This window comes from Anopheles funestus, chromosome 2RL (assembly GCF_943734845.2).
Source record: "Anopheles funestus chromosome 2RL, idAnoFuneDA-416_04, whole genome shotgun sequence".
Classification (NCBI taxonomy): Eukaryota; Metazoa; Arthropoda; class Insecta; order Diptera; family Culicidae; genus Anopheles; species Anopheles funestus.
In genome coordinates, this window is record NC_064598.1 from 76,440,008 (window position 1) to 77,422,971 (window position 982,964).

General features: G+C 40.3%; 35 protein-coding genes, 2 long non-coding RNA genes and 2 other non-coding genes across 86 annotated transcripts; 19 read left to right on the forward strand and 20 right to left on the reverse strand.

Annotated features, from left to right (window-relative positions):
• Positions 1-78,489: 78,489 nt before the first annotated feature.
• LOC125764012 (uncharacterized) lies at positions 78,490-97,438 on the reverse strand. Of its 2 annotated transcripts, none has more exons than XR_007418425.1 (3): positions 97,181-97,438; positions 80,823-81,508; positions 78,490-78,947 (listed from the first exon to the last, which is right to left on the reverse strand). It is a non-coding gene; the product is annotated as an uncharacterized LOC125764012 (long non-coding RNA). The 2 variants fall into 2 exon arrangements; XR_007418424.1 differs by lacking the exon at positions 97,181-97,438 and adding an exon at positions 94,310-94,545 and having other exon boundaries at positions 78,491-78,947.
• Positions 97,439-153,923: 56,485 nt separating this feature from the next.
• LOC125763932 (uncharacterized protein DDB_G0271670-like) lies at positions 153,924-193,301 on the forward strand. Of its 4 annotated transcripts, XM_049427670.1 has the most exons (10): positions 153,924-154,390; positions 157,181-157,319; positions 157,392-157,730; positions 180,037-180,733; positions 183,949-184,790; positions 184,878-184,979; positions 190,089-190,197; positions 190,319-190,495; positions 190,808-190,921; positions 191,564-193,301. In XM_049427670.1, exons 4-10 carry the CDS (start codon positions 180,601-180,603, stop codon positions 191,686-191,688), a joined length of 1,602 nt encoding a protein of 533 aa, XP_049283627.1. In that variant the 5' UTR covers positions 153,924-154,390; positions 157,181-157,319; positions 157,392-157,730; positions 180,037-180,600; the 3' UTR covers positions 191,689-193,301. The 4 variants fall into 4 exon arrangements, with proteins under 4 accessions (XP_049283627.1, XP_049283625.1, XP_049283626.1 ...); XM_049427668.1 differs by lacking the exon at positions 157,181-157,319; XM_049427669.1 differs by having other exon boundaries at positions 153,924-154,306; positions 157,181-157,730.
• Positions 193,302-226,606: 33,305 nt separating this feature from the next.
• LOC125763935 (uncharacterized) lies at positions 226,607-229,557 on the forward strand. Its single transcript, XM_049427673.1, has 2 exons — positions 226,607-227,710; positions 227,802-229,557. Exon 2 carries the CDS (start codon positions 227,809-227,811, stop codon positions 229,309-229,311), a length of 1,503 nt encoding a protein of 500 aa, XP_049283630.1. The 5' UTR covers positions 226,607-227,710; positions 227,802-227,808; the 3' UTR covers positions 229,312-229,557.
• Positions 229,558-346,446: 116,889 nt separating this feature from the next.
• Positions 346,447-349,243, forward strand: LOC125763939 (protein transport protein Sec61 subunit alpha). The gene is made up of 2 exons (XM_049427679.1): positions 346,447-346,747; positions 347,210-349,243. Exons 1-2 carry the CDS (start codon positions 346,741-346,743, stop codon positions 348,631-348,633), a joined length of 1,431 nt encoding a protein of 476 aa, XP_049283636.1. The 5' UTR covers positions 346,447-346,740; the 3' UTR covers positions 348,634-349,243.
• A 2,524-nt stretch (positions 349,244-351,767) lies between these two features.
• On the reverse strand, positions 351,768-362,084 carry LOC125763934 (uncharacterized). Its single transcript, XM_049427672.1, has 8 exons — positions 361,403-362,084; positions 357,256-357,447; positions 356,993-357,180; positions 356,815-356,910; positions 355,088-355,315; positions 354,596-354,762; positions 354,080-354,523; positions 351,768-353,989 (listed from the first exon to the last, which is right to left on the reverse strand). Exons 2-8 carry the CDS (start codon positions 357,428-357,430, stop codon positions 353,725-353,727), a joined length of 1,563 nt encoding a protein of 520 aa, XP_049283629.1. The 5' UTR covers positions 357,431-357,447; positions 361,403-362,084; the 3' UTR covers positions 351,768-353,724.
• A 375-nt stretch (positions 362,085-362,459) lies between these two features.
• On the forward strand, positions 362,460-365,915 carry LOC125763928 (mRNA-decapping enzyme 1B). The gene has a single exon (XM_049427664.1). The coding sequence runs from the start codon at positions 362,961-362,963 to the stop codon at positions 364,740-364,742; it is 1,782 nt and encodes a 593-aa protein (XP_049283621.1). The 5' UTR covers positions 362,460-362,960; the 3' UTR covers positions 364,743-365,915.
• Positions 365,916-366,595: 680 nt separating this feature from the next.
• Positions 366,596-387,738, reverse strand: LOC125763893 (protein son of sevenless). Of its 2 annotated transcripts, none has more exons than XM_049427573.1 (20): positions 386,666-387,738; positions 382,495-382,614; positions 381,512-381,652; positions 380,675-380,839; positions 376,643-376,843; positions 376,427-376,556; positions 376,256-376,359; positions 375,927-376,153; positions 374,811-375,837; positions 374,573-374,743; positions 374,409-374,504; positions 373,858-374,325; positions 373,668-373,784; positions 372,777-373,599; positions 372,356-372,695; positions 371,671-372,259; positions 371,398-371,592; positions 370,870-371,315; positions 370,698-370,780; positions 366,596-370,576 (listed from the first exon to the last, which is right to left on the reverse strand). In XM_049427573.1, exons 1-20 carry the CDS (start codon positions 386,774-386,776, stop codon positions 370,542-370,544), a joined length of 5,589 nt encoding a protein of 1,862 aa, XP_049283530.1. In that variant the 5' UTR covers positions 386,777-387,738; the 3' UTR covers positions 366,596-370,541. The 2 variants fall into 2 exon arrangements, with proteins under 2 accessions (XP_049283530.1, XP_049283529.1); XM_049427572.1 differs by having other exon boundaries at positions 376,253-376,359.
• A 5,085-nt stretch (positions 387,739-392,823) lies between these two features.
• LOC125763976 (uncharacterized) lies at positions 392,824-393,826 on the forward strand. Its single transcript, XM_049427724.1, has 2 exons — positions 392,824-393,384; positions 393,450-393,826. Exons 1-2 carry the CDS (start codon positions 392,929-392,931, stop codon positions 393,789-393,791), a joined length of 798 nt encoding a protein of 265 aa, XP_049283681.1. The 5' UTR covers positions 392,824-392,928; the 3' UTR covers positions 393,792-393,826.
• Positions 393,827-393,945: 119 nt separating this feature from the next.
• Positions 393,946-395,836, forward strand: LOC125763946 (reticulon-4-interacting protein 1 homolog, mitochondrial). Its single transcript, XM_049427689.1, has 4 exons — positions 393,946-394,491; positions 394,588-394,802; positions 394,892-395,226; positions 395,289-395,836. The coding sequence occupies exons 1-4, from the start codon at positions 394,164-394,166 to the stop codon at positions 395,665-395,667; spliced, it is 1,257 nt and encodes a 418-aa protein (XP_049283646.1). The 5' UTR covers positions 393,946-394,163; the 3' UTR covers positions 395,668-395,836.
• A 109-nt stretch (positions 395,837-395,945) lies between these two features.
• LOC125763958 (2-oxoglutarate and iron-dependent oxygenase domain-containing protein 3-like) lies at positions 395,946-397,676 on the forward strand. The gene is made up of 2 exons (XM_049427702.1): positions 395,946-396,131; positions 396,197-397,676. Exons 1-2 carry the CDS (start codon positions 396,055-396,057, stop codon positions 397,143-397,145), a joined length of 1,026 nt encoding a protein of 341 aa, XP_049283659.1. The 5' UTR covers positions 395,946-396,054; the 3' UTR covers positions 397,146-397,676.
• A 687-nt stretch (positions 397,677-398,363) lies between these two features.
• On the reverse strand, positions 398,364-417,885 carry LOC125763888 (fatty acid synthase). 4 transcript variants are annotated; one of them, XM_049427552.1, is made up of 7 exons: positions 417,352-417,885; positions 408,540-409,157; positions 405,319-407,455; positions 405,079-405,224; positions 400,587-405,001; positions 400,365-400,508; positions 398,364-400,275 (listed from the first exon to the last, which is right to left on the reverse strand). In XM_049427552.1, exons 2-7 carry the CDS (start codon positions 408,949-408,951, stop codon positions 400,168-400,170), a joined length of 7,362 nt encoding a protein of 2,453 aa, XP_049283509.1. In that variant the 5' UTR covers positions 408,952-409,157; positions 417,352-417,885; the 3' UTR covers positions 398,364-400,167. The 4 variants fall into 4 exon arrangements, with proteins under 4 accessions (XP_049283509.1, XP_049283506.1, XP_049283507.1 ...); XM_049427549.1 differs by lacking the exon at positions 417,352-417,885 and adding an exon at positions 413,867-414,607; XM_049427550.1 differs by lacking the exon at positions 417,352-417,885 and adding an exon at positions 413,619-414,607.
• A 4,870-nt stretch (positions 417,886-422,755) lies between these two features.
• LOC125774968 (vacuolar protein sorting-associated protein 41 homolog) lies at positions 422,756-432,796 on the forward strand. The gene is made up of 14 exons (XM_049445345.1): positions 422,756-423,014; positions 423,099-423,236; positions 423,300-423,591; positions 423,658-423,856; positions 423,925-424,079; positions 424,159-424,348; positions 424,419-424,559; positions 426,571-427,041; positions 427,117-427,910; positions 427,985-428,112; positions 430,450-430,540; positions 431,537-431,726; positions 431,808-432,059; positions 432,137-432,796. The coding sequence occupies exons 1-14, from the start codon at positions 423,003-423,005 to the stop codon at positions 432,717-432,719; spliced, it is 3,636 nt and encodes a 1,211-aa protein (XP_049301302.1). The 5' UTR covers positions 422,756-423,002; the 3' UTR covers positions 432,720-432,796.
• LOC125763950 (beta-1,3-galactosyltransferase 6) lies at positions 424,613-426,507 on the reverse strand. Its single transcript, XM_049427693.1, has one exon. It carries the CDS (start codon positions 426,110-426,112, stop codon positions 424,928-424,930), a length of 1,185 nt encoding a protein of 394 aa, XP_049283650.1. The 5' UTR covers positions 426,113-426,507; the 3' UTR covers positions 424,613-424,927.
• Positions 432,797-432,840: 44 nt separating the features above from the next.
• On the reverse strand, positions 432,841-435,154 carry LOC125763924 (tRNA-dihydrouridine(47) synthase [NAD(P)(+)]-like). Its single transcript, XM_049427655.1, has 4 exons — positions 434,942-435,154; positions 434,374-434,876; positions 433,077-434,313; positions 432,841-433,001 (listed from the first exon to the last, which is right to left on the reverse strand). The coding sequence occupies exons 1-4, from the start codon at positions 434,971-434,973 to the stop codon at positions 432,932-432,934; spliced, it is 1,842 nt and encodes a 613-aa protein (XP_049283612.1). The 5' UTR covers positions 434,974-435,154; the 3' UTR covers positions 432,841-432,931.
• A 249-nt stretch (positions 435,155-435,403) lies between these two features.
• On the forward strand, positions 435,404-438,924 carry LOC125763916 (prolyl endopeptidase). Of its 2 annotated transcripts, none has more exons than XM_049427642.1 (7): positions 435,404-435,803; positions 436,042-436,408; positions 436,493-436,906; positions 436,978-437,137; positions 437,221-437,882; positions 437,948-438,160; positions 438,244-438,924. In XM_049427642.1, exons 1-7 carry the CDS (start codon positions 435,713-435,715, stop codon positions 438,638-438,640), a joined length of 2,304 nt encoding a protein of 767 aa, XP_049283599.1. In that variant the 5' UTR covers positions 435,404-435,712; the 3' UTR covers positions 438,641-438,924. The 2 variants fall into 2 exon arrangements, with proteins under 2 accessions (XP_049283599.1, XP_049283600.1); XM_049427643.1 differs by lacking the exon at positions 435,404-435,803 and adding an exon at positions 435,879-435,979.
• A 38-nt stretch (positions 438,925-438,962) lies between these two features.
• Positions 438,963-483,032, reverse strand: LOC125763906 (phosphatidylinositol 4-phosphate 5-kinase type-1 gamma). Of its 15 annotated transcripts, none has more exons than XM_049427626.1 (18): positions 480,408-482,779; positions 480,266-480,312; positions 459,354-459,713; positions 459,138-459,280; positions 458,893-459,067; positions 458,479-458,813; positions 456,606-456,635; positions 456,020-456,112; positions 455,799-455,931; positions 455,640-455,727; positions 454,340-454,402; positions 452,455-452,535; positions 450,685-450,783; positions 450,013-450,363; positions 446,602-446,848; positions 445,276-445,436; positions 445,107-445,195; positions 438,963-439,162 (listed from the first exon to the last, which is right to left on the reverse strand). In XM_049427626.1, the coding sequence occupies exons 1-18, from the start codon at positions 480,523-480,525 to the stop codon at positions 439,151-439,153; spliced, it is 2,625 nt and encodes an 874-aa protein (XP_049283583.1). In that variant the 5' UTR covers positions 480,526-482,779; the 3' UTR covers positions 438,963-439,150. The 15 variants fall into 15 exon arrangements, with proteins under 15 accessions (XP_049283583.1, XP_049283582.1, XP_049283580.1 ...); XM_049427625.1 differs by lacking the exon at positions 438,963-439,162 and adding an exon at positions 439,424-442,486; XM_049427623.1 differs by lacking the exon at positions 438,963-439,162 and having other exon boundaries at positions 443,129-445,195; positions 480,408-482,780.
• A 320-nt stretch (positions 483,033-483,352) lies between these two features.
• On the reverse strand, positions 483,353-495,522 carry LOC125763894 (uncharacterized). Of its 2 annotated transcripts, none has more exons than XM_049427575.1 (9): positions 494,606-495,522; positions 493,643-493,806; positions 491,025-491,214; positions 490,790-490,893; positions 490,558-490,721; positions 489,965-490,107; positions 488,514-489,429; positions 485,008-488,434; positions 483,353-484,933 (listed from the first exon to the last, which is right to left on the reverse strand). In XM_049427575.1, the coding sequence occupies exons 1-9, from the start codon at positions 494,661-494,663 to the stop codon at positions 484,625-484,627; spliced, it is 5,475 nt and encodes a 1,824-aa protein (XP_049283532.1). In that variant the 5' UTR covers positions 494,664-495,522; the 3' UTR covers positions 483,353-484,624. The 2 variants fall into 2 exon arrangements, with proteins under 2 accessions (XP_049283532.1, XP_049283531.1); XM_049427574.1 differs by having other exon boundaries at positions 485,008-488,437.
• Positions 495,523-496,094: 572 nt separating this feature from the next.
• Positions 496,095-499,444, forward strand: LOC125763915 (inhibitor of nuclear factor kappa-B kinase subunit beta). Its single transcript, XM_049427641.1, has 6 exons — positions 496,095-496,572; positions 496,652-497,049; positions 497,125-498,210; positions 498,287-498,639; positions 498,704-499,117; positions 499,197-499,444. Exons 1-6 carry the CDS (start codon positions 496,452-496,454, stop codon positions 499,237-499,239), a joined length of 2,415 nt encoding a protein of 804 aa, XP_049283598.1. The 5' UTR covers positions 496,095-496,451; the 3' UTR covers positions 499,240-499,444.
• On the reverse strand, positions 499,432-500,405 carry LOC125763993 (transmembrane protein 242). Its single transcript, XM_049427744.1, has 4 exons — positions 500,307-500,405; positions 500,142-500,226; positions 499,800-500,038; positions 499,432-499,723 (listed from the first exon to the last, which is right to left on the reverse strand). The coding sequence occupies exons 1-4, from the start codon at positions 500,388-500,390 to the stop codon at positions 499,550-499,552; spliced, it is 582 nt and encodes a 193-aa protein (XP_049283701.1). The 5' UTR covers positions 500,391-500,405; the 3' UTR covers positions 499,432-499,549.
• A 2,496-nt stretch (positions 500,406-502,901) lies between these two features.
• Positions 502,902-546,492, forward strand: LOC125763957 (protein vestigial). Its single transcript, XM_049427701.1, has 8 exons — positions 502,902-503,531; positions 507,910-508,920; positions 521,050-521,326; positions 522,743-523,051; positions 538,210-538,298; positions 538,370-538,548; positions 538,699-538,772; positions 544,566-546,492. Exons 2-8 carry the CDS (start codon positions 508,825-508,827, stop codon positions 544,613-544,615), a joined length of 1,074 nt encoding a protein of 357 aa, XP_049283658.1. The 5' UTR covers positions 502,902-503,531; positions 507,910-508,824; the 3' UTR covers positions 544,616-546,492.
• On the reverse strand, positions 513,342-515,773 carry LOC125763921 (uncharacterized). The gene has a single exon (XM_049427652.1). It carries the CDS (start codon positions 515,634-515,636, stop codon positions 513,474-513,476), a length of 2,163 nt encoding a protein of 720 aa, XP_049283609.1. The 5' UTR covers positions 515,637-515,773; the 3' UTR covers positions 513,342-513,473.
• LOC125763899 (uncharacterized) lies at positions 518,829-856,031 on the forward strand. 6 transcript variants are annotated; one of them, XM_049427582.1, is made up of 9 exons: positions 805,952-806,216; positions 806,284-806,419; positions 807,948-808,466; positions 824,793-825,088; positions 844,679-844,898; positions 848,565-849,733; positions 849,815-850,113; positions 850,186-850,284; positions 853,243-856,031. In XM_049427582.1, exons 4-9 carry the CDS (start codon positions 824,794-824,796, stop codon positions 855,676-855,678), a joined length of 4,518 nt encoding a protein of 1,505 aa, XP_049283539.1. In that variant the 5' UTR covers positions 805,952-806,216; positions 806,284-806,419; positions 807,948-808,466; position 824,793; the 3' UTR covers positions 855,679-856,031. The 6 variants fall into 6 exon arrangements, with proteins under 6 accessions (XP_049283544.1, XP_049283539.1, XP_049283540.1 ...); XM_049427583.1 differs by having other exon boundaries at positions 806,334-806,419; XM_049427581.1 differs by lacking the exon at positions 806,284-806,419.
• Positions 546,586-554,326, reverse strand: LOC125763938 (uncharacterized). 3 transcript variants are annotated; one of them, XM_049427676.1, is made up of 2 exons: positions 553,227-554,326; positions 546,586-553,076 (listed from the first exon to the last, which is right to left on the reverse strand). In XM_049427676.1, the coding sequence occupies exon 2, from the start codon at positions 550,129-550,131 to the stop codon at positions 548,650-548,652; it is 1,482 nt and encodes a 493-aa protein (XP_049283633.1). In that variant the 5' UTR covers positions 550,132-553,076; positions 553,227-554,326; the 3' UTR covers positions 546,586-548,649. The 3 variants fall into 3 exon arrangements, with proteins under 3 accessions (XP_049283633.1, XP_049283635.1, XP_049283634.1); XM_049427678.1 differs by lacking the exon at positions 553,227-554,326 and having other exon boundaries at positions 546,586-549,995; positions 550,074-553,141; XM_049427677.1 differs by lacking the exon at positions 553,227-554,326 and having other exon boundaries at positions 546,586-548,620; positions 548,702-553,141.
• LOC125764009 (uncharacterized) lies at positions 565,464-590,938 on the reverse strand. 2 transcript variants are annotated; one of them, XM_049427771.1, is made up of 3 exons: positions 590,335-590,938; positions 590,078-590,236; positions 565,464-566,495 (listed from the first exon to the last, which is right to left on the reverse strand). In XM_049427771.1, exons 1-3 carry the CDS (start codon positions 590,374-590,376, stop codon positions 566,472-566,474), a joined length of 225 nt encoding a protein of 74 aa, XP_049283728.1. In that variant the 5' UTR covers positions 590,377-590,938; the 3' UTR covers positions 565,464-566,471. The 2 variants fall into 2 exon arrangements, with proteins under 2 accessions (XP_049283728.1, XP_049283727.1); XM_049427770.1 differs by lacking the exon at positions 565,464-566,495 and adding an exon at positions 573,788-575,508.
• On the forward strand, positions 588,479-589,309 carry LOC125764006 (uncharacterized). The gene is made up of 2 exons (XM_049427766.1): positions 588,479-588,655; positions 588,718-589,309. Exon 2 carries the CDS (start codon positions 588,718-588,720, stop codon positions 589,081-589,083), a length of 366 nt encoding a protein of 121 aa, XP_049283723.1. The 5' UTR covers positions 588,479-588,655; the 3' UTR covers positions 589,084-589,309.
• On the forward strand, positions 594,038-597,141 carry LOC125763979 (uncharacterized). Of its 2 annotated transcripts, none has more exons than XM_049427728.1 (3): positions 594,038-595,080; positions 595,853-596,616; positions 596,784-597,141. In XM_049427728.1, exons 1-3 carry the CDS (start codon positions 595,063-595,065, stop codon positions 596,923-596,925), a joined length of 924 nt encoding a protein of 307 aa, XP_049283685.1. In that variant the 5' UTR covers positions 594,038-595,062; the 3' UTR covers positions 596,926-597,141. The 2 variants fall into 2 exon arrangements, with proteins under 2 accessions (XP_049283685.1, XP_049283684.1); XM_049427727.1 differs by having other exon boundaries at positions 594,047-595,080; positions 595,853-596,540; positions 596,784-597,136.
• On the reverse strand, positions 597,202-598,671 carry LOC125763966 (deoxyribose-phosphate aldolase). 2 transcript variants are annotated; one of them, XM_049427714.1, is made up of 4 exons: positions 598,550-598,671; positions 598,376-598,469; positions 597,718-598,298; positions 597,202-597,652 (listed from the first exon to the last, which is right to left on the reverse strand). In XM_049427714.1, the coding sequence occupies exons 2-4, from the start codon at positions 598,401-598,403 to the stop codon at positions 597,329-597,331; spliced, it is 933 nt and encodes a 310-aa protein (XP_049283671.1). In that variant the 5' UTR covers positions 598,404-598,469; positions 598,550-598,671; the 3' UTR covers positions 597,202-597,328. The 2 variants fall into 2 exon arrangements, with proteins under 2 accessions (XP_049283671.1, XP_049283670.1); XM_049427713.1 differs by having other exon boundaries at positions 598,376-598,473.
• Positions 598,980-745,205, forward strand: LOC125763909 (centaurin-gamma-1A). 3 transcript variants are annotated; one of them, XM_049427630.1, is made up of 9 exons: positions 598,980-600,049; positions 730,482-730,714; positions 738,017-738,158; positions 738,238-738,372; positions 740,017-741,372; positions 741,453-741,692; positions 742,113-742,230; positions 742,319-742,676; positions 742,760-745,205. In XM_049427630.1, the coding sequence occupies exons 1-9, from the start codon at positions 599,866-599,868 to the stop codon at positions 743,021-743,023; spliced, it is 3,030 nt and encodes a 1,009-aa protein (XP_049283587.1). In that variant the 5' UTR covers positions 598,980-599,865; the 3' UTR covers positions 743,024-745,205. The 3 variants fall into 3 exon arrangements, with proteins under 3 accessions (XP_049283587.1, XP_049283588.1, XP_049283589.1); XM_049427631.1 differs by lacking the exon at positions 598,980-600,049 and adding an exon at positions 704,381-705,616; XM_049427632.1 differs by lacking the exons at positions 598,980-600,049; positions 730,482-730,714; positions 738,017-738,158; positions 738,238-738,372 and adding an exon at positions 739,389-739,810.
• LOC125764011 (uncharacterized) lies at positions 758,905-763,252 on the reverse strand. The gene is made up of 3 exons (XR_007418423.1): positions 761,539-763,252; positions 759,793-759,921; positions 758,905-759,276 (listed from the first exon to the last, which is right to left on the reverse strand). It is a non-coding gene; the product is annotated as an uncharacterized LOC125764011 (long non-coding RNA).
• LOC125763931 (acyl-CoA synthetase 7-like) lies at positions 799,337-801,403 on the forward strand. Its single transcript, XM_049427667.1, has 3 exons — positions 799,337-800,181; positions 800,262-800,763; positions 800,832-801,403. The coding sequence occupies exons 1-3, from the start codon at positions 799,502-799,504 to the stop codon at positions 801,267-801,269; spliced, it is 1,620 nt and encodes a 539-aa protein (XP_049283624.1). The 5' UTR covers positions 799,337-799,501; the 3' UTR covers positions 801,270-801,403.
• Positions 801,555-801,756, reverse strand: LOC125766677 (small nucleolar RNA U3). Its single transcript, XR_007418686.1, has one exon. It is a non-coding gene; the product is annotated as a small nucleolar RNA U3 (small nucleolar RNA).
• Positions 856,032-861,835: 5,804 nt separating the features above from the next.
• LOC125763964 (uncharacterized) lies at positions 861,836-869,825 on the reverse strand. 3 transcript variants are annotated; one of them, XM_049427709.1, is made up of 4 exons: positions 869,670-869,825; positions 869,288-869,571; positions 863,365-864,112; positions 861,836-863,300 (listed from the first exon to the last, which is right to left on the reverse strand). In XM_049427709.1, the coding sequence occupies exons 2-4, from the start codon at positions 869,387-869,389 to the stop codon at positions 863,194-863,196; spliced, it is 957 nt and encodes a 318-aa protein (XP_049283666.1). In that variant the 5' UTR covers positions 869,390-869,571; positions 869,670-869,825; the 3' UTR covers positions 861,836-863,193. The 3 variants fall into 3 exon arrangements, with proteins under 3 accessions (XP_049283666.1, XP_049283665.1, XP_049283664.1); XM_049427708.1 differs by having other exon boundaries at positions 869,664-869,825; XM_049427707.1 differs by having other exon boundaries at positions 869,288-869,824.
• A 630-nt stretch (positions 869,826-870,455) lies between these two features.
• Positions 870,456-871,098, reverse strand: LOC125764004 (uncharacterized). The gene has a single exon (XM_049427764.1). It carries the CDS (start codon positions 871,096-871,098, stop codon positions 870,715-870,717), a length of 384 nt encoding a protein of 127 aa, XP_049283721.1. The 3' UTR covers positions 870,456-870,714.
• A 715-nt stretch (positions 871,099-871,813) lies between these two features.
• LOC125763967 (probable actin-related protein 2/3 complex subunit 2) lies at positions 871,814-878,935 on the reverse strand. Its single transcript, XM_049427715.1, has 7 exons — positions 877,974-878,935; positions 876,476-876,569; positions 875,779-876,074; positions 875,326-875,546; positions 875,114-875,205; positions 874,893-875,002; positions 871,814-874,820 (listed from the first exon to the last, which is right to left on the reverse strand). Exons 1-7 carry the CDS (start codon positions 878,045-878,047, stop codon positions 874,793-874,795), a joined length of 915 nt encoding a protein of 304 aa, XP_049283672.1. The 5' UTR covers positions 878,048-878,935; the 3' UTR covers positions 871,814-874,792.
• A 383-nt stretch (positions 878,936-879,318) lies between these two features.
• Positions 879,319-879,965, reverse strand: LOC125764010 (28S ribosomal protein S21, mitochondrial). Of its 2 annotated transcripts, none has more exons than XM_049427773.1 (3): positions 879,874-879,965; positions 879,549-879,724; positions 879,319-879,477 (listed from the first exon to the last, which is right to left on the reverse strand). In XM_049427773.1, exons 2-3 carry the CDS (start codon positions 879,693-879,695, stop codon positions 879,361-879,363), a joined length of 264 nt encoding a protein of 87 aa, XP_049283730.1. In that variant the 5' UTR covers positions 879,696-879,724; positions 879,874-879,965; the 3' UTR covers positions 879,319-879,360. The 2 variants fall into 2 exon arrangements, with proteins under 2 accessions (XP_049283730.1, XP_049283729.1); XM_049427772.1 differs by having other exon boundaries at positions 879,549-879,772; positions 879,874-879,952.
• Positions 879,966-879,999: 34 nt separating this feature from the next.
• On the forward strand, positions 880,000-881,314 carry LOC125763970 (uncharacterized). The gene is made up of 2 exons (XM_049427717.1): positions 880,000-880,141; positions 880,208-881,314. Exons 1-2 carry the CDS (start codon positions 880,065-880,067, stop codon positions 881,025-881,027), a joined length of 897 nt encoding a protein of 298 aa, XP_049283674.1. The 5' UTR covers positions 880,000-880,064; the 3' UTR covers positions 881,028-881,314.
• Positions 881,315-881,407: 93 nt separating this feature from the next.
• Positions 881,408-885,058, forward strand: LOC125763918 (uncharacterized). 2 transcript variants are annotated; one of them, XM_049427649.1, is made up of 4 exons: positions 881,408-882,008; positions 882,081-882,607; positions 882,684-882,871; positions 882,933-885,058. In XM_049427649.1, exons 1-4 carry the CDS (start codon positions 881,977-881,979, stop codon positions 884,292-884,294), a joined length of 2,109 nt encoding a protein of 702 aa, XP_049283606.1. In that variant the 5' UTR covers positions 881,408-881,976; the 3' UTR covers positions 884,295-885,058. The 2 variants fall into 2 exon arrangements, with proteins under 2 accessions (XP_049283606.1, XP_049283605.1); XM_049427648.1 differs by having other exon boundaries at positions 881,408-882,607.
• A 94-nt stretch (positions 885,059-885,152) lies between these two features.
• On the reverse strand, positions 885,153-958,233 carry LOC125763901 (tubulin monoglutamylase TTLL4). 8 transcript variants are annotated; one of them, XR_007418419.1, is made up of 8 exons: positions 958,198-958,233; positions 892,995-893,939; positions 891,910-892,930; positions 890,910-891,832; positions 890,680-890,841; positions 890,327-890,605; positions 887,909-888,147; positions 886,430-886,533 (listed from the first exon to the last, which is right to left on the reverse strand). XR_007418419.1 is itself a non-coding variant. In XM_049427589.1 (7 exons), exons 1-7 carry the CDS (start codon positions 958,216-958,218, stop codon positions 885,991-885,993), a joined length of 3,894 nt encoding a protein of 1,297 aa, XP_049283546.1. In that variant the 5' UTR covers positions 958,219-958,233; the 3' UTR covers positions 885,153-885,990. The 8 variants fall into 8 exon arrangements, 7 of the variants coding, with proteins under 7 accessions (XP_049283546.1, XP_049283552.1, XP_049283551.1 ...); XM_049427589.1 differs by lacking the exon at positions 887,909-888,147 and having other exon boundaries at positions 885,153-886,533; XM_049427595.1 differs by lacking the exons at positions 887,909-888,147; positions 958,198-958,233 and adding an exon at positions 919,580-919,693 and having other exon boundaries at positions 885,153-886,533.
• On the forward strand, positions 942,382-942,454 carry Trnaa-agc (transfer RNA alanine (anticodon AGC)). The gene has a single exon. It is a non-coding gene; the product is annotated as a tRNA-Ala (tRNA).
• Positions 958,234-982,964: the final 24,731 nt, after the last annotated feature.

Here is a 982,964-nt window from a genome sequence, read left to right on the forward strand (position 1 = left end):
TTGTCTCTGCCTTGACCCTGAATTTGATCAATCATATTAGTAGAAATAAATTTAATCAAAGTGTTTCTCTGGCTAAGCATTTGTTGACAAGCGTTTATTTCTTTTTATTTCCAAATGTTTGATATGATTTACTTTCTTGGATAAGTAAAAACTGTTTTGAAACAATTTATAAATACCAAAGACAGTATAAAAGCACCGTGTTTAGGAAGATATTGTTTAAGAGAATGATCGTTTTACAAAAAAAAAAAATCATACGACTTATACTTAAGCCTCAGAAGTTATAAAACTGTTCACATTCAATCTTCTAAAAAGAAAAGCTTCTAATGAAAAAACGAACCCAGAAAAATGGATCATAAATAAATAACCATGGCACTCAAGAACCACAGAGAAACAGGTAGGCTAAAGCTGACGAATAATAGCTGAACGATGAACGGACGGTCCGTTGCACAGAAGCATCTGGAAAGCAAAGCGTATCAACGAGCGCTAAAGGCGCATCAAATGGCCGGCCAAGACAAAGCGATAGTCTTTCCGTATTTATGAGTGCTTTTATTTTTAGCCCTTCACACGATCGGGGCTTTCATATGTGAAACATATACGAAAGGTCAGCCCTTTCCGTGCATTGTGAACCATCGTGAGGGAGTAAAGGAAGGGGCAGGATTATGTCTAATACGATTATAATGACATTGAAATGTATTTATTGATATAGATTTTTCGGAAGGCTTCCTCGCCACTCGCCACAATGTGGAAAGCATTCCTTTACGGAAGTGGAAGCCACGGCTGCACACTAACAAACTGCAGGTTGTGTGTTTGATCGTTCGCCTGCTCACGTTCCACGTCCCAGTTGGTTTTTCAGTTTGTTCTATCGCTGTTTTGTGGGTTGTGAACGATTTCGTATTCATTCACCGTTGCGATGGCCATCTGACTTGGAACCAGGAAGTTACCCCCCGGAATGTCCGAAAATGTGGAAAATGTGGCGCTGTGCAAGAAAGCCGAGATGGACGAAAAATAAATTCAAATCGAATTAGTTCCATGTGATCGGAAACGGACAGCCTGCAGCACTGTCGAGCGTTTGGCTTCCGAGCTCAAAATTATTATTTTTTATTCATCGCCTGTTTTAATTTGATTGAATTCTTCTTCCGAAAGTTTTTTACGGGTGGAAATGTTCAAACCATTGGTATATTGAATGACACGTTTTAAAATGTATTAGTTTGGGATAAAGAAAACAGCGTGACATAAAACAATGTATTATAACAATAATTAGATCTAAAAAAATAATAAAATTGATTTTTTCTATGCTAATGCTATTTACTATTCACTCTAGAACAAAAAAGGTATTAAAAAAACTAATAGATATGCTCCAATCCACAACTTCACCCATGGATGAAAATGATAAGAACGTGTTCAACTTGGTTGGAATAACTTTGTTGTACTGTTTTAACTCCTACCGCCCACTCTCCTACCCTCCGAGCTCGCTTTCCTTCAAGGATTCTTAGCGACAAGGATCGTGTTTTGGGATCAAGTCAACAACTAACGGTACGCCTCCGTATGCCTTCTTGGCAACATGCATGAGCATGGCATATGCATAACATATACTATAAAAAAAGGACACACATCGTACACACAAGCGGGCCGTCCTAAAAAGAAGCAACATAAACAGAATTAAATAAATAAAATGTTGACCGTACAAGGTCGAACGTCGAACGGTTGGGTCGGAGTGTGTCATCATCATCTACCACTATGGGGATGGATTTTTTGTTTTGTTTTGAAAACAAATACTGTCAAAGAGGGACAAACAAACAAAAAAAAGATGGGAGGAGGTAAACAAAGCACCATCAATGCAGAGGAGGCCCCAGTGACCTATGATGATGCTGATGATGTCCCATTTTAATATTTCCTTCGGCGAATTTGTGAATTGAATTTAAGTTTTTTACACATCCAAATTTAAGTTACAAATGTTGAATGTTTGTCTACTTGTTGTTGTACCTTGTTGTGCATAGGACGTCTTAGTAGGACAATGATTCATCTTCTGTGAGTTGAATAATTGGTTTGATTAAAGGTGAAAACATTAGACATAGATGTGTTCCTTCCCACATCTCTATTTAAAGAGTATTAATATTATTCCAAAATGTTTGCTCGAGGAAATAATACCCTTATAAAGGTTTTCAATTACAAATTGCATACTTTTTGTTTTAAATATAAATGATACTTCTAATGATGTATCAAGTAACTCTTATTGAAGAGGTGACAACTATTCTGCAACAAAATTGCTGAGGCCTCAGTGTAGCCCCGAGCATTCAACCCACACAAGACCTCGGTGGCTAGGTATCATCTTGCCTAAATGCTGGTAAATATTCTGAAATACTGAGACAAATTAAATCAAACATATTTTACAAATCCATAATTTGATTGAAATCATTATATTTATAATGCTTAATTTCGTTCATAAGGAAATCTTAAATTATTAACATAAAATGATGTTTGTATCTTACTGCAGGCATTTTGAATAAACTTTTCCTTACATCTTAGACATGTTAAGTTTCATAAATAGTATTCCTTTTCGGTTTTAGACGAGGTCTAAGTCCTAACCTCCATTCATAGGCGGATTTTCCTATAAGTGGACTTAGAGGCCGCGTGGAGCCACCGGCTTGAAGGGACTTCGAGCTTAAGCACCAAACGAATAGGCGATTAAACGATACGCAAACTAAGAAGATGCTTCGGGCGCAGTGCTTACAGGGTTTTCCGGTCCTATTCGACCTTGTTACAAGCACTACCGCCATCGTCTCATTTATTTCCGTCACTTTGGCACAACATATCGACACTCGCGCGTCACTATGACTGTCATCGCGTCAAACCAATACATCAACAAAGCATAGTCAGTTGACAGGGCTAGTACTTTGAAGTATACAGCTCAAATCGGGTTTGTAATGTGTGCTCTGTGTAACAGAGCCTTGAGGATTATTTGCACAGTGAGGCCTCTTTCCTCACCAGGACCTCTTTTCTCAAGGAACCTTATTTTCTCATACAGTCCCCTTTTCTCATGGAAGCCTTTTACCATACGTTGGCCTCCTCTTACTCAGGTTTCATTAAGCTCCTGGACCGGAGAATAATTCCAATAATAATTCATCTGCAATCAGACTGTCCAAAAGCGGCACCGATGGATTGATATGTTTACAATGGGAAAGTATTTTTGATAAGTAATAATTTCTGTTTCCCAATAGAACCAATTATTAGTTTTTGGTCAATATACGACATCGCTTTTTTTCTAAGAATAATTGTCCACCAGATTGACCATCGAATTCAGCGTGTATGCGTGCAATTTAAAGAGGTCTGCGATAGCCTGTAAGCTTGTAAAAGAGAGTAAAAATACTTCTTTTGGAATTCGTAAGAAACTTGTAAAACAAATAAAAGATCACACTCAGAAGTCTCACTTGAAGGAGTTGGTGGAATTGCGGAAGTTTTTGTGCTTCCTACCCAACACTAGTCACTTAAGAGGAATAAAAACATTCTTCTAATTATTTCATCAAAACAATGGCAAAAAATTCTTTATCATAGGCTCCCTTAATTAGCATTCAGCTTCTATAGCGCTTTCTGTAAATTAGTAACGAACATTAGCCATTGCCTAAGTAATGAAAAGTCTAATCGAACATGAAGCAAACATGAAAAAAAACTCAAACAAAAGAAATCTTAACAATCATGAGCATGCTTCATGCTTCATTTTACATCACCGTAAGTTCCACCCAGTTCCGCACAGTAATGGGAGTGATGTTTTCCTGCCGTTCGGTCGTTTAGAAAAGAGCGAAACGATCCAATAACCAGCAAATCGAACACAATGACACACTGTTCGCGTGTCGCTGGGCGTTTTGTGCATGTGCAGCCGAATGTGTGCGTACCACAACCGATTGCGTAGTCAATAGATTGTCGTTGTGTCGGGAAAAATGGTACCAACAAACAGGCAACTAAATTTTATAGTTTTCCACATTCTTCGTGGGGTGGCAGGAAAGGGAAAGGGCACCGCTGGAAAATGGTTAATGGTGCACGGGTGACTTAAAGAAAGGGAGAAATACCACGTAGAAACTAATAAAATTGACTGTCCGGATTATCCCATATCACTGCCAAGCGGTGGAAAACTCTAACAAACAGTTCCTGATCGATTTTCTTGCATCCCTATCCAGAAGTACCATTTTCTTCACTATCATGCTAGATTAGCTAGGGGCACAAACAGGGGAATGGCCCGCGATGTGTGTGTGAGTGTGTGTGAGGAGAAAATTCCGTTGATGCGAAACGGCATAAAGCTCGGGGAGACCCATTTTCATCAGCGAACTGTGACGATAGTTTTTCCGCTTTGAATAGCATTGATTTGTTTTGCGCTTTTATCGCAATGCGCATTGTTCGTGCTGTGCTGTAGCGTAAGTCGTGCGTATTGTGGGTGGACTTGGGTGTGGAGACCATTTGAAATTTCATGCTGTGCTCTGGCGGTGCTGTCATACTTAGTGCCAATATTGACAATAGACGGGGTATTGGGTTGTCATCTGAAGCGTGGAACGATTATGCATCCCCTGCTTTCCTCCTTCTCTCTTTTTTCTCTCTCTCTTTTATTATATCTATTACTTGTCTAAGTTTGTGTGATCGTACTTGAAGTGTGCTAGAAGTTTATTTCAATAATTCAATTGTCTTTGCTGGTATATGGGTTTCTTCGAATTTTAAAATTATTACACTTTGCCTGATCATATCTTTGTTTGTGATATTGGATCAGTTACGCTTCCTTAAAGGTATTTTTGATTCTCATATCACTCCATACAACAATTGTGAAATATGTTTTCCAACAACAGTTCAAAATAAATATTAGTACCAATGTTTAAAATGATGATTTATTTATTTTTTAAACACATACAATTAACACCTTATAAAATTTTATAAAACTTATGTTTTAAATTTAATTTTTAATTAAATTATAAAAAAAAAAATCATAACTAGAATATGATAAAAAAAATCACATAAAGCAACACAAAAAGTATAAGCTTTCCATTCTTATAATGCAAAAGCCCAGCATAGGGTGAAAACTAACTAACAAATGGAAGCTCCAGGAACAAAACACACGAAAAGCATAATCCACATTCTTCGACAGAATAGTGGCACGGTCAAGTGAATGCTATAGCTAGAAAAGTGGAACATTCATACGGAACATTAAACCGCACCCAACCGTCTGTACGTCAAAACGCACCCAACCGTAAGGGTTTGTGGAAAATAAGTTAGCAAGTACAGTGGTGCAAGGAACCAGACGGAGATGAAATGTTAGGAAGCAAGAAGAGTTTTTGTTTTTGCTTCGGTACGATGAAAAAACAACGGCAACTATGAAAAGATGAACTGAATTTTTGTGTTTTGCTTTAGTGTTTTTTTTTCATACACTTTTCATCATATTTTGCAGGCATCCTATCATAAAGCGGCGAAAAAAAACGAATACTTAAACTAGAAGCTAAAAAAAGGAACTAAAACCAAACAGATGAGATAGTACTGCTTGTTATGAAAGCAGAAAACGAAGAATGATCCTTCCATTTCACGGATTAGTCACTTTTTTTTGGATTCATTTTTCATTTCGATGTGTTTATGTGTGTGGTTTCATTGCATTGTCTTCGATTGTGTGTTACTCTCGCAAATGCTGCGTTCTTCGTCGGTTTTAATTGTTGGATAATTTCTCAATCTCTGTCATTCTTTTTTATTGCTTTCTCTACCTTCGCTGGCTAGAATGTGCCTTAAAAAATTGCCTATTGTATCGCAAAAGAGTGTTATGTTTTCAGCTATGCTCGTGGATAGGGGATAAGTCGTTCCATTCAGACAATTTGTGCCCGATTGAGTGTCGATTTCCGTTTTTGTTTCGTGTGTTTCTTCTTTTGTTGTTTTCTATTGTGAGCATGACAAGTGAAAGATTTTTACCCTCATTGTTATAATATTATGTGACAAAGACGACACTTCTTGGAAGTGGGTAGTTTTTTCCTTCGTTTTCCCATTTCAATCAATTTAGTATTTTATAGAGTGGAAAACAAAAACTTTCATCAACCAATGGTTGGAGTGTTGACCTTAATTTGCATGCTGTTTATTTTTTATAAAACAACAAAACCAACTAGAGATGTGCAATGTGAGTAAGAGTGAGATAGTGACTTGAAACGTCGTAGTTGAACGAGTTTCGTTCACTCAGCACGAGGAGTTTTAGCGATTCTTTTTTTACTTACTCACTCATGAGCGTAAGCATGTAGCCGTGATAAGTCGAGTTGCAAAAATAGTAAATACGTGAAACGTGAAACGAAACGTTTGATATACATGAGTTGAAACGCAATACATGTGTACAATACCCAAACTAGCCAAATGAATATACTTCTCGCTCTGCCTAACTATCAAACTTGTATAAGCGAACAAGCAGGCTAGTCTGATCGGCAAGGATATGTTAAGGGATCCGCCTCAGATAGGGAGATTTTCAATTTTTTAGATTTTTTTTTTTAAATATTTCTTTAATTTTTTTTTTAATTTAAAACATTATTTGAGTGAAAAGAAACCTATTTGAACCAATTGGCAATAAAATAAATCAATTTAATTTATTTGCAAAATTTCTCAAAAAAACGTAAGGGGTAAGCCTTATGAAATTTTCGAGTTGAAATTTTTTTTAATTTTTTTTTCTGATTTTTTACTCTTTTTTTAATTTAAAGCACTATTTGAGTGAAAAGAAACTTATTGCAACGAATTCGCATTAAAATAAATCAATTTAAATTTGTTTGCAAAATTTGTCAAAAAAATGGCAAGCTGGTCAAAAAAATGGCAAGGGGTAAGCTTTATGAAATTTTCGAGTTAAAAATTTTTTTACAATTTTTTTCTGATTTTTTATTTTTTTTTAATTTAAAGCACTATTTAAGTGCAAAGAAACTTATTGCTACAAATTCCCATTAAAATATAGCACATTTTTCAATTTTGCTACATTGCTCAAAAATGAGGAAAATTTTACATTTTCTCAAACAGGGTAGGGAACTTGGTTCCTCGCATAACTTCTGGCACAGACATCTGAGGGCATGGCCGTCCAAGAAGAAAATGTAGCCATTGGTGCCATCTACAGATCACAGGATAAAGATTGGCGATCCGTTGAATACCGACAGAGTTATAGGCAAAAATTGGTGCAAAAATGAACCTTTTGAAATTTTTAAATTTTTATAATCTTTTTAATTTTTTTTGATTTTTTATTTTTTTTTTAATTTAAAGTTTTATTTGAGTGAAAAGAAACTTAATTCAACCAATGGGCATTAAAATAAATCAATTTAATTTTTTTTGCAAAATTCCTAAAAAACATGGCAAGGGGTAAGCCTTATGAAATTTTCGAGTTGAAATTTTTTTAAAATTTTTTTTCAGATTTTTTATTCTTTTCTTTATTTATGGCATTATTTGAGTGAAAAGAAACTTAATTTAACCAATTCGCATCAAAATAAATCAATCTATAAAATTTTGCAAAATTACTCAAAAAAGGTAAGGCTATAGCCTTAGGAGCAGTGGTGGATCAAGCTTCTCGAAGGACCCTAAGCGGAATTGTAATTGGGGCTCCAAAACTAATGAGAGTCGTACTGTTGATAAACTTAAAACGGTGAGGTTTATTTTGCATTGATCCACTATGATCGATCGGAGAAAGTCAAAGTATGGAAATACTGACCATGGGGTGAACTGATTTAAAAAATGCTGATCGTTGGGGGGGGGGGGGGGTTTGGAGGCCCATACTGAGAATCCTCGGGGCCCTACAACCGGCGAAAGAAAATAAGTAAAGTATTACAATATTGTAAGACATATTGAACTCTACAAGCGCCAACAATTTCGGGCCCCGTTTAGCCTCGGGACCCCCTGTGGCCGCTTAGTTTGCGTAGTGGATGATGCGGCTCTGAGCAGGATAATCAATATCCTAAAAGTATCCCGTTTCATGTCCTTCAGACTAGCTCGCTTGTTCGCTTATTCAGGTTTGATAGTTAGGCAGAGCGAACAGTATATTCATTTCGCTAGTTTGGGTATTGTACACATGTATTCCGTTTCAACTCATGTATATCAAACGTTTTGTTTTAACTAACTCGCACATTTTCGTTTCAACTCATGTATTTACTCTTTTTGCAACTCGACTCACCACGGCTGCATGCTTACACTCATGAATGAGTAAAATGACCGAACCTTAACCTTAACGAGCTGACTCCTAACTGAATCGTTGACTGATTCACTCTGAGTTAACTCACTAAAAAGAGTTGTAATTCTCATCTCTAAAACCAACTAGAATCGTTATCCAGTCGCAACCATTATATCTATCACGTGAGTTATGTTTCAGAAATTAAAAAAAAAAACATGGAATGAACATGGAAGTAAATTTAAAAGCAATTTTCCAACCCATTTAAAAGCCGACAATTGGAACAGTTGCACGAGCCATGCACGAACCGAAAATTAACGGATAGAAGCGATTAAAAATAAATTTATCTATAAACTATTGACTACATCACGAGGAAATAGGAGAGAGAAAAAAATATATATAACGTAACAGGCATCCTTTAGCAGCTGCAGCAGTGAGGGAGAAAAATATCGCACTTAAAACAACTGCTCTAGCAGGAGTTTATTTTCATTTTCTTTTATCTGTTTTCAAATAGTTTCAATGTGGCTTCCTCGCTTTGTTTGCTTCACAAATACGCTTTCGTGTGCTTTGCCAGCCTGCCGCACGCACGAAGGAAATGGATGTGGCAAGTGTAAGCCGCCGGGTGAGACGGGGGTTGGGAAATTCACTTCACAATCAAGTGGATGGGAAATTGGAATTGTTTTTCCTACGATATTCTATCGCTTTTACGGAGTGCGTTTTTCGTGGGTGTTTTGTTTTATTCTTCTTCTTATTTTCATTTTTTTGCGTTGTTGTGTTGTTAGAAAATGCTACGAAGAGTGGAGTTGTTTGGACGTTCCGTTCCGTTTTTCAGGGCTGTTTGCTTTTATTGTTTAGTTTGTTTTTGCTTTTTGTGCTGTTATGAAGAATAGAAAAAAAGAAACATTCCTCCCCTAGCCACGAGGTTGCATCACAATGCGGCCGGTTATTATACGGCCGTGCTTTCATTATAATCGGTTAGCTTCAATATCTTGCCTCGATTGTTTGCCGTTTAGATTTTCATCTAATAGTTTCGCGTGACATGCTGCCCGGGGGTGCTGAGTGGATTTAAACGTGTGTCTCTCTCTCTCTCTCTCGCTCTCTTTCCATCTCTCTTAAGCACCTACACATTCTCGCTCTTCCTCCATTCTCTTCTTTTCTATCACAAAATCCAGCACGAGAGTGAAAAATAAATGGTTCCGTTTCAAGCTGGCAACCGTTTCCGGGCGATCGGACAGGCTTTATAGTTTCGCCACCATCCTGGGCTATTATACTCGTTTGTAACAATAAAATCGACTATTCTTCCAGTTTCCGTAACTAGCATTTCTCTTGTTTTTTTGAATCTACATCGCTGTACATACGAAAGGCACAGTACGGCGAAACTCATTTTACAATCTATCAGTTCATGTAGCGCAAGCGTGGGTAGATATTTTATTATGAACCAGGGTGAAGAACAAAAGAGAAAAAAACTAGCTCGTGTAGAGAAACTTTTGTGCACCAGTAAATGCGTTGTGTGTGTGTGTTTCCTGTTCCATACGAACCAATTATATGAAAAGCTTTCCGTTGCATGCTAATGGATCTAACGCAAATTGTTTGATGCACAATTATACCGAAAACAAGTTGTTTGTTCTGCTGTGATAACAAAAGGTATTTCTATTTTCCTAGTGCATCGTAAGCTGATTTTCTGTTGAATGGTATAAACATAAACAATATTCGATGGAAAACATTTTATCTAGAATTTATGAAAGAAATACAAATAGAAAAACATGGTTAACAGTAGAACATGGTTAATAAATTTTTATACATACAATCTGTATATCTTCTTTTCCAAATGATTTTTCTGAAAAATGTTTTGTTATGTTTATGATTATTTATAGCCAAACTATTAGACTGCAGTATGCAACAGCTAACAGTGCGTTACTTTAGTTGAATAGACAAGAAAACATTTACATTGCATACATGTAGGCGCGTTCATCGATTTAGGGCGGAGTAAATTGAACTGTTTTGAAAATTATTTTCATCTCTAAAATTAACCTTAAGTAATTATTTACTAATTCATCCAAATTATTATTTCTTATTTAAAAAAATTATATGTATTTCAGTTGTCTCATCCAAAAATAAACTAATAAACTACACATTTCACTACGAAATGTGTAAAAAACGAAATGAAAGATAAATTTGAAACGAGTTTGAATAATAAGCGTCTATAATTGGAATCGAAAACCTTTCATCCGATCGGGACGTAATGGGATTTGCTATTTTGGTGCTGGTTGGTTGTCCGTTTTCTGTTCGTACGGTTAGTGGCAACCCTTCAACGGCTAAGTGCGAACATGCGTTATGCTTTTGCTGGACGATAATTGAGCTTAGTGATGCTGTCATTCGCATCGACATTATTCGGATGCGGTTTTTAGTGCTCAAGCTGAATGAGGATTTTGTTGGCGAAGGCCAATAAATTTAAGACAGGTTTGGTTTGATTGACAGCTACGCACGCCACAACGGAAACGGGAAAAAAAGGGTTTGAGTGGATTGTGTGATTTTTTTATACTTTTCATTGGATGAAAAATAGATGATCTATTTTGATGTACGTTTTTATTTATATTATTTATTCAAGTGAAAAGAGTCCCTAACGGCACAATCGGCGCAAATCCATCATTGGATGAGATTGGATAAAGACCTTTTTTTAATATTTCTTTGAAATAAAAATAGTCCAACAAATGTAACATATGTTGGTGAGAGTCTTATAAATTTTCGTTTGCTTGCTTTATAAACTAACCTCTATAACAACTTCAATCCATGTTGCATTTCCAGTTTTGTTTGGAACTCACCACCCTTCACCATGCTTGGCCGTGCATTTGTTGATAGGGAACAGAAGAATTCCCAAAACAAGCTTCGTTGTGCTTGTTTGAGTAGCCGACTTTGGTTTTCGTCTTGACAAAATTTGCAATTGCACTCAATTCAATTCTCAAGAGGCTCATTAAAAGGAGTACGTGTTTGCATCTTCCAGCTATAGTATGTTCGTTTGGAATCAGCTAGAATGCGTTTCGAACAACCAGCACCATCAAACTTGCTGGTACGAAAGGTTCTCGTCTCGTCAGTGGGACCCGAGATTGTCGTTGACATTCCGATTGAAATTTAGTTATATGGGTGATGCATGTCGACGATGTATAAACTGCCGACTGGTGGTAGAAAAATAAATAAAGTTTTCACTGTAAGGCATTTGTCTTTGCAATCTTTGGTTTTGTTTTGCCTGCAATAGTTTTGTTTTATTGATTCTTTCAGAAGAAAGCTATAAGCGATGTCATTAAATGTGCGATGTGCTAAATTACTTCGAACTTTATAAAAAAATATAAAAAAGAGTTCCACCTAAAAGGCTATTTTTCGTCGTATGTGGTACTACAACTACAGCTGAGATCTTGGCTTAGATGAGTTTTACATGATATTATTTGATAATAGAAAATACCATTTACAAAAGTGGTTTAAAAAGAACATAAATAGAAAATACGGTTATCTCTATAATTCGGCATGGTGGGTTCCATACTTTTAGGCGTATAATTATATAGACGATAATTTTGATTGAAATTACGTTTTTTCTGTAAGGAAACGGTTAAATAAAATAAAAGAAAGTGAGAATTGTGTGAGAATCAAATCCCATGTGGACTGAATACGCATGCGGATCCTGCCATGGGTAAATAAAGTGAAGCCAAACACAAAGCTGTTATACGAAGTCCTTCTTGAGATTGTATAGAGCCTCAAAAGCAGAATATATTACAAGAATATAGAACAAGAATAGAAAATATATTATCCTCATAATAAGATGGCACAACATCTTTAGACATTTTGAATTGTTATGAAATTTGTGAAGATTACAGCACCATAAAAAATTAATACCATCTTCAGAACAGCAAGACAGTAGTCGTAAATAATTGTATCAGCATGCAATTGTTCACACCTGAACGGCCATCGCATAAGCATCATCACGAATAAAGAAGCTTAAACCGTAGCGCAGCAATTCGCCCGAAATGGCCGTGGCTACTGGCGCCCAAAAGTAGGCAATCGTTGTTGTTTTGCCTGCGAGTTTCTCAGCGCATTGTTGCGCTTCATTCACGCGTTGCCGTGCTGACGTTGGTAGATGGTGCACGCGCAATTTTCGCTTCACTTCCCCCGATGAAGCAATCATGCTAGCGAAACTATCAAAAAGCTGGCGGAAGTAATTGCTTTTGAAAAAGGTGGATTAAGCGCAGCGACATTATGCACATTACGCGCGTTACCATTACATTAAGCGTCACGGTTGGCTGTAGCTCGGTGCCGTTGTGAAGATGGCTTACTGCCGATGGCCCATTCTCCGGATGCGCGCCGTGGAAAGGTGAAGGCAATGGGGTTTATGAATTCATCGCGTAATCTACCGTTTATCGAAAACTGGACCGAGCGTAAAGGCGAGGCGAGTGCGGGTGGGAATGGTTTCCCAGTGAAGAGCGAGAAATAGGCAAGAGATAATGTACGCTATTTTATACGGTAAATATATCCTGCTTCACTTCTGGTCCGATCTTCCCCGTTAACTCGTAGCCGAGGGATACACTGTAACGGGCTTATGGACCATAAACAAAGAAATCATCATGAATCTGTTCGGTGGATCATGTATCCCGATCGGCTTATCGTGTTATTGTACAGTTATAAGCTTGATTTCAGGGTTGAGCGTTCGTTTTAATTACAATCCTTCTGAAAGATCTGTTCAGACGCGTATTGCAGGAGGAGCATCTGAAGCTATGCCATAAAAAATTATTATTTTATTTATTTATTATTTTAAAATATTCTTTAACGAGGGCTTTAGAGAGTCTCAAAATACACAAAAAATGTTGAGATAAAAAAATGAAGTAACATTCATTCAACACCTGGTTGAGAGTGTGTGCATTGATGATGAGATAAATGGCTTCAAGCTAGGAATCGGCTCCGACCGAATACAGAAATACATGGATACAAATCCGAAGTAATAACTCAGGAGCCGATTTCAAATCCACAGCATCGGTTTCGATTTAGATCAATTCAGTTTAACGCCGATTATCTGTGCTTATCGTGTCTCAGCTCCAGACGGATAAGTGGATAACGCTGATAAGTAATATATCTCTTTCTATTGATACATATTAGTTTATAGTTATTATTTTATAGGGCTTTTTAAAGACTTCTTCTTTCTTAGCCTGCTCAGGGTCGAGCACGCCGCGAAGACATGGCCAGGTCTCCAATCAGTTTTCAGGAAATTCGGTTCAGGGCTGCAGTCATTCATCCACGGCTGCATCCGATCTCCGACAGGTTTGAATCCACCTGATCCAGCCAACGAGCTCGCTGTGCTCCTCTCCTCCCGTTGAAGGCACTTCACGAGGGCCTTTTCGTCCTCCGTTAGCCAGGAGAGTCCAGGACTCGTACCCGTATAGAACTACTTGCTGTGTTGCTGGAGTCTTCTGGATCGCAGGAATTTGTGGAGCCCCTAGTATTCAAGATTTCCCTGAACAATACGCCTTCGAATTTCGCTGCTCATGTTGTTGTCCAAAGTTACGATCGTACCAAGGTAGCAGAACTCCTCTACCACCTCGAGATCGTCGCCGTCAACTGATACTCTGCTCCCGAGTCGGGCTCTATCACGGTCAGAGCCTCCGGCAAGCAGGTACTTTGTCTTCGTCGCATTGATCCTCAATCCAATTCTGTCGGCCTCGCGTTTCAGTCGGGTGTACGCGTCGCACACCGCCGCAGATGTCCGTCCGATGATGTCGATGTCATCCGCGAAGCCGAGAAATTGGAGAGAACGGGTGAAAATCGTACACCGGATGTCGAAGCCCGCGCTTCGCATGACACCTTCCAGAGCGATGTTAAACAGCAAACAGGAGATTCTGTCCCCTTGCTTCAGACCCCGGTGAGATTCGAACAATTCCAGCAGCATTTTCGATACTCTCACCGTGCACTGCACCCCATCCATCGTGGCCTTCAACAGCCTTACCAGCTTCCCAGGGAATCCGTACTGCTGCATGGTGTTCCATAGTTCGGTCCGAGCTATGGTATCGTGGGCCGCTTTGAAGTCAATAAACAGGGGGTGCGTAGGGATCTGATGCTCTCGGCACTTCTGGAGGATCTGCCGTAGAGTAAAGATCTGGTCGGCGGTCGATTTGCCTCCAACAAATCCAGCTTGGCAGCTTCCGACGAAATCTGTGGCAAGGGGCGCAAGTCTGCAGAAGAGTATTCGGGACAGGATCTTGGACTGTGATGGCTCGGAAGTTAGCAGAGTTCAGCCTGTCGCCCTTTTTTTACACTGGGTGTATGACAACTTGTTGAAGTACATACTTTAATTTTCCTTGCAAAAGAAAACTGTACTTTTTAGAACGGGACAAAGGTAGTAGTTTGTATGTAGTTATAACAAAAAAAGGTTTTTACCACTGTTTAAAATATGGTGCTTAAATGTAACTGTTACGTATACTTGTAATGTTCGATCTAAGAATGTCACTTCATACTTTTGGCCATCAATTTGTGGACTATCGCGAACTTACTTCCCGAGGACGATTTCTATCGTTGGATGCGTTTAGGCCTTACCAGTTGTCAGGAGACTTTCAAAGGAAATAATAACACAAATTACATGTCTGAATTCCAGTCTCGAGGTTTACCAAAGGTTTCTATTTTGATATTTGCACCTGATCAAAGAGGTCCTATTTCCTTCACGGTTTCTCTTTCTCCTGGTCTCTTTGTTTCTTTTTGCACCTGATCAAACAGCATCTTGCAGCAGCAAATGCTTTTTAGCATCCTTTGGGAGTTTACTATTTTATGATCTTGTATACAGGTATATTTCCCACTGTTTCCTCTTTTCTCGGCTATTGCATATTTATGATCATTATATTCTGTTGTACGAATGTTTCTATTTAACTAAAATCCTTCTTGTCTTGACCCGTCTTCTATGTTGGTAATTTAGGATGAAAACGTTTCTCAAGTTACGCTGCTTTGGGAACCAAATCAGTCTGTCTTGCTCCAATTAGTTTCCTGTTCTTGTTATTTTAAGATCTTGGTTTCAACTAAACAGATTTAGTTTCTGCATTCTGTATTCTGTTTCGTGGTTTATGATGTTTTGGTTCACCGTCGATAAACAGAGCGTGTCCGTTTGACCTGCGTTTTTCATTTTTAATTAAATGTCTTTTTTTCTACCTTTTCGTCGTGTTGTACTGTTATGCTGTTTCCTTAATGTGTTTTATGTTGACCAGTTATGTCTAAAATTTTAATAATCCATTTATTGATACATGTATAGCAGTTATGCTACATACTGCTGCTGCATCATTTGACATTTTTACATATTTAAATTAATTTTTCCATGTACGTCCGTCATTTCAAAGACTTTTTGAGAGTGCTGTGTTTGCTTTCTAGAGAACATATTCAAGGAAAGCAAAAGCAAAACTAATACAAACGACACTCAATTACCCTTTGATGCATAAACACTTAGTAAACAAGTATTGTCATCATAAAGAAAGGAGCATTACAGACTTTGAAGTTACTCATACTCAGTCTCTTGTGTCACATGTTTATTGTGCAACAATATGAATTGAACACATTTCAATAATGGATTGGTACATAAGGCATGGCAAAAAGTGGTCAATATTACCATTATCATGCGATGAAATCAAGCACAAATGCTGGAAAAAAGACAACACCCGAGTACGTGCATTGTTTGCTAATGTAAATATATACGCTCCGGCCTCGTTCCCCTGCCTTCTAGGCCTTGTAGCTCTTCCGATTGCAAAGGCATGCACATTCGTAGCAAAAATGGCATCTGGGTCACACGTTCCGGATGGAGGACGGTACGATGAATGCACCAATCGTGGTGATACGAGTAAAAATTTGTAATATTTTCAAACCTGTCCTTTAAAATGCAGCAGATAAGAGAAGCCGAGATGTGGGTTGATTGTTTTGATGTTGTGTGTGTGTGCGTATTTGTTTTTTTTTGTCGCATCTCATTGATATGGACGATAGCTTCCGATGTTTTATCATGGGTGTAGGTAGCATTGTTGCACATCAGGTACGAAGTACGTTGCTGTGATGCTCGATTCTAGGGAAATTCTACCACCATCCGGTGGTATCTTGATCTGATTCTAACATATCCCTTGCAGCTGTCAGTCGCTTCCGACCCGGGTATCTCGTAGCCATTTCAATGTTTTCGCGCTCGTGTTCCATTGTCGTACATTGTACAAACGGAAACGAACGCACATGCATGCACGTTTCAAATGCAATCAGCAAAACAACACAACCCTCCTCCGGCTTGGGTCCACCGGTAGCACAGAACATGGCAGGTGTTTTTCGTGGTTTTTTTTACTCTCTCTCTCTTTTCGTGAAAGGAACCTACCATCCGTGACAGATATTTGTTGTGTATGTCTTGTGTTCTAAACCACACACTCACAGAGCGTACTTACAAGCTTTATCCTGCACACCGTATATTGTATCACCTACCGATGTTAATACGACGTACCGAACACACATCCAGCAGCCCGCGCTCGTGGAACACATCGTACCACTTTGAAGGATGCATTGTGTCGCAGATTGCAAATGAGATTCATTTTTTATGGGTTCAAACACAGCGTCCGACCAGCAGCAGGGTGACAAGGGCTTTGACTCATTTGTACATTATTATGGTTCGCGAAAATCCTTCACGAGAAGTCCCTTCCTTTCCATCCGCATGGTGCGCGGAATGCGGAACAGAAAACTTCACCGTACGGGACGTTTTTTTGTTTTGTTTTCGTGGTACCCGACTTAAGGTCTTAAGCTTTCGTGTCACTTACACAGTTTGTCTGCGGTGCGGTCGTTGGCAGGAAAGACTCTATCAAAACTACGCCCGTTTCACAGACAAAAGGCGAAACAATTATCATATCAAGCACTTCCGGTTCCATTAGCGTCCCGGTACGGTCACTATCTGGTACCGGAATTCCGGAATAATTGTTCTTCACCCGGTGATTCGCTACAGCCGGAGAGAGAGAGAGGGAGAGCAAGAAGCAAACAGAGATATTAGAAGTTTTTTTTTGCGGTGATTATAGAAGAAAGGCATACTAAATTATTAGAACAATAATTTCTTTCTCATGCATTTTGCTTTCGGATGGAAAAGTATTTTTTGCTTTCAGAGCGTTCAAATCACAACCGGGAATAGTGGAAAGAAAATAAAATAATTTTTCCCAGAAATGGTCGCATGAGGTGGGAGAAGAAATTAACATTTTCTTGTCCGAAAGCGTAGTTTACCTAGGCGTCGAGTTGTGAGCTAGTAAGGCACGTGGTTGTACGTAGAAGAAGCCTACAAGCGGCCGAGAACTCAGTTCTCGGAAGCTGTGACCACATTCTGGTAGTAAAAGTTTGTGGTAACTCTTCTTTGCTTCCAGCTCGGTGTAGGGGTCCAAGTCCAAGTCCGTAGTTGAAGCATTCACCCCACACAATGACAATGCCTATTCTACACGGACAACTATCAAACATGCAGACACGCAAAAGGGGAGGAGGACAAAAAAACTAACTCTAGTGCCTTTTTGGATCACCATTTTTGTGTTTGTGTATGTGTACCAAAGATGGAACAAGAGTCCCAACCCTATATAGGGATGATAAGGAAAGGAACCTAAAGTGGACCGAACCCGGGGGGAGGGGCGAGAGTTAAGAGTTGGCCAAAAAGTTTTGGTCTCCCCGTTTTCTTCGATGCCTTTGGTATGGTAATTTGATTCTGTGATAATTTTATATGAAAATGTGAAAGGAATATAAATTGTGTCTGCATCGCCTACCTTAGGTTTTCGGCCCTGGTATCCTTCGGACCGTGCTTCCGAAACTGTCCGGTCGGGTTTTTGTTCGTCCCAAAAACCCCTTTTTTTACGCAACTCGAGTGGAAAGCTTGCGTGAAGGAATGCGAATGAACTAAAGCGGTGGTGGGAGGGAGATGGCTTTTGTAGCTTGGACTAAGTTTTTCCCGGAGCTATCTCCGCTCGTAGTAGACAATTTGTGGTCGGAGATCAAAGTGCTGTGCTGCTGTGCATTGGGGTGTGTGTGTGTGTGTATGTGTGTGTGTGCGAGGTTCTTCAAATTGTACAGTAACGCTCGACCACCGGAGTATCCCCAAATGTCAACCCATATTGACAATAGCAAACTGCAACTGCACCGTACGCAACGTAACGCTGGTAAAATGCAGCAGCGATGCGTACGAGCCTGGCAAGTAAGGGAAACGAATTAATGGAGAAAGCTTTTTGTTTCCTATTAAGCAAGGAGCATCAGCTTTTGGGGTTGGTTTTTAGAGCGTTTCTCGTTGTGCGACGGTGTGCGATCAGATCCGGTGCAAGAAGATGAAAAAGGGGCCAAAAACTTTTGCCCCAAGCGTGTAAGGAACAAGGGAGAGGCGTTCGTGTTGTTTAGCGATGCAAGAGCATACAGCATTGTGGTACGTTATTTATACGCAACGATGAAGTTAAATTAGTACAGCTATCTAAATGGGTGCGAACTTATCTCGGGAGTGGAATATTTATACTTGGTGGTATAAGTTTTCTAATCAAGTTTTTAAGAAACATAAACTGCATTCTTGTTTTGCTTAATAAACACCCTGATTTACAATTAGTCTCGGTTAACCGACGTCAACTGCATGCAAGATAAAACACATTGAAATGAAGTTGAATTTCTTATGCACTAAACTCGTGTGCTACAGAATGTTGCTTAAGATATTCGGGGGAAATCTGTGGAAGTTTTGATTGAAGGTGTTTTTTTCTTTAACAAATCCATAATGGTTGAAGATGCAGAGTACTTTATTTTTATACTTCAGTTGTGCTACATGCTAAAAAAATAGTAAGTGGTATATGATATTAAGGACAGGACCGGGTATCAAATTGCAAAATCCGGACCGTCCTTCCGTAGCAAGGAATATCCGATTTCATGGTAAGCATTAGTCTTAATAGGGCCTGGTAGTCAGCTAAAAAAGATAAATGATCATTGAAACATTTAACTAGAATTAGGTCTTTTAACTCCTTTAACTAAGGCTTAGTTCTTTTAGAAATGGGGCAGCATGTTTCAATGATAGTAGCTCTCCCAGCCAATAGTAAATTTTTGACAGAAGTAAACACTTCAATTTATCCAATTTACACACAATTTCGTTATTTATTTACCGAAAAATTCGACACGCAGGAGGAGAAACGAAAATTGCTTGTTGAGTTTATCAAAATCAACTGCTTGCACGATTGATTAAAAAGTGTAACGAGACTCAGACGATTGGTGTGTAAGGTGAAAACTAAGCGTCGTCTAGTGCCATTGAGAGTCTTTCGGAAAATCAAAGCCTAATCCTAACATCTCGGAATTCGATTTTACCAAACATCCCCACGCTGACCGCTTTACTGTAGGACGAATCCGAATTCGAGAAGGATTTAGGCGTTTCCGAGCAAGTAAGCATTGAAACCTCAAACAACAAACAATGGCCACAAAACCGGCTTCGGAAGCTGTAAGATCCGGTGCTGTCGAAAAATTTTCGTCGAACTGACGAGTACGAACATGAGCTCGGATTTGTATAAGAAGGAGTGTCTTGACAAACGAATTTTACCATTTATAAGGACTTACGATGGTCCTGTCATATTTTGGTCAGATCAAGCCACCTTTCCAGTAAATTCCACCAATTTACACACCCCCGTTTCCGCTTAATACAGATATATTGGCCAATGATGAAAGAGAATTTGAAGGAAAAAGTTGTGCTGTAACGAAAAACATTGGAGGAGTGATGAATTGGTGGAATTTATTGGCCAAGACAGTGACTGAAGCAGCTTTGCGTAGGTTTATGAACAGTATCAATCGAAAAATCCGAGAATTTCTTCACAAAAATAACATTTTTTTTTAAATTTTTTACCTTGATTTTATTCTTAGAATGTGATTCAATTTTTATACAAAATTTTTAGGTATGCCAAGATACAGCAAAATATAAGGAGGAATGCCTAGTAAAAATTGTCTACTCTTCAGTCTTTTGAGGTTGACAATACGGCTAAATGCATTAACAATTATAATTAAATCAATCAATAAATAAATATATAAATTAATAAATTAATTAATTAAAGGAAGTTCCCCAATTATAAATGAATCTAGCTTTATGTCAACAAGTTTATCGAAATGAAAATATTTTTAAATGCTTAAATTATTAATTTTTATCGGATTTATGACTCAAATCAAATTTAAAAGTTACTCTTTTTTGTGAGAAAAAAAGGGAATTAAATAAAACGGTCCCATAAGCAAAAATTTGGCCCAGCTACACAGTTCCAACGTGCGATGAAGTAATTTCAATAAAAAAGAAACCTTTACCACTCACTTTGTTAGCGAAAAACCTTCCCCACATGCTGCCTTGCAGCAATGCAGCCAAAAAGGCTAGTCAAAAAGCGTAGAGCAGCCGATTTGATGCAAAAATATTAAATTAATACTAATCACATCGTAAACGGCTTATGAAGGTATTTCGCTCTATTCAATTTGTGAATTTTCTGAATTTGCACCATCGTCTGTAGCGACACGCTACACGCGCTTAGGACACTCGATGGCATACAGCGGTTCATCTGCAGATTGTTAATTTTATGCACCCGTGTGATGCGGCACTTGTGGCATATTATGTTTGTTGAAGTTAATCCACTGCTGAGCGAATGACATGGTTTGGTATGGGAAGGGGTTGTTTTTTTTATTATTTTGGATGATGTGTATGCTTTAGTTTCGAGTTTGTGTAAAACGGAGTTTTGGAACGCAAAAGGATTCTTTTGAAGATAGCATTATAGTGCGCAAGATGCAGCTAACATTATCGATTCGACCGTGGGTTTATGGGTAAATTTGTTGGAGTTTAGTGGAAAATGTGTTATGCCTTATTAATAAAGCCTTTATGCTCGGATGCGACACTCAATGAGATTGCCCCGCCATACATTGACAGGAGCAGCATGTTTTTGTTGTTTCAGGTATGGCTGCTCATGTTGGCGGCTGGTTTTGCAACGAGATGTGGTTAATACTGGTGGCGATAGAGAGAATATTATTATCGGTACACTCTCGTGTACCTTAGCAGTACAATATTGTGTAAAATAATTTTCCCAAAATCGTCCGGGTGAGGAAATCTAATTGGTGGTCTTTTTGTACCAACATGCCATCCAGTGCCCACTATCGCCCGTGACCACCGGACGATCGCTATCATTACGCGCGCGTATACAGCGGTCCAACAACCGTCAACCGATGTTGCCCCGGGTTACGTTGCGTGGTGGGAATTTTAATCAACAAATTTCACCGCACTTTTGATTGCTAATCAAATAAACGTGCCACCGGTGGTGGTGAAGATAGCCTTTGGCGTTGGTGTCGATGATGCGGGTCACACTGTTCGTGAGCGTTCGCATCCTGTATGCATTCCTGCTGTGGGAAGGGACATGTGGGAAAATGGATGAAAGGAAAGGTAAAATTGATGCAACGGTGTGATATGCATCTCAACGCATGCTAAACATTTACACACAAACCAAGCGCACGCCAGCACACCGTTTGTATGTTGTTTGAATGCTGATTTTTGAAGCATTCCCCTTTTGCAACCCTATGGTGCTCCTGGTGGGATTACCGTACCTTAAGGGCATGAAACGAATTGATAATAATGATCTGATGCGATGCACTGGTAGAAGGGAATAGGGATGCCATCGGGTGCAGATAGGTTTTTGAAATTTGATTATACATTTGGCTTCTGCGGTGCGTGTGGATTTTGTTGTGGCAAAAAAAAGTATGCAACCGTGATGTGCGAGGGTTAAATTATTAATCCGAAATGGATGTGAATGCAATGCCGTGCATTATGCAATCTTTCGCGGGCGTTGGTTCGGAAAAACATAATGTTTTGATTGAGCGTTGAAATATTCATTTCTGTGAGCCTATTAGCTAGCATCGAAGGATTATAATCGCTTATTATAGACAAACCAAGTGTGTAATGTTTTTCTGGATAAAATTTAATTTGGCTGTTTGTTTGAAATCTACTATTTCATTTGTGTTATACAATTTGTAATTTGAATAGAATTTTTCTCCTTACAATCATTACCAAATGGTTCGAAATTCAATCTCCTACCAAGCTGAAGGAATCTTGAAAATCTTCCAAGCGAATGCGGATGAATACATTGCTTCATTCAAACTGACATTAATCGTAATGGGGGTGAATATGTGCCACCTGTTGCGTTCCTGCAATACGGAATTCCTGAAGATACTCAAGATGCATAATAAATTTTATCTCTTCACTGGCTTTGATATTAACCACCCACCCATGTTCTTTAGAAATGGATCTTTTTCATTCCCGCCCACCCCCCTCCAAAACCATTTTGAACATTCGTTTCAGAACGGCTAGTGTGGTCCGATGGAGACGCCTGGTGCTTTTGGGAAAAGTTTCCACGGTAAGGCGCACGCATAAGTCCAGTGAATTATTATTGGACTAATTAATTCATCCATAAAGTGGTGAACATTCCGGAACGATTTGAACCTGATTAGAGTGAAGCGTGATGAGAAACGAGAATCATTCGAGATGGGTCGAAATCGATTTGAATTTATCTGCTGTCTTTGATGATTTGGATTGAGTTTGTTCTTTGTAGTTAATTCAATTTCGAACATTTCGAGATGGATTAGCCAAAATAAAACGGATCGAACAGACGTGATTCATGCGGGTTGTGTTATATTTTTAGGACAAAAGTATTTTGGTCTTGTGGTTTTAATAGAAAATATGTTTTATTCAGCTTAAAACTCTTTTATGTTTGTTAAGGTTTTGAAATATTGCCCCACGCAGTATCGTTCTTTGCGTTGCATTATAGATAAAGGAAAAAAATAAAAAAAAAACAAACACTTCGTTTCATTGAAGTTCAAACAAGGTGTCTTGTAAGAGCTGAACTTACAAACAGACCACTGGGTGGTTCAGGTCCCTGTGCCAAATGGACGTGCTAACACAAGCGTTGTGAGTTCATTGATAAAATAGTCACGTTGTACAGTCCGCTGCTTACGAACGGCAGTTAGGTAAGGTTCGGAACCAGACGGTCACGATTTTTACATCAGTTTCTATTGGCTGTTGGAGCCATGGATGAAGTTTTCTCCATGTATGTGACCTTGAATGTCTGTTCAATAGACTGTTTTTGTTTGTTTGGCTATAGTTCAGCAAAGAAAGGCACACATTTTGGGCAAACTTGAACGGATTCTATCCACGAGCAGTTCATTCGTTTTCCTAATGATTTGAAGTGATGGTTGAAAATTGATTTCTCCTTATGTTAAGTATGGAAAAGGTAAACATTTCACAGGTTTCTTAACACCGGCCCGATGAAGAGGATTGTCACCGCTTTATGAACTTGCTCTTCGCATGTTGAAGGATGTAACAATCTAACAGATCTCTCCGTAAGTCCAGTATGTTTGTAAAAGGGAAAAAATGCTGTTAAAAGAGTTAGTTTTTTCGTTTTGACTAGAAATATATCCCCCAGTAGGAAAATTGATTCTGTTTGCGTTTTTACAAGCACTAATTTTCAAATGAACGCTTTTTAGCTTATTTCTTGAGCTATTCGATGTAAATTTTCAAACAGCTTAAGAGAAGAATGATTTTTCCCAGTTAGTTGAGCATTCTTACCATTTTGATAAATTTTATTTTTTGTTCCATTTTCTATCGTGTTTATTATTAGATGATTTTAAACGTATTTTAAAAAGTATAATTATTCTAAAGTAAATGGAATAATTATCTTTCTTAAAATCTATTTCATTTGGTCATTTGGGAAAATGTCACAGTTGATGGTTTGGTACGAACATATTAACGGTTTACCCATCACTAAGTGAATCATCAATAGAGCTCCATCTTAATGATACGAAGCACTGCCCACGATAATTCATTGTTGAGCAAGACAAAATGAAGCGTCCGTACCTCGGGGGTGTAATTTATATTACAACGTTCTATTATTCATCAATTTGCAATCGATTGCAAATGTCAACGAGTTCCATACCCTTGGTCACATTTGTTTCACGATTCGGTTCATTTGAGCATGGACACTTTGTGAAGGTTCGTGGGTATGATATCCCAAAGCAAATCGAAGTAATTAATTGAAGGATTTTCAAGAGTGATACTCTATGAAATAGGCAAGATTAACGTACCTAATCAATTTACATTCAGCGGTTGTACGATTTGATGAGCATTTTGTATGAGGTGTTTTGTAAAGTTCTCTGGTTAAATGTAAATTCAATTTGTTAAACATTGTATCATTTATATAATAGAGTATTTTTCCAACCTTAACATACTTTTAATGGTAAGTATTAAGCCATAAAATGAATAACAGTTTCTGATTATTCAATTTAAATTCATGATATATCCGAATTAATGTAATATCACTCGTGCACTCATACTATTAAGATATTCCTTAGGAAGCGTGTAATGGTTTTGCAGCATAACGAATCAATTAAACGGCTACTGCTGCTAGTATCAATTGAAATAACAGGCAAGCTTACCGTTCAAAACTTGCTGTCGGTTGCAATTGTACATCGGAAGTCTGAGATTGGGGTGTAAAAGGTGTGAACCCAGAATCCTAACCATCCCATCGTGGAAGCTCTGAACCACCATTCGGAGATGAAGTTCATCGAATACTACAGTGGCGATTGGATTTTTTTCTCTCTCTTTGTGTAGCACCCGATGTTTGTGCATGTGACTGTGAATTTCTCTATTTTTTGTCGACTATCCCATCAGGATGCACTTTTGCACTTCAGCGTTAGTTTGCTGACTCGACGGGAAACCAATCGACGAATCGATGGGATTTGTTGCTGCATTTGGTCACTGCAGTAGTTTCAATTTCATTTCCTAAGGTCTTGTTCTGTTAGCTGTTTTTTTTAAACTTTCAAAATCTGGACAACCATACTATTGCGAGGTTGTATTCGTTCGTGCTCGGATCTCTGTTGCAATGAAAAGCGAAACTAATAACGAGCGATTATCGTTGCCTTTCGATTTTCATCGCATATTCTTCATTCGTTGTTCGCTTTGTGGGCTGGATCGCGATCCGAACCGAATCGAAACACAGTTAGAGAAGAGATGAAAAAATAAGTAAAAAAAAGTGTTAAACCATAAGAAAAACGATAACCTAGATCTGGTTTTTTCGTTACCTTTTTTCTCCATTGGATGGAAAATTTCATTTCGTGTTTGGCTTTGAGGTAAAACGAACGGGCTTATGATTATGGCCCATTACAAACCGCACGATTCCAGGACTTACATCGACCGGTGTGTTCTGCCGAGAGCAAATGGTGCAGACATCAATGGAAGGAGTGTGCTGTGTTTGTAGCTTTTCAATTTCCAACCATTAAACCAATATCCGGAGGCAATTGTATGAAGCCATTCAGATTATGATTTCATAAGTGATTTGTCAGACGTACGAATAGCAGAGACCGGGGATTAGCTACATTAAAGCGTTGTTACATTCCTTGGTTGTAATTGAATGATATGGAACATGTAAGAAATAGAAGTAACAAACATCGTTTATAAGTTAATAGACGTCTTGAGGTAATTGTGAAGCAATTTTTATTGTAAAATATTCATAACTACCAGGCGCCTCCATTGGTACATAAAGAGTGATGTCCATAATTTGACTGAATGTTGTAAATTATCTACATTTTATTATCAATGAGTGTTCAATAAATATCGGAAAAGAAAAATAAATAATAAGAAACTGCTAAAAGGTTCCGTATTTTCCGTAGTGGTGCTATACACGCAAAAATACTGTATTTCAACATTTTTACAAAGTACTAGGCGTCTCCATTTGAGGGTAATTATTTGATAAAACTTTTTTTATTTTGCTTTTGTTATGTGGTTCTTTGGTGTAAACATAATTTTATCAAAAATAGGTGAATTTTTTTTTACTATAATGTATAATATTTGCAAACTTTGCAACTATATTGATCTAATTATTTCCTTCTACACTTTTATCTTAGCCTTTAGGCCGAGAAACGATAATAATTTCTATCTCTTGTACAAACATTATGCAAAAAATAGGAATTATTTCCACTTAAATGTGTATAAAGAAAATTGTATTTTAATTTGAAAATATTCCAAAGATAGAATATACTTTGAGCTTATTTAATTTAACACCGAGTGGACGATTTATATGGTGTTAATCATTGCATTAGCATCAGAATTATCTTACTGTTATAATGAGTGGAACGATACACGGCACACGAAAACAAAATATACTGACTAGGTGATACGAAATAGAGTCGTTGGCTCGTTTGCGAACCGGACCGGTAGTCGAGGGATACTAACTGCCTGAGCTAATCATCAGCTTAGTGCATCGTCATCGTCAACAGAAACGGAAAGACAGAATTTTATAAACTCATCCAACTTGCTAAGAACTTCCGTTTAGACCGAAGTGACTGCTTTTGTTTGTACTCTTTTCTTTCTGTTCAGAGCATATAAGAGTGGCAACGCCAAATTACATTTTGTTTAGTCTCCGGTGCTTAACGGAAGCACAAGAGGCCCTACGAAACAGGCCATTCTTTCGAATTACCTGGTGCCGGAAATAAAAACAAAAGGCACTCGACCAAATGTACTGCCGAGCGGTTCGGTGAAGATTCTCAGTTTTACATTGCACCAGCAGCAGCAGCAGCAGCAATGGGTGTATCCCATTTTTGCCTGGACAGAACCAGCAAAAGGGCAACACCATTGGGCCATGTTCCGGGGCCGGGTTTCCTGAGTTGCTTGAACTGGTTATGTTTTAATTACGGTTCAGTGGTTGGTACGGTTTGATTCCGTACAGTTGGTGTGGCTACCGGTGCTTTTCGGCCGAACCCCAATGGGTTGAATTAATTTCCGGCTAACGGCAAGTGCCTGGCCACACTGGTGAGGAAGGATGTGAATGTCACTTGGTCACTTTTTTTTACCATTCTCTCGTACCTGTTGTTGCTATGGATTTTTTTTGTCGTGTGAACAATTTAATTTCCTCCCTTATGGTATGGTTTTTTTTCCTGTTGTTGTTTCATTTAAGGTGAACTTTACAGAAGCGTTTACCAGTCGGTATCCAGTTGGTTCGTTTACCATTATTCTACCTGATTCATTGCACGGGTCGAAAGAGCCATTTGTTCCGATGCTAATGAGGTTGTTGTTTTATTGGAACTTAATCAGACAACATGAGAAAATTTATTGAATTCAGTGGCTTTGGAGCGCTTGGAACGGTTCATTAACCATTCAAAACCATCGATGCAGCGCTGGTGCATGATAAATGGTTGAAACGCTTTTAACCATTACGGGTATCAATGGGTTAATGTTATTTTGCAACAAGCATACAAATGTGAGCGAGCTAGTAGAAACACACACTCAGACCTGGTAAGGTGACAACTGTTACCACCGGTGCAGTGTAGTATTCATGATGGAGTTTATCATCTGCATCTGACACGTTTTCGTAGCGATGTTTTGTATATGGTGAAGTCATTTTTAGTGAGAAGTATGACATCACCTCTCAAAACTTCAGACACGTCAGGAGCGTTAAGTTACACTGGGATTGTGTAATGGCTGTAGAAATCTGATGCTAAACCGGTACCACATTTCTATCGTAAACTTTTACCCTCTCTGGTGCCAACAGTTCTGGTGTCTGAGTGTCTCTATTTATTGTCAGTTGTACTGGGACGGGCACAAAAAAAAAACACACGCCAGTTTCATTTCAATTATGACCTTCAGGAATATCAAGCTCGTTCGTTACGTTCGTTACTGTCTTAAGCCACTTTAAGGAGCGTTTGACGCCATGCAGCGGTGACTTATTTGCTGGCAAAACCTCCAATTCTCCGTGTCATTCGCTACCAAGCGGAATACTGCCTTTGTGACAGTGTGCACATGGTGCTAAGGCTAATGTTCGTTCCCTCGGTACGGTTGAACGACGACTCTGTAATGTAGCAACGTTTCATTAGCTTCGTTCGTTTACGAGACGAAGCCGTAATCAGGCGGCAAACGAGCTATCGGTCACGTTTGGTTTGAGGTTGTGGATGCAGTTTACGGTGCTATTTAGCAATGCATTTTACGGGATTTTGGTGCTTTCGTGTGAGTGTTTGTTTGTGTGTGTGTGTGTGTGCAATGGAAGATGCAAACCAGAATTTTTGGCACCCGGTGCAACTGGTTTTGACCTTACTGAAGGAGAATACCTAAAGAAGATTGTTCGAGGTCGGTAAAGGTAGCTGAAGAGCAATTGCATGGATGCTTAATTGTAGGATGTAAAAATTTAATTACTTTCTTCATTTTACCCTTACCAGAAACTGGTGTTGGAAAATTCGATGAATGAAGCTGGATTAAGATGGAGGATTGAAGTTGGTAATGGTTTTATGGTGACAGTATTTTGAACGGAAAGTGTCTCTTTATATTAACGATCACATTAATATAAAGTTGTTTTATTGAATTTTTTATATTGCCAAAGGAAAATTATATTTTTCCAGCACTGAATCTAGTTTAGTGAATGTCTTTTTAAATCGTTTAGTACAACTAAGGTTATTCTCACTCACAGGTAGATCATCTAGCCACTCTAGCCGTGAATCCATTCTGCGGAATGAAACTAATTATAAATTTAAGCATATCTTCAAGCTATGGTATGACATGATATGCCAAAACCATGCTCATCATGCCACGAATGTGTAGTAAAACTAGCGTTTAAATAGATTTTGGTAAAGCGTGCGGCAGTAAAGAAGTTCCGCCATGTTTCATCCTAACATGGTAATAATGGCTTTTTGCAAATGACAGCTTCCAACCTTTTTTCTGATTTTACTTTTTTTGTTAGCTACATTGCAGCCCGCTTGAAGCTTTCTTTCTCTGCAGTTTGATGCATATGCGTGTGCAATTTTATAATAAAAAACGAAATTCAAAAAGGATTGCGGAATGGTTTTAACGATTTGATTTTGAACATTTTGATCACTCTTTCTTCCTTCTGGAAGTGAATTTTTGCTGCTCAGTTTCATCGACTATAGAAACAATCGGGTAGATAACTCTATTTCCGGCATTTTGTGAAGTCAGCCCGATTAGAGTTCAATTTCCTTAACAAGTTTTAAGAGCATTTTATACATATAAAGTTGAGAGGATGTTTTATACAAGCCGCAAATTGATTCTTTATGATGTCTAACAACAAAAGGCACAATCAAATATCTCGGTATAAGAGTGGAAAAAGTTTTGAAAGTTTAACTAAATCTTTTTTTTCTCATTACGTTTACTGAATGTTCATTCATCATCTTGAAGGATATTACTACCATGTCATGGATGGCATGGTTATAGGGCAGTTACTTATGTGTGTAGCTAGTGAAGCTTTGAAACGTTGCAGATGAGATGGTGAGATGATTGATCGGTGTAACTGTTGAAACAGAACTCCATCATTCTTGTAAGAGACAAATAGGTTTTTTAAGAAGAAAGCTACGGATTTTTTTTGCATTATCGTTGATGCCTGCATCGAAATAGGAAGATACGAAGACCAAAGGAAACATGAGTAGATGATGAAAAGGTGCAGTTCTTTGAAATGTTAACATTTATGTCAAACGGAAAACAATCAATAATAATTGATAGCAAATATAAGAACAATGAATATTGTTGGTGTAACTGCTGCAGGCGGTTCCAGACGACAGGAGCGGGTATCAAATCCCATCCCGTCCGTCCCCCCCTCTGGCAAAGGACAGATTCTCCAGCTGCGTGGTAAAATCAAGTCTAATAAGCCAGAAATATCCGACATGACCTTAAAGGTGGTCGTTAATAAAAGAAGAGAGAACGAAATATTCAATAACACAAAGAGGTAGTACCATTTGAATGACAACGACATATTCTTATTTACAACTGTATCTGTTTTGTAAAAGAAAGGGAATATTCTATTTTATTTTTTTAGTTTAGATCCTATTGAATATAGTATGCTACCTATTCCAATTATTGGCATTATTAAAAGCACAGCTTATGTAAACTCACTATCGACAAGTTTTCTTATCAAACGATCTCTGCACGAACTCTTGAACGTTGATGTTCGAAGTATTTCTTCGCTGCCATTTGTGGCTAGTGGAAACTTTTATTTTGCATTTCGCTGGATGCTTTTTCCCTAGTGCTTCGTTATCATGCGGACACAGAGGACATACTTATGTACAACTATCAGACGAGCGAGCGGGATTCTTTTCGTTGTTTGCCTCTTCCAACGAATCGCTCAAAGACGCAAAAGACGTGACAGTGCGCGATGCTGTGTGAGAGTGTACATACAGGCAAAGAAAACGACGCGACATTATAATAACGAGTATTCCTCGTTATCAGTATTCATTTATCACTTTCTGCATGCAGCGACAGTGTACGGTGGAGGGTAAAAGAAAAAAAAAGTACAACTCAGAGGAATATAAAACCATGCATCCACAACACAGCGGCACGTCCCAAGTCCGGTGACGATGGTACGCCGGGAGACTGGCCCAGCCCACGCATCCGGTCTACGGAAAAGCCCTGCCGGCTTGTGTCAGGCTTAGGAGTAATCTTTCTTCGAGCTTAACGGCAACTGCAGCAGTCGGGCTGGAAAACCTTCAAGTATTAACATTCCCGGTGAGCAGCATTTTCTTCTCCCTGCTCTCGAGCACGTAAATGGAACAACAGCTGACTAGCGGGATGCGCGTCCTGGTAGACGGGCAAAGCGAAAACGAAGAAATTCGTTCGACTCTTCCGTTCGGAGCGGAGGCGCGTTTGCGTACGGTTGCTGTCACGGGGTATTGCAAAACGAGCGATAATGTGTCCCTGTCAAGGAATGAAACGAGGGCCTCTTATCGTGGCCCTTCCTACGAGACGCCGTATCCATCATGGTGCTTTTGCCAATTTGAATGTAATGAAATATTACAGTGTCCGGTGTTAAAGATAATGGATTACTCGCGTGTAATGGTGCAACGCAATGATTAGTCGATTAGGTCACTGAGTGGAACTAAAATTGTGTAACAGATTTTAGCCGCTGCGCCTAAATGTATGCTACACTCAACACTTATAAGGCATGTTTTAAGACTTCATATACCTCAAATTTCGTCCGGACATGAAACGAATTACTGTTTTGATTAAACAACTTAAAATTTCCAAAATGTGTATGATTATTCAACTACAAAAGCAGAATATCTTTCTTTCACGTACCATAAATTGGCTGAAAAAAAAACTACAACCCCGTAAGTAATCCAAGTACAAGAGCTAACCTTTTTTGCCCATCATTGATTACTGATCAAAAGCACACCAAAGAGGTAGAGTGAAATTCAATTACTTCCACGAGAGTTTACCTTTTTTTTTGTTGCTTGTGTTCTGTTTTCTTTTTTTCTTTGTAAAGGTTTTTCGTTCAAATTGTAGATGGTACTCTTTCGCAAATTAAAAATACCTGATGAGGATGATGATGGTGTGCGTGTGCGCGTTTGTGTGTTTTCTTTTTATTCTGGAAGCGGTTTTTTTCTTCCTTTGATGCGTAAAATGGTACCGGAACTCATCATCAAACGATCGGGCTGATGATTCTGGAAAGGTCAAGCAATCTTTTTGGCAGAGAAACGGCTGGTTCGTTTTGAGTGGAAGTGATTGGATGCATGTTTTATTGTATGAATGATTTGTTTAATGAATGCTGCTGTGTGTAAAGGTCAATTTTATAATGACAATTTCATCAAATTTTTCGAGAGTTTTTGAAAGAATAATAATAAAAATAAAAAAATATTCGCTTTCATTATCATATTTTTCTCATAAACTTTTTATATTCCAATCGGTTTTCGAATCGAAACAAGCAGAATTTGAGTTATGTAAAAAGCATCTGATTGAAAAAAATGCGAGTTCAGCAATATGCCTTTATTATGAGTGAACTAAATATATAATACTTCTTAGTCTTTTATTGTTCTTCATCACCACAAGCACCAACCCATAACATAACGTTGTCCAGAATGATGCAGCTTCACCTGAAATTGGTATTTTCCCATGGAAAATAAGCTTCGGTGAAAAATCACTTTTAACAGTCGGAACACGTCCCTCGATGCCATAAAAAAAATCTCCCCTGCCCCGAAGAATGCTCGGTAATCGTAAGTAATTATAACGACCTCAAACCTCTTCCTTCATCCGGGGTAAAGGACCACATTGCTCACAGGTGTGCCGTGTGGGAGAAAGATATTTTCCCCGCGCACACATACACACATGCACACAAATATGACCACACAAGTCGATTCACACAATCTTACCCATTTATCATTTCAATACCATCCCCATCTGGATGCAGTCGTGCATGTTTCGAAAGGAAACCGGACCTGACTCGGTTGGCTCGTATTGACTTCGGCCAGGTGGTGCAGGTGCTTCACAACTGCCAAAGCATGGTTGCTTTATAATCATCAAGCAGCACTAGCCTTTTTGGAATGGCGCGTTTCCTGGACGAGTTTCCTAGCACCAGTCCTCGATGGGTGTTTGTTCATAATTCTTAATGAAATAAAATGATCACCGCAAGATCGTCCGGTCCAACTCTAGCTGGACATGTTTGTAGTGGCACTTGGTTCGTGCCACTGCTCAAATCGGAATATATGATCTAGCTGGACGGGACCGTTCGTACCAGGAAAACGAGGTATGAATCCGGATGCTCTCCCATCTATTATGTGTAGCACGATGTGCAACCGTGGAAAATGGGTTCCAAGATTCATTTCTGGGAGTGGGATTAAAAAAACGAGAGCTTCAAACTGGCGAGAGAGGCGCTAGGAGACAAAAAGAAAGGTACATTTTGCCACCCAGGTAACATGTTGGTTTGTTTTATGTCCGTTTGCTATACGTTGGAACATTTATTTTAGTGAAAAAGCGAAAAAGTAAGAAAAAAAAACACGTTCAAAGTGTGATTGGCTATGGGATGGGCTGCGTACTGGAAATGGAGACGCCTGGTCGGTGGTGAACAATTTTTTACCTTACAGGACAAACACACATACATTTACCCGCACGGGTAAACGGGTGAAGCGAAACGAAAGGAAAGGGGAAATGGTATCATAAACTTTAATGTTATTGCATTTCTGCCACCATTCGACAATTCTTTTCCGACCATCTTTTTTTAACTCTCGGTTCGTCGTTCGGACAAAGATGACGACATCCATTCAACGATGGGGCAAAGGGATTGTCTATTTAAAATCGGTACCCCCGTTTGATTCCCGTTCCCCCCCCGGGTATCATCACACTATTTCCCCGTGTGTCTGTGTGTGTGAGAGAGAACATTCTTGCAAAGAATGGTAGCCAACCGTACAAAAGAAGCAGCTCATTTTTATGTTCTCATATTCTGCTCGGTGCGAGTTACGACCTAAATCGACCACCGTCCGGAAACGAGCCCCGTTGGATGCTTTCATATTCGAAAATCTTTCGGCTGGTGGAGCAAAGAGCGAGTGTATGTTTTGCCACCGCGTGTCCACAGCTCGTCCATCCGTGCAGGGTGTCCCGAAAGTGCGCCACACCGAACGGTGGCGCGTCAAAAAGATAGAAAGCGTGTTCGCTTGGGAATGACTCTTGAAATAATCGTTCAGCGGAGACGGTGGATGACGTGAAGGGGCAAGAGTGTAAGGAGTAAGGGCACTATGGTGCAGTGGGTGTACGTGACCACTGAGTGTGTCCAAGAGGTCCGATTCAGCGTGCAGCTGGGAATAAGTTCCTTTCCTGCAATGCGATACCGACACCGTAAAGCGCATACGGTTGCAGTCGTGCGCATCCTCGCGATGGCTTCAGCTGGCCCGGTCAAGAAACAATCCAATCGGCAAACAATTCCCACTAGATTCATCGTTTTGCTTGCTTTCACCCTTTTTATGCGACCGGGGCAGCGTGAACGTGTCCGAGTCAAGCATTCTGAACGGTAGTTTTTTTTTTAAACTGCAGAGTGGTGGTACTTTTTTTCTTCCCTTGCACGGTTCGTGTTAGGGGGTGGTAGTGATGCTATTGTCTTTCTAAAATGAATGCCACAAAGTGGAACATTTCAAAGAAGCAAACACCGGCCGCTCAGCGAGTGAGAAAAACGATCTAATTACAAAGGCATCTCACATCTCGCGTGCGCATCATCTGTGGTACGGCATGTGTGCTGCGGAAAGAAGACGCACCCTATATAGGTGGTTTTGAGCTCAGTGAATGTGTGGATGAAAGCAGAAGGAGAAAAGCTTACGCTTTTAGAACTGATGCTGCTAGGTAAATAGGGAACAATTGGCCATTTGAAAGACTTTGATATGTAAGACAAGGGAGAAAAAAAATTTTATCATAAAATGGTCGCTAAAGAGGGGTTAGTTTATTTGTTATTAGTTTTAGTATAACATGTTTTAAATTTGTAAATAGCTTTGCTAGACCCAGACCAACCTTCAACATTTCGGATTGAATGTGACAATTAAAAAATAATCTAAAAATATCATAAAATGGTGTTTAAAATTTTTTTAAAATTTTCAAATTTATTCTATCAAGCCTAGTTCGAAACACTACTTCACATTTCAAAATGTACTCTTTGTATAATACGGTACTATACACCTCTTTACCATAATTTCATTTCACTAATCAAAGGATTAAATCGAGTTTGCTCCATTAGAGTAGTGCTTACCTCATCTGATGGCTTCCCGGAGACTTTTGCGTTTAGTCATTTTAAGTTTACGTGCCTGAGCTACTCAATGAAGTCGGCAAATGATAGAAGCCTTCCTTGATCATGGTACAGATTCTACAACATAACCTTCTCTTCCTCTTGTTTGCGTGGTTGGTGACATTTTATTTAAATTTAAGCAATGATGGTAAAATGATACGAAAGCACAGAAAGCACGTGCTCGGTGAGTCCATGAATTGACACCTCTTCTGGGCACACTTCCGTGGAGCCTTTTAGGCCGGATTGGTCATACGGCTTATGTTGATTACCGTCGAGCATGTACCCGCAGTATACCGTGCGGTTGTCGATATCGTTGCTGACAAATAAAAATAGTCGTTTCGAGTGTCCAGAGAATAGCATCGGACCCGAACGGACATGGGTGTGTTAATGCGTGAAATGAGTATGACTCATTGACTATGGCGCACGGGACAAGCGTCGGGAAAATGGCGATGGTCGATGGCGGGTTCGCGCGCACACGGTTCCGTAGCAAATTTGGAAAATGAAGTCATTTGTGGTTTCGCTGTGGCGGCAAAATGGCGTTCATCCATTTGAAATGGTCAAAACGTGCCGCCGATCCCGAAACAAGAATTAACGAAATCGAACGGAGCGTGTACGGTGAAACGGAGGTACGTTAAAATAAAAGGAAGTTCCTTTTCGTCAAGCAATGGTTATGTCGTTCGAATAGGAGAAAGTGTGAGAGAGAGAAAGGCACCATCGCTGGTCCGAAGCGAGTGTTAGTGGCCGATTTGGAGCAGTAAATTCGTGACATTTTTGAATTCTATCCTCATCGTAAACGTAGCACACGATGCGTCCTAGGGGATACACGGAAAATCGGACTGCTCGAGAAACAGGATAAACAGGGCAAGTTGGTGGATTTAGGCAAGTGGCATTAGGATGAGGACATGGGACGGGAGAGAAAGAGAAGGTAGGGACATTTGCAAAGAAGATCAAACAAATGGAAGGGAAATATTTGTGGATGAACTCAACGAAAGTACGAGTCCATTTGCCCCCATTAGGGATGGCGTCGTTTGTTGATATTTCTATTCCAATGGTCATCGGGTAGTGGGGTGACGATAAAAAAAGCAAAAAACAAAAAAAAGGTCCCATCCAGCATGATTTCAAGTAAAGCTTTTTCATTCCCATCTATTGGAGACATTTTGAACAGTTTTTCTGCGCTTTAGTGTGTGGCTGTGCTTTCGTGTTTTTTTCCCCCCCGTTCTGATGTCCTTTACTTGGAATTTAGATTGTTTTATTTGTGTCTTTTTTGGGTTTTGAGCATGAGTTTTTCGCTCAAAATTTTCCAATTCCCGTGACCATCACATTTATCGGGTGCGTGGGAGGAACGGGTGGGAACTTTTGTTACGAGTGTTGGAAGCGTTTTGGTTTGCCAGTTCGACTGTGACTTCTATCGACCCACACGGTGTCGAATGTCGTGGTGAATGTGATGGAAAATTGGAAAGCCGCTTTACGGTTAGCATGAAATGTAAGTAAACTTTTAATTAGTACACAAACAATGCGGGAGTAAGGTAAAATTTTGATACCCATAGATGTTTGTTTGCCAGCACTGTTATTCTGCCAGTTTGATGCGCTTTCCCAAAAAGTTCTCGGAAGCTGCGTCACACGGGCGTAGTTTGATTGTGAGTTAAAGCGCTGCTACTAAAAATGGGTTTTGCGTCAGTTGCTGGAAAAGGTTTTTTTTATTGTTTTTTTTTTGTTAATATAAAATTTCATCGAGTTTTTGAACTGCGTTGAAATTTGGTAAATTGGAATGGAAAATTTGCAAAAAGTAAATTTGTTTTTCAACTTCCTAGTAGAGCGCTTGTTGTTCAATTTACTTTATACGCACATGTTTTTATATTGCAAGTGCTGATAGTTTGTCATTAATTTTTCTGTGCTAGTTCCAAGGGTAAAAGGCCAAAACTCGCCTGATTGCTTTTTTAGTTGTTTACTTTAGGACATTTTGTATTGTAGATTGCATACTTTGAGGCGTTGAAAATGTTAGTTCGTAGTAGTTGAATTAAAAAAGAGAAACCATGAAGCCTAATAGTTTGCGACCTAGGATCTTTATAGTATTCAAAGTTCAGAATATACTGTATTATTCTCATTCTCACGGTCGAGCGCCGTCCTCTACCGATTCATTATCCCTTTCTGACGGACGCATCAGTGCCTTCGTTATATCGCAGTTTTGGTCTACCAAGCCATCTCTGTTCATGTGGATGACCTAAAAGGTCTTTATGGGCTGGGTCGTCCGGTGTCATTCGAATGACATGACCAGCCCACCAGAGGCGTATGACTCTAGTCCCTAGAGGATTGGTTGTACCCTTGAATATGGCTGAGGATGTAACTTCTTAATTCCATAGAGGGTAGTGCCCTTCTGGGGTAGTGCCCCTAGAAAAAGAAGAAGACCAGCCCATCAAAGAATGGCGATGCTATAAAGTGTTAATGGTTTGCTATAAAGTGTGAACAAATCAAAACATTTAAGCGGGAATCTTCTTTTTATAATGACCGATTTCAACGTTTACTAAAATATCTTCACATCTGCCCTATTTTAAACGTATTTCGTTAATAAAGTTATTCTACTTGCTTGTTCATATAATAGCGGCACCGTTCTTTACACGAGAGGACCAAGGATCAAATCCCATCCGGGCCGAGCCACAGCAAGATAGGATAGTAGCAGGATAGGACACTTGATTTACTATCCTGCTACGAAGTAAATAAAGTAACGGAAAGCCAGTAATGGCAGGATAAAATTTCTTAAGATTATAGTGTCACAAAAGAAGAAAAAGTTTAACAAAAATCTAGCATTTTAATGAACCATCAAATGCAAACCCTAAATTGGCAATCCACAAAATTGGTAAAGTGTGCCTTCTACGGTGGCATTTCTGATAAAGTTGTGAATAAAAACTTTAAAAGTTGTAACTGTAAAGACACGAATAAGAGAAAGGATGTTTGCCTGAAAGCGACTAAACCCGCTATCGTGGTTCTTCCATATTTGGTCGCGACGAAGACGTGTTTACGATATGAAAGAAAGTTCGAAAAACAGAATCTAGCGCGCGAACCCGACTTAAGCAGGATGAAAAGTGAACCTTAATTTTTGGTCTCTTCGTCAAGTGATGTAATCGTATAAAAGCACCCACCTTTTGCGCGAAAGCTTCTGCATTCCGTCAACATTCCTGTGCAGCGTTCCGCGTTTGCTTGAAAAAGTGTGCAGTAAAGATGGTTCCACGCTATTATGTTCACCTACATCGTCGTCTGTATTGCCTTCAAAAGTTTCACCACCATCCAGCAATTCGCCCACCAAGGAGATTGGGTAGATTTTGGCTGAGTCAAAGTTTGTTTTCTGTGTTGCATTCCACGCATCACGTTACTCATCCATCAACGTCCGGTGCAAAAGTCAGATGAGAAACACGTGCTTCTTTTTGTGTTGTTTTTGTTTCATGTTTATACACACGATGCAATCCACCGAAACTTTACATTTTATGTGTGAAATTTCCGAAAACGTAAGCGATACTAAACTTTCCTATCTGCTTTACTTTCACCATTCGTACCTGGAAGCATTCGCGATACGAATAAGAGTGGGATTTTTTCGTGTATTTCTGAACGAATTCTTTCACTGAATTCATGCCTTTTCTCGAATAAATTCAGTTCATATTACATTTCTTATGTGTAGGAGAAAACTTGCATATTTGTGAAGTGCTGCAGATCACTTTCTACCAGGTTTTATTTTCTTCGACTATCCAAAAGTTTTGGAGAAAACAAACGTTTTTGTAATAGAACACTTGTTGTTTAGTTGAATCATTGTTTTCTTTTAGGAATTTGCTATACATTACGTTTTATCTGTTTGTCATTTAGCAACACATAGCAGTTAGGAAAAAGTAAAAAGCAATTAATACACAAATGAATTACTAACCTATTGCAGAGAACAGTTACACTACAGCGTCATATGAATTGATCCAAAGTTCATTTTGATTTTTAGAAAATGATTAAATTTTTATTTTTTGAAAATGTTAAAGATTTTTCAGCAATTGTTTAAAAGTGTAATTGCATTATTAATTTAATTTTTATGATGTGTTTTATTTCAGTTTAATTCAGCAGTGTTCAACCATTCTTATGATTTCTTATCTTGCCTTCATATGGGACGACTAAATTTTATCCCAAAAGTAATTTATTTGATAACGTAGTTTAAACCGTACAAACGTTTCAATTCGTTTGATAACGAATAAAAAGAAAAGATTAAAATGTCAAGTTAAGAATAAAATACGCAAAAGCATAATAATTTTACGTTTTAAAATCGAAATGAAACTCTACATCTAGTACAAAAAAAACCTCAATTTCCCCTGCTAAACACATCTCATCTCATAAGCGATAATAAAACGACTTCTTCAGCAAGAAGCGAACAAGTAAGAAACGATCGATCTTAACACAATGTTTTCCAATCTGCTGTCCGCCTGTTCTCCCCCAGGTGCTTTCCGCACCCTGCGCAACGTCCGGCGTTGATCGATCACATACGAGACTTTAATTGAACTGACATTGCAATGTTGCACCCAGGATAATGCGGGCTAATCTTGCAAACGGAAGTGACCCTTTACGTTGTGCTTAGAGCGTAATGTGAAGAAGAAAAAAAATCAAAGGATACAAAATCGTCCCTTTGTGCCCTGTTGCACGTTTGCAAAGTGTTGTTGAAGAAAAGTGGAAAAAACAGAACTAAACAAAACAAAAAAAAAACACAGAAAGAAAAAGAAAACAAATAACACAAGTTGGCCGTAGTTCGTCCCTAGTTCGATCTGCTGTCAGAAGATGTCCTGCGGTGTGCCGTACATCTCTCTAGCGCTTGGCGCGTTTGCCAACGGGCGTTTGCCAGCTTTCCCATGTTGCAGTCACTTTGCTGTCGTTCGCTTTGTTCGTGTTTGTGTTTGTTGGATCGGACGGGTGATAAATTTTGCCGCTGTTCCATGTTCGTTTGCAGAAGGCGCGCGCGACCGTGCGCGATCCTGTGTGTGTGTGTGTGTGTTGTGGTCTTTTTTTTCTTTTGTTTGGTGTGTGCAGTTTCACTTGCATCATTGGCTTATAGGCTCTCGGATCTGTTCCTTGTAGTCGAAGAGTTTTTCTCCTGTTATTGTCATTTGCTGGTGTGTTTGTGTTTTTTTTCCTGTGATTTTCTCCAATTTGTGTGCCTTTGTGTCTTGCCATTACGCTTATCGTACCGGATCGTCCGGTGGGAGATTGGGAGTTTAGTGACAATTGGAAGAAATTTCTTCCTCCATTGTGCTGTCCCGATAGCTGATCGTGTACACTCTTATGGGAAACGGTCACTTCCTGGGTGGTGGGGATGGATTGTAGTTTTTTTTTTGTTTTTTTTGACACCACCACCAAACACACACACACGCCCTATGTTTGGGTTGCCAAGTGTCAAGAATTTCTCCACCGAATCGATACGATACTGTTGATGGCTATCGGACACCATGGATAGATATGCAAGCGCGGTAGGCAAGCCAGCAATGGTCCGATTGCAGGGAAGTTACAGCTTTTTTTTAAACCCCAATTTTTTTTATCTCGCTGCAACTTTTGTGTGGCAATGCACAAATAATTCCGCCAGAAGTTGTTATCATGTTTTTGTTTTAAGCTTTTTTTTCCCGTTCGGCCTCTTGTACGGGGTTTTGAGGTTTGGCGATCGTCGTACAGTGGGAACCACATTTCGTCCTGTCGTACAGAATGATGAACAGTTCTGTAGATGACACAGGCAGCAGTAAGGGCGAAGTCGCAAGAAAGTCGGCCCAAGAGAAAAAAAAGACAAACTGCAACGCGTCACCGGTGAAGAATTTATTGTCTTTTCGGGGGGCTAATATCGAATATCGGGCTAGCTGGCTGGTTTGGCAGCTTTTAGCGTTATTTCCAATCAATTGATTTGCTGGCAAGTATTCAAGAAAAGGCACGAACAGCGAAAGAAAACACATTGGGAAATGGAACGTACTGGCCTGGCCGCGGGTAGAGTATGTTTTCGGTCGTTTCGTATTTGAATGTTGAAAATGTACTTTTAATGCTTGTGGAAAAAGTATTTTCCTTTTCACAAAGCGATCGTACAGTTTGCGTTTGAATGCTAATGATTTTATGAACGCTTAAATGAGTTTTACAAAAATAAAACCAAAACTGTATTGTTCATTGTGTGTGTGTGTGGTGCACTCGCACAGCCACACGGTCGAACGCAACTGTGTTCAAACTGGCTTTGCACTTAGGTAAACATGAAATGCTTCTAAAGGGGTTAAACTCTTCTCATTGCTACAATTACGATGGGGCATGCTGGAAAAAGAGAAGTAAAAAAACAAACAGTAACGCTACTAACCCCAGCGTGAAGTCAAGCATAAATGAAGTACCGAACGGCGATGGCCCCATTGCCCAACGGGACCGGTTTCGGTATTGGTTCGCAGCGGAGTAAAAATATTCCTCCATTGTGCTCCTCCTTCCCAATGTTTCCTCCCATCGAAAGTTTGAAAGCCATTGTTTGAATATTGCTGCTTTTAGCCATTACTGTTACCCCGGCTCCACACGCAGAGCATCGCCCATAATCGTCATCCGCATTATAATAGTGGCATCATCATCGAGCGAAAGCCATCGTCATGATGACGATGATGATGGGCGCGGCGCCACACTAAACGCGGCGGTTCAGCATTCCTATCGAAATTTTGCAGCATCTTGATGGTGCACCATCATCATTATCTGATTTTTTTTTAGTGTGTCCCGTTTTTTGTTTTGTTTTTACTATATGGCAGGCTTCGTATTGCTCTAACATCGGTGACCCACATTCGGGTATCTACCACAAACTGCTACGCGAAAGGGCTTTAATAGTAGCGATGCGCGAGCAAAACAGTGTGTTTTAGCAAATTCATCCATTACGGTCTGGGTTTCGTTTGCAACAATGTGAGCACGTATGCAATTTTCAAAACCGGCATGTGGAAACATATTGTTCGATTCATTGCATTTCACCATTTTATTCAGAGAAAAGGGGGAAATGAAAATAATAACTACTCCGGTCTGAATTGCGTATTTGAACCGTAATGGCAGTAAGCATATTTAGGAGGAAATGCTTGATACTAGCATAATTTGACTTGTTGACAAACTATTGTTTTTAAATAAAACTGATTTCTGAAAATTGTCATAGAGGTTTATTTGGTACTATTTGGATTTTCAAAAAGATCTTGCCTACATTTAGGCGCTTAGACAAAAGTGTTGAATATTTATACCGCGAAAGTAGTAAATTTTGTCTGTTCTATAATTATTGTAAAACTAAATGTTGATGTGTAAAACTAAACTAAACTAAATGTAGGAGAGAGAAAGAGTAAAATAACAGTAAGCGGCGAAAGTGTGTACATGACACACGTCCGCATGCTATAATGGATTTGGCTGATTTGACTTATTTTCCGTTTAGTGTTCTTCTATCGCAAATGTTCAACTATTCCATTTTTACCTCTCTAAATCTTCTCTTGTTGACTTTTAACGACCTCTAAGGTGGCGCCGGCCATTTCCGGCTTACTTGACTTATTTTTACCGCGTAAACGGGTAGTCAGTCCTTGCTGCGGGGACGGTTCGGATGGAATTTGATCCCCGGTTCTACCGTGTGGACCGGCACCGTTTATCACATACGCCATCGGGTCGCCCCTCTAAATCGCCTATTTCCTTCAACTACCGGCTTGAAAATATTCCTTTTAACTGCGTCCCTTCTATTAGTAACCTTGGAGTGATAGCTAAATTTCAAACTACATCTGGATGATGACTCATACCCAATAGATCTTTGAGATTTATGCTCCGTTTTACCTCTGATTTTGGTGATCTGACATACCTCATGACTTTTTTTATAGTCTGGTGTACTACATCTTGCTAGTGTGATTTCGAGTCCTTCTAGCATCCAAGCTGGTACTAGAATCGAGAATGTCTACTACAACCTCCGTCTCATGAACCTCGTTGTCTGCTGTTAGGCCTAGAAAAATCTCGTAGTAAGTTTAATTTATTAGATAAAATAATAATAACAATTTATTTATGTAGTTCCCTATGATTATTACGATCAATCAAGAATCATTTTGTTTCTAGAGTGTTGTTCTCTAATAATAACAATTCGTCTTATTTTTATGATGTATGGTAACGGACAATATTTAAACCTAAGCACGGATTTTGTCGTGATGAAAGAATTTGAAAAATTAATTTTAAACATTTCTTTCCAGCATAACGTTTTGATAACGTGTGAACTGAAAATTTTTTCAACGTAGTAGAATTTTCACGTTTCGCAAATGGGATTTTCAAATGGGTTGAAATGCATATGAAAAGTACGCTTCCAACGTGAACATAAATGGAGGAAAATGGAATTTATTAAAAAAAGAAAATAAAAACCAACGAAAAATCAGCTTTGTTCTGGAACTTTGCAACAAATCGTGTGCCAATCTGAACGGCTTTATATCACCATCAAATGTCAACTAAAGACATCGATTTTTCGAAGGTCACAATGACGAAATAATCGGTAGCGTTCGCTTTCAAGCGCGGCAAACTAGTTTACGTCCGTTGAATTGGCCACTGATTGCGGTCGGGTGCGAATATTGCAACCGGCCAGAAGCCAATCACACCACCAAACGGTTAGCTTAACGCCGGTCCCGAATTGTGTCGGCCTCTTTTTGTGGTGTTTTTAATTTTTGTAGCTCAGGGTAACGGGGGAATGCTTTTTTTTTTCTTCTTTCGGTTGTCCTTGTTGTAGGTGCAGCTTTTTTATGCAGCCCTGCGGTTGGCAGTGATTTTCGTTCCGTTTGTTCTTGCTGGTAAACCACAACCAATCGCACCATCTGCTGGTGCCTGCGCTGGTTTATGTGTTTCGTTGAGGTTCATTTTTCTTTCCCTAGAATATCCGCTTGATTCGCAACAATAAGAATCGTATGTTTTTCGGCAACCATTTTCGATTCGAATCGATGGAACCGATTCGAATGGGGACGCGTAGCTGGGTAGGGTAGGAAATTTTGAACGAGAGGTTATCGTTAGGTGAATCAAATCCAAACCGAACCCGTTTTATCCGCGCGAAGGCTGACAAACGTTGTGACCCTGTTTCGCAACAGTGCCGTGGAACCCGTGAACCCGTGAACCTAATTTTAATTCACTATTCGTTTGCATAATAAATTGGCGAACCGCAAAACCAAAGAACACAACGTGACTCACCGAGGGGGCGTAACCCATGGAGCGGAAGGCGGTCGATTATCCGGGATGGTTAGGGTTTTAGGCTACGACGAACAGACCCTTCGAGTTCGGTAAAACCTGATCCCTAAAAACGTTCCTGCAACAAACCCGGGAAGGTCTAAAACCCGGGGGCCACCGATTACCGGGACGATCGGTTGAGGTTGAAGCATCTGATCAGCGTTTTCGGTCACCGGCCAGGTTCGGTTGGGTCGAGAGCCAAATTGCAGATGTGCTTTTGGAGAGTAACGAAATTGAAGGGCCCAAGCCGCAGAATTCACAATCTCGCACAGCCGGTTCGGGGCGAGTTGGGAACAAAAGTCAACGTCTAATTAAAACTGTGGCCTCTAATTATCTTTTCGATTTTTAATTTCTTTCGTCCTTTGGTCTGTTGGCAAACACAAGCCGAAGGCAGGGGTTCTTGAGGCTTTCCAGCCTTGAATTTCACGCTTTGGAGAAGATGATTTTTTTTTTCAGTATAGCGATTTAATTTAAGGGATTATAATAATAGTAAAAAGTTAGCATACTTTTAAGTCGTAATGTTAAAAACATTAACATGATTTTAGCATTTTTGCTTGAAAATGAATTTCGGAGGTTTTAAAAGGTTTAATTGCATACTTTTCGGCGTGAATACTTGAGAATAAATCAAACGTTCGTGGGTATGTTGTAATTTACGATGTATAATTATAATATTTAAATCAAATAATATTAAATTTATGTTGCACAGATATGGCTTTTGTAGAGGTGGTGATAAAAGGTTAAGATGTGCAATCTGATTCAGAGAACGAAAACTGTATTAAAAGTACAGTAAAACATAAGTTAATATAAAAACATAAAACCATAAAATCTCAAAAGGTACAATAAAATAGATTTGTTTCTACTGATTCGACATTACTGAATTTTCATTTTATGTCGCTTAACGGAACCAAAAAAACGGAACCAAAAAAAACCACCCAAAAAATCCCGATTCATCTGTCTTGAGACTTTAATTCCAATGCTTTAGTGTCGTGTTTAGCGCTTCGTTCCAGTTTTCTCAGCGCCCGAAACGTTAAATCTGGCCGCTTGGCAAATGCTGCAATCGTACGCGAACCGAAAGCGCCAACCAATCCGCCGGGCGGAAAGAAAATCCGGAAACATCCGGAAAGAATGCAAAGACAAAACAGGTAAGGAAACCGGTCGGTGTTTGTCGAGGTGACGGTGAAAAGTGCATCCGAATGGCGGTGAAAAAGCCATGGCAAATCGCCGCACCGGAAAGCGGCACCGGAAGCGGAAAGGATGTCATTTGTATCGTTTCTTGTGTGTGTGTGTGTGCTTTTTCTGTGCAAACCATAGAATTCAGGCAAGATCCAGATTTATAGCTCCGTGCAATGGTATTTCGTTTAGAGAAGATGTTGTAGTTTTGTACCTTTTTTTGTTGTTGCTTTACTAACCATTTTCTTTCTCTAAGTTGGAAATTTTTGTTTGGTGTTGGATTGCAATTGCTTAAGAAAATGTTCACAAATTCCAGTTTCTGCAAAGGATTTAAAGATTCTCAATTCGATTTGGAAGTTTTTGCTTCTTTTTTTTTTGAGGGGGGTGAATTGTGCGACATTTAAAGAATTGATTTAGTCACTAAAAAGCTTCACTAAGGATAGGAATGTTTGTTTTTTCTATTTCGTTGCGGAAAAGTACGAAAACTATTTTAACGAACTCCCTGAAGGGAAACAGTACAGTGTTCCGTGTCATTCCACAGTGCAGCAAAAGGGAAACGAACCATCACTTCAATATCCTTGTCGATTCTTTATACGTTGTCCCATCCCATCCCCGGGATGGTAGCCGTTTTGATTGAGAGCAAGTGCATTTTTGTCGATTCTCCCCGCCCCACCCGGTGGCAAAAGAGCAAAAGGGCAAACAAAACAGAGCGCAAAAAAAAAACGGAACAAAACTTTTATAACCCCCAGAAGAATAACTTACATTCCTTACACGCGACGTGAATGAAACCGAACGGGCTGCAACCCGTTCGGTATGATGCAAATCAGCCGGATATACTTGATTTCCTGGGAGCGTTTCTCGAAACGATGGTGAAACGCGAAGTGCATGCTTAAAAATGTCAAAGTAAGCATCCTTGTCTTAAAGGACAAGATGCGTCGGGTTCGGTGGCTTTAGCGTTTGATCAACGACATTTGATTGAGCTTTGTAAATGTTTCTCCAACCAGCCCCGGGGCGGGAAAGGGAACGGGTAAGTAGTGCAATTTGTGCCCGACGAATGAAGCAGAGCGCGAGAGTATGTTTGATTAAGTTAGGTTATTTCGGGCGTTTGAAGCTACCATCTCGCGTGCCGCGCAGTAAGTTCGGTGCGGAAGGAAGTTTGCCGTAAAATGTATGTTTAATAGTGTGACGTATGCTGCATACGGTTCCAACACGGATAATCCGTAACGAATGGGGTTTGCAGTTCCAGTCCTGTCTGCTGCTGCCGTTTGTTTCAGCAGCGTCCCTTTTTTATTTCGTCCAACAAAGCATTCACTAGCCCAAAGGCGAGCAAAAAAGGGAAAAGAAAACCCCAAGATACACCCGTGCGCGCGATCCTTTCGTTTCAATGCGAATGGTGCTGGTGATAAGGAGCAATTGCATTAACGATAGCTTACGATTCGGTAGCAGAGGGAACCGAAACGGATGGTTAAATGCGACACATTTCGCTCGTGTTTGGTGCCCCGAAAGGCGATCTCCGTACCGTCACTGAATGTGCACATTTATTAACGCTCATAATGGCGGTGCAGCCGTGCCGGACTGCTGGCTGTGTTGCACTTTTTCCTCCTCACCAATGACGTTTGTTTGTTTGTTTTTCGCTGTGTTTTTTTTTGACTTGCTTCTTGCTGCTCCGGCCTGCTTGGATATGTTTTTATGTGTGTGTGTTGATTTTCTTTTTTTGCTTTTTGTTATTTTACTTTCATAAATATTCATTCCGATGTATATAGCTTTTCTTTTTTGTTGTTATGAAACGGTTTGCTGCCGCAAGGATTATGCAGCGTAGATGATGTTGTTCGCTTTTTGCTTGCTTTTTTACTAACGGTGTTTCATGGCACACGGAGAGAGAAAGAGATGGAGAAACAAAGAAAGAGCGAAACAGAGCTACATAAATGGGGTTGCGATTGCGAATGGGATTTGCCAAACGGTTGGTCATCAGGTCGTCAGCCTGGGATGTGTCTATAAAATTCAATTGGATAAGCACGGTTAGTGTTTGTGCCTTTCTTTGATTTTGGTGGAAAGAGCTCATAATTGACACTGCTGGGTGAGAAACGTAAATGGATATCGTTTTGTGATTTTTGTTTTTTTATTTTGTTTTTTAGCTCGTTTGTTAGTTCGGTGCTGCAGAGTCGAGTGTAGATAACGTCACGAAGAAAAAAATTTCATCATAAATGACATTTTTATTGGCTCATCAAATAAATAATCACATCTGTTTTTTCATACTATACCAACGTGCTATACAGAAGTTGACGAAGATAAATGGTTGATTGTGGTTAGATCAAGTGGCATACATTTTTAAATGATAAAAACTGATATACTAAACCATTGCAATTCTGATCTGCTTCAAAAATCAGGACACAGGAATAGGGAAAATTTAATTATTATAGAAACTTTTAGGACTTCAAATTAGGAACATATTAAATAAATTTTTTGTTTTGATAAAATATAAATACATTTTTTAAATAGTGCTGTCGGTATTTGATTTTTGGCAAGCAGCTTCCAAGAACAGTTTTCGAATAGTTTTGTCTGTTGGAATCAATTTTGACAGCTTTTTCTCTCTCGCATCATAAGCCCTCGAAGCCATTAAGGTTGTGGATCCAATCCGAAAAACGAGTTATATTGAGTGATTTGAGTTTTGAGGAAAACCTGGAATATCGACAAAAGTTTCCAAAAATTTTAAGACTGTTTTTGAGGAACCGCTTTAACAGATCCTACAATTTGTCGCAATTTGTCATTATAAACAAATTCTTAATTGTTTTCCTTTTAATTAATAAAATATTTATTCACATTCGTAGCCCTAAACCAGAATTTAATGGACCATGTATTTAAAAATATTAAACAAAAGAAATTAATAATACAAATATTATACTCATATTAAATACATAACATTCGTTACACACTGTTTGTCGTCTCTGACGAACAGAGACTTGGCCACCATGGGCGATTTTTTGAGAGACTTTGGTTTTGAGTCGCTTGTCGAGGGAATGATTGAAGGAGTGCGAGGAAACATAAGAAACATTTTGTAACAGAGAGAAGTAAACCCTAGATATATGGTTCGTGTTTCCAAATGTAAAACTGCATGATAAATGAAGAAAAATGGTGAATCATTTCCACCTTCACAAGTGCTATATAAATTTAAAATAGTACAAGAGAGGCAGACATTACATATGAATAGTTTGGGAGATATTTTTCGTAGTTTAAAGGAGTTGATTGAGCATCGTTATATAAAGTATGCATATTTCTTGGATTTTATATTTTCCTTTTCATACGTAGTGAATCGTGGAAGGTGCTTGTTGCACAAAATTCTATAATCAATCCCACGCTCCTAGGCATTCAGGACTCTTCCATATGCAAAGGGTTTTTTTTTTTGAAAATGGAAATCCCACCTACCCATGCGCTAGTCACCATGGAAAACTCGCACCAGAAGCACACGATTTAACACAACCTCACAACTCTCATCGTCGGAGTTTACGGTGGTTTGCTATGTGAGTGTGTGTGTGTGTGGTTTCTTATGAAACCGAAACATGGTGTTGTGCAACACCGCGATGTGCGCCTGCTGCGATGCATAAACCGGTTCACTAAGAGCCCACCACTACCTTTTCCGCGCGTTGACGCAAATCACAAGAGCACGCGCTGCAATGAATGCAATTTTCCGCCCGTAGCTTTTCTCCATTCGCTGACATAAAATATGTGGCCAATGTCTTGGTGGGTACGGGTTTTTCGGCGTGCCATTCATGCTGTTCATGCGTTCCTTTCGCAGCAGGCAATCGTTCATGGTGCCCCGTACGATACGGGGCTAAAATTGCACCCTCTTGCGAAAGGTCTCTTCCCAAAAGCCCTTTTTTACCCGGGGAAAGTGGAAATTTGCAATCGAGGTCTAACAAAATTCAATCCAAAGCGAAAACCACCAAACCTCTCGTGGAGCCCGTGTTCGATCATTCGAACGGTTTTGCAACCGAAAAACAGTGGGATCGTCGCTCGACGGTATTTTCTTTCGCACGCCGCTTTGAATGTTTCCGTTGCATGAAGTTTTTGGGAGGGGCCCGGGTGCAAGTTTCGCCACTTTTACCGAATGGGATTCCGGTTGGTGTGTTTGTGTGTTAGGAACTTGTTTAATTTTCGGAAACATTTATCTTAACCGTTGTTGCTTGCCGAAGCTGCTGTCAGCTGTGGATACGTGTACGAGCAGTGAGTTCGGCGGCGTGCTAAAACACTAAAACGTCTGATGTTTTATCCGTCCAATTTAAAGACGCTCGTACCAGGCTTTGGTTACTTTGAATACATCTTTTATAAACAAAATAGACAGATAAATTTTAATCAAAATTTGTTTGATTTTTATATTATTTTTAAAAAGTTTATATAGTTTTTCTAATAAAGTTTTTACCAAGAACATACGGCTTTTATTTTTTCGAAAAAAAAAGGATCATTTGAAACACTTAGTTAGGAAATTAATAAAATAATTATTGCATTTCATTCAATTATTATAAGTGAATAACATAGAAATTTATATATTCCTAAACATGAATTTTTATTTAGTGTATATTACTCAAAAGCTTTATTTTGCTAGCCGGAAACAAATACGTGAGAGCTTTAGTGTAGGATCGCTATTGTCATACAGTAAATTCCACTCTACAGCGTGATCGACAGTCGTCCAACACCGAAGTGAATCCGTTGTCGTGGAAAATCGTTTTCAATACACAATTTTCCAACACAAAATGCACCGCTGCGGGCTTCGGGGCGTCTGAGTTTTTGGCCCTGGCAACGGAGCGAACAGGAGGCTAAAAGTTCTAAAACACTTGACAAGAAAATTCGATTGCCTGCCGGTCTGATGGATGGTTGGATCCGTACATCCGCATGGATGGGTGCTGATGGATTGTTGAATAATCCGGGTGAAGAGTGTGATGAAAAGGCAGCAACGTTATAAGATGCCGTGCCTGATGTGGTACGTCTTTTCTAATTATAGTACAAACAGCGGTAAAGTGTTTTGCCCAACGGAGGACAAAATACGATAGAGCAAACGATGAATTGCGATTTGAAATCTTTGAGGCGAGGGAAGTGATTGAAAATTTCGTGGAAAACTTTCTAAAAAAATAAAACCAAAATAACGAAAGCAATGGATTTTGCCTGAAATGCTTCGATTGGTAGTATTTTGGATATAGTTTGCATGCACTTTCTACCAACAAAATCCATTGCAAAATTAGTTCGAAGAAAAGAAATTGACTCTCTCACGAAACCGTTCCACATAAATCGATAAAGCCTCACTAGTGGATGAAAAAAGACACAATAAAAACTTATAAAATTGTTTCATAAATATCACATTCCAGCGAGAGAAATAATAATTACCGATACTTGAAAAGTTTCGCAACGTCCCATTACCTGGATGTGGCATCAGTACGGCTAAGGTGTATCAAGGTAACGGGGAATCGCGCAAAATCCAGGGCAAAATTGCATTTTTTATCCCCGTTCATGCCCATTTGTGTTATCCTTTCGCCTCGCTGTGCATTCATTAAACACAGTGGGAAAAACTTTACCGAAAGCCAAACAGGCAGTGACAAAAAGTGAGAGCGCATCGTTAGAAACGCGTTCCCAACCTTCCGCTTACGACACCCGATGCATCCTTGCTGGGGAAAAGAGCATTCCCCAAAACGATCGGCACGGTTGCACCCGGGGCTGATAGGAAGAATGCCATCCGTAAGCGTCCGAAATGACATGAATTTGCAATTTTAAAATGATTAGCATAAAATGAAAAGATAAATATTTTATTTACGGTCGGCTCGTGACACAGGACTACACGGAGGGAGGAAGTTGTCGCTGCAGCACAGAATGCCTTTGGATATTATTGTGTTTTTTATTCCTCTTGTGAATTCTTCGGTCTACTGTTTGCCTTCTACAAGCCCTTGCAACCATGCTGATAACAGGAAGTGAAAAACAGCACAGTTTGGGATGGGATTGCAATAAGCAGCTCTCGGAACATTGGAATCAGGTTCGGCAATGGCAATTTGAAAGCATCGATGGAGGTAAGTTGTTGTTTTCGTTTCCGTGCTTTCTGGAGTGTGCGGTCGAGTGGAAACTTTAGCAAAGGGGCCTAATTGTTGATTGTACTTTAATTATTGATTTTTGATGAGAAGTTTGTGCAGTGGGCGTGTTTGTTCTTTTAGCGTGAACGAAAGTTGAAAAGGTAAACAGCGGTGGTTGAAGTTTATTTACCGTTCGGTTGGAGAGTTTGTCGATTTGTGGTTTGTGGGGTATTTTTTTCCTGTTTGAGGTGGGAATTTCGCCTGTAAACCGCTCAAGCAATCATTCGGATCGAAATATTTAGAGTGGCAAATGTACTTTGGACGGAGTAAATTGTTTCAAGTGGATCGTTCGGAAGTTACATTTACTAATAAATCCATCCAGCAAGATAAAGACGATCGATTATGGATTGGTGGGTTGATTGTTAATAGTTCATAATTCATCTTCAGTCTGTTGTGAAGTGGTTATGCTAAAATTTTATTTTTTTATTGTTATGTTTTGGGATTAAGATTATTTCTTTTCTTAATAATACTTAAAAGAACTTGTTTAAAAACTGTTTAAAAAATATTTAATTAAGGTTTTGTTTTTCTTGCATTTGTTGATATTATTTTTTTAATGCTTTTTTTATTAAAAAAATATTTCAAAACGGTTTAATTTGAATTCCGAATTTTCATCATATTAAACGCTATGTTTTTGATGAATATGTTTGAAGAAAATCTCACCATTGCTTATCTAAAGACCATTTACCATGTTGCAAAGTCAATTACAACATGTTTAACAACTCATTCATTTCCCAACGGTCTTTAAATAGTAACGACAGTTTAACTCCTTCTGTCTTAACTGCCACATCAAAGCAAATCATGCATTCATAATCTAAACGGCCATCTTCCATCTGCCTCCCCCCAAAGGCAGTGTGCTTAATTTCTGCAAAATCTTAATCATTTTAAGCATCGCTTTGTTTGATTTATTCACATCGATCTGCAAAACGCGCGCCAACGACAGCTTCCCAGCACGTCTTCCAAGACCAATGGAGACGCCCGGTGTTTCATGGTTACGAGCGTGAACGGTGTGGTGTGAGTTTTTTTTTTACGAGCATCATCTTTCTTCCGTTTGACAACCGAAATGCCATAAACCAAAAATAGCTGCCAGCTTGACGAACGACTTCGTCACGGAATCGTTAGGCATGCCGGGCATACAGGCATACCGAACATCGAGGCAACAACAGTTCCAGGAGCAGCGCGTTTATGTCGTCGGTTTCCGGTTCACAAAGCACAAAGTACCCGACCCCCATCCCACAGAACGGCACACCTGTTGGTAGTTTGTCAGAGCAAATCTCCCGTGCATACTGAGCCACAGGGTACAGTTCCACCGGTGGGGATTCGGAGACCGTGTTGCTTTTATGGGCTACAAATTGTGCGATGGGTGTTTGTGTGTGTGTGTTTTTTTTTGACAGCTCGATCCTGGCTGATGGTCGACACGGTGGCCAAATTACCATCTGTGTCACTGCGTGCGGGGGTGTGTCCGGGAGCGGGTTGGGAGATTGCTTCGTTTCTCGAAACAGATTGTGAACGGAAGGTGTCATAAAGTTTAAGACGAGCGGGCAATTTGATGCGATACTCGCAAAAGGGCCGATGGTTGGCGTGTTTCCTTGTTAGTATCGTTTCCTGCAACATTCCACCGTAACACCGGGTTTGTGATACGTTGTAAAAACGAGTGAACAGCATGTGGCAGCATGCGGGAACTATCGAGCATTTATGGGTGTGTACGGTATGCTTCACTTAGTTTGCGGTTTGCAACGAGCCGACAGATGTTTAAAAAGCGCGTACAATATTGTTTAACTGTCCCGAGGGTATGATAACCGGCCGTGTCATTCTTCAAAGTGTGAACAATTTAGAGTTAAAGAGTTTGTTCCCTCAAGTACATAGTTTCCCTCATCTTGTGGAGCATTTTAATAGATTAACTGATGAAATATGTATTTTGCACATATTTCAATTCGTGTGAATGTTAATTCAAATTAGTAGAAATTTTTATTCTCTCTGTGATATTGGAATGATGATTAGTTATGCCAGGCATGAACAACCAAGGGTCGGCGGAATGCATGCGGCCCTCAAGGTAATTTTATGTGGCTCACGAATCTAGTTTCAAAATGTCAATTCAGTATATCAAATGTTATTAATAATTTAAAGTGCAAAATACCCGATTCATACAACACTCAAAAATAAGAAAATAAAAATTTCTTAGGTTTTAAATCTTAATGAACTTTTCAAGAATCTAGCAATGCGTCTAGTCCGAAACAGACCAGAAAAAGCAGCTTTTTTTGGATTCATTATTATATCAATGCATCCAGCAACGTGGCCCACCAACCAGTTTTTGATTTTGAATGTGGTCCGAAGCTCTAAAAGGTTGCTCATCCCTGCGTTATACTATACGTAAATAAGGTATTTACGGCGTCAGATTGAATTCTCGCTTTCCCGGCTTCATTTTAAGGTCAAAGGGCAGCAATTGGCGATGGCGGGAAGGAAAAGGAAAAAGGGAAGATCGCGGACAATGTTCGGCCATACGCGTGGAAATGGCACTAAAATGTCGATACCAGCAGATAAATGTGGTAGCCTAAAATACGTGTTTTCTTTAATATGTCACTACGTTGCTACATATTATAAGCACATAGAAAAAAAATCAATTTAAATCAAATTGTTTCAAATCTTACCTCAACCATCCATCAAGGGAAACATCAAAGAACTATGTTGTCGTTTCCAATGTGGCATCAGTTTTTACATTATAAACATTTCTATCATTCCGTTGCTATTAGTTTTCGCCATATCAATTTCATTACTAGAGCGACTTGCTTTAATTTCTAATTATGAGTACCTCATTCAAAGTCCCACACATTCGGTTTTTTTCCTATGGAATGAGTATTTAGTTGTCGTCTAGCAATTTACTGCAACTTGCTCAATTATAGCAAATCGGCAGACACAGAAGAAGAAGCAAAAAATATAACCAAATCCACATGCAAAGGATAAATGCGTTGCCTGGTTTAACAACATATTAACGGAACCTTTCCGGGATCGTTGTCGAAAGGATTTGTTGACACAAAAGAGCGCGTCTTCTCGCTGGCTATTGCTGCTGTTGCAGGAAAAGGTTGGATTCAGAAAATGGCAACTTGTTGACGTTGGACCGTTTCGCCTTGCTGGGAGCTGTACTAAACTGGCTACAGTTCCAACTCGAGCCCAACTTTCCATCAAGCGCAGTTCCGCAAAATGCGGGGAAAGATGCATTTCCATCCCGAGCAGCAAAAGGGAAAAAGGGAAACACGTCCTATCTTCCTGGTTAAAGGGATGGCAGCACCACGTCCGTTGAAATCCAATCATAAAAGTTCGGCGCATCGGATCGGCGGGAAGTCATTTCGTCGGTTTTTAACAGACTCCAGCTCTAGGTGGGAATGTGTAGTACCAACGGGCCACTGACGGTTTCGCTGGGAGGGTGTTGGTGAAGTCTGGCAAAGTTTTGCATCCCTTTTCGGACCACGGGTACGCTGAAGTTGGGAATCGGTTTTCCGGCTACCCATTATAAGCCGGTAGAGATCATCAGTAGGAAAAAGGCGAAATACAGCCCAGAGTTTGCTAAGCCGGCGACAGCAGCAATCGCAACCATCGCTGATGATGAGCATGATAACCGCAGCACACTTCTGCAACAGGGCCACCATCTATCCCTTGCACAACGAGCACAAAGGCGGAAGTGTAATGGTACGGGACACTAGGCGAGTCTCCCGACGCTGCATATCGCCTGTCGTGTCCCCTCGTGTCGTCGCTGGGGAGATTGTGCAGAAGGAGCTTAAAAACTTTGACTTTGCGATGGATCGCAAGGATTTGATATCGTTAATGCGCACGAAGCGCAATGAGGGAAAAGTCGTTTGCAGAGAGTGACTGAAAGTGTCCCGAGCTGTGGGGGCGGTGGCGGCTGCCGCTTACATATGCGAGGGTGAAGATATTCCCTGCACACGAGTGTGCGGACAGTTTGATGTATGCCAAAGGCACCCCGTATGTCCAGTATCGGTTCCAAAGTGTACGATTCCGGCACTATGGACCCTTACGTAAAGAGGTCTCCTCGCCTTTTGGGGTGGTATGTGAGATGCAAGCTGGTGTTGCAAGCCCAACTTTGTCCATCTTTATTAGATCGGTTTATGAAAGTTTAATGGAAAAAGCTCATCCGCAAATTTATACAAGATCTGTGCGTCTTTTTTTTTTTGCTTGACCTGTGTTTCCGGCAGGTTGCCCCTGAACCCGGAGGGAAATTTGTGGGTAAAAAGATTTAGCTACGTGCCGGCATGCATCACAAGTCGCTAATGGTTCCCGTAGCGTCTACGGGTTTGAACCATCGACCGTTGTTGACTTTGGAAAACTCGTCCCCAAAAAGAAAGAGGGCATAAACTGTGCGGACCCGGCTGGATCAGCAAATTGTGTGCATCTGTTTCGGTGTAAGTATCAGCCCAACGAACAACATTTCTTCGTCCATTGCTTCTCCCGGACAGTGCACCAAACGTCGATGGTGTGCGTTGATCTTGCGGGTTAAGAGAAAACTTCAACACGGACATCTCTCACACCGTTGAACCGCTTCTGGGTGGGCAAACTTTATGAGCCCCGATGGAAAACTCACTCCCCTCGGGTGCAGGAGGCTAATGTCCAGAACACGGAAATAGGTACATAGAGTTCTGTAGCTAGAAGTTTCATAATCTTTTCGATAAACATGTGCCGTCGGTGCTGGGTTTTTGCATGATCTTGGTGTATGAATTTGCATGGATCGATGCACGATGGCGTACATGTAGTAACTGGTGAAACATCGGATGTTTCGGGATGTACCCAGCACTAACATGGTTCTTCATTAGCAATGGAAAAGCAATTTGTAAACTAGTAACTGATCACTTACTACGTCGCTTAGAGATAGTTAAGCGCTGTGTTACAGCTGTGCCGTAACATTATAGCTACATACTTCACACCATCGTATGCACACTATCAACTAGGAAAGTTGCCGCCGGCCATCTTACGACCATCAAATATCTGGTTACGTTGATTGTGAACTACCAAGAACGTTCGTCCAGATTTAGTGCTGATTATGAGCAGACTGATGTACATCAATCCTGGAACATTCTGACGACGAATTCTACGAATCTAGCTTCACGTAATGCTACGGGGACGTATGCCGGGCAAAAGTCGTTAACTCCGTTACCTCATCGTATGTTCAGTAATCCACCAGCTTTTCGGGGGGTTGAGCCTACGTAACGTAATCGTCAAAACCCGGTTGCCACAGCCAGTGGCATCGCCGTTCGGTTTCACGTTCCCTGTCAACGTTAATCCGGCCGACGTGTACAATTCCCGTTTCATCGAAACCTCCGTAGCTGGCTGATACTGGGCAGAGCAGAATCACCGTCCTCCCCTCAAAAACAAACGAACATCTAATCCACCCAGAGCCGAGGTAGGAAATGAGGAATCGGACATCCTTACCATCTTCGTCTTGGACGGGATGAAACTTTTAGTCTGGCCTGGTGAAATCTTGACCTACACTGGTCTGGAGTGGTCACATTTATGTGTTGATTGAATTGATGAGGTGTTTATCAGAAATAAATCTTACACAGTGTGATCAGTGGGTCGAGCGAGCAAATATTTTCACAAACGAAGTAGTAATGCGACAATCCGTGATCAGTAGTAGGTGGCTTATTCGCTTCAGTCTGACGCTGTTTGTTGCTAGATGAAGGGATTTGTGGTTCATTTTTAGCTTAAAGGCAAGAGGACATTTTTTGGTCTGTAGGTGGGTATGCAGTGTGGGTGGTACGATGGTATGTGGATTTCGATCAGCCATTATTCAACCATCTATAAGCTCTACCTAGTACATCAACTTTTGGTGGATAGTTTTTCTTTAGGTTGTGAAATGTTTTTCATAATATTTGAAACCATACCATGGCTTATTTGACCTATTTTCACAATGTGCTCTGGGTTGTCGGGTTTCGCCTGTAAGTTGCCTATTGAACAAAAATCTTGATTTTGTAAAACTGATTGCATACTTTCGAGCGTTGTTAGCGTTAGAGCAGCATTTAGCATTTTTTGTCCTAAAGCTTATTAGCTTTTTATTGGTTTTTGATGTATTATGTTAATGAGTTATAAATTACTGTTTTACGATTACTGTAAGTCAACAAACAAATTCGTAAGTTGTATAGCCAATTAGATTGATGCTTATAGTTTAGTATCAAAATACGGCTTGTAAAGCTTGTTCAGCTTGTTAGAATTTTCATACTTCTATCCAACGTATGTTATTCACGTAATCTTTTATTCCACAAAATATCCACCTGACAGTGCATTTTGCATCACGCGCACAAGTGCATCATCATTAGCGGATTCCCGTTATATCGCTCCATGCAGACAACATGCCATAACTTATTTTTCCCATCCCACGCTAATGATTTGTTAAATAGTCCGCATTCACTTACCAGTAAAGCGATCATTTATGGTTGCCGCTCTTTTAGCAAGCGGCTCGTCATCGCCACTAAATGGCGGTGGCTTTATATTTCCAAAAAAAAAACGCCACGGATAGATTTGGAGTTCTATGCTTCAGTTTTTTTTTCTCTCTCTCTCTTTTTCTCTGAGTGGCCTTAATTATAGTGAATAGCGTTCCGCGAATCTCTATATCAATAAACTAATTGGATGAATAAACCTATCGGGGGTTCGGTTGACCAGCATGGAACCGGCTGCTAAAGTGGCGTTTACGCTGAGAAGTGCAGAAAGCGAATGAAAAAGTTTGTATCTGAAAGCGCTTTCACCGTGCAGCGCTTCCGACTTCGATCGGAAGTGGCTCTAATGAGATGATGGTGGTGAATTTCCAGTCCGCCAAATCGCCCGTTTAGTAATTGGTGTAGTATTTCCAATGATTTACTAAACGATGAGTGAAGCAACAGCGAGGAAGAGTGCGGAAAAGAGAGAGAGAGAGATGAAAATAATATAGAGCTATGGAAAATAGGGTTTAAGTGCTTTCGCAAGTAGTTCCACTATAGTCAATAATAGTGGTGGCTTGCCTTCACAGGCAACCAATTTTGCTTCTGCTGCCGATAATCATTGAAGCGCTGAAATTCAATTCGGAATGCGGCAGGTTTTTGGGCCGCTTGTGAACTCACTTGGTGGGAAAGCAATGGGAGGAAAAAAAGTACATCTCATCATGGCCATCCTCGAGAGATTGGATTTTTTTTACCCGGCTCGATACGGGGGTTTCTCGTTTGGTTTGGGCAACGTTTCGGTGGAACTCTGAATGGATTTCAAATAAATCGATTCAAGTGGAAGCGGAATAAGATTAAATTAGGAGTAATTTGAATGAAAGACTCATCGTAGCTCAACTTGTTTAAAATCGACTTCTTAGATGTGTATCCCCATCCCCTATCCCGAATTGTCGGATGGTGAATAGTCACCTCGAAGTTCCGGAACATTATTATGCCAATCGAAGCAAATAGTGAAACCGAGATTGGATCTGTATAGAATTCATGGGAGGACGAAAAAAAACCAACTTGCATGAATTGAAGAAAATCCTAGCACATCCTAGGCAAATGTAAGCCCAGGGGGCCCGTTTGGATGGATTGGGAAGTAAGTGGCCACGAACGAAATAAGCATAAAGGATAGTTCCTTCCCGTTTTATCCCCTACCAAAAAGGGGAGAGTTTTTTGTGTGTGTTTGTTTGTCTTGCCAAAAGAAATCAACCATGGGGCTTTATTGGGATTTCCATTTAAGGCGCTCGTTGTTTTTGTGTTTTACATTTTTCAACTCAAATGACTTTATGTGCAATCACGAAAAGGGTAGAAAAAAAGGAAGCAACACAAAAAAAACCAGTCCTTTAGTAATATATAAAAAAGCGGGATGAAAAGCATTTAGAATGAGCAGCAGAAGCTATGGCACAGAGAAGCGCAAGGGAAATAAACTTTGTCTGGGGAAAAATTGTGTTCGATCAATTCTAGGACCTGTGTGTCAACCCACAACGGGCAAAAGAAAGACTCCGAATGTCGCCATGAAATTGAATCACGTATTTGTTTGTCAGTAGTGCATGATGGAGTGTTGCAGTGATCGTACGGGTACGGATATATAAATGTACTGGATCCGGCTAGATCCGGTTGTGTCGGGTGCGAAAGGATGTCACTTTTGATAAGCAATGGAGTGGCTTACGAAACGAGGGCGATGTGTTTCGTAACGTGACGTTTACGAAGCGAGCAAGGGGGAAATGTTTTGTGTTTGATCAAATTGCTAACTTTTCCGTCGAGCTAAAAGTGAAATGTCTTGATGTATGTGTCTCTTTCATTTTTTTTTTCGTTTTTGTTTGATACTGAGTTGTGCTAGTTACGCTAGAAAAGTTCATCATCAGTATCATTTGAAAATGGGAAAATGAGTTGCAGTTGCAAACACACAAGTGGCAACTTCAAAGTCCAACTACACCCGTCACGAGCACGAACTCAGCTGGGGAACTTTGGAAAGAATACGCTTTTCAAACCATTGATTAGATGGTGTCTGTCGGTGTCACATGCGTGTTTGAAGATGGGATCGAGCACAATTTAACAGACGGATTGATAAGCGTAAATGAGCAAGCTAAAAGTTGAAGTCAAAAATGGTAGCAGATAGGAGTGAAGGTTACAAAGTTTCAGCGTACAAGCTTTACTGATTGCATTGCACCTCCAAAGGTGAGTAGCATATCTAGGAGGAATGACTTTCTGAAAAAAGAATGAGTTTACACAGAAAATGTGTATGATTTCCAAGGATTAATAAAGTTATATGTTCAAAAATTCCATTTCATCGGTTAACCAGTGAACGCCTAAATGTATGCAAACGGTATTAATTTTCGTATATATTTATTGTAGTTAGAGTAATTTTTTTAAAAATATTCCTACAACCATATTCTGAAATCACGTCTCTTTTTGTTTTCTTAAGTTCATCACTTCCATCAAGGAAGCTTCATATTGTAAGTGAATCGTACCCGGCGGGAATGTTCATAAAGAGCTATTTTTTTTCTTCCCTTCCTGGAACGTTGATCACGTTTAGCCAGGGAGAAAAATAATTTCCTCCAGCTACCAGCTTTTCATGTCAGCTCGGAAGTGTTTGTTTTCTCTTCGAGTGTTGTTTTGCTTTCACGCCGACGGTTTCGGACGGCTTGACCGTACGTCCGCGGTCTGCTACGGGAAGGCTGGACGAGATCGAGTGTAAACATGACGCGGAAGAAATTGTAATTTCATCCAACCTACGCTTAAAGATTACGGTTTGTTTGTGTGAGTCCCGAAACGTACGGAACGTAAGAATAGTGCTTAATTTTAGCGTGAGTTGTTTTTTTTTTGCGTGTTGAGGATGGACTAGCGAGCAGTGAATAAAATAATGAATTCCAATAGCCGCTGGCTGCCGGACGATGACGGGCTGGTATGTTCCGTTCGTTCCGTTCCGGCAGATGGTTCGAGACGTAAGTATATGTGATTCTAGAATCTTCGATATGGTCACAAGGAAAAATGTCCCTTGCGAGACACTGTGGTTTTGAAATTAACACAACACATTGTGTGTTATGGGACGAGCGGGCCATGTTTGGAATGTTTTAATATCCCTTAGATGATCCATTCAATCGGATATTTTTCTATGCGCATTTCGTCATCTTAATTTCCATTGTGCTTGAGGCAGAGTATATGAAATGATAAGGCGATAAGCGAAATAAGAATAATATTTCTTTTCATTTAGAGATGTTATCTTCAACAATCCTTTTAACAAAACAGTTCTTCAACAAATGCGAACTTTTAATGTTTTGTGATTTTGAAACTGTTTGATAGAATGTTTAGATATATAGATATCACCTCTATCACCAAAAAGATATGATGAAAGAATGTATGTGAAAACAATATTTGATTTTCCTTACTTTTTTGTGCCATGATTTGCAGAGAAATTGCATAGTTTTAGGCGTTTTCATCCCTTGGTAACCTTTGCGCTTAACATTCTAGAATATACTATCGAAATGATATGTTTTATATACATTGGTAACACCAACCCATTAGTAGAATTGCAGAGGAATTTAATTTACAATCGATTGTATAAAGCATTATTTTCTTTTCTGAAGGAAACAAGTTAAGCTCTCCGCCAGCACTGTTTAAAGCACCATAACGGATCAATTTTAAAGCAACAACCGCAATCAAAATCAAATTTAAAACATCATTCACACTACCTTATCGGATTGCTTGAAGCAGTGACTCGAAAAAGAAAAAAAAGTCAATCCAACCCGTTTGCGTCACGAACCACAAATGATTGATGATGCCAAATGTGATTTAAGCGGTGAGCAAAAGTAACTAAAGTTATATTTTTCGTTCTGGCAATTTTTTACTCTCTCCTTTCGATGTGTTGTACGTTGGTTTTTTTGTGCGGTAAATGTTTTGGTTCATGAAATGTTGTGAATGTGAAAATTCGAATCCTTTCCTTTCGGGAATGGGTGAAGCATCATATTCTGCATCCCGGTGGGGTTGTGTATCATACTGAAACATGAACTGATGTTATGTTATGCTTTTCGGCAGAAAAAAACTCTATTCTAAAAAGCAAAAAAAAAAAAAAATGGAAAAAAATCTTTGCAAAGATATCAGCTGGATGCATAAATCATACCATCAGCACGCGTACGCGCCATAAGTCGTCACAAAGTGTCAACACTGATGGCACCGTGCGTTGACATTCGGTTTTGATTGGGGTAGGAGACAACCGTACCGATGAGACCCCATAAGTTACCCGGGAGGGAGAGAAAAAAAGGACAGGGTTTTAGATAAAAAGGGTGTGTCCTTTATTTCCTTTTTTTCCTCCCCCAACTCACACGCATTGTGTAAAAATATGCTGCAGGTAAAATCGTTAACATGCAGTCGATTCGGTTTCGGTTTTTGAGGTAAATCTGTGGAAAATCTTATCCCATGGATGAATTTTCTTTCCCTTAATCCCTTCGTTTTGCGACCGTACTGTCGCGGTTCACCTCGATCGGGACCGTTTGCTTCGTCGTACATCGTTAATCGTTATTTCTCGTGCAAATATAAGCAAGAGACAGCAGAGGGGGCGGAAAAAAAGCTTTATACACTACCACGTCAGCCCACGTGCCGTCGTTTCGAAAAGCTGGACACATTCGGTTGTAGGGTCGATGGAAAATGAATTCACCCGACGGAAAGGGTCGAACCCAATAAAAGCGAACCTATGGTAGATTCTAGACGTGCAAACGTGCAAACCCTTCTCAAAATTCGTTTCTCGCCCTGATAAGGGTACCTGGGTTTTGTACTATGTTACCCAAAAAAAAAAGACTGAGCAAAGTATGGACGATTCTTAACCTGCCGTTAAGACGTTGTTGGAAGACGGTGTTTCTCTTAGGGTTTTTTTTTCTTACTTAGACTTTAGTTAAAGGTTCATTTTTTCACCCACAAGGTGGGAGGATTTATAAGATTTAATGTCGTCAAGTTGCCGTCACGCAGGTTTGATGTTTTCGGAAATCAATCTATAACTTTCGCAACTCTTCTCACATTTTCTTTCAAGCTTTCCTTTCCTTTCATCAAAGCCCTTTATGATAACACTCGTTGGTTGCAACAACAACAAAAAAAGGCCTGGACACATCATTTTTTGAAACCCTCTTGTTGCGTTCGCTGCCGACCAGGTTGCTGAACTTTTTGATTACAAAGTGACCACTTGGTTCGGGAAACGGGCGGCTCACGCAGCGTGTCACTGACATTTGATAGGCTGGCGGCTGCTGACACCTTCCCAGAAAACGAAACATACGGTCGGTGGAAACGAAAAAAAAAACTTTAGCTATCACTTTACGGCCCAGCTGCCACCGATCGAGGATAAATAAGGGCAGTGGGTTTTTTTTAACCCTCGCCCCCGTCCTTTAGAGCGTTAATTGTGTTTTGCAAACTTCGAAGTGTGTGAACTCGTGGCTTACATACAGTGAAGGGTTGTGACGGGGACAGAATGATTGATCGGTAAAGAGTTTTGTTGCTATATACGGTTAAGGATAGCAAAGAATGAAATAAAAACGACTCAAACAAGCGATAAAACTTTCAATCCGTTTAAAGAATAATGAAAACCTTCAAGTTTTATTCAAAACTTTGAAGACAATAAAAAGGAAATATACACTACAAATACTTTTTGCTTGCTAAATGTCAAAAACAAACGGTAGAAAAGATTTTAAAAAGTAGCTCAAACTGGGCTATCGAATAAACAAAAAACACCCAGCTAAAAGTTATTTAATAAAAGTATTAATTGTTTTCTAGAAACTACACGTTTTTATGCTGTAATTTGATTTGCTTGTCACTTGTCACATTCTTTTTACAGCTATCAATTCTATTCTATTCTATTTCTATTCTATTCTTTTAGAGTTTAATGAAATATTATGTAAATCGAGACGACTGTTTCTCACTGAAATTGAAAATCGCAATAATATTGTTCACTCTTAAACTGCATTGGTGCCCGTTTACGGTATATTTAATCTCATTAAAAGCAAATTGATTTAGTTACGCCATTATGCACTTTTTGAAGCATTTTTTTAAATCATTAGCCAAGCGTACCCAACCTATCAGTTGTGCTGGGAAAACATTTGCTCAGTCAAAGTGTGTAGCTAAACGATGGATAGGTCAATTTATTTTCATTCTCCACCATCCGGGACGGATTGCTTTTGATTGGCGATAGCATAAATAACTATCAATCGGACCTCCGGGCGGGTGTCATGCTAACAAGGAAAACTATCCATTAACGATTGTTTAATGAATTGTATACTCAACCACCCGGGCGGGTCGTCCTGGGGACGAGACCAGGTCTCCTTTAGTTTCTCACACGGTCAAGCGCGGAAATGTGATGAAATGAAAGAACTGATCCGTTGAAGCGATAGCAAGATGGGTGGGCGTGTTGGAAAAGTTTTTTTGTCATTCTCTTTGAAAGACAGCAAGCGGGTACACGATGGCAATCGATTCATTTTCATTCTGCTTCTTATCGACAAACGCATGTCGATTTGCTTAATTGGTATCTTGCCGCGAGGTGTGAACGCTTTGCCTTTGAATTATTCATAATCGCAACACGATCGTCTAGACCGTTTTTCGTTGTCTGTGTACACTCGCCAACGAAAAGGGATGTGCAGAGAAAGAGAGAGAGGTTGAAAAAGTACTTACTGTCACGCGATTTTAATCAAGATTGTGTTGCTTTATTATTCCCCATAATTGGTGCGTGATGGTGAGTTTAAAGCGTTCTATATTTGGTCTAACGGTTTGTCCAAGTTTTTCCAAATCTTGCGAAATATTTCGTTCAACTGACGGGCGCAAAAGTCACTGCAGAAAGATTAATGAGTATTGATAAAAGATCATTATTAAAGTGAATATTTTCTACATATATTTTAACTTATAGGATTTTTATAATTTAAAGGATTGAGGACATCATTCATCACATTTCAAACAAGTTTTAATTCTCTCTGTTTTGCTATCTGTCACATTTGTTTCTACACCGATACTTCAAAGTGTAAAATTGCAAAAATGTTTGCATATCTTCAGGCGTTTGCACCATTCAGGCTGTTTTACCAAAATTTTTAAAATATGTAAGCTTTTAGTTTTAATCTACTTTAATGTTTCTTATCTTTTTTTATTCGAAGACGTAATTCCAAATTTCATGAATGTAAGGAATTCGTTCAATTTAATATATTAATATTTATGTAAGTTATTAGGTAATTGAGTTAAAGTATATTACATCCTGAAAAGCAACATCTTCATCCGTATGAAGCGAAAAAGGTAATAGAAAGAAATTAGATGAATTTATATATTAAACTAAGTTATTTCCATACATATACCCAACATTCCTGTAATGTTCGTACATGCTACAACGTTATCCGTTTCCATCGATGCAATTGCTACCACGCGGAAGATGAACCCAAAACCACCGTCGTCTACATCTCATGCCGCTTTTGATCGCTATGTTTGTGCTGTGGCAGAAAGTTGGCAAAGAAAATTAAACTTAGTTAAAATCGTGTTTGATGAAATTCCATGTTTCCCCCGCGTCCGTGTATCGAATGCACATTTCGCGAAACGCTTCGGAACGCTTCAACCCTCAAGTCCTTCAAGGAAAATGTTAATTTTAATACTTTCATACTTCGCTTCTGCTCACCTCGTCCGGTACCGGCCAGCTTGTCACCGATCACCGGTAAGCACTAAGAAGGATAGTTCCGTCCTTATGCTCAAGCACTGCCGAGATGGCGCCTGTCAGCGTACCCGCCAGCTCATCAGCGGGCTAAATACAAGTACCGGTTCGGCTGCCAGCACCAGTGTGCCCCAGTACTTAAATGCATAATCACATAATAAATTATTATAAAATGAATATTTTTCATCGCTTATCTGAAGACCCGTCTGGCCCAAAAACGGGGTCCGTGCGGCTTCAACGCGAACGTTGCAACACACCGGACTTCTCACCCACCCGACGGTGCTCCATGTGAATGGAAGGCAGCGGAGTGTGGCGGAGCTTTCTATTTCTGGCCCCGCACCGGAAGGTACGTGCTATGCGAAAGACCAAAAACGCATCGTGATGGCGCATCGTTTCGGTTCTTTGCCGGTGTCGTCATCAGCATCTCGGCAGAAGCTGGTTGACATTTCCGGTGCGCATCCTGCAGGCAAGGATGATATTTCCTGATGCTCTCGGGACCGGTTTTGAGGTTGCACAAAGTGGGCACAAATGGACGAATGTGGGGTTCGAATGTAGTTGCACCGTCCACCGTCCTTACCTACGACTCACCAGTATCGAGCAGTGCGCGTACGGGACGGTGTTCTCCGTGTTGGAGTTTTCGAAGTTGCTTGGTTGCTGGTTGGAAGCTTTATATCCTCGTTGGCCAACATCCACGTCCTGCCCCGGGTACGGTCCTTCGGGAGTGGAGAAGTGTTTTTCTGAGTATTTTTTTCTTCCACTTCTCATATTGTTGCCACTGCCGTGTGGAGCGTGTGCGTGTATGCCATCTGTGAGAAAGGTCGGATTTGTTGTGCTCGGTGTGATTTGTTTCCACAGCTACCGGATGCCATCTTTACGCCCCTCTCCCCGTCACGTACAACCCTTTCCTCTGCCACTGCAACGGCAAAAGCGTGTCCCTTTCTTTAATGTCACTTGCTTGTGTCGTTGATCGTCGGCTGCAATTGTCAGTGTCGGTAGCGGTGCGATAAAAAGTTTTAAGCAGAGCAAATATTTAACGTCGCTTAAGGTTAAGGTTGGCACAGAAATGGGAAACGAATGGGTGAAGCCCGGGGGAGGGAGGGTGTGCAGTTGTGTGCAACACTGTCCATCCAGCAGTGCATCCAGTGATGGTAGACATGGCATCGTGGAGCAAGTCTCACCGGAATTAACCGCTTGCGTCACGCGATCCAACATCAAGCGTCTGCGACACCGTACAGTGAGGTGAAACAGCGATAAGGTAAAGTATACAACCGTGTGGTTTTTCCATCACACAAACAAACGCACACAGCTATACCCAGATTCGTGGTTGCTGTTGTGATCTGTCCCCTTCCGCTTGTGGTTCACCTGTGTGAACGGACCCGGGAGTCATCTTTAGCCAGGCGTCACAGCTAAGCGTGACAAACAGCCTACGATAATTAACCGGTTTTTGTCTCGGAATCTTGGGGTCTCTTGTTGAACTTGTGACATGGACCATTTCCCGTCCCGTACCGGAAGCGGTGTCTTCGGAACACTGCCTAAATAAACAACCATTTCGCTTGCCGGGGGGTTTTTGGGCCGAAAGGCCTTCCAGGGTGGGTGGGATGGAAGAGGTTTTTATTGTTGTTTGAGTAAAGCATAAAATCCGCTCGCAGCATGATAGCAAACTTACCGAGCGAAGCGTCAAAAATAGAAGGCTCTTTAACACTCTTCTGCATAAACTCGTTTCCGAGTGTGCTAGGGAAAATGGCAAAAGGTTTGTTAGTACTTCCAGCCTGCAAAAGAGCTATCAGGTTGTTGAAATATGGCAGAGTTCACCCATTTTTTTTGTTTGACACCCAAACAAAAATTCTTCAAAAATATTTAACCTTAGCAAAAGCCATCGGACGTAAACGGGGTGTGAATGAGATCAAAAGAGGTTGATGTTGTTTATGTTTACGAAAAAAGGTAGTTAGGAGTGAAGGTACAGCGTAACATAATTGTTCTCACTTCCGTGTGTGATTAAGATATTGCAAAAGAGCTGGAGATTTATTTGTTCGCACCTGTAGTATCGTACGACATGATAATGTTCCAGGAAGGGTATCGTTTTTTTGCGAAATATACATAATTACTTCACGAACCGTTGACTCGTTCAAACGTATTGTATGCGCACGCATAGCACAATTAAAATAATTATTTGTACAGATAGAAAACTAACCCCCATCTTCCCGCCGCATCTTTGTGAAAGAGCATAATTTTTCTAACAAATCTTTTAGACTTTTTTGCCATTTTTTCTTTACCTCAAATCAAACTCTCAACCAGAACCAGTGAATTACGCGTTGACGTAGAAGTTCCAGCCGTAATGTGGTGCAAAAGTAAAATCATGACCATCACACCGTTGCCACACGGATGTACCGGGCAAGCTTAAAGCGGAAAGAAAATGTAATTACAACCGACTGACCCCATTAACAATCGTGCACTTTTATGATTTTATTATAATTATGCTTCCACCAGCCCTTGAATGGTGCTGCACGCAGTAGTTTGATGGACAAGGGAGAAGCAACAAAAAAAAAAGAAATACCTCCAAAAGAAATACAACCGAACGCCGATGGCCTCGGTGGTGGTAGTGAGTACTTGCGTTGCTAGTCATTAGAGAAAGATTTTAATACACTTTTTCTTCTTATACGCTTCTTGTCGCAGTGAGTCAAGAGTGGCAGGATTTTTTTTAAATTCTTATTCTACCATCACATCTTTTATTTCTACCGCGTCTATCGAGCCGGTACAATTTCTGCCAGGCATTAGTTTGCATTGTGCAACAAGAAGGTTGCATTCCCTCTACAGTGCATTGAAGGAGCCATTGCCAAGAGCTTCGCTAACGATCTTTTTGCCATTCATTTATAGTTCACTTCCTGGGAACTGTGTTCGTGATTACTGTTTTAGCTGTAATGGGTGTACCTTCAAAGGAAGATCAATGGTGCACTAGCAACTGAAGCGTGTGTTTCCCATCGCTAGGAACTGCTGTTAACCTTGTTTGATTTTATGTGTTTTGTTTTATTTTTACACTGTGCTTTGGTTGTTGGTATCCCCATCCGCACTAGTGTTTAGCAAGCTATTGTTCACCCAACGGAAGGGAGATCTCCCTTCGGGTGACATCAGTCTGATCGCCGTATGCCTCAGAAGTGGTTGTGACTTTATGATTTTTGTCTCCCAGCATGAATCGTTACAACATTGTGGCGGAAGGAGTACCACTTCAAAGCAACGAGTGCACTAAAGTGGAAGATGCTCTTGGATGTCGTTAAAATTTTGCTAAGGGTTGGGTAAATTTTAATTGGATCAACGGATAAGGCAATGCATCTAGCCGGGGTTGTGGTGGTAACCGCGTTCACGGTGAATCGTTCACTGTATTTTGAATCAACACTACTCATTTTTTCAAAACTCTTGGCAACAATACTCATATTGCGTCATTGAAGATAGGTGTCAATCATTTTCTGCACAGTAATATCAAATAGTATAAAGATCGTGATAAATGAAGGGGATTGAGTAACACTTAGATGTGGAACAGTTCAATTGAATAATTGACAATAGTTTTTACTCTTTTGGGGGAAGTAGAGGGATTTTTTTGTTGGTTTATGGTTTGGGGCATCGTATTCTAGCATATTAATTGAAACAATTAGTCTAATTTAATTTAATTAGTCTAATTAGTCTAATTGATTGGTGATGGAAAAAAATAATATGAAAGAAAAATGGATGCAACAAATTCAGCTTAAATTCTGTTTTCATAAAGATTACAAAAAACATCGTTTACTTTGTACCTACAAATTTTCTGTCCAAATGCATTTGAGCGTCATTGGCAGGATTGAGGACCTTTGGTGAAACGTTATCCTTAAGACATTTGTTACTAAATCCTTCAGTCACTCCCTTTGGCCGATTGTTTCACCGACTAGGAAGATTGAAGAGACTATTCTGCTTCTGAACTTAATTTTTAGACTTTTGAACAAAGGAGTTGTCTGATTTCTCAGTGGCTGTTACAAATGATAGGATATCGTTGTCTATTTTTTTTATTGCAACACAGGATATCCACAAAATAAAACACAATGCTAATTGCGGAAAACTGGTATGAAAAACCACTAAACTTCGTATTTTTTTCAATGTATTTACATAACTGTTAGCTAAAATGCAAAAGAAAAAAATTAATTTAAACGCCCATGTTGAATTATCACATTTTTTTCTTAAACAAAATACAATTTTTTTCTTATACGATTCAACAACAAAATTACACCGTGAAAATGCATTGCAACGAAATCCTTATAGAGATGAGAATAACAACTTCTTCTTCTTGGCTTAACGACCTTACAGGTCACGCCGGCCACTTCTGGCTTACTAGACTTATTTTACCACGTAGCCGGATAGTCAGTCCTTGCTACGGGGGGACGGTCCGGATGGGATAACAACTCTTTTTAGTGAATCAACTCAGAGCGAATGAGTCGTTCTAAGGAGTCAGCTCGTTTAACCACTCATTTCAAAGTCATAAAAAACCCGGCATAAATCTCCTAAGGCCTTAGGAAGAATAATTGACAAAATTTTAAAAAAATCATTTATTTTAATGCCTATTGGTTGAAATAAATTTCTTTTCCCTCGATTAATGTTTTAAATTAAAAAAAATAAAAAATCAGAAAAATAAGTAAAATTATATAAATTTAAAAATTTCAAAAGGCTCATTTTTGAACCAAATTTTGCCTATAACTCTGTCGGTATCCAACGGATTGCCAATCTTTAAGCTGTGGTCGATAGATGGCACCAATGGCTACATTTGCTTCTTGGCCGGCCATGCCCTCAGATGTCTGTGCCAGAAGTTATTCGAGGAACCAAGTTCCTTACCCTGTTTGAGAAAATGTAAAATTTTCCTCATTTTTGTGGTCGATAGATGGCATCAATCGCTACATTTTATTCTTGGACGACCATGCCCTCAGATGTCTGTGCCAGAAGTTGTTCGAGGAACCAAGTTCCTTACCCTGTTTGAGAAAATGTAAAATTTTTCTCATTTTTGCACTAACTTTTGCCCATAACTCGGTCGGTATCCAACGGATCGCCAATCTTTAACTTGTGGTCGATAGATGGCACCAATGGCTACATTTTCTTCTTGGACGGCCATGCCCTCAGATGTCTGTGCCAGGAGTTATTCAGGGAACCAAGTTCCTTACCCTGTTATGAACAATTTAGCAAAATTGAAAAATGTGATATATTTTAATGGGAATTTGTTGCAATATGTTTCTTTTCACTCAAATAATGCTTTAAACTAAAAAAAGAATAAAAAATCGAAAAAAAAATTTCAAAAAAATTTCTACTCGAAAATTTCATAAGGCTTACCCCTTACGTTTTTTTTGAGAAATTTTGCAAAAAAAATAAAATTGTTTTATTTTAATCCCAATTGGTTGCAATGAGTTGCTTTTCACTCAAATAATGATTGAAATAAAAAAAAGAGTGAAAAATAATGAAAAAATCAAAAAATTCAAAAAAATGAAAATTTACTAAGGGTCATTTTTGCACCAAATTTTGCCTATAACTCGGTCGGTATCCAACAGATTGCCAATCTATAACCTGTGGTCGATAGATGGCATCAATGGCTACATTTTCTTCTTGGACGACCATGCCCTCAGATGTCTGTGCCAGAAGTTATTCGAGGAACCAAGTTCCTTACCCTGTTTGAGAAAATGTAAAATTTTTCTCATTTTTGCACCAACTTTTGCCTATAACTCGGTCGGTATCCAACGGATCGCCAATCTTTAACCTGTGGTCGATAGATGGCACCAATGGCTACATTTTCTTCTTGGACGACCATGCCCTCAGATTTCTGTGCCAGAAGTCATTCAGGGAACCAAGTTCCTTACCCTGTTTTTGAACAATTTAGCAAAATTGAAAAATGTTATATAATTTAATGGGAATTTGTTGCAATATGTTTCGTTTCACTCAAATAATGCTTTAAACTAAAAAAAGAATAAAAAATCGAAAAAAAAATTTCAAAAAAATTTCTACTCGAAAATTTCATAAGGCTTACCCCTTACGTTTTTTTGAGAAATTTTGCAAAAAAAATGAAATTGTTTTATTTTAATCCCAATTGGTTGCAATGAGTTGCTTTTCACTCAAATAATGATTGAAATAAAAAAAAGAGTGAAAAATATTGAAAAATCAAAAAATTTAAAAAAAATGAAAATTTACTAAGGGTCATTTTTGCACCAACTTTTGCCTATAACTCGGTCGGTATCCAACGGATTGCCAATCTATAACCTGTGGTCGATAGATGGCACCAATGGCTACATTTTCTTCTTGCACGACCATGCCCTCAGATGTCTGTGCCAGAAGTTATTCGAGGAACCAAGTTCCTTACCTTGTTTGAGAAAATGTAAAATTTTTCTCATTTTTGCACCAACTTTTGCCTATAACTCGGTCGGTATCCAACGGATCGCCAATCTTTAACCTGTGGTCGATAGATGGCATCAATGGCTTCATTTTCTTCTTGGACGGCCATGCCCTCAGATGCCTGTGCCAGAAGTTATTCAGGGAACCAAGTTCCTTACCCTGCTTTTGAACAATTTAGCAAAATTGAAAAATGTGATATATTTTAATGGGAATTTGTTGCAATATGTTTCTTTTCACTCAAATAATGCTTTAAACTAAAAAAAGAATAAAAAATCGAAAAAAAAATTTCAAAAAAATTTCTACTCGAAAATTTCATAAGGCTTACCCCTTACGTTTTTTTGAGAAATTTTGCAAAAAAAATGAAATTGTTTTATTTTAATCCCAATTGGTTGCAATGAGTTTCTTTTCACTCAAATAATGATTGAAATAAAAAAAGAGTGCAAAATATTGAAAAAATCAAACAATTTAAAAAAAATGAAAATTTACTAAGGGTCATTTTTGCACCAACTTTTGCCTATAACTCGGTCGGTATCCAACGGATCGCCAATCTTTAACCTGTGGTCGATAGATGGCATCAATGGCTGCATTTTCTTCTTGGACGACCATGCCCTCAGATGTCTGTGCCAGAAGTTATTCGAGGAACCAAGTTCCTTACCCTGTTTGAGAAAATGTAAAATTTTTCTCATTTTTGCACCAACTTTTGCCTATAACTCGGTCGGTATCCAACGGATCGCCAATCTTTAACTTGTGGTCGATAGATGGCATCAATGGCTACATTTTCTTCTTGGACGGCCATGCCCTCAGATGTCTGTGCCAGAAGTTATTCAGGGAACCAAGTTCCTTACCCTGTTTTTGAACAATTTAGCAAAATTGAAAAATGTGATATATTTTAATGGGAATTTGTTGCAATATGTTTCGTTTCACTCAAATAATGCTTTAAACTAAAAAAAGAATAAAAAATCGAAAAAAAAATTTCAAAAAAATTTCTACTCGAAAATTTCATAAGGCTTACACCTTACGTTTTTTTTGAGAAATTTTGCAAAAAAATGAAATTGTTTTATTTTAATCCCAATTTGTTGCAATGAGTTTCTTTTCACTCAAATAATGATTGAAATAAAAAAAGAGTGCAAAATATTGAAAAAATCAAAAAATTCAAAAAAATGAAAATTTACTAAGGGTCATTTTTTCACCAACTTTTGCCTATAACTCGGTCGGTATCCAACGGATCGCCAATCTTTAACCTGTGGTCGATAGATGGCATCAATGGCTACATTTTCTTCTTGGACGGCCATGCCCTCAGATGTCTGTGCCAGAAGTTATTCGAGGAACCAAGTTCCTTACCCTGTTTGAGAAAATGTAAAATTTTTCTCATTTTTGCACCAACTTTTGCCTATAACTCGGTCGGTATCCAACGGATCGCCAATCTTTAACCTGTGGTCGATAGATGGCATCAATGGCTACATTTTCTTCTTGGACGGCCATGCCCTCAGATGTCTGTGCCAGAAGTTATTCAGGGAACCAAGTTCCTTACCCTGTTTTTGAACAATTTAGCAAAATTGAAAAATGTGATATATTTTAATGGGAATTTGTTGCAATATGTTTCTTTTCACTCAAATAATGCTTTAAACTAAAAAAAGAATAAAAAATCGAAAAAAAAATTTCAAAAAAATTTCAACTCGAAAATTTCATAAGGCTTACCCCTTACGGTTTTTTTGAGAAATTTTGCAAAAAAATAAAATTGTTTTATTTTAATCCCAATTGGTTGCAATGAGTTTCTTTTCACTCAAATAATGATTGAAATAAAAAAAGAGTGAAAAATAATGAAAAAATCAAAAAATTAAAAAAAATGAAAACTTACTAAGGGTCATTTTTGCACCAACTTTTGCCTATAACTCGGTCGGTATCCAACGGATCGCCAATCTTTAACCTGTGGTCGATAGATGGCATCAATGGCTACATTTTCTTCTTGCACGACCATGCCCTCAGATGTCTGTGCCAGAAGTTATTCGAGGAACCAAGTTCCTTACCCTGTTTGAGAAAATGTAAAATTTTTCTCATTTTTGCACCAACTTTTGCCTATAACTCGGTCGGTATCCAACGGATCGCCAATCTTTAACCTGTGGTCGATAGATGGCATCAATGGCTACATTTTCTTCTTGGACGGCCATGCCCTCAGATGTCTGTGCCAGAAGTTATTCAGGGAACCAAGTTCCTTACCCTGTTTTTGAACAATTTAGCAAAATTGAAAAATGTGATATATTTTAATGGGAATTTGTTGCAATATGTTTCGTTTCACTCAAATAATGCTTTAAACTAAAAAAAGAATAAAAAATCGAAAAAAAAATTTCGAAAAAATTTCTACTCGAAAATTTCATAAGGCTTACCCCTTACGTTTTTTTTGAGAAATTTTGCAAAAAAAATGAAATTGTTTTATTTTAATCCCAATTGGTTGCAATGAGTTTCTTTTCACTCAAATAATGATTGAAATAAAAAAAAGAGTGCAAAATATTGAAAAAATCAAAAAATTTAAAAAAAATGAAAATTTACTAAGGGTCATTTTTGCACCAACTTTTGCCTATAACTCGGTCGGTATCCAACGGATCGCCAATCTTTAACCTGTGGTCGATAGATGGCATCAATGGCTGCATTTTCTTCTTGGACGACCATGCCCTCAGATGTCTGTGCCAGAAGTTATTCGAGGAACCAAGTTCCTTACCCTGTTTGAGAAAATGTAAAATTTTTCTCATTTTTGCACCAACTTTTGCCTATAACTCGGTCGGTATCCAACGGATCGCCAATCTTTAACCTGTGGTCGATAGATGGCATCAATGGCTACATTTTCTTCTTGGACGGCCATGCCCTCAGATGTCTGTGCCAGAAGTTATTCAGGGAACCAAGTTCCTTACCCTGTTTTTGAACAATTTAGCAAAATTGAAAAATGTGATATATTTTAATGGGAATTTGTTGCAATATGTTTCGTTTCACTCAAATAATGCTTTAAACTAAAAAAAGAATAAAAAATCCAAAAAAAAAATTTCAAAAAAATTTCTACTCGAAAATTTCATAAGGCTTACCCCTTACGTTTTTTTTGAGAAATTTTGCAAAAAAAATGAAATTGTTTTATTTTAATCCCAATTGGTTGCAATGAGTTTCTTTTCACTCAAATAATGATTGAAATAAAAAAAGAGTGCAAAATATTGAAAAAATCAAAAAATTCAAAAAAATGAAAATTTACTAAGGGTCATTTTTTCACCAACTTTTGCCTATAACTCGGTCGGTATCCAACGGATCGCCAATCTTTAACCTGTGGTCGATAGATGGCATCAATGGCTACATTTTCTTCTTGGACGGCCATGCCCTCAGATGTCTGTGCCAGAAGTTATTCGAGGAACCAAGTTCCTTACCCTGTTTGAGAAAATGTAAAATTTTTCTCATTTTTGCACCACCTTTTGCCTATAACTCGGTCGGTATCCAACGGATCGCCAATCTTTAACCTGTGGTCGATAGATGGCATCAATGGCTACATTTTCTTCTTGGACGGCCATGCCCTCAGATGTCTGTGCCAGAAGTTATTCAGGGAACCAAGTTCCTTACCCTGTTTTTGAACAATTTAGCAAAATTGAAAAATGTGATATATTTTAATGGGAATTTGTTGCAATATGTTTCGTTTCACTCAAATAATGCTTTAAACTAAAAAAAGAATAAAAAATCGAAAAAAAAATTTCAAAAAAATTTCAACTCGAAAATTTCATAAGGCTTACCCCTTACGGTTTTTTGAGAAATTTTGCAAAAAAAATGAAATTGTTTTATTTTAATCCCAATTGGTTGCAATGAGTTTCTTTTCACTCAAATAATGATTGAAATAAAAAAAAGAGTGCAAAATATTGAAAAAATCAAACAATTTAAAAAAAATGAAAATTTACTAAGGGTCATTTTTGCACCAACTTTTGCCTATAACTCGGTCGGTATCCAACGGATCGCCAATCTTTAACCTGTGGTCGATAGATGGCATCAATGGCTACATTTTCTTCTTGGACGGCCATGCCCTCAGATGGCTGTGCCAGAAGTTATTCAGGGAACCAAGTTCCTTACCCTGTTTTTGAACAATTTAGCAAAATTGAAAAATGTGATATATTTTAATGGGAATTTGTTGCAATATGTTTCGTTTCACTCAAATAATGCTTTAAACTAAAAAAAGAATAAAAAATCGAAAAAAAAAATTCAAAAAAATTTCTACTCGAAAATTTCATAAGGCTTACCCCTTACGGTTTTTTTGAGAAATTTTGCAAAAAAATGAAATTGTTTTATTTTAATCCCAATTGGTTGCAATGAGTTTCTTTTCACTCAAATAATGATTGAAATAAAAAAAGAGTGCAAAATATTGAAAAAATCAAAAAATTAAAAAAAATGAAAATTTACTAAGGGTCATTTTTTCACCAACTTTTGCCTATAACTCGGTCGGTATCCAACGGATCGCCAATCTTTAACCTGTGGTCGATAGATGGCATCAATGGCTACATTTTCTTCTTGGACGGCCATGCCCTCAGATGTCTGTGCCAGAAGTTATTCGAGGAACCAAGTTCCTTACCCTGTTTGAGAAAATGTAAAATTTTTCTCATTTTTGCACCAACTTTTGCCTATAACTCGGTCGGTATCCAACGGATCGCCAATCTTTAACCTGTGTTCGATAGATGGCATCAATGGCTACATTTTCTTCTTGGACGGCCATGCCCTCAGATGTCTGTGCCAGAAGTTATTCAGGGAACCAAGTTCCTTACCCTGTTTTTGAACAATTTAGCAAAATTGAAAAATGTGATATATTTTAATGGGAATTTGTTGCAATATGTTTCGTTTCACTCAAATAATGCTTTAAACTAAAAAAAGAATAAAAAATCGAAAAAAAAATTTCAAAAAAATTTCAACTCGAAAATTTCATAAGGCTTACCCCTTACGGTTTTTTTGAGAAATTTTGCAAAAAAATAAAATTGTTTTATTTTAATCCCAATTGGTTGCAATGAGTTTCTTTTCACTCAAATAATGATTGAAATAAAAAAAGAGTGAAAAATAATGAAAAAATCAAAAAATTAAAAAAAATGAAAATTTACTAAGGGTCATTTTTGCACCAAATTTTGCCTATAACTCGGTCGGTATCCAACGGATCGCCAATCTTTAACCTGTGGTCGATAGATGGCATCAATGGCTACATTTTCTTTTTGCACGACCATGCCCTCAGATGTCTGTGCCAGAAGTTATTCGAGGAACCAAGTTCCTTACCCTGTTTGAGAAAATGTAAAATTTTTCTCATTTTTGCACCAACTTTTGCCTATAACTCGGTCGGTATCCAACGGATCGCCAATCTTTAACCTGTGGTTGATAGATGGCATCAATGGCTACATTTTCTTCTTGGACGGCCATGCCCTCAGATGTCTGTGCCAGAAGTTATTCAGGGAACCAAGTTCCTTACCCTGTTTTTGAACAATTTAGCAAAATTGAAAAATGTGATATATTTTAATGGGAATTTGTTGCAATATGTTTCGTTTCACTCAAATAATGCTTTAAACTAAAAAAAGAATAAAAAATCGAAAAAAAAATTTCGAAAAAATTTCTACTCGAAAATTTCATAAGGCTTACCCCTTACGTTTTTTTTTGAGAAATTTTGCAAAAAAAATGAAATTGTTTTATTTTAATCCCAATTGGTTGCAATGAGTTTCTTTTCACTCAAATAATGATTGAAATAAAAAAAAGAGTGCAAAATATTGAAAAAATCAAAAAATTTAAAAAAAATGAAAATTTACTAAGGGTCATTTTTGCACCAACTTTTGCCTATAACTCGGTCGGTATCCAACGGATCGCCAATCTTTAACCTGTGGTCGATAGATGGCATCAATGGCTGCATTTTCTTCTTGGACGACCATGCCCTCAGATGTCTGTGCCAGAAGTTATTCGAGGAACCAAGTTCCTTACCCTGTTTGAGAAAATGTAAAATTTTTCTCATTTTTGCACCAACTTTTGCCTATAACTCGGTCGGTATCCAACGGATCGCCAATCTTTAACCTGTGGTCAATAGATGGCATCAATGGCTACATTTTCTTCTTGGACGGCCATGCCCTCAGATGTCTGTGCCAGAAGTTATTCAGGGAACCAAGTTCCTTACCCTGTTTTTGAACAATTTAGCAAAATTGAAAAATGTGATATATTTTAATGGGAATTTGTTGCAATATGTTTCGTTTCACTCAAATAATGCTTTAAACTAAAAAAAGAATAAAAAATCGAAAAAAAAATTTCAAAAAAATTTCTACTCGAAAATTTCATAAGGCTTACACCTTACGTTTTTTTTGAGAAATTTTGCAAAAAAATGAAATTGTTTTATTTTAATCCCAATTGGTTGCAATGAGTTTCTTTTCACTCAAATAATGATTGAAATAAAAAAAGAGTGCAAAATATTGAAAAAATCAAAAAATTCAAAAAAATGAAAATTTACTAAGGGTCATTTTTTCACCAACTTTTGCCTATAACTCGGTCGGTATCCAACGGATCGCCAATCTTTAACCTGTGGTCGATAGATGGCATCAATGGCTACATTTTCTTCTTGGACGGCCATGCCCTCAGATGTCTGTGCCAGAAGTTATTCGAGGAACCAAGTTCCTTACCCTGTTTGAGAAAATGTAAAATTTTTCTCATTTTTGCACCAACTTTTGCCTATAACTCGGTCGGTATCCAACGGATCGCCAATCTTTAACCTGTGGTCGATAGATGGCATCAATGGCTACATTTTCTTCTTGGACGGCCATGCCCTCAGATGTCTGTGCCAGAAGTTATTCAGGGAACCAAGTTCCTTACCCTGTTTTTGAACAATTTAGCAAAATTGAAAAATGTGATATATTTTAATGGGAATTTGTTGCAATATGTTTCGTTTCACTCAAATAATGCTTTAAACTAAAAAAAGAATAAAAAATCGAAAAAAAAATTTCAAAAAAATTTCAACTCGAAAATTTCATAAGGCTTACCCCTTACGGTTTTTTTGAGAAATTTTGCAAAAAAATAAAATTGTTTTATTTTAATCCCAATTGGTTGCAATGAGTTTCTTTTCACTCAAATAATGATTGAAATAAAAAAAGAGTGAAAAATAATGAAAAAATCAAAAAATTCAAAAAAATGAAAATTTACTAAGGGTCATTTTTGCACCAAATTTTGCCTATAACTCGGTCGGTATCCAACGGATCGCCAATCTTTAACCTGTGGTCGATAGATGGCATCAATGGCTACATTTTCTTTTTGCACGACCATGCCCTCAGATGTCTGTGCCAGAAGTTATTCGAGGAACCAAGTTCCTTACCCTGTTTGAGAAAATGTAAAATTTTTCTCATTTTTGCACCAACTTTTGCCTATAACTCGGTCGGTATCCAACGGATCGCCAATCTTTAACCTGTGGTCGATAGATGGCATCAATGGCTACATTTTCTTCTTGGACGGCCATGCCCTCAGATGTCTGTGCCAGAAGTTATTCAGGGAACCAAGTTCCTTACCCTGTTTTTGAACAATTTAGCAAAATTGAAAAATGTGATATATTTTAATGGGAATTTGTTGCAATATGTTTCGTTTCACTCAAATAATGCTTTAAACTAAAAAAAGAATAAAAAATCGAAAAAAAAATTTCAAAAAAATTTCTACTCGAAAATTTCATAAGGCTTACCCCTTACGTTTTTTTTGAGAAATTTTGCAAAAAAAATGAAATTGTTTTATTTTAATCCCAATTGGTTGCAATGAGTTTCTTTTCACTCAAATAATGATTGAAATAAAAAAAGAGTGCAAAATATTGAAAAAATCAAAAAATTCAAAAAAAAATGAAAATTTACTAAGGGTCATTTTTTCACCAACTTTTGCCTATAACTCGGTCGGTATCCAACGGATCGCCAATCTTTAACCTGTGGTCGATAGATGGCATCAATGGCTACATTTTCTTCTTGGACGGCCATGCCCTCAGATGTCTGTGCCAGAAGTTATTCGAGGAACCAAGTTCCTTACCCTGTTTGAGAAAATGTAAAATTTTTCTCATTTTTGCACCAACTTTTGCCTATAACTCGGTCGGTATCCAACGGATCGCCAATCTTTAACCTGTGGTCGATAGATGGCATCAATGGCTACATTTTCTTCTTGGACGGCCATGCCCTCAGATGTCTGTGCCAGAAGTTATTCAGGGAACCAAGTTCCTTACCCTGTTTTTGAACAATTTAGCAAAATTGAAAAATGTGATATATTTTAATGGGAATTTGTTGCAATATGTTTCTTTTCACTCAAATAATGCTTTAAACTAAAAAAAGAATAAAAAATCGAAAAAAAAATTTTAAAAAAATTTCAACTCGAAAATTTCATAAGGCTTACCCCTTACGTTTTTTTGAGAAATTTTGCAAAAAAAATAAAATTGTTTTATTTTAATCCCAATTGGTTGCAATGAGTTTCTTTTCACTCAAATAATGATTGAAATAAAAAAAAGAGTGCAAAATATTGAAAAAATCAAACAATTTAAAAAAAATGAAAATTTACTAAGGGTCATTTTTGCACCAACTTTTGCCTATAACTCGGTCGGTATCCAACGGATCGCCAATCTTTAACTTGTGGTCGATAGATGGCATCAATGGCTACATTTTCTTCTTGGACGGCCATGCCCTCAGATGGCTGTGCCAGAAGTTATTCAGGGAACCAAGTTCCTTACCCTGTTTTTGAACAATTTAGCAAAATTGAAAAATGTGATATATTTTAATGGGAATTTGTTGCAATATGTTTCGTTTCACTCAAATAATGCTTTAAACTAAAAAAAGAATAAAAAATCGAAAAAAAAATTTCGAAAAAATTTCTACTCGAAAATTTCATAAGGCTTACCCCTTACGTTTTTTTTGAGAAATTTTGCAAAAAAAATGAAATTGTTTTATTTTAATCCCAATTGGTTGCAATGAGTTTCTTTTCACTCAAATAATGATTGAAATAAAAAAAAGAGTGCAAAATATTGAAAAATCAAACAATTTAAAAAAAATGAAAATTTACTAAGGGTCATTATTGCACCAACTTTTGCCAATAACTCGGTCGGTATCCAACGGATCGCCAATCTTTAACCTGTGGTCGATAGATGGCATCAATGGCTACATTTTCTTCTTGGACGACCATGCCCTCAGATGTCTGTGCCAGAAGTTATTCGAGGAACCAAGTTCCTTACCCTGTTTGAGAAAATGTAAAATTTTTCTCATTTTTGCACCAACTTTTGCCTATAACTCGGTCGGTATCCAACGGATCGCCAATCTTTAACCTGTGGTCGATAGATGGCATCAATGGCTACATTTTCTTCTTGGACGGCCATGCCCTCAGATGTCTGTGCCAGAAGTTATTCAGGGAACCAAGTTCCTTACCCTGTTTTTGAACAATTTAGCAAAATTGAAAAATGTGATATATTTTAATGGGAATTTGTTGCAATATGTTTCTTTTCACTCAAATACTGCTTTAAACTAAAAAAAGAATAAAAAATCGAAAAAAAAATTTCAAAAAAATTTCAACTCGAAAATTTCATAAGGCTTACCCCTTACGGTTTTTTTGAGAAATTTTGCAAAAAAATAAAATTGTTTTATTTTAATCCCAATTGGTTGCAATGAGTTTCTTTTCACTCAAATAATGATTGAAATAAAAAAAGAGTGAAAAATAATGAAAAAATCAAAAAATTAAAAAAAATGAAAATTTACTAAGGGTCATTTTTGCACCAAATTTTGCCTATAACTCGGTCGGTATCCAACGGATCGCCAATCTTTAACCTGTGGTCGATAGATGGCATCAATGGCTGCATTTTCTTCTTGGACGACCATGCCCTCAGATGTCTGTGCCAGAAGTTATTCGAGGAACCAAGTTCCTTACCCTGTTTGAGAAAATGTAAAATTTTTCTCATTTTTGCACCAACTTTTGCCTATAACTCGGTCGGTATCCAACGGATCGCCAATCTTTAACCTGTGGTCGATAGATGGCATCAATGGCTACATTTTCTTCTTGGACGGCCATGCCCTCAGATGTCTGTGCCAGAAGTTATTCAGGGAACCAAGTTCCTTACCCTGTTTTTGAACAATTTAGCAAAATTGAAAAATGTGATATATTTTAATGGGAATTTGTTGCAATATGTTTCTTTTCACTCAAATAATGCTTTAAACTAAAAAAAGAATAAAAAATCGAAAAAAAAATTTCAAAAAAATTTCAACTCGAAAATTTCATAAGGCTTACCCCTTACGGTTTTTTGAGAAATTTTGCAAAAAAAATAAAATTGTTTTATTTTAATCCCAATTGGTTGCAATGAGTTTCTTTTCACTCAAATAATGATTGAAATAAAAAAAGAGTGCAAAATATTGAAAAAATCAAAAAATTTAAAAAAAATGAAAATTTACTAAGGGTCATTTTTGCACCAACTTTTGCCTATAACTCGGTCGGTATCCAACGGATCGCCAATCTTTAACCTGTGGTCGATAGATGGCATCAATGGCTACATTTTCTTCTTGGACGGCTATGCCCTCAGATGTCTGTGCCAGAAGTTATTCGAGGAACCAAGTTCCTTACCCTGTTTGAGAAAATGTAAAATTTTTCTCATTTTTGCACCAACTTTTGCCTATAACTCGGTCGGTATCCAACGGATCGCCAATCTTTAAACTGTGGTCGATAGATGGCATCAATGGCTACATTTTCTTTTTGGACGGCCGTGCCCTCAGATGTCTGTGCCAGAAGTTATTCAGGGAACCAAGTTCCTTACCCTGTTTTTGAACAATTTAGCAAAATTGAAAAATGTGATATATTTTAATGGGAATTTGTTGCAATATGTTTCTTTTCACTCAAATAATGCTTTAAACTAAAAAAAGAATAAAAAATCGAAAAAAAAATTTCAAAAAAATTTCTACTCGAAAATTTCATAAGGCTTACCCCTTACGTTTTTTTTGAGAAATTTTGCAAAAAAAATGAAATTGTTTTATTTTAATCCCAATTGGTTGCAATGAGTTTCTTTTCACTCAAATAATGATTGAAATAAAAAAAAGAGTGCAAAATATTGAAAAATCAAACAATTTAAAAAAAATGAAAATTTACTAAGGGTCATTTTTGCACCAACTTTTGCCTATAACTCGGTCGGTATCCAACGGATCGCCAATCTTTAACCTGTGGTCGATAGATGGCATCAATGGCTACATTTTCTTCTTGGACGGCCATGCCCTCAGATGTCTGTGCCAGAAGTTATTCAGGGAACCAAGTTCCTTACCCTGTTTTTGAACAATTTAGCAAAATTGAAAAATGTGATATATTTTAATGGGAATTTGTTGCAATATGTTTCGTTTCACTCAAATAATGCTTTAAACTAAAAAAAGAATAAAAAATCGAAAAAAAAATTTCAAAAAAATTTCTACTCGAAAATTTCATAAGGCTTACCCCTTACGTTTTTTTTGAGAAATTTTGCAAAAAAAATGAAATTGTTTTATTTTAATCCCAATTGGTTGCAATGAGTTTCTTTTCACTCAAATAATGATTGAAATAAAAAAAGAGTGAAAAATAATGAAAAAATCAAAAAATTCAAAAAAATGAAAATTTACTAAGGGTCATTATTGCACCAACTTTTGCCAATAACTCGGTCGGTATCCAACGGATCGCCAATCTTTAACCTGTGGTCGATAGATGGCATCAATGGCTACATTTTCTTCTTGCACGACCATGCCCTCAGATGTCTGTGCCAGAAGTTATTCGAGGAACCAAGTTCCTTACCCTGTTTAAGAAAATGTAAAATTTTTCTCATTTTTGCACCAACTTTTGCCTATAACTCGGTCGGTATCCAACGGATCGCCAATCTTTAACCTGTGGTCGATAGATGGCATCAATGGCTACATTTTCTTCTTGGACGGCCATGCCCTCAGATGTCTGTGCCAGAAGTTATTCAGGGAACCAAGTTCCTTACCCTGTTTTTGAACAATTTAGCAAAATTGAAAAATGTGATATATTTTAATGGGAATTTGTTGCAATATGTTTCTTTTCACTCAAATAATGCTTTAAACTAAAAAAAGAATAAAAAATCGAAAAAAAATTTTAAAAAAATTTCAACTCGAAAATTTCATAAGGCTTACCCCTTACGGTTTTTTGAGAAATTTTGCAAAAAAAATAAAATTGTTTTATTTTAATCCCAATTGGTTGCAATGAGTTTCTTTTCACTCAAATAATGATTGAAATAAAAAAAGAGTGAAAAATAATGAAAAAATCAAAAAATTCAAAAAAATGAAAATTTACTAAGGGTCATTTTTGCATCAAATTTTGCCTATAACTCGGTCGGTATCCAACGGATCGCCAATCTTTAACCTGTGGTCGATAGATGGCATCAATGGCTACATTTTCTTTTTGCACGACCATGCCCTCAGATGTCTGTGCCAGAAGTTATTCGAGGAACCAAGTTCCTTACCCTGTTTGAGAAAATGTAAAATTTTTCTCATTTTTGCACCAACTTTTGCCTATAACTCGGTCGGTATCCAACGGATCGCCAATCTTTAACCTGTGGTCGATAGATGGCATCAATGGCTACATTTTCTTCTTGGACGGCCATGCCCTCAGATGTCTGTGCCAGAAGTTATTCAGGGAACCAAGTTCCTTACCCTGTTTTTGAACAATTTAGCAAAATTGAAAAATGTGATATATTTTAATGGGAATTTGTTGCAATATGTTTCGTTTCACTCAAATAATGCTTTAAACTAAAAAAAGAATAAAAAATCAAAAAAAAAATTTCAAAAAAATTTCTACTCGAAAATTTCATAAGGCTTACCCCTTACGTTTTTTTTGAGAAATTTTGCAAAAAAAATGAAATTGTTTTATTTTAATCCCAATTGGTTGCAATGAGTTTCTTTTCACTCAAATAATGATTGAAATAAAAAAAAAGAGTGCAAAGTATTGAAAAAATCAAAAAATTTAAAAAAAATGAAAATTTACTAAGGGTCATTTTTGCACCAACTTTTGCCTATAACTCGGTCGGTATCCAACGGATCGCCAATCTTTAACCTGTGGTCAATAGATGGCATCAATGGCTACATTTTCTTCTTGCACGACCATGCCCTCAGATGTCTGTGCCAGAAGTTATTCGAGGAACCAAGTTCCTTACCCTGTTTGAGAAAATGTAAAATTTTTCTCATTTTTGCACCAACTTTTGCCTATAACTCGGTCGGTATCCAACGGATCGCCAATCTTTAACCTGTGGTCGATAGATGGCATCAATGGCTACATTTTCTTCTTGGACGGCCATGCCCTCAGATGTCTGTGCCAGAAGTTATTCAGGGAACCAAGTTCCTTACCCTGTTTTTGAACAATTTAGCAAAATTGAAAAATGTGATATATTTTAATGGGAATTTGTTGCAATATGTTTCTTTTCACTCAAATAATGCTTTAAACTAAAAAAAGAATAAAAAATCGAAAAAAAAATTTCAAAAAAATTTCTACTCGAAAATTTCATAAGGCTTACCCCTTACGTTTTTTTTGAGAAATTTTGCAAAAAAAATGAAATTGTTTTATTTTAATCCCAATTGGTTGCAATGAGTTTCTTTTCACTCAAATAATGATTGAAATAAAAAAAAGAGTGCAAAATATTGAAAAATCAAACAATTTAAAAAAAATGAAAATTTACTAAGGGTCATTTTTGCACCAACTTTTGCCTATAACTCGGTCGGTATCCAACGGATCGCCAATCTTTAACCTGTGGTCGATAGATGGCATCAATGGCTACATTTTCTTCTTGGACGGCCATGCCCTCAGATGTCTGTGCCAGAAGTTATTCAGGGAACCAAGTTCCTTACCCTGTTTTTGAACAATTTAGCAAAATTGAAAAATGTGATATATTTTAATGGGAATTTGTTGCAATATGTTTCGTTTCACTCAAATAATGCTTTAAACTAAAAAAAGAATAAAAAATCGAAAAAAAAATTTCAAAAAAATTTCTACTCGAAAATTTCATAAGGCTTACCCCTTACGTTTTTTTTGAGAAATTTTGCAAAAAAAAATGAAATTGTTTTATTTTAATCCCAATTGGTTGCAATGAGTTTCTTTTCACTCAAATAATGATTGAAATAAAAAAAGAGTGAAAAATAATGAAAAAATCAAAAAATTCAAAAAAATGAAAATTTACTAAGGGTCATTATTGCACCAACTTTTGCCAATAACTCGGTCGGTATCCAACGGATCGCCAATCTTTAACCTGTGGTCGATAGATGGCATCAATGGCTACATTTTCTTCTTGGACGGCCATGCCCTCAGATGTCTGTGCCAGAAGTTATTCGAGGAACCAAGTTCCTTACCCTGTTTGAGAAAATGTAAAATTTTTCTCATTTTTGCACCAACTTTTGCCTATAACTCGGTCGGTATCCAACGGATCGCCAATCTTTAACCTGTGGTCGATAGATGGCATCAATGGCTACATTTTCTTCTTGGACGGCCATGCCCTCAGATGTCTGTGCCAGAAGTTATTCAGGGAACCAAGTTCCTTACCCTGTTTTTGAACAATTTAGCAAAATTGAAAAATGTGATATATTTTAATGGGAATTTGTTGCAATATGTTTCTTTTCACTCAAATAATGCTTTAAACTAAAAAAAGAATAAAAAATCGAAAAAAAATTTCAAAAAAATTTCTACTCGAAAATTTCATAAGGCTTACCCCTTACGGTTTTTTGAGAAATTTTGCAAAAAAAATAAAATTGTTTTATTTTAATCCCAATTGGTTGCAATGAGTTTCTTTTCACTCAAATAATGATTGAAATAAAAAAAGAGTGCAAAATATTGAAAAAATTAAAAAATTTTAAAAAAATGAAAATTTACTAAGGGTCATTTTTGCACCAACTTTTGCCTATAACTCGGTCGGTATCCAACGGATCGCCAATCTTTAACCTGTGGTCAATAGATGGCATCAATGGCTACATTTTCTTCTTGGACGACCATGCCCTCAGATGTCTGTGCCAGAAGTTATTCGAGGAACCAAGTTCCTTACCCTGTTTGAGAAAATGTAAAATTTTTCTCATTTTTGCACCAACTTTTGCCTATAACTCGGTCGGTATCCAACGGATCGCCAATCTTTAACCTGTGGTCGATAGATGGCATCAATGGCTACATTTTCTTCTTGGACGGCCATGCCCTCAGATGTCTGTGCCAGAAGTTATTCAGGGAACCAAGTTCCTTACCCTGTTTTTGAACAATTTAGCAAAATTGAAAAATGTGATATATTTTAATGGGAATTTGTTGCAATATGTTTCGTTTCACTCAAATAATGCTTTAAACTAAAAAAAGAATAAAAAATCGAAAAAAAAATTTCAAAAAAATTTCTACTCGAAAATTTCATAAGGCTTACCCCTTACGTTTTTTTTGAGAAATTTTGCAAAAAAAATGAAATTGTTTTATTTTAATCCCAATTGGTTGCAATGAGTTTCTTTTCACTCAAATAATGATTGAAATAAAAAAAAGAGTGCAAAATATTGAAAAATCAAACAATTTAAAAAAAAATGAAAATTTACTAAGGGTCATTTTTGCACCAACTTTTGCCTATAACTCGGTCGGTATCCAACGGATCGCCAATCTTTAACCTGTGGTCGATAGATGGCATCAATGGCTACATTTTCTTCTTGGACGGCCATGCCCTCAGATGTCTGTGCCAGAAGTTATTCAGGGAACCAAGTTCCTTACCCTGTTTTTGAACAATTTAGCAAAATTGAAAAATGTGATATATTTTAATGGGAATTTGTTGCAATATGTTTCGTTTCACTCAAATAATGCTTTAAACTAAAAAAAGAATAAAAAATCGAAAAAAAAATTTCAAAAAAATTTCTACTCGAAAATTTCATAAGGCTTACCCCTTACGTTTTTTTGAGAAATTTTGCAAAAAAAATGAAATTGTTTTATTTTAATCCCAATTGGTTGCAATGAGTTTCTTTTCACTCAAATAATGATTGAAATAAAAAAAAGAGTGCAAAATATTGAAAAATCAAACAATTTAAAAAAAATGAAAATTTACTAAGGGTCATTTTTGCACCAACTTTTGCCTATAACTCGGTCGGTATCCAACGGATCGCCAATCTTTAACCTGTGGTCGATAGATGGCATCAATGGCTACATTTTCTTCTTGGACGGCCATGCCCTCAGATGTCTGTGCCAGAAGTTATTCAGGGAACCAAGTTCCTTACCCTGTTTTTGAACAATTTAGCAAAATTGAAAAATGTGATATATTTTAATGGGAATTTGTTGCAATATGTTTCGTTTCACTCAAATAATGCTTTAAACTAAAAAAAGAATAAAAAATCGAAAAAAAAATTTCAAAAAAATTTCTACTCGAAAATTTCATAAGGCTTACCCCTTACGTTTTTTTTGAGAAATTTTGCAAAAAAAAATGAAATTGTTTTATTTTAATCCCAATTGGTTGCAATGAGTTTCTTTTCACTCAAATAATGATTGAAATAAAAAAAGAGTGAAAAATAATGAAAAAATCAAAAAATTCAAAAAAATGAAAATTTACTAAGGGTCATTATTGCACCAACTTTTGCCAATAACTCGGTCGGTATCCAACGGATCGCCAATCTTTAACCTGTGGTCGATAGATGGCATCAATGGCTACATTTTCTTCTTGGACGGCCATGCCCTCAGATGTCTGTGCCAGAAGTTATTCGAGGAACCAAGTTCCTTACCCTGTTTGAGAAAATGTAAAATTTTTCTCATTTTTGCACCAACTTTTGCCTATAACTCGGTCGGTATCCAACGGATCGCCAATCTTTAACCTGTGGTCGATAGATGGCATCAATGGCTACATTTTCTTCTTGGACGGCCATGCCCTCAGATGTCTGTGCCAGAAGTTATTCAGGGAACCAAGTTCCTTACCCTGTTTTTGAACAATTTAGCAAAATTGAAAAATGTGATATATTTTAATGGGAATTTGTTGCAATATGTTTCTTTTCACTCAAATAATGCTTTAAACTAAAAAAAGAATAAAAAATCGAAAAAAAATTTCAAAAAAATTTCTACTCGAAAATTTCATAAGGCTTACCCCTTACGGTTTTTTGAGAAATTTTGCAAAAAAAATAAAATTGTTTTATTTTAATCCCAATTGGTTGCAATGAGTTTCTTTTCACTCAAATAATGATTGAAATAAAAAAAGAGTGCAAAATATTGAAAAAATTAAAAAATTTTAAAAAAATGAAAATTTACTAAGGGTCATTTTTGCACCAACTTTTGCCTATAACTCGGTCGGTATCCAACGGATCGCCAATCTTTAACCTGTGGTCAATAGATGGCATCAATGGCTACATTTTCTTCTTGGACGACCATGCCCTCAGATGTCTGTGCCAGAAGTTATTCGAGGAACCAAGTTCCTTACCCTGTTTGAGAAAATGTAAAATTTTTCTCATTTTTGCACCAACTTTTGCCTATAACTCGGTCGGTATCCAACGGATCGCCAATCTTTAACCTGTGGTCGATAGATGGCATCAATGGCTACATTTTCTTCTTGGACGGCCATGCCCTCAGATGTCTGTGCCAGAAGTTATTCAGGGAACCAAGTTCCTTACCCTGTTTTTGAACAATTTAGCAAAATTGAAAAATGTGATATATTTTAATGGGAATTTGTTGCAATATGTTTCGTTTCACTCAAATAATGCTTTAAACTAAAAAAAGAATAAAAAATCGAAAAAAAAATTTCAAAAAAATTTCTACTCGAAAATTTCATAAGGCTTACCCCTTACGTTTTTTTTGAGAAATTTTGCAAAAAAAATGAAATTGTTTTATTTTAATCCCAATTGGTTGCAATGAGTTTCTTTTCACTCAAATAATGATTGAAATAAAAAAAAGAGTGCAAAATATTGAAAAATCAAACAATTTAAAAAAAAATGAAAATTTACTAAGGGTCATTTTTGCACCAACTTTTGCCTATAACTCGGTCGGTATCCAACGGATCGCCAATCTTTAACCTGTGGTCGATAGATGGCATCAATGGCTACATTTTCTTCTTGGACGGCCATGCCCTCAGATGTCTGTGCCAGAAGTTATTCAGGGAACCAAGTTCCTTACCCTGTTTTTGAACAATTTAGCAAAATTGAAAAATGTGATATATTTTAATGGGAATTTGTTGCAATATGTTTCGTTTCACTCAAATAATGCTTTAAACTAAAAAAAGAATAAAAAATCGAAAAAAAAATTTCAAAAAAATTTCTACTCGAAAATTTCATAAGGCTTACCCCTTACGTTTTTTTGAGAAATTTTGCAAAAAAAATGAAATTGTTTTATTTTAATCCCAATTGGTTGCAATGAGTTTCTTTTCACTCAAATAATGATTGAAATAAAAAAAAGAGTGCAAAATATTGAAAAAATCAAAAAATTTAAAAAAAATGAAAATTTACTAAGGGTCATTTTTGCACCAACTTTTGCCTATAACTCGGTCGGTATCCAACGGATCGCCAATCTTTAACCTGTGGTCGATAGATGGCATCAATGGCTACATTTTCTTTTTGCACGACCATGCCCTCAGATGTCTGTGCCAGAAGTTATTCGAGGAACCAAGTTCCTTACCCTGTTTGAGAAAATGTAAAATTTTTCTCATTTTTGCACCAACTTTTGCCTATAACTCGGTCGGTATCCAACGGATCGCCAATCTTTAACCTGTGGTCGATAGATGGCATCAATGGCTACATTTTCTTCTTGGACGGCCATGCCCTCAGATGTCTGTGCCAGAAGTTATTCAGGGAACCAAGTTCCTTACCCTGTTTTTGAACAATTTAGCAAAATTGAAAAATGTGATATATTTTAATGGGAATTTGTTGCAATATGTTTCGTTTCACTCAAATAATGCTTTAAACTAAAAAAAGAATAAAAAATCGAAAAAAAAATTTCAAAAAAATTTCTACTCGAAAATTTCATAAGGCTTACCCCTTACGTTTTTTTTGAGAAATTTTGCAAAAAAAATAAAATTGTTTTATTTTAATCCCAATTGGTTGCAATGAGTTTCTTTTCACTCAAATAATGATTGAAATAAAAAAAAGAGTGCAAAATATTGAAAAATCAAACAATTTAAAAAAAATGAAAATTTACTAAGGGTCATTATTGCACCAACTTTTGCCTATAACTCGGTCGGTATCCAACGGATCGCCAATCTTTAACCTGTGGTCGATAGATGGCATCAATGGCTACATTTTCTTCTTGCACGACCATGCCCTCAGATGTCTGTGCCAGAAGTTATTCGAGGAACCAAGTTCCTTACCCTGTTTAAGAAAATGTAAAATTTTTCTCATTTTTGCACCAACTTTTGCCTATAACTCGGTCGGTATCCAACGGATCGCCAATCTTTAACCTGTGGTCGATAGATGGCATCAATGGCTACATTTTCTTCTTGGACGGCCATGCCCTCAGATGTCTGTGCCAGAAGTTATTCAGGGAACCAAGTTCCTTACCCTGTTTTTGAACAATTTAGCAAAATTGAAAAATGTGATATATTTTAATGGGAATTTGTTGCAATATGTTTCTTTTCACTCAAATAATGCTTTAAACTAAAAAAAGAATAAAAAATCGAAAAAAAAATTTCAAAAAAATTTCAACTCGAAAATTTCATAAGGCTTACCCCTTACGGTTTTTTGAGAAATTTTGCAAAAAAAATAAAATTGTTTTATTTTAATCCCAATTGGTTGCAATGAGTTTCTTTTCGCTCAAATAATGATTGAAATAAAAAAAGAGTGAAAAATAATGAAAAAATCAAAAAATTCAAAAAAATGAAAATTTACTAAGGGTCATTTTTGCATCAAATTTTGCCTATAACTCGGTCGGTATCCAACGGATCGCCAATCTTTAACCTGTGGTCGATAGATGGCATCAATGGCTACATTTTCTTCTTGGACGGCCATGCCCTCAGATGTCTGTGCCAGAAGTTATTCGAGGAACCAAGTTCCTTACCCTGTTTGAGAAAATGTAAAATTTTTCTCATTTTTGCACCAACTTTTGCCTATAACTCGGTCGGTATCCAACGGATCGCCAATCTTTAACCTGTGGTCGATAGATGGCATCAATGGCTACATTTTCTTTTTGGACGGCCGTGCCCTCAGATGTCTGTGCCAGAAGTTATTCAGGGAACCAAGTTCCTTACCCTGTTTTTGAACAATTTAGCAAAATTGAAAAATGTGATATATTTTAATGGGAATTTGTTGCAATATGTTTCGTTTCACTCAAATAATGCTTTAAACTAAAAAAAGAATAAAAAATCGAAAAAAAAATTTCAAAAAAATTTCTACTCGAAAATTTCATAAGGCTTACCCCTTACGTTTTTTTTGAGAAATTTTGCAAAAAAAATAAAATTGTTTTATTTTAATCCCAATTGGTTGCAATGAGTTTCTTTTCACTCAAATAATGATTGAAATAAAAAAAAGAGTGCAAAATATTGAAAAATCAAACAATTAAAAAAAATGAAAATTTACTAAGGGTCATTATTGCAAAAACTTTTGCCAATAACTCGGTCGGTATCCAACGGATCGCCAATCTTTAACCTGTGGTCGATAGATGGCATCAATGGCTACATTTTCTTCTTGCACGACCATGCCCTCAGATGTCTGTGCCAGAAGTTATTCGAGGAACCAAGTTCCTTACCCTGTTTAAGAAAATGTAAAATTTTTCTCATTTTTGCACCAACTTTTGCCTATAACTCGGTCGGTATCCAACGGATCGCCAATCTTTAACCTGTGGTCGATAGATGGCATCAATGGCTACATTTTCTTCTTGGACGGCCATGCCCTCAGATGTCTGTGCCAGAAGTTATTCAGGGAACCAAGTTCCTTACCCTGTTTTTGAACAATTTAGCAAAATTGAAAAATGTGATATATTTTAATGGGAATTTGTTGCAATATGTTTCTTTTCACTCAAATAATGCTTTAAACTAAAAAAAGAATAAAAAATCGAAAAAAAAATTTCGAAAAAATTTCTACTCGAAAATTTCATAAGGCTTACCCCTTACGTTTTTTTTGAGAAATTTTGCAAAAAAAATGAAATTGTTTTATTTTAATCCCAATTGGTTGCAATGAGTTTCTTTTCACTCAAATAATGATTGAAATAAAAAAAAGAGTGCAAAATATTGAAAAAATCAAAAATTTTAAAAAAAATGAAAATTTACTAAGGGTAATTTTTGCACCAACTTTTGCCTATAACTCGGTCGGTATCCAACGGATCGCCAATCTTTAACCTGTGGTCGATAGATGGCATCAATGGCTACATTTTCTTCTTGGACGGCTATGCCCTCAGATGTCTGTGCCAGAAGTTATTCGAGGAACCAAGTTCCTTACCCTGTTTGAGAAAATGTAAAATTTTCTCATTTTTGCACCAACTTTTGCCTATAACTCGGTCGGTATCCAACGGATCGCCAATCTTTAACCTGTGGTCGATAGATGGCATCAATGGCTACATTTTCTTCTTGGACGGCCGTGCCCTCAGATGTCTGTGCCAGAAGTTATTCAGGGAACCAAGTTCCTTACCCTGTTTTTGAACAATTTAGCAAAATTGAAAAATGTGATATATTTTAATGGGAATTTGTTGCAATATGTTTCGTTTCACTCAAATAATGCTTTAAACTAAAAAAAGAATAAAAAATCGAAAAAAAAATTTCAAAAAAATTTCTACTCGAAAATTTCATAAGGCTTACCCCTTACGTTTTTTTTGAGAAATTTTGCAAAAAAAATGAAATTGTTTTATTTTAATCCCAATTGGTTGCAATGAGTTTCTTTTCACTCAAATAATGATTGAAATAAAAAAAAGAGTGCAAAATATTGAAAAATCAAACAATTAAAAAAAATGAAAATTTACTAAGGGTCATTATTGCACCAACTTTTGCCAATAACTCGGTCGGTATCCAACGGATCGCCAATCTTTAACCTGTGGTCGATAGATGGCATCAATGGCTACATTTTCTTCTTGCACGACCATGCCCTCAGATGTCTGTGCCAGAAGTTATTCGAGGAACCAAGTTCCTTACCCTGTTTAAGAAAATGTAAAATTTTTCTCATTTTTGCACCAACTTTTGCCTATAACTCGGTCGGTATCCAACGGATCGCCAATCTTTAACCTGTGGTCGATAGATGGCATCAATGGCTACATTTTCTTCTTGGACGGCCATGCCCTCAGATGTCTGTGCCAGAAGTTATTCAGGGAACCAAGTTCCTTACCCTGTTTTTGAACAATTTAGCAAAATTGAAAAATGTGATATATTTTAATGGGAATTTGTTGCAATATGTTTCTTTTCACTCAAATAATGCTTTAAACTAAAAAAAGAATAAAAAATCGAAAAAAAAATTTCAAAAAAATTTCTACTCGAAAATTTCATAAGGCTTACCCCTTACGTTTTTTTTGAGAAATTTTGCAAAAAAAATGAAATTGTTTTATTTTAATCCCAATTGGTTGCAATGAGTTTCTTTTCACTCAAATAATGATTGAAATAAAAAAAAGAGTGCAAAATATTGAAAAAATCAAAAAATTTAAAAAAAATGAAAATTTACTAAGGGTCATTTTTGCACCAACTTTTGCCTATAACTCGGTCGGTATCCAACGGATCGCCAATCTTTAACCTGTGGTCGATAGATGGCATCAATGGCTACATTTTCTTCTTGGACGACCATGCCCTCAGATGTCTGTGCCAGAAGTTATTCGAGGAACCAAGTTCCTTACCCTGTTTGAGAAATTGTAAATTTTTTCTCATTTTTGCACCAACTTTTGCCTATAACTCGGTCGGTATCCAACGGATCGCCAATCTTTAACCTGTGGTCGATAGATGGCATCAATGGCTACATTTTCTTCTTGGACGGCCATGCCCTCAGATGTCTGTGCCAGAAGTTATTCAGGGAACCAAGTTCCTTACCCTGTTTTTGAACAATTTAGCAAAATTGAAAAATGTGATATATTTTAATGGGAATTTGTTGCAATATGTTTCGTTTCACTCAAATAATGCTTTAAACTAAAAAAAGAATAAAAAATCGAAAAAAAAATTTCAAAAAAATTTCTACTCGAAAATTTCATAAGGCTTACCCCTTACGTTTTTTTTGAGAAATTTTGCAAAAAAAATGAAATTGTTTTATTTTAATCCCAATTGGTTGCAATGAGTTTCTTTTCACTCAAATAATGATTGAAATAAAAAAAAGAGTGCAAAATATTGAAAAATCAAACAATTTAAAAAAAATGAAAATTTACTAAGGGTCATTTTTGCACCAACTTTTGCCTATAACTCGGTCGGTATCCAACGGATCGCCAATCTTTAACCTGTGGTCGATAGATGGCATCAATGGCTACATTTTCTTCTTGGACGGCCATGCCCTCAGATGTCTGTGCCAGAAGTTATTCAGGGAACCAAGTTCCTTACCCTGTTTTTGAACAATTTAGCAAAATTGAAAAATGTGATATATTTTAATGGGAATTTGTTGCAATATGTTTCGTTTCACTCAAATAATGCTTTAAACTAAAAAAAGAATAAAAAATCGAAAAAAAAATTTCAAAAAAATTTCTACTCGAAAATTTCATAAGGCTTACCCCTTACGTTTTTTTTGAGAAATTTTGCAAAAAAAATGAAATTGTTTTATTTTAATCCCAATTGGTTGCAATGAGTTTCTTTTCACTCAAATAATGATTGAAATAAAAAAAAGAGTGCAAAATATTGAAAAATCAAACAATTAAAAAAAATGAAAATTTACTAAGGGTCATTATTGCACCAACTTTTGCCAATAACTCGGTCGGTATCCAACGGATCGCCAATCTTTAACCTGTGGTCGATAGATGGCATCAATGGCTACATTTTCTTCTTGGACGGCCATGCCCTCAGATGTCTGTGCCAGAAGTTATTCAGGGAACCAAGTTCCTTACCCTGTTTTTGAACAATTTAGCAAAATTGAAAAATGTGATATATTTTAATGGGAATTTGTTGCAATATGTTTCTTTTCACTCAAATAATGCTTTAAACTAAAAAAAGAATAAAAAATCGAAAAAAAAATTTCAAAAAAATTTCTACTCGAAAATTTCATAAGGCTTACCCCTTACGTTTTTTTTGAGAAATTTTGCAAAAAAAATGAAATTGTTTTATTTTAATCCCAATTGGTTGCAATGAGTTTCTTTTCACTCAAATAATGATTGAAATAAAAAAAAGAGTGCAAAATATTGAAAAAATCAAAAAATTTAAAAAAAATGAAAATTTACTAAGGGTCATTTTTGCACCAACTTTTGCCTATAACTCGGTCGGTATCCAACGGATCGCCAATCTTTAACCTGTGGTCGATAGATGGCATCAATGGCTACATTTTCTTCTTGGACGGCCATGCCCTCAGATGTCTGTGCCAGAAGTTATTCGAGGAACCAAGTTCCTTACCCTGTTTGAGAAAATGTAAAATTTTTCTCATTTTTGCACCAACTTTTGCCTATAACTCGGTCGGTATCCAACGGATCGCCAATCTTTAACCTGTGGTCGATAGATGGCATCAATGGCTACATTTTCTTCTTGGACGGCCATGCCCTCAGATGTCTGTGCCAGAAGTTATTCAGGGAACCAAGTTCCTTACCCTGTTTTTGAACAATTTAGCAAAATTGAAAAATGTGATATATTTTAATGGGAATTTGTTGCAATATGTTTCGTTTCACTCAAATAATGCTTTAAACTAAAAAAAGAATAAAAAATCGAAAAAAAAATTTCAAAAAAATTTCTACTCGAAAATTTCATAAGGCTTACCCCTTACGTTTTTTTTGAGAAATTTTGCAAAAAAAATGAAATTGTTTTATTTTAATCCCAATTGGTTGCAATGAGTTTCTTTTCACTCAAATAATGATTGAAATAAAAAAAAGAGTGCAAAATATTGAAAAAATCAAAAATTTTAAAAAAAATGAAAATTTACTAAGGGTCATTTTTGCACCAACTTTTGCCTATAACTCGGTCGGTATCCAACGGATCGCCAATCTTTAACCTGTGGTCGATAGATGGCATCAATGGCTACATTTTCTTCTTGGACGGCCATGCCCTCAGATGTCTGTGCCAGAAGTTATTCAGGGAACCAAGTTCCTTACCCTGTTTTTGAACAATTTAGCAAAATTGAAAAATGTGATATATTTTAATGGGAATTTGTTGCAATATGTTTCGTTTCACTCAAATAATGCTTTAAACTAAAAAAAGAATAAAAAATCGAAAAAAAAATTTCAAAAAAATTTCTACTCGAAAATTTCATAAGGCTTACCCCTTACGTTTTTTTTGAGAAATTTTGCAAAAAAAATGAAATTGTTTTATTTTAATCCCAATTGGTTGCAATGAGTTTCTTTTCACTCAAATAATGATTGAAATAAAAAAAAGAGTGCAAAATATTGAAAAAATCAAAAAAATTAAAAAAAGGAAAATTTACTAAGGGTCATTATTGCACCAACTTTTGCCAATAACTCGGTCGGTATCCAACGGATCGCCAATCTTTAACCTGTGGTCGATAGATGGCATCAATGGCTACATTTTCTTCTTGGACGACCATGCCCTCAGATGTCTGTGCCAGAAGTTATTCGAGGAACCAAGTTCCTTACCCTGTTTGAGAAAATGTAAAATTTTTCTCATTTTTGCACCAACTTTTGCCTATAACTCGGTCGGTATCCAACGGATCGCCAATCTTTAACCTGTGGTCGATAGATGGCATCAATGGCTACATTTTCTTCTTGGACGGCCATGCCCTCAGATGTCTGTGCCAGAAGTTATTCAGGGAACCAAGTTCCTTACCCTGTTTTTGAACAATTTAGCAAAATTGAAAAATGTGATATATTTTAATGGGAATTTGTTGCAATATGTTTCTTTTCACTCAAATAATGCTTTAAACTAAAAAAAGAATAAAAAATCGAAAAAAAAATTTCAAAAAAATTTCTACTCGAAAATTTCATAAGGCTTACCCCTTACGGTTTTTTGAGAAATTTTGCAAAAAAAATAAAATTGTTTTATTTTAATCCCAATTGGTTGCAATGAGTTTCTTTTCACTCAAATAATGATTGAAATAAAAAAAGAGTGCAAAATATTGAAAAAATCAAAAAATTTAAAAAAAATGAAAATTTACTAAGGGTCATTTTTGCACCAACTTTTGCCTATAACTCGGTCGGTATCCAACGGATCGCCAATCTTTAACCTGTGGTCGATAGATGGCATCAATGGCTACATTTTCTTCTTGGACGGCTATGCCCTCAGATGTCTGTGCCAGAAGTTATTCGAGGAACCAAGTTCCTTACCCTGTTTGAGAAAATGTAAAATTTTTCTCATTTTTGCACCAAATTTTGCGTATAATTCGGTCGGTATCCAACGGATCGCCAATCTTCAACCTGTGGTTGATAGATGGCATCAATGGCTACATTTTCTTCTTGAACGGCCATGCCCTCAGATGTCTGTGCCGGAAGTTATTCGAGGAACCAAGTTCCATACCCTGTTTGAGAAAATGTAAAATTTTAGTCATTTTTGCACCAAGTTTTGCCTATAACTCGGTCGGTATCCAACGGATCGCCAATCTTTAACCTGTGGTCGGTAGATGGCACCAATGGCTACATTTTCTTCCTGGACCGCCATGCCCTCAGATTTCTGTGCCAGAAATTATCCCGGGAACCAAGTTCCCTACCCTGTTTGAGAAAATGTAAAATTTTCCTCATTTTTGCACCAAGTTTTGCCTATAACTCGGTCGGTATCCAACGGATCGCCAATCTTTAACCTGTGGTCGGTAGATGGCACCAATGGCTACATTTTCTTCTTAGACGGCTATGCCCAACGGCTCCCTTCAAAAAATTTGAAAAAATTAAAAAATTCTAAATTCTTGAAAATTTCCTAAGGTTTATAGCCTTTGCTTTTTTTTTGGGAAATTTAGCAAAATTTTAAAAATTGATTTATTTTAATGCGAATTTATTGAAATAAGTTTCTTTTCACTCAAATAATGCTTTAAAATATAAAAATAGAATATTTTTCTTGCTACTCGACTCACCACGGCTACATGCTTACACTCATGAGTGAGTAAGTAAAAAAAGAGTCGCTAATACTCCTCGCGGTGAGTGAACGAAACTCGTTCAATACAACGTTCCAATTCATTATCTCACTCTTACTCACTTTGCACATCTCTAAATCCTTATACCGATACTCCATAAAGTATGCAATTCGCATGACAAATTTGTCCTTATTTTTGAATAGTTCTATTGAATCCACTTCGAACAAACTGTTTTACGTATAAATCTAGCTTTTTTTAAGTACTGATATTCTCACTGAGTTCCCTGATAACCACTTGTTCATAGGAAATAAAACTATCAGACATGTAGAGTACAAATAGGCGCCTACATGACGAGCAAACTCGTTGCAGAGTACTACAAACTTCTACAAAAAGTTTTATATTTTGCACTTGGATCATGCATCTCTGTATCATTGTAGATGACATTTTGTTCCTGAAAGCATGACTAATGATATACAGTCATTTTCCGAGTCACGCAGATGAAGTGCTCCCGGGAAATCCGCGTAACTAGAGTAGTCGCGGAATTTGAATGGCGTTCAATGCGTCGTATTTATCACATATTAAGATATTGAATATTTATTTGATGGTTGTGAACAACTGTTTTTCTCCACAAATCGCACGCAAGATTTTATATCAACTAATATTTATATTAATAGAAATACGGGCTGGCCGTTCTTTATGAATAAAAAAAAATATTTATATTAAAGTAGAACGTATTTTTGTTTAACTGCCCAGATAAAAAATGGGATTCCACATAAATTTTCCATTTCATGAACTGTTAAATGTCGAATAACTCGAGTATCAAAACTGTGCAAAATTTTGCTGTCTGTTATGGAAGATGATATGAGTGATACATTCTGGGGTGTACTGTTTTGTTTATGATAGTTTTTATCATTTTTTTGTTTGTGTCATTGGTTGGTTGCTATTTTTTCCTTATTTTTGGCTTAAAAATGACGAGCTGAATTTTGGCGTTATCCAGGAAAAATGCATAAAAAATATGATTTTGTTCCGTTTTAGGTTATTTCTTGTTAGAAGAAATATTTTGCTCCATTTCTACGTCATCAACATAGCAAAAGTGCAAATATCGAAGCTCGAAAATCGTTGTAAACCTCAATGCAGATTCAAATTACATCATCACTGATAGAGTTGCTGTGGGAAAATGGCATTTGGATCGAGTGTTACTCAATATAAAAACACCATCATCGGTTTCACTTCGCTCTGATACAGACGGCATCACATATGTATCCTTTTTCATGCGGTGTAAACGATGCTTCGAAAGCAACAACGCAGCCCAATCGCACAGTATGGCGGCATGATACCGTACACATACATATCTTGTATGCGGCATGCGGCAGGAAACAATGCATTCGTGCAACAGCTGCAGGCAAAACGGTACCGATGGATGAGTTTATTGAATTTTCCGCGTAAAATACCACCCGCACAGCTGAGCATTGATGGCCGTGCGTTTCTTGCAACGGCACTGCGTACGGTTCCTTTCGGAACCATCGTCTTTCCGTGTGGGAATGGGGATGATTGCGTTTAGATGGTAGCTACCAAGCTTGTGTAACAGTTGCGATTTGCTGTGTTTGTTTTTTTAAACGAACTACTGCAAACACGTTTACTTGTGATGGTTTTAGAGGGATTGTACGGTTTGTGATGGATGAGTCCACGTTTATGATGTACATTGGGACGATTCCAATAAAAACAGGCGTTCGAAAGTAGTTGCTGCTGATGGTGATATGAAATTCTTCCGATTCTTTTTATAGAAAATAACCATCCATGCGCGATATAGAATAAATTTAGGGAAACATCGCTTATCGGTTTGATTACACATTTGAACAGATTTAAGAGAAAAAATATTAATGAGAAAATATAAAAGTAAAATGTGAATATAAAGCAAACAAGCTAAAATTTAAATTTATCTTGACCGTTATGCCGTTCCTGAACTCCAACGCTGATACAACGCTCCCAGCTCCCCAAACTTCATTCTGTAAATTCCCACAACAATACCATCGCACAGATAATCAACTGACGGCTGGGCTGTTAAAACATTCCCAAACATGTGTTTCTACCGTGCAGCACTCACATACACACGCCAGCATAACGGTCGGCAGCACCCGTCCTTGGCGACGATGGCGAATAAAGATAACAAGCGAAATTTATGTTCATAATGCTGCACGATTTCGACAAGATCGTTTACCAGTCCCAGGAGAAACGGTGGCGAAAAAAAGAAGGGCGCGATGGTTCGCAGCAAAGCTCATTACTAAGCTTTTGTTTATGATCGGTTGGCGCAGGCAGGCAGCAATAGCGGGAGAATCAAAAGAAGAAGAAAAAAAAGTTAAATCCCACACGTCTTGTGGGAGTTTGCAAAACCGGCAACCGTACGCGGAAGTGTTGAGTGTGCACCGTACCGCACAGCTCCATCGATACGATTGCCGATACGGTTTCCGGGGCGCAACTTGTGTTTTCTTTTCCACCCGTGGCACAGAAGGAAAACGGAACATCAGCCAGGGCTGACTACACTCACAACAAGCAGCAACCGTTCCTAAACGCTTTTGCACCGAGAGACAAAACTTTCTTTTGTACGGTGGTGTACGGTGGTACATGTGCGAGTGTGGCATGTGTGGCAGATCGGATGTTTGCATTGAATTAGGCAAAATGGCATTGAGCACGAAATACATAATTTCTTCCTTTTGTTTTCGAGCTCTGGCACTGTCTGTCCCATGGTGGAACCTGTCATCGACTTCGACTCGCTAAGCCGAAGACGCTGTTGCACCGTTTTCGAGGGCGGCGGTGAGGATGGAAAAGTTCATGTTTACTTTCGCAATATTTATCGAAACATCGAGAGTTATGCTTCGCGAGCAGTACGAGTTTTGTCAGTTCCGGTATGCGAAAATTCGCATGCTTATTGGAAAAATATGTTCGGTTTGCTGTTTCTGATTCTCGATGCCGATTCAACGCGTAGGTTTGCTGATGTTTTTTTGGGGGATGAGGAGAGAGGAAAACATATTTAGGCTTTTGTTTTGTGTTCTGTTGTTTTTTTTTTTGGTTTTGTTTGAGATTCTATCATCGACACAAAGATGGGAGGGAACGTTTTTCCGTTACGCTAAGGAAGATTTTGTCCTATGGAGAGTTTGTGGCAGGCGCAACAGAAAACATCATTTCGATGTTATTTTTGGACCAACCGTCAGGCTCCAAAAAATGTGATATTTTGAACGTGAAGGAAATGGATTCAAATTGAAAATGGGAATCTATTTTGAGAGGTTAAATGGGTAGTAGCAAAAATAAATTGAAGACATTTTTAACTCCCAAACGTATTTTTCCTATGAGTAACAAGCATTTTATGATTTTTTAAATCACTTTTTTATTTTTACTGCTATTTCAATTTAGTCCGCTATTTTAATAAACTTATATAAAAACTTAAACTTCCATTCTTAACCTGTGCTGGTTTCGTTTCACTCACCCATAAAACAGTCAACTAACTATTTAATTAGTGTTAAAATGTACTCAACAGGATAGGATTTTTGCTCATGAATTCGTGATTTGTTCTGTGCGTGAATAAAATAGTAAATTAATTAATATATCTCATTTTGGAGATTTTAATTAACTCACTTTTTCATGCTTATTCATCACACACCTCTCAAAAAGACAATCCAATTGCATACCTTTAGGCGTCTTAAATTCAAGCCACAACTTGAAAGATTTTTTTACCAGAGTGTTAGACAACTTTATCATCCAAAGCTGTCATTTTTAATGAATTCATTGCAATTTTTACTCTTTTGTCACTGTTTAGCATTTGTTCCAGACAAGAAACTTAATATTAGCAAAGAAGATGAATGAGCCACGAAATAGTATACGTTTGTGTATTTAATTCTACGAACGAAAGGTAATGCTAATGCTTGGTTTCACTGCACCATGTCAGAATGTTCATCAGTCTTCTGTGCGTTTAAGCTCATCTTTTACATCCAACAAGCTATATATTCATGAAGCTTACTTTTCACACACCTCAACACCATTTCCCATTTTACGTCTTACCGCCCTACCAGACGGTACTCCAAAACGATTAACTAATTCTTACGCTTGGAACAAGAAACCACTCAATCATTGGCTCGTGGCCACCCCGCACCGGTCACATCTTACCATGCTGTGCGTACCTCATACAACCTCGTCAATACATTATTCATGGTTGTCTAATCATCATGCGAAAATGAGAAAAATATGTCCCCGTGACAGGAGGCAATGAAATTAAGCTTAGCACCCGCGAAAGTGAACCAGTCCGGCGTGCTTTCGGTAAGAAAGCTCACACCAAATACTTACCACCTATCGGCACTGTAGTATGGGTACGATCAGAAACCCACCGAACCGGAAGAGCTATTCGAACGGAGAAGGACGAGAGTTGAGTTGAGATTATCAAGAGCTTTCGTCAACGGTATGACAACATCTTCGAAGACGTCTTGTCGGAAGGCCGGTGTTTGAGGTAGCAGTTGCGACGCGTCTGGTTGAAGCTCATGATGGCGTTCTGTCAGGAAATGATGAATGGTTATTGGTAAATGTGTCGCCCGTTTCTACCGCACCCGGATCGATTGTACTGCTTGCCCGGGTTTTTTTTTGTTGGAAAGAGGAGCCACACTCGAAAGTTTTTGCAAAAGAACGAACCGAACCGGTCACAATATTCAGTCCTTGGGCATGAATTCTTCACCAGAAAGTATGGTTTTGCAAAAAGGGACTTGCACGCCGTTTGGCTTTTGCGAACAGTTTGAGTTTGACGGTGACTAAGACGGAAATGATGTGTAGTCATTCCGTTCCGCTCGTGATTAATGGCTGTGACGTGTGCTGACGTCGGTGAGGAGGTATGGAAGTTTTTTTTCTTGTTTCTTCTTCCAATGATTCATTCTTTGCTTGGATAGTGCTTTGGACTCGTCTTTCTGGCAGTGCAATATTCTTGACGAGTGCGCACTGTTTCTTATCGAAGGGATTTCTGTCGGTAAGTAGGCAAGATTTAGTTTTAAGCCCGTTTGGGAGGGGACAAAAAACAGTCCTGTGCATGGTTGAATTGACACGTCCAAGAGTGATGAAGATTTACAGTGAGTTAAAATTGGACGCTGCTATTTGTGTATTGGGTGCAGAGTGTTTGTTTGACAAAGTTAAATAAATTTAATAAGAAGATATTAATTGTCTGTTTAATGTCATGAGGAGATTATAATGACAAGGGCAGATTGTTTGCGTGATATTTTTGTAGCAATGATGTGATCTATTATATTTTTGAGAAACGTTGAGAGTTCTCATATACTTTTTGAGAATATCTAAAATCTGATCACTCTAAAAAAGACCATACATTAGTAAAGATTTCAAGAATAGCCTAAAAAGATAACTGTTGAAAGAAAGAATATTACAATTTGAATTAGATAGTAGAAGGAGATGCCGAAACGGAGATTTCATGAAGAACGACCTAAAATATTCTTTTTCTTTGCTTCAAAGCCATGGACTATTGAAGTGATGACTGACTGACAAATGTGTGCAGTAATTCCTCACTTATCTTCAACATCTTCTACTCTATATTCGTCCTTTAATTAAAAATAGCTACAGAAACCAATTTTCTTCCCAAGGAATACTTCATTGCTAGTCATTTTTTAAGACAAATTTTCATCAATATCAATCTTTTCTATGTGAAGCGTAATCAAAAACAATCTTAATCTTCTCAATTAAGGAAGTGAAAGCGTACGCTAAGTGTGAATCGTTTCAATTCGTACCACACCGGCACAGTAGCATTACTACGGCAATGGCCCCATCCCGAACGAGTGCTCTGTTTGTCTGATCCACAAGTTTCGATAATTAATTTGATCTAAGATTATGAACACTGTAGGTACAGTAAACCTTCCGTACAAGCCCTGAAAAGGACCACCACAACGAATCCTTGTCCTCGGATGAAGGTACACAGGGAACGGCATAGTGCCCTGGATTATCGGAAGGACCGCAGTGCCGGAAAGATCCCGGACCTACACCACAAAGTATCCCAGAACCCGGGAGTACTTTGTTTGAGATTGTGTGGTTCCAAAACGGAGGTATTTATTGGATGCTGCTGGTAAAGCTTCTGAACCAAACTAAAAGCACCATATAAAGTGTTGATGTTCGATGCTGAAGGTGAGATATCGATGCATAAATTATAGGTAACATTATAAGTGAAGCAAACCAGATTGTGCTGTGTTGCGTCGGTACACCGAATCGGATCGGATTAAATTGCTTCACACTGGTGTGCAGGAGAAGTGTTTGGATTTGGAAGCAGTTTTAACAACAGTATACTGTGCGTTTTCTCCCTATCTTGAAATAGTGCGCTCCAGGAATGGTAGGTACAACAAAAGAGCTGCGTTTATTGGTGTTCGATCTAAGAAAATCACTTTCCTTTTGTTGGTAAGCTTGCCACAGCATAATTTATTGATGCGTTGATCGTCTGGTGGATGCTATTACTCTTCTGTTACTCTTGTTGGTAAACCAGATCGGTGTGAAAATTACCGCATACTAAAGCACGATACTGGACCGATATTACCCTCCGAGCTCCAAAGCTGTGGAGCAACATTTAATGAACTGTCTCGATCACAGCGACCGAGTTTAATGAACAACTTGGCTTTTGAAACTATGACAATTATTTAGTCATTTAGCAGTCACACTGTTGTAGTTATCAAAAAACAATTTCCGGTTCAAGCTGCACCTGGGGGTATCTCAGGTTCCCCTCGAAGCGTAATGGAAAGGCTAACTTTTAAGTGTATCATATCACCTCACCATTCAGCAACTGGGACGATAAATTACTTCCCGCGAGGCCAGTACCGTTTCTAGTTGTGTCCTGATCGGTGACTGTGCCCATACACACACACACCGTTGACCGTACGTCCGTAAACCCGATTTTCCATGGTTGGTACGGGTGCAATGTCCAAACCATCCGACTGGGTCACCGAAATCCATACGAAAACCACGCCGTCCAACCGCTGAACCGCTCGCTCACCGGAATGTTACTGTAGCATTTGCTTTGTTTACCGTAAACACCTGCTGCATTCTTCATGCGGTTCCAGCACGCGCGTACCGGAATCGCTGTTCATGATTCATGCTCACCTGGGCACCCTTCTGAGGCAGGATTTATGGTCACCCAAGAGAGAGCCTTTAGGTGCGGTTTTTGGAGGTTTTTTTTGTTGTTGGTTTCGTTTTGTTTGCTCTAGTTTGTGAGGGTGTCGAGGATGAATGGAGAAAAAGGATGGTGGATGCTGGTGGCAAACGCAACACGCGCAAACCGGACCGAACACTGGCAATGTCAGCGCTTTCACTGAACCCCGTCGGTGAAATGTTGACAAATACACGATACTACCAGTGTATCTCAGGTGCAACTGAATGCATCCTTCGCTGACTGGAGGGCATACCGGCAGGTTGCCAAAGCGGTTTTTGGCGACTTTTCACCCCAAAAGAGGGAATGACTTTTTGGACAGGTTTGTGTCACGAAAAAAAAACACAAAAAACCTGAACCAAGTGGACCAAAATTTCATCGCAAAACAATAGGAAACAGGACTGGGTGAAAGATTGGGACAGAGGACCATAAGGTGGGATGGGATATTAAAGGCACATTCATTCACACTGGACGATTGCAGTTTAAATGGAATGGAATTTTGTGTTAATCCTCACTTTATGTTTAATACAGTTTTTGTGTTAAAATTTTACGGTTTTCTTTTTGTTTTACTTTGTGTAGAACGGTCTGCCAATTAAAAAGTTTTGGTATTAAAAAACGCCTAAAATTATGCAATTTACAACACAAAAATATTTGTTTTGCTACAGGTACTCATTATTAAATCCATATTGCTGTACTATTTATTTAATTATTATTGCCATATTACTGATTTAATAAAATTTACTGTAAAAGCAGCGTTTAATTGATTTTTTGTTAGTTATTTTCTACTGGTTTGTCAATTGAAATAATTTTAATTAAATTTTCCAGTATAATATGGGATTATAAAACTAAATAAAAATATAATTATAAAATTGGGATTTTTCAATATTAGACAGAACAAAGTGTATTATATTTTAATATTTTGCATAATGCACTAGGCTCTCGATATTATATTTATCTGCACTTAGGGTCCTAATTTCTGCCACTCATCCCGAAACTCCATCCATCAGCGTTTCATTCCTTACCAGCAGCTGGAATCGCATTACGGCAAGTAACACGAACCCAATTTCCTTCACACTCAAACGAATTCATCCGTCGGTTTGGTTCGTTGCTTCATTTTCACGGCGAAATGGCGAACGATTGGCTCAAATTTCGCCATGAATATTTTTCCCACCGGAACGCTGAATGACACTCGAGCGGTGTCTCGGACCATGATCCCGAAACCTGCTAAAAGGCAAAGAAATGGAGAAGAAAAACAAAACGAAACCACTCCTGTGATCGCAATGGGTTTTTTTGTATTGGCTTTTTTATTCACATTATCCTGAACTCGACTCGCGCTTATCGTCTAACCGATAATCGGGGAGGGAAACAAACGGGAACAAAACGGGTCAAACGAAACAAAAAATATATCGTTGGTTCGCGATAACTGGGTCGAGTTAGGTGTTAGGGGTGTGTTTCCGTTTTTTCTTTGTTTCTACCTATCCACTTTTTTCTCAGGAACGGGGTTCGGGACTGACTGTTTGCCGGGTGTTTCCGTTAGTTGGTTAGACGATGGATCGAATACCGTCATAATCACCACTTTGAGGGATGGGCAACTGCATGAAATTGTAATTTATGTCAATTTTGGGAGCGATAAATTCACCCGGAACTGGCTTGGCGGTAGCATTAAAGGGAACGCTTTGGTTATAAAAATAGACTAACATGCTTGCACCGCAACGAGTTTCCGGTTTTTTTGGAGGATATTTTTTCAAATATTGTTTATACTAACACATTACGGAAACGCAAAGACAAGAAGAACAAGTAGGTCTTTTAATTGTTTGTCAGAAGGTAAATAGTTTCATCATTACTAAGAATTACGCTTAAGTAGATATTTCAAACAACTGTCAAGAAATAATTTTTTTCAGATATGAATCAAGTTAGTTGCCTGCTTAAATCGTTCGGTTTTGTGGCGTCCACGGCTATTTTAGCTGTAAAGCGTTTATCCTAGATATTATGCCACTTATTAGAAACGAATTAGTAGTACCTAGTAGTAGAGTAGATGGAACTAGTAGAGCAGATAGGTAGTACCAAATCGCATAATTAAATTTAAACAAGCGATTAGAACTGTTCCACAGCGAGGACTTACACTTCTCTCCTTGTTTAGTTTTCCACCATTTTCCGTTCCTAATTCCAATTACAAACAATACAAGTACATGAATGCAGCATGCAAAGCTATGCATAAAACCAACCTCAACTTTGTCCTTATACTTCCTGAGCCCAATCAAACATGTTGACCGATCTGTTGCTTCCAAAAGTAGAACTGTCAACTTTCATCCAGGGAGAGAGAAAATTCGATGACGGACAGCACCACTCGAGTACTTTGCTTCGTGGTCTTGATTCTGCTCGAACGCTTCTCGTTATTATTGGTGATTTCGAGTGGTTCAGTTTTAATGAGATTCAGCTTTTGTTCCCGCTGATCTTCCGGTACGATCGTCCGAATCGTCCAAAGGTAGGCGCTAATAAGGACCCTCAGCAGAATGATGGACTAAATCCACATTGTAGCGGGAAGTTTCTTTGGAGTAAAAAAACGCATCCCAACCCAACCTTTCCTTCGTTGGCAAATCAGCACCGTGAAGCTGCTGAAGTGTGGCACTCGATTGTAATTCAACACAAAACGTAAAGTTTGCTCGTTAGTACTTTGGCTAAGCACGCTCGCTGTGGGTTTTTTTTGCAACGCTTCCGCACCGGTCGCATTAGGTTTGGCCACAAACGAGCCGTTTCGTTTGTGGCGAATGCAGGGCTTAGGTTAGCCGTCACATTGAAGAGTTGTGGTGGCGTGTTTTTTTCTTCCTCTTCCACTATCATGCAGTGCATTGGAACACATCAACGCTCCTTCAATAGGCGTCGTGTCGTGTCGTGGTAGGTCGTTGAAAGTATGTTCTAAGGCAGAGAGGCCTTGCTACAGTGCGCTTGTAATCAGTTGGTAGAGCCAGAGATCTGGCAAAAAAAAGCTGATGGTCCTTCAGGGTTTTGCGATCAATGCGAGCTTTGCTGACCATCTGACCATGCTGACCGTTGACGATGGTTGACAACTTGCTCGTTAGTTAGCGTCAAAGCATGAAAGTTTGCGTTGATATCGTATACTTGTACCTCGTTGACATGAGTTTCCAATAAACCGATTTTATCTACCGTGTGTGATTAGTGATTATATGTATTGCATATTTCTCTAGAAATGCTACTAAGGATAAATCCCTAAAGGTATGCAATGTGCATCACGTAACTATATTACTAATAGCGCGAAATTATTTTTCTGCTGGTTTGTGACTAGCTTGCAGCTTATTAAATGCGTTTCATCAATTTAGAAGACGAAAGTTTCTATCTAACTGCTTACAATGCAAAAGAGAGAATTCCGTGTAAAAGATTTCCAAGAAAACATCTTCACCCGAGTGTTGCGCGTTGAAAAGCAAAAGAATCTCTTCTACCAGCTGACAAAAAAAAATAAAATTCGTTCATGTATGAAAACTAAAAGCAGTACATAACAAAATTACAAAACTTTCTCAAATGAATCACTGCCACCATAGCACCTAGTTCCCTGCCACAATGAACCAATCCAAATTACTGATGCAAGAAAGGGTGAAGAATTTCAACGCCAAAGAAATGCAACAACTCCGAATAAATCCCATCTTCCGGCGAGACGAAACGATAGTCAAATGCGGAAACCGATGCAACCAGAACAAACAGAACGATCCTTGCCAGCGTCACCGCTGGCTGGCGAATGGCGGCGCGTCGGAAGCACAGCCACTCGCTAACACGGAGCCGAGGACCCATTTTAGGACACCATTTTTACGATAGTTTTACTCTGGTCTGGTGTATAATTCTAGCGACAGACAGTAGCAGTTCGGTTCGGCAGCAGTGTGCAATGGCGGAGGGTAAAGTGCAAATTAAAGTGAATAATTTATCGCCCCGAAGGGATAATTAAAATTCTCAACTGATTACTGGGGTTTTTGCTTGTTCGGGCTGCTTCGGGACGGTGTGGTGTGGTATTGTGCGGCACCGGTTTTGTGGTTCGGTGGCGGTGGTGAAATCAAATTTACGCCAAAGCAACCGAAAGCTTCACCGAGTGTCGTATCGTTTGGTCGGAAGCTGGTACGGGTGGGTCTGTACCATGAATAAAGCTGTTTTGTTGTGACGCAGGTTGACAATCGTTTTGCAAGTAGTTTATGCAAGTGTTGGTTAGAAAACAAAAGAACAAATGAATGAAATAGAAAAACTAGTTTAAACGAATCATACATCAGCTGATTTTTTAATATATAAAACTTTAATGATTAATGGAATTAAATATTAAGTCAATCGAGAAAAATAATAAATCGTCGTAAAAATTATGAATTAAAATATTTTATCACAGTTATTTTGCCATGCGTGTTGCATACCTTTCGGCGATTGTTGTTTAGTTTTAATTATCTTTTCAACTGAATGAAATGTAACCAAAAGAAAGGTCTTCTTTATAGAACTGTTAATGATTTTATGAACTAACAGCAAACTGTGAAAAGTCACTCACTGTATAATTAAAGTTTTTTTTAAAGATTTTCGTATTTTCGTAAAGAAATTTCGTATTGCAAGCTCTATTTCTATGTTATGTAAACTCATCTATCGAAAATTTCATATTGTGGTTGGAAAATCGCATAGTTAGCTGTATTATTTCGGAAAACAAGCATAATGCATACACACATATCATAAATATATCCGTTATCAGACTGTAACAGTTGCCCTAAATGATTCAACCGTTTATGCAGTGAAAGCTAACCGCACTAAATTCGTTTGTCATATTCGACCTAGAGACGATGTCTTGCATGCTTAACACAGGCCTATCTTGAACGGAAAATGGATCAAGGTTATCAAAACGATAAAACCGAAAACAAGCTTGCTTGAAAAAAAAATCACCAATACACAGATACGAGAAGTAAGAAAAAGCATAATAAGCGGCAGAGAGCATTCTTTATGGATAAATCGTATCGTAAAATATTTTAACTGCTCTCATAAACCTCAACACACTAGCAAAACAAGCGGAGAAAACCGAAAGCGCAAAAAATATGAAAATCATCCTACCCAAAAACCGAAACCCGCAAAGCAAACCCCGTTTACTTGCGTCGCTTCCACCGCTAACAGTCAACGTCGTACGACGGGAAAGCTTTTACGAAGTTGCAAACACACCACGCCAAAAGCACACCACCATGGTCGATAACTCGACGATGGCATTGACGTTGTTGCCCGCTGAATGCGATTTCCCTGTACTTTCGTAACGAACGCACTGAATGGTTCGTACCGATATTGAAGCAAACGTACATACATCCTCGAACAGACAGCACAGACAGCGAGCCAGCCAAACTGGTTGCAAACGGCACCGGAACGACGGAAGACGGAAAATAATCACCAGAGTTTAACGCTTGTGATGGTTTCGCTCAATATTGAGTAAACGGAATGTAAGAATGAATAACGAGTGTACGATAAAACGAGAAAGACTGGCATGATTACAATAAGGCTAGAGAAAGTGAAAAACCTCATGGAAAGCGTACTGTTGACGAGAAGAAAAAAGCTACCCTTGATGGTGCGAGAAAAGACGAAAGGAAAGCAGAACAAAAAACGGAAATAGAAAAGAGCAACAGCAGAAGTAGCGGCAAAAAATGCACAGCACGACTGTGCTGATGTGCTCATCAGCATGCAAATGGCCAATGGCATCCGTTCGCTTACGCGGGTGGAAATGGAAACGAATCAATCAACGATTTATCAAGTGTCCATTTTCCGTTATCAACGGTCATTGTAGTGTGATTAACTTGATTAAAAACACATGTTTGATAATGTGACAAAACACATCAATTCAGCAATGATTATTACTCACAAACCGATGAACACTTAGGGGCTGCTTTTTTACACTTAGCGCCCGAATGTATGCAAAATCAGTACAAAACCCGTGTGTTAATGAAACAGTTACCGAGAAGTGGTGACAATCAATGTTTGAGGCTGTGAATCAGTGCAATGTTTGTGTTATCGCAAAAAGTGAAATTAACTCTCCACTCTCTAGTTTTCGTATCCCCTTTTTTACATGCTAATGAACCCGCGCTACAGTTCGCCCATGCGAAACCGGGTTGAAAATAAACTGTAAATTAATCCAGTAATTTTATCTTCCAACCAGTCTTTAGCTAGGGTGTGTGTATGTGTCCCCGAAGCGATCCGTGTCCTAGAATCGAGACGAGATCTTTTAGTTCACAATACACACCACACCCTGTCGCCCTACGGCGCAGGACATACATTGAACCTTTCCGTTTTGTGTTTGGCATTTCAGAAGGCAAATCCTAAGCCCCGGCAGGGCTCACCATGGAACTGTAATAACAATTGAAGAGAAATTATGGTTCCGGACTTTGTCCTGAACCGGCTCACGGACGAACCGGTACAGCGATGGGTACGAGTGGCACGCTGGTGACTATAATGGCGATATGTGAGTTCATGAATATTCATAGCGATTCGGCAGCTATGAACGGGACCAGGGGGGCGAGCGAGCCGTTTCCTTAAGCCCGGCGACAACTGCGCAGCCGTTGTCAGTTGCCGGTGGAAAACTTCCAATAGTGAAATATTTTTATAACCCATTCCCAGTGTCTCCGCGAGGCAAGTGCATCGCAGCCGGTCCATCGTGCAATCTATCGGACTGTGGTGCCTGTGAGATGGGCCGGACGGATGGACCGTCTGCTGCCAGTGTGAGCACTGGTCAGCGATGTCTCGCACATGGATTGTCCCGGTTTGATGGAGAGGATCGTGACCAAATTTTAACATGAAATAAATTCCTGCTACCGCCCGCTAGGGCAGTGTTTGGAATTATGGACAAGCTTTCCGCTCGAGCAGGATCATATTTTTATGAACTTTCCCAATACTTGCCTCCGGCTAAGAACCACAATGTTTATTGTTATGAGGTTTCCAATGGACCCTTGGAACATTCTTGCGGGATGAAAACTGCTTCGTTCGGAACAAGGACGCTTTTTGTGCCAACATTTGAAGCCTTTGGCAGGTGCAGCTGCAACGATAATTTTGACTGTAGGAGAGCCGATGACACAACTGCTCTACTGGACGGTTCTAATATTACCGTATAGTAAACATTCACTCTGCGCTCAGACCAAAAGCGATTCATATCGGTAGTTAGGAAAATTGTCACCGATATTCCCGGATGGACGATACTTTGAATATGCCTGGTCAAGTATCGTGGTAAATATAGCTACCAGCGAAGCAGATGTGCAAAAAATTGAGGGTAACAAAGTCATGTAACGATATCCTTTTTTTTGTTAGCATTGTAGTATCAATTGTATTCTATTTCCTAAAAAGGGCTGTATTTAAAAATGATAAAACTTATTTATGGACATGATGTGCCTATATTACGTAAATGTACAAATTAATATCTTAAATTGTTTCCCTTAATGTACGTTAATAATTTAGAACTATTAACTATTTTGCAGTATTAAATATTAAATAATAATAGCTTCCTCAAATTTATATTGGACTTAGTGTAAAAATTATTTACTACTTCGATATGGAAATTTTTTATTAAATTTAAACCGGAATGTATGCAATCAATACTCTTTTAAATTTTTTTATGCTCCACAGTCTGTTAGGATGGGTCATTTGAACAGTTTCGTTTTTTTCAGAAAAATATTTGATTTTAAATTTTAATGTAAATTTAATTACATTTCATATTTGATTGAAATTTATTCTGAATATAGCAATTAAAGATGTCAAGCAGTCGACACATCAAAATAAAAGCGCAGGTGTTACAAATTCAATACAATTACTTGCCCATGAATTCATTTAACATTCGTTGAAGTGCAAATTCATTGTTCCACCGGAAAGCTTTTGATCTCTGTAACGTGAGTACATTGATTCATTAATGTAGTATTTGCATCCCATCTTTCAAGGACACACATATGGTTATAATGAAAATGAAAACGTTTAAAGCGAACCATTTGGTTCCCAAACACGCTTGAATTATTTGATTTGATGTAAAATGTGAAGCTAAACCATATTGATTTAATATCCTTTTGAAGCTATAAAACAATACACACAATACCATGAATTTCTATTATTAATTGGAAGCCTAACGTTAACTGTAACTTAATGAATGTTGGCACAATTCCCACAAATCAGCGCTTCACACGGAAACAGTGTGACGGGTATTCGATTTGTGACAATACCACCGTCCACCAAACGGATGCTTCAATTCTCCAGAATGTGAGTAATAAGTTGCAATATTTTGTTAATATTGCGATAAGGAGCAGCTCCGTTTATGGGGAAATTTAATCAAAACCTATAATAAGCGTGTAATGCATGCAATTGAAACTAATTGTATTTATTACGAACTGCATATCGAAATGGTTTTGCACTAACGTTCATAATGGTTGGGTGATTTGATTTTCCGCCCAATCTATGATGGATGTAGGCATTTTCTCTAAGTACTGCAACCTTCAAGCGAAACCATCGGACGAACCATTGGTTGTGGGATCGTTTTGGGGACCCTCGGTGGGTCCCATCCGGTGGGTAGCTAAATGGGTGGGAGATAAGTTATGCTACCGTTAAATAAAATACAAATATCAAAAACCCATTTGTTTCGATATTTATGGGCTTCTTTATCATATTTCACCGTATCGGAGGTTCGGCGCTTGATGGTGCTGGGTTTCGATTTCGGGTTTTGTCCCTTTGGCGCTATGTGTTTCCCGTCCACAGCGAACTGATGGTGCGTTAAGCATACTTTATGTATTGCGAAGCGGACGATACGTATTGATTGTCCGTAGCAATAGGCTTGCCGCGCTGTTGAAATTCATAGAAACTGTAACAACAATTTGGACGGACATAGAAAAATCCGTCCAAAATGGTTGTTGCACTCATCATAACCAAGGTGGCACACGATTAGCAATGATGCGATTTGTTTTAAAAGTTATCTAACATTTATTTATCAATTCAATTCACTTGCACGATTCAGAAAACGATCCGAGATAGTGAAGTTTTTGTTTTGCAAGAAAGGTGTTTAGCTTTAGTTGGTATCCCAAGCCACACAATAAACTTGGCTGAAAGTTCACTTCCCAGCCACACCCCAGCTCATGTACACTACACATGTACACACAGTTTTATGTAACTATAAACAAACACAGCCCCTTCATTGGTATCCTTTCGTTTGCTGTATGAATTATTTTACCAGCTTCTTACATCGTTTGGTGCTTCTTCGGCTGTAACTTTCAAACCGCCCCAAACCCAAGGCACCATCTTATCGGCATCGGAATCTAGGTTGCTTGTATGCCGAATTTAAAGTTCATTCTCAACCAACACCCCAAATTTGCGACTCGTCGACTTCCCCGGTCAGCCCTACGATCCGGTCGCCCAGTTCGTAAAACGAATCACCCAAACCACCCTCTCCCGGTTGGTTGAGTTGAAACTGGTGAAATATTTATGATCTCTTGCAGCATAACTTTGCTGTTGCTGTGCTTTCGAGTTTCCTATCTACGATCCGGTAGCTCAACGATTGCCCTAGCATATTTCAAGTGCCACAAGACAAGACAGGGCCAGCTGGCAAGGGCAGTGAAAAGTGGAATAAAATTTCACTCCTACCGGGCCCTGTGCGGACATCCGGTGTTTGTCTTTCAAGTCGGCCGGGTCCTAACGATATCCGCTTACTCTAGAGGGTCTCTCTGCGTTCGATGTTCCGGTGCTGCTGACGCTGTTGCTACTGTGATTGGATTGGAGCGAGGAATCAAGAAAAACACGAAGCGAATGGAAAAAATACAACCACACGAAACGTGCCCGAATAACGTGCGTTAGGTTGTAGAATTCAAGTCGAATGTAAGAGGCGAAAGTTTTTAATAAATATTTACACACAGGATCAGTGCCAGCGCTAGGCAGGATCTCAGCTGGTGAAGATTACTGTAACGAATTCGCAAAAGAACATTCACGAAAAACCGGTACAGTAAGACGTTCATTTCGATGGAACCATTCCTGATGGGTATTAGCTATGACGCAATGAGCAAACCGCAAAGAAAAAAAAAATCACTCGACAGGTTAATGGCAGGATAAAGATTACATTCGATGCTAAAAACAGGTGACATTTTGAATTTGGGAAATGAGGGAAATATTGGATTGGAAGTTTAAAAAATCAGTCCGTATAGCTTAATGTTTGCTTGAAAAGAGCGACGAACAACACTGCAATAAGACTCGAGTGTTCTACGAATAGCATACTTTCAGGGGTGTGTTTTTCTTGTTGAAGATAATGTTTGATAATGTAATGTCTAATGTTTGGTTTTTCAGTTAAAAAAGGCTGCCGTCTCTTTTCGATCGCGGTCAATACTAATTTTCGCAAATGATCCGATCCGCATAACGATCATTCGAATAGGATGATTTTCCCTTACAGTTTCCCCCTGTCGATGTAGCTGTTTCGTTCGATCTTTTCTCTCCGATCTACTGTCCTTCGTCGTTCCGAATAAAGAAGATCAAACCACAAGGGGTTTATGTGATAAACAACTTGGAATTTTCATTCTTAAATTTATACTTCAGTAGCTTTAATTTAATAGTAGTTATTTTAAAGTAGTTTGATTAGTAGTTTGTAAAAATATTGTTTAAATAGGGATTTTTTTAACAGTATTTAGAAAAAAAAACAAAATATCAAAATATATCAAAATTTGCGCTGGGAGCGATAGATTGGGATTTGAATAGAATTGAAATGGAAAAGCTTTCTGTTGCTCTCATATATGTAGAACATTATAAAGCTTTCAGCAGTATGATTATTTATCTTTTCAATTAATATTTAACCACATTATTCGAAAAACACTTTTAGACACAATTTTGCCATTAGATTGTAATTGAAAAATATTCAAGAATTGAATATCCACTTATGATTCCTTTCAATGAAGCGACTTTTGTGTGCTTTCGACCAAGCAGAACACTTCGCTTGACCTCTTTCATCTCGCTAACCGATTGTACTGACGCAATAAAATCAATCACCATCATACAACACGATCGCAACAGCCCTCTACGGTCGATCGAAAGCCATCACCATTAATTTGATAACCAAATTATCAGCTATCGTGCAGTACATAGCGGGGCTGCGTTCAGTTGCACAGAAATAAAAGTCAAGTTATGAGGAAAAATTTCGTTCCGAGATCGTTTCGGTAGAAAACATCCTTGTCTCGGTTCGCTTCGGGCGTGGCAGTGCGTGTGTTATCAAAACATACCAGTAGTGACCGGTTCCTGTGGCTACGTACAGAGATGATGGCTTTGCATTTGCAAACGTTGAATAAATTTCCACTTAACGGTGCCGATGAGGACGGTTCGCCTGGATGGCATACACATTGTCCTGGTTGTATCGTGTGTCGGCTCCAGGGTCGCTTGCCTGCTGCTGACCAACCGTTGCGGTCAGGTTGGGCTGAATGCAATCTTTTCCCGCGACTGCACTGACATTCTTCGGTGATTGAAGTAAAGTGCGATAGGTTCGAGAGTGCTGTGAGGTAAATTAAAAATTTTCGAATTAGTTCAAAATGTATTTTAATAATATGTCAATAAATTAGTCAGATAAAATTTTTGTTTTAAAATATTATAAAAATTATTAATCCTCTATTATTCAAGCTTTACAAGACAATTTGAAAGGTAAACTAAATTAAGTTTGTCTGCTAACAGGTGCCCATTAACCACTCAACATACTTCAACAGCATAATGAGATATAACACTTTGAAAATTAAAACTAGTAAAATAAACCTAACAATTCTTTTTACTTATGGATGCACCTAATAATAGCTTGATGCAACGTGTCCACACATTTCCGTGTTTTTTTTTCGCTCTATCCTCATCAGCACAACTGACGAGAAGTGGTCACTGAATAGCCCTACCAGCCCATGTTACGGTGCCAATGTTGCTTCCGGACCAAACATGTTGCGAGCTTTTTTGTACCGAGTTTGTGCTATTTTTCTCCGACGAAACCCATGGACAATGTCACATCCTGCACGCCTGCACCATGGGAAGGGAGTGAAAAGGACAACAAAAAAATCACTGCCAACACGTACTGCCTGTGCAAGTGTGGCATGGTACGGCACAGCACGAAAGAGCTGACTTTCGTCCGACGACCGCCGACAGTGAAAGGATAAAAGGATTTTCAGCATGTACCGACCGTCAGCGCAAAACGCCCAAGGGCGACAATGATCGCTTATGATTCGTCATCCAATTATGACGTGAAATGTGGACACTCGAAGAAACCGAGTGACCTGTATGGTGTTGGTTGTTTTTCTACGTGCGTTTGTGTGTGTGTGTGTCTCCTGTATCAACAGCAGCAGTTCTGTTGTCATTTGTACTAACTGTCAGTGTTGGCGAGCCCCAAATGCTGCTATTGTGCGGAAAGGGCTGAGTGGTGCATTATTTCCAGCTCACAGCTGGATGCATGATTGCGGATGCACTCCTGGCAACGTTGCAGTACCCTGTGATGACGCGCTGTGATGTCATTGGACAAAGCCAAACACTTGCAACGTCCAGTGTGAGTGGAAGGAAATGCGGCGTTGCTAATTTTGCCCTCATGTCGATCGCATTATTTTTAATGTTTGATTGTTTATTGGGATGGTATTGCTAGGAATGCACATTTTAATCACGTACCAAATGGCAATGAAACATTGTGAATGAGGCGTTGCAAGGTATTCATTATAAGTAATGCTGAAATATTGATGGTATGTGATTCCATTTCATCACACGAAGTTGATTCAAACAAAGAGTGACTTCATTATGTACTTGAAACTATAATTTAATGCTTAATGAGTAGCTTGTGTTTAGTGACACGAATAGCCTAATATTATCTTCTACATATTGGAGTTTATAGTTACTTATAGGCAATTTATTTTTTATGCAAAACGCATTTCAGACACTTCTAATTATTTGTATTGAATCATTGTTTTACATTTAAGACGTTTAAAAAATAGACAATTATTATATTATCAGTATGAAATCAATTTTTTTTTGTAATTTGATGCTCATTAATTTGCTTTGAACAATTGCAACGACTTTGAAGGTAATGACGAGAGTCTAATACGTTCCCGAACTAGTCTTGAATTTTTTCAGAGGTAATCCCAACAACTCGTAGAAGGATTCGGGATGGAATTTTGAATTGCTTTACTGCGAAAACGTTAAGAACCGATCATAAATATGTTTTTTTAATTGAAAAATTCAATAATATTTTCTTTTGCTCGGTTAGAACGGCCTGGCCGTATCAAGACTTATTCTACCACGTAGCAGGATAGTCAGTCCTTGCTACGAGGAGACGGTCCGAATGGGATTTGATTCCCAGTCCTGCCGTGTGTGCCGGCGCCGTTTATCACATACACAACCGAGCCGCCCCAAAATTCAATAATATTTGAGCAAAAAATATTTTTCATTTCAAAAGTTCTATTTCCTTTCTCTTAAAAATACATTTGCTCTCAATGTAAGATAAAATAAAAATAACCAACAAGACATCCTGGATACAACTTGCTCTGTAGAGCAAAGTTTTTTTTCCCCAACCTCTTTTTCCACTTCAACGCGCACCATCAATCACCCCGTCGCTAATTACACGCCTTCTGAAAACGATAGATGAATGTTAGAGAAGTTGAATGTAAGATGAGCACAACGTTGCTCACATTAAAACATTTCACCTCAAAATTGAAGGAAGCACAAAGAAAAACGACAAAACCATTCCAACCATCTAGTTGTAAACGCACAACTACCAACGCGGAAGCATGTTCGAATGTTCGCGAATTGGAAATCGAATCCCCAAACAAAAGAAGTTAATCCCCGGTCAAGATCGATGGTACCGGCTCGGTAAGATCGTGATCAATATCATACCCTTCCACGTGTTCTAAGCAGTTGTTTTCCTGCGTTTTTTCTTCTTCTCCTTCCGATACTTTCCGCACACTGCGGAAATATCCTTTTTCGCTCGTTGTCTAATATCAATTAATCACCGTCTAAGCCGCAAACAAGCCTCGACAAAAACCCTCCTACAAGCTACGTCCAGTACTAGTTCGTTTGAAGGTGAAGGTGACCATTTCCTGGGAGTTGCCCGAAGTTCCTATTTCGATCGATCCCTATCGGTATATGGTTGCCGCACCGAAAATAAACGCTCCTGCCAACGCACTTGGGAAGCTCACTTCGGATGGTGAAAATGGATAGGCAACCATCGTTCCGGTTGCCAACGTTTCCGACCGAAGTGGTCTGTTTGGTTCGTTCCATGAAGTGGTTCTACTGTTGCCACTCCTTTGGCTCCTTGAAATTATATCCTGTTTATGTATTATCCTTCCACCCTAAACGGTGCGGAAGATGCTTCGACAGCAGGATTGCCGCTGTGCTCCCTTGGGCGCGAACAAACGACAACGGCATCCCGGGTATCAATCCATTAGATTCGGCTGAATGTGTAAGCAGTCCACTTTTCTGTCACTAATTGAGCGTGTAATAAAATGGAACCGACACGAGCCAGTCGGGCAGTTTGGATTGTGAACCAAGCGTTTGGGATTGGTGTGTGGAGGAGAAAAAGGGGGAAGCAACCACAGAATGGAAACAATGGTCAGTACAGACAGGCGGAAATGTTGAACTAGCACGAATGGCAAGATCCCGGATTTGTTGATGGTTTTCTCATCCTTCAAACACAAGCTTTTGAGCAGGAAGTTTAGCAGGAGTTAAAGGATCTATCGTCCCTTGGCGAACGATTGTTGGACATGCATGGGAGTAGATGTCTTCCTCCTTCTTGACCTTCTGTTTTCAAAGCCATTACATTTTGAAAGCTGGACATGGAACTGTGTTGTTTCCTTTTTTCTAGGAATACATACATATTCTCCTTTGACACTATTTTCGGGTTTGGAATTCTACACCAAATCTTTCGGCTTTCGGAAATGTAACAGAAAAAACAGTAAAATAGTTCCTTGATGTTAAAGAACGGTGGGTGTTCCTGGAAGGCAAACTCGTAATGTATTGGTGGTTAAGGGAAGGAAAAAATAACATCACCGCCCAGATCACGGTCATCATCAAGTCGATAGTTTACGTACATTGTATCGGATTTGTGGTGACAAATGGATCGGAAATGTTACCGGTCGGCAATTGTTGGATGATAAAACGTACCCGATGTCCCTATTGAAGTCAATTGGTCGGTAAAGATGAGCGTTAGACGTTATGTTTAATTTTATATTTGAAGATTGTTTACTCTCCTTAATTAATGTAGTTTATATTTAATTTTAATCTGAAATTTAAATATATTTAGCTGAAAAAATTAAAGGAGAAAGCAAATTTGTTTCCTCTCTGTATAATTCAGCTTAATAATGCATTGAGAGCATCCAACGTTTTAGTTTATAAAGTTTTAGCTAAAACGAAAGCTATGCTAATGACTCGGTTGGTTGGTTATAACATAAAGTAGATTTTGAAACATATTTTGATTTTCGTCTCTAATGCCAATGACTTGAACTATTAATACAATGACCCAACCTGTATCAATAAATGGAATATCAAAAGAAGTAGATAAACAAGTTAAGTAATTAGGAGCGGTAGTCGACGATAAACTTAAGTTCTCGACTCACGTTGATAACATAATTAAAACGTAGGTATGAAAGAGGGAGCAATTTTTAGACTGCATCAGTTCTTGATATCTTTCCACTTATATTTCTGTATAACTAATTTGTTTTTGACTTTTGAAACTCAATTGAAGCACGGCAGATTCATACCCTTTTTCCTAGATGGTAAGAATAACTTTAATAAAGTTATATGAAAATACTAAAACAATATAAGTATATGACAACATTCCATTGAGCGGAAACTGGTCGTTTGGCTATGTTCCTATGTGTAAGTGGAGAAAGGGGGCGGTCCGTAGGGGCGGCCCGGTGGTGCATGTGATAAACGGCGATGGTCCACACGGCAGGACCGGGTTCAAATCCCATCCGGATCGTTCCCCCGTAGCAAGGACTGATTATCCTGCTACGTGGTAAAAATAAGTCTAGTAAGCCAGAAATGGCCGGCGTGACCTGTAAGGTCGTTAGAAGTCAAGAAGAAGCAGTGGAGAAAGGAGTAAGCTTCCGTTATTCATCACTACAAACATTATATTTGTACTTCAAATAGCAACCAAAATAATTAATAAATTAATATCTTCTGACAATCCGACTGTCTCAATCCACGGTAGTCTTTAAAAATCATCCCCATCATCATCCCTTTTATCATCACCATCATCATTAGTGTACTATAAACATGTTTGGAGTTCTTCAGTGGTTTGCACCTTAGATTTGCTAAAGAAAAAATAATATTGGCATTTTCTACAAAGAAAGAATGTATTGAGAAGCTTGCCACAGTCGATGGAGTGGTGTAAGAAGTGTCTGAATAATATTTGATATTTGAAGAGTTTGAAATTGTGTCCAGATCAGCTTCATCAATTCATACTGATTCTATGATTGGAAAAATCGCACTATGATCTCGTGTAGCTGTTCATAAACTCCACGATGTCATAACATTAACTAAGTACTGGAACATGAATCATGTTAGTGTTGCAGATTGACATATTTTAAATTGAGCTATCTTATATAAGAAATAATAATTGCTACGTTCTTCTTGAAAATCATATATCCGAGCAGACAGCTTGGTTTAATCATATTTATTAATTTTGTGCTCTTCATTAAATGTCTGGTGAAAACTAATCACAACAACACTGGCACTAATTACCCGCCGGCAACCAATCTCGTAATAGGAGCAAAAACAGAAAAATCCGAAACTATCATCTAATAACGAAAAGACCGCAATCAGATACGCTGGGTATGGAAACTTTTCAAATTACGCCAAAAGCTATTTGTCCTTTTGCCAGACCAGTCGGTTGCGTTAATGCTACAGAAAAGTTTGTGCGCACACAGAAAACCTGTGCGGCCCGTTCGCGAGCTGTTCATCATCATGTGAGAAAAGTGCACTCACTCACTTGCCTTTGACGTCAAACAGTTATCTTGGCAGTAGTTGAGATCGTCTTCGAGTGCTCCATAAGTCTAAGCTTTCGCAAATGCAATTGGGAAGACGAACCACGGTGGGACTAAGTACATTTGCAAAGTAATTATCAAATGTGTATGAATAAGAGAGAATATACAAAAAGTTGTCTTAAGATGTGGTTTTCTTGCTGTGAGAAGCTAAATTAAGTTGCATATGCTGATGTAACTGCTGTTACGAAACAAACACTCGTTACGGTTATACATCTGTTCGAAAGATATGCAGTATTCAATTATTTTAGTTATTCAGATTAAAAAACGAGTTTTAGAAAAAAAAATGCGTTTTTACCCTGCATTAACAGGATGGTATTTGAAAAATAATTATCTGCTCTCAGCAGGTAATGATTAAATACTCGCGGTCAGTTTGCGATTCGTTGTAGGTTTGAGGTTTGAATAATTGAAAGGCGCGTTTCATAGCAATTATTAATTTTTGTGGGAGAAAAATTACATTTCCCAACCATTGGCTAGAATTATCTTTTTTTTTGTGTTAACAATGTATGTGGAATTTGTTTATTTTTTTTTCCAATTATATGTTGCTTGCATAATAAATGCTTAACCACTATTTGCAAAATGATTGACATGAGCTGAATGATAGGAATGAAAATGGTTTTTGCTTTTTATTTTTTTAATAGGAATTTGAAAATAGGATTCACTCTTCGTATGCTTATCAACGATATACATATTTTACACTTTTAATGGTTTTTACTTGCAAAAGAATGGTATTAACTTATGTGGAAATCTGACGTTAATTGTCATAATTAAAATATCTGTAAGCATCCAGCAGTTTGATTTATTTTAAATAAATAATTAAAGTTATTTTACATTAGTCATCAGCTGAACACTTTTTTCTAAGACAGGCTGTTCAAAGGTTTGTTTTTCAGTACGTAGGCGCATTGAAGTTCATTGAAGTAACTTTGCTAAGCGGATTGCATAAATTATCACTAGCAGCTAAGATTCGTACGGATTTTGCATCATAAAACGCCGTAAGTTATGCAAATTGTTTGAACAGTATCTCATGTGGAATATTAAATTGGCAGTATGTTTTTTAAAAGTTGCAGTAGTTTCGTAGTAGTTCGACATGACGAGCTTTCATCTTTGCTCGTCTTAATATGTGATATGGTCACACTCAATCACCGTTCCCTCTCTATCCCCCCTGGGATCGCATTCCATCAACCGTACGTTTAATTCCCGGTAAAGACAATATGGTATGAAAACCCATCAAACATCGATGAAACTTTACGCTCTGACACGTGCCGGAATGCGTGATACGAAATTCCTCATCTACAACTCATCTATGGTGGATGACCAGTGCGGGAAAGAAAAATGACATAATTCGTCTTTTTTATAGTTTATTCCCCGCACCATTGGGCTGCAAGGGTGGTACAGCATTAACAGCACCATCCGGTGTCACTGCGCACAGGAATTCAACGAAAACACCGGAAATGACGCCCTATCCCAGGGCAACTTTCATTGCAGCAAGCGCACATTGATGAACGCCAACGGACGCAAGTGGACAAATAAAGGGCTACGATACGGACACACCTGCACTAAATTGATAAAGTAAAAACACCACCAACAGCAGCAATGGCACCAGCAGCAGCAGCAGCAACAGCAACTCGTCGTCCGACAGTTGGTCATCGGTCATTTGCCGGACAAAGTAAAAGCGAAGGCCGAAGGATATTGTCGAGCGCTGGCAGTTCGCTGCAGGGAATGCGGAAACGAATGGAACGGGAAACCCCGAGGCGAGGGGAAATTTATATCCGAAACGTGCCTATAAAAATATCATGACTTTATGAGCTGCCACCGTGTTCCGTTTCCGGTTGGTAAGGATTTCTCTCCCCCAAAGGACTGTAGAGATGATCGGTCAAACTGTCGTAGACCGGCTGTCGGATTGAAATTGCTTGAGAAACAAGTTTTGCCCCCTTTTTTTTTGCTTCTTGGACCGAACGTCGTTGCAGTAGCCGGAGGGGAAATTTAACGTTTAATTGTAGGTCACCGGGCATGGCGTAAGTAATTAAATAGAAAATTGCATATTCAGCGTAGAGTGAATCAGGGGAAAATTGAAACTTTGTAACAGATACTTTTATATATAAAATTCCACATAATAAATTTTTAAGCTACATCACTATTGTTGAGTTTCTATCGGAACAGATACTTTTCCCATTTCGATGAACAGTAATGTTTAGTTGTGAAGAGATATTATTCTTACAGTTTTTTCCAATAATTTTCTCCACCTCTTGAGAAGCTCGGTTGCTTATGACATGCAACAAATGACTCTCGATTTTACAAACTGTTTGCCCCAAAGCCGTCCAGCATGGGTGGAATGATGTATCGAGCAAGTGCTTCCCTGACCTTTCGCCAGCATCGAGCTGGTTGAAAGCTGATATGAAATATGTTTGTCAGTATCATCGTAATACATACACTCACACGCACATGTGTAGGATCACACCATTATCGGGCACTATCGGACGGAAACCTTTGGTAATGGAGCATCATCGAAGGGATGACAGATTTAAGTTAGGGATGGGCTCAAGATAACTTGAATGGCACGTTACCAAACGGTAGGATATTTTGTTTTATTTCATGTGTATTTTGTAAGTTTAATGTGAAATTGAAATAGATACATTTTATCATAAACAATATGCTTTAACAGAAGGCAGTTCGCCTTAAGACACTTGCTCGTTTCATGTTGCTCAGAATTTTAGGGCGGAAAAATCGAGTACTATTTAAATAGAAAAATCGAAAGAACTGCTTTACTTCTCACTGTTGAAACAGACTGGAACAAATATAAATGATTTAATTAGGAATGTGAATGAAATTTAGAATTTAGAATAAATAAACAAATAATGACACTATGCACGTTTCCTACAACCCGGTTACAAAAATTACTAAATGTAAAATACTTTTTGCTTTTTAACCTTCAAATTTGGTCCAATCACGATCAGGATCAGGATTATAAACTCAAACAAAGAAAGCTAAGTTAGTATTCTATGCGAATATGTTGGAGTTTTCTGTACAAATCAAAGAACCTGGTTATTCCTCTTCAATACTACTTCTAATTAATCACTTCAAATTGGAACGATGACATATGGGAGCTGTCCGCAAAATGGATTATTCTAATTCCACCGTCAGATAGAGCACTAGGCCAAATGCTTTTCCAATTTGTTTTCCTTCCCAACTGCTTCGGTCCTTCGGTCTGTTTCCCATCCAGAACACCCGAATGCTTTCGAAGCTAGAAAAAAAAAATTAACTCAGCATTTTCTGCTTCATTTGCACAATTCAAACAGTTGAGCTAGAGCTAGGATTCCGCTCTTTACAATCCACCATGTCAGCAAAACAACCAAAAACGCCGTTCCGAATATTACATCCACAAGGAAACGGAAGCGAATTGGGAACTCTCGAAGAAGGGCTCCATTTCACATTATCTGTGGGAAGAGCCCCGATTTCAGTTTGGTTTGAATTAGCAATTTCATCACAGTGTGGAATGTTGCTGGAATGCTGTTACATTTATCATCGGGCTGAATGTTGGCTTAATGCCTCGAAGAATGCTTTCGAAGGATGTGAGCATTCTGGCGGGATATGCCACACATTCGATGAACTGCTGTGAGGAAACAATTCCGCCGGAAAGAAACACTTCCCGAAGGCCAACCAGACCGTATCTTTTTGCTTGCTGGAAGAAAAGCACGAGGGCAGGAAAAACCACTGATATGATATAATGTGAGTGATATGACTGGTTGGCGTGGTGATTGGGTGGAGGAAATTTTTCAGAATTTATAACGCATATTTTTCACGATGAATTGGTCTGATATTGTGTAAATATGGCCACACGTACACGCACTGGCTGAAAATGGCTTCGGAAAGGAGGGAAGCTTGAGTTCGAGCGGGAGAAGAAAAAATAGAATAAAATTACTACTCTATATGTAAATTTCAGGACACATTTGTAGCTTACATGAGTTCCGGACAGGAAGTAATGGGAATTTGTCGTTGCTATTTGAGCGATAATTGGCTTTGAGTGTAATACAGGTTTAAGCTGGGAAGGTTGATTAAACGAATAATTAAGTTCCAGTCAACACTGATGGATTCCCACTAACTATGTGGGAAGTCAGGTCGTACAGATATTCTACCATTAATAGAAAACACGTTTTATTGTAAAAGTGTTTACATTTAAACCAGGTAGCTAATATTTGGAGTGTTTGATTTTTTATGATAATCAGAAGGTATTCTAAAAATTGATAAAGTATAACGTTTTTCCTTCATATATGCAAACGCCTGAATTTATGCAAATCATTACACAATACGCAATCGAAGCCTTAATCCTCCCTTTATTTGTTTTCGTCGTTTAAGTTAAACGATAATATTAGTTCAACCAAAACCAAACAAAAAACTTTACGGAATTATTTTTATGTTGTTGAAGAACTTGTGTAGCCCGTCCGTTCACACAAAGGATTACAACCGAAAGAAGCATTAAATAAATTTTCCTAAAACATCGTTACAACTTGGATTATCCCGTTCGTACCACCATTTTCAGATAATTTGGTATGGTTTACATTTTTTTCCGCACGTATTTTGCGCCAACCTCATTAAATTCGCCTTCCTTGCAGAAAGGAATGTTGGAAAATCTGTCAACAGTGGATTAATGCTTAGTAATGGCCGCAGCGGCGTATAGCCTTCAAACTTAAGTGCAGTGCCGCAATAAAGCACAATCCCTGTCCACACCCAAGGGTCCAGATTTTATAAGTTAATTTCATTTTAATGACTCATTTTATGTGTCAATAAATCCCGATAATGTGTCGGGACGTCCTTCACGGCTGGCCTATTGAGACGGGATTTAAGTTCTTCCCGATCGTTGGCAAGAAAAAGGCTGACAACAGCAAAGAACGGACCTGTGGGCGTTTAGAATCAGCAGCACACGCACAACAAAACACACACACACAAACACATTTAATCGACACTCAGTGAACCGGTACTGTAGTCTCGATTGGAAAGTGATTGAGGTTCCTGTTTCTGTCCTGCTGATGTACGTATCTTTGTGAGTTTGTACGGATGTTAAGGCAGGATTCTTTTGGCAGGTCCCTCCGGGTGGGGGCAAATTTTTGTGGATACAGAAGATTCCATTAATGATTATCCTTTAACAGCCCATAGAAATCGGTTCGGGAAGCGGTAATTCAGAGTGCCTGCGAGGGCTGGAAACCGAAACCGAGACAAATGATTCCCATTCGAAGGATCAGGCCAAAATGATAATGATACGGTCACAAATTAAGGTTTAATGTATTGTTGCAGCGTTGGTCTTCCGGTTAACCAGGCCAAGATTGAAGGGTGGTACGTACGGGTGAAGTAGGTTCGATTGATGTTGGGTTTTTGTGTGATTTATTACAATCGATTGAAGCTAGTGAAGGCCGACGTGAATATGTTTGAGGCAAATTTGTTCGTAAATCAATGTGAGGCAGGTTTATAACGGGAAATATGTTATGATGATCCACATTCGTATGGGTAGAACATATAAATGTGTTGTTCAAATGCATCATTGCGCAAAAGAAAGTATAATTTAAAAAGTGATATTTTTAATTTAAATTGCAATGAGATGCAGCATGTCACTTCAATTCGTACATCAGTTTACGGCAGAAATATAAATATTACTTTTCAAGTATTTAAACAACTCCCAAAACATTATAACCAAAACAATTTTGAGCCACAATAAAAATTAATAAAAATGGAATCATTTTTATCAAGAAACCGGGAAAAATATTTTCTGGAAGAATAAATGTATGCAATTTGCTTAATAAAAACATTTTTAACGTTATTATACTTCTTTATTTATTTGTAAATATTATTATAATCGGAGGAAACATGTTGTGTGATACCTCGTTTGAAATAAAACTGATAACGGTGAATAATATATTATTCAATTATTGATATTTATGCCAAATTTGTAACGATCAACTCAAAATACACATTGCAAGATACTTAATATAAACATTGCGCTGAAAGAAGCTGTTACGTGCGATTTCAATACAAATCGGCTTACTTTACTCAAACAACCAGAAGCATTATAGTATTCCTTCGATAGCTTTTAATTGTGTCCCTTCCCTTTTCGGTATTGTTTCACTCCCATTTTTGCACTCCTGCACCCGTAATTAGTCCACTGCGTATGATTTATGAGTTTTAATTGTATTCAAACGAACGATCAACCGCATAAATTAATAACCAGCACCGCACCGCGGGAAACCCATGCGCAATGTTTCCATTTCTGTCGCCATACGATTTTTTTTTCTTCACGTTGTTGCGGGAAATCGAAAAATTGTTATAAAAATAAAAGGAAACATTCCGACCCACCATTCACCGCCAGGTACGGCAGGTTATGTGTTTTTTTGTTGTTTCACTTTTAATATTTTATTGATTTATGAACTCATCAACAGGGAAAAAGGGCCGCATGCAGTCACAAATAATTCGCGCAGGTTGAAAGGTGGATTGGATTCGGGTGAAAAATATCACATTTGTAGCGCGGTTTACCGAACACCGCCCTGCATGTTGCCCTCGTGCACGATCGGGTGTTGAAGGAGGTTTTTATTTTCCCTTCATATGTATATTTTTTTGTTTCGTTAGACAATGTTTTACTGCGGTGTTTGTGTTTGTTTTAAAATAAATTAAAAAATTAAATTATCAACAACAATTGACAGTTCAATGCAGCACAGTAAAATAAGAGTATTTTTTTATTGCAATGATTGTATGCGAAAGTATATTTTTTGGATGCAAAAAGTCATCCGCTGTGAAAAATTGTCAAACCTTTATTTGATTAGTGGCAAACTTCATAGGACAAATGAAATCAATTTTTCAATGTGTTAACGACTATGAAGAACTATGCGCAACAGATGTGGCAAATCAAAAATTTCCATGACAAAACGATTCTACTTTCTGATTTAGATTAACAGTGAACGGAATGTTTCTGTGTAAGGTGTTATTGAATATTTATGGAATTCATTGAAACCACCAGTACGACTGGCATACCATTCGCCGTACACTTCTCTCAAACTGCCCAGTTTCGGTCAGACCGTCACATTGTCCATATTAATTAAAGGTAGTGAGACAGACACCGTGTCAAACAGCAGCGCTCATTAATGCATCAGTACTGGCCGATTCGATTATTTGCACTAATAAAAGTCATTAGCAAACGGGTAATACCGTTACGCGGCAGCCACCGGCAATAGGTTGAAAATTGATTTACGCACTTCCCTGGAAGAGGGAGTCATGAAATGTTAAACCAACCCAATACAAAGCATCCCCGCCATCGTGCGTTTATCCATAATTAAATGTTCACTTATGCTGCATAGAAAGCACATGGAGCTGTGATGTTACAGCGGATATTCTCAACGCATTACACGCTATCATAAGCGTAGATTTCTGATTTGATGACAGAGCGCATCAAACGGTTCGTTGCCGCCGTTCGTGAGAGGGTACTAACGGTGTTGCTGTGTGACCTGAAGATAATTGGAACACTAGAAGCTGCTAGCATAGTGTAGAAGGATTTGTTTGTTTGCACTTTGAAGTGCCTTTACGCTGAACGCTATGTTGTTTGGTGAAGTTTATTTGATTGCTAGGAGAATTGCAGGTGAGCTGTGACGATTATTTGGGTTTAGGTGAATGATTAATTTGCTTCGCGGTGAATATGTTTCACTTACGTCGGAGTAAATGTACCTAGAAGTATATCCATTTCAGAAGTCTGATCGTTGATTTGTAATTATCATTTGGAAATAATTGGTAATTAATTCATAATTAATTTTCTTACTGACTGGTGTAAACCAAACCATTTTAGTAAAGTATTTCATAGTTCTACACCAGGGAAGATATAATAAGTTTCGAGCATATTGCTGCTTTAAGGCGAGCTCGCCTGAAGGTATGCAATCGGTAAACATAAGATCTTTTCTTTTTATTTTACCATGTGATAGATGTTAAACCAGATTCAAAGTAGACCACTAACTCTGTATCTTTTGTAGTTTAAGCAAGAATAAAAAACATTGCAAACTGCCCTTCACAAATGTCCAGCCATTGATAAGGTAACGCGAATAGAAAGCACTGGTATTTGCGTTTCGGTTTCAGTTACAACTGGAATATGAATTATTTAAAAAAGTCTGTTAGCTCCTTCTGTCTGTTAGCTCCCACATTCCACGCTTATCGGCGTGGGTTGGGCCATAAAAGCTATATCGATGTCATTATAAGAAAATATGCCTGTTAGCAGACAATTCGCATTACACATAACTCTTTTTAATATTTCTTAATCTTTCGAACGGTTGTATTTAGTTTTACATAACAAATACATAACAAATAAAACAAATTAGTAACTTTCTATTAAAAATATTATTAAAAATTGTTGAAAAATTATTCGTGTTTTATGAAATGTTCAATTATCATTTATTTAATATATTTCACATGAAATACTATTCATCAAACAGTATCCAAACCAGTTTAAAGCTTTCATTGGTTGTATCCCCACTCTCATAGACTCTTAATTTAGAAAACATTTTCGACGACCATACTCCTCCTTCCTTATTTCTTGTGCAGCATTTGGATAAGACCTACCGTGTGCTTAACGATGTATGGAAATTGGCATTGAATAAACATTTCAGCCCTGATAGCATAATCATCGTTTCCGGTCTACCCGTGTGCATGTCGCCAAGGTGGCGTTCATAAACCCTATTAAACACAGATGCACGCACACACATGGAAACGCACAAGCGCACACACACACACAAACACACACCAACAGGCATAATATTACACGCTGGGGGTGTAAACCTTTCGGCACACAATCCGAACCCGGTCCGTTGTTTCCCTTGACATCCGAACCCAGGGAAAAAGGTAAATGTGAGGATTAGGCAACTTTGTCGCATAAAATGGTTCCCTCCTCCCTCATTGTTAGGTTCCGGTGTACCAAATACGGCACAACCATCCAAGAGATGGGAAACACGCAAAACGGTACGCGTAAAGTAGCAGCCGCGTAATCGCACCGATTACGCTATCGCCGGGCACTGATCTCGTTACGATAATTTTATTCTCAGGAGGTAATTTCCACTTTCAGTATTTAAATCCCACATCTCCCCCAGGTGCCGACGGTGAGGTGGCTCGGCATACCACCCACTTCTTGGGCCGTATGTGTGTGTGTGTATGTGCGTGAACAAAACGATGCGTGCGTTTCGTTTGCAGTCGGAAAAGCGTCACTAAGAAATATGGCTAGAATTAGAAGCAGAACGTGTTGTTGGTAAGGGAGAAAACTGGGACGCTAACCTCCCTATCATCTTACTCTACCTCCCACATAAACAATTCCTTATTGTTGTAAACGGTGAAAATGCTTCCCCAACACCCCACCGTTTCCTTAGCATGGCCAACAATGAGCGGCAAAAATTCCGATGTGTACTGTGGCAGCTTTATTATTTTCTTTCACCTTTTCTTTCCATTTGTTATACTCTTCCTTAACTTCCATTGCGGCGTGCGTTATCATCATCGGTGTGCGTGGATGTGTAGAGCTTGCGTTGATTTGCGGCCAGCCGGAGGTCGACTTGAGCCGGAATTTATGAACTCTACCCGTACTGGTCGCAGTTTCAGGCCGGCCAAGAAGAATCTGCTTTACCTTTTGCCCGGTTTTTTGCATAAAACCCCAAACCATCCAACACCGATCCTAACTTCCACTGGCCGACTACCAAATGGGGGCTCATTTCTTTTTTTTTTGCGACATTTTTATTGAAGCTTCATGGCTTCTTTTTCTTTTGGTTGTGTTTTTTTTTCTTTGCAAGACGGCATGCTTTCGCTTTGCACAATAACAACGTTGGATTAATGAAGCTTATGCAGCGTAAGACGATGACAGTGGGAAAATTATTATCCTCCGTAACGTCTCACAATGTTCTGGGCCGGAACAAGCGAGTAAGGAACAGTTGTTTTTTTTTGTTTGGTTGTTTGTATTGCTCCTTTAACCACCGTTGATAGCACAATGGTTGCAATAGAGTATAAAAATAAATCATAAAAACAAGACGGTCGGTGAAACAAAGCAAAAAATAAATAAATAACCCGCAACCACTGTACGTTGATGCTTGGGTGGTGCGCGTTACGATTCGATATGTTTGGCAAAAATAAATTCCAATGGCACATTTTCGGCGAATGTCGCCAGGGGAACACCCGAAGTGGAGGATGAGGTGTTGGTTGCATTATTAGCATATTATTGGATGTTTTTTTGTTCTGCTAGTGTAGCGCGAGTGGAATGATTCGCATGCCCGGTATGTGTATTGTATGTATTTGTGACTTCTTTTTTTTTGAGCGTCACGTTGCAAATATGAGGCCAACGAAAAAAACGAATACAAATCACGATTATATTGCCTAAAATTAGGCGTGTAACTGCTTATTGTTATGTTTTGTGTCCTACATTAGTCTTTTTTCTTTTTTTTTCAGTTAAATAACGAAACAGAGCAGTGGCAAAAAATTCCCCGTGAGTTTTTTTCTGTAACTATTTTTTCTCACATTACCCCTCTCAAAACAGAAATAGAAACATAATTAATGCACGGCAAATGTTAAGAAATAATCCTAAATCAATGCGGAAAGATGAGTAAATCGAACCCATTATAAAAAAACAATTATGTACATTGTTATACAACATCTAATTATATTAATCCAATAAAAAAGAACTTAACTAACTAACTAGCAGTTGCAAAAAAATTTGTATAAAAGATAAAAAATACGTAATTCACTTAAGGTAAATTTTTCGTTAATTTGTATCATTGTCTATAACACAGTGTCATGTTCAGAAAAGAAAAAATACCTTATTTATATTTCATAAAATCAATCTGAGAAAAAAAAACAATTTTCTCAGGTAGAAAAAAGCAATGTTTAGTAACATTATAGACATTCGGGTTCAAAACGCGCCGATGCAATTTAATATGTTGAGTGGGCCTGAAAAACAATGGAATCATAATATCAATCCCATGCAAAATAATGAAAAAATGTACCCACATAGAAGCAATATAGTAAAAATAGATTGTACCGCTGTTTTTAATCTTTCGAGATTGCAAAATATCAATTGCAAAATGAGGTTAAGTAGGTTTGTTTGACGTTGATGTAATCCTTCCAGGAAGGATATGATTGAATAGATGGATGAAATATTTTTACTGTGACCAAACAGTGTAGTTTCATCATTTCGAGTTCTTTATATCGTACTTCGTGTTGTAACATGTCGTAAATCATAATTTTATAAACTGTAGTCATTTGAATTTTAATAAAAAGCTTGCTTATCTACAAACATATCAAGATTTACAATTGCTTGAATATGATCTAATGCAAAAGACTTCTGTATTTACTCTTTATGAGCTGCTCTCGGTATTGAAAAATGTAATTAAGTCTTTCTAATATACGCTATTTGGGTACTCACTTCTGTTTATGCAACAGTTTTTTACGAAATATATGATGAAGTTTAATTACAGGTGATATGCTGCTATCCAACTTCAAAAATAAAAATATCACTAAAATTCAATTATTTGGAAATGTTTTAAATCGTTTGTGGTTTATTATGCATAATGAATGCGTTTTGTAAATTCAATTTTCATCACCTTTTGGTACGAAATGTTGTTATAATCGCACCATAATAAACCATTGCTGATACACTCACTCTTCTGTGAACCCCTTTCTAAGGAAGCAAATTAGTAACATGCCGGAATTCTGTCTGCTTACCCAAAAAAAGACGAAATGTTCCTATATTGAAAGCCAACCGATGGAAGGCTTGTGGAATTTTATTTATTACAATATTTGTACCCATCCTGTCTGTCCCGATTCAGACTTCCTGAAATGTTTCGTACTGTCGAAAAGTCAATTACAATCCAACTTTCCAACCCGGGATCACTATCCCGATCGCGTGGGACGTCGTGCGGACGCCACACTGCCTCACAGTCTTTCGATCGTTAACGTCACTGATACGGAAAAGAAATAAACTACAGAAAACACAGCAGGAAAAAATGCTATCGATCTGTTGATAGCGTCGCTTCTCAACGAATTTTCATCGACATTTCAGCACTGGTTGTGTTTCGAATTTCACACGGGCGACCAACGTGAGCAAGGGCACAAAAATTCAATAAAATCAACCCATCACAAAGACAGTGCCTTCAAACGGTGGGAGATCCTTGGGTGGGAATGCCATGGTTTACACACATTTACTTGCTTCGTTTCTGTACCACCGGTCGCGAATCTTGGATCCACGTCAAGTAGTGATTTATTGAACCAATCGGTTAGAGTTCATAACGCTTCATGAAACGCTTCATCTATTGAGACGCAATCTACGGTTTACCGGATAGATATCGGGAGTATGAGTTACGATTAAGGGAAAGAAGACGCTTTCACCCACCTTCACCATGGAACGCAAAAAGGAAAGGTTAAGGTTCGCTAGTAGCAAACCGATTGGCCGTTTCGAGCGAGAAAAAAATGCAGCGGGAAAAAGTTTTACAATACTCGGTGCCCAACAACGCATGGGAAGCTATCATCTGAAGCTATTGGTTTTATTTCTATCAAGATAAGCAAGTTTGATGTTCCGTAGCTGAGCTGAAGTCGAAACGAAAGTCGAAAGTAGTACGTTCGTTGATTGCTGCATTGAAGTTGTTGTAAGAAAATCAACATGCTACTTTTTCCACCATGTTTTGCCGTGGCACACCGAAGCCCAATCAATTGGATTTGTTTGGAAATGTTGTTTGAGCAAGACGTACGTTATCGTATCGTGCGTTGGCCAAACAAAAAAAAAAAAGAAACACAACACCGGTGATTGCATTTTTCGGCCAATTTCCACAACACACATAGTATCGTTTACCCAATGTTTCGCCGCCCATGGGTAACTTTCTCGGAAGATGCTTTAGGAGCCTAGTTGGATGTGTTTAAATAAGGCTGATAAATGAATACGGATCGTTTCGGAGAAAACTCCGTAACGAAACAATACCCAGGCGAAGGCATTCTCACAGCAGATTGTTATTTGTGTGTTGCAGGAACATTGTCTTTCTTTTGTGTTCCCTACATCCGGCGCCATTATTTTCGGTGTGTGGAAATTTTTATCCAAAATCTTACCCATTTAATCGTTGCACTGTCAAAGCCATCAACCAACCAAGATTCATATGTCCCGGGCGGCACTCGGAGTCACACGGAGCAATAACTTATTTTCTAACCCGAACCCCAGCTTTCCTTCCCTATATTTAGGGCTTCCTATGAACGGGGAACATTTTTGATTGCGGTAAATTTATAGTGCCACATTCGGCAACATTCGGCCGAACAGGACGAATGAGCGTACTTTGTTCAATATGGTCGTGGGCAGGATAAGTGTGCGTCTTAAAGAAAGAGCGTCCGGTAATAAAACGAGCTAACTGCAAGGTCTCGGATCCATTGCGATGGAGTAGATATCCTCTCCGGTTTCGGTTGTTTTTTTCCTTTTTTGGTGCTGCTGGAAGAATCAAACCGGCGAAACAGCGGCAACATAATTCATCATATTTCACGGCTCAACTACCGCCAGAGTGTCTGATTGAGTGGTGTTTCGGTGGGTGATGGGTTGCTGTAGATGTGGGTGGGGATTTTGGGCAACGAGCAGTGAAGCGGGAATGAAATAAAATGAGATAAAAGGGCACTTCTTCACGTGAGCATGCACATACATACATGCTTGCTAATGCCTTACGAATGGTCGATTTAGATCCGAGGCTTTTCGGGCGTACATGTCGACGGAACTGTGAGCATTCGCTGGAAAAACGTGTAAATCATCATCAACGAGAGTTACCTACGCTTAAGTTACCAAAACACAAGAATATGTGGGTGAGTGCGTGAAAGAACTGGTAAGAATGGGTGGTAGGAAGGTAGATAAAATGGAAGATTACCAAAATATGGTTTGAGCTTTAGACATTTTTTGTTTCTTCCAGCGATACAGTTTGTTACAAAATTAAGCGATGAGGTTTTATAATTGATGTTCACAGTAGGATATGAACAAGATAAGACATACTAAAAAGTAAGGTAAAAAAATATTCTGAAATTGTAAAACAAACTTTGACATATTCCCAAAACTAAACAAAATATGTAAAATTATAGTTTTATATCAGAAAATTAATTATTAAACAAACTTAAAAAAAAATTATTGAAAATACAAAAATTTTACTATAAACGAATTTTTGTGTTTCGTAGTAAAATTATACTATAAATGAATCTACATTTTCTTTTTACTCGGTTAGAACGGCTTGGCCGTATCAAGACTAATTTTACCACGTAGCCGGATAGTCAGTCCTTGCTACGGGGGGACGGTCCCAATGGGATTTGAACGCGGTCCTGCCGTCTGGACGGGCGCCGTTTATCACATGCACCGCCAAGCCACCCCAAATGAATCTACATCTAATATGTATTTTTTTACAATAGAATTGATATTTAAAGGAATTTAAAGCTATATTTAGCTATCTATTTACAGATTTCTCTATATACAAAGCTTTTGAAATAATTGTAACGGAAATATAGCGTGAATCCTACAGTAAACGCCTAAATCTATATAATTTATAAAATTTAGTACCTACTTGTAGTTTTTGCTAATAATTTGAAATACTATTTTTATTATTTTAAATAATTTTTGTATAAAATTGTCATGTATTTTTTTAATATCTTCACAGTCAACATTTGTTTACAGGTAAAACAATACGTTTATTTGATCTGCAAACAGGAATAGAATTTTTCAAACATCTTAACAAAAATTCATACCAGTGTGTGCACTTAAATTCAGCACCGCACTGTCCGACGTGTGTAACTTTCCAAAAAGTGCGACTTCCCAACGCGGAAACAGTGTAAATCACGGCCTAAGCAGGATTAAAATATGATATCTTTTACTACCATGCAGTTGGCACTAGTCGGTTTTCAGGGGTAGCACAACACAACAACGCAATCTAGACACCATTACCCATCCATTTCACGCTCACACGGGTAAGCATGGGTTTGAGTCGCTGGCAAGTTGTTGAAAACTCGTCCCTTAAGCCTGGTAGGAAGCAAGCGCTAACATCGCTCCGTTCGATTTATGATTCCGTAAGCCACGCAACGATGATCCAATGAACTGTGCAGGAAGGTGTCGTTGTTGTGTTGTCCGTTTTTGGCACCTGGTCAAAGCGATGGTATGTGGCGTGATTTAATACTGCTTCCCGCTGTTAAAAGGACGCGTACGTGGTTTGGAATGTTTCGTTTTTTGGGGGCAAAATTGTCCCACCAGGCGTAAATAGAGTCAATTTATTTAACAAGCTCGTTAACTCTCGGGTAGGAAAAGATTTCCGAGCAAGGAGAAGTTGTTTGAGTGTGAATATTTGAACGGATTATGCCTGTTGATACGATGCAGTGAGGGAAAAGAAAGATATTTGTTTAGTTGTAAACAACATTTGTGTATGTAAAATTTTATAAACTTTCCTTAAAATCGTCCCACGAAAAATTTGTCAATGGAAAAATTACAAACCGCAAGCGAAATAAAACTACCGGATGTGGTCATTTCTAAATTTCGCTACAATAGAAATTCGGGCGGCATATCTTCTGCCGAAACGGTTTTGGAAATTACGCTCAACCATGGGCCAATCGGACCAAAATGACATCCGGAGTTGTGGTTTGGCCGGTTGGAGCTTCCGGAGTTTGAAAAGGCTCGTCTCGTCCGGCACATGGCTCATGGTGTATGACCGCGAGATAACCTCCCGAACGGAAATGAATAATAATTCGCTAGTAATGGTGAAGTAGCGCAGCATTGCAGCGAGCAGTAATGGGCAATTGCTGAGAAAATCGTAGTTTAGCGAGTGACTCATCAAGTAAAAAATACTTTTAATATAATGTCTTCTATGCAAAGTCCTCAAACAAATATTGCTTATTGGTAATGAAATGTTTAAATTCTGGTAATATGATTTTGTTGGTAAATTTGTTTTAAAAATGGTATAACTTTAGGCGGCAAAACTGAACTATTTTTTCATGAATTTATTTTTACTTACTCCATGGATTGTTTTTTTTACAATAATTTATAACAGAATACAACAAACATAACCATAAAACGTTTTATAAAAAAAATTGAAGTCGTGAAATTAAGCTCTTTTTTAACTTACAGTACATCTATAGTAAACACATGTTGTCTATCAATCATATAAGAGGTAAGATAGCATCTATTATAGGAACAACCATTCATGTAAGGATTATGTTAAATTTAATAAAACTTACGTTTTCCTTCACTTCACAATCTCCAACTGTAAACGATCATTCAATTGCGTTTGCAATCCGCAAAACCGAAGATCGACCACCTCAGCAGTGTCATCTACATATCTGAACCGTAGTGTCATTTATCGTTTGCACTGCTTTTTTTCCCTTTCTCTATTTCTCTCTAACCTTGCACAGTTCATTCATATTCATGAGTTTAATCACAAACTTTACAAACACATCAAACATGTGCCGTACGTAAACAGTCGTGCATCATATCACAGTCACAGGCGGAATCTTCTGGCTGGCCGTCCCTGAATAATTTGTTCCCGAATGTAGATGTAACGTGGGCTGTAGCACCGGTTCTAACATTACAACCAGATGGTAGTTTAAATTACCGAATGCTTTCCCAATTCGCTCCAAACAAACTACATTGTCATCGGGTGGTCGGGCGAATCCTTGGCAAAGCTGAAAAGCCACTCCTGAAGTGTGGCACCAAGCAGGCACACACACTGGGAAACCTTGCACTGCCAGGTTCCCATTCCAAAATCCCACGACCGATAGATGACTTGCTTGCAGGACTGACAAGATGGAGCAGTAAGGTGGCAGCAGGTGCAGGTCAGTGAATGACATGACTTCAGGCCGGTTCAGGTTTTTGAGGGAAAAACAACCGAAACATCTTCGCCCACAGTGCTGCCGAAGGACGAAACACTAACCAGTGCCCGGATTTGATCACAAAACCGAAAGTGCCTCTCGACGAGGATACTGGATTGCAATAACATCTTGTTCGAAATCAAAATCTCTTCTCCCCCAGCTGTCCCACCCAAAACAGACCAAAACACACACACACCCACACACCGAGAAGAATTTTGGTCGTGGTTTTTGGTCGTGAAAATGAACCGGAGCGAAATGGAACGGTAAACAACGGGGGGAGGAACGGAAGTTGCTTTCCGGTTGTCCAAACCGACAAATCAACGTTTGTATGTTTTCCACACCGGAATGATATTGTTTTTCAGTGAAGGGTACTGTGTTTGTCCAGGGTATCGTTGTCGTAGCATAAATTAAGGATTTGCTGCTGTTAGAGCTAGCTGTAATGAAGAACCGACAAATGCGGTACGCTTCACTTGCGGTCACAGGGACATCCAAATCCTTTCGGTTTGTATCATACAAATTTCAATTTCCTTTCGAAGTGTATGTGTTTGTTCGTTGGTTGCTAAAGAAAGAGGTTAAACTTTATACGGCAAATGTGTGTACATTACCCGCAACTTGTTCTATCTTCGGGTTCGGGTATTGAAGAAGGGATACTTCGACACACATAATCACAGGTTTGCCAAATGTTCAATTAGCCGATTTGTTGTTGTTGCTGTTGATGCAATGAGTATTCCTGTTTCTTGCCCAAACCGGTCAAAGAGTCAAACCATGTACCATTCGTCAACAGTGTGAGTGCCATTCACACACACCCACACATGTTGGTGGGTAGGTTTAGATCATTTGTGTTTTGAAGTGTACTTCATCAGACGAGATAGACGATGTTGTAATATGGATTGAATTTAAAATCATCCACCAACGGGGAGCGCACATAATTAAAGCTCACTAAATCAACTGACACGGTCAACAGTGAGTGTGCGTGTTGCCACATACGGATACGGATGCCCGAGGCTCAACAGATGCTTGACATTGACACCGTGTACACAGCCGTGCTACCAATCCGTTGATTACGCTAATCAACCCGGTATGGCATGTTAATGTCTGTTTACTGAAACAATGTTTGTGCTGAAAGCTAAGCTAACAAAAACTTTCCACTCGGTTTGAAAAAAAGGGAAGGGAAATTGATAGAGCTAATGTGCTTTTCATCAGCAAGTGTCTATGATAAACGAATCGTTTGTCGAATGTCCAGAATGATAATGGATTATTGACAGCTAATGTAGTGTCAAGTATCAAATCGTTCGCTAAACTATGGTTTGAGTGCATGGAAAGTGAAACAAAATGTTTATTTCTATAACGGTTTCCTAAAAAAAAATGGGAATGGGGTTTAGGAATCATTCAACTATTACGTAACGTAAAAATTGAGATTTTTTATCCCGTCCATCCCCATCGTTACAAAATGTAACGCTGGAAACATTTTGCCTCTATTATTAACGTAATAGTTTGGCGAACTCTTCTCTTCACTCCCTTTCAGAAAAAATAAGAAAAGAGTTTTAATAACTTTTGTCATGCTGATGGACTTCATCGATACTTTTCATCTGCCGTTATGTTAAACGATCGTATCACAATGATCTTTTGAAAATTACATAGAAATTCTGTTTTATTTGTATGTTTGTAAAATTATTTTGCATAAATTAAAACTTTTTAAAAAGTTTGTTTTTTACATTTACAAAGTATAGCAACCATGGCCGTCCTGTGATTAGATTTTGAAAAATGCTTAGCTTTGACAAGCGGTCAGCTTCAGTTTTCTGAGGATTTTGCCGCAGAAAGTGACCAGTGCTTGGTAGGATGTTCTTCTTATATTTCGAATGATAAAACAGACAAAGGGGTTCTATTTTCATAAAATAATTAAATGCATTATTCCATGATAATTTGTGCTCGGCGAGCATAATTTGATCTCGGTGATTACGGTGATTACGGTGATTGACATTGGTCCTACAATCCAATCTAAGGATTCTTGTCGGGAGGCGAAAGTGACTTTCTTCACTGATGTCCTACAATCCAATCTAAGGATTCTTGTCGGGATGCGAGTGTGACTTTCTTCACTGATGTCCTCTGAGGGAGTCCATTTTGGCGATGATCGATCATTGCGGAATTTACGTAAGGAAAGTGTCGGACAGTGCTTTATTTTGCATCCTTCCTAATCACACTATCGCTTATTCATTCAATAGCTGATATTTTTCACCCATGTATTAAAAATCCAGAATTTGAGACGTAGTTTTTGGTTTTCTACGTAACACAAATTAAAAATCCTCTCGTCCTCTCTGTGTAACAAAACGAAACCACCCACCCCTTCCAGTATTACGTAGTTGATGAAAACTCCTTTTACCTTTTTCGTATTGCATACTTTTGGGCGTAATGCAGATGATTATATGCATTAATATGCTCCTAAAAATATTCGATTCCATTTTTTTCTTTAATTTTCAGTATTAACCCTTTAACATAATTTTTGAAAACGTTGAAGCCTTGGCTGGTTAAATGATGCTTACTGCTTGTAGGTTGTAGTTGGTGTAAATGTTGAAAATGCTTTCTACTAACACTGTTCAATTAAAATGTAAGTAAAAAGAAATGAATAACATATAACTAGATTTATTCTAAGAAGGGCTTAGACAACAGTGATTTGCAAAAAGTAAACGAAAAAAAAAGTTTTCCTTCCTATTCATCATCAATTCATATACGCTAACGAGTATCATCTTAGTGAAGAGCACATACAAAAAATTATCCCATTAAAGGACGACCCATCTTCCCTTCCAACGATCATTTGCGGAGTACTTGTTCCTATGAATGAGCTAAATTTTCAATTACTTTCCATCGCGTATCCTTACCACCCAGCATACACTGCACCCTATCAAAAAGAGCCAGCTCATGCTCTTTCCCCACCAAGGCGTAAAGCATAATGGCAAACGAACGAAACAGTTTGGCAAAAAAAATCGGTTCTTACCACATTTACTTCGAGCAAGGCACGTCGGAGCAAGAGGAAGATACAAGGGTCATGGCAGGGCAAAATATGTGCCCGGAAACTGAAACGCCACGGTTCCGGAACTTGTATTTTGTTAATTATAATTTAATTATGTCACGAAGAAACGAACCCTCCCCGGGCGGACTGTGTTTGGTGCGTCTTTTTTTGTCCTTTAAGAGCTGCTACTGTTGTTGTAGGCAGTCCGATATGCACGATTCTTTCAAGATTTCTGTACAAGCGGAATAATGCGAACGAACTTTGAACAATCCCAACCTCGGTTGCGCCCTAGCGATGGAAACAAAAGGCACAACCAGTGCGCAGCAGTTTTTTTTCCCTTTTCCTCTTTTGTTTCTCCAAAGGAAACAACAGTACTGTGGTAGTACAAAAAGCAGCAGAGGTGTTAAGGGAGGGCACTTTGGTTGGTATGCAATGTCGTTGGCTACATCGCGGTAGCACTCGGGGAATTAAATCAGAAATTTCCGGTAACTACTGATGCCATTTGGAAGTAACAGAAATGAAAAATGAAGTATTCTTGTTAAAGTCAACATAAAATAAGCACTACTTTTCTTATGTAGCGTTTATCGTTCAAATTTTTGTTGTGCGTCAGGTTTTCTTCGAAGTGAAAATGTTTTAAATTTTATTTACTGCTCACTCTGTATAGCATTGTTCAGCAGCTGGATAAATGGGAGAACAATTTTCAGGGGAATATGTTTTTTTTTTGAGAAACATAAACTAAACAACAATCGTAGCCAAGTAAATTGTATTTGTTCTTAAAACAAAACAATAACCAAAACAATTTCAATATGAATATATGTACATGAATTTCAATATTTTATGTTTTATGTTTCTTTATGTTTTACATCCAAAGCATTACAATTTGTATGAAATATTTACAATACCATAAAAAACTAAAATATATTGTTCAGATGAATGAAAATTTAATAAACGACCATGCGACTCCATCGAAGATTTATGTATGTTGTGCGCCACGTTTTCTTCCAAGGATTAAGGAGTAACAAAAAGAAACATTTTAATCTATCTAAACATGAATACTTAGATATAAATTGCGCCTTTAGTTAAGGTAGTTGAGATAATATAATTTATAAACAGTTATTATATTTCTCCAGATGAAAGGAATAAACGACCATGCGCCTCCATCGAAGGTTCATCAAAATAAATACAAATTTGTCTATTTGATTCTAAAGATTGATGATGGTACTGAAGATGTAAATTAGTTTTACAACATTTATATTCGTTAACTAATTGAATGAATAGGAATGTGTATGTTGCTCCTAGCGACCATTTTTAAGTTTATTCTTACTTAAGTTTATTACTTATTCACTTCACTCAATATAAATACCATCACCGGAAAAGAAAGCTTGGAATAGTTCCAGTTCCCATTCTCTGCAGTTGATGCGATGAGTGTGCGAATGAGCTACGTTTGTTTGGCTAAGTACAAACGCTTTGAACGAGCTTTTCTTTCACGCACACACTAATGTGAATAATATTCTTACAATGAAGCACAGATAACAGCGTCAAACCATCGTCCATTTGCTCTAAGGGCTACAGCACTTACCTCGCCTTAGCTAAGCTAAGAAATATTCTTACAGCTTAGTTATACTTCCCTTCTACCTTCGCAATGACACACCGGAAGGTGGTGAATAATTTTCGGGATAGATCGTAACCAGCAGCGTTCCGACGAGCAATGGGGAAATAATTCGCAATTGTCTGATCTGAAGAATGCTAGGAAACTGGCGCAAAATTTCACTCTCCTCAAAAAGGGCTAATTCCATTTCCGTTGGCATGTTCCCGGCAGGCAAAAATGAGGCCGCTGATCAAAGGGCACGTTCATCGCTAGCGCCAAAGGTAGTGACTGCTTGGCCGCAATTTGTACGATAAACAAAGGCACTTCAATGAACGGCTTCGCCAGATCGGCCTTCGGCGAATGATTTAACATTAGACGAATCTGTCAATCTTTGTCTCTCGATTTCAAGGAAGGAAAGAGCTTTTTTTATTTACCGGAAAATGTCATCAGCTTCGGTGAACGAAGAAATTATTCTTGAGCTGGTTATAAGATCCTCTTGCTTAGGCGTCAATTGTTAGAAGGTCACCGGTTGGGCTTGCATGATTTATGAGAAATGGAAAAAATGAACGAATCGCTATGAAATGTTTGATATGAAAGTAGAAATTCTTTGTAGTTAGAGTGAACTGTTTGATGAATCTTTTGCGAAAAATGTCGTAGATCATATTCGATTAAATATATTAGTTCAAATAGTTAGTTTTATAATAGAAAAAAAAGAAATCAAATATAATTTCGCTTTTGAATCCTCATTTAAATTTTAAATAAATGTATTATACTACTTTTTCCAATCGCAAAGTAAAGCTCGACAAAAAATGTAATATCTTGTAACAGTTTAAATGTTAAATACTAAAACTTTAACTTAATGATTAAAGAGTAAAGAACACTAAAATTGTTGCTCTTACAGAAATGTAATTTAATTTCACAAATCATTAGTGTTTTTATTCCGTACAAGATTAAGAAAACAGAACACATCGTAGAGCGTACATGAAGCAAACAGAAGTATTTCTACGACCGTCACTAAAACCACACATCAGTTTCCCGAACGAAAGGGCAATAACTTCCACCACTTTCACCCGTACAAGTTTCATGCCGTGCTGTCAAACAGCATCGTAATGTTTATCCTCGCACGTGAGATGCAAATTCCTGCCCTACACCATAACAAAACGTCACGAGATTGCGGTCTAAGCCGCTTTCACCATCAAATTTATTTCGCCGGTTAGCTAGAGCGGTGATAAATAAAACCATTCTTCATCTGACCCTTCCGAGCCGTGTCAAGCGGGGTGGCGTTCGGTGAAAGCGGGAATGTATGATTTAGATACCGAGGGCCTAAAAATAACCCATTCAAAATTGTCACCCGTAACAGGGTTTTACTTTCAGCCGTACCGGGCGTACCGAGTGTTCGCTGGTAGGTCATAAATATTTGGCCCCAAGCCCTTCAACGATGCGTGGCGATGTACAAGTTTATCTATTTATGTGGACGGATTATAAAAATTGCTACTCACTTCACCCGTCCGCACCATTAACCGCGGTCGGGGTTGTGGTGTGGCACGTTGAAGGTGGAAAGTGAAACCTTACATACTGTACTAGTGATGGGATGTTGTTATACGATTATGCTACTTACGGTTTTATGTCCTCTATACTGTTTGCCTCTTTCTACATTTCTCACTTTATTTGCAAACATTGAGTGGATTTAAAGCTTCACCGTTTTTTCCTTTTTTTTTTTTGCTACCTATCCACTAGCACAATGACCTCCAATAAAAGAGAACAATAATAAAGATGGCACACTGTCACATTAGACGCACGGTAAAAGGGCCACTGTTGAATACTGGCCCGGGCCCGAACTTTCATCCGGAAGCCGATGCCGAGACCAATGCGGCAATTCAGGTCCGCAGCAAAAGTCATTTATTTTCATTTGAACCGCACACGCATTGTCATCATGACGCCATCCCATATTAAGTTCCATCCACCGTGGTGGTTTGAGATTGTTTTCCTTTCTCCGTTTTTTTTTTTTTTGATTTTTGCTTCAATGTTTCACTGCATCGCATCTTTCGGTTTTCCTTTTCAAAGGACGGAGTTTTTTTTGTTGTTATTATTGTTGCACTTTAACGCTTTGTTTTGTGTTCGCTTGATTTGGTTTCGAATCAATTTCAATTAGGTTGCAAATATGGTTTTTGCCGGCTTCTCACTATGAAAGGAAATGGTGAAGCCTTTTTCTTACGGTGGTTTCAACCAGGGCCACAAGAAACCTACCGTTGGCTGAACTTCCAACGTAAAGCTTTGACCCCGGGATTTCTGCTCACTTAAGTGATCTTAATCTACTGTTTTGGGGGGGTGGGTTTAGCTTTTATTTGATGCTTTTACGGTGCGAACGGGATGGGGTCACTATTTTGCAAAAACCCGTTCCCGCTTTCTTTCCCCTTTTCCACGACCGACCGGCTTCATGGAAGACCATTTTTTGTTCGATTTTATGCGAACGATAAATTTGTCAGTAATGGAACGCTTCATAAAGTAATACTTGGGAATGGGAGACGATTTCGTTTGCCGTTGTGTGTATGTGTGTGTGTGTCTGTGCGCGCTTTTCTTTCGCGCTTTCTTTCGCGCGGAAGGATTGTTGGGCGTATCGTGAATGCGCGGGCGGGCCAAGAGTTTTATTGCGTTTGCTATGGCTTTTTGTTTGGTGAATGGTTACGCTTGTCTAGATAAAGTCACGCAAAGTCACGACGGTTTTCTGGCGTTTGCAAGGTGATGGGTGTGGGCAAGGATTAGCGGAGAACGGAGCGCTCAGGGGAGTGATTATGCTGAGTTCTGTATTTTGCGTAGCGATCGGGTTAGATAGACTAGTATTTTTTCGGAACATTTGCATAAGCAAAAAGGGTCGTCGAGCTTTTGGAGTTGATTGAGAGTGCTAGAAGAATGTTGTGGGAAAAAAAATACATTTTAGTTTATCATTTTCCTGTCACAGTTTATATTTATATAACTATGTAATATGATACTTTTTTATTGTATTTTTTTAATATAAATATTCACTATTCAGTCATAAATTTATATGCTCAAACTGTTCAATTATAGTATGTTGAATTTACGTCTCTCCTCACGCTCTCCAGTTTTTTAAGTTATCTTTTTGTAGTGATTGTATGTATAGCGAAAAAGAATTTTTTATATAAAAAACGGTGAAATGCTTGAATTAAAATTATTGTATTCAATATATTCCTTTTTTTAATACGCTCCTGAAAAAGTATTATGATTTAATATTAATAATTATGGTTTTTTTTACCCTTCCACGCCCAAGGGAAACATTTTTCCCATCTACAAAAAATCGATAATTTTTTAAAACGAATTATCAAAATTAAATGTCTATCAAAGGCAGTAAATATCTTTCTGAACGAATAAATGAAGAAAAACGGTAAAATGTTATTGCGTCAAAAACACATACATGTATTTTGTGCAACGTTCATTTGAGCTTCACAAGTGTATGTAATTGTTTCGTGGAAAACCATAAATATCTATATATTTTACTTTTCTAGGAAGTTTTATAATGTAATTTTTATTAAAAATCAAAAATAAAAAAAAATACCGACATACAAAACCAACTTCGTACTTTATTTACTTTCATGGTCTGTAAGGAAATTTTTTTTCCATTAAATTATAGAAAACTTACACATTTTGCTATGTTTCTCTGGGAATATTTTCTTATTTTACACCCCTAATAGCTAAAATATTGTGTTGTATTGGCATTTTAAGTCTTGGATAGTTTATGGACCTGAAGGAGTTAAGTACACACAAAATCACTATAATGGCTACTTTTCGTGCATTCTAGTGCATTTCTATTCCTAAAATTCCTGCAGCGTCAATTCAAATTTATGCTTCAATTTATGGGTAAATGAAAAAAGGAGTTAAAACAAGAAGAATTTACAGAACTTAGAAATTAAATTGCATCGACAACTATCGGGGAAAAAAGTGTTTAAACAGTAGATTAATTAATTTGGAAAGAAATTCTCATGAACTTTGTAAATATACCAAATGCATGTGCTTACAAAGTTCAACTAATTTGCTCGAAATTATGCAAATTAAATATTCAATTACCCTCCAGATACGCTGTGTCAGCAATTAAGCACGATGGGAACATTCAGCAAAGATGGTAAGATTATTGCTCCAGTGTCAAAAGATGTTACAAAATCAATTTAACTTTCACCCATTTACGCTACTGTCAACAAAACACGTCCTGTGGCACCTTCCAGCAAACGCTGCCATTGTGTATTGTGCACGGAAAGTAGTTTCAGTGCCGGTTGTGTCGGATTGTTTTAAGCCCACCTTGAAAAGCTTCCACCCCGGACGGGCGACCAGGAGTGTGTGTGTAGATTAACTTTTCCACCTTTCTCCGTATGATTTATGCTCGTTAGCGAGATTTACGAGCTAGATCACAGCTCAGCGTGTGGGAGTGCTGAAGCTTTAACACCAATTTCAGCCGGCTTTTCGAATGCCTTTTGATCGCGCGACTAATCGTGCTGCTTATATGTCGTAATGAAAGGTGGGAAATTGGGTGGAAATTGATGTTTGAAAAATAACGAGCTTTACGTGACCAAGGTTCACTAAGACCGCGTCTAATGATGTGTCATATTTGTTTGCCAACAGATTCATTCCACCACCCTTAAACAGTAGAAAGCTTCTTCAAAGGTGTGTGTTTGATTGGTTTCTGTACAAAGTGGCAACTGTTTCAACCCTGTCACCAATCACTGGTGGTAGCTTTAGTACCCGTAAGCATTCGTAAAATCCGGTCACAAGCGCAACTTTACTGACAGTAAACATTCGCACATTCGAAGATGGAATAAATAAATTAATGGCCTCACCGACAGCACCGTAAAGCAGTGTTTTCCTGTGTGAAACGATTATAAGCGGTTCGTGACAAACACGATCGAAATCTAGCATGTGGCAAGAATTATTGCCAGCACTGCCAGCAAAACGAGCATAAAGAGTAATGCTTTTACTCGGGCTTTCGTTCGATTTCCCATACATCATCTTAATGACTTTCAAGCAGCTTGTTATCACGTGGCAGACACTACTGTTAAATGTCGTTCAATCAAAGATGTTTCTTGTGATAAAACTCTCGTTCACCTCAAAACAGGGAGGGCATTGTTTCCCCCCCCCCCCCCCCTCCCCATCATAATGGTTTACATGGATTTAAAACACATAAGCCTGATGAAGGTACTTTCCATCTCTTTGCATATATGTATTCACACCGTAAAAGCTTCTTTAGTGGAACTTTAACAAAAAAAATCCGCTACTCTTCACCCGCGATTAAAAGCAAAATTCCAACCCAATTTCCACTGTATGTGTGCGGAAAATGTGTAGCATGAATGTAGTTTTCATTATGCGCATAATTTCATAATTTAGCATTTGTAAACAGTTTTCCAAGAGATGATGCTTTACCGACCGTACTCGTTCACCCTGTGCAGCATCCATCTTGTTTTATGTGATGAAACAATTGCACCCTCATTGGTTGGTGGTGTGTTGGTTTCGGGGATAGGTTTTTCCTGCAAGAAATCACTCCTTTTTTTGCTAGGATAATTTACTTCCCATCCCGCTGGCAAAAGATGCCGCACGGTGGGGGACGGGTACCATTTATTTTAAGCTACGAACGCCAACAACGTTAACAGAAGTGGGGCAGATTTTGTGCTTTAATGTTTGGCCACTCGGCCCGGCATTAAGGCGTTCCGAGCATTACTTTGCACCAAATTAGCACTTTAGAAATGTGCGAAAGTTTTCGCACACAATGGCGCACAGACACCGCGATGTTGTTGGTCGGTTTGATGGTTGGGATGTGAGAAAACGCAACTTTCCATTCACTATTCATCGCGGAACGTAACAAAAGCTCAAACATTCATCATTTTCCTTCTTTTATTTCTTTTTTGCAAAAGGTGAAGGAGTGGGATCAGAAAACGGGGCTGAAGTTCATAGTCCCAAAAAAAGGGATAGAATTGGAAGTTAAAGCACATCACCATTCCGTCGAATACGGTGGTACGCGCGAACCGGCTAATGAAGGTTATATTAGCAGCTCACTCACAGTAGCAAAACCCCTTTTTGAATGTGCAAAGCAGCTCATTTTCCGACCATCCACCAAATAAACGCTTCTTTATACGGTGCTCCAAATTTAAAAAGCATTCAGCTCGAGGGTGGCTTTTGTTTTTCTCCCGTTTGACGTTTTTTTTTGTGAGTTGTTGCTATTTTAATGGTAACCATTCTTCATTCAAGCTGGAGCTCGTACTGTAAATGATCACTCAAAGCGGGGCTTGTGTTTTTTGTTGTTGTTGTTATTTAAATATTAAAGCAATAAAAAGGGGAGGAAATTATTCTGCCCAAGCAGATTGTTTTTTTTTCTTTCATTTTACGGCCTTGGATTCATGACGATTGCTTTCGCTTGTTTAAAAATTCTCACGCGTCCTCATTGTTTTAACCTTTATTTTACCGTGTTTTTGTTGTTTTTTTTTTCTTTTTTGATGTTGTTATTGTGCCTACTGGCCCAGTTACCGTAGCAAAGGATCGCTTTTCATTCATTAAACAATACCCCAGCTTAAAGGAATGTGAAAAGTAGAGCTCGAAACTTTTCCATTTTCGGTGTCATACTTTTGGACATTTCAGGAGGGTTTTTTGCGCGGCACATCAAATCAAGCTTAGCAAATTGTGTCGTATACTGCTTCCCTATGGCTCGCAGCGTAACAAACGAAAGAATGGTTTAAGTGTATCGGAACACCGGGGTGCTTCGAATATGATGAATTTTGAAGTGGATTTGCATGAGTAAAATTAATCAACCAGTGGGACACGGACAAGAAGGTATAACATTTCCGTAAGGTTCGTTAGTCCTTAATGTGTATGATTTTTTTTGTGTGATTGATCATTACTTAGAGGAATATTTGAATAACCTCAAGAAAAGGAAAAAACGCTTTATAACGCTATAAACACTTTAGAGTTGAAACATCTTCGATGCTCCAGCCCTGTTATTCTCCATTCCTCTCTGCGCGTTTGATAGAGTGACCTCCAATCTTCATTCCCATTACTAGCCAGAATTGCCCTCTTCTTAGAGTACTTTCTTCAGTACTTTCCGGAACTCCAGTATCCGGAAATCCGCTCTCGTCTTCATGATTCGTCTTCTCTTTCTTTTTCTTAGCTTAAGCCAATATCTTTGTAAAACCCACGTGGCAAACAAATGAATGCTTATTATGACAAAAATTTTAATAATAATTTCCAGATTGTTGTTAATTCTATGTGTTAGAAGATTTCTAGATTTTCTTTAACTTTCTGCAGTTACAGATTTACTGCAGAAAAAGACTTACACCCCTACATTCTGACAGCTTGTTGAGACCTTATCTCGCCACTTTTATAACAGGTTTCAACATTATCTGTATTGCTTACATTATTATAAAGAATGAGCTGCTACTGTGAGGGGATGTTGGCCTATTCTTCTGAACACGTAGTGACTGTTTACTAGCTTTAATTCAATTATCTGAACAATCGTATCCTGATGGATACTCATGACTTAATTACAGACATCTATTGTAAAGAATTATTGCTCTGCCTTCTGAAGAATCAAAGCCTAGTCCGATGTGTTGTAAACCCTCTTCAATTCTAGCTTCTCATGTCGATAAATACGTCAGAAGGTTGAAGAAATTATCTTTATCGCCTATGATGGTACTGCAATCGTTGTGATTCAGATAAAACCAGCTTTGCAATTTACTCTCTCATAGAAAAAAGTCAGACGCCCGTATTTAAATTGCAGTGCTTGTGTTAAACAGACCAGTTATTTTCTAATCCAATTACCGGTAAATTGAGCTCTTAGCTATGGTCGGAATTATTGATAAATAACTCCAAGGCTTCGATGCTTTACAGATCGGAACCAATTAGTACGATGCTATGCTAATGGTAACCTCTACAATTTCTAGTTCTATGTTTATCCGTTAAAATAATCGGATTAAACCTCTTCAGAACACAGGGTAGACAATTGTATACACAATTTTAAGCATTTTCATCAAAGTTTAATTGGAAGAACAAGAAAGATAAACAAAACGTTTTATCTAAAACGCGATAAACAACAAACCTTGAAATAGTTTGTGAAATATAAAACTAAATATTCGTGGTCATCGTTAGTGTAACTGTTTTACTTTTATTGGTAAACGTTTTATAGTTAACATGATCGAAATGCCATCGAGTATCTTTATAGAAAATCACATATAAAACATGAAACCAAACCAGCGAAATGATTGCAATTTTATTGTCAATCAAAACACTTACAAAAGAAAAAAAATACATAAAAGAAAAGCATTACTACATGAACGATATCTCCCCTAAAACAACCATCAATCCAATGAGTCTGCCGTTGCTAAAAGAAAAAAAAACAACCCAAACTACATACCCGCATCTACCAACGACGACTAGAAAAAAAGAGAACAAAAAATGGAATCACAAATAAATCAAACTCGCACTTGTTTTCCGGCCATTTCGAGGTACAGGAGGTACACCGAAGGATGGAAAATGAAGCGTTTCCGGCCCCAAGTAGTCAGTCAGTAGTCGCTCGCAATAATCTTACAACCAGGCAGGGAATGGGAGCAACATAATCCATGAGCACCACCCTCGCTGCACTGGCTGGGGCCGGAATCCGTTTACACGTTTCTTATGTTTCCTGATTCGTGCAACGTTGGGCCACCATGCTGTGTTTTTCTGCCTTCGTGCGTTTCCATTTCGCGAGGGGTGTTTTGTCTTTTCCTTTTTTTCTAGCGTTTATGTACTACTAGTGCACACGATGTACCATTAATGTGATTTTTGTACGACATTTATTGTATGATTATGCATCGAATCTTTTATCCTCCAAACATTCTTTAGGGCTTAAATGGAGGAAATTGTTGTTGGTTGCTTGAATCGAAAATGATTTTTTTTTTTTGTAAATTAAAGAAGACTTTCAGTGACATGTTATGTAGAAAATATGTAGTAGTATATATATATGTTATGTAAAAAAATATTTCGAAAATACTTTCTTCCTCAAAAAAGTCATGAAGTCATAGTCAAAAAGGCTAAAGAGTAAAAGAACAATTAATTATTTCAATCGTACTAGGAAACGTACCACAAACTTCATATGCACCGTTTAGACATACCTTGAAGGCAATCACGCATCGCCAGGGGTAGACGAATCTTAACTCGTTCTTACTTCTGGAACACAAATTCCCGTTCAATTTGGTTGCGGTTGCCAAGGACTAACAGGGTCCTTGGGACTAGTCGTCTGCCTTTGCCTACCTCAATTTAAAGTCCGCCCGAATGTCCCCGGTGGGTGCCCCAACCGTACCGAAGTAACACGAGGCAAACTAACTACTACAGAAGAAAAAAGCCCCAACTCGTCGAAATCAGTGTGAGTTAGAGAGTGCTCGGGTGGAATGGATTTAGAGTAACGCTTAAGTACTAAAGAAGAGAAAATGTTTCTCTTCGAGCAATCCTTTTTACATTAAAAAAATAACTAAATACCTCTCACAGCATCCCTGAGTGGAATGATATGTGAGCGATGAGAGAAAAACGCCTATCGCTAAAGAATTCTCTTTTACTCGCTTTCTGTTATGCTCTCTCGTGCTAATCATATAAACGTTCCCGGTCTCTACCAAAGCTTGTCTCTATGCCATGCTGTAGAGACCAAACCCAATCGCTTTCGGTTCGTCGTTGGCGTTCGGCCATCAACATCAGTTTTCATCCAGTTCGTGCTCGTACGAAAAGTGGTTGCGCAACCGAACCGAACGAAGGCCATCATGATTGGGGAGGCCGTTTTCTTTAACCGATTTTGCCCGTAGACTAGCGCGACCGGTGCCACCGCTTCTCAGTAGCCAACGAGAATCGACCCGTTTCGGAACGGATTTTTCCAGTCGGTCCAGTGATTCGAGCCCATAAACGAGAAGAATCTTTACCCAGAGTGCGTTTTTTCTTCCGCTAGTGACCAATTCCGTGGTGCGTCATTCGAACGGTACGGTTGTTTCGTTGTTGGGGTTTGGGAATCTCCGCGCGATATCGAAATATCAAACGTGTGTTTGCGGAAAATATTAGCAAGGTTTGTGAAGGAAATATAATAGTTTTGCCAAGGGCGCGACAAGATTTACAATTTACCAGTTGTGCATGTGATTTTCATTTGCCGGAAGAAAAATTTGAACGTGACATCGCGCGGGCGTGTGCGTGTGTAGTAGTTGTGTTTACGTGTATTATGTACTGTGTGGACGATGTTGGGTGTGCCTTCAAAAAAGGGTGGCTTTGTGTGTCATTTGCTGTTCCTGATAGTGCGCTCAAATGGTTAGCCAAACAAAAAAAAGTCCAATTGCGTGTGATAATTAAATCACTGATCAACGCCCTCAGTGCGTGTGATTCTTGTGCATGTCTTCCGCAAAGTTCAACGTACGAACGTGGTCAAACTTTCTCCGCCAACATCCAACAGTAGGGGACCACCGGTCATGGATAAAAGAGTGCAAAATATAACACCACAGTGAATGGGAAAATAAAAGCGAAAAATGGATAAAACAAAGAAGAGGAACAAAAAAAGGAAACAAATCCTCTCATCATTATCACTCAGCAACCGCATCGGGAAAAGTGGATAAATCCAATTACTCACCAGACTCGAAACTGACCGTACAAGTTGGATGATGATAAGCGCAGAGTGAACCAAACACCGGACGCTTTCCACTTTTCGGGAGGTGGTTCCGTTCCGTTCGGGTTCATGCGTTCCCACTACACAAAATGAGCCCAAACTTTTCATCCCACAATTTGCTGATTTTATCTCAGCTTAAACAAAAAAAGGAAGCCAAAACTCAAAAAAACGGAACCCCCAAAAGTGTGATTCAGTCAAAACGAACGTAATTCCGTATTTTTAAGCCAAATTTTGCAATGCAATCAAAGTTCATTACGATGGAAAACCTTTTTTTCCTTCTCATTTCTTTATTTCTTTATTTACTATCATCCTACTTATATTCGTTCTATTTTGATTCTTTCATGTACTTCTACTATCATGCTTTTCGCTTTGCTGTTAAGCTTCTTGATTTGGACAAAAGCTTTCAACCCTTCAAAATCAACCCTTATTTTTTCGCTTCATTTCATTTAAAAGAGATTTTCAGTTTCTTGAGTTTTGTTTTTAATTAGCTTATACGTTTTTTTTAATTTTTTATTTTTGTTAAATTTTAAGCTAAAGTATTTATAAAAAAAATACAATTATTTTTTTTTTTGTAGAAGGGGACTAAAATGTAGTACAAGAAACATTTAACGTAATTCATGAAGAATCGTAGCCTAAACCACTCTTCACAACGAACTGTTGTCCACGCTAACATTCCTACTAAGTATTCAACATCGTATTTTAAACATGATTAAGTTTACTTCAAAAGCGTTGCTAAGCAAAAAAAGGCATTTCCCGTCATGCCTTCTTCGTACACATTTATATTAACCACAGCTTCAGCGTCGTAAGTCCGTCCCTGCTGGAGGGTCAAAATATCGAAAATATCGTTTAAATTTTCGTAACGTGCGGTGTTACTTGATACACCATCACTTCAGGAGAATGAGGGAGAATATCGGTAACGATGTCTAGTCGAGGTGTTTGAAGATTAACTGACTGGAATTCGAGCTCTCCACTTCGTTTATCCTCACAAATGCGTTTTTGTTTTTTTTTTGCTACAAGTTGTGCTACCGTGTAGCTCGAGTTGGTGTAGCTTTAATTTCACCCAAAAGCAACCCTACCCGACACAAAGCTTGCTCGTCAGGTTAAAGGTCAACGGAGTAGCAACAACGAGGAAAGAGTTTTTTTTTTCGTCTCTTTTTTGCGTTATGTCATCAGCGGGCATCTCATATCCGACCATGAAGGACACCATCCGGAAAAGAAGCTAAAACGATAATCGAAAAAAAGAGAGACAAACAGCACGAGAGACGGGCAAAAATGAGAGCGAGAGATTGCAGGAAGTGTAAAAGCATCGTACAAAAGTCAGCAAACCAACGATGGATGCAAAAATAAAGCTAACACAAAAAACCACAATCGGAAACAACCTGCTGATAAAGGACGTGGAGGTGTAATTTGCCGGATTGTCCTGACCGGCACGTCCGCCTTCTATGGTGGAGACGCCTGGTATGCGTGTCTGTCTTAAGCTCGTCACCTTCACAGGTTTCCATTCGATCTCTCGCTCTCTCTCTCTCCATCTCTCTCTCTCTCTCTTTCTCTTGTGCTTGGCTTGTTCTGTATGCTTGGTAGTCAAAGTGATAAATGGAAAGCCATTACGGCAAAAATAACATTCCCATGTGAGGTGAACGCGCGTACACGAGCGGCAAGGTGAGAAGCAAACAATTTTCTCACGTACTGCGAAGGTGCTTTGTGATGGGAAATAATAAAACAACATAAAAAATAGTTCGAAACAAAACAAAAAATGAAGAAAAAACCCACATAAGACGAACCCTGCAGCAGCACACAAGCGGCTAAAATATTACCGCACCGGTAAAGAGCGAAAGATCCACAGCAATCTTTGACGCTGTCAGTGTTTATATTTCTTCCTTTAAGTGTTTAAGTGTACGTGTGTATGTGTCGTTGGTTCTATTCATGTAGAATAGAATAGAGGGTATGGAAAAGTTTAACGAGCTTTGCTCTGTTCTAGTGTATGTGAACCCTTCGTTTGCTTATTTGTTTCTTTCTTTTTACCAAACGTTTATAAGCTGAACGCACAAGACAAGTGATCGAGACGGCAAACCGTGCGAAAATGGATAGTTTCCCTTAGCCAATCTTTATCGTATTCTTTTCCTGCTGCTCGTTACACATCCCAAGAGGCATCGAACGTTTATAAACATTGTTCTTTTTTGGGGTTTTCCCTTCTTTCCTTAGCTATTTGTCTGTCCTAGAAAAAAGAAAACACCGCGAGTTCAAAGGTTTCGAACTGTTGTGTGTGAATAACATCTACGAGTGGTGAAGTAAAACAAAAAAAAAACAACAACAAACCACACACACACACATTGCACAGTGGGTTCGTACGAGTGGTCAAAATTAGCATGAACCACTTTTGATTATTTTACCATTTTTTTTTGTTCCACGCCAGAGGACGTAAAACGCAAAAATTTACGACACGAGGTCGATTGTTAAAGAAGGTTCGCAACCTTTTTGGACAGTTTGATCTTCTGCCGCCTTCGGAAAGCCTTCGGAATTCCGGAATCTGGAAGGGCCGTGTGTGTTTGTGCCGGTTAATGGTGCGCCTGTGCTAAGAGACCGCCCACGGATACCGAGTACTAGCCAGACGCACACATTTGCTACTGGTTTTGCTCTCTCAAAAAAAAAACAAAAAACGAACAAATTCAACATCTGCGTGCTGTCATGGGAAAATAAACGGCAAAGGTCACCAAAAAAAATCAAACCGAAACAATAGAGAAAACCAAGAAAGGTAAGTCCGAAACGGATGCCCTAAAGTGGCTTAAGGCTGTGGCTCTGTCTCAGCAGGGATCGGGAGGGTTCTTTCAGTTTTTAAGGTTAGATTCAATTTGGAAAATTTCGAAATCAACCATAGAGAGCATGTTGTTCCCAAACCCACTTTCAATTTCGCTTTTCTAATCGTTTTTCTGTTCCAATTTTTGGTGCGCTTGCGAGCAAACGTAAAGGCGAACATCTTCTATTGACCTTCATTTAACTTAAGATAACTTCAAACCAAAAAAAAAAGCTCCTCCATTATTAAAATAATAAGAAAAACAATCAAAACTCATCCGAGGTGGAGCATCCTTATGTTTTGTCTTCTTTCATTGTTTCGAAGTATTGCCGTTTAAAGATGGGGCGGATGTGGAAAGCAAGAAGGGAGAAAGGTTGGACAAGAAAAGAACCGTATTTGGTTGTGGCAGATGTGGGTTTTCCATTTTCGAGAGCCAACACACGGTCGATATGATAGCCGGCAGCATGGTATGCCAACCATCCTTCGCTGTCGTATTTTAGAAGCGGGATAACACATTACTAAACACATCCACACAAAAAGAAAACTACCCCCGAAGGTGTATCACTGAGAACTGGTTTTGTGGTGCAAACCCAATATCAGAACGATCGAAACGTTCCGTTTATTTAAGCGTCCTTAGTCCTCATCCCACCATTTCCCAGCACGCATTGCTATTGTTACAGCAGATTAGGTCCAAATCAGGTCGAACACAGATTGGTTTCCGGTGCATGGTACGGTAAAAAGAAAAAAGCAGCCCAGAGTATGGTGCTTATTTTCTTTGGGAAATTAATCCATGAAATTGAAAATTGAATTCCTGCTCTTTTGTACACTATGCTGTTGTGAAGAGTTTTTTTATTTCTTACAATTTTGAGCTTAATGTGATATCACATATTACATTACTTGTAGCTCATAATTGGACTGAAGTGATGCAGTGAAGTGGGGTGTAGTTAAAACATAAAAAACAACACACCCTTAACGCGTGTGAAGTGCATGGTATTGACACATTTTTAACAAGCTTTTAAAAAAATAAAAAAATGACAACTCACACATATTTTGCTAAAAGTTTATCGGGTAGCGGTAAGCGAAAGGAAAAAGGAGGAAAAGATAACAACAGCAGCAAAAAAAAGCTCTATACATGTAGGACACCAGCTGGTTCCCAACCCAGGATATGCTGCCCGTTGTGACTCCAGCTGCGAAACTCGTTACACCAAAAACCATACCCACATCAGAGCTGTAAGCCCACTGGGACACATTTTACCCGACACTCACTTGAAATTGGAGGACAGTTGAGTGGTATGGGATGGGATGGTGAAAAGAAAAAAGAAAGCAGATAGCATATTGTGTACCACATCTGACATCAAAACGGAAACGAGATATTAAGCGTGTTAGTTGATTTCAAGGAAAACTTGAACGTATTTTAATGACACGAGATGATAAAAATACTTTGTATCATAGAGCTTGTCAGCATACCATTTATTCGCTTATTGCTGCACAGTATACAAACTAAAGTGCTTCAATATATGAAACCATTTGCCACAGAACATGGTGGTTTGTTTATAGAGGTGAGTGTATTTCATCTATGATAATTGAACTTAAATTGGTTGATGAAAAGCTGATCTCATGTTGATTGTTTATTTTATCGGGGGCATATTTATTTCAATATCTTAATTGATTCGATTGAACTATGGCTTGTGTCAGATTCTGTTGGTTTCACATTTCTTTGTAAATGCACAATTTCCACATTTAACAGTAAGCAAACAAACGATGAAAAAGTAATGTATGTCAATTTAACGTTAATTGAGAGATAATTCGTTTAAAGTTTATTATTATCAATTTACTTTTACAATTAACCATAATTGAGGTATTGAGTTATAGGTATTAAACCATGGGCAATTAATGTTTTTACCATCTTTCATTTAAATACCTAACATACGTTTACCTAAGTTTATTTAGTAGTTTACTTGTTAATTATAGACGAAATTCTATACCATTTCGTGTGGAGAATTCATAGCAATTATCATTTTCATTGTATTTTCATATTCTCACTTTTTTTTATTCAAATAGAACGGCCTGGGCGTATTGATTAATCCTAACTTACAAATAAAATATATTTAAACACCTTTCACCTTAACTGGGAGGTTTTTCTTCCTCCGAGTCGTGAAAGGGTACCTTATCCCGGGTGTGACATCTTCTCACTTATCTTTAAGTGCAATGCTATTGCTTTGTAGATAAAAACTATTTGTGTATTACATTCTAAATGGTTGGGACAATTAATGACTATTCGGCTACGTGGAACAAAATAAGTCCAGTAAGCCAGAAATGACCTGAGAGGTTGTTAAGCCAAAAAGAGAAAAGTTTTCGATACTAGTTTAATATCATTCTCAGCACACTGTTCAGCAACACTCTCTTAACCTCAATTTTATTCCTTTAAATTTTGGTGCAGGTTTGCCAAAAAGAAATTGCTTGAGTTGCTACAGGAACAAAAGCTTACTTATCAGCTGCCATTTTATTTACAAATACGATTACAATGCAAGGGATAGAGGTTTATTTGTCAATATAGGACACTTTATAACCACTTCATGAATATGGTATGGAATATATTAACTTCTGATCGAATTAATCCCGACATCCATGGAAGAGAAAAATCAGATTGATAAAGAGAGTAAGAAACTGAATTCAGAAGGTTCTGTAGCTTTTTTGAGATATTATCATAGCTAGTGTTTTAACGATATTTGCTTCGATTTTCCACTTACTTTTACAATCATTTACATATTGTTTGAAGCCTACGCTGCAATATAAAATATTGTGTAGCACAATAAACTACGAGAGTATTAAATCCAAAAATCAAAGATACTTCAACAAACCTGGTTGAAAATTTCAATAAAAATATTAGAATAGCGTTTTGAAGAAGAATAAAATGAAAATAATAATGAAATGGAACTTTAGACAAGATCAATCAACACTGTTAACGAATCGAAGAAAAAAGCGAGACTAAAAAAATACAAAATGTTAGTACGATGAAAACCCAAAAGTTATGCTACTTGTTTAAACTAAGTGACAAACTAAACTAAGCTAAACTAAGTGATAAATATAACAGTATCAGCGAAAGTGAATAAAAAACTAATTAAGCAATAGGTTTTAAATTGTTTCATTAACATCTAACATACGTATGTAGACGACCCAACATGCCGTGTGACATTGATATCCACTGTAATATTGGACGTATTTTATTGTATTCTCGAGTAATCACACCCCTAACTGAACGTTCACAGTACAACAGGCAACATGCAACTCAGATTTAAAATTTAAATATGTATATGCCTGAAGTGAACAAAAAAAAACCACAAAATCACACTTTTTACCATTTGTGTGTGAATATGCATTCTTAAACCACACGATAACAAATACCAGCTGATGGTTGTTTTTTTCTCACACCATTAATGGCTCTCTATCCTATGGATGCTTTTATTGTTTCCATTCGTTGTGCTATGGAAAGGATTGCCTCTCTTGTGCCATACCGACATCACTGCAATTTGCGTGCATTCCATCTTATCTCGTCTTTTGTTTTACTTCCCACTTCTACCGATGCGCCCATTATGTAGCACCCGATGTGCGAAAGCATTGTGTTTGGAGAGTGTAAAAGCACTTAAGATGATGTACATTCCGGGCAGGGTTTATGTTACTTTCTTCCCGCTTTTTTTCTGTCTGCTTCCCATTGCCGATTTTATTCATGATGCATTACCATTGCATTCGTAATGCATTTCCATTGCAACGTGTACTTTTTTCTTCTCCCTCTATACGAAGTGCGAACGGAAGCCTGCAAAGCAAAATCCCAACGGCTATGAATGGGGATAACACAGACACACATAAAAACCGAAAGGTACACCATCACCTACGGTCCATTTTGCTGCCAACCAATACGACACACGTTCATTGCCACTGTTCAACGCATGTAGTGCTTACTTCCGTTTGGAAGGATGTTTTAAAATCCGCACCACTAATGGACGCCGACACTTCACGGTACACACCCCCATTCACGCACACACACACATGTAAAGGCTTACCGGAAATGTGGCAATGGTTTCAGCGTGTGAATGATACGATCGTTAAATATTTTCGGTCTGCTTCGAGCAAAAACAGTGTGTGCATTTTCAAGGCTCCCTGTCGCTTCCGACACATCGTTGGCAACGGAAAACGATTTTTACCACCAAATGCCGATTCTCATTATAACAGTTTCACTCAACTAAATGGATGCTTCTCCACTTTACACATGGAGTGTGGCTTATGAAGCAAAAACCAACATCCACAATGCAACGGTAAAGTTGATACTCGGAAATGCAACTGCAGATTATCCGAGGTGTGTAGTTTGGTATTAAATGTACTCGAAACCGTCATGTTTGGAACGGAAGTCAGCTTGTATTTTCTTCGAAACCATGCCCATATCGATAACCAAAAGGTGTTAAACAGTGTTTTACCCCGAATACAGAAATAATCGATTCTGTTTAATTTGGTATGCTTTTTGGGTATTGTATAGTATTTGGACTTAACTCGTTAACATAACGATGATTTATTCACCAACCGGTGAACACTCTTGTCTGCATATATCTGTCTAAGTTTTACCTCCGATTTGCTATGCCCGACGGATGCCGTTGTCCGGAGTCGACACCGAAAATTGTACTTCTCAGAGTTTCTATTTCAATTAAATTCAATTTCCATTTCCCTCCCGGGGGCACCTTTCGGACGTTCCCGGGTTCTAGAAAATAGCCGACGGCTCTTCATTCCTGACGAGTTTTTCGCGGAAATCTGTTTAATTTGATTGAAATTGGTGCAAAACCAGAAGCCAGCGTTCTCTGCTGGCCTCGAACGGTCTCGGCTAACGCTTCACATACAGGCACAAGTTTTGAAAACCCTGCAGGCACCGCAAAACCCCGGAACATTAGCAGATGTTGAAGCGTAGCTGTGAAAACATGATCTACAGACGGAATGGAAAGGGGTCAACTACATTCCTATCTGTTCGTGGTGGCCCTCCCTTGGCAGTGGGGGTATGTAATTGAGCTGTAATACAATTAACCAACATCGACCACAGCTGCTACTGTGTGGCCGAAATGCTGGACGATCTGCTATGACCAACAGCGTTGAACATACCCAGTCGTTCAGATTTGTCGGTTCGGTCGACGGTTTTAGAATGCAATCCCGAATTGATGTTGGGTTTTTGTAGTAATAAATTCTCACCGACGTTGCTTGACTAGCTATGACTATTTGCTTGGGTTATTAAATTTTCAGTTCTAATTTTTTCGTTCCAGACACTTGAGACAGAGAGAGAACCCCATTTTTTCCCCATTTTTTCGTACCGTATTATTTTCTTCACGCGGTTGGGCAATCGGTTTCGGGCCTCAGGGAATGGTTTAATAATGTACGAGCTATTCTTGACTGTTGTGGTTTGAGACTTTTGATACCGGTGAGCCTTAGAAGTTGCTGTGAAAAGACCGCTAACCAGTTTTGAATTCTTACAAAAGAACCGGGTGAAAATAATAATAAAATAAACTTCAAGATCAAGCGCCTAACACAAAGTTTCCTATGCTTGTTAAGTTTTTGTTATGAAAAAAGTAATAGAAATGATGAATATAATACTAAACGATGTCAATGTTTTGAGAAGAAGTTTATAAGTTACAGACACGTTGAACATTTAATTAATATGACTCTATGATTCATGATGATTTTCTAAGGTATTAGCTGATCATTTCAACGACTATGTTTGTTAAAACAGACTTCTTGCTGAAATAGATGATTTGCTTTTAATTACCCGTTTAATTAAAATGAGAATTTCTCTTACCTGATTTAATTATAAAAGACAGGTACTGGGCGCCTCCATTGTCGTTTGTTTGGTCTATATTGTTAATTTTTGCGAAAAACTGCGTTTTGAGAACAGAAAAGCAAATTATTAGTAAGCATTTTTAAAATATTATTGTTTTAAAAATATCCATAAAAACATCCATTCCTTGGACGGTGTCCCGGGGGCCCGGTGGTGTATGTGATAAACAGCGCCGGCCTGCAGGGCAGGACTGGGGATCAAATCCTATCCGGACCGTCTCCCCGTAGCATGGACTGACTATCCTGCTTCGTGGTAAAACAAGTCTTGATACGACCAGGCCGTTCTAACCGAACAAGAAGAAGAAGATGTCTATTCCTTAATGGTTTTGGTTGAAAAGGACAGGTACTGGGCGCCTCCATTGGAAAACTTTTCTGTCGTTTTTGTTTTGTTTTTTTTTAATTAATTTTTGTGCAAAATTGCCTGTTGTAGAATAGAAAACTAAAAATTTAGTAAACATTTTAAATACATTCACAATACGGCCAAAGCCGTAATCATGAATTATAAATAATAAAAATAAAAAATTTAAATACATTCTTTAAAAAAAATTTTAAACAATATATTCAACACACAATTAACAAATACACATCTTTCATGTACTGGGCAAATACATAAAATGAAGGTTTTTTAAATATGTATCCTCTTTTGTGCTTCTTTCCTCTTTTAAATAAGCATAAATCGAATCAAATTTATAATCAAATCACCATCATTATCAGCAGTGGATTAGTATTACTTGCCCCACAGTGATCATCGCACTGTACTGTTTCTCGACAATCATCCCGAAGTGTAGGAAGTACAATCTCTTCTAAAGTATCTCATAAATATTCCATTCCACGCATCACCGTCCATCTTCTTCGTGCTGTTTGCGATAAAAAGAAGCTTTCATTTTCTCCGGAAATGTTTCCACCGAGATACTGCCGATTCAGCATTGTTCCTCCATCCGATCCATAATTAAACATTTATCTAATAAATTCCCAGTTCATAAATCATAATTTAGTGCTCGATTCAGTGCCGCAAGCCCGTGGCTTCAACAGGGAACACACTTCGTTTGTACACCGGAGCAAATATTGAGTCTCATCACAACAGTCTCCTGTCGGATTAAGCGGACGATGAATAATTGTTTGTGCTAGAGAAAACAACACCGACCGTACCGCATTTTGTTGCTGAGCTCACACAATTCTTTTGATGAAACCAATCGTAAATGAATTGTGCAAATAGAAATGGTGTTGAGTTTGGAGGCGTTAAATTTATTCATCCATTTGATACGCTTTGTCTTGTGGGAGGGCACCTTGCATTAAAGCTGCTTACGGCGGCAACGATAACTTCTTATCGCAATTCCAATAGATCGTGAGTAATGGTGGAAAATTTTACTTATCATTACAATCGTACCGGTGGTGTGGGAAATTTGAATGGAAAACGCGAAAAATGTTGCCCTTCCAACAAAGCAAATGGCGCCAACCGGCGACCCAACAACAATGTCTTTAATGGTGTCTGGAACCGTACGATTGGAGCTTTCAGCGGTATACAAATGATTTAAAGCTACCCTCCAAAATTGTAAAGACATTCAAATCACCGGCAGCCATACCTTTGCCCGACCTTGCGGGCAAAAATTCAACGCTAAACCATCTCGGTAGCGCGATCGCAAAACCAAAGTTTTTGCTTATCTTGATAAATTGAACTGCGGTCTGTCTTCTCGCTCGAATTAATCACATCCAATCTTGCCGTCGCTATAACCCCCCTCTCGCTCTCTCTCTCTCGCTCTCTCTCTCTCTCTCTCTTTCTCTATCTTACCGCCACTTTGCCAACTAGCTAACTTGCCTACAGCAAAAATGCGATCGAAAATTTTCCGATGAAATCTACACTTCCTCATTCCCTGTGACCGTCCTTCCCCTCCTTAACTACACTTTCCTCCCTAGGGGTAAAGAAAAACTGGTAACGCTAGGGGATGGTGTTCATGGCAAACAATAGCAACAGCGCGAGAGCGACACAAACTGGCAGAAAATTTAATTTTCCCAGGCAACCCAAGTTTCCCACGCAAAACTTTGCGCTTTCCACTTCAAGGACGCGGACAAACGCGGTAAAGTAGTCGCGGATCTGCTCCTCAGCAGACTAAGTCAGACCGGCAGTATAATCGTTTATTTTTCCACACGCCAAGTTCCGGTTTCTTCACACGGGAAAAGAAAAAGGGGGAGAGTAGGGAAAGAAATTCGCACCATTCCACTACAAAATAATAGGAAGTGAACTGGTATTTGGCCAACAGCCAAAGACTGAAGCGGGAAGATAACGGAACCGGTCACGTACCGATGGAACTGACATCTGGAGTGGACCACTTCCGTGCTTTCATTATAATCTGCAACATCAACGTTTGTGAAGATGGTGGGGAAAAACTGAGTTCGTATTTCTCAAAAAAAATCCCTATCTTTTGGTTTGTTGCGTGTTGCTGTTGTTGAATACTTTGAAGGACTTTCAAAGTCTCCACCGAGCGCAAACTTTAACACGCCGCCACCATCATAATTCTTTGTTACGGGGTATGGTAATGCAATAAATTCGACCTTGTTTCAACTCGCGGTTATGCAGCGTATAATGTTTAATGTATACGGACCCTGTAAACGACCGTGAGGGTAAAACCAAAAACTAGGACGAACCTCTCGGGCAAATATGAGTATGCAAACCTCCCAGACAGATATATTCCCACGAACATTCCACCCGAGCGTAAAAATGTAAATATGTCAATATGATAACTGAATATTTCTCCCTTTGGTGGGGTTGGAAAAACCTTGAACAACCAACCGACCTTTACGATCGGTGGTTTAAGATTTGTGGGTGGATTTGCTACGAGAAAAATGAAAACTCGCTAGGCGACTGGTGCCTAGAAAACGGGAAGCTTTTCGTAAAACTTTGCTAAGCCTTCTTTGAGCTACGGTTCGAACTTTTCCACATCCTTTTGAAGTGTCCTTGAAGCTACCGAAGCGTGCATTGGCTGAGAAAATGGGAAGTGGTCGGGATTCGATTTTCTACACACCACTCCAGGATCCATCGACACACCAAACAAAAAAGGTCTTACGAAATTCCTAAAGTCTCGCCGAAGAAACGCACGCAATCGGTGGTGGGGAAAACCTCGCATGGAATTTGGAACACCGGAGGTGAAAGTTTCTCTCTCAGCACGTTCCAAAAATGGTGCTCTCGTCTGGTGCGCCACCTGGGACACTTGGCAAAACGAGATTCCTGTCCGGTTTTATGCTTTTACTCAACACCCCCGGGGGGGGGGGGGGGGGGGTGTTTGGTATCCTTCGCCAGACACTTTTAGAGGGTGAAGCTTTTTGGTTGCTGTTGCCTCTTCTTGTTTAGTTCCTTTCACCAAACAATCCGAATGGAACTCGCGTAAGAATTTACGATCGAAACGTGCCGGTGTGTGAGTGCGTTGCGAGGATCGATCGAAGACCGAAGGTGGCGCAAAGGAATTTCTTAAAGCAAAAATCCACACCGTAACTTCGACTTCGCTCACACGTGTGCTATTTCGGTATTTTCTCTCTTCGGAGGATGGTTTGGTGCAACGCGAGGTTTTGCTGTCTGGTTTATTTCGAGTGGCTTTTACTTACATACCGGGCTTGCTTTGTACCGTCCCAGCGAGCATTCGCAAAGTTTGACTACATTCAGGGTCTCTGGCGCTGGGGAATTTCGTTCAAACCACATTACGTGAATGTGTAATTGATATTTAAGAAGCTATTCAGTGATGCGCACAGAGGATTCAGATTCGAACGCACTGTTGTTTTGGCGTGGGTGCGTGGTGTGAGATAAATTGTTTGCCCCCTTTCGGGATACCGTTTCAATTGGCGAAAATGCGTGCGGTGCAGATTTGGAAAATTGGATCAAATGGTCGTAAATGGGTTTTACCGCTTAGCTAAACCTTTGAGCTTGATGTGAGCTGTGCATTAAAGTATGATTTAGAATTTATTTTTAGATTATGTAACTTCCTTAGAGGGGCCCGGCGGCCCGGTGATGCATGTGATAAACGGTGCCGGTCTACACGGCAGGACCGCGTTCAAATCCCATCCGGACCGTTCCCCGTAGCAAGGACTGACTATCCGGCTACGAGGTAAAATAAGTCTAGTAAGCCAGAAATGGCCGGCGTGACCTGTAAGGTCGTTAAGCCAAGAAGAAGAACGTCCTTAGAGAGGCCCGGCGGCCCGGTGGTGCATGTGATAAACGGTGCCAGACGGCAGGACCGGGTTCAAATCGCATCCGGACCGTTCCCCCAGTTCGGTAAAATAAGTCTAGTAAGCCAGAAACGACCGGCATGACCTGTAGGGTTGTTAAAAGCCAAGCAGAGAGAGAGAGAACGTCCTTAGAGAGCAAACAAACCTCGACAATAATAACGCAATATTTTTTTGTTACTGAGACATCGTCCTGTTTGCAATCAAATATTTTTGTATATTTTAATTTTCCCGTTTGTATTAACATTATGGAATAAAATAAAACTTTTTGAAAACGTTTTTCATACTTTTTTACTTTCATACTTTCATACTTTCATACCAATTTTTTTTGTATTGAACTAAATGTACTTTTCATTAATGATGATCAATAGCTGATGATGATCAATAACTAATTTGGGGCGGCCCCGTGGTGTATGTGATAAACGGACTGACTATCCTGCTTCGTGGTAAAATAAGTCTTGATATGGCCAGGCCGTTATAACCGAGCAAAAAAAAAAGATTTTTTTCTATAATTTATCTTCTTAGTTACTAAAGCTCGTGTATGTACATTCTCTTGCATTCCAGTAATACCCTAAAGCAACGCATTTAAAATTTCCCATTCGTTTAAAAATCAAATCAATCACTCCAATTACACTTGCTTTTAAAATTTACACAGTTTACTGCGTAGTGAGTTACATTGGCCAACCGTACCTCGAACACGAACCAGAATCTTCATCGAATTTGTGTGTACAAAACCAATTGATGCTTCATTCTCGTTCAAATAAAACGTCACACACACCCATTCGATCTCTCCTTTTAAGCGCTTCAGGCACGCACTCCTAAGCACTTCTCGATGGTGGAAAATTTTTTAACTAATAGCGTAGCGTGAAATTGAATTACTGTCGCCCGGGAAAAACTCGCCGCCATTCGCCATTTGCTCGACGAAAAAAACTCCCCCCCGGTACGCATTGTTTTCGAAGTAGCTTCCAGAACACGCACTCGAAAGCTTTCGCTCATCATCCAATCGAGTTGAAAATGCAATAAAAGAAACCCACTCTTTTCCCATTTTTTTCCGTCGCATTTTTCTCTGCCACGTTATGTTACGGATTCGTTGTGTAGCTTTTTGTTTGGATTTTTTTTGCTCCATGATAACGACTTTCTCCTGTCACTCACTACGATGTGGCTTGATCGAGCCTGCACGACAAATGAATCTTTTTTTTTTGGTTGGTTTTGTTTGTTTTATTATTCTGTAGAAAAAAAGAGAGAAAGAGTGTATGTGTGTGTGTGTTTAGTGAAAGATATTGGGTGTGTGCGTGTAACGCAAAGCAAGAGTCGTGATTAAAGTGACGTTGCGTCAATCATGGCAGGAAATTGTTCAACAATCAGTCCAAGAAAATTCAATCAGATTCTAAAAACGGAACCCAATTTTCATTAGCCACACATAGCCGGCAGCATTCACGGGCACAGCTGTTGCTACAACGAGCAGTCAGGGCCGCTCATTTCCCAGCACTCAACCAACGGTCCAATATGGACGTACGCGTCTGTTGGTACGATATGGGTGAAGCAGAATGTTACCACCAGTGACTGGAAACGAATGGCGGATAGGTTTTTACATTCTCATTTTATTAGCTTTCAATTCCAGAGCCTCGTAGTACTTGTCGGTTTACTTATCAGGCTAGCGGGTAATGGAGAGTGAGGAACTGCGAAAAGGAAAATTTGATAATTACTCCATACTATCTGACATCTGGAGAAAGTACTTCCGAAACCGCCTGTTTGTCATGAGGATTCCGTTTCATTGCATATAATTGTGAACTTAAATATAGCTTCCTGTAAGGAGGACAGGAGTTTTTTGAACCAGAATTGATATCATAATTTTACTAATCGTATACTGAGTACAGGATGATTTTTGTTTTAAACTTAGCATAATATTTTCCCAATGAAATTTTCACCTTTAATTTTAAAGAAACCTTCAAAGAGACCACGCAATGAGTTTAATGGTAACGTTTCTGTACATATCCCTGTTTCTAAAAAGAACAATTCGACCTTTTGCAACCGTAAATAGGTGTTATATATCTTGCCATTCCAACCCATCCCCATAAAACGATCCGTTTAAAGGACGTTCCGAGGTCAGAAAATATCTTCAAACTAGGCAAAAATATTCATGGCACGTGCGAGAAGAAAACCGTTCCATCAGGCAAGCTCAAGGTTTCCTACCTTCCGTGAAAAACTAAACCCAGCTCTCACCGGTCGTTTGTCAATATTTTCCTCGGGATTATCCATTTCACAACTCATCTATGCCCCGAGCTCGCTCGCACACTTCAATGGCGTTCCAGTGACCTCAGTTCAAGTGAGCCACCGCGCCAGCAGGCACAGGAAGAGGCGTGGACGAAATAACAAACAAAACAAAAAAAAGAGCACAGATACGATAAACAACGTTTTGCACCACTTTCTTTAGGTCGGTCTCTACTGCCACTTCTATCCACACAGCATAGACAATTCAATCACTCCGCAAGAATCTACCTCTTGCAGGCAAAACTGGCCTACAAACAGGGCCCACCGACGTTAGCACCACTGGATGCGAATGAAGAGCTTCGGATGCAAGGACGATAACAACCGCATCAACCATGGAAGGGTGAAAAAAAACCATCACAAAACCACTCAACTGGTGGATAGATTCGGGAAGTGCATCCTGTTCTTCACTGCTTCCGGTGGTTGCTGATGATCCGCCCTGTCTCACCATTTGCATGTACTGGCCCCTGGTGGCATTGGAAGCATATTGCACCGTGTTGCATCATCACCAAACCGGTATACGGTGCCGGGTTCCGTGTTGTTTTGCTTTTATTTTCGTGTTGATATTTGAAGTGTACTTTAACCGTACCGTGTCGGTAACGACGATGACGATGATGATGCGATGATGATTATCTTCGGCGGTAATGATGGTTTTGAATCTGCTTTTTTTCATCGCCAAGCTCACGTGGCCGGCGAATGAGTATGTGGATGTATGTTTGCTAGTTCTTATGCTGATGGGAAGAGAGTGCTTCGTAGGCGTAAGGCTATACTTGGCACTTGATATCTTGTGGAGGGCACGTTACTTCGTATGAGGGTAAATTTATGCACGTCCTAGTTATTTTTTACACTGCTTTATGAAGTTGTTGTTGATTTCTACCGACAAACGCGTTAGCGGAAGAGTTTCTGCTGTTGCACATGGCGTTGTTTGGTTACTGATAATTTAGTAAAATAAATGAAGGCAGTTATTTTTGTTTTGCAGCTAACAAATTAGATACATTTCGAATTAATTCCTACACATGAAACATATTTGTTTGTGTTTATAAACTGTTCATCTTGAAAAAATATTACGAACATTGAAAACAGATAACACGCAATATTGAAAAGTAAATTTTGTGGTGAAATTTGCAGCAGTTTAGGGGTTTTCCATCCGATAAGATGACCCGGTGGTGTATGTCAGTGGTGCCCAACCTATGGTATGCGGTTCGTAGCCACTTGTGGTTCGTAGCTTAAGTAGAAGTAGTACGCGGAAGAAATTTTCGGTCGTTGGACCGATCATTTTAACACTTTTTGTTTACCATTTCAAGCGTTTTCACGTGACGAAATCATTCTACGCTTCTCGAGGTGTCAGATTGTGGACAATTATAATTTTTGCTAAGGTTTTATTTGAAAAATCTCCTTAACAGCCAACAGGTTACCACACGACAGGACCAAGTATCAAATGGCACTCGGACCGTACCCCCTTGCAAGGACGGACTATCTATAAATGACTAAAAATAAATGTAGTAAGAAACGAAGGTCACATGATCTTTTAAAGTGTTATTGGATACTGTTAGGCGCTTTGCACAGAAAGATTCTCAACTAAAAGTTCATCTATGAGATTTTACATAGATACTCGGTGGTTGTTTCATGTATCGATGCAGAACAATACACCATTGCATGAAATCCTGATCAACGTACCAAAATATGCATCGTCAGATTTTAATGCTCAGTTGTCAGTTTATTCAATTTTGTTTTTTTTCCCCGCTCTGTTTAGCAATTCAATTTACTGTGTTATATGGTCTTGCGATGAATGTGATGAATATGGACCATTATTTAAAGGAACAGCTCACAAATTGCACAACTCGCAATATATATTATTCATGCAATTGATCCTCTCACGGAAAGCGTTCTTCCCGATGGGGTAGCAAGTGTTAATTAAAAGAAAGAACGAAAACCTTATTCCTGTATGCAAACAGGCAAACCGTCCGTTCATCATGCATACCGATATATAAAGTACGCTGCCGTTGGAAATATTTTGCACAGCATTTTTATCTCCTGGAATTCTTTGCTTTCGTTCCTGTGCTGCTAGGAAAATGTAAGAGAGTTGGCAAGAGAGCGAAAGAGATAGACAGGGGATGCGTATTTCCATTCCGGCACACAGCGGAGACTACTCTCTGGAGGGTGGAGAAAAGCAACGGAAACAACCCTACTACACACACACACCAAGGTCAGAGGTTAGGAGTCACGTCACCGACTCCTTTCGGGCTGATTTCCGCTGGCATTCGAGGTCATCCGTTGGCAGTTGTGAAGAGGTTATATGTACGTGCGCCAACCATTATGAAAACTCCATACGGCCGCTCACACGTACACACACATGCGAGGATAATAATACCAGCAAACAGTGTCGAATGATGCAGCAACCCCTGGGCTCAAATAAGCCTGCAGCAAACCCTGACAGCAACGGAGGCGCATCACATCATCACCCGATTAATGCGCCTGGTGCTTTGTGTCTTTCAGTGTGCGTGTGTACATGCACTCGGCAACTCAGCTGACTCTGGTTCATGTTGGTTCTTCTAGCACGAGTCGGTCGGGTGGTTTGATGATAACGGCAACGGCATATACGTATGGTCTAACCTTCGGGCTTTGCTTTTGGAACGCGTCCCAACTTTTAATATAAATAATCGTTCCACTTGCCGTTTATTGGGTAGCGGGGAAGGGAGCGGCACAAAAGTGCCCGGAAGGGACGGGGCAAATTGTGCTCGGGACAAACGAACCACAGTACGGGGTGATGTTTCGGTGATGGCGACGGTCTGGTTCTTCGTTTACTCCTTTTCGAGCTTTTGCAGATCCTCACCGTACCGTACGACGACTGCGGGACGGATCAATATTTATGATGTACACGCCTTTACGTAAGCACTTGCCGTGATGTCTTGCGCTTGAAATGACGATACCGGTCACGGGTTCCCGGTGGTTGTGGTGTAATGGAATGGCAACGAAGTGTGGTATGAACCCGATCCCAGTACCCAACGACGTACGACAGTGTACGATTTTTCCTTTAAAGTACAAAAATACACCACCTTTGAGCCGACTGAAGTGTTTTCTCCGTTTCTTCTTTTTTTTTGCATGCGACATGGAGGTCCCATTGATTTCAATGTGACTGCGACTTGTTTCCCCATTTTGACTCCACTGTTCAGAAAATGAGGTTTTCGGGTGATAGAAGAAAAAAAAGTCGTCCACCGACTGCCATCGAATGTCGCCAGTTTTTGCAAAATAATATTCTTACGACCTCCCGGCCTATATTTCGTGTTGCTTCACCATCGTTTCGATCGTTTTCTACACATTCAATCACCGCCAATGCCATATCATCGTCGAAGAAATATTACATTCGGGGTTTTTGCGTTCATGAATAGTATTGGATGTGAGGGTATTTTATTTATTTTTGTACTGCACCTCATCCCTTACCATGCCGAGCATTAAATTGGGACAATTTGTTTGCTCATATTTCAATGTGCAAAAAAATAAACACACACATCGTGAAAATTGCATAGCTGAATCGTTGTTGAATGAATGCTCTGTGATGTATAGCTATTTTGTGTTTTATTTCACGATTTTATAAACGGGCTCATAGATGCGATCGTTATTTATTTTGCATGCAACAATTCTATAAACGGTGCTGTGTGCTGGCGTTGTCAGCGATAATAATTGCTTTATGATTTTTAAAATCACTTTCTAGAGCATGGAAACATTTGCGTTTTCTTGTGCTTGTGGTATATTATTTTAGTCGTAAATCATGGAATATGTGTTTGTAATTCAATCCTTCAATTCGTCAGTAGATTGAATGTATAGCTTTTGTAGTTCAGAAAAAACGTTTAAAACCTGTTTAGAACAATTCAGTTAAACCTGTTTAATCCATACAACGCTTCGCCGTAATTGATTATTTTGTTTTTCATATTGCATAACTTTAGGTGCCAGATTGACAAGCTATTTGTTGCACTATTTCAATTTAAGTCATCATTTGAGAGAATACTTTAGGGCAATAATATTTCCGGTTCAAACTAGTTTAGAAATTCACGCTGGAATTGCACTGACATCGGTTACTCACGGACTGAGAATTACCATCTAGCAAGACAGGCAGGCATAGCGTGTTAAGGCAAACTATAGATATGGAACAACACATTACGAGTGCAAACGTTGTCATTTCCCTTAACATTGGTTTCAATCTAGCAATGAAGGAGCCTAAATATATGCAACCTTCGTTTTAGTCAACTGGAAAGGTTTGTTAATATTTATCCCTAATGGTTTCTAAAGGGATACAAATGTACTATACTTTGCATACTTTTAGGAGTATACTGAAAAATTTTGACAAATCAACAGTTTATCTAGGATAGCGTTGTTTACTGTGTAACAACTAAAGCTAGATTTTGTTTAAACCGGCGCATACCGTAAGCTATTAACGTCCTTTGGCAAAGCTCAAGTTAATGACACCATCCAAAGATTTGTTGTAGCTGATGGGACATTTAACCGTATCTAAAACCGTTTTGATGTATCAAAAGCTTTGATGTTTTTGTTGCCAAGAGCAAGATAGTAATATTTTCCACCTCTTGAACATCCTCTTCCTTGCATGGAAAATGATATCAACTCCTTGGATGCTTGTTACAGCATCTTCGTTTGTGATAGTTTACTTTTGCCAGCCAAGATTGCGTCAAAACAGGAGTCAAACGCAGCACCCGCTAGAAGATATGATTAATGAAATTTGATGACGTGCCCTGTCAACTTTGTCATAAATGTCAGACCTTTCGCCTACCGGACATGATCCGCCCCGCCTTACCCCGTCTGTACATACCGGTGGCTTCTTTATCTTTCTGACTCTCTGTGTTTGTGCTTCCACTCATAAGCTGTGCCGGCGAAAAATCACAAATCAACCCCCCAAAAAAAGCAACAACAACCCGTACCGCGTTCGCAGCAAAACTGCGAACGGAACGGTCCGTACGTGCCGACTAGCGCAGTAGAGGGCTGTGCGTGTGTTTGCGGATCGTATCGTAACCTTTTCCTCCATTTGTTACCCACCAGTATGTTTATTCCACCGAGGAGTCTTAGGCAAAATGAGCAATTTAAGCAGCAAGTAGAAATTCTTCCCGCTTCAATCTTGCACCAGCGTCAAGTGAACCAGAACGAAAACGCTCACACTTTCGCGTGGGAAGCACCCGGATGTGGACGTGAGTCTGGTCTATGCGTGGTTGGCGGTATTCGAGTGTGTTTGTGTGGCGTATCTTTGGTAAGAAAACAGCACCGAGACAGCAAAGCGAAGGGACCAAAACCAAGACAACGCCTGGGCATTAACGATGGAGCATAAACCTGGGGTAGCAAAAGAGCAAAAGTGCCAACACTGCACAGGCCAAAGGCTCACGAACGCTCTCAGTAAAGCTGTGAAAGAAAAACAAATCTCAACATCACTTAATCGGCCGGGCGTTTCCTCTTGATCCATGGCAGGGTAGCAAACAGCCTGTCACAGTCCGCTCCTCCATTAAAGATTCTTCCCATAAACCCCCGGCCACCTTCATTATGCTGTGTAATCATAAAGGAAATTTATGTGACGACTTTATTATTTTGATTAATTATGTTTGTCTCGCTCTTCATGTGTCACTGCTGCTTGCTTTCTTTTCACCGCACACAAACACACCAGCACCAGTTTTGGGCCCAGTTACTGTCGACTCATTGCAGGAAGCAGGAGTGTTGGTGATGATGGAAAATAAGCATCACCATCTCCACTGGAAAGACATGGCAACAGAGTTGCAAAACCAACCTGCACACTTGGCTGTGGTGTTAATGCCCGGACATGGCAGTAGACAAAGGGTTTCGTCGGGTAGGACACATCATTGGGGGACAATTTTCTCGGAAAATGGTACACCTTCCATTTAACTTCCTCCCAGGCGCACAAAACATTCCCAGTCTCTGGAGAAGAAAGACTTCCATCCCAAGGGGGGCGCCAGAAATCTGTTTCCGGACATTTTCCCTCCCGCCACTGCTAGGAGGGCTTGTTGGTGGGGCATTTTAATAGAGGTATGCGAAAGATTTGCGAAATCCGAGCAAAAGGTTTCCCAGTGAAGAAACAGTGAGTGACGAGCTTTGGAGCTTGTAAAAAAAGGGCTTCGAAAGGAATGAGCAGTTAATCAAGAAAGATGACAGCACCAATTGTTCACGATTGACGCGCACCGTTTGATGGGTGGAATACTCTTCACCCTAGTGGTGGCCATCTTTTTTTTTCTTCTTCTTCTTCATTTCACACTCCTTATATTGCATCCTTTTCCTGCAAGCGTTTGGTAAAGCAAAAGAATAGGCCTAAAGGCAAACCAGGGAACCGGGGCACCGGAAGTCGGTCTGAGTAATGCTGCTAATTGAAAGTGAAAGCTGACAGGATGGTACGTCAGTTGGTTGTGGAAAAACCTTCTGGATCCATCGAGATGATGAGCCGGTTCCTTTCACTTTTCAGACAGCAGACCGATGGCGCCAATGTTCGGTCGTTAAAAGTTCATTTACAGATTGTTAGGTGTCGTTCGAGCTCATAAGCTTTGGTTGCGGGCTCATCCGGACACTTCACGGTACTGCAAACCTTCATTCGAAGGCATTAGCAAATTAGGCAGCTGACAACAGCTCATTAGAGCAAATTCTGTACATTACTTGGGTTCGTGTTAATGTTTAAATCCCTTTCTAAAGTGTGTGCGAACGGTGCGTTCTCTGTCATAATGAGCAGTTTTCAATGAGTTTTCCATTTTCCAGGGGCTTTGATTAGTTATGAAGTTTAGGGAAAGTTTGTCATCGTTGTCGATTGTACTACAGTTGTAGATATTAGTGATTAACATTGTGAGGAATACAACCATCAGGGAATGGATTGGAATGGAGAATCCTCAATATTCGGAAACTTTCACATTTTCTGTTGAGCTCCTTTTGAAGACGAGAGGTCGATGATCTTCGAAACATGCCGAAGATAGACCTTGGAATGAAATCTATTCCTACTCTTCCTATATTTTGCAAAATCTTCTCAAAAGCTTAGAACCACAACAAAAGAAATTCAGCTTGAATACCTTCCAGATCCTGATACTGGTTATGGAAACGAGAGTCTTCTTTCCCATGTATATGTTCTACTTTAAAGAACAATTTTTTTCAGTTCTCTTTTTACAGCATGTGCAAATAAGAAAACCAACTACATTCCAGCAATTGGTAATTATATTTAAAAATTGCTTTCTAAGAGAAAATAATAACCTTTCTTTTCTTAATTATTGTAAGCAAACTTCAATGCGAGATATATCATGGACTTTCTTCCAAACTCATTTCTAACCAAGGTCTACAAACTTCACTGAGCAATAAATTTTAACAAACTCCTTAACGCCAATCGATGATCCGCTCACGTGCTTACTCATCAGCTCTCCGCCTCCTGGTTCATCCGCATTGCGTAACACCGGCGCAAAACCAACGAAATTGGATCATTATTTTTCGTCCAGGTGTTTGATTTATGGAGATGTCACCGCTACAAAATAATGCCACGATATCAAGGAGTGGATGCGCACTGTAGCATTGATGAAAAAAAACGACAAAAAACCCACTCCACGAGAGAGCCCCCAGCACAGCAACTATCTTCTCACGTGTGGGAGTGTTTCCTTCGGTCGGTGTCTTCTACGCCTCAAAGTTGTCGAGTTTGACTAATGAGTGGCAATTTTCGGCAAAAGGTACGGCGACGTGCCAGAACAAACATACCGACCAAAGATCGGAACGAGTTGTGGCAGGTGCTTTGTTTATCGTTTTCCGAACAACAGCAACGTTGTTTAGACACTGGGGAACGAGGGACCAAGAACGGGGGACGAGGGACCAAAAAAAGTTTTTCTTCTGTTCCGTTCGTGCCACAAACAGTGAGGACATTTTTCAGCAAAACCGGCAACAGCGCCAATTCTACCGGGGGCAAAGGTGCTGACTGTGGCCTGTCCGAAGACGTTGTTTGACAATGGATGACTTAATTAGTTAGCAGCACGGGGGTGAAGGCGGTTGTATGTAGGTGTGCGGGTTAGGGGTTTTGCGTTTCGTTGCGCGTCAATCTTGTGGTGTGCTTCCTTGTGGGAGATAGCATAATCAGCAAGGCATGAATGAGCACAGCTGAAGAGTTCGTTTTTATGGTCGCTTTACGCTTGGTTTGGGCTGCTCATCCATCACGTGCGCTGAGACGTACCAATTCTTTGCGGAGAACCTGAGAACAGGTGCAATTAATATACGTCACCTCTTAGCCTTTCTGCGACCTTTCTGAAGTTCTTCCGCGTGTTTGTGTCATAAAAAGGTGACACTTTTTTTTGGTGAGCTGTGCCAAAGTTAAGGGATTGTTCAAAAGAAGCAGTAAACAACAATTTTAATAACTAATTTAAAAAAACAGAACCTTACTGAACCTGCATTTTTGGTGTAGTTGTAAAAGGAACAGATTTTTAATTTTCTATTTTTGGTGCTGGGAATTTGCACTTAATCTCGGCATACTAACAAACAAACTTCCGAAACTAACTAACTTCCGGCTAAACTCAATCCTGTCCTAGTGAAGTTCCAAAGGTGGATAAAAGCTGTTTTATCCAATAGCATAATCCTTAATCCAAACCCACGCCATTTTGTTATACATTTTTTATAGCTTTAAGTAAAAGAGAAAAACGTAACAAACATAAACATAAAATTCGTTTGGTAATCTGTACTGACGTATCCCAGAATCAATGTTTCCGTCGACAAAAACCACACAGAACTGCCGAATAAAAACAATCACCAAACATTGTTGACAAGAAAAAAGCTACAACGACGATGTCGAAAGTGTACCGTAACTAATGCCCACTGTTTTTGTGATGGCAAAGTTGCACGTGTTACTACAGTAGAATTGCGTTGAGCTACTTTTTTTTGTCACTTGCGACCGCTTGCTTTTTTACCTAAGCAACATGTCCAGTACAAAGGACGGTTTTAAAATTCATAGAAAGTCTTCGCTCGACTCTGTTTGTGTAAGCTTGTCAAACTGGGCTTTCGGTGCAGCTTTCTTGGAAGGAAAATTCACAAATAAAGCCACTACGGAGGGTTGATACGATTGTCTGTGGCTTACCATGGGCTACCGGAAATAAATCCGGACCTAGGCCGTGAAAGCGCAAATCGTAGAAATTGAATTTCTTCACCCATCCCAAGATTCCATCATGGATCCCTGGGATAAACTGCCACCGGGTAATTCGGACGGATGGAAATTAATGAATAGTCTCCATGTCCTTTTCCTTATTGCTGAGATTCTGTAAAAATGTTTGACGAAAAAAATAAACAAGGAACCGAAATTTACAAATCATCAGTGAGAACTGATAACCGAAAAAAAATGTAAACAAAGACCGAAAAAACATGAACGGTTAAGCTTGATTCGCTGTTCTCTCAAATGTTTGGTGGTTTAGTTTAAATTCTAGGGAAATGGTGATGCTTTAAATTCTTGTAGAAATGGAAACCATCACTATCGATTGGCCTGAGATCTCAGCTTTAGTAAAAAAATTTAAAGTTTCTTCTCAGTTCTTCTTTTGTTTATTAGTTTTTCTTTCATATTACAACCATAATTACTGGCTTATGCCAGTACCATAATTACAAATAAATATATTTGATTTAAGGCAGATTGTAATATAATCACAATTAACAAACCTTTAAATATTTGGAATTATATACATCTATGGATTTACTTTAATTTAATTACTTTAATTAAGCCATTAAAGTTTACTGCAAAATCAATTATGTTAGGTGCACTGTTGAGAAAAAAGATAAAAATATTTGAGGAATAAAATATTAAAATGCAAGGATCAAATTGTTGCATTTAAATAATTTTCTATATTTTTTGTAGTTAGCATAATTTTATCAACTTTTCTAACATTTGTTTCGCTTTCCATAATCTCTTTTTTTGCAGATATTGTCTAGAACACAACAACGCCGACGTTTTCTTCCGCGTCATGTAGCAGAGTTTGAGATGTGAAAAAGGACCCTCGAGGAAGAAAACATTCAAAAAACAAAACGCAAGTAACTAGAGCACACAACAACAACAGCACCGCTCGATTAAAGGAAGCAAATCATTTTCCAACCGCTTTCCACAATGGATCCACCGAACTGGATAAGAACGACTACTTCGGGTCGTCCGAGAGCACTGACACGTTGCGGCTAGTCGACCGTTGACAACTTCCTGTCCTTCCTCTAGCTGTCTCTCTTTCTTCCTAACATTCCTACGCACACAAAGCAACAAACACACGTCTGTGGCAAGTAGAAGGGAGCAGCGATTTGCACGCGTAAGACGCAAATACAAGCAAACGGTTTGCCACGCAAAAGCAGCACCATCGACCGAAAGGACAAGTGCAAAATCCTTCACGGTTTATTGTGCAGCAGAACGACTAGCAAAACAAAAGAAAGAAGAGTGACGTCTCCTCACTAGGCCTACCGATACCGATCGCCCATTCCCGACGGTCACCCAACCGGACCAATGTTTAGCAGCAACAGCAACAGCAGCAGCAGTAGTAGCAGACGGATCACCAGCCTGGACCGACGACGACTGACTCAGCTAACAAAATGGTGCACGCTTTTCATCATTTTAGAGTCTACGAGCGTTGGAAGCAGTAAGTGGCCGATTGTTTCCATTGTTAGTTTTTCGTGTGGCGTTCTTAGTTTCTTTTCTTTTTATCAATTGATTGTGGCATCGGGTGCGCCAAAAAGGCGGCAACCTTTGTTAAGCTAACGACGTCATGGATGTTTGGTTAATATTTTGAAAATTCATTCTAAAAGCCTCGCGCACCAGCACACGAAGCTGTTTAAAAGCGCGATACACAATAGTTAACGTCCGGACCGAAATCGGACCAGTCGATCCTTCCACTTGACCTGATCCAATAAGTCCAATTGAGCAGACTTTTTTTCCTTTTTCCCTTTTGCCGTAGGTAATCAATTTTCCGCTCGAATACGGCACCATCCTCACAGTTTTTTTCAAAGTTTAGCAGTAATCTAAACCATCCTCACTCAAAGTAAATGGAATAAAAACTGTCTGGGATAAAATCATCTACCAAACCTAAAAATGGAAGACCATACAACGGGAGAGAAATAACAAAATGGGACCGAAATAAACGTAATGCAATCAAAGCAATCAACGAAATGTGACAAAGTGAATGTGTGTCGTGTTCCAGGATTTTGCAGCTCACCTAAGTACAGGTTATCCCCTTCGAGAGGACGGAAGAGTATATTCGAGGATAATCCAACAAAACAAAACAAAAACTTGCTCCGGAATTGAGGCCACTGTTAGCAAACAAAAAATAAACCGAATGAGCATCAACTGTACCTGATTGTTAAGGATTCTTCATTTGCTCGGGCATTTTTGCCGCCTGTTTTCTCTTTTCTCACTTGTCACCACCAATGGTCTGATGATGTATCGTTCCATCACACTGTCCGTTGTAACAGAAAAGACAGCTGCTGTGTCTGGTGATGAAGTCTACTCAGGCAGAAATACCCAATTTCCAAGTATTCGGCTTTCGTCAAATGCGAAGCAGTGACAGTTGTCCGTAACGTCACAATGATTAAAAAATGCTTTCTTCGAATTTTTACACGATGATATTCCCAACCTTGGCTCCATGGGCACATTCAAACCAACCGGATATACTATTTGATGGGATTTGGTGTTCTAGCCATCGTTCGTGCTGAACCTCCGTGCAGGATTAGGTGCTTCTACTAAAAATGACTGACAGACAGAATGATACTAGCCTTCCTGAAACGAGCTTGTGTGCCCAAAAAATTTGTTCGCTTTCACCAAACCAGTCCAGTGCGAGAATGGGGCAGATAGCAATAAAATAAAGTCCTACACTTCTCTATCTTGCCAAAAATCGTCCCAATGAGGCGAGAGAACCAAACACAATACAAAAATGAAACCCAACCGCCCATCAGGGATATCGTGAGGTACAGTGGTCTAGGGGGAGGGACACTGCTTTCTATTTCCAGAACGCTCGACAATCATCACCCGCTTGAGAACTGACATGAGCATGAAGGGGGGGGGGGAAAAATCTCAAGCCCACGTCGAGTTAGTACTTGCTGAAATTGAATTTTCCATTTCATCGATTATCGAGAATGGTGCTGTATAGGATCATCTAGATCATCTAGAGAAGGGGAAGAAGCTAAAAATGGGTGAAATTTGAGGGAGACGAAAAGGGCGTTTCCATGCTCACACACAAACTTCCCATTTTGTTTACTTCCTGCCTTCGATAAAGTGTTGCCACTGTGTAACGCTGTGAAAGTAACGGAAACAATAAAATTTCTGACTCAAATCCAACCGAACAGAGACATGAAAGTTTGCCCTCGATTTATTTTACTTTTTTTCCATTTCCCTTCGTTACTCGAGTTGGATGGTGAAATCGTTTCTAGGGATTCGAACGAGTTCCATTGAAAATTTGTGCGAACCTGATTGAGCGCATCCCGAATCAGCAAGAAACGGAACCCGTCTGTAAGCCTGCCCGTTTTGTTGCAAAGTTTCATCACCAGATAGAAGGCGGTTTCCTAATATCATCAAACACGGCTACCAGTTCTGGGAAATAATAAGCATGGAGAAGGGCTTAAAAGAGCTTTCTTTTTGTTGTCCTATTAGATAATTGTACAAAATTGTACCATCTTCAAGGAACGTATCTGTACATCGTATGTTTCAATTGATCTGACAGATACGCTTGTGAATGGTGAGCAAAATTAATTCTATTACACATTGGGGGCTTCCACATTTTAAACAATAAAAGTACACCGCAGTATATATGGATTGGTTTGATATATAATTCAAAAAGCCGGAAAGTATGCAATCAACTAACCAAGTTACATTTTTTACATGGTTCACGAGATTCAGATCAGTAAACAAATCGAAAAGTTCCAAAACTTTTGAGTAAAACATTATTTGCATTCAATTCCATACATCCCATACAACCTGAGTGTAAGCTGTCAAGTACAGTTCGATGGCATCAATGTGTTTTGCATTTAAAGTTGTTACCACTCCATCAACAAGCGAAAAATTATTACCATCGGCAAATCTATACAGTTTCTCCATCGTCATCTCACTACGCTCACCAACCGAAAAGTTTGCGTGAAAATTACTTGCCTAATTGAAAAATTTAGCACAGCCTTCGGAACGAGCAAAATAACTACTTAACAAAATTACACACACCGGCCGGCCGGCATGATAAAGGTGGCTGGCAACGAAAAAAAAAAAACTCCCCAACAAGCCATACGCTTTAATAGCTTGACGCTCGATGATCGATGAGGATATTGTTTCACTTCAGTTGGACAGTTCTTTCCCCGGCCCCCTACTAGCGGTTCCCTAGTTGCTGTTTCTGGGTTGGAATATTGCACAACTTTCTCCCTAACAGTTACACGCTTAGAATGGCTCACCTAGGATACTCGTTCGAGTTCGGGATCGACTGTAAGATTTATTTCAATTAACGCAACTTTTCCCCGAGTTGGACAGATGGGCAATAACGGGGTAGAGAGGTAAAACTAATTGAAATGAAAATATGCAATCATGGCATGAAGGATGAAGCTGCTCCTGAGACGTCTAGTGATTAATGTGCCCAGACTTTTGATGATTTAACGCTGCTATAGGAAGGAGAACAATGCAAGGGATTCTAAATTGATAGCTTTCTGAACGATATTGTTTGCCAGAGGTTTACGAATTAAATTACCAACTAAATGGTTTTAAATTTCAATGCAATTTCTTTGACAATGTCTGTTTTATAAGCATTTGATTACATCTTATCTAAATATTGTACATGACATGTAGCATGACACGACTCACTTTGCTTTTTTATTTCATTTTCAGGTTTAATCACTTCCACCAGTAGTACCACCTCCACCAGCAGTACTGCGGCCCCTGCCAGCAGCAGCACTACCACAACCACCACCACCACCACCAGTATCACCAGTAGCAGCAGTTGGCTGGAAGGTACGAGCCTCTCCAGCACCGGTGATCCCTACTCTTCAACCACAGCCGCAGTTCCTTCCATCGAAACACTGCCCCGTTTCGAAGCGCTCGTGCAAGAAAGTCCAAACAGTTCCCGGGGCAAAACGCTCCCACTGTTGGGTTCGGGTGCACTCAGAGAGACCTCGTCCCAGTCGATCATCGAGGGCGGTCAAAGGCTATCGACCAGCAAGCGTGGTTCTGGTAGCAGTAGTAGTAACACTATTAGCAGTAAAGGTAGTACCACTAGTACCAGCGTCTACGATTCGCTGACATCCCGAAGATCGTCAGGAACCGATGGCATCAACAAACCCACCACCATTGCACCGGAACCGGTGGAGATGGTGGGTCCGAGAGGTAGTGGAACGAGCAGTAGTTTTAGTAAAATCACTAGCGCCAATCTAATACTTGCCGAGGGTAGCCACGGTGAGTCCGGCAAGATCGGACCGGGTCAGAAGGTGCCGGTCGGATTCTCCAGCAGTACCAGTACCGGTAAGGTGGGCTCTGGAAAATCTTCCAACACGAAAGGTGCTTCATCGGAAGTGGAACCAAGCGGTAACAGGCTCGAGGGTGGCGATGTGACCACAACGGAGGGTAATTTCAGTAAAATGTACTTCGAAACCGACAACCACACTACCATTGCGTCCCAGGTTGGCTCGATAGCGGTGTTGCCTTGTGCGGTGCGTAATATAGGTGAAGGGGTGGTAAGTATTGGCTTTTGCTCGAAGAATATTTAGATGACCTTGCCTTATTAATTGTGTGATCCTTTGTTTCTCATACGCGGTGTTTAGGTATCATGGATAAGGCGGAAAGATTATCACTTACTCACAATCGGTGTCACCACCTATAGCAGCGACGAACGGTTTAACATCATCCATTCAGAGGACACGGAGGTAAGTTATTGTGCTGTATCACGTACGCAGCCAAATTAGTACTGTGAGTGACCATGCGTCTCCATTTGAAAATGTATTTACCAGTGGAAGTGAATCTAACGGTTTACTACGGTTGAGCCTAAGCTTTAATTTAAAATAGTGCAATTTAACAAGGAATTAATAGCACATTAAATGCTTGCTCACCTTCACCTACCACACGCGGTGGCATCATCGTCAAGAACATTTCCCGGTGCTAACACTTCAGTGCTATTTCTTTGATCATGCTAGGCAACGCTGCATTTGATCTGACGATTCCATTAGGAAATGAACAAGTGCATAAAAATCTTACCAAGGCGACATAGACGAATAAGAAGCCACACTTCAACTACAAGTAACACGAGTGCGGTCGTTCCCGCGTCGCGTTAAACGGGGGGAGACAGAAAAATAACTTTTATCATCAAAGTGACTACGGGTGAACATGTCAAACGCTATGACGAAACTTAGTATTTGCTGACGTCTTATCTTGCATCTCCCGTCCCACGTAGGTCTAACTGAGTTCGATGCTTAGTCAAGGTGCCAAGAATGCCACCGGATACGAGTGTCCGTCAACAATTTTTACTACCCCATTTCGGTTGGCCCTATCATTCTGGCGTGATTTTCTTGTTTCTTCCCTACTCTTGTTTCTCCTTATGCGAAAGCTGCACGTAAGAGCGTAAATCCGGTTTTATGTGCAACTACCGATGGGAATTTAAGAGGCATCCTTCAGGAACGTGCCGTAACGGAAAGTGATTGCAATGGATGGAATGATACACTCTGTTCTCCCGCAAGAGCGCTTGTAGGGATGGCAGAGAAGGTTCTGCTACATGTATGTTCGGGTGTAAAAATATAGAGAAAAAATGCTGTTTGTTCAACCATCTATAAATTAATTGTGGTGACTAAATAGTTAGGTAGAAAAATGTTTGGATTTGAAATGTTTAACTATTTATGATGAAATTTTAATAAATTTAAAAGATACTTTAAATACTGCTGTTTTGAGACTTTAATGACTTTAATGACAAACTAGCAAATTGTCTAAACCAGCTAAAGAGTTTCCACATTGATATTAAAAACACTACTTCGCATTATATTTATTTTCCAAACACTTTCGTTTACTTGTGTGTTGCGTAAAAGCCCTCTACACATTCGCACCAGCAAACCTGCAGCACTTCAAGTGTGAATGAACTACGCTAGAATGTGTTTGCAACAAACGAAATTATTACACTTGGCTGGTTGGCTGGCATTAAGTGTTCTTCAAGGTAAAAGAGACGCTGAGTTTGCTGGATAGCTTTTCCACCCACCCCAAGTCCTCAGCATATGCATCCAGCAAGCCAATACGCTCGATGGCGATAAGTGACGATGAGCTTAAATTATTCATGACTTGAGACAGATGAAAGATGTGAACGTTGGCTAAGGGAAAGAGAACCGTCTAACAGATGGGAAGTCATTTTTAAATGACGTAGGGTTTAGTCCATCAGACTCGTTGCGGAACGGCTTTAGCTCGTGGTACTGGTACACTTGAACAGAAAAATAAGTAATTCATCAGGATCCACTTAAGTATTGTAGCGGTACAGTAAACGTGGTTTAAGTGTAAAGCACATTCAAATACTAGACATTTCCACTTACCAGGAAGTAGGGTGCACAGACTTCTTTTCCCCGTAATACATAAACACAGACATTTTATTTCATCACCAGTGGGAATTCCGTATCAATCAACCCCTTCCTGGCTATCGGGCGCGCTGAATACGCTCGTCGCAGATGCAATTGAACATTTCAGCACCATTCGCCATCGTTTTGCATCCGAAAAGTGTACCACGAAATTGAGCACTGCGTGGAAATCGAGTGCACCGAAGGCTTTCACGAAAAGCGCACATACGAGCGTTCCACTTTGTGGTTTTACTCACATTTCGTTCCCATGCCATTTTGGGCTGGCCCTTCGCTAACGTGTACCGCACAGTGGGACTTCGGTGGAAGACGATTTTTGGACATAATTGTACAAGTTTTTATCCCAAGTTTTTTTAAACCAATTATCAATGCTCAAAAGTATAAAAAAATAATTCTTTTTAGCCCGGGTTAATCACCTTCACGAGTCATTATTGTGTAAAAGCAGATTAAAATTGTAAATTGCATACAGCCAGGCGTCTTTACTAACTGTACACCATATTTGTCATTTAAAAATAATTTAGAGTTTTTTCCTTTTTGTTATTTTTTTACATTTTCGTTTGTGAACTAGCTCAAAAAATCTTTTGATCAGAAAGGGTTAAATTACTCAAAAGCCATCAATTTCGATCCATCCAATACCAGTGTGCACCGTCATTTGTGCAACGTTTCGGACCGAATGTGCCGGATTCTTCCTCACGTTGGTTACATTATTCACTAGTCTCGAGTGTTTCTTGCCATAAGCATCCGCTCTCGCGTGCAAATTCAATCATCATCAGCATCATCATCACCATCATCATCATTACGGTTGCATCGCGCAATGCAACAGAAGCAGCACATCCGGATGCATTAGCTGACTAAACCGCAGCTGCAACGAAGCGAAAAGCGTACGCCCATCATTCACCGTCAATCGGTTGTAATAAATTTTATCCATGTGTGAGTCCGGGTCGGTTTCAGCACTCGTTAATTATACTATCCGTCGGACGGAATGTTCTACCGGCAGCAATGGTCCTCACATCACCCGAAAAAGGGAGTGAAAACCGTTGCTTGGTTTGAGTGATGAAGCATTTGAACAGTTCAAATCAACAATCCAAATGGCACAGAGCAATGCTTTTGTTTCAGTGTGGTAACGTTTGTTGCGCAATTAAGTTAAATAATTTAATCGCTACGTGTACCATTCACCTGCCCCGAACAACGTCCAATTAAATTACTCTTGCTTTGTTTCCCATTTTTGTTTTTTTTTTTTTGCTTTGAAGAATAAGTACACAAGCAAAAAAGAAAGAACATTCCTTTAATTCAAACTCTCCAAGCTTGTAGGTACAACATTCCACTATTCCATCAGCTCGTGGCGGTACTTGCGAAGCGAAACAGTTATTCACTGCTTGCTTAATTAACTTTCCTTCCTTCGAGCGTCAACGTATCGATTTCCTTTGAAGCTAATTTCAACCAATCTAACTGGTTTTAATCAGCTTTTGTTTTACTTTTCACAAGCGTAATTGCGTAATTGTGGTTCAATAAATTTAACCAACCGTTACAAACCAGATCCAAACAATTCGGGCAATTTTAAAGAGTCTTTAAAGAGACGCGATTCCTAATGGTAGGTGATCACGCAGTCACGAATTACTCCGGAATTGGAAATGTTTTCCGTCACGTTGTCGTTGTCAAAACATGGGATGGAACAGTGTGTAGCGAAAAAAGAAGGGTTATCTGTTTTTTATAATACATTTTTTCTGCATTACAAAAAATGTTTTGAAGTCTAACGTTGCATTAAACAAATTTTCAAAACATAAAATTTGATTGATAAAATATTTATTCGCATTTATTTTTAAACAATCCTATTCTACGTAAGCCACTGTACATAAATAAAGCTCTCCTTACGGATGAATTCAATGCACGTGTGTCGCGGATCACTACCCAGCCTAAACCAGCGGTACGGCTACCTTGTACTTTCGTTTCCATTTTTAAACATTTTACCACCCCTGGGGAAATGTGTTGCTTCCGCTTAAGCTTCCTTATCGGGAAGTGAAGCCCGGTGTACATCCAAAACATTTTGTAGCCTATTTGTTTTTGGCACGTTCGCCGAACCTTAGCTGGTAATTACCGAGAAGAAAAGGTTTCGTGACGAAAGGAAATACACGAAGATACCTGCAAAACAGCAGCACTGGAGTGGAAAATCGAAGCGCAAAAAAAGCTTCTCAATTCAGGCACGATTTGCTACTAAACTCGCACTGGAACCATGGTCTAGCTTTGTGATTTCCGGTACTGGAAATCGTAGGGCAGCGAGTAGGGCAGAACGTTCCTGAAATTTGTACGATTTTTCTCTCGGTTTGGGTGAGGTACACCCTGCTTGTGATGTTGTTTTTTCCCATGCGCCAACCTTCCACCAGGAAGCATCGGGAGAAGATGAATTCGTTATACGTTTTTTTTACGCCCCCAAAAAGCACGCAAAACATCGTGCGTTCAATTTTGGCCCGGTACGGCCCCCACCGTGCAAAAACCATTAGTTCGGCTAAACGACTGGGATGGAATGCGTACCCAGGGAGAGACCCAATTGGTCTAATTCTCCTATTCGCTCACCTTCACCATTCGTTTCCTGCAAGCATGAGGTGGTCAATAAAATTTGCTTTTATCGCTTCTGCCTCCCAGAATGGCATCCGTGGATGGCCTTGGGCGAATAATGTGGCTTGGGAAGCAAAAACACTGACTACACGGCCCACGTGGAAGGCGTGGAGAGAAATAATGTCCCATCGGTCAACGTTTGAAGCTGCCACTATTAAGCGTGCTAAGTCGTGACCGGCATTCCCTATCAGTGGAAGCTTTCGTATCGATCCGGACCGGCAAATAATGACCGACGGATCTACGGTCTGGAGCGGAGATGAACCAGGCACCGTTCGGTAATAAAGGCGGTTGACCGCGTGGAGGATCTGACTCGACTGCCATGCTTGGATTGATGTTTATTGTCGTTTTCCGGCTAGAAAAGCATGGCGAAACATGATGCCACCATAATGGCGGGCCAAAGGTTATTTATACGCTGGTAATTTCAATCAAATCAAGCAGTTTTTCCAGCGCGATGTAAATCGTTTTGCAGATGAATTGAGCTGTAAACATGTGCAGGATAGTTTGATTATTTTATTGAACATTGCAATTGGGAAATAAATAGAAGAATGTGATAAGCGGCAAATAAATCGAATCAGGTATAGCGGATGCTATCACTAGATGAAATCAAATTGCATACTTCCAGGGGTTATTCGTCTCAGTTGTATAGTTTTGCCTTAAAGTATGCAATCTGCTGCACATTGGAATGCTATTTATTGATTATTCAAGAAAAAATTACCATTTAAACAAAATGCTTTTCTAATGACACCTTTACTACAAATCCAGTCAATCATCCTAACTAATATAATCCTCTTTAATATTCCCCATTTTTTCCCTCAGGAATGGCCACTACAAATCAAGTATGTCCAGTTACGAGACGCCGGTTTATACGAGTGTCAAGTTTCAACCCATCCACCGACGTCAATCTTCGTTAAGCTGGACGTGGTCGGTACGTGCCTCCTGTTTGATTTCTTACACCGAAAAATTCATTCCACTTTTGCTATAATTTTTCTACCACAAAATGTTACATCTACTAATTTCTTGCATATTGTTCTGACTTTTCAATACAGAGGCAAAAGCGGAAATTTTTGGTCCATCGGAAAAGTATCTAAAACCGGGTTCGATGTTGCGGTTAACGTGTCGCGTCGTGCAAAGCAACGAACCACCGTTGTACATATTCTGGTACCATAACAATCGCATGATCAACTACGATGCACATCGAGGCGTAAACGTATCGACCGAAGCGGGTAAGTACTGTGTTTTTCACCTCATTTTTATCCCATCAACGGTGATACTGCTGCAAATGATGCAGGTTGTAACAAACAAACAAAACATCGCTTCGAGTCGTTAGGACTTTAATTTAAAATTTGTTTATTTTGGTTAATTCTGTTTGTTTTCATACTGTTGCATAGGGCACGATGGTAAAAAAATGCAAAATAAAAACGTATTTTATTATCATTTACATATGCACCATTTGTACCCATCGTTCAGCCATTCCATTTTGGTTAACACATCCAATTAACATCGCCCTTGTTTGGGTTTTTTTTCATTTCCTACAGACAATCGGTACTCGGAGCTTGTCATTTCACACACGAACACACTCAACTCGGGAAACTATTCGTGCGTTTCAAACAATGCCGTCGCTGCATCAACGCTGGTGCACATTTTGAACGGTAAGTAGCGATGAACGGTTTTACAACATGAGTAACATCAGTATCAATCCGAAGAAGGAAACGCATTGGGATTTTTAATTTGTGTACATTATTTTAACATTTTTAGTTTTGTGTTTTATCCTCTTTATTTTTGACTGAAAATACCCGTTTAAACTGGTTTCCCGTCCAAAACTGACTTTTCAAATGGTTTCGCTATTTTTTTCTCGCCCCTTGTACAACTTAAGTCTTTGAAACACTTTGGATCACAAAATCATTTCATGAATAAATAAGATTTTTTGCACTTTTCACCTCATACGAATTTTATTTCGTAAATCATATTAATTTAAATTTCTTCACAACCACAAAATGCGTTATGTGCAATAAAAATATGGATAAATTATTGCTTTCATTTTAAGTAAACATAAAAAAATACCATATCGATTTATAGGCACAGTCATCATGTGCAATCATGTCACCGTTATCGGCATCATTTTATGTTTCCATCCCGTGTCCCAAACAATTCTGCCCCCACACTTCCCCGGTGGCTGTTAAAAATGTAACAGGGCAACAATAAATGTGCCCTGTGACCTGATGCTTACTCATCCTTGCACAACTCTCATGAAACCTCTCGTTTTCTCTCCTTTCGCAACACGTTTGGTGCAGGCGAAAACCCGGCAGCCATGCAACACGGCGATCATGGAAATGCGGTCCTGGTGGCATCACATATTCATCTGCCGCTGGCTATTGTAACATATCAGGTCATCAATTTCGTCTTAAATATGCATTGAGTTCACTGCACAACGAGGACAATGCTGACTAATAGTGGTACGTAACGGGTGTACGAATGGTACTAGTGACGAAACAAAACCAAACGTACCAGAAATCTACATAAAAGTGTGTGCATTCAATGGGGAATGCAAACATTGGGTGAGGTTGTTGTAATGGTACCGTTGCACACAGAATAGAAAAATCAGCTGCTCAGCTCTGCAGCTCTACAGTTCGGATGAACTTAAAAACAAACTAGTGTAATACACAAATCGGGTCGAGATTTATTTCACAATTAAAGCTCCACTCTAAACGGGATGGAAAGTGGCCCCGTAAGTGTACGTATGTCTGTATGTGTATGACGAAGATTCGATCAAACATTTTCTTACACTTGCCATGTGTAAGGTGGATGTGTAGCGAGCCGTATAAAAACCGTGAATAAGCCGTGTGATGAATAGCGAGGACAAAAACCAAACAGCAAGTGACACATTGTACATATAGGTAAACGAAAATGGCATAAATCAAATTTAACGTAGCGTTTGATGTAACTTTGTATGGTATTTGTAAAAGGATAGTAAATAAACATCGGCGATGAATTGCAAACTGAACATACACCGGTAAAGCTATCAACCGAAAATCACATTCTGCTCTAAACGGCAATACAAAACAAAAAAAAACAAAGAAAAAACTTTGTAAAAAAAACAAGATATGGTTTTTACACTGTTTCTTTCATCTTTTTCAAACAACGAGATGATTTTAAACACACTATAAAAATAACGTACCAGATATTAAAAAAAAAAGATTAAGTTTTCATATCACAATTCTTAACACAAAAATCCATTATTTAAGAACATAAACAGAATGAAATGCCACCAGTTTCCGAACTTCTTACTTTACTGCAACAGCGAAGGTTAAAATGGAAAGGTGAAAGAAATGTAAAACAAAACAAAAACGCAACTGTAAAACCCATTTGTTCATCTTTGATGAGCATTGTTTGTGAAGAATAAACGTTGAAAAAATGATAAACAAAAAACTCTGTTAGCTAAGTGTAGATTGGTACCGGAAACGGAAGGAGAATTGTATTTAAAAACAAAATAATATTAAAAAAAAAACCCACATTGAAAAACAAAAAGAACTAATGAAAGGATTCCCTCTCAACCGAACAGCAACAAAAGAAAAACACACCCCAAAAAAACAGTAGGTCTTCATAATACAGCTGACGGCTGCGGTATAAGACGTTTGTACATAAACCGAGAAACCGAGAACACGAAGCAAATGAAAACAATGCGCAAAAAATAAAACCCAGAGCAGAAGAAAGTAAGCATGTCCAACTACAAATAGCATTTAATAAATGAAGAGGGAAAACTCTGTACACAGAATGAGAGGAGAAAAAACAAAACAAAACATTTCTCGTCAAACCAAACAAAATGAGTAGGAAATAAAGAAGCCGTTAAAGAAACAACAACAACCATGTGCGGAATGCGATAGAGAGGGACAAAACCACCTTTCACCTGAACTCAAATGCAAATTCGTGTGCAGGCGAAACCCCTTTTTTTCCTGCGGATGTAAATCAAACATTCGCGTACCACTGTGAGATAAAAGCGGTTTAATAAAGGTAAATATATTTGGATTATAACGTTATCTCTGTTCGTCTAGAAAGTAGAAAGAAAGTAACTTTTCTCCCGAACGCCGGCTCTACTGTCTGAATGACACCTGAAAGTATGCAGTTCGATTGACGTAAGCATTGATCAGCGCCAGAATGTATGTTTTTTATGATTTTTTTTGTTATTTCCAACCTTTTTTATGTTTCCTGTCGTCACTTGTTAACACCATTAGTACAACAGTGTGTATTATTTCCCAAAGATCGGTTTCGAATAAAGTTCGATACGTTTTATTTACGTAACGTTCGTTTTGTATCGACTTCCCACCCTAATGGTACCTGGAAACATGCGAAACCCCCTGTTCAGTCTCGCCATTTCAAACGGAGGAATGCCCGGGACGACATGCCTGTGTCAGTGCCGAATGTTAACAATGTGATTTCACTTCCGTAAATGGAATTTCCCATCTGCATCTCTCCATCATCGGCTCTTGCCCGGAATCGGAAACCGAACCATAATGATAAAAAGCTAAAGAACAACAAGCCAGAGAAAGAAACACTGAACAAGCACTGAAACACATTTACCGCCCGTTCTTCACCTGCGTAATTCCAACCCACGGCTGGAAGACCTCATTCAATGCGAACTCATTCTCGGGGTACTTTTCAGCATATTCTTTACCATTCTCGCACCTGCACCTAACAGGGATCCGTCCGTTTTGTGGGCTGTGTTTGAGAACTTGAAGACGTAAGCTCCATCTTCACGACGTAAGCCAATGGAGAACATTTTCCCATTTCCCTTCCAGCCTGCCTGACATGCCCCAACCTCCCACAGTGGTTGTTAACAGTTTTCACATTTCTTGTTTCGTTTTTCCATTTGTACACTGTACACCAATTTCAATGCATAATAATCGAGTCGGAGAGAGGAACCCAGGAAGGACGAAGAGGGTACAAAGGCGCTACTTTACAGCCACAGTGATAATGTAATAATCCGGTGAATGGCATTACGGTGAATTTATCGATTATGAGGTTTCCGAATGCTGGCGATCGAAAATGGTAAGTGTATGTAAGCTCCCACCGTACGCTAAGAACCTTCTTTCCAACGCAATTTTGCTACCCGAAATTGATCGGAAGAAAGCCATTGCCGTATCATGGGCGGCGATACACAACAGAAAAAATACTGCCAACCTCACAAAAACTCTGTAATGGGGGCATTTTGCATAGAGAAAAAATCGATACAAAATTTTCACACCCAGAATTGGGGATAACGAAAGGTGTTTTTTTTTTATTTATTTATTTGTGCTACAGGATAAAGAGAATATGCTTTGTGTATTTATTTCGTATCACATGTGTTTTTACCTTTCTGGTTTGCTTTCCCTTGCTTTTGTAATGTAAAAATTTCGTTTGGTAAAATGTGATCGTGCACAAAAGAAGCTTTACTCGATTCAATCATGCAAATCTGCAGACTAAAAGCGGCAGCAATTACTTCCATAAATCAACCATTATTTCATGTAAATGCTTCGTCAATTAATTTCGTGAAATATTTATATTACTTCCGCAGAAGCTGTAATCGCTGTAGAATACCACCTCTTTGTGTAATGTTTTTTTTTTTTTGTATTGTATACAGTCTAGTGATTTTAAATTAAAAAGCATTACAGAGCTAAAACGACGAGGATAAACGATATTTTTGCAAAACACACTGATGATAATTCCCTTCAGGATCATTCTCCCATACGCAGATCTGATTATCCGGTTCCGGATAAATGAAAATTAAAAAAGGCAGATATGTCTGGTCAAAACTTCCGAGAACTGTTCTTAGTAGCAGAATGGAAAAGAATGTCAGAATGTTAAACCAGTTGACAGGGTCTAGCCACTGGTAATAATTTTGATATTAATCCTTTTCTAAATTATACACAATAAATTGCATACTGATAGGCGCTTACTTTAAACAATCCTGGTCATGGCATCATGTAGCAGGTATTTTCTTACTAAAAAAAACGCTTTAAACGCTGTTGTAAACGATTTTCCGTTCTGATCAGTTTTTGATATTTGCTTCATTTTATGAGAATCCGGTATGTGAATCATTGTGCGCGCAAATATTATCCCTCGTAAAATTATCACTTTATGCATACATTTACAACACGTCATAAAATATTCGCTCGCTCTAATACACTCCCGCTGTCCGATCGGGACCCAATATTGATCGGCAAATAGCAGACATTACGTGCGAGTGTGCTGGTGTATGGTTTACAGTTCATCAGCACACTCTAACATAAGGTGCAAATTGACTTTATACACATACCAGGCAAACAGGAAAGGGAAACAAACCAAGCATCCAAATGCCGGTATACACACGCTCCACGAACCACCGGAATGAACCGTCTCCCATCTGCGCTGCCGGTTCGTTTTGCAAGTCGAATATGGTTCGTCATACATGCTGGAATACCTGTGCACCTTTCTTGCCCACCGTGCGAAGCCCTTTACTAAGCCACGCATCGAACATGGTGGTGCCTATTTTTGGCACCCAATTTGAGCTTGTACGGGTGCGTTTGCGGAAATTTTCTATCACCCTGCTCCAGATAACCGATTTTGACAGAAGGTGAAACGAATCGCTCGCTCCTCACCACCTTACCTGTACCGAGCTTGGGGAATCAGGATACAGGCCACAAATGGCCACAACGATGGTTCTTTGCACCCGGTACGCACCATGCACGATTAGCATATAGATTCAAGTTGTGCCAATCAAGTGTCAAGAGAAAATGGTTGAGTTTGTTTTTCGTCCTTACAGCCCTTTTTTTATTTGGTTTCCCCCTGGCCGAATAAACCGGACAGGAGAAGTTTTCCTTTTTTTTTTTGGTCTATCCCTTAAGGTTTCGTGCCTAGTATTACCTCTCAATACACATGTGTGTGTGAGTGTTTTGTATTTTTTTTTTTTGTATTTTTTTTAAAGGTTCCTTTCTCAACACGAAACGGTTCACCGTGACAGCCACTTTGACGCTTTGCCACTTTCAATTTCATTGTATCCGTATCCGTTGATTTGACTTCAGCTTCCGTTCAGAAGTTTCTACGACATTCACTTCGCTTAACGGCATATGGCAATTTTACTAAGCCTACAAACTAATCGGCTTTAACACCACCACTTTCACGGTAAAAGCAAAACCCATTCCCCGTAAGCATCCCATTTTGTAGTTGAAAGGATGACAGATAGTGTGATGTCATCCTTCGTCTGATCGTTTTTTTTTGTTGGTTTGTTTTGTTTTGCAACCCACCCACACAGAATGGTCAGTTTTCAACCGAAACCCAAAAAACGAAGGGATTGAAAACATTTGACCCACATCTTTAACCCTTCCAATTGACACCATTTGGCTTGTCCGGAATCGAGTGGAACAGTGCCACTTCAATATCGCATGCTTAATGCGGTGGATATGTTTAATCGTTGAGCTATTGAAACGGGAAACAGTTATCACAGCTGAGGCGGTTGCCAGCGGGAAAATCGTTGAGCACCGGTCTTTGTCTAATCGTTCCAAATGTACCGGAAGAAGTTTGCTCCAGATGGGAACCCGAGCGTAGTGTTTTATTTTGCCATCGTTTCTAAGATGGTCAGCAGTAACAATCCCGAAATAGGGAAGTTTGCCAACTGGCCTTCGTTCGGTGGTTGGCCACAAAATAAAGCTTCAAAATGTTTTCCAAAACCAATGTTCTACAGAAGCGTAGCACTAACCCGGGATGGCAAACGATGAAGTTCCTTTTAAGACGAACGAAATAGAAGTCAGTTTTCTTCCGGCACGGCTGGAAGGGAGTACATTCCAAGCCTTCAAAAACAAGCCTTTCCTTTCTTACTGTCTTTCTACTTAAAGGTTTTTGTTCCTTTTTCTCACTCTCTATCGCTGTATCTGTTTATTAGATAATCATTTAATCGACACTCGGTTTGCTCGGGCAAGGAAAGCACTGGGTGCGAGCTTCCGGCGCCAGAGCATCGATTAAGCAGTGTCGAGGAAGATTATCTTTTGCACCCGTTCGGTATCCTAAGAAAATATTCCTACCATCTCTACCCATCCGGAAGGTGACGCTTTTCCAAGCGAGGTTTTTGTGGGTTGGAGGCGAGTAAGCATGCTGCTATTGGTCTGTGTCTGTATGTGTGTGTGTTTGTGAGTATTGACTTAAACTTTAAAGATAAACACGATCAAAATGTGAACTCCGGCTTCGAAAATCGTTTAAGATGATGATGTTATTATTTTGGAGCTCAGGATGCGGGAAAGCATTTGATGAATTGATGGCATTTTGGAAAGCTAATGAGCAGAAATAGGACAGGCATGTTGATAATGGAACACTTTCAAGCTGTTTAAACAGATTCTCACTTTTCGCTTGTTTGGGAACATGAATAAAGTATTTTTCTCAATTTAACGGATTTTTTGAATTTATTTTAAAGTTTCTGGATTTAAAATAATCTTTTGACAGAGTTTAAGATTAAAATATAATCGTGTTTACTACATGAAAAAAATTGAAGAAAGTAGAGCAAAAAATACTTTTTTATTTTATCATATTTCATCAATCCTATTTAATGGATCGATCATAATAATAATGTTTCTTAACTACAAAAAAATAATATAAAAATCCTCTATAAAAACCTTTTTAATAATCTCTTCTCAGTTGCTCATTTCCAAATGTGAAACATTCATAAAATAAATCCTGCCAAAATTGGTCTCCTTTTTGGCGTATAAATTTTAATGAAAGTGAATAAATCAACCACCAGAAAGGCAGAGATTCAATCGTTCCTCGTATGTTTCCCAAGAGCGTATGTGCCTCGAATGCATACCGGTTATCCGTTGTATCTTTTTTATTTTACTCTCCATTTTCCATTCCACACCGTTTTCCGTCGCTTTTCGGACCGATTTTCCGGACACTTGAAAAACCATTTGAATTCCGGTTTTCCCACCCCGCGGGGGTAACAACATCATTTGCAAACCATACCGTCAGTCTCCGGTGGGTACGGACGACAAAAAAATAGCTGACCACCGAAACATTCCTGCTCTATGGGACACATTTGAAAATGATTTCATTATACCCCGTCTGTCCCTGGTGTCTAATTTTCCTTTTTTATTTGTGTGTGTGTTGTGTTTTAATCATCGCCGTGCCTAGGAATGGAAAAAAATGCAAATGCTCGTCGGAACGAGTGTGGAATCTATTAGGCTTGGAGCTGGACAACAGCTTTACTGCAGCGAGTTCCAGTTAGGCAAACGGAACATGGGAAGAAAATAATTGCAAAATGAATGTTCTTCGTTGCGACGAACTAACCCATCATTAGAAGGCTTTTTTCCGGGGTTTGTTTTTTAGGGGTTTTTCCCTAATAGGACACTGTGGAAATCGTTGTGCATAATGTACGTTAAACACCATCTACATTACTCGGACAACTCGGGATATAGGCTCACACCGGATGTACAGGGCTATTTGATTGGTTGAATATTCATTGCCTAATTTGCGTCGCACGAAGCGTTTAGTGACCTTTTCTTTCCTTTACCGACCTTGCTGGTTTTTTTTAACGTGATCACTAGGGAATGCTAATTGATAGCAAAAGCTAACCTATGTAGACAAATTTGTTTTCCGTTTATCAGTAAACTGGAATGTAAATGGGCAAGGCTAGGTAATTGCATTATGTTACTAATATATTTAACAAGCCCTTTAAGTTAATATATTAGAAAAAGTGTATTTATTTTATCCTAATTTTTATGTCAATGGAAATCCAAAAATACTTAGTACAGTAATTCATGTATCTGTTTGTCTAGTTATACGTCAAATGAAGACTATTGGTTTAATGTCTATATAAGCAAAAGCACAGACTTGTTTTATTTACATTTTTTTGTAATTTCTCACAGTTCGGCGGTATTCCAAAAGCCTAATCGTATAATTTTTATTGCTGTGGCAATACATTTGAACGTTATTACAGTTCAAATATGTTAAAATTATTAATATGTTAAAATCTGTTAAAATTTATTAATACATTCATCATCCGAAAATTCAGCAATTGCAACAAATGGCTTTAGAATTTTGTTTAATGTTGATGCCTGACACGCCATCACTGCATGCTTAAAAAACATAAACTTCATATACACAACTATTACTAATGTATAGTATAACATTCTTTTAATATTATGTTGCTACTGTACGTTACAGAATATTTGATTTTTTGTTGATTCAATCAAAAAATAGAGATAATATCACCAGTATAAAATTTGCAGTACATTCAATCAGAATTTGTTCAAAATTTCGAATGTACTTCGAAAATTCCCTCTTGTCACAAGGCAACATTACTCCTCCAGAACTGCTTACTTCATTTCTTATCCGGCACCAAGGTCGGTTCCCAGTCTTGACCTGCTACAGGAGTCCTCCTAACCACTCACGGTCGAGGGCCATCGTCTGCCAATCATAACATCATGCCTCCTCTGTCCATGTAGACGACCTAAAACGACTTTACAGACTGAGTCGTCCGGTGTCATTCGTATGACATGACCAGCCGACCAAAGCCTGGTGAGTCTAATTCGTTGTACGATATTGAGTTTATCCTACAACTCATAGAGATCTTCATTAGAGCAGCTCATCCTTTATCCAACCACTAAGTCTAAGAGGGTCTTGTTAGTTTTGGATAGAGTGCATGCCACAGAGACTTATGTGAGTACTGGAACTTTCTTCTTCTTTCTTGGACTGCTCATGGTCGAGCATGTCGCGAAGATATGGTCTGGTCGCCAATCCGAGGAAACTCGGTCCAGGGCTGCATCCGATCTCCGACAAGTTCGACTCCACCTGATACAGGCAAAACGAGCTCGCTGTGCTCCTCCACATCTCGTGCCGAACGAGTTGCTGACACGGCACTTTCTTGGTCTGACATGAGTCCGGCACACCGCCAAAGATAATCCTAAGCATTCGCCGTTTGAAAATGACGAGTGCATTGGCATCCTCTGTTAACATAGTCCAGGACTCGTATCCGTAGAATACTACCGGACGTATCAGTGTGCGTTATATCGTCACAACAGGTGTTTTAATTTAAAAAGTCTCTTAACATAAGACTGTAAAAAGACCAGCTGGCAGCCAACACCCAGGCGCGTATCTCAACATCAATGATATTGTCGGTGCCTACCTATGAATCAAGATAGTTAAAGTTTTGGACGACTTCCGAAGTTCACTCCTATCCTGGCTTGGATGGAAGGTGCCACATGAAGAGTGGAACTTCACGGCGAGGACATGACGGAATAGGAGTTGAGTAAGAGATCCTATGGGACGTACAAAAGGCTTCTGAACCTAAACCATTACAGAGCAAGGTTTAACAACTCTATCGACTAAAGGACATAATTGGTAAGCTTTTTGAAATGAGATCCATTAAACATGAAACATTACGTAAAGCACGATACATTCCTTCCCTTTGAGCGATACACGATTCCCATACCAAACCGGATATCGCTTGTTAACGTGGCACTCTAATCTACCTTTAGAACACATTTACTTGCAAACGGTAAACGAGCTAGTTTCTTAGAACGGTAGCCATCTCAAGTGCGGCTTCTTTGCCTCGTACATCAATGATGTGCTTTGCAGAAGGCTCAACTCTCAATTGAAAGCAAAGACATCAACGACCACTGCAACGCCAGCCTTGCCTAGAAAGCTTGCTCAAGTACTGAACGTCATTGAACAAAGGCTAAATACAAAAAGGTTTACGAAGAGTAATTTGCCAGTCAACAGCAGTAATTAAAACACAGCAATATAATACGCTAGGCTAACGAGCGTATGCATAAACCCGATATCTTTCCCTCCCTGGTTACATAAATGATTTCCTTCGGCATTCTAACGTGGACATTCTAATTCCGCTCAACTATATTCTCTATTGCTTTCTGATGTTTATGTGAAATGGAAACGTTGCATTGAATATTAGAGATACGGTCGGGAGAGCGCAGCGGAAAATGTGTCACCGAAGTCTGGATGCATATTGTGCTAATAGGAAAATTGCTGTCCCATAGCTATTTCCTTCCCAGAAATTGCAATTCATTCGCTACGCTTGGTCGGTAACATCGTTGTACTGTTCCTAACATTACATCGTTCATTCTAAATGACTGCGTTCCAAAATCCCGTTTTTCCAACGATTCAAATTGAAATTTACCATCTGCATGATCAGCAATGGCGTTCCATAAACCATGACCAACGTCAGTTGTAAACATTGCTGACATTTCATCAAGCAGCTCAACAACGTTCAAACGGATATTGTTGGAAATGGGTCCACGTTTCCCAAAAACTTCAATCGCCTGTCGGACGTACGCGGTAGTTGAGTGCAACAAACGCATCGCCATCGAACGCGAATGCATGTGCCGGCACTACGATTGATTGTAGTCACAAATTAATGTGATTCCATCTGCTCGGAATCAGGGTAAGTAGTGGATATATCGTCCCATAGCTACAGGAAAATATTTTCCCAACCATGTCTCCCCTGTCCCATTCCCGACCATGCCCCCCTCCCACACAAACGCAAATCGATTCATTATTCATTGCTCCGAAGCCTCAAACCACTCCCGATGGTAAATCGCAATCGAAAATCCGTTCTGCTGACCGAAAACAAATATTTAATGTATGTGACAAATTCGTATCCGCGCCATCGAACCGCAACCACCGCCACAATGTTGAGTTGATGCAGCTCACAAATGCAATTCACTTGACCGCGCCCTCTCGTACCGGTTCGTGATGACGTTTATCATTAATTTTAATTCACTAATACATTTGGCAACGAACCGTTTGACAGTGAGGATTGACATTTATTGGAAGGCTTTTTCCCATCAACTTCACTGCATCAGAAGCGGATCCGATTAGGCCCCCCGGGGAGTAGTTGTTATTGTTGGAAACCGGACAATCGTGTTGATTGGACCTATTTGCACTAGCGTTTTGCTTGATTTCCATATTTATTAGCAACCTGCGCGCGAACGTTCGTGACTTTGGTTGTGATTGGGTCGCAAATAAATAACTGCTAAAAACTGAGCTCAACATATAAGTCTAAAAAGAGAAGGAAAAAACCGGGCACACCCTATTGTTAGGTTTATTATCTAGCATTGATCAAATAATTCACTGTTCAATATGCATGACATTCATTGTTATAAATCAGGTACAGAACACATACGCCCAAACAGCATTTGTTCTCAACTCACATATCTAATGTAGGCCGATTTAATATACTTAAATGAGGTTACAATGAGTTTTAGAAACCACAAATCAATGATACTGAAAATAATGTTTTACATTCAAACTTAAACTTAATCATATAAGTCTTGTTGTGAGCTGTACATAGCTTCAAGAGTTTTTCAATAAATCTGCCTAAAAGTATGCAATCTGCTTGACAAAACACTTATAATTAGGAAATTAGTTTAAAAACCCTCGTTATCTTAAATAAACATATGCTCTTTTACTAGTTGCAACTGAAACAGTATCGCTTTACTTCCTCTTAATTACCTGTGTAATGGCACAAGTAAAGTTTAAATTAAAAAAACAGCAACATTGAATTATCATGACCCAATTACATTCAAAAACATCGATCGTTTTCCATTATTCATGTATTTAAAAATCCTTATCCATATGAAAACATTGATTTTACCTCACCAACTCTCCATTTTGCTTCCAATTCCTATTCCAATACACACAATACAAAACAAAACTAGGCTTTTAAAAAATAACACACCACGACGCATAATCATTTCCACTACAATGACTTCCATTAATAGTCAACTGCCATTGGAGAGCATAATTCCTACCACATGCAGTAGGATTTGCCCTGCAGTCATCCCAAAAATTAGGTTACGCTTTCCGTAACGATCTCCATCGGATTAATGCGGCACGAGTACTGCCGCGGGTTGCTGGCGGGTTGGCCTTCGTGCCAGCTTACCTTTCCCTATTTTTACAACGACATGATTTAAAATGGTTTCCTTGCGCTTAAAATGGGCTCGTGTACGTCGAAGCCTTGTTCCCCGTGGTACCATTTCAAGCCTTGGCAGGGTGCGGCAAGCGCCTGGCATAGATCAACTGGGGCAAACTTTTTTTCCTATCACCCCTACATTAACAGTGAGAGCAGCAAGGGAAGGTTTATGGTGGGCAGGGAATACTGAAGGGTGGTAAATTAGCATCCATCAGGCGGCTCACTGATTGCTCAACCAACCGTCCACGCAATCAATGATGAAACCTTCTATCACACAATTTACGTCCAGCAACGGTGAGCTTTTTGGGGTGGTGGGCTTGGATGGTGCTTTCACCTTGCAGCGGATTATACACGGGCGCGGTAACTGGTCAGGAATGGTGTATGAAAATGGCAGTGCTGGTGAGAACTAAAAGCCGTTTGCATTTGGTTGCATCATTAAGTTTTACGTGTAAAAGCTTCGTCCGCCACGTGATGACGGTGATGGACGGGTCAGTAGCACGTGAACTATTCGTTGGGCATTAGTTCACCTCCTCCGAAACGTGTCGACCAATGGGCCAGTGATTTTTTTTACATCGCTAGAAAGATTGAGCATCCCTATTCCCCTACAAGATAATGAATGCTTATTTAGCTTCAATTAAATATTTTTACATTTATAATGTTTTGCCACTAAATATACCTATATATAATTTATAATCTATCCATCTTGATGCTAAGTTCCCATCATTATTTGTTAGAAATTAATGATTGTCGTCGCTAGAGCAATTAAATATAAAATAAAATAAAAATAAAAAATATAATAATAATAATAATAAATATTAAATATATTAAATAATCGCCAACGCAGAGCGAGTAGAATGCTCCCTTACGCTCCAGACCCGACGCCGCGAGAGCGAGAGATGCTGCAAGCGTAATCGCTGCCAGCTTAGTCGCTGCGATCTCAGGCGCTGAAAGATAATCGAATGATCACGCACTCTCTTAATCTAGGACGAGTAGGGATAAAAATTGTAAACATCGCTAAAACAGCACGTCATGGGCGAACGGCGGTGCAAGGAAAAAAAATGAATAAATGTTCTCTATCTTCTCTCTAAATCAAGGGCAACACATTTGTCTTTAATTAATTGAAAGAAAGGACCCAGCTCCCGTAAGCAGTGTTCGCTCGCTCTACAAAAGTCCGGTACCACTGGGTTTACTGCCCAGCGGTCTCGACAATGATCATTTAAATAATTAGACCCTACAACGATTGTCTTTCTTGACCCGTGTTGGATTTTATGTATTTGATTCATCAGTTAAGTTTTATTTATGATTTGTGTGGCATTCTGAGTATTGGTGATCTTTGGTAAAAATGTATAAAATTTTACGCTAAAACCTTTAAATGTTCCTTCTGGAAACCTTTTTTCTGCTCACAGGCCTCGACTGGAACTTCGGCATAACAAAGTCGACCTTCTCGAGGTACTTCTTCACTGTTTAGCAGCGGCTTAACATCCAGGAAGAACGAAGAGATCGCTTTGCTGTTGATCTTCATCTTAAAGGCTGTAGTAGTGACAAGCTTACGATTGAACATTCTGGTCTTTCTCCAGAGAGGAGAGTATAAAATTAATGTCAAATGGACTTTATCTGGAACACACGAAGCGTCGTAACATGTTGAATTGTTTCGCACTGGTGTGACTGCTGAATTTTTAATAAAGCTTCGGACTGCTTTCGGAGTGTCTGTTACAATTAAGCTGATAACGTTGTCAAATTTTGACGGTGCACAATCAAATAGGTATAAAACAGACACTACGTTGAATATACCTATAGGCGGCGAGGAACTCGTCCAATTGGCGGATTCCAAAATCTATCCATTTTTTTTATGCACATGTTATTCGCCACTAGTTTTAAAACCTAATTCGTTCCATCATTTCGGCATTTAATACATGTTCAACTAAATTTTGTAGTTTTATTTACATTTCAAATATCCCTATCATTTTCATACAAACAATTCTACAATTGCTATCCTGCATCCCAATTGTACTGTATTTTATTCCTTCCGAAAATGAGACAAAAACTGCAACCCCGCTAAATCGCACCCCGAACGGGAATCGATTCACATTAGGCGAGATTTATCGTTTCAGCTCTACCCGAAAAGTGTTTCCATTAAGTGTTGAAATTAACTTGTAACAGCTAAATTGCCACGAATTAAGCTCGTTTAAACTTGTGACCTAACATTCCTTTTCGAAATTTCCCAAAAATCGCCAAAACGCGGGTCGTGAGGTCAACTGCACACGATACCTAATCGGAAACCATACTTTGACACCTACCCGACGTGCTTCGCCTAGTTCTGCCGGACCGTTGCGTTATTACGATTTACTGCCACTTGGTGAATAGTGTGTGAGCATGCTTCCTGTGTGTGTTTTTTTTTTTTTTTTTTTTATTTAAGGTCGATTCTCTCACACTATGTCCCACAGGTTGGGTCCGTTTTTGCACAACCGGGCAACACACAACTGTGTTCCAGTTGCACCTTTTGCAGTGCAACACTCACTTCACTGTGTGGTGTGTTTTTTTTATTCAATCCGTAAGCTTTTCCGCTAACTGTGGGCGCGTGTTTGGATGGCCGATAATTTATTGGTCCCACCGTTGCTTTCGTTTGTAGAATGTTTCGTTATTTTTTTTTTCTTCCCTTTTTTTGCTCTTCTACATCGGATTTGGAGCTTTCTCCTTTCTCCACCGCCAGCTTATATGTCCGCAGTGGCCACTTTCGATGGTTTGCCGACCGCCGGAGACCCACGAGTTCGGCTACGGCACCGAAGCACTGAATCATTTCAGGGTGGGCAAGATTGCACCTGGAAACATGATACATGTTTTCCGGATTATGATAAACGACAAACCACCGAAAGCTGACCACAGCTTTGATGGTGTATGTGAGCGTGTATGCGTGTGCCGAAGATAGAACCGACGGACAGTTAGTGGCAAGCAGTGCGGTCACGGTCGAACGCTACTCGGTTAGAATATTTATCATATCTGACCATTCATTTTCCAGTCACGAAACGTTCCAGTTGGGTCGGTTTGCAGCCCACAACTAGCCCTAAAAGGACATGCATCAAACATGTAAAAGAAGCCAAAAAAGGGGGAAAAAAAAGGAAAAAAAGAGGAAAAATAAATGAACCCACCTGATGAGGATGTCCGATACCAAGGTGCGATTGTCGTCTCGACTTCTGCAAAGTGTCGTCCAGAGTTGAGTTAGTTCCACCGGTTCGGAAAAATCGTCAAAAAATGCACTCATTTTAAGCACTAGCTATTTATTTAAAGAGTGCAGGTGTGTCTGATTGTAACTTTTTTTTTCTAATGCAGCATTCGGTCCGTGAGCGCATCTTTTTATACCAACCCAAAAGCACGAAAGCACCATCTATCCGATCTAACGCACCGCTGCACTGGCCACCCTTTAGTCTGTTCTACCAATGCCCATAATACGGTACACGTTTAACCTAAACCCCAAGCCGACTGCAACACGGCGACAATTTCTCTGCAGTAGCGAAGCACACAATTTATGGTGATCTGTTTAAATTATAGGCTGACTCATACGCCTTACTTCCCCAAAAGCCCATTGTGTCCATTTTCTCATTGCCGTATAAAATTGCATTGCATTTAATTTAATTTTGCTTTAGATTTTTGAGCTCACTTCTTATTGGTTATGCACATTCGTTGGTATTAAACTCCAAATTTACGGCTTTGTTAAAAATTACTGCAGATCAGTAAATGAGAATATTTATTATTCATGTTTTACGGGCATTCCGTTATAGAAAAAAATGCTTCCTTTTCAATTAATTTCCAATTAGGTTTAAAATTTGTGTTATTGATTTCATTAATGTTTTATGCACTTTTTGACTTTCTTATTTACATTTTTACACACATTTGATGTAAAGATATAAAGAATATAATCAAAATAAAAATATAATTTTAAAACGGTTCCAGATGAGGAGGAATGCGTTCGGTTCGAATTTATTATGTCAAATAGAGCTTTGACTTCAAAACGCCTGAAAGTATGCATTTATTAAATTTAAAGTTAAAAAAGCCTTACGTATCTTTATTAATATTTCAAACATGATTGTTTGCATACCATAAGGCGCAATCATCGATCGCAAGAACCAATAGAGTAGCTGTAGAGAGAAGCATTTTTCTTTGCTTTAACACACATTTATCGATATTTTATATTCTATGACTAAACTCATCGTGGAGTTTTCATGTATTCCCTGCAGCGAAAAACCAAACGATAAGCGATCTTGATGACCTACTAAACTCTATCATAATACTAAACTCGAACATATTGTACAACGGTCTAGGTTACTCCTTAGTAGAAGAACAATAAATGCTTAAAATTTTATAGTAAATTGCACATTACAAAATTTTATGCAATAACAGGGTGACAAACTAATCTTTATTTTCATTTAAGATTGTTTTTTCGTAATTAGTTTAGGTTTATGATTAAACATAACGAGACCAGGTCTACAAAGCTACAGCCTTTTAAATATGAAATATTTGCCAATCTTTTTCATATTTTCCATCGAATTAAATTACCGCCCAAATCACCCACTAAGCTCAACACCAGAGCAAGCCAATTTGCCTTAATGCAACCATTTCATCAGTTTCACCCTTTGATTATCCACGAAAAAGTCCCCCTCACCACTTCAAAGACACTACACCCGCACCGCACCCGGCGAGTGTAATTACCCGAAATTAGCTCACGAAATGAGCTTTTTTATCGTATTTGAAATACAATTTCATTCCCAGCCCACTCTCACTGTAATTGCGGAGCCAATTTAAAATTCCGGCTTTTTCCATATTATTCTAACGCAAAATATCGACTAAGGTGCTCGGGTCGTTTCATCGAATAAACGATCAATTCAGCCCAAAACTCTAAATGCTTCCTCACAGCTTCCTGGGAGAGGGGTAAAATGGAGAAAAGTTGCACCGCTTTTTGGGGAAAAGCGTTCGCAAAACTCTGTCCAAACATCGATCGAAACCATCGAAGGGCTAGGTTGGAACCGACTCACCCTAAAAAGCTTCCTCAGGAGCCCACTAATCAACCGGAAGGATAAAAGTGTTAAACGATGTGGTGCCGTTTGTGTTTGGTTTCCTTTTTTTGTGCAAGGAGCAACCTCACACCCGACAGCCTCGCTCTTCCCGTTTCAATTCACATCCACGCTGGATTTGACCATTCCCCGACCATTAGTCGTAATGAGCCGCTAATGGTTTTGGCTGTAAGTAAAACGTTCCCACCATCAAAAACGGAAGCAGCAATAGGCGTGGACGGGTACGACAACGAAAGGATCAAAGTGTCTTACGGTATGAAAGCTTTCGAGGGGATTGCTTGCGGTAATTAACCTTCGTTTGCCGAAAAATGCCAGATGCTCTGGAGGCTCTACGATCTACCGGCGAAAGCTAGCTTTAATGGGCTGATTGTAAATTGAATTAAAGAACATGGTTCCGTCTCTAGTGGAAAGGAACGGTTGTTTCATTTAAGCAGCCGGTGGAACGGTTGGTTTACGTTTTGTGAACCACTGTGAAACATGCACATTCTGATGCGAGAAACAGATCACCGTTTCGTAATGAATTTTGAAGCCAGTAATACAATTTCCATCTTACACGTAATAAGAATTATGAAAGCAATTCCATTATATTGGTGCTTGTTTTGTTTTAAATAAAAACACATTTTCTCTAACTCAAACACAATAACAATCAAATTAAAACATTTTTTCCTTCCTAGAAAAGGTTTCGTCCCAACGGAAAATTTGCTCTATGTGGAATGAAAGTACACGCTACAAACAAGAACGTTACATGCTATGTATATAAAATACAAAATAACTTTTTCGATTACATTCTTCAAACAGTCAATAGGATTTGTACGTGGAAATCAGCAATAAAGCCAATTTTGTAAAGGAAGCAAAACACAAAACAAAAGCGGTTTGCAACATAATGGAATTCTATGAAAACAGTGCAAACAAAATGAAGCTCCAGGGAAGAACATTTATTGTGTGATTCCACGAAAATCAAAACATTATCCTTAGGACAATGGTGGTGTTGAACAAAACATTTTCCCTAACCTTAATTGAATGTCTTTATTCATTGTAAAACAAAAATCTATTCAGATGTAAGATGTAATATAAGAGTCTATATGTTGAGTACTTATATAGTTGAATTAGGAATACAGTAACAAATCTAATAAGTATTAAAGTAAATAAGTAAAAAATAAATTATTCGATCATCCTATTTTAATGTTATTGATGTGTAAGAAAAATGAACAAATATAGTGAATCAAATTTATATTCAATTCCTAAAATAAGCTTAAATCTTAATTTTAAAATTTGCTTTCAGTTCACTTAGTTTCCCTAAATTAAATTAAAAAAAATATTTCAATTGTCATTTAATAAATACGATAATTATTTAAGCTCTGAAAACAACTTTTCGTATGCTTTTTGAATATTTTTTTCTTATTGGTATGCCGGAATACATGAAAATATCTGTGAACAGGGTGATGACCAGCGTTGAGTATATTTCTGATGCTTTCTGGAAATTGATGTCTCAATTTATTTTTCAAATTCTACCTCATATTAACATGTCTGTCCAGTTAACAAATATTTGAATACTTACCGGTGAATCGATTTAAAGCACAAACAAAACGTTTTCTCGTGAAAACACTTATACAAACAACAGAGCATCATTAAGTCAAACATGAGACGACCAAAAGAGTTGCTGAGCAAATGTAGATACAATTTAATTTAAGGAAGAAAAACTGCAAATTTCCAAACATATGCTCAAATATTTCCTCACATCGACCATCACTTCGCTCAGTGTAACTAGCATTCTTGACAAAAATTTGAAGCACAATCAACACTTGCAAAAAAAAACTTTCACTCTACATCCTTTAAACAACACCCAAATGGATTCTTATTCACCGGTCGAAGAAAACACCTTACACCACAATCACAAATTGTTCGCAAGTGGTCCGATCGGACAAATTAAATTAAACTTTCAAGTGTTAGCTCTCACATCCTGCGGGGGGATTTTTCGACAAATTCACCGAATTAAAACACACATCAAAAGTTACCCAACTTCACAACCTGATTAATGTTGGCTGATTACACAATGCTGCCTTTACGCCCATTTCCAACCAGACCCTCCTGACTAACGACACATTTCATCCCATTAGCTAATCCATCGCTGACGAGACTACCCCGGAAGCGACGATTTTCCAGTAATGGGTGTACTTTTTCCTTCAGTTCCATTTGCCATTTACGGTTAATTCAATTAAAGACACTCGACCCCAAGAATGAGCCCCCGTTGGTCGAGTGATTCGAATCGGTTTGTGTCTTTGACAATCGGTACTATATGCCAACTTTTACCACATCGTCTGTATGTGTGGTGAAGAAAGCAAGAAGGAGAAAAAGAGAGCTTTTGTGTATGGTTTGTGTATGGTAAATTTGTGCCCCAAAATTGCTTTCCTGATGTCCAGCTACGATTCTTCCCCACTTCAACGGCACAGTCACTAAATGACGGAAGAGGGATTCAAACCATCGGAAAACAGAATCCATTAATCGTAATGTGGATTAACAAACTTTTCGGTTAACCGATTACATTCGGTTGGGCCTCCCCTTCCATTGCGAAGGACGCAATTTTGGAACGATGTCTTTAAATTGGCTTTGACTTCTAACCACACTTCGCGTCCTGCTAAAGATTCTGCGTCCCCTGCTCGTGCTCACCATTCTTCATGGGAGCGTGAAGTGCCTGGGATTGGTATAAAATTTAATGCTTAATTAAAAGTTTCTTGTTTTGTGCCGACGTGGAAATATCGCCTTCCTGTGCCCAGTGTACTCGCCCAGGCTTTACGGCTAGCAAACAAAGCAGCGTAGCAGTATGGTTTCTGGAAAAGTTTCCCCGAACCTAAATGAAGATGATATTCGTTCGGATAAAAGTTCGATTTGAATTTGCTTTACCGGGGGTTCCTTTTCCGCCATTCGATTTTCCCTCGTGCAAAACGTTTGCAAAGTGGATCGCCCGCGGGGTAAGATGGTCATTATATCGGTGCGAAGTTGATCGTTCTCCATTTCCGTTACCTTCTAAATGCTCCGTAAGCGTACTGATTGCGCCGAAACGATTTGAACCCTTGAAACCGTTTACAAACCCGAAAGGGAAATAAGGCGACAACAAATATGCGTCCAAACATTTTCTTTCTCCACAAACGCAACAAAAGTGAGTTTCCTTCTGAAACGACTCCGGTTTAATGGTTTCCGCCGAATGCTGTGGCTATAGATTGTGTTGGGAATGGTAGTAAAATTTCCAAACCAACGAAAAAGGATTGGTTCATCATCGAAAAATGAAACGATCTTTTTTTTTTCACCCCCAAAATGTCGTCCACCAAATTCGAAACAAAATTCGCGAGTAAGTTGCATCGCTCCTTCGGGAAACTCTAATGCAACTGTTTCGTGAGTGCTTTTTTTCGTTACATTTCCGAATGATTTTTCGCCTTTCAAAGTTTCACACTCATTACAGCATAAAATATGAACCGCGGTTAGAAGGCACATCATTCTGGGGTCCACTCTAGTCGAATAATTACAATATTTAAACTTCCCAAGTTCCTCCATTAAAAGCACAAAGTAAACGAATAAAGGAAGCGTTAAAAAAAGCATCCATAAACCTCTTAACCACAATACCAGACCAACCACAATGCAACCGATGCGCTGAACGTAAAGAATAGCGGTTTTACTGCCGGGCCATCCTGACCCCTGAGTTGAGTGGTTCAAATATTTGCACTTAATTAGAGTTTTGTGTCTTAATTACTCGGCACAATATTGAGGGTTTTCCTGGTGACGTTAACTAAATGTCACGTTATATCAACGTTGGTTTTACCATTAAGCTTAACCAAAACAGTTGTTTTATGGGAACTTGGTTGAGGGTTTGAAAGTGGAGAGTAAGTAAGTTGGTTTTAATTGTATTGGTTTGCTTTATTCTTCAAATACAATTTTAAATTTTCTCAAAACGCCTGAAAGTATGCAATGCAGTTTTTAATGATTAATTGTGTGAAATCTGTCCATCAGTTTCCAGTGAATTAGAAGATTTTTGAAACTATTTTTACATGTATTCAGGAGTAGGTTTCAATCCACTCAAACACAATACATAAAAAACTCTCATATTTCGTTTACAAGCTTCTAAATTATTGGTCTAGTAAATTTTGTTCCATCATTTTCATGTTGTTTAAACAACTACATCAATGGTTTAATGTTTTTTGCATCGCTTCAAATCATTTATGAATTATAATCAATGTAGGGGGCGGCCCGGTGGTGCATGTGATAATCGGCGCCAGTCCACACGGCCGGACCGGGTTCAAATCCCATCCGGACCGTCCCCCCGTAGCAAGGACTGACTATCCGGCTACGTGGTAAAATAAGTCTAGTAAGCCAGAAATGGCCGGCGTGACCTGTAAGGTCGTTAAGCCAAGAAGAAGAAGAAGAAGGATCAATGTAAAATAATTTACATGGTCAAACCATTCAACACCAACACCATTAAGCATAAACACGATCAAAAAGTCGACATAATTCGACATGGACAATTGCAACGCTCTGAACAGTAGTAAATTTATTTGTTTTACAGTGGGAACAATTTAAATGCTTCACTACAGCATGTTGGATTTCTTTGAAATAATTCAAATTTCATACCAAATTTATTGTCAACTTTGAAGTTTTTCTAAATAAAAATCGAAGTGCAATAAAACTTAACAAATACCACTATGGCTATGTGAAAATTATTAAATAAGAGTCATAGATAATAAAAAAGATTCCATAATACCAGTTGATCCAGCTACGTGGTAAAATAAGTCTAGTAAGCCAGAAATGGCCGGCGTGACCTGTAAAGGTCGTTAAGCCAAGAAGAAGAAGAAGAAGAAGAATACCAGTTGATATTCAAACTAAAACAACCATATTCAAAGATGCATCACTATTACCACCCTAATCTAATTCTTCCAAATTGCAAACATTTTCCTAAGCCACAATTTCCCGTAAACCACCATTCTACGTCATAATATTACATTTCGATTTCGGTCCAAAAGCTACACATGAAACACTCTTTTGCTATCACTCTCGTTCTTTCTTCTCTAATAACATCTAAGCTTCTAGCTTAAAGCTGTGACAATCCACGCTAACAAGGGAAAAATCCTCCCTCAACCCGGACGACAGTTTAATGGTTGGCTTAATGCATTCGGTCACAATAAGTCTGGCATTAAATCAACCAGCACCGATTGCCATCCGTCCACCCACCCGAGTCAGGGCACATTTCGATGTCCGATCGATAGTGTGCCCTTACGGCGGAGATGGGCAGCACTGCGTCGAAACCACAATAGAACCAAAAAGACAGCTAGGCGGGGGACAGGAAGCCTGGCAAGTTGCAACGCTAAATGTCCTGCCAAATTGGTAGCATGACCGAAATTCCATCGCACACAAAACTGCAGAACCACGGTCGAGCAAATAATTCGAACATTTTGGTACACCGGAACACCCTGTCAGCGGCGCAACTAATCCTTCCTCTGTTGCGCTTCATCGAACGGCCGTGACACAACTCGATGTTTCGGATTCACCGGGTAAAAAACTAATGCTTTCGGATGGATGTCCACACAACATAAAAAAAACTAAACAAACTAACCAAAAAGCGAAAACTGTGTCATGGACGGCTTTTCGTCACAGCCGGTGACATACTGGGAATAGAAGCTGCATACCTGCACGATTGTGGAATCCATCAAATTCCTTTATGTATTATCGTTAAATTTTCATTCGTGGAAAAATTTAATGCTACTTTAAAGCTCTATCTCAAACAATTTGGGGCAATATGTTACGATAGATTTAATTTTGATTTGTATCGAGCAAAGAATTGAAACAATGTCATCCACCCATGCTGAAAAAAAACTTTAATATAAATCCGTTTATATTTTACCAAAGCTTGAAATCTACCATCAATATTTCATGCAATGAACAACTTTCCTTTTATGTTCATTCCCTTCAGCACTAAAATCTGCCCTTTAAAATCTTTGCAGAAAATCAAAAATCTCTCCGAAACATTCAGCTGAACCTGAGCTGTGGTGAAGAACGAAAAAAAAACATACAAATAAACGAACCAGGCGGTCTGCATTCCACAAAACCACGAACGAACGGCTTGAAACGACCGTCAAGAGTGTCTGGCAGAAGTTATGGCCAAAAGTGAATTATGAACGCAAGAACAACCACCCACCATTCATTTCCACCACATCACGATATCACTATTCATTTATGCTGCACTGCACCGGTTGAGTTATGATCGCGCTGGGCCTTGTATGCTGCGCCAGTAAAGCGCGCGCGAAGAATAAAATAACTTCGACGGCAACGATTGCGAAAAGGTTCCTGCCGCACTGTCAAAGTACTCACGGGTACGTTTGATGAAAAACAAGGAAGGGCACAACTGGCACCTGGTTCTCGGAGGTTTGCCAAACAGTCGCGTTCCGTCAGCAGACACCACCAACCACTGTCTGCAGTTGGGTTGCTCGGCTGATAGTTGTACGGTGGACAAGTAAAAGAAGGATAGAGGATAGATCAAATATGTTGGTTTTTTTTTCTAGTCCTATCCTTCGCTCGATGGCTGACGGTGATTCATCACTTCCACTCTGGTGTGGTCACGTTCATGGTGAAAAGTGTACCGTTGCCACAAACATGGGAAAATTTAAATGTTTACTCTCCCACTTTACGTACATCGAAGCTTTTGCCCACTAGCCCCGGGTTGGAAGGTTATCGAAAGATTTTATTTATTCCTCTTTCCCTCTTTCTTCACAATGACAAACGTTTCTAACAATTTTTTCCTTATGTTTATGATTCGTATTTTCTCTTTACATATTTTTGTAAGAAAAGCTCTTTGAATAGACTATCCTTAAAATCCTCTACCAAGGCAATTAGAAGCGGAAACAAATCAGTCTACTCATGGCTGAACTCTGCTTACACACTGCGACAGTGCTAATTGCGTCCAGAACAGCATACACATACACATTATCGAAACGAGTCGCTGTATGAAATTAATTTATTGCCCCCGCAGTTGTTTATGAGCATCCTTTATTACTCTCGGCTCGCATTTCTATAGTGATTTGGGCAAGAAAAATGAATTCATGTCCATCACAGCGGTCTCATATGACGGTCACTTACAGCGATGCCAACCATTTGCCACCAGTTCTCTCCCAACCTCATTGGAAGGCAATGCTTTGCCTGCCTCGCCATCGCATTTTAGTCATTGAAGACTTGTTTATTTGTGTGTAGGACACCGTTGCCAACTAGAGCGACGTCGAAATGAGCTTCATAAATTAACGATTTTGGTATGTTTTGTGGGTGGTAGGGAATGTCATGGTCATTCGGTCACATCCGGTATAGGGCCATCAGCCAAAATTTAGTACAACATCACATGGACCGGCTTCTAGTGGTTCCATTGACCTTTTTGGGTTGAATGTACGCCTCAATAACGGCTTACAACGACAACATGTGCCAAATATTATTGCTGAACAAAAATTACATTTCCAAAACACTACAAAAACCATATCATGAATCCAGATTTTTCCATGGTATACATTTAAAAGTATAAGTGGTATACATTTAAAATAAAATGGAACTGTAATGCGCCTAAATATAGGCAAAGTATTCTTCTTAGCTGAACGACCTCAAAGGTCATGCCGGTCATTTCTGGTTTACTAGACTTATTTTTAGCACGTAGAACTGGACTGGACTGGAAGGACAGCTATCCGGCACTATAGGCAAGAGGTACAGTAAATATTGAAAAATTCAATTCAACTGTCTTTATGGTGATTCTGACTTCACTATACTACCAAAAGAATTTTGAATATTCCGTATACATATCACTGAGCCATGTAACTAAACGAACAATGTCTTGCCTTAGCTAACAAAAATAAAATTAATCAATATATTCAAATTATACAACATCCATAATACGCTCTTTAAATGTGTTACCTCTCTAAGCTAGTTTTCCTCCCCGAAGAACCAACAAATAAACATAAACCTTTCCACCATCTGGTCATGGACGTAACCTGTTCTTACACCAACCACAACCCACATACAACGTGGAACCCGTTTGTGCTTTCTACCTACTTCTTTACATAATACATCCACCGCGTGGACCTAACATTGAAAGGATGAAACTTTAACTCACAACCGTGAAAGCGTGTGGTAACGCAGTTGCACAATATGCGTGCCAAATCGTACCCTTGCTGATTACCGTACTGGCAAACAGCGCCCGGAATAGTCGGCAAGCAGGTGGTGTGAAAGATTCCACAGCCTCAAGGAACTCCCGACGAAAGAAGCTCGTCGCTCCCGACAAGCGAAACTCTCCTATTTGCTTCCAGCTTTCGCTAAAACGATTATCCCAGGTTTCTGGATCTGGTTGGATGATGGGGTGTCGTGTGGTGAGGTTTTTGGACCCAAGTACTGTATCTGAGATCGGGATGCGATTGCAACCTCCACTCGGTACTCGGTGTGCCGGTATAGGGACGTGCAAGTGCATACAGCCAGCGGCAACATGCACAAACAAGTTATGTAAACTACTTTCGCCTAACGAGAAACTTAACCGGTAAGGATGAACGATGGAGGAAATGGTACTTTCGTTCCATTTACAGTTCTGCACTCATCACTTATTCCACCGGTGCCATATATCTTTCTTCCCGACAGCGTACCTCACAGCGCGTTACCAACGCAAAATTTGCTCAACGTACGCTATCATATATCATTTAGTAATAACGGACCATTTTCTGAAAGACAATTTCTCATACGCTCAAATCATAATGCCGTAACGGTGTGGCATCGGGACATAGTGTGTGTGGCAATTGATATGGTTTTGTGATTGAATTTGAATTTTATTTACATCTCACTTTATTGCATCTTCATTCATTGTGTGTTTTATCTGAGCGGTTTATCGGTACCAAATTAGTACCTTTTTCTTTCTAATTTGCTCTCACGAATAATCATCTAAAAATGTTTTAAAGATTTTCCAAAAGATACCGTATTACATTTCAAGTTGAGGTTAATAGTCATTTTAACAATTGCATACTGCAGGAATGATCTGAAACACCTCAAAGTTTTGAAATTGTTCCTTGTAATATTGCTATTTTTATAAGCATTAAAAATAAGCAAAAATAAAGTTAGTTTCTAAATTGTACAATAAAACTTTAAACATTATTCACATGTTCCCCTACATGCCTAACAGGACAATTCAATGTAAACTTTGAAATCATAACACTTATACTGAATATGTATGACTTCTTGAAAGTATCTACTACCATACAAAAAATGTTTCTTAAAACGCAAAACCTTTCCTGCGCTGGTGTTGCGCTTTTTCAATACCGGTTATGAGGCATTGAGCTTACAGTCTCTTCACATGATGCAAATGAGATGTTTCTCCGGCATACCTACTGGAAGGATGCGTACCAAATATCCCATATACGACGCGCTTCAACGAATTCAGTACCCGGATGCAGCTTACCAGAAGAAAACATCACCAACGTAAAGAACTAGGCAACTCCCTACGTAAGCTTTGTGTGCATTGGGGCAGCAGATCCAAAGCAACCAGCTACATAGCGAAGCAGCAGTAATCTTTTAAAATATTTTTCCTCCTTACACTCCACACGCGGATCGTTCATCCTATGCGACCAGGAACGTTCGAGCTTACACCCGAAACCAAAATACAACATCGCCAAAGTTATCGGAAAGGAAGTTTGTACAAAATTTGCATACAAACACACATACAACCATACGTGCATCGCGGGGAAATGTGGAACCATATTTTGCTACACTCTAAAATATTGCCCGAACGAAAGAAGCTGCTCCCTGCTGGAATGGATGACGCATGGTACGATGTGTGGGAATGTGTGAGTGTTCAGTGCATTCCGATGCTAGTTGAAGTTTAATTTTGAACCATCTGTTTATTTTGCCGCTCTACACACAGTCCCGTAGCTTCACCTGGGCACATTCAAACAGCCGCACGTTGTCGATCCTTCCTAACAAAACTCGATCCACTGTACAGAGTATGTATTCTGAGCAGTTTGCGATGCATTTGGAACGTGTGCGTAACGCAAAACAAAACCTTTAATCTTCCTCTGCTGCCAACAGATGATGGTATCGGGTACTGCTAGCGTACTGCATCACAACTGATGCGTTTCATCTTTAACTGTGACATAACATGCGCGCACCAAAACCGATTTCTGAACGATGTGAAAGAAAATCTCTATTCCGCTTGATGTGAAAATCGATACCATTTCAAATGGGTTAATCCCAGGATAAATTGGTACATTTGGGTGTGACACAAAGCTGTCACAGCGAGCTAGTTTTGAGATGTACCGTCATGGTAAAAAAACAAGGGTATTTCTATTTATTATGAAATATGCGGATCCTTTCCTCCTGCTATTCGCTTTTTTGTCCAACGCACAATTGTCTAAAGGTATGCAAAGTAAATTTAAAACGTCAATCAACCGATTTCTGTATGAATATATAGGATTGATAATGGTATTGTAGCCTTTACACATCAAATAATAAAATCAGGTATTTTCATTCAATGGAGGCGCCCAGTAGTTCAGTCGTGGTGGAACAATTTATAATTCAATTCGCTACCTTTCCATAATCTAGATGCTTATTTACATATGTTTTTTATAAATTCTGACTAAACACATAAAAACTATAGCGATGATAGTGTCACCTTAACACATTAAATAATAAAATCAGGTATTTTCATTCAATGGAGGCGCCCAGTAGTTCAGTCGTCGTTGAACAATTAATAATTTCATTCGCTACCTTTCCGTAATCTACATAATTATTTATCTTTTTTCAAGAAATTCTGACTAAAAATAAATGAAATAATATTGTAATAGTAGTGTTACCTTAACACATTAAATAATAAAATCAGGTATTTTCATTCAATGGAGGCGCCCAGTAGTTCAGTCGTGTTGGAAAAACTTATAATCACTACCTTTCCGTAATCTAGATAATTTTATTTATTTATTTTATAAATTCTGACTAAAAATAAATAAAATAATAATAACAGTGTTAACCTTCAACTTAACACATTCAATAATATAATCAGGTATTTTCATTGAAAGGAGTCGTGATGGAACAATTTATAGTTTAATTCACTTAGGTGACACAAGTGTTCACCGGCTTCCAAAAATTGTATAGCCATTGAGTGCACAAACCATGAAGCCATTTCTAGAACTAAAAGTAAATTTAAATGAAAAAAATGATTTTTAACCTTATTAAACACAAATTTCAACTGCAAAAAAACGAAAAAAACCCAAATTCATCGAATCATTTTCATTCAACATTCAGAATTCAGAAGAAATTGTAAGCAGAAAATCAAACCACACTCTTAAGCAAGTCATTGTTTACGTCGTTATTTTATTCCGACTAACACGCTCCCATTCCTCTGCGGGTAAACATTCAGTACGCTTACTGATTTTTGCTAGATTTTTGCTTGAATTATTTTCATATAAATCCTCACCACAGATTTTTGCCGTCCTAATCCTCTTCCTACAAAATCGGAATAATCAGTTGGAAATATTATTACTCCTTCAGCACGATTTCAATCGTACAGCCGCTTGTTTGTCACCGGGACGTATTTCTCTGCCCTGCACCCAATCGCGTCCCGGTGGTTTCGCGTACCGTTCGCGAAACTTCCAACATAATGATACGCAAATTGCATTGATCCAATTTGCAAAACATCATCGAGGCGGACAATAAACTTCGCCACCCACAAGGGAGCAATCGAACACAATGATGAGCAGCAGTGGAAGAAAAACGCAAACCGTGCAGAGGAAATCCGTCGGAAAACGTCGCTTCGCACGCGATGAGGCGAAAGCCATTCATCATGTTTTACGCAGTTTGCTTATCGTGATGAACGACAAAAAAGAAGAAAACTCTAGGCGACAACAACCAAAAAAAAAACATATCATCATATCATACGCATAAGCAGATACCGTCGAAAGCATATTTTCAACATTTTTTTTCTGCATAGAGATCAACTTCGCTGAGAAAATTTGTGACTTCATATGACTGTCGCTAATGCTTCCCTCTTACTTTTTCTGCAGATGAATGTTTTTCCATACATCAACCCATACTCCATTCCGAGCGACGGATTCATAAAGAAATAAAATGAGCAAAGAAAAGCAACGAATATCCGAAGCTGTTCTTTTCCGCGAACACAATCGACGAGATAATTCTTGCGCTACTCGTTCCGTGCTTTGAGGCCAAAATAAATGATCCATATTATTTCGACATTCTTGCCTCCGACCTGGAACCGATTGACTGTTTACTGTTTATCAGCAGACTACAATGAACGGATAATATGGAAACAGGAAAAAAAAGGAGCATCATCTTCCACTCACACACATTAAATATAGCACAACAATAAAAAAGGGAGCCTTTTCCAACCAACTTTGGCAAACATTTCCAATGCAATACACACCGACATCGACATCATAAGCGACATCATCATTGTTCACGCCACCAGCAACGCTACGTCTGTTTCCATGCTCTTATCAACCTCACTACTGACATCAAACATATGCGCACGATGCTACCATACCATTATGACGATTATGTTGAAGGACTTTGATGAATCGGTGCCGCATGCCTCTCATGAATGCGTCAGTATGAATCCCGCCGCATCATTCGCACCCCCCCAACGCCAGCGGTCACACCCGGCTGTCCCAAAACCTTGCACCATCATCTCGAAACAGTTCGTCTCAGTTCATCATTCGTCAAGCTGGCTGGTATGCCGGCTGGCTAAAGTCGATCATCCACTAACGATGAGATGCGATGCTGCCCTTTACCGCGTGCCGCAACGGGTTTGGGGCGCGTTTTTGAAATGATTGATCTCCGCCATGTTGACGGTGATGAGATAATGATGGAAATTTATGTACCCCGAGCGACCGAACATGGGTGCCCCGTGAAAGGGGTTTTAGCGGCTAATGTTGTTTGTTTTTTTCCACATTTATATTCAACACCGGGACGACAAGGCTTATCTAGACGCCCTCAGAGAGTGTTCGGTTTAGTGATGTTCTTGATTTAGTAGCACATGTAAAAAACAAAATGCTCAATCAGAGCAATTAAATAAAACCATGAATAATTGCATTAGGACCAAGCATGATGGAAAACACTCTTTTGGGCAATTTTTTCATATTGCTAATGTTTTAACTATGTATCATACAGAATTTTTTAAAATGTAGTTCAATATGGTTTAACGGCCTGGTGGTGTAAGTGGCAAACGGCTCCAGTTCCAAACGACAGGACCGGAGATCAAATTTTACGTGGAACGTTCTCCCGTAGCAAGGAATGTCTATCCTGCTGCATGGTAAAATAAGTCTTGATACGGTCTGGTCGATCTTAAGAAGCAAAAAAAAAATCAATAACGTCAATATGGTTGCACCGGGTACCATTGCGATTTATTATCGGTATGGATTCGTCTGGGTTCTATCCTCAAACGCGTTCCCAAAACGAAGGACTATCCATTGCGCCTTTTATATTCCAAGTAGCACTTAGTCAGCAGTTATTAAGCATCAAGCACGGCGTTTTCAATCTTGGTTAGTGTTGTTGCAAACGATACTACGGTACTTACAGTGAGATCCAGCCTTACAGACATCGATACGGGCTATATAAAGTGACATGTATTCTAATATTCGATTTGAGATCCGATTTGAGATCTATTCGTTCTTCTTTGCCGATTCGGTCATGGCCAATCTCAGCCCGGCCATCACGAAATTGCTGCTTTTTAATCATTTAAAATTACCAATTTACTCTCCTATTGCGTAACGCACTTAGCTAAGTCAGAATTCCGCACAACAATTCTACTACAATACCCTAAAGAGGGTAAGTCTTTGAGGCGCATTGGAGATCTCTTCAATCTGGGTTACATGATCTACCATTAAAGAATCGTTCACAGAAAAGAAATATTTTCGGATCACGTGGCATGCATTCCGCTTTCTACAACAAAAAACAAATAGTAGCTTGTTGAGTAAAAGGTTTAAACACATTGCAAAGTTCCTTACGCCTCACTCAATGTTTTACAAAAATGGCTTTAATGGTTGCCCGGTCCTGTTAATATTATCACCATCTTCAACTATTGCTTTTCTCCTGAGCAGACTTCACCTGCTATTGATTTCGTCCTCCTTTTTTTGTGACGCTACAAACTGCAGAGGTCTTGACCAGCCGTTACTGGCTTTCCTTGCCGATATTTACTCGCAGCGAGCGTGATAGTTTAAAAATACTTCATACATCGGATCAACAATTGCTGCTTCTTTTCCGCGAATGCATGCGTCATCGTGGGAAGGGTCCATGAACATGGTGCAATAACTCAATCCTTTTAATTCCCACTAGATGCCCAAAGCGAAAAAGATGTAGAACATCCTAACACATCTTTGTTTGATTAAGACAATATATATATATATATATATATATATATATATATATATATATATATAGTTACGTGTCCACGCTACGACACTGTACACCGCCACGTCTAGACGGCGTGTCAGCGTCTAACGCAGCCGCAACCCGATCCAGCCACGCGCACCTGGTCTGTGTCAGCAGAACCGACGCGCCCGAAACAATTCCGACGCGTTAAGCGAATGATGTACTTTAGTCTTTAGAGAGAGCTCCGCGAGAATAAACGTTATAAAAACTAAAACCCTCGTGTACATAATTGGCGCAGCCGAAGGGCGTGTTTTGGAGTGAAAGGTTTCAAGTGTAAACAGTGGCAATAACCTATTATAAAAGGTTACAAAAGTGGTTCCCGCTTCAGGCATCCGCGATATTGAGGAATATTCCATCGCGAGATTTGTGGACCCCCCCGCTTGACACCTTTACCGGGATTTCCCGTGCATCCAAAACCGAACTCCGCCCCACACGACACAAAGGAATAGGCACGAGCTGAGGACAACCAACGGAGGAACATAAAGGGTAAGAGATTTATTTTTTATACTCTTAAAAACCCTATCGTGACGAGTGTTACACTTCGTCACATCCTCTTGCGCACTACCAGATAGACGCATAGTGTGATCCCAGCAGTGTTAATCCAAAGCCTGCGTACTACCAGATAGGCGCAGCAGCTAATCGTTTGCAACAATTTTTGTAGCAAACTTTTGAACGCACTACCAGATAGGCGTAGAAAACCAGATTTTTTTCGGATTAGTGAAAAGTTTCTTATGCCAAAAGTGAAAAAAGCATTGAGAAGAGCAAGAAAACTTCTCAGCGGAAAAAGGTACGAAGCAGTCTGTTCAAGTTCAGAAGACGATTCAGATTCAACTGAATCAAACGACTACATTTCGCCACAAATACCAACAGTAAAAATGGAAGAACAAGGAGACGCGTTACAGCAACTTTTCGCTCAGTTGCAAACGTTATCTTCTACGGTAAACTCGTTGGTAGTTAAACAAAACGAATTAGAAGGAAGAAGGGAAAATCTACCATCCACTTCCAGAGAAAACAGGAACACTGCAACCGTGCTAGGAACTTTTCAAGGCGATCCATTTAGGATCCCTGATCCCATTAAATCTCTACCAACATTTAATGGAAATAAAAAACAACTTCATAGTTGGTTAAACACTGCCGAAAAAACCTTGAAAATTTTTGAAAATATCTGCTCTCCAGAGATGTTTTCAATTTATCTAACGGCAGTCACAAACAAAATCGAGGGACCAGCAAAGGACATTCTCTGCACCAATGGTAACCCAGAAACATTCGAAGATGTTAAGAATCTTCTTATAGATGCGCTAGGAGATAAACAGGAATTATCTACCTATAATTGTCAGCTTTGGCACAACAAAATGGAAGGAAATATTCTAAAACACTTCCAGAAAACCAAACAAATTGTTCAAAGCATAAAAAATATTGCTAAACAGAATCCGAAATATAATGGTAGTTGGGACGCAATAAATGATTTTATTGACGAGTACAGTCTCGCAGCCTACATAAGCGGCCTACAGAAACCGTATTTCGGCTATGCGCAAGCCGCATGCCCGAAAAATATTGATGAAGCTCATGCATTTTTATGCAAATTTTCATCACATGAGACATCTAGAAATATTAGCCATAATAGTATGGACAAGAAAGAGTTTACCTCTAATATCTCAAAAGACAGAAGCATTGCAAAACAACAGTTTTCGAACCCGCGATTTGGCCAGGTTCCTAAAAAGGTAGAGGACAGGAAATTCGAAAAACCTTGTAGTACTCAACAGAAGGTTAACAAATTCCAAGACGAACCAATGGAGGTCGACTCATCCAGACGCAGTCGTCTGACGGTGAACAACCAAGAAATAGAAAACACTTCGGAAAATGAAAATTTTTGCTTTTCCGAGGAAGAAGAGACGGATACGTAAAACATGATTTCTTGCCATATTTAAGCATAACTAGTAAACGACACGGCAAGTTAAAAATCCTTATCGATTCAGGAGCAAACAAAAATTTGCTTAAACCTGGTATAATGAAAAATGTCGTACCACTTGAAAATACTATGGTACGGAACGACAAAGGAAAAATTAATATTCTTTCCAAAGGGAAACTACAACTTCTAGGACCAAAATTTCCAGCAATGACATTTTACGAATATGACTTTAATCCAGCGTTTGACGGATTAATAGGGTCGGAAACATTTTCTATGTTAAATGGAGATCTACTCTACAGCGAAAATGCTGTTAAATTTGACAACAGGAAAATTAAATTCCATAAACATTTTTCACAGAAAAATAACAGCGATATAAACTCATTCAATTTAGCTGAAATAGATGAACTTATCCGCACGGATCATCTATCTCTTCATGAAAAAGATTGCCTCCTGAAAACATTATGCAAAAATTCAGAGGTAATTCCTGAGAAAGATGGGAAATTAACGGCAACATCAAATATAAGCCACAAAATTATTTCCTCTCACAACAGACCGATTTACACAAAAACATACAGGTATCCTCATGTTTACAAGGAAATCGTTAGGGAACACATACAAGACATGTTAAAAAATGGAATCATTACGCACTCGGAATCACCATGGAATGCCCCAATCTGGGTTGTCCCTAAAAAGGCAGATGCCTCAGGCAAGAAAAAATTTCGAATGGTCGTCGACTATCGTAAATTAAATGAAGTAACAGTTGATGACAAATTTCCCATTCCCCAAATTGATGAAATATTAGATAATCTAGGCAAATCAAATTATTTTACAACTCTTGATTTGAAATCTGGATTTCATCAGATCCCAATGCACATTGATTCTAGACAAAAAACAGCGTTCAGCACAGACACAGGACACTTTGAATTTTTAAGAATGCCATTTGGGTTAAAGAATGCCCCAGCAACGTTCCAAAGATCTATGAATGCAACACTTGGTAGTCACATCGGGAAAATTTGTTACGTCTATTTAGACGATGTTATAGTATTTGGCAACACTCTTCAAGATCATCTAACAAATCTCGAAACAGTGTTAACAAAATTAGCAGCGAGCAATTTCAAAATACAGCTCGACAAGTGCGAGTTTTTGAAAAAACAGTGTGAATTTTTAGGTCACATTGTTACCCCTTCCGGTGTTAAACCTAATCCTGAAAAGATTAAAGAAATTCAAACATGGAAATTACCAAGAACAGATAAAGAAATTAAACAATTTTTGGGACTTTTAGGATATTATAGGAAATTTATACGTGACTACGCAAAATTGACCAAGCCAATGACTAAGTATCTCAAAAAAGACATAAAAATCAATTTAAAAGATCAAGAATATGAAACTGCCTTTGAAAAATGTAAAACAATTCTTACATCGGATACAATACTTGCGTATCCAGACTTTAACAAACCGTTTTTGCTGACCACAGATGCATCCAATTACGCCCTTGGTGCAGTTTTATCGCAATTAGACGATAGAAAAGATCGACCAATCGCTTTCGCATCGCGAACCCTCAATAAACACGAAGAAAATTACTCTACAACCGAAAAAGAAGCCCTAGCAATTGTTTGGTCTATAAATAAATTTAAACCTTACTTATTTGGAAATAAATTTACATTGATCACAGACCACAAACCATTAGTCTTCTTAAAAAACTCAAATAAAAATACAAAATTAATTAGATGGCGTTTAGAATTAGAAAACTACGACTACACGGTCCAATATCGCACTGGAAAAACAAACGTTGTCGCTGACGCTCTGAGCCGGAAAATTGAGATAAATAACAGCCAAACTAGCTCATCTAATCTTTCTACTGTTCATTCCGCACGAAGCTCAAACGAACATTACATTCATTTTACTGAAAGACCAGTGAACAATTATCGCAATCAAATAATTTTTAAAAATGATGGTTCGAATTCAATTACAACAGAAAACATTTTTGAAAAATATAAGAGGACAACAATTTCTTGCAACGATTACACAGAAGAAAAAATAGTGAACTTTTTAAAAACATTTTGGTGTGGAAAACAAACAGCTATACTAGCCCCCGAAAACTTGTTAAATTTGATTCAAACAGCTTATCGCAATCATTTTTCCCAATCTTCCGCACATCTTGTAATAGCACAAAACATAGTAGAGGACATTCAATCTGAAGAAAGACAGGACAACATCGTAAGGCAGGAACATGATAGAGCCCATCGTGGAATTCAGGAGGTCGAACAACAAATCAAAAGATCATTTTTCTTTCCAAATATTGTGAAAAAAATACGTAAATACAATAATTCTTGTCAAATATGCCTACAACACAAATACGAAAGGAAACCGTACAACATAAAAATAACTCCAAGACCAATAGAAACTGCACCATTTCATAGAATCCACATTGACATTTTTGGAATAGATAAAAATAACTATCTGACAATAATTTGCGCATTTTCCAAACACTTGCAGGCAATTAAAATTGACACAAGAAACACCATTGACATTCAAAATGCGTTAAGCCAGTACTTCTCTACCTTTTGCAAACCAAAATTAATTGTTTGTGATCATGAAAATTCATTTAGAAGCATTCAACTACAAGACTTCCTAAATAATTTAGGAATAAGAATCGAATTTGCTTCTTCATCAGAATCAAATGGGCAAATTGAAAAGGCGCATAGTACGATCATAGAATTGCTAAACACAAATAAACACAAATTTCCAACATTGAAAACCAACCAGCTCATGCCAATCATTATATCACTTTATAACGAAACTATAAGCTCAAGCACAGGATTTACCCCAAACGAAATTATTTTCAATAGATCTGATTCAATCAATCCCGAAGAAGCCAATATTAATAAACAAAGAATGTTTAAAACAGTTTCAGTGAACCTTTTAAAAACAGGGAACCGAATGAAAAAATACAATGATAGAAAAGAAAACCCTCCGAACATTCCCGAAGGAAAAGAAATTTTTATAAAAAAGGGTGTTAGGAAAAAATTAGATCCAAGATACAACACAGCTTGTTGTCTACAAAGCAACGAAAAAACATTAAAAATCAATAGAAATGTTAAAAGAAGTAAAAATAAAATTAAAAGATTTCGTCGAAACGATTAAATACAACATAATACAGGAATAAAAACAGCTCAAAATATTAATCTCTTTTACAGAAACAGCATGACCCGAGGATTACATTGCTTAATCATTTTACTGTCATACTTTTACAAAAATTTCGGCCAAGAATTGGAAATCACAAACTTCAACGAACAACCGGTACTGTTTTTAAAATCCGGAAAATGTAGAGTGCAAACGGGCACTATAAATCTAATCCACCCAATCAATATAACGAATCTAGAAAACAATGTAAAAGACCTACTAAACTTAGCCTACGCGGACGAAAATAGTAACATCAAAGAAATTGTCCGTATCAAAGCCAGAATGATGTTTTCAAACCTCATGCAAATACTACCGAAAAACCATCGTACAATCAGGAGCATAGAAGCTATCGGCCAAGTATGGAAATGGATTGGTGGCAGCCCGGACGCAGATGATCTCAGAATCATAAACGGAACGCTCAACGAACTGATTGACAACAACAACCAACAGTTCCAGGTCAACGAACAACTAAACAAAAGAATGCAGCATCTCACAGAAGTCGTCAACGAAATTGTCTCGAAAAGCAACTCGAAGGTAGACGATTTCAATTCGATCATAACGCTTATCAAGGTCGATGCGATGAACCACTTTCTTGAAGCAATTCAAGAAACGATAGTTTTTACACGAGCTTCGATAACAAACAACAAATTACTCTCCATGCACGAAATCAACACCATCAGAACAACGCTCGAAGATCAAGGAATACGTACAACAATACCGGACGAAGCCCTTAATCTTGTTCTCCCAAAAATCGCCATAAACAAAGATAATCTTTTGTACATTCTAAAAATACCACAAATGGAGGAAGTGGAATCAACAATTCTGGAGGTGTACCCACTCATCGTTAATGAAACAACCTTGACCGAATATTCACGGTATTTGGTAAAAAGAAACTCCAAATTATTCACTACAACCCATCCTGAAGAGTACATACAACGGGAGAAATTCCTTAGTGAGTATTATAATACATGCATTTCCAATCTCGTCTTAGGTAAAACAAGTAATTGCTCTACAAGAAGGGAGACCGGGACCGAAATAAAGGAAATCGCTGAAGGTATTATACTCATAAATAACGCCAAAACATTATCGCTGAAATCCGACTGCGGGCCGGATGATAGAACTATTAATGGGAATATGCTGATCAAGCTCTCGAACTGCAGCATGGCTATAGAGAACAAGACTTTCACATCTAAGTCGATTATTTCGGAAGCAGAACCGTTTTGGGGAGCTACTCACAATCTTGTGATACATCGTCATCAGTCGGTAACTCTCGAAAATTATCATGACCAGTTCCTTAATCGCAAAGAATTGCAGCACATCAGTCTACAACAGTACAACAATTTCCATTGGAATTGGGGTTTGCTTGGAGGAATAACCGTATCAACATCTATAACCTTAACGATAGCTATTATCATTTTTTACTTATACAAGAGAACCATTCGCATGCTATCCAACGCACTGAGACCAACTGTAGAAAACGTTAACCCGAGCAACACGAAGCATCAACTTACAGAAAACGCATGAGGACACGCTCATCTTCACCCCCCGGAGGAGTTACGTGTCCACGCTACGACACTGTACACCGCCACGTCTAGACGGCGTGTCAGCGTCTAACGCAGCCGCAACCCGATCCAGCCACGCGCACCTGGTCTGTGTCAGCAGAACCGACGCGCCCGAAACAATTCCGACGCGTTAAGCGAATGATGTACTTTAGTCTTTAGAGAGAGCTCCGCGAGAATAAACGTTATAAAAACTAAAACCCTCGTGTACATAATTATATATATATATATATATATATATATATATATTTTGCTCGGTTAGAACGGCCTGGCCGTATCAAGACTTATTTTACCGCGTAGCAGGATATTCAGTCCATGCTACGGGGGTCCGGATGGGATTTGAACCCGGTCCTGCCGTGTGGACGGCCGCCCCATACATGTAAATCTATATATACATATAAATGTATATATTCTGTCTATACAGCCAGAAAAAAAGAGGAATTCTCACAATATAAGAAAAAATGGCTTTGATGGGGAATATCATTTCGATCATGAATGGTAATAATTTATGAATTTTCAATTGATAAACGCTTTTCTCTAATCGCCACTCTAATAATGCCACACGCATCAAGATTGAACACTCAAAATGTTTGCTAGAAAACTTAAAATGCAAAACGCATGTTTAAGGTAAGGTAAGGTATAGCTAGGTTTGCAGGGTGATCTAGTATTCTAATACTAATCCTATAAACTAAAATAAACTAAAGGAGCCCGAGTAATCGATGACCAGGCAAAACTAGCAAAGAGAGACCAGGACCTGTGCTCCTAACATTGAAGATACAGAGAAAATAGAAAGCAAAAGTTGAGAGAAAGATAACAGTGAAGTACAGAGAATATTCTTCAAATTCTCATAATCTCGATGATCTAGTACTTGAAAAGTTTATACATACGAAGCTCAGATAAAAATATTCCTCAAAACAGATTTTCTACAAGGACTCACCTAGTGATCCCAACGCTCCAATTGCAATTCCAGGCAGATTTTCAACTCTCATTTAGTATTTATCACAATGAACAATAATTTTATTTGAAGTTTTTTAATCCTATTTTGCGGACTATTTATTTCTTGAGAAGTCCTTAAATCGACGTCCCATACTGAAAAAATGGAACTGATTTTATAAAAAGATTTCAGCTTACATTCAAAAGATATCGTACTAAGCCAGATGTCCAATATTTCATGTTTAAATACAAAAAAACAGTTTCAAGCGATTAAATATTCCGGCAAACAAACAAAAATGACATTAAACCTTTTTCGAAAAATCTCTTTAAACGCATTAACCATCCACTTTCTGTCAAAGTTTCGTTTGAAAGTATCATCAGCGGTTAGGCAGGACCTCTCGAACAAGATTACAAGTTTACTGCAAGATTAACAAATTAAAATGTAAAGAAAAAAGTTCACCTTTCCACGTTATAAATGACCGCTTTAGGAACAAATCTCCAAGCAGTGTAAACCATTTTCATTACCCTTTCCGATTAAAACCCAAGCTAATGGGGCACTTCTTACACCAATCACAACACCCGTAATCCATCACAGTAAAAGGGGGATTTTCCTTCCCTGTTTTTTAAGGGATCTTTTCCAGCGAATGGTTCAAAAACCATCAGTCTGCGTCCATACCTGGGTGACACTTTTTTTGTTTTTGGCCGGTGTAACATGTTGGAAACTTTGGCCTTATAAATGAGGATCGCTTTCCAAGACAAGCACCGTAACTATCCGAAAAAGGAAGTGCTCAACATTAAGTCCTGCCGGTATGGAAGGACGTTCCACCACGAGCGAACAACGAACGGGTACGGTCGATGTATTGAAATTGGATTGTGCTGTTCCGATATTGTCACGATAATTAATTTGATAGAAGATTAAGTTGCAGCTTCTTCGGTGTCGCATCAACCACACCTACGACGATGATGACAATAGCCGAAAGGGGCCACAAGATACGAAAGCCACTACGGAAGCCCACTCACACTGGGTGGTCGGTTGGTTTGCTACTATTTCTAACCAGCTGGAAGGCCAAAACCTCCATCCTTGTGCGATATTGGATAGTTCAGTTGAATGCACTGCGATCGGGACAACGGTCATTTCCTGGTACATCAATAAACCATGCAAACAACTACAGTCGTGAACAAGCGGAAAGCTGCAGTGATTTCAGAATATGTATATTAAAAAATATTTATTTTAGAAATCAAACTCAATAATATTAATTATTGTAACGTAAACTGATAAAGATAATTTTTAATAAATTCAATAAAATTACTAAATGAAACGAAAAACATTAAACTACCCAGATCAGAATATAATCAGACGATATGGCTACATCTCTGCAGCGTTCTAATCCACTAATATCTTTCCTTCCTACAACCCTGGAGCATCCTTCAGGAGGTGTAGATAAATAGCGTTATGCTCATGGATGCCAACCGGCTAGCCTCAACTAGCTTTACACACTAACCCAATTATTGACACGTACACACACACACACACACTGCCAAATGACCTGTACACCCACCGTTCTGAACCTATTAGAAACGACACTAAACGTTCCGAGGGTGCCACCGAAGGTTCGGTACACACGGTATCGCAAGGACGCTGGTCAGATTAGTACGATACGGATAATGCTATTGTGCACTGCAGTGTAGAGAGATTTAACCCTGCTGGGTAGCATTTCACTAACTTCCCGTTTCAGCACCGGAACAGGATGGAGGTGAACTTACGGCGAACAGGCTTGTCAGTAGTCTTCGCTACTAAACTGGTACACTGCCGGCTCAACACACTAAGAGGTTAATGGGCAATATGACAAGGGCTTATGTGTCAATGACGGTGCGTATAATGAGCATGTTTTCGAACGTCGAACCGATGGACGTTCTTCCGGGCAGGGAGAGTCTGTTTGCTTCTCGGCACGATACTACACAAAGCGGGATACAATTGACAGCAGACAGTTGACAGCTGCTGTAATGGGACTCCAAATGCAAACCGACACCGATCGTAGGTGTTTGTGCATTGTCAAGAAATATATTGCAAACTGTCAGAAGATGTTGCCTAATTGTATTACAAATTAATTACGTACCAAAATTAATTTCTTATCCTTAACAACAAATTCGGTGTGATAAGTAAACTTTTCAGAATATTTGTATTCAAAATTGTACTTCAATGAGCTTAGTTTTATATTCTAAACTGAATCATAATCATTTTCCTGTATTTATTAAATAGACCTTTTTATTCAAGTCAAGCAAACACATCAAATCCATAAATCTACCGGTCAATATTGTGCTTTCTTTGCTTTCCCAAATATTTCCTAAACAATCAAATCGATGTTATATCAACAAAAGTAAGCTGGCTCGATGGGCCTTAACAGGCACAAAGTGCACCATTCAAACTTTAACAACATCATTACCACGGCCATCATGAAATTGAACCCTTGTAACGTAGGCGTTCGGTCGTTTAGTAAATATCGATTGCGCCCTTCGATAAGAGGATGGTAGGAACAATGGATGGAGGAACAAAAAAAACGGCAACTCGGCAATCGTTGTAACCAACAACGGTGGCACCAATAATCGGAAAAGTAAACTTCGTGTTTGTGTGCGGTGAATTTTACCTTCAGCTAGGGCAACGTGCAACATAGTACGCCAGCAAACAACGATCATCATCATTGCTTCGTAACCTTGGGTTGAGGAAGGCATGTTACAGTTGGAAGCTGTGTAGAAGTGTATTCATAATGTCTAGCATTTTCACGTTTAACTTAAAGCAAATAATTTTGCTTTATTTTTATGGTGATAAGGACTCTATAAACATAATATTTTAGCTTATTTTTATCTAAATTTAATCTGTTTTACAATGATTTTCAGGTACGAGTTTTACGAAAAATTTGTTAGTTTAATTCATTAGCAAAACAAAAGCAAATATAACTCAACTTTTACACTTCTTGTTAGTTCATAAATCTGTTGCGGCTAGACTTCATACGCCTGAAAGTATGTAATTTATTCAAGCCCGCAATAATTTGGCTACTTAACAGCCAGAAGTAGACAGCAAACCCGCGTCAAAAATCTTGCCATAATCGTCTTTTAGCGTTGTCTGTCAAAATACAATACAGAATAATTGCTGCTTACTTTAAGGCGTTGGATAATAAAAACGCAATCTTGAAAACTCTACATAACATAAAAACGCTGATTCCAACAGAAATAAGAAAAAAAAAACATGTAAACTTTGATACTCACCGAATCCACCCAACGCATGGTATTTTCCTGTAATGATAATGCGATTAAGAGAAAAAAAACGATCAGAAGAAAATACAAAAAAAAGGTTAAAAAAATCTTAATAAAAACGTAAAATGAAGAGTTTGCTATTGCAAATAAAACGTAATAATAAAACTCTTCGTCACTCTTCGTAAAAACGTCACAATTGGAAATATAAAAAAATCGTTCAGTCAATCAAAAACCCAACTGATCGTTCGTTATTCTATCCATCACTAAACTTCTAAGCACCATTGTTGTGATAGCAGATATTCAGTCATACCCGCCGGGGGAAAAGCTTCAACCCGTACGCGATTGTGGTACATTTTCTCACGGGCCCGTTGCTCTTAATTAGAAAACCGGAAAAAGGAACGCCTGAAGGGGCGTCAGCCACCCTTCAATTGTTTGCACACCGAAACAAAACACAAAAGAATGCAAAGAAAACACTCGTGGAAGGGGAAAACTCTACTCATACGGTCACGTTTTTTTCCATTCTCCCCCCTTTTGCAAATACAAGTATCCATCCTAGCAGGGTGAATCGCATTTCAAAACCAGAGGAAAAAAACACCGAAGAAGAACCACTCGAAGAACAAAGTGTGTGTGAGAGAGAGAGAGAAGTGTTTTTTTTTTTGTTTTGCCAGATTCCTTTTCCTTCTCGACGCCTTGCCATCACAGCGTCTTGTTTCGCTTGCATCTTGAAGACTTAAGCAAGGGGAGGTTTTGGTGGCAATTTCCTGCCATCTCATTGTTGTTTTTCCAGCAAACATTCGTGCGCGGGCTCGTTCTCATGCTCATCCCAAAAAGTCAGTCGTGTAATGGGCCGGATGGCGTTGCTGGGTTGCGTGAGGTTTACCGGAGCGATCTTCCCGGCATGTTTTATCCTTCCGCCTCAAAGCTCACGTATGTCTTCAAGCACACACATACACACACCGCTCTGCCCGTAATCGGTGCACCTCCGTCCCGACACTCCACTGGGCGTTGGTATTGGAGAAAACAAACCCTTCATTTCTTCGGCACTCACACTCAAACGTAAACGGGGGAGTTAACCGTACCGTTGCGTGTTTAAAGGAAGTGAAAATTAATTGGAAAAACATACACGTGCCATCCAGCTGCCGATGTCGACGGTATCGCGACGTGATGCGATACACGCTACACGGGTCGGTCGGGCCGGGTTAGGAATCCGGTTTCTGTCGGTATTGAGCGTGACTTACCTTTCGCGCACGGGGGCCAAAAAGGGCCACACTTGGCAGAAGCGAAAAATTGTAACACGTCAAGACAAAACAAAACCAACGTCAAATGAAAAACAAGCACAACGGAACCCACTGAATGAGGCACACCGATCCACCTAGCCGGGGTAATTCGGGCACCGTTCGGGCGCGGCTTTGTTTTAACTATCGCATTTGGATCGAAAACAAATTTCATTGACCCCGCGTTTTTTTTAAACGAAACAAAACCACCTATAATAAGACATTTATTATTCGTACAAATCCAAACTCATCAAATTCCCATCGAACGCAGTGACATAAATATGCCTATCATTCCACGGTTTACGGATGAGTGGTTGCATAATTTACCCAATTTATTGCCAATCATAACAATTCCGTTCGAAACGCTGTTACTCGCACGCTACCGTTTTATCCGTTCCTCGGTCAGCGGGCGGCACGCAACATGGCCAAACCCGCCAGCACAACAATAATAGCCAACACGGCCCCAAAAATACTAGCGCAAAACCGGGCATGATGGCCGCACGCGTCACACAATGCGTTCGCTTAATTATTCATTGCACCGAAAAACGGAATCGCTATCGGCGAAAAGGAACGGATCGTAGTGTTATCGGATCAAATCATGCAACTATGTCAGCGAGTCGTGTTTTTGAGGGTGCGCAAAATTTAGCTCCATAGCATGAATAATTAATGCGATTCGTGGGATGGCTATTTTTGGAAGGAAAGGTTCCCGAAAGCGGGGAGGGGTAAGCATTTTTATTGACAGCAATATAATTCATCACTAATGCAGCAACTGAAACAATAGAATAATTAAAAGTTAAATTTCCATCCTAAATCAACCATTTATTGTTGGGTTCGGGAAAGCTATTAGCATGCGTGCTACTTGCGTTCTTTTGGCAGGCGTTCGCAAAATCAAATGTACCACCATTAAATTGTATGCATAATTTCGGGTTATAATTAACTGCTGAGCAATATTTCCCTAAAATATATTGCAGTAAAAATTATTGAAAAGTTCTTGGTATATAAAAAATGCGCAACTAATTTATAACATTGCTAATACGAAACACTTAATTTCTTATTCAAAACAACATTCAGACCTTAAAGCTTTCGTACATAATTAACAATAAATATAGTAGTTAATAGATATTACAAGAACAAATATAATGCAGAAAAATTATATTGTAATGTTTTTAAATGATTCTTAGGAATCGATGGAATAAGATAATAATAAGGAATAAGAGGTTGTGTCGTGAAAGAAAATAGGAGAGAAAATTATTCAATTTATCTAACTCTCATTCCATTTTGTTTCTCAATATTTCATCTTTTTTTTTTTTTTAAATTTCAAACCCATGACTTCACATAAATCTATAATATTGGCATTAAAGTTTAACTGATAGGTGAATACTACTTTGTTCTCCGATTTAATTAACATCACGGCGAACAAGTGACTTATCTTCCCACCATACTTCATCTGATCCTTTCGCATATTAACCTATTTGCTGGAATGCTTTATCGAAGGCATACTCATACAACCTCATCATGTTACTTCTGACTCGTGCTTACATCAAGAGCGATCTCCTCCACACCTGCCGTGAAGCTTCGTACAGCCGTGCATCTAAAACCCTCTCTTCACACGTCCGATGATACCGGAACCGGAAGTGACTGCAGAAAACGGCTCGCCAGTGGGAAATTAATTTTTGCTTCCTTTCATGTAAGCTCTGGTCGACACGCTAGCCAAGAAAACGCAGCGGAAGTCAACAGGCAACTGAAGTAATGATCACGCGAATGAAGTAATGGATGAGAGTGTTTTTCTTGTTGTTTTCCCCCTCGCAGAAACAATACCGAGATGAATTACGTCTGACACCCGGAACACACACACACACACTTACGAAGCGTATGTACGGGTGAGAGTTTTTCCGTATTCTTTCATCCCCGTAGCTGGGTACAGCTCCAAATGGAGTAGATATGTTACGAATGGATAGCTGGAGAAAAAAGGAAGAATTAATCACAAACAAACATACACGGACGCACCCGGTTGCAGGCGGATCCATTTTCTTGTTATCGTTGATGGAAACAAACTGACAGGCCACGATCGCGGTCGTACCAGGGTGAGGGTGTTTCTGGTTAATATTTTTCATTCATTTTGTGTTCCCGCTTTTTAACCATGCGTTGCAGACAGTGAATACACAAGTGAATGAAGAATAGAAAGCTCTTACGGGTGCCATCTCACACCACGCACGTTGTTTGGACGTTTCATTTTTCATCCGACGCAAACAAACGAAATTGCGTTCTATTTGCATTTGGCTGGTGCGCGAGAGACGATCCCCCAGCCAATGAACCCGCCTCACAAGAGTGAGAGTCGAGCGCCTTGCTTTTGAGCTCGTTATAAGAAATTATGCATCCGTTAGGGTTCATCCTACCAGCTACGAAACGCTTCCACCGTTTCTTCAGTGTCATATGGTTTTGTGAAATGTTTTCAGAAACTTCGTCACTAAACACACAATACCAAAAATGCTTTTAGAGGAAAACTTGGCACCGAAAAAAAAACAGTCGAGCAATGGGGTGAGCAATGTTAGAACGAAGGATAGTAAGAATCGGTTTGCAATGATAATGAGATCGACTTTTTCCACCGATGATGAGGCGGAACCCCCGCGGTTACCCATCCATCCTTTGATTTCGGTAGAATTTTCCCCTTCCCAGGATGAGCAGCTCATGATGAATATGATTAATGGGTAAATTCGTCAACGCCTGTATCCGTCTCATACCACCCCGTTAAACCACCCAAAAAACCCGCTCTCCGCCACCTCTACCAGGAAATGGTTCTGTTCCCTTCTTCAAAACGTTACCAAGCGAGAAAATGAAACTTTGTGCTTAGAATATGCAACGAGTCAGAATATAGCATTACATGCTGACACAGGAACAAACGAATATAAAACACACACACACACCAACAAAAATGAGCATCTTCAACCGGAATCCACAACGGATGGTTGCGAACGCAAATGATAGGAAGCGAAACGTTGATCCCCGGACGGGCCACCGTGTCATTCCGATGGTCGGGTCGGGAAACCTGGTGTGCCACCATAAGAGTAATGACTTATTTAATATGGAAAATTATTCACAAGCGTGACGCACCACCTCACTTGGGGCACGTGAAGATGAATCCAATCAGTGAGACAAAAAGAGACATGCTACGATGCCACGGTTGGTCGCAAGATGCCGTACCGAGGGAACGGTACGGTGTCTCATGATAATTGCTCTAAAATTTCTTCTAATTGATCACCCTGTGTTGCTGAATTGCATCGTCGCAAGCAGAACTCGTTACGCTGCTGAACTGTGAAACGGTAAATGAGGTGAAAATGGGAAACTGTTTCGCTAATTAGAGATTGTGCGTGTTTGTGTAAATTGTTAATTGTAGGAAGGAAATCAACAGAGACGTAATAAATTATAATTATACGTCAAAGCTTATGACATTCTTACTCTGAAGGAAATTATTCTATTTAAACAAAAAGTATTATTAATGAACAAAAAAAATATTAAAAAAAAATATTTCCTCTTCAATTTTCATTGTAAACTATTAAGCTAATTCATTTGTGAAGTAACACAAATAGCTAAATGTGCAACAATTTTACCAATCAAATCACTATCCACACATAATGCTTTACCTTTAGTGATATTAGCTCTTTGCTAACAGTCGTAAAATAAACCTATAAAATAAACCTTTTCCGTCCAACGGAACAAACAAAGCAGAAAAGAAAACCCAACTACCACATCGTAGAAAATCCCACCCAAGGTCAACGGGAATCAATTTTAAATGATAATGCGATACTTTGGAACGGAGTAAAACCAGCCAGCGAAGCAAACAAAAGTTTCACCAGCAAATGCTGGCAATGCTTTTACTACCTTCCCGAATGCTTACCGTTACCGGTCATCGATTTATTTACGACCATCACCGGATCAGCCATCAATTTAAATCTATTCGCTACCGTTTTTCTTCATCGCACGACAAATCCCTTGATCTCGTTTGAGTGCAACATAAATTTTTCGCCGCCCCCGTTCTAGTCTCCATCCCGTTCCTGCCTTTTCATGGAAGTTTGACACTGTAAGCATTTCGCTTTGTTTTGTTTCCACAGTATTTCTTTGATAGCTGATATATACCTGGACAGAAAACGAAAACAACTGAATGAAACTGTAATGAAGGATGCAAACAAGACGACAAACCTTTGCACTTTCGAATGTTTATTTTCAGAACAGAAAAGCTGAGGGAAACAGCAAAGAAATGCTGATGCGATGAAGAGTGACGAAGCTTCAAGTAATCATCTTTCCACAAGGAATTTCTATGCTCGTAAAGGACTTGCCACATCACCGATGGACCCAACAGAATCAGCTTAGTAGCTTGATAGTTAGGAGAGTTCTTTTAAAGGTTAGCCTTTTACGAGAGACTTCCATATTTCCATCAACCACTAACAAAAAAATCCCATTTACTTGAGGACACTCGAAACGAAGGACACAAAGATGTAGCAACAAGCATCAACCCCACTTTCAACGTTTGAAAAACTCACCCCTTTCCGCCGTGTGGCTAGGGAAAGGATGAAAATTGGAAAAATGTTCATGGTGGCATCGTACGTCGCATAAAATTTAAATAAACTTCCAACTCTACCTGGCTGCGTTCTGCTTTTCTGGACGTACGCAGCTTAACCCTCGTCAAGAGCTACCAGGCGTCTCCATAATCCGGGTCACACTGGTGCGTCTATCAGTATGTGACGGGAGACAGGTTGCTCATAAAATTTCTTCACTGTTCGACCATGTGCCTTTAGAACCTTGATAAATCGAACGAACTTTTTTTTTAAATTCCACTAAGTGTAAATTGGCAATAAGAGTTAATAAATATGAGACAGTTAATTTATGCCTTGCTTCGGTCTCTCTATACTGGGTGACACATTTACTGATTGAAAAGCATAAAAAATTGTCTTACAAAAAACTATTACCCCTTCTGTCATCTATTCGCAATATCAGCATAACATAAAATAATGGAAAATTGTTTCGTTCACCTTTATTTCACATCATCAATTGAGATCAAATACAACGGCGTGAGTATTTTCCCTCGAAGCAATACTCATACATTTTCTACACTAACCCCACCTGTACTCCATTTCTTTTCATTTGTATATCAGTTTCGATCAGTCTCTCGTACATTCAAACAATACCAAACGTCGGGGAACACGTAATACAAAAGACCCGGGCGAGTTTCGTTCACAGTTTAAGCTCGGTAATAAATCAGGATTTCCCGAAGGAACGAACCTGACATTTCGTTCTCATTTATAATCTTCATTTTCTTGTGGATTTTTTTGTTATGCGTAGATTTGAACGGCGAACTGATTTCTTGTGCTGTGTGTAGCGTTTCGTTTTTTTTGTTTTGTTTTTTTTTTGCAAAGCTTTTGTGAAATAAACCATTACCCAGTGATGACATTTCATTCCTGATTCCCTTCAGCTTACATAACATCCAGCCAGCATTAAGGTAATGCGTTCCCGAAATGGAAATGAAAGCGGCCACAAATCTCCATTTTCATTTAAATGATTGATCCATCTCAATCGAAATTGTGTTTGTTATTTTACGTAATATGTTCAGCATTTAGTTTTTCTTCATGAAACATGTAAACAATTGATACAAAAAATTACAATCAGTCGATCTAAAATAACGTAAATGAATTTTCCAGATTACTAAACTTCCTCTCGTGTGCTTTTGTTTTTCTACCGGCTCATTAAACTGTATCAAAGAAATTAAGCATTTTCGCCATAATGGTACCCTCGGTGGTGCTTTCGTTTTACCTCACGCAATTCACTTCTCGTTAACCGTGACGGCAAGAAATGCGAAACACAGCCCAATGAAACAAAAGAAAATCTAAAGAAATGATGCAGGCAAACGGTAAACGAGCGTAGCGATTTCATAAAAATCATCGAGTCCATCGAGTGACCGCCATTATAGTGGATGATTACGTTGCTTACTGGAGTTTACTTTGGCCCCCAAGTTTCATCCTGCCGTACACCTTTTTTTCCAAACGGTAACGATAATTTCATCATCACGGAAAGAAACTTCACCATGAAACAGCATATTTGCATACACCAGCAGCTTCAGATTTTAGCGTTTAGGTTCATTCACATACTGATACCGTTTTGTTCCTTTATGAGTGTAATACTAGAAGCCTCACAGAAGATTGAGTTTTAAAGATTTAATTCATTTTTTCGAAACAAATTCTTAAAAGTTCTTCAATTTTGTTTAAATGTTTAACAATCGGGTTGTTTAAAATCAATATTAGAATTATTTTTTTATTAAGAGATCAATAAAGGGAAATGCAAATGATAGGATGCAGCGAGCCCACTTTAGGGAATCGCGCAAGTGAAAATGAAATACGCGACCATTGATATGAAAACACGTTAGTGAATTACTCAAAATTTTATACAGAATCGTGTGCAATTGATATGAAATTTCAAAGGAGCAGGCTGTTTACATATGGGAGGATTGAAAAGTTGAAATATAATATATCACAATTAATGTAGTTTTTCTACAACACCAACTGTGTGCAACCGTTCGTGCTTTAGAAATAAAATTAAAAAAAAAACATATTTTTTTCGGCTACCAAATAGAACTGCAAACTCCACAGAGATATCTAAACCTATTGTATGCTAAAAAAAAAAAACAAAAAAGATCTCATTACCATACCATTCAGAATAAAGGCCACTCATTTTGTTACACATGCTGCCAACACCTAAAACCAGTAGACCAACTCCGTTCAGTAATCAAATTCTACAACAACATACAAAAAACTCCATTCCAAAATCACAATTTAATTTTCAAACTACAAACCCATCATACTACTGCTTACTCTTGCTTACCGACCCAGTAACAATCGGTTTGTCGATTGTAGTCGAATTCACTCGTTACCGAACTTCCTCATTGGAAGCCACTCGACCGGAAATGGAACGATTCGAGCAGCCAGACCGACCGGTTCCGCACGCTTTGCACGAAAACCATTCCAGATGGTTTCACTGTAACTGTAGCCGGCAAACAGATTAAAACACATTATCGACTAAAACCCATTCCGCTCGGTTAAGGTTTCGAAGCGATGCCAGCACCACCACGGTGACTGTGGATTCACGAAGCTTGCTCCCGAGGAACTACTTGTATCGAAATATACCTCTTTTTTTGTCTTGCTAGAAGCGAGACACAAAAAAAACCTTTACCTCTAAACAGAATTCCCATCCGGATTCCTTATAGCGCTCCGAAACTTCAAACAAGTTTAACAACTGTTACTCGGGACATGTCGATTTTCGTTTGATTTTCTTTTGCTTTGTGGTAGCTCTGTACATGCATGTATGTATGTATGTATGCTTTTGTTTCGTAGCTCATTCGCGAATGGACAGCGACTGGGAAAATTGCACCCCCAATCGAAGACTTTTGCACGAAGTCATTAGTTTGATGTCCTGTACGGCAATAATCGAAAATAGCCCACGGCATTTATCGGACTACCGTTTTGGGGTGATACTGCTTTCTCCTCACTGCACCCTTGACGCAAAACATAAGGGCCAAAAATGAAGCTGGCAAATCACTACCCATACAAACCTGCCCCTAGTCAATCCACGCTAGGTTTCGAAATAAAACAGCACACCAGCCCCACCATCAATAAAACTAGAAATCTCTCACTCTTAAGAAACGGTTCCAAACACATGAACCGGATTTCGTTATCGGCGAAAAGTGTACGATGGATGTCTCATCTACCCGCAGGGCTTTTACTCGTGCGAGTTTTAGCCCGGTGTTTGGTTGATTTCTCTTTAGATTTTTTGTTTTTTTTTGCATGTGGTCTAATTCGTTGCTGCCTTTGTTTTTGCCCTTTTGCCCAGCGCTTCGATGCTGCAACTTTTCCAATTAGAAATCGAAGCCAAAGTTTGCGATCCTATCAGTTGGTGTCGTATTTTTTTTGGTGCGTTTCGTTTCTTTTATTTTCCTAGTTGTTTAGTGTTTTTTTTTTTGTGTTTTCTTGTTTTCTTGGTCCAACCCTAACCACAATGATGTTCAGCGGCGCAGTAGAAGTCACGAGATTACACTCCACGTGGCATCCTCGTTCGTGCAGAAGGTACGTTTTCTGTCTGATGAACCGCACAAGAAGCATAAGCTATAGCTAGTGAGAGGCCCAATAGAAGACTCCCCTCCCCTCCTCTCTATCCCCCGTGGAGGCCTAGCTCGATGATACACACTTCCCCATGCGAAAAGAAGACCTTCATAGTGGAAAACGAAGATAACGAATACTTTTGCTTCCTTCTCAGCCTTCCAAGAAGAAAAAAAACCTCTCCAGAAGGACATAACTTTTCCCAGCAAAACGTTCCTAACCTTGTCTCCTTGAAGGGGTTTTGAAAAGAAGAGCAAGAAATAGACTATCAAACGGCTAACGTCAGATGTCAGGAGGGGCGCATCACGGACCGACCCCAACACATCTTCTATCTTCAACCCCACACACACACACACTCACGATCTTACGGGTAGGGCAGGCAAGTGGAAAATGAATTTCATACAAACATGCATCAATCACTCGCAGCCTGCCCGCACCGTACGCGTACGGCGTCAGGCCCAAACCAGGGCCACTAACGAACCCGGGCGTTTGAACTAGTTGAATTAGTGCTGGCGGATAGGAAGCAAAAGTTTCAAACTACTTTCCGCCCGGCAAAGCCCTTACGCCGGTTGGGCCACACCAATGCACCGGTACACAGGCAAGCGGACAGGCAGTAATTTGATGTACAAGAGCGAATGACTTGGAAAAGTCAAGTAGAGGAGAAAATTGAACTTTTCTTTCCGTGTGCTAACGTCCGGTGCGTACGGGCAATGCTGCTCGAGGTGGGCTTTTTGATTTGTGTTCACGTTTCGTATCCTGGTGCTTGGTTCACTTCGCTGCAACGAGAATACTATGATCATCCGCACTGCAAACGAACGTATCGATCAAGCCATATGTCACAGCGTGTGTTTAAGCGGGTTCGCATAGGGGGGAAAATGTTCTAAAGCCTATTTCAAAGGTATCGAACTATGACACTGCCATAACGAAAATGATGAATAATAATAATGAATCTTTATATTTATCCCTAATTATATCATCTAATAGAGTCAGTACTACTTCTGATATATATAAATACTAAATACAACCAAATAAATACTAAGGCTTAAAAGAAATAATATGTTCAAAAAATCCAAGTCACGTCATAAGAATGACACTGAACAATCTAAGTCCTAAAGATTTATATATTTATATTAAAGATATAGATTTACATAGAGAGCTCTTTGTCACGAGTGAAACCAACCCACCAGAGGTCTCCGTTTGTCATTCTCTCTCTCTCTCTCTCTCTCTCTCTCTCTCTCTCTTCCGCTCAAACTAGCATTAGACTGAAACATTCAGGGCAAAATATGAAATTCTTCCTCTTTACTCGAGCTTTTGCAACCGAAAATCAATTCTTTACCAAGAATTTGTGAGTTGAGAAAGTTTTGTAGAGAATTAGCACATGAGCCAGAGGGTAGGAAAGTTTTCACATCTGTACATATTACATTTCAGCTTAGAAAAAAATCCAAACAAGATTCAACTTTCCCCAATGGTCTAAAAATTCGTGTAATTTGATCGCCTTAGCCAGATAGTCAGTTTTAACAATGGAGGAACAGTTCACGTGGTTCCACTTCCACTAAAACATCAGCCTTGCCTTATACATTTAAAAGCCCAAAATTCATTTCAATCTTAAAGAATTCGTTATGTTGCACAATAGTTTAAATCGTACTTAAAAAGTTTGACTCTCTTGAAACAGCTCGCCGCGCTATTGCACCGAGAAATTCCGACTTTTTTAAGCCTACCCTTTTTTATTCGTCTTCCCACATCGTCACTGTCAAAGCTATAAGGCAACAAGGATTGGCACCATCCGGGCTAGTTTCTGTCCTATTTTATCTCCCATCCCCCTGGTGGCGACTAATGGAAACAAGATAAAAGTTTTATAATTGTATTTCCCACGACCGTGCGTACCGTGCCTTCTGGTCCTGGTCCCGATGGTTTTCTTACCAGATTCGAACCCAGCTTTCTTGGGGTTTAGATTTGTTTGTTTCTCTTCTCGTTACTCGGGTAGAAGTTTTGCTCTGTTTATATAAACTTTACCGACGCTTGCCGGACGCAAAAACCTCTCGTAACGCGTATACGCGCCCGGTTGAGGATGGACTTTTTCATTTAATTTTAAACGATTGCTCGTTTTTGGTGGACTATTTAATCACCCTTAACCTAAGCAAACTCGACAGAAACAAACCCCCCACTCCCGTTTTAAATGTGCAGATAATTTAAGAGTTTTTTTTTACATTTTCCAAGCTTTCATTAAAAAGGTTTGCTCTTGCAAACTATCCGAAAACCTCACCTTTACACTGACCTACATTCATTTCATTATCATATATAATTTAAATTTGATTATCACATCCTGTAAACACGAACACCATACACTTACTAATAATTAAATTCAATTATATTCTATCAATATTCTGCTTGATTGACTCACAGCAACAAAATATGCTGCAAAGCAACCCTGCAGCACAAAAATCTCGTTTCAATTATGATGTCCTCACCTCAAACACCAGCAACGCTCTGCATTTGTGCATACCACCAAACATGGATCCAATCAACCGTACAAAGCGTAACAAACCGGGAAAATAAAATCTATTATGAACGTATCTTCAACCCCCAAAAACATATCAACCACCTGCTGAGTTGTGCGCAACTTTTTTTTCTCTCTTCCCGGCACTCGTTATCTCTCACTCTCCTTCTCTCTCTCTCTCTGGTTGACCGCTCGTGTCAGTCAACTCAAATCCACCATGAAGGCTTGTGATGATCCCATGACCCCCGAGAGAAAAATTATCATACCCACAAGCAAATCATTTCCTTCCCCTTGCACCGCCTCTTTTCCATCATCCATCCTGCCTCCCCACCGAGAAGCAGTCTTTTTAGGTGATGATAATAAAATGGACCATACTACAGAGGGGGTGAAAAAAATGCCAGTTTCGCTACAGTAAACCATGTTAATTTTCCACGCACAACTGCTGCCATCGTCATAGCCGCTCGGAAATGTGTCCGAGGGGATCAAATGTCAGAAAGTTAGGAGCAGAAAACTTTTCTTCCACGTACAAAAGTGAATCCCTACCATCCTCAACGTCTTCTCTTCTTCTCTCACTCATTCAGTGGTACGGTTTCATTCTATTTGATGAGTGAATTATCCTCCAACAAAGCTTCACCGTACGCTCGATCGCCTACTTTGCAAAGGAAAATGCAAATTTATAGTAACGCCTTGTGCGATTGTGTGGCGTCCCGGTACAGGCACGGCCACTTTGCTACAGGCTCATGCATCCGAAAACATGTGACGGGTGATGGTAACGACGGTCAATTGTCAATTGCAAACTTTTTAACAACCATTTTCAACACGGTGGTGAAGGCCACACATTCTCACAAAACAACACCAATCAACCATTCCACCTTCAAAGTTCGTCCATGGCAGTGTGCTGCCAATTTATTTGGCGTTGTAACAATGGCCTTACAAAAGTAAGTTTATGGCTTTTCTGCTTTGATAAAGCAAACTCAGCACCTGCTTATTGAATTTTTATCGATGATTTCATCAACAAAACCCCGAGCTAGTTGTCTTTGGTAACAGTGGATTTTTTTTGTTCCCTCTAGCAGCAGCCTCTCTTCCAAGAACATTATCCAGGCTTTGCTTGAGATTTTTGATGGATGTCTGATGCCTTTTTCTAGCGAAAAAGATATTGTCTGCATGCCTTAGTAGCACGTTTCGGCCCCAGCAAGCTGTTCGATGAGTTTATATCCGTTCTTAAAAGTATACTCCACCACATTTCACATTGTCAGCTTAATGCTTTTTTATCGACACGCGAACTCTGCCTCGTCATACATCGGGCGCGCGAATTGTAAAAGGTCACAGACTATCCCGTACCATCTCTTATGCGGCAGTATGCTTGTTTGCCGGTTTAGCCAATTTTAATATTGCCCACTCGATACGGTGGCCACACGGCAAGAAGCCTTCAACTCAATGATTAATAAAACTTTACGATGGACACATTTTTGAAGAACTTTCCATGTGAACCTGAGATGGCGGAGAGCGGGGTTTGATGGGCTTTGTCCTTTGTTCGTTCTTTATTTCTTTTCCTTTTTCTCCTTAAAACATTTTTCTCCTTTTAAGCGAGTTTTGTTTCCGTTTTTTCTTAACAATTGCCTCCATCAGTGTAGCATGAAAACTTCGTAATAGCGTTAGAACTACGTTAAATCAACAATTTTCAATGCCATCGAGCTGATTCGATGCCCAGCCGTGTACATTGCCCGGGTGCTGTTGATTGTATTGATTTTCGATTGAAGCATACCGGGAAAAATGGAACCATTTTGAACTGCTTCCCTTAGAAACCCTTAGATTGAACGTGGCCAGCATCTGTTACCACACCAATCCACGCCATGATGGATGATTTTGATGAAATGATTTTGTTCGTCCTCAGCATAAGCTGTTTACATTAATCAAGTGCTTGCCTGTGGATTTGTAAAATGTGATTTCCTGACGTTGCGTAACGATTCACTTCTTTCTATCTTCAACGCAAGTATCATTTAACTGATATTACGATTAAATATTATTTGATACACGTATATTTGCATTTAATTTCTGTTAAAATGTGGTATTTATTTTATTTTCCTTTCTACTGGACAGCGCATTTTTCATGTGCACGTAATCCAACACGACAAAGAATGCACAAGCAACGTACAATATTTTAACTTCACCCTGCACGTGTTTTGTACAAACGACTGGGCGTCTCCATTGATTTCGTTTAAAATTTTATCTCTCCCGTTGCAGCGTATCCACTCCATGGTGATCAGCCGTCCTGCTCGAAGGCATTTCGATTTTAATGAGCTCTACCCTAATTCCATAAATTCCTACGCGCGTGCACAGAAGCTGTCGATTTAATAAACCGTCCGACCGGCCGGTTAGTCCGTAAAATCAATCCCATCCATTATCAAAGTCTGTGATGCTGAGGGAAGAGCTCAACAACAATCAACAGAGTTCATAAATACTTCTTAAGCAATAATTTATTGCTAAGGAGAAAATGGTCATTATATATTTTTTATTTATTTATTAATTTAATTATTTTAATTTATTATATTTCATTATGTTAATCAAACCAAACCAAAACAATTGTATCTACAAATACACAATAATAAACACAAAAATATACTAATTTCTCCATTTACGTAAAAATATTTTTAAAGGAAACCTCAAAAATCTTTATGGACAACTTTTTTTATACATTGTATATCCTTCGAACAGCATACAACGCACAATTACCCCTACCAACACGACTCTCGATGAGTTCAGGCCTTACTCAGCCACGACACGAAACCGTGTTCTATTATCTTTTGCTAATTAATGGTGTTTTAATGAACCTTTTATTCGTTTAAGCAAGCCAACCGATCCCGGCCACTGTGCCGCTCATGATTATTTATACCATTTAATGAGAAGGTGGACTGGAGAAAAAAAAATAATCCATTCCACCGCTCCATCATCCGAGCTTCCCGTACCGAACAATCGAACTCACCGAGCTGCGTACCATAAATCGGTTGGATCCTTTCAAGCGGTGACAAATATCACCGATTTTCCAGCCGCATTTGTACAGTATTGCCAAGCCAACTCCTTTGCTTCAGCTCTTCTCTATGGGTGTGCGTGTGTGTGTCTGTTTTCAACTTTATTCTTTCGCACATCCTCATGGAGCTGTAAGCTTGAGTATCGTAAATTACTCATAATTTTTCTACCCTATACCATCAGGTGCTACCCCGTCGTGTTGACTTTTCGTACACTTCGCTGGATGCTTCGAGACATTCTCCCGGGCAAAAGCATTAATAGCAGGGCTGCGAGAGAAAAAAAGGTAAATCGTTTATTGTTATGTTTACTGATCCTTCCACCTCAATTTATTGGACATTTTAAAAGGATTTCGCTATCAATGCCGCAGCAGTATCTAAAGTACCAGGCGCTGTTTGACCTGTTTGGTTCACCATTTTCGAAACCCGTGTCTTTTTTGTTTCCCATTTGCAATCATTTTTCCCACGTCCTTAATTATAACCTTTGTGGTATCTGCCTCTCGTTTCGGTGGAACGTAAAATAAAATGGATTGGTCGATTGTTTTCCAACCTCAAAATTTAATATTCCGCTTTTGTGACAACAGATGCAACTGTGCAAATTGTACTTTTAATATCTGACTCTATAATAAAGCAAAATAAATCCATTTCCATCTCATATACAACCACTGACCTTTAGAATGCTTAATGAGAACCGATCGTTCACAGTGAAATGATAGCTTTTAAAATCAAATATTTGCACCACCACCGCAAACAATATGTCAGTGAAAATCTGCACGAACTCGTTCTTTTGTAACTTGACAATAGTTCGTGACAATGGTCTTGCTATTAATATAAATCGACTTTCCAGAACGCTTGTCTGCAGTGGAGATTGGGTAACGACTATTTTTATTATGACTATCGTTTATGCATCAGTAAGACTATTTCATGGAAAAAAAGAAAAGAGTCTTATAAGACTTACTTATTTACTTACTTATCAGGAGCTAAAACCGCTTCGCAGTCTTTTCTTGAATTCCTCTAAACGGCTCAGCCTCGTAAGTCGTCGTCTGCCAATTCATGGCCTCCCTGACGGACACATCAACGTCATCGCTTCATCCTTTGTTAGTATCACGTCTCCTCTTTCCATGTGGATGACCTAAAAGGACTTTATGGCCTGGGTCATTTGGTAGCATTCGAATAACATGATCAACCCACTGTATCCTAGCAAGTCTAATTCGCTATATTGTACAATTATGATAAACGGATGACATTATAATCACTAAACGTGCTCAGTTCAATAACAAGAAGTAATCTGAATTTTCTATTGACTTTGCATCTTAATTGAACAAAAGCTCATGCTGAAGAAAACAAAATGAAAATTATATTTCACTTAGGAAAAATAGTCACGACTACAATTTATTGAATTTTATTTTCATTTCCATCTACTATCTGCTGCAATAGCTTTCTTGCTCTTCCGTTCTTGCTTACTGTGTAAGCGACACCGAATAACTGGAAGAACAACCGTAGCCCAAAACCAGTCGCAATACGGTTCTCCGACGCAGCAGCAGCAATTTGCAATCGCACAGATTATGAAACCAAATAAGCATATGTTTATTTATTTGCCGTTTGTATGTAAATCATAATGGTTGCCACCCACTTAAAATCGGCCCGTTCGCCTTTCACACGCACAATGGCTAAATTATGCATTGTCAACTTTATGCAAAGACTTCATACGCTTTGCCATAACACCCGGCCCCATTTACGCGCCAAAATGGAAGTCATACTAAGCCTTCCGTACGAATGCACCCGAATGTTGCGCTGCCGAGTTGTTGGGTCCTAGGGTCCCAACCCTTTTCGAACGGCTGTCGAGCGTAATAAGAAGGCTTTAAACGCACTTCTCTTTCTCTCTCTCACACACACACACACATTCTCTCTCCCTTCCTTTCTCGCGCTTTACCAATTGCCGCTACCGTCCTTCCGGCCCAATAAGTTTACTAAGCTGAGCCAAAACAGTGCAACAACGCACAGCGCACGAATGCCTTCTAGTTGAAGTGTTATGGCATTTTAGCACAACCCGAACCATATGATCGGTACCGCGGCATTATGCCGAGTCTGCTTCCATCCGGACCATCCGCCTTGACTGCCCATTAACATAAGCTCGAAATGGCGTACAGCCGAGTGAGCATCAAATCAGCAAATCTGAATCGCAAACGTTTAATTTCAATGCAGTACCCAAGCCGGTTGAGCAAGGGAAGCCGCCAACGGGGTAAAGCGTAACATCGTCAAGAGAGGACAGGAGAATGAATTCATTAAACTTTAGCCTGCCCGGGGTGTTCCGGGGTCGACAGTTTCGGCTAAGTTGTGCTCTAAGACGTAAATTGCTTGTACTCATTAACTGAGCAGAACAAATGTGTCTTAACGAACGGTGGATTTTGCACCAGATTGAATTAAGATATTTAACAGGCCTCACACAATGGTTAGTCATGTAAACAAACCCCTGAAACTATATAATATTTTTAAAAGATTTTAATAATGATCGCTCGAATGAACGATTTTTTTACAAAGTCTCTTCTTAAAACTCAAGTTATAATATTATTGATTAACAACTTGGATGAAATTCAATCAAATTTTATCTCATTCTTGCCCTAGCTATCGCTTACCGAAACGACATCATTATTGGATGCAGATGTCGCCCTAAGAGCGAAACCGAATCAACTATCTAAAGATGGCACGACGGTGCGAGTCCTACTCGCATCCAATCCCAACACCGGACGTATCGTGCAGCGCATTTCCTCAACTTTCCAGGAAAAACCCACACATCGTACAATGGCACGGTCTTTGCCACAGTTCGGAAGCTGCAAAAATCAACGCTTCAACAATGTACTTTTGTCCGTAGCATCCATGCCAGCCTGATCCTGAAACTAACTGCAGTCTTCAAGCGTTATCCAAGCGACCGAATCGCATTTCCAAGCAACCAGAAGCGCCCAGTATTATGACATCATTCCCCCGAGTCTCCGGATTCACCATTTGTTGAGCTCAAGCAGCATATCCGACCGTCCCGAAAATGCGACCCGTCTGCGGTACAAAGCGTCCATTTTAACTGCATCAACCGCAACGCCGCAAAATAAACAGCATCATCAGCCAGCACGATGGCACGTTGGCTACGGGATGGTGACGATGATGGCGATGATGACGCCGGCGATACTGCTGACTGAATGAACATCCTTTTGCCCGGTTCAATTTCTCTGCACACCGAACTACCATTATAGGAGGGAACAACGTTTTCTTGAAACTCTGCTTCGTCCCGTTGTTTTCCTTTCCTCTGCCAAAGAACTGGCAGCCGCTTCGTCATTTGGCATTGTTGTGCTGTTGTAGTTGTTGCTGCTAATGCTGCTGTTGCTGCTTCTGCTGCTGCTCGGGCCGGTGAAGCAGAAAACTGCATCAGCATTTATGAATTCTCCTCTCAGCCGTAACGATATATATTGGACGTCAAATTTAAACAGCTGCTGATTGAACATCCTTTCCCCCCCCCCAAACCGTGGTGTGTACACACGGGAAGAAGAACGGCTTCGGCTTGTTAAGGAGTTGCGCATCGTACGACTAGAAACGGCAGGCATTCCTGTCCGCTGCAGTGTAAGGGCTATGTCAATCAGGCAATGACAAAATCGAATCTCAAGATAAGGAGACAGTGTGGGTAGATGCACACACCGTAGCAGGTCGGCAACACAAAAGCTTCTTGTGCAAAGCACATACAGTAGGTGACATAAAACACATGTGAGACAAACTAAGGCGGCGTGATTTTTAGGTTATTTGAAATCAATCAGATTTTATATTTAACTACAAATAGGTAAAAAATGAAAAAAAAATAAACAAAAATTTGACACACGCCTAAATGTATGCAATAGTTTTGAAAATCCCATCCGGACCGTTCCCCCGTAGCAAGGACTGACTATCCGGCTACGTGGTAAAAATAAGTCTAGTAAGCCAGAAATGGCCGGCGTGACCTGTAAGGTCGTTAAGCCAAGAAGAAGAAGTTTTGAAAATAAAGTTTAATAGGAGATATTTGTATGAAATTCTGAGTAGTTTAATCTGTTTTTCAACAACTATTTTCACTTTTTCATTTTTTTTTAAATATTATTCAAAACTAAAAGAAAGTTATAGGCGAACAGTCATACCGATTTTGATGTGCTTATTCGTGTTACATAAAATTAGACGTGACTGCATCAAACATTGCTCAACCCACTGTAACATGAACGCAACAATGCTATGATACTTTGCAAAAGGTAACAAACATTACACCCACACCCAAACACTCTATAAGAAGCTACGTAAGGATCTATAAACTCTCCCTTTATCGTGGAAGTGCAAGAGAGAGAGAGATAAATAGAAAGAGAAAGCTATGTAGGTGGATGTTATGCAAACAGTAGTGGCTCAGCAAAAGCAAGCATGCAAGCAGACTACTCTAACCCCCTGCACCGTACCGAAAGTCCATCAACATTTTTGAAAGACTACAGAAAAGAAAGATTTCATGCAAAGCCCACCCAACATCAACATACTGGCGACAAACGAGACAATGCTTCTTCTTCTTATGCTTCTTCTCATCCACCACGACCACCCAAGGATGCGTTTGCGATCCTTTCCTTGGCTGGTGTGCAATTTTTCCAATCAAAAGTCGATGCACATACCCGTACAGAAGGACGTTTTGATGACACCGTAGGACACCATGGAACGCACGAAGGATTCCTAACCCCTTGCGATGCATTGGTCGGCCACTACTGGTATGTGCACGGAAGCAGGATTCGAAGCAGTGGGACAATTTTTTTTTTTTTTACACTTCACTGTCAGGATTTTCCTTTCGACAGACTAAATTTTTCCACGGAAATCGATTCGGAAATGCAACCCATTTTGCTTGCACCGTGACCGTGTACAGGGTGCGAGCGTTGCATGAATTACCGTTGAAGTGACACCATTTGCCAGATCCATTTTGCTGTGCTTCGTTCTTCTTCAAACGTTTTCGGTTCTCAGTTCTACGGTGACAGCTCTTAACAGCGTTCGATTCGAGTTCAGCATCCAGTGAAGAGGAAAATTGCTAAACGCTAGGGTGGATTTTCTTCGCAATTTTTTCCCTCTTTATTTTTCGATGCATTCCGGTTTCGTCACACCCTCGCCGGCATCTTCCTGCAAAGGGGTGATTTTTTGTCCCAATCTATTACGTCTAATACTTTGAGCAAATGCATCCAAAGTCTTGCTGCAGCGACACCGCATCATCGACACATACACATTGCTTGGTCGTGGTTCGCAGCGGTGTGTGGTTTTTGTGCACAAAGGACAAGGGCCCAGGTGGGCCGACCAGTAACAATGCATCTAACGTACCGGAAAGCGAATCAAACTTGTCTCTCGGTTCAACGGATCAAACCCTGCCAACGCCCACATTCGTGGCTTACGACGATGCATACCAATCACCGTCCGGACGCTAGCCATGGTAAACGCTGTCATCTACCAAGATGCTCAATGGTACGGCACTGGCATCGGAATAATCGGTTGTCAGGTGAGTGGCGCGTTAAATGAGCTGCACCTACGCTTCAAAATGGTGGCACGGTTGAGTGGATCTCGGGAGTGATTCCCGGTTCCGTCGTTTTCCGGTTCGTTAGGAGCGTTCTAAACGAGAGAAAAAAATGGCCAAAAGATATCCCTTAACTAGGGACCCCTGGTTGATGTTGTCATAAAATGATTGCTAGAAAATATTTACATTCACAACCATCGAGCTTATCGTGAGTAAAACTGTTTGCTAGCTTACAAATATTCACAAAATCATGTTAAATCATTGCTACAGTTACATTTTTTTAAACGACTATTTTATTTGTAAATTATTTTTATCAAATCTGCATACTAAATAGTTGTGCTGACGACAGCAATCCAGTGTAAAGTACCAACTTCAGACGTATTTTGTTTCACGCGTTTCATACTGTTAAAAAAGCATTATAAAGATAAAAGATAAAATCATTAAAAAGAAAACCATATCACACAACTATTCCCCTAACTATCCATAAGCATGTAGAAAAATATACAAAGTACAGGGGAGCGCGGATTATCCTGGTGCCTTTTATCCGGCTGTCCCATTATCCGTGCAGCTCGGAAATGACAGTTCCAAAGGGGAATTGATTTATTAACTGTAAATCGGTGATGGCAAGAAATAAAAGCTTCAATAAGAAATGATAATATTGGTTCAAGTTCGACTAAATAGAGCAAATTTATTTTGGAAATTTCACCCAAGAATATAAACAATTAGTTTTAGAAAAAAAATCACCCATTACACAGTAAACACTAATAATAAACTTGCTACAAAATACAAAAACATAAAATAATTCTTCATTGTTAGTTATAACTTTGCAAAGCAGGTAATCGTTATATTATTCTGAAATAAAGCAGCTAATAAAGCTTTATATTATCTCAACTAGACGTCCTTACTGAACGGACTTGATTGAACGATTTTTAAATCTTCCACCACTATCATCAATCATCAAAAAACCAACCGGTTGCCAATAAATCGGTCCCCTTTTTCAGTGTAGTAAATTTGTGGCGACTACCACAAAATTTACGCGGCTTGATTAAATACTCTTTGGATTTATTTTTAAACACAATCAAAGATTTGTATCTTCTTTACAACCTGCCGCGTTCGCTTCGTCTTTTGGAAAGAAAGCTTTTTTCCTCTAAACCGTATGATCGAGTTCTTTATCTACACCAGTTTAGGTTGAATCTTACCTAAAACATCGCGCGGCTAGCTTTGTTCGCAACACCCCTACCCGTAACCTTGGTCTATCGCTCAGGTCGAGCAAGTGTTACCTCCTATCTCAAGAACTGCTAGCTTTGACGTTGCCCTTTTAAACAATCCACTTTTCGTTTTCACCCAGGCCTGTCTACATCTTCCGTCGTTTGATATGATCGTGTCTTCTACAATGCCTCTAACCCACAACTTTCTATTTTTACCGTCCACTACATACACAAGGTCGCCCACTTTCAACGGTTTCGATTCATCAATCCATTTAGTCCGGTCATTTAGCTTCGTCACATACTCCTTTATCCATCGCTGCCACATTTCCTCTGCTAGCAACTGAGAGCGTTTATAATTGTCACGAAGGGCTTCCGCTGCATGTGGAACTGGCGGTAGAAGCTGGGGCTCATTTGGAGATACGCCTCGTAAGAAGTGGTTTGGTGTCAACGAATCCACGGTGTCATCAGCCACGTATACGAGCGGGCGAGAGTTTACCAAATCTTCTGCTTCTAAAACGGAAGTTAAAAGGACTTCGTCTGTTAGTCTTACGCCACTTACCAACACTCCAAGAGCTTCCTTCACGGTTCTAACTAGCCGCTCCCATGCGCCACCCATATGCGGAGTTCCGGGTGGAATAAATCGCCAGCTTGTGTGAGCGCTCGTGACTTCTTCCGCGCATTCTTCCTCGATATCGCGGATTTTTTGTACGATTTCCTTGCTGGCGGCTTTCAGGTTGGTACCGTTATCCGAAATAAACTCCATAGGCGGTCCTCGACGACACACGAATCTCCGGATAGCCATCAAGCATGCCGAAGCGCTCAAATCGTGAGCGATCTCCAAATGGACTGCACGAACCACCAAACAAGTGAATAAGACTATCCACCTTTTTTGTCTGCTGCGCCCAACTACCACTTCTATGGGCCCAAAATAGTCAACGCCTACGCAACTAAACGGGCGTTGGTGGTGACTCAGCCTTTCAATTGGCAAGGGTGCCATCCTGGGTACAGTAGGACGATTTTTATTCACTTTACACCACGCGCAGACACTGATGACTTTCCTAACTTCCGCGTTTAAATGTTCGATGTAGAACCGTTGCCTTAACTCGTTCTTCACTGTTTCGCGAAATGCGTGTCCGTTTTTCTCGTGGTAATGTTGTATAATTTTCCTCGTAACTTCATGTCCTCTAGGTAATATGATAGGAAACCTTAAATCGAACGGCAAAGTTTCCGCTGCTTTCGTCCTACCATCCATTCGCATTATTCCGTTTTCATCTAAGAGTGGCGTCAAACGGTAAATTTCACTACTTTTCTCCAACGCATACCACTGATCTGATGGTTTATCCTGGTTCTTGACGAGCACTTTGAGTTCATCTGCATAAGCTTCTGCTTGAGCAATCTTAAGTAGGAAACATTCCGCCTTCTGATACTCCTCCTGTTTCAACGGAACCCGTATGAATTTCACATCTGTTTTTAAGTCCTTCTTTTGTATCTTTGTTCTTGCGTTTTCCTGTACAATGTCCAATATTTTCTCCATAGACTTTGTTGGTTTAATACATTCGATATTGTAACCAGCTCTCCTTCTTTTCAAGTTAGATATAAATCGAATTGCACAAGCCACCACGCGTACCATAACTGTCCATTTCGAAACTCTCGTTACAACTTCAAATGATTCTTGTAGTCGCACATCATGGAACAAATGAGTTGCTCGTAACTCCTCTTTGATATCTGTAGATAATTTCGGTTGTTGCGGCCAATCCGATTCAGGTTGGTAGAGAAACTTTGGTCCTTTAATCCATACACTTTCCTTTTCGAAACATCCCGAAATTTTCTTAGTCAGCACGTCCGCGACGTTTTCTTCCGTAGGAACCCATTTCCAGTCTACCACTGAAGATAATTCTAGTATTTCTCCTACACGAAATGCCACGAAAGGCTTGTATTTACGCTGGTTGGATCTTATCCACGATAACACGGTTTGACTGTCACTCCAAAAGTATTGTTTCGCTATTGAGTACCTGTGATTATTTTTCACCGTATTTGCTAGCCTAGCGCCTAATAACGCTGCCTGTAGTTCCATGCGAGGAATGGTTAGCTGTTTCAAAGGGGCCACTTTTGTACGACTCATCACTAAAGCACAACGAACTTCGTTTCCTATCGCGACTCGAAAATACGCGACGCAACCATACGCGTTTTCACTTGCATCAGCAAACACATGAAGTTGTATTTCGGCTAATTCGCGTGACACTGCATTACCAAAGTAAGATCGCGGAATCTTCACGTCTTCGATAGCATTCATCTGCTCTTTCCATAATTGCCATTTTTTGTATTCTTCATCGTTAATGTCCTCGTCCCAAGTACACCCGGTTCTCCACAAGTCCTGTACCAACATTTTTCCTAAAATGGTAAGTGGTGATAAGAGTCCGATTGGATCGAATATAGACATAACACATGCTAACACGATACGCTTTGTAGGATGTTCTTCTCGTTTCATGATTTGAGGGGTTGCAAACCTAAAGCAATCACTTTTCACTTCCCATATCATACCTAGAACACGATCAGATGCGTTTTCGCCGGATTTGTCACTTAGATGGATCATTGATTTGGCCGTTTCCTCACCCATGTCCGTACAGAACGTTTCCGCGTTGCTCACCCAGTTTCTAATTAGAAAACCTCCTTTCGAGTGAACGTATTTTACATCCTTCGCTAGTTTCAACGCTTCATCTACGGTATCGGCACTGTCGAAATAGTCGTCAACGTAATGACGAAGTTGTATTGCTGCACAAGCCTCTGGATATTGCTCCCGATGTTGCTCCGCGTTTAGGTTTTTTACGTATTGCGCACTACAAGGGGAACACGTTGCTCCGAAAGTCGCCACGTCCATCACGAAAATTTGTGGGTCTGTTTCTCCACTACCAGCTGTGAACAGGAACCTCTGTGCCTGTTTGTCTTCTTCGCTGATTTTGATTTGGTGGTACATCTCTTTAATGTCACCACCGAATCCAATACGTCGTTCACGGAAGGGGAAAATCACGGATGGTAGTGAACACAACATGTCGGGCCCTTTTAGTAATTCCGAATTCAAGCTCACGCCTCGAACTGTTGCCGCTGCATCCCATACCAATCTTATTTTTCCTGGCTTGCGAGCATTCTGGACTACATTCAGGGGAAGGTACCACACACTGCTTGCTGGGGTTTCTTCAAGTTCCTTTTTCGTGATCTTATGCGCGTACTCCTTCGTTATATATTCATCAATCAGTTTGCGCACAGCTCGTTCTAGTTGTGAATCTTTCATTAGTTTGCGTTCTAGTCCAGCCAGTCGCCGCTTAGCCATCGTGAAGCTTTCAGGAAAGTTTCTTTCACCATTTTTCCACAGTAGACCTGTTTTAAATCGTTCTCCGATTCTAGTTGTTGTCGATTCTAATAGATCACGCGCTCTTCTATCGTCGTCTGATTCTACTGCACGCGCCGATGAAATTCCGCTTTCTTCGATTCTGTAACAATCTCGTATCACGTCATGCAACTTTTCATTCGAGATTTGACCGGTCGTGTGGAAATGTATATATTCGACTTGTGGTTTCTTTTCTGGTTTTGGTCCGTAGATTGTCCAGCCTAGTTTTGTTTTCACACCTATAGGTTCATTAGGCTGACCTATCCGGGATTCGATTGGGGCAAATAAATGCAGATGGTCCAAACCTATGAGCATTCTAGGAACTTTCGCGCATTTGTCTTGAATAGGAATATCTTTAAGATGCTCATATTGCGCCTTAACCTTCGTGAGCGATAATTCTTGCTTCGGTATCACGAGTTTTGACACCGTGCGTATTCCTCTTAGTTCAAACTGCTCGGGCGATCCTGTAGCCGATAGCAGAATATTCACTTTCCTCGAGTTCTCTTCACGACGCGTCATTTCAGCTGTCCACGAAATGGTAAAGGGTTCGTGATCGCCTTTCACTTGTAACTTATCTGCAACGCCGTCTTCTAACATCGTCACCGACGACCCTTCATCTAAAAACGCCGTTGTATCGTAAGTTATGTCACCTGAACGTAGTGTCACTGCTACCACTCTGAAAATCGTTTCCTTTCTTGTGTCTCTATGAGCATTACAGCCTTCATTTGTATTCTCTGCTTTTTGTTGGTGCAATAATGGATGATGTTCTTCATTACAGTTGTCAAAGGTGCATCTTTTGGTGAATCGGCATGTTCCTTTATGGCTGTTAAGGCATGATTTACATAGGTTCAGCTTCGATACTAGCTCTAGTCGTCCTGAAACCGCATTGCTTTTAAACTTGTCACAATCACGCACCCTATGTTGCTCACTCTTGCACATCCAGCATGTTTTCATCTTCGCGGACTGGTCTTTCGTCTCAGAGTGTGCGAACACGTTTGCTTGCACTTGCCGTTTATGTGTTCTATGCCTTTCATCCTTTTTTTCTTCGAACTTTGCCACTTCCGACGCATCGGTCATAATTTCATCGATGAAATTCGCAAACACGCCTAATGCCCTTCCACAATTGTATCGTTTGTATCGTACCCACTGCATCTGGTAGTCAGCACGAAGCTTCTCTACAAGCTCATCTACTAAAAGTGGATTATTTAGGTGCTCTTCTAATTGCGCTGCCCTTAAATGATCGCACAATTGCTTCACCGCGATTCCGAATGTTATAAACGTTGCCAGTTTGTTGGCGTCGGGCGGTGGAGTATTTCGCACTTTAGTTAGCAACGATTTTAGTAGCCTTTCTGGCCTACCGAATAAACAGCGCAAATCTTCTATTACACCGGGAACTGATTCGGGTTCTAGCAGACGGCTTCTTACCGCTTCTAATGCGTCACCTTTTAAACATTCTCTTAGTCGTTGTAGATTTTCAAGGTGCGAGTAACCGCATGCTTCAGTTGTGTCTTTATAGCTGTTGTAGAACAACGGCCAATTTTCGAGTTTCCCATCAAAGCTTGGAAGACTTTTTGGCATAAATTTCCTGGCTTGCACTTGACTCCGACTTAGTATTTTTGAACTTTTACGCACGTTCACCTTTTCTCTTCTTCCTTCTTCTTCCTCTTCTTCTCCTTCGGAAGAGTCACTACGTTCACTGGTAACACGTTCTCGCGATGATCGTTTTGCTATCGCACTTTTACGTTCGAATTCAAATCGCATCTCGGCCATCTCTCTCTCGTGTGCCAACTCTATCTCACGCATCTGTCGCTCATGCTGCAACTGTAACGCGCGTAAATCTTTTTCTTCTTCTTCTCGCTTATCTCCTATAGTAAGCTCATTCGTTTTACGAGCGACGGCTCGTTTACGCCCTGACGCCTGCGCCACTTGAGGCTTCGATTCCGGCGCTTGGGATGCCCCCGCTCGTTCCTCTACTTGCTCAACCATCGATGAAACGCTCTTACCTTTCGGCGTCTCGCTCTCTCTGGCTTGATCCTTGCCTTCCATGGATTTGTTTTCTCCTACAAATTCAACGTCCTGTTTCGCTGGATCGCCGCTTGTTCGGTGATTACTGGGATCGGTTAACTTTGCTGGTCCTATGCTTCGTTGCTCGATCGCCTTGCCTTTTCACCTTACCCTTTTAGCGTGCTCGATCGCTCAGCAAATGATGATATTTGTAGTTTGGAGAGAAAAGAGAAATCTTTGATGAAACTGTGGCGACTACCACAAAATTTACGCGGCTTGATTAAATACTCTTTGGATTTATTTTTAAACACAATCAAAGATTTGTATCTTCTTTACAACCTGCCGCGTTCGCTTCGTCTTTTGGAAAGAAAGCTTTTTTCCTCTAAACCGTATGATCGAGTTCTTTATCTACACCAGTTTAGGTTGAATCTTACCTAAAACATCGCGCGGCTAGCTTTGTTCGCAACAAAATTCCTCGCGCATTTAGGGCAAAGCGTATAGGCAGGAAAAAGCAAGACGGTTAGCATAAAGCGATCGCCAACAGACACAAATATTCACGCACTACGTACACATACATACACAGACACACGAACATCCTGAAATCATCCAACCAGAAATATGTTTGATGTGCTTTCCTTCCTCCATGCAATGCCGGGCGATGTTTGAGCAAAAGAAATAAGCGTAGTCTTATAAACAGCTACCAATGGCCCATGATAAACCCATAAATTCCTGCTATTCAGCATACGCAGCACATCCCATCTCATTCCACCCGGAAAAACCAAAGCAATTTGATAAAAAAAAACACACGCAACACGCACACACAAAGAAAACCTGACGAAACCGAAATCGATCCGACAGCGGATCATGATGTTCAACATGCTACACGGAAATGGATCCATTTTTCCTACACGCCGCTCACAACCAGCCCTGGATCGGGCACGTGTGTGTGTGTGTGTGTATATGTGTGTGTGTGTGTGGACGCCCTCGGCACGTGGTAGCAAGTTAATCGAAAATTAAACGTGCCCGGTAGGTTCTCCATCATTTTGGAAGTGCGCACTAAACCGAAACCATGAACACTTCTAATCGCTCTGCACCGGGGCGAACCTTATTCAATCACTGTAAAATAAACAAAGTAAACGATCGTCACAGTAGCAAATAAATCTTTGCCCCCGGTGCCGGGTTCCACCTTCCGGTCAGCTAAATCATTGCGGTGCAAATTTGCTACAGCTGCTTGAGCTACATTCCTTCCAACAAAGAAACTGTTTCGCGCAAAATGTTGCCATCTTTTTATATTCTGTTATTTATGCACTCTTAAAATTCATCATTTGTTAAACTTATAAATCGTGCGTAGCGTTATTCATTTTTTACCAAGTGTATGATTGATTGGGTTTCTTTCTTTCTACCATCGAAGCGCGCAGGCGAAAAATCTGTTGATCTTTATAAATATTGTTTGCTTTTTGCACAAAACACACTTTCCCATTCTCAAGTACCGCCTAAATGTATGCAAAACGGAACATTTAAGCTTAAATGCAATATCTTTAAAAATAATTCCTGTTATGTTACGTCCAAATATGTTCTTGATCAAATTAAGACGAAATGTCCAGACATATGGTGTTGCTTCCAAGGAAAATATTTATGCACTAAAACTCACTCTATACGGCACCATGATACGCTTTTCCGTGTACTGCTATGCTTTGCTGTGAAAACTACTTCCAAGAACAAATGCATTATTGCATACCCTTCGCCAAATTCCACATTATAGTAGGATCGTTCAAACTAAGCGTTCCATTCTGCCCATATATGCCAACATACGCAGCAAACCAACAAGTCCACATACACTAGGACGCATCAACCGCTATTGTCAAATATCCCTCTCCGGAAAGCCTTCGCATGTCCACACAATGCTGTAAGCTGCTTACCCATCACAAAATGTACCGAACAATGGGACCATAATAATAATTCCCCAACCCATTGCAGTGACCACAGCGTATAGGGGTGTCGTTTCTGCATTCTCCGGCTAGTAGTAGCTGCATCACACTTCCGTGCCAACACTTCACGACAGGAGTATGTCCGATCTGAAGGACAGTCAAACGATTCGGGGCGTGGAATCAGCGAATCTTGTACACTTCACAGGAAGCCTCCAGTAACGGCAGACATGAAGCCTACAAAGTGTTCAAAGCGTGACAAGACCGTTTCAGGAAATGAGGAACATTTACGCTGGACCGTGTACATGTGGAGAGAGTGACATGAGGTAAACAGAGCCCAGACAGAACAGATTCCCCTAATCGGAGATTCATTATGACGTTGTAACGTATGCTGCTGCTGTTTAGTGCCTCACCGATATAAAATGCAAAGATGTGATGACAGTTGCGTGGATCAAACCTACCAGGAACTGTTAAGTAGTACGCCACGGAACGTCACGTCTATTCACGTCACGATGGACATGTGCAGCTTGTTCTATGAGAAAAACAAAATTTAAACAGTTGAAAGCTTTCAAATGAAAAAAAAAACTAGAAAAACTAAGCCTAAAATTCAAATCTACAAACTGTTATCACAACAAGCAAAATTGTCATACGGGTTGCATAATCTTAGGCAACGAAAATCCCTCAAGCTATGCAATCCGTCTTACAAATAGCTTTCGCCGTAGTTTTTACCCGGGAAACAAACCGTTTTGCAGGCTAATGAATGTACTGAAACGACTTTATTCTTTTTTTTTGTTTTCTTCGATTACAACTCCCATTTAGCTTTCGTCTGACTGATGATTCTTTCTAATGTCTTTCCGTGCTAAGTTTGTATTTGCTCAATCAGTGAACCCATGTCTGGTGATTTTCTACAGACGAAGTTTTCTTCCCACTACCATCACACACGCACAAACAGATTGAAAAGAGGTGAAAGAAAGAAAAGAAAATAAGCTTTCCCACACAAATGACACCGAATCAGGTAGTAGTCATTATTTACTGTAATTAATCAAACGACATTTTCCAGCTCCCAATCAAATGGAGCCAACCTGTGCTCACTATCCCTGGGCAAGTTAATTGCAAACAATTTATTTCAATCCCCATTTCCGTAAGTTTCCAGCACGAGCTGTACCGGGTTAAATTTTCTTGCTGTCAGGTGACGATGCCTGGAAACCAAACCCATGAAGATCACGTTCACCGGGCACCTCCATTCACTATTTGAGCGTAAATTTATGAAGTTTCTAATTGAATCAGAAATTTTTGCTCAAACCACAAGACGCCCGTCCAAGCACGGTTGGCCATCCAGCCATGTACGGGTAAGTTTTCCAGGTGCAGTTGAATTCTCGCCGAAACCACCAAGCTGATGAACATCACTATGCGGCGTCCGGCTCATTCCGACGGTCCATCATGCGGTGAATTAGTGCCCCTGTTTTCAGTGGGCTCAGTAAATATCCAACATCACACCGGTTCCGTGCTTCAAACCGTACCAACCACAACCATCTTTCAACGGTTGCGGTGTGAGCGTTGGGGTCGATTGCTTAAAATCGAATTAAACCGTCCGGAACAAACTTCCGCACGTCAGCCAACCAGCCACGGTCATGGCCATCATCTTCCAGCGAACCATCATCATCACCGTCGTCAACGGGTGTGCTACGAAGCGTTCTGCAGCAAATAAGCACCAAACTCAAACCTGCCTCGATGGGTTGTTTATGAATTAATCCGTTTAAGCTTAAGCAAATTACGGTTTTAGTATCACACCGTCCGTCCATCTAGACCGGTGTAGCTTGGTACCATTAGACCATCCCGGTCCGAGAAACTACTGCTCGCATCCTTGGGTCAATGTCTAGCTGACAACAGCAAGGTGACATTACCGGGGACGATAAACAGATTTCTACAAATCTCGAACCATTCAACAATCCGAACGAGAACAGTTAGATCGCCCTGTCCGATCCAATCGACTAAAGAGCACTCCAGCTCTGTAAGGAAGATACGACAACTTTGCATATATTCATACGCCAAACGGACATACAAATGCTCAACCATCTACTCTGTGACAATTAATAAACGAACACAAAGCGGCTTAAGCCCGGTTTCGGTAATGCATCATCATGTAAGAACAGCAAAACGATCATTGTCACTCAATCAGTGTGTGTGTTCGAATGTTAGACACTAGCCATCCGCATCTACCGGCTACCAGTCCGTTGTTAAATAAACAATTCCGTTTGCGGCAATAAACTTCATGTTTACGTAACACGGAACGATGTTGAACTTCTCATTCGAAAGCAATCTTGATTGTGTATCTTTTGTGGGGTACGAAAGTAAGACGAAAAACTAAAAGATAAGCACGTTAATGGATTTTAAAAAGTACTTCTTCACATACATATCGACACAAAAACATACCGTTTTGGGGAACAATTTTTACGAACGTATTCCATTTGCTACTTACACAGCGTACCACAGCGTAGCATTAAGGATATTCGAATGCTTCTCATGTCCGTCCATGATGGCCTCCACTTGAGCAAATGCAGCTACGCTGCCTTCCCGATGGAACTAATGCATTTATTTTCTGACAAACATTCGCGCTGCTTGTTTGAATAGCATTTCGAGCATGCGGTAATACCGGCACCGGTTTGAAGCGTCCAGTACCAATATGATGGAAGCGTGTGTGAAGATGTCATTGGACAGGATTTACTCACATATGTGAGGATTTTTTTTTTGTAAAAATTATTTTACTTACTCAACTATTCATTTTGTCTATGTTTTGTTATTTACTAAACTAAAATCATAAAAGAGCTGTAGTTAGTTATGCAGATTGCATAATTGCGTGCGTTAGATGGTATTTTTAGCCTCAAAGTATGCAATTTGCTATACGTAATGTATGGCTTAACTGGATTTTATCTAAATTTTATATTTTTTTGTCATTTTATAGAGGCTTTTGACATATTGGCTACAATTCTCGTCTCTAAAAATAAATGTTTAAACTAAATGTCTCTCTGGATCACGGAGCTTTGACCATCATCAGAATTATGTTAGAAATTGCAAAATAAAAATTTAGATTTTTTTTTCATTTCTATTTCTTCGCATTGTGCACTAATCACGCTTTCTCACCCACAGAGTAAAAGAACATTCCTCTTACACAGCACGTACCGAAAGTGCAACGACATGCAGCAACGATCAAACAGCATACCGACAATCACAGCTGGTGAAATGCAAATCAACTCCACAGTGGAGCAAAACCCTAAATTGAATATTGTCAGCAACTGAATGTACTGAATGTACACGAACCACTCAACATCAAAGCTGACACGCAGTGGAACAAATGCATTCCTTACATTACCACCTTGAATATATTGTTATGACGTCAAGTAAGTACGCCATTAGATTCTTTGTGCGTATATTCTTACGTTTCGTTTTGCACATTCATATAGAGAAATTTATTGGCTTCGTTATCAATGAACTTTATTGTTACATTTACCCATCCGACACATTGCAAAACGTATGTCGGTGTCAGATGGGGTAAAAGATAGCGCTATCAACTTTTGTGTTCACATGAAACCATCTGCAATTCATCAATCAAATTCACATCTTCACAAACCTCACAAGTGTGCTCTTTACGGTTTCTTTCACCTTCTGCTTGTTCTTGACATTATTTCATACCATATCTTCATGGTGAGAACATCACACTCTACCAGTGTGTGCAACGTTTCTTCAAGAGAGAGAGAGAGAAAGAGATAACAAACTTTAATCCTATTTGGTTAACCATCAACAGCTTCTTGCCAAACACTTGAAGCGCCTGAAGCTATGCAATGCTGTGTGCTATGGATGAGCGGACACTTTTACTCAAGGAAACGACAAAAACTTCGTTTAAATGCAACTTACACTTTAATCACTGCACGTTCGAAAACTGGTTTCTAGCTACACGTTTTGCTTTATTTTCCTTTTTCCACTGCTAAGACAAACAGTTCGATGTGTACTAGAGCTGCATACATTTACCAAACAACACACACACACACACACCATTAGTTGCACAAATTCCGGTACAGTTTCGGCTCAATCGAGCAAGAAGTTAAAAGTCACCCCAAAATACATACCCAGCCAAGTGGAAAGATCCAACACGATCCGGCTAGCGTATCGTACAAACGGTGCAAATTATGTCACTTTTCCGCAACAATAAAAAAATAGCAAACTTTTCTTCCCTACTCTCCGTAGGGAGTTGGCCGTACAATGGTACAAACTTGCATATGTTCTACCACACCTTCGGGTGTGTGTGAAAAGTAACCTCCTCTCTCTCTATGGTGTGGTAAACTTTAGAGCCAACCATTTTACCGTTTCCAAGCTCCAAGCCAAAAAGCTTTACCCGGTACGTTCTGTTGTGTTTTCTAATGAGCTTCTTCCGTGCGCTTCCTTCATACCTAGACCCAGCGGTGGTAAGTGCATGCGGGTGCACAAAGGGATACGTGCATAAAAGAGCACAAACTCTCGTAGGTGCTCTGCTTCACCCAACAAGAAGCGGTAAAGCTATTTGCACATACTACAAATTCCACTGCACACTCACACACACGCCAGTGTTGCTGGTAAAAGTTTGAATTGCCTTCAGGAGATTGAGAAACGGTTTCTCCCTACAGTGCACCGTGTACATGCTTAAGGCTACCGACCGGTAAAACTTTCAACCTGTTCCCGGAGGCCGGCGTGTGGGGGTCAAACAGTACAAGCCGGCTTAAAGTCAGCGAAGGGTGGGCCGGAAGTGAGAGACGAGATGTCCATTCGAGAACGAAGTCAACACGGGCTACGGTGCTTGGTGTCTTTAGTGAGGCCCACCATAGACCGGTCCGTGGAAGACCATGTGTGCAACCCGGGCACTAATAATACAGAGCGTCCGGTGGTTTAGCACGCTCTGCTGACACTATTGATGAGTGTCCTGGGAAATTTGCCCTTCCGGGTGCCTATTGTACATGCTGAGAAATGAGTTAACAGCACAGGCGAGTGCCCGCTACAATGCGCTTATACGTTTATAGTTCCGGTCTGATGTTATTTTGAGCTCGGATGGAAGCCACAATGCGAAGAACCGAGAGTTACCGACGGAAACATTCTAAACGTTCCACCGTTTGTATTCTATTTTCTTTCCCACACACACACACACGGGGACACCTTAAAAAGCTAGATCAACCATAGTACCGTGACGTATGTATGGCAAATGAAATTTGACATGCTCCACCGGGACATGACACCTCGTTTGGTAAACACGGGCTTGTTTTGTAGAACGCTCGGGTAGCCAATTACCGACCTAACTCTGCAACACCTACTCAAGACAACAACACGACACTAAGGTTTTCATTCCATCGTGCCAAAGTTATTTTGCTTCTTGGTGTAAAATTTATCAATTCCATTTAACATTTCCACGGCCAATTCTTTCAGGTGTGAAAAAAGGGTTACACAATCACAGTACCCGCAATTATGCTATAGCGTGTTATCACGTACAGAACAGGTATGAAGAACTATCGCACCAATTACCCACCGGGAAAAAGCCACACCAGACATCACTTCAACACCCGCTGGTAAGGGATCAGCGAAAATTAAAGAAAATGGGAGAAAGGTTCTTTACACACACACACACACATCCACCTCTGCTAACTATTGTGTCACGTTATGTTCCATTAGGTAGAATTAACAAGTTTCTGTTACCCGTTACGTTCATTGTAAGCATTAGTACACCAAACGGGGTGGGGAGGATGTAACTTTTTGGCAGCTGCTGCATTTTGTGTGTACAACTTGCATAATGATGACTAATTTGGCAACCGTGTATAAGTTCCCACTAATAGCTAACATTGCAAGTTCGCTGTACGAAACTACTCTAATGCCTGCATTAGTCCCCAGAGGACGTGCTTTTTGCGAAAACTAGTAAAATGGGGTTAAAAGCTACTGTCCTCAGTGGAGATCGTTTACTTAGCGAACGGTAAATATACGTACCGCGGTACAACTTCAACCGACGATGGTGTATTTCAGATCTGATTTAATAAACTTTCCAAACACATAATACTCTACTTTCTAAACGCTAAACCCTCCTCAATCCATGATCCAGCTTGAAGCAGCTCTGTACACACTAAACGAATCTTCCCAAAAACGCCCACTTTGCCATTTTGAAATATCAATAAAACTTTCCAAGCCGAACAAAAAAAAAATACACCAATATGAAGGAAATGTCCCAGCTAGCCCAACTTAATTTTCTCTGCCCTTTGCGGTGCATTGAATCGATTAAACTAAGCTACCGAAAACTTTTCCCAACCACAAACTTCTAACTTCCAATATTCTACCAATATCGCATTACTTGTTGGGAAAAAATTTCGAACCAAATATTACTTGATTCAATTACCTTCCTCATTCAATCGCTTCATTGTGCGCTGGCTGAAAGAAAATCTTTGTAAAACTTTAAAATCAAATTGGTAACAGAATCCGCAGCTAAAAGTCCAGGAGCTTTCCTTGAAAAATGCCATTTCATAAGTGGATCATACAAAAAAGAACAAATTGTGCTAGGGAAAGAAGTGGATGAAGGTGAAGGAAGCAGGAAAAAATATTTCACTATCTCTTTCAAGTATACACACACACAGACAGCTACATACATATATATTCACAGAAACATAGAAGCGGCCGGCTTCTAAAACATCCGACTGCCATTGGCCTATTTGTCTTGGACAGGCATAGAGCAAAAGCTTAAAAGCTCTTACCCCTCTTGCAACCAAGGCACACCAACACTTACGCACACAATAGGCAAAGTTTTAAGTCCTTTGTTTAACTTTCGTTTATCATCCGCATTTAATGGTTTCGTCTTTTCCATTTCTGTCTTCCGATTGGGAAGGAACTGTAACGGTAACGAAGGTCCTCTTCCATTCATTTCAAACGGATGCGGCATTTGACTAGCCTTACCTCGTACCTACGTACCTTGGGCGGCCGGTTTTCCGATGGTGCTCGTTGCAAAAGGGCTTATCTTTTCGCTCACATCTTTACCATCGTTCGGTTTCCGTGCTTAGTAGCCGGGTTTCAAAAGATTTCACAAGAGACTCGCACAGCCGGACCGTGTAGCTGTTGCGTTGTTCAAGATTTCGCGCTCCAAGTGGTGTTCTGAGTAGCTTGTAAGCACCCATAATTCCTTGGCGAAAGCACGCTCTTTCACGGCGAAGTGTGTTTTCCAACGCAACAAATGAGTACGCTTTCGCTTACGATTCGCTGCCAACATCAAGCACCGTGTGTTCCATTTTAATATTGTAGCAAGGTCACTAGGCCAGCTTCGTTGTTATCTCTTCCTCTGGGCAGGGCACCACTTCTATGGAATTCTGCAAATGGAGGAAAACAATTTTGTCCCCGGTCTATCTTTCTCTTCGTCCGCATTGAAATTCTACAAACTCTTCCTTCTAGCGCATTGTGTAATTCATCCATAATGCCGAGATAATTAAAAACTTTAGCTCGCTTTCTCTTTCTGTCCTCCCATTCTTCCTTTTCGCAACCGTCCCATCCAACTTACTGCCCTTTCAGTGCATTCTGTAAAGTTATTCTAGTGCACTTTTGCATTCCCTCATGCACAAGCTTTCAGTCGCACAACTAATCCTTTGTACATTCTGCCCTTTTCTTTGCTACGTTTACTTCACTCGTCTCGCGCAACGTCACGTGAAATTGCTCTACCCTCGAGCAACTCACTAATGAGGAACTAGTGACGTTGGACGGATCTGCCAACTTTGCCGATGGGATTAAAGGCGAAAGGCGTGCGGCAGAAAGAAAAAAATTGCATCCGTCTGAAACAATTAGTCGAGCTGGCAGTGCCGGAACGATTCCTGTCGTTCGATATGCCGGAAAAATCCCGGACGCTGGACAATGGGCAGAGGAACAAATTATACTGATTGACCCCGATGCCCCAGGAGCTAATCGATGCAAACCGGCTTACCCGGTTACTTGGTTTCTGTGTTTCTTACAATTTTCTTGCACTGATTATGGAAACTTTTCGCTTTTTTCCCGTTTGTATCCGGTAACCACGAATGGTTTCCCGATAAGCAACACTGATTGCAAGTAAATAATAAACAGGGGGAAAAATACTTTTCCAGCTTATTTGCAAGCAGTAAGCTTATGAAGGAATGAGCAATGTAAGCATCATTGTTGTGGTTATGTGGCTTGCATCGTAAGAAATTAAACAAAAGTTTTTCGAAAATCGATTTTCCATTACCGTGGCATTCCTGCGCTAAATGAGATTAAGTAGGTGGTTTTAAAAATCAGTTTAAAGTTTAAATAAAGTTTAATTAAATAAAACTTATTTTCTTACAGATATTGGAGTTTGTATAATGAGCAGTAAAAGTATTAGTTAAATAATCATATCACGCTTATTACACATCATAAACCAAATATAAAATATTGATTGCAAAACAAAGTCGAGATTCACTTTATTAAAGCTTAGATTTACAATATTATATATCACGTAAAAATAGCAATATATAAATTAATTAATTAATAATTAAATAAATAAAAAAGATGCGAAGAAGTAATCCATCCAAAGCTTTAATCATTTAAACAAAATCATGTTATTTAAGTTTTAAAGAAATTGAAAGTATGTCTTTTAAAAGATAATGCAAAAGATTAGGCTATAGAAAGTGAGGTTAAAAATAAAGTATCGAACTCCCCAAAAATTCTTGATATTGATATTATTATATAATTACATTATTATTGTTCCTAAAGGTTTAACCATTCTTGTACACTAGTTTTGCTTGGTGCATTAAGGAAAAGTAAAAAAATAGGGAAAGGTTCGAAGATTTAAAAACGATTTCCGCACGCGATACACAAAGCTTGAGTAGGAGTTGTTGAAGTATAACGTATGGCAAAACGCTCTGCAAAATCTTTCTTCTCTTTCAACTGTATCTTCTAATTTAAAAGTCAACCATCAAACAATAAGTTAAATAAACTCGCAAAATAATTTCTTCTAAATTGGCAGTCATAGCTGAAGTATCTTCAAAAGCTCTTACATCATCATCCATGTGCATGTTTAACAAGTGTCATAAACTTTTACACTTCTTCGCTCAATCTTAACAACATCATAGCATAACGAAAGCTCCCTTTACGGTTTTACTCCAACAAAACTCGGCTCGAAACGCAATGAAAGATAATTAAGACATGATATTAAAACACTCCACGCTCCCCGGTGGTCGGTACCTAAACTAACAAAACGTACCATGTTACCATACACCATTGCCACCACAACAGCCCCCCCATTCGGCTTAATGAATACTGTTTCTCCTTTCAACGGCTGTACCGGCATTCGACGGGTAAAAAGTTTCTGCCTCTAATCCTTTTTAAATGAATCCTTCACCGTCTCCCGTGGGCCGGTTCACTGATCTCGCCAATACATTCCCTTTTCCCACGCTCCCTTGGGGAGTTTGAAAGGATTAAAAATGAAATCCTTCTCGTTAACAAAAAAAAACCGACCACACCCCTTCGTATACATGTACCAGCCTCTCCGGATGACTCTCGTGGCGACAATAAAGATAAAGAGGGCGGTATCCCTTCCGGCCCACAGCATTCCTGTCCTCTTCCTTTTTGGTTAGGATTTAAAAATTTTCAACCATACTCACACACCCGTTCTGTGAGGAAAAGAATTGTCAGCCAACTGTTGCCAACGATGCTGCTCCTACACCATGTAATCCGCGCGTGATCGAGCTTTTAAATCGGAACTTCGCTGTTCTCGAAAAAGTAAGATCCAGTAGACACTTTGTTTCGGAACGAATTGCCAAAAGGGATGCTACTTCCGAAACATTAAATTGACTACCGGGTCAAGGAACACAAAAAAAACTCATACTAGGAATAAAAAAAAATAAACTATCATACCCCTAAGCCACCCTTTGCGCTCATTGTTTTATAGTTTTCCACATGTTTAACCCCTTCCTAGCGGCACGTGCACGAATCGATGTAAGATGAAGCGTTATGGAGATCAGTGGGAGAAGCCGGAAAGGTTGAGAATCTTCACCTTCAATCCGCAACATAAAATTACAGTAACCTCACCGCCCACAAACACCCACTCCTCTCACTGCCAATCAACTACACGGGGGGGAGGGGTTGTTGAGGACGGTTTATTTTAGTTCCAGCTCAGTGAACCAGTTACGATACCAAAGAGCAAAAAGAAGTTTAGTCCATCGTACGAATCCCTGCTGAATGCACAGCACCGTCCGTTGTGTTGTGTTCGTTCGTTCGCTCGATTAGCTTTTGACCCAACTCAAACATTTACCAACACCCGGGTCCGGGGGGTGGTGGATGGGGAACGTTTTTTGGATAAGGGAGAGAAAAAGGGTTTATTACCGCCATTGCATTGTGTTTCTTCGGTATTCGGTATTTGAATGTGTTGTAGCAGCTTGGAAAATCGCTGTAACAAACATGCTGTTCGAGTGCTTGTTCCGATCCAATGTAAACTATGTGCAAACTCAAGTGCAATTAAAAGAATTACTATATGAAGTAGGGGTTTGTGTTGTTGAATAGTTTTATATCGATTATGCCGCACCAGTATATGCCAACAATGAGAAAACTTTACACAAAAGCGTAGGCAAACAATGTTGAACTTTATTTGTTTATTTTTAACAAGTTCCGGTAATGAATATGAAAATCCTGTCTGAACTATGATAAACGTTCCCTGCAGATTGTTCATCAGTTTCGATGCATATTTACTCAACAGTTAGAAATCAGGTTTCCGAAAGGTTTTTCGTAGTACTTTTTTGTAGTTTCAGAATTACTAATTCCCTTTTAAAAAATAATAAAAACTATAAAGATTATCAATATGCAAAAACAGAAAGAGAAAAAATAACAGAATTTTTTTTAAAAGCAATAAAAGATAAAAAAAATAAAAATATAATAAAAAAAAAACATTACATTAAATTAATGTCTTAAGAATATTAAAATGAACGTTTGTTTTACTACAAACTGCTCAACATCTCTACAAAATTGTCTGAAAAAATAAACTTTTATAAAAATGCCAGCAAGATCAACAAGTATACCCCACCCTGAATTAATGAAGCTGATCTAATCTTAATTTCGGACGCCGGTGTTACACGATAAAATCGGTACCAAATCCCATCATGATCGATCCACCTTACGCAGAACTGACTATCCTGCCACAAATAAAGCCAAAGGAACCACTTAATATTGAAGGGCAACCAAAGAAGAATGTAATTTTATCATCTTATTTATTTATTAGCGTAGGGACGGCCAGGCCGTATATCTTAGAGACTATCCTTATTATCTAACATTGTATCGCTACTTATAGTTATATGAATAAGGGACATTTCCTTCCCTTATTCTACGGTTGCACCATATCCCGGGTGAACTCGGTAATAAGTAAATGTTGCGGCGTACATATGCAGTGTTGTGCTGCGAGAAACGGATTTTTATGTTGGAGATCATCAGGAATCACGAGGACGAAGTTCGTTTTGACCATTTGGTTCCCTTTGATTCGTTTTGCTTCGTTATTTTGCTTCGTGCCCATAGCTCTGTTGATGGATTCCATGTAACCCGGCGCAGTTCTGGTATCTTCTCCATTCTGTCCAACCTTCTGGATCCAGGGTTGGTTGACCAGTTTGTTTATTGCTAATCTGTCAAAATGTCTTAGAGCTATCAGCGACAAACAACAATAGCACAAACTACTGGGGTACAGACATGGAAACATATAGTAATACAGCACACAGAAACAGTTATGAAGACGATAGTGCGTACTATCTACAGGATGGGAAAGCAGGAAGGAATCACAGGGTAATTCCGATCTCTTTGGCGAAGCCGAAAAGAATCCGTGCGTACACGTAGTCCTTCTGACCCAGAATGTCGCGCATCGGCACAGCAGGGGTTCTTCCTGATGCCCGAACGGCTGTTAGAAGTCCGGGTCTTGCGGCATCAAATTCCCCACATGACCAGAGGATGTGGTCGATGTCGTGGAATCCAACGCCGCAGCTACAAACCTTGGAGTGGGATATGCCTATACGTTGAAGGTGCGCATTCATTGCATAATGGTTCGACATAAGTCTAGACATCATACGAATGAATGCACGACCTACCGGAAGCCTGTAAAACCAGGGACGCAGGGATACCTGTGGTGAGATTGAATACAGGAACCTCCCGAGGTCATCGTCATCCCACATGCTCTGCCAACGTGCCATGCAAAGTTGATGTGGGGTGCGAAGAAACTCGTGAGGTGGAATCGATCTCTCAAGAAAGCTGCCCTCAGAGGCACCTCGTTTGGCCAATAGATCTGCCTTTTCATTTCCGGGGATACCGCAATGAGCAGGCAGCCAAATAAGCGATATACGAAACGCTTTGTTAAACAGAGAGCTTAGTATCTCCAAGATTTTTCGGATGAAATAATCAGAGCTCTTTATAGCCTCAACGGATTTCAATGCTTCGACAGCACTGAGACTGTCGGTGAATATGAAATATTCATCTGGAGAACTCGCGCTTATTAATATAAGTGCATAAAAAATAGCAGCCAGCTCAGCTACATAGATTGAGCATGGCTGTCTAAGCTTGTGGAAAGCTTCGGTGCATGTGTTGAATACACCAAAACCCGTGCCCACTTCCGAAAAGGATCCGTCAGTAAAGTATTGATTATTTTTTGGTTGGCCATACTTGTCCACAAAAATGCTGGGAATTGTCCTCCAGCGAAGATCATCTGGTATGTTCTTCGTTTCCTCCCTCATCGAGGTGTCGATTACTAAAAGGGAATTGTAGGACTCCGGTAAACTGGCGCAGTTAATTGCTCTTGTGGCGCTAGGGTTTGCCTGTAAAGAAACAAAATCATGATACACTTTCATGATTTTGCTTTTAGACCCTGCCTCTTGTAGCGATTTGAAATTATCAATCACTAGGGGATTAGATACTGTGGAACGTAATAAAAGGCGAAGCGACAGTTGCAAAAATCTTAGTTTCAGCGGCATCACTCCAGACATCACTTCTAAGGACATTGTATGAGTGGACTTCATACTGCCCAGCGCAATTCTAAGACAACGATATTGAATACGTTCCAGTTTTAGTATATGCGTCTTGGCTGCCCAATGGAAGCAGATGCATCCGTATTCCAAGACGGATAGGATCGTTGTCTTATACAGCCGCAGGAGATCTAGTGGGTGTGCACCCCACCAGAAACCTGTGACTGTTCGGAGGAAGTTGATTCTTTTGGCACACTTTATTGCCAGTTGTTCTACATGTGACCTCCACACATTTTTGCTGTCAAACCAAACGCCTAGGTATCTGAAAGTTTGGGCAATTGATATTTTCTTTCCATATAAAAATATGTCAAAGTTAGGTTTGTAAAGGTTGGCAAGCCTATTTTTTGGAGTATCGTAATGATACGAAAAAACAAGCATTTCAGTTTTCTCTGGAGAAAACTCGATACCTAGGTTGTTTGCCCACACTTGTAAATTATCAAGCGTGATTTGCAAAGGACTTTGGAGACCTACGATGTCGTTGCTAGCGACTGAGACAACACCGTCGTCTGCCAATTGCCTTAAGGTGCAATTTGGCGCCAGGCAAGAATCTATGTCGTTGACATAAAAATTGTACAAAATGGGGCTCAAACAGGACCCTTGTGGAAGTCCAAAGAAACTGATCCGTCTTGTTTGAACCAGACCATTATTGAAATTCATTGCCTTTTCGGAAAGGAGGTTGCAAAGGTAAGTGTTCAACTTTGGACTTAACCCCGCGTTTTGAAGTTTTTGACCCAGTATATTTATAGACACTGAGTCAAATGCCCCTTTGATATCCAGAAATACAGAGGCCAACATCTCTTTTCGAGTATGTGCCAACTCTATTTCTGTAACAAGGAGCGCTAAACAATCGTTTGTACCCATACCTTTGCGAAAACCAAACTGGGTACGGGACAAAAGGCCATTGGTTTCCAGCCAGTTGTCCAGACGAAAAAGAATCATCCTCTCGAGTAGTTTGCGCAAGCACGAAAGCAAAGATATAGGTCTATATGACCCGTGCTCTGATGCCGGTTTGCCAGGCTTCAAAATAGCGACAACTTTCACCTCTCTCCATTCTTGCGGTACGACATTGAGTTCCAACATCTTGTTGAACATGCTCAATAATCGTTTCTTCGCCACGTCTGGGATGTTTTGAAGCAATTTGCTCGTAACATTATCCAGACCTGGAGAAGAATTTTTACAAGAAAGAAGAGCTAGGGAGAGCTCGACCATAGTGAAAGGTGAGTCCATGCTAGGATCACTGCTAGGCGCATGTTGTTCAAATTTTTGCGCAGGAACGAAATCTGGACAGACTCTTTCAGCAAATTTAAAGAGCCAGTCTCCCGAAAATTTTTCGCTCTCATTGGTGGTAGTTCTGTTTCGCATCCTTTTACCCATGTTCCACAGCGAACGAAGCGAAGTGGAAGGCGAGAGGCTTTCGACATATTTCCGCCAAAAGCCTCTTTTTTTTGCTTTAAGCAGATTTCTGCATGTTCGTTCCAATGCTTTATACCGTTCGTATAGAACACTGGAACCATGGCGTCTATATTGGCCGAAAGCCTTCCTCTTCGCTACGAATGCCGCTTGGCAGTCTCTGTCCCACCAAGGAGTAGGAGGTTTGCTAAAGGACCTTACTTGGTGGAGTCCCCTTGTTTGGGCAGCAAGGGCACACTCGTTTATACACTCAACGAGGTTTTTATATTCCACTAATGGATCAAAACTGGGAGTTACAGATGGCAGTGAAGCTGACATTAGTTCGCTGTATCTCGTCCAGTTGATGTTCCTTGTCTGGTCGTATTTGACAGGAGCACCATCAACCAGACAATTCCTCCCGGTGATGACCATTTCAATCGGCAAGTGATCGCTGCCATTGGGGTCCTGGATAACCTTCCACGTAGTATCCAGAGCAAGCGACACTGAACAAAGAGACAGGTCTATTGCACTTTCACGCGCCATAGGCCCTGAAACCCTAGTAGCTTCACCGGAGTTTAATATTGTCAAGCTATGTTTGTCGCAAAAGTCCCTAATGACTGGAGCACGTATGTCGTCTTTGGTGCATCCCCAGTCGTGCCCGTGAGAGTTAAAATCTCCTAGGACAAAAAAGGGCGTTTTTACAGCCGTTGCTATATTTTCAAGATCCCTTGTGATCTTCTCTATTTCAATCCCGGCTTCCGGGGGGATATACACAGATGCAAAAGATAAATCAAGATCGCCTAGCTTTGCCTGTATTGCGACACATTCAATGACCTGTAGTGGGGGGAGGGGTATCCGAAAGAAAGATAAGTTTCTCCGGACACCAATCAACACACCACCACCACGACTATCCCTACCTGTAGAAATTCGATCTTGACGGATGATGTTATATCCGTGGAAGGTGACATTTTTATCTGGGGTAAGCCAGGTTTCGGAGACGGCAAACACATCTGTTTTGTGTTTGCCGACTATGGTTTTAAAAAGGTCGATTTTTCCTAAAAAACTTCTACAATTCCATTGGAGTATGTTAGCCATTGGAAAATTATTTATCCAATTGTACTAACGTACTCAGAGCGGGCCATTGCCCAAGCCACTGCTGTAGGGCACCTTGTATTAAAGGTCGCGCCATTTTTATGATGCTTTTCAGCGGCTCTGGGAAACCCAATGCTGAAATCAATGAATCGATTAGACTCGACAAGGAGATCGATTCTTGTAGGGCCTGACGACGAGCCCTCAGCTTTTGCTGTAGCTTGGGTCGGGAATTGGATGCTGGGATGGGGATTGGACGGGAAGGAAGTGTCTCGTCTTGACGGGGATTACAATGGGCTGATCGACGAGGGGCACTGGCAAGACGAGGGGTTGCCGTGGAGGGAGAATTTTTCTTCTGTTTTTTAGAAGAAGCATTTTTCTCCGTGGGAGGTGTAGCCTTCTTAGGGGCCTTCCTGCGACGACGAGTCACCTTCCTCTTCACTCTCACTACCACCTCCGAAACTGTTGGGCGCACTGGTTCCGAACTGGGGAGAATTACCTCCTCATTCAGAAGGCCATATGCGTTTTCGCTTGAAAGGCCACCCATCAGAACTGAAGCATAAGAGCCACGTGCCAGCTGATATTGGGCTTTTTTAAGCTCAGCTTGTGTCCTCTTGTACACCGGGCATGACTTGAGATCATGCCAGTGCTGGTTGCACTGAGCGCATTTGAATGGCGCTGCGGTGCATTCCGAAGACAAGTGCTGCCCATGGCACTTGACACATCTTACTCTATTGCTGCAGAAATCTTTCGAGTGTCCGATCTGGCTACATTTCTCGCAGGTGGGAACCCTGGAGATAAAGGGTCTTGCAATCGGGACGCGTAGTCCTTCATACACGATATAACCCGGTAGTATGGTTCCCTCGAAAGTAACACGTTTGGAGCGGGTCTCCTTATACACCTTCTTTCCATTTACGATGGAAGAAGTGTATATAGGTTTGACCTCCGTGACTTTCACCGCTGGTGTTGCACAGGAACTGAACCCACCCATTCCGTATTTTAGGAGTTCCTCGGAGGGGATGTCAAGATCCTCTACCACACCCGCTACTTCAACCACACTACCAGGAATATACACCCGGTAGTTCTCCGTGTAGACAGGATCGGCCGCAATGGCGTTCGCCTGAACTCGGTCGTTTACGACGACCCGGATTCTATTTGTGCGGACGCGAAGTACGTCCGTCACTGCCGAATACTTCTTATGTAAGGACTTTGTTATTCCTAACAAGTCCAGTTCTTTTTTACCGGGCATCATGAACACCCGATATTCACCCCGATGCGAGATCGGGTAACTGCGGCTCCTCTGCCCACCATCCGGGGACGTCAGGACACCAGACACAACAGATTTGGGTGAAACCATTGGATCCTGCTGGACCTCCGACTTTCTTTTTTTGCTACCAACCGGGGTGAACCCGTCATTGGAGGAAGTCCCTTCGACTTCCATCCCGGCCACACTGGCCAAAGAGATCGGAAGAGAGGATTTTTATAATTTTTATTTTATTTACTAAAATAAAAATTTTTTTGGAGAGTAAAGACAAAAAACTGACAAACTTTTCGACTTACCTACGAGTAAGCGAGACAGAGCAGAACGCACAACAGAGGAGTGGGGTAATAGTAAGCACAGCACGATGCTACACAGGTAGCTGGTACGCTACGCTCGTACGCACTATTACACTTTACACACTATTATTCGGCGCACAACACTACTACTGCTTGTCATCGATAGCACCTTGACACGGACAGGCAATGACCCTTCGGCCTTCGGTATCTGTTAGCTTTCTGTTACGGAGCGTGCAAAACATGCGTCCGATTCTAACGACGGTTGGAGACAGAATGTAATTTTATCATCTAATCTAAACATAATTATGGTAACTGCTTTAAGTATTGTTTGTAGCCTTGACAAAAAGTGTTTCAAAAAAGAAAATTACACAAGAGCGTCGATTCTATATAAAAGTTGATGAAAAAGTTTTCCTGCTTCGCTTTATCTAGTCCACAATTTAAAAAATCATACCTTCCACAAAGTCTCATGAGGTTTGAGTAGATCCTCAAAACATGTCGTAAAAGCTTATAAAGACTGATAATTAAACAATTTTAATTTTTTGTTCAAAGTAAATTTTAAAATTTGAAACAAACAACTGAAACAAACAACCCATCCTTATACATGGTCATGAGATGTAACGTTTAGATTTTCCATAATGGAAAAACTTCCACCCTCTTCGTACTTCTCACGGTCCTTCTCACTCCCCCAAAAAAAGGAAGCTTAGCACCGATAATAACGAATGAGTTTTAATGCTTTTAAAATCAGATAGCCGTGGTCGAGAAGGGACCAACCGCACGCCACAGGATTTGTGGGATGAACTTGTTTTTCCCACTTCCTATCCACACTTGCTAGTGTTTGATAGTGGTGGAAGGACGCGCACAAGCATAGATGTTTGCAATATTTGCTACCAGCCGAGAGTAACGAGATCAATCGGCCGGAAAATACGTTAATTTATTGCATATCCTTTAATATGTCCGCTGCAGCCTCTAAGGCCCGGCATGGGTGTGTGCACGCTTTGGGGTGTATTTGTACAACACTCAGTAGTAGTGCTTAAGAAGCTAGTTCGGAAACAACAAACGATTTGTGGTTGTTTTTTTTACTCTATCACTCTCACTCTCTCTCTCTCTCCCTCTCTCTATCTTTTTTCTTTATTCGGTTCGGCGTCATTGGTTTTGTTTACCAGCTGGAAAAATAGGAATTTTCTACCGGCAAAAACCAATGTGCGAGAAGTTTGCGATGGTGTACGATTTTGCTGATATGGGTACGGTCAGATGCAGAACGAAGGCCCACTAGCAAGCAACGAATAGCAATGCAGCCAACCGAAAGGGAGAAAAGGACGATCCACCGTAATAAGGCGGTATGTTTCAGAAAGCACCAGATAGCTCTATGTACACTGGAAGGATCTGATGCTTTGTAGTCCACAGCCAGGGAAGGAGAAAGGAACGGCTTAGCTATCTTCTTGCTCCAGAGAGGCTGCAATCTCCAACCATCCCACTATCGGCACTGCTGTCCGTCGATGGTTGGCTTGGGTTTCGTTTAGACCCTAGCTTATCGTTCCACTATTTTCTTCCACTTGAGTAATGAGATTAGTTGTATAAATTGTACCGGACAGTCGAGTGTCTGACGCGACAGAACGACACTGCAGTCAAATCTTACGGTCCACCGGATATGGCCCCCGGGGCACCGGGGTGGGGAAAGAGTGTTAAATGTGATTTGGAATCTTTGCTTATCGGAACGGATCGGAACAGCTCAGCCAACGTATCAACGAACGCATACTTCGAGACGTAAAAGGGTGTAGGTTAATTTCGCCCAGTATCCGATTTTTTTTTTGTTGTGTCTCTTCGTTTGTGATGGTGTAATGTTTTTGCTAGCTAGTAATAATACGCTCAACTCAGCTTTCCTTGATGACAATATGTTGAATGAAATATGATGTGCTATTAGTGGGCACGAGCGTCTATACATCCACATATACGTCGGTTGATCTGAGATTCCAATTTGCTCACGCTGAGCCTCACAGGAAAGGCATGCAGAAATACATCAAATGGTAGATTCACGATTAAGGAGTTAATTCGATATCGCTCCATGTCACATGTAGGTCGGGCATGGATAAAAGTAATTTAATTTTCATTTTCTTACGAAATAGGTTACACTAGTTGGTACAACATCAAAAACCACGGCAACAGATAAAATCCTATAAAAATAGCTTGATTTGATACAGTTTCAAAATCCACGAAGATCAAGGACAAGGAGTGTTTATTTGTTCTGAATTATTTTTTCCCTGCATTCATATCGCAATTAAAGTTCATTTTTGGCCTTGCCATTCTACAATGAGTAACAAAAATAAGTTAATGTATTCCATGAATCATATGCTGTGCAATGAAACATCGCATCAAATTATTGAGCTTTAACAGCTTCAAAGAAATTCACGGAATACTTTTTTCTCGATAATTCTTTCCACGTAAGTTTGCCTGTTACGTGGAACTGACTGATACACTGACTTTTGTACGAGATGAGGAGAACAAAACATTCCATCATAACAGGAAACAATCATTAATTAATGAAAGTAGCAAAAACATATTGATGTACAGTTTGTCACTGCATGTTCAATCATTCAAGCAAAGTAATCACATACCCTTCAACAATGTTTTCTACTTTTCAGATCCATTGTTATCCACTCTTGTTACTATGTCGACTGTTTCATGTTTCCGGCTATTTGCAACATATCTTAACTTCCATTTGCTTAATGATACTGTACCCTTCATACTTCGTTACATGTGCGTTCCGCACATCATAATGGATTGACAGTAACGCAACAATGTAAATCATTGTAAACAATGCGAACAATCGTTATTCGAACGACATTATTCTAATTATTTTTTTCCATCGTTGCAAAGTGTATTGTATTGGTTCGAACATGTGTAAAACAAAATCATAAGTTACCCACATTTTCATTCACTAAGTAAGTCTTCAATGTACATTTTTATTCGCAACAAAAGCTATCTTCAGCATTTCATACAGCGATATGAGCTAAAATTATAAGCTCTCCATTGCTATTGGGATCCATTTTTTTTTCTACCCTTAAATAATTCTGCTTTCATGCAGCGTTTGATGCACCAATCAGTCGCTCGTTCATCTTCAACTTTCCACACCATCATCATTTTTACACATTTCCTCTGGTGCAAAAGTGTTCATAAATTATGTACCGAATATGGAGAGTGAATTAAAACTTCATGCTGATGACGGGAAGCTTCATATCAACCTTCAATGGAGACGCCTGGTGTTTCATCGCTTGGAAGTGGCTGCGGTCGGTACTTCAGCGCCCTTCACAGTTAGCGCATACATGCACGCAAGTCAAACACTAACATGTCTCGGTCGTACATCTGGTACGGCAGATAGCTGGCACGGGCATGGAACTTTTCGCCGCGCGCCCTTAAATCGCTCAACACTTTTTCACGGCTGAAAGCATAGCTTCGACCACAATATTCAAATGCGGGATGCGTATGGATCGCTGGAATGTGTCAAATGCGATTGCGGTTCCAGCCGAATTCGGTGGACACGATATCTTACCCCGATGAGTGTGTGTGTGTATATAGAAATGGATGGGAGAAAGAAAATTCTCCCATACGAAAGTTTTCCACCGTACGTGACTTTGATCGAGTTACGAACTTTTTGGGCACAATCCACGAAACGGTGGGATATTCATCAATGAGAAACTCTCATATCAAACCGATACCCTACATTCAGCTTGAAAAGCTTTGAAAAGTGTCCGCTTCAGCCTTGGATGAAGCACGGAGAAAATCAACCAAACAGAGTTTTTGGAAAGTGTGGAGATTTCCACCAACTCTCGTTGTAAATCCTTCTTCCCAACACACACAAGCACACATTTCGACACAAGGCAAAAGATTAGCTTTAGATTAAAGATCAACAAATTGTTGACACTGTTCGCGTATCAGCCGCCCGATAGCGCATGTTGATCACGAACGCGAACACTTTGGTAAAGTTCATGTAATATGAATGTACGAGTTTCAAGTGTTAAAAAGTCACGATTTCATCCTTTCAAAGTGTAAGCTTAATTTTGAAGCGAATCAGAAGGAGCCAACAGAAACTTTTTCCTATGGGAAACGATTATATTTGAGCACATTTAATGGCGAAACAGTATTGTAATACATGATTTTTCTTAATATAAGATGTACTTTTTTTTCTTTTTATCTTCATGAGCTTATTTATCACCTTTTTCTTGAATACATAAACATTAGCTCCGTTTCATTTCCCTGTTCGAAAACTTCAAAACTAAAAAAAACAACTCTGTTATCTTCGATTTGTAGCTTTAGCTTAACTATATCGATATAAACAACGTACGCACTAAAAGAAGAAATATGTCTCTACACACTATCACACTCCCACATCATCTTCATGCCGATCAATAACGCTCGCATTGTTATCTAAATGATTCCATAAATAAGATTGTACGCAACGCATAAACGTCTGCCCGCTTCCAACAAAACGCTGGTGTAGGTGAATGAATTTTCTGCTGTCACACGAATAAACTAACGAACCCTAGCGGAACACTATTTACCACCGTCGATGTGTTGCAACGGCATGCTAACGCGCAACATAAATCACCTCTAATTAACAACCGAAACTAATTTCATTCGAAAAATCTTGCCAAACCATCCACGACCACCTTTGTCCGCATTCCGCACACACCGGCCGCAAGGTTTCATGCTTCGCAACTTTCATAGTTTTGCATTAATGCTCTAAGAAAAGCCTCCAATGTCTCTCGGAAATAGTGCCTTCCGACGCGTTTCTACCGGCGCTGGTAACCAAGCGTTAGCGAAACATAAATAATGTCACACTTTATTTTTGCTGTCAAAAACACTCTGCCCCTTCTCCCTTACGCCTTTCCGACAAAAGCCTTCTGGTTTCAGCCGAAAACGTATCACTGAATGTAGCCAATGTGAAGCTTCATCTTCATCGCTAAGCGAAGGAAGAAAAAAAACATATTTATAAAGCACCAGCATTTCATCACCTCTTTCAAAGGGTTTCACCCGAAACAAAACCCGTCCCACACAGGGCCTCTACACTGCTGCTACTCACTGCTCGGAGTGAAATAATTTCGAGAAAGTTTGATATCATGTTGCGCTGCACCGCCAGACTCCTCCAGGCGGTCGAGAGGTCTAAAGTTTTTATCGCAACATATCCAACCACGGCCATTCGACGAGTCGCTCCTGTGTCGGCAGTGAAACATTACGATGATCTTGATTTTGAGACACGGACGAACAGACATATAATGTGCTCATATATGCCGGCAGATTGTGAATGAGCGTTGTAAAATATGATTATGTGGCTTAGCTTGGTGTTTGTTGCTTTTTTCTTATTTTTTTCTTTATTTTTTAAGAGGCCATTAACAGAGAGAAAGAGAAAGAGAGAAACAAAAAGAAATCCTCGTACAACATAGAACCAGAAACGCAACATCCCTTCCGCTGGTCGTTAATGTCGAGCGTGTGCCCCTCTAAAGCATGGGCCAAGCTGCTTTTTGAAGTAGATAAGAGATGAAAAATATTCGCTCTATAATAATTTATGATGTGATTATGCATTAAGCAGCCCCTACAATGGCGCTCCTACCAAGCAGCAAGGGTTGCACCAAAAACAGCTATACACTGGAACACTTGCCTTCTTGCACAAATTTGCAGCCATCTTGTTCGCTGTGCTGGTGCTTGTGTACCATAGCGAGGAAAATGTCTTCATGGAATACCACCATGAAACGATATCCTTTGCCGTTTCCGTACGATGGATCGGGTTTTTGGAGCAGCTCAACGGATGTCCTGCACTGTTTCACCAACAACTAAACTGATCTGCTTTGTGTGCGTCCTAACGCGAATAAAGTCACCCCTAAGCAGCAGCCAGCCACTAGTAAACGGGTAAATGGGGGCAACATTCCAACGATGTACCTTTTTGTCATGGCAAACTGCTACAGATCGGCGCAAAAGGATGGCCACAGCAAAGATGGTTTGAAGGGCAGAGACAATCTGCTTGTTCATTGCACTGCTGCTCCTGAAGCTGCGTTTATCCTTCCTAACCGTATAGTATGGTATTTATCGCATTTAAAACATTGCACCGAGCTAAGTTTATTCGTAGCAAAAGCACGGTAGCACAAATTTTATGGACACCGTATTTTTCGAGCGCCAAACGGAAGACTGGCACCATCCACCAGGAGATAAGTATTTTTCAACTATTTCATCTTCAAGGTGACGGGGCTAGGTTAATAAATTTCGCGCTAAGTTGAGAAACTTAACGCTGCACAAAATATACACCCATAAACACAAAAACTACTAGCAAAACTTCTCAAGGTTAATGTCAATAAATCATTCGGCAAAGAATGGATGGGATATATAATTTCCGCAAAAGGAAAAGGAAAAGGAAAAGGAAAAGGAAAAGGAAAAAGGAAAAGGAAAAGGAAAAGGAAAAGGAAAAGGAAAAGAAAAGGAAAAGGAAAAAGAAAAAGAAAAAGAAAAGGAAAAGGAAAAGGAAAAGGAAAAGGAAAAGGAAAAGGAAAAGGAAAAGGAAAAAGGAAAAGGAAAAGGAAAAGGAAAAGGAAAAGGAAAAGGAAAAGGAAAAGGAAAAGGAAAAGGAAAAGGAAAAGGAAAAGGAAAAGGAAAAAGGAAAAGGAAAAGGAAAAGGAAAAGGAAAAGGAAAAGGAAAAGGAAAAGGAAAAGGAAAAGGAAAAGGAAAAGGAAAAGGAAAAGGAAAAGGAAAAGGAAAAGGAAAAGGAAAAGGAAAAGGAAAAGGAAAAGGAAAAGGAAAAGGAAAAGGAAACTTATCTTATACATACATATAAATATGTATAACCGTAACGTTTCTCACAAACACTTCGAAGTAAAAGGCGCTCGCTCTTTAGTGATTCCCATGGCCTGACGTAGAATTTCACTTGAAACGGCTTCGCAGTCAACGTGTTAACTATCGCAAAACTATGTTATTCCATCAATATTCATACCTATGAAGCATCAGAAAATTCGATTTCGAGCAAGCAATAAAAAATTATACAGTCAAACAAGCACCAAACGATAACTAAATTTGTGACATCGAGATAGAGCATTCCTTCCAGTGAATTATACTAAGCAATTTATACACCAATTGCAACGAGCTCACCCTTCATTCATGGCTAAATTGAGTTCATCTGGCTTTTCTGGAAAGAACCGCGAACAGTGAAATACTTCCCAGCAAGATTCCATTCGTGAAGGCACCATCCAAAACACACCCACATTCCTAACGTTCACATTCCATTCGATATAGCACTAGGAAATGTAAGGTAAAAAATGGCACACCGACACTCATCTTAGCGTGTTCCATTCCTGGAGACTACATTACTCACTGCAGCGCTATCAAAAAGCGATCCATCGTTGCGGCACGGTACCGTAAAATAAAACACACCTTCAACTGCGTTAGGAAGGCAGTCCACCATACGGCACAGGTGAAGTAAATCAAGTGAAATTCAATTCCTTTTCCTTCTTTTCACATAATTCTACCTGAGGCTGTACACTGAACCAATCCACAATCTGATCGTGGGTAGGTTCTTCGTTAGAATTCGTTCCACGCAATACGGTGAAGTCTATACTGACGGTGGAATTTAACACGAAGCTTTCACTTTTTTTTTGCTCTCCCTCCGGATCTGCAAGGTGTATGAGTCTTTTTTTTTCGTTTAAGACAATTTCGTGTAAAATCTTGATGCTTAAATGCTAACAACATTAAACGGTAAAAGCATACTACATTAAAATAATTCAGTTTAAATGAGAGATTTTTGGTTGGTAGCATAAAATTTTGTTTCTCATAATGACACATCAAGAAAAATCAATATCCATCAATGTCCAGCATATCCCATTTTTAACATTCATTACATTTACACAAAGAGTAAAAAGACGTCAAGATCAAATATAAAATCAATCATTTTTTCCATTAAAAAAAAACATTACTAGGTTTCACAATGATTGACTGATGACTATAACGAATTACAGGAATATTTCCATTTACTAGAAATAATACATTGCTTATTTTCACACATTTTTATAGATCCTCTCAGCTTTCATTGGAAACAGTCTTTTTAACTTTAGTTTTGAGGTTCGTATCATTCCAATTAGTATCATTATTCATGTGTCTCTAAAAATCTAAATAAATTACTTTTATTGACCTCTTCAGACTGTCTTTGTCATGTGAATTTGTTGTCGTACTTGCGAGTTAAGTCTCGACGATATTTTAAAGTCCTCATTGCATTCCGTCATGGCAGTAACCGTTCAGCCGAAAACAGCAATACTGAGCAACACAAAATAAATAAACAAAAGTATCCCGTTTTCAGGTATAAAGCAAAGGCCGAATATAAATTATCGATAAATGCTCAATAGCTCTCTTTATTGTGTAACCGATTACGATATTTCAAACGAAAACCCCCCCAACATTTCAAATCAAACTCAAAATTCAAACCGTTTTATCTAGGAACATAAAAAGCGCAACGAAATTGTTTTCCAAACCACCCACTCAACGTAATACGTATTGCTATTGATACAAGGCCTGCTATTAAACATTCGCCTGTAGCAGGTACATGTTTGCAAACATCCCCCCAACATACACAGCGCACAAACACATTCACCCGACTAGCGCAAACAGCTTATCGTCCTCGGGAGAAGGATTTAATCCCGGAGACAAGGAAACCCTGCCCTGCCAATCAACGAGCCACCAAGGTTCGTATCTGTGCAGCAGATGATGTCTATCTACCACCGCACCACAAACATTGTTGACAATTTCACCGCAAATCAACGGCAACGGTGCACAAACAATCTCACAACGAAAACCTGTACCCTTCAGCCTCGAACAGGGATGACGATTGGCAATAAAATCGCACCACCAGCGGAAAATTCGTCGCCAACTTACGGGTACCGGTTTCCAACGTGACGTGTCCTTATGTGCCCGTAGGTGCTTTACGAGCGTCTCGTGTTGCCCACAGGATGATATGGTTGAGTACGCTTTTCCGATTCTCGGTTTCGGTCCGTGCAAAATTAGCAAACACACTTTTGGTACAATATGGACCGAAACTAAAAGGGAAATTCCCAACCGGTAAGGTGTTTGATCCAATCCGATCAGCTACGTCATTTATCTTCTTTTGGGGAGGGCAAATGGTAATACTACTGCTGCTGCTGGTCCTTTTTCCTTTTTCTTCTCTATGTGGAGTGTAAAAACAGCGCGCACACACACACAAACAAAAAGATATATGTATGTAAAAGGATATTGATTGCATCCCCTTGATATCAGCTTAGTTCGGCAGCTTTACAAACAAACTACATGAGCAGATAGAGAAAGGCAGAACATAAAAAGCAAAAAAAAATCCGATAAGTGAATGATCCTCACGGCCCCTTATCCCTATTGCCTTTACGTCAGCGTTTTAATGCAAATGTGAAATGATACATCCCGATACCTAGAATGTCCTGAAATGGGGAGGAAAAACGGTCATATACCAGCGTGCAAACAGAATCGAATTATCCAGTAACCATACACAAACACTGAGATGGTCAGTGCTCGAAACAGATCACATTTTCTCTCATCTCTTTTCCACCCTTTTTATTTTATGCAATTTAAAGCGTGCAAAGTCAGATATACAGTCCGATCGGCAGAAGCAGAGAAATATCCCTTGGCTTCGATTTTATCCTTTGCTTTGCTTTGCCCCATGTGCCTATTCAATACGTAAACCAATAAAACCGTTTTACAAGGTGTTGAAAAGCGAAAGATGCCGCGGGCAGTTTGTTCCGGCAGCTTGGGAAAAAAAATGAATTCTTCCCGCCGCTAGTCGTCGCAAGCGAACCGCAATCATTCCGCAATGATGACGAATTGTTGAAACACGCACCAGCCAAACATACAACCGGATAGATTTTTTTTTGTTCTCTTTTTTTGTGTTTGATTATTTATTTGTTTATCTAGCGCTCGTGGTTGGCTTTTCAAGCATTTATGTGACTTTCCTTCTGATACCTCCCGTATCCCGTATCGACGGCTAGTTGCTTAACGATTTTTATTTGCTTATCTACTTTGTTGGTGGTGGCATTTCCCTTGTTGTGCTTCTTTAGCACACTATCAGCGCTTTTTGGGGTTTGGGTGACGCTTTCAATCGGATTTGAATGCTCATTTGAAAATTTAATTTTATGGCTCGTAAAACGCACTAAAAGGCGGAGGTCCTTGAACTGTTCAAGCAAGTAGCCCTCCCCCAGGGTTGCCTTTCGGATGCGTTGGAAGCTTCAGTACAGCATCCGACCCCAAAACGCTATCTCCTGACCCGAACGGTCAGGATCGAAGGGGATAAAAACGGACTTCAAACGGTATGGAAATAAGGCATACTTGGAATACGTAAGCTAACCATCCCGACAACACGTACACGGCTTTTGCGGAAAGGTTTTGCCTGTTGGTTGTCAAGTAGGCATAGTGGGGAAAGACGGAATTAAATGTGGCCATAAATATTGTTGCTGAGGTTTATGCGATTTTTATCCATATTCCATATGTTTTTTTTTATAAAAGGAACAGTTTCTAGCAAATTAAACTCATTTCATTCAAATACTTAATAATTTATTTTTATATGTATGATAAAACTTATCACTATTCTGTTAAACATTGTCACAAATTTTAGTAATGAATTATTTACTCTTTTCTTAGACGATGTTCTATTTTTTTCATTAGAACTCATTAGTTTTCATAAAGAGTTTCATTATAGATTAAGGTAAAACATTAATCGCAATAAACAACGATTTGTATGCTTTTTAGTTTGTAATTAAATCCAACTTTAAAATAATACTAATAAAATCAATTCCATACAGTGAATAAATCATTTTTGACCACAAATTTTTACACAGTCATTATACGACGGAGCACCCTTTAGCTCCCTATTTCTCTCCCCCCACCTTCACTTTCCTCTCCTTGGAAGTGTATTCCCACCGATCACCTACTCTAGAACCCTTCCAGTACGAGTTCCTCAGCATAAGGAAGCGAAGATCCCGGAACGGAATCATATATAAAAAACTGCCAGCTTTGCACCGACAGCCAAAGCGAACCCTCGGGATTTTGGATGTAAAACCCTACCACCCGGGAAGATGGGGAGCTCGTTTGCGGTTCGGCATGGTAAGATGTCTTTCTGATTGAATAATGGAAAATTTGTCACCACATGTCCCGAAGATACCGTCAGGTTGGGGGCGAGTGTAGTGGTGGCGGTAAATCGAATTTCCTTCTACTATTCTGCATCGGGCCGGAACGTTTTTTTCCCCGACTGTCGCCTTTTTTCCTTCTCCCTGACCTTTCCCAAAACAGTTAAGGGTCGAGTGAGAAAATCCACTCCCGAAATCACATTTTCCCCGGGAACAACCATTTTGTGGTTGTTTCCCATTCACGCCATTGTGTCACTGTACCCTTCGTGCCGGTACGGCGGAGTTGATTTATGCGTACCGATGAGATGTGACAGACAGCGGGAGCCTCGTGCACCCAGAACTGGTGTGAAATTCAGAACCACCGTAACCGAGACGCAACTAACGATGCGACGAGAGGATAAACATGCGGTCGATGCCCGGGGGTTGAATATATAAACCATGTTGATCAGTCAAACGCCGGAAGCGGTTCGTTTTTGTCCATCAAATCGAAGAAAACCGTTAGATGAGCGTATGTGTGTATGGATATGTATTTGGGCAGATTTTTTTCTTCCATTTTTCGCTTTGCTTTCCTGTTTGATTGCATACGAATGCGCACAACCAGATTGACAACCCAATTGGGCACCGAAAAGCTTCAGATTTCCGGCCCTGGTTTTCTTCTCCCACGCTGCCATTGCTTTAATGGAGTAGTCGAACTAACTTCCGGCTTCCGATACCCGGACCCGCGCGGATGGGTCTGTTTGATTTTACTGCTTACGCTAGTAGCTTCGCAAAAAAACCCCCAAACCCAACCCACAATCCGGAACCGGGCCTGCTGACGCTTTTTGAAGATGATGGACGAGATGCTTGGAATGGGTGCGTCAATATGTCTTCGTTACGATTCTTATGCAAATGTTTCGTGACATCCTACTTGCGTAAAAGTACGGCAAGATGAGACCACAAACTAACCCCTCTTGAAGACGATCGTGGGCTTAATTTAAGCTGACAGCTTATTTATTGTAAGCAGCTAACCGATGGTTACGCTTTTTTATAGTTTTATTTCTTGAACATTTTTTTCTGTGGGAATATTGAATATTCTATTATAATTATTATGCGAAAAGTAATATTGTTTAAACATTTTTTCTTAGACAACTTTAAATTTACTCCACAATATTCTTCCTTCTGAGCTAGTTTGTTCTATGTTTCTTCATACATCTTTGTACTATTAATTTCAAATTCTCGTAAAATTTGTGTAGGCCTAAAAATGAATGTGTCAAAATTTGTTGAAAGTAATCCATTAACTAAAGAAGAAAGAAAATTTATTTCCCGTGCATCATATTAAACACAAACAGCCCGTTGGATGACTTTGTATTTCAAAGAATCAATCCAAAATAATTTGAGGTACCATAATAGAATATTTAACACATTCTGAACAACATGACGGAAAACTTTCTACGCAACGAGATTGATGACGGTCGTCTTAAAGAGATTCTTAGAAGATTGCGCCAGGCTCGCTACAATTGCATTTACCAATATTTTTTTCTGAGGAAATACGAGTGGGAATTCTGAATATCTTACTACTCAGAACTTTCATCGAGTCTTCAAAGTAACCATCTACATGGTTTTAAACATTCATCATGTTCATGAAATCCAACTACACCCCAGAAGAAACATCTTCATGTCAATGGAGATTGACAAGTGTCGCTAAATCGTTGAGCATTTCTCAAAATAAGCAATATCTTGTATTTTTGATCATCTCGTTGACATCTTTTAGATTGCATCTTCCATAGCACATTGTTGGAACTGAGACTGTGTTCAATAAAACCCTAATAGTATGACTGAAATACTAAGGAATCGTAGTTCCTTTACAAAGCAACTGTACAAAATAACGTAATTTATAAGACAGTCGAATGTAAGAAGCCGTTCGATGTGGTGACAATTCATAACCACAATTTTTGATACCGGCTTTTCAAACATACCCACCGTACCAATAGACATTCCCATAAATAGTGTCTTGTAAATGTATCCCTCCTATCACATATGCAATAAAACTCAGCTCAAACAACCCGCACCGAACACGATCGAAGCAGTAAAATGTTGCACCGAAAGCATCCCATAAAAAGCCCTTCCTCCTCCAGGATACCGGCAACAAAACGATAAAAGCCATAACTTCTTTTCACCCTAAAAACCCAACATTCACACACACACACACCTATACCAGCTACCAGCTAAATGCAAATGAGTTTCAGTGGCTTGGGCCGCCGTCTTCTTATCGCAAACGATCGCAAATCAGCAACCGAACGCTTCACAAAAGCAATGTCTGCTTCTAATTTATGACACAAAATCCCATTTACACTGTCGCGGGCCAGTATGGGCTGTAGTTTTTCCCCCTTTTCCGGTGCCGGTTTTTGGCACCGTTCCCGACAAACGGGTTGAACGTTTGGGGGTTTGGTAACCGTAGGGAAGAAATCCAGACAACTGGCGTTAATTTAAATCATCGTACGGTTGGTATGAGATGGAAGGGTTTTTCTCATCTTCGAAACAATTTTATGTGGTCAACTTTACTTACTGACGAGCATTTGCTCATACTCAATTGTAAAAAGGAATGTATCAGACAAAGACTTTGACAAATACAAATAGTGAAAGGTTGCTACCCTTTCTGGAACTTGACCTAACCTCACATACGTGGTTCTAATATTACCCGAATTTTATTCAACCTCCTGCTCATCAATACTACTGCATAATACTCAAAATGAAGCAATTCCATCAATACCACAATTGGTAAAAGAACATACTTCTAAATCTCGTAAGTATTGGAAACCTTTGAACTTTAACCAACAACATAAGACATGATGTTCGAAAATATCTTCAGTTCGATTCCTTCAACAAACATAAGCTTTATCGTCCGATGCCTTACTTCAAATCTCATTGTTAAAACTTGCAAACATCCGAATAATTGATGTCGAATTCGTGTCAGACGATGGAATCGGAACTACTTCCTTGCCTGTTACCTCTTGCAAAATGACATCATGGTTTGAAATGATTTAATTAAATTTCAAGAGTCCCTCTAGTTAGGAACCTTTGATCGACGTTGTTCCTTTTTTTGATGGACTAACACAATCCATCCGGTCCCTGTTAAATAAAACGCTTCAAGCACAAAGTTATCCCCTTTCGAGGTACGAATTACATGCTTCAGCCCGAAAATCTTGCATAGTTTAGAAGTTCTGGCCCAGTAGGTGTGTTTGTGTTTGTTCATGTCGTAAATTTAACACTTCGAGAAACATTCCTTTCCCTGGTGCGAAACTTCTTTGCTAAAACAAAAACCCAAAAAACCAACACTTCAGAAACCCTCGTCAAATGATCAGTTTCCGGTATGACACGTTGACAATGCGGATAATAAATTGGGTGAAGCGAATGAATAATAATTTCTTATCGACACGAATGTTTCATCACGCTCCGGTTGATCGAGTTGGATTCCGATGGGTTTTTTGCACCCGAAAGTTCTTCTTGTTCATTAACATTTCCTTCCTTGAGTAAGACCCACACCACCTTAAACTGGTCGCTGAAATGAATCGTTTTATTTATTTGCCCAAAAATTCCGGTCGCACCATCCGTCGCTAAGTAATTGCACTAAATGAACAGACACATTTTGTCTTAATTTGTAATTAACTGCCGTCCTGTGATTGTTCTGAAGTATCGTTTGGTTTTACTTCGCTCCAATGGAAAACATTCCAGAAATGCATTCCACACTGTCGGTATGCCCTTCCCACGCCGGGTCAAACTAATACAGCAATCGTGCAACAATTTCTATTCGCCTGCGCTCCTCGCTCTCGACGTTATTTCATGCGTCATGAAGCTGTTCCAGCTGATGAGCCTTTCACACAATAATGGTTTCAGTAGAGCAAGACAACAACAACAACAAAAAAAACCGCTCGCTCGTATCACAGGAAATCGTTCACTTTTACGAGAATGATTAGATTTTCCATTTGAGATACACTGTAAATCCCGAACGGGAAAATGAGTTCCGTACACGCAACTCCGCGTGAAATGCTTTTCGGGTCGTACCGTCGAGTGTCTTGTGGAAATATTTATTTCTCCAACCGCGGCGAAGAACCGCAATGAAATTAATTTAATTACCTTTCGCCATGAATTTAACGCCCAAAACACGGACATCGCTGTACACTCGACGACTGTTGGCGTGTGGCAGGTAACCATTTCAGTCGACCGATTTTTTTTTTTGCCTTTAAAAGTTAATCGGTCCAGTGCTGTGGGAGATAAAATCTGCTGCGTCAGGTTAAACTAGTTAGAGTGCGTTCGCTGAACGGGTCCCTTTCCGGTACGACGCAAACGAATCCACCCGTGTGCTATACAATTGCGAAGCAGAAGACGCATGGCGCAAATCCGTAACCCAAAACCCGATGAATCAATAGCGTTAATGAAGGACATAAATTGTGGGCGAGACGCAAAGCGCCAAAGAGTTCATCAGCAAACCTCAAAGAACTGGCCGATTCTCTCATTCCCTCCCATGGTTGCAATTAGTCTGTAGAAGCAATTATTTGCTTCACGGGCCTGCTCAACTCCAATTTGGTTCGCGTTCTACCCGATGGTGATGCTTGATGGGAGAGGAGGTGCCTAAAGGATGATTTTTATTGAGCAATAAAAACCACTCCAAACCGGGGCCGGCCACCCCGAAGCTTCGGTCAGATTGTTCCGCAAGCGATCGTAACGCAACAGATCGGAAAAATGCTTTAATGTGGTGGAAAATAGCACACAACTGTTTTTGCTGCATAAAACAACATGCAATGGTTGGGTTGTGGAATCTAAAGTGAATGTTTCATTCATGTAATAACATAGTTTCGAGTACCATTGGGGAAATGTTACATGCCTACATTTGGTGCGTAGGTTGGAGGAGTGTGTTTTTTTACAATCAATTATAACACAAATAAGTTCGCTACACTAGAGAGGTTTTAATCAGGGAAAAATATAATACCATTCATTAGTTTAATGTTTTCCTCTGAATTTTATCAGTTTACATTATTCAACATTCGTATGCAGTTTAGCATCAAACGACATTATGCTTGTTTTGATTGCTACTTCCTAATGTGGAAAAGCACTAATACTACTACTACTACTACTATATGACGTGAAAACACGATAAAAATTATTGTTTATCCAACTATTTTTCCTATATCGCACCAAGCACTACACTTTATTCTATTTTTTATAAAGTACCAGGCGCCTCCATCGTTCAACATCCGTATACAGAATTTTTCCCAAACCAGACGCAGTTATCGCGCAGCATTTGGCTGGTGCAAAACTATGCACAAACTCACCGAATCGAGTAAGCTTAATGCTAAATAAAGTAAAATTCCTCACAAACAATGCCACAACTAAAATACAAATTTATGAATTGTCAGCAACACATTCCCGGACGGTGTCGTTGGGAGAATCGCCTCCGAGACTGGTGCTTCGCAGCGGCGGTGGTTAACCCGTACTTGATCGGGTTCAGAAACGATAAAATGCTGTACCGTGTGCAGCACATGCCACTACCGACCGACCAGTGCAATCCACTTCATTAGTCTGTGGTGGGATGGTGAACAGTGTGACTTACCACTACTGTTTTAGAAAAAATGCATCGACAATGCTTCTTGAAATAAGTACACCACATTCTTTATCGACACGGACAGGTCTGACGCTCTGCAGAACAAAAGCACCTAGCGGAACGAATGAGAAAATAATGGGGAAAATATTTATGTTTTCTATGTATAGACAATAATAGACGCCCGGTATGCTAGCAGTCGAACGGAGAGGGTAAGTTTATCTACGGTTGCATTCAGCATGGCACCTTCAAGCAAAGTCTGTTGGGAAATGAAAAAAGGGGCAACAGGTAGATTGAATCTACTTCAATGTCTGTTTCTAAGTGAAATGCATGTGCAATGAGGTTTTCCGAGAGTGAAAATATCTTTTCACCCTGTATTTGTGATGATAGATGGAGAATATTTGGTGCAAATATTATTTTTACTCATCAACTGCAATCGATGCCACTGAAATCCAAAGAATGTTTTCAATATTTTTTTAATGCTTTATAAATAACCTGTACGTATTGCTTATTAATTATTTACCGGTAGAAACATAACTGTTTGCAGAGAGCATGGTCTGGCATGTCTTGAAAAGAATTCCAGCAAAACTTATCTCTTGTTTTTCCATCAAATGACCGAACGACGAATGATTTAAATTGGAAACTGTGACAGTTTTTTCTATACTCTTTGCATTCTTTTTTAATTTATTTAACACAATCACACTCCAGCACGAAATGTTTAACATAATTCCATTTTTTTATGATAACCGTTTGATGTTCCAAAAAGCATACCAAATTGGTTCACGATACTGTTTTTTTTTTCGAATAGTAATTATTTTAACAATTTCTTTTATTCAATCCAAGGTAAAGCCAACGTTTTCAATGGCCTCAAAAAATTATTTCTGTAGAAAAATTATTGTATACTAATTGATGTATTGATTAAGTACAATTGATGTACTTACCATTAAAATTTGTTGCTCAATATTTTCTGCTATGTTACATACATCGAATATTACTTTATTGCGCGAATTTGTATTTATTAATTACTTTACATTATTTTTCGCAAAAGACGGAAATTGATGATATAAAAAGAACTTATTAAAAAATCATTATAAACCTTTATTTAATTAGAACAATAAACAAAGTTACTAGTAGAAAGTGCGTTAAAATGTAAAAATAAGAGAATCGTAAAAAAATATTTAAATGTAATGCAAAAATAGCTCCGAGTTAATCCTACGTAGAAATATTGCATTGAAAGAATTAAGATCAAAGATAGAACAAACCGATAGCATGTGTCAATATTGACAGGCTTCAGAAATATACGGGAAAACTGTAATAATCACTTGCACGTACAGTTTGCAACTAGTAAAATAAGTTAATTATATTCCAGGTCGCCTTTACTACCTCCTACAGCTAATCTATACCACCACGAGCTTACTAGTCCGTCTGGAACTGTCAAAACAAATAATTAAATTACTTGCACTGAGAGTGCAGCTACTGCACCCGATTTCTTTGTCCCCCTCAACACCCAACAGCAGTGTCTCTTACTTATATACGCAAGTTCATGAACTTGTCAGACATAATGCTCAATCGCGGTCAAATTTTACCTTTTTTCTCGCACAATTCCTGTGAACTTGTGATCGCTTTCTTTTCAAAAGTATGCTGACACATTCAGTTCAATAAAGTTAAGCTACTCTCGCTTTTTTTTTTGAATCCATCTCATCGTACCATTCCAATGAATCGAGTTGATTTCAAGTGAATCACTCATCACACCGCAAACTTTGACGCAGAAAAGCGCGCTCAGTAAATGGGAACAGAGCAAATAGGAAAATGTTGTATCTACCCTGGTTGGTATGTTTTAATTAAATATTTACGAGCCAAAGTTACTCGCTATAGCCATGCCAGAACGGGAAGCGGAACACAAAACGCGAAAGCGGATCTTCCACGAAGGCGGATATCTGATTTTTGGTAGCATGATGAAGAATGAGGCATTGAATGTGAAGCTCCTGGTGTATGGTGATGACTCTAAGAATGGCTGAATAATGAATAATAATGCAACGAACACATGCCAGGTGGCTAGTGACTATGGTTAATGTTTACGCTGTGTTTCCATTTTTTGTAGCTTGCAAGAAGAAACAAAAGAAAGAAAAAGTAAAATCACCAATTGACAGCTAAGTTCAGTTTTGATTAGAAAGCGCCTAAATTTATGCAATCTTCAGCACACAGTTGCCTTTTCAACATTTAGCTATATATTTTTGAAAAAAAATATCATTTATTCTTGATTTTTTTTACAAATAAAAAATTACTTTAATAAGTCAGCTCATCTGTATCATCCCTTGAATTAATCGTTTCATTATTACACACATTAAACACTTTTCGTCTTAGGTAAAATCTTCCCGTAATGAAAACTACCCATCAAGCTAAACCTAATGTAGTTTAGCTGCAAGAAAAAGGAAATGCCATTAAGCCCATCTACCAATTTAGTTGGTCCCTCCCTTCTACACCTTCCCCTGGCTATTTTCCCTCTCTGTGAACTTTACACTTCTTCTTTCCGGAGTTCCATTCGTTGCTCGTATGAAGCTTCGACAACGTTCCCGAGCAGACTAGTTCGATTAGAGCGATGTTACCGTTCAGCCAATTTCGTGTCCTAATTCATCCGGTTAAATCCATACCGAATTCGTGAGTGCAAAAAAAAGGGAGGAGCAAAAACAAACGTATCCTTCAACGTGAGCTGCTTTTCATGTATTGAAACAGACACATTTTGCAATCGAATCGACAACGAGTTTTCATTGCTTTGTGCAGTGTCTAAAAAGGTGCATTAAAAAGTTTGTATTTTATAATATAATTCTATATTAACACATATGGATTTAATGCATCATTGTTAACTAATGTTGTCTTTACAAATAACCTTTCGTTATAATAATTTTCAAACGTACTAAAGTTTTTATAGCATAGCAGACTGAAGGAAGAAAACCCTTTATGGTAAACAATGATCAAACGTTTTCAAAACAGCTCACAAACATTTTTAAACACTTCATCCGAAATGCACACGAATCTTGGTTCAATTATGGATGACAAGAGGAAAATCTCTTTACCACTTGAATCTAACACCGACACACACAAAATATACTTCGATAGCAATGCGAAATCTTCAATCCACCGCTTAGTAACATCGAGCCGAAACCAGCAAACGTTAGTGAAAAGGCTGAAGAAATCCAATTTTACTTTCCTACCCGAGCTATTTGTCAGATTCGTCGACATTCGGCAGTCGAATGGCGTACTCCAATTGGAAGATGGTTTCCATTTTCCCTCTTTTTTGCCGGGCACCGGTGCCTTACCCGGTGGAGGTGCTTTCAAGATTCCCTTTCTTTCATTACGCTTCTGGCACATGTGTGTCTAGCAAGCTGTCTGTCCCTCTAGAGAGTGCAGCCATTCGGGGCAGTGTTGGACTGCTTCCTTCGGCATAAATTCACGAGGTGTGCCCTGGGTAAACGGGCCCGTTCTCTTATCGATGAACCTGTCCAATGAACGAAGGCTAGCAGCTCATTACGTTTCGTTACGATTGGGAATGCTTCGAATTGGATTGAAACTTGCCAACATCAGCAATGGCCAGCATCGAATTGAGTGCCGGGAATGGCTAACGATGCTGGAAATCGTGATGATGATAAGATAATAGAATTAAACTCTGGATAGAGCCTTCGATTTTCCAGGTGTTCAACCAGTAGCAGTCCGCTTTCACTGGGCTTACGTTTCTAAGGTACGATGGGGTATTGTTTGTCTGGTCGTTACAGGTTACTTAGGACATGATTCGAATGGAATTTGAGTGACCATGCTCTAAAGGCCTACGACACATGTCTTTTTACGAAATGACCGTTAAAAGCTGTGTGTTTTGTTTATTGACAATTTAATTATTTTTCTTATAATACAAGGTGTCCTTTTTCATAACTTACCACTTTTTTTAGGAAACAAAATTTAAAAAAATGTATCAAAACGGTGATCATTTACCAAAACTAACAAAAAATCTTCCACCAATCTAACTTGTTTAACAGCAAAACACAAAATATGCACAAAATGTTCATTTTTTTCATTTTATTGATGATTAATTCTGTAACTATATACACTAGTGCGGAATAATCTCTTGTATCTATTCAACCGTAAACAACAAGCTTCACTCAACTGATATGGTTTACCTATACGGATTATCGCCAGTTTCGAAACCAGCGTTGTATGCGTTAGCTTCCATTAGACTGATTAATTGGCCTGCATCATCAATGCACAGAAACATACATACCAAGAAAACCAAATATCAAAAAGCCAAAAAAAGTATAAAATCGCTCTAACGAACAAAGTTGAATAGCAAAAGCCGATGACCGAATGCGTACATTTTCAGTAATTGAAATAAATTTTAACTCCTCCGTTAAAGTTTTACCGAGTACGGAAAACTGCTTCGATAGAACGGGCGGGGGAAAAAATAGGGGGAAAAAAATCCATCCTATCGCTTCACTATCTGTCTCTCTGTGTACTTTCACAACTTTGCTAATTAAATCTAGACTCATCGATTTCATGTTCCATTATGCATTTTGTTTACGGGCGCACATATATCAACGTAGCCTTTTTGTACGCTGGAAAAGATACGAGATAGAACTTTGCATTCCGTACGATTGGCGTGATAAAATAGTAACCTCACACAGCTTACACGAGCACTACGAAAGGATTTCTTTCTTTTTTTAAGCTACTGGCACTATTCAAGCTTCATTTTTATTTGTGTTTTACCAACAAAACAGATCATAAATAAATGATTGATAAGGGTTAATGAATACCGCTGTAATAGTCCTCTACACAAGGAACTTTATGACCGAACAGTTTATATCATTTAGTTTTTATTAATGATCCTCAAAGCGACAGACCGAAAGAAAAAATGTTTTCAATTTCCGTCTTTCATTTTTTATTCAGATGACTTTTCACAGTTTACTGGAGCTTGAAGAGTATAAATCTTTGAAAGACAGTGACGTAATCGTTTGTATAGCTCATCATTTTATCAGTTCCTGTATTACTCTTCTATATAACCACAAACCCAAGAATTTTTGTGAAGATCTTCATCTACAAACGAGTCATTACAAAGACATTTTGAACAAATCTCAAACAGTTGCAACATTTTGATTTTTCTTTCCGAAGATGATCAGAAAAATTTAAAGAATTTTTCATGATTATACAAACAGCGGTTAAAGTTTCTTTTAAAAATTTTGGCAAAAACGTTTCAAAGTTATATGACGCCCCAAAAATTCTACACAAATTAGTACAACATAAGAAAGGTTCATTTTTTTGCTATTTATTTCCGTACCGTTTATCAACTCAAGCATGCTACAATCACAGTAAAAATATTCCACATTTTTCGACTAATCTTTCCGCTAGATATTAAGCATAAGCGCCCAACGGGGGGTTCTCGTAATTATTTACCGGAAAAGGGTTAAGTATCACATTTTTCTTACAGTTACTCCAACCGAACCTTCTAAGAAAATGGCTCATCAAAATGCCACAAGCCTTCCGATCGGTGCATGCGTTTCTATTGGTACACACCCCTCGGAAGCAGAAATAAAAAAAAAGAGGTAAAAGAGAAACATTTTGCTTTTGCAAAAGAATTTACTTAGTGGCTTCGACGGGTTCCCGTAGCCGGACAGCCGTAACGGGCATTGGAATTTCTATATTGCTTTTCCTGCCCACTGGGGGCAAACATGCAAGCTTTTCGTGATGTGGCCGCTCGTTCGTGCACACTTCAAGTTGAACCCATCGCAAAGGCGTCTCGAAATGAATGGTAGAAGAAAAAAATCGCTTCTTCTCAAGAGTCCACCTTAAGTGGATACAAATAGCCATTTTGGAATAGTGTGCTTAAAGAACCGGTAAGAAATAAGTAAACAAACCATACTTATATTCGGATGCAATTTAAGCTTTCCTACTATTGGTTTGTATAGTCTTGAATACGCATTTGTATCCCTATTTCAACTGATAGCCAGTTTGGAGAGCAAAAACTAAATCCAATATACTCATGCTCTTCTCATCATGCACTTCCGTCTGACTTGGGCCGAAAGTCATACATTTCTACCCTTGAATCATAAGCTCGTAGAAAATCTTAACATTCAGTTACTCTAGGAAAGGAATGTAGAATGGAACCACTTCAACTGCTTATTTGTGGAAAGCAAGTCCAACAGCAAAAAAGAAACGAACCTCAAATAAAATATTGTTACTTTCTGTCTCGTACACACGGGCTCGGCCAAAGAGTTATCTTTAGTGAATGTGTTCGTAACATACATACATTCAGAGTAGAGTAGAGGTTTGTAACATACTTGCGCACATACTGGAAGTATCCACGGACTGACGTTTTTATTGTGCAACGAAAATAAAATGCTCAAGATTGAGTTTCGGTTTTGTGATATGGTTTTCACTCAAAACGTCTTCTGATACATGTTCGTTGCACAACAGAAAGCTCCTCCAGTTGTTTTTCGATGCAAGGAAATGACAACATAAAAAAACGTTTCCATTTCTGGTGATTCTATTTCGAGAAAGCACTTGCAACATAATCAACAGTCGTGAAGGCTTTTGAGTAGTTTTTTTGTGTGTTCCTATCAAAAGGGTGAGTTAAGAAGCTAAAAAACGAGTCGATTATTTGTAATGTTTTCTTTTATATTGTGTATAGAAAAGGCAATGACCAGGTTGCATTGATACTGCAACTACGAGCAAAGGTTTCTTAAACCTTCTCTTTTTTTTTGGCGAACCCTTCTATTCACGTCGTTTTCTATTTAGCTCTTCCCTTCTAATCCTACCTGCCAACAACAATCCAACAAAAAAAAATTGCATCCCTTTTTATCGTGCTGCACTTTTCCACAGCATCACAAGAGAATCTCCTGCCCCGGTGGTAACCCTATACACTGTGGTAGTTCGTCCTAGCGTCTAAAACTCTAGCAGGGGAACGTAACGGACGTGAAGGAAATTGTGCGTTCGGGTTTCATTTTCGGAAAACCACTTTTATTATGTTTGCTTTTGGCCCCACTATATTACTTCCCGGTCTGTTTTGGTAACGGCGGAGTTTGCTTAGCTCTTGCGGCCACTGGCTCCGGTAACTGAAGCACCGGAGGCATCTTAACTTCTCCCGTTTTTTTGGGCTGGGCGATGAAGACCATCGCTTTTGCGTCTAAGGATGCGGCTCAACAACGCTGGAGAATGAAAAAAAAAAACCAATCCACCATAAAGATAAACGATAGTAGTAAGACTCTTCTCAACGAAAAACTAAATATCCAATGCCTTCGCCCCCTAACTCAAGCGTCACCAGAAGAATGTTTTTTTTTGTGTGTTGGTTGAATGGTTTTACTTTTTGGCAAGCCGAGTATAATGATGGAATCGAATAACCAACAAGTCTGCCCTCGGACGGATGCATTTTCTTACCACTTTATACCCTTCATTTTCCGGATCGCTTTACTTTCAACAGAAGGGAAAATGTTTGCAAATCAAGAAATAAAATTTTTCCTTTCAATAACCCAGAGGCTCTAGGAGTGTCTTGTTACGACCGAGCAAAACGGACACAGATTGATAGTTATGTGCAGTGCCTTAAGCTGTACTGCAATAATACTGCTTCGATTATTGCTATTTTCAAACTTCGAAAGAAAACTCGTCTATATTGCTGTTGCAAACGCTCCGCCTGAGGCTGGCTTTATATATTATTTTTGACCAACGAAATAGTAGGAATTATGGGATAATTCGATTGGTTTCTTTTATTCATAATATTATAGCAATAAAATAAAATCAAATTACTATACTTCTTCCTTGTGTTTTAAAGAGCATTGTAAACTTTAGATAGCTACATGTATTAGCTTTTAGTAAAGATACACTTTATTTTTCTTATAAAATGAATAAATATAATTTTCAATAAAAAAAATATGATTAATAAACTAGAAAACAAATGTCAACCCGGATAAATAAGAAAAGAAAAGAAAAAAAACTTTTACTTTTGACTTCTGAAGATGTTCAAATTGGTTAAACATTAACATTCTTTTATTTTTCATTCATTCAGATATTTTTATTTTTCTTTTTTCATCCTACAAAAGCCTTATTTGTTATAATTTCTCATAATTTGACAATTTGTCATAACTGCCAATGGGTTGGAGCACTTTCACTAATGATGCTCCACATAAAAAAGGGATCTAAAACTTGAAATTGCATACTTTTAGGCTCTGAATCAACCAGCGATACTCACGTGTCATACCAAATAAAAGGCAAAATTACCAAATATATGTTAATCGTGCAGGTTCATTATAATAATTTATTGGAATAAAATTGAGTGCTGCTTGAATAATAGCTACACAATGTTCAAATGGTTACTGTCATCAACTCTTAAATGTCTCAACGTTCGAGATCCTAAATTTCACCGCAAATAAACGATGATTGAAACCTATTCAAGTTCTCATCATTAGAAATCTGCTGTTCGCAATCGCATCATGTTCCTTAAACCATTCTGATGAGTAGTGGCATGATTTGCAATCAACAACCAGGTCACAGGTAACATAAACATACACTAACACACATTTTAAAAAAATGACTGAAAAACTGCCCCTGCAACAGCAAGTTCCAATTGATTCGAACGCATTTTGCACCTTCCAATAACGAAGCTTATTGGGGCTAACAATCAACTCCTAGCCCTAATTCCTTCTAAACAGATTTGCACGTCTCTCGCTTTCTCCCTACGCAACTGTGGGCAAGGACTGAAGTTATATCGGAGAACCGATAGTTTCCATTCTAAACACGTACTGGCAGCCTAACAACACAAAATGAGGGATGACAGTGCGGAAGAAAAAAATGTTGCATGCACACCTTTCCCACTGAAACGCACATTGAGAGGTCAATGCGTATACAGGTCGGTTCCATACGAAGGGAAACACATTCGTCGTTTTTACGACAATGCATGGATTTTGGTCATTTCGAACGATATACATGGAGGGTGTTGCAAAACTAATCCCAATATCAATGGAAATTTATTTAGGGCACAATCAAAACGTGCGTTAATCATGAGTCACGTTTGTGTACAGAGCCATTATGTAAGTAAAATTTTCCGTATAAATCGAAGATTGTTTGTGACAAACTCGATGTTCAATAAGTTTGAAAAACAGTTTTAACATCAACAATCTATTTTTACTTCAACTGTTTTTACTGATAATTTATTACAATTGAAAACAAAATAAGAACAATCGTTATCCAATCTTTTAGCTCCAAAGTTAACTATGAAAAGCGACCGGAAAGGATGACCCATACTGTTCCGCAAATATTGTTATTATTATCGATACGTAATAGCAACCATCTGATACTAGAGAGGCTGCAAATGTCAATCGATATGAAATATATGCATGATTCATGGAACGCTACATAACAAATGTATTTCTACAAAACACGACACACAACCCACCGCACGAGCTGTGGCGTAAATTTTAAACGATAAACATAAAACCGATGCACAAACAGGATGGCATTAGCGATGGCGGCGTATGCTTTCAATGTTATCCATTCGGGAGAAATATCACACAAATTGTTAGAAGATATATTTTTTCTGTATCAGAAAATATAAGTATTAAACACTAGAACTACCGGGCCAGCCATTTTGACTGGAACGCTTCATTTTCATCACATTATTTTTTGGGATTTCAACAACCCTGTAGTAGTTGAACCATGAGTTTTCAACTTTTTGATCTGCACAATAAACAATAAAATACTCTGCAACTCTTCGAAATTGTTTAAAATTCAACCACAAACGAAAATTGCTTGGTAGTTCTAGTGTTAAAGGAAAAACAAAAGTTATCTTAAGATTTTTATTCAGTTTAAATGCTTATCACATATAAAACAAAATGCGTAGGCTAATAACAATCAAGTGGATTTCGATCTATTCCTATACGAAAATAAAAACGAACCATATAAAATAGAGATTGCATGCTGGCAACGCACAGTTGAACGCTCAGCAAAATCCAACGGAATTACGTCGCGCTAAGTAATACACTTACGCCAATAATCTCTCCTGATAGGCGAATTAAACCGAACAAAATAAAATATACAGCCATGCTTGCACTTCAGCAAAGCAACTTTTCTTTTCACTGCATCATCACACACCTGAGTCCGTTACGGTCGTAAGAACCACATCCGAAGGAAACCAATTTCCGATCCGAATGAATATGATGATCTTGCGAAACGGTGAGGGGCTAAGAAAAAAGTGCTACCCACAGCTATTACCAGTCGATTGAACCGCATTCAGCACAAGTTGCCAACCAAGACACACCAGCCCACTTTGAAGCTGAAGCCGGCTGCGTCCAAACGTGCGTCCAAATGGAACGAACTCATCGACCGAACCCGAACAGAAAAAGGCCTCCCCCTATCTTAATGTTCCATCCGCAGTCAGCTTGTTGCAGAAACGATAAGGATTAATCTTCCATACCCGTCCGTTTTGGGGATCCTGTATTGAGTGCGTTTCCATTTGCTCTTCTTTCGCTCGAAATGGGATGATCTTCTTTACTGGACGTTTCGGATGCCGCAAAAAAGGGGTATCTTGCATCCGTACGTCAGCATATAGTTCGGGCCCACGTGAAGTCTTCTGTTTGGGAAGTTTCGAATTTTCTCTTCCACCACGTTTAATATCGTAAAACCAACCATGCACAGCCGAGTGTCGAATATTTTGTTAATTTCCAAATTGTACTCTACTCATAAGTATTCCATACACTTTTGCGGTAAACGGGTGAAAAAGTTTCATAACTTTTCTCTATTTGAAACAATGACAACCACTAAAGCATGATATCTTGTGATCCACTTTACCCGTAGGCTTCAAATCGTCTCAAAAATTAAGCAATCGACTGCCTCGGGGTTAAAACCTTTCCTGCTTTTCGTCCACTCTGAAAGACAGTTCCTGTAGCATTCTGCCAGAAAAGTCCCAAACCCCTCGGCCGGCGGCGTACGGATTAGGCAGATTATTTACAGCACTTAAGCGGGATTTTCCATTTATGATTTACCTCCGAACGTTGTTTTCTGTGCCCGCTGAATGTTAACCTCGCACTATCATTCTATTGCTGCGCAGCAAACCCAACGGTCAAATCTACCCGAAAGCCACTGCCAGAAGAGCGTAACACCTCCATTAACTCTTTCGCAGGGATTAGAGCAAGAGATAGTTTTATGCTACGACCTCCGTGTGTACGTTTGTCTGAGGTACTGGAGGATGCCGGAAAAAGCAATCCCCAAATATCTCTAGCGCACCGTATTCGAATGCAGAAATCCGGCAGACCATCCTTCGGACTGTCGGGTATAAGATCCGTATCTCATGCTGACCTTTTTTCGTGCACGAATTGCACAGATGGAACCGGTGCGTAATAAAGCAATCGTGGTTATGATGATCCCGAAATAAACTACTTAACTCCGGTTGCGGACAAACGTAGCGAACGATAAGCCCCATTTGATGGGAAATTGGGTAGCAGTATCGATTATCTTAATGAAATTGCTGCAAAACGGACGTACAATAACAATGGTGCAATTGTTGTAAAACAATCTACTCAATTGTAAATGTACTTCAAAGAAGTTGTTACGAATTCAGGCACAGATTTCAATAAGACTTCATGGAAGTAATGTTACAAAGATTACGCTCCACAGATATGTTCAAACGATGTTTCAAGCGATACGTGGAAACATGCCATACAAACTAAACTATCAATAACACATTGCATCTCTTCATCGCCTTCGGCACTCATCAGTTGACTAGCGTTATGAAATAAATATGTACATACCTTCAGGCGAGTAGATGCTTCAGACGAGCATTCAAGTGTTAAGTCATCAACGAGTAATAGTGATGGTAACTCCAGAGTGAAATTATGAATCCGACTCCGGAGCTGAAAAACCGAATTCCACTCCAACCAAATCCGGATTCAACTCCGAATTACCACAACTTCAACTTGGGATTCAACTTCGGGGCGAACTCCCGTATTTCTCCGAAGTCATAGCCGGAGTTGATTGCGATGTCGACTCCAATTTCCGGATTCCGGATAAATGCTGAATTTTTCAGCAGTGTACGGATACGGATTTTCAAACTAGTTTTCAAATAACTTTTTTACCCAATTTTACTGAAATTTTCATGTAATTTTCCTCATATTTTGTGGCATTCTTCCACATGTTTTGCCAAAATTTTTTAATAGATTGTCACAAGCTTAAAAATAGTCTTTTTTTGGGATTTTTTCCAATGGGAGTTCTCCATATTTTTCTTCCTGGTTTCGAATAGGTTTCTTCTGGGTTTTTTCACAGTTTTCATTGGTATTTTTCATAGTTTTCAATTGGTATTGGAATTGAACACCGATGTTTTGAAAGCTCCGTTGTAATCGATGATATTATTTAAACAGTTTTCATACAGCCGCTCATATTTCGGAATGACACAGGATTCAACTCGGGAATTTCCAGGATTTAGCTTACACCGACTTCGAAAAAATAGAATTTTAACCCATCACTATGGTGTAGCTATAAATTCGCAAGATACTTATATCTACCAGGTCTACTTACAGATCAATATGTCTTATTTTAAATTCATTGTGTTTGGTTAATTATTATCTTCAGGTTTTGAATTTTCTTCTATATCTTCCTGTCCATATAAAATCCGTATGGGATTTTATGAAGATTTACCTTCACTGCGCCAAAACTCACACATAAATATCCATTCAAAAAACAAAAAAAAAAGAAACTCCGCTAACTAAGGGTTGCAGTCTTTTTTTAATTATTTATGTTCACTCCGTTTTCGCAAGCTTCTAGTCATGTGATAGCTTCACTTCTGCCAACTACCTTCTGTACCTCATCAACTGATTATGAAACTTTTTCCAAGAGTCTCGTTTACAATGCATGTGACATGTATAGAAACGTCTTCCCTGCAGCACTTGTCAATTATGCAAAAAAAAGTGTGTTGAGAGAGATTTTGAGAAAAGAGTCATTGAAACATGAGTAAGAAAAGTCCCTTAATGCAGGAACTCTGTACACTCTGTTCCATCTTTTCTATTATCACAAATGTTTATACTGCGCACACTTATACTCACCCTTTTGCATTTGCTTTCCCAAACATATGCCTATTAACACAACAAAAACCTCACTACAGCTATAGTCACTTATATCAAGGGAAAACAGCTTATAAAAGCATTGAAAAAATTGATCAGAACCAGCAACAGAGCTCGCAACACTCGGAAAAAGCAGTAAACGTATGCCACAAAAAAGCAACACCATTAAAGTATCGCAAAAAAATGAAATTAAAATGACAAAAATTACAACTCCCTTTTCGACAGTGAGATCGATCCGCTTCTTACATACTCACACATCAACCGTTTCAATCTGGTTTTCTGAAAATGCTGAGCCACATATAGTGAAGAGACATGGCAAAACCTGTTAAAAAGAAACGAAAACAAAAAAAAAACTCAGCCTGCTTTTTTATCGTTTACACTTACAGCCAGCCTGTTTAATATCGTCTTGCAAAAAAGAAGAAAAAAAACTTTATTTCTTTTACTTTTTTCCTTTTTTTAATTCGTTTGTTTCTAACTCCTTCCTCTCAAGCGAGTTTTTAGGTTTTTTTTCTTTCTTACATTTTTTCATTCTGTTCTTCCCATTTTCTTCTACAATTTTACGCTTTTTCCCACATTTACTTATTACATTCCTCGCGTTGTTCCATGGTAAACTTTGACAGTTGTTCCATTTATCCTTATACTCGGCGCGCTGTCGACACGCGTTCAGCACTTTGCAATATCAACCAGCGGTCTGAGACAAGAGCCGGAAAGCCAATCCACTGTTTCTTCGTTTCACGTTCTGGCTCACTTCCGCTGCGCCGCGGCAATGTATGACAAATTGAGAACATGCTCGAGAAAACTAACTGGGTAAACCTCTGCCGTCACATAAATGTCTTCGACGCCCGTACCACACTCGGCCACCAGCTGTCAGCGATGCCAAATGGCGGGGAAAAATGGAAGGAAAAGAATCGGAGTAGCAGCGAGTAAGAAAAAAAGTAAACCAATCCGAAAATGAAATAACCTTACACCGTCTTTGCCACGGACCTTGATTCGGCTTGTAAGGTTATGTTGAGGTTTTGTACGGGTACCGCCCTGTTTGTTGGCTGATCTTTCCTTCCACCATCGATCCCCATTCGCCTACCCGCAGATGGGAAGAATCTGCCTGTTCATTCCATTCGATCGTACGGTGAAAGTTTTACCCGACACCTCTGGGGAAACATGTTCTTCCCCACTAATCTTGCTTTCTTGCTAGACAGCTTTTTCGACATAATTTTTTTTTTTGCCGCAGAATCTTAACGCGTGATGGAAGCATTTTTAGTAGCAAACTTTAATTCCGCACAGTATGGAGGATTTGTTCGATGGCATTTTCGTCATAAAATCAATATTCTTCAAAATTATTATTGAATATTTGAAGCAACTTTTGTTTCCAAATTATAATTGTTAAAGAAAGGCTAAAGGAAAACAGGGTTTGATACAATAAATGTCACAGTAAAAGATTAGATGCGTGCCAAGTGTGGACATAATTATTTAATTGCTTCAAAATCTAATTCATTCGATGTTTTTAGTACACCAATAAAACACAATGATTGGAGTTTCGAGCATAATATTTTAACATTTGTTAATCAATAATGAAATCAATCTGTAACACCATTTTGTCGTACCAATTGCATAACATTAGGCGTCGAAAATGTTTGGAATGGTTGCAGTATGGTTGAGCGAAATTTAACTCCCTTTTGGCGATAAAATCTTAAATTTTACGAAGCACAAAGGCGGTCTGAATATATGCTAAAATAATTAAAAATACTAAGCATTTCTTCATGCGTCGTATAAATAAAATTCGAATGTATTGTACCTTATACTTGATTTTGAGTCAATCGCTCAAATTTTTTGTTCCCTTAATTTTTTTTCCATCGTGTTCCTTTTATCATTTGTTTGTGTTCAATGAAATGAAATGGAAACATCAACAATAAATCTTCAGTGAACCGGATAACGAAAGGACATTACCTTTAACAACATCAAACAAAATGCATCAAACATTGCAGAAGAAAAATCTTGATATTCTCTTTCTTTCTAAGCATACTGCATTAATTACAACTTCACTGTCTCATAAGATAATGATTTGACGTGTTGTTTAAGTCTGTTTTTGTGGGAATTTTCTCCATCAGCAACCCCTTTCGCTTATGATACCACTCTTAGCCATAAGATCAAAGAAAAGTGCGTTTTATTACATTTTTGTCTTTCGTCAAACACACACACAAAGGGGTCGTAACAAACATATTTTCCAGAAAAAGATTGATCAACCTACAGCCCGAGGCTGTCAGGCAGAAGTTCGTTGGTGCGTGCAGTAATAGTTAACCAGCCAAAACGGATCCTTTGTGTCGGTTCAGCAGGACCAACGATTGGTGATTTTATATTTGCACCAATTTGTACCACCAAAAAATAAAACACACTCAACGATTTGCCGGGGGTTTGCCGTTTGATACAGTCGAAAACCTTTCTTAGCAACAAAAAAAATGTAAATGGAAAAAATACGTCCAATAAATAGATTCCATTCTGCACCACAACAACACCGCATTGCCTTTTCATGACAGTTTCACGTCATGGTGCGGGTTTTGTTGGTGAAAGTTTTACCTCCCGAAGTACCCGAACGCTTCAAATGACGGTTAATTAATTTTCAACCAACGTTTACGGTGACGTGCGAACCGTAGCATCCTTCACCGGACAGGCGCCACAGACTGAGGTGCCTTTTTATTTTTGTAATCCTTTTCCTTTCCTTTTCTCTGCCAATGTTCATGACCATGAGCTGAGAAATATTTGCTACAGTGTATGTATCGATACCCCCATCTCGAAAGAGAAGGATGGTATTTTGTACACCTTTAAAAAAAATCTTAAATAATTTGTATTTTTTATATATAATTTTTCTTAGCAACACTGCCAGGCCGTTCCTTATGAATAAAAAAATATACAATTTTTCTCTAATTTTCTTACAGTAATATTTTATTTGGCATAAGTTATGGAAAGAAAACAGAACTAATGCACAATATAGCGGTTCCAATGGGATTTTATACGAGGTTTTATGTGGATTGAATCTTTCTGTATATTGATCTAACCTCCATCAGATTAAACTGAATTAAGGGAAATAGTAGTAGTAGTTTGCCTTTCGTGCTTCGTTATGATATTTAAAAAAAACCCTAAAACCATTTCCAAAATTATTTCTTTATTACATTTCATTTTCCTTAGCCGGTAAAAAATACTCCAATTCAAGCTTTACGTTCAGCTCTTCTTGCAATACAACATACAACATATGTCTATCGATTCGATTGTTCCATGTACAACATGCTGTTATCGTTATCAAAACAAATAAACTACCATTGAGTGCGGTTTTCCAACGCTGTGCAATTTCCTCGCCGTTTTCCTAACATGACCCTTTAAGCAATCACATTCCTACGGGGTTAGTATATCCGAAGATTTGTTCCACTAAAAACAGAAGCAAAAAAAACTCCATCCTCTACTGGCCAGAATTGAGTTTGGATGAGATTTTATCACTGAAAAATAGTATCACCGACCGTGTTCGGTGTTTTCCTCCATTTTCTCACCAAGCTAGCAGCTTTTCCAACGCTCAGTTCCAACGCCTCTCAACCACTCACCAAAACAGCCACACCGAGTACGCCTTCACTCGTAACCGCTTATTTCCGCCTTTGCTCCCCCAATATCCCCAAAAACACACCATGATAAACATCCCTAATCAAGTAATAACGACATCACCGCCCGAACGATGAGAACTGAAGCACCCCAAAATCACCATTTGCCAAAAATTACATCGTCCCACCGATCCAGCAAGCGTGGAAGCGTGGAACGCAACACACCAACCGAAGGAATGGACCAACCGAGGGAAAATTTATAACGCTCTAATTAACCAAAAACCGGGAACATTCCTTCCCATCTTCATTCCCGGCATTCTTTTCATCCGGAGGTACGGTTGGGGAGGCAACAAAAAAAGACTCAGCGAATCATGACAAGCTCCGTTGTACCTTTTTTCTTGTCCTTCTTCCTTTTTTTTCCTTTTTCGGGGGTTTTCCAGCACTTATCTACACGCAAAGTGATTCTGTATTTATGCGCCCATGACGTTGTTTTGGGGCAAATATTTTGCCCCACCCACGACAAGCTTAACCACAGGACGGGCACACTCGCCCCCGCCGTCCTGTTAGAATGTGGCTTGCGATTTGGGTGTTCCACTTAGGCGCTAAATTATATTCGCTTCGCTCTTCTTCCACACACACAGCAAACTGAAGAATCTTAATCGAAATAAGCTTACACACAAAAGGCGCAAAAGTTGGATCGCCTTTGCTTTGTCATTTTAATTTCTGCATTTTTGAGTACCCACTGCAGAAGAAGAAAAGAAGTGGACAGTTAATTACGGCAAGTGTGTTTCCGCACGGCGGTACTCGGTTGGTTCGTCTACCAACGTTCCCAGCAACTCTGGGTTGCAACGGCGATCAACGTTTTGACAAATTAGCATCATAATGTTTTTTGCCGTACAAGGAATCAAATTAAGACACCGATTTTGTCACTTTTTGCCCGTAGCCGGTAGTGGCAAATCAACATCAAACGGTACAAAAAAAATACACGACATTGATAGAATATGCTACCCTGCCGTGGCAGGAACTCTCGACGATGGGTGTATTTGTAGAAAAAGGTGGAGATGGATGAGCAACCAAAAAAAAATAAAAACATTTTTCTCACGAAACATGAACCAACGGAGACAACCACCGAAACCGAACCGAAACCGAACGAAAAGAATGTCATCAAGCAGCAACAAGAAAAACCGTACACAATTTGTCAAAGCGGCTGAATAAATCACTCGGTTGTAAGGAAGCCACTAGTAAATGTTATCTCTTTTTTCTATTACTGCTTGTACTTGTTAATACGATTTTTTTTTGTTTCGAAATACATTCTTCTATGCTAATGTCGTGACAATATGGATTTGGTACAATTTTTTCCGAGCCATTAATTTGTTTTGACCGGCATTTTGTAGCAACTGAAAACTGTTTTGGCGTTACACAGGATAAGAACGATCCTCACAAAGTTGGCTAATAAAAGATCATTTTCTTGTGAAAAATTGCTACACAAAAACTAAAAGTCTATTTTCTTAAGAAACAATTTTTATGTTTCAATATTAGCAAAAAAAAATTAATGTTTGCAAGAACACAACACAAGAACATCAACCGTACGCTCGAAAGTATTAAGTTTTCCCAAAATGGTATTCTAATGGTACAGTTTAGTGGTCACCAGTTGTGTTTTTTTCTTTGTTGACTTGATTTTTACCCAATGAATGTCGTCCGTTCCAAACATTCGTATGCTATCCTGGTATTCTATTGCTCTTCTTGATTGCTATGAAGTGGAACGGAAGAATCTAAACAGTTCAGTTGCAAATGAAACGAACATTTTGGTAAATGGACAACGTACCAAATAATTTTCATTACTTGCATCAAAAATATTTGCAAATTCAACCCCAGCTTTTGCATCCTTACGGATTTCATTTGATGCTAAAATGATACCAAATTTGTTCACTTACATGCTTGATTGGCACATTTTTTGCAATTGTCGTAGTCATGCCACATTTCTAAGATGTAATTATGAAGAAATTTTAACTCATTTTACTTAAAATTTAAATAAAAATGCGATTCCAACTCTCCGATTGCAATAAAATGGTTAATGAAAACGAAACTCATACCTCTCGATTCTAACAACTCTGACATGATTTGAACCGAAGTCAACGTTTTGTCTATGGCTGTACTCATCGACCGTTTTTTGCTCCGCAGACCCAGACATCTTGACGATCCCAGGACCTGTTTCTTCGTAACAGTGGCTTAACGGTGAGAGAGAGAGAGAGACCTTTTGATAAGCTCCATTCTTACATTCCTCTTTATTTACCACACAATTCCTGCAGACCACTCGAGGAAGAATTCGTGCTCTAAGGGAAACCAGAACTACTGGAATGATGGTATCATTGTCAGCCATAAGCTGGCGCCTACATTTATGCAATTCCCATTACATAAAAGAATTTCTTATTGCTCTCTTTACACATCAAAATTGTTGAATACTAATTTAATTCAGGAAAATATTTATCAAACAAATTTGATTTTCTTTATTTTAATAATATTATAATAACTAAGACCAAAGCACCTAAAAATTTCGCATAAATAAAAATTGAAATACTAGTATAATTCTATGAACGACAATAAAGATTAATTATGTGGAGAAGACATTAAACGTAATCTTTTCATTGTTTCAAGAATGTATTGAGCATATGTCAACTCATAGTCAATGATCAATTCTGTAAAAATGCCCGTAAAAAAATAATCCCATACTAACGCCATTTCGCTCGTTAGACCTCGATAAAATGCGTGTTTCAAGCGTCTCATTAAAAAATGTCATACACACAGACAGCTCACTCCGCGCGCTTCCACGAAAATGATGCAAAACTGTACAGCAAATGGGAACACTGGGAAGCACATTATTGTTCGCTTACCGGGAAAAAAGGGAACCTCCTCCCCCCATTCAGTGGTACACCTTATCTCGACGTAATACATTTCCGAGCCGGAAATTTGATAAACGTTCCGATCTACACGTGCGAACCGTGGTAAGACGGTACGGCATAGTCTACCATTTCAGGCGCAACATTTTAAAGCGAACGGTATGGTTGTGGTTTTAATTTCGGAGTTACAAATTTCAGTCGTACCTTCGCTGGAATGGTTTCCTGTTACTACACCTAACCACAAACAACAGGCGCTTCTTACAGTACATACACGAACATTCGGCACACACACACACACGCGGAAGGTAAGGCGGTGGAAAAGAAAGTGAAACGACGCGAAAACGGACTAATAAACTTGTCAATCTCGGCTCACGATCGCTATCATAATTCAATCAAACCTCAACCACCAACAACGAGCAGCTCTCATTATGCTGGGTTTGGGTTCGCTTATCGGTAAAACGAGATCGTGTTGCGGTTAGGTTCCCGGGTGCGATAAACAAAATGAAGGGCAAACCTTTAGCTCACTCATTTACAAGGAAACGTTTTTATTTTTCCCACCTCTCTTTGCATTCTGTTCCTTCAATAGCTACCTTACCTTGCTATGGACAATCATTACCACGTCTTTTGTCGTGGCTTACAAAGCATTGAACGAAACAACCGGATACCTTCCGGTGATGATGAAATTTGCCTTGAATAAAATCACTACACGAAAGGAAGGAATAGGAACACTGTGAAGCATATAATTATGGCACGCGTTCGCCGGCAACCTACCTTCGCTCGGTACCTCGAAGGATGTTTGACCATCGTCATGAACAGACAACCAGTCTTATCGGAACCACTTCCGAGCTGACGCATATTGCGTACGGTCCCAGCGATCTTGGTCAAACATAAATTGTGCCATTCATAAATTTCTTCCCTCCAGAGTGGTTGACCTTTTGGTCAAGAAACTCGAAGGAACGCAACCACACTAAAAGCATCTGTCCGTGCTGAAAGGATAATTGGTAATGGTGTTGGTAATAAAAAAAACCCACCACCATAGTGAAACTAGCTGTTAAAAGCAAACCGTCCTGATGTATGGTGGGACACTTTCTAAAGACACCAATCTTAAGCACGCAGAACGGAAAGACGAATGGTACCGTAGACAGCCGGTGGTGAAGAAAGTTCCCTTCCTGACAGTTGGAATCCCGCTGTCAGAAAAGGCAACCGTGCGTGAAAGCAACATCAGCCCCGGAACACTAGCAGATCTTTATCATAATTAGCGAAATATATCAGCAGCTTAGGAGGGGATTTTGCGTGGAAATTGTCACAATCACTACATGGTTTCCCTTCACCGGCGACAACAACCAATCGGACGGTGGTGGCCTTCCATTGTTGCTATGTTGCGTTTCTCCACTTACGGAAAGGGGCAGCCCCAGCCCTTAAGAGAACAACGCTACCATTTCGCAAGGTACCACTTAGTATTTGTCGGTATGCGTTTGTGTTTGTGCTAGTGTGAAGCGTAATCCTCTCTAAATTATGGTTATAAATTATTTAACAATTGTCTCACACCCGAGTAATCCTTACAAATCGTACCGTTCGTACCCCCAAAAGAAAAGAGGATGTTGTTTGGTAAATTGTTTAGCAGAAAGCACACTTTCAGCACCTTTAATAGCGTTGCCATTAAAAGCATAATCAAGTCATGGGTGGGTGGGTGAAACAAAAGCAAACAAAACAGACAAAACATATGGTTCATAGTAAAGAAAGGTGCAAGCAGGTCCTGACAAACAGGGGATAAGTGAAATGTCTACATTAGTCACATACAACCTCATTGTACTGTAAATTGCATACATTTAGGAGGGTAAACTTTCCCATCTTGTAAGCAATTTGGTTTTTCTTCTTGGCCATTTTAAATCCTTAAAGCGAATATCGATTAAATACCAAAAATGGGGAAACAATTTCAAAGTGATACTTCATCTTTAAAAAACCTAATACACCGACAACTACGCTTCAGTCTGCTATTTACGATCCACTTCAGAAAAGAAAAGAAAAAAAAAAAAATCCCCAATACGGAGTCGTACACGGTCGTAAATGGAAAAACCGATCCCCACTGACCATCGCAATGGTTTGGGACCGTACTCTAGGCTTAAGACTCCTGTCGGAGGGCTTAAATGTTAGTTGCTTTTTCTAAGATTTCTCCCATTTTCCTTGCTGTGTCTGTATGCTCACATTTCATACAAGCCTAGTGACTTATGTTTTCTGAACCTTTGTTGTACTCTCTTCAGTTTTTACCGTTGTTTTTTTTTTTTGTTTTTGTATTTTTCAACGAGAAAGGTAGAGATTTGATGGTTGTTACAGAAGCCTTGTATTTTATGAAATACATTGTTGGCGGTTCTATAAACTGGTTGGAAGACAAAAATCGGTACCCAACTGGAAAAATAACTCATAAACAAAGTATACCAATAATGGGGCTCAATTTAAAATATTTTTAAATATTCATTTCTTTCACAATTTTGTGTAATGATTTACAAAACTCAAAATAAATTGCACGTTCATTGTGCAACAATTACACCGACTAGACTTCTTCAAGCGATTACAATTTCTATTTTCAGACCCCATCCATTTTTCCAAGAACAAAAGCCTATTTTATTTTGCTCCCCACTGTGTAAGTGGTATCAACTCGTTCGACTTAACAATTCTGAGGCGCCATCATTGTTGAAGTTGCTCCACGTTTCCCATCAATCCCACAAACTCCCGACTCACCGACTCAACCTCTCACCAATGGCTGAGCGATTCATCAAAATCAAGTGTCTGGCAACGATCCTCTTGTAAGCTCGAGGCCTGGGGAGGACAGAAAATAATGATAGGCTTTAGTCGCCTGTTTGTGTGTCTGCTTACCCGGCGTCATAAACTCGCCCAACCGGTGCTTTACATAGCTTCGAGCCATTTTTCTCCGAACTCGGCGCGCCGATGTCAGCTTATTAGTGCTGCCAAGGTGCTGGTTTTGTGCGAAAAGCCAACGTGCTATGGTGCGTTTAATTTCCTCCCATCCGGAATGCTGCACTTTACGATGAGCTTCATTCGGCCAGATTCATTAATACGCTTAGAAGGCGAAGGAAGATGTAACGTGCGGCTGTTGCGCCTGGAGCGACATTTTGCAATGGAAATTAATTGTATTCGACCGTGTCACACGCATGTTTCATGTGCGCTGACCACATACACAGCCAGTCAGGTATAATTTTAGCTGATTAGTACTCGATTCGATGGTTGCACAAACCGTGTTTTGAGAAAAACACCAGTTAGATTGTTTAATTTAATTGAGCTTTGAGGTAAACTTGTGTTTTCCAGCCTTGCACGAAATACACAACAGAAATTATTGTTTTGTCACTCTATTAAAAATCTTTCTTTAAATATTTCTAATTTAGTGTGGTTTACTTACCCGGATAAACGGAGATTTGATAGCTTTTTGGCACAAAAAAAATACATTTTTTTTTCTGTGCACAAAGACACAAATACACTTCAATGCGCTTTGGCACATTTAATGCACCACACTCACACACAATGGCCACAATTTAAAATACACTAATTTAAGCAATAAGCTCATTTAGAACTAAACATCTAGACAAGAGACACTGTTTGTTTAAAAACAACAAAAACTAGCTTTTTTCAGTTCACAAAGGCACATTATAAAACACACGAATTAAACGATAAGCTCTTTTAGAAATAGACATCTACACAAGAGACACTTTTTCAGTGCACAAAGGCACATTATAAAACACACGGATTAAACGATAAGCTCATTGAAAAATAGACAACCACACATAAGATTTTTTTTCACTAAAAAATAACCAAAACTTTTTTTTCGATGCACTAAGGCTCATACACTTATTAGACACTTTTTTTCACCAAAACACAACCAACACTTTTTGGTTCCCATGCACAAAGGATGGGAGCCACTTTCTGCGACAAGTATCGAAAGTTTTTTTTAATTAATTTTTATTAATCTAGTCTGGGGGTTACGAAAAAACAAACACCACACATTTATGGCATGGTTTTAAAATAAAACTCGTTGGAAAAATGCACTGCACAACACAAATGCAAATAATTTGAAAGTTTAGTTCACGCACTGAGTGTATATTTCCTTACACTACCACATGTACCGTCCGCCGTTAGCATACAGCAAATTACGCTGACCACAATGATAGCTTTAACGTTGCAGTAAGAACGCAAGAACATACCTGCACAGGTAAGCGGAAGATAGAACAAATCTTGTTATCCCCTAACCACGATCAACACGAACACCGTTTGATCTGAAGCTGTATTGATGACAGATTCTATCCCAAAGGAGTTCATAAAGAGGCAACACACACCCACAATACACTTACTAAGCAGTTTCACGAGGGCATACGCTGACACAAGCCCAAGCCGACGCTGGCAACAATTTTTACACGCGCAAAACTAAACTTCACTGATAAGTATCATATCAACACACGAATTGTTGTACTAACTATTGTTTGTACGTAATAAGATCCTCGAAACCACTTTTTGACACCAAAAAAACAACGCTCACAAAATGTTCTATGTGCCGAGTACATTTTTTTCATTACTCTAATGTACCGCTGTCCGATCGCTACTGATCTCTTTTTATCTCACGATCATTAGCTCTTCTGCTTCGTTATCACGCCACACCTACACAACTATGATTGGCAAAGCAGGAGGCTGTCAATTTCTCTCATTCTTTTGCACACACTTCTCTCTTCTTTGGGAGACGCATGAAAAAAACAACAACTGTTCGCTCCTCTCGATCAAAACATAACCCTACAATCCTACAGCGATTTGATTGATTTGTAAGAGGTCCCGAGGTAAAGCGAATACTAATTTGTGCTTAAATTCTGTTCTATTCTGTTTAATTAAGAAAGTACATTTATTTCCAGTGAAATTATAGTTAAAATAATTATAGAAATGTCATAATAGCCTATCCGTAACTGTAACACATAAAAGATCTAAAAAAGTGATAAAATTCATTAAAGGTAAATTTATGGTTACTTTAAAAAAAGCAATAAACAAGTAAATAATTTCGTAATTAAATTTAATATTCTTACTTTCTTGCGATAAAAACGCCAGTTTTGTAATATCACCTAAAAGGCACTGTTTTGAATTATGTTTGTATAAAATGGGATTAATTTTTATTAAATTTTCCTAATTTAATACTGGAAATTAGAAGAACTACCTTAGAAAAAGCAATTGATAATATTAGAAAACAAACATTCTTTCGTTAAATTTTAACACCAAATTACTTTTTTTATAATATTTTAAATGTTTATCTGCCATTCGACTTAAACGTTTTAAATACTCGCTCCAATGTGGGGATCACAGTTTGAACAAACTTTAAACAGCAGTTGTCTGGTTTTTTCGCTTTCCTTCTTACAAATTAAAAATAACAGTGTGCAACAGGAAAGCTATAATTTTTTCATGCATGCGTTATTATGAATTTTCGAAGCATATTTTTGTGCTACGCAACAAAAAACCGCGCAAAAACTAACCAGAAGTGGTTATCTTTTTTAGAAAAGGAAACTATAAGCAGAAGAAAAAACCACATCTGTTGTTGTGATAATGTCATCGTATTAATAAACGATTTAAACTACAACAATTTAATATCGCCATTTGTCTGGATCATAACTCCGTTGCTGCTTGAGCGGTCGAACATAAACTTGAAACAACATTGGAAGGTTAATATGCTCTTTGGCCGTTCTTTCGTATACACCACAGCGTCTTGTTTTGTGTGTGTGTGTGCAACTGTTAGCAAGACATTGAAAATCAATTTTAACTAAATTCTATACTTTGCAATCTACTCGCAACAACATGCTATCCCGCAACCTGGAACTCAATTCTTATCCCATTTTTTTTTCGATCCACCCAACCACCGTATAAACCATGGATGGACGTGCTGCATGAATCCAGCATAAAATACATGCACATACAAACACACACAGTACGCTTCCGTAGTATAACAGCAATACCGCATGATAGAATAAATAAATAAACTTTAAGCGTACGGTAAACCGGGTAAACTTCGGGGGCAACATAGTGAAAACGAGAGAAAAAACACATCTTCGTTCGATCGAAAATCGCTCCGCTTGCCCGGAAGAAATAGCCAACAGTGGAAAGAAAACGTAAGAATACTTATGCTATTGCTTTCTGCTCTTTTTCACCCTGTTTTCGGTTATGCTATACACCCTCTGGGCACTAGCACCACTTCGGACGTCAAACCTCCCCTGCTGAAGGAAGTATAGTATCGAACCCTTATTTATTTTATTACCCCGTATTTTTGCCCCTCCCCCCCCCCCCCCCCCGGGTTTCAGATGCAACGGAATTTGCGGTACGTTCGCAGTCCGGTGTGCCGAGTCTGAGTTGAGTGTTTTTGATTCTTACCGTGGCAACAAATGTCTCGTCGGTTTTGCCATCGGACAGCAAAATCTGGAACCAAATGTTCACCCATGAGGGTAGCATGTAGAATGATAGAAGGAAGGAAGCATCGTACACAACTGGTGGAAAACGACCAAACGGTTCCCTCGACATGGAACCATGAGCCCAACTTCATTAGATCCGGTTGTCACCGGGTATCGGATGTGTGGCTGACGGTGATTGTGCACAATTGTGGCAAATATTTCGTGTTTCGTCTCGTTTCAGGATAGACCTGCCCGCTTTAGAGACCGGTGTGTTTAAATCGTTTTCGCCAAAACGACCGTTGCACCGTGTAGCACAAGTGCACGACCGGTAAATATATACGTTTGATGAGATTTTGGACGGTGCAGGAACAAATGCAAACGTTTGTTTTAAGATTAACGTCACGATGTGTATACAATTTATTAGAAGATCAACCACAGTCAGGAATCGACATTCAAAAGAAAAATTAAATCTCCGAAAATTTACACATTTTAATATTTCAGCTTCTGCTGATTTTTTTTTTCTTTAGATTTCGGTGGTTCGGGGGGGGCTGGGTCCAAAGTTGAATAATTTTTTATTCAATATTTTGTCGGAAAAAGCTATGAATTTTAACAATGGTCATGAGCAATTAAAGCGGACTAGTTTCCATGGACTAGCACAAGGGTCCTGCTTGAGCCCCCTGCTATATAACTTTTACGTTAGTGAAATTGATTCTTGTCTAGCGCCAAACTGCAGCCTTAGACAATTGGCAGACGACGGCGTCATATCAGTCGCAAGCAGGGACGCCGCCGAAATACAACTGGCTTTACAAACCACCTTGGATAATCTTGCCGAGTGGTCTGACAACCTTGGTATCAAGTTCTCTGCGACGAAAACTGAGATGGTAGTCTTTTCTCCTTTTAGTAACACTCAAAAAAATAGGGAGAAAAGACTATATGATCCGCAAATTGATATCTTTTTATATGGTGAAAAGATATCAACAACCGACAATTTTCGATACCTTGGTGTTTGGTTCAATTCTAGACTAAACTGGAGTAAACATGTCGCCCATCTGGTGCAAAAATGTAGTAAAAGAATCAACTTTCTAAGGACAGTCACAGGGTTCTGGTGGGGCGCACACCCATCAGATGTTCTGCGACTGTATAAGACAACGGTACTCTCCGTTTTGGAATATGGAAGCATATGCTTCCATTGGGCACCCAATACGCTTATCCTCAAGCTGGAGAGGCTACAGTATCGTTGTCTTAGACTCGCACTAGGGAGCATGAAATCTACACACAACATGTCCCTAGAAGTGATGACCGGAGTGATGCCGCTCAAACTTCGTTTTGAAATGCTGTCGCTTCGCCTTCTAGTCCATTCTTCAGTGTCAAATCCCTTGATAATAGGAAATTTTAAAGCGCTTCTAGAGACAGGTTCTAAGAGCAAAATCTTGAAAGTTTACCAAGATTTTGTTACCCTACAAGTGCATCCTAGCGCTCCACAGGCATTAAACCGTGCTGTCCTTCCTGAGACCTATAGTTCCATTTTAACTACAGATACCTCGCTGCGCGAGGAAATTAAGACCATACCCAAAGATCTTCGCCCGAGGGTAGTTCCGGGCATTTTCATGAACAAGTATGGCCATCTTGACCAAATAAGCCAGTACTACACTGATGGATCATCCTCTGAGGAGGGCATAGGCTTCGGTGTCTTTAGCGAGTCCACCGAAGCTTTCTACAAATTGCGCCAGCCGTGTATTGTTTACACCGCAGAGCTAGCCGCAATCTTTTACGCACTATTACTGATAGCAGCGAGTCCTCCGGACCAGTATTTCGTTTTTACAGATAGCCTTAGTGCTATTGAATCACTGAGATCCCCAAAGGCTATTAAGAGTCAAGATTACCTTACCATAAAAATCATTGAACTTCTTGGCTCAATGTTCGACAAGGCGTACAGAATCTCGCTAATTTGGGTCCCTTCTTATTGCGGAATTCCCGGCAATGAGAAGGCAGACTCACTGGCCAAAACAGGCGCCAGACAGGGCGCATTTTACAACCGACCCATCTCATCCCAAGAGTTCCTTCGTTCCCCACAGCAACTTTTCCTGTCTCGCTGGCAGAGCATGTGGGAGGCGGATGAACTCGGGCGATACCTTTTCTCGATCTCTCCGCAAATGTCCCTGCGGCCTTGGTTCGGTGGGCTCTCTGTAGATCGTGCATTCATTCGGATGATGTCTCGACTCATGTCGAATCATTTCGCTCTGGATGCACATCTACAGCGTATTAATCTGGCTCAGACGAAAGTCTGTGGCTGCGGCATTGGATTCCACGATGTGGATCACCTTCTGTGGTCCTGCGTGGAATTGAGCGTGGAATAAGCGCAGTTGAGGCCATCGGCAGACAGCCGGATACACCGATCCGGGATGTTTTGGCTTGCGGGGATCTGAGGTACATGAGGCTTGTCTTCCGCTTCGCCAGGGACAGCGGTCTTATCCTTTGAATCCTATCCCTACTTTCCCTCCTTCCCCTTCCTACACCTATTGTTAGCCGTTGTGTCTATACATGTTTTTGTTGTAGTGCCTTATCCAAGCCGTTGAGGAAACAGGCGTCTTCGAGGACAACACCAGAACCGCAAAAGGGAGGCAGACCGGGTGTTTTGTGTTGTCCACAAAATTATAACTGTTCTTTGTTCTTTACAGTCCCGTGCAGGTCCCAAACAAAGAGTGACAAGATCGCTATTGGTGCACTCCATCACCATTTTCACCAACACCACCAACAATAGTAGCTCCAACAGCAACCACTCTCCACAAATATACAACAAAAACAACAGGACTTCGGACCAACCACAACAACACTAACAACAAAAACAGCAATAGCCACAAACCCCAGAATCACAACCGAGTATGCCCGGGATAAGGCAAATTACAAGGAGGAAATGCCTTGCAAAAATTGTAATTACTTCAGCCCTCTGTGGCTGACAATACGGCAAAAGCCGTAATCATGTAATAAAATAAATAAATAAAAATTTCGATGGTTCGAAATTTCTTCTCCAAGGATTTACAAACTCTTAAAAAACCTTGAAGTTTTTGAATAGGATTATGAACCTTCATAATAGGCATTTAAAACAATTCAATCGACTGAAAGTAAGATTGCTGATTCATGTATTTGAATCACATTCAACCAACCATAAATATATCCTTAACCAGGAACACTCGTGTTAAATCGTTATGCTCTGGAGGGACAGCTATAGCTGCTAGTAGGCTTTCACGATTTGGAACATCATCTAAGATCCTGCGGAGAGCTTGAAACTGCTAGATCTTCCTAGTTGGATACGGACGAGTATACCAGGTGGTTTCGGATATGAGACACTTTAGGTTGTTGAGACTTCAATTTCATGAAACTCATTTTTTGCCTTGCACGAGGTAAAGATCTTCTACAGTCCCTTTTTCTCAATTCTTACTTTGCCGTTTTTCGTTTTTTCCTTTAATTACTTGTTGTGTTGTCTTTGTTTTATTTGTGTAGAGTTTCATATTCAAACCGCTAAGGTAAGTATTTGTTATAGCAAATGTATGTAGGTTGGAGTTCTAATAGGAAACAATAATATTTATGTTAAAAAAATAGATTTTAATTGTTTAATATTTAATTATGATTTAAACAGTTTGAACTTTTAGTTTCAATGATCATTTATATAACTTTCGATAAATATTTCCTTGCCTTGTCATAAATCCAAATATTCACCCTAAGCAAAGCAAAGAGATAAAAATATTAGCTCTTGCAACAAGTGCCTCATTAAATTCAAGTAATCATCGATCTGGCCGATGTACAAAATATTATAAATAAAAATGGATAACAAATCGATCTTATTACATCGTACAAGTTAGTACAAGCAAAAACACAAACAGCGCCATTTTACGGTTCAACTACACGAAACAGTTTGAAACTTTCCATCCCATTCAATCAGCTAATTAAATCGTACGGAAAACCTTCACCGACTAAAGAAGGCACACAAACACACACACATGCCACATTCGCAACACTACGTGACCGTGTCCGTGTTGCACCGGAAATGAATCGTCCATTTTACGACGTCCCGTGCGTCCCCGGTGTATCGTACCAGACCTATAATTATACCGAATCAACTGTACGTTAACCGAACCGCAATCGATCGGTTCATTAGGACGAGGACGAGCCAGTGCGCGATCGGCCACAACCTACCGAATGGGCAGATCATGCGGGAAAATGGTTTCAAAACCAGCGTTCCTCATTTACCTACCCACACAAAACACAAAATACCACTGTAACTAACCGGCTGAAACACGATCCCGGCTCTCAAGCGCGCGTGGCAAGTTGATGTACCTACACGCATTACGCCATCGATGCATTGCGAACCCCAAAAACCCAATCGGTTTCGGTATTTTCTAATTAACTTCAAAGTCAATTTATGGACACCGATACCGTCACTTTAACTAGCTACGACAGCTCTCATTTAAACTTCTGCACCTTGTCCCTCCGGGGGAGGCCGGGGGGGTGGAGGCTGCTGAAGTTGCAGGAAAAGCGCCGGAATAGCGGGAAACCTCTATTCAAAGCAATCGCTACTGAAAGTGAACTAATCGCAACCGATGTACGTTGTACCGTCCTACACTAATCGAGCATAATGGGAAGGATCCCGCGGCAAGGCTAATGAATGGATACGGATGGATGGTAATGTGATACCGTTTCCGGGGTGTGAAATAGTTACCACCGGACGGTGAAGCTGTATTTATCGTGAACCATTGGTTTCAAATTGTTTAATGAGATCCTTATGCTTTAAAGCGCTTTTGAGGAATAACATGTCGCGTTTTATGCAAAAAAAAATTTAAATAAATATAGCTGATTGTGTAATGTGAATTTATTTCTTTCGTTTTTTTCGCTTAACGGCCTAACAAGGCCATACCGGTGGTTTATGGTTTACTAGACTTATTTTTACCATGTAGCCGGATAACCAGTCCTTGCTACGAGAGAACGGTCCTGTCTGGTAAAACCTGCGCCGTTTTTCACATACACCAACAGGTCACTCCTTCTTTGTCGCCTAAAAGTATGCAATTAAGTGGCAAAACAGTTCTTACCCCGTCACTACATGCTTAACATTTGTCGCGTTTGCGAAAGCGACAAAAGTAGCTCAATTTTTTAAAATAATTTTGCAATCCTGGCGCGACTTAAAGGTTACTTAACGTGTTGTTTATATTGTTTAAGCATTATTTGAGTGAATAAAAACTTATTTCAACAATTTCGCATTAAAATACATCAATTTAAAAATTTTGCTAAATTTCTCAAAAAAGCTAAAGCTATAGCCTTAGGAGAATTTCAAATTTAAAGATTTTTTTTTCATTTTTTTATGATGTATTCTTTTTTTTAAGCATTATTCGATTGAATAGAGAGTAAACATCATGACAGCAGTGAATATGAATATCGATGTAAGTAATAATACTGTATTATTATTTTGTTGTTTATTTTATGAATGTTTTATTGCAAAATAATAAAATTAAATCATCAGTATAAGAAATAATTTTAAGCACATAGTTAACTACACCAGCTATAACAATAAATATTTTTACATCATATACCACATTTCATGGGACATTATTCTAAGAATCTTCTCCCGCATAAAGCTTCCCAACCAATGTCACCATCCCCTCCCCCCTTCATTCGCTTGGTAAATTATTTACAATCGCCTGCTTTCAAAACATCGACATTAAACAAACCACCGTGGCAGAGCTCAAGCTGCCACTCGAGACCGTGGCGTACTCATCACCTGGTCGTGTCTGTACGGTGGTCATCAATTGTAATTCACGTTAACACTCGGGAAATTAACCATTAAACATAAGCACACGGAACCACACGCTTCATACATGGTAGGTATGGAACGATGGTCGGCATGGAATGTGCGGCAAAATGTGGGGAATGAAAACCATGCTACGGGAAACATAATTTCCGTCCGACGTGACCAATGATTAGCCGCCGAAAGGCGTACCATACATAACTCATGCCACAGTTGGCCGCATCGAAAGGGTGTGATCAAAGGGAGCGTGTGTGTGTGTGAGAGAGAGAGAAGTAGAAGAGAAAGAGAAAAACAATGATGGGACACACATTCAACCGCGTTCATGCAATCATGCCATGTCCCGGAAATCCGTTCATCAAGACCATGCCCTATTTGGGGAGAAAGGTGGAGAACATTTTAAAGATGAATACATTAAATTTTCGGAACTCGCTCTAGAAGAAAATGGCTGATAAGTAAAACAGTACAAACTATCTCTCTCTTCTTGGCTTTTAACGACTTTACAGGTCACGCCGGCCATTTCTGACTTACTAGACTTATTTTTACCACATAGCCGGATAGTCAGCCCTTGCTACGGGGGAACGGTCCGGATGGGATTTGAACACGGTCCGGCCGTGTGGACTGGCGTCGTTTATCACATGCACCATCGGGCCGCCCCGATGCCCGTACAAACTATAAAACAATTAAAATTACAAAACTCAATTACAAAATTGAGTTGAAACAATATGAAATATTTTAAAAAAATCATAAATTAACAATCTCTAGAAGGAATCATACCATTAGCTTGGTTCTATTTTACAATTATGTTCTTTTTAGTTTTTAATTTCTCATAGGCAATGTTGTGTGCGTTTTGTACATTTTAAATTACTCAGTAAAAATAAACAACAACCTCAAACAAACATGAGCACTACACAGAAAAGTTTGTTTTTTTTATCATGAGAAACGCGAAACAATACTTAAATACAAGCAATTTTCATTACAAACGCGCTGTACACAAACCAAATAGCAACTCATAACAGTGAGCTGATGCAGCACATCGTAACAACAGCGGTACGGTACACAAGGTATACACGGTTTCCCTTCAAATAAACACAATAAACACCAGAATGCGAGCTTCTAAATGTTATTCCCCCTTTCGCAAAAGCCAACTCCTTCCCAAAAAAAAACAAGAGTCAGCATTTCCGGAATTACTGAAGCAAGCACTCGCGAGCACTTTTCCAGGTGCGTTATATAGAAATCTATTGACAATACATACGCGCACACACACACACATACACAAGCCCGAATATCCATTTTATCCAATTGCCTTTTAGCAATTGTCTAACTTCTCATTGCTGGCACATCCACCGCCAAAGTGGTTTGCGTGTGCGTGTATCTGTGTCAGAGTGGCGGGAAAGGAAACAAACAACAACACGTACCATTAGTGGTGGCACGAAAAATTTGTCTTTCAAAACGACCTACCACTTCGTATGCTTTTGTAACAATCAAAACAAAAATAAAACAACAACAAAAAAACAGGGTCAAGTGTTTATTTGTTTTACTCGCTTACAAGCTGTTGTTTCGCTGTACGAGATGAGTTCGAATCGTACAAGTAAGGGAAAAATAGAAAATAAAAAAGCTTCTCCTAACGCTAATACACGCATCTGTACACGGTCCGGCGGAATGCTTGTCACTTTTGCAGGAATATACGAAAGCATCGCTGACAACGTTCGTCGCTTTCCGTATGCTGTCCCACAGTAAACTTAGTACGGTCGCAAATTGTTAGCCTTCAACCAGGCGGCACGTGTCGCTAATGGCCGAACGGTGTCGCAAGGCCACGGGTACACCATGTCATCGGTGTCACCTGGACACGCCCGCTAACCAACACACACAAAACTAAAAGGTAAAGCGTTACCAACGAAAAAAAAGGGGTGATAAGGGGGTGATATATGTATATAAAACAAAAAAAACCCTTCTAACATCTGCTAGTGAGTAGACGAAACCATAGAAACCATTCATCCCGTCCGAAAAGGGCAGTGACGCTTATCCGATTCCGAGCTATACGTCAGATGTCAGTGTTCGTTTGATCAAATGCAATAATTGTCACTCGGTTTTTGGGTGCATTTGAAGGGTATGCAAAAAGAGGAGACAAAAATCGTGACCACAACACACACACACACATATCACCTTTACAGGGAAAGCTTTTTGCCTGTGGGTGTAAAACGAGCGCAAACGTTTCTGGGAAAATGGTTTTTAAAAAAACCAAGGGTTTGCTTCTATGGATGTTTGGTTGTGAAGCGGTGTAGAAGCGAATCGCCAACAGTGCCTACATATACTTGATCGGTAACGACAGCAAACGACGGTTGCGGCTTCCATCATCCATTATCACACGTACGCAGCCAGCACCACTTGATCCGCACACTGTGCAAATGCGCTCTTCGCATGTAGATTTAGCGTTTGCGATTTTCTTAACGGTGTCCGCAGGCTACTGCTGCTCTTTTAGCTTGTGCTGATGATGATGATGATGATGATGATGATTACTCACAAAACACAGATTCAGCGTTATTTCCCCGTGTTGCAGGCTTTCAATTGCGGCGATTGCATTCATACGCGCCTGTACCCATTCAGGGGTTTTGCAGTGATTCTAGAGAGAGAGAGGGTGAAAGAAAAACTCCCCACAGACACACACACACACACACACTTGTTTACATACAGCAGACCTCCTTCTCCCACTCCCCGCCGCGTATAAGATGAAGAGATGGCCGTGGTGGATGCTCGTGGTTCATAAAACACGCTTCACAACAATACCGAAAGCAATAAAGATAAGAGCGAAACAGGATGAAAATGCAATAAATAACTTTAAAAGCCACGGCCACGGAAATTTCGACACGGCCACGGATTTCTGCTCCGGGCTCCGGGAATGGATTTGGGTTTATTTCTCTCTCCCTCTTTCCCTCTCTCTCTCTCTCTTTGTCAGTGAAAAGCCTAGCAGCGGTGTATTTTTTTTTTCAGCTTGACGCTTTTTTTCTGTTGTTGCTTGCCATTATCATTAGTGTTATTATTGGCCACCGCTATCACAGGGTGCTACTTCCTCCGGCAGGGAAACCAAACTGAGCTACTGTTATTGTTGATGTTACGTGGATCGCTTTATATGTACATATATATATTTTATTTGTCCTCCGTTGCTCTGCTTCCTTCCTTCCACATCTCTAACTCTTCCCTTTAACGTGGCCCGACTTGCCGGAGGAAATGGTGGAAACGATTTCGGTTTCCTTCCCTTACCCACTCCATTGGACACACACACACACACACACGTGTCACACACGTGCCTGTGTCTTGGGCTATTACACCCAATGCAACCAAACCTTCCGCTTCGGTGTCCTCTTTTGTACTCCAAACATCACCGCAACACCGGTACCGGGACACCGAATGTACCATTTCAACACTAACCCGGCATTTTCCGGTTTACAGTTTTTGCACATTAAGCTGTCAACTGTTGTCGGGTCTGTACCGAAAAGATTGCAAAAACAAAAAAAAGACGGAACTCCGGGCAAAAAATAAGCCTCCCTCTTGCACTAGAAAGACCCGCACAGCGAGAGACATAGTTTGCGTTTAACTGATTTCTTCTGGTTGGTTGAGTTTTGTTTTTCTTTTTTTTCTCACTTGACACGGCATGCGTGCCGTTTGGCTTTCTTGCCTGTCATGCTGGTGAAAAGACTCCCAGCCTGACTCCGGTGGGACCGAAGGACCGTGCGAAGCGCAGTGTCATTCCTGCGAGATAGCGCTACCGACGACGACAGCGACGAGCAACGTTTGTCAGCGTAAATCTGATTGAATTAAATCCCATAAATTTTCCGTTCAATTTCAGCCAGCCGACCGACTGACTAAATCGGATTGATATATGCGTGTGCGTGTGCATTGTGTTTTATTTACCTTCCCCCAAGGCGTAAAAGGCGAACGGAATGGGCGAGAGTTTTTGGGGAATAAAAGGAAAACAACAACACTACTGGTTGTGGATGGTAATGGAAATTCGTACCATTTTCGACCGAGTATCCTGATCAATTTCATTATCACTATAGCAATCGATCGAACGGTCTATAGTGTGGAGAGGTGAACAGATGCAGCCAGTTTCATACCATGAGCGACCAGGCGTCTCCATGCCAGAATGGTCATACATCATGTTATGCTTTTTACATCGCTCCACACAATTTGAACCTGTTTGTTTTGACAATTCGATAAAGGAAAGATCATAAAGCGAGTTTCTTTTACCTGCGCTTTCCGTTCAATTGTGTTCCGCCGAAGTGCCACCATTTCATTCGTTCGAAGAAATTCATTCTATTTAATTTTTTCGGGGATTGCTTTTGAATTATGGTTTATTCAGTTTATTTAACGCATATTTTGGATTCTAGATTTCCTCTAATTTTTCTCTTCATCCTAATGAACGGCATGTTATCTCTAGGCTAAAAATTTCAATTCTCATACAATTTTTCATATTGTTAAAAAAAACGAAGAGAAAAAAACTTAAAAAAAGGTTATATTGCATAATTTCACAACGGCGTTTTTTGATTGACTTGGTATTCTTTTACTTTCGTTTTGAATTTTAATTCATCTACAATGTATTAGGCGTCTCCATTAGACAAATATTTTTTTCAACATTTGCATTTATTGTTACAGAAAAATAGCAATAACACTCTTAAAAACTGTATGCTCATAAATCATCATTTTCAAAACTCCCCCCATGTGTTAATTAAATCCTTCCCCCCCAAATTCACAAAAACAACATGAAGTACCAGGCGTCTCCATCTATATATATAAAATTCTCGTGTCGCGGTGTTAGTGTGCAAACTCCTCTTAAACGGCTGAACCGATTTATATGAAATTTTCGCTAAACGTTCGTTAGGTATGAGAATAGGTTTACCGCTATTTTTCGTTTCGCTAGGTGGCCTCTGGCCAATATTATGAGTTCTTTTCTGATTTTCCTACGGAAGTTATCAAGTAGGCATAGCCATTTTTTCAACACGAATAATGTTGAATGCTACTGAGACTAAAAGCTTCTAACGAACAAATCAATCAAACTATGTAGGTACATGACGATTTATTTGTGAAATTTTATTCATTAAAGCGTAAAGTGAGTGATAAACAAGTAAAAAGCAAGTGTGTGAATAATTTAAAAAAACGCTTTTTCGTTATTTGCGGCTCGGTGGTACATGTGGAATCGGCGCCTTACACGGAAGGACCTGATATAAAATCCCAATCGTCAAGGAAAGCCAAAAATGCCTCCTGAAGCAGCAGAAAAGAAGAAACAGAACCACAAAAAAGAAGAAAAATGGCTTTGATTGGGAATATCATTTGGATTTAGAATGGCAATAATTTAAGAATTTTCAATTAATCAACAATATTCTCTAATCGCCACTCTAATAATACCACACGAATCAAGGTTGAACACTCAAAATGTTTGCTTTAATTACAAAACGCATGTTTAAGGGCAAAGCTAGGTTTGCCGGATGAGCTAGTTTTCAATAAAAATTCTTAAGCACATTTAACATTATTTTCCATTTACCATCAAGCTGGCAAACATTTTTTTCCAGTGTCTGTGTTTTCATTCAGACTTACATTACCGCACGTGTTTTCACTCTCAAACCAATCCAAGCTTATCCACTCTGAAAGTGCCAGATTATCCACTAAACAGAAGCCTTCTTGCAAAAATAAAAAAAAAAGTTTCACAATTACTACAAGAAAGCATTCTACCTCGTTTCACTTCCGAGGGCCGTAATTGTACTGGGGAATGTTCAGACTAAGGTACGGCGTAGTAGTAGTTTATCTACGCCCTAAGTGCCACAGTAAACACCCACATAAGCACACATCAAACAGCACGACGGCAAAGGCAACAACAGACGTAGCTTAAATTAATTTAAACAAATACAACCACTTCAGCATCAACTTCCGCCGCACAACCACGACCGGTTCTAGGTCGGTCGGCAGAAGCGGTGGAAAAAAAAACATACCATGAAAGCATGATGGAAGCTTCGCTTCTTTTCGCTACGTCATGCTTTCACTGCTAAGAGACGGTCGTTTCGCACAAGGAACTCGAAACGGTCACAAAACCAGCCCGAGCCCGAATAGTGGCAGTAATGATCGGATTTAGCTACGCCTTTTGCCTATTGAGCGAAGGTAAATGTTTGTGTGAGATTAAATAACACAAACCACTGACGGTCGAGCCGGATTCCCAGGAGGTAGTAGGAATGTTCCAGCTCGTGCTCTCGACAAAGCGCTTTGTTTCGAATGCTAGACCTGGGATATCGGTAGTTCTTGCCACCCTGTAGTCTCTTTGCCTTTTGGTGGTCATTTGCGTGGCACATGAATCCAATCGTGTTGGTCACCGGAGCGAACAGGTGGAACACGAGTTCGATGTATCCTTGGAGCAGGTCATGCACGTACCAATCAGAATGAACGTTGCTTTCGTCGCAAACGGCTTGTCCAATTATTTCACCATTTTGGCATCCAGTGTACGAAGCTAATTTAATTTATTTATAGACAGAATTCATCTCATTGTGTTCCGGAACCGTGTTGCCGTGACTGCCCCCCAACTAGCCTAGTGCGGAAAGAATGGAAACGAAAGGACGGGGCAGGGGAAATGTTTCACTCAACGTTTTGGATCCGGAATCGACGGATGTACCTGGCCGATACGAACGATTCCTGACGAAAGATACACTGAATAAATACCAAACCGGATACCGTTGGACAAGAAGAAACGATGAACGATTCCAGTTCTGGAGTAAGTAGACCACCATTCTTGTGCCTGACGAGACGTTCGATGCAAATTCGCTTTTTTTGGAACGTTTTCACTGTACAACGGCAGCGACAAGATAACGGCCGAGAGCAATCGAAAGACTGATTTCCCTGGAGTTCTTTGGCGGTTCTTTATCTTCTCCCCCCCCCCCCCCCACAACCCGGCGAAACATTCTGACAAGAAACGTGGATGGCAGCGCAGATAAGATCGACCACCAAAAGCACACCTTAGTGCTTTCCACTACCTTAGCGATCTGCTTGACGGAAAAATGTTTCACCACATTCCATTGTCCCTTAGCCTTCAACCCAGGCAAGGAGCAGAACGAACGAACGATCCTGATTCAATCGAGGTCGATTCTATGGGTGCCGCTAAGCACTGCACTTGTAATACCTTTCGCGAAGATATAATTCGGTTTCCTTTTCACTACCGACTACTGGTACATGGGGTGTTTCTTGTGTACTGATGACGATCCACAGAGAGAGAGAGAGAAAGAGTGTGAGAGGTAGATCGAGAATTTGCGACCGCAAAGGCAACGGAAGCATACTTATTACACAATAGAATGTGAAGGATTTTAAGGTTTTGTGTGCGCTAAGACTTGGTACCAGTCACGAACAAGCAATAAATCGTTTCGGAATTAGTAGTTGAAATGAGCAATTACAACTGATTGATTGATTGTAAAGCTACATAACATTACCAAGCGATTCATATCGCATACGACGCCGGGACAAAACCAACTCACTCACATTCTAAACCTTTTCCCCAAAGGTTAATATTGAAAATCGGGACATAATGTTAGTACAATAGGGGGAAAAAATCTCACAAGAGATATGTTTCATACCTTTTTATGCAATCATCAAGTATGGCAAGAGGGTTAAGATTACATAATTGGCCATGTTGAAAACATACTCATTTGCTGCTTTAGGTAAAAAGTAGTTTTTAAAGAGGTTAATTAGCTTTGTCATAACCTATCGGGTTACTACTTCTTAATGTACTTTTATCTATTCGCTTTCATTGTGTATCATTTTGCAAAAGCGGTGTGGAAAAAAAGGAATAAGAAAATAATTTGAACTGATCCATCCCACTAATATAATGATTCCTCGGTACTGCACTTCTTTTTTTAAACTTTTATTAGTATACATATTTACATACAATTAACAAATATTGTAACATTAAGGAAAAAAAAGAAAAGTTTTGAACAGATATTGTGTATACATACATACAATACATATTTCCCAGAGCAGGAAAGCGCAGCCCATTGAAGGACGGGTCGACGAGTTCAGGAATGTGGCGATTTAGTTATTTGGAGAAGACTTGTCCAGGCTCCGTTTACTCTTCGACACGTCGCCAATTTGTGTTCTCTAGAGACTGTCCAGAGCGTTGCATGTCTCGCAAGTGTTCGCGTAAGGTGAGTTCCACCTGCTATTTCACTATTTTGGCATCCAGTGTACGAAGCTAATTTAATTTATTATGTTTTTGGTCATATTGAACAGTTTTTATCTCGAAAGAACGAAAACATGTTCAATAAACGAAATTATGTAAAGTGAAATTTCCCACAGAAGCAATTTCTGCATTTCTGACAATTTAAAATATTTTTTTTTTCAAATTTAAATAACATGACCTGTTTGGCTAAGAAAAATCATAAAATTTTCGTAAAACAAATAAACATTTTTAACCATTTCCGACAGGCAATTTGAAAATTAAATTATAACCTTAAAATATGATTTACATTACAGATTGTTCCAAGTATTTTAACCACTATTATGTTTCAGTGTAAATGCAACCTAATGGCAAAATGTATTGTATTTATTTCTGCTCAAACATCCAATCCAACCTCAACCAAACCAAAAAAAATGATGAAAAAAAACTTAAAATGAAAAATAATTATTTTTTTGCGTAACAAGAGATCAACTATTAACTATTAACAACGACTTCACTATGGCTGTTTATAAAAGAAATTTCTGTTTATTAAAAATTCACTACCACAACGTTTCGTTTTATTGTTTGCTTTTCCAACCGTTAGGCACACTTTTTTCACCAACAGAGAGTTTCATTTTGATGGTTTTATTTTGAATTCAATCATTCATTTAAAAGGATGTTTGCCGTTCCATAATTACAATTTCATTTTCAACCACACGCAGCTAATCAAAAAATATATGCTTCTATGCGTATAATTAAATTTAAATTAACATTTTAGTCAACAAAACATTGGTTTCGATTTATGTTAAGTATTTGAAATGTCGGGACCACAAACAAACTGGACGTTTGTTGGTTTTTTAAAGAGTAAATCCTATAAATCATGTGGCCAGTCTGTATTTACCTAATTCTATTCAATAACTAAAATCATAAAAATAAAGTATGCCCTTAAGAGTATATTATTTGACTGATATTATTTCCCCACTAAGAAAAAATTTCTGCTTTGGTGTTTAATCGTAGAGCAATTACAAAGCAACAATTTATACGTTTTAAAAACATAATTTCACTTTTACTCCATTCAACTGTATTTCATCAACAATTAAACAACAACAGAAACTCAATTAAAACTATGCTCCCCGCAATGGTTGATCCAACAAAATATGATCCATCCCTTCTGTTTCACCACAAAAGTGGAAAGCTTTCTTCCGATACGCGAATATTAACCGAGGGATTCAGTTTTACGGCCATTAACCACACTAACCACAATCACAAAAAGTGAGATAAAAAGCTTCGAGTCAAACAACCCACACCCACATCGAGTGGTATTTTTTCGCAGTTCCACTTCACCGTCAACAATAACAAAAAACCCACTAATGTAAACAGCACGTCCCATGGGGAAGCAATAAGGGAGCGGAACTGAGTACAGTATGGAGTGAAAATAAATTTTAAAGTGAATTAATCAAATGAAGTGACCATTTATTAAATACATCCATACGGTGCGACTCACCATTCGTTCGGACGCGTCTGATGAGCACATTGTATCAAATTCTTTGGAAGTTTTTAACACAACCCATAGGAATGATCTTTAACTTTATTAACAACCAATTTAAAAATGGATTAAAAACATTTAGCAGAAGTTTGATAACAGCTGCATTTCATTAGTAAACAAACAATAAAGAAAAAACATCGTGTAATTAAATCAAATTAATTTAGTTTTAAATTAAGACAAATATTGCTAAAATCGCTCACGGTTGAGCGGAATCGGCGGAATCGACCAATCCATTATTCCAGCCTTTATGGCGGACGCATCTACTTCCTTGCTCTATCTCTGCTTGGGCCTTACATATCTTACCTAAAAGACAGACTGAGTCGTCCGGTGCCCTTCGAATGACATGATCAACTCTCCAAAGCTTGGCGAGTCTAATTCGCTATCCGACAGTGAGTTCATCGTGCAATTCATAGAACTCATCACTGTAGCGGCTCCTCCATTATCCATCCACTAAGTCTAAGAGCATATCTTCAGTTTTTACGTATGGTAGTAGTGGAACTTTATCTATATATATAAAATTGTCGTGTCGCGGTGTTAGTGTGCAAACTCCTCCTAAACAGCTCTACCGATTTGTATGAAATTTTCGCTGTAGATTCAGCAGGTATGAGAATAGGTTTGTAAGTACTTTTTGTTTCACTAGGTGGCCTCTGGCCAATATTATGGGGTCTTTTCTGTTTTTCCTAGGGGGTTATCAAGTAGACATAGCCATTTTTTCAACACGAATAATGTTGAACACTACTGAAACAAACAAGCTCTAACGAATAAATCAATCAAAGTAGGTACACATGAGGATTTATTTGTGTAATTAAAGCGTAAAGTGAGTGATAAGTAAGTAAAAAGCAAGATAAGTGTGTGAATAATTAAAAAATGCTATTTAGTGATTTTCGGCTCGGTGGTACATGTGGAATCGACGCCTTACACGGAAGTACCTGGTATTAAATCCCAATCGTCAAGATAAGCCAGAAATGCGTCCTGAAATAGCAGAAAAGAAAAAGAAGAGCCACAAAAAAAGAAGAAAAATTGCTTTGATTGGGAATATTATTTGGATTAAGAATAGCAATAATTTAAGAATTTTCAATTAATCAACGATTTTTTCTAATCACTACACGGATTGAACATTCAAAATGTTTGCTACTAAAATTTAATTACAAAACGCATGTTTAAGCGCATAGCTGGGTTTGCGTGGTAAGCTAGTGGGTGCTATATAATCTTAGCTTCGATCGTCGCGACAAGTGTTTTGAGTCTTAAAAGTGTCTTGAAACTGTAGATAAATTGGTCTTTCGAGCAGCCAACACGCAAGTGCGTATCTCAACATTAATATTGTTGTCGGTGCTGACCTATGATCCAAGATCTTTCATCCAAGGTTTTTCACCTATCTGTACTTCACCCCTGCGTAAGCCAGGATTTGTTATAAAAGATGTTGGTGGAGCCATCATTAATTTGGGTTTTGCCTCTTTAATCTTCAACTCGAAGTTTTATGTTGTCTGCTACAGTCTTTGGTAGGCTTTTGCCACATAGGAGAGCCATAAGCTAATGATGTCTATGTCATCAGCGTATGGCAGGATCTGGATTTATTTATAGAAAATGATCCACGAAGTTTCCACTTCTGAGTCGCGGATGGACCTCTCTAACGCTAGGTTGAAGAGTAAGCTATCCCATTCCATTGGCACAGACCGTTGGTACCAAAGAGTTCTGAGAGTTTCCTGAGATGCGACGTTGGTCATTACTCACTTCCAATACAAACATCTACAGAACAAGCTAATTCTTTTGTAACACTATAACTTCAAGAGAGTCCTGGCCTCCTCTTCGCTACTTCTCAGATTCCTTTCTAGTTTTTCCAATTAAGAATGCCCAAAAACCATGCAAGAATTTTTCCCTGACAAAACAAACAGGAATAATTAAAAGTAAATAACTTACAAACATTACTCACAAACAATAGTTTTTCTATTTTCGCACTGATTTTGGAACAGAATTTAGATTTTGTAGATACTTTCTCATTTTTTTAACAATCTTCCTTTCATGTTATCCTTCTAGACTACGAGCCAGTTCTAACAAATGCCCATTCTACGGTTGACAATTTTTTAACGTTAAAACAGACGTACAGTGAAACTCTGTTCTTGTTCATTACAATTTCTGTCCGTTTTTACAACACCGTCAATATCATTCCTGGCACCCGATTGCATCATGCAATAAAAACTAACTCCCTGCAAGTAAGCTTCCCTTTGTTGCAATATGCCGTTAGAGCATGAATTGTATCCTGTGCAGACGCATTATACCCATTTTTCTAACTTACTTTTCCCGGTTTGCCCATTTAGTTTATTCGCATTGTACCGAATGTATATGTACATCACAACACAGCAGGCGGGTTTTGTTTTACCAGCAACCAAACTTCGTCCGCCGTGCTGTCCCACCAGATCCAGAGTTGCGCTTTGTGTTACCAGGTGTTGTTTACCAAGGAACCCGTAAATAATACACCAAACAAACGGTGTACGGATTTTTCCCGTACTGTAAAAAAAAACTGTTGCCACTGCCACTTTCGCTTTTGAAAGTGATCCGTTTTTCCGTATGTGAAAACAGGAAGCATCATCCGCACGGAAACTATTGCCGTGCTAAAGTTACTCGAGGAACAAAAAGATAAATCGTAACTTTTTCCACCAACCCATTGCGACTGCTGGTCACACGTATCTGGTTTCATCACTCGGAAGCAACAACTTTTTGACGGCATAAAAAAATCCACTAACAACACACAACTTTTCCACCAAACTGCAATAGACGACGTTCACGTTAAGGGATTTACAATGACGAAAGTGTGCTTTCCGTGAAAGCTTGTTGCTATTGGCAGCTTTTTCCTTGGAAATGGGTGCGGTGCTGCAGTAGAATGTGTATCGTTGTTTGATGTTGACTGCAACTAGCTAAAGTGATAATTTCGCATGTAAATGGGAAAGTATTTAAAACATTATTTTTCCGTTAAAATTTACCATCAAACGCAAAAAACGTATCTTGTATTTAGGAAAACTAGTATAGCAAACAAACATTGCACATACAAGTTACCATTTGTTACCATAATAATTAAATAAGTATTGAAATAAATTTTAAAATTAAATTAAATAAGTATTAAAACAGCTAACACAGTTGTCATAATTTCCAATACATGGCGCTGCCTCCATATTTAACATGTTATTACAATTACTATCGTACTAATAAAATTAAATTTAGATTTTTCATGTTTTTTTACCGTCTTTGTTATCTTGAATTTAAAAACAAATCAACAACATCCCACAAACTTTTTCTAAAGAAAAGACCATACTAAGTCGAAGGAAAGAGTAAAATAATAAAACGCCTAAATGTAGGCAAATGAAAAATTCAAACAATAAGCTCACTCAGAATATCTCAGTTACACATTTTTTTAACGAATAAAAAACTACAAATAAAGTCAACGTTCAATAAAGCTGAAGTCCAAGATGTCTTAAGGAATAAACTCTCTCTTCTTGGTCACAGGTCACACGCCGGCCATTTCTGGCTTACTAGACTTATTTTATCATTTAGCCGGATAGTCAGTCCTTGCTAAGGGGCGACGGTCCGGATGGGATTTGAACCCAGTCCTGCCGAGTGGAGCGTCGTCGTTTATCACATGCACCACCGGGACGCCCCTCCGTAGCAGGGGAATTAACTATTAATATTATTTCCCGATACACTTTTAAAGAAATATAATTCACATAGAAATGGAAAACAGCTGTTGTGAAATGCTTCACTAAATTAATTCCCAAAAAAATCTCACTCAAGCTCCTTAACTTTACTCAAACTTTATTCCTTCTAACAGTAAGCGCGTTTTTGTTTCGCGCATCGTTTTTAAAATTCACCATCGCAATAAATCTTTCTCATCGCGCACAATCTTTCGCCCGAATAAACTTTTGCCAGTTGTTCCCGCCTCCCGTCAATGCTCCCTTCCTACCTTGTGTCTACCTGAGGTTTACTTCAGCTACAACCGTGATTTTCCGCTGTTGTTTTTACTCCGGGGATAAATAAACACCACCCAATCTGATCGGAGCTGCTCCACATGCTGACTCAACAAGCGAGTGAATGTTAAGCAAATAAAGGTGCATGTGCACGTTAAGCAATAAAGGTACCGTATAGTAACGAAAAACTATTGCTGAGTTCCGGGTCTGAAGGTGGTTAGAATTCGAGTGAGCTTTTTTAATGTCCATTGCATAGTTTTTTTTTCTCTACATTTTTGTACCAATACATGCCTGCATGGCTCTTAGTATTGGTCCTGGCAGACTTCTATTCTATTTTTCGTTACTTTTTTGCCCCGTTGACCTTCTGCTACAATTAAAATTTGATTTTTTTTATTTTCTATTGTTGCAATTTTTATTATACGGGCTCAACCATAAGCCATCAAACGGTTTATTGCTAGTGAAAAAAAAACAAATAACATCAAATGGTGAAAATATTAATCAAATTGTGTGTCTAGCTAAATGTTGCACGTTTTGTACACGAAAGATTGAGCAAATTAAATCAAATAAAAAATACATTCAAAACTCCCCGCCGGGCAACATTTCAATTGAAATGACAGGATAAAAGAACAAAAAAAAAACGAAAACACATAGAACGACACGACAAGCAGTACTGCTTCGCGTATTTATTTGTTGCAGTTTTGTTTTCCTTCGTGGCCTATGTCTGGGCCTATGCGAAATGGGCTCGAGGGTAACATCGATTAAAAGCCGAGATTTGATTAATATAAATGGCTTCCCGGAGATGGGTTGCACCGTGGAGGACGTACAATAATATTGTGCACGCTAGAGCCCTGTCGGCAGTTCATCAATTTAATGCAGTTTGAACGGGCTCTAGAGCAAATAAAATATATAAATAGGATTTTTTTCACTTGCAATTCTTGATGGATATGTTACTATTGTGATGAATTGTTACGTTAGTAGAAAAAAATATTATGATTGGAATTAATTGGAAAATATGATGCATAAATGGTTCACACAAGAAATGCATTTTTATTTCTTTAGAATTCATAACGCCTGATTGTATGCTTTTAGGTTGTGCTTGGAATTAATAACGCCTGAATGTATATAATAACGATTTTTAACTTCAATTCCTTCTTCATTGTATACTGGCAGGCGCTTACCTCAGAAATAGATTTTCCGATTCATTGTTTGAGAGATAATTTTCTTTGCGATGTACTCTAAATCAGAAAATGTATTCAAAACAATTGAATTAATATTAACGCTTTTAACATATTCTCCCAATAAATATGAAGTACTACAAATGCAAATGTTCAAAAGCCCTTAATTTTCATTCAGCCCCAAAAAAGCTTACGGATTACTTTAAAAACAACTGCGTTGCGTTGATGGTTTTAAATGCGAATCAGAAAAACCACACCGAACATAAGGCTCTAACGTGAAAAATGATAATTTAAGACCCGTTTCGTTTGATTAATGATGGTGCTGCATTGTGCTTTTGGCCATACATAATAAAATAAAACACGCACACACCGCACATCAAGCAGCATTAAATTTTCTTACTTTTCATTGAAAAGCAACCATTCGTGTGGTTTTTTTTTCAACAAAATGTCGATCTCCCCCTGTTTAGAACCACAATCCTTCGCAGAATAGCTTTCGTCAAATAAAGCGCGTACTCATGCTTAAATAAAAAAGCACGATTGCATCTTCCATCTTGCAGCTTCTTTCAAGACGATTCGGAAAAAACCGCCATTTCACAGCAAACATTCGGTAAGCACACGATCAGCTGATATGAAATTCTAACCCCTGGAATGGTACCGGTAAGAAGACACGTAAAAAATCATAAACGGATAAACGGACACTCAACGACCGTCCACCGACATCAGTTTATGCATGAAATTATCATATCGTTAGCGAAACAGACCACAATTGTGCTGCGGTCAGTTCGTCCACCAGGTTCGGTGAAGCATCGTGCAATGGTTCACTCACACTCGCACCATCCGTTCTCCTTTTTTTCATCCCCTCAGTCGTACCCCGGAATGTTCATGTTTAAATGATGATGTTGTACTTAGTACTCGCTGTCGTACGGATTCGGTCACTGTACACGTGTACGATTTGCTCCAAAAGGCACAGCCAGTCGATAAATACCAGCGAAACATCAAACACCACAATAAGAGAAAGTAAGAAAAATCAAACACAACCGCACAGACAACGAAAACGATAAGGTTAGGTTTTTTGGGTCGTACACAGAATAATGAATTTCTCGCTAACCCGTACTCCAGTACCCGCTACCCATACAAGTTCACGTTTTGCTCGCCGTGGATTTTTGCCCGACAGTTTCCATTAACTTTTCGTGGTTTTTCAGGCAATTTAAATGACCTTAGTAAGTAAACAAAGTATGCTAAATTGAATATAACGCTGAAATGTGTCATTGCGTTACGCGAGTTTGTAACGGCAGTTTGACAGTTTGGGCGTAACTGGATTACGCCTGACAATATGCAATTGTTTTTTTTATTTTAAAATTGTTAATATTTAAGCCCAATAAACTTTATAAAATAACACTTTTTCTTCGTTTTGGCTTTGATTTTCCTTGACTTTTTATTGACCAAACTTATATTAATCCTAAAACATAATTAAATACAAACAGAGATTAAATCCATCGTTGGATACTACTTTTACTTCTACTACTGGATACTTTTCTAAAGTTTTTATTTGCATCCTTGTACAAACTCCTCCCAGCGTGAGTGGCTTCATAATTAAGCAATGTATGCGCATGTATCGTCATGAAATCAAACGTACCTACACATTCTTTCACTGACCTTTACGTCTTTATCGTATTATTTACCCCACACTCTTACCGAATGTTTTCCACTCCAACTGTTCATTTGGATGATGCACGGTTACTGATATGTTATCTGAGTCACTGATCCTCAACCTTTATAACGTCACAAACCACACCACGCTTTTCATGGGCACGTGGACCGTGATTCGCTGTGTACGTTCGGGCTGGTGCGGCACACTTTTATGCGGTGATGATTTAATTTCATTATAATTTTATGGTAATGATAACAGAATAAATTTGTTTGTACCTTCGCAGCGCTGACAGGAAGGAGGAAAGATCGCAGAGGAGTATACAAGCAAAATGAAAATAAAATGACCCTCAGTAAACGGCCCATCCACGATGTGTTGTGCACCACTTTCCAACGTCTCTTAGTGGAATGATAAAAGAATTGGTCAAAAGAATTACGACCAACGCGGTACTTTCGCATCGTACAAAGCGGCTGTAACCGTCCGCAAGGTATATCCTTACGACGAAACTAAAAGTTCACTGAAACGAACGTTGCCGGCAGTGAAACTCGACCGCAAATGTACAAAAAAAAAATGCACAATCACTTCAAGTGGCCACAATGAGATGCACACCGTACAACCCAAGGCGTCCGTCGCGAATGATGTGCTGGCGGTGAAACTCTCCAGCTCACGGCAAATTGTTTGTTGATTATGCTGGCCACTTCCTGTTCCCGTTGTGGCCCAAGAGGCTCCAAGCATAACCGCATTTGTGTACATCTACATTTCAACCACACCTCCTTACTAGAAGCGGATAGTTGTTTTCGCTTTAGTGGTGCTTCTCCACTGAAACTGAATCTTTTCCGCTGGCGGTTAATGTGCTCGCGTTTTTATGTGAACTAAAGAAAAGAAAAACAAAACAAAAGCCACACCAGTATGAAGGTAGCTGCAATAGTGGTCAGTATGAAGGTGCTTTGGATGAAGTTAGCAAGCACAATGATTATGCTAATCAACAGACACTGTACAGAGAGGTCCCATTATCGTACGTTCTGTTTATGTTCCCCTTTTTCATTGTGAATCTGTATTGCATGGAAGGTGTTTTGATAAAAGCTTTTCACTTACATAACTTCTTGACGAGGGTCACTAGTTTTGCCGGATGCTTTTGAATGTATTCAATTGTTTAGATTGTCAGTCATCCAGAAAAGGTTCCTAAACCATCTGACCGTATGACACAGATACAAAGAGTATTGTTCACTCAAACTATGTAAGTGCAGAAAAAATATAGTAAAATTAGCAAAAGCACACTTTTAGCTTTTAAAAACTATAAATACATTACCTGGAACAGAAGAAATTACGTTTTGAAATTCAACCGTTCCAATAATTAATGTAACTTATAGATAAAATTGAACCAAAAGTTCCAAATTAATAGTGTAAAAACACATGAACAAACGATCATAAAAATATGTAATGTAATCTAACGCAATGTAATGTAATGTAATGTAATGAAATGCTTGAGAATTATGGAAGGCCGAGCAGGCAGAATACATAAGAATATATTTTTATTATACTGCGGAAATTTATTTTTATACTTCCCGGTACTCCTTTCGAGCGAGTTTAAAAATAAAATTATTCACCGTATGTTCTCCATCATTCATCATTCAAAAGCCGTTCGGATATCATTCAACACTTCAGATATAGATGGCTCTAGTGTGGACAATTTCTTTTCCCCTGATGGTATGCAACACGCGGTACAAATACAAATTTTCCATTGCAGCCAATACAAACTGACACACCGTCGGGGTGACTATAGTGCAAGGTAGCGAATAACTGTCAAACACCCGGCACGGGCTCTACATACCTCGTCTGATTGACAGCACGTGACAGATCTTCGCTTCGTGGCTGCCAACAAATCAACGAACGGGAGGAGACGTTTCGGAAGAGTTTGGCTCGTTGGATACTTTACTTGCCGACGGAAAGACCAGCACAGCGAAGGTGTTGTTTGTCCAGCTAGCTTAGCTCGACAAAACACGTAACGAAAACAGTTTATTTACCGCTGGAAACTAGAACGAAAAGCAACTCTCAACAAAGAGTGTGAACGAGTGTGGCGAAGAGGATCGTGCGTGCGCGAGTTTTTGTGAAAAACCTACCCATCCACCTGCATAGCCATGGGAAGTAAGTATTCTCGGGAAAATTGTGCCCCATTTCGATGGTGAATTAGTTGACGGGGAACGGGAGTGCGCATGGAAATCATTGCCAAACTGTTTATCTTCATCTTGGAAAAATTGGAAATGTTGCTCCCGTGATAGTTTCTTCGCTTTCCCCGGGTTTATAATCTTCCCGGTACGGTTAAGATTTTTCTTCGCCTGTCTCGCTCTGCCCATTGCGTGGTACGCTTCGTGCCGTCCCTTTCCCACGCGGCAACGTGCGCTCGGGTTTGCTGTGTGTACACGTAGACAGGCAAAAGCTCCAGGTTGGAACTTTCGCCTCCAACGAATCACGCTTACCCCTGCAACACCGTACGCGGGATTTGTCCCATTTACGAACGCTGTACTCATTTTCGTACTATTGTACCCAATGAAAACATGCCCATTCCCTAACGACATTATTGCTATTTTTCCCCCAATTTATTTGCAGTAAAATTCCTGGAAATAATTAAACCATTCTGCGGCATACTGCCCGAAATTGCGAAACCCGAGCGAAAGATCCAGTTCCGCGAGAAGGTACTATGGACGGCCATCACGCTGTTTATTTTCCTCGTCTGCTGCCAGATCCCGCTGTTCGGTATTATGAGCTCGGATTCGGCCGATCCCTTCTACTGGATACGTGTCATTCTCGCCTCGAACCGTGGTACGCTGATGGAGCTGGGCATTTCGCCGATCGTAACGTCCGGCCTGATCATGCAGCTGCTGGCCGGTGCTAAAATCATCGAGGTCGGCGATACGCCCAAGGACCGGGCCCTGTTCAACGGTGCCCAGAAGCTGTTCGGTATGGTAATTACCATCGGGCAGGCAATCGTGTACGTAATGACGGGCATGTACGGCGATCCGGCCGAGATTGGTGCGGGCGTGTGTTTGCTCATTATCATTCAGCTGTTTGTGGCCGGTTTGATTGTGCTGCTGCTGGACGAACTGCTGCAGAAGGGCTACGGGCTGGGCAGCGGTATTTCACTCTTCATTGCCACCAACATCTGCGAAACGATCGTATGGAAGGCGTTCTCGCCTGCCACCGTCAATACCGGCCGTGGAACCGAGTTCGAGGGTGCTGTCATTGCGCTGTTCCATCTGCTGGCCACACGCCAGGACAAAGTGCGAGCGCTCCGCGAAGCGTTCTACCGCCAGAACCTGCCCAACCTGATGAACTTGCTCGCTACGGTGCTCGTGTTTGCGGTGGTCATATACTTCCAGGGCTTCCGCGTGGATCTACCGATCAAGTCGGCCCGGTACCGCGGCCAGTACAGCAGCTACCCGATCAAGCTGTTCTACACGTCCAACATTCCGATCATTCTGCAGTCGGCACTCGTGTCCAATCTGTACGTCATCTCGCAAATGCTAGCCGTTAAGTTCCACGGCAACTTCCTAATCAATCTGCTCGGCGTGTGGGCCGACGTCGGTGGTGGCGGTCCTGCCCGCTCGTATCCGATCGGTGGGCTCTGTTACTACCTCTCACCACCGGAATCGCTTGGACACATCGTAGCGGATCCGATCCATGCCGTCCTGTACATCGTGTTCATGCTCGGTTCCTGTGCATTTTTCTCGAAGACGTGGATCGACGTGTCGGGCAGCTCGGCCAAGGATGTTGCTAAGCAGCTGAAGGAACAGCAGATGGTGATGCGAGGTCACCGTGAAAATTCGATGATTCACGAACTGAACCGCTACATCCCAACCGCAGCCGCATTCGGTGGACTGTGCATCGGTGCCCTGTCCGTGTTGGCCGATTTCATGGGAGCGATCGGTTCCGGTACCGGTATCCTTCTAGCCGTCACCATCATTTACCAGTACTTCGAAATCTTCGTTAAGGAGCAGTCCGAGATGGGTGGTATGGGCACGTTACTATTCTAGATGATTGTGCTTCCCATCCCCACATCCCCATCTTCGTTCCTGTCCCACCATCCGCTTCCCATCCTTTATCCGGAAGCTTGGAGAGGGATATTTCTCTCCATTCTTTCGTGTTGTCCCCCATTTCTTTTGGAAAAGAATTTGTTTAGTTGGTTTTGTTCCCGATTTTCGTTTTTTAATGTACCAGACCCTGCCAAGTGATTAGCGCCACTACAACCCCAAGAGTGGCTTCACATCATTTAAAATATCCCCCCCCCCCCCCCATTCCTCCTTCCCTTGTTTTCCCTTATCGGGACTAACATTAATTTAAGCTTATAATTCTCCTTTAGCGTTTAAGAGAGTCGTTAAACACTACTATACGTGAGGAAAATGAGAGAGCAGCGACTGAGAGGTGTAATAATTGATAAATGAAGATAACGAAGAACGAAGAAGTACGCGCGTGATTAGGATGCGTGCGTGCGTGTATGTGTGTATGTGTGAGAATATAATATTTGTGAATTCATTTTTTTTTTTTCACTTTTGTCCTTTCCATAGAGAAAGATCAACAAAATGCAACAAACGCAAGCGAAACGAAACATACCTGAAGTTAAATAAATCTTTCATCCACACAATACTCACAATTAGTAAACGAATATAGACGAAAAAAGAAACAACAAACAGCGCAGCTATTATATAAAGGAAGGCAATAAGTTCATACCGCATCGGCATCATTTTCGTTTGCGTTTTGATCGTTCCCCGGATCCATCGTACAGAGAAAGCATGGTTCCTTTAAGACCTTTCATTTTCATTCCCTTCATTCGCTGTTGTTGCAGTTCATTGTTTCGTTTGTTTTTTTTCCTCTCACACCGAACCGAAGATGAAAAGATATTTCACCTTCAAAATCACGCTGCTAGTAGGGACAGAGACTAGACGCGACAAAAATAGACAATTATTAGTCAGACCATAAACACGTGCACGTTGGGGCGCGGGGTTTTTTTTGTGACACTATTGGGAACAGAACAGAGTTTGCTTTTTCGTTTTCGTTCACGTTACACAGGTGGAACGAAAATAGAGGAACATTAGGGGAAGGTAGTAAGATCATTGATCACATTTGGAAAGAGGAATAGTGGATAGATAGTGAAGAAACCAGACACAGTAAACGCGTTCAACCTGGACATATATAGGACACGAGCAGAGAGTTGTGATTCCATAAAAGCGTTGAGATTGATCGTACGGCAAGGAGAAAACAGAAACAGTTTGCTGATCATCATACGACATTTCACCTTGACTTATGTAAAGTCGCTACATAAATTTCCAGAACAGAATAAAACGAAACAAAACTCTTATTTAAAAACGAATATTGTAACAATTTGTCCGGAAATGAAAGAAATGACACTTTCACGTGGCCTTCGATTAAGCGCCTTGAGATATGTTTTCAGGGTGACACCTGTAATCGCTGCTTTCGGAGATCTTTTGTTCCAAAAACCGCTGATGAACGCCATCAGCCAGTATAAACCTTTATCTGTTGCTAGTTAAAGCCATTCACAATCGAAAGATAACTCGGGTATAGCCATTTGATTAATGGAATAGACGTCAAAAGGACACGTTTCTTTAAGTCGATGTGGCATTCTGGTTTGAGTGTTACATAACATCCGGAGAATAGGCCACCACAGAAAAAGAGGACACCTGTGTGTGTTTGTCCACCCTCGTATGTTTCTCCGAAACTATTAAACTCTGGCTAGTGTCTTGTTTCTTGTCTTGACTTAATTCCTTGCCGGAATAATACAAGTAGCTCTCATAAAAGAATTTTTTCTCTTAATCTTAAGTGTCTTACTATCAGCCTAGTTTCCTATAACTTCAGATATCAGATAAATGTGTACAAGAAACACAATAAACATAATAATGGTTGCTCATTTCATTTGATTTATATTATTATTTCACTCGTTTGCATCGATTATAATTACAGTTTCATCCAATTTTAATGATAATGCAATCTCTCTAGTACAACTTTTGTTCAGCTTTGTTTGTTGTTGTTTTTACTATTTTCACTAAAAATTACTACAGCAAAAAGTACATACTTGCTTGTGTGTGTGATCAAAATTGAAAAGCTTTTGTTTGAATGGGGGTAGCCTGCGCTGTGGAAGCTTACAGGACCAGCCGACTGTCGTTTTGTTCGCGATCGATTATTGTGACAAAGTTGATGGTTTTTACACTTCGATTGACTACTGTGTCTCGAGAAATATCTTCATCTACAATCTGCGCCCCTCCTCTGTGCAATCTATCTGGTGCACTCGCTTAACTCATGTTGCGCCTTTGAGGCTGTTTTGTTTGTTTTCCATTCATTTAATGTACACTCTTCTCGTTTTCCACATTTGCCTCCAAAACCTAAAAACATATTTGTTTTTATTGCTTCGCTTATTAATTAGCGTTTGTTACGTTTTTTTTTGTTGTTTTTATGGAGGTGTGTGTTTCTTTTCACATCGTTCAAGAAAATACATACTTTAACATCTTTATCATAAATTCTTTCAGTGCTTTGTGTTATGTTTAAATTTCTTTTCTTTTTGGTTCACATCAGTGTTTTGTCATTGCATCTTGTTTTGTTTGTTTGTTTGTTTGTTTACTTGTCATCAAGTCGAAATTCCAAGTGTTTTCTTCAAACACTTTTTCTACACTAAAAGCGAATCGAATCGAAATGAAACACTCCGCAATTGACACGTTTTAGCAGGTAAATCGGTTACATCGGGATCATCTTACACAAAGAGAATAATGTTAAACATAGCGTTATATGGTTAGAATAACAAAGAAACGTGGAAAGAAAACATGGAAACAAACGTTGTAAATATGTTGAATATAGAGTTGAAAATGAATGGAGAGTATAACACATCACATGTATGCGATAGGGAGCATTCGTTTCCCAACTCCTTGCCCAACAAGGGGAACGTTGGCCGTTTTTGCAATCCTATCTTCACTCGTTCCACTACACGTTGCTTTCATCAATCATTTACTAAACGTTTTGAATCTCTGTGTAAACTAAATACTCATTCATTTTGTGCTAATCAGTTCAGCTAGTTCGCTTTTTCTAGTTTGTAGTTTTGGATCATTTTCGTGCACACAACCTTACTTTAGTGTTTTTTTTTTGCGTCTTCGCACTTGTTTCCTTCCTTCACCTCCCAAAACGCGAAACTAGTGCAGCAGTGTGAGATCTCAAGTACTTTTTATCAATCTTGCTTCATCAGTTGGTAGGAATTCTCTGGCTGTTTGCGCCACGAACAGCGATATCCCTTTACCAGCTTCTCGAGTTTGTTCGTTTAGTTCAAGTACCGAAATTGATCTACTTACAGCTTAGCGATGAGTTTGTGACTTTTTTTTGTGTTTGTTTTGTTTTATAATTTCTCATTACTAATCGCTCGAATTCAAATTAGTTCTTAACTGCAGACACTCTTTTACACGACGTTTTTATCGTGTCGTTAGCTTAATTTTTCTCACACAACTCTCTTCTCATGTACAACTTGTTCCTTACCGGAATCTTACTTTACAGTGATTGTAGAGTAAAAAAAAAGCACACTAATCAACACCACAAAACTGACACACCTTGCAGGACACTACAGCCGCCTTTATCAGCCACTTCCACGGTAGTGTGTCTGGTTTTATGTTGTGCAAGAAATTATAAAAAGAAAACTCAAGCAGAAAACAAGATTATACGGTAAATATGACAAATACGTGTTACGTCTTATTACATCACTAGTCTAGTATTCGCAAGTATCTCGCTACCTTGCCCTTAACGGACAAGCAATCCAATCAACCTAAAGCTTCCACGGTTCCGAATCAAAACAAATGGAGCAAACATTCTGGTTAGCAAATGAATAAAAAAGAAGAAATAACCGTTAAATTACGGTTTAAATATTCTTCTCGACAAACTAATTCCTTACCAGTATGTTTTTTTTAATATAACAAATCGATGGTTAAATCTAATTTCTCATTGTCCCCATTTAGTCCAGTGACTGTATCCTCCCGGAACCGTGGATAAATTATTTCGGTTACAGCCTTTATCGTCCGATATATCGTTTCGTTCCTTTTGCATACTAGCAAACTAAATTCTTTTCTCACCTACACGCCTCTAAGTATCGTTTTCACACATTTTCCTACGCTTTACACATTGGAACCTAATGCTACTTTATAATTTGTTTTTTTTTCTCTCCTCTCACTTTGTTTAAAAATACGCTCACGCATAACTCAATATCACTTGCATATATGTATATATATGCAAAAAAGCTACACACGCACACTTCAATTACATAAATGGGAAATGGAAAATAAAAGATCTTCCAACTGTTGAAACCAACAACTCGCTACAATGGGCGGCTTCACACACTTTACACACCAGAGACCAGAGTAGAAGTTACGTCTTCCTCTCTTGTGTTTTGTGGGGTTTGGTTCTTTTGATAGGATTATTTTAGTTTGTGAAACATACAGTTCGATGTTTCTTATTTTTTTTTTCATTAAAGCCAATACCAACCAAAGGTCAATCGAACCAAATTCCCAATCCAACAGTGCTGGATAAGTTAAGCACAGAAAACACGCGCACTATGAAGGTGGCATCTTTCGTAGAAGATGCACTAAACATGGATACATACTTGTATGTAGAAGCATAAGCCCAAATGTACGTGGTATCGTCCCTTTCCAGATGGTTAAATATGTATATATGTAAATATATATGTATTGCTGGGTTAGTTCCTGCATGCCATAAATATGTTTCCGCTGTTGTTACGAACATCTTCACGCACGTGTAAGAATATCGTCGGTTTTGCCAATCATCCCGAGGCTGGCTCTCGTTGAGACGTTGGTCAAGCGATGACTCCGCACCATTGCAGCGATATCTCGTTGTTGTTTTTTTTTAAATGATGTCCAACGAAGTGAAAGATCTATACATACAAAAGCGCAAATGCGTACGTACGATTTGCTAAGCGCCTCAGGCGCATAACGCACTCAATCACAATCAAGTGTACCTAACATATAGAATATAGTTACCACCTTATCAACGTTCGACATAAAAACATTCTTCCCGGGAAGGGGAGGCTGAGTAGCAATCATGATGAATAACCGGCTCCCGTAGGCTTAAGTTTGCAGATCGTTCACCGAGGTAACGATGTAGATCGAGCTCACCTTTGCCCGCTGGATCGCGGTGACCGTGTTTTCGCCGAGCATTTTAAACAGTATGTAACCGATGATGATCGCAAACCCGGCCACAAGGACGCGTACGAACGAATCTTCGTTCAGCTGGATGATGACCCAAGCGCCCGCACCCGTTATGCACATCAGCGTTACGATGATGATCGTTTTGGCCCAGTGCTGGATCGTGAAACCCTTCTCCCAATCGAGCCTGCCGGGGGAAAGGGGAACGAGAACAAATAGTTACGTTAGCTGTGTGTGTCAACAGGTTATGGAACGACGGTGCATCGATCGCGCTTACCTGTTTGATCGCTCAATTTCATACGGCGAGTCACACACTTTGCACTTCAGCACGGCATCACTGTTGGCACAGCTGTCGACCAGCCAGCGGCGCAAACACTCGTGATGCACCGAGCTAACGTCTCCGATGCATTTGCACGGTTGAATTAGCGGTTCCGGCTTATCTGTGTCGTAACAGATCCAACAATCCTTTTTCGCCAGAAACGATTGTCCCTCTTCGGCGTTGGCCGAGGTGGATGGTTCGACCGGTGCTTCCGCTGTTCCTGCCGCACACGAACTGCCCGCAACCGGATCGATCTGGCGTGTCAGAAGTTTGCGCGGGTTCAATATCCACAGCTGCTCCGGTGCCATCGAGTTCCACAGACAGCACGGGAACCAAAGTGCAACACCGACCTCCGCTAGCCGGAACACAATATCGTGCCAGTTGCGTGAATACACCGGTACCCTAGAACGGATAAAGGAGGACATTGTTTTATGCCGTTTGCTATTTGCTCAGTATTACTGGCCCGGTACGTACTTTTTCTTCCAGAAATCGCCCAATGTTTCCGAGGTGAGAAAACCGACGATCACGATCATCATGATCGCCTGGCTGAGTAAACCGAAGCGCGATTGGTGCAGCTGGGATGCGTTCACATTTTCACTATTTGGCACCACGCCGAAGTCATAGACGAAGCCTCCACGCACCTGGGGAAGTAGGAATGCAAGCAACAGAAGTGGAAAATTAATAAAACTTTATGCCAAGATATATCAAATTGGTGTGGATCGTTGAAAATTATTAGAGAATATAAAAGTAATTATTTTAAGCATTTATCTTTTTAATTTGATTGAATTAATTGAAATTCTGGAGTAGGGAGAAGTATGTTGAACTACTACAGAGCCATTTTAAACAGATAAAAGGGTATTAATATTGCATCAATTTCACAAAACATAATACAAATTATTTCTCTTTTTTTTCACAAAATTATTTTCCCTTTTGCACTGCTAATTCACTATTCATTATTTAACTTACCTTAAAGAACACCTCGACACCGTAGATCAGGAAAAAGATGACCACGATCAGCAACAAAACCGCATAACATCCGTTAAAGAACGATGTGCTGCGTCCAGTGAATAGGTGCGAGTAGGCAATCTCCGCCAGAAACAGACTGTACGGTAGCAGATTAAAGGCCAGAAAGCCGAGGAAGCTTTTCGACAGGAACTGCGACCGTTCCCAGCGGATACCTTGCAGGTGGAAGATCTACGATGGAAGACAAAGCGCAATGAGAGAGAGAGAGCTGTACACATAGTTCTCGCTTATGGAAGCATCATCATCAGCAGGCAGCCCTTGTCACACTACGGTTAGAATACCAATTTGCTCGGAAATGGGTTAGGACGGACAGGCAAATGGGTGTAGCGCGTAGCGGATTGCTTATTTGGATATAGCTTTTCCAATTAGCACCACCATCATTATCCACTGCTCTGTGCGAAATCTATCGACTTAATCGCTTCAAGGACAGGTACGGCCCAATAAAGAAAGCATTATTACTTGAGAGATGTACCCCCGTCGTCGTTTTGCAACAAGGTGTGCGCGTCCAATACCAAATATAGTTTAACCGCTCCTTCCTTACCTACTACTATTTGTCTGCTTAAAGATGCGAATATTCACAAACACACAGTCGGCTATTGTGAGCCGGTCAAGCTATATCCGGTGTGGAACTTCCATTCCTGGGGGAGTGTAGTAATAGTTAAAACTAAACCACCACGGCACGTACCACAGACGACAACTTGTGACGGTAGAACAAACTGTGCGATTGCGAACAGAGGGACGACTTCAATTCGTTACATCGAAACGACCACTCAGTTTACTGGGCGGCAGAAAAGGAAGTTGAATAATGCTGGACAAATAATGTGCGCTACACGTAAACCCTCTTTGGCCGGTACTTTAAAATATCTGCCAGTTATTATCATCGTCACCACACCACCCTCGGCAGGGAAGAAACAAAACTTAAGTCTTGCGTTAAAGTATTGCCCTGCTGGATTGAATGCGCTCAAGTACACTGTTGACACTATTTCCTTCAAGTTGCACTGTTACGTACAAATCACTACGTACTACAAAAAAAGACATCATTCCATTCCCCGCGGGGGACCAGTATAACGCCACCCATTGTATGGGGGGCGAAAGATGAATGTGAATAAATGCAATCAATCCTCTAAACACGCGAGTTGTCATATCTGTGGTTCATGATTTACGAGAAACACACAAGAAACACAGGAAGAATTAGGAAAATGGGAAATCTTTTACAGCCTCATTGACAAGTGTTCCGTTTAGGAGAGTTGAGTAATCTATCACAAAGCGTTTAAGTAATAAATAAGCTTAAAACACCGCCATACATCATTGTGCTCGTGTGTTCCTGTTTAAAGTGTGTCCCCAGGTAACTAGGTGACCCATTTGCGCCGTATCAATGGAAAAGCTTCCTCTTGTACGTTAGAGATAAAATAAAGATTTGGTTCGGGATTGTGTGATAAAGGCGTTCGATGTTTAACATAATTAACTAGTCGGCGGGCAAGTTCTAATAAATTCCTTTGACTCGAGATTGACGTCACTTTCTTCCACTTCTTGCTTGATGAATTACTAACTCATGCATGAGATGATGCTCATAAAACGGAACTACCAATAAACGGACCTGCCAGCGAACGGAGGACATATGGAGTCATTTATCTCCTCGCCCCGCCTGCAAATCCTCTTCTGTCACTTACCTCTGCCCAAAGGCACACCACAAGCGAGGCGCAAGTCATGACGAGTGGATAGTATAGGGACATCAGATATGAAACCCATGCTGGTTGTAACGTTTCCTTTTTTGGGGTGATACAAAACGAAAAAAACGGGACACCGTTAGGGACATCTGAAGCGTAACGTTATCTTCGAGTCACTTACCGGCGTTGTGAAATAAGCGCCACGCAGTACCGCCGCAATAAAGACGAAGAAATACAGCAACTTTTGCGTAGTTAAACGACAAGCGGCCAAAAAGCTGGGCTGCTTCAACCGCTGATATTCGGCTATGATGCATATCATCAGCTGAACCAGCGATACAAAACCCACAAAGTAGAATACTGCCGAAATGCCTGCGAAATGGGAAGGACAATAGCTTTAGTCAAGGGTTTTTATAAACTTGGCGGACAGTTTAGAGGTACACTTACCGGCATGATAGGGTAGATTAAATCCGGAACACTCTTCGCCACTGTAGCGAATTTCGCACAGACACGTACCATTAAGACAGTCGCCCCGGCCTGAGCACTGTGCCACCGTCTCAGGCGAGGTCTCTCCTATCGGGATAGAGGAGCACCCCATTAGGCGTTCGAACCGTGATACCATACTATTACATTAGAAACCTGCCAAAAGAACAGAAAAAGGGAGAGAGAGAGAAAACAGAAAGGTCAAATGGAATATTAATTGATAAATGGTGGAATTGATTGTGAAAAGTTCAACGTTAGGTGGTCGCACAAGGTCGTACGCGAGTTTAGCAAAACAGATCCTCTCATTCCTTGAAATTATTTGCGACGTTAGAATTGGGAAGCGGCGTGGGGAGTAACGTTGAAGTTTTTGACTTAAATGTTTAACTCAGTACTATCGTCCTTACAAGGTGACTAATTGGACATATTATGCTTAAGCCCTACATACGTTTGTTGTAGGTAAAAACATTTAATCAGCTCTTATTGCATAGGTCTACCGTTCGCGCGTATAACCTTTACAGCAGTTTAATAATAGATGTGACAGACCTCGGCATAGTGAACGAGAGAATGGCGTACTTTAGCCCGTAATGTTTGTTGCTGGTCAGTTTAGGTCGTAACAAGCGGAGCAAACATCAGCGGCATAAGCCGTAAGCCACAAACGTACCGATGCACGTGCGGAATCGATCCAACGCAACTACCACGTGCAGAGCTCGCGTATGGACATATGAAAGTTCTACCAAACATACCGAAGCATATCGGGCTTCCATTACTAGGCAACCAACTAATATTGTAGTACATATTAAATATTTCTAAACCATTCAACTTGATTAAACTACACACTGCTATACGTTCCACATCCAAGTAATCCAACAACTTATAGTTTTGGAGAAAAAAAAAACCGCATCAAGTGTGAATCTCCCCTCTGTCTCGCAATTTCCACATCCATTGCACATTTTTTTATTGTTCCGATCTGTGCAACATTAGTGTGGGGGGACCAGCGTTGAAAGTCGCGTGTGGATGCATTCGTTCGCCACCCCCAGCTGTGGGCATGGAGAAAGAAATGTTAGCAGCCTATTGATACATTCGCTGCATGCGCATACCACCCCCCCCCCCCCCCCCCCCCTCCAGCAAATTGCAACGCCTGCTTTGATACGATGTTTGGTACTTCCTGCTTCACGAGTGTGTGACTAATAACAAAAAAGAAACGGCATGGAACCGAGCACCCGGTACAATTGCACTCGGCTTCGCGGGTCACACTTAACGGCTCTACATTGTTTGTAGTTTGCTCTTTTTTTTTTTTGCTATTGCTCGTTTCAATTTCTTTAACTCAGCCTCGCGTATGCGAGTACACGTGTACTCAGCTGTCCCAGCGAGTACATCCGTCAGTGGTGTCAAACACGATCGCTTGGAATAAGTTTTTTTGTTTACTGTTGAACGAGATATGACAAAGTTCACCAATTGTCAAATGATTTTAATATTTATCGCACGGTTTTTTTATAGTAATTAATAAAATTGACAACACATTCAGAGATATTTCCAGACATATCTTCGCAAGAGGTTTTACGATTTGAAAGAGTCATGATAGCTGAAAAACATTTTATCACAACACATTTAGGGAAATGGATCTACAATATATGTAGACTCTTCTTTACATACTAACAATTTCATACTAACATATACATACTAACAAACAATGGAATAAGCAAACTCTTTATGTCAGGGATGAGCAACCTTTTAGGGTTTCGGGCCACTTTCAAAATCAAAAACTGATTAGCGGGCCACATTGCAGGGTGCATTGATATACTAATGATTGAAGTAAAGCTCCTTTTATCTCTGAAACCATATTCGCGGGCCGCATAAAACCACCTCAAGGGCTGCAGGCTGTCCGCGGGCCCCAGGTGGCTCATGCCTGCTTTAAGCCATTAAAGTCGTGTAGCCGTCGCATTAAGCAATCGAAGCCGTGAGCGATACGTTGCCTGATCAAACCAAGTTGACTTGATGAGATTAGCAATAAATGATTTAAGGCGTTTCAGTAATACAACAAATTGTATGACAAATATTTATTTTTTGAGTGCCAACCGGTGTAGAAAAAAAATAAAAAAAAGAAAACATTTTTATACACCATCTCTTCTTCCAAGTTTGGCACTCCTGGTAGACCTGTTTTGCATATTGCGCGCGGTTGAACGCAAGGTGTCAACCTCGTGAAGGCGACACAGCTGTCATTAAACGGTTAATGATCAACAGAAATTACAATGCTAACTCTGGAAAAAAGCCAGACTGTTGGTAGTTATTTCGATACGGTTCCCTATGGTGACAGTAAAAGATATAACAAAAAATCATCAAAGTAGCTGCGGGTTGCTAAAAACGCTATGAAACAATAGTAAACGACCTACAACGTATTGCAGTAGGTGCGTTGACCGGTAGTTTATCTCTTTTGAAAGCATTTGGCTGAATCAGCAAGAAAACGAACATGTAAACAACGTGTTTACTTTCGATTTGATTGGCTAAAATAAAAATCAACATTTTAGTTAAGCATCCTTAATTCTACGAACCGTTCGCTCGTTAAATAATTGTTTCTACAACAATAAATTCATTTCATAAACCCCCATATCTCGAATAGATTGCGATGGCGAGTTTGTTCTACTACAGTAAACAACCCCTAATACACTCGGCCATATCTACGGAACGTTACGCAGATATGGCCAGATAAACATAATTTCGCGCTATCATTCCAACACAGCTGCTGGGGTAGTAGTGTCTTCGTCCCTCGATCGGCGCATTTTGGCGATGATTGTCTCTGGAATGTTCATGGTAAAAAGACATGATAAAAATAAACCTCGATGTGGCCACATTCGCGGGTAGCGAATTCTACCTTCCATCTTTTGTTTGCTCCTGTGCGGTGCAAATTTGTACCAAACCATTTTTGCATTTGAATTTTAATCATTTCTGCGTACTCCTGCCGCTTCGTGGGAAAGGGTGCAATGATTCCAAGATGACACAACCCTTCGTTTCTTTTTGTCTGTCCTGCTATGATTATACAAAAATCGTTTGTCAAAGAGAGATACATTAAACTTGATCGCGTTGCAATTGCGCATCGGAGTGTGCAACAGCACACCGCTGGATGCAGGGTGTTAGGGTAAAATTGCCCCTAAACCGGGTGATCGTTCATCACGTGAGGAAGGTTCGAGGGAAGTTTCAAGGGTGGTGTAAATGATGGAGGCAATAAACAATAAAGCATATTACGACAGGCACTCTCTCGCCCCGTTCGGCGGTCGTTTGCTGATTTGCACACAGCCTCCTATGTGATCAATGGGATGAGTTAATAGGGGTAGGTTTATCTAGAACCACCCTTAATAAAGCTGTGTGTGCTACGACACCTTCACCTTCACCGACTGTTGCTGCGTTTGGAGTTCGTTTTTCTCAGTTTTTTACAAGCTCCACCGTCATTCATTTGTCATCGTGACGGTCTAATCTTTTTTGGTTGCTCGGCTGCTATGAGCACATACACACGTATTCATCCACACCACCCACCGACATCAGCGCCTGCTTCGTCTACCGCAAACATCCCATGCTGTACGTGGATTGCATATCAAATAAAAGGAATATCAACTTTATTCCTCTCTGTTCAACGATAAATCGTGTGGTTTGTACTTGTTCGACTTGAAAATGAATTAGTGCCACCTATCCGGAAGTTGAATTTTACACAATTGCATCTAATCATTTCACGTATACCACCTAAGAATTTGCACGTAATTGCACGCAGCTTTCCTTCTCAAGAATTTGATAACAAATTTGGTGAGTTATACTTTGCCTTACTATACGAATTAATAATAATCTTTTCAGCTTTTCGTTCCCTCAATTTGCAGAAATCGCATAACAACTGTACAAAGTACATCGAATGAGCAAAAAAAAATGAAATAAATCGAAACGAGGGTATCATCGTGTCGACCTCCGCGATTGACCCCAAACACTGCCCTTCTGCATCGATCCACCCCTTCCAACACTGCACGCACGCACATCCGTCAGCAGTGTACACTTTTTCACTGATAATCAACCAGAACACCACACAAAGAAGGGGGAGGATTATGAATATCCGCACCAAAAAAAAACCTACCAATTGCGTTGAGTTAGTTTCCGCACAGTATTAACCAAATCCGTACAGCGCATTCGATCCGTACTCGCACTTTATTGTTTCGATTTTCTTAGAAACCAGCGACGAATTTTCCTCACCAGACTGACTGGGGGCTGTGAGTTCGACTTTTCACACCCCTTTGTACGGGTACTTCAGCTCCTCCGATATTCCGTGTACTCACAAACAATACACACCAAGCAAATAGGGGAGACACTTTCGCACGCACCACTTTTCACTGCTGCTTCATTCTCGATCCTTCACAACGCACGAACGCAATGATTCACGAAGTAGTTAGTGCGTTTTTTCCACACGCCACAGTGTTACGGGAATTTTCAAAACAACAAAAATCGCACAGCAACCACGGGCAAAGCGGAGCGAACTTTCGTCAGCAGCCCTCTTTTTTCTTTATGCTGTTTTTCTTTGTATGCGCATACGTTACGCACACACGCGCAAGCCAAGTTTTTGATACGGTTTTGTTCAGGATGTCTTTTCTGAGATGGGGATCGGATTCACCTTTGCATGGTTTGTGTAATTTTCATAAAAGGTTTGCTACAGCAAGGCATTCACCAGAAACAGTTGAGAACTTAACCGCTAAGTATAGCTGCTGTCAATCACTTTCCAATCGTTGACAGCTGATTCACGACCCGGGTTGCCAGTTTTTCACAAACGATTTTTGTGCAATTTTTGTGCAGCTGCAGTAGCAAGTTTTTTTTTGAATATTATGCACTTTTTTTGTTTTTATTTCGGCACATCCTTTTGATGCATTAGTTTCTTAACACTGCGTTGAATTTTCTGCTGAAATTACGTTAGTTTTAGTGCGTACGGAGTGCTCACGCAACAACAATCGTCTTGACTGTTAAAATATCAAACCATAGTTAATCATACGAGAAAAAATATAAAGCTTGTTTTTACCACACAAGTTCTAATTATGATTTTTTATAATACGCGAGCAGCCAGTTTGTCTGGAAAAAAGGTTAAATTTGTTTAGACAATATGCCACCTAGGCCCAGCAATCCGATTGCTGCCAATTGTCGCTGTCAAAAGCAATAGCTCTCTCTCTCTCGTTCTAACGTTGACGTTGACACGCTCGGGAAAAAAACGCAACCAAACGCGAAAGAAAGAGAAGCACGAGCTTGAGTCTGTGGAAAATCAAATGAGAGAAGAATCCAAGCTGACATACCCAGGTACACGGTGCGCAAAGAACATAGTGAAAAACGGGCCAAGGAAAAAGCAAATAAACGCTGCAGAAAAGTGTAGCCGATTGAAGATATCTGTCCAAGACCGACACACGATACGGAGGGCAAGAAGGTAGTGCAACTGTTCCGTTCCCCAGAGAAACCGGAGCAAAGAGTATTCCTGCATATACGCACATACCCACACTCACTTACACACGCACCCTTCCCGTGCGCTACCCCGTCCGTGCGCGCTCGGTTGTGACACGCGTTTGTTTGCGTTTGGTTGTAAGGAAGGCCACTAGAAAGGCTACGGGTGAGCGAAAAGCAAATTTCCGGCTCCGTATACTCCACCAAACCCCATCACGATGGCCGATCAGACAGAGCTGCGGATGAATTTGGTGGCGATCAAGCGGGTCGACCCGTACGCAAAGGACATCGTCAACTCATCCGCACACGTCGCACTGTACGTGTTTAACAATGCTGAGAACGAATGGGAAAAGACAGACATCGAGGGTGCCCTGTTCATTTACAGCCGCTTTGCCGAACCGTACCACAGCATCTTCATCAACAATCGGCTCAACACGAACTCGCTGGTTGAACCGATCCGGGGTCAGATTGAGCTGCAGTCGAAGCCACCGTTTCTGCTGTACCGGAACGAGCGGTCCCGGATCCGCGGCTTCTGGTTTTACAACAATTCCGAATGCGACCGCATCGGTGAAGTTATTCAGAAACTTGTGACGGATTGCGGAGATGGTGGTGGTGGTGGCGGTGGGGGTAGTAATGAGCATCGGCCACCACCAATGAATGGCGGAGTGGAACCTGCACCTTCCGGTATCTATTCGGTTGGGGGTGTAATGAACGGTTCCGGTGGGGAAGGTGAAAGCAACAATGTGGACATATTCACGATGCTTACGAAAGCGCAGGAAGATTTCCAAAACAATGCGCCCAAACCGATGGAGCATCCGGTTTTGAACCATCACGCGGTGTTGATGGGCAATCATCCCGGTCCTGGCATCGCGATAACACAGCAGCAGCAGCAGCAGCAGCATCATCATCAGCACCAACAACAGCAGCAGCAGCAGCTTCAGCAGCCAATTACTAACCAGAACGCACCGCGTAGTGTTGTTAACTTTTTTGCCGCGGCTAAACAACCGGCCGCCTCGGAGGTGCCACTGTTCAAGACGCTTGCCCCAGTTCATACGCTCGAGCAGATCGAGAAGCAGCATCGTGCCACCACGCCCCAGAAGGACTCGACCACCGGTAAGGTGACGCCGGACGTGACCACCGATCTCGAGCACAGTTTCAAGCGTATGGGCATTCCGATCGTAACCGGTGGTGGTAACAATGGACCACAGACACCGTCCGCCGGGATGCCGGAACTCGGTACTTCACCGCTGGCAACGTTTATCAATGCTGCCAGCCTGTCCGCGGCGATGCGCGCTAACCATCATCAACCGGTCGTACCGAAGACGAAACTGATCGAAATCAGTGAACTGGAATCGAGGCAAAGTGCGCAACAGCAGCAGCAGCAGCAACAGCAACAACAAACGCCACTCCACGAGCTGTTGAAAAAATCGGATCCCATCGGTGGTAATGGGACGGGTGTAGCAACGGTCGTGAAACCAGCGCTAATGCCACCAACCATGTTTAAACCAACCGCGTCACCGGCCGCGGCCCAGGAAGCGTTAAGCAGTCTTTTGCTTGGTGCTACCACCCCCAGTACGAACTCGCCAGCGGGCGGCAACAAGCAGCAGGGCAACGGTACGCCGGGAGGACAAACGAAACCGGGTACAACACCGGGCAGTACGCCGCTTTCCTCCACCGGTAATAAGCAGCAAAGGTCGACGGGTAGTAAGCAACGGGATGGCGGTACGGCCAGTGGAGTCACTCCACCGAAAGCTGCCGGGTCCGCCAACAACGTAACATCATCGTCCAAGATGATGTTCGACATTCTGTCGGAGGCTAAGACGAACAGTAACCTGATCAACAACAACAACAATAACGCGACGGCTACGGTAGGCGTAGAGCCGCTCACCCAAAACCAGCTGATCCAAGCGGTCAGCTATCTGATCAAGCACGATCCCGATTTTGTGCGGAAGCTGCACGAAGCGTACGTGAAATCTTTCACCGAAATGATATCGAACTAGAGTGTGTCGCTGCGTGTGCGTGTGTGTGTAGGAGATAGACGAAAGCTTTCATAGAAATTTTTGGAGATTCATCCCTTGATCCCGTGTTCTCGATGTGTCTTTCCGCTTCATTACCGAAGGGAAACTCGAACACTCGAAACAATGCATTCTTCAACTTCCTAGTTGCTAAATTGTTGTAAGGATCACAGCTAAACTGGAACGAAATACAGAAAGGTATCGGAACTAGTAAGAATTTGAGTAACAAAAAAAAAGGAAACAAAGAGAATCGAAGCGAACGAGAAAGAGAGAAAGGAAGATCTTTTTAATTACTTTAGTTATTTTGCTCATAATTCGCTTTAATAATTCAAATCGTTTTTTTATCATTACTTGGACTCATATTTTTTTTCATCATATTATACGGAAAACCAAATTATATTAAGGATTCTGTTGCAACAGTGAGAAATTAGGTTATTAAGCTTCAGAACCAACTCCTTTAAAATTAGTCAGTATCGCTAAACTTTAATAGTATCCTTTACGCAATCTAAGTTTGTACGAACTATGCAAGGAAGAATCAAGTGTTTTTCTGTGTTTCAAATGTTTCATTCCCCACCTGCCCAACAACGTGTGCTTGGGAGCAACATTATATGGGCCCGGTTATATGTATGTAATTCTATCTGTTAAATGTATTAAAAGAAAGTCATGTAATGAATTTGTATAGCATGATTAGCGTTGAGTTTACGACGGTTCTAGTGCACTAGGAAATCAGCTGTAAATTAGAAACCTAAATGAAAACAACGTTTGCTCGGTAAAGAATTTGTTCTAGCGATATGAAGAAAAACCAGCATTATGCTGTAACATATTCTGTAATCGGATCGTAGGTCTCCCCTAACTTCTCTCTTTCTTTTTTTGCATAGATCTCTCCTTTAGTATGCTCACACACGCACAGCATAAGCGAAGCAGCATAATATGGCATACGTGGTTGATTACAACGCGAGTCTAGGTTCTGTGAAAGCTGATTAAAATTAAAACAATTATCGCACTCAATTGTGGAGAGACGATGAAACAACAAATCCGTTACAAAATCAATACCCGAAGTTTTATGTAAAACACTACAAAACACGATTCGTTACAAATATATAAATGTATTCGAAAGCGTTGGTACGGAGTGTAACCACGCAAGCTGTCCACACAAAACATATGTTGTGCATTCTTTGCTACTAGCATCCTTATCTATCAATACGTGGCGTTTCAATGCGGATGACGTTACAAAAACAATTCCGAACTGTTACATATACATGTTAATATTGCAGTTTTTTTTACAGCAAATGCAAATGCCCTTGTGCATGGCTGCAACCTGGAAGCTATCGAATCAACTTTGCAAAAGGATCAAAAACATACATCAAAAGGAATTAGTGCCAACCAAGGGCATCATTGTAATTGTTTTGAAACATCAGAAGTCCGAAAAAAGGCAAAAAAGTGAGGGGTGTGAAACGTTGTTTGGTCATCAGAGGTATTTTATCCGGCTTAGCACATCAGGCGTAAGGACACGCAAACATTCTCCAGCGACACGATCATCTGACTGTTTTTTACAAGCTGAAACATATAAAAAGACAGAAAATTGTGTTATTTAACGAATTAATGTATAGTTTGTTGCAGTATAATTGATAAAAATTACCTTAAAAAAACTAAATTATTTTTCACATAAGAAAATTGGCCTGTTAATCTAAAATAAACATTAATTGGATAAGCTGATAGAAGTACTAAAAAGGTGTGGAAAACAGAATTTAAAAAATACACTCACATTTGATCGCATTCTCACTCATTCGTCCTTCATTGGTTTCTTTCCGATATACTTCGCAACCAAACCCATCTAGAGTTTTAGTTTCATTTTTGTTCTGTACCTTTTTTTACATTATTTCAAACATTTAGGTTCCACTTTCATTCACAGCTTGTTGTTTTTCGTATTTCGTACGTCATTCCCGCGTTTCGTGTTTTTTTTCTTATTTTGTTCTATCGTTCAACCGTTATAAACTTTTCTTAGCAAATCCTCTGTTTTTTTTTCACTAATCTCAACGAATTTCATTCTTCTCGCTTCACTACTGCCCTTTTTATATCGTACATATATTTTCTGTTTTTTTCTTCCTTTTTCATTCTGTATATATAATATATCTTCTTTCTCTTTTCTGCTCTCCAGCTTTTCTTTACTCTGTTTTACAACAGTTTACACATTTCTTACACTGTCTCTGGTTTGTGGTTTGTTGGTTTGTTTTACATAAAATCTTGTATATAGTACAACACGTTTGCGATTGTGTGGATAGCTCATGCAAATCGCACTACATACTGGTTCGTTCATTTCTACTCCCTCACATTCCCACCTATCGCCAGGCGCTTGGTTCTCCCTCGGCCCTGCTAATTCGGTTCACATCTTTACACTAAATAAATCGTTCCTAATCATTTCTCCACCCAATCCGACCTAATAGCGTCACACACTCGATCAACGTTTCTTATACTCTGTTTTGCATTATGGGATTTAAGGAGTCAAAAATAAAGGCCAACATAGACACTATATTACAACCGACCAAGGTCTTTTTTTCGACTCTCAAAGCTCCTTTTTGGCGGATTTGCACCATTAATATATTTCCTATATGACATTCGGCAAAAAAGACTGCAGGACAAGACTGTTACTCACGTGTTAGGCGTGAGAGTGAATGTTGTGATTGTGTGGCTGCTGTACGGTGCTGTGTTGACATTTAATGTTGACCCCCAAAATCCCGTATTAACCTGTGATATCCTTTCCCTTTATTATCTCACACTGTACTTTATCATCTCAGCCTAGCTGAGCCCTATTCCTCACTTTCTATCCCAAATTCATTTCGTACAACCGTTCCGATTTTACAATATACAGACAAATATGCTTAACAAACTGCAACCTCGCACACGGCCGGTGGCACACACACACACACCTGTTATAGCGTACGTTTCAATTAAACTCTCCTCTTGTGTGGCTTTTAATTATTGTTTGTGTTCTCTTCTTTACTTCTTTCTGCTTTCTCCCCCAGTACGCCCACATCAAATCGAAGCGTGTTTTTTAGTTAAGGATATGATCATCCACAAATAGTCAGACTTCGGATCCGGGAGGGTCCGGCCGCGGTCCAATCACAAACCATGTTTATCGGTCATGTTCCTCGTTTTTTTTTCATTCGACAATTTTGACAACGACTGCAACATCAACCACATACACACACACACACGTGCTACCACCTAAGACTCCTTGCATTTTCTTCTATGTTTGGGGTTTTTATTTCTTATATCTTAGATTCTCTTATGTGTTTTGTTCGTGTGTATAATAATGTCAACATCAAATTCTACCCTCTTTTGCTCGAGACCCACGCCACGCACGACTCTGCAACTCATGTATGTTTTGTTTGTTTGTGTTTTGTGTATAGTAGTAATTATGCGTTACCTTTTACCTTTTGTATAACATACATACTTATTTACATAACACATTCATAGTTACACAATAGTCTCCTGTGTGATTTCCCTCTTGTTGATCAGTTTCCATCTGCTATATTTGTTTCCCACTGCCCTGTGCCCACTGCATACATCTGTCTGACCACCCTACACGGTTGTGTGTTGTTTTGTGCTGCTCCGTATTTTGGTTTAAATTTTAGTTTACGCGCTTTACTGTGCGTGTTGTTCCTTTTTTTTGTTTCTTGTATTTTTGTTTGTGGCTAATAATTTCATGCGAATCCCGAAAACAAAGTGATCTTCTCTTTGTAGACTTTCTCGACAAGCCGTAAGGTTTGAAGCGCACGATTGGACAATATCCTGTACACCCTTTTTGTTCACTGCTTATAAAATTGAACCAGAGCATTTGTTTTCTCGTATCCATTATTCAGAAACAAATCACATTAACACAATTTTCAACTACGTTCTTATCGAGTAGAATTGTCCCTCAAATTCTTGTTCGTTCTGGGCGATGCAGATGCGAACAGAGAATAATTTTAGATCGTCTCAATCAAATCGTTGTTCTATTCAACATTCTCACTATCACCAGCAGGCCTTCGTGTTTAAATGTTTTTCTTCTGGTTCTTCTAGTATTTTTGTGATGTTTGAATAGTTCCTGCCTCATTTTCTTGCCTTCGAAAATTGCGTAAGTGTTTATACTACTTCACTTGGTTCGCTTGCATTGTGGTACATGTGTGTTTGATAGGTGTGTGTATTAGTAGTAACCATTTATTGTTTCACTTTTGTTCTTTTGTTTTCTGCAATTAACATGCTGAGCTGTGTTCTGCTGCTGAACATTCCAAGGTACTTTAAATCAATGTACCGCACCAAGCATATGTACACACCATTACCCTCACTCGTGCTCAGTGCATATTTTGTTGTTTTCTCTTCTCCCATTGGGTTTGTTTGCTTAATCATCCATATAAAACATCTACATTACACAACAACGAAATTATCTGTACTGCTTTTTAAATACCGGATGTGTAAGTTTATCTGTGTATGAATTTTGTGTTCTTCTCTTCTGCAATATTTTCTTTCTTTTCGTTCTCTATTGATTTTTTTCACCAGCGCGTGTCGGATCGTAAATCAAACACTTTACGGCTGATTCTAACTGGAATTGTTCCCTCTGCTATGTATTGTATATCACCTTCAACAACATTGTTTCTGAATGTTTGGTCATCTCTTAACGTCATGCGTGAGAAAGCGTCAACTTAAACACATTTCGTCTCACGAGATTGAATAATCTCTTTACGAAACATTAGCGCAACCATCGCAACAAGAACGTACATTTGCTGTATAGGTAATACGCGAAGGTTTTCAACGATACTACGGAACATTGTGGGAACTGAAATGCAAGAAGAGAGAAACAGTGAACCGCCCCAGCTGTTTGAGTGATTGTAAACAGTCCTTGGTATGTTTAATGGCCACAAAAGAACTTAAGTATATGTACACTCACGTAAGATCATCTCGTTCGGTACACCAAAACTTCACACATAGTCAATTTCCTGCTGCCTGGCGTCACTTGTATTGTAATAAAACATGATAACGCAAACTGTATTACAGTCTTTCAGATATACACTAATGCTTGCATACTACGGTTTAAGTATTTCAAATCCTTTCATCGTCCCATCGGGTAACATAATCTGCACACGCCACATATGTGATCCAAACGATTAAAATGTCAACGCTTGTAAGCTGACCAGTAAAGACCGCTGCCTTCCTCTCTCTCTACTTTTGCCTTTACCTTCAGAATGCATTATATTACATTTCCTGGCACAAAATTATTCATACTCACTTGATATTAATACTTTCCTGCACATACGGACACACACATTGAGAGGCTAGGCGTGTGATTAAACTGTCGAAATTAAAATGAGCTCTCTTTTTAAAACAAACACACAAATTAAAAACAAAACTGGGCTACAAGAACCAACAGCACCAATGCAGGAGGCAAACATCTTGCAGATTAAAAGAAAACGCTACGTAAAATTCCCTCTCTATGGCACACACATTACTTAAATGCAATCATTATCTGCGATAGAACAATCGTTCGGCGCTTTAGCGTCCAAACAAACACAGACCGTGAAACAGTTCTTTAAAAGTAGCATGATTCGTCGTTCGTAGTGGCTAACGCCAATCAAATCCTACAGCAACACAGTTGTGGGTTTATCGTCGTCATGCATGATGTACCATATCCTTCGATGGGGAAGGAGACGCTACTGATCGAGATGTGATGTGTCTGTGACCGATCGCCGACAACGCTGAAGAGGGCTAACGAATAAAGTATCGTCCATAGCCGGGACTACCGTTTGGTCAGTTTGTACTGGGATAGGGAAACATCGTACGATCTAAAAGAAAAAGTTTTAAATGTTACATAAAACTCATCTCCGTACGCCTATTTTGAGAGTTATCCGAGTGTTCGCTTTTGTGCGCTTGCATTTATATACGAAATTAATCCTACGAACATACCTGAGCTAATGCTGTTCTGCTTCGGTTTAGGTGGTAGTTTTGGCGTCGTTTCTCCAGGCGAAAAGCGTGGCGAGATGTTTGTACTACAGTAAAGCAATGTTCATCAACATTAGTATACTTATCTACCAAAACCTTGCCTCTCTACTAAATACGCTTTTGGAAATCTACTTACCTGGCCCTTCGACAAAGTACATTCGGCTGTTGTTGATGTCCCGAGCTGGGCGAATTCTGAACCGATTTATTTTTTATCGCTGATGGACTGCTACCAACCGAGGTAACAGAGGAACCGCTAGGACCGCTGGAATTCATCGTCGTCCCACTACCACCACCGACCGTATTCCCCGGAACCGTTACAGCACCGGCTGCGATCGTCGACAGTCCCGAGAGCGAGCTCGAGGTGGCAATATTGGGAATGTTTTCCTTCGCCGCACGATCCATCGCCGAGTTGCGACGCATCATGATCGTGCTGGTATGCGGCAGCATTAGCAAACGTTGTTCCATGCTGCTACTGTTGCTGCTACTTGCCGTCGTTCCGCCGATGCTGTGCTGATTGTGTTGGTTTAAATTGTCCCTCGTTAGCGTCGACGAGGACGATGACGAAGACGCCGATTCATCCTTCTGTATGGAGCGTGTGTAAAAAAAATATGAAATTATTGTAGTGTTATAATGCGTTGCTATTTTCGTGCCATCTCCTGCTCACCGTATGCAGCGAGGAATGGTTCCAGTTGGAGCCGTCCATTGGGAAACCACCACCGGTGGTAACGCACGCTCCTGGGCTTTGCGTGTAGTTGAGAAGTAGCGTCGTACCAGTCTGGCCAGCTACACCGAAATGGTAGTGTGATTGGGGATGAATCCTTGGTGGTATCGGAGGTGGACTAACGTCTCTCGGTGGTAGCTAAAAAAAAAAAGCAAAGCAAAAACAAGCTCAGTATTCATCTATTCCGTGCGAACCGCCGCTTCGACAGCCAATTACCCTCGGTGCATCCGGTGCCTGCCGTATTTGAGACGACTGGGACGATTCCATGGAAGATTCTTTTCGTTTAACCCTAGGAGGTAGTGGAGGCGGCATGGGTGGTAGGACATTATGTGTATTTGGTACGTTGACGTGCGGTGAGATCGGTATGGGACCAAAGTCGGCATTGTTCGGCAAACCGCCACTACCGTCACCGATCGCACCAACACCGGTACCGGTGCTGCACTGATGACACGGATGGCTGTTACTGGCGGATGGTGAAGCGCTGCTGCTACTGTTGTACTGGATCGGGTAGGGATGCACATTGGCCGCGCCACCAACACCATCGACCGGCGTCGTGTCCGTGTGCTGCGTTGCAGATGCATGGTGATGGAGGTGATGATGCTGGCAGGGTGAAGTCGTTCCCGCGGTGGGATGATTATGCTGGAGTTGAATTTTCGGACTGGAAGGAAATACGGGCGAATGTTCACAGGACGATGGCCGTCCAGTGGAATTCGTTGACGGCGGTGCGCCACTGTTACTGTTTGCTGTACTGCAGCACGTATTGCCGCCGCCTGGGATGGTGTAAGTAAAATCACAGTTTTGATTTCTATTGTCGGAAAAAAAGGAAATAAAAAACGGTAGAAAAAATGTGAGCACAGTGCAAAAGCAGGATGCGCCGTCATAAACCATCGTCGGTACGTACTTGATAGAATTGGATGTATTATGTCTAAAGTTACTGCTAGCACTGTTTGCGATCGATGTTGTAACTGTTGCTGTGTTAGCCAGTGCTGCGGTACCGGTGGTGTTGCTACCACTTCCTCCGTTAGCTCCCGGGCTTCCACAAGCATACTGGGGAGGTGGGGGTGGTGGTGGATGCAACGGTTGTGGTTTGTCAGTCCGTGGACTGATCGCTGGTGGAATGTCGGGATGGGTCACCGTCGACGAAGCCGTTTGCTGTTGCACATTTCCATCGTTGTGCGATATTGAGACAATACTGGCCGCCGACGATGACGTCACTGAGCTAGCAGTACCGTACCCCGAGGCTGCAAATGAAAATATGAAAATTAGAAAACGAAAAAAAAACATCCGCAGCACATCTGTAAGAAGCGAACGAAGTGGGTTACCTTCACTGCTGGAACCACTGTACAGGCTGCCTCCGATTGAGTAGCTGGAGGCACCAACACCCATTCCACCGGTTCCGGCAGATGGTGCTGTCGAACAGGAAGAGCCCGACGAAAGCGTCGTCATCGAGGCGGAAGGATAGCGCGGACTCGGCAACAGTTTGCCACCGTTGTAGCTACCGCTGCTTTCCGACAGGCAGCCACTTCCGGCCAGCAGCTGGTTCGTGTTGGTCAGTATAATACTGTCCGAGCGGCGCGGTATCTCCGGTGCCATTTGGTTGTCCCCGCCCGCCGTCGTTAGATTCGCTATCGACTGCGAGAAGCTCGGCTGATAGTGATGAGGATGATGGTAATGGGGGTGATGATGGTGCAGGTACTGCTGCTGATGTGAATGGTGCCCACCACTGTGATGTGTGTACTGTTGCGAGCCAACATTACCGCTTCCCATGCCGCTGCTGCTGCTACCTCCGACCGCGCCACCTTGTTGGCCGTGGTAGAAGGTGGAGTGTTGCTGCTGCTGAAACTGTTGTTGCTGCTGTTGCTGAAGATGTTGCTGCTGCTGCTGGTAGTAGAGCGACGACAGCGAAGACGTCCCGGAAGATGACGAGTGTATGTTGACGGAGGCGAAGATGGAATAGTCATGTACGGACGAGGACGATGAGGCCGGTGGCGATTGTTCGCCCGTATCACTGTTTGCCAGCAGGGACGTTTTGCTGTACGGTAAAGTCCCGGGCAGTGTCATCGACGAATTGGCAGAACTGTTGTTACGCCTCGACGACGGCTTGATACCGGGGGATTTTAATGGAATGTCCGGCCATTTGCGGGGCTACAGAGAGCACGTGGGATTAAGTTTCGATTACTTGCTACAAACTTCCAACCCAATCCAATACTTACGAATTTCAAAGGCTGACGACAGTTTTTCGGCTCTATCCGCTTGCTTTCCTCGTACAGATAGTTTTGTATTTCCGTTATGCTCATTCCTTTAAAAGGGTCTAAATGTTCTAGGAAATGCTACAAGAAAAACACAACAAAGTAAATTAATTTGACCCAGAGACCCTGATCAATCTTTGACCATTAAGCTTACCCTTATGCTAGGATCGACTTTTAAACAGTATGGTTGATTCTGATATTGCTGTATTTCGCCAGTGATTTCGGCCACTCGTCTTCTCTTGGAGAAGTTGATCAACTCGGTGCTGGGCAGGAAGTCCGGATTGCCTTCCTCGATGTGCAGAATGTTGGTGAGATACATACCGAAAAATGGCACACAGGGAGGATTGATTGAGCGCAGTTTCTCCTGGTACTTCTTAAAGTGCGAATTATTCAGCTCCCGACATTCGCCCAGCACCTGCTGGTGACGCTTCGGGATATCTTCGAGCGTGAGCTTGAGCCGGTGAACGGCCGCCCCTTGAAAGGCGGACACGATCGACAGCACACCGTTGAAGTTGTTTAAATCCTGCAGCACCATCATCACCTCGATTGCACGGCTGGCCATCGCGACACGCTCTTCGAAGTTTTCTGCCTCGATTATCGATTTCTCGATCCACCGCGTAAACTGAAAGGGGAGAAATGGGGCATTAGCAATTTGTGTGAATAAACCCTTTTGTACTATACGATTAGACTCCTGGTCGTACTTACATTTGTGGTGTGATGCATTATTTTCAATAAATTAGGACTAGTTGTTTCTTTATCCTTCCCCGTCCACACCGAGCCAACCAGTTCGGAGGGTTTGACCTAATGGAATAGAAATATTTAAGCGAATCGTATCTTTTATCGCAGCCTTTTGGCGCCCATTTACTTACATTCTTGTACATTTCAAACTCCAGCAGTGTCAACTGCCGGGCCAACTCTAGTGGATGCAACATCAGCAGGTTGAACTCATTCTCACTGTTCAGTGGCAGATGATGCTCAATCGCCGGCGGACTGTGACCAAACGCAAACGTTATCTGCCGGTGATTGTCCTCACTTTCGTTCTGCAATCGAACAATACATCAGTTTGTCATAGCATGGCAGTGAAAATCTTCTCCACCCCTAACTTACCTTCCGCTGAACGATCTTCATCACCGAATCAACCCACTTGCGCATCGATTTACCGCGCACCGTTTCCAGAAACCTTTCAAGCGACTCGAGCAGCTCGCAATCACGCTCAAAGTCGTAAAAATGATGATCGACCCAGTGTCGTAGCACATTCAGCACACGGAACTGTACCGGCTGCACGTACTCCTTCTTGTATCGCTTCCAATCCTCCCGCTGGGAGTTCTTGTGGAATTTGTCCGTATCGCCACCGGCCAGTTCCTTTTCCGCGGCCGGATCGTACACGACGGCCGGGTCGGGAATGTCGAAACGTTCTACCAGCAGCTGTAACAACTCCTTCGGTGAACAGAACGATCGGTACGTGGTCAGAAAGGTGCGCACAAACATTGGATCGGCGTATATGTGGTAGGTCAATCGTTCGATCAGCTTGCACAGTGTTGCACCCTTGATTAGCGGAACACCAGTTCCTTCGCGCTCCTCCAGCACAATGTTCGATGGACTGTCCGGGACGGCAAACTTGTAAATTTCCGGACTCGGCAACTTCAGTGGATGTTTCTTCTCGATATCTAGCAGGATACTGTCCAAAATACGCTCCAGCATCGACTTTGTGTTTAGCATTATCAGATCTGCCATCCAGTCGTTCTTATGCTGAGCGTTCTTGGTGATAAGTACAACGCTCTGCTGCTCTCGGGGTGAGATCTCGAACGCGTGCTTCAGCTCGTCCGTGTCGGGCCGGTCAATGATTTCCACCTTCCGCATGAAGAACCGCTCCTTCTGCCGGTAATCATAGTTGTTCCCCGGGACAATTTGGCGCCGCGCTTTGCACAGCACCAGCAACCCGTCGAACAGAAACACCTTGCGTTCGGTTTGTCGCTTCCCCGAGCTCAGCTTGGCCAGTGTATCCTCCCGGATGAACTCGTTACAGCACTGTCCCACGTCTTTGTCCCAGTGTTCAACCGTGTTCTGAAGATCGCGCGTTTTCTCTATCGCCGATTGCCTCCGTGCACGGCTGTTCACTCTGGTAAAGTATTCTCTGCAATGCGAAAAGTAGGGCAAAAATGATAAATAATCATATCGGGACGCAACTTCAAGCGTATTTCGTCGATATCGTCAACTACTCACTTTGGCAGGAGCGATGAAATACTCTGCAATTCGCACTGCAGCGGTTTCAATAACCCTTGCACCTGCTCAAAGCTCTCTTTGTCCTCTTGTGAGGGACTCAGCTGTAGTAAAACCTTAATGTAATCCAAATATAACTGCGCATGCCCGATGGGCCCTAATAGTAGTTTTGGTAGGTAAAATTTGACCGCCTCCTTGAAACCATGTCCGGCTGACATCAGTGAACTGGCCTGCAAAAGATAAAACAAGTGCAAATATGTTTAGAAAAGCATTCTTCTATTGGTCAAAGTAGAATATTGGGGGAATGTCAAGATCAGATCGATAACTACTACCTCCGGTCGTGCTAATAAATTGGCTAGTGCTTCCTTTGCAATCACCGATGTAATATCCTTTGCATACTTTGCATACACGTCGAACTCAGCCGCTTCTGCCAGTTCTGCAAGAAAGATAAAATGATTACTATCCACCAATCCAACATGAGTGCAGGCTGTGCGTTATCCTACCTTCAAAACAGCTACCAATACACGGTGGCGTTTGTTCCTGGGACATTTCTATCACATCTTCGAGCGATCCCAGTAACGTCACCGAAACTTCATAAATGTCTATTATGTTGGAAAATATTAAATCCAGCTCCTGTGAAAAGAGAGTATGAAAGCGAAACGTTAATATTCAGTCGGTTTCCTAAACATATGTACAACACCACAACACCGTACACTTACTTTTGGATCCTTAACTATCTTAACTAGCTCCTCCCGGAATACTCGGATGATCATGTGCAGATCCCGTTGATACTGTTTCTCGTCGTGGATAAGCTCCTTTACGACTTCCTCGTAGCTGAGGCTGGCACGGGGTGTTGGCGGAAGCGGACTCGGTGCCATCGAGTTGGAACTTTCGCCCTGATAGAACATATCCATCAGTACCTGTGCAAAGGATTAAAAAAACGAAAGGTCAAACAACAGCAACACCCACATTTTACCAATCAGTAAAACATCCATCGCGATGGAAGCAAGCAAGAGGGATGGGGATGTTTTTAAAACACTGTTGCTGTTTATGTACAATAAAAAATAAAACGGGGGATTTTTCTTCTTGTTATTATGCATATTGATGATGGACATTTGGAAGGATGATAGTGAAGCAATATAATTAAATGGATTTTAAATCAAAATCATGCAAACCACAGAACAACACAAAAGCAAAATATACACTGCAAATGTGTGTAAACAAACTTTTTTTTCTTGCAAATAAGTATGTTCATGATAGCGATAAACATTAATGCGAGCTTCTAAATAAACTACACAAAGGAGAAAAAAATAAAATTACAACAGAAAACGTTAATTGCATAGCGATATGATTTGTTCAATTGCAACATGCACTAATACTAAAGAATATGGCAAATTAACAAGGCAATTTCAAAGTACTAAATCAAACAGAGTGAAAAAATCAAATAACAAAACACAGAGCCAGTCCCAACGAAACAGTGTAAATATCACGTCGAATTCTAATAAGGCGCCATATCTGCTTCGTATAGCGGGATTAAAAGCTTTCAATATCCTTTCAACTGGTTGGTACATAGATTAAAGAACAAGTAACTATTTTTGAACTTATACAAAGGGGAACCGAAAGAAGGATGTAACAAAAACAAACTAACTACCGTAAATTCAAACCACAACTAACTTGAATGTACAGTATAAATTACTTATCAATTCGGAACAAATCCCAAAAATTCATATAATGGAAGTAATTGATAATTGCTACATGTATGAGTTAACATAGTTACTACGTACAAAAAAGCGGTATAATTTAAAGTTAACATAAACCGAGTTGATTCTCGTTGTGGGGTATTTAACAAATCATATTATATTACACGTAGATTCCGTTACAGATTTCTTCTAAAAGATATTTTTTATCTTTGACTTTACATGTTCCCAGGAGGTAAGAATACAAGTGTCAAGAAGGTAATGCTTAGGGAAAAGTTTATTTATTATCAAATCCGAAGATATATCACAACAGCTGCATAGTATGTCCGGAAGGTAAAATCGATCGGTTAAAAATCGGTTAAGTTGATAAATCGTAAAGAAAACGTGCCAAGTTATGGTTTTTTAATCTTGCTTGGATCGTAAGCATAAAGCATACCATTCTATTGAAGAATTTCGATCTTCTTCATTAAAATGCTAGAACTACAAAATAGTTTCATTCACGAAATGTTCAGTCTTATTGGTGGCAGCTTGAGATCTATTGAAAATGGATAGTTTTACTTCCTTTATTGAACCTGTAACAAACACCTTGAAATAAGTGATTTATCTTATAAATATATTTTTAAATTGTAGAATCTACTGATTAACAATTAATGTGAATGTAGGCATAGCTAAACTATAACGCATTAAAGTCTATTTTTCAAAATATGAAAAGATGCACTACTAAGGCGGTCCCAAATCGAACAGTTCACATACGTTCGTATCATGAGACATAAACAGCAATGGGAGCAAAATAGACAAAATCAAATAAACTAAGGCATAACATAACGCAAATAGAAAAGTGGCAAATCTTCAACAAACAAATAAATATCTGTACGCAGAAAGTTACTACAGAGACAATCGGTGGAAACTTCTTAGACACTACTTACGTATCAACACTACTAAAAAGATATCGAAGAACTATTAAGAGACATATCGAGACGGCAAAGAAGAGAGGGACAAATGAAGTTGTTGATGTATGAACCATAATTGGTATGAACGAATGACAACAAAAAAGGAGCAAAGGAACGTTGACAGTTTTTGGCCAGTTTTCAAATTTACTGCTTTTAATCTTAGTTCATCTGACACGATGGCCAAACACTAGACTAGCCCACAAAGGAAGCGGAAAATGAAAGGACGTGATACATAATACAACATTGTTTTATTGCTTTTAGTAAGCATAACAAACTGGGGTTTTTGTTTTAAATGAAAGTAAAATAATTTAAGGATGGTGAGGAAGTGGATAATAAATTGTAATACATAATAATGAAATTGGACAATCTACGTACCACCTTTTGTTTTTTTGCAGATTTGAATTTAATGGTTTTTTTTTGTGGGAAGTTCGAGAGTTTGTGAACGGAACGCGAGCAGTGATTCAATCGGTTCCGTCGTTTTGATTTTGTTTTTGTTTGATTTCAGTTTTTGGGTGTAGATTTGAAGATTGTTATTTTTGCAATGGTTTTGATTTTTTGTTTTTGGTTTGTTGGGACAGCATGAAAAAAAACATAAAATAACATTTTGTGACATATAGTAAACCGAGAGCGAGAGAGAGAGAGAGAGAGGGAGAGAGAAAGAGATAGAGTTTGTAAAGTGTGAGTTAGTTCAAAATTTTGGCTGTAGAAAGTAGAATTAACCAATGGTATTGTTTAAACGGCACAGAAGGAGTAATACTACATTACAAAAATTAAATCATAGGCTAATAATAATCACAATAAACACTGTTAAAACACAAACCAACAATGTAACCTGCTTCAGAACTAAAGAAGAAGAAAAAAAAACAGAAGATAAAACTCAACCGTTAGAAAAGCCGTGAAACACGTGTTGACAAACGCACGATTCTATACAACGCAGAACAAGCAACAGGTATTCACTTCATGTTTCAGTTGAATTATTAGTCACATATTACTTATCGTTCATGAAATTAAAAGCTGTTTTCTTTATGCTATCTTCCATGAATTCTATGTAACAGCTCACAGATTCTAATAGCGTTCAGGTTCTAACGTTGCAACAGGCAAACAACAGGCGCTTTATCGTACAGAACAAACAAACCGAAAAAAAAATTCATCCACTGTAGCCGCTCGGGGTTTGAAAACTTCGTGCAATTATACTCGAGCTACTCTAGTTTTGCTAAATGATTTACCCATAGTGAGCACACTAGTACAAAGCACTTGGTACGATCTTTTTTATCCAAAAGTGTTGATGAAAAGCAATGGATCTTTAAATCGAACGCCACGGCTCAATGAACAATGAATTTACTTAATATTTTCTATGTAGCAGCGTACTTTAATGGAATGGAAAATTAACGCATTCGCTCCTTCTCTGCTTGCGAGTATATGTACAAAATATGTAAGCAAAGCTAGCAAACAACATGACTAGTGAAATGAAATGAATGAACTTGAATGATTAAGCAGCTGCATTTGCGTAACATACTTCCAATGGCAGAGTTTGTTGTTTCGTTCTTTTCGTTGGAAACAGATTGCACAAGTTTGTTCAAATCGTAACGGTTTAGCAAACGAACGTTAATCTAAATTGTAATTGTTAAATTACATACTAAAATTTGTATCAATTGTTTTGAATAAAACAATAAAATATATGATGTTATAGTTAGAACATTTAGATGTGATCAATTTCCGGCTAGATTGTGACTGTATATGTTGCTCGATTTTTTTGTTTTTGTTTTGGAAATGTGTAGCACTATTACAAAAGCCAAAAAACGTTACACAATCCAATGAACAAATAGCAGAGCAGAATAGAAAATAGGAACAAACTAAAAAGAATAAACAATTAAGAAAATATTTTCTTTAAAAAGAAATAGAAGCAAAGATTTAAAAAAAGTAAAGGATAGAGTAAAAAAAGGATAGGTAAAATAAAAAAAAAAGAGGAAAAGCCAACACTAAGCAACAACGAGAAAGAGAAAAACCGAAGAAAGAGTGTTTGCTGTGTTCTGAGTGAAAGAAGAGAGATACAGAGTACAGAGGCGTAAACAGTAGCAAGCGGTATGTGGAAAATCGTGCAAACCTTGTCAGCGCACATGGCGACCTCGATGTCCTCGCGGGTAATTTCGATGTGGCGTATGTTCTTCACATAATACCCGGCCAGCTTCAGTATGTCGGCGGATATGTACTCGAGAACGGCCACAAGAAACAGCGATACGGAACTGTCGATTTTGTACTGCAGTACCTCCTGGAAAAAACGTTCAGAGAAAAAAAGCCCGTATCGAAAGCATTAGAAATAGAGATGACAATAACAACTCTTAAGTAAGTTTCTTTTCACTCAAATAATAGTTCACAGAAAATAATAAAAAAAATAAAAAAAATCTATAAATTTGCCAACCTCCTATGGCTATAGCCATAGCCTTTTTTGGGAAATTTAGCAAAAATTAAAAAATTGTTTTATTTTAATGCGAAATTGTTGCAATAAATTTCTTTTCACTCAAATAATGCTTTAAAAGAAGAAAAGAATAAAAAATAACAAAAAAATAAAAAAAAATTTCAACTCGAAAATTTCATAAGGCTTACCCCTTGCCATTTTTTGAGCAATTTAGCAAAATTTTATAAATTGATGTATTTTAATGCGAATTTGTTGGAATAAGTTTCTTTTCACTCAAATAATAAATTCACGGAAAATAATAAAAAAAATTAAAAAAAAATCTTTAAATTTGCCAATCTCCAAAGGCTATAGCCTTAGCCTTTTTTGGGAAATTTAGCAAAATTTATAAATTGATTTATTTTAATGTGAATTTGTTGAAATAATTTTCTTTTAAAAAAAAACTTTATCTTTGCACATCTCTAATTTAGAAGTGACGAAAACGAGCGAAACCGCCTAAATGTAGGCAACCGTTAGCACAATACATACCTTTTGCAGTAGCGTATGGACACGATCAACTGGTAGTACCGGTTTCTTCTTCTTCGATTTGTCTATCGTTTCGCGTGCCTCTCCTAGTGCCCACCTATCGATCGGGTTCGGAAAGGTACGGCTGATACGTTCCTCCACATCCTGCCGATTGAGAAACAAAACAAATACCAATGAACGATACGCTCTAACACTACGCCCACAATAGCATTTCATGTCAACACGGGGGGAAAAGGAGGTCCATACGGTCAGGGACAAGTGAAACACCACTGTACCACAGTGAATGGGTACCCCAGAAAGCGAAGTGCTTCCTGCCGCTCGACACCTGGATGACTTCTGGCGGCTTTCACTTTAATCGAAGCGGGAAAGGAAGAACAAGCAGCGACAGAAGCCGCCCGAAGTAGGATGTTCTCGGGTACTACACAACACGCCGTTCCGTTCCGTTGCCGGGTGTGATGCTGTGTCTAGTGCCGTAGGGGCGTATGTGTTATGTGCATGCCACTGTCATTCCATTTAGTGTGGATCCCTCGGGGAGCCACCAGGAAGAGATGAAGTTTTACGCTTTCCTGGCAAAATGTAAACCGTGGCAAAGCAGGAAATGTCAATTAGGACATTCCCAGGCACTTGGACGGTACACGATCCTGTCCTGTACACGTTTCGCCCGCACTTCCCGTGCCCGTCCTGGGCGATTTCCTCCACCATTCAGGACCTTCTTTAAATGTCAATGGTACTGGGTTGCACAATATGGCAGGCACCGCGTCGTGTTGGCAGCTTTCACTCTCTTTCCCTGTACGGTCGGATCGGAAATGGGAAAACGCATCTTTCTTCTCGAGGTCGCGCCAAACCAACCCACTCCCTGTTGTTGCATCATATACACAATCCAACTGGCGTGAGATGCATATTCTGCACATGTAAGAAGGGGGGGGGGGGGGGGGGGGGGGGGCGGAAAACGGTGGTAGAAACACCCGGGTCACTTTCATACTTACCATTACCGTGTGCGGCGGTGGCTTCGCACACAGTGTCGCTAACAATCGCAGGCATAGGCTTTCGACGTACAGCAATGCATCCTCCCGGGCCTGCAGCGAAGGATGCACCTGCTCCAGCACCTACGTGAAAATGGTAAAGCACAGTAAAAACAAACGTGAAAACCATGTTAACGGCACACATCCTCGACTATGCCCCGAGTGGGTGTGATTTGTTGCTATACTACATCATAATTAAATTCAACTATACTGATTATTTAAGCCATCGGAAAGTAGGTCATTTTTAGAGGGTTTTTTAAATACTCCCGCTTATATTGAATGGGAAATGTGTTTGATCTTGGATATCGAAAATTTATTTGGCTTCAACTGTTATATTGAAATATATTTTTGTTGTAATTACACAGTCAACCCCCTCTTAATAAGCTCTAGTAATAAGCTCTAGTATAATAAGTAATAAGCTCTTCAAACGAGTTTTTCGCATTTAAGACCATGAAATTATTTTTTTTCGATTGTTGAACGTTCAGAAGCTGCTTCCAATGGAAATCATATGAAGTTATATTAATACAAAGTAAAAAATTTCCCCGAACAAAAGATCAACCTTAAATCACTATTGATTTACCTAACTATTAATAGTCATTTAATTATCCATTCGGCAAGTGTAACATGGATGATTTAAGTTATGTTAATTTTCCCTCAATTAAAATGACAATCTAAACCTTAAATAAGGGAAAGTTCATGCACCACTGCATTAAAAAAATATTTAAAAAAAAGTCTTGACGCCATTTTTCTCCATATGTCAAATTAATTACAATTTTACAGAGATAAAATTTCCGTTTTTTTTAATGTTATTTCATCAGACTGGTGAACAATTTGCTAAAATCGTATGTACAATTTGCTCTTTTTAATGAGCATTTTTTGGGAGTGGAACAGATTATTTCGTGTTTCAATTAAATTACATATATAAGAGACAGCATTGAAACAGCATGAAATCATTATAAGAAGAAGTAATTAAATTTTGAATTAAATTCCACTAAATAAGCGATCTATCTGCCCACCAACTCCAAAAGCCATAAACGACTCACTTAGCACCAATCGGATCGATTTTTGTTTAATGTTAATCATGCATGTAATGCACCGGCCTTCATCATATCATCAAATTCAAACACGTCCATACATATCTCTCCTGAAACAAGGCGGAACAAAACAAACGCTTTCGTCACACCGATAAGCCCTTCTCACCGCAGCAGCTTAACGGTTCTACCTAAGGTCTTCCCCGTGTAAAGAAGAACGGTAGTACGCAGGGAGAAGCATCACGGGAAAGCAAAAAAATCCCCATGACATATGACGCTATCTCCAAACGGGGCAGGCTGGGTGGTGGACAACGATGGTTTGTACGGAACGAAGATAAACACGAAATTGCGCTTGGTTTCAAAATATGTTTTGCAACGCTTCGGCCGATCCCGAGTAACGAATGCAGATGGTTGAATGTAGGAAAAAAAAAACACATACAGGCTGCCCTGGGCTGGAAGCAAGCAACGTGTGTGCCACCAGGGAGCAGAGACTGACTCAACAATCAATGTTATTCGAATTGCCAGTGAGTCACGGTGGATTTGAGATAGGACCATCCTGATGCGTATACGACGAAGGTGGTTCCATGGTGTGGATTGAGATTGCGCCACTTGCAAATAATTTGACACCCACCGAATTGTAGGTGTAATGTTTGTTTGGTTCTAGCTTTGATTGATAAACAATTAAAAATCTTAAATTGTCCGGCAAATGTACATTCAAATGTCATCCCTTATTAAGCCAACGCTACGTACATAGTTTGAATGCGTACAGTGGAACGTCGATTATCCGTGCTCATCGGGACTCAGCCCTTGTCGGATAAACGAATTTCACGGATAATAGGCACAACTTTTTTTATTCATAAAAATTAGTGTATACGAACGCGTATTATACACTAATAATGAGCGGATTTTTTTAAATATAGTTAGATGTTAATTTTCTTAGTTGCACTTTGCAAAATAAATATGTTCAATTTTTTCGAATTTGAGCAAATATTATCATTCCCTAATGTGGGGCGGCCCACACGGTGGTGCATGTGAAAAACGGCGCCCGTCCACACGACAGGGACCGGGTTCAAATCCCATCCGGACCGTCTCCCCGTAGCATGGACTGACTATCCTGCTACGTGGTAAAATAAGCCTTGATACGGCCAGGCAGTTCTAACCGAGCAAAAAAAAAATATCATTCCCTAATGAGACTTTTATTTCTTGCCATCATCGGTTTGGCAGCTAATATGTCAATAAGCGTTCCGAACTGTCAATTTCGAGCTGCACGGATAATGGTACAGCCGGATAATCGGTACTTCACTGTACTAAAAACTTAACTTTCACAGAGCTAGAACAAACGGTCTAATCTGGAGTAATTATCAATCACACGACAGAATAGCTTTAGACAAATCAATACAGAGCTTTAATTAAGTCTCACTAATTTATTTTACGTTTTTTCTGTTTACTGAATAAGTAACTTTTTTATTGCAAACGTCATCTCGTGGAATTCCCAGGATTATTTAGGCATATTTCTATCAAACTTTTAACGTACTTTATATTAACTATCAGCTCAATTTTAAAGCATAATGTAAGAATAAATCTTCGTTTTTGTTTTTCACGGATTTTGAATTACAGTGCAGCACCGATTATCCAGGCATCTTTTATCCGGCTGACCCATTATCCGTGAAGCTAGAAATTGACAGTTCCGAAGGCGAATTGACATATTAACTGCAAAATCGATAATAACAAGAAATAAAAGTATCTATAGGGAATGATACAATTTGCTCAAATAAAAAACAAGAACAGATTTATTTTGCAAAGTGTAAATAAGAAAATAAACATTTTTTTTTCTCGGCTTTTAACGACCTTACAGGTCACGCCGGCCATTTCTGGCTTAGTAGACTTATTTTTACCACGTAGCCGAATAGTCAGTCCTTGCTACGGGGGGACAGTCCGGATGGGATTTGAACCCGGCCCGGCCGTATGGACTGGAGGCGTTTATCACATGCTCCACCTGGTTTGCTTTTATAAAGCAAAATAAACATTATGCTTTATAAAAAAAAGTCCACCCATTACACACTAAAAACTAATATTTATCATTTAATATGACTGTGCCTATTATCCGTGTTATTCGATTATCCGGCAAGGACTAAGGCTGGTGTCATTGCTCGGTCGTATACGACTAGTTGCAAGGCAAATGTATGGGATTTGACAGATAAGGTTGCAAGGCCAATTTGGTCGTACGACCAAATCAAATGATTTTGATTTGGTTGCACGGTCGCTTGCAACAAGTTGAACTCGCTTGTATAAACGCGAAATAGGTATTATTTTCTCGGCGTTCATGTAAACAAATTGTTTTAACTGCCAATTCAAAAAAAAAATCGTACGACCAAATCGTACGAGCAATGACACCCCTTGCAATTTGGTCGTACGATAAAATCGTATACGACCGAGCAATGACACCAGCCTAAGTTACAATGAGCACGGATAATCAGCTATCCACTGTAATTTATAAAAAAAAAAACAATAGAATCGTTTTACACATTGAAGGAAATCATTTGGGAACAAAAGTAGAATTTATTCAACGAAAACCCAAAGCTTCTGTTAAAATTAATTAAAATTGTTCGATATGAAAGAGAAAATTCTTAATATTATTAAATTCATTACGAATTTCTTCAAAAGTTCATCAGTTTATTGAGTTCAATAAAACTGCGAAAGCTCATAGGCCACATAAACGCGGGACAGTGGTGAATGTGATAAACAGCGCCCGGTCCATACGGCAGGACCGGGTTCAAATCCCATCCGAACCGTTTTCCCCATAGCAAGGACTGACTATCCTGCTACGTGGTAAAAACAAAGTCTAATAAGCCATAAATGACCGACAAGACCTTAGTTTAGTGGTATGGATGGACAGAGTTGCCACCATATGGATGGACAAAGGAACGATGTCTAAGTTGCCCAAAAGAGTCTTAAATAATTAATAATTAGAAGATTGCACAAAATTTAATTAGGAACATTTAGAATAACTTTCCGAATCCGTATCTTTGAAGAAAACATCTTTTAAACCATTATTATTATACAACAAAATTACTGAACCGGTTAAAACACAGATAGAAACTTACCTTCCGCAACGATGAAATAAACAAACCCCTCCATTTGGCCGCATTTTCCGCATTCTCGAAATCGTAATCAGCCGCATCCGTGATCGATACATGCGAACTGCCAGAGAACATACTTTAGCCTTCGGCACCGATCCAGTGCGTTCGCCCAAGCAGACACATATATAATCCCGTGCTTGTCGTATGATTTCTCCCCGGTGTGAATTAATGTGTTTATGGATTTAGCAGGCTTTTTTGCTTTCTGCCCACCCACACACTCCCCCCGTGTGTGTGTTGTTGCTGTGCCGCACACTGTTGTTTTGGAGTATTTTTCTTTTCCTACCCCTGCCCGTTTTAAACCTCAAGTAGGCTACCTTCGTTGCTAGGTGTTACAGGACTTCCTAACCACCTACATAGCGCACTGCGACGCACGTTTTTTTTCGATAGCATATGCACAGTTGGATTTTTTTTTCTTTACACACACGAACACTGTGACCTTTTGTTAAATTTTCACTTTTTTTGTGAGATCTTTAGATCAGACTTTTTTTTTGTAAGTGAGCGGTACATCAGAGACATTGGTTGTTTCGACGGATTTCTATAGGAACTGGATCACACAACACACTGGTGCATCTGCATCCGGCTGGTCGGATGGTTTGTTACACTTTCCTATTGCACTTTTGTCGTATCGTATAAACACACAGCTCCCTCGTAACGCACAAACACACACGCAACAGAATTTTGCTACATGCTAGTAGCGATACACAACAACGCAGTTTGCACACAGGTGAGGCGAGATGGTGCGATGTTTTCTCTCAGTGGCGTGAAGTTTTACGCGATCGGTAAGGGTTACACGTGATGGAGCCGCAACCGGCACTGCTGTAACATGATCCACCACCAAACATGCAAACACAACAGAACGGAGCATCGGTCGCACGTCGTTCGTATCATCCGTGGATGGTGGAACCTGCCCGCTGCACCATTGTCGCCGAGTGCATCGACGATGCGACAACACTGACAGCACCGCTGCTACTACTGCTAAGCGCCATTAAAACCACTGCTTACTTGTTATTGATTGTGGGCAGCGATAAACATTTTCACTGTGTTGGTGAGATGATAATTCGCGCGCAGCAAACATATAGAATAGACAACAACAAAAAAAAAAGGGGAAATTATTATTCGATGCTAAACGAAGCTATTTCGCACTGCTAATTAAGAATCCGGACATTTTTTTCTAAATTATATTTATGTCTTGTACAATATAGCACGCATATTGTGTAAAACTAAGTTCACAACCGACCGTACACCGTGCACCTTCGTTTGTGATGTGAAATGCGATTAGTTAGCACACACGGCGTCTTGCTTCTCTTGCTTTCCTTTTCAACTATGCAATTGCTTCTTGCGTGCGCGTATACGTCATCGTGCTAAGAGACACACTAGGCACAATTGTTTTGTCAGCTTGTGTGGTGTTACTTTTTCCCCACCCGCAGGCAACAGCAGTACAATAAAGGGTGGCAAAATCAAACATAAAACAAACATGAGAACATCAGAGGAAAATCTATGGTCGGTCTGATATCTTGGTAAGAAACATAGATAAAAACAACACCAGGAAACCAATACACTTACGGACTACAGGGTGGACAACATTTATGCATTGCTCGTTCTCTGTTGAACAATTTCTTTTTAACAAAAGGATTCATAAGCATTTGATATTAAGTTTTGAAGAATCAGTTGCTTCACAATTGACAGAAAATTACAACTATACCTCAACATAAAAAGAACGATAAATACGACACAGGAAAAATTATTATAGAAAGGAAAATTATTGAACTATCGAAAGCGTACTCAAAAAGAAAGGTAATTGATATGATAAAACAGTAGAACGTCGATTTTCCGGGGGCGGATTAAACGTGCGCCGAAAATGGACAGCTGTTCAACCGTGGTGAACATTTGTGCTGATGGGCAGGTTGGTTAAAATTATTAAAATCACCAAACGACATATTTGAGATGATTTCATTTTACGTTCTAAATTTTTAATTGTTTTTTGATAATAATTTGCATGATCTAGAATCATTTTTAACATCAAAAGGACTATCACAGAAAACCTTTTCATTATTCGATAGTTCGAGAGAGAGAGTCGAAAGCTTTATTTAAATATTTTAGAGGAAAAAAATAATAGAGAATTCTTTTTGAATAGTATATTAATTGATCTTTTCAGTATTTCCTTTAAATATGTATTGAGAATGTATAAGTTTATTCCATCAATTTAATTTTTATATTCAGTGAAGACCATGAATTTTTAACGGTTGCCGGTGAGAATTAAAAAAAACTGACAATTTGAGCAAAATAACAACTATCAACTGTCAAGATCAAAATCGTCGTATCTCGAGGGGGTCGTAACTCGGGGGACGCCTGTATAGTATATAGATACTATATATGATTTATCTAGATGTATAAGTGAAATTGACATTCAAACAACTTTTATCCGTGGAAATCGATTACCCGGCATCACTCCGTCCCCGAGCACCCCGGATAATCGACGATCGATTGTATATAGATATTCGTTTCAGCCACCCTGTACATATCCTGCCTGTCTGGCTGTGAATTTCGGAACAGCCTACTACAGAAGCGAGATGAAAAAGAGCACGACAAATCATAAAACACACGTGCAAAAACACAATCACATATCAAACAGTACTTCAGTAGGCGTTGTAGTACGATTGCAACGGTATACGTCGTTACCGCAATCTTGTCTAGTCTGTCGCTAATGTTGCTGCTATTGTTGGTTGTGTTCTAATTTCCCAGACTTTGAACCTTGTACCTTGGTACCTACGGTTCTGAATACACACCGTACTGTAACTTCTTTACGTTTAATTGAATGTTTTTTTTCTGCTAAAGCAATCAATCTTTGATAAATGATAAGTGTAGCTAACTTTCAACGTATATTCCGCAGCAAAACAAAATCATTCCCACAGCCTTCTCACTGTGCAAATTCATTTTCAGCTCTCATACTCATTTCATGCTTGTTGCTTTTGTTTTTGCTATTGATAACTGGTATGCTCTCGAAGAAGAAAAAAAAGAAGTTTTTTTTCTCACGGATACGCATCATTAAATAGATGCCCTTATCATGGTCATGGCCCAACACAACAAACAACAATAACAACACTGGAGACACATACCCATACATTCACGCACTATTTTGGGGGGTTTATGCTTCTGTTGTAAGTGCACACACACACACGTACGCCTTGCATTGTGTACTAACGCGAAAGATTATCATTGAAAGGTGGATAAGGAGACGCGAATTCCATCATGTGAGTATTTTGGATCCCTTGTAAAAGATACGGACATACATCAAAGTTGAGAGGAAACACCCGCCACACCGAGCAAAGAGGAAGAAAAACAAAACATACAGCCTTCTGGTCTTCCACCCTGCGCTCAAGACAAAATAAATGCCTCTCGCACACCGACGTAATAACACACGCGCGCACCGAAGAACGCACACCCACACACTGGCAGGCACGCAATCTAATTCTAATGCCCTTCTGCTACAGCACACGCACATACCGATACATGCAGACGCTCGCGCAACCTATGTTTTAAGTTGCTAATAATCATTGTTCACGAGACGAGACAAAACAAACTGTTCGTGAGACGCGGTGTAGTGCACGATTTACATCGTCGCACAATATTTGCATTCATCTTCACCGTAACTCACTCATCACGAACAATGAACGCACACACGGAGACAGACACTCATTAGCGACGTTTAGCAGCTGCTGCTGCACCAGACAGCACCAGACGAGACAGATTTTGCTTCATCTCGTAAAAAGTGTCTGCCTCTCCTTACGCCACCCAAGCCTACTTTCTTCTTCACACTACTGCACACGTTTCTGCGCGTATTCTTAAGCAACTAACAGTTAGGAACAGTCGGCTAACACCATCACAGTATGCCAGACGCAGGACGAACGACATACACAAAAAAAAACAATTGTTTTCCACTGGACATAATCCGTATGTTTCCATCACTCCTTGTTGGGGTTCCGGCCCACCCACCATTCGCTTCCTTCTTTCTTTTTGCATCTTTGTATTGAAATGATTATTATTATCTACACACAACATTTCACACACATTCATTCTCTTTCTCTTTTTTTCTCGTTTTTTCTCTCACGCACACACACACCCGCAAACATACAAGAGCGCACACGATGAATATAGAGATTCGATTCTTTGCAACATACATACACTAACGCAACATCGTACGCACGCACGTACGCACGCATAGCTTCAAATCATTCCCATCTTCTCTTTCCTTCTCGAATTCCTTCACACACAGGCGCACTCCCTGTTTTTCCTTCTCTTCCTATCATTCTAATGCAAGAAATCGCATACATTCGACACAAGATGATATCCTTTCTTTTCGATTATGCTCATCGAACGAGATAAACCAAAAGAAAAACCTTTTTCCTGTTCTGAATTGTAGTGTAAAAATCTAAATTCATAATGCTACCGTATGTCTTCAAGATTTAAAAAAAACACGACACTATTTTTTCTTTTACTACACTGTAGTAGGCTTTGAACTATGAACGGCACAAAAACGCCATATCGTTATGATCGCACACGCTTCTATTGTTCTTTACTTTTGGAAAATCTTACAAAACGAATCGCCAATTTTAGGGGTAAAAAGCACACACCGACGCATTCACGACTTCTCGTAAATAACAGCACACATACGGCAGCTCTTCCTCTCCCTCTCTCTTTCTCTCGCTCGCACACACGCGCGCACACCAATACGGTCGTTAATCGATCAACAGCAACCAACAACACGCAAGGGCACGGTCAATGATAGATTTTCTTTTGCTGACGGATTTTTTTTTGCTTCGCGTACCATCTTTCACTATTCTTCTGCACTTCTAGGATAAATATTGTACCATCGCTTCACGTTTGTTTGCTTTTGCACACAACAAATAATCGAACAGGCAACAATCTCAACCATCATATTCGGCACTTGAAGCATCGCACACACTACACCGTTTTCGGTGGTTTTACAAAGGACATAGAAATATACCAATGTTTCCAACCTGTAACATTCGCACAACCCGGAAGCCGAAAAATGTGTTCCGCATCTTCACGATGGCAGGAAAAGCACGATCTTCAATTTCGTATACTTTTCTGTCTCGTCTACTTTTCCTACCCAGCTACGGAACGCACGGTACAGGGAAATTGCCTACTGTATGGGCCGCGCCTGTGAGCTGATGCTGCTGCTATTATTGTTACTGATGTTTCTTCTTCAACAGAATGCAGAACCGATTGCAACGTTGTTTTGAATTACAATGTAAAATACAAGCAGTGAAACACTTCACCTTGCGTATTACGTACACTAGCTTCGATGCTATTTTCCTGCAAAATCGCTTTTCTGATGTGATTTTTCGCGTTTTCTTTCCTGTGTGGCCACCACCAACTTCACTCGATTTGGGGAGATCAAAACAAAGTGAGTGTACATAAGGTGGGTGCATGTACCACACTGTGCCAAGAGTGATAGAGAGGGTGCCACAGTTTGACAGTCGAAGGAATGAAGGAGTTTCGAGATCGTAGCTGTTTTATGCTTGCTTTTGCAGCCGATAAACCCTTCTACTTGTCGAACGTGCTGTATGATAACATGTTGACCATATTAATGCAGTTCCAGACCGTTGGACTCTTCAATAAACGGATTCATCGACATCTTTTTCTTGCTAAAAATGGATGTTTGCGAAACTTGTTGAAAATACCTCCCAATCGTTCACTTTCTGCGGGTCAGACCAATGTCAAATTTAAAAAGGACGTAAAGTAGCCCGTTGAAATGTTATTCCAAATGTTATTGGTTTTTACATTATTTTAATTTTAAAACATATTTTAATAGCTTTATCTTTGTTGTAAAAAAGGCGCAGAAGTTCGTAAACTGCCAAACACAGAGGAGTTTTAAGTGCTGTGTAATCTCAAAGAAACTTACTAAATATTTTCTAAATGATTTCCAGCATTTAGATAGAACAAAGGCAAACCAATGTTTGATAGCTAGTTCTGAACATATTTTTCTATTAAAATGTACCAGCGAATAAATTTAATTGCATTGTGGTGAAAAACGAAGTGCTTGTACTCACCTCCGCTATATCGATCGTGGGCGAAAAAACAAAAGCTGTTTTGGAATTTCGGGCGAAACCGGCAACGTCAACGCTACACCACAACAAACCATTATTTCTACCTAAAGCACGTGTAGAACCGATCGGTAGCATTAATCTGTAATCGTAAATAAAATGAACAAACAGAAACGTAAATCAAGTGTGGCAAGTGCCTCAGCTACAAATGGAAATGACTCGGACATATCGGACTACGAAGTGGAGTGGCAAATAAAGCCCACGCCAGCAAAGGTTACCAAGGCAGATTTGTTTCCGCTGCCGACAGCGGTTGAAAAGAAGCTACAGAAATCGGCACGGGGAGGTCGTGAAGAGTCTTCTTCAGAGGACGACAGCGATGATGACTCTCGGGAAGGCTTGCCGACGTTAACCGCCCAACAAATTGCTGGCATTCTGGAGACGATAAAGAACAACAAACGTTTTGTGTTGATTGTGAAGAACTTGAATTTCTCCACCACCAAGGAAGAAATCGCAGAGCACTTCGATCAAGCCGGTCGTGTGAAAAGTGTACGCATACCGAAGTTTCGTTCGTCTGGATTTGCGTTCGTGGAAATGGAAAATGCAGAAGCTTTTCAGGTAAAATGGCGCTGATTTTTCAATCGTATTATTATTTCAACTGAACGTTATATCTATCCCCACAGAAAGCATTTCTGCTCGACGGTTCCTTTCTCGATGGTAGAAAAATCGACGTCGACCTGTCGGAAAGTGGTAGCAAAAAGTCTGCCACTCGCAAACAGCTGCTGGAGAAGAAAAATTACGAAATACGAAAGCTGCGCAAGAAGAACAAAAAGAATGTTAAAGCAACGGAAATAACGCTGGTGCCAGATCCGAGCGTGTTCCAGAAGAAGGTGCCACCACCGGACCGATACCTCGACAAGGTGAAACCAAAAATGCTTACCAGAAAGGAAATTAAACAAGTTAAGAAAAAACAATCGCTACGGGCGAAGTTTAGGAATTTAGAGAAGAAAGGAATAAAGGCGTGAGCGAGGAGCACGGTGAAATACAAAAATGGTGTTCGTTTTACTGTACAATATACCTACCCCAAAAAGAAGGAAACTAAAACGTTAAAGCAAAGGTAAACATTTAATGTGGTTCAAAGTTTTTAATTTTCTGCGAGATGGAAAATAATAATTTAAAAGTTAAATGCACCATTGCCACTGCACGAAGCGAACAAAATCTCTGTCAACAAGTGTCACTACTTGCTAATCTATTCGCCATATTGTGAAATCTGTCAACAGTCAAGTTTATTATTGTTTACAAAACTATCCGATCGGTGGTCCCGTGTGCGCGCGACACCGTTGGTTGCAATTTTCGCCCGCTTTATCACACATTCTCCGTTCTCTGTGCAGTAGATAATGGTACTCGCAAAATGTATTCGTTTCACTGCTTCAGCAGCCGGCAAGATTGGCCCACGGGATATATTGGCTAACTTTCGTAACCTGGCAACTACCACCGTAACATCAACACCGAGTTCAACCATATCAGCAACCAGCCAAGATCAGCAGCGACGGCAGCATGCTTCCTACGGGAAAATGTCTGGCTGGCAGATACATGCATACGGTGTGCCACAAGAAGAGATACAGTTCAACGATGGTATCAAAATGCCCATCCTAAGATCACCCACCCAGCTGCTGGTGAAGGTGAAAGCATCCTCAGTCAACCCGATCGATGTAGCCATGATCAGTAAGTACTGGCAGTGGTAGCAAAAACTTGTGTTTTTGCCCATCTACGTTTGTAGTTCATTACCGTCCGCTATCGCTCGTGTGTTCCCTTTTACAGACGGATACGGTGCAGCGGTACTGAATGCAATGCGCTGCAAAGATGGTGGAATCGAATTTCCGCTCGTGCTTGGACGCGACTTTTGTGGCGAAATTGTACAGAAGGGTTTGGGCATTTCTAGTCGTGAGCTTGAAGTAGGCGACGAAGTGTGGGGCGTCGTGCCGCTGCACTTGCAAGGTTGCCATGCCGATTACGTTGTGGTGGAAAAATATTGTGTGCGTATTTATACAACCCATACAAACCCGCGCAAAAACTCGTGCAATTATCGTTCGTTGTTTTAATTTCTCTGTTTTTATTTTTTTAGCTGTTCAAGAAACCCTCCAATTTAAGCAAAATCGATGCAAGCGCCATACTATATGCCGGTTTGACGGCCTGGTCGGGGTTGTACATTACTGGCCATCTGGGTGATTTACTTGGCGCTATTTCACCCGTCGGTGGCGGTGCGGGCAAGAAAGTTCTCGTACTTGGTGCAGCTGGCGGTGTCGGTACACTCGCTGTACAGATGCTGTTGGCCGAAGGAGTGGAAGTGTTTGCCACCTGCTCACCGGATGCAATGCAAATGCTGCACAATCTTGGTGTAAAATACGTACTGGACTATACCGATCCTGCGCACGTGCAGAATGTGGCCAGTGTTGGGAGGTAATGCACGCGCGATGGACGTAATGCTAACATGAACTAACCTGCCTTTATGCTCGTAACAGATTCGACATCGTGCTGGATTGTGCCGGGAAAGGCACGGACTATGCTAACGAGGTACCATGGTTGTACGATCAGTACATCACCTTCAATTCGCCAGTACTTAAAAACATCGACGCCGATGGTTTTGCATCCGGGATGTATCAGAATGCCGTTAATCTCGTGCGTAATAATGCGGCTTCGCTAAGCACCCGGCAAGGTCTTGTGAAGTGGGGTTACTTTGTGCCAGCCCCTCAAGGTATCGCCTACCTGCAGCGTTTGGCAGAGAAGAACAAACTGTTGCCGGTGGTAGAAAAGGTATTCCCGTTCGCTAGTATACCCGAGGCGTACGAACGTGTCTCGCAAAAGCATTTACGAGGGAAGATTGTGATTGATTTCGAGTAAGCCGAGACGGTCGACTTATCAAATCTCGTAGATCAAACAGATAGTTTAACTGTCAAGAGATTCGACTCCGAATACGGTAGAACGTAGGTAAACGAAATATTGTAGCGAATCGTACACATCACGTTGCTACGTGTGATTATACAGTAGAAATTAAAGAGCACTCAATTAACTTCCTCAATTTTCTTCACGAGAGCCACACGAAACGAAGCGGTAGTTTTGAATTCGTTTGACAATCACTTGACAGATGACAGCCGGTTGGCAGGGAAGAAAGAAAACCATCCTGTAAACAAACAAGCTGCTGCTGGCAGGGACGGATCAGTTTATCGATTTTATTCTATAACACTATTGCGTACTGGTAAAACGGTGCCTAACGGTGAAAACGCGGCCATGAGTGACGGTGGTGGCAGTGTGAGACAGCGCAAGAAAAGCTCCGGCGATGGCTCTGGGAATCGGGCCCGTAAAGCGTAAGAGAAACGTTCGCTGGGAAGTGTTTATGTTCGTTTTACCGTACCGTTTTTTTTCTTTTTAGAAAATCAACGGGCAGTTCTGGCAGCAGCACACCCAGTACCGCCCAACAACATCAGATGTGGGCACGGATAGTACTTATGGTAGGCATTGCGGCCATCGTGTACTTTACCACGTTCCGAACGCGGGAAAAGAAGTTTGCCACCCAGCGGGAAGTCCTGGAGCTGCGAACCCAACCGCTCGACTGTTCCCGTCCCTATCTTGACGAAATTTCCAAGTTTGCCGGATGCATCCCGAACCAGTGTGGACGGTTTGTGAGCGACAAGATAGTATCACCGGCCGAGGCTGGCATTCTGCTCGATCTGGCCCGGGCCGGCTTCGAGCTCGGTCAATCGGCGGGCGGTGCTTCCATACTAGATCTCCATTCTGGTGCCCTATCGAAGGGCACACAATTTGTGAACGTGTACCGGCTTCCCGAAGCCAAGAAATTGTTCACCAACCAACATATCAACGTCTATCGGCACGTAAAAGCGAAAGTACAACAAGCCGTTGCGGACAATTTCCGATTGAACGTGGACGCACTGCACCTTACCCATCCCACGTTCTTTTCCCGTCTGACGAACGTAACTGCCAAAACGATCCACGACGAGTACTGGCACGAACACGTGGACAAAGAAACGTACAACTCGTTCCACTTTACCACGCTGCTGTACCTCACGGATTATGGGAAAGATTTTACTGGCGGTCGGTTCGTGTTTATTGACAACGAGGGCAAACACAACCGGACGCACGTGTACATCGAACCGAAACGTGCCCGTGTCAGTGGGTTTACGTCCGGTGCCGAAAATATGCACCACGTAGAACAGGTGACCGGAGGCGTGCGATACGCGATCACGATTTCATTCACGTGCGATCGGGAATACGCAATGGCAGATCCAAAGTTTGCCCTAGATGACGATGAGGAAGGGGAGGAGGAGGGTGGCACGAGTGAGGGACGGATGAACGAACCCTGAGATAGGGCCGATACCGTGCTCGTTATCCGTACGCTGGAGGAGCGTAGTGCTTAACCGTGCTATGCCAATTCATTTCAATGCATTCCCAAAAGTTCCTTTGTTCTTTTTTTAACGTATTATTTGCATCACCACAAATGGACGCATATCGTACTTAAAAAAAGAATGCCGTATTATGCCATTTTTTAAGTATTGAACCAGTATTTAGTTGTTTATTTACTCCGATCCCTGTTACGTTAAGCACCTCCTATAGCTATCAATAGTCGCAGCACACATCCTCCAAGTAAATCCTGCAAGCAATACGAACAAATGTAAGTTTAATTCCTATTTACTAACCACGTGCAACGGCGTGATTTAATGTAGCGTAAATAGGCATTGCCATTCCAGCAAAAGAACAAAAGGTAATTCGATTACCGTAAGTTTAGATGTTTGCGTCTGCAAAACCAAATGTATGCATGGCCCTGTGAAGTAAAGTGGCCTGTGGTGTACAAATAAATAATTTTAACGTGTGAGTTAAGCTTACGGAGTTCAAATGATCAGTTGCTAAGTTGCTTGCTAATCACTCGATCACTTGAACCACACACTGTGATTTTGCGATCTGTTGCAATAATGTCCGAAATTCTTTAAACTCTTCGACCTTTATCAATGCCTGCCCCTGCACGTGTTTCTTTTAACTTTCTAGGTGACCGAGTTTAATAATCCTCATCACTTCATAACGGCTTCATTGCCCTCGGTTTTGAGCAAGATTTGTACGTGAGTACGTAAGAATCACTAACATTTTATGACGCGTTACAATCCTCTTTGACGGTTAACATCAAATACTTGAAAATGATTTCATCGGGGGTTCTCAGTTGATATCCAAGATTATCATACGAATTATGCCCTCAGCGTATTTGATGCAGTATCTTCAACATCAGCCATATATCACCAAATCCGATGACCTCAATATCACTCTCGAAGTCTTGAACTTCCGCCCAAGATTAACTACGCACTGATGAGGTAGTTAAACTGATAAAGAAACGGAAATACTTCCTGGAACACGTAATTAATGAAATTGATACTGAGCAAGAAGCAAACATTATGCTTAAGGGCCAAAAATAATGTCCCACAAGGAAGTCCGTACTTTTCGCATGCGAAGAAGAAATAGTTGGTAGCTATCAGAGAGAAAATGCCCGCACTAATCTCCGTTTTAAGTTTAAAATTAAAAGAAGCCATCACACATCCGCTTTTAATTGCAGTTTTATTTTATATGTACATCGTATTTTTCGGCATTATCACCATTTTATTCTATCGTTACCATGTTGGTCACATAAGCCACGTGGTTCCATCAGTTTGCTCCTCTTGGGGCACCGATACAAGCTATCTTGCTGTCCTACTTTACTTGGTTGTTATAGTTTGATACAAAGATTACTCAGTTTTCACTGAGGTGATGTAAAAATTTGCTCACTAAAGTGCGCTATAGACTGTGCCAGAAGTTGAAGGAAATTCGCTCGCCTTAATGAAGACGATTCCATAAGTGCATTTGTGCAGACTATCTGTTTGGGTGCGTGTGTGTACATATACATTGAAGAGTATACACGTAGTTATGGATATGGAACTGGCCGCACACACCGTACATGAGCATATGTCAGCTGGCGTGGAAGGACACGTTCATGTATAACCATATTTTACATTTCTCTCACGGCACGCAGTGCCACATAGAATTGTTTTCATTTATATATTTAAGTTTTGTAGTGGTGTAACTTAATTCGTGACATTTGTTAGGCAAATCTTTTCTATTTTGGAAATGTGTTGATCGCCTGCCATTAACAGCACGGCAGGTTCGACAGATGTTAGCAACATTTACCAGATAATTCCCGGTGAAGATCCCCTCTCTTAGGAGAAATCCCCCCCTCAACGGGTTGGAGAAATTTCTCACCTGCAGCAAAATGCCACAAATTAAGTTAAACATCTATAATTTTCTTCTTAACAGCTAAAACCTGGATGTCCTTTTTTATTTTTGTTCTGTTCCACTTTCTCAAACCTAGCCTAGCAAATCTGTCACCCTTTCTTCGCATGCTTTTCCTTGGTGTGTCTTTTGCCATCTTTCTATTCCATCCGATTCGATTTCAAGTGAAGAGAAGAACTTTTCATAAAAGTGTTTCTCTCCATATTGATCAACAACAACTCGTACGAAGGTAACGATCCCTTTGGAACTCGAACATACGTTTCTTTCTCAAACCTACGTATTATGCGTGCGAAAGCAAACACAACAAATCCTTAAAGACTTAAAACGAACGAAAGTACTTCTCCCTGTCCCTAGTGTCATCCGGAGAGTAATTGGATCGCGAGAGGGAAAGCATCCCTAGTATAAAGAACATTGTGATGTTTCTGTTAACTATTTAGTGGTTTAATTTTTAGCAGCAAACTGTGCTAAAAGGGAAAAAAACTACCACCCACCGACACAGGTCCGTTCTGGTACGGGGTTTAGTCTCTAATTCTAATGATGTACTACATCTCAGAAGTGATGCATTTTATAAATGCAATACACCCAATCTCCACTTACATTCTATGTGTGTCACGTTATGTATGTTTTTTTGCTTCTGCTTTTATCTCCTTGTCAATAATATCTAGAGACGAACGCAATTGGCACTTATTGCTCGTCTTGGGGAATGCTATTTGAATTAACCGATTTCTTGCCAAACCACAGCATTCTACAGTTCGCATTGGATAGAGGTAATGAGAGTGTATATACAAAAGAAGCGTTATGCATAAATTTTTTCCCCCTCGAACGCAACAATCGCAAGGTGCCTAGTTCCGTGGCTAGTTAGCGGAAGAATCATATTTGAGCGTAAGTATTAGGATAATTAAAGTTCTGCGTGAAGCATTCATCGATATGAAATCACTGGAAAAAGATCACAAAATTTGGACACGCAATCTTACTCGATCCTCGCTTCATTCCGTAAGAATCGTCAAAATTGTTTTGAATAAATTACACCACAGTCAGGACACAGGAAATCGAGTCATCGACGAGGCTGCCTCCTGTTTAGAACAGCTGCTGCAAAACACTTGCAATCTGCTTCATCGAATCGCCAATTAGCATCGATCGATGGTCACCCTGTACAGTGAAGATTTCAACCTTTTGTTGGCAAAGCTGAAGATGCAGAAAAAGGGGAAAAACAGTTGTCCATTAGTATCGGCGTATCGCGTGCAATATTCGTAATAGTAATCGATTGTACTTACATCCGATAGGCCATAGTCACCCTGCAGTTTGGCGTAGTTTTCGGTTGGCTTGACAAGTTTCACCGTAGCTTTGATCTTGGATGCCGGCTTGTACATATGGCTGGCAACGATTTTGCCCACGAACGATCTAGCGGTTGTGGCAAGCTGTAGAAAACAAGCACAAGGATATAGTTTATAAGTAAAGTACTATTAGTTTAAGGAGCAATAGTTAATGAAACCTACCAACTGTCGAGAGTACTGCGGTATCTTTGCGTGTACCATTTCCGCACATTTTGCCACTCGGTCGTCCCACGACTTGGCTTCAACCAGCTCCTTCGCTGTACGTCCATAGTCTAAACTACCGCACACCATTGCAAAGTATGCCAGCGCGTACGCCTCGTCAACGGCTTGCACGACTTCACCATTAGCGTTTCGCTGCTTCTGTGCCTCCGTGTACCAGCTTACGTAGCGTGGCGATCCGTCCAGCAGTAATAGATGACAAGCATCGCCAGCCTTCTCCAGCTGGACTACCATTTCGTACGCAATGGAAGCACCGAACGAGTAACCGATGATCGTGTACGGACCACGTGCTTGTATCGTACGGATCTGCTTGATGTAGTAGGCTGCCAGCGTCTCGAGCGAATCCAGTGGAGCCGCCTCTACGCATTGCAAACCATACACCGGCACCGGCAGTGTTTGGGCAAGCGGAATCAAAGCCGTAATGACACCCTCGATTGCGTGCACCGCAAACACTGGCCGTGCTTTGCTTCCGGCTGGGGCAGCCGATTCCAATCGCACCAAGCATTCCTTCGGCATCAGATCTGCGCTGAATTTGACCTGCGTTCCGTCACCAATAGCGTGCTCGTCCGTTCGTTTGCCACCGGCTCCGGTCGCTGCTGCAGCAGGTGCACCACTAGCCGCACCTGCATCACCACCCGAACCACCCTTTTCGAAGGAACGCAACTTGCCGAAGGTGAGCAATCGGATCTCGGCCGCGCTCAGCACAAGATCGAAGCTGCGTTCCAGCGTTTGCTTAATTTCGGCACCCATCAGCGAATCCATTCCTAGATCGGCCAGTGTCGCTCCGTCCGACACATTCTTCGTGTCCTTCAGGCCAAGAATGTTTGCGATGCAGCCGACCAAACTGACGCCACCGGTGTCGGTCTTACGCTTTTCGGCGATTACCATGGACGCCAACACCGGAGAGGGTTGCTGCATGAACAGGTCCATCGTCTGCAGACAGGAAGGCATACGCTGCGGTAGCGTACCTCCGACCACCGTATCGTTATCTCCCAAGTTCTCCAACACCAACCCAGTGTCACCGATCGCTCCCCACTGAATGGCGGTGGCCGGCAGACCTGCGGCATGGCGTGCCTCGCAGATACGCTCCATTGCCGAATTGGCCAGGCCATAGTTCACCTGTCCCTGGTTACCACGGCCACACGAAACGCTCGAGAAGCATATGAAATAGTCCAGATCGGGGCAGAGTTCGCGGGTAGCCACGTCCAGATTCTTCGTACCATCTACCTTCGGTACGCATACCGCCCGGAAGTCTGCTTCGCTCGAGTTCTCCAACAGTCCGTCGCGCAGTACCGCAGCTAAATTGAACACTCCACCAACCGGGCCATGGCGGGCCGCATCAGTCAACAGCTTTTGAGCGCCCTTCAGCGTCGTCACATCGTTCGTATCGATCACCACCTTCACACCGCGCTCAGTCCAGCGACGAATCATCAGCGACTGATAGCCGGTACGGACACCGCTTCGAGACGTCAGCACGATAATCTTTGCGCCACGCGATACCAGCCAATTCGACAGCTCCAAACCGAATCCTCCCAAACCGCCGATCAGAATATAAACCTTCTCCGCGTGCATGTACGTGCGCGGAATTGCGTTGATCAGTTTCGGCGACGGTTTTACAATCTTAGCCTTTTCTTCTTCTCGCACGCGCACCACCACTTTGCCAATGTGCTTGCCCGATGCCATGAAACGGAATGCTTGTTCAACTTGCTGCTCGGTAAAGACGCTGGTCGGCAGTGGTCGTACGGCTCCGCTCTTGATACCGTCGGCTACCAACTTCACGACCTCGGCGATCGTGTCATCATCACCTTCCATTACGCTATCCAGCAGAATACCGTGGAAAGATGTGTTCTTCAGGAACACGGACATACCGAGCGGGCTGTTGTTGTTCAGATCGAACTTTCCAATCTCAAGGAATCGCCCATTCAAACCCAAACACCGAATGGAAGCCTGCAGCTTTTCCTCGGCGAGCGAGTTCAGTACCAGATCAACACCACGGCCCTGCGTTTCACGCATCACCAGCTGCTCGAACGAACAGTCACGCGAGTTGCCAATGTTTCTATCAGTAAGCTGCGGGAAAGTACGCTTCAAGAATTCGCGCTTTTCCTTCGAACCGACCGTCGTGTAAACGGTCACACCAGCGGCAAGCGCCACGGAAATAGCTGCCTGTCCGACACCACCCGAACCAGCGTGAATAAGGATCGACTCACCGCGCTTCATACGTCCTCGCATAACCAGCGCGTAATACACCGTCGAGTAAACGCACGGTACTGTCGACGCTTGCTCCATAGTCCAATTGTCCGGAATCTCCCAAATCATGTTGCGCTGCGCGACGCATGTCGTGGCAAGCGATTTAGCTTGAACCATCGCCATAATGCGACGTCCGTTCGAATCACGACCGGCAAACTCTAGACCCAGAATGCAGTCCTGCGTGGCCAGATCACCGGGCAGCGCATCGGCTCCCAGCTTACCCGAGCTCAGCATCACATCGCGGAAATTGATCGGTGCGTAGTAAACCGTGCAAAGTTCCGTACGATCGTTACGTGCCGCCGCATCCGGACGATCGCGAGATAGCGAACTTTCGATCCATTTAAGACTCGCCAGATCACCCTTGGTGAGGGCGTTAATGTAAGCATGCTCTACCGGTAGCGATGGTGCGTTCGATTGGTTATCCAACCGCAGATGACGGAAGCAGCCCCAAGCAGCTGTTGGTGTTCCGTTTGCCGGACGCAGCACATTGCAGATCAGATCCTTTGCCAGCTGCTCCTTGTACAATGTACTGCTGAGCGAAAACTTGTCCGCCTTACGATCCTGGATAAAGAACAGACGGGCAAACTTTCCGCCCAGTTCATTCTTCACGCAGTTCATCAGACCTTGGGCTCCGCACAGTTCCTCACCCTGGCACACGATGTATACGTACGTTGAAGTTTCTTCTGCCTTTGCCAGCGCAGCCTTCAGCTCTTCCACCCAGCTGAAGGAGCGTTCGCTTATTGTGATGATAATGCTCTTGCGCTGTGCCAATTCCGCAACAATTGGTCGCAGTAGCACAAACACCTTTTTATCACACACCTGCGTGCTGATGATCGTAAATCCGGTCTTTACAACCGTTGCTCGGCAGCGGGCGTCAAACGTACTGCGCGACTCTTCTAACAGCACGAATCCATCGGACTTGATGGAATCGCGTAGATTGCACAGGATCGCTTCGGGGTCTGCGCGTCCAAACGTATCGTATCCGATGGCCAGATGACAGTTTTGCTCGATCGGACCGGCCGCTGCGTCTTTGTTGATTACTCGGACGCCCGACTCGCCGTAATGCTGCACCAAGGTGTCCGGTTGGTGGTTGGTGACGACGGCCACATCGCTTGCCAGCGTTGGTTCACCCTCGATGATCGCTTGCACCGTACCGGCCATCGTATTTTCAGGCGAACGTTCGAAGCTTGCTTCAGCTACCTTTATCTTGAGCGCGCCGGAACTATTCTCAATAACCAGATGCACGGCTGCCGTTATAGACCGCAACCGTGCTTTCTCGCTGTTATCCTCCGCAAGCTCCTTTTCGTTGTTGTTCGGTACAAACACGTACTTCTCGAGTGTCGGAGGTGCCTGTGTACCCTGACGGCGAGGTGCCAGCGTAGCACGCAGTCCACGCATCTCCACACCACCCGACTTGATGACGTTAATGTCACGATACATGTACACTGGAAGCGTTCGATCGTCACCCGTCTGCGTGAGGTTGTTCACAAGATCCATATGGCGCGCTGGATTGATAACGATCTTCTCGATACGTGTCGGTAGGTACAATTCGCGCAGATCCTTTCCAAGAATGCTGAACTGCAGCATCGTGTCCATAAAGCTGACCCAGTTGTCGCGCCATTGCAGCTCACCGGTTAACGCTCTAGGATCGCTGCGCGTTACACCGCGGAACATGTTCGCGTAGTCGTAACCACGCAGACGCAACTCCTTGTAAACATCGCTCATGTTCAATGCAAGTCCGGACTTATCCGCCTCGAGTTTGTTCAGTGGCAGCTCTTCCAGTTCGATCTTTTCCGGAATTGTAAGTTTGCCCGATACGGCCAACGTGCCACCTTCACAGATTTCGAACGCTCCAGTACCATCGAAGAAGTTAATACCGAACTTTACAGAACCATCCTTCGGAAGGATCGTTGCACGATGGAACACGGCGTTCTCGATTACGACTGGCGTTTTTTCAATGTCGGCTCCTTGCATCTTGGCATAGGTTCGCCAGGCGAGCGTAAGATATCCGGTAGCCGGGAACAGTACACGACCATCAATTGTATGACCGGCTAGGTATGCATCTTCATCCTTTCCAAGGTTGACATCGATGATTGTTTCCCCCGATTTATCTGTGTAGGATGATTGAGAAAGCGTTAATATTTGTAATATTTATGTAGAGAGTTTAAGCGCCGATGTTGTTACTTACTTTCAACGCCAATACGAGCGAGGAACCAATTGATCGAATGGTCCCACTTCACCAAAGAGTTCAACATCGGAGTACCACGACCGACTGGATACGTGATCGGACGGTACAATTTTTGAACTTGCGGCTGAACACCGGCAGCATACAATCTGATAGAAGGAAATAAAATTGGTTTTATAAAATTCCTTCCTCTGTTAGTCTTCAGACGTTCACCTTCCATCAATGCTCGCTTTTTGTACTTACTTGCCAAGATTGCTCAACAGGAAGATCATATTGTTAGCGTGATCACGCTTCATCAGACTCAAATTGGTGGCATCCTTTCCGAGGGCGCGCTTCAAAATCGCTTGCAGCAAACCGTGCGGTGCAATCTCAATGCAGATCGCATTCGCCGGCACATGCTTCAATCCTTCGGAAAACAGAACCGGCGAGAGCAGATTGTTCACGTGGTACGCCGAGGACGATTGTTGCGCCAGCGGTGTTGGCCACGATTCTTCCGGAATGCTCGTACTGATCCAACGCGGTGTACGATTCTTTGGGTTGGGAATGATCTTGTCCAGCGACTTGCGAAGTTTCGGTGCCGCGTCAGCTATGTACCGACTGTGGAACGCAATGCCTGACGATTTGACTCCCTTGGCGAAGATACCTTGCGCGTTCAGGTCCGCGATAACCTTTCCTACGGAATTGACCGGACCAGAAATTGTAACACTGTCAGCGCTATTATGGCACGCCGGTATTACATCCTTCGGGAGCTTTTGTTTGCATTCTTCCCATGAAAGCCCGACCGCTGCCATCTGGCCAGCAATCAGGTCCGTGTCGAGAATGCTACGGCCTCGCCAGTACGCGGCCAGTACGGTCTGTTCGGGTGTGAAACATCCATCGGCATACGCACAACCCAGCTCACCAACGGAATGGCCCACCATACCGTCCGGCGTAATGCCAACGTGTGTGAGAACATCCGTGAGTGCCACCTGCACGGCTGCAATCGAGATGAATGAGTTCAGGATGTTATCGAACTTCGTGTCATCGCTCTTCGTCAGCACATCGATCAGATCGACGCCTTCCGGACGGAGTGCTTCCGCACAGCGGTAGATGCTATTGTGGAACACCTCCAGCTGCATCAAATCCTTCGACATACTAGCCCACTGGGAACCCATGCCAGAGTAGATAAACCAAACTGGGCGTTTGTCATCTGCAGTCACTTCCAGCACCTCCCGCACGGTCTGCGACTGTCCGTCACCGGCCACTACGGTGTATCCTCGATAATTGTGCAATGGGATATTACGGCTGTGGATTTCATTGACGATACCAACGAATTCTTCATCGTCCTTGCTGACTGTCGCTTGGTCGAGGAAGGCTTCTACCGCTTCCGTTGTACGTCCCGATGCCACCATCAGCTTAGGGAATCCATCGTCTTTCGGGCTGATTGGTTTTGGTTTTGGGTTCGACTTCATAATGACGTGTGCGTTCGCTCCACCGAATCCGAACGAGTTCAGCCCAATGATGCCACCGTTCCAGGGGAGATTACGATCCACCACCTTCAGCCGTCCGTCAAGCAAACCATACAGATCGGGATTGGGGTTTTTGTAATGCAAATTGCCAGGTATCACGCCCTGTTCCATCGCGATTAAGATCTTAGCAATCGAGCAAACGCCCGACGCCGGTTCCGAATGTCCCATGTTCGACTTTACCGAACCGATCAGCAGTGGCGTTTTGCGATCCTTGCAGAAAAAGTCCGTAATGGCGTTCACCTCCTGCGGATCACCTACTTTCGTGCCGGTACCGTGCGCTTCCACATAAACTACGTCCGCTGGATTTAGTCCTATCTCTTCATACGTCTCCCGGATCAATCGTTTCTGCATTTCGCCGATCGGGTACGTGATGCCCTGCTCCTTAAACCCGTCCGTGTTTGTTCGCACGTTTAGCACACTGGCGTAGATGCGTCGCGAGTTTGAGGCACGCTGAAGGAATGTGACGACGCAACCGTCCGACCGAACATATCCGTTGCCCGACTCGTCGAACGCTTTGCACATGCCATCCTTGCTCAACATGTTCAATCGCTTGAACTGCAGGGACATGGTCGGTTTCAGGATGAGACCACATCCGGCCACGATCGCCGCATCACAGTGTCCCGCCTTCATGTCGGCGAAGGCTTGCGATAGAGCGAACAGAGAACTGGAACAGGCGGTATCGACCGCATAACTGGGACCTTTGAAGTCGAAGGTGTATGAGATACGGTTGGCGAACATTGCACGTGCACATCCGGTCAAACCGTATCCATTGACTAGGTCCGGATCGGCGCACCAATGCTGCTCGGTTTCAGAATTTGAGCAACCGATATAAACACCGGTGCGACTACCGCGTATTTCCTGTGGATTGATGCCTAAGAAATAATAAAAAAACACGTGTTAGGCGCATTACATGTTAATACGGCCAGGTCGTTCTTCATGAATAAAAAAAACATGCAAACATACATGCAAATAAATGAATTTCACCAAATTTATTACGCAAATCGTCGCACAAGATACCACACTTTAACCTTGTGACGTAATTCTACGCCTCGACAAACTTTTAAAGCTCACTAGCACTGCTTCCATTGAAACGCATTGCTAATATCCGGCACTTCCTGCGGAGCACCTTCTTTCAAATTTCATTTTTTTCTGACATCGGTACAAACGACGCTCGAACACACTAAAAGTCGACGTAAATGAGCTATTATTTGTTATGGCCAATTGCTGGACACTGCTTACAACACACGTGCGGTACGAAGCTAGAAGAGAAGCGTAACGAAACGGATACGTTCTTTACAGATCGCACCTAGCGTATTGCCTTGCATACAGTGTGTGTCCCATCTCCCATCGATCCATCCCTGGCCGGAATGGTTAGCAGAAAAAGATCAATTTTACTGCAAAAAAGTTAAAGGAAAAATTGCCCGAGGAACGAGCGAGCTCTTCAAACAGCGCACACCATCATTACCACTCGTTTGTAATTTTGTGTACCCCTCGTGAGACATTCGATCGAGCGTACAAAAATCAGCACACCAAAGTCAAGAAGCGAACGACGACGTCAGAGAACTCCGATCGTTCGATGGGAGGAATGGAACAAAATCAAACATTCGTTCGGCGAGGTAATGGCGCAGTGTGACTCTTTTCCGCGTTGTGCGTCATTTGCGGTCGATGCAAAGAAAGAAACTGTAAGTACACCTGGCACATTTTTTTCCCTTATCATATACCGAACATTTGCAATGATCGTACGATCTGACAAACTTATTTGCACGCAGGTTGAAAGAACCATTAAACGGAACGTAAAGGAAAAAAAATCTTCAGTATGACAATTCTAAACATACGAACTCTTGGAGAACCGGTTTGCTAACATCTTCCAATTTTCGGAGGAGCAATTATTTTCGTAAACTTCAATGCACTACTACTGTCTGAACGCGTTCGTCAACATTCGCCCATTGTACTTACCAGCATCAATGATCGCCTCGTGGGTACACTCCAACAGCATGCGGAGCTGCGGGTCCATACACTCAGCCTGCTTCTGGTGAATTTTGAAGAACTCCGCGTCCAAATGTTGCAGATCTTCGTCCTTGATTTTACCGATGCGGGTCGGCAGATCGTACAAACCGGCGGGCCAACGGCGATCGTCATCATTTACCATGTCGACGCCTTCCAGCAGATTACGCGTGAATTCTCCAATATCCGAGCTTTCGGGCAACCGGCCCGAAAAGCCTGTGATGCAGATGTCATCCACGATGTTGGGCCGGTGGCCGGCGTGGCCACCCACACCAGCGTCGACATCGTAGTGTCCCCCGGCGAGATCGATGGGGACACCGCGACGGGTGTCAGTAGCGGTCACTTCCTCGAAGCGGGCCGGCATGGTGCTGTTGCTTTGATTGCGTCGTTGTTTTCGTCTGTTCGAACGTTTTCCTCGTGAAGGAATGGCTGCGCTTCCGCGATGACGGCACTCGGAAGCCTGCTGTTGATAGCTCTGTATCGACGACGTTTACTGCCCGGGTTTGTGCAAAAACCGGGTTTAATACGTCTAGGGATGGGATACACTTACGCTCAAGTTGAGACTATATTCTGAAAACGAGAAAGGGAAACAAATCAGCTCGGTGTCATTTTCATCGGCTTACACATATGAAGGAGCAAGAAAGTAGGGAAGAAAGCCCAGATAATTAATTTCATGATAGCATTGTAAGTGAAGCCTTACAAGAACCTCCGACAGTAAAATTCATCCTGGTGGATGTAGCAATCAACAAGAAATCCTATCACCAGCAACTGTTTCCTAAATTTAAACGATTAGATCATGCTGTCATCTTCCGCCATATGCCACAATGAAGGAATGTGAATCGTTTTATGAGAATTAAACCGTCTCGCCGTAAACCACACACACGCGAGCTCAAATTTAATTCGATTAAACTAATTCAACTAACCGATTATAAGTGGGGCACAGTAAATCTTTCTTGCACCTATGTGCTGTGCAAATTGATAGGCAGTGGAAAAGATTTTGACATTCCTGTGATAGCAATATTTGGAGCAGCAATTTCTTTTTTCAATCGATATTAGTTACTTTAGAATTTTAAATTGATGATTTATTATCCAAAGACTTTTCACAGATAAGATACAGAGGGAAAGTCGGAAGTAGGAATCGTTTGTCGATAAAATATGATAACAAAGAAAAAAATAAACCAATAATAAGTTCAATCTGTCTACACGATTAGTAACAAAATGTTTTGACGGACTGCCATCAGCTCCAATAATAGCGGATTTTTCCGTTACCACACGCGATAAGTAATCAGCCCATTGGTTATTATCATCTTATCTATATCTGCGAGTCATACTATCATGGCAACAGTGAACTAATGGACGTATGCCTAAGACAGGCCCCCTGGTCAACATTCGTCAACGTTCTATCCTGGTATCAACGCAAAAAAAATAGCTACAACATAAAAGCTGGGCCGTATTTTAGCTTTTTCCGATTGCGATAAGTATTGCGTCGAATGATACGGCAATCTTAGAACATTCATGCTCATTTTCATACATGACCATTTGGATTGGTTCAATTGACGTAAGAACCGAAAAGAATCCCGCAGGTTCTCCGTCTACGATGACAAGAGAAAAAAACACATTTTGTAGCAATGAACTCTTCAAATTTATAATAAGACGTATGTTAGTAGCATGTAGCAAAATAGATGAAATTAGAGATGCGCCGGTCTGTTGCATTTGTTGGAAAGATGAATGGAAACCTCTGATGGCTTAATTCTACGAACAAAACAAGAATTGCTTTAGAGAGGAATAGCTGTAATTCGGAAGATCTCAAAGTTGTTCTATGTGGTATAAGATTACCAAAAGCTTGAGCAAATTCTAGAGTATCTGAAACACCCCAGAATTGTCTTGGAAACAGGATAATCCTGACATGTTATGAGGCATCTTATCAATTCTTGACATTCATCTAGATTATCTGTATCTTACTGGGCTCTTCAACAGTTATTGACATGCCTTGTCTAATTGACTAGAACAGCTGATGACTTGATATGTTGACTTGATTTAGCTGAACAACCAATTCTGTATATCATGAAATATCTAAACTGAATATAAATATGTACGCCTCATCTTATTGAGACAAATGTCAGTTAATTTGTTGACTAACTTTCATGGACGGGTCACTCAACATAACACACTTCAAATCGTCCTGTTTTGTAGTATCTTGATAAGCAAGCATGTCGCTTATCATGAATCAAAAATCAAAGACGTAGTCACATCTTACGCTTTCAGTTTATTGCGAAATCTTCAGTGTTCGTCTGTAAAATCATACAACAGCCACAGATGGAACCAATGTATTGTTAGTGCAAAATAAAAAAAAACAAACGCACAAAATCAACAGAAAACAACAATGTATGATGTAACCAGATCATTCGCGTCTGTTTTATCATGCTGATGTAATACCACGTGCGGCACCCTTTTGTTTGTGCGACAACATACGAGTAAAAGCGCAGATATCCAGCAAACCAGAGCATCTCCTTCCATGGCCAATTCGTTTAGTGATGCTGAAGAAAGTTAAGGCCCACTTTGTGGATTGTTAGTGAATTTCTTTAAAAATCTTTCCAAATTCGCTCTGCTTTCTCGAGGCTTTTCGCATAAGATGGACTTATGCGGCCGTTGGAATAGAGGGCACAATTTCGCCGCAATCGTAACTGAATATATGCATCGATGTCTCTTGCCAAGCGAAGCGCTGACAAACATATTCCATATCTCTGGTACAGCCCAGCGCTGCGAAAGGCGACCTAAATAAGGAGCGCCAGTCAAATTGCCAAAACACCGTTCACTATCCCCATTAGCGAAGGTTCACAGTTCCATCATAACCCTTCATCGTTCATTCGGCGAACCCATTACAAGCGTTGTTACAGGTGTTGGAGCTGATGATGCTCAACCTTATGAAAGATATTTACCATCAGGTTTGGAAGACGAAATACAAAATCGCAAAAATAACAGCTACAAAAAAGAGCACCGAAGGAAGTTGTCTGTACACATTTCACGTCAACCGACCGACCGATCAGGCGATTTAAGTTGCGAAACACACACACACGGACAAAAAACCAAAATATCGACTGATCATGACTGGCCAATACGCGAATAGTTGTGTCTCGGGGTGGTGATAAAAACGCGAGACACGATCTTTGAGACAAATGTACATACACGGATACACAACAGAAGATGCAACTTACAAGAAAAAAAAATATATTTTTTTCCAAATTTCGAGAAAAAAAAGCTGCTCAATGTACAAGAATTGTGTGAGAAGAATGATTATGTCGTTTCAAAGCTGTATAAGAGGTTGACCAATCAATGCTTTTGTGTTTTCTGTGTTACACAAATCAGCATCACTCTCAAACAGGAGTTCTCGGAATACATGATCATCCGCGGTGTGATTCTCTATTGTACACTCATTGACGCGATAGTTGATGGACCAGCACGGAAGCTTAAACTCTTTGTGCAAGAGCAAATCATATTGTTTGCCTGTGCACTAGCAATTTTACATACTTCAAAAATGATCTGTGATACCGTTTTTGGACTTAAGATCAAGAAAGAACGATTTATTCGTTAGTCTTCATTTTCCAATTAGACATCACAGTTTCGGTGAAAGAATTTAATCAGTTTAGATCTTCGAAATGTGACTACAAATTTCCAACTATTTCGTAAAGATCTTTCCAATATTGAGGGCTTTTTTATCGCCGATTAACGTCACCCGTTCAAGAGGTGGATGATCATGCCATACTTCACCCGACCCTTCCCCTTGTTACTCTCCGCTCATCACAATGTATTGATAATTGCACAACGATTGGCAGATGGCATAAAAACGAAATAAAAAACATGGGATAAGGTGCCGCAAACTCCTATCAAATCAAACGACCTCTAGGAGGCTGGTACTGAAGGAGCAGCAATTGCTATTCGTAGACGATTATCGTCCTATAAAGAAGATCGAGGCATTAAGTAAGGAGTGAAGAAGAAGCAACGGTGTTTAATGTTTTGCCTCGTTCAAGTTCATGTTTACACTTCCGACAGTCTGACACGCCATATGAGGCGGTGTTCGTTGCAAGAAAAAAGAAACACAGATTGCATGCACCAACGCTGCAACAACGTGCAATCGTTGTTAACGAACGTTTTCTTCTTTGCCCGTCCCGTGTCCATCACGGTCACGGTTGTCTAATCATATGGGAACAAAATGTTAACATATTGCTACGGTGATAATACCCACGTGGAGTGGTTATCGATTGCAATTACAAGTAATACTTTCAACAGGCGCATTTTAATATACAATTTTAAATTCATATTAATATTACAACACGCAGTTGGGTACATTTCTTTTTTCGTAAGCAGCAGGTTTACAGAGGTCTCGATAACATTCCCTTACTACATGTGCTCAGCCTGGAGACCTCGTTATCATGCCTCGTTAGATTCCATAGGTACCACACCATGCCAAAGCTTCTATATCACAATCAGCTTTTCACTTGGCAACTTCGAAATCAATCCCACATGATCTCACTTGAAATGGAATGGCAGAATGGTGTGTATGTGCACGTGTTTTGAGTTTCTCTAACTCTTCTTATTCTAGCATTTTTGGGACGTTCTTACACTGCTTATTATCAGCATATTATTTTGAAGTGCTAATAGAATGTGTACTTGTTTTGTGATACGTAGTCGAATTTGCAGCTGTTCAGTTGTGCTCAAAAGCAAACGTCGTTTATCGCTGTTGCCAAAATGTATCAACAAGCTTATACGAGACGATCCTTCTGCCGTGAAAAGATTTTTTTTATCGCTATTAAACATGCGACCTCTAGATATCCTCTCTTCGATTATATAAAAACACACACGCTACATTCCCGAGGTCCTTCCCAGTGCACAGTGTACATAACGCACTTTGTAAATCACGCAAAGCTCTACAAAACACAGATCGGCCCTAGGATTAACGCACTGTGTGCTAAACCGAACACTTGCCGTCAACAGATCTATAGCTCACACAACTCTTCCACTACACAAACGTACAGTCTCTTCCTTCCGTTTTCGGCTGAGATGATCGGCTGCCAAAAAATCCCGTCTGTCTCCGAGAACTACGCGGCATCGAATGAGCCGCACGATAGGTTTGTGCCAGATCAAGATCTGCCCGATGAGGAGTTTCTCATCAAGCTTTTGGTTCCTTCTCACCACAATATGTTCGCTCACTTCACTCTACACTGGGGAGCCGGTGAGCCACAGTTTCTAACGAGACGCCACGCAATGCCCGTATCTCTCACCTCTCAACACAGCAACGAACGATGTGTGTGCGTTTACAGTTTCGCCAAGAATCGGATGATCTGGACAAATGCTGAACGCGCGTGTCACTTTGCAGAGTGGTCCGATCTGATTATTTTGGTTGCTGTTGCCGCTGCACACGAACACACGAACGCCGCCAAGCGTTAGGCGTTTTTCGGCGGGGGGATAAAACGGAACCGGAGGTCAACTCTGGACCGAACGTGCTGAAGCTTCGCTTTCAACTAGCTTGCGCCCTTCGACGGTGGGTCCTACTTATGCTGCTGAACGATGGGCACAGGAAGAAGATCCCTCATTCACCCCACATTCAACCTTCACCGCAATACGGTTATCTCGCGTCTTGCCATCCTTTCGCTACAATCTTTGTGTGTTGGTGAGCACGCCCCGAACCGGGACAGCATGGAGCAAAACGTTCTGTCCGTCCTTTTGCACACGCCGTCCTGACCCTTATCAAGAATCACGCACACCCTAGTGATCGTGTATGGTGTAATGCCCTTCTTTCTCCTTTACGGTGTATGATACGATCGGCGTTTCGCGTTGTTGTCAGCTGCCAGCGCGATTGTGGATGTGGTGGGAGGTGTGTGTGTTGTGCGTCGGCGGGGTAAGCTGATCAGTACCAGCATCAACTGCTACCATGCTCCCGAAACATCATCTCATCTCGTCCGTTCTGGCAGGCGGATCAGATCATGCGATCGACCATTCAGGAGTATGTGCCTGTTACGCGAAATGTGAGTTTATTTATATTATACTTTTTCTTGTAGGCTTTTTGATGCCTTAATCTACCGCACGTCGATCTAGAAAAAAACTGCGGAAGTTTTACTGAGTTTATGAAAGATATGATATAAATCTTCCCATTCGCCTGTGCTATTTATCCTAAGTAAATCTTTTAAATAGAATTTCCGCATATTGCAATTAACGAGTTGAAGAATTGTTTTGTTTTCTATCAACTATTGCGAAGTGAACATTCTCCAATGGATCAAACCGTTTGCAACAATTCTTCTTAAATATTAAAATAAACGTAAAAATACATTGGTACTATAATTCCACATTACTGGGGCTCAATATGGATAAGATCCCCGATCCTCTTTAAACCATTTCTAGATTCCGTTTACCTACAGTAATGATAACTTATAGATTAGCTTTCTATTGGTTTCTACAACAAAAAGTCCTCAACTCAAGCGATCTCGTTGTAGTCTTTGAATCAAAACTGTTCAAGATGGACTATAAACTATCAAAACAATATTTTTACATGGCAGTTCGTTATTGCGAGTACATTTTATATCACCAACAAAAGAATATCATCAACTAGATGTGATCACTATTCAAACCACCGAGCCATACAGTTTATGAGCACTAAAAAAACAGATTCAAAAAGCAATTATTACGGAATATCATTCAGATCGTTTATCGGATACTCACAATCTTGCCATTTATGACGTTCGTGTAAGCAAGAACATGCTTGTTAGATTTCGAAGTGATTAGTGACATTGCAATGTTGCACGTTGGAAAATTTTCCAACCGATGCACATTCTCCATTACACAGCCGTAAAAGTAATCTAGGTCCCATTTGTACGATTGCTACATTCACAAATGGAGCCCGGCAGAGACTCTGTGGCAAATGGAGCAACAAATCCTGCATCCCACACCGTGATGACCTTGTAAAATGACGACAACGGGCAAGGTTCGGACGGAATGTGAATAATGATGAAGTTGCTCCATTTGTCTGACGTTTGCTGACGAGGAGGAGCTGGTTGTCCTCTCGATGATAATGGCAATCTGGTATTACACCTCAATACTGCGCTTCATGCTTAACGTGTTGTGCGCGTGTTCGGTCAGTGCATTTTAGAGTCTTCCTCATTGTAATGCCACACAAACACATGCTCCACCTTGCAAAAGATGACATGCGATCATGCGATGATTGCTCGATCATCTCCACGAATGATGCCCCCATCGCTTGCTTTTTTTGAATATGATGCCCAAGCTATGATGCAACATTGGCACGAATCAAGTAGCCATCTTTTCCCGTCTTCATTTCCAACGCAAGCGTGATTCGCGTGGTGCTGGTTCGTGAGTATCAGCGGTAGTTTGCTTCCTTCTAATTCCGCAGCTGATTATCAGAAAAGGGAAATTGGTTACCAAATTGCTTTATCACTGTATTTATCAGAAATAGTACGGAAAAATGGTTTGCTTTTACAACGATTTACCATTAAGAAATTGTGAAACTTTTTTTTTGCCTTCTCATGAGCCAACTTTCCAGACGCGCATAGGGTGCTGCAAAAATGTGAAAGTGAAAGTTGCCGAAATAAAACCCAAACCAAACAATCCGATCCGAATTTTTAGGACACCAATCTGGGAGTTGTGATTTAGCTTTTTCCGAGTGCATGTAGACCAAAAGGGGAACGTTTTGCAAAAAAAAGGGAAAAACCTGCAAACGAGCGAGTCTGCGAGTATCGATGGTGGAAAATTAAAATCAATTTCCAAAACCAACCAACCAACCGACCGAGCGTGGAAATGCTGACCTCTTCTGCCTACTCTACACACGCCCACAGGTTGGAAGGTAAATCGATCGAATGTGCAAAACGGGGAAGAGGCAAATGTTTTTCTCTCCTCCCCAACATCGAAAAGCCTAGAGGGTCTCCAGGTACACCAGGTGTTTGTACTTGTACGGGCTTGGTCGAACTAATTACGGATTTTGCGAAACTGTTTTTGCGGCCTACTTCGTCGATTCCCATTTCCGCTAAAGTGCACACACACACGGCAAGGGTTCGGTGTTGGATTGTGTGTATTGTGTGGAATGGTTTGAACAGTTGGAACAACGGATTGTTCCCCAGTACACTATTCACATCTTCCCGCAAACTGTTGGGCTGTTCATTCATATGGATGCGTTCGTCCGAGACTTGGCAAAGGATGGTCAATGTTTAAAGCGAAGAAAAGAGAATCAAAAACCATCCCCCACGTACATGATTGGTAGCGAAAAGGTCAATGACTTTTGTGATTTGGTTTATAAAAAAAAAGTAGAAGGGGGATGAAAAAACAAACCCCAAAATATCTGGCTGTTAAGCAAAAAAAACTGAGAAAACAGACACTACCGAACATTGGACTACATAATCCATGGAGGTATGGATCAGGTTATCTTTCTAACGACCAAAGAGCTTTCGCACTATAGTAGACATCGATTTTAGCGAAGGTTCCAGCAACGTCCAAAAACGGGGTAGCAGCAGCGTCAAATGGTCCTTGTTTCGTGCGTTTATAACGATCGATTGTATTATGAAACACACACACACACACACATACACGCATACAACGATATCGATAGGAAGAAAAGTTTTCCTTCACGTTCACCTACGCAAAGCGGGGTGAAAACTATACATGGAAAATCGATTTTCCACTACACCGCAAACAGATCGTTGCATCACGACGACGCGTTTAGTGAGAAGAGATAAGAAAAAAAAAACACAAATACACTTACCCTTAACTAAAACGGTGGAACTTTATGTAAAAAGTCCCTTTTTACACTTCCTAATACTTATCGGTAAAAGTTCACACCGGCAAACGGACTTTTCAATGCTCTTTTAGGGTTTAGAAGGATGTGCTTCTGCACTGCACTGTAGTTATGTTTATCTCTTGTGAACAATCACTTCCGGCAACACTTGAACAGCACTAGATGTGTGTTCTTTCAGTAATACTCGATAAAATTGAACGACAAAGGCAACTATGATGATAGCAAAATATCACTTCACTTGCACTGTATATTCACTGGTCGCAGTGATGCGTATCTTAGCACCATTACAAATTTTCCGATGAGTATTTAGGCCAGCTTAAAATGAGTTCTGAATTTTTATTTGCCAAAAAAACCCTTTTTCCCAATCCGTTATATTTTGTTGTCTCGTAAAATGCGTCGTTGCAGCAGCAGCGCTGAAATAATGCTTCCGCCGATGGTGAACACTTTTGCTGAAATGCGTTTTTCACCGTGCGGCTGTGTGTGAAATGTGTTGAGTTTGCAGCGCGACCCTCCAAAACGGTGACCAGGATGGAAAACAGTTCCCCAGCGCCAGAGTGGGAGCAACTGATCAAAAAGCGAAACGCGAATTTCTCTCACTCTCCAGCATAGCCGAATGTGTGACGGGGCACGCTATATCCAACGGAGTGAGATGGGGGAAAATGGAAAGATCGTACGATACACACTAACACTACCGGGGAAAAATACGACGCGCATCGACGCGCTTGCCGGTATTGTGTGGAATTCAAAGAAACTTGATTTATCATTTACGTACAAAGTGGAAAGAGGCGTTAAATATGTTTCCAAAGTATTAAAATCAATTCGCCGAAAGTTCGTCCGAAAGTGTCGGAATGAAATGAAAGAAAGAAATTTGCTAAAAAGTGCCCAATGTCTACCACAAGAAACGATAAACAAACATCTACACTTGCTAGACAACACACGTTCTCCTTCTTTTTCTTCGCATTATTTTCCCCTGGGTTAAGAACGGGCGACATGAATCATATGATGCGCAAAGTACGATCCATTCTCAAGGTTAGGAAACACCCAACCAGTCTACGCTCCGTGCGCTCTGGTTAAGTTGTTAAACTACATCCCGAGCAGGTTTTGCTACTGATGTAATCCTGTACGCAATCCAGTACCTCCCCAAAGAAGGACACCCTTTAAAGGGTGCGTGGCCGCGTTCCATACGAGGACATAGTACGTTCCAAAAGCTGAACACCGTGCAGTTGATCTTTCGAGTGTAATGAAAAAAAATGTTACATTGCAATTCCAATCCGTTTTTAGTAGGCTATGACAGACAGAAGCGATAATGAGGGAAGGAGTGGGAATGTTGTAGACTCCCCGTTTTCCTCTATAGTAAATGACGTAGTAGCGGGATCCCTTGCGAGACCCACGCTTTGGATGATTGACACTTGCCGCTGGCAAGACACCTAGAGGGCTTGGGGAGTGATGGAACGCAGTGGAACGAAGAAACGGCCGCACGATGTCAGACCACTGCGAGATATCCAATCGGAGGTAGGCTAGTCTCTTTGTAAATATGCGCGCGATTTTCGCACACCAGCACGCATGACTCAACAAACAACGGTGAGAGAGCGTCAGACCTCGCTCTTGCCGTCTGGAGATGCAGCGTCTCGGAGTTTTTTTTTTTTGTTGTTTTGGTTTTAATGCTGGAAGCTCGGTGGTTCGGTTTTAACCGCGACGGATCGTACGAATTTCCCCTTTTCGATAGCTGAGAGGATTATGTTATTGCACTAGAAATCATATGATTGACGAAAGAGAAAGACGATGAAATGGCAGCAGACACACGCGAATTATGGTGCTCCAATCTACATTCCGGGTGCCTGATATCATCAGTGTGCTTTTCCGTCACAGTTTAAACCGTTTTCCATCGTTTCGCGAAGAAATGTAAACAACTGTAAAGTCGACTTTACACTATATCGCTTAAAGTGTCCCAGCAAGTGGTGGCAATCGTCCGATACCGGTGTGCTTCAGGTGTTGCAAATGGGGGGGAGGGAGAGAATAAACAAACGTCAAATCTCTCATTGTTTTTTTTCCTAGCAACCGAAGAGTGTAAGAAGAATGAGCGAGCGAGAGAGATTACTTTTTCAAGTTCAATGTCGCGCTTACAACGTGTGCATCTGCGGAAAGCCATGTTTCTCGTACTAACAGCGGATCAACATCGTATCGGTACTGTAAAAATTAAAATAAACCCAATTAGTGACAGTGATCGACGTTTGTTGATTGCATTCGCAGTGCAGCACAGGGTTGTCGGGTGTCATGTTAATGATGTGACCGGTCCATTAATCCTGTTAGATCTTATATGTAGGTGATAATTTAGATAAATTTGCGAATGATTACTCTGTAAGTAAAGTGCAAGTAAAAGAATAAAAAATAATAAAAAAAATTCTACAAATTTGCCACTCTTCCTTAGGCTATAGTCTTAGCTTTTTTTGAGTAATTTAGCCAAAATTTTATAAATTGATGTATATTAATGCAAATTTGTAGAAATAAGTTTTTTTTCACTCAAATAATGCTTTAAATAAAAAAAGAATAAAAAATAGTAAAAAAAATTAAAAAATTCTATAAATTTGAAAAATTTCTAAGGCTATAACCTTAGCTTTTTTTGAGTAATTTAGCAAAATTTTATAAATTGATGTATATTAATGCAAATTTGTAGAAATAAGTTTTTTTTCACTCAAATAATGCTTTAAATAAAAAAAGAATAAAAAATAGTAAAAAAAAATAAAAAATTCTATAAATTTTAAAAATATCTAAGGCTATAACCTTAGCTTTTTTTGAGTAATTTAGCAAAATTTTATAAATTGATTAATTTGAATGCGAATTTGTTGAAGTTTCTTTTCACTCAAATAATGCTTTATTTTTTTTACGGCCTGGACTTATTTAACCTCGTAGCAGGATAGTCAGTCCATGTTAGGGGGGGGGGGGGGGGGCGGTCTGGATGGTATTTGAACACCCTAAAATAAAATAATGCTTTAAATAAAAAAGAATAAAATATAAAAAAAATTAAAAACATTCCATAAATTTGAATATTTTCTAAAGCCTTAGCTTTTTTTTTGGGAAATTTATTAAAAATTTATAAATTGATGTATTTTAATGTGAATTTACTAATTGCTGCATTGGTAATGAATTTATTACTGGTATGTTTAACTTTCTTGAAAAATGTCGGTATAAACATTGGAGTCAACCATCTTGCTAGATACATATAGGCCACTACATACAGGTGTTCGATCTGTTTCGGAAGCTTTGTCGGAATCGTAGTATTGATGGTATTGATGGTTGAACCTGAGTATTGATGGTACGGTGATGGTCATGAAATGAGAAAAAAACCGGACAATATTCGATCCCCATTGTATTTTGCCCAGTGTATGACGCGGTGGGCAAAAACATCTTCGTTCACCTATTTATCTTGTTTCAATGTCTTCTGGCTACCGGAAAAATTTTGAAAAGATTTTTCAGCGCCAAACACACAAGAAAACAAAACGGACAAATCTGCAGTACTGTTAGCAGCATTCGCTGCATCCGGCGACGAGCTTTCTTGATGGTTGGTTGTTTTGAAACATCGTCACTGGGCTTAAAAAAAAATTTGTCTTTCTCATCGACTTCATCAAAACAATAAATTAATTACTTATTATAATTTTCTTTTTTTAAATCAATTTAATTTAATTCAAGATTATTTTCTCGCTACCGGCTCGATTAAAAACGCGACAATTGCTAAGCATGTAGTGATAGGGGTTAGAAATTGATCTCTAGCGTAAAGTGGACGAAACCCTAAACAACAACAAAAGCAACACGTTATCAGCTGTTTCTCTGCCAACTGCCAGTCTGTTTGGTACGCAATCGCGTTTACGTGGGGCGGTACCGCTCAATGTGACTTTAACATGTCCGGTGTTAAACTCATCCCTATGTGTGGATGAGTTGCAAACATTATGTTTGCATCTACCTATCTACGTTTGCAGTTTGCGTACGTCATACGATCATGTTTAAATATTGCTCCAATATGTTGGTGAAACATGTCCGAGTGCAACCGACGCAAAAGATAACTGGGGAGAATGCGCATTCAAGCCCAAAGTTCAACGTTACCGGTACGGATTGATTTGACGTCAATATGAGTAGCTTTTTTTAAAACATTTCCAAATAAGCTGTGTTAATGTTACATTGAAAAATATTGTAAATAAGTATAAATAAAGCTTGCAAGGCAGCATCGTTCCGTCCAATTGCAATGTTCTTTCAAACGCGTGCCCGATGGATTAGCTTGTGCGGATGGCCAATTGCGCTACGAATCATACGATGGGCGTACGGCCATTATCATATTAATCAACGTCTTTAAAAGAGCGAGAAATATAATGCTCCTATTAGATGCGCCGAAATTGGTCACTTGATCATCTGAAGCCGGCGTGACGCGAAAGCGCACAATCAGCTGTTGCTGCACTACACACAACATTTCGATCACACCACCGAGTGCGAACGACTGATATGTTGTTTATGTTCTTACAATACCGTGTTGGTGGCTTTTTGCAGGTTTTACAAGTTACCAGCCGTCTCCATCGGACAGCATCGTGATAATTAAGCTACTCTGCAGACGTAAACACACAGACAAACACGGGCGCACTGTATTCATGCCCGCGATGCGTCCTCGCCGACGGACTTGACCTTAGCAACGGTAATAGCCAACGCATCGTATACCGCCACCGGATCACCGCCCTGCCCTATCAAAACCTTTCCGGTCGGTTTTATTGGTGCGCTTGCTGGCCAAGTTCTTGCTTATCAGTTTGATACGGTTGGGACAGGCTGATTTTTCTTTTTGTGACTTGGGTGTGTTTTTGCTGTGCGATAATGGTGCACTTTTTAGGGAATGCCATCAGATAATTGCAGTTAGGGGGTAATATTTAGCCCTTCTCTACCGTAAAGAACTGTGTGGTGAAGCAGAAATGACGCGGAAAGACACGAATAGAAGACAAGGCTAATTCATTGAACAGTTTAAAGCTGAATAAAAAAGTATATTTTTGTTTTAAATTCTAACTCACATGAGTTGTTGTCCCGTTTGTAATGATCACAAGATCTGATTAACTGCCTTTGCATTTCTGTAAAAGATCGTTTAAACATCCATGGATTTTTGCCGCCAAATGCAGACGAAATATTTCACAATAGAAACATTTCATGTGAAATTTAAATTTTCTAGTGTGCAGACTCCCAGTGAAATATTTCGCATAGAATAAATATCTTCAATAAAATATAATTTTTTTAGCGTAATATTAGCTTTTTGCAACATAATATCACAATTGATAGAGTTTTAAATTAATCCATTTTAAATAATGCCATTGTTGTAAAGTACATTTCCACTTGCATCGCCCACTATCCGGCAGAATCCCAATCAAAATAAACATCTTTCAGCTGTCAGTGAATAAATGATTCTATTTTGCTTCTTGGCAAAACTTTCTTAATCATTGTTTTACGTTGTCGATTGACTCCCTCAGCACGGCAGTGTTTGATTGTTTATTGTGTAGTTTTGTACGAGAAACTTAGATAATCCACATTGAACGATAGTGCATGTGCTATTTCGCAGATGAAAATTGGATTGTGAACACGGTAAAGAACGGACAATGGTTGATTCGGTAAGATAACGAATGTAACATATAACCCCACTGGGTGATTCGTCCTTGGATAATTATTTTGTTGCTTTGTCTTCTATTCGTCAGCACGATCCCGAGTCAGCAGAATCCTGCAGTTTAACAGAGGACGATGTGGAGCCCAAGTTGAAGTACGTTCGTCTTTCGAACGACATAAAGAATATTCTCAGTGAGGAAGCGATTAGTTGCATAGCGGTACATCCGAGGGTATGTGGCAGGTTCGTTAAAGGGTGGCACGGAATTCCCAACTAATACCATTGCCCTTTATAGTTTCTCTGCCTAGGTACACACTGGGGCCGTATACACATGCTGGACCACCAGGGAAACTGTGTGCATACCGTGATCAATCGAAAGGAAAATACGCACATTCTGTCGGTAAACAAAATTTCGGTGGACAGTCGGGGCGAGCAGATAGCAACCTGTTCCGATGATGGTAAAGTGATTATTAGCGGTTTATATACGGACGAAAACAATCAGGTGCTTTCCACTGGTAAAATTATCAAAGCGGTCGAGCTGGATCCGAACCACAATCGTTCCGGTTCTGGTAGAAGATTTTTAATAGGTATGTGTGTGGAAGGTGGTCAAACTACGCATGTATCTTTACTTCATGTTTGATTCTTTTTTACAGGCGATAACAAATTAGTACTCTACGAGAAAACGTTCCTGAAAGGCTTAAAGTCAACGATTCTTAGCGACTCCGAGGGTCAGGTGACGGCTATCAAATGGAACGGACAGTTTGTGGCGTGGGCTAGCTCACTCGGCATTCACGTGTATGATTTGAATGAAAAGTGCTCACTAGGATTTATCCAGTGGGAGGAACCGAAGGAGTAAGTAAAGAATTTGGCTAGCCGCCAACGTAATGATGGGACGCTAATCTCTGGGCACATATTTGCAGCGGGAAACTAACGGACTACCGATGTAATTTAAACTGGTCTAACGCCACTACACTACTGATTGGATGGGTGGACACGGTGCGCATATGTGTGATAAGAAAACGGAACGCCATCGAAGTGTCAACAAGAAACCTGCCCGTGCATATAGTCGATCCAAGTAAGTTAATCTGGACAATTAAAGGATTCATATGCTTCCGGTAAATCATCCAATTTTTTTTTTTACTTTTCCCCACCAGTGTCCACTTTCCAGACGGATTTCTTCATATGTGGTATTGCACCGCTGGAAACGAATCAGCTAGTCGTGTTAGGGTACGCTAAGGAACGTGATTCTGAAACGAACAAAGCTCTGCGGCCCATTCTGTGTGTATTGCAATACAACGCAAGCGATTATGTTGAAATCTGCACTGACAGTTTATCGATGCGTGGGTAAGTTCAATGGCGAACGTTGGAAAATATAGGCCCAAGCGATATGAACATTTCCCTTTCCCATACACAGATACGAGGAGTACAAGTGTGATGACTATCATCTGGATTGTTTGATCGACGAAAACCAGTATTTTATCGTTTCGCCTAAGGACGTTGTCGTGGCTAATCTGTACGAAACCGACGATCGTGTCCAGTGGCTCATAGAGCATGGGTAAGTTTCGTTTATCTTCAGCTTAATTGTTCCCTTATGGAACGTAACGCGGGTTGATTTTTGGTACAAATAATTTATTACACCTGGTTTAAGTCAACTGGTTTCCGCAGGGTGTGTGTGTGCGTGCGTGGTAGCTGCCATGTTAGTTACGATTGACCTCTACACCTAAAGATGGTTCTTGCTGTCTTCTAACTTATTGCTTACATGCTAATCCTTCAGCCGCTCTTATATTTGAGATTTCATGCATATGCCCTTAGCACACTTCTAACACTTCCCTAATGTGGTCCTGTGCTTTTTTTGCAACCAATCACTTGCTTATATCTTACTTGTGGTGTATGTATGTTGCGGTACACTGTTGGTCCAATGTCTTATACTGTCGTTTTGCAACACAAGCTCGGTGGTTGCGTCCAGTCGTAAAAATACTCCTTCGGTAGTGTTCCCCCGCCTGAGGGTTGATCTTCCTCGTGCGTACACATTTCCCCCGCATAAATATCTCGCATATGCCGGGCGGTACGTTTGTGCAACAGCATATGGTAGTTCTGACATGCCCGCGGTTTCCATGCCGTGTCGAATCGCACGTCATGTCTTCGGTGGATGTTTCGAAACGGTGCCAACCACGTACCGACCGCAATGTCCTCACTGTTGTACATCGTCAGCTGGTCGGCATAGGTAGCGATGTACGATACCAATCCCTTCGACAGTACGTAACCTCCGCCGAGCGCGTACGGACCGTACCGATCGCACAGGACGTAATCTTTCTCCTGCCACGCCCCTTGCTTCTGAATGGTAGCAGCTCCACGAAAATAACCCCAGTACAGCTCCATTGGTCCTTTGCCTTTCTGGTGCTGTTGCACTTGGTGCAGTTTTTCGTAGTAACTCAACAAATCCTCTGCCAGCACGTCCAGCTTCACGTACGTATCGTCGTCCAGCTTGGCGAGATACCGGAAGTCGTACTTGGCGTCGATCTTCTGCATACTGTGCAGCAGCTTGCTCGTTAAGTTTGCGTACGAATCCTGCAACTCTTCCAACTCGAGAATGTCGCCAAACACGCGCTGCTCCTCGTAGATGGCCCGTCGTATGTTTTTCGGCTGCCCGTGCACGCCAATCGCGAACAGGGGTTTGATTTTAAAATTAATAACCTTAATGTTTTTGATCGGCTTCTGTAGCCACGCTCGGTAGTTGGTCAGCAGCTGGCGTTGCGTTTCGATCGATTCGAGCTTTATATGGCCCCGGTCATTAAACGATGGAATGTGTATTAGCTCTTCCTGGTAGCTTTCGTTGATCATGCGGGGCCGCAAATTCAGGTACGTTTCACGGATCGTCGTCCGGCGTTCGAAGTTTTCGGGAGCAGTCACGATAAGCAGTATGAGAAAGTAAGAATTCTCCGGATCATACACCCGACCCATCGGTGCGCAGGCCGGGTTGGTGTTGGCGATCAGTGCCGTTAGGAACACGCCAAACAGGAAGGCACACAGGAGTGGCACTATTCCAACACAGGTTCGTTTGTGCAGATGATACCGCGTGAGAGCCATTATGCGGCGAAATGACGACATCCGCGTCCAGCAACGGTGAATGATTCGCTTCTCGGTAGTTTACTCCACTGAACGATACAACTTTTGAATGGTGTTTGAAAGGTACATTTGCCACTAGCCGTAGTTTAACTGCTGCATTTTGTGATGTGCGTGTTTTTTCTTCAATAGCAAATAATAGCACAGCTTCACTGATTGCAATTCTGAAAGGTTTATTTTTTCAGCTGTCAAACGAAACACCGTAGTAGTATGTGTGCCAGCTGATTTGAACAGGTGTAATCGTGAAATATTTCATCAAACCATGCCGATCTCGCCCGACGAAACATTTCACTGCGCGTGTTTTATTTTGAAATTTATTTGTTTTTTAACTTTTGTAAAGCTGTCCATTACCATTAATGCAACAAGCGTTCTTCAAGAAAAACTCATTTGCAAAAAAGTGATTCTTATAAAATTTTAACTGTTTTTCTGTTAATTTTTCACAGCAAATTTGAACAAGCGATGGATGTGATAGCAACGCATGGCGGAAAATACTCCCTGATAACTGTCGCAAGGCTCTACCTAGACCATTTGCTTTCCCTGCAACAGTTTGATGAAGCGGCCCGGCTATGCCAGCGTGTTTTCGGCACCGATAAGCAGCTCTGGGAGGAAGAGGTGTACAAATTTGTGAAAGTGAAGCAACTTCGCTCCGTTAGCAGTTACATTCCGATAACAGACGCGTGTAAACTGAACCCACACGTGTACGAGATGGTTCTGTACGAGTATCTGCAGCTTGATCCGAATGGGTTTTTGCAGTTGGTAAAAGAATGGCCACCCCGTCTGTACAATACGAAAGCAGTCATTAACGCGGTGAATGATCATTTCAACAAGAAGGACGCTAACATTCTGCTGGAAGCGTTGGCGATATTGTACACGCACGAAAAAGAGTTCGATCGTGCTCTGACCATGTATTTGAAGTAGGTATCGGCGATTATATATGTTCTTTAAAAAGAATATTATACATTCCACAATTAACATTTTTCATTCGGTAGATTGCAGCACAAAGATGTATTTGAATTGATCACCACCTACAACCTGTACGGCATGGTTAAAGATTGCATTGTACAGCTGATCGAGTTGGACAGTGAACGCGCGATCGCAATGCTGTTAAAGGATCATATCCCCGCCGAAGATGTCGTTCGTGAGCTGGAACAAAGCGAACAATACCTATACCGATATCTCGATGCGTACGATAAGGTGAAAAGCAACGAAAAGTTTCACTGGCGTCTGGTAAATCTGTACGCACGGTATGAACCGGAAAAATTGCTCTCCTTCCTGAAACGCTCCAATAGCTATCCGATTCAGGAAGCGTACGATATCTGTCAGGGATTGAAATTCTACCCCGAAATGGTGTATTTGCTCGATAAGATGGGCAGCACACGGGAAGCGTTAACGATCATCATGCACAATCTGCAGGACGTACCGACGGCGATCGATTTTTGCAAAGAACACGACGATATGGACTTGTGGAATGATCTGATCAACGAGTCCGTCGACAAACCGCACGTGATGACGAAACTGTTGAACAGTATTGCCGGTTTTATCAATCCGGAGCTGCTGGTGAATAAAATCAAACCGGGTCAGGATATCGAGGGGCTGAAGGAATCGATCATTAAGATGCTGTGCGGGTACAGTTTGCAGGTGTCGATACAGGAGGGTTGCAATCAGATACTGGGTGCGGACTATTTTGACATGCACGAACGATTGGTGCGGGTGCAGCAGGGTGCACTGTACGTGATGACCGACCATGTGTGTGGCGTGTGTCGACGGGACATTATCGTGAAGGGTAAGTTTAACATTTTTACAGCAAATTTTAGTTACGTTTGATGTAACTGACCCGTATTAACATCGTTTTTACAGATACCATGAAGGCGGATATCGTAATGTTTAACTGTAGACATTACTTCCACGAACCTTGTCTGCTGGACAAGTACAACTTGGACATCTGCATAGTTTGTAACACAAAAAAAATGGGAAGCTCGGGAACATTTTAGGCTGTAAGTTCTAGAGCGTGTGTGTGTGTCCTGTGTGGTTACGTGCCTAACAATATAGGGAAAGCTTGCTACAGAAATGTTTACAGGAATTAGGGATCGAATGACATAACAATTCACTGTACTCGAATTTTATACTTCATACAATCGCTTTCCATTTTTAGCAGCTGCGTTTTTGTCTTAGATTTAAATTTTACCTGTGTTCTAAACCAAAAACAACATCAGATGTACAGTAATAATTTCAATGTCAGTATGATATAAAATAATTACAGCTTATTGTCCCTTATCAAACGTATTGGCTGAACGTATAGCAAAGCATCATAAAGACGAAAAAAAAGCTTAATAAGAAACGAGACGATTGCAAACGTTTTTCTTTTCTGTTGTGTGTGTGTGAAAGAAAAACAATTTCCCTTCCATTTTCGAAGCAACCGAAATCAGATAAATCGTTTGTGTCTGTGTGTAAATGATAAGAGAATTAGCATTATAAATAAATTTTGTACACAATCCTTGACAACAGTGATCAAAAGCATCTCATCACTCTTGAAAGTAGAAAAAAAAGAACAACGATTTTGTTTTGTTTGTAATTTGTTTCTAACCGCGGGTCGAATCCACTATCATTCGAAGGCGCGTCTGCGTAACCATCTCTTATCTGTCCTATTCGTCTGCCAAAGGTGGAATAGGGCAATCTACCCTACTACTTGTTCAAACATCACGATGCCACCATTGTATAACGTTTATGATATTCTTCACAAAACCCCAATCTCGATTCAATAATAAACTCACACTCGCGTCACAGCAGTTTGGCGATAAATAAACCATTGTGTGCGTAAAGTAAAGGGGGCTTGGCCTCTCGCGAGAAGTACGTATATATGCTGTAACATAACAGTAAGAAATATAGAGAGAAATGGAGCGATGCTGGTAAAAGAGAATGATAATGCGTGAACGCACGTAATAATAGGGGTTCGTTTTGTGATACGAAACGATTACAAGCAAAAATTTCAAATGTCTGCTGATAGAATGTAAAATAGGTAAAATATGTTTGCTTCAAGTAAAGTATTTTATAAATTCAGCCTGAACCCATCAAATAATTTTTTTTTGTGATATTCGAGACGAAATGTGGATAAGAAGATAGAGCGGAAAAGTATTCCATAGACAGCGATCAGTAATAAAATGATTTGCTTCGATTGACCAACGATCTCGCTTAGGGAAGATTTTTTTTACCGGTGAATCTTTCCGCGGCTTGTGATAGAGTCTTACACACACATACGACGAAGGTTGTCTCGAGGGAGAATCGGCGGATTAGATCGCGAGCATGTACGCGTACCCGAGAGAGAGAGAGAGAGCCTTTTTTCCGGGGGCGCCATGCCCTTTTGCATTACTATTTGGGGAGCATTTCATTCGATCTTTGCCTGCCTTCATTGGTGGTGTGTGGTGCCGCTGTTTCGATCCGCAATAAGTGACGTTTCATCTTGCCACGGGTGTCGCGTTCCGGTGCGCACATCATCCAGTAAATAGCTTACTTTCTCCTGTCTAGCGTGATCATCGATTGATCTGTTCTTTTGAAACTCCTCAATTTCAAGTCTCCTACAATCAGAGAGGTAAGTGCATGAAGTGTTTCGTTAGGTGTAAAAGTGATTCTATTGTTTTGCTAGCTAATTTCAACAGACAACAAGACAAGTGTTTAGCAAAAGTTCTAGCAATAGCAACAGCTAGTTTCGGGACACTTCAAAAGATCGCTTAAAATCACCTTTGCCACCAGGCGCGTTGTTTATGTTGGCTCCTACTACGTGTCACGCCGGTTTCACTAAAAAAGCTACGGTGTTACATAGCAACGGTTACGATGGAGGTTGAAAGGATATTTTTAGCTACATCGAGCAACGAACAAAACATGCCGTCGATAAAACCAAACCGAAACCGGCTTCATCGATCGTGTTTTGTTATTACTGGTTTTGTACCTTTTCCTTTGGCTGGCAAGAAATGCAAATCAGCTTCCCATACCCATACCACATGTGAAGAAACGATGGGCAAATTTCATGCCCAAAACATGACTTGCCGTGAAGAAAATTACAGGCATGCATCGTCACTGTGAAACAGATACGGTGTGTCTTTGACATTGACCGCCCGCTGTGACCCCTAAGCCAAAAAAAAAACGAACAACCGATAGGGAAGAACAAACTTCACCACCAGTACTTGATATATACGCATAGCAAGAGGAACAGGAACAACCGTTCTTATCACTTACCAACACGCGTTGATAAACATCTATCATTAATGTAGTCCGAGGGATTCTTCTCATGTGTCTGTTGCTTTGTACAGATTGTGTCATCGTTTTAGCGCCATAAATCAAATTATATTGCCATATTTCTTTTCCACATTTACATTCAGCGGTTGTATCGGGTACCCGACCAATTAAAGATGGCCAATCGTACGTAAAATTTTGTAAAATGAAATAGACCAATTACAAACAGTGTATAACACGGCATGGCTATGTCAAAAGGAATGCTTTTCAATCTGCTTTAAACGATTATGTGCTTTCAATTGCATGGATTTCTAGTCCCTAAGTATCAACTTCAGTGTTCCCTCCTTGTACAGATATGTTTCCATGCCAACACTTTCCCTTTTTCTATTCGCGTGAATGTGTATATAGATTGCATCGTTCCATCGTCACTACCAATAGCCCGTTCTCGCACACTTGATCGTTATCATATTGGCTAATCCGCCAGTACAGTATCCCGAATGCAAAGTGTGACCGATAGAAAATCGATCGATTTATCCCAATCATTCTGTGTAGCTCTTCTTGTTAAACTACGAAATCATATTAATTATATTTTCGAATATATTAATGTACACTAAAAACTTTTACTTGCATTAAATCGATTGATTTTCTAGGTGACTTATACAGGGAGTCCCAGAAAATCTAAGCACGAGTTTGATCGAGTGAGCATGAGTCCTTTTTCTGTGATTAGTAGACGTTTCACTAGCTGGTGATTAGTGTGTGGCCCACCTGGCCCTATGAATTAAAACCATAAAATAGCGCAAGCTTTAAACCGTAAGATGGATACTTCCTTAGGAGATTTGACCAAAAAAGGAATTTCAAGAAGTAAAACAGTTCAAAAAGAACTGAAAATCAAGCTCTATATTTTAAATAAAAACCTATCTATTATATTGAAGATGTAGATTAGTCAATTAACCGTTAAAGTACGCTTCTTGTCTTATAGTTAAATGATTCTCGGTGATATCATGACGAAAAGATTGATTTTCTCACAATCTAAGCATATATTGTTAATTTCAAACCATGCGCAGATTTACTGGGACACCCAATATCATAAAGTACGGAATGTGCTTAATCGTTGTTACTCACATTTGTAACACCCGCTCACTGTAATTCTGTTCTAATCGTTCACTTTCCTTCATTCGATAGCTTCCGTTCAAATCATGACCCAACAGGGACCAGCATTCGATTCCAACTGCATGACGCTGACGCGTTTCGTGCTGCAGGAGCAGAAAAAGTACAAACATGCGACCGGCGATCTGTCCCAGCTGCTCAACTGCATTCAGACCGCGATCAAGGCGATCAGTTCCGCCGTACGAAAGGCAGGCATAGCGAAGCTGTAAGTAAACAGCAATTAAAGGACTTTACAATAAAATCAACAAACAATTTTATAAAATTATCTCTGTCCCCACCCTTAAAGACAAGGAATCTCTGGTGATACGAATGTACAGGGCGAACAGGTGAAAAAGTTGGACGTACTGTCGAATGAAATTTTCATCAACATGCTCAAATCTTCGTACTCTACCTGTCTCCTGGTGTCGGAGGAGAACGACAATGTGATCGAAATCGAGACGGACAAGCGTGGCAAGTATGTCGTTTCGTTCGATCCACTCGACGGTTCCTCCAACATCGACTGTTTGGTATCGATCGGTTCCATCTTCTCCATTACCAAGTGAGTGTTCTCTACTATAGCCCTTATGCGAATTTTGGTACGATACAGATGTTAAATGCCTTTCTCCGCTCTTACAGACAGGTAAAGGAAAACACGGACCCTTCGGTAGAGGATGCCCTGCAGCCGGGAAATAAGATTGTGGCCGCTGGTTACGCACTGTATGGATCCGCTACGATGATTGTGATCAGTTTGGGCAATGGTGTGCACGGTTTCATGTACGATCCTTCAATCGGCGAGTTTGTGCTGACTGATTACAATATGCGCATCCCGGAGCGGGGCAACATTTACTCGATCAATGAAGGCTATGCGTCTACCTGGGATGAATCGGTGTACAACTATGTAAAGGATAAGAAGGATCCGTCCAAGGGCAAACCGTACGGTGCTCGGTACGTGGGCAGTATGGTGGCGGATGTGCATCGAACGATCAAGTACGGTGGTATCTTCATATATCCGGCAACGGCTGCGTCGAAAAATGGCAAGCTGCGCCTTCTGTACGAGTGCAACCCGATGGCCTATCTGGTAACGCAAGCCGGAGGTAAAGCATATGCCGGCAAGAACAAGGAGATTCTGGATGTTGTGCCAACTTCCATCCATCAGCGATCACCAATTTATCTTGGTTCGAAACTAGATGTGGAAGAAGCCATCAGCTACATCAAGTAGGCTTTGTTGTCCGTATTTTCTTTTTTCGTTCTAAAACGATTTGTTTGTTTTTGTAATAAAATTCCTCCTATATTGTATCTGGCGGTCATCTGTGATATTGCTTGATCTTCTATATTTCGGGTATGTTAGTTCATGTTCACAACTTTTTATTTACAAAGTTTACATTAATGCAATCTCACTTCTGCTCACATCATGTCATCCATCTGCTCCTCTCAGTAGGCATTGGCTTTGTGCTTGGGCACAAAGTTAAATCCTTCCGGAACGGGTCCAAGCAACATTTCACTGAAAGGTATTTACATTTGGCAAATGATAAGAAAATAAGGTTTTTGTCATGTGCGCAACGCACTAAAGTCCTACCTTAACTTAACCCAATCGTTACAATTTGCTGATGCCATCAGGGTTTCTAAATCATCCCGACCATGATACGCGTCCGGACGTTCGTTGATGCGCTGCGGTGGCCTTTCCAGCAATCCGTACGGTACATAACGATAGAGGAACGATTGCCACTCAAGTAGAAAGCGTCGCGTTGTTTCCACACCCTTCGTATCGCTACCCCAATGCTCGAGCCCATAGTTGACGTAACGCTTCAACATTTCGAACCGTTCCGCGCTGGATGGATCGAGCGTTTTCCGTTCCTTAATCTCCTGGAACACCCACGGTTTAATGAGTGCTCCACGGCCCACCATCACTCCCGCTATGTTGGGACACTTCTCGCGAATGGTTTCATAATCATCGTAGCAGAATATATCCCCATTGCCAAACACCGGTACCGATTGGGCCTGTGAAGCACATTGCTGCAGGTATTCCCAGTCGGCGCGCTTCGTGTACCGCTGTTCCTTCGTGCGTCCATGGATCGTGATCAAGCTGGCACCCCAATCTTCAAACTTCGGAACCATTTCGTGAGCGATGAGCTTGTTGGTGTAGATGCCGATACGCGTTTTCACTGTAAACTCTTTCCCGTAGTCAGCCAACACACGCGCACAGCTCTGCACCATCACTTGCAGCACATTTTGGCGGCGCAGCAGCGCACTACCACCGCCCTGGTTGAAGATAAGATCAATTGGACAGCCCGTGTTCAGGTCGATAAAGTCAATGTCGGCTTTTTCGGCGATGATTTGGGCCGCGCTAGCGACTAGTTTCGAATTGTGACCACACAGCTGCACCCCGAACAAATCCTCGCTCGAATGACGCTTCGTTAGGGCCCATTCTTGGGTGGCACCGCTAATGATCGGTATGGCACATGCCATTTCACCGCACGTTATATCGACACCGTACTCTTTGCAAATGCGCCGAAACGGAAGGTTCCCAACCGTGGTCAGTGGACTGAGGTAAAGCTTATCGCGGAATACGATACGCTTCCGTTCTGCACTGCGAAGCTTGATCATGTCTTCGTCCATTACGGAGCCTAGCGGTTTGATGATTTGGTCCGATGATGGCTTCTGCACACTATTGTCCTTTTCGTCAACATTTTCCTGGGCTGATGTTAAGTTAGCTTTTTCACTTCTTTCCTCCCCCAGAAGTCGCTCGAACTTACTGACGAATTTGTTCGATACACTGAAGTTATATTGCTTTTTTCGTAACGTATGCTGCAGATCTGCAAGGAAAGTATCACCATTAATTTCGTACATTAAAACCATGGCGCTGTAACACTTACCAGGATTCAACCACGTCGATACAAGCATTGCATTATCGTGTTTAAAATCTTCCGGATAAATATTCCTATTGTTATCATCCAGATGCGCACCGGCAAACCGACAAGTTACGCCAAAGCTGCAATAGCCCTTTGTCGTATAGATGTAACACTTTCCATCAATGTCCTTCGGTTTCAGCTGCAAAAATTTGTCAAGATCGTGCGAAAAGCGGCAGTTTGTGTTGCTACACTTTTTGGCAGCATTTTCCCCCATATTTCCATCGAGTAAAGATTTGCACAACCTTAATGCATCCTCTTCCTTGAACGGTAATCCACGCGATTTGTTTTGACCCCGGTTTTTCTTTCGCTTTCCATGGCCTTCACCAGCGTTGCTTTCAAAGCGACCTTTCTTTTCCGGTGGCTCGTTAGCATCGTTCGCATTACCATTGTTGTTGACGGTATCGTCTTTTTTCGGTATGCTTTCCACATGTTCGACCGGTCTCTCGACAGTGCGTGGAATAAGATACCTACAGAACGGCAAAACTACGAATGAACTAAAGAACGTTGACTAAACATGGATTAAGCTACTTACTCAGGTTTTATATGGCATATCCCATCGTCCATCGTGAGTTGAGCAGGATTAATTTGTCGCAACGCTGCACTAATTTCGCAACCCACCGGCTTTGCAAAAGAATTGTTGTGATTGCGCTATTGTTTGACATTTCGAAACACGTGCTCAAGGTGATTAGAGTGGATAAGGTGGTGAAATTGAGAGAATGATGACGTTTTACCAGTTGACATAACAGATCGAGTGGTGAATTTAGATCTTCTACACAACAAAATGCCTTGAAAATAACTGGCCGAAAGCTTGCAGAATCGATTAAATATGCACAGATGGTTCTCAATTTTCTAAATCCAAATAATTTGTTCATAAATGTGTAGATATAGATACTATTTTCACCACTCACAATGTACGATAATTACAAAAAGTTCAGTCCAATTCGGTACACTGGGTTTTCACCACTGATATCCATTGTGTAATCACCTTGAGTCGTCTCCAATCTTGAAAGTCATTTTAATACACCTTATCAAATTCAGGCGGCTTCGGCAAACAGCAGCAAACAATTGCGATAGGCATTCTTACACTCTTTATCTTCCTCAAATCAAACATCCTGTTGTTGGTGATAATTGGAGAAGTTAAGGGAACATTGCATTGCTTAATTGTGCTTCGCTGAAGACCGTACGCTTTATTCTAGTCAACAATAAATATTGGAGCGGCAGTGGAAAGTGTAAAGGCAGTACAAGGATCAATTAAATCCATATCTCCATTCTGTCTCCGTAGAAGGAACTTCCGGAAAAGTGTATGCACAAATTGTTCACTTCCTTAGTAGTGCGTAGCTGTGTAGTTGTTCTTACTCCACGTTCTACACCGTTGCAAGTAGCTTCTGGGAGCGGTAAGTTGCTCGGCAGCAAGGGGAAGCGGCCGGGTACCGGGCGAACGGGATTTGGTGTACACGTAAGAACACAAAAACTGGGTCTCTAGGTCTTTCCGCACGGTTGGTGCGAGTGTATTTGTTGTGTATGTTGTTAGTTACAAACCGGCGCCTACTTTTCCCTATTTTGTTACTAGGTTGGTGTTGTGCATGGCCGAAACCGAAACAAATTGACGTTTTAATTTCCGTTCAATTTTAGGTTTATTTTCCAGTGTATTTCGCCGAACGAAGTACGGTCGACTCGCTATGCCTGAAGCAGCTGCTACGTCCGAAACGCACCGGTTTACCTACCCGGAGGCGCGCCGTGATGATACCGTTGTGGAAGAGTTTCATGGTGTGAAGATTGCCGATCCTTACCGCTGGCTGGAGGATCCAGATGCGACCGAAACGCAAGCATACGTGGAGAAGCAGAACGAAATCTCGAAACCGTTCCTGGACACGTGTCCCGAGTGGAAGAAGCTGAATGAAAAGTTACGGAAGCGCTGGAACTATCCGAAGTACTCTTGTCCGTTCAAGCACGGCAATAAGTACTTTTTCTTCATGAACACGGGTTTGCAGAATCAGGAGTGAGTCCGTAACACTTCCCACCGTTGTGTACATGGATATAAACATTAATCCAATTTTCTTTCCCAATCCGGTATCACCAACAGTGTTTTGTACGTGCAAGATAAGCTTGACGGTGAACCGAAAGTTTTTCTAGACCCGAACACACTTTCGACTGATGGAACCATCGCGCTGGTTGGATCACGATTTTCCGACGATGGAAAACTGTACGCGTACGGCTTGAGTCAGAGTGGTTCCGATTGGACTAAGCTCAAGATCCGTAACGTTGAAACTGGTGAAGATTTTCCTGAAACCATCGAACATACGAAGTTCGTTACTGCCTCCTGGACGAAGGACAATAAAGGATTCTTCTACGCACGTTATCCAGTAGTGGACGGAAAGGCGGACGGTTCAGAAACGGCTGCGAATGAAAATCAAAAGCTGTACTACCACCGGGTCGGTGAGTCGCAAGATAAGGACGTGTTGATTGCGGAGTTCCCAGAGGAACCATCTTGGAGATTGTTAGTATCCATGCTAGGCGGGTGTGTCGTTAGAAAGAAAGCTCTTTAAAAGCAACAAATTGTTCTTGCAGAATGCCGGAAGTCTCCGATTGTGGTAAATATTTGATGCTGTTCATTATGAAGGGCTGCAAAGATATGCTGCTGTACTTTAGCAATTTGGAAAAGGCCGGAACACTCGATTCGAAGCTTGATTTCGTGAAAGTGGTCACCGAGTTCGATAGCGACTATGATGTAAGTGAGAGTTTTTTTTTGCATTATTTTCTACTTGTCCAGCAAAGTATTAATTGGTGATGCTCATTTTTCTTTCATTTCAGTACGTTACCAACGAGGGTAACATATTCTCGTTCCGCACGAACAAGGGCGCACCGAACTATCGGATCGTGAACATCGATTTCGATCAGCCCGAGATGGAGCATTGGAAAACGCTCGTAGCGGAGCATCCGAAGAACGTGCTCGATTGGACGACGTGCGTCAACAAGGATCGGATTGTGCTTGGGTACATTGATGATGTGAAATCGATGCTGCTGGTGCACAGTCTGGCAGATGGTAGCTTCGTGTCGAAGTTTCCGCTAGAAATTGGTACCGTGGCTGGGTTCAGCGGGAAGAAGAAGTATTCGGAGATTTTCTACCATTTCGTTTCGTTCCTAACACCGGGCATTATCTACCATTACGATTTCGAGGGCAAAAAGGAGGACGGATCCGCGATGGAACCGACCGTCTTCCGTGAGGTGAAGATTGAAGACTTTGACAACAGCCAGTACGCGGTTGAACAAATCTTCTATCACAGCAAGGACGGCGAAAAAGTGCCAATGTTTATCGTGCAAAGGAAGCAGGAAAAGAAGGAACACAAACCGTGTCTGCTGTATGGGTACGGTGGGTTTAACATCTGTGTGCAGCCATCCTTTAGCATCACGGGACTGGTGTTTATCGATTCGTTTGATGGTATTTTGGCGTATCCGAATATTCGGGGTGGTGGGTAAGTCGTGGTTTATGCTTCTTCGTGTGCGTTAGCGCATTAATCATTGCGCTTTTCTATTACAGTGAATATGGCGAACGATGGCATAATGCTGGCCGGTTATTGAAGAAACAGAATGTATTTGATGATTTTCAGCATGCCTCGCAGTATCTGGTGGAGCATGGTTACACCACCCATGATAAGATCGCCATACAGGGTGGTTCTAATGGAGGGTTGCTTGTAGGGGCGTGCATAAACCAGCGTCCGGATCTGTTCGGGGCTGCCATTGCGCAAGTAGGGTAAGTACATACGCCGTCCATCTCAGTTCAATCAGTTATCAAGATTCTAATAAGTAAAAAATATCAATTCTCCTCTTCTGCAGCGTGATGGATATGCTTCGCTTCCATAAATTCACCATCGGACGTGCCTGGGTGTCGGATTACGGCGATATGAACGAGAAGGAACATTTCGAAAATTTGTTACGCTACTCGCCGCTGCACAATGTGCGCACACCCAAAGCGGATAAGGAGCAGTATCCGGCCACACTAGTGCTGACGGCTGACCACGACGATCGTGTCAGTCCGCTGCATTCGCTCAAGTTCGTTGCCGCACTGCATCATGCCATTAAAGATAGTGAACACCAAAAAAATCCACTATTACTGCGCGTCTACAGCAAAGCTGGCCACGGTATGGGCAAACCGACGGCCAAGAAGATCGAGGAAGCGACCGATATCCTAACGTTCATGTACAAGACGCTCGGGCTAAAGCTTTCGTTTTAAAGATCGGTTTAACACACGGAACGCGAACAAACAGATGAATATGATAGTTTCTTTTTTTTTTACATAAATGCATGCGGCATTTGTTTGTGTTTTTTGATGGTGTGAAGAAACAAAATTCAATTCACGAAATATTGTACACTTTTTTTTGTTGCTTAGAATGCCTAGGTTTTCATAACAAAGCTTGCGGTGTACGCGCGTACGCTTCGGCAATTGTCATCAATAGCGATTGAATTGGTGGAGCAAAATGAAAATAAAACATTGTTTAAAATAAAATCAAAAAAGCAGAGACGCGTTTGAGTTTAGTCGAGAAACGATTGTTAAAGAAAAATATTTAAAAAAAAAAAACACATCACCGTTTTTATTTTCTATCAACCCCATTGCGAATGGTTGATCGTGGTAAATGAAATAAATTAATGAACGATTGACTGGCGCGCTCAGTAAAGAAATGTATTGCACTACCCAACTGGGATAATGGCGCATGCATCCTCATTCTAATGCTCAACACAACTACTAAAGGTATGTCTGTAATGAGAAACAATAAAAAAGAGAATATAAAAATGTTAAAACGATGACATAAATGCAATATAAGTACGTTAGTACTACTCTAATGTAAATGAACATCAACTTATCAGACCAAATCAGAATGAAGTGAATGTAGTATAGTGTGGACCAACGTAATGGAAATAAAAAAGGCAATGTCGAACTACGGTATTAGTATTAATAAATCTAGCTACAAAAACCCCGTACTAAATTATGTTCCCATATGTTATACGCGTCGATGCCTATGTTTTGAATTTCGCTTGTATTTTTTTCTTTATTATACGCATGTCGGTGCTCTTTCCTTTCGCTTTGTTCCGATGTTCGATTGTTGCACTCAGTTCGTCTGTATAGTTATGTATATTGAATTTACTGCTTTCTCGCTTTCATCTTCGAGTTTTAGTACGTGTGTTGTTCTCTTCGGTTGATTCTATTCCGTCTTTGATTTTGCCTGCCACATCTCTCAGCACCTTATGCTTCCCCCCTTCACGTTAATTCCGTGTCAACAAGTTAAACAGTGTTCATATACACTTCCCTATCTCTTATGATCGTGTAATGGAACAAGGGGGTGGGGTGGAAAAATGCTGTTGAATGTTTTACACAATGTAGCGCTAGTAGGTAGTGTCGAGTCGAGTCTTGTAATGAGATTGAGCTGTTTTCATATAGTCCGGTATAGTGTGTACATACAGAGGTTACTTGCTGTTGCGTCTGCCGCGGTTCATTCGGAGGGTTGATACTATTGGCATTCCTTGCTTGTTATACAGACACATATTAGAGTTTCGATCTGGTTTCTAATCTGGCTAACAAACTCTTACTTTGATGATTGCATTCCGTTTTATTATTGCCTATTGACAGACCGTGTAAAGATGTACCGCCTGTTCATCAGTATGTATATATGCCTGTCTGCTCGCTCTGTTCATCGCGCAACACAAGATGCTATTTTACCGATACGATTCACCCTGCGCACCATCCTATGGATCCATATGCTACGGTTATTATTGTATGTAAGACGATAAATCTTAACTGTGTGTCTCAGAGTATATCATTTAACGCGTTTTAACGGTTCCCTTCGCCGAAGGAAGGGTTCGCGCCTTCCCTTCCGAATCCGAATCGTATTGTGGTTAATTCGAGTTATTTGTTTGCCTTGGTTTTACTATCTATCTATAGCTGTTTGCTTTCCCTTCCATTAATGTACGATTTCAATATATTATAGTCTACACGTTACGGATGTGTTCCGCACACGAGGAGAAGGAGAGTTTTAATTTATAATGGTTTTTTTTTAATCCGATACATGAACTTTAACGCACGATTCGCTCCTATGTGTTGATATTGTTTTGATTATACAGATGTTACATCCTACAGTTGTGAAATTTATATGCAAGAACAAAACAAAAAAAAAACAAAACCGAATGAAAAGAAAGCAAAAGCGTTCCTTTTCCCCTTATTAGACACTCGTTTATCGCAACGTATTTCAACTAACTAAAACCACCACGTTAAAGAATAAATTGCTCATGAAATCTCACTCCTGCACGATACTATTACTACGCTGAACAGTAGAACATAAAAAGTGAACGATTGTATTAACCACTTTCGTTTTAACATGTTGGTTGTGGTTTGCTTCATAGATCATCACTGGTTATCCCGCTTTTATTTACCTTCGCTCGCATTTCCATTATTGTGTTTTGTTGTAACTGTTTGGATAACATTCATATATAATTCAAATAGTAAACTAGCGGCTTGATGAGATTCATTCAAAGGACAGCAAGACCTTTCTACGTTTGGGAGTTGTTTTTGTTTTTTTTGTTTTGCATTTCATGATAACTTTACAATAGATGATATATCGTGTATGTATATACGTATGTACACCTCTCATATTAGTGGGTGTGCTGCTAGATGTGTGTATGTGTGTAGAGAAGGATTTGGTTACATGGTAAATGCTGTTTGCTTTAACTCTTGCTCTAAAGTTTGCTTTAACATCTCATTGTACACATCTTACTTTAATTTATATATAGTTATTGTTTTTCGACATTCGACACCTTTACTAACAGCTCCAACCTTCCCATTGTATTTGCATTCCTTCCATTTCTCCTTGTAAGTGTGTTGGCCCAAAATAAACATTTCTGCTGTGTGCCAATGGAGAAATAAGTTATGTAATGTACATAGTAAATATATCCGTTTAAACAATGTACCAAAATGTGTGTTTGTTTTTTTACTAATCACGCAATCACGATAATAAGGTAGTTTGTTGGTAAACTTTTCTTTTGTTCTTGTCAACTGTTGCTCGCTTTATGGTTGATAATAGGCCAGAGTAAGATTGTGTTTTTTTTCTTCTTCTGCAAATGGTGACGCAAATTTTACACACTTCCATCATTGTTTTATTCACGAATTTTTTTTCCTTTTCCCTGTTCACTAACCAATCCTGTCTAGCTTTTTAGCTACCGAACGTTTGCTTATTTCGTTGGATTGATTAAGGCTTGGAGTATGTGAAAAAAGAAAGGTAACGATAGAACATTTATGCTGCATTGTATAACGATCGTTTGCTTGGCCTTATGAGTAACGATAGTGATAAGTGATTTGATATATTCTCATCAGCCACACCTTTGCAAATGACAAATGGGATGATAAAGGATGTAGCATTGCGTTCGAGCTAAAGCAAATGGAAGCACTAGAGATAAAGAGTTCGACAGAACATCAGGGATCAGTAAAGATTTGTTTTTTTTTTTCTTCGAAACATTAGCCCAAAAATAGAACAGTTGAAAGGGGATAAGGTTATGCACAAAAACAAAAGATTTTAACTCTTTATGGTTTCAAAGCCGAATGTCGACAATGTAGTATTGCTCATTCTGCTCCATGTTTCGATCCTCGCTTGACAGAAAGGTTGGCGAAATTCCTCAAACTCCTAACGTGATAATAACGCTTATATAACTAATCTAATTGTCCTTTTAAGATTTTGATTTCCATTCTTCCTTGTTATTTTCTTGTGGCACGCCTTCACTAGTAGCTTCCCTTCCATGTACGCACGAAGACAAATGTTTACGTTCAATGTCAGCCTTCCGAATGCTTTAATAACTGATTGATGTGATGCAGGTTTTGATACATATTTACAGTCCTTCCGTTTGCTGGTACCAATTTTCTCCGTACCCTTACAGTTCCGTTCGCCTGGTTGTGTCGTTACGATACACGTGATACACGTTTCACTGATCTGATCACTGATCACTGACGAAGTGCCGTCTCATCACATCCTCTGCTTAGTCCCCTGCGGTTCCCTGCTTAGTTGTAATCGTAATCTACTTGATATCGTAAATTTTCCTAGCAAGCAAAATGGCGCGATGCGGTTTAGCGTTTTGGCATTTGTTAGTAGCGTCCATCCCAATAAGCACAGATGAATAAGGTGACGTAAAGGTGTCCGCGCACAAGTAAGATTAGATTGTGTGGTGGTTGAACACGCAGAGACGAATGGATGATAGCGCGAAAAGAGAGAAGATAAAGAAAGAGATGAATCATTTACAATGAATTACAACTACCGATGGAAGCAATTGCTTGCAGTTAATAGAATGACAAATTAATTCGTGGCGTTTTTTAAAACACATAATAACCGTCATAAAGGAGTTGGAGTAAATTTGGTAGTAAAAAAATGAATTAGTTATGTTACATTAAAACGCCACAAATTTTGTTTGAAAATTTGATACATATCAGCGGTGCGGTAGGAAATAGGAATGATGTTAATTGATTCTTCTATGCTTTTCACTCGGTTTTCGAAGGGAATAGGTATACATTAGTTATTTTGTGAAATATCATTAAAGTTCAAAGATGTTAACATAAATGTAAAAAAAGAAAATAAAAACTTACACATTTCAAAACTATAATAATAAAATGTCTTATAGAGAGAAAGACATTGGAGCCACCAGATTCTCTTCCTTCAATATCCTCAGTATGATTTTTCGGCAATAGTTTATGTGTTTTACTTTCCAATATCTGTCTTATTTATTTTAAATAATAATGCATAATATGTCTGTGTCGTTAACAAAAATATATGTATATAATTGTAAAGTGTTCGTGGCTGAGCTAACTTAGTAAATCTACTACGGTAAGGATAATAAATAAAAATCTGCATAGACAAAAGAAAACAGAACCGTATTCCTCTCACACAACGCAGACTCTAACTTCACCTTTTTTCCCCCTAAATTTCCCAATACTTTTACAGTGACGATAGTTCCGTACCGGTAAGACACTAATCCTTTATACGATTCGTATAAACACAATTGCGCTAATTCACTTACTCCAAGTAAACACTAACTAATTTAGAATGCTGGGTGGAAAATTCTATAGCTTCCCATCGCTTTCCAAGTAATACAAAGTTGACCATACGTTCGCTTGGCTTTGCTGTGTACACTTATGCCACAAATAGGTTAATATGCAGCTTGAAAGTAATTCTTCTATTAGTCAGACCTTTAAACATGACATAGGCGTATAATTGCGAATCGCATAGACATTTTTGTATTCGATTTCACCAGAAAATGAACCAACAAAAAAGCTAATTTACAAGAGAAAAGAATTTCTTGTTTTATTAGCGAAAAGTTAAGTGTTGTTCGTTAATTGCATTATCCAAACCAGAGTGTTCCAAATGCATAACATGGACCACATTTATGAACGGTATGTGATGTTTGATTGCTTGCATAACACAATTTGGATAAGAGAAATCTTTAGTTTGTTTCCTTCTAAACCATCCGTCCATTTTTGTTTGCAACACATTCACAAGATTAAACCTTCATCATCCTTTTGACATTTTTACACCAAATAGAAGGCTATGCATGTATGTATGGGTGGTCTAAGTATACTTCAGTGCAAAATACAATTAAACTTTGCTTTCATCCCTTTCAACTATCAAGAATCTGCTTTGTTTTTCTTTCTGTCGCCCAACACTTCATACAGTTGGATTTGTGTCGGTGTTCGGTTTGGCGTTGAATATAAATAATAAATACATAAACTAAATCACATTGTCCATAACTATCTACACAGCAAATGTACATCGCTAGCAAACAACAAAACGACGCCGAGAGGATTCATTATTAGCGTAAAATTCATTCCACCCCATTTTGCATAACATAACAGATCCCCCGGTGTAATGAATGTTTGTCTTTTCCTGGAGCTTATAATGTTTCCCCTACGAAGGAGACTCTGTGAAAAGGATGTTACAATTTTCACAAAAAATCATCATCATTTCCCAAAGCAATACCACAACTGTATTGGTGTGGGGTTAAGAAGTGAAAAATCATTCTTCACGGGCTTGGCGCAGTGCATTGCGATCGGTTTCAGTAAGCGAACCATTACTGCTACCCTCGCTACCATGGCCAGAGGTGGAAGACATGCTCATGCCATTCGTGTCTCCATCAGCACCGTCCTCATTTTGACGCAGTTGGGTATGATGGTGGTGGTTGTGGTCGGAAGTTATCGATGACCGGAGCGAGCTAGCAGTAGCAGGACCCAAACGAGCCGATGAGACGATATCTCTCGCTCTGGTATCATCTTCTCCCGCACCGGAAGAATTAAGTGACGTTGTACTTTCGCTAATCTTTGTCGACGTGATACGGCGGACCATTACCAGTGGACTACTGTGGCCACTGCTTATACCACCGCCGACTCCTAAAACGGTAGTACTGCCGGTCAGGCCACCGTTGTTACCACCACCACCGCCGCCACCACCACCCCCACCGAGAAGGTGAACCGATTGGTCTATGCTTGAACAGCTACTGTTCTTTACATAGATCACTTGCTTGTGAAGCTGATGCTGTTGTTGCTGCTGTTGCTTCCGTTGATTATGCCCCGAAGCGGACGATACCGATGAGGTGGAGGAAGAGTGGTACTGGTACTGGTGTTGGTGATGATGGTGGTGATGATGAAGCTGGTGAAACTTGTTCGAAAAGCTTACCATTTCCGATGTGAGCGAATTTAGCGCCTTCTCGACTGTGGGCTTGTGGCGATCCCGATCCGACATTGGAGAGGAATGGCCTGAGAATGCTGCAAAACACACAAAATAGCGAACGTTAGTCTTGAGCACGAAGCAAGCAGTACAAGGACTTGCAAAACGTTGCACTTACTTCCAATATCACCGCTCGAGCTCGAATCCGTAAAGCTGGGCGTTCCTTCAGTCCACGTTGGGGTCGATCCTTCGACCGACGCTAGGGCCCCCCGCGAGCCGTAATTGCTATTGGATGATGATTCGACTGCTAAATGACTTTCTAATCTTATTTCTGATATACTGTTTGTCGTTAAGACGGTTGTACATAGACGGATACATCCGTTTGGCAGTTTTAAGGCGGGTGATTAGCGCATTCAAATCAAACGGGCAGAACATGTGTGTGTGTATGTGTTTATGCGTGATGTGCGTAATACATTTTTTTTGCATAATGAACGAAATGAAATTCATGGATGACCATCATCATCATTGGTCGTGTTTGTAGCGGCAGTCCCCGAAGATAAAGTGAGCGTGCACAGATTTGAACATTTTCATTTCCGTAAGTTCAGGAGCACATTGTTGCAGACACGGGTGGAGAAAGCAGCATTCGGTAGGATGAAGTAGGCAGGCAAAACATAGGCGAGCGAGACGATATAGAAAGAGATAAAACAAAGAAAGAAAAAATATAAATGAATTAAAATTAGTATACACTTTCAAATACTTTTCTAAAATGAAACAATGGTAAAAGGAATGATTTAAAACCAGAACACCCGGATACGGACATGTGTGCGAGAAGAAAGATGGCGCGAGCGCAAATACATCGATAGAAAATTCATCACAAAATAATTTCGTCTGCATAATCTACACACAAATGCACAGGTCTGATATGAAATGACAAATTAAAAAAAAACACAAGGCATGACAGGAAGCGAAAGAGAGTTAGTTAAAGTAGATTAGTAACAATAAACAGAAACGTATATAAGGATAAAACAATAACATTAAAAGTGCATGCCTGAAGAATGCAATACTCCCATGCAAGGAAATATGTTTGAAAATGAGTAGAAATGTTTTTTACCTTAATTAACTAAACAAAAATATAAATTCCATGCCATGCCATGCGATTTATTATTTGGTCCACATTTCAAATGGTTCAACGTTCCAATACTCCAATCGTAGTCCAATAATAACTGCATAACCGAAGGGCCAATTTAATGATAGTTGCACACAGTTACGGACGATAAATGTGAATTTAGAAAGTGCATCGAGCTTAGACAGGGATAGACAGACACAATATACGATGGGATAAAAAAAACGAAAGCACACAGTATCTCGTCGGTAGAAGGAGATAATCATTGAACACACACATAGAAGACGGAAGAGTGTGGTACGATTGCCAGGAAGAAGGGGAAAGAACAAACGGACCTTCCCAAAAACCCCGTTCTTAAGAGCCATACCGATGGGGACATACCTTATTGAGTCTTCTTTGTAGTTATCACTGCGACAGGAAGTGCTCCGCCGATCGACGGAGCCGCCACCGCCGCCGACACCATCGGCCCCATGGCCACCGTTGCCTCCGATGCCACTGGCGCCGGCACTTCCGATTCCGCTGCTGCTGCCCGTTTTATCATCCGACGAGTGTCGATGGCTACTGCTACCGTGCTCGGAGATGTCGTCAAAAGCGGGAGGAGGAGTGGAAGAACAGGAAGGAGATGTGCCTAGCCAGATACGAGATACGAAGCGTCTAAGTTGGTTTTTGTTTTGTTTCCTTTGTTTTTCGGTTTTCGATTTTAATACGGTTTAAATAATCATTGAAAGCTAAAGATGGCTCGTACGTTGTTAAACTAAACAACAAAATCAAAATTTTTAAAACTACGCACAGAAAAATAAACGGTAGTAGCAGTGAGATCTTGTTGCATATATCCCGCCATCAACCAACGAGATTGACTCCATTAGAAATATGTACAAAATAATTATTGGAACTTGAACTGCATTCGGGGCGTTTAATGGTGGTTTCAAACTGTCACATGCAGGAGACTTTTATATCGCTAATAATTATGAGAAATACAATCGCTTTTTTATATACTGTAAATAAAATTAAGAACTCTAGAATACTGCAAAAAACGCCACGAATTTAGTTACAGGCTATCAAAAAATGAGGGGTGAATACATAATCAAGCAACGGTATTAACTAGCTTACAACTAATGCAACCAATTAAAACCCCACTCAACGGTGAAGTTCAATGAAAGGAAATTTATATATGGCGGTATACTGCACCATTGCAAACAAAATAATTACAAAATATAGTAAACAAAACAAAATTACTATGATACTACTAGGAGAATTACACAAAAAAAAACGAAAGATAACCAATAGCCCGAACCAAAACATCTCGACAACGAATCACGACAGTTTGTTGTCCTTGTAGTTGGGAGCTAAAGTTAACCTCAACCTAACAATACCAGCGAACCGAAACCGCAAAATCACAACCAAGCTCATAAGCAACATACGTTTGGAAAAGCTTGAAATTCAAGCGAGAAGAGAAAATGACAGAGAGAGAAAGAGAGCCAGACAGAGAGCGAGCGAATGTAGGGAAATTGGAGCACGTCTGAAATGACAGTTAAAAAACGAACAAGCGAATCTACAACAGAAGAGGGGGGATCTGGGCAGGATCGGATATAGTGGTACCACCGATGGTCGTCGATTTTTAAACGAACTCTCCTTCGAGACTGAACTGCTCTAGGTAGCTTTCCAGGTTGTGGTTTTCGTCCAAGGGTAATCCGATCTGTCGAATGATGGAAACTTTTTCCTCCTGACGCAGAAACCGAACATGATTGCGATTCGTTGCTTCTGCGTCATGGTCTACGACACCTTCAACTAACCCATTTGCGATAGTGTGGCGGTGTGTTTTAGGTTTTAAGCGCGAAAGGAAGCTATCGTTACGACAAGGACCAACTGGGCGTTTAGTTGTTGGAGTTGGTTTGCTTGCTATATTAACATCCTCTCGACGCAATGATCGGACAGAAGGTATTCGATTAAGGCGTTCCTCGTTTTGCCGTATTTCTGCTTCGATTTCTTGAATCTTTCTCTGAATTTCGTCCTGATCTATGCGTGACGTTGGAGGATGGCGTTTTCCTTGCGTTATCGAGCGTTTTAGATTTCCTTTTGCCGTACCCGATTCGTGCACTTTTGTGATTTTATGTTTAGCAATAGGTTCATCTCTGTGCACAATGACACCGTTGGGAATAGACGAACGCATGGTGGTGGGTGGTTTCCGTTCCATCGTCGATCCGGGCGAAGTATTAAACATTTCCCGACGTGCCTTTACTACATTCTTCAAGTTCGCTAACACTAACTGATCATTTTCGTGTGCGGTAAGATCGAAGTCCTGCTCCAATCGTTCGGCCATCGGTACAAACGTCGGGCAGTGTTGATCGTGTACTATCGATGGTCGATTATTGTTATTTTCATCTTCAATGAGCGTCTCTTTGATGATTGGTATTGTTAATGGTAGCGTTCTTGTGGTACGATGCACCATTGGAAAGCCAACGACAGCTTCTTTGGAGGCGCAGTGACTAGGAACTCTAGAGTACATCGATTCCGACCTAACAACGGTCGTTGTCGCTGTTCGCTCAAAGTTTCTTATCATTTGTTGCACCGACGAACCGCTTCCGTTGCGACTAGATAGTCGTTCAAAAGTTTTCGTCACTTCCTTCACATTCGATGGCACTACGGAACTGGCCACCGGTTTTCGCTTCACGGCAATAACCTTAGGTATCGATACTGCAGCAGACTTTTCCAGCTGTGAAATGTCGGGTGGTTGTACTTCACTAGTTCCATCATCCGACAGAATGTCGCCGTTTTCTGACACTCGGAAATCATTGCTGCTCAGCCAACTGAGCACCTTGTTTGGTGATGGTAGTAGCTGCAACTCTCCTGCTTCATGCTCCTGCAGTGGATCGAGTGCCGCAGATCGCACAGAACGGGGCTGAGTTGAACCATCTTTCGTATCCTTTCGCTCGGATGCTCCGGAGATTGGGCCTTGATTGGCACCACCGCCCCGTGGAGACGACCGTTGTCTCTTACCTGCACGAATTGTGTTCGATTGTTTGTCAGAGGCACGGTGTGAGATCGCTAACGAGCATATGCTCACAATTTAGATGGAGACCAACGAGAACACGCCAATTTCAGCACAAATCCGAATAATTGTAACGCAAATGAAGACGAACAAGAAAATTTGAAGTAATGCTTTGGATAACTTATTGTATTTAAGGAATAACTTTTTCATATTGCTTCTCGTTCGCCTCCCTCTAGTGAAATACGTTACTGCTTGCTTATTTTTTACGGAAGCTCTTTTTCTCGTAATTTGCTACATAATCCAACCAATCAAACAAGGCTCAAGGAAAACAAATGCACTACATTCAACGAATCAATGGTTCACACTGGGTGACTTCAATCACGAACAAAATTCTTCAACGTAAACGTGTAAAAGTTAAAAGTAGAAAATGAAACATTGAGAAACTCGTCATAACAAGAAAGATTGAGAATCGTGTACAAAATCGTACCTTACGATAAAAGAAAAAATGAACAAAGTGTTAAGATTGGTAAATTGATTTGCATGCGAATGTAGGTGGAAATCGACAGAAATAAAAATAAATTCGTAACAACATTTAGGTGGACTTTCCATTTAAGAAAAAAAAACATATTGTAGAAGTATATCACAACAAAAAAATGTAATAAAATAATCAAATTCTATAATACAGGAAAAAAGTTTTTACCAAACAATCTACGCCAAAATGGCACACGCAACAAAACGACAACGAATAAGAACCGAACACAAAATGAGCAACATGTAAAAACAAACACACTCCCGGCACACACCTGCACTAGACCGTCCCCGGTGGCCACTGGACTGACTGGGTAGTGAACCTGATGTACCACCGGGCCGGCCCGACCCTGCACCGCTCGCCTTGTTGAATTTGGGCGAACCGCGTGGTGGAACCGGTGGTGGAACGCTTTGCTTTACGACAGTGGTTTTCTTTTTAAGCGGTGGCATATTGGTCGGTGTGACGGACGCATTGCCACCGGCGGCAGCTCTAACCGAGCCGGTACCAAGGCCACCACCAGAGCCCACCGTTTTGCCATTACCGCCAACGCCGCCCGCACCTGCACTGCTACTGGACGTGGTCGTGATAGTTGCCGCCGTATGCACACTCGAGGAAGTATCGACATCTGCGCGAGTTGCGAGTGTTCGCACATTCCAAAACATAAAACAACATTTACAACGACCGTTACGAAGGTTAGTTAGTTTAATCCAAGCCGCAGAAAGTGGGAAAACAGACAAACAGAGAAAATAATGTTATATTAGCACAACGGTTAGGTTTGTTATGGCAAATGGTAGTAACATTGAAAATTGTACATTTTGTGACGGTTATTGAGCGGCGTTATATATTGTTATTATTATTACAAGCGACACACTCCTATAGTTTCCATAAAGAGTTTGTTTGAGCAGTGAGAAAATATAAAATCGAATTAATAGCGCGTGTCAGTTACCTGATTTGGGAGTTCCCGTAGTCTGTTGATTGAAATGCGTTTGTGTAGGGTTGAATTGCTGATTTTGGTGATGATGCTGATGGGAGCTGCCGGCTACGGCTGTACACCAGTAGTAGTGGTGTCCACAGGAGAAGAATAAACAAAACGCACAATTAATTATCTACAAAAAAACAAAACACTTTGCTAAAGGTGCACTACCAGGGACTTTGGCGCTACTTGACCAGTGTAATACGTATATTGGAAGGACGCTCCTTACGAAACGTTCAAAGAGAGTGTACCGAATATATTGAGAATATAAGATTTGAAAAAAGATGACAGTAAACATTAGAAGAGAAAAGAAACATAAGAGGATAGTACAGAGTACACGGACATGAAAGTAAATTAGTAAACCGTGACATATCGATACATTGAGAAATGTGAGTGAGAAGAGTAGGTAAAGGAGACGGACAGAACATTTAACAATACCGGAACAGAGAAATGTCCACGAGAAAGAGAAGGATATACGGAAATACAGATTCGAGACAGAGCTTCGATTGTGAAAGATAGTGTTTTGCACGAAGACATTGATCACGGGTAACAGAACGATAGGTGGCGCATAATGTAAAACACGGTGAAACGAGTAGCGTATTTAAGGTAGGAAATTTCTGCATTTCGGTCATGCTGTAAATTGTAACCAATAAACAAATAAACGAAACAGATGTTAATCGCTTTCACTATGCGACAGAGACGCAGGCGCTAGAAGGCTTTTGTTTTTAGTACTTAATGGAAGGAATATTATTAAATGCTTCGGTTAAACCAGCAATGCTAGGCGATGCGTTTTGATGAGGGTAAACGATAATGGACATAAAAGTAGCCATGATGAGGGATGATACAGTGTGTTATACCTTTGTCCGAATAAACATAGTATACTTCTTTAACCATAAGATTCACTACTATTCTTCACTTCTTCATTGTGCAGAATAACGCACTTATTACAGAAAAAGTCTCTAATAAGCTTTTGCAAAACCAGACGGAATTTAAAACGAATTATTCCAAGTTTTTTCGTGTTGATTCGCGACAATGCTTACTATTAGTGATATTTTCGAGATGAAACCGATTTAATATATCAAGTTTATTAGGAAACGAAACAAATGTTATAGTAAATTCAAGCAAAACAAAGGGAAGATTTGAGATTGATTTTACATTTGAAAGAAACTTTCTCTCACAAACGAGTTTCTTAATAGCTCTGTAAATTATTCAAGAGTAGCAGTGAATCTTAGAGTAAAAGAAATATAACTTTGAAATTTAATTTTGACTTACAACACTGCGTGAATAGGACAGAGACAAACAGAGGTCTCGGGAAAAATACGGGACACAGACAAACACATTTGGCGGAGGAAATCCGTGCCGAACACGGATTTAGAACACGCCTCACAAAAGGACACAGTATACGGATGTGTTTCCTAACCTTTTCATAAACAAATCACACACATAAAGGAAACACGCAGGGTTTACGCGGGGTTTACAATTAACTGGACGATATATAACGATGTATCGGCAACATGAACGGATACGTATGAACGATTGCTACCAAACTAATTACGATAGGAGTTTAAAATTCAAAACAAAAGCAATTGGTAAAAAAGACAACTAAAAACCATATTATAAAGCAAAGTAAAACATAGCATTAAACAAATGGGGAAATAAACAAAAAAAAACGGAAACCCAGAATAATCCCTTCTAGAACGTCATAGAACTTAAAAGTAAATTCAAACAAAGGTAAACACTTACGTTGACTATCTGTTTCTTCATTTTTTGCTCTCTGTGCGGCTTTCGATAAACTTTTTCTCTTGGATGGTGAATGTTTTAGCGCTTTACATATGGAAGTTTTTTTTGTCCAAGTATATTTTTACGAATTTAATTTTTTCGTTTAAATCGTTTCAATTTAAGATCAAAATAGAACCGACAAAAAAGCGCAACAGAGCCGAACGTTGATTCGATTTGGATGGAGAAGTAGTAGAAGATGGCGTAGGGTAGTGGTGATGGTGGTCGAAAGGTGGTTGGTAGTTGCCACGATCACGTATTGGATCGGAGGTGGTTGTGGTTGGTGGTTGAGGTTGAGAAGAACACACGGAATCGATTGAGATTGGAGGTAAAGGAAACCAAAAAGAAAAAAATAGAAAGAAAAAGAGAAAAAAAAACAATATGATCAAATAATTGTTAACTTTTCGTCGATAAAATATGCTTCGATTAGGAGCCACGCTGCTTCGCTTCTTCTGCCGGCAGTGGTAATAATGGTTGAGACTTAGTTAAGTAACGGTAGCACTAAGGTAGGTTTTAGCAGCAGTCATATAATCCCAAAGCAACACAAACAAATCACTCCTGAGCTATTGTCAAAATCAATTCAAACAATTTTTATTGCAAAAAAAAAACTATAATGTATGTAAGGAAAATCACTCGAAACAGGATATACATCATAGTATAAAACAATAGGAATTTAAAACATAAAAGCTGTACATATCTAGGAATGATTCGGATAAAAAGAATGTGTAATTTTCATATGGTGGGCACTAACTACAGCAAAATAGAATGAAAATCACTTTTATCGATTCATTGATGGTACTTTGCATCTTCTAAATGATGGCAACGCAAGATAAAAAAATACGTTGCTATTCAACGAGGAATCGATGGTTAAAATGATTGTATAATGATTAAACATAAGTATAAAAAAATAATCAAGAAACATGAATGGATTAGCGGGACAACAAATGAACTGGAAAAGGCATTCAGCAAAGAGCTAAAGCTAATGGTTATTTTATTTGACTTGTTTTATTAATGAAACACGTTAAGCGATAGCACCAGCCAATAATGATCCATGGCGCAGCCAATTAATTGTGAGCACAACGGTGATTGCAAATGAAGGTGTCGTCTTTGGTATAGTCTTGCCGAAAAATTCTAAGTTAGCAAGCATACTAATTTATAACGTTATGCCACACAGTCACGTAGCATATTGCTTTAGTAAGTGTTTTCACAAAGAAATAAAGCATAAACTAAATTAATCAGTTCAGTTAGAAAGGGAATCACAAACAATACTATAGCTACAGTTTATTGAAAAAATAAATATCATATCAGTATCATTGCATAACTTTCAATTCGGTTATAACAAATAACAAACGCACACACGAATATCTAGACGCAAAATAATGAAACGCAAAAATTAATGAAACAATACAAAAATGCATCAGATATACACATAAACACATTGAGTTTGCAAGCAGCGATATAGAGAAAATACTGTAGACATTGAATAAGTTTAACGAAACGTGTACTTTCACATTCCCATTCGCATTCATTCCTGTTGATAAGAATACTACCAGATAAAAACATTTACTAATACGAAGAATGGTTATATTAGAAGTAACACTATCAACGAAATGATAAAAAGAGTAGAGAAGAAACAAGAAAAGCATTAAAGATAGGGTAGAGCAAACAATAACATTGCAAAGTTAAAGAAAAAGAGAGAAAATCAGTCAATTTAGCTGAAAGTTGTCTTTCAACTACAGAAGCAAAAGAGCATAGCGAACGAAAGTAACTTGGTTACAGGAAGAGCGGAAAGATCAATACAAAAAACAATGATTAACACGTAACAAACAACAGGAGAATGATGTTAGATTACCTATGTAGCTGGTGACCAACGTGCGAAATTTTCTATGATTGCCCTTGATCTCGGGCAGATCCACTGGTGTGTATATATTTTGCGTTAATTGTATTGAAGGACGGTTTGTTGACAAGATATAATTGTTTGTGACATTTTTGTTTGTTTGTTTTTTTTTTTACAATTCATTTGACACAAGTTGTGATCAGTTTCAGAAATTCGCGGTTGGTTTGGTGTTTGTTACACGCCGTAGGTAGTTGATTTATACAGTTACCAATAACGTAGTGTGTCAGTATTTTTCGGATTTTTTTTTGGTATTTTGTTGGAACAATTTTTGCGTTGTATGAAATTTCATGTTTGCATTACGCAATATATGTAAGAAAAGAGAGAAAGAGAGATAAGAGAACAAGAAGCAAGAAGAGAAATATAGATCAGAGATTTGATATACATCATCGCAATGATAACGTAGGCAATAACGAAAAATTAATGCATTTTACTTTCTCTGTGATTTATGTACCGGCTGTGTGTGTGTATAGGTGTGCACTTTTTTGTTTTAGTTTCGTTAGTAACCGAACCATACAGTACAGAGGATGGCAACATGTAAAAGATAAATACCTGTAAACCACAACCAAAACCCTTACACAGAGATTTTATTAAGTAACGGCACATTTTCTCTACCTTTCCAGATGTTGCGGTATAAATTAACGACAGACGGTTTACAATTCTAAATATTAAATGAATGAGAATTCGAATACAACGTAGACACGCAAAAAACACAATTAACATTGAACCAGGAAGAAAGAGCGTTAGCATTGTACAGGCTAATTCAGCTAATGATTTCATTGTCTGTCGAAGAACGATCAACAGGTACAAGATGAGTAACCAATGGTGGTCGGTAATTATGTTACATTCCATTCTGCAGCCGCTCTACTGAGGTACAGGTATTTTAAAGATTCAAAATTAGGTAGACATTCACAGAAAAAAAACTATTAGATTGCCAAACGCAGAATGTAGTTTTGGTTGCTGCTTTTCAAAAGAGGAATAGAGTTTAGTAAGAGTTTTATAGTTCCTTGTCGGAACAGTGTGTATGCTACAACGTTAACAAAATAATCATATTAGCGTATTATCAGGCGCATGGAATGTTTGTAAAATGTGTGTTTTTTTCATTTTTGTTGTTGTTGGTTTGGGTATACAAAGAGCACAGCAGTTTTCTCTTATTTAGTTGAAGTAGATCTTACAACGATTTCGATTATTTTAGCACCTAACAGAAACATGTTTTCGTATTGCCTTTTGATACGGATCGATAGATGGTGTTACTTACGTGAAGGAATTTTCTTAAAAACAGTTTTGGCCATAAACTCCTGAAAGCGTTGTGCATAGAAGGAAGGCCGATGCACCGACACGGTATCCTAAAATGGAAAGCAAAACAGACGCAACATTATAACAAATGTTACAACTGTACAAAACAGGCAATACTTACACCATCGTGAATAATACTTTTCCACGTGTGCTCAAGCTTTTTCCTTAACCTGTACGATTGCAAAATATCGATGATACCGATGAACAGTAATAGCCGTTCGCCTTTTTCACTACGGGCAGGTATTCCACCGGGACTGTCAATATGCAAAACAAAAACACACAAAAAATGGTTCACAGTTAATCATACATGTCTGGCGCGAAATGATAGCATTGAATACTCACGGGACATCATCCTCTTCATCGATCGGTTCACTTTCAGCCTGAATACTTTCCATTGCTGTCGAATGCGCAACAAGCCTTTGCCGGTTGATAGACCTGTGGGAACGATGAATGTGATGTTGGAAGAATATATTAGCAACGTGTACAGACAATTGGAACGTTCCAATCAAACCCACAGTGTTGATATGCGAAAAGTACTTGCTGTAATACGATAAATAAAAACAAATAATTTTTCTACACTTCCGGCTGTTTGATACAGCTTTGAAACATTGTTTGAAACACTTTCCATACATTACATTCTTTTTCCTGTACATAAGAACACTGTTATATTCTGAATACTGTTAATTCCTATTTAAATTGTATTAAGAAGTGAGTTTGAATCCCCACACGTTAATGGCTCCAGTAAGACCAACTAGATTATCATATATCCTTGTTTTGCACCAAACACATTAAAAAACACCAGGCGTCTCCATTAGATGTTCCATCCGGTCACGTACAATGTACGAAATGGAACTGATACGGGTAACAGTGAATGATTAAGTCTAACACTAAATGTTTACTGTCCACACATCAAGACGGGTCATCATACCTAATCAGCATCTTTCCGTAGGTTGTGTGCCTGTGTACCGATAAAAAAAATCCATTATACCGTCAGGAAGATGGAAATTGGGAGAAGAATAAGAACGAACAAGGTGCACCCGTCAGTAAGTTTTTGCTTGCTGGTTTACGTTAATAATTATATCGTTGTTTACAAGCTAACCGGCCATTGTGATACAAACACGGTTCCAGATTCGTGCTACATCTAACAGAAAAAATTTAATTGAAACAGCTAGTATAACAATCGCACTATTGACGTAAAGAATGGGGATGAATCGGCAAAGAAATGTAATGTGTTTTTTTTTGCAATATGCATTCAAATTTACTCCGATGTATCTGAAGAACAAAAGGCCAATCCTTTGAAATGGACATACGAGTAACGAAATTAAGACGAACAAACAAATGCAGGAACGATGAAGGAAGGGCACACGGTTTTGTTCATAAATAAACGATGGGAATGTACATTGGACTCGGTCATTACACAAAAAAGGTTCTGGAAACGAAACAAAGCCAAACAGGCGACAGAAATGGAAATGGCACATGGGGTATTAGTTGCGATGCAAATATCCTGGGAACTCAAGACATCAAGTGCAGGTGGTTGGTTTGGTTGATTACTTGTAAGTGTAGTATGCTTAGTGTTTTGCGGAGAATGGAGCTTTTGTTGCCTCTCATCACGTTAGAGCCCTCTTTTTGTCCCCAGTTTTAGGACCCTATGGACAACACTTTCACTATAAGGTGTGGTGCACATTTCGCCTTTAACATGTGTCAAACAATCGCATCCCAATGCACAACAGTATTTTCTAGTGTAATTCTTGTTATTTTTGAACAGAATAAATTCGTTCTCAGAAGAACGAGCTGTTCGTGAGAGATGTAGCAAATGATAGAGGAATATCTGTTAATTAGCTATTATATTTAATATATTAACACTCGTTACCAAATCTGAAAAACGATTAAGAATTAAGAAAATAATCTAATATTTCTTACAATGTTTTTTTTTAAATATATTGACAATTTTGATTATAAGTGTACACCGCTTACGGTACCGTGGTATTCCTGTTATGTGTTCCTTTGGAAGTGTAGGTGCAAAACGTTCTACTATTCTATACATTTATGGCAAAATAAATATGTATATTTACTAAAGATAATTTAAATCAAATAAGTTATATATCAAAACGTAGAATCTGCTTTCTAATTTTTCTTTCCTAAATTCTAGTACTGCGTTTAAATATATTCCGAAAAAAAGGAAATAACATCGTTTTAATGCAGCTTCAACGATTGCTTTTTCTTCCTTTTTTCGGCATTTATTTTACACAGTACTTATAAGGGGAAAAATCCGTAAAAAATCCGAAATCCGATTTTTTTTCTTTTTCTCAAAAATTGTCGTAATCCAAACAATGACATCATGCTAACAGTTGGTTTTAACGCGGTTTAAAAAAACAAGAATGTAATGAACAATAATAGAATTCAGCTAGAGAAAATGGAAATCTCAAAATAAACAATTTTTCAAACTGATTGCAAAATTTAAGTACAATAATCCTTAGAAGCAATTAAATAGTAACTGAAAATCACTGTACGTGAAAAACATTGAAAATGTTTTAAAAAACATCATTACCAGCAAACTGCCATGAAGCTATGCATATTTTAAAGTGTAGTGTACATATGTACAAAAACTACCTTAACAGCAGTGCAAAAAAACAGAAACCAAATCATAGCGACATCAGCTGAAACGGTAGCGAAACCATAATACAGCACACACGCTAAATTTTCGCGACAAACGGTAGCTTGATATGATTTCATGTCTGCTCTTTCGCAAGCAAGTATACATGCATGTACACATTTTTACGGTGCAAAACACAGTATCTTACCTGCTCCTGTTCAGGGCTGTCGTTCGCTGTTCCTCCCGCTCCTGTACCATGTACTGGTCCGCTTCCGGTGCGTCTTCGTAATCCGATTCACCTTCAGATCGTGCCTTAGCCGCCGCTTCCTGTTTCTCCTTTACCGCTAGATCGAGATTGTGGATGCCAACGAGCAGCGAGTAATCCATAATTTTAAACGACTCAAGCACCCGGCAGTCTCGCTGGATCGTTTTGATCAGCGCACTGTAAGTTTCCGCCTCAAGAAACAGCCCGTTTGGGTGATGCTCCATGAAGTCGAGATCCTTGTACGTGGGCGACGATTTCGATCTTTCCGCTTTGTTGGCCTAAAAAAGGATGAGTAGTGAATTGTAGCGTACAGATAGTGGTGCTGACGCTTTGTATCTGGTAGTCAAATCACAGTACCTTCCGTTTGTACGTCGAACCCTTGAGATCGTATTTGAGGTGCATCTTCACGTAAGAGGGAAGCAAATTGTTCATAGCGACTAATCGAACGTTTTTACTATTGCACTGGTAACAGTACAGGCCGAAAAATTTCGGTAAAAGCGTGCGGGGATTTTGATTTAGATTCATATAGTACCTGATAAGGAGAAGTAAAAGTATTAGTCGATTTGACAAATTAACTTATTTCTTTCGTTCATCGTGCCTACCCTGGTAACAATTTTTGCAAAAACTCTCCCTCTTTGTGTTGCACAGTTTTAATGATAAACTCATCGTCGTCCGTCAAATAGAAAATCGAACCAGACGCACCCGGGTTCGACAGTTCCCGCAACGGGGCTGAACACATAGACATCTGTAACGAAAGAAGAAACCATATTAGTACAGCGTTCTTTGGAACCGATCCAACTGGCGCACGAAAAACTCACCATAAAATCGTCCGGCTGAATGCCGAACAGGTCGCGAAAGTACCGAAACGCAATCGGAGCGTAGATTTTAAACTTAAACTCGCTGTAGTGGTGCGCGGGTGTCATGCTGGAGCCTTCCGGTGGAAAGGATATCGTTTCCAGCTCCCAGAAGTCCATCATCAGCAGATCACGCCGTGGTTTCGATGCGAGGCTGCCAACCGTATGCTGGATGCCGAGCTGAATCGAGCCCATAATTGTGGTGGTTTGGATTTTCTTGTACGTAATTTCACCACCCTCGCCAACTCTCCGATGGCCGATTTTGCGCTCCTTGTCCGACTTTGGCCGGTGGGGCCGCGGAGCCAGTGACTGTTCGCCCGACATCTGTGGAATTAAAGCATAATGATATATACATTAATAAAACATAATTTTAAATTCAAATATATTATGTACTTCTTTTTTAAAAAATTTGAAATGAAAACTTTTTTATAAGGTTTTTATGTTAAATATAAAATAAATCTCAAAATCGTTAGAAACCGCACCGCACTGTGGAAGCCGCGGTGTTAGTTTTGCTATTATCATTAATATTTTATATTCTGTTTATTGTTTTATATTCTATTTTATATTATAACACAACTTAAACATTCGCATAGCTGTACAGCATGTGTACAGTTGTATAAGATATAATTTAAGTAAGTTTGCAAATCTACTTGTCATACAGATGAACTACTAGGCGCCTCCTCGGAAGCGTAATACAATCCGAAATTTGATTTTATTACTATCGCTAAGCGAAACTTAGCAGAAGTTCTTGTTAAATTTATCATTTCCCATAACCTCTTTTTATTTTTAACAAAAAAAAATGTTTTAAAATAATTTTTGAATACTTCTCTGCTTAAAAGACGTAAAAATTGTCTAAAACTAGTTCAATAAAAAAATTAAATAAATAATTCAGATTTGTTCATCATACAAAAACACCTAAATTAAATTGGTCAGAAAACAGAAAATGCATTAAAAATGGGTTATATGGAAAGTTTAATATATGGGAGCCTATTCCACGCTGTACCTAGCGAGTCTATTCATAACATGTTCCGTCGTTTGCTAACAAAATATGGCGACATCTGGTGCTTTGCAAAATATCCTTGAGGGACACGCAAAACATTCTACCATGTATGTATAACGAGCGTCTTACAATCGCACCGCTCGAGGAGAAGGCAAAAGAAAACAAAATGGTTTAAATGAATTTGAAGCCAAATGGTGTAAACGGGACAACGAATCTCGACCATTTAACTGTTCCTCTGCGTTCACACGTTTTTCCCAGCCAAATGCTCTACACTTCCTTACGGAAGTGACGACACAAGTGGGAAAAACTGTACAGGATTACCGTTTTATCGTAAGCGAATCTTGCTGTTACACAAACTAATACCTATTCCTGCATAGCGAGAGCGACCTGGCGACAGTCGCGCTTAATGATGGCTCTGAAGATGGTAAGCAATTGTAGCTGTAGTAATACAATTATTTGGTACGTCCCTTTCTATTCGCCGTGGGATGGGAATCTTGGGGACTAACACTCTAACAACGAGCAATCGTTTCAGGCAAACATTTTCATTCCAATTTGCAAATGAAAACGAAAGCTAACGCTTATGTAGAATTAAATTTAATTTGACAAGATGCTCTCAAGAACAATGCTCCATTGGCAGATTGCTGACATCAATGTGTATTATCAGCCGACTGTAGAAATTTAAATATATCTTTATGTCTATAAGGTACATTGATTGGTTTGATTGATGCTACTTTAGTAAAAGATAAACGAATATTTATAGCATTTGAAGCATCTTTTCACCCAAACATAGCATGATACAACGTGCACGTGAAGTTCGCAAGTGTTACGCTATCTTTTAATTGACGCTTTTTGTGTGATTGGAATTTAGATTCATTAAGTTATTTTTCTACATCAGTTTGTCCGTTTTTTTGTGTGTATGTAACATTCCCTCACCCATCACGGCAATGACGATAACGACAACGTTACCAGCGTACTGATAAGTTGGCTTCAATTCACTTTATCGAAATGCAGATTACGTTAATTGAGCTCGATCGGGAGTAAGACCACGGCCGAAACATGGATACACCACGAAGAAAAGGAGGGAACACGGGTGTTGCTGGGGTGAGATGGCCGACAAACAATTGTGCTTTATGAATAGGCAATTTATGCTGCAACTCTAGCTGCGTTACATAGCAACTGACTTTTGCATCGGGGGGCCCCATTCTTTGCAGGTTTGTGATGCTATTTAAGAAAACTGGAAGCTACCTTCCTATCTGCGCTCAGTTATCGCATGCTAAGTACGGGAGTGTGCGTTTCTTTCCACACACGACTGCAGTGTGGCAAATTTAAACATCAAAGCCGCTGATGAATAATGCAAAGGAAACAGCCGGTGTGCACACGTGCACGCGACTCGCCTACAATGTATGTTAAAGGCACGAGGATGCAATTTTTCGTCGTTTGTTGCAGTACTGTTTGATGTTTCGATAAGCATAATTTATGTTTTTTGTTTGTTTTTTGAACATGTACGATAACGTTATTTAGCAAGATCGAATATTTTACCGCGTAGATAATAATTATATTAGTATTATACAATATTTACTATTGTTATTTAAATTGTTTATATTTCTTGTATCACATTATTTTAGTCAAATATCATCCAGAATTAAACTGATAGAGTACCAAACCCGGGGCGGTGTATGTGATAAACGATACCGGCTCCACACGACAGGACCGGGTTCAAATCCCATCCGGACCGTTCCCCGTAGCAAGGACTGACTATCCGGCAACTATCCGGATACAAACAAGTCTAGTAAGCCAGAAATGACCGACCAAGACCTTTAAGGTCGTTATGCTATGAAAAGAGAGAGAGAGAGAGAGAGAGAGAGAGAGAGAGAGAGAGAGAGAGAGAGAGAGAGACAACCAAACCATAATTTGTCAGAACGGATTTCCGACTATGAACCAAATAAACTGCACCAAATCGAATCAAAATCCCCCCAAAAAAAACATAGTAAAATCTCGATTTTATGACTACTGCTCGTACTGAGCTGCGATTATTTTATCGATAGTACGTGTACCGTGTATCGACCGGATCCTGCCAAAAGTGATGCTTCCCGGGGTGCTGTTTGAAAATCAGTTGATACAACACGTTCAATGCACAGTGACAGTGGCATAATAATAGTTGGCTAACAGCCCACCATCGTGTCCTGTCGAGTTTTATCCGAACATCGCGTAAGCAAAGTAAACGATTTTATGTCAATTTCCAACGTTGATGCACGTTAGTGGTCAGCACAACAATAAGCCCATAACGCTGGAACGGAACACTAACCGTACGTCCGTCCCGGAACGTGCGTGGTTGTGAGCAAATGAAAACCGGCCAGAGCATCATAATCGATTCAACACAATCCTCTTCCACAGCGGATTCGGAAATGGAATCAACAGGACCGCAGAGCAGTACGAGACCGGAAAGCTTTATCCCCATTCATCGGACCGTGTCCGTTCGTTTGCCTTCGTGGGAGAAGGTTTTGCATGCAAACAGATTTGCTTCTCCAAAAAAAAAAAACCCCGCCCCGAAAGGTGTCTGGTGTGAAGTTGCTCGAACGAACAAAAAAAAAACAGCAACAACACTCCAGACCTAAATAAATATTGCATGACCATCGACTAGCAGCAAGCATAAATGAAATTCACCATCACCTAACCATGCGCCATGCGCTTCCTTCTTGCCGTCCAAAATAGCATACACCAACAAGTGGTTTACAATGAGGCAAATGCTCAATGCAGGTTGGGTTACGAGATTCGTAACTTTTGTTGATGATGAAATATTGCACCAAGCATTACTGTCGTCGGGTACGTCGTGTGTGCCCTTGGGAAGATTAAATTGAAATTTCATTTAGGTTAATTTCTGGCACGCTTCAACGAATTCATCATTATTGTCTTTACTTTGCTCTTACGGTGGTTTCTAGCGTAGTAGGCGTATATATTTAATGTATTTTTAGCTCCAAACGGTATTTGCAGGAACATGAAAAGGTAGTATTGACGAGGTTATTTTTTCTGATTACATATAAAAATAAAACCTTGCTTTGCCTACATTCGCGCAGTATACATCACAAGCTTCACAAGCATCTGTATGTTCCAAGATTGAATCCACATAATTTCCCACGCAGTTTTCGTGAAGAAAAAACGGTCTCCCTACAACTACAGAGCCAAAAGAAAAGAAACTGAGAATCGTCAGGTGTGCAGGCAAAAATCAATCCGCCTGTAAACATTCTTCAATGCCGGGCAATCAACAACAACCCGTCTAATCTTCCCTTCGTTTCGATGTGAATGGTTCGTTTATAAAAGGGCAAGATTTGACGATAAAAGTTCGATGCACGTTAGGCAAATATTCGGGGTTTGTTGATTTGTATAAATAACCCGGTACAGCATCATATCATCTTCAAACGACAGCGACAAGTTAGGTTAGGGTATTGCTGATAACAATCATGGACGTTTGTGTGTAGTTTTCTGACAAGAAATAAATAGATTGTTGGAACTCAGAACGCTTTAAATGTTACGATGGTTAGTATTCAAGACTTATGTACTTCTTCATAATCATCTTAGTTATACGTCTTGGGTATGAACGACTGCCAATATGCAATATACTTTTTTACAACACTCTTTTGATGTTTTAAGGACCCAAAAATATATTGATTGCATACTTTCAGGCGTAAGTGCTAGCAATTCTTTTTTTTTTAGACAAAATTATTGCTAAAGGATTTTAATCCTTTTAATCCTTGAATTTAATGAACACCAATAGGTTGACCAACATTGTCCAGTAAAAATTCTATTGCCAGACGATGCCAATATCGACATTATGTGTGTTTACCTACTGAAAAATGTTTAACTTTATTTATTAGAAAAGGCGTATATAAAACCATGGTCACGTTTGCTGTGGTTAGTAAAAACCGTTGAACCATGACGGCCACTCACAATCACCTCACATGAAAGTTTGATCATATCCCGTAAAAATTGCTGCACGTTAAACAATGCGCTGATCATGCCTAATAAGCGATGCACCCAGCAAATAGTTTAAGACATTAACAATTACAACCATGAAGGCAGGTAAATGATCTTTTATGCCCATACTTGGAAAAGTTTATCACCTTTCCTGGCTTCTTTTTTTCGACTTAAAGCATTCATAAAAATATCACTTCAACGAAGACACACGCGCGTGTCACGTTTGTGCTTTAGCCTTGCGTAATAAGCAATGTCACATCTTGCCTTTCATGCCACCACTCTATCTTCTAGGTTACTTGAATCATTTAGACGTGCAGCCCCTTGCTCGAACAACGCACTCAGAGTCTTCACAGTTTACTACTAAACATTGTTTTTTGTCAGCAAAAAAAGCAGCACTTAACCAGAACCCGTTTGTTAGACGATGTGGCACATAGCGCGACAAGACGTCGGGATGTTAACTCCTTAATGCAGCAATGGAGAACTATGCTGACTTCTTGACCGTATGTGTCCGTCTTTCTACTATTTCTCACTCAAAAACTGATTTGAAAACCTCGCATTCAAAAGGAATGGTACTGGGCTCACATCGATTCCGGTCACGATTTTTCCTATCCGCAAAAAGAAAAAGGAGGAAGAAAACAAACCGCATAAAATAAAGACGTCCGGCCGGTTTGAGTTTTGGAGCGCCACCGATAAAAATGTAGAAAGGGGGGGGGGGGGGGGGGGGGGGGGGGAACCGAAAACAGTATCCGATCATGCACACAGAGATTCCATAAACGTTCGGCTACGTATGTGTGTTCGTCTCTGGTAGAATGATGAATAAAATGGTAAATAAAATTGTGCATGCAATTGGAAACTGCCAAAAGGGACTGAAACGGAGTGTGTAACGAGCAAGCAAGCAAGCAAAAAAAAACCTGCACACTCACTGCTTCTATTTGGATAAACATTTTACAACCAATGGTTTTAGGTTGTACCCCAACCCAACCTTCACAAATGCGATTATGTCCATAAAACGATGTTGATGATAAATATTTTTGGATCACAAAAATACGGCAAATATAGCGAGACGTGCGAAGTGATGAGGATGTTGTTGCCAACTAGGCACGGGTGTGAGACTCGAGCTGCTCATCACCAATCGTCAGCTGCTGCTGGACGCTGATACGGTAACGATCGTTACGTAGTGTAAAGTTATGATTATTAAACTAGTAAGAGTTTATTATTTGTACAACCCAATTATGGAGCAGAGCGAGCGGTTGAAAGTGACGACTAGAATAGCAATAATAAATATGATGAAAATTGAAGAGCAACACATCACGGGGAGTAATTTTCAATTATGCAAAGCTGACGTCAACAATCTGTTACACCACCTCTATGACATCAACTCTTACATATTGCATTGAGTGAAATGGTAATTTGAAAATTTTATTTAAAATCAGTTAATACTTGTTGAAATCTACATTCTTTCTAACTCGCATAAAAACTGCTCAGACTTGTGCTCGATGCGTTGAATTCCAGACAGTCTTGCATCATTGGAATTTCATCCCTACTGCTGCCAGCACACACACACACACGTTTGTGAAACCAGAATTCATTAAATCTTTATCAACGTACAGCGAGTATTTTTCACATTGCAAATAAGCTTCCCTGCATACCGATACGCGGGGAGTCGCACGCTATCCCAAACAAGACAGAACACACGGAGAACTGCACGAGCAAATGAGTTATTTATCTTCGACCACCGGTTGATTGCATCTCGCTGATGCATCGATTGAAGGTGTACAAACAGATCCAATCGTCTTCTGATGCGAGATCAGCGAGCGCGGAAGGCACTGATTTCCGTGATGATTAATTTATCAATTATTCATGAATAATCGCACGCCCCGGTTGTGCCATGTACCCATGGGAGTAGGAAAAAAAAAGATTGCTCTTGTCTCGCTGAAGTACTCGTTTGTTTACGATTAGACAAATCTGATTGAGTACAGGGCGCTGTATTTAATAGACCAACTGTTTTGACGCGTAACTTTGTGGCTAATCGCCGACGAGCATGTAGTTGGGAAAAGTGTCATGCTCTTATCTGGGTATAACGTACTTTGATAGACGACAACTCAGCAGATGTCAAAAAATGTGTGATAACAGACAAATCCACCCAGCAATGTGGTTTTGTGGAGGATGACTTTGAAGCTATAGCTGATGACATTCAATCAACTCCTCCACAGACATCTGGCAGCATGTATTGAGCAATTTGGAATGTATGGGCGGTAAATGCAGTTCTGCCATTTGGTGTTTTGTCAGTATGCAAGAAAAAAATGCACATTGGGTGCATCTACAACGCAAGATCCGTGGAACAGAGTGAAGACACTCGCTTCACGGCGCGAAACGCTTTTGTTGGCAAAATCTTTGAGTTATTCGTCGAGTCGCCTCGATTGGGTGATTGAACAGTGTGCACATCTAATGTACAGCTACCGGGTGAGGACACTCAGTAAGTACAGTGTGGAATGTATGTTTGCTGATCATTATTATCTTGTTTCAAAGTCACTTCAGTTATCCAATAATATCCTGAGCTATTAGATCTACAACCTAATTCTCGTAAATGGAGAATAATTCTCAAGTTGTACTAAAATTAAAATATTAAAAAAAAAATAAAAGATCCTTTGTCGAAAGGGAATCAGTATCCAAAATATAGATTTTTTCTCTCCAGTAGATAATAGAACGGACCATTACAACTTTTGACAGTAATATAGAATGTACATCACATTAACCTTGGAAGCTATAAAACTTTTCTTTTCTAAAAGTAAACAACACTTTCGTACCACATTGTATCCCCATATTGGACACCTTCGACAAACATACCAAGCCCGACCGGGAACACTGTACGTTTCAGCGAAAAGCCAACACAACACACGGAGCATGGCCATGGAGGTGATGATGACTGCCTTGGAGACGAGTGACAGACAAGCAGTTTGTGTGCGCGCTGTACGGTGTTGTTTTAACCGTACGGAGAGTTGGGGCCGACGGTATGCATAAACCATGCCAAGGTATGGCACCGATCCGTTTGTTGCGCCTTTACTACTTTGCTGAGCTTGCCGGTAGTATGACAGCGCCCCGCTTGACGTAACTGCCATCCAACCCCTCCACCATCGTAGATGCTTTAAATGGACAAACGTTTGTGCAATAATCGTGACCCTCTCTCACGGCGTGCGTCTGTGAGTGGTTGCTATTTTTTGCAATAAAAACTTGCGGGTGCGCATTTGAAGATTAGAGAACTGATAGATGTGTGGAGTGAGATGTGTGGTTTGCAAATGTCCACATCGGACATCAAGACATCTGCACTCGTTAGCCAAGGGGACACAGATTCCAAACATCAAACAGTGGAGTTATGCTTGCATGATTGCAGTACAAACAGTATTTTATCAGTACGCAAAAATACACACGTGGAATACTCACAAAGTCAAGCGCCAACATCATCTCTCCTGCTAAATGCATTTTGTTCTTTTAATTACTGCACCTGTCACTATTGAGCAATATTTGCCATTGGCATATACTATTCACTATTAAATCTGCGACTTCTTGGAGCGAGTGTCTACACTGCCCAAGTGTCAAGTTACCGACAACCAACGATCACCGCGTTAGTGGCTGACTGAATCGTATCTAGCTCCAAAATGTGAGGTCATATTTTTATCGTGCATTATTGGCCTTGTTCAAACATGGACACTCAAACAGCATGGTACCACTACCGCCACAAATCAACAAGTAGCACGAGAACCCAATTCCCATCTGTTCACGCTTTATGATATGGGTGCGCAGTATGAGCCGATACTCCATCACAAATCTACGGACATTATATCTCGCGCGTTGTTGGCCACCCTGATAAGGCAGCTCGTGACGTCGTGTCGCGCGTTGTTCTGCCGGCCACGCAACACTGTGATTCGGCAGTTCTGCTTTTGGCCAACTTTCATAAACTGCACGTCGCTAATGTAGGTGGAGTATGACTGTGCCAGTAAGGTGTCTAAGTGGCTCCCTCGTGCTGCTAACACACCCAAACACGCTACATCTTATCGTCGGGAAGCGACAGTTGTACCAGGTGGTGCTAATTATGATGTCAATTATGGTGACAATTCATGCACAAACACACCCATCCTCGGCAAACGGGGCATGCGACGGATGGGCAATTTCATATCTCACCAAAAAGGACAGCAAAAGTTCTTTTCGCTTCGGTGCTTCAGCACAGCAAAATAACTGGAACTCATTTGTGGTTGACCACATGATGCTATTATTGCTACCAAAAAATTATTGCACTGGTCGAGAATTGGTAAAAAAATTTCGTCTTCTACCCTCTTATTAGATCATGCTTAATGGAAAAAATTCCCTTATGTGTACTGGAAATTACTACCCCAATATCTGCACCCGGTTTGTTCAATCTAAAAACCAACTGCTCCGCTGCTATTATTAGTCAGTTTCAAGTAATAAAAAAAAAACGACGTCCAGTTGGAATATTGCCACCAGGCAGTGGGGCATTCCCCATTCGATCGAACAATCGGCCGTTGTTTTAAAAATGGAAATCAGTTTCCTTCTTTTTTACAAACCCCAGAACAAAGCCGGCCACCAGGCCAGAAGGACGACCCATTGGCTGGACAGATTGTTTCGAAGGGTGGCGACCGATGTCCTTCGGATGGAAATTTCATTTTCGTCCTTGCGCGCTTAAAACACGAAGCCGCATTTGTGGACAAAGAATTAAAAATAAATCTATCACGTATGCATACACGTCCAGAGGTCTCCGGCCGCGAAGAGTACAACGACGTGAGGACAGGAAAATTTCCTTTTTTAACAGTTCCAATAGCAAACGGGCGAAGTGTTTGGATTGTAAATAGTTACACAATTTTAGTACCATGTCCAAGAATCCAAGTTATAAAAGATCGTCGACAGAGTAAGGCTCAGTTGGAATGCGAAATATGACAGGAAAAGTGGTCGGAACGGAGAGCTTTCATCACTCATTCCATGAGTCATCACTGTTTGATGATGCGTTTGGTTAACACACAGGTGTGATGAGATTGTTGATGAATTGTGCCTTTTCTGCTCCGTCAACTTTAGGTTGGAACTTGGAAAAACATGACAAAATCTGATCAACGTTTTATTGCCAATGAATCACGCAAATTGTTTGTCTCTTGTATGCTGTTTTCTACACTTACAGATGGAGTTATATGAAGAATACATCAAACAAAATTAAAGTATTGCAATTAGACGGGGAATTTCATATAATATATTTCACCACAATTTGTATCGTCTACAACTTTTAAAGGAAAATTAAATTTACATTCAATGTTTAAAAAAGTAATCAGAAATTCAAATATCTTGCCTATTTCTTTGGGTTTTAAGCAATTTGCTGTCCGTTTGTATGACAGAATCCATTCGATTTGCAGCCTGCGATCAACGTCATATCTCGTCCTTCATCGTACCGGAACACAAACGCAGTGACAGTTCATTTTGCTGCCCTTTTTTTCTCGCAAAGTACATCCGGCCATTCGGTCCCTAGTTCTGTGATGCTGTGTGCGTTTTGAGACTAAACTAGCAGAAACAGCTTTACAAAGCATTCTAAATATCAACCACTGTCAGCAATGGATGGTGACCGAAATAATGACTTTTCCGGACAAATGCTCTGAAACGGCAGTATCATCATCATCATCATCGTCCTGCCAGTGATGCTGCCGACCGGATTTGGTTGCGGATCGATGAATGTCACGGGTACCGGAACAAAATCTTTGCTCTGCTGGCGCCGATCCTAAATGCGGTATACGGTTTTGCGTTCATTGCGAGTAGAAGCTCAACATCAAGTGACAAGGAACCCTGACCCGGGTGGGATGGGTGGTTTGTTTGAATAGAATTTTTAGTCCGATACGCAGCCCATGAGGAGAGAAAAACAATAAATTTGTGTTGTGGCATGCCGTCGAGAATCGTTAAGATACGGAAGATATGGGTAAAAAAGTTATAAAAAAATGATATGATGCACTGCAGTAAACAACATTAAACTTGTGCCTCATTATACGGGAATAGTAATGAATGGTTTTTTTTTTAAAATGAGCACTAGGTATTTGTCGATTGTGGATAAAAAGGATTTGCGCTATGCCATGTAAGATGTAGAACTTTGCTCTATACAATATTTCAATTCATAATAAAATTAAATATTGAGTTTAAGAATTTTAAAACATTTTTATTGGTAAAATATGTTTTGCAAAATTAAATAACTAATACACACTTTTTTAAATAACACTTTAATAATAATATTACCCATGTACACAATTTCTCAGATTGAATGGAGTTCCAGAGGGAACATTCATCCCTGAATTTGATGAACAATTTTGGATAAAAAAGGAATTGGCATCAGGTTTTTGGGATCAACTTCAAATATAATGAGATAAATCCTTCATTCAAAATGAACTGCTTTTAATGTGCATTAATTATGGACAAGAATTAGGAAGTTGTATGCAAGCAAACCATGTTTTAGGGCGATTCCTTGGTAACGTGCCTGGGCGAACCGTTTTTTTTACAACGAAGGTTGTGGATCAAAGCTCATCTGTGAAATGGCAGTAACATTACGTTCCAGTTAATTTGGGCCTCAACTTGCCAAAGACCAACTCTTGTATAGAATTGACTATGTTCTACACGTTACAAATATTCATCAAGTGAATGGTTAATAACATTTAATTTCATTGATGTTGTGAATTCCTTTCACAATAATTTAAATTGTTTTTGAACGAAATCAAATTTGTTTTTTTGGGTGTAATAAATATGAAAAAAAAGAAAAGCCACAAATAATTCAAGCGTGGGGAAATTCTTCGCTTTCTTTTTACTCTTTAAATCATACACACATGAATGTGGAATTTGTGGTTATTGCTGTAGCATGACACATTTATCAATCTGGTTTGTGGCAGATTTGACGGATGACATTAATTATTTGTTCATCTGGACCATGGAGCTAGGGAGAACTGTATCACCATACTTGGGAACAATTTCCCGATTTTAATTCTAATTAAAGTAATTTAAATATTCAAACCAGTTGTTATTTATTGTTCCAATAAATTGATTTAGCTAAAAGAAATAATTCTCGTGTACTGTTTTAAAGCACAACCAAGCGAATCTTCAAAGAAACATTTGGTTTGGATCGAGTTTTCAAGATGATATGTTTCATCCTTTGAGAACGAAAGAGTTTCCACCTCGAATCATCAACCGTTAAACCTAGCGTTAACATCCCAACGTCAACAAGTGCCGGTGCAGAACATCAAAAGCACATCGAGTTCGGCAAAAGCATACCAATTGCTGCGTTAACTAAAACGTTTAGACATAAAACGAAAAATATGCACAAATAAAAATAATTCTATTACAAAGTGCCTCCACATGCATGGGTTTAATTTTGTTAGCTAAATGTTAGAACTGTTTCAAGAGGCACTCTCATGCGAGAAGGCGATTGAACCGGACGTATCTTTTTGACGGTTTATCGTCTGTACATTTATTCTGTATCTACGTTGCTTCAGGCAGTTTGGCGCTACGGCATCGGAAGCACAACACGCAGCCATTGACTCTGGGTTGTGGTAACCACCGCAGCAACAAAGCAAAATCCACCTTAACAACCGCAGCTCACGGCTTCAGCCTCGGAAACACCGCAGCTTGAGAGGCGGAAATTGGAAGAAACGCACAAGAAACGAACCGTTTCGAAACGGAACCATAGAATGGAACCAGTGTCTGACTGACAGCAGCTATCCGGAACAACCATTGCCGGCAAGCTACCGTTACAAACTTTGCCGACCCACCTCGTTTTCTTAACACCCACCTCACCTCACATTCTGAATGGCCGGAGGTAACCTGTGCGGTCATAGTGATGATTTTTTTTTCGACTTTAGTATAAATTCTACTGGTGCGCGAAGAAGATTCTGTCCGACGCACGCCAGTGGAAAGCGCAACGTTCGCCAAATAAGGCCCATAATCGGGTGTGGTAGTGCTGAAATGAACGCGAAATACCCACTGACCCGTGAGCGTACGGGGGAGATTGGCAGTGTGTTTTAATTGGGTGAAGCTTTTTCGCTATTAAGAGTAATAGATTTTGTTCTTATTAATGCAAAATAGTACAATACTCACGCAATGCAACCACTTTTGAATGGTTTTGCTATTTTTACATTCACCATAAGGCAATAAAAAAAATTGGGAATGATTTCATTCTTACGTGATCGTTTGGACCGAGTGAATGCCAATTGTAAGCCACCCCGGGTATCGTCTTTCCCAGGTCGGCTAAATGTCCAGCCGCGGTTGCGTGCGCCGGGTCTGTGATCTTTACCGGACTGTCCCACGGAGTGTTGCGCCTTCTACGGTAACCAGATCAAACCGAATCATGCATGACGGAGGGAAAATATCGTAACCATATCTGACCGCTAGCTGAGATCGCCGTTCGGGAGGGAAACGTCTCGAAACGATGCCACGATGATAAGCGCTCATCCGTCCTCTGGCGTTCAATATGACGTCTGTGAATCAAATCCAGTGCCAAGGAAACAACAGTGCGCGTCGTTTTTGCACCAACAACACACTTTGACCAGTGATACGAGAACTAGTGGGGCAGTGATAATAAGCTTCTACATAACAACCCTTTACAAGCAGAACGCGCATCTATACATTTCTTGCTCATGCTCATTCTATCGCAATGGGTCATTGAGGCGAATTTTGATAAAGAAAGGGACAAGGGTGAGAAGAAACAGGAAAATCGCGTACTGAATTTCTAGTCGATTTTTGAATGAACTTCACCATATCTCTCTTAAAAGGCAATGTTTAGAATAGAATCATTAGGTTGCCTATTACGCTTGATAACCCCTTTTGAGCAATTGGCACAGTGACTTGAAAACCCCAAACATAGAAAGGTTATGTTTGCGGTAGCATCTTCGAATAAAATAATCTATAGCATGTAGTACATCCAACGGCACTCAATAGTATACTGTAATACAGTCACTGCATGGTGTTATGCTAGTTGAATTTTTTGAAAAGTGTCATACATATGAATCTTCAGGGTAAAATAATGCAAATCATTAGCCAACTCCGAAAATATTAATTAATTCTCATAAATTCAAATGAATCCTCAAAGATTCATGAATCCTCAAGGATTCGCCAACAAACTTAAATTAAAAGGGCTGACCAGGATTGGACTAATTTCAAAATATCTGACCGAGGAGGATTCATGAATCTTCAGAATTCAGTTTAAAGATTCGTTCAGATTTATGACTCTGAATCAGATTCACCCAACACTAGTTCATCGTCTTAGACAATGACTCAAAATTCCATTATTTGATGATGGATAATTCAAATCACAAACAGCGAGTCGTTGGACCATATAAAAAACCAAATCCCCTGATCAAATCGATAAGCCAAATAAGAAGAAATTGTGCATCAATATTTGAGATGAGAATAATCACTCTTTTCCGAGACGTACAACAGAGTGAATTGGTGGTTATAGGGATTTGAATCATTTATTCACTCTTTTGAGATTCATATAAAATAATACTCTAAATTAATCTCTCACTCACTCTCTTGAGCCGACTAGCGAATCACTCTTTTGCGTTTCAAATCACTCAAAAAGAGCAAGTATTTTGTTACGCTGTCATTCGTATTGAGTGATTTAGAATCCAAATAGAGTAACAACATACTTAGTCACTTCTATAGAGTGATTTTAAACGCAAAAAAGTGAGTCGCTATTCCTCGTAAGAGAGTGAGTGAGTGAGCAAGAGTGAGAAGAAAACTCCTTATAACTCTTTATACTGTGCTGGAACCACAAATTCACATGCAGTATTGAACTCACTCACTCACTCTTAATTGGTTTGCACAATTCTAAACAATATTTGAACATTTTCAAAATAAAATTTTAATGAAACAAATAAAAAGCTGGTAAAGCCCTCTTATTTCAAGGTTTTTCATAACAAAGAAAAAAGATTCACCCGTTTTATTACAATAAATAATAAATAATAAGAATTTATATATTATGCTTTTAAATACCTATAAATCATTTATGAAATACTTGTTATAGGACTGCTTTTCCTTAGTTTGATGCGTTAAATATAGTATGTTTCTCTTTGATAGGATGTCTAATGCGTCATCTCCACTATTCCCAAGGAAATTGACACAAACAACTCCTCGTAGAACGGGCCGTTTACGAGCAACATTCCATCGCTACGTTATCACACTACAGCTGTCCATTATCGTGGGCGTACATTTGCTAAATCACACATACAAAAACTACCCCTCCCGGAGGGTGAGTTATGATTTGCAAGATCACACAAACACAAGTAAACGGATGTACTCGTTGTGACCACACTTCGATAGTACCATCCTCGTCTAGGTTTTTTTGTCAGATTGGGGCAAACGAGTTCATGTCATTACTTCTGGAGACAATACGTATGCTCCATGCTTTATCAAAGCTCGCCTCAGACACGATCCACGTGGAATGTGTGCGTACGAGTAGCCGTCGTTACGACAGAAGTGGACAGTATGAAAGAAGGAAATAGATCGCTAGTTGTGCAACACTTCTCCCGAGTCTCAGAATGTGTAGCGAATTCTAAAACACAACCATCACCACTATAGACCCAACCACTTTAATCATTCCATTCTCAGGGCCGAGAAACGAAAACAAACCCCAACGATTATGTCATGTGACGGCTAATCGGTTAGTGGTGCCGGGGTTTTTGCTTATCATTTTTGTGCGAATATGTTTCGCCTTTTATTACTGGTGTCTTCAATGGTGGCGAATAGCGCACGAACATCAACTCTCTGTTGTCCTTGCATTTGAAGACTGTTCACCTTCTTCGGACACACGTAAGCTGAGGAGCCGATGGAGACGAAAAGTCATGAAACTTTAAAGCGAGAAAAAAACGAGGAAATATCTACACCCTTAAACTTTTATTACCACCGAAAACCATCTCGTACACGACGAACCCCACAGACACACACACAATTCGACAAACACTTTTTTGGACCTGCCGCATCATTATCGCGGACCGCTATCTGGTTTTATCGTGGTTTATGTGCACAATTTCGAGTTGCTCTTATTTTTTTTATAACTGGCCAATTTTAGTAATCCAAGTGCACGCACACATTTTTACGCGCGCGGCGAGTTTCGATGCAATGACGCGTGAGAGAAAGAGGCGTTTTTGTTCGAAATTTTCCACCCCCCCAAGAAGCTAAACATATTTTGGTGGAATTTACACCACTCCAGAGCTGATTCGTTTATAAAAGAGCAATTAGAAGAGGGAACATTCAATTTAATAAAAACCTTAAAAGCGATGTGTTTTATAATTGCAAAACAAAACCAAATCAAAAACGGTTTGCAACCTTGAATTTAAAAAAAAATGTACATCCAACAGTTTGATAATGGCTCAACTTATCATTCCCTCAAAAAGGAAAATATCTCAACCCTTTTCTGAATAATTTAATCACCTTTCATCTGGTTCCATATTTACTCCGCCATACTTCATCGCTTTAGTGCTCATTTCACAAAATATTGTCCCTAAACCATTGTCCTACGGCCATGGGAAAGGTTCTCAATAAATCTTCCCCAGCACCTTACACACGGAAGCGAATGGTGATGAAGGTGGATCTGATCTTGATTTTATCTACTGAAAACAAAAAACACCAAACAAAAACCGCTTTATACAGCCACACAACACTTGTCGCATTTTCCTTTTTTATTTTATTTTTTCCATATGTAAAGGAAAGGAACCTCAGACACCATAACGCTCTGGGCAAATATTTAGCCACTTTATGGGGTGCCTTTTCTCGTTAAATCTTTGGGTCTTCGAATGTATTATTAGGAGGAAGAAACACGTGGAAAGAAGACTGTGTGCAAATGATGGATTTTCCCCGTTAGCAAAACAGGAATAATAAAAGTTGAGCAGCAGAGAAGATAGTAAAACAAGTATACTTGTTTTATGATTTTAGGCTTCTTTAAAGCATTGTTTTGAATGGCAATAATGTATGCCATAAAGTACGGTTGGTTAAAAATATCGCTTCACAGTGCTGGTTAGTTAAGGGCCACAAACACGTCGTCGTCGTCGTCGTCCTCGTCATTTGTGGTGTAATCCGATGGCTTCGGCTGTACAAGCGACCCAACATAAAACAACCATTAGGAGCAACTTAGTACGAATACATTCGTAAGGTTGCATTTTTTTTAGCTGCATCTACCCATTTTAACCTTACGCTCGAGAGTGCCAGAAGAAACTGTTTGCACTAATGAGCACAGAAGCACACTTCTCTGAAGCTCGGAAAGCTCGGTCAAGACCCCTTGACGGCTCCGGCTATTCGTGCTGGAGGCTGGAAGATGAGCACAACACAGAATACATGTAAATTAGGATGTTTCTAAAATGTACTAGATATTATGGCAAAAAAAAGATAAAAATAACAACATATTGAAAAATTTTAAATATTTTTCATTGCTCTAAATAAACTCCTATCGTTTTAATGATGCAGATTACAGAGCTATTTAAATCTAATCACTAGTATAGTACTCGTGAAGATCTTTTTTATTGGGGATTTATTCACCACTTTATGAACCGGACCGATAATTCTCGTCCGAATCGTGCAATCTCACCTCCATATAAACCAGATTTGTAACTCTCCAAGTATACCGGGATGTGTACGTCAGCGGAAAAAAAGACGAACAAAATCAATAGAACTTGTCCGTGCAATTAAGATTCGAATATCAGCCTCTTCAAGATTACGACATACCCTCCCCTGCGTGAGATCAATTAGAGGTGATGAAATCGTGACTATTAAGCGATCAAATCATTCCATTTATCTCATTCAAGCGGCAAACTGTTTTGATGGTACACAATCTTTCTAAAGGGTGTCATTCTTCTCCAATTAACGTTGAGACACGGGCGATGGGAGGGGAACGCACTCGATGGCGCATTCACAATAACGCAACCAGGAAAAGTGTCTTGCATATCAAGAGCTATTTGTTTTGAAGTGCTTTAACATGATTATGATAATTTCATGAGCCCTTAAGATTTTTTTTTGGTTTGCGTATTTGTTTCGTTCATATCAGTTTTGATTGTGGTTCTCACACCAGCGCTAAGGAAAACTCTATTGTTTCGATATTTCCACACATTTTCCCTACCCAATCGGTGTACAAAACAGTGGCTAAGTGAAATAAACACATTGCACCGAACGTTCCCACACGTTGAGAGAGATCTTAAATGCGGCTGCGTTTTGGGAATTGAGTTACAAGTTGAAAAAAAAATCATGCCCTCAAATCTTGTTTATACTATATGCTGCTGTTCTTTGTAGAATTGTGACGAAAACAAACGGTCTTAGTTATGTGAACAATCCAAGAACAAGTACGTTGCAGGTTCTCTGAAGACAGCTGAAGTTGCTACAAACTTCCAGCCTCCTATCTTGATCGAAGGTCAGCCAGCGGTTTAATAGACGAATGGAGTCCAACGTCACTAACGAATTCATTGACTTTATTCGTGGCCGGTGACCGGTCGGTTGGTATGTTTAGATAACAGAATGATTAACCTTTGTTGTGCTTTAAACTGCTTCTTGCCGCATGAAGCATTATGAGAACCTTGGACGAGATACAATCATTTGTGAGACAAAAACGCTAATAGATTCTTCATAAACACTGTTGCTATCCCGATATCAATTGCATACCATTTGTACCATCGGTTTATTCTATTAGATGCTGGTTTTGTTTGTAACAGCTATTCTAAACTTTGCTGTTGGCGCAAAACCAAGCGGCCAACTGGGCCATGAGCAACTGGTAGCATTGATCTGTCCGCTATGCTCCCACGTATTGTTCACACTAACTGGCCGCAAAGCATTCCATAAATAGGTGTAAGGCGAAACGCACCTCCTACCATGCCTACATTCCCACCAAACGTGTCCGAGGCGTTTATTCAAAAGTTCGAAACGGACCTAAAGCGCGTTATTCGGAAAATTTCGCTAACCGGTAGCGGGTCGCTCGTTTCGGGGCCTTTCGGTTGATACGAAAGCGATAGTAAGTGCGCGTGTTTCGTTGCCGTGACATGACCCACACACGCGACACGTGGGAAATGTAACGTAAAGAGTGACCCCCCCCGCCCCCCTATATACAAGGGAGGCTCGATTCCGTGTGCTATAGGCCTGGTTGCCTCAACGGAGGGATATATACCGTTTGGAGGCATTATCCCTCATTCGTTAGCATTTTTGTCGAATCAGCCAACCTTTAAGGCACTACTAAGGGAGGCTTAATGGCACAGGGAGTGGCTCCAGTGGAAAACAGGGTCATCGCGCTTTGTGCTTTCCCGTAACATGACCTTGTGTGAAATTTTGCGTAAGCAAAACTTATCAAACTTGGCACTATTCTCTAAAGTGAAAAGTTAATTCCCACCGGTAAGACACTTTTGCCCTGTTCTAATATATTCCAACAATTCTAATTCTGTTCAGTTTGGCAAAAACACAAAGAAGCTGCTGAAAGGTCAACGTCCTCAACGGTAGTCGGCAAGTCTGAAAGGATGTTGATAAACTACCCTCCTCCGCAGGGAATGCTAAAACCAATTCCAATCTGTTTAATTATAGCAAAATACAATTACAAAATTAAACCAAACGCTACGTCTCCGGCGACATGCTGCCTTGTACTATTCGGTGACCTTTGCAACGGGTGTCCCATATAGTAAAGGACAATTCAACAACTTGTCTAAAATTGCTTGCCGAAAATTATCTGTATACTAATGATATGTGCATATTTAAGGTAAACTATGATTGATTCTGTTCGTATTGGGACCTTCATCTCATTAAGATGAGTTGGTACATCGGTTTATCGATTTATAATGAGCTGTAGAGCCGGTTTTACAAAATACCTCACGCACGTGAAAGAAGAACACATCCGAATGAAATTCACAAAAAAGTAGTTAAAATGAAATAGTCCATTTTATAGTTATTTAAATGCAACCTTAAACTACAAGAAGATTACCCTCGTACGTCCTACGGTAATCGAATATTTCATCTGGAGCAAGTTTAATTTTATCTTCCTACACGTCAGTTCGCGCAAGGACAGGGACGGGTTGGCATGAACTTCTGAATGGGTTTTGCAGTTGAATTTTTGCAATCCAATATCCTTGTGCCAAAAGGACACCAGAACCATTAACCTTCTTACTCTTCTCGCCTCTGGTCGTGTAGCAAATTGCTTTACAAATATTTAGTAGCACTAAATTATGCATCCAGCGTACAACATCATCCGCAGAACCATACCAAAAAAACCATAAACAACAAGCTTGCCTCCCTCCATCTGTAAAGTTCGCACACACGACGTAACTGGTTCGTGGTCAACGGAGAAACGAAATCGAAATCTTATGTCCAGTGATTTTATATATTCCCACAGTACGTCCCCTCCACCCCGGGGGGGTAGGGGCGTTTGTTTCCTCTGGCATTAAGAAAACGAAAGTGATGTGCGGAAGGTGTACGAAATATGGGTCAATCAATACATGTTCTTCCACACGTTTCGGTTAGTGCGAGCGTCCTTCCTGGACGTTTATTTAACCCGTCAGCAGGAACAAAAGGGAAACCCCAATGTAAGGTTCACAGTCGCAGTAGTACATGGCTTCATATTCGCTTACAACAATTTTAATACCGCACACAAACGGCCAGTTCACGTTCAGCTGCCCCGTGATCAAGCAGGTATGGTCGCCTTCACGAGCGTGGCATGAATATATTGAACGCACGCAAACAGCAAACATAAATTTTGCATACAGATGAAGGTGTTGAAAATGGGGTAAGATGATGGTGTCCTGCTCTGGCACCATTTAGGATTCGACGGTTGTGCAAATATGATTAGAAATTTGTATTCCCTTCGTCTGGATACTAATATGCTTATTTCATATTACATATTAAATCACTCAAAACCTACCCCGTCTGCCATGATGAATTTTCCCGGTGTATCTTTGATGAATTTTCCTAAAACAAACAGAAGCAAAGGGTGGTGACATTTAGATTAATGTTTGTTTTTTTTATAATAAGTTCCGTGTAACATAAATCTCTATTACACTTACCATATTCGTCTAGTTCCAGTTGCTGGTCCTTGCTGCTGGTGGTAAATTCGGAGTTTTTCGTAGATAGGGCCGACTCGACGTCGATCGTATCGATGGCGGCCGTATCTCCGGAAGCCATCGCCCTTGCTTACTACACAACACTTATTCGCACACGAAAATATTCTTAATATTGTGGGTGTGTGTATGGTTTCGTATAGCTACGTTGCTTTTTTTATATATAAATACACACCTGTTCACCGTCAAACCAAAACCGGAAGCGAGAGCTTCCCTTTACTTCAAGACGGTGATAACACTCGCAAACACACACACACTTGATTATGGAGAAATTATGCTCCAGTCGAAGTGAAATCATGAAATGCACTGTAGATTTGCTAAATTTACATTCCGCACGTAGAATACTTGATGATTTCTTGTTGCCAGGTTACATTCATTTAACTACAGCACTACATCGAATTGCGTGGATACGAATATACCGTGAGCTGTACGCTTTTCATTCGTTTCGTTTTAAACTTTTAACACTTGCACACTTTATAACTTTTGTTGATTTACGGTATGAAAATTAAATACACTTCGAGGACGCCTAATTCTGCTATTGCTAAGACCCGACTGATGTATTGTGCCCCTTTTTGTAAACGAAAGAAACACGCTACACTATACAATTGTATCACTCTGCAAAAAGCAGAAAATAATCACAACAATTATGAAATAGGTATATTATTTATACGTTTTAAAACTTGTAAGGAAATTAAACAAGGTCAAACATCAGGCAAAAGGAATTTTCCATCGTTTTTTCCCCCTCTATTCGTTAAGATCACCATCGGAAACGTCACTTTCAATTCAATGGCAGGTGATTCTTCCCTTGACAAGGGAATTGTCGTTGGAAAAGCGACTGTATTGGACGACACTCTACCTGTGAGAAAATGTGAATTGATTTCCCTAACCATGCACATATATACACACACACACACATACAGCTACACGTGTTGTAAAACAAATTTTCACGGCTGTATTTCAACCCTCCGGAAAACCCTCACCGTGTACGAAGGAATATTGTAAGCAAATGTAACTTTCTGCTGGCTACCTCTCTCCGAGTTTTGCATCGACCCGACGAAGGATTTTCCTACACGCTTCAGTAGATCGCTTTTCCTCGTTCCCAAACAGTGCCGCTGGACCGGCCCCGGGGCCGTGTTATCACAGGCTTGCTCTGGCCCACAAACGCTTTCTTCCACCTTCCACATACGCCTGTGGCGGAAAAGCGAAAACTTCACCAACCGTGGGGTGTTTTTTTTTACATTACGTTTGCAACGCTCCCTCTGTACCTTGTTGGTTTCTTATGCGAATTAGTTAGGAGCATAGCAAAGGTGGCCAACGCAAGGTCCAACTCGCTAGCCGGCAGCTAGTGTTCCCTTTCTCTTCCCTTCGAAAGAAACGCAAGGGAAATCAATAAGTTTTCCGCTCGATATTTTCCACCTAAACCGTCCACCCTCGCGCGTTTGTGTGTGTGTGTGCCTGTTACATGAAACGGGCGACAAGTGTACTACCGCTCCCGCAGTACATGGTCAGCTTGGTGTACCGGACACACCTTAGCCATTCCCGTGCCAATTGCAAAAGCATACTTCTTCCCACAGTGGTTCATAATCAATGGGTTCTGCGATTTTATAAGCGAAGTTTGTCCTTCTTTTCGTACAGTTGTTGGTCAGCCAGCGGGGCAGCAGACGTTCCTTTGTACGTTGCAGCCCTGGTCTATGTGCCCAGAAGTCAGTGAGTGACGAAACCAATGGCAAGTTGCAAATTATGTTGGCCCCATTCACTGCTCTACGATGCTTTTTCCTTCCATGCTATCCTATTGCGAACGCACACGCACACACAAACACGCACGTACGCGAGATGATATACGCACAGTTTTGAATGAATCACGGACGGATCGCTGGTAGCAACACAGGTCGTACTACTATCTATGGAACGCGACCGACCGCCTATAAGTGACGAATTTGGCTCGTTGTGACTGCAATTTTCCGATTTGTCATCACCAAACTGGGTGGTGGTGGAATGGTTTTCATTTGCTCACAATCACTAACGATGTTATGCTGGGGCACCAGCACCCTTCACAGTTGACATTGTGGACGCACTCGGATGTACTGTACGAAATTTCTGCCCATTTCCTTCCACCTGCAACACGACCGAAATATGGATCAGGTTCCAAATCAGGCACCAAATTACACACCGCTCTTGGTCTACGCTGTGTCTCGCGGAATGAAAAATCCGATCACGACGACGACGATGACGACCCAGCCCCGTCTCGCACAAAACTGCACTTAATTCCCGGAATCAATTCCACGGGGTAGGGTTGTCGTGTCAGATTTTTCTACCCGGACCGTAGCACCTTCACGTTTGCGTTCACACGGCGTTATCACATGCGAAAAACACACCCTAAATACTACTCTGGCGATGCTGGGCGAACATTGTGAAAATAGGACCCCGTCCGAAAAAAGTCTCCTTCCCAGCGGATTGAAATTTTCTATCGAATTTCTGTACGCTGGAACAAAGTGTATGGTGGAAAGGTGGCCGCACAACTTTGACAGACAGTTGCGGCCAAGGTTGGTAGATAAATGACAGCTTGGCTCGGTAGAACACTTTGACAGCCAAACAGCAAATAATTCAGTTTCAAAAACACATTTTTCATGAAATTCAACCCAAAAGGAAAGCAAATACATACGCTTAATTATTTTTCCACTTGAAATCCCAATTCTTTGTTGAGTAAACCATTTGCTTGCAAATAATTTTCGATCTAAACATTCGCCTTCTACGGCTGCACACTGGAAGGCAGAAGTTGAATATACGGTCAAAGTTATAACTTTGTTCATTTGTTTTCAAAACATTTAACCGTTGATTAATAACTCGATCATACTTTGAAACAGGAAAATAAAATACAAATCACGCCGAAATTTTAAACGTAAGGCACTATTTATTTATGTGTATCAGTTTTGTGCAGAAAACAGAGCTCAACAATGCATTGCAAATTACACCACAAACGCATGGCTAGCGTGTTTTTTGCTACTATTTTCATATCTAATCAATACTCTAGCGGTCTATATTGGCCTGTTAGGGAGGAACTAGTGGTATTGGTACTGCAACAAGTTTTCTACTTCCTGTACTCTCATCATTTTGCACAACACAGCATAGGAATGTGTACGGCTACATACATTGCAATTGTGGATAATTCATCAGTGTTGTATGGGGAGTGTCCATAAGTTCAGCCGTTTGCATTGTTACATTAAACGACTATGTAACTAACAATAATATCTGGACAATCTGGCATTTGCAAACAGCTTTAATTTTGGTGTCTTCTGTTCATTTAACAACCTCTAACACGATGCAAGAAACAGCTTTTGTTATATTGCTACTGCAACAACAACTACTACTATTACTTGCTACTATACTCTTCATCACGAGCAAGTTTCTCACACGTTGGTTAAATTTATAGTTTGTTGTAACACGTTCAATCTAATGCAACCACATGAACGATCAATGCTTCATAAGTTAAATAGTTACGCTCTGTGCAGATGCACAAGTGCAGTAAATAGTGGCAATTGTTTAAATAGAGACATCGTTCCGTTTCATTTCGACTACTGCTGCACAAGCGTACGGCACCTATTAGGAGCAATAGGACAAACGTGTGCTTCTAGACACCCTAAAAAGCTATGTATCAACATCGAAAATATACCTAGATAGGTTCTAAAATCACATTTGAACAATATTGTTGCTGTTTTGTTGTTCTTGTTTCTTCTATCATCTTTCTTTTCCCGTTGAAGGAAATTTCTATCGAAATTTACACACAAAAAAGCTATCCTTCCTGTCCCATTATTCAGTTCTATCATATATCGTACAATATCAATCAATTGTTTAAATATTTGTTTTGTTCATAGTGATGGCCTTGCCTTGTTGTGTGGGCTACAAGAAATCCTAAATAAAAGCGGACAAAGCATTAGCACTCCGCATCACCACTTCATTCCGACTACAATACGCACCGTTTGTGGTTTGGTTTCGAACCAACAAAAAATGGCAGAATGGTATACACTATTCTACGCAACTAGGCAACTAAAATAATACAAATACATATATCTTTCCTTTCCAGAATAAGGGCTACAGACGAACTGCGTCCGGCAACTTCATCCCGTTTCATGTTCTCGTACCGTTGCGAGCCGTTTTTCACGTCGTCATTTCTGATGATGGTGATGATGATGATGATGGTGGTGATGGTGCTGATTTTGGCGCCGTTTTAGTAGTGTTAGGCTCGCGTTCGGATCGCTCAGGGAGTACGTTTCCGGTTCAAACACTGGCGGATATTCCATGTTTGGGTAGTCGGGAGAATTTCGTGCAACGGCTACAAGATTAGGACCAAAGTTTGGCATCAACACGGCGGTAGGGGAAGCGCTGGTAACTGGGATTGCTTGTCCAGTCGCCGTTCCGATCGGTATCGTCGTGTTATTTGCAGATGCACTTTCTATTGGTAATGGCGCTGATACCTGAAAAAAAGATGATGGTTAGGAAATGATTACCATTTTTCAAACCGTAAATTCGTCCAAGCTATAAAACATACCTTTGGAAAGGTAATAGGAGAAAACACCTCATGATCGATCACAGTCGGCTGACTATTATCGTTGCCATGGTTATGGTGATTCTTGCCAAAAATCGCACGATGCAATCCAGGCGAACCGAGCAATTTCTTCTCCTTCGCAGTTTTCGTCGAACCGAAGCTAAGTTTCGTAAAATACGAAGTGGCCCCATTACTACCACCCCCCGTGCCTCCACCCCCATTAGCACCATTTCCAGCACTTCCTGCTCCTCCCCCCGTTCCACCACCACCGCTAGCACCTCTTTCGGGGGCTGAATTTTTGCGCATATTTTGCAGCTTGCTAGAGTTTTCCTTAAAATCCGACGAACTATTGCAGGTGTTGGATTTTTTGATGCCACCCATAAAGTTGCCACCGGTCGTCGATCCCGCAGTCGTACCACCGTTATTGCTCGCTGACACAGCCACAGTTTGTGGGAATAGCATCGCGGAATGTTGTTCGAGTTCCGCATTCAGTTCGTTACTGTTCTTCTTCCCGCCAAGTCCACCGACGATGTTCGCAAACGGTGTCAAAGGATGCGACTGCGGTTGGTGTTTCAGGTTGACGTTCACCATCGTGCCCGGCGCCGCGGGTTTGTCCAGTTGTTTCGTTTTGAGCGATTCCTTATCGTTATTATTGCTGCTGCCTCCCGTACCGGAGGTGCTCGATTGCTTGAATTGGAAGAGCTTTTCACTGCTGGCCTTAATGTTATCGAGCCGCGCAATGACCGCTTTGTTCTTGCTACGTTTGAAGCTGTCCCGCAGCGATAGTGACGTCGACAAACCACCGGTTCGGTGCTGTTCCGGTACGGCACCCGAACCAGCGAACAGCGATGAGGAACTCGTTGCCGCACCGATCGCAACCGATCCGTCCGAGTGTGCGCTATCGCCGCCCGATGCCTTACGATCGGAATTAATCCAGTTGAATGTCTTTTTCTTTATCGAACCGCCGCTACTACCACTTGTTCCAGCAGTGGTTCCACCGGTCCCATTAGTTCCATTACTCACGCTTCCTCCGGCACCGTTCAAGCCACCACCCGTCGCACCCACGGTCGAACGGGTTGGTTTGTTACGCTGATCGAACGCATCATCACCGGAGATCATTTCGTAGCCAAAGTCGCGCAGCTTCTGGCCTTCCTTGCTACGCGTGTATAGAATGTCCTCATCGTCCAGCTTGAAACTTTGCGCGTAATCTGGCGTTATCGGTAGCTGCCGGCGTTGAATTTTGTTAACCGATTCCGGTATGGCGGGTGCTGCACTTAGCGGAACAATCTGTTCCGTTCCACCGGTGCTTATCAGCCGTGCTTTACGATCGTCCAGCTTCTCCACACCAAGACAAACACGCTTATTGTACATATCCTGTGCTTCTTCTGCCTGTTTCTGCAGCATCAGATCTTTTAGCGTGATCATCGACTGAAGATTGCTGTGCGAGTGTGTGCTCGTGTCCCACGTGTTTGCCGAATGTATCTTTGGCACCGAAAAATCCATCGCTTTCGATGTTTGAAAATCGAACTCGACTAGATTCGGATTCGACGCATGGATGTAGTTGTGTGGCGAGATACGTTTGCTTTTCCTTGCCTGATTTAACAGTTCCTCGGCATCGGATAGTGTTGGCGTTACCGGTTCACGGATGATTACCGGTGGTGGTGTCGGTGTTGCCGTTCTTGGCGGTGGTTGTGGCGCGGGGATTGTTTTTTCACCCGCCCCAGAAGCTAACGAAAGATTACTGGCACTAAAGTTGCCTCCATCGGCAGCGTTAGCCATCGAAGATCCGGCAACACCCATCGGAACCGAAGTGGGCAGCGGGAAAACTTCCGTAGACACCGATGCCGTTCCTATCTGCAATCCACCAGCACCCGGCACCTTTCGATAGCTCTTAAACTGTGACGTCGGTACTGGCATTTCACTCGAATTGCTTTTCTCCACGTTACGGTGCGAAGAAAAGAAGCCAAAAAATTTGCTTCCTTCCCCGGTGGAACTGGTGCTAGTATTAGCCGTCTGGGACGTATTGGCGCTTCCCGTTCCATTACTGTTTTTACCACTGCCCGCACCATGGTTTCCATCTGAACCGATTTTTGTGAACTTTTTTAACGATCCAAAGTTCAAATGGTACCGGTCCTGTTTGGATGAGGTCGGTGTTCCATCTGCACCGGAGGATGGTCCCGCAGCACCACCCGGTTGCATCTGGGGCGAAGGTGTGCAAAGTAGATTTAGCTTCAGTGTACTGTCCATCAAACCGAGCTCATCGTCCGAACTGTCCGTTTCGGTAAATAGTTCCCGCGAGCTGTTATGATCCGCCGTCTCGGCGGATATCAAACTGGCACCCTTCAGGGTCGCCTGCTTAATGTACTCCATCCACTGCACGAGCGCTTCCTGCGTTTCGGCCGCAAAATAGAACGTTTTGTTCGGATGGTACACTTTGAAGGCGTGCGGACGCGAGTGTACCTCCTTGGCGAGCGAGATCGTAAAACCGGACAGGAATATCATACAGTTCGCTTTGATCGATTCTTTACGATTGAACCCGTACAGCGTTGTTTCGATCAGCACGAAGTAATACTTTGCCCAGTACGACATGCCGCTGCGATCCTTTGTGCGCCGATACAAATGGCCCTGTATGTCACTCACGCAAAGCGTTTTCAGCGACACATTGCGGCGCTTCGACAGTAGTGAGTTCTTTTTCTTCAGCGTGAGACTTTTCGTTTTGTTCGGTGTCAACAGCTCCGAACTGGTATCCGTGGGGAAGCTTGGAACGGTGGCTGCTGTCGTCGGTGCAGTCGGGGAAGAAGATGCAACCTCTGGGGGTGGGGTGGGTTTCGCTGGCGGTACTACTGCGGCGGGCCTTGAAGCCGGAATAGGTGGAACCGCTGTCCGTTCGGCCGGTTTCGGTGGTGTGATTGTCCCCGGCGCAATCGGTGCGAGTGGTTGTGTGCGATTTTGTTTCAGATCGATCACATTTGCTAGCTTCGATTTGTTCGGATTATCCTCACGGCTATCAAGGGTGTTGCTGAGTGAGGAAACGAATCCGGGTGCCGTTTCGGGAAAATGTAAAATTGTCACTACCTTTGGCATTGAAGGTAAGGGGCCGGGGGTTAAGGGAGGCTTTTCTGCCGCGGACGCAGCATTCGTTTCGAGTGTACGCTTGGGCCGTGGCGGTGGTACCGGTGGCGCTTTAAGCAGATGCTCCTTGCGTGGTTCAATGGCCGGTGGAATATCGGACAGCTCGTCGTCGTACGCCGGAGTACTATAGCTTTTATCCAATCGACCACGTTTCACCATTTCCCTATTAACTACAACCGTATTGATTGCTTCTGCTACTTCAGGATCTTTCGCCAGTTGTCGTTGCATTGGAATTGGTTTTGATGTGATTACAGTGGATGATGTTACTGTTCCTACTAGTCCTCCAACACCCGGCGTGCTGCTGTTAATAAAAAAATGGACAACAAGATTAGGATATAACTCTTTCCTTTTCATCTTTTTCTATAAGAATAACTTACCTTCCTGTGTGTTGACCATTCGTAACGGTAGACGATGGCATTATCGTTCGATTCGCAAACGATTCAAACCGTTTGACGCGCTCGGTAACGGTCGGTGGACTAACGACTGCCGGTGGATCTTCATCGACGTACGGTATCGGTTCGAACGTTTCCAGCACCGTGCTTTCCACCTTGCAGGTGTACTTCGTATCTACATGGCACTGATCCGCTTTGGAGCTCGACTCAAATCGTACCACTTTCGATACGCCCGCCTTGTACGCCTCACTGTCTCCCTGCTGTTCCTTGCTACCGCCCGGTTTAGCTCCCACGATCGAACGATCGTTCGGTGGCGCGACGGCAATCTCCTGCGGCACAATGTCCGGTAGGGAGCTTTTCAGCCCACCGAAGCTGCTACACTTAGCCGGTACACCAGCACCGTCGGTAGCACTGCCCGCAACCAACCCGAGACAGGTGGTCGTTGGTCTGGGTGACATTTCAAGCCCAAACCCAAAAGAAACCGACTTATCGCGCAAGCTTTGCAGATCGCTCGACAGTAACGGTTTCCCTTTGCGCTCGTGCCACGAAGAAACGCCGACCAAATCTTTAAAGCTGGACAGAGTATGCCGTCGCTGCAGTACGGCCCTCGGTTTCGGTAGATAGAGTCGGATCTCCTTTTCCGTTTCCTTCACATCCGTTGGCGTTAGGATGTCGCTACCGTCCGATTCGGAGTCGGATGGGACGTGTTTTTCCGGGACACGATCGAGCGGTAGCGAAAAGTCCTGCAGTGCGAAAGTGTCTGTAGCGCGAGGACTGGGCAAACTTTCACCCCAGCGGTATGGAAGGGACCGTTTCTTGCTCGGCAGCCGGTACGGTTTGATGTAGATTTGACCGTAGATTTTCATATGTTTCGGGCGCTTTTTGAGCGTCAACAGGACGTCTGTAATGTGAATAGGAATCCAAAAATAAAAACAATCAAATAGAATTGAAAAAATTGTCCGAGAAACGGAGCAAAAATATGAATGAAGCTTTCAGTAGATGAATTTATAGTAAAAAAGATAAAAATTTGAGATTTATAAAACAGATTATGAATCAAATGAATTGTCTACAACATTAAAGAAACCAAAGCACAACACAAACATGAAACGAAATAAAAGTAGAAGCAACTTCCGTCGAGTAGAATTTATAGAACAGGGAAAGTATGCAATAATTATCCCAACAGAAGTGGGTTGATCCGATCCTCTTATTCCTTTACCTTTCCCCGCAACAGTTACGATCGATTGGTGCATGATCGAACACACCACATGCATGGTGGACCGCACAGCGGCACAAGCAAGGATAATAAACACAAATTATCCCGAAACACCGGAGAAGACAAGTACGAAAAAAAGGACAACGGGTATTCGGAACAACCAAAAAAAGGGAAAACCAACAACGAAGAACAACGAAGCAACAAAGGACAGCTTCGCACTTACCTGGCGGTGATTCCTGTAGCTGCTGCAGAACCTTCTTATACTCCCAGCCGACCACCGTCTGGTAGTTGATTTGCACTATTTCATCACCGTCCTCGACCTTGCCGGAGTTGTGGGCGGGTGAGTTGAACTTTATCTCGGTAATGCTGTTCAATCGTCGCCGTTGTGTCGGGAGTTGGTGTGTTGTTGCGTACACGAGGAAGCCAATGTGGACGGGATCGCAGCATGCAGCAGCAGCAGCAGCAGGAAGGTGGCATGAAAACAAAACCCCAAACTATGATTAGCAACGGATGATGTTTTCACAGTGTTTTAAGTGATCTTTTTGCGACGATTAGAAGCCGATACGCAGGGTGGAATGTTTGCTGCCGTGCGCATTGTTTGAAGTGATGTCAAAATAACATTCCACAAAGAGCAAAACCGAGATCGTTCGGCACAAAAGCCGGAGCGTACGAAAGGGAAGCGATTACACATTGGATGCATTTCTAATTACCGCTGCAGTAAGGGTTTTTTTTTCTTTTTTTTCTAAAGGAGCGGTAAATATTTCCACCAAAAAAAAGAAACACTTGTCAGAGAGGATAATTATCGACCGTACTTACCGGTGTACACCATGGAAGCTTTGCATTATCAGAAAGCCGAGATCTGATTCACGCTTTTTAAGCGTCACAAGATCCAGCGAGGCTGGCTGCAGTATGATCGGATCCATAATATCTTTTATGATGTACTCTCCGATATTTTCTAGCTTTTTGGCATTTTGACGAATCTGCAACGAAATATCAGGTTAATTTAGTTCGATTGATAGTAACTTATGGGCTGCCGTTAGTGTTTTACCGCCTGTACGGGCATGAGGGAAAATCGATCACGCATCGCAACGGTAGCCACTTCCAATCCGAACCGCATACACTGTTTACGCAACTCGTCGAATTTCTTTTGACCTGCCAGGTGGGGGGGAGGAAGCAACAACGATAACGATTAGTAAGTGTACCGGTAGGCAAAGTAAACGAATCGAAAAGCAAACATTCGTATCTTCCTTTACGTGTCCCGCGGATGAGAACAATCCGCTTACCTCTAAACGGTGCCCGATCGAGCCATTCGATTAACGCTTTCAGGTGCGTGATCGTACGCGTTATATCCTTCAGTACCGTGGTTTCGAGCTTTTCCTGGTCGGAAAATTCTAGCTGCTTCGATAGCGAATGGGCCGCGGTCGCTACATGTAGCGCCAGGAACTGTAGATTCTCCTTATCCAAGTTGTAGTTCTAGAAAGGAAAGAAAACATACATGAGGATCAAGTTTGTTTGCACGTCGTTTACGTGATTTGTCACGTAACGTTTGTGTAGGAAACAATCGGAAAGCGATTTATTGTTTGCCCAGCAAGGGGGGAAGCAAATGCGATGGAACACTACAGCAACTGTAGTAAAAGCACGGACAAAACCTAGCCCCATTTCCGGGCATCCCTGATAAGCAATCGTACGTTTTGCGGCACAAAATTCTCGACCGGACAAACTGGACAAACAATCCAACCGAAGTGCACGAACGTGTTCGCTTAACGCGGAAAAGAGAGTTTCTGGTTGTTATATGTTGTGGGCACTGTTCTGTGTGTATATAAGAATGTTCTCCTTTTTTTATCTTTCGTTGCGCAACGGATCACACTGGAATGAAGTGCACCCCAGTAGCCGAAAGCCACCGTGAAAAGCCTGTGTGTGTGTGCGTACCGTTGGAACTCCTCAGCTGTACCGAGAGTTTGTACAGAGCACATGTTTGTATTTTGAACGTCCCAGGGCAAAACTTGTTGCTGACTAATGCCGAACTGCAAAACTGCACACACAGAGACATAACAATGTGCTGTGATGCATGCGCATGGGCTATACAAATGGGCAGGCACAAGATAAAACATGATGCAACATGATGCAGAGGATGCAAGCGTAAACATACAACAAAGCAATACGGCGATCGGCGATGCATCCGAGCAAAAATAAAAAAGGCATAGAGAGAAAAGGGGCCACAACAACAAAAAAAATAATTTCCCACCGAAAGTGCGGCTTAACAAGCAACGTTTGTGGCCTATGGAAGAGATCGTTTTTAAATTAAATGAAGAGAACAGAACAAGGGAGAGAGAGGGAGCGGTCTCTTTTAGCAAATGTGAATACGAGGGTTAAACATGCTAATTGGAATTAGTTTCGTTTATGGCACAAGTGAACGGCATTAAATACTTTGTTTTGAAAGCATTGTCCTAATGAAAAAGCATCAATCTTCATAATCGTTTTCGGTGAGAAATAAAACGTAGAAATGGACCAAATATGAAGGACTTTTGTACACGCATTCCCACCATGATATGGATTAATGCAGGAGGTATTTAATAAATCGTACATCTTAAGCCATTATGGAAGTTGTATGGTCTAGTAAGTAGTAAAGCTGATCAGGCAACCCTACCGAGCGGTTTTAAAATTAAAAGGGAAACATATTTGCATTCGGTCCCATGTTAATTAATAACTCGCGACAATAGAATGATAGTATGAAATGATGATGGCATGTACTATAAAAGTGAATATTGATTAACACGATCCATTGGTTAAGTGTGGACGTCAGACTTCACACGACAGGACATCACAAAAATCAAATCCCATGCGTATTCGTTCCTTTTAATAAGGATTTACTTTGACGGCGACGAATAATTGATCAGTACTAACAGTGTGACCAGATTGTTTTCCTCGTTATCGGTAGGAAAGCCAAAAATTTATCGGTAGTTGTCGGTATGATCCTAATTCTGTTCATCTCATGTTCTCTTCAGCTAATACGTGTGAGCGGGGGGGGTGGGGGGCGGGGGTGTTCGCAGGGAAAATGGAAATGTTGAACTGTTGTGAATTTTGTAGTTTTCTGCAAAAAAAAATGCACAAAAATGTAGTCTTTGATTGTCTGTGGACAATTCATTCTTGGCATTTATGACTTCTTCAGCAACAATAAGCCAAATCTGTGATTTCCGGTAGGACTCTGGAAAAATCGGTAGTTTCAGGGTGCTCGTCTGTGAATCGGTAGGCTAATCAAAAATCGGTAGAAATACAGATAAATCGGTAGTTCTGGTCACACTGAGTACTAATAATCAGATCAAAAGATTAGTTCTAAAAAGATCACACTTGTCAGTAGGTCCAGAAAGAGATTGGCTGATAAGTGTAAGTATTTTCGCCCTATTTTTGCTATAAAAATCTTAAACTACTGCATTGTTTCTAAAGGTTAGTTATCAGGGACTGGAATTGTCCATTGTTGAATAGGTAAAGACAACAGCTAGTGTTTCATTTACGATGTAATGAAACGTTTTTGGACAAGAACTGGATATTATGCATCAGATCGGAAAAGTAAATAATTTTTACACATCTTTATTTACGTTCAACGACGAGTGGTGTTTTGTGTTGCCTTTTAAATAATTATAGCACAAACTCAAAATTGTTTGCCAAAGGAAACTGGTTCCAAAACAAAGGTTTTACTATAAACCGATATGTGTAAAGCGTGTAATGAAACAACCTGTACAGTGTTTAAAAACTTTGCACAAGACAATATTTTTAAAATTTATTTGTTTGTCCGGATACGTATTATTTTGTGTTACCCGGTTGCGCAAAATTTGCCAAATAACCCAAAAAACAAAAAAAAAATAAGCTAGACGACAATTTCTGCTACAAACAGTATACTTACAAAGTTTTTTAAATTTTCCACCGCTTCCAGCACAATTTCTTGATGGCCGATCACGTGCATACCGAGCTGTTCGAGCTCGTACGGCCGTATATTGAGCAGCTGCTTTCCGCCGACCCCATTGTTGGTGAACGATTGTACATAATGGTACATGGAGTTGTCCAGACCTGTTGGAATGTGTGGGGAAAGGAAACCGATTAAAGCACATCATCCGTTTGTAATGCCTTTTAATACTACAAGTTAGCTAAAAGTTGCAAAAAATTTTGGATGAGTTGCATAACTCATTAATTGACGACGATTGACGATCTTTCGTGCGCCACAGACGCACTCATTTGGACGCTTGTTGACAGTTTGTCCACTAATTAGCGGAGGTTTTTGCTTCCGTTCATTCTGGCACACCCTCTAGTCGCGCGTAGTTTGGCGGTGTCCGTTGGCGAAAGGTCACTGGAGGATTTTGCTTGTTAGTGCACGAGCGAAAGTGCCACCAGTATATTCCACCGTTATCATCCGTTGTGCCAATCCCAAAAATTGTTCCACAGACACTGCACCCATCTCAATCGTGCGCTGGGACAAGGGTAAACCCCTGTTGACCTTATTATTTTATGACGATGCCAGCCGTGTACGAAAATTGATGATGATACACATGCAAGCCAGTGCCAGCGTCACTGCTGAAATTGCATTTTCGTTACGTGCACTAACCAACACGTTTGACGGAGTGTGTTACTTCCGATCGATGCTCGCTTTTTACACGATCGATTTTTATTCCGATCTGATCCGAGTGTCAGTCACCTTTGTACAAAGTTGCGATTATTTCCTTCGATAGGGCAAAATTGCCGGCCAAACAATTCGTTAAACCTGTAAGTATTTTAATTCGATTCTTTGACACTTTTTGGCCCGCGATTGTAGATAGGACCATCGTATTGCATACTCTTAATTATTAGCTCATCGTTCGTCCTTTTGTCTTACCTTTTAACCAATCCGTAACCATGTCCGGGCTCCATTCGGCAACGTTTATGTAAGCCATCGCGGGAATGTAGGGTGACTACTTCGGTGGATGATTGAAGAATCGGAAATCTAATCCCGGTATTGGTATGAAATCTAATCCGCGAGTAGACAATTTGTTTCTCCCGGTTGGGATCTCGAACCACACATACGCGATATTGCGACGCGGTCAAAGTATGCTTCGAGCGGGTCGTTTTTATTTTTCTCTCTCTCTCACTCTGCCTGTTTCCTCCTATTCGATCATTCTATTAGTCACCAAAGCTTCTACAGCTTCCATCAAACAACATTCACCACCCCATTCAGCATTAAATTCTCCAATCGAAACGATGATGATGCTAATGAATCCCACCCCTGATACCAGCACTGCTTTTTAACTTCTTTTTTTTTGCTTCCCCTAAATCATTCGTTGCAACGCACTGTTCACAGAAATCGTGGTAAATAAGAAGCTTTTCCGGGACAAGTGTAACGAATTGAACCATTGGCTGCTTTTACTGCTATTCCTACATTCTGCCTGTGCTTGCTTTGGTTAAGGGAAAATGTTGGAATCGCTTCTATGCTCCTGTAGAATGATGGCCGTATAGATTATTGACGCAACAGAAGAAAGAACAAAACAATTCACTTGCTTTTAGCAACACTGTAGCAAGAACACAACACGCACGACACTTTTCGGTCACGATTGGCACTTCTAATTCCGCCCGACGGCGGCCAATTTGGGATTGACCAGCTTTTCGGTCGCGAGTACGGATTCTTTCTTCACTGTGTGATGCTTGCGTTCCTTCGCTTCTTTGCTCGGATGCCACCATAACACGGGGATGGACATTCCATCATTGTTGTGCATGGAGAAAAGTTTTAAAATCATTGTAGAAGTTTTGTATTCTTATCCAAACATGGACGAAATTTTCATTACCACTTCAATATAAGTATAAATTTAATTGAATAATAAGAGTTTATGATATTTTCATAGAAGAAATATGCTCTTACCAGCTAAATTTAAAGTTAAACATTCTACGATTCCGAAATTAAGATGCATTCTAGCGCTAGGTGGATATGACTGCAATTTAATGTCTTTCTGTCATTGTTCTGCTATAATTATAGTTGTTTGACAGTTCATATCGATAATTCGATTCCCACATATCGAAAATATCTATCAGTTGCAAGTTTCAAAATAAAAATATAATTCATGTTAATATTACAACTTTCCTCATGGAAATATAAATGATTTGAGCATATAAATTAGGAAACAGTAAACAAGTGTTATGATTTTGTTTGCAATGGACTGAAATTGCGTGAAATCGTGCACAAATGTAATGGGTATTCGACACTTTTTCTAGCCTAAATTATGAAAATTGTTTTTATTCAATTGATTATTGCTATGTTTATCACGAAACAAAGTTAATAAGAATTCTCGTAATTATTATTGAATTAATTGTGAAGCTTTGTTTATTATTGCACTTCCCTAAAACCCGATTCGTCTAATCGCTACTTAACAACTGTCAAACAGTGTAATCGTTGTTTGTTGACAAATCTCTTTCGTACCAAAGGGGAAAAAGTACCATTCGCTTTATTTATAGAACGCAATAAAGTTTCCTAGCCGTACATTACGTTCCAATACACACGGAATCTACATACAACGCGCAGCATCGCAGCCAGACATCCGCACACCGGTGACGGGGATGTACGGTGAATAGGTTAAATATAGCTAATCCGGCTGCATTCCTCCGGTAAATTAGAACACGACTGTGTGCCTTTGTTCTGTGGAATAGTTCTACTGGTCGGTTTCCTGTCTTTCGCTGGACAACGGTTGCAAAAAATGATTAAACCATTTGAAGACCCACCACTCATCGGGGACTGGTGCCGTGAGAAACGGTTGGGCAATGGCGGTTTCGGAGTGGTCACTCTCTGGAGAAACAAACAAACCCAACAGGCAGTGGGTAGGTATACGGGAATTTGTGGCACCCATTTATAACTTTCAATCATTGAACGCCATTTCCCCTTTATCATTTCCTGTAGCCATAAAGAAGTTTCACATTCTACAAGATCGAAGTGAAATCACCGATAAGCACTGTGAGCGATGGCGCAACGAAGTAAAGTTGATGACAGAAACCGTCCAGAATGAAAATATTGTACGTACCGTAAACGTACAGCCGGCCACATTTATTCAGGAGCTGTTGCGCAGCTCGGCCAACGGACTGCCGGTACTGTGCATGGAGTACTGTGAGGGTGGCGATTTGCGGCGCGTACTTAATCGGGTGGAAAATTGTTCCGGTTTGCGCGAACAGGATGTCCGGGATGTGTTACGCTCGCTGCGTAATGCTGTTGCGTATCTGCACAGTCTAAAAATAACGCACCGGGATATAAAGCCAGAAAATTTCGTGCTAAAGCAGCACGGGGATCGGTTCGTCTATAAAGTAAGTTTTTATGTGAATTGTTCAATGTAAAAATGATTGCGGTTAATTATTGTTTTTGTTTTCTTTTTTTTTTAGCTTACTGATTTGGGTTATGCGAAAGCATTGGATAAGCAGAGTCTTAACGCAAGCTTGGTCGGCACGGTGGAGTATATTGCGCCGGATCTTATTTACTGTGATCGATACAACTGTTCCGTAGACTACTGGTCGATGGGTGTGATTGGGTTCGAGATTATTACGGGCGTTCGTCCCTTTATACCGCACGCTCCAATCACACGTTGGATGATGCACGTGCAGCAGAAGAAATCGGCCGACATTGCGATCACGGAAGACAATCGTGAAAATTACACATATCATACGGAAATATTTGCAGAAAATCATATTTCCCACTGTCTGCGAAAGCAGCTCGAAAGGTGGTTTATGTTGGCGCTTGAGTGGAATCCAAAACAGCGCGGCTACGTTCCGTACACTGCTGCTGCTACGCCCGAAAATGGAGCTAAAAGTGTGGAGGACAAACAAACCATCAACGGTTCTCCAGCAAGCGGTTCGACGGTGCTGAAAATATTTTCCTTACTCGATCAAATACTGCAAAAGCGTATATTGGTACTATTTTCGCTCTATGACTGTCGTTGGATTGATTTCGAAGTAACACCGGAAACGAGTTTGGCAACGTTACGCGACCACGTGTACCAAGTGACCGGCATCCCGGTGGAGGAGATCGATTTTATACTTCCTCTCGAGCAGAAGGAAACACGCGTCGAAAACGATACGCGCCCGTTCGATCTGTATTTGGCGGACTTTTACGACAAACCGATGGTGTACGTCGTGCACCGGGGTAGTCGGGAAAGCATTGTCCAGCGTGATCTCAAACCGTGCATACCGAAAAGTATTACGGATGTGTTTCAGAACATAAAAATCAAGCTGAAACCGCACGTGCTGCGTCAGTTCATTGCCAACTCGTACTACTTTATTGCACAGGAGCAGCGGCTCTATGTGCTGCTGCTGGACGGCGTACGGAACTATGGTTTGACGCTGAATGATAGTATTGCGAGACGGAAGGATGAAATTGGGCGCATGAACAAGGTGGTGTACGCGATACTGGGTGGTGTGGAGTACCATAAGCTGGCAGTGCATCATGCCTGCGATGCACTAAACGCTGCCAAGGTATGATAACGCTTGTAAAGGGTGAAAATGATGATTTAAATTGTATTTTATTTGTGTTGTCCATTCTATTTTCTAGCGTATACCGTCCGCTTCGTTCGAAACGGCCACTGAACAGTGGAAGGAAAAGTGCACTCGCATAGAAACAAACGTACGAAAGCTCGCTGAAATGGCTGACAAGATTAGTAGGCGGTACGAATCGGTACTAAAGCGCAGCAGGGATGCATTACGCCACACACTGCTTCATGACTATGAGCAGCAGGATTACTTCGGGTTGAAAAATGTCGAAGGACGGTACGAACAGACTCGGGCAAGGATATTGGAAAAAATTACGAACGAAAGATCACACATGGATATGTCGCAGGCTGTGTACGAATGTCTCAAACGTCGGGATGTGCTGTTACGCGATGCAAGCTTTCAGGAGTTGCAACGGTAAGAGCAGTTAGGCGTGATTTTTCCATCACATTTTACTACATATTTTTTTCTTTCCTTTCAGGCAACTACTTGACGTTCGCCATGAGATGCAAGAGATTGAGAAAGTGGTGGAAAAGGTAGTTGAGCTGACGGAGAAGTATAAGCGCGAACTGGCACGGTTAACATTGGAGCATCAGGATGAGGTGTGGAAAATGTTGTCCAGCATCGACTCGCATGCCCCGGCCGGTAATGGAGAGCTATCGAATGGAACGAATGGGGGTCCTTGCTTTGTCGACTTTGACGATATGACGCCTGTTTTTGCATCTAACAACAAGGGGCGATCAAATACCAGCAAACCAAAGTTTCTGGTCGGTGGTCCGATGACGCCACTCCCATCGTCCATTTCGATTGAAAGCTTCGATGGAAATCGAGCCTGCGTGGATGATGGTCCCGATGTGGAAGATTTAATTGCTGCCAGCGATACGTTGATTAATACGTAAGTAACCGCGTAACACCGTATTTAAATGTCACTGGTTGCTATGCTATAACTGTTTCTGTTTCTTTCCCGTTTCAAGAACAAACGATCTGCTGAGCGATAGCTTGCTGATGTTGAAGTGAAATTGGACCAAAGAATGGCATGAGTGTTAGGAATTTCTTATGTGAATTCTTCTACCCTTCCCCCACTAGAGGTGTGCCTGAAGCGAGCGACGAATTGGTGCTATTGGAAGTGGCCATTTACTGTTGTTGCGTTACCAGAAATTATTATTGAATTTTTCAATTCTCATATCGCACAAATAAATATCTCATTACTTGTTTTCCTATACGTTAGATGGTGTTTACTATATTTACATTTGGTTCCGCATTGCCACAAATTAGAGTACTAAGCTTTGCTGTGTGATTTGTGCCCGCAAACTAAAGAACGCATTCACTACGGAGTGGTCTGTTTGTTCGGCAAGGAAGACATGTTTTTCTCGTCCTTTCCCCATGTCGTGAGATATTGCATGAGATCGGTTAATCCTTCAAACTCGGTACGGCTCGTCGGTGGATCATTGCGAGGAACACGGGGCAGTGCTTTACCGACAGCTTCACGAAACTCTTCCATCTGAAGAAAGCAGAAAGTTTATTCAAAAACCCCTTACCAATTGGGTACTTTTTACATCTGTTGCGCAAATACTTACATTACTCGCCCCGCTTAGCTTCCATATTCCGTAGCAAAGTGTGCCCGTTCCAAGGAACGCATATAGCGTACCCCAGCCGAGTGCTCGCAATGCCAAGCTGGTACCGGCTTCATGCAGCGATATGCTTCCGTGAAGCCCTTTGTCAAAATATTTTGGATCTGATTTCTTCGCCGACATGATTGCTTTACTAAATCCTGCTACGGCTGATGTTGCACCAACTGCTGCCAGAAACGCACCCGCTAGATTTGTTGGGTCCGAAAAAGTCGAATGAAATAAATGGTTCGTTTAGCGCTGGTTACTATGATTTGTTCTAATGATGGTTGTCTTTTCCCTCATGGTTACCTCGATAGCGAAATTTTCGTTTTTCCTCCGTCAGCTCTTCCAGGGTTGGATTTATCCGGTTCGACTGTTCCACTGTAGGCAGCATCTAAAAAAAGGAAAATACAAACCATGAAAAGCAAAATTGTATTATAAATTTTGTTAAGTAATTTTACTAAACATTGTTACCTTCTTTTTCCAATATTTCCGGCTGCCCGAACGAAAAACAGATGTAAACAAAACCACATAAATTGCAAAACAGTTGTTTGACATTTGTTATGGCGCGACTACACGATCAAATTTGACAGCAGTGTTATTTGACGCCTAATAAGATGATGGCAGATTTTATTGCAGTTTAATGTCGACATAATCGCATTTTAGTATTCTGTGCAAAATCAAAGAGAGAAATAAATAATGGCCGATTTATTTATATAATAGTGAATTTCGACCCATTTACAAGACCTTAAATGTATAAAACATGTACCAATCTTTGGATCCGAAGATTTTTTGATTTATTCTTATTAGTTTATTTTTTTCATTCACCATCTTCTTTTGCGATACTAGCAACTCAAGAGGTCTTGGCCTATAATTTCTGGCTTTCCTTTATTTCATTTACCCGTAGTAGGAAAGTCAGCCATGCGAGCGGCGGTTCGGTCCGGATGGGATTTGATATCTCTCTCGCCAATACCACATACACCACGTGATTAAGTATTTGTTACACTTCATATTCATAGAATTACATTGAATTATATAAAATTTATAGTTACTTAGTCCTACGCATGGTAATAAATAACGGCGTCATAAAGGAAAGGTGCTCACTTTTACCAGAACTCCTTAAAGCTTACCACAAAAATCGATAGCATCTTTATCACTCCTTCCTTTTTCTATTAAATTCTCTACCAGATAGGTTTGGTTGGTGTTCACAGTTCTATCCTTGCCTGGATACACACACACACGCCATAAAATGTGCTGCCTCAGAAGTTGCTTCGTTAAGTGTCCCCTCGATTGTTTTTTTTCTAGCAATCACTCAATTTGCATTTAATTTCATTCCAACGCAGGAAGAACAGCCGGAGCCACACAGGATGGATGATCATAATTTCCACCAAACGTCGGACCACGAGCAAATGGGGTAAAACCGGAAAAAAGGGAAATGGAAGGAATAGATGAACACTATTATATTGACGAAATGATGACATACCTATGATGAAGTGTTGGAGCCTTTCGAATGATGACGAATGCGTACCACACCACCGATGATAATACACACGCCACAACGTTTTCCATGGAAATGTCATTATAATGTGGCTTTATTGTTTTATGCAAATGAGTGTAATAATGTGCTGTTAAGCAAGCATGGCGAATGGGTGCGTAGCAGTAGCAGCTAGTTGTGGCTTCATTTAGTGCATCATTGCTTAAGCTTGTCAGTGTGAAATATTGAAGGATGATAAATTGATTTAATTTTTTTGTTGTATCATATGTTCATGGAATGATTCCAAGTATGGGATGCTGCCAGTAATCAAACAAGCGAAATCAACTGGAAGACATGTTCATGTCCCATTCATCGATAGCGATTCGTTCGTCCGTATGTGTGCGTGTGTATGTGTGCGCTAATTTTAAACATCCTCCAATTTGAAATTCGCAAACCAGTTCCGGTCCCTCATTCGGTTAACTTGAGCAAGGAATGCCGGGAAAATCATTCATACTTCATTTTGTTTCTGTTACCGTACGTTGTACACATACCCGACCGAAGAATCGTATCAATCCGGTTTTGTTGAGCCCGAGGGATCCGGAACGTAGCCGTTGCTGCCCGAATGGAGAGCTATGCCGTATAAGAATTTCGGACATTTGCGCTGCTAAGTTCCTTGAAGCGATTTATCGATTCCTAACTGTAGAGGCATACACTTGCTCCAATGGTTATCAGTTTGTTTGATCGAGAAATGATAACCGGACGAGAAATAGAAGTTTACCCAACGATTGTAGCGTCATCTGATGTTGCTACAAAACAAAAAAAAAACATTTGCTTTCCCATTGCCTACTTCTACCAACGCTGGAAATATCTTCCAAAGTTTACTATAAACCCCAAAAACACATGACACAACAACAGCCTCCAAAGGTTTCTGGCGTATGCTACTACGACTGTATCATCATAACTTAATCAAAAAATCAACCTCCGCTCGCTTGATTTACGAAATGCGTAAGGCACAGTGAAGGGGTGGGGAAAACAGGTACGAGAGTACTAACACATTACGCACCCTTTTTAAGTGTATGACTGTGTGCCCCGACTGCATCCATACACTGAGAAAAGAAAGCAATTTCTTGCTGGTTGCACACGTTGAATGGCGTTTTCCGATCATGCGCACCCACACACATGCAAGCGCGCGCATTCATTGTTTTGCCAACGCCACCGCCACAACAATATTGCACTTTTTGTGCAACGACAGAGAGAGAGAGAGAAACGATACGATGAGCGTGTGAGAGTGAGAAGACATGGTAGGTACTGTGGAAGAAGTAGGCGTTACCGAAGGGAACACTTGTATCGGACCGCCCCTTCGTAAACCATTCGCTGGCAGCGATTGGATGGTTTTTCTGTGTGTTTGGCAACGTGACGGCCTTCAAAATGGAGGAGCGGGTGAAAAGCATAAAAGGGAAAAACTGGTTCTACGATACGCGTGCACACACGCTCGCTCTCACTTTGGCGCGCACAGACACACACACACACAAACATATGCGCCCCGCGGGATTGATGCGTTTCGTACCGCGAACGTGCCTTTGGGTCGGGTTGTTTCGGTTTGAACAACGTGCGATGCAGACGGACCGCGTCGTGTGCTCCTTCCCAACTACGGTGTCGTTCAGATCAGCAGCAGCAGCAGCCATACTAGGGCAGCTTTGAAAATACTGTTTGTGTTTGTTCTCACGTCGTGTGAATCCGTTCGGAAAACATAGTAAGCGTGTGATGCTGAGCGAGCGTGGTGTATGTTTTTGCTTGACGTTTTGCGATTAGTGCGATGTGGAGAATCGCTCACTTTCGAATCAAATAATCGATCAAGTGTATCCGCGTGTATTTTCCGTGGAATGTGTTCCTGTTACGCTGGTGGTTATCGTGTGCGTCTCTATCCGATTGGTTTCCGTGCTAAAACACGTGCGTGAAGTATGAAACAAAAAGTGTGAAACAGTGCTGTAATGCGCACGTCACTTTTGCAAAACTTGTTTACCTAAATTTGACGTCTAGAAAAAAAACAAAACAGAATCGATTTTGACAGAAGCGTAACAGTGCGTTTGCTAGTAGGATGAAGGATTATCAGTTCCCAGCATACCGATATACCCGAAACAGTGTGAATGAAAGAATTTCCGGCTCAAACTGATTCTGCACCCGTGGCCACTAGTGTCATGATGGCTTTCGTCCGAGTATCTTAAGTAAGTGAAAAGAGTTTGACATTTCATTCCGTGCGTGGTGACGTTTTCAAAACAAAACTACTAAACGATGTTACTAGCGTCGATCAAAGCAAGTTTTTCTGTCTCGCTTTTTCCTTCTCTCTCTCTCACTCACAAATCGCACCGCTCTACAAAAATCGATTATTTGCAATTTGGCCTTTGACTTTAGTGGGGAGCACGTAAAAAAGAGCTACCCCCGTCAAACCCCTTTTTTTGCCTGCCTCAGCAGGACATTCTTTTGTCGCGGGATTGTCTAGATTCTTTAGTGCCTGCCGACAAGCACCACTAGTTGTGGGATGACCTTTTCGAAAAGGGGAAGGTGTTGCTTGTGTGTTGTGTGGATGTGTGAATGTTTAAATTGGGCAAATTTGAAAAAAGCCGCGGGTGGATTTCTAGGTGACACGAGCTGATCCTCTCGATAGTGAGGAGAGCTATTTCAAACTCGGCTATTCGATGCGCGGCGCAAATATGTGCCAGATTATTTCGGTCATTTCGTGTGTGAGATGATTTAGTTGAACTCTTAATGATTTGTGTGCACACATGTGAAATATCTTATTGAACAGCAGGGATAGTATGGATCTCTCTGATGGTTTGAGAAATTTTTATAAAGCGTAAGGCACACTTTTGAACATTTCCTGGAGATTTTTCCTTCTTAAGTACGTAATCAATTTTATGCGCCCAAAACTTGAGGACAGCATATTATAAATTCTTTTCGTTCGTTTCGTTTTTGTCGTTCAAATACTACTTCTTCAGAGTTACGTTTGTCCATGAAATTGTTCCCAAACAAAAAATCGTTCGATTGTTTAAAATTTTCTTAGTTTTAAATCGTATCTTCAATTTTTAACAAATTGACACAATTTGACTAATCATTTTTAAACATTTACGAGGCGAATGTCAGCCAATAGGCCCAAAGCCTTTATAAAATAAAAAAAATAAACATCGTAATTAGAGATACGTTAGATAAGTTAAACGATGTGAAACATGTAGTTACATCTTTTTTTCTAAAATACAGATAGTCCCCAAGAAGACATGATATTTGACATACGAGGTTTTTAAAATTTGACATAAAAGGACATCTATTATAATAGTGTATCCCCAGAAGGACCTGTTCTCTCTTATAGTGGTGATTTTGAAATGTTTTATAATCTTTTAGTAGAAAAATATTAAAATCACTTCTATCGAGAAAAATCTAAAGTTGTTTAGTTATGAAATAATTAATTTAAATTGCTAATAGACTTACTAATTTGTAAAACATCTATTACACTGCATACAATTGGAAATCCGTTTTGTTATAAACATACTTCACTATCCGTTGCACCTGACAGGATCTGTTTCTTCAAACGAAATGTGTAACACCAGCAGCGTTACACAAAGTGCGTCGATCGATACGGTTCGAGTGCTTCCTTGCACGTACTGGTTGTTTGAGCCATTTTTGACAACAATTGCAACCGCCACGGGGAACTGAAGGCCGCAGGCGCCCACCCATTCGTACACACAAGATTTGGAATTCCAAAATGGCTCGTTTACTGCATGCCTGTTCTTCTTCAGCTTGCGCTAACGAGTATCACACAGCCCACGGCCCAGGCCACGGGATACACGCAGTGTATCCATTACACATAACCGGCGTATACACGGATGGTAGTGGTATGTGCGAAATATAACGCGTGCAGTGTTGCGTTACGGACGGGCGAAACGAAGCCTTCAAGGATAGGACAGGCACCTTGAAGGTTTGCGTTTGTCTAAAACGTGCACAAACGACTACTTACCCGTGCCTTCGGTGGCTAATGTAATGTTGGGTGAATTATTGCGCCTTACCATACGAACTTTTTCGCTATGATGTTGATTTCTACCAAAGGGTGAAGGGCTGATTTAGCTATTTGTTTTTTTCTTTTTTGCAAAACAAACCACACGCGTCAGGGATGATGATGGTGCCTTACGAACTGCAGCTGGGCTTTTGAAACGACGTTGAGAACGAATGTGCAGCGCAGGTTTTCCCGATGCAGGAAGCGACCCACTTCGGGACGACTTCACGGTGCATTGCTAGGTGTCCATCAAATCAAGCATGCATTTTTACGAATGCATAAACTATCATTGCACCAAAGGATTGCGAAACATTGCTTTCCTGTCATGTTTACCGCACCAAAGCAGGCGCGCAGGTGAAATGCAATGGCTACGTTGATCGAAACTGTTTGCCACACTGCGTGACAGCAGAGTTAGAGCGAGAGATATATATGGGGAAAGAGAGATAGAGAGAGAGAGAGCGAGATAGGTTTACTGATGCTTTCCTCGGTATAGTACAACAAAATGGGGGTTTGCGGTTGATTCTAGTACAGCTTATTTCCTTGAAAACACATTCGCCTCAGTTCGTATATTATGGATGTAACTATGCTGCTTCCTGACAGTCTGCCCATATACATAACCACCACCACCACCAGTACCAACCCGTATTATAAGCCTACACATGTTAATGAGCCCACAGCTTTGGTAATGATACGCAAGGTGTATCATCTCGAACACGGTGGGAGATTTTTTTTTTCGCAACGGCGAGATATCCGGTACTACCTTGAATGGGTGAAAGAAAAGCCTAACGTTTCTCCTTCGCGGGAATCAGATCATTTCATTGACAGCCCATTCAGATGTGGTGTAATAGTAAAAATACAGTCTGTTTTGCATGATGATTTCACTTTGGAAAAAGTAAAAAACTCAAAGACACTCAATGGAAAATGTCTTTGTTTGCAATTTTCTTCCCAGTTCACTGCTTTTTCCATTATGGCGCTACACAACGGCAACGGTGCTGGTGCTCTTTGAATACTAATTACCTTTTTTTCTTTCTCCTGCTGCTTGCTTTTCCTTTTTCCCTTCGGTTGCTAAGATGCTTTTTTGTGATTAAAACAAGGACAAATCAAAGAAAACCACTGCAATTTTGCGTTCTATACCTGGCATAAACGGTTCAAATTACGGTTTTTAAGCATTTTTATTTGCGGCTTGTTGGAATTTTAATTTTTGTTTTTGTTATTTATTTAACGTTAACTAATTTTTTTTATCTTGAAAAGCAAAAGAGTGACTATAAGTTAATTAAAATAGTTGTATAACGTTTTATATTTTTTATAATGATCTTAAGCTAAATAATTCATTCAATATTCACATCGTAAGTTATGTTTTTGGAATGTAAAATACACAATATTGACTACTCGTCAATAGTACAGTACAATAGTAATCCCCGAGATATACTAATTGGTCCAATATGGCTGCGATCGTGGTATAATATCGTTTATACTTAAAAGTTATAGAGTCGATATCCTCATGTCTAGACGTGGATGACAGTCATTTCTGTGTATGAACGATTCAAAGCGTTGCCTCGAGAGATAATGCTGACGTTCAAATTAAAACATTCAGTGCCCCAATCTTCTGAATGTTTAATGTACAGTTTTAAAATATTTTCACTTGTTTCAAGCTTTTAAACCATTGTTTTTGCATACCATCACGTACCCGTGCCCATGCTTAAATCTTCAATTCTTTCCGTTCTTCATTCGGTAAATTGTGCAACACACTAGCGAAAGTATACTATCAATCAATCTCTTATCGCGAAAGCTTACCAGATGGATCACTTATGCGTCAGAAGAAATGTCAAGCGTGAACCATAATTTATGGTCAACTGAATTTCTTAAACAGCAAATCATTTTCTTACCAGCCGTCAGTCGTCTAGCTCTTTCACCTTTTTTTTGTGTTGGCCATAGATATATGCTGCAAGCAATAAATAAAAGTGGCATTTTAATTTTGCATCAAACCCCAATGCGTATATTTCAACCTTACCTTAAAGCACAGATTGCCGACGGTAAAATTTGTCACCAATCTGCTCTCTGATGCTGATTTTACGGACGGAGGACGAGTGACACAGTGAAACAGAGAGTAAACAATAATGAAGAAAAAAAAAAGAGTAGCTCACCGGTTCGTGACACCATATGGACAGCCAGCATCCCGTAGTATGTTTTGCTGCATAAATTTGCAACCATTTTGTCACCGCACGTCGTTGCACACGGGTGACGGGTGATGGTGCAAACTTATTGCTTTTTTTTTGCTGCACCTAATAACCGCAGCTAGACGAGACGATCCGTTTGGACATTGTTAATCGTTTCGGTTTATTTATTTTTTTTTCCATTTGCTTCCGTCTAATCGAACGATCCGCAACCGGTGGTGATCGTGTGCGTTGTAAAGAGTGCTGTCTGTCAATGAAACGCATCAAGACGCATGAAGGAAGGGGGGGTGTCATTTCTACCTTTCTAATCGATGCGAGGCTACACCAGTTTTTATCATCTTCCTATTCTCTCTATCTCTCTCTCTTTTATTCCTTTGCTTTCAGAGTTCCAAAGATCCAAGGGTGTATGGTTTCCTTCGAGGATATCTGTCGACGGAACTGTGAAGAGAACGGCTGCTTGTTTGTGATCATACACAACCTCACTGTGTACAATGTCTTGTAATTGAAACGTTTAAAAGTGGTTTCATGTGTAGTTAGTTGCAAAATAGGCAATATAGAATAAATAATTTAAAAAAAACACACATGAAAAGTACCCAAAGAAGCGTTGCTTAGAATAAACTAAAAAATTTGAAGCATATTAAAAAGTTATGTGAGAATAGTGACCAGATTGTGTAAAACATAAGCAGTAAAAAAATAGTACATCAAACTAGTGACGGAGTGACCGACTGCATTTTGTGCATTGTGTCGTGACGCGCGCGTGTGTGGTTTAGTGGTGTCTAAAAGACCCGCTCAGGTGAAGGGCGATAGGTTTGATCTTCGACATCAGTTCGGAAAAGTGACATAGACAGCCCAGGCTTCAGGTGGAACCAGGGCTGACACTAGGGCTAATTAGTAGTGGAATTGTGCAATCATCTACAATCGAGTTGTGCAGTTTTTAAGTGCAAGTGTGTCCGCTTAAGCCTGTACAGCGAGAATGTTGCATTCGAAGAGAAGCCGTCGGCCTTAGCCAACTCAAGATCAGCACGACTCTGTGTTTGTGTGTGTGTGAGTGTGTGAGTATGTGTACGTGTGTTTGGCCAGCAGTTAAGCTTCTGCTCTTTCGGTGAACTTCTAGAAGACCCTTTCAAAAGGTCCCTTCCAGGAAAAGGTCCCAAGTCGGTGGTGTAAGTGGATGTGTTGCGGTATCTGTGCATTGGTGCTTGTGATCTGTGCTTTCAATCTATTCTACCAGTGCTTGTGCTTGTGACCATCTGTGGTGCGAAGCGGCTGTGTTTAGTGCAGTTGGCCGGTTCGAGCGCAATGGCAGTATCCTGCCCGGAAGTTATGTACGGTGCATACTATCCTTATTTGTACGGCCGTGCCGGACCGAGTCGACCATTTTATCAGTATGAAAGGGTAAGTGTACTCAAAATTGTTTCTGGAGGGAATGGAGCTACTGTGACAGCTGTCAAATTTACCCAGTAGTGGAATAATCTTTTCTAGAGGGAATGGAGCTACTGTGACAGATGTCAAATTCACTTAGAAATGGAATAATAGTATTGATCCATACAACTTGAGTGCAAAGTGTAAAACTAGTTTTGTTGTTCTACTAGTTATATTCTATCTCTTATTGAAACTCGCGAAACTGTTTTACCACAAAAGTCGACATTGTCGACATACGCTTAGTAAGTCACAGTTAGTAACAATAACCATTATAACTTCACAGATATGACTAATGAAGTCATAAAACCTGTCCCTGATAAAGCAATAATACTTTCAATAATGATTTATTGTTACGAGCAGCGTTCAACAAGCGGGCACCCCTCATTGAACGGTGCAGATTAGAAACTAATTAATCACCTGCGCCATTTAAAGATAGACACTAATTTCACCCTGCGCCAGAAGCAAGCTAGGCCATTATTTGCTAGTGTTGCTGTCGTGTTTTTTCTTTCTTTTTCATCAGTAAAGTTGTTTCTTAAAACTTCCCCTTTACCTGGTGCCGGTGTTGGGTCGCTTCTGTTTATTTGCTTCGGTAATGTTACTGCTTATTACCGCAGCCACATACACAGCCAATGCACACGGTGAAGCAGGTTTTATTTGCCAAGCTTCGGTGAACCAGTTCCGGCACTGATGGTAGCATGTTGTTCCAGTAGCGATATGGAGATGTTTAACCGATGCTGCGTAAAGATGCTACCGGTGCGATTAGTCACGACAATGTTGCTAACCCGTTTCCACTACCGGTCCGCTACATTTGGATGGATGGAGGTGTAGAAGGTGTACCCATCTTGTGGGGTGTCAGTGCGTCCGATGTGGTTGATACGCGGTGCACATTGTTCGTAATCTGTTCAAAGGGAAGTTGAAGGTTTGCCTGAAGTTTATGGAAGGTACTACTAGCTTTTCATATTGAACAGAAACTTATCGTAAAACCCGCTAAAATATGAGACACAGCATAAATCTTCTAGAACCATTCAAACAATTTATGGCACAACTTGACAACTTTGAAAGGCACGGTGATAGATGATAGTAGAAAAATTTATTTCGATTTATTTCATTCCCATTTGGATCTCTTTTAAGCATTCAAAGAAAATCATTAAAGTGTTCAAAATATATTTATAGACAGATATGGAATATTTTCTCTTAGTCTTAGTGCAATTTAAGACGTGATAAAGGGTGATACGTTGCCTATAACATTTATTTTGTTACGAGAAAAAGGAGGAAAAGGCATTGAAATCTCTACGAAGCGGGTCATATATATTGTGGTCGATTATCTCGCAAAAACTCGTTTATTCTCTAACGCATACCTGTTAGACCTTGAGGATGGCGATTAACTCGAAGTCTCGCTGTCTACAACATAAAACCAATTGAACCATTGGAAATATGTATACCAAAAAAAACAAAAAAAAGCCACCATTCCCATGAAAACTTTTCCTACAGTCCCCAGGTCCCCAGGTGCATTTATTGCTTCGTTGTTTTTTTTTGTTCGCTACTCTCGACCACTCGTATGCGTATAATAACAAAACCTGCATTCGTTACGCACCTAAGCTGCCACGCTGGCTTCACGCACCCGCCAGAAGCGCGCCTGCGATGGACTTCGCGTTCGAACTTGCAGAAAGTAATGAGCAAACAGTGGACGGTTGGGTTGGTTCAGTGCATAAAGTGTGTTCACCCCTTACCCCTCCACTTTCCCAATCACACCGTAGATCGATGCACTACGCGGCTATTTATCAGTGCACTCAACAATTCCACTAATGTTGTTTGTTGTTTGTTTTTCACCACAACCAGGCGAAGTCGGTACGCGAATTGGTACGGTGCACCAGAGTGAAGGAATGGTACCGAGGGATTGTTTTTACATTAGCTAACCATTGCAGACCGATCATGCCACCGGGACGATGTGTGTACGGATCAGTTTCGGTAGCCCATGGCCGCTGGAATGTCTTGTGTGCATTTGGCTAATGAATGATTGGGCGTCTCCATAACAGCGCGCGCGCGCGCGTGTGTGTGTATTGCATTTTAATTTAAATTAATTTATATTCTGCCCTTCTTTGTACGGTAAACCACGGTTGGAACGGCCGTGTAGTGTAGCAAAAGGTAGGAGAGATTTATTAAAATCAATCAAAAAAAAAAAATAAATGCGTTCGTGCAAGCAAACAAAAACAATTTGTTGCACCACAGAGGGAGAGAGAAATTTTTTGTTTTGGGAAGGGAAAAATAAAATATACCGACAATTATGTATTTTTATTTATCAAATTTACTGCCTCATTTGGTCGGTTCGGGTGCATTCGGCTCAATTGGTACAATTTATGCGCCACATCAAGCGGGAAGAAAAATCGGTACCACTACCACCACCATCCGGCCGGTTGGGTTAATTTTACCGAATTGATCACTCGAGAGCTCGTTGATTAAATTGGGTAGTCACCGGTTGTGGTTAATTGTTGCTGATGAAGGCATCGAAGGCAGCAAAAGGTGTAGCTTACATAGCTTTTTATTCGCTGTGTCAACAGCAACCGATCCGGCTAGAAACAGCGGCCATGATTTACACAGATTACCATCGCACGGTTCGTTCGTTTCGTCTAGGAATTGATTAAATAAATCTACCTTTTAAATGGTTTCGCTTGTGCACATAATTCTAGCTCTTCTACCTGTCATTAGCCTAACACGACCCTCGTAAGTTGTGAGATTTGATTGATGTTTCGAGCAACGGCTCCCGTGAACATGAACCCTCCTTTTATACGCCGTGAAGAAGGTGCTGTGAAGTTGCAAAACTTCACACGCCTTCACTTCAAACGTTGAGCGAACCAGCAGCGACCAGCGGCGAAGAAGTTGGTTTAGTCTCAGTGATCCTTCTGAGCCCCCCCGTCCGCAAACATACGCCATCGTGGTTTTGCTGCTGGCCGTACCGGCCACCGAGATGGTATTAATATTTAATGAGAAAATTAATTATTAATTTCACCCAGAACTCGCACAGGAAAACGGCCATTTTGATGTAAGCGCTCCACGGCTCGTAACAACACACATCCGACCAACCGGACCGACCGACCGACCGTCAGTTTGTGCCCTTGTTGGGGAATATAATTGCACTTGACTTCTCGGTAGCTCAACCCACCGGGACTGGTCGGTGCCCCCCCGGCGGTGTGGAAGGGAATTAATTATGCTCTAATTACGGACCACCGTAATTTCCACGAAACGTGAAGCTCAGTGGTACAACACTGTTCAGGAGGAAGATCTTCTTGGGGCTCGGTGAATAGAGTTTTCAAAGCTCGGGGCGGATGTTTCCCGACACTCCCGGCAATCGCGCTCTATAGCGCTGACACGCACACACGCACTAACCATTGTTTGCTAATTTGTCCTAGAACTCAGCAAGCGGGAAGCGGTTAAGACTTGCGGCTTACACGACGAGACGGAAGAGATAAAGGGTGTATGGATGTGATAAACATACAAATGGTCCTTAGGGTGTTTTGTGGCTAGTAGCTAGACTTACCAATCAACGGTAGGATTTTACAAACGGCTGATAAGACTCCCGGGAATTGCATCTGATCTGAGTCATAGCTAAAATCATTGAGCAGAGCATGAAACCGGAATGTTGATGAACGATCGACACACAGCGGAAAAGCGTGAAACTAGTGTGCGGGAAAATGTACACTTCTCGTAGGCCACACACGTGGAAAGTACGCAAAAGCAAATAGAAAGAGAGAGAGAGAAACCCCGAGACAAAACCGTGTAAAACGTGTGTGTTTAAAAAACGATTAAATTATTCATTCATTGACAGGAAGCTTGAAGCAAAAAGGCGAGTAGCTTGTGAACATGGAATACTGGAGGAAATAATTACAAAAGCTAAACATGACATGGGTGGGTAGCGTGGACGAGGTGCTACTATTTCTGCGCATAAGTGGAGCGGGTGTTTTTTTTTTGCTTTGCTGGGAAATATAAGTACAGTTCAGCTGAATTATACATTATACAGTGGAGATACAATCGAGAGCCCTGGAAGTATAGTGATGTGAAAAACATTGTTCAATGTATTATTTTCATACCTATTCGAAACATATCCAAACTATGCTTACATTGTAATTTTCCCAGGACAAATGTGATGGTTCCTTTGGTGTCCAATGTCTGAGCATTGATAAAACGTGCACAGCAGCGTACTTGATCTTAAATGGTCCTTAATAAATAGTAAACATTACTGTTGCGTTTACACTGCCTATTTGATTTGACGCGCTCGTGGACGCTGTCATCCAGAGTTTATTGCTCAAAAATACGCTTGAAGATGGTCATGTGCTTACAAGTTCAAAAGATTAAATTTTCGTATTGTTAAGTTGTATAGCGAGGTGTTTTCCATTGAATTGAATTGTAGTAAGGAGCCGATTTATAGGTAATTATTTATTACAAAACTCAATTTTAAACGTTTGTTCTCAAACAATCCCAAAAAGCTGGTGTACATAATTAGTAAAAATCGCATTATAGACCGCAGCACATTAACTGCGACCGGGTGGCAGTTCCGCGGACATTCTTTGAAACAATCGTTCGCGCAACATCTGCTGCATATGTTGCCACTTCTGCAATTTCGTTAAAACGCTTGGTATTAACTCCTTGCGCTTGAAGAAGTTCTCTTCCGGTCCGTCACGTTGCTGCACCCGACTTACCACATCGTAGTCTGGCTCGTAACCGATCATACGCAGGAAGTGATCGAACTGCACCGAACAATAGTTCTGATAGATCAGATCGATCTCAAAGTTACGCCGTTCTTCTGGCTTCATCGTAGCGTCATCGCCGAACGCTACACGGAATATCTTGTCCAGTTCTGAGACGTGCGGTTTCACCACCTCAATCGGTGGTTCTTTACGTCGGAGACGGGAACGCGGTGGTTTAACTTTGTGATCGGGTTTCTTGTATGGTGGCGCAAGTCCACGGCGTAACTGCACCGCCAACTGACTGATTCGATGTTCCTCTTCCGCTGCACGGACCGCTTGTATCATGCGCCTTCGTCGACGGAAACGAACTTTATGTTCGATGGAGTGCAGCAAACTGGCAGGCATTTGATCGAAATCGGCCAACAGTTGTAGAACCATCTCGAATATGAACGCAAAACACGTTACACCGGACAGCTGAACCGTTGTACTATCGTCACGTTCCTCCGCGGGTCTAAGCTTATCATAGACAACCGTAACCAAACTTTCAATCTCCCGGTTTCGCACATTGTGGATCGCTTCTTTAAGCGGCCCCTGTATCAACTCATCGAAAAGTTGCTTTAGCTCGACGGTACGCTTCTCGTAGAACTTGCGCCTTTCATCCATGTCCCGTATGAAGTGGCGTATGGCTTGAATTTGGTGCTCGAAATTTCGTTGCACTTTTTCCGATTCCGTTTCGGCATTCGTTTTTACCCAGTTCATGAGATCCAGCCGAGATAGCAGTGTCATGGAGTTTGTGTTCAATTCTGCCACTCCGTCCAACAAGTCGGCCGCACTTGCAAAAGCTTCATGTACGGGTTTATCTTTCGCAAGATACTGCTGCTCAAAGAATCTCTTCACCGCCCAGATATCGTTACCATCGTCAATGTTGCGGATATTAACCACATCGCGTCGACTTATCGAAAGCGGATAACTTTCAAGCTGCCCTTCATCGTCCTGATGTATCCAGTCGTTGCGTTCGCGCCATTCCTTGGGCATGATGAGGTAAAGGAAGTTTTGCAGCTTCAACCGCTGTACCCAGATGCTTTCGAGTCGCACCACCTGATTCCACAGACTCGTCTTTCGGTTTTGTAGCGCTTTCAGCCGCGTCTCCAGCTGGGCGGAAGTTTCAAAGTATGGTTTCATCGTGTCCAACACTCTCATGGTTGCACTGAAGCGCTCCTGTCGAATCGTGCGGACAGCTTCCCGGAGCTCGGTACAGCGTTCCTCCAGCTGCTGGTAACAATCGTTCTCAATGCTCTGTTTGCGCGTCTGTCCAATGATGTACTCCTGCCGATAGTACGTCTCGAACTGTCGGCGTCCCGATTCGCGTAGATTATGGATGGCGTCGATACGCATAAAGTTTCGTATCCTGGGCCGGTACGTTAGTTCATTCCGATAGTGTGCATCGAGCTGGGTAGCCAAGCGGGATTGGAACTTGGTTGATTTGCTCGGCCCCAACATTTCCGCATCGAACGGAAGCTCTTCGACGTGCAATCGTTGCTTTACGTCTTGACAGCCACGGGAGCGTGCCGTGTGGAATCTACTTTTTCTCGCATTACGCTGTGCAATGTGTTCCGGTGTTGGAACCACATAAGGGTTCTCGTAATCATCTTGTTCTAGCGGCACGCTTACCTCAAGCGATTTCCTTTGGGAGGCTTCTGTGATCTCGGGCGAAATGTGGCGAAAGAATTCTAGTGGAAACTTTCGCCCATTCAGCACTATAAAACTCCCGCTCGCATCACTCAAACATTCGAGCGTAGAAGTGTCCGATTGTGTTGTCTGGGCTAAATTAGGTTCGGCTACTTCCCGATCTAACCAATCATGTTGCAAATTTCGAAAGAATCCTTCTTGTAGAATATCTTGATATTTGGCTCGTAAATGTTCTACTCTTTCCCTAATCGAATCGACAGACTGTGTTTTTGAGGTGCCGGATGCTTCGGAACCATCGGATCCTTCAGAGGAGGACATTTTGCGGCCAGCTTCTGAGGTGTTACGACACTGTCAATCCTAACTCATGGGTTGCTTTTTATGTTTGGAGGCTTTCGGTTTTAACTTCATGGAATGCTTCGTTGAGTTTGAATCGTATTCGGTATATCGTTTCTTTGGTGTTACCGTCTGGTCTATCAAAAAAGTTTGCCAAACTAAAGTTTGCCAAACAAAATTGAGGTGGTCTATGAAAAAAGTTTGCCAAACAGATTTTGAGCTGTCAAAATTAAAGCTTTCTGTTGTTTACAAAATAATTCCAACAATAATCGAACGATTGTACTATTAAAAGTGTGTTCAATCTATTTATAATCTATTCTGGAGGTTTCTACGGATATTTTTGATTCGATAGCACTAGTTGTAACACAACGGCATTGAAAAACAACACTATTCATTACAGAGCTTTCGTACAATAGAAGCAAGGCGTAACCAAGGTGTTGAAATAAGGTGTGCCAAAAAAGTTTGCCAAACAAATTTTCGGCAAACAAATTATTTTGTTTGCTGTAGTTTGCCAAACAGAAATTTGACAGATCTCCATACGATTTGACGTAAAAAGTTTGGCAAACTTTTTGATAGACCAGACGGTTAGCAATCGTAGAAACATGACATAACAATATTCTACGGTTGACGTTTGTAAGTTATTTCAGTTAACTCCGCGTAATTTCCCGAGCGACATAATTTAGAACTGGTTCCAATAACGTTTTCCCAATTCCCACTAATAAGATCAACGGCTCTAATAATATAACATTTTCTTCACGTTGCATATCAACGTAAAAGCATGCCCATCGACAAGCGCGAAAATAATTGATCACTCATATCGTATACCTAGACTGCTCTACTATAAGAAAGGAACGGCATGGCCATACAGAGATACAGGAACTCGATATGTTCGTAAATCAGTACTTTGTTGCTTACCGCTGTAAGGTTGTGGAATTTCAACATTAATTCCCGTCTTTCGGTGTATAAGATTGGGAAGCTTTTCGCACTGTTTCAAAGCTATATATTTTGCTTAACTCACGGAAACTTCAAGCGGGTTGTCAATCGTGTTAAGCTTGAGTTTGATGAATTACACCTTTTTAGGGTAGTTGTCGAAGACGGCATAACTGGGGGTATATAAAACCAACCTTTCAACGGTGCATAAAACAGAGTGTGGAATTTATGCAAAAACTTACCAAACCTCAGAAGGCACGAACACGTACTGTGGAGTGCTTCAGTGTTCTCGCACAACAGAAATATTCATCAGACCCAAACAGTGCACATATTTGCAGACATTTTCACTCTTACCGTGTCGAAGTAAGTCTCCGGGGTAGGCTGCAGACAAGTGTAGTCCATGACCACGTTTGGTCGGTTGGGCTTAATTAATTAATCAAAATTCTTTATGCCAGCCGAGTGGATGGCGAGTTTGAAGTTCTTGTGGAACGTATCACTGCTATTCGTAGAGTGTGGACTGTGAAATTTATATATATTTTTTATCACTGTGCCAGGTGTCGTGTAGTGATCTCCATTTTTGTAACACTATAGAGATGAATCGGTACGGTGCATGCGAGTGCTGCTAGCCTATCACCCGCTGGACAAGCTTAGAATTCCATCTGATGGACAATATGCAGCTGCAAGTGTGGAAAGCTTTCCACAGCGTGACAATTCAGAGTCACGTTCTTCGCGATATCTCCTACCTCATCTGCGTTGGTAAACGGAGCTCTAAGTGTCCATGAAGGTGCAACCACGAATGTGTGTGTGTGTGTGTGTGGGCAAGGTGGAGAGAAGTTTGATCGTTTCATCAATTCAAGGATTGGCACCTGAGTCTTATGTTTATGGTGTCGGGGTTTCTTGTGGATGTGGATTGCACGCAATACGCACCCAGCTCCATATATGAATTGGAGATCGTCTCCCACCGCTGGCTGTCTGTCTGTCTGGTGTGTCTTGGAGGTGTTTATCGCCGTGTCAGTGTACCTTGTTTAGTGAGGCAGATTGCATAGCGGTAGCCAAGTGGTGGCGATGAGTGACAGTCCTCACGTCAGGTCCGTTCTCCCGGTGACAAGTGGTCGCGGCTGTACAAATGACCCCTATAGGAAAATTTTACATTTAACAACATACCTTCCTAGAGCATCTAATCCAATTTTTGTATTTATTTATTTTTTCTTCGAAAAGCTTCTACCTTTCTTTTATTAAAAAAAGTTTCTTTTAAGAGCATTATTTGCTTTTTCTACGACCATGAATATAAATGTCTCGTTCGTCATTAACAACCACCTCTATTTAACCATTGCAATTGCCTTGTTAGTGCTTGATGTGAATATCATTAATGCAAAAAGGATATGGATAATTTGTTCTATGGAGCTCAAGCCAAAGAAAATGTACTTGTCAACTGTTAATTGCTGTTTTAAAGATTCTCGCTTTGAACTCTATTACCTCCAGTAAGGGATGTACATGGAAGATATACCTAGAATTTCCAGTGTTTCTGAGAACCGTGAAGCAATTCTTGTCCGTGAATGAAAGCATCAAGCAAGAAGAAATCAGTCAAACGATATGGTTGTGTATGGACTGTGGACGGTTGATGTCATCCATGGCACAAACTGCACCAGAACCTGTGCATGGCAAACCTGGTAGAAAACCAGTCCCAAGGGAATTCAGTTGATATCACTTCTCTTTTCAGTGCTGAATCTAACCCAACAAGATCTCGCGGCTGCAGAAGGTAGTTACGTCTGATCAGTCAATCAAAAGTGATTCAACGTTTCGTTACTGTGGTCATCTGTTGCTTAGTATGTACATGTACTTAACTAATATATTATTGTGTATACAGTTTTAGGGAAAACATATTAAAAGAAAGCTGGCAAATGAATACTTATCGAAAAGTACACCTTCTGTAGTGTATATTACTGGCAAACGCGATCATTATGTTATCGTCTAAATTTTCCGAAACCTCAATCAATCGATCAAGTGATTCGTTATCACTTCCATCGAACCTTTCATCGCCAGACATTGGTGCCCTTTTTTGTGGATATTATGCCGCTTTGTCCATCGTTGCATCGCGTTCGATGTTGCTGTTTCCGCGCGGTTGGTCCAGGCGCATCAACCGCGTTCGTGGTGCTCCATCGAGAGGTTCCCGGTTTCGATGGAATAATCAATTCAGCTCAGCCACCGAGACGCACCAGATGCGGGATGACCAGTTTTTTTCTCCCCCCAGTGACGGGTGCATTTCGCGAACGGTGTTCTTCGGTCCGGCGTGCAGCTTGAAGCGATTGTCATCGTTTAATCAAGATAATTGACTAATTGACTGGGTTATCGCAAGATGCGAATCTAATTGAAGAACGCGACACACGGCGTCCTAGTGGCGTCCGTCGAGAGAGCACCTACACACGTTGGCGTACCTGCCAATGCGCCGGGAACACGAACCGGCGGATGACATGCTTTAGCACGGAGGCATTCGCAGCGCAAACAAAAAAAAACCGATCGAACCCAGCTGTTATTCCGTGGACGGTGGACGGTTTTGTGATTAATGGGTTGCTTGGGTGCAGCGAGAAAAACTAGCCACCCGGTGGATCGTTGGGCACCGATATGGCTTGGACTGGTGAAAGTCGCATCTCTTTTGTCCGTTTAGGATCTCGTGCGGAAATGTCGTGTGGAAATGTTTCACTAAATTAACAATCCATCCCGATTGGTCCCTCATGGCCCACACAGAGTAACACAGTACCGTTTGAGGTCCACGTTGTGTTGCTTATGCGTATCGAATTAATTGCAACGTGGCGTTGTGCTGATTGTTGATTTGATTAGTCTACTAACTACTGAAGATGGCCACAATGTCTCGGGAGATTACTTTCGAAACAAACGGCTCGAAAATACACATCGTGGCCGGTTCTGTAAAATTATTGCCTTTTTATACTTCTTACGAACGGGCCACCGTGATGGAAATACTAATTTCAACACACTTAAGTGTGCTTTGTTCTTGTTCGTGAAAGTAGTTACTTTCTTTAAATTCATCCGACAGATTGTTTCTAACTTTCTCCATATCTTTTTTCCACAGCCATTGGTTTCGTATAATTGGAGGACAGTAGTTTCAATTGCTTTATATCAAACGAAACAAACATTTTACGATTGTTGAAATTGACCTCCTCGAAGTGGGTAGTGTAATAAATCATTTTTCAAATCGATAGTGATTCGGGAGCACGAAACCTTTTATAGTTCTGTGTTCGGTATCCCGTCGTGTAGGGAATGCTGCTCGTCAGCAGTCAATATATATGGAATGATCGCTGGAAGGCGTTTGTTTATGAAGTTCAATATCACAGAACTCGTGCTGGTTTTAAACAAACACCTGCCGAGTTGTGGTCTCCGAATTTTTGTTACCTGTATGAAGGTACACATGATGCTTTGTGAAGTCCAAGATTGATTTGGAAGAAGAAAGATTTATGTATTGTGATTTTGGTGTAGTACAATCCTTTTGTTGTATAATATGGTTCAATATAAAAAAACCCTGTAAAAAATTAATTATGCAACATAAATAAAAAAAAGATGTAGTTATCCATTTTTTCCAACTGTTCATAACGAACGATCGATAAAAAGCGTTTTATCATGGTTCGATCGAAATGCGATCGGGATGCGCATCGAGTTTCGCATCGATGACGCACTCCACATCATGCATCACGGGGGTGCATCGGTATGCGGCATGGAATGCAATTCATAAGATGCTGCTCCATGACCAAGCGAGTAAAGGAAAACAAAATCCAGAGCAAAAAAAAAGTGTAACAAACCTGCCTTTGTCGTCGTCGTTGTCGTCGTCATCACATCCGTCCGAAAGCTCCAAAGTGTCTCAGGTCGACATAAATCCACATACAACTCTCGCGCGGTGTGACGGTGACGAGATACACCTTGAGCGGTGGTTTGCGAATGGAGTGTGTGTGCAGTTATTGATGGTTTGTCGCTTTCCACCTTCAGCCGAGGCTGGAGACACTGCTGGAATGCGGTAAAGGTGCCAATGTTCGTGCGCGATTCATGCGATACGAGGGCGAACGGTTCGAACGTTTGTGGCATCTTAAACTTCCGTTTTGTCGATCGTCGATGGTGGTTATCACCCGGTGTTTGCACCTCCACTAGGGCCTGGGAATGGGTTGGAAGTCATATGCGGGTTTTTATGTATGTTGGCATTTAGAAAATACACCCTCATTATGTTGTCATGCGAGTAAGGATAAAAATGCCGTGCGAGACCCTTGTTTTTCGGCTCTTTAGCCACACGGAACCACAGCTGATTGGAAGCGAAGTTCTAGAAATGAAAATAATAAAATTACTTTAGACAAGCAACTTCTCCATGAGAAAAAGGGCCAAGAAATCCCAGCCTTTAGTGTTTATTTGTTTCCATAAAAGAAGAAATAGTATTTAATAATCATTATGGTTTGTTTTTCTTTCGCAGTTCAACCAAGATCTTTACTCGTCGTCCGGTGTGCCGTTGGCCGCATCATCCAGCACCTCGGCCGGTTCACACTCACCCTGCAGTCCGTTGCTACCTCCGTCGCTACCTTCCAACGTAGCGGCCGCGGCAGCCGCTGCCCAGTCCAGCTCGGCCCTTACCTCCTCGGCGACGGTTACGTCCGTCAACCAGACCGCCATACCGACCATCCCGCTAGGTGCACTGCAGAGGCACATTACCAAAGAGGAAGACATCAGTACGGCCCGAAGTGACACGGAAGGTACGTTTTCACTTGTCCTTGACGACAGTCAAATTTAGCACGGCGTGCAAAACCATTCCGAGGCAATGGATTCAGGCAAACGAAATCGAATAAGGAAAAGTCTCCAAAGTCCCTGCGGTGAACGAGTGTGACCCCCTTCTCCTTTGGTGAACCGGGTGCATCATATATTATTTATGATTCGATGATTGATAATGGTCGAAGGACAATTTATTTATTGGTCTTCCCGATCCGGTTCACGATGCAACCGGGGGGAACATAGCATTAAAGCAAGTGGGTTGCATCTTTATGCTCCGTTTGGTTCGCTTTTGGACGGTTGACTGTTCGTTTTTGCTGCCCTCCATTCAAGACGGGCAGGTGACGACAAGCATGCATTGTCGGTGGGTTTTTTTTTCTCCTCCCCACACTCGGTTTTCTTGCGCTAAATATGAATTGTTATGATCCACTCGTCACCGGTACGTTTGTTGGTTTTAAGCAGCAGATAAATTATGAACCTGAAGGAACAATAAAGCTGCAGACGACCATCGTCAGCGTGCGTAAATATGCGATTGCAATCGTTTGCCACCTATTGAGCTTCTGTTCTGTTCGGAAAACGTACGTGTAGCACATGGTACTACGGGAAGGCAATAAAATAATCGATAGCATAATCAAACACGGCGAAAACGCATCCACCGGCATGTCGAAACTGAAAGTGAGTTCGATGGGACGATTGGCAGCTAAAATGGAAAAGTGTCTGTTTTTTTTTGCAATTTATGTAGGAAAGTGATACTTTCGCAGATGACAATTTGTTGGGTTTATTTAATTTGAAGACAAATAAAAAACGAGGAGATCAACGAAAGCGTTATAGTATCAAGAATAGGGGAAAAAATAGTGTTTAGGAGAATCTGATTCAAATTCACGAACCCGAATGAATCTTTGAACTGAACTGAATGATTCTGAATCGGAGTTACGAAGATTCATAAATCTTCGAGAATTCATGAATCTTTGAGGATTCATTAATCTTTTTGGAGTCGACTCTTTAATGGAATGATTCTTCACTGAAGATTCATATGACTCTTTTCAGAAGATTCATTAGGCACAAACACTAGATAAAGAGGTAATAATTTTGACCACATACACTCATAATATGGTTTTAAACACATCATTGTTGGTCCTAAAAGGTTTTTACTACCACTGTTAATACGATCAAGAACCCATACAGCTGTGCTTTAGTTAAACGATTGGAAAACTTCAACAAATGAATAGCAATGTTTTGCACAAATTTAATGTCAGATATCACTCTTCCTTTGTTTTTCAATTTGTTCCCCATTCCATCATTTAAAATTTATTTAACTGAAAGACCTTAAAGCACATCTCACTTAAGCTAATGAATTGATGTTTAATTATTATCTCTCTTATATCTTATTTTCGCCATGGCAGGAACCATTTCCGGTGCACACAACGATAGTTCGTGCTCTTCCGGGCCTGACTCACCGCACAATCTCAACCAGCAGCAGACGGATGCGAGCGGGTTGGCAGCGGCCGCAGCTGCAGCGGCAGCAGCCGTGGCCGGCGGTGGCAGCGGAGAGTCGTCCGGCGGTGGATTAATGGCCGGCGGTAGCGGCAATGGCCGGGCACAGTACGTGTCGGCGACGTGTGTCGTGTTCACGCACTACTCGGGCGATGCTGCCAGCGTTGTGGACGAACACTTTTCTAGGGCGTTAAATTTTAGCGATAAGAATAATAAAGGTAAGTACAACGTTTGGTACCACATTCTCAATATTGGTGAACCATTTTAGTACAAAGTTCCAGTAACCGGGGGATAAGGGCTGAACAGATGCATCGCAAACTTCACAATGAAAATGATCTACACGTGAGATTTTTGAGGCGCCAGTAAGCGGATAAGTGAAAACACAAGAAAACACCCATTAAACGAATGATGCGATCCCTTCCCTCCCCCAGCGAAAAACCGGAGCTTAATTAGCTGTTTATGAGTTTTTATGAGCGCCCTCCGGTGTTTGTCGTAAATATTATGCGCGAGAGTTTAGCGCGAGCGTGGCCACACTGAGGGCAAAAGGTGTCAGAAGATCGTAAATATAAATCACGGCCCGGTGCGCCCATAAAAGCCGACACCGCGTGCATAAAAGCCGATGGAGATCGCATGAACGTATGGTAGAGGATGTTTAGTTTACATCTTGCAGTGCATGCGATCGTGCCCAGACGCTTGGGCGATGGGAGAAGGAAAGACTTCAAAAAATCTCCCTTTCGGAAGTTGTCGCAACTGTCGGTGAAGATAACATGGAATCATATGTTGGGGTTGGGGTTTCTGCTTTGTTTCCTTTTGCTGCGTGTGTGATAGCGGTGGTTCAGTTGTTGGGGTTATGTCACACTGTGTGACGTTATGCGTTAATACAGCCCTTTTAGTGACATTCCCAGAATCAATCGGGCGCGAGTTTTACGGGGACCGTATGGTAAAGATGCTGCCTCAACAAAAGGGGTTTTTGAGTGATACGAACAGAAGGAGGTATCAATTGAAAGAATTTAAACATGAGCAAGATGTCGCGTTTGGTTTGTGGTTTTACTTTATGTGACGTCTTTATAGTTTGGTGGTTTTTTTTTACTCAAATAACCCACACGCTGATTGGGATCGTGCTGTTGTTAACGAGGATCATAACGTGTTAAGAGGGGCTTGTTGAAACCAATTCATTCCGTTCAATTGTCGTTAGGATTGAAAAAAAATATGTCTTTAATTTTGTTACCTACATAAATGACATTTTTGTGGGGTGTAATAATAACATTGCGTGTTGATATAACATTTAAGTCTGTAATAAATAAAGAAAATTACAATCAAGGAGATAGGATTCTACAAACTGCTAGAATCGTTTTTAGTTGATTCAGCCTTTTAGGAATTCTTTAAAATTTCTATCAACTCTTTCTGAAACATTTTCGTTTTCCCCCTTTTGCTTCGAATGTTCAATAAATGCTGGTTGACTAATCAATTACCTGGGCTTTCCCTGATCAGCACTATTGTCTTCTGTTGTCAGCAAGCAATCTCAAGAGCATCGAAATAAAAGGTGTTCGGCTACCTTTGGGTCAAAGGTGGAATTGGAGGATCAGATAGTGGAATATAAAAACCGGAAAAATATTCCTGGAAAACAGAGCCACACAATACACGAAGGAATCAACAAAACGGAACCACATCTTTACGGCCACAAACTGCTTCCGAACGTTAACATCCACAGGACAAGAAAGGGGTTTTCTTGCTCTGCGGGGTTCCTTTCGGCATCGGGGATGAATTTATTTGTGTTTACAACATCTTTGCCCTTGCCACAATACACCAGAACAGGTACAAAGGTTCAATGATTTATTAACCTACAAATGGGACAATTATGAGTGTACTGAGGTATGCTTTAGCTTTATTACAAACAATCAAATATCCCGTGGTGTACAGCTGTAGGTTGCCTCAATTATCTAATGTCATGTGATAGTGATGTTGGATCATTTAAAAATTCAGGATTGTTTGTACTAGACAGTAAGTCATCATTGTTTGATCTAACTCTATTGTACATAAGTAATAATTAATGGCAAAACATTTTCAAATCTAATGTACTGTGGAATTGCACTGTGACATTTATTTTCCTGTTTTTATAATACTTTCACAGGTACACAAACATTCAATCGTTGAAATAATCCTATGAACTAATTACTGCAAACAATTCCATTGCAACTTTATTAGCAAATGAAGAAAGTCAGCTTAGGTTCCTTAATAGCACCATAAAATTTAGTCTGATTTTTATGATGATCTCCGAAAGGCTTCACTTTGTCCGTCCATTAAGGAAAATGGGAAGTAAACGAGCAACCTTGCACACTTTCTTGATGACCATTTCTCACGTAGCTCCTTTGTAAACAGGTGTGAAACACGATGGCACTGAGTGTAAAGTGCAAAACCATAAAATTTAACACTTTGCCAGAGTTTTTATGAAGGTAACACCGTCTACGGGGCATTAAGTTCCCCGGATATCTTGAACGTCGGTAAGGTTGTAACTGTTGTAACAATAAAATTGTAACAATTTTTATAGCCTCACCTTCCCTTCTATTGTTTGCTTGTGCGAGAGTTGCAAATGCAACTGGAACGCATCCGGTTTTGCAGATTGATGGAGTGAAAGCAAAACAAGCAACGCATTTTAATTTAAAGTCATCTACTTTATAGTTTTATTGAGTTTTTCCTTCCAAAGGCAATGGGTTAATTTTTCCACGGCCAATTTACTGCACGGACTGTTTTTTTCCATCTCGCGCTGAAATGAGTGATGCGCATAGGAAATATTTTAATGGCCGTTGTTACATATGCAAAAAAGTGTTCTCCACTGGTAGATGTGGTGTGTTTGTGTGAGTGGTCATAAAAATTAAAATTCTCCATTACCTTTGCACGGTAACCTGCATTGGAATTTAGGGGTGGAAAAAAGAGGGTTGTATAGCGCATGCTTAATTGTGCAACAATTTTAATGTGGCCATTTTGATTCGCATTGGGGTGATCTTTTGCGGCGGGAAACTCTTCTGCAAACGATAGATATTATAACAAAGTTTAATTCGCCGAAGCGCAGGATAGTAGTTGGCACAGGGTTTTAGTCTAGTTCGGTTGTAGTAAATGGAGGAAAAATCAGTACAAATCTTTTCACACCCGGCGAAAGGTGCGGCAGAGATTTACAGAGAAGTGGTGTAAAGAAAAGTTGATGTTCGCCACAGACGCAGCGAAGGAGATTAAATGGCGTCATTTAAATTTAAATTAAGATGATTAATGCTTCAGTTGTGGAGTCGCCGGAACGATGTGTCGCGACATGTATGTGACAGGGTGGAAAGTGTGTTCCTTCACGATGGTAGAACGACCGGTACTAAGGGGTGTGTTGTGAAGGGCGGGGAGGCAGATTATGTGTAGACGGGAAGATTTAAATGGTTGCATGATAAATGGCGGTAGCCGAGAAAGCATCAAAGCATCAAAACATATGTCCACGAAGTCAGAGAAGCGCGATACAAAGGGTAAGGTGGCTGTGGAGTGTTGTTTTGGCTACAATTTTTGCTTGTTTTGAATTTTGTCCTTGGCGGCTTTAGTGAAGCCCGCCAGAACCAGGATGCAATAAATGGATGCATTTATTCATCAACACACGGCAATGCAAACCCGTTGTATGGATGAGGAAGCGAAATAAAATGCGTGACTTATTACGCAGCTCACATCGTGCACAGCCCGTAAATTATCTCTAATGATGCAAATTAAACTGATGATAATTATTTGTAGTCGGATTTGTTTAGTTTTTTTGTTTTGGCACCGAAGATTTTGGCGCTAGTGACGATGCCTTTTGTAATGGCTTTGTACGCACCACAACCAGACAGGATGCTTAATGAATAATGAGATTCTTTTCTGGATAATATGGCGCTGCAGCTGAAAGACTTTCCAGACAGAGAGTTGTCCAATTGTTGAGACTGTAGTATAAGTTTTTTTAACTTACTTTTAAAAAAGCCCCCCAAGAAAACATCAGCCGTGACTCAGCCGTTTAATTTTTTGTATCCTCCTTCTTTCCGCACAATCGTTTCCACAAATACTTTTCTTTTTCAAAACTTCGGATTGCCATTAGCACTATTTTTGAGCGCTCTGTTTCCAACGTCAAGCGTCGTCGACACCCGGGGAATAAGAATTGTTTCGTTTGCCGAAACGAACTCGTTATGAGATAATTAATTCATTGCGTTCGGTTTTGCTTCCGATTGCGCCACTGCTCGTGGCTTTGGATGCTGTCCCACGGCCCGAAGCCGGACGTCTAATATGCGTTGGAATGTCGTCTTGCTGCAGGCCGGTGCGGCGGGTTCCCGTTTGGATCTCGCCAAGAATCGCGTGATTCGTCAAAAAATACGCGTGCAAAGTCTCGACTCAAACCCGATACAGGGCGACACCGATCTTCGCACCAACGGTTTTTTTTTGTAGAATGGGTAAGCAAAGGGTTGAGCAGGATACAAGTGTGTGTGTGTGTGTGTGAATATTTGAGTGTAGTAGCTTAAAATCCCTTTAAAATTCTCTAGGCGTTAAAGCACGACATAAACTGAAGGGAAAACAAGGGAAAAGAAGCGAATGGAATTCGGTTGCAACATACCGTGCGTGATAAAACTTTGATGCTTGTGCTCTGTACTGTGAATCTCAGACAGGATCAGGTGAGGATTTAATTTGCTCGACGTTTGTCTTTCAATTGTTCTCATTTTTATGCGATTAATATATTTTGATTTTGCATTATTGATTGAGTTCGTATGCTAGACGATACAAAACAAAACTTCTCGGATCTTCTATGTAGAGATCTTTTTTCGTGTAGTGATTTTGACAGTCAGTTTGACAGACGTCAAATAAAATTAAACGTCAATGGATTAGTATCTTTACTAAAAAGATTCATGTTTCTTCTAGTTTAGTGGTTCAAGTACCAAGATGTACTTAAGATCCATCGAAAATATTGCTGTTGTAGGTTACTGTTGATGTTGTTTGTTCAAATAAAATGTTTCGATAATATGTTATTTGTAGTAAAATTTAAAAATAGCAGCTTAACAATGTATTGCATTTTGTTATTGTGCATAAAATTTCATTCTGTATAAATACGCTACACGCTTTTCCCCGAACTGTGATCGAATTTACGATGCATCTTACGCACGATAATGGAAAACACGAGCTGCATTCATAAAATAGATAAAAGTGTAATAATTATCGCAAATCACGTCATGCATTGAATCCGTTCTAGGTGTTCTCATTACTTCCCACGTTCAAAGTTCAACCATCATCTATCTCCCAAACAGAAGACCGTGTTGTTTAAGCGACGCGTGACTGATGCAAATTCCTCAGATCGTTGGGCGTTTTGTAAAAATTCACCCAAAATTGCATCGTAAATTTTGCGGTTGGCAAAGCGAAAAACAAACAATTCTTCGCAACCCTTTCGGTTGCCTGGTTGTGTTCCCGGGAGGGAAGTGATTCTGTTTCTGCCGATAGATATGCAAACGGTAAGCGGCGAAAGAGGAGATGATGGCAAAATTATGTCTGGCGAACTTAATTTAGTCGTTCGCTCTTTGATCGAAGATAATAAATTTAATTTCTTAGCTACCAATTTTACGCTAAAATAAGTACTGCACACACGCCTGAACGGTTATTCGCCATCGAGCGACGGGTTTTTGGTTGGACTTTGTATAGGTTTGTTTTTTTTTGGGGGTACGGTAAACCCGTCAACAATGCAGCAGGTCGGGCATGTCTTAAGGGGAGGGTAGTTCCCTCCTAAGGGAAGAAAGCATTCACCCGTAAGAAGAGCATGATGGCTACTACTCATGGTACGAGTGTACCGTCTCGTGTTGTTGGGAGCATTTTTCTGCAGCGAGTTTCTGCTTTCGCGCATCTTTTCTCCAACACACATCGTTACAGGCGAACCAATTTTTCCCGTCGGATATCAAAGTTTTCCCCTCCCCTCCCCTTTCTTGTGGCTTGTGCTGTGTTCTCGAAGTAACTCTTTTAATTATGGCATACAGAATAAAACGAAACAAAATTAAAACTGTAAACCATGCCCCGTTGTCTACTGCCTGCCGTTCGTTTACAGCAAACTTCATTGTTGTTAACCCTGCGGAAGAAAAACGTTTTAATGAAGCAAAGGAAGGATTTTCCATCGGGGTTTTCCACCCAACAACAGAGGCAGGCAATACAGCTTACGGAAGATGTTACCTTTGTTGCCTTGTACACGGTGTTAGGTCTCGTGTTTCTTCCCGCTCATGGAGCAAATGCTCTTTAAGTAACTCCTTTTGAAGGGAGAAGATCATTCGGGGAAATTGCTCTAACTTCATTCTAGCCCCGGGCCATTCAACGGAATAGCTTGCATTCCATATCGATCAAACGGAGTAAGACGCATTGCTGTTTCGTTTCATTTTTTTTTTTTTGGTTTTTGTTTTTCGGGAAATATCTTCTCAACAGAAAAGACGCGGGGGTTACCTTTCGAATGGAATGGAGCGGGTAAATAGCATCTGTGATCTTTATGGTTTCGTTTGCCCGTGGAAGTTTCATGTCGCAGTAGAAATTCGTCAGCTTACCGACCGAAGCACGATGTTACAACACGTAGAAGCCGATGTTGTTAATTTAATTTAAAGTCCCAACCATGGACATGTACTCCATTTTGGGGCGCTTTGACCCTTTCGAACGCGCTTCTAAGATTGGGGAATGTGTTCGCACTCGCGTATTCATTGTTCATCGGTTTGCACGCTGTTAGAGATCTTTTCCTTTTTGTCAGTTGAAATGTGCGCGCGCTAAAGTAACGAGAAAACATTAATTAAAATTTCATTGAAAACTAGACCAGCAGTCCTGTAGGACAGCAAGATGTGAGAGGTTTATTTTGGGGTACGGATCAGTGCCGGATCGTGTAGTGTCTTTGTGTGTGTGTGTTTGCAACCGTTTTTCGATCAGTTTTAAATTTAGCTAAGGTTGTTAAGAATGGGTTGAAAGCGATGTAAATCATTGTGCATGGTGACAAGATGATGGCGGTTTTGTAGTGATAAACCGAACGTCCCGAGAGGATTCTTCTTGTTTTTATGTCGTTTTTTTGAGTTCTCTAGGAAAGAGATAGCGCTATATCTTCTTCTTCTTCTTGGCTTAACGACCTTACAGGTCACGCCGGCCATTTCTGGCTTACTAGACTTATTTTACCACGTAGCCGGATAGTCAGTCCTTGCTACGGGTGAACGGTCCGGATGGGATTTGAACCCGGTCCGGCCGTGTGGACTGGCGCCGTTTATCACATGCACCACCGGACCGCCCCGCTATATAGCGCTATATACAGCTCCTGAATAATTAAAACATATTTTTTGTAAATTGTGTATTTTTTGTAATTGTGTATCCCTTATGCTGATCCAGTTTATTTTCGAGATGTTTGGTTAATAAAATGTTAATAAAATTGAATCCAAAAAAAATTGAGATATAAACGATTCGAGTTTCCGAGGTCCACGCTAATAGTCTACTTATCTATCAGGGAACTGCATAAAGGTTTTATTTCAAAGGTTTCCCATACTTAAAACCAGAAATTGCATCGATTCCTCTATTTTAGTGCAATCTTGTTTTCTCCAGTGCTCCACAAAACATGCGATCGATAAAATCAGCAAATAATTTCTTCTCCGCGGCCCCTCGCACTTTAGCGCTGACCACAGTTCCAAACGGACAAATTCTCGTTTCTCAAAGGGATGTTTGAAAATTGTTATGTTTTGTTTTGTTGCTTTTGCGCTTTTCACTACGCTACCGAACAAGCGTGTAGGGAAAAAGTAAAACGTTCCCGACGGTGAGTTAAATCTTTGTTTTTTCTTCTGTTCCTTCGCTTATCTTTCGTTCCCCCTGCGAGAGAGATTCGCAAAACAACTCGCCGTCTGCATGGCGGCATGACAGAAAGAGTATTTGTTTTTGACCCCGCGGAAAACATTCCACCCCTTCCCCCCGGGGGGGGGGGGGGGGGGGGGGGGGGTTGGGCGGCCATTCCTTTTCGGCGATTCTTTTGTTCGGACCGTGCGCGAAAGGTAAAGCACAAATGCCCGCTGAAGAAACTGAACAGAAGTATTAAGTAAATCACCCGATCAAGAGCGATTACATTGGAGCGATTGAACGCGGATTGAACCATTGAACATGCCTGTCCCGCGATTAAGCTGCAACACACACTGTCCTTTTTGGTTTGGTGTGTCCTTTGCTTTTGGTGTTTTTTTTTCACCCTTTCTTTGTGGTCTGGCGAGTGCCGTGAACTGATCGCGATCATCTCGTATCGATACTCTGGGGCACACCGCGTAAAGCGTGGAGAGATGATGATCGTGGATCGGGATTTTATTCTGCAAATGTTGTGAAATAATTTGTTTTCCATTTGGTCAGTTTCGCATCAGGTAGCGAAAGCGTGTGACAGCGAATGTTGGGAATGGAGGAAACTCGATTGTTATTTTGTGTTTCAGTTAAACGGGGTTTTGACTGCTGGATTTAAATGGTGTGGGTGTTTTAAAGCGAATAACAAGGGTCATGAAACGGACCTTCGTACATGGGTGGAAAATTGAGGAAAAATTCGTTTAAACAGCTACTGTGAAGTGAAGGTCGTCTCATGACGTCTTTGCAGAAAAATTGTGGTTCTACGATCAGCGAGGTGTAGAAAGAGAAAAAAGTCTCTCAAAAATAATTAAAAAAAAAGCACGTCTGGGAATAAAATTTCAAGTGAAACTGCCTTCAAATAATCTAGAACTCGTCTATCTGCTCAAAGTTATATCAATGCTGTTGTACAATAAAACTAGAAAAAATAGAAAAGATTTCTCCTACAACCCTTTTCATTAGTAAAAAATAAAATAATAAAAATTAAAGAAATAAATAAAAAATACAACTAGTCTTGAGGACATAATTAATACAGTTTGGCCGCTCCCATAGACAGACCGGTGTGTGTTACATTCCTTTTCCAAACAGGATCAAATTAAAATCCCAAAAAATGTATAAACATGTGTCCTAACTCGCTGTTGAAACCCTTTCAGTAATGATATCAACACTTGTACTGCTCGATAGGGACAACTCATTGGGACCTTTTCGTTTGTCACCATACATCCTGACATACGCATCCATTTTTTTTTCTTTTTTTTATCTCCTTATCGACAACGAAAAAAAAAAACAAACAATGTATACCATCTGCATTTTTTAAGGATTTTTTCCCTTTTTTTCCTCGTATACATTACCACCGGTGTTAATGATGAAACCCTTTTCAACAAACACATGGGCGCTCTTCATCCATCTTGTGGCAACGTCGTAGGTCACTAGAGTACCGATGCGTTTTTTTCTCCCTTCTCTCCCTTGAAACCATTTATCTTTGCCCGGTCGCCTAATATTGCTTCTAGTCTTCCGCCCTCCACAGTCCTTGCGGACGATGATATCTTCGCGCAAGACTCGGTATCAAATTAATTTTTACGGATATTTAACGCATGTTTTACACCAATGTACCCGCGCACGTATTACCTCACTCCTTTGGCTGTGTGCATTTCACCAAAAATGTAGAAGAAAAACGATGCGACCTTTTTTGGGGCGGGAGTGAAAAGTCCTGAGCGTTGACGGGGTTTGCTTCGTTGGTTTTGGTTGGTTGCCTAGAACCGCGCCTCGCTGCCATCAAACGTGCGATAATTTATGATTTCTGTACGCATTTTCATTAACTCGTTTAACTCCTCGTGGTTCAGAAACTCCTTGTTTTTCGTTTTGGTGTGGTGTGCATCACCCAGCGTGCGTGTGTCTCGTACTGGATGGAAGGTAGACGCGAGAAGTGGCTATGCGCAAGGAAATCCCACAAGCGAAGCGTAACCCCACGATGATTGTGGAGGACTATTAAAATCATGCTTCATCAGTACAACACTGTGTGTGTGCACACCCTCGTAATACCCAAGACACTTAGTTATGGGGAGGTTGGTGTTGAATCTTGTTCGTAAGACGCCGTCTAAGCGGAACAATTTATAGGGACTACCCACATAGAGCGTCATCCTGTTCTTTTGCTGTAAGTGTGAGAGATTTTAACCCGAAATACTACCATCAGAAGACGAAGGTTTCCTAAACTCTCGTCCACAGAGAGGTGGAACGAATGATTTATATGAAGCCAAAGGTAAGATTCATCATTCGAAAGGGTAACAAGATGGATAACTCCAGCTGTAGTACGAAAAAAATATACAAGAAGTAAAACATATCCAAACATTTCGCTTTAAGTGACTACGATAAGTGACTTTTATGTGCAAATAAAATAAATTTAGTATGTGCAAATTTGTATGTACAGTCTGCATTCATTCGGTTCAACTATTTTTGACCTCAAAACGATTCATTCTCGGTGTACCACGACGCCATTGCTTGCTTGCGCGAAGAGTGCAGTCGCAATCCCCCCCCCCCCCAAATGTATGGTTGGGAAGGAATTGGGAAGGTCCCGCCATGTCAAGCTGCTACCTCCCATTAACACACAACTCATTACTCATTAATGTCATCATAATCGAGTTTAATTAGTGTGGAGCTGCATTTAGCACAAGAGTGGCCACACTGCGGCCGCTAGGAAACATGGGGAATGGCTTATTGTATGATGGTACACGTCAAATTGTGGTAATTAAAATATTAATTAACATAATAAGCCACACCTGACGTGGTGGTGGTGCGACTCGAGTGACATTAGACGCTTCTTAAGCCCTTGAAGAGGATCAATGTCACAATGTGAGGGAAGTGAGTTCTCGGGCACACGTCAAGAATTGGGCGTAAAAGAAGTCATCAACCGTCTGTCATGTGGCATTTTGTCACCCTGTCAAGAAGGAACAAATTAACCCGTTTTTTTTTCTTTTTGGGTGAGATTGGTGTTGTTCTTGTCGCGGGTAATTCCTTTATCCATGTGAAATTTCTTGGGTAACTCCAAATAGTGACATCGTTATGACAGATAATCGAGGAAAAAAAAAGGTGTTGACGTGGGAGAACACGCTTTATAAGCGTTGAAAGCGATAGATTGCAGCTATCAATTAGCATGTTTGAAAAGTGTCCCCACATTTTCAGTTCCGCTGATTTTGGGTGATGGTGGAAAGGGTTAGACATTTCATTTCCAATGCTTTACGGAGGTTGAAGGAAAATTGTGTCCCAAATTCATGCGAGTCATCGAGAAATGCGAATAATGCTCTCTACGATCTCGTTCGGCATGGTGGCGGAAATAATTCCTCCTTTTAACCTTTCGGGCTGCGCAAATATGCCAAACAACAAATAGTCTCAGTGGCATGAACAGAAGCAGGCGGCGGGTGTGTGTGTGTGAGTGTAGCGGTCTGCGCGCTCAATATCGTTTCCGTGGGCCACGTTGCGCGATCGTCGATCCCGAACAGATAAATTATAACCCCGTTGTAATCTCATCAATTTGGGTGTTATACAGATCGTTTAAATGAGCGCAGTACGCGTTTCTTGGAGTGAATCGCGTACCGGGCCGTCGGGCCAGAGAATTGTGTGTTTGAACCCGAAAATAATTTCCGCACACGAGAGGAATGCTACCAATTCGGTGGAAAAATGTTTGAGGGCATGCTTTGCTGATATCCGCGTACGCCCGGCATGCAAGGGAGGCCCCCTCGTCGTATGGTGTGAGGCCAACGATTCTTGTTTTTTCCATTCTATTTTATTTGTTTCATCTTTTGCTCGTGCTTAAAACACCACCAACTTTCCGTATGTTTGCGTCGTTGTCACCATTAGCGTATATGCAGTACGCACACGCAGGATACGCAACAGGAACGAGCTGGCCGCTTTGCATGCCATTGGGTAGGGTATTTACCAATGTCAACAAAAATGTGAAACGCCACAAACAAACACAAAAATAGTCAAAAGAATAAACACACATTTAAGGGGCGAATGGGGTGGAGGGAGGGGGGAAGGCCATACTAGCGTCATGGCTTTAAAGCATTAGCAAACATAGGTTAAAGAGGCAAAAGCAGAAGTTTGAGAAAAAAAAACGTGAAAGATTAAATGAATTTTAGCGTTCAGGCGAAAAATGCCTCGCGGCCAACGAAGCGAATGGAACGATTCGCGCGACAAATTCAGGGGCCCGAAATTCTAATAACGCCCCAGCGAAAAACTCCTTTCAAGTCTCGATTTTGTGTGTGTTTTTTTTGGATATGTATGATAAATTTAATTTTCCGCCTCACAGGGCGGAATGGATGGATGGATTTAGAACTTTTATGTTTATATTATAATGTTAGGCATTTGATGCTTTTTTACAACTTTTTTTAATGAATGAATTATCCTTCTGCGTCATATTTAATCATTCGTGATTCATTGTTACTAATACACTGGATTGTATAGTAGAATGCCTTTTATCCGTTCATATCGGGAATCGATTCTTGCCGAGTATGTCGATGACATCTCTGCTAAATATACTAAAGTATTAATATATACTTACCAGGTTTAGTACAGATAGTCCAATGCTCGGATTAAAGGCAACAGTATTCTACTGTTCTGTTCTGTAAATATTTCTATAAGACATTTGCTTCTTTTAAATTGTTTCTATAAAGTGATTTTTTGTATTACAGAAACTTTTCCCTAAACAGGTAAATAAATACGTTATGGTTCAATTGATTTAACGTAACAGATCGTGCGGTCAAATTGAATCACGCACGTGAATCACGACGCCTTTCTGCTGTCATCGGTGTGGACATACGAACAAGACACATACACACAATTTGCTACATAATGCTGTGTTTGCCCTATTTGATAATGCTATTCAAAATATTTGCACCGTTCGAATGCATGAAATAGTCGAAATATCTGTCTACTGTTAACCATCCATCTTGGGGATGTTATGTTTTAAGGGTAGAGGAAAGCAGGGAAAGAAGGGAAAGAGAAGCGGTAGAAGGAAGAAGAGAGATGCCTATTTTCCGCGTACAACATCCCCACCCTGTGCGACCGTGCGTCGACGGTCCACATGCGCATTCGAATGGTTGTACGAATAGTACGTATACCGACCGACAGATGGCGGCACACGCTTAGTCGCGAGAGCGGTTCGGTTTAAATTATGCATGTAAACTATTTGAAAAATGTCCACTAGTGAAGTGTGGCTAACGTGGGGTGTGGGAAGAGGAAAGATGTGAAACTTGCTAAATGTCTCTATTTTGTGGTTGATGCTAATTTGTTTTCAAAAAGTGGAGTAGCAACAAAAAAAAGTTTTGGGGTAGTTTTTAAGGATTTTTTTTTAACTACACACTTCTTTTTGGCCTTGATTTGGAAAAGATGTTCGTGGGACATTTTAACGCATCCTGGTAGCGTGATCCGATCTTTGATCCGAACCATTCTAATGTGTTTAAATTATTTATTTTATTTTAACATCACAGCAAGCGGGGGAACGTGCGAAACATAGCGATGGTACATTTTGCTGTCTACTAGTAGATAAATTTGTCGCCGAGTGGATTGAACGGTGTGAGCGAGAGAGTATCTCATAGCATAGAAAAGAAAACTGAAACTGTTGTTGTTGGCCAACAATTGCGCGTCCCGCCCTGTCCGCCCCAAATCCGGTTCGCATTCTTGTGTCTTATGCGGGGAATGCTGAAGATGCTGAAGAGAGCAAACGAAAGGAAAGCTATTCGAGGAAAGCAACGTGTAAAAATTTCGACAATACTACCAACCCCTTCTCGTACAGAGTGGGGTTGGTGAAATTCGGTTCGGGTTGGGTTCGTTTGTTGAAATTTCAATTATTGTCAGCACATTACGTCGCTGTCGTACGCCCCCAGCCGGAAGTCACGCAGCCGAATGGTGTTGTATGCTATGAATTAACGTACTCACATGAATGTACGTAAATTAATTTACGCAGCATCAGTAGCTCATCGTCCGAGAGGTCATCGAGATTTTCATTTCAATTCTATCGTTCTTATCATCTCCTAGTATTTATGCTTATATCTACGAAATTACGTTCTATATTGTTTTGGTTCAGCTTGTTTTGGTACAAGGACATGTGAAAAAAGGAACACATTCTATCCTTCCAGTGACACGACTCTCCACCAATAGTACGTGGTGGAGGGAAGGTCAGCTAATTTTCCCGTACACATGCAAACTCCTTTTAACAATGCGTGACGGTTGCCATTTTAAAACTTTCAATGTTCACACTCCTGCTTCCACACTTGCCGATCCGCGACGAAACCCAAATCAAAGATCCGATCGCACTGATGGGTTTCCAGTTTGAAATTCCTTCGGTCGACTTCGATGACTCTGCTGCTGGGATAAAATAAAAACTCAATTGCCGCACCGTGCCGACAGTCGTTATGTTTTGTTTATTTGTTGTTTTTTTTTTTGTTTTGCTTTTCCCGCGTCCAAGAAAGATCGCGCATGGAAGATTCGTTTGACCAAGACGCTGCGAAACCAATCGCAAACTGTGCGCGAACCGAAGCAAACCGAATGGTCATCTTTGCCGGAAGGTATAAAGGCTTGCCGCCATCTCCCGTTTGTGGTAGTTGTGGTGCAGTGGTTCCATCGGCCCCCGTCGGTATGTGCCCCCGGGTTCGTGTCCCGGGTGATCATCTTATAAAATAGGGGTGGAGAAAAAAAACAACCACCGATGAAACCTTCGAATACGTTTTGTTTGCTGGCAAGTTGAGTTCTCGCGCTAGTGGTGGCGAAAAAACAAACCCCCCGGCGAAGGGCATGGCAGAAAGGTTGGGAATTTTCGCGTGATATTTTTTCGTTTTTTTTTCTCTCTTTAGATTGCACTTACCTTTTGCTCGTCCTTCGGGAGTTTGTTTTGTTGCGGCTTTTCTCTCTATCGCAACTTGATCATCAAGAGGGCTGGCTTTTCTTGCGGCCATGCTGTGCCTTCCACCTGCGAAGAATGTCATGACCCTTCCACCCATCCAAACCGTGGTAGTATCGGGAGGGAAATTATCGAAAGCTGGAATGTCGATGCTTGTTTAATTAGATTTTTCCAACAATTTTTGGCTGAAACCATCGCGCTTGTGTGTGTGTGAAGAAGGGAGGGGAAAAAGAGAAAAAAAGGAAAATTGGAGTTTGAACGACCAAAGAGAAGAACGTCCACTGGCTTGATTCCGGATGAGAAGTTGTATAACAGGTTGTATGCGCACCGTCCAGAACCAACTGTTCCTGAGGGATGGTTGATGGAAATTATGATCTGCACTTGGAGTTGCATACAAAGTGCAATGTGGGATTTATGCTGCTACTACTGAACGTTCAAATGCATTATAAATACCGAGGTGATATGCAGTTGGAGTTTATTAAAAATTAATAAGGTTAAAATAGCTCATGATACTTGAAACATTTCAACGCGATACTAAGCATCGTTGAAATATTTCATATACTTTCCACAAAGTTTCAGTATACTAATGTGTTTGTGTGTGTTTTTTTGTTTGTTTCGTTCATTCAGGATACAGTTCGATGTCGAGTAGAAATTTCCCTCCCTCATTCTGGAACAGCAACTACGTTCCACCAACACCTGCCCCAACGCATCATCAGGTATGTGGACGAACTCTTTCCATCTTTTCCGTCTTCTCCGAATATACTGATGAACCTTCTTCTTTCCCTAGGTTTCCGACCTTTATTCCACCGACGGTGGTTATTCGGCGGATCCATGGCATGCGGCACACTACGGTTCGTACGCACACGCTGCCCATGCGCATGCCGCACACGCCCACGCGTACCACCACAATATGGCCCAATATGGCAGCTTACTGAGGTTACCCCAGCAGTACGGACACACGTCCAGGTAAGAAGTGCGGAAGTTGGAAATGTTGGGATTTGGATTTATCCACTAATATGCGCTACCGCTTAATTTGGAAGTAATGCATGGACATTATTGTCCTCTTTTACTGCTGGACCATTGTCTAAACGTGTTGTAATTTCTTTGCATTTGTAGGTTACACCACGACCAACAGACGGCACACGCGTTAGAAAGTGCAGCGGCGTACACGAGTTATCCAACGATGGCAGGTTAGTACGAAGTTACTTCTTACTATGTTGAGTCATTTAGATGTTTTTCGATTGAAAGGAAACAAATACAATAAGCATAAGGCTCTTCCGAATCCAATCATAATGCAGTGTTCAACTCGAAACTCTTCAAGTGCATCGCTGATCATAAGCGAAACGTTTAATCGGTTCATTTCTAACATTGCCGTTTGATGTCCGTTGGAATCTCCCGGGCCCGGGAGTTTTTTTTGGAAAGGTGAACTTCATCATTTGTTTCGTACGCTTTTCATCACTACTTCGAATCTTGTTCCTCGTTCAACATTCCGACGGCAATTTGTGCTTTGTTCTCTGTTCGTCGGGTTTTTCACGACGACTGCATCCATGAACCTTTCGGTTGAACACGCTTTCATTCTCAGGATTCTCAGGCTGTTGGAGCAAACAGTTGATTTACATGGGAACGAGATGCAACCTATGGAACTGTGTGGATTTTGGGCGTATTTTGATTTTTTATTTTTGTTGCAGTTCGATGGTCATGTTGTGTGCCCTTTATCGCTCGTTTATAATCGTGATGTGTTTCATCATCAAACTGATAAAGTAAGAGCGCTGCCGTCGGTACTTTGTTGTTAACCCACCACAACCCTTTCGATTATTAGCAACGATTCAAATGATGTACTTTCATGCTGGCGACGAAACATTTGATTTGATATTAGTATCAGAAGGGAAATAAATGGGTTTGTAGGTTAGTGTAGTTTAGTCACCACACGATGGCGTTACGATTTTTCATTTGATTGTAGTTTGTAGATTATTAGGCTTGTTAGTAATATAATTCTAATAAGTGGAACTGCTGCTGTTTAGACTTTAAGTACACTTCGCTGGCTAACAGAGCGGCTTCCATTGCCATTTCCCGCCTGTTTCGCAGTGAGTGGAGAATTTTGTTAAATTGAACCATCCGAATTCTTATTCTAATGCACTCGGAACATTACCCCACCAAGTTAGGATGGGATGGTGTATGCTTGCTTTCGTAGCGCGACATCACACAGACCATGCTCTTCTTATTGCCGATGTCCACCAGCCGCTTCCGACGATACGCAGTGCCGAATCTGGCAGTGGAATGTGTGGAATGCGATTTGAAACAAGCGGCGCGACTACGATGAAGCTAAAAAAAACGCAATACGTTCAAGCAGCGAGTTTTAAAAGTGGCGAAAAAGAGATCGAAGTAGTCAGAGAAGGGTTTTTTTTGGGGGTTGGTTGCCGGTGGAGGCAACGCGCGAACCTTGCGCCGAAAAGTGCGCGAGCAAACATATCGTCGAATGGTCGGCAGCAATCGAAAGAATGTCACCGGGAGTCATCGCTGTCGTTGTCGTCGTCGTCGTCGTCAGGTTCGGTTGTGTTGTCGATCGCGACAGATTTTCCGATGACATCTCTACGCTACTGGTTTTTTGTTGTTGTTGTTGTATGTTACTGTTGTCTTCTTTCGGGAGGTTAGAAGCAAGGTATAGGCGGACATATCGCGAACTTCAACGCGAGGTATCATGTGTGGTGCGTGCGTACGCATGTACACAACCGTCGGGTCTTGACGAACACGCGGCAAAGGGCGAGCGAAATTGGGCTTTGGAATGCATTTTGGATTGCCGTTTTCGTCACCGCGCCGAACATTAGCTCTATCTAAGCTAGCTAATCGATAACGATGGGCCGAAAGAATCGTAGGGACAAACGGGAAAAAACAAAACCAAATACAAGAACATAAACACATCCAGCATTGCGATGAAACGGGTGAGTGCGCGAGCTGCTGTTGAGAGATGTCGACGTTTCCATCATAAATTATCATAAATGCTTCCGAATGGACATGCGGCATGATTTGAAACTATCAACCAACCAAACAACGGGTCGAATTCAAGGCAACACGAATTTACCGACGCTTTTTTTTGGCGTTTGTATTAGGCGGCGGCGGCTTTCTTTGACTCGACGGGTATGCTTTCGGGTTTTGTTTCGGGATGGTTTTTAAGCAATGGTGTGCCTCTGCCGCCTGTGAGTTTGTGGTACCGGTCGCATATGAGGCACTGGCCGTCATTATGATGGATGGCATGTGGTCAGTGTTAACTTGTAAAACCACATCGAAGCGTAGCCAATCCGATCGGTTGCCATGACAACCAAACAGCCGTAGTAAGATAAAGTGACAGGTGAATCGCCTGTTGACAGCAGATAAAACTGTTAAACTGTCAAATAAGTAGATTCAACAAAATTAGTAAATAATCGATATGACAGATGCTTTACGCTTTGGTTAGGAAGATATCAATTTATGATTTAATAACATAACTCTGGTCGTTTTAGTGTAAATTACTACCTTGAAATGAATGTTAAAGTTGCTCAAACAAGAACTCGGGTGACGACAAAGTTTGTTCTCATAGCATCGAATGATACTTCTTTGCTGTTATGAAACATATCACCCCGAAGAAGCACAAAGCACACATGTATATCCGTGTGTACGATCTGGCACATACGCATGAATTCACCCTCTAACCGTGCATTCAAATTTAATAGCACCAAAGCAACGACATCACAGCCATGTCCTGTTTGATCTAAACTTTGTCCTTTTAGGGTTTTGTCGCAAAGAACGAACGAAGAACCCGACCGGTGGGTGAGCTCGGGGGAAATGTTGAGCCGAGAGCACTGGGGACACATAAATAATTGCATTTTCCTTTCCCGTCATGAATAAACTTTGACCCGAGATGCAAAGTAAAAGCCGGTCCCCGTCCGGTCGTACTCTTCGGAAGCTACCTACACAAGCCTTTCAGCCTGAATGTGGCGTTCCTTCGGCTTCTTCGGTTCGTTGGAAAATGGATCCAGATTAGACAGTGGGAAACTAATATATCCTGGACACAACACTGACAATATGGTGTCGCTTCGGTGTGTCTCCTTTTTGCCCCGTGTAGCCACTTGACAGACCGGGAACTTTGTCCGCATATGTACGAACGAACGTAAAGCGCACTGCTTGTTTTCCTTCTGTATACGGAAAAGCGGAAAATTTATGTGACACATGAAAGAAAACTTCCTCTGCGTCTGGATCCTGGTGCTTCCTTTCCACTGGTTGGACTGGTTGTGTGTGGCCAGTGTGCTAGCGTATGTATCGGAGACATTGTTGGAGGACAATCACAGGACGAAGGACCGATTCCGGGACCTTCTTTTTCGAGTGGGCGATGTGCTCTGCATTGCCCGTACCCTTTGTAATAGGGCTTTTTCCTTTGTATCTTCACTGTTTTGTCCGTGTACCGGTCGATGTTGGTACAGAAACTTTGCGTGAAGGATGTGCTTCTATGCGTGTACCATAAACGTAGCTGTTATCCTTTGGACCTAGTTTTTGTAAACGTGTGTATGTGTGCGGGATGATTTGTAAGCTATTCACACATCGTTTCGGCTTAAACATGCATGGCAAGCGTCTCCATTATATTGTCCTTGCATGTGTTATTAGAAGTACTCTTCTAACACGGTTCGGTATCGGTTTGTGATGAGAAAGCAATGCACCCTTTTGATGATAATATCGATTATTTCGTTCGTTAGAAAATATATTACTTGACGTATCGCTGCTAAAGCTTGTACAAGAGAATGCTCTAAATCATTATATTTGAAATGGTCCAACAAAAAATTATCGCAACAATCGAAAGGCTATAAATAACGTAAAATCAAAAGAAAACATCTTGCGGAAAAGTGTTGGTATGTTTAATTTATGACCAATCGTGTACTTCTTCCCACTACGCGCTGCTGTATTTAAATTAGAAATCTGTCCACTTTGTACAGCGCGCGTGAAGACCGACATACGACCAAAGGCAATTAATTACCTAAAAAGAGCTCATGAATTAGTACATTCCAATTATGAAGTAATGAATATTTTTTGTCCATGCTAAATGGTTCCACTTTTTCATTTTAGATACGCCGGGCCGAACAAAATGGCCATCCGAAAAGGCAATGGTAAATTTTGAGGGAAATGAAACCACATTTATCAAACGGAAAAGGAAAATGCGTGGAAACTTTATGCAAAAGCAAAAAAAATCCCCACAGTCAGTGGCTTTCTCGCATCTTTTTATCTTTGAAATTTGCCGCCCTTTTTTTGGGCCGGAACATTGGTGCTGTGTGTGTGTGTGTGTCCATCAAAATAATTTTCCTGTCCATCATTTCAAAAACGGTGAAGATGAAAGAGAATGATAAAGTTAAGAAAAAGGAAATCTCATTTCGGAACGCCTAGAAGAAGAAAATGGGGAAAAATTCTTCAACGCGGGTTTTTTTCTTTTTTGGTTTTCATTCGCACACGAAATTAAGCAGTAATGTGTGTGTGTGTGTGTGTGTTGTTTCCAATGGTAGTTTAATTTAATGTGCATCATTTCCCTTCATTCGCACAAAACTTTGGGCCCCCTTTCTAAGCAGCGCATAAGTTTTTACGAAAGAAAAATGGGTAGGAAATGAAATAAAAATATCTGTATGTAATTCAATGGGCAAAACCGAAATTCGTTTCGGGGCGCTTATTATTTGCTTCGAAATTGCAGCAATTATTCATTCGGTCAAAAGTTTGATACCAAACACGGACAGGATATGGATGGGAGCTCATTTCGAAACTTCCTGCTCACGCAAAACGGCAGAGGGTAATTAATTTAGTAAATGGTTAATATTTGCCACTAGAACTAGGCCTGTCTGCCTTTGTGTGTTTGCTTATAGTTCAAACGAGATTAAGACAAATGAAGAAAATGTTTATTATATATATATGGACGAACAACTTCACTATATTCCTTAAACGTAAATGTTTTTTTTGCGGGTGGATTTATGGACACTTATGACTACACAAAGTTTAAAAGCCACAACATCAGCAACCCCTCAACTCAATATTGGGGGTCTTTTTATACCACAGCCTTTGCCCAGCCAAAGTTTGTTCCATTCTTTTATGGCTGCTTCTTTGGTGTGTCCTTTTTCGGCGACCGGCGGTCATTCAGTCTCCAGCAGGAAGCCACACCGAATCAGAAGGGGAGGAAATAAATAATTTACTGCGCTCACTTCGGGTTCGACCAATTGCAATGGACGAACCAATTTGCCCCCGGGAGGGAGCTTACTACGTTTGCCGTTTTGCCCAACGTTTCGAGGACACGCCCTTCGATGGTGGCGTTGGTTGTGTTGTGGCCACCGCAATATGTTGGCGCACGAAATATATATTTGCGGTGGTGGTGTAAGCATGGCCAACGGTTCCGTGGAAAGGGTAATATGCCCATAAAGCCCATACGGTGTAGCCTTCCATTAACTGTGTAGCGAACTGGTAATATTACACTCGTTTTGGTGTATGGACAATGAGACATTTTATTTGGAGGTCATTCCAGTTAGTAATAAGGAAAATTGAAATGTTATTGATTGTAATTGAGGTATTTTATAGTAGATATAAACCATCATTACTACTAACTAGTATTAATTGTCTGAAACAAATTTATGCTAAAATGCTTTTTTTTTAAATTTCGTCTATATGAGGAATTGTTTATATTATGTTAGTTCCTTGTTATATTCTTCGTTTCTTATTAAAAGATGCTTGTATTAAACAAAAAAGAATTCAGATTTATAGCAAATTTCACAAAATTGCAAAAGAAAATAACAATCTAATATTGTGACCCGATATTAAATGTAAGGAATCATAACAACAAAAATTACCAATATTTTATATAATAAAGACGTAAAACAATATACTTGTTCCCACCAAATATACATTCCACTAAAATTTTTATGCATATTTCAATTAACATTCTTATTTGTTTCTTTCTTTTCTTCTGCCTTTTTGTTTCTTTCCAGGATTAGAAGCACAAGTACAGGAATCGTCGAAGGACTTGTACTGGTTCTAGATAGTCAAATGGTGCAACGTTATTTGCATCAGCAAAAAGAAAAAAACCAGCATGACGAAACGAGCACGTTCGTTAGTTACAAAAATCTCTTCACTAGAAAGGGTCGGCAACAAACAAAAAAATAAAGCAAAAAAGTATATACAAAGATGCAACCTTATACATTTGTAAGAGCAAGATTAGCGTTTTTTCGGTACAAAGCAAAGCTAACAAGCGCGTTGAGATAAACAACGGAACGAAAGCATTGAAATGACATGAACACTTGGCAGGAACGGTGGGGAAGCAAATCTTATCGACTGAAGAAGGACAAAGCGGTACTGGCGGCAGCCACGTTTTGTGCTTATTTTGTACACTTCACACCTTCACCCATATGCGAATCGTCTTGCCACCTCCTTAATCCGGCCCCCTTTCCCCCCTGTGTATAGTAGAAATAATATTAAACTAGAATTCCGGAGTCTACGATCGTTTGCAAGGGAGGATGTGCAAGTTTTTGTTTTTTTTCCACCGCTGGCAAATAAGACCAGCCTGAAGATGGGTGTTGGAAGAATAAAAAAACAACACACAAAAAACAGTCTTTTACGCTGTGTATAACAAACAGACATGTTAGTAGCGTAAGGATAATAGAAGAAAAAGAAAGAGATGGAAAATGGAACTGTATAATCAAAATCGAATGAGCTCTCGATCACACATGACAGTTAAAAAAGGCAAACACAGATAGTAAAACGGAACGTTAGCTGTAGGAAAGTGGCCAACATCCCCGTTAAAAAAAACACATATGTGCATATTTTTAAAAGTGTGTGCGTGATCCTTATCAGGACGCTTCGAAAAAAACAGAACAGAGAGAAGGTATAAAATGTCTTAATTTTTCTTGTTTTTATTGAAACACTGAAATTTGAACAAAACAATTTTGATTGAACCTTTTTTTACTGTTCCATAAAGTTTTCCATTATGCAGACTGTTTGTGTAAGATTTGTTTTTGTTTGGCGTTTAAATCTTCGTTCGTATTCGTTCTTTTGATGTTCGGTTTAAAGTAAAACGCACCCGCAACGGTGCAGCATATTATAAACTCAGCGATGTAAAATAAAAATACGAAAACAATTGAAGGTGCAGAATGCGTGCTAAAGACATAAAAGCAAGTTTGTTAATTTTATGCTATTTTTCTACCACAATGTAATCAATAAAGTGGAGCATTCGTAATACAGCGAAAGAGAGAGAAGGAGAGAGAGAGAAAGAGCAAAGGGAAAAGAAAACAAATGTTCATACGTTAACTTTGTGGATTGTACTTTTGAATTTGAATAATGAAACGCCTCAAATCGTCATCATACACTTGGGAGGGAAATGAAAGTTTGTCTAAAATTGTCTCACTTTCATATAAACAAAAACACACACAGCATAACATAATACACAAATGCACACAAACACCCATCTTACCTAACCCTCAATCGGATTTATTAGCCACAAGATCAGGATGAAGGTGCGATCGGTCGTTTAGTTATTTTAATTGTATAAAACAGAAAAAAACAACTAATTAAATCAAAATCACCAACCAATCCTTCTATACAATAGTAAGACCAGCAATAGAATATAGAAGCCTCTTTGTGGAGATAAAAAGGAATCAGTGAAAGTCACGATTGAAGGTGGAAACATTTAAAGGGACAAAAAAAATGAAATGGAATGAAGAAAAAAAGAACACGTGTAAACTGATGATATTAGCATGGCGCAAGAAGCACTCTCGAACTTAAACTGTCACACAACACAAAACTATACATATATTATATATACACACACAAAAAATTATCACTCATCCAAAATGTGCAAGTATATCGAGAACGAGAAATAAATGAACAAAACAAAAAAAAAACAATGTTCGGAAATGAAAATTATTATTTTGTTAACAGTTTTGATTGAAACGTCCGAAAGCAAGCAGGATGAAGAATGTATTTACATTAAATTTTTAGATTTTTATGCATATGCACTTGCGAAGGCATGATCTCTTCTCCATGTCATCTCGTACAGCACAGCAATGTTTTGTCACGTTTAGCGCCGCCGCAGTTCGATGTATATGTGTCTCACGATCCCACAAACACGGTCCCAATTAAATGGAGAAGAAGAAGCAACCCGAAAGGACAGTCATCCCCGTTTCGATACGGCCAGGCGACCTTTCATCCGCTCATTAATCATTCCCTACTGGTCCCAGTGGCAGGTTAGTGTCCCTTGTTTCTTGCTTAAATTTTGTTACGGCCCTAGATCCTGACACCCTGTACCGATCTCATCTGCGTTCCCATCGAAAATCGATCCCGAAAAAAAAAAAAAAACCCCAAACTAAACGAAAAGGAAACAAAACCTAAAATCCACAGCAGGATGTACACAGCTTCCCGTAACAAAAAAGGAAAACAAGGAACCACATTCCCATAAAAAATTAATACACGTTTAATTGATAAAGTGTAATGCGTTGTCAGATGTCAGAAAAACTGATTTATTGCCCAAAACATGTTAATTATGGTCTGGCGAACGTTCACTCCGATGTGCATGCATGCGCGCGTAGAAACCGCGGCACGTCCCGGCAATGATGTTGTGCACCGTACTGGCTAAAGTTCGTCGTGGGTCGCGACTGTTGGTTTTGTTTGCAGGAAACAGGAAGCAGACGATGCAGTAACAGGACAGATGAGGGCACAAGAAATTACCGAAAAAAAACATTAAGCAACTTTTCAGTCTCTCCTACAAAGTCACATAATGCTTGAAGGCTTTGCATCATGACTTGACTGATACCGGGATTACTCTGATACGGATGCATTAGGACTTTCGAGAGGTGCACTAATTCCTTCACATTCTCACCATTCAGCAGAGAATAATGATTTTTTGCCATCAAACTCAACACTTGCAGAATGAAAACTGAAGCATTCCATGTTAAAAAGGGTGTTAATGCGTAAGAGATATTATCGCTTCACGGAGGCATATGGACCATGAGCATTATATGGTGGCAAATGAATGACAGGCTTCATGAAGGTATCGTTCATGCAACATTCCGACAGTTCCTTGCTCCTTACGAAAAAAAAAATATAAACATGTTACGATTCATTGTATAATCCGTCGTGTTGTCTGCTTAAATCAAAGAACGCAAGCTATGATTCTTTATAAAAGAGGTACAAGAGCTTAACATTTAAACCTTCCTTGCTGTTCCCGTACATTCGTAGACAACATGTGTGCATCCGATGGCCCGTGGTGGCCATTTATTATAAATTATGATTTTGAGCGGTTTTTTTTCCTTTGCCTAATGGAAGTACGATTGTAGAAGCGTATCTCCGTAAAGACGAATGTTTTATTTACAGCTCGCTTTTCTGTTGAAGGCAGTTGTCCAAAATGCATTCTTTGCAAATAAATTCCATTCCTCGTGTTATTAACATATTACGCCACTAATGTGAAGTTGGTGTAAATGTGTGTTTTTTTTTATAACAAACTCTAGGCAAACCCTTGGGATCTGATTAGAATGCCATTAAGAATGGCCATGATGTATTGCGGCAGGCATTGGGAATGTTTGCAACATCGTCCTTCCAACATACTGACGATAGGCAGCACTTTCTGGGAATGAAATTTTCCCACGCTAGTAGACATGGTGACTCCAAAAATATACCTTAACAAATGCTAAAGTGGAATTTTCTTTACTTACAATTCCCAAAAGATACAATGAATAAGTAATTTTGTTTAACACTATACAATGTTAAGTTTGATGGTTTACAAATAGGAATAAACAAAAAACAAACAATTAGATTACAATAAATTGTATTAAAATTTATTCATTATTAATTAAACAATCGAGAAAAAGAGGAAAATTCACCTCGCATCGTTCGCAAAGTAACTTCCGTGTAGTTAATTAATTAAAGTTCCGATACTGGAGGCTATTACAAATAGAAGCTTCTTCGCGAATAATAATTATTTGAAAGTGGGGATAACAAAGAAAAAAAACATATTCGAAGTCATTTCTTAGACTTTTCGTGATTGTTCGTAGTGCTACAAATGAGACGAATAAAATAAAAAGTTTAATCAGTACTGAAATGTGTCATATTGGTAAATATGTCCTGTACTGTATACCGTTCCTGTTTCTGATTCTTTATCGGAAATTCGTTACGTTGTTGCTTGTTTTGATTCTTGTATGGTGTATGATTCATTTTCATAAGTTCTGTTGGTTCGTAGCGTATCGGCACATTCGGTGGTGTTGGATACTTGATAATGCAAACACTCCGTTTAACACTGGGCAACTCGGCAGCGAATGGCACTGTTGGCACTTGATTGTACGAGGTGTTCCTTCCACGCTGTAAACCACTCATACCGGACCATTCACTTGGATAGTTTTTATAAGTGGTCGTGGTCTGGGGCAGCATATTTTTCCCATTTGTTGGTACAGTTGGATACTGCTCCGATGTCCGGTTCAATCTTGCCTGCTGAATACGCATCGCTTCGGTGGCTTTATTGCGAAGCGCTTCCTTATGTTTATGGTAACGCGCAATTTCATCCGACCGATCATCCAACTGCTTCAAACTATCACAAAGCATAGGGCATTGCTGTACCTTTTCAACTGGCCCTAAATTTCTTCCGACAATTTTTCTACCGGGACGATGATGGGTATTGGTGACAAAATTATTACCATAAGTTCCGGAAGCTTCTGGGTAGGGAACAGACAGCTTTGGTTGAAAGTCTTCAGCGTGTAAATTCCAAAACGTTGGCATGCTGTTAGATTGAGTAAAATCGCAACTAGTACCATTATCAAAGTGGGTTCCCGTTGTGGTATTGTTGGGCCTGGCGCTCCATTCTTCAGCCGTAACGTTCAACTTGAATGTAGGTAGCTCAACAGCACTTTTAAGCTCGGTAGAACAAGCTGCATTTGAGGTAACTTTTCTTATAGCTCCTGTTCCATTAGATTTTGGCCCTTTCTCTTGGCAAAAGTTTTCGGAGCTTGCGCATATGTTAGCTTCATATTGCTTAGCACTATTATCCAAGACTACACTGCTCTCGTAATAAGGATGTGCTGTTGGGACAGCATATTTAATATCTTCTACAGCGTGTTTCTCAGCTATAGGAACCATCTCTTTGTTAAGCTGTTTTTCAACTTGCATCGCAGCAAGCTGCTTTTCAACCCAGTTCATACTAGCAACCTGTGTACCAGCTTTCGGAACGGTGCGATCGGAAACTGAATTTACATTCGCACCAATGTCTTTAGCGACTGAATCTTTCTTACACGGAAAGATCTTCACATTAGCTTTCTTCGTGAATGATGATGTTTCACCATCTGCAAACACCTGAAACCCGAAGGGAATGCTTGCCTTCCCAGTATTCGCTCCATCTTTAGACGGAATGTTTGGATGGTGAATGCGATTTACATTGATGTCTGCACATAGAACGAGATATGCCATTAGATTATGGGCAATTGGTGAAAAACACTTAACATAGTTTACGCAGTACTTACCCTGTAGTGGTCGTCGTTCCACAGGCGGATTGGTTTCCAGAGCCTGTATTCCAATCATTTTCGTGGATTTTCTATACTTTTTTCTGTGTAAAACTGCACAACTCAACTGGGATCACACGTAAAGCTGAAGTGAAACGCTTGACGTACTGACTAGGAATGGTTTGTGAAAATTACATGATTGAAGATGGTCAATTTTGCACGGTCTATTCGATGGTTACTATGGTAACGGACAATTCTGACCGCATCCGTTCCATTGCACATCAAGCAGAACGAACGCAGCCAAAGTATGTGACAACTGTCAAATGTGAAGGAAAATATCTTATCAGGGTTAGTCAATCAACAAATGCGTACGGTGGCGGGAAATGACCGGCATGAATGATTCGCACACGATACGGCTTGACCTAGAGAGCTATCCGGGAAACTTCTGCCACAAACCAGAACTTCAAAGGAGACGCCTGATGCACATAACCGCAATTGAATTTTGTTGAAAATTTGATGTGCTTCTATCGATACAATTCTCGGCATTAATTTAAATAAACCTGCCTAAAGCAGCGGTTGAAATTAGTGCCATATTTCGTCCCCTTATCGTGGGAAACACATTCTCGGAGCAGATTGTTGACATCCTTTGAATATGGATCGACATCGAAGAGCTGTTACTGATACTATTCGTTCGACACGAGTTTTTAAAATCGTCGCAATATTTCACCCATTAATTGACATCATTAAGAAAGACGCGAACGGGGCGACGGATTCAGAGCGGCCAAAAACCATATGGTTACTCTTCGCGTGGCCCGGAAGGGGGTTAGCTTCGCTCCGCGCGAGGAGGGTAGAATATTTGAAAAATCATCCCATGCGCTGTAACATTAGCTTTACTTGCGAGCCTTCGCACGTTCTGCGCTTTTCCGCTCATATTTATCATTGGTGGCGCAAGATTAAGAGATGCCGCCCGAAATCTTTGAATTATCGTACCAAATATCAATCCTTCGAAGCGGTGGAACCGTGGCACGGAATGCCCGAATAATCGCCGCTAAACCGGCCGGTGTTTGTAAAATCGGATTATGGAATGTGGGGAACGGTGCCCACGTCTGCCAGAGAAGGAGAGAGCATGCCGCGCGACTGGGCCGTTGGGCGTGAAGAGGTGAACAGGTTTTTCGCGTACCGTTGTGACTTGCCGTTTCGGCGCCGTTCTCGAAACAAACGCTGGTGCGCTAATCGTTGGCCATTAGTTTTATGGGGGAGGCTCGATCCAATTATCGATTATGGTTATTAATCGAAACCGATTTAGGGTATGGAATTGGAAGTGCCAACTTTAAGCTCGAACCGTAGAGAATTTCATCCATCGGCTAAGAGAAGAATGGTGCCGGTATGCTAGGCGCGTTTTCATTTCTACGCATGGTCCTGCGAACAGTTGACGATCCAGAACGATCGGCACTCGAGATCTTAATTTTTTCGGGTAGAATTCAAGAGCAGTCAAGCGCAACCATTTCGACGCGTTCCTGCGCACGGGTATGCTGGTTTGTCGATCTTTAGCCGCCCCGGGAACCACGGCTCTGCTGGCCGCACCATGACAACATTAGATTAATCATTGTGGCAACCTGACCAGCGACGGCAAGAGATGATATTGATTGATTGTAGCCATCGTTTTACCAACGTGTAGTGGTTTGCGTTTACATGGCATGGTGTGCTCCATCGCAACCCGCGGGACGGGTTCGTTCGTTCGACGGCTTCAAAATTCGGGATCGCGACAAGGCGCTTGTAAATATCAATAATCGTGACGCGGACGATGAGTGGAAAAAACGCAGCAGGATAACATTTTTCGAATGCCTTCATCATCGTGCGCGCGCTCGAATGCTTTGAGATTTCGGTGCTCTCGGTGGAACTCGGTTCAATGTTCAAAGCAGCGCCTTCGTCTTCATTTGTGGACGTTATTTACAAAGTGCTTAAGCTTAAGCGCGACGGGTAAGTACTTATTTATCAACACATTGTCGATTCGTTCATACCCAATTAAGATATGTTTTCCACCAACAGTATATAGCTGAAAGTATAAATGTTACTGCCATTAAACATTCATCAAACAATAATGTCACGCTAAACGTAATACCTACCAAAAGATCACATCGGCAAAATCCACCGTAACGACATTTCACACCTGATTCGCCACTTCGCCCACCGATGTTTGTATCAATTAAAATTTTACATATTTTAATTAATACCTAACCGCGTTTGCGTTGCTTTTCTGTTTTCCAATATTCCAGCACACTGGTCCGCGCTCAGTTTGGTGTGCCCATTAAAAATGGTTCCCGTTTCGTTGTTTGCAGCGCGGCAAACTCTTTCAACTTGCAGCACGACTTGCAGCGCGTTAAATAGGAACCGGCGGGTCGTTTTTGGTACCGGCGAATATCCGTAACGACCACTATAGCAGCAAGCACGACAAGGTCAACAAGACAAGGGCACTCCCGGTGACACAATGGGACACCGCGCTCCCAGTACGATGTTGTGTCGTCCCTTTTGGACGTTGCGCCTCGCGGTACGGACTGCTTTCTGTGGTACCTCTTTCCCGTGGCGGACATGGTGATTCGTTCTTCGTTTCGAAACGGTTTGCCTGCCGAACTGACCGAATCGTACCACTCGTACCCTCGAACCATGGTTTCCGCGAGTTCTATCTTCTCTTCGTTATCTATTTATCTGCGATTCTGTGTGTATGTTTTCCGTTTTCGCGAATCATCGAAGGAACGGCGTTACTCAAAGTGTCCCGAACTGCTGCCACTCCGTTTCACTCTTCCTCCGGCTGCTGGCCGACCGTGCATTTTCTTCCTGTTTTTTGTGTGTGCTGCTGCTTCATCCAAAGCACAAATGTGCCAAACAAGCGCGCATATTGGTGAGGCAAGAGTGTGGGAAAAGTCGCAGCCTTTTTGAGATCGATGCCGCCGCCATCGTCACCATACGGAACCGTGTTCCGGCAGAATCGACAAAACGCAGAATCGATGGATGTACGTAGAAAAGCTACGGAAGATACAAATAAACCGAAGGATTTTTTTAGATGGAAGGTTTGTATTTGGTGTGTGTGTGTGTGTGTGTGTTGGGTTTTTTTTCTGTTTTCACTGCTTATGCTTCCTTCCCGATTCTTTCCCATTCCCAACTACCCATACAAACCTCGTTGGCTTTTCGCCTTTTCACGCTTGCTCCAATGGATCTGGACACACTGCTCTTGCTGTTCCTGCTGCTGCATCACGGAAATGGTTGTGTGTCCCATTTAATTGACCGTGCGAAAACGAGAAAAATTGCTACGAAAAATGCCGAAAATATAATTCCCGCCCGTCGATTTGCAATAAATAACAACGTGACGACGATAAGTATCGATTCGAACGGTTGTTTGGAGCGGTGGTTTCGGTCGAGCTTCTCCTTTTTTGCTTGCTCTAGCGTTACTATGGTTTCGGTAGACGACTGGACGGGGTTGATACGGTGCCAAGTCGATGCTACTATAATGCGTGTGTAGTGTAGAACGAATTTCTAATGTAGCAGCAATGCTTCTCCTTTATGCGATCGGTACAGTATGGATTTCTATTGTCCGAGGTAGATATTGAATTTCTGGAAGGACAGACGCTTTTTTTGCAATAAGGAAGACATTGAAAGATATTAGTTTTTGATACACCGGATACGATCCAACCAAAATCGCATGTTTAAAGTCCCGATTTTTGTTTAATAATATCATTCATGAAAAGTTATCTATTATCTATTGGAAAATAAAAACTCGTACCCACGCATTTACACTAACAGCAACGGCTCTTAACAACATCTTCCAAGAATGTGAATTTCATGGCATTTGGCTACCGGGTGACATCGTCCCGCTGTCAAGCTGATCGTAAAAATTTAAGTGCCAGGTTTTTATAATCCTAATTGGATTATAACCGCTAAGTTTTGCTTAAAGAAAAAATATATCGTGTTCATGTTTTCCCAAGAAGCATTAGCAAAAGGCTCGTAAATAACATCCTTTCCACCGTTCCCGTTTAATGTCCCAATCGTGTTGATCAATACCTGGAGATGATCGTTGAGGCCTACTCTGCAACCAGCTCATTAGAATAAACGATACATCGTTGGTTCCATATGCCACAGCACAGCTCGGAAGGAACTGGAACTGCGTTGCCTTATCTTTGGTGCACTGTCTGACCACCAGACAACGAGATTTAAAGCATCGAAGGACGGTAATCTGTGGTACAGATTTACAATGGGCCCTGATCGAAACTCGATCGATAAGTCTTGCCTCGAGGCGGGGTAAACATTCAGTGACTTATTGATTTCATCGATTGGTTCGCTGCCATAAACTTGACAAGGGGTACTGCTTATAGACAGACCCATGGGAAGATTTTAGACATCTTTCGTGGATTGTATTTCCACTTGGATTGATCACGTTGGAGTTCTGGTAACTGAGTCTAAGGTTTTTTAAGGCATTCAAAAATGAACATGGACCTCATTGTTTCATGGTGATACATTAACATTTGGCTCTAATTAAAAGTTTAAGCCTCATCTTTACGGTTAATATTTTACTTCGTATCAGTATCAAAACCGAAACATTAGGAAATAAATCACAAAATTTCGGAACGGATCCCTTTAACAATGACGAATTGCCCTAGTGGATGCGAGGCGGTGTACGGTTATTTTTAGCCACATTTACTAAACTTCCCGTTGGAATATTAATTCCGGAAGATTTCGGTTTGTCGGTCGCCTAAGAAGTGTGTAATAGGCAGATCGGCTTTGTCTAGAGGCGCCAGAAGAGACTCTACTTTGTTGAGTTTTTCGGAAGACAAATATCGTCACATATGTTGTACGATATGCTCTTTTTTCATTCAGCACTCTCTCACCTCTCGCTCTTTCGCTCCATGGTATCTCTGCTTGTAGTATGTCGTTTAATTATCGGCGCAATATTTCACAGGAATAAAGCACTTTCTTGATGGGAAGCACTTACAATGGTTCCAATTGCCAGCTCCGACAATCCCAGTTGCTCGAAGCGCCAAATAAATCACGCACGTAGGGTGAACGTTTTTTTTCCTGGAGAAGATCAACGACCAAGAAGGAAAAACCGGCCCTTCCCAATATTTTGAGCAGCCGCCCGCTGAGTTCTCCAGTCCACCCGCAGCAAATCAATAAATTCTTGGTAAATTGTCAATAAATTCATAAACATCATTAATTACATAATTTAAATATTTCGTTCGTGTCCACCCTGGTTGCGGGTAGGTTGAAGCGATCGATAGTTCGGGTCGACAGGGACACGCACACACAATTCGATCTGCTTCTAGTGAGACGATTTCGAAGAATTCTAGCACAAGTTTTTCCTCTATCTCAACCCGCACTGCTGGCGTTATCTACGAAATAGATCACCGTCGGCGTCCGATCTGGAATCTGTAGATCAATGGATCGATCGGGCGTTTTTTTTTGGACTGTGGATTAGGGTGATGCTTACCATTGGAACTTCGGGTAGGAGACACAACACAGGAAGATGAACGAGGTAAGCTAAGATAAATGATGTCGCCACTGCTATTTACCAGGAAAAATCGATCGATACGCAGCGATCAGAAAAGGATCATGGTTGCTACACATTGCTAGATTCGTTATTGTTATCTTAGTTTTTTGCTCTATTTACTAAAGTACATCAATAAAGACAGTTTGATATTCTTTTATAAAAATTGGAACTTTTTGGAAAACAATCACGTGATCACGCACCCTTATTAAAATCGCTTGTGTCGATCGTGTCTAATTTAGAGACATATGTATCTAATAAGTTTGGATCAGCATTATCATAAATACGCCTAGTCTTTCCTAGGAAACCTGCTCTATCCGGGCTTCCTGCAGTCGAGAAGAACCATCCCGTGGCCGATGGAGTTGAAAAACAAACAAACGAAACGCCATCGGTAGATTAGGCTGAGCAACATTAAGGAAACTGAGAAGGCGCAACGTGACGGCATGGTGTCTTGATCTAATAAATCATCCACCGTGGAAAAGATGCGATCCGACATACGAAAGAAGAGCCAACAAAAAACAAAAAAGGAGCCACTAAGGCTGTTCTAAACTGCTTCAATATAAAAGTACAACCTTCTTCACACGGCTTCCAACGCGGGTGTTTGTGGTTTGTGCCGGAGAGGCTCCTAGAGCGATGATAAGAAAGAGGAGAAACAAAAGGGCAAAAAAAAAACAAACATCAGCAGATCTGATTCAGGAAAAAAGAATAGAGGAATTTACGAAAACAGACATCGCACCCGTGTGGTAGCTTCGATCGGTGGACCGTGTGACTAAATGAGGACATGAATCGACTGCAAATGGGTCATAAATTTGAGACTGTTGTTCCCCACCCGACAAAACCCGCCAAATCTACCCGGGCGATGGTTTTGCTGAGCTTTGGAAGGAAGGCCGGAAAGCCTTCGTAACGAAAAACCCACAGAACAGAAACAGGCACAAAGCGATCGATCGGTTATTAATTGATATTTATGCGATTCGATATCAAGTAGCTGACCGACGAGTTTCACTGGAACTATCCCAAGTTACTGTGGGGAGAAATCATTGTGGAGCAAGCTCACATAAATCACCCAACATTTCCCAGGCTTTCCAGTTTGGGGCGGTTTGTTCTTCCGAGCATTTTTTTTTCTCCTACGATCCTAAGATCTCCAGTTAGATCTAAAGCGATGAAAAAGTGTTTTTCTTTGCTGTGGGGACGTCTTTTGTGCGGTTTTTGTTGCAAAACACATGAATATAGATATAAAAGTAGAGGGTCTAGAGAAATGGTTTACGCGCGAATAAATCACCTAACAATTGGAGTGTCCGTAGTTTGGCTTTGGCCCCATCGCAAAGGTGCATCTCTGGACGCAGTACGCATGACGATGGTTTGTGGAATGGGCCTGAACTAATTACATCGCAGCTCCTCCTTACGGGCTGGACGTACTTCACCGTGAGCTTTCCGCTTGCGTTCACTCTCCGAGGTAAAGGCTTTTCCGGATCGTATCCAACCAAACAGCGTTTTCTTCAATGGCGCAGGTTGGCTAGTTGATTGTTTTCTCAAGACATTCGACAGCTCAGCGTCGGTAGAAATCAAAGACTTTCCAACGGCTGCTTCCCGCTCGTTCGGGGTTTGGGGTCGCGATCGTTATCGACGTGCAAGGGTTTGTTCCTACGTCTGACGGTTTGCCGGTTGTGATTGCGTAATTAAATCGATTGCTTTCCCCCCTTTTCAACGCCATCCTGCGGGTAATGACGGATCCTTGGGGGGTGGGGGCTGCACTAATAGGCTGACCAGCATCGAAACGGATGCTTCCATCCAAGTCGAAGACCGAGAGGCGCGTTGTGTAAAGTGTCCGAGTGCCGACGTCGTGTTCCAGTTTCATCAAAAGTCCAGCCGACCGAACAAAGTGTATTTGACTTTAATCGTTAATTAATCAAAACACAATTAATTACCGCAATTACTTCCGTTTTGGTCCGGCGCTACTAGCATCGTACGATGGCAAACTTACTATTCGGTCTGGTAGGCTTGTGCGATGGTGAAACAGCATAGTTTCGCGAAACTTACGTGTAGAATTTAATGCTTAAAGCTTAAGATGAAGTTGAGGTTTGTAGCCGGGATGTTGGATTTCCAAGACATATTTTAAAGTTTAGTACCTCTTTAATGTCCAAAAATATTAGTTTACGATCTATTTAAAAGCATTAAACTAAAGGAACTTTCGTTGTAAAGTTTGTTTTATGTGCGTAGTAAATATTTACTGATAATTTAGTAGTCAACTCCATTATCGTGATACTCTCTCCCTCTGGAGAATTGGAAAAATTGTGGGGTATGTTATTTACACTTTGGTACATAATGAGTTTACTGCAAAATTACACTTCTCTACACCTAATTAAACCATCTACAATATTGCTTCTCTGCATGCATGAATTAACCCCATGTGGAGGATTAAATTGTACAGAAACAGATTTGTGTTCTCGCAATGTGTATGTCCTTCATATTTGCCATCAAATTTACGACGTACATTAGCGGTTTTGAGTTGAAATCATTACTCAAGCTGTGCTTTGTTTCACCATTTCCGTGACGTGCATCAGCACATCATCCTCGTGGTTTTGTAAATTTGTCACAGTATTACCTCCACCAGTGACACCAGCGACAACAGTTCCAGAGACGCGTGTGAACTCGACACAGCGTCAAAAACCATCACGTCACAGATCAATTACATATACTGACTTCGGGACAGACGATTTGGAAGGCGTGAAAGTAGCGCTTGGTAGTTGACAAAAATAAACCAACATGACACGAAGCGTTGACTGGCGAGATTAAGCATACTTTGCTGAACCTCCCCCCGGTTGTTCTGTACCCTGGGTGCTGTTGTTGTTCTTGTACCGACTATTAAATAATGATGCCACTGAAACACAGCCAACAAGCTATCCGATCGGGGTACGGTGTTTGAACGATGACAAACGTGGCAACGATCGGACAGCACGCACGCGATCGTGCTCATTAAACATCTGTGAAGATTTCCTCAAAACAGAACGCTCGGTGTGTGTGTGTGCGTGCGTGTGTTGTCTTCCGTAAGGGGTGGTCTCCTTAAGGGTCGTGACGGTGGTCATACGGCGGCACGAGCCGCCAACAAGGTGTCAAAGATTAAACAGCAGCGATATGATCGCAGCAGCAAACTTTTTGTCCATGTGTTGAAGCGTTTTAACCGATCTCCCTAGTAGCTTTCACCGAAGGTGTTTGAGTAAGTGATGTACATCAATTTCGATTAGAATTAACAAGATACACGTACGGTTTAGCTATGAAAACTCCGAAGGGGGAATGGCAAATGAGGCTCATTAGTTTCTGTTTCCGAGGCAGCACGCGATTATCCCCACGGTTGGTTGAGCCCGCTTGATGGCGTCTTAAGACGGTCGGATTAATGGTGTTATCCCTCCGAGAGGTACGATGTCTTCTTTAGACCTTCCGTATAGCCAGCGAGAGGAAAGTAATGGGTTCCTGGTAACGCTTCTTGAGCGTTGTTTTCGGTCAAGCTGTCGGTGTGACTTATCTTTTCATCATACACGAACAAATCTTAATTGATGTTAAACATGGGGCTCAGTAATCGAAGAAAAATGAGGGCATTTTTTCCCTAGCAATGTTGTTTTCCGAACATTCGTCTACAAAACGCAAACAAAATTTACGTATCCAGTTAGGGTATTTTAAGCGATCGATTAAAGTTATTTCTTTGTACAAACGATCTTCAAAGGAAGCGGACACAATGAAGAAAATTTGGCAATTGAAACAAGTTACCGAACCAAAGACGACTAAATCGCATCGCTGCTCGAGAGTTGTTGAAAGACGACGGAAAAGAAAAGCAAATTAAAAATCTTACCGCGTCGAACTCGATTGCGAAACAAAACGGATTCCTTTTGAACTTCAAGCGGTCTCTGGTACCGATTTCCGTGAAATGGTCCCCTGTTGTTACACCGTTGGCTTCCTGGCTGTTATACCCACTTTGCCCAGTTCGGGGCGGTTCTATTTTACGCCACAAAATACCATCCATCCGTACGCAACAGCTGAGGCTGTCCGCCGAATGTCGTCGTCTGCGGTGTGCCGTATTGAACCTGAACGTCCTGAAAGGCGAAGGATCGTTCGGCTATTGGAGATGTTAATGATAAGCGTATTGGATCTTTGGATGGTAGTGGCGGTAGAAATGAAATAAAAAAAAACAAACTCAACGATGTGTATAAACCTCTCCAAAGGCGGTTCATTTGCGCCTTTTCTGTGTCTTTGCGGTTGATGAAGAATCGTTTTTTTTGTAGTTACTGAAGTTGCATCGCCTTCGGTCTGCCATCGAGATCCGCATCCGATGGGATCCCGCAGTCGTGGAAGGGCAGAAAAATGGCCGACCAAATTTAGCACCAGCATGGAGCTATGAAACTGGAAGTGAAGCGGAAGATTTGGTGTACTTCTGGAGAGCTATGCCGAAAGAAGCGCACCTAGAACTGGTTGGGGATGACGAGAAGCTGCACCGAAACGTGGATGTAAACTCATTAAACGGTGCGTCCAGTTGGTCAATGAGGGCTGTGTACTGTGTGTTGGGTTTTTTGTTCACTCGTTCCCCATTACTCGCTGTATTTCTTCGACACGATTGTATCCACACCGCGATTGGTTGGGGCAATTTTCAACGATCGCTATTCGATCGAGCGACACTCTACAGGCCAGACGCGTCACGAAGCGTTTGCCCACCGAAGGGGGGTCGGGTACGGGCTTTGTGCCGACTTGTGTTTGACCGAATCGACCGTTTGAAGTTTGGCCGCCATCCATGTACCGTCTGAATCGCATTAGATGTAATGCTGTAGGTTCTTGGCTTTTCGTTTAGTTTGCCTGTCTGTTTTCTCACAGGAACCGTGGTCAGAATTTTTCGCATGGAATGTTAGCGTGGACACACGGTTCGCATGGGAAAGTGTAGAGATTGTTTGTTTTTGTTTGCTTTTTGGGAGTTTCAATTTGTCCACTGTTCAATCATTTTTCGGCTGCTCCAAAATGGAGTCAAAAGCACTGTAATTGTGTGATGTTTTTGTTCATGTTTTAAATAAAGTAGAATATTGTTTAGTATAACAGTGAGAAGATACATTATGTCAATACTTCAACTTATGCCTATAAACAGTTGATGCACGATGGATTACTAAGGGGCTAATGCTATGCTCGTTGCATACTTTTCAGGCGCATAATAAATACTAACGTGTACTAAGTAGAATCGTGAGTGGAAAAATACAGCAAAAAATAATATTACTTTTTAAATAAAAATTTACAATAAAAACACTTTTTTGGACACGATTATCTTCAAGCTACATGAAGTAAAATCATTCCACAATTATTTTACATCCGATTTTCGGAAACTATTGAACGAATTTAAAAGGTAAAAGAAATTGTCTTTCTGCTTCGAAAGTTAAATTAATCCTTAAACATTGTTTTTCAACAATTTGCGGGTTTAAATTCACAACTGGAAACAAAAACCTGGACCACGACCGGGATTAAGGATAAAGATTAAAAAGTGACAGCATCCAATCTCGTGACATGTATGGTGAAAAGCATAAATGCCACCACCTGGACCGGGGATGCACGTAATTACGCATCAATGGTGTGTGAATTCGAGGCGATTTCAACACTGACAGACAGGCTTCCGGGCTGCCACGCAAGCGTAGCCTTCGTGCTAAGGTGTTACTGTGACAAAAGCACTCGAGCACTAATATTTCAGCTATTTCCAAAGGATCCGATTGACATGGTGTCGGCGGGATTCGATCGGCACCACAGTTTGACGGGCATCTCGCTATTTATAATGTCGCCGAAGCATGCAGCGTCGGACCCGTCGTCAACCGGACGATGATGATGGTGGCGACTGAACGATAATCAATTTATTTGATTGCAAGCTTCAATTAGAGTGCGGTGAAGCGTCTGTGAACCGCACCATTGCAATGGGGGGCGAACGAAGGGCTAGAAGCCGCTGGATGGATCCCAAAACACACACACCGCCAACCAGCCACTTTGTGCACCGATCCTACGCGGTGGTACAGCGAACGGTATCGAAGCATTCAATAAATTTGTGTTATTACATTTTGATTGATACATTAATTGATTGCAGACGAATACCGAACGCCGGCAACAAGCCGAAAGGTACCTATCGGCGACCTCCCGCCGGGTTGATCGCAGCCAACGCTAATGCAGCGCACACAATCATTGCCGACAATCAACTCAATCGTGGAACGTGCGGCGGACGCGTTTTGTTACGGCTAGAAGATGGAGTCGTTTGTTTGCTGAAATGGGAATTGCTTTTGGGTACGCTTTCCCACCGATGGTTCTATTAGTTAGCGAGAGTTAAACATTCATGAATATCATGATCGGTTAAAAGGAGGACATACAAAATATCGGTAAGAAAGATATTTTGAAACCAGCTGAAGATAGCTCATGAAATTGTGATGGGAGAGTGTTAAAATTAAAATTATAATAATTAATACTTTTTTCATACTTACATTTAATCTAATCTTATTAGCACGATCTCTCTATCGATCCAATGAAATTACACAAAGCCGCCATCACTAATGAACGCCGCACTGCGATACAATGAATTGAACCCGATGGTGGGATAACCTGGGGCGAATAAAACAAAAAACAAAAAGCTCCCGAAATGCCTATCCGTATGCTACCAAGCTGGCCGATTTTCAATTAAAACCTAGCATATCTGCAGCACCTGAGGCATGCGTTTGATGTTGATGTACTGTGCAGCAAAACTGCATCCGGAACTGCATCAAACTCTGGCAACCAGGGGGGAGGCGGGCAGGAACAACGCCGGAAAGCGACGATGTGGCGACGGCAAATGGAAAATGGTAACCGACAAAACCCCAATCTGCAATTCGCTTTGCGCCAGAATCGGAAAAGGTTGCCGCACTTGGTAGCAAAATTCACCGAACAGCGCACACAGAGCTGCATCTGCAGTGTGGTTGGTTTGCGCTGCGGGTGCAACAGAACCACACCATCAACACCCGATGTACGGTTCCACGGTAGTGTGCTGCAGACAGACCGGAGTCTATAAATTAAAACATTGACTTCATACGTTTTGCATTCGGTGTGTCCGGGGACGGTATCGTAGCACACTGCCCCGCACACACAATCGTTCGTGGCTTTTGATGAATGTGAAGAAAGCACTGGCTGGGGAGTGCCGCCGGCAATAGCTAGGACGTTTTGCTAGGGACGCTTCTAGGCTTGAGAAATCTTTAGCATTTACCCGTTTATAAGGCCCACTCTCAAAGGAAGGATCTCAAAACCCCTGGGCATCAGGGGGAATGGGGCGAATAATTTACACACAATTTCAATAAAGATTTCTTCGGTTCGGTAGCAGTGGTTCGAGCACTAGTTGGGGATGTAGATTGCATTAGACGTCCAGGCGTGTTCAAAGGAAGAGATCTTTACATGGAGAAATCCACCCCCCGTTCGGTACGGGTAGGCTTCGTAGCAAAATGCCAATGGTTCCCGGAGTAGCATCTTATCGACACCACACGATCCCACTGCAAGTACCGAAGGTCTTCCATTTGCACTCGGCTTGCCAGTACGGTCGGTAAAGGTACAAAAGGATTTTTAGACCAGTATGGACTAAAGGAAAGCAGGACTCGCCTCCGAAACCTTCCCCCCGGCTGTAGCTACCTTGCGATAATAACAAACATTATAATCTTAGCCCGAAGTTCTCTGCAGAATCTGAGCGGATTCCCAAACCAAAACTCGATGTCTTCCCGATAGGCTGTACAGGAGACTAGAGCTGTAAGTCTTCCAAGGTAGGCCAAGTATTTTATGAGACTTCGGGCGGGAGAAAATAGTTGAAGATAATTACAAAATACTAACCAAAGCCAATGAGACTACTAGCGGCAGAAAGATGGCACGGTGTGTGCTTTTCCGTGGGTTTGTCTTATTAAAATATTTACTCCTCTACCGTGGGGTTTGCATTTATACGACGAGCGCTCCTTCCAGCAGAATACCATTAATCTACTGAATATGGTAAAGAGTTTTCCCCTTGGAAGGTTTCCGCTTCCGAAAGATGTACGAACGCGCACTTACAACACTGTTAACCGAAAACCAGTTTTATAACGAATCCAAAGATGCAGCTTTTGTAAAGTCGTTGTGGTTTTTTGTGTGCCAACATCCAACCCTCGGGGTGGAGTTTTTTTTTTGGTCGTAAACGGGTTGACAAAACCAGTACCATTGCTGCACGCGCAGTCTCAGTACCAGAAGGTGTGTAGTAATATTTCAGATCTAACACGATCATCTCTTATCTGATTCAATTGTTCTCCCTGTCGACATGGTCAGCAAAGGTAGCGATATAGCGGGGTACATACTGAGCGGCCCTGATGACTCTCTTTGACACCGCAAAAGCCACATTTGCTGATTTGGGCCCTCTTTAGCAGCAGGAATGGTTTTGCGTTTCGGAGAATTTGTTTCTCCCGTGTCTGTAACACCGTGTAAAAGAAAGGAAGCAACAAGAACTGTAGTGAACAGAATGGTCCAATAAACGATACACCCGCGAAACTGCATCTTGCTAATCGGCAAAGCCCTTTTGGAAGACCTCTGGTGCAGGGTGTATTTTGTATCAGGTAGGATCATCAATTAAGATGTTTCACGTTGCTAAATTCCACCGAATCGAGGGCTAACATCTGGATTAATAATTGTTCATAAAATATACCAAGAAGGTTTGCGGTTTTCCTTCCACCGTAATGTTCCGACCATCTGAGACTGAACATTTGGTGGCTTCAGAGAGCGAATGAGTATACTTAATGTCTTTAAAGTTTAGTTAGTATCACTATAACCCCAGCATAATTGATTTTGAGCGTTACATTTTTAAGAACCTAAACTCTTTACCCACGAATTCACATTTGAATGAGAATTATTTTTAATATTAATTTGTTAGATAAAGTTATATACAAAGTAACTATAAGGTAAGATATATCGATTTTGTTTTATTTCCATTTTTCATATAGTATGTTTCAAGGACATAACCGAGTTTGGTCGGGATTAGCCAAAGTACATGAAGGACAAGCCTTGTGAAAATTTTACACGCTTCAATTCTTTGAGGCTGACAATTTGAGGCTAAAAGCCGTAATAATTAAATATAAATAAATAAAGTCTCCCAATATGTCCTTAACCATGAAAAGTAATAATCAGCCAAGTTTTTTATTGATAAAATCGTAAAGAAGTCATTCAAAAGGTCCCTTTTACATTAAAAAGTATTCGGGCAATAATTTCTACGCTATTGTCAACCTACATTAGAAAACAAAAAAAAAAGTCAACAAAACCCAACAATGTAAAAGACCAATTATAAAATGAAGCTTCAAATTCTCTGCCCACTAATACAACCATCCGAACGTTTGTAACTACGTCATCCGAACCAACCCTTGGAGCGACATGAAAATGAGAGTGCCGATCCGAGGATGTGGTGCATTGGTAGCAATAAAATTCAAACAAGCTCACCAAGAATGTCGGCAATTTTCCAAACACTTTCCCACGCTCCAACGGTGTGGACGGTGATAAGAGAAATGTAAAAAAAAAATCAAGAAGTTAAACACTTTGAAATCCTCAGCCAAAAAAAAAAAAAAACGACCCTGATCGGTTGTTTCTGTGTGTATTTTTGTTTGTTTGATCATCCTTCTCGTTTGGTTCAAGCTGAAAGTGAAGAGTGAATCGATCGGTTTTAGGTGAAGATCCCCATCCGATTCTGGGGATAAGAATTCCACCAGTAACCCTGTTAACGGTGACGAGGAACGCAGCTTCACTGGAAAAGCAGCACAGTAAACCGTTTTAGCGCTTTGGTTCTCATCGAATGGTTTGTGGATATTTTCGGGATATAAGGGAGTTCGCATACAAATCCAATCCCTACCCCAAAAAGTCAGGACAGACAGAACGAACGAATCGAATCGGAGTAAATTATGTGCAAAAACCATTGTTCTAACCGGCTCGACAAGCTCCCGTTAGCATGGGAACGCGAAACGATCCATCCTTATGGAGATGCGTGATGCAGGACAACCAAAAAAAAAGAGGCCATCGTGTACACATTGATGGATGAATCATTAAGCTTACAGGATTAATTGAAGATAATCGAAGGTGAGTCTATGGGGATAAGCTTGATCATGTCGCTATTTCGCCCTTCGTGCAACATTGTGCCCATTTCCAGTGCCAGTATCAAACGAACCAAGCTCTAACGGGTTACGCGTATCGGTCACGTTGGATTTTCCGATCCGCAAAACTAGTGATGATACTGGACCGTAATCTACGGGCAGTTCCGTAATTACTTTATTGATCCCGGTGGATGCCGATACGCATTCGTAACGTTGCTCAAAGGCTTTCTTCCCCAACGTGCTAGTGCGTTGGCAAGATAATCGATCGTGAATGTCGCTCCCCGTTTCCACGGGATCGGCATCGGCAGGTCGGAACCATTCTAGGAATCGATGTCAAATGAAATGATTCGCGCGCATTAGTGGCGGTTGTGTGGTGGTTTGGTGACGCGATTCCCGCGATGGCGGCAACCATCAATCAGATATTTGCGAGCGGAGCTGTTTGTTCCGCACCGGCAAACGGCGAGGAAAGCGATTTTCCTATCCGGTTTAAAGGGCCCCCGACACGAAGGATCGATTGATCGGTTGCTGTTGTTTTTTTTTCACTTCGCTTCAACAATGCGTACAAAAGTCTTCGCGCACTGTGTGTGTGTGTGTGAATGTCGCTTAGGAGATTTATTTTTTCGTCATTTCTGGTCGTAGGGATAGTTATGAAAAATATGCTGCCATGCCTTTGTACGCTCGGTTTGTAACGGAGGAATGTCACATCTGGTTCCGTTCGCAGCTAGCAGATCTCCAAAGCAGTCACAGAACTATGGGACAGTTATCATGGTTTTAGATCAAAGTTTTTGGATATATCTGTAGAGCAAAATATTAATTAACTTAAGGAAAACTTCGATGAAATAGTTTTCATTTCTCTTATCGATTTGAGTGAGTAGTCATCTATGCTCGTAAATCAAATATCAAAAGAAGGACAACAAGAACTTCATTAATACATTATGACAAACGTAGATTGGTAAAATTGTTTTTTAAAAAATCTTTACAAACTGCTTAATTCTAGTTGATGTTAAACACGTCAGAAGCCTTGAAGGAAAATGTTATTTTTACTACGGAAAAATTAAAATTTCTCTACTAAATAGAATACTTCTATTAAGTCCTATTAAGTCCTTCGGCATTGGCATGATCCCACTGTGCACAACTATGTATCTGATTCATCTAGTGGCGGTATCGTGTTTTTTTTTGCTTCATAGACCACTTTCTCGGCGTTCCAGTATAATTTTTTTCTTCTGCACAGAATACGCTCCTGTCATATTATTTAATTTGATTAATTACGCTTAGTTGTTCTGATTATTTCCTGTGATCTTGCGCTCGAGCAGTTTTTTTTCCAATTTGCTTTTTTTTTGTAAAGTTATTTTGGAATCTTTCATCGTATTCAAATAATGAGCTCTATAGTTTTTTCTCTACGAAATGTTGAAAAAAAAACATATTTAATTTCAATGATAAATTGTTGCTGGGTTGTGGTGGGTAAACAATTAACAAACGTAAATGAGATTCAGGAGATCTATTTTTGTATTTCCAGTCTTGAAGCGTGGAAAAAGGAAAAGCATTCGCTTAGCTTAGCATTCTTCTTTACTGTACAGTATACTCGGTGAAAAAAAAATAGCCATACCTTTCCCAGACACAATAGCATCGGATGCATTTCAGTCCATCGTGCGTACGGTTCACTTTCACCACTTGGTGGCGAAAGTGACACACGTCCAATTTGATTTGAAACGAACTTGCGTCTGTGTACGTTTTTATCTTTTCTTTTTTTCTCTCTCCACTTAGTAGTGTCTGCTTAGTAGATTTGGTTTTGTTCCTTAATTTTCTCTATATTTAGTTGGTCGATTACGTTCGTTCGCTGCATCCGTTAGGGTGCACACCGTATTGACCTCCTTCGGGTATGTCTGAATGCTTACAGTGGAAGCAAAAATTAAACAAGTTCCCCAAAAAGCAAGTCCCCCTGTGAAGAGTGAAATTCTGTATTGTAATTCGATTCGTACGCTGCAAATGTGTCGGTGGATGTGAATTTGAAGTGTAAAATTAGAAACTTCATCGATCGGTTTCTGGGTCTAGCCGACGCTACGAACAACCGCGCGGATTGTCACCGATGTCACGTGGATCGTCCGGCACGCCGAGAGCAGCCATTGACGATGCGAGGAATTCTGATCGGAACGCTTGGGTCCTCGCTGGTTCTCTAGCACTATCGGCTGTGGCCACTATATGGCTGTCTGTCTTGCGACGAGCGAAAGACGACGTGCCGTGATTCTTGACATTCTCCAAGCACGTTTCTAGCGGGCAAATTAGAATGAGCAAGTTAAGAACCCCCGGTCCTTCTAATACACTTCCAAACCGTTGGAGTGTAAAGAAAAAAGTGGATTAAGGAAAAATATGACACAAACTGGGCCGTATGTGAAGCATGAGACAAGTGTTGAATTTCTGCACGCCCTTTTGTAATTGTAGTTGTGCTATTCTGATGAATTGCCGAAAGGGAATTGCATGATCAACCCTTCCAAATGTTAATGAGACTGCAATTGGGTACTTAATGCAAAATTATCCTTTTAAATTCACTATCATATCCTATTTAAATCAGACAGTCTAAGGAAATATTAAAAATCTATAGTTAACAAATATGAATGAAGATAATCATTTTTTATACTTAAAATATTAATTGCTTCATATTCTAAATTACTTTCTACATCTGACGATATTTATTTGATCTTTCGTACAAGTTCTTCAATCACATTTGTCGCGTGTTCCATAAACATATCAATTCATTACACTAAAAGCTTCTCGTAAAATCAAACCTTTTAAAACATTTAATTGTGTTTTAATTTGGTGATTTCCCTCGTGGATTGTCTCAAGATGTGTAGGGCTCGGAACTTTCCGCTGCTCACTTTTTCTCCCGTGTCAACATAATTCAGTGTTAAGCGAGCCGTTTATCTTCATCACCACGTGTCGGACGAATCACGGACGTTTCACGAAACCGTAAGCTACTTCATTCTCACGTGCGCAAACCATTCATTCATGGTAAGAGTGATTTGAAGTTCGCTTCCATCCTTCACTCGCTCCCTAAAAAAGACCGTACCCGTGTCGACAGTCGGAAAATAGTTACAAATGCAGCAGCAGGCAATAGCTGGCCGTTCTGCTAACCACGGCCTTAAGAAGATGGCACTTTCTATCCCCCTCCTTTTGTCCCCCGTTTGGTAGAAAAGCGGGTGAAAATTATCCAACAATCCGGCCGAACGGATGCACCCATCGACCGATGCAGTTCGCGCATTTCGTTTGTTTTCTGTTTTGTTTGTTGCAACGCTGCGAACGAAACAATTTCCCTGCACGAAGCTGACTGCAGCGTCAGCTGACTTTCACCGCGGCATAAATTGCGGCCGCGAGACGTTGTTTTTCCGGCGGCTTATGGGATGCTGCGACACCGCTTCGGCGCTGCAGACATTCGCCACCGTGGCTGTGTCTCGATCGTGGTATTGTTTTTCCAACGCTGCAAGCATCGCTTTCACATTGCAGCAAATGGGAAAATGGGGGGCCCGCTCGTAAGTCTCGTGCGCCAGTGAGAACGATACGTTTTTGGGCTGGAGTTGTTATGTTCTTACCACCGTTCCGTACAGTACCCGTACCATCGCACCATGACTTCCCCTTGGTTTTTGGTAATTGTTCGGGATTTTCACTATTTTTAAGTCCGATGACAATTACCTTCTCCCGTTCTCGGGGCGGGAATTCTCGATCGGGCGATCGAAAATAGAACATGGGTGTTTGTATGTGATGAGGTCACGTGGCGGTAGTGAAAGCCAAAAACACTGAAATACACACGCAAACAACAGCTAAACACGATGTGCAGTAAGACTCCGTCAATAGCCACAAAAAAAGGAAGCTCCCAGAGGATATTGGATATTGTGTTGAGGAGTTGGGTCCAGAGTCTAAAGAGCAAGTAAAATGTTATTTTGTCATCACGAAGACAAAACAACGTATCAACAACAAGGTGGTGGGTTGTAAATCAAGAAGATAGAAATTATTATTATAGAGGGCAGCAACAAAGGTAAGGAAATCTACTAAAAACCACTCGATGCAAACGATCACCAAATTTACGACCTTCGGCAGCTTTTCCGCCTCCGACCATAGACCGTAGTTTACGAGTGTTCCGATAATCTTACATTCCCTTGGGATCGCCAAACTAGGGTGCCCGAACCTTTTGACATAGGCCACCAAGGTTTGTGCATTCGGCTGTTGACTTTTCTAGGTGATAATTGGTCTAGTTTACGATTGGGATCTCCGGTTTCGAAGAATCGATCAGAATGATACCGTCGTAAACAACCGTACCCGGGGTAGTATTAGATTGGCTCCCGTAGGGGTTCGTGCTTTAAACGATCCTCAAGCATCCAGATGTTGGAGACATCTAGAGGCCCTTGTGGGGAGAACAAAATATTTTCCCGTGAACTCATATTAAAACAATAATTTTCATGTTTAACCATAATACTGGCCATACAAAAAAAGGGGAACCAATTATTGACCGTTAAAACTGCACTTCATCATTTTGAATATTTATCGTTTTGACAGCAACTGTGTAGCCCAAAAACAGATGTCTTTTAAAACAAAAAAAATCCAACAAGCACAAATGCAGGTTGAGGTCCTTGCGAAACAATGATGCAATCCAAACGGAGAACAAAAACCCCGAAAAGAAACACATTTATTTCAAAGGCAGCATAACGTGTGCTAGCTGCCACCTGGTAGTATTGATGTTCGCTTTTTTTTGTTTTATTAATGCTAAACCCCCAAACACCGGCATTCAGTAAGAACGGGATCATACCCGAGTCGAACGAGTCGGAAGTCATCCTGTGCACTTTGCAAAAAAAAACACACAGGGAACCAGCTAAACTGTTGAATTGCAAAGCAGATTGGGCCACGCGCAACGATACGTCATCAGGCGTGCGGAGTGTCTGCGAAACGTGAATGTCACAACAATTGAACCGACCGGGCACCTCTTCGGGCTCGATTGAGAATTCATTGTCGTTGCACCTTTTTTGTAGTCCGCAACCCGGACGCAAGAATGAAAAAAAGGTTTCGTTTTTGCTATGCTTTCCAATTTTGTTTTCCCGTTTTCAGCCATAAGTCTAGCGCTTGATAGTGATACCCGGGTGCATCATGACAGCACTACATGATCATATCATGTATGCGTATGCGTACATAAATAAGTGTGTCATTATATTTATAGAAACGCGAATCAATTATTTATGAGCGTCCGTACCAATGACACACGAATGCTTATGCGGTGCAAATATAAATAAAATATATTCTGGAGGTTTGATAAAGAGGCCCTAAAGAGGTCTTATCCGCAAGAGTGTGATGTGGAAAGGTAGCTAGAAGTCTTAATTTGACGGTTTGACACCAATAGAGATAGGTCAGAATATTAGTTTTAATTAAAAAATGTTTTTTAAGTTTGATTTATGTACTATAAACAAAGAAGAAGTTGACGCGGTTTTTTATGTTTTTAGAACAACATATTTAGTACTTTACTTACATTCTGACATTTATGTACTAAGGTGTGACCTAAGAGCACGTGATCACAGTGCGTTTATACTACATGATTGCAGCTTAGCTATCCATACGTTTAGCAGGAGTAGAAGATGCTTTATAATCTGTGTATGTACATGATCTCTTGGGGCTTTTACTTAGTTCTCAGATATTAGATGCTATAATATGTAGCATATTTTGAAGTTGCCTATTAAATCTCCCCTCATAAACCGAAAAACCTTAACGAACTGCAATAAGAAAATATTCCTATTACTTCATTATTAATTGCTTTCTGAAGTGTTATATGCATAAACAAGGATTTAGAAGATTTGAATATCTTTCCTTGCCCCTTCATAAGTAAAGTGTGAAATATTCCAGACGCAACACAGACGGTTAGATCTTACGAACTAATTAATCGTCCACGGGTAAAGAAAGGAAAACTCCAACATCCCAAAAAGGTAATAGATGGAAGACACACAAAAAAAATTGGGAACGAAAGAAAATGTTTTTAACTGTGTTAGTTAACATTAATCCTGAGACCGCATGTTTCCGGATTGTGGACGCGCATAGAGTAATGATGAATGTCGGAACGTTGTGAAATATGTCTATAATTAATTTATGATGTCCCAAAAACTGTACATTCAGCATAACTGAGCTTGTGTGCGAGTGTATGTTTTATCTTCTACCCAAAAAAAAAATGCAGCTGTATGACAAACAAGATCAGTAACGATGAAAGAAGCGAAAGTAAAAAGGGCAGCAGCAAAGAACAGCAAAAAAAAATAGAATATGACACAAATATGTAATGAAAACAATTTTCCACCGGGCACACCAGGTTGCGCTTTCCACGCAAGTTTTTCACGGTGCTGTGTGTGCGACGGTGCTACGCGAATCGGGACACCCGCAGGTGTACGACAAACCGTATCCAACAAAACGAACCGTTCCACTCAATCACAGAACAGCAAGAGACACGTACACAAATGGATACGCAGCTCCCAAAAAAATAATACTACCACTGTGGTATGTTTGGTTGGTATTTTTAATGAAACTTATCAAATATTCGAGAGTTAGTAATATTTTCTCACCGCCATACCGCATCATCTCCACCTTGCCACATTCTGCTGCCATATTCTGGTGCCATAATATATCTGGCCGTATATATGTATACACACGTACACCTTTCACGCAAACAAGGATAATGCTTACCAGGGGGGGCGAACAGTGAAATGAGATGGTAACATTATATCCCCCCTCCCCACCTGAGCACTCTTCCCCACCCTCCCTTCAAACGCATTTCCTTTCCCAAAGTTCAACCTGAACGGAGATGGCAAGACTTTCGTTGACCCGTTGGGGAACGAGATGGCGCCAATGCTGCGTGCCAAAGTGTGCGCATATTCTTATGCATCTTTATCATTGCTTGCTCCGTTTCGGTGGGTGTTTTCCGTGTTTCGGTTTTTACCATCCGGCATCCGCCCCACACTGCACCAAGTGGATTTTCCTGTTGGGAATCGGCAGGGCGGTCGTCATAGGCGTTGACGCGCATCAACTCATGTATAGCGTGCTAGAGTGATGGCGGTAGAGAAGAGATGGATATGTTTAACGAAAGAAGCAAAAAAAAAACACAAACAATGGACAAATATTTTAATTCACTGTGCAAGTGTACCAGAGGTGGATGGAATGTCGCGTGCAGTATTTTTCGTGTTAAAAAATAAACATTTTAATAAGTAAATACTGTTTATTACTGCTTGCTACAAACAGCTTTGCTTGTAAATGAGCAGCATTGCAATCTGCTACCATTGTTTGGATAATACCATTTCTTAATAATTTGTTTCGATAGTTTTTACCCCTTTGTTGTTTTATAATCTGATTTCCACTTACTCAATATATTTATTAAAATAACAATTCCAATTTGAAACTTTCTTTCCAGGGAATTTTCTACTGAATATTTTATTGAACTGATATTTATGTATCATATAAAATAACAGATTTAATAACATGTTTGGCTCATTGAGCAAAAGACGTCCGCGATGAAAATATAGTTTATGGAGGAGACAAGTCATATTGGTTAAGTAGAATGTATAAATTCAAAGAAAGCTACTATACTGAAATAATTTCATTTTCGGTACTTTCATTTTTGTTACTAAACCATAAAAGTAAAAGAAGTAAAAGATTGGCGAAAATTGTAAATAGAAAAAAAGAGACAGAGACAGAGAGAGGAAAGAGAATAAAAAAAATCTAATAAAAAATACCTATTTGTAAAAACTCGAGTTAAAACATGTTAGTAGTTCAATCGTAGAAATTATTACGTTGACATTTTACTAATTCAACAATGTCATTTTGAAGGCATCCGATTAATACGACCACCCGGTTAATCCGTTAATCCGACACCGTTAATTATGGTGTAGTACAGTAGTATCCAAAAAAATATAAAAATTGAAATCAAAAATAACAAAATAATATTAAAATTGCTTAATAAGAATAATTTCTTAATAGAAAAATAAAAAAATAAATGTTTTGAAACTTTTTTATCATTTAAATCCGTACGGTAAATATTAACAAATGGAAAACTTAAGATTGAAAAAAATCACCAGGGCTCCTTTTTAATTCCCAAAAGAATTAGAAGCAATCGAATTCCTCGACAGTATGTTATACTTAATTAATGTAGAGTTTTAGCAAGAATTCCTTTTTATCAACAATCACTCTATACATGTCTCTCCAATGCAAAGGGCATCTTGCAGTCACCTTTTTTCGTTACGCATACATCCCAGCTTTACGGTTAGGCGATGCCATCGATGCTTCCTTCTATCCATGTACATAAATATACAGAAAGGAGTAGAATTTCACGCATACGTTTCCAGACAAATTAGCTAGCACACCGTATCATCCCCTACTAGGGGCAAACCGACCCAAAACAAGCCACCACCCCGTATTCGTGGAAGCGGTAGATGCGTGAAGCCGTACAGCACCGTACCAAAGCAAGACAAATTCCTAATATTCCTAATTGATCGATCAACTGCAAAACAAGTTGCATGAGCTTGAACTGCACTGGCAACGGTGGTTGGCACCAGCTTTCCGGTGCAGCATTAATGGTGCAACTAGCGGGCAGATTTGGTTCGATATGTGAACCATCCCCAAAGGGGTTCCATATGTGGGTGGTGAAATTTTAATTAAAACTACATTTCCCGTACACATTTGGGGTTCATTAGACCGACCGGACTTGAAGCGTGAGCAGTGTTACGATTTCGCTAAAACGAAGATAGGACACTACTATTAGCAGCAAAAGTGTTTCGTGTATCTCTGCACCCATCTCTCGCAGGAACCGGGTGGTTTCAAAATTATTTACACTCCCCCACACACACAACGTTTGTTGAAATGTGATTTCCTCCTGTACATCGACACTAGACAAATCAATTCAAAGCAAATGGCGGAATCAATGGTATTAGCACAAATTTCAAATCCAATGCAAATTCCACTCCCAAAGCAATGTGCGTACCATTGTGTACCAATCGATCGATCCCAACCGCTCGGGATGCATTTATCGTACGCACATCAACATTCTAAAAGGGCCGCCGTTTGATAGTCACACGTTAATTGTTTCTACGCGTAAGACATTTGGTGAAAATGCGTACCGAATCCGGTTTAGGAATCGATTGAAATACCGCTCAATGCAAATTGCATGACCGGATTTCGCGAATGCAATCGATGCATTAGTGAATGTGTCAAGCGTAAGAATGAGTTAAATCATGCTATTGTGGGCACCTAGGTTGCAACGTGACCGTCAACGCGATCACTTTCCATTGTGTTGAAATTTCTACAGAAGGAAAAATGCTTGTCATAAAGGCTAACAACAACACACTAAACTAATAACACCATCCAGCTGGTTAATAAAAGTTTATATTCATCCACGTGCCGTGTGGAACGCATTTTTTACGATCGCAAAGGGTACCTTACACGCTTGTCTTGTTCGTTTCTAAGCTCACCCTTTCACTTGTAACTTGTAACGTCAGCTTCTAATAAACATCTTTCTTTTGTAACCTTCCGTAACAATTCATTAGCACAAACATCGCCTTCGTTTACAATGGTTTTATTCTTTTAGTGTATCCTTTTAATTTGTTTTTTTTTCGAAACCGGCAAAGCATAGAAATCTCCATAGAATGTCAAACGTGGCTGCAACACCAACAGTCCCGCAGCAGGATAATTAAACCGAGCGCCCCTTTGTGATAAGGAATCTTAACCGTTGCACCCACCCGGTTAATATAAGAAGTAGCAAGCATCGTAGAGAAGCAATTGAAAGAAGGACGAAAAAAAACCTCTGGAAAGACAAACAAAAATTTTTTTAGTAAGACAGCCAACAGAAACACGCCCCAAACGGATACTCATAACTTCAGCGTTACAGCAAGATAATTAAATAAAATCAACCCTTCCACAGGGCCAACAGGGAGTGGTGGATAGGATATATGAGGGGGTGAGTTTTTGGTCGTTTTCATAAATTCTCTACCTTCAAAGGCTTACGAACACAAGACACGGCATCCGGGTGGGTTTAAGGACCTTCCTTTTCCCTGCTGAAATGAGTTGACGGAATATAACAAAACATGGCGAACAAACGCACCGGTCTTTAGCTATAAAAATGGTTTGGCGTTTGGTACCTTGTGCTCGTAAAAACGATCCGTAAAGGATGTCAATCTTCAGCCATTGCCCGCCATCGTTGCGGTGTGTCCTAAGTGTGTTTTACTTGAGTGACTTTTAATTATATTCTAATTTAAGGAGCTCACTCACAAAGTTTCTGTGGGGTTTTATGCTAATGGGCGACCATTGTTAAGGGCGCGCTACAAAAGAAGGTGAACCGTTTCTTAAGCGTCCTATGATTGATGGACTGCTGCTGCTATACTGCTACACAAGCTCAGTTGAGATTATGTCCAAAAAGGGAATTCGTTACGCACGCACAATGCAGCACAAAACGGAGGAGTTTGACTGAGTTTTGGGGCAGGAAGATGCTGTTGCCAAAAAATGTTAATCGCTTCCATCGCGGGGCCAATGTTGATGCTGGGAAAAAAGGAAACAAAAAAACTCGTTGCTTACACTGATGAAGGGAAATTTAATAAAGCGTCAATAGTGAGCTCAAGCTATGGGGTGGTTACTCCAAGAGCGTTACGCGCCCTGTCCCGTACGCTGTATAATGGCCGTGCGAAAATCGCCTCGTCTGTGAAAGAAAAGAAAAGCGCTGAAAACAGGTAACCCTTACCGACCCGACCCGTGGATCTTGAGGGACAACCCTTTGGTGGGGTGCGAAGCAACTAATCGCAAAATCGAGCATCGGAGGGTTCCGTATCGGACGTAACAAAAATGTCCAACAGCTCACTAATTAGTGCACACATAGAGGCAAGAGTGGTCTCTCAGCAAGAGGAGTTTTCCCTCGGTTGTGTGTGTGTGTTTTTTTTTTGTTTTATTTGTGCCACTTTATTTTTTCTTTTTAATTACCTGGCCAGCTCGATGAGCGATGCAGCTAAGCGTGTTGCATTCGAAAACTGCCACAGACAGCTCACGGTGCGTAAGCAACTGCAACGGAAGAGATGCAGTTTTCCCATTTGCTGTCGAATCAACCAATAGGAAGTGAAGGCTTTTGATTGTGTGCTTTGTGTGCTCCCCTGCTGTTGGTTTTCACCTATTAATGCGTACAATCATTTCCACGAAATTGGAAACGGGCACCCTTGAGATAGCCGTTGCCACCTACAAGCAACGCACTCGAAGCGTGAAGGCGGTTCGTTTCTGCCATTTGGAGAAAAAACCGCCAGGTTTAATAGAGCTATTTTTCATTTTCCATCCAACCGGTGAGTGATAAGCAGTTTGTTAATGTGTATAATCGAAAGAAATTATAGATAAGCGGGAAACAGCAGGTTGTAAATCATAAAGCTAACTAGTTCGTAAGAGAGCAGACAATTGATAAGAAAGAAATAAAAATTCGTTTTTAAACACATTCGATGAAGGAAAAAGGGGAGATAAACAATCTTATCCTAGTCGCTAATATTAATAGCTTTATTAGAATGGGAAGTTAATTTGGGAGAAACAAAAATATAATTAAAATGGGAAAAATGATAATTCTGACATAACTTTCAATTAATTCCACTAGATGGCAGTAGCTATGACAAGCAGACGAAAATGGCAGTTAAAAAGTGTCAAACTACTAACACTAAATGTCAAACATAATCTTAAATTATTATTATGTGTTATTTGAGTTGTTTAAACGTACATCACATATTAACAAAAAATGAGGTTATTTATTGAATGTATCTTTCAAATACATTCACAACTCGCTATCCATGTTTCTTACGGCGAAAGTCGAAAGAATGTTTCTACCATCCGACACACAAAAAAAAACGTTCACTTAACGGATGGACAAGAATGTCCGCTCGAGCGCCTAGATTACATTACATACCGCACACAAAAGCAACGCCACACAAACAAACGTGTGTACATTTGTGACAGAAAATTATCAAAAATGAACTGCTTCAAATTCCGATTCCCCGAGTTCGTAATCGGGACGTTTTCGGTATGTTTTTGGTTTGCCAAAGGGGTTTCTGGAATGTCTCAACTACTCAATTAACATGACCGTGGTCGCGCATACTGACGCACACGGCATAGCTGCTGGTTTCCAGCAGCTCTTCTCATTAAAATTAAACTGGAATGTAGTAAAAATTTACCGAAACATATCATAAAATCCATCCCCCCACACCCGCGTTCAAAGATGGACTATTGGACGGGTGGCATTTCAGTTACCTAACGCACCGCTCTAGCGGGTAGTGTATGTGTCTGGCTAAGGATCGGTTCCGTAAGATACCGTAACCGTTGCTGGAACCTTTTTTTTCGTTAAGAATTTAATTATCGAAATCTGCTGTACGGTTTCCTAGATCAGGACAAACCGTTTGCTTTATACCTGCGTGGCCGGGCCGACGGATCGAACCCGTATCTTAATTCACGATGACAACCGAGAGACATTGTAAACCGTTCATTGACTACTGGCTTTTTAGCCACAGAATGGTCCGATGTGCTTCCCGTACCTTTCCGGCGGGCGTTATCTTAATGACTAGGTTCGGGATGGAAGTTTGAACGTTGTAGCAGCTCCCGGTGGTCAACAGACTACAACCTGAAAGCATTCACCCAACTTCTGTGCAGTTGTTTGATTGGTTTTCTTTCCTCCTTCGACATTTTCCACGGTACGTGAGATCAGTTTCACGGGAACATAGCTAAAAGCGGTGTCTTTGGTTGACAGTTGCGATCACCCAGCGCTGTCACCTTTCCTTGGCGGTTTCGGGTGGTCTTGGAATTGTTATGGTGTGTTGTTGTTGTTGGCAAAGCCACAACCGCTACCGATAACTAGCGAAAGATATTTATGATCTTGAAATAATAGGATCAATAATGGGACAACTTAAAATAAAAAAAAAAATATTTAACTTAGAGAATAAGAACTAGAATTTGTAGCTGTTGATCACTCAGGAACTTAAAAGAACTTAGTAGAATATGCAATATTATTTATTCAAATATGTTGCAAATATGTAGCCTAGCTCCTTTTTCGATATTTTTTTCTTGAAAAACCAATTAATAAATTACCAATTACCACCACAGCAGTTCCGAAATCCGCCAAAGCTTTTGCACACCTATATCTCCTACAGGTGGCAAACAAAAAATGCCACCGCCCGCTCACTATCAGTCCAGCCTTGATTGGAAAACTCCAAAAAATCCAGTCAAACGCACAAAAACATAACACGATATGGAGGGAAAACAAACCCCCCGATACCGGCGATATTGGAATCGCACAGCACAAGGAACCCGAACACAACATTGAAACATTCTTCACCGGCAACTTGGGTGGCAAACCCAAATAAGAGCGATAGAATATCTAAGCTTCCCCCGGCACGTAAAATGTAAAGCATCCGAGATCAATAAATTCAGGTTCAGATTCTGACGCAAATGCTAATGGTTAATGGGCGGCATCTGAACCGACGGCGACGGGTGTACGGTGCTGCGTACGGGAATCAAATAAAATTGTTATCAACTCAATTATGATAACGACCGATCTGGTTTGGTTTGGTTGGGTATATAAGGTGAGCATTTTGTGTGAACCCAGTGGAGTCACTGAGTCTCCAGGGTCTGCCCCTCAGCCGGGTGAATCTTGTTAGCGTAAAAGCTACGTACCACTTGGAAGCTTCCGATATCGGCCACGGTTTTAGGTGGAAGCAGCTATCCGCGCTTATCCTTCTGTTTGTTGTAGCTGCTCCTGAAAGAAGCATCGCTGATAAGAGTAAATATTTATTAGCACCGGTACCGGGATACTGGGAACTTCTCCTCACCAAACGCGATGTCTACGCGTGTAAACGCGGAAGCTTTCGTGCTAACAAGATTTCTCATCCACATGCGCATCTGGGTGGTAGGTCCCGAATAATGTACGTATGGTGGACTTCAGTTCCTCTAAGCCAGCATCGGCTCTTTCAATCATGCCGCTTTATTGCTTTATTTATAGCGCCTTTAGGTGATGCGCGGTCACAGAAGTGCCTCCGTAACTTTGCGCTCTTGAAGCAAAAGCACATTCGGCAAAAATCATTCCGTTTTTCTTTTTTGCTGATAAGGGGCTATTACCTTGCAAAATAAAACCTTCTGGGTTTGGGTTTTGCTCGGGCGTTTTGTTTTATAAATTCACTTCATCCACCTTTTGCCACCGTGGTGTCCCGAATTCAAAGAAGCTTCTGATTTGAATTTTAAATGACCTCAACACGTCACCCCGAAATGGGTTGTTGGAAGCAAATGGGTGTTTGGCTTCGATCTTCTATTGGGGGGGGGGGGGGTTTCTTTCCCTTCCCGTTAATTTCCGACCTTATTCAGACGGTCGAACTGGTCGCTCGAAGCTACTACACCCCGAAAAACTCCGCTTCATGGGTGAATTCAATTTGTTCGCAATTTCGCAGGACAGGAATGTGTCGTGTCGCTGTGAAGCCAAATGCGTTGACGATTATCGTTTAGTTCGCGCTCTCGCGAAGTGTGCTTAAGCCGTAAGGAAGCCGCATCAGGGTGGAAGAAGCTGGAGCGCCAGCGTGGCATTGGAATTAAGGATAAATGATTGCTTGACAATCATTCGATTGGTAAGTTGCAATTAAATCGATGATGGAAGGCGGGAAAACAGCTTTACTTTTGGGAATGCTATGCGAATTTGCGATCCGGTCGTAGGGTTATAGAAATAGTTGAATGTTTTCTTGGAAAAGTGGTATCTTTTGAGTAGTAAGCAACGAACCGAAACGGACATTTTGGTCCAGTTTTAATGTACAGCTTCTTATAGCTTTATCGAACACATCAATTAATTTGTGTTTGATCTTTGTTTGTTGGGTATTTCTATAAAAACTAGATATTAGAATAATTTTATTTATTGGTTACAAATGGTCTTTGGCAAATCAGTTTGAGACTTTGGGACTCTGGCTTTGGGAAACCTTTCTAGCATTTATATGAGTTGCAAAAAAGCTAATACAATTTGCAAAAAAGTTATACAAATTAATGTAAAAAATTACCCAAAATACTCATTTGCAAACATTACAATATCTATTGCATATTATCCTATTAAAAAGCATTTATTTTATTTAAGTTCTATAAACCTAGAAATCCTTCTTAATCTCTTCTCTTTCAAATAGACTTTTTTACACCTGGGCACAAGTTGTGTCCTCCATAGATTATGAAACCCATCAAGAAGCTTAAGCACTACAATCCATAAAACTCCCTCTCACATTTCCATCCTTCCTTCCATCCTTCCTTCCCGCAGCATCCCGTGTGTTTCCACTTCGCAACCAAACATTAATCACTCTTCATTTTAATAATAACTTCCGATGACAAATGTGGTACCGGGTGAAAATCGAAAATCCCTTACCATGCGGAAGTGCGGAACGGTACCGAAACGACACGACAAGAAACAGGTTATTATTTCGCTCTTCCGCCCTGTTCCCATCCTGACGACACGTGAATTCGCTTCACGCGTCACAAGATTATTGCGTACAGCACGGGTGAACCAAATCGAACTTCCCTCCCGAAGGCAGAGTTGATCCCGTTGGTAGTATTGGCGGTGAAGTGCTTATTTGATTTTTCCACCCCTACCCGTAAGTGAGCAGGATAATCAGTTGGACAAATCGCTTTTTGAAGCGAAGATTTTTTTTCTTCTATTGCCTTTATTCCGCTTCCTTTCTGCGTATTGGTAAGGACCTGACCGTGTGATCATAGCCTTACTAAACACGGCCTTCGAAGGGGTGACGATGACACAATCTCCGTCTGTTCGAGCGGCAAAATTTATTGAAATCGACACCCTCAAATCCTGCCACTGACGTTCCACTAAATGTCTTTTGGGTGACCGAAAACAAGGACCATATCCTGTACGGGTTTGGTTCCCCCGACATGTGTCTGTGTTTGTCTGTATTGCCCTATGTTCATCCCACTTGTCGCTTGTCGCATTTGAACAGTATCCATTGTCTCGGTAAGTCCTTTTTTGGCGAAACGGAACTGACCCTTTCGGTAGTGGAACGAGTACGGTTCGTGCTCGGAATGATTTTTCCTCTTGTACGGTTCGCCTTCACTTTTTCCCCCCCTTTACCATTTCTCCGTCTGTGGTTCCGGTTGGATGCTGCATTTGAGAGAGGGTAAACGTTTTCCAATAAAATCTAATAAAAGTGTACACACAGGACAGTGGGGGGTTGAGGACGCACCACTCTGGACACACCGACAAGTGTAACGAATCGGGGTGGGTGGGAGACATTACTAAAAGTGACCCTATAAGAAGAAGATTTTCAGGGAAAAATACACACACACACACACATACACTGGTGGGGTGGAAACTGAGTGGGGTGTGGTAGTAATTTTGAAAACGATCGCTATTCATATGTTTTTAATAAAATTCTAGCATAACAATAGACTTCATGTCGTGACAGAAGGGCACGGTTAGAGAAAGGACAAGGATCTCCAGTGCGGAGATGGTTCGATTTTAACGTTAGAAAAAAAGGGTTTGGTCGCCTGGACGTGAGTGTTCCAAATCGCCACAACGATGTATTTTTGGGGGATTGTTTCCAAGGGTTGGTTAGAGTGTTTATCGCTTGAACAAGATTTCTTGGTAAAGTAACAACTTTTGTTTGTGAAGAGCTATTTGCATTAGCATATTAGTAAGTAATTCTAAAAAATCAACTTAAAAATTTGTTTGGATAGTAAATTAAGTATGATTTTAATCCAAATGTCTGAAACCTTACCCAATGAGCAGGACTCACTATTCATCTATTAAGAACTAAAGGCAAGGAAAACCAAAACCTTCTTTAGTTTGTAATACCAAAAATAATTTTTTAATTCCTTTTTTTTACAACAAGAAATCAATAAGATTCCACGAAAAACAAACAAAAACTAAATGAAATATTTTAAACAAAAATTCGAAAAAAAAACAAATAGTAAAATATACAAACTGTAACTAAATATTAAACTCTCTAAACGAACTAAATATAAAATCCAGAATCGAAACTAAAATATCGCTCTAATCTAATGGAATGTAAAACACTTATCCATTGTGAAGCACTTTAAGAAAATTCCTGTAAAAACATAAATAAACCTTTATGTTACAGATTTTCCAACGTTTAAATAACAAAATGTGTCTATTTTTAAGCAAAATACCTTCCAACGTAGCAAAACGAAAACGACCGCTGTTGCTGCTAAGCAATCACCAAACCATTCGTCATTCCAAGCGGAATGAGACGTTCGTCATTGGAAAAAGGGCGATGGTAATAAATTTGCACACGGTCATAATGGAATGGAATGGAATGGACGGGAAAATTATTATCTGCACCGTATGATAATACGACCAATTGGGGGCAGGTAGGGACAGCGCAGTCCGTGGTATAGGTGGGTCGGAGAGCAGCTAATAAAAATTTTCATAACCTTCTGGTAAACGTCTAATAGCTCATAAAATTAATACAAAGATAAATGGCCAGCTCCGTGTCGGGTGTAAGCGAGGAGTAGAACGCACACACGCGTTCATCGGTTGTAATATGCTGGAAGCCAACGACAACCATCATCATCATGATGATCAGCGTGATCATCCGGGAAGTGTGTGTGTGTGTGAAGGGAACAAGTGCACGTGCAAAGAACGTCCCTTTAGAGGGGAGGAGGAGGTTGTGCTTGTGACACTTTTTTCACCTCTTGTCCATTGTTTGCTTCTAATTTGAAACCGACGGTAAGGATAATCAATGTAAGCTCCTGCCAGCACGGGTATTCCTTTCCAGCTGCTGAGGGTTGAAAATCCGGAGGTTATTAAATAAAAGTTAATTCGCCCTATCCGTTACGACACACGTGGTACGCGTCGGTAGGGTTCGAAAGGATCATCAATGGCGTGGCTCCTCTCAATAGGCTGCAGTTTGTGAAGGTTAGGGTAAAGGATGGCACACAGCTACAATCAATTGAGCAAACCGATAAACATGACTCCGTGTCGGTGCGTGTTACTGGCAAAAAGGGATCCGGCGTTTTTTTTTCTTCTCTTCTTCCCGTTAAACGAGCAAGGGTTGTGCACTTGCCTCTTATGTCCGAAAACAGGGCAACAGGCAGCTTCCGGAAGGGGATGATGTTTGGTGATGTTTTTCCCCCGGGTGTCTTTATAGCTTCTACAACCTGCAAACAAACCAGAACTAGACTCTTCTGCTACCCTAACTTGTTTGCTTATTTACTTTTTTAATAAAATTCAGATTAGTTACGCGGTGGGTGTCGGACCATCCGGGGAAGGAAAGGCGTAGAAACTAAGGGCACAAGCGTATGTTTAATATTTGCCACTCGACATGAACGTAGGAACATAATGTTTCGTTACGATACGACTGAAAGGGGTGTTTTTTGTTTTTGGTTTGCTCTGTGTCTGTGCAGAGGGTTGGGTGTGAGTATTTGCATATGGTTTCGCAATTAGTTTGCTCAGCGATGCCTGAAAGATGGACAAATTATTGTGTTAAATGTGTTTTTATTGCATCTTCTTTCATTGTGCCGCTGCCGGTACGACAAGTGTTTTACGCTGTGTGAACGAAACTGGGCGAAGTTTAATCAGTTTTATTATTTGTCTTAAGTTTTGGCTGATTACTTTCATATTGCGCTACGGTGAGAAGGATGAAAAATGGAAAGTATTATAAAATTATTTCGTTTCGTTTTTGGACTAATGCATTTTTACCACACAAGTACAATATATTTTGGAATGGAAAAATATTTGAAAACATAAATTTTTTAACATGTCTTCATTTGTACTCCATTCCTCGACGGAGTCAGTAGAAACCAAAGATAAATAATAGATCGTTGTAACGATCCAAATTAAATACAAAATTAATTAATACAACTTGTTATAGAATTTTGTGTCATTCTTCCATCATCATCTCTGGTAGCATTTGAACCCACATATCAACACTTTAAATGTTCCATGATCGTAAGTACCAAATGGATGAAGACGACGTAAATTTTTATTACTACTATACGTGACCATTCTGATTCGTCATATCTAATGAATGATTTTAACGTGTTTAGTAAATGATGTAGTTGTGACAGGTTAACATATTATCGTTCTTAGTTTCGCAAACCACTATTAAGACGTTATTTCCCGAACTGGCAGAATATTTAGAATGATATTCAAAATCACCAAAGACTTCGAAGATCATATAGGCATAAAAGCTTTGTACTGTGCTTTAATTACATCAAGGTATGGGTCTTCTGAACAGTGGAAACAAAAAAATAATAAAATAGAAGTGAAACTATATGAAAATTATTATGAAAAATTGAATAATTTTGAATTATGAAAAATTGGAGCGAACGGAGTCCATTTTACCTTAAAAATTACCTTAAAAAAACCGTAATAATTAATTATAAATATTCCTAAGAACCGAAACAGTGGAACATCGTTGAAAAAATGGCAAGCCCTTTTAGTCGCAAGTGTTTTTAAAGGCATAATTAACGCTTCCAATATTAAAACAAATATTTTTCCTGTGTACATAAATGGGTCTCCTGGAGCTGGCCATTTTTATGGATAGGTTTAAAATATTCCGCGATACGGTGCAAATGAACCAATAACGTCACGCGAATTTTTATTGTATTTGATTTTCATCAACCGATTTCTGTTTTCAAGAAGCGATTGAGTTATCGCTATTTAGGCTCAATTTAGTAAATAAGCTATTCTTATAGTACTAAATCTAATAGTACTAAAGAACCCTTCATCTTTGACTCAAAATTTGGTATTCAACGATCGTTTTGGATGCGACTTCAGCTTCGAGTGTTTAACCGTAAAGGGCATTATATCTAGCGATGAAATCGTTCAAATCCAGGATTCTCGATCTAAGAGGATCAATAAACCGGAGAAAGAGGGCACGCAAAAACTAACCCGGCAAACGAGGATACGAGTTTTAGCTCCTTGTATTAGTCATATCTGCAGCAATTGAATCAGTTAAATCCTTCTTTTGTTAGATGCACCGGGGGCGGTCCGGTGGTGCATTTGATAAACGGCGCCAGTCCACACGGCCGGACCGGGTTCAAATCCCATCCGGACCGTTCCCCCGTAGCAAGGACTGACTATCCGGCTACGTGGTAAAATAAGTCTAGTGAGCCAGAAATGGCCGGCGTGACCTGTAAGGTTGTTAAGCCAAGAAGAAGAAGAAAAATCAAAACTATTTATGGGAAAAGCATAGCTCAGTACATTAAGCCACGTTGCCGCAGTTATATTAAGCCACGCTGAGCTAAATACATGCTCATAAAATCAATATTCCGTAAAAATTCCTGCTTTACAAATGGTCAATAAATTCACATAATTGCACAGTTACGGAAATTCACAACTTCCAAATGATTTGATTTAAAATGATTATTAATCGACGCATGTTAAATCAGTGCATCAAAAGAGCAATTTTAACATATTTAATACAGGTTTTTTTTCAGTAAATAAAAAAATAAACTCTAAAGCTTAAATTTTTATTCTCGAACAGTAAACAAGAATGTGCCAAAACAAAATATTTAAACCTTATTGTAGTCTGTAATCTTTGTTAACCCATGCCGGTGGATATGAGATGCTTAGTTTTCTGGCTCCGATATCACAGTATCAAGCATCGTTTATCATCTTACCTGTCCCGGTGAATCGAATAACCCACTCATCTTTCCACACCGGTCGAATTCGCTCGCCGCACTACTTAAACGCGAAACAACCTGTATCGTTTTCATTAACGTCATTTTCCTCGGCAAACTTCCGAAAAACCAGAAAACACACAGTTCCATTCCTCCGTTTCCGCCGATTGTGTTCCCCCACGCTCACGGGGACACGCTTTTCCCGAACGGTTTGTGCGCCTGAATTGATCCACGCAATTGATGGTTAATAAAACGCATTTCCATCGGAATGTTCGCCTTTGAAAAGGCGCACAGGAAAACCGGGACACACCGTGCGGAAGGAGATGCGGTAAGCGAACTTTTGTCGTTCACCCACCGGAAAAGTGTGTGTGTGTGCGTACTTGTTCCTGAGTTTCTGGGCTTTCTTGTCATCGTGGCAAGATCTACTGGAAGGAAGGAAAAATGGAACGTATCTCACCACCATTCGATTTTGTCCCCCCCATTCTTTTCTCTTTGCGATAGGCGAGAAGAAAATGGAGAACCCCGTTGCAAACAAAGCAAGTGAAACTCCATTATCCCCGCAGGGCCAATGCTTGCGAATCATCGTCTTCGGTGTTTGATGTAAACTTCTTATTTTTTCCCCCTTTTGGCTGTTGCACGCTTTGCACACGGGTTCTTCACACAAACCGAGTAACGCCTACTCCTGATGAAGGCTTTTTGTGTCTTCAATAAGAGAGCCAAGTAAACTCGGCCCATTGTTCTTCGCAACCGATGCGGCATCGGTATAGCAGGGAGGAATCCTTTCTTCGCATTGTCAGCCTTCTTCGGGTCTTTTTTTTCCTCTCTCGCCCCGTCGGATGCCACCATTTCACCGCTGTGATTCGAAAAACCCAAGAAGCCACTCAATGATGGCACAGAAAGGAATTGGACGGCGGGGGGGCGAATTTCGAACGGGTGAAAGGGACGAATCTTCTGCAACGGGCTCAAAGCACATCATCATCTTCATTTTCAGCAAAAGCCGCCACGGCGAGGATATGGCAGGGGAACCATCCTTTTTGTCCACACCATTCCGCACGGTGGGCACAGTTTCCACAGCATCCGGGGCTCGCTGCCCTTACCATTTTCTATTTTCCACTTGGGTTCGTCGGCCCCTTCCGGTGTAAGTTTGTCCGGAATGCTGGCCTTCGTTCCGGGCTGCTGGCAGCGAAACGATGAGGATGAAACTGGCGGTGGCAAGTAAATGTCGGAAGATGTTAAGGAACATCCTTTAACTCCTGGGCATAAAAAAAGGCTTTTCCGTCCAAGAAAATACAGACACGCACGAAAGGAGCTTTAAACAATTCGCTGAAGAAATGATAGCAAAATTTAGTTTAAATTGAAACAATCACAAGCATCAGCTTGGGATCGCTACGAGGAGGGAAAAAATAAAAAAAGCAGGCAAAGAACGGTTTTATATTTCAAACAGGTTGAGAAGTGTGTCAATTGAGCTGAATATGGCTAGGAAAGGGTAAACAGGAAGGATCAAGCTACGATTGTAAATTTTACTAATGTTCTTTAGTAACGAGTTGTAATTTGATGGTAGCGTTGTTACCATCATAAGACACACCAAACATTCTTTTAACATAATTTTCAGATAACCGGTTAGAATGTCACTGATGAGAGATATCAATCTGAAAAAATCTCATTTTTTATATGTTTAAAATGTATCGTAGCCGTTCTTTTCTTATAACAATAGAAATTTTGTATATAAAATAGATTTTGTAAATAAAACATGTATCAATGCATAATATATAATACAATAATTTTCTTCTGTTAATACAAAACAAACAAGAAAAATGAAAATGGTTAACGTTTTTCAAATCCTGCCACAAATATGTGAAATTCTCCTATATAACTACTGGCGCCATCTACTGGTTGCCAACACAATTAAATTTGTCTTGGATGAATTCGCCCGTTTTCGCTCGTCGCACTGTGTAGTTAATATCGCAATATTTAATTATGTTAATGTTTTTAATATTGGCGCAGCAATTTGTGTAAATTTTTAAATGCTTTCTAATTTTTTATATTTGATTTTTGCATAAAACAAAATTGAATAAAACTGAAAATAATAGAAATGTGTACGAACATGACCAATAGTTGAACTTTGTTGGTAATGTGTCAAATCTTACCAAACGTAAACAAATTATTTTCCGGTCATCTAAACAACATAAACCAACGCATTTACGCCGGATTAAAATTAAGCTAATTTTACCATACTTGTGTGCCATATACAAAAAATAGTGTGCGTATCTTCTCGAAAACTAGATAAAAAAACTGCCATAGTTATTTTTCTGCACCTTTAAATAGAGGTAATGTTTTCTCTTTGTTTATACGAAAATATACGATAACAATCCCACAATCCCTTTTCTAGATGGTTGCTCCAAACTTCCACTCACATCTCGCACAGGTGGAAGTGTGCGAAGCGATGTACAACATTCGTGTACTTAAGATGAAGGATTCGGTTTTCATCTACATCGGCCAAGACAAGGCGGAATCGTTTGATGAGATGGCGGTAGCTATGCCAAACGCAAACAACTCGTCCGACGTGCTTGGTACCACAATCATAGGCCCACCGGATGGTAGTGGTGCGCAAGATCTAGCACAACGGCTTGCCAAAAAGCTAAAGAAGCAGGTGTACCTCAGCCTGGGATCATCCGTCCCGAACGATCGAATTGTGCGACCGTCGATTGAGAAGAAAATATTTGACGATATCAAAAACAATATCGAATGCTTTTGAAACACTACGGAGGGACCAACAACGTCGCTAGACTGGGAAAATGGAAATACATTATAGAGAGATAGAGAAACACAGAGAGCTACACTACACTCATATTACCTCATGGAGGAGGGTTCGCTTTTTACGTACGTTAGGCGTGTGATTTTTACAATGCTTTGCTAAGGAATTATCAGATTATGCTGTGCCGTATAATATTTTTTGAAAATAAATACAACTATGCAAAGAATTGGTTTTATTTTGTCAGCTTATAGCTTAAACGCCTATTAAGTGGGCGACAGCGATTCGATTCAATTAGCTGCAGTTATCCGATCGTCAAATACTGCTGTATTATTAGCTTTATGTCTCCAATCGAGCGCAACCACACTGGAGCTGAGGGTTACTAGCTCGATCTACGTTAGATCATCGCTCTATGCTAAATCCGAACGGGACTAGCGCAGTGGCGTTACGTGAAAGTATGTGCTAAAATGCGGTCATTTTCGTTGTATCACTCTGTCTGTCCCACAATGGTTTGTGTTACATGTTTGAATCAATCATTCCGTGGAAGAACTGAAAAAATTAGTCTTAGTGCGCCGTTTAGCAGCTTAATCAGATCGTTTCACTTCAGTTTTTTTTGTTCCCTACCACCTGAAGACAAATAACTTGTAATGCAAAGTTACGGTTAAGCTCATACAATTATCGCAAGCATAAAATTATTTTTGGTAGGTACCTTTTGTGGTGTACATCGGCAAAAATATGCCTTCTGAAGCAGAACGAAGCAGTACAGTATGATCTTTTCGATTCGAGCGCTACATAACGAGCATATCAAGCATGGCACATGGAGCTAAGCATTTGAATGCTCACTACCGAATAAGATGCTAACGTAGTCACACTGTCAGGTGTCGTTTTGCTTCAATCTAAAACCGATTTTAAGCCCCACGACGAAGGGGCCCAGCGTGGTTCAAAAATAGGTCATAATTCAATTGCTCTTTACATTGTTTGTTGGTTAGTTACTTACGATCGTAGCACGCCGTGCGGACCACCGACGAGGAACTGATGCGTGACCGCTTCTGTTACGACTATGGCTTGAAGCGAACCGGCCCGTGTGTTCATCGTCAAAATCGTCATTTAGTCTGACGCTGTTAATTACGATATTGACGACCCACGTTTGTTTGCCCTGCGACAAGCATAACCAAAAGAAAGGGTAAAAAAAACATGGGTGAGGATTTGTAAAAAAAAACCACCCTATAAATGTAACTAGTGTAAGCTACTTACCTCAGACGGGAACACAAATTGGTTATGTGCCTCGTAGTACATTTTATTCACTTTAAATCAAGCTGCGTGTATATACGTAGAGAATCACCAGTTATGTCACCGTTGAGGTTAATGAGGTTTAATTGGGCCTGAAGAACTTGCCGAACGTGCTCAATTTCCGGCACGCATCTTGTACAAAAGTGGGAAAGCGTAACAAAATGTTTCGACGAGATTCTGCACACCGATTAGGACGGATTTGTTTCTTCCTTTTGTAAAGATGTATCTGCTTGTACCGTTTGACAGCAAGGTTACGATCACTTTGTTGTTTATGCTTATGTGGAGCATCGCGCGATCGTTTAGTTGACATTTTAGTTGCATGGTTAGCACACGTGCAAATAACTTCTTTTGTGTTCGCTTATCGAATTAGTAAAGTATATTAAGATGTTTCATAATACGGGACAATACGGGACGAATCACAATAGCTCTCGAAGGTGTTATGCGAAACGACGAACTAAGATCAGCACAAACGCTGGGCCGCAAAGATTGGACTGATGATAAATGAGCTGAAGACAAACTACATGTCGTTGTGTGTTGTGTTGAGTTTTGGCCTTTGTAAAACCCTGCTGGGAAGGTATGTATGAAGAAACTCGTAAATTCGAACAATATAGCTTCACTGTTACTGCCTGATTCAAGGTTCCATAAAATCCCGATATGTACAGTCAGGAATATCCTGGAAGGCACCAGTGATTTTTAAAGGCAGACGTCGCTCGTAAACATGGCGTTTAGAAAAGAAGAATAGACTAAGAGTTACCATATTCCTTCAAGGGAGATACCAACAACCAGATTGGTATCAGTCGAAAAGTAAGAATTTCTTGTACATTAGGATATATTCGATAATACCTGCAAGTATTCATTTCAAGATAGAGACAGGTAAAGATCGTACCGTGCTCTATCCCGGAATCCGGATTGAAAGCTTTGGAAAAAGGGGAAAGGGGAAAAAAGACTTCTGGAAGCGGACATACGAGGAATGTAGGATCTTTATGCACCGTACAACATTTTGACTAACGATTCTCTTCAACATTCACCTAAATATGGAATATAGAATTCAGTGGACGTAGGGGAACACAGCGAGCTCGTTGGCTGGATCAGGTGGAATTGAACCTGTCGGAGATCGGATGCAGCCGTGAATGGAACACTGCTGCCCTAGACCGAGTTTTCTAGAAACGGATTGCCGACCAGGCCATGGCGACGTGCTCGCGAGCCCTGAGCCGGGCTAGAAGAAGAATCCAATCCTTCAATTTTCAGTTATTAACCCAAGATCAGTATAATGCTGCTGCGTACATTCATTATCAGAGGATCATATACCTCACAATGCGTAGACCGATAACTCTTCTTTAGTCACATAATGAGACATTCCCTAGGAACATTCATATAGATTCATATCGAATCATATTTGTTAGTCTCCACTTTCGATCTCTTTACAAACCTCACACATTCAACGGTTTGTTGAGCTCCAAATATCTACTAAATACGATCATAATCAAACCACAAACATCTGATGATCGAACAGAGCCTGCACGCATTCAATAATCACATTGTGTACCGTTTAGCCCATCAGGAACTGGTCGTAAAGTGGAATACTCACCCGCGGTACGCCGATTAACCGAGTTAATATGGGTTGGCCGTTGGTTTCGCTTCCGATCTCGATTGCGTCCACTCCGCGGGGTACAGTTGGGTACAGAAAAGCTTCCTCTCTTTTTCCACTCGAACGTGTTATGCAATAGCGATCAAACCGTTGTTGCGCCCTCGATCCACAAGCCTTCTCATACGCGCCATTCGCACTCTTTTCATGCACACTTTTCCATTTCGTTTATGTTCGCACGGAAAGCGTTCGTGTGGATGCTGTAGAGACCTGTTTTACATTTTGTTCCTCTGTTTTTTTTATTCACCCCACCTTCCACTTTCATTACTTTAAACTTTTCCTATGCTTTCGCTTCGGGTGGATCGTCACTTTGGCACTCTGGCGCAGGCTTATCAGTGGCAAGGCGTCACGCGCTACTGGACCCCAGGATAGGAGGCACGTTTTTTGTCGAGATTTTCCTCTCATTTGTATCTGCCTGTACCGTTTGAAGCTTTCGCGATTTTTCCTCCTTTCTTTATTTCTTCCGTTCCTATCTTTCACCGATCATGCTTCCATCAGTGTGTGTGTGTCCTCAAGCGTCATTGCCGGGAGAGAAAAAAATAATACTTTAATCGATTATGATGCAGAGGAAACACATCTTACTCGAAGGGTACTTGTACGGTAAAGCATAACCATTGGATGTGATGCATAATTTGCTTCCAACAGCCGCCTATCGGTCGGTACGTGTTTCGATGGTTTATGCCGATTTAACAAGCTGTGCAAACTACTGATCAACTGTACTAATAGAAAAGGGAAGGATAGGAAAGGAGCAAAACAGAATTTAATGAACGGGTTTGCCACCCGGCACAATAGGGCACGAGATGCTGGGAGTCAAATTATATCAATCAAATGCTCAGATCCACACCTACGGACACATTGCAATATGAACAAAAAAAAAGAAATAACCAAAGGTAACGATTTTAATACACCAAACCGCCTACAGCTTCCGGCTTGCGTACGGATGCACTTCATACTATTCCCACCAGCAACGAGGTGTTGTAGAAAATTGTTTTCTTTTTACCCAGTGTATGCCATACACGGCTTTCCCATTTGATAGCCCCGTTCCCGTAATGATGTGAGCAATATTAACGCTTCGACAAGTGTGTAGAGCATGCAGCGCTTAGTTTTAGTACCAGCACAATAAATAAGCCAGTTATTCTATCAAGCTGCACCAACTACCAATCAAAATGTTCCCCTCCGCCTCGGTACAATTCCGCTTCCATGTGAGAACTTTGTCACATAATCAGCAGGAAGTGAACAGTACCTAGCCATGTTCAACCTGGGTGCACCTGATCGTAACGCACCCAAAACAGTATATGCACCTTAGTAGCCCAGTGATCAACGTGCAGAATAAAGACAATTATGTCTCGCGGAAGTTAAATTATTTAACCGACAGGTTGAGCTTGTGAACCGGCAAAAATTGAACTACATATCCATATCCATTGCAGTGACAAGTGGAGAGGAAAGGTGATGATTGTGAGCAACATGCCCAACATGCTTGGCCCACATGCCCAACAAGATTGTTGGCCCCCACCCTCCTGGAGCGTGGCATTCCGTGGACGCACGGATGAGATGGATCTTTTTGATGGATTTGTCTGCAGTGTGATGATGTCAGGTTCCACTGACCACTGCACCGGAATGATATGTATTTTCTTCCACATGTATGCTTCAACCCTCGGAGAGAAATGTGTTTTACAGTTCGTTTTATTGAGTTGTTAATTTAATTTCTGTCGCTGCTTAACTGTTAAAACTAGTAGAAACTTTACTAAACGAAATGGGAAATAATTTTGTAGAGAAATCTCATCTCATTCTTATTAATGGGATAAATCTGTGTTCTGCATATGATGGGATCTAGCAGAGGTTATATACTATGAGTTGAGGATAAGGAAATTTATTTTTTTATGATTCTGTCAATTGCTTAAATTATTATGAAATATGAATAGTATTTTAATATTACTTATAGTATATTAGTTGCCTTAAAGAACGCAACGTACTAAGTTATCTATCGTATAGTTAAAAATACTAAATACTATTACTATTCATTTATTGTTTTCACATTTTTTACATACTACAGGCGAATTTTTAAAAGTATATTAATTTATCAATACACCGAAGGGTTTATTTTCCCTTTCACGGGGTTGATCCACTTTCAGCCACCAATCGGCAAAACGGAATATTATGTCATCGATCAGTCCTGTCCGGAGCGAAGGTTGTTTCCCGTGTCCCGGTGCGGTCATATGCAGGGTTTCAGGTTTTTCTGTTCGTTTTTGTTACCGGTTTCCAATTTCCTCATGCCAATATCGAGGTATCCGAACCGGAGGAGACTGTCGATCTCTCCGTACCGTGGCACTGGAAAACTACGGGGGGAAAAAAGGGCATTAGGATACCTAATCGCGAGCGATCGACACTTAACCACCCTTTTCTTACCGTCCAGCTAATAACGCCCTCCTGAAAAGGGCGCAGTAAAGCGGACCTTTTGAGATATAAAATGTTTCGTTTGCTCGCTGGAACGTAATCCAGTGACACCTCTCGGACAGATCGGATCCGAGCGGCAAGCTGGCTGGACGTTTGATGCCAGAAAAAAAAGAACACAGTCAAACAGAAGAAAATTTTCGAAAAATCATTAAAGAGCGTTTCCACTTCGAAGCGTTCGATCGTTCGTTCGGTGTACGGTAACGGCTCTTACGCCTTCGAATACCACTGTAACCGTTTCGCGCTCCCGTGGCCAAGAGAGATAGTAGCAAAGGGGGGAGGAAGAGGTTTGGAAAATTTCGCGCTCCGTACGGTTTCGTAGTGGGGAAAGTGATCGTTGCGTGGTTCTATAAGTACGGTCGGTGCGCCGGTGTGGAAGGTTATTTTCCAAGCATCAGCTGACAAGGTCGGATCGAAAACTGAAAGGAACGAGCGGGAGATAAAAGTGCAAGTGCAGTTAATAAGCTTTGATAATACAAGAAGTGGAATTTGCGGAAATACATATATTCATCTGTTTGCTACAAGTGAACGAAACAACGGAAAGAGAGTGTTAATCTTTGGTGAAATTTTGTTTCAAACCCAGACGAGTTTACATCATGAAGTTGCTTATAGTGGTAAAGAACATTTTATGTTAACAATTACCTTAACTAGTGTTAAGCTTTTATGTTTAATTTTTGAATCAGTCTCGTAACAATACCTGCTGAATCGTTGTACCGGAAGCAAGCGTGATAATTCAAAACTGAGGAAGTTAAAAACCGTTGCATCCTCCATGCTCTTTACAACCTCACCTGAAAGCCTAACGTTCGATAACAACGAAGATGCTTTGGATGCAATCCGTGTGGTGAGAAAAAAAAGCAGCAACAGTACAAAACGGGCACACATCAAACCGCCGTTGCATCATTCCCCGTTTTGTGGGAGGTTGAAGCGTTGATGGCAAACGATCTTCGGAGTGCATTAATTTGGCCATCATCGAAATTTTGTAATGCTTAAATACACGCGCCCGGGCGCGCTTGTTATGTGTGACGTTCAGCTTGAGGTGGAAGAGAAATGTTCAAATTAATGTAACGCGCAGCTTTCACGCTTCGGAATCATTATTCGGTGGAATTTTGAACAACAGATTAAAAGATGCTTTGGCAAGAGATGCAACAATTGATTAGGATAGCGCGTGTTAAGTCTTTTATTTCTTTCATTGATTATGTCGCAATTTCGCTGGGATTAGTCGTGGATTTGTAGAGTATGCAATCGAAAGCGATTAATCAATGTTCAAGTTGTGCTAAGTGTTTGGAGACAATTTAAACAAAATTTCTCCTCCGTTCTTATCCAAAACAATACCCAGCAGATGAACAGTTCTAAAAGCTTTTATTTAATTTCTCACCTCATTTGTAGATCGCAACCACCTGTCTGCTGGGAGCCACCCTGCTCCGGGCATCACCACTCAAACAGAGCACACCGCGTGCCCTCGTCACCAGCCGATCGGATGTGGTGACGCCGGAAGCGACCAAAGACAAACCACAGTACATGATCCGCGTTATGCCGAAGGATGAAGAGCTGGAGGAGCTATCGAAGTTGGTAGATTTTTTCGCGAATGGGGAGACCGGCTCGCCCAGCGCATCAACCGGCTCTCCCCACACGACCTCCTACGGTTCCTATAGTCCGCGCCGGGACGATCTGACCGAACCGCTGCTGCCACCACCGGTCGAACAAAGCGAACCGAACTACTACGCGGCCAAGCCAAAGAAAAACAAGGGCAAAAAGTACATCCCGACCCAGAAGCTTATCAATCTGAAGCACACCGAACAGGTGGAAAAGAATGCGAACGAAAAATCGCGCCAGGACAGCGATAAGGTGCGCGACTCGAGCGAGGAGGATACGTTCTTCCTGGATGCGATCGATCTCGATCGGTTGCTGGCAAGCGCTTTGCTCGGTGAGCAGGATGCACGATCGGAGGCGACGGCCGCTGTAGGCCGGGCCCTTTTACCGCTGCGTCTGGAGGAGCTGAACAGCGGGGAGTTTGTGCCGAGCCGCAACCGTCGGGTGGATCAGTATACGCGCCGCGTGGCCGGAGAGGATGAAGGTGCTAGAATCGATTTTCAAATGCATGGCCACCATGGGCCTAACAGCTACAAGTTTGGCTATGACACGGGTGAAGGGTAAATGTGGTGATTTTTTGTGACTAACTGCACTATTGTGTTTGTGTGTTTTTTGTTGCACCCTTCCTTTTCTTATTGCATGTGTGTGTGTGTGCGCCTGTGAACGACGTTCCGCGGTGCATTAATGTACTAATTAATGTTTTTACTTTTCTCTTTCTCCACGGCAGGAAGAATCGTCAGTTCCACGTAGAGGAGCGCGATAACAAGGGTAACGTTCGTGGGCGCTACGGTTACTATATGCGATCGGGCAAGTTTCGTATCGTCAACTACAGCTCCTCCCCGGAGACAGGCTTTAGGATAGAACCGTAGAAACCCTCAACGATCGCTCTGTAAAAGACAAACCATTATTAGTTACCTGTTTTGAGAGTTTTATTTATTACTTATACATACTTACCTTACAAGTATTCTGTACCTTTTCGTCACCAATCGTTTTGTTTTTTTCATAGCCATCATCCGTCCGTTTCATTAGTAATGGCCACACAAAGTAAGAATGAGAAGAAGAAAGCCAAATAAAATTAGTTCAATTAATTAAAAAAGACGACGAGTTGTATTCTTTCCTTTCAAGGTTTCCATCCGAACAGAAAGTTGTTAGAAAACAAGAACAATATCTATTTTTTTGTGTATTATTGAATTACAGAGGTAGGAATGTGAACGTGTCGCTTTTTTAAACTCTTTGTAACATTTCATCTTTTGCCAGCGAGACTTTCCATGCTTATAATCGTTTCGAAATGGCATAGAATTGCTTTTCGATATCATCCAGCAAACCGGATGCACCGAACCGGAACAGCTCCGGCTTCAGCCACTCTTCGCCGAGCGTTTCCCGTATCATGATCATCCACGCGATCGCATCCCGAACCGTTCTTACGCCACCGGCAGGCTTCAGACCAATCTTCTTGCCCGTGAGACGATAGAACTTCTGAATGGCACGAATCATAACCAGTCCGACCGGAAGTGTTGCGTTAACTGCCTCCTTACCGGTGGATGTTTTGATAAAATCTGATCCAGCCATCATTGCCACCATGGAGGCTTTATAAACCTGTTAAGAAAATATTTTTATAATAAAGCTATTCACAATTTAATGGAATGAACATCTTAACTTACATTAACCATTGTACCACACTCTCCAATGCCCAGGATCGCCTTTAAGTGAACCTTATCACCACAAGCCTTGCGCATGGCGACTATTTCATCATACAATTCCTGCCATTTTCCGGTCAACACCAGGCTTCGATCGATCACTATATCAATCTCGGTTGCTCCTTGCTCGATTGCGAAGCGTATTTCCTTCAGACGCGTTTCGAGTGGATACGATCCAGAAGGGAAACCTGTCGCTACGGAAGCAATTTGAATTCTATCGAGCATTCCTAGTGCTTTAAGCGCCCGGTGAGCATCGGCTACACGGCTCGGATAGACACAAACGGCCGCGGTATGCACTGTTCCTTTCATCTGAGCATGGACCTTAAGGTCCGAAAATGGGTACGCAGCCCGGAAGCAGAGACGGGCCACATTGGATTCTGTATCATCGCCAGCGAGTGTAGTTAAATCGGTTAGCTTTAGTGCTTGCAGAGTGTACTCCCGAAATTCGGCATCTGTGACGCGTTTGATAAGAGCTGAGGTTAACAGGTCAACCGAGCGGACCACGCAGGAAAGATTTACACGCACGTTGGAAAGCTGTTTCGCGTCTGAAAAAAAACAATACAAATTGGAATATTTGTTACGAAATTTTGTTAAGATAGGAAACATATAGAATACCATATACCATAAGGAATTTCAACATTTGCCACCATTTCGATAACAGCTGTAGTAGTTTAGGTAGCTTCTTTTGTTTTGTTTAGCCGGCTGATAACGAACCACTTTCTAAAACGAAGAAAAGAATAACAAAATGATAGAAACTATTTATATTAAGCAACCTGCAGTGATTTAGGATGCTTACCTATGTTTGATAGAACAATGAGGATAAATATTATCAAGCAATAATACAATAAATTTGGTTTAAATTGATAATTGTACAACAGCACCACGAAATACCTGATTTGTGTGCATTGATGACAGTGTTTGCCCAAAAAACAAATTTTATTATGAAGGCATGTGTACACGTTTGCAAATGTGTACACATTTCGCAGAGCTTTAGTTTGATTTGTTTTTTTAAATCCTAAAGGAAAAGCCTTTAGAATTGCTATTCCTGCTCTAAAACACTGATTAAACACTATTTTTCTTGTGATTTAGCAGATTTACTTATGTCTTTTCCTCCACAACTGTCAAAATGATACGATTTTGTTTTTTTAAAAACAATGTTGTCATTCATCTCCGCATGACACAGCCTCCTCTTTACGTGCCTCGGTTCGAAAACGTCAGTGCAAAGCGATTTGTTTGGGAATGGACTGTCAAACAGTGTTGTTATTTCGTACGCGTCGGACGTGCGCGTGTTGTTTTCGTGCGTGAATTTCCCCCAAATAAAACAGCTTTCTCCGCGTTGGCCAAATGATCTAACGGTATGTTTCACTGCAAATGAGCTATGTGACACGGTGACAGGGTGTAATGTGATGTTGGAAAGCAGTGCAAACATTGTGCCACTGTACGCGTTTATGTTTTACCGTGCGGGGGTGAAGGTGTAGTGGGCTTAAATTCCCTTGCTTAAACGCGTATGCTTCAGCGACGACAGGTTTTCCACACCCCCCGCCCGTCTCGTTGCCGACGAAGCCATCCACGATCAATGCAAGCCAAATACATGGAAACAGTGAAAGGAGCGTGAAACAAAAGTGTAATCAGGCCTTTTTTTTTGTCGTAAGAGTTATCAGTGTGTGAGATGCTGTGCATTTAAATTGCGATAAAAATTTGATGCGTGCTGGCGATTGTGTGAAATTTTTTTGGTAAATTTCATTTTCATCATCATTAAACATCGTCATTTGAAAAGTTTTGGGCGGCTTTTTTGTTTTTGCTTCGTACAGTGAAGAATGATGTACCACGCGGAGTGATAAAATCGGATCAAATTCCTATGAAAATTATGCCTGTTGTGCGTACAGTGAGAAAAGGTGATTTAATGTGAGTGCGTTTGTGTGTGTGTGTGTGCGCCCTTAGTTGTGTCTCCGGAGTCCAAGTCAAGTCGGCAAACTGGCACAAGAGTAAAGTGTGTACCTGTGAAGAATTTCTTTCCCTTCCGACGTACCGTGTGCTACTGTGTAAAGAGTGAAAGTTTCGGTTTTTGGGCGGAAAGTTGTGTGTTGGATGTGGAAACTTCGGGCGTGAAAAATGAATAACAACAGTTCGCGTACGCATCTGCCTTGGATGTTCAACAACTCGCTGGCCATCCGCCAGGAGATTCAGCGGTTCGAGAGCGTCCATCCGTCAATCTACGCCATCTACCACCTGATCGATCTCATCCCGGACGTGCAGGTCGCCCAGCAGATACGAGATCATGTCGTCTGCATAGAAGGTACGCGATAGTGGCGTTAATTTTAATTAGTTGACGTACCGGACCAGACCTACAGGTTGAGACCTAGAGATGAGATGGATGTCGCAAGAGAAATCATGTCTGAGTCCACTTATTTTTGGGGCATTTATCTATGTCTCTCCTTTCCAGCCTAGCAACGGGATGAGACATTTAAGTAGTGTATGTAAACAGTTGGCCTTGAAAGGCTTTACATGCTATTCTCGTTATGATGAAACGAACATTTGGAAACCTCTCTCACTGTGTTACTATGGAAACAAGTCCCCAAAATTCTAAAAAAAGTTCTGTTGGCAAATTGTTTTCCAAATACGAGCCCTAAACCTAGATTTGAAGTCCAGAACGATTTTGCTTTGATGAATGTTTGCTATTTTATTAAATTAAATACCTCCTGGCGATTCATGTTTGCTCCTGATTTTCTTTACTACTAAGAAAATATGATACAAATTATGGTGACCTTCTTGCTTTCCTGAGTGCTCCATTAATTTTGGGATTTAATTATGATTTACGACGGGCTGTGTGAACCTCTATTTTTTCCTCGCTGGAAGCCCCTGCGGGGCCATAGGAGAATCGGAATAAATCGCAGTTCATAAAAAAGTAAATCACCAGCTCTGCAAGCTGTTATCGTATCTGTCAGCATTTTTCAGATATTGGTGAAGCTCCTATTGGAGCCAGACGAACGTTTAGATGAAACGTATACCAGGGCTGGATGTCTCTTGTCAATTAAAGCGAAGCTCGGTGAACATTGTAGCTGGGTGTCAGATGTCGCTTGAAACACGGAACCAAAGAGACAAAAAAAGGTCAGCCCAATATAATGTGTACATGTGTGTCTTGAAGAAAACAGCGAAGAACAAAACCATTGAGCGTTTCCTTATGTTTGGCAGATTTTTGCACAGCCTACTTTATTGCTTTACCATTTCAAAACATACGAATTTTGAATGAAGTAACGTATGCAGAACAGCTGTGCACAATTGGAACCGTGTGTTTGGTTGTTTTTCCCCCCTTGACGCATCAAAAAACCCGTGAAACACATGAGTGAAGCCATGGAAAAGCTGTGGAATAAATCCGACACAAAATCAAATACTCGCTGACAGCACGAAACCGGGCGCCAAAATTTGCTGATGATAAGTTGATTAGCAGCAGCAAAGGAGAAAAAAAAGTGAGCTCCAATGGACTTGTTGACAGAGTGTTCCGCTTAGCGTATTTAGGGCGTATTTATGGATGGTAGTAAGGCTCGCAACAATCGCTCGCACAACTGTAGAACATAATATTCGCGACCTGTCATTTGTGTACTTTTTGCCTTCGTTCTACACCTTCGAATGCGAGCAGATGCTTCTCTTTGCGCTATGCTTACTGCGTTTGCTTTGTTGATTTGCCTCGAAGTGCGACTTTGGTTTTTCGTACCTTCCCCCCAGGAACCCATAAAGGAACTTTATGCGGCAGAAGCACATTTGTTCTGTCAAATACCGGTTTCGTTTGTCGATGGTTCCCGGTGCGGTAGGGTATGGAGCATTTTATGGTTATGCTAATGCAATGGGTTTTGCTTACGGTTAGCTAAAATTAGAGACCTCCCCCTTTCTGCCAGCCGACTTGCCGGCTAGCGGTTTTCGTGGTGAAAATATATTAGGTGATCTTACCGTACGGTTAGAACTGGTCAGTTCTCTAACATGGAACGGGTCGGGCGATATGTTTTTTTGTTTTTTATTTGTGACCATTTTAAAATCATTAACTCTCTGACCTAATTTTGCAAATTGCATGCTGTTCGTCGTGAGGTTGGTGACTTTAACGCTGCTAATGGGTTCGTTCCTTTTACCGAGGTGTTGATTTGCTTTTTTTGAAATGCTTTATCAGCCCGCTTATTGGTTTGTTTCTGTGTTATTTTTTGTGAATGATAATTTCATCATCTATATGATTTTGTAAATAAATATTGATTTTTGTCATTTTGATTAAATGCAATAATTATAATAATTTCCTTTTAATTGAAGAATTTCAATTAAATTTAAATAAAAATATTATCTCCAATGGTCGGGGTAACACATCGAAGGTCGTCTTTCGGAATCTTTTGAAAAGAGTCATTCAAAAGAATCTTTAGTGAAGAGTGATTCAAATCATTAGCCGAAAATTGAAGGAAGAACTTATTCCATAAATGCAGACCGGTCGGTGGAGGGGTACCCACTTAAATCATCGTCTTGTTCCGAAACTCCAAGGATCCAAAATTCAATGAGGATTCATGAAGCTTCAGAATAGAAATTCATAGTCATTCATCCGGGTCAAAGATTTACTCAACACTAGTATTTATTCTTTTCTATTACGATCTCGCTTACAAAGCACTGAATATCCCTAACCAATGCTCCTTGTGGAGTACTAGCTGTACGAAAAGAGCTCTGGAGAGTTGATGATGATGATGATTAGATCCACCTCACTACCCAACATAGGTTTGAGTAGGACGGAATTATCTTAACGACATTTTAACTCTAATAATAATAATCAAACTACCAATAAGTGATATAATTTGATAGAAGTTGATTATAATTCCTTGAATATAAACCCAAATTTTGCAACAAAAATTTGTCGTGGAATTTATAGAAAAAATGTAACAAAATTTAAATTATACACTCCAACAAGCCAGATATTAGATTTATGTTGCGAAATTTTCCTAAATTAAATCCCCAAAAAGATTACTTTTATCCCGAAACTATTACTTGAAAGTGCGAGTTGACTCAATATAACTTAAAGTATGCAAGATAAAAGTCTAATGAAATCTATTTATATTATTTCTCAACGAACTTTAAAACCGCCCTGGAAATGAATGATTACTAATGGGTTATTAGCTGTAAATTAATAGCTCCATTTTCTGCATCGCTGCAACACATAAATTTGTGTAAAAATATGACTTCAAAATTTAAATTAAAGTCCATATCAGTTCAGTTACGGGCTGGATGTCTCTCAATAATCAGCCGCAAACCATCGAAAAAGCAACATTTTTATGATCTAATTTTTGTGTTTTTTTTGTTTCGCAACAAATGCGAATATAGAAGTGTGCCGTAGCGAACTCATTCACTGGTTAGAAATCGCATCAGATCCGAGCATTATGTTCGGTTGGGGTTGTGCCATATTTTATCGTCTTAGATGCGCACGGAGAAGGAACGCTGGTGTTTTTTTTGGTGAACCGCAAGTAAAGAACTTAGCGTGGGCTTATTTTATGCTCCGACGTTTCTTTAGGTACCGCTGGAGCACAGTAGAACGAATCTGTGCGCCAGATCGTGCAATGGAACGGTTTCGTTTCTGTGCACTGCTCTCCAGTGCTGGTTCGGCTAGTGCAAGGAAAAAAAGCTCTACCGAAGCACTAATAAATTGTATGTAGATGAAAATCAGATTACGTCACTTGCGTTTAAGTAGGGAAAAAGGGCTGCACTTACTCGCTAGTGCTGCACCATCGTTTATCGTTTCGCTTCCGTAGTTCTTTTGTGATTGATTTTCTTTCGATTCACTTGATGGCTTTCTTATGCTTTGCAGCACAGTTTGGTCAGATAGATAGAAAGGGCTTGTGTTAGAAATTGCACACATTTTGCGAAACATTATGCTTAATAGTGTGTAGTTTTATGTGTAGTTTTAGTATGCTTTTGTGAGAAAAGTCGTCAGTTTCACACAACAAATCGAGTATCAAATCCCATCCGGACCGACCGTCCTGCTTTATCAAGGACATACTTTCTAGATATATTTTAAAATAAGATTCAATTCGACATGTTCTTTTCTTAAACAAAAAAAAAGACAAATACTTTCAAACAGTAAAATTCAACAATTTTTTAGAACACCACCTTTTTCTGTCAAATCTGGAGATGTCAGTTGGTGATGCGCGCTCCGGAGTACACCCACGGCTCCGGAGCCGGCTTCGACCAAATGGTAGTGATGGGCGCGTCGACCCGAACCTACCGGGTCGGAGCCATCCATAAGCGACCCGAACGGCCTGTAGATACAAGTAGGTTCAATAGGTGCAACCTACCATAAGCGACTCCGACCCGTGGGTGCAGCGAGTTCGGGTCGGACTCGGACCGGAATCCCGAGTCGATTCCTATTCTGCTGCACCCGACTCCGGATTGAGCCATGAAATGAATCGTATGACCCATCACTACCAAATGGCTCCGAAACCGGCTCCGATTAATTAATTAATCAGAGACAGACAGTTAATTAGACAGAGCGAGAAAGCATGTTGTTTTGGCTAGTTGGACCGACGAAGCTGTTGGTTCGAATCCGGCCTCGAAACCTTGGTTCGAAACCGAAGTCGATGCCGGAGTCGTTTCCAATTCCGGCGCTGGTTCCAGCTTCGGAGTCGGTTCCGGAGCCGTTTTTCCCATCACTAATGTGAGTCAAGAAACGGTCGGCTAGCGATTCTTGGTTGAAAGCTCCTCTGAAGCACATCTTCAGCAATTTCTTCGATTACATAAAGAGTTAAAATGTTGGGCTTTATATAGGTACTTATGATCCTTTTGTTCAACAATTCAAGGGCGTTTTTTTCTATAGATTGATGTCGTCATTTAAAAATCCTTGATGGAATACAATTAAAACATTCTATGCAATCCTGGAGACTTCAAGCCAACGTCAGTTCCACCAAGAGAACAGTTTTAAGTGTTTTTTTTAATTGGAGAAAAACTAATTTCCTTTTTATCGATTTATCTTTCGTACCTAGTTCCATCATGGTCGAGCAGGTATCAATATTTGCGGCAGCACAAACAGGAAACATGATGCAGTTTTGCTTCTCTATTGATTCTCTCCACTAGATTCTTGCACTGGGAAGGCTTCTTCGGGGCGAAAGTGCTGCCACTCTATTTATAAAACTGGCACGAAGGTCACTCTTCGATCGAAGCTTTTTTTCGTTTTTGCTGCAACTGCTTACAAGTGAGGAAAACTGGAACATAACATTGCAGCTACGCAAATACAATGAGCAAATTAGCGTTGAAACAAAATGCTCCAATTGTGTGAGCTTAAAACATGGTGCAACATTGAAATAAGCTCAACTGAAGGATTTCCCTTTACTCATTTAAAGCAATATGCTTATGGACGTGCTCTGGTATGTGAATAATGAGTCCTTGGAACAAAATCGTCCTTGCTGTCAGTCATTTATGGGCCATTGGCAAAACAAATATGCGGGGCAAAGGAAACGATGACACAAAATTGTATAGAGTATGTTGCCAATGTCGCCTTAAGATGGCTTCGATTTGCGAATGTGTCTCACACGAGGGATCATATTTCTTCTGTACGGATGAATGATTTTCTCTGTGAAGAAATCTTTCATGACACGTTCATTCATATATACATGTACATGTTCTGCCCTTGTTCTTGTAGTCTCTTTACGATCAAGAAAGGACCAAAACACTGCAAAAGTTTAGCGTAATATAATCCCTACCTGTCGTCCATCTACCTGTCACACGTTTGAGGAACTTATAGGGTATAGAGAAGGTACAAGGTATGGAAGATGAGCTTTACAAAAATCGACCCTGTTTTGTTTTCTTCTCAAGAAGCGTCAGGATAACTTGCTCAAGGATTTCCAACGGTCATAAGCTTCTCGATTGGACGTGCCGTAAAAACTAATCCACATACCCAAAGGTTGGGATAGTTTGGAAAAACAGAACTCCATTCGAATGTGGAGTTCCCGAGGGAATAAGGGCGCCTATCCGATATTATATATGCGTTTAGTTCCATATAGAACAGTTCTCTTATCTTCTTTCGTTCGTCCAGCAGTTGTTGCTTTGGGGATTTTTATGATGTGATAATTTTCTCACTCACAAGACCTTACCCTCAGCCTGGAATGCTTCGGAAGGAGAAGGTCAGTACAGCAACCGAGGCAAAGCAAGAGCAAAAGTGTTGGTTGCCAGTGGTGGGTTGGTGTAATAAAATCCTGAAGAAGGCGCACATGTTTCCGGTGCAACAGGGTAACGAGCGAAAGCACAAGAACTCGGTGTGTGTGTGTGTGTGCACATCTTTACATGACATGATGGGCTTCTTTCCGGTTTGAATTTCAATGAGTTTGTCAGAATTTTTTGCGCATAATGTAAGCGATTTTATGGTACGGTGTTATAAGAGGAAGAATTAGTTGGAAAGACCACTTCCACTATAGGAAGATATCAGGTAGCTGCTTTTAGTTGTGTGGGTCATTTTCAATTGCTTAATGGAATTGTATAACAGATAAATTTTTTGTAAAATTATTTAAAACTGAAATCATTCAACGCTGAATTCTTCTTCGCCAAGCGTTGATGTTGAGGGATGGAGATAAATGTTTGTTTAAACATTTGGTAAATATTTAATCACACACAAGTACAAGTTGCCATTAGCTTTCACCTCTCTCAAGTTTGGTTTTTAACATAAAAACTTTGGAACTTCTGCCACCAACGTTTTGTGTAGGTGAAAAAGCAAGAATAAAACAGGCATTCCAATAAATTGAGGAGCAACATTACGTCAACTTCATCTATACGAGAGAATAGTATACTCGTCCTCTAGTAAGGAACGCGGGCGTTATTTTGGAGGTTCAAAATGTTGAGACTCAAGGCCACGGGTTTTCGCTTCTAGCAGACGCGCTTTTATTTGACCATGATTACTGTAAACAAATCATCCAAGCAATGGACGGTTCGTGTGTTTCCTTCTTTCTCTACCATCTGTGTATGTGCTGGCAGGAGAGCTACCCATACCCAATGTTTACCGAAGAACGAAGAGCGAGCGCGGAAAGATCATCACGGTAATAAAATATCCATCCCGAAGCAGCTGAAAACTATTCTCAAACTTTTTATTTGTTTCGAATAGGGGGAAAAGACGCACGTTTTGTTTGCGTTTTTCCCCTGTGTGTGTGTGTTTTTTGCCCGGGCCGGGAAGCAACATTTTTGTTAGCTGCTTCGAATTAAACGGGCTCATCCGCTTTTTTTTGTTGTTTGGGGCGGGTGTGCACCATCGTTTGCCAGATGGCTTGTGAGCGTAGAGTGTTTGATGTTGAAGAAAATTCCCCACATACCACATACGGCGGTTTGGAGTGCTCTGGAAGACGTCATTCAATACTGGGCAAGTGTCTAAATTCACCACCAATCTAGCTTCACCTCGTTTGGATATGTTTTCCATTGGAGACTCCGCTAGTGTTCTGCCAAGTGTGAGGAATTCACTTGAGCATCGGTTCGGCTACATTAACCCAGGCACTTGAGATAACGCCTTCACGTTTTGCGATTATTTCCATATTAGTTTGTCATCCCACACGCGCGCGTACCTCCATGGCGTTACATTACAACTTGACTGGGCGGGTGACAGTGGAGTTGAAACATTACCTCATCGAGTGCGAGGTCGCGTGCGCCTACGCACGAACCTATCTAAGTTGATCGCGATGACAGATTGATATTGAAGTTTGAGGTTAGGCAGGAGTTAATTGTGCACCGCCAAGGTCAGGGTGGCGTTTACATGGTGTTTTGAATATTATACGGAAAAATTTACCAAGAAAGTAAGGTGCCTACATTCGGATGCTTCTACAATGAAATTGACGTAATTTCCCAATCGTGCTTCTATTTCCAAACCTGTGAATGTTGCCTCTTTTGGCTGAATGTTTGTATACAGCTAACGTGATCGTGATCGATGGACGGAGTTGTTGCAGCGTTTTGTTCCCTGTCGAACACGATCGGCTCACTGTTTTTTGTAAACAATTTCTCCCTTTACGAAACTTTCAAGAAATAGTCGAGAAATCTGGGCAGGAATGTGACCGAATGCGATTGTTTTTGTTTTTTGTGGGATCAAATTCTTCTGCTCCTCCGTGTGTATACACCGCATCCGTTGCGTTGTGATCATTCCTTCGATTGTTTTTCTCCCCCAGATTTTAATTATATCACTTTACAATAAGGTTCCTGCCTACCGGCGATGGAAGGTTTAAAGGGCGCCCGGTTAAAGGAAAGGGCGTTGTTTACATGGCGCTATGTTGATGTTGTTACTGCTGCCAAGGTTTGTGGGAAGTAAACGCCGATACCACGGCATTGCATTTTACGCAAACAACAACTAACTTTACAATCGGAAGGGAGAAGTTTTGTTGGAGAATTGTTTTTACAGCAGCGATGTGATACCTACGTCAAGTTGGATATGATTTGGTGTGGGAAATATTGTGTTGTGCTAATAGAATCTGGAAAGGGCAAGTTTGTGTAAGTGGTTGTATGGTCGAGCACGTCGCGAAGACATACCCAGGTCTCCAGTCCGTTTCCAAGAAACTCTGTCCTGCATCTGATGGTCGACTGGAGGTTCGACTCCACTTGATCCAGCCAACGAGCTCGCTGTGCTCCTCTACGTCTCGTGCTGAATGGGTCGTTGACGAGCACTCATCACGTGCCTCAGCCAACGTATCCTTCCGGCTTTGACCACCGTCGGGATATCTGCACCGCCAAACCTGCTATCTCGTGGTTCATTCTCCTTCTCCACACGCCCTGCTCGCACACACCGCCAAAGATAGTCCTTGGTATCCGCCGTTCGAAAATGACGAGTGCATTGACGTCCTCCGTTGGTATAGTCCAGTACTTGTAACCGTAGAGGACTACCGGACGTATCAGTCTGCGATATATCGTGCATTTCATGCTGGATCGCTTGTGGAGCTCGTAGTAGCCACGATTTCTCTGAACAATGCATTCCTTGGATTTTGCTGCACATGTTGCTATCCGAAGTTACGATCGTACCAAGGTAGCAGAAATGCTCTACCACCTCGAGATCGTCGACGTCATCTGATATTCTGCTTCCGAGTTGGGCTCTATCACGGTCAGAGCCTCCGGCTCTTACTTTGGTACTTTGGTACTAGGTACTTTGGTTTCGTTGCATTGATCCTCAATCCTATCCTATAGGCCTCGCGTTTTTGTCGGGTGGATTCTAGTAGTCGAAAGCCCAAAAGGAGTGGATGTATGCTTGCATATAACTGAGAAGTTGTGAGTTCCCTTGTTTCATAACCGACATGTCTAAAATATTTTCAAATGTGTCAGTTGAAAAATGTTTGATACAGAATCGAGTTCAAAATGCAAGAAATCGAGTTCCACATGTTCTACTTCAACCTGAAAAGAATTAAGAAATGGTCCAAGTTTTCTAACTTCAACTCAACAACTCTGCAATAAACTGTAACTATGTCACTTTATCTCTCTCTTCTTGGCTTTAACGACCTTACAGGTCACACCGGCCATTTATGGTTTACTAGACTTATTTTTACCACGTAGCCGGATGGTCAGTCCTTGCTAGGGAGGGACTGTCTGTATGAGATTTGAACCCGGTCCTGCCATGTGGACCGGCGCCGTTTATCTTATGTACCACCGGGCTACCCCAAAAAAAAATGTCACCTTATATAATCACTATTGATGTTTATTTATTTATTTTTTTATCTCTTGTTAATCAATCTTATCTTAAGAATCAAATAAACAGGAAATCCATCAAAATTGTCTTAGTATTCAAAGATGGAATCAGATATCAAATTACAATTCTCTACTAAAACTTCTTGGTAGATATTCTACAGTAATTCTAGGTATAAAGCTTGTATGACGTACGCAAGCAGAACTGTAATTTGTAATTCCTTTCTCATCATTTGCCCTTCTGTTTCGTATACGAGAAAGAAAAGCTTGTTTATTTACAACATCCAGATGTGGGTGTCACACTGTTCCTTTATCTGCTAGGCCTTGAACCAGATACTGCCTGTTGGCAGAAAAGAAATGCTCCAAGTCGAGAGGGCCTTAGCTATGGAGAAATGGCACACTATTTCCGGAATGTAAAATTCACAGTTCAGATGGTTCATTATAATTGCTTTTTTTTTAAATAAGGAACCATCAGGATAGTGCTTAAGTTGTGTTGTTGTATGTGATGAACTAAAGACGGGGGTGTGATGAGCACGCTAGTAGTGGGTGTCATTTTCCCAGGCCAGGGCAACATTTTCCGAGCAGTTCGCTTAAGCGTTGATCGAGAGAGTTGCCGGGGTTATTTATAGAGCCTCCATTCAATGCTGCGCCATGCTATCCATCCAGTGTTGTGCCGTTCACCATCATCATCGTATCACCATCATGATCATCATCAATGGTTGTGTAAACACTTTGGTTATGTGCAGATGAAAAGGTTGACAAAGAACGCTCGATGACGGTAACGCCACGGGTGGTTGGAGTGTGGTATATTGTATATGTGCCGCATGCACAAGTGTACTATGTTTCGTTATTATTGTTGCCATCGTTGGCCCAAACCACGTGCTCGCTGTCAATAGTGCTCTTAAATACCGTCGCCGTTTGCGTATTGATGGGCGAACGAGCTGCACGAGAGCAGCAAAATGTCAAAACCATTCACTTGTTCGTTCATAGTGAAGAACCCGCTGGGCGATGATTGAGGGGGCGTACTCCAATATGTATGTATTTGAGTACGGGATAGAGTTAAACATGTGTCCAATCATGGGCACACGTAGGAGCTGAAGGGCATGGTAGGGACTTTTTTTGCGCAACTTACTGATGATGCTTATTTATAGAACCAATTCTCATCTCACTATGTGTCCTACGCTCTTTTCGGAGGTTTCATCCCAAAAGGGTTTGGACGCATTTATCAATATTCATGCCCACAAGAGTATACGATGTACTTGGGAATAGTGCTAAATGCAAATGAAAATGTCATCCTGTGAATGAGATTATGTGCCGAAATGGTGTTTAGCGTGATTGGTTGAGTCTATTTATCGAGCGTCAGTTGAGTGTACTTAGCTTATGGGGAAAAAACACATTATTTGCATTTGAAAATAGTGGAATAAAAAAATGTTTGCAAGTGTGACATCAAAATTTGCCATTGACAAAATGACATTTAATAAGCAATATGGTCAGGCCGTTCTTCATGCTTAGCAAAAAAAAATTACATTTAAAATTAAATATTTAATATACAACTTCTTCTAATATCACATACGTTCAATCGATCATTTCCTGTATTACGGAAGTTTTAATGGTTTTTTACTTGTCTAATGAATCTTTTTTGAGATATTTTTATAAGTACTCAAATCACTTGAAACATGAAAAAAGGAGTTGAAACTAAATGTAATGTCAACGATTAAAAAGAATTATAAAGCACATCGAGAGAACAGAGAAAAACGCTATAAAGCTGCCACAACTTGAATCGGACACGTTTCTTATAGTTTCGTCTGGATCATGCTGTTAAGTGACAATTTTCTCGTGCCGACCATTCATCCCCCCTTTTCGACCCTAGCGCGTGCAACATTTTCACATGATGCTCACGTTTTTTCCTTCGATGTTTTTTTCTTTGGTTTGTTGTTGCTTACCTTCGGACGGCGCAAAATGTGGATCGTGTCAATTTTGAACGAAAACACAGCAATAGAAACATGGAAACCGGTTCAAACTTCCTAACCCATCGAACGGCGACAATCCAAAACCAAAAAGGCAGCGGCGTCCGGGCCCCAGCTACACAGATGTGCCAGAGGGAGATTTCCGTGAACGGAAATGAACTTTTTCTGTCGATTGATCGTTGGTAAAAATGGTAAAATTGGGAAAAAGAAAGCGTTGGTAAGGCGAAAAAACAAACCGGGTGGCGGCGGAATGTCAGCAGTATGTACCATTTTGCTGTGCGTCACATTCTGCGGGGATTTTGTTGTTTTTTTTTTGCATCCATTCACATGTTTTGTAACCAATGTTGTTGGTGTACGGTGTGCGGGAACATACGGAAATGTCAAAGCAATGCACGCTTTCCTGATGTTGGAGACCCGACACATTGGAGAATTTATTTCTAGACATGTTTTTGGTAGTTGATGAGGATTTTTTTTTTCTTGTTGCTGTTGCTGTTAAACTGGTGAGATTTGTTACAGCAAGTTGTTGGTAGTATGTTTTGACTAGTTTCAGTCAGGGGTTTTCTTTTCATCACGTCAGGATTGAAATGTTAAGCGATCGGTGGAGTTGTGAGGAGAAAGTTTGACAAGCTAAACATATTTTTATGTAACGTTTTGTTAACATACAGCTTGTGTAGAAATGTCAATTTTGTTTGCTACCTTTCTGCTTCTATCTGTAGAATTGATTGTGAAGTAATAAAACAAATGGTAATAGTTTGTTAGCTTTACACACAACAAAACAACAAACACTTATGCAAAATGTTTCCTTTCTACATGAAAAGTGCTTCCGGCTTAAACTTCCCTTGAACCTCGTAAGCATTCAAGTTAATAAATTTGTCACCACAATTGCGGGCATTTTTCAAACTGTCAGATATGGCCTTTACAGGGGCCAATGCTTACCACAAAGCGAATAAAGTGCCAGCACAAAAAAACCTACCGAATCCTTCTATATTCCCATCAAAACAAAACGTGTCGCATCTGCAGTTGCTGGTTGGTCCTGTATGTTGTTCGCCCGCCCTTGTGTGATCTGCTGCAATATGAAACCATGCTGCTTTTTTGTAGTTGTTGGACTTCAACCCCACAGCCCTTCACATACGCACGGATCGAAAAGCTTTTGCTACCGGTGAATAATCGAGTGCCATCATTCAATGTTGTGTGGGGCTGCTGCTGCTCCGGCTGCATAGCAAGTGGGAAAGCAAGAGGCAAATGGTTGACGAATGATACGTGGGAAGCGTAAAATGTGATGCTTTTTCAGGAAGTCGGTACTTGGGTTTTTTGGTTGTGAATTGGTCTCTTGCTTTAGCCCTTTCGATCGATCGTATCCTGGGAGGATGGTGGAGAAAAGGCATCAGCACAAAAGAGTGATAAAATAGAGATCGTGTCTGTGACGATGACGTGTCACTAAACTAAAGGAAGAAAAGGCAAAATACAGTAAGTTGAATAAGGTAAAGTCGTCTGAAGACTTTATTTAGCCGTGGATATTGCTCTCGTTTGGAATTACATGGTTTTTGAGAAAGACACGTCCATTCGACGAGAGTTGATAAAATGTTTCCTTTGATTCTTCGTGACATCTGTATCTTTAGTTCGTTGGGTATAATTTTAAGTAACTAAACTGTTTAACTAATTTAAATAAAAGAACTGTTTTAAAAGAAGAGGATTAAGATTCCGTGCCCTTCACCATCAACCTTATGATGGCATCGACAATGTGCGACAATTTCAATATATATTGACACTTCCTGAGCTCTCAAATAAACCATTGGCACGGGTGACAGGTGGCCAAACGAGAAGGTACTGTGTTTTCGCTTGCGTCACTATTTTGCGGATGAAAATTGCATCTCATTCCGCTCACGTACGTCACATGAACGGCAGACCATCCACTTAGCACCGTGCGAGAAAGGTGTCCTCAGATGCGAATGTCTCAAAGTCTCGAACCACGCTGTCTGCCAGTCGTGCACATAGGTTGGTAGGTGCGAAGTGTAATTTTTTTCCCTCCCTGCTTTGAAACTCAGTTTTATGCTCGATTACGAATTATGTGACTGTGGGTGCCTGTGTGTTCGTTTGGTTGTGAGACCCTTTTTTTTTTTTTTTTTTTTTTTTTTTTTTTTTTTTTTTTTTTTGTTAACGGGGAGGGAACCTTCAAAAGGTACCCACCTCGAAGGGCGGCTTTGCGGCTACAAACCAATCCCTCCGAGATGGGTTATGTGGGATTCATCGTGACGCTGGGCCCGTGAAGCGGACCCGGCAGCCGATGGGACCCTAACTAAACCACTCCTCGACCTGATCCGAACCCTGCCGATGCGCTTGATGTGCGTAGTACTCCATGCAGGAACGTTTGTGCGATGCACCCATCCTGTTGACGCGCTGCTGCTTTCCAATGCTGCCACTGCGTCATCCGTCCTAGTTGTCTCAGCTGCTGCTGCTGCTTCGTGCCTTCCTTCCGCTGCTGCTGCTTGATTCCGCCCGTCCGTAGCCGCTACTTCCGGTGGGGTCTAGCTCCTGCTGCTGCTCTGGTTACTCGTTGCTGCTGCTGCTGCTTCCGTTGTCGTCATCCTTTGGTGCGGTCACGGCGGTAGCTGTTGCTGTCCCGTTTGTTCCGTGTTCCGCCGTCGTTGTTGTCGTGGTTGTGAGACCCTTACACCATAAGGAAGAAAGATTGGTGAGCCAGTCTGATGAATTGAATGTGCATGCAAAGAAGTGTGAGGGGCATGACAGCGAATGAAAAAAAAGCCTTGTAAACGTGATAGAAACGAAAAGATAGGGACAAGAAACGTACACGCTTAAAAAAAACGGTACAAAGAAATTGACGAGCGAACGACGAACCTGACATCGAATGACCATGTTTTGTGCCTACTTTTGCTTGTAGCCACCAACAACAGCACACAGCTAAGCAACGCTCGATGGCATATGTGTGCATCGTCTTTGGCAGCAAAATCGTGCATTTCTCGCTTGGTCTTACGGAGGCGTTAAGTTAAGCTGTAGCTGTAGCCAACGACGTTCCTATCGTGTACAGCTGATAACTGGTACGGCTGAAAGACACATAAAAATAGAAGTCACGGCCTCGATACGACGACGTGTACGTCTGCTGTGCGAGAACCCCTTCGACATTCATCGTGTGCATGCATATCCGGTTGATAGTTTGCCATGGCTGAAGAAGAGCAACATCTTTCACCCTGCAAGCAAAAAGGAAACGCTTTCGGTTTGTTGGTAAAACCTTCCGCACAAGCTAATAATGTACGTACGAGTGTTATATGCATGTTTGAAGGCCCTGTTCCCTTGACGCTTTTGCGTTCTCTTTCGATCGGTTCGATTGCAACCCTGTCATAAGGCTTCGCGACTTGTTCGCCTGCCAAAGCGAGGGTGGTAATGAATTTTTAATTCAAATATCGATTTCCTTCACTATAGAGGAAGGAGACAATTGTGCAGGTGGAGATTCTTTAACCGCAAATGTGTGGTATGTTACCAGGATGGTGAGTAATATAATGCCTTTACTTAGCTGAACCTTGGTGAAAATTGAACGTAATAGGCTTTACAACCTTGCGTCGATCGGTGGAATCGTCCCAATGTTGCTATGAAAATTAGTCCCTCATACAATGCTTCCTATTTGAAGAATAACTTCTTTTATAATGAAAAGGTTAATCTCGCTCTCAAAAACCTCGTACTCAATATCTTGTCCTCAGTAGCCTCGTTCGGGTAACGGTTTTATGATGGGTGCTTATTTGATTAGTGAGGGTCAACTAGTATATTACATATTCAATTGTTTGACATTATCTTCTAAAAATTGAAGAAATCAATATTGACTCTCAATAAGTTCTTCATTCAGGTGTCAGAGTTCTTTTGAAGTTTCCCAAGTTTTGGCAGTCATCTCTTCAAATAGCATTAGCCTTCAAATAAGAGAGTTCTGAAATAATGGTTTTAACAACTCGGCCGTTCTTTGTTCAAACTGCATCTGAACTTTGCACTAAACCTGTAATATAACCTGTTCTTTGACTTCCAATAGCTCAGTTTTTACAGCAGACCTCAGAGTTCTTGGAAGCAAGAAATTATAGAGGCATATATTTTATATGGCATTATTACTTTCTAAAGACATTTCCGTATGCATGTCCTCCGCTTGAGGTTGTAATAACCGTACGTTCCGACACTCCCAAGTACCATCCCCATTGCATAAAAGCAACAGAAGAAAGCTCGTTTGATGAGATATCTCCTTGAGGGCATCGATGACAGGGAGTTATTCCGACGACACTTGGAAGATGATGATGCTGCTGCAATGTGGAACAGTATTCAAGAATATCATTTTAATGGGACACTCTTAAGTGATGGTGGAACATCGGTAAAGAATAATGCGACGAAAGAAGACTTTTATTCACTCGGTCTCTCTCTCTCTCTCTCTCTCTCTCTCTCTCTCTCTCTGTCTCCCGCGTTATGATGTTATGATTGAAGTGAAGTGTGCCGTAAGGGTTTAGTTGCAGTGTCACGATTTTGCTGACAGATGAGCACGCAGTTTCTTTCGTCATTGTGACGATGCGTTGGTAGTCGCCTTAGAAGAAATTAATGACGTATTCCCATCCGTCCCAACCGTAGATATGGACAGGAAAAGCTTTGCTCCGCTTCCCGTTGGATCGTGTTGATCGTTATCGGAAGGTGTAGTTACATGATCATTATCACGCTACCAACCGTGTCCTGCTGAGCTCTGATGGACAGCCCGCATGTTCGGACGGGTCCCTGTTTCCCGTGCAGTGCCTCACCCATAAGTAGAAATATTTAGCTGAAATGCGACCAGGCCGGTCCCGAGGAACGCAGCATAGATTCAATTGAAACCCTAACGAATCGGATCATCCCGTACGTTTTGGGGAGTGTTCTGCAACAAAGCTCAAAATTGTTCCAGTTCGTTTTGAAGCAATCAGAAATTCGTCTTTTAGTGCTTCTAGCGTACTCGCGAGATTGTGAGGCACCATCGTTCGGTTGCCTGCTCTCGGCGAACATTAGGCAGACATAAATCGCTGACCAATCAATGCCCTCTCTCCGTTCGAAGTTATGCTTTCCTTTCGCCAAACGTCTAAACGCGGTTCAAAGTTCAATGGCCCCAACAAAATTACCCCTCGGGCACCACGGCGGTGGTGGTGGCTACAACGAAAAAATAAAACGCGATCACCTACAAATAGCATCATCCTTGCGCGTTCTTGCTTATTGGATGCTTCATGCCAACCGTATGCCGATGTGTTCCGGGTGGAATGAAGTGATCTTCGCTTTTATAGCCCCGGTTACGTTTCCGTTACGATCGAAGTTTCTGTTTTCTCTCCCTTCGATTCGCGACTCCGCTGTTTTGTTTGGTAGCAGATGAAGAACTGCACAAATCCAACGCTTTTGCAGCATTCGCTAGCTGTTGGAAGATCATTTTCCTCAGGAACACAATCTCGATTTGTGAACGGAATGGAGTTGTACGGACAATTCCCCACTTTTGGTACGCTTCAGAAATTCAGCCTTTAGACGAGGATGAAGGAAAACGCTTCAAAGGTGGTGGTGGAGAGAAAAAAAACGGACATCTCACGAAGCAGCAGTTTCGTTGTGTGGTGGCCATCGTTCGCGAAGAAGCGCTTTCTTCTTCTTCAGAAAAAAGCAGAGCTCGATTTCAATTTCCGAGTTCGTGCGCTTAATAAGCTCCGTTTCCATGCTCTAGCTCTCACCAGTCAACCAGGTCGGGATGGTCCGGATCTTGTTGTAAGTGACTGCTCAATACCTGTGTCCATGCAACCCTTTTCAAGCATGATGCTCGTGACCGGGAAGGCGCGTCCACTGAGAGCGCATCTTCGTGTGGTACTGTCAAAGCTAGCAGGTCCTCCAGGTTTCTTATCCGCAATTTTTGCCCGGTCTGATCTAATAATCTTCTTGTTTGCCTAAGCGGAACCGACGTGTATTTTATGTCCGGGAAGCTTCGGAACGCTCCAAGACCCCACCGCTTCGGGGTAGCTTGATTTATGCATCGCTAAGAGTGATCCATAAATCACAAACACCCGGCACAAAGAAAAAAGAAACGGAAACATTGTGCCTCAGTGTACAACCATGTCACCACGTGCCTCTGGGTGCGTTCTCTTCCGCTCAGTGTTCTTCCTTTACCATAGGAAGGAAAAACAGCTTCAACTCACCTTAAAGAAAAAAAGAAAGTACCTTCGGGGTGGTACAAAACATCCAAACGTAGCACGAAACTAGTTCATCGTATCGTCACCTCGCATCATAACCTTCCAAAAACCTCAGTACCTTCTTCGTGCACCTTCGTTTTTTTTTTGTGTACAGTTATTCATTAAAGTTCTTTCGCCACCATTGTGATCGTGATAAATGCAAAACAAAGCGAGAGAAAACCCTTCTTTTTACGATTCTGACCCATCTTCCCATCTGACGGAGAGGTGCGTGGATTCGTTGTGAAACCCCGACCGTACACCGTCGTCGGGTCGTCCGGGCGTATTTATTCGGTTCGGAATTTCAATGGGTCGTAAAAATATGGCCAACATTTGATAAGTGGTAAGGTGGCGGCAACATAAACGAGGTGACGAGTGGTTGTGATGTTTTGTGAGTATGGTTCGATAATTTTTGTGATCCCGTACCTGGTTAGAATTCTATAATGGTATGATTTATTGACAATTGTTTTTGCATGTTTGGATTGTTGATCTTCGATAGAGAGAAACCTTTATTGTGTATGCATACTGATCACAATCGCGACACAAAGGAAAGTGTCCGGGGTTTTATCGCTTATCGAAATGGGGGAGAGAAAAACATGAATAGAGAAGAGATTTTTAATCACTTATTGAACCACAGATTTCACACAATAATTTATGCAGTGTTTCAGATGTTTAAACAGAGATTAAAACAAAATTATGAGACATTTATTGATCGGTAATTAATAGGTTATGGTTTCGATTTTTGATCATATTTTATGTGGTTCTGCTAGGAAATCATCGTGTGAGGTGGTCTTGCTTAACGCGGCCCCAGTGTTATCGAAAAATCATGCTCCGTAATTGCACATTGGTGGCTACTGAATTATGATCGCCTACCAGGCGCTTTTTGCTTTGCTGCTGTGAGGTGTTTTGCTGCCTTCTGCTACCTTTGCTTACGATGTGAAACAACCTGCCCCAGGTGAGCTTCTCCTCGGTTCAGTAAAATAGAAACGGAACAGCCACGTGTAGTGAATGTGAGGGTGGTAGTTGCCTATTTTGCCACCGTTTTCATCCAGTTGCGTCGGGATTGTTAAAACATCTTTCCTTATTTCGCTCCTTCCGGCGTTGATTGTTCGGAAATCAGGTTTTCGGACGGTTTGTTTCTTATGTTTCGCTTTTTTTGTTGTTGTTTTTGCTGTTCAAATCATTCCGGGCAAGACAGGGCGATGCTAGACGATAATTAGCCACCAATAAGGTGGGAGTGTGTGTAACTAACGATTTATGTGCTAGGAGCACTCTATGTTTGGTCGACTGCTAAAAAGCGTTTTTTTTTTACTTTTTGCTGTTGTGTGTCTGGCATGTTTCCTGTTGGTGGTTAGCTGTTTCTAGTGATTTTGTGAAGGGTTGATTTCTTTAGGGAGTTTTGTTAGAGAGTTTGATAAACGGGGATTTTTCTTGCAATTTTTTCGTGTAATCGAGTAGCTGTAACGATTAACTACTTAGGAATGACTTAAAACCCCTTTTTGGCATGTCACTAATATACGTTTATTGTCTTTATTTACAGGTATGGCATTAACTTTCAAAGTGATGTAATGTAAGTTACATGATGTGATATAATTATATTCGGATATTCTGTACGAATGGAGTATTCTACGAATTTATTGATGGATGTTAGCAAATTGTGCCAGTATGGTCAATGATGTCAGTTCTACTTGTCCCGGAATTGCAAATCACATAATCCGATTATGAGTTTGATGTTGAGCGGCTGTAATGAAACAATCAGGCATGGGACGACGATAGACCACGAAATTCAACGCCACGATAAGCAAATCAAGTGCAATCAAAGTCGATTGAAAGTCATTAACATAATCGTCGAATTGCAATTCGCGTGAGGTAATGTAGTGATTTATGTTTCCTCCTACATGGGGTTGTATGTAATGGTTTACATCCAGAATTAATCTGAAAATTTTGATGTGCGCCTCTCCTTATATATTGTAAACATAAAAGTATCAACATTTGTTTATGCAATAATAGTTGAAGAAACATGTTTCTTCCAAGGATTTGTATATTCCTCTCATTAAAAACCCATGCCTGATGTGTTAGAAAGAGTGTGCTAATGACAAATTATAGCTATAATGATGTACATGATGGGAACTATTTTTAGACAACAAAGTCAAGTGCTAGCATCTAATAAGCCATCGTTACTGGAACGTCGTCTAGACATGGAAGATGAGTTCTATTTTAAAACTGCTGACGAAGCAACTAAAAGGAGGTGTAAAGATTCTTCAACTACATAGAATGCGCAATTGAAAAGTGCTTTGAATTTAGTAGCGTGAGTACTACTGCTGGGAACTCCCGAGTGGATTCATGAATCCATTCCGACTTCAACGTATAAAAACCGGATTTAATTTCGGGAAAAACTTCCCCCCAGATCCATAAAAATGCTGGAGTTTACTACGGAGTTTAATCCGGAAAAATTGAGGATTTCTCCATCAGTAGTGAGTTCTTCAGGACACTTAACATCATTGAATGGAATGCGTTGAAAATGAGCCTTTAGATATTTTTACTATTACAAGTTTTGGAAATCATTAATCCTCCGGTTGCCTGTTTCCCAGTTCTGTTTAAGATGGAGACATGTTGTTGAGGTTCGGTTTGGCTCCAATTCTCCAGCAACTTATCAATCAGTATTACAAAGCAAGAGAAGCAGCACCATACTATGCGCATGGAAACGAAGCGAAAAAGTGTCCCCTTAAGAGAGGCGCCCAAATTTCGATTTAACCAAAACACAAGAGGACAATTCTCCAGCTAATGATTACGCATCTTAAAATGGTTTCTTCCCTGTTTACCGGCGCGCGAGGTCACCGAACCGTAGCTAATCGAAACCGGCGTCCGCTGCCATGTACGCGATGCCCATGGATAGATAGAGGTGTTTACGCCAAAGATACGCCTCGTTACGCTTCGTACACCGCTAGACCGACGCCTATAGGTAGTGGCAAACCGTGCTGGGTAGTCCTGAAGTAACCAACAACCAACCCACGGCATCAACAGTCCGTACACCGGAGAAATCACACGTGGGTGGATATTTCATCTGCGTGTGTGTGTGTATTGCGGTTTTCGAACCAAGTTTTGTTATGTTTTCTCACGCCACGCGAAAGTGATCCAATGACCGGATCCATACCCGGTCGGGAACTGGATTTTTTGGAGAGCCTCTCCATGTCCTTGGGCGAAAACTGGGCGTAGTATGGGCTAGAGAAGGCGGTATGGTTGCGCTTTCTGGATGGGCAGTTTTGCAGGTCTCGCCGAGCGATTAAAAGTAGGTCAAAATACCGGCCACTAACCATGGTTTTCGTGTGGAGGCATCATGAGGTCTGGATTAAAGCGTGAGTTCATTCATTCGCAACCAAAGACAGTATGGCAGTGGGGGAAGTTTGTTATAGGATAGGTGGTTTTTGTGAATGCCACAATATAACATTAAACCCCGAAATATATGGGCGTATAGATAGCTGGAAGATAAACGTGTTCTGAGTGAGTCTGTTGAATGGTGCATTCAACCATATGGGACACAGTACTTATCGTACTGTTGATGTTTATTTAGATTAACAGTAAAACCTTTTTTATTATATTTGATTGGTATCTTTATGATGATCAATATGATAAAAATTGGTTTCGGTATTGTTGAAGAAACCTCTTCAGTCAACTAAGTACTAAGTATAATAAGTCAAGTCTATCAAGTCGTCAAATATTGTGTGTTACATTAAAAGCAGCTTCAAAACATTGAAAAATTTCGGTTGGCTATGTTCTTATTCTAAGAATAATTCCTTACACGCTAAACATACTACCAAGAATTTTCACCTCCAAACTTTATTAGTTTCCTTCCGTACAGTGGCACTAACATCAGGCATTTTTTTTGTCGAAAATTCCCCAAACGAACACAACCTTCGTTGGTTGCGTGCGGTGCGGGAGTTACTTCTAATGCTGAGTAACTGAATTTCTCGTGCCAGATCTTCAGATGAAAAAGAGTACGCTATTTATTTGAACGTTAAGTTTGTTGCCTCGTCTAATACGATAAAAACATAGTGGCAGTGGGGTATAGTGGGAGTTGTTGGATAGAGGAATTGCGCAGACCATACTTCTAATCGGTCTCGCAAGATGGACTCGACGTTTAACGTTGTAGATATGTTATTTTGGGGAGAAACTTTTACGTTCGTTCTCTTGGTTTCTTCGTTCCTAGCAGCTTCTGTGAGGAGTCATCCAGAAACTTGGGAAGTGAAGTTTATCTCAGCTTCACTAGCTAGGAATACACACACTCCCCGGAGAGATCTCCGTACTTTCGAAGGAAGTGGTTTCGTTTGCGGAAGTGTATTTTCGTGATTTTAGCCGTTGCTGCTGGTGTCTTCATTAGCATTTACGCCAGGAATGTGTGTTTGTGTTTCGGGAAAACTTTCCCAAGGAAAGGGAAGCCATCCCGAGGGTAACACTCCTTCGCAATCCTTAAACTTTCAGAATATTCCTCCGTAACGATTATGTTGTTTTCGTTCCGCATCTTGTACAGTTGTGATTAAATATGTATTACGGGGCGTTGTTTTGGAATATTTTTTTATGCTTTCGTCTCGTACCGCAGTGGTGTAATCAGAAGTGAAAATTATACATGTATGCTTTTGCCCACATAAACCATCATAAGATTGTGTGATCGTAAAGATAAAAAAAATGTAATATTCAAATGTACATGAACAAATTGATGAGCAAAACTGTGTGCAAGTAGCGGGGCTTGAATTAATGAGCTTTTAAGTGAACGATCATGACATGGTTTTTTTTCCTGGTGGCGCCGCCAAAGAGCAATGATTGTTCCGCGCACATGTACGGTGGACATATGCATACGAACCACGGCGTCTCATTGTACTAACCCTGGGAAGTCGATCGGTGCAAATTCCCAGGGCTTCCCAGGGTTGAGCCCAGAGCGTCTCAAAGATTTATGGACCAACAGCATGGAGCATGTTACAGCAACGTGCGCGCAGCCAGAAGGTGCTCGGGTTTTTTTTGGGTAACGCAGCTTCGACGCGATTCAAGCGTGTCGACGAGAATTTCTCGACACACACAACAATGAAGCAATAAAGCTATTCATGAGCTGAAATTAGCACCTTTTCGGGCCGGGAAGTTGGCGTTTTGTTGTGGAAGCTTTGCGAGCAACATAAATTTACTCTGTACGCGCGCATACATGCGCCTGGTGTGTGGAGAAACAGTACATGGGATCGTAAAACAATTTTATAGATCAGAGGGCACCCGCTGGTGATTTGATGATTTAATTATGGGCACGTGTCCAGTGTGCAAATGTTTCAATCAATCAGTGATTTATAATTTAATTTAATTTTATGCTCTATGTAATAGAATTTATTCCAAGACATTAGAAATTACTACCAATTTTTAAAAAAAAACCTCAATATGTGAAGGAACTATAAAGTGTATTGAGTTAAATATAAAACGATTGATGGATTGGGCTCTACAGGCTTCCGTATAGCGTTTAATGCCGTAAACAGCAGTGTTAAGAAAACATCCAGAAAGGAACCCAAACAAACAGACAATTGAACGTCTTCAATAGCAACTCTGGCAGTTGAAGAAGTTGGCTAAGGTGAAGTAGCGGAGACTCTCGCACTTTAGTTCCACAACAGCTGTATCCACTAAGAACGCAAAAGAAAACCGACCATGAAGCAGCTAAGTAGAGTGCTTAGAGCGAGTGGAAGGAAAAATAGGAAAAAACAGCAACTCACGTTTCGTGCAATGCGAAGCACATTGAAACGTTCACCTTCCTTCCCAACTAGTAGGATTAGAAGAGGTTATTAATAATTTCTTTTGATGGTCGATTCGAACACTTCTTCCGCGCCAGTACACGCACATCCAAGGTTCGGCTGGCGTTGTTTGCACTCCCACTTGCAATTGTTTTTTTCTTTACGGCAAGGGAAAGAAAATTTGTTCTTACAGCACAATGATGTTCATTAGTTTCTCCCTAGTTAGATATGAACTTAGCTCGCTTACTAAGCACAGTGCGTAGAGTTGAATGATTCAAACTAGTAAAGGAAATGGCGGCAATCGTATCGAGCGTATTCGTGTCACGTGTGTCACTGTATTTGGAAAGCTGTCTAATTGCGATAAATACATTTACATACCGCTAATAGCGATATAATTGAAATTGATTAAATATTCACCGGCAATTCCGGTTTTGTGCGCAATGTCCAGTGTTAATGTGTGATTCTAAGTGGATAGAGTAAAGAATAAAAAAAGAACCTCGTCAATAGATCCATAAAAGGTAGCTTGTTTTCTCATGCTTTTTCAATTCACTAGCAAAAAAGTAAGAATACAGTATGCGTCATACGTTTGGACACAAACAATTTTTCGTTAAGATGCTTCCACATTTTTTTTCCTCTAATATTTTTCCAAAAACATATCGATGTTGAACAAAATAGTGGGAACTTCATCGAATCATGACGATATGCTATATAATAAAAGAGTTATTTATAAATAATTTTTTATATTTTTTTTATTTTTAAGTTACAAATTTCCAATGTATATTATTTTTTTATTTCTATTTAATTATTACGGCATTTAGCCGTATTGTGAACCAATGTTCATTATATTAGAAAAATAAGTTGAATTTCCATTTTATTAAACATTGAGAGAGAAGCTGTCTTGAGTCCTGATATTTATCCCTTCGAATGTGCCCTACTCATTTTTTTTAAATTGAATTAACTCCTTTTGCGGTTTTCTTCATCTTCAATTTTAACCGACGTATAAAGTTGGGTTTTATTGATTTAAAACATTTTTCACTAACTTTTAAAAAAAGATAGTTTGTTAGGGGGAAAACCCATAAAACAGTAGACAAAATTAAGGGAAATTAAATGATTAACAAACGTCATAACGAACAGAAAGGGGAACGTACGTGAATCGTTTGCTGATGGGCGGACGTAAAGTTCGAATGAAAATGGATTGGTTCAATTTCTCGACAGAATGGGCCTAACCCGGTTCTAAGCTTCGGTTAAATAATTGGTATATTTATTATATCGCCTATAGGGGCGGGTGGATAGTACGATGAACCCCCCCACGGAGCAGCAGTTCATTTAGCTCACGGAGTGTTTGTGCTCTCCATGCCCTTTCGAAGGTCAGCCCGATGTGTATGTGGTGCGGTCCCGGATCGAGCACCGGAAGGACATCGAAGGACATTAGCGCGCGCCTCCGAGCGTCCGATAAGCGTCCGACACTATCAACGAACTTCAACAGTGCGTCTGGAGAGTCGTTCGCATGGCAGGGTCAATTCAGTAGTGCGTGAAAGAGAGTAAGACTTGACTTATGTGATGGGTTCAAGTGGATGTCAATTCGTTATGGCCATGGTGCATAACTTCGACAAAAGACAATCGAAGCACATTTCGTTGCACAATTTGCGATGCGATAATTTTGCATTTGTAATTTGCATCTTTGCACCCTCCTTAGAATGCACCAGTGTACGGGGAGCTGATAGCATTTCTAATGCTCTAGAATGTGTGTCTGGCAGCGTACTACATTGTGGATGTGGCTTGATAAACAAACGACCGCCTATAGACTAGAAGCTGTTTGGTGCGAACGAATGTTAAACCTTCATAATACCACATGGTATACACGGTTTGCCGGTCATGATGCAACCGCTGTGCGATGCCAGACGACGATACACGCAAGGAAACTTCATTGGATGGCGCCACCCGTTTAGAAAAGGGCCACAGGAAATGGATGGCCTTCGGTGGAAAATGTTGCCCAACGGTTTGTATGTGTATGAAATGTGTTTTGATTAGAACGATCCCAAGACACGGTGCCATCGCTTCTATCGATTTGAATCAATGAGAACGATAATGCTATTATGTGGCTGTATTATTGTGCGTTAAGTAGATTGTTAGCAAAATTTAATCTTCATGTAAATTTAAAACATTCACGCACGTGTGTTGTCGTGTGTATCCTTTTTTTCCCCCGCCATATATGTTGTGTTGTTCAACATTATGTAATAACTCACACACACACATCCGGGGTGTGTACGTAATATAATAATATGGAGAAGGGGACAAAAAAAGAAGCAAAACCAGCCTAAGGGTATAAAAAGTAATCTAAATTCCACCACATCATCATCCACATTGGCAAAGGCAGGTTCCGGTTGTCGTTGATGTTCGTTCCCGTTTTTTGAGCACGGTTCGTTTTTGTTTCATCCCTGTTTGAAGTTTATTAGCGCCACTGTAATGCTTTTATTCCTAGACTAAAGAGCGGCGGGAGTAGTATTTTTGTTTTATAAAGCATAAAAAATACTCTTTTTATGCACATCATAAAAGTGGTAGTTGTGATTTGTTTTTGTCGCTTTCTTTAGTTTACATTTTTCACATCTGAATAAAAGATGGTAAATGCATGTGACATTTTGTGAAAAAAAACATTTTTGTTGTCCTTTTTTGCTACATATAGAGCATGCTAATTTGCCTAGAGAAAAAGGAAAAGTACGCAAAAGAACGTATGTATTTGTTGTTTGTCGGATGTGGAATCTAATATGATTTTTTTTATTTTCCTGGCTGAAAACAGGAAGGAAATAGGCACAAACTCCATTTCAGCTGTTGTACGATTTCAGGCTACCTTCGGAGGCAGACTGACGAATGACCATGTCAAGCGACTTCATTAGCATAACGCTACCGGGCGCCGTATGTTCGTACAAACAAATGGTTTCTTTTTTCCACGTCCACCCGGCCAACATCTCTTCTCATTCTGCTTTGGCAAGTCTTTTGCCAAGTAAGGGTTAGTGCCAGAGCCACACTCTGACCATCGTTGGAATTAGTTTTTCGTAGTTCAAGGGCGACTCGCGAGCACTTTCTCTAACGCGTACGACGACAACGAACCGACCTTGCACAAAAAACCACCTGCTGTTATTTAATACACACAGACCACAGCAGATCGGGTTTTTTTGCTGCGTTTTTTGCATACACCAATTCGACCAGGTTTGCAAAAAAAACCTTTGCCCCAGCGTCGTGTGTATCAGATCGAACCTGCCGACCCTTGCGGGCAAAATTGAAGTAGAGCTTGAAAACGAGTTACCGCTGCTGTTTGGGGTGGTTTCTTCGACCTGTAGTGCTACTCGGCGTTTGTCACCTTATATGTGTGTATAAAAAATAAATACGCAAACATAAACATAAATTAACCCCTAACGTCTACTAGGGTGAAGCATGATGAGAGTGTGAAGTGTGTAGTGTTGGGTAATGTGCTGCTGTGCACACAGTGCGCACAGCACAGCTTGGTGTGCGCACAGCACAGCACACCTATTATTGTGCTAGCACACTGCTAGCACACAGTACACCTAGTACAGAGCTAGCACAGTGGAAGTACACTGCTAGCACACGGTTGTCACACGGTCCCCAAACCACCCCCCCCCCCCCCCCCCCCCGCTCATCGCAATTCAGCTTCGAGGTTGATTAGTAAGGGCATCCCAAAATGTCTCCCCCCCGGTCAGCACTTTTGAAATCAGTCCACCCCCCGGTCAGCACTATCAAAACTTGATTTTCTCCGATCAGTAACACTGGATCGTGGATCGTTCCACGCACAGCACACCGTTGAGTGCTAACGTGTGCGCACAGCACACCTAAGTGTGCTTTCGTGTGCGCACAGCACACCAAATTGTGCTACTTTACCCAACACTAGAAGTGTGATCCCCAAAAAGGAGTTGCGGTGTGTACATACATTGGCTCGCTGCTTCTGAATGGTGTGTTGAGCGGTGCTTGTAAAATGTAAGTGCGAGTTGAAATTGATTTGGCCACTAGCTGCGCTAATAAGGCACTTTTCGATGTTTGCCAATGATCGAATCGCTTCCAGCTCCAAGAGTGGCAAGGTTAAGTTTCAAGTAGCTGAAGGTGAGTTAAAGATCTTGAAGGTGAGTTGACGGCTTGTTGGGTATGTGGAACCGCAAGAGCAAGAGGAACATTTTGCTTTCCAAATATGGAATATAAATTTCAAAACTATAACAATTATAATCAGAAAAATATATTAGACGCTCTGTATAAAATACGTAAACTTCGAAATGTGTCTTCTCCACTTCCTATTCGTTTACTACGGCAAGTCAAGCCCATCGTAAAACCAGCCTCCCGGTACACGAACTGGTTCAAAACGCCGTACGTTAACCGGTCGTTTCATATTTAATTTATGCACGCACCGTACTGTTATAAATTATTTTTGACGAGCGCACCCAGACACAGTGCCTTCGGTGGTGAATCGAGTTTTTGGACAGATGACTACCCAGGGCAGTGGTAGTGGATTCACCACCCTATATTGCGGTGGGTTATTCGCGCTTTTGCTTTTCTTTCGCTTTTCCACACGCAAACCGGTAGTTCGTGCCCGCTCGAAGTTTGCTGTGCATCACGTGTTGGGTGATTAAAATGGGTCACAATTTAGGGGTGAGTTTTGCAGGGTTGAAACCGAACTCGCTATACCCATTTACTACAATGCATCCTTCCGAGCAGTGTGCACTTTCACTTTCATCCGTTGGTTTTTTTTTTGGGTCTGTTCGCATATGCGTCACGTTTGATGGTGGGATTTAGTGTGTCTTGTTTATGGGACAGTTTTTCTCTTGTTTTGCTTTAGTTTTGGAGTTTGGTAAACTACTACTTTTGGGAAGCTTACATTAGCAGCAGATTAAGGGAGTAAAAGGTGTGTGTAGTGGATGGTAGGGCAGATGGGTTTTTGTGTCGGTCACGTTTCTCTACTTGTGGAGTCACTCTCGAGGATATATCCAGTGCGCGAGAAGATAATAGAAATGGAACGTTCCAAAAATTGCCATTTTCTTTTTCCGTGTATTGTACGTTTTGCTGCTGTATCGCTGTATCGCTTCAATTTCAAGCTGGTCGCTCTGCGTCCAGGGTACTATTTTAGTTACATCCTGCGGTGAATCGTTGCGGTTGTTTTGGGGAAGCTTTTTCTTCTCGGTAGAAAACATGCTAACAGAAAGGCTATTTAGCTTGGATGGAGAAGAAACTGCTGAAGAATGCTGTAAGAGGACTCAGAGGACTGTGGTGTAGTACGTGTTCTCCACAATTTCGGGAAAGCTGATGTCTTGCGGAAGATCGTAACATGGTCTCAAGGAAACTGGCGCTCGGTCGCTTCGTAGTATTAGTGTCCCATCTTCGTTAGTGTTAGTATTGGGAGAAGTTTTCTCGCATTTCCATGAAGAAATTCAGTTGTTTCTGATGAGTTTGTAAAAATATTGCAATACTTATATGACTTAAGGTTTTCGTCTATTTCTTGTGGGACTACAACCTCAAGGAAGGGCTTGGTCTATCATTTCTGGTTTTCCTTAACTTTATTTATTCGATGCAAGATAGTCAATTATGGGTTAAAACTTTAGGTTTTAACTTTGATACTGTTATTTTAGTTTCTTTTAACAATCATGTTTCATTAATAATAAATTTTACAATGTTTTTCGTACGCAGCATATTCTGAGTTAGTTTTGCTACTCAAGTTTCTCGCTTAGTACGAAAGTCTCTACCAAAAAAAAATGTTAATAAAATGCATAACTTTCAGGCGCTCACATACTCTTAAATTAGGAAAATGACAAAAATTCGCAAAAGAGTTCAACGAAGAATTTCCGAACCGCCGACATGCCCTGTGTCGTTTGGCAGGAGGGAACAAGGCGAAACGCGATGGCTGTCGAGTAGGTGAGAGCTAATTTTCTTGACGGTTCGCAGCATCTTTCGGTGCTAAGATATGTGTCGGGGAATTGGCAGCTAATTTGCAAATAGCTTTCAAAACCATCAAGGCCTTGGGTGATATACCCTATCGTGGGCCATTAATGGATTTACCTTTAATGGATGCTTATATATATTTGAGGCAGAGTTTTGATGCCATCGGAGATTGTTTAACAACTGTTAACGGTTTTGCAAGACAACATTTTCACATTTATTGTAATTGTTTAAATAATTGAAAATTTATTACTTTCCACAAGTATTCGTTTGTTTTATTTTTAAACGAATTTAACCAATTCAACTTACTTTTTTTTGTCGAGGAGAAAACGCTACTTTGTTTATTTATTTAAATTCAAGTACTGCTGGAATAAGTTTTTTGCTGGCTTCCTTCTATTCAACCAATAGATTTCTATCTTCCAAGTGTCCTAGAAAATGTGGTACGAAAGCTACAGTGGTACGAAAGCTTTTACAACGTTTTCCACTCTCTTGAAGTACTTTTTTTGCGCTGATGCTATGTAGATTGCTTTATTTACGATATCATTCGCCAGAAAGCATCCTCTGTCTTTTGTGTCTTCTTTATTCCCTTTTTCCGCTGGTAACTAGCAGCGATGCTGTACTGCGGGTACTCGATTTCATTGGCTAGATGCACTTGTCAGTAGCACAAAATGGTGGAAGTGCATTGTCGCGTTTGTGGTAAAACTTAACATCGTTACTCTTCACTTCTGCCCCAAACAAAGTAACGTCAATTGGCAACGAGAGAAGTGTTGTAAAGTTTTCGCAAGGGTTTCGTGATCAACCATCAGAAATATAGTAGACCTCGCTGTACGGTAGCATTCATCGGGGGCAAGGGTTTTAGCATCCTCTGGACCGGTGTGTCGTTAAAATTTTTATTTGATTTTATTCCGTACAGCTTAGCTGGTCGTTTTCCGTCTGCTAGGTGAAGTTTTGGTGTAGGTAAGAGTAGTTTATTGCATGGTTTTTTCAAACTACGGTACATCTCTATTCCCACGTACCAGGAAGCACACAGTAAAAAGTGACATTCGGTGTCCGAATGTGACCGCAAAAACCGATGGTAGTAAAAAAAGGAAATTTACCACCATCGATGTCGTGTGCAAAAAGGGCTATTAATTTAATGTTCTCTCTCTCTCTCTCTCTCTCTCTCTCTCTCTCTCTCTCTCTATCTCTCTCTCTTTTTTAACTCCAAACCAAACAAGTTTTGCTTGAGGTTAACGTTTGCGGTAGCTAATGGTGTCCCTCCGGTAAACCATCCCAAGGTTTACATACGCTACGCTTCAATTCGTGCCTATAATTTATAAATGTGTGTAATACAAAGTTTTGCAATATTTAGTGGAAAAGGTTTTCCCTTTACCGGTCTGTAAAGGTGACCCCCAAAAAGGAGCGGACTATGGGCGGACGTTTTGTTTAAACAACAGAACGAAAGTGGACGCCATTATCCTACCAAAAAAAAACCTGCTCGTCGGTCGGGAAAGAATAGGAGAGTTTAATTTTAATTATACATGAACCTTATAGAAGAGTTTTCCAGAAAATTTGCTGAAAGAAAGATGAGCTTTTTTTACGCCCGCAAGCTACGACGACGAGCTCGACATCCCACGTGGATGGTTCAGTTTGTTATTGTGATCCTACTGATGCAATGCCAATCTTTAGGTGTCTTGAGAAGAATATGATTAATATTTGTCGTGCTTATTTTTTTATTTAAAAAATAATTATTTGATTTAAAAATATATAATATAATGATATTCATCTAACAAATAAACTTGTGATAATAAAATTAATTTAAAAAAAAATATTTTAACAAAATATACAACTAGAGTCTATTCTCAAAGTCGATGTGTTGCGGTTTGTAATACAATTTAAATTTAATTTTCTTACCTTTTCCCAGCCAGTGAAAATGCAATCATTTCAAGAAGTGCAACATTTTCACTCCAATTACATTCCGATTCACCTTCGTCGTCGCGGCTGCTTCCGGTCGTGCTGTTTCCCTTCGGGAAAGCACATCGAATTGTTGTGCTTTTCTTCCTTCCGGCTTGACTTGCTTGGAAGCAGACCCGGCGGACACACGACGGATAACGGCGTCGTCTAGCGCCGCAGGGTTTGAAAAGTGCAAAAAATAGAAAAGTGTGCAGACACACCGGCATGGTATGGATAGCAATTTGTGCTAAATAAATTATACGCCAAACAAAGTCCTTCGCCCAGACTGCTTGGCTGGCGGGTGGTTAAAGGTATATTTTTTTTTGTCTCTGCTACCTTTCTTTATATTTCGAATGTGGGCGAGAGAGGTTTTTTTTTGTTAGGGTGGAAAAGCTTATGTGACAGGGAGGTTCGGGCTACAAAAAAGACACATTCGAGTAGGGTGGAAAACTCCATCAAATGGTAGCTGATTTAAGCTTTCCAACTAGCGTACAGACATAAGGTACAAAGTCTGAATAGGAAAAAAGTGTCTTCTCGTGGAATGCTTCGTTATGTTTTGTTCGTTTTCGAGGTTTATTTGATAAGATCTAGTCAAGGTACAGTATGTTAGGCTCTTGCAAAACCATAACATTGACCACCGAGGGACTATTGGAAGCTTCTGATCCTGTCCAATGATGGAGCTTTGTGTGATGAGAAAAGAGCTTCGGATATTTTTAATTCTTCTGCTTTTCCAACGATACACCGATTCGGTGCCTGGATGTACATTTGATATTGCACCTAAACTGTTCACAATGGAAACAGTTGGTTTACCAGTTTGCTCAACATAAAGTGCGAAATTTAATCTACATTGTTACGATAAGGATCTTACATTTGCCACGATGTCACGGTGCTGGTTCTTCAACGGCACAGCAAGCACGAAAAGAGAGCAGAACCGAAACCTATATGCATCGCAGCTCGGCCGGTAAACGATGACGTGGAATTCATTCCAACTTTTACGATCGAAGGTAAAAGAATTCATACCAAAAGCGAACATTTTTGGTGCTTTCGTAAAAAGAGATTTTCATCTCCTGCCTGTGTGGATGCCCGAGGATGCTGATGATCCACCTTTTGCGACCGGACATTGGGTGAAATAGAATTACGAGTACAATTTTGCTTCAAATGTCGAAACTGGTCGAAAGCATTTTAGCGGTGCGAATAATGCCCCCTTCCCTTGTGCCTGGGTCGTTCATTTTCTCGTTACCGAGCAAACGAGGAAAATTGAGTGAAACGAAATCAACATTACCGGATATTATTGTGCACAAGGATAGAGAATGGTTCGGTTTGTTTTTGGGTTGGCCTTTACTCATCGGTTTCCTTTTTTCTCGGACGGTTTGGCCTCGGGCAAAGTTTGCAGCTTTTTTTTTGGGGGGGACGAAAGAAAATCTCTGGTGGGCCTTAGGTTTTTCTACAGTTTTATGTTACACTAGCGAATGATGTTTTGCGAACCAAAAGGAATGTTATTGAACAAGGGAATTAATGGCTGTGCAGCTTTGAAAGCAATGTAATTTGATTAACTGGAAACGGTGCGTTTTGTCTGCTGTATATCGTGTTTTAGGAACTAACCCTTGTAGGTGTAACCCTTTCTAAGAAGTAGCATTAATTATTTGTATCTTCTTTTCTTGCAGGTAATGGAACACATAAGACGTATTCCCTGATGCTTATATTTATAGGTGTGTAAGTAACTAAATAAGGTGAAAATTTATTACTACGATTATTGTCCATACATGGATGGGAGTTCCAGTCTACTGTAAAGGCTATTTCAGGGGAAATATATGTTAATATCAAAAGCTCGAAAAACAGTTTGTTTTTTTGGGATTTTTTTTAAATAGAAATTTTTTCTTAAAATAGAAAATTTTAAATAGAAAACATGTTGGATAGCTCGAATATCCATTTCAAGGTATACTAATTCGAGAGTAAGTTGAAAATAATAGGATAAAACAAAAAAAAATTACGTTTCTATGCTATCTTCTGAAACACGCCATTTTTTATTTATGACAAAATGGTGGACGTTTGAAGTTGATAAAAGCGATTTTGATCGAAAATTTTACATAATTTTACCCATAAAACCAAGAGAAATTTATTTAAAATCACAATCCTATTACAAGTACCAATACATTCTTTGACGAATATCTCCAAAATTTTAAGACAATTGGTATACAGGTCTTTCATACTTTCTGAGTTGCGTGTTGCAAAACTTCATTTTCATGAGATGTTCTGGAAACCCTAAGCTTCAAGAAAGAGAAAATATAAATCGATTTCCTGTCGTAATTTTTTTTATTACATTTGTAAAATTACAGTACTTGGTGTAGTAATATCCTATACGTATCGAAAAAACTATAAAAATTATTTTCCTTTAGCAATTGACTCCTTTACAATTTTTTTGTTCGATTTGGAATGCGACATCGGCTAAGTTGTCACTTCTCTGGGTGTCCAACGCAAATTGTTTGACGCCCGTTTTTTCGTCACTTTTATCATTTTTTTCGAGAATTTCTCATTAAATGGTAAAGATTTCTGAGCATATGATGATCTTAAGCCGTTTGAGTGTTGAAGAGAACCGTCATGTGTCCAATATATGTACATAACTTTTAATGCCCATTGATACTGCTACATAGAGGATGTTTATGTTTTGAATAAATTTTCCAAATTTCCACCAAAATACCGTGCTTTTAGCACAGCTTTAGTAAGTACCAAACAAAAAAAGGAAATTATTTAAATTAAATTGAGCATTTCTAGTGCTATGTCACTTTATACATGCCATCGTGTCACACAATTAGCCATCAAAGAAGATTAAAATTCACTATATTTCGCTTCCAACAATCTATTCTGTTTACCTTAGCAGCTTGTGTTTTTGTTTTCCTCTAATGAATAGTGATGATAATGACCGCGATTGCAAGCATGCTCGCGATCGCCAGTTAACTTCCAATGTTAAAAGTCATTGATTGTTATTAGGTGTGCTTTTGTGCTCGTTGATATTGCGTTTTTTCCCTCGAAATTGTTCAATGAGAAAACATTTGACCGAGATGCGAATAATAGAGGGATTTAAGAGGGAAAGAGAGATAGAGAGAGAGAGTTCAAATTCTGTGCAAGCATGAAGCGACACATTGACCCACGGCACGGGATGGGAAACTTACGCACTTACTATGATACACTTACGATGTGTTTAAGGTGAACATGTTTCAACATTATCAACCGCAGCACACGATGCCGATCGACGAGTGGCTCGGTGGCTCGTGCGTTGCAAGACGGCTCATTATCATTCATTACGGACATGCGAAATTATCTCCTCACTCTACGCTCTTTGCCGCTGTTCACAAACAGTGCATGCACTTTTCGACGTGCAGTGTGAGTAGCGATGCCAAAAACAACATAGGCACCACCTCCCCCCCATCATGTGGATACATGGAGCTTTCCGGTGGCTAGGAGTTTGAAGCAGCAAAACAGGGGGATTATTATGGCCTCAATTGTTTAATTACAATTTGGTCAGGCCGTCGTCATGTTGCTATTGTATGGGGTCGGGATGAAGACGAGTTGTGCGAGACGAGGGTTATTTTGCGGTTTTTTAGTAGAGGCAAATTTATAGGTAGTGTGCCGCCAGCACCACTGCATTGGCTGGAGTTCAGCGAGGTGTTTAAACGACGAGCGAAGCCTATGCTGCAACAATAATGATCCAAATAGTTATGATTAACGAAATGGATTCGGTTCCGAGTTTTACGCTAATGTATGTTATGAGGTCGATATTTGTCGCACTAAAAAAAGTAGAGAACTCATAAATTTGACTAGAAAAATAGCCTTGTGATTTTGAGTGTTATTTTGTTGAACAGTTATTCGTTTTTTGTTTTCCGAAACCCTTTTTAATCTCTTCCATGTGAACAACTGAACATGTGTAGTACTCCTACTCATCCGCTACTATTCTGGGTTCTTTGAAATCGGAAGTCTAAACGGCATTTAATCTCCGGTCATGTTCCAGGTCCCGCTTCCATCCTAGGCTACGTAAGCCTCTCCCTTACGAATGGCTTTTATCAGCCTCCCTTCAACCTTACCTTTAAGTGGGTTTTCTGTGCGTGACGTAAGCCGTGTGGGGGAAAATGTCAAACGTGAATGGAACGTTCTGCTTAAATCGTCATCATGCTCAGGAATCGGACCTAATCGCTCACATACGATCTTCGCCGTCTCCACTCAGGAAGCAGTTAGACGTGCCTGGAGAGCATTGTTGGAAAAATCCAAATGCCTGCTCGTTTCGTAGAGCACTCCAGCACGATGTTTTTGCGGCATTGGCACCGGGGGGGTTAAATTCTGCCGACATGCCAGAAAATTGAAAACCGCAACTTAGAAGTCGTATTGCTAGTCGTATGAAAGAATGATACACCCTGTCTTAAAGTGTGGGTGTAGGGTGAGTGAGAAGACACCAGAGTCCATCTGAACTAACCTTTTGTATCCGGGTACGTCTCTTATCAATGCCAGCTTGACGTTAACTACCCACCGAGTTTGGGTTTGCATCATGGTGAGCGATTGAAATTGGAATTACGGATCCGTTTATGCAAGACCATCTCTAGCTTCCATTTATGTGCTGAACTCGGTTGCTTGGTCAGTACGTCAATTCATGTTTCGAAGAAGCTAGAATCATTAAACATGACCAGGAGATTCGAAACCAGACCTGTGTTGTGATGCCATGATTTTGATGAGGATTTGTGGCTTTGCTTAATTGCCCTATTTTTGTTGTAATCACAGGTTTCCATGGATAAAGCTGACCGTATCTGAAACTTAAAATTAACGATTAAAAGTACGTTTTAAGATATTCCTGGCTGGACACCTGGATTTAACGTCTTTCTAAAGGAGGGCTTTGTAACAAGTTTCTTGCCCGGAGAGTCGATTCGATTTAAGAGGCATTAAATTGAAATGATGATGCAAATAAAAATGTTTATTCTTCAATTTCCGTACGCAAGGCATATCTCCATAAAGCCATCAAGTTGCACTTAGTGTTTGCGGACAGCCGGACCGATAAACCACGATCGTGTAATGGTTCTTTCATCGATACCCTGAGACGGAATGTAGCTTTGTATCTTTCACAAAAGTGAAGGTTTCTTACGTTGCATCTTGATAAAGAAAAGTTTTATTTCCATTCCCGACTGTGACATTGTCCAAGGCGTGTGGATGAGACAAAACTGGAAAACAATTTTATAAATCGCTCAGCATCTTTATGTTTCTTTCGCAAAACTATTGGAGCGTTCTTCTTTGTGAACCATTGTTCTGGTAGTATGAATTTTTATTCAAAGTGAATATGAATAAAGGCAATCATTTTTATCTTTTATTTTTTTCTTTACAATTTATGGTTCATCTTCGATTTCTCTGTAGTGCGGATCATTGATTTTTCCAATTTTCCCACCATAAAATGGTATCTCGTCTGTTTTTTTTTATTTCCTCCGCAAGGCTTTTCAATATTCAAACCCTTACCCTTGCATCATCACTATAGATGGTATTTGCGGAAGGAATGCTAGGAATTACATTCATCGAATGCCTTACCCTGTACCATCATTTTTGTGGTTTGCCAGTAAAAAGTGCGCCAGTGTATATGTGTTATGGGAAAGTGTGTCTGCGCTGGACATTTTCCAATCTCGCGGCAATCCATCGATTTTTCGTTCCCCGCTTTCGGCTTCGGCTCGATAGGAAAGGTTTTTCCTTTGTTTTTTTTTTTTACAATCTGATGCTCATCCTTGGGGATTTTCCGGTTCCGATTAGTGCTTTGTATTTTGTCACGTTTGGAGGTCGTTTCCGGGGATTATCCTACCCTATTTTCGTCATTGGCCGTGGGGCAACGAAATGGAAGTAAAATATTTACCTTCAGGTCGCGTCAGTCTTTTGAGTCTTCATTTACTTATAATCCTTGGAAGGGAAGAACTTTTCCGACGAGAGGATTATGAAATGATACATTGAATATAAATAAAAATATTTAAAAATGTGAACAGCTATCGTCGATTCCACGTAAAAATGTTTTGATTTTGTAATAATTGTTATTATAAATGAATTATTTGGTATTTATTTTTTTTTTTTAAATGATGTAAACAAGTATTTTCTCTTACGATGCACGAATAGCAGTTTGCTCTTGACTGTCGAGTAGATCAGACGTGTTTTCTATCAGCAAGAGTACAAGTCATCACAAACACAAATAAAAAACAAGACGAGCCATGGAGGCAACAGGAGTTAGGCCCATTAGGGACAAAACGTTCAAGATCGTGTACGAAGGGATCCCAAAACGCCCTTCTCGATCAGAAGTGATCGACTTTATAGTCGATACACTGAAGGCCGGGGAGATCGTGACACGGATACAGATGTGCACGTCTACTGCGGTTGTATTCGTGGAAACGGAGACGCTTGCGCAGGCGCAGAAAGTGGTGCAGGAGCACCAGGGAAAGCACTTCCTGCAGATCGACGGGACGGCTTACCCACTGCCGATTCTGTTGGAGGACGGAGCGACGGAGATGCGGCTGCACGAGCTTCCCCCTTACGTTACCGAAGCCGAAATCAAAGCAGCGCTTGCTTGCTTTGGTGAAGTGCTTTCGGTAACAGAAACCGAATATGGACCGGAGAGTAAGGTTCCGGGAATAAAGACTGGCATACGCCTCGTCAAAATTATTCTCCGGACACCAACACTGCAGCTCGGACCAACAATTTTGGTAGGAAAGGAGCGTACCACCGTTACCTACAGTGGACAAAATCCTTACTGCCGATACTGCTTAATGCCTGAGCACACGGGCATGGGATGCATGCAGAGCAAGCGAAGCTTGGTAAAGCAGGGGGCATCCTACGCAGGAGTGACGAAGGCGGCTCCAACAGCACCAACACAAAAAACCAAACCAAAGCCTCTAACATCATCTAAAACACCGGTAGCACCACCAGTGAAAGCGCCAACACCGAAGGCACCGGCGACAGCACAGAAGGCTCCGGCCGTAGCACCGAAGGCTTCGACTGCAGCACCGATGGCTCCGACAGAGACACCGAGGGCTCCGGCCGTGTCAGCGAAGGCTACGAGTGCAGCACCGGTGGCTCTGAGCACCGCACCAACACCAACAAACCGTGCAGTGGAGAATGAGAACGCACTCTCTACGCATGCTTTCAAAGTGCCTCGAGCTCCCTCTCCCATCCCTTCTTCCTCAAAGCCAGATCCTGATATCAAAGGTAAGCGCAAAAACGATGACGAAACGGATAGCGATGCGTCTAACGCGTCGATCGGAGGAACGGTTAAGCGCAAGCCTGGCCGTCCACCGAAAAATCCGAAAACACTAACACAAACAGACATACACATTGGGGAGTAATTGGTTTATTTGCAATGGATACATACGCTAGCTATGTTTTTGCTTCAATTAATTTGAATGCAATATCTAGTGCAACTAAACTAAATGCTCTTCGCACATTCTTGCGTACTATCGACGCCGACATCATATTTCTACAAGAAGTCTACGATGTCAACATTTCACTTCCCGGTTACAATGTGATTGCGAATGTGGGTGTTGAGAAACGTGGAACAGCGATCGCTTTGCGGGAACGCCTAAAATTTTCTCACGTCGAGCGCAGTTTAGACTCGCGTGTAATTTGCGTTCGGCTTGAGAATTCTACCACACTCTGTAATGTTTATGCTCCTTCTGGTAGCCAGCGTTGGTCAGAGCGAGAGGATTTTTTCAACCGCACGTTAGCGTACTACCTTCGGAATGCATCTCAGCATGTCATTCTTGCGGGGGATTTCAACTGTGTGTTGAATCCAAAGGACGCGACGGGCGAGAGAAACATCAGCTTTGCTCTGAGGAACGCAATAAACAGTATAGGGATGTGTGATAGCTGGGAGGCGCTCAGAGGCAACGATGTAGAGTTTTCCTATATCACACGTGGTTCGGGTTCTCGCATCGATCGTTGTTATGTGTCATCTACACTAAAGACACACTTACGAACGACTGACTTACACGTACTGGCCTTCTCTGATCATAAAGCTCTGACGGTTCGAGTCTGCCTGCCAACCGATAACTGCTCGAGATCTCGTAGCAACGGTTACTGGCAACTCAGGCCACACATATTGACTGAAGAAAATATAGAGGAGTTCAGAAGTAGGTGGATCGTATGGACAAGACAAAGGAGGAATTTCGGTTCCTGGATGGATTGGTGGATTCACTTCGCCAAACCGAAAATTAAGTCGTTCTTTCGCTGGAAGACGAATCAAAAATACTCCGCGTTCCGCCTGCGACAGGACATTCTCTATAGAGTGCTTAAAAACTCTTACGATAACTATCTGACAAATCCTGATGAGCTAGTAACGATAAACCGTGTGAAGGGGAAGATCCTCTCACTTCAGAGACTTTTCTCTGAAGATTTCACACGGATAAACGAGACACGAGTTGCTGGAGAAAGTATCACTACGTTTCAGTTAGAGGAACGTAGACGGACTCGAACCGTGATTGACAAACTGATGTCTGATGATGGCGGAGTGATTGATCATGAAGAGGAAATCAGACAACACATTCACACATACTACACACAATTATACACTGACGAAGACTTACCGACGGACGATGCGTTTACCTGTAATCCAATCATTCCAGAGGATTGTAGTACCAACAATAACTGCATGGATGAGATCTCACCCGATGAGATCCTCGATGCAGTTAAAAAGTCTGCGTCGCGAAAGTCTCCTGGTCCTGATGGGATCCCGAAGGAATTTTATCATCGTGCATACGAGATAATCCATAGGGAACTACATCTCATATTGAATGAGGCTCTTGAAGGCAAGTTTCCGCGAAACTTTGTTGATGGTGTCATAGTTCTTGTGAAGAAGAAAGGAGGCACGGGCACCGTATCTTGTTTTCGACCCATATCCCTCCTTAATACTGATTATAAGCTACTGTCGAGAATTGTCAAACTGCGTCTTGATATGATTATCAAGAAGTGGGGGATAATATCGACAGCGCAAAAATGTAGCAACAAACCTTGCAACATTTTTCAAGCTATACTCTCTGTTAAGGAGCGGGTGGTTGATCTCAAGAGTAAGCGAAAGCATGGCAAGCTCGTGTCTTTTGATTTGTCACAGGCCTTTGACAGGGTCAATAGAAGTTTTTTGTGGCGCACTATGTCTTCTATGGGCTTTAATCCAGGATTAGTGCGGTTTTTGCGTACGATTGGTGAACAATCCTCTTCCCGCATCCTTGTAAATGGACATCTTTCCGCTTCCTTTCCTATCCACCGTTCCGTCAGACAGGGCGATCCCTTATCCATGCACCTGTTTGTCCTCTACCTAAATCCTCTCATCACCAGATTAGAAGGCATTTGTTGCGATCAGGACGACCTGGTCAACGCATATGCCGACGACATCTCGGTGGTGACAACTTCCCTTTCCAAACTCGAGCAAGTGAAAGCAGCATTTGAAGCGTTTGGCAGAACCGCTGGGGCTAAACTGAACGTGGAAAAAACAACAGCACTGGACATCGGACACACAGCGCAAAACACCACAATAGATATTCCATGGCTGCAAACTGTGGAACGTCTTCGCCTGCTCGGGATATTGTTCACCAATAATATACGGGAGGCTATGGGCCACAACTGGGAGAACGTGATCCAACATTTCCGTCACCTGATCCGGCTTCATCGTGTTAGAGACCTCAATTTGGTGCAGAAGGTTGTGCTCTTAAACACATTTCTTTTGCCCAAACTATGGTTCGTTGCATCGGTTTGTGGCGCCCGATCAATGGACATAGCCTTGGTCTCTAGCACCATTGGATCCTTTCTCTGGGATGGCACTGGAGGATTACGGGTTCCACTTCAACAACTAGCGCTGCCAAAACGTCGGGGTGGACTTAACCTCCATATTCCGGCTGTTAATACGGTCGCACTGCTGGTGAACCGATACGTTGCTGAAAGGGAAAGTCTTAGGGTTGGGTCACTACACATATCGTGTGCTAGTAACCCCCCAAATATAGCCTCCATTTCGACAACGTATCCTTGCCTGAGAACGGTGATCCAGCATTTAGCGACATTCCCAAACCAGACCATCATCACCACCAAAACCCTTCGACGGATTATGGTTGGGAGGCTTCCGGATGCAAAAGTAGTCGTGGAGTCACCTTCCGTAAGTTGGCGATGGGTTTGGAAGAATATAGGCAACCACCAACTGTCCTCTGTCCAGCGAAGCACTTTGTATTTGCTGGTCAACAACAAAATCGCCCACGGACTGCTAATGCAGAGGATGGATCGAGCGTCTTCGGCATGCTCAGTATGCTCCCAGGTAGAGACCCTGGAGCACAAATTCGCATTGTGTCCTAGGGTATCTTATCCGTGGAGCATACTATTGCAAAAAATGGCAGTCATCGTTCCGGACAATTCCCTAAACTTCCTTTCCCTCCTCTTACCTGTCCTAAGTAACATTAGTTCAAGTAAGAGGACTCTCATCCTACGTTTGTTTGCAAATTATGTCATCCACATTGTTGGAAACAACAATGCTGTGATTGATATAACAATCCTTAAATGTTCTTTGTAATCCCTGTACGTCATCCCTTCATGTTTTCTATACATTGTCGAAACTAGTATGTAAGTTGTTTTTAATAAACACTTTTTATAAAAAAAAAAATAGTAAACATTTCAACATTGTAATTAAATCACCAATAAACCTACAAAACATGTATCGAATTTTCATTGCATAAATTAATGAAACCTAATTGACCAAGTGCTGGCAGCATGGTTTCCACTTCCGTGATTGGTGAGCCTGAAAATGTTGCGGTGACATTTTATCGCACATGAAAACAGTTCATCCGCCGGAGCCCATTTATCGTTCCGTTGAGCTTGCTAACGGTAGGATAACCGTATGCAAATTATGCTCCAATTGTTTTGCTAGCGGGGACTATCGTACAAAGCGAGATTGGAAAAAGGCACAGTTCTGTATGCATTGGGTGATACATACTCAATTTCCTGTTGGTTTCGGATGTGCTTTGCATTATCTGGATTTTTCGAGGCTTAACTGGAGGTACTTTTGCTACTCATAGCGATGGTAAGGGGCATTTAAATATTTTAGTAAGATCGGTTAAAGCTCGCCCTCCATTTTTTTGTGTGCGTAAAATATGCAACGATATGTTTAAATTTGTATCGCGTGTTACTGTCATGATCATTCATCCGTTTAATTGGCCTGTGATCATTCAAAAATTAAAAAAAAAGAAATTGACATGATTCTGGCGGTTTTTGTGGTATTCCCTGTCTGGCCGTTATTTTGCTAACGTTTGCAGAAAAAAGACCTATTAATTTGTTGGGAGGAAATTGATGATTCACGCAAAAATACGCCCCTTAATATGCTGATAAGAATACATTATTTTCGTATTACAGAAGTTGTAACGATTGTTTTCAAATCGAAACACCACAATCTCGCATCCGCTCAGATGTGTTTGAATAAATTGAGTCAAAAATATAAACTCTCAACCATCTAGTATGGAGAAGGTTTTTTTTTATTCGGCTGTTGCCCTTACATTCCTTATCAAGTGTATTACATATTAGTTGATTCATTTCGCGTACTTCGACTATCAGTTGCTGTCGTTTCATTTAAAGGAGTTTAATTTCCCTTCTATCGCACACCATCCTCTTCCAAAACAAATCACTAGCTAATCAAAGTTGATGTTCTTAGGCAGTAGAAATAATTAAGTGGCTAGTCTGTAATCGTCGGGTGATAAGTGTTCATCGTCGAGTGTGGTGTCGATGATTGGGTGAAGGATTCTTGTCAGGGAAAATTAACACCTTTCTGTACTCGTGCTCCTTTTGTGCTTCATTATCATATTTTTTCTCTCTTTGTTTTTTGTTATCGTAATGCAGAAGTGCCAAATAGCAGCTCAAGTAACCGTTAATTTTTTTTACAATTTAAGCCAGGTGTTTACGAAGATTACTTTATGGTAAAGCAATTTTGCTTCATGGGAGGCACCAACCATAATTCACCATTTTATTACGGGGATGACATTGCGATAACTGTGTGAGCTTTTTTCCCTGCGTTCAGTTGTGGCAATTAAAACCGAATCATTCACCACGTGAATATTTGCATGAAATATCCGCACATCATGAAACACACCGTGGCTTAATTTACTTCCGCCCAATTGTCTTTTACGTCAACCGAGGCAAACCATCCAGCGCACGATTTGTTTTTCACGTGCACACGAAGCACACGGAAATGGTGACAGTATAATTCGTCCCCATCGGCCACCCCGCGTCAGTGGCGCACGCGTTGCGATTGTTGTTGTTTCGCGACCTTCACCAGGGCGGGCTTGACGGGCTGAAAGGGAGCTATGGAAGGTAAGGAAGATTACGCCACCATCGGGCACAGTATGGAAGCGTTATCATAGCGGGAAAAAAAACCTTACCTTTCCAAACCTTCCCAGGAAAACTGCTTCTCCGTGGTGGAAAAAAGGGCACATGGCGGCATGATTGTCTCTCGCTGTAGTAAAATGTGTCTGTTGAAAATGTGACAAAAAACGAACATCCGACGTTGCAGAGAAACGCACAAGAAACGGTGATCCGTAGGTCGGTAATGAAAGACTAGCTTAATAATTACCCCGGTCTTGTGTCTTGGTGGTTTTATGTTCACTGATTTACATTATTCACTCGGACTCGGACGGTGTTCACTATTTTTTTGCCCCTCCTTCTTCGGAATGATAAAAAGTGCAGGCGAAATTAAATAGTCCAAGAGGGAGAGAGTCCTTTTTCTAGGAGGGAAAAAAACTATTCGTGTTGGTTGATCTTTGGTTGGGGCGTTTTTTTTTAATGCAGCAAAAATGTCCCCGTTGAGTTTTAAAATCACAAACTAATTGGATTTGGTGAAGTCGTTTAATTTGTGTGTGTCTGTTGAACTATAGTTTTTTTTTATATCTCTATCGCAGTTCTACTGCGTCAAAGTGGAAAGTGTGATAGGTGAATATGCGGAATTAGTGCAGTTGAGTTTGGTCCATCTCACGTGGACTTTTTATTTCTCTGTAATCAGTGGAAGGCAAGTTTGTAGTACAAAGAGTTGAAGTTCAGTGAGGAATAACTGGCGCATATTTTCCAGGAGTTCTTTTTTTAGATTCAAAACGCCTGGATGTTTGCAATTGTTATTTTTATTTACTTTATTAGTCCGTACTGTGATAAACCTTTAAAGAATTAAATTTATTTTATAGAATTAAATTTATTTTGTGAAAAGAGATAAGTTTTAACATAACTTAGTCTTGGTTTTTTTAGAAATCCCCAAATATCACCAAGAATATCCCCATATAAACATTTGGAAGATGGTGGTTTAGGGCTAAATTGCTTAACTCTAGGCGCATCTACCTGATACATTTTGTGCAGATGTGTGAGACTGGGAATGAATCAAATTTATTATTGAAGTAAAAAGAGTAGAAATTAAAGTTTGGGTTTACTAACAGAACATTTTACAGCATTTCGACTAAAAACAGTTGCCGAACACTGCACGTAATTGGCTGACGCATGAAAAAAACTCCTTGTGCAATCAAAACTGATACCCGTTGCGCAAATGAATCTCAGACAGTTTTGTCTGTTGTGCTGCTTTATCGGCAAAACGTTTGCGTAAAGCTGTGTGTTCCCTCATCACCGAGCGCGCAAGTTATCCTGCCAGACCGGGAGCCTTACGGAGGGAATGAGTTTTTATTCCGGAAATTTATTGGCGTGTTCGGTCTGTCCGGTGGCGGAAAATCACTAGCACAAACATAGGGCACATCACCGATAGGCGTATTTTTCTGACCCTTCACTTGTCCTCCCTCAACATATTATCCACCAAATTCGGCAGGCAAGTTTCCAACGGATGGATGGATTCTGGTTTGAACGTAGCCGAACCGAGACTGATTTTCCAGTGAAGCGAATAAAATATGTTTTCCATCAATCTAATTGTCGGTTGGATGGATGGAAATGGGCATGGGTATGGTTTGCAGCGTGGAAAGCACTGAATGCGAAAGAGGAAAATGAGGTTTGAAAATTATTCTTTCCCGTTTTTACTAAGTTGCTCAAAGAAGGGATAGTGGGTAAGGGTTGTTTCACTTCCTCGTGCCACTGTTTGTTCGTGGTCCTGCCAAAGTTTCCCTCCTTTCAGGATGATGCGGTTGGTTGTGTTTTCACCTTCGTTCATTATCCCTAAGCGATGCTTGCGTCTTCACTGTAAATTGATGGATTTACGCCCAAAAGTTGAACTCGACCCTGTACGTTCGATAAACGGGTTAGCTGGTTTTCAGAAGGTTCCTCTGTTCCCACAGTGTGGGAGTGAAAAATCACCTATTGGAGGTGTAGTGTCGCATTATGAAGCAGCTGACTAAGAGGTTTTTCCAGTGCGATCGATACCGATAGGCTCTGTTAGCCTTCGGTTGACAAAATTTTATGTTGTGTGGGACACTTTTGCAATGTTTTCATGAACTAGGTTTTGATAAACTTATGTTTAAAAATTATATTTAAATATCGGTGAAAAGAACACCAAAATTATAAAAAAAAAAATCTACCACGCAAGGGAATCAGCTGTTAGTACTAAAACAAGGAAATTAAATTTGTACTAAAAATATGCTGTGATGGGATGCGCTAACAGTTCACAGATGGCGCTGTACTGTGTCTTGTATCCGGTTTTCGATGCATTTCGGTCTGCAAAATTTCACGACTTTTGAACGCCCCTGATGGTATGCAATGTGCTATACTTGTGAAAACGCAGGACATTTCAAAGGTATGCAATTCGCTTCGTTTTGTACTAAAGAGTAATATATTTCTATTCTGCATTTCTTTCATTGTTCTTTATATAATTTCTCTATTAAAAAAATAGTTCAAGCGTAAGAGCAAACAAAACGGCTCCATCGGTTTTGACAACAAAAAATAATGTGGAAAGAGATCTTGAGGGCTGATTTTTTTGTTATTAGTGCCTTAACGTTTTAGACGAAGTTTCTCAGGAAAAAAATATTTATGTATTTTTCATAAAGATTAACGCTTTTCATTAATCTTAGCGCATTCCAAACACAGGGTGATAATTAAATTTTCATCAGAAATTGTTCAGTTGTCAATCAAATCACGCTTCATGTCACACTTAGGTAACGAAACAAAGAACCATATTTCTTTTGGTTCTGTAATTAAATTGCTGCACGTACCTTCGTGGTGCAAATCGAACGCGTAGGAATCATTAGATGGATGGTCATTATTAGAGCGTAGGAAGGCTTATAATTGCACTTTTCTTAGCTTAGCGTCATCATGATCGAACTGATTTTTCTCCCTTCGGAAATGACACCTTCGCAGAGGGTTGGCAAAGGGAAGACTAACATTAAAGTATTCACCCTGATTACGATGCGAAGGAGCAACCGGGTGTAATCGTCCTACAGTCCTACTAGAAGCTGAGCTGGAACTGAACCGTAACATTCAACCGATGAGTCATCGTTACCATTGCCGAAAATACTCGGAGGGATTGCGTGGAAAACACGGACACGGCGTGGAGGGTGTTCAAATCAAGCAAAAGGAAATTTCATGTCCTCTCTTTTACTTTTACGAGATCTTCCTTCTCTGTTCATCCTAACGATTGTTTACTTAGTATTTTTTTTGGACGGAGAAAAGGACACACTCGTCTATGGATATGTTTCCTTAGACACAATTTTCCTCCTTTTGAGAGAAATTGGGCCAATGTTCTTTTGGGCTGCTGTTGCTTTAAATTGCGCCTCGGCACTAGAATGGCTGCACGTAGAACTTTCTGCCAGAAACACGTGCTCCAAAGTGTACACAGTGCCGGATGTGGGTGAGTCTATGTAAGCATTCGTTAGAAGTCTCGTTAGGTAAAAGTTGGTCATACCAGTTGTTGGGGAGCTCTCTCGTTGTATAGGAAGTATTGCGGCAAAAAACACCAAAGAACAAGATATTTGTTCCATAAAATAACATACAATGTATGGAAGAGGACCGAATCTAGGTTCTACCTATGTGCAGTGGTAGCTGCTGCATAATGTAATCACAGAAACACTCAAAAACATTGTATACCTTGGAGCACTGAATAGCTCTCGCATGAGGAATCAAACAACAGGCTTGATTCGTTGGAGCGTTTAAGGTTTCCACAAACCGTCAAGAAATGACGTGATCATTCCACACCGCAATCCTCACGAAAAGATTCGATGGGATGGATTTAAAACAGGGATTTACAGTCATCTGCAGACTGTTGTGATGAAGATTTTTCCAAGCCGAAGTACCTAAAGGGAAGGGAAGAAACTTTCATCGTATCTGGAACAAAATGGTTGATTGCTGAGAGAAAGAGAAATTGGTGGAGGAGTATATTTGCATGCCCAAAGAGCATACTAAAAAGGGATCCTGGATGAAGTTTTATTTACCTCTCATCTAGCATTGTTAAACTTGGGTATTGGATTGTTGTTGTTGAATTCTGGAACATTCCCCATCGGAAGAAACACTGAAAAGCTTCTTGGTTTGTTTATTGTTTGGAAGGTTTTTCGGTATTTTGATGCTGGTGCACCATTTGATGGTTTGTCGGTGGAATGGTAAATGAAGTATAAATGTTTTATGTAGCTTGAAGTAACTGTCAGCAACTGGTTCCGGATGCTTCAATTATTCAACAACGAGGTTCAAACTCGGCTGCACTCTACGTTTTTCTTCTTCTATAAATTCTGTAGGCCTCCAGGAAACATTCGAAACATTTCCTTAAAAGCCGTAACAAGTCTAGAGGATAAATTTATATCGAGGTCAGCATCGTGGTTTAAACTGGTGGCAATCCCAAAAACTCCCAATCGGCCCTTTTGTGGAACAATTTATGTACTTCTTTAACAGCGAGATACGATGAGGGAGTTCTGGTGTGAAAAGACTTTGAACGCCACAAGAAGAACGTTTCATGGTGCGAATAATGTACCACTTTCATCACACTCCGCACGGTGACATTTCACAACTGCTGTCACAAAAATGTCCTTACTGGTCGTAAAATGTAAGAAGAAAGGAGCCCCTTGACCGGATCTCGTTTACTGACGGGGTACACGTGAAAGCGTTTCTTTTAATGGCGGCTACTGGATGACCTTTTCCGGATAAAAGTACATTCCTTGTGGCATTAGAATGATGCCTTCCTAAATGACGTTGGACATTGAGCCAGTACTTTCTTCAATCGTGTTGAAACTTTCTTCGATAAATTATGATCTTACCCGATGGTCGTTTACCAGGGTTTGGTTTGGAACTTTTGCGCTTTCTGATGGCTTTATTGATTTTATTTTCGGGTCTTCCATCAATAAACTTTCGATCAGCAATGGATGATGATGTTGTCGATCAAAGCATTACGTACGCATTGGGGTTTTGGACACAAAAAAGGAAAGGTTCTTAAAGGATCGTATCGAAATCGAATTAGTTGCGCTTGACGGACCGTTCGGGAAAGCGGATCCTAACTACGCGTCTGGTAGTTGGGATCATAAATTGTGGGATATTCAAGCATTTTCCTTTTTTTCTTTGCTGTTCGGGATAAGTTTTGAAGCGCGAAGGAAATTGTAAGGCTCATATGATAAGGTAGCAGCGTTGGCGAACTCCACTCCTTCGTGCAATGTGTGGTGATGATTGATCCGAATTATTTAATCAATTTCTACCGTACGCTCTTGAATTGGAGCGAATCGTGACCGGGTATAGGATGCGATCGTTATGCCACAGCTCAAGAATATCCTACCGGGGAACACACGTCTGGTGGGAACCGTTCCATCGTGTCCCGTTGCGGTCCGTTACGAAAGTTAAACAAAATAAAAACATCTGACCACCTTTCGCGGGTGAAAAACGACGTCAAAGCAGGACAAAGCTGTGTGGCTATCGACTATGCGGCGTAACAAAAAGAAAAGGATCGGATGGGGAAAAGTTTCCATTTTCAATTGGCTGACCGGAAAAAGCAAAAAAAACAACAACTTTATGAGAAAAAAATGTAAAATTATAATAACGGGTATTTCACGGGATCTGTGAACCTTTTGGAAGTGTCTGGCGATGGTATTCACGGTCGGAAGGGTTGTGTTTCATTATTCTCCAAACACTGAAATGGATATTTAAAATATAAACACACAAACAATACCGTCCGAGAGTGTACCGAGCACGTTGAACCGGGTTCAATCGGTTCCATTCAAAAGGACGAGCAAAGGATGTGTCAAACTCACGTTGAAAAGCTGTCAATAGCCTTCGAAGTACGCTGCACGTATTTGACCTAACCAGAAGGGCCGAGGGTGTTGTGCATTCGGTGCTGCATTTGCATCAAACGGAAGGGATTGTTTTTGTTTGTCATTAAGTTCAACATTCGGACAGACGGGTGGACAGAACTCATTTTGATTGGTACGTAGTTTAAACAAATACAAACAAAGACAAAGCCTTTGATTGGAGTGGAAATTTTTGATGAAAACTGGAAATATCAAACATGGAAAATAAAATATTAAAATGGGGAAAAATCAACATTTGGAGAATGTAAAGCAAATATTCTAAAAAAAAGATTGGTAGCATAAACTACAGGGTTTCTCAATGGACTGAAGCAGATCAGGTTATAATAAATTTTCAAAAGATCTTAATTATTGTTTATTTATCGGTTCATCAAAAAAAATTGAAGATAATGTTAATGTTAATGATAAACAAATACAAATACAAATAAATCGTCGTCCTAGAGTTCATAAAAAAATAATATTCTAGTTACTTAAGTAAAGATCAACTATTGCTCAGAAAAACTCTATACAGATGAATGGAGTTGATTTTTTTTCTATATTGACGATGTTAGCAGATAAACTTCGTTGTACAAAAAATCACATTTTTCATAGGCTATTACATGTTTGGGAAATGTTTCTTCCCATGTTTTTGTTCGGTTAGCTTTTCATTTACCTTTCTGTTAACAGATTCCAACAAATCTTTTTAGAAGTTCTATTTTTCTCTTTAGAACATTAACACAATTACCAACTGCAGTCTGAAAACATATGTTAGGTTTTCACCTATCCCATTATTAGATATGTTGACTCCCTTTTAACATCTCATGACGGAAGGAACAGCTCACGATGGACATTATCCCATCCACAGGACACACAGCGTTATTTGATGGATGATGCAAAATGACTTTTTTCGCACTATGCAATTAATTTTAATGACACTTTAGCTTTTAGGATTGCTTTCCGGAAAAAAATCCTACCAAACCGAAAACCCGCTACATCCTTATGTGTTGGTCAGTAAGTTGTTGAAATAACCTCAAACCGAAGGGAGTATTGTTTATCGAACGTGCCGACACATTGCACCACTTTCCTTGATGTCCTCGGGGTTTTTGCTAGCCTTTTCCTCCTGGTGGATGTTATTTGTTCTTCACCCGTTGACATTAGCTGTTAAGGCCGCAGAATGTCCGTGTCCGCCGCAGTGTCCTAAAGAAGCCTTTTGTATGTTGTGTTTGTGTGGCTACAAACCCCGAGTCCACTGTGGTCCGACGTGTGTGTTTCCGTGTGGCTTGTTTGGGATATAATGGCCGGGGGAAAAAAGAGAAGCTGTGCCAACAAAACTGTCGATCAATCTCGAAAGCCATTCGTGTGTGTTGGTGATGAATTTTGATTAATGATGCACACCGGTAACAAATGGCAACCAAACAACGGCATGACCTTTCCGGCATACATACGTAATGGTTGTTTGAAGTGTCAATCGCATTTGGTGACTAACGGTGGACGTTAAACGAACGGACATTAAAGCGTAACATCACACACACAATTAGGCGAGCAGTAGTGCAAAGGGACGAACTCCAATCGATGACCTAATTGACAAAATGTGACGAAACTCATGGACAGTGTGAGAAAATAGCATTCATTTGAACTGAAAAAATTGGTAAAACTAAAAAGTGTGACATAAGAGAGAAAGTGTTCTCCTATGGTCGTATAGTTGAAATGAGGACATCGGTCGACATATTTTTTTTCTCCCCACCCGATGCATATATCCTTTAAATTATTTTTATTTTCCCTTCATTTGCGCAACGGCGTCACTCAGTGCCGGCGTCCTTTTCATCCACCTTGGCACGTGATGAGTGTACACGAAGGACATCCGCGAAAACCGTACATCTCGTTTGACCGTTGCAACGAGTTGAACGAAAATGGATGTCCGCGAGAGCTATTAAACCGTGTTCCATCATCATTGCAAAGAGTGGGCTGGAGTGGTCGATGGAGCATACCTAAAGGGAGCATCACAATTTGTATGCAGGACGAAACTGACAGCAATAACAAAAAAAACCAGCTGGCAGATGGTTTCGATCGTGCACCGCTATGCACCCGTTGACCGCAGTTGCAATTGCAAATAAATAAAACGAAAAGAAAGAAAAAAAGCACACACACGCGGTCAGTACTAAGGGTTGGAATGGTGCAATTTTGATGCGCCTTTTATAGATGGTTTTGTTCGCTTTTTTCATGTCCAGTGTTTTGTGGAGCAACGTTATTTTTAGCGTTTATTTTATGTGGAAATGCAAAATAGTTTTAACTCATGTTGTTGGGGGTGGATGGAGTGGTCCCGATGGTCATCCAGCTGTAGCACAGCATACAGCAATTGCTACCGGAATGCGTAATAAAGCTACTGTTTGTTGTTGTTTTTTGCTATAACAAATGAAGTTTACAACCGACTTTTTGTGGAGTATTATATTGCAAATTGGGAATGTTTTATCCTTGCTTTTAAATTATTTCACATTCGCATTTGCTAGAACTACTGCGTGAGTTATTTTGAATGAAGTTTATGAGGTTTTATTTAATGATTTTCATTACTTTTATTGCTAATGAAACTATTTTGAAAATATGTTATCAATAATCAACAGTAATGTATTTTGCTCAACATAAAACCACATCAAACAATAATGTTTGTTAGCGCCATTACGTTAAGTACTAGCAGAACTTGCAGGATACCTGCAATAAGACGCATAATTGCAATTTATGTGAATTTACAAATAGAACAATCGCACCTAAGAAACATGCTAGTTTGGAAGGAATTGTTCACCCCCTGAAAACACCTTCCCATTTGTTCATTGTATTGCGCACATAAAAAGGACTGTCCAAATCCTTGAAGAATTTTTGCCAAAACGACGGGAACCGAATGGCAGGAAAAGAGACACACAAAAAAAAACTGATGCAAAAAGCAAAATGAGGTCGAAATGAATGGTGTGCTACACATAAATAATTGTCCAACTGGTCATTGTTTCGGAGCGGACGGTTCCTCCATGGTGCAAGCTGGCCAAGACAAGCTACTCGAGTTTTGGTTCGTTTGCCAGAGAAAAATACGACCTTCCATCATCGCGGGATCTCTTTGTGGTGATGTTGCGATGTGCCGATGGAAATGGTTGCTATTTTTCCCCCTCTCCCAAGAAAAACCGATCGATCGTTCTGGATCTGTCTCGGCGAAGGTTTGTTCTTAGCACCAGCGCCAGATCACGCATCCTCGGAAGGATGCTTCCGACGTCTTGTGCACCTTTTTTTCTATTTTTGCTTCTTATTTGATCTTCGCTCGGGCTATCATCATAGTCTAGCAGCATAATATTCTCATTTCAATAAATTGCAAGCTGAATGGCACGTACTTACCGAAGGGCCAAACTGAAACAAGATTGAACAATTGTACCAAGAATTGCATAAACTTTGGCAGGCTGTACGTTTGATGGACGAAACCAGAGCGACTCACGGTCCTTTTTATCGTTATGTTTTCACCATCGTTCGCCTATCAGCTCGAGGAAAGGGAATGCCACTCGAACGTCGAGTGTAATGTTTACTGTTATAGCCTATTTAACAGTCGAATTGTTACCGAAAGAGGAGGACTTTTTTTTTTGAAAATGTCACCCATAAAAGTGGACTTTATAAATTACAATCATAAACTGTCTTTTACAAAACGCCTCAGTGGACGTGGTTGTTGATGAGAAAAATGTTCATTTACTGCTTCTCACACTGATTATTAGGATGAGTGTTTAGATTTCGAACCTCCTCCCCCCGGGCCATTACTGTATTTCGCTGTTTGTTGTGATAATAGTTTTATTTTGTATGCTTGCCTAGTGGTTTTCCTCTTCAAGGACGAAAATCAATCTTCTTTGTTGGACGTCCATTCGACTTTCATTCCTATTGGACCTGTCTCTCATGGAGACCAAATGTTTTTCTTCAGGGTAGCTTTTATAGTATCAACTTACCATCGAACGGTGATCAAATATTGAACGAATAAATGGCATATTAGAGACTCCCGCATTGAGTTCTACTCCATTTTCGCAATAAAGATAGATTTAATAGTAACTGAAAACCTTTTTTGTAGACGTTCATCTGTATTTACAAAATAGAAACATAATTCAAAACGTATAATTTGAGCTCATTTCGTATGCAAGCGTTACTTGCCAGCAGTTTGCATGTTTAAAAGACAATAAATAACATCATTTTCCAACATGCCACCCTTAAACAACTGATACGAAAACACGAAAAAGGTGATTTTTTTCATCTCTTTTGATGAATAACACTCCACCAACTGTGCGTGTTGTACGGCCACACACGCACTTTCGATTCCGATCGTGCATTCTTTCGCGATCGTTGATGCGGAAAACCAAAGGGAAAGCAATTTTCCTGCCTATCAAATGAAGAGAGCAACAAAAAAAATGGATTGAATCCTCGTTGGCTGCATTTAGTTTCTTTGGTTGACAGGATTTAGAAGTGGTGTGTGTAAATAAAGTACGAACTAATGTCATTTTTTTTTCTTCTTCCATGTGTTGTTCTAGTGCTTTGCGCTCCATTTCTTTCTCTCTCCCGCTTGTCGTATGCGGTCCGATTCGTTATCCTTTTTTTTGTTCCACCCGTTCGACATTTTGTGTATTTATGGTATTTTATTTAAATCCCGCATCCAAATAGTGTTTTCTAAACTAGCAAAAAAGTGCATTTGAATGAACTGCTGAATGTCAGAAAAAGCAATAACTTTCCTCCGGTGATGGTGATGTAACTGGGTCGGAGGGTAAGGTAGGGAACTGAACAAAAAATGTCCCAAAGATGGATCCGCGGCTGCTGTTGCACATGCACCGTCACCGTTTAATGATGTTGGCAGCTGATAAAGTTCCATAAAATATGTAAATAAGCACGATGCCCGGCAAAAGCGGGTGAAATAAACTCACCCTAGCCATGCATAGAAGGACGAACCGGCCGGTGTGTGGATCGAAATTGAATCGTACAAACAAACAACTTCTCACCATTCGACAGGCAATTCCTTTCACCACAATTTTTCACTTTGAAGGGTTAGTTTGGTTTTTGGAGCGTGGATTCATTCGGGATGTTGCTTCCGGTCACAAACTATATTGAAGTAAAGAATTATTTGAGTTTTGCAAACATCTCTAAATACGTTCTCTTTGGAGTGAACCTTAAGTAAAAGAAAATTAAAAAATTTATTTAAAACAATATATTTTATATGTATTTCTTTCCAATTGCCGAACTGTGGAACGCTGATTATCCGTGCTCATCGGAACTCAGTCCTTGCCGGATAAGCGAATATTACGGATAATAGGCACAATTAGATTGGATTAAGCAAATGAATACCAAACCGTCATTAGTTCCCTCATTTGTTACAACACCACGGTCGGTTAGTTTTCAATTTTTCTCCACACAATCTGTTGAACGGGCAATAAGAAAATGACTCAAAATTGCTGAAAATGTTTGACAAAGCAAACACACTATTCTCGATATTAAATAGTTCCAGATGTGAGGTTGTGTTTTTTTTTTGGTCGAGACTTCCTTAAGAACACACACAAAACTGCATAATGGCTGGTAAATATGTTCGTCAAATTACGACGAATCAATAGAGCAAGGAAAACCGAATCAGCAGTTTTTTTTGTCGATTAGGAACGGTTGTAATTGTCTTTAACGTTGAATTAAAAGCTTTCCTTATTGTTCCAATGTTTATTCCCCTCCCGTTCTAGGCTGTTCTGGCAGGATAATGCGCTCCGTGGTTTTGCCCATTTTGCTTATCCGTCTACAAGGTTGCACTGTTGTTTCGGTTTTTACTTCTTTTCTGTGGTTCGTCAAACAAATTTCTTGACGTAACCTCAAATTACGAACAATTAAACGCACTCTAGCGGAAGGTAACCACCCTACGCGTGTTTATACTTTTTTATGAGAAATCCTTCTGAAAATGGAAGAAAAGTGAAGAATGGTCGAGCAACAAATGGGTCCTTTTGCTGAAGCATGGTTGCTGCATGGAGGCGGTTAAACGTGGTTTTAGTATTTTTTTCGCTCATCAAAATATTAAAAGAAGAAAAAAAACAAGTCACCAGCAAAGATCGAAGGAACTATGTTCGTCGTCTGCCTCGAAGAGCGAAAAAAAGGTGAATAAAATTATGCTTTAAATTGCTTACAATTTCGACAACTTCTGGTAATGTTCCGCACGCGACACGATAAGCGATCGCGAGCCAAAATGCTTAAGTACCGTGTACTGTGGAAGGGAATAAATTTCCGAACACCACGGCGCACGGTACGTGATGCGTGAAAGATAAATTACACAGTAGTGAAGGTCCTGCCGAAGATGTTTTTTTTTCTTTGCTCTCTTTCAAATGGGTTTTTCTTTCCTCAACAACTCAAAACACGTCAGATGGACTGTCACGAGCGTGCGTTGAGACAAAGCCCTCGAAGAATGGGACGACTTTAGCCTTTGGTGTGCGATCGCGAAGGATCCGTGAAGGATTGCTTACGCGCTCTCTCATGGTGGATGGTTGAGGTGACCGTTTAATTAGCGCTACCAAAAAAACCGAAGGGTCCGTGAATGCCCCGCGGGATATGTGCGTTATTAATGGTCTGATGTTCTGTGGTCCGGTGTGCCACCTGGGACAAGTAAAGAATACTGGCCCTGGAACGTGCGCGCGATATCTTATCCGTCATGCATGATCATAAATTCATAAATGCATAGCTTGTGGTTCTTGTGTTTGTAAAACGATTAAAAAAGAAAATTGCGTTGTTTTGTAGATAAATAAAGGACTACATTCCATAACTCCATGGTGTCCCGTTAAATGACTTCATTTTGAAGTGGATGGAATTGAAAAATTGAATTTCAAAATATTATTTAATGAGGAGTACATTAGAATATATTTGTTAAAAATGCTTCAACTTCAAAAAAAAATCCTGAAAATTAATTATACGAGAATTAAATTCTCAGAAAACATTTTATCAGAAAATCAATCATTCAAAGCAAGATAATTGCAATATAACAAATTTGCAAAATTAACCACAAAAGGTTACCTTCTGACGTTGACGGTGTCGATGCAAATTGTTTCCTTGTGGTTGAGGCGTGCCAAAAAAAAAGAAATATTCACAAATTACTACAAAATGAAGTAACGAATGTTGCAAATTTGTCAAATGTGGTGACGACAAGCTTCTAACCCGTCACACCGTGTGGTGTAATTTTGCACGCATTTTGTCGTTTCATGGTTTGCTCAGGAGCAATTTGTGCCATTCTTGAATGATTGCAGTTGCAATCGTTTTGCGAAAGGGGTTGCACATCCTTTTACCAAAGTCGTTTGCCTAATGATGGTTATTTTAAATCTTCTTTTCTCATCTTCTTTGTTTTCTCTCTCTTCCCTTCTCCACAGGTATGTCACAAATCGGTTGTTTCATCAGAAACGCAACAACGCCTCTTTGGTGGTGACGTCAACAAAACCCATTGCAAAGCAATCATCTTCCTGGTTGTCTGGTAAGGTGAAGCCATTGTGTTATTGTTTTGTTTTTTTTTTGGCCACCGTTCCGGTTCCTCGAACGTCAAAAGGGCATTCTGAATGTAGAGAACAGTTTCATAAAAAACAAGCTGCTGCACCACAACTGCACATAAGTAAACTGGAGCGAAGTCAGATAAAAAACTTCATTTCCATACCACATCCATGCCTCCATGGCAGGAAGCGTTCTCGGGGTCCCCGTGTGCACATACATCCCATCCATCGGCGTATCGGCAAGAAAACAAACAGCTCATTCTCAGCTCGGTCCCATATGCCATGCAACTCTAGCGCAAAGAGATGCGATCTCTTACTGCAGCATGAACTAAATGGCGAAAAAAATGATGCATCAACCAAAACGTCCGGATTATGGCGCGTGATCCTTCCGCTAGGTGACGTTAAACAAACGAAAAGCCGCAACGAATGCACCATGGGATCGGGGTTGTCCGACAACCGTGCAGAGTAACGGGCATTATCACGCCCGAAACCTATTGTATTTACATAATGAAGCGTCACGATTCGTCGTTCTGGTTTTCTTAGGCCAAAAGGTTTGTGAAAAGGATTTGCAACCAAAGAGAAAAAGGGTGCCGGGAAATAGAAGAAGTAGTTAAAGAATATTTTCTTAACAGAATATTTTGTCTATTTATCTATTGTGATGTTGTATATTATTTCGGAAAATTGTTTATCTACTTCCATTCTTACTACAACTCTAATGAAGTAATTTTTTTAAGATAAACACACCTTTTTTTATAAACATAATTATGTGTCTCTTTTTATAAACATAAACAGAAAGTGATGTCTGAAATGACAATTTATTCTGTAAATAATAATGCATAAATAGCATCACCATTTTGATGGAAACAAAAATGCAGATGATGCTTTCAATCTTTTGCACTTCCATACTTTATTATCGTAAAGTGTTTGCTTCACAATCATTTGTAGCACACATTAAATGCGTCCTAAATTTATCTTTCCGTACCGGAAATACAATGCCACTTTGCCGTGTGGAAAGTAGTGCATCGTCAGTGCTGCAGTTGGTGCAGTGAAATCCTTCCCGGAGAAGGCAATTTGCATGCCGCCCGGTTGGCACACCGAGCGTGAGATGACTTCTTGATAAACGAAACTAGGACAACGGAGCTGTGAAGCACACTGTACAGGCAAACTGGTAGCCTCATTTAAATCTTCGTTTCCGATTCTTATCGTTTGGCAGAGTTTTGTAAAAGGATCTGTCGGGAGCTGTGGGTGTACCGTTTGCTGGTCGGTCGTTCGTGCCGGATACTCTCTGCAATTGCCTGTCACACGTTGGTGGATGGGTTTTTGCGTAGTGTCCTAGTTTAGATAATTGGAGCGTCAATTCCAGGGAGGACCAATATGGCAAACAAGTTAAATAATAGGATGCGGAGTGTGGAGATTTTATCGCTTGATCTCATTAGAAAAGTTGTAAAAGGATTAATAAAAAAGAGCTAAATCTTGATAATGGTTAAAGTTGAAACATTTAACAGCTCTAGCGATATCAGACGGGGCATAATGGTATTATGCATAAGAATTTCAAACCAAATATATTCAAGTACGGGAATTGTTTAAGTTTTTTTTTAACCAAAAAAAGTAAATCCTGTATCAATTTCCTAAGTAAACGATGTGGTTGGATAAGATTACGTACGAATTAATTTCCATTAATCAATTTGTTTTAAGCGATTCGTTTCACTTAAAAAAACAAACCTTAACCGCCTAGGACAAGCAAGAATAATTCAACGCTAGACCCCTTTTTTTGTTTCAAGAATATGGAAAGTAAAATGCGGAAAGGAAACAAATATTTGTCGAAGCTGCTGCCTTTTTTTACTCCACAACAGATAAGAAAACAAACTCAAAAAAGATCCTAAGATGCAATCTAATCAAACTGATATCCCCCCGGCGGCCAGAAGACCGATGTCAAAACGAATCACGAACACTGTAACCGATTATGTTTCCGATTATGTATGTTTTGTCTTGTAGGCAAAAACAAATCATAAACAGTAGCAGTAAACAGAAGTGCGTCGAAAGGACATAATCTGCTTTAACATTTTTTAGGGCATTCGTTTTTTTTTGAGGAATCTTGAGAGCAACAAAAAAATTAAAAAGAAGCCTCAACACTCTTTCTTCCCAACGGATGTTAGATTCGTGGACGGTGTAAAAGTGACGAGGACCCAATCGTTCGGCGGTTACCCGCCATGGTGTCGTTCAGCCTTCCCTTTCCACGCCAGGGTAAAGATACAACGGAAGATGGTTTATCTCACATTAGGCACATACGGCAGGACCGGTGTTCCGTGTTCTTTCGTAGCAGAGGGAACGCACTTCTAAAGGGTGGCCACGAAAAATCTGTCCCGAAGTCCCGTAGCCGCTCACAGCCTGTCAGTCAGCCATGTCAAGAATAATTAGCTAGATAATGAAGCGAACGAAACCCGGTCGAGATCATATAGATTGAGATCTGAAGGACGAAGATGTCGGTACCACGGGAGCGGAGAAAAAAAGCATCCACTGCATCGGCGCGAAAACCCCTTACGAAGACAAAAATTCAAATTTGATGAGGATTGTTAATGTGCGCTACTGAAATTTGAACGGGGCATGAACTGTGACATGAGTTTTGCCTTTGCCCGTCTGTAAGGTAGGATCTTCGACAAATGTGTAAACGATCAACAGAGTGCAAGGTTTCTTTTTGTTGCGTTATTATGTTTAAGGATACTTTTTTTATGAAGCAGATTAAGCCCAACAATGCACGGGAGAAAAGTGTATGCGAGACCTCAAGAAAAAATAGGCGCGATATTTGGTTACGCACCAAGAAAACCGCTTGTAATCGTCTCTGTAATCAATTGTAAGCTAACATGTTCTTGCCGGTTAAGTGTCCAGTGCTACAGTGGGATGCAGTAGATAAAAAACCATGGAATCATCAGGATGTTTTCTTCCTTTCTTCTAACAACATTCTAACATCTTTCTAAACTCATGAAACCTGTATTGCACCTAAACCAGCATGCTGTTGATGCTGATTGTCCAGTTCTGGTTCACTGCCTACCGAATGGATGGTCATTTCGACTGGAAGGTCCCCGGGTCCCATCTTCGGGTCGTGTCCCCCGAGGGTGCAAACGGTCAAGAAGCAATTCGAAAGGGGTCAAGAATGGCATGAAACAGGATGCTGCGGCAGCATGATAGATCACTTTCGAGACCGGACATTTTAATCTGTCGTGAGATGTTTCCATTAGGATAAGGAAGCAGCAAACTCTTTGACGCTATATTGCTCATTTGGTTGGTAATGGAAAACAAACATTTCCCAGGTTCGTCCACCGGTTCGGTCGATCATTTTGGACTTTTCTGGGAAGGTGTTGCAACCAGGGGTTAATAAGAGGGCAAAATGGCAAACTTGCCCTCACTCTGAGACCGGGATGGATGGTACATGGGAAGGATTGTCGGCAAATTATCACAACATACGGCCTGAGGATATTGTTTTTGGATGATATTGAAGTGTGTGAGAGAATGCTCAATATGCAGATTCCCGTACGGGGCAATTGATGATAGGAAGAATAGGATGTAAATGCAAGCATATCTCTGGGGATTAGAACTCGAGATGATTTATTTGTTGTTAAATCGGGTCAAATGGATAAAACTCTGAGGATGATCACTGTTGCAAGATTTTTTTCCCATCGAATTGCTCACTAGCACAAGCTAAAGGTTATGAACTCTCACAATAAAAACGAACCTTATTTTGCATTGAGCCCGTAAATCACAGAACTCCCCAATAAAAAAGCACCTTAATTTATGCAACCACCCTCGGGGAGAGGGTTAGATTTTTGCATTCTATTTTGGCAACAGAATGCGCACATCAATTAGTTCGTTCTTTATAATTTCTTTCGAAATGTTGCTGATTGCTACCAAAAAGGTCATTAGAAATGCAGCAATCATTAGAACTATACTTTCCATACAGTTGGCACAGTCCCGCTGCGGAGAGGGGAAAAAAAGTCGCAACCAAATGTTGCTACAATTATGCACAGCATAACGCCCTGCATTTAAGATTTGGTTTTCTTATTTTTATGTGTTGCCTTTTTTCTGTTGTTGTCGGTTTTTTGAGCATCCAAGAGTGCAAGTTCCCGCTGTTCGGGTGAAACAATTCCTTGAAGTCAAACGTCGAGAGGTTGTGGTGCTACTTAGAATGCAATAACTGTTATGCTAATGGCAGGGCGTACCCTGGGAGTCACGCGCAACCTATGCAGTGTGCTTTTTTCCATCTCACTGGTTTGGTGTTGCTGATTGACAATTTGTTACGCAAATCGTATATGCGCTCTTGCTGGTTTAAATTCGATCACCCAGATGCTGGCATGCTGCAAAACACTGACGGTGCATCGCGAGTAGAGAAAAACCCAGCGAAACGGGGAAAACTTTGATGCAACCAGTGTAAAAAGGGGAAAATGAACGTGCCGTTACTGCTTGACATTTTCCACCCCACACGGCCTGCTCGACTGGGAAAAGGGTTGTAAACCCTTTCACTTGGCTTTCACTTCGGCTGCGTGCTCTAGAATGTTTTCCCCCTTTTTGATTCTTTGGGATCTCATTGAGAAGAAGGGATTTTTTTTTTCGATGCGTTGTTTTCATCTGTTCCCGAAAATCGAATCACGAAATTCGATTCCCCCTTCAGTGTGCGTAACACACATTTGCATCGTGTGCATATCACCTGAAGAGAAGGAACAACTACACGTCCATTCTGGCAAAGAAAAGTTGACATTCCGTTCCTTACGCTTGTCACACGTCGGACAGCTAGTGTCGTAACTTTTTTCCATAACGTTGAGAAACACGATGCCGTCACTGAAGGATGCATTTGCGCATAAGGATTCGTTCCTCTGTGTGAGTGTGAAAACTACAAGGACGAGTCACTTTCTTTACTTTCCCTTTTGCTGGTCTCTTGATGCTTGGTTGATATGAAAGTCTGATATATTCCTGCTTCACAAGGACTTGTACAGGACAAGGATACGTTGCAAGGGTTTTTGGGGTTTGTAGGGAAACATTGCAAAGACAGTGTCAAAAAAAGGCCGTCGTAATTTCATGCCTGTTAAAATAACAATCAAAACAAGCGCATTGTGCACAATTAAAATGAAATTAAGTTTTTCTCTCTCTCTCATTCTCTCGATCTGACTCTCTGTTCTGATTCCAGTGATATGTTTGAGTTGATCATGTTACGATACGAGAAGTGTCTCAAAGAGCGTACATCGCGATTGATGTACTTCGAAAGTGAGATTTTTGTGTTTGGGGAAGTCTGTAAAAAAGATTATGTTTTTTGGGTATTTTTTTTACCAAAAAGATGTATCTTATCTGCGTTATTGCTTGTATCATTTAGTTTAAGTGTAGCACTCACAGGTAATTTTACCGATAGCAATATCTTTACTCACTCAACAAGCGTTAATGTCGAAAACTTCCTTACGAACCAAAATAATCTTTCCACGAATCCGTACGGAATGGACTCGATTAAGCACCGTCATTAATAATAATGGACCCGCAAAACCATTAGTTGCGTGCGAGCGTTAAAACTCACCCAAATGCCAAATCCATTTGCTAAGGAATTTCTAAACTTTTTCCGTGTTGCCGTGCGCCACAGAAAGTGGTTCTAATTGTTCGCTCGTAAACATAAACAAAACAGCCCCGTTTAGATACATCCAACATTTTGGGGGGCCGGCTGTTTGTTTGTCGTCCGGTCGTCAGATTTTCCACACACCTCACCTGGAAAATGGCGGTTTTCATTTGGCCAAAGAGTTACGAATGTTGAGTAGTTTTTGCAGAATTTCATTTGCCAAAAGTAGGTCAGAGCTGGATTGTTAGCATATTGTCTTTGCGAATGAAAATGTTTTCCTATTGTTGGCATCATACCCGTCAGCTGGGAAAACATTCTTCAGCGTTGTAAGTTTTGTTTTTCAGTTGCATTTGGAAAACTTTGTAGAAAAGTTTAAGAAATCAAATAAATAAAAATCAAAATAAATATTTCTAATGATTGTTTTTAAAACTTTCTGTGATGATTATAATTTGCACAAAAAATATTTTTTGCAAAGGAGATATATTACCTTAATATAATCTAAAAACAGTGCCCAAAAGAACTATCGAAACAATTCTTTTCTGCTACGAACCGACTCTAAGGTAACCGGCAAAGTCTGATCTACTTTTGTGGAAAATTGTTTTGCTTAGGCCTAAGAATATTGTTTTCTTTTTCCGTAGCCAAAACAAGATGCTTCAGCGAGTTCCCGTTGTAACTTTTATGAAGGGTAGGGAAAACGTTGTGTCTGAATCTTATTTTTGGACAACAGGATTGGCCCTTCCCTGCCTGAAGGAACCGTGTTCTGGAAGGTTGTCACGATGTTTTCTTTTTTGTTTGGTATGTGTTTCCATCTTCCTGGTCCCGTTTTAGGCATTGGGCAACCTTCCATGTTTTCACATGGAAAGGCAGGTAAGAAAAGTGTAACGCTACGGCAATCTTCTTCCAAAAACCAAACTTTACCCGTGTCAAAGTGTTTTTGGTTAAACCGACCGGTACCAAACCTTACCTAGAAGGAAGATTTTGTGCAAAATAGATGTTGTTTCCGCTGCTTGGAAAATGTTGCTTTATATGTATTTGAATGGAAACTGAAACACAAACTTCCGCATGAAAAGTGTGTGTAGCTGAAAATAAACGAACATAAAGTTACACGAAACCACGAGCCAAGTTTTCGGTAGCTGTTTTGTGTGTGAGTTTGTGTGAAATTTGCGCAACTTGTTTTTTATTATTAGCACTTGTTTGCTAACCGTTAAAGCATATCGCGAAACTTTTCGGTACCAACATTTAATATGAATGAAAAACTAAAATGGCAAAAGGGTTCCCAAAAATAGCAATAATGTAACGTAGGCCTTTTTTGTTGGAAATGTTATCCCTTTTCTGATACAGGAAAGTACGTCACTCACGGGTTTTTAATACTCGAAAAGAACGTTTAGCGGAAGCGTTATAACGGTTTTCCGATATGGGTTGTCAAATTTGGTGTATCTAGTATGGACAATTTTAAGGATTTATGACACAAATTCTCATCTACATATACAAGAAATAATTATAATATATTCAAGGATGTAATTATGTGTTTTAATCTTCAAAAACGGTAATTTCAAAATTTATTTATAGAAATTATGTAACTTTATAAACCATTAGGAAATGTAAGCAGTTTTGTCAGTGGAGAATCGAATCATAATGCTTCATATCGTATTATGTATTTATTTGTTTAGATTGTTATTGACAAAGCTGATTATCGCAACTTCCTGTATTTGTCATATTGAACTCTACGGTGTGCTTTAATCCTTTGCTGTACCAAAACTTCACCCTTAGCGTGAGGTCATCCAACAAGGGCCCAACCCACAGCCATCCATAAATCAATCGACCGACAACAAAACCGAACACTCTTTCGCATTGAAGTAGCTAAACCGGCCCAAAAACCCGATTGATCCTGATTAGAAGCCACGAGCATTTGAATTAATTTCTATCTTTCCTAGGAGAGGAGACGACCATTACCGTACAAACGGGGGTTAGGCCGTAACCCCTTCCTTGTTTGCCTTGTTGTGCCGATGCTGAAGGACCTTAGGTGCCTCGGCGTGAATTCGACCATTAAAGTGCAATAAATAAAAGTGTGTGGAATACACTGTCTAGGTGTTTCCTTCACCAGGGCCAATCGAGGAAATGCTGAAGATAAAGCATTCCCCTTAAAATCGTTCCCTCCCGGTAATCGATGGGGGGTTGACGCAATTGTGCATAAGGTCGAGAAGTGCGATTAGGTTTTTTTTACTTCTTTCATCTGGAACCCTTTCTTGTCGTGGAAGGATATGCATGACTTCTTTCCATTTGCTTACCGAAAAGGGTGTTTCATTCTGGTGGAAGATTTTCCCTGAAAGTTGTCGCGAAAGGAATGTTTCGCGGTTCCGTTAGTTCCAGCGGACCACTGCTGTAGCTGAAAAGGTCGAAGGATATGCTCGTACGGTCATAATTCAACTAAATATGACAACTCGATGAATGGTTAATGCCTTCTAATCCGTTGGTTGTGATAGGTTTATAGCCATGTTTTTCCTCGTCGATTCTAAACAATTTGAAAACTCGGAAGGGATTCACTTTGAAGGATGGACAGCATTAAACCGCATGCAAAGGGAATTTGTTTGTATGTGACGAAATATAAGAAGACATGAATGTTAGGAATATCTTTCAAGACAAAAAAAAATCTTCTTCAAAAACACAACAAATCCAGGGAAGATAATTCTCACGGCGATCATTGGAAAAGCGCGATCGGTTTGGTCTAATTAGTCAATGTCTATTTCCAGAATTCCAGCACATCCGAAATACATGCATCACTGAAGCTGTTTATAATGCAGCATAACGCTTACGTGTCAAAATTTGCACACACAACAACAACTCCCATCTAATCGTCCACCGTATTAGGGGTTCTGCGAGGTTGTACCAACATTTTGCCTTCAATTTTCCATGTTCATTCTCCGCCACTCGGTTCAAACACACTTTCTCCCGGGGTGTGCAAATATTTGCGTAGCCCATAATTTACGTCCCAATCAGGATGCGGAAGAGATTAAACGGAAACAGTACGCAAAACAGAGTGAGGCGGACGATGATGCAAGGCGGTTGTATTGCCGTCTAATGCTATGAACCGAACGGTCCTATTTTGTTGTCCTACGCTGCGTACATGAGGCATCGTTAGCCATTGGCAGAATCCAGGTCAATCGAATCGGTGATAAATTGGTAAACATTTGTCATACGATCGTTCAAACACTCGCTCCGAACGAGTGTGTGTGTGTGTGTGTGTGTGTGTGTGTGAGTGGTCAGGATAGGCTTTTCCAAAGCCTCCCAATCGGAAGGGGGAAATGCTATAGGAAAAAGGGCGCTATTAGATGCGTTAGGTGATGTGACTTGATCACAGACTGCAGTTTCATCTAGGAAAAAAAATCACCCGAGAAAGGTAAAATGCACACATCCAGCTTGATAAATTGTATCGTTATTAATCTTATCGCGTCATTTCTCTGCCAGTGGTGAAATTAGTAGGGATTGGCATGAATTAGGTTAGGTTTTGTGGATGCACTGCTGGAACGCCAATCACTAGAGCAAAATGAGTGCAAAACTAATATTGATTCTAGCCCGTGGGGTTGTTCTATGCTTGTTCTAGGATTTTACGGACATTGATCATACTGACACCGCTGGGAACCGCTGGGAACTGTAGTCTATCTAAAGGCGTTTGTCACAGTCATGTATTGCGATGCGAGTGGATTTTGTGTTTCTTCCCTTTTTATCAATCATGGTCAGTTCCTGTGAATTCTTTAATGTTCTGATTAGCCCTTAATCTACGTCTGATAAGGTCTTTAATTTAGCAAAGGTCACTACCTGAAAATGAAATAGAAAAAGGATTGTCTCCATCACAGAATGATGATTCTAGATTACAAGAAAAAAAAACAGACTAAAAGCTTACAACAAGTACTTATATTCTATCTCCTTGTGGACACATGGGCGCAGAAAAAAGGACAGGGTTTTAGCTGACCATCGGATAGTTTTCCTTTAACTCTCTCGTCGAACATTGAGTTGGTCCCGTTGGCCTGGAAGTGGAGTGGAGATGAGTGGATCTGGGTCAACTTTTCAGAAAAAAGGGGTCAACGATAAAATTGAGTTTGACCATCCCGAAAGCACCATTTGTGATTGATTGCACCGGTTAGATTGCTAGATAGAGCCGTCTGATAGGAACGGGTACGTCCTGGGACCGAGCCGATGTTATTCATGAGTGATGCGGGAAATGTGGTCGGACATGATGGGTTCATCCAACCGTCATATTGCACTATCGAGTGTTTTGGGATATGTGTAACTAGGCTGGAACATGGTGATACACATCGGTCAAGTAGAGTGCTGTGAAGAGTTGAGTTGAATGGGTGCATGTGACCCGTGAGCGGACAATGGTTCTTCTGAGGCGCAAAGAAAAAAACCAGTTTTGAATTTGTTTATTTATTCGGCTTCGAAAGTGACAGTAATCTGTATTTAAAAAGATAGATTATATTAAATACAAACAATATACCTGAATTTATAGAACAATAATTCAAATTTTATATAAATATCAGTTTTTTCATTGGTTTTTGTATAGATTTTGCACTCTTTTTAAAGATTTTTTTCTTTGAGTGCAGCTGTAACTTCTATTGAAAGGCTATTTTATACCCTGATTTCTGGAACACAACGCAAGGATTAACTCGTTAAAAACTCATCGTATCTTAAGATCAAAAACATACTTTCATTTTCCGATCGAGGTAAATAAAAAAATGCCTTAAACGCCACAGTTTGTGTATCTGTAAAAAAGTTTCACCAAACAAATAGATTGCAATCTTGCGCAACGGTTGAAATAGTTGCGGTTCTGTGTGTCACTGCTTCTAATCGAAATTGAATCCTTTTCGGAAGATGTTTTTTTCCACCTCTTTCGTTACCATTTCACCGTTTTGTCATTCTCGAAGACATCTGTTCAAATAAAGGCATCAAAGCCACAAACTGTCCCGTCAGCAGTGTAGCACGACACGATCCCGATCGGAGCAAAAACTGTGTAGCGCAACAGCTTGCGGATTTTGGGTGTTCTTTCTCGTGTGCCTAATGCTTGGTGCGAAGAAATCTTTTTTTTGCATTAAAAATGCCAACTTTTAGCAGAAATTAAAAAAAAAGACACAAAATGTCAACCAGGTGATGGATGTTGGAAGGAATTGAAATGAAGAAAAAAATATCCACAATATTTCCAAAAAAAAAGGCTAAAGACTTCTTCCTCAATGGACAACTGTATCAATGAGAATGCGTGGAAGCAACAAGAAAAGCCACAATCCCCACTTCCAGGTTAACCAAAATATTTATTTCCGGTTTACAGATTCGGATTGTTTCACAGACAGACGCTGTGCCACCGCCTTGGCTTGTGTCCTTGGAAAGCAAATGGGGGAAAAAAAGCTTCCTTGTTATTAGCTTTCTTTTCATGCGATTTTCGGCCAGCTCGGATTTAACGCAAAGCAAGCCACATCCAATTAGTTTCCTCATTCTTTCGTGACTATTGTTGTGCAAAAAGCTACGTGTAACTGTGGCTAAACATAACGAACGCAACCATCACGGTGGACTTTGGTGGAAACCGGTTCCAAAGTTGATGACTCTCGATACACTCTCACACAGCGATTGCAGCGATCCTCAATGCAACAGGAAGGGCATTGTGTATGAGGTAAGCCGAAGAGGAGGATTAATGAAAATCCTTGCCAAAAATTAAATTCCCATTACCACCACCACCCCAAATCCGGAAGCGATGGGAATGAGGAAGTGATGGATTAAAAATTCGCAACACTGGACACCGGGACACGGATGACCTTCCGTCCATCACCGTTCGGAAGCCTGTTTCGGAACTTGATTTTTTGGGAATTGAATTGGGCGAAACAGCACAACTGAACTGAACTGAGCACAACCAAAAAACAGGATTTTGTTCACGCCACCATCCTGGGAAATTAAATCCCAGTAACGCGGAAATGGGAGAACTGTCACGAACAATTAACGTCCTCTTTCGCCTTGTTGCGATTCGAATAAAAACCGGGAATTGAATCAGTGTGTGGAGAAACTTTTGAGATGGTAATGCTTTTATGCGTATTTGATCGATGCATTCTAGAACCTCGTGAAGTTGCTGTGTACAGGACTCGTAAAAAGCCATTGCAACTGAAGCAACGTCTGGATGATGCGAGGAAAGAAGCAAGAGAAACGATCATAAATAACTTTAAGTGTCTTTTAATTACACCTTAATATCCGGTAAAGTTTTCTTTACCATTTCTTTTGAGCATTTTGAGGTAACTACTGAGCACACTTGGAAGGCTGCTATAGATACATGAGGGAATTTAGGATATTAATTCACACTTAGATTTGTATGCTAGTTGGGACGCATGTTGCGCTTGTGGTTTTGTGGTCGGTGACAACAAGAAAGCATAAAGTCCCATGTGGTTTCCATAAAGCAGCGGGCTATGTACGTCCTTGCTTGTGGAGTGTACTTTCTTCCACACATTAATTGCACTTATAATGAATTATTCTTCAACTGGCGAGAAACCCATTAAAGAAATAGGTTTTATCTCTCTTTTAGCTTGGATGCATTTTTAAGGGAATATGGTATCCGTATGTCGTAATGGCATCGTAATGGGTTGCAAAACATCAATTATTTCGGTAGTTGAGTCATGTCGAGATTAATGGAAAAAAGAATTGGCGTTCTGAAAGATTCTTCAAGGATATCTTTCAAGTTTTCCGAGTAACATTAATCATTTTTTTCATGACGCATGCCGATTTATGTGAAAATGCGATGTAGTTTTACGGAAACATAACATTGATTTGTGTAATTTTATTGAAATAAAATTTAAAATTTTATCAAAAATAAGTTTTTTTCAATCATTATATGTAAACGTCTGGCGGGCAAAATAACGCCTCTAACAATCCTCGTATATCTTAACGGTCTTAATAACGACCGAAAGAATCTTATGATTAGGAAGGCACAAAATAAAATCGACAGCTATATTTGATTTGGGTATTGTGCTGAATAATTTTATGACAAAAGAAAAATATTCCGAATGCGCCCTGGAATTAGGTCGGAGAATTGCAGCGATTGCACAAAATGGTTGGTCAAAGTAATAAAAACTTTTTTTTAAGTTTCCGTTCCTCTCTACTTAAAAAAACGGTAAAAAAACACGTACAATTGCCCTTTTTTCTGATGCCAGAAAAGTAAAAGTTTTCCCTAACAATTTTGAAAGGTCTATTTTTCCTTATTATCCGGTCAGACTAAGAGAAAGTAAAATATCCTTTTTTCTTTTCATATGGCGCCCTGTGTATTTTTATTTCTCTTTTGTGATATTATGATCCCTTACTTAAGGTTAATTTTGGCATCCTTCCGGGTGATTCTTATTGATCTCTGCAAGCCTCCATTTCGCGTCGTAATCCGGGCCACTCCCAGGAGCCGTTGAACAATGAAAGTCGTAAAATCTTTCCTTAGCAAGCGAATCTTCACACACACTGAAGGTTTTGATGCCTTTTTTAATTGAACTGCTAAAAATCCTATTTATGACAGTTTCACTTTCGAAAGAAAATAGACAATCATAAATATTACTTGCGAAAGGTACCATAAAGTTGATTTGTGAGCTTGGAAAATGCTAGGAGTACCCACTTGAATTTTGTGTACTCATTACAATTATTTTTTTTTGTCAGGTATTGTGACGATTCTATTATCTCTGCGAACTTTAAAAAAAACTGCAATTCATGCCATTTCAATTATTTCAGGCAATGTTCCCATGTAATAATTCTAGCACCTAGGGCAATTTACAACGTTCTTTGTGAAGAGTTGCTTAAGAAATTTCTCTCAAGAAATTATAACCTAAATACACTACTGATACATCCATAGTCTATTCATTCTACTCAAAACACAAATATCGATCGCAAAATATTTGGTCCAATTTTCTCTATCAGGATGCCAATTCGATTCCTGTTTCTATCACAACATATTGGGGATAATATCGACAAAATCGGGTCAGACCATTTCCCCCTGGACACAAACACAAATTTTGCAGGCTTTTCGAGCTTGCATGTTTGATGATCTCGTTATAAACTACACTGTCCCGAATCAGGAAAGGTAGGATAAGTTCGTTGTCCCAATTCCGATCTAGTTTGCTCTCCATTATGTTGAGGATGACGCAGGACGTTCTGTTTTAGCTCTGAAACGGAAGGTACTGATTCTGGGTCTGTATCGATCTGTGTTCCATTCTTGAACGCGCATCGCCATGAAATACACAACCCTGGAAAACTGCACTGTAAATGTCCTTATCATATTAACTTTTTATTCCTAGTTTAGTATTCAATGTGCGTTTCAACAAAATTGGTCGATGCATTTAAGGTGAAATAGGTCAAAGCACTAAAGTGAGAAAGTGTATATTTAATGCTGCATTTTTATCAATATCATAAGAAATTAGAGAATTTTTTCACATATTTTTTAAAGTTCAAAATTCTTGGAGAATACATTTCTTTTAGCTGCAAACTTATTCTGGATCACAAAATTGGATACAAAACGAAGTAACGAAGAAACTCGTGAGAAGTTTATCTTTTAAAGCATTGCTTAACATAACAGTAAAGTCGTTACAGGATGTAGTCGATAGAAACCGACACCGAATACACCATTCCTGTCGTATCTTCGATCCCTGAGAAGATAGCTCATTATCATCGTTCCGAGCGAACATCTTCCTTTTTCCCCTTTAGTTTCCTAAAAAAAACATAAACGATTGACAATCTTTTCCATCCGTCTGGCTGCACGAAACAAGCATAAAACCGGATATAATTGTATAAAAAAAGCCCAAATAAAAGGTAAAGAAACCGCCGCACCTATAGCTCCGGAAACTGATCGATGACACACCGTCGGAAAGGAGACAATATGGGGTCGAGAAATTTAAAACCCATCCATCGATAATCCGTCAATAATGATGTACTACATTTGCATATTTTGATGCGTCGTTTGGAAGTATCCTGGGTATTTGAACTGACACAACACACCTCGGCAATGATTCAAAGGTTCATAAAGTTGTGGATGAGCTATGCAGACACACAGTTCTACGTACGCACAAAAAAAAAGTCACATACCCATAAATGGTTCTTAAGACTCCATTATACTGCATCTTTATGGTTCGGTTTGCCACTTCCGACTCATAGTGCTGAAGTTACAGGATTTCGATCACGGTGAAACATGACGATAGATCGTTAGAAAACAATTCGTCCTTACTTTGATGTGTCTGGAGTGTTTTGCCCTTTTTTTTTGTTGAAGATAAATTTTTTCAATATAAATAGAAAAAAATGTTTTGTGTAGTTCAATTTTATTTTCGAACATGGATATCCTTGTTGCAGTTGCTCATGACATGGCATCCGATTTTGGGGTTTTCATCTGGATCAAACTTTCCAATGCAACAACCAAAACCAAACAAAGCGCTAGGATCTTAGCAAGATCAGAAACCACACCACATCATCAAGGGTTGCAGAATGTGCAACAAAACGTAACTCCGGTTGCAGCTGCAATCGATATTGTTATTTTAGAATGATTGAACATTGACAGGCGCTATGGCTGATACGGGACTGGTGGGATATAAGGTAGGTAGCTCGTTTCGCTATTTCACCGTGGCCGTGAGAAGGAAGTGAAATGGCTAATCCGCCACATGTAGGACGAATAATAAATGCCACAAACCGATTTGTGTTACCGGGGTTTAGAATTCCTTCGAGGTATGGCCCTTTTGAGCGGTTTATTATGGTTTCCGTAACTATTTCGGTATTACCTTTACGGCGAACCAGGAGGATATATGACCTCCCGTGGTAGGTCAACGAGAACGTGAAAGCAGGATGTCCGGACGTTTCGGACCAAAGGGGAAGAACAAACGAAATGACCATATAACGAGCATAGAATGTGGGAAAATTGCATCATGAGGAAATGATAAAGGCAAAGTGAAAACATATCCCAAGTGAAAGTGGGAAGACATTTCTTTTATGCGCAATGGTGCGGTAAGGATTATGCATCGGATATTTATTTAGTTTGATTTGATTTCTCTCGGATCCGAATCTTAACTGCAGCCCATACTTGTAGGAAATGTCGAACGAACTAAATAAACAGACATTTTTATTTCATTTCATAGCGAAATGTGAACCCCAATGAAGAGTCCTCGGGTACGATCATCTAGTTTGTGCACGAATACAATCTATTGCAGGTTCGTTTTGTTTTTTTTTGCTCCCTCTAATGAAAACGACTCTCGCAAGGGGATAATTTTGATCGTATCGTGTGTTACGTTATCGCGATCAACAACCGCACGCGTAGATGTTACTTACTCCCTCAGGAAAAATAAAACTATAAGAAGATTCACCCCTTGTTGACCGTTTTATACGTGGATATAGCTGTACGTGGCACGTAGTATTCGGCATACAGTTCACTCGATGTTTGCCTTGTATTCTCTTAACGAAGAACGAACATCACGGATAGTTCAGGAGTTCCAGACACGAGGAGTTTGTTCCCCTTTTTCCTACAAAATGCATTTGTGTACCGCGCGTTTGTAATAAGATTGAAAATTTTATAGACCCACAGATCGTGATAAGAGATGATGCAGTTGTGTACATGGAAGAGTTGGTCGGATTCTAATTGCTGGTTTTCGTTTTTTTCTTCTTTGCAGGTAATTTTTCTTTCAAACGCTTCTGGAGCACTGGAATGACACATTTAGATATTCAGGTGCAGTTCGGTCCCATGTATGTAAGTTATAAAATAAATTCTGTCACTTTATTTTGTTTCTTGAACGTGACTGTTGTTAACGGCTCAATTTATAATTCCTATAAAAGTTAAATATTGGATTCTGAGGAAAATAATATGCTAACATAAGTTGTGGATCCTATCTCGATTGAATATGGGACTATTCGGTTGCATGGTAAAACTGTGGTGTTTTGCAAAAGGTAGGATGTGGAGAGCCAACTTTCGCGCATCGCGAATATAAAATACGCGACCATTGATATGGAAACACCCAATACGCTAGCGAATCACCCAAAATTGATACGGAATCGCGTGCCATTGATATGGAATGTCAAATGAGCAGGCTGTTTACAAAGGGGTAGATTGAAGAGTTGAGATATAAAATATTTTATTAACGACTCTCTACATTCGACCATTTGCATTTCCCTGAATTTTTCCCGGAGAGTCTCTAATTTGTCTTGATAATTCTCATTCTCTTTGATAAACAAAGTATTTTAAATCGTAATTTGATAGTTAGTAAATGTATTTTTATTTGCTAATATTGTGCTTCACAGTGCGATGTAAAGTGTCAGCTTGGAACCACATTAAAAAACTATCTTTTTCATGAAAGCTCGTGTCGATCTGCCCTCAACATAATTACACTCGATCGCGCCGTATGCTTTGTGTAGTTTTGTATATTCTTTTCGAGGGAAAGTACCAATTAAAACCACAAACAGACCCCTATAGATATGCTGACGGGCTTTTAATTGCTTTATTGTTAGCAGGCTCACCTTCTTTCTTATCAATCTACTCTCTCCAACTGCAATCGACAGGCGTCCTGAAGCAATGCGCTTAGTTTCGTTCCTTTCCAAACATATGACGCTTCCGCTCTGTGCGGGTGATCACAATTGAGCATCATTTCTGGTTCAGCACACTTGGTCGAACTATCAAAGACAATAAAATAGTAAACTTTAGAGCTTTTCTAAACTTTCCAAGTGTTAATGATCTGCTAGGGGAAAACTTTCCTTCAAAAATACATTTTTTCCTACGCACGTGTTAGTTTTAGTGATAAAATTAAGAAATTTAGGCCACCTTTGTTTGTCTTTACGACAGTAAACAGTGCTTAGAAGAAGGTTCTGTATCATTCCGGAGCGAGAAAGTAAACCGTTTGCAATCAACACCCTCAGTTGGTTTGTTAGGCCGCTATAAGATAACGTGAAAGTGTTTTCGGTTTTTGGTTCTTGTTTGACTTTTAATTAGAGGTTGTCTGCAGTACCTTTTAGCTTTGGTTCTTGCATAGTCAAACGTCAGAGCTGTGTATTCGTCATCCAGGGTTAATGCACTTCTGCTGTTAGATGCCTACAACATCCGTTAACGCCCGCTTTTCGAGCGTACAATAATCATAAGGTATGCAATTTCCGTCTGCCTTTCGATGACGATGGTGTGGTACAAAACATGACGTACAGGGATGGCTTGACACAAGGGCAAACAAACAACAACAAAAAATGGTTTAAGTACACTAACTACATCAAATTTCAAGCATTAGAGTTAGAAAATTTAATTTGAAGCGAAAAAAATTATATATTTTAGGACACTTTACTCCTATAAGCCATTTGTGAGGGGATAATAAGGGTTATGAAGTAGTCAATTTTTTATGTAAATTTGATAAAAGTAGCTGTATGAAAGTTGTGGCCTGCGGGTTGTGTAGATTGATTCGCTGTGTGAGTTTCTATTTCCAATGCAATTAGAATTCTCAAATCTGGCTCTCCATTAGGAGGGTGAGATGAATTGGTAAGGGTGGTTTTTTATTGCCAGTGGGAGGGAGTCAACTGACGAGAAAAATATAAATATGCAAATATTAAAAAAAGAAGTAGCTGAACAAGATTATAATTTGTTACCGAAACAGCTGTAACTCTTTATTATTTTTAGGAATTTTTAAATTTATATTCATTCAGAAAATCATGGTGAAAAAGGATTTTAACATCAACAAATTGGATGTTTTAATTTACAAAACGTAAAAAAAGCAATATTTTTCTCTTAGTTATCGATACAAAAAAACCCTATCCAGATGTTTATAAATAGAATTGTCATGCTGTCGATAGAAACAGCACACCCATTCAGGATCGTTCTCAAACATCTCAAGATACAAGCACTACGAACAAATGTCACAGTGAGATGACAATTTTACAACAAAACGATCCCCCAAAACGGCACGTAAAAGCAGCAGTAGGACAAGGAATTCATACAAGTTTTCCTGAAATTGAATTTCAAAATCGTTTATTGCAAACATGTCGAAAAGAAGTAACATTTCTTCCCAGTTTCCCCTTCCTCAATTTGTAGCACATGCGGCGCTATGTTCGAAAAATAAATAAATAATCACAAGCAAAAGAACAAGAAATGAGTGCGGCAATACTGTTTAAATAAAGGACCGTCATGCGGACCATCTACGGTTTTAGTTTCACCGCAGAATGGTCTCTGTCCGATGCAGAAACTCTTTTGCTGCAAACCACGGTGCACCACCACGGTGGTACCCTGTTGGTATTTGTTGGGGTGTGTTTCTGTCACTGCATTGTGCTTTACTTTATTCTTTGGCTCTCGGGAGGAAAGTCATGTGGGAAGTGAATGAGTTGGCAGAAGCTTCTCCGCAGCATCGGGTGCAACAGTGTGCTCTTGGGGTCATATTTCAAAATTGTATTATAAATGTATCCCGTGACTGGAACAGACGAGTCGGAAATGGAGATGGTCAAGAAGTTGGGTAATCTTCGTGGCAAGTCCCGAAACTAAGGTAGTTTCGCATTTTATAGAAACATTGTGATCTTTTTTTATTTTTAAATACAAGTCACCACATGACGTTTGCTTTTAAATTTACAAACTTTCTTTCGTGTATTACTTCATTGGAAAATCACGTATTCGAAGCAGATAATACTCATACATGATGACTTCAAGAAACTATTTTCGTACGATTTTTCGTACCTATTTAGCGCGTCGTCAAGTGACTCAAAACGTTGAGAAAGAAACGGCATTGCAATAAAATTGCAAATAGGATAATGACATCACGGGGTGAAACCACCCACCCAATGAGAAGCTGTTTAAACAAAATTATACACAAAAGTTGCATATGAATCACAACTCGTCGTGACTCGAAACAGACGAATGGTGATAGAAAATACCGGTTGCATTTACGTGCGCCAAAATGTGTCATCTTCAATTAAGATTCCGGTTTGAGAAAACATTCATACAGCTCTACCTTCCAATATGCGTTCAATCAATGTGCGATAAATTATGGTGAGCTCATCAAAAAAAGACAACGAAACCTTAAAATACATTTACAGCAAAAGCGTATTTTTTATGTTTTTAAAGTGGTTCGTTTGTACGGGAAAAGGATTTTTTTACGATCGTAAAAGATGGTCACATTTGGGGAATTTTAATTTTTCCTCAGAAGTTATTGGTGAGTACAGGATCGTAAAACTATAACGAGGCAGATGCAGCGGGTACGGGAGCGAATAACACTTAAAGTAAATGTGCAACTTACTGAAAACATTTAGTTGCATTTTTGAAGCTAAAATTTCTGCACAATAGTAAGGGCAAGTTTTGATGAATCTTCGTTAAACGAAATAAAAAAACAAACACATCAAAACAAACAATAGAGCTCGAGAGTAGACTTCTGCACATAAAAAAAGGCAGACAGCATGCATCTTGAACGATGTTTGTGTTTTACGACTTTTTAATGTTGGTTAGTTTGGCGTACCGAAACTGCTTTGGTTCGTTTGTGTCCCTTTCGAATAGCTGGATGGAGTGTATCGAGATACGGTTAAAAGAAGAAACCTTCCAGAAGCGTGGAGAAACGGAAACCAACTCAATGACCCTTGTGGCAATTGTGATTGTAAAAGAGCATAAAATGTAACACTGTATGTACATATAGTTTGACCGTACGCATCATAATGGGAAGGCTTTTGGATGTGCCCATCACAAATGTGATCATAAAAATCAGATCCTTTTTCTTGCAGTAATAGAACTTAAAGCTTTTTTATGGCATACTCTTGAGGTTCGACTCTTCAGAAATGCCCTTGTTGCGGCATACATGCTTTTTGAATGTTTTGTCTATTTTTGTAAGTGAACCACAAGCGTAAGTAGAAATATTGGAAATGCATTTAGTTTGTGTACAACTTCAATATCAACTGTTTTTGACTTAAATTATATTTTGAGAAATTTGTTTTTCGTATTTTTGTATTTTTAGAAACGTGTTATCCGTGACGTCTGTAACGTCAGATGCTTTGTACTAAAAAATAGAAGAAAAAATTCGTTCAACTCTGACCCATTTGTGCAACCACCGTTACCTTAATCACGCTTAAGGGTATTAAATGACGAACGTGTCAGAAAAGTTCATCGATGGCACTGTACCGAACATCAACTTTCTGATACTGTCTGCTACCAAATGTACCTTCCCAATTTCGTCTCATGTTACACATGCTGGTGCAATCGGTGAATCATCCGGTTGTTGGATGATTTTCGATAGCAGTAACTGTTGAAACTACCACCAAAAACTCGCTTCGGCCTCCCACCCAACAGTCAGACAGCTAACGTCAAGGAACGTTCGGTCGTGTGGCGTTCGCGGTAGGTTTGGATGGGATTGCCGTTTGACGTAGAAGCCAAGACTTGCTGATTCACACCCGCCGACAGTGTCGTGTGCCATTAACCTGATGCTGTGGCGTATGACTGCCACTCTGCTAGTGGTGGCGGATTAAACACCGAGAAGAAGAAATCGGTAGAGAGAACATGATATCACCCGGCCTCCACCTTGTGTTGAAGTAAAAGGTGTTGTGCTCGCCCACACCCTTTCGACGATTCGTTCTTGTTCGGCGGGTCATTCTCCTTCAATGTCAAAACCAACCCAGTCAGCGCGGGACATTCAAAAGGGATAGCCCAGGGATCGTTAGCATCGTGATGGAGCCGGTATCTCGATGGAGCTTTCAAGTGAGGAAAGTCTGGGGAAAAAGACATCACCGTGTGAGAAGCATTTTGCAAGTGTATATCTTCAATGTTGGATGATTTTCTGGACGTTGCAACGGAGCAATCGGAGTTGAAAGAACTTCGTTGACCTCCAGTATTGAACGGCTAACAGATGATAGGCGATGAGAGGATGTAACTGGAATGGAGAGACACGTCCTGTTTTGTTGTGCAAAGTTGCATGAAATTATGTTGCTTAATCCATTCCTTTTAGAGGATGTTTTAATTTAATTGAGGCTTCTCCTTTTACCCGAAGAAAGTGGTTAGCAATTATTTCACTAAGGATCTATTTTGAAGTTTGGAAGTTTTTTTTTATTCCTGTTGCGATAATTAAGACTTTCGTGCAACTTCCAAAACTACACCATATCATAATTATACGTTCTCAAACGCCCATTGTTCGTCACGTTTTATTTCCAATCCATTTCCTTATAAATAATGCTTTGTTCTATTCCCCAATTTTATTGAAATACACTGCCCAGCTTCTTACCGAAAATCGGATAATAATATTTATGGTTTTGTTCATTATGTCGAGTACCGATCACGACACACACACAGGGGAGGTAACGATCATTCAACACGATCTGTCAACGGTATGCCTGTGTAGCGGGGCGATTTTTTGTTTAAATTGGCCAAATGCAACCGGTGCTGCTAAAACTACCTATTGGAAGCATCGATTGAATTTTCGCATTCGGAATTTTTGTTTTCTTCTCATATCAACCGTAAAGAGAGGGGACGGCCATCCTAAAAAAAACCCTCCAGTCAAACCTTCCTGTCATCTGGAGGCGTGTGCGATCGGTTTTTCTTCCACAGCAAATTGTTCCATGCCTTGATAGCGTATAATTAGAGCACCGGATAAATGGAGAACGGGAAAAGAACGTAAATAATTGCATTATTTCGATTGTTTCGGCAATGGTTTTTGGGAATTTTCCGGAATTTTCGCACCCCTTCTTGCAATCATGTGTTCATCCGGAAAGGATGATTATAATAATAATACTTCTTAAGGAGTTTTAGTTTTCATATTTTTACCGGTTTGGAGGTTTTATTTCCAAGTACTAACAAACAATAGAACAAGAAACGTAAAACAAAAAACCCAAACTGCAATAAGCAATTTTGGTTAAGTTCTCAAAGGAAGATGTCATACATTTTTATGAGATATTGCGAGCTGATTATGTTTTTTTCTTTCTTTCTTTTGTTTTGCTTGATATGGCATACAAACCCTTCAATTAGTGCCAGCTATTTGCGGGAAAAGTTCCATAAACCACCGGTTGTACCTCCTTCCAAGGCAACTTTAACATTGTAAGCCAGAACGGAGCGATATAACCCTGCTTATGAATTTACCACGGTTTAGTATGGTTATGAATCGTGTGCATGTGTGAGATTTATGTACTTGGTCAAAAATTAGAGCACCTTTTTGGTGTCTTGTTGAAAGCATAATTTTTGGGTAGGAAACACGCTCCAAAAGACACAACTATTGGAGTCTTGAAACTCTTTGCACGGTTGGAATGGTTTGGATTTTATTGTTTATTTATAATTTATTTGCCGATAAATAATAACTCTGACCGGTTTTTGAGAAGGGGAGAAAGGAAAACTAGCTCCTGTTGCTTTCCCTTTTCTGCAGAGGTGTCCTGAGGATGTTTTTCGTATTGTGCAGAACATTGCAGGACTCGTCGGCGAAGAATCAAATTTGAGTTCCGAAAAGTGAAATAGGAATCTTATTGTTTGTTCCGCCGGCTAACAGTGTGGAGAGCATTCAAACAATTTTCGGATGAATGGTCTTGCAAGGGTAATGAGGTGGTGTGTGGTTGTGGTTGGTACATCCTAGAGAGGGTTGCTGTAAAACTTGTAATTGTTTTAGCAACATACCACCTAGCAGTTCGGGAAAGTGTGGTTGCCCATGGGATGAGACTGTTACCAAGAAAGATCGTATGCCATAAATCAGGTCGATCAGGCGAGTAATTCTAGACATGGAATCAAACCCTCATTAGCATTTGCAAAACCAAGCAATGTCTGTCGATGTGTCCTGCTGGTTAGTTTCATACCGAACCGTGTCAAGGTTTGTGTCGGGAAAGGCGTACCGAACGACCCAGAGCGTACACCGATGGAATGTACCATCTTCCTTGGGATAAAATCAAGATCAACGTTTACTCCTCGATGTTCTTCGTTGCATTTTCCGCCAACCATGCAGTGGAGTGTATTTTCTACCGGTTAACAACCGAGTCTCATCCTAACGACCAGTAGCAACCTACTCCCGGGGAGGAGAATTTATTTTTAGACTCGTTTATAATCGAAACCCCTAACCATCATTCCCGATCCGTCGACGTGTACTGGATGGAAATGCGATAGAAAATTCTTCATCGTCCACCATCATGAGAAAATAGGTTTTTACCACTCGTGATCAGTTTGGTAGAGCGCTGAAATCTCGATGCTTAGGAGGTGTTAGGTTAATTGGATGAAATTCTTGCCGAATGATTTTTCAATCAAACGTTCACCCATCCCAAAACATGTATTTTTGGACCGGTCATTCTCTGGCGAAAGCAGCTTGGAGGTGTGTCCAGAAAAAGACAAGATATATTTTTATAGCAAATTTTGTTAGCCCTCATGAGAATCATTCTCAGTACTATACTGCAAAAATAATTCCTCAAATCGTGGGAGATATTTTAGGGAAAATTTGAAACAAAAATATTTGCATGGCAAAAAAGGAAACATCTTACACGTGAGGATTAAGTTAATGAGCCAAGATCATCGTTTGTATATTTTGTACCTGTTTTTCATCTTTTTGCCCAGAAGGATTCAAATCATGAAACACGAAAGGACATGAAGCGTGACCCGAAAATCATAAGCTATCGGCTTATGAAGGAGGGTTTTAATTTTAATGTTTTTTTTTCATAAATACACTTCTTTCTCAACATTGAGGCAGGTTGTATATTGGAAAGTAGCCCAATCGGATTAGGGTTTGCTGACCGAAGCGTGTGACCGATCAAGGAAATATATTCCCGCTGTGTTTAGGTTAAACTTTCCGCAGGTGTCTAATATCTGTTTTGTAGTGTATTTTAAAGGATTGGCAAGATGAGGTTAAGACAATATTGGAACCAATTCTCGTCGGATTTGATTTGACACGATGTTCGTTCCGCTGAATGGATAATTTTGGAGATGAAAATCGATTTTGCAACAGTTCTTTCGGTTCTTGTCAACTCTACTCAATGCAATACAAAATGCATGTTCACATCTGTTGGTGTTTTTGAATTTGCAACATCATTATCATAGCAATGGGTGCCATTCTTCTTGTTACTGTCTACTGATGCCAAAAAATAAATTCTATTCATGACTTGCAATAAACTTGAGCCATGGCTGAGTGGAACACGTACAGCAGAAAATCAGTGCAAAATAAATAAAAAAGTTACATTCAAATTGAATTTCGAAGCATTTTTCTTGCATCATACTCGTACACATTCTGGCACGGAGAAAGATTTGCAAAATAGAGTGCTCACAAATGGAATGACATTTTTCTTCAAACTGCATTGCATAAATATAATCTCAGAAAAGGAAATCATTTTACGTTTTCTTCTTGCACAGCTCAGGTATAATTTTTTACTACTTGCCTATAAGGAAAAGAATGGTGGTTGAGGGTGACAAAAACACGATGATGATAAATGATGGAATTAAGAGTGGCAACCAGCGCAATCGTTCTAAAAACTTATGATTCAGCATTCTTTTACTTTGCTTGGGCGGTTCCATTGTCGGTAAGCTTTTGCCAACCGAAGTGTCAACCGCACGGCGCATCCTCGGGATCTTTATCGGGGAGGCGTACGAATGATATCTTGAGCGAAATCGAACCTATGCGGTTAATGGTATTTGAAGCGTTGAATTATGCAAGCTGCAAGCTTATTTAGGAAAACCCTGAAAGATCTCTGCCAAACCGTCCTTTCCTGTTTTCCCTCCCATCATGCTTTTGTATTGTCCAGAGACCAATCCTTGGAGAGTAGTCAAAGTGAGGGCAATTGGAAAAAAGCCATCTCAAGAAAACAACCTCTTGTGGACGGATCCGATGATGACCGATTGTGAATTGAAGCGTATACTTTATCAACCAGGAGAATTCCTTGGAAGTTGTGAAGTAGGAAGAGAAGGTTTTCTATATCTAGCCAAACAGAGAAAAAATGAGAAAACGCAGTATCACTTCCCGGGTTGTACAATTATTGCCCCACCGCTCGTCAGCAGCGGGAGGTGTATGAATAAATAATGATGAAAAATTATACCTGCAGTAGAACCTGGAACATGGAGAACTTCCACGCGTGCTAGACGAATCTTTTGCCATGATCGAAAGGAGGGACAGTGTACGGTGTGCGGCAGGAATGGAACTGCTGCAATTCAATCCAAGCTTTATATGGGTATGCATGACCTTATAGAAGAGGCTTTTCAATTGGTCTAAATGTAGTACATGTGTTTGCAGAAGGAAACATCGTTGTTAGGGCATCCGATAAACAAGACATTGGCAAACTCAAGATGCCGTCAATGCGATAGGAAATGGGCTAGTGTAGGAGTTGTAAGAAGTGGGTTTGAAATTGTCCGCACCAAGCATATAACGCATCTCGACCGATAGCTAACTAGCCTTAGCCTTTGCCTGTACGGCACCGTTAAGAGTAGCGGAACTCTCAAAAAAAGGACGTAAGCGTGAGGGAATTGAAAGGGAAAGACAAAAAGGGACACAGGCAGGCCATTGATCCCTCTTGGTGTTGGTGGCACGTGATGCCGGTGAACAACACCTTTCCGAAGTGCTTGAAAAAAGCAAAGCAAAAAAAAACTCTAGACGAGGATGAAGGGAAGTTTAGCTTCCAGGAGGTCTCCAGGGTTTCTATTTCTGGACGATGGATGTATTTTTTTTCTTCTGATGCTGCTTCTGCTACTGCTTGTCTGCAGAAGCTGCATGCATTTCACTTATAGTACACCCAGGTGCGCTGCGCGTGCAGATGACGATTGATGTTTGCCGAGACCATCTTACGGGTTTCGCCTTCAGCTAGGCCACCTACTTGAACACGAAGGATGTAGCTTTTGGGCACACTTACAATGCTTGTAACCTCTTTCTATTGGGTAGTTTTTTCTTCTTCTCCCTCTGTTGTCCAAGGATAAGAGAGCCGTTTGGTACACGCATTACTTAAGGCAAGCGAAGCCCAACATTGAAAGAAACGATAAACAAGATAAAGGACGATAATTTTGGAAGGCGTTTGAAATTTACGATGGTCATCGTTCTGGAGGCATTCGCTATTTGTGCCCACGTGCCAGACTGGGAACACTGGTGGCAGAATTTACGTACCATCGGATGTAAGTGATCTGCTTCGGTTTCGAACACAATAGCACTGTGATGCAGCGAAAAATGGCCAGCCGTTTAGGGAGAACCCAAGTGCGTAAGGTGGTGTGGCTCCGTGTGTTGCGGTATTGGGCAAATGGCTCGCAGCTTGGCATGCATTGAGATGCCGTCTGCTTTTATGATATACCGATGCCGTTGCAACTTAATTACCGTATGTCAGAAAGTCGCCAAGACATCGGGTGCTTTTTGAAATGCAGTGTCCATTGTTTGTTATGTTCTAAAAGAGTTTGAGGTTATTGTGTTCTTGGAACTACAGATTAAGAAAGGAACGATAAAATGACGCATTTTTGACGGAACCTTTGATAACTTAATTTTATGAATGTTTTTGAAGTATCGTCATTTCTATTTTATATCTGATCTTACACATTTTTAGAGCATAACCGAGAATCGAAGTCTTGACGAATGTGATGTAATGCAATACCAACAATCTTCGGCTATCACTTTATCAAAACATTTATAACTTTCAACAGAGATTTCTTCAATAATAACACTGGAAGTGTTTAATTCTAAACTGTATAAATTTGATTAATTCTTGGTAATATTGTTTTTTAATTAAAATCTTTTTTTCATGTTTATAACTAATAATTTTACATTTCTTTCTTTTCATTCACAGGTATTTATCGACGCATTAAGAGTTAAATCTTCATTCATTGGATTTGGAGTTCATTGGAAACCAACTTCATCAACCAAATCAACCAATTTAGACAACTTTTATCAACAGTGCAGCCACACTAATCGTTGTGTATCATAAACAAGCATTATATACAAAACACAAATTCGCCAAACCAAAGCTAATCAAACATTGAAGACACACAACTCACAGTCGCTTCCAGTGGATTTGCGTCGAAATCTCACCCGTCCCAGACGCGGTACGCAGGTTTGTTGAAGCGAACTGGTCGGATTATGTCGTAAGGATTTGTCACCAAATTGCCCACTGGCTAAATACGTCCACGGATACGCTGTCGGATCCAGTTTCGGTAATTTGGAAGGGGGAGATAATGAATGTGATTGCTCAGGCAACCAAAATGCACCCAACGCTTTGACCATTGTCCCGCGCTTGTCATTGCAATGATTGTGCATTTAAGGGTCGAAGATGCATTGTTTAGGGCGCGCGTGGACTAAGCTTTACTTCAAACTGCGTTGGTTTTCTAAAAATCGGTAGGTTCATCATTGTTATTAAGCAGAAGTTTTTTTTTATATCAAACAAATCTCATCCATTGACGGGTGGAGTGTATTTATGTTTTCGTTTCTTCGTTTTTTCGCTGCCCTCCGAACTGTGTGTTGCCTAAAGCGTGCATTATTCCCAAAATCGGATATATGTTGCACCCCACCTTTGAAGTACTCCTAACTACAATCTGCATTGTGCACACTGTCCGTTGCATTCTAATCCTTCGCTCGTTATTAAGCGGTAATACAAATAAATGAATTACGTTAAATAAACACAGCAAGTTAGAAAGAGGGATAGAGAGAGGGAGAGAGAACGATTCTAAAGCGTAGTCTAAGTATGACCATAGCAACTAAACGGATGAGTATCCTGGGGAGGGATTGGAGTTTAATCCATTAGCAGAAAAAAAGGAAGCGGACAAAAATCCGATACCAGTCCTATGGTGACAAACAGTGCATTAGGCTAGGATATTCATTTCCCAAATCATCAAACGCGAAAGCATTTTGTGCTGACAGGAAAATGAAATACCACAGACAACAACGAAAAAAAAATGACTACCTGAACTCTAATAGCTTTTTTCAGGAATCGATCGAAATCAGGCGACTCATCATCGAACGACGGAAATAGAGACACTCGAAATGCAATGCCATTAGCATTAGGGATTTTCTTTCTGGTGAATTCTGAGCTCTCAAATCCCACTCCGAAGCCCACCGAATGGACGAAGGTGGTGTTTGTCTGGTGATGAAAAATAAAGACCAATCGAGTAGTATACCAAGTGGCACAATCTTTCTATTGGCCTAAAGGACATAACAGTCATTACAGCCATGTTACATCAGGGGGTTGGTTAGGTGTAGTACATTCGCTAAAAATAGCGAATACTAAAGGAAGCCTCAGGAACGATGTCTGCACAAAGCCGAGAGTGAATAATGTAATACGAAATCAATACATTCGATCGGTCAACGTTCGCCGAACAATGTGAAACATTTGCTTATATTGCTGTTGCTATGTCCTAGGCCCTACGCTGTGGGGTGTGTTTTTTGTTAAGTTGTTCAGAACAAAACAAGTTATGCCTTTGAAATGCTTGAAGGTGAAAGTTCAGGAACATCTGCCTGTAAGTGACCTGCGAACGGTATGTAGAATAAAGCGAGGGATGTAACATACCGAGATAAGTATGTCCCGTTTTTGTTATTCCTACTTTCTTCAATGGGTTTTGACGTCATCCTTCAAGAAGGAAGGAGAGTCTAATGAACATTGAAAGGTCAACTTTGTAACGAACTAAAGCTTTTGCTAAAACAAAAGGAAGTTTCTTTTGTACTTTTGAAGGGATAATTTTGCAAAGCAGTAAGGATTAGTAAAAATTGTTTAGGATAAAGCATACTTTTGCATAAATTCAAATAATTTTTATTGCTTACACATTAAAAGGATTTTACATAAATTTCAAAAATGCATACACAAATAATGTTTTGTACCAGCAATTAATGTTCAATTTATAGGCTCATTATCCTTTTTGTACATTTCATTGAAACTAGAATTCGTTGCATACTATCAGGCGAAACTAGCACCAGTTAAACGAACGGTATCCTTCACATTCCATGCCGGTGTCATAAAACGCATAATTCCGGATTAGCGCCGATCATAACTTAAAGATTATTACGAAATGGATCGTAAATTTGAGTGTCCGTACCGAATCGTGTTCCCAATGCACGAAGGGACGTTCTAATTTTACATTCGTCCTTCGACGCTGGTCCTCGAGTATCAGTAACTCAGTGTTGGGCTTCGTTGAAAAGTACACCACAGATTCTATTATAGCTCTGATTACGGTACGATAGTCATCTTTTTTTTTGTCCTATTCTCCACTCTCTCTCATCGCTGCACAATGCCCCTCGTATGCAACGGACGCCACCCGATTCCGGCGTCAGGTTTTACGTTGCCAGCAGTAACGCCAATTGTAACGCATCCCCCTTTCGCGCATTCGCGCTCACGGTTTGCGCACGTGCTTGGCTTCATGTTGCGTTCGGTACCGCGAGCCCATAATTCCTAAGCCTGAACAATTTCTCTAATCCGCTAAAAAAATTAACCAAAAAAAAGCTCGTGCAACGGCCAGCTTTGCTTCTCACATGGCACGAGGGCAACAACTTTTCATAAATAAATACACCGGGAGAAAGAATCAACAAATCGTTTGTAAATTGTTGGCGAAGTAACAATAAAAAAAATCCCGTTTTAATCCCCGGGCCCCTGTTAAACGGTGCCAGAAAAGGATAACGATGGCACACCGGCAGCAATTTATAATTAGAATAATTAAAAACGAAATCAGCTTTAAAGGTAAATTGTAGCTGAAATGTTATTTATTCGTCTAAACGGTGCGACGAGAGAGGGAGTTTGTGCAATGCGCAAAATAGGAACAGGGTGATCCTCTTTTTTGCGAATATTGCACACAATTCGGGCGATTATGGCGATAATCATTGAATGTAACATCCGTTCGATTTGAAAAAAAAAAATCAATTTAAAAGGGGAAAACAGACTCGCAAACAGTACAGTAAAATACGTAGCAAATCCTGCAAATCAATGTTTTGGATTGTCGATGATTTGGTAAGCTCACTCGTGCGTTCATGCGTTATTTGCACACGTTTCATTGATCCATTTTGTCAGTCAACTTTAAATCACCTTTGGTTTTTTTTCTTCCTTCAGCAAATATTACTGCAGAAAAATTGATTATGTCGCAGCGTAAGATTTTTTTCCACTAAATAGAACGAAACACATGGGCGAAAAAACATAAAAATAAAACTCTTGATGCTGAAATTTGCATCCCACCACACGTGCTTTATTTGCACATCAAAGCGTTCCTCTTGAAAAAAGTAAGCAGTTGGTGTGGCTGGCCGCCTTTTTAAAGCACGATTAGCAAACACCGCAAAATACTTAACTTTGGCTGCAGAGAATGGAACAAATGGGAAGCATAAAGGATAAACGCGTCTCTGGTTGCACCCTCGTACTAACACAACTTAGGAGAGAGGGTTGATGTGTGCAATTTTTCCAGCGGGAGAAAATCAACCATAAAAAAATTGCAACCCTTTTATTTTAGGTTTTGCTAATCCCACCCCGGTGAATGGGTGCCCGTACCGGAAGCAAGGACATTTTGTTGCGTTCCCAAAAATGTTAAAAAGGAGTTAAAAAATGGTAAAAGGTAAATAACAATAAAAAATAGAAAGGAAAATACAACCAACGCGCGCTAAATAAAACACAGATGATTGAATGATCCGGTTCCGGTGGCCACAATCAATTTGCCCTATGTACACAATTGCGGTTACCAAATTGTGGTAGCTTCTTCGATGCAAAAAATGAGATAGAACGGATGGAATAGTACTGCCGCGCTGTATTGATCTTACTGGTTAGATAACAAAAGGTGCTGTAGTGTAGTGTGGGTTATCTGTTGTCAAATCAGGGATATAATTCCTATCACGATTTCGGCTTCGATTTTAGTTCTTGTGAGGTTAATCAACACCGTTAAAATTTGAAACCATTAGATCACAAAACGGATCCCTCAACTTAGTTTATTCTTCTGTCTGTCACTCAGCGTACCCGGACCCAGAGAGATGAGACCTTCCCATCGCATGGTTTCGATACCGATGCGCAAGAGGACATTCGGGTGCCACCCTACCGATCCCACTTAACCCCTTTTATTTGTGCACAAACTCATCTGCGCGACGGTCAACATGGTGCGCACCATCCTGCGCGTTGACGTGTGCTACTTCCGTTGTCATCGTTTGGAACTGTCATCCTGTCAGGAAGGTCCGGGGTTCGGCCGATCGTTTACAAACGTTAAAATGACACACCGTTTCTACATTGTCAGCTCGATGATGATACTTCTCCCTCTCTAAGCGTCATGTCCAGAGCAATGTTCGACCCTCACAATCGGTTAATCTGATTGTCTCACAGAAGAATGCGCGATCGTGCGCGTACGCACTGACCGGAAAGAGCTGCTTTTTGTTAGGAATAAAGGGAAGAAAAAACACTGTATTTTCAATCCCTAAATGATAGCGCATGAACCGGCTACACACAATGTATTAGAGTTGGAGAAGAAAGAAAAAAACTCCTTTGTAATGATATCATGAAAATGATTCTTGTTTTTTATTTCGTGCTCTCCGCAATTGGGAACATTGCTTCCCGAGTTGTAATTCGTCAATGGGGCATACGGTTCTAGAAGTTGGAACATTTTAACAGACATCTCCGGAAGCTAAAAACCGAATTCATAACGAACCGAACCGCATTTCGATTGAGATTTTTGTTTGATGTCGTCCTGTTGGTTGATGTTTTTTTTTAAATGTTTTTGACGTTCTGCAAAGACGAACAAAAAAAAACTGTTGCGTTCATACATTCTGATCCTCTTCATGTTCATTCATGCGAAAAACATGAAAAAGGTAGTCGGGGAAATCCGGGAAATCCGTGTTGCATCCTTCCGTACGCAATGTTGTATTAGAAGAGGACTTTGGTAGATTGGTTTTTTTTTTAAATATATTTTTTTCCTATTTCTCCCATCTATTTGGGTCCCGTGGCTACACTGCACTTTGAGTGACGTGAGTGACATGAAGCACGATACAGGAAAAAGGAGAGAAAAAAAACAGCTACGCAAGTGCCTGCCAAAGGGACAAAGACCTACAAATTGCATACCATTTTATGCGTACGAAGGGAAAACTGTGCAGACAGGGTCGCAAATTGCGTGATTTTAGCATGTAGGTGGTTGTTGTTGGTTTTTTTTTGCAAACGGTACACCAGAAAAAAAGGCAAACCGGGGGGTACTCGAGGATTGCGGGAAGTACGTTATATAGCAGGACCACTTCAAAAGGATTCTGAGAGGATTTTATATCGCGATACGCCACTCGTACGCCATCGCTAAGTGCGGGGTTTTTTTGAGGAGTTGTTGAGATCCTTTTTTTTTGTTTCGAACATATTTACTTCCAAAGGTCATTTAACACACCACATGCAGGAGTGAAATTCACGTGCTGTTGCAGTGGTTTGCTAAGTGTGCAAATTTGCATTCTCTAAAACCCATTCCTGCATTTGTGAACTGCAAAAAAAAGCAAAACAAAAAGACCATCCACACCTGGTCATTTCTTTTATTTTGCATCTCGACCCCAAATTTTATTAGTTCAAGTGGTTCAAACCAATCAAACCAATCACATTTGTTTCCAAGCCCAAAACACCGTCAGTCATCGTGGCACAATCTGGCTCAATGAAAAACACCCCAAAACATGACGTTCGCGTGCGGTCAGTCAAAAAGAAACAATAAAAATCTGAACAGGACACGTGCATACGTTGTAAGAACAAATTGAAAGTGATTATATACACAAAGCACTCATACACGCACACCCTTGGAAAGGAAGGTGAAAAAAAGAAGGACATGAAACATCCACAAAACTAACGACCAAATTATGGTTTGTGTCACTTTCACCCAAACTATCTTTTTTATTTTATTACATTTCATTATTCATTCTTCGGTCACTTTATCGTTTACAATCTCGTGTTTCGATGCTGCGATCGTTTCACACCACCGGCAATTGTGTTCGGTTTTGCTTAGCACCTTTTGCATATTGGAGCATAAATCGAGCATAATAGGGGAACATTGAGCGCGTTTGCTATAATTTTCAAATTAGGTTTTACGACCGGATTGAAGCGCATGGTGGTGAAGAATTTCCCCATGCGTTTGTGTGCGGTTGTTCATTATTGTAACACAGTTACAAAGTCTAGCGTGCGCCAGACAGTTGCGATGTAATAATTAAGATATGGCAGCATAACTCGTGTATGGGTTACTGTCAAGTACTGCTGTTGCTCTCGTTAGGAAGCTAATCGTCGTGCTAGTTTTTTGACGAACGTTAAAGAGATAATTTTTACCAACGGTGCTTTTATTGTTTGACCTCAGAAAGACATTTCATAAATGGCTCAGCTCTTGCAACGGAAGAGTACGAACAAAGAGAAACCGTTAAAAATAGTCGTGATTTTTAATGTTAATTTTAAAAAATTTATTGCAACACATAAAATTTTCAATTTTGTATCATTGATTTTCAATGCGTCTCATCATCATTATGATGGCGTCATCATAACGCTTTTGCTATAAAACTTAATGATGTATTGATATACCTTTATGCCCTTCCCAATATGAAGTTGAGCATTTTTCAAACATATTTTTACCATTTGAAATGAAATGTAAGGCTCGCGAAATGTCCATCGTTTTTTTGTCAAATGTCAAATTAAGCAAGAGAGTTCGGCGGATTATTAATTATGTTTTTTTTTTTACAGAAGAACATATTGATGTTATTTTTTTATGTCACCGCACGAAAGCCTATCTACCGTGTCAATGATGGTGTAGTAATGGTTTTTATAGCTTTCTATAGCACTGTAAATTAAATAAAAAAACTAGCAAGAGACCATAAGGGAAAACCTTACCCTGTGATGTAGCGTAAAAGCTTCGGAATCAAATCATGTTATGATTAATGAAAGATCATACCGCAGCCGCCCTTCGTTTTCGATGCATCACTCGTTCTGTGCTGTAAACTGCCACACCGTGATCGCACGATAATGAGCGTAAATATTTTCCAATAATTATTCGCTTTAGGCGCAACCGACGACAACGCGACACAGGCCACAAACATGTTCAATAGCTTCGGGCGACCCTTTCACTCCGGCGTGCTGCGGTGTTGTGATTTTTATAGCCAACTTATAACAAATGATCAAACGTTCGGTTGACGGGCCGGAAGCGTGCCTCGGAAAGCTATCGTCCATATGGTGGACCTCCATGTGCACGTGCATTGTGTTAAAATCGCAAACAAGCGACAAAAATCAGCGGAGTAAGAAATTAAACCAACATTTGTTACGGTTGTGGCGTATTTCGATGGTTTTGATGATGAGTTTTTTCTTTCTTTTGCTATCGCAGAATTACACAATATTTGTGCAAGCCATTTTTTGCCCATTGACAGTATATGACCATCACAAATCATCCCGCTGTTGCATGATTATGTTGACAAGAAGGCACGTGGCTTTACACAGCTTACGTCGGAAATGTCACGAGCCACACGCTCGACAAACACACTTTCACCCAAAATCGAAAAGAACTCAAAATACCTACCACGAAAACGGAACCGGAGTCCTGATATCCCGGTCTGGAAAAGAAACACATGATAAGTGGCCTTTTTAGGAGGCGCCCTCCTATACTTATCGTGCGGCAGATGCTTGCCTAACGAGCTGGAAGATCTAACCTGCAATTGGTTTCTCGAGAAGTTGCATTGTCATGTTCATTTTCTTCACCGTCTCCATCTACAAGGACATCAGCCGAACGAGGCTCATTATGCGGCCTCATCCAAACTGGCTTAATTAATGCTCGATTACTCGAGGCTGGTTAAGTATGCTAAGTGCTAAATGATCGTGTCCTGCGACCGCGCGTAGTGAAGCATGTGGACAAAATTTATCGACCACGGCATCGAAATTAATGGGCAGAAAACAAGCGTTTCCACTTTCGCACTGTGCCTTTTTTGTCGGAAAGTGGTAGTTTCCTAGCATAATGATATGATTTGCCTGGTCATTCAAATTACATAATTTTTGGGGAACAAATTAGAAAACTCTGGAGATGAGAGAATATTCTTCCTTGTTTCCTTGTTTAAAACCCAGGTTTCTTTCAATTTTTTGAAGTACTGCTCAAAACATGTTGGAAAGTTTAACTATTCTTCCTAAATTAAACTATTCTTCCTAAATCCTAAATTTATTGCTCGTTTCGCCCGAAATTATTGCTGGCTATCAGTGACTTGATTTTTCCAATAGTTGTATACTCAAAAACTAAGTTTGAAATCAGATTGGGAGAGTTGTTACGGGAGTCCTACATTATCTACTCCACTATATGGCAGGTCTTCGATAGTTCAGGCTTTTCAAGATACATTTATTCAACATTATCTGTGTTGCTTTTCCTTTCAAGCTCACGGAAGGATATATCAAGCTATTTCTCCCATTAATCGTTTAAACATCCTTAAAAGGTAAACTTTTAGAGTAAACTGTATAAGCTACACCGTGGAACAGATTTATTTGATTACTTTTTAAAGATAACGATCCTTTGCCTGGCGAGAAAACGTAAACGCTTTGTCCATGACAGTAAAAACCACATGCTTCTTCCTATTTGCATAAATCGACGTTCAAATGAACTTTCCTTCGAGATAGATAACACCTGAACATCAGAACACCGGGGCCTTGGGGGACACGCAGCAGTCCTACAATGTCCATATTCCTGGCAATGTCTAGAAAGGGAAAAGTTCAACACTTATGGCAGTAACTCTGCTCTTTTTGTAAGGATCTATTTCGTTCTCTCCCTGTGCTGCTTCCGAATGTATACGGTGGATCGAACCTCGTGACCATTTCTGTGTGAAGGTAGGTATCCTTCAAAGGTTTTCCAAAAACGGTGGGTACGGCTATTCAGAAACTCTCCACTAAAACAATCATCGTCCAATTCGGTCCGACTACCAACACTTGAGTGCGTTTCCATTTCCATACCCGACCTTAACGGAATGGAATTATTATTATGATTATTATTAGAACGGTCCTTTGAAGCGAATAAGAGGACACTCGAACAACAGGGCTAGCGTGTGTAGAACTCGGGACACTCGGGGAAGTTTCATGCAAGGTACAAAACCAACGAGACGCTTGGCAAAACTGGGCCACGTGCCGGTAGTGTACAAAGGATACCACTTCTCGATGGTACTTCATGCGACCTAAGGACGAACCGGTGGATGGTCATAAAAATGGATCCATTCGCCCTAAGCTTTCCCGTGGTTCGTTTGTTTGTTTGTTGGAAAAGGGCTGTCGGACGAAACATAAAGCACTGGCAGAAATAACGAAACAACATTAGATTCGCGTCGGTTGTTGCGCTTCAGTGTTGTTGTTATCCTTTACCAGTTCGACCATCACGAATGGCGATCCGCACGCTCAGATCATTTACTAAAAGGTGGGGTTTCTTGCTTTATTCATATCTGCTGCGCTGTAGCAGCCACAGTTCTCCAGCCGTTGTTTCATTTATTGCCGATGCAAATCAAATTAATTAAAATGCACCTTTCCCCAGGTGAGAGATAATACAGAACGGGACTGAATGAATCCCAACCGAGGAGAGAATGAATACGAAAAAAAGGATATCAAAGTCCCAAAACAAAAAAAGGGGTACCAGCTCAGCAGGTTATCACAGAGATGGAACGAAAGGATTAGAATAACCCGCTCACGGTATCAAATCCGATTCTCCCGATTCCTATGTCCTGGAAGCATCACAGTACGAGGACTCCTTGTTAGCACGGGACTAGCATAAACAATAAGGAAGAAAACTGCTGATTATGCAACGCGCTTCGTAATGTTTTCGCGCTTATTAAAGCCTCATCATCGTCGTATCATTTTTCCGGGTGCAGATGAACGGTCGTACTAACCTAACCGGCAGCTAATGCGGGTGCCTGTAGAACGGGGTAAAAGGGAGTGAATAAAAATGCAATCCATGCAACTCCCTTTTTTTTTCTCCTGTACCACCCGCGGTGCATTGCCGGTGACATGGGCGCAACGTGATTGTCACATTTTCTGGCTCCCGGACCCGTCGGTTATCGTATCACACTGGTTTTGTTTTGGTTATGGGGTTGGTTTTTTTCTTCTGTTGCATATACTATTATTATTTCGAGGATGCCTTTACCGGTGTCCTGTGGTTTCATACGGGAAGTGTTTTTTTTTTGGGCTACATAATTGCATATACGAGATTCGGTTATGATACGCACGTTAATAAGAGTTGCGTATAATAGCTTAAATCATGCCTCGTGCAGATGTAGTCGGATTAGCCAGCAGTCAGCAGTCAAAACTGGACAGTTTAATGGTAATTCTTTGCCGAAAATTAATATTTTTTTATATATCATACGGGTAAACATAGCCGGCTATTTCGGCCTGAAACCTGATTTATGATATCCGGTAAGCAAAATTTGTTTTTTTACCAAACTACACAATAAACATTAAATATATTCCCAATTTTGGTGCATTTGATTTGTTTTTCGGTTATGATGTTTCGATACCGTTCAAACAATAACATAACAATAAAACTACCCTTATACGCCGGCATGAGATGTAGGTCATTTGCGAATTTATTTGCTTCCGGGGGAAAATTTATGATCACCACAAGACCAGCATAAAATAGAAAAGGCTTAGCCTGGGTGTTTGTTTGTAAATTTATTTATTTCCCCCTAAAAATTCTACGTCAGTTGTGAATTATCTAACAACTGACAAAAGGAGATCGCTGACCACTTTCTTTCTTTCCGACTTTTACCGGTATACCTTCACCACGGCATGACCGCCCAATCGATTACAATGGCACACGTTCATGATATGGCAAATTTTGCTGCCATCCTGCGGTGAAGAATAATTATCTTCAACCGGCTTTTGGCAGAATCCTTCAAACCACCGCCCATCATCCCTTTCTCTTGTATGTGTGTTTGTTTTTTTTTTAAGTCAAACCGAACCAACGGGGTGAGTAAACTCACCCCCTCCACTGGGGCTAGTTGTATCGGTTTGATCAATTCCAAACTGACCGGTCAAACCGATTGTCCAAATATTTTCATTTCACTTTCACCGTGCACCATCCCTTGGTCAGCATTCGCGAGAAAAACCGTTACCAATCGGTTATTTGCTATCTTGCTGCTCCGCATAACTGGTGATTTTAGGCACTGCCGCATAGACAAGCATTTAAGCAAGGGAAGGAAAATAGTGGCAAACGGCGGTGTATCGCCCGAAGGGCTCATTAGATTATTGGGATACGCTTGAATGGGAAGCGAAAATGCAGCTACAGGATAATAGTGGTGGTCATCGTGCTACCACTCCTAGCACCTGGCAACCCTGTTGTTGTCCATTTAAGGTCCGTCCTTACGGTTCGTTGAAAAATGCACCACACGGAGGTCCGTTCACCGCGTGATACAGAGCAGAAATAGTCGATACGTGTACGTGGTGTGTTTATGTTTCTGTTAACGAATTATATTTTAATGATCCAATCCTGTATGTGTTCCGTCATCGGCGGGGGTAGAGGGTTGCATTTGATGACAAGCGCAGGACGTCTCAGTGGCATACCATTTTGATTAAGTATGGTCACGCGAACGATATCCGGAGACGATCGGAATTATGATTTTGATCAGCGTTGGTCGCTTCAAAACGGGAATAAGATATAATTTTTTTTGTGATGGAAAACCCTTCCCCCAAGGACTGGTGAATTAATGGTTAACAATGAACATTTAAAATGTAATTTTGTAAACATTGAAGTAGATCGCATGATTAGATAATTATTAGCGTAACTGAACGTTTTGTTACGTTACGAGTTTAGTTTAACTAGGAGTCTTATTAGAACTGTAGCATTGTATATCAAATATCAAGTTGTTAACGTATTTTAGTATGCCTTGTCGACTATTTACTATTTTAGAATTGATTTAATTATTAAATAACTAACTTAATTTTATTATGAACATATTTTCGAGACCTTGCATATTCATTCATATGTTTGGATATGCAGAACCATCCTTTAAAGGTGATTACCTACCTGTATTACCTTAAGCAAATTGAGTTTCATGTCGTATCACGACGAATGACTTTAATTAATCATAAATTTAATATGAATAAATTTAATGCTGCGAACATTTTGAAGTACAATAAGAAAGAACCGAAATAAAATTTTCTTCAAAAAAATGGTCAAATGGGTTGTCACAAAACATAATGGTTAATTAAACTGAACAGAATTTAAAAATATCTTTCAAGTGTTCTGAAACCAGCTTAACATATCGCAAAAAGCAAATCTAATTTTTGATTTGGTACAGTTCATGCTTTGAAAATAAAATCATCATAAATTATTCAAACTGGTCTGTTCGCTCATCCTCCAACATCCAACAGAAGCAACAAACACGCATCGCCCATGGCTTTTCGCGCAGCATTATGAAGTGCTACCGCCACTGTTAAGCCGACCGGGTGCCGTGTGTCGGTGCGCTTCCTGGATTAGGAATAAAATAGAAACATTAATCATATCACCTACCGCCGTTGAACTTTCGTATGCTCGCGTAATAGAGTTTTTAACACCCACCTCTTTGCACAGTCTAACATCGAGTCGAGAGGGGTTATGCTGTATGAAGGTGGATCATCGTAAATTTTCACGCGGTCCGCTAACCTCAACACCGATGAGGGCTCCCAGCATAACATCTAGCCTATTTCTTTTCGCCATTGTTCTCGTACGGGAGATGAAGAAGCTTCACAATCATCAGCACAATAGAATCGCTATCGTGGCTTCCGCTTTCTGCACACTAACTTACGAACCGCGGAGGCTACGAGGTGAAATGTATTTCTTTTAACTACTCACGATCTCCAATGAAGCATCGCCCCCTTGTTTGGTATGTTCAATTTTCGCGTGCCCCATTAATTAGCCACGTAGTTGTGCGAATGTTTGCTGTGTACGGCGTAAGAATTCGTGACTATCGATGGGAGAAATTTGCTTCTTGATTACCCCGTGGAGGAGTAGCACACGCTATACGACTATTACCTGCAGAAGATGGTTTTCGATCCATTTTTGGGAGAAAGCAGACGTAGGTCAAATGTGTGTGGCGTGTAGGGTTGAATAAACACGTTCCTGTCAGGAACGTATTAAAGCGATATGTGACCTCCTGGATCCTCTGCTTGATTGGTTGCATGACTGTATGCTTCTTCCTGGTTGGAAGGTTAAAAAGCATTGATGCATTATACTACCACGCAAGCCACTTCGCACCGAGGTGCATGTGAAGATGACAGCAACAGACAGACACCACCGAAACGTACGTACGTCTTGCATTTATGAATAATCTGCAGGAAGGTGCGCGCAACTATTGCTTAACATGATACGGCAACGCACCGAAGATAACGAACGAAAGATAAGCCAACCAGCAGACGGAGGAACCTGACGGAGGTCATGTACGACCTCTGTACCCGGAAGACAAGACTCGTTTTATTTGGTGACCTCCCACTGCATAGAAACATAGCTGAAAGCATACCTTACGGAGGACGGAAACACGCAGCGGAATGTTAAAGAAACAGGTCTCCACAACCTGGGCGGTTCGTTGCAGTTGACGATGACACAACGACGTCGCGTGCAGCCTAAACCGCTCCGGAACTAGGCCTCAGTGCGCACACGCACGTGCATAGATTTCTTGCTAGAAACACCACGCAAACCAACATGCGTAATCCCTTGTCATGTTAGCTCGCGATGTTTCATTCCTTTCTAACAGGGGTTGTTTTATCTTTCCTATCGAGGTCTCAAGATTGGTGAAACTCTATTCGAACGCACGATGTAGATTTCAAGATAAGCGAACATTTGTAAGGAGCCACGAAAGCGTGAAGTTCTTCAAAAACCTTGAAGGGTCGTACCAGAAATTGGGCTAAGGGTATATTTACATCTGGCATACCGATTCCGTGATCTACATGTTGCAATATTTAGATACTTCGATTCATACGATGTCCTGCCTCTATAATTAAGTGTATCTACATACAGGTCTTGATACTTTTATTGCAACTTTGAACTATTCTCTTCAACCCTTTTGAGATCGATTTCGGATCGAACTTTCGTTTACATATTGGGAATAACATTAGTAATAACAATTACTTGGAAATTCGCCACTACAGAGTATCCTCGTGGAAGAAACTTCGTGGACAAATTTCCAAATTCGTGTACCATAAAAGGTTATAACCTCTTCGGCAGCTTTCGATACCAATTTCCTAATGCTTGATTCTACACAATCCCTTGGGGTATTGAGGTGAATTACGACTTGTGTTACTGTTAGCTGCCGCCGGCACAAAAACGATCCCGGATGTGTGGCTATAGCGCGACGCTAAGGAATTTTGCCCAAATATCTAGGTCACGAGCACAGTAACAAGCTCCCGTATGTGTGACTGGATGGTAGTAGCATTACTACCGAACATTCTCATAAGCTAGTTCGATGATCGGTTAGCACATCGCCGATGTGTATAAAGGTGATGGCACCAGAATGCAATAAACGGAATACCATTCTGTCTGTGCTATGCGAATGTTTCGATAGGCATGCTGGAAGCCGGCTATATAAATCACACATTTTTACGACCCACGTGCAATTTCCTTTCATAGGTGTGTGTGTGTCTGTTCGAAGAATTTCTTGAAGAAGATATCGCCATGATGCCAAAGAGTAGTTGCAGTTGTAGCATCATAAAAGGTTCTTCACATCGCCGTAGTTCTTACCGGTTCGTTCACTTACACTCGCGAATACAAGCGTGACGTGGTTTGCGCATCAAAATGCTACTAGCATGGCCGGATTTTAGCCATTCCATCGTATCCAACCAGCCCACAAAAAATTTACGATGCCGCCATCGGTGTCGGTTCCGCTGGAATCGATCGGTTTTGACACTTTATGACCACTTCTTGTATCGGGAAAAGGTTATTGCATTCGTTCAGGTTAGGTTCGGAAAGGAGTGACCGAGTGAGGCGGCAAAGGTTTAACCTAACCATTCCACTACCACAGCCTGTTCTGTTTGGAGGTTTTTAGAAAAAGTAAATAAATTCACATAAATGTCAACAGAAGTACAATTAAATTTCATGCCTATTATGAAGGATACTGTACGTCCATCAGATCTGTTCTACCTGGCCAAGAAAGGCTTCTTATCTTTGAAGACATTGGCGCAATTGGTGTACGCAAGTCTTGTAATGCGCGCTACCAGATGTAGCCAAAAATTGGCAACGGCTGACAAATTTGCGTGAAATTAATTTTTAACACCCAAAATGGGAAAGGAAACGGCAAGAACAAGCGAAAAACAACACGTTAAAATCAAGGTGGTCCTTGACTGAAGTTTCGCTTAAAATTGGTCCCTCTAGGTCGTGGCGTTGAGTTTAGTAGGGATGTTTCGATGCTGGTAAAGGATTGTTACGCGAAATCTTTGAGATGGGTTAACCCTTTTCGACCGGCATTTTTTATGTTCTTGTCGAACTAGGTCAATCGATAGCTTTATTCGCGTAGCGCTCGTTGTACAATTTAACAGCATAAATCGCATCAACCCTAGAACAGTGGTAACAGTAATAAAAAAAACTAATACTTTGAGATGTCTGAGATTTAGTGAACGGCGTACTTGCCATTTTCAATACTCGTCCCAATCCGAACGGGTTAAATGGTGTTTTCCCTTAGCGAAAATGCCAATTTTCCTGTAAGGGAGTGAAGAAAAAAAAACGGATCGCACTAGAAGGAAATGACTGTTTGTACATCAATTTGGAACTAATCGATTCCGTTTATTGCCATATCGCGCTCGATCTCTCACAGCTTAGCGATCCCGTTGCTGATGGCGTACTTTGCGATAAGCAACCACGAGGAGGTAATGTAAACGCATGCTTATGCAACGGATTGCCGGCAAGAAAAGGGTAACAAGGGTACTCAATGAGATGGGAAAGCTTCGAAATGCACATCGAAGGAAGGAAAAGGATCAAACAAATCAATCTAAATAGCAAAAACCGGCACGATAGATCGATGCAATTAACAACCAAATTTGGAAGCAAATGACGTGCCTTTTGCCAATATCGAATGGTGATGCACCACACGAAGAAAGTTTATTTTGTTCTTGACTCTTTCGGTACGGTGGAATAAACAAAACAAAAAAAATTACCCTTGGTAGAGAGATTGCGATCAATCACAATTTTGTTGGATAAAATATAATTAGTTTCCTATCAGACGAATAAATTTGCAGAAGGCTGTAATTTGCCACATCTTCTCCATTTTTTCCTTTCATTTTTCCTAATTCCTAAGTCCGTTTTTCCTTCTCTTGTTATTAGCTATTGAATTTCGGGGAAAAACTTTATCCTGTTTAAGAGAAAAACTTTTCCCCCTATCTGCATGGTAGAGTCGTAAGATATCCTTCGATCACGAAGTATAATAAAGTTCGAAGGCACTTTACACACACAGTTCATGCAAAAGGGATGGCTATTATCGTCACAAATCGCTATGGCAAACTTTGTTGGAACCGAAAAAAACAACTATTATCGGGGTAGGTTGGTAAGATGCAATTATCTTTGTTTTATCATAGTTTTTGGGTTGAGCAAAGTTTGCTCATTGGAAAAACAATATCTAGCAAACATTTTTCAGATGCTTTTTTGCTCTCTGCTATGAATGAAGCAAACTCTCACTAGACAAGTAGAATATTTCTGGGTAATAAATTCTCATTCTTAAGCATGTGTTTGTTCCTTTTGATGTTCGACTTCTTGTGCTTGCTACTTCTACAAACTTGACTCATTAATGTTGCCTTTCGTTTATTACACGCACGTACGAACATGTCTCGTGTGCATGTTCTTATCGTGTGCAGCCACATAATGATGGGAGGGTGTTGGTTCCGATTTATTTCTTCCTTTCATTTACATCTCTACGCTAACAGAATGCACGTACATGTGCGCAGGATAGCATATCAGTCTGCATACATCATCGTGTCTGGTTCAGTGTAGAGCATCTTTCTGTTGTTACTGTTGCCTTCCAAGCGTAGAAGCAATTCTCTACTCTGCATCTTCTTCAGACATTTTTTTTTGTTGTAGTTCCTCTTTCTTATTCCCTCCTTGGTATGTTGTGATGTTACGATTATGCGATACTTGCATCGCTATCTGCTTCGTTTATGTTGTGCCGCTACCAATCACACCGGCAACGTTTTGTATCTTTTAGGTTCTTATCTTCTGCGTCGATTTATATACAGCGTAAGTGCTTACGTCACAATTTAGTCATCGCACGCGTGAAGGTATGATTTTAGTGGAAATGCTTCATAATAATACTTCTTCAATATTCACCACCCAGTTCGTTCCAGTTATTATAAGCGAGCTTGACCCGTTATTGTCCGATTATGATAGTTAATATTTTATGCACTCATCAGCTCAGAGACGTATCTTCTTCCATTCCTAACTTGCTTCCAAAATTTGCCCGATAGCGCAACGTAGAAATGGAGATAAATTATGAATCGTTAGGGAGATTAATTACGCAAACCGTACACAACGTGTGAGGCGGAATGGTGCTTTCTTTTTCGTACGTTTTTTTTTTGGCGGGGTTAACGGTGCGCGAGCAGCAGTAAATACAGGTAGCTGATGAGAGGCCGATAAAATGCCACTACAGAAAAAGTGTATCTCGTAATTATTTAAATTTGATTAACCACTGTAGCCCGAAATGACCAAAAGAAAACGCCCCGGAATTGCATGGATCTGCTACGAGTTACCCCTTTTTCTTGAAGGGGTGCCATCAGCTTTGGTCGGAGATTATTAGCAGTCTTTCACTGTGGGTCATTCTTCAGGTGAATTGGTCGGACTTATTTATCAGTGTAATTAAGTGTAAAATATCTCAAGAACGTTCACAGCACATGACGCTTTTTTAAGGAGATGTGGCAATTGCTTTATGTGGACACTTGAAGGGCGACTTAAAGGTTATTTTTATTATTACAACACATTAAATGTTGTCAGGAACAGATTACTCTTAAGTTTTTAATTCTTTTTATGATACTTTTTTACATGTTATATTAAATTTATTTTTGTCTCTCTTTGCAGGTTCGTGCAAACATTCTTGGCTTACATCTTACTAATTTGATCATTTTGGCTAGTAAGTTTATTTTTGTTTTAGTTATTTTAAGAATGAAATTTGTGCGTTTGTTCCTTTTATATAAATTTGAACACGAACCTTTTTACTTTTACATAGTTATAGAAATGTAAATCAATGCAATTCACTAATAGAAAAAAGGTTTTAAAAGAAACATATTTCTTTTGAAGCGGCATACTCTTCAAACATCAAATAGACGAAGCCCTTTTTTCTCTGTACTTTATCGACTGTTTGAGAGTTAAATGGTAAAAAACATAGTGCTTCACCCATTCGCCTATGATCGTTCCTTTCCTTTATGCTCCGCACGGCGTGTGGTATTGCTTTGGAACCGGAAAAGAAATCGCCCAGAAGACCTCACTCTACCCACGAGATAACTTTCAATGTCCACCTTCTAACAACCCACGCATATCTCTCGCCACAAGGACCTGACATCTCGCACCGTTTCATTCCACCACCTAGTTAGTGTGATCGTGTAGCATAATGTTGCCACTCGGACGGAATGGGCTTCGCGAAGGAAGAGGGTACGCGTTCTAGCTGAAGGCTTCAATCCGTGAGGTATTTGCTCGTAGGCGAAGACTATCGGGCTTCCAGATATGGTAATGAACGTTCGATACTCGGGGTTTCTTTTTACACACGACACACCAGTTGGGTTGTGTTTTGTTGTGGTTGCTCGGGTAGCTTCATTTTAATGTATTTTTTACCAGATTTTATTCCACGCTTCTTTTTCATTGGAATGTAAATTCAATGCACGATGCAATATCTATGCTGGCGCTAAGCGTATCTGCTGTTGCGGTTGTTGCCTTTTTTACGGATTGTGCCAAGAAGCATCACCGTACCGGAACCGGTTCGTGAGTCAGTTCGTTGTGTTTGTTGAGTATGCTTCTAAAGGTCAGCCGGTAAAATAGATAAGCTTGGGAGTATTTCAAGAGCAAGTCTAGCACCACGATATATATGGATACCAACTGGGAAAGATGGTCGAAGAAGAACTGAAGATGAAGTGCATCGGATCGTATAAAGTTCGATCCAAGGGTTGTTCTTCTGGATAAAATATTATTCTCATTCTTAACATTATGCACTTGTTCTATTTAAATGAACTACATTGAGATACAGGGATTTTTTATTTTTTTAGAGGCTTTGGGCAATAAAACGGGGAATAATATCACCCTAATTTTGTTGTTGTTAAAATGTTAACTAATTTTTTTATTGTTTCAAATAATTTTATTTAATATTTTTTGTCCAGCTTGAACTAATAAAATTAAAAATCTTCATTGAATAATGCTTAAAATAAAAATTTAATCCTATTCCAAACTTGTGCTAGCGTTTGAGCGCATTGCATAAATGTATGCGTGAGTGTAGGAAACGCTTAAGCATTGTGAGTGCCCGAAACGCTTCAATTTTTCTCTTCGGTTTTCTTCGTTTTGTTATTCAACATAATGAGAGCGAGAGAGGGGAAACAAAATGCAATCTATAATTTGAGAGAGGGATTACATTCAAAGAGATATTTTGGAAAGTTATAACGATTTTGCAGAAAGTCTTGCAATTAGGTATGACATATTTTGGGGAAAATTAAATGACAGATTGAGAAATGAAAAATTAAGTTTAAAATATAATTTTCATGCAAAACCGGGATTTCTATGATTTCGAATTTTTTCACTTAAAAAATTAAGTTTAAAATATAATGTTCATGCTAAACCAAGATTTCTATCTACCATTCCTCTTTTGGAAACTAAAAAATACAAAATTTTTTTTATAAGTTTTACTATTTTATTGTTATATTGCTTTCAAATAATTGTTATGCATTAAAGTTGTGATTTAATGTTTTAACATTTTTCCTGGCAACAAAAAATATATTACTCAAAAATATAAAATAAAGAAGGCATGTTTTCCAAGCTCATAAATATATTAAAATTAATAGAAGATTATTAAGATCGTGTATTATTAAATAATAATAAAATCAAAACAAAACTTTTTAAGTTTTGAACCCTCTTGGGGGGATCGAATGTTACAAAAGAGAGCTTAAACGGGAGGTTGATTCTCTCCGGTTTCAACACCTATTTCGACTCACCCATGCTGTGCTATGATCGTGACTCGTGAGTCTCTTAGCATCTTTCGTGGCAGTCGGACGTGTTGGTTGCAGTTCCGGTCGCCGTAAAACATAGATGCGTTCGGTGCAGTTTTGTGTGTTCGATCAAGTAGAAAATGTTTACGCACGGGGGTTTTGATTGTGTAATCCTATTGCGTACATTCCGTTGACGTTGAGCATGCTGAAAACTAGTTTGCCAAATAACTGTGCACAAATTTCGTGAAAAATGTGGACCACCGTGTGGAAACGGCGACAATGAGCCATTTACTATCAAACCCCACCAGTGAGTGATTTCGTGCCCGCTTGTATATCAACCCGTTAGTGTTGTGGTGGATGAAGATGATGATGATGATGATGAATGCAGTCACCGAAATAAAACGTGACAGCTTTTGAACACCACTACCAATGGTGCAAGGTGCCAAATTTATCCGAATGTGTCGACATTAATCAGCCCCATTGCACGTGGTGGCTCATTTCTGCCTAGCTCCAAGCTAGAAAGCCCGTGTGAGTGTGTTCTAAACTAAAATGAATGTCTGTTGTTGCTATCGGCTGCAACGGTGAAGGTCGTGTCTAAAAACGGGCGCCATAAATCTGGGATTAAATTTTGCCAAATAGAGATAGGTGATGCAGATTGGGAAATATCTGTAATGCACCGTGTTGTATCGAAACCAAAGAAAATTAGTGTAATAATCTGTGGGCTTAGTGAAACCGTCGAGCTAATTCTGTGCAGCCAAAAGAAGAAAACGAGTGTTCAAATACGCCAATAATTTATATTTCACACCAAAACGCCGTATGAGTGTGTGGTGCTGTAAAAAGAAAAATTAAACCATATAATAAATTATCTCCGTTGAGTGTTTTTTCTTTTACCATAAAGACCTTATAAAGGCACGTGTCGTTGATAAACAAAATAAAAAAACAAAAGAGTGAAATAAAAACTTGTGCAAAAATAATTCACCCCCACAAAAACACACCTACATACATTCGAACAAAGTGATACACATCTTTATCAACAAAAAACATGACGATGCTTGCGGTGAAAAATTTCTTCCTGCCGGAGCGGAAAGCACCACCGGAAACGCCAAAGTTTAGCCGCATGCCGGAAGCATTCCTTCGCTCGATCCGGCGCAGATCGTTACGCATTAAACGGCCAAAAACTGTCATCGTTGAGCGGGAGAAGCGAAAATCGGGTAATTAAAACACTGTCACTATAGGTGCTTACTAAAAGCTATCGTTAACACGATTTGACTACAGATAGTGTCTGTAGAAATTAATACATTAAATGACGCAAGAAAGAAGAAACATTTTGCCTGAAGAAGAAAAAAATCAGCAATTTGTATGATGACAAATTGCGACCGGCAGGATGGCAAAAAAAACGGCAACCAAAAAAAAAAACACTTCCAAATGCTGCTACTCAAGGACAAGTGTCATTCTACATGCTGAAGCTTATCTCACCACCATCACGCCGTGATGCGATGTTGGTGAGGTGTCATCGTAAATGGGATTTTTAATGAATATTAATCACCGAGTATATAGTGGCGCGGTTGTGTTTTTTTTTCGTAGCTGCGCTCTTTGAGGTTGGAATTTCATTTTCCTGTAATGGATGCCCGTCAATGACCGATATTACTTTGTTGCCATTTTTAGATTTCCACACTCGTTTTGGGGTTCCTTTCTTTTTGATACTGATGTTGTTAGTACAATCTCTTCGTCTTCGTCTTCGTCACGAGACGATTAGATTCGTGCAGTGACTGGAAGGATTCGTAAGCATGAAGATTATCTGCATGCAAATTGTATGTCAACTCACCAGATAACCAGCTGGAATCCACATGTTTTGCCGTCGACTGGAAACGGCGAGACACGAGACATGTCTGGTCGGAAATGATGATTATGATGTTGTTGGCGGTGGCTGCTGTTGGTGCATATGAGGGTGACGCAATGATGCTGATGGTGGAATAGAAGCTGGATGTGGAGTGGAATTATGAATTCAGCCAAGCAAAAAACACATGTGCAAATTCAGTAGAGTGACCAAAAAAATAAAACAACTGTATGCTGTTACTGATATGCTGAATATAAATTGAAAAAAAGCATATGGCGAGATCGTGAGACGCAATTTTATTTTATCGCACATAACGTGTGATTAAACATGGGAAAAAGAGTACACTGAATGCGAACTATAAACTAATCCTCCTTTATGATAAAACGTGATAAATAATGTAAACATAGGAAAACATACCAAGCAAACAACTCAATGCCGAATGTTCCACGTGCAGGAGTTTTGCATGCATTTTAATACGCAAAAACCCCTTCACAATGAAATACTTTCAGCAACACTGTATACCTGGTGATCGTACAACGAAAAGCCCTACAAAAAAGGGCCTCGTCTATCATGTGTATCTTTGATAACAGTTTGTTATTGTGAAAAAAATCGGAGCAAAATGCGATGCATCTCAAACTCGTGATAAAAAAAAATTGAGTTCACGTACACTCACCTAGGTGTGGTTTTTATTTTGATATGCCTATGTTTTTTATTTTGCGCTACACATTTACCAAAGATAAGATTAAAACCTTCACTGTACCGTATCATACCCGTCGTGGTATCGAACTTCACCGGCATTGAAGTTAGTAGTATGATACCTTCACCTTACACCGGCGAGTGTATGTGTGTTGCTCTTATCAGCCATCTTGACCATTTCCACCCTTAAAAATCGTGCACTTCTCGCAACACACGTAAACGATACACACGTTCGGGTTTCCCATGCGTGAAGTGAAAGATTTTCCATTTGTTCGTATTGTTTTTCCAACGCGTAAGCGAAACCAGCGAAGAAAGATTGTACGCCAAGAAGCTTTTCCCTTTCGCAGCCCGGCACAAATAACCTTGAAGGAAAGTGGAAACGCCGGCATCAATGTCGGCGTCTTCAATTATTTCACCATCACCACTGCCAGCTTTCTCCCGGCGAGCGCAACGAGAGCCCACACACGCACCAGCTGGTTCGTTGGTCCGAGCGGGGTTTTAAAAACACAATGGTTATGGCACTCGGTTAGGGGCATTATGCAGACACATTTCTCCGACACCCGTTAAACAGCCTCCGAGAAGAAACATATTTGTGTAACAGCAGCACAGTGCTCACCGAAACACATTTCCCTTTTCCGGTGTGAACAAATTTCACACTCATTTAAAGCGAATGCAAGCGAACTTTCTCACCCAGAAAGGGCGCATCTCAGCTGACCGTTGCAAATTTCTATGTTTCACATCTTCCAGCAGCATCTCTGTTTTTTTTTTTTTGGGATGAGGTTGAAAGTGAATCTTGTTCCGGTTAGTTTCAAATAGACAAAATTCTAAACGCATCGGAAGAAAGTTTTCGTCCACTCTACTCCACATCGAATCAACAATCTTTTTCCATTTTCTCCTGCACCACAAACAACATCGTCGAACAACGGCTGACCAGCTGTCCGAGGGGTGAAATACCGGAAGGTGGCATCGAAATTTATGACTTGACCGATATTTTCTCTCATATCGATTCAATGTTCCAGTTTTCTAAATTTTCGCTCAATTCGTCTTGCGTCATATTTTTTCCGGTTCGATGTTTTCGGTGCGAGGCATCAAACGCGCTATCCGTGGCAGATGATGTCAGTTCGGGTGAACATTTTCACGACTCATAAGGAAACTTTTTGCAACACGAACAATGGGCATCAAGAAAAGAACAATGCGTAACGAGAAAGGTACACAGGAAACGGTTCTAACGGAGGGTCGTGATGCAAATGTGGGTGGACTTGGAGGATTTTTTTTGTGGTTGCCGTCCATCGATTTTGCATGTGTTACGCATACGCGATTATGCTGTGGTGTCGTGTGTATGTTACGCAGCCCATGACACGTCTTATAGTTATAGTAGCTGCAGGAATTGTTCTACCACGTAAAGACACGTAATCAAATTCCCTACTGTGTATCGTGTTTTAGACTTCCTGCCCTTGGAAAAGCATTACGGTGGATCATATTTACCTCAATGTTACCGGGAACCTAGGGTCAGGAACTCTTTAGTTATTGTTTTGTGAGGATTCGCGCACTTCTTGAAATGTCTTGACCTGGTTCTCCTTATAAGCCATCAGCTGTCCGTTACCGATTGTCCGTTCACTTGTCTACTTTTGGAAAAGATTTCAATACCCGGCTGTATTATTTTTTCGGTAGCCCTAAATTCAATTGTTGCTGCGTATTTTTATATCAACACGTTTCAAGAGTATCCTCCCCATGTATGGAGCTGCGTAAGAAGGCCCTAGCAATGCTTTCCAAAACGATACACAAGTGTTCCCGTATTGTCCACCTTAGCGTGTCTTGGCTCGTCCAAAAACGCCATCCAAAATAAACAAGGAAACGTGACTTGGTGTCTACATGCGGCTTAAGGAAACCATTCGTAATCATGTTTACGCCTTCAGTCGTCTTCTTTTTGGTGCGGACGTGAGGCATGTCACTGTAACGATCCGGTGTTCTACTTGAAGCTTCAAGATGCGAGAAAACGCACCCGGCATGCTACCACATGAGAGGTTGTTTCGGTTAGCCAGCGAACTACTCGCGGGAATGTTGTGCTCTGGCGCATTGATATTTTTAACAGCGCAAATAGAAAGTCGTTCGCCTTGGACGCAACACTACATTAAATGAGGCTTGATTTGAGGTAAGGGATGGAAGAATTGGCTGCTTAAAACCTGCCCACCCGGGTTCGGTTAGAATTTTGCTGCCAAAACAAAATAGTTAAACCACCCGGTCTGGCTATTAATCTTGGTTCTGCACAATAATGATCCTGTTTGCGTTGTTCGCCGTTGCTACACGTTTGATCCATGCCAAAATAAAGTCTTGGCGCAGTACGGTTATTGGCCCGGATCGGTGTAGAATAAGTAATGCAAAGATATTTATTTCAAAGTTTATTGGGGATATAGTTTGTATGCAAAACATTCCTTAGGAAGTTAAGATCTTGTCAACATTGGACATCTTCAACAAAATGAATTATTTCGTAAGATCTCTCAATAATTTGAATTTCTGATAAACAAAGAGATCTTATATATTTAAGTAATAGATTGTAGTTTTCATTAAGAACATTTGCATAGGTTACATCCTCTATCGAAGAACCCATACACAATTACAACGAGATGCGAACTAATCTCATTGACCTTAAACTCGCCAACTACTTCACTCCAGGGGCTTGCGCTATTCGACCAAATTGAAACTACATTAGACCGTTCCTGCCGACGTGCCGATCCAATTGACAACACTCGAGGCACTTTAGACGTCGAGTTCCCCGGGGCGGAGGGTATTGGGATGTGGTGCGTTCCGACCACGGTAAAATTATTCGCTTCCTTCCCACGCTGTTAAACCAATCAGTGGCGCGTTAGTTTGCCGGATAGTTGCTGTGTGTTGTTTCATATATTTTTTTCTTGCTCGCATTTACGGTGCCTCTGCTGACTTGCAACCTGACCACTTGCGGATGTGTCCAAAGCTTCCCCCACGCATTAGGTGCCAAAACCCCACGCATAACACACACGGTCTGGCGCCGTTTTCGAGGTGAGAATTATGATACGCATGGTGCGGTGGTGCGGTGTATTAAAAATTCAAATCCTTCATCTATCGCTTTCCTCCACACTTTGGAGAATTCTCGGTGAAACTTCTCTTCTGAAGCTCTGCTTCTTGGGTTGCGCTGTAAAGTGGAAAAATGAAATTTGTCTCATCCGCCATTACGAGCTGCGTCATTGCAATCCCTGCACCAATGACATACACATCTTATGACCGGTTTTTTTTTGTTCTTGAAGAATGCACACCAACCGATCCGTCGTTCCCCTTTTGCTGTATATAGCTTACAGATTAAAGGGTGATCTTGTACACCAGACGCTAGACTGTAGGCTCCACCCCTCGGACTAAGAAACATGCATTCACAAGGGAATATGTATTGCAATGCATAAATCTTCATCGATAAAGGGTACCATGTACCATATCGTCACTGCAAGGGTTCACCTTTTCAGGGCTTCATGTGGTGGCATTTTTAAGCATGGTAACGGTACACCTGTGAAATGTTTCACGCTGAACGTTTGAAATGTTTCAAACACATTGGCGCGAAATTTGAGACCAATTAAATGTATTAAATCAAACGATTTTTAAGTGTGCGTGTGTTTGGTTTTTTTGTTGGTTTCCCCACGTGCTCTCGTCAAAAGAAGCACGTGACTAGAGTGTTGTTTTTTTTTTTGAATGTGTATGAGTACTCTTGAATAAAAGAATAGCGTCTGGAAAGAAACGACAATGAAAGGCCACTGAGCCTAAAAACCAGCAAACCAGTAAAAATGGTCAAAGACCGCAAAAACGAAATTGGGCTAAACATAAGAAATAAAGAGAAACCATTTTCAAAAAAAAGGACACCGTAAAAAGAAGGTCAAAACGCGTGGTTCTATGTCCATGCGGATAGTGAGAGTGAGGTGCACGCATTAACACGCAGGTATAACCCACACGCGCACACTGGAAGAGAAGCGTGGCATTTCGATGGTGAGGAAGGCAAAAGGTGTCCCTGAATGAATGTGCAGCTGTTTGGTACTGAAACTGCTTCTTCAGGGTTCGGAATCGGGAAGATCTTTGGCCCGAAACTGTACACCCAAACACACAATTCAAGAATGGGAACGAAAACTACCAGCGGGCCAATTTAGATGCTAATTTAAAGGGAAGCAGGAAAATGAAAACACCTTCATCATCAGCTAACCGACCACTTCCTTGAGGCGTTCGGATGTCATTGGCGGGTGCATTTCGAACCAAACCTGGTCGATTGCATATTTATGTTGCGCCGAATGCACAGCCGCCCGGGTAGGAGGCCATCTGTTGTTTAGTGCGCGGGACGACGTTGTTGATGATGATACGTCGTTGTGTCTTAAGAATGGAGAGGATTATCCTTCGCATCGATCGTAAACATACACGCTGAGTAAGGGTATTTAGGGTTTTTTTCGCTTCTTGAACCATTGAATGACGCAGAGATTTAGACGAGTTCATTTTTGTTTCAAATTTTGAACAGCAAAATCCTACCCACACGCTTTACTGGGGGGTAAGATTAAGGTTGGTTTTTTGGTTTTGTTGTTTGGGTATTTTTTATAGCCAATCTAAATCCCTAAATCCAAGAGTGGTTTTAAGTGATCGAGATTTTCTTGAGTGACAGCTGCATGCCTGGCCTAAAAGAGAAATTAAACAGAAAATATATTGAAAAGCTATTTCAATATGAAAAAACAAAATATTGCAACGAATGTCAGGAAGCGCCATTAATTGATTGTTTCACTGATATTTCCATCGTTTACGGTTTCTACAGCTCTTTCAACGGTTTGTTTGCCACCAAGATGCTGGAAAGGAAATTACAATTTATTATTAGAGTCATGTTGAACGATTGTTTCTTGTTTGGTTTCCGCTCCAGAAACTGTTTTCCGATATGGAGAATCGGAAAGAGTCATAACAAATCCCAGACAACGGTGATTGACAGGGGAAACATGAGGGTGACTGATAGATGATCTATGCTAAAGACAACATTATGACAGGGCATGATCCGCCCCTGTTGGAGACGTACTGTTGACAGACGAAAGGTCATTTAATGTCGGAGAAGAAATGATCTGATGGTAGAAATAGACATGTGTTTATGCTGACACTTGCCAGATAAGAACTGTGAGTTGTATAGAAACGAAAATCCCGGTAACATTACAAACATTTGATTTCCTTAGTGACTTTCATCCAAATTTCAAATGTCTAATTTTGGTTCATCTATAGGCTGGATTGCAAGTGTATTAATCTGAAAAATTAGAAAAAAAACATTTCCGCTTTTCTACATGATATGTAATTCTTTCCATCTCCAGTACATAAATTCAATCTGTTTTAATTAGCGCCAGCATCCATGCATAACGAAAGCAGCGAGAATAGAATAACGAGAAAAGAAAAATTATGTGATATATTTGTAGTTCTTTCTCTTGTTGAAGTAGTCTTTGCTCAGCGAACGAGGTCCTTGCAACTGAATTCTAATTAACTTTCAAGTGGTGGATTTAAGTTGAATTATTACAAAAGATGCTGCTCAAAGTACCAATAGGAAAAAAATCCACAAGAATCTTGTTCCATATCCTGAAGATAAAGGCATCCTTCGTGAGATAGAGTGAGAGAGAGCTAATCAACCATTCCAGCTGCATAAGAGGCATGTGGTTATTCCAGCTTAAAATTCAACCGGAAAAGCTTGCATTCCTTGTAGACGTGCTTCAGCAAAGAGATACAATCACACTTTATTACGGTTGACATCTTCTTCCTTCAATGATATGCGCGTTCGCGGTTAATCGTTCGCCCGACCCCGACTTGTCACACGGGCAGATGAAGAAGACGTTTTCCCCCGAAGATGGATGCGTTTCTTTGACAGATGGATGCATGAGCGGTGATAAACTGACCAAAACGCCAAGGTTCTAGCGGGGCTTGAGACAGGCCAGAAATGAAGACGGTGCAGAATAAGATGGTCTGTGCAATATCTCTCATTCCCTTATAACCCCCGTCGCGAAACTGTCCCTCCATCGCTATTTCCGGACCGGCCGGACAAATTGACATTAATGTAACCCCGTTTAGCGTTTCCTTTCTTCGATCTCAAACGCTTACCATTTTGTCCAGTGGGGCAAAACATCCGTCACAGGCACGGGAGATCGGCAGTGCATATGATTATCGTATCCTCCCGGCAAAAATGCAGTTTTGTTTCACGCAGACAATTCTTACTTAAAGATTTTTGTTCCCTCCCGGTCAGTTTCCGCATTGCTGTGTGACTGTAATCTTCACAATTGTAAATAACCTTTTTTTATCGTTGTGCGATTGTGCAGAAAACAATAAAAAAGAGCTCATATTTCACTTTGCAGAATTGCCTCCACACCACACATTACTCTCGTTCGGTACATCATTTTCCGTTCTTCTTCCGTTTGACGGACGGCTTGTTCTCGGCTTGTTCTCAACTGCTGGACACTGCGGCTGCCTTTTCCCTTTTACCCCATTTTTTTGTTACCGCATGTACTATTTATAATACCATTTGATGAACCCCTAAAGGCGCGGGACATTTAGAAAACTTTCAATGTGAAGTCACCCCTCCAAAAACATGACCATTGTCCATTTCCGTTACCTCGGAACCTTACCATCCGCATAGGGTTCACTTTATAATTTTATTATAACAGTTATTAAAATATGTCCTCACTGTATTTGTTTCCTCCCTCATCGGCCGTGGCCCGTGCCCAGTCGCATTTGTAGAATCGATTTTTTCGTTTGCAGAACATCATCATAAACCACTATCTGCCACCATGATCGTCCGTTGCTGATAGGGCTAGAAACTGTGTCCCCAAATTGTGCATTGCATTTAAAACCAGTCCACAGGATGCATAATTTGCCCGTCTCATGTCTAACGGTCGACGATCTCGGTGATCGAATCAACTCCTAAAACCCATAACGCTTGTCATGTGTGTGATGCATATTAAGGGAGGAGCGGTCCACCCAGTTCCGTAATGGTCGAAACAGATTGGACCGGGTCAGGTTTCACCATTCTCTCCACGTCTAGCTCGATTCGTTGCGTGCATAATTGTGCTAATTTGTTCTGTCCGATGGTAGCACAGTCGCACCAAAAAGCGGAGCAAAAATTCACGAAAAACACGGACATGCCGAGGGTGAGCAGAGTGTATGATTTTTCGCAATAACTGTCAGCTCGAAGCATTTAACCTTGTGTCGCTTAATGAGTCATTTTGGTGCAGGGTGCATTACAGAAAAAAAAGAAAGAGGGGTTGGACAGTTGGCGTGCCTAAAAGTGGGTGCATTATTTTCGCCGCTTATCGCAACCGGACTTTTCATTAACTTCCAATGTATCGAATTGGGTTTGTTGCTGGTACGGCTGCCACCTCAGTTCGCCAACACACATATGATTACCGAAAAAGACACAAAGCAAATGTGGAAAGTGATTATTGTCAAATATTTGACATATGCTAATGGGAAGTCATTTAGCATATGTTCGGTGTTGAATGTGGCTTTTTTTTGGTTTGTAGTTGGTATTTATTCTGTTGCGTTTTTTTTGTGAACGAAATTTGAAAGGTGACACGATTAGATCGAAAGTCGAAATGTCGTTAATGCAAATAAAAAGGCAAACAAATCAAACATACCGTGTTGGCATTTAAATAAGTTCAGTACGGCACGAGCTGTCTGTCATGCAATCAAATAGACTGCTTTTTTTAATCGGCACTGAAAGGTGACGTCACCTTCAAGCTGTATCCTTTCGAGTATTTATTTTAACGTACATTTTAAAATCGACAAGTGGGACAAAAATTAAAGCAAAAAAATTTATACGTTGAACCGAAAAAAAATCTTTTTCGTTCCGATTTTTTTCTAAAACCCTTGTTTACAAATCATAACTCATCTCACCTTCCGGGTAATAAAGAAGATGTACTTCCTTAAAGCGAATAACCATGATTTGGAACATTTCTTAATTGCTGGTGAAAGAAGAAAGCAAAGTATAAAGTGTGTCACATAAATTTCCCCAATCATTCCTAAACCTATTCGCAACACATTTCAACCTTTTTCTTTGCCATGCTCGAATCAGTCTGTAAGGATAATGAATAATTGCAATAATATACGTCACAAGGACTGGGGTGGAAAATAAGAAAACTGCCTTAGCAAATAATCAAAAACCTTGGAATTGGAATTGTTTTTACACAGTTTGATATTGATTTTACAAAAAAAACCCCAGTGTGACTGATTTCACACTTCAATCAAGCGAAAGAAAGTGAAAATTCGGAACAGAAAACACCCCACGGTGAAGGTTTTTTTATGAAGAAATATTTGCACTACACGTTGCGTCATCATCCACAAGTCATCGATTACTAGTTAGAAGGCACACGGGACAACGACAAGCTTCAATCAAACGTACGTTTTCGAATAAAAAAAACTTTACTCTCAGTCACGACAAGAAAACAGAAAGTGTCACGTCTTTCCCTCTGTGTGTTGTTCTTGATGTGAAATGCATTCAAGAGCAAGATATAGCAAAAAGGCGAAAAACAGATCGATCCGGCATTCACTCGTCTAATGTCGATCATTTTTCGTTTTTTTTTTGCTTCCTCCCCTTTGATACAATATCTTCTCCGGAAAAGTGATATTTATGTGACAGCTTCTGATGATGGTGATGCGCTCACCTTTTTGCGAGGGGTGAGAAAGCATAAATGGGCCAGCCAAAGATGATAGTAACTGATGAGGCAAGCAACAAAGGGAAGCAAAAGGAAATCAAACCTTCTGTTCCCTGATCTTTCTTTGATGCTTTTGTGCAATTTATGCACTTTTGGTCGATGGGTGCACATTCAAGATGCGGAGCAAACGCACTAGTTCGCTAGTCAAAATATCGCAACCAGGAGAAGAAGAAAGCAAACGAAAAAAAAAGAACGGAGGAAAGCACGGCGTTCATTTCGACAGCGGGGACACTTTTTCATCGCTCAATCAGAAGAAAAGCAATCAGAGAGTATAGAGCTTGTGTCGGTGTCGTTCGTTTTTTTTTTCTCGATTGTCTATCTCCCAGGACAAGAATCACACCGACAGTGAAGGATCCGTCAGCCCTAGAATAGGACACTTTATTTGGCACGGTTTTCTTCGCCTCTTTGCGTAGACACGTAGGAAATGGAAGGAAAGGTTAATAAATTTTAAATGATCATCAACGTTTCAGAACTTTTCCTTTTTCTTCAACTTTTCCTTTTTTCCTTTCGTTGTCTCATAACTAAAACGGACCTACTTTTTCTGGGTTAGTTGTTGTCGATGAACTCTCCTGTTGCTTCAATGTTTATCTACCGGACCGTTTTTCACCGGTGAGTTGTTATGCCAAGCAAAAATGCCCATCGAAAAGGAAAAAAATCCGTTATGAAATTGTGTATTGTTTTTAATTTTTTTTTTGGTTATTTTTTTCCTTCTTAACAGAATGAAATTCAGCTTGTTGTGTGGCGGTGGCGGTAAATATTTACCAAACAAACAAAAACAGAAAAAAACAACGCTTCCGTACAGCGCCCGTAAAGTTATCGTAGCGAAAGAATGTATTTCATTTTTTTTCGCATTAGTGAAATTGCATGCCAGGCATGGAACCGGGCCACAATTGAATTGTGCCCAACAAAAAAAAACCCCTTTCTAACGTCAGCTTTCAGCTTGCCAGTTCTGTCTTACTTTCCGCCAAAAACTTGTTGCATGGATCTTAAATACTATCCAGAGAAAGAATTCTAGAAGAAAGGGGGAAAAAATATCCAACAGTACATCAACCTAGTTCAAGTCTTTTTTTTTATTTTCGGCAAACCCAAACCGCCGCAGGCCGGGAAACCGAATCTCCGCGCGCGTTTACGACCCGTAACGCCCAGAAAAACGATGGCACACGGAAGACGATTGCAAAATTACTCTGTCTGAGATGCATCATCCCTGTCGCTGTTCGCAGTAGAGTTCAGTGCGCGTCTGCAAGTTAAATAATAACACAAAAACACTAAAGCAAATGCGCCATGGACATGTTTGTCGCGAAACATCGTACCGCGCTCCTAGGGAAAGGCTTGGCTTTGAGTGGAATTTAATTTGCGAAAAATATAAATTTTAGATTGAATTGCTTCAAGCCTTTTTAAAATTCCGGTTACCGTACCAGTTTAGTTGGTCCCTCCTGTATCTATGGGCGCGTCCTTTTTTTGGCTCACGCACGTGGTACTTACTATCCTAATTTTTGGGCTCGTAACGGCATTCGCTCTCGAGTGCCTCCAGAACCATTCGCAAGCTTGAGACAGGAGCGAAATGCGTACAGTAAGGGGATCAGAAGCGATTGAAGAGTTTTTAAATGTTGAAAATTATACCATGCAAGTGAATGTGTGGAAGGAAAGCTGGAAAACGGGACGTTGGGTAGAGCGAAAGGTCACATTCTAAGCTAAGCAAACGACGGAAGTAGAAGGACTGAAATTTGCAGCGTATATTTTACCCAATTTTTTGTTCTATAAAAAGATTCGCTTGGTAAGAAAAATCAGTTACAATAAAATTATTAAAAAGAATCCTTTCCGAAGAGTGCTTAGAAGAAAAGATATTCTTGTTGCAATAGAAACACACACATAAAAAAAAGGATTTGCTCCAGCAAAAAGACCACAGCGGCTGTTTACCTTCGGAACCTTCGGTAGCACCGAGCCCGAAGAAAACACAAAAAAGGGGTTATGGCAAAAATTTGGATCGTCGTTAAATTTATGAATCCACGTTCATTAACATACCTGCATTAATTCGCCGCTAAAGATGCGTTAAATTGTGAATCTGGTGGTGTACGGGACAGCAAGCAAGTGGAAACCTTCGGGAAGACAGCAGAGACACGATGTCCAGGAACTGTGACGCACTATTACGCACATCTAATAGAATGCTTGTAACCCAAAGGATTTTGGCCGGGTTAGCTAAAACTCTATCCTTTTTTTGCATTAGCTGAAGGAGAAAAAAAAATCTTTACGAAGTCAACGAACGTTACACACTGACTGCGTAAGGATCCTCCGGTAGGTTTTCCCTGGAAAAGAGAGCGAAAAACGCAAAAATTGCTTAAGTACAAACCGAGTCCAATTCATTATGTCGCTTTGATAAATGGTGACCGTCTTTGTGGGGTTACAATTTTTTGGCAAACATTAGCGCGTAATTTGGTGGTGTATTTAAATTTTTTTGTTGATTGTTCTGTTTTTTTTTTCTTTGGTTCATTTCGCTTCTTTAAAGCCCATGGCAAATGCTTTGATTTATGTGTTATTTTGGGGGATAATTTATGTTAATGGTCTCTTTTACTGACTCTTGCTTTTTTTCTTCTTCTTCTATTTCTCGTTTTAGGTAAGAATTATTTCTGTTACAGAATGAGTTAAAGGACCTCCAATCTTAAACTGTAACTCCAAAATGGCGATATCTGCAGGATAATGGAAAGCACCTAAATGGACAATAGAAGAGACTTCTCGCAGCGGGAGACATTAATATCTTCATCAGCATAACAGCCACATGGCAAAAAACAGGCCCAACCGGGCGTAATTGAAAGGCCGGCTACCTTCGCGTAATGCACGCTACACTTTAACGCTCATTCCAAGAGGGACAAACAAACCTCCCGCAGGCTCCGCTACAATGTTGCTCGCGTTAGCGTAAAAGAGGCGTGATTCCTGGGGCGAGATGAAGTATCGACCTTAAATTTGTCACCTGAATTAGCACGCCACGAAACGTCTTTTGAAGTGGAGTAGACGCTCAACCAAGCACCGGAACAGGTCATCTCCCGCTGTGTGGCATGACGTCCTTTGGGAAAGGTGCTCAGCGCTAGAAAAAGGCTAACCATTGCATACTTTCAGGCGCCAGTAGCGTTTACTCCGGGTAGCAACAAAGAAACGCTAATGCAGCGAAAACTGGCCAAGCACAAGAAGGCCAGCTATTTCAGCTGGTAAAAAGGACACAGCACGACAGGACATCGTGTCCAAGCACCGTATCAGTGGATGGTTTTTTTGTTTCCGTTCGTTCCCATCGCTTGGATCGCTCGGGCAACAATGTTTTCCCGCAGGCGATTTCCACTTTATCGGTGATACGCAAGCTTCTGTTTGTGTGTTTATTTTCGTCTCACTCCATTTGATTCTGTGTTTGGCTCATTCAAACACACTGGGCCCGGCAACCCATTCCCCGTACTTTGCATCTCTGCGTTCGCGCGTCTTCGCGAATGTTTTCGGCAATGAATAATCATTGCCAAGATAGGGACCCACCCCGAGTGTGTGTATATGCATTTAAGTGTACATCTTTATGTTTGTGAAATACGATGCTAGAATAACAGAATATTATCAACTGCAAACAATGCCATTGCCCGTGGAACATCAGTAACACGCATTTCGGGAATCGGTGACACACTCATAACCCTACATTCGAAAAAGGACAAAGGCCGCGAAAAATGATCCTGCCAGTTTTCCCCCAAACTTTGCTGCACAAAGTTCGATTCGGTGGCACACTCGCGCCAAAGTGGTGGGAGTAAGAAGAACAAAACGGCAAATAAGAAAGGGAAGTCCTGCCGAAATAAAAATAAAAAAGATCATCCTTTTCCGCTAAGCTAAAAAAGGATAAACGAGTCAGACAAAACGGTATGTTGTGGCTAACGGAAAAGAGAATCCCCCTGTCTAAGTTTTTCTTCAAGTTCAACGTCATCTTCAACCATTCCACTGCCTGGCATTATCATGCAAGTGTGGTGTGCCCTATTGTAAATTGCAAACGTATGCTTTATTGCCAAACATTTTCCGCGCCCGTTTTTCTGTCGCGATTTCGTCGCAACGAAAAAAAATGCCATCATTGAAATGAAAAAGAAACACGGTTCTGGCGGGTTGCATGTGCCAAAAAGGAAAAATACCGTCATCTCGTTTACTTTTTGGCGAAGCGTCTGGTGATCTCAGTTTTGCTGCTTTTATTCACGTATCCTTAGCACAAAACTAAAATGCGCCATACATGAATATTTGAACTGGTTTTTGGGTTTCTTTTTTTTGTATGCTTTCAACTGCAGTGAAACGTTGTTTGAAAAATTTGTTTCTTTTCCCGAAGAAAAGCCCGACCGGCTCCGCCCAAGGCGAAAAAGTGATTTGAAGTGACGTGTCTGGTGTGCTGTTGCAAAGATGAAGAACTCAATTACTTTTAAATGAATTTAAACACAAATTCTCCTAACGTCGTGGGTAAACAAAAGAAGGCAAATTGTGCTTTAAGCATCGGTACGGCCTTATGATGGGAAAATGTTGATGATGAACTAGTTTCTAATCAATTTCAATTCAAAGTTTCTGCCATCGTTTCTGTTCAATTTCGTTTTTTATAAACCTGTTGTCAATTAACTCTTTGTCCATGGATGACTTTAGGCCTTTCAGGACAATGACGGACTAAAAATTGACCAAAGGCCACTTCTTTTACCAGTTGCTCTGATATGAAATGAATTTCTTCAATTAAAAATCATTTGAATATCTTCTACTCGGTGTCACTTCTCTGTACATCACACCAAGATCCTGACAATGGAAACAAGACATGCAATTTGCTTTATCATCTTGCCTTCAAACCTTTTCTTTCGCACAACTGCATCAAGTTTCCATCAACGGAAGAGATGAGTCGACAGTAAATGGAAAGATGCACCTTTTATTTTTTGTTCCGCTTGTCTTGACTATCCGTCAGTGTGTCCAACGTCCTGTCCAGTACCCGGGAATATGTCACCTACCGAGGATATGTACACAATCGTGCCGTAATTAGTCTTTCTGTTGGACAATAAGCTTCTGTAATGTTCCGGTCCAGTAGAAAAGGTTGGATAAAATCAGTTAAAACTAGAGCACATCCTGATCGCCCATCCGGTCTGGCACGGGATGCAATCTACTGAACGAAAAGATGCATTCTACAGTAAATTTGGGCAGATTCCTTCATGCTGAGATTTATTGGCATCAGTTCGTAAAAGTTCTTCTTGCTGAGATAGCGACCGTCTTATACCTTCTCTTCGTGGAGGTGAGGGTGAATTGCTTACACTTTTGGAGCCAATCTTGATGAACTTTCTTCCTTCACCCTCGAACGAGCAGCTGCACCAAAATTTCTGTTAACCCAAATGCTACTGGTCCGTCTACCGAAAGACCTTCACGAGGTACTGGAAACGAATTGTTTGCTTCGTGTGTTATCGATCCCCCGGTTTTTTTTGTGATGGCGAAAGGCACATGCCTACGTAATCTAGAACAAACACAGCTAACCCCGAGAAGGCACCTTTCCGTTTTTCCAATGCTTTTTGAGCTGTTTATTCTGAGGTCCAGGTCTTTTTCTGTCTGGAGAAAAGATTGTGATCCTTTACCGGTTCGGATGCACAACGGTGGCACAATATTGAAGAACGGGAGGAAAGCAAAATCAGGGCCATATCTCGTTTTTTTGTTTATTTCGTTATAGACCTTTCAATGTGTCTCCCGGGTTTATTTGCGAGGGTGCACAGGCATAATATTGGCTGTTATTATATGCTTTTTTCCACTGAATTTTATATCTCCTCAAAGGCACCAAGGTGACCTGTTTTTGAGCGTCCTGTATTTTTTTTCTTCCTGCTGCAATCGGGTTGCAGTTGTAGTTGATACAAACTCACCGAAGGGATCTCATTTCTCTATCTTTCCTTCAAGAACTTAGGCGCGTATGATGAAATGCAATTACTTAAAAATCAGCTTAAAAATGTGAACGCAGTACAGCAGAAGAGTGGAATAAAATATTGATTGAAAAAAGTAGAGAAAATATCATGCGCCTTTTCTGGCCGCTTTTCTAATGTTTATACAGCATTGTTTTGCTTACTTAAAAGATTCTTCTGTTTGCACAAGAACGGTTGGGCACAAGAAAGCACCGTTTGTCGATGGTGAAGAATGTTACAGAGTTGTGTTGTTTTGTTTCTTTCTGTACGTACGTCAAAACAACAACATTTCACTGGTCCCATTCATATGCCAGTGGCATGAGATGGTACGAGTCGTACTGCATCTTACATATTTCGTCCACAGCAAACATACCCGGTTGGTTGGGGACTTTCGCCAATTCCAGCATTATCTTTCGTTCTTGGAAAGTAGCTAATATGTAGGCTGCTGCTTAATCGTTTGTCGATTTGCGCTTGTCTTACGTCAACTGTTCCGTTGCGTAGTTATGGAACGTGAACTCGGGATAGACATTTGACCGAGATCTTACGCCAGTGTGTGGATGCTGCTGGAATGTAAACCACTGCCAGAGATCGGATGTTATATCAATTCTTGGTATGATTTATTGCTGCCCGAGGTTGGAAATAAACAAACATCTTCACCAAATCCACATTCCGATCGATTAGCATTCGGAAAAATGGTTTCAATTTCGTAGCTACTTCGATGGGTTTAGTACCGGAGAACTTGCTCTAACCGGGAGAAGGATAATCCGGAATCTCTGTTGCTGGTAGGAAGATCGATTGCTTTCCACGAATGAACTCAATCTATGGTATGCGATGGTCTGTGCCTTGTTAACTCCAATCACCTGTATCATACTCCATACAACACACTAATAGAGTTGTAGATTCAATCCGTAAGGCAATGATGGTATTATTGATTGAACAAACTCTCTATCTCCGGGGGATTGTGCAGATGCAACCAGGGATTGTTGATTTATTTAGCTTTGCATTATCGCACCAGTATTCCGCGAACTTTGACTACCACACGCAATGGAAACGGAATGATGAAGTCAAACATTTCATTGTAATTGATTTGCCTTCCCGTTGACGATGGCGAACGCACTGGTGTCCTGGAGAGATATTTACGTAACTAAGATAAATGCAAACGGAATGCTACACAGAGGCTGGCCGTTCGAAGTGAAAACAGTCGCCACATGAAAGAGGGTGCGCTTTCATCTTGTTCCGCTCATTATGTGATCTCACCACAGCTATGCAAAACCATTATTCCGCTAAGCCAACAGTAATCGTGCCCTAACCCAACCCAAGCTCTTGCAGGAGGTCCCAGAAAGTGAGGAAATTGGTAAAACTCGGTGGCGCCATCACGTGTGGGGCTGAAATTGCTTAAACTCAAACGGCTTCGGGCTAATCGATTTACCGACCGGGCATGCAAATATGCGCAGTGCCACCGTGTTCACCACCATGTCACCAAACGACATCGCGAGTTTGGATCGATCGATCATGATTGTTGGGTTTGGTTTTTGGTGGAAGCCTGTTAGTGTGCTACCGAGCGTAGCTTTCTTGCACGTGTCAACGATGTTTACCACCGCTAATTGATTTATCCGGAGTGGCCGTACAATTCACCTTAATCTAAACCTGGCATTGCAAATTAACGAAGCAATTGTATAACTTTTTACCGCTGTGTGTGTGTTCATTTACTATGTTTACAAGAAACGGTAATGAGTGTATTTATGTTGTGACACACACCAATGCGGTTTATGCGACAATCAGGAAATCAAACCACTAAAGCGATGATGATTGCATAACGTTACAATCGAAATAAAAAAGATTTGGAACAAACCATTTGTAATCGAAATTGATCAAATTGTTCAGTTGCAATGATGTTAAATTATAGGTTTAAGACATGGTGTGAAGAAAAGCGTTTTTGTCCGCTTACCCATGTGCTGCTGTAATTTAAAATGGCCCCCCTTAATCGAAAGCTCCATCGAACTGAAACCAATTGAAAATGTTCCTTTCAATGAGGTCGCACGGGTAACGTAACAGAAGTGCACGCCGCCATACTTAAAAACGATTGAACCGTGTTTTTTTTGGTGCGTTTATGTTACTGTTTTTCGGGGGTGTCTTTCACGACATTTTTGTAATAGACAAGTGCTCGATAGAAGATGCTTTACCTGAGAAAATTACATTAAAAATCAAATCACGTCTAACTTAATCAACGTCAAACGCTTCGGTGAAACATGATTGCAATGCACCAATGGGCTCCAGACATTCATTATTGTACGCGTTTAAACTTTCGATTAAGCTTTATGCGGTTGATCAATTATCGCCAGACAGTAGCAGGGGAGGTACTTATGCTGTTGAAATAAATTAATCTAATCGAACAGAACACGCGAACAGTTTTCGGTTGTTGTGAGAGCATATGTTTCGAGCATAAGTTGGAAGTAAAGAAAAAAACATTACTTCAAGGTTTCTATCCGAATCGTTGAACTTATTGGTTGAATATTAAAATAATGATCATCACCATATGATTGAAACAAGCAAGCACGGCATAAAGAAGACATCGTTTGGGATAGAGAAATGGTTGTCGTTCTGAGACCATCACCCCCTTTACAACGCAACAACGCGTTTATGTTAAAAATGGAAGAGGGTAAACAAACATCACAATGGCCTCGCACTTGTAGGCAGGAAATCATTCACCGCATTAGTATTTCTATGTTTCTTTCTTTACCCGAAACTCCACGTTTGCCGAGGGTTGTTTAGAAGCGAAAGCTCCTCTCATCTACATGAGAGGTTCATAAAAGCGTTCGTTAACCTTACCGACAAGTGGCCACTGGTGGATAATTTGAGCAGTGAACTCTTCTAACCACAGCCGGGTTCATGTTAGTGCTAGGTTTAGTACTTTAGAACTTTAGAACCGTTTCGATTCCCCGATTAACAATAAAATCTGCTCGTTTGTTTTAATGTTTATGTTTTGAGCTGTTGGTTGGGGCTGCACTGGGGTGTTGGGTTTTTGAAGTGTTGATGCAGAATAGAACACCTCAGGTGAAAGGCAGTTCCAGGTTAACGGTGCAATTACGAATGAAGAAAGGTTCCAAAGTTTGGAACTATCAAGCGATGCGTTTTTTTTTTTATTTTAATAAGATAGACAATAATGTTTCGTGTGAAGAGGGGAAGTCTCCAAGGAAAAAGGGTAATTTCTTTTTCTTGATATAAACTCCCCTCTTGTGAGGCTTAGCCGGTCAAGTTTTGCATGGTTAATTAATTTATTCCACTGTTCGGGAAGATGGTTTGATGGATACGCCGATTCCGGTAAGCGGGGTTCTCCTGTGTAGTTTTGCCTCCGGAAACGGAAACGATAGAATAAATATATGCACGTTCACATCTTCACCGTAGAGAGAGAGAAGCAGAGGAATCATTCTACACCCGTTCGGGGCCACACATTTCTACATACCGCAAGTGCATAAATCGATCAAAACAAAACTCCAAATGAACGATCCCAAGACGCCCTCAAAACAAAACCCAAGGCGCACATTATACGTGATGTTTCCTGTGGAGTTTGGATGGAAAACGATCGTATGGAAATTCGAATCGAATAAAAAAGCATAATCAGAGGGAAGTCCATTTCCGCAGTTTTTAGCTATTTGTGTGTTCTTCACCTTGGGCAAAGTTACTGAACCATTGGTAATGCGCCAGAAATAGACGACTCAGAATGATAATATTATTTTTCTCATTTTCCTTATTTTCCATCTTCTCAATAATGCTTGAAACTTTGCATCGATACAGACAAAGTCCGCACCACTACCGGAAGGAAGACGAACCCCAACAAACACGTTCTGGTTCATTATTTTCAATTAGCTTCCATTGGTCTCCCGGGTGTTTCGATCGATCTGAAGATCATGGTTTTTGGTCACCATTTTCTTTACACCTGCCTGAAGCGATTCAGCACTTTCCGGTCGATTGCCTTGCTCGATTGGGAATTCCGGATGTGGTTCCCAAGAATTTTATGCGCAAACTGCTGCTGCACCACTTCACTGGTTCAATATGCGAGAAGCGATTTTGGACACTTTTCCCCCAGAAAGGGTCGTCCGGAAATTCTTGTGGTGAGCTCGGCAAGACAAGCGAAAATCCTTGATGTGTTTTACGCTGATGTCTACCCTCCGGAGGCACTTAAGCGAGACACCTACACCGGAAAAAAGCTTCCCTATGTTAGTTTTTTGGGGTTAGCTTTTATTGTATTCCCTTGTTTTATTTTTGCGCATCACTGATCAACCGTCATTGCGTTGTCGTTCCAAAGGGGATGAGAAGCAGAACATTGTTATGGTGCTGACAAGCATGGCGATAATGTAAGACACAAACTTTTGACCCTTAGGACACGATGTCGTTCTCCGTCCCGTTCTTTGTGGAAAGGCTTTGAAGATTTGAGAAAAGAAAACAATGTCTCCACGGTGACTTTTCCTTCCATTGTAACACATTTTAACCACCAAACGCAACAAATTCATTGGGCCACTTGAAGCAATGCGTCAACAATCATCGACTCCAAGATAATGCTGCACAGCTCAGTTCCATTTCTGCTGCTGCTTCGTTCGCTGTTGTTAGTCAGCGTTATTTTTAGGACACACACTCAAACTATTTTACTGGTGAAACTAACTAATTTCATACACCGAGCACCCTGTGGTGGCGTCACGCAAACGCCAATACGGGGATGGGCGTCCCAATTTCATTAGAAACGGCTTGCTGCTGGGTTGCATTCCACCGTGGTTTGTCGTACGGTCGAAACCGAAAGGAACTGCCGCTTGGTTTAGTTTTGGTCCGTTGCTAGGTGTCCGACGTGTTCTGACCGAGTGCGATTCTAATTGAATGCTGTTTCAAATCGTTCTTTATGTGCCTCACGGTTTGCCGTAGTGCGCTGATCTTTGCTGCAGCGAAACATCGACATCTTCATTTCGGCTTCTGTAGTGTGAGGTACTCGAATGTAAAAATGTACAAATATTTTGGTATGGAGTTGTCGTCCGTTGTCACACTTGGCTCTAGACACACTTGTTAGTCCCGGGTGTCATTGCAGTTCTTCGGCTGCAATTTAGCTTGAATAATGATAACATCACACACGCGTAAGTGGGAAGGGGGGCCCTTAAACTAGCCTCAACCTGTGTGTACTGTGGCATGTTTAATGTGGTGCCAACTGGCAACACTCGCACTCGACCACAACCTGGGAGGTGTAAATGATTTGTTGGAATCGTTTCAGCGCACGGTTATTTACGACCACCGAGCTTCCTTACATGATGCTGCAGCATAATGGTGCGTTCGGACGCGAAGTTTTGGCCAGAAGATGAAGCAATTTTCAAATGCTGTGCTCTACTGCAGCTCGAACGAAGCTTACCGGGTGGAAAATTTGTAATGGTTTTCCATGCTTTTTTTGGTCTCTCTTTCACTATGTTTCGCACTGATGGTATGTCCCAGCACCAGCTGCTTTTTGTATGCTTTTGAACCATAAAACCGTCTTGTAGTCATTATGTCACGATTCGTGCCTCCCTTCACATAATTTTCATCACCAGCCCCGGGGGGCTAGTTTGTTAGTTTTTAGATGCGCGTGTTTTTTTTGCATTAATTTTACTAAGCTACATTTCGGCATAATGTTGTGGTGTGGTAGTTTTGACTTCCAATTTGTAGTCACTTTGCGCGGCGACGTAATTAACCACTGTTTGTTGACGCTCCATTCGTACCAAGTGGGTCGTGGAGAGTTGAAATCATCGGTTAGCTCCGATTAGCTACGGTTGACGTCGTTAACATCTTCTTGTGCATGATGTGCCAAGTTAACGCTTAGTTTAAACTTAATTTAACGAAACAAATAACAAAGCTCTTTGAACAATTTAATTAAAAAAATCTTTTTTCTCTAAAATAAATACTAAAACTACCCCAACACTTTTTTAAAAAATTAAATCAAAATATCTCTTAAAACGCACATGCTAATGAGATTAAAGTTTTATTTCGCTACGGGTTCCCAAAAATTCAACAAAACCATATGTGAATGCTCCATGCATATGGCAAACAGATTAAGCAAAATTCGGCAAAAAGATGATTCATTCAAATTTATGCCGAATGTTTCAATGTTGGCGTGTGTGGCCGATCAAACTGGTTCAATGCTTTTCGAAGATAAAATACCTTTTTTGCTGTCGATAGCAAAAGTCACCCACGGCCCCCAAGAGTACCGGGGTTGACGTAATATTTTATTGATTTAATTTATTTGTCAGTAACTGTTGAAAGATTACACTAATTAAATTAAAAGAAATTTCATCAAATTGCACTATGGAAACGTGAGCTAGGTGTTACGAATTAGTGGCCTGAATTTCATTTCCATCGAATCTTGGTTCGACTATTTGCTGTGTTACTTCATTTGTAATGGGCGGATATTGGAAAATTTTCTATAAAAAAAAAGGAGCTAATTATTTTAAAACATTAATGTTTAATCTGTTACTACATCAGTACCGATTTGTCTACATGTCCAGCCCAGTTGCAGCTTACACATATAAAATAGTAAAGTTTATGTTCACCTTCCAAACTACCAACGGTGGCCGAATGAACTCAAATAAAGGGTTTTGTAAACAAACCACGTCCCTTAAAACTGCTACCGAAAACATTCCAACCGTTTTTTTCATAGCCTCTACTAAAGCAAAAGGAGGTTACATTCCGATAGACAAATGGGTTGGGTGATTAATTTGAAGATTAAACTTACGTCAACTAATTTGTCCGGGACAGCGTTTGCTAGAAATCCGAAGGAAAGGATGACAATTAGCGTTACGTTCCAAGGATCCGGCAGAACGATCACCGAACCGGACCGGCAGAGAGAGAGGATCGGCAGGTTTCTCACGCCGATATTATACATTTATACACCCGGTGGAACCCTTTTTGCTTCCGGGAAATCATGCAGGCGCAACACTCCCTCCTCTCTAGGGTGTCGCGTCACGGCGCTCTGTCCTAAATGGTGTTAATTTACATGCAATCAATCTTGCGCAATCTTACCCAAGAGACGGACTGGGAGCGAGTGTTGCATCCTCTCGTCGGGTGGATAGTTCTTCCAGAGGCAGAGGCAAGGACGTACGCTGCATAATCAATCAAGATGCAAATGTGCATTCCGTGCGGTGCATCTCACCCAAAAGGTTGACGTATGAGAGCTGTCTCTGTACGTTGCTGTTCTTTTTCCATTGCCCATTTCTCGACATTAGAATGTTTTTCTTCCCCACACGAACATTGGATCATTTGAGGGACGCTGAATTCCAGAGATTCTCTTTTCGAGCAAACGGAACTGAAAGGCTTTTCCTTTCGGTATACATACCTAAGAACCCACCGGAATTGGTCGCATAACATCAATCAACCGAAAATCGTTCGGTCTGTTGTCTGTTTGTTGTCGAGGTCCAGTTTTGTTTTTCCACGGTTGAATCTTTTTTTTCTTCAATGCTTTTCTTTCCAACGGTGACCCCGACGTTGCAGTGGCTAATCTTTTTACAATCAATCAATGTTGCTTTTGAGTAGCATAAGAACGTTAGAGTTTTATAAAAAAAGAAATATTTCTTTTATGCTTTAAGATAAAAGACAGATTGTGGTGTGACAATGCTTTAAAAATCATCGATCGAGAGCATCGTTTTGTATCACCTTTTGTGGCAATATGTTTTAATAAAGTATACTATTGATTGAAATGAAGTCGAATCAATGTGGCTTGTCAACGAGGATGATAGAATGGCCAAATATAACTCATGAAAATTTATGAGAAAAAAAATTCTTCTTAAAAATAAAGAAAAACTTCTTCTTTCCACATGATTATCCGTTACAAATACGTGAAAGAAACATATGTACTTCTGACATGTTTTTTGTTTGTAAAATCGCTTTCATAAGGTAAATCACCACCACGAAAAAAAACCAGACCGAATTGGACATTCAAACACAAAACGAGATTAAAGAAGAAGAGCAAACTTTTTTTTTTTGGAACATCTCCGTTCGGGGTCGAGTGCCTTTAGACTTGGATGAAATTTGGTGACATTCCATCAACAAAACAGTGAATGGCGTTGAAACATTTTCCCGTGTTCCCGGCATATCAAAACATAATCCCGCGTTGATTAACTACAAGCAGATTTGAATAGAAATAATACGCAAAGGAAAGAAAAAAAAAATGCATCTTGGTCCTGCTCGTCGCACGACACACGAGAGCGCGTTGATGGATGGTGTGCTGTGGACCACTTTCCTTCTTTTTCTTTATTGGACTCACGTCCGTTAGCTCCCGGAGGATTTTCGCCGAATGTTGCCGAAAATGACATTTTGATGAGATCTCTAGTGCCGTTTGCAGAGCAGAAGTAACGAAGCGACGAATTTTTAATTTAAACTGTTGCCAAAAAAAACAAGAATTAAAAAACAGGCTCTCCGCTGTTCGAGACTTTTATTCCGTGGATCTACGTGGATGGACCGTGGACCAAAGGAACCCCATCACAAATCATCACAAAAATAGCTCTATTATCCTTAAAGAAAACTTGGTCGCGTTTAACGGTACGGTGCTGCTCAAGATTGACACTTGAAAGGGAAGTGTTAATGAAACGTGGACCCGCGGCACCATCACCAATGGTTGGGGGGGGGGGTTGGTCACCACTGACCTTTTTCCCCTAGGACCGGCGCCAATAAGATGCAAATCCTTTGCTGTCAGAAATGGGATTAGTTTGCTGTTTCTTTTCCTTTTCTTTGTTCCTGTTTTTTGTCTATTTGCTAGCAAAAGTTTCATTAACACTTCACAGAGTTTGGAACTTGTTTGGGTTTTTTTTCTTAGAAGAGTACGTAAGTTTTTTGGAACAAAACATAACACGTTCTGATGGGTTTTTCTTTTTTTTTCACCTCTCTTTTTGTTTTGCAGATTCGTTCGTCAACAGCCAGGAATGGACCATCTCACGATCCGTGCCGGACATCCGGCTTGGTATCGTTGGCAGTCTCAGCTCGGGCAAATCGGCCCTGGTGCACCGCTATCTGACCGGCACGTACATGCAGGAGGAATCGCCCGAAGGTGGCCGGTTCAAGAAGGAAATACAGATCGACAATCAAAGCTACCTGCTGCTGATACGGGACGAAGGTGGACCACCGGAGATACAGGTGCGTGGTAGAAACAGACAGACAGAAACTATTCCCAGTGTTGCTGTTGGGTTGGGTTGGGCGATAATAAAATATATTTGACCCAGACTGCCATGCCCTTTTTAAACGTCAGGCCCATAAACTCGTTTATAGTCTCATCGTAACATTAGTAGTTCTGTGTTTGTCGTTTGGGTACGGTTTGGATGCCATGTTTGCTCACTCGTTTTGCTCCAGTTTAGATCCTTTGACCTCGGCAACCTTTGCCGCAAGGTGACACTACCAGAGTGTGTGTGTTGATAACCTCCCAAGGCCACTTGAAAGAAGAAGGGAAGTAAATGTTGCTGATAAAATGTTTGCTTAATTCGTTGTATAGCAACACCTATCAAAGGCCATATTGCCTTGAGCTAGTTGGTATCGATTGGAAGTTTGAAAAAGTTGGTTTATGAAGGCAAAAATATTGCTATTAGGAATTGTACAAATTACTCTCAAAAATGTACACTTACTGACTGGTTCAGGAAATGGAAAATAATGTCCAGTTTTCTTATCTATCTGTTCGCTTTTGACATCTATAATTTTCTATGTCGGTATGGCATTTAATAAATAGCTTATTCCGGAAAGATATTAACCACTGGTTATTAATAGTATCTAAGAAGGAAAAACGAGATATCTACCATGCATTATGCTTCCATCTACTGCATCAATTGCATAACCGATCGGTGGAGCATAACAGACTACAAAAAATAGGAAGAGAAGTTGTCCCGCACAGTTCGCATAAACCGGCTCAGGTGGTTTGATATTTTACCGATCCACTTCGTGCGCTTGTGTGATAGAGCACTAAAGCACGTTTACGAACTGTGTGTAGGTTGGATTAAACATTTTCAAGGGCTTTTTTATATCAGCTTGCCGCAGCTCTTAACGATGCTGTTTGTATTTCAGCGTCAATGGCACAACCAGAGGACCTGAGGATGCTTCAAGTTTCTTGCGCTAGTGCGATGGCGCCAGATCACCAAATAGAGAGCCTGTCCACTTAAAGTTTGGTGGCGCAATAGGAACTTTTGTTTTTTGAATTTTAAATACACTAATAAAAATGTAAAGTATAATGTCCTGCTCAGACTTAATCAAAAATTGTAACAAAAAATATAATTTAGAACAAACAACATAATACAACTGCATATTGTAAAATCTCGGCAGCTGGCTTAAATAGCATTTTAGTTTTTTTTACTGATCTCCCTTTACAAGGGTTTTTTTTCTTTTTATTGATTATTTCAATGCTCGCCTTATGTCAGTAACAATTAAAAGTCATTCGCAAGCAGAACAATTGCAGGTCGAATCCTATTGAATTGTGTCCAGGAAGCATGACTAGTAGGATTTCTCCCTCTCTCCAGATCCATCACCGCGATGAGTTATCAGTAAATCTGTTTGATTATTCTTTTTTATTCAAACCCCCCTTAGAGAAGGGTGCATTAGGGATGGAAGTAAAAAAAAAGAATAAAACACATTATTGCAAACCTAATTGTTGCAAATATTTTCATTCATCCTCTTCTCCTCGGTAGGTAAGATAAGCCCAAAACAACAATTACATTGTGTGCGCGCTACCGTTAGGGCAATAGGTACAAAGGATGCGAATTGGAAAAAATCGCAATTCATCGATGCATCTCCCTTGGATTTGCTGCAAAAATTTGCATACAACCGGTACGCTGTACACCCTGCCATCATGATGGGGGGTGCGTGAATAATTGGTCCGCGTCTGCAGATTTTCTGCCCAGCAATCAAACAATGCAGGTCAAAACCACGGCAGGGTGCGCTGTCTACGATCGCATCACATCTCGGCTATTAACGGCACCTCTGTGTGATGGTTTTGCATCCTGTGCCAGCTTAGAGCCGCTCACTAATCAATTACCACCAACCCAGTACACTCGGCCCCGCACACTTGGGTGTTTATCGACGCGCGAAATGTAATTGATTGCAGTTTAATGACTTTCTCTCCGGGCGTAGATGTAACACCCGGTGTGATGAGAAGGGTTCGAAAAGGTACCGAAAGGTACACCTTATTTAAATTGCTAATTAGTTCGCTTTGGCGATTGATCGCGTACCGCGGATCGATCAACCCTCGTCGAACGAAACACACAGTAACGGGTTACTGCATACGTGATCCATCGCTAGACACCCGTTACACCGAATGTACTGGCAAACACTGGCCGCTTGAATCGCTAATGCGTTGTTGTCGTATCAGTGTTACGATTTATTGATTCTTAACGTGGCAGTATTGACTATCATCGCTGTACAAATGGCGCTGGAAAACTTCATAAAATGTTCCCTTTGCTGATCGATATTCGCAAAAGGGAGGATCAAACATCGAGTTATAAATCGTTGATTTTTCATGCCTGCCAACCCCAGGCGCCGGGTTCTGGAAAAGGATGCACGACAAAAAGGATACTGTTGCGTGTTCTCGATGGTAGATGACAGTATAGAGATTGTTATGTAAATATTATCGTACGTGAATATGGGATGGAATGAAATGGAGCATGTCGATTTGGTTCGATTTTTAAATGCTAACATCGGCGTGTCGGAGCTGAAGAAATCGTTTCGATTATTTATCGCTTCATTAGCGAGGGTTCCTGAGCTTTTACGGTGTGTCATGACACCGTTTTTCAACTAGAAAATCATTACCATAAAAACGATTTTAGAAAACATTCATTTATATGAATGGTTTTTTTATTTTTTATTGTAAAATTAATTAAATTTTTCACTCCTTTTAAAAGCATATTTCTAACCTCATCTGCTTGTGGAACAAAAATCCCTTTCCACGTGACATCTAACTCGGCTTTGTTTAACATTCTAAATCCATTGTTTTTCACCAATGTGACAAGCAAAATTAAAAAGAGACACCTTCATAAAAATGAACACTAAACCCTTTTTCTTCCATTATTGTGCAAGGGTCACACAACACATCCAAATCACTTGCAATGCATAACTACTGCAACGATGTTGTGGTGTGGAATGCTTTGTGCACACACTACCCACGAAAGGACATTCAGTAAAGGTGGGCACAGAAACCGCTGCCATAAAGACCCGAACTCACCTAAACGACACGTACCACCCGCGGTCAAGCATCCACTTTCGGTGGCCATTAAAACACCCCTTTCTATTGTGTGCTGACACACATACGAGGCTTTAGGGGGGCAGGCAGTGGTTTTTGGGATTGAGAGAAAAACGAGAATGATTTGAAGCTAAAAATTAAATACCAAACAATTGATCAACTTAAGTGTGCACACGTTCTTCTCGTGATCGTCTAAATGCCGTTTCGCAGCATAATGCGTCGGTTCAAATAACCAAAAATTTACCCCGCGGGGCCGGTTTTTGCGCACCCTCCAGGGGGGTAGTGCTAAGATTATCCCTCGCTTTTTTTTTGCAATAGCTTGTTGAACAAATGATTTCCAACGCTCTATGGAAAGAAGTTTGAAAGGCGCACAAATCAAAGAACGGTCCCGAACACACGGCAGAACCCGCTGCTGCCGTACATTGGAAAACAAAATTTTACGAATGCACAGAAAATGTGCCGCCGACTGCATCATCGTCGGTCCGCTTGTGGGTTCTTTGGTTTACCTTTTTTTTTGAAATGGTAATTACAGTCTAGCGTTGGCAGCTGTACCTTTATTATGTATGCCTGCCGGATGCCGCAGGATGCAGATAGACACACGTGGACATAGACACTTTCTTTTGCGTGATAGGATGTTTGCATATCTTGCAGGCGTTTATACATAATACGGCGATTTGTGCTTGCACATGAAGAAAGTGATATAGGAAGAGTAGAGAGCTCGGATGGGAGAAAGGGAAAAGCGAATTCGTCGCCAAATCGCTTTCCATTTCAATGAACCTGGAGCGTCATGAAGTGGTAATGTGAGCTGTAAAATATGAGCCTCAAGAGGCAGTTCCTCCATCTTCGCCACAGCAATCTGCACGATAAAAAGCACACCCCTTAACTCTCCCGACCAGTTCTCAGCACAGTCGCACAGGATGATGGCGTGATGTATACTGGGCGACCAACTTCCAAGGAGAACCCCCGAAAGGTAGACCAAGCGCACAACACACCACGGTCGTAGTGCTGTACGAAGTGGTGTAGCCATCGGCAACGCAAATTCTACCATCTCCGGTACACACGGTCTTCGTGACACTTGGTACACTGTGTCGCAACGGTTGCTATTGAATTTTGGACCTACAGTTCGTGGGTAGCCGCCCGCTGCTGCTGCTACTACTGCTGCTGCCGCCTTCTTGTTGGTTGCGCCTGCGCGCCTCCCATATGACACGACCTCTTGAACTTCCGTCTGCAGCAGTAAGGCTCTCGTGCCTTGCAAGAATTATGCTTGGAGTTTTTTTTATCCAAGCGTCCCATAAGAAAACGGCACACCAGTGTTTCGCGTTTGCTAAAATGGGAGGGAGGAAACTTTGTAAAGTACAGGAGAGTAATGAAGCAGGCGGACAGAAATGGTCGTGCAAATCAAGTTCATTGCCTACCTCAGGGTTCAGGTTCAGTGGAGTCCTCCTTTTGTCAGTATGTGAATTGGACGCATTCGGACTTGACTTGTTCGGTGTTGTGCGGAAGCAAAAGTTTCGATTTGGATAACATTTTAACCGAGATTAGTTCTGTGCTCGTGTAAGTGTTGAAGAAGACAAACAATTTCATCTTTGTGTTTCAGAAAACGCATCTTGGTGACATGGACAATGTGTATTCGCGATTGTGTACAGTTTTAGATTCAGGAAATGTCTGTGCGGTGGTTCGCTGTTGTTTTCATTCCAAGGAGGGAAATTTTTGGGGTGTAAAATCAGCACCCGTATCGTACGCACGGGCCGCGCCGTTGTTGCTAGACTATGGACGGTAGTTTATAAATAAAGAAATAGCAAGAATGCACTCGTGCAATGCATGTCACCTCCATGCATTTACTGCTAATGGTTGAAACACCAGTGGTTTATTAAAGAACGAACCGAATAGCAATATTTGCGCAAAACAGTGAAACAAACCTCTGGACGCCTTTTGTTGTATCGAGCATTGTATCTACCGGCCATCATCCCTTCCTAACCTTTGCCCGGTTTGGTGCAATGGTTGCACTATCTTTTGCGCAATGCCCTTGCCTTTATTGCCACAGTTTAGGCCAAAAATTGAGCACCCGCCATAAATTAAATCGGTGCCATTAAGGTGGGCATTCGGGGTACGTCGGTACTGTCGATTATATTCGTTTTTTTTTGTTTTGCGTTTGTGTTGCTACCGCTGGATTCTACTCTCGACAGCAACATGCTACGGTGGGTTTAGGCCATTGTGCTATTTAAGTTCGTTGTTTTCTCCCTCCAATGTCCCGGATGGTGGATGGCGCCGCGGTGTTCTCCTGTCCACCGGTACGTGCCATCATGTTTTACCGTGCGGCGACTTGCTGACAGCTCTATTAGGTGTGCAGTACTGGTGGCGTAACGTTGAGGCGCAACGCACCAGCAAAGCACGTGCGCTTAAGAGATAATTTTGTGTTGTTTAAAAAAAAAAAACTAGTCCCCGTAAATCGGCAAAAGCAATAAATCGTTCCGTTCATTACTTTCGCTGACGAAAAGCGTTAACACTAGAACTACCGGACCAGTCATTTTGACTGGAACGCTTCATTTTCATCACATAATTTTTTAGGGTTCAACAATTCTAAGGTAGGTGAAACATGAGTTTCACATACATATTCGATCGTACGATCTCCAATAAACAATAAAATATATTCCAAACTATTTAAAAATTAACCACAAACGAAAAACGCTTTAAACGCTTGGTAGTTCTAGTGTTAAAGCTTCTGGGCTCGGACCAGTATCATTATTATTCAAGAGGGAAAGATTTTTTTTCTGGTCTGTAAAGTGCCATTTCTCCCGCATATTTTGTGCGCAACTTCTATTCGAAAATATAGTCAACATCAAGGGGGAAAGCTCGAATGGCGTGAGGCGTTTGATTTTATATCGGTACTTTAGCGTTACTCCGGTGACCTCTGACTGTGGCCGGGATGTTTTACTCCCCTATATGCAGCACATGTCAATTTCAGTTATCAAACTTAGGAGAAGAAAGTTCTCATATTTGCACAGCATGTACTCGTTTTCATTTTTCCTTTAGTCACTCGTCTAAAGTATGAAAACTAAAAACCCACCCGCCATGAAATGTAGACGGCAAACTCTTTCATACTGGCTTTTGTTTCTCTGCGACGCCTTCCTTTACACCTTCAGTCTTCTGTTTAATGCCTCATTAAAATGTTCAACCGCCAGGAAGAACGGGCCCCTCTCGGTATGCCAGAACGCCAGAAAAAGGACTTCATTTTTTTTATTTCTGCAAAAATAATATACTCCTGTCATGAAGTCGTCAGACATTGACTTTGTGACAGACTTACATGATGTCCACGGGACATGAAAAGAAAAGGAAAAAAGCTTTAACGTATCAACCCTCCCGTTGGCTTATAAACCCGCGAGGGTAGTTTATAAAAATCGTCCGTTTTCTCATAAATCTCACATTATCAATCAAACCCAGCCGAAACCGCCTCGAATTCTTGTGCACCTTCCAAAGGACGAGTGTGCATTTTCCTCGACGTCCCTTTTTTTTCAATTTCTTTACATTTTTCGACACCTCGCTCTCTGTCTCTCCCCTTCGTTCGTTTCCGTCTAATGAGTTAATTTTTCGACAAAACAAACTTTAATGGACTGTGCACCACAGCGTGCTATTGGATTTCCGGTAATGCTTCCCTTGCATGATATTTTTTTTCTCCCAAAAATCTCCTACCGTTTTTTGGCAAAAACACAACAAAAAAAAAATCCCCATGCGTAATCGTAAGACCAACGAAATTCTTCTGCGTTTTAGGAAGCATTCCTGATTTTTCCCTTGTCTGAGACATTTCTAGCAAAACTTCCAGTTTCTTATCCTTTTTTTTCGCATTTTTCGCACAAAAAATCACTGGAAACGGTAACGCAATTTAATTTATCAACCAAAGGAGAACAAAGTGGTGAAGTAGAAGCAACGAACTGTCCTGACCAAAAAACCCGCTCAGCGCCGCGTATACCGTGTTTGTGTATAGTTGGTTTTGATTTATTGGTTCACCGTGACGAATCAATTGTAAGACATTCTGTTTATATGTGTACTTTTTCCCTATTTTCTTTTGTTTGGTTGCAAATTTGCAAAAAGCCGCTTTTTTGGTTTCACCCCAAAAGATCACGAAAAATGGGGTTTTTGTCGTCGTTTGTATGTATGTGGGAAATCATTAGCGCATCCTTATGAGAGTAAACTAACCATTATTTCCTCTTTTTCCCCTCGTTTAGTTCGCTGCCTGGGTAGATGCGGTAATCTTCGTCTTCAGTCTGGATAATGAGTCGAGCTTTAATGCGATCTACACCTACTACAACCGGATAGCGCATCACCGTAATACGGCCGAAATTCCGTTTATTCTCGTTGGAACACAAGGTACGTTGGGGAAAGTGAATATCATTATCATTGTTGAGAGCACATTAGCTAAAGCATATGTTTTTTTTTCCTGTTTCAGATGGTATTTGTGAACGAGCACCACGAGTAATAGACGATGCACGAGCGCGAAAGTTGGCGCAAGATTTGAAACGGTGCACGTATTACGAAACCTGCGCCACCTATGGACTAAACGTGGAACGAGTATTTCAAGACGGTAGGTGTAGTAGGAACGAACAAAGTAGCAAAGACACAAACCTCCACAAGGATAGGTTTTTCTTTTAATTTTTTTGTTGAAAGATATTGTAAATTTATTGTAAGGGTTTTTATAAGTAGTACACCGTGCATGAAGTATGTACACTAATTTGATGTTAAAATTGTGTACTTTAGCGATTGTTTATAAAAGAGGAAAATCCTTTTGGGAAAAATCCTTTTAAAAAGGCCTTTTGCACTGGCTTACCCCTCGACATCATAAACAGGAGCTGTCAAACGCAAGGATAACGCAATCGTACGCCACCTAGTGGCCGGTACTGAAACCACAAATAAATGCTATTACAAACACGCACATGCGAGGACGCACAAAGCAAAGCACGCAATTCGTTCCGTATCAACAACGGCAAGGGTAAGCAGCAATTTGGTGCAGCAAAAAGAAGCCCCGAAAGAGGCCTAAAAAGAAGCATATAAACATAAGCGACGGAACGAAATAGCGAGCAAGCTTTCGTAAGGTAAGGCCGCAAAAGGGTGTGAGATGGAAGCATTTTAAAGCTAAGCAGCAGCAGTGGTGTGATTGGGAAGGAACTAGGGAGCAACATTGAAGGAAGAGCATAAACAAAACAAAAGCCAAAGCCTGCTCTAATCGCAGCTACGCGTCAAGCACCATCTCTGATGCTGCCGGGGTTTTTTTCTCATCTTCGTGGAACCCTGCGTGTGTGTGCGTGTTTGTGTATGTGTGATCGTCCGAATGGGGTGATGGTAGTGGTGGATGTTTTTTTTTTGTATGTAAGTTCCCGCTTTCCTCGAGCATCTTCTTGCCCTGTTTCGTATAGTCACCGTACACCGTGGTGTGTATGTTGCCTTCCCTTCAGCTTATGCTTTATGTTACACGTTCTTGAGCCTCCGTTTTTCTTACATTCGCGGGACCGGTCCGAACGTGTGCCTCCTCGTGGTGTGTGCGTTGTGCAGTATCATCATCTTGCCTCTTCGCATCCACGTTCATTTTTCTTTTCCTTTTTTTTCGGAGGTCCATTTTCGTCGGTTTCCCTTTTGCTGCGTTCATTTCGATGGGTTTTCGGTGAACAGCAGCAGCATCTCGCATCCAGTGGACCACGGACAAGCCTCCGGGACATAGCACAAGCCTACTGCCACAAACAAGGCTGCTTGCTGTATATTACCTATGTTGTGTTACCTTGGTGATACGTTCGTTGTGCGTGCTACGGAGTCTTGCGTTAAAAATCACAGTTAGAGTTGGTTTATTTTACGGGACGAAAACGACAATTAACTGGCCGCATTTATGTTCGAAAAAGCATCGAGTACAGCATCCGCTAGAAAGGGTTCCGACGGTGGTGGAACAGTTGGTGACGGTCACCACGCTGCTGCAGCTTTAACACCCGAACCGCAAACAACATCCATCAGCATGCCTTTCTACAGACGATACTGTAATTATACTTGCGTTGTATTACGGCTATTGCATCCTCGAGTAAAACGAGTTACCCACACAAAGGGTGCAAAGAGAGTGTGTGCTTTCGCAAAAGAAAGAACATCTGCCTGTGACACAACCGAGTCCCATTATGCGGTGTAATGATAATTTCCCTTTTTTCCTCTCTCTCTCATTTCATTCCATCTGTCGCTTGGTACGATGCAGCCTGTCAGAAGATCGTCCAGCAGCGTCTGTCGACGGGTTCCACAATAACGCCAACCAATTCGCGTCCCACAACACCGCAAGGTACGCGGCTCGGTGTGGCCAGCTTTCACCCGTCAGTTCCTAGCCCCACGAATGGGTATTCCGGTGCAGTGGGCAATCCGGGACCAACCGGTGGTCTAACGCTCGGAAGCAACTCGTCGCCCAGTCATCAGCAACATCCACAGAATCATCAAACCGGCGGCACTATGACACTGCCCCATCGGCATCACGTTCTGTCCGCCTCGAGCCATCACATTCCGATCAAAATCAGCCAGGAGCTGATCAATGCCGAAGCCGCACAGCATCATCACACCACCGGCGGTGTTGGTGCGAATGGCGGTGGTCCACAGAAGTGGGGTACGATCTCGCACGGCACATCCCAGCAGGCGTTGCTAGCGATGACGAACGAGAACAACAACATTGCAAAGTTTGTCCCTCCGACACATCCCGTTTCGAGCGGACCAACCGATACGCTGCAACCGCTCGGACTGTCGAGCACCATGTCCGCGAAGGACAGTAGCAGCAGTGGTGGTGGTGGTACAGGTAGTGGTAAAGATGGAAAGGATGGCAAAGAGTTACCGACACCGACATCGACACCGACCACCTCGCGCAAGAGCCGGCGAAGATCGAACCTGTTCATCCCGTCGTCCTCCAAGAAGGAACAACAGCAGCAGGAGAAGATCAAGAACGGTGAGCTCGGTTCCGGTCGGGCCATCCCAATCAAGCAGGGCTATCTGTACAAGCGCAGCAGCAAATCGCTGAACAAGGAATGGAAGAAAAAGTACGTCACGTTGTGTGACGATGGGCGGCTCACGTATCATCCGTCCCTGCACGACTACATGGAGGATGTGCACGGGAAGGAAGTATCGCTGCAGTACGTCACGGTGAAGGTACCGGGACAGAAGCCGCGCGGTACGAAATCCATCATCACGAACAGTGCACTAACGGCTGCGGCTGCTGCTGCTGCCCAAGCGTCCACCAACGGCACGAACGGGTCAAATGGTCAGACGGCAGGTAGCAATGGGCTCACCGAGGGTATTGGTGGCCTTTCGCTTGCCAAGGATCGCAAGTGCACCGAGAAGGTCCTGTTGACCGCGTTCGATACGTTGCGTGAACCGGTCAAATCAAACTCGCAAACCAGCGGCGATGAAGGTATCGTTATCAGTAGCAGCAATTCCCAGGGTTTTCTTGGTTGTGACAGCAGCAACGCTGGCGGTGCTGGTGGTGGAAGCAAGATCGATGCGCAAACCCCGAACGTAAAGAAACGTCACCGCCGTATGAAGAGTAGTGGCGTGGGGAAGAACAGTGAATATGACGGTAAGTTGATGTAAGGGACACCCCTTTGCATGGCGATAATTAACATTGGGATTTTTTTTCTCTTTTCCGCACTGAAATAGATTCCGACGGGTTCGAGTTCTACATCGTATCGCTGGATAACAAGCAGTGGCACTTCGAGGCGTCCAATTCGGAGGAACGGGACGAATGGGTTTCGGTGATAGAGCAGGAAATCTTCAAGAGCCTGCAGGGCATCGAATCGTCCAAATCGAAACCACTGAATCCGAGCGATATTGCCTCGATGCAATCGATCCGAAGCCGTGTACCGGGCAACGGTTACTGCGTGGACTGTGACTCACCAAGTAAGTGTAATGCAGGGCGTTTTGTTCATTTTACCGGAGGACAAATTTACAAGTTTCGTCTACATGAGTTTTACGATGTTAAAAAAAACTCTCAGGATATCTGAAATGGACTTTAGATAGGCTTCAGAGCCCTGAAAAATCTATAAAAAATGTTAACAATAGAGATTTTGAAACACGCTTCTCGAGAGAAGAAACTGATTATTGACATTTTAAATTAGTCCTTTATTCTGTGTAATCCCTACCCGTACCCTACCACAGTACGCTGCGGGTAACTATGATAAAGGAAAGCTAGAACTGGAAGACCAAGTCATCTGGAGGTTGTAGTGACACAAGAGAGGAAGCCCTGAAATCATAGTGCCTTAATCTGTTTACTTCATTTGAAGAATAACTAATTTGTGTTTCTCCTATTTTTTTTCGTAGATCCCGAATGGGCCAGCTTGAATCTGGGCGTGCTGATGTGCATCGAGTGTTCCGGTGTGCATCGAAACTTGGGTTCACACATCAGCAAAGTGCGATCCTTGGGATTGGACGAATGGCCGTAAGTAGCATCAGCATTACGAACTCATCTTCCATCATGCAAGAAAAGGATGCTAATTTTCTTCTTCGATTTTTCCCCCCTTTTACAGTCCTGGACATTTGAGCGTGATGCTAGCGATTGGCAATAGCTTAGCAAATTCGGTGTGGGAAGCAAATACGCGCGGCCGCGTAAAACCAACACCGGCTAGCTCCCGGGAGGAGAAAGAAGCGTGGATACGAAGCAAGTACGAAGGCAAAGATTTTCTGCCACACTTTAACCCATCGCCACCGATCGGTCAGCAGCTGTGTGAAGCCGTTGTACGTTCGGACATGAAATCCATCATCATCCTGCTAGCGAACGCATCGAACGAGCATATAAACTCGACCGCTAGCAACCGTGATCTCCGGACGCCATTACTGTTGGCCTGTGCAATTGGTAATCTTGCCATCTCGCAGCTACTGATATGGGTAGGTAGAACACGGTCATTCCTTCGTTTTTGTTTTTTAAAGCATTCCTTTAACTTATTGTTTTCCCCTATCGCTTTTTGCAGCATCACGCCAACCTGAAGCACGTCGACAGCGAGGGCCGTTCGTGTTTAACGTTCGCCAAAGCAGCCAACTCGCTGGCCGCAGCCAAACAGGCAACCAACTCGCCCCATCACGTTAACGTGGAAACGACGACGGCTCTGGTCGAACTGCTGACCAGCCTGGGCTGTACCGATCCGGCACCATTCTCCGCCAGCGGTACGTTACCCCGCCGAAGGGAAACCATCGATCAGGCTACGTTCGAAAAGTTTTCCTCCAGTGTGATCTAAAATGCGGAGGCGCGTTATTGTAAATGTTGTAGAATAATCAGAAAGTAGTAGCGTGCGCCCTCACTCCTACATATTAGACAAATTTTTCCTTCAGGAACGCAATCTCATGTCGGCGCTGTTTGTTTTTTGTTGTAATTAAGACGCGTGGAGAGGAAAGCTTACTAGCAAGTATGTTTAGTTTCAGAATTATCTTCTGTGTTTACCTGTGTACACGATAAGCGATAGCGTAGTAATCAATGGTGGTGCAAAAGAAAAAAAAATTCAAACCGAAACAGCCGGTTGCATTGTGATCCGTTTTAAGTCGACTGTCAAATTTGGAGCTTCGTTTTCTTTTTCGTGTTGATACTCTATTTCAACTTTGTACATAGTTTCGTTCTTTTCGTTTTTTTAGTTTCCAATATTATTGTTTAGTTTTGCCCCGTTTTTCTTGCGTTTGCCTAAGGCAAACATTGTAAACAATCGATCCCATATAGTACGAAGCTTAAGTTTTAGTATGGTTGTATGTTTATTTTAGCTTTAAATGTGTAAGGCTTAATAATGTACCAACGAAGAAGGTGCTCCTTGGTGGAGCACGATAGCGTTGAATTGTTTAAAAGAGGCATAATTCTCTGGGCCAACTATTATTACATTATCTGGACTGGTACCATATATGTAGGTATATCTTTTTAAACATCTTCATCAAATCATTGATCCCCTTACACACTCGCGGGTTTAGGTTTTGTCTTACGCATTATTTATTCAATTGTATCCGTGTTTTTTTTTTGTCAGTTCCTAGTTTACCCTTTTTTGTTATGATTACGTATACTTCCTTTAAAAAAAAAGAAAGAGAAAGAGATACACCCATTCAACACAATCCCACAGTACTAATCGAGAAGAAAAAGAGTAGTTCCTACTACAGTACGCTCTCCATTCGTTAGCATTATAATTGTTAGAAGCGACAAAACAGCTCGATTAATTCTCATAAAGAAAATGCGTACATTAGCATAAGGCACCCAGGAAATAGAGCAGAACCGATATGGAAAGTGTCGTTGTTTTTCCCCCACGTATCGATCCGGTATTATAAAAACAAAGCAAAAAACAAATACATGCCAAAAGGGGACAGCAGCAATTTTTGATCGCTCCCGGAACTAGATCGGATTGCCCTTTTGCTGTTTTGATCGTATAGGGCACCATTTGCCGCATGTTAACAAAATGTTGCAATGACGGTGTATAAGCAAAACAGTAATTAAAAGTATTTGCACACGTATTATAACACATAACAGCAAACATAATAATAATAGCACCGCAGCACCAGCATCCCGTCAAGTGTCTCCCCCCAAAAACCGCGCCACAGCACACACCACAACAAAACATTCTCTCTTTGTCGTACCTCTTATAGTGGATTGATGATTAGTACGGATAGATTGTACGAATTGTGTCTTTCGTGCGGAGTGCATGTAACCTTTTTTTTTGGTAGAAAACAGCTAACCTCAACAAAATCAACCCCAGCTCCTAGTTAGAGAACAGACAGATAAAAAGAACAGCTATTCAACACATAATTAACATTTAGTCGTAACACATGAAAGCTCTCGAGTTTATAATACAACAAAAAAAAGAAGCAACAGCAAAAGCAAATGTTAAAATATCGACAGTTTATAGTAAACGCCTAGAGTAGTATAGAAATGGATTAAAAACAGATGCAAACATAAGTAACAAAACAAAAGCAAAAAGAAAAGGAAACATCATCCAAAACAAATAATTAACAAAGTATATAGTATTGTAGATGAGCCAATGTTGAAAGAATTACAAAAACAAAACAATAACAAACTCCGTTACAAAACTTACTTCCTTCTATGTATGTCCCACATTGAAATATTAATAAAAAAAGGAAAAGGGATGCAGGAGAAAAGTATATCAGTATGAAGGAGAGTGGATAACAGAAGGAAGCCAGTAGGATAAATAGCAAGCAGTACCTTTAAGTAATAACCTCTTGCGCTCTCCCACAAAACAAAGCAAACAATCTATCTCCCGTTGTCTTCTGAGTCATTGTTTTGTTTCGTTTATTGTGTTTTTGCAATTGGGATGTGCATTACAAAGCATTGAGATAGAGAACAGCAAAAAGGAAAAAAAACAAACGAACGTCTGTAGTACTGCGGTTATCAAAGATAAAATATACGAAAATCGATGATACGATGAACATTAATTAATCTTTTGTCATGGTGTTTCATTGTATTCAAACTATTTCTGGTTTTTCCAGCACTTTTACAGGTGGTTGACGGATCTAGAAGAGATTTTTAAAAATTGTACGACCAGAAATCGACCGATTTTTGCATTTGAAATAACAAGAGAGCATCCAAAGAAAGAGGTAACAATTTCTGCGACTCGATTCTGTCGCTAAAAATATCGAAAAATGATTGTTCAACACCAAGAGAGCATCCCACAAAAGAGGTAACATTTTCTACTGTGCAGATGCAGGATTATTTCCCCTTTATCCGATAAACTAATACAGATGATCACCAATACTAGATCATGTCGAGAAATGATTTACGATAACATGCGGGAAAAGAACAACTATGCGATCATCTCGAACCATGAACGATGATAACATGCGAGAGCAGGACAGCTATACGATAATGACGGCTACAGGAGAGTATACTCACTGTACTATAGTCACTGTAATCTTCTTCCGTGGATGCTCTCTTGGTGTTGAAAAATCAATTTTCGATATTTTAAAACTTCTGAGGTCGCTCTCGGAGGATTTTGACGCAGTTGCCGAAAACAGGAACAAACCCAAAGTTTACGTTTTCATGAGTATTGCACATAAAATGCATTAAATTAACGAAACTGAATATCCAGAACGATGATCCAGAGAACAAAGAATGCAAATACCTAATAGGATTTCGTTTTTACCATAACAGCTGCACTATGCTACCGACAACTGGAACAGTTTCCCTAAATTACCACTTTTTTTTCATTCGACAGCGCTGTTTTTTGTTTTCTTTATTTTTAAATTACTTTACAAACTTTATTATTAAACTACAGTTCATTTCTTTCTCCAACTTCATTATATTCCACCACGTCGATTCTCGCAAACGAACATCGCGAGAACCAACGGTTTTCTGATGTTTTGTACTAACGCAAACCCTGGTGCGCACCCGATTGCATACCTTTCGGCTGATAAAGTGCAAACTTTTTGTACTGTAAATTGCATATCCTTGTAGGGGCGTCACAGTTAGTGTAGGGTCAAGAGTGAAAGAGGTACCTCAAACGCTCCGCTCATCTTATTGTGCGATGCGCTCCCATTTGAAAATTTCCTAAGGCTATAGCCTAACGTTTTTTTTTGGGAAATTTTGCAAAAGTTTTGAAATTGATTTATTTTAATGCGCATCGATTCAAATAAGTTTCTTTTCACTCAAAAATGCTTGAAATAACCAAAAAGAATAAAAAAATAAAAAAAATAAAAAATTTTAAAATTTCGTAAGGCCTTACCATTTTTTGAGCAACTTAGTAAAATTAATAAAAAAAGTTTTATTTTAATGGGAATTTGTTGCAATAAGTTTCTTTTCACTTAAATAGTGCTTTAAATTAAAAAAAGAATAAAAAATCTGAAAAAAATTAAAAAAAAAATTTTAGCTCGAAAATTTCATAAGGCTTACCCCTTACGATTTTTTTGAGAAAATTTGCAAAAAAAATTAAATTGTTTTATTTTAATGCCAATTGGTTGCAATAAGTTTCTTTTCAATCAAATAATGTTTTAAACAAAAAAATAGTAAAAAATTATTAAAAAAAATCAAAAAATTCAAAAAAAATGAAAATTTACTAAGGCTCATTTTTGCGCCAACTTTTGCCTATAACTCGGTCGGTATCCCACGGATCGCCAATCTTTAACCTGTGGTCGATAGATGGCACCAATGGCTACATTTTCTTCTTGGACGGCCATGCCCTCAGACCGCTGTGCCAGAAGTTATTCGAGGCACCAAGTACCTTACCCTGTTTGAGAAAATGTAAAATTTTCTTCATTTTTGTATCAACTTTTGCCTATAACTCGGTCGGTATCCAACGGATCGCCAATCTTTAACCTGTGGTCGATAGATGGCACCAATGGCTACATTTTCTTCTTGGACGGCCATGCCCTCAGACCGCTGTGCCAGAAGTTATTCGAGGAACCAAGTTCCCTACCCTGTTTGAGAAAATGTAAAATTTTCTTCATTTTTGTATCAACTTTTGCCTATTACTCGGTCGGTATCCAACGGATCGTCAATCTTTAACCTGTGGTCGATAGATGGCACCAATGGCTACATTTTCTTCTTGGACGGCCATGCCCTCAGACCGCTGTGCCAGAAGTTATTCGAGGAACCAAGTTCCTTACCCTGTTTGAGAAAATGTAAAATTTTCTTCATTTTGGAGCAATGTAGCAAAATTTTTAAATGTGATATATTTTAATGGGAATTTGTTGCAATAAGTTTCTTTTCACTTAAATAGTGCTTTAAATTAAAAAAAGAATAAAAAATCAGAAAAAAATTTCAACTCGAAAATTTCATAAGGCTTACCCCTTACGATTTTTTTGGGAAATTTTGCAAAAAAATTTAAATTGTTTTATTTTAATGCCAATTGGTTGCAATAAATTTCTTTTTAATCAAATAATGTTTTAAACAAAAAAAAATAGTAAAAAATTATAAAAAAATCAAAAAATTCAAACAAATGAAAATTTACTAAGGCTCAGTTTTGCGCCAACTTTTGCCTATAACTCGGTCGGTATCCAACGGATCGCCAATCTTTAACCTGTGGTCGATAGATGGCACCAATGGCTACATTTTCTTCTTAAACGGCTATGCCCTCAGACCTCTGTGCCAGAAGTTATTCGAGGCACCAAGTACCTTACCCTGTTTGAGAAAATGTAAAATTTTCTTCATTTTTGTATCAACTTTTGCCTATTACTCGGTCGGTATCCAACGGATCGTCAATCTTTAACCTGTGGTCGATAGATGGCACCAATGGCTACATTTTCTTCTTGGACGGCCATGCCCTCAGACCGCTGTGCCAGAAGTTATTCGAGGAACCAAGTTCCTTACCCTGTTTGAGAAAATGTAAAATTTTCTTCATTTTGGAGCAATGTAGCAAAATTTTTAAATGTGATATATTTTAATGGGAATTTGTTGCAATAAGTTTCTTTTCACTTAAATAGTGCTTTAAATTAAAAAAAGAATAAAAAATCAGAAAAAAATTTCAACTCGAAAATTTCATAAGGCTTACCCCTTACGATTTTTTTGGGAAATTTTGCAAAAAAATTTAAATTGTTTTATTTTAATGCCAATTGGTTGCAATAAATTTCTTTTTAATCAAATAATGTTTTAAACAAAAAAAAATAGTAAAAAATTATAAAAAAATCAAAAAATTCAAACAAATGAAAATTTACTAAGGCTCAGTTTTGCGCCAACTTTTGCCTATAACTCGGTCGGTATCCAACGGATCGCCAATCTTTAACCTGTGGTCGATAGATGGCACCAATGGCTACATTTTCTTCTTGGACGGCCATGCCCTCAGACCGCTGTGCCAGAAGTTATTCGAGGAACCAAGTTCCTTACCCTGTTTGAGAAAATGTAAAATTTTCTTCATTTTGGAGCAATGTAGCAAAATTTTTAAATGTGATATATTTTAATGGGAATTTGTTGCAATAAGTTTCTTTTCACTTAAATAGTGCTTTAAATTAAAAAAAGAATAAAAAATCAGAAAAAAATTTCAACTCGAAAATTTCATAAGGCTTACCCCTTACGATTTTTTTGGGAAATTTTGCAAAAAAATTTAAATTGTTTTATTTTAATGCCAATTGGTTGCAATAAGTTTCTTTTCAATCAAATAATGTTTTGAACAAAGTTTCGAGGCACCAAGTTCCTTACCCTGTTTGAGAAAATGTAAAATTTTCTTCATTTTTGTATCAACTTTTGCCTATAACTCGGTCGGTATCCAACGGATCGCCAATCTTTAACCTGTGGTCGATAGATGGCACCAATGGCTACATTTTCTTCTTGGACGGCCATGCCCTCAGACCGCTGTGCCAGAAGTTATTCGAGGAACCAAGTTCCTTACCCTGTTTGAGAAAATGTAAAATTTTCCTCATTTTGGAGCAATGTAGCAAAATTTTTAAATGTGATATATTTTAATGGGAATTTGTTGCAATGAGTTTCTTTTCACTTAAATAGTGCTTTAAATTAAAAAAAGAATAAAAAATCAGAAAAAAATTTTTAAAAAAATTTCAGCTCGAAAATTTCATAAGGCTTACCCCTTACGATTTTTTTGGGAAATTTTGCAAAAAAATTTAAATTGTTTAAAATGTAAAATTTTCCTCATTTTTGTATCAACTTTTGCCTATAACTCGGTCGGTATCCAACGGATCGCCAATCTTTAACCTGTGGTCGATAGATGGCACCAATGGCTACATTTTCTTCTTGGATGGCCATGCCCTCAGGCCTCTGTGCCAGAAGTTATTCGAGGAACCACGTTCCTTACCCTGTTTGAGAAAATGTAAAATTTTCCTCATTTTGGAGCAATGTAGCAAAATTTTTAAATGTGATATATTTTAATGGGAATTTGTTGCAATAAGTTTCTTTTCACTTAAATAGTGCTTTAAATTAAAAAAAGTATAAAAAATCAGAAAAAAAATTTTAAAAAAATTTCAGCTCAAAAATTTCATAAGGCTTACCCCTTACGATTTTTTTGGGAGATTTTGCAAAAAAATTTAAATTGTTTTATTTTAATGCCAATTGGTTGCAATAAGTTTCTTTTCAATCAAATAATGTTTTAAACAAAAAAATAGTCAAAAATTATAAAAAAATCAAAAAATTCAAACAAATGAAAATTTACTATGGCTCATTTTTGCGCCAACTTTTGCCTATAACTCGGTCGGTATCTAACGGATCGCCAATCTTTAACCTGTGGTCGATAGATGGCACCAATGGCTACATTTTCTTCTTGGACGGCCATGCCCTCAGACCGCTGTGCCAGAAGTTATTCGAGGAACCAAGTTCCTTACCCTGTTTGAGAAAATGTAAAATTTTCTTCATTTTTGCGCCAACTTTTGCCTATAACTCGGTCGGTATCCAACGGATCGCCAATCTTTAACCTGTGGTCGATAGATGGCACCAATGGCTACATTTTCTTCTTGGACGGCCATGCCCTCAGACCGCTGTGCCAGAAGTTATTCGAGGAACCAAGTTCCTTACCCTGTTTGAGAAAATGTAAAATTTTCCTCATTTTGGAGCAATGTAGCAAAATTTTTAAATGTGATATATTTTAATGGGAATTTGTTGCAATAAGTTTCTTTTCACTTAAATAGTGCTTTAATTTAAAAAAAGTATAAAAAATCAGAAAAAAATTTTTAAAAAAATTTCAACTCGAAAATTTCATAAGGCTTACCCCTTACGATTTTTTTGGGAAATTTTGCAAAAAAAATTAAATTGTTTTATTTTAATGCCAATTGGTTGCAATAAGTTTCTTTTCAATCAAATAATGTTTTAAACAAAAAAAATAGTCAAAAATTATAAAAAAATCAAAAAATTCAAACAAATGAAAATTTACTAAGGCTCATTTTTGCGCCAACTTTTGCCTATAACTCGGTCGGTATCCCACGGATCGCCAATCTTTAACCTGTGGTCGATAGATGGCACCAATGGCTACATTTTCTTCTTGGACGGCCATGCCCTCAGACCTCTGTGCCAGAAGTTATTCGAGGAACCAAGTTCCTTACCCTGTTTGAGAAAATGTAAAATTTTCCTCAGTTTTGTATCAACTTTTGCCTATAACTCGGTCGGTATCCAACGGATCGCCAATCTTTAACCTGTGGTCGATAGATGGCACCAATGGCTACATTTTCTTCTTGGACGGCCATGCCCTCAGACCGCTGTGCCAGAAGTTATTCGAGGAACCAAGTTCCTTACCCTGTTTGAGAAAATGTAAAATTTTCCTCATTTTGGAGCAATGTAGCAAATTTTTTAAATGTGATATATTTTAATGGGATTTTGTTGCAATAAGTTTCTTTTCACTTAAATAGTGCTTTAATTTAAAAAAAGTATAAAAAATCAGAAAAAAATTTTTAAAAAAATTTCAACTCGAAAATTTCATAAGGCTTACCCCTTACGATTTTTTTGGGAAATTTTGCAAAAAAATTTAAATTGTTTTATTTTAATGCCAATTGGTTGCAATAAGTTTCTTTTCAATCAAATAATGTTTTAAACAAAAAAAATAGTCAAAAATTATAAAAAAATCAAAAAATTCAAACAAATGAAAATTTACTAAGGCTCATTTTTGCGCCAACTTTTGCCTATAACTCGGTCGGTATCCCACGGATCGCCAATCTTTAACCTGTGGTCGATAGATGGCACCAATGGCTACATTTTCTTCTTGGACGGCCATGCCCTCAGACCGCTGTGCCAGAAGTTATTCGAGGAACCAAGTTCCTTACCCTGTTTGAGAAAATGTAAAATTTTCCTCAGTTTTGTATCAACTTTTGCCTATAACTCGGTCGGTATCCAACGGATCGCCAATCTTTAACCTGTGGTCGATAGATGGCACCAATGGCTACATTTTCTTCTTGGACGGCCATGCCCTCAGACCGCTGTGCCAGAAGTTATTCGAGGAACCAAGTTCCTTACCCTGTTTGAGAAAATGTAAAATTTTCCTCATTTTGGAGCAATGTAGCAAATTTTTTAAATGTGATATATTTTAATGGGAATTTGTTGCAATAAGTTTCTTTTCACTTAAATAGTGCTTTTAATTAAAAAAAGTATAAAAAATCAGAAAAAAAAATTTTAAAAAAATTTCAACTCGAAAATTTCATCCCTTACGATTTTTTTGGGAAATTTTGCAAAAAAATTTAAATTGTTTTATTTTAATGCCAATTGGTTGCAATAAGTTTCTTTTCAATCAAATAATGTTTTAAACAAAAAAAATAGTCAAAAATTATAAAAAAATCAAAAAAATCAAACAAATGAAAATTTACTAAGGCTCATTTTTGCGCCAACTTTTGCCTATTACTCGGTCGGTATCCAACGGATCGTCAATCTTTAACCTGTGATCGATAGATGGCACCAATGGCTACATTTTCTTCTTGGACGGCCATGCCCTCAGAGCTCTGTGCCAGAAGTTATTCGAGGAACCAAGTTCCTTACCCTGTTTGAGAAAATGTAAAATTTTCCTCAGTTTTGTATCAACTTTTGCCTATAACTCGGTCGGTATCCAACGGATCGCCAATCTTTAACCTGTGGTCGATAGATGGCACCAATGGCTACATTTTCTTCTTGGACGGCCATGCCCTCAGACCGCTGTGCCAGAAGTTATTCGAGGAACCAAGTTCCTTACCCTGTTTGAGAAAATGTAAAATTTTCCTCATTTTGGAGCAATGTAGCAAATTTTTTAAATGTGATATATTTTAATGGGAATTTGTTGCAATAAGTTTCTTTTCACTTAAATAGTGCTTTAATTTAAAAAAAGTATAAAAAATCAGAAAAAAAAAATTTTAAAAAAATTTCAACTCGAAAATTTCATCCCTTACGATTTTTTTGGGAAATTTTGCAAAAAAATTTAAATTGTTTTATTTTAATGCCAATTGGTTGCAATAAGTTTCTTTTCAATCAAATAATGTTTTAAACAAAAAAAATAGTCAAAAATTAAAAAAAAAATCAAAAAATTCAAACAAATGAAAATTCACTAAGGCTCATTTTTGCGCCAACTTTTGCCTATAACTCGGTCGGTATCCCACGGATCGCCAATCTTTAACCTGTGGTCGATAGATGGCACCAATGGCTACATTTTCTTCTTGGACGGCCATGCCCTCAGACCGCTGTGCCAGAAGTTATTCAAGGAACCACGTTCCTTACCCTGTTTGAGAAAATGTAAAATTTTCCTCATTTTTGTATCAACTTTTGCCTATAACTCGGTCGGTATCCAACGGATCGCCAATCTTTAACCTGTGGTCGATAGATGGCACCAATGGCTACATTTTCTTCTTGGACGGCCATGCCCTCAGACCGCTGTGCCAGAAGTTATTCGAGGAACCAAGTTCCTTACCCTGTTTGAGAAAATGTAAAATTTTCTTCATTTTGGAGCAATGTAGCAAAATTTTTAAATGTGATATATTTTAATGGGAATTTGTTGCAATAAGTTTCTTTTCACTTAAATAGTGCTTTAAATTAAAAAAAGAATAAAAAATCAGAAAAAAAATTTTAAAAAAATTTCAGCTCGAAAATTTCATAAGGCTTACCCCTTACGATTTTTTTGGGAAATTTTGCAAAAAAATTTAAATTGTTTTATTTTAATGCCAATTGGTTGCAATAAGTTTCTTTTCAATCAAATAATGTTTTAAACAAAAAAAATAGTCAAAAATTATAAAAAAATCAAAAAATTCAAACAAATGAAAATTTACTAAGGCTCATTTTTGCGCCAACTTTTGCCTATAACTCGGTCGGTATCCCACGGATCGCCAATCTTTAACCTGTGGTCGATAGATGGCACCAATGGCTACATTTTCTTCTTGGACGGCCATGCCCTCAGAGCTCTGTGCCAGAAGTTATTCGAGGAACCAAGTTCCTTACCCTGTTTGAGAAAATGTAAAATTTTCTTCATTTTTGTATCAACTTTTGCCTATTACTCGGTCGGTATCCAACGGATCGTCAATCTTTAACCTGTGGTCGATAGATGGCACCAATGGCTACATTTTCTTCTTGGACGGCCATGCCCTCAGAGCTCTGTGCCAGAAGTTATTCGAGGAACCACGTTCCTTACCCTGTTTGAGAAAATGTAAAATTTTCCTCATTTTTGTATCAACTTTTGCCTATTACTCGGTCGGTATCCAACGGATCGTCAATCTTTAACCTGTGGTCGATAGATGGCACCAATGGCTACATTTTCTTCTTGGACGGCCATGCCCTCAGACCGCTGTGCCAGAAGTTATTCGAGGAACCAAGTTCCTTACCCTGTTTGAGAAAATGTAAAATTTTCCTCATTTTTGTATCAACTTTTGCCTATAACTCGGTCGGTATCCAACGGATCGCCAATCTTTAACCTGTGGTCGATAGATGGCACCAATGGCTACATTTTCTTCTTGGACGGCCATGCCCTCAGACCGCTGTGCCAGAAGTTATTCGAGGAACCAAGTTCCTTACCCTGTTTGAGAAAATGTAAAATTTTCCTCATTTTGGAGCAATGTAGCAAAATTTTTAAATGTGATATATTTTAATGGGAATTTGTTGCAATAAGTTTCTTTTCACTTAAATAGTGCTTTAAATTAAAAAAAGAATAAAAAATCAGAAAAAAAATTTTAAAAAAATTTCAGCTCGAAAATTTCATAAGGCTTACCCCTTACGATTTTTTTGGGAAATTTTGCAAAAAAATTTAAATTGTTTTATTTTAATGCCAATTGGTTGCAATAAGTTTCTTTTCAATCAAATAATGTTTTAAACAAAAAAAAATAGTGAAAAATTATAAAAAAATCAAAAAATTCAAAAAAATGAAAATTTACTAAGGCTCAGTTTTGCGCCAACTTTTGCCTATAACTCGGTCGGTATCCAACGGATCGCCAATCTTTAACCTGTGGTTGGACGGCCATGCCCTCAGACCTCTGTGCCAGAAGTTATTCGAGGAACCAAGTTCCCTACCCTGTTTGAGAAAATGTAAAATTTTCTTCATTTTTGTATCAACTTTTGCCTATTACTCGGTCGGTATCCAACGGATCGTCAATCTTTAACCTGTGGTCGATAGATGGCACCAATGGCTACATTTTCTTCTTGGACGGCCATGCCCTCTGAGCTCTGTGCCAGAAGTTATTCGTGGAACCAAGTTCCTTACCCTGTTTGAGAAAATGTAAAATTTTCTTCATTTTGGAGCAATGTAGCAAAATTTTTAAATGTGATATATTTTAATGGGAATTTGTTGCAATAAGTTTCTTTTCACTTAAATAGTGCTTTAAATTAAAAAAAGTATAAAAAATCAGAAAAAATTTTTTAAAAAAATTTTAACTCGAAAATTTCATAAGGCTTACCCCTTACGATTTTTTTGGGAAATTTTGCAAAAAAATTTAAATTGTTTTATTTTAATGCCAATTGGTTGCAATAAGTTTCTTTTCAATCAAATAATGTTTTAAACAAAAAAAATAGTCAAAAATTATAAAAAAATCAAAAAATTCAAACAAATGAAAATTTACTAAGGCTCATTTTTGCGCCAACTTTTGCCTATAACTCGGTCGGTATCCAACGGATCGCCAATCTTTAACCTGTGGTCGATAGATGGCACCAATGGCTACATTTTCTTCTTGGACGGCCATGCCCTCAGAGCTCTGTGCCAGAAGTTATTCGAGGAACCAAGTTCCTTACCCTGTTTGAGAAAATGTAAAATTTTCTTCATTTTTGTATCAACTTTTGCCTATTACTCGGTCGGTATCCAACGGATCGTCAATCTTTAACCTGTGGTCGATAGATGGCACCAATGGCTACATTTTCTTCTTGGACGGCCATGCCCTCAGACCGCTGTGCCAGAAGTTATTCGAGGAACCAAGTTCCTTACCCTGTTTGAGAAAATGTAAAATTTTCCTCATTTTGGAGCAATGTAGCAAATTTTTTAAATGTGATATATTTTAATGGGAATTTGTTGCAATAAGTTTCTTTTCACTTAAATAGTGCTTTAAATTAAAAAAAGAATAAAAAATCAGAAAAAAATTTTTAAAAAAATTTCAGCTCGAAAATTTCATAAGGCTTACCCCTTACGATTTTTTTGGGAAATTTTGCAAAAAAATTTAAATTGTTTTATTTTAATGCCAATTGGTTGCAATAAGTTTCTTTTCAATCAAATAATGTTTTAAACAAAAAAAATAGTCAAAAATTATAAAAAAATCAAAAAATTCAAACAAATGAAAATTTACTAAGGCTCATTTTTGCGCCAACTTTTGCCTATAACTCGGTCGGTATCCAACGGATCGCCAATCTTTAACCTGTGGTCGATAGATGGCACCAATGGCTACATTTTCTTCTTGGACGGCCATGCCCTCAGAGCTCTGTGCCAGAAGTTATTCGAGGAACCAAGTTCCTTACCCTGTTTGAGAAAATGTAAAATTTTCTTCATTTTTGTATCAACTTTTGCCTATTACTCGGTCGGTATCCAACGGATCGTCAATCTTTAACCTGTGGTCGATAGATGGCACCAATGGCTACATTTTCTTCTTGGACGGCCATGCCCTCAGAGCTCTGTGCCAGAAGTTATTCGAGGAACCACGTTCCTTACCCTGTTTGAGAAAATGTAAAATTTTCCTCATTTTTGTATCAACTTTTGCCTATTACTCGGTCGGTATCCAACGGATCGTCAATCTTTAACCTGTGGTCGATAGATGGCACCAATGGCTACATTTTCTTCTTGGACGGCCATGCCCTCAGACCGCTGTGCCAGAAGTTATTCGAGGAACCAAGTTCCTTACCCTGTTTGAGAAAATGTAAAATTTTCTTCATTTTGGAGCAATGTAGCAAAATTTTTAAATGTGATATATTTTAATGGGAATTTGTTGCAATAAGTTTCTTTTCACTTAAATAGTGCTTTAAATTAAAAAAAGAATAAAAAATCAGAAAAAAAATTTTAAAAAAATTTCAGCTCGAAAATTTCATAAGGCTTACCCCTTACGATTTTTTTGGGAAATTTTGCAAAAAAATTTAAATTGTTTTATTTTAATGCCAATTGGTTGCAATAAGTTTCTTTTCAATCAAATAATGTTTTAAACAAAAAAAAAATAGTGAAAAATTATAAAAAAATCAAAAAATTCAAAAAAATGAAAATTTACTAAGGCTCAGCTTTGCGCCAACTTTTGCCTATAACTCGGTCGGTATCCAACGGATCGCCAATCTTTAACCTGTGGTCGATAGATGGCACCAATGGCTACATTTTCTTCTTGGACGGCCATGCCCTCAGAGCTCTGTGCCAGAAGTTATTCGAGGAACCAAGTTCCTTACCCTGTTTGAGAAAATGTAAAATTTTCTTCATTTTTGTATCAACTTTTGCCTATTACTCGGTCGGTATCCAACGGATCGTCAATCTTTAACCTGTGGTCGATAGATGGCACCAATGGCTACATTTTCTTCTTGGACGGCCATGCCCTCAGAGCTCTGTGCCAGAAGTTATTCGAGGAACCAAGTTCCTTACCCTGTTTGAGAAAATGTAAAATTTTCTTCATTTTGGAGCAATGTAGCAAAATTTTTAAATGTGATATATCTTAATGGGAATTTGTTGCAATAAGTTTCTTTTCACTTAAATAGTGCTTTAAATTAAAAAAAAGTATAAAAAATCAGAAAAAATTTTTTAAAAAAATTTCAACTCGAAAATTTCATAAGGCTTACCCCTTACGATTTTTTTGGGAAATTTTGCAAAAAAATTTAAATTGTTTTATTTTAATGCCAATTGGTTGCAATAAGTTTCTTTTCAATCAAATAATGTTTTAAACAAAAAAAATAGTCAAAAATTATAAAAAAATCAAAAAATTCAAACAAATGAAAATTTACTAAGGCTCATTTTTGCGCCAACTTTTGCCTATAACTCGGTCGGTATCCCACGGATCGCCAATCTTTAACCTGTGGTCGATAGATGGCACCAATGGCTACATTTTCTTCTTGGACGGCCATGCCCTCAGACCGCTGTGCCAGAAGTTATTCGAGGAACCAAGTTCCTTACCCTGTTTGAGAAAATGTAAAATTTTCCTCAGTTTTGTATCAACTTTTGCCTATAACTCGGTCGGTATCCAACGGATCGCCAATGTTTAACCTGTGGTCGATAGATGGCACCAATGGCTACATTTTCTTCTTGGACGGCCATGCCCTCAGACCGCTGTGCCAGAAGTTATTCGAGGAACCAAGTTCCTTACCCTGTTTGAGAAAATGTAAAATTTTCCTCATTTTGGAGCAATGTAGCAAATTTTTTAAATGTGATATATTTTAATGGGAATTTGTTGCAATAAGTTTCTTTTCACTTAAATAGTGCTTTAAATTAAAAAAAGAATAAAAAATCAGAAAAAAATTTTTTAAAAAATTTAGCTCGAAAATTTCATAAGGCTTACCCCTTACGATTTTTTTGGGAAATTTTGCAAAAAAATTTAAATTGTTTTATTTTAATGCCAATTGGTTGCAATAAGTTTCTTTTCAATCAAATAATGTTTTAAACAAAAAAAATAGTAAAAAATTATAAAAAAATCAAAAAATTCAAAAAAATGAAAATTTACTAAGGCTCAGTTTTGCGCCAACTTTTGCCTATAACTCGGTCGGTATCCAACGGATCGCCAATCTTTAACCTGTGGTCGATAGATGGCACCAATGGCTACATTTTCTTCTTGGACGGCCATGCCCTCAGACCTCTGTGCCAGAAGTTATTCGAGGAACCAAGTTCCTTACCCTGTTTGGGAAAATGTAAAATTTTCTTCATTTTTGTATCAACTTTTGCCTATTACTCGGTCGGTATCCAACGGATCGTCAATCTTTAACCTGTGATCGATAGATGGCACCAATGGCTACATTTTCTTCTTGGACGGCCATGCCCTCAGCCCTCTGTGCCAGAAGTTATTCGAGGAACCAAGTTCCTTACCCTGTTTGAGAAAATGTAAAATTTTCCTCATTTTGGAGCAATGTAGCAAATTTTTTAAATGTGATATATTTTAATGGGAATTTGTTGCAATAAGTTTCTTTTCACTTAAATAGTGCTTTAAATTAAAAAAAGAATAAAAAATCAGAAAAAAATTTTTTAAAAAATTTAGCTCGAAAATTTCATAAGGCTTACCCCTTACGATTTTTTTGGGAAATTTTGCAAAAAAATTTAAATTGTTTTATTTTAATGCCAATTGGTTGCAATAAGTTTCTTTTCAATCAAATAATGTTTTAAACAACAAAAATAGTAAAAAATTATAAAAAAATCAAAAAATTCAAAAAAATGAAAATTTACTAAGGCTCAGTTTTGCGCCAACTTTTGCCTATAACTCGGTCGGTATCCAACGGATCGCCAATCTTTAACCTGTGGTCGATAGATGGCACCAATGGCTACATTTTCTTCTTGGACGGCCATGCCCTCAGACCTCTGTGCCAGAAGTTATTCGAGGAACCAAGTTCCTTACCCTGTTTGGGAAAATGTAAAATTTTCTTCATTTTTGTATCAACTTTTGCCTATTACTCGGTCGGTATCCAACGGATCGTCAATCTTTAACCTGTGATCGATAGATGGCACCAATGGCTACATTTTCTTCTTGGACGGCCATGCCCTCAGTCCTCTGTGCCAGAAGTTATTCGAGGAACCAAGTTCCTTACCCTGTTTGAGAAAATGTAAAATTTTCCTCATTTTGGAGCAATGTAGCAAAATTTTTAAATGTGATATATTTTAATGGGAATTTGTTGCAATAAGTTTCTTTTCACTTAAATAGTGCTTTTAATTAAAAAAAGTATAAAAAATCAGAAAAAAAAATTTTAAAAAAATTTCAACTCGAAAATTTCATCCCTTACGATTTTTTTGGGAAATTTTGCAAAAAAATTTAAATTGTTTTATTTTAATGCCAATTGGTTGCAATAAGTTTCTTTTCAATCAAATAATGTTTTAAACAAAAAAAATAGTCAAAAATTATAAAAAAATCAAAAAAATCAAACAAATGAAAATTTACTAAGGCTCATTTTTGCGCCAACTTTTGCCTATAACTCGGTCGGTATCCAACGGATCGCCAATCTTTAACCTGTGGTCGATAGATGGCACCAATGGCTACATTTTCTTCTTGGACGGCCATGCCCTCAGACCTCTGTGCCAGAAGTTATTCGAGGAACCAAGTTCCTTACCCTGTTTGGGAAAATGTAAAATTTTCTTCATTTTTGTATCAACTTTTGCCTATTACTCGGTCGGTATCCAACGGATCGTCAATCTTTAACCTGTGATCGATAGATGGCACCAATGGCTACATTTTCTTCTTGGACGGCCATGCCCTCAGCCCTCTGTGCCAGAAGTTATTCGAGGAACCAAGTTCCTTACCCTGTTTGAGAAAATGTAAAATTTTCCTCATTTTGGAGCAATGTAGCAAATTTTTTAAATGTGATATATTTTAATGGGAATTTGTTGCAATAAGTTTCTTTTCACTTAAATAGTGCTTTAAATTAAAAAAAGAATAAAAAATCAGAAAAAAATTTTTTAAAAAATTTAGCTCGAAAATTTCATAAGGCTTACCCCTTACGATTTTTTTGGGAAATTTTGCAAAAAAATTTAAATTGTTTTATTTTAATGCCAATTGGTTGCAATAAGTTTCTTTTCAATCAAATAATGTTTTAAACAAAAAAAATAGTAAAAAATTATAAAAAAATCAAAAAATTCAAAAAAATGAAAATTTACTAAGGCTCAGTTTTGCGCCAACTTTTGCCTATAACTCGGTCGGTATCCAACGGATCGCCATTCTTTAACCTGTGGTCGATAGATGGCACCAATGGCTACATTTTCTTCTTGGACGGCCATGCCCTCAGAGCTCTGTGCCAGAAGTTATTCGAGGAACCAAGTTCCTTACCCTGTTTGAGAAAATGTAAAATTTTCTTCATTTTTGTATCAACTTTTGCCTATTACTCGGTCGGTATCCAACGGATCGTCAATCTTTAACCTGTGGTCGATAGATGGCACCAATGGCTACATTTTCTTCTTGGACGGCCATGCCCTCAGAGCTCTGTGCCAGAAGTTATTCGAGGAACCACGTTCCTTACCCTGTTTGAGAAAATGTAAAATTTTCCTCATTTTTGTATCAACTTTTGCCTATTACTCGGTCGGTATCCAACGGATCGTCAATCTTTAACCTGTGGTCGATAGATGGCACCAATGGCTACATTTTCTTCTTGGACGGCCATGCCCTCAGACCGCTGTGCCAGAAGTTATTCGAGGAACCAAGTTCCTTACCCTGTTTGAGAAAATGTAAAATTTTCCTCATTTTGGAGCAACTTAGCAAAATTTTTAAATGTGATATATTTTAATGGGAATTTGTTGCAATGAGTTTCTTTTCACTTAAATAGTGCTTTAAATTAAAAAAAGAATAAAAAATCAGAAAAATTTTTTAAAAAAATTTCAGCTCGAAAATTTCATAAGGCTTACCCCTTACGATTTTTTTGGGAAATTTTGCAAAAAAATTTAAATTGTTTTATTTTAATGCCAATTGGTTGCAATAAGTTTCTTTTCAATCAAATAATGTTTTAAACAAAAAAAATAGTCAAAAATTAAAAAAAAAATCAAAAAATTCAAACAAATGAAAATTTACTAAGGCTCATTTTTGCGCCAACTTTTGCCTATAACTCGGTCGGTATCCCACGGATCGCCAATCTTTAACCTGTGGTCGATAGATGGCACCAATGGCTACATTTTCTTCTTGGAAGGCCATGCCCTCAGACCGCTGTGCCAGAAGTTATTCAAGGAACCAAGTTCCTTACCCTGTTTGAGAAAATGTAAAATTTTCCTCATTTTTGTATCAACTTTTGCCTATTACTCGGTCGGTATCCAACGGATCGTCAATCTTTAACCTGTGGTCGATAGATGGCACCAATGGCTACATTTTCTTCTTGGACGGCCATGCCCTCAGACCGCTGTGCCAGAAGTTATTCGAGGAACCAAGTTCCTTACCCTGTTTGAGAAAATGTAAAATTTTCCTCATTTTGGAGCAATGTAGCAAATTTTTTAAATGTGATATATTTTAATGGGAATTTGTTGCAATAAGTTTCTTTTCACTTAAATAGTGCTTTAAATTAAAAAAAGAATAAAAAATCAGAAAAAAATTTTTAAAAAAATTTCAGCTCGAAAATTTCATAAGGCTTACCCCTTACGATTTTTTTGGGAAATTTTGCAAAAAAATTTAAATTGTTTTATTTTAATGCCAATTGGTTGCAATAAGTTTCTTTTCAATCAAATAATGTTTTAAACAAAAAAAATAGTCAAAAATTATAAAAAAATCAAAAAATTCAAACAAATGAAAATTTACTAAGGCTCATTTTTGCGCCAACTTTTGCCTATAACTCGGTCGGTATCCAACGGATCGCCAATCTTTAACCTGTGGTCGATAGATGGCACCAATGGCTACATTTTCTTCTTGGACGGCCATGCCCTCAGAGCTCTGTGCCAGAAGTTATTCGAGGAACCAAGTTCCTTACCCTGTTTGAGAAAATGTAAAATTTTCTTCATTTTTGTATCAACTTTTGCCTATTACTCGGTCGGTATCCAACGGATCGTCAATCTTTAACCTGTGGTCGATAGATGGCACCAATGGCTACATTTTCTTCTTGGACGGCCATGCCCTCAGAGCTCTGTGCCAGAAGTTATTCGAGGAACCACGTTCCTTACCCTGTTTGAGAAAATGTAAAATTTTCCTCATTTTTGTATCAACTTTTGCCTATTACTCGGTCGGTATCCAACGGATCGTCAATCTTTAACCTGTGGTCGATAGATGGCACCAATGGCTACATTTTCTTCTTGGACGGCCATGCCCTCAGACCGCTGTGCCAGAAGTTATTCGAGGAACCAAGTTCCTTACCCTGTTTGAGAAAATGTAAAATTTTCTTCATTTTGGAGCAATGTAGCAAAATTTTTAAATGTGATATATTTTAATGGGAATTTGTTGCAATAAGTTTCTTTTCACTTAAATAGTGCTTTAAATTAAAAAAAGAATAAAAAATCAGAAAAAAAATTTTAAAAAAATTTCAGCTCGAAAATTTCATAAGGCTTACCCCTTACGATTTTTTTGGGAAATTTTGCAAAAAAATTTAAATTGTTTTATTTTAATGCCAATTGGTTGCAATAAGTTTCTTTTCAATCAAATAATGTTTTAAACAAAAAAAAATAGTGAAAAATTATAAAAAAATCAAAAAATTCAAAAAAATGAAAATTTACTAAGGCTCAGTTTTGCGCCAACTTTTGCCTATAACTCGGTCGGTATCCAACGGATCGCCAATCTTTAACCTGTGGTCGATAGATGGCACCAATGGCTACATTTTCTTCTTGGACGGCCATGCCCTCAGACCGCTGTGCCAGAAGTTATTCAAGGAACCACGTTCCTTACCCTGTTTGAGAAAATGTAAAATTTTCTTCATTTTGGAGCAATGTAGCAAAATTTTTAAATGTGATATATTTTAATGGGAATTTGTTGCAATAAGTTTCTTTTCACTTAAATAGTGCTTTAAATTAAAAAAAGTATAAAAAATCAGAAAAAATTTTTTAAAAAAATTTTAACTCGAAAATTTCATAAGGCTTACCCCTTACGATTTTTTTGGGAAATTTTGCAAAAAAATTTAAATTGTTTTATTTTAATGCCAATTGGTTGCAATAAGTTTCTTTTCAATTAAATAATGTTTTAAACAAAAAAAAATAGTCAAAAATTATAAAAAAATCAAAAAAATCAAACAAATGAAAATTTACTAAGGCTCATTTTTGTATCAACTTTTGCCTATTACTCGGTCGGTATCCAACGGATCGTCAATCTTTAACCTGTGATCGATAGATGGCACCAATGGCTACATTTTCTTCTTGGACGGCCATGCCCTCAGAGCTCTGTGCCAGAAGTTATTCGAGGAACCAAGTTCCTTACCCTGTTTGAGAAAATGTAAAATTTTCTTCATTTTTGTATCAACTTTTGCCTATTACTCGGTCGGTATCCAACGGATCGTCAATCTTTAACCTGTGGTCGATAGATGGCACCAATGGCTACATTTTCTTCTTGGACGGCCATGCCCTCAGACCGCTGTGCCAGAAGTTATTCGAGGAACCAAGTTCCTTACCCTGTTTGAGAAAATGTAAAATTTTCCTCATTTTGGAGCAATGTAGCAAATTTTTTAAATGTGATATATTTTAATGGGAATTTGTTGCAATAAGTTTCTTTTCACTTAAATAGTGCTTTAAATTAAAAAAAGTATAAAAAATCAGAAAAAAAATTTTAAAAAAATTTCAGCTCGAAAATTTCATAAGGCTTACCCCTTACGATTTGTTTGGGAAATTTTGCAAAAAAATTTAAATTGTTTTATTTTAATGCCAATTGGTTGCAATAAGTTTCTTTTCAATCAAATAATGTTTTAAACAAAAAAATAGTCAAAAAATTTTTAAAAAATCAAAAAATTCAAACAAATGAAAATTTACTAAAGTTCATTTTTGCGCCAACTTTTGCCTATAACTCGGTCGGTATCCCACGGATCGCCAATCTTTAACCTCTGGTCGATAGATGGCACCAATGGCTACATTTTCTTCTTGGACGGCCATGCCCTCAGACCGCTGTGCCAGAAGTTATTCAAGGAACCACGTTCCTTACCCTGTTTGAGAAAATGTAAAATTTTCTTCATTTTTGCGCCAACTTTTGCCTATAACTCGGTCGCTATCCAACGGATCGTCAATCTTCAACCTGTGGTCGATAGATGGCACCAATGGCTACATTTTCTTCTTGGACGGCCATGCTCTCAGACCTCTGTGTCAGAAGTTATTCGAGGAACCAAGTTCCTTACCCTGTTTGAGAAAATGTAAAATTTTCTTCATTTTTGTATAAACTTTTGCCTATTACTCGGTCGGTATCCAACGGATCGTCAATCTTTAACCTGTGATCGATAGATGGCACCAATGGCTACATTTTCTTCTTGGACGGCTATGCCCTCAGACCTCTGTGCCACAAGTTATTCGAGGAACCAAGTTCCTTACCCTGTTTGAGAAAATGTAAAATTTTCCTCATTTTAGAGCAATGTAGCAAAATTTTTAAAAGTGATATATTTTAATGGGAATTTGTTGCAATAAGTTTCTTTTCACTTAAATAGTGCTTTAAATTAAAAATAGAATAAAAAATCAGAAAAAAATTTTAAAAAATTTCAGCTCGAAAATTTCATAAGGCTTACCCCTTACGATTTTTTTGGGAAATTTTGCAAAAAAATTTAAATTGTTTTATTTTAATGCCAATTGGTTCCAATAAGTTTCTTTTCAATCAAATAATGTTTTAAACAAAAAAAAAATAGTAAAAAATTATAAAAAAAATCAAAAAATTCAAAAAAATGAAAATTTACTAAGGCTCATTTTTGCGCCAACTTTTGCCTATAACTCGGTCGCTATCCAACGGATCGTCAATCTTTAACCTGTGGTCGATAGATGGCACCAATGGCTACATTTTCTTCTTGGACGGCCATGCTCTCAGACCTCTGTGTCAGAAGTTATTCGAGGAACCAAGTTCCTTACCCTGTTTGAGAAAATGTAAAATTTTCTTACGATTACGAAACCCCTTACGATTTTTTTGGGAAATTTTGCACAAAAATTTAAATTGTTTTATTTTAATGCCAATTGGTTGCAATAAGTTTCTTTTCAATCAAATAATGTTTTAAACAAAAAAAAAAATAGTAAAAAATTATAAAAAAAATCAAAAAATTCAAAAAAATGAAAATTTACTAAGGCTCATTTTTGCGCCAACTTTTGCCTATAACTCGGTCGCTATCCAACGGATCGTCAATCTTTAACCTGTGGTCGATAGATGGCACCAATGGCTACATTTTCTTCTTGGACGGCCATGCTCTCAGACCTCTGTGTCAGAAGTTATTCGAGGAACCAAGTTCCTTACCCTGTTTGAGAAAATGTAAAATTTTCTTCATTTTTGTATAAACTTTTGCCTATTACTCGGTCGGTATCCAACGGATCGTCAATCTTTAACCTGTGATCGATAGATGGCACCAATGGCTACATTTTCTTCTTGGACGGCTATGCCCTCAGACCTCTGTGCCACAAGTTATTCGAGGAACCAAGTTCCTTACCCTGTTTGAGAAAATGTAAAATTTTCCTCATTTTAGAGCAATGTAGCAAAATTTTTAAATGTGATATATTTTAATGGGAATTTGTTGCAATAAGTTTCTTTTCACTTAAATAGTGCTTTAAATTAAAAATAGAATAAAAAATCAGAAAAAAATTTTAAAAAATTTCAGCTCGAAAATTTCATAAGGCTTACCCCTTACGATTTTTTTGGGAAATTTTGCAAAAAAATTTAAATTGTTTTATTTTAATGCCAATTGGTTGCAATAAGTTTCTTTTCAATCAAATAATGTTTTAAACAAAAAAAAATAGTAAAAAATTATAAAAAAAAATCAAAAAATTCAAAAAAATGAAAATTTACTAAGGCTCATTTTTGCGCCAACTTTTGCCTATAACTCGGTCGCTATCCAACGTATCGTCAATCTTTAACCTGTGGTCGATAGATGGCAATGGCTACATTTTCTTCTTGGACGGCCATGCCCTCAGACCGCTGTGCCAGAAGTTATTCAAGGAACCACGTTCCTTACCCTGTTTGAGAAAATGTAAAATTTTCCTCATTTTTGTATCAACTTTTGCCTATAACTCGGTCGGTATCCAACGGATCGCCAATCTTTAACCTGTGGTCGATAGATGGCACCAATGGCTACATTTTCTTCTTGGACGGCCATGCCCTCAGACCGCTGTGCCAGAAGTTATTCGAGGAACCAAGTTCCTTACCCTGTTTGAGAAAATGTAAAATTTTCTTCATTTTGGAGCAATGTAGCAAAATTTTTAAATGTGATATATTTTAATGCGAATTTGTTGCAATAAGTTTCTTTTCACTTAAATAGTGCTTTAAATTAAAAAAAGTATAAAAAATCAGAAAAAAATTTTTAAAAAAATTTCAAGTCGAAAATTTCGTAAGGCTTACCCCTTACGATTTTTTTGGGAAATTTTGCAAAAAAAATTAAATTGTTTTATTTTAATGCCAATTGGTTGCAATAAGTTTCTTTTCAATCAAATAATGTTTTAAACAAAAAAAATAGTCAAAAATTATAAAAAAATCAAAAAATTCAAACAAATGAAAATTTACTAAGGCTCATTTTTGCGCCAACTTTTTCCTATAACTCGGTCGGTATCCCACGGATCGCCAATCTTTAACCTGTGGTCGATAGATGGCACCAATGGCTACATTTTCTTCTTGGACGGCCATGCCCTCAGACCGCTGTGCCAGAAGTTATTCAAGGAACCACGTTCCTTACCCTGTTTGAGAAAATGTAAAATTTTCCTCATTTTTGTATCAACTTTTGCCTATAACTCGGTCGGTATCCAACGGATCGCCAATCTTTAACCTGTGGTCGATAGATGGCACCAATGGCTACATTTTCTTCTTGGACGGCCATGCCCTCAGACCGCTGTGCCAGAAGTTATTCGAGGAACCAAGTTCCTTACCCTGTTTGAGAAAATGTAAAATTTTCTTCATTTTGGAGCAATGTAGCAAAATTTTTAAATGTGATATATTTTAATGCGAATTTGTTGCAATAAGTTTCTTTTCACTTAAATAGTGCTTTAAATTAAAAAAAGTATAAAAAATCAGAAAAAAATTTTAAAAAAATTTCAACTCGAAAATTTCATAAGGCTTACCCCTTACGATTTTTGTGGGAAATTTTGCAAAAAAATTTAAATTGTTTTATTTTAATGCCAATTGGTTGCAATAAGTTTCTTTTCAATCAAATAATGTTTTAAACAAAAAAAAAAGTCAAAAATTATAAAAAAATCAAAAAATTCAAACAAATGAAAATTTACTAACGCTCATTTTTGCGCCAACTTTTTCCTATAACTCGGTAGGTATCCCACGGATCGCCAATCTTTAACCTGTGGTCAATAGATGGCACCAATGGCTACATTTTCTTCTTGGACGGCCATGCCCTCAGACCGCTGTGCCAGAAGTTATTCAAGGAACCATGTTCCTTACCCTGTTTGAGAAAATGTAAAATTTTCTTCATTTTTGTATCAACTTTTGCCTATTACTCGGTCGGTATCCAACGGATCGTCAATCTTTAACCTGTGGTCGATAGATGGCACCAATGGCTACATTTTCTTCTTGGACGGCCATGCCCTCAGACCGCTGTGCCAGAAGTTATTCGAGGAACCAAGTTCCTTACCCTGTTTGAGAAAATGTAAAATTTTCTTCATTTTGGAGCAATGTAGCAAAATTTTTAAATGTGATATATTTTAATGCGAATTTGTTGCAATAAGTTTCTTTTCACTTAAATAGTGCTTTAAATTAAAAAAAGTATAAAAAATCAGAAAAAATTTTTTAAAAAAATTTCAAGTCGAAAATTTTGTAAGGCTTACCCCTTACGATTTTTTTGGGAAATTTTGCAAAAAAATTTAAATTGTTTTATTTTAATGCCAATTGGTTCCAATAAGTTTCTTTTCAATCAAATAATATTTTAAACAAAAAAAATAGTCAAAAATTATAAAAAAATCAAAAAATTCAAACAAATGAAAATTTACTAAGGTTCATTTTTGCGCCAACTTTTGCCTATAACTCGGTCGGTATCCCACGGATCGCCAATCTTTAACCTCTGGTCGATAGATGGCACCAATGGCTACATTTTCTTCTTGGACGGCCATGCCCTCAGACCGCTGTGCCAGAAGTTATTCAAGGAACCACGTTCCTTACCCTGTTTGAGAAAATGTAAAATTTTCTTCATTTTTGTATCAACTTTTGCCTATTACTCGGTCGGTATCCAACGGATCGCCAATCTTTAACCTGTGGTCGATAGATGGCACCAATGGCTACATTTTCTTCTTGGACGGCCATGCCCTCAGACCGCTGTGCCAGAAGTTATTCGAGGAACCAAGTTCCTTACCCTGTTTGAGAAAATGTAAAATTTTCCTCATTTTGGAGCAATGTAGCAAAATTTTTAAATGTGATATATTTTAATGGGAATTTGTTGCAATAAGTTTCTTTTCACTTAAATAGTGCTTTAAATTAAAAAAAGTATAAAAAATCAGAAAAAAAATTTTAAAAAAATTTCAGCTCGAAAATTTCATAAGGCTTACCCCTTACGATTTTTTTGGGAAATTTTGCAAAAAAATTTAAATTGTTTTATTTTAATGCCAATTGGTTGCAATAAGTTTCTTTTCAATCAAATAATGTTTTAAACAAAAAAATAGTCAAAAATTATAAAAAAATCAAAAAATTCAAACAAATGAAAATTTACTAAGGCTCATTTTTGCGCCAACTTTTGCCTATAACTCGGTCGGTATCCCACGGATCGCCAATCTTTAACCTGTGGTCGATAGATGGCACCAATGGCTACATTTTCTTCTTGGACGGCCATGCCCTCAGACCGCTGTGCCAGAAGTTATTCGAGGAACCAAGTTCCTTATCCTGTTTGAGAAAATGTAAAATTTTCCTCATTTTGGAGCAATGTAGCAAAATTTTTAAATGTGCTATATTTTAATGGGAATTTGTTGCAATAAGTTTCTTTTCACTTAAATAGTGCTTTAAATTAAAAAAAGTATAAAAAATCAGAAAAAATTTTTGAAAAAAATTTCAACTCGAAAATTTCATAAGGCGTACCCCTTACGATTTTTTTGGGAAATTTTGCAAAAAAATTTAAATTGTTTTATTTTAATGCCAATTGGTTGCAATAAGTTTCTTTTCAATCAAATAATGTTTTAAACAAAAAAAATAGTCAAAAATTATAAAAAAATCAAAAAATTCAAACAAATGAAAATTTACTAAGGCTCATTTTTGCGCCAACTTTTGCCTATAACTCGGTCGGTATCCCACGGATCGCCAATCTTTAACCTGTGGTCGATAGATGGCACCAATGGCTACATTTTCTTCTTGGACGGCCATGCCCTCAGACCGCTGTGCCAGAAGTTATTCGAGGAAACACGTTCCTTACCCTGTTTGAGAAAATGTAAAATTTTCTTCATTTTTGTATCAACTTTTGCCTATTACTCGGTCGGTATCCAACGGATCGTCAATCTTTAACCTGTGGTCGATAGATGGCACCAATGGCTACATTTTCTTCTTGGACGGCCATGCCCTCAGACCGCTGTGCCAGAAGTTATTCGAGGAACCAAGTTCCTTACCCTGTTTGAGAAAATGTAAAATTTTCCTCATTTTGGAGCAATGTAGCAAAATTTTTAAATGTGATATATTTTAATGGGAATTTGTTGCAATAAGTTTCTTTTCACTTAAATAGTGCTTTAAATTAAAAAAAGAATAAAAAATCAGAAAAAAAATTTTAAAAAAATTTCAACTCGAAAATTTCATAAGGCTTACCCCTTACGATTTTTTTGGGAAATTTTGCAAAAAAATTTAAATTGTTTTATTTTAATGCCAATTGGTTGCAATAAGTTTCTTTTCAATCAAATAATGTTTTAAACAAAAAAATAGTCAAAAATTATAAAAAAATCAAAAAATTCAAACAAATGAAAATTTACTAAGGCTCATTTTTGCGCCAACTTTTGCCTATAACTCGGTCGGTATCCCACGGATCGCCAATCTTTAACCTGTGGTCGATAGATGGCACCAATGGCTACATTTTCTTCTTGGACGGCCATGCCCTCAGACCTCTGTGCCAGAAGTTATTCAAGGAACCACGTTCCTTACCCTGTTTGAGAAAATGTAAAATTTTCCTCATTTTTGTATCAACTTTTGCCTATAACTCGGTCGGTATCCAACGGATCGCCAATCTTTAAACTGTGGTCGATAGATGGCACCAATGGCTACATTTTCTTCTTGGACGGCCATGCCCTCAGACCTCTGTGCCAGAAGTTATTCGAGGAACCAAGTTCCCTACCCTGTTTGAGAAAATGTAAAATTTTCTTCATTTTGGAGCAATGTAGCAAAATTTTTAAATGTGATATATTTTAATGCGAATTTGTTGCAATAAGTTTCTTTTCACTTAAATAGTGCTTTAAATTAAAAAAAGTATAAAAAATCAGAAAAAAATTTTTTAAAAAATTTCAAGTCGAAAATTTCGTAAGGCTTACCCCTTACGATTTTTTTGGGAAATTTTGCAAAAAAAAATTAAATTGTTTTATTTTAATGCCAATTGGTTGCAATAAGTTTCTTTTCAATCAAATAATGTTTTAAACAAAAAAAATAGTCAAAAATTATAAAAAAATCAAAAAATTCAAACAAATGAAAATTTACTAAGGTTCATTTTTGCGCCAACTTTTGCCTATAACTCGGTCGGTATCCCACGGATCGCCAATCTTTAACCTGTGGTCGATAGATGGCACCAATGGCTACATTTTCTTCTTGGACGGCCATGCCCTCAGACCGCTGTGCCAGAAGTTATTCGAGGAACCAAGTTCCTTACCCTGTTTGAGAAAATGTAAAATTTTCCTCATTTTTGTATCAACTTTTGCCTATAACTCGGTCGGTATCCAACGGATCGCCAATCTTTAACCTGTGGTCGATAGATGGCACCAATGGCTACATTTTCTTCTTGGACGGCCATGCCCTCAGACCTCTGTGCCAGAAGTTATTCGAGGAACCAAGTTCCCTACCCTGTTTGAGAAAATGTAAAATTTTCTTCATTTTTGTATCAACTTTTGCCTATTACTCGGTCGGTATCCAACGGATCGTCAATCTTTAACCTGTGGTCGATAGATGGCACCAATGGCTACATTTTCTTCTTGGACGGCCATGCCCTCAGAGCTCTGTGCCAGAAGTTATTCGAGGAAACACGTTCCTTACCCTGTTTGAGAAAATGTAAAATTTTCTTCATTTTTGTATCAACTTTTGCCTATTACTCGGTCGGTATCCAACGGATCGTCAATCTTTAACCTGTGGTCGATAGATGGCACCAATGGCTACATTTTCTTCTTGGACGGCCATGCCCTCAGACCGCTGTGCCAGAAGTTATTCGAGGAACCAAGTTCCTTACCCTGTTTGAGAAAATGTAAAATTTTCTTCATTTTGGAGCAATGTAGCAAAATTTTTAAATGTGATATATTTTAATGCGAATTTGTTGCAATAAGTTTCTTTTCACTTAAATAGTGCTTTAAATTAAAAAAAGTATAAAAAATCAGAAAAAATTTTTTAAAAAAATTTCAAGTCGAAAATTTTGTAAGGCTTACCCCTTACGATTTTTTTGGGAAATTTTGCAAAAAAATTTAAATTGTTTTATTTTAATGCCAATTGGTTCCAATAAGTTTCTTTTCAATCAAATAATGTTTTAAACAAAAAAAATAGTCAAAAATTATAAAAAAATCAAAAAATTCAAACAAATGAAAATTTACTAAGGTTCATTTTTGCGCCAACTTTTGCCTATAACTCGGTCGGTATCCCACGGATCGCCAATCTTTAACCTCTGGTCGATAGATGGCACCAATGGCTACATTTTCTTCTTGGACGGCCATGCCCTCAGACCGCTGTGCCAGAAGTTATTCAAGGAACCACGTTCCTTACCCTGTTTGAGAAAATGTAAAATTTTCTTCATTTTTGTATCAACTTTTGCCTATTACTCGGTCGGTATCCAACGGATCGCCAATCTTTAACCTGTGGTCGATAGATGGCACCAATGGCTACATTTTCTTCTTGGACGGCCATGCCCTCAGACCGCTGTGCCAGAAGTTATTCGAGGAACCAAGTTCCTTACCCTGTTTGAGAAAATGTAAAATTTTCCTCATTTTGGAGCAATGTAGCAAAATTTTTAAATGTGCTATATTTTAATGGGAATTTGTTGCAATAAGTTTCTTTTCACTTAAATAGTGCTTTAAATTAAAAAAAGTATAAAAAATCAGAAAAAATTTTTGAAAAAAATTTCAACTCGAAAATTTCATAAGGCTTACCCCTTACGATTTTTTTGGGAAATTTTGCAAAAAAATTTAAATTGTTTTATTTTAATGCCAATTGGTTGCAATAAGTTTCTTTTCAATCAAATAATGTTTTAAACAAAAAAAATAGTCAAAAATTATAAAAAAATCAAAAAATTCAAACAAATGAAAATTTACTAAGGCTCATTTTTGCGCCAACTTTTGCCTATAACTCGGTCGGTATCCCACGGATCGCCAATCTTTAACCTGTGGTCGATAGATGGCACCAATGGCTACATTTTCTTCTTGGACGGCCATGCCCTCAGACCGCTGTGCCAGAAGTTATTCGAGGAAACACGTTCCTTACCCTGTTTGAGAAAATGTAAAATTTTCTTCATTTTTGTATCAACTTTTGCCTATTACTCGGTCGGTATCCAACGGATCGTCAATCTTTAACCTGTGGTCGATAGATGGCACCAATGGCTACATTTTCTTCTTGGACGGCCATGCCCTCAGACCGCTGTGCCAGAAGTTATTCGAGGAACCAAGTTCCTTACCCTGTTTGAGAAAATGTAAAATTTTCCTCATTTTGGAGCAATGTAGCAAAATTTTTAAATGTGATATATTTTAATGGGAATTTGTTGCAATAAGTTTCTTTTCACTTAAATAGTGCTTTAAATTAAAAAAAGAATAAAAAATCAGAAAAAAAATTTTAAAAAAATTTCAACTCGAAAATTTCATAAGGCTTACCCCTTACGATTTTTTTGGGAAATTTTGCAAAAAAATTTAAATTGTTTTATTTTAATGCCAATTGGTTGCAATAAGTTTCTTTTCAATCAAATAATGTTTTAAACAAAAAAATAGTCAAAAATTATAAAAAAATCAAAAAATTCAAACAAATGAAAATTTACTAAGGCTCATTTTTGCGCCAACTTTTGCCTATAACTCGGTCGGTATCCCACGGATCGCCAATCTTTAACCTGTGGTCGATAGATGGCACCAATGGCTACATTTTCTTCTTGGACGGCCATGCCCTCAGACCGCTGTGCCAGAAGTTATTCGAGGAACCAAGTTCCTTACCCTGTTTGAGAAAATGTAAAATTTTCCTCATTTTGGAGCAATGTAGCAAAATTTTTAAATGTGATATATTTTAATGGGAATTTGTTGCAATAAGTTTCTTTTCACTTAAATAGTGCTTTAAATTAAAAAAAGTATAAAAAATCAGAAAAAAAATTTTAAAAAAATTTCAGCTCGAAAATTTCATAAGGCTTACCCCTTACGATTTTTTTGGGAAATTTTGCAAAAAAATTTAAATTGTTTTATTTTAATGCCAATTGGTTGCAATAAGTTTCTTTTCAATCAAATAATGTTTTAAACAAAAAAATAGTCAAAAATTATAAAAAAATCAAAAAATTCAAACAAATGAAAATTTACTAAGGCTCATTTTTGCGCCAACTTTTGCCTATAACTCGGTCGGTATCCCACGGATCGCCAATCTTTAACCTGTGGTCGATAGATGGCACCAATGGCTACATTTTCTTCTTGGACGGCCATGCCCTCAGACCGCTGTGCCAGAAGTTATTCGAGGAACCAAGTTCCTTACCCTGTTTGAGAAAATGTAAAATTTTCCTCATTTTTGTATCAACTTTTGCCTATAACTCGGTCGGTATCCAACGGATCGCCAATCTTTAAACTGTGGTCGATAGATGGCACCAATGGCTACATTTTCTTCTTGGACGGCCATGCCCTCAGACCTCTGTGCCAGAAGTTATTCGAGGAACCAAGTTCCCTACCCTGTTTGAGAAAATGTAAAATTTTCTTCATTTTTGTATCAACTTTTGCCTATTACTCGGTCGGTATCCAACGGATCGTCAATCTTTAACCTGTGGTCGATAGATGGCACCAATGGCTACATTTTCTTCTTGGACGGCCATGCCCTCAGAGCTCTGTGCCAGAAGTTATTCGAGGAACCAAGTTCCTTACCCTGTTTGAGAAAATGTAAAATTTTCCTCATTTTGGAGCAATGTAGCAAATTTTTTAAATATGATATATTTTAATGGGAATTTGTTGCAATAAATTACTTTTCACTTAAATAGTGCTTTAAATTAAAAAAAGAATAAAAAATCAGAAAAAAAAATTTTAAAAAATTTAGCTCGAAAATTTCATAAGGCTTACCCCTTACGATTTTTTTGGGAAATTTTGCAAAAAAATTTAAATTGTTTTATTTTAATGCCAATTGGTTGCAATAAGTTTCTTTTCAATCAAATAATGTTTTAAACAAAAAAAATAGTCAAAAATTATAAAAAAATCAAAAAATTCAAAAAAAATGAAAATTTACTAAGGCTCAGTTTTGCGCCAACTTTTGCCTATAACTCGGTCGGTATCCAACGGATCGCCAATCTTTAACCTGTGATCGATAGATGGCACCAATGGCTACATTTTCTTCTTGGACGGCCATGCCCTCAGACCTCTGTGCCAGAAGTTATTCGAGGAACCAAGTTCCCTACCCTGTTTGAGAAAATGTAAAATTTTCTTCATTTTTGTATCAACTTTTGCCTATAACTCGGTCGGTATCCAACGGATCGCCAATCTTTAACCTGTGGTCGATAGATGGCACCAATGGCTACATTTTCTTCTTGGACGGCCATGCCCTCAGACCGCTGTGCCAGAAGTTATTCGAGGAACCAAGTTCCTTACCCTGTTTGAGAAAATGTAAAATTTTCTTCATTTTGGAGCAATGTAGCAAAATTTTTAAATGTGATATATTTTAATGCGAATTTGTTGCAATAAGTTTCTTTTCACTTAAATAGTGCTTTAAATTAAAAAAAGTATAAAAAATCAGAAAAAAATTTTTAAAAAAATTTCAAGTCGAAAATTTCGTAAGGCTTACCCCTTACGATTTTTTTGGGAAATTTTGCAAAAAAAAATTAAATTGTTTTATTTTAATGCCAATTGGTTGCAATAAGTTTCTTTTCAATCAAATAATGTTTTAAACAAAAAAAATAGTCAAAAATTATAAAAAAATCAAAAAATTCAAACAAATGAAAATTTACTAAGGTTCATTTTTGCGCCAACTTTTGCCTATAACTCGGTCGGTATCCCACGGATCGCCAATCTTTAACCTGTGGTCGATAGATGGCACCAATGGCTACATTTTCTTCTTGGACGGCCATGCCCTCAGACCGCTGTGCCAGAAGTTATTCGAGGAACCAAGTTCCTTACCCTGTTTGAGAAAATGTAAAATTTTCCTCATTTTTGTATCAACTTTTGCCTATAACTCGGTCGGTATCCAACGGATCGCCAATCTTTAACCTGTGGTCGATAGATGGCACCAATGGCTACATTTTCTTCTTGGACGGCCATGCCCTCAGACCTCTGTGCCAGAAGTTATTCGAGGAACCAAGTTCCCTACCCTGTTTGAGAAAATGTAAAATTTTCTTCATTTTTGTATCAACTTTTGCCTATTACTCGGTCGGTATCCAACGGATCGTCAATCTTTAACCTGTGGTCGATAGATGGCACCAATGGCTACATTTTCTTCTTGGACGGCCATGCCCTCAGAGCTCTGTGCCAGAAGTTATTCGAGGAAACACGTTCCTTACCCTGTTTGAGAAAATGTAAAATTTTCCTCATTTTGGAGCAATGTAGCAAAATTTTTAAATGTGATATATTTTAATGGGAATTTGTTGCAATAAGTTTCTTTTCACTTAATAGTGCTTTAAATTAAAAAAAGTATAAAAAATCAGAAAAAAAATTTTAAAAAAATTTCAGCTCGAAAATTTCATAAGGCTTACCCCTTACGATTTTTTTGGGAAATTTTGCAAAAAAATTTAAATTGTTTTATTTTAATGCCAATTGGTTGCAATAAGTTTCTTTTCAATCAAATAATGTTTTAAACAAAAAAATAGTCAAAAATTATAAAAAAATCAAAAAATTCAAACAAATGAAAATTTACTAAGGCTCATTTTTGCGCCAACTTTTGCCTATAACTCGGTCGGTATCCCACGGATCGCCAATCTTTAACCTGTGGTCGATAGATGGCACCAATGGCTACATTTTCTTCTTGGACGGCCATGCCCTCAGACCGCTGTGCCAGAAGTTATTCGAGGAACCAAGTTCCTTACCCTGTTTGAGAAAATGTAAAATTTTCCTCATTTTGGAGCAATGTAGCAAAATTTTTAAATGTGCTATATTTTAATGGGAATTTGTTGCAATAAGTTTCTTTTCACTTAAATAGTGCTTTAAATTAAAAAAAGTATAAAAAATCAGAAAAAATTTTTGAAAAAAATTTCAACTCGAAAATTTCATAAGGCTTACCCCTTACGATTTTTTTGGGAAATTTTGCAAAAAAATTTAAATTGTTTTATTTTAATGCCAATTGGTTGCAATAAGTTTCTTTTCAATCAAATAATGTTTTAAACAAAAAAAATAGTCAAAAATTATAAAAAAATCAAAAAATTCAAACAAATGAAAATTTACTAAGGCTCATTTTTGCGCCAACTTTTGCCTATAACTCGGTCGGTATCCCACGGATCGCCAATCTTTAACCTGTGGTCGATAGATGGCACCAATGGCTACATTTTCTTCTTGGACGGCCATGCCCTCAGACCGCTGTGCCAGAAGTTATTCGAGGAAACATGTTCCTTACCCTGTTTGAGAAAATGTAAAATTTTCTTCATTTTTGTTTCAACTTTTGCCTATTACTCGGTCGGTATCCAACGGATCGTCAATCTTTAACCTGTGGTCGATAGATGGCACCAATGGCTACATTTTCTTCTTGGACGGCCATGCCCTCAGACCGCTGTGCCAGAAGTTATTCGAGGAACCAAGTTCCTTACCCTGTTTGAGAAAATGTAAAATTTTCCTCATTTTGGAGCAATGTAGCAAAATTTTTAAATGTGATATATTTTAATGGGAATTTGTTGCAATAAGTTTCTTTTCACTTAAATAGTGCTTTAAATTAAAAAAAGAATAAAAAATCAGAAAAAAAATTTTAAAAAAATTTCAACTCGAAAATTTCATAAGGCTTACCCCTTACGATTTTTTTGGGAAATTTTGCAAAAAAATTTAAATTGTTTTATTTTAATGCCAATTGGTTGCAATAAGTTTCTTTTCAATCAAATAATGTTTTAAACAAAAAAATAGTCAAAAATTATAAAAAAATCAAAAAATTCAAACAAATGAAAATTTACTAAGGCTCATTTTTGCGCCAACTTTTGCCTATAACTCGGTCGGTATCCCACGGATCGCCAATCTTTAACCTGTGGTCGATAGATGGCACCAATGGCTACATTTTCTTCTTGGACGGCCATGCCCTCAGACCGCTGTGCCAGAAGTTATTCGAGGAACCAAGTTCCTTACCCTGTTTGAGAAAATGTAAAATTTTCCTCATTTTGGAGCAATGTAGCAAAATTTTTAAATGTGATATATTTTAATGGGAATTTGTTGCAATAAGTTTCTTTTCATTTAAATAGTGCTTTAAATTAAAAAAAGAATAAAAAATCAGAAAAAAAAATTTAAAAAAATTTCAGCTCGAAAATTTCATAAGGCTTACCCCTTACGATTTTTTTGGGAAATTTTGCAAAAAAATTTAAATTGTTTTATTTTAATGCCAATTGGTTCCAATAAGTTTCTTTTCAATCAAATAATGTTTTAAACAAAAAAAAATAGTCAAAAATTATAAAAAAATCAAAAAATTCAAACAAATGAAAATTTACTAAGGCTCATTTTTGCGCCAACTTTTTCCTATAACTCGGTCGGTATCCAACGGATCGCCAATCTTTAACCTGTGGTCGATAGATGGCACCAATGGCTACATTTTCTTCTTGGACGGCCATGCCCTCAGACCGCTGTGCCAGAAGTTATTCGAGGAACCAAGTTCCCTACCCTGTTTGAGAAAATGTAAAATTTTCTTCATTTTTGTATCAACTTTTGCCTATTACTCGGTCGGTATCCAACGGATCGTCAATCTTTAACCTGTGGTCGATAGATGGCACCAATGGCTACATTTTCTTCTTGGACGGCCATGCCCTCAGAGCTCTGTGCCAGAAGTTATTCGAGGAACCAAGTTCCTTACCCTGTTTGAGAAAATGTAAAATTTTCCTCATTTTTGTATCAACTTTTGCCTATAACTCGGTCGGTATCCAACGGATCGCCAATCTTTAACCTGTGGTCGATAGATGGCACCAATGGCTACATTTTCTTCTTGGACGGCCATGCCCTCAGACCGCTGTGCCAGAAGTTATTCGAGGAACCAAGTTCCTTACCCTGTTTGAGAAAATGTAAAATTTTCTTCATTTTGGAGCAATGTAGCAAAATTTTTAAATGTGATATATTTTAATGCGAATTTGTTGCAATAAGTTTCTTTTCACTTAAATAGTGCTTTAAATTAAAAAAAGTATAAAAAATCAGAAAAAAATTTTTAAAAAAATTTCAAGTCGAAAATTTCGTAAGGCTTACCCCTTACGATTTTTTTGGGAAATTTTGCAAAAAAAAATTAAATTGTTTTATTTTAATGCCAATTGGTTGCAATAAGTTTCTTTTCAATCAAATAATGTTTTAAACAAAAAAAATAGTCAAAAATTATAAAAAAATCAAAAAATTCAAACAAATGAAAATTTACTAAGGTTCATTTTTGCGCCAACTTTTGCCTATAACTCGGTCGGTATCCCACGGATCGCCAATCTTTAACCTGTGGTCGATAGATGGCACCAATGGCTACATTTTCTTCTTGGACGGCCATGCCCTCAGACCGCTGTGCCAGAAGTTATTCGAGGAACCAAGTTCCTTACCCTGTTTGAGAAAATGTAAAATTTTCCTCATTTTTGTATCAACTTTTGCCTATAACTCGGTCGGTATCCAACGGATCGCCAATCTTTAACCTGTGGTCGATAGATGGCACCAATGGCTACATTTTCTTCTTGGACGGCCATGCCCTCAGACCTCTGTGCCAGAAGTTATTCGAGGAACCAAGTTCCCTACCCTGTTTGAGAAAATGTAAAATTTTCTTCATTTTTGTATCAACTTTTGCCTATTACTCGGTCGGTATCCAACGGATCGTCAATCTTTAACCTGTGGTCGATAGATGGCACCAATGGCTACATTTTCTTCTTGGACGGCCATGCCCTCAGAGCTCTGTGCCAGAAGTTATTCGAGGAAACACGTTCCTTACCCTGTTTGAGAAAATGTAAAATTTTCTTCATTTTTGTATCAACTTTTGCCTATTACTCGGTCGGTATCCAACGGATCGTCAATCTTTAACCTGTGGTCGATAGATGGCACCAATGGCTACATTTTCTTCTTGGACGGCCATGCCCTCAGACCGCTGTGCCAGAAGTTATTCGAGGAACCAAGTTCCTTACCCTGTTTGAGAAAATGTAAAATTTTCTTCATTTTGGAGCAATGTAGCAAAATTTTTAAATGTGATATATTTTAATGCGAATTTGTTGCAATAAGTTTCTTTTCACTTAAATAGTGCTTTAAATTAAAAAAAGTATAAAAAATCAGAAAAAATTTTTTAAAAAAATTTCAAGTCGAAAATTTTGTAAGGCTTACCCCTTACGATTTTTTTGGGAAATTTTGCAAAAAAATTTAAATTGTTTTATTTTAATGCCAATTGGTTCCAATAAGTTTCTTTTCAATCAAATAATGTTTTAAACAAAAAAAATAGTCAAAAATTATAAAAAAATAAAAAAATTCAAACAAATGAAAATTTACTAAGGTTCATTTTTGCGCCAACTTTTGCCTATAACTCGGTCGGTATCCCACGGATCGCCAATCTTTAACCTCTGGTCGATAGATGGCACCAATGGCTACATTTTCTTCTTGGACGGCCATGCCCTCAGACCGCTGTGCCAGAAGTTATTCAAGGAACCACGTTCCTTACCCTGTTTGAGAAAATGTAAAATTTTCTTCATTTTTGTATCAACTTTTGCCTATTACTCGGTCGGTATCCAACGGATCGCCAATCTTTAACCTGTGGTCGATAGATGGCACCAATGGCTAAATTTTCTTCTTGGACGGCCATGCCCTCAGACCGCTGTGCCAGAAGTTATTCGAGGAACCAAGTTCCTTACCCTGTTTGAGAAAATGTAAAATTTTCCTCATTTTGGAGCAATGTAGCAAAATTTTTAAATGTGATATATTTTAATGGGAATTTGTTGCAATAAGTTTCTTTTCACTTAAATAGTGCTTTAAATTAAAAAAAGTATAAAAAATCAGAAAAAAAATTTTAAAAAAATTTCAGCTCGAAAATTTCATAAGGCTTACCCCTTACGATTTTTTTGGGAAATTTTGCAAAAAAATTTAAATTGTTTTATTTTAATGCCAATTGGTTGCAATAAGTTTCTTTTCAATCAAATAATGTTTTAAACAAAAAAATAGTCAAAAATTATAAAAAAATCAAAAAATTCAAACAAATGAAAATTTACTAAGGCTCATTTTTGCGCCAACTTCTGCCTATAACTCGGTCGGTATCCCACGGATCGCCAATCTTTAACCTGTGGTCGATAGATGGCACCAATGGCTACATTTTCTTCTTGGACGGCCATGCCCTCAGACCGCTGTGCCAGAAGTTATTCGAGGAACCAAGTTCCTTACCCTGTTTGAGAAAATGTAAAATTTTCCTCATTTTGGAGCAATGTAGCAAAATTTTTAAATGTGCTATATTTTAATGGGAATTTGTTGCAATAAGTTTCTTTTCACTTAAATAGTGCTTTAAATTAAAAAAAGTATAAAAAATCAGAAAAAAATTTTGAAAAAAATTTCAACTCGAAAATTTCATAAGGCTTACCCCTTACGATTTTTTTGGGAAATTTTGCAAAAAAATTTAAATTGTTTTATTTTAATGCCAATTGGTTGCAATAAGTTTCTTTTCAATCAAATAATGTTTTAAACAAAAAAAATAGTCAAAAATTATAAAAAAATCAAAAAATTCAAACAAATGAAAATTTACTAAGGCTCATTTTTGCGCCAACTTTTGCCTATAACTCGGTCGGTATCCCACGGATCGCCAATCTTTAACCTGTGGTCGATAGATGGCACCAATGGCTACATTTTCTTCTTGGACGGCCATGCCCTCAGACCGCTGTGCCAGAAGTTATTCGAGGAAACACGTTCCTTACCCTGTTTGAGAAAATGTAAAATTTTCTTCATTTTTGTATCAACTTTTGCCTATTACTCGGTCGGTATCCAACGGATCGTCAATCTTTAACCTGTGGTCGATAGATGGCACCAATGGCTACATTTTCTTCTTGGACGGCCATGCCCTCAGACCGCTGTGCCAGAAGTTATTCGAGGAACCAAGTTCCTTACCCTGTTTGAGAAAATGTAAAATTTTCCTCATTTTGGAGCAATGTAGCAAATTTTTTAAATGTGATATATTTTAATGGGAATTTGTTGCAATAAATTTCTTTTCACTTAAATAGTGCTTTAAATTAAAAAAAGAATAAAAAATCAGAAAAAAAAATTTTAAAAAATTTAGCTCGAAAATTTCATAAGGCTTACCCCTTACGATTTTTTTGGGAAATTTTGCAAAAAAATTTAAATTGTTTTATTTTAATGCCAATTGGTTGCAATAAGTTTCTTTTCAATCAAATAATGTTTTAAACAAAAAAAATAGTCAAAAATTATAAAAAAATCAAAAAATTCAAAAAAATGAAAATTTACTAAGGCTCAGTTTTGCGCCAACTTTTGCCTATAACTCGGTCGGTATCCAACGGATCGCCAATCTTTAACCTGTGATCGATAGATGGCACCAATGGCTACATTTTCTTCTTGGACGGCCATGCCCTCAGACCTCTGTGCCAGAAGTTATTCGAGGAACCAAGTTCCCTACCCTGTTTGAGAAAATGTAAAATTTTCTTCATTTTTGTATCAACTTTTGCCTATAACTCGGTCGGTATCCAACGGATCGCCAATCTTTAACCTGTGGTCGATAGATGGCACCAATGGCTACATTTTCTTCTTGGACGGCCATGCCCTCAGACCGCTGTGCCAGAAGTTATTCGAGGAACCAAGTTCCTTACCCTGTTTGAGAAAATGTAAAATTTTCTTCATTTTGGAGCAATGTAGCAAAATTTTTAAATGTGATATATTTTAATGCGAATTTGTTGCAATAAGTTTCTTTTCACTTAAATAGTGCTTTAAATTAAAAAAAGTATAAAAAATCAGAAAAAAATTTTTAAAAAAATTTCAAGTCGAAAATTTCGTAAGGCTTACCCCTTACGATTTTTTTGGGAAATTTTGCAAAAAAAAATTAAATTGTTTTATTTTAATGCCAATTGGTTGCAATAAGTTTCTTTTCAATCAAATAATGTTTTAAACAAAAAAAATAGTCAAAAATTATAAAAAAATCAAAAAATTCAAACAAATGAAAATTTACTAAGGTTCATTTTTGCGCCAACTTTTGCCTATAACTCGGTCGGTATCCCACGGATCGCCAATCTTTAACCTGTGGTCGATAGATGGCACCAATGGCTACATTTTCTTCTTGGACGGCCATGCCCTCAGACCGCTGTGCCAGAAGTTATTCGAGGAACCAAGTTCCTTACCCTGTTTGAGAAAATGTAAAATTTTCCTCATTTTTGTATCAACTTTTGCCTATAACTCGGTCGGTATCCAACGGATCGCCAATCTTTAACCTGTGGTCGATAGATGGCACCAATGGCTACATTTTCTTCTTGGACGGCCATGCCCTCAGACCTCTGTGCCAGAAGTTATTCGAGGAACCAAGTTCCCTACCCTGTTTGAGAAAATGTAAAATTTTCTTCATTTTTGTATCAACTTTTGCCTATTACTCGGTCGGTATCCAACGGATCGTCAATCTTTAACCTGTGGTCGATAGATGGCACCAATGGCTACATTTTCTTCTTGGACGGCCATGCCCTCAGAGCTCTGTGCCAGAAGTTATTCGAGGAACCAAGTTCCTTACCCTGTTTGAGAAAATGTAAAATTTTCCTCATTTTGGAGCAATGTAGCAAATTTTTTAAATGTGATATATTTTAATGGGAATTTGTTGCAATAAGTTTCTTTTCACTTAAATAGTGCTTTAAATTAAAAAAAGAATAAAAAATCAGAAAAAAAATTTTAAAAAAATTTCAACTCGAAAATTTCATAAGGCTTACCCCTTACGATTTTTTTGGGAAATTTTGCAAAAAAATTTAAATTGTTTTATTTTAATGCCAATTGGTTGCAATAAGTTTCTTTTCAATCAAATAATGTTTTAAACAAAAAAAATAGTCAAAAATTATAAAAAAATCAAAAAATTCAAACAAATGAAAATTTACTAAGGCTCATTTTTGCGCCAACTTTTGCCTATAACTCGGTCGGTATCCCACGGATCGCCAATCTTTAACCTGTGGTCGATAGATGGCACCAATGGCTACATTTTCTTCTTGGACGGCCATGCCCTCAGACCGCTGTGCCAGAAGTTATTCGAGGAAACACGTTCCTTACCCTGTTTGAGAAAATGTAAAATTTTCTTCATTTTTGTATCAACTTTTGCCTATTACTCGGTCGGTATCCAACGGATCGTCAATCTTTAACCTGTGGTCGATAGATGGCACCAATGGCTACATTTTCTTCTTGGACGGCCATACCCTCAGACCGCTGTGCCAGAAGTTATTCGAGGAACCAAGTTCCTTACCCTGTTTGAGAAAATGTAAAATTTTCCTCATTTTGGAGCAATGTAGCAAAATTTTTAAATGTGATATATTTTAATGGGAATTTGTTGCAATAAGTTTCTTTTCACTTAAATAGTGCTTTAAATTAAAAAAAGAATAAAAAATCAGAAAAAAAATTTTAAAAAAATTTCAACTCGAAAATTTCATAAGGCTTACCCCTTACGATTTTTTTGGGAAATTTTGCAAAAAAATTTAAATTGTTTTATTTTAATGCCAATTGGTTGCAATATGTTTCTTTTCAATCAAATAATGTTTTAAACAAAAAAATAGTCAAAAATTATAAAAAAATCAAAAAATTCAAACAAATGAAAATTTACTAAGGCTCATTTTTGCGCCAACTTTTGCCTATAACTCGGTCGGTATCCCACGGATCGCCAATCTTTAACCTGTGGTCGATAGATGGCACCAATGGCTACATTTTCTTCTTGGACGGCCATGCCCTCAGACCTCTGTGCCAGAAGTTATTCAAGGAACCACGTTCCTTACCCTGTTTGAGAAAATGTAAAATTTTCCTCATTTTTGTATCAACTTTTGCCTATAACTCGGTCGGTATCCAACGGATCGCCAATCTTTAAACTGTGGTCGATAGATGGCACCAATGGCTACATTTTCTTCTTGGACGGCCATGCCCTCAGACCTCTGTGCCAGAAGTTATTCGAGGAACCAAGTTCCCTACCCTGTTTGAGAAAATGTAAAATTTTCTTCATTTTTGTATCAACTTTTGCCTATTACTCGGTCGGTATCCAACGGATCGTCAATCTTTAACCTGTGGTCGATAGATGGCACCAATGGCTACATTTTCTTCTTGGACGGCCATGCCCTCAGAGCTCTGTGCCAGAAGTTATTCGAGGAACCAATTTCCTTACCCTGTTTGAGAAAATGTAAAATTTTCCTCATTTTGGAGCAATGTAGCAAATTTTTTAAATGTGATATATTTTAATGGGAATTTGTTGCAATAAATTTCTTTTCACTTAAATAGTGCTTTAAATTAAAAAAAGAATAAAAAATCAGAAAAAAATTTTAAAAAATTTAGCTCGAAAATTTCATAAGGCTTACCCCTTACGATTTTTTTGGGAAATTTTGCAAAAAAATTTAAATTGTTTTATTTTAATGCCAATTGGTTGCAATAAGTTTCTTTTCAATCAAATAATGTTTTAAACAAAAAAAATAGTCAAAAATTATAAAAAAATCAAAAAATTCAAAAAAATGAAAATTTACTAAGGCTCAGTTTTGCGCCAACTTTTGCCTATAACTCGGTCGGTATCCAACGGATCGCCAATCTTTAACCTGTGATCGATAGATGGCACCAATGGCTACATTTTCTTCTTGGACGGCCATGCCCTCAGACCTCTGTGCCAGAAGTTATTCGAGGAACCAAGTTCCCTACCCTGTTTGAGAAAATGTAAAATTTTCTTCATTTTTGTATCAACTTTTGCCTATAACTCGGTCGGTATCCAACGGATCGCCAATCTTTAACCTGTGGTCGATAGATGGCACCAATGGCTACATTTTCTTCTTGGACGGCCATGCCCTCAGACCGCTGTGCCAGAAGTTATTCGAGGAACCAAGTTCCTTACCCTGTTTGAGAAAATGTAAAATTTTCTTCATTTTGGAGCAATGTAGCAAAATTTTTAAATGTGATATATTTTAATGCGAATTTGTTGCAATAAGTTTCTTTTCACTTAAATAGTGCTTTAAATTAAAAAAAGTATAAAAAATCAGAAAAAAATTTTTAAAAAAATTTCAAGTCGAAAATTTCGTAAGGCTTACCCCTTACGATTTTTTTGGGAAATTTTGCAAAAAAAAATTAAATTGTTTTATTTTAATGCCAATTGGTTGCAATAAGTTTCTTTTCAATCAAATAATGTTTTAAACAAAAAAAATAGTCAAAAATTATAAAAAAATCAAAAAATTCAAACAAATGAAAATTTACTAAGGTTCATTTTTGCGCCAACTTTTGCCTATAACTCGGTCGGTATCCCACGGATCGCCAATCTTTAACCTGTGGTCGATAGATGGCACCAATGGCTACATTTTCTTCTTGGACGGCCATGCCCTCAGACCGCTGTGCCAGAAGTTATTCGAGGAACCAAGTTCCTTACCCTGTTTGAGAAAATGTAAAATTTTCCTCATTTTTGTATCAACTTTTGCCTATAACTCGGTCGGTATCCAACGGATCGCCAATCTTTAACCTGTGGTCGATAGATGGCACCAATGGCTACATTTTCTTCTTGGACGGCCATGCCCTCAGACCGCTGTGCCAGAAGTTATTCGAGGAACCAAGTTCCTTACCCTGTTTGAGAAAATGTAAAATTTTCCTCATTTTTGTATCAACTTTTGCCTATAACTCGGTCGGTATCCAACGGATCGCCAATCTTTAACCTGTGGTCGATAGATGGCACCAATGGCTACATTTTCTTCTTGGACGGCCATGCCCTCAGAGCTCTGTGCCAGAAGTTATTCGAGGAACCAAGTTCCTTACCCTGTTTGAGAAAATGTAAAATTTTCCTCATTTTGGAGCAATGTAGCAAATTTTTTAAATGTGATATATTTTAATGGGAATTTGTTGCAATAAATTTCTTTTCACTTAAATAGTGCTTTAAATTAAAAAACGAATAAAAAATCAGAAAAAAAAATTTTAAAAAATTTAGCTCGAAAATTTCATAAGGCTTACCCCTTACGATTTTTTTGGGAAATTTTGCAAAAAAATTTAAATTGTTTTATTTTAATGCCAATTGGTTGCAATAAGTTTCTTTTCAATCAAATAATGTTTTAAACAAAAAAAAAATAGTAAAAAATTATAAAAAAATTATCAAAAAATTCAAAAAAATGAAAATTTACTAAGGCTCATTTTTGCGCCAACTTTTGCCTATAACTCGGTCGCTATCCAACGGATCGTCAATCTTTAACCTGTGGTCGATAGATGGCACCAATGGCTACATTTTCTTCTTGGACGGCCATGCTCTCAGACCTCTGTGTCAGAAGTTATTCGAGGAACCAAGTTCCTTACCCTGTTTGAGAAAATGTAAAATTTTCTTCATTTTTGTATAAACTTTTGCCTATTACTCGGTCGGTATCCAACGGATCGTCAATCTTTAACCTGTGATCGATAGATGGCACCAATGGCTACATTTTCTTCTTGGACGGCCATGCCCTCAGACCTCTGTGCCACAAGTTATTCGAGGAACCAAGTTCCTTACCCTGTTTGAGAAAATGTAAAATTTTCCTCATTTTGGAGCAATGTAGCAAAATTTTTAAATGTGATATATTTTAATGGGAATTTGTTGCAATAAGTTTCTTTTCACTTAAATAGTGCTTTAAATTAAAAAAAGTATAAAAAATCAGAAAAAAATTTTTAAAAAAATTTCAGCTCGAAAATTTCATAAGGCTTACCCCTTACGATTTTTTTGGGAAATTTTGCAAAAAAATTTAAATTGTTTTATTTTAATGCCAATTGGTTGCAATAAGTTTCTTTTCAATCAAATAATGTTTTAAACAAAAAAATAGTCAAAAATTATAAAAAAATCAAAAAATTCAAACAAATGAAAATTTACTAAGGCTCATTTTTGCGCCAACTTTTGCCTATAACTCGGTCGGTATCCCACGGATCGCCAATCTTTAACCTGTGGTCGATAGATGGCACCAATGGCTACATTTTCTTCTTGGACGGCCATGCCCTCAGACCGCTGTGCCAGAAGTTATTCGAGGAACCAAGTTCCTTACCCTGTTTGAGAAAATGTAAAATTTTTCTCATTTTTGTATCAACTTTTGCCTATAACTCGGTTGGTATCCAACGGATCGTCAATCTTTAACCTGTGGTCGATAGATGGCACCAATGGCTACATTTTCTTCTTGGACGGCCATGCCCTCAGACCGCTGTGCCAGAAGTTATTCGAGGAACCAAGTTCCTTACCCTGTTTGAGAAAATGTAAAATTTTCCTCATTTTGGAGCAATGTAGCAAAATTTTTAAATGTGATATATTTGAATGCGAATTTGTTGCAATAAGTTTCTTTTCACTTAAATAGTGCTTTAAATTAAAAAAAGAATAAAAAATCAGAAAAAAAAATTTAAAAAATTTCAGCTCGAAAATTTCATAAGGCTTACCCCTTACGATTTTTTTGGGAAATTTTGCAAAAAAATTTAAATTGTTTTATTTTAATGCCAATTGGTTCCAATAAGTTTCTTTTCAATCAAATAATGTTTTAAACAAAAAAAATAGTCAAAAATTATAAAAAAATCAAAAAATTCAAACAAATGAAAATTTACTAAGGCTCATTTTTGCGCCAACTTTTTCCTATAACTCGGTCGGTATCCAACGGATCGCCAATCTTTAACCTGTGGTCGATAGATGGCACCAATGGCTACATTTTCTTCTTGGACGGCCATGCCCTCAGACCGCTGTGCCAGAAGTTATTCAAGGAACCACGTTCCTTACCCTGTTTGAGAAAATGTAAAATTTTCTTCATTTTTGTATCAACTTTTGCCTATTACTCGGTCGGTATCCAACGGATCGTCAATCTTTAACCTGTGGTCGATAGATGGCACCAATGGCTACATTTTCTTCTTGGACGGCCATGCCCTCAGACCGCTGTGCCAGAAGTTATTCGAGGAACCAAGTTCCTTACCCTGTTTGAGAAAATGTAAAATTTTCCTCATTTTGGAGCAATGTAGCAAAATTTTTAAATGTGATATATTTTAATGGGAATTTGTTGCAATAAGTTTCTTTTCACTTAAATAGTGCTTTAAATTAAAAAAAGAATAAAAAATCAGAAAAAAAAATTTAAAAAAATTTCAACTCGAAAATTTCATAAGGCTTACCCCTTACGATTTTTTTGGGAAATTTTGCAAAAAAATTTAAATTGTTTTATTTTAATGCCAATTGGTTGCAATAAGTTTCTTTTCAATCAAATAATGTTTTAAACAAAAAAAATAGTCAAAAATTATAAAAAAATCAAAAAATTCAAACAAATGAAAATTTACTAAGGCTCATTTTTGCGCCAACTTTTGCCTATAACTCGGTCGGTATCCCACGGATCGCCAATCTTTAACCTGTGGTCGATAGATGGCACCAATGGCTACATTTTCTTCTTGGACGGCCATGCCCTCAGACCGCTGTGCCAGAAGTTATTCGAGGAAACACGTTCCTTACCCTGTTTGAGAAAATGTAAAATTTTCTTCATTTTTGTATCAACTTTTGCCTATTACTCGGTCGGTATCCAACGGATCGTCAATCTTTAACCTGTGGTCGATAGATGGCACCAATGGCTACATTTTCTTCTTGGACGGCCATGCCCTCAGACCGCTGTGCCAGAAGTTATTCGAGGAACCAAGTTCCTTACCCTGTTTGAGAAAATGTAAAATTTTCCTCATTTTGGAGCAATGTAGCAAAATTTTTAAATGTGATATATTTGAATGCGAATTTGTTGCAATAAGTTTCTTTTCAGTTAAATAGTGCTTTAAATTAAAAAAAGTATAAAAAATCAGAAAAAATTTTTTAAAAAAATTTCAAGTCGAAAATTTCGTAAGGCTTACCCCTTACGATTTTTTTGGGAAATTTTGCAAAAAAATTTAAATTGTTTTATTTTAATGCCAATTGGTTGCAATAAGTTTCTTTTCAATCAAATAATGTTTTAAACAAAAAAATAGTCAAAAATTATAAAAAAATCAAAAAATTCAAACAAATGAAAATTTACTAAGGCTCATTTTTGCGCCAACTTTTGCCTATTACTCGGTCGGTATCCCACGGATCGCCAATCTTTAACCTGTGGTCGATAGATGGCACCAATGGCTACATTTTCTTCTTGGACGGCCATGCCCTCAGACCGCTGTGCCAGAAGTTATTCGAGGAACCAAGTTCCTTACCCTGTTTGAGAAAATGTAAAATTTTCTTCATTTTTGTATCAACTTTTGCCTATAACTCGGTCGGTATCCAACGGATCGCCAATCTTTAACCTGTGGTCGATAGATGGCACCAATGGCTACATTTTCTTCTTGGACGGCCATGCCCTCAGACCGCTGTGCCAGAAGTTATTCGAGGAACCAAGTTCCTTACCCTGTTTGAGAAAATGTAAAATTTTCCTCATTTTGGAGCAATGTAGCAAAATTTTTAAATGTGATATATTTTAATGGGAATTTGTTGCAATAAGTTTCTTTTCACTTAAATAGTGCTTTAAATTAAAAAAAGTATAAAAAATCAGAAAAAAAATTTTAAAAAAATTTCAGCTCGAAAATTTCATAAGGCTTACCCCTTACGATTTTTTTGGGAAATTTTGCAAAAAAATTTAAATTGTTTTATTTTAATGCCAATTGGTTGCAATAAGTTTCTTTTCAATCAAATAATGTTTTAAACAAAAAAATAGTCAAAAATTATAAAAAAATCAAAAAATTCAAACAAATGAAAATTTACTAAGGCTCATTTTTGCGCCAACTTTTGCCTATAACTCGGTCGGTATCCCAGGGATCGCCAATCTTTAACCTGTGGTCGATAGATGGCACCAATGGCTACATTTTCTTCTTGGACGGCCATGCCCTCAGACCTCTGTGCCAGAAGTTATTCGAGGAACCAAGTTCCCTACCCTGTTTGAGAAAATGTAAAATTTTCTTCATTTTTGTATCAACTTTTGCCTATAACTCGGTCGGTATCCAACGGATCGCCAATCTTTAAACTGTGGTCGATAGATGGCACCAATGGCTACATTTTCTTCTTGGACGGCCATGCCCTCAGACCTCTGTGCCAGAAGTTATTCGAGGAACCAAGTTCCCTACCCTGTTTGAGAAAATGTAAAATTTTCTTCATTTTTGTATCAACTTTTGCCTATTACTCGGTCGGTATCCAACGGATCGTCAATCTTTAACCTGTGGTCGATAGATGGCACCAATGGCTACATTTTCTTCTTGGACGGCCATGCCCTCAGACCGCTGTGCCAGAAGTTATTCGAGGAACCAAGTTCCTTACCCTGTTTGAGAAAATGTAAAATTTTCCTCATTTTGGAGCAATGTAGCAAATTTTTTAAATGTGATATATTTTAATGGGAATTTGTTGCAATAAATTTCTTTTCACTTAAATAGTGCTTTAAATTAAAAAACGAATAAAAAATCAGAAAAAAAAATTTTAAAAAATTTAGCTCGAAAATTTCATAAGGCTTACCCCTTACGATTATTTTGGGAAATTTTGCAAAAAAATTTAAATTGTTTTATTTTAATGCCAATTGGTTGCAATAAGTTTCTTTTCAAACAAATAATGTTTTAAACAAAAAAAATAGTCAAAAATTATAAAAAAATCAAAAAATTCAAAAAAATTAAAATTTACTAAGGCTCAGTTTTGCGCCAACTTTTGCCTATAACTCGGTCGGTATCCAACGGATCGCCAATCTTTAACCTGTGATCGATAGATGGCACCAATGGCTACATTTTCTTCTTGGACGGCCATGCCCTCAGGCCTCTGTGCCAGAAGTTATTCGAGGAACCAAGTTCCTTACCCTGTTTGGGAAAATGTAAAATTTTCTTCATTTTTGTATCAACTTTTGCCTATTACTCGGTCGGTATCCAACGGATCGTCAATCTTTAACCTGTGATCGATAGATGGCACCAATGGCTACATTTTCTTCTTGGACGGCCATGCCCTCAGTCCTCTGTGCCAGAAGTTATTCGAGGAACCAAGTTCCTTACCCTGTTTGAGAAAATGTAAAATTTTCCTCATTTTGGAGCAATGTAGCAAAATTTTTAAATGTGATATATTTTAATGGGAATTTGTTGCAATAAGTTTCTTTTCACTTAAATAGTGCTTTAAATTAAAAAAAGTATAAAAAATCAGAAAAAATTTTTTTAAAAAATTTCAGCTCGAAAATTTTATAAGGCTTACCCCTTACGATTTTTTTGGGAAATTTTGCAAAAAAAATTAAATTGTTTTATTTTAATGCCAATTGGTTGCAATAAGTTTCTTTTCAATCAAATAATGTTTTGAACAAAAAAAATAGTAAAAAAATTATAAAAAAATCAAAAAATTCAAAATTGAAATTCAAATGAAAATTTACTAAGGCTCATTTTTGCGCCAACTTTTGCCTATAACTCGGTCGCTATCCAACGGATCGTCAATCTTTAACCTGTGGTCGATAGATGGCACCAATGGCTACATTTTCTTCTTGGACGGCCATGCCCTCAGTCCTCTGTGCCAGAAGTTATTCGAGGAACCATGTTCCTTACCCTGTTTGGGAAAATGTAAAATTTTCTTCATTTTTGTATCAACTTTTGCCTATTACTCGGTCGGTATCCAACGGATCGTCAATCTTTAACCTGTGGTCGATAGATGGCACCAATGGCTACATTTTCTTCTTGGACGGCCATGCCCTCAGACCGCTGTGCCAGAAGTTATTCGAGGAACCAAGTTCCTTACCCTGTTTGAGAAAATGTAAAATTTTCCTCATTTTGGAGCAATGTAGCAAAATTTTTAAATGTGATATATTTGAATGCGAATTTGTTGCAATAAGTTTCTTTTCAGTTAAATAGTGCTTTAAATTAAAAAAAGTATAAAAAATCAGAAAAAATTTTTTAAAAAAATTTCAAGTCGAAAATTTCGTAAGGCTTACCCCTTACGATTTTTTTGGGAAATTTTGCAAAAAAATTTAAATTGTTTTATTTTAATGCCAATTGGTTGCAATAAGTTTCTTTTCAATCAAATAATGTTTTAAACAAAAAAATAGTCAAAAATTATAAAAAAATCAAAAAATTCAAACAAATGAAAATTTACTAAGGCTCATTTTTGCGCCAACTTTTGCCTATTACTCGGTCGGTATCCCACGGATCGCCAATCTTTAACCTGTGGTCGATAGATGGCACCAATGGCTACATTTTCTTCTTGGACGGCCATGCCCTCAGACCGCTGTGCCAGAAGTTATTCGAGGAACCAAGTTCCTTACCCTGTTTGAGAAAATGTAAAATTTTCCTCATTTTTGTATCAACTTTTGCCTATAACTCGGTCGGTATCCAACGGATCGCCAATCTTTAACCTGTGGTCGATAGATGGCACCAATGGCTACATTTTCTTCTTGGACGGCCATGCCCTCAGACCGCTGTGCCAGAAGTTATTCGAGGAACCAAGTTCCTTACCCTGTTTGAGAAAATGTAAAATTTTCCTCATTTTGGAGCAATGTAGCAAAATTTTTAAATGTGATATATTTTAATGGGAATTTGTTGCAATAAGTTTCTTTTCACTTAAATAGTGCTTTAAATTAAAAAAAGTATAAAAAATCAGAAAAAAAATTTTAAAAAAATTTCAGCTCGAAAATTTCATAAGGCTTACCCCTTACGATTTTTTTGGGAAATTTTGCAAAAAAATTTAAATTGTTTTATTTTAATGCCAATTGGTTGCAATAAGTTTCTTTTCAATCAAATAATGTTTTAAACAAAAAAATAGTCAAAAATTATAAAAAAATCAAAAAATTCAAACAAATGAAAATTTACTAAGGCTCATTTTTGCGCCAACTTTTGCCTATAACTCGGTCGGTATCCCAGGGATCGCCAATCTTTAACCTGTGGTCGATAGATGGCACCAATGGCTACATTTTCTTCTTGGACGGCCATGCCCTCAGACCTCTGTGCCAGAAGTTATTCGAGGAACCAAGTTCCCTACCCTGTTTGAGAAAATGTAAAATTTTCTTCATTTTTGTATCAACTTTTGCCTATAACTCGGTCGGTATCCAACGGATCGCCAATCTTTAAACTGTGGTCGATAGATGGCACCAATGGCTACATTTTCTTCTTGGACGGCCATGCCCTCAGACCTCTGTGCCAGAAGTTATTCGAGGAACCAAGTTCCCTACCCTGTTTGAGAAAATGTAAAATTTTCTTCATTTTTGTATCAACTTTTGCCTATTACTCGGTCGGTATCCAACGGATCGTCAATCTTTAACCTGTGGTCGATAGATGGCACCAATGGCTACATTTTCTTCTTGGACGGCCATGCCCTCAGACCGCTGTGCCAGAAGTTATTCGAGGAACCAAGTTCCTTACCCTGTTTGAGAAAATGTAAAATTTTCCTCATTTTGGAGCAATGTAGCAAATTTTTTAAATGTGATATATTTTAATGGGAATTTGTTGCAATAAATTTCTTTTCACTTAAATAGTGCTTTAAATTAAAAAACGAATAAAAAATCAGAAAAAAAAATTTTAAAAAATTTAGCTCGAAAATTTCATAAGGCTTACCCCTTACGATTATTTTGGGAAATTTTGCAAAAAAATTTAAATTGTTTTATTTTAATGCCAATTGGTTGCAATAAGTTTCTTTTCAAACAAATAATGTTTTAAACAAAAAAAATAGTCAAAAATTATAAAAAAATCAAAAAATTCAAAAAAATGAAAATTTACTAAGGCTCAGTTTTGCGCCAACTTTTGCCTATAACTCGGTCGGTATCCAACGGATCGCCAATCTTTAACCTGTGATCGATAGATGGCACCAATGGCTACATTTTCTTCTTGGACGGCCATGCCCTCAGGCCTCTGTGCCAGAAGTTATTCGAGGAACCAAGTTCCTTACCCTGTTTGGGAAAATGTAAAATTTTCTTCATTTTTGTATCAACTTTTGCCTATTACTCGGTCGGTATCCAACGGATCGTCAATCTTTAACCTGTGATCGATAGATGGCACCAATGGCTACATTTTCTTCTTGGACGGCCATGCCCTCAGTCCTCTGTGCCAGAAGTTATTCGAGGAACCAAGTTCCTTACCCTGTTTGAGAAAATGTAAAATTTTCCTCATTTTGGAGCAATGTAGCAAATTTATTAAATGTGATATATTTTAATGGGAATTTGTTGCAATAAGTTTCTTTTCACTTAAATAGTGCTTTAAATTAAAAAAAGAATAAAAAATCAGAAAAAAAAATTTTTAAAAATTTCAGCTCGAAAATTTCATAAGGCTTACCTCTTACGATTTTTTTGGGAAATTTTGCAAAAAAATTTAAATTGTTTTATTTTAATGCCAATTGGTTGCAATAAGTTTCTTTTCAATCAAATAATGTTTTAAACAAAAAAAAAAATAGTAAAAAATTATAAAAAAATCAAAAAATTCAAAAAAATGAAAATTTACTAAGGCTCAGTTTTGCGCCAACTTTTGCCTATTACTCGGTCGGTATCCAACGGATCGTCAATCTTTAACCTGTGATCGATAGATGGCACCAATGGCTACATTTTCTTCTTGGACGGCCATGCCCTCAGTCCTCTGTGCCAGAAGTTATTCGAGGAACCAAGTTCCTTACCCTGTTTGAGAAAATGTAAAATTTTCCTCATTTTGGAGCAATGTAGCAAATTTATTAAATGTGATATATTTTAATGGGAATTTGTTGCAATAAGTTTCTTTTCACTTAAATAGTGCTTTAAATTAAAAAAAGAATAAAAAATCAGAAAAAAAAATTTTTAAAAATTTCAGCTCGAAAATTTCATAAGGCTTACCTCTTACGATTTTTTTGGGAAATTTTGCAAAAAAATTTAAATTGTTTTATTTTAATGCCAATTGGTTGCAATAAGTTTCTTTTCAATCAAATAATGTTTTAAACAAAAAAAAAATAGTAAAAAATTATAAAAAAATCAAAAAATTCAAAAAAATGAAAATTTACTAAGGCTCAGTTTTGCGCCAACTTTTGCCTATTACTCGGTCGGTATCCAACGGATCGTCAATCTTTAACCTGTGATCGATAGATGGCACCAATGGCTACATTTTCTTCTTGGACGGCCATGCCCTCAGTCCTCTGTGCCAGAAGTTATTCGAGGAACCAAGTTCCTTACCCTGTTTGAGAAAATGTAAAATTTTCCTCATTTTGGAGCAATGTAGCAAATTTATTAATATATTAAAAATATTTTAATGGGAATTTGTTGCAATAAGTTTCTTTGCACTTAAATAGTGCTTTAAATTAAAAAAAGAATAAAAAATCAGAAAAAAAAATTTTTAAAAATTTCAGCTCGAAAATTTCATAAGGCTTACCTCTTACGATTTTTTTGGGAAATTTTGCAAAAAAATTTAAATTGTTTTATTTTAATGCCAATTGGTTGCAATAAGTTTCTTTTCAATCAAATAATGTTTTAAACAAAAAAAAAATAGTAAAAAATTATAAAAAAATCAAAAAATTCAAAAAAATGAAAATTTACTAAGGCTCAGTTTTGCGCCAACTTTTGCCTATAACTCGGTCGGTATCCAACGGATCGCCAATCTTTAACCTGTGATCGATAGATGGCACCAATGGCTACATTTTCTTCTTGGACGGCCATGCCCTCAGGCCTCTGTGCCAGAAGTTATTCGAGGAACCAAGTTCCTTACCCTGTTTGGGAAAATGTAAAATTTTCTTCATTTTTGTATCAACTTTTGCCTATAACTCGGTCGGTATCCAACGGATCGTCAATCTTTAACCTGTGATCGATAGATGGCACCAATGGCTACATTTTCTTCTTGGACGGCCATGCCCTCAGTCCTCTGTGCCAGAAGTTATTCGAGGAACCAAGTTCCTTACCCTGTTTGAGAAAATGTAAAATTTTCCTCATTTTGGAGCAATGTAGCAAAATTTTTAAATGTGATATATTTTAATGGGAATTTGTTGCAATAAGTTTCTTTTCACTTAAATAGTGCTTTAAATTAAAAAAAGTATAAAAAATCAGAAAAAATTTTTTTAAAAAATTTCAGCTCGAAAATTTTATAAGGCTTACCCCTTACGATTTTTTTGGGAAATTTTGCAAAAAAAATTAAATTGTTTTATTTTAATGCCAATTGGTTGCAATAAGTTTCTTTTCAATCAAATAATGTTTTGAACAAAAAAAATAGTAAAAAAATTATAAAAAAATCAAAAAATTCAAAATTGAAATTCAAATGAAAATTTACTAAGGCTCATTTTTGCGCCAACTTTTGCCTATAACTCGGTCGCTATCCAACGGATCGTCAATCTTTAACCTGTGGTCGATAGATGGCACCAATGGCTACATTTTCTTCTTGGACGGCCATGCCCTCAGTCCTCTGTGCCAGAAGTTATTCGAGGAACCATGTTCCTTACCCTGTTTGGGAAAATGTAAAATTTTCTTCATTTTTGTATCAACTTTTGCCTATTACTCGGTCGGTATCCAACGGATCGTCAATCTTTAACCTGTGATCGATAGATGGCACCAATGGCTACATTTTCTTCTTGGACGGCCATGCCCTCAGTCCTCTGTGCCAGAAGTTATTCGAGGAACCAAGTTCCTTACCCTGTTTGAGAAAATGTAAAATTTTCCTCATTTTGGAGCAATGTAGCAAATTTATTAAATGTGATATATTTTAATGGGAATTTGTTGCAATAAGTTTCTTTTCACTTAAATAGTGCTTTAAATTAAAAAAAGAATAAAAAATCAGAAAAAAAAATTTTTAAAAATTTCAGCTCGAAAATTTCATAAGGCTTACCTCTTACGATTTTTTTGGGAAATTTTGCAAAAAAATTTAAATTGTTTTATTTTAATGCCAATTGGTTGCAATAAGTTTCTTTTCAATCAAATAATGTTTTAAACAAAAAAAAAATAGTAAAAAATTATAAAAAAATCAAAAAATTCAAAAAAATGAAAATTTACTAAGGCTCAGTTTTGCGCCAACTTTTGCCTATTACTCGGTCGGTATCCAACGGATCGTCAATCTTTAACCTGTGATCGATAGATGGCACCAATGGCTACATTTTCTTCTTGGACGGCCATGCCCTCAGATCTATGTGCCAGAAGTTATTCGAGGAACCAAGTTCCTTACCCTGTTTGAGAAAATGTAAAATTTTCTTCATTTTTGTATCAACTTTTGCCTATTACTCGGTCGGTATCCAACGGATCGTCAATCTTTAACCTGTGATCGATAGATGGCACCAATTGCTACATTTTCTTCTTGGACGGCCATGCCCTCAGACCTCTGTGCCAGAAGTTATTCGAGGAACCAAGTTCGGAAGCTATGGTGGAATCGTAGTTATGATTACCTGAGTGTTGATGGTACGATGACGCTCATGAAATGAGAAAAAAAGCCGGACAAGTTCGACTCTCCTAGGTTCTTGTCGCAGAAAACGATCGGTTTTAGCGTTTAAAATAATAAGAGAGCATCCAACAAAAAATGTATTATCAACTGCCATTTCCCTAGCTTAGTGTTTTATATAGGGGTCTTTTTTCCACGTGTTATCACGGATAGCAATTGGAATAGGATGCAGGATTATTTCCCCTTCCTTCGATATGGATACAAGTGATTGTAACCTCCTACGTTACATGCTCTCTTTGTGTCGAAAAATCATGTTTACCGGCCGATCATGGAGAAATCCTTGCGAAAGGAAAGAGACGAAGAATATTTTACTTTTCATCATACGTTCTCACACTATCGCCCACGCATTATAAATCCAAAGTATTAGAAGTAGCTTATTTCATGTTAGTTTTTGTATAAACAAAGCCCCTAATAATAATTAAAAGACAAAATGTAATACACAAAGGATAGAACAGAATGATAGCAAAACAGATGAAACTGTTGTTCCTATTCATAGCGAAATTCTTTCACAAGCAGCAACCCACATCATTTATCACTAATCAAATACTATGCAACACGAACGGCGTACTGAGAAGCTACAGCTAGAAGCCATTCATTACAAGCTATTGCTGCAATTTATCATTTGTCTCCATTATGTACTTTCTACTCTTAAAAAAAACAAAAATCCCTTTATCATTCTGTAAACAAGCAGCAATCAACCGTCATAGTTGCCCTTCCATTCATCACTTGATGGCTTGCTATGATCACACAAATGTAGGTAGGTAGCACGATAACAAAACCCCTCTCTTTAGCGGGGCATCCTAAAACGTCATTTCTATTGCTTCCTCTCGTTCTCTTTCATGGGTGACTTTGATTATGCAAAACATGTAAACTGATCGCAATCTCATACCACACTGTAGGGGAGGAATGCACCTTTGACCCTTCGTCAAGTTCTACGCACATTATGACGGGGGTGACTGTATGTAAATGTGGCTATTATTGTACAAAACGATGACTTGCACACAGTGAAGTACCATTCACTGTCTGATTGTTTTTGTCCCTATCTCACAGCTGATAAGCAAATTTGCGGCTAAAACTGTACGTGAACGGTTGTGTGTTCGGTGGTTCCCGTATGCACGATCTCTCCATGATGTATTAAATCTTCTTGTATTAAAGATCTTGCGATCAGTCTATCTGTAACCGTGCGGTGGGTAGGAACAATTCTTTCCAAATCCAGCTCCAGTCGCTTTTGTGCCAGTGTGTTCTACAACCCAAAACAAAATGGAACACGTTACAGCTCAAAGTGTGTACGATGAAGGGCAAAAGCTTTGGTACGGTGAACGGTTACCGTCGGTGTACAATCCTGCTGCCGGCATTGGTCGCATCGTGCTCGACTCGTTGACCCGCTGTCCCGATCGTGTGATTCAAATAAATGCGGACACTGGTCGGAAGACGACATGCGGCGAAATGAGGCTACGCATCATACGCGTCGCATTGCACCTCCGGCGGCTCGGGTACAAACGTGGTGACTTTGTGAGTCTCGCCTGTGGAAATGGGGAAAATGTGGTGCCCGTGTTGATCGGTTGTTGGGTGCTGGGTCTGGCCGTTAACCCACTCGCACCCATCTTCGGAAGGGACGATTTCGAGCACATGATGAAACAAACACAATCAGCACTTGTTTTTTGTGATCCGGGCAACAGGGACGTGGTGGCCGAAGCCGCACACAATGCTATCCGTTCGAAGGTGCAACTGTTTGTGATGGGACCGGCCGCCGAGAAGGGTGTCAGATCGGTGGATGAGTTGCTAGAACCGATCGAGGGTGAGAAAGGTTTCCGGCCCGAATATCTCGGCGATGCAACTAAACTACTCGCGATGGTACTGTGCTCTTCCGGTACAACCGGGCTACCGAAGGGCGTTTGTCTTTCGCATGCACATTTCGTAGATGGAATGGTGTTTTCCACGTAAGTTCGCGTACCGCCGTGTGTCGCCAAACAGGTTCATCTTTACGGTTATTGATCATGTTAATTTGCGTTTCTTGCAGAGAAATCTCCGACGGACCCATCTTTAACTTTAGCTCACTGTTCTGGGCCACCGGTATCTTTGCGGTGATGACTTCTCTGTTCTACAGCCGACCTCGTGTCCTCACAAGCAAACCGTGCCAACCGGATCTTCTACTCGATCTGATCGAGAAGTATCGCATCGAGAATCTGTTCACACCACCATCCTATGTGTCCGCTTTACTGGCCCATCCTCGCCTGCCAACAGCGGATCTTAGTAGCGTTCGACAGTGGCAACTCGGTGGCTCGATGGTTCCACCCGAATTGATTTTAAGGCTGCAGAAACAGCTGCCAAATGGACACACGCGTTCCATCTACGGCAGTTCAGAAATTGGATTTATCACGCGTAACGACGCCACGGTTAAGCCCGGTTCCGTTGGTCCACTTTCAACGAACGTCGAGTGCCGGGTGGTGAATGAGGAAGGACAAGTGGTTGGACCAGGAATTTCTGGCGAGCTTCTGTTACGCCATCGGTACATGTTTCTGGTAGGTCGAACACATTCGACACTAAAAGTAAAGTAGCAATAATGAGTTCCGAATGTTCTTACTTTTAGGGTTACCTTTACAACGAGGAAGCGACCAAGAATGCTCTTACGGTAGATGGATTCTTCCGGAGCGGTGACATCGGGTACATGGAGGCCGACGGCAGTCTGTACGTGATCGATCGCATTAAGGACATCATCAAGTACAACAACTTCCAGGTGTCACCGTCCGATCTGGAAGGCATCATACAGAAGATGGACGGTGTGAAGCAGGTGTGTGTGATCGGCATTCCATCGCCGGACGGATCGACCGATCTGCCGATGGCGGTTGTAGAGCGCAAACCGGGCTGTGTACTGCAAGCGGAAGACATAGTGCGGCACGTCGATGGACAGGTGACGGATTTCAAGCGATTGCGTGGTGGCGTGCGGTTCGTTGACGGGTTCCCCATGACTCCGTCCGGTAAGATTGTGCGGCGTACTGTGAAGAAGATGATCGACGAAGCATCATAGAATTAGAACGAAGTGAACAAGATGCACACAATTATAGCTGTTTTTACGGTGAGAAAATAATGTTACACAATGTCTGAAATGCATTTATTTGCTAGTTTAAAAATATACCAGCCCTAACCAATCTTTGTCGCGAATATACCAAGGTTTTTTAATCTGATTTTCTTCCTAAACACGGCGAGCAATCCTCGCTTCTTTTCTATTACATATGCTCACAAACCTAATGCGAGCAACGATCATGCTGTTTCTTGTATTTCAATTATGTTCTGTAAAAAGTTTTCTCAAAACTCCACTCAGACTGTGTTTGACCCCCGTTGTAAGATACGATCATCAAGTACAGATCGACACGTCAGAGACGCAGCCGAGATCCGACAGTTTCACGCTCCGGGGTAAACACTTGACCTCATCATCGTGGGTAGAACGAACTCAAGGTTCGGTCAACAAGAGATGAAAACTGGCCTATAGAAATGATCCTATGAAGCACAGTCTTAACCAATCAACGCACATTCTACCCACCCGGATTCTACGCACGCATGCTGCTCTAGCGATGCCCATTTGTTCCACCTTTTCACCCCATACAATGCACCTAGAATGCGTACGCATTATCACATTTGCATTTCACTTTTATCACACAAAACTTTTACCACATTTGCAACACACCGTTTCGGAAGCGATTCACTGAGGAAATGGAAAGTACTGAGCTCGTTTTACTGGAATACGAAGCATAATCTTTTGTTCGCACATTCCTAAAACTGGGGTTTTGTTTTGTAAACAATCCCCACGTGTTTCTCATTCTCCTGTCAATGTGCTGTCATGTCAAATCGGGCAACCGTTCGGTGAACACTACAAATGTTGCTGTCGTTATGATTTCACTTGCAGTGTTCCGTGAACCGCGAAAGGTATTTGCAACAATTAAATAGCTCGTTGATGAGTGGCTGAATGATGTTTTATGTTTAATTACACTGTTTTTTTTTCTTAAACATACCTACAAAACATGTGTGGAATATGCTGTTTTATGTTAGTGTTTAATTTTTTATTTTGTATTTTACTTTATAACTGTGATTACCGCGAAGGTGGTAGCAGTTTTAATGTACTCTTGCAGAGACGGCATTTGAAATTTATTTATTTATTTTGAGGGAAAGTTTGTACGAAATCTTGTATGTTTTTAAGGAAACAATTTTTTATACCTGTTTGGTAACATGGTTCTGTACTAGAACTTCATTAAAAAATTTTACGTTTTTCATAACACGCAACATATCAATTTGCACTCTTTTACGAGCCATACAACGCTGTCGCTTCTTATACTGATGTGGATAAATAGCATAATTTGCATACTGTGCAATTAAAGTTCAACTTCCTTTAGGTAATAACTTCTCCTCTAAACTAACATCCATAGAAGGGAAACAAAAAGTTTATGTCTCAATAAAGCGTGGTGCAGTCATTGCACCCGACAGTGCAGCAACCAGCACAACATCAACGGTAAGACAGAACGTTGAAAGTGTTCAGATGGTGAAAGTTGATCATTTAAAACCCAACCCAAAATCGTTCAACTTTTGTCACTCGGTTGTAGTTTGTCAAGCACCGTACCAAACAGAAAATTAAAAATAAAATTGGATCAATTATCTTGCTCACCGCCGCCAAAATCGCCGACCCTTATGAAGAAGAGGGTGATGCGAATTTATTATTCTCACCAATTGACAGGGTTTGTTTGTTTTTTTGCGCATTAAATAACGCCTTTCCAAATGGGATATGAAAGTAAGTTTACAGTTGGTTGTGAGTTCCAGCTCCTTTCCAGTTCCTACGTTGAAATTGGATGATTTAATAAAAATAAAAATGAACTAAAACCAGTTCTCATGCCTAAACCGGCTTAACGTATGATGGAATGATTGTTGTTCTACTTTTCCTGGTGGGATGGTGGGATTTTTTGTGACAACTTTATGACCTTTTCGGCGCTCACAGGGACGATCGTACGGCAGAGATCGTCGTAAGCACGTGCGAACGAATTTCAATTCAGAAACGTTCTCGCTGAGATCGCAACTTATGAATGATCGTAAGCAAATGACTTCACAGGTTATCACTCTCGTACTGATCTTCATCTTCAGATTGCTCGTCGTTTGAAGCTTTCAATCTTTTCGCGCTCTTATCATTACTATTAGCGATTTGTTATTACTCCAATTTCTCAAAAACAAACCAAAACAAGGATTATGAGCGTCTAAAACAACAAAATATCAAACAAACCCCAGTCAACGAACGAACCAATAAAAGGAATAGGTCAAAGTTCTAGATTTTCAGCTTTTGTAACTCGTTTCATCGTACGGGGTTTTCATTCACAACTTTCTCACCGCACAGGAAGGTCGTGATCGAGGACGCATTAATTCAATTCCACCAAAAACCGATTCGCCCATTTTCAAACCACGAGCAAAATCGTGGTAAAATTTGCATAAATACCAAAACATATTGAAAGCTTACAGAGGAAAACAAAACTATCATTATGCACACCACCAGCGCCGATGGTGGTGATCGCTAATTTATGTTTTCCTACTGCCGTTACAGAGTGGAGAGGGTAAATGTTCTTCCCCGGTGTGGTGAGGTATGTTTTGCGAGTTTTTGGTGTGACGATGAATAACGAAAGTGTCTAAAACGGGGTAAACATTTTATGCACCAAAAAGGTGCGCTGGTGGATCGTACTATCCTACTCTTCTGCGATCGTGTATCCCTCGATCAATGTTGCCCGGAACCGGTTTGAGTGTATTTCATTTGTCAAATTAATCTGCTTCGATGCGAAACGTGCTAAGGATAAGCTGTTGCGAAAATGATCCACCGAAGATTGTCACGGTACAGGTCGATAAGCTAATGAGCTCTGTTAGATACAGGGATGAAACATGGTCTTTTGGATATTCATAGTTGACTTCAAGCCTCAAGTTCAACACCTCGCAGTAGTTCGATTCGATATACATTTCGACATGATTACTTTGCTGGCCTTCCAATTCATCTCAATTCGTTTTGTGAATGACAAATATTTACCAATAAATAAAACACTATCCTTCATAGCTACGTACAAGACACAGCTTTGTGTCAATTGTTTGCTGTTCAATTCTAGGTCGTAGTGTGACTCTAGGTCATAATGTGTACAACTAGCCTGTTCATTTGATTGAACAGACAAACGATATAAAACTGGTAATTGTATACGATCGTGTGTCATATAAATCGCAAATATAAGAAAAATAAAAAAGTAAAGTAAGAAATAAGATTGTAATTGGTATTTTTATAGAAACACCTTCCTTAGATAACACTATTCGGTAATTCTATAAATAAGTTTCTTAATTTAAAGTTTTAAATAGTGGAAATGCAATTGAAGTATTTATTAAACATAACATCTAATGTGATATAACAAATTTAGCAAAATAATGTACACAGGGTCAGCCCGGTGGTGTATGTGATAAATGGCGGCAGTTTCCACACGACAGGACCGGATATCATGTCCCATCCGGACTGCTATCCCGTAGCAAGGACTGACTCCCTGGCTGCGTGGTAAAAATAGGTCTAGTACGCCAGAAATGGTCGGCATGACCTGTAAGGTCATTAAACCAAGAAGAGAGAGAGAGAGAGAGAGATAGAGAGAGAGAGAGATAGATAGAGAGAGAGAGAGAGAGAGAGAGAGAGAGAGAGAGAGAGAGAGAGAGAGAGAGAGAGAGAGAGAGAGAGAATGTACGCTTTGAACGCGGATTGTGCATTGATAGAACAGGTCTCATTGCACCTCAACCAGGTCAAGATCAATTGGATGATCAGCGATCATAAATATAAATTTAATCTGAAGAATTAAGAGAGTGTACAGTAAGGTAAACGTATATACGAAGTATTTTTTTTGCACGACAAAATTTTAATCTGTTTCACTTCGCTACAATTAATCTAAGTCCTTTAAGAGGTCCTGAAGCTGTAGCCGACGAAACTGTCCTACTGTATTTGGTTTAGGCCACAGCAGCAGTAGAACACGAACGAAAAGCTATTACAAAGGCGCATGAAAAAGTAATAGAGAACCTTCAATTTTAATTGTCTCACAAAACATTTTAACAGCGTCTGAACGATGTTTGAAACCACCAAAACATGTAATATGGCTGAAAAAAATGGCTCAACTCCTGTTTGCCACTTCTAGGGATTAGTTTAGTCGTAGGAATTCTAAACGAAAAAATGCACGTAATGTTAGTCTCACTGTGAAGAATTTGCAATATGTACGCTTACCAATCGAATATTTTCAAATCGCTAACTGTTTTAGCAAAGTCTCTCTTTGAAATCGTAAACCCACAATTCGTCATTGCCAATGCTATTCTGGCCTCTACGAGAATGAATCCGTCAAAGCTAAGTTTTAATCCGGCGTACATTTAATCTGCAGCCCAAACTTCGTCCAAGTTGGGCAAAATGCAAAACGCCTCCATCACAAGTTGAGGACATCAGTTACAAACCCTTCCGAAAGCAGAATTACAAACGGGAGCGATTCGATTCCAAGATGTATTTAATAGTGAAGAAATTATTAAAATTAAAAGAAATGCATTTACCATTAGTAGAATTTTCCCTTAGCTGTCAAAATAAACCCAACCCCCAAGCAGTCATCCCTGTCCGCCATTGTCTAACCTTGCTTATTCGCACCGCACACATACACGTTTGCTCGTACGCTACTCGAACGCTACTCGAGTCTTCGTTTGCTCTCTCTCGCTTGAACGGTGGTCGTGCTCTGTATTTACATTTAAAAACAACTTAGCTCTCAACGACGTCGGGTGTGTGTTTCTACTACTGCGCGCGAAAACATTCAAAAGTACAGTGTACTCGTATAAATTAATGATGAAGTGGTGGGTTTATTCGAAGTTTCATTAATATGTTGTGTGAAGTAGAATGATAATATTGTGAAGATTTATTGGAAAGTACGCGATGAAAGTTTGATGTGCATTTTACAGGGTAAAAATGTTGTTCAAAAGAAGTGTTAAATATGATGTTCTTTTAGCCTTACATTCAACATTTGAAGAGTTCTCATCTTAGCTCATCTTCAATCCCGCAACTCATCTCCCCAAAAAGGCGAAAGTGTAGGTTCCATCTTCGCATTATCGCTGCAGCCAGTACAAGCGATGTACTTCTAGGGAGTGTGTGATGTCGGATTAGTGGTACGAATTTAATTTATCACTTTTGAGTTGTGGCAGCCGTTTGATTCTACCGTGTTGTACAACAACACAACAACGCAAACGACGCAATTCCCGCCAACTGTGTGTGTGTGTTTGTGAGCTGTACGTGTGTATGTACGTGTGTCTTGTTGGCTATGTTTCGCGCGCGCCCCTCGAACCAGATGTTGATGTTTTGCAAACTAACGAAAGTGCGATTTTACTTCTCGCCAGAATTATCATACCCCGACGAATAAGACAGCAGGCAGCAGCAGCAGCAGCAGCGATGGGATAAAGGAAGATATTTATTGCTAATCGCATGAGACACGGCCCAAAAACGCACAGTCAGTGCCGGGGCAAAGATGGACGAAGGAGACGCATGGTAAACAAATTAAATGGCAACTTGACGGTCGAGGCAAAGCAGTCCAAAAAGGTGGGAGCGGTGATAAACGATGCTGTTGTTGTTGTTGTTGTTGCGGTTCGTTCAATGCACAGTGAACTGAGATGATGCTGTTTGCAAGCAACAAAAAACCGATCTTTGTGAGCAGTGAGCAAAAGCGCGTACGATCCGAAAGAGATCTTTACAGTGAATTGAGTGTGTGCGTGCGTAGGTATGTGTAAAGTTGTGGTGACGATGTATTGCTTTCAAGAGGATGCAAAGTGCATTCCATCAGTCTGATGCAGCACATCTGAGGCTTTAGCCGTTCGTCGCGGAGATGTGTATTTAATTTCTATTTCAATCACATACGCAAAACAAAACTCGTCGCAATTCTCGTAGTAGAAAAAACTGGTGTGTGCGTGTGTTGCGATAAAATCGAAAGTGTTCTTTTACGGTTGTGTTCAGTTTTTTTTTCAGTTGCATTTTGCCCTCCCAACTTCAACATCTCACTTTTCCTAACACTCTCCAAGAAAAAAAAGGAAGGAAAACGGGAGCGTCCGCGATCAAACAAACAAACCGAGGGGGTTTAAATATACATTTCCCATGTTTGTTTTGACGGGGGAGCCACCAGCTCGATTTTACGGAACGAAGCGCTACCTTTCACTGGGAAATGTTGAGTAAGGGCAGGGCGCCGTTTTTTCCATTGCGGAAGTGAATACAATTAAGGGCATCCGTAGGTGTAAGTGCACAAGTGTGTGAGTGTGTTGCGTGTTTTGTTTCATCTGCTTTCTTCGGTTGTGTTGCTTGGATGAATGGAGAAAGAAACCATACCGATGCAGATCGTAGTAGATTTGCGCAAAAAAAGCATTGGTGAAAAAAGCAAATAAAAAAAAAGGGTCGGAAAAATGTCGGTTCCCATGCCAGATAGGGAAGTTCCGCATGAGTTTATAGTGTGCATGTGCAAGCTGCCACTTTCGTAAAGTGTCAAAGCGTTTTCGTGTGTGGAAAAGATGGGTTTCTACTGTAATAGTGTCTTCATTATACGTAAAAAAAATTACCTTTAAATTACACAACAGTGAATGTGCTTTTTAACGAAATATATATTGTTTACAGTTTTATAAAATTTATTTTTTTTTCTCCTCTAAATACCTATAGAAAATATTAAAATAAATCCAACATAGTGTAAACGTTCTTAAAAGGTGATCCATATTGACGAAACCGTTACTATGGTAATGTGCGCTCAATTTATCCTTTCGTGTTACAACAATCCTACTATTACAACAACCATAAGGCAATGGTCTGCAAGAAGCAAGGATTAAACTGTTTGTATCCCAGGTGTGTGCGTGAATGTGCTCCGTGTCTGTGTATTCCTATTGACAAAATAAAGTCACTTTTATAAATCTCGTGCAAATCGTTCGTACTTCATCTTTGCTATCGAGCACCGCCGCCAAACGGTGCACAATAAAGCAACATAAGTTTAATCCTATCGACCGTATAAGAAGCTTGAAACGATTGAAAAAGTAAAACAAAAACTGCCTGTTTTGCTCCCCCCGCTTAAACCCTTCCGAAACGAAAGGGGCACCCTGCATGAGTGGGGAGTAAAAAAAAAAAAATCAAAAAACCAGGGAGGAAAAATCGAACGAAACCAGTTTTATGTGCACGGCGGGAAAGACGGTAAGTCCCTTAACCTTGGCAGTTTTCAGCCTTTTTCCGCATTTCGGTTTGGTGGTTTTGTTTTATTTTCTCCTCTGACGCTTGCCGGCAGATGATGGGAAATAGGGAATAAGGGTTGCATTGTTGTGTCTGTGTGTGTGTATGTTGGTCGTCTTTTGCCAAAACGACTTTGATAGAAGAACGGGGTGGCGACTAGCCGCACATGGCCGGGTTGCGATGTTTCGTTTTGCGTGATCGTGTGCAGCGTCTCACAAGTCGAATGGCGCTTTCGGGTAGATTTATACCTGCTTTGCACAAAATTTATTCCACGCCGGTCTGTACAACTCATGCACATCTGTGTATGCAATTTTCCTGCTCGCAAACACACACACAAACACACGCGAGAATTATTCCGTTTAAAACGTACCGCCTCCAACGACGCTGACGATTAATTCCTTGTGCTTCGGCCTGCTGCTTAAAGATCATTTATTGGCTCGTCGCTTACTGCTGTTGCGATCACCCGAAGGCGACTGCTGGTGGTTTAAAAATAAACCAAAACAAAGCCGACTCTTTTGCTCGACCTCTCTCGGGCCGGTCTAGCAGTGTGACCCCGTGTGCATTCGAAGGGTAAACACAAAACCGTCGTCTCTCAGGCTGGGCGGACAGATGGGACGCCATACATAAACAAATGAGCGAATAAGCTCCTCAAGCGTCGCTAGACACCTTCAAAGAGTGGTTTGTACGCATTGCAAAAGTGTTTTTTTTTTGCAAAATAATATGCAACAAAAAAAAGGATCGCAGAGAAACAGGGGAGACATAGGATCGAAACCAAATGAAAACAAAAACGAATTAAAAATTGACCATCGTGCCGCATGTTTTGGCGCAGTCGTTTGCCAGTCGAGTGTCACGTTACCGTCGTTCGTCGTTATGTTGCTTCCCTTATTTGCTGTTTAGGGTCCACCAAAACCATCCCCTACTGAAACCAGGACATCCTTCCATGTGTAACTGCTCTTAAGCGGCACTTGATTGATTCCTGCTGATAATGGTTTCGGTTTTTAAGAAATTCCTTCCCCTTTGTAAATGAATGATGGAAGGTATTTCTCGCTGCTTCTGGAGCAACGTAAAGAACCAGCTTTGGTAACTGCTTTAAAGCTTCGTCAACGAAGCTCTGTGGAACGGAAATTGTTTCTGCAAAAAAATAACGACCAAAACAACATAACAAACAACCAAAAAGTGAAAGGTTCGCTTGGTGAACTGATCGGTTGGAATGGTGACTGTGTGTGACTTCTGCATTTTTCCGCAAACAAGAGACAACGTTCTACGTGCCTTTGACCCCTTTTCGAAGCGACGGTGCCTGCGTGTATGTGTTGGAAAATATGTTAATCGCTTTTGTATCGCTGGCAAACAGACGAAGTGGAAGCAGGAGAGCAAGAGCGCGATCATGGTATGATTGCGGTAAAGATCAACCTTTCTGGTGCATCATGAAGCGTTTTGGAGCAGAAATGTCCAACAACAGCAGTTAAACTGGTTTGTTTTTTTTTAAATAAATTATTTTGTAAATAAAAAAATGTTCAAGTTTTTTACTTACATAAACTCTTCATATAATATGTATATATTGTTGCTGTAAAAAAACAAACAAGTTTATGATTAGAAAACACTTAAGCAAAGAAAAAATAACAAATAATAAATAAGTAAACTAATTACGAGGTAGAATGCAACAAAAAGTTGCTATAATCAAAGAAACAACAAAATTCATTTTATAAACTGTACGTTTAATATATATTATTTATAAATATTTTCGTTAATTCAAAAAAAGTAATAATAATTTACCTACATAAAACCAATTTTAAGATTTCTTTCATGTAAAATTAATATTATAATTTCCTTTCATGTTTTGTCAATGTTTGACAACCCTGCCCCTGTAAAGCAAGGAAAATAATTTATTTATGGAATGTACTGCTGATAATGGAAGTGAATGCTTTTCTACCCTGCGAATACTTTGCTTCTGACCAGGCTCAATGTAAGCACGATGCAGCTATGGCTGAATTGTGTTTTCATAACACGTGTCACTGCGGTTTGATAAGCAAATGCGTTATTATCACATCTATAGTTTTTTTTTGTTGTTGTTGTAAATCCTTGCGTCCATTTCTGAATATTCGACCTAATGACTTCAATTTTCCAACTCGGATGATACACCATTGAAGGGTTGGCGTAACAACTGTGCGCTAATGGACTTTTGATGGAGGTCATCAGCATATCGGAAAGACCACACGCATGAAGTGCACTGGAATTATTAATAAAATTTGAAGTTCGCTTGCTGTACAAAACAAAACAAAAGGAAATGCGTAATTTCCACATTTGCTGATGACCTTCTAAACAGCTGTTTTGAACGATAGATTTGGATCCCAACGCTGTGGACGAACGAAATTGAACCAGAGCAAATCGAACGGAATCTTGTTTGCTTCCCTTTTACGGTGAGATGGAGATGGTTTCACGTTCGTCCTTCTTCTGTACAATGTAGGTGGTTGAGAAGTAACATTATGATCATATTTTTCTTTTCCACCAGATTACGCCCCTTAACATTGCTTTCAGTTTCAGTGTATGGCACTGAACTCGAACAAAAAAAAATACGCAAAAACACTTCCGGTCCCATCTCGATTAGCGTCGTGACCGTTGGACGATTCGGTACGGAGCCCCAAAAATGGTTTTTCCCCTTATCGGAACCGTACAATCGCAAATCGAGCGGTTCTAATCAAAATATATGGTTGTCGCAAAGCACAAAGGAAGGAAAGTGAATGGAAAGGTTCAATACGCCACTTCCGGCGGTGTTTGACTTTATTTATGAAAATTAAAAACAACACTCTAGGGAGGTTGCATGAAGTTTAAAGATGAACGATGTTTGGTCCCGATAAGTATCAGTTTTTTGGCAGACATGATCTTCCCTATTGACACCAGAAGAAATTAAGAACCCCAAATGAATATTGGTTTTTGTTTAAAAAATCGCAACAGTATTTCTTGTTTGTTTTTCTTCATAGCGACTAAAACTGTCGTTTGATAATATTGTGAAATATACATTGTTTTTACGTCATTTAAAGACAATAAAGAAAAAAAACTCCATTTGATATTCCACCCTTAAGAGACATCCAGATTTATTTATCTAGCCGAGATGTTTCAAGATTCGGAGAAAACGGAATGGCGCGTCTTCTTCAACCATCCACCTAAACAAACATCTCCGCAAGCAAGTAGGCCGTGTACACCCGCCCCGTGCATCACAAACTCGTCCCAATTCCAACATGCGTACAATTGCCTCTAAAGTGATACAAAATGTTGTGTAGCACAATTGAACTGATTTGTGTGAAATAGATTACAAAACACAAGCCGGGTACTACATGTACGATGCCGTTCCTGACGAGCAAGTGTCGTAAAGAAGAATTATTGTTCGCCAAGGGTCTGGGCGGCACGCGACATTTTGTACACCGGCAAAGCTTTTCGGGGGCCACATTTCATGTTACACTTCAAAAATAAATATCGCGAGCTTTATTTATCTTCAGCTTTTGCGAAGAAACTGCGCGTTTGTCTCGTGGGCCGTTATTGACAGACGTTTACGAGTCTGTGTGTGTTTTTGTTCGTGTGCCAGCATTACAAGCAAGAAGCTGGTCCGCATCGGAGCACACCGGTAAGCCGTGTATTGGCTGTTAGGAGTAATGCTGTAAACAAACGAAAGCTCATAAGTCAACAAGGAGCAAAAGCTGTAGAGTTTGGTTTTTGGGGATTTTTTTTTTGGAAGGATTGAGATGGGGAAGCATCGAGCGTGAGGCAGGTCCAGTGATGTACGAAGGAGGCAAATAAACAAAAAATATGCTATCCACCGAGTAAACCGATCGGCCAAAAATGTGTTGAGGCGTAAGCGATAAAATACACACACACACTCACCACACCCACAACGAACCCCGAAGCATGCGAAAGATACAACCGAATGGGCGCGAGAAAGGATCGCCCTACGCGTATCTTCAGCACAGCATGAAGCACAACTGGGTGATACTGCGCCATTGGCAGCATACCATGTCGGTGGACGTCGAAAAGCAATTTTCTTCTCGATTTTGCTTCTCCTGGACCGCATTCCAGAAGCCTTCCCAAAAATCTGCATATGAGGCAGAGGAGAGCGAAGGGAAAGTGCGAAATAGGGAGCGAGATGAGGATGGGAAGGGAGGAGGAGGAGGAGGCGGTATGTAATCAAAGATTCCCACGAAGCAGCCGGCTGCTTGGGGCGATACTGTGACAGGATCAAACATTAAATCTATCTCTGTTTTCCAAAGACGTGTGTGCCTTTCGCAAGAACGGGTGAATGTGAAGTTAAAGGAACATTGGGCGTCAACGTTAAGATTTTATTTGAAACATTTTTTTACTTGATATAAGTTTAGTTATTATTTGATTATATTATTTGGGTTCTCATATAAAAAGCGGTGTATGTTTAAACTTAAAAATATTTTAGTTTTTTTTTAAATTTTGTTTTGTGTAATTTTTTTTTCAAAAATGTAAGAATAGTTTACTTTAACCCCTTTTAATGCAAAAATAAATACATATTTCGCGTTAAAAATTTTGACCTCCATTTATCCAACTGTGTGAGGTTATGTTTTAAGAATGCCACCCAAAAGCTTCGTTCCGTGTGTGCTGAAAGCTGATACTGATATGTTCAGCAGGGAAAAGCAAACCACCAGCAAAAAAGGTCCGACATACACCTGTCCCTTTCTTTTTTGCGTTGTGGTAGTAATATTTATCTCTTGCTGGCCCCGTTGGCGCAGTTTTCCCATTTTTGCGGTTGCAGCAAGTAAAGTGAAGAAATCCTTGTTTATTATCGAGGCAACATAGCTAGCAGCCGGCAATTTTGCCGGTTACCGTTGAAACCTTCGTCGGCACATTTCAACCACCATTCAATTGGCTGGCGGTACCTAAGACGTAGTGTGCCCTAGTGGCGTAGTGAGTTGTGTTTGCTACGTGAATATGCGTATCGTACCACGCGCCATGGTTGATTCCCTATCTTCCCCTTTGAACATTATTTTTAGGATCATAATCCGGCCCCAAGGCTACCCGCACAAAGGTGCGATGGGTGGGGAACGGGAACATTGAGAAAGGTTGGGAGAGAGTGTTTTCCTGTTTGCCAACGGCCAATCGGCATCCACAAATTCGAAACACATGCAGCAAGCGGTTCCGCTCTATAATGGAGACGCCTTGTGTTTCACCCAAGCCCGATCTTACGGCGGCACGTGTCGTTGTCGCTGGAGGGATAATTTACCTTTCGTTTAAGGTTTTGCCCGCCGCTTAGATGTGTGGAAATTGTTTTTTTTTTTTTTGCTTCATAATTTTATCAACGTGTAAGTGGTATGCGGTTCCTAACCGCTTACGCTCAGTAAATCTGAATGACTCATTACGTTAACGGTAGGGTATTGACGCCATAACTGACTGTTTTTTTTGTAACCTCAACTAAATAGGGTCTGTTTGAGGAGTGTAGTTAATAGGCAAATGTCATTCAATTTGTATTACGGACACGATGGAGGTAAAATTGGTAAATAAACCGGAAATGAATATATAGTCATTAGAACACTAGTAACATAGAGTTGGATTCTTTTCATGGCATCTAAAGGGGACGGCGATCAAAAGGGTGCAAGTAAGATTTCTGCTAAAATTTGAAACTTTTCTATGAAATAATTTCTTATTCTTTGACACTGTTTGACCGAAGCAGCCACATTTATCCTTCCATGGATTTTAAACGCTTCCCAAGTAATTTCGGACGAAGCTCGTAATAGATGATGCTCTTTTGATCCCACCACATACAGGGTATAACATAATTAGTTATTTTTAAATGAAAATTTCCTACGATTTCGCTCAAAAAATTGCTTTGCCTTTTATAAAAAAATGTGAAAATATCCTTTTTTAAATTTAAGTCTATTTTGCCTAATAAGTCTATTTGTAAATAACATTATAAACCCTTCACAAATCAGCAAACAGATGGCAAATCGCTTCTATCAGTCCAGATAGTATACAACTTTGTTGCAGTAATCCCAGGCACAAAGCTGATTATATTGATTTACTTTATCGCACCAAACGTCATGAGGTGCGTAACGGATGAACAATTGTTTACGAACTACCAGGGTAGGGTTTAATGTGGTCAGATTTGTTGGCATCTGTTGGCTATGGTCGTGTCGCACGTACAGTACTTATCAGCAGTCACGTTGTATGATTAAACCTCTTCGAAGCATCCATTTATGGCAAAATAATTCCCGATCGTTTTTTTTTCGCTTGCATAACAACCAAACCCAGTGCGGTTAAGTACATTTTGATTTTGGATCATCTCGTTTCCGGTAGGGATCGTAAGTCCGAATCCAAAACCCGCCACAACAATGACAATGAGCGCCCACTGTATTTTGGCTAATTCCTCTGGACGGTGGACGCAACACATACACACATCACACTGATACATTAGGAATCAATCGTGCGTGTGGAGGTCAGTGGATGCGTGCGGGTCAGTGCTAATTCGCATGATGTTCTTCATCCGGTCCCCTTCATCGACCGTGCGCGTCCCCGTGTTCATCGTAACGATTTCGCCAAAGCCGGTCCGAGTCGGCGGAAATGTGCGAGTGTGTATTTATTTACAAGCCGCAACAGGAAATGTGTGATGGAAATAACAAATAAAAAGAAACATTCACACTTTAGCCACACAGTGGTGGATGTAAGAAATAAATGTTTTAATCTGAAACTGTTAAATGTTTTGTTTATGTGAAAATAATGAAGAAGATATTTTTTTTAAATTTATAATTTACTTTAAAAATAACTAGAGAAAATGATAATAGTAATAATCCAAAACACTAAACTGAAGTAAACAAAGCTGAATTAAAAAATAGTTTTCGAGCATTTATTTGCCTGCTTTTGATTCGACTGAACTAATTAAAGTTGTTATTTATATTCGTAAATTTGCTAGATAATGATGATTATTTCGGTATCTTTTTTTTCTTATCTCTTAATGTATCAAAACAGTAATCGTTTTGTTTTTTTTCTTCTACGTTTACAATGATGACTTTCATTTTCACTCTACTTCACTTTTCTTCTGAAAGATAATAATTCTGTAATTAGTTATAATAGTTATGGTAATTATGAATGAATTTATCTTTCAAAACTTGTTTAGGCATTGCGTAAAATTCTCTTGTTCACTTATTAATAAAAATGTTTAGTTTTTCTAATTCCTTTTGATCAATTACTACCTACTTATCATCAGTTAATGATATTTGTTTTTTTTTTTTTAAATCGTTTTTTGAATGTCAAAACATAACAATACATCATCGCTCAATTCCGTGCCGTACTGTATGTTGCCACTTCCAGCCGTTTTCTGCTGACGCATCGTTGCGTTATCCTGTTCGTGTTCGTACTAACCATTATTGCTGCCATGTCGATGTTTAATGTTCAAAGACGCATATACCTGACGGTAGGCAATCGAAATCGAAACCCTTCATCAACGACTTGATACAAGCCTGAAAGCCGGGGATTGTTTTTCCGCACACTTCCAACATGATCACTGTACCCCGCCGATGGTTTGAAACCCGACGGGATACGGGAAGCAATAGAGCGCGGAGCACAACATAACCACGCAAAGAATATTGATTCGCTTATCAAGGTCATTAGTGTTATTCACATTCGTCAACCTTGCGTTCTTGGCCGCTCTTTTGCAAAGAGAGTTTTATTATTGTTGCTCTCATCGCACACACAAAACACAACACAATTCCTTTTCTCTTTGGGGTTTGTTTTTGTTTCCCCCTACTACAACCATTTGACTTTGTAGCACATTTTTGGAGAAGTCAATGGCAGCCTCTCTTTTATGCTGTTGAGCGAATAGAAGCTGCAGCATCAACAACAAAAAAACGAACTAATCTGAAGGCGTCAAAACAAAAACCAAACAAAACAAAATTCACGCACTCGCTCGCAAGATGGATGACGTGCGGGACAGGACAAATCATTAGAGTAAAACGTCACATGTTAACACATTCCGCTGATGCTGATTGTGCAATGAATTCGAATGTTGTGCTGCTGAATGGATCGTCACTTGTTGGTATTTATTTTTAAACCTTCACGAACACACACATACACACACACGCACAAGGATCACGCCATGATTCGCCGATGGGCCATAAAAAGGCACAGATGGATTAAATGTACGCGCACTCGCAAGCATACGAGAGCCCCGTAATTGTGGTGGAGGGTTTTCGATATGTCACTTCTGACGGGAGGCCACACAGCATTAAAGAAATAAATAAGCACCCAAATTCCCAGACCCAACAGCTACACCAACAACTTGTCTTCTCATAGTCTCAATACAACGCGAATTTAACACACACAAACATGGAGAGAATAAAAAAAGGGCGCATAAATTTGGGCGGGGGTGCTCCGTTGTGGGGTTCGCAAAATATTTGGGGCAATTTTATATTAAAATGAAACATTCAAGCTGTGTGTGTGTGTGCGTGTGTGCCGCTCTGTATCAATGAAGCGAAAGGTGGAGCCGGATGGGAGTGTTAGCTCGCGACATGCTGTCGTGCGCTCCTCCGTGCAAAGAAATGTTCGGTAATTGAGTCGGTTTTTTGAGTCGGCAATATTACGCCGGCACGATAATACTGATTGTGAAGAGCGTAAAATGTATGAGAAGAAAGGTTGTCCGTGTACAACATTGTGTGTATGTGTGTGCAAGACGCCAAAAAAGAAGCTACGAGATTACAAAATTCCACGTAGATTTTATGTGGAACTTAAGGTTGGTCGTGCTTTTTTTTGTGTGGTTTACAGTTATAGTGCAAGTAAGTAAAGTATTCAAATAGATAGGAATAATAACATCGGGCTCTTGGGCAGAATTTGGAGACGCCCCTTCTTTCGTATTCAGCGTTTGACACGGAAGAGAAGGGCTGAATTAAAATTATGTAGATGAACAACGGTTCACCGATTCCGTATTTTGTGGGCAAAGAAACAGAATCCCAAAGGCAAACGTGTGTGTATGTGTGTTGGTACACACAAGTATGTGTGTGTGTGTGATGAGTGTTGAATAAACGAGAGTTCGTTAAAAAGCTACCAATTATCAATTGGCCTGGAGTGGTTGAAGCGTATAGGGCGAGAGACGAAGGTTTAGGAGTTAAATTTATTCTTAAAAGGCTTCTCCCTTCACCCAAAACACCGTCGTACGCATCATTATGCCGCGTAAAGTCGACAACGATGAATAATACTGACACAAATTTATTTTTGTACCTTGAGTGAATTTTTAGCATTTGTTTTAACAGTGTAATAAAGTTCACAAGAATTTTTTTGTTGAATAATGAAATTTGGCTAAGTAAGTAAAAGTACGTGGTATGGATCTAAGTTTGATAATTTTGCATGAAACTAGTTTTTTCACATTTTTAACTTTTTCTTCATCTTTTTCTTAGCGTTCATCCTTTATCGGTGATCTCTAGAGTTATTAAAAGACCAGAAACTTCGATAAATGTTTAATGACTTGGCTGTAAAAACTTAGAAGATTTGGGTCCGGTGGAGATTTTGTTCCAAACCGTACATGTTGTTAGGTCGCAGCCTTATCAACACTGCTATTTACCCGCTTCAAATTAGAAGAGTAATTGGTCAATATAAGCAAACCTGCGATGGATATATTTAGCCTCAATACGTTTTGTTTATGTACGTAATGTTTGTTGACAACCAAACTGGTATTAATTAATTACGAAAGCTCGTAAAGCGAACTATAATAAGCAAGCAATAATTAAAAAAAAACTCAATTGGAAGCTATCATAAAACTAAACTGAAAAACGCTATGAAATGACAACGAGAAAAAACAAAAAAAAATTATAAAAAAGCAAACCAACACATAAAAAAGGCACAACTTCTCCGGATTGATCAAGCGCATTGCCGTGCAGTGGGCATTAAATTATGACATTAAAAACAAAGCAAAAACGAAAAATGATGGTCCTTCAACACTTCGTTACCCGGGTGCTGAAAGGGAATTTAATTTTCCCTTTGCCCTTTTAGTTCGGTTGCATACCTATTCTTGAACGTAAGCAACTTTTCCTTGTTGTTGTGTATTTTTTTTGCTCATGTTTTTATTTACACAATAAAGCAGCATTTTATTAATCACACATAATGATATGGGGGGACAGCGTTAAGCATGCCACGTTAAACGTTTCTTCATTATTGCACTGTTGCTAGTTCGTTTTTTTTGTGTGTGCCACACAAACGGTTGTTGCTTTCCGTTTTGCTTCATTTTGCAAACAAAATACCGGTCCATGGAGGGAACTTGACGTAGCGATTTGTACGCACCGTTGTACTTGATGCGCGAAGGATGATGGTTAAATAATTCATTTTTAAAAGGTTACTTTATTAAATACAGTTCGAACAGTAATAGCCTTTCATGCCAGAATGGGGAACCACAAGCGTACCGCCGTATAATGACTTTAGAAACTGTACCACAAAGTGCCTAGGTTCGGTTCAGCTTTTAGAAGTTGTTTGTTGGACTTCTCTGACCGTTGAAGCTTGATAAAAAAGGGTAAAATGCGCGAGCGAGAGGTTTTGATTAATCAGTCAATGTCGGTGCAACAACTTGCTAGCCTCCCAAGCGATCAACGAACTGGAAAACGAAGACCTGTGCGTGAAACATCCGGAAGAAGGGTACGGCGCATATACGGCATGTTGTCGAATTAAGCCACTAAAACAATCACCCTGTGTCGATCTAACTCGATAGCGAGCGAGCTACTTGTGTTTCGCTTTTTTTTTCTCTCCTTCACCTGTAGTTTCTGCGTTAAGATACGCTTACCCTCGTAGAAGAAACATCAACAACAACCACCTGATCTCTGCTGACCGTGCGTAAATAGCAAACATTTGAATTTTATTGCACCTTACACACGCAACACGCGGTTGGATTGCTGTTTTTATCCCCTCGTTTTTTTTATTACACCTATCCGGTTTTTTTTTTCAATAAAATGAAACGAAACATTATGATCACTCGAAATTACGAAATCCCCGGTCTGATTATGTGAGTCCTCGCCTAGCATGATCAATTTGAAAGGTTTTACACGTATCTATTGGTTCAAGCCCACGAACCAAAAATCGTGAAATGTTGTTCACTCGATAAACAAAACTTCCAAAAACTAAATTAAAAAGAAAAGCTATCACGTCACCAGCCACTTGCCACCTTGCAGCTCCCTAATTGACCTTCTGGCTAGATGTTTCATTCTGCTCCGTCCGTTTGGTACGTTTTTCGTCCCATAATGATGGTTATTTCGGTTTGATTAAAATTTATTTAGCTCTACACCCCGAGGGGCGAGACCCGGCCGGGGGGGGGGGGGGGGGGGGGGGGGGGGGGCAAACTCGCATTCCACAGGGTGAGTTTTTGAATGATACCGAAAACATTGGATGGTGTTCGGAGATTTTGTTTTTCTTGGTGAATTGTTTGTGTGGGTCCGGGGGTTTTTTTTTAATTCAATTGAACACGCACATACTAGAAATAAATTGAACGTTCAACATAGCTTTTGCTTGTTCTCTCGCGACAAAACAGAAATAATCATTTACCTTAGGTTGTTTAGTGTTTTTTTTTTTAAGGACATGGCCACACGTGGAGATGCTGACCATGTTCAATTTCGACTCGATTGTACGAAAGTTTCTTGCCCCCCGACGGTTGAAATGGAAAGGACAAACAAACTTCGTCTAACAAATGGAACACACTTTCCGGCATGCGTACCGTTTATGGTTTGCTGATTGAGTTAAAGAGGTCGGAATGTCAAATCGGTATCGGTACGGTTTTTGGCATACAATTGAACGCCGGTCCCAGTTCATTCATTCGGTTCACATTTTGCAAAAAAAAAACATTTAACCGCATCGGGTCAAGGTTATGTTAATTGAAGGCTATTGCTTCATGCGATGTTGGAAATAGAGCAAAATTATTTCGATACTTTATTTACCGACCCAATTGATGCTATTTCGTTCGATTCGGTAAGGAATCTAGGCATTATCTTATCATGACATTTCAATATGTGCGATGAGATATTTCAACCCCCGGTCAACCGTTTTCAATCTATTTTTGATAAACATCTTCTGCATAGTTCTACCAATCATCTGCCAAAGTCAAAGTGACCGTGCAACGCAATACAATCGGCCACGGGGAGTGTCTGGCATCAACTGACAGAAACAATACCACAATCTGTAAACAAAAACCACGTATCAGTTGCTATTTTCAAACTGATCACGCCGTTGACAGCTGAGTCAGCTGCAGCATTCGCCCACGAAGAACACCGACACCATGATCGGTGTAAGCTTTTTGATGTAGATTAAAGCTTTCTCGCCGTACCGGGAAACACTCTGTTTACGCCAAACGGATTAAATTGGTGGGAAAGATTTTCCAGGAACTGATTAAAATCTGATGATTTGTTTAGAAAATAACATGTTTCTATCAACACTTCAGATGTTCCGGCAAAAAAGGTCAGACAGATGGTTATCGTGCGATTGGATTAATTATGTTTTTATTGTGCTTTTTTTGCAATACGCTCCCACTGTGACGTACGTAAGGCAGATTCACTGTTTGGACCATATTAGTACAAGTGTACAGATGAGAAAAAAAACCAAAACAAACTGCGTTTTTGGGATATCGAAAATCCTAAAAGCACATAAAGGACCATGAAAAGGACTCGCTATCAAACGTTACGTCCAGAGCACAGTAAGAAAACCCCAAAACGGGTCTGCCCTTCGCATTTGGAAGATTGTTTATTAATGCACAAAAGCGTCCTGGGACCCTTGTACTTTTCGGTCGTGACTGGAAATCGTAAAATTCTATTCACTGTTCGTGCCCACCTGTATGCGTACGTGTGCGTGAAATGGAAGGTTACGTCTAAAAATAAGGCTTTGAAGATGGTTACAACATCAACGCGCGCATGGTTATATCGTAAAACACAATAAAACCTTCCACTTCCGGCTAAGGTAGCGGTGGCGCCATATTTCTCTTTCTGTCTCTCTGTCTCTCTCCCTTTCGCGGAGGATCATTTAACAGTGTTTTCAACTCACCAAATGATTGCCAGGGAAAAGTGGAAAGCTATTACGTCTAAACGCCATATATCACAATTTTCTTTCGGATAGATTTATACACCTCTTTATAGCTTCTTTTTCCTGTGCCAGTTCTTTTCACTACAAATTGATAGTAATTTTTGTTAAAATTTAATAAACCTCTCATAAGCACGGGGCGTTGATTTTCTTCTTCTCTCATTTCGCATACCGCTTTTTTTTACAATTAACCTCCGAGCTTGAGTGTCCATATGTACGTGTCTACGACCCGATTTGCAATTCCAATCCGTTTACCTCTAATTACTGGCTTCCCTCGGGCTGCGATGGTGTTTAAGTTTAACTCAAGCGGCAAACGTTAACCCACTGCCATTCGGTGGAATGCTAGCAAAACCACAAATGACATTCATTAATCATGGCTAATTATCCCTGTTCGTTCGCGCTCGAATCGGCGATGGAATTCCCAAAGTTAGCCATGCGTAAAATGTGGCCTCAGTATTCCATAATTTATTTTATCTCTTTTTTTTTGGTGCTAAATAAAAATATTTCGTAGACCTGAGGAGATTATTTGTCTTGGTCATCCCATTAAAAAGCTTTCAAAAGCGCGTACTTCAGTACAGCGCGATATATTTAATGGGAAAAATATTTTACTGCACAAATAACATTCTCTGCAGGGTTAGTAGGCTTACTTTGAAGTACTAATTAGTTCCTAATGTAATGAGCTTTTTAACTTATTTTTGGTCTTCTGTTTAAGTATGAAGAAATCATGGAAATTGACACTAACGATGTCGAAATTATTTTTCTCTACTTAGTACAACAATTTAATGGTATCAGTCGACATAATGATTTTTCTTTTTGTTCCATTGATGCCATCTTCAAAGTATTCTAGAACAGAAATTTGTTGCCATCAAATTTGATGTGACAGTGCCATTTTCTTTCGCCCTTTTGTGCATCAAAGCACTATTTCTTACAACTAGCAGGACAACCTTCTTAGATGCCACGCTTCAAAGGCGGGTAAAAACATCAATCTAATCGCATTACGAACGCCAAAAACAAGACGATTTGATTCGGTTGGTTAATTAAGAGTGAACCGAGTGAACCTTTGGCATACAATCACACTAAAATCACCGACCGTAGGTGACAGCGCAGGCGAGAATATATTTTACTTCGCTTAATTAGAAAGCTCCTGCCGTGGGTCGTTTCTATTTATTTAGGCGCGTGGATTTCCTTGAATAGCCTTTCTGTTTACCTTTCACCCAACAAAATGCCCCTTTTTTATGGAGTTCTATTTCTTGCTCTTCCAGTTAACGGCTAAGCTATAAATACAGAGCGAAAGCATTTCACAACCGACATGACTGACCTGGCGTCTCCATCGAACACGTGGCTTTATATATTCCATTTTTTTTGCGATCGCACACCTTCAATTGAATTTTCTCCGTAGTACGTTTTGCTCACTCTTCTCTTTTTCTCCTTCCTTCCACTCATCCTCCTTCTCACGCCACTCCATAAATACCATTATCATGAACTATAGGGGCGTGTGAACCAACTGTCATTTTGCGTTTGACATGTACGGCACCACACACACATATTTTCTAGGCACGAAAACGACAACAGGCGAAAAAAAAACAAGATATAACACACTTTACTCACTCCGTTCTAATCTGCTGAATCTTGTTTAGCGGTTTTAGCTTTCCAGCACACAACGACGCGTCTAATCATTGTCAAAATCCACCCACTGCATTAGCACGTGCACATGGTACGGGTCGCATATATTCGACGATGGTTTCCATCCGAGATGAACAAACTTGTACGTTGGAGTTAGTCAACTCTTCACTACGGTGTGCAATAGAAAGTGGAAGGATAGCCCTTAATAAATTGTAACCCACCATCATGTTACGCAGACGATACGCAGAATACGACCCAAGCCAGCGTTCCCTAAATAGCCACGTTACGGCACGAAGAACATTGCGTCTTTGCAGCACTTACAGCGACCCAATGCGACAAGTGCTCGCGCTAAGGGGTAATGCCGACATGCCAATTAAAATTTCTACTTTGTACGTAGGTGGACGGGATGCTCAAGATACACAAGCGTCATGGTTATATGAGACACACTTCCGTAAAATATGAGTGAAGTGCGCGAGCTGTTAGTTTCCCGAAAGCGGCGGTGTAGGATGCTAATATGCTCATGTGATCGGTTTTAAAAGGTTTATAAATCATTCACATTCTAATTAGATGAACCTTTCTCCGGTGTAACCATAATCGTTCGTTTAGTGTTAAGATGGCCGCATAAAAAAAAACGAAAAAAGAAACACTTTTCATGCGTTGCTTGATGAACTTTTTTATAAGCCACTTTGAAAGTTAATGCTAATGCCTTACCCCCGGTGGTATCGATTGCATGGTTTTGTGCTTCGAAGTTTTTATTTCCGAGTGGCGCATACTACATTCCATCGTAATGTGGATCGATCGATATCGAACTGGAAAGCACTCGAAAAGAAACAGATAAAGCATCATCTCATTATCAAGAGGTTGAAGGCTTTTTTGTTGTTCTTGTGATTCCTTTCAAGTATGAGCAACCATGCCAGAAGGTGGAGTAATGTGTGCGTTTTATTGTGATAAAAGCGTTGTGGTCAAAAGGTAATGGTACGATGCTGAACATTAACGTTGAATTGCGTCGTAATGTTGCACAACATCTCCATTTCTACGTTGTCCTTTTGTAGGGATTGATCGAATAATATTGTGGCTTATTACACTTTTCACATCGGAAGTTGCATTGGTGATGATACTGAAATTGGTTTATGGTAGCTCCTCAACGATGTTTTTTGGAATAGTCAAAAATCATGAGTCGATTCTCAAACGATTCATGGATCTTTGAATAAAACTCTGAGGATGTATGTGTCTGTAAAGGTTTATAAATCTTCGATCTTCAAATGGGACATATGGCCTAAGTTGCCGGTCTCGATAAACTTTGAGGCTTTGGAGCGCAAGCCCAATACGATGGAGTAATACAGGAAGGCCCAGGAAGCTGAACTCCTCTATCGTACCACCCAAGCGCTTCTCAGAAAGAAGAAGAAGAGATCTCCAAATCCTTAAAGTCCTTAGTTTTTGATAATTCAGGAATTTGTTAAGAACCACCAGAGATACCTGATAAATTTACTTCATAAAAGGAGATCCAAGGTCTATCATACGCATTGAAGATTCTTATAGATTATTACTAGTTACTCTTCTATGAAGGTTCCTTGTTTTAATAAAGTTTCTAATAAATATTTTTCAATGTTATTCTCTTTCCAGAATGCTGTCAGTAGACGAAACGACCAGAGTAACCAGTGTTAATACATTACAAACGATTTACTGTGGAAAGCTACCTTCAAAAACACGACAAATGAAAGCTCTCTTAAAGCATCTTAAAATATTCCCACCAAAGATGAAGCTGGCAGTGCATCATCCGGGAGTACGTTTTCAAACATTCATCCTGCTGCTGCTGTACGCCAGCACGATCGGGATCGTTTCCTGTCAGCTACAGCGGAACAGTAAAATCAAATCATTCGAACAGTACGAGTTCGAATGTTTCCCGGCATCGGCAAAAGGTAAATGTGTGAATGATTGTCACAAATGTCCAAATAAATTAACCCCGTTGGTTTTATTCTTCCTTGATTAATTGCCTTCCCGGTCGTAGAACAGCATGAAAAAATAACCACCTCGATCGTAGCCCGTTTTCGAACTGTGCCGGAATTAATTCCAGCTCCTTCATAATTGTTTTTTTACTCCAGAGCTGGTAGGTGTTTCTGACTCTGGCATTCCTCAAGACGGAAAAAGGGTAATTTATTACATTTTGTTTTGGTGAAATATTATACGGCCAGAAAGGGAAAGGTAGCTCGAAGCATATATTTATGCACAAAAGCAAAATGTCGTTGACATCGTTTGCATAATTCATTTGCTTACCAAAAATCACCTGTTTCTTTTCCCGACACCACCATCCACCGCTAGGGGTTGGATATCCACGCTCTTGGCTCTCAAACCGCCACAATTAACGATGAATGATTTTATAAATGAGAATCGGCTTCACCGTGTGCGGTGTATCGAGCGAGTGTCGATCAAACGATGATAGCGCGGTACAATGTTTGATGTAATTTTTGTTTTCTTTCCATTTTTGCTGTTTCGGTGTGGAGTGGGTTGTTAGCTGAAGAGTCTATTTTTGAAAATAGGTCTCCCCCTGCTGGTTGCTACCTGTGCGCAGGGGTTTGTGTTACCCCTTGTTCGTTCGCAATCGATTGGAATTCCCATTTGTATGCTTATAAATTTGGGGTTTACCACACATTCGTTCACCGAAATTGAAACCATTTTGGGAGGGTTGATATTTTTTTTCTTGAAAAACTAAATGATAATAATCAGCTGAAGATGTTGCTTTGTGGAGAGCAAAGCGACGAAAAGAAGCAGGTGTGAAATGGTGGTTCCAATTTGGTCACATATTGAAGAGGAAAATTAAATTTTTACAACTGCGATCGACTGCGATAGGGTGCCTGTTTAGGAAATTTTATCGCAGCATTCAACATGCCGGTCAATAAAATTATTAAAAAATAGACATCTAGAAAGGTTCAACATTTTTGTGGCTAATTAGCGAATTTCGAATACCCCAGTGGTGTGGGTTTCACGTAGAACTCCATTCGACACATTTTTGCTGGAACCTTTTGGAAGGGATGTTTGCATAACGATCGATTTGATTTTGATGTATTGGTTGAATACTTCGATCGAAAGTTTATATCCCTGTAGGCTTTTCGATCAAACTTCTTCCTCCGTTAGTTGCCAACGGTTTCTAAAAATTTCATCAACAACGTACATGTTGGACAACCATCGGGAAATTCCCACAAAAGCGAAACAAAAAAGACGTAAAAATGTTACCCCCCAAAAAAAACGCAATAAGTGGTTTGGAATGTTGGCTTCCCGCTTAAAAAGTAGGCCGAAGAGGATAAAGATTAAATTTTTCGCCACTTCAGCTGTGCGTAACAGTCACATGGAGGGAAACTGCGTAGCTACAAGCGGGTCGATCGATATTTTTTACTTTTCCTTTTCGTACTTTTTTATGGGTTTATTTGAATGATTCGGCCGCTAAGCGGCTTCCCTGTCTGTCCTTTTTTCAAACTGTTTGTAGGGGGGTGTTTTTTTCTTTTTTTATGATATTTTAACTACATGTAGAGGAGCTCCAAATTCCGAAAGACGTACAAGTTTCAACCTCAATAAGTAAACGGAAAGCAATAAATTTTAAAATGGATTCCTACCCCCGCGAAACGCTGACGGGATGAAAACTTTTAACGCGCTAAAAATATTGAGAAACGCCCCATCAATCCGTCAATAATTATGCGCTAGGGTGAATCGAGATAGAATTTCTATGTTTATGATACAGTGGTGTGCATCACTTTTCTGCGAAAAGCTGCCTCCAGTCGAAGGGATGAAATGTTTGATGAATGTTTAGCAAATATTTTGACGTATAAAGAAGTGAAGCCGCGTGATAACGCAATTTCTATTGCGAAATAAACAATATGTTTGATGTACATTCCTGCTGTTGGAACGATTGCACGTATTTTCCCCCATCATCTTATCATCGTGCTCGTTGACATTGTATTTCTCATTGTACCATCAGCCAAGGACACACAGCATGATAGGATTCCTGGAAAATTCATCATCATTCGTACGCAAGATGTGTCAATAATAGAAATGTGGCGCACTATCAGCGATGGCGTGGGGAACATGAAATGATCACAATTTCCCCGAAGAGGAAAAACAAAAAAAACATTCCCAACTATTTCCTGAATGTTTGCGAGCTCTTTATCTTAACAATAGTGTGCAAACGATAGACATTGGTTGCGGACGTTTGACCGCACGTGGAAGCTGTACTTGGTGTATTGTCTCCTTACTGCTTTGCCCAGATGCACTTCATTGCAGTTCCGGAAATAGTTTGCATTGGCGTCATTGGGACGTGCAAGCAGAATAATATTCACACCATATACCCCTACGCGCGTATGGTTTTCATCTCCATTTTGCAAATGATATCCGGTACGCCGGCAATCTGGCTTGTTTACGCTTTCGAGCCGGAACTTGGATTGTGGAATCGATTGTGTTGGCGTGACCTTTGGGACTGCACTAAACACGGATACGGTACCGGATAGTGGGTAGATGCTCGATAATGGAAATGAAAACAACAGCAGTATGTGAATTAGATGAGCCGAAGCTCCCCACTGATAACAGGAAGTTACGACTGTTTAATGTGTTTCTATTACTAATTATTGTTTCTTGTCTTTTTTATGTGTACAAATCATCAATAAATAATAAACGACCTATCGTTACTTCAATTACGATACTTTCATGGCTGACTGTCACCATCCACGGAAGGACCTTTTTTCCCCCGGCACGGAAACCGAACGACACGATACGAATGGCGATTGTGTGTCGTCTCCGGGGTTCGTGACTTTTATTGCACGGTCCACCTTGGAAATGATGATTTATGAATGGGACAATTTAACGGTGTCCCATTTCTCATGCACCGCACGGTGACAATCCACCACCGGGCATGACGAACATCGAAACGACGTGACCACACGTGGTGCGGTGTTGTTCCAAAAACCTAATGGTTTTTCCTGTGCGAAAGTCACGCGCTATCGAACTGTCCTCGTTCCTTTTCCTGGGCTGTATTACTTTATTTACTTTACGTTTGGATGGTAGCGAAGGATAGGAAAGTTACCCGCTGGAAGCTGTGTGTCATTGTGGGTGACACTTTTTTATTTATTAATTTTCACCACTCCCTAAAAACAGACCTTTTTGTGATGCAGCACAATTCTTCGTTTAACATTAACATAAACATCCGACGTGCGACTGTTCAAATTGCAGGGTTTTGTAGGTGGGAATGATAACACCTTTCGTAATAGAATGGTTAAAATTAAAATTTAAATATTATTTTATATTAAAGCTTTAAATATATTCAAAATCATTTTGTGTCAATTAGAGACTATCGTACGGATCCGTGAAGTTATTATAGAGAGTAGTGATGGGAATGTGGGGATCGAATCATTGCAATCTATTTCAGACCGAGATCAGATCGGATCTGATCAAACGAAGTTCCCTTCGTTCCCTTCGTTCCCTTCGTTTGATCTATCTTGTTTGATAGGCGATCCGGGATCATTGCGGATCACATCACCGTACAAAGGTAATCCCAGATCATTTGATCCCTTATTATTGAATCGGAATCAGATTTTTTAGCCATGGATCAGATCTATCTCCAAAGTCGCATCACTATTATAGAGATATCATAATCAATACAGACGGATCATCACAAGGAAGAATATCATTGCCTGCCACTTAGTGAGTTTTCAACTTGATAGTTGGGTTGTTTGACAGATGTCAAATTGATAATGAGAAAGAAGTGAGGAATTCAAGCTTAGTGTTTTCGATATTTGACGTATGATAACACGTAAAAATAAAATATTTAATAGGCACAATTTTATCAGCTCTACAGCACAGAATTTGCGTCCTTTTTTGAAGCCTAATACATGAAGGAAATCTTCACGTAAGTAGATACTGATTATACACACGGGGTCTATAAGTTTAAAATACGAATATGTTTTTGACTGATTCCATCAAAATCTATATCTATTCCGTGCGATTAAAATCCTAATCAAATGGTAATTTAGATTGGTTTCTATTTCCAACATTAAATTGAGGTTGGAAAATTGGAGTTCTGCGCGTTGAAAAATGAGATATGGGCGAGGTAAAAAGGATTACTTTCGATACATAGCATACACTCAAAATAGCTTCAGGACATTCACTCAAAGTTAAGCCTTCATGAAACTTCATATAAGGCAAAGTTAACCCACGTGAAGGAGACTATTAAATTTCAAAATACCAAATTAATAACGTCAAACCATACACCTTCATGACATTGTATACCAGTATTTATTGTTGACTCTCTGGGAACTAAACCCTTATTATTGTTAAATTACTGGAGTTACTGTACCACCATGTGAGGGGCGTAATCTTCAATAATTAGCTAAACCGTAAAGTATTGCGTTACTATTTAAAAGAAAGAAACTAAAATAAAGGCAACAAGTGTATTTTTCAACCCAAATTGAAATGACTCATCAACTTCCAACAACAGACATTGTATTCAGAAGTACCTGTGCAACGGTGCATCGGTTAGACGTGCATGACTTTTTATCGGCCACAAACATTTTCACCACCTTCGGACAAGTCAGTTCACCCGTCCGCGGTAATTGTGTTTGACATGATGTAGCCAATAAACATGCGTATCTGGCTGATTATGTGGTGAGACGTTTCGTGATTATTTTTTTGTCCGTTCCCCTGTTTGCTCAGCAGCTACCGTGAAGAAGCGTTGTTCCTGAGCGCAGCAATGCCTAACGGTCATCAATCAACAATTACAGGCCCGATGGTTCGGGTGCCATGTTTTGGAGGGCAGAGTGGCAGGCTGACAGATGACACGAGAATTTTGACGCTTGACGACTTGACTTTCGGCGCCACGGAACACGCTTTCGGGTGCCACTGTACCGGCGTCACGATGAAATCGGTGTGAAAAATGACTATTTTATGAGCTGCTATCATTCCATCCGTTTTGGGCCGCCGGTGTGAAACGATCCGGAGACCGTCACACCATGAAGGCCCGGGAAGGAGATATGTTGCCGGTTGCCTTGCGTACAGTCCGTAGTAGCCAGTTCCAGCTGAATTGAGTGCAAAATTTAACTGCCTGGACTGACGCTTTTCTCTTTCCACACACGCAACGATAATTTTTCTTCCACACCGATACGCGCGTCCCAGCTAATATGTTTTGACAGCTTCATCGTCTAATTTGTTCGCAGTGTTTTATACACTTTCCATTTACTTTCCAACTAGTTTCGGCCATCAACTCCACTTAGAAAAATGACGCCCGTAACCTTACGGTCGGTGTTCGGGCACCACCGGCGTAGAGGTGGCTGAGATGAATCGTGATTTTAATTCAATTTTACGATTGGCTGGAAGAATCGGTTGCTTGCGATTCCATTCGCCGGAAACAAAAAACAACCCTCACCCAATCGTGTGTTGGATGGGAAAATGTTTGTTTGGAAATAAAAATTAAATAAAACAAAGTGCCGATTTGTGGGCCCAACCCCGTTCCGATTGGTGATATTTCCCGCAATTCATCATTCGGACATTTACGAGGTAAATAAATTTCACAACAAAACGCGCCAACACTTGCTCAGCCCAGGTACAATCAGGCACGCCGATCGGAGACGCAAAGATTGTTTTTATTTTCTCCAACACACGCAATTGGCGTTGAGATGATGTACGGTGGAGGAGCGGTGATTTGTAAAACGACACCAAGACCTATTCCGAACGATGGCGCTGTCAGTTTTCCGGTTGAACTTTGCGTTCTGGAGGTTTTGTTTGATTTGTTTAATTTTTGAATGGTCGGGAATAGAACGCCGAGTGCTTTATCTTTATCTCGAAAGAACGTTTGCTGAACGGTAGTACTTTATCGTTTGGTGTTTTAAAGTTGTTTCGCTCAAACGTTTAAAATGTGGCTGGTTGCGGGAAGCGTCGTTTCAGCATAATGAAGCACTGATTGCGAATGTGATGATTTATCTAATCGAGCTCTACGGTTGTGATTCGTTGGGAAGCGTTTTAATACTTTAGATGTTTCAGGCCGATTGCTGTTAATCTAATTAGAATTGATTGATAATTAGCTCTCCTCTGATTGGTAGGAAATGGTGGAGCGTGCTTGTGAAGCACGCTAGAAAACCTGTGTAAAGGTGTTCAATTACAGGGGTTTTCACAGGATATCTTCCAAACAAGGCGCAAGTATTTTTTAGAGGTTTTTATGTTAAATTAAGTCAGATTATTTTTCAGCAAAATGTTTGAATGTTTGAGTAACACTGTTTCAGGTAACTTACATTACTTTTAAAAAAAAATTACCTTCAGCCTTATTTTATTAAATGTTCCACAGAAATACTCACAAGCGAATTTCCGCACCTATATCTTTATTTTAGATATTTTAGACTAGGTTTTACGTGCAGACAGAATATTATCATTTTTCATCAAAAACTCTCCAAATGATACTTTTCACCGCTGGAGTCATCAGTTGCGGGCCGCATTTTAATATCACTAAATAACCATCCGGCACCCTTGTCATCTTCCATTCGTGCGGCTGTAGCGCGATCTTCGACGTAAATGAACCAGCTAATCTAGAACGTTTAATATAATGCGATCCTTGCGAGCACGGAATGCTAATATTGCATACTTAAAAATGGCTGTTTTCTTTTATCGAAACCCTGAGGAGTGGATCGATTGTGTATGCGACCGTTGTTCATTATTTTGGGTATAAAACTGGGAGGAGGTTAAATAAAACTGCTTTTAGTAAGAAACAAGAAAACCCCATGGAAAATTGATAACACAGACAGTAAACAAAAAAAAACCCTCCCAAACAACCTACACCCAAAAAAGTTTAATCTTGATGGTAGTATCACTCCGGCATTACGTGTCGGACGTTTTTTTTGTTCGTTTGACTTTCTAAAGCAACATACCGGTTTTCCGGACGGAAAATATGAAATGTGTCAGCACCGATAAAAAAAGAAGCTTTATCAAGCTTACTTGGGCCCATCATGGAGTATATCTTCAAACGATGACAAAATGTACCCTTTCGTGTCCTGTCTATCTCGACGTTGCTCCTTTCCGGTTGGGAGGGGTTGTTTGAATGTGATATGCATACATTTGTGTGAGTGCGTATAACATCGCCCCAAAAACCACCCAAAAATCCTTCCCACTGCCTTTACCAAAGTAAGAGGCCTTTCATTTTCACCATATTCGGATACCACGGGAAGGATTCTGACCCGAGGCCGAGGATGTGGTTGGATTTGAAGCAACTTTTGCATCCTTAAACAATTTACTGCTGGTTGATAAAAATCTTACAAAACATGGCAAGTGCCATTAGGATGGACGGACGGACGGACCGGAAAGAAAGGATGAAGAAAACGGGGTAGACAATTTGTGGACACCATTTGGTGCGATATAGCTTTGCCGACAGCACACCTTTACCCGGTGGGAAAATCATTTTTCACATTTAAATAAATCGTTGCTCCTTTACCAGGCGAAAGTCGAAAAGCTAGGTGACTCTATCAACCGAAGCAACGAGAAGCATTCGTCATACATGATACACTGTACTTTCGTTTTGGCGCGAATGACAAGCTGGCTTCACCGTAAGGCATTTCGACTGAAGTAAAGCCGAAGAAACCAAATCAAAGAAAAAATACTTCCCTTGATACTTCACTGGGTTTTTTTTTTGTTGGTCTTCATACTCTGTCCTTAGCAAGGTTTAACTTCTCTCTTCCCTTGCCCTCTGTTACTACGCACGTTATTACGCAGTATCGAAATTTCGGCACGCAGCACCCAGAAGCCCTGCTGCCGTTGTTGCGTACGTATCTTCATCGATCGGGTGGACCCGGTAGACCTGGTGGACCCCCCATCGTTGCCAGCGCTTGTTTCGAGCGTTACGTGTGCAGTGTTTTGGGATTTACCTTAAGGCTACCTTTTTAAGGCCATTCAATGCGATGGAATGTTTAAACAGCAACAGAATGAAACAAAAGGAATCCTTATACGCTTGAAAGTTTTGCTTCAAAGCAATGTCATTTTCCGGCCTCTGTTCGGACGCTAAAGGTCAGCAGCCGGAAAGGAAAACATGTACACAAACACACACAAAAAACTAAACTCTCAAAATTTGGTTCTGTTTCTGTTGACTGTTTTGCAAACCATCTATTCTGGTTCGTTTACAGCATTTTAAAAAGCAAAATCAACACAGTCTCTCGTTTTTCTCTGTATCCTTGTCCGGAAGGCGCAAAAGACGCACCAAAAACCGTCGCATTTCATTTACCGTCTTGCGTTTCCGTTTTTTGTTGTGGTTTTTTTTTCTTTTTGTGCCGGTGAAATGAAAATTGACTCAAAAAAGCTCGGTTCTGTTGTATGCAGGCCTGTGCGTTAGTTGTGACTGTCAGTTCCGCAAGCAAGGACAACGCAACGGGATGGGTTTGTCGCCGTGTCCCCGGGAGTCAGAAAAAGCGCACGCACAGCTTTCCACCATGCGTTTCCGTTTCGTTCGTTCGCCACTGCGACGTTGGAGCGCTGGTTTTTGGGATTTTGCTCCATTGCGCATCACCAGTTACGCATTTTCGGTAGTGCTTTCACGTTCCATCGGAACAACCTTCCGTTAAGAGTTTCTTCGCTTACCATCACTACCACTGCCGGTCTTTTTTCCCGGTTTTTTTTTCAAATAAGAAGAAAAAAACACGTGACCAAAAAAGTACGAAAAGGAGACCAACTTTTCTGTTCGGCTGTTAGAGCGTCTATTAATTTACAGGGGTTTGAGAGGGAAAATGTTTACCATTTACAAGACGCAATAATCATTTTTGTTAGCTATGTAATAACATAAAAAATAAATTTAAAAATCGTTATCTAGCAGGATTTAATAATAACTTTTTAGTAAGTTATCGTACGTTGAAGATAATTTCATAAGTAAAAGGAAAAAAGAACAATTTTGTTAAGCGCATGGACAACAATGTGAACATGAAACTGGTACAAATTCAAAATCGAAATCATTTTCTCAAGAAAGGAAAATTTCTTAACAGTAATTGCATTATTTTTTAAATATTGCCATATACTCTTGGAAACATGCAACATTTTTTACATCCTAAGAAATTCGATGATTCTGTTGTTTTGATCAGTCTAATTTACACTTCAATTATTATGATTTATCCTGAATATCCTGAATATTCTACACCGGAAAATATAATCTAAAACACGCTTTTCCAACTCCTTTTTTCTCCCAAATAACCCTGCATTTTCGGTTGCTATACTGTTCTAAGATGACGCTTATCCCTCATGTTGTCTAACCCCGTGCCTACATGCTTAGCAATTGTCGCGTTTGCGAACGCGACAATCGTAGCACAGTTTTCCCAAAAAATTTTGCGACTTTCGGCGCGACTTCAAGGTTGTTTAAGTTTTTTCGTGCAAGGTTTGTTTATGTTTTCAATCTGGCCGGTAGCAGGAAATTAATTTCGAATTAAATTAAATTAATTTAAACAAAGAAAATTATAATAAATAGTAAATTTATTGTTTTGATGAAGTTGATGAGAAAGGCAAGTTTTTTAACTCCAGTGACGATGTTTCAAAACAATGGACCATCAAGAAAGCTCGTGGCAGGATGCTGCTAACCCCTGTGATACAAATAACGGCTGTTGCTAACAGTACCGCAGATTGGTCCGTTTTGTTTTCTTGTGTGTTTAACGCTGGAAAATCTTGTTATAATTTTTTCCGGTAGCCAGGAAGAATTGTAACAAGATAAATAGGTGAACGAAGATGTGTTTGCCCACCGCGTCATACACCGGGCAAAATAGAATTGGGATCGGCAGCTTCGAGTAGCATAAAGGTAAAAATCTTCGAATACGGGTAATCAAACGTGTATGGCTTTTTTCTCATTTCATGACCGTCACCGTACCCTCAATATACAGGTATTCATAACCACGCTTCCAACATTATTCAACACAGCTTCCAAAAGGGATCGAACACTGTGCTGTGGACTATCTAATATTTTTTAACTCTATTTTTTGTAACTCTAATATTTTTGCTAATTAATTAATTTAATTAATTACTAATTAATTATTAATTAATTTATATTGTTCAAGCAAGTTCAACATACAAGTAATAAATTCATAAACAATGCAGCCATGCATTTGTCTTCTTCTTCTTCTATTTTCTGAAGCATTTGTCCACGATATGGGATTTTTGTTTTGAATTAACAACGATTCTTCTGTTTTAAAAATAATATTGACATTCACAATAATTATATACAAATCCTGCGTACTTTTAAAAAATAAATAGCACTCGATTTGTTAATTTAATTTACAATATTTAATAACATTCAAAATATTTAATTTTTTAATTTGTATTAGTTTACCTTGGTATTGCCATGTTTACCTTGTTATTACAGAAAACTGTCATGGCGTCAAGTCGCGCTTCGAATCGCGATTTTTCGCTGAAAATACACGTATAGCGACTTTTCACAATTTTTTTTATATGGAGTTTCACAAAATTTTTCTGATTCGCGTTCGCAAACGCGACAATTGCTAAGCGTTTAGAGCCGGGGTAAATATTGATGGTCTTATACATGTGGAATTTGTGTAGCTATCGGTGTAGACCAAAAAAGTGAATAAGCTGAACACAGATACGCTATTGCTTTCTTCATTCATGCTTACGAATATCGGCACAGGTACACTGAGTCTACTGGGCACGTTGAATAATGGCGGTTCGTTTCTCATTTCCCATTATCCACTTTTTCCCATTTTCCCATTTTCGACCCTTCTCAAGGTCGACCGCATCGTTTGCTACCGATGCTCAATCCTTATCATGTTGATTCAGGAGGACGTTTTTTGTTTCGCCCGTCTATCTATTGGCCTTGGCTCCCTTGGACCAAATCTGCTTTCGACATTTCGTATCCACTCGTGGCAATGGTAGAAATTTCCCCTTCACCAAAAAAAAAGCCAACTCCTCGAATTACCTTTTCAAGTACCTTTTGAGCACTTCCGGGGTTCAGGTTTGCGAGGGTTCTTTGGCGCCCTTTTATGCTCCTTACTGACCCTATTTTTGTCCTTGGTCGATGGTAGCGTCCTAAGCATTCGTGGCGCAAAACAAAAACAACTCTTTGCTATAGCTTCCCCTGAAGCCAATGCATGCGAGGTTTGGCTTGACCATTAAAATACAAACTCGGCTCATGTGTGTTTGTGTCCGGAAGTTTCACAGTTTGCACACGCAACAAACGGTTACACCGGGTCGGGCATGGCGGCAGTAAATAAGCGCAGCATATTTTACGATCGCAATGAAATAATTTATTAACCAACGTCGTGGGGCTCCTTTTCAATTACATTGCTTTGCCTGCGTATAGAAGAAGGCCAATTAGAGCGCCCGGCAGGGTGGCTGGTTTCACTCATATGGATTCAAGCGACGTAATTAAATGTTACTGTTTATGTTTCTATAATTCGAATTCGGTGCGAGTTTGTTCTTTTAAGCACAATTTATGGGACTTCAACGAGCGCCCAAAAGAAACGGGAAGAGAAGCGTAAGGAAAAGGAATATTATCTCTAATGCATAAAAATTCGCATTCGTACCAGTGAGTTCCTTCCCTTCTGTGGGTATTGCTATAGGAATTACGCATCGCATATTTTTTCATACGTCCAAGCCTGGCAAGGACATGCTAAAGGACACCAAAACACAGGGGTCGACGTACTGTGCCGTTCATGTTACGAAATGTTTAAAACTCTGTATGGAAATTACATCAACAACACTCACACCAAGAAACAGATTCCGTATGAATCTTTTTACGTTTCTTCGGGGTTTGCGTAAAGCTACCCTGCCCATACGAGTCCATTTCAGCCTCATGGGCCTGGCATGCGGAAATTCTTTTGAAGTATGACAAGAAAAAAAAAAGAGACGCAACGAAGTCATAGGGCTCTGGCGTGATGCCAGCAAAGTGTATACATATTATGCGCATACGGAAGAACAATCTGTGATTTGTCACTCCGATTGCATTGTGCTTTTGACTATGTCTTGCACATAAATTGAACAGCGATTTACGATGTAATGGTTCCCATGTAAGGGGCATGTAATCCCACTCGTCCGTGAAGCAATAAAATCGGAAAACAGACGTCAAAGGCTTACGGGCAGGCTGGTTGGTTTGTGGTAAAGCTTACCACGGTTCGCCGACGATATAAAAGCAATCCGGTATTGGGCGACAAATTGTAATTGTTGTTAAGCTAACTTATACCAACACGGCGCCAATAACCTCTTTGGCGGCAGCTCCTTAACAACGGCCGAGCACGAAGCTTACGCAGTGTTTACGAAGACGCTCAATAAAAATGAGTTATAATACCGCAGTTAATGGGTTTTCGGTGTAATCTTTCGCAAGGGTAACGGGGCAGGATGCGTCGTGAATGATTTTGTTTTAAAACTTAAATTGGAATATAAATGTGTTGTACGTGATTGAGGAGCAAAATGCGCTCGGTTGGATAGGGGGCCTATGAAGCGGATGGTACAAAAAAATATGACAAGCGACAATGTAGAAAAGGGACAAAAAAGGAAACTTTTTCTTCCATGTCCATTGATAAGCTGTAGTTTTGAAGTACTTGTAGTGAAGTCGTAATGTAGCCGTGGGGATTTACCGAGAGTATGTACTCCAGCCGACGTGAGTTCAAATCGTGATAAAACCTCTTCTTTAGTATATGCACGGTACTCTCATAAAGCATCTATAAAGCGTTGAAAAAAGGCTCGAGGGCATCTATCTTTCAAGCAAGTAAAATGGTTTTAAGAATGGTAGAATTTTAGTTTTAGTTCAAGTATACATACTTCACTTTAATAGGCCCACATACCAGATTAGACAACATAATATAAACCGTGTCTACCACCTCGTATTAATACATAAAATGACCGGCGAAACCTTGACGTTATAATCAAACTATCTCAGAAAAAGGCATTGAAATTTACCATTACTTTGAGGAACGAGCAATCTCTACATCATATGTGACCCGCCGCTGTCTGTTATCACAATGTTATAATCACTTTGTTTCATGTAACAAGAATCATGTAAATAAGTGCGTAGAAAACAGTCATGACCTATTACTGTTCGTCATTGCATCGATGTCATTGTAAATCTCCCTCATCATCAATGAAACACTAACGATGGCGCAAAAACCCAACACACCAAAATGAAAACAAACATACGCTATAATGAAAAAAACCCCCTATAAATGTACTCAAAACAAATAAATAAACAATCTCAAGCACACACAAACAGGCGGCGCGAATTGGTTTACATCAACAATTAACACTGTCTGCTTACTATTAAAGACGCACATCTCCACCGAGCTGTGTGGCCTAAAGTGATATTTTCCATCACTTGAAGAAGGAGAGACTAAGGGAAGGGAATCCACCATGGATATACTACAAATGAGACGAAGAACGCTCGAGAAAACAATAAATGGTAAATGGCAATTAAGCAGAGTAAAAGGTTGGGTGACATTTGAGCGTTCACGCAATGTTACGGGGAAGTAAGTTTGTGTTGATGACTTGGAGAGTAATGAAATTATAATGAGTTACATTAGGGAAATGCTTTGTAAGTCTCCAATAGAGACTTGAAGATTATCGATCTCTTAAGAAAGCGTGTCCACGAAGAAACCAAGGAACCAAATCAGGTCAAAGACCCTGTAAGTTAGGGCTGTATCGGGGAAACCTCGGGATTACAGCAGAGTTGACAACTTACGTTATTTTTTTTGACATTGTTGCTCCTAGAAGTTAGTATGCCTGAAGCTGAGGCTGAATAGAAAATTCTACGCACGGAGATAGAATTTGGATGGGGTTTTGTACCAGTCTTGTCGTGTGAAGACTGACGCGGTTATCTTAAAACCATTTAAGCATCCATCCATGTAGCAAGCTTAATGTGTTATAAAAAATTAATTGAATAATTTTGTTGTTATAAGTATACTATGGCTTTTAGGAAAAACATAGACGATAGTATAAACTCTGAGAGAGTATTTTGAAAGGAGTGATGGCATCGACTCGGAACGAAGTAATCAAAAAAATTGTGACAACTTCCAGAGGAAACCGTTAAGAACAAATAAGGAGACGGATATTATCAAACTGTTTTTGGAATGGAAGAAACAATTCATTAGACCTTGTGTGGTGGATGGCATATACGGTTGATACGTCGTAATTAAAGTTTAAATGTGTTCTGGAAATATTTCAACCAGGACATTATGCGCCCTTTCATTTATTAATTGGTTTTGGTTTAGTTTCAGTTTTTATTTAAATAATTAGACGCCAGCTAACTAGCATAAAACATTGTGAATTAATTTTATTTCACCAGATAGATATCGATCTCCAAAACAATATGTAAAAAAAACAGCAAACACATACACACACTCTTATTATGCAAAATTCTTCGCTTTCGCTAGTTCACATGCTAAAAGTCGTTCAATTTTGCGACTGATTTAACAAAACCGACAGTGTGCAATAATAATAAAATGTGGTATCAATCCAGAAAGCAAAAAAAACTCCCAGCATAAACGATAGGCCGCCACATTTTTGGGGCGTTGGCATTTTAATGATTATTATTGTTTGTCTCTTGCGGTCCGATACGGTACGGGTGCCTTCCAAAGGCGGCTGTTTGTTCGGGAGGGTCAATTTGTTTTGTTTGTTTGTTTGGTTGGTTGACAAAATTGTCCCATTCGGCAGATATGCTAATTTGCTTACGATTAGTTTTACTGTAGCATTGGCTTGCTGTCCGGCCAGGTTCGGATTCTCTGCCCCCGGTGAACGATGCGCGAAAGTGGTCGTATAAAAGTGATTCGATCAACGGATAAGAAGGCGGATTTTGGATACCTATGGAGTGGCGCTGTTTGGTGGCATAGATGATCGAGATGTTAATTTTAAAAAGAGCAAAGAAAAAGGAAAATTTTCTTTGATTCAGCCACCTGGCCGGACGTTGGTAATGGACATTAAAACTCAAAAAAAAAAAATTAAATCATCCACTTTCTCTTGGGAGCAACGTTACAAATTGGGGTACGTCATTCGTCTATTACCTCCGAAAGAAAGTGTGATTCTGTGTGCTTTTTTTGCGTATTGTGAAGCTATTTTAATTTTTTCATTCATTGAATGTTTTCGTGTTTTTTTTCTCGACAAGCTATACAAAATTAAATTAGAAAAAAAACACCCCATCCAAAGGTCTTAAAAGAATATCCTTCGACCGTGCATCACAACACAAAAACAGTCTAGGAGTGGGTTTTGTTCATGAAACTTCGACCGTGGTACATGTATTTTTGTGCTTTGAAATTCGGCTTGCCTTTCTTCGGCACATCCCCTTTACACACTACCAACCCCCACCCCTAACCCTTAATCACAACACGAGCGACCAGCATCGAACGGAACACATTCAAATTAGACCGATTACCGAGCGTTGTCGGCCAGTTGAGACACACAGCGCAAAGGGACACACCGCGGTAAAATTAGCAGTGATCATAAAAAAATTATGTTAATCGCTTAAACGACAGCTAGACGGCATAAATAAATAGACAGACTACGCAAATTCCGGCGTCTTTTATACTCTGCTCACGAAGAAAAATGCAGAACAAAATGGGGTGTGGAAATATTTTTATCAGCTCTCCCCCTCCCCACACTATCTGTGCGTGTTTTTTTTTCTTGTAAAAGCGTAATATTTTTATTTTTCTTCGAGATGGTCTAGTTTGGACAATTTCAAAAGCGACGAAATTAACTGTCGATGACGTCGAGACGTAAGGCGGAGATGTGTTGAAATTCAAACCATAAGGACTATCTTCTTCGATGACCGTTGACACGCGTCCGTTGTTTGTTTTCTTCTTTTTTTTTTGTTGCTGTGTAAATGTTATTTTATTTCGGTTCAAATTTCACATTTCGTTGTCATCAGCTGGTTTAGCCGTCTCGCTATCAACTTGCCACTATCAATTTTTTTCCCCGCTTGCTTTCTTTTCTTTGCGCTATGTTTCATCGCTTCGGGCGCTTGTTTCTTCCGTTTCGTGCTACCGTAGGCCACACAGCCAGACGGTCCTTTCTAAAATGTGTTAAATAATCCACCACCGGCAGTAAATGTGTCTATACGGTGCGGTCAATGGACCGTGAACCATTTGTCTTTGATCCTTGTGCTCCTTGGTTTGAGGACGCTCGTTACGCCCCGGAATGATCGCGGACCGTACGCCAGTTTTGAAAATGACATTTTGATTCGTCCATCGTCCATAAACGTTTACTTGAATCTGAAGTATTTAGCACCTTGACCGAACAATAAAAGTTGTTCTGTTTTGCTACGGAATCGAAAGGTGCGGTTAGTTTCCTTAGCAAAAAAGGTATCGATACATGAAAATAATATCTCTTGATCTTTTGATTTTTCGGCTTAAAGTTGTATAAAAAACCCCAAAAATTGTGGAAAAAACCTCAATAGTGGAAATCTATTGACGAGTACTCATATACGAAACATTTACAGTGATGAAATGCATAAAATCATAATCGGAAATTTATTTGTTTTAATAAATCGTCCATAACTATAAATATGACACAAATATTTCAAAAGAAGAATAATTAAATTTCATGTATGATTCCCACTAAGTTGCTCGAGATATTTATTTTTTTATTTTTTTATTCATCAAGAATAAGATTTTTGAGACCAATTTGACGCAAACATTTAAAATTCATTTAAAAAAATAATAAAGCTATCAAAATGTTTTCCAAAAAAATAAAATTAACCATCAGAAATCAGTTGGGAAACGGACAAATTGCTAGATATGTTCCATTAAGCATTTAGTATTAAATGCTGTTTATCTTTTATAACCCTACTGTACGCCATTTCGACCATCCAGTTCTGGATAGCATCACACCACAAACCAGACGCCTGTGGGCAGATTCTCCCAGCAACTTCAGCCGAGCGTGTACCTCGCCGGACTATTGCCGAAATTTTAGCCACCGGCAGGGGAATGGCTTCTCGAGACTCTCGCCTTGGTCGCTTTCCGATGCGGATTAGCGGAATGGCACGGCACGGATGGATGATCGCCTCACGCAATAATGGATATGATCGTATACGGTCTTACGGTGCAGCTAAACGCACGGAGGGTGGTTCGATGGAAACGCTCCAGTTGACAGCCTAATCGTTTGACCGTGGCTATGGTTTGGGGTGTTGAAAAGGCGTTGAAAAAGAAGGTTTGAACGATGGTGCCAGGGAGTTTGGGATTCGTGACGAACGCTAAGGTATACAATAATTATGCTGCTACCTTAGTCTCGGGCTATGCTTCTCATCTTTACTGGGTCTCCTCCAAGACAATTGGAAGTGCGCCTCGGGGAGTTCCTTGAATGATAATATTAGCGTCCCCAAGAAGGTTCTACTTCACCAAAGCAAATGGAACTCATGTTGTTCTGCAAAATCAAAACCGACTCGCATGACTGTGTGTGGTGGATTTTCATGTTTCTAGTTTGGACCCAGATTGCCCTGGCCACGCTTATCAAATTATTGTAACAATTTCACATTCCTACTACATCTTGCCACCAGCACGGTATTGGACCACCCCGGATGGTGGACGGTCACCCACCCAGAAAACCACATTGGTGACAGCGTAAATGCTTTTCTAGCTCACAGAAAAGAAAGCAAACCAATGCGACCCAATAGTCTTAAAACGCTAGTACCACTTACAGACTCGCCATTTATTGTCGCCCTTCCATCCGTCCCCTCTTCCCCACCCGCTTCTTCCCTTCTGACCGAATAGCGTACAACCAAGGCACGATTCTATTCGCGTACCGTCTGTGACTTTTGCTTTCCGTATCGCACCGTATCTTGCGAACATTCTGCCTCTGAATTTCCTGACAAATAATTCCCACAGATGTGGATGATGATGATGTTGCGTGCTAGGGCAAGACGATGAATCTGTTTGCAGCTGGGACGAAGTGGTCATGGTTTGGGGATTTTTTTGGTTGTTGTTCTGTAACGATCATCTTTCTCGCAGCATCTTGAGTTCTATTGCCATTTCGAATCGTTGTGTTGTGTCTTTCGGTCAAAATTTGTGGCTAATGGTGCGCGTTTACAATGCAAGAAAACACAACAAAAAAACCCGCAAACACAACACGACAAGACAGTGGGAAACGAACACGAACAGCGGAAGAAATGACCGTTATCCCTTTGGGGGTTTTGCTGTTTACACCATTTCGCGCTTAAGATGTTTCGATCTATTTTTTTCTCCCTCCGCTTTTTTCAAACGTATGACTGATACTTTCCTCTCCACACTCTCCGTTCGTAACAAACTTTTGATCTTTTCTCATTTTCCGTTGCTTGCTACCCTACCGGTAACAAAGCCCGTTGGGGCCATTACTCTTAAAAACCCAATATTTGGAAACATAAATCCTGTGCGATAGGTTTGATTCACTTTTTATAGACTCACATCCATGTTGGCGTTCTGAAGCGAATATTCAAAATTAGGGCAGAAAACGTCAACGAATTTCTTCTCTTTTTATGCCGTGTGCGATTATTTTGCATGTTATTTTTTGGTTTCTACCCCGGTGCTCATTCCGGATTAGGCTGGGCTCTCTGTAGACATTGAAGGCTCTAGGGAAAATCTTCGTGAACACAACTTTACAAATGTTGGAATTTTGGCGCTTTTTTTTAGATGTTTTAAAGAGGAAAGAGCAAAAACGCGAATGACGATTGGAAGAATTGCTCCGGAAACAGAAACATTCCAAAAACCGGAAGAAATAAATAATTTAACACAGAGTTTCATCTTGCTTGCTATTTCCCTTCATCTGACGAAATGCTTTTTCTCAGCGTAGAGGAAGGAAAAAAAAGTCAAATTTTTATGGGTATTAATTTACATTTTTGTATGCTTGAGTGCAGGGCTGTCAAACCTATTTGGCAAAGGGAAGATATTATGGAGCTAAACATGGTTGTCTAAAATTAGAATAAAATAGAGGAACAAATCCGTGGGGGAATGGAAGATTGCGACTTTTTTCGTTGACACTATGGAACTACCGCGTTTGACAGTAAAAACAAGTATATTCTCCTGTTTGTTCCTAATGTTTCAACCAATGAAAAGTTGAACAAATTATTTAATTTTATTTGGTTGATATTAATACTTAAAATTATTGTTATAAAATTGTCTAAACACTATGAAACAGTTCGGAAAGTGAAACTTCACAATAAAGTTGTACAAAACATTAGATAAATGATAAAGACATCTCTTCTTCGCGCTACTCGTTCGCATGGACTAAAAAAACAGGAAATTGTCTCTATTTAAGAGTGTAATGACACACTGTATGCACTTCTGATCAAACTTCCATGCGAAAGCCAACCAATACTAGCACTAAACATGCGAATCGTCACCGCAAGGTCACCTGATTCTAATTTTATCCCCAAACCCGAAGACATGCGTGCGTGTTTTACGCTCTCGCAAAACGCTGCCAGATTCTGCTTTCCGCCATAACCTTTCTCCTAGCGTATAAGTTGTGCGTAAGTTTCGTTGATTTTTGTTTTTACTTTCGTGCTACGCCACATACATATCTCATTTGTATCCTTTCTTTCGTACCATGACTCGTTACAGAAAACCTCACGCCACGGTTTGCATCCTCCAACCAGACCGATTCGATCTCGCTGCAGGTGTCGCACCGCTACACGCACCAAATTTTGTCGCGCATTTATGCGATCTTTCTACGCGAGGTGCTTGGCTATCGCAATGTGAAGCTGGTCGAAATTCGGGATGACCTGCCGACGTCGGAAACCGAACGTATGCGGCAGTTTTGCACCATGGAACATTTGTCGAGGTAGGTACTGATGTGGTTGTACTTTTAGAATAACTTTTGAAATATATCTGTACATTTGACATCTTTTTTGTGAACCCTACAAATGTTGGTGCTATTAGTAATTCGATTGACAGGTATCAAATCGTCTATTTTATCGAAATGAATTTTTCATTCGGTTGTGTAAATTTTTAATAGTTGAAATTATTTTAAACTCCAAATAATTCTATATGAAGAGGTGGCCTTGTAACAAATCCAATCAATTCCTGTCAGGCTGGGCGTATTGACCGGCATCCAATTTGATCGTTAATTAGCGGTTTTTAGTAGCTCACTTTTGCTGCTTTATTTCGACACTACTTGACTTATGCCTCATCGAATACATACCACGATACACGGCCTGTGCAGCAGGTTCATTGACATTTGGTGGAAGTATTAAAAAAATGAATGCTCCCTTAACTCCGATTGGAACCATCAGGGAGCAGTCTTAAGAGGGATTATTTTAACCGAGTTTTTTTTTAGTCCCTGTTTACTATTGTGTTGGAACACAATATTCGCTTGTCGACCTCAACCCAGAAGATCATTCGAATGTCTCACCGGTCAAAACCGGGAGTGGAGTGAAGGGAAACGGGGGAAACTGAGTGGAATGTGGAAATGGTCATAAATTTCCTGGTGGCAAATCGTATATATTTAATCTTGATAGTTTGGATGGGGGTTAAGACGAACTGCCGCACCTTCCGTTTGAGTGGAGTTGGCCACGGTAAAAAATAGATCCGAAGACAACAATTAGCAGGGAAGGCAATCTAAAAACAAAAGCCCCCTCACTGGCAGTGCAACAAAAAAAAGAAGTATATTTATATGTATATAATATCATTTCGCCACAAATCCCATGTCTGGTTGAAGCGGTTTTGATCGCCGTTACTACGACGAAGAAGCGGAAGGTTCGTTCCTTATGACTAGACAACAATACACGGGTTCCGTTTGTTTTTTAGGAAACGTGTGCGTACAACGTTTGCGTACGGTGCTTGTTATGTATTTGCGTTTTCTGTTTACAGTTTATAACATTTTTGGTTCTCTTTTTTGCTACACTGCTGTGTTTACGGACTGACAAGAGCTTTTCGAGAGTTTGAAAGATGGAAGGTTGCCGTTTTTTTTTTGCTGCTGCGTCTGTTGTTGTTGCTGTGCGTCTGAAACCGCAGACTTTACCGCCATTAAGCTCCAGACAAGGCTGACATGATGGATGGCATAAAGGTTTGTGCGAGCCTTGTACGCAAAATGCACCACGATGCAACGGAATCACGGCAATAATGAGAGAGACGTGGCGATAAAAAATCAAGCCAATAAAAAAAATATCGGCTTTGAGCTTGAAACAAGTTTTTTTTACGGTAGAAGGCACAAGAAATGACCGATGAAACTAATCTGTCTTCAAATAAATAGAGTAAACAGTTGAATGAAAAGTAACGTAGGGAAGCTTTTAATTAAAATGCCACCAGTAGCTTAAGGTTTATACTGGCTTCTGAAGTCATTGAAAGACTTACTGAATTGTTTTGTGTTTTTTTTTTTGCTAAAAAAGAACGACTAAATTGATCTTAACAAAGCCACAACTTAATGCTCCAAAGTTTTTATTTCTGCTGGGATTAAGCTACATGTTTACCTAAGACGAACCTTGGCGAACGCATCGAACCATAACCACCAAAGCGTTCCAGGTATTTGACAGTAAAAAAAAAGTCCACAACAAACCGGCAAGCACCACCTTTCATTATCGATGATCTGGTGCGAATTTTCACCGGCTCCACGTGCGGATATGATTGCATGCGCTTCTCCTACCCGAAAGCTCCACCACTAATGACAGCCGGATTAGTGTCCGATTGCTTGGTCAAGTTTCGTTGGTCGGGGTCAGGTTGACAGGCGTTAACTTTCGTAGGAACCACCGGATGGCGGGCATTGCAAAATGCTGGTCATGGCCTGTCTATTAATTACAATAATTAGATACAGCGTCATTTTACGGCATTTGAGCTGGCCTATAATAAGTCGGTGAATGGAAGATAGGTCTGAGGATGCTTACGAACCTGCTGTGATCTAATTCGCCAGCGAGTGGAAAGGATTTTAATTATGGCAAAATCTAAAGTGTTACTGTATTATCGGTCGCAGGGTATAATTAGCTACACACACGCCATAGATAGCTTTTATTTAATTAATTTGAGACAAACGGCACACAGTTTGGCCGAAATAATGTAAAACAGTATTTTTTTGCTAAGGTTGGAATTGATTTAAGTGGCAACAAAGCATAACGAAACACGTAAGAAGAAAGATTATCGAAACAAAAAAGAAGAATCATAGCAAATGGCGATCACTGCAGGATGGAACCTTTTTTCAGAGAATTTGGGATCTAGCATTAATCCCTTAATGTTCCTAAAAATTCCGCAGAATGGCCGACAAGATAAATTGCAAAACCAAAACATAATATGCGAAATATTTCTACGTTTACGAGTGACAATAACCTTCATCGAAAGGTGTTTTTTTCAGTCCGTATGAAGCTTGTCCGTTGTTTTCGAATGGTGATCACGTTCATTGGTTGTTGAGACGGAAGTGTAACAAAAATCCTCCCATAAAAACCATTCTTCAAAATGTCACGGACATGAGATAGTGGACCATTATAAAAAAGTTTCTCGCTTTAGAAGCCCTGATAATGTATCTGCCTGTGTGTATGTGCTCTCTTTCACTAGACCTAACGTTTTGATGTCTTTACATCCGTATGATCGCTTTTCAAATTTTGATCATGCGATCGATGTATGGTACCAGACATAACGTAAAACGAACAAACAGATCCAGTCACAGGTAAGATCCGCGGTTATTGACAAATTTGACTGTCAACAGAAATTCTATACCAACTACGGTAACCTTACACGAAAAAAAATGAAATGATTGATTGCCAAGATGAAGTTATTTTGCTATCGAAGGGACCTCGCCCCCCACAGCCAACGATACTTCCGCTTACCGATTGTAACGATCGTAATTTTGAGTCATGCCATGACTGATCAGGTTTACTGTATGTAGCCTCAAAAGACACGCAGGGTCGAAATTGGTATAAGAAAAGAAATGTAATCAACTCTCGTAACATTTGTCATTGTTCTGTCCTTCAGCATCCACGAACAAAAGTCTAGAAGAACCCAAATCCACAACAGATTGTTCCATCCTCCATGTTAGAATTTTTCATCAGACAAGTTCATCTGTGTCAATAGGCCTCGAGCACGCGTTGACAGGTTTGTGAAGACATACGGAACAACAAAATTTTGGGTCGATACGACCAACCTGTTCATACAACATCTCACCTTCCTTCGCGTCGGGACCAATATCATCGCTTTGTCTCAAGCTATCCGCCACGGCATTCTGCTTTACCTTGCTACAGTTACAGTAACGATGAAAGAATAACGCACTGGCGTGTGGCATGCGCGACCTCAAGATCGAGTTTGTTTTGATGCGAGATGTTTTGATTTGTTTTCTTACTATGTTTCATTGTACCGCAAATTGAAGATACCTCATTTTGTTCTCTATTTTTGGGACAATGCTGTAAGGCCGAGAGTTTCGTACACAATTATCACCCTTAAGGTGCGATATGAGATGAAATATGGTGCTTGTTTTCTGGCTTCTTCTTATGTATGTCCTTCTTGTCTTGTTGTACTTTTTTTGCAGCCGTGGAGACCAGTGGCCAGATCCAACGATCGATGTGGAGGTCTGGTTACTGTCAGACTACCATTACATCCCGGAGGACATCCGGGAAGCGGGAGCCATTACGAACCCGGGCCGATTCGGTCTCTTCATTCCGAAAGCACTCATTCGTAAGGAGGATGCCTTTTCTAAACCGCTCATCTACACCATGTTCCAGGAGGATACGAACGATCGCCGGTACTACGATCTCATCAAGAAGTTTGACATCCCCGATGCCGTGCTCGGTTCGATATACGGGTATGCCGAGCGCAAGTGTGGCAATGATTGTGACGAATACGGTATGTTCATTCCTAGCCACTGTACCATGGGCCGGAAATGTGCCCTGGTGTTGGCTCCACACTACGACGATACCCACTTTCTCGTGAAGCACATCTTGGAGATGGAGTTCCAGCTGAAGGTGATCTGGTTGGGCGATAAGCTGCGGCTCGGAATACGTCAGCTGATGAGTGTGTACGGGAGTGATCGCAAGAATGCGAAAAAGTTCCTCGTGTTCCACTGGACACCGTCGGAAGTGATCAGCAGCCGAACGATGGAGTACGTGCCGGTCACGATGCCACGGTGTGAAGATATGATCGCTAGCAATGATACCGGGTGCAAGTACGAGATGACACCGCTGCTCAAGTACTACGGCAAGAAGTTCCGGGAAGCGAACTATGCATTCAATTCGCTCGTGATGCTCCATTTCAAGGACGAATCTATGCAGCATACGTTCGATCTGTACGATCAGTACGAGGATCAGATCCTGAAGGCACGCGAAGAAGCCGACGCCGACCAGTTGGGAGTGACCAGATACTACGATCAAATTGCGTGTGATTGGATGCACACTCAGGAGTCGTTTTGGAAAGCTTGGAAGCCACCGACACCGCTGGAGGAGATTTATGTTGGCGGCATATTTCCCCTCTCGGGAATGGGCCTAACGTATCTGGGTATTGCACCGGCCGCACTAATGGCACAGGGGGATATCAACAACAACCACACCATACTCGCAAACCACCGGCTGACGGTACAGCAGAACGACGGGCAATGTCGGGCGGACACGGTAATGAAATCGTTCATCAGCTACTACATGCAGCAGACGCGGATGATCGGTATCTTAGGTCCAGCCTGCAGTGAAACGGTCGAACCAATAGCCGGTAAGTTTCGGCAAGAAAGTGACCACCATTCCACGCATAGCGATAACCTTGGTAACCTTCCTGTCCTTTTACTTGTAACAGGTGTTTCGAAACATTTTCGTATGGCGGTCATTTCCTACTCCGCCGAAGGTGCGTTTCTCTCCGATCGGGAAAAGTATCCTTACTTCTTCCGCACGATAGGCGAAAACCGCCAGTACGAGCACGTTTACGCGCAGTTACTACCACGCCTAAATTGGCACCGGGTTGCGGCCCTGACGGAGGACGGTCAGAAGGCAACCGAGTACATTTCCTACATGGAAACACTGCTCAAGGAGCACTCCATAGAACTGATATCGAACAAGAAATTTCCACGCGATCGTACGGATAACGAAATGAATCGAGTAAGTGTTGGAAGAAAACAAATGTTCCTGCCTCTTTGAGTATTTTTCCCCTAATTTGTCCTATTGTTTCAGTACCTGGTGGATTTAAAGTTGAAAAATGCTAAAATCATCATCGCCGATGTAGACGATAAGGTGGCCCAGGTGATAATGTGCGAGGCGTACAAATTGGAGGTAAGTGGGTGGCACCCAGATCCTTGTGATTCAAACATTCAAAGAAAATCAAAGTAAAGGCGACCTATGTAAACAACTTCCTTAAATGGATTTAAAGGAAAGTAAAAGTTGTTAGTAAAAGTGGAGCTTATAGATGGGTGGGTTCAAGATGCGACTGGCCTGGTGGTTCACCTTTTTCGCCCTTTAATATTCAAATGCACGAGCGTCTCCCTTTGCCACGTACCGGAATGGCTATGGCAAGACTCCGACAGTCGAATAGATTGAGGTTGATTGTTTTCGCTTGAATAGTCATACGGTGCTGACCCTTTTCTTACACGGGTTATATCGTTCGTGTAAGTGTGCGTTTGTGACCCTAAAGCCCCCTTCAGAAATCAAACGTTGTTCATCGTAAAGCGGTCATTTTATCCTTAATACACGGCATTCGATAGGTATCTTAGTTTGTTAAACATTCCAAATGGGAGGTGTTCGTTGTTAGAAGTGTCAGATTCTAACGAACTTAACCGTTTGACGGAGCGCAAGTTACAGTACAGTCTCACAATGAAAACTCCTTTTCGTACAATTAATCACAATTATCCCTGACAGTGTAGAAATTGAATCGTTCACATTAATCCAACACTGATTATATAATTTCCTTCGACAAGAAGTCAGAATTCCCAACACAAAAAGCAACAGAGGGGAGAAAACACCGGCCGGCTTTACACGTCCAAAGTGTCCAAACCTGTTGGATCATCATGCGAAGTTGTTTACATGCCGGCTGGCGCTTCGAATGGCACGATTCAGCCGATTGTGTTTTTCTTTATCGATAACTATCAGCTACAAACTTGCACAATCATCAATAAAATGCTTCACACACAAGTAGCGCCTAAAAAAGCCCTCCGACGTGTTTGATCGTTTGGTAGCACGAAGTTAACGAGGCAACAAAAAATCTGCATACCACCAAAAACCCTAAGCCTTTGTGGACAGGAGGGCTCATTGTATAACAAAAAAAAAAAAAAGATTTGATGACTGGTCGTTTTGGTATATGCCTTGGCGTGTTGTCCTCATTATCCAATTTCATTCTCACAACCGGAAATCAAGCACAACCTTCGGCTTGAGCTCATGCTGAGATGGACGTACAAAATGTAAAAATGCAACCTGCAATAACTTCTGTTGATGCAGTATTTTTTTATGGCACAGTGTCCAGTGTCTTCTGGATAACGACGGGAGGTTTTCACGATGTTCTTACCTAAAGCTGCTTGCTTCTCGATTGAACATTCGAGACACATTTTATCACGGCACAGCAGACAAACATGGTGATGCGATCGTCATTGATGAGCGGAGCCCAAGAACGTGTGGTAATGTAGCGAAAAGAAATTAAACAGCAACACCGGACGAACACGACGGGCACGTTGCAGTCAAGTAATCGGATTCCGCTATCGATTTTATGCGCGAAAGCGGAAGAAAGTGGATACTGGAATGGGGTGCCGGTAGCTAGCAACAACGGCCGTGCGTTGGCCACGGTTGGCGCCGTCTCACGAAAAAACACCGGGCGATTCCGGGACTGTTGGAATTGGATAGCTTCCAATTCTGTTCCCGAGTCATGTTTCGTGCTACTTGAGCTTCGCCAACACTAGTGTTACGTTCGGGGCGTTACGATACGGTCAAGCGGCTCAATGACGTAGATAGCAGTTGAACAAACGGACCTTTTCGGGAGTAGAGGGCAGTTACTTGCATGGGACACTTCGGCCATGTCAACCAGAAACATGATCCGTTGCTTTTCAACATGCATACATTGTAGTACGTCGCGTTTCTCATTGTGGAGTGTGGAGTTGTTTTTTTTCTCTCCCCAACATTATCAAAGCTACGCAAAACGTAAAAAGGAATTCAAGCAAACGAATATAAAGAGTGTGAATAAAATATGTAAACTCCTCTGCTCTCGTACTTTGCACATGTACACATGCATCTGCAGATAGATAGACAATTATTACAAGCGATCGTCAAATGCAGTACCGTCCCATGTTGTGTACCAGATCAACAGAGGGACGGACACGCAAACTGCGAATAACACATGGGTAAATATTTATCCCTATCGGCTTCCCAACGGCTACTCTTGTTTGATTTGTAGCGTTTTGTTAGTTAATTTTAAACCGTTGGCAAAACGGTGCGAGAAAACACATACAACCCATATTAGATAGTCTGGTCTTTTGGCCACTATCGGCATTTCCCTCTTTTGACACCTTTTGGCTACGACGTGCACGTGCTAATTGTTCATTGGAGGTTCCCGCTGGTGCATGGGTTACCGTTTTTGTTCTTGCCCGTTCCATTGCAACGTCTTCTTTGTCCCATTAGGTACCTGGTAAAGTGTGCATGTGAAATTTGCTTATGGTAGCAGGAAACATTAGTAGAGTGCATGTTAATATGCATTGAAGAAAGTGGCTTCTGTGCAGAAAAATGGTTTAACAGCTTAGAGGGTTTATGATAATTATTTGGCCGCTATGCTTTATACATCTTTCCACAACAACTTGTTTACTCACTAGGCGTTATAGCCGTTTCGCTGCATTGACCGTTTTTGGACTTGTATTCTTCAATTGTCTGCCATTTACCTTCTAAAGAATATAACCTGACATAAGACATAAAGAAGGGAATGATACGTAGAACTTATCCAAATAATTAAAAACGACAAACAGTTAACTAGACATACAGTGGAGAATTCTTATATCCTAATAAAATGAAGATGATGAAAAGGTAGGCGCAAGGAACATAGAAGAGGATCGACTAAAGAAGTCTAAGAACCTCAATAAAATCGAAAAGAAAGATCCCTGTATAAGGGGTGAGAAAAAAGAACGGAGGAATTTGAAACATTGCAAAAATTGTCGCTCTACATGAAATAGAGAATAAGTTTCAAAATCCAATCTCCTCTTTAGTCAAACATGTAGCTAATCTCTTATGTGCATCTATTTCTCTTCTTTCCCTCCACAGATGACAGCCGAAAATGGATACATCTGGTTCCTTCCCATCTGGCTGTCCAACGTGTGGAACCTAAGCTCGGAAGTACGCAGACCCGGTGAGAATGACGGTGGCGGTGTACCACCATCGACACCAAACAATAGCACTCGAGGCTGCACCAACAGTGAACTACTGCGTGCCATGAACGGTCATTTCTCACTGTCGCATGCACCTTACGCCGACGATGACAGTCGCCTTGATGTGGACGGTTCTACGGTACGCGAGTGGAAGCAAAGATATCTTCAGAACCTATCCCAAATGGGTTATACTGCTTCAGATTATGCCGGTTACGCGTACGATGCTGTCTGGGTGTATGCCCTCGCCTTCGATCGACTCCTGCGCGAAGATCCATCCTATTTCAGCAATCTACACTCGCAACATACCACTAAACGGCTGATGCAGCTGATCCGTGCGACCGACTTCCAGGGTGTATCGGGAAGAATCCGGTTCAACGAAGCTGGGTCACGCTATACCATCATCAATGTGTTGCAGTTTGTTAACGGGACGGCCAACATTGTTGGGCACTTCACGCCCAACATATCCGCCGAATACCAACTGATTGGGGGTGACTTGATGCTGAACGAGTCCGCGATCATGTGGATGACGCGGGATGGCCGTGCTCCGGACGATGGTGCGATCGTGTGTGCGTTCGAAAGTTTCGTACGCATCTTCGGTATCGGCTGTGACGATGTGACACTGATCGTCATCACAATGGTGTCGATAATTAGCATCTTGATTCTCTCGGTAGCCTCATTCCTCTTCTGGAAGGAGCGATACGATCGAAAGATGAAAACATCCGCCAAGTACCTGCAGAAGCTCGGTATTGATCTACTTTCACCATCGGCCATACCGTTCAATACGCTCGACAAGTGGGAAATTCCGAAGGATCGTGTCGTGATCAATCGACGGTTAGGTGAGGGAGCGTTCGGCACGGTGTATGGTGGTGAGGCACAGATTGAAGACGAAGGCTGGACAGCGGTTGCCGTGAAGACGCTCAAGGTCGGCTCCACCACAGAGGATAAGGTTGACTTCCTTTCGGAGGCTGAAGCGATGAAGCGTTTTGACCACAACAACATCGTAAGATTGCTCGGTGTTTGTCTGCAATCGGAACCGGTCTATACGATCATGGAGTTTATGTTGTACGGTGATCTGAAAACATATCTGCTAGCTCGTCGGCATCTGGTGAACAGTAAACAGTCGGAAGACTCGGACATTTCCAACAAACGGCTCACGATGATGGCGCTGGATGTGTCTCGGGCACTCTCGTATCTGGCAGAGCAGAAGTACGTCCATCGGGATGTAGCCTGCCGTAACTGCATGGTTAATGCGCAGCGTGTGGTCAAGCTAGGTGACTTTGGTATGGCACGTCCAACGTTCGAGAACGATTACTATCGGTTCAACCGGAAGGGAATGTTGCCGGTCAGGTGGATGGCACCGGAATCGCTAGCATTGGGTTTCTTTACTCCGGCCTCAGATGTGTGGTCGTACGGTGTGCTGCTGTACGAGATCATCACGTTCGGTTCGTTCCCCTTCCAAGGTCTTACAAACAATCAGGTACTGGAGCATCTGAAGAATGGCACCACGCTCACCATTCCGGCTGGTGTAAAGCCGCAGCTCGAGGGTCTTATGAAGGCGTGCTGGAACCAAGACTACAAGAAGCGTCCTTCCGCCTCGGAGGTGTCGGAATTCATTTCGAACTATCCGCGACTGCTTAACCCGTGTCTAGATGTGCCGCTCGCTTCGGTGGAGATGGTGGACACGGATAGTGACCAGTTCGAGCTATTGCCCGGGTTGTGCAAATACAAGGATGATTCGCAACCGACCGCCGACCTGCTCGTCGGAACGCAACCAATGAACGATCTTAACAATGGGTACAACAACGTCAGCATCATGTCAACTGGAGGTGCCCAACGCAATAACCGACAGCGTGCGATCAACCTAAACGATCTGAACGTGGCGACCGATTTCACCACCGTCAATCCGTTACCCCCGTTGGAAGATTACGAGGACGAACCCTCGACGAGACAACAACTCGGTTCCAACCAGCAGCGGCAAACTACCTCGGCAAACCATCTGAACGTCTACAACCCGATCGAACCACTGTTGCAGCGTGACACGGAGGTTACCAAGAGCAATAACAGTCTGCTGCGTTACGTGCCTATGTTTGGATTTGGCAAGAGCAAAACGGTTACGATCGGCGGTACAACGATCGTAACGGGTAGTGCGTGTAAAACCGTTCCAGTTACCACCGCAATCCACTGCACCACCTCCCTGGGAGCGATGGGTAGCACAGGTGGTGATGTTGGCGGTGGCACCAACTCTCCCCAGTCGCCTACCGGTTCGGTGCTGGGTATGAGCGGTGGAACCATGATCGTAAACGCGCGCAGTACTAGTACGACGATTTTATAGCATCCGAAGGAAGCAGATAAAAGCCTGCGGAAACCGCTCAATATCACGAAACCTGAAACAAAATGCGACTAAACGATCGCTTCGGATGGTGGGCAAAACTAAAGACATACAACTACAATAACAAAAAAACCAAAATTATCCTTTTATAAAAAAGCTTTAAAGTGTAGAGCGTAGAAGTTTAGGGCGATTTAATAAGGCAATATGTTCCTATCATGTAAAAGAATTCGCGGAAAAGAGAGGAGATAATTTTAAACAGTGTAAAAGATATCTGATCGAGCCAACATACGGTTATCGATCACTTCGCAATATGATGCACCTATAATCTGCCAACGGGAATTAACACTGCTAACCGTGCAAATAGACCTGGAGCGATATTTCTCAGTGAGATATCTCTCGTTGCGATGCGATGAAATGCGATGAAAAGTTCATATATAAAAAACAACATCTAAACGTCGTTGCCATAGAAACACATAGAATTATATCATCACAGTAGCCAAAGAAATGTCTCGCCCAGCGATTTTCCTTTGTTTGCTAAATTGAGCTACTTTGCGAAATATCTCACTGAGAAATATCGCTCCAGGTCTATTTGCACGGTAACATGGGAAATTTAAACGTTATCTCAGAGACAGATCGTGGCATGGGTTTAGTAGTAGTGATGATAGCTAGTAAAAGTAGCCAATAGTGAGGGGTAGTTAATTTTTTTTTACATCTGTCACTAATGATAGCCAAGTGGCAAGGTGGAAAGCGGAAAGCAAACACATCCAACAGACACACAGACATTAAACGATTGGAAAGCCAACCAAGCGAGCATAATCTCAGTACCAGTACAAACTAACCAATACCGTCCAACAAGGTGAACAGTCAAAATAGGAAAACAATTACAGTCAAATAGGAAAACAAAAACGCCGCAAAAAAGGAATATATTTAAAACAACAAAACGCCACCCCACTAAACCAACCATGATGATAATGGGATAAGGATGATGTGTTTAAAGGCTATGGGTTTAAGTAACCAAGTACACCGCAACCGAACTGGATAAAAAACCACGCAGTGATAGAACCATTTAATTTACTAACAAAACGGGAAACAAACGAGGGATAATAGTAAAATTATTAACACTTTCTGCTGCATGGAAAGGTTCCATTCCTTCTTCCTGGTCACTGTAGTGGTGTACATACTTGGAAATTGAAAAAAAAATACTAGTGATATAAGGACAGAAATTGTTTCTGTCAAGGGTGTCAAACCTTATGATATAATCAAAAAACAAAATCATTTTCTAACTAGCATTCTAGAGTGAAAACAAAAGATAAAACAAAGATAACAGAAAAAAAACCAACTGGTTCATAAGGTACTATTACGTACATAAACACTGAAAGGATAATAATTCTAGTAAATGCTAAAAATGATAGCCAAATTTTTCTAACACTCAAATTACAACAAAATCAAGTAAATGTAAAGAAGAAAAAAACAAGAGGAAAGGAATAAGAAAATAAGAGAGAGAGAGAGAAGACAAACATAAAGCTACCATCAGCAGTAGTTATAACAAATATCGAATATATTTCTAATAGCATGCAGGAAACGCAATCGTGGTTTTGCTTTCCTTGATTCATTTTCTAGACAAATTGAGAGTTTCATGCATGAAATGAAAGGAGATAAACGGAAAATAGAAAACGGGAAATTGTGATTATAAAATTTATTCATCATTTAGTCTTTATCACCAGCATGCAAACATGAGGCAAACGTAACCTAATTAGCAAAAGGAAAGGTGAATTTTTGGCCCTTAAGGTACACAAACAAACTTGAATTAGTTTGATGATTGTGTATGACGAACCAAAGGCAATGTAAATGTAAATAGCAAACGAAAAAAAAAACTATATATCCACACACACACACACACACAATCCCGGCGGATAATCAGTCCAAAGTACCTCTTGTTTAGCGATAATATTCTTTTTAGCAAAAGCGTGTATCGTGCAGAAGGGGAGAATCCTCCCTTAATTGTAGGAAACGTCGAAAAAGGAAACAATCAAAATGATAATTTAACGAAAAGAAAAGGTTTTTCGTTTTCTTAATTAATTTTTTCGCTGCCAGTGTAACGCAAAAGAAACAATACAACTGCCAACAAATAGCCACTTGCGCAACAAACACACATGACGTCACTGTCCTAATAGCCGCTGCCAAAACCATGGTTTTTTAAACATTTATGTTATGCATTTTTACTTTTGAAACAAATCACAAAAACAAAACTAAAACCACACACAAATAGGATCGAAACCGAGCAATACGAAAGGGGAAGGACGATAAACAGGTGACACGACACTGGAAACGTTTCGAAGGTGCTAACCGGCAAAACCCATAAGACTGATAATTAGATTGTAAGCAAAGACCGGTCGAGTGCGTGTGTGTAGAAGCTACCCAAATCGGGAACGTTTTTCGGTACTAGTGTGCGCCCCGGAATCCGCCGTCCTTTGCGATCGTCGATCGGCAGCGGAGCAAGGTGAAGCGATCCTCAGCGAAGGATGCTTGTGTTTTTAGCTAGCGCAAATTTAACCATTTTTATCAACACCTTCCACATCCCCAGTAATGGCCAGCTTCTTTCGAAGGGTCACATTTAATCCTACTAGAACATTATACACAAACCACATGCATACACATATGTACGGTATATACATGCATATATGAATAAAGCAACAACGGATTTCTACTACAATGATTAAATTTGTTGTGATACTTACTAAAACATCCGATTTCACTAAGTACTTTTTCCCATCCTTGACACCTTTAATATGATGGCACTAATTCTCCAGCAGTGTTTGTCTACAAAATCGGGATCTCGAGCAAAGAAGATGTACGTAATGCACAAGAATGTAACGTAGAGCATGAGCTTTTTTCAAGCCAGACATGAAAAGTTTGAGCCAAAGAGATGGGCTAGCTTTTATAAGTCAATCCAGATATTGGCATACGTTTATGAGATAGACATCATTGATTTACGGCTATCCTATGTAGCGTTCGCCTATTAAAGGATCGAGGCGACAGAAAACAGCGGCCATGCTAACAAATCCTGAGTTACGTAGAGCTGACGACACTTTTGAAGTCGTCCAAACCTATCTTGGTCAGCATCGACAACATCATTGATGTTGAGATACGCACTAGCCTGCTCGATTTCCGCTCTTTCTACAGTCTGAGGATACACATCTCGACTCAAGACAGCTGTCGCGACGATCGAGGCCGAGACTATAAAGTTCCAGTACTACGAGACATGAACTTTGTCCAAAACTGACGAGATTCTCTTAACCCCTTTAGAGAGGAAAATTCTCAGAAGGATTTTTGGCCCTGCATGCGTATGGATTAGAGATGAGAATAACAACTCTATTTAGTGAGTCAACTCAGAGTTAATGAGTCCTTATTAGGAGTCAGCTCGCTTAACGACTCATTTCAGAGTCATAAAAAAACTCGGCATAAATCTCCTAAGGCCTTTGCTTTTTTTTGGGAAACTTTGCAAAATTTTTAGATGTGATAAATTTTAATGCAAATTTGTTGCAATAAGTTTCTTTTCACTCAAATAATGCTTTAAATTAAAAAAAGGATGAAAAATCAGAAAAAAATTTCAAAAAAATTTTCAACTCGAAAATTTCATAAGGCTTTCTAAGGCGACCCCTTACGTTTTTTTGAGAAATTTTGCAAAAAAATTTAAATTGTTTTATTTTAATGCCAATTGGTTGCAATAAGTTTCTTTTCAATCAAATAATGTTTTAAACAAAAAAAATAGTAAAGAATTATAAAAAAAATCAAAAAATTCAAAAAAATGAAAATTTACTAAGGCTCATTTTTGCGCCAACTTTTACCTATAACTCGGTCGGTATCCAACGGATCGTCAATCCTTAACCTGTGGTCGATAGATGGCACCAATGACTACATTTTCTTCTTGGACGGCCATGCCCTCAGACCTCTGTGCCAGAAGTTATTCGAGGAACCAAGTTCCTTACCCTGTTTGAGAAAATGTAAAATTTTCCTCATTTTGGAGCAATGTAGCAAAATTTTTAAATGTGATATATTTTAACGGGAATTTGTTGCAATAAGTTTCTTTTCACTTAAACAGTGCTTTAAATTAAAAAAAGAATAAAAAATCAGAAAAAAAAATCAAAAAAATTTCCACTCGAAAATTTCATAAGGCTTACCCCTTGCCATTTTTTTGAGAAATTTTGTAAAAAAAATTAAATTGATTTATTTTAATGCCAATCGGTTGAAATAAGTTTCTTTTCACTCAATGTTGTTTGTAATGTTTAATGTAATGTTTTAAACAAAAAAAAAGAATAAAAAATTGAAGAAAATTTAAAAAATTCTAAAAATTTGAAACATTCATAAGGATCATTTTTGCGCCAACTTTTGCCTATAACTCGGTCGGTATCCAACGGATCGTCAATCTTTAACCTGTGGTCGATAGATGGCACCAATGGCTACATTTTCTTCTTGGACGGCCATGCCCTCAGACCTCTGTGCCAGAAGTTATTCGAGGAACCAAGTTCCTTACCCTGTTTGAGAAAATGTAAAATTTTCTTCATTTTTGCGCCAACTTTTGCCTATAACGCGGTCGGTATACAACGGATCGCCAATCTTTAACCTGTGGTCGATAGATGGCACCAATGGCTACATTTTTTTCTTCGATGGCCATGCCCTCAGATGTATGTGCCAGAAGTTATTCGAGGAACCAAGTTCCTTACCCTGTTAGAAAACATGTAAAATTTTCTTCATTTTTGTATCAACTTTTGCCTATTACTCGGTCGGTATCCAACGGATCGTCAATCTTTAACCTGTGATCGATAGATGGCACCAATGGCTACATTTTCTTCTCGGGCGGCCATGCCCTCAGACCTCTGTGCCAGAAGTTATTCGAGGAACCAAGTTCCTTACCCTGTTTGAGAACATGTAAAATTTTCTTCATTTTTGCGCCAACTTTTGCCTATAACTCGGTCGGTATACAACGGATCGCCAATCTTTAACCTGTGGTCGATAGATGGCACCAATGGCTACATTTTCTTCTTGGACGGCCATGCCCTCAGACCTCTGTGCCAGAAGTTATTCGAGGAACCAAGTTCCTTACCCTGTTTGAGAAAATGTAAAATTTTCTTCATTTTTGTATCAACTTTTGTCTATTACTCGGTCGGTATCCAACGGATCGTCAATCTTTAACCTACTCTAACCTAGCAAAATTTTTAAATATGATATATTTTAATGCGAATTTGTTGCAATAAGTTTCTTTTCGCTCAAATAATGCTTTAAACACAAAAAAGAAAAAAAAATTAAAAAAAATTTTTACTCGAAAATTTCATAAAGCTAACCTCTTGCAATTTTTTGAGAAATTTTGCAAAAAAAATTAAATTGATATATTTTAATGCCAATTTATTTGCCAATTGAGTTTCTTTTCACTCAAATAATTCTTTAAATAAAAAAACAGTTAAAAATCTGAAAAAAAAATCTAAAAATTTGAAAATGTCCTAAGCAGAGACGAATCCCGTTTAATATCCTTGCCGATCACACTATCCCGCTTGTTCGCTTATGCAGGTTTGATGGTTAGGCAGAGCGAGAAGTATATTCATTTGGCTAGTTTGGGTATTGTACACATGTATTCCGTTTCAAATCATGTGTATCAAACGTTTCGTTTCAACTCACTCGCATATCTTCGTTTCAACTCACGTATTTACTCTTTTTGCAACTCGACTCACCACGGCTACATGCTTACACTCATGAGTGAGTAAGTGAAAAAAGAGTCCCTAAAACTCCTCGTGGTGAGTGAACGAAACTCGTTCAATACAACGTTTCAACTCACTATCTCACTCTTACTCACTTTGCACATCTCTAGTATGGATGGACAATGCACGATAAACTCACTATTGTACACCAAATTAGACTCACAAGGCTCCGAAGGCCGTAGTCTTTTTAGGTTGTCCACATGGACAGAGGAGACGTGATAAGTCCAAACTCATCCATCGAGTAATGGGGTAGATGCGTTAGCCAAAAAGACCCAGATAATGAATTGGCAGACCGTGATCAACCGTGATCGGTTTAAAGGATTCCTGCAGCAGGCCAAGCGGTTTTAGCACCTGATAACTAACAATTCTGTTTCTCATTATCGTTAAAATTCACACGTACACACCTCTATTTACTAATAGTATTTTATTTTTTACAATTCCAATAAACATAATTATTTGTTACTCATTGTTGTGTTCTGCCTTCTCTTTTCTGTCTGTCTTTTTGTTTTTGCTGTTGCAAAATAATGTACTCTCTATTTTACCGTTCCACATATTCTCGCTCTTGTAGAAGGGGAATTGGTTTTTGTTTGTTTTAAGAATGGTAAGAAAAACTTCTAACGTTTGTCTGCAGTTATGAAAAATGGATCCATAAATTCCCTTGTGCAGGAATCTGCCATACAGAAACACACGCAATCGGCACAGTTATTATGCGGGGTTTTTTTTCGGACGTTACAGTAGCAAGGAATGTGTCTATCGTTTGATGATTGATTGATCTAATGCGAACTACTTGCGACAAAAGGTAACCAGGACAGAGAAGATAGCAAAACGAGAGCATCACATTTTGTGCTTGGGGGTTGTTTATAAAATGTATAAAATTGTGTACCGGTCTGCGTGGAAATTAACTGAACGGACGGGAATGGGACAGGCTCGAGGGCGGTTATAATGTTATGCTAATATAAGAAGGAGGATTAGTTAACAGGTTGACATTTTGGTATACATTAGGTCACATATACCAGTAATTCGAAATTACTTTTTCCAGCTAAACAACGTAAAGTCGAATGTTGCCAAAGAATGATAAGAAACCGAAATGCCGTACGATTAAACGTACTTGTGACACTAATCAGAACAAGAATAACGATTGTAATGTAAATCTATGTTTAGGCACAAACAACAAAATAAAAACCCGCAATATATCAAAATCAACAATTCACATTTTAGAGGGACACAATGTCGACAACAAGGAGCGGTGGAAAATTTTCATTGTGTGTTGTTGTGCACAACGCCGGGTGCTAATTTTGGAGAATCTATATTAATCTTTTCAACGGGTTCTAATTGAACGTTTAGAGCAGGACTTGCACCTGCTGTATAAAATATGGGAACGTGAGAGAGAAATTGGTTGCTTCATCATACCGTAGAGATATAAGCTATATTGTTGTTTAAACGCATTCCTGTTCGCCTTCTTTCCCTCCTTCTTCTGTCTGCCCTAAAAACACACACACACCGTACATTCGAAAACGTAGCATATTTCCGCGGAACCGGTTGCCTTAATACTTGTCTTAATCAGCCATTTACTCATTAATAAAACCTCGAAAAAACAAAACAAAAAACTCCTCCAGGAACAGAGGTCAGGGTTTAGCAAACCGTTCCGGAACTTTTCACCCGCATCAAAACCACCCGTTATTTCCTACCATTCTGTGCTCGGCGCTACCAGATGTGCACCGTTGTTGTTGCTGCTGCTGCTCCTACTACCACTACTACTGCTATTCTAGTTGTTCAGCTCGTCGAGGTTTTCAATGTCGATGAGTGAAATGTGGTTTCCACCGAACTCGGCAAACTTGGCACGTTCCTGGATATCGGTCGAACGCTTGTAAACTAAAACCAAACAACACCCAATTAAACCTCAAAACAATGTACGCTCTTTGTACGGTTTGCTTACCTCCACTGACGATCTTCTCCAGCTGGTAGATCTTCATGTCAACACACTCTTTGGTGACGCGCGGTGAAACATCGGTAAAATCAGTCAGTTCCGGCATGACGACGCGCATCGTTTTCTTCAGCACGCTCGTATCGATGTTGTAGTAGCCCAGCTGCATCTTCGTGATCAGATCGCGCAACGACTGCGGCGGCAGTACGGTTTCACGGTCGAGCGGCATGATGAAGCAACGGCGTGCCGCACTATCGATGATACCGGACTGGTTGAAGGTAAAATCGTGCAGGAAACGTGCCGAACGCTGTCCGCGGAACACCGGCACATCGATCTTCGAGTAGTTCTCGTCGTCCGAAAGGCCCAGCTCGAACTCCTCGCGGAAGAACTCATCGTTGTTGTCGCTTCCGTTCGCTCCATTCTCCGTGGACTGTGAATCATCCGAGGTGGCATCCTGATTGAGCGCTTTCGGCATCTGGAACATGTTGAACTGGCGCAGAATCTCCATGTCACGGTCAGCATTCATCGAACGGTACAGTGATTCGAAGTTGCTTGCATCGTACGGGATCTTGCAAAAGCCATGGTAGCGCATATGGTTGCGGGCCTGCGCATACTGGCGATAGTAGAACAGACCGCCGATGGTACCGATGGAAAAACCTAACAGTGCCACCAGCAGCAGAATGGCCGCAGTAGCCGGTTTCAGCTGACGACCACGGCGCAGCAAAATAATGTTCGAGGCGGTCGAGTTGTTGCCATCTTCCTGCAAGTTTATTAGGTCATTGAAAATGATCAATGGTTTCGTTTCGTTTCAGGTGATGAATTGTCCGTCTTTATTGTCAGTCTAATGTGCGTTTTAATGGTTCCCTTTATACATAGGTGCAATCCCTGGTGCTTACCCTAGCTATTTGCATAACAAATCCTCATTACAAATGCTTTCTCTGTCGCCCTTTATCAAACATCTTCACATACATCGCCGCACTGTTAAGTCTATTGGGTTTTTGAATGGAAATTTAAATTACAAATTCACGGTCTGTCTCTCTTCGCAACATCCTCACAATGTACTTCATGTGATGATCTAATACTAGTTGCATAGAAAAGTGACATTCACAATACTATCCTTAAATGTTGAAGCAATTAAGCTTGCATTTAGGGAAATATCTCTCAAAAAAGAAATCTTTTCCGTGCATTCAGATGCATTTTATTAGGAATAAGTAAGCAGATGTTTGATCTAAAATGTTTGAACGAATCCCAATGTGGAAAACGAAATATTTAATTAAAGTCAAATAAAAATCCAATGTAACCAAAAGAACGCTTTCAGATTTGCAAGATTAAGCCGCGTCCTACGCCACTGCTAAAAATTGGAAAAAGCTCTTATGTCATTGCGTCCACCGATCGATCAGATAGACCGATACAGTAGAACGCTGCTATAGATAATCAATGGACAGGCACCACTGGCGGCACATTCTATCGCGTAAGCCAATGAACTAGGGAAGATGACGAACAGGGACGTGGGATATGTTGTCGGAAAGAGAGAACTAAGTAAAGCTCCCCCGCCGAACAAAACCTACTGCTCCGGATGAACTTGATCTTGACAGGTTCCCAAATAAGCGCTATCACCATACGTCTCCTGCTCTTCTCCCGTGGCGCACGGTCAGTTAGCGTTTATTAATACGCAATCGAATAGGAAGCAAGCCACACACATCCGCGGAGGAGAGATGATGGGATGCTTCGTAAAAGCTGCTTCTTCGAAATTATGTGTACCCCGCACACCCACGGAAATGTTTACTCATTTGGATGTTGCTTTAAGCTAAAGCCCGTACACTCCGCGGACGACAGTTTGGGAGCGTACGAAGCACCCAAAAAAAGCACGCCACTTTCCGTGCTTGGGTTAGATGTTTTTCGATATCGGTTCTGTTGACAATGTTGGTGGCAAGACAGATGGACAGATGGCTGCATACCATGTCGCACCGATGCCCCTAATTCAGACCACGGACGATGAAGACAACGCCCGCTTTATATGGTAAGGCCAACACCGACCGGTTGGCGTGGGATGACGACGGATTCCTAACACTTCGCTGGGTGTTTTCCATCGTTGCGAATCTTCTTGCGAGCGCCGTTTTTTGAGGGCCAACCACGGGGGACGGCTACACTTTCTTGACGTGCGGCCATCCTATTCAATAAAACGACCGCAATCAAACGGGAGGCCGATTAGTTGGTCAAAGGTTGTGAACGAGTTTGTATCGGCGTGTGAATGAGTGGTGTATCGTTTGAAGTGAAATAATTTGATTTGTTACACAATGAAATTAAGTGTTAAAAACATCATCGTGTGTTGTTGATAGATGTGTTAAAGTGTGATAAAATCAAATTGTGCCTGTGTGCGAGTTAAGCAACAGAAAATCGATTCAACTTTCCGGCTGGAATGTGGTGACCTACGATAAAGAGGAAAACATCAATTTGATACCAACTGTAGTGTCGTTAAAAATAGGATCATCAATAACTAATCATGTTAAGCGATGTGATAATCGATTCGAGAAAAGACCATCAAGTGACGCTTCGAGTGCTTCTCGGTGTGGTTGTGTTCTTCTCTATTCAAACCAACTTCCTACCGTTTGTTTCCGGTGAATCTTTCGATGGATACGTGTACCCAACACCAACTCCAACATCTTCCTTCAATGGGTATGATTACACCACTCCAAGTTGTCCGCTGCTGGATCAACCTGTGCCCACCTGTACAGCTTCTGCCACGATCCTTACCGTACCCGTAAGGGTAAACGTGACGGAAACGATCGTTACGTACATAAAGCAACCAACAACCGTCACGACTACATTGATCGTACCGACAACCTCAACCGAGGTACATCGGGCAATAGAAACCCAAACGAACTACCACACGACCACACATACCGAGAGGATCCCGTTGCCTCCGGTAACGAAGATTTCTTCCGTAACGAGTACGATCGCTAGAATAGAAACGGTTACAAGCCCTGTTGTAAGAGTAGAGTACGTTACCGAGCGTTATCCCGTGGTGCAGTATCGTACGGACACAGTCACCGCAACGTCCACCTGTACTGTAACGGAGCTTTATCCAACCACCTACTACAGTACGTACATCTCCACGAGCTATGCACCTCCAGTGACGGATGTCACTTATCTTACGGAAACTTCCTACCGTACGTTCACATCGACGCAAGTGAACACACAATTCCGAACGCATACGGAAACGTCCGCCACTTATCGTACCCTGACAGAAACCATCCGTGCAACGCGTACACTCACCGAAACGACCACCGTCACGGCATCCTGCGTACCGCCACCGTTAAACAACGAATACCTGCCAGTACCAGTAGCAGCTCCTAGCAACGATTATTTACCACCATCATTCGGCCGGCAGCAACCAGCCGAACAACGCGTGCGAAATAATTTCGTCCTACCCGAGGATCTTTTACCTCCGAAACGATCACCAGCTCAGGACACGGTTTCCATAACAGTGACGAAAACATTGGATCCGGTTACGCTAACAAAAGAACACACCGTTACCAAGGTTACTGCTGCTGGTGCCACGTCACCTGTATCACTACCAGCAGCCGTTCGTACCAAATCAACGATCGCTTACGATCAGCGCGTTACAAAGCTCGTCACCGTAACGCCTACGTTGACGAGCTACATCTATATGGATACCGTCACCGTTACCATGACAAAGCCTGCTGCTACGCTGAAAGCAGGTTAAGCACAAGATGCTTATGGACGATGTAAATCAGAAGCGAAATTATAATCGAAACATTCCGCTATGGAAGAATTTAAATGTTTACGGTGGGTTGCATCATAATGCGCCATACAGCAAGAAGACAATATAGAAGAGACATCAAAGCCATAGTCCATCGTGACGCTGTTAATGAGGCAGACACGAAGGACGTGCGAAGGACGTTAGTAATGTGACATATTAACCCCGAACTCTTCTGTAGTTACACAGCTAGTTCCACTAACGAAGTCCTCTTAACGCAAGTCGAGAAGTACGAAATGATGTACGGAAATAAAATCTAATTATTGTAAAAAACTCTAAACCAAAATGTTTCTAAATAGTAAAATTTGCCATGAGTCATTTCGTTTCGTCGTTGATAAAATAAAATCTGTTTCCAAAGTTTATTCAACAAAAAGGCATACGTCATTAGCCCCCACATTCCCTTTTCTACTTTACTAGGCTAATGGAGATAAAACGTAAAAGATAAGATTTGCTTCTCACCACTAAGCAATATCTGGCGAAACTGTGCTTTGGTACCCGCTTAGCAATACATACAAAAGTGTGATGATGCATACCCCCCAATGGATAGAAAATACACATAATACTGTTATCATCCTGGCGGGGAACAAGACACACAATTGCTGGATAAAATATGACCACAGTTAAAACAAACATAACTCTGTCAACGTTCCATGACCGTCTGTGAATGATCCGTAGTATGCTTTCCAAGCGTGCATCGCACAACGAAAACCAATACTGTTTTATATTAATTTGCAAACTTTTTCAAAGCATAAAAATTTATAATTGTTTGCTTTGAATTGTTTCTCGTCTGCGTATTATCGACAGATAACAGTTGAAGCGTGCACAAAAAGCAAACTATTCACACTGCATCTTCGAATAGCGTAAATGGATCCCGTTCGCTTCCGCTACTACAATGCTTAGTAAACGATCGTCATGGGATGGAGGTTGTGGTGTGATGATGGAAAATAAGTAATGATATTTTGTTTTCCCACCTTCTATTTCTTCACATGTGCACGCGTTCATTATGATGAGCCCAGACACGGTTGCTTCAAGTGCAACTCCACCCGAACACAAACACACGCCATATAGTAATAATCGTAGGAGGGCGGGTGTCTAGTCTAGTTTTGAGCATAAAAAAAGAATACATGCAATGTGTGGAAAGTGAACCCCGAAAAACAAAAACAAAAAGGAAACGATATCACAAACACCTTCGCGAGGAACACGCAACCTTTACGCCGGTGTGTACGCCGGGGGTACTGAAGCACTTAATAGGCTGCAAAGGCAATAACATCACGTCGCAATTGCGTCGTGGAAATGGAAAAGTTTTCATTACGCTGTTGCTGCGTGCCTTTTGCTTTTCTCCAAATTGATTTTCTTCTTAGAACTGCTTCACTTTGTATCTAAAATCGAAAAAGAAAACCCGAATGATAGTTATTATCAAAGAAAACGTGCGGTTTTTGCACCTTCACGCATAAAAACCTTCGCCGTACAGGTTAAATGCAGTGTTATCTACTAAGATGACACATTGTTATCTAAAAAAAACACACGGAGAGAACTTCAACCTGGGCAAAGCTTGAAGCCATTTTCATGAAATTGTCGTTCCCGTCAGACGGTTACAGACCTTTTCCCAATGTTAGCATTCATCGTCGTCGCTTTCTTTTGTGCTGACGAGAGAAGAGTAGCCAATTTCGTTTGATAGCACATCAAATTGTAAAGTGCAATGGCGGAGTGGATAATCGCGTATGCATCTTTTACCTTGCCAGGGTCAATGTTTGCTATGCGATACCTACTGTGCTGATGTTTCGGAATGTTTACACGCTCGATTTCTCATCGATTCAGCCGTCTATCCGTTCGGCGGTGTGATTGGGCAACAACAAGAATGAATAATATGCTCGTGCGCATAGCAGGCAAGTAACGGCGGTATGTTGGTTACACACTGCTTCACTCTACTGTGAACTCTAGCACTCTTCTTCCGCTAAACGACAATCGAAAACAAACAGAAGGAAACAAAAAGGCAAGCATTTTTCAATGCCAATGTTTCACTGGCATACAGGTGCGCGGCGAACCAGCGGAAGATGGATGATTATTTTCGAAGGGAAATGAATAATAATGATAATAAAGCAATTGCGTCTTGTACTGTGTGAGTTGGGTGGTACTATGATTTTCTCTACTTACGGTCGGTGCGGTCGGAGTGGCGTTCGTATCCGGATGTGGGTGGACCAGGGGAAGAATTGACTTTTCACCCTTTTTAGCAGACGATTTAGCGATGACCACCATTTTTGCGTTTTATTTCCTCGTACTGAAACTGTACTAAACGTACACGTAGAAAAACTGTCCAACTATTGCGTCCGCGCACGCTAATGTGTGCGTGTGTGTGTGTGTGCGTGTTTTATGAGCTGAAAACTCTGGAAAAACTTGACCGCCGCCTTTTGTTGTGAAATTGATTCTGCTTCCTCCTCCTGCAGAGAAACCGATTTGGGGGAGGGTGGTATAATATTTGGATGAGATAGAGAATGTCGCTTTTCGTTTGTTCACGGTATTGAGCACGCACAGAAACCTTCACGAATGTTGAGAACGATTCTTTTTTCTTTTTCTTCACACTAGAGCGTACAACTGAACCTCACAAATGGAGTCGATGGAATGTTTTTATCTTCCCGACAATTTTTCGCTGCCCAATGGAAGTAGGCGATCGAATGAAAAACCTTGATGTGACGATACCGCTGTCAAATACAGTCGAGGCCCGCTTCCATACAAATGTTGACAGATTCGTGAAGTTGGATCAACCGGGTGCTTCATTTAAAATTACCGTTACAAGGTCTTAATAAAACAATATTTTTTTGAGTAATTCAAACTAAAACGTTCATAACAAAATTATTGCAAGAAATAATAAAACACTGCTATATTTGTAACACAAATCACATCAACTAGGTAATCAATTGTCGTTTTGCGGAAAATATAAGGTTGGAAAATTGCGAATATTTCTTCGCCCCGTCAACTGCTCAAGAAGGAGTAGAAACGGAAGTTCTACTAGTCATATAGGCAGGCAATATATGCATTTTAATGATAATTATACTAAAACTTTTAACCATACAGATTAGCAGCTTCGAATTTAAACAACATTTAAGATAAATTTAAACGATTTACGGATGAAGGCACTCGATCGTGGGCGGGGTAGAAGAATCCTTTAGCAGATTACGATTTGGAAACACTTTAAAATCTTCCATTATTGCAAGCATGAGCTAATCTTACATTGAATATCACGAAACATAACAAACACAAAAACATAACAAAAGAATTAGACTTAATTTAAACAGAAATAAAAAAAATTCATATTTTTTTTCTTTTATTCTCTTTATTTCAGTTAATAAAGTAAGTTAGGTATAATCTACACACATGTTTTAAACAGATTTCAACAATAGCTCAATCTTCTACAAATTCATTTTCGTAATTAAAAGCAACGAGAATTTAGCATCACAGAGCTTCAATTCCGAACTTAGCTCAAATACCAATACAAACACTACTGTTTCCCCCAATCGCATTAAACCAATCGATTTTTATAGCCGATAGTGTAATTAATCCTTGTGCCATGTCCCAAGCATGCTTTAGACATTATCACAAACAGTAACGATTGCTTGATTATCCTTGTTTTCGGTCGCTTCCTTGCTTGCCAGCTTCTCCTGTTCCGCCACGTAGTCCTCCCGGACACGCTCGAGCGCTTTGATAAGATCCATCTCGTCGATATCGGCATTGTTCATGCAGTCCAACCGTTCGCGAAACTTTCGCGTTAGCTTCTTCCGATGGTAGTCCGCCTCTATGTCCTGCTTGGTACGGGGTATGCGGAACCGTATACAGCAGCACAGCATGATGACGACACCGAGCACGGATCCACAGGACAGAAACAGCAGATGCCACACACGCATGCCGAAGCTCGTTTCTGCCTCGAGAATTGCTTCCGCTTCCTGCTCGACACTCATTTCATCGCCCATCTTGGTGGTCCTTTTTGATAAACTTGATATCAACAAAATTCACCAATTTAACAAACAAGTGGCCAATTCCGAAGCGGACAATTTAGAATGTAAGATTACGACGAGCGCCGTGTTTTACGAACTCAGGTTTATCACTCCCGTTCGGGTCGCCTTGAGAGATACAACTGTTTCGTTTAGGAAGCGTGTTTCCCTATGTTGAATCCTTCTCCGCTTCACTGTGAGTTTTGATCCTGTCCTGTCTAGTCAATGCTTTCACTCATTTCATATCCTTTTCTTGCCCTACCAACAGGGTGTGCCCGCTCTTTACGAATACTTCGCCAGCGTGGTGTGGAATTAAGGAGTGTCCCACCTGCTGCTTGCTTTATTACAACCGTCTCCACCACAGCCGCACCCTCTATCTATTCGGATGTTCGACCTGACCCTGTTGAGCTTTCCATCTTAACATTTTCGCTGTTTGAAAACACGTTTAGATCATCACGATGGGTTCAACAGGAAGTGACCCACGCTCCATGACCTACACGGTTTACAGACACGCGCACACAGTTACAAGTTCGAAGTAGACGGTGAATGATGTAAATGATACTGGACGCACCATTCGTTAAGTGATAACTTCCGGTGGTAAAAAAGGGTAGAGTGCGTTCACTGGAATCGCAGTACATCATCACAAACTAACCGATATTTCTTTCCCTTTATTTATAAACCACAAATGTACATGTTTCCATTATCTAGCCACCTCCCAAACAGGTGCTCGTTAGCTGATTGGGGCTTTCGGTTTTATTAAAGATTGTTTGCCTTCTTTTGCATTGCATTTTTGGAGCTTTGTTTTGCCGTTTTAAATTTTAATTCTTTCTTTTCCCTAATAATTCACTGTCGTGACTCGATTCCAATCTGGTGGTTCGGGGAACACATGCTACATAATCCGCGTGTTGATTCACCCATCCTACATCGTATGGGTAGTAAAACAGTTCGCGGTTTTAATTTTCCACTTTTTTTTCCTAAGCATTGGTTTTTTTTGGGTAAAAACCAATAGATTGGGACGCAGATACGATGCGTCGCGTATTAACGAGTTTGTTTGTCACATGACATTAAGGGTGCGTTTGCTAACCGACCACCATCATCACCATACACGTTGCGATTCCTTCTCACAGCAGCAGCAGCATGTGGATACATAAATATCCTTTTTTCCGTCTCCATCGTCGCGTACTGGCCCGCAACAGAAACGGGAGAAACACGTGTTCGAACACTAAATAAATCAATTTATAATTGCGTTCTTTCTCGCTAGCTAGCTAGGGGAAGCTATTTTACAATGAAGGATTTTTTACCGATCTTTACATTACTGCGCGCGGGTTTCGTAGGATTCGCGCCATTTGAGTTCACACACACGACGTTCGGCCAAATTTCACCCTTCAAAAAGGTGTCTCTATTTCTGCAATTGTTTTCTTTTTTTGCATATTTTTTAAATATCGAAACCGGAATGATGAAAAGGAAAGATAGGGTTTATTTGTTGCTCTGCGGGTGTTTGTTGCTTGCCAGAATTAATAAATGCACATCAACTTTCACTCTTAGTTATGTTCGCCCGTGTTGCGCCAGTCGGTTGTCCAAACCGAAATTACACCCACCGAATTACATCTCAATTACACGATCGCTTTCGTCTCACTCTACACTACAAACAACTGGAAGAATACGATCGACCCGATCACGTCGTCAGAAGCTCTCGATCCCGTGAAGGAGAAGGGTAATAAAGGGTAGAATAAGAAATCGGTATTATTGGGCATTCCAATTTCCAAAACCCCGAATCTCTCACCAGAACGAACACTACACTTTAAATGAGGATCCATTGCATTGCTTAACTAACTTCCGTTTAATAACTCGCTCTCTTCTTTATCTTCACCTAGTATTTATTTTCATTCTCCCATCTCTTTAGTCATGTTTGTGTTTTCCTGGCGGTTTGCTGGCTTCGCACTAAAGGCTACTAATAATAATAATATTAGCAGTAGTAGTTTTAATAGTAAACAACGTTTCTTGTGTAGTTTGGTAAAATTTGCTGAGGAAAACAATCTATGTCCACACAGTATTGCATTCATTCCGCTTTAATTTCTCGCACGAAGTTAGTTACCTCGGATTAGTTTCCTCATTTTGCCCAGAGAGGGGATGAAATACTTATAATATGCTAGATTTTATTTTCATTTTAAACGTTTTGTTCTTCTTTCTCTTTCTTAGCGTCAAAGTTGGAACGGTTTTGTAACAAACGATCCTTCCCCGTCGTGACGGCATGTAACAGCTATCTTATTTTGATCTCGTTACGCAATTGATTAGTAAATTGATTAGTGTTGTGTGTTTGCTGCATTCATTCACACAATGGTACCACCGGTACGGTATGGTGTTAACCTTGTTGATCGTCGTTTGTGCGATTTTTTGTTTGCGTTCGTTGGCAGCGTCGTTTTTTTTTTGAGGGAATGTTTTCCCCTTCACCGAACGAGCAATCATACACATGCATTTTAAGCCCTAAATGTGACTTATGTAGAGGTGCATTAGGAGCGTGCATTGCTGTTAGTAAATGCGTTGGCATAGCCGTATTTTAAACCAATCGACGTAATTCCGGTGGAAAATGAAACGGGTTTACAGAGCCTGAAAGTATATCGTTTTGCATACCTACAGGCGCACCCGTACACCCAAGACACAATCCAAAGGTGATTCGTCAGCCGGGAATAATACGCTAATACAAAATGCCATTTAGAACCTGTTTTTTTCCTTCACATATCGCGATGCTGGGACTCACCACACTCTGCATTTGTCTACTGTACTTTTCTTTTATAAAATTATTTATATTTTGCTTACTGTAAATTTTCTTACCACCCTATTAGTAGCTCCTTCGTTTTCCTCCCTTTCCTCAAATTGAACCGCATTTGTGTTTGAAAGCCTTATAGAGTTTCCTTTCCATTTTTTGTTAGTGTCATAAATTTTGCTTCATGCCCGTACGTCCACGGAAACGACAGTGATTCCTAATATTTTACACTTTTATTTGTTTACATTGGCAGCGACGATTAAGAATGAATGCTACTGACTGTGTATATGTGTGTCTCGGTGACGATTCAAAGAGTATATTTTCGACTAATTTTGTTTTTACTATCCAAATGTGTCAAATGTGTATCGGCGTAGTGGTGGGGACACCTATTTTACCTCGATTTTCGTAGAGGAATTTAAGAGGAATCCCCGCTGCAACAGCTACAGTGTGATTGATGCTACAATGTTGCACCTTCTTGCCAGGTTTTGCAATTACTATTCATTGGCCATTTATACCATGTACGAGGACACACACACGCTCTTCTATCATGACTCACAATCGAAACAAACCACTACCAACAGGGGTTGTTTTACGATTTTCACTCAAGGAGATGTACCTACTACAGGACTTTCGAGTCTAAGTGAGAAAGTTGGGACCATTTCTGTTGTTTTTAGTATAAATGATCCCAACCTGCTCATTGAAGCTCTAAAACCTAGTAAATCAAGGAACGTCAATTTTCCTTGTATTAAACTGCTGCAGCTAAACCGTTTCCTTACCATGAAGAGACCATTTTTTCCTTACTTTTTTTTCAATGCCTTCAGTTTTTTTTGCTTCTTACACTTTTCCATTTTATTAGGTTCGTTTGAATACTTACACATTTAACAACTAGACGTCCGGCAGGTTCCGCAATCATTCTTTTCTGATGAATGTTCGGCCGCTAAAACAGAAGAAGGTAAGGGAATAGTTTATTTTTCATCAAGTATCTCCAAGCGCATTATTAACTGCTTACGTTATTGTTTTCTTTTCCGTAATTTTTGGCTCCGGTCGAGCGCGATTGAGCACCTTTAAAAATTCCGTCGTCTTTGCTCGCATTCGGGAGTGGATGTAAGCTTTCGAACACTGGGGAAATAAAATAAAATAAGCCCAAAAATCAGACCAAACCAAACACATCACAACCGCACCATAATAAACAGTTTGTCCAATCAAACCTGAGAACGTTTGCGAACGTACCTTAATATGATAATGCAAATAATCACGGAACATGTGAATTAAATTGATCGTATTATCGCGCGTTTCTTTCGCGGTGTGCCTTGGGAATAGTACTGCAAACAAAAACAAAACAAAAAAAAACCAGACGAGACAATATTGATAAAATTAATATTTCGATGTACACACAAACACACCGGCGTACGGAATGGGGTCAAAAGTCTCGATATGCTTACCGAACGTAACGTAGCCTATATTTTCACCGACTCTTGCACCCGTATTGGCCAGTTCCAGTGGTGGCTCCCGATGGGAGAATAATACTTGTGGCGCCGTGTGTGAAGCTCTTCGGCCTTCGCGCAGCTCCTGCATGAACACTTTACCTAACACTACGTCGTCTTCGTCACGGAATATCGTACTAAACACGACCGTTACGCGATCCGGTTTTGCTTCAACATACCTACAAGTAGAAGGGAGTATAACCATTTTATTAATGCTTTTTAATTATTGCAATAAAATCCGTCAGCAAAACGAAAAGCACATTAAAGCTTCAACCGTAACAAACTGTCTCCTATCTCAGGGACAGTTTACACTGAACAGTCAATTAAACTTAAATACACGGAAGCCATTTATATGCACGAAAGGATGGGCACGAATCCAATTGTTTCATCCCCTTCCGACAGTAAACTTACATCGTTTCATCATTTCGATAGTTGATCACCGCTCGTTTTTGTCCTTCGCCTTCACCTTCGCCCTGCGACTGGAAGTCGAAATATTTCTCGAACACGGACGCGAAACAGTTGCGCTTCAGCAGGCCTATCTTCCGTACCGTTTCTTCCCACTGTTCCGGAATGTTTTCCAGATCAACCAGCACCGACACGTTGTAGCCGTCCTCGGGCGTAACCAGTAGATCGCCATATTCGCGCTTTAGCAGCTCGTCAGCACCATGTTCTTGCAGTTGCTTGTAGAACTTCAGCGATATGCTCGTCTACGTGAAGAAATTGTTAAAAGTGAAGCAAGAAAAAAGCAAACCCATTCCAGTTAGATACAACGTAGACAGGAAAGAACGAAACGAATCAGTGTTAATATTGATAAGACGGCATGTTGAGCGACCATGGTTTGACATCGTTTTTACATCGTTTCTTGGCATCTGTCCTTTGTATTTGTTGCCTTTCCGCGTGCCAAAGACTTTCCGCGTTTCCTGCCTTCATTCAGCTGAAACCATTACCAGTCGGTAGCTCGAAAGTCTTTTGCCAGATAATCAATTGGATAATGGGGAATGGGTTCCACCTCTTCTTCATCATTCTCATTGAACTATTTTTTGTCTCAATTGCCTATCGTCATCCCGTGAATGTGTTACTATTGCCCGAAGAGCATTGGAATACGTACTCGCACTTTCGTTTTGTCGCCATTAATGTTGGAAATGTGAAATAGTACCCCGTCGAAGTCGGCTACCGTCACATCGATGGATTCCGCCTTGTTTCTGCAATTGAAAATAAAATGAAGGAAAAATTCATCAACACACAGAAATTGAATGATAAGAAACTGAGCCAATATGACCCATCAAAGTAAGAGTGACTAATGTTTTGACTTGTAGGTTTAAGCGTGATTCAACTAACATCTTTTGCGACAGAAAGAAATACATCTTGGAAGTTATTGTGTTTTATAAGCTGTAAAAGTTCGTATACAACAACTGCAGCGAGTGTTTTGTTTTGTGTATACGCTAGCGGTTTTATCATTCCCTTTTGTTTGTTTGTTCCATTAGCCAGGTCAGCGCATTCACCAATAATTAGGACGTCGCTCGGCAAGAATATCGACGTTTAATGGTTTGCGCAAATGTATTGAAAAATATTGCTGACTTATCGTTTCTATACTAACTACAATGAAAGCAACAGAAACTTTATTATCAGACGATTTTCTACTAGTGGGGTTGAATGCAGGTGACAACACTTCAACGATAACGGAAGTTGCGAAGTTTGCTGGTAGATAAGACAAGGGTGGTTCGACATAAAACCAATAACGATCTTCCACAAAGCCAATGGTATCAACACATACACACCATTAGCAGCCAATATCCGTTTTCTAGCATTAAGAATTGATTCTATATTTGGAATGCATCGTACGTGAGATGTAAACCTTCCTTGGATGCTTCAGTTTGCTAAAGATGCAACTAAATGTAAACAATTCTAGAGTATCGAAATGTACCTATTTTTAATTGAATATCAAACAAAAGAAATATACCTTTATTCTAACTTCAATCTATATAAAACTGCGTTTCGGCTAGCGTGCACAAAATAAAAAAGATAACCAAAGCATTAACAATCTCCCCTAAACCATCAAAATCACGGGCGCTTACATTGACGGTAGTGTTTGCGTGTGTATATGTAGAAGGACTTAAGCGGCCAAAATTGCGCCGATAAGCGCGCGCGATAACGCGGTCACCAACTTCGGGAGCCTTTTTCCCCCCCATAAACACGTTTATCTGCAACGAATTGGGTGTTGGCTAGAGTGTGTTGATTCAAGCAACAATCGACCCCAAAACGGGCAAAATGATGAACGTGTACCAAATGGGTTTCGAAAGGAGCCATATGCATTGGAGCCGTATGCATTGGTGGAAGACTCATGCTTCTGGTATGATACGTTTAACGATGCGTCATGCGAAATGAGGCGGGAAGGGACAAGTTTCCATTTTTGTCCATATGTACGATAGCTTCATGTTTCGCGTATGTAAAAAGCATTCAATTGCATTTGGGCTAAAAAACAGAACTCAAAGAATTTAACCGACAAATTTCTAGTCCAGCTATTGACTACTTGCAGTACGAACGGGTGGACAAACCCCGAGCAATGATGACGTGATGATAGCCTTTTTATGGTGCCGATTACTCACCCTGCGATTGCATTTTTGAACTTCACTGTAAGCGTTTCCTCCACAATCCTGTTGTTGATCTCCAGCAGAATCATTTTTGCTCATCCAACTGGCAAAGTGCCTTTGCCCGGGTTACGTCAAATTTACTTATTTTCTTTTTGCTAGCAGAACTGTTGTACACACGGAAGGGTCCAACGTTTGACGATTGGTTCACTTCCTTTTCTTCACTTCGCGGTCCAGTAGAGCTTCTTAATTCGGCGGTTTTGCTGCTAGTTGTTTTGCCACTCCTTTTGCGTGATCTCACGATCGTCGGCGGCTTTTTTTTTTGGGTGTCAACGGGTGTCGTTTACACCGTCTGCTTTCGATACATCAACAAATTAATTATAAAATCACTCGGTCTCCGTAAATGATGTTGGCCACTGTTGCAAAAGCTGCTACTGTAGCCCCCGTGGGAGGAAGCGAGTTGGACAACGACACTGTGCGACCCGCTTTCGACACTGCCTTCTCGATTCACTTTTTTACTTACGCACAACCGAACAAACACACACATACATACACTTCACATGTGCACACATGCACTGACACATACACACGCGGTGAGAGATACGATAAAAATCGCCTTCTTGCGTGTTCCTGCACCACAGCCACAGGACAGGAATGATCCGGAAAGGAAAAAAAAACACCGTTTCAGGACTCCCGTTTGGCCAATGGTAAACTCCTACGCGGTCTTTTAGTTGGTCGATACCGGGATTCTCTGAACGGCACCACTTCCAATTATCATGCAAGGGAAACTTATCCCGGAACGCGTTACATCCAAACCCGTGCAGGAACCGAATATTGCACGATGCACCGAGTGAACGGGTTATGGCTGTGTGCAGCGAACGACACGGTGCACCGAAATTTCTAACTTTCCTTTACTTCTGGTGCAAAATCTCCAGGAAAGCAGGCAGAATTGTGCGGAATTTTCGCTTCTTGCGATCCCAGAAAAGTTGACTCCTTTTTTGTGTTGCTGGCTCGCTCTCACATTGTCGTGTCATCTGTTTGACAGTTGGCATCGCCCCGGGACGTGCCGGTTTACAGCGCTGTGTTCTGAGCTTCATAAATTGTATATGGCGCGTACTTCGATACTTGATGATGTCCCATTGAGAATACAAAAATATTCGGGTTGAAATTGATGCGTTTTCCTAACTATGAATTTGGTATATTTACGAATTATTCGTACATTTTCAAATGGAAATAAACTCTGGTTCGCCATAAACCATAAACCGCAAAATACAAATGTTTGAGATAATCAACTCTGGCACGTATTCAATCGTTCCATTTATCCGACACCCACTTTCTTTTCTGGCGGAAAAGACAATTCCGATGATCAAACTAAAGCAAATATATTTGCGTACACAAAATCCTATTAATTACATCCCGGGAAAGGTTCCACCCTATTCTTTCGGAGGACAAATTGAATTTTGCGATTCATATCCTCGTTGTAAATCGATTTGCAGCGTTCGAAATTGATGCGTCGTCGAGTCTGAAATAAAAGAATACAACACATAGCAGAATTACTTTTCAACGGCAGATCGTCTTCAGGATGGAACGTACCTGGAACGGTTTTTCGTAGTAACGAGTACGCCGGAACTGATCGAAAATCTCTTCTTTACCCATAATACGGTTCAGCACTCGGCATGCTTCTTCAACATTGTTATTCTGCACCAGAACGGTACGTGCGATGAACTTTGCGTGCCGCATTTTGGATCGATCGAAATGCACAGAACAATCTGATGAAAGAGATTGCATAAACAAAGATGGCACTTAGCGGAGAAGCTCTAGATTGTAGTGAATTAATATCCAATTTTCAAACAAAATGCTGCAACACCTCTCAGCTTTCTTGCAGGATGCAAAGAAACACCCTCAGTTGGATACTTACATAAATTTTATCAAATTTCTTCACTTCTGCTAGAGAACCAAAACTTCCGCACGTTTTCTGTTTTCTTTGGCAAACCCAATGACAGTAGTTTGTTTACATCGAGACGAGAAGAAAAAAAGCAAAATAAAAGCAATCAGTTTTACTGTACGTGTGAATAATTCGGTCAAATCGAGCCATTTCAGAGCACTAAAATGACTAGCTCTGATTTGATTTATCAGTACAAAACGACATGCAATAAGCTGAAGAAAATACAACGCGTTTTAATTAAGTAAGTGCTCGTCACAAAAGCTTTCCAGCAGTTTTCACTACATTCACTTTGATTCCTTCGTTCCAGACGCTTTGGACCAAGTGTATCGGAAGTATCGGAAGAGTTTGGTGCGCTAGCGAATAGCTTCAACGAAGCATTCCAACCGGAATATGCAGCAAAATGTTACATCGGTCAGAGCAAATGTGAAAAGCTTATCGGGAACGATATGGGTGAGGTGGATGCGCTACTCCGAGCCGCCCGATCCTTCCGCAGCGCTCACGATAAGCAGGAACGAATGCGAGTCGCAAACATTTCGCATGCCTATCACGAAGGTGCCTTTCGATGCTATACACAGGCGCTTTCCCGACTGCCGGACAAATCGGTCATTGGAGCGGCCATCATCAGGGAACTTAAAGAAATCAATCCCAACGTGGAACTGACGAGCGATTTCAGTTCACCGTGCCATCGGATCTGGGATCTGGAACAGTCGGCAGAGGAAAATCTTACCGCACGTGATTATGTCGGTGCGTTTGAGAAGCTGTCGGAAATCTACGACGATGTTACCGAGCGAAAGTGTGAATCGCTCTACGAGGATGTGATGAAACGGATCGAAATATCCCGTCTGCTTTTGCTTTGTTTGCTGCAACTACCACCGTCTGTGCGTTATGATCATAAGTTCATCGAACGATACTCAAGCATCGGAGACGGTGGACAACGAGAATCAAGTCCCGACCGTGCACGGTTACCGGATGATCTCGTATTTCTTCTACAGTCACTTGTCGTTTCCTGCCAAGCGAAGGATGTGGACTCGCTAATTGCTGTCCGGGACGAGCTTTGCCAAAGGCCAGATTTAACCCACTCACATCAGGCTCTACTGAAAGAAGTGGTCGCAAAGTATAGCAAATGATATTAGATGATGTGAAGGTAGTGTTGGAGAGCTTTTTCTGATTTATTATGCTGCTCTATCCATTGCATGCTGCAAAACTGTACATAGTTAGCCCGATCATTTTAAAGCAGAGCTGTGCATAAGAACCAAGAATTATTTTAAACTTACATTTTAAGCTACTTGTTAGTTATGGACGTTCAAATTCCCAAGTATTACAACCAGAAAAAAGCAGTGCTAATCCTCGATAGAAAATATACGAACATAAATATTGGCAAATAAACGAAGCATTTTGTTATTATTTCCTATTACATCGCATTTCTTCAACGTTCTTTACAACCACCTTTGGCAGCCATTGTAGTGACCAATGGGAAAATATTTTACCCGTTTTCTTAACACCTATCTGTAGGCACATGAAAATACACAGAAAACATGACAAGGATTGAGATTCGTGAGGACATTGGGAAAAAAAGTTCAGGTAATTTATGTTTCCAATAGGGTCCCAGAGACCACCGTTGGTCCTGATTCTAACACAAGGAAAGGATTCCGGTTGCTGTACCTGAATACCTGGAACGCTCGTCCTGTACATTAAAAATTCCTGTATAATTCTTACTGCATTTGCTTTTGCACGAAAACCGAAAGGGAAAGAGAATTGCAGACCCCTCCTATGTTCATTTTCTACCCTTCGCTTTACAACGTATTTTCTTTCTACCTGTACCAATCTCACCCCAACCAATTCCTGTAGGATTCCAACTGAGATTTTTTTTGTTTAGCAGCCCTGCATGATCATATGTTACCCTGCAAGGACATTTGAGAAAAAGAGCGATAGAGACAACAGTATGCATCTGTCTCTAACATAGCCCAGTATCAAGGCTTTATGGGAATAAAAGCAAAGTTCTGATGAACGTACATATTATTCTCAGTTTGACTGGCTTGAAGTGTGAAATACCGGGAACTGACTCGTGCTTTAGACATGGAAAACCATCATTCTGGCATCAAATCGAGGTTGAATCAAAATTTCAACACACCATCCGGTAATACAGTGTCATTTTATCCGAAAACCAGTGATCCTTACAGTGCAACAGAATCGGGATGGCAAACTGCGGCAAACACATCTAATCAATCGTTGGAACTATCGAACGCTTCATGCAACGTTGAGATGGAACAATCAAAAGGCGTCAGTACGTGTTCCAATGTGGCACAGCAAAATACCGGGAGTTTTGTAGAATCCGTTGATTCAAGTGGTACGATCGTCACATCCAGCTGTGTTTCAGCGGAAAGCCGAGTCGCATCAACATACCACCATTCGCAGACACAATCAGTCTCCCTGGTTAAAAACACGGAAAAGTTTAAACGTACAGAATCTGCCGTCCCAGGTTCAGGATCGGCCTGTTGGGCTCTAATCGAATGGGAAACTTCAAACGAGGAACCGAGTTCGTACACGGTGATAGACTCATCGCAGATTGTGGAAATTTCACGTGAAAACAATCGCTCAGACGAGGAGAATCGACGGCGGATGAGAGATTCGGGTTTATACACCGGAAAATTAATTCACGTGCTACGGGGCAGATACATTATGCCGGCAACGATCGTGATCATATCAGGTAACTATCGTAAAGTATTACAAGGAGATTGGTGAATCTTTTTGTTCACGGTTGTTAATCTGTTTTTCTTTTACAGAGGACAGAAAGTTTCTCGAAACGGAGCTGCATGAGTTACGAATGATGGCAGCCAACAATTTAATTGCTAAATCAGTCACCCCGACACAGACTTATCGAGAGCAGCGGATGCTACAGCCGTACGGCAGACCTTCTCAAAGTGGCGCAATGCAAACGAAGCAGAACACAACTCCAACTTCACCGGAAAATGTAAGATAATGTTCTTCAAACCTGTAGTTATACATTTAATTAACTTCCTACGATATTGCAGACGAACAGCTCTAAACGCCCGCGTTGCGATTCTGGTTCATCTAGTTCGATCAAGGAAATTGAATCTAAGGTCTCATCTGCGTCCGCTCAGGAATCTGTAAAGGAAGAAGACTTTTCCTACCAGAAGGCATTACCGCCGCTTAGATCGATGGTGGCACGCTTCAATAGGAACGATCCTGCACCTAAACAAGCACCTCCGATGACCTTTGATCAGCAAACACAAACCACCGGCTTATCATCCGACGTGACTGCATCGAACGACGCGAACTTCGTACGTATTATGTCTTACCTCGAAAGCATCATGGCGGAGCAAAAAGGATATCGGATGGAGAGCGAATACAATCGGAGACTATTGCACGAACTGCAAGAGAACATTTGCCACCAACATGAAACGCTACGGAACGTTCAAAAGCAAGTAACTGCAATGAAACAAACCAACCCAACGGAGAATCCCGAATGGCAATCGAAACAGTCATCCACGTCTGATTTAATGGTTGCGGAGATTGTAGGAGGATATTCACCGGAACCTGGAGTGGGTACGAATACCATGCTAATAGATTCCTATGAGACCACCAGCAAGGATCACATCGTGCTGAACCATGTAACTGACTCCAACATAAAATGGGAAACAGAACAAGAACAGCAAGGCTGCAACAGTAACCAGAGATCCAACACAAACAATCAGATCGATGATCTCGCCACCAGAAACAGCACCACCATACACTTCATGGACAAATCGACGAAAGTATCCTCCGAAGCTTCCATGTTTATTGAGCTCAAAAATCAAGATGAAACCGTTGGCTTGAGTAAGGACCAATCTCGCTCAAATTCTGCAACGACGGTGCAGGAATTGATAAACAACGATTGGGATGATTCCATGCAGGAAACTGAAAGTAACAACAACCAGAAGAAAACTGTCCCCAACACAACGATGGTAGCAATCGGTAGCAACAACACAATGGTGTCTAAAGCCGTGCTCGAGAATATCAGGTGGGTGAGCTACAAGTTTGCCACGCGAAAGGTGCTGCAGGCAGTGTTTTCACGGGAAGTTTTGGCAACGCACTCGCTCAGCGGAAGACCCTGTCCGGTGCACGCATCGGACGTGGAAAAACCGGTCAAGTGTCGGCTTGATCCGAAAATGGTGGCTGATGTTATAGAGCTAATTAGGAAACGGTTTAATGTAGATGAAAGCCATGTGCGGGCAGTGATTACGAACAAATGTGCGGATGAGAACAAAATGTTACGGAAAAATAATGGGACTGTAACACAATCGGGTAAAACTAAACCCGGCGTGACCAGGACAAGAAAGACGCGTGATAAGGAAAACGTTTCTTCGGTACAAACGGAAATTTGTTTGAATTAAGCTGTTCTCTTTCAAAAGGATAAATATTTATATAAACTAACTCACCTGTTATAATAAAAGAGATTTCCCACATGGCATCTGCATATTGCACATAATAAAATTTGATTCAAACTATTTCTTCGAGGCCGATATCTGTTTGATTATTATAATCTGCAACAAAGAAATATGGTTATATTAAATATGGAAATATGGTATGGTGTCAATTCCCGGAAATTGAACACCTTTGGGGGTTGTTTTCTATAGGTCATTGGTCACGTCTTGGATTATGTTGAACACTTTCTTAGCCGTCTGCAGTTTAGGGTCTTATTAATGGATTGAAGATGCAGAGACTTCGGTTTTTGTAGATACATTCGACTGTGTACGACGAGCAGCAAGGGAGAAGCCTCAGTAAAGCTGTCTCAATTATCGACGCTGTGTGCAAGTTGTGAATTCTCGCTCTTCTTGGCTTTAACGACCTTACAACAGGTTACGCCGGCCATTTCTGGCTTACTAGACTTCTTTTTACCAGATAGCCGGATAGTCAGTCCTTGCTACGGGGGTCGGTCCAGATGGGATTTGAACCCGGTCCGGCCGTATGGACTGGCGCCGTTTATCACATGCACCACCCGCCGCCCCGAAGTTGTGAATTAGACACATTATTGGATAGCCCACTAAAGACACTAAAGTCGTACGTAACTATGAATAAGTGAAAGATCCTACCCGTTAAGTTATATTGGACCGTCTTCTAGCACAGAGATACCCTAGACTGAGATGATCTGATAACGGACATATAGCAGAAAGAAAATCATGTTTCAGTTTTGAGGAAGTAAATAATCGAACAATTTTTCGGACTCATCACAAAAAGAAAAGAAAAGAAAAAACATTTTCTTTTTTTAATCATGTTTCCAATCACTCACCACATAAATCAAGTATTACATTTCGTGTCTTTACTTTGTTGACTTTTGTGTTTGCGTTCCGTGTTGAAATTCAACCTATTTCTCTCGTTTCTATATTTCGCACGGCGGTCTAACACACGCGCATTTCTAGAATCATTGTACGGAGGAGCAATTCCTTCAACCGTTCCGCCACTTGGGTACGGGAATAAAAATGTCACTCGTTCCACGCACACTTGCGACTTAATTGTTACTTTTCCTTCATTTGGGACAATTTACTTAATCCGAACTTTTAACGACCTTCGTCATTCGCTTCCACTACTACACGCATATTCAACACATTATGGTGATGCACTTACCAGTGCGCATTATTTTACGATTTTATTTAGCCTAATCAGATGTGTTTGCCCGGCGCCTAACATAAATGTGCACCGAACAAATTTACGCTCTTCATTCGTTTCATTCATTGAATTTGAATCACTTTACCGCTTATAACGAAAAGTTTTGTTTTGTATAGCAAACTCATACATTAAAGTTTATAGGCAGATTCATGCTACACAGAAAGACCCACAGTTCGGATCACAAAGTTTACATCTGCCGTTATCAAGAAAAGAAATACCGTTCACAAGCATCGTGTGTTAACAACACGTACCAAAACAGCAAAAAAAAAAAAACAGCAGAGGTATACGGGGAGCATATTAGCTTTGAACACAGAATGTAGTTTAACAAGCATGCAAAATAGTTCCTTCGAACTTAAGGATAAAATACCAACGAATCTGCTACCAACATTAACACCATCGTTACTACTACGCTCTCTGGTAGTACTATTCCTGCACTATGATCGTATTTTCGGTATCACCTCCGCATTCTTGTTGCTTCAGCAGCAACGCGTCATCTAGGATAAGTTTAATTTTGTCTTCCAGCCGAATGTTGTCACCATCGTCAAGCACGGCTGACGCTGCTTTAGAATCTTCTCCGCCTGCCGTCGTATCAGTCATAGGTTGGCCGACAGCAGTAGTAGTATGGTCTGCGGTTGGGGCGACCGTCACCGGAACCTCTATCGTTTGGGTGGTCAACAGATTATCACTGCCCGGCGGATAAATGGCACGGATTACAATAGGCTGAGCGGTGACAACGATCGAATCGTCATTCATTGTTGGTTCGTTCGTGCCATTGCCGGTGTTGATGGTGGCCTTACGGCGTGGCGTATCCTCAGGTAGCTGGTCGATCGATTCCTGCGACTGATACATGGATGAGGACTCTTGCGATGGTAGCTCTGACAGACTGGTTTGATCCGTATGGACGCCACTGTCCTGAGAACCGTTCTCGCTGTTTGTACTATCTGTTTGTGGTTTATTGTTGCAGTCCTGTCAATGTGTGATGGGTTCCACATAGAAGACGGAGACATTACGCAAAAATGAAGAGATAGAAAAGGATAACGGAAACCGTATTAACACATGAACACACAATATCCTCTGAAGGTGGACTACGGGATGAGCTTTACGATATGCCGACAGTTTTTTTTTTAATTTTTATATATTAACAACAGTTTAATGACAATAAAAGGACACAAACAGTCCTAGCATGATAGGGGTAGTACGATGAAATGACATGTTTCTTATTCACTAGGTAAGAGAATTAGAGCGAGCGAATGGGGGCAGTGAATGGGTGCTATATAGTAAGGGAAAAGTAACCACCACTTAGAATATGTTCACAACATCGATCAATCAGGATTGTCGGGTTTTGATCTATGACACGGGAAGAGATATGATCGGGACGCAATGATACTTTTGTTTGCTGCGTAACATTATGTTAGAAGAAGTAAACTATTATCGCTAAGTGTTGGGAATTTACTAGATGAAATATATGCAGGACGCAGGAAGAAATTACATAGCGTTTCTGTTGAAGTAAGGCATGTGCAACAGTAAGCAAGTATTCGCTGTATTCGAAATGGATTAAAGGTGTCGATAAGATCCCACTGGGAATGGTTTATTTAACAACACATATTCGATGGTTCTTTAAAAGTTTAAAGGTGCTTTAAAAGCTCTAAAATAACATGCATAAATAGCATTAATCATCTGTGTTCATCGTGTAGGGGAATAGTTGTTGACTCGGTCTAATCGAGATTCAAACCCAGAACACTGACATGGTTTCTTAAATCATGCCTTAAGGATTTTTCATTTTTTTTTCACCAGTTATTATATCGGCGTTGAATTCTACAAGCGTCGTTCCAAAACCGGTTAAGCACGAATTGAAAATATGTTGTTAAATGAACCGCATGTGATTTAGATTTTGACAGAAGCATTAAATTGTTATTGTTCCACATACACTATTACTTCAACAGACCACTCCGGTACAAATGGCTTTGTTACCTCCTCTCGGAGGTATTGGAAATTTTGTTCCTTTTTAACTGAGTAATGAATGTAGCTAAATGCACTATAAACTGAACAAAGATCAGTGTGTAAATATAGAAAGAGATCCAAATGGCTACGAAACTATGAAGTAACGAACCATTTAACGAAAAACTTTCTATCGGATTCCGCCGAGTAACTTCTATAACACTAGGCATTGAACACTAAGTTTATCGAATGTTTCTAACGTTTTCGAACGATTACCAGAGAATGTAGAAAACCAAAACAGATAAATACAAAATGAGAAAACATTAGTGACATCGATGTATTTGGCTATTTGGGGTATTATTCACTGCATCTACAATGGCTAACATTACACGATCGATATTACCTGAAGAGATTCTCGGGAAGGGCAAAAGGAGATATTGTTCGTAATCCGAACAGATGGGATCGATTTAGGACTGTATATGACAGGGATCATTTGAAAATAGGAAACATAACAACACGGGAAACTGAGATCCCCATCACAGTTTACAGGGGGCGAGGTCGCGAAACATCTCAGTAAGGATTTGGTACACCCCAAATATTGTTACCACCGTTATTGATCGATTCGATGATATCTTCGATCGCCTATAGAAGCAGATTGATTGTAGAAGTGCAATTAAGAATAAAAAGAAAAAAAGAAATCGTTTTTCAATGGCAAAGATTTAGTCGGCTGAAGGTTTCATCATAGTCAGATGGATGTATTTGCAATAAATGTAATATAACAAATTAAAATAATGATCAAACATAACAACAGAGCTCTTTTGCTTGTGGAATTGTAAATAATTGAATTGTTTTTTTTTTATTATCGTTTCTTGTTTTAAACTTTGATAGAGTGTAAATGGCTCAAGTTGATTGTAATATTATATTTGTAAGGTAATCGATTCAATGTAAGCTAGCACATTATTCGACAAGTAAAGAGAAAAAAGACATTAAAACAGCTAAAGAAGATTACCAGAGGGACTAAATACTATCCTCTGGTGCCTAAGTCAAGTTTCAGTATACAATATTTAACGATGGGAATGTCTTACTTTAAACTTGATCTCCACACTACAGCATTTTAACTTGTGGCAACTCATTCACGCTAGCAATATTCTATCGCAAATCAACAGTTACATTCTATAGAAACATTATTACAATTGCAAACGTAAACTTGCCGATATGATTAGGAAAAAACATCGGGCGTCTAGTTCAATTCAAACAACTTTCAAATTGTATAGATATAAATGTATGGAAAGAAGAATTATCGAACACAACACTACGCTTCCTAGGGCGGGAACAATTCAATTCGACAGTTATAACTCATCATTTGGTTGCCAAAAATTTACTTTCAAAATATATGACAAAAGCAAAAAAAAAAGAAAAAAAAAACATAACATATGTTAAAGCAAATCCAACTTAATGGAAAACAAAACCATATAAAGTGGAACAATAACAACGCAAAAATGTTCGCGGAGCATAAAATAATAATGCATTGAAAGGGGTGAAACGAATGTTGAGACATAACAAAAAAAAGAAACAAACAAACAAATCAAAACTCAATTAAACAAAAGATGCCAAAAATCAAAAGCAACCTAGAAAAAAAAAGATGATGTCACACTTACGACCCTGTATCGTTCGACAACGCCAGTACGCAGCTCGGAATGCTGACCAAATATCCTGTGCTCATATATTTGGCATATGGTTTTCGATCGATCGAGCAATATAATGTCAATCAGCCGCATTTTTATCGTATTATGCATATTATAAAACATTTAGCCGTTTTGATTTGATTCGTTTGCGCATGGTTCAACGATAAACGCATGTACAGTGCAACAATAGCAAAAACATTCGATTCGTCGTCAACAAGAGCAGAGAAGGTGGAGTGGAACCCGATTAATCGATAGGTATCAGTGAGAGAAAAAGAAAGGTTTAGTAAAAGTAGTAAATTTTGATTGTTGAATTTTAACAATTTTTTTTTTGGTAGAATATACTATATAGTGTTCGGTTTAGAGTAAAGGAGAGCGGAAAGAGATAAAAGCGTATAGGAAGTGAAGTGTTTCTGTTCTGTTTTACATATGTACATGTTTGTATAAGAGCATATAATAAACAGTGAAGTATAACAAGATTTTTGTTTGTAAAGAGAAAAATTAAACGTAACAAGAGTAAACAGTGGAATGTAATTGAAAGAAACCTCAAGATCTAGTATTTAAAAAAGAGAAATTGTGTAAGAGCAATAAGTAAAGAGACGTAACTTCGTGTAAAGAATTTTTACAACAAATGAGAGATAGAGAGAAAGAGAAAGGAATGTATGACGGTGGTGTGTCTGGACAGTATTTAGTTTGGAGTATCGCTGGTTAGCGATGCAAAGGAAGCAGATGTACAATATTTAAAACGTTCGATCTTATGCTATATGGTGACAAACTGATATTGCATCGTTTCAGTGACAATATAGTTCAGTGCTGCATATGTGTGTAGTGCTTGTGCTGGCTAATGTTGTGGATTAGCTGCAATCAATGGTATGTGTATGGATAGGCACTTGTACTTTGGCGTATGTGCTTGTTTTGTCTCTTTGTTACTTCAATATACTTTGGCATTGTTGTGTGTGGAATTTGTAAACATGTTGGCATGTATGTATTTATGTTTAAATAACGTCAGAAAATTATCTGGCTTGTTAGTAAAAGCTTGAATTTTAATTTTTTTCTTTCGATAATTTACATCAAACCAGATACTTTTCCTGAAGTACATGAAGTAGGGACGGTGATGGATTCTTTTCTATCGCACTTACCTTCTTTAGCGTGCTGGGCGGTACCTGTAGATGCACTTTACGTTCACAGAGTGACTGTAACAGGGCAATTCCTTCCGATCGATTCTGGCTGTACCGATGTTCCCAAGCATCTAGTAAACGATTGTAGTACCGAGGATGTTCGGTAAATCCAATGTAGCGATAGCTGTTCGGTGCAGGAAGAATCCTTTCCAGCGGTGCACTACGCGCCAGTTCGTCCTCTGTCAGCAGCAAACATCGCACATCATCAGGCGTTAATTCTTCTAATATTGAATTAAGATACTGCAAATAATGAAACACAGAATAGAAATATTATTACACGGCAAAGGAACTCAGTTAAAGGGTTGCAGGCTTACATCTTCCCGCGACAAGTCTTTCTGGATGAATTGATTATGTTTCAGTCTTTCGGTCTTCGACAATCCGGTCGTGTAGATGCGCTTATCGAAACAGAGTGGACCGTCCAGTCCTTGCTCTTTTAGTATCTCTTTCTGTTCCGCCATCGGTATTCTTGGAGGAACCTACAGCAGAAGGACATCGAATAATCAACAACACTGTTCCCACACCAAATTCAAAGGTCGTATATTACCTGATACATAACGGTGTTAAATAATGCCTTTACTAGTGGTCCTTTAACGCACAGATCGAGCGAAGATGCTGAATGTAGCGAAGGTGAAATGTTCACCTCTAGCAACCACGGCACTAGCTCAGAATCAAGCAGTACGTCGATGCCAAACAGTTCGTAGCAATTGTATTTGCTACCCACATTCACCTTGGACATCGCATGTATGGAACACTCCCCAGCAAGGACCGTCCGAAGGACTAGATTACGTAGCGCACTCCAGAGCCGATCCACATTGATGCCTTGGTCGGCAAAGTAGCTCCACAGCGACTTGATCGTCCACTTATGGCCCTGGCACGCGTCGGCATCCTCGTTCTGGCTGTAGTTGTTCGACAGTTTGTTAATACTGTAGTTCGTTAAATGCATGTAACGATCGTTCAGCGTTTCCGACTTTTCGCTGTACTTTACCGACGCGAACCGTGCCAAACCGTCCGTGTGCATATACACTCGCAGCGGGTTCATCGAGGTTACCAACACGTACAGCCGCAGATCGAACTTGCTACCGTTGATTAGTAATGGTCGCTCGATGTACCGCTGCACAATCAACGGCTTCCGCTTGGGAATTTGAGACCAGCGATTTACCACCTTTATACCCGTACCGCGGGCCGACGCTGGCGGTTTAATTATCCACTTGCAGTTGCGCTGATTGTACCGGGGCCACAGCTGCCGCAACATCTTCAAATCCTGAGGTATGATGTAGGTACGAGGCATGAAACCGAATTCCTTCTTGCCGTGGCGGTTCATCTGCGTTTGCAAATTGCGCCACATGCGATCCTTTCGACCAATTTGGAAGCTTCCAGGCAGATGGTTAAACTTTTGATACGGTCGCAACGTTTTAAACAGCGTGCTCTTCATGTGCCGGCCCCAGATACCGATCCAATCGTTCGTTTCTGTGTGCAGTGAGAAAATGGAAGCAAAAAGAATTAGCGCTTTGCCAGTAAATAAATAACTCACCTACGTCACTTACTTTTCAACAAACGGAAACCACTGTTTTGCAACACCTTGCGGACAACAATCGGCGTAATAAGCGTCAGCTTCCACTTCAACACCTTGTGAATGGATGGTGGCATCGGTGGTCCTTTCTCGTCGTGTGTCGCAAACGTAAGATACGGCGGAACGAAAGGAAACAAACTGGGTGCTAGTGGGCCTTCCGGCGCCGGGCCACCGAGTACGCTACCAATCGACGTAACGACCGGTGTTTTACTACCGAGCAAAGGTGACGGTGAACCGGAGTGTGACTTTGGCTTCTGGTAGGCCGCCGCAAGATACGAACGATAGTTGTCCTCCGAATCGGTCAGCGAGTCGTCTAGCACCTCATCACCGCTGATCGCGATCTCATCATCGAGATCATCATCCTCCCCATTACACTCATCGTCCAGATCTTCATCATCGTCACCCGCATCGGACTGATCGATCGTTTCGGCGTCGAGATCTTGCGTATGTACCGATTCCCCACCGCTCGTACCGATAGAAACACCGGACGGTGTCGGTGATGAGCTTCCCGTGTTGTGCACTATGCCGATGATCGAGGAGGACGTTGATCCTTTCTGTGCTTGCGGTTGTGGGGAGGCTGATTTCCGACTTGTGTCCGATGCTACCGCAGTACCGACTACGCCGGTGCTGGTCAGTGTGCTGGCGAGTTTCGGCTTTAGTCTGTTGATTCCAACGCGATTTGCGCGTACGGTCACCTTGGACGAGCGTAACTGTCCCGCAGCCGCACCGGATAAACCTTTGGAAGTTTTATTACGCTGTACGGTCGAAGCCGCGATCCTTCCGGACGGTAGCGCCTGATCCAAGCTAACATCCATCTCTTCCGTGGCATTCACCATTTTAGAAGGAGGCGAATCTTTCTGACAGTTTACCGCTACCGATGTGGATAACGATCCACTGACACCGGCTCGCTGCTGTTCGTTTCCGGTAAGCATGTCGAACGATTCATCCGCCTCAAGTGTTGGCGAGATAGTATCGCGTGTTCGTTTCAGCGTGTGCTGCAAAAGTAAAGAGAGAGAGGGTGTGAAATAAAAGCCTTACGTATCGTTTGATAACACTTACATCTCGACTGTGTCGCTGCTGATGGCCGGAAAAGGATGTACGCTGCCCCGTAAGCAAACTACAACTACCGGCACTAAAGCCACCGCTTCTGTGGGCACTGTGGTAAAGAAATTCCTGTGGTTCCGATTCGCTACGGGCCCGTAGCTTTCTGCCACTGCGTTCCAGGATGGTCGCACGGGTTGCAAAGTTCGCCTCTAGATTACGGGCAAACCGGGACTCGAACTGACACTCGTTTGGCACGTAATAACCACCATTCCGGCGATCCTTCCGCAACCCATCCAGCTCGCTCGTGTACACATCCTTCGCATTAACGCCACCACCGAACAGATGATTTTGTGCGACATTTTCCTTCGACTGCAGTTGGCCGTTGTTGGTGGCGGTTCCATGCGAAGAGTTCGTTGCGATCGTCGGTAGTAGATCGTGGGTCGCTAGTGGCAGTACACGGCGATTACCGTGATGAGGTTGTTGTTGCAGGGAGAATGATTCGATGTATAGGCCGCCCGGTGTGGTCGATACGGGATGATCATGAAGCGCCATCGGTGTGCTACCGGTACCGGGGAACTTTTGCTTATGGTGAATTAGATTAGGTTGGTGCGCGGTGCCTTGGAGAATCTTTTTCGATCGACCAATGCCTTGTTGCGATGGTTGATCCGCGACACCGTACAGCAGCGGTGCCATTGGAAGACTTTCACTGCGACACCTGCGGCGCAATGGTGGTGGTGCGTTAGACGACGAATTCCCCGTCAGGGCACCATTCGTTCCCGTCGCCATGGGTAGTGGTTGGTGTTGCTTTAACGATTGTAGCCGAACAGATGCATTACCGTTGCGTGCATCACTACCGTACAGGACACCGCCAGCGTGTGGTTGTTGCTGTGGCTGCTGTTGTGATGCAGCAGCTGACCCGTTTTGTTTAAAGTCCATTATGGTGGCGAACTTCGTTGTAATCTGTAAACATGTAACAAAAGCAACAACATTATTACCTTCCGCCAACACGCGAGGTACAACTAAACAAAAATAATGAAAACGATTATTTCGTTTATTACACTTTGCAGTAACCATGCACAGCAGGAGTACAGCAGCGTGACGAGTATTTTAAGAATGCTTTCGACCATATTATCGAACCACACTGTTGTAAGTACGGTGCGAAAAAAAAAATCGGTGCCTGGTCGTTTTCGCGTAACCACCCCTTGAAGAGTTCACGCAGCTGACCAAGAGCAGCAGATCGGCTTCACGCCGGCGCGTCACCCACCGACTGTGACCGACTCTAAAGTGGACGAAGGAAGATGATGAAGATCTGCCGTTACACTGACACTTATGATCGTTACGGTTAGGGCGATCGGACACAACAACCGGAGCGCACAAATAGTTCAAACACGGCCAACAACAAAAACAAAAAGGGATGCTGCTGTCCACGCGGTACCACGCGGTCTTGGTTTGACGGATGCTTTAACCTAATCCACAACCAAAACACACGATCCACAAGTCCGCACCCTAGCCGCGTGCTGAAGAACGTTTGCTACTGCGTGGTGCTTACCGCGCAATAGTGCGGCCGGCTTTGGAGAGGAATCGCACCACACTGAGCGTATAGGGGAGGACTCTCTTATCTTGTTTTGCTCGACCCCCGTGTGTATTTCCTTCCAAAGGAAAATGTGTGTAGCTTGTTTTTAGCTGCTTGCTTACATAGCCGGACCGATTTTTGTGTGAACGGTCTCTCAAAACGCTCTCTCGTGCCACCGATTCGCGGGCCGCGAATTAGCGGCGATGTTTGGGATGGAGATGGCGCAGCAGTTCGTAAAACGATGCGAATGGCAGGCGGAAGTGTTTGACCCTGACACTGCAAATAGCTGAGTGGCACACGAGTGGGGTCGACAGGTAGGCTCAAAACACGCGGTATCACAACAGCGTACAACAGAGCGTACGATGATGACGATGAACGGAACTATGTTTGAGTTCCTTCCTTCTTAGTTTATTGCGCTCTATACGCAACAACATTATAGTGCACACGTGTTCATACTTTCGACTATAGTGCGGTGACGAAACAATCGTTTCAAGCGTTTTGACACTTGCAATATACACGTGGTGTGTTTGTTTAGCAGAGAGACTCCCCCACACCAAGAAGAACACAAGTCAAACATTCGGAATATACAATAACAAAATGACACAGACACACACACGCGAATAAAATTGTTTGCTTCGATTCGCCTACTTCGTCACCTTTCTTTGTGCGTGTTCGCGCACAAAGGGGGAGGTTACTATTGTATCGAGGCCAATCGAGACTTCGGCACTATTTTGAAGGCTTTCGCATATTTTATCAAACTCGCGCAAAAAAAAACAAAAGACAGTTACTTTGAGGTCACTCACGCATTCTCTGCTTGGCGGGAGACTCTTTTCGCGCCTTTTGGGGGGGTAAGAACAATTTTGAATCACCGCGACCGCGTGTTAAATATCTCACTAATTGACAGCTGACGTTTGGAATGGGGTAGTGCGAATATACGTCACCGCCGACTATGTTCAGCCGGAAGATATTGGAAGAGTGATCATCTAAAAGAGATTTCAAGGTATATTACGTTGCAAAAGTTTGAGCTTATACTTTAGTATGTTAGTATAACGTTTTACAATCAAATTAACTCAAAAATACAATTGTTATTAGTATTGTATCAGAATTCTAATTAAGCAATCTATTTTTTGAATTTGCAACCCTGCAATATACTAACACTAGACGCTTGTAATCTGATCATGATCGCGCTTTTAAATTACATTGTTATAATCTGTCTTTGTGTAAATTAAACAATCGTTTCACCATTCCTATTTGCCGATAAGGCAATTCTTTAAATCATCTCCTGTCCACATGACCACTGAGGAGCAGCAACTGTACAATCTGTTAATGATTCATGCCTTCAAATATTCTATGTACGTTTTTCGCCTCACATCCACGACACGGTACACCTCGCGTTTTGTATAAGCAAATTGACCCAAGATCGAGTAACCGGGTTTTTACAAATTTGGTCCACTGCTTTGAACGATCCACATCCGATCATTTCGCAGCCAAAGAAACGATTCTGGTAGTTGCGGTCGAATTACGATTTATCTCTCAACAACCCTTTCCACACCCTGTACAGTACAAACATACACAAACGTTTGCGCGACGCCCGCACATGTTTGAGTAAGCACAGCAGTTCGCGCGAGAGGAATGACACACTGTCGCGCCGTACCATCGACATTGACCGCGTTTATACACTCGCACCTCGCGACTTGGTGACACTTGTCTTTCGTCTAACATTGCGACCCCCGTGAGTGTCTAGTTGGGAGGGTTGTAGAGTTTTATACACGACCCTACCATCGCACCTTCGCCGTCACTGGATACATGGAAGTGATTTAATTTCAAGGTTAAGTAGCATCGGAGTACGGATGGTTGGGGCATTTTTTTTTACCTCGAATTCCAATCCGCATAACGTATGCGAACTGAAGCAAGGAGTAAAAAGAGCACAGTGTGTGTGAGAAAGTTTTGAAGAAGGAATATCCGTTACACAGCGTGACAGGATGACGAGACCTCTTTTTGAAATCACTGGCAGGAACACTAACAGGCAAACATTTTAATGACACGCTGCGTCGTGCATCATTAGCACGGTTCCATCTTGACTCGGTGGTGGTTTTAAATATAAAACAAAAAATTGCATTCCATTGAAACGATTGTGATGAGTAGCATCAGTTTAGTGGAATTAAAATCTCCTTCGGAAAAAATAAACTCCCTCGTCACATTTATGTTAATTCTTTTTAAAAAAAAGCAAGAAAATTTGATTCATTTTCCATTAGAATACAGCGCATTCTTCTTCTTCTTCTTGGCTCAACGACCTTACAAGGTCAGGCCGGCCATTTCTGGCTTACTAGACTTATTTTACCACGTAGCCGGATAGTCAGTCCTTGCTACGGGGGATGGGATTTGAACCCGGTCCGGCCGTGTGGACTGGCGCCGTTTATCACATGCACCACCGGGCCGCCCCAATACAGCGCATTATTGTGCTTAAATATATTTTTAAAAACTAAAAACATAAAAATGTATGTACACATTCAATATTGCCGTTGATTAATCTTCACTCCGTATAGTCTGACAATTTCCAACCCGAAAGCAAGTGGAAGAAAAATGGCTTCTACAAAACACAACACGGATGGGAACCAAAATTACAACAGCAAAATCCCTCTCAAAATCCGAAAGTCCCAAAGGCAATATTGCTTTATTTACCACGGCCAAACAAAAAAAAAAGAAATGGAACATACAATAAACAAACCAATCTTTGGCCTACGCAAAAATTCGAGTGATCGTGTGGCAATAATCGTCCATTTTCATTCCAACGATGATCCCGCTTTCTTCGTGTTTGTGATTAATTAAGAATCATTTTCAGCACGACACATTCCGGAGTGGAACGAGAGGAGTTGGGTAGGTGAAGGAATTAAGCAACCTAAACAACCAAAGCAAGACACAAGAAAAATGTTTTCTGTCGCCCCGGGCCAAGGTATCTCCGTGTCTTTTCGTTTTTTGTTGTTGCTAATGTATGGGTTGTGTCGTTGGGACATTTACTGGACTTGGTGCTACTCGTTGAACTGAGCAAATGGAGACGCCTGGTGCGGAATGACTTCATTTCTGTTGTGTGCTATCTTTGACTTTAGCCGCTTACTTCACTGGAAGTTGGTGGAACGATCTTCAAACGATCCTCAAAGTGAAATGCGTAGGTAGTAATGGTAATGGCTACACAAAACCAGAGTTACATGGAGAATTCTTAGAACGCATTGTGTGGGTGTGATGTGACCAAAATGTATATCACCATCATTGACATTGGTCTGCGTTTAAATGTGTGAATGGATTTACGAAGTTTGAATGAATAAATCTTGCTATAAGAATTATGTTCCTTTACACATACTTTTTTTAAAACAAATTTATATTAAATCAATACGGCCAGGCCGTTCTATCTGAAAAAAAATATATTAAATTTTGAACTAAAATATTTTATAAATAATTTGCGCAATCCATACAAATAAATCACTAAAATAAATCTTATGAAAAGCTCCAAGTTTTTTTTTTTGGCATAAAACCCATTTCCTGGTTTTCATGGTTAGGCAATGCATACACATTATTACCCATTAACTACACTGCAGCAATTACTTTCCCCTTAAGAAGTTTTCACAAGTAAAGTAGAACAAACCACAGTTTCATTTATGTGTCCCGAAAGGATAAACACTTCGGACTCGTTTATAGCAGCTTAGAATCGCACTGCAAACACTGCTGGCACACGATGAGGTAAGTGCTAAATTGGAAATCCCCTAGGACTTTTAGCGTCATAATGAAGCGCATATGTGGTCGTTTATACACTAGGCTTTCGGTTTGGTTTTTGTTCCGTGAGTAATTGGATTTCCGCCAACCGTGTGTGTTTTTGTGCGTCGTTTGTTATGATGAGAGCACGAGCATTTCCGTTCACTGATGGATGGTAAAACGAAATGAAACATTTCCTATTTTAACTCACTTACAACACTATCACCAAGAATAATTTCTTATAAAAATACCACGAATTATCACGAATTGTAAATCTGTAATGCCATTAAAAATACCTCTTTATACATTGTCGTCAAAACACAGAAACGTTACACGCTCGCCTCACTTTGCAGGAAAACCACCTCGTTCCAATGATCCACAATCGAAAGGAGAAAAGCTCCGGAAAAAAGCTCCAGAGATGAACAACATTTTGCTCTCGTGCACGGCCCGCCCGTTGATGACTTCGTGTGGTGCTGAATGTTGAAGCTTACAAAACTACCTTTTCATCATTATCCTCGTCTGTACCATTCTCTACACACTTTTTTTTCATCACAAAGAAAGGAAAGAAGAAAAAATATCCCCCAACAAATCTAGGCCTTTGAGCGCGCGCACACAGTCAACACGCGGCATCCGATGAATGCACGTGAAAGTGGACGAGATGGCGCTGTCGCGCTACTGGCAAAAGAGCATCCGTAGCGAAAAGCGTTGGAAAGGATCAGACACCAAAAACGGTGGAACGTGGTTGGGTGAAACACCCACGGGGGGGAGGCATGACACGACACAGTAATTTAGTACTGCGCCAATGCATATTTTGAGTGCTCAATAAAAATGCGATACTGCTGCTGCATTTGGCACACGAAATGCGCTCGGTTCTCGCTAGATACAGGTTTTTGCACAGTTACAATGTGTGCTACACACCGAATCGATTAGCGTATAATGCGCTGAAGCGTATGCTGAAGCATTCGCTTGCCTGTCTCGAAGGGTGCAACATTATATGCGTTTCCTTTATACATGCCTATCGACCAGTATCGATTTGAGGGATTAAGTTTATGCCATGGTGTGTGACGTACACAGCCCATCGTACGCTAAGTTGTGGTAATCACGACCATGCTGCTACGAGCCTCTAACGGGTGGTTTACATTTCATCAAACATTTGTGGATAAGAAGTGCTACTAAAGCTGACATCTTCCGGCAGCTAGCTCTGGTCTGGGTCAAATGTTACGTACTAGTTCGTATGGCTTCCATGCTTCACTTCCGGATGTGTGCTTTTAATGTTGGAAAATGCTCCAAAGTACGGTCTGTCAATTATATCAGGTACTAGACCTTCATTTACGGATCATCAGCCCGGGCAGGTGCCGTGGATCGTTACACGGTTGGTGACCCAATTTCGATTCCGATCCTTCCACAAAACCTCATATCGTGGTGGCGAATAGAGGAGCTGTCGTACTATTGCGTGAGAAGAAGTAAAATAGAACGAACTGTACACGTCCTCTTCCTTACGCAATCTGGTTCCGGGACACGCGGCACGTTCTGGTACGGTAACGTGCGCGTCGTTGGTAGTAGCAAATCAACAAATCACCCGAGGCGTCAAGTGCAGCCGTTACCGTTTTGGTGGGACTGTAAGAGCACGGGTTTTTGCGCTAGCGCTTCCGTTCGAGTTAGCCATTTTGCTGCCGTATTTTTTTTTGCGAACGATGTAGAACAGCTATTAAGCTATCACCGTGCCTTGGTGCCGTAATCCTGGCAGGGTATGGAAACTTCGTAAAAATGCCATCATTACACAGTGTGTTCGGAGGGTTTGCGCTCGTGCGATCCTTGCGTTGTGCTGTTACCACCGAGAGAATCCTTCACGTGGTGTCATCCATTTTTATGCTCTCCTTTTCTCTCTCTTTATCCAGCTTTATTATTCTGCAGTTCATCGTTCACGCTTCGTTTGGGAGTGCTCATTTTACTACTGTTCCGTATGAATCGTGGTCGGTTTTTTTTGCCTGCCGTGAAAACAATAAGGCTCGTACACTTCGTACAGGTTTATTCCCACCAGACTAGACGGGATACTAAAACGGAAGCCAACCAAAAAAAAAAGACAAAAGCAACATGAATCCGCTTAAAACAGAAACCTTCATCAACATAAAACCGGTTACCGTTGGATGCGGAGTATGCTTCAATTCGCCTGGTAAGGGTTAGATCGCTTCCGAACTTCCGTGCATTGACAGGTGGCATAAAATGTGACCTCTTTTGCACGTAATAAACTCATACTATTTCTTCCTGCTTCAGTTCAACTGTTTTCCATTTTTTTGATAGTTGATTATTAGTATTTTTTTAAATTCAAATTCCTTTGGCAAGTTTCCTCTTCATTCCACTGAACGTGATAGTCCTTTCACTTCCAAAATGAAAGAAAACATCTAAAAAAAAGGATAAAATAATATTGCACTTCGAAGCGAATACCGGAAGTATCTGCTTGCAGTGGTAGTGCTTGAAGAACGAAAGGGTACTTGAAATGTCCTGCTCAATATTCATCGATGGTGTTGATTGGCAGCATTATCGTGCAGGTTTTTGTTCCGTTTCAAAGCGGCATATCGAACTCTTCTGGTCTGGCGATATCGTCTCGTTATCGTCTGGAAGGTTTGTTTTTCTCTGCCACCAAAAAGGTTGTTCACCTTCGACGGAAAAAAGAGAATATGTTAACATTTATTCAATCCAATTTGAGTATTATTCTTTATAGCCATAAAAGGGGAAACTTACCATGTTATTATTTTGTAAGCAAAACAAATGTTTCATCTCTTCTAGATCTATTAGCTTCATTACAACCCGCAAACGTTAGAAAACAGCCAAGTTTTATTTTGATTGATAAGTTGATGGGTTTCCTTCACCCTGCAGTAAGCAGTTGCAGTTACATTCACTTAGCTCCCAAATAGTTAGTACTTTCCGTAAGGGTAGATACAAAAAAACCCGCCCATCAAAGCGTAAAATATGGCTACAAAACTAATAATATCATTCACGGTGACATTGAGAAATGAGGGTAAATTTATGTACCACGCAGGCAAAGGCTTTATTTAACCGGAAAGAGAGCAAAGCACGCACAAAACAAATATACGAATCGGTTCTAAATCAGACCGGGGGGTTTTACCCTTGGACTGAAGATTTTAACCGATTTGTTTGTTATTATGCACACTTCTGTTTTGTTTTCCACGTAGAAAATGTATCGTGATTCATCAGGCATGAAAACGATTTAACTGCATTGCAGTCGACGGATGGGGGTTTTGGTGTAGACAAATAGTTGCAATAATTGTTTTATAAAATGTTGCACAACAAATTTAAGGATCAATTGACTATCGTCGAGTAATAGCATTGGAAAGCAATCGTGAAAATCCCACAGCACGAAAGTGTTTTACCCATTTCTTTGAAGGAGTTCTAGACGGAAAGTTCCCAAACCTCGAAAGAGTCTGCTTGATTGTTTGGGTGCCGTATTTTGAGCACAGCACAAAACAGCACACTATAAAAGCAATTCTGGGCCACCGGTCCGGAAATAAAAGGCAAACACGATACTTGAGATATTTACTTCCCGCCCCAAAACAAGCACGATCCGCTAGGGATAGGGCAGGGTCTTTTTTTCTTTTGACGAACTCCAACACCATCACGCCCAGAAAATACTCTTTATACTCTTTATTCCTGCTTGAAAAAGGGCCTAAAAAACAAAGAATTTTGGAACTATATTAGACACCGTTTAGTATCGGGTACTTACGTAGGTGCAAACGCAGGACAAATTTGCGTGACAAGCCATCGTTTTCACGCCTTGGGGATTTTTGTTTGTTGCTTTCTGTTCTGTTTTTTTTTGCACGGTTTTTGCTTATGGTTGCGTTGAAAGATTTTCACGCTACGGTTTTCTTTTATGCAAGAGCCAGAGTTGAGATTTGCAGATAAACACACACTTTACCGCGCAAGAGTGCAAGCGGTAATATAGAGCGTAGGATAAGATGAATTGGGACAAGGATGAGACCCTTTTTTTTTATTTGACACTATTTCACGTGACACACACACACTGGCAGCACGATCTATATATTGCTGTTTGTTTTCGGCAGGGAAATTTTAATTGAGTTTGAATGTTTGGAAAATTCTTGGACAGGTGAACACTACTTTTGTCACTTCATAATACATTAAGTTCTCTCAAAGCTTGAACACACATTTGAACACTTTTTTTCAGGTTCTTATACTAACGCATCGAACTAACATATTTCTTTGGGACTTTGAGTATAATTTAATTACTCATTGGAAAGGAAAGAGTTACAAAACTGATACCCGACAGGGCTTCACTGTCCCTTACTGGTAACGTACTCCAAAGGCACGCACTACGACCATTCTCTCCAACGTGGTTCAAGTTTTTCGTTTGAAGCTATTATAGCTTCAAAAACACTTCTTCACGAGTGAACGTGCGCGACGAACCTGCGACTATCACGACGGCCACGGTGAGACTGACACCGACCGTTTGCCGTTCATCCTGATCGCTAGTGTTTTGCTTGCGTGCACCTTGCGCTTTCGTTTGCGTTTCGCGCGTCGCCGTGTTACCGCGCGCGCCACCTACACACATCCGGCCGTCCGGGTGGGGTTGGAAAGGGGTTGATGCTAATTTGAAAAGCATTTTTTTCCGTCTATTTGAATTGTGGTGCTTTTGGGGGTAGGAAGCAAGAATGAATGGGGTACAGAGATAGAGAGATAGAGGGAGAGGATATCTTCTTAAAGTGTTGCCGATTGAACAGTTCTTTTGAGGTGGGGTAGGGTTTTACATTTTATTTCCTTTTTTTCCCGGGCGAAGTTGCACGACCTACAAGGGATACGCACACACCGGAAGTGAGTGATGAATTCTGCTCTACAGGCGGCGCCAAGTGAGACACAAACAAACCCCACAAAAAAAAACATAGAAAACCCGATTGACGGATGATATAAGTGCCGGGTTAAGTGCCAAGCGGACCGAGACTAACAGTGCAAAAAAAAAAGAAATGAAAAACCCGATCGGGAGTTCACTTCTTCAGCAGCAACGGAAACGATTGAACGGGTTGGTTGTTCGTCCGCGCAACAAGGACTTTACGGGGGTGTCATCGTCCGGGCGCGTAATGGTAACCAAACAAGCCGAAACAAAATACGCTACCACCACCGGCATAATAGACGAAATATCGGGGTCGACACCGGGTTTAGGGGTGAAAGAACCGACCCGAAAAAAAAACTGTTTTACCCCAATGGGAAACGGGACATGGTTGTTGTACCGTTTCCTTCTGCAAAAACACTTCCGGGGTGTGAAAAGTGTTTAAAACAATAATAAAACATTGTTTAGTACTTTAAAATAAATGTTCTAATTTTAATACATATTTTTAATGTTTAATTAATAATCTAATTATATACTATTGAACACATGAAGAGAGAAATATTTCATTACGATTCCCATAAAAAATATCCAAACTTTAATAATTATTTATTTAGCATTAACCTGCCACAAAACGCGGTTGAAGAAATAAATACCATCGGTTTGCGCATCACACACCTTCAAGCATGGTTGAGGATCACGCACTGTGGTTTCACGATCTCGGCTGTGTCCGAAATGTGCTCCGATTGTGTCGCAACCGATGCAATTAAACCCGACGCAAATTGCGTTCCTTGCGTTCCTTATGCCGATGCCAAGGTTAGCCACCAAACAAAGCCTACAAAATCTATAAACAAAACGTTGCACTGCGGCATTACATAAAACAAGAGCAACACACATTTAGGCGTTTCTCACCCGCCGCAAACCCGATCGAATGCGATCATCGAGCGATCAAAAGCTTGATCATGTAATTCGGATGCCACTGGGTGTTGTAAATTTAGTAAAGGCACTTTGCTACGCGCAAATTGAGGCACAAAGAACATTCCTATCGTGTTCTTCCGCGCCAAAAATTCGTAATTTGCATTTGAGCAATAAACCGAACTCTTCGGGCATTATATATAAGAAAGAAAACAAGAAAAATCTTTTCAATAAAAGGAGACATTTGCCTTGCTCGTAAGCATCATCCTACGCACACGTGAGGCACACGAAAGTGTTTCATCCACCCGATTGACTTGCCGCCGATTCGTTCGGAAGTAGCTTGGGTTTTTGGATTTTCGGCAGATTGTTTGTGACGGTCATAATACCCAACGTGTGCGCACATTGGCATGTCCGGTGAAAAATCAAAACGAGGAAGAAAAAAAATGTTTTTCCGACGGTGTTGCCTGACCAATTCCATTCCAACAGCGTTAGATCACCAAAACGATCGGCACTCAGGAAAACAATTTTTAGCATCGAGAATCGGCGTAGGAGGTGCAGTATTTATTTCCCTTTTTTCTTTTGCAAAGGTTTTGGATGGAATTGGTTAAAACTCAAGGCGGTTTGAGAGCCAACTTTTCCTGTTATACTTTTGTTTTGCGAGTATTATTGCCTCTTAGCAATAGAAAAACACTTGAAAAAAAATGTCAATAAAAGGTTTAAAAATGGACATTAACTTTATATTTTCCTGCATTAAATAACCGATTCTGTGTCATGATTATGGGACACATGGTCACGCCAGCATTTGAAGACAGATCTGATGTCTTGTTGAATGGTTGTGGAAAAAGTTCTACTACAATCTTTTTCAACACTCTATCTATATTGCTGAGCTAGCAGCAATATTTTACGCACTACTCCTTATTAGTGCCAGACCTTCAGATGAGTATTTTGTCTCTACAGACAGTCTAAGCGCTGTGGAAACACTCAAAACGGTGAAGTCTGTTAAGAGCCCAGACTATTTTGTGCATAAAATTCTAAGGGTCCTAAGTTCCTTGTTTGAAAAGGCATTTCGCATTTTGCTTGCATGGATTCCCTCGCATTCTGGTATTACTGGGAATTAGAAAGCGGATAATTTCGCAAAAAGAGACGCTTCTGAAGGTGATTTGTATGATAGGCTCATCCTCTGTCACGAGTATGCCCACTCTCCCCAGGAATTATGTCTAGCACGTTGACAGAATGTATGTTATGGGAAGTAGATGATCTCGGGAGATTTCTTTACTCGATATCACCAAAAGTCTCCTTACGATCCTGGTTTGACGGGATCCCTGAGGGAAGAGCGTTCATCCGCATGATGTCTAGGCTCAGACCTCACCTTCAGCGTATAAACCTGGCTCCAACGAAGGTTTGCTATTGCAGTACAGGACATCACGAAATAGACCACCTTCTGTGGTCTTGTAAAGGCTTTGATGATGTCAGCAGATCACTGTTGGCAGCAATAGCGGCAATCAACAGGGATCCGGATGTCCCAGTTAGAGACATAATGGCCACAGGAGAAGTGCCATATATGAAAATTATTTTCAGATTCGTCAGAGAAGACGGTTTAAATGTTTAAATGTGTACGTTTCCCAATTCCTAGTAAACAAGTAGTAAGTGTTGCTTCGTCTGTTTGTCTTTATAGTAGTGAGTAGTAATGCACGTGGGGCGGCCTGGTGGTGCATGTGATAAACGGCGCCAGTCCACACGGCCGGACCGGGTTCAAATCCCATCCGGACCGTTCCCCCGTAGCAAGGACTGACTATCCGGCTACGTGGTAAAAATAAGTCTAGTATGCCAGAAATGGCCGGCCTGTAGGGCCTGTAGGGTCGTTAAAGCCAAGAAGAAGTGTTGCACGTGGCACATCGAGGCACAACGATATTTATGAATTGGACATTGGACATCAGGAAAACACGAGCAACCGAGTATGCCCGGTATAAGGCAGCTTGGTAGGAGGAAATTCCTACTATAAAAAAACGATATAATGTAAAACCCTAGTGGAGAATTACCTCGACAATACGGCGTAGATCGTAATACTTAATAAATAATAATATTGTTCAGTTTGGTAATATATTTTTTGTTTTATGTCTTGAAAGCGAGCCACATGACGTGCCACTGTGCGGTGGCAGCGTCAGCGAAGGAAGAGGAACAAGGAGTCAGTCACAACGTAGGAGCCACAGAGGGCAGTAATAAAACGTTCTTAAGAAACCAACATATGGTGCCGTGACCAGGATAAGTGTTCATATTCAGTTTGGTTAACGTTTACAAGTCTTAGTGGCAAGTCCTAAATGGAAAATCAGCCTCAGCACCACTCGGAGGAGTCGGATGAGGAAGTTTTCGAGGGTTTCTCGCAAGAGGATTTCCGAGAGAAGAAGAAATCAAGCAACGAAGACAAAATGGAGTCGTTGAAGGCAAAAATCGCTGAACGTGAAGAAATCCTGCGATGCTTGCAACGGCAAGAGGATTTTTTGCATAATTTCACGCCAGGTGATCAAAAATTTGTGCAAGCTAGGTTGCGACGCGTCCGATCATGTTTGGAGCAGTTCCAGAACGTAACAAGATCAATGCGTTTGATCGAAGGATCGGTAGCGGCGAACGAAGCATTATTGGATGAAACAGATGAACGATGCATGGTGTTGATTGGGGAATTTGAAGAAAAGCTTCAGAGTTTTACGAGCAAAAACGTCATGCCGGTCAGTGTTAAGGAAGAAAAAAGAGTTCGTCTACCGCGGCTTGCGCTTCCGGAATTTTCCGGGAACTATGAAGATTGGTTGCCCTTTCACAGTTTGTTCGTGTCAGCAGTTCATGAAAATACCGGAATAACTGATACTGAGAAAATGATGTATTTAAAAGGGGCTTTGAAAGGTGATGCATCGAGCGTTGTGGATGCTTTTCCTACTTGTGGTTCGGCGTATGAAGCTGCTTGGAATGCTTTGAATAAAAGATACGCGAACGAGTATCTTTTGAAGAAAAGATACACAAAGGAACTGTTGCGTATGCCAAAAATAAAAATGCGAAAGGCAAAGGAAATCCACCATCTTATCGAGGGTTTTGAGCGTAATACAAAGCTGCTTGATCAGCTCGGCGAAAGTTCTTCGAACTGGGGAATGCTATTGGTGGAATTAGTGCTGTCCAAATTAGACGAAGAAACACAGCAAAAGTGGGAACAGCATTTGGAAGACAAAAGCGTGTGCTCAGTGGAATCGCTGTTCGAATTTCTTCGAATGGAGTGTCGTGTTTTGGACGCTACCGCGGTTGATCATCGAGCGTCGACCAGTTCTCAGAAAAACGATCGTCGTGTGGCGAACCTAGCAACAGAACAACAACAGAATACATGCGCGCATTGTGGAAAGCTTCATGCCATCGCTTTGTGTAAGGCATTTTTGGAATTGACAGTGGATGGACGGTACGATGTGGCTATCAAGAAAAAGTTGTGCCTTAACTGTCTGGCTCCAGGCCATTGGGCTGCGAAGTGTTTTTCTCGGGCGAGGTGCACGAAGTGTGATAAGCGTCATCACGAAACGTTGCATAAAGAAGGCACGAAAGAAGAACCTACGGTGGGCGCAGTGACCATGTTAACATCGTTTCCTAAGTCCAAATCTGCAATTTCAAATCAAGTGATGTTATCTACAGCTATGGTGCAAGTAAAGTGCAGAAATGGAAACTGGATAGCCGTTAGAGTGCTGTTGGATAATGGGTCCCAGGTCAATATAATGACCAATGATCTTCATAAGCGTTTGAAGCTTCCTAAGTGTAGTGAGTCAATCGTTGTCTCTGGAATCGGAAATTTGACGAAAAATGCACCAATAACGAGAACATTCGTCGCGTCAAACGACAGAGCATTTTACGAAGATGTAAACTTTTTAGTGATGTCAGCGATAACAGACAATCAGCCTTCGAAGAGCGTGCATATTGGTATTGATAAGCTTCCCAAGAATATCGTTTTAGCTGATCCCAAGTTTGACGAGAAGGGTCCTATTGACATGCTGCTAGGGGCAGAATATTTCGCAGATTTTCTGCATCCGAAATGTGAAATTATTCCGGCTAGCCACCATCACCCGGCGTTCTTGAAGACTGTTTTCGGATGGGTAGCAGTAGGAAAAACGATTTCTGCTGAAGACTTCAGGGTGAGCTGTAACATCGCTACGATCGAAGGATCTTCCGAGAATTTGGCACAATCCATCGAGCGCTTTTGGACAATAGAAGAACTACAGCAATCTCCACAAGTTTCGCAAAAGGATATGGACTGTGAAGCAAGTTTTGGTCAGCATCATCGGGACGTCAATGGGAGGTATGTTGTAAGGTTACCGTTTCAGGTTGGTTTGCAGGAAGGCTTGGGGAAATCCAAAGAAAATGCGACCAAGCGGTTCCTCCAGTTAGAGCGGCGCTTTAACAGAGATCCAACCCTGAAGAAAGAATATTCCGCGGTAATTGCAGACTACATTGGCAAAGAATACATGAAGAAAGTCATGATAGATGAAACAACCGATGACCCGCAAAACCATTACTACCTTCCGCACCATCCTGTTATCAAAGCTTCAAGTACAACCACCAAGATAAGGCCAGTATTTGATGGATCCGCTAAAACTGACACAGAAAAATCATTAAATGATCTGCTTTTAGTTGGACCAGTCATACAAGAATCTTTATTCACTTTGTTACTCAAGTTCCGCATGCGAAAGATTGCTTTGGTTGCTGATATTAGGCAAATGTATCTGCAAGTAAAGGTACACCGCGACCACACACGATATCAACGAATTTTGTGGCGCGACTCGCCGGACAAGCCGATCGATGTTTTCGAGTTACAAAGGGTAACATTTGGACTGGCATCGTCGTCCTTCTTGGCAACTCGCGTGCTGCAGCAGTTGGCGTTAGATGAAGGCGATAGTTTCCCAATGGCAAAATCAGCATTACTGGAGGATTTTTACGTTGATGATTACATCGGAGGCGCCAACAGTGAGGAGGAGGCCATCCAGCTACAAGCTCAGCTAACATGTTTATTGGAAAAGGGCGGTTTCCATTTGACGAAATGGAACAGCAACATAACAAACGTATTGGATAATGTGCCGGCGGAAGATATGGCATCTTCCAAGGTAAAAAACTTTGAGGCAGTTGAAGAGCCGACCAAGGCTTTGGGAGTTTCGTGGAATACTGAAACTGATAAGTTATTTATCAGCACTAGCCTCCAGAATAGCATCGATACATGGACTCGCCGGAAGGTGTACTCATTGGTGGCAAAGATATTTGATCCGTTGGGTTTGGTAGCGCCTGTCACAGCCTGGGCCAAGATTCAAATGCAAGCCTTATGGTTGTCAACACAAAGTTGGGATGAACCCATACCTAGCCACATGGAAAGGCGTTGGAATGACTTTTATGCGCAAATTCCTTATCTTGCTAGCATACAGTTTCAGCGTTATGCTATCGTCGATGATCCTGCAACTTTGCAACTGCACTGTTTCTCAGATGCTTCCGAGGCAGCATACGGAGCATGCATTTATGTACGCGCAGTCGATTCCAACGGAAACGTAAAGGTCACTCTGCTAGCAGGAAAATCCAGACCAGCCCCACTAAAACGTATAAGCTTGGCAAGATTAGAGCTCTGCGGTGCGTTGTTGTCAGCTAAATTGCAGAAAACTGTTCGCCAAGTATTTGGATTTTTAAATACGAATGTGTATATGTGGACAGATTCTACTATCGTGTTGCATTGGATACGGTCGCCTTCGTACACGTGGACTACGTTCGTCGCAAACAGGGTTTCCCAAGTGCAAGAGCTTGCTAAAGAGTGTAAGTGGCTTCATGTTAGGGGAACAGAGAACCCGGCTGACGTCGTTTCCAGAGGGGCGCTTCCGCACGATCTGCTGTTGAAGGAATCCTGGTTCCATGGACCGTCTTGGATGGGGTTATCTGAATCGCAATGGCGTACGAGTTATCCATCGGATATGCCGGAAGATGAAGTAATCGAGAAAAGAATCTGCACGACAGCAGTGCTTAAAACTGATGAACCTGAAGATTGGTGTGCCAGATTTTCCAACTTCGAAAAATTGTTGCGGGTAACAGCTCGTTGTTTGAGAGTTGTTGGCAAATATCGGCATAAAGAAGTAAAGCAAAACAGTGATAAGTATTTATCCATCGAAGAGCTCAGGAATGCTAAAATGGTTCTCGTGAAGCGTTTGCAACAGCAACATTTTGCTTCAGAGATAAGGGAGCTTGCGAACGGGAAATCAGTGCCCGCGAAATCAAATATACGAACATTGGGAGCATTCCTGGATGAAAGTGGTTTTCTGCGAGTTGGTGGCCGCCTTCGCGGAAAGGAAATGGAACTCGGCATCAAACATCCTTTAGTGCTTCCAAAAAGGGCGCAGTTCTCGAGATTAGCAGCGGAATACTATCATCGCATATCGCTGCATGGGGGACCTACAATGACACTCAGCATGATGCGGAGGGAATTCTGGCCGTTGCAAGGGCGATCTTTGGTGAACAAGGTCTGCAGAAGTTGCCTTCCATGTTTTCGGCTGAGTCCGGCTCTTATACAGCAACCGCAAGGCCTACTGCCAGCAGAACGAACCTCACCTGGCAGACCGTTTGCAGTTGTAGGAGTGGACTTCGCTGGTCCCGTCTACTTAAAGCCAGTCCATCGTAAGGCAGCATCGGAGAAAGCATATATTTGTGTTTTTGTATGTTTTTCAGTTAAAGCGGTTCACGTCGAGCTTGTGGAGTCGCTTTCTACCCAGGCTTTTATGGCTGCTTTTCATCGGTTTGTCGCTAGAAGAGGTCTACCGAGCCAGGTTTATTCCGATAACGGGCTCAACTTCCAAGGAGCGCGGAACCATCTCAAGGAGCTTTACGATCTGTTGCGGAGTGATTCAGCTAAAGAGGCAGTTTTGAAGTATGCAACGGATGCCGGAATCAAGTGGCATTTCATCCCGCCGCATGCTCCCAACTTTGGTGGCCTATGGGAGGCAGCGGTAAAGGTGGTGAAGCGAACCATGACGAAGGTGATAGGAGAGCGACGATTGTCGTTTAGCGACTTGGCAACTATTTTGTCTCAGGTTGAGGCACAACTGAATAGCAGACCCCTGACGCCACTATCCGAGGATCCGGCGGAGCTAAATGTGTTAACTCCTGCGCACTTTCTCATCGGTGCGCCGTTAAACACTGTTCCCGAAATTGATGTCACTGCGGTTCCGGTCAACCGATTGCGGCACTACGAGCAATTGCAGCTTATAATTCAAACCCACTGGAAGCGGTGGCGTGGGGAATACTTATGTGAATTGCACAATGAAAACCAGCGTAGACGTGTTGCCGTTCCTTTAAGTGTGGGGCAAATGGTGATTTTAAAGGAAGATGGAAAAATGCCTTTGCAATGGCCTCTAGGACGCATTTCTAAACTTTTTCCCGGATTAGATGGGGTAGTAAGGGTCGTAAATATTCGCACCAAGTTAGGAGAGTATAAGAGACCGGTCTCGCGCATATGTTTGCTACCATTCGAAAATGAAAAGATGTAAATAGAAGTTTATTTGGTAAATTTCTGCGAAATTTAGGTGGCCGCCATGTTCAGTTTGGTAATATATTTTTTGTTTTATGTCTTGAAAGCGAGCCACATGACGTGCCACTGTGCGGTGGCAGCGTCAGCGAAGGAAGAGGAACAAGGAGTCAGTCACAACGTAGGAGCCACAGAGGGCAGTAATAAAACGTTCTTAAGAAACCAACAAATATTTTTTTTCAACATTATTTTTCTGTTTTTTTTCAACAGAATGAGAATTAAGTAATTTTAAAAATTATACCAGAAGTGCAGTCTTTTTCTATCTATTGGCATAATGACCTGCTGTCTCATACCTGTCTTTTGTGTGACGATGAACATTCTCGATGAGATTTGATACCGGTCCTGTCCTGTAATATACCCACGCCGCTCCGTGTTAAGGGTTACATAGTTATGTACAAGGGCTCATATTAGGCGTTTCCATATATCACTGAGGTATTTTGATTGAATTTTGATCAGCCAAATACAAAAATGATTAACGGCTTCAAATCGCGTTTGATGACTTTCTGTGTTTTCTATCTATGATCTATAATATTTTTGCATCTTTTTCTCTTTCATCATCATTATCACTACAGTCTGCAGGGGGTCTTGGCTTGCCATTTCTGACTTTCCTTGCCGATATTCACCAGTTGCAAGATAGTCAAGTACCGCGTACGGGGGAATGGTCCGCGTGGAAATTGGTACTGGTCCTATCGTGTGAAGGACCAACCTTGTCTCCACCACAATGTGATTTCGTTTTTTTAGGACGAATTTCAGACCACAAAGACGTGAGGCATTTGCTTGCTGATTTTGTGTTATCTAAATCCCATATTTTGTGAATAAATCCATGCTGATAGGATGCGATTCTGACCACACATTAGACAAAGAAATCGTTATTATCTTGCGACTGCATGGTGAAATTATTTTCACATCAACCGATGCATTAAAACGAGCATTCTTTTGTCACAGCAAAACGATGCTTCGTAAACTCGGTACAAGCAAACGATTGGTTACGCGATTTGTTGATATGTCCAGGCCGACATGCGTGTTTCGTGCTCAATATTTTTGAAACATCGTAGAATTCACGTGTTTTACGAAATCAAAATCGCGTACTCATGATTTTTCTCGCCGTCATTCTCATGCTCATCGCCAGCCAGCTCTCTTTCGCTCTCAGCTTGCTCAACGCTCATGCGAACGTTCATTCATAAACCGCGTGAAAAGAGGCGAAAAAAATGCTACACGAAAAAATAAACCAAAACTACATTACAAGGAGAACATGGCACGCAACGAACGGCGAGCATAAAAGCGAACGCAAAATAGCAACCACGAAGGCGACCTTCGCGCTTTACTTACCTTCGGCGGAAACGCACCACAGGCTGCGATATTCTGCGAGATTACTTTCCCACTACAATCTGCCAACAAGCTGCGCCCGTGCGGTGCTGGCTCGTACGTAAGAACAATGGCGCTGGGTTCTTCCTTTTTACGGTACACTGCTACCCTTTTTGGTGCTGTCAATGCCAGAGAAACATCCGAAATGATAATGCCCTTATTTTGCACACCGAACCGATGTTACTGTCACACGCACGCACGATCTCGCTACACCAAAGGGCAAACACTCGATCATAACATTTGCACACCAATGCACGTAGCCATTAATTCGGTGAAAAGTATGGCGCACACGGTTAACCACAAACGCGAAGCCAAACGTAATCGCCAGACACGGTCCACAACGTCCTTGCTAAGGTTAGCAGCCACGACCGCGACAAACAAGGATAATCTGAATGTTGCAAAAATTGAACAAAACTGATTACTCGTCAGCTCCACACACAACAACGCCGCCAGGTGATGCTTTGGCGATGATGGTGGAAATCGAACCGTGTTGAAGGCAAACGGCGTGCCGTACGCTGTACCCCGCAGGGCAAATGTATCCAATTGTACACACTTACGGTGGGGTTTTTTGCCGTTCGGTGAGCGTTTGCCCGTACACTTTTGCCGCCCAATTCGATGGACAAGCTTACCGAGGCCTCAATTTTTACGGAAGTTGAAAAATGCACACAAGAAACTCTTCAAAATAGCGGAAAATAAACACACACATTTTCTTTCCGACGCGTATGACGTTTATTGTGTAAGCCAAGGTGTATATAGTTCGCTGAAGCGTTTCGTGTCTGGTCAGTTTTGACAGTTGTGAACGCATGCATTAAGACCTGTTTACACTTGCTTTGGTTTAAAATTAAAAAATGTGTGCGATGAGATTTATTTTAATAAAATGTATATTACGTTGGAAATAATATTATCTGATAGGACATTTTCCAAATCCATTACACATTTTATATTTTCGAGAGCATCATTGTTTTTATGATACGTTGGTGTAAACATCGCACGTTCATTACGTCCTTTTCTTTGTGCATAGGAAAGAGCCTCTATTGTAGCTGACAAGCAGAATATATTACGTTGTTGTGAAACAGTCATCTAAACCTTTTTGTCATGAAACTATTCGTTTCATTTATCAAAGTGGGTAAAGAGACTAGGTGGGCTTATCCCTAACGATTTGACACCTGCGCTGTAGAAAAATGAATTAAAATTTGACGTTTGTGGGTTCGATTTTTTGTCAATGTATGTGTGCGAATCATTCGGAGTGTGCTGTGTGTGTGAGTGAAAATATACGTATCACAATCGAACCCATAAACGTCAAATTTGTTTTCAATATGTCTACCGCGTCAAAGCTATAAGCCCACCTAGTCTCTTTACCCACTTTGTCATTTATCATGAATTTAGAGCGCAACAAACCAAAGAAGAAACGGAATATTATTTGTTCAAAAATCAACACACCTGAAAAACTATCAACCTCGGATTAGCGAAGAATGGATGGAACGCTTAAAATTTAATTTGTTTATTTGAATTTACTTCAATATTATGCTAAAAAAACATACAATATCTATGCAAACAATTAAACAGAATAAAATATCCAATAATGAACAAATAGAACAAACAACACAGAGAGTGAAAAATAAGCGTCCGCCCAATGTAAACTTCAAAACAGCCCTGAAACATCGCGTGAAAGTGAAATTGAAATTTTAAACTTGAAACGGTTTTTCAAAAGCTTAATCGTTAAGCTTATTTTGTGAAAGCATTTGTTGCTTTATTTCGGTATTTGTAACAAATTCGTGTAATGTTCTTATATTTTACATATTTCTTGCTGATTTTGTTTTAAGTAAAAGACATAATCTAAAATATTCTTCATCTTTTACGATTGACAACATAATTCAAAGCTTTTGTACATCATTTATCGCACTTTCTCGTTTGTTTTTTTTCTGGTGGTTATAATATGTTTTTTTTTTGTAAAAATGTACACAAACTTTTGTAGACTTAAATTGACTTAATTGTTAGAAAATATGTGCAGACAAGCGGTACCTTCCTCAATGTGTTTTCCAGTTTAGTTCCAAGGATCGTAAGTATCGAATGACACAGACACGTGAAAAAAAAACCCAACACGGTGCGTAGGTAATATTGAAGGGTTAATTCGTGTGCCAACGTTTTTTGTTGTGTTATGATGTGCAATTCTTTACAACAGTAAATTTGGTCCATCCTTTCGTGAAGAAGAAGATATACCAGTAACTAAGAAAGAACACCATAAAAAAGGGATAAAACGAGGGAGAGAAAGTTCAGCTGAAACTCGACAAAAAAAGTGGAAACATAAAAGGGGTAATCGAAAGAAAAGGGGGAACATGCAGGGGCGGCTTTTTGCTTTGGTAAACTTGACACTTTCACGCCGCCGTGCCGAGGGGCCGGTAGAGCGCGGTGTTTTATTCTCGCGCAATTGCTGCTGGATGCCGATGGTGAGGTTAATTCGAACATTTGATTGTACGAAAGAATCCTTTTCCCGCCCCGCCCGAGGTACGGATGCTTGCTTCCTGTGCCGTAATTGAATAATGAAATGAAAATACTTAACCTAGAGATTCGTTGAACATCTAGTCGAGGGAGGAGCAGCATTCAGCGTTTGAAGAAAGGATGAAACGAATAGCGGCGATCCTTTCTTGTGCGTAAGAAGAAAAAAAAAACAAGGACGAAACGCGATTTTTGTAGGAGTTGATCACGATTGTGGGCCCCAAATAGTAGCGCTCTGTTATTACAATTTGAATCACAATATTTTCGATTTGTTTTCAAATAATCCGAACCGTACCAACCGGAGCACCTGAACAGATAGAAGGTTAGAGGCAAATAAAAAAAAAACAAAAAAAAAGAACTATTTGTTTGTGAGGATCCAGATGTTGTGGGAAGGTTGAGATGATTGTGGGTCTTTTAACACAATACTGAATGAAAGGATGGAACTAAAACAAGCCGAAATTATCACACGATCACTCTTGTATCCTCTAACCCTGCACCGTAAATGACACCGACAAAGTGGCCCCCCGAGTCTGGTGGACTCCGTTAGGTGCTGAATCGTGAATTAAACCATCCTGCTTGATTAATGTTTGCGGCCTCGTAAATCATAATTAATCGATCGATTTGTTTTTGCTCACTGTCCCTTATTTTGTTCCAGGCGAAAGCGATCGATTTGTTTTTGTGGTGGATTTGTTTTCGACAAACGAACTCTATGATTGGAATAGGAGGAGAGAGAGAGAGACAGAGAGAAAGAGAGGGGAATATTTTAGAAATTGAATAAAATATGATCCCATCTAATGATGTCTGTTGTTGGGCAACCTAACGAGATCATCCAACAGCGGACGTGAATCGATCGGGTGAGATCAGCATCAGCTGCCCGTGATTTAAGCACAAACATCATCATCATCATCATCATCGTGATACGTTGTTTGTGCCAGAAATCGTCACCTTTCCTTCTTCAGAAGGCGGTCTTTTAGGCAGGAATGAGAAAAAAAGGCAACATTCAAGAAAATCAATCCAACTACAACAACACTGCAACACGAAATAAACAATAAGGTGCTAATAGTGTGCCGCGTTTTGCTTCGCCATCATCGATCGTCACCGACGTGAAGCGGAATCCATTTGTAAAAACGCTTCCCCTCGCTGGTGTTATAAAAAGGTGGACGACACATTCCGCAAGGACAACGGCAATTGTGTCACAATTGTTTGGTGTTTTGCTGATTGCGTGCGCAAGTCCTATCCGACTGGGTCCCATATGGTAGCTTCCGATCAGGTTCGGGTGACACTTTGATGTCTTTCTTAAAAGCAATCTCACACCACCGAAGGTAAAGGACAAGAAAGAAGTCAATTTTCTTCGACGAAAAAATAAAAGATGTCCTCGTGTGGTTTTTGGGCTCCTCTATTAGGCTTTGATGCTATTTTCTAGCAGCCGCCAAGGTATCGGTTCTGTGTGTTTGAGAGAATCTTTTCATTCGATCGCTTCCAGATTATGGCGGATGCGATCGATTGTGCGGCACGCCACAAACGTAAGATGATGCACTTTGATGACTCGCGCTTCGCAACGGCAACTGGCCAGCTGTCGGTTGTTAATATTGCGCTTTTCGTTTGCGGTACATTTTTTTTGTCTTTTAATAGTTTCGGTTGGAAGTTGCTCGGGTTCTGGACCCATTCACTTGACTGGGTTGGGTAACTAAAAATAAAGGATCCTGTGCTTTGTTGAGCGGAAAATGACGCATGACGTGATTCTTGTGCCCGGACTGTCCATAAACTGCTTTTATTTATATATCAGTATACTTTTTCAAAGTGTTTGATGTGGGTTTGGTACATGATTGTTTGCTAGAAAATTAAGAAAAACAGAAAAAAATCAATTCGTTAAACTTCATTGCTGGTTAAGAAATGTTTAGGGGTATTAATGGAGCTTCATAGCTGTATTAAAGAAACATAGTTTTTAGTACTCTATACCTTAAAATACAAAACAAAACAAAACAAAATCGAAACTGCCTGTGCAAAGCAGATTAATTTCCCTCCTTTTGGTCTGTTGTGTGATGTCTGAATTAGCAGGACGTACTAGAAATTATTTTATTATTTTTCGGGGGGCGGCCCGATGGTGCATGTGATAAACGGCGCCAGTCCGCACGGCCGGACCAGGTTCAAATCCCATCCGGACCGTCCCCCCGTAGCAAGGACTGACTATCCGGCTACGTGCTAAAATAAGTCTAGTAAGCCAGAAATGACCGGCGTAACCTGTAAGGTCGTTAAAAGCCAAGAAGAGAGAGAGACTAGAAATTATTTCAACGAAGTTCAGAATTGAGAAGAGATTCAATGCACGATCGTCAATATATTAGATTAATTATAGCTAAATTGAATAATAATTTTTGCTGTTTAAGTGCTATTTGAAAGTTTAACAAATCTTAAATACTGGTAATGCTTTTATGGTAAGATCTTTGTCTAGCAAAATAAGAGAAGGAATCTGTCCTACACTGATCTTTTCCCCTTTGAAAAGAGATCATCATCCTGTGTTCTCAATATGTTTCTTATTAGGCATTATGTTATTAAGAAGTACTCAAAAAATATTTCTTTTTCTTTGTAAAAAACTATTAAACAAAAATATTTTTTTAAACTGAAGTTATTCTAGCTTTTGTATAACAAATTATCAACCGTTGTCAAGCCCTGCAAATACATCGCGCTTAAGTGAGAGAGCGCGATGGAGAGAGGCAATGTGGACGCTCGCTGATTGGCTTAAAAGCATAAGAAAAGGAGGGGCAGATGTTTTACTGAAACGTTGCACAATAGGGCAAACTTGGGACATGGTGAATAAAGTTACATTTTTTTATATAAAGAATGAAAAGCTAAACAAAAATGTTACAACTTAACATTTTTGTATATGGTGAATGAAAAAAAAGGATTGTTGCAAATTAGCAAGGAAACCGTTCAAAGCGAAATGCTATTAAGATAAAGTTATAATTATCTAAATTTAGGAACAAATGGAGAAAAGAAATTATTTATTTTCCTTCATAAAATAACATGAAATACTTTCATCACACAATAGAATGCTAATTTAGCAAATTATTAACATTGTTTTGATACAGTCAAAGACACCGATTCGATGACAATCGATCGTTTAAGAACGGCCTAAATTATTTTTGAACAATCGTTTTTATGTTTAATCGCATAAAATGTGATTTTTTTTTTCAACAACTTCATAAACGAATGCAAACCGCCTAATCGCGTGTTTTCCCATCTTCAAACGATCGTTTTCGTATCTTATTTGCTGGCGCACAACCGGACGCGTGTATGTGTGACCGATCGTTAAGATAGTCACTAAATTGTGATATCACAGAATTGGAAGAGCTGATTTGGGGGTGAATGTTGTCCCAAAAGACGCAGCTATCTTGAAAATCCCTCGCTTCGCTTAATCCTATTTTGCACCACAATACGAGCAGAGTCAATTTAGATGGTGATAACTTTTATTTTACACGAGCGAAAGATCCACATCCTTTCAGACGTAAACAGGTGATTCCAATGTGAGGGAAATGTTCAACAGCGGTGGCTTGAGGGAGAGATAGGGGATGGAGGGAAATATTTTGAATAGATGCCTATCAGTGGGACAGTTTAAAACAGCTGCCACTAAAGTAGAGTTAATCCCGCTAGCCGCAACCAAATCGGAAAACAAATCAACAGAACGACAGAGAGAGAAAGAGAGAGAGATTGATAGAAAAAAATATTTAAAAAACGCACCCCCCAAAAAGAGACAACCAGAATAGAAAGAATGGGATGTTGTGGTGGGGATGGTGCGGTTCATTATCGTAACAATTCGTTGTCTAAGTCGTAACAAATTGTTGTGAAACACCCCCCAAAAAACACCGATCGCAGCGTTCCTGAGCGGCACTGATAAAAAGGAATAGGATCAAACTAGCCGCCGGTTTCAGGGCGCTTAACAATCGGAAATCCGAACGTTCTGATCGCATTTTCGGTATCGTTATGGTAATGTTTGGGGCCGCTGCAACGATCTAGACGACCCGAAAATGGCGCATAAAAAGTTGGATAACATGGTGGGGAAAGAATGGAAAATTGCTTACCTAAATCGCGCACCAATTCACCGCGCCCCGGATGACCGGTTTGATGATCTTTATCGGTGATCATTTATTTATGTTTTTATTTCGCTTTGTTTTACCTGCCCCAACACCTGTAGTGTGCGTTGCTGAAGAATGAAAAAATGTGGGAAAATAAAACATTAAATTATATTAGTGCTAAAATTAGAAACTTTGCATGAAACATTGATTGAAAAATTAAATCTTAATGTTAGTATTTTTTATGTATTGTTACTATTTTCTTGTTTTTTTATATAGTTTTATATGTTTTCTATATAGTTAACTGTAATGGTTATAGTTTAAAATAATCATTAAAAGTGCGATATTGGCCTTATATACTATTTACAGATGATCAGTTTTTATAAAACAGGGTTACCTAAACAATTTTTTTAAAGATATGAAAAAAAAAAATAGAAAATCAACAAGAATTTAACAAAAATAAAAGAAAAATTTATTAAAAATTTAATATTTTAATAACTTTTTATAGCATTTCTATGCAAAACGATATGATTAATTTGTGAATTATAATTATCATAAGAAAGATAGAAAATGGATCACATGATGATTTTATGTAAAAATATTTTCATCATCAACTATTTATAGTATCAGTCCAAGGTAAGCTAGAGAGAGAAAGAGAGAGAGATTGAGAGGGAGAGGGAGAGAGAGAGAATATTAAAATCCTACAAATATATGGATGAAGAAATGAGCATTGCCACAGCATCTCCCTCTACTTCGACACAACAGACACAATCAATTCGGCGGATAATGAAGTGTTTAAGCGGACTTTAGCGGACGGTGAAAGATGGTGTAAGCGCGTGTAACGTGCGTCTTTAACGTTTAAAAGGAAAGCCGAAAGTGGAGAAAAAGAAACCGCAACAAAAAAAAAACAAAACCTAAAGCTACCCTAGAAATAGCTCTGGAGGGGATGGGAAATCGCTTCCTTACGATTGGGGGACCGATTTTTTTAGGGGGGTTGGATAACTCACTCCCTCCTTCGGTTTTTTTGGCGGTTTTTGTTACTGTCTGCACACAGCAGTACAGCAGTTGCCCGTCGTCAACACTACATCTTTGACTGTTGATCGTCCGGTGATCGATCTGTTGCGTCGATACAGCCGCAATCCGTCGAACCGTAGTTTAATGCGTTAAGTGTGTACCACAATGGTGTACAAAATGGCGCTCGAATGTACTATGTGACACACAAGCAAAAAAAAAAAAGGAATGGGCACCACAATTCAGAAGAAATAAGTCAATTCGGGGGTATTGCAAATTGTTCGAAAATTGTTCACCTCACCTCAATCGTCCAACACCACCACCATCATCGTACGTCCCTCTGGACAGCAGGATTGATGGAAAGGAATTGAGGACACACCGAAAGGGTGATGGTATATTTATCGAATTTATGTGCTCCAGTATATGTGCTGTGAGCGCTCTGTTTCCGTATCTATATCCCCAATTTATTCCGCTAAAGACCGTTGTCCAACGTCGAGAGTTGTCGGTTTCGGTGGTCTTTGATCTTTTTACACTTTCCAGCCAAGTTTGATGTTTGATTTAGCGGATGGAAATGATACACAACGGTACCGTTTTGTGTGGAGATGTTCAACATGGCAAGTGACTTTACAGTACTCTCTCTCTTGGTGAGTTGTGAGAAATTGAGACCGGAATTTTGGAGTCTTTTCCGTAGTTTCTGATCTTCATTGATTTGGGAGATTTGCAATTACGGACACTGTCACCAGCATACTGTAGGGAAAAGGTAACCTTTGTTGCAGTATGGAAACATTTGCAAAGAAAAAGGAATGAAAACAATCAACAAAAAAGAATAAAGAATTGAATTTGCCTAGACCTACTGGTCACCTAACCCCGATTTGAATGGTCCGATAATCCGATTTGTGATTTTGTTTTTCTTTTTGCACAAGTTTGCTAAGGGAGAGCTGTTTTGGAAGGTTTATGGCAGAAAACGGAAACAACAGCAAAAACAATACTCCTGTGAATGTTTCCTGTTTTCAGAGGGGAATCGGTGGGAAGTCAAGAGGATCAATAGTCCCGGTAAAATTTGGTTCCGTTCTTGTGAATGGATGTGACGATCTACAAAGTGGATTTTGCGGACCAAGCAAACGGTCTACGAGTAAATTGGATCATTGTTTCGTTTTGTTTGCTTTCCACAAAACGATTGTTTGTCTACTCTGGTTGTGGAATTACTTTTTTGTAAAGTAAGGCAAAATCGGGTGATCTTCATTTGTCAACACGGACGAAAAGCCAGTTGCAAACAATTTCTATTTATATTCCTTATTTCCTATGGATTATTGAGATTTATATGAGTGAAAGAAAATCAGAAGTTCCTGTTTGTAAGTGAATATTTTCGTTAAGTAAACAGATGCCTTCAATAGACTGAAGAAAATCGATAATTGTAAAAATAAAGAATTAAAATGATAAAAGTAAACTTCGTAAACGAACTATTTCATCGCCATCAGAGCCGCCATGTTTGTTGCTAATCATGGTGCTACTGTCGGCCATATTTCTAACACTCTTCTCGAATCAAACAAAACACCAAGTAACAAAACAAAAAAACCCCATTAAAACACATCTATCAAACCCGGAGGGAAACAAGGGAATTGTAACAAAATAAAACAGAAATGCAAAAAAGTGAAAAAAACCCACCTAAATCCACTGCACGCTGCGCTCGCGCTTGTTTATTTATGTTTATTCACGATGGAATCAGTTACGGCTGTAAATCGTTTGCATTCCGAGACGATCACTACCGGGAAGGAGAGTCGTATTTATTTATGTAGTTGTTTCACGTGTGTGTGTGTATGCACATTTCGGTCTAATGTTCTGTGAGTAGTGCACAAAAAAAGGGGTTTACTTTTCCATGGATTCTATGGGTGGGTTGAGATTTTTCACGCGTTGTACGACGCGTTTTTGGTGGATTTTTTTGTTGTTATTGCCGTCTTTCCATTCGTTGCCCTGTCATGTACGAGATGGTACGACCGTTTGTCACTAACGAACAAGGACATCGGGCTCGATGTTATCGGGTTTTGTGAGGAAGCAACAAGGATAAGCTGAGATTTTGTACCGGCTGGTGTTGGTTTTTATTAGTGCTTCTGTTGTAGCCTGTTGCTAAATTGCTGAACAGTGATGGACGAAAAAAGGGAACACAATCTCTTAGATTTTTCTTCCGTCAATTAGTGATATGATCGTTGCAACGTAACTAACGAAATTTCGATTTTTAAGTAGTTTAAAGATACATTGGAGTAGTTTAAAGATACATATCGAATATGTATCACGAATAATAGGCACAACTCTTTATTTTTGATAAATATTAGTGTTGAGTGGACTTTTCGTAATAATAGGTGGACTTTTTTTCTAATGCTAGATGTAAATTTTCTCAGTTGCACTTTGCTAAATAATTCTACTCTATTTGGTCGTATACCAGAAAATTGTATCATTCCCTATTGAGGTTGTTACTTCTTGCCATGATCGGTTTTGCAATTAACATGTCAATTTACCTTTGGAACTGTCATTTCCGAGCTGCACGGATAATGGGACAGCCGGATAAAAGTTACCCGGATAATCGGCGTTCCACTGTATCTAGTATAAAAAGTATATTTTTTATGTTCATTATTAATGCACTATTCTTAACTATTTATTTAATTTAATTTTAATTTCCTCATTCGTTTTTCCCGATTTTTTTTTGCATATCTGAGGGTTCAACTAAAAACTAATGATACAAAAACGTTAAGCAGGTTTTATATTTGATGTTAAAATTGTCTCCGTTTTCTTAGAGTCGGCATGCACAATTTAATATGAAATTTAAAGCCCACTATTGCCATGATTGGTCCTCTCTCTTTCTTCTTGGCTTATCGACCTCTAAGGTCATGGCGGTCATTTCAGGCTTACTGGACTTATTTTTAACACCTAGCCGGACAGTCAATCTTTGCCACAGTGGTATGGTCCGAATGCGATTTGATATCCGGTGGTGGATGTCGTGTGGAACCAGCCCCGTTTATCACATACACCACTGTAGCCATAATTGAGCCACTTACCCACATATGTATGTTCCACATTTTTGTATTTAAAAAAAACAAAAAAAAATATAAAACATTTTCTCTTGATGCAAAAATTTGTACCTCACTGTTTACGGTAGGCTATTTGCAACTCTTTCGATTATCCGTTACAACAGTTGCTGCCGACTCCCTAGTGCCGAATCGAAGTGTCCTTTACATTGCCAAAGATTATCAAGAATAAAAGGGGGAAACTTCAATGTCAACCAACACCCAAATCCTAACCTCTTCATTAGCGAATTACAACCGGGAGGGTCCCCCTCGTGTGCACTATCGGCACGATCGCAGCCATGCTAAGGGATGCTGTAGTTCTGTGCTGTGCTGTGTAGTCCGGAAAGTCGGCCATAGTTTGACAGTTTACAGAGATTTAGATGGAAATGAAATGGTAACAAAAAAAAAACACACACACACACACAACATAGTAAAAGGAAATCCTTTCCATTACGTGCACGGGAACTAGTTCTTCAAGTTGTCGCCGTCATCATCATCGTATGGTGTTTTTGGGTGAATGTTTTCGTTTGTTTAATGGCCGCGATAAATTCGATACAAAAGATTGTACCATTGAGCCATATACACGTTTTCAAAATGGGGGAAGAGTTACGGGGGAACGGGGTTGGTTTGGCGGGTTTTTTTGTGTTCTGGTCCTAAAACATAGGGTTAGGCAAAAGGGGTTGTTGCGTTAATGCAGATGTAAAGACACCAGGGTGGAACCAATTCGTTTGTAAATATTACCAACTGTAATATCTGGGGAGAACTGGTTTCGAATAGTTACTCTAGCTGATGTGATTTGTATAGGTGTACAAGGTTATATATTAGGAAAAGGATTAGAAAATAATATTTATAATAAAGCTTGTTTCAGAAAATAATAAAAATATTATCGTTTGGCAATGTTTTTAGTCAACTTATTTGCAATTGATTGATTGTTTATTGTTGTTTATTTGTTAAATTGTTTATTTTCCTACCATAATTATGACCTTAAGAGTCGATAGCATCGATGTGATTGATCGTTAAATATTGTTTTATAATTTTCCTTCCTTGATTTGGGCACTGATTTTAGGCAGTGAATGCTACAGTTTGTTGGCACACATTTATGTCCAATGTCATCAATCAGCTAAAAGGATCAACGGTGCATACATTACCAGATCGAGTCTTTACGATCGGGTAGATGGCCCTCACCGAACAATAAAATGACACCAACTTTGCATATATGGCTATGCATCCTGCAGAAAGTGTGAACAAAGCAGGGAAACAGGAGGCCAATACCCAAAAAAAAAACATCAAACAAACCGTACGCACAGGCCCTTCCGTTGGACGAACATTCGCTTTGTTTGACAACTGCGATAAATGGCGGTTCGGAGGTTTAATTTGCATATTTAAATGGCTGTACTGCTGGCCGGGGTTTTTGTGTGTGCATGCGTCGTGCTAAACACGGCCTATTTCTAACCCAATCGGCCCAATCCAATCACTACGCATTCAGACCACGTGCATGCTAGTGGCGGGGCTGTGCATTATTCTTAGTTTGGGAGTTAGTTTCAGTGTTGTGTCGGCTAACTGGTTTAGTCGAAGGACAATTTTCCTGTTGTCCATGGGATGTGGTGATGAGATGCATCTGTTATTTTGTTGTTTCTGTAACTGCACAAAAAGGGAATGAAATATGAGGTGTTTCGAAGTGCGATTGAGTAGGGAGGTGGATTAGGAACGATAAATATTTGCCTACACTCACACACACACACACACACTGCTGATGATGACAAACTGTGTAGCATTTCATTCGAAATCCATTTCATTATCATTTCGAGCGCGGGTTCCGATTGGGTTCCGCTTTTGAGGGGTGTTCAGGGGTAACGAATGATGAATGTGATGAAGAAGCGTATGAATGCGTGAGTTTGGCAACAGTTGGAACTAATGTTTTAATAATGAGTGCGATTTAAAGCGATGGAGTTGCTTTGTTGTGAATCGCATCTAATCAACGATCTTGCGCTTATGATTTTGTGTCTCCCTTTTTTTTTAAACTGCCTATGGAAAACACTCTTCGGGATGGGAAGAATAAAGGTTTATCGTAAATTAAGGACTAATTTCTAAAGGAAAAACTTTCTTTTGAGATGACATATGAATGAATTCTTTATTGGAACTTGGAGTTTCATTCATCGCTTTCCCGATCCATTGATAATCGGAATCGTGGGAAAAGGTTATGGTTTTTATTTCACCCAGAGTCTGATCTATATAGCTCACGCATTGAATTAAACCTAAAAGTCATCGGCACGCACACAAAAACTGCATCAAAAGTACACACATTTTACGATGAATCATTTATCCTTTTACAACATCCTCCAAGGATGGTTGGAATATTAATTCATTCATTTTGATTTGCACCTAAACTTTAGTTCTCTCACCCGGGTTTGCTGTGTGGACCCGTTTTCTAATGCTAAACAAACAACAAACTATTCTCACTGACGTGTGTCCTCGTAACCTGCCACTGCATTTAGCGTACGGACCTGTGTCTCGGGGTGGACATCGAAGGTTTATTGTTGTTTATTGTACCAGTGAAGATCGCGTCAAAGATGCCGCCAAATGTGACTTTTCTAGGACAACAATCAGCTCCAGAAGACGTGCTTGTGTAGTGCAGGTTCCTCCAAACCCAGAAAGGTAGGTCTCAATTTCTCCCGAGCTCTATTTTATCCGATTAAGAAAAAAAAACCACTGAAAACGCAGCGTCCCATTTCTTTTCTTTTCACCAGAACAATTCGATTTTGTTTGGTCGGCATTTTTGGAAGACCGCATCTCACCGGTAAGTGAGATGCGTGCACGCTGAAAGGCACAGAAATACCGTCGCAAGGATCAAAAGCGGGGTCGAAAATTAAAGAATGAAGTGAAAGGCTTCTGAAGGAAAGCATTTTACTTTGCCGACAGAAGGATATGGCCGTCAGCGCCACGGTACGATGAGAGAAGCTCTTTCACTGCTCATCTTCACCTCTCATTGGTGAGTTTGTTAGAACTCATCTCGCACAGATCATGATCTCACTATAGAGCGTGGTGAGAATGAAAAATACGGATATCATTCCAAGGATTCATGAGCAATGGCGGAGAGAAAAATTGGTTGCATTTCGGTGTCGAAGGTTTTGTCATTTTTAAAAAATTCTTAACAAAAAAAGTGTGTTTTCGTTGCTTCTCATGTTCTTCTATGTCGCCAAAAGGTTTCGTTCAACATTCGGTACCGCTCTAGTACGGTTGATCATTGTTAAGGTGAGACATGTTCAAAAGTGTGATCGGTTTTAATTTTTGTTTGTCAACTTTTTTTCCCCTTATTTGAGCTGTATCTTCGCTTTACGAAGCTGTTGGATATATTTATCATTCGCTCCTTCATTCATATCCGTCCAACATGATCGGTTCATTTGTACGAGGTACGATGAAAAATAGGAACAACAGCATAAAATAGATCGTGTATGTGATTTGTTAACGAGAAGCCAGCAGGAACGATTCCTGATTACTGTCCACGGTGAGAGAGAGGTAGAAGACAAGGGACATTGAAAAGAATGAAGCAACCAACGCAAAAGGTAAGTTTTGCCTATTTTGCGCCAAAGAGCACGCAAAGATCAAACGATTATTGCCGCAAAAAAGGAAAGGCAGATAATTTATTGACTTTTCATTAATATTGTTAACCGGATCCCGTTTTTGTTTCGTGTGAGTGTGTGTGTTTTCTCTCACTTACTACCAAAAACCTGTACGATGTGCTTCCAAGGGACCGCAAAAAACCCGATTGTAACAAAACTGGTCAGATTTTCAGGTGCACAAACAGAAATCCACGCCAAACACACTACCGACATAAAGCGGTTAGAACTTAATGATTATGGCTCACGTTGACATTTTCCATGTGGATCGTAGAGCCGCGACAGATTTATAGGAACGTGATCATTAATTCGTTTTCGAAATTTTGTACGTTCTTTTATATGGGTAAAACGATTGAAAATCATGCATGAAGAGATTGGTTTTTACATCATCACGTACATCACTAGGTAGTATGAGGTGGTGCTGTTTAATTGTGGTTAGATGTAATTAAAAACATTCAATTTATGTTACATGTGTAACCGCCATTTAAGTATGTGGCGGTTGTAGTCAACGGCTTTCTGAATGAGTTAAACTTGAATGCTATGTGGTCTTTGGAAGAGAGTGTATTGGGTGCACAATAAAGTTGTTGAACTTTAGTGTAATCGAATTATTTTCTATTTACAACTTTTATATTCATTTTATACATTTTTGCTGAAAGTAAGTTTTTTAACAATTTATTTATTTATTTATTTATTTATAACTAAAAATGCGTGTATTACAAACATAATTGATTATCACAAGGCATTTCCTCCTATGTTAATACTGTGCCTTATCCCGGACATACTCGGTTGTGATAGGTTTTTAATCTAAAGGTTTTTAAAATTTAAATTCGGCTTGATTAGAATAAAAAACAGCAACATCTTTCTTGTTGGGGCGGTCCGGTGGTGCATGTGAAAAACGGCGCCCGTCCACACGGCACGGACCGGGTTCAAATCCCATCCGGACCGACCCACCGTGGCATGGACTGACTATCCTGCTACGTGGTAAAATAAGTCTTGATACGGCCAGGCCGTTCTAACCGAGCAAAAAAAAATCTTTCTTGTAAATTTTAAAATCATTTCCCATGAAAATTAACAAAATAGCATTTGGTGACGCTGTTCATTAACATAAACTCTCGCTTCCCTGAAATTCCTCGATCGAAAGAGTTACTCATCGACAGCTTTTTTTAAATCCTGTAACCTGGAAAAATGCAGTAAAATACACTTAAATCACACTTATTATTCATTGAAGGCAGAAGAGCTTATTCTCGAGTGGTTAAAATGTAAAATGGTACGAGCAAAACTCCTACCTTTTTCTTTGCGCTGGTACTGCTATCCAATTTTCCTGCACCTTTACAAGTGAAACCGAGCGTGTACGAATTTTCACACTTATTAGCTTTGCTTTATCCTTCTTCGTTTTTTTTCTCTCCACTCTCTGCCATAAATCTGCATCCTTTTCCGTAAATCTAAATGGCAGCAGGAGTGAGAAGATGGATGACACATTTGATGCATGTTGTTTTCATTGGTAATGAATTCAAAAAAGCAACTGTTTTTCACCTTTTTTCCCTCGATTCCACCACATTCCATGGGAAACGGGCAAGAGCATTCGCGTTGATCGCGTCAAACGCGTTTTGGGTTTTTTTTGCTTTGTAAAGGATAAAGTTTGTCCCAGCCCGGGTTTCCTTCTCGCTGGCACCATTTATGAATATTTGTTTGGTTTGAAGTGCTCGCGATCCGTTCTGGTTGACAGACGGGTACCGAAACTTTAATTCTTTCCAATTTCTATGGCTAGAAATAGTCTTGAAAGGGGTTTTTTTCTGGTTCTCATTCTCAGCAAACTTTTCATCCCTTGCCGTCGTTTTTATTCGTACGCTTTATTGGCTGTATTTGAGACGATATATGTCCGGTGTGCGTTACTGGTGGATGGGCAGGCCTTTTAGGGAGATTTTTTTATATTTTTAATAAGCGAGAACTAAACTAGAAAAAAACCCCTTCCCATATGCAGCACACGCATGATTGTTTTGGGAATGGAAAAGCACACAGCACGTTGGTCATGGGTTGATGGATGTGATGGACAGTTTGTATCGCTTTTAGAAGTCATCCAGACATTATGACATGGGTGTCATTTTGAGTGTGTCTGTTTTGCTGCAGTTTTGTGACTCGTGGGTTTTGACCCGTTCGTATGTTCCATTGCGTGCAAAAACTAAAATCAAACCCGATCGCTTGACGATCAGTTTTTCACTTTCTGAAGACACAATTTTAAATACGTTCCAAGTCGAAATTTATCGCTCTAAAAGTACGGACGGTTTTGTACATCGGTTTCTCATAATTAATTGTCTTCAAATGATGCGCGAAAAGAAACGAATGCCGGCGTAAACGACCAGCAATGGTGCCCGTGTTGAAAATGTGTTCAATATCAATATTGAAAGTCGTCGCTGTCAAAAACGGAAAACATGCTACTTCCCTGCATACGACGTGTTTGTTACAGCAGAGGGGTCATTCATGTTGTAATCCATTCGGGAGGGAAAGACGCACACGGAACAGGGATGACAGTGTAGCCCTTCCCTAAGTGGTGTAAAATAGAGGAGTGTCTCTTCCGTTCACCATTCCCGGGTGTTTTTCCATCGACAGGGGTTGCATTCTATCCTTAATTCCGTAATGTTGCTTCCGCAGCCGTCAATTACACGTTAGCTGGTAACGCAGAAAAACTGAGAGACCCGGTGCAAAAAGGGGTCTCCCGTTCGGAAAACCATCCATCTGCATCGGTATCGAAAAGTGATCGGTAGCGAGCGAATGAACCGTACGGAATTGGCAGAATCCTTCGACGGACGGGGTGTGCGAAACCCCTGCGTTACGGGGTGGGTCGACTTTAATCGAATTATGGCACTTGATTTATGTGCGACTGTCGCACAATAATGTTTTAATTCTGTAACGCTCGCATTTTCCCCCTTCGTGGCTGGTTTTTGGAAAGCGATGGCGGAGGACGCACCGGCAAGATCACCGGCCATGTCAGTATTTGCTGAAGGAAGATTGTGAATAGGAAGCTGTTTTGAAAAGCCGTTTTGAAACGTCGGAATTAGCTTAATGTGAAGTTTCTTCGATGACAATAAAGCGAAGAGTGCTCGAAATTTTGGTTGAATCCTAATCGAACTTGGTAAATAGATGTTTATTTTTTTTTTAATTTTATGCAATTGAATGACTGGATGGTTGAGTTTTGAGAATTAAGATAATTAGCTGTTGTAGGAAAAGTTGAGGTTCCTTTTTCGAGGATAATCATGTTGTAACAAATAGTAACGACACCTTTAATCAGTTGTGCAGAAGATCCTAAACTTCAGTTCAGTTTTCAGAATTCTAATTAACAGACAAATTTCGTCAGTCCTAATATAAGTCAAAACTCAGAAGTAGAAAACTACAAAGTCTAAATTTCTATGTAAATTACAATAAAGTAAGCTTATATAAGAAAAAGGAAAGAACAGATTTAATCATTAAGGGCTACTAAGAAAATGATTGACTCAATGAAAGAGGAAAAACAATAAATCTTGGGCTTGGTTTTATTTGCTGCCTGAGCTTTTATATTGGAAGGGATATATCCTTGTTCTATCTTCAAAATTGGTCCAACTACTGGTGTACTGAGGAGTTTAATATATCTTCTATTCAGGATAATCTCATGATCGCGTGATTTGGCATTGAATCTAATACTGCAAAGGACGAGGAATCGATTTTTATATATGCACGTTTAGTTACGATATATACACCCGACTGAAAAAGGAGGCCGATAGGATTGGATTGAGGATCAATGCGACGAAGACAAAGTAGGATAGTAAGTACCACGGAAGACAAAGTAAATTTGACGCAGACTCTGGCCGTGATAGAGCTCGACTGGGAAGCGGAGAATCAGTTAACGGCGACAATCTCGAGGTGGTAGAGGAGTTCTGGTAGGATTGGAACTTCGAACCACAACATGGGAAATCGTGTCTCTACGGTCTCCACATACTCCTGCAAGCCAGAAAACTCCAGCAACACACGAAATGCACGATATATCGCACACTGATACGCCCGGTAGTACTCTACGGGTACGAGTCCTGGACTCTGCTAACGGAGGATGTCAATGCACTCGCTATTTTCGAACGGCGGGTGCTAAGGACTATCTTTTGCGGTTTGTGCGAGCAGGGCGTGTGGAGAAGGAGAATGAACCGCGAGCTAGCTGAGCTGTTGGACGGTGCAGATATCCTCACGGTTGTCAAAGCCGAAAGGATACGATGGCTTGGGCACGTGATGATGATGCCGGAGTCATGCCCCATCAGGAAAGTAGGTTCGGTACAAGCCGTAGAGGAGCATAACGAACTCATTGGCTGGATCAGGTGGAGTCGAACCTGTTGGAGATCTGATGCAGCCGTGGATGGAAAACTGCATCCCTAGACAAAGATTCCTGGAAACGGATTGGAGACCTGGTCATGTCTTCACGATATGCTCGACTATAAGCAGGCCAAGAAGAAGGAGAAGAAGATATCCACTTTTACTATCTCTATTTTTCAATTAGTCGACTTAGACGAGATAATCGAGAGAGTTCTATCAGCAGTGGAGTTGTCAGCAAAAAAAAAAGTATTCTCAAGATATGCCATGAATAAAAGAGTATTTCTGGAAAGAAATTACCTTTTTATCCATAAACTACTAAGCATCATGACTAAATTATGTTTCGAGATCAGTTTTATTTTATTCTCCTATCATGTGTTGTACGCAAATCTAAAGACCCAACACAAATAGCATTTGTACAGCAAACTACTGTCCAAAAACTTCAAGACATCAAAGCTACCGAAACATTTCAGCTTCTACTTTTCTAACACACTGATTACAGCTGCGTGTGTTGCGTGTTCACACACGTACAAAAACAATGAAAAGGAAGCAACGAAAAACACACCTCAAAGAAAGGCTTTGGCCGCTCTACCACCGCTGACAACAGAAAACAAAACCACGTATCAGACTAATAACACGTTTAGGTAAACAAAACTTTAGGAAAAATCATAGATAAGTACAGGTGCGAATTAAACAAGATGACGGAGCGCCTTTTTCCTCGTCCCGGTCGGTGTACAAAGTCAAAAGAGTCAAAAGGCGCTAAGGTACACGGGGTTGGCCGCACTGTAGGTTGCCGCATCGCTGCTGGTTAGTCGGTAAGTCCCACGGGAGCGCCTGGAACGGAGTTGCGCGGTGTGCTTCTGGCCGTACTGTGACTGTCCACTTTAGGTTTCTCGCTTCTTCGTTGCCGCTTGTTGTAGACGAGTGTTTGGCGCGATCGAGTCCACCTTCCCACCCAGCATAGGACGCGGTTGCAATTCCTGCCACCTTTTTTTTTCAAACTAACGTCCATCACGGAGGGCTATTGTTCGTGGCGTCGCCGCCATCCGGTTGGGTGCATAAATAAACACATTTTTTTATTGTGTGTGTTGCTCCATTCGGAAGCTAGTACTGGGATGTTCTTGTGGTACCGAATCCGTGCGATAGAATCATGGTTGGCGGGACCGCTTTTGTTTGCGCGGGGTCATCTAAAAAGAGCTGGAGAGCTGAAAACTGGGAAGCAAAACCCCGGGTGAAGTATGTTTCTATTGTTTGGTGAGCTGTCGGGCGGTTTTTTCTTTTGACTCCTTCCGGGTCGATTGGGGTTTTTTTTTGTTGAGAAGGAGAGCTATCCAAACTCAAGAACGATACGGGTAGCCGTCTCGAACAGGAGTGTGCCGGAAGGAGTTTCTGGGCGGAAAATACATGCGCCAGGGTGCTTGTGTTGTGGGCTCGGAGTTGTTCGATCTAGTCGAGAGAAAGGATATCGTGCATAAATCGGAGAAAGGCACAGCAAAGAAAGAAGGTTTAAACCATAATTTTATCCACACGCACCATCTTGAATAACCATTGGCAAATTATATGGTTTTCTACTTGTGTTTTTTCGCTCTCCCCTAAATGAATAATTTGAAGTTCAAAATAAAATTCGACACGTATTGTAAAGGTGCAGTGCAACGTCAAATGTTGCTTCGGTTTTGCGCACTCACTTGTGATCGGTTAATTATAGCCGTGCAAGGATGACGTGAATTGTGACGTGAGTTCATCAAAATTGCAACTAATCGTTGGGTGTTTTACGTTGCGCTACAGTAGAATAATTAATTCAGTACTTGAATTTGAAGAAACGCTTTAACGGCAATAAAGAAAATAAATAAATCAATAATATTTTATACTTTCTTTTTCTTGTCATTTCCCTTGATTTGTCTAAGAAGCTTGTGAGGTTGAGATCACTCTTCAGACAGTAGGGAAAGAGTGTATTACAATAGAGATGCAAAATCTCGTGCATGGGGACTGATTTTGAAATCAGTACTACACCCGAGGAAACGGAACGTGTCGTTGAGAAGTCAATTGGTTTTGTCAACACTTGAACACTATACACAGGCACAGCGCACAGCAAAAGAAACGAAAAAATCAAGGATCACCGGAAGAGGGTGTCCCTGCTGTGCAATCGGACCATAAACCCTACACCGCGGGACCTGGGGAAAGTCTTCCCAGTTGCCTTACGAAAAGTAAAAAGAAGTCACCGACACGATGGGGGGCCACCCGGCGATGAAAGCTGGGAAAATGCGCGCCCTATTCAGAACCTGGGCAATTCCGGAGTTTTTTTGTGTTATCGTAAAGGTGAACGTGAGGACCTTTCGCGCGTTGTGATTAGTTGACGTTGTTCGGTATGTTGAAGCTGACGGAGTCGGAACGCTTAAAGTGGTTTTTATTGGGCTACGACTAATCGCGAGAACCGGTGGGAGGTCGTGGATGAGTAGTTTCCTGGGAACCGAAACACCACCAATCAACCAGGATCGATCGATCGAAGTTGTCGCGGGCAGGAAATTTGTGTTTTTTTTCCTTCGCTCCATCGTCTCAAGTGTTCTGTATCGATGTTTTAGCAATCAAAACGTTGTGCATGGTAGTAAAAAACTTCTGCTGTGGTTGTGAAAAGCGAATAGGAAAGGAAACTACAAGTATGGGAAATTTTCGTTACAAAGGTGCACGTAGAGACATAAGTAGATATGCAAGATGCATCTCGGTTGGGAGTCCTAATCTATGTGAAAAGATTTGTATTTTAAAATTCGTTTGAACTTATTCGTGCAAAACTATTTGTTGCAAAAACAGAGCAAAATAACGAATTAAAAAAATGTAACAACTTGGTTGGTTTTAGTTCTTTTCTCATTTATTTTAAATGATTTTTGTTTCATTTATTTGCTTTCATGTTCTGGTTGAAGTTTTATTTCTTTTTATTTATTAATTTTATCTATTTGATCTATTTCGATTATTTTAATTTCATTTGAAACTTTTGTTACTTTTTCTGCTTTTTCATTTGATTATTTTAGTCAATAACACATTCGGTTATAATTCAATTTTCTACATGTTTAAAATTCTTTTTGTTTTTTTTTCAATTTTATTATTGGTTTAGTTTTTTTATAATCTAGAAACTTTTGTTTTCAACATTCTTGTCTTTTTTCCTTTTTGTTCTTGAAAAGTTAATTTAAATATTTAGTTCGTTTGTTAATTTAAGCTAATCTTTATTTTTATCTCATTTATCTAATTTTGTTTGTTAGTCTAACGTAACATTAACGTTTAATGGAACTGCTTAGTTAAATTTTTCTTAATATTCATACGTTTCCATCTTGTTTATCTACTGTAATATTTTTTTCAATGTCATTTTATATACTTTGAGATTAAATTTTCAGGTTATAGTTCCGCTTTCACATTAATACGATAAACAAAATTAAAAACTCGTCTTTTTAATCGTGGAGACATCGTATGAAGAGACTGACATTAAAAATAATTTCTTAAAGTTCAAAAATCCAATTGGCACCATTGCAAGCCTCACAGCCCAAAATGGTACTTCGGCACTTGTAATTTACTGACCCCATCATGTCAACGCGCCATTAGTCCAATTTGTCCTGCAAGAGCTGTCGAAATACAGTCGGCTGAATAGTAATGATATAAATCTATCGCTTCTCAGCACCTCCCAGATGGTGAATTAGAAACTGCAAAATAATCACACCGTGTGACCTAACGCCAAAGGTGTTGGCAAATTAGTGGCATAATAATATCCATATAGAATGAATGGTGGGACTTTGCGGTAACAGACAAAAAAAAATCACCCACAGAAACATACACACATGACGCTCGATGTTTATGCAAGCCTGTCGAGTAATTATTGTACCAATCGAACGTTTTGATGTTGGCTTTTGCATCGATCGGTTCGCGGTGGAAGGTATCCGCAGAAAGACATTTCTGTGCTGAGTGTGGAAGATCGGTGTCATAACTCACTATCATTAGCCTGCAGAGTCGGAGAAACTTTCAACAATTATCCGAAATGGTAGTACGGACAGTACGGATAAGATGAAGGGAAAAATCAGCCACCGGGCAAGCAATGCAATCGATCGTGAAGTTGTACTAATTTAGAGTAAACTTAACATCATGCTAATCATTCGCCACAAATGAAGCAAAACCCGAAGTGAGCTAGATTTATTACAAACTTTCAAATGCTTACAACACCCGCCCGCATAGTGTTTGGGGAGGGTTTTCAATGGACACTCGAGTACGACACCGATTGGGTGCCTTTCTTCTTCACCGTCATCGCGAACTCGTAACCCCTTTCACAACACGGAATTTAAACTTCATTGATGAAAAGGGAGCACGTTTGATGGGCACATTGGGGCACATTGCTGCGGGTAGCTGTTTGTGGACTTATTGGCAACTTGTGCACAGCCATGAAGGCTTTCGTTGGTCCTAATCATAAGATCCATTACTTAATGAACCATCTTGCCATCGGTACACAAACGTCCAGTCCGCTAGATGGTTCACGGTTTGGCCCCAACGGTCAACGGTCTCGCGGTCCATTGTCTTCCTGTCCTGCCCCCGCAACAAACTCCCATCTAAAAGCTTGTCGAGTGGGCGTACAGCTTACTTTCTACCGTAGATTATGGCGGCAATGGCGGCAGATAGTGCTTGATTACAGATTGTCAGCAACTGATCTCCACCGTACGCACCCACACGGTTGCTTCACTATGTTCACCCGACTTGGTTGCAAATCTTCAGCTCCCCGTCTCTCTTTCTCTCTCTTTCTCTCTCGCTGTTTTTCCCACCTTGTCTCACTGAGAAACACCGGTTGGGGTTGTTTTGCTTCAGCATCTTTTTGTTGTTATATGGCATTAATGTTTTGAAAATGGCGTATAACACTTTCGGTGTGTAATTTTCTGTTATATCGCGGTACCCAGCTCCATGCAATAGGCATAAGACAGTGCGGCAAACGTTTGCTCTCTTCCTGCTTCAACGTTCGTAGTAATTTTTCGCCCTTTGTAATGCTCCATTGTGGCGTTTCTTTTTTTTTTTGGGTGCTGAATGAATAAATGAATGAATGGTGTACCATCGATGAGAAATCGATACGAAGGGTTGGAAACTAGGGGGGTAAGAGTGTTCGATCAGAGGGTGCGAGGTGAGATTGGTAGCATCCCCCCCCCCCCCCCCCCCCCCCTCCAAACGGATCATTGTCGATCGTCGACCAGCTGAGGCCAACATTTGCTCCACAAATTAGTGAGCGGTTTTTCGGCAGCGAAACACAGAAGGCTTGATGGAACAATTGCTTCTTACCCCTTACCGTACGGGTGTGTTGTTTGGCGGCAAAGTTTTGCCGCTTTCTTTACTGGCTGCGGTTGAATTGGAAGGTAGCGGTCTCTGGCTGAACGCGTCGGATCGGATTGATGCGGGAACACGGGAACACGAAATGTACCTTTGAATGGGTTTACGTTGTTGTGAAAATATTGATAATTACCGACGATGGCGGCGCGGTTTTTGCTTTTATGATGGCGCCTCTTTTTGTTAGTCGGAGATGGAAACAATTTTTTTTTTTGGTATTTTTCTCAGATGTAGTGATTTGCGGATTGCGTTTTATACTGAATATATAAAAGAATTATTTTTGATTGATTTTATAATTTTAACAAGTTTCCTAAATAATTTAAATGTAAATTTTTAACTTTTCTTCTTTTTATTTTTTAATCCTCATTAAAAACACAATCAGTGATGTTCAATTGAGCGCCAAAAATAAATGCCACCGAGAAACGAATCAATGAGTGCGGGTACCGCCGAAAGATCAAAGGAAATTCGATACTCTCGCGATCAAAGATCGTTTCGCGGGATGAATGAAAACTGGTGAGGAAGTGGTTTGTGGTGGTTGTGGAAAAGAATAGAAAAAAAACCCAAATTGTGTTCTAAGATAAAGTGGAAAATAAGAAAAAGGTTTAAATGGATTTTTTATAAGAAAATTTGTTGTTCATTTAAAGGTGGGGCCTTATCTGTTATAGGAATCATTAAGTATGAGAAACATATTTCATATAAAAGTTCTCTATATTGGTGACAATAATCCTAATAACATCGTGGGGCATGTTAATGTTAATCCATTCCAAATGATCGATAACCAAACATTCCGGAATCGTTTTCATCGTTGCAAATGTGGCCGCAGGCACTCAATCATCTCGTCGTGTGCAACGGTTGGCAATTTGCATTTGACGGAACAGGTAAACAATTCGTTGCTACCGAGAATTCCGCCAGCAAAACCGGTGGGACAGACAGTTCAAGATGTCCATCGACGTTGGTGAATGTTTTCCCCAAGGATTTGTGACACATCTTGACTTCTGCATACCAAAAACAGGAAGATGTCTTACTTGTTAGGGAAGCCTCGACTTTACATCCTGCTGTCTGAATTTGACCGATTTGTTCCATTCCCTGACACAGTGCATTAGTGGATTTGATGACACATTTCTCTTCGCTATTTGTACGCTTGTCACCGGTCGGATGGAGCGAATGAATGAGTTTCGATTGATGCATTGCTTAGAAGCAGACATTCGGTTGCCTTCTTCTGGTGGGCGAATTTTTGTTGTAGTTCCCGTTTTGTTTTGTCCTTCCATTTGCAAATACACCAGTTTTCGTAGGCAGATAGGTAGCTTTTGCAAAAAAAAAACAGGATCCGCTTACACCGCAGGGAAGCCTCCGTTCCGATCGAAACATGGGTGATGTAAATCAAAAACGCAAGAAACATGGATGATGATCGAGACGTTTCGGTTGACGGATGGGCAAATGCAAAACTGCACCTCTTACCGGACATCTGCATTTAAGGTGAGGTGCAATGAGCAAGCAACGAACCGCTTCCGAACGGTGCCAGTGATTCTTGTGGTTTGTTTAACTTCACCGTCGCAGTGTGGAGAAGCGAATTGAAAAGGAACTGATTTGTTGAGACACATGATTGAGCACGGGATGATTGGTTCGTCGTTTTGTATTGATGCTAACATAAAATGGTTTAGGCGGGACAGAATGCTACCGCTGTATGTGGTTTTGTTTCAGGCAAAGAATGCATTTCCGAACTGTGCGGATAAGTTTAAATGATTGGTTGATTTCTGTTGGAAATGTGTGACGGACGGATGATTGAGTATTTTTCTTATTTTTAACACGTGCATAAATATTCAAATAATAATCAAATAATATTATTTTACCAGGCATTCTTATAAAGTAAATCGACAGCAAGGAAATGTCGATTATTTTAGCTTAAAGAGCTTATAATATAGGATTTGTAGAAGGTCCCACTTTGAGTGACTATTAGCTTAATTTGACTTACTAAAAATTAAATTATTGAAACTGCAAAATTTAAAACATTAAGCATTGCTTAAAAAAATATTGTACAAGGTGTTGATTCCAAGACAAATCTTTGTAATGGAAGACGCTTTTGACACTTATTTCAACAGGATGATTCAAAAATTAAATCAATCTAAAGATGTGTAATAAAAAAAAGTTTTGCTTTACTACCGAGAATGAATACGATTGATTAATTTTATGATCAAAGATGGAACGATACACGATAGAAATGAGCTTTAAGCTATGAACATATAATGAATCGTTCGAAAAGGTTTGCTTCTGGAATTCTATTTGTCTCCTTCCAGAATCATAATTCCCAGCTGAATAGCCATTCTTGGGTGGAAAATCTAATTACACACCGTCCACCATAAATCAACTGAATCGGCTTTGAACTGGTATGATGCCATTCCCATAGTGTAAGCCGAACGCTCCGTACCGATCTCCATAGCAACCTGTTGCATTTGAGCGTCCTATTCTTACAGCTTCGAGCGATGAACGGGGAGATCACGCTGTGCGCTCTTCGGGAATCCATGAATAGATGGATTCGTTTTCATTCTCTTCTCATCATCCACGTCCGACACATAACAACACAAACCGAACGAAGACATCATCGCGACGAGACGACACCGCGTGCACTTATCAATAAAAGTCATGCCGTCAAGTTCGAGCCGTAAAGCCGTGAAGGAAAAAGGTGCGAGAAAATGAGGCAAAACAACCAAATCTATGCGTTCGCCCGCACCCGTAAGGTGCTGCTTTTTGTTTAACAGGAAGGTGATCGCGGGCGATGGAGTTGAGTTGGGAGTCAGAGTGCAAGATAAATTACACATCATAAATATTAAACCGAACAATAGCGATATGTCATAATATATGGCGTTTTTATTTTCAATTTCTCATTTCGTCAACAACGACGTCGGCGTGAAAAATAACGATGCGACCGTAAGGTGAGCCTGAGCCCTGTTTGATGTTTCAATCATCATTTTTCTTACGGTGGAAAGAAGTGTTCGCTTTTTTGTGGATTTTGTGGAATGATGGAAGAGATGAAGTTTCTTTTCAACTTCGATTTTTCAGCTTTCGAAGTCATGGGTGAAAAGTGGAAATATTTTACCCAGAGCTGTAGTTTATGCTTTTGGTGAGAATGAACCAGAAAGTGTTGTGGAATCAGCTTGTTTTTCTTGTGCTTTATGTTTGACTTTATTTGTAGGAAGGTCATTCATAATCTGCACCGTATGCATGGAATTTGTTTACGCGATGTTTGTTTGTTTAAATGACAGATGATCGTTCATAAGAAAACACGTTTCAACTCCGTCCTTGGGTGTAATTCTGTTCACGGTAACGCTTAAAAATACTCTTTACACTGTGAAATTACCATGGTAACAGAAAACGACGAACCCGAGCCTGTTTGATGCACATCGGGTTAAGCTGTTTTTGGTAACAATGCATTACCGAACAGTGAGGTGAGAATGGCCGTTCTCCTTTAGCCGTTCCTCGATTTTGGTTTTTTCCTTTGCAACCGCTCATAAAACACGACGTTTTGCACCATTGTCCGGAGAACAGAAATTCAACAGAACAAATATTTGTTGTTTATGGATATTCTAAGGATCGAAATTCCTGGACAGATTGGAGCGTATTTGGGATTGCATTTTTTGTTTGCATTCTTCCTGGTACGATCGTTTGTTTGTTTGATTGGTTTACACCCGGAGATGTAAGTGACCCCACCATAAAAACTTCACACTGGTGGCACATCACTGAGGGTAGGTTGAGATACGTACCGGAAGGACTTACACGACAGCATCAACGTGATTTGTACCATGCTGTGACGTGTGTCCTATACGTGTGGATTGTGCTACAGCTACGGGGTTGTTCTGCAAAAGCCAGCAAACCAATCACGCTTGATTGGGGGCCATAAAACGATCGGTTGCAAAACGTTTTCGTAGAACACTGAACACTGTGGTTGATGAAGAATTGAAAAGCTGAGAGAGAAAATAGTTTTCCAGAAATAAAGTTCGTTCTTTTGTGTGAAGATTGAATAAAATTTAGAAGATATTCTTATAAATTCATAATTCCTGGAGAAGAGAAACAATCTTGCTTATTCAGTAGGGATTTTTGCTCTGAAAATTAAGCAATAAAGTAGTAAAGAGGATTCTTATATATCAGAGATTGTGATGATAAGACCAACAAACAATTATGTTTTTTTCCTTAAAAATTGAATAAAAAGAACCCAAAAAAATGTAAAGTATCAAATTAAACTCAAATGTACGATGCAAAACATCGGTTTAAAATACAACGCCTTGTTTTTTCCGCCTGACGTTGCTCCTAACCGCTTCTTTTTGCTATTTTCTCATTCGTCCTTTCCAGACGCACAATGCAGAACGACGGGAATCGAATTGCGAACGGATTGTTTGAAAAGCATTTCTCTATCCAGCACCGAACGGAAAGTAGAAATGTGATACTTTCGGTACGATTACTATCCGATCGTGATCGGATGTCGCGCGCGCTCTCGATGCGGCTCGAACTGCTGCGCTTTCATGTTATGCCGAATTGTGTCACCCAACTGTGTGGCAGACTCTTCCCGCTGGAAGGACAACTACAAAGCAAACATGCCGCAATAGTGTATGATGGCGGCGCCATCTCTCATACCGGAACCGTTTGGTCGAACGGTGCTTCCGGAACGAGTTTTCCGGGTCTAAAAAGGACAACCGTCTGTCTGGTGACATTGTTGTACAATTTGTAATTTTCGGTTGATGTTGAATCCGAAGCCAGGAAGACGAAATAGATCAAAACTAGGCAGCGAGCAGCCATCCCTTTATCTTTTCCTTGTTGACATTGAGAGTGAGGCAATTGTTGGACGGTTGTTAGAATAATAAATATAAATTTTGATACAAAGTAGCTGATTACGGGTGACGGGTTTTTCTGTGTCCTTTTTTCCACCCCGCGGAGAGCTGATTTTTGGGTTGGTAACTCGAAAGGTAACGTTTTCGGCTCCGTGATATAAAATTTATGGTGACGAAAATGAGGGGTGCAACCAAGGATTTGGTAGCCGAGTGGACAAAAACAAACAATTGGACCGCTATCGGGTTTCAATCGGGCTAGTTTTATCTAGCCGATAATCCGAAGGGCAATATGGTTAGGGCAGCGACCATGAAACAATCTGCTAATGTTGTTGTTTTGCAACGGAATAAGGGATTTCGTTTCGATTTCGATTTGGATGTTTGAATGCGATAGAGAATGTAAGAAGGACAATCATGCTGTGGTGAAGTTTTACTTTTTGCTGTAACCTATCGACATTTTATTCTATTTTTCATTAAATGAGGGAATTCAAATTATATACGTGATGTTAACAAATTTGAGAGCATTTATTTTTTCTGTTAAAAATATATAAATTGTAAATAAATGTCGTGAAAATCACGACAATGTGATACGAAGCCAATCATAACCCTAACGGTTTGTAACGCTTCTGTTCGTATCTGGGGATGTAGCTCAGATGGTAGAGCGCTCGCTTAGCATGTGAGAGGTACTGGGATCGATACCCAGCATCTCCAATAGAAGAGAAAATAAACTGTTTTTTGAGGAACTCTCTCATGCAATTTAAAAACTATTCCAGAAGACTGGAGTTTAAATGTTGTATATTTTCCATTACATTTTTCGCGTATTCTACAAACATACTTTTTCGCCATTCTTTCATTGAACACATTTACGCGAGGGTTTACATCTGTAGAACAATATACTTGATCTGCGCAATTGATAAGGCTGTGCAAGAAAAAAAGGGAAAAAAATCATTGAATAGACTACATGTATCGATTGTTCGACCAATAAATCCCTCACACACACGCAACTATGCTGTTTGATTTTGCTTGATGCCCGTTTGTTGTTATTTCCTTTCGTAAAAGATCGTATTACATCGGTTTGATCGTAAATAAAAATTGCATGAATGGAGTACAATGTGATATCCTTACTTTACCCGTGGTTTTAAAGGACGCAAGAACCCCATGTGCCCGGCACAACAAGTTTATAGTAATTGTTTCTGATTTATGTGTACCATTGTTTATCCAGGTTCTAGCTAGTTGGTTCTAGGATTTCTGATGCAAATCTAATCAGATAACAAGCGAATGAAATGCGAATGGATTCAAATTTCAATAACGAACGTTTTCGATGCGAATTGTAATGCTTATGTTAGGATCTTTTGAAAGTACTTTATAGAAAATAATATTCTTAAATTTAATGAAAATAATTTAAAGGTTGTACTTTCTATCGAAGACTTTGAAGTGAATTTTCGCTTCCTGAATTTATATGTCCAATACAATATCCTCAAGTGAAATTGTTTGGAAAACTGTGGTCTGCTTGGGATAAACTTTCTCTGTAAAAAGTTTACAACTTTCTAACAGTATGGAAACATTTGGCCACACGCCCTCACAGCCGGTAGCCAAATACTCCCATGGCGAGTTGTAATAGTCCTGTGAACTTACAGGGAAATTCTACGGACCACCCGGTTGTACGTTTGCTCGTGGAATACCAACCGGTAGCATCAATTTGCATGCACCTTCGCAATTCCATTTCAAAAACAAGCTTCCTTATCAACGGCACTCCTAGAACGATCACGCGCTTAACGGGCGAGATGTCAACGGAACCAATTTACAGCCACCGGGACCGGGACCGGGACCCTTGGTGTGCCGAGAGGATGCTAAAGATAGTGTGAAGGCAGTGATGAGCAGCGGGTGGTAGGGTAAACAAAACCCGTGGGTCATCCACGGGAGCTAATTCTGATGGTGATGCTTCTGCCTTTTGCCAATTTCATGTATATTTAGGTGAAAGTGGGCACCAACAGTTACTGCCAGAAACTGGTGAACAGCACAATGGTAGAGGGACCTCCTGATGTGAGGTGACATCGTGCAGTAGGCATAGAGCAGCTTCATTTTGTTTGTGTCGTTTTCAACTCTGTGAAGATGAACATGTTAGGATGATCCTTCAAAGAATGCTGATTGAAGGAAAGAGACAAAACAATGGATAGTTTTGACAGCCGGATGATGAATCCTTCATTCATAGGGGCCATATTAGGACACTGTCGTCGTGTCTTCTTCTTTACAAACGAATTCCACAGCACTAGGTGCGTGGTTGGGTGTATCGAGGTTTATTGCTGAGGAATTGCTGTTTCTCCAAAAGTTTGCCTCTAACACAACTTCTCCTGCGTCGAGGTGCTCGTTCTGGGTTAAGAACGCCACATGATATCCCGCGGGAGACTTCACCCTGTGCGCTACGAGTTCTGACGGTTTTCATTGTTTCCAGAACCGATACGTCCATCAACGGCCAACGCAACGAAGACAGACACACGTACGAAGTTAACTGGTAGTTATCGGGAATCATCTTAGCCACCATGTCCAGAATGTTGGCTGTACATGGGATGCCGATATTGGCTGGTCACACCAAATATGGTACGGAGGCACCGGGGTCTCACAGTCTCGCAAGGTCACAAGTACCCACTGACCAGTGTGTGGTGAGGATGATGAATGTGAACAGATATCAAACTGTGCCTTTCATATATGTATGTGCCCCGGAGACACGATCGATCCTCGAGTCAACTCGTCTGAATGCATGCAAACGAGAGGTAAAAGTGTGCCTTCGTTGCCTGCGACGGTGGACGAGATTGTGCCGAAAACATTCGCGGAAGGTCCTCCACGCTCATGATGTGTGATGATCAAGGAAGTGATCAGTCTGGCTTCTTGGTGATGCACAAGTGGAGAGTTTATTGTGGGCATGTTTAGTCGGTTGATCGATTTCATACCGATGTACGTTCCGTGTCGATTGTTTGTTTATTGAATGGCATGCTTTCAGTATCTCCATCGATCTTGCGTTGATCGATCGGGAGTTGATGTGAAGGTGAGTTCTTGTTAAACGGATTGAATCTTTGGGATCTCTATGAATAGTTGCAAAGGAGCATGAGACAATAGTGTATTAGAAGGCTAATTATAGGAGAAAGAGCATTCTTTAACCCAAGTTTATTTCAAATTAAAAAAAAATCTAAATCTTTTAAGAAGTATCCTGAATGCTATTTTCTACGAGAAGATCCAGTTGTCCAATATTCCTGTCAAACTGGTCATAGCATTTTTGCGTATTGATTTGCCATTCAAACACAATCGCAGAAAATCGCCTGACATCGTACTATTTATTGTTATTTGTGTATCAGCTCTCTCTCTATCGCAAAAACGTGACGCGTGTACGACTCGTAAGGGCGATACATCATTTGCAAAAGTCAGCACCGTGTTAAAGCGGTCAGAACTTCCCTTGACACGTGCAAATTGTGTGCGAATGGTTGTTGCATATGGAACTGCAATGAATGTTCAATAAGATTCTCGAAATGGCAGAAAAAAGCATACCATTGCGTGGTACTTTCTGTGGTTATGGAGCGTGAGATAATCATCACCAAGCTGACTGCTTGTTCACGATCCATTTACGAAGTCGATCCAGATTTCCCCGACTTGTGGACGGTTTGCATGCGCGATAACCATCGGAACGGTGTGTGCGTCGTAAGATATCTTCCTGGTGCTTGACTGACGGTCCCACAAGTTTGTGGCCAGGAAGTTTGGGATAATCTCATCTGGGTGAATGTTTGCGGGATGGTATCTTTGTTTGTGTAGCTTCCAATTTCCCGAAGATTTCTTAAGAATTTCCGCAAATCCGAACACACCACTTCACTCGGGTTACGGGCTCATCTGGCGCAATTCTAGGATGCAATGTGTTTGGAAAAAGTGAGTTCAGGTTCTTACCGGTGTCGGAAAACAGTTATCAGCTAATGAATGGAATGTAGCAAACAAAATGATGACAGATTTCATCTCCCTGTGCTGGTCTGCATCCGTTGGCCGTTGCCTATAAGAAGATCCGATGCCCTTGGGCAATTTCGGAAACACGGGCGTGTAAGTTTGCGGCACCGTAGTCACAATGTTTTGCGGTTTGAAATTACAACCAGGCGCGGTGTTTGGTTGCGTGAACTAGCCGGGAGCACAAATTGAGCATTACGGTGCGCAGTGCGGGAAGCTGATATACCACAACTCCACACCATTCTCGATGGCAAACGAGCAGAGAACGCGCGTTCGTAACAAGCCCTGGGGGTAATCGGTGGGTAGCCATTGTGCGACCTTTTGGTTGGATTGTTTCTTTTTCTCCTTCGTCGGGTCCATTTTCCACACAAGGGAGCATAATTGAGGAGGTAAAATTACCATCGGGCTTGATGTTTGGTGGCAGAAGGATGGACAAATTATGATATCATGTTGATGTCATACTGGGCCTCAGCAGCATGCAGCGTGTTTGGCGGATCCGTTTACGGAAGCGAATGGTGAGAAGAATGGTGCCGAAAATTAGTTTGTATATCAACAGAGCTCAATAAGGAAGTGGTCCTGCGGTGTGAAAGTTGGCCGTGAAAATCTAGTTACGGAGTGTGATGTGAAACAATAAACCGTGAAAGGACGATGGGAAGAGAGGAAGTAATGAGGTAATACAATGTCTCATATTCGTATTTATTATTTTGAAATAAATTTTTCAAGATTTTTCAAGACAAAACAATCTTTGCTCAAATACTTCTTCTATCTTAAATGATCACAAAACGAATTTCACAGACGATCGTTCCCAGGCGGCTTAGTTTGTTTGGTGTTGCTTATTTTCATGTACACGTTATCCTTGTTGTCTAACTCCCCTTATGGAAGCAGACCAAAACTGGTGACAGCAACGCAAATCGCAGACATAAGCGACGAACCCGTTCCTAAATCCATTGGCCAGCGTGGATCAAGTTTCAGTCGGTTTCGCTTGCCGCTGCTAAGCTGCTCTGTTGCTGGAGACATCAGTTGTACCCATCAGACAAAAACTCCATTTATGTTCACGGTGTCCAGCAGAGGTTTTGTGTGCGAATTCGTTTGTAGCGTACCGGCAACGGCAGCGTGTCCTTAGCTGCGAACTGTTTTGACGCATCCACACAACCGACCGGGCTAGACAAGGATGATGTGTCTGCTCGTGTTTTTATTGGAGCATTTAGACGACAATGGGATGTATGTGTGTGTTTTTTTGTTCCCCAAAAATAAAAGCCACAAAAAAAAGTAGAGCGCAATACCGAACCGAACGAATGAAGGGATATGAAAAGGAAGCTCCGACGCAATTATTCAATTTTCCCATTATGCGAAGAGTTTCGGGAGGATAAAATTACATGCGCAAACTACGCACTGTACTGCACTTTTGTGGCAACAGAAAGCGGTACCAGTGAATGGCAAACCAAAACCAAAACCGTGCCTTGTACAGGACTCGTGGCAGTGTCCATATTGTTCATGAAGACGCTCAATTTGCGGTTGGATCTTTTGGTGCTCTTTTTTCCCTTCTGTACGGGGGCTACATTGGAACGGTTTGATGCTATTTTTTCGCCAACTAATCCCCGGGCGTAGGTGGAAAACGGTTCATTAAATGTGGACGGTAGCAATCGTCCATAATTAACGTGTTTTTTCTAGATCATCCTGGGTGAAAGATTTGCCGATAGGAAACGGGGATTGTAGCACTGTCTTCGTGGAACGGATTTAGATCGTATCGCACCGATAAGCCACCGGTTCGGTTCAGGACAAACATGATACTTTGCTTCTGAATGTGGTCAGTGAAGATGTCCTGGTTCGTGAGGAGTGAGTGTGCGGTTTTTTTCCTTTTCCTGCTATCCCTTAAACTTTTGCGCCCTTTTGTTCTGCTCATTCAAGTGACCAGTCAGCAAGCCACTTGAGGTAAGCTGATAATTGACCAGTAGTTACCAGTAGTTGCCCAAACCATTTCTACCGGTGAAAGATGATGCTTCAACGCGTCGAAAGTACGATAATTTACGGAACTTACGGTAGAGGATCAGAAGCAATGAAAGAGCATTGCTGTAACCGAAGGAATTGTAGCAGCTAGAAGCGTAGTTGCAAATAATTAGATAATTACTCGTACCACCCAACCAACGGTACGCCAATGGTCTGTTATTTTTTCGAGCTTCCGTTGCTCCTACATTGCTTCAGTATGACTTTACCCAGAACGTGTGGTTCAAGTGTGATAAAAATGAGAGCTTCCTTAACGCAACGAGCTGTGATCACTATTGGAAGTTAAGCCGGAAGGAGCTACTTTTAGCCATGGAACAGGTTAGTTGAAGAGTTCACAAATGACCATGCAACGGTAAGGGACTTGAAATCCTTGGAAGTAGAGCGGAAAATTGAAAGCTATGGCAGTAGCAGCTGTGAAGTGCCTAAATCAATAGAAGCTACCGATGGGAAGGTGTGTCCGAGATAGATTATCGTAGTAAGGTAAGGGAGTTTATGTGAAGATTAAGATAGCTGATAGTGACTAGTGTGTGAAGTTAATATGAAAAATCAACAGAATACTTGTTGATTTAGGCCATCAACTTTGTTAACTGCTTTGTTCTTTCTTTCAACAATTTTTTAAAGGAAAATGCTTTAAACTGAGGATGTGTTTAGTTCTTCAATAAATTGAGAACGAAAAACGAAATATTTAAAAAAAATATGACATTTAGTTTCTCTCTTAATTCAGTTTAATATAATGTCAGATTTTGACAAATGATAAAATGCATCTAAATTGAGAGACTTAAAGAAACGAAATAGCCACACAATAAAGCTATCTTCTCAGCTCACATTTCCCTAAAAGGTGCATTTACACTAAGATTTCCACTCGTTCGTATCTCTCACCTCATGGAAGCAGCTGCTGTTGTCGCCTTGCTACCGATGTGCTGCACTCAAAAACCCCGATTGCCCCGAGGTCATGCTGCGCCATTTTGTATCAACATTATAGCCCATCGGAAACGGTGTTCCTTCTCTTCGCCGCCAGCGCAACCTTTTGCTGGGCCCGCCATGCAGCCGTCCACCAATGTGGAACAAAAGATAAAGATATAGAGTGGAATAAAGCAAACCTAAATGCATACTGCGCGAAGGTGAACAAAGAGCGTGTGTGTGTGTGTATGTGGGGAACGGAGAGACACCACAAAAGTTTCACCCCGGCACTGTGGCCGGAAACAATGGCTACCGAATTGGCCACCGGACAAACACATGTTCACAGGCTATTTGGGATGCGATCCTCTTATGCTGGGTTGTCAACGCAGACACAGTGAAAAAGCGATGCATCGCTACGCCGGTGCAAATGATTAATCGTTTGGCCGGAAAACCGTGTCGATTGTTGCTCGTAGGTCGATCCAAAACCGATGATCGTTTGGTGTGATTTAGAGGGGTTTTTTTTCTTCTTTGCCGCATTTATAGTGGAAGTCCTTTGCGATTGTGTGGCTAGGTTTAGGGTGCGGACAGTTTTGTTGTGTATCAATAATGAAGATATCATACGGTAGGCCAGGGTACGGTGAGTATTGGTACGAGTGGAAGGATTCTCATGCCAAAGGAAATTGTCTTGTGTTTGATGTCAATATTCAACACGTCATTAAGAGTGAAGGATCGCAGAGCACAAGCTGCTTGTTAGACAGTTTAATAATCCTTTTTTGTGGTATGAAGGATACGCTGGAAGGTGAGAATAAACTAAATTTTGTGAGATTATAATAAAATATAGAACATTGTAAATATAAAGCAAAATAAGAATATTTTTTTTGACTCAATATTTTTTAGTTGTATATTTGTTGAAATAAAACGTATTGAAATAGTATAACATTAAACATTTTAACATTCGACTAAACAATATCAAAATTTTAATAATGAAATAGAAAATCGATCCTACTGCATTCGAAAGATTATCAACTCAAATTTATATTCTTCAAACATATAAATTGTATGTAAATCAGGCAAAAAGAAACTATTAGTGTCGCCCAGCATTTGTTAAGCTTCCATTAGTTACGATCAAGGTTTGCTTATACCAGGCCTTCACCTAAGATCCCTCTAAAACTGACTCTAAAACCATCTGTGTGTTCCCTTCCCTTGAGGGGCAATGTATTCCCATCCCATAGTAAAGGTAAGAGGTGACCCTCGGAACACAAAAAAAAGAAAATCACCCAAAAAGAAAATTGCACGAAAAACGGGAAAAATTAATTTCGCGAATTTGTAACGGTTTGTATATCCTGATCGCGGCCTGATGGGTTGCAGACAGGATGCACTTTCGGCACTGGGGCTAAACGGGAAAATATTTGTACCATTGTTTCCTGTTGTTGTGGTACGCATCTGACACCCAGCCGGGGGAAACAACCATTACAAAAAATCAATCTTTTTGCATCGAAAATGTGTGAAACGGCAAATCGATGCCGTACATCGTATGGCATATGGATGACAGTCGTGCCAACGTGCCCGATGATGATGATAGTAATTTATGATGCTTTCGTTTTGGGCATTCGGGAAATTGGCCCCTAGCGCTGGATGAAAAGCAAAGGTCCTTTTGTAATGGCAAACAGTTAACCACGAATGTTTGTAGCGAATAAAGCGGCCATTATCAAACAGATTCCCCGTCCGGATTAAGATGTTAAATGGAAGGTACGGAGTTGTGTGCCGCAGTGGCACAAAATGAGATGTTGTCGACGGAAAAAGGGGAGAGAGAAACATTTTGGGAAGTTTCGGAGGGAAATAAAAGAACCCCGGAATACAGGAAACATACAGCAAGGGCATGCATTGTCGAGACAATATTTTGCAGTGCCAAAAGCTATGCGACAACCAAAATCCGTTTTGTATCGGCTACGGTGTGTCATAATTCGAGGGCTTACCGAGACACGGGATGTCAGTTTTCCATGAAACGAGGGGGAAACGAAACTGTCTGGTAGAGCGATAAGTTAGTTGAACCAACCGTAAGCCATCGGTGGCTTATAAACAACCAGAATCGAACAATAACAAATGTGTTACCGTAACCGTTGCGGGGAATGCTAGAATTGCAAACGATTTCGCTCTGTTTGCTTGGTGATGCGTTTCGGAACGTGTGTCCCGTATGTTTCCCATTTGCAGCATAACTGCAACTGCACGAAAGATTAAAAACGGGCGTGTTTACTCGCTTTGGTTCCTCTGTCAGAAAAAAAACCCCGGGGTTCGTCGCTTATCGCCATGTCGCGTATGAAACGTTGCATCACTTTTAGGAAATAAAGCAAAAATGGACCAAAATGTTGGGAATGTGATTTTATCCCTTCATCAGTACTATTGTACAGGACCCCAAAGCCACTTCCACTGCATTTGATGGTTTATTTATCGGGTAATTTTATTAGTTTTGCAACCAAAAAAAAAACTAGAACATTGAAAGTTGGTCGTTTTCCATGGTCACGTGCTTGTGCTGGTGGATGTACACGAAAGGAAAGTAAATGGCATGATATCGATAGGTGCCATTCGGTGGTAAATGAATGTAATGCATTGTGTGGATTTTATTGCAATTTTTTAAAAAAACATTTTGCACATGGATAAATAGGGTTTTCAAAGGTTTTTTTTTATTAAATAACCCTTGAAGGGAGGAGTCAATTGGAATGTGAACATTAAATGTTATAAACTAGATGAAAAATGATTAATTGTTTAAAAAAAACTTTAATGTATCATAAAACGAGCTTTAAGTCGTTAAAAATTCGCTTTTTGTACACGGAATCGTTGTGCGACGAACTGTTTTTTTATTGCAAAAGCTGGAAGAAAAATCTCATCCAGTCGGTATCCTTTTTCGTACGTTTCAGCGTGTAAAATTCCCTTTCATTGATAGCCGAAACACTGCAGGAAGTAATTAATTCGAGCTGCCATCCGGCAGCAAGTTCCGGTCGCAAACAAAATGTTCCTATAGCTTTGACCACAGCGAGCTGACCGCTGACGAATGAAGTGAGTTACACTTCATTAAAGCGAGCTCGCGCTACGACAAACGAAGCAAACTCCTTCGATTGTTCCGCCACCAGGAAAAAAAGGAATCCATTTTATATCGTCGCGTTTGTCGTTTACAATAATAACCTCAAACACCTGATTGTATCGCAAGACGAAAGAAAAATAAAAATAAAACTACAACAGTGCGACTTCCGGTTTCGTGTCCTGGTACGCTTCTCGAACGTTTGCCGTCCATTGATTGTGGTCTTTCCCTTGTTGATGGATTTTTGTTTCTTCCCTTGTTTGCATTTTTTTTATTTTCCTGTGTGACTAAAGATGGAGAGGCGCGTTTTGTTGAGAGGCGAGAAGAAAATGGCTAACACCGGAACATCAGATTCAGTGTTTTGTTTTTTCGGCTGTTCATGTTACGAGGACAGGTTACAGGACAACTTTCTGGCAACACTGCCACCACGGTACGCGCTTTATTGTAGGTTTCGTTTTAATTCGTTTGTCGCGTTTTATTTTGTCTGCACATTTCAGCAAAAAAAAAAAGGCTTTGCAATATTCGCGTTTTGTTTTTTGTTTGTTTGTTCACCTGCTTGACCGGTGTGGACAAAAGCTTTTTTTTTGTTGGTGTTGTTTTTAAACCAACTCCATGTTTTGTTTTGTACCGTTTGTACGTTTTGTTGGCCATCACAAATGCAATCAAATCGCTTGTTTTTAGTTTGCTTTTGTTTTCTTTTAAGATATTTTTTTTTTGCTCACATTTGATATTTTATTTTATTTCGACGAACTTCCCGCTGAAGTTTGCGTAAAGAAAATAAAAAGTAAAATAAAAAAAAACAAGATTGAAACAAGAAAATGGCGTCAAATGCGATGTAGTTTTATGAAGCTTTCTAGTCATAACAATGATAGAAAGCTACTCAATTTCGTTTCTAATTCTATTGTTGTGACGCAGTTTAACACTAGTATTAGTGTTGTGTGGTTGGCCATAATGTCTCCTTAATGTGAATGTAGCGAATAAATTATGACATCTCTCCACGGTACGATTGATTTGTGGTGCTAAGCTAAATTTGTAGAGTGAAACAAACCTTGTAATTCAAGGTAAAGGTAAAAAAAAAAACAATTCTTTTGCGTTCTATTTCCACTCAATCTACACCCCCGAAAGGAGGACATGTATCGCACCAAGTGTGAACAGTTTTCGAGTTCATAAAACTAATCGTGTCAAGTACAAAATAGTGTTTCTAAATAGCAGACCCCTAGTTTCGAATAGTAACACTCCACGTGCAAGGGGTGTTTTTGTGGGTAAAATGATTCAGAACGCCCAACGCTCCCTGGTTGGGTGCTGGTACTGATTTGCATATTTTTATTGTTTGTTTATTTATCAATATCTTTTATGTGCGAAGTGTTATTCTACGGTTTCTTTGTTGGACTGGTCTGAAGTTTGTATGCCCGAGCGAGGAAGCAAACCGGGAACACAATAGTAAAGGTACTTGCGCCAACATGCGCATTTCGATTCACATTAAATTTATGCTCCACCGCATTCGTGAGGTTTTTCGATTGTCGGTAAGAAAAAGAAATAAACACGGTGGCAGTGAATTGGATAAAATATCAGAAGGCCGGTATACACTAATCCTCATTAATGCGAGCCTTAGCATGTACAGGCGATGTTACGAAGGACTTCCTGTTCGCCATGCGTTACAGAACGAAAGCGCGGTTGGGGACGAGAAATGTATGTAAATTTAAATGAAAATATTTTCTCTCACAACAACACCAATCGGAACGGCGATTGAAGGAGAACCGCAGCAACGTTGGACAGGGCAGTTGTTTGCTTTTGTTCGCTTTTATTCTCGCTTTCCTGCTAGGTTGGAGGACCATCCTCCACATCGAGATGGTCCGGTTTGATTGCATTATTTTCTTGGCCTCTCTGTGTGTATTTGCTTGCATATTCTAAGGTGTCGCCGTTTCGCTTCGTCCACGACGCCATTTGTCATCGTTTTTTTTCTTAACCTGGACAGAAAGAAGACGAAAATGATAGTGAAGGGTGTAAGGGCTTCAGTTCACTTCCGTCCACCATGAAGCGCCCTGCCCTTTGCTTCATGATCGTGCGCTATAAAGCAACATTTCCACATAAATAAATAAGCTTTTGTCATGAGACGATGTGTCGTTTTTTGTTCGTCGCTTTTCTTTTACAATTGCCTTGTGCAATCTTCACGCGGTGTGTTTTTGCCCCGTGTGTGTACATACAGTTGTGTTATGTTGTGGCGGCAAAAACACGCTCTTTTCTTTGCACAATCCATGCAAAAGAAATCACTGTTCACACAATGCACATATGTGGGATGCAATTTGAATAGTATTAGCGAGTGGAAAATAATAATATAAATGGGTATTAGGGTTTTTTTCTTTCTCACCAGCCTAATGCGAATTGTCGGGTGGATGAAAGTGAAGCAGTACAATTGAATGTTTAGTATGTATAGAAGAATTAAACCTGTTTGCTCCGAGTGAAGTTCGGATTCGTGAGCTTTGCTATAATGGTGGAAAAGAATAATGCAGTGTTAGGTTGTGGGATTTTAAATTTGTTTGTGTTGGAGTATTTATAACGTTGCAGGTATTTTATTAAATGTTAATAAAATATTTAACATTAATTTTTAAACAAATGTTCTATCCAAATTTAAGCAATAACGTCCTTCAAATTCTCTGCTCTTTTGAACAAAGATCTAGCAATTTTTGAAGTACTTCGAATAAGGATGTTGGTATGGTTTAAGGATTAAAACAGTATTAGGTTGAACAAAATAGGGTATAACATACAACCATAAACAACCCGCATTCCTTCCAAGAAATCGCTTTTTTTGCTTGCATTTGAATACAATTTCAGCGTCAGCTTTTTCCCCAAGTACAACAAGCAATTTTGTGAGGTCTCTTTAGGGAATCCTCAAGGTTTGTGAAAGAAATCAGGGCAATTGTAAGCAATGGGTTGGTAAACATAACACACCCATTGAAAGTGGATTAGCACATTATTTGGTGCGGGCATGTAAGGATGTCAACGTATTCCTAGAGCACCAATTCTAGCAAACCTTGAGAAATAAATCCGGCTGTGTTTGTCGTCTTATGTCATTGAATTTGCTGCAGCTAAGCTCACTCTGGTACGTTCTGCAGGTTGCACTTGAATGCGCTCATGTTGCCGTTAAGATTAGACGATGCAGAAAACTAATTGAGAATCGATTACGAACCCCAATTTGGGTGTATTGGGCAAGGTTCGTTAGAGTGGAAGAATCGAGAATGCGGGTTAGGAAAGAATGATGAGGTCCTTCAGTGAGCTTTAACGTGCTTACATGGCTATATGCTGCGAAGGTTAAACCATATCCTGCAGGAACTCGTGGACGTGTTGATGGTGGTGTGTAACAGCATGATAATACCACTTGAGACTGTCACAAGGCCTCGGGTTCGGTGGCTTAGTTGCTGGCCCAGCTAAGCATCCCCTGAAGCGGTGGAATTTGGTCGAGTAGATCGGGTATTTAATCGGGTGCACAGATTATGGTCACCGAGGTGCTTGGCTTTAGAACACTCGTCGTTGGGTGGGTTTTGGAGCGAATTTTGAAGATGGCAGATGTGCAAGAAGTACAGCCTGAGGTGTCGTTGAGGTCCCCGTGTGTCGAGTGTTAGTGAGATGAGATTATTAAATTATTACGCATTTTAAAAAAGAACTGTTGCACAAAACAAGAAGCAACACCGCATGCGTGTTGAAACCTTAACCGTATTTAAAGTCCCTGATACCAGCTCGTTACGAGATCGTTCATGGTACGGTGAAACGATGAGAGGGATAAAAACTGGAGCATTTAACAAGTTTGAAACAAGAATTAAAAACGTGTTAAACCATACCGGGAAAGGGTGGTAGCATCACACGCTGTGGACGTAGCTAATGACGGGGACTTAACGTAAAGGTGTCTCCTGCAATGGGCCTGCTGCTAGGGGATCGTTTCTCTCTCTCTTTGGAAAGGAAAAAAGGGGTAAACAACACACACTCACACCAGCACAGCGCGCCCCGGGATTAACTGAAAGTGAGTGCTAGGAAAAGGAATTAGCCTTCATAGCAGTCAGGGCATTTCGAACCTGGTAAGCGAATTGTCACTGAAACCGTGTATTAAAATCGAGGGATAAAAAAGGTGGGCTTACCATTCGGTGAACTGTGACCGAAACCGGAAAGGTGCAAAAGGGAAAAACAGACGGTTCGGAATCAATATTAAAAGGTAATACAATAATGATAAATGGTTACAACTGCCGGAACAACCGGATGAGAGGTCGATCGAATTATTGACAATTTGTTGATCAAACAGATTGTCGGATTCGGACGGTATATCGTTACCTTGTCGCAGGATTAGAACGCTTCCCAGAGGGTTGCTTTTCAGCGCTGGATGAAGCAGTTTTTCCAGCGCGACACAAGGCATGGGACTTGAGTAAACAAAGCAACATGGCAGTAGATATTACACTCTCTGTTTGCAATATTTGCTAAATTGGGAGACAAAGTTTCAGAAAGTCAAACATTGTACCAGCGACCAGGATGAGAAACTTTTACTCCCCATGGTTTCTTTGTGATGTGAATTTCCAGCTAAAAACTAATCAGTGAACATTCATGTTAGTGAAAGTTAAGCTTTGTCCAAATAAAGGTGCAATATTTTGTTGGTAAATTACAAGCCAGTAAACACTTTCCTCACTGGAAATGGTTCTAGAAAATAAACATCAATGCGATAGGATTAAATATTGGTGACAATGTGAGAAATCCTGATGAATGTCCTTGAGCAGTATGTCATGATCGATACGCATGGAAAGGAATAAAGTTGATGAGTTTGTTTAGCAGATGAATTGATCGTACATCGACGGAAATGAAGGATCAAGAAGATGCAATACGAAAAGTTTGACATTTTGATGTAGGATCGGCCGGATGTTGTCGGTTAAAAGATATTATACGAACGTAAGAACATCGATCATGTTTTGACGTGAGGATCTTTGATATCAAAGAAAAGATAATGGGAAAATCTATTTCCGTATTGAAGATATGAGTTACTTTAACTCAAAATGCACTTTATTAGCATATTCTAAAATATTTACCAATCATATTTTATTTTTTTAGCATCAAAATTTATAACATATTCTAACTTCAAATAGCATCAATCGTTTTTATATATTTTGATGCTGACACAAGATAAATCAATAAAAAATTCTGCTCGTTTCATAAAGCTTGAAACAAATCACTCACTCCTTCACACCAAAATAGCGGCCCTTTTTCCCTTTTTTTCAAACGGCTGATTGTACTAAATTGCATTCGGTTTATGGTCATTAATTTACATGATTCAGGAGCAACGCTACAACAAAATAATCAATCCGATAGCCCAACCGAAAGCCGATCGCGCACCGTTTGATCGTCGATCGGGAAAATAGTGGGAAGTCGTCGATCGAACGTGTGCACTGTGTGTTTGTGTGAGGGAAAACATCAACTCACTCGCCAGTCCCGGTGTTTATCATGTCCGTTAGTTTTTGCTATACGCCACCCTATACTGGACCCGTTTTTCGATGCTCGAAAGCTAAAGGGAGTGAAATCTCCGCACCGGAGCTGGAGATTAGCGAGGATGAGTCGGATGGTTTTGTTCTCTGGTTGTAGTACGATTCTTTCTCGATCCGTTTCAATCAAGTTTCGGTTACGCCGGTCGGAAATGGGGCCTCCCCTGATACAAATTACAGACTAATTAAGAGCACGGGCACACAACTGAACCATGGTGACGGTGGCGGCTGGAAGCATCCACAAAGCACCCGGATCGGGCAGAAGATGGCGCTAAGACGTTGGCACGGATCCAACAAACAAACATGCGTTAAGTGGGTGGGGAGGCAAGGTAAAGGGTGTGTTCCAGTGGGCGGTACAACAGGAAGACAATGTTATGTTCTGACATTACGGAAAGGCGGCTTACCCTTTTTTTTGGTGTATTTGTGTATGTTTATGGTGAAGCCCGTGTGAACAAGGTTCTGTAGTACCGGTGAATACGGTGAAATGAATACGACGCCGATCGTCGGCGTCAGTAATTGAATGTTTGCAGCCGATATGCAATTATGCTGCGCTACTGCACTGTGCGGCGTTGTAATTAAATGATCTGTATTGTGGAGATGAGTTAGGTGGAGATTTCTAGGATTTTACCGTTAGTGTAAGTGTACGGTAAGAATAATCAATATATTGCAAGGTGTGTGCAACAAGAACATTTTTTTTGTGTTATTAAAACTATTTACTATTGAGCTATAAAGCTATCATTTTAAACGAGAATTAATAGTTTAATAGTATCCACTTTAGTAACTCATCTCATACATTTTAAGGTTTATCTATGAAAGGTTAACTATTCTTGGTCGGTATGAATGAGGTTAGGTTGGTGTTGTGTAGTAATTTATAGGTATTAGAACTTCATATTTCATTGAAAGAATTAATTTTTGAGCTTCAAAGCATCAAAATATCAATTTTTTAAATAATCGATTGATAACTTATATGAATTTCTCACCAGAATTCCGCGATACCACATTGAGTTCGATGAAGCTGAAAGAAAAGAAAAAGAAGGCATTAAAAACATCTTACAAATAGTCAAAGTTATTAAGGAAGAATTTATATAGGAAGAGATTCTGCAGCTAGATGTCCCCTGACAGGCATTGCCCACCAGCAGAGTATTGCCACCCAGAAGCCTCAAAAGCAACTTAATTTTGAACGACCCGTTAAGATGCACTGCTATCTTTAGGTAGCTGATGGGCTCAAACATTAATTACTACTAGCCGTGAGGTCTCGCAGCTCTCGAGCCGGTACGCAAGGTGTGGGTTCTACGGAAAACACCTCGAGCAAGGTTGATCGTGATGACTCATACGTCCACAACCAATCACAATCGAATGGAATGTAATGGGCGACCGTTTAGGTCCCGTAATCTAAATGACATTCTTGTGGAAGAATTGCTGAGCTGCTGTTGCTGCAGCAATTTCCCACCGCAAGAAGGGAATGATTTGTTGGTGACCGTAAGTTTTCTTTTCATTTAAACATTGTACCCTTTGCATTAGCTTCAACACGATCGACCAGATAGTGTGCACACGGTTAATAGAGCTGGGCTACTTATTTGTACCAGTGCTACCGGGTTTTAGGGTGCAGATAACGCATCCTCATGACTCCTTTTTTTGTTGTTACCCGTATGTACATTCCACATTGAGGAAAGGATAAACAAAACAACACACCCGTCATCAGAAGATCTAAGATCGGTGTAATGGGCCATTTTCATTCCATTCTTGCTCGGCAATGGTCTACATTGTCGGATGTTTCTTGTTGCAAAGGATTGATTCTGAAGCAAAAAGGAAAATCATCGCAGTCGCAATAGCTTGATATCTGATATTTTGCTTTCTCTTCCCAAGATGAGTTGTTTGCCGGCTTCTGGTTTTAGGTCGGAAGAAGTCCTTCAAGGCATCCTTAAAGTGAGGAAAGCCGGTAAGAAAGCCGGGAACATGGTTTCGAAATAAATCTCCTATTACGTCGGAATGGTTTTTTCATTCTTTCGTTCCTGTCGGTACATTTTGACCTTTTTTTGTGTGTGTGCCATAATGAAGATGTTGCTGTTATCAGATCGGAGAAATGCAACGAGTGCAAAGGACTTTTCTTCCGAACATTTCTCTTGCAGCGAAAGGTTTGTAACAAGGACAGTTGGTTCCGATTACAAGACAGATTGTTGGAACGGAGAGCGTCATTTCTGGGGTGGGTGTGGAACATGTTTTGCAGACATTGAGGTTAGGATGTTTTGTTGCGTTTTTTTTGGGGGTAAGTTAATCCAGTGGAACCGGAGCAAAGTATAAGGTTTACCAAATGTGAAAAGTATGTGTTTCTGATTGTTTTATGTTGTATTCTACACAATTTGTTTATTTTGTGTTCTGGTAGAAAGTTCTTGACAAAATGATGTTTTTTTTGGCATTTATAGATTACCTCTTCACCAACAATTTAGTTTCAGGGTATTAATGTCTTTATTACCAAAGACAAATGATAAATATTGCTTTAAAACCAAAACTCTGATCAAAGAATCAGGGCTGAAAATTATGCAGCAATTTCGTATCAGTGTTTATCACAGGTTCATTGATCGTTGAAGATTCTTCACCTGTAAGCATTAAATATATGATGTAATAGTAAATAGCAACAAAAAGTCTAACAGATTCTTCTTACATTAACACAAAGTGTTAGAACCTGTCTGCCATAAAATCACGGTGTGATAAAGATATCACCAATCGGAAAACACTTCTGGAAGGGCAGACAATCCAAGCGTAGCGAGACACATCATTCGAACGATATGTAAATGAGCTTTATGCCTAGCAAAGGTATATGATTATGTCTGAATGCTATCTCCACCAGCAAAAGAAAATAAAGACAGAAGGCAATGGCACGATCGATTCGTAAAAAATAACGAAGTTTAAAAGATGCCAGGAAAAAAGTTGGGGACGAGAGCCGGAGACACAACGAAAAAGGGAAACACAGCCAATCCAAAACGGAATTGGGCTCAAAATCGCTCGCACCACGTGAAAGCTATCATCGTGCCCGGTTTGGTTTGGACCTGGGTGGAAGGAAATTAACTTGTAGCCTATAAACAGATAAAAATATTTAGATAAAATGTCGGCATCAACGGCACCGGGTCGGGCGACGGGTTTCGCTGGTAGTCAAATCGCCTCATCGTCGGAAACCATAATCTAATCGGAATAGATGGAAATTGAAAACAAAACAACCCTTTAACCCGAGAGGGGGAGAGGGAAGAGGAGGGCAGCCATGGTTTAACCAGGTGAACGGTAACCGCAAAACCAAATTCCTCATCTGTCTCCCACCGGGACCGGTACGGTGTTTGATGGAGGCAAAAATTGATAAGTCATTGGAATTTTTTATCGAAGAATAAAGATTCTTCTGTAGCAATGGCTTATGTAGGACGATTTGAGAACACTGTAGTGGCAGCTTTTATTATAAAAACGTAAAATAAATTTAAACTAACAAATAATTTGCTAAAAACCAGGGTTTAAATATATTTTATATGAAATATCTGCTTGCAAAATTTACAAAAAATATATTATTTTGAGTCTCGTAATAAAAAATTGTTCCATGAAAATTTCATATCGCTAAATAGTGCCGAGAATTTCGCGGGTTCCATCATGGATAGCCTAACCAACTGGTGAAACAGGCCTCAGCCCCCGGAAGATTCTTAAACTTAAGCTCCACAACTCTACACTCCCTCGGCAAACCCTTTCTCAGCAATATTTGACGTCGGCAGGAACTTTGGAAAATACCGTGACCGACCGAACGGGCCACCGATCTTCCTCTTCCCATCCCAAAAATAACCGATTGAGCCGTTTCGGGAGCTCAGCAGCCCGTCTTCAATCGCAGGGTAAAGGGCGTAGGAAAGGTGCGCTGGGTGCTCTGTTGTCGGCTTAAGCCTGCGCATGATTTATCCGAACCAGCAATACCTTCGCAGTACAAAATGCGGCACTCAGCGGGACATCCGACGGGTTTAGTGATGCCTTCCGATGCTGTGCACAACCGCGTGTACCGTGTGACGTTGGTTCCTTCGCCTGTTCTGTTGTTGCCCTTTTTTACAGTTTGGTACCGATACGCTCGGAATTAAATGGGGGAGGGGAAAGGAATTCGTTTCCCCGGGGAGAAGAGTTTCGTTTGAAGGTAAACTTTCATCGCGCGAGGTGATCAAATAACGCTCACGAAATCAGCATCAACTTCCAGATTAATAAACGTCACCCGTCAGCGGCACGTTTTACGCACTCCAACCAAGCTGCTGCCGGTGGTGGTTATGAAGGTGATAGGAATGAAGGGAAGTAAGGAGTACCAGAAGTGTTTGGTAGAAGTTGGGGAAAATAGAATTGGGGAATGCTACTGGGGAAAAGCTATATTATGGTATTTCAACGTGAGGATGATTGCGTGATTGGCCATAAAATGAAGAAAAGCATTTGTGACGTGTGATTGGAACAGCGAAGGAAAAACATGTAAATAAAGATATCTCATCAAAATAAAGTTGTAATTGTGAACTTAAATATAGGATTACATTTATAAAAATCAGTCAATACTTGGGTTAAAACTCTACCCAATCTCCAAAAAATTCCAAAATCAGCAATTGAAGAACAAAGCATTTATCAAAAGTGAAGATAATTAAACTTTTAGGGAAATTTTAATTCTTGCAAAAAGTTTTGAGAAAATGTTATTTAAATATATTATATTTACACAATTCATGTGAGCCAAGACGATTAAAGAAAATATGATAAGGAATATGGTATGATAAGGGTAACTAATATAACTTTTTGAAAAATAATGGTTACTTCTATCCTTAAAAATTGTTATAAATTTCTTGTTATTTTCATATTTTCTAAATATGTGAAAAAATAACTCAAAGTGCTTTGAAAGATAAAAAATATATAAAATGAATCAATACTCAAAAAAAATTATAATATTATAATGAAAGTACGTGGGGAAAACGTCATCCTTAAAAATACATGAATAAAATAATAGTAAGACATTACTAATACAAATTTAAATAAAATAGATAAAAATCAATATAAAATCAAATTATATTGTATTTTAAAAGTTTATTAGGTCAATTCATGAATCAATTCAGGAACAATAATGTGTTTCATCCTGCAGCAGACCATTTAGTGTTATGCTTTTCAAAAATTAAAAGACCATTTTTGTTTGATCCATCATTTCTTCTTCAAGCATAACATTCCTAGACCCATTAGGTTTTTATTCAAATCCAAACAATTGAAAAGAATGTTTCTATCAATCATTAGATTGCCATCAACATTGATCTTCTTTTGTTATGCTTTCCTTTCATACAAAAAAAAGATTCTTTTAGCGTTGATCGTAGGTGACATGTGTTGAAAATCGATCTTCATTGTTAATCATTTACAATAATCATTGAAATTAATTGTATATTTCTATTGTTTTGCAATCGATCGAGTGTGCAGGTTAAAAGTTTACGTGCTTGAAATCCATATTAAATCGTTTTGAAATGACCGTTACAAACATGTCATTGTCGCACCTGTAGGTTCGAAAATTAGGTTTATTTATACGTATTTCTCTTCTGTTGTTCTCAAGCAGTCGGTGGATTCGACAAGGCGGTCGGCATGCAATGCGATCATTTTGATTGCACCAGACCGAACGATCGCTAAAGGATCGGCAATGTTGTTGCAACGGGGTGGTGGTAATTTCAAACAATTTCTATGCATCATAAACTATCAACTCCACCCTTTCGTCATCGAGCCATTGGTGGCGGTTTCGCTTTTTGTCGCTTTTGCTGTCGATGTCTCCCTTTTGCGGTTTGATCTCTCGACTTCGTCCGAATAGCAAGTGCTGGGTGGGAAGAGATGTGTGTTTTTTTTGTTGCTTTCTTTTATTTATTTTTTTTTCTCTCCAACTCCAAACACTCATTCAGATGCATTCTGGGCCGAGTGCAATCGGGAAGCCTTTTTATTAGTTGAGCTGAGAAAAATATTAATCGCACCTTGGCGCAACCTTCAACTTACCTCCGAACGATGAAGGATGTTGATCAATGCTGCCGGCTGCTTGTTGTGGCAAAACATGCCATAAGGAGATAGACGAGGTTCCAGCGGAGAGAGGAGGGAAGAGAGAGAGAGAGGGAGGGTAGTTTGTGTAGTCCAAAGCTCACCTTCGCGGACCTGATTCACCGCGAAGTTTTTGAAAGGATGGAATAAATTAATCCATTTCCTTAATGCAACAAGCACCCCGGTGCAATGGTTGGTGAAGAATTGATTGCGGCACCTACTAAGATATTCCCCGCTCGTGTCGAATGGGGCGCAAAACCGCAAAAAAAGGCCGTCACAGGTACACATTCACACCTTGCTTCACCTTAGAATTCAAATTCTGAAAGCTTAATCACTCCAACAGTACGTCCAGGGTGCAGCAAAGGTGACGTTGTAATGATTTGCTTCAATTTCACCTGGAGAAATATTGAAAAAAAAATATCCCAAAAAAATCCGTATGATTTCTTGAGCCGGTTCGGTATCTTTCCAGTTGCTTCCGTGTTTTTTCACCCGCTAGAACCGATTATCTGTGGGCAGTATTTTGTTTCAAAAACCGCTTCCAATCCGTAATCGGATGGCATGCAGTCAAATTGCAACAAACAAAAAAAAGCGCCAAACGATTAGCAAAGGGTAAACGGTTGGGAAACGTTGGAACCGTGCAGCATAAATGCAATCAACAGCATCAACAATGGCAACAACATTTATAAATCCGCTCACAAACTCTTGCAAACGTTTGCTTGCTTCTCCTTTCAGGCAGAGAAGCCACTTCCAGCGTCACATCTCATCTGCATTCAGCATTTGCGGCTGCATTAACTTTAATCGTCTCATCGTCGTTTATGCGGCCGACTACGTTCCACGGCGTTGAAGAAGGGGGAAAAAACGCGCCCCCCCCCCCGCGAGTGTTCGGTTGCGGTTGCAGTTGATTGAAGGAAGGAATAATAAAAACAGAGAGCTTCCTACGAAAAGCCTCTCGTCCGCAAACACGGGTGCTTCGGGTGCAATTCGCAACAGGTAGCAACTTTCTTGAGAAGCACCGAGCTGACGCTTGATTATAATTGCAATTTTATTATTAAAACATTTCAATTTTTGCTACCTTCGCTGCTGGCCGAAGGATGAGTGTTGGATGGGGTTTGGAGGATTTTGAAGCAAAGAAGAAAAAAAAACTTGTATATATTTTATATCAATTTGCCACATAACCCGATAACACGGTTGATACCGGCTGGAGGGTGTGTGTGTGGTGTGCTTGGGGAGTTGTTTCGAATTATGGCAAAAAAAGAGTATGACTGTTCGATCGGGAATGGTAGTGTATTGAGTTACACAAACGTGCCTCTTAATTTGTAGCAAAATTTCTGATGTTACGATCGTGATCGTAGCAAGCTGTCGATCGGCTGTCGATCGAATGGGGCAAGATGTTGCGTAGGGAAGGACACAGTCTTGCAGAAGGATTAAATCGTTGAATGGTTCAAGTTTTACTGTGTGCAACGAATTTCGCTGGATTGTAGTAAAGACGCAATGCGTCTTTGGTGGCTAAAGTCGGGGAGGTAAGTAGTCATAATTGTGATCCATATATATAAGGTGTATGGGAAAGTTTCTCTAAAGGTATCAAAACTTTTTACAGAAATATAAAACTTAATTTTTTCTTCATATTTATAACATTAACAGTATTTGAAAATATTTGATTCGGTATTGTTGTTTCTTTACTTAAGTAGCAAATGTATCAACTTATATATTAGTTATGGTTTTTTTTGTAACTTATTATCTTAAAATTTGGGATTCTATTTGTAATAATTCATCATAAAATAGATAGATTCAGAATTTTCATTTCATTCGATAATTTTTTATTGTGTTTAATGAAAAAATAAGCTAAACCGAAGACATTTGAAACGATGGTTTGCTACACCTTTGAACATGTTCGTTTCGATTTTTACGATTTTTTTTCGATTTTTTCGAAAAACAGATTAAACTAGGGATAAACAACAACAGTACTATGAGTCAAAAATACGAATATCAAAAATACTACAGAATGTTGTGTTATAACCACGGAATGGTGAAAAAATCGCACTTCAACACCGAACGATTGATCGTTCGCGCACTGAAAAGCTGCACCCGATTGACCGTGGAATGTTGTTAAGTCAAAAAAAAGGTTGGAATTTTTATACGATTTTATTGTTATTTATTTTATGTAAATCGAAATAAATTTTCACTCCTGCTAGTCGCACCGACGAGTCGATGGACGGAGCGTGTTGTTTGTGGCTTCCGTTCGTGTGTTGTGTCCGCTTGTCAGCCTGTTGCCAGGTTTGTGCGAAAGGATTCTGAAGGATTAAAGTTGGAAAACGAAGCCGAAAATATAAAATTAAAAAAAACGCAAAAACAAAGCAGTGCAAAAATTGAAGTCACGATCAGTCGTCAGATCGTTTCGGTGCTAATAAAAATTGTTGTAAATGGAGTTATTTCGATTGCGAGCGATCGATGGCTTGATTTGTTTTTATGATACCCCGGTCCGGGCATGCGTATCGTCCGGGTGCCGGGCGCATGCGTCCCCAGGTACGATTAAACCCGTTGGATTTTCACCCGCCAACTGCCCTGTCTCCCAGCAAGATTCAACTCAGCGAACGTATTTTCCACTTGCCAACTAAACAACCGTAGCCAAAGGTGGGTTGAAAAGTATTGGAAGGTTTTACGATCGCGCACGGCGCACGTTATTGGTTGCTTGTTATTATTTTGACATCGTATGGGTGAAAATTTACGAGCATCTAGTCCGTGTTGACTGCAATCGAATTGGCTGCTGAATTACTTTGTAGCAAAGCTTTTCTGTTTCTTCCCCATCGGTTTCGACCACCTTCGTCCCCAAAACCCCCCGTTTCGAACATCGATTGGAATTGATTGGAGCACCATACTGGTAGAGGATTAAGCACATTCGTATCAGTATAGGCCACTGATTGAGATCTCAGAAACGGATTTATGACTTTATTTGCCAACCGACCTGTCAGCGTTAGGTCCGGGTAATGGGAAGCCAGTTAGCTGGATTGGACCGTATTAGATGGGTGGTAGAGGCAGCGCAGCGCGAAATAGAAGCAGCGAATATTTTTTGGGCAATATGAAAGCGTAGCTAGCGGGTGAGTTAGGTCATTAACGAATGGAATTCGGAACGGGTTTGGCGGTAGAATAATGTGCATGTTCAAACGAAAACTTTGATAATGGTGTTTTATTGTGGAACATGTGTTGTTATAGTGGGATCAGTTTGCAATAATCTTTGTCGATTTTGATGAGGGTTTTTGACATGTGAATGTCATTTTGAAGATTGAAATAATTATTTATTTGTTGACCATTATTGGAAAGGGATTCAATTGAAATAATCGCTTTTTAAGGACTTATCTGATGTTGGACCTTTTTTTATCTTGTACTTTTGGTTTACAAATCTTTCGATTTTTCGATTTACGTTTGGATGCCTGGCTAGTTGTAACTTGATTATTGAATAAGTTCTTGATATTATAAAAAGTCATTTTTTAAAATATTAAGTATGACGGGCTTTCGGTAGTATCAAATTATGTTGTTTGGGGCGACCCGGTAGTGTATGTGATAAACGGCGCCAGACCCGACCCGACCTGATATCAAATCCCATCTATACCATTCCCTCGTAGCAAGGACTGACTATCCTGCTACGAGGTAAAATAAGTCTTAATTTGGCTTGGCCGTTCTTAGGAAGTGAAATAAAAAAATATGTTGTTAGCAAACAGCTATCAGTATCTGGTATTTCAAAATTTCTGCTAATTTATATAGAAAATGCGTGCTTTAATCAGCAATGTTATTGTTTTTAATCAATTAACTAAAACTGTTTTGAATTTATAAAGACGCTAAACGATGAAGTTCCTGCTTTTCCCTCTAAAAATATATTTTTATTTAAAGCCTTCCAGCGAATATTTTAAATGTCTTATCTTCATATAACTATATGACCTTCATATTAGGACCTTAAGAACCTTCAGAACTTTTGACTATTATGATAAATTAATTCATTAGGAAGTTTAATTTAAGTTTTCTTAAATACCGGAAAACATTTTAGTTAGGATCTGCGTCGGTAAGAAGTATCTTTAAAAACACTAGCGGTAGAAACAATTTTTCTGAAGTGTAAAATAAAACATCTGAAATTAGCTTCAATTTGACTGCATGACAAAGACGACATTTATTGTCCAGTGTACCGATGAAAACTTTTGGTTGAGCGGTACATCTGATCAATATCTGGATATTGGAGTAATAAATTTGTTGGAGAATAAATAAAATCTGGCGCATATTTCACAGTGTGGCGAAGGAACGAAGCGAATGTTCATTCTCTCCGTTCTAGTTGGTGTAGTTTGCCATGTAAGACTGGCGTTTAGTCAAATTGCACTACACAATCTTTTCATTATAAACTCATTTATCAAAATATATGATTTAATACTCACTTAGGTTACAATGAATAAAAAACCATAATTAATTCTTCAATGTACTTTAATTGATACAAACAGTACTTAAAACCCTATTCTCATTTCTATGGAATATGCAGCGAAAGTATCGTACAAATTGTGCCCTAGTTTCGGAGTAGTTAAGTAACAAAACATGACATGAGAATCTATTTTTTACAAATTAATCAGAAAGCATTAGAAAGTCACATAAGGTCAATAGTGCACCTGAGAATGGTTTAAATGTAGAAAGGAAAAATAAAACTGTTTCGCCCCAACTCTCACCGGACCGTACATGCAACCATCCATGTCCTCCAAAGACATTCAATAATTTTCCACCGGGTAAAAAGTAAATAAATTAAACACAGTTCGCAATTAAGATATAACTTTCCTTCACTGCTTAACCACTCTTCATCAACACCAGTAGAGTTTGGGCTCCCTGCGCCAAACACCCAACAAACCGAACAGTCCCGAAGCGGCGTAACGATATTTTTTCAAATATGCTATAATTCATGCACTTGTCATCATAATCCACACGATTCCGTCTCGTGCTGCGTTGCGTTCCCTTGAAAACAGTTTTCCTTTACTGTTTCTCCCCCCATTTCGACAACAGATGGAGCACGGAGTTTGCGTGTTTGCTGCTAAAATATTGATCACCAACTGGGTACAAAAAAAAAGCTTCCTCTACTCCCACCCCCGGCGACAAAGTGCGGATAAACTCCACGGGAACGAAACAATTTTCACCAAACAGACAAACTTTTTCCCCGCTTTTTGCAGCGTGAATGTTAGCGGCAATCCCGGTTGAACTTTGGTTCGGTGCTCGGTGCTACGAGGGGGGAACGGTACAAGGCACGGGTTTGGTTCGGTGGTTGAACTTTGGTTCGGTGCTCGGTGCTACGAGGGGGGAACGGTACAAGGCACGGGTTTAGACTACCTGTGACCACCGTTGAAAGGTGCGCTTCCCGTGTTGAGTAGCGGCAGTGATTTCGTGAACGCCACAAGCGACGAACCTCGCCAACGCTCGACGACCCAAAGCGTGGGGATAATGAAAACTCATTAAAACGATTTATCACAGAAGAGTGCAGCGACAAGAGTGGTACGGATTTAAAAGGGCGGAAAGGGGCAAAGGGTTTCGCTTACAAACACCGAAACCGGTGGTGCGTGCGTTGGTGAGAGTTGGTAAGCATAAATAATAAAATCCAATCAAATCAAACTACACACATGTGGTGTAAATTTGCGTGTAAACATTTAAATTATCTTGTATCGAGGATTTCGCGATTCCCGCGTTGTTGGGTACTTCTTCTGGAAAAGAATGGTGTAAACCGGTAAACTAACCATGCTTCCGATGGGGGCTTTTAAAACGTTAAAGAGCCGTATGTTGCCTGTACGCGTTCGTAGTGGCATTGTTATTTATATGTTGCCTCGATTGGAAGTAAATAGAGAGCCAACGCGTTGGTGACTTGTTCGATGGTAAGGCAGGAAACGGCAAAAAAAACCCTCTCCAAACGGGAGAAAGATGAGCTGTCAACGGAGTGTATGTGTCCAGAAGGTTTGTTTCGGTGGCTGATTGGGATCCGAGGTTAATTCCAGGCGAATGCAATTACTTGCAGTCAACCAGTGTGCAGCTGATCTTTTTCATCCCTGGCTCCGTTATTAACCTCACAACTACACATAAACAGCTCATAGAAAGAAGCTGTTAAGTAGCTAGCTTTCACCGGTAAGGTGTGCATTTGTAGCTAATGAATAAAATATGGCTCGGCGAAAAGGCGCCATTTGCCATTTGCTGGAGGAGAAGTAGCACCCGGTGCTGGAACGGTGATTTACATCGATCGTTTTTCCTTTAGGGCAACTGTAACGAATCGCGGCGTGCGGCATGATGAGTAATGTGCTAAATTTCGCAAATGTCTCAAAGCTTTAGCGACGGATCGATAAATACTAGAGTTTATTATATTTACCGACACACACTGTAGGGCGATACTTTTTTTTTTCTTCCCGAACGGTGCAAAAGGTTTTCTTCATTGATAATCAATATCATTAGGTAGAGGCGCGATCCTTCTTAAAATGTGCTTTCCGAAGTGTACAAAAGGCCATCAAAGTCCTTTTGAAAACCCTTTATCAGAGATCACCTGAATCTGGCTGCTTTATTTTCTATGTATGCAACGATCCGAATCGGGCAAGATCCTTAAGATTGTGCCATTTTTAAAGCATTTGTACCAAAAAAGGCGCGGTTGACTTGCGGTGAGCAGCCATCTTGAGTGCTTTCTTTGTTTTGTTTGCTTCACAAAGGTTTTGTCTTGTTGCAAAAACAGAAGTCGCATACAATAATACAGCAGCAAATAGACGGAAAAGCTCCCTGGGATATCGTGTTTTACTTACTTCGGGTGGCGATTGTGATCTTGCAAAAGAATAAAAGGTTTGTTAGGACACAGAAAAAAGCAAGTGAAAAAAAACTGAATGTACAGCAATTCAAGACAAAATCGCACACCTGAACGATACCGAACAGTGGAAAGCGAAGAAAAAATATATCATTTTCCATAGCACCCACATCCACACGAAGAAAGATGATCCTTTGGGAAGGTCTTTGCAAACTGATGCATCGTGATCTGTGTTTTTTTTTCGCTGATCAGAAGGTCGTGTAAAATAGAAATCTAGGTAGCTTCATTCGATCGATATTGCAAGACATTCGTTCCAGTTCGCGGCACTCGAAAGAAGCAAGGATTGTGGTTCACTTTCGCACTCCCGAACTCGTTGTCCTTTTTTTTTTGGTTCCTTTGAAGTGTGGTTTGTTATTTTTTGGGTGCATTTTTGGATCTTTTGTAAGCTACCCGTTTTCCACGGATCGATAGAAATGGTTCTGGTGGATGGAAATCTACGCCGTTGGTGAGCAACTCGCTATGCTCTGTTTGATCAACTGAGATGTTCTTTTTTTCCCGCACCGATCATACTTATTGCTGAGTGATCATTTACAGTTTACAATAAAAAAAATCATGTGGAAATTAAAGCTAACCCCATTCACGAGGTAGCTTACGATGTGGTTTCAGTAGAAAAAAGGCTTCTTATTATGCGTGTGATCTCCTGATGCATCCTTTCTGACGTACCAAAGACAAACAAAAATCACTTCCATTCCATTACAAACTGAAGCCTTCTGGCGTTACAAAAGGGAGCAACGAGTATGCACCAAAAAAATAAAAATAAACGATCCCACCTTTTCAAAAATGGCTTGTCTTGCAAGCATTTTCAGGGCACCGATTCGTACGTTTAGCTTCCACCCTTTAGCGCTGAGGGAACAGAAAACAAAAAGCATAATTCTTATCACGTCGTTTGTTTCAATTTAATTTTGCCGACGGCATGGGCGTTGTGGTTGAGTTTTTTTCTTGTTTTTGTTGTTTTCCAGGCTCAAAGCTAGCTGGTTTTGGTTCTTGCTGTTTGTTTTGCAGCTTTGTTTCTGCCACGGAAGCGGAACGTGCCATCGATGGTTGTCGGGTAACCAAAATGGAAAGCATCCGGGCAACTGTTTTGCGCTCTTTATCCTCGGGGCAGAAATCCATCATACTCCACATATGGATAAACGGTGGCGCTGTGGTGAGCTTGCGTTTCATTTGCGGCTGGTAAAATTACGCAAGAGAACAGAACGAAGAAAGCACAGGAAGTTTTTATTTTTATTTCATCAATAGAGAAGGGAATTTAAACAAATTACTTATACTTAGATTTATTGAAATGAAGTAAAATTCCTTTTGATTAATTAGGTTTATTAAAACATTGATTTATAATTTTTATTATTCTACAATTTGAAATGACATTTTCCATCAGTGGAAAAGCTTATGAAAACTTTCTTTTGACAAAAAATGTGTTTATAGCCGAACGCTGATAATCCGTGCTCCTCGGGATTCATCCCTTGCCGGATAAGCGAGTAGAACGGATAATAGGCAAAACTCTTTTTATTGATAAATATTAGGGTTTAGTGTATAACGGGTGGACTTTTTTTAAACCAGGATGTTAATTTTGTTACTTGCTCTTTGAAAAATAAATCTGTCCGTTTTGGACGAACTTAAGCAAATTGTATCGTTCCATATTGAAGTTTTTATTTCTTGCCATAATCGGTTTTGCAATTAACATGTCATTTCGCCTTTGGAACTGTTATTTCCGAGCTGTACGGATAGTTGGGCAGCGGGGTAATCGGCTCTCTACTTTAATATTAACTAAATCATTGAATTTTGAAAAACTTTTTAAAGCAATTTAACCTAAAAATACCAGTGATTTTATTGTATTACTTCAGATGCATCATTTTTCTAACTGTGCCAGAACTCACCGAACTTATATCGTAAGCCAGATTGATCTTAATGAAGGTGCAGACCAACAAGTTTGGGAGCTGTTTCTTCTGTCTTTTCATCCTTTGCATTAGAGTGTGCTATTTGATTTCTTATGAGATGAAAATAATGGAAATGTTTTATGAACTAGATTATACGGTACGTTAAGCAATAAGCGTTCTGTCAATTATTTATTAAGATAATACTACAATATTTTGAAGTAGAGTAAATGGTTTTATTTGTCATAGTAAGCAGCAAACAGAGACTCCTTTATTTTCTACAAAATAGTCTAAAACATTTTACTTTTAATTAGTGATATCAGACGAACAATAAAGGAAACTTTATAAGAAGATGCTTGTTTGGAACTGGATTCATATCAGACAAATATTTTAACATTATGTTTACATTACACTCTTTACTCTCAATAACATGTTTTGCGTAAAAAAGCCGAATGTAAGAACAAAAATCCTCAAACAATCTGCATCGATATAAAAACGTTTACTTTATTACGGCTTGCATAAAACCCTTTACTAATTGAGTAATACTAAGGAAACCCCGTTCATGCCCAACTTTATGAACATCTTTATTAAAAAAAAGATAATTGTACGGTATAAGAATATTCGCACAAAGAACCACGTGTACGTATCTTGGCTCATGTTTCCCAACGAGACAGCTTTACTACTATTTACGCGATATTTCCCCCCCAACAGCAGCACTAACAGCAAATGGCAGCTGATAAGAAGTCAGTACAGTGGCCACCAGAGCAAAGGGGTTTATTAAAGCAAAGTCACCTTGCCGCGTACCACGGATACGCTGAAATGGAATTTCAATTAATTAATTGTGTTATTTATTTACCGGTAGACAACGGCACCCGTTTCGTCCGCGGCCACCGTTTGCTGTGTGTTTGCTTCATTGACAGAGTTGGAAGATAAGTGGATTATTACTTCCCCTGCGTGTGTGTGTTTATAAGCGCGAAACTTTAAAGCGAAGCAATCGCACTCATTTAGGCCACGGCAAACGGATGAAGCTTATCGCGGTGTTAGCAATTTCTATGCAGATGCAACCGTTTCCATCCGCGCGGCATTGGCATTTCTTTCTGTACTGTGAGTGTTGTGTAGCCATCCTTTTGTTTTTAACGTCCCATCATCACTCTGTATTCAGCGATGGGATGATAGCTTTCTTTTCGACACCGATCAGCTCTTTCGGCGTAAATAAAAGGAAACAAACCCATCTCGTTTGGTGTGAAATTGGTTGGACTATTTTCGGAGGCAAACATTCCGCAAACACCTGCCAACATCGTACTCCGATCGATACGATCGTTTTGTATCGGTCGGTTTTTTTTTGTGAAATATTTTTATTTAATTTTTCCATAACTTAATGTTACCTTCGGGATTAAACGGCACGAAAGCAGCGGCCACACGTCCGCCGTCATCTATTGTGTGTCTCCGGGTGCCATTTGTTGGGTCATCAAAAAGCATGTTGCTCTTTTGTGTTTGCCGAACGGTGCGGTAGGACAACAATGGCGAAAAGGGCCACGGTGGAAGGTGGGCCGCCGGACGTTGGAAATAAAATGTCTTAAAAAATGACCCATTACCGGGTGTATTAAACTGTAGCGATCCGGATCGAATCGGAATGGAAATGGATCGAGTGTTCTCCCCTGCCGAGTTTCCTCGTCGATTGCTGTCCAATTTTTCAACTTCTTCTGGCACCACCACCGCCGATCTTTCGATCCATCGTACGATGGTCGTGTGGGTCCGTATGCGTATGTAAATGTGGACATCCATATAAACAGCTAATAACATCATCATGCTTCACCGAAGGAAGGTGTTCGGATGCGGGTCGAGTTCGTATGATGTTTTGTTTCATTTTCTGGCTCGTTTCGTTCCATCTCCGGCGAGAACCCCAAAAAGGTTTGCCGAAGCTGTCAAAACGCTCACGGATCAAAAGCTCTAAGTGCTCCAAACATGTAGACGCCGACATTGAATGGTCACCACCATGCGAAGGAGGAACGAACGAGACAAAGCATAGCACGAGCAATATATTCACGCACCCATGAGACAACGGAACCTGCCTTTCAGTTCAGCAACAACAGAAAAAATGAATTAAAATAAAATAAAACCATTCCAAAACTCCGCACGTACGATCAACTCGATCGATCGCCTTTATATATCCGTCGTACAGTGGACGATACATGGCTGGATGTGGTCTTGCGATGTGTTTGTTGCGGTCGGTCAGTCGGGTGCATGTCAATTGGGATCCTTCGAGACCTTGCGGAGAGGTGGAACATAAACTGAGAAACTGACAAAACATATTCACACAATTCATAAATTTGTTAATCCTATATCCCGTCTGATCGCCGATAACGGGCCGACTAAGATTGATAAAACGCGCCCGTGGACGGGTGAGCGGGTGCGTTCGGTTTAAAGGGTTGAGATAAATCCATTAAGCCTCAATGTTAAGCTATGGTGAGTCGTTCCTTTTGAGTCGTTTGATATGTCATGTTTGAGTTACTTGTTTTGGAAGGCGAACGGACTATCTCCACATGTCTCCCGATGTCGTGGTCGATGACAGATTTCGTTTGGCACGTTGACAAATTAAGGTCCAATTGCGATCAATGTGGGGAAGAAGTACGTTTTTAGAGAAATATTTTAAAATTCGTTTTTAATGTTTAATGTTTTTTATACTAATGTTTCCTCCTCTTTAAGGTTGCTTATAGTTTTATATACTGGAACATGTTTCTGTTTCTGTAAAGGAAACTTATTATTTTTTAAATACTTTTTTCAACTGTATTCCAAAACATAATATTTAATTTTAAATAACATATTTATTTTTTATGTTTTTTTTTTTAATTTTGTGGTTGATTTAACTATATTATCAACATTCAACATATTGAGACGATATATTGAAGTTAAATTTTTAGTTATTTTTTATTATTTGCTATTTATTTAAATAATTAAATTCATTCATGCTTTAAAGAAATAAAATTATTCACAGCACCTTTAAATTTAACCAGGCAAGTTAAGCCTTCAATGTATGCCCGTTGTACTCGATCGCACACGGGAAAGGTCCCGTTTTTTCGCGAGATTAATAAAGCTGTTTCTACCTGTGATCATGATTATCGTATCCCGTGAACCTTCCCTTCCGATACACATCCCCATACAGCCCAGCCCCGGTCAGAATGCATCGAATTTACGTGCAGCACGTGAAGGTATGGGCCATCGAGGACACCACAAAACCGCAGGATGCGTCACTGAATTATCTGCGCTTTCGCGACCACTCTTTGGAGTTTTGCTTCGTCGTATTATTTATTGATGAAAATATGGTATAAAGTACAAACTTTACAAGAGCTCGGTAAATTAAGCGTGAAGCAAAGTGGCGATGGTGAAACAGGAGGCAACGTAAGTAAAAAAAACAACCCTTCCTTCGATGTTTTATCCCATGGTACGGCTTCTGACCGTGCCAAAATCCATTGCGATCCCTCTTAAACCCCTGAACGTCGTACGAAAGAGCGAGACTAGAGCAAGCGACGAACCGGTTCGAAAATATTTCACAAAATAAGATAAAAAAAAATTCAAGAGTTGGGAGTTGGTGGGAGGTAGGAGAGAAGATCAACGCCGTTAGGTTTGATCAGCTTCCGCAACTTGATCCCGTGCGGGCATATGGCGGCATATCGTTTGGTTGTCCCGTCGCCGCCAAATTGGTTGCGGTTAGCAGTGTTGTGATTACGATGTGCTGCCTTCGATTGGGTCAATTAAGTTGTCTATGGCAGTAAACTGGTGCGTTCGGTTGTTGCTCTGTGTTATTTTCTTTCTGCCGTTGTTCTCGCTCCTGCCCGATTTGCGTACCAAACGCTGCACGGCCAAACGGAACCGGTAGAGGTTACTTAATGAAGCTTATGAGCTGTTTTATTTCGCCTTTCACTGTCTCGTGTTTCCGTGTGCGTGAGTGTGTTTTGTGGCGAGTGCGAAATATGATTTGGAGAGGTTTTATCTGCCCTACCGATGGTTGTGATGCTTCACGAGGTAAAATTTTATCTGCATGCCAAGACGGGAGCAAGCCAAACACGGACGGACTACCGGACAGAACGGGGAAAACGGGAAAGGAACACATTCATATATCAAAATTATACGCCGCCAAACAACTTGACTCAAAGCCCATCTTCTATTAAGTACTACCGTTGCTCTGTACCGTCGCGTATGTGGTGGATTCGTTTCGGTGCAGCAGCGGCGATGATATGGCGTTGAAAATTCCACCAAAGGCGGGAAAGTGTGTACGCGGCAAGGTGACTCATTAGCTGCAAGCTGCAATCCGAAGAGAATACGATATTTACTGCGATCATTCAGACTCTCAACAGTTTCGGATTATAATTTTGAATAAGACATGAGCTCGAAACGGTTCACTTTGGCGGCAGTTGGAAATGGTTATTCTGTGAAAAGATGCCACAGAGAGAGAGAGAGAAAGCGAAAGAAGTGATATCACAAAAGAAGGTGGGTGCAACAGTAAACGACAGAAGCACGCTATAAAACACGCTTTATGACAACTGATGGTTTGCTAAATTATTTTTTTTTGTGTTTGTATAACTTTAATCAAGTTGTTCCGAGCCATAATCGGTGGGGTATGATGATTCTTTTCTTCTTAGATTAGTTCAATAACCGTTGCCCGCTATGGCATGTTTCAGAATTGCTTCCGAGCAGCATCGCATAGTGGAAAGCCGAACTAAATTTGTAATGCTGAAGGAAATATAAATTCTCTTTGCTGCTTGGCAAACCTTGGTTTTTAATTGTGAAATGCAATATTTTTCATATTTAGCAACCAATATCCTAGTTGTTTATAAAAAATATTTTCCACATCGTCCACACGATGAGCTGCTAAGTAGTTTTATCATCTTCAATAATATTAATTAAAATTCGGACCTTTCGTCTGCTAAATGCCAGCAATCTTCTACATCAGTTCTCATAACAACAATTTTATTGTTGGTAAAAACTTAAGTGTAACTGTCCCAAATTAAAGTACCACTTACTCGCATATTCTTACTCATATTCCAATTTCCGTATGTACTTAAACAAATCTGATTTGATTTGCTTTCCAGTACCAATGCATTGTACGTAAAATATGATTATAGGACAACACTGAAACCCTGAAGTTTATTACCATTTAAGCATTTTGTATTTTCAACATTTAGAACGTGCGCACGCTAGTTCAATCAAATCAATTTAAATTTTTTATTACTAAATAATCTTTTCTTTATACTAATCCTGTTTGGAACCCAAAGCTACCCAATAGACACTTCGTTGTACTGCTTGAATTTTATGCGTTAGGTTTATCCTCTAAATCCAATTAAATCACCTCCTGCCATAATACACTCCTCTTGCATTAATCAGACAACAACTCAAAGCTCTCCTCAGGCGACGAACCCCCACGAATGGTGGAGCTTTTATACACCAAAAAAGGAAATTAAAAATCCAATGTTTTGCGTTAAGGAAAACAAAACCGAATCGTTTGATAAAATTAAAATATCTAAAACTAAATTAATAACCTCCCGCAGTAGTTTTAAAGCAGTTTTTTTGTCGTTTGAGCTGATTTCTTCGGGTGAAATAAATTATTACTGAAGAGAAACCCACTACACCGTGTTCAGATCCAGGGCACTGAGCTTTTCCTGGATTGTATTTTTTTTTTATTGGTGTGTGTGCAAACCTTTCAAAATCTCAACCTTATCGGTATGTATTATCTAAATTAGTAAAACCTCCAGTCACAACAAGTCGCCACACGGGGCGAGGGGGAGAGATACATTGAGGATTGGTTCATACACCGGTAAGGTTAATGTGTGAGCACCGAAAACCTCGCGCACCGGGACACGCCGAGCGAAACTAATCCGGAAATTTATAGCTGTCAATTCTGTTTACCCCAAAATGCGCCGGAGCAACACATCAAAGAAGCGAGTGAGTGGTTTTGACTTTGTTTACGCGAAGGAAAAGAGTGAGTGTTGTTTTGATGTTAGTGTTTGGAGTGTTTTGGAAACGTTTCATGGATCTATTAAAGCTTTGTGTTATGTGATTTTTAAGACGCTATGAAAGGGACAAAAAGAGAGAGTAAGAGAGAGAGAGGACAAAAGGATCTTCATTAGTAATGGTTCAGAAATGAAAAAAAACCTAAAGGTGGCAGATTGAACTAAAAAATGCGTGAACATTTCAATCCTTACCTTCACTGCTATACCTTTTTGCTATCTCAATTCGATTCGAGGTCTGGCAGTTGTATAGCATTAATCGGGGAGTAAAAATGTTAATACCCTTGCCTACTCACACGCACGCCGTTTCCTCCCTTCCTTTGCATCCAAAGCCATCGCTATGAATCTTAACATTCTGACACGTTTAATGAAATATTTATAAATGTTTAGATTTATTGATTTGATTTATTAATTACATGCGAAGGCAACACCGTTGTTGGTGTTGTTGTGGTTTCTACTTTGCTGCTTGCTTGAACTCTAGAGCCACAACCAAAGCGAAATCAAATCGATTCAAAGCAAAAGGAGCTTTTTCGGGTGTAGGGGGGCCTAATATTCTAAGGAGGGAGGCCTCAAACTCCACCGGTTTCGATTGGAAGAGGTATATAATTTACCTTCGTATCGAAAATTTAGTACGCAAAGCAAATTAGAGTGAGATAAAAATCGGGTCTACTAATGATCCGCATCCGCCCGGCCAGAGACAGTGTACGGGGCCTTTGCCTTTTTTGGACCCCTGAGGTGACGGGAGACTGGATCACTGCGTCCCCAATTTTTGGACCATCCCCAGGATTCCCAGGTGTTACGAGTTGGCAGCGAAACAACCGAAAAGGCTAAGCGACCCAAGCACGATGGGTTTTTAGCGTCGATAATTGCTGCCCGGCTGCGCGCCTAGTCTGATTTATAGTTATCAGATTTCCGAAGTTCAGAAGGTGAGATAGAGGTAGTGCTGCATAACAGCAAAAACCGATACACACACAAACTCGGATCGTGCGTGGAATGTGTTGAGAAATGTTTTGATTCGACTTAAATGGTCAAACATTTGGTCGACACGGCCGTACGGGGATGACTCTGTTCGGATTACGATCTAAATCGTTGCGCTGGCTGACAGCGAAATGGTACCGATTAGAAATGAAGCTCGCGGAAAGCCATTTACGAGCCCGGTCCCTGTCATCGGTGTTGGGCCGCACAATCTCCGTTTTCGGGGGCACAATCGGTTCGCTGTGAGATTTATATTTAAATAATTTATGTCTTTATTACAAACTATCGCTTTTTTCCGTCTCGGATGTTCCAAACAAATGGACGAGAAGGAATGGGGCGAAACATTTTGGGGAAGAAATGTAGGGAAGGGCGTACGGTTTTATGAGAGGAAGATATCATCTTTATATGGCGGCTGAGCTGCAGGGATCGTCAAATCAGGTTCACATTTACGGTACGCTAAAGGCAAACCAACAGCAGACAGATTAAACGTGCGAAATACAACCCAATTAGTCATCTCGAGTAGGAAACATCACCGGACAGTAGCTTCTTCCCGTCGTCGTTGTGTTATTGTTGTGGTTGTAGTTTTTTTTTGGCAACGAACGACGAATATATTTGCATGTTTTAGGTGCAACTTTTGAAAAATGATCCACTGAACATGGTTAGCCATTTAATATAATAACAAAAAAAAGCTCTTGTATCACTTTGTCACTGAATGTAAACCAATTTTGCTTTGGTTTTGTTTTTAATATTAGGTTCTTCAAAAAGTGTGTTCGAAAAATAGGTTTTCGAGTTGAAGTGGTAATGTTGCAGCCATTTTTGTAAACTTTTCAAGTTGAACTGGAATTCTTTTTACTTTTTTCGTTCCTGTTCAGGTTGAAATAAATTCTGTATAGCGCTTTATCAACTGACATATTTGTCATTTTGGAAAGCTTTGCAAGTGAGCTAAAGCTCGAAAATTGACTTAAAATTTCAAAGCTGCCTAAACAGATTCTACTTCAACTTGTCAACAATCCAGAAAGGCTTCAAATTTATCATTTTAAAATGTTTTTTTCAGATATGTTACATTTTATTTATGCTTTTAATTTAATTTAAAATATTTCTTTCTGTCTCTTACCAATTGTTTACCTAACATTTTATCGTTTGCGGATGGATTGATCATCAAATTAATTATAGTATAACATGATTTTATAGCTTGATAAATAGTGAAGTGGAAAATACTTAACATTTGGCAGTTGGAACGGTAAATTTGATATGTCTTTAAAAACAATTGAACCTGTTACAAAACCTCCATTTTTGTTCGGGTATATACTTAGCAATTTGTCGGATAAATTTAATTAGTTTTTTGAATTGAATTTGAAAGAAAAAGCTTATTATAAAAACAAAAATAAGTACATAAAACCACCAGAAAAATAAAATTAAAATCATTCTGTCATTTATTGGTTAATGATATATTGTGTGCTGTGGGAAATTAACGAAACATTGCTTAGAAGCATTTTACGTTTCCACACTGGCTACACTTTTATATTTGCATATATTTATCTGTTTTGTTTTTCAACCCTAACATTTTTTTCTCTTTACCCCACATCATCCGTGCAGCGATATGATGGTGCATTTATAACTCCATTCGGAACCATCTCCTAATTGAGAAATTATGAATTCTCCCTCCATTTTAGTTTCGGTTAATAGTTTGGTGGGGCTTTTTTTCTTCCTCATCGCGCAATGTGTTGCCACCGGTAGACGTATAATAATGTTATTAATAAACAGTACATTTTATGCAGCAGTCCATCTTGCGTTTCTGTATGCACCTATTTAGTTCCCAACCAGCGCCATCGCTGTGTTTAAAGGAAGCTTCTTTTTTTTCACTGATAAGAAAGTACCGACCGCTCGTCGAGCGTTTAATGCCTTTATTTTTTAATGTTTTGAAAGTTTGTTAGTTTCGTTGCGGGGTACATGATTTGCGGGGTAGGTAGGTCGCAAAGTCGCGGAGATCTCGAAGAAGTCAGAAAAGTCAGTAAAATTAGCTGATGGAAGGAAAGATTGAATTAAATTAGCGATAAGATCTAATTTACGCTAACTGACCGCTACGGGCAGCGAGTGGATGCTTCGGTTTGTATGCAGAATGAATGGAAGAATCTGTCCTGTCTTCAAAAAAAAAAGGCAAACTGGATGGAAAGCATTAAATCTTCCGCAACGGGGGAAAACAAAGTGTTTTAAGGAAGGATTTAAAACGTGAAAAAAGCACTGGCGGGATTAGAGTAAGTGGAAATGATTATTTCTCCCCGGCGATGTCTTTGGGGGTTTCTGTATAAATATTATGCTTAATTAGTTGTTTCGGTAAAATGTTTTGGTATAAATAGTCCCAACCGTATCTGCATTCAATGTGAAGCAACAGACATAAAGCAGATTTGGACTCGCAGCAGGCAAGAAAATGATGAATAAATGATGACGTTCCTACTGGTGGTCTGATAGTGGACATTATTACTGCCCCGCAACCATATTGGCGTGACGGTTTTGTTTATTGTTTGAATCTGTGGCTCAACAAAATGGAGCTTTTTGGGGCGGATTTTTCTATCGCTCGCGGGAATTATTAATTATGCTCCATCCATTAGAGCAGCGATAGAGAGATATTTTCATTTTGTCAGGTTGGAATGATTGTACACGGGGGGGGGGGGGGGGGGGGGCAAACTCGGTGCCGTCTCGTAAATCAAACAGCTGTCTGCAAGGGTAGCTTACAGTATGGTTGCGCCATCTTGCTATTGCATCGTTTCTGTTCCACCCAGCAGACGGGAGTTCAACGTAGTAAAGCAACGAAATGACGGATGCATATTTAATGCGAAAGCTGTTGTGTACAAATTAGAAGGAAAAGCTTCATCAAAAGAACACATTGATACAATGAAAAAAATAAAATGCATAAAAATCATGGTCTTCTCGTTGTGCATGGCAAACCATGGGTTTATGCCATGTTTGTAGCAAAAGCTGTTCCACTTGACAACTTTATTATCGCTCACCGCTGGAGACTGGAGCAGTAGCCGTGTAATGAGACACAGGTTGATCTCCATTTTGTGTACGTTAACCCACACATTTGCCACCTCAAGTTTGACCGCCTAGAACCTAGACCATACGGTTGAATTTGTTAGTCGCGCGAAAAAAGCGAAGTTTGCCATTTTTGTGCGCATGTTTTAAGCTACAAAAAAATGCAAAAACATCTACACATTCAAAGAAAAAAATGAAATAGAACGCTATAAACATGTCAGAAGCATATACCGTGCCGGAAAGCAGTTCACAAGTTGTTCTACAGTTTGGTGCAAAAATTAACGGAGCTTTTTATTAATTTCGTACCCGTAGTGTGCCTTCGACAAGTGCGTTTGCGGTGTAAATGGTAGCCGAATGCATTGCGGTACAGAATTTATGGGACTGCAATTTGCCACCGTGCGGCTGTTTCTTGGCTTAACCCCCCCGTAAAACACGTCCACCAGGATGTGTGGTGGCGCAAGGTAGTTAATTAAAAATGCAACTGCTTCTACCACCACATCGCGCAGTGTACGTGGCGACAGATACGATTTTTTTGTTTTGCATATCCGTCTGTGCAGTTGCAGTTGTGCAAACAAAAAAAGTATGAACGAAATAAAGAAAATAAAGCCCAGGTTGATCACTTGATCGCGTGATCGCGTGCCGTGCACCGTTTGGTGTAAAACAAGCAAAAACCGTAAGCGACGAACCGTTCGTCACTTTCGTAGCTTCCGTTTTTTCGCTCGTTTGCGTGTGCACCGTGTTCTGTGTATGTGTGGTGCGTGCATTCTTCAGAAACATATTCTCCACCCATCCACCCACTTGAGCGCCATTTTTCTTGCCCAACGGTGCTACACTACACTATACCCTCGGTTTAATTCCTTTTTGGCCGGTGAAAATCCACTCCCTAAGGCGGATGGCGCCCGAAAGGAGTGTCCGGCACGAAGACCACACAGTGCAGCCCGAAAAAAGGGGGCAATTAGACTCGGCTA

Coding starts and splice junctions, on each gene's coding strand:
- LOC125763932 (XM_049427670.1), top strand. CDS start 180,601: ATGTTTAGCAGCAACAGCAACAGCAGCAGCAGTAGTAGCAGACGGATC. Junction 184,791..184,877: donor GTAATATAGGTGAAGGGGTG/GTAAGTATTGGC, acceptor CGCGGTGTTTAG/GTATCATGGATAAGGCGGAA. Junction 184,980..190,088: donor TCCATTCAGAGGACACGGAG/GTAAGTTATTGT, acceptor TTTTTCCCTCAG/GAATGGCCACTACAAATCAA.
- LOC125763935 (XM_049427673.1), top strand. CDS start 227,809: ATGACCCGAGGATTACATTGCTTAATCATTTTACTGTCATACTTTTAC.
- LOC125763934 (XM_049427672.1), bottom strand. CDS start 357,430: ATGGTATCACGGTTCGAACGCCTAATGGGGTGCTCCTCTATCCCGATA. Junction 356,911..356,992: donor GCGCTTATTTCACAACGCCG/GTAAGTGACTCG, acceptor ACCCCAAAAAAG/GAAACGTTACAACCAGCATG. Junction 355,316..356,814: donor TGGTGTGCCTTTGGGCAGAG/GTAAGTGACAGA, acceptor CTTCCATCGTAG/ATCTTCCACCTGCAAGGTAT.
- LOC125763928 (XM_049427664.1), top strand. CDS start 362,961: ATGGCCGATCAGACAGAGCTGCGGATGAATTTGGTGGCGATCAAGCGG.
- LOC125763893 (XM_049427572.1), bottom strand. CDS start 386,776: ATGTTCTCTGGCAGTTCGCATGTATCGATCACGGATGCGGCTGATTAC. Junction 376,844..380,674: donor TCGCCATGTGCGCTGACAAG/GTTTGCACGATT, acceptor TCCTTTGCACAG/GTACTGATGGATATGTTCTA. Junction 376,557..376,642: donor AGATAGTTAAGGATCCAAAA/GTAAGTGTACGG, acceptor CTCTTTTCACAG/GAGCTGGATTTAATATTTTC.
- LOC125763976 (XM_049427724.1), top strand. CDS start 392,929: ATGAACAAACAGAAACGTAAATCAAGTGTGGCAAGTGCCTCAGCTACA. Junction 393,385..393,449: donor AAAATGCAGAAGCTTTTCAG/GTAAAATGGCGC, acceptor CTATCCCCACAG/AAAGCATTTCTGCTCGACGG.
- LOC125763946 (XM_049427689.1), top strand. CDS start 394,164: ATGGTACTCGCAAAATGTATTCGTTTCACTGCTTCAGCAGCCGGCAAG. Junction 394,492..394,587: donor GATCGATGTAGCCATGATCA/GTAAGTACTGGC, acceptor TCCCTTTTACAG/ACGGATACGGTGCAGCGGTA. Junction 394,803..394,891: donor TTGTGGTGGAAAAATATTGT/GTGCGTATTTAT, acceptor TTATTTTTTTAG/CTGTTCAAGAAACCCTCCAA.
- LOC125763958 (XM_049427702.1), top strand. CDS start 396,055: ATGAGTGACGGTGGTGGCAGTGTGAGACAGCGCAAGAAAAGCTCCGGC. Junction 396,132..396,196: donor GGGAATCGGGCCCGTAAAGC/GTAAGAGAAACG, acceptor TTTTCTTTTTAG/AAAATCAACGGGCAGTTCTG.
- LOC125763888 (XM_049427552.1), bottom strand. CDS start 408,951: ATGCCGGCCCGCTTCGAGGAAGTGACCGCTACTGACACCCGTCGCGGT. Junction 407,456..408,539: donor CGAGGCGATCATTGATGCTG/GTAAGTACAATG, acceptor ATTATTTCTTAG/GCATCAATCCACAGGAAATA. Junction 405,002..405,078: donor CGCTCGTATTGGCGTTGAAA/GTAAGTAACAAC, acceptor CATCCTACACAG/ATAAATCGGGGGAAACAATC.
- LOC125774968 (XM_049445345.1), top strand. Junction 423,237..423,299: donor GCATAGCGGTACATCCGAGG/GTATGTGGCAGG, acceptor TGCCCTTTATAG/TTTCTCTGCCTAGGTACACA. Junction 423,857..423,924: donor CAGTGGGAGGAACCGAAGGA/GTAAGTAAAGAA, acceptor ACATATTTGCAG/CGGGAAACTAACGGACTACC.
- LOC125763950 (XM_049427693.1), bottom strand. CDS start 426,112: ATGTCGTCATTTCGCCGCATAATGGCTCTCACGCGGTATCATCTGCAC.
- LOC125763924 (XM_049427655.1), bottom strand. CDS start 434,973: ATGGACGATGGGATATGCCATATAAAACCTGA. Junction 434,314..434,373: donor ATCGACGTGGTTGAATCCTG/GTAAGTGTTACA, acceptor CTTTCCTTGCAG/ATCTGCAGCATACGTTACGA. Junction 433,002..433,076: donor AACGATTGGGTTAAGTTAAG/GTAGGACTTTAG, acceptor AATACCTTTCAG/TGAAATGTTGCTTGGACCCG.
- LOC125763916 (XM_049427642.1), top strand. CDS start 435,713: ATGCACAAATTGTTCACTTCCTTAGTAGTGCGTAGCTGTGTAGTTGTT. Junction 436,409..436,492: donor ACGGGTTTGCAGAATCAGGA/GTGAGTCCGTAA, acceptor TATCACCAACAG/TGTTTTGTACGTGCAAGATA. Junction 437,138..437,220: donor AGTTCGATAGCGACTATGAT/GTAAGTGAGAGT, acceptor CTTTCATTTCAG/TACGTTACCAACGAGGGTAA.
- LOC125763906 (XM_049427613.1), bottom strand. CDS start 480,525: ATGGCTTCCGGAGATACGGCCGCCATCGATACGATCGACGTCGAGTCG. Junction 459,068..459,137: donor TTGCAAAAATTGTTACCAGG/GTAGGCACGATG, acceptor TCTCCTTATCAG/GTACTATATGAATCTAAATC. Junction 450,364..450,684: donor TACGGGAACTCCCAAATCAG/GTAACTGACACG, acceptor CAACTCGCGCAG/ATGTCGATACTTCCTCGAGT.
- LOC125763894 (XM_049427574.1), bottom strand. CDS start 494,663: ATGGCTTACATAAACGTTGCCGAATGGAGCCCGGACATGGTTACGGAT. Junction 491,215..493,642: donor TGGAAAATTTAAAAAACTTT/GTAAGTATACTG, acceptor TTTCCTTTCTAG/AACTACAACTTGGATAAGGA. Junction 489,430..489,964: donor GCTACAGGAATCACCGCCAG/GTAAGTGCGAAG, acceptor TTCACATTACAG/ACGTCCTGTTGACGCTCAAA.
- LOC125763915 (XM_049427641.1), top strand. CDS start 496,452: ATGATTAAACCATTTGAAGACCCACCACTCATCGGGGACTGGTGCCGT. Junction 497,050..497,124: donor GGGATCGGTTCGTCTATAAA/GTAAGTTTTTAT, acceptor TTTTTTTTTTAG/CTTACTGATTTGGGTTATGC. Junction 498,640..498,703: donor AGCTTTCAGGAGTTGCAACG/GTAAGAGCAGTT, acceptor CTTTCCTTTCAG/GCAACTACTTGACGTTCGCC.
- LOC125763993 (XM_049427744.1), bottom strand. CDS start 500,390: ATGTCAAACAACTGTTTTGCAATTTATGTGGTTTTGTTTACATCTGTT. Junction 500,039..500,141: donor ACGAAAATTTCGCTATCGAG/GTAACCATGAGG, acceptor CAACAAATCTAG/CGGGTGCGTTTCTGGCAGCA. Junction 499,724..499,799: donor AGCTAAGCGGGGCGAGTAAT/GTAAGTATTTGC, acceptor TGCTTTCTTCAG/ATGGAAGAGTTTCGTGAAGC.
- LOC125763957 (XM_049427701.1), top strand. CDS start 508,825: ATGGCAGTATCCTGCCCGGAAGTTATGTACGGTGCATACTATCCTTAT. Junction 521,327..522,742: donor GGCCCGAAGTGACACGGAAG/GTACGTTTTCAC, acceptor TCGCCATGGCAG/GAACCATTTCCGGTGCACAC. Junction 538,773..544,565: donor GAGTTATCCAACGATGGCAG/GTTAGTACGAAG, acceptor GTTTCTTTCCAG/GATTAGAAGCACAAGTACAG.
- LOC125763921 (XM_049427652.1), bottom strand. CDS start 515,636: ATGTCCTCCTCTGAAGGATCCGATGGTTCCGAAGCATCCGGCACCTCA.
- LOC125763938 (XM_049427676.1), bottom strand. CDS start 550,131: ATGATTGGAATACAGGCTCTGGAAACCAATCCGCCTGTGGAACGACGA.
- LOC125764006 (XM_049427766.1), top strand. CDS start 588,718: ATGGTTGCTCCAAACTTCCACTCACATCTCGCACAGGTGGAAGTGTGC.
- LOC125764009 (XM_049427770.1), bottom strand. CDS start 590,376: ATGTACTACGAGGCACATAACCAATTTGTGTTCCCGTCTGAG. Junction 590,237..590,334: donor AATTTGTGTTCCCGTCTGAG/GTAAGTAGCTTA, acceptor TGCTTGTCGCAG/GGCAAACAAACGTGGGTCGT. Junction 575,509..590,077: donor CCGCACGGCGTGCTACGATC/GTAAGTAACTAA, acceptor TTGTCTTTCCAG/AGGTTTTTTTTCGTCCTTCT.
- LOC125763979 (XM_049427728.1), top strand. Junction 596,617..596,783: donor GGCTATGACACGGGTGAAGG/GTAAATGTGGTG, acceptor TCTCCACGGCAG/GAAGAATCGTCAGTTCCACG.
- LOC125763966 (XM_049427714.1), bottom strand. CDS start 598,403: ATGGTGGCAAATGTTGAAATTCCTTATG. Junction 598,299..598,375: donor AAATGTTGAAATTCCTTATG/GTATATGGTATT, acceptor GTTTTTTTTCAG/ACGCGAAACAGCTTTCCAAC. Junction 597,653..597,717: donor AGTGTGGTACAATGGTTAAT/GTAAGTTAAGAT, acceptor TTTTCTTAACAG/GTTTATAAAGCCTCCATGGT.
- LOC125763909 (XM_049427630.1), top strand. CDS start 599,866: ATGAATAACAACAGTTCGCGTACGCATCTGCCTTGGATGTTCAACAAC. Junction 741,373..741,452: donor GAAGAACAGTGAATATGACG/GTAAGTTGATGT, acceptor GCACTGAAATAG/ATTCCGACGGGTTCGAGTTC. Junction 741,693..742,112: donor CGTGGACTGTGACTCACCAA/GTAAGTGTAATG, acceptor TTTTTTTCGTAG/ATCCCGAATGGGCCAGCTTG.
- LOC125763931 (XM_049427667.1), top strand. CDS start 799,502: ATGGAACACGTTACAGCTCAAAGTGTGTACGATGAAGGGCAAAAGCTT. Junction 800,182..800,261: donor GATGGAATGGTGTTTTCCAC/GTAAGTTCGCGT, acceptor CGTTTCTTGCAG/AGAAATCTCCGACGGACCCA. Junction 800,764..800,831: donor GCCATCGGTACATGTTTCTG/GTAGGTCGAACA, acceptor TCTTACTTTTAG/GGTTACCTTTACAACGAGGA.
- LOC125763899 (XM_049427582.1), top strand. CDS start 824,794: ATGCTGTCAGTAGACGAAACGACCAGAGTAACCAGTGTTAATACATTA. Junction 849,734..849,814: donor AACGGTCGAACCAATAGCCG/GTAAGTTTCGGC, acceptor TACTTGTAACAG/GTGTTTCGAAACATTTTCGT. Junction 850,285..853,242: donor GCGAGGCGTACAAATTGGAG/GTAAGTGGGTGG, acceptor TTCCCTCCACAG/ATGACAGCCGAAAATGGATA.
- LOC125763964 (XM_049427709.1), bottom strand. CDS start 869,389: ATGGTGGTCATCGCTAAATCGTCTGCTAAAAAGGGTGAAAAGTCAATT. Junction 864,113..869,287: donor CCACTCCGACCGCACCGACC/GTAAGTAGAGAA, acceptor ATAAACTTGCAG/GAAGATGGCAACAACTCGAC. Junction 863,301..863,364: donor GGAGAAGATCGTCAGTGGAG/GTAAGCAAACCG, acceptor GTTTGGTTTTAG/TTTACAAGCGTTCGACCGAT.
- LOC125764004 (XM_049427764.1), bottom strand. CDS start 871,098: ATGGGCGATGAAATGAGTGTCGAGCAGGAAGCGGAAGCAATTCTCGAG.
- LOC125763967 (XM_049427715.1), bottom strand. CDS start 878,047: ATGATTCTGCTGGAGATCAACAACAGGATTGTGGAGGAAACGCTTACA. Junction 876,075..876,475: donor GCGACAAAACGAAAGTGCGA/GTACGTATTCCA, acceptor TTCTTCACGTAG/ACGAGCATATCGCTGAAGTT. Junction 875,547..875,778: donor TATCGAAATGATGAAACGAT/GTAAGTTTACTG, acceptor TTCTACTTGTAG/GTATGTTGAAGCAAAACCGG.
- LOC125764010 (XM_049427772.1), bottom strand. CDS start 879,743: ATGCAATCTCTTTCATCAGATTGTTCTGTGCATTTCGATCGATCCAAA. Junction 879,478..879,548: donor ACTACGAAAAACCGTTCCAG/GTACGTTCCATC, acceptor CTTTTATTTCAG/ACTCGACGACGCATCAATTT.
- LOC125763970 (XM_049427717.1), top strand. CDS start 880,065: ATGACTAGCTCTGATTTGATTTATCAGTACAAAACGACATGCAATAAG. Junction 880,142..880,207: donor ATACAACGCGTTTTAATTAA/GTAAGTGCTCGT, acceptor CCTTCGTTCCAG/ACGCTTTGGACCAAGTGTAT.
- LOC125763918 (XM_049427648.1), top strand. CDS start 881,977: ATGGAAAACCATCATTCTGGCATCAAATCGAGGTTGAATCAAAATTTC. Junction 882,608..882,683: donor AACGATCGTGATCATATCAG/GTAACTATCGTA, acceptor TTTCTTTTACAG/AGGACAGAAAGTTTCTCGAA. Junction 882,872..882,932: donor CTCCAACTTCACCGGAAAAT/GTAAGATAATGT, acceptor ACGATATTGCAG/ACGAACAGCTCTAAACGCCC.
- LOC125763901 (XM_049427591.1), bottom strand. CDS start 894,106: ATGGTCGAAAGCATTCTTAAAATACTCGTCACGCTGCTGTACTCCTGC. Junction 893,940..894,037: donor GTGCATGGTTACTGCAAAGT/GTAATAAACGAA, acceptor ACATGTTTACAG/ATTACAACGAAGTTCGCCAC. Junction 891,833..891,909: donor TGGTTTCCGTTTGTTGAAAA/GTAAGTGACGTA, acceptor CACTGCACACAG/AAACGAACGATTGGATCGGT.